The 1,153,433-nt window shown below is 45.4% G+C and overlaps 1 protein-coding gene across 1 annotated transcript; it reads right to left on the bottom strand.

The window, feature by feature from the left end:
- Positions 1 to 340,047: 340,047 nt before the first annotated feature.
- LOC146868687 (phospholamban-like) lies at positions 340,048 to 340,206 on the bottom strand. The gene has a single exon (XM_085616015.1). The coding sequence runs from the start codon at positions 340,204 to 340,206 to the stop codon at positions 340,048 to 340,050; it is 159 nt and encodes a 52-aa protein (XP_085472141.1).
- Between the last annotated feature and the right edge of the window lie 813,227 nt (positions 340,207 to 1,153,433).

Below are 1,153,433 nucleotides of genomic sequence, written 5' to 3' on the forward strand. Positions count from 1 at the left end.
TTTATTATTTCTTTCTCCAATCCAAGTTCTCTTTCTCAGAACTCGACCCTCTGATTTCTCATTCTCACTCTCGTCCGATTCTGTTTCAAATACCTCTTGTTCTTCAGCAGTTTTCTTTCGCTCCACACTCTTTATCACCACTGTTTGAGACTTCCCTATTTCTTTCCCTCCTCGGGTCTCCAACACGCAATCTTCTTGCTGTCTACTTGTCCCTTCACCTAGCTTATCAGGAATGTTCCCTACACCTCCTCGGGGGTCTTCCGCAATCTGTCCCTCTCTATCTTCTTCTGACCCTACTTCTTCAGGTGTAATCTCAAGTGGATTTTCAACTTCCTCATCTGATTCAGAAGTAGTTACCGTGGAACTGCTCTTTTCTCTTCTTTCTTCTCCACTGCTTGTTAGAACTTCAGGCTCTCTCACAGAATCTGATCTCCCTTTTGTGACTTTCAAGGTTTCTCTTGAAGTCTCCCCTGGAAAGAAAGAATCACCTGACCCTCTTTCTCCTTCACTCCTTCCAGAATTCCAATTCCTCCTCACTGGTTCAGCTTCTTCTTCATCACTTGAATCTGATTCTTCAAAATACTCCTTGCCAGTTCCTTCCTTTGGATTTGGAACTCTCAGAGTATGAATTGCATGTACCCAGTTTTTCACACCGGCACACTTTACTGCAGTTGTCGTAGTCAGAATGACTTGTCTTGGCCTTCCCCACCTTGCGACCAAGCAATTTCTTCTTCTGTGCACTTTAATCCTCACCCAGTCCCCTGGACTCAGATCATGAGCTTGCTTCTTCTCAAGTGTAGTAGCGTCTTCTCCAACCTGGTGAAACACAGAATGAACTGCGTCAGCCAGGCCTTTACAGTAATCCAAAATCATGTCATCAGTTATTGTCATCAACTTATTGACAGGCACAAATGCATGACGCATTGCACGTCCCATCAAGATCTCATGTGGACTCAAACCAGTAGTTCTATCTGGAGTAGATCTAATAGTCATTAGCACTAGAGGCAAGACATCAGGCCATTTCATTCCAGTGGCTAAACACATCTTACCAATCCTGTTCTTTATCGTGCCGTTCATCTGTTCCACAACGCCAGAAGCCTCTGGTCTGTATGCACAATGTAGCTTCTGCTGTATGCTCAATGCTTCACAAATTAAACTCATGAGCTCATTATAGAAGTGTCCACCTCTATCAGACTCAATCGTTACTGGAAACCCGTACCTAGGAATCAACTCTCTTAACAGTAACTTTGCCACTGTTATTCCATCATTTCTCCTAGTCGGATAGGCCTCCACCCACCTCGAGAACAAACACACTACCACTAGAACATACCTCAATCTGTTCACTTGTGGCATCTCAATGAAATCAATCTGCATTCTCAGAAAAGGACCACCTTCTCTGCCTATCGTTCCCAGACTCACCACTGTCTTTTTCCCAGTGTTAAATTGCTGACAAATCAAACATCTTTGACAAATGCTTTCTGCAATCATCCTGAACTTTGCATTATACCAAGTCTGTTTAAAAGACCTGATCATCGCATCCCTTCCCAAATGTCCCTGGCCATGATACATCCTTGCCATTGTCGACAGCATGGAATTAGGCATGACTGGTCTGCCATCTCTATAGACCCAAACATGATTTGTTTCTCTTGGGGCACAACCTGCCTTGATCCAGTCTTTCTTTTCTTCCTTTCCTGCCTCATCCTGCAACTGTTTCACCTCATCCCACGTTTCTAGGACATTAGTAAACATCACAGAACAAAAAGACATTTCCCTTTCTCGTTCCCTATTAATCGAGTGATTATTTTTAGCACAATATTGTGCTATATCGTTTGCAAAACGATTTCCAACTGTCACAAAATCATCTCCTTGTCCATGCGCAGCACATTTCACAACTGCTAATTCTTTAGGCAGCTGTATCGCCTCAAGTAATTTTCCAATCACTTCAGCATTCTTAATTGGAGTTCCACTCGACGTCAAAAAACCTCTCTGTAGCCAAAGCTGGCCAAAATCATGCACAACTCCAAATCCGTACTGACTATCAGTCATTACAGTCACTCTCAGATTCTTCCCAATTTCACAAGCTTTCGTCAATGCCACCAATTCAGCAACTTGTGCAGATTTTACTCCTTTTAATGGTGAAGCTTCCATCACTTCTGAAACCTTACACACTGCATATGCTGCACTCAGCACACCATCATCATTCCTCAGACACGATCCATCCACAAGCAGCACATGATCACTCTCAGGCAATGGAAGATCTCTTATGTCTGGTCTCGGTTTTGTACAGTAATCAAGCACATCCAAACAATTGTGATCATCTTCTTTCACACCCACATTTTCATTATCTGGCAACAATGTTGCTGGATTCACATTCACACATCTCTCAAGAGTCACATTTGATGCTCCCAAAATGACTTTCTCATATTTAGTCAGCCGACTATGTGACATGTATTGAGTTCTGCTTCTTGTCAAAAGAATTGCCACATTATGAGGTACGAATACCCTTACAGGATATCCCATTATTATTCCCTCACTCTGTTCCAGACTTCTACATGTTGCAGCTACAGATTTTAGACAACCTGGTAAACCCACAGCTACAGGGTCAAGTGTCGATGAGAAGTACGCAATAGGCCTTCTCAGTTGCCCATGCTTCTGAATTAACACTGAAAGTGCACATCCATTTCTCTCACTGCAGTACAACTCAAACTCTTTTTCATAGTCTGGCATACCCAAAGCAGGGGCTTCACACATTCTGCTCTTTAACTCTTCAAATGCTGCCATTTGTTCTCCATCTAGTTCCAATGGGTCTTTCATCTCTCTTTTTGTCAGCTTAATCAGTGGCTTTGCTATCAGGGAGAAATTACTAATCCACTGACGACAATAACCCACCATCCCCAGAAACATCCTCACTTCTCTCTGGGTCCTTGGGGCTCTCATTCCCCTGATAATTTTGATTCTGTCATCAGTCACCTTTCTCAGACCCTTTTCAATATTGTGTCCAAGATAATGCACCTCTTTCTTGCAAAATTGCAATTTGGCTGGAGATACCTTTAACCCTCCGTCTGCCAGATGATTCAGTAAAGCTATCTACTTCACAAGCTTCACGTGTCTTTGATGCCACAAGTAGGTCATCAATATACTGCACTAGTACTGAGCTTTCAGGCATGATCAAACTCTCCAATGATTTTTTCAATAACTGATTGAATATCGAAGGACTCTCTGTATACCCCTGTGGGATACGACACCATGCTAAAATACGCTGGCCAAACCTAAATGCAAAAATCGGCTGGCTGTCATGATGCAATGGAATTGAAAAGAAAGCATGACACAAATCAATCACTGTGTACCACTCAGCATCATGTGGAATCTGATACAAAATCACTGACGGATTTGGCACAATGGGACAACATGCCACCACAATTTTATTAACTTTTCTCAAATCTTGTACAATCCTGAACTTCCCATTAGGTTTCTTTAGCCCCATTATCGGTGAATTACACGGGCTACTCAGTAGTTCTCTCAAAACTCCTTGCTGAATCATTTTCTCAATTATAGGAGTTATTCCTTCAATTATCTCTGGTGTCATTTTGTACTGAGGAATGTTAGGATAAGTAATTCCCTCTTTCACTGAAATTTTCACAGGATCTACATTATTCATCAATCCCACATCCTCTCCAGTAAAATCCCAAACTGTCTTTTTCACTGTGTCTCTCAGCTCTTGAGGCAAATCCTCTGGATTAAACACAGCATATGTACCAACCATCTCACTTTCTCTATTATCTAGAGTCATTCGGTACAAAACATCCTCATCTTGTATTTCAAAAGCTATTCCATCCGGAGTACAAAAAATTGTACAATTCATTTTGCATAGCAGGTCCCTGCCTAACAAGTTCACTGGACTAGTGTCACAGACCACAAATCTGTGCATGTCCGAAAATTTCCCTATTCTTACCCTTACTGGTTCAGTAAGACGTGTCTTGATTTGTGTATTGGCTACACCAACTACTTGGATTGCTTCATCCGAGAGAGGAAGATTTCTAATATCTGCTGACCTGACAGTTGATCTCGTCGCACCTGTGTCTACTAAAAAAGTAACACTTTCTTCATTTATTTTCCCATCTACAAATGGTCCTGCCTGGTCTATTTCTAGAGTTGCACCAAGTATGCACTCTTCCTCCTCTCCTCGGCACCGTCAATAATCACCTTCAGACTCACTCCCTTCATTCTTTAACAAATACTGTTGTACCTGGTTAGAACGCCTTGGTTTGTTTACCTGCTCATCATTGTAGAATCCTGAATCCTGATTGTACTTTTGTGACCCTCTATTCTGCGGCAAGGGCGGTTTTGGCTCTTGGCTCTGCTGCCTCACAACCTTCTGTTGTTGCTGCTGTTGATTATTCCCCTCATTCTGCACCTGTTGATTTAAGGGTTTACTTTCGTTATTCGCTAATGGTGGATTGGTACATTCAGATCTCCAATGTCCCAGTTGGCCACAGTTGTGACAAGGGAACTTTTCTTTGCTTCCTCCAGATTCCCCTTTCCTTTTCCTGCATATCTGGGCCTATTCCCTGAATTATTTGCCTGTTCCACCAACTGTGCTTCTTGTCTCTCTGCAACTTTCACTTGTGCCCACATTGCCTTTTCTTTCAGCTTTCTCTGTTTTGCTTCAATTTCATCACTGAAGTACTTTGCATGTCTCAGAATCTCATCTATTTTCTTACTCTGCCAGTCCACTGTATGCTCACGAATTCTCTCACTAATCTCAGGTCTCAGGCCATATACAAATCTGTATACAAAATGACTCAAATCTTTGTCACCCAGGTGTTCATCCCCACTGAATTGTTTAAAAGCCAGTATCAGCCTCTCATAAAAAGCATGAACTGATTCTTTTGCTTCCTGATGTGTTCGATCTATCTTAACCCAGTCTGTCTCTTTTGGAGGTACTTTACTTTTCAGGTATACAATCACCTGATCATACTTCCTCATTACCTCTGGATCTGGTGCTCCTGTTCTCTGATCTCTTGGATATTCTTCAGTAGGCCAACTTACAACTATTTTACACTCAGCCCACAAGTCTGCTGGAACAATTATATCAAACAGACTATTCAGGTCAATCCACAGCACTTTTGACAATTTCACAAACCTGTCTACCTGCCTATACCACTCGACGGGCTTTTCTCTAAGTCGAGGGAAATCATTCGTAAATGATCAAATATCCTGTCTGGTCCATGGAACATGTACATATCCTCCTCCAGGTATTTCTCTCATAGGATAAGCATCCACTGTTTTCTCTTTTTCTCTCACAGGAAATGCTGAATAAGTCCTATCCACTGATTCTTCCCTTTTCTTATACCACCTATCCTTCCATTTTTCTACATCACCCCATTTTCGCAATAATGCAATCATTTCCTTAATCTGTCCTGTTCTACCAGCACCATTCAGATTTTCAATATCTTTGTCCGTAAAATCCATCCTGTAAGACTTCTGCAATGCTTTCACCTTATCAATGTCAACTCCTTGTTCATTCGCTATTGCTCTTAACCTGTCATGTGTATTTTTAGCTCTCCAGGTAATGTTTTTGCACATAAATAACAATTCTCCATCATGATGTTTTTTTAGAATATCTGTAGGAATTGTCCCTTCAACAAGCTCCTCTAATTCTATGCGTAACCTGGCCACATCAATTGCCTGTGAATCTTTATCCCTCCTTTGAAGAACTCTCATCCATTCATTCAAATCTTCAGCTGTTATTTCAGTAGATTTTTTCACTGGAACCACTTTCTCTGGCATCCTTTGTGGTTCTAAAATTGGCATCCCTGAACAACTAGTATCACTAGTTTCCAATCTCGAATTAGACTGTACCTCTAATCCTCCACTGCATGTGTCACGTCTGGATTGTCTCAAATCATCATTACTCCCTGTCCTTTTTCCTGACTCTCCTGAGGGACCACCCAAACTTGTCAACTTATTCCCAACATATGGAACCACCAAACCATTTTCACCCGTCCTCTGCTTATCAAAAATAGGCATAACCGGACCTATGGTTACAGGCACCGTAACAGCTTCCAAATTCTTTGTCAGTTCTCTAATCTTTTCAGTCAGTTCAGATGTAGTTCTGGCTAATTCTCTCGTATTCTCGTCACCACATCTTTTCTCTCTCTCTCTTTCTCTGAAAGAGCTACCACTTCTTAAATCAGGTGTCACAACTTCTGTCTCAATGATACGCAATGTATCTCTTATCGGAGAAGCAACTGGTGTGCTCTCTTCTGGTTCTGGTCTATATGGAGGTGGTCTCTTGTAAATCATGTCATCCAAGACCTCATCCTCATAATCATTAACTCCATATCTTTTCACTTCTGCCTCAGGAACCCTTTCCGTACTTTTCCTTTCTTCCTTCTCGTCAACTGTTCTCATAGGATATAATCCTTCTGACATACTAGCATCTCGCCATCTCCTCATTCGATCATGATGAGTTTCACGATCATATTTCCTCCTGAACATGTACCTATAGTTGCCTCCAGACCTCTGTTTTTCTCGCTCATGTACTTCATCTTCCCATTCTACCAGAGCCTCAAACTGTGTCGGCCTTGGTCTTGGGTCAAGACACAACATCTTCTCCCGTAAATTTCTCAACACAGCCATAGTAAATGAACCATGTTCCGGGAAAGCCAAAACACCATCCTCTCTAGTGTACCTAACCCAATTGTCTAACCATATACAGGTATGATACCCATACTTCGCAGCCATGAAGGATGCAGGCATTTTCGTTGGAGGTAACAATTCACCTTCTCTTGTTTTAACATCTTTATCTTTGTCAAACCATCTTTTTATTTTTGCGAACAAGGATTTCTTCTTTTTCTATTCTTGGTAATACATTTCTGCGTTCACCAAAACTTTCTAATCCCTTTCGTAACACAACTGTGCTGTATGAATTTTCGTCCAATAACAGCGCGACTCACAACAGCGCACCAATCCTGGAGCGTCTACGTCACCTTGTACCCCTTCCAATCCTTGCGCGGCTCTCACCAACGCACCAATCCCAGCGCGAACACTGTTCTGATCCACTATCCAATCAAAGCGCGGTCTGTTTGACGTCAGCAGTCGCTGCAGTCGCTCCTGCTCCTGTCTCCTGTCACTCGTCTACCCCTCCTTTACAAAATCTTCTCAGTAGACTTCGTGTCAAATTCTACAAAATCTATTAGTTACAACATATAAACATCTCCATTGTCTGTTTCGCTAACCACAGAATAGTAAAGAAAATCTATTTCACAAGAATCCCGTCTTTTCCCTGAAACAGCACTCACTTCTGCTTCACTACGGAATTAATACTCTCGTTGACACAGTAGCACATCCCTCTACTCTGCCCTTCTAACATGCATTTATTAACTGTTTCCTCTAGGACTGCTCCAAAGAGTCTTACAATCAATTAAATGCTCATACATTCACGCACTTTCATACAAGGAAATGTAGTACATACACACAGAATCCTGCTTTTCCCGAGAACAGCAATCAGTCTGCCCTACTACAGAATTATAACACACATTAACCAAACAGTGTTTACCTCTGTTCAGTTCTTCAAACAAGCTCAGAGAATACTAATACTTCCCCAGCGATAAGCTTTAACGGCAAACCTTACGGATCCCTGGGACTTAAGACCAGAGTTTCACAGATAACCTTCGCTACCATTCACACTCCTTTTATACTAGAAATATATCCCTAATAGTAACACACGACAATGTCACTGATTCCGAACCCAGACAATGTGACGCGCAACTTCAATTGTCACACGTTTTCTCCTGCATACGTACAGGACCAACAATCCCGTCTTTCCCGAGAGCAGTATATACTTCCCTCTGCCCTACTACGGAACTGCTACCAGCTCCCAAGTTCCAGAAGCACTACATAAAACTCAACACGACGATTCCAACATATAGTATTAGTACACATACCAACATCAATCAATAATCAATAAATCAAAAAGCCAATGTACAAGCAATTTAATCAGATCAAGACAATAATCAAAACCATCCTCTGCTACCAGGAAATTGGTGCAGATCAGGGCATACAAATTCTCCCTACTTCCACGGATAGAGTAATTTCACAGATACACGCACATACACTCATCATACGCTTGGGCCCATTTCACTAACATACACTCGGATTACTCTATCAGTGCCAACCATGGAGAGAGAAACCTCCTAAACACCCTGCATCTACAGTAAGGTCAATGCGATCAAATTGATTCTGTCCTGAGTCATGATATAAACAATAATAATCACCTTTGTGTATTCAATAAATGACAAGAAATAACCACCAACACTATAATTCATAAATGATTCTTTATCTAAAATTAGTTCAAAGAAAGTCAATCAAAGCAAAATCATTATTTTCATAATTACCTATTCTAGCTAAATGTCATAAATGGGTCAGGACAGGTCTCTCAGTAGAAGTCTCCCGAGTCGCCGTCCTCACAGCATCGATCCTCACCAACGCAAGTTTGGGAAGAAGTGGCCTCAAAAATCCCGAATGCAATGACACGGACCCTCTCTAGTCTAGTATATTTATAACAAATCTTACGAAATAAAGCAACATAAAATGTCCTAAATTTCCGTTGAGCCGCTGAGCAGAGCGAGCAGGAAAGGATGTAGCATCGCTACATTTGGAAAATCTCCGCTCAGAAAAATCACAAAAATAAAAAGACGGAAGAAGGAAACTCGAGTTTGCAAATGTTACTTTTGTAAATGCTCTTCCTCGGAACCATAGCGAAACCTCCACTGTAATCACAAAGTTCATTGTGGCTCTCTTTTCCTCGAAGGTTATTTGGATGTTTGCCTGGAGTCGCTGTCATCACGGAAACTTTCAAAACTCCAGCAGAAACCATAGTCTGGTGACTTTCAACAAGGCCTCTCGTCATCTCATATTCACTCGAGCACAGGCTGTAAATGTCAGCCATCTTTTCTTAGGCCAAAACGAACCATCTTAATTGAAAAAACACAAACAACGTTACTACATCATCGCAATGATTAAACAGTGTTAATTCCCACTAATACCCTTATGTGTATGTAATTAACTAGTCATCTGCAACATATTTAATCATTAATACACGTTATTTCAAAAGCGTTTTGTGCTTAAAACAAACAGCACTTAGCAACATTCATTTAATTAAACCTGCACATTATTATTAAGCAACATATATGCATTCCCACGTGTAATTTCTCTTGTTAATCATGTTGGTTAATCAGAATTTTCACACAAAACAAATAATTATTGATTATAGATTAATAATTTTAGTCACGACTTATAGACAAAACTGGAGCTTAAAACCCAATAAATTTTCAACAGAAAACTCTGCTCCAGCAGCTGTACCTAGGGGTAAGGGGGATCCCTCAGTTTGTGGAGGAATGGTCACCTGGCTAGAACTACTCTGCTGTTTGTCCCTAATCTGCTGCTGAGGGGGTTCCTCTGGACAGCAGGGGTCCACTAGGGGTCCACTGACCTCCCTGACCTCTGCAGCCCTGGGCTGACTGTGGCAGGGTAGAGAGGGGCAGGATACCTGCTCCAGACTGGGTACCACCTTGGAAGGATCCCCTGCCATCAGAGCTGTGGCCAGGACAGGCCTGACTACTTCTGGGGCAGTTACTTCACAAGGGGCAGGATCAGTTTCCTTAGAAAGCTGACCCTTACCTTTAGTCTGGTGGGGGGAGGACTGTTCCTCACCCCCTATGCTCTCTGTTTGGGTGGAGTGATCCATTGTTTCAGGCTTCACTCCCTTTAATTCCTCCCGGGGTGGAGGTGAGGCCCTCAGGGTCCCATCCACTCTCTCAGGGATGCCTAACATTCTTAAATGGGCAGTGTGGTCAACCTCAGCCCAGGCTGAGATTTCCAGGTCATTCCCCAGTAGACAATCTACAGGTAAGGTTGGAGACACTGCCACTCTCTTTGGGCCAGTGACCCCTTCCCAGCTGAGATTTACCACTGCCATGGGATGGTCTGTCCTAATTCCATCAATATTGGTCACCTGGTATCTAAACTCAGGTAAAAGCTGTTCTAGGGGCACTAGTCTTCTTGTCACCATGGTGACAGTAGCCCCTGTGTCCCTGTAGGCCACAGCCTTCTGACCATTGATCATGGGCTCTTGTCTGTACCTGCCCAAGATATTGGGACTCATGGTAAAGTTGGCAAACCCCATGCCACCATCACAGACTAGAGTTGCTTGTGTAGGGGACCTGGTTAGGCCAGAGTCCACCTGAGTTCCCCAAGAAAGCCCAACTAAGTTTTTGGGTGCACTCCCACCACCTGGGGGATTACTACTAGTAGTAACAGGAGGTGTTGGAGCTGCAATGGGAGGAACATATTCTTTATTGCCATTCTTTGGACAACTGGAGTCTGTTTTCCAGTGGCCAGGTTGCTTACATACATGGCAATATGGTTTCTTATTGGAAGAGGAAGGATTTTGGAACCCACCCCCAGAACTGGATTTTTGGGGCCCTTCAGGGGACTTTTCTGTTTTATTATCCCCACCTTTCTCTTTGGGCTTTGTGGAATCTTTCTTCTGGTTACCACCTTGGTTTTTGGGCCTAACCATGGGTCTGACCCATTTGTCTGCCTTCTTTCCCAATTCTTGGGGAGAGGTCAGATCAGAGTCCACCAGGTACTGGTGTAAGAGTTGGTTTTGACAATTATTAAGGATCTGCTCCCTCATGATGAGATTGTATTATCCCTGATAATCATTTACTTTACTGCCATTTAACCAACCTTCCAGAGCCTTGGTAGCACAATCCACAATGTCTACCCAATCTTGATTTTGTGCTTTCTGGGTATCTCTGAAATGTAACCTGTATTGATCAGTGGATAGACCAAACCCATCTATCAAAGCATTTTTCAAGATATAATAATCATCTGCATCCTCTTCTCTAACAGAGAGGAGCTTGTCTCTTCCTTTGTCTGCAAAGGAGAGCCATAAGATTGCTGCCCACTGCTCTACTGGGACCCTCTGAACTTTACAGGCCCTCTCAAGTGCAATGATCCACTTATGGATGTCATCCCCTGTCAGATAGGGGGGTACAATCTTATGCAGGTTCCTATGGTCAGGGGCTTTCTCTCTAACTCTAGGGGTATTATTACTGCCACCAGGGGTCTCTAGACCCCACTTTCTTGAAGCTTTTTGAAGCTCCAGGGACTCCCTGTCTAATGCTAACTGTTCTCTCCTGAGCTGAAGCTTAGCTTGCTCAAACTGGATCAGTCTGCTTTTCCTCTCTTGGGAGGATTCTCTTCTCTGAGAAGAGGCAGAGGTCCCTTTGGATCTCCTAGAATGGTTAGATTCCTCTGAGGGGGATCTGTCCCTTCTGTTTGGATCCACCACTCTCCCATTAGGGATGGAGGGAGTGCCTCTTGGGCCATCATCATCATAAATTTCCGTATTTGAACAAATAAGCCCGGTATGTTCTTCACCTGGAACCCTTGTGAAATTACTCCTGCCTTTAAATATTGAAGCATAAAATGCCCATGTAGTTCTATTCTTTTGATTTTTTTCCTCAAAGCTATTATTTTTCTGTGTAGCCTCGCTGCCTACTGTGGGACCTTTGGTTATATTGCCTCCTCGAGGAGATTCCCCCACTAGTGAGGCATAGTCTTGATCTGTGAAGCCGAACGTTTGTAATTTGTCCATATTCGTTAATAAGTGGAATGTTCAGTATGATTGAGAAGAAATTGTGAGTACGTTAACAAAAAATAGAGAATGAAAAATTTAGCAATAGAAGAATGTGATTACAAACAATCAGGTGAAACAGTGGCAAACTACCATGTATATATCTAAAAAAAACAGTAATACTTCTCTATATATGACCAACTCAACCCCACACAGACCGGCTGTGGAGACAATAATTGAGAACAAAAAGGGGTACCTCTGACAATCAAATTAGTTCCTAAATCAGGGAGAAAAATTACAATTGATTACAAAACATTTAGGGAATTGAAATAACTATACTATACAATTAAAAACATGGTGTGCCACAAAAGAGCAAAAGTGACAGAAGAAAGATTGATTGTGTATTGAACCCTATGCGTTAGAAAAGTAGAGATTAATTTACCATAATAACCCAAAGAGATAACTCACAATTCCAAATCAGTACTCTTTTGTGGCACAACATGTTTTTAATTATATAGTTAAAAATAATTATACGAAGTAGGACCTATATTTGGTAACCCAGATGTATTTGTGTATATTTTTAGGATTCACATCAAACATGGCTTCCTGATGAAGGCTTGAAGCCGAAACGCGCGTAGGACACAACTGATCTTAGCCATGATTATATTGATTGTTTTCTATAACTGAAATAGATGCCACATTCCAATTGGTAAAACCTCATCCTTGATTAAATTATTATACATTTCATATTGGGTGACAATTGAAATCATGTGTAATAACATCCATTATTAATTAATAATGAAAAGATTGGACAAATATTGGTTTGCCTTATAATACAATACATGCTATGGAATTTTTGTATAAAATCACATTGTCAGATCAATAGTGTATGAATGTGAAAGAGAGTGTGGATAGGATTTGGTTAAAACAGAAAAACACCAGTAGAAAGAAGATACGCTGTATTCAATTTTTGACATATGATAAATGAAATATGTGTCAATTTTTAATAACAAAGTGATGAAAAAAGTAAAAAATATTTACTGTATTGAATAAAAATAAAGACAATTTTTGTAATATATTAGCATCTGGCATATGTTCTATTGATGGAGAAATCTCCAAGGTCCACTCAGTATTCAATTTCCTAAATGTTTTGAATTCAATTGTAATTTTCTCCCTGATTTAGGAACTAATTTGATTGTCAGGGGTACCCCTTTTTGTTCTCAATTATAGTTAACAAACTGCACACAGACACTGCAGTGGCAGGTCTGAGAAACCGTTTAAGACTACTTATGTGGGTGGAACAATTGGTGCTGCAGGCCCACTAGAAGCATTTTTATTTACAGGCCCTGGCACATTTAGGGGTCTATTCACAAGAACGTGAGATAACTACCACAAGAGTAGCCTAACGCAATTTTCAACATCGCAGCTCATTGCGGGCAAAGTACGCTGTGCCAACCAAGTATTCACCACGTGGCGGTAGCATGAGATAGTTACCAGATAACGCGTCAAATGTCAGAGTGAAAATCAACGCCACACCGCAAAAATGTGAAATGCTAATGCAAAAATTCAGGCGATAAAGCCAATCGCGGTACAAAAATCAGCGAAAACCAGCCACAGGTCTGCAAATACCACGCGTCTGGCAGGAATAAAAAAAAAATCAATTCAAACTGCGTAGCAACATGGATGCACCCGGACTGAGTGCAGAGGACTAGCCGAACTCCACAAGCCCCACTGAGGTCCAGCCAGGAACCCCGTGTCCGGGGAAGGGCAAGGAGAAGAGGAAGACGGGGTTCAGTCTGCAGGAAGACCAGATCATCGTCGCGGAGGTGATAGAACACCATCAACAACTGTTCGGCACCTCCACTGCGGCACTGGCAAACCAAACCGAAATATGGCAGGCCATTATCACCAACGTCAATGCAGTCGGAGTGTCGAGGAGGTCACTGGAGGAGGTCAAGAGGCGCTGGCATGAAGTGCACAGCCAAACCAAGGAGAAGCTCTCCGCCAACAGGGAGGCAGCAAGGGCGACTGGAGGTGGGAGTCCTGCGACACAGGAGGAGCTGGATGAGCTTGAGGAAATGGTGGCCACAGTCAGCAGTGTGGAGATGGTGGCAGGATTTGGGGGCCTGGAGACAGCCCGATATGACCGGACCCAACAGCAACAGGGTGAGTAACAACCAGGGAAAGAGGAACGGGGGGAGATGGGCACAATGGCACGCATGCACAATTATGTGTAGCACACTGCACACCCACAAAGATCGTGGAACATGTCCCTGATAGCCTTGGTATACTGCAGCACACATAGAAACATCAAGTAGGCCCCCGTCCACAATGAGCACAAAGGGGCCCCCCTCCATATCACCAACATCACAACCGACCCATGCACATGTGCTGAACCCCGCAAAGCAGCGGCTCTGTGACCCACACTGACTATGCAAGTAACACTGCATGACCGATAGCATGGCAGCAGCCAAAACACTTGACATGGGCCACGAATCGACATGGAGGTAGCCCAGTGCGGATCACATCCGTAAAGGAACAGGGCACACCCTGAAATGTCCACGTGCACCCACAACCCATGCCGTGCAATACACGCAGCAGACGAACAATGCACCAGGCCACAAAATCTGTCCGAGAGCACATATGACCCAAGTCAAAAACAACTCAGCCCCCGAAAAGCACACAATTCAAAGGCACCCCGCCTCAAAGGGAGAAGGCTACACGAAATCAGAGCTGTAGGGGCAACTCCCCTACAAAGCAGCACACACACATAGCAATCACAGAACATCAGCAATGACGGTAATGTGGTACAAAGTGCAACACCAACACCACAGGACAGGGCTCGCAACTGGTTAGGCACGTGTGTTGTAACTGTCCACTCACATCTGGCATTGCCTGACACTGTGTGATGATAATGCACGGGTACTACCACACATCCGTCATGTAGTCGAAAAACACACTGACTGCCATCAAATAGCCAGCTCCACCAAAACAGTCACAATGTACATTGGCATGCAGTCTGAATGTAAACACCTGCAAATCTTCAGCATACATGTGTAACTCTGTTAACCTGCATCTCCCCTTTGCATTGCAGAGGGACAAATAACACCTCCTGCAGGGCAGACCACACTTCCCATCATTGATGATGAAGAGGACAACCTGCACATATGTCAAGACACTCCAACGGATAATGGACAGCCTCTGCACCCCATCCCCAGGAGCAGGGCAGGCCAGCTGTTCCGAAGTGAGCCCACCACCTGCACAGACCACACAGCAGGGAACACACACCACCACGGCTGTCTCCCCAGACCCCCCGACCAATACATGGAGTTACAACAACGTGTGTGGGGTTGCCAGGTGGAGTTGGCTGAACAGCTGCGGGTGGGTTTCAAGCTCGTGGCAGCCAAACTTGATGCCATACGTGGGTGTCTGAGTCCCATCAGGGAGCATGTACAGTCCCTATCGGACACCCCCTGTACGCACCATGCTCCACCACAGACATTGGTTGACCTCGCTGGGGCCATTAATCGAATACAAGAACTGTCTAGTCAGACAGGCACCAGCGATGACAGCACAGAGTTGGCACAGATGCGGAGGTCAATAAAGACTATGGAGCAGATGCAGGCTGGAAGTATGGCTGCCACGGCTGGACACCAGTGAGTAGTAGCTGGGAACTTCAATGCCCTGCAGTTCTTCATCTTGCCATTGCTGCCACTGAGCCGGTCCCAGATGACTGCAGTGGGAACATCGACACACACTGCTCCGACCCCTGATGTGTCAGTGGCACACAATGATGCTGCCCCATCACCTTCGCAGTCTGATGTGTCAGTGGCACACAGTGATGCAGCCATCACCCCCCCACACACGCCGGACACACCGGACACAGAACCCGTATCAGGGGAGTAAGAAGGGGATGGTAATTACTGTGTGAGGAAGGAGGCAGTAGCATCCATCACTACCATATGGCCTGTCCCTGCCTGGTTCTGACCTATGCATCATGCCCTGGGACAATACCTCCCAATGACCACCGGAACACTCTGCGACATTCACCCAGACCCCGACACGGACTGCCATTTCTTCACTGCTGGCCAATTACACAGCAATCCTGCTGCAGACTGCACTCCCCCTCTTCCTAATCACTTTTCAATCTCCAAAGCACTCGTGTTGGCCCACCACTGGGCTTCCAAGTGATGTGGGCTTGGATGGCCATGTACAGCTCCAGCTCCGTCAAACACCTGAATGTGAATAAAACATTCTAAATCACACAGATGTTTAATTACTATGTTCACTCACGTATGGAAGTTTGGCTGGATGTAGGTACAATGTTTTCACATGAAGGTACACCCTGGTAACTGACATCTATGTGCATGTGTATCCCTGAGACACATGGCCACTTGGATGACTGTGAAGGTGAGTACTAGCTGTGTCCCCATTGCACATCAACAACAATCCCACAACCCCCCAACGAAGGCACACGTCCATGTGTTGAATAGGGCTGTGTGTAGGAATGACCAAATCGGTAGCAGGCCAGGAGTGGTGTCCTACATCACTTGTGACGACAGAACTTCACGTCGCATACCTACTTACACACATCTGTTGGACACATTCTGTTATGATATATGACATTGCTCCACATGGTCAGAGGTTTGACACCATGCTCACATTGCTTAAGTCACGTACGTGCACATGTCGGCCAGCACCTATCCCAAAACAATGTCTGGCTCACAGAGGTGGAGCTTGCAATAGGGATACAGCCCCATTGCACATCCGTCAGTCAGTTCCTCCCTGTGTATGGATGATGCTCATTGTGGCACACGAGTGGACAAACTAATCAACACACCTCACAGTTAGACACCAGTGGAGTGGCATAGACTTTATTGGCATGTGCGTGTCAGTACGGATGAGGCAATGGCCACAACAGGCAGGGACATGCTTAAGACACTTACACGCAGCATGGGTACATGTCGAGCATCAGAAAATGTTGGGGCCAAAATGGACAACCATCGACACAGATGGCAACGGTCTCAGCCCACCTTGCCTTGCTGGATGAGTCATGTGTTGTTTGGCGTCTGCCCATTGCCGTGTGACGGGGCACGATTCACTGCCCATGGGATCTGCATAGTGCTCTGCCATCGGAGTGCGCCGATTGCCTGCTCTGCTGACAGTGATCAGGTGAAAGGGTCCGACATGTTCAAATGTCGTGCTACATTGCCATGTGTGTGCTCACCCCTCAGCAGTGTGTCCGAATTGGCAACGTTGCCAAACGACGCTGTGTTGCTCCGACCATGGACCTGCCTCACCTTGCACAGGTGTGTGTACAAACGCTTAGTTCCATGCACATGCATCCAGAGTCCTGACGAAGGCAGACGTGTCTTCTGTTGTGGTGGGATATGTGAGCATTCCCCACGATGCAACAAGGTGTTGGGACCTGTGCTGTGGGTGACAATCCGATGTGGCTGCAGGAACGTAGATACTCGTCTGTGAATGCCCTTGCAGCTTCATGTGCAATGTGTTCCAATAGTACGTCGTTGTTGTTTTCAAGGAACACCAGGGCGATCCAATCCATTAACTGGTCTGGGCAGGTGTGCTTAGCCCACGCCATTTCACCAATCCGCAACACAGCCCAATAGGGGAGCGCCTCGATGTGGTCACTGCACACGAGGAATTGTGCAATCTCCCATGCATAACTGCCAATACATACGCAGTATGTCAAGGCATTCCATGCACAGCTGTCTTGGTTACACTCCTGTTCGTGATCCAACAGGGAGCGCAGACACAAGTCATAGTCCAATTCATCTACGGTTGTGTTGGATAGGCAGACATCCATGGGACGCTCGAATGTGCATGTTCGGCAGTGGAACCAGGGCTGGACGCAGGTGACGTAGGCAATCCGGAAGCTCAGCCGGTAACTGATCCACAGCACTGCCAGTGGCAGGGCGCCCAGTAAATGCAGCATACGTGTACGGTACTGTTCCACGTGACGGGGGTTGTGCATGTGTCCGGTATGGCCTGCCATTGCGTTGGTGCGTCTCGTGGAACCGGCACTCTTCTGACCTGCGGCAGTTGTGTGGAGGATATGCCACAGCTCTGAGCAATGATTCGAATGGGTGTGCAACGTTAGGGAGAATGGGTCGCTGTTTTCGTGAGTGTCAAGGGCATACCATGTGGGGGGTACCTCAGGCAGGGGCTTCTGTGTGTGGGGTGTGGATAAGTCGGATAGTTCATTTGCGCAATGCGTGGTGTGGGAGTTGTCCCCATCTGCCATGGCATCTCTCTCAGGGTGTTGCAGCGGCATTCTGGACCAAGGTCAGAGGTGCAGGTGTCCTCCCGCCTTCTGCATTTGGACAATGGAGCTTTCATCCCTGATGTTTGTTTGACTACTACTTGTGTTTTTGGAATGTGATGTGGCTTTGGCGCTGGATTGGGACACGGCCTTGGGCTCATGGTGTACGGATGGCGATACACACACACACATGTTGGCATGTGGAGCCAGGTGCCCGTGAGGCCTTGCGCTACTTGTGCAATCTCACTCCGTCTCTCTTCCTCGCTCTCTCCCTCTCTTTCCTTTGTTGTGCGCATGGTACACCTTCTTCTCTTGGATTTTGTCTTCCAGGCTGTGTCCTATGGATTGTCCAGTGAGGACCCGCTAGGACTTATCCGAATGGTTGTTTCGGCTTTTGTTTGAATGGTGTTTTGTGTTGGTGTTTGCATTGCTGTATGACTGATTCTCCATTTTCTGGCCACGCATGTATGTTGATTTTCCTGCTTGTGCGACATAAGGCAAAATATTTGTTTTGGGATTCGTGGTGTTGGTGTGCAGTTTCTTTGTCCGGGGTTGGGGGTGGGCCCGGGGGGGTGTAATGGACCTGGGTGTGGTGTCGGTGGGTGTTGTGGCCCTCTTGGGGGTCCATGCTGCATGTTCAGTTGCTCGGGGGCATCTGTTGTTCTTCATGTGTTGCTATGGGCTGTGCTCACTTTTGTGGTGCAGGTTGTGGGCCTACTTTGCACCAGGTCTTAGCAGGTATTAATTTCCTGCTGCTAACGTGCCTTATCGGATGTATGACGTTACAACGCACACTTTTACAACGCATGCACTTACAACGCATTTTTTACAACGCATGACATTACAACGCATGACACTACAACGCATTTTTAAAAAATACCTTTACAACGCATTACCATTACAAAGCATACTACCTTTACAACGCATACCATTACAACGCATAATATTAAATTACATTTAAGGTAAGTATTAGATAGTATAGGGGTAAAAATTACTATTCTAACTCCAGGGGGTGCAACAGTAGGGTAAGTGTTGGATAGTATAGGGGTAAAAATTACTATTCTAACTCCAGGGGGTGCAACAGTAGGGTAAGTGTTGGATAGTGTAGGGGTAAAAATTACTATTCTAACTCCAGGGGGTGCAACAGTAGGGTAAGTGTTGGATAGTATAGGGGTAAAAATTACTATTCTAACTCCAGGGGGTGCAACAGTAGGGTAAGTGTTGGATAGTATAGGGGTAAAAATTACTATTCTAACTCCAGGGGGTGCAACAGTAGGGTAAGTGTTGGATAGTATAGGGGTAAAAATTACTATTCTAACTCCAGGGGGTGCATCAGTAGGGTAAGTGTTGGATAGTATAGGGGTAAAAATTACTATTCTAACTCCAGGGGGTGCAACAGTAGGGTAAGTGTTGGATAGTATAGGGGTAAAAATTACTATTCTAACTCCAGGGGGTGCATCAGTAGGGTAAGTGTTGGATAGTATAGTGTAATATTATGCGTTGTAATGGTATGCGTTGTAATGGTAGTATGCGTTGTAATGGAATGCGTTGTAAAGGTAGTTTTTAAAAATGCGTTGTAGTGTCATGCGTTGTAATGTCATGCGTTGTAATGGATTATGCGTTGTAAAAAATGCGTTGTAATGGTAGTGCGTTGTAAAAGTTGCGTTGTAAAGGTTGTTCCCCTGCCTTATCGCATGTTTTGTGATCTTATCGCAGATCTGGCTGATCGTTGAGAATGTTGCGGAGTGATGTTGTCGCAGCTTTTTGCTCGGGAATGCCTACTCTGCATTTCATTAGCGATAGTTGCCGGGGTCATCTGTGGCGATGTGTTTTGCGGCTGCTATCGCAGGTAAACTGGTGCTATGGGCTGGTAGCACCAGCTTGTGAATGGGGTGGTAAATTTATCGCGATTTTGTCTGCAATAAAGTGTTGTTAACTCAGCGATAGATCCTTGAGAATATGTCCCTTAGTGTACTTTAGGAGGGGCTTAACAGTAAATCAAATAGCAGGGAGAACCAATTGTAATCAAAGTTTACACAGGGGGCACTTGCACTTTGAGACTGATCAGCAGTGACAAAGTGCCCAAAGCCTCTAAGCCAGCAAAAACGAAATCCAGCACAGATGCTTTCTAAAATTACATATTCTTCAGAATGCAGCTTCCCTCCTACTCCTGAGAATCCCCAAGTTTCAATCTGTTTTCCAGAGACTTTCCCTACTTCACTGGCTTCCAATTAAAAAGCGTATGGACTTCAAGGCCCTCTGTATCGCCTTTAAGGCGCTGCATGGTGTGAGACCCAAGTATCTTAAACAACAGTTCCAGTGGTACACCCTCAGTAGAGCACTCAGATCTTCATTAGCTCATAATTTTGTAGTGCCCAGATTTAAAAGATCCAACTGTGGTGGCAGGAGCTTTATTACCTGTACTTACTTCGGAACTCAATGCCCCCAGATCTTAAGTGAAAGACGGATCTGCTCTCTTTCCACTCTTCCCCCTTTTCCCAGTGACTTCACACTTCAGGAAAACATTACAAATGTCAGGGTAACACCATATATAAGCGTTTAAATTATTTTTTTTTGCATCACATTCTGTATGCACAAAACCGCTACATTTGCCCGTCTATACATTAATGTTTCCAAAGAGCTAAACCAAGTCCATTTTTAGTAGCAAATCTCTTACTTTGTAAAAATTATCTAGAAATGCCTTTTCATATCTTGGTATGAAGGGAAGTGTGGTGCACACAGCTTCCTCAACGCCAGCAATACACCATGCACACCCTGTGACCCTGTTATGTTATGTTATTTAAATTTAATATAGCGCATGACTCACCCATGGGCATTTCGGCGCTGTTGCCAGTTTAACAAGTATCAGCAGAGAGAGGAATATAGGGATTAGAATAGGTGGACGTTCAACAATTTCCTAAATTTCCAATTGTTTGCACAGGTGCGAACGTGTAGCGGAAGCTTATTCCAATGTAAGGGGGCAAGGTAAGAAAAAGCTCTTCCCCCGCATCTTGTGTAACGAGTGCAAGGGACATACAATAGTGCTTTATCACGTGATTGTAAGTTTCTGCTGAGTATGTACGGTTTGATTTTTAGTTGGAGATATCTGGGTCCTTTGCCTCTTAGCAAGTTGTAACAAAGAGAGCAGATCTTAAAAATGCACCTTTTTTCACTGTCACCCTTGTGACCTTGGAGTCGTCATTTTTTTTTTGAAAACGTATTTTTATTGCAGAATTAAGTGTGAGAACTCCATAATAACTTCCCATGCCCACAATGTGTCCCAAAGGCTCGCATCCTTGTAACACTTTACACAGCCATTCAGCCCACATCCCGGAGGCTGGGCGGCACAACATTACTGGCCCCTGAATATCATAACCAGACTGACCCCATCGAGCAGGTAAATTTCCCATGGCAACAGCTGCTTTTCTCCCATCCTCCTCAGTCCCCGGTTGTCCGTCAATATATCAGCACCACACCCCGAAAACTCCCCCCCCCCCTCCCGCCCACCCAATACTGCTGACGGGGGCCCCTATCATGAAATCTAGCTTACTATTGCTACTGCTACCGGATATTCGCCTATAGCCTCCCGGCCTCATGGAGCCCTTCCCTCTCGGTCCTCTTGCTCAGTGCTGTCCAGCCGGTAATCTTTCAGAGCCTGTACTATCTGCTCCCATGCCCTCACCCAGTCCAGCCCCTTCTCATCCCCTGCCCTGGTCGCCTGACGCCTCCTCAGCACACTTTCACAGCTCGCCCACTTCTGCAACTCAGCCATCCATCTCCCATATGACGGGCCCTCCCGCGATTTCCAGTGCCACGTAATTTCTCTCTGGGCCAGCAGGAGGCCCAAGTCAATGAACTTACTGGTCACTTTCGTCTTCGCCGTGTGTGGGAACCAGAGCAATAAGCAGGCCGCCATATCAAACTCCACCTCCCGGTCCGTGACAGCATTCAGAAGCTCCCCTACCTCAGCCCAATACGTCCCTAGCCGGGGGCACCCCCATAAGAGGTGGTCGAGCTCCGCTCCAAGTTCCAGACATCTCGGGCACGCCGCATCCTGTACCTTAAAATACCGTTTTATCCTTCCCGGGGTCAGATAAGCCCTATGCAGTACAAAGAAATGCACCTGCTGGAAGCGGGCGTTCCTACTCCCTTTCCATGTTCTCCTTAGAATCTGACTCCATACCGTGTCCGGGATGGGTTTTCCTATACTACTCTCCCACTTCTCCTTCAACGCCGCGAGCGGTTCCAACCCCTCTCGTAGCAGCCTGGAATGGATGCAGGTGACCGCCTTAACTCTCCCTGCCGCCATCACCACGTACTGGCAGGTCTGAACCACCGCGGGCTCCACCAGGCCCTCCCTCCAGTACCGCTGTACCGCCGCGCACACCGCCGCGTGTAACAGGTAACTCCCATCCGGGAGGCCAAACTGTTCCTGCAGCACCCCAAATGGCGCCAACGCCCCGTCCACATACAGATCTCCCACCATTTGCAATCCCAGCTCTTCCCACTCCGCGAGCGGTGACCAATCGCCACCATGCGGCAACGCCGTCAGCATCCCCAGCGGGATCTCTGGCGCGTACGGGTGCACCGCCTTCGCTCTCCTCATGCTTCTGCGCCAACACTGTCGGAGTGTCCTCTCCTCTACGGTGAGGTCTCGTAAGTCCAGCGTCTGTTGCAGGACTATGTAGGATAAAACATGTCTCTGGATCCCGGAGTCCCTCTCATGCTCAGGGCCTCTAAAGACTCTAGCGACATTTTGCGTCAGTACCTGTAGCTGCGCTGCCAGGTAGTACAATTCGAAATCGGGGACCGCCAATCCGCCGTCAAGTTTGGGTCGCACCAAGGTCTCCAAGGCCACCCGCCGCCGTCCGCCCCCCCACAGGAAGCCGACCACCAGCGATCTCATCCCCGCAAAGATGCGCTGGGGGATCCAGATCGGCAGGGTGCGGAAATAATAAAGCAGCCGCGGCAGGGCCACCATTTTCAACAGGGCCACCCGGCCCAGTACCGACAACGGGAGGGAGGCCCAAAAGGACATGCATCCCTTCAGGGCCCGTATTCCCCGACCTATGTTGCCCTCCAGCAGGTCCCCAACATCCCGGTAAATCCTGACCCCCAAGTAGGTGAAGCACGTGGCCTCCCACGCCACCTCCTCCGTGAGTGGGGGGTACGGGACATCTGCCCGCAGCGGGAAGACACAAGTCTTGTTCCAATTAACCCGGAGGCCCGACAGTTCCCCAAAGCCCGACAGCAGTTCCATAGCCCTCCCCAGGGCCTCCTCCGAGTCCTCGAGATACAGCAAAAGATCGTCTGCGTACAATGAGATATAGTGCATCGTCTCCCCACTCCGGACCCCGCCAAAACTTGCCCCCGTCCTTGCCCGCATTGCCAACGGTTCCATCGCCAGGGCAAACAACAGGGGAGACAACGAACAGCCCTGTCTCGTACCCCTGCTCACCGGGTACTCCGAGGAAACCACCGATCCCAGTCGCACCCGGGCTGAAGCTGAGGAATAAAGGACCCTCGTCCACCGCCCAAATCCATCCCCCAGGCCCATTCGCTCCAGCACCGCATCGAGGTAGCCCCACTCTAAGCAGTCGAAGGCCTTCTCGATATCTACGGAGAGCACTGCCGGCTTCTGGGCAGGGTCCCAGACACTGTCCACTATGCGGACCAGGCGCCGAATATTCATGGCTGTGCTCCTAGTGGGGATAAATCCAGCCTGGTCCTCATGCACCAGCCGGGTCATGTGTGGTAGCAATCTAGTAGCCAAGATGCGGCTCAATATTTTATAGTCGACCGTCAGCATGGATAGTGGCCTATACGAGGTCACATCCGAGGCGTCCCGACCCGGTTTCAGCAGCGGCACCACGAGCGCCTCCCTCAGTGACTTAGGTAATCTCCCCATCATCAAGGCCTCCGCATAGACCTGCAAGAGCCTGGGCGCTAGTACATCGACATATTGAGCATAAAATTCAATCGGCAGCCCATCCACCCCCGGCGTTTTGTTTCTGGCCATATGTTTGATAGCTACCCTGATTTCTAAGAGCGTGATGGGTCCCCCCAGTTCCTTCGCCGTCTCGGCCTCCAGCCTCGGGAGAGGAGTAGTCCCCAGGAAGTCGGCCACTGGGGGGCTCCCCGCCCCCCGCCGGCTCTCATAAAGGCCCGTATAATAAGCCCGAAAGCGCTCCAGGACCGCCGTTTGCGTGTACACTACCTCCCCCGTCTCAGTGCCTATACTCATTACCGGGCAACCCCTGGGTTCGGGATTAGCAATCCTGGCCAGGAGCGTCCCCACCTTGTCCCTCTCCGCATGCACTCTCGCAGCATACAACTTGTAATCGAAACACCTCAGGCGCTCCGTTTCAGTCGCCACCAGCTCCTTCGCCTCTAGCAGTCTGTCTTGCAACTCCGGTCGCTCAGGCCTGCGCCGCTCCAAATCCCTCAACAACCCCTCCGCCTTCGCCAGGTCAGCTAGGACAGTCGCCCTCACACTCGGAAACCGGCCCATGCAAACTCCTCTGATCACCACCTTCATGGCATCCCATTCAATCGCTCTCGTGGCAGTCGATCCTTCATTCTCTCCAAAGTACCGTTCAATGCCCTGCAGTACCGTATCCCTAAACACCGGATCTTCTAATGTTTCTGGACGCAACCTCCACGTCGGTATTGCCGACCTTTGCCTCTGCCATTGCAGCGTCAGCAACAACGGATTATGATCGGATACAGTTCTAGTTAAGTACTCCGTATGTGCCATTTTGGAAGCCAACGACCCACTACACAGAATGGAGTCTATCCTGACATGTAGCGCGTGTAAAGCGGAAAAAAAGGAGTAGTCCCTATCGCCAGGGTGCTGCTCCCGCCACACATCCACCAGTCCCCACCTCTCCTGCCAGTCCGCCCTGTGCGCCGCTAACCGGAGCACCGGGGAGTCCGCCAGCGGCGGATGCGATCTATCTAACTCCACATCCGTTATCGAATTAAAGTCCCCTCCTATCAGAATGGGGCCCGCCAGGAAGTGCGCCAGCGTTCCCGTCAGGCCGGCAAAGAAGCGCGCCTGTTCCACATTAGGTGCATAGATGCTACATAGTACCACATCCTGGCCATACAACCGCCCCTCCACCACCAAATGTCGACCTTCAGGGTCTACCAACTGATTCGTAGCCTGGAATGGGACCCCCGCTCTCACCCACACCAACACTCCCCTGGCAAACGCCGAGTACGTGGTGCCAAACACCTGACCATGCCATCTCCTCTGCAGCGCGGCATGTTCTTGCTTAGTTAAATGCGTTTCCTGCAAGAAGGCTATTTGGATGCCTCGCCTCACTAGCTGGGCATGCACTTTATACCTCCTCGTCATAGTCCGGAGCCCTCGGACATTCCACGTGAGGCATTTCAGATTAGGTAACGTCCCCATTGTAGCCATTTCTCAGCCAATGACCCAGCGCCCAGTGGGCACCCCCAACCAAGCAGTAGAACCCCTTAACCAAAACATCCCAACAAACTCCCCCCTCCCCTCTCCCCAGAACAGGACCCAATAACACCATATCAGCCCCCATCCAAACCAGCAACCCACCAAACATTCCCGACTCTGTGGTCGTCACCACAGAAAGCCTTAAGGGCCACAAGGGGTTGCCTCAGAGCCGACCTAGACCGGGCCCAGCCCTCGCCCCCAGCCCAGGACCCCACATGTCCATCAGCACAGTACCTTCCAGTTCGCAGAACACCCGGGCGCTCCGCCGGGGTCAGAGCCCCCAGAAAGGCCCCCCCCTCCCAGCGTCAGCCATTGAAGAGTCCATCCGCCGTCTGTGGGGTGACCGCCGGCCTTCCCGAGCTCTCCACCTCCGAAAGTTCACCGCCTGATTGCCCACCATCGTCACCAGTGTCCGAGCCCACCGACATCCGTTCTTGCGGGGAGCCCGTGAGGATCGCCGTGGCCTCCAGCGCCCCCCGCCTGTCCTCCGCCAGCTGGTCCTCCCGAAACCCTCTCCTGAGGTTATCACGTTTGCGAATGCGTTGGGATTTCTGCACTTGAGTCGGCCGGCGCCTCTCCCTCGCGCCTTTCCCCTTGCGGTCCGTGCCAGCGCGATGCAGCTCGAGCCATGCCCCCGCTTCATCCGGAGTCTGAAAGAAGTGGGTTGCGTCGCCCACAATCACCCTTAATTTCGCCGGGAAAAGCAGGGAATACTGTAGCCCCTCGGCCCTCAGTTCCTTCTTCACTGCCAGAAAAGAAGCCCTATGCTTCTGGACCTCCTGCGTGTAGTCGGGGAACACCGTCACCGGGCTATTCGCCACCTGAAAGGGGCCCTCCGATCGCGCCCTCTGGATCAACAAATCTCTGTCCCTGTAATGCAAGAGTCTGACCAGCATCGGCCGGGGCGGGCGGCCCGGCGGCGGCGGGCAGGCCGGAACCCTGTGCGCCCGCTCCAGGGAGAAGAAGGGGGAGAGCCCCTCCGGGGTCACCACTGTTTTGAAACAATTCTCCATGTACGCCACCGCATCCTTCCCTTCACTGTTTTCCGGGAGGCCCACCACCCGTACATTGTTCCTGCGATTGCGGCCTTCGGCATCCTCCGCCCGTCTCTCCAGCATTGCCAAGCGGCCCAGGACGTCGGCGAGTTTGTGGTCCGCGGCCGCTACTGCAGGGCCGAGCTCCTGTAGCTTCATCTCATTATCCTTAACTCGATTCGACAATTTGGCATGGTCCGCCCTCAAGAGACCCAGTCCAGTGGCGACCTGCGCAATGTCGTTGTGCAGGGCCTCCTTAGTGGCCGTGATCGCCTCAAGAATACTGTCCAGCCATGCGTTCAGGCGCCGTTCCTGCGCCGAGCCCTCCGAGTCACCCTGGGCACCGCCATCCGCGGCCGACTCCGCACGCGGCATCTGTGGCGCAGCACCCCGATTCGCCATCTGCTCGGCGGGGATCCCCCCTCAAGAGGGTCGCGGGGGGGCCCCCACCCAACCGCTCCGAAGTCCGCCGTCCTGCGCGGCCGCTACACCCGACGGCCGCTGCAATCGCAGCCCGTGCGCTGCCTTCGGACTGCCAGAGGGCCCCTCCACGTCCGGCTCCCCTCGCTCCCACTTTGGCAGCTCTGGTCAGGGCCGTTGTCCGCCACTCCAGATCCCTCCGTCTGATGTCCCACTTCGAGTCAGGCCAGAGCGAGCCGTCCTGCGGGGTCAACACTGTGGTCCTGGGGTGCAGCACTCCGCCGTCCCCCTCGCCTTCCCTGCTCTCCGTCGGGCGCCGCGCCAGCCCAGGCGGTCGTCGCTCTCCACGCGGGGGGAGGGGCAGCTCCGTCACCTCGCTCCCCACTCGGGACCGGGGGCCCAGCCGATAGCCGCCGTCGTCCCGCTCAGCCGAGGCCGTCCCCGTCTCCCTCCGGTCACGTTCCTCCGTCGTCCTCCTCAGGGCTCCGAGGTCGGGGCCGCCGCCATCTTGCCCGCTGATCACTGCGCTCCGGATCTGCGGCCTCGGGCTCTACACCGTCCTCCGCAGTCTCCCTGCTTGCAGCCCCAGCAGCCCCGGCGCTCCGCACCGGCAGTCCGTGCAGCCGATAGCCCCTCTCGGTAGATTATCAGGAGTATTGGCGGGATCAGGCTCGGAGCTGCAGGCTCATGCCGCCATCCCGATCGGCGTCCAAGCCACGCCCCCGTGACCTTGGAGTCGTCATGTTAAACATCCTCCAAACACCACCTCAGTTTCAGAGAACCAATGCCTGCAGTTCCCATGTTCTCTATGGTCATTTCAGTGTGGTGTGAGAAACTGAATCTGTCAAAAACAACATGGTCTGGAGTATTTGTTTTCACAGCCACCAGCACAGAGGACACCATCATGTGTTGGGAACAGAGCCAGACCTCCACCTGTCTAAGACATCCTACGAAGTTCATCTACCAAGAGCTTGTTGTAACCATCATAGTTCTGATCCACAATATCTTGGTGTGTTGCCCTATTTTGTGGTTGCCTCCAGAGCAGCAATAAATGTGTCGCCACTGGGCCAATTGACAATTCAGTCATTCATCCTGGCCCAGCCGGCAGCCTTCATCAACCCAATGCCTTCACCCTATTACCTTCTCTACAACAGCTCGATCTGTCTTCAACGCATTCTCAACTTGGGAGCCACCACCATGCACACACATGACCACACCAGGATTGCACTGGTCTATAGGGCCATATGGCAGTGCCAGAAGAGCTGGTCTGATGCCTCAGTGTGAGGGGTAGTTATTTGACTGTTTGTGTGCTTATCTTATGGTTGGGTAGGCCAGTTTTTCTATTGATTTCTCTGCTATTGTCACAAGAATTACCTGCAACATCCATAAATGCATGCAGTCTCCTACACCTTGCAAAACATCTGTATAGCGTGTCTTTACAAGACCAAAGCTTCCTCTTTTGGAAAATGCGGGCCACCTTTGTAGCCATCCAATTCTGGAATGGGGACCAACTATATTTTGGTGCCCAAGCGTTGTCCGGCCCTGAACCAAGCCCTCTGTTTGAAAACAACAAACCCTCTTCACCACCTCCTCCTTTCCAAATCTGCACTCATATGCTAACTCCCACCCTCACCGCAAGTAAGCACCTCCTCTCGGCCTCTCCTCACCCAGCTCCATTAATCCTCTGGTAATTCAAGAGACAGAGGTATCGACATAGGACTGGTATTGACTAGAGCACCCACTACCAACACTAACTCCAGCACTTCCTCAGGCTCTCACACTGCTCCCTCCACCTTTGAGCATACATCTTACCCATAAGCTAGAGTCCCCTGAAGCCTTCACTTGAAGCCCTTCCCTAACTACACCCACCCACCTACCATTCTTCACAACCCCCTCATCCAACCAACACCACTACCCTCTAAATCAGGAGAATGCTGGTTCTCTTCTCCAATTCTACCCCTTCCCTACAAAGAATAGGCCACAATGCAATGCATGCGATACATCCCATGCCATTGCAAAGTGGTCGTTACAACAACCGTGTTGTTACATCATATATGATTACAACGCAGGTCGTTACAACGGCTTGCTGTAGGGGGCGCTGGATGTTGGAATAGTATAATTTACTATTCCAACTCCAGTCTGTGCAACAGTAGGGAATGTGTTGGATTTTAAATCCAACACCTTCTGCCCCCTACAGCAAGTCGTTGTAATGGTTTGCGTTGTAACAATGCGGTCGCTGTAACGACCGCGTTGTAATGGCATGCGATGTATCGCATGCGATGTAAATGATGTTTCCCCCACAAGAGAGTCCTGGGGGCTGTAGTAACCTCACTGATCCCAAACACCTGGCCAGGTGATCTCCAAACAACCAGAGTACGCCTCAGAAGAGGCTCATTCCATAACCTGGCTCTGAACATTTGGACCAACCAGAGATGGCTGTGAAGCAAATCACTGCTCCACCTTCTTCTTCCGCTTCTGCATCACTGGCATGCCGCATCACCATAACGCCAAGTCTGCAAGATGGAAGTATCCCTTCGACCCTCACGCCTGATGCCCAATGCTCTCCTTTTATGTCACCCTATATATATATGCACTCTCCCAGTCGTACAGAATAGCACCCGGGGTATCCTTTTACCGAATGCCTAAGACAGTGCTTCGAGGCCATGCCAATGGTCTGAAGCACTATGAAATGTTCCAATAGAAGGATTTTCCTCTGTAAATCTACCCCCATCCCCCAGGCAGCTGGAGTTCGCAGTACATAAAAAAAAACTAAAATCAAGCGGTTGCACTTGAGAAAAAAAAGTGCTTGTATTCAAAAGCGCAGTAGGTTGGACCAGAGAGATATTTCCCATGTAGTTCTGGGAGATTTCATCCTCCTGCCTCAGAAAAGGACCTCAGAGACTTGAACCTCCAGCAGTTTTCGGAATCGCAGTCCGCAGCGCCAATCAGGCTTGATCAGAGGCCAGGAAGCACATGTTTCACACGCAGGCTGCAGATGATCGGCTGGGAGGGGCTGGGAGTGTTTTGAGTTTGTTTTCTTGCTCACGCTTAATTGAAGGCACCGAAGGTCATTTGGTTGATTTTTGTCCCAGCCTCACACTTATCTGAACATGATGGCTGGATTCCAAATTAAAAAAACAGAAATCCCTGTAAAGTAGTTGTAAAAAAAAATGGATTAATGCTGTTCTCCAATATTTTTAGATAAACATTATCTGCTGGATCTTAATAGGTATTTCTGTGTTTTCTGGCTGCTGTTTCCGTGTTTGTTTGGTGCCCAGCAAGCATTCCATGACTGTTCCTCGTCCTACAAAAACATCACTTAACAACAAACCATTTATTAGCATAAAAGACCACTTTATTAGGTCAGGTTTGTAGTTAGAATATGCATTAAATACAAATAAAACATCATATCAACTTCGCTAATACTTCCAAATTCCTGACAATGCCCCTCCCTTAAACAAATCCCTTAAAATATAAAAAACATTCCCCAAGCAACTCACCATACACTGCAAACACATTATTGTTCCATTCAATGACTTTCCCTTGCTTTCCCAACTCCCTCTCTCTCACACCCTGCTGAGCACCCCCAAATGAACTTCTTTTGTCCTGTTCTACAGCCCCAAACGCTGTCTTCCCTACTCTGTGCTCCCCCTTGCCTCTGGAGGGGTGGATACACCCGCAACTGACTCTCTATCCCCCTAAACTACCTCCAAGCAGGGACACCCTGAAAGGTGCTTTCCTGCCTTGCCACCCGCCCACCATACTTCTGCCACTCGTCCGCAACTCCTTTTAGTGACTACCTCTACACCATAGTTGCCCAATCCACAGTTTCAGCAACAATTCTCGCCGCATCTACATCATATAATAGGCGTTCTTAAATTTCGACAAATTAACTTTTTCATCCCTAAAAAAAATCTTCTTTAATGCTCGGATGTGATTATACCTGAATAGCAGCTGATGTACAAAACACCCTCATAGCCCTATTTAACTTCATTTTTGTTTTGTCAACTGCTATCTGTTTTAAAGCGTCACTCCTGTGTCTTCTTGGCACAAATTCTGTCCAAAACAAACGTTTCAGATCATTTTTTCTTCATTACTGTAAATACTCTTTCACGTGCTTTATCAAGTTTGGGCCAGATTACTGCACCAAATCATTTTCCCCCAATGTATTAGTGACATATACATATTATACCCTTGTTGAATAAACAAATCAGCAAGTAAAGGCTATAAATTGCCCCCTCACATACCACTTTCCCCCCACCACATCACCTTGTGCCTGCTACTAGGCAGTCCAAGAGAATGCCTGTACCTTTTCTGCTCTCCTTATTTCGCCGCCCAATGCACAAAAGAAGGCCCTACTGTCCACAGAACCATTTTACTAGCAAATGGGACCTTAGTCCAACTTGTAACACAGAGAAGGACAAATGAGACCAAAATCAACGTATTATTTCATTTCCACGCCTATTTTTCACAACATTTTCAACTCCGTCTCTTTATTCTTATCCCCCCCCATTTCCAAACCAGATTAGTCGTTTCTATGGCCGCTCCTATTCTAAATTAATATGCACCATAGCTCCTTGGTCCTTAGCGCCAACTTCAAAACAGCTCGTAAATTAGAAGAAGTAACCCTTTGCCCTTTTTCGTGTCAAAACTTTTCTGCAGATCTAGGACCTGACCGTAACAAAAACCTTTCCCATCCCCTCGCTGCACCTGCCTCTGATCTCCTGCCTTTGTTCGGCCCATATCCATTTTCCCATCTCATCTGATCTGCCTTTGAAACTCGTAGCCATATGATCAATCTCCCTTCCCCAAACTCACCTCATCTTCTGCACACCTGCTTTTAGGGTAGAATCGCCGACTGTGATTGGCTGAAAGCACCAGAAACATCCCTGACATGCATAACCTCAAGATAGTAACTTCAAACACATTACACAAGCATTCTGGTAAAACAAGTTACAAACTTCTCAGCAACTCAAGTGTCACTGGTTCTCTCAACTTATAACAGCCACATACCCTCCCCCCCCACCAGCCAAAATTCTCCTTACCATTTACTAACTCTCCTTCGGCTGGGTCAAACCCACAAAATAATTTTCAATAGAAAGAAATATCCGCTAGTTTCCCAGCTATTGTAGTTTGTGAAAGACCTTTTTCTATTCAATTCAAAACAAAATGCTACAACCCGTTTTCACTTGTGTTCTCTTTGCAATTAATTAATGTCACTGCAGCATTGCCAAATTCATAGTTATTGATTTCTCCACAAATTCCCCAATTCTTATTGTTCCTTCTGGGCACAGTGGCAACTATTATGATACAATGAGCTGGGTACCCTGACTGAGAAGGTTCACTGGTAAGATGTGTCATTTCGTGTAACTTTGACAGGGCTCCATTTTCATGCCTTGGTAGCAGTTGACTTGACATCGCGGCCTCATTTTCATACCTATATAAGTTGAACAGCGAAGCTTGGCCCTATGGCATGGTTGCTCGCCCTAGCAGCCATGGGAGATGATTGCAGCTCTATGCGTCTGCTACAGTAACAGAAGCACAGGCGGAAGCAGCACTGTTGAACTTGGCCCTTTTTGCAGGGTCCTTTCCAAACCTTTTGCCTTCACTCCTATTTTTGCTGAATTCGTTTTTGTTGGCCTTAGTACTCTGTGCACTTTACCACTGCTAACTATGGCTAAAGTGCTTGTGCTCTCCCCTTAAAACATGGAATTGGCATATTTCATTTACTTATAAGTCCCTAGTAGAGTTGCACTTCTTGTGCCCAGGGCCAGTAAATTAAATGCTACTATTGAGTCTGCAGCACTGATTGTGCCACCCACTTAAGAAGCCTTTTAAACTTGTCTCGGGCCTGCCTGTGTGTGCAGTTTTAAACGGCCATTTCAACCTGGCAAAATAAATCTTTTGTCAGGCCCAGCCTTCCTTTTTAATACATATTAGTCACCACTAGAGTAGGCCCAGGACAGCCCCGAGGTCCGGGAGCAATGTACTTACAAGCATTTGCAATGCAATAGGTCTCACATTTACGAGAGTTTGAGCTATTGGCCTTGTAAATGACAATCGATATGGGAAAAAGGGGGTGGTGATGGACAGAGTTTCTGAATGATGCAGAATACTCTTACCAAGTCAAGAGATCATGGTTTTAATCCATCACCGTTTTTTAGCTCACTGCACCATCCCAGCTCAGAAGTAGGCTACATGCAAATTAGTCTGTACCTGTCCCAGTGCATGATGGGAACAGGGCAGACCAAACTACCAAGCCAATTCTTATACTGGGAAGGAAACAAGCTTCCGGGGACCGGTTTCTGGCATCACAGCCTTCGTCGGCCCGGCTTGCCTGAATCCTGATAGTGCAATGAGCAAGGGACTCACGTCTGAGCATACCCTCCCACACTGAGTGTGGATAAAATCGATATGGGAAAAAGGGGGTGGTGATGGACAGAGTTTCTGAATGATGCAGAATACTCTTACCAAGTCAAGAGATCATGGTTTTAATCCATCACCGTTTTTTAGCTCACTGCACCATCCCAGCTCAGAAGTAGGCTACATGCAAATTAGTCTGTACCTGTCCCAGTGCATGATGGGAACAGGGCAGACCAAACTACCAAGCCAATTCTTATACTGGGAAGGAAACAAGCTTCCGGGGACCGGTTTCTGGCATCACAGCCTTCGTCGGCCCGGCTTGCCTGAATCCTGATAGTGCAATGAGCAAGGGACTCACGTCTGAGCATACCCTCCCACACTGAGTGTGGATAAAATCGATATGGGAAAAAGGGGGTGGTGATGGACAGAGTTTCTGAATGATGCAGAATACTCTTACCAAGTCAAGAGATCATGGTTTTAATCCATCACCGTTTTTTAGCTCACTGCACCATCCCAGCTCAGAAGTAGGCTACATGCAAATTAGTCTGTACCTGTCCCAGTGCATGATGGGAACAGGGCAGACCAAACTACCAAGCCAATTCTTATACTGGGAAGGAAACAAGCTTCCGGGGACCGGTTTCTGGCATCACAGCCTTCGTCGGCCCGGCTTGCCTGAATCCTGATAGTGCAATGAGCAAGGGACTCACGTCTGAGCATACCCTCCCACACTGAGTGTGGATAAAATCGATATGGGAAAAAGGGGGTGGTGATGGACAGAGTTTCTGAATGATGCAGAATACTCTTACCAAGTCAAGAGATCATGGTTTTAATCCATCACCGTTTTTTAGCTCACTGCACCATCCCAGCTCAGAAGTAGGCTACATGCAAATTAGTCTGTACCTGTCCCAGTGCATGATGGGAACAGGGCAGACCAAACTACCAAGCCAATTCTTATACTGGGAAGGAAACAAGCTTCCGGGGACCGGTTTCTGGCATCACAGCCTTCGTCGGCCCGGCTTGCCTGAATCCTGATAGTGCAATGAGCAAGGGACTCACGTCTGAGCATACCCTCCCACACTGAGTGTGGATAAAATCGATATGGGAAAAAGGGGGTGGTGATGGACAGAGTTTCTGAATGATGCAGAATACTCTTACCAAGTCAAGAGATCATGGTTTTAATCCATCACCGTTTTTTAGCTCACTGCACCATCCCAGCTCAGAAGTAGGCTACATGCAAATTAGTCTGTACCTGTCCCAGTGCATGATGGGAACAGGGCAGACCAAACTACCAAGCCAATTCTTATACTGGGAAGGAAACAAGCTTCCGGGGACCGGTTTCTGGCATCACAGCCTTCGTCGGCCCGGCTTGCCTGAATCCTGATAGTGCAATGAGCAAGGGACTCACGTCTGAGCATACCCTCCCACACTGAGTGTGGATAAAATCGATATGGGAAAAAGGGGGTGGTGATGGACAGAGTTTCTGAATGATGCAGAATACTCTTACCAAGTCAAGAGATCATGGTTTTAATCCATCACCGTTTTTTAGCTCACTGCACCATCCCAGCTCAGAAGTAGGCTACATGCAAATTAGTCTGTACCTGTCCCAGTGCATGATGGGAACAGGGCAGACCAAACTACCAAGCCAATTCTTATACTGGGAAGGAAACAAGCTTCCGGGGACCGGTTTCTGGCATCACAGCCTTCGTCGGCCCGGCTTGCCTGAATCCTGATAGTGCAATGAGCAAGGGACTCACGTCTGAGCATACCCTCCCACACTGAGTGTGGATAAAATCGATATGGGAAAAAGGGGGTGGTGATGGACAGAGTTTCTGAATGATGCAGAATACTCTTACCAAGTCAAGAGATCATGGTTTTAATCCATCACCGTTTTTTAGCTCACTGCATCATCCCAGCTCAGAAGTAGGCTACATGCAAATTAGTCTGTACCTGTCCCAGTGCATGATGGGAACAGGGCAGACCAAACTACCAAGCCAATTCTTATACTGGGAAGGAAACAAGCTTCCGGGGACCGGTTTCTGGCATCACAGCCTTCGTCGGCCCGGCTTGCCTGAATCCTGATAGTGCAATGAGCAAGGGACTCACGTCTGAGCATACCCTCCCACACTGAGTGTGGATAAAATCGATATGGGAAAAAGGGGGTGGTGATGGACAGAGTTTCTGAATGATGCAGAATACTCTTACCAAGTCAAGAGATCATGGTTTTAATCCATCACCGTTTTTTAGCTCACTGCACCATCCCAGCTCAGAAGTAGGCTACATGCAAATTAGTCTGTACCTGTCCCAGTGCATGATGGGAACAGGGCAGACCAAACTACCAAGCCAATTCTTATACTGGGAAGGAAACAAGCTTCCGGGGACCGGTTTCTGGCATCACAGCCTTCGTCGGCCCGGCTTGCCTGAATCCTGATAGTGCAATGAGCAAGGGACTCACGTCTGAGCATACCCTCCCACACTGAGTGTGGATAAAATCGATATGGGAAAAAGGGGGTGGTGATGGACAGAGTTTCTGAATGATGCAGAATACTCTTACCAAGTCAAGAGATCATGGTTTTAATCCATCACCGTTTTTTAGCTCACTGCACCATCCCAGCTCAGAAGTAGGCTACATGCAAATTAGTCTGTACCTGTCCCAGTGCATGATGGGAACAGGGCAGACCAAACTACCAAGCCAATTCTTATACTGGGAAGGAAACAAGCTTCCGGGGACCGGTTTCTGGCATCACAGCCTTCGTCGGCCCGGCTTGCCTGAATCCTGATAGTGCAATGAGCAAGGGACTCACGTCTGAGCATACCCTCCCACACTGAGTGTGGATAAAATCGATATGGGAAAAAGGGGGTGGTGATGGACAGAGTTTCTGAATGATGCAGAATACTCTTACCAAGTCAAGAGATCATGGTTTTAATCCATCACCGTTTTTTAGCTCACTGCACCATCCCAGCTCAGAAGTAGGCTACATGCAAATTAGTCTGTACCTGTCCCAGTGCATGATGGGAACAGGGCAGACCAAACTACCAAGCCAATTCTTATACTGGGAAGGAAACAAGCTTCCGGGGACCGGTTTCTGGCATCACAGCCTTCGTCGGCCCGGCTTGCCTGAATCCTGATAGTGCAATGAGCAAGGGACTCACGTCTGAGCATACCCTCCCACACTGAGTGTGGATAAAATCGATATGGGAAAAAGGGGGTGGTGATGGACAGAGTTTCTGAATGATGCAGAATACTCTTACCAAGTCAAGAGATCATGGTTTTAATCCATCACCGTTTTTTAGCTCACTGCACCATCCCAGCTCAGAAGTAGGCTACATGCAAATTAGTCTGTACCTGTCCCAGTGCATGATGGGAACAGGGCAGACCAAACTACCAAGCCAATTCTTATACTGGGAAGGAAACAAGCTTCCGGGGACCGGTTTCTGGCATCACAGCCTTCGTCGGCCCGGCTTGCCTGAATCCTGATAGTGCAATGAGCAAGGGACTCACGTCTGAGCATACCCTCCCACACTGAGTGTGGATAAAATCGATATGGGAAAAAGGGGGTGGTGATGGACAGAGTTTCTGAATGATGCAGAATACTCTTACCAAGTCAAGAGATCATGGTTTTAATCCATCACCGTTTTTTAGCTCACTGCACCATCCCAGCTCAGAAGTAGGCTACATGCAAATTAGTCTGTACCTGTCCCAGTGCATGATGGGAACAGGGCAGACCAAACTACCAAGCCAATTCTTATACTGGGAAGGAAACAAGCTTCCGGGGACCGGTTTCTGGCATCACAGCCTTCGTCGGCCCGGCTTGCCTGAATCCTGATAGTGCAATGAGCAAGGGACTCACGTCTGAGCATACCCTCCCACACTGAGTGTGGATAAAATCGATATGGGAAAAAGGGGGTGGTGATGGACAGAGTTTCTGAATGATGCAGAATACTCTTACCAAGTCAAGAGATCATGGTTTTAATCCATCACCGTTTTTTAGCTCACTGCACCATCCCAGCTCAGAAGTAGGCTACATGCAAATTAGTCTGTACCTGTCCCAGTGCATGATGGGAACAGGGCAGACCAAACTACCAAGCCAATTCTTATACTGGGAAGGAAACAAGCTTCCGGGGACCGGTTTCTGGCATCACAGCCTTCGTCGGCCCGGCTTGCCTGAATCCTGATAGTGCAATGAGCAAGGGACTCACGTCTGAGCATACCCTCCCACACTGAGTGTGGATAAAATCGATATGGGAAAAAGGGGGTGGTGATGGACAGAGTTTCTGAATGATGCAGAATACTCTTACCAAGTCAAGAGATCATGGTTTTAATCCATCACCGTTTTTTAGCTCACTGCACCATCCCAGCTCAGAAGTAGGCTACATGCAAATTAGTCTGTACCTGTCCCAGTGCATGATGGGAACAGGGCAGACCAAACTACCAATAAATGTAAATGACAATGCCTTTTATTCATGTCAGTGGTGGCTCGAGCGTCGCCCCGCTGCTTTTAAGCAGTGCAAACTATGAAACATAAAAGGATAATAAATTTGAGTTATTATAATTTTATGCTTTGTGCTGCTTTGCGGACGGACAAGTGATCAGAGCGGGGCAGGGAAGGAGTGATTTGCCCACCTCTAAGTGCGCAATGACTGTTTGGTCTGCCCTCTTGGGCTACCCAAACCAGTTATGCGCACTTTCCCTGTTCCCCATGCAGGCTGCATTACAGCCTGCACAAAGAAGATGCTCACCCCTCCAGCCCCTGGCTGAGCGCCAATCACAACGCTGTATTGCAGCGTTGTGATTGGTCCGGGGAGCCTGTTTGCTTACCAATCACAACGCTGCAATGCAGCGTTATGATTGGTCAGTGGAGCCTGGCTGTCTTTCCTGTTCCAAGATGGGGAGAGTAGGAGCAGAGACACGGGAACAGGCGGCAAGGTAATTTTTTTTTTTTATATTGCGCACCCCAACCCCTTCGCGTACGACTCCCTCCCCGCGACACCACCCCCCCCCCGGCCCGACACCTGCGAGCCATGCCGGCCGCCGCTGCTTTATGTGTTGTTTTTAAAACAGATAAATAAAAGACATTGTCATTTACAGTGCCAATAGCTTAAACTCTCGCAAATGCGAGACCGATTGCATTGCAATTGCCTTCATGCTATAAAACATTAAAAAAAGCATTTGGAGAGAGCGTGTCCTGCCTGCAACAGCAGGCAGGACAAAGCTATTTGAGAAAATAGTGCCCGGAGGCTGTAATTAAAGCCTACTGAGTAACAATACACGTAACAGAGGGTGTCGCATTGGGGGGGTTGCAAAATGAGACAAGGCGGTACTAAGGAGGGACTACTAAGCCTATTGACCAATGAACAGCCACAGTTTACAGTGGCCGATGACACAAGCCAATGAAAAATATGGGCAGAGAGTCAGCGGAGCTTCAAGTCCCTACCTGAATACAGCATGCCGCGCAGAGCAGCGCATGCTCTGCCCAGGCTATATCTAAAAAAGAAGGAAATACACGTTTACATTTTACATGTCCTGGTAGTGAAAAACTCTTAAATTTATTTTTCGCTCCTGCAAGGCTTACCTGTCCAATAGGATAACATTGTAGTTACAGTATAACATTTTATAAGTGCCATTTCCAAATGGGACTAGATCAGATTTTGAATTGCGATTCTGAAAATGCCACTTGTAGATAGCTTATAACAGAAAAAGGTGCCAACAAGCGATTTGTTTTTTGCAAATATTTTGCCTAATATTTCACTTGTCCTTAATGTCCAATTGTGACATCCCAGATCAATTCATAGTAAATATAAAGATTCTTCTGTGTAAATGAATTTCAACAGCTGGGTGTATATCTTATTGTTGTGTTTTTATCAAAACAAATCAAATGCATAAAATGAGGGGTTCAGAACAAAAATCTTCAAATACATTGATAACTGATATTTTGATTATCATCTTTAAAGGATTTCTAGTTATCAATGCATGTATACCCACTTCCTCATATGTCACAAACTGAGAATGTCCAATACATAGGTACTAAAAACTCTGAAATCAAATTTAACAATAACGCAAGATATAGATGGGTAAAGCGTCAACGTTTCGGCCTCTGTTGTAATACATTTTTGAGATTATCTTCAGGACTGAAAATGTGTGTGAAGATCCAAGACCCACCTGTATACATTTTATCAGAACAATCAGCATGACGCAAAGCTAATGCAAAATAGCTTTAAAACATACACCCGAAGGGAGGTGGACAAGGTCAATGGAAAAGATTTGTAGATAGGCCACCAACACCAAATATCTATTTCTACATCATAAGTCAAGTGCAATTATATGAAATTGTCCTACATGTTAAAATTGCTTAGATCCGAGATTTAGAGTGATGACAGAATAATCCCTTCACCATGTCAGAAAGAATTTGAATCCAATTAGGTATTATTCACTTACTAGTTGGTGAGTCAATGAAAGACTTAAGGTACTGAGGGGCATATTTACAATGAAGTGAATGAGTGCAACGTTAGCTTTCTTGGCTTAACGCTGCACTCCGCCACTTCAGAAACACAGGGCTGCACCATATTTACAACAGCGCCAACGCAGGCACCCTTGCACCATAGTGTAAGGGTGTCTGCGTTGAGGGGAAGATTGTTTATGTGTAGGAAGGTCTCCCTTCCTGCACAGAAACCTCAGGTGGTGGATATGCAGCCTTGACACTCACCATTTTATTACTATAGGATGTATTACCTGGGACATTCTGCATCAGGAAATCATGACACCTGGAAGGTCTGAAAGGATAACACTTACCTGACGTAAAGTTAGGAAACTTTATCTGCTTCATAACGTGGAGTTTCCTAATTTTGTCCACCTTTGTAAGTGAGATTTTAATTTAACTCATCGTTAATTTGAAATAACTTCACAGAGAGCTTTGAACATATCCAGTATGAACTTTTTGGGAAATTATTTATGTGTTTTAAACATTTAAGGGCTGCAACACTGGTGAAAACTAAAAAGAATCTAGATGTCAGTTTACAGGGGAAGTTGGGAAGGTCACACAATGAATTTCACTATAAGGTTGGGCCAAAGATGGATCACCCAATTACATTTGATCAAAAGCACCAGTCAAAACTGCATGAACTTGAAGCAGACTCTGACATTGGAACACACCTCTCATAGTTACAGGCAGGTTGTGCAAAATAAATGTGTTGTACAAAACGAGACCTTTGTTAGACATCGACCAGCAAGACAGGTAGGCATGATAAAGGATAGGTGACTGTGTGAGCCTGGGATGGGTCTATTTGAGGCCTCTGGCCTGGCTGAGGACACCAGTTTCATCTCCAGTTAGAGGAGCAGTAGATGGATAGGCAGCAGCACTGCCTTCAAGGGTCTGAGTGGTGGTCTAATTGTTTGCATCTAAAATCCTGCTCTGTGTTAACATCTCTCTTTGTTGCTGCTTATTTGGCACCTCCAGTTGGAAGCTACAGAGTCCTCAACTTCCGGAATTATGGACATTCTCCACTCTTTGACATGCAGTAGACTCCTTGCATAGAATCCCCAAGGTGGTATCCTCTATGTGGCTAACATTGCTTGGACAAGCATGGACTTTTCTGAGTGGTGAAAGTATAAAGTATGGAGTCCTGCCTTGTGTACTAGAAATTGAAAATATTTACTTCCAGAGGGAGTCCTTGGCATTACTGCGGGTGCAGATGAAAGTTAAGCCTCATATTATGAAACAGTTAATGGGCTGCCTTATTTCAATCTACACTAGAAAGACAAATTACCTCCTTAATAGAACTTAGACTTCTTAGCAAGTAGGTTACACTTTCCAGCAACTCTACAAGCAAATGTAGACATGGCTGATAGGTATTAAAAGAGAAGGTGTCAGTACTTCGCTCTTATCAAGAGTATATAGGAACAAAATACAAGGGGAGGCCATTGTTGAGCAATTTGCAAAATGCAGTGTTGATAAAGTAACAATGATTAGACCTTATTAGTACTTTAAAGATCACTGTGCAGGTGATTTTTGGATCTTGCACTAAGATCACTTTTAGAAAATAGCATGCAAGTAACCTGCAGCATTGTGCATTGAAATCACATTGGGCCATGTGCATTGGCCAAAACATGATAAGTTATAAATACAACTTAAAATCTCCAGTCACCTTTTCTCCACATGTGTCTAGCTCTCATTTTGCTTCTTTAGGCTTTCTCTTACTTTTTCTATTGCCTCTCCATCTCCTAATCTCTGCCCTCACTGCCTCTCACAACCCTTTCTGTTTGCTGCTGCATCTATCTTCCCATTCCTGAATCTTCTGCTCTCTCTTTTGCTACTTCCTCTCCTTCCATTCTCTCAATCTTCTTTCCTTTGCTAGAACTTCTTCTCTTTATCTTCTCTGCTATATCCTCTGTACTTCTCAATATTTTTATTCTCTCTCTAGTCCTCTTCTCCGCAGACTACTAAGGGCACAGGAAGCTGCTGATAAGTTATCTCTGGCTTTATAGTGCAAGTCCTCTGGTGACCAAGTGAGTTATAAGGTTCTGAAACAGATATTGATTATGCTTTATCCATAAAGGCATAAGCGGAGATACATGTTGGTGTCTGGAAAGTAATTGTTTGCATTTTGCCTACAAATATTGTCTTGTACTAGATAATGCAGGCCTGCCATGAGTGAAGCTGAATGTGGAATGATCTCCTGACGCCATTTATAGCAATGTGAAGATATCTTCTCTTTATTGAGGGCTTAGAGTGTGCATCATATAGAACAGTGATGACGCAAGCATACAGAAGTTGAAGGCAGCAACACCACCCAGCACTAGATACATATAAAGAGACGCAGGAGCCAGGATTAAGGACTAGGACAGCAACACTTCAGGGCAGTTAGTATCATGCCCGTCCCCTCTACCCTCCTTTCTCCTACCTGCACAGTGTGGTCTTGCTCCTAGAGTACTCTGATGATAAGAAACTGGGCGGGGTCAATGTTCATTAGCAAACCTGCTTGGTGCTGCTCAGCTGAAGTGGTCACACTTTTTTTTGGACACTTTTTATCATAACATTTTGACTCCTTTGATACAATATTTGAGCGGCCAAACACAAGGCATATGACATTTTGTTAACCATTTTAAGACTTATGTGGAGGTGTGGTTCCCTTGAAGTCTAGAGTACTTAGAGAAGAATTTCAAAGATGTTTGAATTTTAGTCATATCATATGCTATCCTGTTCACTAAGGTGCAGTGCTGACTCCACCAAAAGATGGTGGCGGCGTGACAATCCCAGCTAAGCCGATGGATTGGCCATCAAGCCTAGCCCGGTTTGTGCTTTGATAGAGCACCATGGAAATAATGCCAGCTTTCAACAAAGTTTTTCATAACATACTGGGAAACACTCACCAGCACTTTAGGCAGGGTAGATATGTGACAATATACCCCTACTTTGGGATGTACAATTGCAGTGTCCACGGTTGATGGAACCGTGATGGGCATTGACGGTTTTTCCAGTCACTCTCATCCCCATTTGGTTGCTCGCTCAGTGGCGACAGCCACTTTGATGAAGATGCCTCCAATACCATGCTGGTAAACACAAAAAGTGCCAAATTTTTTACCACCAACCCCACCGTTAGCTAAGTGGTAGTATAGTATAGGACTCGAGTCACAAAGAAAGCCAGTAAATCCCTGGCAAAGATCTCCGGATGTAATTTCCGACATTCTGGAATTCACAAACATTCACAGGAAAACCTCTGGTTAGCTGTAGCAGGGATGTTTTTCCAGGTGTTCTTCTGGGAAGGTCATGTGCCATTCCCAGCAGGATATTTCCAGGGAATAAGATTCTTTGTGCAAATGCGCTTTTTTTATAGTGAAAAAACTTTTGATCCGCCTTCTGCACACCTGCCTAATCTGAAAGTGATGCATTCCCTTTTCCACCCAAGAAATGGATTTACATTAGCCCTTGGATGGAGTAAAACTGCTACCCTTCCTGTTATTGGAAAGGGGAAGAAGAGTACTTTGTGAGCATACACAAACTTCCAAGGTAAACCACACCTTGGAACGCCCAATTTCCCACCTTCTGAGTGGGATGTACAGGTGAGGAGAAGTCTGCCTGAGATCTCCTCATCCTTAAATCGGTTTGTGCCTGTCAGGAATCCCTTAACGAATTCCTGGCAGGTGTAAATAAGGTACATTAAGGGGCCGATTACGATCTCGGTCAGAAATGCCTCCGACCTGTGGTCGGAGGCTTTCCAACCACAATCATCGGTTTCAATTCTGACCGCCTAATTACCATGTAGGCAGTCGGATCTGAAACCCGACGGTCTTTTCGGCTGGCTTCCAACGGGCTCCAGTCGGAGACCAGCCCATAATCCCAATGGACGGCGTTTCCGCCGTTGGGATTACGATGCTCGATTTCCGACAGGCTTTCCATGCTGGGCTTTCCGACATGGAAAGCCTGCCATAAAGTGAGTTTGGGGGCCTCTAGCAAGACCCCTTTACCTCTGCAGCCTCTGGTTGGGGGCCTGTTAATCCTTGCACCGTGTGGCAGGTACCCTGAGGTGCCTGCCACACAGTGCATGGATAAACACAACCTCTCATTTCCATATGGGAGCTTATGTTACGGCCGTAGCACATGCTTCCATAGAAAAGTGTGAGTATGCCACTGCACCATGTGCGGTCTCATTGTAATTAGCCGGTGGGGACTTGCATCCGCCCGACTTCGTAATAAGCCCCTTCGTTGTAAAGTAACATATGCAACCGGATTTACCTTTGTGAAAAGATGGTATAGAGTTCAGCTCATTTTTTAGCAAACTTTTACTATCTCAGCTCGAAAGTAGATCCTGAAGAGCGAGACTCCAGGCTCCAGGGTCACCCCTCCTTTGGGGTGAATGATGGCCGCCACACACCCTGCGACACCATATGTTTCAAAGCACTAATTGATTTTCTTCTGCAATATGTCAGAGAAATTAGTGGAGCTCTCGCCTCTCTTTCATAATGAGGCCAAACTCGTCCACTGACCCGTGCAATGCGTCGTCGTGCCCTTTGACCCGGTCCCAGCGTCACACCTTTGAAAGGGTGAGGTGGCGATACATCACTGTCAGGCCGGGGGTGCAGGTACCCCGGCCCCCGCTGAGATGGGACCTTCTGCAGGGAGAAGGGCGGGCAGCCCGGGTGAGCGCTGCCTCCCAGTGGGGCCAGGGTGATCCTTGGGGGCTTTGTCTTCTGACATCACTGCTCTAAAAGACAACCGTTCATCCTAATTTGCCTCCCCCGCATGCATGGTAATGAATATTAATTACCATAGTTAGGGGGGCACCTCCCTCGAACAATGGAAGTTTATCAATGGAAACAGGAGTTGCGCACACTTTAGTTTTTTAGTTGGTTGCTGTTGGCAGAACACATATTCGTCTCTGTTTCCTGTGGAAATAATATCTCGGGTCAGAACATATTTAAATATTACGGGGCAGATTTACAAGCCCCTTGCGCCACTTTTGCGTCACTTTTAGCATGGGAAAAGTGACACAAAAGTGGCGCAAAAGTGGCGCAAGGGGTTTGTAAATCTGCCCCTACGTTGGGTAATGTCCATGCGGTACAGACAACACACCCGGTTTTACATGCTTCAATAGTAGCCACCGATTGCAGATTTTATCATTTTAGCATCAACCCAGAGTGAACTTTATGCAGTAAAGTAATTCCCACTTTTTGGGGCATTTTCCTCTATAATGGCGATTACATTTCGAAAAGTATTTATTTTATTGTTTTCAAATACCATTGCGCCCCCAAAGGGAGGGAGATGAGAGAGAGGGAGGTGATAAATGTGCAGCCTGCGGTAATACAAGTACCATGGGTGGTAATTTTGCAACCAAAGGGAGAAACATTCTTTTTCCTCCTTATGAAAATTGTGATTTTCATAATGCTCCTCTTGTATTGATGCCCCCTATGTTGTTTTCTGTTTATGTGGGGGGCTCAACTTAATTACTGTTCGACATTACCTCCACACCCCGGCCCTATTCCCTCTATGATGGGTTGTGCGATTCCCTTTGTACTTCGTTTCTACAGCTTTCAAAACTCCCATTTCAGATTCCAAACCAGGCACCGTGTCTTGTTTATTTGTTTCGATAGAGAATCATTTCAGCCAATTTAAGAATACATCTTTTAATTTCCTGTTTTGTTTTCCTGTGGGAGCGCTTCATAGCCGCTGCTCAGAATCAATCGCATGGCTTGTGTTTGCTGAGCTCACTTCCTGTATTCTCACTTTGATCGATATCACCTTACCTCACTTCCTGTTATAGAAGGTCATGCTTGTACTCTAGGCGTTCTACTCCACATACAACTACATACAGTGGGGTAACAGGGGCCCTACACCCTGGTGGTAGGGACCTCACTACACCCTGGGGGTGGGAACCTCACTACACCCTGGTGGCGGGAACCTCACCACACCCTGATGGTGGGGACCCCACCATACCCTGGTGGCGGTGACCCCACTACACCATGGTGGTGAGAACTTCACTACACCCTGGTGGCTGGGACCTCACTCCACCCTGGTGGCAGGAACCTCATTACACCCGGGTGGTGGGAAAATCACTACACCCTGGGGGTGGGAACCTCACTACACCCTGGTGGCTCAAATCCCACAACATCCTGGTGGTGGGAACCCCACCATACCCTGGTGGCGGTGACCCCACTACACCATGGTGGTGAGAACTTCACTACACCCTGGTGGCTGGGACCTCACTCCACCCTGGTGGCAGGAACCTCATTACACCCGGGTGGTGGGAAAATCACTACACCCTGGTGGCTCAAATCCCACAACATCCTGGTGGTGGGAACCTCACTACACCCTGGTGACGGGAACCCCACTACACTCTGTGATGGGCACCTCACCAAACCCTGTGGCGGGGACCTCAGTATACCCTCTGGCGGGCACCTCACTACACCCTGTGGCGGGGACCTCACTACAGCCTGTGGCGGGGATCTCACTACACCCTGTGGTGGGGACCTTACTACACCCTGTGGTGGGGACCTTACTACACCCTGTGGTGGGGACCTCAGTACACCCTGTGACTGGGACCTCAGTACACCCTGTGAGTGGGACCTCAGTACACCCTGTGGCGGGCACCTCACTCACCCTGTGTCAGGCACCCCAGTACACCCTGTGAATGGGACTTCAGTAGACCCTGTGGGAACTCAGTACACCCTGTGGTGGGCACCTCAGTACACCCTGTGGTGGGGACCGCAATACATTCTGTGGTGGGCATCTCACCACACCCTGTGGCGGGGACCTCACTCACCCTGTGGCAGGCACCTCAGTACACCCTGTGATGGGGACCTCACTACACCCTGTGACTGGGACCTCACTACACCCTGTGATTGGGACCTCACTACACCCTGTGGCGGGCACCTCACTACACCCTGTGGCAGGGACCTCAGTACACCCTGTGGCGGGGACCTCACTACACCCTGTGACGGGCACCTCACTACACCCTGTGACTGGGACCTCACTACACCCTGTGGCGGGGACCTCAGTACACCCTGTGGCGGGGACCTCACTACACCCTGTGGAGGGCACCTCACTACACCCTATGACTGGGACCTCACTACACCCTGTGGCAGGGACCTCAGTATACCCTGTGGTGGGGACCTCACTACACCCTCTGGCGGGCACCTCACAACACAACATAGCTCAGTGAATTAAGCACTTGTCATTGATGTCTAGTGACCTGTAGGTGAGTCCCAGAAAGCCCAGTTCAGCCTCACATCCCTCTGAGACTGATAAACGTAATATCTGTACCGTGGGTCACGGTGAAACAGCTGGTTGAAGCTCATCCCGCACTCGAGCGCGTGCAGGTCAGCGCGGCTTGCCTGCGAGGCCTGTGAGTGCACGGACTTTGGCAAGCCTGCTCTGAGACATGCCATGGGTTGTGTGGGGTTGAAAGGCTGCAGGTGGGCTCCGCAGCTCCATTGGCTGCCTTGCTCTGGTCAGCCAGGGAAGACATTAGTTTAATGGTCATGCCTTCCTGCTCTTCTGCGTCATCTCCTGTGGTGCACACCCGGTTAGTCATAGGATAGTGAAGCTGTGTGGCAGAAAGTGGTGCGCCAGTGACTTCTGAGCAGGTCGCTGGTGGTGCGGTCCTCTGGTGTTTAACTGATTTAAGTCATTTGATGTACGTCTTTGTTTCACTTTTAGGTCTCACCCACAGACAGCCTTTTGTTAAAGACCTATGGCATCCAGTACATTCAAATATATACATGTAACAGGCTTGTGATTTGGATGGATTTCTTGTCTACCTCGTTTCCTGGCTTCATATTTGATGACTTTTCTCTCTATTCTTTCTTTACCCTGCCTTCGAGTATTTCTTCTTTACCATGTTCTGACTGGTCGGCAGTGCTTAATTTCTAAAACAAATTACTGCAGCTTGCACCCCACATTGCCCCTGCCAGCGCCGCCCGTGACAGTACCCACACAACTACTAACCATCACACTCCAAGGAGTGTGACAGTTCAACTATTCCAGGCCCCCGAAGCTATAAGAACGGCTTGGGCAGCAGGTATTAATCATTTTTTTAATGTACATTGAATTATTGAACAACTTTTGTTTTTCTCATCTCCAACTTGGGCAAATAGCACCACCATGTGTCAGACTGCCATAAGGGCTGGTGTTGGTAATTAAGTACGGTGCAGAGCACCAAAGACCACCAGCTCAAATTAAGCACTGCTGGTTGGCTTGTAGCTATCTACTAGTGACATCTCAGAATTATGTTTTTTTTGTTTGAACACCCCATGGCAGTGCATGTCTTTTCTTTTTCTTCTTTGAGTGTTGTTGCTTTCCTGCTTCCCGTACACTATGTTCATGCCGTCATCCCAAAACTATGCCTTTCTCATTTCAACTCCTTGCTGCTGTCCCCTCCCAGCACCAAGGCTCTCTGTTCACGCTTTCACCACCCCGCTTACATCATTGTTAACCCGATCCTGACACCAATGCTCTCTGTTAAAGGTCCCACACCACCTCGCCATTATTGCCTGTCCCTGCTCCCATGCCCCCTCCTACTCCGGCTCCATCTTTTATCACTGTATTCATTAATTTCCATTTCAACATTTTTAGGCAGGGCCCAGCAGCTACACAGTGCTATCAAGCTCCTTTTGGTGCTAGCACATATTTCTTTTTTTTATTTGCCATCTGCAAATGGCCATCAGCCATATTTGAATTCAAAAGTATAGTTAAAAATGTATAAACAAATGAAAGGGCCGCATCACAATGCATATATATGGACAGGCGACCTGCTTGGAATGTATTTTCTTAAGAAAAAGACTATTCCAATCTGGCCGGCATGAAGTTCACATACATTGTGACGTCACATCACATGCACACAATATGGCAGACATCTTTGAATGGTCTTTTACTAGAGAAAATGCTTTGCAATGTACACAACAAATAGGGCCATGGAGTTCTGCGACTCTGCAGCTGCAGCCTTTTTCGCATAATGATGGAAACGCTGCATTTGTCACATAATATTGACTATTCACCTTTCAGTTGCATATTGATGTATTTGGGTGTTAAACTAGTATTAATATGGTGAAACCTTTGTACAGACAGTGTTGATATGTGTAAAGGTGAAAAAAATGATCAGACACTCACAAAATGTGCCACATTATGCCCCATCATTCGCTCTTTCTTCTTCCAAAATCTGTTCCTCCCATGCCACATAATTCCAGTGGCCTTGAACATGACATGCGCATGTGTCATAATATCACAACAGATGCACTCAACAGTGCGCCCATCTTTTTTTTAATGAATGTTTGTTACAATTCAGAGTTGACCATGAAAGAAACTGCAACGGATGACATTGCACCCGACAGTCCCATGAATCCTGCCTAGCTCTTGTGGTCACATCACGCACGATGACCGAACTTCCAAAGCACAAATGACCTAATATCATCACCTTTATAAATAGAGGTTGCTCCATTAATGAATTCAGCTGAGTCCTGCACACCTATGTCATTTGCTAACCAGAATCAAGAAATCTTAGACAGAAGCACCAAAAAGAGGAGGTATGATAAGGAAATGAATGAAATAGAAGAAGCAGCCATAAAGTCAGAGTCCAGATAACAAAATTAAAATGCTTTAGTTTGCCCACATATCTCAGTCAATTACAATACCCGGCCCCGTTGAAAACCACAGTATCTCTGAACACAACCACTGAATGCTGAGTAGTGAACACTCAAAGCCTATGAAGGGATTTAACTAGGACTGGGTAGAATTTCAATTAAGCCGGAGTAATCAGTTATTTCAGTAATTCAGCGTTACTCTTTGATGCAGAATTACCTGAAAATAACACAATTGCACTTGCTTGCATAACTAAGAGTAATTTGGGGGGAAAATCGTACCGTGGGAGCACATTTAGTGAGTGCGAGCGACTGCTTGGCCTGCTGTTTATGTCCTGTTACATTTAGTACTATTTTCTTAGCGCATTATGCATTCTCGCATCCATTTTGGACACAAGGATGTATTTTGTGCTTAGAAACTTGTGCTAAATGCTGTGACTAATCTGGGGGTAAATCAGTGCTTAATTTGAGCCGATGGTTTCCACTGATCAGCATTGCCACTTTTTTGTCATTACAGGTGCTTGTGACGGTCTGCCACAAGGTGGCACTGTCTGGCTAATTTATAGATGTCCACAACAACAGTTAATCACTAATTCAACATACATTAAAAATTACCAATACCTGCTGCCCAAGCCACTCTTATAGCTTTGGGGGCCTGAAATAGTCTGAATTGTCACACTGGTAGGAGTGTGATGGTTAATAGTTCTGTTGTCACTGTCATTGGCAGCATAGCAGGGGCAATGAGTGGTGCAAGCTGCAGTGGCCTCCTGACGAGAGCCCTGGCGCATATTTTTTTTTACAAATTAAGCACTGATGGTCAATCCTGCTCCAAGGACACATTTAGCGCGTGTGAGCGTCCGCTCGTGCTTGCTATTCATGTTCTGTTGCATTTACTGCTATTTCTTAGCGCAAAATGAATCCTTGAGTCCATGCAGGAAATAGCTAAGAAAATAGCACTAAATACAGAATTCTTCTTCTTGTGTAAATCAGCTCATCCTGCAGAAATCTTTTGTAATTCCACATGATTATGCTTCACAGAATTACGAGTTAACCCTGCCGTCAGATTTAACTCCGCCTTTAACTCAGTCAGGGCTAGCGTGAGTCCTTGATTAAAAGTGGTTAATGGGATATAGACCACACCTTAGGCCAGAAGGCAGGAGAGGAATGAAGATCAATAAGGTCTAGTTTTTGGCACAGGGCTCCTAAAAGAGCAAAGACAACTGTGGAAAACAATCTTTTCCCAGGAAGTGGACAGGATGGGTACATCTAGAGTCACAGGTGTCCTTTTTACTATAGAACAAATATGTGGTCCCCGTCAAATGATGACGATCATCAGATCCGAACTGAAGAAGTTAAAAGTATTGAACTGGGGTGGCAAAAGAGACAAACTTCGTGAAAAAGAAACGAGAGTCACAGGCCTCCCAGACAAGAGTTCCTCTTGCCGCCTCTGAACAACTAGAGCCAACATGCATGTACCTGTTGTTAGCCTAGAGAGGTCAGAAAAGAGTGTTTCTCTCTTTCTCCGTCGCTCCCTCTTTCCCTCTCTCTCCCTCTTTCCTACCTCTGCGACACAAAATCTAATAATTCCCTGGATTGCACCAAATGTTTGGTATAATTAAAGGTCACAGTTCTTTGTTGTTATGTGTGGTCCCAGTATATAAGACTGTGAACATGAACTGCTTTACAGATTGAATGCCAATGATCTCCATCATTGTAGGGTGTGGGGTGAGTGACCTAAAATGTTTCCTGAGAAGAAGTCTGAGATCAAACAACTCTCTGTCCACCAGGAAGATTCAGTCGTTATTTTGGAAAGTAAGAACTCCACCCCAATATTATGGCCAAGTTCATATTTGGTGTTTGCTATACACACCCCATCACCTACATGTCGATGAAAGGTTCTCCCGCCCCCTGACCTTCTTGATTGACATTCATTTATTTTCGTTTAAATCTGTTTTTATTAAATTTTCAAAAGATGACATCTTCTTGAGAGACAACATACATCATTTAAATCCGACCATACATTGAACCATCCATCAATATCGAATAAACATTACGGTTGAGCAGAGATAGTTCGGATATGCATGTAGATGGCATTGTTGAGTTAGTTACCAGCTAAATCTCAGCCAGGAGGCCATGCCATCAAGGATAAAAGCCACCGTATATCGGGAACGTGGTTCCATTGGCGCACTGCGCGGAGTCTTTCCAGGTCATTCAGCTCCGGCAAGTATGCAGATGTTATAAATAAAACAAACAAACAAAAAACTCAAAACCAACAACAGCAGCATAGCTTGATTGACATTCATATGGCCAACTTCTGACATCATGTGAAAAGTTGTTCAAAGCCACTTTTCATTTTCACCAAGGTCAGATAATTAAATTTGCTTTTTATGCATTTTATTCCCTTTGTTGTCATTCTTTCCTAGTTCTCATTTAGTTTAATTAATGTATAATGTAATGCATTGTATGGTTAAGGGCGGAAGTGTTTATAAACTTTTAGAAAGCCTATGGGCACCACTCAAAGGGTTAAAAGTAACATCTGTTATGTACAGCGCTTCGAAACAGCAGTGGTGCTACATGAAAAAGAAGGTACTAATAGCCGGGATCATGGGGTGTAGCCTTTGGGACACGTCAAGTGATTTGGTATATAGGGTATCAAACTGATTTTGAAGAGGGTGATAATAAGAATCTGCAAAAAATGTTACATGGTAATCTGTTTAGTGTACCTTTGGTGCGGGACTCACTATGGGAGAGACGGCGCTGGCTCCGCACCAGACATAGTGACAGAGCAACTTTCCCATCTAGTGTGAATGAGACACCACTTTCTCTGAAGGACTTAAGAAGAGGAAAGACCATCATAACAAAGGTGGCAGACCTACAGGAAAAGGTGGGTATAGAGCGTTCCTACCATACTGGGATGGGAGGGCAGCAGGGCAGTGTGAGGGCGCTCCCTGTGCCACACTTTCCGAGTGCCTACATATTCTGGCAGATTTCACCGCGCGCACTGATGAACATTGCCAGTCTTTCCACTCCAGTCTTTTGCACCACAATAACTCCTTATAAGGTGAATGGCTGCTGGCCTGGTGCACAACACGCAACTGCTGACGGACGTGGTTGTGAGCCTATCACCATGCAGGGTGAAAAAATCCAACAATCCCTTTGAAAATCCTGTAGCTTGCTCCCTCCCATTCGATGGTGTTTGTGCGAAAGCATTGACGTGGTTTTAGGATTATTGATTGACATGTTCATTTACATAACCCACTCTAAAACGCACTCAAGGCAAGGATGTTTGAGTAACCATGGGGCTCTGCAGCACTTCCGGTTTATACGTCGGCTCAAGGGGGCACTCCCTTTTGAGCTCTTGTCTTGCCGCCTAAATCCCCTTGACGAGGCCCTTTTTCCGGCGCCTTCGTCGGGTGACCTTTGCAGACGACCCCTGTGGCTCACTCTGCTTTCTTCCCAGCTTATAAGGTGAGAGACATGTCCCTGGGGAGGCGCTGATCGGGAACCCCTGCCCCTTTCACAGTCTTATAATGGCCTTTCAGCGCGAGCTGCGGACGCGAGGGCCGGGGCCTCCCCAGCCCCATTCATCTTACTTCAGTTCCAAATTACACCCGAGATGCGCACACTACCGAGGAGCTGAGGCGCGGTCTCTGCGACCCCTGTCCCGGGGAACTTCCCAAAATAGGTTCTGTTAGCCTCTCGGAACAATGAAAACACGTTTCTTGGCGCACTCAATGCTCCTGGGATCTGTGCAGACAGAACTGGAGCAGGGCCTGGATGCACGACCCTGGCCTTTGTTAGACACCGGCCTTTGTTACTTGCATGCAGGGCTCCTTACTCACTTCACTGAGTTCTTATACCAGTAATGAAGCTGGGGGGAAAGGGAATTTGAGGATAAATTGCCGAGTGTTTGCAAAACACAACCAGGCTTTTCCCCAGAAAAATACAATACCATCCTCGTGAGACAGGAACACACCTCCAGACATGCACCAACATGCCTAAAGGTCTCTCTTACCCCAGCCATGCAGCAATATGCGCAGTGGAATGCTTTAACTCGAGGCCCAATGCAAAGTAGGCAGTACTGTGCCTCCAGGCACAGGGCAGTTTGACACCTGACCCCAGGCATGGAGCATTGCCCCACCGCCCCTGCAGGCACAGGGCAGCTTTGACACCTGACCCCAGGCATGCAGCATTGCCCCACCGCCCCTGCAGGCACAGGGCAGCTCTGGCACCTAACCCAAGGCATGCAGCATTGCACCACCGCCCCTGCAGGCGCAGGGCAGCTTTGGCACCTGACATCAGGCATGCAGCATTGCCCCACCGCCCCTGCAGGCACAGGGCAGCTCTGGCACCTAACCCCAGGCATGCAGCATTGCACCACCGCCCCTGCAGGCGCAGGGCAGCTTTGGCACCTGACCCCAGGCATGCAGCATTGCACCACCGCCCCTGCAGGCACAGGACAGCTTTGGCACCTGACCCCAGGCATGCAGCATTGCCCCACCGCCCCTGCAGGCACAGGGCAGCTTTGGCACCTGACCCCAGGCATGCAGCATTGCACCACCGCCCCTGCAGGCACAGGACAGCTCTGGCACCTGGCCCCAGGCATGCAGCATTGCCCCACCGGCCCTGCAGGCGCAGGACAGCTTTGTCACCTGACCCCAGGCATGCAGCGTTGCCCCACCGCCCCTGCAGGCACAGGGCATCTCTGGCACCTGACCCCAGACATGCAGCATTGCCCCACCGCCCCTGTAGGCACAGGACAGCTTTGGCACCTGACCCCAGGCATGCAGCATTGCCCCACCGCCCCTGCAGGCACAGGACAGCTCTGGAACCTGATCACAGGCATGCAACATTGCCCCACCGCCCCTGCAGGCACAGGACAGCTCTGGCACCTGGCCCCAGGCATGCAGCATTGCCCCACCGCCCCTGCAGGCACAGGGCATCTCTGGCACCTGACCCCAGGCATGCAGCATTGCCCCACCGCCCCTGTAGGCACAGGACAGCTTTGGCACCTGGCCCCAGGCATGCAGCATTGCCCCACCGCCCCTGCAGGCGCAGGACAGCTTTGGCACCTGACCCCAGGCATGCAGCATTGCCCCACCGCCCCTGTAGGCACAGGACAGCTTTGGCACCTGGCCCCAGGCATGCAGCATTGCCCCACCGCCCCTGCAGGCACAGGGCAGCTTTGACACCTGACCCCAGGCATGCAGCAATGCACCACCGCCCCTGCAGGCACAGGGCAGCTTCGACACCTGACCCCAGGCATGCAGCATTGCACCACCGCCCCTGCAGGCACAGGACAGCTCCGGCACCTGACCCCAGGCATGCAGCATTGCCCCACCGCCCCTGCAGGCACAGGACAGCTCTGGCACCTAACCCCAGGCATGCAGCATTGCCCCACCGCCCCTGCAGGCACAGGACAGCTCTGGCACCTGACCCCAGGTATGCAGCATTGCCCCACTGCCCCTGCAGGTACAGGGCAGCTTCGACACCTGACCCCAGGCATGCAGCATTGCACCACCGCCCCTGCAGGCACAGGACAGCTCTGGCACCTCACCCCAGGCAAGCAGCATTGCCCCACCGCCCCTGCAGGCACAGGACAGCTCTGGCACCTGACCCCAGGCATGCAGCATTGCACCACCGCCCCTGCAGGCACAGGGCAGCTTCGACACCTGACCCCAGGCATGCAGGGCCGTTTCTAGGTGTTTTGCCGCCCTAGGCGAGAATTGAAAAATGCTGCCCCCTCCCTTTTACTACCGCCGAAGTCACATAACAGGTTAATATTGAAAATCGTCACCCTGCAGTGTTAATTATACATAAAAATCAATTTGAAGACCTCTACGGTATAGTGTCAAGTACCCCATCAACTCAGTCAGCAATAAAGATTATTAAGCACGGGCAAGAAGGCGCGTCATCGTAATGCTAACACTGTGTAGAGAGCACTGCTGACCACGTTCCCGAGGTTAAAGCGATTTTAATGTATGGTTGTTTACTCTCCTTTGCACCGTCTGCTCATATAATGCAACATTCATGCCCTGAAGGCAGTGTGTCACTCCATCATGGTACCTTCACATTTCCTGGTGCTGTGGAGCTTGTTCGATCGTGCATGTACTCTACAGAATGGTGTATTGTGTCAAAATTCGCTGTGGTGTTGGAGGAAAGAGATGAATGCAGGAGGGAAGGAGAAATTGAACTGACACGAGACGTCCCTTTCCGTTCCTGAGCAGCCAAAACATGAAATACCATTAAAAACATGCATTGGAAAAGTAACTACTGTGTGTGTGTGTGTGCATCAGAGCAGCGCGACAAAAAGCAAGCATGCTCTCTCACAGCACATGTGCATTTTATTTGTATTTCCCTTTGCAGCAATTGGATATTAGCGTGACTAGGGTATGGCATCTTCTTGTGAAAGCAAAGAAATGGGCCCACACCCTCCAGCTTTGAAGCAAAACAACAACTGTAATTAGAAAGCAGTGAACTTCTTACACATCGTACCCACTGCAGTATTTACAGCTACTCACCTGGCTTCTTCCTCAGACTTTCCATAGACTTTGTAACGAAAGTTCTTTGTCAAAATAAAAATCTTTAAAAGAAATGCTAAAGCCAAGATTAAGGCAAATTTCGGGATTCCTAACTGCTAAGTGGTACGTGTCCAAAAAAAAATTTGGGTGTGGAATTTTCCAACTGTGGATCAGCTGTGACTGGGCAGGACGGTTACAGCAGAGAACCCCTTCAGCAGGCAGGTTCCTCCAGGCTGTTCTGCTGTATGAATAATGCCTCAATGAAGAGAGAGCCGGCGCAGCCAGAAATAAATCAAAACCACTGATAGGGATTGTGTGTGCGCGCGTGTGGGCTATGGTGTCTGGAAAAGAGTTTGTGTATGTGTGGGGGTGTGCGCGCGTGTGTGTACCCCTGAATGTGTGCTTAGGGGTCTACAGAAAGGTTGTGTGCGTGTGATTTGCTTAGGTGTCTCTGTGGGGAGTCGTGTGTGTTTGTGTATATGTGGAAGCATGCTTGTATGTGTGGAAGGCTGCTTGCGTGCATATGTGCGTGCACATGGGCAAGGGTTGTGTGTACGGGACATTTGTGTGAGAAGGATTGTGTGTAAGTGTTGGAGACAGTATGCTTGTGTAGGATTGCTCGCGTGTGCAAGGTGGCGCTTCTGTGTTGTGTGTGTGGTGCGTCTTTGTGAAGTCTGTTAGGGGCTTATGGCGAAAGAAATACATTTTAAAAAGAGGCCGTGGTAGAAGGGATTACTCGAAGTTGAAGTGGGCAGTTCTCCTTCAAAAAAGAGCTGCTTCAACGAACACATTTTCAAATAAACTAGTTAGTGTTAATGTAAACTAAATTGGCAGTACCGGCAAATGAACTCAAAAGCGGGTTCAACGTGCAGCTCTTACATGCTGTGCGACGCGAGGGGCTGCGTTCCTACGCCGAAAAAAAGCACACCTTGCCTTCCTTGAACGACAAACCCGTCAGAAGCCTGATATTCCGGACTGAACAGAGGGACAGACCCTGCAGAGGTCTGATTCCGATAAGGTCGAGTTGTCAAGAGCGAAATCGGAAGGAAGTGGCATAGCGCGCACAGCCCCCGCCCGTGGCGCAATACGTGAGGTCACGTTACTCGAATTTGAAGGCCATTCAAGGGGATTCCCTCCTGCCCTAACTCATTTTTTGCCGCCCTCCCCTCTTTGCCGCCCTAGGCAGCTGCCTAGGCTTGCCTAATGGTAGAAACGACCCTGCAGGCATGCAGCATTGCACCACCGCCCCTGCAGGCACAGTACAGCTCTGGCACCTGACCCCAGGCATGCAGCATTGCACCACCGCCCCTGCAGGCACAGGACAGCTCTGGCACCTAACCCGAGGCATGCAGCATTGCCCCCCCCCCCCCCCGCAGGCACAGGACAGCTCTGGCACCTAACCCCAGGCATGCAGCATTGCCCCACCGCCCCTGCAGGCACAGGACAGCTCTGGCACCTGACCCCAGGTATGCAGCATTGCACCACCGCCCCTGCAGGCACAGGACAGCTCTGGCACCTGACCCCAGGCATGCAGCATTGCACCACCGCCCCTGCAGGCACAGGACAGCTCTGGCACCTGACCCGAGGCATGCAGCATTGCCCCCCGCAGGCACAGGGCAGCTTTGGCACCTACCCCAGGCATGCAGAATTGCACCACCGCCCCTGCAGGCACAGGACAGCTCTGGCACCTAACCCCAGGCATGCTGCATTGCACCACCGCCCCTGCAGGCATAGTACAGCTCTGGCACCTAACCCCAGGTATGCAGCATTGCACCACCGCCCCTGCAGGCACAGGACAGCTCTGGCACCTAACCCCAGGCATGCAGCATTGCACCACCGCCCCTGCAGGCACAGGGCAGCTTTGACACCTGACCCCAGGCATGCAGCATTGCACCACCACCCCTGCAGGCATAGTACAGCTCTGGCACCTAACCCCAGGCATGCAGCATTGCACCACAGCCCCTGCAGGCACAGGACAGCTCTGGCACCTGACCCCAGGCATGCAGCATTGCACCACCGACCCTGCAGGCACAAGGCAGCTCTGGCACCTAACCCCAGGCATGCAGCATTGCACCACCGCCCCTGCAGGCACAGGACAGCTCCGGCACCTAACCCTAGGCATGCAGCATTGCACCACCGCCCCTGCAGGCACAAGGCAGCTCTGGCACCTTACCCCAGGCATGCAGCATTGCACCACCGCCCCTGCAGGCACAGGACAGCTCTGGCACCTTACCCGAGGCATGCAGCATTGCACCACCGCCCCTGCAGGTACAGGACAGCTCTGGCACCTAACCGCAGGCATGCAGCATTGCACCACCATCTGCTGGTCTGGGGTGACTTTAACATAGTTCCGTAATCCCCTACCCACCTTCCCTTTAATTCCAGTCATGCGGTACTGTCCCTGCAGGCCTGGGGCTGCTTTAACATCTTGTAATTCACCCCTATAAAGTAAAACACCCCCCCTTGAAGGCCTGGGACTGCATTAACATCTTCCTATTCGAATTCTTTTTCTTATTTAGTATTCTTCTTTTTATTTATTGACCCAAATCGTGTCTGCCATCCTGGATAGGAGATGAAAAACCAGAAGAAAATGGGACCTGCCTCATTCCGCACATCTATGCATGCTTTTTGATGTAGGTGCATGTATGTTTACTGATGTATCGACGCACATATGCCATCATACAATTCGCTCGCCTGTAGAATGATGCAACCGTAATTATTTTTGACAATGCTGCAAAGCTTCCGGAAAATCCTAACACTGTATTCTACTGCACTCTACATTAATGCACTCTACGCCACTCTATTTTGCAACACTACACTCTCTGCCACTGAACTCTATACCACTCTACTCTGCGCCACTGGACTCTATGCCTCTGCATCTTCCTGCGACAGCTCCTCCGTTATGGCGGAGGAGAGTCTCCCTACCTGCCAGCAGCCGAAAAAATGAAAAATAAAACGATAATAAACTCTTGCTTCTTATAGTTCTATTTTTTTCTCAGAGCTGAGGCTTGGCAGCGGGACAGGGTGGTGACAGGCTGGACAGGGAAGTGTTGGGCACTGCCTACAGGCCAGCCAAACCCACATGCACAGTCAAACTCCCTCCGACCCCAGCTGCATTGCTGGGTTGGAGAGAGCAGGCATGGGCTCCCAGTCTGTGTGGGAGCACAAATCCTCGGCGATCTGGCCAATCCTGATGCTGCTTTCAGCAGCATTCGGATTGGTTGCAGTGCAGTCTGGGAGCCTGTGCCTGAAGAAGTGAGGAGCGCAATGCGGCGAGCAGGTAAGTGTGTTTTAAGTAAAAAAAGTCTTTATCTACCCCCTGTCCCTGTTCCCCACCGCCCCCGCCACTCTGTCAACTTGCCGGCTGCTACTGCACCACTCTACTCTACGCCCCTATGCTGCACTCTACTTCAGTGCACTCAACGCTACTACACTCTACGCCAATCAACTCTATGCCACTCTAATCTACTGTGCACCACTGCAGTGTTTGACTCTACACTCTTCACCACTTCACTCTAAGCCTCTCTATTCTGCACCACTCTACCCTATGTCAGTGCACTCTACCCCACACTACTCTACTATGCACCACTGCTCTCTTTGTCACTGCACTCTACGCCAATCCACTCTAATCTACTCTGCACCACTGCACTCTATGACTCTGCTCTATGCCACTGCACTCTACGCCACTTCACTCTACTCTGAAACAATCTACTCTAGGCCACTGTACTCCATGCCACTCTATTCCACTCTGCGCCACTCCAGTCTACGCTACTCCAACCTACACAGCGCAACTCCATTGCACTCTACCCCACTGCACTCTATGCCACTCTATTGTATGCCGATGCACTCTACACCAATACACTCCACACCACTTTACTCAAAACCAATACACAGTACACCACAGCACTCTAAGCCAACCTACTTTGCACCACTGCACTCTACACCACTATACTCTGCAACACTCTACTTTGTGCCACTGCACTTTCGCCAATCATTGCACTCTATGTCCTGTTTACTCTGCACCACTCTATGCCACTGCACTCTGCACTATTGCACTCTTGCACTCTACACCACTCTATTCTGCAACACTGCACTCTCTGCCACTGAGCTCTATGCCACTTTACTCTGCGTCACTGCACTCTATCCCACTGCACTCTACTCTGCACCACTCTACTCCACGTCACTCTACTGCACTTAACACCAATGCACCTCAACACCTCCACACTCTATTGTGCCCCACCTTACTTTATGAGACTTCACTCTACACCACTTCACACAAAACGCCTCTCTACTCTGCACCACTCTACGCTATACCAGTGCACTCTATCACACTCTACTATAGCACCACTGAACTCTTCACCACTACATCACTGTACTTTGCACCACTGTACTCAGTGCCAATGTACTCTATGCCACTGCATTCTATGACACACTACTCTGCAAGATTGCACTCTCGACCACTGAACTAAACACCACTCTTCTCTGCACCACTGCATTCTATGCCAATGCACTCTACTCTGCACCATTTAACTGTATGCCTCTCTACTGCACTCTACACCACTAAACTCTACTCTGCATCATTCCACTCTACGCCACTCTAATCTGTTCTGCATCAGTGCACTCCATGCCACTGCACTCTACACCACTTTACTCTATGCCACTGCACTTTACACCATTACTCTAAACCTTGCGCTCTACCCTGCACCACTTCAGTCTACGCAACTTCACTGTACTCTGTAACAATCTACTCTATGACACTGCACTTTACTCAACTCTACTCCACTCTGTGCCATTGCATTCTACGCCAATGAACTCTACACTGCTTTGCTCAGAACGGATGCACTTTACACCAAGCTACTCTAAACCACTGTATTTTATGCCACTTCACTCTAGTCCACTCTACGACACTCAATGACACTCCACTCCACTCCACTAAACGCTACTCCACTCTACTCCACAACATTCTACTACAAGCTATGCCACTCTACGACACTGATCCACTTTACAACACTCTATGCAACTCCCTCTTTGCCACTCTATGCCACTTTCCTCCACTCTATTCTATGACACACTACTCCACTTTACTCCACTCCACTGCTCCACTCTACGCCACTCCACTCTATACCAATGCGATCTGCTCTACACCACTTCACGACACTTTATGCCACTCTACAACACTCACTCTACTCTGACACTCTACTCCACTCTACGCCTCTCAGCTCTACTCCACTCCACTCCACACCCTTCCACTCTGCAACACTCTGCATCCACGACATTGCACAACACTTTACTCCACTTTATGCTACTCAATGACATTCCACTTTACTCCACAACACTCTACTTCACTTCATAACACTCCACTCTACTCCACTTTACGACACTCCACTCCAGTCTCCTTTATACCACTAATTCTTAGCCATGCTGAACAGCAGACATGCTGGTGTGCAACATAGCTAAAACATAATGGGAAAGCCAATAGCCCTTACATAGGTGAGACCAATTGACTTTGCCAATGCTTGTTTTACTTTACGCCACTGGGCAGGGCATGGAGGGGCAGGAGACAGGAGACATAGGGGAGCAGTTCAAGGGTGGGAAGACACATAGGAGCAAAGCAGTGAGGCCCTGTGATGGGAAGCAGGGCCTATTCTGCATGCTTGTATGCGCACACTGCGTTCAGTTTGGTCCCCTGCATGCTGCCTAGTGGCAGCAGAGGTTGCCCTTGTGTGTTAAACGTGCAGATTGTCAACAGATGGAGTCCCGGTGAAGCAGTGAGTTTGTAGGTGCAGCGCATCCTGTTGAAACAGGTTCATTAGCGTAAAATGAATCGCAGTGCCAGTCCTTCACCTAGGTGCCCTGCGATGAGATGTATGAAGATGCCCTCTTGCATGCCATTATGCCCTTCTTTTGCCTTAGTGATGACAGAAGGGGCTACCTATGCCAACCTGCTCTACCAGCTGTCTCTTACTCTCCTCGCAATATATTTGGCACTAAAATTCAAAAGATTTGAAGATGAAGTTGAAATGCATGCAGATATGTCATCTGAAGAAAATACGGGTCCATATTTACAAGCCCCTATCGCCACCACAACGTCACTTTTAATGACGTTCCTGTGGCAGTAGGGGCTTCGCCTTATTTACAAGGCAACGTTAAGCCTTGTAAATAAGGCCCCCCTTTCATACTACACTCAGCGTGAAAAGGGAGGGCAACGTGTGTTGTGGTGGGCGTTCCGCCGCAACACCCATTGATTTTAAAGCTGCCTCCTATTTACAAGGGAGGCGTTAATAGGAGGCAGCGCCAAAATTAAGACCAGGGAAAACCTGGTCTTAACTTCGCAAAACGAGGAGAAATGCTTTATTTCTCCTTGTTTTTGCTGGCTCCATGTGTGCTCTGTTGTGCAGCACACATGAAAACAGCAAAACGCCATTGATTGTTTATGTGCAGGAGACCTTACTGCACATAAACAATCATTGAAGAAAAATGACGTTTTGCAACTTCTATGTTCTGCATTAAGCAGCATACAGAAGTTACAAAACACCATTACTGAGTGTTTATGTGCAGGAAGGGACACCTTCCTGCACATAAACAATCATCCTCTTGAAAAGCCGGCACCCTTGCACTATGGTGCAAGGGTACTTGCGTTGGCGCGAGGCAGCTAAATTATCGCCAGCCCAGGGGGAAATGCAGCGCTGCAAAGTAATCTTGTAAATACAGTGCAGCCCTGTGTTTGTAGAAGTGGCAGAGCGTGGCGTTAAGCCAAGGAGGCTGACACCGCACTCCGCCACTTTTCTCACACTTATGCCCCATTGTGTCCTAAATATCAGTTACAAAAATAACGACGGACTTAGACTTTCTTGAGATAATGATTTTACAGACAATGTTAAGAACACACTACTTATGTCGTAGAATATCCCGACAACGATATTAGGGTACTACCCTGCCATGTCAGCTCAGCGACCTATCCACAAAGTGTGAGATTGGTTCTTTGTCACATGATGTTGCCTCTTCCCAGGGCACTGCCATGGTTAACAGCAGAACAACCTTAAGTGCCATCATCTATGGTGCTTGCAAGCCAGCGTGGGGGCCTCTGATGAGAGCTCCCCTGATGAGAGATGTTCTTTAGTATTAAAGGGAATTATTCACCACCCTTAGATCTATCTCTGTGATGTGGAGAACAGAAAAATCCTTGCTTTGAATAATCCTATCAGAAACACTGTTTCACAACTATTAATATTCAAAAGACTGAAATAAGCCGACATAATAATAGCATCCAATCCTGTGATGTGGACTGTGGGGGTTTCATGCAGTAAGTGGTGAAAATATCTAGCTGTAGGATTTAAAACTGGCAGAAGCTTGCAAGGAGACTAAACAACAACATCCATGGCTAGCTGGGGTAAGTTGTCAGCACAAAAATACTGGAACCAATTGAATTGCCACAGAATGCTGGGACTTGAGGAAAAACATGAAAGAAACAGGGCTACTAAAATGAAAACCGGAAGTACCTACTTTTCCTACAACAACCAGTCCCTCTAGTGAACTTAGACCTTGACTTAACAGCGGGTGATAACATGATGGGCTACATTGTCTTAGTGTAGCCCTGAGTGCTTGTTTACATGTGCCTGTAGTGTGTAAAGTGAATTTACTCAACCCTGCATTTCTCTGAGTTAGCTACTAGACAAGAGAGAGGGTCCCCACAGACCAAGGGGCCATAGCACTGTGCCAACAGTACAATCAGTTCTCCCCTTGGGAAAACAAATACATCACGAATGGGTCTTCCGGCATTCAATCAACAACCTTCGAGCAAACCACAAAGGTCTACAATTATATATTTGTACCACATCAATATCAGGATTGCACAGATTGTCTTGTGTTTTCTCCCTTTTTAAACTTAATTGTGATTATGATTTTTTGATTGTTATAAAAATCTTTGTGCCGCATTGTGGGGAGGGGTTAATGCATGTATAGTTAAGAGCTTGTAATATGAAGCCTCTTCTGCATGTAAATATTGCTTTTTTATATATATGAAAATAATTTGGCGAATTGCTACTGTACAATAATTTACACAAGCATTTTACAACAACAAATGCAAGTGTGTTAATTAATAAGAAATTGAAACTCTGTGCAAACCTGATATTGACATGATAAAAATCTGATTGTAGACCTCTGTTGTATGATAGAAGGTTGTTGATTGAATGTCTGAAGACCCATAGGTGATCTATTTGTTTTACGGGGGGGAGGGGGGGAGGGGGGGAATTGATTTTGCTGTTTCTCTGAGTTCGTACATTATTTTAGACAGAACCAGAAAGAGGCAACCCTTGCTCATTGTTTCTGAGCTGTATTGTCTGAAAATGTGAAAAGCTCATCGAAAGTGCCGGGGCTGTGTGCAGGTTTGAAAATGTTATTTCCACCCTGGGAACTAACCCTTGGAACTGGACCCTGCATTTCTGAGTCCCAGTGCTATTCCACATAGCAGGGGAAATATCATGTAATGCTGGATATATATATATATATTTTGTTGCATATTTATATAGCGCGAACTCGACCCGAAGGTATGGGAGCGCTTTACATAGCACCGTATTTACATTACACATTCAGGCACGGGGAGATTAGATGATTTTCCCAGAATCACAGGATGTGGATGCGACCTCGAGGCTCGAACCCTGGTTTCCTGCACCAGAGGCGGCACCCTCCAGTATCTCTGCATCTATAGGAACTCATAATGAGGGCCTATGTAGGTCCCACAATGTTAAAGTGGACAGAAACTAGGCAGGTCAAATGGTCCTGACATTCCATAGCGCCTCTTCCAGTTTCTCGAATCTATATCTCCATGCACTACTGAAAATTGTATTCAGGTTGAGGTGCTTGATTTGCCGACGGTGGTGCTTGCCACTACTAGTAGGTAGTATTCCCCTGTTGTTGATTCGTAGGAGGCTCAGGGATCTTAATGCTTCTGTCTAGAAGGTTCTTACTCACTGGAATTACAGGGCCCGATTCACAGAACTAACTTAAGACAAAATCCTAAACTTACTACCATTTTCGTATTCACAGAAGGCACTTACTCATTTTGGTATTCACAGAAGACACTTACTCACTTCGGTATTCACAGAAGTTAGGAGTCCTAACTTTAGGACTCCTAAATGCCTTCTGTGAATACCGAAAGTCTTAAAATTAGGATTTTTCTCAGTTTAGGAGTCCTAAAGTTAGGACTCCTAACTTTACTACTACTAAACTGAGAAAAATCCTAATTTTAAGGCTTTCAGTATTCACAGAAGGCATTTAGGAGTCTTAAAGTTAGGAGTCCTAACTTTACTACTACTAAATTGAGAAAAATCCTAATTTTAAGACTTTCGGTATTCACAGAAGGCATTTAGGAGTCCTAAAGTGAGGAGTCCTTACTATACTACTACTAAACTGAGAAAAATCCAAATTTTAAGGCGTTCGGTATTCACAGAAGGCATTTAGGAGTCCTAAAGTTAGGAGTCCTAACTATACTACTACTAAACTGAGAAAAATCCTAATTTTAAGACTTTCGGTATTCACAGAAGGCATTTAGGTGTCCTAAAGTTAGGACTCCTAACTTCTGTGAATACCGAAATGAGTAAGTGCCTTCTGTGAATACCAAAATGAGTAAGTGCCTTCTGTGAATACCAAAATGGTAGTAAGTTTAGGATTTTGTCTTGAGTTAGTTCTGTGAATCGGGCCCACAGTACTTCTGGGGCAGGAGTTACCTATGGACTTTGTAGATGCACAGTCGTTGCTCCACACAGGGTCAGTTTGGCTTTGGCCAGGCACAAAACAGACTCTGGAAATCGAAAATGACATTCTTTACACTGCAAACTCTATACAGCATGAGCACACGGAACAACGTGGGGGGCACGTGGTCGCAAAGCATCTGATAGTTACCACCTACGAGGGACACATGGTGGCCCAACACAGGACCTGATTCACAAAGGTAAACTTACACTTCTGTGTAAGTTTACTATTTTTTTTAACTATTATTTCGGTATTCCCAAACTAATAGTAATTTTACGACTACGTAGACTCAGCACACATCGCGGAGACTCCGGATTTAAAAAGATAGGCATGTCTCCGCAGTTGTAGAATTACTATTAGGAAAATTAAGCACGTAGTTTATGAATAACAAAAATAATTGTAAACTTACACAAAACTGTAAGTTTCCCTTTGTGACTGAGGCCCATATAGTTAACAGTCCACGGTAAACATGGTGTAGGCAAAGTTGTAAACTCAGTGACCTTCCATCTTTAGGTCGAGCATTCGAGAACTCTTGTATATACTTTAGTATATACTTATTATATACTTATATGTACTTTGTGGGCTCTGGAGATCAGCCCTTCCGCTTAGGGACTTTTTTTCTGTTCAACTGCCTCTATTTAACTGTCTTGAAAGAAAAAACCAGCACAGGTCAGTAAAATACCAGAATAGCTTTCTGCTGAGAGACTTTCTTATTTTTATTTTTATTGCAACTGCCTCTATTTAACTTTCCTGATAGAAAACGACCAGCAGAGGTCAGTAAAATACCAGAATCACTTTAGCATTCTCTAGATTCCAGTCCATAGAAATTGTCTTCCACGAGCACCTATAGACAATAATATTATTTTCAAATCTTGTATTTTCAGTGATATAACCACAAAAGGCCCTGATTTTATATTAAAAACACAGCTTTGGACTATACCATTTTGCTCTGAAAGGCAATATTTCTCTCCATGTGTTCCCATACCTGGCGGGTCACCCAGTTTGGTGCTTACTTTTCTTCCATGTTAAAGAACAGTGTATGTTTCAGCACCCAGGCAATTGTGCTGCATAGCTAAATACATATAAGGTCCCAAAGGCGAGACTGATTGCATTGCAAATGCTTGTTTTATTTATTTTACTGCAACAGCTTTGCAGAGTACAAAACTGATGAAAGAATTAGGGGTTACGAAGGGGCCCTGTGCTGCACCAGGAACATTCCTGCTGCATTCAGAGCAGGGAAGAGCAGCCATTTTGAAAGTTTACCCACGGTTCTGTGCTCTGTCTCCTCTTGCTGCTGCCGGAAGTCTCAAAGCAGAACTTCCGGCAGCAGGAAAAGGAGATGAAGTGGCCTAAATTGTGCTTCCCCTCCGCCACTCAGATGACAGCAAGGAAACGCCAATCCCCAAAGCCTCAAGCTCTGTCCATCATTGGAGGAAGATCCAGTTACAGGGATGGGCAAAGAGAAACTACTTGTCTTTGAAAGGGCAAATTAATGTATACCTACTTAAAACGTTGTCCACTTTTATTTATGGGTCAATGTCCGAGACCTCCCACATGCATGGCTTAGTTGCAGTCATCAGGACCAGTGTCTGTTTCTGATAATGTGCTCATCCTTTGTTTACAACTTTCTTCTGGAGATATCGCCAATAAAAATCAGGAACCCTACAACCGTCTTTCCAGATCCAGTGATAATGTCGCCTGTCAAGTACCAGTCAATAGGCGGAGACTATTCTAAGCTTTAGCTTTACAATGAGGACTTTGTTTATGCCATAAAAGGATAGTCTTTTGGAAGGTCATGAGGCTACAGGATTAGGTTTCCCACTTTAATGAGAGCAGAGGAAGCTTGAAGAGCACCTTTAACACAAAGGAGAAATCTACTGTATGTTCCTTGTGTATTAAACAGACTCAAAATAAAGTAATTGTGGGAATAGTGATTCACACTACACTGAAGGCATTCACTGATAAATACTGCAACCAGATATCAACAATTTATCAGGAACCAGCCTTCAGATAACCCAGGAGCAATGATGGAGCAAGGGTTCGTATAAAAGAAACTTGCTTGTATGCAATCCTCTCAAATAACATGTAATCACGTAACCAATCTATTTTATAAATGCTAATATTGCATTACACACGACATACTGTATCTAGGGGAAGCTTTTATATGTGTATTACTAACAAGTAACCCGAGTGTCTTAAAATTGCCGCCAAAAACGCGGGAACTTCACTGCGCATGCGTCTACTGCATCTACGTAGTGTGACGCCTTGTATGCTTGGGGGGAAACTTTGTGTAATAAAGTAAATCCACACCAGATGAAGATATGTGGAAAGAGGTATTTATTACAGCCTCAACCAACAGCCAGCATATCAACTGTCATCATAGAACCCTCACATGACAGAACCTCAGAACAAGCTGGTTCCATGCCTAGTGTTCTGGCATGGAGCCATGTTACATCATTACACTTCTTCCTCTTTACATTAGAACAAAAGTAACATGAGAACAATTTACACTTTGCAGCTGCCCAATAGCTCTTAATATGGCCGCTTGAAACTCACATGATAAGGCGCATGCTATTGCTTCAACTAAACCTTATAAGTTCTACTAAACACTAATACGAAAGATTAAAATAAGTAAATGGGGATAGAGTAGGGTTAAGTGGTATACAGTGAATTAATTTATTTTCGTATTATAACATGTCTTTTTCTGACTTTATTATTAGTTCGTATTTGGGCCTCGGAGGGTGACTGAAATCCCTACCCCACCTGACTTGCGCGCAGGCGCACAGAAACCTGCTGGAAACCATGATGGTACAGTTGAAACACAGCCAAAGCCACACTGGACAGAGACGCCTGAGAACTCAACCTATTCACCCGGCCAAAGGAAGAAACTTAAATAATGTTTCAAAATGTATTGATCATAATGTGAAATGCGGGTGGGAATAAAGCTTTGGGAAAGTAAATTAAGGGGTGTAAACATAGAACAATGGTCTTAAGAAAAATATTACTTTTAGTATGGTGTGATGAACTCACCTCCTTGCCCTGTCCAATCTGAATAGGGTAAAACACAATATTTAAACATTGGGGGGTGGTACACGAACATAGAATTGTATCATTGAGGTAAGTTAGCTAGTTCTGTGTCTGACTCTGGATATGACCCGACACGTATGCTGCCACAGACGCTGTCTCAGACCTTGCAGACGCCAGAGACCCTGCTCGAGACAGAAATACTGATCGATAAACCTATCATCTAGAAGGGGAATTGCAGAAGAAAGATCGAGGAGAGGAGTGCCAAAGAGGGGTGTGAAGAGGTCACCTTCCTAGTTCTGAACCTGTCCTGATCCTCTGTCTTCCACTTGTCCAGGTGGACTCCATCTGGCCCATCTTCAAGGAGTTGGGTTCATCTATCACTTTAGGTAAATATAATTCTGTGAAACCTGTCATTGTACCTGCTCTCTCTTTCCTCCCTTTACAGGTACCGTCATCATGATATTTTATTGAGACTTATTATTGATCTAAACTTGATTTCTTTCCTGAATGAAACTCGGTGTTAGCATTGTATTTGATCTTTGACTAGATAAGGATTTTAAAACTTTTCGAGTTTGTGGTTATTTACAAGGTAAAGTTAATGTCATTTCTACTTTAAACTAACTTAGCAACTTGATTCATTGAGCAAAGGGAATTTATTGACAAGGAGATCGAGTTGGTAAGATTTGCTAAAGGTGAATATCAAATTACAGATAAATCACAAAATTGATGACAGGGGGTTTTTACTAGCTTACTTGTATGAATGTTATGGGCCCAAGTGAGTATATGGTATGTGAGTAACCCAAGCTGGTAACCTGCTCCATCAGCTTTTACTAAATGCCATCAGCAAAGAGCACTAATCGTAAAGGCAAGCAAGCAGGACTACATGAGTAGAACTGGTCAACAAGAAGCTGAGCAGTGGTAAACCTGGGCCAAAACGAAGAACTAAACCAGGCCAAATAGGGAAGCCGGAAGCACAGAATGAGTGAAAACACTGCTTTGTATGCCTCCATTAATAATTGTTTTGCATCAAAGTAGGACTCAAGTCTCTTCAGTCATGGTTTCCTGGTATACAAAACCAGAGACCTCCAGAGCATTCACTCTAAGACACACAAGGAGGTGATGCATCACCCCCATGTGACATGTTCCAGCCAAGGGCCAAAGCTTCTGTTGGGTGCGAGTGCCACATTACATTGTACCACCATGATAGACCCGCATGAACAGGGAAACCCAGGAGCCAGAGTGTTCCAAGGCTGTAGGGACTCCCCAACTCCCTGGGACAATCCCACGTACAACTTAGGCCCACATTCCCAAAAGCGAGATCCTGGGAGTCCAGAGTGTGAGGGACCCTCAACCCTCCAACATTCCCAGATCATGGACTCATTAATCCAAACTCTGCAAGGGCTCCAGAGACCACAAAGTTTAACTCAGATGTCCCTGAGAGATATTAGTATTATAGATGTGTTTATGCTTTCCCAAAAATCTCCAAAACACAGACAAGCTATGCTGAACATGGGGCCAGATGTACAAAACTATTTTGCGTTCACAAACCCTGTGATTCATAAACTCACTGTATTTGTGACTGCAAAATCCCTTCTATAATGTACAAAACCCATGTTGCGAGTTGAAAAACTTTTTCTGAATCGTAAAATTAGTTCTGCAACCCATACTGAATCGCAATTTGGAAGGAGCGTGAAAGAGATGTTCCTTTCGAATTGTGATTCGGTAACCTATCTATCAGTGGTTTTCATCTGGCATTCCAGTCGCAAACCAGTGACCAGTTACTTAGGGCCAGATGTATAAAGCATTTTACGGGTCGCAAAAAGCCTATTGGGCTCTTTGCGACTGGTAAAATGCAATTTGCCATGTGCAGAAGCGAAATGCGACTTGGTAATTTGATACTGAATCGCATTTTACTTCTGTGATTCGGTTTTCGGAAGGGGCGTGTTTAGGGTGTCTCTTCCTAATACCGAATAGCACTGGTATGTATGAATGTTTTGTGACTGGAATGCGGTTCCAAACATTCATAATTTACCGACTCTGTAGAGATGGCGGTAACCAATTCACAAATGGAAAGGGGTCCGCAAGGGACCCTTTCACCTTTGTGAATGTGGGTGAAAACATTTTTAAGAGCAGGCAGTGGTACCGTGGACCACTGTTTACCATCAAAAAATTAGAGGAAATCTTTTAAGGAAAACGGGCTGCATTACAAAGAAAAATATGGTAGTCCGCTGAACTCGGCAGGCCACCATCCCTGTGATGGTAGCCATTCCAACGGTGTGCAAATTATGACCTGCCCCATCAATATTGATGAGGCAGGTCCATTTGCAAACCATTGGGAATTGCAAACAGTGTCTACGTCCATGTGTGTGATTTCCTAATTGCGAATCTCAAAAATGTGCAATCAGGAAATCGCAAACTGACTTTTTCACCTTTGAGAATGGGGGTGGCAGCTTCAAGGGGAAAATACAGTGGTATACGGGTCCACTGTGTGCTCCCCTTAAAGTTTTCTAAAACAGAAAACGTTGTTTTTTAAAGGAGCACCAGTGGGTCCTTCAGGGCTTTAAGTGGGCCAGGTCCTGCCTGGGCTCAGCACCAGCAGTTCTAAAAAGCAGGTGCTAAGACGGGTCCCTATTGGACTCTCCATTTTTGCCTTCACCATCGGGTTGTAAAATAAATCTTAACTCTACAGCAGTACCACTGTTCACTGCCTTTGATGTAACTTCAAAGAGACTCGTTATAGTTTTTTAACAGTCTCATTATTTCAGAGTGGAAGCATTTTCAATATTATATAAAACTAAGTCATAGTTGTTGCTTATTTATCTTATGCAATTAACAACCATGGACAAAGCCAATAGTCTGGGCTTTTTGTAGGTGTAATGTTGCTTGTTGTATTATATATCTGGATGTAATGACAGAAGCAGCAAAATGAGACGGGGGGCACATTATGCTAAGAACAGATTTTTAGCTTATGTGCTTTTAAGCCACGCCCTTAATTACATCAGCCACGCCCCTTGGAAAGACCCACTTCCCCCCAGTTTTTTAATCCCACTTAAAGCCTAGGGCTGGTTTAGAGATATATTTTCCATGTTGGGATGCAATCACAGGGATGGTGGTCTGCTTTCCTGTGATGCCCACCGTCCCTCTGATTGCAGCTAATTGAAGGAGGACATAAATTGTGACCTGCCTAATGAATATTACTTAAGCTTGTCTTTCTGTGAACCCCTGAGAATCATTATTTTGCAAACTGACCTATAAGTACATAGGTCGGTCTGCAAAACCGGGATTCCATTCACAAAAGTTGATGTGCGGTGTGCGACTATTTTTGTGAATGAATCTTCGAACACCAGGCCCTAAAAAACAGGCAAAACGTGATGGAAATACTAGCAAAAAAGGAAAAGCTACTGTGGAAATTTACCATTTTCTCAGATTTTTGCACATACAAGTCAATATCTATCCAGCTTCACATAGCCTCCCTTGGACTGAAATGTAAAACTCTCCCTATTTAGAAGCACATTTTAGCACTCCTTTCCAAGTCTTCTTTTGGGGGTTCACACTGAAGTACTGCCTACCCTGACTTCCTCATACCCCCCTTTCCTTCCCATCAAAAGCACTCTTAGGTGGGACAATGTTTTGTTAACCCCTTCACCTGACTTCCCGCCCCATTCTGAGAGACAGCTGTTGTCTTTAGGCCGAGAGTGCAGCCTCGGGCGTCGTGTTTACAGTCGTGTCCGTGCACACTACAAGATAAAGGAGCCCATTCCTGGGGTGATTCTCCCTGCACCCTCCAAGCCTGCTCCATGTCCTGTGACAACCTCTGTGTGTTTGAGAGATGCCCCATAGCAGGAATGTTGCAAAGATCACAGCAACGCTGGCCTCTCAGATACCAGGAGCTGGGATGATGAAATGCGTGACACCGCTGGCCTCGCTATTTCCATTTATATTTATATATTATCATCTTTAGTTCTTTAGTATCGCGCTTTTACGCACACGAACAATATCATGATATGATTCTTTAATAGAGATGCTCGTATTGTAGAATCGTAGATTGGAGGTAGACTATATCTATACCTTGCAAATGTTGGTCAACATATCTTTTTTCAGTATGTAAAGTATAGGAAGGCCCAGCTGCAGTCAGCGCCTCATGCATCACACACGCAGGGAGCATTATTGTATATTCACTTATGAGCAAGTTTACCGGATGTATGCGATTCTGGGGCCACAGCTTTTTCACATAATTATTGACTTGTTGCAACTGCTACATAATCCATCATCTGCTGCATAATCTGCAGATGTTAATCTAAAAATTGTTTCTAGCTCAAACCGATCAACAGTTACTAACAAGCATTTGCAATGCAATAGGTCTCACATTAGGAAAGTTTGAGCTTTTTGTATTGTAAATTGACAAATTTTTTATTTATGTGTTGGTATTGAAAATATTGAAATTACTAGCTTTCTCATGTACAATGTCAATAGTTTTAACTGTTGCAAATGTGACACTTATAGCATTTGTAATGCAATATGTGTTGTATTTACGTGACTTAGATGTATTGATATTACAAATAACAATGGCTTTTAATTTTTGCAAATAATTAATACTTAATTAAAAGTTAATGTAAATTATAATGGCAATCGTTAAGTTTGTAAGCGCAGAAAGCGTGCAGGGTAAACTTATTATTTTGGTTGTTTGAGACTCAGATCTGGGCAAAGCTGCAAGAAAACACGGCGGGGGAGGGCAGTTGAGAGATAGGCGAGAGGCATGTGTGTGTGGCAAACACTGTTGGGGCGCGTGACATATAGATCTGGGCAAAGCTGCAAAAAAACATATGGGAACTTAAATCCTTAGACGCAGAATTAATGGAGCTCATGTTATCGACCTTAGAAGGATGAAAAAGGAAATGAGCGTGGCCTATGTTAAGTTTGTAAACGCAGAAAGCGTGCAAGGTAAACTATTTTTTTGGGTTGTTTGAGACGCAGGGGTGCGTGTGATCAGTGCCTGTGTGTGTGAGCAGTGGGGCTGTGTGTGTGAAGTGCCTAAAGTTGCAAGAAAACATATGGTTATTTAAATCCTTAGACGCAGAATTAATGGAGCTAATGTTATCGACTTTAGAAGGATGAAAAGGGAATGAGCGCGGCATATGTTAACTTTGTAAGCGCAGAAAGCGTGCAGGGCAAACTTATTATTTTGGTTGTTTGAGACTCAGATCTGGGCAAAGCTGCAAGAAAACACGGAGGGGAGAGGGCGGGGGAGAGATAGGCGAGATGCATGTGTGTGTGACAAACACTGGTGAGGCTCAGATCGTTCTGTTGCTGCCTTGCCTTGTATTTCTATGGTTCCTTAAACTCTTAGAGGCAATTCTTTTATTTTAACTAAAAGGATGGTAGTTAAATGGTGTTGACGGCAGGATGGTCGTTAAATGGTGGCTACGGAGAAGCTGTGTGCTGAAAGGCAAAGAGAACACGGGCATGAAAGTGAAAGCGAGGACGAAAATGGTATGAGTGTGGCAGGATGGTCGTTAAATGGTGGCTACGGAGAAGCTGTGTGCTGAAAGGCAAAGAGAACACGGGCATGAAAGGGAAAGCGAGGATGAAAATGGAATGAGTGTGGCAGGATGTTAGTTAAATGGTGGTTACGGGGAAGCTGAGTGCTGAAAGGCAAAGAGAACACGGGCCAAAGCTGGAAGAAAACACGGGATGCGAGAGGCATGTGTGTGTGGCAAACACTCGTGTGGCTCAGAGCATTCTGTTGCTGCCTTGATGCCTGTGTGTGAGCAGTGGGGCTGTGTGTGTGAAGTGCCTAAAGTTGCAAGAAAACATATGGTTATTTAAATCCTTAGACGCAGAATTAATGGAGCTAATGTTATCGACCTTAGAAGGATGAAAAGGGAATGAGCGCGGCATATGTTATCTTTGTAAGCGCAGAAAGCGTGCAGGGAAAACTTATTATTTTGGTTGTTTGAGACTCAGATCTGGGCAAAGCTGCAAGAAAACACGGAGGGGAGAGGGCGGGAGAGAGATAGGCGAGAGGCATGTGTGTGTGGCAAACACTGGTGGGGATCAGAGCGTTCTGTTGCTGCCTTGCCTTGTACTTCTATGGTTCCTTAAACCCTTAGAGGCAATTCTTTTATTTTAACTAAAAGGATGGTAGTTAAATGGTGTTTACGGCAGGATGGTCGTTAAATGGTGGCTACGGAGAAGCTGTGTGCTGAAAGGCAAAGAGAACACGGGCATGAAAGTGAAAGCGAGGATGAAAATGGAATGAGTGTGGCAGGATGGTCGTTAAATGGTGGCTACGGAGAAGCTGTGTGCTGAAAGGCAAAGAGAACACGGGCATGAAAGTGAAAGCGAGGATGAAAATGGAATGAGTGTGGCAGGATGTTAGTTAAATGGTGGTTACGGGGAAGCTGAGTGCTGAAAGGCAAAGAGAACACGGGCCAAAGCTGGAAGAAAACACGAGATGCGAGAGGCATGTGTGTGTGGCAAACACTGGTGGAGCTCAGAGCATTCTGTTGCTGCCTTGATGCCTGTGTGTGTGAGCAGTGGGGCTGTGTGTGTGAAGTGCCTAAAGTTGCAAGAAAACATATGGTTATTTAAATCCTTAGACGCAGAATTAATGGAGCTAATGTTATCGACCTTAGAAGGATGAAAAGGGAATGAGCGCGGCATATGTTAACTTTGTAAGCGCAGAAAGCGTGCAGGGCAAACTTATTATTTTGGTTGTTTGAGACTCAGATCTGGGCAAAGCTGCAAGGAAACACGGAGGGGGAGGGCGGGCTGTGTGCTGAAAGGCAAAGAGAACACGTGCATGAAAGTGAAATCGATGGATGGCAATGCGTCGGTGAGACTAGCCCTGTGGTGGGGGAGGGACAGTTGTGAGAGGCGCCATGAGGAAACAATCTCTCGGCATGCTGTGGCGGGGGCGGGGAAGCGCATTCCAGGCGGGGTAGCGGACCCTTTGAAGTATGATGCCGAGGCTGTGGCTACACGTGCACGCGCCAGTGGGCTGAAGCGCTTCCCCAAACGGATTGCATGGCGGCACGATGCACGTGATTGTGCGCGTGCTCGCCATGCAATCCACTTTTGGGAGCACTTTGAAATGCCCCTCTTACTAGAGTCTCGCATAGCGATTGCGTAAACGCAATAGCTAGGCGAGACCTAAAAACGTGGTGACATGTCCGTGCGCAGTGGAAGCCCCTTCGCAAGGGTTAACTGGTCATCTTGCAGTTGCTTATTTCTATATTTGGATGTGAAATTTGTGAAATCTTTGGTTAGACAGCATTACCATGTGAAAAATGACCAAATAATAAAGTCATACTTTAAAAAAATGTGAGGCAATTTCTACATAATTTGCCCTTTCTTGCCTCATAATTTAGTATACCCTGCGCATAATTTGGTGCCTCCCTGCCGCATAGTTCCAGTTGCCTTATATATAAGGAACCTGATTTCAATGCATTTACTGACTTTTACTGCAGAGTGCTAATACTCCTGGTAACTTGAATCACCCGTCTAAGTGTCTTGGGGAAGTGAAACTGTGCATCGTAGGGTGTACCACCCCCAAGCCCCCACCTCCCTCCCGTCCCCCACACCTCCCCTCTCCCCGGGGAAGGCACGGTATCTAGACACCCTAAGCTCTAAAAGCTACCCAGAACTAACAAAGGATTTCTCTCTTTTTTAAGGGGTGGAGTTACTTATTCCACCGGAAGCGGTGGAATATCATGTTCCTGTTGCTCCCTGCGCAGGAGGGAATAGTGGAGGCCGGTCTACTGTTGACCAATCAGGAGAAAGCTGGAGAGATCATTTTACAGTCCCCCAATCAGTAAAGAACAGTGGAAGGCATTGCACAATCCCCCATCCGACAGTGCTCCAATCAGGAGCGAGTTGAAGGAATCTTCCTGCTGACCCCCATTGCAACGCGTACACCTCCAGCCTCAAGAAGGAGAGCACGGGTGGACCTCCTACTATCCACCCCATAGAACAGAGTCGTGGAAGTGTCTTATTGTTCCCTGTCAACAAAGGACTAGTAACACCAATCTTACGTTCCCCCAAATCGAGCAGCATCATGAAGTCCTTCCTACTCTACCCAAATTAGAGGAGTTCATTAAAGGCCATCCCACTGTCCCACAACCAAAGGAGCATCTTATAGGCAATCCTGGTCTAGCCCAATCAGAGGAGGACAGTGAAGGCTAGCCTAGTGTCCCCCAATCAGTGCAGGACTTTGTATTCCAACCCACTGTCCCTTGATTAGAGGAGTACAGTAAAGGCCAGCCTACTCTCCCCCAATCAGGAGTGTATGTTGAAGGCAATCGTACCGACTCCCAATCAGAGGAGTACTGTGATTTATTTATTTTATGTATTTATTTTGAAAGTTTTATATAGCGCGAACATGACCACAGAGGGAATCAGAGCGCTTTACAGATTATGCAGTAGGACGAGTACATGGAAACACAAATAATCAGCATATCGACAGGTACATATATATAGAATGTCCAACATTCTCAAGAACCTATCATCTCGGGCACAGAGCAGCAACAAAAGGCCCGGGAGTCAAGAGGGGAAGGAAGACTGAGGCAGATATTTCTTCATCAAGAGCTCTTTAACATCTGATTTGAACAGGGCATAGGAAGGGATCTCCCTGACTTCGGGGGGGAAGAGAGTCCCAGATCCTTGGCGCCATACCTGAAAATGATTGATTATAGGTCTTTTTTTTCTTGAATTTTTGTGGTTTGAGCAATAGGGTGCTGGCGCTTCTGGAGACTCTCGAACCACATGTGAGCTCCAGTTTCTGAGCGGCCAGCCTACTGTACCCCAATCAGAGGAATACCGTGAAGGCCAGACTACTTTACCCCAATCAGGAGTGTATGTTGTAGGCAATCATACTGACTCCCAATCAGAGGAGTACTGTGATGGCCAGCCTACTACACCCTAATCAGAGGAGTACCGTGAAGGCCAGACTACTGTACCCAATCGGAAGAGTACATTGTATGCCATCAAACCCTCCGCTAACAGGAGAGTAATTGAAGAACACCCCACTGCCCCTCAATCAGAGGAGTGCAGGGAAGGGTATCCTACTCTCTCCTAATCAGGAAAGCTCAGTGAGACCCAGCCTACTGTTACCCAATTAGGCAAGTACATTGAAGGCCATCCTACTCACCTCCAATCAGGAAAGCACAGTGGAGGCCAGCCTACCGTCACCCAATCCGGTGAGAGCATTGAAGACCATCCCACTGACCCCAATCAGAGGATTGCAGTAAGGCCACCTGACTGTCCCCTAGCCAGGTGGGATAGGCTGAACATATGAGTCCCCACAATAAAGGCTGAGCAGTGGAACTTTTACCCTTCTGCACGCAACAAAAAGAGCTCTGGAAGATATCTGACTGTCTATCAAATAGTGTATGCCATTCTACTGTCCACCAATCAGAGGAGAGCAGTGTAAGCCAGGTACTGCTGGAAGAGCAGAGAAGGATCGCGTACCGTCCACCAATCAGGAGAAAGCTTCGATAGTTAAGAGAGAGCACATTTGCTTCCATCCAGAGGAGCTACATGGAAGCCACCGTGCAGTTTGCCATCAAGGAGAAAGGAATGGAAGCCACCTCTGTATCTCCCACCGATGAGAAAACAGTGGAAGGCCCCCTATTCACCCCAACCTTGGGACAAATATGAGCTAGTAAGCGCTTGGCATCTTACTCTCTCCTGGGCCGAGGAGTGAAGTCCTTTCTTTATTATGAGGCCAAAACTCACATTCAAATGAGGGTGGTCAGCAGCATCTGCGCTGGCTGGATGAGAAGCACTTAATATTGGCGCTTTGCAGCTCCTGGGCGCTTCTGGATGACTTCTAGGTTCTCTGCAGCACTGTGGGCGGTAAACCCTTGTTTGGCCATCTCTAGGCTTCTCTAGAACTCCAATATAACACCTCTTTCTGTGAGCAGACACCATATATTATCAATCAATACAATTCACAGACCATACAGGGCTCTCCTCTGTTGGCAAGTTACATACAGTAAACAACTCAATATATCCAAGGGCAAGCGTAAAGTCATTCAATTGAGATAGGTCAATTTGTCATTCTCTAACTTTAAATGACAAGAACCTACTCAAGAATTTGCGATCTATCTTTGGAAGCCCCATGCACAGCTTTCGGGCCTTCATTGGGTAAGGAGAGGATTGTTTCCAGCACAGTTCCCATGAGCTAGCTGCAGAGTTGGGAGTTCTTCTGCTCTCAAACCTCAGATCCCTCTGTAGGCCTGGCATGGCTCCAGGCCACAAGTATTTGTGTTTTCTCTGCGCTGTTGGCGAAGACATCTTGAAGTTCTCAGTCCCACACCAAACGAAGAACCCTTGGCAGACATGAGGGTCTCAAGCAAGTTTCAAACACTTTACGTAATAGTTTGGAGCATCAGCGAATATTAAACTTGATCCGTAAAAGAAGGGTATGTGCTTCTGAAACGTCAGACAATTTTTACTCCAAATCACACATGCTTCAAGTGATATATTTTGCTATTGTGAAGCTATGTTTAGTCAGAGAGGGTTGTGGGATGTATTATGTTTCGTTACTGCATTTATGTAGTGCATAGTCTCCCACTTGCATGGTATTGGATTGCATGAACATTATGAAGAGGTAAATAACTTGTATAACCCCCATAAGAATTGTAGCTCCAGAAAAAATAAGTGTGTGGGTTTCATCACCATTCCTGTAGCAGCAGTTAAAGTTTGTGAATTGATGGGGAGAGAAGTGAATGAACCGTGACACACTACCTTCAGCAAGAGCAGTGGGGCTTCCACTGGACCTGCATTCATGGACCACTGTGCCCCTTGCATGCTCGTTACAACAGCATCCTTACTATGCTTAAAGGTGATGAACGGAACCACACTGAACCTCCAGGTAAGGACCATTGGGCTGATTAGGATGGCTGGCGGATGTATGTCCTCCTGCCACCCTATCGGAAACAGGACCGCCCGACAGGCGGTAGACGGTCCCGACATAGCCATTACAATGTGACCGCCACCACGGCTATTTTTTGCATTGCGGCGGGTGCTGCTGGCTGCAGCACCCGCCTCGATGCAAAATGGGGACACCTGACATATTCCTGCACTACATGGCAGGCACCACGTGGTGCCTGCCACATGGTGCAGGGATATGTAGGGGGGCACCATATGTGCCCCCCAAAACCCACTGCTTAGGGCCAGGGGGGAAGTGGGGCCCGTTATGGGCCCCCAAAGTCCCTTTCCATCTGCCTTTTCATGGCGGAAAGGGACATCATAATCCCTAAGGTGGTGCCTGGTATGCATCGCCACCATTGTAGGGATATGATTCCCCTCCGACGCACCGGCAGGCTCAAGGAGGCCGTCGAGTGCGTGGCGGTCAGTCGGTCTTTCCAACCTCCACCTATCCGCCCGCCATGGTAATATGGCGGGCAGATATCATGGTTTTGATGGCGTTGGGACCGCCACCGATGGGCTGTCGATGGCGGTCCCACCGTCATCCCAATCAGCCCTCATGTTCTTACTGTATGGTAAGATCCATACTTTATCATACATGCAGGCAAGGTCTCTATCTTTATTGCACCCGCAAGTAAGGACATCTTCCTTCCTATACTCTCAGATATGGAAATCCTTTTCACCATGCTTGCAGGGACGTACTCCATCCTTCCTAAGCTTTCAAGAAATTATTGCATCTTTACTATACTTGTAGACAAGGGCCACATCCTAAGCACTGTTCATATTTATTTATTTATTTATATGTTCATGCATCGCTCCAATACTGCTCTAGAGTCACTTCCGAGAGCTAGAGCACGGAGAGGGCTGGCACAGCGACTGATTGTCAGCATAGTTGCTTGGTTGGCGAGTGATGGTAAGATAGGCCTGGTCGTCCAGTCAAGGAAGGAGGGGACCTGGTACAGCTTATAACCCCAGAAACACCCTCGAGCAGGTCTCTTCTTAAAGGAGGCTTGTTCCTGAGGTCTGAACCAGTCCAGAGGCAGGCGTTCTGCGCTCTGATCGTTCCAGTGTTTGTCCGTTTCACAGACTGGGCTTCTTCTGGGCGGTCATGGTTTGTGTGAGTGTGAGCGCAGCATAGGACCTAAGACGAGGTTGTGCTGCTCTCTGCATCTAGCGTACATTTTTACCTTTGGAGCCTAGGTGTAATGCAGGCCCTTGCAGCCTTTGTGGCACAGAGGGGGGCCCAAACCCCCAGGGGCCCCCAGGGGCCCCAGCCCTTTAAGGGGGCCCCCTCTTCAGTTGAAGGCCCTGGAATATCTCTAAGATATAGGAGACTCTGGGGCACTTCATCACATTCTGCAGGTGGGCCGCCATCTTGTGTTACGCCACTGTCCTGGGGTCTGCTCTGCGGACGTTCCTCCCTTGCAGAGGTAAGATATCACGTGCCTTATAAAAATCCTGAAAGCACAAACAGGCTGACCTTGTCTTTATAAATGGATGACAGTGACTGTGGTTGCTGAGCCCCTCTCACTTTTGACAAAAACGAAACCCGTGTCAGGCAATGGTATTGAAAAAGAACCTCATCTCTGCTGTACATGAATGGATCGCCTTCTTCCTATAGCGTCAGGTAAGGGCTGTGCGTGCCCTCACTGTGCTTGCAGGAATGGCTTCCTTCCTTCCTGTACTTCCAGAAAGAGCTGCATTCATCCTGTAATTGGGGGTAAGGATTGCATCTTTCCACAGTTGAAGCCTAGAAATACACACTAACATGCTGAGATGGAATGCACCCTTGCAACACCTGTAGACTTACAGGAAAGGGCTAGGGGGCATATGTATCAAGCCTTTTTCCCGTTCGCAAACGGGCCGATTCTGAGAATCGGCCCGTTTGCGAACGGGAAAAGGCCTTTTGGGATGTATCATCCCAAAAGGGCATCGCAAATTAGAGAATCGTAAATTTGCGATTCTCTATTTTGCGATTGCATTTAAGGAATTGCAAATTGCGATTCCTTAAATGCGATGTAAAAAGCACCCAAGTTGTGCAATTTCTCCTTAAGAAATCGCAAATTACCACCAACTTCAAGTTGGTGGTAATTTGCGATTCCTTTGAAAGATGCACTTTTCGGCATTTTTCAAAGTGCCATTTGGCGCACATACATGCCCTTAGAGCATGTATGTGCGCCACATGCGCACACATGCTCATTTCAGGGGTGCATCAGGCTGTCCTTATGACACCCTTGCACCCTTGAAATTATTCTCAATTTGCGATTCTCTAATTGCGAATCGCTAATTGAGAATGTCTTCCCATTCATTCCTATGGGCCTCCTGGCCCATAGGAATGAATGGGAAGGTATTCCTTAATTGTGATTCGCAATTTGCTAATCGCAATTAAGGCATGCCAAGGAATCGTTAACAATTTTCAAATTTTTACTTACATCTCGTTTGCGATTCCCAAATAGCGATTCTCAAAAAATCGCTATTTGAGAATCGCAAATGGAGAATTTGATACATATGCCCCTAAATCCTTTAAATACTGTACTTGTAGGAACGCATGACATCCCTCCTACACTTCACCTTTCCTACACAGCATCGTTATAGGTAAGTAATGCATTCTTTCAATACATGTGCACATCTGTCCTATCCCTATGCGTTTGGGCTGAATGATTCCTATACTTGCAGATACGGACCTCATTCTTAATGTACAAGAACATAGGGGCATATTATCAAGACAGGCGATAAAATTATCGCCGCTTTAGCGGCAGAAAACTGCCGCTAAAACGGCGATAATGGGCTTGATAATATGCTCTATGGAATTCCAATTGAAGCTCAGGTTAGATGTCCTTCACATAAAGCGGCGATAATTTTATCGCCTGTCTTGATAATATGTCCCATAGTTAATACATCTGTAAGTAAGGGCTTCCAGGGTCTCACCTGTTCTTGCTGACACCTTTGTTAAGAAACAGTAGATGAATGCCACACTTACTCTACGTGGATGGGGATTAGGAGGTACTACTCGTATTCTGTATCTATCTGTTGGGAAGGTTCACACTCAAGGTGACTTCAATGTCATCAAACCTCCACGTGTGTAGTCCAACCCCTTCCTGTTACAAACTGTTGTACCCTGGCTCTGTATGGTTAAACTGAAGTGGATAAAGGCTGGTACTCCAAAAATTGATCAGTTTGCTCAATGAAACCCATGGACTGGAAGCCCGGTGCTCCCGTGATAGGACGCCTTAAGGCCCCCTTATCAGCGGTGACAAAACCTATGGGCACTGTCTATAAAATCTACGGGCAGATTTACAAGCCCATTGCGCTGCCAGTACGTCATGTTTTGTGACGCACTGGCAGCGCATTTCCCTGCCCCATATTTACAAGGACACGTAAAGCCACCCTGTGTGGCTTTTCGTGTCCTTGTAAATACGTCCCCTTTACACGCAGGACTTTGCATTAAAGGGGCGTCCCATGGGTGTTGCTGTGGGTGTTCCCACGCAACACCCATGGAACAAGACACATTTCCATATTTACAAGAAATAGCAAATCTGGAAATGCGTCAGTATGCTACGCCTCCCCATGGGAGGCATAGGGAGGCGCAACGAGAAATGTTTTAATTTCTCCTCGTTTTTTTCCTCTTTGAATGCGTGCTGCATTCTACAGCACGCATTCCAAGAGGAAAATGCCTGTAGTGATTGTTTTTGTGCAGGAAGGGGCCCCTTCCTGCACAGAAAACAATCTCTCTATGACACAGGTATCCTTGCGCCATGGTGCAAGAGTGCCTGCGCCGGCGCATGGCAGCTGTGTGTGCGCCAGCGCTGGGGAGTACACAGGAATGCGACTTATCATTGTAAATATATCACATTCCTGTGCTTTGAAAGTGCCGCAGCATGGCGCAGCCAAAGGCTTGCGGTGCCGTGCTGCGGCACCTTCTTGTAAATCTGCCCCCATTAGTTTATACCCCAGCAGTGGCCCGCGCAGGTAAGAGCGATGGGGCCCGGTGAGGGGGGGATTTCGACAGACGACGAGGGGAAATTAATTAATTATTTATTTTCCCCTCCTGGTCGTCTGTTGAAAACCCCCCACCCCAACCAGCCCCACCGCCCCACTGCTCTTACCTGCACGGGCCGCTGCTGTTATATTCACATCGCCCTTTGTTACAAGGTAAAAAGTGGAAGCTCATGAATATTTCAAAGTGCCCTTTATCGCATTTATCTACCAAGTTCATTTCAGCCCGACGTTTGGAAACATTCATTTCTATTGGGTAAAATCCATTGGTTCACTTTTATGTCATCCTACAGACTATTTTCAGTTGATGTGTTGGAAATGTAAGTTGAGTGTGTTGGAGACATAAGTAGAGTGTTGGAAATGTACGTTGAGTGTGTTGGAAATATAAGTTGAGTAAATGTAAGCTGAGTATGTTGAAAATGTGCGTTGAGTGTGTTGGAAATATAAGTTGAGTAAATGTAAGCTGAGTGTGTTGAAAATGTAAGTTGAGTGTGTTGTAAATGCAAGTTAAATGTTAGAAATGTAAGTTGAGTGTTGGATAGAAATGTAGGTTGATTGTTGGAAACATAAGTTGAGTGTTGGATATGTATGTTGAGTGTGTTAGAAATGTAAGTTGAGTAAATGTAAGTTGAGTGTGTTGACAATGTAAGTTAAGTGTGTTGGAAATGTAAGTTGAGTGTATTTGAAATGTAAGTGTTGCAAATGTAAGCTGAGTGTTGGAAATGTAAGTTGAGTGTGCTGGAAATATAAGTTTAAATTATGACATCATCATTGGAGTTAGCAGACTCGAATTGTCTACCTCAGGAAGTCACTAGCCCGGCCATCCCTAGATGCTGGAACACAGGACGCGCACCACAGCGTCCGGCATATTGGAAGGGTAATTTGAGTAAAATGTCAGTTTAATGTGTCGAAAGGGTAAGTTGAGTGTTGGAAATGTAAGTCGTGTGTGTTAGAAATGTAAGCTAAATGTTAGAAATGTAAGTTGAGTGTTGAACATTTAATTACAGTGTGTTGAAAATGTAAGTTCAGGGTTGAAAACGTGAGTTGAGTGTTGGAAATGTGATTTAAATGTTGGAAATGTAAGGTGAGTGTTGCTGTTGTCGTTATCAATAGAGAGAGAGAAGCCAGATACAACAAACTCTTCATGACCCCAGGATCTCATCCAAGGGTGAGCTGTTCAGCGTTTCCAAAGCTACAGCTCAGTTCAGCGGCACCTTCAAGCCCTGAGGCAGTTCTCAGTAAGAGTGGCTAGGTGATGGACGTGCATGACACAGAGCCTTCTTTCTTCCAACCGCAGCAATGTACCTGGGACACCTGCCCCTCAGATGTGTTCAACAATATGGAAGAGGGTATCATTTTCTATTTGTGGTAGGGCCAAATCTAGCGCCAAGCAGCACCACATCACTTTGCTTAGTAGTAGGAACGCTCTGAACATGATGTGTGGTACATAAAACTGGCTAGCGTGGGTGGTTATGTGTAGTAAGCAAAGTTAAAACTTTGTCGTGAAGTTTGAGGAAACTGGAAAGTTTATTTTGACAGGGCCTGGTGAAGATTTTTGACTTCACCTGATTTGTCTGAAGTGAAATTTTGCTGCCGACAGCCTACGCCGTGGTCCTGTTTTCCATCCGTAGAATGTGTCGGCCATGAAGAGTAGGGCATCCTTCGAAAGGAAATCTGCCGGGAGGTGGCTAACCGGGCCAGGGCTGGAACGTGGTCTTGGGGGCAAGAACTTTGGGAATGGGGTGCATGAAATGGTGGCGGCGGGGGTCACTCAAGGACTTTGGCAGAAAGGATGAGGTGTGGATAAATGTCTGTAGACTACGTGGAGGTAAGGTTAGAGGATGGTTCTGGCATTTATCAAGTTGAGCCAAGGTCCCCTGAAGCTGTCCCTTTTTTTAATTTACAGCTTCACATTTCGAGAAGTTTCAAATCTAAAAGTTGTTAGTGGACAACTTCGCAACGCATAGTTTCACAAACCACCATGTGAGGGTAAGAGGATATGAAAGTGCAATTGGACATGCAGGTGGCACCATCATTTCTGACACATATTTAGATTACACAGTTTTAGATATTTCCAAATCCAGGCATAAGGTGAGCAGTGATTTGCTTAGAATTACATGATGTGATGATGAATTATGTGATTGGTTCCAGAACTAGTTAGTAAGGGTTCTAGCTTCACGTTCTTTGTATTTGACTGTGGTGTTTTCCTCATTCACCCTCCTCTTTCTTGGGTTCTTTCACTTTTTATTCTTCATCCCTCCTTAATCTTCTTCTCCAACACCTCTATTCTTTCTAGCAACTTTCATCTCTTTTCTCCTTCATTTATCTCCACTACTAGTCTACTATCCCCACTCTTCTACTCCCTATACATTTTCTCATTTTCACCCTTAACCTTCTCCTTCCTCTTCTCTACCCTCTCATCTCTACTCTCTCTCAACACTCTTCTCTCCTTGATTGTGCTTTTCTTGACTCTCATCTAGCAGTCAATTAAAGTACTTTATTTTGGTTAAAACCTTAAAAGCCATAAAAAAAAAAATCCACTATTACACAATTCATGCTCATAGTATATACAAGGCACATCATCACACAAGGGGGTTGACCATGGGGTAGAGGAACTTATGAAGAGGTTTGACTCAAAACACAATTCAGTGATGAAAACCTTGCTGGCGGTCCTCCATGTCTACCGTAAGTGCTTGAAAATCTCCAGATAATCATGAGGCATATTTAGGAGAAACTGGCGGACCGCCACAATTGGTAACGCCATGCTCTGACACTTTCAAAACGCAGGGCTACGCCGTATTCACAAGAATGGAGGGCACCCCTGCGTTACCCCTAGCGCTGGAGCTTAAAAAGCTGCCAAGCACCAGTGCAGGCACTCTAGCGCCATTTTGCTAGGGTACCTGTGCTGCAGGGGCAAATGTTTATGTGCAGGAAGGGACGCCCAAAAAGCAATGGGTGTTGCGGCAGAAAGCCCACGGCAACACCCATTGCATGCCCCTTTCCTGCTAAGTGGTGCGTGAATAGTGGCATTATTTGCAAGGGGGCGTTAAGCCACGTTAAGTGGCTTAACGTCGCCTTGTAAATAAGGCGAAGGAATTAACGCCACGAGAACGCAGGAAAAAATGACTTTCTGGTGGTGTTAACTCTTTGTAAATATGCTCCCTAGGTTGATGTGTCACTTTTAATATGAAAAAAATGACCTACCTGCGGTGCATGGGGCTTGTAAATGAGCCCCCTAGTGTCTTAAAGTGTGCCTCCAGGGTACTCCGTTTGAACCCTGTCATATATTAGTTCTAGACTGTCAGGATCAATCATATGGGGTTTAAAAAAACACATCTGAACATAAAATAAGTAGTATCAAGAAAGTATTTCACAACATAAAACATTATATTCCTGGCAAAAATAAATACAGAATACAGCAAGTAAAAAACATCAATTCATTGACCCCAACATGCACTAAAAAGTATTAGAAGTCTTTCCCTTTCTTCTTTCTGATGAACCCCACTGGATGCAAGAATCTGCTCTGAACAAAGACTATAAGGGACAAAGTGTCTTTTAAAAGAAGTCTAAGTGCTGGTTGGAAAGTGCGAATCCCAGATTAAGGCACAATGGGCTAATCCATTTGTTTCTGGCTTTGGCATACATTGGACAGAAAAATAAAACATGTTCAATGCTTTCTCCTGCGGAATTGGTACCCCATTATCGGAGCGCTGCTTCCACCCTGCAGTATGCTTGAAGATTTGATGTACCCTGAATCACAGCTTCATGAACAAAGGTCTGGCCAGCGGCAGTAGAATTCTCTTCCTCACCTCTTTATTCCTCTTCCTTCCTCTCTTTTTCCTTATCTCTCTTTCCCACCTTTAATTGAACCACTCTCTTCTCTTCTTCCCATCTCTGTTTATTTATTTTCATCTTCTTTCCATCTCTCCTTCCTCTGTGCCCATGTTCTTGCTCCCCCATATCTCTCTTTCACTCCATACATGTCACATTCCCTTATCTCTCCTTGCCGCTCTTCTCTCCTTTCATCCCACCGCCCTGCTCGTCTTTGGCATAATATTCCCTTTTAACTCTTTCATCCTCGCACCTTTCCTTCTGCAATCCCCCTCCTCTTTCTTTCTTCAACCTCCATTTGACCTGCCTACTCTTTTTCACTTAACTCCTCTCCACCCTCCACTCTTCCTTTGCCTCTATGTCCATCTCTTCCCTCTCATATATATATATACGCCCTCTATGCTAACACTCTCCTATGCTCTCCAGCGGCGTCACTAGGGTTGGTGTCACCCAGTGCGGTGACTCATGGTGACGTGCGGTCCGCACCCTCCTAGTGACGCCACTGTCTAAAGCTCCGTGTCAAGCTGTCATGTCAGCTGCCGCTCCTCACCCTCAGCGCATCTGCTCCCTTCTCTCCCTCGCTCTCTCGTTAGCTTTTCGTTCCCTTCCCTCCTTCGCCATACTCGGAGTTTACTCCTATAAAACCTCATCAAGTCCTAGCCTTCTTTTACCTTTTCTGTATAAACTGCAGCTACGCACTCCTCCGTGCCCCCTACCTCCACATTTTCCCTGTGCCACATACCTCCGCACTCACCCGTACCTATGCACCCTCTGGTGTCACCCCATGTGATGGTGTCACCCGGTGCGGTCCGCACCCCCCGCAACCCACTAGTGACGCCACTGATGCTCTCACCTTGTTAACCTCCCTGTCTCCTCCCCCTCACCACCGCTCCCTTACAAAGAACTTTCAGCGTACTTTATTTTCATAAATAATGCAAATGATAATGCAGAAAACAAAAGATAATTACATTTTAAATCACAAAAAGAAGAAAATAAGTCCACAAGTACCCGGATGGTGTCTAGAGGACGGGGAGAAGTTACTATTGTTTGTATAGAAGATGGTGAATGGTAAGGAAAAACAACAACAAAAACACACACACATATTTATGTATATATATATATATATATATATATATATATATATATATATATATATATATATATATATATATATATATATATATATATTTTTTTTTTTTTTACCAAAAGATTCAGGGAAAGAGGCTATAACAATGCAGACCTCGTCATAGCTGATACTAAAGTCAAGGAGATTGACAGGAAAGATCTATTAATAGCAAAGAAAGCTACTGAATCAACAGAAGGACAGGTTAGGATGATAACCAATTTTAATGAAAAATCTAGTCAGATCATGCAGATCTTTAAGAAAAACTGGCACATCCTACAAACAGATAACATTCTCAAAAGGAAATTACCAGCACGTCCTGTTATTACCTACAAGCGTAGCCTATCTATTGGCGACTACCTTGTTCATAGTCACTTTGATCCGGTCCCTAGAGTCAAAAACAGAATAGGCCTCACAGGATTTTATCCCTGCAACCGTTGCAAAGCCTGCAAATTCAGTGAGAAAACTACTACATATTCAGGCAGACCCAATGACCCCAGACCTGTACGCAAGATGAAACTTTTCCTCAATTGTAATTCAGACTTTACTGTCTACTGCCTCACTTGCCCATGTGCCAAAAGATACATAGGAAGTACAATACATCCTACTAAAAAACGCATTCTGGAGCACATGCGGGCAATTTCCAACAAAGATCCAGCATATCCGGTTGCTCGACATTTTGAGCAATATCATCAGAGCAACCGTGATCTCTTAAAATTCTATTGTCTGGATCAAGTAGGCAAGTCGGAGAGGGGTGGCGATAGAATACGAAAACTTCGTATTCTGGAGTCGACATACATAATAGACCTCCAAACTAAGGCCCCACTAGGGCTTAACAATGATGAGGAATTATGGGTCCACTTATGAGAGGGTGAAAATATCTAAACCTTGGGTCAGGATATCCATTGTACCTGAGACACCGCTGCATTGGGTCTCTAATGTTATAAAATTCTATTGAGATAGGAAATATAAATGCCACATGTTGTTGTTTTATTCCTATACGTTTCTCCTTCTTCTTTTTCCACCCTGGTAACAGCACACATTTAAGTACTCTCTCTCAACAGTTGGCTTTCTGCCCATTCAGGGCTTCATTAATATACAAGGACAGGTGACTAGGTAATCTGGAGGGAATGCCTGACTTTAGGGGGGCAGCGTGACAAATTATAAATTATACGAACTAAGTTCGAGTATTCAGTATTTTTTTATTCTGCTTACCCCCCATAGACTTGTAGATCAACTAACAACTTTGAGGATTGCATACATCCCGTAGATCATTGTCAGTCCAAAAAACTCTTTTAGAACATTATGTATCTAATATCGTGCATCTTTCCCATCTCAAATAATGCAATATATAAACATCCTATTATCACCTGTCACCTATGCTGTTTGCCAATCTGAAATTGTAATTTTAATCTGCACATATGTTATTTTTTGTATGAATGTTAGGCACTTTATTTGTTTACATTTGCTACTAGAAGATGGCCGCCATGAATTTAGATACAATGTTGCTGCTAATCCATCTTCTATGTTTACGCATTCATTGTCATGTGACACTCTGTTGAACTTCAAATGTGCCGTTTTAACATTATGGAAACTGACATTGAAAAAGCCAGTCGGCGAAACGCGTCTGTCAGCGTTTCGGGGGTAGCACGGGGGGAACTTGCCAAATAAAGCATTCATGCTTTGGAAAAACCTTGTCCCTGGATTCTTGCTGGAGTGCGCTTCATTTTACACGTCTATACGTGTGGGTTGTTTCATATATATATATATATATATATTCACTTAAAAAAACATAGGTTTCACACATGTTATAGTTAGCTGGACATTTTACTCGTGAAAAACCATTGAAATTCCCCCGTTATAGTTAGTGCAGGCAACTATAACTCACGCGACCGCAATCCTCTGCTGATGACGTCAGATATTACATCACTGTATTTAGACACTTATTTACCCATGTCTTCTTCCATTAATCTTTAGCTATACATATATTACAAATATTTTTTTTTTCAGAAAGACACATATGTCATCAGTGATGTAATATCTGACGTCATCAGCAGAGGATTGCGGTCGCGTGAGTTATAGTTGCCTGCACTAACTATAACGGGGGAATTTCAATGGTTTTTCACGAGTGAAATGTCCAGCTAACTATAACATGTGTGAAACCTATGGTTTTTTAAGTGAATTTGCAAGGTTTTTTAAATGCTAATTCCTAACTATAACGTGTGTGAAACCTATGGTTTTTTCAGTGAATTTGTACGGTTTTTTAAATGCTAAGTTATGTATTTATTTATTTATTTTTTTAAGGTTTTTCACCGTGCGCGCCCACGTTACGCAGTTCGCGGAATTTTTCCGTTTCTACGGTACGCGCACGCTACGCGCACTCCGCGATTTTTCGAAAAAATATTAAAAGACATTTTGGCCCTTGGGGGTCCTTCTGGGACCCCCTGACAAAGGCTAGGGGGTCAGGAACTGTCCACCCCGCCCCCTTTTCACGTTCTCCACCTTTGTTTTTCACCCCCTCAGACTGCGAGAGACAAAATGGCGGCCGACACTTCCTGGTTTCGACCGATTCGAATGTTTACTAAGATCTAACAACCAATCAGAATCGCACTCGCGCACGGCAGCGTGCGCGTACGGTACATTTTACAGTACGCGCACGGAGCGCGCCTATAGATATATATATTGATTTAAATGCTATTTTCTCAGGAAATACTGAACAGATTTACACCAGACCTGCAAAAGGCACATCCCTGACCTGAGGACTACCTCTCTGCCAAATTTCAAGTAATTCTGTTGAGCCGTTCGGGCTGTAGCTTGGACTAAAGGTCCTATGGAAAAATGCATGGGGAAAACGTGTTTTGGGACCCCCCCTTTTTCTCAGCCCCCGCTTGACGAATTCCCCCGAGACTTTCAGGGAAGGAGCGGAGCGCCCCACCTATTTTGAAAATTTCGCGAGGATTCGTCAATCGGCGCCAAAGTTATTCCAAATAGAATGTTGCGGATTTCCTATGGAAACACGATCCTAACTATAACTATCTACTGGCGACCGCCAGTAGATAACACACATATATATATATATATATATATATATATATATATATATATATATATGTATAAACAGATCCTGATTCTCTGCACCTCCAAGCAATGGCGAACAGAGACGCGAACCCAGCGAAGTAAGGTCAAAGATATTTATTACAGAACCTCGAACCTGACGCGTTTCGAGCCACAAGAGCCCTTGCTCACAAGTATATATATATATATATATATATATAAAACGAAGCAGAGAACTCTGGGTAGTTCCCAAGTTTAGGAGGAGAGCAGCTCTTGTACAGAGCACCCTGCAACACCAGCAACACTTTGAATTTGCTCCCCTCAAATGCCTGCTTTTCTATCAAAGTTTTTAAGCATAGGATTAGCACAGTGCCATCCGTGTCAAGATAGAAATGTGCAAAGTATTTTACCATTTTTACCCCAAAGTCAATAAGCACAGGACTAGCACAGTGCCATTCATGCTGAGCTGTAAGATGACAAAAGCCTTTTACCACTCCAGGCACAGTATTACAGCTTTGGATTAGTAAAATACCATCCAAGCCAACCTGGAATGAATAATAGCAACCCAGGACACGTGTTTTGCTCTCATTATAGCTCTACAGAAAGGTTTAGCTTCGTCCAGTCACAAGGGAACACCCAGTATAGGTAAAAACAATACCCTTCCAGGCATAGAGTCCTGCATAAATTGTGTAAAAAAGAAGCAGAGAACTCTGGATAGTTTCTAAGTTTAGTTTGAGAGCAGCTCCTGCATAGAGCACCATACAACACCAGCGACACTCTAAAGGTGCTCACCTCAAATGTCTGCCTTCCTATCAAAGTCTTTAAGTTTAGGATTGGCACAGGGCCATCCACGCTGAGATAGAAAGGGACAAAGGCTTTTGCCATTTCTACAGCAAAGTCTTTAGGCACAGGATTTTCACAGTTTTATCCACGCCGCGCTGTGAAATGACAAAAGCCTTTTACCACTCCAGGCACAGTGTTACAGCTTTGAATTGGTAAAATACCTTTCAAGCCAACCTGGATAGAATAAAATCAACCCCTGACATATGTGTCGCTATCATTATAGCTATTCAGAGTGGTTTCGCTTTATCTACACACAAGGGAGCACCCAGTATAAGTAACAAGCATTGGCAATGCCAATAGGTCTCACCTGTTTTTTATTGTATTTACTTATGCTTTAAGAAAGGACATTAAAAATAGCGGAGGGTCACACATTAATGGCAGTCATATAGAAGTGGCATAGGTACACCCCCCTTAAAATCATGCGCAGTCAGCATGATCTTTATTAGCCACAGTAAGACTTTTTTTAATGGAAAGTGGAATTGATCTATTGCAAATAGCAGCTTTTGAAACAGAATAGAATTGTTAAATACATAATGACTGGACAGGAACCACTGCAGCCTATCAAATATTATTTACCAACACAGAACTGGAAGATGCTGCTAGAAAGAGCATTTAAAAACCAACACCTACAAATTATAATGTAACCTGAATGTATTGCCTTAAATCATTCAGCTAATGTGACTTGGAAAAGCAATTGCACAGATTCTGTTAATTACAGCACAATTTATGAGCGCAATCTGCAGTACAACTGAAACATGTGAAAGCAGCATGGCCATAAAATAGTGTTTAAGGCGCAATCCCAAAGGAGTTCTCAGAGAATGTGATATCATTAAAGCTGTTCTTTTGAGCCCTAATAAGTATTATAATGGGAAGGGTAAATGAGCTACTGTAAATAAAATACTTCATGAACAGAATTTAATCAGTCAATACGGATGTCATAAAGGAACCTTTCACAACATTTAAATATTTAAAAACGTAAACCCAAACGTGTGTCTTGACATAGGATTAGCACCCATGCTTATAAAGTACACAGCGATCTAAATACAAGATCGTGGTCCGCTGGCCTATCTTGGTTCTGAAATATATGGACACCGCTTCTCTTGGTAACATTACATGTGACGCCTGATGGTTTACTGAAGAAAAGGGGGAGTTGCATGGGCAGTCATACATCTCGACAGGGAGCAGCACATACATTTATAAAAAGCGCCTGCTAAAACAAAACAAAAAGGCACAGCGGGCAGGAGATCGTGTGAACAAATAGCTGTGCAGCGCCAAGAAGGCGCAACAACCTGGCGGTTCTGCTGGGCTCGTGATAAGAGTGTCAAAACAAAGAATACAGAGGAGCAGAGCAGCATTTCGGCTCCCTTGTGTGAGGGAAGAGCACCTTTACACTTGTCTACCGCGCGCTCCTGCATTCGTGTCCCTCGCACACTATCGTGCACACTCAGACTGAGCTGAAGTACAATAAAAAGTGCACACTTAAACGCCCTTAGGCGCTCTTAAAGGACACATTAGCGTCTACCCCTCACATGTAAATGCACACTCAGTCGGTCGTCCAAATCACTCGCGGGACTCATTTCACTGCTACATTAATTTCCAGTGCTTAATTAAGAGATGATTTCTGAGCCTTGTTCACCGGCATCGTGTAAAATGTAAATCACAAAAGAGTAAGATTAAATGGCAGAGGGCTCAACAGCAAGGACTATCGTTTCTCTGTCTGTTTGCAGGGTGTTTTAAAAAACTGCATAATCTCCGTAAATACAAAACAATTACTACTACAGATCCACGTTGTTGCTCCTTGATGTTTACATAGCCGGGCTCCACACACACACACACTCTTTCTCTGCGGGCGCATTGCAGGCTATTATTTGGAAAATGCAGCTTTAGGGACGGGTGCTTCGCTTCATATTATTTTTTTTCATGTTACTTTCGAACGGTGGCTGTACATGGCAGAGCAAGCCTCACACATACGCCACACTTCATCTTTAACAATGCTCGCTAAGAGGGCGACGTGCTCGTACACAAGCATTGTTAAATACGAAGTGCAGCGTATGTGTGAGGCTGTGTTGGCCCACAAAACGGCCAAAATAAACAAAAAGTAGTGTACTGAAACCAAATAAATTACCCAAACTGAAAGCAGCCATGTACCAGGGGCGATCTCTAGGGCTGGGACAAAACGCCCACAAGGTGGGACAAATGTACTCTGTGCACCACCCAAAACAATAGAATTTATAACGGCACGCCAAGCAACCAAACAAAAAGTGGTAGGCGTGTTTCATGCCATAGATAGATTACTAAATGCCTCGCAGAGCAGCACAGGCGCGCTGCATCTAGGCTCGACCTAAAAAACAATACCCTTTCAGGCATGTATGTGTATGTATATGTATATATACATATATGCCAGTGACAGTTGTAATAATATCTTATTTAAACCTTAGAAATTCTCTGAAAAGACCCAGAGGTTAAAGAGATGTTGTAGTTAGGTAAAGATGTAAGTTAAAACATAGCTCACTGCCCTGCCATGCATAGTGTTGTTATCAATGATGTAATTTTAGGCGTTGCAGTCATGTTATCAATGATTTCATAGAACATGTCATGAGTGAGGTAGTATATGGGGTAATTAGCTGTGCATGGAGAGGGCACACGTTATAGTTACTTTAGGGCACGAGTTTTCGTTACTTGTGGTAACTATAATTGGTGCATTTCAGTAGTTTTGTTCATTTAAAACATTATGTTTAACTGACAGGCGATGGAAAAATGAATGGGGAAAACATGTTTTGGGACCTCACCACTTTTTCGCGTTCCCAGCTTGATGGATCACCCCGACACTTTCCACAATGGAGCTCAGGCGGATGAGACTTTTCCGATGGAAACACAATCTTAGCTAGAACTACCCACTGGCAACCCAAATGTCTAAGTTTATGACTTTGGGAATTCACAAAGGGCATTCATGACAGTGCTTAATTTGATCTGGTGCTCAGCACTGGCACCTAATTCTCGGCACCAGCGCTTATAGTAGCAGTTAAGGACACACTTATTTAGAAGGCACATGATTTTCCCCAGACTCACAGGATGTTGAGCCACGCAAAGACTTGAACCAGGTTCCCCAGCTCCGAAATCAGCATCTCTAGGCATTAGGCCCCTCCAGAATAAGTGCTGGGGCTCTAGTCAGGAGGCAGTTTGCACCAGCACATTTGTCCTGTTAGCGCTGCCTCCTGAGGAGAGCCCCGGCACTTTTTATTTCACAAATTAACCACTGATTTACCAGTACTGTCTTTATGTCCACACTCGGGCCGGATCTCTGCCCAGAGTACAGACATAAAAATATTACTCGTAAATTTCCTTTGTGAATTCCCAAATTCGTAAACTTAGATGTTTGGTCTAAGTTTAGACCAAACGTCTAAGTTCACCTTTGTGAATAAGGACCGCATACTCGGTATTCAGTATTACAAACCGACTAGATTTAAAGTCCCCTAGAAGTTCATAACACGTGAATTAGATGGTAACTGTTTTTTAGCCTGTACAATTTCACCTCCATGAAGCCTAATAAAAACAAGAACTGTTTTTGTGTAAAATCTGCCGTTTGAGCAAGAACTGGGCCAAAGAAGGGAACTTGAGCACATGTTGCCTCTTTTCTGCTCTCCTGGGAATTACCCACTCACAGGTTGTAGATATTTAATATGTTAAAATGATGTGAGCTCATTCCTGGTTCTATGAACATGACCTTGTGGTATTTCCGGCCTCTTTCTGACATTGTTAACCTCACAAAGTGCACTAATGCAATTTGTGTCCAGATGCACTGCGCCCCCAATTGGATGGGATCATGTTACAGATGTGTTGAATAGTCCACCAGATTCATGGTTTGAGGAAATATTGTGTCCGATTCCTATAAGTAAAATCATTGTCGTCACTTCCTTAAAGTCAATAGTCCTATCGCATGTGAAACCATTAATCTTTTATTTCTCCCATAATGTTTACACTTCTTGTTAGTTGTCCAGGTCTGTGTTGGCCTGTCCCATCTTTAGACAAGAGCTTCCATTTCTTCCGCTCCTCGAAGGCTTGCGTGCACATAATGCACCTTCACAGAACACCATGCCCTGCAGCATTAAAGTGCACCTACCTCTGTTTTTTAAAGGCCGAAGTCAAAAAACCTGGAATAATGCTGGGTGCATGGCCATGCACTGCTGCAAATTTAAAGGTCTTTAATAGATCATAAAACTTTAGTAAAGACATTATTCAGGTATGGGCAGATGAGGTGACCTCAAGATCCCCACGTCCCCTCCCCCACACACACACTTAACATTTGCATTTTACATTGTGATGTCCTTTCGGTTCATTACTGACTCATGTCTATTGTATCCCATGGACTCAACTCACATAACATTATCCCAGGGTCCAAAACTGTTTGAAGTCAGAAAGTGGTGTTTCCAGTAGCCACAAAGTGCAAATACAGAATTAAACCTGCACCTGTCTCTGGGGCGCCGTTTTTAAACATAGTTTGAATGGATAGAATAAAAGTGGTACACTTCCCTTTGCAAAATATTTGTACACATAGGCGGGCATTATGCAGTTTGCAAAAGTGCATGGGCCCCATTTATAAGGCCCTGCTGGCACTATAGCGCGCCGGAACGTCACTTTTTTTGACCTTCCGATGGCGCAATGTGCTACTGGCATATTTATAAGGCCACGTAAAGCCACATTATGAGGGTTTTCATGGCCTTATAAATATGTGCCCCTTTCACGTAGAACACGGCCTGAAAATTATGTTCCATGGGTGTTGCTAGGGGCGTTCCCAGCAACTCGCATGGATTTTTGACACTGCCTCAGATTTACGAGAAATCGTAAGTCTGAGGCAGTGCCAAAAACTTACACCTTCCCAGGGGAGGTGTAAGGGAAGGCACAATGAGGAGAAATATCTTTGTTTCTCCTCGTTTTTCCTCTTTCTATGTGTGCTGCAGCCTTTTTAATTGTGGGAACAAAGGCGAGGCGGAGATTGTCCGAGCGCAAGCACCTGTTCGGACGATAGAGCGAGACGATGGACCGATTAATATACGTACCCTTCCCTGCTAATGACTTGTGAACAATACAGAGAGCCTTACATTTAACTCTCTCCTGTATAGGAAGCCAGTGAAGGGTATTAAGTGCTGGTTTAGCAGATTGGCAGCTAGAAATACGGAGAAGCATCCGCGCTGCACAATTTTGCACTGTATGTAACTTTGCGGTAGTGGCAGGAGGAGCTCCTAGATAGAGAGCATTCCCATAGTCCGGGCGAGAAACAATTAGAGCCTGGACCACGAGTCTCCTTGCGAGGACACCAAAAGAAGCATGCAGAGGTCCCCTTGACCACTGCATGCAACCAGGATGCTAGGAGCGCACATTCACAAAGCAAAAGCAGTCCTTCAAGAACAGCTACCACTTTCCAAATGCATATTTGTATCTCATCAATAGTTTGTAACACCAGCTGCAACAGCAAACCATTGATACATACCCTAGGAAGTGACAAGGAAGCCGAGTGCTTCTGTCATGCCTTCTTTCATTGAGGATACTGGAAGTCCCAAGGACTTTGGACTCGCCTCAGGCTTTGTGAGCACGTACGTGTTCATACATCTGGCCATTACTTTCCTAGTAAAGCCGGCCCAGGCTTAAACAAAGACTGCGGCACAGAGTCAAGAATGTCACTTCCATACAAATCTATATTTTACTTCAATACTTAAACAAGCATTGGCATAGCCAATAGGATTGACCTTCGCAAGCGTGCAGTATTTTTTTTTACAACATGTTCAAAACAATTGCCAAAAATATATATAAAAAAAATAAAGGTGTTTTATAGTAACCCAGGCACTTCAGCCCTAGCAGTGAAATGCGATTCTTTTTAGGTGAAGCGGAGCATTTAATTAGACAAAAGGCTTTCACTATAGTGTTAGGCAGTCAATGGATGCAGCGGGCTGACATTATATCATTCTGAATGCTGTGATGGGGGAAGAAAATGTGAATGACACTGGCGTGCATGTACCAATGGATGAACAGGGTTTCTAAAAGCCCCTGTATGTATATATGTATTAAAAAACTAAAAAGAGCATTTTCACTTTCCTGGATATTTGCTGCCCTCTAGTTGCTGTAGGCGTTTACTACGAGCAGAATACAACTGAAGGCTACAATACCTTTAAAATGATGTATATTGTATTGTATTGTAATTGCATTTATATAGCGCTTGCTCTCCCTGATGAGGCGTCAAAGCGCTTTTTCGGCGAGTAGCATGCTACTCTAGGACCCATCAAGGATTAGTGTTGAATTAGTATAGTGAAAGGTGAAAATATTTAAAGTGGTGGATAGGTTAGTCAGTTATTTGGATTCGGAAGGATAGCGGAAAAATAGAAGAGGATTTGAATTTATATAGTGCTTGTTACCCATGATGGGGTGTTGAAGAGCTTTTGTTTTTTTGGTTTTTTTGGGCAGTAGCACACTACTCCGGAAACCCATATGATGTTTGAAGTGTAAGAGATCAGAATCCTGCCCTTATAAACTTATGGCAAAGATACATAATATTTTCTAATATGATTTAATAAGTATTGATCGAAAAATAAGTATGTGTCTTTTTTTCCATGTTCATGGGACTATGTAGAGTCTGGTGCAAATGCAGTAGTTAGATGGGTTTTGCGCACATTTTTTAAAATTGAAGGGCCTCATTTATGAAAACTGTTGCACGGCTGCTGGAAAGCAGCAATGAAATAGTTTTCACTGCACCCTCCTTGCGACACCATGGATACGCCGTATTTACTGTGCGGCACTCCATGTTGCAAGTAGTTACAGATACATCAGTATTACTGATGTATATGGAGGCGCAAAAGTGATGCATTGTGTCTAAAAACAGACGCAACTCCAGCAATGTATCCTTTCACATGGGTCAAGCTCCCTGTGAAAGGGCCTGCGTCAGTCTTATGCCTGCTGTGAGGCAGGAGTAAGGTTTTGACGCAGTGGCGTCCTAGAAGTGGCGCAGTGAAATCTGATTATTTTGCACTGCGCCACTTCTATGAGGCTTTTTGCAGGGGAACATTCGCCCTGCATATATTACACCTGCCAGGTATAATGTAGCGCAGGACTTTACAAAGTGACGCATCTGCTTGGATGCGCCACTTTGTAAATATGGTGCAACGTGGCGCATTTTTTACGCTGCCGGTGTGTCACAAAAATTTACGCAACAGTGGCATAAAAGTGTCACAAGGCCTCATAAATAAAGCCCTAAATTGTTTGTAAAACATGGATGACGATCGTTTTATTTGCAGGGTTTCTGTATTTTCGCAATTTGTGGTCTCTCGCGCACTAACAGCTGGTGGCAACCACGAGCGGAAAGTGCGAGTGAGCACACTTTGCAACCAGTTTAGAATCGGTGCTAGTGCTAAAATAAACACAAAGACCAATACTGCACTGCCAGGAGGGCCTAAATTAATAATTTATGGCCCAATTATGTCTGTTAGTCTCATATTTTGATGTGTGGAAATTAGAGGGATTGGGCAGTATTTAGGGCAAGATTTATCAAAATGTCACAAAACACTGTGCAGCAAGATGCCTTTCTGTGCTGCCTGACAGCAAGAGGACAGGAATGCTCAATATTTAACATTATATGTCACATTCCTGTCCGCTCCCTGCACTGGCGCCCTATGTACTGCCTAGCCCCATTGCAGGTACCCTTACACCATGGTGAACGGATGCCTGCGTTGCAGGCAGGATTGTTTTTGTATAGGAAGGGACACCTTCTTGCACAAAAACAATACTTTGAGGCTTTTTCCTCTTTCTACGTGTGCTTCAGAATACAGCACATGTAGAAAGAGGAAACAGCAAGGAGAAATAAAGATTTTTCCCTCGTTATGCCCACCCCTGGGAAGGCAAATTATTTTGACGCATTCCGGATCTGCCACTCATGGTAAATCTGGGAATGTGCCAAAATCCATGGGTGGATGTGTAGGAACACCCATTCTCCACCCATTGAATGTCTCCCTGGGGCAGAGACATGCAAGGCAACAACTTGATCTGCGTTGCATCACTCTGATTTACTAAGTCACACAGAACCACACAAGGTGGCTTATCGAGGCATGGTAAGTCTCATTCTAGGTTTTGCATCGTCCTCGTGCCCCTTGTGTGATGAAAGGGCGATGTAAAACTTTGCTAAATATACCCCAGTAAAGCTTAATTTGCAAAAGAAAACGGGTCAGTGCCTAAAACTCTGCTCAGAAGACCGTGGCAATGCAATTAAATGTTGGTGCGTGAAATACCTAGGCTGTTTGTCTTAAATCCACTTCATGCCTCTTTAATCTACGACCAGACACTCCCTGCCCTTTTATCTCACTCTTGCAGGTTCCTGCTTTCTCCCTTTGTGATGGTCTTTATGTCTTTCTCCTCCTCCATCTTTCCCCTTTGTTTGCTTTCCCTCTCTTGCTCTCAATCAGTGTCTGATGCAGAAAAATAAATGCCAGTCCCCAAAAATGAGAGCCAGTGGGCCCTTACCAGCAACCACTGGCTCAAATAAACCACTGGTAATACTATGAGCAAGCGATCAGTATCGCAAGCTCTATTTTTTGGGGGCTTCAACATTGTTGCATGGAATTCCCATTGGGTCGTAATGAGGTTATTAGAGCTCTATAAACAGTAGGTGCAAAAGCACCCCATAATACATTTTATTTTCATTAGATATTTCCCCCCAACCACCCTGTCTGTTTGATGGCGCTGGCTTATCAATTCATCTCACCATCGCGTAGCAGTCCAGTCCATGTCTGACATCATTTATGATTCAGTTGCTAACTCCTGGTACTGCACATATCGGAATTAAGGGCCTCATTTACGAGGCTCTAGCTGCACATTTGCGCCACCAGAGCGTCACTTTTTTGATGCTACAGTGGTGCAGTGTGCCGCTGCATATTTATAAGGCCACACAAGGCCACTTTACGTGGCTTTTCATGGCTCTGTAAATATGTGCATCTTTCACGCAGAACAATGTATGAAAGGGGCGTTCCATGGGTGTTTCCTGTGTGTGCTCCCACACATCACCCATGGAAGCTAAAGCTCCAGAATTTTAAGTCTGGGTGTGTGTCAGATTCCTATGCTTACCTCGGGGAGGCATAGGAGTGGCGCAACAAGGAGAAATACTTTTATTTTGCTTCATTTTTTCTCACATAGAAAGAGGAAAATGCCATCAATTATAGTTTTTGTGCTGGAAGGTGCCCCTCCCTGCACAAAAACAATCATCCCGCAACACAGGCACCCTTGCAACACGACGCAAGGGAGTCTGCGTTGGCTCACGGCTGCTGTTCGTGCGCCGGTGGAGGGGAGAAGGACATGAATGTGCCTTATCTTGTAGATGCAACACCTTCCTGTCATATTCTTTTGATGTACGACAGCGCAGCAGGAAGGCCTGCTGTGCTGCTGTGCGTTAAAAGTTTGTAAATTAAGCCCTCTGAGTTTTGCGCTAAAAATGGCACCCTGGGTAAAGTTTGGCTGGTCAAACCTGTGGATATTTAACAGGGAAAATGCCGGAGAAATACCAGAACATGTAGATTTACATGTGGTAAGCATCAAATTCCACGTTATTTTCACATTAACGGAGAGCACTCAGAATTGAGTGGAAATTATCAGGTCAGATAAAGTCATACTGAACAGTGCTGGATTTTATCGTGTGCATTACAGACCTACCCGTAATTAGCTCATCAGAAAGCTCACACGCTGGGCTCCGGGCACCCAGATCCTCAGTGCCTTATTAAAAATATACATTAAGACGTGTTTATTGAAACTGCAAATTTTCAAAACTGTGCTTTAAAAATGTATATTTCTCCCCGAAAAGGCTCTAAAACTGTAATCCTATACAGGGACACATCATGGTTGTCCGCTGTCTACTACTCTAGCCAGGCTGCTATGAAGGGGTACTGCACATGTGCAGAAGACATCACAGTAATGTGTTAAAGAGAGCAAGGAGGTGTAGCGTTGCGCACTAGTCTTCACGCACGGCGTGATGACGTAGAGCGCGGTGGCCATTTTGGGTGCCGCGAGATCGCCCGGAGCCGGCGAGTGGAGCGAACGTTTCCCCGGCGCTCTCCCAATGTAGTGATTTAACTATGTCTAAATAAACCTATACTTGCCTCCAATAACCTTGGTATGGGCTGTTCTTCCAACCCTTGACCCCTACACCACAAATGGCGACAAGGGTCTGGGATCAGCAAGGAAGAGGGCCAAGAAGCAACTGACCTGGGTGATACACGTGGCCAGGAGGTCCGAAGACACAGCCATAGACCAACAACAGGTACACATCCAGGGAGGGCGCGGTAGAGGGGACGCATGGCGCAAGAAGCAGCAAAACGCGCGGAAACGCACATCACACTAGACGGTTGTGCCCGGAGCTGCAGTGATAAGAGGGCCTGACCACCAGGCAGGGAGGATCGGCGCCATAGACAACAGACGGCCCCGAAGCACACTAATGCGCAGAAAGTGCGGGCGCGGCAGATACACGTCAGTCCACTAACGCGGAGTGAAGAGAGGCCCAGGAAAAACAGGCACCTAAGCGCAGAAACAAGGTCATTCACCTCCCAAAAGTGAGAGGAAGCGAGGGAGGCCCTGGCGGAGCAGGCAGAGCATAGCAGAGTGGGTGGAGCGGCGGCGCAACAGAGCCCCCCACGCCGGCAAAGACAAAGCGCGCCAGGCAGTCCGAGGGGAGAAGATGAGTCGCCAGGGAGGAGAGCAGAAATGTGCATCCAACCGTCCTCACTCACGACACCGATCCCCTTCCTACCCAAACTGGGAGATCCCTCGATGAAATGGGAGGATTGGAGGGAATACTTAATGAACTATCTAGAAGCCATGGAGGACGAGAATGGAGAAGCATTTCCCAGCAAAAGGAGGAAAAGGATATTGCTTCACAACCTAGGTCCGGAAGGCATCAGAGTATTCCAGAACATAGTTCCCACGCCAAGGCAGGCAGCGGATGACGATGTGTTCCAGCACGCGATAAATGACTTAAATAAACACTACAGACCAGCGGTGTGCACGTCCATAGACAGATACAACTTCCAACAAAGGAAACAAGCAGTGAGAGAGTTCATAGATGAATACTTTGATATTGACTCTAAGGGATCACCACCAACTATTAAGGATAACAGATCTACCACCTCACTGGAACATTTCCAACCCCTCACAGATGATCTCTTCAACAGCTTAGCACTGGAGGTCTCATCTGGATCATCTCTTGACCCCCTTCCTCATAAAATCTGGAAGGAGTACGGCCCCATCCTTTTTCCGGCCTTACGGCTCATATGTTGCCAATCCTTGAAAGATGGAGCGGTACCAGGTGCCTGGAAACAAGCGATGGTGACCCCCCTGTTGAAGAAGCCATCTCTGGATCCTTTGCTGCCAGTTAGTTTTCGCCCCATATCCCTGTTGCCTTTTCCTATTAAAATCTTGGAAAAGCTGGTCAGTAGGTCTCTGTCATGTTACCTAGAGGAGATTCTTCTCCTGGACAGGGACCAGTTTGGGTTCCGTCCAGGACACGGGACGGAGACCGCTCTGATCACAGTGATGGACAAGTTGAGAATGCGAGCCGACAGTGGGACCTCTTCAGTGTTGGTCCTACTGGATATGTCGGCCGCATTTGACACGGTCAATCACGCAGTATTGGTGGCAAGACTAGAGAGCATTGGAGTGAGCGGAGGTGCCCTGAAATGGTTTCAATCTTTTCTGTCAGGTCGACAGCAGGCGGTCAGTATGGTGCCATATGTCTCCTCTTGGTCCCCAGTATGCTCTGGAGTACCCCAGGGCTCAGCAATCAGCCCGATTCTTTTTAATGTCTATCTTAGCCCTTTGATCCCCATCATAAAATCTTTTGGGATTGACGTTGTCAACTAAGCCGATGACATTCAATTGTCATTCTCCACCAAAGGAAAGCATGCAGTATCCATGAGTTCCTTTCAGGCGTGTATGGGGCAGATTTCAGACTGGCTAGGAGCTAATTCTCTCCAGCTCAATGCGGGGAAAACAGAGCTGCTGTACTGTGGTGCAGCGAGACTGTCCAGACAACTAATGGGTGAATTTAGGTTCGGACCAGAGGATGCCCTTATAGAGGCATCCAGGACGGTTCGTAACCTGGGAGTCATGTTTGATGAAGACCTCCAAATGAAAACCCAGGCCAATAAAACAATTGGCATATGTTTTGCACTATTGAGAGCCCTCCGCCAGATCCTTCCTCTACTATCTAGTGAAGTGAGACCACTGGTGGTCCGCAGCATCATCATGAGTAGACTGGACTACTGCAACTCCTTGTATTTAGGTGCACCCAAGTACATTCTACAGGGGTTGCAAAGAGTCCAGTCTATGGCAGCTAAATTGGCCCTTAAGAGACAGCGTAACTCTTCCGCGACGCTGGCACTGAGGGACCTACATTGGCTTCCTATCAAGGATAGAGTCAGTTTTAAATCCCTATGCCTTGTCTTTAGAGCGGTACACGACTCAGGTCCGCTCTCCTTACAAGAACGGCTTACCTGGTATGCGCCCAAAAGAGTCCTCTTGTCCGCCAGCCAAGGCCTGGCGACTGTTGCCAGAGTGAATTCGACAAAGCTGGGGGGCAGAGCTTTTGGTTCGGCAGCAGCCTGTCTTTGGAATGAAATTCCCCTAAGCCTCAGACAAGTCGACTCATTACTGATGTTTAGGAGGAACCTTAAGACCTGGCTATTTGCCAGAAACAGCTAGTAGGTTTCCTGTTTAGCGGCCTAATCGAGTTGTTGCCTTATGTCATCATGGTCTCTAAGCGCCAGGATACCCGTGGGGTGATAGCTGCGCTATACAAATATTTTATACAATACAATACAATACAATACGTAGCAGCGATAGGAACTGGAAAGGACTGGGAGAAGGAATTGAAGAGCATGTTGTGGGCTTACAGGATTACCCCGACCAGCACAGGATACAGCCCTTTCCAGATCCTAAGGGGTAGAGACGCATTCATGAAAGACAATGTAGCATGGAAGGAGCGCACCATCACGAGCAGGTGGTCCCCAGCAGTACTGCACCACAACCTAGAAAAAGCGCAAAGAATATACACGGAACACTTCAACAAAAGAAGAAATGTCAAGGAGACGGAGCTAGAGAGAGGAGAGTGGGTTCGAGTTAAACTAGCCCAGTTAAGAAGGAAAGGGGACAGCAAATTCAGCGCACCCTTGCAAGTGGAAGAGGTATATAACCGGTAAGCCCTACTGAACGATGGGAAAGTTTGGTCACAGGACAGGATGTCTAAATGCAACAAGATTCTGCGGTGGAACGGAAGAGAAAGAGGACAGGTGATACCTCCCCAGACCCTAGAAGCTGAAGCCAACCCAGATGAAGCAAGCACAGGAAACCCCAGAGAAAGAGAGAGAGATGAAGAAGCAGAGGTAGGGAACGATTCCGGTGCCTCGGAGCTCTCGGAAAACTACAGTGGATCTCCAAGCAGGGGACTCCCCCTGAGTACTGAATGTGGTGAGGCGAGAAACTCCCAAGAGGGGACTGAGTACACTTATGGCACCCCAGTGAGACGCACCCGCACCGGGAGAGCAGTGGTAAGACCGTCGAAGTATAGAGACTTTGAGATGGGAGACGGGAATGAGTCCGCCCACAAGTAGACTGTCAGATTTACCTTATGTGAAAAATGTTTATCCATAAAGAAGGGAGATATGTAGCGTCACGCTCTAGTCTTCACGCACGGCGTGATGACGTAGAGCGCGGCGGCCATTTTGGGTGCCCCGAGATCGCGCGGAGCCGGCGAGCGGAGCGGACATTTCCCCGGCGATCTCCCAAGGTAGTGATTTAACTATGTTTAAATAAACCTATACTTACCTCCAATAACCTTGGTATGGGCTGTTCTTCCAACCCTTGACCCCTACACCACAGGAGGGAATTCATGTTTGGAAGCAGAAGGGGAAAAAGCACCCAGGAAATAAATTACACTTGAGTTGTGCAGACAGAAAAACCGGACCAATGCTGGGTGGTAGGAATTCCTGACTTGAAAAAAATGTGTTTTAACAATCAATAAATATAAACAAAATATATTTGTTAATGGCACTGAAGAAACAGACGCCCATTATCTTTCTAAAACGCTTGCATTAGCACACTACTTTCAGAGTCTAAGCGCTGAAAATATATAGAAATATCTGCCTGGCTCAATGGCATTAGCCAAGCATGCACCACTTCCATATCAGAGGAGAGCTGCAGTACAAAGCTGTGATTGGCCTCCAGAAGGATCTGACTGGCTGGCTCTTGCATGCAGCAGGTGCTTCACCAATATGGAAGGTACAATGCAGGTGTGTTATAATACACTTGGTCTGGCTGGTCAGTTTAGCTGACGTAGTGATGGGACAGTAGCTGCTGCCTGCCTGAGAGGAGGTTCAGTCTTACAGTAAAGTACTGCTATTACACACCATGGGGCATATTTTCAAGCCCCTTGCTCCACCGGTGCGTCACTATTTTTGACTCTCCAGTGGTGCAGTATGCCTGCCCATATTTACAAGGCCACGCAAAGGCACCCTGCATGGCTTTTCATGGACTTGAAAATATGGCCCCTTTTCATGCATTACTGTGCGTGAAAGGGGCGTTCCATGGGTGTTGCTGTGGGTGTTCCCACGCAACACCCATGAATTCTGATGCATTCACAGATATACAAGGTAACATAAACCTGGGAATGTGTCAGATTCTAACACCTCTCCAGGGGAGGCATAAAGGTAGTGCAACAAGGACAACTACCTTTATTTCTCCTAGATGTTTCCTCTTTCTATGCGTGCTGCATTCTGCACGCATAGAAACCCATACTCATCCTAAAAGTTAAAAATCTCTATTACTTACCTTATAATGCGTTGCAATGGCATGCGTTGTAATGGTATGCGTTGTAATGGCATGCGTTGTAGTGACGTGTTGTAATGCATGCATTGGAATGGCATGCGATGTAAAGGCAGTTGTGTTGTAACAGCTGCGTTGTAAAAGCAGTGCGATGTAATGACTGCGTTGTAATGGATGTTTCCCCCTTAGCCCAGCCAGTCAGGAACCTCAGCTCCATATGGACACAAATGTACTCTTGAAGTTCATGTCAATTATCTTTTTGGTTTCATTACATCACTTATATGAGTTTTTGGCAACATTCTGATGTTGTTGCTGTCACAAATGTGAGCTCCTGTGGCCCAGGCCACCAGTTTAGGCCCCCTGGATTACAGGAATGCTTTGCTTCTCAGATCATCTTTGCATCTGCAGATTGAGTTGCAAGGGATTCAAAAGAAGGAAGCTAAATTAGCCTTCAAAATGCCTTTATGGGCTTCTGCATCTGCTACATTTAGCAAACCTCCTGGCTCCCTGTATAGAAGAAGATTTTGTTCAAGGCAACATGTTTCATGCCTATGTCAAGTCGGGTCCTGTTTATCTCCAATATAAAATCAAGCACTGTGTCCCTCTCCAACTTCTAACACCCACCTATTGCTGACTGCAAAGTTCAGAGGTAATAGATTGGGCAGTCTCCCTTTCTCTGTCGTGGCGCCTAAATTGTGGAACACACGGCTTTGTAGCCTGTGCTCTAGATCACAATTGCCTCGATTCAGAAAGGAACTTAAAACATGGCTATACATCTTTTAAGTAATCTAGCTTCTGTTTCTCTCTTAGCACCAGGACACCCTTGGGTAACAGTGTGCTGAACAAGCTCCATACCATTAACCTGCCGCTGTATTGTGCCAATCTGAAGATAAATGTCAATAGCCCCAGAGGTTCGGGCTGATCCACTTTGATGGAAGTGTCCCTAAGGCCCAACCTCTGGACTATAAGGTTCTTCTCAGCCCTCCCAGACCAAGATGGTGAATAGTTCAGTTCTGGGGACCTGGGAGTCCCAGGCCAAGATGGTGGCTCCGGTGAGTGTGAGTGGAGAGGAAGTGAGCACTTTATCCTTTCCCTGGGAATATGCCTGCTCCTTCCGCAGTGCACCAAAGAACACCTTGTGATCTTTAGATGTTTAAATTGGAGCAAGCTAGCTTAGTAAAGAAACCACATTCAGAAGTCCTCTCTGAAAGGTTTCAAAACAAAAATCATCTCAGATTCTGACATGTAGATTTTTTTAAATAAATACTTTAAAAGTCTCTCACATTATGTTTGTTGATGCAATCTGGGTAAAAACACTTTATAATAAGCATTTTAGACTGATTCTTTTAAGGTCCAGTTTTCACCTCCCATGTCTAACTGGAAGGATATTGGTTTGTCTGAAAATCAATAAAAAGAATAAAAAAAAAATGTGGGGGCTTATTATCAAGGACGGCGTTAAACTTATCGCCGGTTTAGCGGCAGAAAACTGCCGCTAAAGCGGCGATAATGGGCTTGATAATATGCCCTGGAGAATTCCAATAGAAGCCCATGTTCACACCAGAACATGGACTTCTATTGGAATTCTCAAGGGCATATTATCAAGCCCATTATCGCCGTTTTAGCGGCAGTTTTCTGCCGCTAAACCGGCGATAATTTTTAACGCCGTCCTTGATGATATGCCCCGTGGAGTTTGGTGAATGGGACACTCCATTACAAATGTGGCAGATACCGTGTCTAGGTATCAAAAGTGCCCTAAGCTATAAAGTACTTGCAATATGGCGGACAGGACATCCGTCACATTTGTGACAGAGTGTGCCATTCGCTGAACTTTAAATAAGGCCCTTACATTTCTAATATAGTATAATGTATCCCATCCTTGCCTGTAGCATGGCACTAAATGCCAGATGTTTAGTTCCACAAACGAAGGTTGTTTTTACTCAGGCTCAGTTATTAGTCCGAAGCTTCATGCATTTTTTTCTCCCCAAATGTATTCTTATATTCTTGATTTGCCTTCACCTAACCACTTCTTAATCAAATCCACATGGTCAATGATTTCCAAAAACTTTCATACCTTTAAACAGCTGGCCTGTTTTATTTTAATAACTGTTTCATCTTTGCTCATTATCAAAACACCAGAGCAAGGGCCTTATTCAGATGTTTGTAGCTGGGTTACTCTGTCAAAACTTGGCAGATATCCTGTACGCCGAATCACGAGAGCTGTGTGGCTTAACGCCGCCTTGTAAATATTGCACCCTTTCACGCTGTACTTAGCGTGAAAGGGTAGGGCAATGGGTGTTGCGGTGGGCGTTCCACCACAACATCCATTGATTTTGATGCTGACCCTATTTACAAGGGATGCATAAATAGGAGGCAGCGCCAAAATTAAGACCAGGGAAAACCTGGTCTTTAACAGGCAATACGAGGAGAAATGCTTTATTTATCCCAGTTGTTGCTGTTTCCATGTGTGCTGAGTTGTGCAGCACACATAGAAACAGCAAATTACCATTGATTCAGGAGGGACCTCAAGCCTGGCTCTTCGACTGATCCAGAGCCGCCCCCCCCCCTCCTCCAAGTGCCTTGAGACCCTCACGGGTGAGTAGCGCGCTATATAAACCCCTGATTGATTGATTGTTTATGAGCAGGAAGGCGACACTTCCTGCACATAAACAATAAAGAAATATATAACGTTTTGCATCTTCTATGTGTGCTGCATTAAGCAGCACACATAAAAGTTACAAAACCCCAATTTAAAGATTGTTTATGTGCAGGAAGGGAGACTTTCCTGCACATAAACAATCTTCCCCTCAACCCAGACACCCTTGCACTGTGGTGGCTTAAGGCTTAGTCCAGAAGGAGTGTAAAGCAACTTTTTTTTTACCATAACTTAACCTTATTGGTATAGACTAAGTGAGAAAGAACCACACAGTGTATTTATTAAAATAAGTATTTATTATAAGACACTCACTAACACATACAGATATCTCCTAGCCCGAGTTATACACAATGCACACAATACTTTTCAATAGAAACAGGTAAGTAGCTCGAAATACACATTAGTCACCAGGCGGAGACCAAACCATATACTAAAATAGTGGTACGTGAACCACGACTCGAGTCAAGACTGTATCTAGAAGACATAGAAGAGCCGGGGACCCAAGGAACCACCCAAGGTGAGTATCTAGGAACCCCATCGAGGTCGTGTGCAGCATAGGAACACGAACGCGTTCTCAATACAAGTGAACGGGTGAGTCGTGGTTGCAATTTTAAAGAAGAAGTACCCTTCCCAGTAGTCTCTGAGGAAACCCTGTGGAAGACAGAGGTTTGGAGAGCCACCCAAACCGTGGATTCCCTAGGAACCAGGATACCTACACCAGTAGGGTCGGAAACCGCCATCAAACTCAATGTGAGAATTCAGGAAGATGCAGCTGCTCGAGAAGGTGAAAGTATCCGGTAAAATCCCAATATTGATTCAAGGTGAAGAGTACATGCAAGCAGAGGGAACAGAGTCTATGCCACCCAGGAGTGACCAGAAGGCATGGAAGATGAATGCCCACCGATGTCGGGTGCTGCAGGAGAGATGATGGTGACCTTGGAGCTGCAGCTGTGAGGACCAGGCGACGCTGAGGAATACCAGGAACTGTTCATGCACTGCCCCACGTCGGATGTCGAGAATTGAGGGGTCGTTGTCCGCCGGGAGCACCAATAAGCCTTGACCACTGCAAACAACATGGAAAGCGAAGAAGCTGCAGTGTCTGGACCAGCAAGGTCCAGGTGACTCACCACAAGCAGTGGAGTCAGGGCAGGCCCCTAGCAATCAGGGGAGCCCACAAAAATCAAAGAAAAGCCTCAGCAGAACCCCCAGGCTGGAGGCACTGGAGTCGCAAGAGGACCTCGAGCAGCTCACCAAAGATGCAGGCCCACGGTACAAGTGATGCAAGAAAGACAAAGATCTTGGTCACAGGAGATGCTTGAAGTGGGGGCTACTTCAAGCCCGAAGATCTTGATGGAAGAAAGCCACCAAGCCTTTGCAACAGCAAGTCAATTGCACCGGGGTTCGATTCCTGCGGCTCCGACGAGGGATACTGACTTCAAATTTGGTGAGAGGACAGGGCAGGCCTTGAGGGATGTGAAGAACCACCACCTGTGTTGCTGAGTCTTTTGGAGTCTGTGGGAGCTCAGGATCAGCAGACCGGCGAGCTTAGTTGCGGTGACTGCAGATGTAGGGAAGTGACTCCTTCACTTCAAGGGAGATTCCTTCAGGTGTCTTGGATGTCCACAGGCCTTGGAAGATTCCTGTATGGATCACAGTCATGGACAGTGCAGCAGACGAGCAGGGCGATGAGACCAGGAGCAGCAGGATTCTTCCTAGTTGCAGTCTTGAGGCCCAGAGGATAGTCCAGCAAAGTCCAGAGTGCCCAGACGGTCAAAGAAGAAATGGTGTCTTGAAATGAATCTTGTCTCACGACGAATCTAGGGACCCACCCTCAGGTAAGCCCTTAAGTACACTAAGGAAAGGGTTGGGATAATTTAGGGTTCCCTCCAAGGGGAGGGGTTGGACAGTGGGGAGGATACTCCTATGTCCTTTGTCCAGTTTCTGGACTATGCAAGGAGGGCACCAAATGTGCCCTTCAAGCAGACTGGATGGCGCTGGCAAGCACTCCCACCTGGCCTCAATACACTAAACCCTGTCTAGGGGGTGGTCACACCTCCCTGTGACAAGTTACCTATTGTCTGCCTTCCCCTGCTCAAGCTTGGCTCAGCAGCAGGAGTTCAGAATCGTGTCTCTGTTTGGCAGCTTGCCATGTTGTGCTGTTCGGGTCTAGAAGACTGGTACTGGGAACACTGAGGCTCTCCCAGAGGAGCTTTACAGTGCATGGAATCATACCTCCCACACCATTTACGGTGTGGAGGTATGATTCCAAAATGTTTGATACCAAACATGATAGGGTTCATTTTTTTTTTTTAAACCGTTTTTATTGCAGAATCACAGGATTATCACTGTACATACATTACGGGTCTGCGCCTCAATCATCCGTGCCAGTTCTTTGTTAGGCCAGGAGGCCTTCATACACAGCTTATTAGCCCACATCCCGGGGGCCGGGCAGCGTCAACAGGTGGGCCAGCGTCCCCAATCGACCTCAGCGGCTAGTGTCGTTGGTAACCTCATAGGACGTCTACTTTCCGCTTTGAAGTTTTTTCACCCCCCCCTTGCCCCCCCACCCCAACACAGCCCGTCCCCTAACCCTGACCCTAAGCGCTCTTACCCTCCCTCCCCACCCCAACAGTGCTCTCGTCGACGACTGGTGGCGGCTCGAATAAGTGGACTCGGGTACATTTTTGCAGTGTATACCTATCTACTGTGTGTGTGCGACCGGAATAGTCCGGGGGCTATCCTCCCTGTCCGATGGGTCCCCTCCGTCGTCATTCTCACTGTTGCGCAGGGCCTGCACCATCACCTCCCACGCTGTGGCCGCCTCCAACGCCTTATCGTCCTCCCTACGGCTCGCCAGCTGGTACCTAAGTGTGCTTTCACTCGCCGCCCACCTCTGCAGCTCCTTAAGCCATCTCCTATGCGTGGGACCCACCTTTGATTTCCACAGTCTCGTCACTTCCCTTTTTGCTAAGAGGAGGCCCATGTCTATGAATCTACTCGTGGTCTTGCATGATAGGGTTCATTACAGCCAGTTTAGAGATGGTCATCGCTTAGTAAAGCTTGGCCATTCTATGTATCGTAATGGCTGATGCACTTACAACCCCGGACAATGGGCTCTGAAGGTTGTAGGGGTGTCCTGCTCATGCAGGGGCACCCTCCCACTTAGAACCTAGCACCCTGGCTTCAGGATTGAAAGGATTGCTTTAAGGGGGACTTATAGGTTTTAAGTGCAGTGACCTGAGATATAGGGAAACCTATATCTTTTGTAAGTGGTGTTAGCACCAGCTTGCACAGGCTGCAATGCTTGGCCTGTAGTTACAGTTTGAGTGGTCCCTCATGGGTGGCATAATGCATGCTTCAGCTCATGGGAGACCCCCGGTCTACCTATGCAACCCCCCCCCCCATTGAGTCTTCATTTTCTAAGTGGAAATATCTGGAGAGTCCATCTGCATTGGCATGGTTACTCCCAGGTCTATGTTCCACTGTATAGTTCGTCCCCTGTAGGGAAATGGACCACCTAAAACGTTTGGGGTTTTCACTCTTCATTGGTTTAAGTCATAAGAGGGGCTTGTGGTCTGTTTGAACAATGAAGTAAGTGCCAAACAGGTATGGCCTCAGCTTCTGCAAGGCCAAGACCACAACAAAGGCTTCCCTCTCAATGGCTGACCAACCTATCTTCCTGGGGGTCAACCTTCTGCTTATAAAAGGTACTGGTTGATCCTGGCCCTCTGCATTTAGTTGTGATAACACAGCCCCTACCCCTAACTCAGATGCATATGTCTGGACAATGAAAGTTTTGGAGTAGTCAGGACTTTGCAGGATGGGAGCAGAGCACATGGCCTGCTTTAGGTCATCAAATTTCTTTTGACAGCTTACTGTCCACTGAACTTTCTTGGGCATTTCCGTTGATGTAAGATCATGCAGAGGAGTCACAATGGACCCATATCCCTATACAAATATTCTGTAGTACCCAGTCAGGCCCAAGAAAGCTCTGACCCGAGTCTGGATAGTGGGAGCAAACCAATCCACAATGGTCTGGATTTTGTTCTCCAATGGTTGAACCTGGCCTCCACCTACCAGGTGGCCCAAGTACACAACCTTACTCTGCCCTATCTAGCACGTGGTGGCCTGGATAGTCAGGCCTGCCTTTTGAAGGGCCTCCAGAACATTTCTGCGGTGGACCAGATGATCCTCCCAGGTGGATCTAAAGACAGCTCTATCATCTAGTTATGCTGCACTATAGGCTTTCAGGCCTTTTAGGACTTTGTTCATCAACCTCTGAAATGTGGAAGGTGCATTCTTCAAACCAAAGGGCATCAGAATATATTAGTAATTCCCACTAGGAGTTGGGAGTGCTGTTTTTGGCTTTGCATCCTCAGCTAGCCTGATGTGCCAGTAACCAGCAGTCAGGTCAAATGTACTCAGAAACTTGGCTGAGGCCAAAGTATCTAGTTGTTCATCTGCCCTTGGAATAGGATGGGCATCAGTTCTAGTGACTGCATTGAGACCTCTGTAGTACACATAAAACCTCATCTCTCTTTTTCCACCCTTGGTGTGAGGTTTTGGCACAAGGACTACTGGACTAGCCCAGGGGCTATCTGAATGCTCAGTGACCCCCAAGTCCAGCATCTTTTGGACCTCTGTCCTGATGCAATCCCCAACATGATCAGGCTGTCTGTAGATTTTACTCTTCACAGGCAGGCTGTCACCTGTGTCCCCTTAATGGGTACACCAGGTGGTCTGACTGGATGTCAGTAAGAAAATGTGTCTATAAAGTATGCACAATCTTTGGCAGACTGTAAGAAACTGATTTTAGCAGAAAAAAGTAAATACTTTTCATCAAAAATCCTTCAGGCAAGGGATTCTAGTAAGGAGCTCTTCTCAACATTAAAAAAATTAGCCAAACTACCAGATACTCCCAGGAGGAAAAGCAGTGCTGAATTCTGTAACATACTGGGACAGATGTTCAAGGATAAAGTAGAGAGGGTGTATAAATCCTTTAAGGACAGCGCTGACTCCATCCCTAAGAGCGATGTGGCAGTTACGGATTATATTTCCGCCACGTCGACTTTCTCTCCACCCCACATTAGAACAGATCATTCAAGTGGTAAAAACATCTAAGGCCTCAGCGGACCCCTGTCCCCCCAAAGTACTGCACCTGTTTCCGGAAATATTAAGCAAAAAATTAGGGGTAGTGTTCACAGGGATAATTCTGTCGGCCACTTTCTCAGATGCCTGGAAAATGACCTTCAATCCTTCTACTCTTAAAAAAAAAGAATCTTGACGCCAACGATCCCAGCAGTTATCGACCCATCTACAGACTACCATTTCCGGCCAAGGTGCTGGAGAAAATACTAAACACACAGCTTACTGCATTTATTACCTCCACGAACCTCCTAGATTCCTCACAGTACGCGTTCTGAGAGGGACATGAAACTGAGACAACTCTAGTCATAGCTGCAGAGGAACTAAGAGCAATACTAGACACGGTAGCAAGGCCGCCTTGATCTTTTTAGATCTATTGGTGGCCTTCGACACTGTGAATCATGGAATACTAGCCAGTAGGCTATCTGAGCTGGTGATCAGAGATACCGCCCTCACGCTACCGTCATCTTTTCTTGCTGATAGAAGCTTCACAGCAGAATCCGGAGTCTTTTCCTCCGAGCCTTTTCAACTTCCTTGTGGTGTGCCACAGGACTCATCTTTAAGCCCTACACTCTTCAATGTATATGTGGCCCCTCTGGCCTCTATTATCAGTCAGTTTGGGTTCTCAGTGGTCTCGTACGCTGAAGACACCCAGCTGGTGGTGCCAGTCTCCAGCAACATGAACGAGACAGCTGACTAGTTCAATAGCTGCATGACACAGGTTAACCTGTGGATGCAGTCTAATTGCCTAAAATTGAAGGGTGGAAAGACTGAGGTCCTGCTGTTGGGTTCTGATTAATCTTCTTGGTCACATAGATGGTGGCCCGCTAGTCTGGACGACTGCCCAACCCCAGTGCCTAAGGTTAAAAATGTAGGTATCATTTTCGATGATAAACTAACATTCAACAGTCAGATACATTTTCTCTCCGCAACCATTTGGTTCCTCAGAAAAATGATCAGAAAAATGTGTCCATTTATTCCTCCTGATTCCCTAAAAACACCTGTCTCCCATGGTTTAAGAGCCCTCCACTGGCTCCCGGTCGACAAGAGGATTACGTTTAAATCCCAATGCCTAGTCTTTAAAGCACTACATGGCGCCGGGCCTCATTTCTTGAGGACTCATTTGGAATAGTACACGCTGTCTAGAAGTCTAAGATCGGCACACAGCAAACTTCTGCAAACAACCAGGTTCAAGAAAGCAAGCTGGGGCAGAAGAAGCTTTCTGTTAGGGGAAGCCAAGACATGGAACTTACTTCCAGTCACCATAAAGAGCAGGCCTATGGTTCTATCTTTTAGAAAGGCACTCGAAACTTGGCTCTTTTCCAATCAAACATGACCTATACACCTTTACAGCAGCCTTACTTGTCCCACCTGTCTCTAGTGCCAAGATGCCCATGGGCATTTTTGCGCTTTACAAATGTACTAATCAAATCAAATAAAATCAAATATAAAGATGGAGGACTTCCCTACAATCAGTTTGCTGTTGGGCAGTGAGGCTGCCTGCCAAGGCTACTCTATCCACTGACCCATCATCAGGGTTCTGAGAGAGGAGATCTGGGAGAGGGTTACTCTCTTCCTCCTGTCCCTCATCAGTTACCATGAGCAAGCCCATGTCAGCCCTGTCCACAAAAGGTTTCAGGCGGTTCACATGAAGTACCATATTGGGACTTCTTGGAGTACCTAGGTCCACCAGGTAGGTGACCTCACCCTTTTGTTCAAGTATAGTGTGGGGTCCACTTCACTTGTCTTGGAGAGCTGCTTGGGCCACAGGCTCCAACACTCACACTTTCTAGCCTGACTGGTAAACAGTCAGGACCGCCTTTTAGTCATGCCAAGCTTTTCAAAATTCTTGTCTGTCCTCCAGGTTTTTGCTGGCCTTTTTCATGTACTCAGTCATGCGTAAAGGCAGGCCAAGGACATAGTCTACAATGTCCTGTGTAGGAGGTTTGAAAGGTTGCTACCAAACTTCCTTCACTAGACACAATGGACACCTAACTGGATGTCCAAACAGAAGCTCAAATGGGCTGTAGCCAACCCCCTTCCGAGGAACTTCTCTTTAGGCAAAGAGAAGGCAGGGCAGTAAGACATACCATTTTTGCATAGGCTTTTCTGGGAGTCCCATGATCATACCCTTTAGGGTCTTGTTGAATCTTTCAGCAAGACCATTGCACTGTGGATGGTAGGGTGTGGTAAACGTATTGTTTACTCCACACTCTTTCCATATGGCAGTGATATTACTAGACATGAAGTTTGTACCCGTCTATTAAGACTACCTTAGGGAAGCACTCTCTGTAAAAGATTCCCAGGAGGGCCCTGGCCACTCCAGGAGTTGTAGTGGTTCTAAGGGGGAATAGCCTCTGGGTACCTAGTGGCATGGTCCAATACCACTAGGATGTAACTGTGCCCAGATGCAATTGGAGGGTTCAAGGGACCAACAAGTCAATCCCTACCCTTTCAAAGGGGACCCCAACCACTGTAAATGGAAGTAAGGGGGCCTTTGTAGTGCCACCTGCCACACCACTGGCTTGGCAAGTGGCACAGAAGCGACAAAACTCCTTGGTGGCTTCAGACATGTGGGGCCAGTGAAAGTGAAAGAAAGCCTGTCCCAAGTCTTGCTTTTCCCTAAGTGTCCTGCAAGAGGAATATCATGTGCCAGGGAGAGTAGGAACCCTCTGAACATCTGGGGTATTACCAACCACCTGGTGGCACCAGGCATGGGGCTGCAACCTACAGAGTACAGCAGTCTATCTTCCCAACAGATCCTATCTGACCCACTAATATTCCCTGCTTCCTCGGCAGCAGATTGCTGTCTAAAGGGTTCAAGAGAGGGGCAGGTCTGCTGCTCCAAACTCAAGTCTGCCATGGAAGGGCCCCCTCCCCGCAAGAACACTGCCTGGTCAGGCCCAAGTTCTTCTGGGGCAGTACCTTCACAGGGGCTAAGATCATCTCCCTCAGGAGGCTGATCTTAACTGGGAGTTTGTGATGAGGATAAATCTTTACCCTTCCTGCTCCTTCTTTTGGGATGCATCTGGTCCATTTGTCCAGGATCCAGTGCCTTGTCAGTGATGAACTGGTTGGCCTGAGCCCTAGTGACAGCAAACACACTGGCAGAGATTCCCATCATCTCTGCATGAGTCCTGAACTCCACTTCAGCCCAAGCTGAATTTCTAGATCATTGCCCGACAAACAATCTACAGGTAGATCTTGAGATACCACAACCTTTTTAGGTCCAGTTACCCCATCCCCAGCTGAGGTTCACAACTGCCAAGGAATGGTCAGTCCTGACATTGCTAGTGTTGGTGACTTGGAACATTTGTCCAAGTATGATCTGTTCAGGGGACACAAGTTTCTATGTCACCATAGTGGTACTGGCCACTGTGGCCATGGAAGCCATTGCTTCTTTTCCATTTATCAAAGGAAGTTGTCTGTACTTACACAGGTTAGTGGGACTAATCAGTAAGGTGGCAAGATCTATGACACCATCATAGACTAAAACAGCCTGAGCTGGAGTTCTGACTAGGTCAGAACCCAAGGTTAACCCCACTAATCCCTTGGCTGCTGTGCTACCACTTGTACTTGTGCTAGGGGGAGCAGGTGCCTTAGGAGCAGTGGTAGTAGGAGTTTCCTTGGCCTTTGGACAATTAGCATCCCTTGCCAATGGATTTTCATCTTACAAAGGTAGGCCCAAGGTTTCTTTTTGGCTTTCTTGGGATTTTAAGACTCACCCCCAGATGCAGGTTTTTGGGGCCCTTGTAAAGACTCTTTTTTATCTTTGGCCTTGTCCCCCCCTTATCCTGAGATTTAGAAGAATCTTGCATATTCTGGTCACCTCAATTACCATGTTTTTTCTGCTTAACCCTGGTGCGGACCCATTTGTCTGCCTTCTATCCCAATTCTTGTGGAGAGGTTAGATCAGAGTCCACCAGGTACTGGTGCAAAAGTTGGTTCTGACAGTTATTAAGGATGTGCTCCCTCATAATCAAATTATACAATCCTTCATAGTCCTGTACCTTGCTTTCATGAAGCCAGCCTTCCAGAGCCTTAATAGCACTGTCTACAAATTCTACCCAGTCCTGGGTGTGTGCCTTCTATGTATCTCTAAACTTAATCCTATACTGTTCAGCGGTTAAGCCAAACCCATTTATAAGTGTACTCTTCACGACTGAGAAGTTGTCAGCATCCTCTTCTTTAACAGTGAGGAGCTTATCTCTACCTTTGTCAGCAAAGGAGAGCCCCAAGATAGCTGCCTACTGCTCTTGAGGGACCGTCTGAACTTTGCAGGCCCTCTCTAAAGCAGTGATCCATTTATGAATGCCATCCCCCTCCTGCTAAGGAGGGACTATTCTGCTCAGGCTCCTATTGTAAAAAGACGTTTCTCTGATCCTAGTGACACTGTTGCTGCCACCATGGGACTCTAGTCCCAGTTTCTTCCTATCCTGCTGTACTTCCAGGGACTGTTTGTCCAGGGCCAATTTCAGACCGGGGCGTAGTTTGCAGAGTTTCGCTACGCGGAACTCCGTGAAGTTACAAAAGTAAACTCTGCAAAGTTCCGCAAGTGGTGGAGTGCAGTGAAAACTGCCGTTCGCACTGGTCTTCCAACCACCTGGGTAGAAATTCTACCCAAGCGGCAGGCTGTGCTCGTGAACTTACCCTTGGCGAGCGCAAGCGGGAAAAGAACTCTGCTGCACTACGTGGAGCGGAGTTTTCTGCACTCTGCTAGCTCCGCAGAGTGCAGAAAACACCACAAGCGGAGCAAAGGGAGCAGAGTTTACCTCCCAGGTCTCGATTGATCTCTCCTGAGCCTAAGTCTGACTTTCAGCAGCAGGAGACCAACCACACGTTTCCCATGCCAGAAGGCTGTACATGGCTTAGGGCTAGCTGCTCGCTGGCAAGCCCTATGGCCAACCGCACTCTGTGCACAGTCACGCACAGCTGAAGCCTGAGTGCGGCGAGGGGTTTGCTTTACATTTGGTAATAAAATATTACTTTACATTAAAAGCCTTTGAAATTCACAGAAAAAAACAAAAGTTAAAGTAATATTATAGTTAGGTGAAAATTTCAATTATTCAACGTTTTAAACAAAAAAAACCACTGAAATTCACCAGTTATAGTTATCTCAAGTAATTATAACTTGTACCATAAGGTAACTATTACTTGCGCCCTCGTCATCCACAGCTAATTATCTCACAAAATAAATCACTCATGGCATGTTCTATAACATAATTTTATAACATCACTGCAACATTGGAAATTACGTTGTGAGGGTGCGAATTATAGTTAACTTATGGCATGAGTTTCCAGCTAGTATATTTCTTCACAGGATGTGGCTTAACACTCAGAGCTTTGACTTTGGAACTGAGAAACCGGGTATGAGTTCTGTCTCAATATGTTATCTTTCTGTGCAAATCAGTTAATCTCATTGAGCATAAAAAGAGAAATCTATAATGTTAGTTTGGTTCCCATGTAAAATGGTGTGATGTCAAATTTGTGCTCAATAAAGCTGCAAAACATGAAAACTAATATTTAACCAATACGTGTGCTCTCACACATGGATGTGGGTAAGGTTTTAGTACTATGCACAGACATTTAAGACTCACAAGGGCATATTCTCAAGAACGTGTGATAACTACCGCAAAATTAGCTTAATGCAACTCTTCACATCGTAGTCTATCACGGGAAAATAATGCTGTGTTAACACGGCGGTACCATGCGATAGTCGCACAATAACGCATCAAATGAACGCGTTATAATCAACGTGATGCCGCAAAAATGCAAAACACGAACCCGAAAATAGAAGCGATGAGGCCAATCGCGATACAAAAATCTGCGCTAACCAGCGATAAGCCTGCAATTCCCACGCTCATGCGGGAAAATACACCATACAAGCAGAGTAAGAAAACGGTGAGATGACAATGTACGAGCAGAACCCCACATCCGTGACGTAGAACAAATGACCATTGTCCCGCCTCAAATAGGCATCTTCTCACAGTCACAATGTGAATTGACATGCAGTCTGCATGTAAACTGCACCAATGCTAACACATGCATGGAACACACTGTGAAACCGCATCTCATCACATTGAAGAGGGACAAGCAACCCCTCGTGCACACAGACGAGTCATGACCATGATCATTCAATTATGAAAGCGTGGACGAATGTAGGGGCAGTGACTCCCGCTTACGTACATGTTGCCCATGTTGTGGGACTCGAGTCACATATCTGACCCCAAAAGGAGCCCTGTTGTCACCTGTAGGTCACAAATGGCACCCAAAATGGAATGAACTTGTATACATGTGAAACGCCGAAGAGTGGGATACCCTACTAACTGTGACACACAGAATTGGCAGTTCGAATACATGACACCCCAAACAGCCTCTCTCTGCACAGAGGTGACACACCCACCATCCATGAACAAATCATAAAATCGTCAGCAATACATGTCGCACTCACGCTTGTCTGAGATGAGTGACATGCACTCAGGGAATGTGTTTTTGGAATGTATTTATTTGCACATGCTGTGCCTGTGGTTAATTTGAACTGTCCCATGATTGCCAAGGACTGTCACAATGTGATGTGCTCATCTGAAGAAATTTGCAATGATGGTGTCCCTACAGGCTATTCCTGCTGCGGCTGCAGTGGGGTGTGGTCCACCTGCCTCATCTTCATCATCATCGTCTGGTGCTTCTGGAACTTGTATCCATGGTGCCTTGCTGCGTACACATATGTTGTGCAACACACAACATGCAACGATCATCTTGCACACAATGTCTGGGCTGTACAGGAGCCTTCCACCTATGACGACCAGGCACCTGAAACATGACTTCAACACGCCAAATGTGCATTCCACGAGGCCCCTGGTGCGTTTGTGGGCAACATTGTACTGCCTCTGTGCCTGTGTGTTCGGGGCTCGGAAGGGTGTCATCATCTAAGCGCAGAGTGCATATCCTTGGTTACCTGTGACAGTGCAGAGAGCCATGAGTCAATAGTTGGTTCTGCATGATGTGTTGACAGGCTCACTGTTTCATTGGTGTGTGATATGTGTGACTTTGTGATTCCTGTTTGACATGTACTGCTTTTTGAAAATGAACGGCATCAATGTGTATTACGTAGCCTCACTGCTGCTCCTCCCTCCCCCTGAGCCTATTCACTAGTGTGCGCAGCACGGTTGCATCACTTGCACCCCTACAGCACACCATTGTCATGTCATCTGCGCATGTCCACAAGCCTGACAACGACACAGTGATGTTGTGCGCTGAAGGTGGGCGGCCACGTGTGTGTAGGCCTATGGTAAGGACAGGGCGGATACAGATGTAGAGTTCATGCCTGGCTGAACTCACCATGCGGTTGAGGTTAGACCTTTGGCTTATGCTGCTGAAATAGCGACACACACGCAACAGTTGCCATGTCTGATCCCTGACCCCGAGCGGGCTTGCGCACCCTCAGTCTCCCCCCGCCCGGCCAGCACTCCAGGGGCATGCTACATAGCAACATTGTATATTGCGTGACGGGAGGCACTGACACTACACCAGAGACACACGCATTAGTTACTTCCTTGGCAAGGCCTATACTTAACCACGCCCAGAGCCACGTGTTGAATGACCACACCCCTACGCTGTACTACCAAATGCCGGTCCACTCACAGGGGGGTCCGACACAGCTGCATGTCCCAGGTCTACCCCACTGCCTGAGGTGACAAAGATGCGCCCGCTGTACACAGCACAATGTAATGTGGCATGTCCCGGGGCACGCATGCATACATAATGACCACACAGACACACTGAGATAATTTGTGTAACTGGCTACGGGCACGTGCGCCCGGCACCTTTTATTGTCAGGGTTACACGTCCAGTGCCGCCTGTGCTGGATGGGTGTTGAGTAGTGTAAGCCACCACTCAGGGGTTGGTTGGTGCTGGCAACAACTACAACAGTGATCAGACAATCAGAAGTTCAAAGTACAAACAGCAAGGGTCCATGACTTGAGCTGCACAGAGTTGGTGGCCCCGGATGCACTGCGGCCAGCCCAGGCACACCGCCACGGGACGGTGACCTGCGATGCACTGAGGTAGGGCCACGAGAGCTGAGCGGGTCCTCGTTGATGTCCAAGGGGAAATGTTGTGGAGTGTTACGGAGGACAGTGAAGGTGTCCATCCAGGGCATGGTGCAGAGGGCAGAAGCAAGCAGAAAGAGGCAATATGGAGGAGATGAATGCTACAGTCTCCTTTTTCCCACAATGTCAGTATCAGCTACATGATGGTGAAGACAACCTCCAGGCCATAGACTCAAACGCCACCAATGTCCAACCAGAGAGAGTCCATGACTCCCATGGCACAGAGTCAGTGGCACCAGAGCTGGAAAGGGATGCAGTCTGCGATGAGGCCAGTACAATGATATGACCTCTGCCATGAAGAAATCAAGGCTCAGTTCCATTTGTGTGTCCTATTCGACCGCAGTGTGTGACGGTGGCAGCGGTCAGCGTGGGGCAACCGCTGTGCAGCCAGCTCCTCCTGGATCTCTAACACACGGCGTTGAAGTTGCATGTGGAGAAGATTCCTGGTTGACGGAGGTGGAGGCAACAGAGCTATGCGGGTGTGCACCCTGCGACGATCCTGTGTCCTTCCTGGTACGGACTGTATTGGATTGGTGTGAGGCCTGCTGGACCGCAGCGTAGGCCGATGGCAGAAGTCAGCAAAGGCCCACAGACACGTGTGGTCAGAATGCTATGCACAGAGTTGGTGGCACCACATCGAAGGGAGTATAGGGATTTAACGATGCCTTAAATATGTACTCTGCCATTGTGTAAACAAGACTCAGTTCCAAATGTGTGACCTACTTGTCCGCTGTGTATGCCGGTGGAGTACGTCAACGAAAAAGGAGTACTGCGGTCCTTGCTCGCGGAGGCCGTGATGGTCTGAGGAGGCTGCCAAGGTCGCGGGTCTCGGGCTTGGAGCTTGCACCGGCACGTGGTGGGCCCTTTTGGAGACACGCTGGTGTCTGCAGGTGAGCAGTGAGACCTGGGTGCGCAGGGGCGGATGAGACTGGTTCGGGGACCAGCGGCCCGGGCTGAGGCAGGCACACACGGCGTCGGCCTCATGGCGGGGTGAGAGGCGCTGCCCTGGCAGACACGTTGGCCATTCCGGAAGAGAACCACGCCCAGGGCTTCGTGCTTTTTATTCACACCCCTACGCTAGCCTGGCATACGCCAGGCAAGCCCACTCCGCACACGGGGGGACATAGCAAGCTACATTTCCGAGATCTTCCACACTAGCTGGGGTGACATGGTTGCGTCCACTGTCCACAACACTACCACCACCAGCAGTATATGTCGACATGGATATGTCTGTGGTCTGCATACTGCAGTCTGTCCAGCACATCCACGCCACACTTGGTATTTTGTGCCTTCTCATTCATGGATCACTTGCCTCCTTCGCACATGCCTGGTTCCCACCTCTCCCCACACTCTGCTATTGTGTGGCTGAGGTGCCATGACATTGATGGCTCATGTACATGGCTAGCCCAGGTTGCCACAGTAAGTTGTGCTGTCGTATCTGGTGGGTGGGCATGTTGTTTGGCATGTTGTATGTGATTCTGTAACGTTTACATTGCCAGAGTTGTGAGTTGCATCATTGTGTATTTAAGGTGTGTGTTGTGTTCATTTGGTACTTTGGTACTAGCAGTGCATTTCCGTAAGTGCCATCCTGGAAGTGCCGGTTGATGATGGACTGTCGGAAGATGTAGGAATCATGCACACTGCCTGGGTAGTTGGCGACGACATTGTTGAAGAGTCCCCCATGGTCCACTATTGCCTTTACATTGATGGAATGCATGTGCTTTCTGTTGCGGTAATTGTGTGCAGTGTCTGCAGGGGGCACAAGTAGGACATGTGTGCAGTTAATTGCCCCCAACACGTGCAGGAATCCAGCTATGGCGTAGAAGCCTTACTTGGCCTCCAGCTGTTCCTGTGCAGTGTGGGGGAGGTATAGGTACTGGGGTACCAAGCTGATGATGGCATCCAGGACAGGTTTGAGGAACTTGGATAGGGCTGGCTGTGAGACTCCTCTGACTCTGGCGGTTGTTGGTTGGAATTTCCCAGAGGCCAACAGGTGCAGCACAGCCAGCAGCTTTGTCTGCGGAGGGATGTTGGTTGTCCGCTGTGTTGGTACCGTCAGCCTGTGGGCAATGATGTTCAGGATGCGGAGGGTGGTTGTCCTTTTGAGTCTGTAGTGGACAATGACATTCTCTGGTGTTAAGTCTGTGAGGCTGGTGCATTTCCTGAAGGTCCGCTGTCTTTGTCTGTGCTGCTGCTGTGGTGGGCCGGGGGTGGGCAGGGGGGACCAGGAGGGTGGCGGTCCTGGGGGTGGTGGGGGTGCGTGTTGTGGCCCTGTTGGGGCTCCGAACTGCATGATGAGTAGCTCCATGACATCTGTTGTTCTTCAGGTGTGGCTGTGGACTGGGCTCCCTTTTCTGGTGCAGGTTGGCATCTGACTTTGCACCAGATCAGAGCAGGTGTTAATTTCCTGCTGCTAACGCGCCGTATCGCCTGTTTTGTGGTCTTATCGCCGATCTGGCTGGTCGTTGGGAATGTTGCGGTGTGGTGTTGTCGCAGATTTTTGCTCGGGATCGGCTACTCTGCATCTTGATTAGTGATAGTTGCCGGTGTCATCTGTGGAGATGTTTTTTGCGGCTGCTATCACAGGTAAACTGGTGATATGGTCTGTTTGCACCAGCTTGTGAATGGGGCGATATATTTATTGCGACTTTGGCTGCGATAAAGTGCCGATAACTCGACGATAGATCCTTGAGAATATGCCCCACAATGTACTTATAGGAAAACATTTAATTATACTACAAACACATGTGCACATTTGCAATTATTTAAGGAAATGTCGTTATTTTTTAAAGTTCCATTCTGTCAGATCGTAAAGATATTGCCATTTTGTGTTGAGTGACAGCCCGCAAAGTCACTCAAACAAAGTCTTACGATCTGTATTTTTCAATTTTGAAAAACAAAATCTAAAAAATCCATACAGAATAATACTTTGTTTATTAGCAAACATACAGAAAAAAAGTGACTAAGCTCCATGTGAAAATATAGGCTTTAAATGTGTAAGTGCAGATAGACTTCATAAATATAGATTGCAAAAATAAAAACTGTACAAAAATATCTATTATGAAACTTTTTGACCTATTAAAATATGCAATCCAGCCTTACTCACGACCCCGCTATTTTAAAGCTGGAAAAAAATATATATATTTCGCCTCTACTTATAGACATTTTTGCGAGAAAGTGTTTGATGGTAGGATTGGTTGCATTTCAAAATTCTTGCAGGTAGATAGTTTTGTATGGTCTGATTTTGATTTGAAGTTCAGCTCACCTTTGTGTTATGTTTTTCGGAGGAGTCTGTATTAGGAGGTTGGAGATTGGAGTGGACGGTACTGTGCAGACTTTAGAAGTTTGAACCCATGTCATGAGTCCATTAGGGAGTGTTTTGTTGGTGCTATGAATGTGCGGTAGGATGGGTTTAAATATTAGGATAAAGTTAAATAACTTAAATCACAATGTTTAATGTACATTTGCCTATTTGCCTGGTATTAATTTTTAAAGAGAGAGAAAGAGAGAGAGAGAGAGAGAGAGAGAGACTACAGGGACATATTAAGAGAGAGAGGGAGAGAAAGAGAGAAGAGAGCAAGGGATTGGTGTTAGTTAGAACTTAGTGCTGCTTTTGATTTCTGGAACAGCCCTGTCAAAGGCCCTTACAAGTATTGGGCAGGAATGTCCCCTGCATGGTGTGCAATTGTTTTACCCTGCCCTGAGTGCCTGACTGTGTCTGGGCCCTGGGTTTCTGATTTTGGACCTAGGCTCACACTAATCTACTGTGTAAACAGCGGACTTGACAAGAGTGACATCCCGGACCTGTCCAATGACTTAGAGCTGATTTGCTGATCTGATGAATGGAATTTTCCAATGGTGGAGCATGGCTCCCTGTATTTTTAACAGAGAGGAGTGTCTAGTGGGACGGGAATGTCCTCTACCTGGTGTACACTCTTGTTCCCCTACCCTGAGTGCATGACTGCGAGTATCTGTATCCTGGCTTTTGATTTCGACACAAGCCTCCCACTAATCTAGTGTGTGCACAGTCCTAGTCCTGTCCCTTGACATAAGGGAGGTCCGGGACCTGTCCTGTGACCTGGTGGGGGCACCAAGCATGCCATCATTTACTGACAATGGACTACTATCTCTGTCATGGGTATAGCATGTCGACTGATGTAGGCGGTATACCATGTTTGGAGAAACCATAGTTCTGAAAGGGCTTTTTTATATGTGCCACTGCAGTGCAGGCCTATATGCCCACTCATGTGAAATTCTGCATCTATGAAATGTGGCCTGTATGTTAAATGCATTGTGTATAGGTGAGCAGAATAGCGATGGCCTATATGTTTCATTCTAGAAGTCTCTAGCCAGCATCTTTGCCCATGATGGGGGTTGTTTTGCCAAACAATGGAAGTGTACAGCTGCCATTTCTAAAGTTAGGTGTAAGGAGACCTAGACACTAAAAACAGAGTAGAAAAAGCTGCTTTAGAAATATAATTAGGTCATTTGCTGGTAGAAGCTGCTAATAAATGTTCTTGCACCAGTGACATTTGAAAAGGGGTGAGGGTGAGAAGGATGGGATTGCATTCTCTGTTATTAAGATGAAAGGGATCATTTTGGGCGAGGCCAGCTTTTCATTCCCTGATCACTGGTCAGCGTGGCTGTTCATTGCCAAGTGCAGAAAGCTCACAAGTCATTGTTCATCTGTTGTGTTCACCAGGATGGAGACTATCCTGCTCTGAGAAGCATCACTTTACACAAAGTTTATGTCTGGAGAACAGCTTGGAGAGAACACTAGAAAAAAGAACCACCCCAAACTGGTTCTGAAGGTGCGGACACAGTGTCCGAATCCCCTCTCTTCTTCTACTGTATAACCGTGGGAGCCACTGACCTACTTGATGTAGTTACAAGTTCTCCTTGACCAAGGAAGGGAGCGCTCCATATAGTACTCAGAGGACTACTGTGCAACCAGAGCTGGTGTTTGCCATACAGCCTGCAGTACAGAGGCCAGGACACGTCACCTAAAGTCTTGCCTTCATGGAAGAAACTGTTCATCTGACTTGGAGAACCCAGAAGCAACCTGCGTGCTGAGAGAGGTCAAAAGCCTGAGAACCCTGCAGGATGTGTCACTGCTGAGAAAGCTCAAGTGCTTTGGCCTCATGGTGCATGGGTCTGCCAGAAGGAAGACTCTGGAGAATTATCGCCAAGCCCTGGAGGTGTGGGGCCAGTCTTTACATGCTAAGCAGTTCTGAGAGGGAGATTGCAGACAACAGTCGGTTCCGCTGCATGTAGAAATCGTGCCAGAGTCATACTGTGGTGCTGCCGCTACAAACTGTACCCGACGCAGGTTGTACCACCACTGAGACTGAGGCTGAGGGGGACTGCACTGCCGACATCAAGAACTGCCCCCGAGGTAGCTTACTGCTACAGGAGCAGGGCCGGCTTTAGGGTGGTGCGACCGGTGCCACCGCACCGGGTGCTGGCTTCCTGGGGGCGCCGTGCTTGAAAGTTTTTTTAGAAGCACCTGCTGCAGCGTTTCTTTCCCCCGGCAATTACCAGGCCTCACATAAATGTCAAGATAACTGGTGTGATTAATTATCTTCCTGGAGAGAGTTCAGCATTTTGCATAGTTATGGTTTTGACTTCGGTGAAGTTAGTGCAGAGGGTTAATATGCCTGCTGCAAAGAACGTGTACCAAGTAGATTACAGAGTGCGTATGATGTAAACAGATCAGCAGGTTACTGCTTTCAAAAGAGACATCCTTTTGTTACTTGCAATTTATAACTTAAAGTCCTAATATAGGATAGCGAGCTATTAACGTTCATCCTAGAACTGCATACACACTGCAAAGTATACATTATTGGAGCATTGATTAATGTTGCAAAAAGGGTTAATTTGGCTAGAAATCGATTCTTATTATTAAAGAAAACTCTCAACTAGGCTGTTTCTTTTTCGACTTTGAATTTGTGCTTCTCCACACCAAGCACTCTTAAACTATACTGCCTACCAGTATGGATGAAATGTGACTCCTACACTTTTAGTCCTTTGGCTTATGTAACATTCCCTATACACTGATTTACACACGTATGATTGATTGTCTCTGTGTAATGTGTGTGTGATGACAAGTGCTCGGACACCCTACACTGGTATGAGTAATGCATCTGAGAGAGAGTGGTTATGGAGACTTGGGGGCATATTTACAAGCGGGCGATAAAAAAAATTTGCCGCTTTTGCGGCTTTTTACGGCCGAAAAGCGGCGATAATTTTATCGCCTAACTAGCAAGGCCACGCTAACGCGTGAAACCTTGCTTTAGCGTGGGGATTTTTAACGCCCAGCTTTGCATCTCTAATGAGATGCAAAGTGGGTGTTCCTGACCTAACATGACAGGAGAAATGTCGCTAAGCGACATTTCTCCTATCATCAAGTCCCACGCTATGAAGCATAGCGTCAGGAAAAGTAGCGATGACCCCTGTTATCGCTACTTTCCTTACGCCTGCTTCAGGACTGACTTAGCCATGATATCCTATGGAAGGTGGATATCATGGCTAAGTTTGTGAGTTCCTATCAGCAAGCTAACGCCACATTGCGTGAGATTATCGCTGGGTTTCCAGCGATAATCTCACGTTAGGCAGTTAGCGTGAGGATTTTTATCGCTGAGGAGATAAGCGTTGCTAATAGCACGCTATCTCAGCGATAAAAATCCACGTTACCCGGCGATAATTATCCTCACGCTAAGAGCGCTGTGCGATAATTATCGCCGGTTGTTGCTGATATGCCCCTTGGTCACTGTTAAAGGGTGCTAGTGAGAGAATCCGTGGTGGAGGGGGTCATTGGGGGGGCGCCAACAAACATTGTCGCACAGGGCGCCATCAGCACTAAAGCCGGCCCTGTACAGGAGGACTCCACTGTGGCTGCCTTTGTACTGCTGTGACCTTTGATCCTTGGCAGCCAAACTGCTACAGCTTATCCGAGACACAGGAGCAGGTCCACTGCCCGCTGGAGAGTTTGGCCGTCGACTGGAGAAGCCACCCATCTGCAAGGATATGAACGCTGGCCTCCGCTGGGGTCTGCTGCAGCCTCTGTTGGATTGTAGAACATATCCGCAGCCGCTGCATCTCCTCCTAGAAGCAGCAGCAAGGAGGAATGTGTGTTGCAAGTCTCCGCCAGTGGCCAGGAAAAGAGCTCTGATGACCCCGCTGTGGTGCGACTGTTGAAGGGGGGACTTTTTGAATAACTGAGTGCTACAAACTGAACTAAGGGGTAACCTGTGCCTAAGCCTTGATGCATGCCCACGAGATTCGCTAAATCAAAGGGTACGATTTTACCTAGAGTTACCAAAAAGGGAGGCACCTAAGAGAAGGAGGGCAGTGGGGGCAGACTCCAAGGCCTGGTAGCCCAGGCGCCAGGGCGCTCATTGTACCTGGGACCTATTGAGTGGAGTATTATGTTTTGAGTGTGCAGAATTGAGTACTTTTCTTTGCTAAGAGAAATAAAGCCCTGTGTTGGAAAATCCGTTATTGCACTAAGGGGGTGGTTGTTGAATTCTGAGGTTGGGCACCCCACACTACTATCTCTCTGAGAAGCCGGTGCCTGCTGTTTGCCATCTACCACTGACAGTCACGTGATGGAGAAGGTGCTCTTGGCCTAGGGTTCCAGTCTTGCAGAGCAATGGTAGGGCAGACCCCGTGACCTCAGAAGAAAACCGCTCCCGCACCCATGGCTGAGGCGCAGGAGCGGCTAGCCTCTGCTTTCCTTTGCCCTCCCCTCTCCCCCGCCCCTTGGGCATTCCATCCTTCCCCAACACCCCTGCCCCGCTCGGGTTCTGACAGCAAGACAGCCAAAATTTGGAAACTTTTTTTATCACCTGAAGATTTTAAATGCTCTGTTCTTACCTCTTTTTGATTTGTTGTGCATGTGTAAGTCGACTGAAATAATGAGAACTTGATTTTTTTCAATCTGAGTAAACTTAAATAAATGCAGAAATCATTTATTATTCAGGCTGGCACTTCCTCGTGCGAGTCATTTTTGACTTCCCTCTTCTCAAAACCCACTTTAGCAGCTATAAATAAAGAGAGACACAGATATCTTCGGGGAAACAGCTCAAACATTTCATTCATCAACACAGAACAGAGAGCTAGCTATGTAAAAGCCACAGTGTGTGAAAGTAAAGACATCTTGAAGTAATATTGTTTAGAGACCAATTATTGTGCCCAGACCTCAAAAACCAGTAGATGGCGCTGCAGTGCAATTTAAAGCGAACTACGGGACAATGGTTTAAATAAAAAGTAAACTGTCGCTGCATTGGTGTCTGGTGAGATAAGCACAGCACCTTTTAGCTGCTTTAGAGAGCTCTCGAACATTATAAACATCAAAATGTCAAAAACCAATTAAAAGTCTTCAGACATATACAATGCAAACTTGATACTCGTGAATGTAGATTGTAAAAATAAAAACCATAGATAAACATACCAACAACAGTTTCGGCCTGGTATGATTTCCTGTTCCAGCCAAGTTCCCTGCTGTCCTATCGGCAAACGCTTGAAAGGGGACCAGGTGGAATGGAATGTTTTTGTAGCTAGAAATCTTCTTTCTCTATATTTCGAAGTATTTTATATATTTTTGTAATCTATATGTTGACATGCTACCTCCAGACTGAGGTGTGCCGCATTTTTTCAATCATTTGGGGGCATAATATCAAGAAACGGCGTTAAAATTATCGCCGCTATAGCGGCAGAAAACTGCTGCTAAAGCGGCGATAATGGCCTTGATAATATGCCCTTGAGAATTCCAATAGAAGCCCAAGTTCTGGTGTCAACATGGGCAGCCGCGGTCGGTAGTAGGAGTAACTGCAGGGCGGTGACGTGGGGAGGGAGTGTAGTAAACTATGGATTACGGAGGTTTACAGGTAAATTAACATATAAATGAATAAAACGAAATTCGTTTTATTAATTTATATGTTAACTTACCTGTAAACCTCCGTAATCCATAGTTTACTACCCCCCACCCTGCCCCTCCCCCTCCCCACGCCACCGCCCTGCAGTTACTCCTACTACCGACCGCGGCTGCCCATGTTGACACCAGAACATGGGCTTCTATTGGAATTCTCAAGGGCATATTATCAAGCCCATTATCACCGCTGTAGTGGCAGTTTTCTGCCGCTAAAGCGGCGATAATTTTAACGCTGTGCTTGATAATATGCCCCCTAGGTTGTGTCCGTGTTGTGCACATCTATCCCATTAGTTCCTGTGATGGCATTGTTTAGTTTGTACCAAAGGGCCTTTGCTGCGGCATTTTGATGATTTGTTCGGGTTGACATGCTTTGGAAATGTGCCCTCTGGAGTGTCTTTCAGGATTAAGGCCGGTGTTTGATTGAAGCATGGTCACCCTGCTGTGTTGATGTGTATGCTGTGATGGGAGACAAAGTCAACGGCACGGCCTTAGGTGTGAGTAGCATCCATCAGAGGATGGAGTCCTATGTAGTGTTTTTTGATGTTGAATAAGAAGCATGGCCCTTAAAGGAAGGGATATATTGGAATCCCAGAGTAAGATGTGTCGGTTGTTTCTTACAGTGTACCTCAAGTTGTGATATAGAGTAATTTAGAGGCATTTTATCTAACTTTTGACATTTACAGGGCATTTTGAGTAAGAGCATATGCAGTGATTAATACAAGTCACATCATTCTGAACTCCTTTGGGTGTCTAGTTTTCATAAATCGCTGAAATGTACCATATTTTTATAATTTTTTAGCCCCAACAAACTCGCAAAGATTTTTGTATCTTCTAAATCATATTTCATGCAGATTAATTACACGCTATCTTACCTAAAATATATTTACCAAGCACTTGACAAGCACAAATGTGTCACACAGGGGCTTTCCTAATTACAGTTGTGTTTTTTCATAAGAATGTAAGGACTTCCTCCTTTGGTGTTGTCCACTGAATTTCTCTCCATTTTTAGCTATTGACTGTAAACCAATGTGCAAGAAAGAAGGTATTTTGCAATAGGCCCTCTGGATCTCGTTAGAATGGGTAACCCCAAATTTAGAGTTGTGCAAATAAGCACTATGCCTAAACTCACCTTTCAAACATGCATATCTTTTCTACATATCCTTTTTTAATTCATTGAATTTTACCATGCGAGGTTGGTACACAATGGAAATTTATTAGAAGCTGCAACTCAGTTGTTTGGGATCACATGCGTATGAACAACCAGCAAACAGTCTACATCCCTATGACCAGAAGATTCTGACAGATGTAAAGGTATATAGCATTTGTAAATCAGCCATCGGAGCACAAACTTACAGATGAAAACATCTTATTCTTACCTATTTAGACTTTTTTCCTATTTATATTAATTAGTTTTAGATTTATTTTATTATTTTTAGATTTTAGATTTCAACTATTAGTATAATTGAGAAAATCACGAGCAATTTAGTCCTTGCTAAATTGTGTCTAACTTTCCGGAATGTGAAGCTTTCCGGTATCATCCAGGGATTTAAAACCCATTTCCACTACGAACTGCAAGTAGGTAGAAACCACAACAAATAGGAAAATCGACTACCCCTTAGAAAAATGGAAAACACGCTGGTTAAAAAATGATTTGTTGATTGGTTTAACGGAAACAACATAACTACCTTTGTGAGTTCTGGTTGTGATCAGGTAGGTGCTCTTTAATGTTTTACTAGAGGGCATATGCTTCCTATTATATATGGGTGACCTATGTCTACTGAAGTCCTTCAGGTACAGTATCCTAATGACAGTCTAATAGCCAGCCAATAATGATTCTTGCATTCGTCCTGCTCAGTATTGTCCTGTTCTGTTAAACTCGCAACATGCGTGACATAAATCGGCTTATGAGCGTGATGGTATCCCCGCCTGTCCACCCCTCTGACTATATTGCTTTCAGCATTGGCCCTTTTTTGATCCCATACACCCACTTAGTATATTGGGGACCCGTCTTTCGTTGCTAAGTATCTTTCTGCTACCACATAGGCAAGATCTAAAAATGTTTTGCCAAACTTATTGGGTCTAGGGTATATGAACATACCCCGGTGGCCTGCCTCATGTGTTCCCAGCTCTTTTCTTGCAAACGCATGATGTGTAATGATATTGCTACAGTGATCAGCTATGTGTGGACAACCCCATACCATATCAATAAAGTCAGCATTTAAGCAGAGGCCTGCCAAGGACTTCAACTCTAACATCAGATTTAATTTTAATGGAATTCAGTATAAAAGGATATAAATAGTTAAACTGGGTATATTTAAACTTAGTGTTTCCGGACACGATGTGTGTGTTTTCCAATATCATACTCCATTCCCTGTTTTCTAAATCCCAACCTCCATTATTTTCCCATTTGGCCTTGGTGCCAGTCAGGCATACCATGGTCATAGATATCAGGGTCTTGCAAATCCACGTCACCATCCATTGTGAACAGTAATTGTAGAAGTGTGTGGTTGTGGGTGGATGCTGTGTATTGGTCCCCCATACTTGTTTCAATGCATCTGATATTGTTCCATTTGTTAAAAACTGCCCAGAGTGTAGGTTATATTCCACTATCAGTACATCAATGGTTTGAAGCTTCTCCACTCTGTAACAATCTCTTATCATTGCGAACCCCGCCTCTGTCAATGCAGCCGTCCTTTACATAGTAAAAGAAACCCCTCTTGATGACGGTTGTCCTACCAACGGTGTTGCAAAAGTGTACAGAGCTGTGTGAGACATTTCGTTCACGCGTCATTTCCAACAACATCAAACAATTCTTAGCACTGTAAGTCCCTCATTGTCAGTTTAGGTGTTATCTGTCGACCCTGATAAATAATGATACCACGGGGTACGTTATTCATCGAGTACTCTAAATATTACCTATTATGAGTTTCTGGGGATTAACATACATATTTTGGTGTTTAACACACCAAAATCTACATGATACAATAAATACTGTATGTTTTTCCCCTTTTAAATTTCGGCAGGTTTCATCAGCTGAAATGTAGTGAACGTTGAGTTATTTAACTCAACAGATAATTATTGGGATGAAATAGAATGAGCCACTTTTAAGGAGGCCCTAGGTTGGTGCTTGACTTCTTGTGTTGCTCCCAATAGCAGATATACACATGTTTCTATGTTTGGCTCCATGCTTATAGGCCCTGTTTCTTCCAGCCATGCCCCATCCAGCCATCTAGAGATCTATTGGACTTGGGCTGCTAGAAAGTAAGGTTCATAATCTTGGGCACCTAAGACACATTCCATTGTAGGCAATTTATTCACTTTTAGTGCTATACTATGTCACTGGCCGTTCTAAATTAGGTGTCTAATAAAGGAGGCCAAACCATTAAATTAACACATTGCAATCTAAACTGTTACATTTACAAAGAAATATAACAATCTTGGTGTTATCATTTTAGATATGGATAAACTGGCCATAAGCCTAAGAGATCTCCAAGAGTCTACAGTTCCCTGCAGTGCCCCAAGGATAATTACCAAGGTCACTTCTCTAATATCCTCCTCCTTGTGGTATTTAGTTATCCCTATGTATCAAACTGTAGGTTATTCTCATGTAGTCTGGTTCATGTCTTTGGGGGGGAGGGTGGGGTCGCATCCTGGCTAGCTGGGGTTATTGGGAAAGCACATGATTTGGCCCTGTTCGTTTTTAGGTCTCGCCTGAGCCAGCGCATGCGCTGCCCTGGCGAGACTTTTAGTAAGCGGCCTTCAGAAAATGCTACCACAGGCTTTTGCTGGCCTCAAGCTTGCAGTTACGCACGCAGGCGCGCGCTTACGAGCAGAGACGCCATCTGGCTTTCCTCGTCATGCTCATTAAGCGCATCGCTAGCAGCGCGCGATCACTTTAACTTTTCGCGGCCGCGTCACTTTCACGCCCGCGCGGCCAAGCTTGTTTTAAAAAGCGCTGCATACACGCGGTAGGCACACCACAGCTCTCCCGAAATAATGCAGAGGCGCGCAACTAACAAAACAACAGAACCAAAAAATACTTTTCAATTATTCATTCATGCATTCTAAGTGTGAAGAAAACTGTTTTACGGATGCATGTTCACATAGATTGTGCATGTCACAGAGACTATGTTGCTCTTTTGCCAGAAGGAGGCGCCAGTGTACTTTCCTTAAAACCATAAAGGCTTCAATTGAAAATGAGATTGAGTAGGATTCAGAAGAATACCTTTCTGGGGTTGAAGATTAAAAAATGTCCCATAATTGCTGAGTCCACGTGCAACGTTTAGAAATCTGGAAGATCGAGAGCACGACAATGGAAGGCCAAAACCAATTGCTGGACGGGGAACTTTGTGTTAAAAAAATACACAGGAACTCGCTTTTTAGCTTAGCCAAAAGAATATAGATTTTCTTGACCTGTGTTGGTGCCGCCATTTCTCCCTCCCTGATCCATACTGGCGAAGTAAATATGCATACAAGCGGGTTTCTAGGCGCTTCTTATGAGGTGGGACGCTGACCCTCTCACCCTTCGATGAGTTTAGTTGGGTTTGGTTTAATCTCCTCCTTCCATCGTTTTGTTGTGTTCTGTGCCTTCACTCCTTTGTGTTGCTATTTTAATTCGACGTTTGCATAACTGCCAAGGTTTCAGATTGCTATGTGTGACATTTTCACAATTTCAGTGTAATTAAGAGTGACATTTCAAGGACTGTGAGTGACACTTTCTCGTGAGCAAAATCAACATATGATGACGAGGGAAACATATAAATACCAGAAGTTACACCCATCTGAGCAACAAGAAACTCAAAGAAAATTTTTAAACTACAGCAAAGCACCAGAAATGCAGAGGCATTGTGGGACCGACTGTACCAAACAGGATGTGAGAGGCCATACATACTGCCTGCAAATGACCTCATCTTCTATAACGCCCCCCACAAAAACAGGGTAGATCTCCCATGGGTGGACTTCTGGAGAACCACGTGCCTCACCCTCTCCCTGCAGGCACTGATCAAGCTGTTCTGAGAAGTCTGAGCGCGAACTGTCACAAACCGTGCACCCCCCACCCATACCATACTCAAAAACACCTTCTGGCACAAATGTCACCTCATTTCCTGTACCTCTGCAGAGCTACCCCTAAAGAGAAAACAGAGTGCAGTTGTGAGGACCCAAAGTAAAATACTGCTATTGAAAATTATGGATCGAAAACATTAGGACAAAAATCTATTACTTTGAAAGAAATGCTTTTAAATATTTATTTATTTACCGGAAAATATCTCATTTTTTTCAACAAATAGTTAAAAACAAGGATTATTCTCATTATGTCTTGTCATATGGTCAATTGCATTTACTTTGTTTTTCCTGGAAACATGTCATTTTCTTTTTATTCTGATTCAGGTAGAAATTGTAATCATTTTGTTGTTTACAGGCAAGTTGAGAACAGAGAAAGTTAAATAATGAGTTATATTTTTAATGGGGTTAAGCATAAATGCGTGTGTGTATCTGTAAAGCATTAACGGGAAACATTCTAGAACAAACATTGGCATAGCCAATAGGTCTCGCCTTTGGGACCTTATAAGTGTTTAGCCGTGCAACAGTTGATGTTGTTGCACCAAAGATATTGTGATGCATAACTAAATACTAATAAGGTCCCAAAAGCGAGACCTATTGGCTATGCCAATGCTTGTTAGTCCTGATATCTGTCAAGTAGTTAAATGCCGGTCCAAGGCCTCAGCTGCTGTCTCTTAAATGTACCAACAGGTCCTATTCCACAGAAGTATGTCTCTGTTCCACTCCTCAGTATTTATGAGTTCAGCAAACCGTTCCCTTGCCACTGAGAACATGGAGCATGGAACATGGAAATAGAGCAAGTGGGCATCTCTCTCTGGTGCCTCTAAAGATGTTGTATTGCCTGAATACACACATTTCCATTTGTGGGGCATATTATCAAGGAAGACGTTAAAAATTATCGCCGGTTTAGCGGCAGAAAACTGCCGCTAAAGCGGCGATAATGGGCTTGATAATATGCCCTGGAGAATTCCAATAGAAGCCCGTCCTTGATAATATGCCCCTGTGTTCTGCCAACATTGTTGGCCTACAGGAATGTGATCCATCGTAGACAAAACTATTTTCAGATATTCCCATTTCAGCTTTTCAAATGCGTTTCCAAGAATCTTGAAGACCTCAATTGCCTTGGTCTTTATGTTTTCCGGGGTCTTTTCTACGATTCTAAATAGTCTTCTAATGTTTAAGGATGAATTACATGTCAGTATAAATCCATTTTGATCTTTTTGGATTAGTGTGTGCAAATGAGAGTAATGTCTATTAGCTAGAATCTTCCTAAGGATTTTATGATAAGCATGAATAACGGTCTGTATGAGGAGGCTTCACTCGTGTCCCTTCTTGGAGAAAGACACAATTAGGACCTCTCTAGCTGTAGCTGGTAGTCTATCTGCTCCAATGCCATAGCATGTATGCATGCTTGGGGAAACTCCACTGATAGACCTTCTGTGTCAGGTGTCTTACTTTTTGCTAATCCGTAATAGCCTTCTTAATCCCAATTTCTGTAATAGGTTGCCCCAAAAATTCCCTGGTTTCACCTACTCTATTTAAGAAGGACTACTGCTGGGGTTACTTCCTCCCATGCAAAGTACTGTAATATTCTAGGAGCTCAGGGCTGATTCACAAAGGGCCTCCGCACTCGGGGTAGAGGCCCCACAGTCTTGGCGGTGGCCACGCACTCATGGTGGGACCTCTGTACTGCAATTACCCATTGTGGAGGTCCCGCCACGACTGTGGGCCCCTGCCACGACTGTGGGGCCTCTGCCACAAGTGTCGAGGCACTTTGTGAATCGCGCCCTCAATGTTTAATTTCCTGTTGTGAGTACACAAGGCGAGTTTCTCATATATCCAATCATGGTGCCTTTTGTTTATGGTTGGATAAACCATTCCAGTAATCTCCTGGCTCTTCCACACTCCTCGTGTTCTGGTCATCCACTCTGTGTTATTTTGACATTAAAGAGTTTCAAATATAACTGCTTATTTCTTCATTTCTTCCCTTAGCTGTTCCTGTCTTCTTGGTGGTTGCTGTACATTCTCAATCTCTCCGTCAGTTCTTGCTTCATATCTCTCTAAACAGTCCCAGACATTTGTGGGTTCAGTAAAGAAAAGAGAATTATCATCAATCATCACTTTTAGGTTTGTAGGGGAGCAACTTGTTTTGCAGTCCAGTGTCTCTCAGTGCTTTCCTGACTTCAAAGTATGATGCCCACTTAGACTGGACTACTGCAGAATACTTGAGGAAAAGTAGTACAGAGCTATCATCCACCTTATATGGCTCAGTTCTCTTGTTCTTTGTTGCAATGTGTCTCTGTCTCAATAGTATAGTAAGCAGGCCACCACTGGTCTAAGCATCCTCCCGGGCGGGGTCCAGTGGTATCCCTCGGGGTTGGTCCCCAGATGTTGAGCAACTAGATTGTGTCGCTATTTCTTCCTTGCCCCATGAGTTTTTTTTATACCACCTTAGTGTGCCATTCCTTGAGTTCTCCCCACAGCCTCCTCCACTCACTTAACTTCGGTAGTCTGCCCCAATGGATCACGCGCCTTCAGAGCTGCTGCAAAGTCCTTGACTCTGATCCTCAGCTATTCGGCCTCATTCAATCTTCTTCCTCCTAGGCCTTGAGGGGACCACCAAGTAGGCCAGAGCTCCTCCACTACTTACACTCAGGTAAGCAGCTCCACTCCTCAGCACTAGGGCAGTCAGAATCTCGAGACGGGGCCACCACCTCGCAGCTCTCCCTTCTTCGACTTTCTAGTTAGAGGGTCTCAGAAGTCACCTAAGTTCACATCCCCCGCTTGGCTCTGGTCACCAGTGGCTCACTTGCATCCACTCTACTTCCTCTTGGGCCATGAGAGCTTGTTGGGGGGATCCAAACTCCTCCATCACCTACTCCCAGGTATGGCACTCCTCCCGAGGCCCTGCTCCACGCCTCAGCTCAAGAGCAGCTAGTACCTCCAGAAAAGGACCACCTGTGACCTGTTCTCCCTTCTTCGGTTCCCTGGAGAGGCTCCACACTGGAACCTTCCCTCCTCTTGTTCTCCTTTTCAGAGCACGTTCTCCTGTTGGGCCCCAAAGCTCAGCGGATCCTTTAGGGCTGTATACATGCTGGGTTCATTTTATTGGGGTCATCTTGGATGTTTGGGATTCCCTCCACGGTAATCCACAATTCTTGGATACCTCTAGAATCCCCATCAAGTGGGGAAAAATGATAACCATGTGGCCTGGGTAACTTGTGGAAAAAGCTTATCAAGGCTTAAGTGTGTAAAGCGCCAAACACTAACACTAGGACCACCACTAAGAGGATGGGAGGGACCATAGTGGGGTAAGTCTCAGCAGTTAAAGGGTTAAAGAGATTGTAAAGAGATATGCCCTAATTTAGCTCAAATCTCAATCAGAAAATAGTAAAATTTGGGCTATAGTTATGAAATTTACTTTTATAGGAAGGGAAATGAACAACTTGCAATCAAATTCAGACATGTTGACCCTAAAATATAACGTGGAGCTTGTTTGGTACCAACAAATTAAGTTCCTGATTTAGAGTTTGGTGGGCAGGGTATAGACCATCAGGGTGGCAGAGAACATTATCAAGGTGGTAGAGAACATTACCTCAAGTACCCTGACCATCTACCGCCTGCCAAATTTAGAGATGACTGCTGGCCCACAGTGGTTTATTTCAAAGTGCAAAAAGTTTGGTGGACTGGAGTCATCAGTTTTGACAGCTGTCCACCAGACTTTTAACTTTTTGTTTTCCTAAAACAAACACTCATATCGGGAGTCTGATTTTAAAAATCAAAAACCTAATGAGGTTTCACCGAGGGTGTGGGGACCATTAGAGTTTTTTGTATGTCTCATGGACAGGAGAAAAGACATTAGGACGGGCGGTGTAATGTTCTTGGTCTAACGGCCTCCTCCGTTGGGCTTCGGAGAAACATTCCATCGATGGAGTCAATTGGGTCGGTTCAGTGACTTAATATCGAGAGACAAAATATCGCCTACACAAAATATCGACGCCAAAATATAGAAGGACAGAATATGGACTCCCTATCTACAAACAGGTAAGTACTAAAATTAAATATCGAAAATATAGAATGTTAAAATATAGTTAGCTAAAATATCGAATTTTTTAAATGTATTAAAAATAATATAAAAGTAATTAAATATTAAAAACAATTAAACCTAAAACATACATAATATAATATAGAAAAACTTAAAATGTAAACATAATAAAAGTAATGTAAAAAATTTAGAGATTTTGTTGGATAGTGAGAGCGTAAAAATTACTATTCCCACTCCAGTGAGTGCAACAGTAGGGAAAGCGTTGGATAGTGTAGGGGTAAAAATGACTATTCCCACTCCAGTGAGTGCAACAGTAGGGAAAACGTTGGATAGCGTAGGGGTAAAAATTACTATTCCCACTCCAAAGAGTGCAACAGTAGGGAAAGCGTTGGATCGCGGGAGGATAAAATTTACTATTCCCACTCCAGAGAGTGCAACAGTAGGGAAAGCGTTGGATAGCAAGAAGGGAAAAATTACTATTCCCACTCCAGTGAGTGCAACAGTAGGGAAAGCGTTGGATAGCCTAGGGGTACAAATTACTATTCCCACTCCAGTGAATGCAACAGTAGGGAAAACGCTGGATAGTGTAGGGGTAAAAATTACTATTCCCACTCCATAGTGTGTAACAGTAGGGAAAGCGTTGGATAGCAGGAGGGTAAAAATTACTTTTCCCACTCCAGTGAGTGCAACAGTAGGGAAAGAGTTGGATAGCGGGAGGGTAAAAAATACTATTCCCACTCCCACAACCCGCTCCTACTAATAAAAAATACAATTAACATAATTATCAATTAATCAATTAATATAAATTAATTACCAATTAATAAAAATTAATTACCAATTAATAATCAATTATCAATCAATTAATGATCAAAACATATAATTATAATTAATATTTAATTAACCATAATTAAATTACTACCCACCCTATTCCCCTATAAACCCACAACCCGCTACGGAATTAAATTACGCAAAAATTAAATTACATAACATTCATTTGTTTAAATAAATTAAACATACATTACAAAAATAATGCATAATTTTAACACATATACTACCATACATAACACTAAAAAAAATCGATATTATAGATATCTATGTTTTTAAATTCGATATTATGGTAAACTATATTTTAACATTCGATATTATGGAATTCTATATTTTTAAATTCTATATTATGGAAATCGATATTTCGTACCCCAATTTCGATATTCTGACCTATCTATATTTTGATAATTCGATATTCTGTCCACTCTATATAAATTGTTATAATGTTTCGGTCATGTGACATGCTTTCCTGCAAAAAACCAGGGTCACGTGTAATATGATGTCACTTCTTGTGAAGTCATTATCGGTATGTGATGTACTACTATATTGTCTGGCGTTTTGGTGAATTGACTCCCATGCCCCACATCTTGCCTGGAGAAGGCCAGCTTCCTGGCTATTGCACGTAAGACTTCGGTGTCAGCGCCAGGAAGACTGCATCAGGGCACCTCTGGTGCTAGGAACTGGGGACACGTCTGCCTTCCAGTGAGATGTCTGGCTGTGGATGGTGCACAAGACAGTGACTGGTGTCCACCAATCATGCTTTATGTACAAGTGGGTGTTGGCTCAGGTTGCACCAGTCGCCCGACCCATTGCCCGTGCTTCACACAGCAGCTGCAGGTTCTGTCATGCCCAGGCCCTGTGGTGGCCTTGATAAGTGCCACTAGAGCACTTTCAGATCCACAGTTTCACAACTTTCTGAACTCTTTGCTTCCTTAATACATTTCACCAGCTTCACTCTAGTGAATATTGTACCAGCCTCTGGTGCCAGGGTGAAGCTGATGGACTTTAATAACTGTGCTTAACGAATCAGCATCCTACTATCCGCTTGTGCAGAATGCAGAAAGAACTCAATGATGGTTCGGGCCCAGCATTCCTTTTTGTGCTGCTTTCCATATGTGTACACAATATCAAGCGCCTGATGACCACAGTAAAAGGTCTCTCTGATGAGGTGATAGCCTCACAGCACACCCCTGCCCTTTCTGTGCCGCGGGGCAGCACGAGCTTCTGTTGTCTGCTCTGGCCTAGCTTACTTGGGCCACACACACCTCACGACTTATATAAGGAAACAACCCATACCTTCATGCATTGCGGCGCTTGGTTGTTGCAAACCATCGTGAAAGACCACCTTTGAGGAAACTCAGGTGACACCAACTCTTCTGACGGTGGGGACATCAAATGCAGCCTGCCGGAGAGCCTGTCCAGAATGGCCCTGGCTTGGTTGCCTTGAGGCTGATGGATCCAGGCTCAAATGGTCCCGCCATGCCTGCCAGCCAAGAGTTAACTGCAGAACCGCCAGTGGGTAGAACTGGTTTCTATCACCTTTGGTTCTCCCCTGTGGGCCAGAAGCACAGAGACCACCAGATCTGGCTTGTTGCGTGTTGGAGCAGCATAAACACACACTGGAGTAGAGGACTGCAGACAGGTAGAATAAAGACGGAGGCCAGATTTACTAAGGTTTTGTGTTGTTCTTGCATTGCGGAAGTCAAAACAAGGCAATGCAAAGGGTTAAGTAAGATTTACAGTGGCACACAAGGGGCAATAGGAGCTGCCTAGCGTGACTTTGAAAATAAATGTAAAGCAACGCAGCGGCTTGCACTGCACTGCATTACATTTCGTAGTGGCAGGTGTTTCGTGAGTGGAGCATGAGCTTTCCAGGGCATTCGTCCGTGAGATTTGACGGAATCGCAGAATTACTGAAATTGTAAACCTAAGGACAGATTTATGTTTCCTGGTGCATCCCTGCAAATCAGCCGGGATGCGCCAGGAAAGATGCGACACGCAAGTTTACCCTTGCGCCACCACAGATGCGCTGCATTTACAATGCAGCGCATCGTGGCGCAAGGATAAACAGATGCGTGACGCATCTGATGGCATAAGGGTGGCGCATTGCTGGAGTCGTGTCGCAAGCACGACGCAACTCCAGCAATGCTCAGGGGCTGCCCATACCTAACATGCTGCGTCATGCCTTACGCCTGCTTCAAGCAGGCGCAGGGTTTAGACGCAGCAGCGTCGGAAAAGTGACTCAGTGAAATCTTGTAGATTTCACTGCGTCACTTTTCCGAGGCTTTTTTCGACGGAACGCCCACCCTGCATACATTAAACCTGACGCAGGTTTAATGTAGCGCAGGGCTTTACAACGTGACGCATCTCCCTAGATGCGTCACGTTGTAAATAATGTGCAACATGGCGCCTGGTTTACGCCGCCGCTGCGTCACAGAAGTGACGCAATGGCGGCGTAAATGTCTCGCAAGGGGCTTGTAAATCTGCCCCCTAGATTGGGCCAAAACGGTACACCGCCCTGACCAGGGCGTAAGAACGAGACATATGTTTATTCCTCCTCGTTACTACCTCTTTCTCTGCGTGAAGCATTCTGCATCACGCATTGGAAGAGGAAGTGTCCTCTTAGGATTGCTTCTGTGCAGGAAGGTACCCCTTGGCACTGTTCAACTCTCTCCTATTCATGCAACGCAGCCCGACAACTTTCCTTGCTACTCTATGTTGTGCGAACTTTTAGTAAATATGCTCCGGAGTTTGCATAATGAATGTGATAAGAAATGTGCATTGCATGAATCTACCTTGTCGTAGTGGGACGCTGCAGCCAAGAAAAAAAAACTAAAAAATACAAAAATGCAAAGCATTCTCTTGTAGAGTGAGTAAGGCCACGAAGGGTCTTCGTTTACTATACTTTAGAAGTTAAGGCATTTGAAACCATAATGAAAAGTGGGATCATCAATTTTGTCAGGGTTGCTGTTGGTCTCCAGTCCGGGCCTGAGAGCTATTTAAATGCTATTACAATGCAAAACAATGCTCTCCCCCCACTTTACTCTCTTATTGTATAGAACTGTCGGCCACATGATGGCAGTATTGGACAAAAAATGTATCTCGGTCTGACATGCTCTCGTACATACTCATGATTCGTGGTGAAGGGCGTTCACTTCGGATCCGGAGCGAGTTTTCAGTTTTGAGACTGTTACTGCAAAGGTGTGTGCATGTTTGGATGCGGTGGTTCTTAAATGTGCGAGGTGGTTTGTGTAAGCGGAAGGTAGCAAATTGAAAAGTTGTTTGGTAATTTCACAAAACTGACGCTAAATCCAGGCTCTAGTTCAAAGAAGTCACGAGGCTGGAGAAAAGTTTTTGGATTTTTGAAGAGCCGGGAGACAGAGAATACTACAAAGAGAGAGAGAATTTAGGAAAGTAAGAGCAATGGAACAAGTGAGGGAAAAAATGTTAGTATGTGAATAACTGGCATTCTGATAAAGCTGGTCTGAAGCGGGAGTATTTCCCTGGCTAGGGCACCTTGGTTGATCCTGGGCATCCGTCATGAATTTGAAACAGCAAGTGAAAAGCTGCTCAAACCATCAGCAGGGTGTTGTACACTGGAGATATACCTGTCCCAACTCATTATTTTCACACTTTGTTGCTCTCTCGGCAGAGGTGTCGCAAAGCAAATGGGGGTCCATTGAGGCACACCGTACTTCACACCCCAAATCACGCTTTATAAACCGGCCTGACAGGCTTCCTTTCACGAGGATCCCAGGACTTTCCGCACAGAGATGAGTTGAATGGCTCCTTTTTGAATCGCCCGCTTGCGCCTCTAAGCGGCAAGCTTCTCCTTTCAGGAGTCTATAATGGATGAGGCGAAGCCCCGCGCGCCAACAGCAGGCACCCCAAGTGTGCTCTTAAGAGAGTCTCGCCCACCGGGCCCTTTATTTCTGTCCTCTGTGACCAGCCACAAAAGAGAAGGCGGCCAACTTCACATCAGCAAAAACCTGGCAAGAGTTGCACTTGCAAGGCAGAAAGACCTGGCTTTGCAAAGCTGAGAGTTATAGGGGGGAACTGTGCATGTGCCTATGATCACACTGTGCGTGGGCGGGAATTCATGATGGAGCCATGACCGAGGAGTTCCCGACATGTGTTTTTTCTTCTCTTTGGGCTTTCTTAAGTTTAAGTGATCAAATGTAAACATCAGGTAAAGAATCCCCCACTCCAAGGGGCATATCAACAACAACCGGCGATAATTATCGCTGAGCGCACTTAGCGCCAGGATAATTATCGCCGGCTAGCGCCGATTTTTATCGCTGAGATAGCGTGCTATTAGCAACGTTTACCTCAAAAGCGATAAAACTCCTAGCGCTAACTGTCAAATGTGAGATTATCGCTGGAAACCCAGCGATAATCTCACGTTAGCTAGTTGATAGGGACTCACAAACTTAGCCATGATATCCACCTTCCATAGGATATCATGGCTAATTCAGAAAAATATCAGACGTAAAAAAGCAGCGCTAACCGCGGTTAGCGCTGCTTTTTTTTGTCTCTAACAGGGTTAGCGATATTCTTGATAATAGGAGAAATGTCGCTTAGCGACATTTCTCCTATTATTTTACTCTGGAACGCCCCCTTTGCCTCTCATTAGAGATGCAAGGGGAAGCGTAGAGTAAAAGGGTGCTAACATGCAAATTTGCATGTTAGCACCCTGTTGTTGATAGGGCGCTAGTTTTATCTCTGCTTTTTTGACTTTTAAAGCCAAAAAAGCAGAGATAAAGCCCTTGTTTATATGCCCCTAACTTTGCTTACCTAAAAAAAAATTGTAATGAAGTTACACAATGAACAAGGGGCAGTGGTCGCCCTCTGCGTCCAAGTGTTGCATAGTCACCAACATTTGAAAATAAAATCCTGTGACAGATTGCAGCACAGGGCTGCTGCAGATAGAAAGTTCTTGTTTGTGTACCTGTGTGTAATAAAGAGGAACAGTTTCCGCAACAATATCACCCGGGACAGTCTCCAACGTGCTGGGACTGTCCCTGCAGAAACGGGACAGTCGGCAACTATGGTCTGGTAACAGATGAGTCTGCTCACCTAAGAGGCTGGTGTGGGGCCTTCTGGGACCTAGATCATAAGGTGAGGCGACTCTTAGGCAGGCAGCACTGCAGCAGGTGCATGGACCATGAGGTCCTTCCAGTGTGAGCCTAGCAGAGAGGAACGGTAACCAGCCTGGTGGCCCCTTGATCCCCTTAGCACATTCACTCACACACTTAAAGGTGAGAGATGTGCGGATTATTTTTGGTTTTAATCAGGATGGTGACCATGCTTTATTAAAATTGTTTGAAGTGGATCACCTACCCCTGTTTTAGTACACTTTCTTTCACCTCATTTGCACCTACACTCACTATTATAATTAACCCCTTTCCCCAACAAGTATCTTAAACATGGGGAGTTGAAGATATTTATGCAAAAGATTTGTCAGTATTTGTAAGAATAAACACATTATAAACCAAACATATTAGCAGAGACATCAGTTCACATTTCCCTAGAATGAAACTGCATAAAAATGCTGGACATGTCCTGAGTTTGCTATTGGTATTTATTTTACCTCGTGGGTGAATGATCAGGTGTCTCTAAATGGTGAAGAAAAAAATTGAAAAATTCAGGATGAGTTTAATGTAGAAATTTAGTTTTTGACGGTGTATTGTTAGATGCATTTAATGCGCAGATTTTGTTTTTGAGGAAGTGTGTTTTGCCAGACGCATTTAATGCACACAATTTATTTTTTAGGAAGTATGTTGTTGGGTAAGTTTAATGCACAGATTTTGTTTTTGAGGAAGCGTGTTTTCTTCATTTAATGCGCAGATTGTATTTTTAAGTTTGTTGCTGCACTGTCCCTCTTTCTAAGCATTTGTCTAAAAGAATAATGCTCTGCTGAATCTTTTCACTCTGCTCAAGTATGTATTTCTGCTCCTACATCAGCAGCGTGGAAAACGTTGCTTGCCTTTTCTCTCCAAAATTACACAGACTTAGAGCAGCCAGATTTACAACATTTACACTGAGTTTACATCACAAAACAGACACAAATCTGCGCAAAATGTTTTTTGTTGCATTTACTTTCCAGCGCAGAACTTGTTTTGTCCTAGAAAATTGCCTAAATGTAACGCAATGCAGCTCAAAGCCCTATTTTGCATTTCTCTGCATGAGAGGGGCATTCAATGGGTGGTACATGAGCATTTCCATGTAACAACCTATGCTTTTTGACACAAAACCCTATTTACTAGCAATAGTAGACGGGGCTTTGAAGCAGGCGTTAAAAGGAGAAATACATTTAATTCTACTTTCTCTTCCGACTTTGCATGTCTGCTGCCCTGTACAGCACACATACAAAGTAGGAAAAGTGTTACCGTCTGTATAGGCATAGTATTTTGTTCTGGAAGGGTACTCTTCCAGTACAAAACCTATGCTAGACTCACACAGACACCCTAGCACTATGGTGCAAAGGTGTGTGTATGGTGCTTGGCATCCTGTTGTGCGCCAGCCCTCAGCAGAGAGAAGAGTGCCATGTCTCTGTAGATATGAGGCTTTCCTCCTCTCCCCGCCATGCAGTGCAGCGGAGCAACTTTGGGTGTTGCTCTGCGTTGTGTGATGGGTATGTAAATCTGGCCTATACAGTGCTGAGCTGCAGTTCGCCCACATGGACACTGGACACTAACCTCAAAACACAAAAACATGTTTTCACATAAATTTAGTGAAGGAGATTGTGGTAGTATCCAAAAGTAAATAAATTACACCAGAATGGATATGCCAAAAGAAGATGACGTTTATTCCACGCTAAGGACTCTAACCTGTAGCACCCCTCTTCTCCTCACTCTCTCCAATCCTGTCTCCTCTCTTATCTCCCTGTGTTCTGTCCCATTCCACTGGGTCCTCAGAATGAGGAGATCAGAGGATTACGTTACACAAGCAATGTGAATACGACACAGAGGTATATTGTTGACGGCTTTCAGCCTTAAATAGTGTTTGCACAATGCATGAAAGGCTCATCACATTTGCTGGTTGTGAGCTGTGTAAAGTGGTACGGTTTGTAAGGATGAAACCCCAAATAACACTGAATTAAAATGACTATGCGCACAGCAAATGCCTTTTCAACATAGAATGACAATATGGTGTTTCATTGTGAATCCCTAGAACCAGTGGGTGGCAACAATGTGTTAGGCTAGTCCTTATGATTCAGGAGGACATGTATCGATGTTTTACTGTGCTCAGAGGTCCACAAATCATTGGAAGGGCGTGTTGCACGCTCTCTCCGTTGCCCCTTTCTCAACATTGCAGAGACATTTTAAGGCATGGGCAAGGTGCAAATTGCCCAGGGCCCCCACGTTCCAAGAGCCTCCTCTGGGAAGTGAACTTTCTCTCTATTCAGTGGTCGAAGTTGGGGGGATCTAAAGGGCACCAGCTGCCCATACTTTTTTAATTCATGAAAAACAGTGTCCCTACTTTTTGTGAAAAAAAAGTCCTGTGGCTGTTAATTCCAACAGTTGAAATGCTTCAGCAGAAGTGTAAGGCAGGGAGTCTCCTGAGCTGTAAAACCGGTGGAGGGACAGACAGCTAAACAAGCTTTCCTGCCAGGGTGCCCGCTTCTCTACAAGAGATGCAAATATGCTCAACTGGTCAATGTGCAGATGTAAAGGGTGCCTGGAAGCTGGCATTGGCGTTAATGGATTGAATCACTTGACGCTTCCTGATGACACACATTTATTCTTTTTTTTAGCAATATTGAATGGAAGCTGCTAGCTAAGCTGTAAAGTTTGTGCGTTTAAAAGAAAGTTATAAAAAAATGCTTCCTGATGACACACATTTCTTCTTCTTGAGAAGTAATATAAGGGAACTACCAGCTAAGCTGTGAAGTGTGTGCTTTTAAATGACAGTTGTAAAAACATCTGCACTAAATACAGTCTGGGTTTTACTAAAATCTATATTTTTTGAAGCATTTTTTATCCTAAACCTTTTTGAGCATTTTGTAGTAGCCTATCTTATACTGTGTGTAATGCAAGTTTCAAATAATGACTTACATGGTCACAGTGCTTTCTGTCACAGACTGGGACCATGTAGCACTAAACATACACAAGTAACTATTCTTCACTACAGCAACTAGGATTCAGTTTAGTAGCTCTCTGGTGCAGTGTATTAACTGATAGAGGTTTCATAATGTACAATAGTGCATCCCACTGGTTAATATAACTTGAATTTCATCTAAGCTGTGTGTTATGTAATATGTAGTTACCTGAAGGTGAAAGATCATAACAAGTTGCAGGGTATTTTGTTTTTTAGTCATGCGTTTGATCACGCCCTCCCGCTCACTAACCCCGCCCCAGTAGCGGCTGGTGTGTTGATAGAGTGGTGAGGCAGGGGAGGGACAGACAGACGCATGATGAGACAAATAAAAACATTTTTTTAAAACACTTACCTGCTGCATCGTGCACCTCTCCACTGCAGGCACAGGCTCCCAGAGTCCACCGCGGCCAATCCTGAGGCTGCTTTCATGCTGCTAAAAGCAACATCTGGATTGGCCTGAGTGCTGATGATTAGCGCTCCCAGTTAGACTGGGAGCCTGTGCCTGCTGCCTCCAACCCCACAACGGAGCTCGAGTTGGAGAGAGCTTCAGTGGGCATGACGGTTTGGCTGTCCTGAGACGGCCGGCCAGACCGTCATGCGCACTGAATAGCAATGCAACCACTCCTCCATCAGCCTGTCATCCACCTGGCCCCACCCCCAATCCCCAGCTCCGAGAGCAAAAATAAAACGATCATAATCAAGGGTTTAGTATAATTTTTTTTTTATAGTTTTTTTTGCTGCTGGCATGTGCTTCTCCCCCACAGAGGAGGAGCCGCGACTGCCCCGCCTCCATTGCGCGCAGCATCACAGTTCCCATACTTTTTTAATGCACTTCGACCACTGTCTCTATTTAACCTCTGTCAATTCTATTTTGTTATCTAGAGCTCTTTGATTATTTTTACATCTGACTCTGTCTCTCCAGTGTCATCTTAAGGATTTTTGGTGTCAAAGACATGTTTCAACCACGTATAACATATAATTTAATATTGTTGGCACCATAGGGGCTTGAACTAGCAGGACATTTGTAATAAAATTCTAATCTTTTCTGAACAGGGGCCCCCCCACAGTACGTCTTGCCCGGGCCCACCAAAATTCTTACAACACTGCCATCGGTGACATCGGTGGAGGCGTGCTGACCCTCGCAGGCCTGTATCTCTGCATTCGCAAATGGATGCAAAGATCTGCAGAAGGAATCCTGTCTCGTGAACAATGACGAGGCAAGTTTCTAGGAATTATTGCGCTCTGTGCAGAGATGGTACGTCCGGTACAGCGCAAATTATTGGCCGGGTTGCATCACAGACGCTGAGCACCCAGGGAAACACGATCCGACCTGGTCTTTGATACATTTGCTCAATAAGAACACTGGACTTTGGTTGGAAGTAAGTAGACGAAATTCACACGGTTTTCCACCAGGGGTCACCCGAGTCACTCGGCGAGTGATGTAAAGGATAATTAGATTCGTCTGGGCATTTCGACAAGTTTTGGTCACAGGTGATGCACTACCAGACAGAAGGAATGTCCCCAAACCGACCTGTTTCACCCCTCCGGGACCAGTCCCTTCCAAACTTTTAAAGTTAAGCCATCTCGCCATTGCGCTTCCCAAAAAACAGGGGGAACGTGTGATATTTTTCCACATTTTAGTGAGGTATTTAGTATACACTTAGAGAACGAACTAAAACAGCCCTATAGAGTCAAGTAAAAAATACACAGGTGAGTGATGCCAGTTATTTATTAATTTATTACTGTGCAGTGTTACCATTTGTTTTCGCACAATCATATATTTAACATATCAAACACTGGGGGAAGGAATGTGAGCTTAGAAACTGAGCAATACCATTCCTTATTCACATTGCTGGATGCTCACGTGCCCCTTGTGAAAGCACATTTAGGCCGTGCATTGTCAGTGCTTAAAACTACCTCCTTACCCCTCCCCCAACATGTCTGTGCGTACCCTCTTTCTTTCCTCCCATTAGGGAGCAATAGGGGAGGGGGCGTGGGTGCCCTCCACACCCTTCAAGACCACTGCCCTCGATTTGCGTGGGCCCTGATTCACACCTAGATGGCTTTATTCTGAAAATTACAGATGTGTTATTTTTTATTTACATTGTTTTTAATTTCATTTTTTTCAGATAATTTAGTCACACTCAACCTTGCCATAAAATTGATAGTTTAGTGCTTTACGCTAAGATTAAATATAATAAACCTGTACACTACAGTTGTCTGTAAAGATTTTATGTTGCAAAGTCTTTCCATTGTCCTACAAAATAGTTGCTGAACATATAAGACCAAATAAGGTAACATAAACCATCACAATTAAGTATTACTGCAGTAATTTGATATTACGCGCGCTAGGACCCTTGGGGTTCTGGGCGTACTCTAAGCAGGAATTACATAAACCGCTGGGAGGTTTTAAGGTGTGTTTATATCGGTTATGACACATTGCGTGCAGTGTGGGATTGTATGTTGAAGAATAAAGACGTATGTTGCAGACCTCCGGGTGCAAAATATTTCATTTGCATGCTCCTGGGCTGGGGAGCATGCTACAACTGGTGACAAGTAGGGGGTTGGTGCCCCTAAAAAAGCAAGGCTGCTCTCATTGAGAGTTTGTAAATGTACAGCAAACTGCTTGTGCGTTTCACGTGTGCCCCAAATTGATGCAAAGCAGTCTGTTGCTGTATGTGGAGTAAAAGCCCAGCTCCAGCCCATACACAGCCTTGGAAAAAGTTGAAGGCCCTTGCAGGGGAGCACATTCGAAAAGCCCATACATTTGTGGAAGTTGACTCTGGTGGTGGAGTAGTCTCCTGACAGCGAGAGGATGAGCTGGGTGTCATCAGTTTAGGAAATTATGATGAGTCTGTGAGATCTGACGAACCCGGCCAGGGGGATCATATACATGTTCAAGAGGGTGGGGCTGAGGGATGATCCTTGAGGGATGCCGCAAATTGTCTTCTTAGGTTCAGAGGTGAACGGAGGGAGACAGATTCTCTGGGTTCTCACGGTTAGGTATGAAGTTATCCATTTGGAGGTGTGTCACTATATTCCAATGTGGTGGAGTGTGTTGATCAAGATGTGATGGGAGACGGTGTTGAAGGCGGCTGATAGGACCAGGGGAATGAGAGCTGCTGTTTCGCCATGGTCTAGGAGCACCCGATGTCATCGGTGACTGCAAGCAGTGCTATTTCAGTGCTGTGGTTGGCTGAGAATCCGGATTGAGAGGGGTCTAGGAGATTGTTGTGATCCAAGTGTTCAGTGAGTTGCTGGTTTATTGGCGTTTTAGGTACTTTTGCTGGAAAGGAGAGCAGGGAAATTGGTCGGTAGTTCTTAGGTTCTGCTGGGACAGCAGAAGGTTTCTTCAGGAGTGGCCTTATTTCAGCATGTTTCCAGTCATCAGGCAAGAAGACCAAGGTGATGGAGGTGTTCAGTACTTTCTTGAGTTTTCTGCCAATCATCTTGCTCCCGAGGTTGAAGACATGGTGGGGGTAAGGGTAAGTGGGTGCTCCTGAGTGTGCGGAGTTTATGATAGCGATTGTGGCTTAGGTTGTGAACGGGTCTCAGTGGGTAAGCACTGCAGTTGTTCAGATTGTGTGTTCATAGGTGAGAGCAGACTAAAGCTGTTGGCGGCGGGTAATTGGGGTTTGAGATTTTTGTAGATGGCTGAGATCTTGTCATGTAAGAAGTCCGCCAGGGTTTCACTTGAGAGGGGTTTTGTCGTTCTCAGTGGCTGCGAGGTTGGAGAACTCCTTCACGATGGCAAAGAGCTTCTTGTTGGGGTTTGTGTTGGCTTCTACGCAGGCTGTGAGTGCGTTCTTCTTTTTTTCTTTCAGTAGGCGGTGATACTGGTTGAGTGCTGTCTTGAAGGAAGTGAAGCCTCAGGTTTCTTTACTGGTGCGCCACTTCCTTTCGAGTTGCCGGCAATTGCATTTGGTGGATTTCAATTCCGTGGTGAACCAGCTGGCTCTGCTGGTAGGTCCTCTGGACTTGGCTGACTTGGTGAGGGTGACTGTGTTGGCGCATTTTGAGATCCACAGGGAGAAATTCTTTGCACACTGGTCTGATTCGGATGTTGTGTCTGGGAGGTGGGAGATGAGAGCATTGTTTCACTGGTCTTCTGAAACCTTTTTCCAGTTTCTGTGTGGGGATTTGGGTGGCATGGTGCCCGTATGTGTAGGAGCTGAGATGGTGAAATGGGCGCGATAGTGGTCGGTCAAGGTGAACTGTGTGACGTGGTTGTACTGGATTCTGTCGCTGGATGAAAAGATAGGGTCAAGCGGATGTCCTGTGATTTTGGTAAGGTCGGTGACCAGTTGCTTGAGGCTGATGTTGTTCATGATTTCTAGGTTGGTTGTGTTGATGTTGCTGGGGTCATCGAGGTGGAAGTTGAGGTCCCCTAGGAATATGTACTGCTGAGATTTAGCGGCAATCGGGTAATGATGTTTGGGATTGCGTTGCAGAACCTGGGTCGTGGTCCTGGTGGTCTTGAGGTAAGGTTGCCTCTGATGGTATGTTTTCCGTCTGTGTGGAGTTGGAAGTTGAGGTGCTCCATTATCAGGGTTGATTCGTCTGGGGAGGTTGTGCAGCAGATGGTGTCCTTGTAGATGATGGCAATTCCACCACTGTGTTTGTTTGTTTGGTCCCGGTGTGGCGAGGTTCAGCCAGGTCTCTTCAAGGAATATGACATTTGGGATGAGATCATACCCAGATCTCCATGGTGTGTTTGCCAAGAGATCATGCGTTGAGAAGGATGCACCAGAGTTGTGGCATGATGGTCTCAGTCGGTGTGATGGATGCGGTGGTGTATGCGGTGTCTCCAGTGTTGTTGGTTGCTTCTGTGCTGCAGGTGAAGCGGTAGTGCCGGCAGGCGAACAGCACTCTGGTGATGCGTGGAGATGTGCGGCAGCAGTGGTTGTTGTCGATGTATCTGGGGTCCAGGGCTCAGCAGTCATCGGTGGTGTCGCTGTGCTGGGTCGAAGGACCAGGGTTCCTGGGACTGGGCACGTTCCAGATGCAGACGGGCACAGATGGGCTTGCCTTTGGTATGCTAGCAGTGCATCCGCTGTGAGCGTCCACATTGCAGCTTCCATAAGTAATCCTGGAAGGTGGGAGGGGCAGGTAGGCGGTGGGAAAAGACAGCAGGAGAAGTGATAAAAATAGGCAGAAACAACCCAAAACAGCAAACATAACAGGCCACAGTATAACCATTGGTGGACTCTGACAGAGCCCTTTTTGCCAAGTGATTGACCCACAGCAGTCGGAGTAGCGGCACACTGACCCTTAGGTCGAGGGGTTGCTCACTGGAGCCATGATGCAGCCTCCATAAGTAGTTCTGGGAGGTCAGAGGGGCTGGGAAGAGGCGAGAAAAAAAGTAGCGGGAGCAGCAGAAAAAACAGGCAGAAGCAACAGAAAACAGCAAACAAAACAGGACACAGGTATAACCAATGGGGGACTCTGGCAGAGTCCTAGGTGCTAAGTGAGTGACCTGCAGCGATGGAAGCAGCGGCACACTGACCGAGAGGATGAGGGGCTGCTTTCAATGGTGACAGAAGGGAGCGCAAAATATGATGCGGCTGCATTCCTGAAGCCACCACCAACATTAGACACAGCGAAGAAACAGAACATGGGTGCTAGATGGACTGCATGAATCAAAACGTTTGATTATTTCATAGATGCACTAGAAGAACAAGATGACAAAAAGATCATTAACATTTTGAAAAACCTTGCTGGTGATGAAGTGAAAGAAGTGCTAAAGAAAGTCTCACAAACTCAAGCAATGTCGTACAGAAAGATAAAACAAGAGTTAGAGGCCAAGTTCAATCCAATGTCTAATGTCAACTATGAAAGGTACCTTTTCAATCAAGCACAACAACAGTCCGGTAAAACGATGGATGAGTTTGTTGAGAGACTTGACGCACTTATCAAACACTATAAGTTCTGTTACTTCAATGATGAAAAAGCCATGCGCCTCAGAGTCATCGATGATTGTCTTTCACACTCTTTCAGAAGATGCATGCTGAGAGAAACTCTCAGCTTAGAGAAAATACTAACAGCTGTGAGGGCAGAAAAATGAGCAGATCAAGAAGCTGCTGATATGAAATCAGAAAAGCGTGCAAAGAATCAGCATTGATCATGAAAAGCAAGCATAAGCACAAAATAGATGCGCACAAGTTGACGTCTCCAAAGAAGGAAAAATTATGCTTCCAATGTGGTTTTTCATTTTCCCATGAAGGTAACTGTCCAGCCATGGGACAGACATGCAAAGGCGGCGGAAAAGAAACCACTTTGTAACGGTCTGCAAAGCGAAAGAGAAACCAAATGCGTCACAGTGGGAAGGGAAAATGTGCCTCAGAAGGTTCCAGAAGCATTCGTGCCGCACCCACAAAGCCAGAAAGCAACTTCAGTTACGACAAGTGGTAACCAAGCAAAGTTGATTGCTGTCAAGTTCATCTTATAAAGGCTTTTCAATATCACCATCAAGCACTAGTGAAGATGGATGTGCATTGATGATATTAACTAAAGAACAGCATGAGCATGTAGGATTTGCTGCTTCCAAAGAAAATCAAAAGTCAAAGAAGAGTCACCGAAACGAGCAACTAAATTCTTTTGGACACTCTCCCAAAATTACATTAAAGGTGAACGGTTGCCCCATAACCTTCATTATAGACAGCAAAATATACAAAGATGAGTTGGGTGCCGTCTGCGTATGACACAATGTTGAGTGAGTGGGTTCTGACGATGGGGGCGAGCGGAGCCATGTAGACGTTGAAAAGCGTGGGGCTGAGGGAGGACCCCTGGGGGACTCCGAAGGTGGTTGGTGTAGGGTCCGAGAGGAAAGCATGGGGGCGGTGGTGTCGGCGGCTCTGTTGAAGATGTGGTGGGGGCAGGGGTCTGTGGGCACCCCGGAGTGGATTGACTTCATTGTCTTCAGTGTGTCTTCGGTGGTTAGGGCTGTCCAGGTGTCAATCGTTGGCTTCAGGGTGTCGGGGTGACTGGTGAGGGTTCAGTGTGTTGGTTGTCTTCGTCGAAGTTGTCGTAAATGTTCTTGATTTTGTGGTGGAAGAAGGTACTGAGTTTGTTGCAGAGGTCTTGTGAGGGAGGAATCTCAGTAGACTCGCTCATGGGTTGGGCGAACTCCTTGATGATGCTGAAGAGTTCTTTGCTGTTTTGCACGTGTGTGGAGATTCTGTCTTCGATCGCTTTTTTCCTCGTTTTTCTGATGAGTTGGTGGTGAGCATTAGTGGCGGCTCTGAAGTTGTTGTGGGCTTCTGTGTATTTGGAGTTCCTCAAGGCCTTTTCGCGGTGGTGGCATGTGCGTCTGGACTCTCGAAGTTCGGTGGTAAGCGATCTGGCTTTCTTGGCGTGTGTGTTGTTGTTCTTCTTGAGGGGGACTATGGTGTTGGTGCTGTCGGAGATCCATCTGTGCAGAGTTCGGGCTGTGGTGTTGGGGTTGTTGTCTTCTGTGGTTGTTGGGGTGGAGTTGCTGAGTGAGGCGGTGAGCTGGTCGTCGGTGATTTTGGTCCAGTTCCTTCATGGGAGCAGGTGCCTGTGGATGGTGGGTGTTCTGAAGGTGGAGTGGACGCATCAGTGGTCTGTCCACGGGAGTTCGGTGGTGTGGCTGAAAGTGATGGAGTTTCCTGTTGTGAAGAGGGGATCAATGGTGTGTCCTGCTGAGTGCATGGGTCCGGTCACGATCTGGCGGAGTCCAATGTTGTGGACGTTGTCCAGGAGGGATGTGGTGTTGGGGTCTAGCTGGTTGTCAAGGTGGAAGTTGAGGTCTCCAAGCAGGGTGTAGTTGGTGGATGCGATGGCTTGCATGGAGATGATATCCGTGATGGAGTTGGTTAAAGGTATACAGGATCCGGGGGACGGTAGATGAGAGTTCCTCGGAGGGTGGTGGTAGGGCTGGCCTGTATCTTGAAGTGTAGGTGTTCCATCAAGTCTGTGGGCTCGTCGGAGAGTGTGCTCAGCCGGAGGGTTGATTTGTGATTGATGGCGATTCCTTCTCCAGGGCGGGTGGGGCGGTCCTTCCGAGAGATCTTGTATCCTTGGGCAACGGCGATGGCAATGTCCGGTCCCGAGGTGGTGTTGGTCCAGGTTTCGTTGAAGAATGCTACGGTGGTGCTGTTGAGGAGGTCCCAGATTTCGGTGGCTTGTTTGTGGAGTGATCGGACGTTTAGGAGGATGCATTGCAGGGTCTTTGGTTCGGTTGTGTTCTTGTGGGCGGGTTGTGCAGGTTCCGTGTTCCTGGCGGTGCTGCAGGTGTGCCGGCAGCGGTGACAGCTGAAGGGTCCGTGGGTGTCGGCTGGTGATTCTAGCTTGCAGTTGTTGTTGCGGCCTGGGTTGAGTGTGTGGAGTGCCGTTGGGTTGTAGCATTGGCGGTGCAGAGGTCCAGGGTTCCTGGCGCTGGTCACGGACGGGCTTGCCTTCGGCGCGCCAGCAGCGCGCCCGCTACACGTGGCCGCCATTAAGTAGGGGTCGGAGAGGGCTGGACAGCTGGGAGGCGGGAGTGGGGAGGGGAACTGGCTCGGGCTGGTCGCGCTGTGGGGGAGGGGTCCCGGGGGCAGCAGCTGCGGGAAAAACGGGGGAAAAGCAAGCAATAAAAGAAGAGGAAAAAAGGATAAAAAGGGTTAAAAAAAAGGAAGAAAAATACAAAGAGTAAAAGGATGAGAAGAATAAATGGTGAAACGGAGCTGAAAGCAGAAGAAAAGTGCTATAGAGAGTGAAAGGGTGAAAAAGCTGAAGAGTGAAAACGGAGAAGAAAGGGGCAGAAAGCAGAGCAAGAAAAAGGAGTCAGAGGTCCACTGGACCACCAAGTATGAGGCGCAGGTATAACCTGGGGGTGGAGGAGGGCATCGAACACCAACACTACGGGAGTGCAGGGCTCAGAGAGGCCCCACTTAATGGTGGAGCTGCGAGGGTGGGAGAGCAGTTTCACTGACAGTGAGTCAGTGGTCTTGCTCGCCTGTCCCCGCAGCGGGCACCATTAAGAAAGTGTCGGGGAGGGCTGGATAGCTGGGAGGCGGGAGTGGGGAGGGGAACTGGCTTGGGCTGGTCGCGCTGGGGGGGAGCGGCCCTGGGGGCAGCAATGGCGGGAAAAAAGGGGGAAAAGCAAGAAATAAAAGAAGAGGAAAAAAAGAGTAAAAGGGTGAAAAAGAAAAGGAAAAAGATACAAAGAGTACAAGGATGAGAAGAATAAAGGGTGAAACGGAGCAGAAAGCAGGAGTAAAGTGCTATAGAGAGTGAAAGGGTGAAAAAGCTGAAGGGTGAAAACGGAGCAGAAAGGGGCAGAAAGCGGAGCGAGAGAAAGGAGTCAGAGGTTCACTGGACCACCAGGGATGAGGTGCAGGTATAACCTGCGGGTGGAGGAGGGCCTCTAACACCAACACTACGGGAGTGCAGGGCTCGGAGAGGCCTCACTTAATGGTGGCGCTGCGAGGGTGGGAGAACAGTTTCACTGACAGTGAGTCAGTGGTCTTGCGCCAACTAGCTCTCAACTACAACAGCCATGCTCCATTTGAAATCATGAGTCAGTTCTCGTCGTTGTTTCATGGCCTACGAAGACTCATGAAAATGAAAGTGCAACTTCAAATCAATGAGGACATTCACCCTGTGGCCCAATAGTACGGCAGAGTCACTTTCCATTTACAAAAAGCAATTGAGAAAGAACTAAAAACACTGATGAAACATAATGGAATGCTCCACCGGTTCTATGCCGTGGGTTTCTCCCATAGTTGTGCCAAAAAAGGACAGTGGAGGTGCAATGCTCATTTGTGTTGATATGCGCCAGGCAACACACCTATCGAGAGAGAAAGACATACTGGTCACCACATAGCAGACATGATCATGCAGCTGAAAGGAGCCAGTCTTTTCCCTACTTGACCTGAACAAAGGATACCATCAGCGAGGAGCAAGCACGTTCCATGTTTACCCAACAGTGACTGGCTCTTTCTCAGCACTGGCCTGCTGATAATCTTGTTCATTTGCCAGTAAATAAATCACCCCTCAAACAATTCATTAAATTATTTCAGACTCCATGGAAAGCGCGGAGTTGCTTGGAAGTTTTTCATCCTCATTCAAGGCGCAGCGCATCGTATAAAAGGCAGTCTAACAGGCTGCATCTTCTACGCTGAAAAACCTGACCTCGAACAGCTGATCTGAAAATGCCACTTCCTTCGTACATTCATTTTCTTTGGCACGGCCCGGATTTTAGGAACGTCAGAGTCACCCAAGCACGCTCCCTGCCAAGTGCTGCCCTGTGCCAAGAGCTACAATACTTCTGAAGAGACACTCACCATGTATCTGCACCATGTCCCTGGACTACCCGGCGCGAGACAGTGCCAGCGACTCATTCTCCCTGCTTCCAGCTAACGGGAAACATCTATTACAATGCAGGCATTACAGGTTAGTGCCTTTACAACGCAGGCAGTACCACGACTGCGATGTTACCATGAGTTCAGTTATAACGCAAGTCATTAGAACAACTTGCTTTAGGGAATGCGGTGTTGGACTGGTGCTGGATTTTAAGTTCAAGTCCTTCCCTACTGATACACCGACTGGAGTTGGAATACTAATGTAAACTATTCCAAAGTCCAGGGTTTCCCTAAAGCACGTTGTTGTAATGACTTGCGTTGTAATGGAACTCGTGGTAACGATAGAGTCGTGGTATTGATTGCGTTGTTAAGCCATGCTTAAGCATGCGTGATAACATATGCTATTTCCAGCTGACACTACCAGTGATTGTGAGCAGGTCACTGAAACCTAATCTAGCTATATCATTAGAAAGCACAAGTTCCTTCGAGTCCCACCTCCTTGTAACCACCATGATCTGGTCAATTATTTTATCCTGTACCTAGGAATTTGAACAAACATAAGCGACTTTTTCCAATTTTGTTCCTAAAACACTTTTCTCCAGGGCCTGAAATGCATACAGCAGAGACTGTGATAAAAAGGCTATTATTCATTTTCATTCTGGGTTGGTGCAGGCCACCTTCAGCTCTCTAAGGAACACTTCTTCTCACCCCTGACATCTCTGCCTTCCGAGCAGTCAAAGCACGTAGGAGAAGGAAGAGTAGTGTGGCTAGCAGTAAGTAGGTTTGTGCAAAGATTTCTTTCACCCTCAGCCTTTAGCGAGGTTCTTAATGTTTGTATTTCACAGAATTTCCCCTCTCTCCTGCAAAGTGTTTCCGTGCTAATGTCTTCACACAAATCAAGCACAACACTTTTACCAGAACTTGTGGTGTGAGAGAGTGCTGTGGTGTTGTTTTTCTTTTGTCAAAGAGTTAGCAGCCGCTTTGGTGTCTGATTCACAAAGCTAACCTGCCTCTGCCAGGTTTTGACCGCTGCTTCAGTACTACCCAACACTAAATGACTCTCTTAGGGGCATATCATCAAGGGCTGAAGACATAATTATCGTCGCTTTAACGTCCGTTTCTGGGCGAAAAGAGGCAATAATTATATCACATTATCTGCAAGGACACGCTAGCGCGTGTTTCCTTGATTCAGCTCCCGTTTTGTTAACGCCTCGCTTTGCATCTCTAATGAGATGCAAAGGAGGCGTGCCTGACAAAACACCATGGGAAAATATCGCTACCCCAGCTTCGTGATATCATCAACGAGGGGTAGCGATATTTTAAATCCCGTTAACTATGCCTTAACGCAGGAATTTAACGTCTGTTAAATTCCTGACTAAAGCATAGCTAACATGGGAGGTGGATTATGGTGATACGACCACAGGGTCGTATCACCAAGGCTATCTCCGTTTTGGGTGCAACATCGCTGATTTTCCGGCGATGTTGGCCCATTTCCCTGGAATATTATCGCCCTGGAGTAACACGGTTAATAACGCGTTACCAGGGCGATAAATTCCAGCAATAGACGGCGATAAATAAACAAGCGCTAAGTGCGCTTTGCGTTTATTTATCGCCGTCCTAGTTAATATGCCCCTTAGTAATTTAATATAGCTATTGCCCTTCATTTTTTAGGTCTCGCCTGACCCAGCGCATGCGCTGGTCTGGCGAGACTTATTGAGAGGACTCCGAAAAGTGCTACCAGGCCAGCGTAGAGCTACAGTGCATGTGCGCGGGCGAACGCGCCGCGCTTTACCGCGATTACTTTCACTTTCACGGCCGCGCGGCCGCTTGGCATAGCCAATAGGTCTGGCTTTTGGGACCTTATAAGTATTTAGTTATGCAACTGTTGCATGGCTAAACACTTATAAGGTCCCAAAGGCGAGACCTATTGGCTATGCCAATGCTTGTTTTATCTAGAGTTTTGCATGTCACCTGTAGGACTCTGTCAAACTATTCAATTCAGAGAGAAAAGCATTTGCCTAGGTCAAGATTCTAACTCATTATTTATTTTTGTATTTCCTTTAAACCAGCATCCAATTTAGGGTTTCGGCTAGACCTGGGTGGAACTTCAATTACGCTGCAGTAATCGGAGTAATTTCGGTAATTCCACGTAGTCTTTGATGCGGAATTACTGCTAGTGTTGTGATTGCGCCTGCTTGAGTAATATTTGGAGTAAAAATGCTGCTTCAAGAACACATTTAATGAGCGCAAGAGGCTGCTCGCACTTACTATTCGCATTTTGTTGCATTTAGTGTTAATTCGTTGTGCAAAACGTAACCTCGTGTCCATTTTCGATGTGGGGGTTCATTTTTGCACTTAGAAAATAGCGCTAAACGCAGAAGTACTCTTCCAGCGTAATTCTGCGCAGTCTTGAAGAATGTTTAGGAAATTCTGTGTGATTAGGCTACACAGAATTGCACGAGTTATGCCCACCACTAGATTTTCCAGACTGGCAGGGTATGGTTACCAGGAAGGCGTTTGTGTTCGCCAAAGAGACTGGCAGAATGGCAGTGGGACAAGTTTTTGAGAAAATTACCTGTCACCGTGGTCGATAACCCAAAATATGGGATTCCAGTGGCTGGGCATATGGAGGATTTAACTGAGCTTAAAACTTGACATGACTCACTTAGTTGGCAAACTGACCAATGAGGTGGCTAGCAAGGTGGGGATAGGCAACATGGCTGTCTCTTCTTTCAGCGCTCTTTCTTGTCTCTCCATTGCTTTTGATCAAATGTCTATGCTTTTTTTTTTAGTATACAGCAGTTTGGTGGGTCATGTGTCCAGACTTCAGGGACCTCCCTTTCCTAGCTCCTCACAGTTTTCTGCATAATTTACAAAAATCTTCAAGGTACGCCCTGTGCTTAGCCCAAGAACCATCAAATGTGTTGTTTATGTCAATGCATGGGTAATTAATTGTGCCACCTGTATGTACAACACACCCCTGGGTTTTTGGTTTTGGGCTGGCTACATTTCCTTGAAAGTTCCACATTTTGTTTTTCTGTGTGACTTTTCTACACATTTGTGTAAGCCTGGGCCAGTTTGTTGGAGTGCACATACATAAATAGGAACTGTTGTGCTGTGCAGGCTTCATCTGAGCAGCACAAGGAAAAATTGTTGCCACTTGAAGCTGGTGAAATGTAATCAGGCGGATAGAAGGAAAGATGTAAAAACGTGCCTAGTTACAAAGGTTGCTAGGATTCTTTTAGGGTACTATGAGGTGGAGGGTTTATGTATTTGTACATATATGTGCCTGAGTGGTGGCCCTCAATATATTGACCAAGTGCAGCAGTGAGGCTGGGATCTCAGGGCACCTGATGCTACACATTAAAAACCTTTTCAGAGGTGGGCACATGTGTGCCTAGCTAGAGCATGGCTACTTAGAGGGCAGCAGAGCTGGTCCAGGCAACACTGACCTAAAAGGCTACAACTGATTTTCAATAAGTGGAAAACCATAGAATCAACACAATGCCAAACAGTTTGCACACGTCATCTTTATTGCTTGTTCTTCACAACTGTTTCATCTTGAAATCCTTAAATGAGAGAATGTGTGAAAAGGACACTTCCCAGAAGGGGTGGGAGGGTGAAGGATAAAAAAAAGGTCAAGAGAGGATGCTTGAGAAAGACACAGCGGAGACGGAGGAGAGGGTGGGGACATTTCTGGGGGCGAGAACACTAGCTGCACACGTAGCCTCTAGCATGGAGGGCTGCTTTACTAGTGTGAGCAGCAAATGCAGCGCCACTGCAAGTGGGGGTGCCACAGGAAGATGTGCCTCTGGGGACAACAATTGCTGCATTGTTCTCGGTTCGGGAGAGGAAGCCAGAAGGGGTTCATGCTGAGGGCAAAGGCTTTGGGATTAGAGTTAGGGTTGTTCTCAGATGTTTTTCTATTTTTGCAACAAGAGAGGATGTTCGCAGAGTAAACCTGCTCCAACTTCTAGATAGCATTTTACATAGGGTAGCAGAAATCTATGCAGTATGCATGACAGATGATCAGTAATTTGTTTATAGAAAACACGCAACTGACTAAAATCTGATGCAATTGATTAGTGCATTCATTGGAACATCTTGTGCTTACTCAGAATATTAAACATCTCTCCTGCTCAGCGCCTCATACTTTCTTTTATAAATGGCAGCGCTATATCCGGAGTGCACGCACCTGGAGAGGCAGATGGGCTGCGGCATTGTATTTGTCTTTAAACGACACCTTCTGAGATTTGCTGGCGGCGGGCACTTTAAAAGCATGACTAGTTAAGCAATGCACATGGCTGGAGTCATGAAGCGCCGCAGCTGACCGCTGCATCACACCTATGATCCAGGCAGGATATCTCTAGCCGCTTTTATGATGTTGCACATGTAGTTAAATACATGGAGGTGATTGCATCTGCCGGCTCTGCAGATGGCGCAGCGCAGGTGACTGCCAGGTGCAGCCTTCTCAACATCAAAGGAAGGTGATAAAGGCGAGGGCTGCAACTGGACTATATTTGCAGTTTCACGTTATAAAAATGTGACTTGAGCACCAAGGCTGTTATCTTAGATACTGACTGGTAGAAATGCTCCCATCCGAACCAGTCTCCTTATGGAGTGCTTATTGCCACGCCAAAACAGCTTCTAAGCACCAGAAAAATACAACTTGGCTTTAAAATATTTCGCCTCATAACTGCAAGGTTAGTTTTGCTGAAAGCCCACCTCGACACCAGATAAAAATATCAGCAAGGGCATGTCACAAAGGAAGCGCAGGTGGTGTAATGCTCCAGTGTTTTGTTGGTATAGTCCTTATTTGACTTTGGTATTAAAGTTGAAGAGATGTAAAAGGGGCCCCATAAATATATGCACATTCTTGCTTACTCTTTGCTGTTTGGAGGCCTTTGAGCAGCTTGTGAGAAGGTATTGCTTTGGTGTTTTGAAGAAGAGAGCGTGTCCTATAAGCAGTGCATCCTATACATGGAAATGACAAAATAAAAGTCATCAGGTAGCCTTGACCCTCACTTGTTGCCCTGCCACAAAAGAGTGTTTGCACTGCTTCACCGCTTTGGAGACCATTAATGTGAGCCTGTCATAGTATTATTTTTATTTTATTTCACTTTATTTTATGTTTGGTCTGCTTTTCTGTCCTTGGTATTAAGTTCTCTTGAATCCCCAAGGAGGAGAAAAAGCACAATTTACCTCAATCTGCAATTCACAATCTTGTTAACAGCGTTTTCCCACTGTTTCTCTATGCAATAAAACATGTTCTCAATTTGGAAATTGGAATGCTGCCTAGAACTACATTTCGCTGCAGCAATTGAGCAGCAGTAATTCTAGAGTGTGTATAAAATTACAATGAAACAAATAAAATGGGTTTATATGTAATTTGATGCACATTTTGTTGTGGGAAAAAAAGACGTTCCATTTCAAGATGGCTGCTCTTCCCGCATGCAAGAAGCAGGGATTGGCAATGGTGGTATTTCTTCAGTTTCCATAAATTAGCCTTTTTCTATATTTGGGCTATGTATGTGTGGGTGCAGAGAGCCCCTGAATTCTTACACCATACACCCACGGATTCATAGATGACGTTAAACCTCCATTTCATTGGGCAATGTATCCCAAGATGAGGCACAGCACAGCATTTCAAAATACAGAAAATGAAGAATGGACAGACTCAACAGGTTAGTTCTAGGGGGGAGTTATAACATTTAAAAAGATTTATTACAAAAGGGAAAAAGTACAATACTGAAATTGCAAAGTGCATATGCATAAAGCAATTACCATGAAAGCACTCTGCAATAGAGCAATACAGAATTATCTGCAAAATCAAAAAAAGTTTCTAAGTCCGAATGAGTAAGAAAAATTGGAAAGCATCCAAGATAGCATCAGGCAGGTCCCCCAGGAGCGCTGGTTCAACCCTAAATGTGAGGGTTTTTATAGGCATTTGTCTCATAAATCAGAATGAAAACTGCAAATGCATCATGGTAAGAGCAAAATAATGCAAATTCAGCAATTCAAAGCACACAATTATAGAGCATCTCACTATCTTACCACTCACGCACTATCCCACTACATGAGTATTGATTCTGCACACACTATGCTAATGTCATCTGATAAGGAGAGGACAAACTAGTTACAAAACAACAGTGAACTATTGTGAATGAACAGAATTCCGCGGGCAAAAGGAGGCAACCTTGAGTGTACTGAAATTACTGAGCCCATGAAGGGAAGTCTTCTTTCAGGACAACATCATTCGGAAATAAACAAACATAACTTTGCTTGACTGCGTGAAGCAGAAATAATAAACAGTGAACGAGCGGGGTGAGGCATCCATTTTTAACAAGATGAGATTGAGGCTTAACTGAGGCTTATTTACCATAAGCCAAAAAAAGGAATTTTAACAGGTCATAGCAAATTTGTTTCAAAAGGAATAACATCAGATAAGGGTATACATGTAAATTAGAGTGTAGCTCCATAATCCGCACATTGTTAATAATGCACAATTAATATGAATGCACAAAACCGCCTACATATGCACTGTGTATGGATGGGAGGCAGAGCTTTTGGTGTAGCAGCGTCACGCTTCTGGAATGATCTGCCGCAGAGCATTAGACAATCTAATTCCCTTCTTGTTTTCAGAAAAAGCTTAAAGACCTGGATTTTCCCTGGAAATGAGTAAAATGAGATTCCTATTGGGAGGTAGGGTTCTGTTGTGTTGATGCCATCTGAATAGTCACAGCGCCAGGATACCCGTAGGGTGACAGTTTGCGCTATATACGTTTATGATACAATACAATACAATACAATGTTTTGTTCTCTGTCAAATGTCTGTGATTTTGCCTCTCATACCACCAGAAGGGTCAGCTGGATGCAGCATGGGACCAGAGACCATCAATATTTCATGTTCAGGGGTTCCTGGGACAGACTAATATTAACGGAGCAGAGATGGCATCGGTATGTAATTGCTCCAGAGACAAGCAGCTTTTCCATCAAGTAAGCGTAAACTAACTATTTAATGCATCATCACCGCGAAATGATGCAGTAGATTTTACGACTTAAGAAACAATAACTAACTCAGCATTCAACATGAATGATTCAGACAACGATGTGGTTAAGTGAAAAATAATAATAGTGGAAAATATGAATCATATGCCAGTCTAGATTAGTATAGTGTGTTTTACAGAACTTGAACATCAGTCTAGAAGTCGTTTGCACTTAAAATATAAATATACATTTCAGTTTACTTCGCTTTACTTAAGAAGATTCAACTCTCTTAGTTTTAATATTTAGGCCTGGCTTTTGAAATAGCTTTAACAGTGTCATTAGACTATTGTTTTCCTCCCAAAAATCATAGACATCATACAAACATACAGTGACTTTTGGTTGGTCATCCCCTTCATCCTTTGGTCTTTTAATGTATCCGATTCATGTCTTGCTTCCACGCATGATAGCAAACAGCATGAGACAACGGGTCAGCCCCAGTGCTTAATTTGTAGTAAAATAAATGTCAGGCCCTCATCGGGAGTCCACTGCCGCTTACACCCCCCATTGCCTGTGCCAGTGCTCCCAATGACAATACCAGCACAAACACTAACCATTACGCACCTACAAGTGGGACAATTCAGACTATTCCAGCCCTCCAAAGCCATAAGAATGTCTTAGGCAGCAGATATCTGCATTTTAAATTTATAAAACATGAATGAACATTTGTTTTGCTCATCTCTAAATTAGACAGCAGCACCACCGTGTGGCAGACTGTTATAAGTGCCAGTGTTGGCAATTAAGAGCCGGTGCCGAGCTCCGGAAACCACTGGCTCAAATTAAGCACTTGTCTGCCAACTTTAGCTACTGGCTCCCGTCTCTGTGATAGCCTGCACAAAGCCTGCGTATATTGCTCACATCTACCTAAAAGAGTTCCGTAAGCTTCAGTGACAAATTTGTTTCAAAGGGAGTTTATTTAATTTATGTTTGTATTGACTTTACAGTCCCGCTATTTATTTTGCCTATACCCCAGGTGCCCATGTAGAGCATGAGTTATTTTCCTCCTCTTTTATAAAGTTCTTAGTACAAAGTCCTTAAGGGACAATGGACACTTTTACAGTCTGCAATTTGAGTGCTTGGTTAGGTGGTGCTGCTTTATTCTTGTTTTCATCACGAACAGCAACAGTAAAATGCATTGCACAACCAAAAGAATAGTTATTTAAAAATATCAGTAGTATCACCGCCACATTATTATTATTTTTTTAATTTATATTTTTTTTATTGCAAGTAAATGGAGGTCATGTTCAGTAGGCTGCATGCTTTCTTTTTTTTTTGTGGCATATGCTTCCAAAGGGAAAAAAAAGAAAAAAGAACCATTGCTGTTGCAGATGCTTGCTTGAAGTTTCAAACTGTTCCTAACTGGCAGGTTGGAATTCAAAGACCCTGGATTAGCATTAGTGATTCCTTGAGGGGGAGAATGTGGGTTTCTGGCTAAGCTGCCAATTTAGGAGCTAGAAAACATGAGTTTAAATCTTAGCCTCCCAATCTGCTCAAATTGTGCGATCTTGGCAATCATTTCATATATCTGCCCCTCAATTTCTTTCTGCTAAAAATGATCCCATTTACATTGAGACAAAGCAAGGCTCCTAAATGAATATCACCCTCACGGTGCCTCACTCCGTAACAATGGACCCTCATAGCACCAATGTACCTGCTCTATAACCTGAGAATAAAAAATAATGTCAAAATGTACTAGACGCAAGTGAAATATAGATTTGTTGATAGTTAAACAGACATATGATAGAACTCAATCACAAACTATTCCCAACGGCATGGGAATGGCGAGAACAGGAATAAGGGTGAGTTTTAAGCTTAGAGAGTAAAAAAAGATGAGGACGAGAACAAGTAGGAGTGAAAGGACGGACGGGGCCGGACAGAACCAAAAAAATGGAAAGAGGAAACTAGGAAGAGCACAATCTAGGAAATTAGGCAATGGTAGAAAGAGAAGAGGGAGGGAAGCGAAGGACTGAAAGAGAAACAACATAGAAGAAAGAGTGAGGGAGAATGAGAAAAATAGAAATAGAGAGAGGTAGAAAGTAAATTACTATGATAGAGAAAAAGACCAAGGGCCCCATTTATATTCTGTCAGACGGCCGCCAGGGTGATGGAGTAAATTACTGCATCCTCTTGGTGGAGTGACCGCCCGCCAGATTTATAAATGACCGCCAAGCTGGCGGCTTTTTATGAAGCATTGCCAGGAATCACCACTATGGTGGTTCCTGGCAATGTTTTAACAGTTTGGTGCAATGCTCTGTCAACCGTTTGAGCCTTGCACCAAACTGTTTTCTTTTTTTAAATAAAAAAGATAATGTCCCACCATGGGAGTCACCTCCCACGGCGAGCGGGCATTATTTCTTTTTTACTGTCCCTCACCGACAGGATTTGTATGACAGAGGGAAAGTAAAAAAAAAAGCTATATGTCCACCCATCCTAATTGGGCAGACGGGCATATAGCCAATTCTCCGACGGCCCTTACTCTGTCGGCCTGTCGTAGAAGTCTGGCTATGGCGGAGACAGAGTTGCCACTGCCACAGCCAAACCTAAGGTTTGCCCGCATTTAAATTGGGTGGGCAGTGCCCTATGTTGGCAGTGAAGGAACTCCTTCAACGTTGGGATGGAGTTCCCTCTTCACCAACATTTAAATGAGGGCCAGAGCTATCAAAAGAGAGATAGGCCAGTAGACCAAGCAGAGAGCCATCAGTGGTCAGTGTAATGACACGTTCATAGCTGCTCTTTCGATGGGCAGCCTACTCTAGGTCCCGTTTCTCTCTCTCTCGCCTGAAAGGTTTGGTGTGATATTAAGCTGCCCACTTGTGCACATATTGCCGATCAGTGTTAAGGCTGGTCCAGATAGGACCCAACCAGTGTAAGAATTATGAATGAAAATGCTAAGAACTGATCATTATCTTAGCCCTCTTTTTTAGGTTTCTGTGTTTAGGCGTTAGGAATTACAAAATTATTTTCTAGAGAACAAAGCAGCAATTATACTGAAAACATTAATCTACTTTATTAATTAAATGTTCAGCGTAAATATGAAAACTGTTTTGCCCTTGAACGTAAAATATATATATATTTTAGAGCTTCTAATATCCACAAACTCACTTGTACCGATTTTGCAATGCTCCTAGAAGTCTACAGAAGTACTCGATCCCTTGAGGTAAACATGTTACTTCAACAAGCATTGGCAAAGTCAATTGGTCTAAACCTGGCTGTCAGCCTTTTTGGCTTTTGTCAAAGCTTTTATAATTTTTTCTTTTGTGAAGGTTTTTGTAAACTGAGTTACAGGGGGAGTTGTAGGACCCTCAGTAATATAAAAAAAATTGATTAAAAAAAAAAAATGTGTGTTCTCACACATTGCTATAATAGTCCCTGGCTCCGAAGGGAACTACTTTACATCTTGATGTGCTCCTGCGAAAGAGCAGAATGCTGTCACTTACAGTGAAGTTAGAAAATGGCTAAAGTGGGCTAATCCTTTGCCCCTGGCTGTATGCTGAAGTAAGTGGAAAAAGCATGTAGATGACACAGCAACAGACCAACCAATGGACGAGGAAAGCTGGCTTAAAGACGCAATAAGTATGTATATTATAGAGATCTAATTTTAATAAAATGAAAAGGTTGTGGCGAATAATAAACCTAAAAAGTGGGCATGTCATGGATTAATAAGTCTCAACATAAAATCCTTTCACAATTAATACAAATCCTTCCCTGCTTCATTTAACGGTCCCCGCAGACCACACCTCATTTTAGATCTGTATCACATGGTAAATCATTTTCTAATCAATTGATTCTTGCTTGATATGTAAGATGTAATTCTATGATAATAAAATTATTATTTCATGTGGTGTGGATTTCTTTGCTGCATTCATTTTGAAGTATTTTTCATTATGATTGGTTATTTTCAATCTCAAACTATAGTATTTGTATTGCTGGTGGCTGCACAAAAATTCTCCTGTGGCATTTCATGAGTTTTACACTGCCCGTACTCATTCTCAGGTCAGCAGACTGCATATGACATTGGATCGCTATAGAAATACATATATGACCAATTGTCCAATCGCAAATTTTGCAAACAAGGCCCCAAAGGTAAGGAAAGGTACTCAGCAGCATCCTGATCTGGGCTAAATTTTATTTGAGAACTGGGTCAACAGAAGACTAAAAGATGAAGTTTGAGTTGTAGATCAATTGAGGAGGTTTTGATGGCTGCGCTGATCAGGAACAGCAGTTAGGATGAAGGATTAGAGAGTAAGCAGGGCTCTAAAAGCCTTGTTCGGTTTTTGCCAAACTGCAGCAGTCTATTGTTGATAGACCTACTTTAACATATACTGAGAGTGGACTTTGACTCCTCCTACTTCAACATTGTTATTACTCCTCTTCCAGCCGTTGGCTTGAGATGTTGTCGTTACAACAAACAAATGATGGACGGAATGCTGACAATGCATACATTCTCCCCCAGTCAAGAGATCTGGGTTAAATCCATCGTTCTTTTGCCCACTACACCACCCCAGTTTAGACATGGCCATATGCAAATCAGTCTTGACCCTGTGCCTCATGGGAACAGTCCAGCCCGAACTGCCAAGCCACGTCTTCCCTGGACCGGAATCAAGCATCTTAGGACCGGTTTCTGGCTATCAGCCGTCATCAGCCAGGATAGCTTGACTCCAGTGGCGTAGTGAGCACGGGTCCCACGTCTGGGAATACCCATCCCACTTAGGGCGAAAAGCGTTACAACAAACAAATGATGGACGGAATGCTGACAATGCATACATTCTCCCCCAGTCAAGAGATCTGGGTTAAATCCATCGTTCTTTTGCCCACTACACCACCCCAGTTTAGACATGGCCATATGCAATTCAGTCTTGACCCTGTGCCTCATGGGAACAGTCCAGCCCAAACTGCCAAACCATGTTTTCCCTGGACCGGAATCAAGCATCCTAGGACCTGTTTCTGGCTATCAGCCGTCATCCGCCAGGATAGCTTGACTCCAGTGGCGTAGTGAGCACGGGTCCCACGTCTGGGAATACCCATCCCACTTAGGGCGAAAAGCGTTACAACAAACAAATGATGGAAGGAATGCTGACAATGCATACATTCTCCCCCAGTCAAGAGATCTGGGTTAAATCCATCGTTCTTTTGCCCACTACACCACCCCAGTTTAGACATGGCCATATGCAAATCAGTCTTGACCCTGTGCCTCATGGGAACAGTCTAGCCCGAACTGCCAAGCCATGTCTTCCCTGGACCGGAATCAAGCATCTTAGGACCGGTTTCTGGCTATCAGCCGTCATCAGCCAGGATAGCTTGACTCGTGCTCACTACGCCACTGGAGTCAAGATATCCTGGCTGATGACGGCTGATAGCCAGAAACCGGTCCTAGGATGCTTGATTCCGGTCCAGGGAAGACATGGCTTGGCAGTTCGGGCTGGACTGTTCCCATGAGGCACAGGGTCAAGACTGATTTTCATATGGCCATGTCTGAACTGGGGTGGCGTAGTGGGCAAAAGAACGATGGATTTAACCCAGATCTCTTGACTGGGGGAGAATGTCTGCATTGTCAGCATTCCGTCCATCATTTGTTTGTTGTAACGCTTTTCGCCCTAAGTGGGATGGGTATTCCCAGACGTGGGACCCGTGCTCACTACGCCACTGGAGTCAAGCTATCCTGGCTGATGACGGCTGATAGCCAGAAACCGGTCCTAGGATGCTTGATTTCGGTCCAGGGAAGACATGGCTTGGCAGTTCGGGCTGGACTGTTCCCATGAGGCACAGGGTCAAGACTGATTTGCATATGGCCATGTCTGAACTGGGGTGGCGTAGTGGGCAAAAGAACGATGGATTTAACCCAGATCTCTTGACTGGGGGAGAATGTCTGCATTGTCAGCATTCCGTCAATCATTTGTTTGTTGTAACGCTTTTCGCCCTAAGTGGGATGGGTATTCCCAGACGTGGGACCCGTGCTCACTACGCCACTGGAGTCAAGCTATCCTGGCTGATGACGGCTGATAGCCAGAAACCGGTCCTAGGATGCTTGATTCCGGTCCAGGGAAGACATGGCTTGGCAGTTCGGGCTGGACTGTTCCCATGAGGCACAGGGTCAAGACTGATTTGCATATGGCCATGTCTGAACTGGGGTGGCGTAGTGGGCAAAAGAACGATGGATTTAACCCAGATCTCTTGACTGGGGGAGAATGTCTGCATTGTCAGCATTCCGTCCATCATTTGTTTGTTGTAACGCTTTTCGCCCTAAGTGGGATGGGTATTCCCAGACCCGTGCTCACTACGTCACTGGAGTCAAGCTATGACGGCTGATAGCCAGAAACCGGTCCTAGGATGCTTGATTCCGGTCCAGGGAAGACATGGCTTGGCAGTTCGGGCTGGATTGTTCCCATGAGGCACAGGGTCAAGACTGATTTGCATATGGCCATGTCTGAACTGGGGTGGCGTAGTGGGCAAAAGAACGATGGATTTAACCCAGATCTCTTGACTGGGGGAGAATGTCTGCATTGTCAGCATTCCGTCCATCATTTGTTTGTTGTAACGCTTTTCGCCCTAAGTGGGATGGGTATTCCCAGACGTGGGACCCGTGCTCACTACGCCACTGGAGTCAAGCTATCCTGGCTGATGACGGCTGATAGCCAGAAACCGGTCCTAGGATGCTTGATTCCGGTCCAGGGAAGTCATGGTTTGGCAGTTCGGGCTGGACTGTTCCCATGAGGCACAGGGTCAAGACTGATTTGCATATGGCCATGTCTGAACTGGGGTGGCGTAGTGGGCAAAAGAACGATGGATTTAACCCAGATCTCTTGACTGGGGGAGAATGTCTGCATTGTCAGCATTCCGTCCATCATTTGTTTGTTGTAACGCTTTTCGCCCTAAGTGGGATGGGTATTCCCAGACGTGGGACCCGTGCTCACTACGCCACTGGAGTCAAGCTATCCTGGCTGATGACGGCTGATAGCCAGAAACCGGTCCTAGGATGCTTGATTCCGGTCCAGGGAAGACATGGCTTGGCAGTTCGGGCTGGACTGTTCCCATGAGGCACAGGGTCAAGACTGATTTGCATATGGCCATGTCTGAACTGGGGTGGCGTAGTGGGCAAAAGAACGATGGATTTAACCCTGGTCTCTTGACTGGGGGAGAATGTCTGCATTGTCAGCATTCCGTCCATCATTTGTTTGTTGTAACGCTTTTCGCCCTAAGTGGGATGGGTATTCCCAGACGTGGGACCCATGCTCACTACGCCACTGGAGTCAAGCTATCCTGGCTGATAGCCAGAAACCGGTCCTAGGATGCTTGATTCCGGTCCAGGGAAGACATGGCTCGGCAGTTCGGGCTGGACTATTCCCATGATGCACAGGGTCAAGACTGATTTGCATATGGCCATGTCTGAACTTGGGTGGCGTAGTGGGCAAAAGAACGATGGATTTAACCCAGATCTCTTGACTGGGGGAGAATGTCTGCATTGTCAGCATTCCGTCCATCATTTGTTAGTTGTAACGCTTTTCACCCTAAGTGGGATGGGTATTCCCAGACGTGGGACCCGTGCTCACTACGCCACTGGAGTCAAGCTATCCTGGATGATGACGGCTGATAGCCAGAAACTGGTCCTAGGATGCTTGATTCCGGTCCAGGGAAGACATGGCTTGGTAGTTCGGGCTGGACTGTTCCCATGAGGCACAGGGTCAAGACTGATTTGCATATGGCCATGTCTGAACTGGGGTGGCGTAGTGGGCAAAAGAACGATGGATTTAACCCAGATCTCTTGACTGGGGGAGAATGTCTGCATTGTCAGCATTCCGTCCATCATTTGTTTGTTGTAACGCTTTTCGCCCTAAGTGGGATGGGTATTCCCAGACGTGGGACCCGTGCTCACTACGCCACTGGAGTCAAGCTATCCTGGCTGATGATGGCTGATAGCCAGAAACCGGTCCTAGGATGCTTGATTCCGGTCCAGGGAAGACATGGCTTGGCAGTTCGGGCTGGACTATTCCCATGAGGCACAGGGTCAAGACTGATTTGCATATGGCCATGTCTGAACTGGGGTGGCGTAGTGGGCAAAAGAACGATGGATTTAACCCAGATCTCTTGACTGGGGGAGAATGTCTGCATTGTCAGCATTCCGTCCATCATTTGTTTGTTGTAACGCTTTTCGCCCTAAGTGGGATGGGTATTCCCAGACGTGGGACCCGTGCTCACTACGCCACTGGAGTCAAGCTATCCTGGCTGATGACGGCTGATAGCCAGAAACCGGTCCTAGGATGCTTGATTCTGGTCCAGGGAAGACATGGCTTGGCAGTTCGGGCTGGACTGTTCCCATGAGGCACAGAGTCAAGACTGATTTGCATATGGCCATGTCTGAACTGGGGTGGCGTAGTGGGCAAAAGAACGATGGATTTAACCCAGATCTCTTGACTGGGGGAGAATGTCTGCATTGTCAGCATTCCGTCCATCATTTGTTTGTTGTAACGCTTTTCGCCCTAAGTGGGATGGGTATTCCCAGACGTGGGACCCGTGCTCACTACGCCACTGGAGTCAAGCTATCCTGGCTGATGACGGCTGATAGCCAGAAACCGGTCCTAGGATGCTTGATTCCGGTCCAGGGAAGACATGGCTTGGCAGTTCGGGCTGGACTGTTCCCATGAGGCACAGGGTCAAGACTGATTTGCATATGGCCATGTCTGAACTGGGGTGGCGTAGTGGGCAAAAGAACGATGGATTTAACCCAGATCTCTTGACTGGGGGAGAATGTCTGCATTGTCAGCATTCCGTCCATCATTTGTTTGTTGTAACGCTTTTCGCCCTAAGTGGGATGGGTATTCCCAGACGTGGGACCCGTGCTCACTACGCCACTGGAGTCAAGCTATCCTGGCTGATGACGGCTGATAGCCAGAAACCGGTCCTAGGATGCTTGATTCCGGTCCAGGGAAGACATGGCTTGGCAGTTCGGGCTGGACTGTTCCCATGAGGCAAAGGGTCAAGACTGATTTGCATATGGCCATGTCTGAACTGGGGTGGCGTAGTGGGCAAAAGAACGATGGATTTAACCCAGATCTCTTGACTGGGGGAGAATGTCTGCATTGTCAGCATTCCGTCCATCATTTGTTTGTTGTAACGCTTGAGATGTTGTCAGTCACATTTCAGATCAGCCTACAGCTGTGTGGCTTTCTTGATTTATTCTATTGCTGTTTCTGTGTCCTTCCACCTCCTATAAGTCCCTGCATTCTGGGTTATGAAGGATTGTTGTCTGTCCAGCCTCTCACTCTCTTTTTGCTTATTATTGCTCTCCCTCACCTTCCTGAAGCCTCGCCCCCTCACTTGCTGTTCCCACATTTGTCCAATGATCTCCTGTCCCTCCCCATCCCGTCCCACACTCTCTTCTCTCAACTTTTATTTGCATGAGCCTGGCAGCTGCACACTGCTACCTGACTATTCACTTGTATTTCTATAAGCAGCATCCTCGTCACATTTAATTATTAATTGAACATTTAGAAAAGGCCATTGGCCATTGTGATTAAGTAAATAATAGTAGTAAAGTGTAAAAAAAAAAAAAAAGTTGGCCTCCTATGGGAGCGTATGGAAACACACGCACAGCGAACGGCAATGGTTTTTGGGAGAAAGTATAACAAAGACACTTGAAAGGCGTACATTATAGGTGCACTGGCATGCGTACACACAACCAACCAGTATTTAATGTTTTGTGTCATGAACGATGACGAAAACAAATGACTGTTGGCAAGGCAAATAGCTTTATGCCCTTGTGTCACAAGTGGCTGGCTTTGCAAATGCTCTTTACATTCAGTAGTTTCCACCCCTTTCTCTCCCCCTAGCCACATAAAAAGAATCGGTAAGCTGCCACGGAGCTATGCGTGGAGAAATTGGTCAACCCTGTGATGTCAAATACTTAAAACATTTTGTGGTGCCTCTTGTGAAACATCTGTCTTTTTAGAGAACTAAAGTCCTTTATTTCACTCTACCCTTTAGGGTAAAGAAAAAAGCATCACATGAAACTGTCTATCATGGAACAACATTGAACCTCTGGGGAACTGTGGAAAAGTCACAGAAACTACACCAACAATGTGTGTACAACAGGACTTTAATAGAAGAAGATTTTTCTCGTTCTTGAGGTTTCACACCTCAGTGATGGGGCCAAAAAACCGAGAACCAAGGGCATATCATCAAGACAACTATCGCCGCTTTATCGGCCGTTTTCGGCCGGAAAGCGGCGATAATTGTATCGCCCTATCAGCATGGACACGCTGACGCGTGTTTCCATGCCTCAACGCCCTTTCCCTTAACGCCCAGCTTTGCATCTCTAAAGAGATGTAAAGTGGGCGTTCCGCCCCATAATAACTGGAGAAATGTCGCTAACCGACATTTCTCCAATTATCAAGCTGCACGCTAACATGCAGAGAGATAAGAAAAGTAGCTCTAACCTTGGTTATCGCTACTTTCCTTATGCCTGCTTTCAGGTTAACTTAGCCATGATATCCAATGGAAGGTGGATATAATGGCTAAGTCCACCCTGCCCTATCAGCAAGGTATCGCCTGTTTTATGTGCGATTATCGCTGGGTTTCTTGGTGATAAAATACAGCAATAGCAGGCGATAATTATCCTAGCGCTAAGTGCGCTTAGCGATAATTATCACGCCCTCTTGATGATATGCCCCTACATGTCTTTCAAGAAGACTATGAAAACCTCTCTATTTCATGCCCAGTTCACTTACCCCTACTGCTCTGTACCTAAATCAGTTGGTTCTAAATTGCATAAAGTAATAAACAAGCACTTTTCTGGCAGTGACATGAGGCCAATTTAATGATGACATTGTGCCTAAATCCTTCAAGGAACTTAGTTTAATCAAACAGCAAATAATGTAGTGAAGCACATACTAACCTGACTACTTAACCTGTGTAAACTAACCTGACCTAACCTAATCAGATCTTACCTGACTTGGCCTAGCCTACCCTAACCGAGTCTAGCCCAGCTATTCTATCTGTCCAGCTGCTATAAAGTGCTCTGGTACTTGTTTTGTGCCACAGGTTGGTAAGGAGTCAGTTTTGCACAGGCATGTACGCCTGGCTTGGCACAGGGGGCATCTGGGACCCGTGGTGCTGAGTCAACCTCTGCTCAGAGAGTAGGAGGCGAGAACGAAAAGGCACTCCTGTCTGTTGGTGCCAGAATTCGCTCAGCTGTGCTGTGTCAGAATGAGTCAGCACTGAAAACACATTTTTGAAGAACAGTCATTGCAGAGATGTTCATTTCTCAATCTAGCTCTGCGATGGGGTACTGATGCAAGCACTAATATTTTATTTTTATTCAAACGCAAATATTCTGTATGTAATTTACACGTGCTGATTCCAGGAATGTCACCCAACACATGGAGAATCAGCCCTGCTTACTAAGGCTGCTAGCTCTCCACTTACATAGCTCCTGTCTGCTGCCCCCTCAGTTCCAGCACTTCACCTCTTTGTTTTCAAAACTACATTTGATACCTATATTGTACCACTTGTCTCTTTTTAATGATTAACCAGTTATTACTTTTCATGACTCAGCATTACTGGGTTTGTCAGAGTGTAATATACCCAGGGACATCTTAAGGATTTTGGGTTGGTCCAAATTTATTTTGGGGGCCCCTGTTCGGAACAGCTCTGAATTTATGATCCAGTTTAATGCCCTCTGTGGCCAGGACACTGATAGTGCACAGGCACACTTGTCCAAATTCTAAATGTGTTTACATCTAATATTCAGGCATTATGAGGTGTGTTTTCAATATTGTAACACACCAGCAGCTCAACTAATATTACTGCAAATAGTCTCGGTGACACCCTCCTATTTCTCAAATGTGAGGCCCTGTTTTGATCCAAATAACTTTTTTTATGGATGTTGCATGAAACATAAAGACATTTTTCTGAAAATTGTCTGTAAATAGATTCTCACACATCAACCACATAAAAAACTAAAATTGAAGGAAAACCGTATTTAAAACCATGTGATTAGGAATTTTTCAAAGTCATCAGGGTAAGACTCTCTGCAGAACAGAGCGGTCTCTAGCTGCCCTGCCCCCTGAAAGGCTGGGCCTCGGGCCAGAGCCCACTTTGGCCATGCCTTAAAACGTCTCTGAATATACCCAAAACCTAGACAAACTGCAGAGCAGGTGAGTAGGCTGGCTGATTTGTGGCCGGAAAAGCAACTATTATACACAGTGATCAACATCATCAGGAAAGGAGTCCGCAACATTATCTGGGAGCTACAAATGAAACTAGCATCGACCTTTATTAAGGCATGAGAAGCCATAGATGTAAAATTTCTACAAAAAAGTAACGTCAACTGTGCATAATACACATTCAAACTGGCATCCCAATAAAACGGAGAGCCCACGGGTGAGTTCCTCATGAGACAGACTGTGTCGTTTAATCAAACACTGAATTCAGCAAGTTCACAGATGAAGACTGCATCTGACTACGCATAATGAAGGGCTGGCAATCAGTATCGCTCGCAGCAGAAGAATTACACCCAAAAAGACACTGAGGAACTAACTCACATAAAGGATCAAGCGAAGCTCAGGCACAAAGGATCAAAGCTGGGAGGGCAACAAAGAGAGAACGAGCCTTACAAAACCATACACATAAATAACCCTACAAAAGCTACCCTCGAAACTCAAGGCCACAGGAACGTCACTAACAGCAGGATAGACGATGCAGAACGGACAAGAAAAAGGAATGGCATTACTGTGGCCATTCGTATCCCACGAGGGCACATTCCCACAATGGGAGAAGAGTGTTACATATGTGGAAAGGCTAATCATTTTGAAAGGATGAGCAAAGGATCATGCCAAGGGAAACACAGGAACTCAAAGGAACACGGGACTTAACACCATGCACGTGCTGTATGACATAAAAGCAGCAGTTCATCCATGTCTCACAGGGCTGCATGGACCACAACAAAGTTTAGGAGTTCACCATCCAGATCTTCAACCGATAGCACAACATCTTCCCCTATCTACTCATGGTAGCTCACGATAACAACAGAAAGAACAAATACCCAAATCCGCTGACTGCTTTCTACTGCCTTGACAGTGGAGCTTGCCATGGAAAACAACTCTGCCTACTTTGTACTGTCTTGACAGTGGAGCATTGTTGAACTACATCTGTGTAGCAGAATATAATACGATGAAACCCAAACTGCACCCAGTCACCTGGATGGCCAAGAAGCCACTTCCATGTATTGGCAAATCTGTAACAACACCCACTTAAATGATCGGGCCATGGAGTGACAAATACACACCACGGATTGGTGCAGTGAGGCTGACTGTTTTTTCAGCTTACCACAAAACAACTGAAGATGATTGCTGTCCTATACATGGTAGAAGATGCCCCACTAGCAGCAAGCCAAGACCCAAAACTATTCATAGGACTGGGGAAAATGGTGAACTTTGCAGTGCGATTCCACATAAACGAACAGAAAAAGCAACAGTGAACACCATAGAAGGATATCTTTTCAACTACGCAAGGCTGTGGAAGAAAACATTCAAGAGCCGCTAAAGGCTGACATCATACAAAGGACACCAGGATCAACACTCTGGGTATCCCTGCTGGTGGAAGTGCCCAGGTTCAACATGGAAGGTCGGGTGCCCCTATGCACTGACGTGAGGCTACTAAATACAGCCATGCAATGGGATCAAGATCCGGGACCTCACCGTTTGGACATGATTGCACTCCTCAATGGAGTGCAAGCATTCTCCAAACTAAACCTAAACAAAGAACACCACCAGCTAGAACTACACAACGACTCAAGATACATCACAGCGCTGCGACGCCTCGTCAGGGGGTAAGCGCTATATAAATACAATTACAACGTTCATCACCCCTCTGGGTTTATTCCGCTACTACCGACTGAGCTTTAGGGTGTTGTTAGAGGTGGAAACATTTCAAGAAGCCATTTGACTGGTCATCATTAAACTACAGTGATGATATCCCGGTATGCGTGACCACAGCAGAAGAGCACGCCCAGGCTCTAAAACAGATTTCCAGAGCACTCCAAAAAGCCTTAACCGACCCAAATGTGAAATTCACACAACAAACCAGTCCACCTGCTGCCCCTTGTGGCAGCAGTAATAGTTTGGTGCTCCCTTGAAGGACTTCAAAAGCTGTCCTTTATGGCAAACTTTGGGAACCTCACACTTTGTATTGCAAGGTTTTACATCAAATTAGCAAAATTGCAGAACTGTTCAACTTTGCAGCTCCACTGCCCTTGCTACCGTCTTCTCATCAATCACGAACGCGGCAGAGGGAACCGAAAGTAAACAGGTCTCTAAGAGCTGCCTTTACTTCTCTTACTTTCACTCCTTGCTCTTCCCTTAGTTCCTCAGTAGCAAACAGAGCACTTATGGGTGGAGTTAGGGTTCAACCCTCTTATGCAAAGAGGTTCAAATGGTGCATAGTGCATTTTCCCCAACCCTAGGTATTTTGTTGAACCGAAATTCATGAAGTCTTACTGTGCCTGCAGAGTAAAACATTCAGCACCACTTGTATTCCAATATAACAGTGAAGAACTTAGCATAACACAAATACTATAATATTATATACAGGAATTGAAACCCTTTTTTCGTTCCCGTGGTGTCATGCCCTAGCGATGACATCCAGATACTGAAACCACTTGTCCTTCACAAAGACTTTGAAACGTTCTCTTTTACTCACATAGATCACTTCCCCTCCATACTCAGGGCCTGGATCAGTTGTGTCTAAATTGCATAATCAACATGCATGCCCCTTTCGGTCTGGCCACTTAATGGTAGATGTCATGATCAACAGATTGCCCAAGTAACCCATTTCACTATAGGTGTGATGTGTGTGACGTGTCAGTAGAGCACCCAGGAGTATGCAGGCTTAAAGTGGAGGAGCGTCGCCCCTCGAAAAAATTGCCAACCGGAGATGGAAAAAAAAATGGAAATAAAAGTTCATTTATTACCATTTTATTTTTCAAAACCCCGACTCAGGAAGGGGGAAGGGGCTTTCTGATTTCTGCTGCTGCCAGTCAGGGAGCAGCAGAAAGCAGTTATAGGCAGGGCACTTAGGGTTAAAGTGTGCATGTCTTTTTGGCCAGCTGTCTTGCGACAGGCAGCCACACGTTTGCATTTTGAATTGGTTAGAGAACAGCTTTGGGCTCCAGTGGCCTCTGAGCAGCGAGAAAGGATGCTCCCGCCAATCCTGGTGCTGCTCTCATGCAGCATGAGAGCAGCGCCAGGATTGGTTACTGCAGCTTCCTGGAGCCTGCCTGGAGAAGACCCGAGCGAGGAGGATGCTGCGCCAGGAAGGTAAGTGGAATTATTATTTTTTAACTTGTATTTTTCTTTTATTCACCCCCCCCCCCCCCCCACACCGCCCTCCTTACCACCACTGGGTGTATGATGGTTGGCAGTAGCTCTGGAAAAAAATTCTAAGTGTGTTAGCTGGTTTTTGATGACATTACAGCAATATTTCACAAACACGGTTTAGCAATGCCAGTATCACGGAGCAAGTGAGTAAAAGGGGCTCCTTAAGGCTTCCAGGGGGGGCTTAGGTGGAGAAAACTTTCAGAAAGTGGGTTTTAAATTTTCCAGGTCCTAGCACATGCTTCCAAATATATTATTTAAAACGTTAAAAAGTCCTGAAGAGAAGCACACATTGCATCTAAAACATCAACATTTTCAGTGACACCTTAGTGACAGTATCAAGCATCTTCAAAAATATGAATATGGCCATTAGACATATTATGTGACATGTGGAACCCCCAAGCATCGTTACTAAAGTCCAGGAACTTGGTCCAGGTTATGCTGTACGCACCTTTCAATAACAGACCTCAATACTTCAAAGAAACTGCTTCTTAATGCTTCGCTCTTGGCTGACTGAGAAATACTATTGAATATTTACACAATTTAGGGGCTGATTACGATGCTGTCGGGGAAAGGCTTCGACTACAGGTCGGAGCCTTTCCGACAGCATCGTAACGGCCGGTCAGATTCCTTTCCACCTGTCTCATTACAATAGACGCGGTCAGAAAGAAATCTGACCGGGCATTCCGACTGGCTTCTGACGGGCTCTGAGAGTCCGTCCGCCAGTTGGAATGCTGTCAGTAATCCGAAGGGCTGCTCATTCTGCACAAGAGATTACGATGTTGGATTTCGACAGCCTTTCTGTGCCGGCCTTTCCGACACAGACTGGCTGTCGGAACTCGACTTGGGAGGCCTCCAACAGAGCCCCCATGGGTGCGCGGCTTCTGGTTGGAGGCCGAGGGGGCACCTATGTTCCCACCGTTGATCCCTGCACCCCGTGGCAGGCACCCACGTGCCTGCCACGGGGTGCAGGGATGAACTGCACCTCCTATTTTACAATGGAAGCATGTATTCTGGCCGAAATACATGCTCCCATTGTAAAGTATAGAAATGCGACCGAACAGTGTTCGGTCGCATCCTAATTAGTCTTTCGGGACCGCTGACCGGGTGTCGGTCGGTCCCATGACCAAGACGATGTTGGGTGCAGGAAACTCCGCCTGACGTCGTAATAGGGCTCTTAGTGTGTTCTTGTGCCTTTGTAGGAATTCCATCCATTCAAATAGTTTTGTAAATAATAATCTTGATGTAATTTCTCTGTTATATTCTCTTTTGCTGAGCGACAGGCTAGAAATAAGACAGAAATGTTCTATTCATTGGCCAAAAGAGCTAATTGAAAAGGTTCCTGATGAAATGCAATGGCATAAAAAGAATTGAGCTTTTGATTACTTACATGCCATTGTCCGCTATGCAACTCGGTGTCTATTTTTACCCAGTATGCTTTTAAAGAATTCATGTGATTTTATCAAATGGTTTAATCTATTCTCTCGCTTCAGCAAAAATTTAAAAAAGAGATCAGCTGATTCTCATGAGGTCGTTGAGAGGGTGAATGTTGGCCAAGAAAGGCCTCTGGTCATCCAGTGAAGTGCGTTCTGGTTAGGTGCCACCTAGCTGGGATTTTAGCAACAAGGCCTGTATTTATGTCGAGGTCATTAAAAACAATTGGGAAATCAGCAAAAGCTGGTCTTTTCCCTCTTTAAACATTAAATAACACAATAAATCAGGTGAAGAATGTTTTCAAGTTGTCTAAACTGATCCTAAATTATTGTTAAAGCAAACGTATACACACTAGAATAAAACATACAGTATATTTTGCACTATATTTTACTCCAATACCAGCTACAGACCTTTTGAAAATGTAAATGTATGTGTTTTTGTAAAGCGCACTGCTGCCGAGGCGTCGTGGCGCTGTAGACCGCTGGGGAACCCATCCTGGCTATCCCTGTGAGATGGTCCCTCCTGGGTATCTCCAAGGTGAAACCAGGCATCCCCGGCGAATGTGGGGGGCCGTTGTGGAGATGAGGCAAGCTAATGCCCAGAGTTGCCGAGTGTGATCCCTGATTAGAGTGGACACCGAGGCGAGAATTATCGAGTCCGCTGGCCCTGGTCCACGACCCTGCCGCGTCGGGAATTGAACCCTGGTCCCGGGCCGTCCTCTGCTTCCGGGTCTGCCGCCTCTAACCAGTGAGCCACACTACTCCACCAAAACATGAATAAATACCAAAAAAAAAGTACTTTTGGATGGCTGTAAGTGAGAAAACAAATTGCCATTTGTTTTCTTCTTCTTAATCGGGCAGGCAAACAACTGGCAAAACCTCCACCAGCCCTTACTCCGTCAGAGGAGTATGTCTATGGTGGAGATGGAGTAATGTCCGCTGCTGCCATACTGAAGGGCCACCTGTCTCTGAGGAGGCGGTCCTTTAGTATGGCAGAAAAGATACTCCATCACTTTTGCAAGGGAGTATCCTTTCCGACGTACTCTAAATCTGATCATGAGCCACCTCAAATTAGACCCAAACATATGCAAATCACCCTAGACCGTTCTCCTATAAGAACATTCCAGCCTGACTGCCAAGCCAGGCCCTCTCTGAACCAGAACACAAGCAACCCAAGACCAGTTTCCGTCTAGCCAGGGCTCTTCAGTCAGGCGCAGCTTGGTTCCGGTGGCACAGTAAGCACGGTACCCACGTCTAGGCTGGGGCACTTAACCGTTATATAAAACACACAAATGCTGAGGGGAGGAATGCTTGCAAATAGTATTAACTACTGGCAATCGCTCAAGTAGCATTCCAACCCATCGTTTCTTTGCCCACTATGCCACTTCAGATTAGACCCAGCCATATGCAAATACACCTTGGTACTGCTCCAACACAAACACTCCAGCCCAAACGGCCAAGCCAGGTCCTCTTTGAACAGGAGTGATTGCCAGTGGTTAGACTCCACCAGTAAATGTTATGCATTGAAGTACTCTAGGAAATGTATGACTGTCATAAGTTTTCCAGAGTATTCTTGGAATTGTCTAGGAAACCCTAAAAAGTCAGAATTCTTCAAATTTCAGAATTATCCTTCAGATGGAGAATTCTACCTGCATCAATTTGATGCAAATTTGCTTTGCACATATACCGTTTTTAGGCTTGCCTGCACAGCACTTGCGCTATGCTTGCAAAATCTCTATTTAAAAAAAGATCTTAAAAGGGGCTTAGATCTCGCCTATTAATTACCTCTGCTTACCATTGGCTGGCTTCCAATTGGCTCTCACATCTCTTTACTTACTTACTATTGGATCCCAGGAGGTTCCCACATCACTCTCATCGACTCCCATGTCACCCTACTTACCATTGGATGGCCTCCAAATCACTCTCAATTCCTTGCTTCTTATCGATCAGCGCCTTCTCCTCACCTCCTTCTTCCTCCTGGACTTCAAGTCTTGTTCGTGCTGTGGAGCCTGGACCGACTACTACTTCCGGTGGCTAGTGTTCCTCCACTGCAGGCTCCTGCAGGTACTCTTTTTTACTTTTCAACCTGCACTTATGTTTCTGCAGTCCCTCGCCTTCACCTCTGCTCGCTGTTGGCATTATTTTCAACCCCCTGCCCTTCTCCTGCTTATGCTGTAATCACTTGTTTAGATTTCTTGATAGTGTGGCTAACAAACACAAGCAAAACAATTTTGAAAGAAGAAAATAGTCCAATTTTGAAAGGACGGGGCAACATTGTCCATAGGTGTGAAACTTATCATGTTTCTGATTCAGTACATTCAAAATACACCAGGTTTGTGGAGTTTATATAACTAACGTGGCCCTCTTCTGGCTGGTCCATTTAGAAGAAATGTACACTTGGCACGTCAAATGGCAAGATTCAAAAACATGTTGCATGTTTAAGAAAAAGAAGAACGCAAAAGTCCATATTAGTGTTTCCTGTGAAAGGGCATCACACCCCAATAGCAAGTGTTTTGAGAATATCTATGAGTTAAACATGGTTTTGCCGCCACCAAAGCGGAGTTGATTACTTCACACTGGACACTAAGTCAACAGTTTATTAAAAGGGGACACCTACCGCAAATGTGCAATGTAGCACACAGAAGAACGATCGGCACTCTGCACGTTGCGTTGACTGTCTGCACTTGGCAGAGGTGTCACTGAGCACACTCACAAAGTGCCTTGCCACCCATCAGTCTTGCGCGTCAGCCTTGATTTGGTGGGCCAGACCCGGATTTTTAAAACAACGTTGCTTACTGTAAGATTTCATTTAAAGTATTCACAGGTGTGCACCTTTAGTGTTTCCATTAATGCATGTGGTTAGCCGCACCATGAGTGAGTGTGTTGCTGGAACCTCAACGATAACAAGCATTGGCAAGGCCAATAGGTTTTGCCTATGCGAAATCTATTGGCTTTGTCAATGTTCTTTTACATGTTGCACAGCATTTGAGCTGCTCCAGGACATGGTTTAAAGTTTAAAAAAAAAGTCGCTATGACGTGGCCAGCATTGACCGCGTCAAAAAGCCCTTTTTTTTTTAGTTTAAGCTCAAGTGCTGTGCAACATGTAAAAAACACATTGTCAAACCCAATAGATTTTACACAGGCAAAACCTATTGGCTTTGTCAATGCTTGTTATTTCAGCAGGGAAAATACTTCTCATACACAATTAAATATGGAGATGTGTTCTACCTACTCTCACACTGAGTTTCAAGACACACTTTGACAGAACATCTGCATGTGTTACCACCGAGTGAACCAACTTGTAAGGGTGACAAGAAAACTCATAAACCTAGGAGTCTGCCTGTGTTCACCTGCTTGTACAGAAAACACTCACAGACCTGTCCCTAACCCTATAGTTCCCGTTACAGAAACGTCGTCATATTGGTGGCATTTCCATATTTGTAGGTGCTCTTTAGGAACGTGACCTTTTATCTATTCCTTCTGTTAATAAGTATGACATTTTACATATGCAAGCAGCATATTTTGTGTATTCCAGCTACATTAAATGTTGCACCGTACATAAAATCAGTGGCTCGCTGAGGTTAATGTATATACTTTATGTTTGCATTTTACCTAGATTTGAGCAACAATAAAGTTTCACTATCACCAAATTAACCGTTTACACTTACTAGAAAGCAATTGCATATTCACCATTTTTTTAAAAAAATCACGGCATAATAATAAAGCCATATTAAAGGAAGATTTGTAAGTCAAGTAAAACAAAAATTCTGAATAAAATTAATAACAAAACAACCACTACTTTAAAAATACGTTCTTCTCGCATGAGAGAGCCACTCTGCCTCCGCCAGCGCGCGGCAGAAGAGCCGAACAACTGGCATGCGAGAGCGACTCTGCCTCCGCCAGCGCGCGGCAGAAGAGCCGAACAACTGGTTAATTTTCTGCTAGGCTTGTCAGCGTAATTAGTATGGCCATCAGGAGGAGCGTGGATTAATGTGGGAAAATCACTGCTGAAGGCGGAGAAGGGTAGATGCCGCGCTGAACTCCACAATCAATACAGACCTTGGAGGGCCAGGCGGGCTTCAAAGGGAGGCGCGCGTGAAGAGCTCGACGCCTAGGGCTTCCGCGTGGCAGCGCTGCCCGGGGCGCAGGGCGGGAAGCGGCATCGCGCGCGCGCACGCTCAGGCAATTATCGGCGCCGGGCGCTTCTGAAGCCTGCCGCTGCGCCCTTTACAGCCAGCCGCGAGACCGAGGGGGCGGGGCACGGCCCGCGTCGAGGAAAAGTTCTCACTCCCGGCTAAAGATTGTCGGAATACTGTGAAAACTACTGACGATGCGGGCTGGGAGACTGGAGTAAGACCGGCACGACCACAACACCTGTGTAGTACTTAACTCTAACCACTAGTATCTGTAGTAGACTTTTGTACTTGCTACCATTATGTGAATTTAGAGTTTTTCTGTTTGTGTCTTTTATGTAATTCCACTGGTGTAACGAAAAGTGAGGGGGCCTCCCTGCACGGTATATAGAGGGGCCCCCTCCGGGCTCAATCAGGAGCTCTCCAGCCAGAGTGCAGTGCCGAGGGGGCCATTTGGAGCTTGGGGGCCCCGGGGGCTGCGGGGGGGGGGGGCCTGTGTTACGCCCCTGTGTAACTCATGTACTCCGAAGTCCTTATGTAATGTAACTGGTCCTTTTGTTAAGCGCTCTGACACCTTCGGGTAAAGTTTGCCCTATATAAACTCGCATTAAGTAAATAAATAAAAATTTGACTTAAAGTTCTGCGACATTCCATGGAATACAGCGACAGCAAAGTGGGCCGTTGGCGCTATTTTGTCAGCGCAAAATGCACCCTTACATCCAAAAACGGATGCTAGGATACATTTTGCGCTACAGAAAAAGCGCAGTCAAGTACCATTCTGTGCCATGCATGCTCTGCAGTGACTAAAACATTGAATCACTGCATAGTAAGTAAGGACGACGCAAACAAGTGGTATGCAGTGGTTTCTAAAGTACTCTGCATACAACTTGGTGCCTTTCTTACATATTCTACGGTGATTTAAACTTTTAATCACTGCTGAGTATGGGCACCGATTGGTATGCTGTAGTTTCTAAACTTTAGAAACCACTGCATAATTTTCAATTCTGCCGATGGAGCTGCTGAATTTTAATTTACAAGTAATTCCGTGTTACAAGAGTATGTGGAATTACCAAAATACCAGATTTCACCTGCGGAATTGAAAATTCTGCCCAGGCATAGGCAAAATATCCTGCAGGAGAAAGAGACAAGAAAGAGGTGCAGGTTGGGGGATGAAAGATGCATGGTCCAGGGTAAAGAATAGGAAGCCCGTGGTATTTGTAAATCCCAAGCGTGCCAGTAGCAGGTGCCTAAGAAAACCTTTTGGCCCTGGGCCCTGACTTGTCTTTCTTAAAAAACAAATTGAGCTCGGGCCAGTGTAAACATAAGTGTAATTTCAGTCTATATCATGTGTAGGCCCACTGGAATTATATGACTGCGGCCTCAGCTTTTTCTACATAATTGTGGATTTGACGCATTTGCCCCATAAACCATCACATACTGCATAATCTGCAGATTTTAACTAAAAAATTGTTTTTAACTCTAAGAGTCAAAAGTTACAATAAATGTGGTGACGTGTTTTCACGCAGTGAAAGGCTCTCTGCAAAGGTAAACTGGTCATCTTTCAGTTGCTTATTCCTGTATTTGGTTGTTAAACTTGTACTAATGAGGTGAAATCTTTCACAAGCCATAATACCACATGTAAAAATGACAAAATAATAGAGTAATACTATCAGAAAATATGCAGCAGTATGCCACATATTTTGCCATTTCTATCAGCCGCATGATTTAGTCAACTCTACCACATAATTTGGGGCTCCCGTGCTGCATAATTCCAGTGTATAACAGTGCAAGCCGGTACTTTTGCCATAGGCAGTTTCAATGCTGAGAGTTTTAAGCCCACACTGAACTAAGAGAAAAACAATTGCTGTTGAATAAAAGCACCAGGATTGAAAGACAGAGTTAGTGGCTTTGGGTAACTTGGGGACCGAAAAAATAGTTGCATCTTTGACTCAGAAATATTATTTAGGGTGTACGAAATTATAATTCTACTCACATAGGCTCTGTAAATTTACAAAGCCGTGAATTTTTTAACATTAGCAAAAAAAATTCTACAGGTGAAATTTGCTACCAAAAATGTTCTTGCGCGATGTTGTCTCCAACTGAATGGGTTGTGTTTTCCTTCTTCCTCAAAACTATTCTTTTTATAAATTTGTTGCTATTTTTTTTAACAGAGACTGGTGACAATTTAAACAGAACTTCACATAGGTAGCAACATCGAATTAAGCAAATGTGCACACCCATAATATCATTGCACAGATTTAGAACCTTGCACACACATGCCTTAAAGCACCGTGAAATTAGCCCTCGAGAGACATCACTGTGGGGAAAAGTCTTTTAGCAACGGGGTACTACAGATCAACGGTGTTTATAAATAGCTCTCAGTTGAAAGGAAGGCATGGGAACTGAGGCCTACAGTGATGAAGTGGTTCATGCATGATCATTGAAAGTGGAACAAGTGGGGAAGCTTGGATTAAAACATAAGCTTCCAGTTTCTCAGCCAGAAATGTAGCCACCAGCCTGTTTCCCCGCTCTCTAAGACAACATGCAGAATCTAGCTTCAGCCAATGCATCTTATTAAGTAAATCTTTCTCGCTGTATTATGAACCTAACGATAGCATTTATTGTTTAGAGCCACTGTTATAGAGAATGTAAAAATGTTGTTTATAAAGTGACATATACCTTTGTATATTAATCAGGGGTAGGGGTTACGGGTCAAACCGCACATTTTTGTCTTGAAACCTTCTGTAACTTCTGTGGAAAACTTTGCCACCTCATGAAGTTTTACCTTATGCATCAAGCTGGTAACTTGCAACAACTTGTGTTGCAAAAGATAAACTTTCGAAGAAAATTGAGCATGCATGTGCCATTGCATTGACAAAGAAAAACTGGAAAAAGTAAACCTTCAGAGAAAAGGTCTGCATACATTATTCATAATCGCTGGGTTTGAGCAGAGTAAAAAGTATCTAACAATGCACTGAAAATGTTCATGCAATGCATAGAAAAACTTTGCACATGTGAAGGCTAAGTTAAGTAATTTCAGATGCAAATTTAATTTACCTAAACAGGAGTATTTTCAGCTTGATTTGCATAGCTCTATGTCTCTAAACCCTGCCACTACAGAATTTAGTATAAGCCACCTGAAACTGGCAAACCTTTCACTTCCACCATGGACGGTTAAGCTGACCTGCGATTCTGTCATTCTTCTGCATTGATTGGTGTTGGGTCTAATTTAACACTGAGGGCCTGATTACGAGTGTGTCGGGTAATTCCGACTCGTGCGTAAACTCCTGTTTTTTCAATGGTCACAATTGCAAGTTTAAAGGTATTTAACGCATCTGATAATTATCGAACGCATGAAATAACTCTACCTTCATTAAAGTTCGGCAGGTCAAACCTGCTGAATTTTTAACCGGGTAAAAGCATACGGTCTTTACTGTATCATGAGAATTTGGGTGTGTTAAACACCAAAATCTGCAAGTTATTCTCCAGTAACTCGTAATAGGTGTTAATTATCGCACCCGATAAATAGCATACACTTTGGTATTGTAATTTATCAGGTTCGATAAAAAGCACCTAAATTCATAATCAGGTCCTTATTGTCATTGTGTGCATCTTTTTTCCATATTGGCATTCTCAATATGATTAGATGGTCTGGGTTCTAGAATGTAAGCAAAGGCCATGCCAGCTGCTCTGTGCTCTTACAATCTGTTGGATGTGTTTTATTTTATGGTAAATAAAGTTACCCTTCCTTCGTGAATACGACATCTTACCATCCTTTTCATCTGGCAATGATCTCTAACACAGACTTCTTGCAGGCGTATGCTATCGCCTTCCTATCCGACTAGCTTCAAGTTGTATTTTGCCAATGCTTGACCCTTTGTTCCGCAAACCACATTTTAGGATTCTCCAACATCCCACGTCTTTCAAGCATTGTGGCGCATTTTCAGTTTGATGAGAAAAGTATCATTTGCCTTCAACAACTCGCTTAAAACAAAACTGTGCGGACCCGTTCAAAGTAACAATCAACGTCATCACTTCCCATGTTATGTGCCGCCATCTTGGATGTGTATCGAGAAATATACACATACTTTGACGTTATTCCATCAAGTTACTGCTGTTTTGCCACTTTGTAAATGGATGCAATTTTCTTTAAAGATATAAGTGTTTAGGATTGCATTTGATTATTAAAGCAGCGACATACATTTCATAACAACAAGGTACTTTTTATTCATTTTCATTTAACTGATAAGCACTGTTATGTAATCAAATCTGCAAAATATTAGTCTTTAGCAGTGTCATTACTTGATGTGCCGTGTTATCTCTTATTCAAATTTTACATGCACTGTAGAGCTACGAGAAGCAACCAATAAATATACAATGGTACATGTTATTCAATAATATGCAAACCTACATCAAGGTATATTAATGGTTTCAACTACATGAATTTAAACATGATTGTATACTACAAGGCTAGGAGCAGTTCACTGGAAATATGTTCCCTATTACTTATAATTTGTGTATATTGATATCAAATACAATTTATCTAATAAATACTAATATGCAGCAGAAATTGGTTCCGCTTAGATCTCTTAATCCTAATCCTGGTCTTCTCAGTGTAGGTTGGGATCAGCCAAAGGAAAGTTTTGAGGCTTACTTAAATGCCATCTGTGGCAACACCTTCCCACAAAAGAAAAAACGTGCCTTGCTTCAACATTGTCTTGGTCCTGAGACCAGCAAAGTACCCAAACGCCTACCTTGTGAAACAATTTTGGGTGATGGTGATACTGTGAATGAATATCTTTCTGCCATAAAAATGGTTGGCATCTGTTTCAAAGCAATGAAAACTTTCATCATGGAAAGGCATACATTTGACGAGAGATGCTAATTGCGAGGAGAATCCATAGAGAGTGTTGTTGGAGTCCTCTATATAATCGCTGCATTGTGCAAATACAGGGATTTTGAAGAAGAGATGAGCAGATCCCAATAGAGAACACCAATAACAAGAACATCCAGGAGACACTTTTATCTATACTTAAATCAACTCTGGACAAACCAGTCGAATTGCCAGCAAGCATTGAAAGCACAAGTAGTTATATGGAGGAAATTACATAATCTAAAACTCTTGCTATTCATAATGTTGACTTTAATGATAGGCGAGAAAAAAATAAATGTTTTGGTAATCTTGTAAAAAGGAAGATCAAGTTTATGGAATGTTATAGTCGTGGTAGCAATAGTCATCTTGGCATTGCCTGTTCCTGTCCTGTAATTAATCGAAAATGCAGCAGATGCGGGAAGAAAGGACATTTTGGTAAAGTTTGGAAAAATTTAGCAAGATTTGCTAATACCAAGTCTGGAAACCATTTCAACTTAACATATAAAGTCTTCAATCGTCCAGTTCAAATCACAAGTATGAACTGTTATGTTTGGGTTCCTTTGCCAGCGAGGAGGTGTTGTTAGTCAGGTGTGTGTAGATAAAGCTGCCTCATTGCCAAACTAACGTGGGTGGCATCGAAGTAAAAATGATGGCTGACTTTGGGGCACCATTTACATGTATTGGAGTGATTGAGTGGACATTTCTTCTGGAAATAACCTTAGAATCTACAAATGTGAATCCTGTAGCGCATGATTGGAAACCTATAGATTTTTTGGGAGAGTTTAAAACCATAGTGTCTTTCAAAGGAAATTCCACACCTAGTACTGTGTATGTTGCCAAACGGGGCATTTCTGTCGGGTGGTTGGAACAGAAGAATTTGGAAACTATTTTGGACTCCGGTGATTGTCAACAAGTGTTGTTGCTGAGAGAGATATTAAGTAATGAGTGTATCTGTTTAAATTATTTTCTTGAGAATGACTGGGAACACAGATTTCCCTCAAGTCTTCACTCTGGGTAGTTCTCAAGTTTAGGTGGAAAGCAGCTCCTGTATAGAGCACCCTCAACACCAGCAGCACTCTAAATTTGCTCACCTCAAATGTCTGCTTTTCTATTAAAGTCTTTAAGCATAGGATTAGCACAGCGCCATCCACGCCGAGATAGAAAGGGACAAAGGCTTTTGCTATTTCTACAGCAAAGTTGTTAAGCATAGGACTAGCACAGTGCTATCCATGCCAAGCTATAAAATGACAAAAGCCTTTTACCACTCCAAGCACTGTATTACAGCTTTGAATTGATAAAATACAAACCAAGCCCACCTGAAACGAATAAAAGCAACCCCTGACACGTGTTCTGCTCTCATTAGAGTTCTTCAGAGAGGTATAGCTTTGTCCAGACACAAGGGAGCACCCAGTATAAGTCAAAACAATACCCTTTCAGGCTTAGTGTGACGCATAAAGTAGGATTGGCAAAATACTTTTTCCCTTTCTATCTCAGTGTGGATGGCACTGTGCTAATCCTACGCTTAAAGACTGATAGAAAAGCAGACAGAGTTCTTCTTTTGTGTGTGTGTGTGTGTGTATATATATATATACACATATATTGTAATTGTAGCTTGTAAAGCGCATAATCACCGCCAGGTCTCTAAGCGCTGTGAGAGAGAGCCCTACCCTAGCGCATGGCGGGGAATGATTGATTAATTTATGCTCCAGGCTTCTACGAAAAGGAGTGTTTTTACCTTCTTCCTAAAAGGAAGGAGGGTCTGTTCCTTACGCAAATTCTCCGGCAGCTTGTTCCATAGTTGAGGAATGGAGGTTGAGAAGGCTCTACCTCCTTTGGAGGCCAAGTTGAAGCGGGGGCAGGCCAATAGGCCTGCCTCCGAGAAACGAAGTAACCTGCTGGGTGTGTAGCTTACTAGATGATCTTTGATGTAAGATGGGGCCTGACCATACATGGATTTGTGCGCGATACAGAGGCCCTTAAACTTGATTCTCTGCCTGACTGGAAGCCAGTGGAGCTGGCGTAGGAGGGTGGGTGGTGTGGGCCCTCCTCGGAAGTCTAAAAATCAGTCTGGCGGCGTCATTCATAATCACCTGTAATCTGGCAAGCAATTTTTCTGGGAGGCTAAAGTACAGAGAATATCCGTAGTCCAGTTGTGACACTATCATGGCGGATACAGCAATTCTAAGTGTTGTGAAGGAAAGAAGGGGTGCTAGTTTCTGAAGCTGTCTTAGCAGGCCAACACATGTTCCTACTACAGCCGATACTTGATGGGTCATGGAGAGCTTGACATCAGTTTTGATACCCAAGCTTTTTACGGCCTGGGCGGGTTCAGGTTTTGTGCCCAACTCTTGTGGCCAGAAGAGGCCGTTCCAGGGATTGGTTTCTGTGGTGATGGCCAGTACCTCAGTCTTATCAGGATTGATTTTTAGGGAATTGTCCGTCATCCAGTTGACAGTGTATTTCAGAATGTTCTGCAGATGTGTGTGGGCAGAAGGGGAGTTTTCTATCTGGATCATAATTTGGGTATCGTCCGCGTAGTTATAAACCTGGCACTCCATGTTCATCAGAGCGGCCACCAAGGGCTGAAGGTAGGCACTGAATAGGAGTGGGGACAATGCCGAGCTCTGTGGAACCCCGCACGTGAGTTTGCCGGCATCCGACACCTGGTCGGCCAGCTGTATTCTCTGTGAGTGGTCTGTTAGAAAGGGCATGAGCCATTTAAGGGCTGTTCCCTGGATGCCAACTCCGAAATCTGCGACAAAAATCGGTCATGGTTGACCGTATCAAATGCCGCGGATAGGTCTAGCAGAACCAGGGCACTCGTCTTTTTTGTTTTCGGCTCTGAGCCTGAGTTCGTCCATTACTGCTAGCATTACCGTTTCCGTGCTGTGATGGACCCTGAAACCTGCCTGATTAGTTTGCAGAAGATGATTTAATTCTATGTGGTGTGACAGGGATTTCAGCACGTGCTGTTCCAGTTCTTTGGCCAGGAGCTGGAGTTGAGAGATTGGTCTAAAGTTTTTTAGGTTCTTTACGTCTGCCCCTGGTTTTTTCAGCAGGGGAATGACTCGTGCTTCCTTAAAGTCAGTAGGAACAGGGCCAATTTGAAGGGACCGATCAAGTAGCGTGAGAACCTCGCTCTCTACCCCTGGTAGTGCCATACTGAATACCTGCGGTGGACAGGGGTCTGCCGGTGACCCTGACTTAACCCGGCCCATTAGGAGTGTCAGGGAATCATGACTAAGCGTTGGGAAGACAGTGAGCGGTTTATAATATATGGGTGGCAGGGGGTCCGGAACTAGGGGACAGAGAACCTTGGGCGTAGAATGGATTTCTGTCAGCAGGTCCTTCACTTTATTTAGGAAGAGGGACTGGAATTTCTTACAGTCTTCAGGGCAGATGGGGGGTCTCTGTTCCTGAACTTGTCTTAGCTCCTTTAAAATCCGAAAGGTCTCTTTTTGTGTATTGTCAGCGTTCAGGATCCTAGTTTCATAGAATTCTGCTTTCCTTGCTAAAATCACTTTTTTAAAAGCTGTGAACATTGTTTTATATTTCAACAGGTCGTCCGGGTCGTATGCTTTACGCCAGGCTCTCTCGCACTGGCGTAAGGTTTGTTTCTTGTTCTTAGAGCCTCATTGAACCAAGGGGCCCCTTTACCTTTGTTCCTCACTCTTTCCTTGGGTGCAGGGGCTACTGTGTCAATGGCGTTCTTCAGCCTCCTAGAAAGGGCGGTGCTTTCCCGGTCTAGGACTGGACTAGGGGGGGCTGATTTACGTAACGCATTAACCAGGTCATCTTCTTTGATTTTTTTCCATCCACGCAACATTTTCCATTCTGGAGGGGGGCGGACTGCTTGTCTTGTGGGTGGAAACAGGCCTCTTATTAGATTATGATCAGACCAGGCGCAGGGACTAATGTCTAATGGGCTAGTTAATGGGTGAGACGTCTAGACCAAGTCAAGAATGTGGCCCTTCACGTGAGTAGGGGCATTTACCAGTTGTCTGAGTTCCAGAGAGACTAGTGCCTCCTCCAACTGTTTGGCCTGGCTGTCTTTGGGTATCTGATCCTAATGGAAATTGAAGTCCCCCATCACCAATATACATTGATATCGGGAGCGAATATCGTTGACTAATTCGATGAAGCGCTCAACAAATTTGGCAGGTGTTCGAGGGGGGCAATAGACTACCAGACCAATTAGATAAGTGATTTGGGAGCAGATCTTAGCTCCCAACACATCTGCCCCCTCAATGCTTTCTGCGCAAAGAGTCTCTATCTTTAGCTGTCGATTATACAGTATCGCAACTCCACCCCCTCTAGTGCTGCTAGGTCTGTTGTAGCAGAGGGCAGCATAGTTCTGGGGCATGGCTGCTAACATATCCGGATCTGAGGACTCCCCGAGCCAAGTTTCTGTGATTCCTAGGATGTCTAGGGAGCCGTCCTGGAGGAGTGAGAAAACCTCGAGACTATGCTTTTGTAAGGAGCGGGTGTTAAGGGCAGCCACCCGTAGTCCCTGTGGGTCAGCGGGCCTAGGCACCCTGGATTGGTGCGGTAGGGGACCTGTGCTACCTGCTACTGTTTGTATCCTAAGTAGACCTTCAGTCCTGAGTGCATCTGCTACATTATTGTTTAGTAACCCCACACCTTGAGCTAGGGTCAGAAGTTGCTCTTGGGAATACAGGTAGCGGGGGCCAGGGGGACTGGTCCCAGTCGGTCGAGGACGGGCGCAGACGGGCTTGCGGGTTAAAGATTTTTTACCAAGATTTGCAGGCAGCGCCACGAGCAAACCACCGCGAGGGAGTAGGTGCATCTTTCTCTGCCTGCGCGCTTGCTCCAGCTTTCCTGATAAGCCTCTACTCCTCCCACCCACCAATCAGCCCTGCTGTGCAGCTGCTGACCGTCCCCGAGCACTAGAACGTAGAAGGAGCCGGAAGTGCCCCGGAGTAGCGGAAGTGAGGGAGCGCTGTGCGCGTTTGTGGACCAGTGCAAAAATACAATTTAAAATAGATTAAAAGTTAGAGTTCCAACAATTTTAAAAGGTTAAAGCGTTTTTACCAAGATTTACAGGCAGCGCCACGAGCAAACCACCGCGAGGGGGTAGGCGCGTCTTTCTCTGCCTGCGCGCTTGCTCCAGCTTTCCTGATAAGCCTTTACTCCTCCCACCCACCAATCAGCACTGTGTGCAGCAGCTGACCGTCCCCGAGCACTAGACCGTGGAAGGAAACGGAAGTGCCCCGGAGTAGCGGAAGTGAGGGAGCGCTGTGCGCGTTTGTGGACCAGTGCAAAAATACAATTTAAAATAGATTAAAAGTTAGAGTTCCAACAATTCTAAAAGGTTAAAGCGTTTTTACCAAGATTTACAGGCAGCGCCACGAGCAAACCACCGCGAGGGGGTAGGCGCGTCTTTCTCTGCCTGCGCGCTTGCTCCAGCTTTCCTGATAAGCCTTTACTCCTCCCACCCACCAATCAGCACTGTGTGCAGCAGCTGACCGTCCCCGAGCACTAGACCGTGGAAGGAAACGGAAGTGCCCCGGAGTAGCGGAAGTGAGGGAGCGCTGTGCGCGTTTGTGGACCAGTGCAAAAATACAATTTAAAATGGATTAAAGGTTAAAGTTCCAACAATTTTAAAAGGTTAAAGCGTTTTACCAAGATTTACAGGCAGCGCCACGAGCAAACCACCGCGAGGGGGTAGGCGCGTCTTTCTCTGCCTGCGCGCTTGCTCCAGCTTTCCTGATAACCCTTTACTCCTCCCACCCACCAATCAGCCCTGCTGTGCAGCAGCTGACTGTCCCCGAGCACTAGACCGTGGAAGGAACCGGAAGTGCCGTAGAGTAGCGGAAGTGAGGGAGCGCTGTGTGCGTTTGTGGACCAGTGCAAAAATACAATTTAAAATGGTTAGAGTTCCAACAATTTTAAAAGGTTAAAGCGTTTTTACCAAGATTTACAGGCAGCACCACGAGCAAACCACTGCGAGGGGGTAGGCGCGTCTTTCTCTCTCTCTCTCACTTTCTCTCTCTCCCTCTCTCTCTCTCTCTCTCTCTCTATATATATATATATATACACACACACACACACACACCTATGTTACACAGTGGTAGTAGCCATTGCGCAGTTATAGTTAGGTTAGATTTTCCATAAACAAAGAGTGGTTTTTGTTTTGTTAATAACAGGCGTGGTTTGACAAATCTTTCTAGCAAAAAAGTTCACCCACCTCAGCTTCTTCGTGGAAAGTTTTAGAGTGATCCGTCAAGCAGTGGGATCCCACAATACAATTTCCATAGACAAAATTAGACAATGCTATATAAAAAAAAAAAGACTGAAAAGACTTACAGCAAACTTGGCAGAAAGCCAGATCTTTACCCTTAGTGCTGCGGGCGGTGAGGTGGGGCGGGGGAGGGGCAGGGCTAGCCTTGCACTCGCTGCATTTATTTAGGAGTCCTAACTTTACTACTACTAAACTGAGAAAAATCCTAGCTTTAAGACTTTCGGTATTCACAGAAGGCATTTAGAGTCCTAAAGTTAGGACTCCTAACTTCTGTGAATACCGAAATGAGTAAGTGCCTTCTGTGAATACGAAAATGGTAGTAAGTTTAGGATTTTGTCTTAAGTTAGTTCTGTGAATCGGGCTCATGATGTTGGTGAACATATTTGTACCCTGACCACTTTAGTATAAGTTTGTTATGGAGTAAAGTGTTTCATAATACTCAGACAAGAAACATTTACGGACATGTTGAACTACAACTCTGAAAGATGTACACTTCTTAAGAACTTTGTTGTTAAATTGTTACCAGTGAGCTAAACCTGTCTGGGTTATGGGGATGAATAAAGATGCCAGTCCTGGTTGTGGGCCTGCTATAGGAAGGGCTACTGCTGCCTGTAATGTACTGGACATGGATACTATAGAAAGTTATAAGGTGCATAGCTGCCAAGGTTTCAGATTGCTATGTGTGACATGTTCATAATTTTAAGTAATTATGAGTGACATTTCATCGACTATGAGTGACACTTTCTACCGAGTAAAATGAAGCAATGTGAATGTCTCCGCGTCCTTGTGTAATGTAACTGGTACTCATGTAAAGCGCTCCAATACCTTCGGGTCGAGTTGGCGCTGTATAAAATCTGCAGGAAAAAAGGGAAAAAAAAGCCATGGGAAACAAAGAGGCTGTATTATTTCATAAAGAGTTTTAGCTCACGCTGATACAAATCTTTAAATGCTGAGCGGCCTACCGCCCAGGCTTGACCACACTGTCCGCTACCTGCAAGTCCAGTGGCGCTAAGTCACCCCGGCCCAAAATGAGTTAGTGCGCTTTCGCATAAAATTACAGAGACAGACTGCGTCACTGCACAGTTACATGGCCCCAGCCAGATCCGGATCACCGCTGCGAGATTTCAAAGACATAACTAGTTTAGTAACATTAGAAGTAGCAGGCAGAGTACCTTCTGTACGAGGCGAGCCGGCGTCGCTGCAACTAGCCGGTCGTGGACGCCCGCATTCATTGACTAATGTCCTCACGCAGCAACCAATGCCAGTCCACATGATTCTGGCAGGCACTGTACACACAGTGGACTGGTGCCAGTGCTATGGGCTGAGGAGGTCCTGGTTCTCTCTCAGCCTGGCCACCCGTGTGGGGTGGGCTGAGGTCGGATCAATCCGGTCACGGCAGGATCAATTTAAATAATAAACACCGCCGCAGGGCGAGCACTTCTTTCATCATGTCGCCAGCTGTCTCTTTCACGAGCCTGCCGCTTGTACTAGTAAGATCGGGTCCAGTCGGACTTCAAAACATGCTGCCCGTTTGAGCCTTAGGTGATTTGTTCTCATAAACACAGTGGCTTGGAACGGAAGTAGCCATTGGGCAGTTCCGGTGCTGACACCTTATGTTAGTCACTGAATACAATTTGCCACGTGGTGTCGGTGCGTGTACTTTGTTATATACATTGTAGCAGCTAACAGAGCTGCCTGTGTGCTGATGAGTCAGCCCCTGAGCTGCCGGGAGAAGCACAGTGAGCGCCTTGCTACTGCAGCTTTCTCAGTATGGTACATTTTCGCAGCGCTCTTGCTTCACAGAGGAGGCGCTATAATGCGTTATATTGCATTTCAGTGCGGTGATGCGGACCACCGCACTGAAATGCGTTAGCCTCACGCCTGATGCGTGGTACTTGGCAGGGCTGAAGGTGCTAAGATTAGCATAATCAATTTTCACTCTAAATGGGGAGGTGTGTGTGTAAATTGCATGTGTGAAATGTGTGCCTAGATGTGAAGAAGGGTTGTGTGCTGTTTGAAGACAGTATGACATGAGTGGGAAGTTATACTGAAATTGCAAGATAGAGGTATTTTGTTCTTACTTGGCCTGATGTCAGTATGAGTGGGAAGTTATACTGTAATTACAAGATAAAAATGTTTTGTTCTTACTTGGCCTGATGTCAGGATTCCCAGGAACAGGCAGGCTAAATATCAGATAAAGATGCACAGTGGAGCGAGTACGCTCATGAATGGGGGTGAGCCGGAGTTGGATCTGGGTCTCCCAACAGGCAGAACCGTGGTCCCTTGTATCTTGGAAAACGTCTTCTTCATCCATCTCCTCTCACATTGCCTATATCAGGGTTCTCCAAAGACCGTCCCGGAGGGCCGGATCCATGCCAGATTTTTATAACTACAGTTATCTAAAAGGGGATATGCAAAAAACTCTGGCATGGATCTGGCCCTCCAGGACCGACTTTGGTGAACCCTGGACGGTATGGCCTCCTTCTCAGCTCCATTAGGGATTTGTGGAAGCACAAACATCGACATCCCTTTAGTGATCTGCTACTTAGTTATCTACATGTTCTGTCTCCTCCTTAATGAAGTTCCTCTTCATCTTGAGTGAGATGTGCTGCATCCTGGAGTTTGCAGACGGTTTCTGGCATCTACAACGTCACTCAGTGGGTTGTATTTAAGTGCTTGCCAGTTTAATGTTTGCCAGGTGTGACTGACTTCCCTCTGTAAATGGCTGTGTCACTATTCTGTCCAATTTGCAGTTCTGTGTACCATAGATGGAGATCTCAGCCTTTGCTGCATAAAACTGCGCTTATAGGCATGCGCCTAAAATAAAAATAAAGCTGTCAAGTTACAAGTAGTATCTATTAAAGTACATTTTCAATCTGACCCATCTTAACCCCCTCATGTAACGAGGGTGTAGGCATGTACACTTACTGCTGGATGAAAGTTTGCATTCAGAGTTGGTAAATTACATCAAGAAGTTTCTGCCCAAGCTTAGTTAGAAGTCTACATGTGTGGAGATCTCGACACATACATTGCACAATACGAAAGAGTATCATGAGGGTGAGAACAAGAGAAATCTGGAAAAAATTTTTAAAGCCACGCTTCAACTTCAGGAAAACTTCAAGATGGAGCAATGACGCGCTGTTCATCGAAAGTCAAAGACCCCTGTGGTGTTGTACATGGACAGAAAATTATCCAAGGTGTACAGTTCACTTGTATTTCACTTTTAAGTGTACTCTTGGAGAAACCTATTGAAACAAACGAAAAATAGTAGTAATATATACCCATTTGAGGGCTTTTGGTCAGTGGTTTCATTGTTTGGGTTGAAAAATTGTCACTTACACTATGCAGGCCATCTCCATTCCAATATTGACTTCCATGTGTGTACGAGTGATAATGTATTTCCTGTGCACAGTGGCATATACACTGTAGAAGTATACTGTAGTAGGACACTTTCTGATGGCCCGGTAGCTCTCCAGACACTTCTACCAAGGCTTTGATAAAGACCCCCCCACGCAACCCCCCCAGTTGCCATGAAATTCTGGTTTATTCCAACAGCATCTCATGACCCATTTAGGCCAACAAAAATCAGGAGATGCTGTTGAAATAAACCACACTTTCACCACAACTGATCCTGATTGAGCGTTTACTTGGAGTTGTTTGATTTAATTCTGATTGTCGGATTGGTGAGGCGACTGCAGATGGTATGTGAAACAGATATGGATGAGCTAGAAGAGCGAACTGGACTGCAACAAAACCTGGAAGGAAGAATACCATACAACGTGGTCGTCCTGCAGGACCACATCACCCACAGAGAGAAGAGCATTTGGAAGGGAGCCTACACAAGCGAACCAGGCACCGCCTAGCTGGTAAGACCATGCTGCCATTGGCATGCCACCAAACGCTGCCGCGACCTGGCCCACTCCTGATCACACATGAGAGATTGCCATGCAGAAGACTTGCCAGCCAGGCTGGGCAAGGCTGGATGATGGTGCATAACAGTCCCTCACTTCATATTTGGGGTCTATAGCTGGTCCTCCTCCGTGTGTGGTCTGTCGGAGTTCTTTTTAAAGTGCCTTTTTCTCCAGCATCCTTCCTGTGTGTGGTGCTGACTGCAGGAAGTGCTGTTCTGTTTCCAGCTGGTGCGCTGACCTCCGTTTAGTCCTTGTGGTCATTGCAGCACAGCTTGGTGCAATGGCATCTGCCACATGCCACAACCTCTTCCGTGGCTGCACAGCCAGCACCGCCTTAAGGGCTGACTTCCGGCTCCAGGCATATGGTAACTTTTATAAGGCTATGGCTGTTTCCCTCTACATTTGTGTGTGGATAGATCAACATGTCCCACCAAAGTGTGACACCTCCTCTAATATCCACACCATGACCCACCCATCACATCACCTCGGGGGACATCTTACTATAAGCAATTCAGCCTTTTACCATCTGCCAGTCAGGTAAGTCTCTACATATATACTATTATTTATACCCATTGCATCTCAGTGACCTTCTTTCTAATGTTTAACTAATATCTGTCCTTTTATTACGTTGTTCATGTGAAAGGAATATGCTTTATTCCTTTTTAACTTTTAGGTGCCTTAACACGTTATCTCAGCTATCACAGTTGTCCTCAGTCGCATTGTTAAAATTCTATAGCTTTCCATTATTTATTTCTGTAGTTGATACATCAATGGACACAAGCCCTTAGGCACCTCCAGGGACTGTTGCTGAACAGCAGATGTCAAGGGGTCCATCCACATGATAAGTATCCTTGGCATTGGCCAGTGCTGCACTACCCTAGCTCATCTCCATTGATACGAAGCCAACATATACCCATTTATGTAAAAGTTATTTCCCATCGGTCTCTCTTTAAGGGTTATCTAGGTCTTAAGATTATAGCACAACATGTGCATTAACACCCTCACAAATGCCAAAGTAAAAGCTATTGCTTCCTAGGGTACCTAGAGTAGAAACAGTGTGACAATTATGCCATTCCATCCATGTGCAATGCAATCCTGTGACAAACCAAATCCTCCTTCTAGCTGGCATCACTGGGGTCTCCACTGCTCCAGAGAACGAGGCGATTGTTGACCCCATGCAGGGTGAAACCTCAAAGAACCCCTCATTGCTGGTCCGCAGTTTTCTGCCTAGCTCAGTTGGCCCACTCCTCCATTCTTCCTCCCTAAAGCAACTACAGTCTTGCCTCAATCTTCTCACAGAGAGGTAATCCCAGGTGAAACTGCCTGCTCTTGCATTGAACAATCCCCACCCCAGGACATCCCAGGTGTAAACCCTCAATGTGCAGGAAAACCAGCTGGCTTTATCAGATGGCTATGCATGCTGGCGATATTGGCACGGGTAAATGCTGTCCTCCAGAAAGATCAGTTCTTTGCACAACAGTCCTTCGTGTGGTGTGCGATTTGCGATTTTGGGAGGAAAATGCACAAAATGGCCACCTTCATGGAAGAACATCCATATTTGATTTAAAGACAAACTAGAGTCAGGGAAGACATAGATATAAGTAACCAGGACACTGGAAAAACTCTCCACGACCATCTCTTGGTGTTGAAGGAGAAAAATACAAGGAGCCATGCAATGTCATGTTGATCACATGGGCCGTCTCGCACAAGGGCCCGCCTCAAACTGCAGGGCAAAGTCAGATACCTTAAGCAACTGGGGGTCAACCACCACCTGCAGGCCCACCCAGCAGCTCTCCTCGCCGACACATCTACCTCCAATGCACAGCCAGTATTCTCAACGCAATGTGGGCTAAGCATTGTACATCCAGGATGTACAAGACCCACCGTGTGCATGTGTAGCAACCACTGCTTCCATGAATACTTCATCCAACAGTCACTGCCCCATTCTCACTTGGCAAAACACAGTGTTCATCTATACCACAATTTAATATGTTTGGAAAGACGTATTTTCCTAACAATTTGAATAAACATCAATTGCACATACCTTCATCGAGTGGGTCATCTCATGAGTGCCTGGGTCTGAAGTCGGGTGCATGCGAGTATTGTCATAGAATGTGTTGCAGAAACTTGATCATGTGTCATCCGTCCACACACTCTTAAGAGCAACACAACAAATCCAAAGAATATTAAAACACATTGATTAATATGAAACAATTTGATAAGAAAAAAGCGGGGCATTGGCGGGAGGATAAATAACCAAAATAAAACCTAGTCCAAGTCAACTTGAAGGGGAGAGTGCAACAGGAACAAAACACGTCAGGATCACAAGAGGCAATGTCTATGTACACTGTGCATTGGGGAAAATCAAGGAAGTCAAGGAAAGTATCCTAAACAATAGTTGTACCGAAAGTTAAAAAGTAGCAAAGTAAAGTTCAGAAGCCAACATAGAGTCCAAAGGATCCAACATAAATCAAAAATTTATAACCAAACTACACCGTGTCTCCTTATTGTTATCTTGGGTTGAAAGGAAACCTTCGTAGTCATTCTCTGCGTCACAGAGTTGGATGACAAGACGCTATTGTTCCGGTGCAGGTATTGTGGGCTGCCCTGCAGGACCAGAGGCTTTCTGAGAAGTAGGACACACAAAGGACTTTGAGGCTGTAGGGGGAAGATGCAGTGGAGCTCACAACGATGGTAAGTGGAGAGGGATCAGTTGCAAACCAACAGGAAGTGCCTGATGTCATGGACAGCAGGAGGTTGCCAGTTTTGGTCAGTCTGTGCCTCATGCCAAGTCTTGACTGCTCTCACCATCTCTGCGAGCACCCTTAATATTGCCTGCTGACCAGAAACTCATTGCCTCATTGCCCCCTGGAAATCAGCCAGGGTGAGGCACTGAGGTGGGTGGGGTAACACCATGGATCTCAGAGGTGCATGGGGTAAACATCATCCTCAGCCAAGGATCTTCCAGGAGGGTACTCTTTGGAAGAGGACAGGTAATGACGTTACATCGAGAGGAAAGAGGTGACGGCACTGAAAATACCATGGAAGGAGAGGGAGACCTGGACCTGCATAGGGGGAAACAACCTTTACAACGCAACTATTACATCGCACTACACTTACAACGCAGGCATTACAACGGAACATCCTTTACAACGCATGACACTACAATGCATACCATTACAACGCATACCATTACAACGCAGACACTACATCGCATGTCACTACAACGCAGGCATTACAACGCATACCATTACAATGCATACCACTGGAGTTAGAATATTAATTTATAACCCCTACACTATCCAACACTTACCCTACTGTTGCACCCCCTGGAGTTAGAATAGTAATTTTTGCCCCTATACTATCCAACACTTACCCTACTGTTGCACCCCCTGGAGTTAGAATAGTAATTTTAACCCCTATACTATCCAACACTTACCCTACTGTTGCACCCCCTGGAGTTAGAATAGTAATTTTTACCCCTATACTATCCAACACTTACCCTACTGTGGCACCCCCTGGAGTTAGAATAGTAATTTTTACCCCTATACTATCCAACACTTACCCTACTGTTGCACCCCCAGGAGTAAGAATAGTAATTTTTACCCCTATACTATCCAATACTTACCTTAAATGCAATGTAACATTATGCGTTATAATGGTATGCGTTGTAAAGGTAGTATGCGATGTAATGGAATGCATTGTAAAGGTAGTTTTTTAAAATGCGTTGTAGTGTCATGCGATGTAATGGAATGCGTTGTAGTGGATGTTGCGTTGTAAAAATTGCGTTGTAAGTGCATGCGTTGTAAAAGTATGCGTTGTAACGTCATACATCCTGCATAGGGGAGAAGCTACACTGGACCTCTCAATAACTAGAGAGGGTGTGAGCTATCAGCCAGAAAATGGGGGGAAATCAAAACAGGCGCTACTGGGGGACCTGGGAAAAGGCAACCTGCGAATGCCAACTCCCGAAAACCGGAACGAGCGGGTTCATGACAGGTCTTGGAATCCATCACTGATTTAGAAATGAATGAAGGAGGGCCTAGCTTAACAAGGGAAGGGACTCACCCCTTATTGGAAACGATCATGTCTGCAACTATCGCACCACTATTGGAGATTATTAGTGCCCTGGAACGGGTGATTAGGGACATATCATCCGGGATAACATCGCAATCACTAATGATGGCCTCAACACAGCTCAGTGTTCTAGATACTAACATAAATGGACAGAATCACAGGGCCAAAACTTGTACTCTAGCCCAGCGTGCAGTCTCGTTGGGGGCATCCCCAGTTCGATCAGGAGCTACTATAGAAAGTGGCTCCACCCTGGTACCGAAGGGGAGGCAAGGCCAGAAAGTATACAAGCCCACAGCTAGCCAGAGTCAACAGAGGCCCACAGGACCGAACAGTATCTGCAACCCGCAAAACCGAGCAAAAGTCTAACAATTTACTTCCTGAGTGTAATCCATACGTGGTGGTCTTGGTTGGGGTTCCCCCTACCCCAGCCCATAGAGAGGAGTCACATACTGAGTTAAAAAACAAAAATTTGTCTCACGAAATACCACTTTTGCAAACAGAGAGTACCACAAGATTTCACTGGTGGGGGGAGTCAGTGGATTGGCCCTCTCCCAAATCAAAAGAAGGAGACTGCATAGTGATAAACTGCTCGAGTGCTAATCTGGCTCACCGTCAATGGGGGTACTCCAACAATGATAAGTGTCGTCCCGTTGGGCTTTTTCTATCACCCGGCCCTCACGGCTCCCAGGGCCAGGTAGTAAGGGGTGGTGCTTTCTGTTCTCGAGTAGTAGTGCAAGGAGAACCTCTGATCTCAACGCAATCTCGAGATTGGACTCTAATGATTGACTCATTCATTTTGCAGACCAAGCGAGAAACCCTGGTCAATTAAGCAATCAGAAGGAGGGTGCTTTTGTAAAGGTGCCCATGTGAGAGGTATCTGGTGCACATCCAGTTGTGGGGCCAGTCAATCTCAATATGTGCAGAAAAGTTGGCCCTCCCGTTCAGTTTGCGATGTCTCAAGCCAAGTGGAAAGGGCTGGTCAGTCATCAGGCTTGAATCTAGAACCACCGACAATTAAAGACTAACACAATTCACCGGTGCGGTCAACATCGAAAGGTTTGGTTAGGCCCTTGGGGGAGCATCCATAAGCTTTCTGCGGTTCAGAAGTGACATTAGCAAGCCGCCATAACTCAAACTGTCCCAAGTAGGCCCAGGTGGCTTTGTTACTAGGAACAATTATTTCACCTATAGACCACTCAAAAGATTAGCAGTTTTTGTATTGGAATGTGGCAGGAATAAGATCGAAACAATAATAAGGACTAGTTGGCTTTTATAGAAAAGTATGATGTCATCTGTTGCCAGGAGATATGGGCTTTTGATTACGTCAACATTGATGGTTTTAGATTGTTTTGCTCACTTGCCCTTCCGTCTAATGCTGGCAGAGGGAGGGAGGATTGCTGGTTATGGTCTCTATCATAGTTAGGCACTTGAATGTAAAGATGCTATGCTTTAACCATTATTATCAGATTTAAAAATGATCCTAACCGAGTGTATGCAACATTATCTTAATCAACTAATATATTGTTTTTCTCAACACAACCCGTGGAGATCATAGAAGATCTGGAATCCACCATTAGTGGTATAATCAGCAGAGCAGGGTCATATGTTTCCCACATCTGGGCTGGGGATTTTAACATTTCCAAATGCTTGTACAGTGGGTCGCGGGTGTGCGGTATTACAGTTGGCTTGGAAGAACATGTTGGTCGTTTCCAGCACTCGGTTATGGCGGCGCTTTAACTAGGTTCACTTTATTTAATAACCTGTCTTTTACCTGTAGTGATAATAGCAGGGAGGTTACAACTTTTGTCGGACGAGGAAAAGGCAGCATCATTGATCACATTCTCCTATCGGTCGATATAGTCCCATTGCTTAAAAAACATGAGGTTACCCATCACCATTTAGTGACCATGTTCCCATTATTGTGAGCCTTGTCCTCCCCTAGTAGCCTCTAGTGTGCCTAAGGCTAATCCCCCTTTAACTTATGAACACAATAAGGAGATTCGAAGAAAATGGTCACAGGTTAACTCTAACATTGTTTTCAGAGGCCTTATTATAGCCAACCAGGTAGATCTTTCATGCTGTTTATCGAATATGACCGACTCAACTGATATATGTGGACATTTTAGCATTATAAGCAAGTCGGTTTTAGATATATTGACCATTGATAAACACCGGTTGGACCATCAAGGGCTATCTTGGTTTAACTCAGCATGTGCTAATACCTACAAAACACTGAAAAGAGTCACTAATAAAATCCCCTGGGATCTGGCTGCAATTAGAAAAGCCAGAAGTATAACCAAGTCCTCGATAAAAGAAAAGCAGAGATCAGAACAAAAGCATGGGAGGTCCTAGAACGAGCGGCTTGTTTAAAAGACAATAGGGCGTTCCGGGAGATCGTGAATCAAGCCTTCTTTTCTGAAAAAACGCCAATAGGGTTAGAATGTAACATATTGGAATCAGGATGGGTGGAGCATTTGACACATATTTTCAACATGACAAATGGTGTTCTCAAGTCTGCTGGGTCTATTGACCCTCTTGCTCTGTCGCCAGATCTTTTAGAATTTAGTGAGATCATTAGGGCGAATGAAATACGGAATGCAATCCTGAGCTGAGCAACCGGTAAAGCACCAGGGCCAGATTGGGTACCATCGGAACTTTTCAAATCCAATCTTGATTTTTTTGCCCCCTTGGTAACAAATGTTTTAGAGTGGGTGTGCCATTAAGACTTGGAGAGAATGTATAACAGCCCCCATTTTAAAAAAAGGAAAAATAAATTTTCCAGCCAACTATCGGGTCATTTTGTTTGATGCCTCGGTCAAAAGTTTTGGGAGGGAAATCTTGGCAAAGCTAGAAAACTGGGTGGAAGAATATGATTTTTTACTTAAGTCTGATATGAGTTCGGCCTGGGTTTGATTACTACCCAGCAAGCCCTTAACCTGTCACTAACCCTAAGTATATATACCAAGGCCAGGAGAGGGGCCATTCACATGGCTTTTATGGACCTCTCGTGTGCCTTTGACTTAGTGGATAGAGACATATTATGGGAAATCATGGGATGGGCGTGGGTTGATCCCTCCTTACTAAAAGATTTATACCGAGATACCCACATGAGGGTCCATTATACTCGACGGGGAGACCTAACACCCCCTATTAACTTTCTGCACATGGTTAGTTCCGAAAATAGGTTCCAGCTTAGTCCCCGTACTCTTGTACGTGGATGACCTGGTTTTAATTGCATGCACTGCAAATCGGCCACAATCACTTTTAGATGGTTTTAATAATTTTGTGGAAAGCCTGAAGCTTAAAGTGAATCACAAAAAAATCTTATATAATGACTTGTGGTCCAAAAATTACTCAATCGAAAAAATGTGTCAGTAGGAAAACCCCAATTTTAAAGACGAAGGATTTTAATTACCTAGGCCTAATGTTTAATGAAAATTTGCAGTGGGGTAGATTAATAGAACAGAGGTCTCAGGGGATGGAGGTCTCCTGCAAAGCAATGTTTAAGTTTAGCAGGAAATTTAGACACATGTCCTTAAAAGAAATGGTTAGGTTTACTAAAGAAAAACCCTCAGTGCGGGTATATATGGGGCGGGTGTTTGGGGGCACACACCTGTAAGGGCCTTACAGGGGGTAGATTATTTTGAATAGGCTTCTTGGGACTTCCAAATCAACCCCTAGTCTTTTAACCCATAATGAATTGGGGTAGACTTCTTGGAAGACATGGTAGGTTGGGCCCCTGTGCTACCGTGGATGATGGTCTGGTCCTCCCTGAACTGGGCTTTATACCAAGAACAGTGTAAGACTGCCTCGCAATGAGCAACATGATTGCTATCCCCTTGTTCAAGTACATTAAAGAGTCGCTTCGAGGACTGGGAAAAAATGACCTGTTCGCAGACCCGGAAAAGATAAGCCCACACTTAAAGCAATAAGTCAAAGAAAATTTCTTTGCATATGGAGCAAGGCTTAGGAAAGCTCTGGACCTGGTTACGGTGAAATCATTTGTGCCAATTGTGAACTATTAGTGGTATGGAACCTTATTTGATGTGGGTAACGGTGCCAGAGTTAAGATTCTGTGTTACATAGTTTAAGGGGGGACAAGAGTCATTTTCTAGTAGCATTCGCTGGTTTCCCTCTTTACCGTGTTCTCCTCGTGATGGGAGGTCACCCCAGTCAACTAAACACTTTATTCTTTTCTGCATTTTGTATACTTCTTTTAGATTGCGGTTTTTACGCCCTATTCTTAGCGTAAGAATTTTTAGTATTCACCAGGAAGGTTTGGTCTTCCGCCGGCGCCCTGAGTCTCCTCTAATATGTGGTTCAGTTTTGAAATGTATTATACAAACACTGAAAGTGAGAAAGAGATATACACTGTGAAGAGATTAGTGGTCATGCTGCTGAACAGGAACAGGCTTTCCCATAAAGTCTAATATTTTATACAGTTTTTAAAGGGGGCATACGAAAGGTAGCCTGTGGGTGCTTTTTTATCATATAACATATAGACATTTTAGCATTCTAAGCGTTTGTTATCATGTGAGGGGGGGAGATATTAAAAGCAGTCGGAGTGAGCCATGAATTGACTTCAAAGATTTCTTTTAGATGAGATTTTCTATGTACTTTTATTCTTGACAGTGGAGAATCCTATAATTGCAGCATTTCTAAGGGGGGGAGGGGTTTGTAATCATAGCCTGAATGTGTAATGTTCCTATATATGGTGATGTTTTTAAATTGAGATTTTATTGTGCTTTTATGGTCAAATGGCCGAATAAAGTTATTGTGATGATGATGATATCATTAGTACAATAGTCATTATAACAAAGAGTGACCCCGTCAAATACCCCATTCCACTGTGCCATACAAGGTGATTTTCCCATATGCCACTTTAACAGTGGTCATTATGTACAGCCAAGGTACAACCCCTCCTAACTAAATGAATCATGGTCAGAGATATACATCCACAAATTCACATTTGTACATGCAATGACTTGACTCACTCAAGCAATGTCCCTCTCACAATTCCTCATGATGGCAAGCATGAATACATGCATGATTCTGAGATCAACAGGTGATGACTTATGTGTGCAAGATGCAATGCTGGACATGTGAGGTTTGGATGCTTCTCATGATCATTGTTTGAGCATGCCTTAACAATGCACTTTTTGTGTATTTTCCATTGGCAAAATGATCTGGTTCACATTGTCTTTAATTTTTGTCTCACATGAGATAAGTAGACATAGGTATAGGTCCCATGAAGATTTAACTATGCAAAGTGCTAGAATCATTAAATTAGGGCATATGGCATGGTGAGATGGACAGTTGTTTGAAGCTATACGTGATCTATAATGAAAAAAGGCGACTATGCCAACATGTGATACAAGTACATTAAAACATGTATATTGAAATATTAAACAAATCCATAAAGTAGTAACATAGACCACAGGTTCTTAATCACATTTTATGGATGACACAATGGCGTGCAGACAATGTGGAAATGACAAGACCCATGAACCCACAACAACACTTTCAAACCACAGATAAAGTAGTACACTTTATACATGCAATAACTCAGCAACATGCTGGCTGGTACTCATGAGTCTTCAGCTAAGCATGGAATTCTGGCCAAACTGCTCTAAGGACTCTCTTGTGCAGTGGGCTGAACCAGGGATAGCATGTATAGGTCTTGGAATATACCCCCGCACATACTGTGTCATCACTTATGAACAGCATCAGAGGTCCTCCTGGCACTACTTGCATTTCCCACCTCAATGTGTGTGAAGTAACACTACATTACAACTCCTAGCAGTGTTAACCCAGGTGCCAAGGCATGCTGCATGGCTCAGCTGGATCACTGAGCCCCCATATAGGTGAGGATAATTTTGGTGGACCCCCTGCTGAATTAATTCAACTTTCTCTGGGGTGAAGTTAGGTGTCCTTAAATGGTTCACTGATACAACATCGATGTCACAAATATTGATAGAAAAAATATCCATGAAAAAATATAGACTAAAAAATATTGATGTAAAAAATATAGATGTACAAAATATCGATGTATATATGTATATATATTTTCCAAAAGTTCGCTTCAGAGACGAGTCCGCACTCCCAGGCAAGGTACGTAACAACCTGTATTTATTAAAGCAAGCAGCTTCCCATCCCGTTTCTTGTGTCCTTTAGCCTTACGCGTTTCGGGAAATCCTTTCCCCTTCCTCTGAGGCTGGTGTGGGCAGCTTCAATTTCTGTATACGTGCCATGTCCCCTGCGTGCTCTTTATATTCACAATTGGCCTCCGGTGTGCCATTTCGCTTCCTGAGCATTCCCAATGCACGCTGGGACTTGCAGTAATTTACATGTATTTTTCACCCTCCAGTGGGTTTAAGGTGCTCACAGCATTTTAAGGACCAATTCAGGCAGCCCTCCGTTGAGCCTATATATATATATATAAATATATATATATATATATATTACCTACTGGCAGTCGCCAGTAGGTAGTTATAGTTAGGACCCTGTTTCCATAGGAAATCCGCAACATTCTATTTTGAATAACTTTGGCGCCGGTCGACGAATCCTCGCGAATAGGTGGGGCGCTACGCTCCGCTCCTACCCTGAAAGTCTCGGGGGGATTCGTCAAGCGGGGGCTGAGATAAAAGGGGGGTCCCAAAACGCGTTTTTCCCATGCATTTTTCCATAGGACCTTTAGACAGGGCTACAGCCCGAACGGCTGAACAGAATTACTAGAAATTTGGCAGAGAGGTAGTCCTCAGGTCAAGGAAGTGCCTTTTGTAGGTTTGGTGTAAATCTGTTCAGTAGATTCTGAGAAAATAGCCTTTAAATCAATATATATATCTGAGCCAGCTTACGGTACGCTTACCGTAAGCTTACCGTACGCGTACGGTGGCGTGCGCGAGCGCGATTCTGATTGGCTGTTACATCTAAGTAAACATTCGAATCGGTCGAAACCAGGAAGCGGCGGCCGCCATTTTCTCTCTCGCACTCTGAGGGGGGGCTGTAAACAAAGGCAAAAAACATATAAAGGGGCTGTTTAGACAGCGCCCATGCACATAGCCATGTTAGTTGAGTCCTCAAAGATCCCCCAAGGCCAAAAACGGTAAATTTTTATTTTTTGAAAATTTCGCCGATTACGCTTACCGTACGCGTACGGTGCGCTTACGCTAAAAATTTTAATAAAAAAAAAAAAACACTCTCTGTGCATGGCATATTATTGTCATCACTTACAAATTAAATTTAACAGATTACCTATCACAAGGAAGCGCATAATATGTCCTCCATGTGCGCACGGTGCGTAACGTGGGCACGCGGTGCGCGTAGCGCACTGCGTGCCCACCTTGCGTGTACGGCACTAACTGCGTAAAGTGGGCGCGCGGTGCGCGAAGCGCACCGCGTGCTCACTGTGCGCGCACGGTGCGCGAAGCGCACCGTGCGCGCACGGAACGAACTGCGTTAAGTGGGCGTACACGCCACGAATGGCGTAAAGTAACTTAGCATTTAAAAAAACGTACAAATTCACTGAAAAAACCATAGGTTTCACACACGTTATAGTTAGGAATTAGCATTTAAAAAACCTTGCAAATTCACTGAAAAAACCATAGGTTTCAGACATGTTATAGTTAGCGGAAATTTTACTGATAAAAAACCAATGAAATTCCCCCGTTATAGTTAGTGCAGGCAACTATAACTCACGCGACCGCAATCTTCTGCTGATGACATATGTGTCTTTATGAAAAAAAAATATTTGTAATATATGTATAGCTAAAAATTTATGGAAGAAGACATGGGCAAATAAGTGTCTAAATACAGTATCAGCATCAGCAGAGGATTGCGGTCGCGTGAGTTATAGTTGCCTGCACTAACTATAACGGGGGAATTTCATTGGTTTTTTATCAGTAAAATTTCCGCTAACTATAACATGTCTGAAACCTATGGTTTTTTCAGTGAATATATATATATATATATATATATAAATATATATATATATATTTGTACAAACGGAGTCCCACTCGCGCTCTCGGATGGCAATTGGCAAATAAACAACGAACTTCAATCCAAACAAAGGGGGTTTATTCAATTCATAAACCCGCCGTGACGCGTTTCGCCACTGTCGTGGCTTGCTCACACAGCGATACACCGTGAAAGGCACCATTACATACTTTCGCCTATCATAAACAAAGAAAGAGGACTGTTACCTCTGAACATGGCTGGGAAACTCATGAACAAAACGGTCGCCATTTTAGCAAGTGCAAATTACATTGTTACAAACATAATATAAATGTTAAATGGCACCATTATTTACATAGCAAGGGGCGTTTTGACATAGAAACAATTGTCAATAAAGTTATATACACATTTCGATGTGATACATAAAATTGTCAGTACATAAGAAATAATTTGTGTCAAAATGTTGGAAATAATTCGTTCACTTACGTCGTGATGGATCGTATTTTTACGAACAAGCTTAACACAACTTTAATAAGATTATGATATTCAGTATTTCGATCGACATTGGAGCATTCCTGTCTGGTTTGTATATATACCTTTTGCCCTTGGTGACGAAAGCCCCTTGCACCACATAATATTGCAGAAATCATGCTCACATAGTTTCTCAGTCAAATTGTAATTAGACCCTTGTTAGTGGGTGATTGCAAAATTTATGGTTTTCTGATGTATGTAAGGTTATCAAAGCATGGTGTCTTAATCCCTTATATCACCCGTATATTAAAATTAAGAACCATATGGTCTTATCTCACACAGAGTGAACCGTCGGATGATCTGAGGAGAAGGGGCAGAGATCTCAATCTGGGTCAGCCATACCACCCTTTCTTTCTTCCTGTTAAGAAGATAATACATACAAATGTGAATAAGTCATAGGGAAAATTATAACATCAATTCAAGCAATATACACATTCATTCATTTTGAAGATGTATTGCCATTTCTTCGTCAAGGTTATGGCCATTCGGACACAGGGTACACATACCTATTATATGTTTCGATTCCCGTTGTCTAAGTCTTAGAACCCTGTTACCCCCTCTGACTTTGGGTGTGATCTGTTCAATAGCATAGTATGTGAGTTTTGAGGGATCTGAGAAATGATGGCTTGCAAAATGACGGGCAATGGGATATTGTCTATCCTGGTTGGTAATCGCACGCATATGTTCAAGCACTCGTTTTTTTGCCATATGCGTGGTGCTACCCATATATCGAAGCTTGCAAGGGCACTCCAACACATAGATGACAAAAGTGCTGGTGCATGTCAGAAATTGTGAGATATTCATCATAGTCCCCGTGCTGGTGTTAAGATATGTTTTGACTATTTTGCTATTCCCACAGGCCTTGCAATGGCCACACGGGTAAAAACCTGGTAAATCAATGCCTCTATTCTCTAGATTAGAATTGAGATCGCTGTGAACTAGAGCGTCCCTGAAGCTGCGTCCCCTCCTGTACGTAATCATAGGATGTGTTGGTAAAGTTTTGCCTATGACGGAATCACTTTTTAAGATTTCCCAATGTCGTTGTACAATCTTGCGGACTTGGGTAGAGTGTCCATTGTATGTCATGATCAGCCTAGCTGTTCCCTCTTCTTCCCTTTGTGTTGTAATCATTTCTGGAGGTGCTAGAGTACTGGATCTCTCAACTGATTTGACTCTTTCTGTTGCTTTTTTAAGAACCCATGATGGATACCCTCTTGCTTTGAATCTTTCCATCATTATTCTTTCTTCCTTCTGGTAGTCTGATGTTAAGCTACAATTCCTCTTAGCTCTGAGTAATTCCCCGTAAGGGATGCTCCACTTCAAACTGTCAGGATGGCTACTCAAAGCATGGAGCAAAGTGTTCCCAGCTGTACATTTACGATATAAAATCGTATGTACAATGTTATTCTTCACTTGGACACATGTGTCGAGATATTCCACTTTTTCTCTGCTAATCGTGCTGGTAAGGATGATGTTCTTGTTATTGTGGTTTAGTTTATCGACGAAGAGTATAGCTTCTTTCTCTTCTCCTTGCCATACCAAAAATATATCGTCGATATATCTAAGCCACAATATGACCCTAGTGAAATCATGTTGTAGATCTGCTCTGGCCTGGGTCTCTTTCTCCCATGCCCCCATGAATAGATTCGCGTAACTAGGCGCAAAACACGTACCCATCGCGGTCCCGTGTTCTTGTTTATAGATCCTGCCGTTGAACATGAAAAAATTGTTCATGAGACAGAATCTAATCATGTCCAAAATCATGCCTGTGTGTTCCAGTAAGTCCAGACTCCTACGTTTCCGAAATTCAGCACAGGATTGAATCCCTTGTTCATGATCTATTATCGTGTATAGTGAGTTTACATCCAAAGTTATAAGGATGTAATCTTCTTGCCATACGAGATCTGAGATTCTATTAAGAAAATCTTTTGTATCTTTTACGTAGGAGGGGAGGGTGAAGCCAAATTCTCGTAAAAAATGGTCTACATATCGTGAGATATTTTCGAGGGCACTTCCTCTAGATGAGATGATCGGCCTACCTGGGGGATTGTTCCTATTTTTGTGAACCTTCGGGAGTAGGTACATAACCGGTAAAATGGGACAATCTTTTTTCAAGAAACAGAATTCCTCCCACTCCACCAGGCCTTTGTCTTTCCAATCATTAAGCAATTCCCACCCTTTGTTGACACTCTCATTATATTCTGCCCGTGTTACATTAGTATAGGTTTTACCATCATTCAATTGTCTTAAGGCCTCGTTGATATACTTATCTTTAGGCAAAATAACAATGTTACCGCCTTTGTCGGCAGGTCTGATTATGATGCTATCATCAGAGGCTAGATCTTCAATTGCTTTCTTCTGGGTAGCAGTGAGGTTGTATTTAAATTTTTTCATTTTTTTCTTCCAATTGTTCATTCTGAATTTCAGCATGTCTGCACTAACTAGCTCCTGAAATGTATCGATGTTATCATGGCCCATTCTGGGGACAAAAGTGGATTGGGGTTTGAAGTTACTACATGCTATTTTGTCATGTTGTACTTCTAATTCATTTAGGATAGTTAGAGAGTCTGAGCTCATACCTGTTCCATCTGGATTATTTTGGAGCTCATGTAAAATTATCATAGTATCTATGTCACCAATGGTTAGTGCCTCTTCCTGTGTATTACGTGATGTTTGTAATGTCTCTTTATTTTTTTGTGCCACTTTTTTAGTTTCATTTTTCTACAGAATTTAAACACATCAATTTTACTTTCAGTGTAATTCATAGGAACTGAAGGACAGAAGGATAGTCCTAAACAAAGAGTTCGTTTGACTTTGTCGCTGATGGTTCTAGCACTTAGATTAACTATAGTCTGATTTACCATTAGATCATCCATCATTAGTTCTTCTTGGAGCGAGTTTGTCTTTTTCCCATGTACTCCGTAGTTCTCTCCTCTCTTCCTTCTTTGCCTTGTCCTCTTCCTCCTCTTCCTCTGGTACCCCTTCCTCTTCCTCTGCCCCTTCCTCTCGGTTTCGGTGAATTCTCCATTTGATTTGTTGCTGATCTTGTTGTATGCCGGTTCTCCTTCATCAACCGGTACTCGTCTAAAAAAGTGGGTTTTGGGTAGATTATTCTTTCTGTGTCCGAGGTCGAGCTTTCTGAAGTTCTTACAACCGATTCTTCTGTGTTGGTATCGCTGACTTCAGCGATATCTTCTACTTGTAAGCTCTGTTGTTGATTAACGTTGACGTTGGTTTCAACTGTATTCCTCTTCTCATACAAATAGTCATACTTTCTACTGTATGTTAGAACTCTACCAGACTCATAGTCCCCACAGTCTCTATGCAGTTTCCGTTGTTTCCTCATTTTGATGTCTTCTTCCATAATTTTTAGGCGTTTCTTCATTTCTTCCAGGAATTTGCCAATTGTATCTTGGTCATCATGGCTGTCCAACTTTTTCTTGATTTCTTCCATTTCTTGTTTGATCTTATCCCTGTCTGACCATGCATATTTGACCAGTATTACTAGCATATTCCTTGAGCTGCAGGCTGAGTTTGCTGACCACTCCTCCAGCATTTTAGAGTCAGGAGAATCATACGAGGGGGTTATATAAATTCTTAATCCTCTGGGTATCATGGATTTATCAATGTAATCCTGAAGTGATGTCGCCTCCCACCACTTGGAAATTTCTTGTTTGCTAAGTTTTTCAAATCTTTTCAGTATGCCGCTGATCGTATTATCACTCGTTGCCCTTGTCTGAACAGGTCTAGCAACACCAGTTGCCCTCGCAAAAAGTGCTTGGGCTGCATCTCTGCGTTCTTTTTCCTCATCCATCCGATTATCCCAAGGTGAGAGGAATATTTAAAAGTTCGTGATTTTGGAAAGAACCATTCGCTGCCTATGCCAATGCCGTTCCCTTTGCCAATACAAAGTTCCCCAGGTCTAAGGAAATATGTGTGTCTTTGAAATAGTAATACACACTGCCAGAGGATGTCACTGCTCAGGTAGATTTTATGGCAATAGAACCGTTTATATACCAATGATATTCTTAGATTACTTCTACATATAGTCACTGCACTTTTCCACGCATCTATAACATGAACGTGTATAACTCTTACCTGCACGGTGTATCCCGGTCCTCGTGGGATAGCGTGCGGTCTCTCTCGTTCAGAGCGGCGTGGTTGTGACGTCCTTCCTCATGGCAAAATATTCCTCTTAGCCGATCAAAAGGATACTGCATTCAATATAAACCAAGATCCTCCTTTCGTATCCTCAATCAATTGCAGGGTGGCGCGAGACCGGCGGAGCAAAACCGGCAATTCAATATTTGTACAAACGGAGTCCCACTCGCGCTCTCGGATGGCAATTGGCAAATAAACAACGAACTTCAATCCAAACAAAGGGGGTTTATTCAATTCATAAACCCGCCGTGACGCGTTTCGCCACTGTCGTGGCTTGTTCACACAGCGATACACCGTGAAAGGCACCATTACATACTTTCGCCTATCATAAACAAAGAAAAATAAATAAATAAATAAATAAATAAAGAGACATTACAAACATCACGTAATACACAGGAAGAGGCACTAACCATTGGTGACATAGATACTATGATAATTTTACATGAGCTCCAAAATAATCCAGATGGAACAGGTATGAGCTCAGACTCTCTAACTATCCTAAATGAATTAGAAGTACAACATGACAAAGTAGCATGTAGTAACTTCAAACCCCAATCCACTTTTGTCCCCAGAATGGGCCATGATAACATCGATACATTTCAGGAGCTAGTTAGTGCAGACATGCTGAAATTCAGAATGAACAATTGGAAGATAAAAATGAAAAAATTTAAATACAACCTCACTGCTACCCAGAAGAAAGCAATTGAAGATCTAGCCTCTGATGATAGCATCATAATCAGACCTGCCGACAAAGGCGGTAACATTGTTATTTTGCCTAAAGATAAGTATATCAACGAGGCCTTAAGACAATTGAATGATGGTAAAACATATACTAATGTAACACGGGCAGAATATAATGAGAGTGTCAACAAAGGGTGGGAATTGCTTAATGATTGGAAAGACAAAGGCCTGGTGGAGTGGGAGGAATTCTGTTTCTTGAAAAAAGATTGTCCCATTTTACCGGTTATGTACCTACTCCCGAAGGTTCACAAAAATAGGAACAATCCCCCAGGTAGGCCGATCATCTCATCTAGAGGAAGTGCCCTCGAAAATATCTCACGATATGTAGACCATTTTTTACGAGAATTTGTCTTCACCCTCCCCTCCTACGTAAAAGATACAAAAGATTTTCTTAATAGAATCTCAGATCTCGTATGGCAAGAAGATGACATCCTTATAACTTTGGATGTAAACTCACTACACACGATAATAGATCATGAACAAGGGATTCAATCCTGTGCTGAATTTCTGAAACGTAGGAGTCTGGACTTACTGGAACACACAGGCATGATTTTGGACATGATCAGATTCTGTCTCATGAACAATTTTTTCATGTTCAATGGCAGGATCTATAAACAAGAACACGGGACCGCGATGGGTACGTGTTTTGCACCTAGTTACGCGAATCTATTCATGGGGGCATGGGAGAAAGAGACCCAGGCCAGAGCAGATCTACAACATGATTTCACTAGGGTCATATTGTGGCTTAGATATATCGACGATATATTTTTGGTATGGCAAGGAGAAGAGAAAGAAGCTATACTCTTCGTCGATAAACTAAACCACAATAACAAGAACATCATCCTTACCAGCACGATTAGCAGAGAAAAAGTGGAATATCTCGACACATATGTCCAAGTGAAGAATAACATTGTACATACGATTTTATATCGTAAATGTACAGCTGGGAACACTTTGCTCCATGCTTTGAGTAGCCATCCTGACAGTTTGAAGTGGAGCATCCCTTACGGGGAATTACTCAGAGCTAAGAGGAATTGTAGCTTAACATCAGACTACCAGAAGGAAGAAAGAATAATGATGGAAAGATTGAAAGCAAGAGGGTATCCATCATGGGTTCTTAAAAAAGCAACAGAAAGAGTCAAATCAGTTGAGAGATCCAGTACTCTAGCACCTCCAGAAATGATTACAACACAAAGGGAAGAAGAGGGAACAGCTAGGCTGATCATGACATACAATGGACACTCTACCCAAGTCCGCAAGATTGTACAACGACATTGGGAAATCTTAAAAAGTGATTCCGTCATAGGCAAAACTTTACCGACACATCCTATGATTACGTACAGGAGGGGACGCAGCTTCAGGGACGCTCTAGTTCACAGCGATCTCAATTCTAATCTAGAGAATAGAGGCATTGATTTACCAGGTTTTTACCCGTGTGGCCATTGCAAGGCCTGTGGGAATAGCAAAATGGTCAAAACATATCTTAACACCAGCACGGGGACTATGATGAATATCTCACAATTTCTGACATGCACCAGCACTTTTGTCATCTATGTGTTGGAGTGCCCTTGCAAGCTTCGATATGTGGGTAGCACCACGCATATGGCAAAAAAACGAGTGCTTGAACATATGCGTGCGATTACCAACCAGGATAGACAATATCCCATTGCCCGTCATTTTGCAAGCCATCATTTCTCAGATCCCTCAAAACTCACATACTATGCTATTGAACAGATCACACCCAAAGTCAGAGGGGGTAACAGGGTTCTAAGACTTAGACAACGGGAATCGAAACATATAATAGGTATGTGTACCCTGTGTCCGAATGGCCATAACCTTGACGAAGAAATGGCAATACATCTTCAAAATGAATGAATGTGTATATTGCTTGAATTGATGTTATAATTTTCCCTATGACTTATTCACATTTGTATGTATTATCTTCTTAACAGGAAGAAAGAAAGGGTGGTATGGCTGACCCAGATTGAGATCTCTGCCCCTTCTCCTCAGATCATCCGACGGTTCCCTCTGTGTGAGATAAGACCATATGGTTCTTAATTTTAATATACGGGTGATATAAGGGATTAAGACACCATGCTTTGATAACCTTACATACATCAGAAAACCATAAATTTTGCAATCACCCACTAACAAGGGTCTAATTACAATTTGACTGAGAAACTATGTGAGCATGATTTCTGCAATATTATGTGGTGCAAGGGGCTTTCGTCACCAAGGGCAAAAGGTATATATACAAACCAGACAGGAATGCTCCAATGTCGATCGAAATACTGAATATCATAATCTTATTAAAGTTGTGTTAAGCTTGTTCGTAAAAATACGATCCATCACGACGTAAGTGAACGAATTATTTCCAACATTTTGACACAAATTATTTCTTATGTACTGACAATTTTATGTATCACATCGAAATGTGTATATAACTTTATTGACAATTGTTTCTATGTCAAAACGCCCCTTGCTATGTAAATAATGGTGCCATTTAACATTTATATTATGTTTGTAACAATGTAATTTGCACTTGCTAAAATGGCGACCGTTTTGTTCATGAGTTTCCCAGCCATGTTCAGAGGTAACAGTCCTCTTTCTTTGTTTATGATAGGCGAAAGTATGTAATGGTGCCTTTCACGGTGTATCGCTGTGTGAACAAGCCACGACAGTGGCGAAACGCGTCACGGCGGGTTTATGAATTGAATAAACCCCCTTTGTTTGGATTGAAGTTCGTTGTTTATTTGCCAATTGCCATCCGAGAACGCGAGTGGGACTCCGTTTGTACAAATATTGAATTGCCGGTTTTGCTCTGCCGGTCTCGCGCCACCCTGCAATTGATTGAGGATACGAAAGGAGGATCTTGGTTTATATATATATATATATATATATATATATATATATTTATATATATATATATATATATATATATATATATATAAATATAGTATAAAATAATATATATTAAATATATTAAAAATGTAAATTAATTTCAACAAAATTATATAAATGTAATATACATTTTAACAAAATATTACAAATACATTTACTTAAAAAAAGATTGGCACACACACATAATGATGTATACATATATATATATATATATAAAATATATATATATACATATATATATATATATATGTATTTACTTTAAAACAATTAATAAAATATTATTTTAATTTATTCTAAAAAATTAAAATTATATAAAAAATAGAATATCTATATATATATCAATAATTTAAATTATAAGAAAACAATTCTATACAAAATTAAAACAAACTATTAAAACATATTTAAACTTACATTTCCCAATAGAGTCCGTGCAACGGTAGACAAAGTGATGGATAGCTGAGAGGTAAATATTATTATTCCCACTCCAATAAGTACAACAGTAGGGAAAGTGTTGGATAGCAGAAGTGTAGAAATTACTATTCCCACTCCAGTGAGTGCAACAGTAGGGAAAATGTTGGATAACGGAGGGATTACATTTAGTATTCCAACTCCAGTGAGTGCAACAGTAGGGAAAGTGTTGGATAGTGTTGGGGTAAAAATGACTATTCACACTCCAGTGAGTGTAACAGTAGGGAAAGTGTTGGATAGCAGAGGGGTAAAATTACTATTCTCACTCCAACAAGTGCAACAGTAGGGAAAGTGTTGGATACCGTAGGAGAAAATATAACTATTCCCACTCCAGTTTGTGCAACAGTAGGGAAAGTGTTGGATAGCGTAGAGGTAAAAATTACTATTCCCACTCCAGTGAGTGTAACATTAGCAAAAGTGTTGAATAGCGTAGGAGTAAAAATTACTTTTCCCACTCCAGTGAGTGCATCAGTAGGGAAAGTGTTGGATAACGAAGGAGTAAAAATTAGTAATCCCAATCCAGTGAATGCAACAGTAGGGAAAGGGTTGGATAGCGGAAGTATAAAATTTACTATTCACACTCCAGTCAGTTCAAAAACTAAAAGCAAAACAAATAGAGGGGGAGAGGATGTAGCCTTACAGCTAGAGTGGTCGACCTCGAAGCTGGGGAACCGGGTTCGAGTCTCGGCAACGACGCTCAACATCCTGTGATTCTGGGCAAATCACGTAATCTCCCCGGGTCTAACAAAAATAAATAAAAGCCCTCTGATACCCGATATCTTTGGGTCTAGTTCGCGTTATATAAGACTCTACAAAAAAAAGAACGTTATTTAAATACAAAAATATGTGTATCAATAAATAAATAAATATGTAAATATGTTAAAAATTCAAATACTAATATATTTAACATATAAAAAACATATTATAATATTAATTACATATAAAAAATACCTAAAAATATTATATAAAATAAAATGAAAATAAATTTCAAACAAATAATTATTTTAAGCCAGAAAATATTTACAAACAAAAACATTATTACATAAATGTATTTATTTTATTTCCTACCCTATAAGACCAAACACATCACAATACACTTCTAACTTTTTTCAAAAATGTACTTCCAGAATTAACGTAATTATCATAAAAAATATTATTAATAACAAAATAGAACTAATAAAAATTAACTACCCACACTTTAACACTGTAATCTGCACAACACACACCTAAATTAAACTGCAAAATAATAAAAATACAATGAAAACCTATTTTAAAATTAAAAAATACTATTAACAACTAATTATGAAGTAATTAATATTTATTTACTACCCACCCTTTACCCCTTTAAAAGTAAAAACAACACACACAAAAATAACCAATTACAGCAAAAAAATCAAATAATTAACATTAATTAACAAGAATATATTAATTAATTAAACACAAATTGCTTCCCGCGCTTTACCCCTATAAACACCACAACACATACCTAAAACGAATTATTTGCAAACCTCAACCCCTATAAACCCCAAAACACACACCTAAAATTAATTACACAATTACCATAATTAATTACCAATTAATTAATTAATAAGAATAACCAATTATTAATTCATCAATTAAAGATTTATGACTTCCCACCCTTTACACCTATAAACACCAAAAACACACACCTAAAATTAATTCCACAATTATTTTTTTTCAATTAATTAATTATTCAGTACTATTTAAGAACCAATTATTAATTAATTAATATTAAATTACTTTACACTTTAAATAAAAAAGAATCAATTAATTTAATATAATTAAATTACTTCCCACTCTATTTCCCTATAAAACCACAACCCGCTGCGGAACTAAAAACGCAAAATCCAAATAAAAAAATGTAATAACTCCTAAAAATGTAACACATATAAAATATAAACAATTCTTATACAAAAAAACATACATCACATATATTTAAAATATATACTAAAATACATAACATTAATTAAAAAATCGAAATTTTTAACAACTATATTTTTCCAAACGATATTGAACACTTCGATATTTTTTAAATCGATATTACTTACCTTAAGTCAATATTCTTGACCACAATATTCTTGCTGATGATATTTCTGACTCACGATATTTCTGACTCGATATTTGTGCAAGTTGATATTAAAAACTCGATATTATGTCTGCACACCTCCTTTAATCACGCTCCTCTGCCTTTTGGGGATGTCTATGGCAAAATAAGTAGCATGTTGGAGGATTATTCAGTTCTTTTCCAAGGGTGTCTCTGATATGCCTTACTTTCTCTTACTCTATGTAACTTTATATTTGTTGTGGTTAGCATAAAACTATGCCTCTGCTACGTACATCTACACTTACGTAGCAGAGTCAGTTTAATCCCCCTCTGTTGTGTGCTGAAGAGGCACAGAAAGTAGAGGAAGAGCGAGACTGTGAAGGGAACAACATGCCTGGAGTGAGTGATGGCACCCAGGTGGGTGAACCACTCAAGAACTCCATCAGAGATCATCAGTTCAACAAGTACTTACTTGCACCCACTGGGGTGAACCACTCAAGAACTTCATGTACCAGCTTCCCTTGGGGCGACCCGGAGGAGGGGCTAGCGGAGTGCGGTCCATTGCGATTGTTTCTAAAAATGGCTCCCTCGAGCTTTGAGCTGACGAGCTCCTGGACGACGCACCTGCGTGCCTGTGCGGGCACTGAGGCCTTTGACGGTTGCTTGGCGGCCCTCTCTTCCACCCCTAACTATTTTCTCTACTGATGAGGGAAGTTATCCCGAAACCCGAGCCATGTCTCGGGTGATATTTTAAAACCCGGGACATGTATCGGGTCTAGAGATCATCAGTTCAACAAGTACTTACTTGCACCCACTGGGGTGAACCACTCAAGAACTCCATCAGAGATCATCAGTTCAACAAGTACTTACTTGCACCCACTGGGGTGAACCACTCAAGAACTTCATGTACCAGCTTCCCTTGGGGCGACCCGGAGGAGGGGCTAGCGGAGTGCGGTCCATTGCGATTGTTTCTAAAAATGGCACCCAGGTGGTACCACACAACATGTTCCAATGAAATTACTTATTGGGAAAAAATGAGCGTAATATGTGTCACTTAAGTTATGAGGGTGTATTCTTGATTGAATTAGGTATATTTTCTCAGTGGGAACCCAGGTCTAAAGGGTTTACAAGTATAGTAAGAAATGTTTGTAAGTGTAAATGGAACATATGGATGAATTAGTGAATGGTGTATGTGTAGATGCGTATTACATTTTCTATTGCTGGTTTGATTGGGTGGTTGGTTGGGAGCATTGGAGCACCCCCTGTTGGATTGATCCAGGAGTATAAAACACATCTTGAGGATACCAAAAGTGTGCTCAACAACTACTTGCATATGTGTGCTCTGTTGTACCTCGATTGGAAGAGAATGGTTGGATGTTGAAAGCGGTCAGGAGATGGGGAGGGATGTCATTTTCGGAGTGTGTGGGTAAATGAGAATGTGATGTTTGTACAGATGCACATTGCATTTTCAGTTGCTGGTTTGGTTGGTATGGTATGAGTGGAGGGTGATATAGTCCACCATTCGTCATCGACTCGACTCTGTCCAACCATTAAGATGCACCAACCAAAGTAGCAGCTCAGGTGAAACGTGAAAGCACAATTTAGAGACTCATGTGCAAACCCTGACCTTTGTGCTGTGGCTGATCCCAGGATTCTGAAAGGCGCTATAGTTCAGATGTATATGTAAGCCCAGTCGCAGGACGATGTTGTACTATGAGCAGGAGGCTCCAATTATCTTGTATTCTATTTCTGGGGAATATTGAGGCTATCCCTTGCAGCGGCAGTTCCTCCCTAAGGGCGGAGCAGCGTCACATCCCCACGCCCCACTGCTGCAGAAAGAATGAAAAAGAAAACTATAATACATTATTTTAGTACCATTTTATTTGTTTACTGTCTGCCCATGGGAGTGTGGGGGCGGGGCCAATGTGTCATTGCTGCAGTTTGAAGTACGCATGTAGTTTTGGCCGGCTATCTTACGAAGGCCAGCCTGACATGTACAATTCAAACTTCTCAACCCAGCTTTCATAGACTGCTGGGTTGGAGAGCAGGCACAGGCCTCTAGTGCCTTTCGGAGCGCTGAGGCAGCCTGCTCCAGCCAATCCAGACCCTTCACTCATGCTGCTTAACATTGTTAACAGCACATGAGCAGTGTCTGGATTGGATAAGGTAGCTGGCTTTGTGTGTCTATTATATGAAACGGCTATTTAAAGAAAAACTCTACGGATATACAAATGAAGACATTGCCTCATTTTTGGGATTTCTCTCTCCCTGATATATTGATTTTTGTTTTTATGGATTTATGGACATACAAGGAAATGTGACTCTAGGAACTTAACTTATGATTCTGACTAACTAATAAACTAGGATAGTGCTCCTTCTACTAGTTTTTGCAAGCTTTGTGACGTCACCTCGCGCTCGGAGGAGTCTGGAGCCAGGGACTGGAGAGCCAGGGACTTGCTGCAGGATAAGGTGAGTGAAACTTACATTTTTTCTTTCTTAGATGTTATTTTAATGTATGCTTTCAAGTAATTTTTTTATGTATGTATGTATGTTTGTTTTAATGTATGCATCGCCACACCGTTCTGTTATGTCACCAACCACCACTTCTCCCTTGTATGATCAAGACACCTGAAGTATGATTTAAAGTTGCCAAAAGTGTGCTTAACTATGGCTTCAATATATGCATGAGCCGTGTTGTATATCTATTGAAACAGGGTACTTAGATATCAGAAGGGAGTGAAGAGATGAGAGAGGCAATGCACAGCATCACTTATAAGAAAGCTTAATGTTACCATGAGAATACTGAAGACATTCCCTACATGCATGCAATTAAGGGTGCTATCTTTGATGTATTGGGATAGGGTACAGTTATATGTGAATATATTTGTGAAGTAATTAATCAGGTATAAATGCAATCCCAAATGTAATTTAGGCAAAGTTACCTAATAGCCATATTCCATCGAAATCCCCATCAAACAACTGACTGGAAAAAGCAGTCTATCAGAAAATGGAAATGTTATGTATGAACCCAACGTAGGCAGCATTCATATCTGTGAAGAAGCCCCTGGCATCACATGCAGCTTGCATGTTGATGACTACCTGCATTGTATGTTGAAGAAATACTGTTCTCCTTCGCAAGCTGGCTAAAGTGCCACATGGGTACAATCAATGGTACCTAATATCCGAGGGAAGTGGCCAATGGCATAGACTTCCCTTGCTACTCATTGCCTTTCTACCAGTGACTGGCATGGTGATAAACCGGTACACTCTGCCTGGGTTGCACCTGAGCACATGTTACAAGCACCAGGATTGGCTTGCTTGAGATGTTCCCATTTTACTAGTGGTACACCGAAAAGATCCAGTGGCCACAAAGTCAAAGGCTACCAAAATTTGATATGTGTGAATGGTCTAAGAGTGGACTGTAAGTGGAACAGCTCCTGCTCTAAGGGCCTGATTTACATTTTGGTGTGATAGATACTCCATCTCAACGGTGATGGAGTTTCTGTACTGCCAAGATAATAGTCCGCCCGCCAAATTTAGATGCTGGCGAACTAACGTTTAATCACTGTAGATTATACTCCATCTCCGCAGTGACTAAGCCCCTATGACAGCCTTGCGGAGTAAGGGCTGTCGGAGGCAGACCTCTAATTCTGCCCACCTAATTCACATGAACAGAATTAGAGGTCAGTTTTCGCTCCTCATCACCTCCAGGAAAACCCTGGCAGTAAAGGGCAGTAAAACCTGCTAAAAGCTCCCTTTGCCATAAGAGAGGACTCTCATAGCGAGGGGAGCATTTTCTTTTTTATCTTCAGAAAGAAAATCCCGCTTCAAGATTTTAATTTTGAAAATAAAAAAGCAGACAGTTTGGTGCAGGTTTCAAAATAAAGAGCAAAGTAACAAAGCTGTATAAACCTGAAAAAATTGGTTTACTGGTGGCTTACAGGCTGTGTGGGTGGTAGGTGATGTGCTGACTGTAGCCTGCTGATGGTTGGGGTGGAATCCTGACTGTTGAATTGCTCAGCCCCTTACATGTTACGGGCGGTTACAGGCTGTGATTGATGTGAACAGTGCTACCTAATTTGTTTGGGCTCATTGTGGGGGCATGCGTACAAGGGCGGAGGTCACTTCTGCATGTTGCAGGGTGAATCAATTTCTTTTTTTAAGGAAACTGAATTCTGTTCTTATTTTTAAAAGTCCTGATTAGCTCGGAACTGCTTTTTACACTTGCGCACTTGCTTATTTTGCACACCGAGTGGACCACCATCTTTCCACCGCTCTGCTGGGACATTCATAGGCGCCATTTTGGAAGGGTGAGGGGACTAGTTTTTAGTTATCTTGCTTCTCTGGTGCCTATTTAATGGACACAGCACGGCTGACGCGCAGCGGATACGCGCAGCGGGCTTGCTGCTGGAGCACCGCTGGCATGCCAAAGGCAACCCTGCCTGCGCATGTCCGCGTTCAGATCACGGCCAGCGCCAGCCATGCAGTACCAATGGGCTGCGGTAAGTTCATCACCTGGCCTTGTAATTCCCTCCTGGCTTTAAGAGGGAACCAGTGTTTAGGAAACCAGGGTGCTAACCTGCTGAGCACCGGCCTCCCATACCACTTTAAGGCATGCAATTTTATCTTAGGGGCACCGGGCGGGGCAACTCGGGGTAATGGCACAACTCCCTGTTCTCAGAGGTTGACGGAAGACAGGGTAAGAGCCTGTTTGATTAATTGTAGATTGCTCCCCAAACATGCAGATGATATTTGGCTATCGTTGTTGGATAGCAGCTGGGATGAGATGTTCCTGACAGAAAGGTGGCTTAAGGAGGAATCACAGCTGGCCCTGACCCTGGCTATCCAACCTGGCTTCCGAATTATCTGTGCTAACAGGGAATGTGATAAAAGAGGGGGCGGGGTTGCCCTTATTTTGAAGAAATCATGGGAGGTCTCCACAACGGAATTGGGAAATATGGGCAATATGGAGGGCTTAAATGTCTGTATAACTAACTCTCCAAGTTTCTCCTTCGCGGGAATATTGTTATATAGACCACCTGATTGTCCACATAGCTTTACCCCAGAACTATGCCAACTTTACGGCCTTAGGAGATTTCAACCTTCACATAGATGATCCCAGTTCCCTCCAGGCCTCTCTGCTAACAATGTCACTTAAAGGAGCCAACCTTACACAGCACGTGAATGCTCCTACGTACAGAGCAGGTCATATTCTTGATCTAATTCTTTCAAACATTCCATCCATGGTAGCAGAGGTCGCACGGTGCATGGGTTGGACTGACCAATTCCTGGTCCCTTTCTCATTCATTCTGGAGAAAATACAGCCAAGTGGGGGTAAAAGCAGTGTGTTAAAAAGGAACTGGAGAAAGATAACAGCTGATAGCCTAGGCTCAGCGCTATTAGTTAGCAGGCCACAGTTAACTAGCAATCCCAATGACAATTCTGCCGTGCTTAACACGTGGATCTCTACTGCCCTAGATACTGTGGCACCTATGAGATCTGATAGGTCCCCGAGAGAATCTCCTTCTGCCCCCTGGTTCTAGGGTGACCTCAGAGTGGACAAGAGTAGGTGTAAAAGGCTTGAGCGCCACTGGAGGAAAGATTATAGTCCAGCGGCCAAACTAGCTAATAAGGAAGCCTTCAAGAAGCTCCGCAAACTTATGAGGGAGTCTAGAAGGAAATACTATGTTAAGCGCATCGAGAGCGCAGAGAACTCTGATAAGGAAATCTTCTGGATAGTCAGATCCTTTACCAATCCTTCTGCGATGGAGGGAAATATACCGCCTTCCCCCTCCCTGTGCATGAATTTATCTAACTTCTTTGAGGAAAAAATACAGAAGGTTTATGCTTGTTTATGGCAGGGGATGAGTCGATAGAGCCACAATCACCTGGAATCATAAATGCCAATGGCACTCCAGCTATAGATTTCTTTTGTACAGGCACCTTCTTGACATTTCTCCCTATTTCTCTGCAGGAATCACTGGCTGAAATCCTGAAATGCAAGTCTGGCTCCCCTGAGGATCCCTGCCCCCCTAAGCTCTTGAGGTCATTGGCTCGCGTGATTAACCAGGTATTAAATGACATTTGGAATACCTCACTATCCACCGCCATTTTCCCTGATATTTGGAAACATGCTCTTCTACTACCCCTATTAAAAAAACACGCTGACCCTATGGAGGTTAGCAACTACCGCCCGATCTCACTACTGCCAGCACCCGCAAAAATGTTGGAAAAACTTGTGCAACGCCAACTCGTGAATTTCATAGAGGCACAAGACATCCTGCATGACACTCAGTCCGGTTTCCGGTAGGGATATAGCACCGATACTGTAGTGGTGGAGGTGGCGGAATCTGTAAGAATGACTGTAGATGCAGGGGCTTCAGCGATGCTGGTCCTTTTAGATCTGTCTGCAGCATTCAACATGGTTGCGCACCCAATCCTACTGGACAGACTCAAGCAGTTGGGCTTGCAGGGGGTAGTACTCTCCTGGTTCCAGTCCTACCTTAACGAGTGCTCCTCTCAAAGGGTCTTGCTCCAACCCCATCAATCTGAACCTAAGCCGCTGTGGTGCATAGTGCCTCAGGGCTCTGCCTTGAGTCCATTGCTCTTTAACATCTTTCTGGTGCCACTTTTCACTCTCATTGCATCTTGGGAAGTGAAGGCAGTCTCCTATGCGGACGACACCCAGCTGGTGTTCTCTTTTAAGGATCACTCTGCTGATTCGTTTGCTAGGTTAAAGGGGTGTCTGAAAGACATTTCGAGCTGGATGAATAATAACAGCTTAAAACTTAATGCGGAGGTAGTTCCTTCACAGTTGGGACGGCCAGACTGTGGAACTCCCTGCCCTCCCATATGCGCCTGATCAAGTCTGAACATGAGTTCAGGAAGACCTTGAAGACCTGGCTTTACATTCAAGGCTAGCGCCTCTGTTGGACCTTTTTTCTCACTTGCATTGATCACGAAGCACCTCTGCTTGAGGTAGCTGTTATGCTTTATAAATGCTATTATTATTAATAGGACTGTAGCCTTGTAGTTGTATGTGTTCACTACTCAGTAGCCAGTTGGAGGGAACATTCTTTTTCTATTAAATATGAAGTGATGCTTGTGTGTGCAACTTTTAAAAACATTTTTATACTTCTGAAGTAATATATGTATATATTACCCAGTGGCAGTTGCCATCAGGAAGTTTTAGCTAGGCTCACAGTTCCATAGGAAAATATTTTTTGGGTTTGCTAATAACTTTGGTGCAGTTTGACAAATTTTCATCAAACTTTCCCCAAAAATGTTCCTCCACCTCAGCTTCTTCCTGGAAAGTTTTGGGGTGATCTGTCACGCGGGACCAAGAAAAATTGGGGGGCGGGGTCCTAAAACGTGTCTCCGCAACCATTTTTTTAAAATAGGAAAGTTACTCACAGCTACAGTCAAAACAGATATATACAAATTTGGCAGTAAGCAAGATCTTGGTCCAGAAAAATTATTTGATCTAATTTTGTGAGAATTTAAGGTTTGAAAAATATAGACATTTCATGCAGCGGGGGATCCACGAAGCCGACAGATCTCAAGATGATATCTGATTGGCTACAATCACATCAACAAAGATGTGATGGCAGCCAACTTCCTCAGTCCTGTAAATAAATGTAAAAAAGATATAAGGGTACAGGGAAGGGATGCACTGTCCCTCCCCCAGGCCTGGTGGGGTGTCCCTGAGGGACCCACCATGGGACCAAAAACCGCCGTTATTTTTAGGTCTCGCCTGACCCAGCTCAGTCGCTGGTCTGGCGAGACTTATTGAGAGGGCTCCAAAAAGTGCTACCAGGCCAGCCTGGAGCTACAGTGCATGGGCGCGCGCGCCGCGCTTTACCGCGATTACTTTAACTTTAGCGGCCGCTTTGATGTTTCATCGTGGCACGGCTGCTTTGTATAGCCAATATGTCTCGCTTTTGGGACCTTATAAGAATTTAGTTATGCAACTGTTGCATGGCTAAACACTTATAAGGTCCCAAAGGCGAGACCTATTGGCTATGCCAATGCTTGTTGTTTTGGTGCTGTGGATCCGCAGAACAGGATGGATTGATTAGGAAGTGCTTGCTGTTCAGATCAGTGTAGAGCCCATTACTAATAGCAATACTCTTCTCCTTTCTATAACATTTGCAGATCTTTGCTGTGATTCAACATAGTTTCTCAGACTCTGGAGACACATTTTGATGAACACATATATGATGGGAAACATTAACATATCCTCGTGGAAGTTTGTGCTCGGGTAAAACGAGATGAATGCCTTCTTAGAGTTTCCTCAATCTGCATTCCTTCTGTTAGCAATGGATTGGTTGTTATTGCTCACATGCATCTTTGTCTGAGAAGAACATTTCCCTGGCACTTTAACACATCTGGGTGGCTTGCAGAAGTGGGCAACGCGAGGTACACTGTGTGCTTGAGTGTATTACTTCTGCTACTGGAAACCCAGAACCGCGCTTCAATATTAGTTCTGTTAAAAAACAGAGCTCTTTAACATCCACATCACATGCAAATTACAACCAAGCCATGTGGTTCATGTTATCGTCCGAAAAACTTCAGCCGCTGCCCTCCGCAGAACAGAGTTACTTGTGAGGGGAACTCTTGTGCCACTATATATTAAAAAAGATGAAATGTACAGATTCTTTTCTGGGACTTCCTCTTGCATGCCACCATCAGAAAGTCCCAGCCTTTGGTGTGCATTTCCACTCAGTCTTTGCAGAAGAATTTGCTGCCACAGAGCTGGTGGTCAAACATTTTGTGGCTGTTTGAATTCGTGTTATTAGCCGAGGGGGGTACTCACGCCCCAGTGATGATCACAATCCATGCCAGGGAAGGCCTTTAAAGTCATTAAATTAACCAGAACTTACCCCCTGGAGCTATGGCACGGAGCAGGCAGTCTGAAGTTAAATGCAAACTGGAAAATATTTGTGCGGTACTAAACTAGTAATAAAGCTAAAATGCAGAACACACAAATCCCAAAATGTATTAGAAAAACAGGTAGACATTTAATAAATGAAATGACACAAATCAAATAAGGGGAACCAGAGGTATGAATTTTTAAAGTTTTTAGTAGAAATAGCTCCCATTCTCACACCAATGATTGTCAATGGTCACAGTAGAGCAGGACCTAGGTACAATTTGATGCTGACCACGATGACGTGCTGGTCTGATTCCTCCTTGTCAAAGATTTTACCATCTGACTTTAGTCCTTTATGTCCCAATGAACCAAAGGGGTGCACTTCTAAAGACCTCCTGGACCACAGGACAGGGACTTAGAGACTCACAGGGTGGCAGGCAGAGGCCAATAGGAGGGTCCAGTAGAGTTCCAGTTGCCACTCATCCACTGGACAGTGACAAGACAAACCCTCTTGTAGCTAGTGGTGTCCCTTCAGTTTTAACAGAAGGTCAGTTGTATGACCCTTGGAATCCACTTCTTTGTCTTGGGTGCAAGAGAGACAGCAGTTCTAGGGTTCTTCTCAGTTTGTAGACAGCAGGTTTAGTCCTCTTCTGATCTTCCTCAGGTTATAACGTGGGTGGCTGGAGGTGCCACATTTATGTCTGGCCACAAGCTTGTGAGTGGGAATGACCCCTGGAGACACCCTAACCAATGGGATAAAGATCCCTGGGGTTAAAAATCCCTACTTTGTGTATTTTCAAGATGGTCAAAGTCTTTGCCCACACTAAACTTTGGCTCTGAGGCTGTGTGGGGGGAGTGTACTGTGGTAATCCTGGCGTCTTTCCACATCTAACACTAGAATCCAGTTTTACACAGTCCCTGTACCCTCAATAAACTCAGACACAGAATTCTGGTAAAATGAAAGCTGAGCTTTCAGCAACCAGACAGTGGTTACCAACAAAGTGTTTTGGCATTCTGCTTCCTTATTTGAAGTGTGCCCCAAATGTAATATGTAAACCCAGCAGACCTGTCAAACAGACTGTGACACTGTAATGTCAAAGAGAGACCCACTAGGATAGGGGCCTGATTGGCCGGGAGGACCAAACCATGGCCCTGCCCAAGTGTCAGAAACCAACTGGTGACATTTAACTTAGAGGCCCTGGGTACTCCTTGGTACCATAAACTAGGGACTTATAGATAAGTTAAATATGTCAAGCAGGGATCTACCAATTTTACCATGTTGAAAGGAGGAGCACAGGCACTTTACCACTGGTTAGCAAGGGGAAATGCACAAAATTCTATAGCCAGAAAATATAGGTTTCAGGCAAAAATAAAATCAGAGTGTCCCTGCAGAAAGGACACATTTCTGAAAGTGGCAAACTACACTGTTAAGTGCCTTGAGGTGTTAACAAAGAAAAAAGTAGTTCTTGGATTGTAGGCAGTGGAAGGATACAATTCATCCAGTATAAAGGATGGAAAGAGGCTATGATCCAGGGGATGGACAAACACAAGATGGACAAGATTGACTAAGGAAAGCCAATGAATAAGCAGCAAGCAAATGGCAGTAATAATAACGCGAACCAATGGTACACAATGGATGGGTTACATGCCCCTCTATGTTCTTCGCAACCAGACAGTTGCACTGTCTGGTAGGCCGGACCTAAAAAGATGCATCCTGAATGCAAGCAGAGGGATCATCAAATCAAAAGGATAGTAAAGAGGATGCGATCTAGTGGTGGGACAAATAGAAGTAAAGGAAGGTAAGACATCGAATAAGAAGCAAGAAAAGGAGAGGGCAATAAAACCAATGTTAACAATAGGTGTTTCACAGCCAGTCAGCTTCCTCTGGTGGGTGAGACATTAAAAGATAACAAGCATTGGCAAAGCGAATGGGTCTCACCTTTACAAGAGCTATTGGCTTTGCCAATGTTTTTTAGCCATGTTGTACAACAGCATGGCTACTGTTCAGCATGGCTAAAAGTTAGCGGTGGAGAGTAGAGTGGTGTAGAGCGGAATGGAGAAGAGTGAAGTAGAGTGTTGTAGAGTGGGGTGGCAGAGATTGTCGTGTATTGGAGTGGCATAGTGTGAAGTTGCATGGAGTGGCACACACGGCAGTGACATAGGGTAGAATGGACTGGTGTAGAATGCATTGGTGTAGAGTGTTGCAGAGTATAGTGGTGAAGAGTACAGTAGCATTTATTTCGGTGGCATACATTGCAGCGTCTCAGAATGCAGCAGCGTAGATTAGAGTGGTGCATTGTAGAGTGAAGTGGGGAAGAGTGCAGTGGTGCAAAGTGCAGTGGTGCAGAGCAGAGTGGAGTGGCATAGAGTGTAGCGGTGTAGAGTGGTGCGGAGTGGAGTGGCGTAGAATTAAGTGATGCAGAGGGCAGAGGGCAGTGGTGCAGAGTTCAGTGGCAAAGAGTGTTTTATTTTTTTACAGCTTTATGTAACAGGGACTGGACCCGAAGGTATTGGAGCGCTCTACATGAGCACCAGTTACATTACACAAGGACACATTCATTTTTTGTGGGCACGTGGAGATTATGCGATTTGCCCAGATTCACAGGATGTTGAGCCAACACCAAGACTCGAACCTGGGCCCCCGGTTCCAAAGTGAGCAGCTCTGGCCATTACACCACATCCTCTTGCTTTGATTTTTACCAGTCTTATCAGGTTCTGGGCATTAGCGGAAAGGCAGAGGACCCGCGTGTCGGTGATATCACAACAGGTGGTAGCAGTGATGCCATGATCGATCCTGCAGTCTGTCCAACATTATCGTGTGCTGTTCCCTTATTCCACCTGTTCCCAGGAGGGCCACGGTGTGTACCACACCCTGTGGAGAAAGAGCACAGCTTCGCCTTTTGGGCAGGATGTGAAGGCTTAGAAAGTACCCGTTTGAACTATCAAAATTATATGAGGGAATCGTGTATCTGTTAAACTCACAATCAAAGCAACGGATGTATTTCCCCAATTCAATTGTCATTTTCCTAAACTAACAAAAAATACCTGAAAGACTAATAGTAGTGAAACCCCTGTCTTTGGTCTTTCTACGCAGCTGTAGTGTGCAGAATGTATTGCACTGTATTGTAGTTGCACCTATGTAGTGCTTACTACCCCTGAAGTGCTTGATGGAGGGCAGCGTGCTCCTCTGGTGGTTGTGTCATCTTTGTACTGGTTCCCTGTTGGCATTTCTTGGGAAGAGGGGCTTCCTCGCTGGCAGAAAGCACTGAGAGACATGTAGTGCCTGGAGAGGCCCGTATGTGTTTAATCTCCTGCAGCTAGCTGCACACAAAGTCGGTAAGGGGGGCTGTATATGAAAGCTAATTGAATTCTGTCTAATCCATCAAGGTGGAGGGCAGACTGCACGAGGCCTCCTGGGGAGCTGGTACAGCGCCTCGCCTTCCCCACTGCACCCTAGCTCAGTGTGCGGCACCATGAAGTGTTTTGTGTGGCAAAGAGGTGTAGAACTGTGTGGTTCACAAATGTCTGTGACACTAACATTTCTCCAGCATTGTTGTATGTATGTAGGTTTTGTGTTTGTGTGTGGCATCGCTGTGTGTCAATGTGAGACAACACTGTGTGCCATAGGCAGCCACTGACATTTGTTGAGTCCATCATTGCGGTGTGTGAGGTGAATGTTTGTGTGTGAGAAACAACACTGTGTGCCATTGGTAGCCACTGATATTTGTTTAGCGCGTCACACTGTGTGCCTCTCACTTTGATGTAAGAGAAAGAAAAGTGAAAATCGCCTTTGGAAGACAGTGCCTGACTATTGACCTCGGTCTTTGAATACACAGCAAATGTGATGAGATAAGAACAAGATTTGCAGGCCTGTTTACAGACACCGAGGACTCTGCAGAATACTGTAGATAAGGCTTGACCAACAGGAGGGACGAAATGAACCTTGACAGCCTAAAGCAAATAAAGCAAGCAAATGGAAAGCAAGAAAATGTGAGTCACAAACCACAAAGCCAATGGCAAGCAATGGGCGAAATGCATTTCCAGGTCAACTTTCTGAAACTCCCCAAGATGCCTTTAGAAAACCAGACAGTTGTGCTGTCTGGTAGGCTGTGACCTAAAAAGGGCCTGGCCAATTGCCAAGCTCTGCGGAAAAACGTTGTGTCTACTTTGGGTTGGGTGTAGTATATGGTTGCAGGCCACACTCTGCGTCCAACCTCTGCTGTGGACTGCTGGTATATTTGTGGGATGGCAACTAGGAATGCCTGGAAAATGGGGCATATGAACTGCAAAGTGGGAAAATAAAGGAGGGGGGCACAAGGAGGGTCATGCATACACAAAAATACATCTACAAAAGAGTAAGTAATTTGCTGCCCTCTCTAGAGTACTATGATAGCTTGTAGATGGGCTAGCCCAAAAAGGAAATTTACAATCAAAGTAACTTCATATTGGACAATGCGACATTGCTGAAATATGAGGTAACTGGCCACATAATCTCTTTCTGAATTCAGTTCACTCGCCTAATGGTGCAGGGAATCAAACTCAAGATTGTGTGCACCGTGCACAAAGTATAGATAACTAATCACTTGTTATGGTTGGGTCAACAAGCACAATTTAGCAACCTTATGCATGTTCAGAAATGTACTCTTGGATCATTAAATTGATTCAAATGTGTTACCTGGCTAACCTTTTAGATTACAATGATTGTTGATAGAAAATCCCAGTATTGGAATATGATGGTAGGTGGTTAGTTATACAACTGTCTGGAAGTCCATATGAGAATGCTGCCAAGGTTAGCAGCAGTTAAAATGAGTGTAAGAACAGCCCTGTTCAATGAAGTGTTGCCCAAATGATCTGAGCTGCTAAGATCATCAAGCCCTCTTCGAGAAGGATTGGAGTATCACAATTGAGAAGGTATTCTAGGTAAATTTCCAACTCTTAACCAGTTATGAGAATGCAACAAATGTAATAGGAGTCTCATAATGTCTACCTGGATTAGACCACCAACCACAGGATTCACAACTGGAGATAATGTGATGAAGAGACAACATGGTGGCATCCTGGTAGTATAGAAAACACATAAGTAAGTATATAAAAATATAAATAAATACAGTTAGGGATACACTGGTCCATGGGGTTTGATATGAAGATATTAGACAATGATAGGTTGCTGGATCTTCATACATGGAGGAGAGCTATACCAGGCATCAACACAACCAAGGAGTGATAGGCTCATAGACGTAAGGTTGGGCAGGAGTGTTATGCTGCTTAGGAAACTCTGGGCGTATGAGTTCTCTACAACGGGTTCCCCAGGATTGTCCATGATCTGTTCTAAAATGAATGTTGCCACCAACATTGGCTATGAAATTTTTTAATTACCAAGAGAAGAAGAAACTATAGTATGTACTACGTCCTTTTGCAAAACCACCGAGCAGTACCTATATACATTCTAAGATGACTTTTAAATGTAGGTTTGTATAATCGTTGGGGGTGATGGTGAAATCTCTCTTGTTGTTTCTGTGGAAGGAATGGGAAAATATAAAATCGCTTATTGCCATAGGAAAAACTCCTCAATAACTGCTTTGTGTCTTGCATTAACATTTGGGGGGCTCAGGACTGGGAGACCCAGGGGAGGTTTGCTTGCTCAGAGAGCTCACTGTCACCAGACAACCTTAGAGATACTATCCTGACAGCGTCGCACAGTGGGAACTTCTAATGCCATCAATGCCCATTTCAAAACAGAGATTGAGTGTATAGAAGCCAAGAGCAGGACGATGAAGCACCAAGAATATATCTCATGGGCAAGAGCATCCAAGCCTCTAATTTGATGTGCCTGCATGGAAAATGAACTAATGGAAGACTAATGACAACCCACATGCTGACATCATGAACCCAAATTAACCATAAGAAAGAAGTCTTGTGATTGAGGCTGAAAAGAGAACTGTGCGAATGGAGACATATGGAAAGACCAGGTGAACACGCAGAGGACGAAAGACAATATAGACTGACAGAAAAGGATTTTCTGTTTAAGAATGCTTTATTGAGACAAATTAAGTGAATGGAAAAAACATCTTCAGTAATAATAATCAAGTCATAAATACTAATTTCAATACTTAAGAAATATCTAATGAGAGAAAAGGTAATTTAATATGCCTTGAGGTGAGCTTTCTCGCATTCTCAAATGCCAGAAAAAAAGCAATGTGCATTCCAATGCAAGATTAGGACTAGGCGGACTATGCAGAGTTCTGCTCTGCGAAACTCCTCAAAGTGACGCAAAAACTCCACCACACCGCGGAGTTCTGTGAGCGACAGAGTTTGTCAAGTAGCTCTGCTCGTACAGATTTTTTGCGCTGGGAATTTGTCACCCACTGTAAAATCAGCACAAACAGGACAACATCCAGTGCAAGAGGGGGCAGCTTTGTTTTGCCGCTCGAGTAGATGTTCTACTTGAGCGGCAGCACCCTCAACGCAAGCCGTCGCGACCTAACACGAGCGGTTGTGACCTGCTGCGACCACCTGCATTGAGATATCTTGTTGGGAGGAGGTCTAGCGCATGATTTTTTCTCATGAGCACTCGCCAACTTAATGTTGGTGAGCCGCTCGAGAGAAAAACCTCCCCTCTGCGTCACTTCGCGGTGTTTTGCGGATCTCCTCATGGAGCACGGAACGCGGAGTGGGCAAAACTCAGCGAACTCCGCCGGCGGACCGTAATTCTTCGCCCACCCCTATGTAAGACACTGCATACAGAATAGCAAACAAATGATGGTTTAATGGCTAATGTGTTCATGTGATCTATGTATGTACTATTTGTATAGTGTAAACCTAGCCAAAAAGCAGCAGAGCACTGTACAGAGTGAAAGGCAAAGATACAGTCAATAAGTGATTGAAGAGGTCGCTGGCATCTGGGAGCAGAAATGTATTATTAGCACGCTGTGATGTAGTGTTCTTTAAAGAGAAACTCCTTTAACTCTTTCCTAATGTGGAGCCAGGTGGGGTGATCCAGATGGATACTGGGATATTGTTCCAAATTATCGGACTAAGGATGGGGAAGGCCTGTTGCCTTGTTTTTTGACAGTCCTTTGAATGCAGTGTGAAGGTGTTCTGGCTGCAGGCATACAAAGAGGCACCTGAGATAGTAAAAATATCAACAAGATAAGTGGAAGTGTCATCATGATCATGTTGTAAGTGATGCAACTGGTTTTGGAGATGCACCCAGGGCTGGACTGACCGCAGTGGGCACTGGGTGGGTGGGGACCAGTTTTGTCACTGGGGGCCAGTTTTTGCAACAGTGCTGCAATATCGGCCCCCTGCAACAAAAGCAGCAGCAGTGCTAAAGTGTCCAGCAGCAGTGCTTCTCACTATCTCTCCCACACCCCCCCCCCGCCGCCCTCTCCTTGCGGGACAGTCCAGCTGTATTGCCAGGGCTCGTTTGAGTTCCCAGTCCAGCTATAGATGCACCAGGCCAGCAAGGGGAACCAGTGGCGTTACATCAAGATTGGTGTGATGTGACTACATCCCTTCAGGCCATGTGCTTTGATTTGTTTACACTTTTTATTGTATTTTTATCTTATTTAGAGAGTTTTATATAGCGCTAGCTAGACCCGGAGGTATCAGAGTGCTTTACATAAGGAAACAGTGTGTTGCCAGTTATAGAAAAATTCACATTAATCACAAACATTTACAAATTCAATACAGGAGTTATTGGCAAGACGAGTGTCAGGATTAAAAAAGAACAGGGGGAGCTGGGAGTCCATTGGAAGGAGTCAGCGGCGGAGAGAAAGGCGAGACATATGTCCGAAGTCCGGCTGGGTAGGTGATGGCAAAAGCGATGTGCCAGGGCCAATCTCCCCTATAGCTGTCGGTGCAGCTCCACCGGGAATCGGCCAGGCGGTTCGGGCTCTGCCGGACGAGTATAAAGATTCAAAAAGAACAGGGGGAGCTGGGAGTCCTTTCCAAGGAGACGGTGACGGAGAAAAAGGCGAGACAGAGGTTAGAAGTCCGGCTGGGTAGGTGACGGCCAAAGCGGTGTGCCAAGGCCAGTCTCCCCTATAGCTGTCGGTGCAGCTTCACCGGGATTCGGCCATGCGGTTCGGGCTCTGCCAGACGAGTATAAAGATTTAAAAAGAACAGGGGGAGCTGGGAGACCAATTGGAAGAAGACAGCAGCGGAGAAAAGACGAGACATATGTCCGAGGTCCGGCTGGGTAGGTGACGGCCAAATTGGTGTGCCAGGGCCAATCTCCCCTATAGCTGTCGGTGCAGCTCCACCCGGAATCGGCCATGCGGTTCGAGTTCTGCCAGACCAGTATAAAGATTCAAAAAGAACAGGGGGAGCTGGGAGACCAATTGGAAGGAGACAGTAGCGGAGAAAAAACGAGACAAATGTCCGAGGTCCGGCTGGGTAGGTGACGGCCAAAGCGGTGTGCCAGGGCCAATCTCCCCTATAGCTGTCGGTGCAGCTCCACCGGGAATCGGCCATACGGTTCGGGCTCTGCCAGACGAGTTTAAAGATTCAAAAAGAACAGGGGGAGCTGGGAGTCCATTGGAAGGAGACGGTGGTGGAGAAAAGGCGAGACAGAGGTCCGAAGTCCGGCTGGGTAGGTGACGGCCAAAGCGGTGTGCCAAGGCCAGTCTCCCCTATAGCTGTCGGTGCACCTCCACCCGGAATCGTCCATGCGGTTCGGGCTCTGCCAGACGAGTATAAAGATTCAAAAAGAACAGGGGGAGCTGGGAGACCAATTGGAAGGAGAAAGCAGCGGAGAAAAGACGAGACATATGTCCGAGGTCCGGCTGGGTAGGTGACGGCCAAAGCGGTGTGCCAGGGCCAATCTCCCCTATAGCTGTCGGTGCAGCTCCACCGGGAATTGGCCATGCGGTTCGGGCTCTGCCGGACGAGTATAAAGATTCAAAAAGAACAGGGGGAGCTGGGAGACCAATTGGAAGGAGTCAGCAGCGGAGAAAAGACGAGACATATGTCCGAGGTCCGGCTGGGTAGGTGACGGCCAAAGCGGTGTGCCAGGGCCAATCTCCCCTATAGCTGTCGGTGCAGCTCCACCGGGAATCGGCCATGCGGTTCGGGCTCTGCCCGACGAGTATAAAGATTCAAAAAGAACAGGGGGAGCTGGGAGACCAATTGGAAGGAGACAGCAGCGGAGAAAAGACGAGACATATGTCCGAGGTCCGGCTGGGTAGGTGACGGCCAAAGCGGTGAGCCAGTCTCCCCTATAGCTGTCGGTTTAAGCTAACACTTAAACCCATGAGTATATCAATTAATGCATTCTTCCAAGCTACTACGAAACTATTGAAAAATTAGGTTACAAGATGTCCCTAAGCTACATTGGTGCAGTCAATAATTGCTACGTTGCATCAACGCTATTATTTTATAATCCACTTCTTAAAACTGAGTTTGTGACTGATACATACATTTTTTATCCAAAAGTGTAACATTTTGCATTTGTCTCATGAGAAAGAAAGAAAGTGTGATGCTCCCAATGTAATTTGTAAGAGATAAAGAGACAAACAAAAGTTTAACAAGAAGCGTGTGGGAAATTATTGCCACTCACTAATATATGAACCAACTTCGGCTTCTCTAGACTCGCATTTGTGTAATTTTACCAATGAGGCGCCCCATCATTAAGACAAACATTTTGGTGAGAACTACAGACTTATTGAACGACACAGTGCAATATATAAAAACATATGTGTGGCATCATATGAGCAGTTTTACATTAATTGTCACAGGGATTAAAATTAATTCTTATCCAATGCATTTTGTGGGTATGCAGAAAGGCAATAGAAATTGACTGAGTTTCTTTTACTTCAGTTGGGGAGAGCTATTTCTGGTTCCCCAATGCTGACTTATGAAGGTGGGCAGGTCCCAGGTGTAGCAGCCGCCCGCTGTCCCCGCAGGTCCACAGAAGTTCCGTGTATGGTGTCTCTGGACCCAGACTTATCATCTCCCAAGTTTGAGAACTCGATCATCCTGGCTCTGGTGACACCGGAAAACTTATAGAGGCGTATCACCCTGGAGATATTTCTCAGGACAGCTTGTAATGAGGGATATCAGTGCAAGACTGACAGCCTCAGAACGTTGGTGCGAGGAGCCTCCAGCCACCCTTGCTGCCACTCATAGCTTTCCTCAAGGTGACGCGATCATTTGGAGGCCTTTGACAGGATCAGCAGCTGCCCAGTGCAGAAAAAATATTTTAAGGCAGGATATATTCAATGGAACGTCATATCATGCACCTGCATACATTCTCTTTTCACTCATTCTTTATTTCGTTTTCAAACCTTCACACAACATGACACAAATGTGCCTTAGTCTATTAATCAATAGACTATAAACATAAACAGTGTGACCTTCTTGATATCTGACATGTTATGAAACAACATAAAACAATATGATAACTGATAATTCAGGTATCAATATCAGTCACAATGCCCTCCTTCCACATAGATCATGCATGGTACCCACTCTTCAAAATTCCAAACATTGAGTCCAGCTTCCCCCTCCCCCCCCCTCCTCCCAGGTCTTTTACTAATAAATCTGTTTCCTAAAATCACCTTCCACACATCATTGTAAACCTTGCATAAAACGATTCCAAGAAAATGTTTCTCCAACTATCTTTAATCTTTGATGATTTATAGACGAACCTTATGCATTGTGGGTTTATACATTTCACACTCCCCTTCCCATTCTCAATTGTACATCATTCCATGACAAGCCTCCAATGACAAACCCAACACTTTACGTAGGTCTATTTGGATTGTTATAAACAGTGGTGGTTAGTGACATCAAATACTGTGGAGCTCGGTGCTACATACATTTAAACACACATGCATTAAACATTTACAATAAAACACATTAAGATAAACATCTATGAAAGGAAAATAAAAGATACTTACCTTATCCTGCAGCATGTGCTCTATGCTATCAGTCCCTGACTCCAGACTCCTCGGAGCACCGGGGGACTTCACACAGCCAACTGGTTGTTTACGCTGTAACGTTGCCTCCTATCTTAATTTTCTGAGAATAGTGGTTAGCGCCAGGACACCTTAGAGTAATTGCCACGCTTTCGAAATAGCTATAACATAACATAACATTATACAATCCAGACGCTGCTCTCATGCTGTGAAGCAGCATGAGTGAAGCATCTGGATTGGATGGAGCAGGCTGCCCCAGCACTCCAAAGGGCACTGGAGACCTTTGCGTGCTCTGCAACCTGGCTGTCCAAGAGAGCTGGGTTGGAGAGGTTTGAATTGCGCATGTCAGGCTAGTCGTAGGAAGATAGCCGGCCGCCAAACCTACATGTGCACTTCAAGCAAAGGTACCATTCACCATTGTGCCAATCAGTAGCAATGACGCACTGGCCAACCCGCACACTCTGTTCGGAAGAGAGTAAAAAATGAAATGGTAATACAATCATTTTCACTCTTTATGCAGCAGTGGGGGGTGAAGGGGATGATGCTCCTCCGCCTCTTTGGAGGAACTGCCTCTGGTTATAAATCATCTCAAAGTGTCACATGTCATTTCAGACCTGGTCAATGGTATTCGTATGAGTGCTCAAAAAATAACCCCCCCCCCCCGGATTGAAATATATATGTCTAATTGGTCATGAGGCCTATATATAACCCTTTGACAATCAGCCACTCTGGTGTTAGGATGGTCGGCTTCCTCCAGGGACATAGTAAACACCTGCAAGGGTTCTTATATGGGGCAGTGCTCCAGCTGCACAAATCTGTGCACTATGAAGGCCAGAAGTTTGAAGCCCACTCTGGTCTTCATCCTTCAGTGTCATATATTCTAATGATAGTTGCACCTGTGGTTAGCAGCTAGTGACAATCCAGTTTGTATTTTGTTCTGCATAAATGTTCGATAGCAGTACAGGGATACTTTTGTATTTATTCAATCCACTGTGTGCCACTGCTCTTCTATAAATCCGATACCACAAACAAGCCAGGCTCACAGCAGAAATATTAACTTAAAAGCTAGAACAGACACCTGCCAAGAAAATGGAAACAAAAACATTCTCACTAATTCCATCACCTTCTATCTAGAGCTGGCCACTTCCTTCCATTGCAATGCAGCACACTTTGAAATGAATACTTATTGATGACAGCACTGTAATTCCATTGCTGTTTCGAATAAACCTCAAGCAGTCTTTACTAGACACAGTGTACAGTGAATAGTCTGGGTCTGTAGAATCAGTTGACCTTGAAGCATCTATATTTCTAGGTTAATTCAAAATGTGCCATCCCCCCAAAAAATTGTTGATTCAACTTGGAATTAGGGGTGGGCGGAACTTGCAGAGTTTTATTCTGTGGAATTCCGCAGAGTTACATATACACTCAGTGAAATTCCGCAGAGTTTTGCCCGATGCATCACTCCTGCCTTTCATCAAACTCCATTTCCCACCTCTCCATTTTATAAGATGGTGCGCTCTAAGGCATCCTGATAGTGGCATGCTATGTTTGTAAAATACCACTAAACAGTAAACTGCACCATCTAGAGCTGCAAATAACACCAACCTTTGCTGTCCCCAAGCCAACAGCTCAATGTCCCTGAGTCCGCTCCATCTCGCACAGTGTGCCCCATCATCAAAAAGATGGCTCCGTGAGAGAATGCTCCAACTTCCAAAGCAGCGGGGAATGTTGTTTCAGCACCGCTGAGCAAAACAAGGGCGTAATAAGTCAAGCTGACAGATAATGAAGGAGTCACTTAGATTTTATTAAATATTTTTTTCTCTTTTAATAGCATAGCCGTGCCCTGTCCGATGCTGTGCAAACCTCCGCGCAACCTTCGAGTTGCGAGAAAACGGAAGGAGAGCGGATTTCATCTGCTGTTTGATGGTGGGCATCTATCAGAGCAAATGAAGCTGTCATAGTCGGAACCGATTGGAACTGGGGAAACGAGGTAAAGTACCAGACTAGGAGTGCCGGGCACAAAGCGGGAAAGTAACCGAAACATTGTTGGCCACAAATAGGGAGAGAAGCTTCAAAAGTATGCTAATGCTGCTCGCTTCCATGGAGAAACTCATCGCACCTGGGATCTCATTATTGTGAGTTTCAGTGCTGACTGTCTCCGCCCGTTAACAGCTTTCATGTCTGTGAAAAACAATGTTCTGGATGTATGCATTAAGGAAATGAAAAAACAGTCATATGCCAGCAAGGAATAATTTTAAGGAGTCCAAATTTACAGGCTACCAGGTGGTCAGCATAAGCAAGAGACTCTAATGCAGTTCTTGTAAATTCCAGCCCATGTTGGGACCGAGTAGAACCAGTGTCTGAAACCAGTTGGTGACAGGAAGAACGGTGTGAATCAACATTGTAAAAGCAGAGAAGCAGGAATGCGAGGTATGGAACTTCATCTGCAGAGGTCTACAAACCACAGTGTCTGCAGCACACTATGCTCAGCACACGCAAGAAGGGACTGTGAGTAAAGCACAATACTTTCATTAACTTTAAGGCTGAGTGTGAAGTTGTTATGGAGGAGTGCCGCCTACATCTACGGACTCGGGAGAGCTTCCAGCTCTGCTCGGACTCCCCTGCTCCTTTCACAAGAACTACCTATGGACCCACCTCACTAGACCACTAACACTAGGAATACATTGACGCCCCCACCAAGTAGCGTCACCAACAGATGTAAGGCATGACTCATGGTTCCATGCAGCTCACGCTGGAGAGCAGTGCCTGCCCTGCTGCCCTCGGCCTGTTGGAATGCCAACTCACATCTGTGAAGCTTTCCTCTCTGCGATGGCATCATTCGAAGGTGTCAGAGAAGCTCCAATGAGGAGCCGCATAAGCCGCAGCCACAGCTGCAGGGAGTGCTCGTGGCTAGCCTACAGAGGAATATGTTGAGACACGTCCAGGTGCCTCATTACAGCCAACCAAGAGTCGGGTGATACGCTGGCTGTCAGTGGCTGGGTGTCACATAGGCTTACAAGTTAAAGTCAGGCACTGTATGATTGGTAGCATCTGCATAACCCTGCAAGAGTCTTCATCCTGATGCTATGTTAGAGGGTGGGTGCCGGTAATCTCTGCCACATGGCAGTGCAGAGTTTTTGCCAAACTCCGTGCACCATACGGAGTGCGGTGTGGCAACACTCTGCAAACTCTGTGCCCGCAGAGCGGCGATTATCACCCACCTCTACTTGGAAGTAGACATCCAATCTCCCCACAACTGGGGAAATAAGCAGCTGCTGCTTGGCAGCTGTATACTTGCCATTCGCTGGTCCCCCGAAGTCACACTAGGGGGACTTCCATGTGCGAGGAATTGTCTGTATGTGGCTCATGGCCTGGACAATGAGTGTCACGCTCACCACCCTAAGTGGCAGCGGGACATTCCTTATGTCACACAGAACCCTTTTTCAAACTTTTCTGGCTCTATATTCTGTGAAGCTGGCGAAGTGAAATAAAATATATGCAAAGTTGGAAGCCTTTGGTTTCATACCTTCGCACTCCTCTATTTAAAGCCCCCAAACAAAGAAGTGTGGATTAGATGCGCACTCCAAAAGTATTACATAGCCACATATGCAATGACAAAGCGCCATAGGAAGAATGTATTACCACCATCTGTGTTGTCCACGGACTGTAAACACATATAAGCATTTGGGAACAACCACAAAGAAAGCAGTGATACTCTGGATTTATGACGTAAGCCCTTATGTGGGCGAGATTCACAGCTGGTTCACTGATTCACAATATAAGCATGTATGTGATTCTCATATACCTGGAGTATACCTGTATTCTCTAACCTTGTGTGTGGAGAGTTTCTGTGCAGAGATTTCACTTTCTGAGGGCTGGTAAAATAGTGAAAATGCATTTTATTTTTATTTTGTCCCTTTCATGGGAAATATTTTTCCATGAAAACTCTTTCCTTCCTGCTCTTCATTCCATGTGGAAATTGACATTTAAATGCACGTTCTCAAGCTTTCTGAAGCACTTGCACCTTGGTTTATCAAAGTGTTGGTTTGAAACTGACAATGCTTGGGAAGAAAAACTTTACAAATCTTTTAGTTTACTGTTTGGGTGTTTACCTCATTTGCAGTTCAGATCTCTATCCACTCCTCTTACTCGCCACTAGGTATACCCACATCTACTCTTCGAGGTGTCAAATGAGGATGTGTAAGTTACACATACGTAACTTACATACGGTCTGCTGCATTTCTATTTCACGCAGAGCTATGTATAATTTAGAAGTCAGTAGCTTTCTAGATTGCCTGCAAGTCAGACATATGTGACTTACGGCTTTTCCATATGTAAATTCTCATATAGTTTGCGTATAACAGTCTTTGAAAGGTGCAGAGTAAGAACGTTTAAGATGCAACACAGTTACACAAAAACAAATTTAGATAAACCAAATAATCACTCAAAGAAAATATTGAAACCATCAGTCCCTACACTGCCCAGATCAGCCGATGCTTATGTTGGAGATTTTTTGCAGACATTTTGTGTTTATCTGGTGTAAATAGCGTGTGTTCACACAACCCCGTCAGCGACTGGCAACAAATGACCGCATTTCTATGAGCTCATCGAATGGGGAGAAGCTTTACAAGAGGTGACCGAGTGTTTTTCCGCTTAGTTATTGTTTCTGTTATATTGTGTTGTGCAGATTCCACACAAAGCTGCTATTTCCCGATTAGATATAAACCAGGCGTATTCAGCAGCACCGTCAACAAATGTCCTCATGGGAAGAAAGGGATGGGTGCTGCATTCACCAATTACTATTTGGAGGGTGTTTACAAAGACATTTTGGAGTGTGCAAAGTTGTACCCCTGTTATGCTCTTTTATGTACTTGAACATAACTTTGTGAGCGGGTCTCAAAACATGCAGAATGGTAACTAAATGGGAATAGTGAGGGAATATGCATATTCAATTAGTAGAAATAGAAAGGACAGTGCCCGCGTCATGCTTTTCTAACAGGGAGTTGGACATTTCAGTGTTAATTCACACAGGCATGTAGAAGTGGATAAAGAGCGCTCCTGTGGTACTGCCTCCTGTACTCACAAATGCTTTGTGAATTGGCTTTGCCAGGCATTTGGTTGGTTCTGGCCCAAGGCTTCAGTGAAAGCATGGCTATGGTGGCAGAGCAAGGACACATTTAATGAAAGACTCTTTCTACCCTTGAAGGGAAAACTAAAATAAGAATACAAAATATGTTATTGTCTTCTCTTGGCTCACAAATACATTTTGATCAAGTCTGAAGGAGATTCAAACCTCTTTACGGCAACATTTAGGAGCGCTCAGAGGCAGAACAAGCATTCACAATGATGACATGCCTGCCATGCAAAGAAAGTGGCACTTCAGTCGTTGATCAGCTTAGGCAGTCAATATGCCATCATACATGCAGTTTGTCACTCATTCTTGTACTTGTGCATCCTCTCATCCACCCTCCGACTAATTCTTGCGTTCACCCATTTACACAACTACAGTATAACACACACAATTCTAACAACATATGCACGATAACTTGAAAGAATAAAAGTAGAAAAATATTGTTGTGCAGTCTTCTAAACATGGCAGCCATATGATTGCAATAACAACTAACAATAAGCATTGCAGTGGATGGCCTCCTTGAAACGGTATTGTACGTGGTGTATGTTCATTTAATGTTTAAGCATACATGGCTGCCATCTTTAGAACTAACAATTTGGCCATCTTGAAATGGTACAACAGTGATACACTACAGACAAGACCATTCCATGATGGTTCTCCTAGTTTAGAGACAGGTGCTTTGTGGGATGTGCTGCAGATGAAATGAGCAGCAAACAATTGACATGTTGGTGCTGCTCTCAAAAAAAGGGAATGAAAGAATGGAAAACTAAAGGACTGACCCAGCACTCCTGGCACTGAAGACCACTCATTTTCAGGCAGATGTTCACATGTGATAAGTCAAATGCCATCACTCATGTCAACAGAATCAATGGCTCAAGTGGACTAAACCACTGCCCATTCTCTATGCTGTTATATACATACATAAGTTATACAGAAGCGATCTGCACTATATAGTTTTACATGACTCAGAGTATATATAGGAAGAGTGTTTTTTGTTTTGATGATAACTTTTGCGCTGTCTGACGAATCTTCATGAAACTTTGCAAAAAAAATAAAAAATCATCCACCCTGTTCCCTTACTGGAAAGTTTCAGGGTGATCCATCCAGCAGAGGTTGATAATACGGGGGATCCCAAAACGCTTTTTCTCCATGTAATTTCGAGGGGGAAGTTTATACACCAATACAGAAAACCGGTGAACAGAATTACACCATATTTTGCAGAAAGCCAGATTTTACTTAGAAAGTGTGTTAACTTATTTGTGATTTGTTGTTAATATGTTCTGCCATTTTAGAGAAATGAAGGTTAAAAATGATGACTGGCGGCAGAGTCAAGCTGAACTGAATTAAAAAAATAGAGTGATTGCAAGGGCTTTTGTCCTGTCGGTCTACTTGGTACCATGGGTACCGGTGATCCCACAGTACTGAGGGATCTGCTTGGCTGGCAGCAATATGAAGAAAAATGTTATGGCTGCCGTTGTAGGGGTGTCCAAGAGTGATCCGTTGGGGCCAAAATTTTAAAAAGAAATTTAGCGCACCGGTCCAGCAGTTTTCTCAGAGGTTTTTGACTGCTCCTGTGGGATACCCATGAGACAAAATGTTCCCACCACGTGGTCCCATGAGACTCAACCGGGAGATAGCAAGGACTCTCTTGCTACAGCAAGAGTCCCTTGGGACCAGAAAAAATATTTTTCTTAAAGGAAAATGTGTGGAGGAGGTCTGTGGCCAGTTGGCGATATTCCATGGTAATCCAGAAAGGAAGATTGCTCTGCAGAAAAAAATGGCTGATCAAAATTACACCAAAATTGAAAAAAAGTTGCAATTTTACTCAGAAAGATTGCTTTTTGTGGTTTGGTGTAAATCCTTCCAACCTTTTGACAAGTGGCATCTGGATAAGGGCTTGGATTGGCAATGAAGGGGTTAACACTCTGAAAAGGTTGGGCATATAAAACAGTGTCTTTCGATTGGCAGAGGGAGCCATTGGCCATTTCGGTACCGCTGTACTGGCACCACACTACGAAATGATCTGTTTGGCCGGGTGGAATTCTGAACAAAATATTTCAGCCGCCATTACGGGACTCGGCGACTCGTTGGCCTGGCTCCCAAACCCCCTCTGCGCATGAAGACCTTGCACAGCAGTTGGTTGGTTGCCCGCAGAGGGGGGCAGAGGGTGGGGGCAGTGGGTACGCCAGGCACTGGCGCCAGGCCCCACTGCGCATGGCCAAAGTCCCTGTGCATCAGAGGGTTGAGAGGCTGTGGTGTGTTTCGTCATAGGACCTGGCTAGAAGCATGTCTGATGGCAAAACCCCCACTGCATCTGGCAGAAGGCTGAGTGCAGGTGGGGGTTGGACACCCACTGGACGAGGGGTTGGTTGACTGGAGGCCAAGCCCTAACTGCACCAGGCCGAATGACTGCTTCTAATGGGGGCTAGGGTAAAGGACTTCGCTAGAGATCAGCCCCTGTGTCCAACTCACTACATGGCCGTGCGAAGCAGGGGATTGGGCGGCCATGGAAGGCTGGGCATAGGACCAGGCCTGAGGGGGTTGGGCATATGACAAGATTGACTACAGTAAAAAAAAAAAAACTGAAATTCACTAAAAAAATGAAAGGATAAAGTTAATTTATAGTTAGGCGGTGAAATGAGATCAAAACTAATGTTTGAAGGCAAAATAAAACCCCCTGAAATTCACAAGTTATGGTTTACTGAGCTAACCATATCTTGTGCCCCCTCCATGCACTACCTATGACTTCACATATTAACATCAGTCATGACATGTTGAATGACATTGATGACGACATCACTGATGACATCTCATTTACCATCATTGATGCATCACTGAAGACATCATCCAGTGATTGTGACAGTGTTCTACAAGCTTTGTGGATTCGATGAAATCTTCAATCACTAACTATTAACCCCTCGCTGGACACCTACCATAGCTATGAAGCCATCCAGATTTGATGGATGTTACCGTCTTTGTACTGGTACTGACCGACCTAACAAGTCAAACACCTCCATTGACTTTAATGAGGTCACCCCCTTTTTAGGTCTCGCCTGACCCAGCGCATGCGCTGGTCTGGCGAGACTTAATGAGAGGGTTCCAAAGAGTGCTACCAGGCCAGCCTAGAGCTTCTGTGCATGTGCGCGGGCGCGCGCGCCGCGCTTTACAGCGATTACTTTCACTTTCGCGGCCGCACGCCCGCTTTGCATAGCCAATAGGTCTCGCTTTTGGGACCTTATAAGTATTTAGTTATGCAACTGTTGCATGGCTAAACACTTATAAGGTCCCAAAGGCGAGACCTATTGGCTATGCCAATGCTTGTTTAGTCCTTGAACACCTTTCAAAAAAAGAGTTCATACACGATTCACCTTCACTTGGTCACCTTCTGAGAGACTTCCCGTGACCCACAATTTTAAGTCAGAAAGGTTGTCGGGTCTGCTTTTAACAGTGATAAGCCATCTTCTGCTGTGGATTTAGGAACGTTCCATTGTTTGATGGTGTTGGGTTGGGTTTTAGCTTCTACAAACCTCCCTTCATTGAATGGAGTCCGCGTGGGTGTTAGCTGCCAGGGCATTCCTTTGTTGAAGATGGATGGTTGAATTTTAAAGTCTTATGTGGCACCAATCCCCGTAGGGTCTTGTCAATGACTCACTCCCTGGCCTGCCTTGACTCATAACATTAAATTGTGGAGCTCTGCGGATAATGCAGCCTGCTCTACCAGCCCCGGATGTGAAGTGCCAACTCGCCATGCCACCCAGCCCTGGCTCTGCCAAGGCGCATGGCCACCGTGACAGCACTTAAGCTGGAAGTCAGACAAGAAGGCTGGGAAGAAGATGATGCATTGTTTATGCACGATGGGAGCAACGCGTTATGTTTTCCAAAAACTCAAACCCTGGTTTATATAGATCTGCGGCCTATAGTTTAGGAGCAGCCAAGGTTGTCCTCAGTGTAAAGGAATGCGCGCGCCGGATTTGCGGACTGGCGGCTGCTGCAGGCCAGCGTGTTTGTCTTTCGATTGGGCGTTATTATGACGCAATTTCCAATGTTCCCACAGTTTCAAATGAATGCATTTGTTTTGTCCTTATGATGCTTGTGATATCCAGGAGCCGAAGCGAGCATAACAGCAGCAAATGAAAGGGAGACAAGCGTCGCCTTTGCACATAAACCTGCAGGGTGGACGCTGTTGGGGCTCAAGCCATACTGGCACTGTGTCAGGATACCCACACTGGGTCCCATCCTCATCCGGGGACTGTTCTATAATGAAATATGAAATAGGATGGCCTTCTCTGCCCAGCTCCTCGTGGGGGTTCTGTGGCTTTTCGGTGTTTAATAGGCAAATGGGAAAAGTTGTGAGACTTTCTTCACTTCAATTCTATAAAAATACATTTTTTAAAACGTCAGAAACTTTGTGAGTTTCGTGAACTTTTCAAAATTTAATTAAAAAAAACAGGGGGAAAGGTTTGATAAAAATAAGTATTTATGGGAAAATAACACAAACAAATTTACCTTTCACCTCCAAAAAACTTTATGTTGGAAAATATCCGTGAAAGCTCGATTGTGTAAAGTGAACACATTTTGCAGTTCGCTTAGTGAAAATGTGGTTCACTTTCATCTTCACGAGTAAAATTATAATTGTCCAGAAGAAGGTGGAAAACCTGTGCTTAAGGAATTTGTGGAGAATTAAAAAGGAAGTGTTGCAGGGCACATTTTTACGTTTTCACTGGACTGGCCCACCCCCTCCAACTACCCAGTATCTTTACTTAACATTGCTTTTGGTCCTGGGGAGAGGGATTTAAATTACAAGTGGGAAGCCATTTGCACCTGATCGTCTCCATGCTTTTCTTCTGCAACTCCCAGAATGATGGATGGGAGCTGACGGAAAACCCATCTCCCTGGCTCTTTTGCATTGGCTGTCTCTATATGATGGGGCCGCACCACTTTGGGGGTGGGACAGACAAAGGGACATACTTGGGACAGACAAAGTGAATATTTGGAACGATCCTTTATTAATTTAACGGTGAATACTTTGCAGTCAATGCAAAATCCCAAAAATGTAAACAGAAAATGTAAAAGACAAGCATTGGAAAAACCAATAGGTCTTGCCTATGCAAGAACTATTGGCTTTCCGAATGTTTTTTCGCCATGTTGTACACCAGCATGGCTGCTGTACACCATGGCTAAAAGTTAGTGGCATAGAGGAGAGTGGCATGGAGTGTCATAGCTTGGAATGGTGAAGAGTGGAGTAGAGTGTTGTGTTTTGGAGTGCCATAGAATGGAGTCGCATAGAGTGGCGTACAGTGGAGTGGTATAGAGTAGACTGGTGTAGAGTGCAGCAGCATAGAATTCAGTGGTGTACAATGCTGCATCATAGAATAGAGTGTTGCATAGTAGAATGCAGTGGTGAGGAGTGCAGAGGTGCAATGTAGAGTGGTGCAGAGTATAGTGGTGCAGAGTAGAGTGGCTTAGAGGACAATGGTGTAGAGTGGTGCAGAGTAGAGTAGCATAGAATGGTGTAGAGTAGAGTATAGTGTCATAGAGTGTAGTGGTGTAGAGTACATTGGTGTAGAGTGCAGTTGCATAGAGTGGTGTTGAGTACAGTGGCGAAGAGCGCAGTGGTGTAGAGTTCAGTGGCATAGAGTACAGTGGTGCAGAGTAGAGTGCTTTGGCATCAATTGTAGTTGCATAGAGTGCAGTGGCCTAGAGTGTTGCAGAGTATAGTGGCATTGAATGCAGTGGTGTTCAATGCAGCGTCATAGAATGCAGTGGTTAAGATTAGAGTAGTGCATAACTGAATGCAGTGGCAAAGAATGGAGTGGTGCAGAGTGGAGTGGTGCAGAGCAGAGTGGCATTGAGTCCAGTGGCGTAGAGTATAGAGGCATGGACTGCAGTGGTGCAGAGTAGAGTTGAGTGGCATAGAGTAGAGAGTGAAGTGTCGCAGGGTGGAGTGATGCAGAGTGCAGTGGTATAGAGTACAGTGATGCAGAGTGACTTAGAGTGCATTGGCATGGAGTAGAGTAGTGCACAGTAGAGTTGCATAGAGTTCAATGGTGGACAGTGCAGTATTGCAGAGTAGAGTGTCATAGAGTGTGGTGGTGTAGAGTGGCGTAGAGTGCATTGACATAGGGTGCATTGGTATAAAGTGCACTGGCATAGAGTAGAGGGGTGTAAAGAGCAGAGGTGCAGAATAGTCTGCAGTGACGTAGAGCACATTGGCATACAGTACAGTAGCATAGAGTGCAATGGTTTAGAGTAAAAAGGTGTAGAGTACACTGGCATAGAGTGAAGTGATGCAGAGTGGAGTAGAGTGGCCTAGAGTGCAGTGGCATAGAGCAGATTGTTTCAGAGTAGAGTGAAGTGGCATAGAGTGAAGTGGTGCAGGGTAGAGTGCAGTGGCACAGAGTAGCGTAGAGTAGAGTGGCATAGAGTGTAATGGTGTAGAGTAAAGTGGTGTAGAGTAAAGTGCTGCAGAGTATATTAGAGTGGCGCACAGTGGTTTGGCATATAGTACAATTGCGTAGAGTGGAGTGTTGCAAAGTGGCGTAGAGTGGATTTATGCAAAGTACAGTGGAGTGGTGTAGAGTTTAGTGGCGAAGAGTGCAGTGGTGTAGTGTGCATTGGCATAGAGTAGAGCGGTGCAGAGTAGAGTAGAGAGGCGTAGAGTGAAGTGGTGTAGAGTGCAGTGCTGCTGAGGGGATTAGAGTGCTGAGGCATTGAGTGGTGTAGAGTGGAGAGGTGCAGAAAAGAGTGCAGTGGCTTGAAGTGGTGCAGAGTACAGTGGAGTGGCGTAGAGTGGAGTATGCATGCTGTGGTAGCACATTGCCTTTACAGACAACACATTTTCAGTTGAAATAACCATTACATTTGCACAGACATACAGCTTCACTAATACAACCATACAGCACACAAATGATAATGTGTGGAAATGCCATCACCTAGTGTATTCATTTGTTTTGATCATATTAAAGTATTTGTTTACAACACACTTCAGAATTAACAAAACATGTGCTTCCTTTGTGCGTTCCTAATTCTTATCTATTCTGAAATACTTGCACAGTTCTTTTAAATGTTATTGTGCGCTAGAAATAAACCTTTCCTACTCCCAGTATTCAGCCAGCGTGTCATATAAATCCTCTAACTTTTAAGTCAGAGAAAGAAAAGTAAATACCAAGCTCCCTCAGAAGACAGAGCCTGACATTTGACCTCTGTCTGAAAGCACAGCAAATGTGACAAGATAAGAACAAGATATACAGGTCTGTTTACAGAAAGGAGCACTAAAATAAAAATGGAAGGGGAGTGGTGTGAAATGGCTCTGATCCTTAGGAGTGATTGACTCACCCTGGACAGCCTAAAATAAAAAGGCCAACAAATAGAAAGCCAGAAAATGTGAGTTACAAACCATAAAGCCAATGATAAGCTACTGGCGGAATGCATTCTCAAGGAATCTTTCAGAATGCCTCCAAGATATCTTTAGAGAATCAGACAGTCTGGTAGGCTTTGATCTAAAAAATCTACAGCGCTTCTAATAGTTGTGGTTTATTTCATTTTATAGCGACCAGGCAGGCACAGTGAGTGAATTTGCAAAGACTTCTGATTTGCAAATTTTCCATTGTTTTTTTTTCAAATTCACCAGATTCTTGAACTGGGAATCTTGCAAAGTTAAAAATGAAAATGGTGTAGATTAAGAAGCCTTTTCTTGTTGTGAAAAACTGGTGGACCGCTGCCACTGTTGCTCAAAAGCCCTGTGATTTCTCACTGATTGAAGTCCCAGTTTCATGGCAGAACTTTAGAAGGAGGAGAATTGCAAAATACAACTCCAGAGGGGCAGCGGTGTCGTCACCATTAGCTCAGGGCTAAGGGGAGATGAGTAATTTAAGAAAATATAATCTCCACACTTCAAGCTCCTACCACCTCAAGCCATCACTCACTTGCGTAATGTCAATTAGATCCCTCACTACCAATTGGCACCCCTTTTCCCAATGCCAGTTAGTGCCCCCCACCACCCAATGACACCATTTAACTGATGTCAATTAGACCCCACCCACCCAATGGTATCATTTACATATTGTCTATAAGATACCCCCCTATGCAATGATACCATTTACCTGATATCAATTAGATCCTCCACCTCTCAACAGCACAATTTATCTGATATCAATTAAACCTCCCCACTGACCAGCAACAACATTTATCCAATGTCAATTATTACATCCTGAGCAAACACAAGGAGATGGTGGACAGAGCGCTGAATCTTTTCAGACACTCACCCCCAGTCACAGATCTGGGTTGAATCCATCATCGTTCTTTAGCTCACTTCTCCACCCCAGTTAAGACACAGCTATATGCAAATCAGTCTTGACCCTGTGCCTCATGAGAACAGTCCAGCCCAAATTGCCAAGCCATGTCTTCCCTGGACCGGAAACAAGCATCCTGGGACCGGTTTCAGGGTTACACCACTCATCAGCCAGGCTAGCTTGAATCCAGTGGCAAAGTGAGCAAGGGACCCACGTCTGGGCATACCCTGCCAACTTAGGGCGAACGGAGTGCTGAAACTTTTCAGACACTCACCCCCAGTCACAGATCTAGGTTGGAATCCATCATCATTCTTTAGCTCTCTTTTCCACCCCAGTTCAGACACAGCTATATGCAAATCAGTCTTGACCCTGTGCCTCATGGGAACAGTCCAGCTGAATTGCCAAGCCATGTCTTCCCTGGACCGGAAACAAGCATCGTTGGACCGGTATCAGGGTAACACCCCTCATAAGGCAGGCTAGCTTGAATCCAGTGGCAAAGTGAGCAAGAGACCATGTCTGGGCACACCCTGCCAACTTAGGGCGAACAAAGCAAACACAAGGAGAGGATGGGCGGAGTGCTGAAACTTTTCAGACACTCAGCACCAGTCAACAGCATGCGCACGACATACAACGTAGGGGTAGGACAGCGAGGACGAGGACGGAGAGCGGCCATGGAGAGGAGGAAAGAGATACTAAAGAGGATGATGGACGGAGCGTTTGAGCAAATTAAACACTCACCCCCAGTCAACTGATCTGGGTTTAATCCATCATCATTCTTTAGCTCACTCCACCACCCCAGTTCAGACATGGCCATATGCAAATCAGTCTGACCTGTGCCTCATGGGAACAGTCCAGCCCGAACTGCCAAGCCATGTCTTCCCTGGACCGGAAACAAGCATCCTGGGACCGGTTTCGGGTTCATAACCCTCATCAGCCAGGCTATCTTGAATCCAGTGGCAACGAGAGCAAGGGACCCATGTCTGAGCATACCCTGCCAACTTAGGGCAAACAAAGCGATACTAAAGGGGATGATGGACAGAGCGTTTGAGCAAATCAAACACTCACCCCCAGTCAACTGATCTGGGTTTAATCCATCATCATTATTTAGCTCACTCCACCACCCCAGTTCAGACATGGCCATATGCAAATCAGTCTGACCCTGTACCTCATGGGAACAGTCCAGCCCGAACTACCAAGCCATGTCTTCCCTGGACCGGAAACAAGCATCCTGGGACCGGTTTCGGGTTCATAACCCTCATCAGCCAGGATATCTTGAATCCAGTGGCAAAGTGAGCAAGGGACCCACGTCTGAGCATACCCTGCCAACTTAGGGCGAACAAAGCGATACTAAAGGGGATGATGAAACCGGTCCTAGGATGCTTGGTTCCAGTCCAGGGAGGACCTGGCTTGTCAGTTCGGGTTGGACTGTTCCCATGAGGCACAGGGTCAAGACTGATTTGCATATGGCTGGGTTCAAACTGGAATGGCATGGTGAGCAAAAAACCGATGGATTTGGGCCCAGATCTCTGTACTGGGGTGAATGTATGACATTGTTCTGCATTCTGTCCATCAACTGTTGTTTTTGCATTTGTCACCCCGAGTGGGACGGGTATGCTCAGACGTGAGTCCCGTGCGAATCAAGCTATCCTGGCTGAAGAGGGGTGAAACCCCGAAACTGGTCCTAGGATGCTTGGTTCCAGTCCAGGGAGGACCTGGCTTGTCAGTTCGGGTTGGACTGCTCCCATGAGGCACAGGGTCAAGACTGATTTGCATATGGCTGGGTTCAAACTGGTATAGCATGATGAGCAAAAAACCGATGGATTTGGTCCAGATCTCTGTACTGGGGTGAATGTATGACATTGTTCTGCATTCTGTCCATCAACTGTTGTTTTTGCATTTGTCACCCCGAGTGGGACGGGTATGCTCAGATGTGAGTCCCGTGCGAATCAAGCTATCCTGGCTGAAGAGGGGTGAAACCCCGAAACTGGTCCTAGGATGCTTGGTTCCAGTCCAGGGAGGACCTGGTTTGTCAGTTCGGGTTGGACTGCTCCCATGAGGCACAGGGTCAAGACTGATTTGCATATGGCTGGGTTCAAACTGGTATAGCATGATGAGCAAAAAACCGATGGATTTGGGCCCAGATCTTTGTACTGGGGTGAATGTATGACATTGTTCTGCATTCTGTCCATCAACTGTTGTTTTTGCATGGAGAGGAGGAGGCAGTCTCAGCAGGCAAGTGCCTTTTTAAAAAATAGATAATTTATTAAGGAGGGGGAAGGGAGCGGAGCTGAGTTCCATAGAGTTTTTTTCCAACTCCGTGGAACTCCGCGAAGCGGCACTACCCCAGCTCCACCCGGGCTTAGTTTAATCCCCCAACTACCTTCCAGCACCATTTGCCTGAAACAGTCTCACCCTAATAGATACTTACCTGTGTTCCCATAGCTGAAGAGTCCGTCGAGTCACAGCTCTGCACTTTTTGTAAAACTTTGTCTCTTTTTCAAAAAATAAAACTTGCAAAACATATTAAAAACAAAGAGGTTCAGCTTTAGCGACCATCAATACCTGCAGAAAACTGTCTCCTTCTGAGCTCGGCTGACCTACACAACCTGACCTGCCCCCTACATGTCTCCCTGCTATACCCTATATTGTCTACTACTCCCACCCCTCCCTGCACCTTACGCCTGCACAAGGAGAGTTGCAGCAGCCATCACTCGATCTCGCGCCATGCGGTGCCCCTCTCACAGGACATCCTGTGGCAGGAAATGAGCACCTGTGAGCATCAGGCAAGTGGGACTTTTCCTTGGGTCAAGCAAGACATTTTACTCCCCTTTGGCAAAATCAAGATCTAATGGGCGAAAGAAAAACTTCTCACTGCTGTAGCTATAGGGAGGGGGGGCTGAATTACGAACTCGCTTCACTTGGTAAAACCAGATTGGTCGCACACTGCTACACCTACCAGGCGTGTTCCCCCAATGAAAATGGTCCCTGAAGGTCAGCGTCGGCGGATACACCTATGCTCGAGTGTGAATGCAAGTATGCGTGGCGTGTGCCATCCCTGGACACGTGTTTCGAGGTAGTTGCCTCTCGTCAGCAGGGAGTAGGAAAATGTGTGGGGTTGCTGTGTAAGCTGCTAAAATCGTTATCAGGTCTAGTACCTCTCGTAGCGCGCAGGTGCGTAACCATGAGTCCGTCGACTCCACCGGCTCAAGGGAGCCTGAATATAAAGTTAAACCAGATTGGTCGCACACTGCTACACCTACCAGGCGTGTTCCCCCAATGAAAATGGTCCCTGAAGGTCAGCGTCGGCGGATACACCTGCTTCACTTGGTACTCGGGCATCTGCGTGGGCAGACTGCCGAAAGAGGCATGTTGATAGAGTCAAACTTCACACCAAAGCATTCTGTCGTAGATAAAGTGGCCCTCCTGTATTACTCCTTTACATACTCCTGCATACCATGGCGAATTGGCCCCAAAGTTTCTAAAATTTAAATAAAATGTGACTTTTCAGGGAATACTCACATTCAATTAGTGCAAATAGAAAGGACCCGCCCTCTTTGCACTTTTACTAATAGTGACTTGGTTGTTTGGTGCGATTCACAAAGTCGTGAAAGAGTGCGTAAAAGAGTTCTCCTGTAGTATTACTTCCCATCCTGGTTAATGAGTTTGTGAATGAACTGCAAGCTGCTACCACAGGTGCCTGCACCCCTGCTGCGTGTCTGGATACATGTGTGTGCTGCAGACATGGAGACAGGGTGCACGAGGCCTGGCTGAGGCTCTTTTACACAATACCTTAGCTAGAGACCTGGCAGCCAGCAACGGAGGCGCCTTTCTTTTTTTCTTTGCTGTTCAAGGCGCTTTTCTGCTCAACAGTCAGTCGCCTGTTGTTGTGCAGGTTTGTGCAGGATGAAGATACCGACCCAGGTGAAAAGAACACATGCAGCGCTTTTCTTGCAGGAGGCATTTCCCTGCTCCGTGGCGGGGCCAGGGCGGCCCACGAAGGGCCCGTGTATCTGATGCCCCAGACACACTCAGTCGATGCGGCTTATCGAGTTTGTTCAGTGGCTGCATTCAGTCTTTTTGTAAGACAATGAAGGTCAGAGTGCCCGCTGCTGGGTGATTTATCGGCACATTTGACACAATAACGTGTTTGCCCTCACACATTCAAGGTCCAAAACCTGTGAGAAAAAAAACACCTTTTGTAGATAAGGAGGATTGGAGAAAGGCCTGAAAAAAATGGAGCCATAATTTCGTGTGTTTGTTAATGTTTTCCCCTCCATTTTATATTATTCCCTTAGGGCAGAAGGTAGACCCAAGGGGCAGATGTACTAACATTTTGCGTCGTGGCTTTTTTTTGCGCAGCCAGGACGCAAAATGTTACTAGAGATGAACAGGGGCTGCTCGCATACCCTCGCAGTGCAAAAACACCAAATTAATCTTCAAAAGAAATAACGTTGAACAAATAGAAGCACAACGTGCTCGCTGCTCTACACAGAGACAGGCTGGAAAGACAAAACAAAACAGGGGGACTGGAGGGGGTGGAGGGAGACTTTGTGTTTCCTGCAAAGGGCGAATTGGGTTGGTTATCTGACTTGGCAGGACTGCCTCATGTGTGTACGGTAGGAAAGCGAGGGCAGGATTATTAGAAAATGTTAGAAGAGATTTATAAAGCCACGCCAGGCCCAATTCGCCAGTGCTTAATTTGTAAAAACAAAAGTAAGTGCCAGGCCACTGCAGCTTGTGACACACACTGCCCCTGCCAGCGCTGCCAATGGCAGTACCAACACAACTACTCACCATCACACTCTTACAAGTGTGACAATTGAGCCTACTCTAGACCTCCAAAGCTATAGGAATGGCTTTGGCAGCAGTCAATAGCAATCTTTAGCAGCGCCACCATGTGGCAGAATGGCATAAATCCCCGGGGGTTGACAATTAAGTGCTAGTGCTAAGCACCAGAAACTACCGGCTCAAAGTAAGCACTGCTATTCGCGGATCCTTGTGAGGCTTTGTTTGCGTTACTGTGCTCGGGGATCCGTTTCATGGGTGGAGCGTGGGCGTTGCCATGAATTCACCCATGGATTTTGATGCAATCTCAGATCTACTAAGGTCAAAATAGTGCGACTCCCACACCCAGGCGTAACGAGTAGAAATATCATTAGTTCTCCTTGTTAATTCCTTTTTCTATGTGTGTTGCATTCCGTATCACACATAAAACCAGCACTGGTATAGCCAATAGGTCTCGCTTTTGGGACCTTATAAGTATTTAGTTATGCAACTGTTGCATGGCTAAACACTTATAAGGTCCCAAAAGCGAGACCTATTGGCTATGCCAATGCTTGTTAGTTATTTATGTTAGTGCGGAATCAAAGTGCGCGCCCTCTGGTGTCTGTGGTTGACAAACGCCTTTAAGATAAGGTTTCTTTTCTTGAACTTAAAACAGGTTATATATATATATAGATTGGTGACGCTGAAAAGAGCCGCTGCTCTCTGATTCCGGTTCCCGCTCCGTGTGGTAAGATGCACAGAGCATAGGGCACACCGGAAGCTTTTATGGGGGAGTCACAAGCCTGACCCCAAGAGATTGCGTCACGTTTTGACAAAACTCATTTTCTCAACAGGTACGTTTGCTTCTCTAACGCCTGCTTTGACAGCCTGAGCCCAGCGTTATGCAAAGGTTCACTATGCAGTGGTAACCATCGCACACATGTAGTAATTGTTGTTGCCTACGCCTTAAAGGTTGTAACGAATTGGAAATACCGTGTTAAATTACAAAAGCACGCAGTCAAACATTCTATGAAAAACGATCATGAGTGAAAAAGATATGAGGTCACGGATGAAAGAATTTGGAGTCACATGAAGGGGGAATGAACTTTAAAAGCACAAGGAATGTAAGAACAAAGTCCTCGCTAAATATTTTAATTGTGCACGTCATTAACAGTATCTACATCTATTTAGAGCACATTTATTAAAGTATTTTAAACCATAAACATTCCCTAAACAAGAAGCGCATCAGTTTCAGAGCAGCGTTTACCGGGTTCATACTAACATTTGTTGTCAGTGTGAGCACCGAAGCGTAAAACATCCCAAAATAAAGAGTCAGATGTCAACCCCCGTTCTCTGATTCTTCTTTACAAATAATTCAAGGCACAATCAAACACAAGCGGCCGGGCGGCCGCGAAAGTGATCGCGATCGCGATCCAACATCAAAGTGGCCCTGCGGCTGCGAAAGTGAAAGTGATCGCTATCGTGATAACGATCAAACATCAAAGCGGCTCTGCGGCCGCGAAAGTGAAAGTAATCGCGGTCAAGCGCGGCGCGCGCACCCGCGCACATGCACTGTAGCTCTAGGCTGGCCTGGTAGCACTTTTTGGAGCCCTCTCAAAATGTCTCGCCAGAGCAGCGCATGCGCTGGGTCAGGCGAGACCTAAAAAGGAAAATGCTTTGAAGGTTTGTTTTTGTGCATGAAGGTACCCAAACTGCACTAAAACAATCATGATCATAACACAGGCACTCTTGAAGCATGGCTCAAGGGTGCCTGCATTGGTGCTAGGCAGCCTCAAGTGCACCAGTGCAAGGCAGGAGCAGAAGTGTACCATATCTTAGTAAATAAGGCACATTTCTGCTCTCTCCGTTTTAGAGAATGCGTAGAAGCAACTTTGCTTGCTGCCTTGCATTGCGTGGAACTGTAGTAAATCTGTCTGAAAGTGAGAGTCACCCTCGCCTGGCGCTAGCATGTTCGCGTTTAGGGGGGCCACATAACACTGTGCATCAGGGGGCCTGCTGCTAATGAGATGCCTCCACATCTGGTTGTGCAGGAGCGTAGTTCAGCGATGTGCAAAGGGGTGTGCTTGTTCACCCCGTCCCATTACCAAAGTGTGGTATGCTTGGACTGACAAACGGAATACAGTGCCCATTGTTGGATGAAAATGTCTGCTTTATTACAAACATCACATAATACTACAAGAGTAAACAATATAAGAACATCGCCATTGAACATCATGATGCATTTTTGTGATAATGCAGGCATAACAAGTGAGTTCTATGCACAAGCGCAGACGCCCTCTGTCTTCCTGTGAAGGAGTTGTCACCCGTGGTCAACCACAGCTACATGCACTCACTACCATCACACTCCCCAGTGAGTATCACTAGGCCGGAGCCTGTAGAGCGATACAGTTTGTTCCAGGGAGCCATTTAGCAACGTGCTGTTCAAGGGGAGCCCTGTATTGCAGACACAAATACTTGCACCCAGTAGCCCAGCATCACCATGGGGTGCCCCACTCTTAGTCATATCTTAATTGGGATAGGAAACAACTCCCTCAAACCTGGTACAAACCCTCTTTTCATTGCAAGTTGCTTGAGAGACTGAGGAAGGCAGAGGACATTTCGGTAGCAACTCAAACAGCAAATGCACCTAGAAGGCATAGATAAGACCAAGGCAGTGTCCATGTGCCCCTAAAATGTCCAATCAAACCCAAGGCAAGCATGAATTGTATTGTATTGTAATTACATTTATATAGCGCTTACTACCCCAGACGAGGCGTCAAAGCGCTTTTTCGGCGAGTAGTACGCTACTCCGGGACCCATAGAGGATTAGTGTAGAATTAGTATAGTGAAGCATGCAAGTATATTTTAAGTGGTGGCTAGGTTAGTCAGTTATTTGGATTTGGAATGATAGCAGAAGGATAGAGGAGGAAAAAAGGTTTATATAGCGCTTGTTACCCCGATGGGGTGTTGAAGCACGCTATTCAGGAAGCCCATAAAGGATTAGTGGTGAATTAGTATGGTGAAATATAAAAGTAATTTGAGTGGTGGATATTAGTCAGTTATTTGGAGTGAGAAGATAGCAGAGGGATAAAAGGGGAGAAAGGTTTGCATATAGCAGTTGTTACCCCTGATGGGTGTTAAAGCGCTTTTCTGGCGAGTAGCACGCCACTCCGGAACCCATAAAGGATTAAATTAGCATAGTAAAATATGAAGTAATTTGAGTAGTGGATATGTTATTCAGTTATTTGGGTAGAGAAGGGTAGGTGGCGGGATAGAAGAAGTAAAGAGGTTTGTATTTATATAGCGCTTGCTACCCCTGATGGGGTTTTGAAGCGCAAGTAGCACGCTACTCTGGAACCCATAAGGATTAGTGTTTAATTAGTATGGTGAAACATGAAAGTAATTTTAGTGGTGGATATGTTAGTCAGTTATTTGGATTGAGAAGGGTTGGGGAGGGGTAGAAAAGGGAAAAGATTTGCCTTTATATAGCGCTTGTAACCCTGATGGGGTGTTGAGACACTTTATTGTCGAGTAGCATGCTACTCTGGAACCCAGTGGTGAATTAGTATAGTTGAATATAGAATTTGAGAAGTGAACATGTTAGTCTGTTAATTTTGATTGAAAAGGATAGTGGAGGGATAAAAGAGTGAAGGATTTTTTTTTTTAGGTCTTAGCAGTAGGAGGAGGCTTTTGGATGAGTAAAAAGGAGTTTTGGATGGGAGGAGTCGGAGGGAAGAGTTTAGAAAGGTTTGTTTTAGGGGATCGGTATAGTAAAATAGGTGTCAAATGATGCAAGGAGGGGTAGAGTAGGAAAGAGTCTAGAAAGGGTTATTTTGGGGATCATAATAGTGGTATGGGGTTTGGGATAAATGAGAGAGTGGATGTAGAGGATATATTGATAGTTGTATAGGATAGGCTAGTTCATTGGAAAGAGTGGTAGAAAGAAGTTTGAGATGAGTCAGAAGGTTGGGCTAGAAGATATATTGAGAGAAGTATAGGCTGAAAAATAGAGTAGTGCATTGGAAATGCTAAATTAGAAGAAAGTGATAAATATATAGATCCATAAGTACATTGAAAGTATATAGCTGCATAAACGAGGTAAGTATATGTAGATTAAAGATATTGCTAGAGGCACAGGATGAGAAATAGAGTAGTGTATTGGATATGCTTTTTCAGGAGAAAAGAAACCGACACACAGATCCAAGTACATAGATGCACAATGGAAGTATGTACATGTAGACCAAAGATGATTTTTATTTATTTATTTATTATTAATATTATTATTTTTCTCTCAACAATATAATTATTTTATATGTTTAAACAAAGCAATACACAAAGATAGGTACATATCTATAGTGAAAACAAATGCTTATATACAGAGGGATATGCTGTAAATTTCTCTTTGTGTATGGTTCTTATGTGGGGAAGAGCCAATTCTTGAGTAGTTTTCTGAAGATAAGGTGGTTTGCGGTGGACCTTATGTTGGGGGGTAAAGTGTTCCATAGTTTGGCTGCTTGAACAGAGAAGGATGTGCCACCCATGTGTTTTTTCTTGTATCTTGGGATTTTGAGGCACGATGCTCCTTTAGAGCTCATTTAGAGCGGAGGTTCCTTTGTTGAATGTGTTTGGTGATTTTATTCCTGATGAAGAGCGGTCCCATTCCATCTATTGCTTTATGGGCCGTGGTTCCCAAAGGGTGCGCCGCGGCACCCCGGTGCGCCGTAATGAGGAGCCAGGGGCACCGCGACCACAATGCGTGCAGACAAAGGGCCGCTTGTAAAAACGGCGGGATCAAACCTTGACACTGTCCCTAGAAAAAACAGCTTTTGAATGAGGTGGTGAAACGCACACCGCTTCCAAGAAGCCACAGTAGCGGGGCTGTTAGGGGCTGGGGTGAGGTAGCAGAGAGCTCTTGCAGTGGGCACAGCCTGAAGCGCGCGCTGTTTACACACACACAGAGCCATGGCACTGCGAGTGACGTGTGAGTGAGAAGGGGCAAGCGCTGCGTGGTCTGCAGGGTGAACCAGGCGCGTAACACCCATTGGACTCAAAGGGCTTCAGCTCCTCCCCCCAGCCCCCCGTCGTGTGTGGCAGCCCGGGATGAGACACCTTACCGGGCAAAAAAGCAGCCGCACCCGAGCACTTCACAGGTCTTTAAAAGGCCATTTACATGTCAATGAGGCCTCGCTGTTGTTTCACCCCTTCTAAGAGCCCCTGCAGCTCCACTCTGCCGATTGCTTAAAGTTCAGCCCCCCCCCCCGAAATCTTTGCTCAGCCCCCCCCCCCCCGAAATTTTTGCTCAGCCCCCCCCCCCGAAATTTGGCTCTAGTTGCGCCTCTGGGGTGAACAGCCGTCAAAGTTTCTCGCTAATGAGAAAGATCAAAAGTTAGCGCTGTGTTAAGCGGTTTATTTATAGGCAAAAATAATGACAGAATAGCTAGTACCAGCAGAAGATAATCTTATAGTCATTTTAGAGGTTGTACACAAACTGTAAGGAAACTGCATGCCTTTTCGAACCATAACCATGTCGAATACACATGAACCACAAATCAGAAGTTAACCAGAAAAAATATGCACTGAACAAACTTACTGGGTTATCAAATACTTTGCAAAGAAAAATCCCAGCTGCTAGAGTAGTACGCTCTCAATGGTAACATGCACAATGCATACAAAGTACACGTAGACTCGTAGAGGTAAAAAAATTGCAATAAATGGCAGACACTCAAAACACTAAAACAAAAGTTACGTTACATGAGGCAGTGGTGGCCGTTGTGCATGTATCAAAGGCAATCAAAATACAAGAGGTACCAAACGATACGTTACAAAAGGAAAGGTGACATATGTGCATGTTACAAAAGAGTACAAAGTACAAGTAGAGGTATAATACTGCACTAAATGGCAGACTCAAAACACAAAAACACCCTGGCAAGGGAGGGATTCCTGTGGGGTCCTGTGGGGTCCGTTCAGTGACTGTGTTGCACGGCACGCTCTCACTGACATTGCAGCTGAGGTTGTCTGTAACCAGGCTGAGGGGGAGAGGGGATTCGCCGGTTTATTTTCAGCTCCCCCTTGCAGTGAGCTTGGCCCCGCATAGTGCAGACCCGGTGTGTCTAATATACACAGAGTGCAACCTCTTCACCCGAAGCCACAGTGACCCCTGACCTCCATGTGTCCAAAGCCCACATCCCTTGGCATGCGGGGTATTTAACTAGCTCGAGCCTCAGCACTCACTCTTAGAAGAACTGGCACTTAAGTGCAGAAATGCACCTGAACAGACTGGGACATAAATTAACCCAGAAAAATGTTTTTGGGCAGCTTGTGGTGGCGCAAAGGACTGATCCTTATCCAAGATCTTTTTTTAAATGTCAAGTTACATATATAATGTCTAACAGACGTCACAGGCAGTTTAATACTACAGCGCCTGGAAGAGTAACTTGGAGCATTGTTTGTCCGCAGCAGTAAATTATGCATGTAGCTTCTCAATGACTTCCCAAACCAGATCCTCTCTAAATAGGAATGCAAGCAAACCAAGTCCGGTTCTGGCCTTGTTTGGCCTCATCACTGAGGTGCTGTTTGAGTCCTATGGCACAGCGAGTTTGGGACCCACATAGCATTCCTATCCTATTTAGGGAGACTAACAGAAAGCACAAAACCTGATTGAAGTAATACTTGAATTAATCGGTTCAGTGTTGCCATTGTCTGTGCGTCTTTGCTCCGGAGAATCGGTCTTTTGATTGTAACGTAAACATGTCCGTGGGTTACTGCGTTTGTCAGAGATTTCCTTTTGTTAGTTGCAGTTCACAGTGAGCTAATAACTGTCATAAAAGAACTGCAGGAAGACTTCAAGGTATAGATTTAGAAGATATGGGTTTTCCCCCCAGACTTTCCTTATTGAAATGTTGAGCAAATGGTTCACTTGTGTACAAATCTGTTCTTGTGATTAAAGAGAGCCCCAATCTGTTGTGTTACATTTGAAATTCTGAGTTTGTGCTTCTCCAGACCAAGTACTCTTCAACTATACTGCCTACCAATATGGATGACATGTGAATTCACCCCTTGTTATCCCTTGTCTTATGTAACATGTCCTATACACTGATTTGAACACCTATGTTTGATAGTCTCTGTGTAACGTGTGTGTTATGTACAGTGCTCTGACACCCTTCACTCTAGGGCAGTGCGACCGGTGCCACCGCACCGGGTGCTGACTTCGCACAGGGGCGTAAATTCAACAAAGGCGCTGCCTGGCCCTGCCTAGTCCTGCTGGCCCTGCCTGCCTCAGCTGTGCCTGGCTCTCTGGCCCGGCCTCGCCCTTTTGACCCCAGCTTTTGAACTATTGTTGTGTGGTTAAAAAAAGTTGCATGGAAACATATTTGGCTATTAATCTTGTATCGCTTCACACTTAACACATTTTTTATCAAACAGCTGTTATCTTCGTATTTTGTTACAAATATGATTATAATACCTTCATTGCATCCCAATTAATTTAAGGAAGACAACAGGAAGTACTCCCGAGGTCGGGCTTACATCCCCCACCCGGAAAAAAATGGTGGGGAGCCACGGCCAACTGCCAATTAGGTCAAGGGAGCCACGGGTCAAAAAAGTTTGGGAACCACTGCTTTATGGGTGAAACAAAGCAGCTTGAACGTAGATCTTCTGGCAACCGGTAACCAATACAGGGTTTTCAAGGCAGGGGAGATGTGGTCTTGTGGTTTGATATGCAAGAGTAGTCTGGCAGCCGAGTTTTGAATCCGTTGTAGTCTTTTCATGGTCGTTAAAGATGATCCGTGGTAGAGGCTATTGGCATAATCGAGTTTGGACAGAACAAGGGAGATGGTAGCTTGGACCTTGTGTGGAAATCCCAAATGAGGGAAAATTCATCGCAGCGTTTTTATAGTGACAAAGCTTGATCTTGCTAGTTTGTCCACTTGGGCATTCATCGAAAGCTTGGAGTCCATTGTCATTCCGAGGTTTGTTACTTCCTTCGATACTTTAGGCGGTGATCCCAGTTCATTAGGCCATGCGGCAGGCGGGTTGTAATGTTTCCATTCGCCACACGTGAGTGTTTCAGTTTTTGAAGCATTCAATTTGAGATGGCTCCAAGTCATCCACTGATCCACGGCTCTGAGACAGCTGAAAATTTGTGATTTTCCAATGTCTTTGGGGCATTCCAGTTGAAGGAGTATTTGCGTGTCATCTGCATAGTTATAGCACGTGAGGTGAAATTTATTGATCAGTACTGGTAATGACTTCATGTAGATGTTGAAAAGCATGGGCAAGATGACAGAACCTTGAGGGACCCCTGCTTTTGTGGAGTACAGTTTGGACGAGAAAGGTGGGGTATGGATGACATTAGTTCTGTTTCGAAGGTAGGACGCGATCCACTCTAGAGCAGTTCCCTCTATGCCGGCTTCATAGAGTCTTTGTTTCAGAGTGTCATGGTCAACCGTGTCAAATGCAGCTGAGATGTCCAAGAGGAGTAGCCCAGCAACCCCGTTGCGGTCTAATGTATTCTTCAGGTCATCCCAGATGGCAAGGAGGGCAGATTCAGTGTTTCTTCCCGGACGGAATCCTGTTTGGAAGTCTGAAAGTATGTCATTCTCTTCAATGAATTGTGACATCTGGGCGAACGCTGCTCTTTCTATCAGTTTGCCCAGGAAAGGTCCCTTTGTAATGGGTCTGTAGTTGTGAGGGTTCAGCTGGTCCAAGTTTGTTTTCTTCAGTAAAGGGAGTATGTGTGATTTTTTGAGTTCTTCTGGAAATTTTCCGGTGGTGCTGGAATCGTTGAGGATTCTTCTTACTGGAGTGGCAGCAGAGGTTTTTAAAAGAACTGTCTTAAAAGTTTGTGATGGACAGGGGCCAGAAGGGCTGCCGGCAGGCCTGCTTGCTTTGACCAGGTCCATAAATTTATCGTGTGAGATGTGTTGGAAGGAACTGAGAGGCTTGGTTAGAGTATTCTTGGATTGTTGTTTTGTAAAAGGGTTAGTGCTGGTGCTTTGTTCCTGTTTTAAGTACGAGTCCAACGTGTCTGCTTTGTCCGTGTAATGATTTGCCAGTTTGTCTGTGAAATCTTGAGTAACAGGATGAGTTCCTTCTAGGCAATTTGGTTTGCGGAATTCATTGAGTATTTTATAGATTTCTTTATTTGCACATTTAGCGTTTTGAATTCTGTCTGAATAGTACCTTTTCTTAGCTTTTTTGATATCTGACTTGTATAATCTGTCAATTTTCTGTAGGTGAAGTTTGTCTTGTTTGGCATTTGTTTAGAGCCAGGTACGTTGCAGGTTTCTAATTTGTTGTTTTATGTCTTTTATTTCAATGTTTCTCCAAGGCGCTTTTTTTCTTTTGTTCTGTTTTGTGGTTTTGAGTGGTATCAGGATGTCAAAAGCTTCCTGTAGCCACTCATATAGATTTGGACAGAATTTATTGTTTCCAGATTTGTACTTGATGTTAGTTGTGTTTCTAAGTGTTCCAAATTGAGTTTGTTCCACGGCCGACAGGTGGATGGATGTAAGGTAGTTTTAGGTGAGTCGCTTAGTGTTGTTTTATGTTGGAAAGCAAGCAAGTGGTGGTCTGACCATGTGACTGGAGTTATAGTTTGAAAGGTAACTAGTTCAGTATTAGCAAAAATGACATCTAAGATATGTCCAGCGATGTGTGTGGGTTTGTGGACAATCTGATGCTGGTTCAGTGCCTCTGGGCCAGTGATTACTGTTTTTGGATGGGTCATATTGGGTTTTTCAAACCAAATGTTGAGGTCACCCAGAACGGATAGGTTGGAGTGTATTGTTATCAGGTTTGAAACTGTGTCTAGAAGTGCGTCTGGGAATGTCACCTTGCTAGGTGGAGGTCTGTAAAGGAGCAGGAAGTTACAGGAGGAAGACGGTGTAGGGTTGCATGTTGTTAGAAGAGCCTCACAATTCTTTATGGAGATGTTGTCAATTTTAGTGATATGTATTGTTTGCCTGAATACAACAGCTAGACCACCTCCTTTTTGGCTATACAATTTTGGGTGATTGTTTGATAGCCTAGAGGAATGGCTTCATGCAGGACTGGAGCCATATCCTCTCCCAACCATGATTCGGTTATGAATAGTATGTCTGGTTTTGCATCTGTGAGAAGGTTGTAGATGTGATGCTTGTTTTTAGAGAGGGATCGAGCATTTATTATTAGACAGTTTAGAGAGTGGCCTTTGGTGATAGTGGGACTTTGTTTTGTAGAAGAGTGATCAGTATTGTGTGGGTTTATAGCAGGTGTGTTTTTCGTGCTGGCATTAGCTGTATTAGGATAGCAGTCGTGTAGCTGTTCTGTATCATGTTCCTCATCCAGCATACTAAGAAGGCATTTTGATCGGTCTGCGTGTGTATGTGGTGGAGATGGTGTTTGATAGTGAGTTGGAGTGCTGTGTTGGTTTTGTGGTGTAACATTGTTGTGAAGTAGACATGGGAAGCGAAATTGTGAGGTGTGGCATGTTGCTTATATTTTTTGCGTGTGTTTAAGGCGGAAGGTGTATGAGTCAGGGGAGCTGGTGCATGTAGTATGGTTCTAAATTGTCCAATGGATGAGAGGCGGTTAGAAGAGATTTGCTGTGTTGCTGTATCTGTGTTAGGTGTGGTGGAAGAGAGAAAGCTTGACATTGGAGTTTGTTCCTTTGTGTGGTTTGTGAGGTGGGTGAATGTTTGTATTTTGCGATGGTAAGTATTATGAGGTGTTGCGTTTTGAAGATCTTGTTGTGCTGGTGTGTGTGATATGTTTTGTTTTTGAGGAGTAGTGAAAAGGGGTGCTGATGTATATGTTTCATGCAATGGATTTGGTTGTATAGTATTGTTTGTGAGAGGAGGTTGTACGGTAGAGGGGGTGGCGATGTGTTTATGAATGATACAAATGTATCAGCAATTAATGCTCTGTGATGGAACAACATTGCTGACAGCATGTTTGAAAGAATCTGAAAGAATCATGTCTTTGGAAATGCTCCAAAAAGAATGTACCAATCCAAGAAAGAGCACAAAAAGGGCCAAGGCAAAAAAGGATTAAGTGGCAGATACTTCTCTCCTGCGGGCAATGGGAGCTGGAGCTGGTCCATCTTCTCCATCAGTGGCATGAAACCTATTGGTGATGCAAAAGAAGAAGATTCAGTTCACTTGCCACCCTGTATCATTCCTCACTGACACTGTCATGGCAGTCATTCTCATATTCCTACAATACTCAGGAAGCTGCCAGACATGACCTCACTCCCCATGTCTAACACCACCATCTACTCAAATGGTTTGTGACTCCCTCTTCACAGCATAAGCAGTTTTCATAGTAGACTACAATACAAAGAGTTTCAAAAATAAAAAAGAATATGAGAGCTCATAATCAACTGACCCTGCATCATTCTAGTGCTGAGAAAGGAGTGCCCTCTGACGTAGCATGCCACCTGTAGGGATGACATCCTATTTAGGTTTTGCCTTGCGAGTCATATTGTTTATTTACAGGGGGTTTAGAATCATCGCAGTGCTTACCATTGGTTAGCTTCATCATCCCTCTTCATTTCCCTGCTTCTTTTTGGTCAACGTGTGCTGGCTTCACTACCTCTTCGTGTGTTTGTCCCTGCACTGGAGCATCGCCCAAGTACCTCTTCCTTTGCCAGTGTCCTTCCACTGCTCCACTTTCGGAGATACCTTTTTCTTTTAGTGGCAGCAGTCTATAGAATAAGGGTATATGTGTATGCAGGCTTTCCCACCTTGTTGTTGCAATCATCCACCTACAGCTGCCTGTCGCCTTGCTGCCCCTCCCGCTCTGTTCCCCCTGTCTGATGTGTTCCTACCCCCTTTCTGCCCTCCTCCCACTGTTGCTTGTGTCGCTTGCCCAATGTTACCCTCTTTCTGCTGTCCTGTCCGTGTTGGCCTGTCCTCACCTGCCAGGACAAAGAAAATCACTATAACACAGCCAGCACTGACCAAATCATACGCTTTTTTTTAAACAATTTTTTAAGTTTTTGTTTTTACTTAAGCGGTGGTGTCCTACCACAGTGTTTCTTGCCCTATCCCACCCTGTCCTACATTGTTATTTGCCCCTGTAACCATTCCGACCCGACACACATTGCTTGACCCTCCCGTCCCCCACATAAAAAGCATTGACAAAGCCAAATAGCTCTTGCATACACAAGAGCAAATAGCTGTTTAGGTCTCGCCTTACCCAGCGCATGCGCTGGTCTGGCGAGACTTATTGAGAGGGCTCCAAAAAGTGCCAGCCTAGAGCTACAGTGCATGTGCGCTTGCGCGCGCGCCGTGCTTTACCGCGATTTGATGTTTGATCACGATTATTTTCACTTTCGCGGCCGCACGGCCGCTTGGCATTTGGGACCTTATAAGTATTTAGTTATGCAACTGTTGTATGGCTAAACACTTATAAGGTCCCAAAGGCGAGACCTATTGGCTATGCCAATGCTTGTTTTAGATGTGTTCCTAGCCCCCACCTATCATCTTCCTGCTTTTCCTCATGTTGCTTGCCCTCTCGCTGGACATTACCATCACTGGCTGTGTTATAACAGTTTTTGTTCAAACTTTATTTTTGGGGGGGTTCCCTTAAGGTGCGGTACCCTGCCGCATTGTTGCTTGCTTCCTCCTACCCTGTGCTGGGTTGTTGCCTGCCCCCTGTAACTTTCCCACCCTGTCCCGCGGTGCTTGCCTCTCCTATCCCGTTCTGCCACAAAAAAAACATAGACAAAGCCAGATAGCTCTTTCATACGCAAGAACTATTTGGCTTTGTCAAGTGTTTTTTAGCCATGTTGTACAGCAGTGTGGGTGCTCTGCAACATGGTTGAAAGTAAAAAAAAGCACTATGACAAGGCCAGCACTAAGTGTGCCGAAGAGTTTGCTTTTTCACTTTTAGAGATGTTGCACAGCTGCTGTACATCATGGCAAAAAACAAACATTGAAAAAGGCAGTAGAACTTGTGTATGCAAGACCTATTGGCTTGGCCAACGCTTGCTCAATAAAAAAAAACATAGGGTAGTCAAAAACAAATCTGAACCATGATGACCAATGTGTTTTAAAGTGTATACACCCTGTTTTATTCCTGGAACTACCTTTACCGCCCTCAACAGCCTCTTTACCTCTTTGGGGTGGGATGGGAAACGAAGCAGGGTGATATTAGAGATTCTGAAACTGGACACGGATTTAGGGGGCTTTGGCCTGCCGGACCTAGGCCTCTACTATCATGCTGACCTCCTCCAATAGGCTGAGCAGTGGTGTGCAGAGGGTCCGAATGCAGATAAGGAGCCTTTGACTCATTGGGGACGGGGGCAGATCTCCCAAGGTGTCTTATGATGGATTCCAGGACCCCCCTGAATTACCCGTTTGTGGTTCACCAGGTTGCATGGCCTGGGAATAGGTCTTGCGAAGGGTTCTATATGCGCTGCTGCTTTCCCTGCAGTGGCTCCATTCCTTCCGTCACATACAAACGGTGAGGAATTTGAGGTTGGCTCGAAGGTGGCTGTGTGACGGCGGGATATCTAGACCTGAATGGGACCTTTCTGCCCTTCATTGATGTGAGGATCCTATTGAATCCCGGAGAGACAGTTTTTGCAATACGCAAAATATCGCACACAGCGCTCATATTATGGACCACTTTTCCTGAAGAACCCGAAGAATCTTGTACTTCGTCAGTGATCCTTTATCCATGCTCCTTCAGGGGTCTAAACTCCCTCCTGTACAGGGCTTTGAAGGCGGACCGTAAAGTTGACAACGCCCGGGTCCAGGGCAGGTGGTTAGCGGGCATACCGTCACCTCTTATGGAGGGGAAGTGGCGGCAAGCATTGGCACTGGTTCGGGAAGTGACAAGTAATGCTCGCTTTCAACTCACACAGTTCCACTACTTGAATCGTACATACCTGACCCCCCACTGGTTGGCACGGTTTACTGCGGCATACTTGTTGGCATGCCCTCGTTGTGGTGTTGAGCCTGTGACCTTTGTGCACATGACATGGGATTGTACCCGACTCCAGATGTACTGGTCGAGAGTCCTGGAGTTAATGCGGGAAGCCACTGGAATTTGTGTCGAGGCGACGGTCAAGCACTGTCTTCTCAGGGTTCTGCCAGTCCCCAAGACGAGGAATCGAATGCAACACAAATTTACCCTGCTGGGGCTCATATTGGCCAGACGACGAATGGCCATCCATTGGACAAACCCCGCGCCCCCTTGGTTGACTACATGGAGAACTGACATGTGCGAATGGGGAGTAACTGAGGAGCGCCGTCTGCGCTTAGTTCGTACAGACGAAACTGCTGACAATGATTTGGAGCCTTGGGGGGCCATGCTGGAGAGTTTGCAGTTGGCTGGGCAGCTGGCTGGGGACACAATGGCCTCGTTCCAGGTGCGGTGAACGGTCTGGTTGAGTGTGTCGAGAGTAGCTGTCAAGAATTCCTGTCATGCGAGGGGAGGAAAACGGTAACCAGCGAAAACGGACTACATCTCCCAGGATGCTTAGCGGTTGAGAGGTTATGTAAACAGGAGAGCTGTTACATAACTCAAGGAAAACACGCCCTTATGTAAACAGGAGAGCTGTTACATAACTCAAGGAAAACACGCCCTTATGTAAACAGGAGAGCTGTTACATAACTCAAGGAAAACACGCCCTATAAAGGGAGGAACCGGGAGGTACAACGCTGTCGGATATTGTGTTTACACCGACGTACCTGCTTAGTGAAGAGCAGTGTTCCGGAGTGGGGCTCCAGTAAGGCAAGAACGGAGGTAGGTCGAGTCGTTACTCCCTGGGCCGTGTCTTGCCCCATCGTCACCTGTGAAGGACCCGGAAGCTCTACCGGATAACCATTGAGCTTCGCTTTTTGACTCGGCTGAGTCAAAGCGCAGTGGCGCTTTTGCTGGTTGGAGTCGTAACTCCCAGCCCGACCAGAGATACAGGGACTGCCAGCTGTAACGCACACCAGGAGGTGTTTGCCGCGTTACAGACTCGGAAGTCCACAGGATCGATCGAGCGGCTGCTCTCGGTTCAGTCTTCTTTGCTTGTGATTGGGGTATCGGTGACGCATCACCAGGAGGTGACTCCGCGTCCCGGTGCAGTCTGAGGAAGAGGTTGAGCGGCTGCTCCCTTCAGGTAGAGACCCCGGCTGGGTGTTTCCCTGACTCCTCGATTCTCCCCAACACTCTTCGTGCCCCTCACAGCCTACCGATTGGCATTGTCGGCCATTTCATTTCTGCCCTCTGTTGGCATACGCCGGGATCGGCGTATATGCAGAGGACGGCTAGGACCATCCGTGCTGTGGGCTGGTAACGTACTTAGCCTGGAGGATTCCAGTGACTATAACCTTTGTTTATTCCTTGTATTATTTTTGCCTTCATTAAAATAACTAAACCTTCACAAGTGGTTGCGTTCTCATTATCGTGTCTGTTAAACGATCCTGAGACGTTCAGGGCGTTACAAAATATCCGACTTTAATAACACTAACTGTCTCCCGGTCGATAACAGACATGGCAACACTTGATGATGTGCTGGCTGCTTTAGCGACCGTGCAAATTGAATTGGCTGCCTCCAGGCAAGAAACAGCCGATGTAAAAGCCAGACTGGATGCTATCCAATTGGACCCGCTCACGCCCAGCACCTCCCTCACGAACCAGACCCCTGCGGTAGTAGTGGAAATGCCGGTAGCCGTCCCCTTGGCAACACCAGAGAGGTACAGTGGGGATCCTAACACAGTGCAGGTATTCCTCACACAAGTGGCGCTACATTTATCGTGCAAACCAAGGGCGTTCCCCACGAGTCAGGCTCGTGTGGCTTTCCTTATATCCTATTTGGCTGGAAACGCGGCACAATGGGCCGTACCTCTGGTGAGCAGGGACGACCCCATCTTATGTGATTGGGGTGCTTTTCGCGAGGAATTCCTGAAAGTCTTCGACAGAAGGGCTGACTCGTACACGGCGGACCATGAAATGCTTGAGTTGAGACAGGGATCCAACGACCTGGTGCAGTATCTCAACGCGTTCCGAAGGCTGGTTGCGGAAACCAAGTGGCCTGTTGCTAAACAGACGGCGCTCTTCCATCACGGGCTGTGCGAAGAGCTCAAGGACGCCGTGGCTCGTATTGACCCACAACCCAAGACATGTGAGGGCCTTATCAACCTGGTATTACGGCTGGAACATAGGCTAAGTGAAAGAAAGGGGGATCATGGGAGAAAAGGAAACTCCCTTCCATCCTATGTGACAGTGGGAAGTCCTGAACCTTCCACCGCATCCAAGGGAGAACCCATGGACATCGGCGCAATACGAGCGAGCCTCACAGCCACGGAGAAAGAGTCACGCCGTAAACAAGGATTGTGCCTATATTGTGGCAAAAAAGGCCACTACGTACGTGAATGCCCTGCCAAACCGAAGACGTCACGTTATCGGGCCAACCGGTCGGTAACAGCCGTGGTGGACGTACCGGCGGAAAACTAGAGGACTCCCAGACCAAAGAAGGGGCATCTCGGAGTCACTCATCCATCCCTTCACTTTCCAACTCGGTCACTAAGGGACAACGACACCTGTTTCTCACGGTGCACGTGGGAGTGCATGACCAGTGGATACCCGTTGTGGCCATGGTGGATTCAGGGGCCACTGGCATGTTTATGGACCACAACGAGGCATGCAGGCTAGGGCTAGTGCTTCTTCCCAAAGCTGTACCCGAAGACGTCTATGCTGTAGACGGAAGGCGATTGGTGACGGGGCCCATCGGGCAGCACACGGGGGTCCTTCCGATGAGATGTGGGAGGAACCATTTGGAACAAATCGATTTTAACATCATCCGAGCGCCCCAATATGGCGTCATATTGGGATTGCCGTGGCTACAGAAACACAACCCCTCTGTGGATTGGCCAACACATCGCATCGAACTGACGTCACCGTATTGCATCTTGCATTGTGGAATAAGAACGGAATCCCTTGACGCAGATGAGAGCGGGAGTCAGACGGTGGCTACAGCGGCAGAAAAAGATGTGGCTCTCCCCCAGGCTTATCACAGTTTTGAGGATGTATTTGATGAGGTGAAGGCGGAAGTGCTACCACCACATAGACAGTTTGACTGCCAGATCGACCTGGTGCCAGGGGCCAGCGTTCCCAGCGGCAGGCTGTATGCCCTGACGGAGCCTGAAAACGTGCATCTCCGGGGGTACCTGGATAAACTTCTCAAGCTAGGATTCATCCGCCCGTCCAAGTCTCCGGCCGCCTCGCCACTCTTCTTCATCCCGAAGGCTAATGGGGAGCTGAGAGCCTGTGTGGACTTTAGGGCATTGAATGCGATAACCGTAAAGAATCGGTACCCCTTGCCTCTCATCAGTGTACTTCTGGAACAGGTCAAGAAAGCTCGTATCTACACCAAGTTGGATTTGAAAGGGGCATACCATCTGGTGCGCATGAGGGACGGAGACGAGTGGAAGACCGCCTTTAAGACCAGGTTCGGCCTTTTTGAGTACCTCGTCATGCCGTTCGGTCTGTGCAACGCCCCGGCAGCCTTTCAGTACTTTTTGAATGAGGTATTCAGAGAGGAGTTGGATATCTACGTGGTCGTATATATCGACGACATCCTCATCTATTCGTCCAGTGTGGAGGAGCACGTACACCACGTCAAAGCTGTTCTCCAAAAGCTGAGGGAAAACATGCTGTTTTGTAAACTCAGCAAGTGTGACTTCCATCAAGATCAAGGCGGTGAAAGAATGGCCGGTGCCCCAAAGCGTGAAGGACGTCCAAAGTTTCATTGGCTTCGCCAACTTTTACAGGCGGTTTATAGATGGATTTTCAGGATTGGTGGCCCCAATCACACAGCTACTGAGGAAGTCCAAGGAGTTTGTCTGGTCCCCTGAAGCGAACAAAGCCTTTGAGGCCCTGAAAAGCGCCTTTGGTAAGGCGCCGGTGTTGGCTCACCCCGATCCGGATCTCCCCTACGTGGTGGAAGCGGACGCATCGGATGTGGCGCTGGGGGCTATCTTGTCCCAACGCAACCACGACACAGGGGTGCTTCATCCCGTTGCGTACATGTCCCGCAAACTCAACGACGCCGAACGCAACTACCATATTGCGGAGAAGGAGCTTCTCGCAATCAAGGACGCCTTCACCGAATGGAGGCATTGGTTGATGGGGGCAAGACATGTGGTATCGGTGTACACGGACCATCGGAACCTACAGTTCATGACGGCCACAAGACACCTTTCTCCCAGACAGCTGCGGTGGATGATCTTCTTTGCGGGGTTCAACTTCCGCATCACATATCGGCCGGGGACGGAAAACCGGAAGGCGGACGCCCTGTCCCGTCAATCTGCAGTTAAGGAACCATTGCCTGCGACCGAGCATTCCATCATTTCCCCGAGGATGGTATTGGGGGTTATCGAACCGGATACTTTCCTGAGGGGAATAAAGAGAGGGATCAGGTCATTCGCATGGCGGAGGTGGCTCCTCAGTCACAGAGAATGGCAGCTGAAGGACGGGATACCCCTGAAGGGTAGGTGCCTATTGATACCCACGCCTAGGCTAAGGAAACAAGCATTCATCTGGTGCCATGACTCTCCATGCGCAGGTCATTTGGGCTTTGAAAAAACGGTGGCTAGCATGGGACGGCATTTCTGGTGGCCAACCATGAGAGTGGATGTCAGGAGGTGGGGACAGGAGTGTCCTACGTGTGCTACCATGAAGGCCGACCATGGCCGAACCCAAGGGCTCTTACATCCACTTCCGACCCCGGATAGACCATGGGATAGCATATCACTGGACTTCGTGGTGGGCCTACCGGTAGACCAGGGGATGACGGCAATACTGGTGGTGGTGGATTACTTGACGAAAATGGGGCACTTCATCCCCTGCAAGAGAGTCCCTACGGCCGGGGAATTGGCGTCACTACTCCTAAAGAATGTGGTACGACTGCATGGATTACCTGGGGTGATCGTGTCGGACCGGGGGTCGCAGTTTACTGCGCAATTCTGGAAGACTTGGTGCACTGCGCTGCATGTTAAGACCGCCCTGTCCACCAGCTACCACCCTCAAACGGACGGCCAAACCGAGCGCCTGAACCAAACGCTCAAACAGTATCTGCGATGTTTTGTGGACCAGGGCAGGGAAGAATGGGTCGACTTGCTATGGGTTGCAGAGATAGCCTATAACAACGCCACTCACAGCTCCACACAGGCATCTCCGTTCTATAGCAACTATGGCCAACATCCCAGGTTCTTGCCATTTCTACATCCGTTCAGAGAGGACAGGATTCCCGCCACAGCGGACAGGGTGGCACACATAAAAGACACGTTGATGCGCTCAAGGGCTGTCCTAATAGAGGCCAAGAGAAGATACAAGGCTGCGGCAGACAGGAAGAGAAGGCCCGGGCCACTGTACCGCACTGGAGACTACGTCTGGATATCCACAAGAAACATGAGGTTTCGAAAGAACAGTGTGTTCCATCCCAAGTACATGGGCCCCTATCGAATTACCAAGTGTATGGGTCCCGTGAACGTGAAGGTGTGCTTGCCCCAGTCATTGCGGATACACCCTGTCTTTCATGTATCATTGCTCAAACCAGCGCCCTCCAAGCCGTCTGGGACACCTAGGCCGGTATGCGTGGAGTCGGAGGTGGAGTATGAAGTGTCGGGCATACGGGCGTCCAAATGGCGCAGGGGGAAGCTGTGGTACCTGGTTGCATGGAAAGGCTATGGCCCGGAGGAGCAGTCATGGGAACCGGCTGAAGGGGTTCATGCTCCGCGCTTGGTCTCCTTGTTCCATCGGCGTTTTCCTGCCAGCGCTGGACCCGTGGGGAGCCGCTGAGAGGGAGGATGTACTGTCAAGAATTCCTGTCATGCGAGGGGAGGAAAACGGTAACCAGCGAAAACGGACTACATCTCCCAGGATGCTTAGCGGTTGAGAGGTTATGTAAACAGGAGAGCTGTTACATAACTCAAGGAAAACACGCCCTTATGTAAACAGGAGAGCTGTTACATAACTCAAGGAAAACACGCCCTTATGTAAACAGGAGAGCTGTTACATAACTCAAGGAAAACACGCCCTTATGTAAACAGGAGAGCTGTTACATAACTCAAGGAAAACACGCCCTATAAAGGGAGGAACCGGGAGGTACAACGCTGTCGGATATTGTGTTTACACCGACGTACCTGCTTAGTGAAGAGCAGTGTTCCGGAGTGGTGCTCCAGTAAGGCAAGAACGGAGGTAGGTCGAGTCGTTACTCCCTGGGCCGTGTCTTGCCCCATCGTCACCTGTGAAGGACCCGGAAGCTCTACCGGATAACCATTGAGCTTCGCTTTTTGACTCGGCTGAGTCAAAGCGCAGTGGCGCTTTTGCTGGTTGGAGTCGTAACTCCCAGCCCGACCAGAGATACAGGGACTGCCAGCTGTAACGCACACCAGGAGGTGTTTGCCGCGTTACAGACTCGGAAGTCCACAGGATCGATCGAGCGGCTGCTCTCGGTTCAGTCTTCTTTGCTTGTGATTGGGGTATCGGTGACGCATCACCAGGAGGTGACTCCGCGTCCCGGTGCAGTCTGAGGAAGAGGTTGAGCGGCTGCTCCCTTCAGGTAGAGACCCCGGCTGGGTGTTTCCCTGACTCCTCGATTCTCCCCAACACTCTTCGTGCCCCTCACAGCCTACCGATTGGCATTGTCGGCCATTTCATTTCTGCCCTCTGTTGGCATACGCCGGGATCGGCGTATATGCAGAGGACGGCTAGGACCATCCGTGCTGTGGGCTGGTAACGTACTTAGCCTGGAGGATTCCAGTGACTATAACCTTTGTTTATTCCTTGTATTATTTTTGCCTTCATTAAAATAACTAAACCTTCACAAGTGGTTGCGTTCTCATTATCGTGTCTGTTAAACGATCCTGAGACGTTCAGGGCGTTACAGTAGCGATTTTAATCTTGTAGATTGTGGTGGGGCAGGCTGGGTTATTGGCGGGTCCACCCATGGAGTGGGTTGATGGTTTCTCATGAACACATTTGTTTACTGTTTAGAACTCCTGCATGTTCTTGTCGCCGGATGGTTGTGGACCTGACCAGTTGCCTCGTGCCATGGCCTCGTCAACATGTTAGTCAGTGAACTGTGGGTCCATTCTGGGGGGCGAGAGAGATGGACTCTGATATCTGTTTGAGCCTGTCTCAAAGATTTAGGAATATGTGTAATATCTTACCTCCGTCAATTGGTGCCAGAACTTTTTTTTGATTACATGTTCTGTGATTCACTTTATTATTAATGACAACCGTTATTTAATTGGGGTTGTGCAGCACTTCCAGCACCGTAGAATGTACCTTACGATGTCAATTGTGGACGGAGCTCCAGATTGTTCCAGGGGCACTACAGATCCAGGGTGGGTACTTGGATATACGAAGTGTACTCTATTTGTGATATCATTTGCTCATTGTGTATTCACGCGAGAGTTAAATGTAATTCACGCGAGAGTTAAATGTATGCTGATGGCTGTATGATTCCGAAATGAAAATGAATTGAGGTTAAAAAAAAAATGTATACACCCACATGACACAGAAACACAGGGGATTGTAGAAATCTCATACATCTCTTGACACATAGAGCCCCCAAATCAGACAGTATATATTGTGGAATAGCATTGGCAGGTGGAACTGGAAATGGCTCAATAAAATACCTCTCTCTAGCCAGTGTGGTTATAACATAAAATAAAGATGTGAGCTGTATAGAGAGAGAGAAGTTTCAGTTTATTGTGCAGTTAATTAAAACCTTTACAATCATACATTACAATTTTTTTTTTCCTTAATTGTTGTTAAAACACAATAAAATGAGAAAATCACAGTAAAAGGAAAGCCCAAAAGTAACATTAGGTTTGCAAAAGACGATATCGGACAGGCTAGGGATATAGAGAGCGAAAGTGCAGGGTGCGGAGCAGCAGTTTTGTTATTTCTAGACTTCCACTTAGGGAAACCGAGATTGCTGTGCTTGTCCTGCAGCAGAATTGCTGATCGTCCCTTTCCTGAGTGTTTGCTATATGTTGAAGCCCTATAGGCTTGCTTAGGAGGGGGCTGAACAGTTATAGCTATAGACCGTCTAAAAATAGATGCAGAGGCCAGTGCTTACCGTGGCAGGCAGCTAAAGGTGCCCAGTTGCATTGGTATGTAGTCTAGCAGCATATTTGGGTGCAAGGGCGGGATAGGGAGTTTATTTTATGCGGATTACGGGAACAAAATGCAAGGCGACGAACATTGCATATGCAAGATATTCATAGAGAGTGTCTATGTTTGACCCAGCATGTAGAATGCTGGGTACTACTTTACAAAGGTCTTACTAAAATATAGGAGAGTGTACACTAATCTGTGTTTGGCCTGATGCTTGGCCAACGAAAGAGAGGTATTTAAAAGGGCTTTCCACCTAATAATAGCATTTTAGATACATAATGTACTAATCTTTAACATATACTAAAATAACAGTTCTGCAGCAACTGTACAGTCCTTTAAAGCGCGGAATCTGCTAGTCCTGATGTTACTATGTTTCCTGGTTAAGCCGGCGGTGCAAGCGTTGACCTATGTAGGATGACTCAAGGACCCGCAGGCAGTTCAGCTGTAATTCAATCTGTGACCTGGAAACCTGCCTTTTACATAGCTGTTTCTGCAACAGATAAGTATTTTACCAGCCGACAGCTTAGTTGGACGTCCTCACCAGAGAAGGATGCTTTTACTGCTTGTCTGCAGGTTCGAATGGCTTTCATGTTAAAGATGGGTCTTAACAGAGTTCGTCAAGCCGATTTTAGGGCCTTGCAGATAGTCAGTAGGTGCACTATATCCTCCTCCCCTTCTCTGCAGAGGCGGCAGATTGCAGGCAACGGGGGGCGTAGCCAAGGTGGCATATGATATGCAGATGGTAGCATGCCTAAGCGGAGTTTCAAGAATTTTTTTTTTATCGCTCTTGAAAAGCTAGTGAGGAGGTATGCTTGAGGTGAGGCCATGTTGTAGGTCTGTAGGGTGAACCAGCCGTGGGAGCGCTCTGACAAGGCAGCTTTATCCAGTATAAGTGACTCTTTTTTTATCACTTTATTTACAATTTTTTTAAAACTAGCAGTCGATGTTGGTAGCTCCCAGAGTTCCTGCAGTCCCAATTGGCTGAGTGATTTATCCAGATAGTTTCGGGCTGGGCATGTCCCCTTGTTCTTCAGTTCTTTCCACAGGTGCATGTTTAGTGAGTCAGACGGACCCCTTTTGATTTTAAACCAGCTTTTAATAAATGCCCCTCTACGGGCAAGCTCTTGCCTTTGAAACCCAAACTCCAGCCTCAATTGTGCGGGGGGTGTGTACCTTGGTAGCCCAAAGATCATTCGAATTGCTTTTGTTATTGTGTGGTACAGTATATCAGCATCTCTCCCTCTCATGGCTTCGCTTCCGTAAGTTATCGAGGGTAAAAGTTTTGCCTGGATCAGTCTAATTAGGGGAAGGAGGTTTGGGCCAGCGATGTTATTCTTAAGGTTCCTTAGCGCCACAGCGATCATTAATCCCCTTTTTTTAATGGCCTCAGTTTGCGCTGTGTACTTCCCTTTATCGTCAATCATGATTCCCAGGTACTTGTAACTTTGAACTGCCTCCAGTTTCCGTGACGCCAGATACCATTGTGGTTGTTTCTTTTTTTTGCGCCAGTTCACACAGAGTGTTTTTGTTTTTTCTCTGTTGATTCTGAGTTTATTCTCTTCAGAGTACTGAGTTGTTGAGTCGAGCAGGCGCTGTAAACCCACCGGTGTCTGACTTATTAGTACCAGGTCGTCTGCGTAAAGTAAATTAGATAGCTGGAGCCCACCTATTTTTGGTGCATGCGAGTTATTTTTGTTTAGGGTAGTTGAAAGCTCTGCCATAAAAAGATTAAAAAGTAATGGGGCAAGTACGTAGCCTTGCTTTAATCCGATGGTTGTTGGGATCCTTGTTGATAAGTGGTCTCCTCTGCCCAGTTTGACTTGCACCCGGGTGTTGCCATGCAGGAGGACTAGCTGTTTTAGGAGTAGTGATGGAATGTTCATTTTTTCCAATTTTTGCCACAGAAAGTTCCTATTTATGTGATCAAATGCGGCGCTATAGTCAATAAAACATAGATATACGGGCTGTTTTTTGGCGAGTGCAGCATCTATCACTAATGAAAGGGTCATGATGTTCGTGGTAGTGCCCATGTTCTTGCAAAAGCCTGTTTGATTTAACGGGATTGCAGATGTTTCCGCCGCCCAAGTTGTTAGTTCTTGTAGGAGCAGTCCTGGGTAGTATTTTGCTTCGTTATCAAGCAGAGCTACCAACCTATAATTTTTGGGGTTGTCCCGGTTGCCGTTTTTATGGATGGGGGAAATGATCGAACCCCTCCATGAAGATGGTATCGTAGAAGTTCGCAAGATTGATTCAAAGGTTGGTTTTAATATGGATGCCCAATATTCTGGATCTTGTTTGTATAATATGGGCGGGATCTCGTTTGGGCCTGGGGCACCCTCGCGCCTGCCTTTTGAGATTCTTTTGCAGATGTGTTTACGCGTAATTTTGAAAAATTGTTCTGGAGTTGGATTAGTAGACAGTTGAGGTGTTAAGGGATCGCTTTCGGGTGAGGGAGCATTGATATAAAGTTGGGTTTCCAGATCCTTATTGAAGTGAGTATGTAGGTTGTCCAAGCCTCTTCAGTAACGTATGAGTTTATGCCTAAGTTAGATGAGCTGGCAAGTGTGTTGACCTTTAGCCAGAATTGAGCGCTGTTGTTGTTTTTAATATCGTGCAGGAGTTTTGCCCAGAAGGCCCCTTCAGCATCTTTTTTTAGGCGCCATAGTAGTTTCCTTCGTTTGACTTTCAGAGCCCTCAGTTCTTCTAGGGTCGTGTGGTCCAGTTGATCTTTCTTTAGTCTCCGGAGTGTACGGTTTATCAATGTTCTGAGATTTTTAAGTTGCGCGTTGTTTTCAATATGAAGGAATGGGCATTTCGGTTGAGCGAGGCCTGGGCTTCTCTTTGAATATGATTCCTTTTTTACACCGTATTTGTTTCCTAGTTTCTTTGTAAACATCTCCCAACTTCTTAGGCTGTCAGAGTCTGCAAGTTGTGCCTCTTCCATCAGTAGTTTTGTGAGGATGAGAAACCCTTCAGGGTCGTCTGTTTTGCATTTTATTCTCTTTTCCATAGCTGTGAATTCTAAGTTGTGGACGTTTGCTGACAAGGTATGTGGTGTAAAGGTTGAACATATTGTAATTTCCTGTGGTAGATGATCGCTGTCATCAGAGATTCCGATGTGATAATCAATTATTTTTGAAAACATGCAGCGAGTAACAAATGTGTAATCTATTGTAGTACTTGCTATTGAGTTATAGAATGTTGCAGTCTGTGGTTGGTTTCCAGGAAATCTTCCATTTAGTGATCTAAAGCCCAGCTGTTCAAGGATTGCTAGAAGCTTCTGAGATGTTTTCGGTGTTTTCGGTGTTTTTGTGTGACTCCCGCCTACGTTATTATCTTTTATTATTGCGGACCATGCAAAGGGATCATCCCCCATGTCGGTTTCTTCAGGTGTTCTCCTAAACATGTTTGCATTGAAGTCCCCAATAATATTCAGCCTATTGGTCTGCTGTTCCGTTAAAATAATTTCTAGCTTCTCCTTCAGCTGCAAAATTCCTTTAGATCTGCCGCGCGGATATAGATAGAGGTATATAAGAATTACCGGCTCATTTTTTTCCTCCACTTGCAGGGTTAATCTGAGTACTTGCATAACGTTTGGAAGAGTTAAGTTGTGCGACATTGACTCCAGAGCGTAGATCCTCTTTATGGAACTGTATGTAGCCAGACCTCCCTTGCTGTGTCCAAATTTGGCACTTTTTGTTGCAGGTGTGGAAAACAAATTGAATCCATTCAGGGCTGGCGGAATTTCACACCAGGTTTCCTGGAGCGAAATGATATCGAAGCCTTCTAGGTAAAGTTGCAGTTCCCGGTCAAAGATCTTCTCTCCAACCCCGTTAATGTTCCACGAACAGATTTTAAGAGTTTTATTTTTTATTTCGACATTGGGTACACAGAGCTTCGAGTGTCACAAGTTTTGGTTTTTTGTATTTATGGTCCTTGAAAACCAGGTCCACTCTTGTGGGGGTGTGGTTTTTGTTACGTTGGGTATAGGGTAACGCTGGTCCCTTGTTTCATTGCACTCTGGGCTTTCGCTGCGGGCTCCGCAGAGCACTGAGTAAGATTTATTGCTCAGTTGTGTCCCCCCGGATCCTGTTTGATTTGACAAGATGTTAATTAGTGGTTCCGGGTATCTTGGTTTGGAGTAAGGCCGAAGCTTGATACCCCAGGTGTTAAATTTAGCATGGTCTTTTACAATTTTATCTGCTACCGTGGATGAGACCAAATCTGTTTTAGTTGCTTCCACCCCCGGGTACTCCGAGGACTCCACAAATTCTATTGACTCTAGGTCCTCGGATCTTAGGGTCTTCAGGCTGTTAATCGAGTGTATTAAACGTAGAGTGTTTCCACTGTTGAGTATATCTATCCGTCCCTTGGACTTATATTCGGGGTGGAACATGATTGTTGTGGGGTTCAATTGCGCAGTTTGGACTAAAGATTGTTCTTGGATGATTTTAAGTGTATCCACTAGCTCAGGAGGTTCTCTTGGGGTGGATGGGCCCATGCCGTCGGTTATGCCCTCTTTAGCATAACCTCTTTTTTCAGGGGGGTAGATCTTTTGGGCTTCTCCCCCGCTTATGGGTGTTCTAGGGGAATTGCTTTCCTGTGCTCCTGTCCCCTCTTCCAAGTGTTCTGGGGGTTCCTGGTGATGCTCTGTCGCCTCGCCCAACTGAGCTGAAGTATCTAGGGGATCTGTGCTGAAGTCTTTCCCCGAGTCTCGGACCGTAGCCCTACCAGAGGGGTTTAATTCAATAGGTTCAGTAAGTTTCTGATTTCGCCTCTTTCTCATCAGCTTCCTTCGCAGCTTGCGGGTAAGTGAGCTGGATGATGGAGAGTTTGTTTTGTTGCGCTTTGTTGGCCCCGGCGAAGGTGTCCGAGGTCCAAACCTTGTTTGGTTGTTTTCCTCTGAGCTTGTTGGGACTGAGGCCTCTTCGTGGGGGCTGGAGTCTGGTTTCTGGTCCGTAGTGGCCTGCCTCACGTCCCCAGTTGTCAGTCGTGGTAGTTGTTGCTCTGCTGTACTTGTTATTATGGCTGACCCTTTCGGGGTTGCCTTCTGTGACACTGTATCTTTTATGTCAGATAAAAGATTGTCCATTGCCTTCGGAAGGGTAGCCAGCTTGTCTATTAGTGTTGCACAGGTGCAGCTGGCCTGTGTTATTTGTGTCTCTGCCTGTGCTCTTCTAATCAAATTATTAAGGTCTGCCAATTTGTCATTGATATTTGCCACAAAAATTGAACTGACAGTTGAACATCCATCTTATCTGAGTGATATTGCATGGCGTTAACTGACATTTGCATTGTGTGTAGCAAAGTAGTCCAAAATGTCTTGTTTTTCCTGTTTTTCCTGTTCTTTTTCCTCTTCTTTTGAATGTTTTGTGTTATTCCTTGGCGAGCTATTTCTTCGTTGGAGTTCGACTTGGGGACCGAGAGAGTAAGAGGCAACTAATTCCTCCCATTCCTCCGGTGTCAGATAAGAGCATTCGGGTTCAACTTCCTGTGTTATTAAGGAGGATTGCCGTTGTGTGTTATTTTGTGTTGTTGGTTCGTCTTGTACAGATCTTGTAGTCAGTTGGCCGTGACTACCTTGCGGGCATTCCTGTGTAAGTTGGGAGAATACTTCCAATATTGCCTTTGGAGTGGTCTGAATTTCTCCCACCACCATTTGAGTTGGCATATGCAAGGGGTCTTTATTCCCCATCATTGCAAACTTGGACTCTAGCCCTGGTAAAAGTGGGAGGGAGATTTCTTTTGCCGTATGCGGATCTGTGTTTTGCTTTTCCGTTGCTTTTACCTCCTGTAGCGGCTGTAATTCAGGAGTAACTGAGTCCTCCTTTTTGATAGTAATTTTATTGTGATTGTCAGCAATGCTGTTAGCAAGATCACCTGGATCTTGTTCCTCGCACTCATAGTGCATTGATCCCTTTTTTCTCTGGTTATGTGGTGTCCAGTCAATCAGGGTTTCTTCTTTGTTGTCGCTGAGAAATGTGTGAGTATTGTGACTTGTGTTCTCTCCATCTTTCATAGCCCTTGTAAGACTGTTGGTCCGAGCTTGATCAGCTGTTTCACTTACTTTAGTTTTATTAATATTTTCCTGGGTGTTTACTTTTGGCGTCGGCGTCAGCTCTAGTTGGTTCAGTTTGATGTTTTTTTCTTCCTCGTATGCCTTGTCCCCCTGTTTCATCTTCCCTTCGTACATCTCGTACCTCTCATCTTCTAAGCTAATTTCGCGCAGTCTTGTAGCACCTGGCACTTCCCTACTGGGCGAAGGCCTCTCGTAGCCTTTATCTGGCTGCTGCTGCTCTTCGGTGTAGAATGTTTTGATGGGTTGAAGGGTGGTGGGAGATTCTTTTCTTTGTTAATGGCTAGGCATAGAACCGATTCTGCGTCTTTTAGAAATGAGAATTTGGTATATATTTTTGGCTGGTGGTTTTTGAGTTTGGTGATCCAAGTGGTTCAACTGTTTATGTTGACTATCGGCGGTACCTGCGGGCTGCTAAAGAGTGGGGAGATCAGGAGAGGTTCCCTTTCCTCTGTTGAATGAGCTTCTATGCTCTCTAAATTCTCTATGGCGGGAGTCTTCTTTGTCCTGCGCGCTCCCCTGTTGAGGTTCGACGTCACCTGCTGTCTTGTCTTCCCTGATCTCATTGTTGCGTCCGATGTGACTTGCGTTGCGGGTCCCTCTGCTTGCCACCCCCACCTGCTCCCCCCCCAAGCCTCCGCACAACAAGAGCGGGGGGCAAGCGGGGTAATGTGTGTGGGTGGCAGCGAGTAGCGCTAACGCTAGGAACAGCGCAGGAGGGAACCAGAGGGCGGGCCGGGAGGGGCGAGAAAAAAAAGGAGCTGGGGTGGGCAAAGGAACAGCTCCCCCCCACACGCATGCAGCAGACAGCCCTCACCAGCCAGCCCTCACCAGCCAGTTGCCTCTAGTCCAAGCGATAAGCAGCGGTCCGATTCGCTTACTGCCTCTCAGTATGGCGTGCGGGCGTTTGATGGCAACTGCGGCGACTGCGGCAGTAAAGGAAACGACAGCAGCAAAGGCGATTGGTGGTGATTGCTGGTGAATGGTGGCAAGGTGAAGCGTCAGGATGTCACCTGCTGCATGCCGCGGATTTTTTCACAGGGTCCGGGTCCGTGTCCGCGTCAGCTGTTGCAAATCCGTTCAGGACTCCCCCACGCTTTAGCCCTGCTCCAGGACCGCTCCAGGACCGCCCGGCGGCTTGTGGATCCGGCGGCTCTATGGCGGATTGGCGGCGGCAGTGGCAGCGGTAGCTTTCAGCGGCTTTCAGCGGCGGTTACAGCGGCTTCTGTGAACCGTTCCGCAACTTGTGCAGCTCCTCCTCCTCGTGACGTCTAGCAAGCTCGATAGGTCAATCTAAGATCTGTATAAAAAAGATGCCGTTTCTAATTTGAAGACCACTCACTTATTTGAGAATATGACGGTTAAAAAAATTATGAATGAATATATTTACATGGAGTGGGTCCGAGTTGAACCCCATTAATGTACCAGAAATATGAGAAAAGAAATGATTCTTTCAATTAAAGTTATTATAGTCCCATACAGTATACATGAGTAGCATTCAAAGGTTTGTTTTAATAAACACTTATCATGTACCCATTTTAGGAATTTAGGAAACTGTACTTTGTTTGAAGTAATTATTAAGCTTAGCTGGGGTTTCTTTACCCAAACAAGTAAAACTGGTGTCATCTAACAAAAGGGTGACTCATCTTATCAACAGAAACGTGTAAGGACTGTGAAACCCAGAATGAAGTGGATATAAACTTACCCTGAATAAAGCAATTGAAATCTCCACCACTAGAACAGTGACATCTCCAGAGGGAGGCCAGATGGGGCCCATGCCCCAGCTCTATTTGTCCCGCCTCCACACCTGTCATCACCACAGCTGCAGAATGCACAAGGAGACAACACTTAGAAAACGAAGACACTGCACCTTGCAACACACATTAGTTTGCCCAACCATATTTTATTGCAAAGCAGTGATGTTTCCTTAAACTGTTTAATCTGACCTTGTATGTGTGTATATATCTATATCTAAATACACACACACACACACATATGTATTGATAGGAGTGCTAGCTTCTGACGGCATACTCCCGAACGCCACTGGTGCTCATTAAAGCATGTCCACCCAAACGCTAAAGAATGCGCCCAATCCTTTTGGAATCATGAGAGAAACAGCACTCTAAGTACGATTGCTTCTTGCACCATGTATTTTATTAGGCTTAACTAACACAGCAACGCGTTTCGGCCTAAGTGGCCTTGATCACGATGTTTTTGATTGTCATGTTTGTTTATCTTTATACATATTTAGTATAACAAGAACAAAGGACTTCAAAATGAAGTCAATTTCTGCAATGTCTATCACGGCCATTTTTGAACATGCAACTAATTCCTTTCAACTCTGTTGACATCAAAATAAGCCCAACTCGTGCAAATAAAATATTACATCAGCAGTTGTAATTTCAATGTATTTCTGAATACATAATGTTATACAATGGATTATACCCAGTACAACAATTCAGTCCCAGTGGGTACACATTGTTCACTTAGCATGCAGATAAACATAAAATAAAATTTAATGAAATAAAAAGGCTTTTCTAACATCACATCCTAAACAAGATGTGTTCACGGTGACCTATTTATATAATCAATATGAGAACATAACCGATGATTACATTATGCATAATAGTTCTGTGCTGTTCCGACACTACTCTATATGCATTAGGCCCAAGTGAGCAAACTTTCTTACTTTCCTCAACTTGCTGTTGAATATTAATCTTGATGAAGCCCTGGAAACATAAATGAAATAAAACAAAAATATTAAAATGTTCTTATAGCACTAAACAGCATATTTCATCTCTAAACATATCCTTTCATACCGGTTTATGGGAGAACAGTTAGACATAAGCATGCAGTTCCTCATCCATGTTCAAACCTCTTGGTTCTAGTTTCAGTATATACCTTACTTCCAATTTCCGTAGATCTCTTTCCCTATTTCCTCCTCTAGGGATTTTTGGGGCACTGCCTATCACAATATATTTCAGTTGATTAATCTCACCATTGTGGCTCTGCCAAAACCGGGTAATTATTGGATAATTCTCATCTTTGAGGTCCAAAGGTACTGTAATATTCTTTTGTATACCTGCAATTTTTTGATGCCCACATATGTTTTCCCACATGAACATTTCAGCATATAAACAGCAAACTCACTCCTGCACGTTAAAATAATCTCTTTGCCAAATGGAATTTTGACAGATGTAGCATTTTCCCCATGTTTACATGCCTTGCATTTATAGCCTGTTGTGAAACCATTTCTTAGTTTGAGCCAAGAATCGGAGGCACTTCTGATGTCACTCTTCACTAATTTATCCCTGAATGATTTTGCTCCCCTTCATGTAATTAGTGATTTTCTAGATATTTCTCTGTATAATACGTGGTCATGAACCTTACCCTGTGCCCCTCCTTGATTTACTATTCACCTGTTTCCCAAATAGAATGTCTTCATGCGTTATTTTGTGGACTCTATTCGTCGTTGCTGGTAGCAACTCTTCCCTGTACCCCCTCTTTCTAGATCTCTCTGATAAGTTTTCAGTTGTTTCTTCATATGCTTTATCGGTATTGCATATCCTCCTGGTTCTAAGGTATTTGCCATATGGTATGCTTTTTATTTTTGTTTTTGGGATGACATCTCTATGCATGCAATTAACTATTGCCCACAATTGGTTTTCTGAACATCATAGACGTCAATTTATCCTCACCCACAACAAGTCTTATGTACAGAAATTCACTCTCTATGGCACTGATTTTGTTTGTAAATGACAGAATGACACCATTCCTATCAATCTCATCCCCAAACTCATTTATACTTGCTAGATCTCTTTTCCAGATGACAAATGAGTCACCAATAAATCTTACACAAAGTATTATGCGTGAGGACCATGTTTCAAGTTTTTCATTGACCACTTGCTCCTCCCCCCGGGGTCAATGAGAAACTGTAAAACTATAACTAGTCACTGTTCCATGCACTATGTTCTGCCTCAACATATAATTTCATATGTTGAAAGTGGTGTTATTAAGGCAATCATTTCACATGTTCTATCTTCTGTAATATGCAAGGGTATAGGTAGTGCATGGAGAAGGCTTGAGTTATAGTTAATGTAGTGTGGCGAAGTGAGGTGAGAAGTCTGTGTACCGAGGTGCGCGAGTTACATCAATTTTAAGGGGGTGCGTAAGCCTAAATGGGAGTTATAAGTATGACATATTAACTTGAATGATCAATGTAAAATATAGCTATTACTTTTCAATATCTAATGTTTGTGTAGTTTAAGTTGAGTTTGTATAGCAAATATATATATGAAGTTTTCCTAACTGTAACGAATCTTTCATCTTTGTTTTTTGTGAACTTCAATGTTTTTCTACTCTTTGTAACAAATTTGGAATAGTCGGCCAGTTTAGTTTTGAGGAGTGAGGTACAATATACTGGAGGAGAGACCTGCAAAGTCTACTATGGTTAAGTATATTGTGGCATAGTGGAGAGGAGTAAAGTGGAATCAGGGATACTGGAGGGGTGTACAGGGGAATGGCATACAGTGGAGTGGCGTAGAATTCATTAGGATACAGTACTGTGGGAAAGGGCCCCTTTTTGATATGGTCACCCTCACTTTTTGCCTGGTTTATGATGCAACGTTGACTGGAAGTGCGCTGGCTTACTGCTAACAAGTCCCCAGGGCCAGATCTCTTTCCCAAAACTGTAAAATTGTTTCTCCAATTAGCAGTACCTTTAGCACTCTTTGTACATCCCTCGTCTGTGGTGGCAGGCTGATTCCAGTGATGGATGTATTACTATATGCAGCCAGAGGGCGCCTTAGAGGTACTCCCTGAAAACCTACCAACTACTAATGTGTAAGGCTGGGCGTAGTGGGTGTAGTGGGGTTACGCGGAGCATCACGGAGTGGGGGCAAATCTAAGCCCACCCGCACACTCCGCGTAGCCCCACTATGCGCCACCCGCCTCCCTCCCGCCCACTTTTAAAATACATTAACAATGATCCTAAACTTTTAAAAAACAAGGTTTAAGTAATTTAAATAACTTACCTGAGCTGCGGCGTCCCGGGGCTCCCTCTTCCTTCACTCGTCGACGACTTCCTCACAAATGCGCATGCGCGGGCGGCCGCGCATGTGCATTTGTGAGGAAGAAGTCGGCAAGAGAAGGCAGAGGGAGCCCCGGGACGCCGCAGCTCAGGTAAGTTATTTAAATTACTTAAACCTTGTTTTTTAAAAGTTTAGGATCATTGTTAATGTATTTTAAAAGTGGGCGGGAGGGAGGCGGGTGGCGGGCAACTCACTCTGCCGTGGGTGTGCGTAGCCTGCATGCCCTACGCCTACTTCGTGGATCTTGAAGTAGGCAAAGCAACGCGCACTCCACAGCCGGAGCGTAGCGCTGCGCCCAGGGTTACTAATGTGCTGACAGACTGGTCTTAGCCATCCTACCACCACAGATGAGTTTCTGTCTTCCAGGGGTGAGAGCCTTTGCTCTCAGGAGGTCAGGAACAAAGCCTGCTCTGGCGTTTACACCACCTCCCACAGGATCACCTGGGAATTAGTATTCCAAGGCAAGGAGTTTCAAAGAGCCCATCGCCTTTGGTATACAAATCTGGTTCCCCTCACAGAAGAGGATGCTCCCCCCCCCCCCCCCTCCTTGGCCAGGGCTCGTTTGGCGTCTGGACAAATCGAGCAAATTAGTAGTCGGAGAGGCGTGTTCACCTTCAGGCTAGTTCCACTCTAAAGGCGGGTTACCTGAAGTGAATGTGAAATTTCATCTTATGATGGCAAACTTAGGAAGTCTGGGCCAGGATTATGCCCACTTCCCACAGGAAGTGGTCATATATGAGGTGTAGGGACCCCCAGGGGTAGGGGCTGTTTAGCTACTACTCTACACTCCCCTAACACCCCAACGCTAGTATTTAAGGATGTTTCCTGCACCAGGAAATCAGATCCTGCTGACCTGAAAGAAAAAGATTGATGTGAAAAGTCACAAGAAGCAAGAACAGAAGACCAGCAACTGGCCTAGAGCCAACCCCCTTGCCCTGTCTGCTGTCCAGGACAATTGCGTCAAAGACAACTTGTCCTGTAGCTGCTGTGTCTCCAAAAGCCTGGGAGAACTGCCAGCACTTCATCCAAAATCCCGGAACTCCCATGGAGCAGTGGAGCTACTTCCCTGCATCCTGCAGGCGCCCAAAGAGACCTGAGAGAACTCCTGACTGCCAAAACCAGGCACCGAAAAGCACCATTGCACCTGTGCTGCCTAGCCCGAGATGAAGTAGGCCAACGTTGCCAGCGTGGTCCCCCAGCCCTCCAGAGACAAAGTCCACCTTGGACTTGCCTAATGTGGACTCACCAACGTCACCTGCAGCCTCTGTTTGCAGGTCCCCTTGACCGCGAGTGCTCCCAGTGATGAGAACCCGATGCCTCAAGGCACCCCTGCTCCCGTCGTCCCTGGCCCGTGGAGAAGAGGACCAAAGGTGTTTCCACATCCCTGAGCATCGCAAGACCTGAGCCCACCTTTTACTTCAGCCTGACTGGTCTCCCAGTCCAAACCTGCACTCTCTTTTCGACCGGCTCGATCCCCATTGACTAAAATTGGGCAACCGATGCTATATTGCACCACTGCACCCGACTGCCCTAGTGCAGCTGGAGGTGACCTGGTCGCTGTAAAGAACTTGAATGCAGTATTTGTTTTTCCCCCATAGAATAATATTGCACTATGCAAATAAAACTGTGTCCATTTCTTAAACCAAAAAGTATTTCTATCTCAAAACATACCTACCTGATCATATTGATTCTGGTGCCTAAATATATATAAAGATAAGCGTTATTTTTACAAATTGGTGTGGATCTCCTTCTTGAGTTGTGTGTACTATTCTATTGACTGTGTGTGTATTTCAAATGTCTAACACTCCTCCCTGATAAGCCTGAGGCTGCTCAACCACACTACCCCCTAGAAGAGCACCTTGGGATTGCTAAAGCAAGCCCCTGTCCACTTATAAGTAAATACCTGGACTCTTTGCACAGTATACCTCTTTATACTATATGAAGAGCCAGCTTCCTACAAGTACAGTGGTGTATATTAGAGATGTATAGATTGTAGTGGCACACACTACAGTGGTATACAGTGGGATAGCATGGAGTGGGGTGTGGTAGAGTGACATTATGTAAATATTGTAGTGTATTTGCATCCACTGTACTGCCATACAGTGGAGTGCTATAGACTGGAATGTTTTACAGTGTAGTAGCATATATTGGAATATTGGAATAGCAAAAGTTTTTGTATAAGCTTCAGTTGCTCCAGAATGCCGCGGCCAGACTTCTTACGGGTACATCTAAATTCTCCCCAATCTCAAAAGAAATAAAAAAATTGCACTGGCTCCCGGTGAGGAACCGGGTGCAGTTTAAGTCCCTTTGTATAGTTTTTAAAGCTCTGCAAGGATGGGGACCTGACCATCTAAGATGCCAATTTCAGTGGTATAAACCGATAAGAACTCTAAGATCATCGGAAGCTAAACTGGTCGTAGTCCCACCCACAAAAAAAGCCCAGTGGGGTGGCAGAAGCTTCTCCCTGTGTGCAGCGAAGGCCTGGAACGGTCTTCCATTCCATTTGAGAAACACCACCAATCTTCTAGCCTTTAGGAGGGGGCTGAAGACCTGGCTTTTTGACAAATAACTCATTTTTCCAAGCTCCGCTGCACGAGAAGTAACTAGCGCCAGGACACCCTCGGGTAATCGTGCACTTTAGAAATCTCCATAACATAACATATACTGAAAAAGCATACAGTTGAGTGGCATACAGTGGACTCTAGTACAGTTGAGTGTCGTAAAGTGGAATAGCACACACTGGAGTGGAATACAGTGGAGTACCATACAGTGGAGTGGCATACGGTTTAGTGGTGTACAGTCGGCTTATGTAAAGTTAAGTGTGGCACAATGTAGTGTTGTAAATTCAAATACCGTAAAGTACAGTGGCGTATATTGGAGTGCCGTACAGTGCAGTGCTGCAGAGCGCAATAGCGTACACTACAGTAGGGAATAGTGCAATAGGGTAGAGTACTGTGGCGTATACTGGAGTAGCATACATCCGCCATCGTCCGACAGCATGGACCTAGGCCGACGACACCCAGCTCATCCTCTCCCTCACGAAGGACCCCGAAACCACCAGACTCAGCTTCCAAGAAGGAATGAATGACGTTGCAGCCTGGATGAGCAGCAGCTGTCTAAAGCTCAACTTGGAGAATAGAGAAGCCCCAGTCCTCGGACCCTCCCCCTCTGCGTGGGACAACTCCTGGTGGCCCTCGGCACCCCACCCAACCCCTCGGACTATGCCAGGAACCTCGGCTTCATACTCGACTCCTCCGTCACCATGACCTGATAGATAAACGCAAAAACAACAAGTGGTAAATTTAAATTACCTAGACTTAATTTATGCGGTAAAATTCAATAAGAATAACTCAGTAAAAATAAGAGGCAGAATCCGTGGTATTTGAGGTTATAAAAGGGAATTTATTCCTTACAAAGGAATTATGGTTCGAACCAGGCAATCGGGTTCCGTCACCACGAAGGTTCAGGAAGGGATCGGCAATACATTATTGACAGGTTATCATATTTATAGTAAATGAATTACAGTGAAGACATATGCAGAAGGCGTTACAGCTGAGAAGAGAGATAAGAATACACATACGTAATGAAAAAGGCGTTACAATAGGCGTGCATAAAGGCGTATACTAGAAACGTCATTATGATGATGTCACAGGTGGGTGGATCCATAAGAGAATCCTGCAATGTCAGCAGAAATACATGGCAAAGATGCGCGCGCAGCCGCATGACGTGTGATTGACGTGTAACTAGAGGGTGAAGGGGACTTGACATTTAGCCCTACATGAGGAGACAGAAGTCTGGGATGTCAGGACAACCTAATCCCAAATCGTATCTAATATCTTGTGTTTAAGGAACTATATTATCTGGACGGAAAGGTCTCTCAGGCAGAGGCTATCCTATACTAACTACTAGTGCGTGTATAAGCGTCTATGTGTCTACATGAGATGCGAGGGGGCATGGGCCTACCATGGCAACAGAAGCCATGAATTACTTGCACGGAGACAGTAAGGCCGGGCCCTTTGCTCTGCAGCTGGAAGGATGTTTACCTAAACTACTAGACAGGAATGTATTTCTCGAGGAGCGGAGCAGATAACTTGAAGGCTGAATACAGTTTTTGGCAGGCAACAGGCCGGGCTAGGCACCGTTAGCCGCGCAGGAAGTAAGACAAAGTTCATGGATACAGATACAGGTCCAGGCTGGAGCATTCAGAGGCAGAAGCAGGAAAAGGCTCGATGGCAGAATTCAGGGCCTACCTTGCCAGAGCTGGAAAACGTGAAAAGTATACCATATAAAGACGGTGGCAAGGCATACTTAGGAACGGAATATCTGACCCATTCATGGCAGATCTGAAAGAGGACATATTAACGTTGGACGCATATGTATTTGCGTCTTCATAGCTTGAAGTGGAGGGAACATACATGTACTTGTAGCATGTACATGGAGCCGTTGGGGTCTAAGATAGGGGACACAATTGACCATAAAATTCATATTTCCTCATTCCCTCCTTGTCCCCTACGGACCCTTCATGAAATATCGATCCTCAAGAATCCATCAATCTGTTCATGTAACATCATTTGCTCTTCTTTCTTCTTCCGGGATTTTGAATGAGAACTTGAACGTGGAATACATGATGTGGCACACAGGCCGCAAATCGCTGGTCCACATTGTAGACACAGGCAACAACTGAATACTATGAGAAGGCCAATACCTAGGAAGGATAGGACTTTCCATCCCCAGGCTGACAACACGCTCCAGAACCAACCGGACCATGTCCAGGTGCCTGGATTCTGATGTATCTGGCTTGCAATCTTGTGAAGACGAGTTATTGCTTTATATACGGATGGCGCGTTTTCTGGAATGAAAACACAGCAACTTGATCCGATGACTCTACAGGCTCCGCCCCTATCGGCTAGGATGACGTCAAGGACAAGACGATTTTGAAGAACAACAATCCGCATCGCAGACTGCTCCTCTGTTAAGTTACCTAGGGCAGAGGTAGTCTCATTCACTACTGCTTCAAGGGTTCTGGTTAATCTACGTATCAGTTTACTATTTGAGACAACACCTATGTAAGGAAAGAGACCTTTATTGAAGTCTGTATATTGTTCCCATGCTGTCTCAGTGTAGTCAACAATCGGGATATCTCTCTGGGGTCTATGGTGTACTAGATTGGTATTTCTATGATAATCAGGAGGGGCTAGGAAAACAGGTGGCAGAAGGAATGCAATGTAACAGGTACCATCCCAACCTAGAGGTAGGCGTATATATGCGGTATGACCACATATGAAGTAGGAATGACGGGAAGCTCTAAATGTAGACTTGCCTTTATCACTGAATTCGATCACAGTAGTACATTTACTATGACCCAGGTGTACTGAACCATTCTTTCTTACACATAGTTCACCTTTGACTGGTAATACGGACATAGCAGGCAAGACTAGTGCAGTCTCAGATTCAACATTCAGAATCATGAGGTTGAGTGTAAAATTACCTAATCCATATACTTCATTTTCTAGGTCAGTTCCTGTCCTTTTGGGAAGTCCCTCCTTGTTAGGGTAACAGGCTTTAAGCAAAACTAAGTTCAGGTTTCCCCATACCCAGTTGCTCTGGTAAACTACAGTGTTTGAATCTAAAGAATGAATCAAACTAAACCATGCTCCACAGGAGCCATTGTGTGTGAATGGATACGGAAAGAGAGGCAGAACTCCTTTGTATTTCTGATAGGGAGGGAGTCGGCCACATATCCAACAATTTGTCGCATTGCTGGTCTGATGGGAATGATGTAACATACTAATGAATGTATTGTTGCGCAGCGCAAATCTGTAGGACAACTCATGTGGAGGTAATTCACTAAAAGAATGTTCGGCAGTATCATTGTAAGCAGAATGAGCACGCTTGAAAATAGGATAGTACATGTGCAACAGTATACTTGCAGCAATAATCAAAAGACTTAGAAAAAACATAATCAACAATGTCACTATACAGTGACTATGAAGTGATTTACAATATGCACGTTTCTTGAGCTGTTTCTGTCTATTTCTCTCTCTAATTCGGTCTAGAGGATACATGTCAGAGACTAATTCAACCGATTCACCTTGGAGAGGACTTAAACAATCGAATTGTCTGACTTGCTAGACCTTAGTTTCAGTTTGTATTCCTGTGATTCGGTTTTCTCAACCAGGGGGAGTTGTGAGTCAGTCTGTGGAAGGGGGCAGGGCTGAGAGTTCAAATCAGATGGTAGTCCATGAAATTTCTTGATATGGCTCGAGTGTAGCCAACCCTTGCGACCCTCGACCTTCACTGCTGTCCTCGTGGTCAGAAGTTACCAGTTTGGGCGTTTGCCAGCGAGGCTCCAACGGGCTCCTCCTGTCGAAATTTCTTATGAAAACAAAGTTTCCAGGAACCACTTCATGGGGCTTCACCTCGGTGTTGTCGGGAAAGGCTGCAGCTACCTGTGAACGGCAAGATTGTAGTGCAGACATCAAGGAAGCAAGGTAATCTGTCAGCATATTACAATCAACATCAGTGATTTTACGAGGTATAGGCGTCCCCCACATATTTGGTGGCCTACCGAAGACCACCTCGTACGGGGATAGCCCTGTACGAGAATGTGCTACCATTCTCATGTAAAATAGTGCAACTGGTAAGGCTACTATCCAGTCGACGCCTTTCTCTCTGCAGATTTTAGAAAGTCGAATTTTCAGAGTCTGGTTGTGGCGTTCCACGAGACCTGCTGCCTCGGGATGTCGGACACAGTGGAATTTCCATTGATAGCCTAACAAGAGTGAAATGTGTTTCATTAGCTCGGATGAGAACGGCTGGCCATTATCTGAGTACACGATACGGGGCAAACCATACCGTGGGAAGAATTCACGAACTAACTGTTTGGCAGTAGTCGGGGCAGTGTAATCTGAGACGGGATATGCCTCTGTCCAACGGGAAAGAGCACATACAACTACGAGGACATATTTGAATCCTCGACAACGTTCCATCTGGATATAATCCATCTGGAGGACTTCAAAAGGGTGATCGGGAGGTTGAAATCCACCCTGCTCTACAGGTACACCTTTACCTGGATTGAACTGACAACAAATCATACAAGTTCGGACTTTCTGTTTGGCTGCAGCTCGTAAGTGTTTATTAAACCAAATGTGTTGAATACTGTCTAACATAGCTTTTTCTCCTAGATGTGCTGGACTATGTATTGTGTTAATGATAACTTGAACCATTGAGTCGGGGAGAAACCATGTAGATTTTCCCTTCGTCATCCATCCCTGATCTGTTTGGATCCCTCCTAGTTCAGTCCATTTCTTTATTTCCTCTGGTGTAGCATGTGTCTGTATGTCAATTACATCAAGGGCGGGATCCCTAACTGTCATGCAGTGTGTCGGAACTATTGTCTTTGTGAAGTCAGTTGCGTGATTCCGATTCTGAGCTGTCTGTTTAGCTGTTCGGTCTGCTAGATCGTTACCCTGGGAAATGATGTCGGTGACTTTTGTATGGGCCTTGCACTTCATGATAGATATCGAAGTAGGCAGATGTATTGCATCTAACAGAGCTTGAATGAGGGGACCGTGTTGAATGTTGGCACCATGAGAAGTCAAATAACCTCTCTCTCGTCAAAGGACTCCGAAGTCGTGTACAACTCCGAATGCATAACGTGAATCTGTGTATATGTTAACTTTTCTATTTTTGGCTTGAATACAGGCTTGTGTCAGAGCGATGAGCTCTGCTGCTTGAGCTGACAAGGTGTTAATACAATTCGTTTCAATGACTTCAGTGTCTGTCGTGACTGCATAAGCGGCCACTAATTCTCCTGTACTTGTTCTCATGCATGACCCATCCACATAAAGTGTCAGGTCTGGGTCTGGTAATGGGACATCTGTCAAGTCTTGTCTGGGTTTTGTCGTAATAGTAATGACTTCAATGCAATCATGTGCCAGTGGGTCTGTTCCACTTAATGGCAAAAGTGTGGCAGGATTTAATGTACTACAACGTCTGATTTCTATGTGTGGCTGGAACAATGTTAGTTCATAACCCGTCAGTCGTGCTATAGTCAAGTGCTGAGTCTGTGTCCGGTTCAAGAGAACCTCTACTGCGTGTGGTACTTGTACTGTCAATTGATGTCCTAATACTATGGAATCACTTTGTCTGATCGCTAGAGCTGTCGCTGCGACTGATTTCAGGCACGCAGGAAGAGCCTGGGCTACGGGATCTAAAGTGCTAGAAAAGTAAGCACACGGCTTGTGTGATCCTGCTTGTTCCTGAGTGAGTACTGACAAGGCAGTACCTTCACGTTCTGTAACAAAAAGTGTAAAAGGCTTACTGTAACATGGTGTCGCTAAAACAGGTGCTTGACATAAGGCTTTCTTTAAGTCTTCAAAAGCTTGTGTATGTTCTGGAGTCCAAGGCAGGACAGTCGAAGTCGCTGCCTCCTGGGTTGTCAACTGAATGAGTGGTTTTGCTAGAAATGCGTATTGGGGGATCCACTGCCTACAGTACGAAGTGAGACCTATGAAGGCCCGTACCTCCTTTTGTGTCTTGGGTGGTGGCATGTTTACAATTAACTGGATGCGGTCAGGTGTGAGCTGTCTCCCCCCCTTGGACAGCAAGTGCCCAAGGTACACAACTTGCTGAACACAGAATTGTAGCTTCGAAGGGGACACCTTGTGCCCCTTGTCGGCCAGAAAATGTAAAACCGTCAGTGATGCTTTTTCACATTCAGGTTCGCTTCGGGCGGTGATCAGCAGATCATCGACATACTGAAGCAGTGCAGTGTTAACAGGCATGTGGATACTGTCAAGTTGTCTTTTCAGTGCTTGGCTATAGATGCTAGGACTTTCTGTAAATCCTTGAGGTGCGCCTGCAAATTTAAAGCTTCGTCCATTTAAACTAAATCCGAACAAATATTGGCTTTCCGGATCGATTGGGACGCTAAAGAAGGCGTTCTTGAGGTCAATTACAGTAAAGAACGTTGCTTCTGAATCAATAGCTGTCAGTAATGAAGAGATATCTGGGACCACGGGATATTGTGGTACAATGCATTTATTCAATTCGCGCAGATCAATAACTAATCGATATACTGGGGGTGCTTTTGGATCAGTTCGTTTAAGAATCGGAATGATCGGAGAATTACATACATTGGAGTCGGTTTCCACAACCACTCCTTGTGCAATGAGCTCGTCAATGATTTGCAGTAAAGCCACTACAGCATCTGGAGGTAACTTATATTGTCGCATTCGTGGTAATACCACTCCTGCTTTCAGTGTGACTCGATATGGTGTAATGTGCATACAACCTACATCAGTGGGGCCTTGTGCCCATAAATGTGCAGGTAGATTCTGTAACCGGTGATCCATGTCTCTTGACACGTAGTGACCTTTAAAGTCACGCAAAAATAGTCGTACTCCGTCCGGAGAACAACATATTATAGCTCCTAGAGCTTTCAATGTTTTTATACCTAACAAGTTTTCTGGGCATGATTTTGTAAGCAATAGATCTGTAGTCCGTGTCAATGGACCAACTGTAAGTGGAAGTGGTTGTGATACTTCGTTAATAGTAGGCTTTCCTGAAAAACCAAGGGAAATATTTTGTGAGCCTGAGAGGGGTGCCCCTGGAACCTCGTCGTGACTTATAGTTGTTCTGCTTGCCCCTGTATCAAGTAAAAACTTTCTGTCTTTCCCTAATACTTGACTCTGTACATAAGGACCCTCTTGATCTACAGGAACCTCAATAAGGGGTAAGCCAACTTCCCTCTCTAGGCTATTTCATGTGTATCGCTGATAATCTGGATAGTCATTTTGGGCATACTGGTACATCTGATGTGTCGTGTTTTGTGTTGCGGCAATAGGCTGTGGCTGTGGTACCGCTACGGTCTGTTGTGGAACCGGCATAGGTTGTACATGCGGTTGTACATGTTGAGGTGCTTGTTGTTGGATCTGATCCTGTCTAGGCGGACGTGGTCTCTCCTTGGTTTTACCCGTAGAGATATTATGTTTCAGAACTGCACAATCGTTTATATAATGACCTGGCTGTTTACAATAGTTGCATGTCCCTTTAACGGGAACCGCTGAATTATTGGACTGTATCGCACCCTTTTTATGACCGTCAGCTGGAACTGACTGGGCGACGAGCATTTTCATTTTCGTGTCTTTCATACGTCTCTGTTCGTGTTCTTGTTCTTCTCTAATTCTATTCTGGTGATACTGTAACATTTGTAACATTTGCGACGGAGTGTTAGCTTGCCAAGTGCTCTCAACTTTCAATACTCTGTTTTTAACCTGTGGCAGGGAATTCTCGACTAGTTTTGTTACAAAGAGATGTGGATATGACTCGCTATTTGCTTTTAGGCCGCTATTAATACCAAAACATTTTTCAAATCGGGAATAAAAATCACTAGTGTCTTCATCGGGTTTCTGTTTACAGGCTGAGATTGCTCCCCAGTCTCCCTTTTTCGTAGTTAATAAACGTGGCAATACTTGTACTAATAATCCTGGCAATGCTTTAGTTTTGTCCCCAAGCCCTACGCCTGCAGTTCGGGCATTTTCTTCGTTTTCTAATGCTGTCCAATCAATCTTTTGGTCTCCCACCTCCCACTCTTTTTCTTTGAGTTTCTCGTAAATACCGGCAGGCAATAATACTTTCAATATTTTCATAATGTCAGGATAGGTATAATCACCCATGAGTAACATGTCCTTTAGTTCACGGTGAAAACCTGCTGGATCTTTGTCATGGCTGGGCACTAGTTTTTTCATTTCCAATAGTTCTATTTTAGTTATAGGCGTGTACACGAACACGCGTCTAAAAGTATTATCATCATTTCTGACTGGGTGTACTTCGCGTAAGGGATTCTGTCTGTCTATGTAATACGTTTTTCTTTCCATGGAGGGAGCTGAATCATGTTCTGGACACAAAAAGGCACTATATCTGTGTCGGTATTCTAGAATTACTTTAATTAGATCGGTACCTAGACCTCTCCATTTATTCAGGAGTAGTTCTATCAGTATATCAGGTAGGGGACCAGGATCGGAGTGCTGGCCTTTATATAATATAATGAGATGTTGTATCATGTATATACCAGCTAAACGCTGTTCATCTGGGGTGAGATTCAGAAACGTGTGTGCTAGCGCATCATCACTGTATTTATCAGAACTGTCAGCCCATTGTACTGCTGACCTGGCTAATTCTTGTTCATCCATAGAATCGAGTACATGGTACCCCCTTCGTTCTCAAAGTAATTTATCAGTAGCCTGGAATAAGTGTTCAGGGGTCCTTGGATTTGAGATAGCTGCTTGAAAAATTCTGTTACATTCTGGACGTATCGGACGCATTGTTTTATTAAAAGATCTTCCCTTACCTACATAAGCTATCGTTTCTCTAGCTGGTAATTCTAATTGTCCTGTTGTCATTTCTGTCTGTTCCTCCTCCTCTCCCTCTGATTCAGTTTTATCTGCCTCTAGTCTTCTTTCATGTATTCGTTCTACTTCTTTTCTGATCTTTCGGTACATAACTTCTATATTCTTCTGTTTATCATGTTTTCCGTCTGCTATATTCTGACCCCATCTGGTAAGTGCTTGCATTTCCTCCGGATCTACCTCAGGCCTATCTCTGTTTCTGATCAAGCAGTTTATGAAGAAGCGTAACAATAATTTTTGCATATCCACTTTCTGGTATTCCATGGCCTCGCCAATACTTTCAGGACCTTGCCCTGTTTGGACAAAGCGATATATTTTGTCTAGATGTTCAACCATTCCTGGTAATGTCATTAAATAGTTTGCAACTCGTCGTAAACGTACTGATGATAGCAACATTCTGTCGTGTTTACCTGGTACTGGATCATATCTACAATCTGTAAGAGGCTCATTAAATATTTTGTCATTAGCTGCTTGGGGTGTACGTTGGTGTGCTAAATCCCTATAAGTCAATCTAGATGCTGGCGGTGGCGTGGAAAAACCTCCTGTCGCACCTCCTGTCGCACCTCCTGAGGTGCCAAGTCCAAAAGGATTTGTTGGATGTAGGGTAGAGAGTGTAGATGCAGGAAGGACTGTAGAAACAGGTGGAACGTTTAGAACGCGAGGAGGAGTTTGTTGCTGCGGAGGTGGGGGCAGCTGATCATGGGGTTGAGCGTCGTTAACAGGTGGTGCGCGTTGATGCGCAACATCAACATATTCGGGGGCTGCATCATCTAAATAGGAAGAAAGGAAAATGTCCTTTGCGGTCTTGGGATGTACTTTAATCGGGAGTAAAGGAGGTGGCAGATCTTTTGGTACCTCCCGGGTGGCCTTAGGCAAACCCTCGGCCAGAAGAGGATACATACCATTCATAAGAGTGTTTCGTTGTCTGTCTATTTGTTCTGTTTTTACTCGGATACCTTCGTCAATTAATAGGTTTTCTCGGGCTTTTTCTGAATCTTCCCTACTTTTTTCTTCTTTTCTGAGCGCTTTCTCTGCGCGTCTATGCGATTCTTTACGCCATAGTTCAATGGCATCTTTCTGTGACTGTCTGGCTTTCTTTTTCCATAATACTTCTTCTACTCTCATGATGCAATCTGCATCCCATGTCCCAGCAACGGGCCATCTCTGACTCTCTGCTAAATCCTTGGTATAGTCCACCCATAAATCAAGATATAATACGGCATCTAGGCCATGTTTATGGTACATAAAGTACCCTGGAGTGTCCCTAGGTGGAATGGGAACAGCTTCCTCGAGTATCCCTTTTCTAGTTTTTATCTGTCTTAATTTCGAGAATAGCGGCATCTTGAACCTTGCTACTTTGTTCTTACTCGGACTTGAACACAATTAATACAATAACACAGTAATGAAGATCGAACAATCACTCATACCACGACATTTAAAACATATCAAAACATTTTAGAACGAACAATAATAATTAGAATAAAACTAGTTAACTGCATAATACTAGATATACTGGATGTACTGCTAAACAGTACAGATACACTGCTGAAACAGTGCAGACCAGGTCTGTGTACCCAAACCCGTCTTGACCGGCACAAACCAATGTGCACGTCTAAATGCGTCCCCAGCAACGGTACTCACCGGGAAGCACGGAACGGAAGGCCTCGGAAGTCTGGACTGGACTAGACCAAACTGGACTGGACTCGACTCGTGACTTAGATACTTCGGAACTTCGGAATCTGGTGGGCCTCTGTATACCTCGGATCTTGCTCTCTCAGCTAGGCTCTGGTCGGGATTCTCCGCACTCCTCACCGCCTCGTCTGGGTGTTGATCGCAGCCTCAGTCGCCCCCGTTGGCCTGAGGGAGATACAGGAAATCCTGCGGGTACGCGTAATTGTCCGTCCGGCTGTGGCAGGAGACCGGGTCTGCAACGCACCTCCGGCGCGTGGGGTGTGAGAGGTGTCCCTATTCGGGCGCCAATTATGTGGTAAATTTAAATTACCTAGACTTAATTTATGCGGTAAAATTCAATAAGAATAACTCAGTAAAAATAAGAGGCAGAATCCGTGGTATTTGAGGTTATAAAAGGGAATTTATTCCTTACAAAGGAATTATGGTTCGAACCAGGCAATCGGGTTCCGTCACCACGAAGGTTCAGGAAGGGATCGGCAATACATTATTGACAGGTTATCATATTTATAGTAAATGAATTACAGTGAAGACATATGCAGAAGGCGTTACAGCTGAGAAGAGAGATAAGAATACACATACGTAATGAAAAAGGCGTTACAATAGGCGTGCATAAAGGCGTATACTAGAAACGTCATTATGATGATGTCACAGGTGGGTGGATCCATAAGAGAATCCTGCAATGTCAGCAGAAATACATGGCAAAGATGCGCGCGCAGCCGCATGACGTGTGATTGACGTGTAACTAGAGGGTGAAGGGGACTTGACATTTAGCCCTACATGAGGAGACAGAAGTCTGGGATGTCAGGACAACCTAATCCCAAATCGTATCTAATATCTTGTGTTTAAGGAACTATATTATCTGGACGGAAAGGTCTCTCAGGCAGAGGCTATCCTATACTAACTACTAGTGCGTGTATAAGCATCTATGTGTCTACATGAGATGCGAGGGGGCATGGGCCTACCATGGCAACAGAAGCCATGAATTACTTGCACGGAGACAGTAAGGCCGGGCCCTTTGCTCTGCAGCTGGAAGGATGTTTACCTAAACTACTAGACAGGAATGTATTTCTCGAGGAGCGGAGCAGATAACTTGAAGGCTGAATACAGTTTTTGGCAGGCAACAGGCCGGGCTAGGCACCGTTAGCCGCGCAGGAAGTAAGACAAAGTTCATGGATACAGATACAGGTCCAGGCTGGAGCATTCAGAGGCAGAAGCAGGAAAAGGCTCGATGGCAGAATTCAGGGCCTACCTTGCCAGAGCTGGAAAACGTGAAAAGTATACCATATAAAGACGGTGGCAAGGCATACTTAGGAACGGAATATCTGACCCATTCATGGCAGATCTGAAAGAGGACATATTAACGTTGGACGCATATGTATTTGCGTCTTCATAGCTTGAAGTGGAGGGAACATACATGTACTTGTAGCATGTACATGGAGCCGTTGGGGTCTAAGATAGGGGACACAATTGACCATAAAATTCATATTTCCTCAGATGGACAGAATGCAGAACAATGTCATACATTCACCCTAGTACAGAGATCTGGGCCTAAATCCATCGTTTTTTTGCTCACCATGCCATTCCAGTTTGAACCCAGACATATGCAAATCAGTCTTGACCCTGTGCCTCATGGGAACAGTCCAGCCCGAACTGCCAAGCCAGGTCCTCCCTGGACTGGAAACAAGCATCCTAGGACCGGTTTCGGGGTTTCACCCCTCTTCAGCCAGGATAGCTTGATTCCAGTGGCATGGAGAGCACGGGACTCACGTCTGAGCAAACCCGTCCCACTCGGGGTGACAAATGCCCGCCTCCACCTGCTTCAATACCCTCCGCATACTCCGCAAGACCTTCAAGTGGATCCCCCCTGAAGCCAGAAATACCCTCACCCACGCACTCATAACTAGCAGACTGGACTACGGAAACGTCCTCTATGCTGGAATCAACAAATCCCTGCTACACAAACTCCAGACCATCCAGAACACCGCGGCCAGACTCGTCCTCGGCATCCCACGGTATTAGTACATAACCCAAGACCTCCACTGGCTCCCCGTCGAGAAGAGAGTAACCTTCAAGCTACTCAACCACTCCTACAACTCCCTCCACAACATCGGACCCAAATACTTCAACGAAAGAGTCTCCTTCCAAGTACCCAAAAGAAGCCTCGGCTCCGCCTACCTCGCCATGGCTGAAACCCAGCGGATCCGCAGATCCAGAGCGGGTGGAAGAGCCTTCTCCTACATCGCAGCCAAAGCCTGGAACGAGCTGCCAGTCAACATCAGATGCTCCCCTACTCTGCACACCTGCAGGAACAGCCTCAAGACCCGGCTCTTCGACTGATCCGGAGCTGCACAACCCCACCCCCCCAGTGCCTTGAGACCCTCAAGGGTGAGTAGCACACTCTCAACCTCCCTGATTAGTACAATGGAGTAGTGTAATTGAGTAGTCTTCAGTGAAATAACTTTCAGTTTAATGGTGTGAAATCTTTAAACGTATATTGGAGGGGCATATACTGGAGAACCTTACAGTGCAGTGTTGTACAATTGAATAAGATTAATTATCAAAGCATAGAGACTAGTGATGTACAGTGAAGTGTTGTTTAGTGAAATGGCGCAGAATGTAGTCTTGCAAATTGTAATAGCGTACAGTGGATTACAATACAGTACAATAGCGTATACTGCATTTCAGTACAATAGAGTGCACAAATCTATTCAAAGTCAAATGTAAACATTTTAAGTAAAACATGTGAAAAACCTATACAGTGTCCTCGCCAATTTTATCTGTGGCCCCGTGTGCCCCCCTCCCTCTTAAATGCACTACTGAAAATGCCACTGCTTTAGAATAAACCACTCACAACACCAAAAACTTGACAACATACTTTATTGGATACAAATAACATTAAGGTTGTGGTTCATGTGATACTTTGATTAAATAGCCATCAAACACTGGTGTCATTTGCTCCTGACCAAGAATATTACTTAGGCTCCCATATTTCTATTGAGTTGTTTTTGTGCCCCTCTGTCTGGAGGCTGCCCTTCTTTGTCCCCCCAGATCACCAGGAACTTTCTCTGCTCATAAGTGCCTTTTTTCGTCCTTTGCCCTTGTTTTATGTGATGGGCGGCATTGTTTGGCCCTTCGGCCTTGTCTTCTTCACTCAACAATGGTGTAACATAAAGTGATGACGCCCGGCCCCCCTGCAGACTGTGAAGAGGCCTCACTGAGTCTCCCACAGCTCACAGATATTCATTGACCTGGAACAGAATGGGCCCCCTTAGAGGGATGGGGGCTGCTGAAGGATTGCCCCCCCCCACCCTGTGTTATGCCCCTGTCACTCATTTCCCAGGGCTCCACACACAGTGCTAAAAGTGGCATAAAAAAGGCAGGAGGTCACTAAAAGAAGCATGACTAGGGATATTTTCCAAGAGGCATGGCCTATGTGATTAAAGTTGTGGCTTTAAACGTTTGAATTAAAATCCCATGTGCTACACAGTGCGCTTCTTGGACAGTATTTTGATGCCTCTGTGCGTTTTCTGGCATTGCATCAAGACGTATAATACAAAAACAAACATACGCCTAAAATAAGCTGATAAATTGTTTGTTAGCAGTATCAGGTTAGTTACTGTATATTTTGGAACTTTCCTTCCATGAAACATACAATAATTCATTAAACATTACTAGTTAAAACAATGAACAAGCACATGTTAATTAAACTTTGTTAAAATCTGACAGCAAACTGTTCATTCACAGTCTAAAAAATAGCAAGAAATGAGCTATCATGGGTAAATTATGTCAACCATTCAGAGGAAAGTGTCATGTTAGATACAAGTACAATTGTTGTGTTCCCTACATGCTGGCTGGATGTTCAGACTTTCTAAAGAATCTAGTGGGGGGATTAAAATAGTACGTGCCAAATGTTAGCTAAAACAATGTGCAAGTTTGGGCCGTTCTGTTGAAGAACTGGCCAGAGGAAAGTAAGCATTACATTTAGACAGAATGGAGAAATGACGAGTCAGGCAGCTACCTATGTCAGGCTTGAGTGTCAGTGTGCAAGATAAAAACAAGAGAAGAGAATTCACAGATAAGCAGTAGCAACCGCCCGGCTAATCTGGTGTACACTGAAAGTGCTAGTGTAAATAATATGGTTCATATGTATTGTGCAGTTAATCAAGGTTCTTAAAAGTTAGTTAAAAGAAACAAGAATTGGAAAGGGGCTGGGTTGGCAAGGAGAGAGGAAGCTGCTCTGCTTACTGTAGGCTGACCTCAAGGCCGGCCAAACTGATCATCATGACTGAAAAATGTTGATGTTTTTCTTCCTCACATCCCTACCACAAATAAATATTTTCCTAAAGTAGCCACAGTGTGAATAGATTGTCTCCCTACAGCACCCTTAGAGCTTCCTGCTGGGGTCCTGGACCCCAATAACTCAACGGCCGCATCTCCTTCCAAAAAGAAACCTCCGCTCAGCCGACCTCGCCTTAGCCACAGTCCCTCATTTCTACAGGACCAGAGCAGGTGGAAGTTCCTTCTCTTGCCTCACAGCCCAGACCTGGAACAAACTCCCCCTTCACCGCCGACGAAGCCCGACACTGCATCAATTCAGAAAGGACCTTAAGTCCTGGCTTTTCAGATGACCCCAACGTAGCTGCTTACACCCCCCTACTTCAGCGCCTTGAGACCCTTAGGAGTGAGTAGCGCGCTCTACAAAACCCTGATTGATTGATTGATTGTCTAATGCCTTACTGGCTGCATAGTATGTGAATACATTTGCTTCTGGGTTTAGTGTAAGTGGGGCAGAAGAACAAGACATGACTTATGTGTTCTTTGAATGACTGGCTGCACATTGGACAGATGTCACTAGGGTCGAGACTCCTGTCAGTGGTCCACATATATGTGAATGACCCTATTTCCAGTGTGCCGAATCGAAACTTGAGATACAAGAATTATGCCAAATGCTGTTGAGGGATCCCTAGGAAGTCTTCATATTGGGGGCTCTCCTTAATAAGGAGAAACAGGTGTGTCAGTCGCCCTAAGGAGGAGGTTTGATGGAGACTAGCTAGGATATGCTCCCAGTATAGAGATTTTTACTGGTTCTTTGAGGATGAGTTTAGGGAACTTGGATGGGACCAGAAGGATCGTAGGCCTAGCTTTGTAAACCAAGAGTGGGCTTGTCTGTACCATGGAAAAGTAAGGTCTTTGCAAAGCAGCAGCAGTTCTTCTATTGTATTCCGGTATGACTTGAGCTCCTCCATGGTCCAGATCCTCGCCCATTATAAAAGAGTCCTTAACTGGGCAATGTGTCTCGCCCTTTTAAGTGCCACATGAAGGAACATAGGTATTAGGGGAGTGCTCTTGGGAAGGGGAAGGAGTGAAAGGATAAAGGTATTCTCACTTAAGGTGAGTGGATCAATTTCTGCATGGCCCCAGATTTCAGCTCCATATAAGGCTGCTGATTGAGCCTTTAGTTGGTATGTCTCTACAGCAGGCAATAGGGCTTTAGATGTTGTTCCCTGATATTTTTTTTAGATGGTCAAGGCTTGGTGTTGAAGCACTGACTTCTGCTTCTGAATATGAGAAGATCACGAAGCCCTGCTTTCCAGCATAATACCCAGGTACTCAAATCTGTAAACTCGTTCCAGTTTTCCATTTCCCAGTGCGTTTCTAAAAGATTTTTGGGGCCTAACTACCATACATTTGTTTTTGATTCATTAATCTCCAGACCCATGGCTATACAGATTATGTTAAAGTTGTCCAGAGGTTGCTTCAGTACCCTCGGAGTCTGAGAGATTAAGAGGGTGTTGTCTGGGAATAAGAGGGCAGGGACACTAACCCCTTCTAATTTGGGAGCGTTTATATTACCTTGGTGGAGGGCCGCTATGGTATCATTAACAAAAAGAGAAAAGAGAGTAGGGGCCAGTACACACCCCTGTCTCACCCCTCTGCATATTCAGATACAGTCTGTCAGTTGTCTCTGTGGACCCCAATGCACTTGGGCATAATTATCTTGGTGTATCCTTATTAGCTGGTCAAGGAGCCCTATAGAAACCCCTATGCTCCTTAATGAAACCCATAGGAACCCCCTGGATACTAAGACAAATGTTGTTTTGAGGTCAACAAATGCTATGTACAGGTGACCTTCTTTCAGCTTTGTGTACTTCCCTACAAGGAGGAGCAACCTCAGGACTTGTCTGTGGTGCTAACTTTGGGTCTAAACCCAGCCTGATACAGGGCAGAATTTCTACATCCTTGATCTAGTCATTCAATTTCCCTAGCAGCTCTCTCACGTAGACTTTCTGCAAAATGCCCAAGAGGCTTATTGGCCTACAGTTGCCAGGGCTCTTCCTGTCTCCCTTTTTATAAATGAAGATTATCTCCGCTCCTTTCCAAGTGTGGAAGATCGGGGCTCCCAAGGGTATGGTGCTGCTCACACTGTTAATCTAAGGGACTCAGACTGACAAGTCATGGTGTAATAGTTCTCCAGGGATTATGTCTGAACCTGGCGCCTTGCCCAGTTTAATCACGGCAATGGCTGCCCCGGTTTCCTCAAGTGAGAAGTGTATGTCTAAAGGAAAAGAATCTGGGATGGGGTGAATGAGCGTGTTGTGGTCATCAGGGGTGTAATCATATAATTTGGTGAAAAGATCCACCCAGGCTCCCGGAGTCAGGTAGAAATTAATCTGTGTCTCAGAGCACGCGCTCACATGGGCAATGATTTTCCAGAGCAGCCTATTATCACCAGACCTTGCAGCCACCACTAACTCACTCCAATTAGCATAGTTCCACTGATGCCGTGCAGACCTTAGTGTCTTCTTATACCTGTCCCTTGCTGCCCGGACCTCTAGCGGGGTTTTAGTTTTTAGTGCAATTACCAGTGCATTTAGATCACTTGAGATCCAGGTCAAAAGACCCCCCAATCCCCTGCCGTGGGCAGAAAGCAGCGCTTTGACATGGAAAGTAGCATAACCTGTTTTAAACAAAGGTTCAATTGCCCAGCTCTCTTGGAACATGCAGAAGTCAAAGTGCGCAGTGTATTCCAGCCAGTCTGGATCTAGTGTTTTGTTCTTAAGACCAGCGATATTCCGGAGAGAATTCTAGTTGCTCCAGGAGTGGTGCGAGTTTGGACAATAGGAGAATGCTTAACGACTGCTTCCACTTGTCGTTGGGGTGAGTTTGTGGGAGTGGTCAAGTCTTTGTGAGGTCTACTTACTCCCTTTTCTGTGTTCAAGTTTGAGGTAGGTGAGCATTGTGAGGGGCAGACTTCTTGATTCTTAGTTTTGGTGAAGTTCCAGTGGCACCGTCAATTTTGGCCATTCAGTTGTGAAAGAGCTTCGACGAGTTGTTAGTGGGAATGTTGAAGATTGTTTGACTAGGACTGGCAGATGTGCCCTCTGCCCTTTGCATGTCCCTGGTAACAACAGGAATAATGGATGGCCTATGAAAATACCCTGGAGGAAGTGCCTTCATTCGGATGGATGGTGATGTCATCTTATTTAGCCGCCATAATAACAGTTCAACAATCCAGAGGTTCTTGGAATTCACCAGTACAGAGTCCCCAGTGGAATCCTTGGGGTGGATGCCTAGCCATGGAGATCGTCTCACAGACAAGATCTCCTGAGCTAGGTCCTGCGACCAGCCGGCGTTGGTTTTCAGCCAGTAAACATTTTTATTTTCCATAGCCACAGAGTCTTCGCTTGTATTAGGAGGTAATTGAGAAACATTTTTGAGAACGATTAAATAAGGCGTGAATTCTGGGGGCAGTTGGGGATATCTTGGGTGAAATCTGCCGGGGTGCGTGAATGGTTTGGGCCTTCCACTTCCTTCATCCTGCTGTACCCCAGTACGACTTTGGGCTTGCACCTCGAGGTTGCCTCCTGGACTCTGGTTGTTGACAATTTCGGGCAAGCTAGGCTGTTGCTGTGCTGTGGGAAGGTGGGGGGGTGTTATTCCCAGCCTGCATTTACTGGGTGTTTGAGTGTAGAGGCTCTGAGACAGGCGAGGGCCTGCTTCCTAACGTTGTGGGTGGTGGAGAATTTACGGTCTCAAATTTCATATCCATGATATCAAGGCGAGCAACTGGGGGGGAGGCAAGTACCATTTTTGTTACATGCTTGAATTTCTCTATGAAGCGCTCCACAAGGATGGTCATAAGCAGGAAATTGGGTGTGTGGGAACCCTAATTTGTCTCGTGGGTCGGAGGAACGCTGGATAAGTAGCTACACTGAGAGGACTTATCGAGTGATAAGCTTTGTTGGGTAGAGTGTGTAGAGCCGGGAGCCTTGTCTTTCTTCCCAGTTGGTTTAGCACGGGTGACCCTCTTGGGTTTGGGCTTAGTGTTGGGGGCTAGGGAGGCTGTGAGATCAGAGTCACACTTATCGCTTTCTGTGGTGGAATGTCTCAGAAGCACCTGCGGTGGAGTATTTGGAAGAGGGTTAAGCTGGAGTAAGGAGGGCTGTAAGGTAGTGGGAGCAATGTCCTGGACTGGGGGTGTCACCATTGTAGAATGGGAAGCCAACATAGGTGAACCTATGGTTAGCAGCATCAAATAAATTAGTAAAAAGTCATTTTGTTGTGAATAATTTGGATTGAAAATGTTTCAAATATGAGACTGTGGGTTAAACATTACTAAGATCTACAGAAAAGGTAGGGACGTTTTCAGTGTTTCAATCACTCTTGTTCTATCTTCACACCCCTTTCTTCTGCAGTCTCTCACTCTGATAGATGCTTACAACCTTTTTTTCTCCCTACATCATTCCCATAAAAAACTTTTCTCTGCATATCACACTCATCTCTTTCTTTTTCAAAAACAACAGTTGATGGACAAAATGCAGAACATTGTCATACATTCACCCCAGTACAGAGATCTGGGCCTAAATCCATCGTTTTTTTGCTCACCATGCCGTTCCACTTTGAACCCAACCATATGCAAATCAGACTTGACCCTCTGCCTCATGGGAACAGTCCAGCCCGAACTGCCAAACCAGGTCCTCACTGGACTGGAAACAAGCATCCTAGGACCGCTTTCGGGGTTTCACCCCTCTTCAGCCAGGATAGCTTGATTCCAGTGGCATTTCTTTTTCAGCACTCTTGCCGCATGCGCGTGCTGAATTTCCTCTCCTCCGCTGAACCTTGCCTCCCCACTGACATACACCCGGTCACTGCATGTTCTTGTGCTGTGGCGCTGTCAGCATTTTAACAACTGGGAACTTCTTAATTCCTTCTTTAAAATCACAATTAGTATTGACACACGTCACCCTGGACCTCTGCGCTTTGCAGAGAAGCCAAGGATCGGATGTTAAGTCTGTTTTTAGAAACTGTCCAGTCTTGGACCCGGCGGGACCTGCCCCCCTTATAGTCCTGCCCCCAGGTTCTTCTATTTTAGAGGGGGCCCTACGAAGCAAGGTCGCTGATGGGACGCCTACGAAAGGCACCCACTTGACAATCAGCTCTTTCAATTGGCATGCTTTGGTATTCTTGTGAAGTGGGGGTGGCAGGGGGTTCTAGTCCTGCTAATGATCCAGATAGTGGATGTGCAGTTTTTTATAGCGCGAACTCGACCCGTAGGTATCGGAGCGCTTTACACGAGCACCGATTACATTAAACAAGGACAAATTCATTTTGGTAGGCAGGTAGAGAATAAGTAATTTGCCCAGAATCACAGGATGTCGAGCCGACGCTGAGACTCGCACCTGGTTCCAGAGGTTCCAAAGTCGGCAGCTCTGGCAGTTATGCCACATCCTGGCGTAGAAAATATTTTCCCACTTGACAGAGCTGCATGGCAACAATCTCTGCCCAGTGTGAAATTAACCATGTCCGGTGGGCACACCTTCCCACAGCTCGGCACGTGGCCCTAGTTAGGCACATCAAGCTGTTGAGAGAACCGGCAAAGACTGCAAGCAGTGGGGCTCCACTCCCCCTTCCCTCCCCATACCCCTGGAGTGGGGCCAGAGGCTATGAAGGAACAGGGTTCTGCCCTTACTGCCTCCAGCCACCCTTTCATGAGACTGAAACAGCAAAGCATTCTTGCGCACCGCCCTAAACAGTGCACTTCTGTATTTATTTCACATTCTAGATGTTAAGGCACGCCTGCACACCCAAAATAAATCTGGCATGGGGCGGCCAGAGCGCCTGCTCACTTTGCCACTTACATTCTAGGATAACATTTCCCCAGTAGGCAAGTTGAGTCCTGGCAGAGGCCTGCTGACACGGCATGGAACATTTAGCTAAGCACTTTCAGCGCGCGTTCTAATTTTAGTCCCTCTCTGCAGCTCTGCCCTGAAGTGCTGCTGCCGCCGTCTCACCTTGCTACAGGTAGCACTTGCTGTTCTCTGAAGGCACGCCACCTCCCGCCCTCCCGGCTCCCCGGGTATCCCGTGCCCGACGTGGGGCTCCAGGACGGCTTTGTTTGACATGAAAGCACATTACGTTGTGTGGGAAATGCCCCCCGGCCGTCTTCATCAACCTGTTTTGCAATAGCGCCACGGAAGGCCAGGCCCCGGCTTGCTCTCTTCAGCTGCGGCGCTGCGCCGAGGCAGCCGAGCGCCCTTCATGCCTCCGTGACTGCAAGTCACGACACCTACCTGCGCAGGCCGTGCCAATCTCCGACCGTGAGAAAGTACCAAGCGCGGAGCGGGGGATAAACACTCAATGGCATGATTTGTACTTTATAGTGTTGTGGTTTCGCTTTTTTTTAAACTTTGATTTGTTTGGGCTCTTCAGGGAGTGAGTCATTGCCCCTCCTCTGGGCAAGAAAAACTCTTCACCAGATAACCACATGTGACCTTCCCTTTGGGCCTTGGATGAAGCACGTTTGTTGCACAGTATCTGTTATATTGTATTTTTGTTATGATTTCTGTGTTTTATTTCGTTGGTCATTTCATGGCCTGTAGTGTTGTATTATTTTCTTAGCTCCAGACTTCACCCAACAGAACCCCTAGTGCTTTAACTGGGATACAAATTGTAGGGAGGTCTCTAAAGGGGGGGCAGCCATAACTTGGAAGCCTTTACAGGGGGTGTGGCCTATGTAATTATTAGTGAGGTCTTTAACTTGTGAGCTGGGATCCTGTGCTTGGCAGAGCTTGCCACCTGACCAGTATGTGGGTGTCTCTATCTGTGTTTTCTGAAAAAGGTATCAAAAACACCCAAAAGTCAGACCTATTGGCTTTATCAGTGCTTGTTTGCATTGATTTGTATTCAGTTCAAATAAACGAGTATCAACTTCAAGTCTACCCTTCCCATCATTTTACTCTGCGATGTCTCCCTCTTTCGCTCTGATAGTCACTTTTCTCCACACGCGTGTTTGTGAAGCGCCTCCATCTGTATGTTTCTTCCACTTCATCTCCTTCCATCACCGGCTTTCACTCTGTCCTACTGCATGCACTTTCATCTTCTTCACATAATTGTGGTCTTTCTACTTCTTCCACACACTTCCCCACCGATTAGTTACTACTGGATGACTTGGCAATTAAGCGTCAAACAGCTTCCTCAAAGTTCCAGAACCATTCCTGCTTCACCAATTGAAATAGGCCATTTTAATTCATAGGTACATTTTCCTATACATTTGGGGGCTTATTTATGAGCCCGTGCGCCTGTTTTGCACCGCCATTGCGTCCCTTTTTGTGACCCTGCAGCGGCGAAAATCATGCGCCATGTTGCGACATATTTACAAGGTGACGCATCTAGGTAGATGCGTCACCTTGTAAAGCCCAGCGCTACATTATACCTGCGTCAGGTATAATGTATGCAGGGTGGGCATTATGTCGCAACAAAGCCCCGTAGAAGTGTCGCAGTGAAATCTATGAGATTTCACTATGACACTTCTATGCCGCCAATGCATAAAATGCATAAAACCTTACGCCTGCCTTATGGCAGGCGTAAGGGTGACGCAGGCCCTTTCACATGGGGCTTACCCCGTGTGAAAGGAACATTGCTGGAGTTGCGTCAGGCTTCCGACAACTCCAGCAATGCGCCACTTTTTGCGCCGACAGATACGTCAGTAATGCTGACATATCTGTCATTCCTTGCGACATGATGCGTCATATTATAAATATGACGCATAATTGGTGTCGCAAGGAGGGCGCACTGAGAAGTGGCGCATTGCTGCTTTCACGCAGCGATGCGCCACTTGTCATAAATGAGGCCCTTGGAGTCTCTAGATCAAGTCAAACCTCACTCTTCTCGGTAGCCCCCACCATAAATCTCCGTCCATGAATATCCTTTGTTCCTGCACCCAAACTCTCACACAATTTGGCCGGGAGCTTCATTAGGCAGGTTGCTGCAGTTGACAGAGAAATCCATACAATTCTTTAGCTTTAACTAAATCACCCATCAATGCATCCTATCTTAGGCCCTGGTAATGAGTAGGTCGGAACATCCAGACCCCTGCGCAAGTCCTTCTTAGCGCATGGGTTGGAATTATAAGTTATGTGGAGTATGTCACACCAGTAGCGACTGGGTGCAATAAAGACCACATCCCCATTAAATTTTGTTAGCTCTAACTTGACAGAATTTAATGGGGGAACATGGCCGATACGTACCAGGTCATGCAGATTTTGAAGCCATAAGCAGCAAAATCTGCTTTTTATTCCCCACCATTGTTGAGAAACGTATAATAGGCGCTATTTGCTGTTCTCGATAAACTCCGGAAGCATAGTGTCGGATTTTATAAACTGCAATAAATAAAGAATACCCCTAGGGTGGGGGACTCGTAAAGAGGGCCTGCATGTTTTGCTAGACATTCTGCTTAACCCTCAAAACCTTGCACAACAGCAGGTACTTCCAACTGTCCGCGACCTATAATTCTCCTCCCAGACATTAAAAGTGACAACCTAGGGCTCTTTAACACATAGCCAGTTGACAGGATTCCCAACTTTGTTCAAAGACTCCATTTCAAGCAGAAATCTGTTGTAAACCGAGATTATACAACAAAGGAACATGATACTAACTTTAGTTGGAAGTCTTAAATCAAGGACAAGTCTGAGCACCATTTAGTATCTGTGCACCAGGGGCATGCAGGGGCATGGCCAGGCTTCATTGGCAGATGCTTGGCAGAATTGGCTGTTGAACTTTTCATCGCTGCCATGTTGGTGTGTGAGACTAGCGGTGTAGACCTCAAGCTCCACAGGACTCCCTTCCTTCAAGAATTGATTTTAAGGATGCTGGACCTTTGCTGCTCAGGGTCTGGGCTTGTGGAACAGTGTTACAGTCCATTTCAAGCTCATACTGAACCCGGTGCAGAACACCAATACACCTGATTACAACAGCCATCCATGTTTCAGTGTCTGAACCCCCTTTCTTCTGATATTTGGAACAATTAAATTGCATCTTTATTAAAATGGCGCACTGGAGTCTGAATTCACAGCTAGTAACCCACCATGAGTGTGGCAGCTGAAATTCACAAAAAGGGGTTTGTGCACAGAAATATTCTGGCTCCCTTGGCCCCCCTTTGATGGACTCAGTTGGATGTCCAAAGGTTGCAGTGGGCAGGGACACAGTATTCAGTTGAAAATCATCAGGAATGTCCAGACATACTGCTCCGGCTGGCAAGTGATCTAACAGGGTCACTTGAGCATCCATAGTCCAAAGACAGCCTCTTAGTCTGAACACTGTTGATTCACAAAAGCATCCTTGCTTTCCAAAGGATTTTCTTTGTTGTTTAAAAATCAAGATGCAGTTTACCCATTCATATGTGTCAAGTTCTTATCATCTACTGCTGTAACTTACAGTACTCTCCAGTCTCTTTGATAGAGATTACCCATTCAACCATGCCTATGCAACCAATCAAGCGAGATGCAGGGAGCAAATTATGGAGTTGTTTTGCCACCTGGTTAGCAAGCCCCAGCCCAAGCACTGTCCCTGCCTTGCAGTCAGTTACGCTAAACCATTTCCAGGATGCATGTCTTTACTCAGGGACAAGATCCTTACTCCTTGATTTACAGAAAGCCCTTGTCTTTTCCAAACAGCTTTTGCATAATTCCATTCTTTGTAGGGCTTATACTTTCCCCATAGGCGTTGATTCACCAGGTCCCTGGGCCGCACTTAATGTAGCTCCTGTACCACCTCCTATTGGTTTCTGGGCGCCTACAAGAGTGTCAAGAAGAGAAGGTGCAAGTGTGTGGTCCTGTCTCAGTATTCAGGTCATCTTAGACCATGGGCAGCAAGGGCAGCAGCAGGGGTACCAGAGACAAGGCTGGGGTGGCAGATGCTGTCCCCAGCTATCTGTAAATCACGATTGTACCACTGAATATCGAGGCTAAGAATATGGAGATGCAAGAATACTGTGGACGAAATATTGAACACCAAAATATAAAAAGGTAAATGCATGTGGAGGAAGGATAGATTTACTATCCCTAACTACTACACATCTACATACCTTGACGGTAGAAAGGTATAGAAAATCTACACTTACCGTTCGATATTTTGAGTTCCATATTTAGCGCTTGATATTTATATACCTCTATATTCCAGCTTCGACATTCACGGGCCATATCATAATTGACACCAGGCCCATTCCCAGTCTTTTGCAGTTTTCCTTCTCCTGTTGCTCCATTGCAGTAAAAGTATTTGTTGTGTGTTACACATTCCAATCCCTCAACTTGCTCTCTGTTTCACAAGACCCACCAGTCCTTCTTATGTATGCATTCCTTCATCCCACACACATGAAAAGAGAACAGTCAATGTCACAAGGTTATCTAAGGATTCCTCCAACCTTATGTTCTCTTGTCCATCACCTGGAGATGGCTTGGCCCACACGAGACAGGTTAGATTTTAGCCACCATTCCTCTCCTCATTTACCTTTATCTACCCCAAGCTTTGAAAGTTTCAACATTGCTTTCAATGGTATAATCCATACATCAGAATGGAAAAGGTCAAACTGTGAATTAAGCATATCTGAAGAATAATGCACCTAAGACTCAGTGTAAAAGTTCAATCTCAGGTGAGAAGCACAAGTGTGAGGAGCACGGGAAGCATGCCCGGGCATAACCGGCTTCACCTTTGGAAAGGCGGGCATTTAAAGCGGCAATAAGGAAGAGCTCACCGCTCCCTCAGCAGCTGCCACACCTCCTTCTTGTTCATCAATAGGGATCACACTGGGCAAACACGCCCCTTGGGCCTTCCAGAAGAATTTAAACAATTAAAGCAATTTCTAAAAAGTCCATCCACAATAAACACACCCTTTTTTTTATTCTTTAAGGATTTGGAGTGCTATTATATTCACTCCTTAGGATCTGACAGCTGGATTGCCTGGTGAATGAAACTAAACTTCAAGAATCCTGTGCATTTCTGTGTCTGTTCCTAAAGGTTTTACAGGTAGTAGTCAGTGCTTAATTTGAGCCAGTGGCTGAAAGTGGGGCCCATCAGCACTCTTTTTTTGGAGACCGGCACTTATGTTTGCTCAGCAAACTTTGACCCAGAGCAAGAGAGTGAAAAACAAACAAAGATGAAAGACAGAGAAAAAGAAAGATGGAAAAACCATGAGAAGGCAGGGATGAAAAAGAATCACAATGAGTGAGATCAGGGGCAGAGAGCGTCTACTGGTGGCTTTAAGAGGCATGAGCTGAAGCAGCCTTGGAATCCGCCACTTCAACATTCAGGAGCACCAGTCGCAGTCTTCAGAGCAACACTTTGGACCACTGTACCTACTCTTTTACAAATTAAGCACTGGAAGTAGGGCACAGTGATGAGCTTAATAGTAAAATAAAATAGTAAAATGTGCTGCCTAGCTGCTCTTTACCACAATAATTTGCAATAATGTGCACATCCTATCTACCAGCTTGACTGATCTCCTGATATTCCCACATACTATTTCATCTTCTCACTTTACAGCACTAATAATAGGATAGTGGACAGAACCTCTTGCTTAGAGGGGCACTAACAGTGCTTTATTTCGGAGATTGCAAGTGAGGCCCACTGGCATTTATTTTGTGGCCTTACCTACTAACAGCACATACACTGTCTCTGCAAGGGGTATTGTTTTTTTCTAAGGGGCTTAGAGCTCAACAATTACTTACCATTGCTTACCATTTGTTGGCTTCATTGTCACTCGTATTTGCTGCCTCCTAATTGGCCAGTGTTTTCCAGTGTAGTTTGGAGCATGGACCATGTACTGAATGATTTAGTTTGATTAGTGTCCTCCCACTGCTCGCCCTGTAATTCAAGTACTATTTTCGTTGTCCGGTACTATTTCTGTTGTCTGTGTTGCTTATCCCAGTTGTTTGAGTTTCTTTATCCCAGTTGTTTGTGTTGCTTTATCCCCTTCCAACACCTGTTTCTTATGTGGCTTACCCCCCCCCCCCCCACTTGCCATAATTAAAGACAAAAGCACTATCACATGCTAGTGCTGGCCACGTCATAGCACTTTTTTCCCCATAACTTTTAGCTATGATGCACAGCATCCATGCTGCTGGTCAAGATTTCTAAAAACATTGAAAAAGCCAATTGCTTTTGTAGGCGAGAGCTATTGGCTTTGTCAATCCTTATTTGGAACTAGGACTCATTTTTGGATGTATGACGTTACAACGCATGCTGTTACAACGCATGCTGTTACAACGAAAGTTTTACAACGCGAGTGCATTGACAACGCAGGACATTACAACGCAAGTCTTTACATCGACTTGCACTAGATGGCGTGCTAACATTAAAAAAGTGTAATTTACTATTCCAACTCCAGTCCATGTAACAGTAGGGAAGGTGTTGGGATAGTAAACTACACTATTTTTAATGTTAGCACGCCATCTAGTGCAAGTCGATGTAAAGACTTGCGTTGTAATGTCCTGCGTTGTCAATGCACTCGCGTTGTAACAGTTTCGTTGTAATGGTAGTGCGTTGTAAAAGTTGCGTTGTAAAGGTTGTTCCCCCTCATTTTTCATTCGTCAGACTTTGACCGAGAACAAGAGACAGAAAAGCTGAAAATTTGAAAGAAGGAGGAAAAGGATGATGGGAAAACAGCAAGAAAGGAAAAAAGCAGGGGTGATAAAGAACCTGCAGAACTGATTTAAAGTGCAGGGAGAGTTTGTGTTGTAAAAGAAAGAGGCTGGAGGTGGAACCAAGGCTAGGCAGCCTTGGCATTTTGTAATCTCACAATCTGTCCGCACCGGTTACGGGCTTCTGAGAAAATTGTTGGGCACTGGCATTATTTTACAAATGAAGCACTGGGTGCCCAGGAAAGCTGCATGATTTTTACCTGTCTCTTCTACTTTATTTTACTTAATCCCTTTGTTTGTGTTAACAACTGTACATAAAAAATCAACCAGACTTATAGAATAAAGTAAGACAGGAATGTGAAAAGAAAAGTAATTAAAAGAACAGCTTTTCATGAAAGAATACCATTCAACAAATAACAAATGTGATAAATACAATGAGGGGACTCTCAATGGTCTCCCGTTATAACTTGAGTCAAAGGCTTTTTTAAATGATGTGTCTCGAGGGTCGGTCCCTCTGTTCATGAAGATTTAACTGTAATCATTTAAAAATAAAACATTCATTTTTTTAGCATTCCCCATAAACACATGCTTTTTTTTTTAGAAACAATTATTTACATATTGTTCATTTCAACACAGAAGCAATTTGGTGTAATGAACTATTTACCTTCTATGGTACAGGATGTCTGCGTCCTTCCTTCATCCCACGTATACTGTCCCGTCTACATCCACTAGTAGAATGCACAACACATTTAACCCACTCTTCGGGCAAGATTTACTAATACTTTGCATCGTTTTGCATTCCGCAGCACACAATGAAAGAGGAAAATGCCTCGCAGATTGTTTTTGTGAAGGAAGGTATATCATTTAAAAATTCTCCTTGCGACTCAGGCCTCCCTTGCACTGTGGTGCAAGGATGCCTGCGTTGGCGCTAGGCTGCCAGAAGCGTGCTAGCGCTATGAGAAAGCAGAAGTGCGCCGTGCCTTAGCACATTTGCTCTCCCTTTCACGCAGCGCTATGCAGCAAGTTGCCTTGCAGCACTGCGTTGCGTAAAAGTTTAGTAAATCTGGCCCTTTGTGTTTACTCAGGAGCAGTGATGGGCTAGTTCAGAATGAATGAATTTGTACATATATCTAGACTAATTTAGAAACTAGTATTGAGACAAATGGGATTACTTTGGAACTAATTATTTTCTCCTATTTTAACAATGAAATGTAGACGGTAGGGTACTGGCACGCGCTCTTACATTCTCCATATTGATCGTATACTTCAAGAGCCATTTTTTCAGAGACTAAGATGGTTGCCCTACGGTTCCATAATTCGACACCAAAGAGTAATACATTTTCGTGACAATTCTATTTACTCTCTGAGTAGAACTGCCAAATGACTCAGTGACTGACTCAACATCAGTCACAGTAGCAGCAACAGGACAGGAATGCAGTTTCATAATCCAATTAAATTAAATGTATTTTTTTTGCGTTAAATGTACACAGGAATTTTTCTACAAAATGATGATTTTCATACTTTTAAAAAATATTCCACATGATTGCATAATTATTTATTTTTCTCATAGTCCACAAACACTGGATTTCGATTTGCCGTAGCGCAGTCTGGTGGCAGATCTCTTTGCCAGGCGGTCTTTGTGCCACAGCATGAGACAAGATGGAGGGAGAGCAAGAAATAACAATTGTGTAAGGGACACAGCCAACTGGCAGGCATTTCCCTGGAGAGTCCATTTTGGAGGCCATTGAAGGAGCTCCTGTCTTTCTCCCAGAGAATGAGGATTTTACAATTGACCAAGATCCATTTGGGAAAATGAGAAGCAGCTGAAGACGCTTGTGTTGGTGTGGATGGAGCAATGTTAAGGGGTGCAACAAGCATAGGCTTCTTACCACTCATCCTCAAGCCAATGCGAATATGGTTCATTTGAGCCTCTATGGGAAACAAACTGCAGACATGAACACCAAGTTGCAATCGCTGCCCTTTGTAAAGTCCTTTTATAGACAGAATATCTGCTGTCATGCACATGGCCATGCAAGGGTGCATATGAGGCAGGCTACCTGCCATCATTCACTCAACGGCAACCAAAAGCGAGCTGGTGAAGTTCCTTCTCCTTGGTCTCCCTTCGTTTTCATTACTTTCCCCCCTGTTTTTTGAGTGCCATCTCCATGCTTTCCAGCAGCTAGCAGGCGCCTTGAGACCCTCACGGGTGATTTGCCGTGCTTTATAAATCCTTGATTGATGGATTCAAAACAGCAAGTAAGAAAGGACTGAAATAGCAAGCTGCAAAAGACTGGACCTATATGTTAGGTATTTTAGTGTGTTGTGTGGACTTTCTAGCTTCTTTCATGCTGAAAACATTAAAATAATCTCTAGACTCACATAAGACGCTACAGCGCAAGGTGTTTGTGAGACATGCCCGGGCATAACACATCCCAGTGCTGGAAAGGCGGGCATCGGAAGAGATGGTAGGGTAGAGTCCACCGCCCCCCCACAGCTGCACCCACTCTCCGTGCTCATAAATCGTGTTGAAACTGGGAAAACATTCTCCCTGAGGCAGACAGCAGGCATTTAAATAATTGAACTAATTTCTAAAACTTTGCGTTCTAATAAATTAAAAGACACACCTATGTGTTATTAAGACCTGTGCGCATCTTACTTCCTTCCATATCATCCATGCACATGAACAGCATATGGGAGACTTCACCCTAGGAGGACATGAGGCTCTTCAGGTTCTCTTCCTAAACAGTTTTATGTTTCACTGGACAGAATGGACCACATACTATCTCGGATGCAGGTCCATTTCCTTGCTTCATCTTCCTGGGAGATGGTCAACCTTCTATCTCTCAAATCTAACCTGACTTCATAGTGCCCAGGAGTGCTCAATTTGTAAAATATTAAGTGCCAGGGCTCTGACAAGGAGTCCGCTGTAGCTTGCACCACCCATCGCCCTTGTCATCGCTGCCAAAACAACTACTAACCATCTCATTCGCATGTGAATGCGACAGTTCAGATTATTCCAGGTCCCCAAAGCTAAAGGAATGGCGGGGCAGGCAGGTATGCGCAATTTTAATGTATATTGTTTCCTAAACAACAGTTGTTCTGCTCATCTCTAAATTAGATGAGCAGAGCCACCTTGTGGAAAACTATTCTAAATATGGTGTTGACAATTAAGTGCCGGTGCTGAGCACCGGAAAGCACCGGCTCAAATTAAGCACTGGCACCCAGTGAAAGAAAGTACTTTAGCACTGACCATTTTAAAGGTCTAAATTGTTGTTGCAGAATTCAGCAGTGACCCTACTGCCTAGTTGGTAATTTGAGGGGGTCATTATACAGAAAGATGAAGATGATTACGGAGCTAGCAGACATTGGTAGATCCTGATTAATTACATTTTCTTTATTTCAGACTCTGAATATTTCACATTCTTCAGTCGGAGTTGGAGTTGGAGCAGGACTGGCCATTGCACCTCTAGTAATGTGAGGTTTCAGTGCCGCTCCCACATATTTTGTGATGTGTTTCCAACTCTGTATGGAAAGTAAGGTGTTCACCAAGCTGATACCCAGGTGAGGAAAGATAATGGTGAACTCCAAGCAATATCTTAATCCTAAACACAACCATGAAACACGTAGCTCGGACCAGAAGGGCTTGGAGTTACCACTCAAATTATCCCTAGTCTGATGCATTCAAATGTAAAGAAGCATTAATGTTGGACTAAAGTGTTAATTACTCTTACCTTACTCCCAAGTGCCCTTGCATCTAGGTGTCCAACAATCACTAATATCCAACTTACCTCAGTCCAACCCATTGCATAAAATGTTGAAAGATGGGACGATGCTTTAAATGCTCCCTCAGACTCTCAGAAAAAACAGCTGTGTTGCACTCAACAAGAATCAATTTAAAACAGTATACCACTTTAACACTAATACATCAACTTATAAGAACATGTGTGCACCAGGTTGAGTGGCTCTGCAAACCACTAAATACAACAGTACAAGTAAAGCCCAGAAATGTGTCTGGGGATACCCAGTGCACTACAAGAAAACACTATCCAGTGTGAATCAAAACTTTTCAAAACTTTACGTAACAGTGTATATCACATTTAAGCATCTTTCAAAAAATGAGTCCAAAGTTATTCTTGGTATCAAACTGAATCAAAACGAAGTCATATGAATTGCACGACAATTCTTCTTTATTGTCGAAAAATGACCATGTTCATGGTTGCTGTAGCATGAATCCACATCAACAGGTGATCAAAACAATCAAAACGCTGTGCGAATTTCCCAATGCATTTCGGGCTGATAAAGCAAAGCCCTTCATCAGGGGAATCTGTAATGCATAAACGATAATTGTCTATATGCATGACATAACACTATGTCTAAATAATGGTCTTAACAATATGGGTCATAAGGGGACAGGACTATCGAGTTGTAAACAGGAAAGAAATGGTAATGGAAGGGAAAAAATAGAAAGAAAAAGGGAGAAAAAGTAGTCAAACTTGTGTTCAAAAGCTAAACAAATATCATCGTGAGTGTACCATCACCAAGAGCCGTGATGAAAACCATTCCCGAGGTCTAGGAACAAACTAACATACCAATGCACGATCAGCAAGTCAGTGTCTGGTGGAATAGACACCGGACAAACATCCAGCACGTTATGAAGCCTGAGAAATGAATGAGCATCACGTAAACAATCAAATAGTCTAGAAGTGAAATAGCCATCACCAGGTAGCATGCTGAAGCCTTACCACGTTCTTGGATTATCGGGCACGACAATGTCGGACCGATTCCAGAAGGGATTTCAAAAAATAGCTGAAAAAATATATGAAAACCACATCAAATGCCTCAAAAGGCTAAAACACTCATCGTCAAGTGGCAAAACAAATGTACATGCATTATACAAGCGCTTACCCTTCGCGGTAAAGCGGAAGTCTCAACACCCGTTACGCCGGCTCTCGCAAATAGAAAACGAGAGTCTCGTATATTTAAAGAGCATGCGCATTTAGAAAAAACAACAACACCCGAGTGAAAAGAGGACTAAATGAAGAACGATGGTGGCCATGATAGAGAGTGCATTGGTTGTTAAACTGCGTAAAGATGAAAAGAAGTAAAGAAAACAAGTAAAAGATGAACAATATCAGGCAATGTCATTGCAAATCAAACTACATAATTAACATAGCTGGAAACCACAGTATCAGAAGTATCCACAATGGCTAAAAGAATGTATTGAAAAAAAGGTGAAAACATACTGAGAACAAACAATTAATTAATAAACAAAATTAGGAACAACATTTGTTGAGAGTACCAAGCAGAGAGAGCAAAAAAATACCAGACAGAGAAACATCATAATTACGAAGTGCTCAGACTACTACAAAAAGCATGATAGTTCGAATTTATCATTCAACCCCATCGGGGAAAGTGTCTGCAGAAACCATATCCAATGTGCCTCGCGTTGTGCAAGCATTTTGGACATATTCCTTCCAGGAAGAGCCTCAATGATTTCAAGAACTCCAAATCTGAGCTGAGCTATAGTGTGTTTAGCTGTTGTCCAATGTTGTGCGAGCGGAGAACTGGTGGTTTTGGTTCGTATCCGACTCTTATGTTCAGTGATTCTAGTGCGAAGAGCACGTTCAGTTTTTCCAACATAACACAAATCACAAGGACATTTGATTATGTACACTACATGATGACTATTGCAGTTCGCATTGAAGACCAAATTAATCGTTTTTCCAGTGCGAGGGTGAGGTACACTTTTACCTACCATTACATTGCTGCAATGGGAACAATTCATGCATTTGGTCATACCTTTAAAAACCAGCTTGGTTTTTTTACTGGACTTGTTCAAAATTTCTTTTAAATTCATCTACCTTTTGTACGCGAACAGTGGAACATCAGCAAATAAGCCTTGAAAATCAGGCTCACATTTAATTAAATCCCATCTTTGCAATATACTTTTTTTTTTAAAATGGGAATCAGTGGAATAGGTGGAAACAAAAACTTCTCTCTTTTTGTCAGTAGACAATGTCTTCTTTTTTAGTAAGTCTTCGCGACTCAGTGATGAGGCCCTTGTGGCTGCCTGATCTACAATGTGTAAGGGATATCCCCTATCCAAAAACTTTTGTTTGGAGGCTTCAATTGCCTGCATGCCAACCACTGGATCAGAATTAATGCGTTTTATCCTCAAAAATTGAGAATAAGGAAGGTGGCGTTTTAGTGGCCATGGATGGAAACTTTGGAACAGCAATGAATTATTGCGGTCTGTTGATTTAGTGAACACTGTGGTATTAATGGAGGAGCCAGACAAAGTAATTTGTACATCCAGAAATGCTATGCTGGAGGATTCAATCGAATGTGTGAATTGGATACGAGGATTTATGTGATTAAGTGACAGAATTTGAGTTTCAAGGCTACTACGTGACCCATTCCAGATAATAAATATATCGTCGATATATCGGCGATATACAATGAGACTTGAGGACCAAGCATTATCAGCTAGAATGTGTTCAGTTTCAAATTTGAACATAAAAATGTTCGCGTAGCTGGGAGCCCCGGAAAAACCCATTGATGTGCCATTGGATTGAAGGAAAAAATGACCCTTCCACTGAAAGTAGCTGTGAAACAGACAAAAGTTCAAAATTTCAATCAAAAAAAATTTGTTGGCTCTGACATCCTCTTGACGCAATAAAGCCCATTCAATGGCATCAATGCCGTCCATATGAGGGATCGAAGTGTACAAAGACACAACATCTATTGTACATAACCACAGTTGTTCAGTCACTGGAATATTAGTATCCCGAAGAATAGTCAATAGATGAGTCGTGTCTTGCACATATGACGGGCAACTTTGCACTATGGGTTGCAAAAAAGTATCGAGATAATGACCAAGAGGGTCATGGATAGAACCGCACCCCGAGACGATGGGCCTCAAGGGGGGGTCATTGAGATTTTTATGAATTTTTGGGAGCATGTATAAACTCGGTCTACGTGGAAATCGAGTGAACAAATACTCTTTGGTTTTGGTAGGTATCCATTGCATTTCAACTGCATGTGAAAGAATAGAATCCAAAGTGTTCAAAAATTCATCCGTGGGATCTGAGTCTAGTGGTAAGTATGTGGACCGATCTTGCAACATCTGGTCAATCTTAAATTCATATTTACAACGGTCCATGACCACTAATGCACCACCTTTGTCTGCTTTAGTGTAATGTAGAGAGTCTTGGGATTGCAGAGCTTTCAATGCAAAACTCTCACTTTTAGAAAGATTCGAAGTGCCCACGGGCCCAGACGGAAACTTTGATATATCTTGTTTAACCAAAGTTTCAAATAGGTCAATAGCCTTATGTGTGATGGGAGACACGAAAGTACTCTGTGGCTTGAATTCAAGGTATTCTACGTCAGTGTTTGAATGAGATTCAGTCTCAATAGTTGTGAAGAAGTATCTCAAACGTAATTTTCTAGTGAACTCAGACTCTCAAGCATCCTCACGTCCAGCATTCACCTGTTGGTGATGTGGTGAAAAAGGATGTCCCTCAGAGCTCAAAGGAACTATTGTAGTTAAACCTGGATGTCATTGTTTTACAATATTGTCACTCTCAAATGCAGAACAAAGTGTTCAGACAAATGCGTGTTCCTCAAGACAACTAACGGCTAGAGCGGTCGACCTTGAAGCTGGGGAACCGGGTTCAAGTCTCGGCAGGGACTCTCAACATTCTGTGATTCTGGGCAAATCACTTAATCTCCCAGTGCCTAACAAAATGAATGTGTCCATCTGTAACGCAATTGGTGCTCATGTAAAGCGCTCTGTTACCTACGGGTCCAGTTTGCGCTATATTAAACTCCCCCCTCAAAAAAAATCTATGTCCCTTTAAATCATACTCTCGACCAGTGCCCACATGACCAAATGCAAGACCAGGATAGGCGTGATCTTCTACATGTGACAGCTTTGACTCGGTACCTCTATTGAACTGGGTTCAGGCACCAAATTCTTTGAAGTTCCTTGTTTTTGTGAACTCTCCATTACCAAGGACTCACATTATCACTGTGAACACTAATAAATTAACTCAACTGATTCAGGAATCATCATGGATTCCTTCCTCCCACTTGTGTTCCCCATCATCCGCTGAGACACCCAGGACCAAACACGAAGGGATGGAGCCCTGATCCACCTAGTCACTTCCATCTTTTGAACTCCTGCAAGAGTAAGTGAAAAGTTTCCCATCAAAATTATTGAGGATGAATGTCACATGTCTCCATCTAAAAGAAAAGACGTCTTTTAAATGGCCATATTACCAACCAATTGTTTGGATCTAGACCAGTCCAGACTTTAAACTCATGTGACAGCTCAGAACCACAATTACCAACCTCAGAATTGCTTAAAGCATATGGTTCAATCTTGATCTTGAAAGATCCAAAACCACTTGAGCTTTCGGAAGCCGTTGAAGGCCTGGCTGTTCTCAGCCTAGGCTGCATCCGTCCTCCACGGTGCAATGCATACTTTTTGCTGCTTATGTCGCATCAGTGATCAGCGCCCTCTCCTGGGGCAGCTGAGCGCTTTGCAAATTATTTTAACATAACATAACATAACATTCTTGACCTCAGTGTCACCAGAAGTGGTATTACTCAGCATGAAGTCCCTGTGGCTGGCACGTTCCATGCAGAGGTCCACCTCCAGATACTTTGATATTTTTCGTGATCAGCTTTGGATAATTAAGACACACTTATTAACCCAATTTTTATGTAACATTAATTACACCAATGTCATATGTTTCAAGGTCCCCTGCCCATAACAGCAATCCAATCATTCTACAGGGAAGTTTATGTTTACGCTTCTACTGTTAGCATTGCCAACTCTGACAGTACAATTGCTTCTAAGCCCAGAGACTCAGAGGTGAATTACGTGGTGCTGTGGTGAGGGTTCCAAATTGGAATATGTGGCTTAGTTGAGGTTGCAAAGTTACTTCTGCTACGTAGGCCTTCATTACACGCGGGCTGATACTTTCCAATATGCGATGTTACTCCTTTTACCACATATAAGAATTAGGAGTTTTGTGATAGATAGCAACATCATCAGACCGAAAATCTAGACCGGTCTGAACCTCCCTGACACATGTTTTCACTAGGAAATGTATCAATGTAGTGAGTGCACTGTTGTCAGAAGCTCAAGCAGCTGCTTCGAAGCATGTGTTTTAAGGCACTATGCGACTTTCAGAAGATTGTTGATAATTCTCTTACTTCTCAGGGAGCCGGTGTCACCTTTTTGGCCATTTTTATTACAAATCCAGTGGTGATCCTGATTGGGCTTCCAGCTACAGTCCCTGATCCATTGGAATTACAAACTCTGCAGTAAATCCGCTGATGTAGGATGTTTGACTCGGAATCTGCGGCTGTTGAAAGCAGCCGAAAGGAGCAAGCGAAACTCTAGTGAGGAACTTGCTATAGAGATCCAGAGGGAAAACAGTGTTTACAACGCAGACAGAACTATGCAGTGCCATTACAACGCAGGCACTACAATGAACGCGTCGTTATCATGCATTCCATCACAACCAGAGGCGCAACTAGAACCAAATTTCGGGGGCGGGGGGGGCTAAGAAAAAAATGTGGGGTGGGGTCTAATTCTTCCAGCAAAAGGCAGAGTGGAGATGCAGGGGCTCTAAGAAGAGGTGAAAAAACAACAAAGCTTCATTAACAAGCAAATGGTATTTTAAAGACCTATGAAGTACTCAGGTGCGGCTGTGAATGTGCCCGGGAAGCTGTCTTAGCCTGGGCTGGCACACATGACGGGTGGGGGGGGGGGCTGGAGCCCCTTGAGCCCGATGGGCATTGCACACCTGATTACAACGCATTTCATTACAAAGACTTGCTTTAGGGATCGGATTGTTGGAATTTAAATTCAACACCTTCCCTACTGTTGCACAGACTGGAGTTGGAATAGTAAAATATACTATTCCAAAGTCCAGCGCTTCCCTAAAGCAAGTCTTTGTAATGACTTGTGTTGTAATGGAACCCGTGATAATGACGTGTTCGTTGTAGTGCCCGCGTTGTAAAGGCACGCATTGTAAAAGCTTGCATGAATATGTCATACATCCAGCCACAGGAATTCCCCATTTCTGAGGGTAACTTCATGGCACATCTCTTAATTCTGAGGTATTACTCCCACCCCAGACCTGCACACATGCTATTGTAGTTCTGAGGTGTTGTGGGGAACACCAGACCGTTTTCTGGGCCCACAGAAATGGACACTTAGCAGGTAAAATACACATCACCATGAACAACAGTAGGATGACTCCAGACAGGGAGAGGATGTGACGTTGGGCCAGAGCGGTCCAACTGTGGAACCGAGGTTCGAGTCTCAGATGCGGCTCAACATCCTGTGATTCTGGGAAAACCACTCAATATCACTGTTCCTAGGTGGAAAGAAATCTGACCTCGGGTAATAATGCTGGCGCTCATGTACAGCGCTCCAATGCCCCCGGGCCGAGTTCACTCTGCATAAAAATGAAGGAAAAAAATGGGATGTAGTTTTGCTGAAAAAGCGGTGGCCCATGTCATCAATTTAAGTGTTGGTGATTATGGGGGAGCAGCGCACATACATAGCATTAACAATGAGTGAAACTGGGGTGCTGCTAGAACCCTTTAATCTGCGGCACTCTTGGTCTAGTGGATTTAAAAGCGCGAAACTGGCAAAAAAAGTAAATTGCTCGTCATTAAGATCTGGAGAAAGAGGGATTTGTGTCTTATTCTCCGAATGCGTTCAATGTGTACGTTTTTAATAAGGTAATTTGCATTACCACTGAAAGGATCGGGCCGAGCAGCGCTGCTGTCGTGCCAGGTGCTGGTGAGGCATGCCCGGGCATCGCTCGCCCCACTGCCGGAGCTGCAGCTGGGAGGAGACGGGAGGCTGCGTCCAGCTCTCCCCGACAGATGCCCCGCTCCCTCCCCATTGTTGAGAAGTGTGGAAGCTGCGACAACACCCTGCCCAGTGCCCACCCGAGGAGGAGGCGGCCATCCTTTCACACTGCACAGAAGGAGGTGTTGCAATGAGACTAATGACAGCCTTCCCAGCATGCTCTGCGCCCGGCATCTGCCACCTTCTGTTCTGTCCCATATGTTATGAGCCGTGCATCCTCGTGAAGTCCCACTCAGGCTGATAGGGGGCTAGAAATCTCGGCAGGCCCATACCCTATTGCTACGTTCAGGCTACATTTGTGTATTTCAAACCAAAAAAAGTGTTGTCTGTTGAGTAGCCCAAACGAGGCAGGTGGGGGAATGCTGACAGAAGCAAGTCATCGGCCCTTATCCAGAGTATGGCGGACAGAGAGAGCTGTCCCAAACGAGGCAGATGCCCCATTAGCCACAGTGCAAGTGCATTATAGCCTGTGGCACTGGTAATACAGCAGACGGGATACTCTTAATGTTTTGCCAGAGTGTCGGTCTGCCACCCTCAAAATAAAGCTCTTTTCGCTGAATCGAGTTGATGGTCTAGACCTGCCTTAAAAACTGTTCACAAAACGTCTCCAGTGTGAGGTACGCCTACTCAGGGCTTTAAGTGGGATTAATAAACTGGAGGGTCCTCTCAAAGGGGCGAGGCCAATATAATTAAGGGCGTGGCTTTAAAACACTTAAGCTAAAAATCTGTGCTTAGCATAGTGTGCCGCCCGACTTGTATTTTGCTGTTTCTGTCATTGCATCCAGATATATGTTACAACTAGTAACATCATACCTACAAGAAGTCAGGACTATTCGCTTTGTCAGTGGTTGTTAGATGCATAAGATAAATAAGCAGCAACAATGGTATGTATATAATATTGAAAAAGCTTCCACTTAAAGCCCTGGTGTTTCAAAAAGAGAAGGGAAATCCAGAGAGAAAATGTCTCTCTTTAAAGGATTTCCCTTCCCCTACACTTTGCCGTCACTTCTCCACTAGTGAGAAATGAGCAGTGTGAGCACGCGCACATCATGTGCCTGCTCTCACTACAGTCTGGAAAAAAACGGACCGCCTGTGTCAGGGCACCAAACAGAGCTTGATAGAGACCCGTTTCGTGGCCCCCTTTAAAAAACTGCCGGTGCTCAGACCCGGCCCACTTAAAGCCCTGCACCCACTTAGATCTGCCTCACTCTGTAGTACCCAAGGCTGATCCCCCCTCCTGCCCTTCACTTTTCCCTACCCACTGCGAGGCCGGCCTCTTAGGTGTAAAGCACAATATAAAATAAATGTATCACATGCATCGCTGTATGTTCAGACTTGTCCTTGTCCTGACCCTTTACCCTACAGCTTTAAAGGGACATATGTGAACAAGCAATGGCATAGCCAATAGGTCTCGCCTTTGGGACCTTATAAGCGTTTTGTTATACAGCACAATATCCTTGGTGCAACCACATCAACTGTTGCATGGCTAAACACTTATAAGGTCCTAAAGGTGAGACCTATTGGCTATGCCAATGCTTGTTTTTAATGCAGTGCAGCGGGGAATCCACAATCGGGGTGGCGAAGAACTTCAGAGGAGCATCACGAGGATGCAGATGAGCAGGAGGCAGATTAGAATAAGCGAGAAATTGATGAAGAGGTCCTGCATGTTTTGGCGGGCCTGCGGGTTGACCTCGATGGCGGAGGCTCTGCTCATTGCAGAGCGGGTTATGTTCTGAACTTTCTCCATGGTTAGGCCTTGGGCGGGTTGTAGTGGCAGTGCAGAGCGACAGACAGGAGGGCTCAGATGCAGTGCAACGGGTCTTTCTCTTCTCTCTTTCTAGTGGGTCTTTGTGAAGCTGAGAAAGCAGGAGAGGGAAGAGTTAGAAACAGACATGTAAAGTGTGTTAAGCAATGTAAAGCGCGATAAAAGCAACATGGGCTCTGAGGGGGCAAAAGCAGTTTAGGTGGATTAGAGGCACAAAATGGCAGAAATTTGTATGTGAATGCAATGATCAGTGATGATGGCAATATAAGGTCCAGTAGATTATTTAAAGAATAATGGCCCTTTGCAAATACGTTTTGCCACTCCTTATGATAAGGAGCCCTCTAAAAATCATAGAAGACGCAAAACACAGAATGAGGCATGCATTGACGCGTGGGTATGTCCTAGAGCGAGCATAGCTTCTTTCTTTACTCCTACCTGCACCTCCCTGAAGTTACTCCAGGAAACAAATAGCCAAAATACAGGGGCTCATGGACACGTTTCTGCTGGAGTTTCCTTTTAAGTACCTCCCCTTGCTCATTTCTCCCTCACTTGTGCCTACATGTAAGCGCAAGCATACAAACATATTTTATCTTGTGTTTACTTCTTTTGTTCTTACCCAATATATTATGTGAACCCCATGAAACATGTAGGGATTGTGGAATTATAAACAAAAAAACACATCTACAAAAGCAATTGGCTATTAGATCCTTTGAAAGGCCTGTGAACACCCCATCCCTCCCCGCACTACCACCAGATATGGGTTTACTTCTGTACTCTGGATTGGAAAGACCCTGGTAAGAGGTTTCAAAGAAACAAGCCAGCCCTAAAAATGTGTTTACACCCAAAAGGAAGCACACTGGAACGTGGTGGCGTCAGATAATCTGGATTAGTGGCACTTGGCACCAACATTTGTAAATTAATTTGTACATTAATACATCATCGCACTGCACCACAAATAAACGAGATGTTGAAAAGAGCCAGTAAATAACTGAAATCACCATTTTTGGTAATGAAAATGTATGCCATTCTCTCTCATATAATCTTGCTGTGGTGCATTAATGATGGTCCTATCCATCCATCCTTCATTTTTCTTTCATGAGGCATCATCTTCCTGCAGATGTCCTCACCGATATACTGTGGTCTACAGACCCCAGTGTGGTGGGCAATGTTGTATCTCTACCTGACTGTAAGCAGGGCCGGCTCTAGTGCTGGTGGCGCCCTGTGCGACAATGTTTGTTGTGCCCCCCCCCCCCCAATGACCACCTCCACCACGGATTCTCTCACTAGCACCCTTTAACAGTGACCAAGTCACCATAACCACACTTTCTCAGATGCATTGAATTAGTTGTATAGCGCAACTCATACCAGTGTAGGGTGTCCGAGCACTTTGCATCACACACACATTACACAGAGACAATCAATCATCCGTGTGTAAATCATTGTATAGGAAATGTTACATAAGCCAAAGGACTGAAAGTGTAGGAGTCACATGTCATCCATACTGGTAGGCAGTATAGTTTAAGAGTGCTTGGTGTGGAGAAGCACAAACTCAGAGTCGAAAATGAAACATCATAGTTGGGAGTTTTCTTTAATAATAAGAATCAATTTCTAGCCAAATTAACCCTTTTTGCAACATTAATCAATGTTTTAATAATGTATACTTTGCGGTGTGTATGCAGTTCTGGGATGAAAGTTAATAGCTCACTATTCTATATTAGGACTTTAAATTAAAAATTGCAAGTAACAAAAGGATGTCTCTTTTGAAAGCAGTAATCTGCTGATCTGTTTAAATCATATGCACGCTGTAATCTACTTGGTACACGTTCTTTGCAGCAGGCATATTAACCCTCTGCACTAACTTCACCTAAGTCAAAACCTCCACTATACAAAATGCTGATCTCTCTCCAGGAAGATAATTAATCACGCGAGTTTTTTTTTGTGAGGCCTGGTAATTGCCAGGGGAAAGAAACGCTGCAGCAGGTGCTTCAAAAGCATAATACACTTTCAAACACAGCACCCGCCCCCGGGAAGGCAGCACCCGGTGCGGTGGCACCGGTCGCACCGCCCTGACTGTAAGGGTTTAATTTGTGTTAAAAAAGAAAACAAAAGCACATGCCCAAAGTTTTTCTTAGTAGCCGAACGCTGGGGATTGAGAACACCAATGCTGCAGCGCCTTTGCTCCATTGTACCTGCCTTCCTTCCTTCACTCTGCATTTTCTTTCCTTTTTATCTCGCTTTTGCAGGTTTTATTTTGTTTTTGCTTTACTTCTATGAAGTAAAATCCTGGTTCAGTGAGTGATGGTGTATGAGTGGTCATGCATTCACTGAAGTGTAAAAGGCGGACTTTTCTATTTAAATAAAGTACTGGTAAGGGTCGCGTGGGGAGTGAAAGGGAGGATCGGGTGGTAGATCAGAAATCAATATTTTTGTGCATGCTCACCATGGAGCCAAGGGAGGTTTGCAGTTTTATGACAAGGGAGGCAAACGTTTTTGCAGGTTCCCCCTTTTAAGTTTCTGATCTTTCATCTAGGTATAGTTAATATTACAGGGTGCACACCCTGCAAGGACTACCCACTTTGATTGATAAGTAAATACTTTGCAAAGATCGTTTGCTTACCCTGATGTGATGGAAATAAGGCTAAGGTTTATAAGATATTTTCTTTATTTTAGGTCTCATGGTTCGTCAAAAAGAAATAATTCCAACATCACCATCCTACAGTGCAGCTCTAGTTGTCGTATTTCCAATTTGCTTATAATAGTTACAGGTTTTATTGTGAATGAAGCTTGTCTAATTCCGATCCCAGTGAAAGTTGTGCTATTGGAAATGGACTGCATGGGGTATCTGATGATGCTGCATTGTAGGGTGTTTATTGAAGTAACCCATTGCTGGGATTGACCCCATCCTGCCCTTCAGTAGGGTGGAGGGGGCCACTTATGGTTTGTGCATCTTGTCAGAGCAGCCTCGGGCTCCCTGCTCTTCCTCGGCATTAAAAATTAGAATGACCTGTCTAGCATAATGTTTCACATTGATGGAAAAAACCCATTATGTCTGTTGTAAGGGGCATAGTTTGTCCTCAAGATAGTGCTCGAGCTCCGCTGCGTCAGCTACAGGCCTATGAGCATATACTCCAGCATAATAGTCCGTAAAGGCACGTAAAATATTGGGCGTATCATAGTATGTGCCCGCGTCAGTGGTGATCGACTGAACCATATGTGCTATCTTCTGGGGCTCCAGTATACGACTGGCCAACACCCGGCCCGGCCGGCCTCCTTCCCCATAATATCGTGCTTTACAGCGACGCGACAGATGGTTTATCTCTTGGTCAGCTGTTGCACTGTATTCTACTGTTTTCCCCTTAATAAGTGCCAACGTGCCGGGGTTTGCTCGGTCCTCGTACTCGCGTTCTAGAGCACTGAGTTCCTTTTCCAGCACAGTCATGGTGTGGCGCAATGACTTTAAGAGCCCGGCCTGAAGACTAATACAGTTCCCCCGTATGGTTACTTTAAATGCTTCCCACAACAATTCCATAGTCGGAACGGACCCTGAATTGAGCGCAAAATAATCAGAGATAGCCTCCCGGATCCCCTCCTTAAATACCTGATCTAGCAATGACGTCGATTGTAACTACTGAAAGGGCGGAGGAGTGCAAGACGGCAACGCCATGTCCAGTACCACCGGCGAATGATCCGACAGTGTCTGAGGCAGGTGCCTCACCGAGGTGGTCCAGGTACAGACCTCCGGCGTACCCAGCCAGTAGTCTAAGCGGGACCAGGACTGTCGTGCATATGAGTGACATGTACCCTCTCTATTATGCGGGTGCCTAAGGCGCCAGATGTCCGTAAGATTCAGGGACCTCATCCCATCCTGTACAGCCCTAGCAGCACACCGGGGGGCCAAAGCCGTCGCAGACCTCCGATCCAACGCAGGGTCTAAAACCACATTCAGGTCACCCCCACAGATAACCGCCGCAGGCGGTAATTGGTAGAGTTTACACCATATGGCATCAAAAAAGGTGGGATCATCCACATTAGGACCGTACACATTTACAATGGTCAGTTTTGTGTTATAGAGCATACCCTGCACTATTATAAAGCGTCCCTCAGCATCCTCATCCACATGTGTTGGGACAAACGGAACACCTTTTTTAACAAGGATCATCACTCCCCGCGCATACGAAGAGTACGAGGCGGCCAGCCGCACCCCCGCCCATCTACTGGCAGTCCGGGAGACATTCTGACTAGTGAGATGTGTCTCTTGCAATAGAGAAATGTGGATACGATGCCGATCTAAATAAGCTAACACCTGTCTCACTTTTTTGGCATTATTAAGACCCCGCACATTCCAGCTAATCCAGGAAATATTAGACTGTTGCATATCTGTCAGACGCACACTACCCATTCACATAGCGTACCATGCAATCTAGAAGACATGAGGCACACCACCCCATGTGCATTATACTAGACCAGCCAACACCAATACCATACCATATAGATCCCCAACCACCCCATCCACCCACAGCAGCAGAGAACATACACTGCCAGCAAACCCCCCCCATAAGCATAACAGAAGCAAAACAATCTGCTTTTCACAGCCCACTGTGGGCATGAAATTAAGAAAAACAGCACCTCTATAAGGTCGCCCAATGAAACCTCATCAACCAACATAACCCTTTGGGGTATTCCCATATTGTGGGTCGCTAGTAGCCCTTCGGCCCCCCGCAAAACCAGGATGGGCCGAGATATGTAGAATCAGGCTAACCAATACATAACTTTCCTCAATTGTCAGTGGCTGTTACCCCCAACCCAACAATAAGACAGCAACTCATGCTGCGCCCTCCCCGGAACCAGGACCCCCGCTGCTCCAACATCTATCTATGAACAGGTTCCCTCCAGCAGAGGATGGTCTTCTATGGATATCCAACTAAATGCATACTTTATCCCAAAAACATATATCAACCAGACTCCTCATACATAAGAGATTGTCCTCATAGGACTAGTAGAACAGTAATACTGAGCTCTAATAGTGCCTCCCAGGCTCAGTCTTCTGTGTCAGAGTTCCCATCTCTTTCACGCGGTGCCTCCTGCCGTTCAAGGCGCCGGATATATTGAAGTGCGTCTTTTGGCGCCAGGAAAATACGTGCCTTCCCGTTGTGCTGGATGCGTAGACGCGCTGGGTAGAGCATGACATATTGGATTTTTAGGGTTTGCAGCTTTTTCTTAACCGTTTGGAATTCTTGGCGAGCTTGCTGCACTGCGACCGTGAAATCAGGGAAAAGCTCTATCCTCATTCCCTGATACTCCAGTCGTCCCTTTTCCCTGGCCAGCCTGAGAGCAGTGTCCCTGTCCCTATAATTCAGCAATCTGGCGATTATAATGCGTGGCGGAGCACCTGGGACCGGCCGAGCAGCTAGGGAGCGGTGGGCTCGCTCAACTATGAGCATCTTCGAAAAGTGCTCCACTCCCAGCAGGGTTGTGAGCATTGTTTCGACATATGTTTCCATGGAACCAGTGTTGGTACTCTCCGCAACCCCAGTAATGCGAAGATTATTCCTGCGGGAGCGGGCTTCAAAGTCCTCATTCTTGGCCCTGATCACCTCCAGTATTTTTTCCATGCTAGCACATGACGCACTAACTGCCTCCACTCGGTCCTCTGCTGTAGAAATGCACTGCTCAGCCTCCGCGATCTGCGAGTCGTGCTTCGTAATTTTCGAGGCCATATTGTCCATGCGCATGTTGATGTGGTCGATCTTGGCGTCAATAGTGTGCAGACTCTGTTGCATGCTGAGCATCATGCGCTCCAATTTCGTGGTTGTACCAGCCTCCAAGTCAGGGTCAGAGTCTGTGACAGCAGGTGTGGCGGCTTTAGTATGTTTTTTTGCCTCAAACTGCAGCTTGGTTTGCTGTTTGTCCGCCTTGCCCATTCTGACCAACTATTAGTTATCAATCCTGTGGACTGAGGCGCCACCCAAGGTATTAAGGAGCAGTAAATCAGCTTACCGCAGGATGCAACCAGCGCAACTCAAACAGATATAATCCAGCTCCCGAAATCCACTGCGTCACGCAGACAAAGTCAATGGCGTGCGACACAGACCCCAGCCCGCCTGACAATGACAAAGGCAAGGCACACTACACAGCAGATTGCCTGTAGCAAAGGTGACCACCATGCAGTGGCTACAAGACAGGCGCAGTCCCAGGCAAGGGGATCAGAGAGGTGAGCTGCTCTTTGCGACAGCCAGGGGCACGGTCACAACTGTATAAAGCGAGCACTACGTGATAATGGAAAACCATGGACAATACCTTCCAGGCATACAGGGATTCAGCCAGGTATCAGAGGATCATCCCCGGGTGCCTCCAAGGACATCAGCAGCAGCGCACCACATGCTCCGTAGTGTCAATCGCAGAGAGATCGCCGGCACCACAGAGGTTGGATGTTACGTTATGTTATCTTATTTTAATTTATTCAGCGCACAGCTACTCGGAAGTGTCCCGGCGCTATAGACCGCTGGGGAACCCGTCCTGGCTATCCCTGTGAGATGGTCCCTTTCTGGGTATCTCCAAGGTGAAACCAGGCATCCCCGGCGTCTGTGGGGGGCCGTTGTAGAGATGAGGCAAGCTTAATGCCCAGAGTTGCCGAGTGTGTTCCTGGTTAGAGTAGGTACCGAGGCGAGAATTATCAAGTCCGTTTTGACCCTGGTCCACAACCCTGCCGCGTCAGGAATTGAACCCTGGTCCCTGGCCGATTCTCTGCTTACGGGTCTGCTGCCTCTAACCAGTGAGCCACACCTCTCCACACCACCAGCAGGCAACCTCCACCGCCCAGCCGCTACAGCGCAGTCCCAGGCGCAAGGCGGATGCAGGAGCAGGCTAGCACCAGAAAATAACCATCATCCCGGCCGCGTGCGGCCCAGAGCACTGATAGAGGGAGTCCCCCGCCGCCAGTCAGCTAACGGCCGCCGCGCTAAGAACACAGACACGGCCTCATCAAGCGTCCGCACTCGCGCGCACCAGCCGCCACATCCAGCTCCCCGGGGGTCTCCAGAGCTCAGCAAAGGTTTGTCAGGGCCCCTGCACCGCCCCACGCTGCACTCCGCGCCGCCTCACCTCAGGCCCGGCTCGTTGCTCGCTAATCACCAATGCGAGATCGCGCTGTTTCCTCCGGTGTCCGAGGCAGAGGCTGGCCGCCAGATGCCGTCCCCACGCCCCTCTGTCCGGTGAGCTTGCGGGGCTGCAGCCGATGTCACCAGCAGCGGGGGGCCGCAACGCCGATTCCGAGCACCAGAGGGTCCCACAGGCCACCACCGGGCCGCAGCAGCCACACCGCAGAAGCCGTCGGCGATGCGGGGAACAGTCCAAGCTCAGGGAGCCGCCATTTTACCGCAGGCGAGGCTGGCAAGTCAAGGTGAGCTGACGCCCGATAGAAGCAGTCTGAGTTCCCAGGTAAGCCGCCAACACAGTCCACAATGCTATTGAATCTGATACTGCCTTAGTTCAGCCATGGATGGCGCCTGATGAGTCGGATATTTGACGGATGTTTATCTCGGCCAGCAGAGCTGCACTAGGGTGCGGCCATTTTGCTCCGGGCTCGCTAGCGCCCCCCCAACAGCAACCCCATTTGCTTTTGTGAGTAACACCTTTACTCCTATACATCTTATCAGTTTTCTCATGTGCCTTCTTATTTAAAACTGCTCTCATTTCATAGAAGTATAAGCTTCAGGTCCTAAGAAGAGTTAATTTTCCTTGCTGCCAATCATGTCGTAGAATTTGCACTATTCTTTAACATTTGATGGAGTATATGGCACAGTTGATTTTAGGTCACATTATCGAGGTCATTAATATTGAACTAAAACTTATTGAGCCTGTTACATCAACTACCACTATATTGTCAAGTTAAGTATATATAGAGAAGTATGGAGTTACTATTCTATCTTTGCAAAATAGTGGCAGCCAATTTTACAGATTCAATATTTAAAAAACACATTTTATTACATTTTCTACATAACTGCTGTCAAAGACAAATACAGATCTCATCTTCGACCATCTGTAGTACATAATCATGTATGTTACAGTTTCCACCTCTCCCTGCTCCCAGCCTCCCACCAATAGTACTGAAGAAGTCTCCATTAATCATTAATCGAGAAGTGTCAGATTTCTTTGCCTGTGGACCTTTGCTGGTTCTTAACCAGCTCTAACATAATTCCTCTATGTTGGGCATAATCTCCCCAGACCTTCACATATTTGTGGGGGCAGCCTCTAGCTGTATATACCAGGTCTTATATAGCCCTGCTTTCCAACCAACTAAAGAGAGGGGCTTCATTAATATGTCACTATATAGATCTATGTGTTTGAGTAGAAGGGACATTTTGGGGTCTCTTGGGAGGTACCAACCCAACACTTCTCTTATTGTCGAAATTACCATCTCCTAGAAGGGTTTTCAAGACCCCACAACTCCATACTGTATTCAGTAGGTCCCCTCCGTCCTCCTGGCAGTGCAGGCACCAACCATCATTTCCATAACTTGCATTAGGCCCAATACATGCAATGGAGGTAGTTCATGCATTCAATATTCTTGTAGATAAATATTTTGACAATGATACAGTGGCCCCCCCTAACAGTACAGATTTTGAAGGTCTTGGTCCATTAACTGCTTATTTTTATTTGATTATGCACAGCAGTTATTGACTATACTGGAATCACAGTACGGTAGAAACCGGCAGAAAATAGAAAAAGAAGTAGAAGAAAAAGAAAAAGGCAGCAAAACAGTGACCAAGGAAGAATGTGGAGATGAGAAACAGCCTGTAAAAATTCGAGAGAGAGGCGGTGGAAGAAAGAGGTGCGATATGAACTCAAGAGCAGCCTTGTTATTCAAACAATCGGTCAACTCTAGTGGGGGGCACCTAACAGAAACTATTAGTCACTGACATTTGTTACCCAAAATAAGTGCTGTTGAGTATCCTTTCAGCTGTACAGTCAACAATGCCAGATCACTTATTAAGCATGCACTAGATTTCGCGGTCTTTATGGAAAATCAGAATATTGACCTGGCCTTTATCACGCAAACCTGGGCAGATTTACCATCTGAACCAGATCTACCATTGGCTTTACCTGCAGGTTTCAGGATATATAGACACGACTGCCCACTAAATCATATTTAGAGATCATTTTAAAACTATTTTTAACGTCCTTCCCAATGGGCCACTCTGTGAAGCCATACATTTTAAAATTGAACTTAACAGTCACTATTCTTTTAATGGACTTCTTATTTATCGACCACTTGGATCCAGAACATCTTTCACCGAATCTATTGTGACGCCATAGATTTTACTATCCAGTGCAATTTTAATTTCCATATGGATATCCCGCTTGATCCAGATTCTTTGAATTTACTGAATCATTTTCTGGTGCAGGTCTAACACAAATTGTCCAGGGCTCTTCAGACAAAGCTGGTCATCTGTTTGATGGCATTTTTACGGACAATCCACAGCTCAAATGGATATCCTCTCTCTCCTTAAGATGTTCTGATCATAAGGCAATCATATTTGAGATAAATGGCGCATCCAAAACAGAAAAACCCTGCACAGAAATTGGAAGTATTACTCAACGCCTATGGAACACTATTGATGCTTGTCAGTTTAGTGCATCCCTTATTCAATCAACTCCATTGGTATGCCCTGATTTGGACATAGTTGCTCGTAATTGCCATCAATGGCTGGACGTATCGCTAACTCAGGTAGTTCCAGCAAAAATTTCTAATAGCCATAAGACTAATCCTTCTGAACCCTGATTCAGCGATGATCTCAGATGGAAAAAGCAGGAATGTTGGAGATTAGAACGTAAATGGAGACTTGAGTATAAACCAGAAGATAAAGAGGCAAGTTAAAATCAATCTACAGACCTACAAAAAAATGATTCTAATTGAAAAAAAGAACTACTTTGTGGCAAAAATACAAGGAGCTATGAACGCCTCAAAGGAATTATTTACAACAGTCAAAACATCCAGATCCAGATCCAAAGAATCCTAATATTAATCAACAATTCTGTAGCAAATTAGCACTTAATTTCCAAAATAAAGTTAAGTTGGTCTACAATTCTTTTCTAGACATTAATCAAACTGTCGATTTAAAGAACAGACCGCTGAAGAGCACCCACAGCGTCAGTACCCTATCCCATCAGACCTCTGACACTGGATCAGACTCAAAGGATACTGATGCAGCTTAAATCGGGTTCACCACAGGACCCATGTCCAGCCAAATAATTCATTTGGCCCCAGAGGAGATAGCTACACACCTCACGGCCATGTTTAACCTGTTTGAAGCAGGATATTTTCCAATAGACTGCAAGATAGGGTCTATTCTTCTAGTATTTAAAAAAATCAGCTTAGATACTGCAGGCCCTAACAATTATCGACCAATCACTCAACTACCATTTCCTGCCAAATCGGTCGAAAAAATCGTCAAACAGGAACTGACTACCTTTTTAGACAAAACAAAGAGTCTTGATTCTACACAGTTCGGATCTCGTAGTCATCATAGTACCGAGCTGGCGTTGGTCACAGCTACGGAAGAAATCATGCGGACGATAGACAGTGGAGAAAATGCGGCTTTGATCCTTCTGGATCTTTCAGCCGCATTTGAAACAATTAATCAAGCTCTTCTAATTGATCGCCTTGAATAAATTGGGATCTAAGATAATTCACTGAAGTTTATCACCTCCTTTGTGACTGACCGTATCCAGACGGTCTCTCTTGGTGAATTTACTTCACCAGCCTTATCTCTGCCCGGTGGGGTTCCTCAGGGCTCACCCCCAGGTGGGCAACTAAAGCCAAACTTCGGGGGGGCTGAAAAAGATTTCAGGGGGGGGCTAATTCTTCCCGCCATAGGCAGAGTGGCTCTAAGAAGGGGAGAAAACAAAACAAAAGCCTCATTGACAAGTAAAGACCTGTGAAGTACTCTGGGGCGGCTGCAATTAGACGGTCGCCAGCCCGCAAAGCTGTCTCAGCACGGGCTAACACACACGACGGGGGGGGGGGTGAAGCCTGGTGAGCCCAATGGGTGTTGCACGCCTGCTCATCCCTGAGCCCCACTTTATTCAATCTCTATGTTACCCCACTTGCGACTTTAATTAGATCATTTGGCTTCTCTCTGGTTTCGTATGTGGACAACACCACATGTTGATAATCCGGGAGCCACAGCAGCTCAGTTTCACAGCTGTATGCTTCACATCAGGAAGATGATGAGCAGCATCTGCCTAAAATGAAGCTCCTCAAAGACTGAGGGCCTGTTGTTTGGCAATAATCCCTCTTTTTGGTCGAACAACTGGTGGCACCAGGAACTGGGGACTCTCCCTATCCCTAGCGGTCAAGCAAAAAATCTTGGAGTAATTATTGATACCAAGTTATCTTTTAAAGGACAAATAAATCACATCACTTCATCGTGTTTTTTTATTTTAAAAACCCTAAGAAAAGTGTTGCCTTTCATTCCACCAAGCCTGCAGAAGATGGTAGTTACGACTCTCATCTCATCCGAAGTACACTATTGTAACAGGCTTTTTTATTAAAATTCAAAAACGTTTTTTACATAAGTTACAAACACTGCAGAATGCTGCAGCACGATTACTGCTAAGCATTCCAAAATATAAATCCACATCTCAAGCACTGATCCAATTACACTGGCTCCCTATAGGTAAACGCATTCAGCTTAAGGCACTCTGCATTGCCCTCAGAGCACGACAAGGTGCTGGCCCTGAATATTTGATACAGCGCTTTCAACGCTACATCCCAGCATGCTCCCTGCGCTCTTCCTCCAGTGGAAATCTTGTAATCCCCAGATTTAAGAAATCTCACTGGGGTGGGAGAGGGTTTATTTCATGTACATCGAGGTAGTTGAACTCACTCCTGACTGAAATAAAATGATGACAAATTTATTGGAATTCAGAAAGAATCTAAAAACTTGGCTTTTTAGTAAATAATTTTGGCATCCCCTAGATCTTTCTTACCTGTCCCTGTCTGCTTAGTGCCTAGATACCCCCTGGTGATTGTCGCGCTTTAGAAATTCTATTTTCATTTCATTCATTTAATCAATTCTGCCATAGCAATTATTGTTGCCAAGCCCACAGTGCCCCCTGAGTTGGCAATACCACTGGCACCATTGTCAAAAGAGGGAGCAAAGGTATTGCTACTCTTCACTGCAGGAGCATCTTCAAGAGGCATATTTTATGTGTCATTTGCTTCTAAAGATAATCCATTGATGCTCACAGGCCTGGGGATAGTCTAGCCTCTCATTTGCCAAACCAGAATCAAGAGTGATCAAGCTTTGAGGAAAGCATACCCATATATTTTTTAGGGGACTCAGTTCTCGCTTTCTTGACCATCTATTCAAACTGATTCAGGTGAAGAGCTGCTATCGCTGTCTTCATCCTTTCGCGGTAGCCCAGAAACTAGCTGATCATCCGGGACATTCTGAAGAGCAAAAGCAGAAGGGGCCGTTGAATGCGGCTCGGGCAAGCAAGAAATAATACTGATGCGCCTAAGTCTGAAAGAACCGGTAGGAGAAAGGGGAGAGATGCCTAAATGAGCCTCATGGTGCTTCTCCTCAATCTATACTTACTTGTGTATTGGGTAAGTCAGAAGATCACCCTTCAGGCTCCAGAGTGAAGGTCACACCACCTACAGCAAGAGCTGCAGTAGATTTGGAACCCTTTCCTTACCTCTTTCTGGAGCAGAAAAGACTGCTCTGGTTCCACAGACCTTATCAATGAATACACTATTTCTAGTTCTGCTCCCTTGAGTATTGACCCTGCGAACACATGGCATTTTAGAAAAAAACAGAGACAATTTTATCCATTCACTTTGCTTTACTGTATATGTGTCATTTCTCAGTGGCTTCACCCCCGGTTTGCACACATTCTCCTCCCTTTGAGGAAAGCCCCATTTTAGACCCAGCTAAGACCGTGGGATGGATGTAGCAAAGCAACAGGAGCCGTGCAGAAGCGCTCAGTGGAACCTGGGTATGTACTATCTGAAGCAACAATGTTCACGAGATGTCAATACACAAAGTAATAAATGTAAATATTGTACTGTTATATTAAATACAAACACAAATTCATTCAATGACAATAAGCAAAAAAATAAAAAATAAAAATAAAATTCTCATGAAATTGCATCAAAGTAAAAATGAGTCTATGTATCACTGTGAAACGTTCTAGACACAAAGAACACCGTTAAAAATCCATTCCCACACACTCTTCGGTGAGAAAGTGAGCCGACTGCGGCTAGTGACAGACGTAGCCCAAAATGTGGGCCAAGAGCCTGCTCCTTGCCAAGCTAGTGCATCAGCAGTAGACTTTGTGTCATTGCCTCTTCGGCCTGGTCCTCGCGTCATACTACCCCAGCAGGCTGTTGACCACGTTGCTGCAGCCCAGACCACAAACCACAAGAGAGATCTTGGAAACATCCGGGGAAGTGCCCGCCACTCATGTGCCCTTCACTCACACTCATCGAGTGACTCTCAGGATGCCTCTAGCGCAATTCACCGCTAGGCTGGTTAGCGGCGAGAAGGCCAGAAAATTAGTAGGAAAAACCAAAACATGAAACGAGACATAAAACTGCATTTGTTGGGCAAATTAATCAACAAATGTTGCGTAAAAATATGATAGAGACTGTGGGTCATATTTATCTAAAAGTAGCACAGCGCAGCAAGCCAACCCGCTACACTGTGTTACTAGGAAAGGGCAGGATTGGGCCTTATTTATCACAATACTGTGCATTCCTGCCTTTCCCCAGCGCTGGCACACAATGGGCTGCCTAACTCCACGCAGGCACACTTGTACATGGTTCAAGGCTGCCTGTGTTACAAGCAGGATTTGTTTTTGTGCAGAAAGGGGGCACCTTCCTACACAAAAAGCAATTCCCTGAGGCATTTTCAGCTGTGTGTGCTCCATACTACAGCACACATATAAAAAGGAAGTAACAAGCAGAAATAAAGGTACAGCTCCTTGTTACACCTCCCCTTGGAAGGCGTAGCATATTGGCGCATTCCCAGGTTTACCGGTAATGGTAAATCTGAGAATGCATCAAAATCCACGCCTTCCCAGAACGATTTGCCCTGTGTTGCCTTACTCCTGATTTATATAGCCACTCACTGCCACACAAGTGGTGTTGTGTGGCTTCATCAGTTTCATTTGGAATTGCGTCACACATGCACCAGGTTGCATGGTGCTAAAGTGACGCAACCGCTTCATAAATAGAACCCTGTTTTTTTAAATGTGTGTTTCGTTAACGTTTGTAAGCTAGTACATTAAATGTTATCACTGAATCGGGTGATATTTATTAAAAGTTTCTAAGCACGTGCTTAGAGCATTAACGCGGCCTATAAAATGACTTCTGTATATGAATGTGCACAGAAGTTCACACTGAAAGTTTCTCCTAACATTCACTGTAAACGTCACGTGAAATGGCAACATCCAAGTGTTAGCAAAATGTTTCTCCAGCCTTGTGCCTAAAAAATGCAATGAACTAAAAGTATTCGCTAATCCCAAAAGCTGATTTCAGGTTAGATATAACCGCAGCCAGGGGGCGCTACATCTCTTATCACTGGAAGGTGTGAGAAGGAGGTCATGTACACTTTACACCTTTCCACAAGTAAAAACGAAAAGCACCGTTTTTTGTTACCATTCATGCAACCCTCTAATGTCTACACTGTGTGACGAGCAATTGTAAAATAAGTTCTGGTGTGATTCGGCTGAGATGAAAATCAAAACCATAAAATTCTCTAATTACAAAACACATGTGAGCTGTGAAAAGATGTGCCTCGCCTTGATTGCAAGATAGATCTTTCTTATCGTATTTCTGTCATTCTAAAGAATTATTTTCATTATCATGTTGCAGCAATTACTGGGTTTTTGATTTGGCAGCTGAACAGCCCCAGGGGGGGTCTCTGAGGCAGGGGCTTGTAAACCTAATACCTTTACAGTTTCTATGCTGTGCATGCGCATACCTGTAAAATAACCTAAAGATATGGGAAAAAACACTTCAGCAAGGTCAGTGCTTAATTTGTAATAAAATAAGTGCCAGGGCTATCGTCAGGGGGCTACTGCAGCTTGCACCACACAGTGCCCCGCCATGCTGCCAGTGATGGTAACAACACAACTACTAACCATCCCACTCCTACAAGTGTGACAATTCGGACTATGTAAGGTCCCCAAAGCTATAAGAATGGCTTGGTTGGCAGGTAATAGTTCTTTTTAATGTGTATTGAATGAATGATTAACTATGGTTGTCGTAATCCCTAAATTAGCCAGACAGCGCCACCTTGTGGTAGACTGTCACAAGTGCCAGTGTTGACAATTAAGTGCTGATGCGCCGATCATGAGCACCAGAAACAACCGGCTCAAATTAAGCACTGGGGGTACTTCTTACAAAAAATGCAGGTGACAAAGTCTTTTAGCTGGAGGAGCTCCAAGGCCCCTGCCTGCAACACAATTCTAAAACAACAGTTGATGGACAGAATGCAGAACAATGTCATACATTCACCCCAGAACATAGATCTGGGCCTAAATCCATTGTTTTTTTGCTTACCATGCAATTCCAGTTTGAACCCAGCCATATGCAAATCAGTCTTGACCCTGTGCCTCATGGGAACAGTCCAGCCCGAACTGCCAAGCCAGGCCCTCCCTGGACTGGAAACAAACATCCTAGGACCAGTTTCGGGGTTTCACCCCTCTTCAGCCAGGATAGCTTGATTCCAGTGGCATGGAGAGCACGGGACCCACGTCTGAGCATACCCGTCCCTCTTGGGGTGAGAAATGCAAAAACAACAGTTGATGGACAGAATGCAGAACAATGTCATACATTCACCCCAGTACAGAGATCTGGGCCTAAATCCATCGTTTTTTTGCTCACCATGCCATTCCAGTTTGAACCCAGCCTTATGCAAATCAGTCTTGATCCTGTGCCTCATGGGAACAGTCCAGCCCGAACTGCCAAGCCAGGTCCTCCCTGGACTGGAAACAAGCAATTCTGGCATCATCTTCATAGTGGTTCAAGCTGCACCTGATTCCTCAGGTCCTCCACCCCCTACTGGTGCTTACCTGTGCCAGTGAGGGTCACACGTAGGCTTGAGTGCTGGATTAGCTGGAGTCTCCATGGGACTTCTACTACCCTGCTGAGGGGTGTGGGCCCTAACATAGAATGTGAGGGGAATATGCCATCATGGAGCCATGCCCTGGGACTTACCACCCAGCCACCCCTAGACATCCTGGACAGACAAGGTTGGTAGGTGTTGACATGCCACCACCACTAGGAGCATCCATGAGATTACACCAGCAGGAGACCATACTCGTGAGACCCACCACCAAAGCACGCCTTTGCATCCTGGTCGGATTAGGTAGGTAGTTGTTAAGATGCCACCACTACTCAGAGCCCACATTACACACTTAAATATACATCAATAGTATATAACAGTATCCACCGCAAATATCGCCCAGTAACCACCTATTGGAACAAGACCAAAGATAAAGGTCTCACAATCTACAACTCCCTTTATTTCTTTACATGCAGATATTAGTGGCACTTAGAAACAGGCTCCATTCTGGGAGCGAGTGCTTTGGAGCTCCTTGATAGGATCCTTAATGTGAGAAATTGGGCTACTGGTTGAGGAGGGAGAGACCCTACTCAAGCAGGAACCACAATCCTTGTCAGGGTCAGACACAAGCAAACTCCAAATTAACCTGTGCTCAACCCTCTGGTAGCTTGTCACAGAGTAGTCAGGCTTAACTCAGACGCAATGTGTAAAGTATTTATGCTGCACGTCAAACATTAGTAAAGTGAAAATACAACACCAAAAAGAATCTCACACCAGTTTAGAAACATAGAACAATTCATAAGAAATAATTCAAGACCAAATTCTTATTTATCCAATCAGTAGTACTGAAGATATGGAGTTGTAAAGATTTTGGTGAAAATAGTGCCAAAAAGTACAAAGCGCCAACTGTGGAAGTGTGGTTGCACCATGATGGGACAGAGTCACAGGTTCAGGCACACTGTGATGGAGTGGGGCCGGCTAAGAGGACCCAGTTAGGCCCACTAAACAAGAGTACCTTGAGTCCTGGTTGCGTAGCATTGCGAGTTCTCGCATCGAGGATGGGTTGAGCAGTCGAGGCGATGTGTCAGTTCCGAGGTTCTGCGTAGCGGTGATGTGAGGTTCTGTGCCATCGTCGAGGATCCCATTGATAAGGAATTGCAATGCAAAGTCCAGTGTCAAGGATGCGTTGCGCAGTCAATGCGATGCATCAGTTCTGAAGAGCTGCGAGGCTGTGATCTGAGAACCTGTGATGCGAGGGACTGCATCAGTGAAGCTTCACACCGCGGCAGTTCCAATGCAGACTGCACGGTCGATGCAGAGTCTGTGTTGGTTCTGTTCGAGATTGTACCGCACAGCAGAGGAGATGTGTCTGTTCTGCTGGGTCCACAGATGGGCTGGCAGAGCACCTTCATGCACACTTTCAAGGTTCCAGGACTGGGGTGGCACCACTTGGCAGGGTAGGACTCATGGAAGGCAAGATCCAGGTGCTGGTTTAAAGGTGGTTGGAACCTTCTATTCCTTAGGCCCTAGTCAGGAGGCTAGCCAACTAGCTCTTGGGGTCACTTTGGGGTCCTGGGTTCAACAGATACAGCTTCAGTGCTTTTCACTCAGGCAAGAGGGCAGAAGGCAGCAGGTCCGCAAAGCAGGGCAGCAGTCTCTTAGATCAGCAATCTAGCAGAGTGGCAGCCCTTCCAGCAGCACTGCGGTCCTTTTTCTTGTCAGAGTATCCACAGGTCCAGAAGTGTACTGAAGAGTTAGTGTCTGGGCTTCAATATTTAAAACTGGGCCTTCCTTTGAAGTGGGAGAAGCTTCTAGAGGTTTCCCTTGGAAGTCCAAAGGCGTCCTGCCTTTCCTGTCCTGGCTCCTTCAACTACAGGCGTTATGCAGCCCTTTGTGTGGAGGCAGGACACAAGCTACTCAAGTATAAGTAGGGCTGTGCCCAGCTACATGCTCCCATCCTGCTAGTGATGGTCCATCCAGGCACACCTAAGTTCTCTATTGTGTGTGGCTGTCTAAGAGGAATACATAAAGCCCAACTGTCAGCTACGCCCAGTAACGTGACCAAGAGCCAGGCTACAGGCAAAAAATGACTAAGGCAGGAAAATGCCAACTTTCAAAAAGCAGCATTTTAAAAACGTTAATTTGAAATCTGACAACACCATGAGAGGGGATTTTTCAATACAATTCCAAAGATACCAAACATAAAATGGTTACTTGCTCCAATTTGTAAATGATCACTTATTAAATGTAGTAAAGCAACTCCATTGTTATTCAATGGGAGAGGCAGGCCTTGCAGTAGTGAAAAACAAATGTTAAGAGATTTTCACTACAAGGACATGTAAAACTAAAAATTACACGTCCAACTTTTTAAATAGACTGCACCCTGCACTCTGGGCTGTCCAGGGCCTACCCTATGGATGACTTATATATATTAAAAAAGAAGGTTGGGCTTGGAAAAAGGTTTGTTTTGCCAGGCCAAATTGTCAGTTTAAAACTGCACACAGACTGCAAAGGCAGATCTGAGACGTTTAAAATGCTGCTTAAGTGGGTGGCACAATCAGTGCTGCAGACCCACTGGTAGCATATAATATACAGGCCCTGGGCAGAGGTATTGTCACTTTGCTAGGGACTTACAAGTAGATTAGATATGCCAATTGGATATAAGCCAATTCTACCATGTTTTAGTGACAGAGCACAAGCACTGGAGTCCAAAAGCCAGCAAAAATGAAGTCAGCAAAGGGAAGGGTTGAAGGCAAAATGTTAGGGGAAAAGCCACACCAAGGATGCCAGGTCTAACATTTAACAAGCTGGAAAATTCACTGGTGTGGGCAGACACCACCACTAGATGTGGTCCGGCAGATATATTTTTACCTTGAAACTAGGATACTTGACATTTAATCCCAGCTTTACCACTTGATCTACATTTGATGATAATAAACACAATATTAACAAGCATTGGCATAGCCAATAGGTCTCACCTTTGGGACCTTATAAGTGGTTAGCCATGCAACAGTTGCATAACTAAATACTTATAAGGTCCCAAAAGCGAGACCTATTGGCTATGCCAAGCGGCCGTGCGGCCGCGAAAGTGAGTGCGATCGCCATCAAACATCAAAGCGCCCGCGAAAGTGAAAGTAATCGCGGTAAAGCGCGGCGCGCGCGCCGGCGCACATGCACAGAAGCTGTAGGCTGGCCTGGTAGCACTTTTTGGAGCCCTCTCAATAAGTCTCGCCAGACCAGCGCATGCGCTGGGTCAGGCGAGACCTAAAAATCTGGGTAGGGCCTGCACCATAGTGGTATTTCCATGTGGACGTTTGTACATCCGCCTCCCCCCAGGTGTGCTCTAGTGGCAAAATAGAAACTGTAACAAGGTGGCGTGGTTTTAATCCCACTCTTCCCATTTGGTCAAATTATTTACTCCTGATGAATTAATGTTTGTGCTTCTTCCTCTGCTCGGGTAGAATCAGGCTGAAACCAGCTAGTAAATGTGATAAAAGAAACTGCAATGGAACTATACACGCATTCAATATTATCCCTGGGGAACAGCGCCCAAACTCCCAGCTGCTTCTATACACACCAGGACCCCAGATACTGACGGAGTACTCTCCTTCACAGAAAAATATTGGCCGAGTGACACTTTTTCCTTGGAACTGTGCTGTTCGTATTATAACGGAGGTTCCGGATACGCACTAATAGTATTCCTTTGCTGTTTGATATTTGCTTCGCACTCGTTGCTTGTGACTGATCTTTTGATTTATAGGCCCTGAGGAAGTCGTGGGGGTTGTATTACCCCGAGACGAAACACGTGTTGGCCGCATGCACTTCTGATGTGATGCTGTGGAATATGTGATCAGGACAACTGAGAAAATAAAGAAAAGATAAATCCTCACACCAAAGGATTGAACTTGATTTTGTCAATTGTTTCAACTACACTGGACATTTTGACTTTGCCTATGCTCGGGAACAATCGATGGAAGACCACAGCACTATTTAATCTCTAGTTTTATCTTTGTTCCTACATTATGATTACATTAAAGATGTTCAAAAATATCAAGCTTCCAAGAGATTTAATTTTAGTAAAATGGATATCAAAGGTTCCTTAAGTCACAAAGCTGTATTTGCCATTTTTGTATGTAGTAGAATTAATCTAACATTTTACTTTGCTTGGCCGAGGGTTTCAGGCTATTGTTGTCTCCAGAGGCCAACTGGTTAATGAATCAATCAGTTTGCTACTGGCTCTTGGCCTGCATTAAGACTTTGTGCCTGATCAGATGCTGTTTCGAGGCCAGTTCACTGTAGGCATCTATGTGTACATGAATGTGGTATTTCTGTAGGTTAAACCAAGCCAAAAGGAAGCAGAGTGCTGCACAGGGTCAATGACAGACATACAACAATCAGTGACAGCAGTGGAAGCTGGTTTGTGGACATTAAACGCTTTGTGATGTAGCAATGTGTCTTCAACTCTTTCCTAAATTTGAGCAGCATTTGGGTGGTCCTGGTGGATACGGGGATGTTGTTGCAGATCCTGGGTGCCTTTGTAGTTCACATTTCTCTTTACTAGCAGCTCTAAAGGTAATGTTTGGCAGGAAGGTTGCAATATGGCGCCAAGCTGGTCTGTTGAATTAAAAATTGGCTACACAACTGCTGGCCTTTTTTCTTCCAATGAAGCTTTACGTGCATAGTCAGAGCTGTATGGGGGGTAGGAGGAAGTGAGGTTGATCCAGTGGCGCCTCGTAGTGGGCGGGCTGCGGGGCAGTGGGGTGGGGGAGGGGCAGGGTGGAGGGGTAGTGGAGTCGGACATACGACATCCACGAGTAAAGTAAGTTAGTAAATAAATAAATAAAACTATTTACTTACTTTACTTGAGGACATCGTATGTCCGACTTCACTTCCCCCCCACCCTGCCCCTTCCCCGCTCCGCCCCACTGCCCGCAGCACTCGCACTGCGAGCCGCCACTGAGTAGATCTGTCATGACATTGCCTTGCATTGCTTTGGAGTATGTTTTTTATGCTTGATATCCCTCATGAGGCTACAAAATGCTCTGATTTCTATAGGTTCCTGGCTTTCCTGTCTGCAGTATGTGGTTCAAGAGTGTTGAATGTAGTCTGCCCCTTGTGGGAGATGTATGATAAGTTGCATGAGTTTCAAAGACATGCTCCAAATGGCGTGCGGTGCGGTGCATGCACATAAAGTGTTGCGGCACGCTGAACCTGTGGACACGCCAGCGGGGGTCCATTTTCAGTCCTTACGGAACCAATGTCCTTGTGCACACTGGGTATCTCCTGCTGTGGAGGGCACTGCAAGACTTTTTCCAGTCTGAGACCACCATGGTTTCAATGGCGGTTCTGGAAAGGACGGATGCTAGTGGATAGGGTGGCTGAGGAACCCCTAATTAGGTTAGCCCTTCTGACGTCATCATCACCACTGGTGTCAGGTCCATGCAGTGTTTTGTTCCGATGATACTGGTACCGCAGGCTTCACCTTATTCCTTCAGCCTCTGAAGGCAGCAGGAGAACCTGGAGGTGGGTAAATGAGGCAGCCACCAAATTACAGCAGATTCCCCATTACCATCAATAAACCTTCAAATAAGGCCCAAGTACTTTTGTCTTCAGGGTTGTCTATTGTACGTGCATTTCATTTATTCCTTTAATGTACACCATGAGGACTTAACATGACATATGTATTAAAGTGCACATTCACCCAGAAGGGTATCTAGGCACTGAATAACAGATGTTTATTGTTACCCCAACTCAAATCGACCTCAGAAGGATGAAAGGCTGTTTGGAACAGCCAGGATTTGAACGTGTGACCATGAGGTCAAGCACAGGCACCTACAGTGGATACACTTGCCCACTAAGCCACCAGACCCAGCTATGTTATTTTAATGTATGTAACGAGGACTTGGGTGAGCCTATTACTATCTGAGTGGCCAGTGCCAATGATAGCTGCTCACAATCAGTGAACTCACAGTTGAGGCAAACTCACGCCTCTAGGTGTGGCCGCTGTACACACTCATCATACCCAAGACAACTATTAACTAATGCAGAAGTTGCCAGCCAGAGACAGTGACTTTGAAGTGTGTCTGCTGGATAAATCACTCAAGGCCTGGGTCGCAGAAATGGAAGAGGGGGATTAAGATATATTGATCAACCAGATCTCCCTTATCACTTCTGTATCACTCCTGGGTCGCAGAAATGGAAGAGGGGGATTAAGATATATTGATCAACAGATCTCCCTTATCACGTCTGTATCACTGCGGACCAGGGCTTTGGAATGGAGATGCCATCCCTTTTGAAGCTGTCCTTGGCCTTGCGAGGGAGGGACGGCTGGAGTTCCTACATATGAGATCAGTTGTTTAGAAGGATTGTGTATGAAACCAGTGGAGACAGACAGCAGGCGGTCTGACCCCTCCTTATATCAGTGATTGTAAGGGCAGACTCATGCTACAGGCCTGGCCTTTTTAAGTCTGACTCAAAAGAGCTCGGGCCCGATTCACAGAACTAACTTAAGACAAAATCCTAAACTTACTACTTTTGGTAGTGACAGAAGTTAGGATTTTGTCTTAAGTTTGTCTTAAGACAAACTTAAGACAGACTTAAGACAGACTTAAGACAAACTTAAGACAGACTTAAGACAAACTTGAGACAGACTTAAGACAGACTAAAGACAGACTTAAGTTAGGATTTTGTCTTAAGTTTATCTTAAGTCTGTCTTAAGTCTGTCTTAAATCTGTCTTAAGTCTATCTTAAGTCTGTCTTCAGTTTGTCTTAAGTCTGTCTTAAGTTTGTCTTAAGTTTGTCTTAAGTCTGTCTTAAGTCTGTCTTAAGTCTGTCTTAAGTTTGTCTTAAGACAAACTTAAGACAAAATCCTAACTTCTGTGAATACCAAAAGTAGTACGTTTAGGATTTTGACTTAAGTTAGTTCTGTGAATCGCCCCCCTGGTGTTTATAATATAGACCTTTTGTTAATATAATCACTCATCTATGACTGTACCAGAGACATTCCTTTGCTGTTGCACTACAAATAAATACACGCACAAATAAACTCTCAGGTAGGGAACTCCAATCTGCTTGCTTTCTGTAACTTTTAGCGCCAGGACACCCTTTTGGGTATTTGTTGGGCTTTATAAATTCTCTTCATCACCATCATCAGCATGATGAATAAAAAAAATGGTTTCTCAATCCCCACCAGTAATGACTTTATTGATTAACTGCAGGTCTTAAAAGCTAAAGTAACGAAGGAAACAGTGCAGGCGGCAGTGTGTCAGGAAGGATGTATTTTAAGTGCTTGTGAAACAAGTACCATCTCCGGGTCTAGGGCGGAGTCAAATGCTCTATGACACAGAAGCACAGGAACAGGGACCGTGGGTTTAGGGCGACCTGGTGTCATAGTGCAGGCAGGCTTTGCTCACAAAGTGGCTATGAAGACCAGTGTTCTGAGACTGTCTGCACAGGCTAAATGTGGACTATTGTATAACCTTACATCTTTCTATGAGTAAATATTATGTGAAAAAAGTATGTGCAAGTGTAGCCCTCCAGCCATTTTGGTTGAGTAGTTGTACGTAACGGGGTGTTGACACGCGCATATTAATAATAATAATTTCTATTTTTCCAAATTCTACACTTTCTGCTTCAGAAGGTTTGATGTCGAAGTCTGACCTGTCTGGGGTTTGAACTCATGACGCACTCTGCATCGCATTCATCAGCGGCAATGGTTACCATTTAGCTCACTGAGCTATACTCGAAACTGTATTTGATGAGTTAATTTGTCATTTCAAATGAAGTTCTATGTTGGGGTTTCCACTTATGCATGGTGTTGGGAAGGAGAAATGGTCCCTGCATGGCTCAGGAGAGCATGCACCCAGCCTCTAGATCATCACATTCAGCTGTAGAATGTTGTCCCTCAGCACACATGACGATCATGCATGTTCAGTGAGGGCATCATAATGTGCGGCGACGTGTCCTTGTGAATGGTCCTAAGCTTACGGGTAATGTTGCAGAGACAATGCCTTAAGGAGTGTAATGTGGAGACAGCCCTTTGGAGACAGTGGCAAACCTCCTTTGCGGTAAACGCAAGTCTGTAATAATGACCCATGGAACTTCAGTCAGTTACACATTCAATGTGATGGTGAGCTGAGGAGAAGTGTTGGTGAGTGTGCAACACGATTTCCCATTTAAGGTGACTGTGGAGCAGGCTGGTCCATGCTTTGGAGGGTGCTGTGTGTCCAGTTGGTGTTGGTGTATTGGGGCAGTTGCCCATTGCTCCATTTATTTTTATTTAGGTGTGCTGGGCTCATATGTCAACACAAGAGCCGGCTGCATCTCTAGAGGGTCACGTGTCGTGTGACAAGCAAGAACCCCAGTGAGCACCTGAGACCTGAATGAGTTGAGGAGTACGGCACGCGGTATCTAAGAGTGCTGATTAAAGGCATTTTGCATATTTTATGACGTACCATGCAGAGTGACCGGAAAAAATAGTCCTGCTGCTGCTAGCACTGTAGTCAAGGCAATGGACATAGGTCTTCTGATAGGGTGCAGCACCAGGTAATTGGGGACTTTCCTGTCTATTGCGAGACAGTGTGTGCTACAAGAAGAGGGTGTGGTGTTTGGAGACATAGCAGTGCAACTAGTTTGAGAGAGATTCCCCATAGTCCTGGATTCCAGACTTGGTTGTAGGAATGGCTATGTAGACTTTGACTCCATGAAAGAAGGTAGTAAGCTGATGTTTCATTCGCACAAGTGTGGAGAGGAAGAAAGATTACTCAAGGCCTCCTGATTCATTTAGAAAGAGAAGTAAGACTATCTCCAAGGACAGTGGAGGTAGAATTGACACAGTGCTGCTCCAGAGTATCCTGTGTCCTGAAGTCATGGGTAGTCCAAACATCAAATGCCTGGCATGTGTCTAATGGCGATGCTAAAATATGACATTTATTTAATCAGCCTGGTTATTTGAAATTCATGAAGTTCATTATTCTATGCCCTTTGGTAAAAAAGTGGGCCTTTTTCCCACTAACTGTGAGGTTCATTAGATCGGGGAACAGTTTGGTTAGTGATTCCTGTGTATTGACATGTGCCATGTACACCGTATTGGAAATGCATGTGTTGGGTTAGTGAGTTTTGAATAGATTGGCTTCTCTTGTTTGGGCATTGCAGATTCTGCTGTGGTGTGATGAATGCTTAATGCTGCAAGAGAAGTTGGGGAATTTAAATAATCCACCTGTGGGTTGTTCTGCAAGTATTGTGTAATAAGTTATCTTTAACTGCTTATTGAGTTTAGTTAACGGTTTGGGGGCAAAGAGGGAATTTCTCATCTACATATTGTTGTGAAGAAAAGTGCTGGATTTACATGTCCAAGTGTTGCAGATGCGAGGAAGAGTAGTACCATGTTGCAAAAGATATGAGTGGGGTACACTTGTGTCTGTGTGTGTGTGTGTGCGTGCACGCATGTGTGCAATGTGTGGGTGCGTGCAGGTGTGTGTGTGTGGTGCATGCTAGTGTGTATGTGTGTGTGCGTTGGTGCAAACTGGGAAAACAGCAGTAACATGTTGTTAGAGGTTGTATGGGGGAGTACCCAAGATATACGTAGTTGAGGAAGTGTCATGCCTTGTCGTGATGAGTTGCCTGGGGAGTGCCCATGGTGTGGTAAGTATGGTAAGGCCAGTTCCCCTTCATGAGCAGTTTCATGGGGGATTACCCGGTGGTGTACTATGTAGGGGAAGTGTTCACATCATGTGAGGGTGCAAGGGAGAGTACCCTGTGGAGTGATAATATGGGGAAGTGTAGCACCTTGTGGTGTTGTGGGTGACAGCCATAGGTTTCAGCTCAGTGTTGTGGGTAATGATAGCCATAGGTTTCAGCTCAGTGTTGTGGGTGATGATAGCCATAGGTTTCAGCTCAGTGTTGTGGGTGACAGCCATAGGTTTCAGCTCAGTGTTGTGGGTGATGATAGCCATAGGTTTCAGCTCGGTTTTGTGGGTGATGATAGCCATAGGTTTCAGCTCGGTGTTGTGGGTGATGACAGCCATAGGTTTCAGCTCGGTGTTGTGGGTGATGATAGCCATAGGTTTCAGCTCGGTGTTGCGGGTGATAGAGTTGTCTTTCTGTGAAAATTGGAAGGTGTGTGGTACAGGAGGCAGGGTATGTTTGTGTTTAATGCAGCTCTGGTGTGGTGTCGGTGAGTTCTTTGCTGACGTAGTCTGGTGTCAAGATTTGTATGGCTGAACTGCTTTAAGAGTTGTTGTATTGCATTAATATTTTTCAGTATGTGTTTACTAGAGGCTGTCGTTATAGTGTTCTGAAGATGTCCCAACTTTGCTGGTGTGCGATTGGGTGCAGGTTAGATGGTTTCTTCGACCTGGCACTGATTTTTTTTTTTTTTGTAAAATATGTTTATTAACATTTGAGATCATGCAAGCACATTACAGTCAGCAATCAGCACTTACGTAAAACCTCCAAATGGACAGCTTTCCTAGTACAGCCATGCTCATTGGTACCTGATGACATACTCTCTGAATTATCGCTCCCCCTATACACCTTGCAATATAGCCTCTAGTAATTCTACCATCAAATCTCCATGCAAGGTCATGTTACAGGCATATGAATAGTAGAGCCCTCACTCAACAGGTCCAGTGCATAATCAATACAACTAATCCTAAATCGATCATCTATACCGTAAAATATGCCCTCCCTCCACCCCCTTCCCACAACTCCTCCGGCATGACTCATTGGCTGACTATATATCAAGGCACTCAGTTCCTTGTAAAGTACCCCGTATTCTTCCCTACCACAGGACCACTGATAACCCAAGTGAGGCAGTGTCTTATCCCCCCTGCACCCCTCTAACCCGATACAGTAGAGGATTGACTCTGCACCTGCCCATTCTCCAAGGCCTCATCCCCATTAGAGTTCGACCTGGCACTGGTCATATTGGTCTGGCCAATTGATTTGACCGCTGGAGCGTTGGGCTGCGCATGTTTGAGCGAATGTGTGGTATAGTGTGTTAGCCTTCTAGGGATGTGGGTTTTGTTTGTGGAAGCTGGTGTTAGTGTATTAGTTTGCTCGGCATAGTTTAGTAATATGATGTGGATTTCTGTCGGTATTGCGCATAAGTGTTGTTTTGATGGAAAGTTTTGTGTTGAGCCTGGTCTGGGGAGTTTTGAGTTAAGGTGCTTAAACGTTCCATTTTTATTTTGTTATGTGCCTGGAATGTGCAGATTTATGGATGAGGGTAAAATTCTTTGTTGAAGGAAGCTGAAGTGTTCCATACCCTTGCTGTCATCTGAATAAGTGTCCGTCACTACGTGTCTTGCATGCATACAAATGATAGGGTATATTTGCAATTGGGCTGGCATGTGATGGTGGGTCTTATGTGTGAGGTGGTAGCAAGACTTTCACGTCTTAGACTGGTAGGTACAACCAAGTTGTCTTGTTTTTTTTGTTTGACACCAGGTATGGGGATCCTCATGTCTTAACCCATTTTAGAATTTCTTCGACTGGTTTTTGTTGTCTTGTGGGTATTGGAGAGTGTCACAGGTTCTTGTTAGGTGAATGTGTGAGCTTGACAGGTTGGCGTTTGAATTACTGTCCCTGTAAATGCAAGGGAATGACTGCTCTGTGTTTTGTTGTTTGTAAGAAACAGAGGAGTGTTGTATCCTGTGTGTCCCATTTCCTGTATGCCTGAGCTGGTGTCTGTAATACTAAGAGTTAATGATGTATTAGAATGTTGGGGTGGGGTGTGGAGTGGAAGCTAGGAGACAGTTGTCAAGAGGATGGAGACTTGGTGAGACCTACCTGCTGTTTCTGTACCCTAAGGGCCTAGCATGAAGTAAAGAACTTGCATCCGACCTCAATGACCTCCAAACTCTTGTATGACGACCCTGAAGTTGGCCCTTCACCCCAGAACTGTGGGCCTGATTCCCAAAAGTAAGCTGAAACAAAATCCTAACTTTTCGACTTTTGGTATTCACAAAAGGCATTTAAGATTACTAAAGTTAGGATTCCTAACTTTACTGCTCCTAAATGCCCTTCGTGAATACCGGAAGTCGTAAAGTTAGGATTTTGTCTCAGATTGCTTTTGTGAATCGGGACCGGTGTTTATATATATTGGCTACAGAAAGTCAAAGGGAATTCAAATATTTAATAGACTGAAACATGTTCCATTGAAGTGATTTATAAGAGCTGATCTGCTGTTATTAATGAACATCTGTCTGCAAAAATAGGCCGTCTGATTATTGAATAACTTGACAGCAAGTAAATGTTATGGTTTTCCTTAAACGAGTTCTTATTTCTCACTTAATAGTAGTAATTTTGTTGACTTCAAATGGATGAAGGGTCAATGAGCCTGGATGGAATTTCAGTCAGATATTGCAGGTCTCTGTGTCTGCTGAGTGAGTCCCTTAATTTTCTATACTGAAATTATTTTCAGCGAGACAAGACCTATTAGCTTTTTCAATGTTTTTTTGTGGAGGGGTACAGGGCAACCGGCAACAGGGGTAGGGGGGTGGGTATTACGGGTAAGCAACATCAGGAAGAGGGGGGCTGGTTCGACAGGACAAGTAGCAACAGAGGAGGGGGATGGGGAAGAAACAAAAATGACGCAAGCAACACTGGGCAAGTAACGGGGGCAAACAACGACGTGGAAGAGGTTTGGGGGAAGGGGCAAGCAACAACAACAGTGCACGCAACAATGGGCAAGCAATGATGCAGGAGGGGGAGGGGAGATGGGGTATGGCGCAATCAGTGCTTTAAATGGGCCGGTACTCACCGGTACTGAGTACCGGCACTTTTTCATTTTCTCGCATAGAGTATCGGCACTTTTCCTTGAATAAGGAGAGTACCGGTACTCGCGAGGGCCCGACTTTGTTGCAGGTGGTGTTCCCTTCATCAATCACCTCGTACCTCGGCAGCACCTTCCACTCCTAATCACAGTGGAAGCCTGGGCTGGGCTCCCACTAGAGAACAGCTGCTCTTGTCACCGTTAATCAGTGATCTGCATATGCTACTGGAAGCCACTAGAGCAGAGGTGTGGCTGCAGGGCGGTTCTTGTATCCACAGCGGGGGCAGAGAGGTGGCTATTAAACCTAATGGGCGAGGGTGTGAGAGGCATTGTTCAGGGTAACACAGTACTGCAATGACGCTTCGGTAGCATTCTGCCATTGGACTTAACACAAATTTGCCAGTACATCTATCACAAGACAAGATGTTGAGCACTATGTAAGAGTCAAATACTTGATATTGCGAATCTACAAAACACATACAAGCATTTTTCGCTGTTACTGTTTCCTGTGGTGGGTATTTTCAAAATGCCTGGACAGAACAAAAAGCTTGTGCTTACTTCACTATCTCTAACCATCGTTTCACATTAAATATAATGGTATCTCGGTACCAAACTCACTGATCCCTGTGAAAAATGTGCTATGCTCTTTGAACAGAGATGTTTGCAGCCAGAGCAAACCATCTGAGCGTACATGCCACAAGGAAGCATACAGCTATATTTGAATCAAAAGCCAATATATGTAATGCATGACTAGGTAAGTGCATGTAACTCACACTCATGGTTGCAATTGTGTTTGCTTTGCAATTTATTGCACACTGTTGTTGGATGACAAAAGCAGGAAAACTGAAACACTTCATCTATTTTGCCCCCACAGGTGGTCATTGGTGCAAGTTATTTGAGTACAAGCACAGAAAACATATTTTATTTGTAATAAGTCTCATCTCCTTTCAGACATACCCTCTTGCCATTTGTAACGTGATGTGAATGTCTTTTGCTTTTTTTAATATATATTACATCGACAGTTAAAAATGCAAGAATACATTTGACATTTACTGTATTAAGTATATGAGGCATATAATATGTTATTATCTAAATTAATATACGTGGGATTGCAATAAATATTGCAAACTAATGTCAACAAATTTTTTTAAACCAATTCAAATTATCCAACAGAGACGTTTTTTCAACATGTGTGCTGTTTTACATATATGGGTGTATATTTTAACTACACAGGGTGTATTCAGAGAACTCAGTTAGATACCTTTATTCATCTAAACTCACACGTGCAACCTGTTTATTCTGTCCACCACTCCTTTTCAATCATATAAAATGGAATGTTGAAAGGTTGAAAGGTTGAGCCACCAGCAGCAACTTCACCAGTGTCTCTGTGTCAGCATTTCTTATCCAGTGGCAACTAGAGAGAGAATATGCTGCTTACTGAAGTTACACAAAGTGTGTCTCTTGAAAAGCAACTCTGGTTTCCATTTTAGACAGAAACATCCACTAGTGCCGAGAATGAAAAGAGTGTCTGATGAATTGGTCGCTTTTTTGCAGCTAAGCATTTACTAATCACTTAAAACAGGAAGCCTGTGCCTTTCTCTCAAGTAAGATTTGGGCACCATAAGTAGTAATAAAGTGGATAACTCTGGTGGTTAATGTGCTTGCTAGAAAGATCTGTGTGCATTCTAATATAAGGTTCAACTCACCATAAAATTGCATAAAGGGTCATTGTGCCTGCTGGAAAGCATAGCATGCAACATGTATGTCAGAGATTTGTTTTTTTATGTAGATCATTTGGATACTGTTTTTGTTGCATAGAGCCTTGTCTTCCCTGTAGGTCATAAGTTAACACCCTTGGCATATGTCTTAGTGAATTAAGCCCCTGCAGCACGGACCTGCATGCAACAACAAGGCATATATATAGAACCTTACATTTTTTTCTCAATCTTTTTAGTTTTTTAAGGTTGCTAAAAAGGCTTACTTTGGGTAGTAATAAACACTTATTAGTAAGTGCTATATAAATGGTTATTAGTGTAAAAAGCGAATGGACAGATACAGCCGATATTCTAACAATGCATGCAGATTTCTTTCATAAAAGTTTGGAAAGGTCAAAAACGTAGCCCCGCCCCTTGTTCCGCCTTTAGCACCGCCCTTATGTCCGCCCCCAGCTCCACCCCGAGTCTATCCCTCCTTTTGATGAGTATCTGCACTTATTTTTATCTATTTAAAGCACTGGCCGCAATGATGGGGGAACAAGCAACAAAAGGGAAAGTAACAACAACTAGGGAATCAATAACGATGGGGAATAAGCAACAATGACAGTCAACGACGATGAGAGTAGCAAAAAACAAACAAAAATACCTCAATGCGAGCGCGAGCAGTGGAAAGACAGACTTTGGGCACGGAAGCAGTACTTGGGCCATGAGCCAAGGGTGGGACAAACACAAACACATGAAGAGTAAGTGAACCTGACACACGCTGGCAAAAGAGAATCCAGGGAGTGAGGGCAACAATGAAGCCAACCAATTGTATGCAAAGTGCAGGCTCTAAGTCACCTGTAAGCTTAAAAAAATATCTAGCAATCGACAGCATATGTGTTGTGTCCGCGAGACCAAAAAATGCAACTCGTGCACCTGTCATGGTGTGTGATGGGCTGCGACCTTCCCTGGATTGATTAATGAGTCTAACTCCTGGAGGTCGGGGTCCCGCATGAGTTCAGGATTATGAATGACCAGCTCACCGCTTGCCTTAATTCAATATTGTTTAGGTTCGTGAAGTTTACACAATAAAGAAAAAAGGTAGCCAATGGCACACTTATTCATTATCATATCATAATTAAAGGAATACTAAGGAGCTGTCCTCAGTAGCAAGCATCTTTAGTGCCACAGGTAAAACATGTTTTTGCTGTTTGAGCGCTCCCACTCCCAGGACAATGCCACGCTCTATTGCGCCCTGCTCTAGTGGCGCCCTAAGGCGGCTGCCTGCAGCAATGGCCATGTTCACATTTCAAACAAATAGAACCCACTTCTGGCTTTAGCTTAGTAAATCTTTGCCACTGCTGGAGGCGACTCTGTGTAATCTGATCGAAACATGTTTCTATCCTGGTGGCATTAATAAATTCAGTTTTTTTTAAATCTTTTAATGGCTGAGATGAGGAGTGGCCAGTCTTTTATTCACTAGCAACACCTGTTATTAACAGCGCGAAGACCTGATAAAGACATTACTGCATCAAACCAGATTTTATTATGAGCCCCCTCTTCCTTGCCCCCTCCCCGCAGCCCGCCGTTCGGCTGACATGCGGTAACATTTTAACTTGCGAGAGAAGTTCCCATGAGTGATAAAGCCCCGGGGGCACGGGCTGTTGTCTTACAATTACAGTTCCTGCGTGATTGGGTCGCACTCTGCCTCCCATCACACCTGGGGCGTGAAATTGAGCCGTGCACCCAAATAGCAGGACGTGCCTGCTCTGTTGTTATCGGAGCAGGGTCTCTCTCTGTGCTCCGGTTTCGTGTTGTCTCATAGGCCTCCCTGAGGCCCCGCCCACCATCGGCCGTTTCACACCAGGGTATCCCTTGTGGGAATTCCATTTGTCCAGTTACAGATGGTTTCGAACGCATCCTATTACTAGCATAGGCATTCCTGCCAAGTGTGACTGTTGCAGCCAGTCCTAGTGAGACGCGCTTTGCATGCTGGGCACTTAAGTCCAAACTTACGACATGATAGTAAACATAAACCCAAACATCGCGTCTTTTAGGTCCAGCTGAAGGTGTCATACAGGGCATTAGGTCTCATGGGTGGAGACATACATACAGCTTTTTGGCCTCAGCTGTCATTTCTATGTAATGACTAAAGATTCCATTTGAGGTTGGCTAACCCATTTCAAAAATGATTGGCAGAGGCTGGCAAAGACAATAGGCCTAGTTTTAATGTACTAATGCACATAAACACTAGCATTCACAAGTGCTGTTTAGCACATGTAAGCCAGAGCTCTTTGGCTTTGCCAGTCAGTGTTGGGCAAAAAAGAAAGTAGCGATAAAATGATGCTTTTCTGTGGGTGATGCATGTAGATAAAAAATAATTGAATGTGACAAAAATCGAGGGGATTGAGTGTGATTTTCAGATGTAAAGCAAGTGCCTCAGGCAATGCAATGCATGAGATGGAAGGGAAATACTCCACAAGAAAGGTAAAATCACTAAGATAAAAGAGAAGAGAAAGACAAGGACAGAAAACACAGTAACAAAGAGAGAAAATAGGAATAAACGAGTCTCGGCATCGGAGCAACATCCTGTGATTCTGGGCAAATCGCTTAATCTCCCAGTGTCTTTGTCACAATGATCTGATACACGGGCCGACTGTAACCTCCTCCCTCGCTTTAGCTCCTGATAACAACCAATGCATGTGCTTACATTGTTTCAGATAAAAGCTAGGAAGGCACCCTCTAACATTGATTTAACAAGAAGATGCAAAGTGACGCGATCGTGAGTTTCCAATCGAGTGGACGCTAATGGGGCAGGGTGAAATGTCACCTATGACTTTCATGGTGAAGGGATTGCAGTGAGTAGCAAACAAGTAATGGAGGAGCGGGAAAACAATAGCGAGCGCTCAGCCCTGCTTTCCCTCCTCACCTGCCCTCTCTGCTCCAAGTGCTGTCACGGCTTTCCCCAGACGGTGGCAGCAGCTCTCAAGGAGGTCTCTCCAGCTCACACACACTACCCCATCCTCCGCTCTCTACCCACAGCCCGTGCTTCCGCCCTCCGCTGCCTTATGCCAGGTTTGAAATCTAACACAAGCACAATCCCCAATAAAAACAACGACATAAACAAGTACAAGTTCTACCAAAAAGCCCAAAGTAGATCCTCACTTTGACAATGGCAAAACATTCGACTGAAGACAAGAATTAATTGACATTGACATAAAAACAAAGTGTGTGCTCCGAGGAGGGGGCTAAAGCAAGGAGAGGCTCCCTGAGCGCACCTATGCTCCGAGGCGGGGCTGAAGCGAGGAGAGGCTGCCTGAGCGGCCATTACGAGCGTGCCGACGGCGCTGAAAATGAAAAGAAAAGAGTGCCTACTGTGTTTTAAAGGAGAGCGTGTAAAGCCGCCAGTAAACGTTTCAGTCCCGGTGGGCAGGACCAAAAGAGGACAGGGTGGTAACCAGGAGGCACTAAAAAGCCTCAGTTACAATTAGAAGACTCCGTTTAGCATAAGCAATGACGCAAAATGACGCACACCAATAGAAATTCTGGGCGGAGAGGAAAGTTGACTTTTTAAAGGATATTGATTCCAAGAAGCCCTCACAGAGCGAGCAGTTCATGCGCCCTGCAACGCCAGGCGAGACCTAAAAAGAACCCGCAAAAGTGAGATGAAGGGACAGTGAGTGTCTGGTGGTGAATGAAAGGAGCATGAGTTGAAATCAAGACTATGCAGCCTTGTATTCAGCACCTCTGATATTCACAGCACCGGCCACGGTCTTCTGAGTATAACTTCGGGCACTTATTATTTTACAAATTAAGCACTGGGCCTGCACCACTTCCATTGAACACTCCCCAAACAGTGATACTCCATTAGTAGGAGTACTATAAAAAAAAGGCCCTAAAACACCACCTCCTTCACTCCAAGGTATCCTCTTATCTCCACAATCACAAAGGTCTACAACTCTACACAGATTATTTCATTAACCATTATGTGTGCAAAGTTTAAATTTAGCCCTAGAAGTCAGGCACATTTGGAAATCTACGCCTTTCACAAAGATGTGGCAAGATTCTGGGGCCGATTCACAGAACTAACTTAAGACAAAATCCTAAACTTACTACTTTTGGTATTCACAGAAGTTAGGATTTTGTCTTAAGTTTGTCTTAAGACAAACTTAAGACAGACTTAAGACAGACTTAAGACAGACTTAAGACAAACTTAAGACAGACTTAAGACAAACTTAAGACAGACTTAAGACAGACTTAAGACAAACTTAACACAAACTTAACACTAAATCCTAACTTCTGTGTATACCAAAAGAAGTAAGTTTAGGATTTTGTCTTAAGTTAGTTCTGTGAATCGGGCCCTTTGACTTTATCTGATTTTAAGATAGTTTTCAAAGTTAGATGCACCATTTCCAAAGGGTCCTGCTTCGAGCACTCAGCCCATTTACAGTGAAAGCGCAGTACAATAGGAATATCTCACCTCACAAAAAGCAAATCCACTGCAGATCCCTCTCACGAAGAAGCAAACGTATTAAATCTGTTATTCTCTTGCCTTCTTCCCTAGAAGTCGACAGCCTAGAACTTAAAAACCACCACTTCTGCCCACATTGGGCAAGGCCTACATCTTATAACCCAAATCCATAGAAAATTCTAACGTATATTGTCTATAAGCAGCAGCTTCAGAATTAAGTGGCAGTAGTTGACCAAATCAAGCACCAGGTTTGACTTTTCTTTTTATAACAATTTGATTGATTTTCAATAAGATTCCACACATACACACAATGAATCACAGAAGCGACGCCAGCCCTGTTCACCCACATCAGACGTTAAACGACATGTACTAGAATCTTATAAGTAAGCGCCACCTTTAACTTAAGTACTTTGCAAGGAAAACCATATTCTGCAGCAAGAAAAGGCAGAACATACGGCATAATATGCAAATAAAGGTAAATTATGCCATGGATACTCTGCATTGTTTCTTAGCTCATTTAAACATTTTAAAATTGATACAAAAGGGATTTCAGTGTTTTAAAATTACATGGGTTTATTGTCTTAGCGAATACAATTATACACAGTGAGCAGTTTCCAATCACAAAGTGTTCACCTGGAATTAATAACTTTGTCTTGCACAGAAGCACAGGAACGCCATGTTTGTCCTTTGTTTATCTCAGAGTAAAAGAGGTTGTGTACAACATATATGGTGTGGTATTGATTAAAAAAGAAATCTTCTTGCAATAAAAGTTGTGCCTTATTTATATTTATCAGTGCAAACCAAAGTTATAAAACTTTTTTCAGTTTTAGCTTTTTTCGTGGCTTGCATTGTGATGCCTCTGAAGGCACCTCTTTTTATTAAGAAACAGCTCTGACAGAACAGCACGCTTGATGTGTATTATTTATATATTTCACTGAAAGGCACATTAGGATTCAGGACTTTAGACATTAAAAATAGATGAACATGTTTGCAATCTTTCTAAATACTAAGGGGATCATTAGGATGGCGGGCGTATCGCCACCGCCGAGCTTACAGCAGCACCCGTCGCAATGGCAAATATGCAGAATCCGACCGCCAGGGTGGCGGTCGCATCATAATCAGCGGTGCGGGAACGCCGCACGTCTGGCACCCGGTCCCATCACCGCGAGGATGGCGGGCGGACAGTCCGCCCGCCATCCTAATGGGCCCCTAAGTGTCCTTTGAAATACCTAATACTCTGAGAACCGTACCTGCAGTGCTTAATGTGGAGAAAAAAACATGCACTACAAACTGCCCCTGCCAGCGCTGCCAATGACACCACAAACACAACTGCTAACCATCACACTCCTACAAGTGTGCCAATTCAGACTAATGGAGCCGATCTGTTCCTCACACCTTGCTGCCAGACTTACAGCTCTTCATAGCAAAGATATTCAGTGCTTCACACATTATCAACAGTTAAAATTAGATTTCAACTCTTTTTACTGTTTCAAGCTATGTATCTATTGTAAAATATTTAGGTGTACGTGTGCTCTTTAGGAAAATCATGTGAATATATCTATGTTTGTAATTACACCAGTGAACATTTATATAACACACAGTGTAAAATGAATGGGGCCTACTTTATTAACCATAGCATGCGGAACAATTGAACAAAAACCTGCAAAAATTAAATCTTATGCTTGACAGGGTTCATGTAGCTGTTTCAGTACGGGCAAATCGTGGAGTTATTTTCATCAGGTTTGTAACTAGGTACCTCCGGTCCTTAAATAACATTACAGTATTGCAGCTCTCCCATGGCACTCAAAAATTGAAAAATAGTCATCACCCAGTTCCACAACCATATCAAATTAAGCACATTCTCAACACACCTCAATCCATTTTTAGACCCACACATGAGACAGAAACCAGACTAGCGAAGATATGGGACTGTCTACTGGAAACTACGGACAAGGGGGACACTCAGCATGCCAGTTCTCCTTGCCTTATCACCCACTTTTGCTATGGGACACCACAACATGACATTTAATAGACTCCAAAAAGTGGTGAACATCTCAGACACTTTTTACAAGATATTTGAAATCCTTAGTAAAGAAACACCTTCAAAATGTGAGAACAGGACTGTAGGAGAGTAGGGTCTGCAATCCTATGATCACCCAGATTTTTTTTTGCTTTTGCTTCATTGGTTTACGACTTTCTCCGGCTGTGGGCCTGCCAATCAGACCCACAGCCTAGCTGTTCTCTCTCGAAATTAACACACATGTACGTTAGGTGCATCCACTAATTGGAACTGGGCCACCTTGTCAGTCCCTGTCTCAGCATACCACAGGTATCCAGGGCATCGGTGTACCCAGGGCCTACCAGGGGCTGAAGCATGTATTATGCTCAAATCTGTCATCTCGTCACCCTTTCCTTCAAAGAATGTCTCGTTCCGCAGGCTTGGAAAAACGCCCAAGTCATCCCCCTGAAAAAAAATACCGAACATTCCTATCACTCACTTTCAAAACCTTAGACCAATATCTCTATTGCCTTTCTGCGCCAAAATAATAGAGAAAATAGTGAACTCTCAACTCATGGCATATTTAGAGCAAGAAAACATCCTCCATCCCACCCAATCCGGTTTTAGACCCAAATACTCCACGGAAACCGCTGTCTTGTTTTCCACGGAATTTATCCGCAAGATGGTGGACGAGGGTGAAACTGCAGCGCTGGTCATGTTGGACTTAAGCGCCGCTTTTGATACGGTGCTTCATGCCACGCTCCTGTCCCGACTCTCTGACATTGGAGTGAAAGACGGTGCACTGGAGTGGATTAAATCCTTTCTCTCCAACAGAACTTTCCAGCTTCACTGCCCGCCTTTTAAATCATCCCCGCGGTCCGTGAGTTATGGGGTTCCACAGGGCTCCAGCTTGAGCCCTACCTTGTTTAACATCTATATGGAACCCCTGGCTCAAATTATAGAGAACTTCGGCTTGGGCACTGTCAGCTACGCCGACGACACGCAGCTCATGTTCAAGCTCACTCCGGATACTGACAAGTATGCCGCAAACTTCTCGGAGTGTATGACGGCGGTCGCTAGGTGGATGGACAGTAATTGTCTCCGGCTAAATGGTGACAAAACTGAGGTGCTTGTGATTGGGAACAACACCTCCCCTTGGTCCCAAGCATGGTGGCCCACATCGCTTGGCGACTGTCCTCAACCGGTTGAGAAAGTCAAGAACCTCGGGATCATGATCGACTCGGATCTCTCAGGTAAATCCCAAGTCCATAAGACCATCGGCAAATGCATCGGACAACTAAGAATTCTCAGAAAAATCATTGACCTTATACCCATCACAGCCAGGAAATCTATTGTACACGCCCTTGTTACACCGCACCTGGACTATGGGAATGCCCTTCTTCTGGGCATTAACCAAAAACTCCTTCACCAGCTGCAATGTGTTCAAAATGCAGCCGCCCGGGTGGTACTGGGCCTTCCTAAAAGAACCTCGGCCAAGACCGCACTGTCCAAATTGCACTGGCTCCCCGTTAAGGAAAGAATCAAATTTAAGAGCCTCTGCTATATTCACAGGATAGCCCACAACAAGGGCCCCTCATACCTTAGAAGCCTCATGACCATCCACCGTCCTACTCGTCATCTGAGGTCCTCAGGAATGTCCCTCCTCAAACTACCCCGCGTTCATAAAGCCAAAATCGGGGGCCGCTCCTTTAGTTTTTTAGGAGCGAAACTCTGGAACGCCCTGCCGACTCATTTAAGAATGGAACCCTCTGAAACCCTTTTCAGAGCGAACTTGAAAACTCACCTCTTCCCTCAATAACTCTGGCCCTTTTCCGTTCGGTAGTCGCGGATGAGATTTTTCAGCAATCAGCGCGGGGATACACAACTGTGCAGCCATGCGCTCTAAAAATGTTTTATTATTATTATTATTATTATGCCGCCCCTGGAATGGCCGCCCAAATCTGACACAACTGGCTGCACGACAGCTGGGGCCACGTGGTGTAATCACCCGTTGCTGTAGGTGTAGTATTCCTACACCTAAACCCTAAAATGGACACATGGATTCCTATCAGTCACTCCTATAGCAGGCCTTATCGATCCTGAAGGCAGAGTGCAGGGAATCATGTGGGACGGTGCTCTGGCGCGAGCTGAGCCCGTCGACGGCTTGCGGAACCAAGTCCTAATAGCCGTTCCATGGTGACGCGGGCCAACTACTTTTAATGCATTATAATCCTTGCGGTTATTTGCTAACTTTGGCATCGCATCACCTATACATGTCGAGTAAGGTGTCATACGAATGGGAATACGAACCCCTCGCCAGTCCTGGTGACGGGGTTAGCATTCCCCCCTTTTAGAGGGACACGACATGGAAGTAACCTTGAACCCCGGTTAAAGTTGACTCAAGCCTCAGCATCACAAAATGGATGCTGCCACCAGACACAAGTCTGACCTCCTGCTGCTGGGGGACCTTCCAGCAAGGGGAGCTTGGACAAAGGGTTTCCTGTCGAGGGCGGTGTTAGCACCGTCCCAGACAGGGTTTGTGTATCCCAGGTAGGCAGGGCTGAGAGGAAGGTGATTGCAAGTGGCACCCCGGTGCTCACTGTGCATAGCCCGGCTCAAACCAGTTTCGGGGGCACACCAGCCCCTGAGCTGGCGCGAAGCCGGACAAAGGATAGGGGTGTAACCACCCCCCTCCTGGCTCCACCCATAGGTAGAACCTAGTCACGGGCCAGCCCCTTTTCTTAGAATAAAGGTAGGAGCGAGTCCCCTTCCCAAATTGGATAATCAGATAATCGGATAACTCCGAATCACGAACTACTTTCCACGAAAGGAACTCTTGACTATTTCTGAAGACTCTCCCTTGTGGCTAAGGAGTAGCCACCCTGCACCAGCAGGCACCATCTAAGCGCTTGCGGTTTGCTGTAAGTCTCTCCTACGGATCAAGACTGCCCAGCTCGACGAGACCCGAGTTCCCTGCCATCTCTGACCTTTTACCTCCCTCATCAGCTCAGCTGAGAGTCGTAGGTGTGACGAGACCTGCGGGACCGGCTATCTTCAGAACCTGCACGACGCTTATCTAGCACGCCCACCGAGGGACCCTCGAGTGAGTGCACCTAGGGTTTGAGAAGCCCTAACCCTGAGCAGCTCCAGCATCGAAGTCTGCCTCCCCAGCATCCCCGAGATCTGCGTGGGGGCCCTTCCGCTCCTTGTTGCTCACCGCGTTGTTCGACCACTTGCCGACCGGCTTGTGGCCCTCTTCACGACGCACCACGATTGTTCATCACTAGTCTGGTTGCTCCAGACTGGCTCTTGCTCCCCTTCAACAGAGGAGTACCACGGACCCTCCTGGTCCACTCCCGACGCCATCTTGACTCCCCCGCTTGGGTGGCCACTGCCAAGATCCGCTGCCCCTTCCTGGGCCCAGCATCATCGACAGCAGACACCTTCGTGGGACAGCTCGCCCTCCATCCTGGTCGCCGCCGCGCCTCCTGGTCCGAGGAACAGCCGAGTCCGACGTCACCCACTCACCTGGTCGAGGTGACTTCAGCCGGTACCCTCCTGGTACCCACACGATCGCTGGCTAGCGGTTGAGAACTGAGTCCCCTCTGCTTTCAGGTTTTCCTTCACCACCGATCCAGGCTTGGATCGCTCTGAACATCGTCACTGGTCGCCTGCCAGCAACTTCTTCTTTCAGGCTCCTGAGACTACACGAGGACTCCCGACATCTTGACGAACTTCACGCAGCCGCAGCCTCCGGGCTAGGTAACTCGAGCATCTCGGTGCTCCATCGCAGGTTCGCTCTACAAGTGTCCAGTTCCTTTTTCGTTTAGTCCCACTGATCGGATCACTCCGGAATCAGTATCTCCAGACTCTAACCATTCGCATTTCACTGTTAGTGTAGATGGTTTCTCGTGCCCCTCGGGCATTTGTGTAAATTGTGCAACTGAAGTATTTTCCTAAGAGTTTTGTAGTGTGCTTAGCTCCCTGACTCATAAAGAGCCAGGGTAGTCTTGTTATAAATAAATATCCTTTTATTTTCATAACAACTTGTGTGGTGTCCTTTCACTTGGTGTTCAAGGGGTATATGTGATGGTAAACAGCTGGCTTAACACGCCCTCTAGAGTTTAGCCTAAAGACTGCTCGTATCCACGCTACTAGGATAGCTGGTCTAAAAGGTTGACTTACAACCAATCATCAATAAGGGTCGTTTGGAATGATACACAGTGATCACTAGAATAGTGAGCACTACATATCAGGCCAACTTCTCACATTGGTGAGCAGCGGTTGGGATTTGAGCTTGCTGTTGTTTTACCACACACGTATCCTAAGAATATCGCAGTGAAAGATCACATAAGTACCCAGGTACATATAACTTAACTTAGAATACTCCGAGTTCTACTGAACCGGCTGTCGTAGTGTAACAGGGCTTAGCACACCCTGACTACAACTCTTAGCAAGGGATCAGTAGGTAAACCCATAGTGTAGGTAGGTGCAACACTTACACCTCACTAGAAAAGCATGTCGGTCCACGGAGAGTCTGCAGGGACTCCCTTAGTGGTCAGTGACCCTCCACAGGTCGTGTCACGATATGCAACTCTTAGCTTCAAGGAGATGCGACAACTGTGTGCCTCCAGGAAGCTAAACCAGGGTTCTAACCCTACCATCGCAATACTGATAGGTCTCTTAGAGGCGTACGATGCTAGGAGGTCCTCTAACCCAGGTCCCCCCAGTGCAGATGGGAACATGCCTCCCTTAGAGGGAACCCTCGGTGACCCAGACCTCGACCTCCACACAGAGGAGGAGGACGAGGACGAGTTATCGGGAGACGAGGCAGACAAAGGTCCAGTGGTAGTCGGCAGGCTTACGAGGACCAACTTAAGCAGGCATGAGAATGGAACTGGGGGAGCCCCGGGCCCACGCTCAAGCAGGCTTAACCTCGGGAACGGACGAGCTAGGTCTCTCTCCAGAGGCTCTGGCAGATCGGTTCATACACATGTCTCTCAGGCACCTTCTCAGAGAGGAATGACTTCCCCTCAGAGGAGGGAGCATGAAGCGAAGATGCGGGAGGTCAATCTGAGGATCGAGCGGGAAGAACTTGCCCTCGCCAAAGAAAGACTTGCCTTAGCCCGAGAGCAGAAATTAAGTGGGTTAGATCCCACTGGTGGCAGCATTCTCAATAGAGAGAAAGACAGGGGTATAGACACTAGACACCTGAGTAAAATCGTGCCCCCCTTTAAACAAGGGGACGACATCCACAAGTGGATAACTGCCTTGGAGAGGGCCTGCACTGTCCAGTGCGTCCCCCCAAGTCAGTGGGCAGCTATACTGTGGCTTTCCTTTGAAGGTAAAGGAAGGGACAAGCTCCTCACTACAAGAGCTGAGGATGCTAACAACTACCAAGTCCTGAAGAACACACTGATTGATGGGTTCGGCTTAACCACGGAACAGTACCGGGTGCTGTTCCGGGACACCCAGAAAATTCAGTCTCAGGATTGGGCTGACTTTGTCGATTGTGCCACTAAGGCTTTGGAAGGCTGGTTGCTGGGTAGCAAGGTTACTGATTACACAGGATTGTACAATCTTATCATGCGAGAACAGATTTTAAACAACTGTCAGAACCAATTGTTGCATCAGCACCTTGTCGACTCGGATCTGACCTCTCCCCAAGAATTGGGAAAGAAGGCAGACAGATGGGTCAGAACAAGGGTCAAGCAGAACCAGAATCAGAACCAGGGTGGTCAGAAGAAAGCAGACCAAAAGGGTAACAAGAACGAACAAAATGACCAGAAGTCTTCGACAGGTCCCCAACAAACCAAAGAGGGTGGGGGTCAGGCTTCACAGAAGAAGAAGACTCAAGAAGGCCAGTCAAAAAGGTGGTGCCAATACTGTAAAAGTAAGACTCACTGGTTTAGTGAGTGCACCAAGAAAGGAGGGCAAACTCCTACCACTGCAGCCCCTAAGGCACCTGCGCCCCCTAGTACAGTCAGCAGTGGTAGTGCGCCTCCCAAGGCATTAGTTGGGTTAACCTTGGGAACCGAGGGGAGTGACGACTTAGTCGGCACGCTCACTCAGGCCGTCCTTGTCTGTACAGGGGATATGGATATGTCCCCTGATGCCAGTCCCAATACTTTGGGCAAATACAGACAGACACCTTTGATAAATGGAAAAGTGGCTCAGGCCTACAGGGACACGTGTGCCAGTGTCACCATGGTGACGCCTAACTTCGTGGACCCTGGACAGATCATGCTAGGTACCAGTTACCTAGTGACCAATGCCAGCAACGTCACTACCAATCACAGTATGGCAGTTGTTGATTTCTCCTGGGGAGGGGTAAGTGGCCCGAAAAAGGTTGTGGTTAGTTCAGACCTCCCCGTAGAATGTCTGTTGGGCAATGATTTGGAAACGTCACAATGGTCAGAAGTGGAGCAGAGGACTCACATGGAAATGTTAGGTTTGCCAGCACATGTCCTTGCTGTGACCAGGTCACAGGCCAAAAGATGCCCCACTGAACAGGTGCTGGATCCTGGAAGAACGGACCAGACACCTTCCAAGAAAAGGAGCAGTAAGGGTAAGGCTTCGCCTTCCCCCTTGCCCCAGGTCGTGGATCAAGTCTCCGAGGAGGCTGACCTTAAAGAACTGAGAGAAACTGAGCCGCAAGAGCTTGAACCTGGTCAGGTTGAGTTTCTGGGCTCGGGGGGACCCTCCAGGGAAGACCTGGGGAAGGCACAGTTAGACTGCCCCTCACTTGAACCCCTCAGACAGCAGGCCGCTGCTGAGGCTGCAGGGAACGCCACAGGTACCCACAAAGTGTACTGGGACGATGGACTCCTGTACTCTGAGGCAAGAGACCCCAAACCTGGTGCGACCAGGAGGCTGGTCATCCCCTTGTCTCTGAGAGGTTTCCTTCTCACCTTGGCCCACGAGATTCCCCTTGCAGGTCACTTAGGCCAGAATAAGACTTGGGACAGAATTGTTCCACACTTTCACTGGCCCCACATGTCCGAAGATACGAAGGAGTTTTGCCGCTCCTGTGTCACTTGCCAAGCCAGTGGTAAGTCAGGTGGCACGACAAAGGCCCCCCTCATACCACTACCAGTGGTGGGGGTACCCTTTGAACGAGTGGGGATCGACATTGTCGGACCAATGGAACCCCAGACAGCATCAGGGCACAAGTTCATACTGGTGGTGGTGGACCACGCCACCAGGTATCCTGAAGCTATTCCCCTTAGGACCACTACAGCACCTGTGGTGGCACGGGCCCTGCTTGGAGTGTTCTCCAGAGTGGGCTTCCCTAAGGAGGTCGTCTCAGACAGAGGTGCAAACTTCATGTCGGAATATCTGACTGCTATGTGGAAGGAATGTGGTGTCAACTACAAGTTCACCACACCCTATCACCCACAATGCAATGGGCTGGTTGAGAGATTCAACCGGACCCTAAAAGGGATGATTCACGGACTACCTGAAAAGCTTCGGCGGAGATGGGATGTCCTGATACCCTGCCTCTTGTTCGCCTACAGAGAGGTCCCGCAGAAGGGGGTTGGCTACAGCCCTTTTGAGCTTCTGTTCGGACATCCTGTAAGGGGACCCCTTTGTTTGGTAAAGGAAGGATGGGAGAGACCTCTCAGAAAGCCGGCATCAAACATTGTGGACTATGTGCTCGGTCTCCGCTCGCGGATGGCGGAGTACATGGAAAAGGCGTCTAAAAACCTTGAGGCGAGCCAAGAATTACAGAAAGCTTGGCACGACCAAAAGGCTGTCCTGACTGTGTACCAGCCTGGACAGAAGGTGTGGGTGCTGGAGCCAGTGGCCCCAGCAGCACTCAAAGACAAATGGTCTGGGCCCCACACGATCATTGAGCAAAAGGGAGAGGTCACCTACCTGGTAGACCTGGGAACTCCCCGGAGCCCCCACAGGGTGCTCCACGTAAACAGGCTCAAGGCATATGTCGACAGGGAGGGCATGGGCTTGCTCATGGCCACAGATGAGGGACAGGAGGAGGAGAGTGACCCTCTCCCAGACCTGCTCTCTCAGAACCCTGACGATGGATCAGTAGATGGTGTTGTCTTTTGTGGCAGCCTCTCTGGACATCAACAAGAGGATTGTAAACAGGTTCTTCAATCCTTTCGACATATGTTCTCTCTGACACCCAGTCAGACCAAGTGGTGTACCCACGAGGTCGACACTGGGGACAGTCTGCCCGTAAAGAGTAAAATCTATCGGCAACCTGATCATGTCAGAGACTGCATCAAGACAGAGGTGCAGAAAATGTTGGAGCTGGGAGTCATTGAACCCTCGGACAGCCCCTGGGCTAGTCCCGTAGTGCTCGTGCCGAAACCTCACACCCAGGGCGGTAAGAAAGAGATGAGGTTTTGCGTGGACTACAGAGGTCTCAATGCGGTCACTAAGACCGACGCCCACCCGATACCAAGAGCAGACGAACTTATCGACCGGTTGGCCTCGGCCAACTACTTAAGTACGTTTGACCTGACAGCTGGGTATTGGCAAATCAGGTTAGCTGAGGAGGCCAAGCCCAAAACAGCATTTTCTACCCCGGGTGGGCATTATCAGTTCGTGGTAATGCCCTTTGGTTTGAAAAATGCACCTGCCACCTTCCAAAGGCTGGTGAATCGAGTTCTCACTGGGTTGGACGACTTCTGTGCGGCGTATCTGGACGATATCGCTGTCTTTAGCTCCACCTGGGAGGATCACCTGGTCCACCTGAGGAAAGTGTTAGAGGCCCTGCAGAAGGCAGGCCTCACTATCAAGGCCACCAAGTGCCAGATAGGGCAGACACAGGTTGTATACCTGGGCCACCTTGTAGGTGGAGGCCAGGTTCAACCATTGGAGAGCAAAATACAGGCCATCCAGGACTGGGCTCCTCCAACCACCCAGACTCAGGTTCGAGCTTTCTTGGGCCTGACTGGTTATTACCGGAAATTTGTCAGAAATTATGGATCCATTGTGACCCCGCTAAACGACCTGACAAGTAAAAAGATGCCAAAAAAAGTTCAGTGGACAGCAAGCTGTCAGAAGGCATTCGATGACCTAAAGCAGGCCATGTGCACAGCACCTATCCTAAAGAGTCCAGACTACTCCAAACCATTCATTGTCCAAACAGACGCTTCGGAGCTGGGTGTGGGAGCTGTTCTATCGCAACTGAATTTTGATGGTCATGACCAGCCCATAGCTTTTATTAGCAGGAGGCTGACCCCCAGAGAGAAGAATTGGTCAGCTATCGAGAGGGAGGCCTTTGCTGTGGTTTGGGCCCTGAAGAAGTTGAGGCCATACTTGTTTGGCACTCACTTCAAGATTCAGACCGACCATAAGCCCCTCTTGTGGCTAAATCAAATGAAGGGTGAAAACCCCAAACTACTTAGGTGGTCCATTTCCCTACAGGGTATGGACTTCACAGTGGAGCATAGACCTGGCACTGATCATGGCAATGCAGATGGGCTCTCCAGGTATTTCCACTTAGAGCAAGAAGACTCACCTGGTCAAGGTTAGCTTATTGTCCCAAAGTTTGGGGGGGGGGTCATGTAGGAGAGTAGGGTCTGCAATCCTATGATCACCCAGATTTTTTTTGCTTTTGCTTCATTGGTTTACGACTTTCTCCGGCTGTGGGCCTGCCAATCAGACCCACAGCCTAGCTGTTCTCTCTCGAAATTAACACACATGTACGTTAGGTGCATCCACTAATTGGAACTGGGCCACCTTGTCAGTCCCTGTCTCAGCATACCACAGGTATCCAGGGCATCGGTGTACCCAGGGCCTACCAGGGGCTGAAGCATGTATTATGCCGCCCCTGGAATGGCCGCCCAAATCTGACACAACTGGCTGCACGACAGCTGGGGCCACGTGGTGTAATCACCCGTTGCTGTAGGTGTAGTATTCCTACACCTAAACCCTAAAATGGACACATGGATTCCTATCAGTCACTCCTATAGCAGGCCTTATCGATCCTGAAGGCAGAGTGCAGGGAATCATGTGGGACGGTGCTCTGGCGCGAGCTGAGCCCGTCGACGGCTTGCGGAACCAAGTCCTAATAGCCGTTCCATGGTGACGCGGGCCAACTACTTTTAATGCATTATAATCCTTGCGGTTATTTGCTAACTTTGGCATCGCATCACCTATACATGTCGAGTAAGGTGTCATACGAATGGGAATACGAACCCCTCGCCAGTCCTGGTGACGGGGTTAGCATTCCCCCCTTTTAGAGGGACACGACATGGAAGTAACCTTGAACCCCGGTTAAAGTTGACTCAAGCCTCAGCATCACAAAATGGATGCTGCCACCAGACACAAGTCTGACCTCCTGCTGCTGGGGGACCTTCCAGCAAGGGGAGCTTGGACAAAGGGTTTCCTGTCGAGGGCGGTGTTAGCACCGTCCCAGACAGGGTTTGTGTATCCCAGGTAGGCAGGGCTGAGAGGAAGGTGATTGCAAGTGGCACCCCGGTGCTCACTGTGCATAGCCCGGCTCAAACCAGTTTCGGGGGCACACCAGCCCCTGAGCTGGCGCGAAGCCGGACAAAGGATAGGGGTGTAACCACCCCCCTCCTGGCTCCACCCATAGGTAGAACCTAGTCACGGGCCAGCCCCTTTTCTTAGAATAAAGGTAGGAGCGAGTCCCCTTCCCAAATTGGATAATCAGATAATCGGATAACTCCGAATCACGAACTACTTTCCACGAAAGGAACTCTTGACTATTTCTGAAGACTCTCCCTTGTGGCTAAGGAGTAGCCACCCTGCACCAGCAGGCACCATCTAAGCGCTTGCGGTTTGCTGTAAGTCTCTCCTACGGATCAAGACTGCCCAGCTCGACGAGACCCGAGTTCCCTGCCATCTCTGACCTTTTACCTCCCTCATCAGCTCAGCTGAGAGTCGTAGGTGTGACGAGACCTGCGGGACCGGCTATCTTCAGAACCTGCACGACGCTTATCTAGCACGCCCACCGAGGGACCCTCGAGTGAGTGCACCTAGGGTTTGAGAAGCCCTAACCCTGAGCAGCTCCAGCATCGAAGTCTGCCTCCCCAGCATCCCCGAGATCTGCGTGGGGGCCCTTCCGCTCCTTGTTGCTCACCGCGTTGTTCGACCACTTGCCGACCGGCTTGTGGCCCTCTTCACGACGCACCACGATTGTTCATCACTAGTCTGGTTGCTCCAGACTGGCTCTTGCTCCCCTTCAACAGAGGAGTACCACGGACCCTCCTGGTCCACTCCCGACGCCATCTTGACTCCCCCGCTTGGGTGGCCACTGCCAAGATCCGCTGCCCCTTCCTGGGCCCAGCATCATCGACAGCAGACACCTTCGTGGGACAGCTCGCCCTCCATCCTGGTCGCCGCCGCGCCTCCTGGTCCGAGGAACAGCCGAGTCCGACGTCACCCACTCACCTGGTCGAGGTGACTTCAGCCGGTACCCTCCTGGTACCCACACGATCGCTGGCTAGCGGTTGAGAACTGAGTCCCCTCTGCTTTCAGGTTTTCCTTCACCACCGATCCAGGCTTGGATCGCTCTGAACATCGTCACTGGTCGCCTGCCAGCAACTTCTTCTTTCAGGCTCCTGAGACTACACGAGGACTCCCGACATCTTGACGAACTTCACGCAGCCGCAGCCTCCGGGCTAGGTAACTCGAGCATCTCGGTGCTCCATCGCAGGTTCGCTCTACAAGTGTCCAGTTCCTTTTTCGTTTAGTCCCACTGATCGGATCACTCCGGAATCAGTATCTCCAGACTCTAACCATTCGCATTTCACTGTTAGTGTAGATGGTTTCTCGTGCCCCTCGGGCATTTGTGTAAATTGTGCAACTGAAGTATTTTCCTAAGAGTTTTGTAGTGTGCTTAGCTCCCTGACTCATAAAGAGCCAGGGTAGTCTTGTTATAAATAAATATCCTTTTATTTTCATAACAACTTGTGTGGTGTCCTTTCACTTGGTGTTCAAGGGGTATATGTGATGGTAAACAGCTGGCTTAACACGCCCTCTAGAGTTTAGCCTAAAGACTGCTCGTATCCACGCTACTAGGATAGCTGGTCTAAAAGGTTGACTTACAACCAATCATCAATAAGGGTCGTTTGGAATGATACACAGTGATCACTAGAATAGTGAGCACTACATATCAGGCCAACTTCTCACAAGGACAGCTCCAAGACAAGACCAAGACATATGTGGAGACAGACAGAGATCATGTTTATTTCCATCAATCTTCAGCATCTCCATAAAACCACTGATGCAACTGATCCACTCCCACTGCTTTCAATTCCACTTTTAGATGGACATGACACAAATATATCTTAGAGCATCTCAAACAATCTGAAAACCATAAGCAATTGCCTCAAAAGATGGAGGCACGGGTGGGGGATGACAACCTCAAATTAAATGACTGTAAACCAGAACTACTGGTTCTGGCTCCTGTGCACCTTCTCAAAAACAATCACATCTGAAGCCGTTGACCTCTTTTTGTGGTGAACACATTCCCATGAAAACAATAGCGATAAGTGGGGGCACTGCGGCACTAGGCCCTCAACATAAACCCGCCAAGTGGCAGCAGCAGTAAAAACCTCTTTCCACCAAATGCCACCCCCTCACAGTACCGCCCTGTGCTAAAGGAGGCACTGGAGTGGCATTTTACAAGGGAAATTCTAGTGTGGGTAAAAGTGGGTACAAGGATGAGGAAGAAATAAGAAAGATTGATGAGTAGGAAGCAGGGGAGGCAGGGTAGAGCAGGATGGCGTAGGAATGTTGACGCAATCGACTGGTGCCAGGAGATTGGGATGTTCTATAAGGGAATTGAGGGGAGAGAGAATGGGAAGTAGGTGAAGATGAGGTCTTGTAGGAGAGGAGAGAATAGAGATAGGTTTGAACAAGAAGAGGTAATATTAGGGCTATCAGGGAGGAGTGAGATGATAGAAGGTTAAGGTAAAGAAGAGGAGTCAATGGATTTATGATACGCTTGCTCACTGGCTTGGCGTAGCAAGCATGTGTCTGGATGCTGATGTGATTGGAGGTCGACTCGTGATCAGAGTGAGGTGAACTTTCCAGACCCGAGCATTTTTGGTTGTATGTGAGTCCAAGAAGGATCAAGTTGATCATTTGTGGGGGGGCGGTTAGGATTCTGGTACGAGGCCAATAATATCAAGGAAAGTGTTGTTTTACTCAGTAAATAAAACTAAGCACAAAGGCTTACAGAGGGCTGCACAGTTAGGGTCCTTATTTATGAGGGCTTGCACCACCATTGTGTCACTTTTTTGTGATGCTGTGGCGGTGTAAGCAATGTGCTACTCTGTGCCCTATTTAAAAAGTGACATATCCAGGCAGATGCGTCACTTTGTAAAGCCCTGTGCTACATTGTACCTGCGTCAGGTATAATGTATGCAGGGAGGGCATTCCCACATAAAAAAAACTTGTAGGAGTGACTTCTACACCACTCCTATGACTTGACTGCGTCACAATCCTTATGCCTCCTTCAATCAGGCGTAACGAGTGAGGCAGGGCCTTTTACATGGGACTCACCCCATGTGTAATGACACATTGCTGGAGTTGAATCAGTTTACTGACACACTCCAGCAATGCATCATTACTGCGCCACCAACTACGTCACTACGTTATTACTGAGCCACCAGGATTCCTGACGTATCTGTGCAATCCCTGCGACATGGAACGCAGTAGTATAAATACGGCGCATCCATGGTGTCGCGTGGGTGGCGCAATGTAAAGTGTTGCATCGCTGTAATACTTTTCATACATGAGGCCCTCAGGGTCTGCAAACAAGAGATAATTAGGTGTAGGTGAAAGCAGCACAGAAGGTAGTGAAAACCATCACACCTCAATCATGATATGGTGCCCTAGCGTTGTATACCAGCTTCAGTCAGGATCGGACTGACCTCTAGGGCAATCAGGCAGTGCCTGACAGGCTGGTCTGAAAAATCATTGTGTGGGCTGTTTTTCTGGCTGTTTGTGCACCTGTTTAATGATCTGATGGGCCGTTTTTAGGTCAGGCCTGGTGTTAGCAGCGCACATGTGCTGCCCTCGCCATGCGAAGGCCTCTTGGAATCAATACAGATTCAGAAGTGGCCTTTCAGCTCTGCCCGGGATTTTGGTTGTTTCACGTCATAAGTTATGGTAAACAGAGTGTGATGATTGTAAGGGAGGCTTTTTAGCCCCTCCTGGTTACCATCCTGTCCACTTCTGGCCCCGCCTCCTGGGACTGGATGTTTTACTAGCGGTATTACATGTTTTGTTTTAATGACTCTGTGTGCGCTTTTTTTCCACTCATTCGGACAATGGCGCCAGCTTGTTTACTTTTACATGCTTCTACTGCACAGGGACGCCTCTCGCTAATGTTTTGCTTCTGCCGCTTTATTACAACCGGCTCCAGACTAGGGCAATGGCGACAGCTTGTTCGTTTTTATCATGACGCAGAGACTCCAACCGTACGGCGCAAGCTTTACGGTCGTCTAATCTTTCAACATGCCAGACTTCGGTGGCACAGCACGTTGAGAGCTCAGAGCAGTCTTCCGCCCCCTCACATGGCGCACCACACTGCTCCCAGCTTAGTGAAAAGAAACGCTCAGCCGTTGGCACTCTCCGGTCCCCCCTCCCTTCATGCTCATGTCATTTAGAAATAATACGTGTAAACGTGTTATGGTTACCATGTTGTTCCTGCTTACATTTCACATGGTGTATCTTTTATTGTGGCGGCCAAGCAGTTTGTTCTGCGCGACGCAACTCACCTGTCTCCATTTTATTAAAAGACCATGTTATTCCTGCTTACATTTCACATGGTGTATCTTTTATTGTGGCGGCTGAGCAGTTTGTTCTGCACGGCGCAACTCACCTGCCTCCATTTTATTAAAAGACTAACTATACTTTAACTCTCTGCGTGGCGCCCAATTCACGAGCGCAGCGTTTTGCCATCTGTCGCTCAGCTGTTACTACCGTTCACCTGTTACAAATGACAGTATTTATTTTAAATTTTCATTTGCATGCCTCCACCCCCACCTTCGCTTTTGTGTCTTCACGCATGCTTTCTCTTTTGCGCTACACTTCTGGTACAGCATGGTGAGAGCTTGGAGCACTCTTCAATCCCCCCCACCGGGCGCACCACACTGCTCCATTTTATGGCTGCATAATCTTTCAGAATGCCGTGCTCCGGGCCAGACTTCGATGCCATGACACAGCAAGAGCCTAAAACAGTCTTCCGCACCCTTACCCAGCGCACCACACTGCTTCCCGATTAAGTGAAAACAATGCTCAGCCGTTAATAATGTCCGGCGGATGCCGCACCCGAGCACAGCAGCCAATCAGCTAACTCTCCCCTTGTGGTATCCTTATCTCCAGAAGTCTTCAAACCATCTGCAATGTAGACTTTAATCCTGCCACTCGATAGAAAGTCTCCGTTGTTTCCCCAAACCCGTTCCTATTTTCTGAAGGCACTCAATCTGAAAATGTAGCAAGACTCCTGTGAAGGGCAAGTATCTTCACCTCTAATTTAACAACAAACACTACTTAAATACCATGGCTTGTTTAAACTGTTGAAATAGGTAAGTTCAGTCAGCACAGATGACAAAACGGTACACTATCTAGTGTATTTGTAGCTTTTAGCAACAGCTTTTATCTTCAAGGTATGACTGCAGAATACCTCTAAAAAATGCAGCAATGAGCAAAAAACCTGAAAACAACTCTCTAACATACCAGCCATAAGGTCGCTGAACGCAAAAATCACAGTTTAGGTGAAAACGACAATTCATCTAATAACACTGTATGAGCAACTAGCGCAGCTGAAAAACAAGGTGACATTGAATAAATGTTTTTCTGATGTTTATTTTTTTCTACATGGGAGTTAATGTCTCAGAGAGTACTTATAAAACGTTGGCAAAATGGTGGACATGGTATATAGAGCCACGTCTGTTGTTTTTGTGTGTCAAGCTTGCAAACTTTTTATTATTCTCAGGTTAAAACAAGCATTAAAAATGCAATAGGTCTCGCCGTTCATTAAGTTAAAGCTATTTGCTTTGCTGTACAATAACATTAGCAAAGCAAATGGCTTTAACTTAATCAATGGCGAGACCTATTGCATTTTCAATGCTTGTTTACAGTTCTTTTCCCTAATATTAAAACAATGGTCTGCAGAAAGCTGAAATCCATGCAGTTTTTCATATCTTGCGAAACACTCTCACAGTCGTTACAAGATCAAAACTTCTCCGATTTGCAAACATGGGCCACTTTTTCTAGCTGGGTGATTTACTAGTGGTTTAGTGCCTGAGCATAATTTCTGTCCCAGTCTGACTCTGGTTTCAAGATTCATGTCGAAGAATAGTGACAGTCATGAGCTCTGCGCATGCGCGCAGACGTCACACATCCTGCCTTAGGCTGTTGGACCAAAGAGAAGATGGGACATGTTTTGTGGCCCAAGGTTATGAAACAGTTTCCGAGAGTGGAGCCAGCGCATCTGCCAACACTGACATCACACAAAAACCTCTACATAGGCTAAGATTCTGGGCATTGCCACACTAACCACATCATCTACATATGAGTAAGATGCCAACGCTTCCTGCTATGTCTCTCCTGTAACACGTCAGAACAAAGAGTGCTAATAACATCTTGAAAACGGTGAACAGTTCCATCGCTATTGTGAACAAATGAAAACAAGGCAAAGTCAGGTTACAGGAGCACGTTTTGAAATACTGCACTAGTCAGATGAGAGAAGGATTTTTGAGTGGAAAATGAGATAAATACAACATAAGACTTCCAAGTGCACTAAAGTTGTTGCAAGAACTCCAGTCAGCATTTTTCAAAACTCATAAAAACCTATTAGCATGCCACCGTCTTCCCTCTGACTGTAACACTCTTGAATGCCACTAACGGCACCCAAGAAATAACAAGCTAGCCACTGGGAGTGTACCTGGTATGTTGTATAGGAACCATGTAAGTGGCACCCACACAATATATATTTATGGTAGGTGACAGATGGTAAATAGTGATGTGCAAAATTATAATTTCATATACAAAGTCTTGAATGGGTAAGAATCTGTGCAACATCAGGTTATGACGTTTGCGACATTCGCGTCCTCACACCTGCAGGTGAATCTTCATGCAAGGAACATTTTTGCTGGTGTTTTTTTCCCGTCAAAAATATATCTGTCTGATAATTGTCCTGCAAAAGTAGAATGCAGCTTTATTTTCTCAACAAAATCTGCTCATACAAGACTTTTCATACATGAGTTTTTTTAAAAAGACTTTACAAACATAATGATGTTGATGACGTTTAAAAGAAACTTTGCAAAGTTGGAAAAAAAGTCAATACATTTTGCATGTTCATTATGTTGGGAAGGGAATGTTCCATTCATCATACCTCCCTTCCACCGAATGGCAGTGTTCAGTAAGGCCTAATCAGCAGCTCTCTGAATTTCAAAGGCCAGCTCTCTTTCTAACCCTGCTCACTTCAGTGTCTGGGTCTCCACCCTCCAGCCATAAGAATTCAGTCAAAAATGTTCCTTTGCCTAGAGAAGCTGTTTCTGTCTTCCACCTTGTGCCAAGCTACAGTCCTACTACCACAAATGTGCTACACATCCACTGGACATACACATGAAACGTCAGTACCAGTTTATGTCTGAAGATAACATAAAAGTCGAACTTTGTAGTAGACCACACTGTCTTTTGACAAATGGAAAAAATGTCCTGTCATACAAATGATTCACAAAACTTGGTATGCTGCCATCACTGCTTTATGTGACAGACCCATGACTGTAGACCTATACCCGCTGTGAGGGCCTGCTTGGTGCATCCCTCCGGGTCACAGTACGGGTTCTGAACCTTGTATTACCATGGACGGGCCTAAGCAAAGTCAGGGTACCAGTTTCACATGCAGTCGGGCACTCATGACAGGGTTACACACCCCCATTTACCATGCAGGAAATATTCTAGTCCCAACACACACCCCTCCCAAATCAGACTACCTGAAACTTTCTCCACTGATGGTGAAGTCTGGTTGTCGGGTCAGCAAAACCGACATGAAGACCATTAACATTCCTATGATACAGTGAGATCTAGGACTCGCAGTGACATTGACTGTCATCTCAGCAATGTAGGATCCTCACCCTTCATTGCCCTCCACCACCTGAGTGGGTTGTGATCTCTCTCGACCAGAAACCTGGTACCAAACAGGTAAGGCAACCAACAGATACAATAACATTTTGTCCAGCTCAATATTAATTTTTTGTTTAAAGAAAGCCCTTAACTTTCACAGACAAAAATGAAATACTGCACAGTTTAAGAGAGGTCTAAGGTACAAGGTTGTACTCCCATCTACGATCCTGAATGAGGTGTTGCACCCTCTTCGGTGGCCCTTTCTCATATAGGAGTGAACATTAGGTTGTGGGTTTAGCTGGCGTAAATCACTCTAGCATAATTACTACAAAATTACTCATTATTATGCATATGTGCAAAGCATAATCCAGCATTTAGCACTATTTTATTAGTGCACAATGCACCCTCCTGTCCAAAATAGGCCCAAAGATCCATTCCGCGCTAAGAAAATAGCACTAAATGCGTCAGGCCATGAACAGCAGTCACCAGCAGCTGCTCCTCTCTCTTAGTTTGTTGTTCCTGTGCTCTTGAAGTAGGATTTTTGCCCCATATTACTTTTAATTACTCAAGCAGGTGTAATTGCGCAACTTTGCATCCCAGAAGTAATGCGAACTATTGAAATTGCCCTGAATTTAAGACAGACCTAGTCTACATTCCCTGGAATGAAATTATATAGGCATGAATTACACTTAGATGCACTTTGCTTTGCATTACCACACTGATTAGATGTGTAAATCACTGACTTGAGTTCACCAGACAAAAGACTTACCATCACACTGCAGGTTCCTCTGAGCGGTCAGTCTCCTGTGATCACAGCTATGTACTCATGAAGATGCAGCTCTGATGTCACGGGCTGGAGCATTATTTAGATTTGCTCTTGCTGCGGCAGCTTTGTTGAGGAAGGGAGCGGTGTTGGAAGTTCTCTCTGGGTGACATCAGCATAGCAGGCCTTCATGACTGGCTCCCATGTTTGGAAGTTGTGGCTTCCCAGGCCAAATGCAGATGGCTTCTTGGTCACAGAAGTTGCATCCTCTGGGCAGGTCTTCAGCGGGTTCAGCAGTTGAGCCCTCCGACCCAATGAGGTTTTCCGCTTTTGGCAGTGGCAGTGGCAGCGCCGGTCTATCAATCCCAGACAATACGTTGAGGCTTCACTCTTGAAAGTCTGGGGATAGCTCACAGTGGGAACAGCTGAGGGGCTGGGAGCAGCAGACTCCTCATAACACAGGTCACTCCTGGCTTCTTTACTCTCTCAGTTAACTTTTTCTGGGTGTTTGTTTTGCACACTGGGAACACACTGGGCGTCATCTGAGGGATCTCGCTTCCTGCAGAGCCAAACACTCTCCTTCCCTCTCTCAGCAGGCAGACAGGCTTCTAGGCATTGCGTAGACCCTCAGCTCCTTCTACAAGAAGGGCAGACTTCAAATGATATCCTATCACCAGCAGAAGACTGCCTGTCATGCATGTACCAGCCCTGGGCAGACACAAGTCCTTGGAGTATTTTTCAGAGCACTCCCTTCCTAAAGAAGTTGGTAATTAAACTGGGGAGAGTTGGGACCCAATTTTATACTCATTTACCAGACAGGGGATAAGGTGATGGCTCTCACCTTGGATAAAGGTAACAAGGAAGCTGGCTCCAAGCACGTGTATCAAAAATAAAGAAACAATGAAGCATGAGAGCTCTGTACCTACCTCTTGTAAGAGTTTTTAAAGCAATAAACAGGGACGGGTAAAAAGGCAGACACTGCCTAGAAAAATTCTCATCTTGAACAACAGATACTACAGTCTCACCTCTCTCTCCTATTAAGCACCAAATTGCAGTACTCACAGAAGTTTCAAACAGCAGCCCTTTTGTAACAAGCACCTCATTAATTATTTCTTCCTTCACTTTGGTATCTGGGCCTCCACCTTTCACCCACACGAATGCAGTCAATACACTTCCACTGGATGGGGAAAGCAGTATCCATGCATTATTTTTAGGTCTCGCCTACGCAGCGCACATGCGCTGCATAGGAGGACCTTTAGCCGTCGCTCTGCTCTTTTTGGAAGCACATACTTGTGCTTGTGGCGGCATCCACCTTGCGGGAGCAAGCAGGGGCGGACCAACAAGCACGAGTATGTACTTCCAAAAAAAGCCGTCTGCGCGCTTACGCACGCACCACTCCCGGGCCAGCAAACACGCCATTGCAGTGCCAGCAGTGTGTTTTGCTTTTACTGTGACAAGAACGCGTGTGCTTTAAAATAGCAGCATTAGCTATTCACTCGTGCACAGCTACCATTTACTCTGTGTTTTGCTTTTACTGTGACAAGCACGCGTGTGCTTCAAAATAGCAGCATTAGTTATTCACTCGTGCACGGCTATCATTTACTTTGTGTTTTGCTTTTACTGTGACAGATTTCTCATCACTTATTCCCTCGTGCTCTATCTTGCTTTCTTTTTTTTTTATCATTCACTCTGTGTTTTGCTTTTACCTTTTCTCACTATTTGTCACCACGTCCACCACCACCACATCCACCACCACTACCACGTCCACCACCACGTCCACCACCACCATGTCCACCACCACCATGTCCACCACCAACATGTCCACCACCACCATGTCCACCACCACCACGTCCACCACCACCATGTCCTCCACCACCACCATGTCCTCCACCACGTCCACCACCACCATGTCCACCACCACCACGTCCACCACCATATCCACCACCACCACCACCACATCCACCACATCCACCACCACCACCATGTCCACTACCATGTCTACCACCATGTCCACCACCACATCCACCACCACACTGTCCTCCACCACGTCCACCACCACCACCACCACGTCCACCACCACAACCACCACCACCATGTCCACCACCATGTCCACCACCACCACGTCTACCACATCCACCACCACCATGTCCACCACCACCACCCATGACAGGTAAAGTGTCACTGGGGGGGGAGAAGTAATAGCAGTGTCAACCCCGGCTGTACATGGTACATTTAAGGATGCATTGGGTGCGAGAAGGCGGGAATAGGGGCTAGACGTATTACACCAGACCCAAGATACATTTTGAAGAGGCGCAATGTCACAGGGGCTCATGTAAAAGCACTCGCAGCATATCTACCTCACAGTGGCATACCTGCATGAGCAACTCACTCAAAACAAGCATTGGCATAGCCAATATGTCTCGCCTTTGGGACCTTATAAGTGTTTAGCCATGCAACACTTGATGTTGTTGTACCAAGGATATTGTGCTGGATGACTAAGCACTTATAAGGTCCCAAAGGCGAGACCTATTGGCTATGCCAATGCTTGTTTATGATGTGACACACTAAACCAGGAGCCATCTAAAATGGATCTCACTGGTCCCTGTACTCATACTCGCATCACACACAGGATATGACTACCACACATGTGCTATACATCCACTGCACTGGTCATACATGCAGAATGTCAGTGCAAGAGTTTGGGTTCACATTAAAGAGGACCTTTAGAGCGGTGTCAATGGATGGTACTTTCTTTCAATCCAGGAACAAAGATCTGGTACACTAATGATTCACAAAACCTCGGTACGCTGCCACCATCACTTTATTTGACTCACCCAGGGTAGGGATCACAGTTCTATGCTAGCTATGAGGGCATGCTTAGCGCATCTCCCCGGGTCACAAAGTAGGTTCTGAACCTTGTGTTACCATAAATAGGCCTAATCATCTGAGAACATGGTAGACTCATGTGATGGCATGGCCAAGTTAAAAGTCAGGATGCCAGTTTCACACGCATTTGGGCACTCTGAGCAGGGGTAGAGACCCGCTTACCTTGCTGGAGATATTCCCATTTGAACGCCTTATAATAAAGCCATAATTTAAAAGGCAAATAAGAATTAATGCGGTCATTTAGGGTTTGGCAGAACAGGCGGACTACCATAAATTGATGATTTCCGTCCCACCAAATTCATGGTTTCTCTACCTCATTTAGAGGTAGAGGAACTGCCCTTTTTCAGCCAGTAGACATCCTTGACCCAGAAGTATTTGTGCTCTGGCCCACCAGGTCCAGTAAAAGTCACCACATCCAACCTGGGACGAGGTGACCATATCTGTGTTTCCATACATGGGACCACCATATGGGGCACGGCAGACATGGACAGGGAAAACTAACAATGGCTATGATGCACAGAAAATTCCCTGCACATCAAGGCCATTTTGTTTTTCAAAGAAACTCCCACGTTGAGAGCTTGTTTCAGAAAAATATTTAAAAAATGCTGAACTGGGCCAATAAACATGCTACCTACAGAACAGTAAATAGTGGTATATTAGGTTTAGGTGGTGGTTTATGGAATGTATAGTGAAGCTGGTGTGGAGTCTAGAAGTAGTGTAGAATACTGCTGTAAGGTCACAGGAGGTGGTGTAGTTTGCTTGTGCTGTAGTAGAATATTGGTAGTGATGTAGTGTGTAAGTGAAATAAGGTGCAGGTAGGGTAAGGTGTAGGTGGTTCATAGCATATGTGCTGTAGGACGTAGAGATGACGCAAGGGCTTGGCAGTGAAGGATGCCGGTGGTGGCTAACTGTGGAGGTAGTGTATAGTGCAAGTAGTGCTGTAGGCTGAGTTTTTTAGGTGATGGTGTAAGGTGTAGACGGTCAAATTGTAGGTAGTGTTGTACGATTTCAGGTTGAGGATGATTGTGTGGGTTATAGATAGTGGTATAGAAATATGGTGCATGTAGGTTTCATGATGGGGTGTAGGGTGTAAGTGGTAGAGTAGGTCATGGAAGGTGATGTGGGTGTAAGGTAGTATTGCAGGGTAGGTGATGGTGTAGGTGGTAGTGTAGGACACAATGTAAGCAGGAGGCCAGGTTTATGGCCTACTGTATATTCATTGTAGGGTATGAGTGAATGCTGACAGAGCGTAAGTATAGAACAATTGGTGTTGTAGATGCAGTCAGTAGTTTGAGATAATAATGTGAATACAGAAACATAAGCTGAGGCACAACAAAGACTTAAGAGGCAAATCCTGTCGCAAGGGTGGTCCAATGGGTATAATGTAGGTGGTTGTTTAAGTGTAAGGTGCAGGGAGTGATGATGCATTTGGTGTTGGTGTGTGGTGTTAATGCTGATGGTAGAAATGGCAAGAGTGGTAAATGTATGAGATGGTAAGTAAGGTAGGGGTTTAGGTGTGAGGTCCAAGAGAAAGTATCCAGGGGATCAGAGGAAAAAATGTTTTTAGTTTTGGTGTAGTTCCACTTTAGCCTTCAGTTCATATGGCTAACATGCCAACATGACCTCTTCTGCTCGATTATCAGTGATCTCAAGTCTTTGAGGACAGTCCAGCCGTGAAACCCCAATCAAAGGAGCTGGGAAGTTTGTGTGGATAGGTCTTCTGACATGCGGTGGAGTGAGGTTTTACGTGGGATTCTGTAAGCAGTCGTCGTTGAGGGTCTGTCCTTTCTTACAGAGTAGCGGTGGTATCCACTGAATTTACTCCCAAGACGAGTTGTCTTTAGGTCTTTCGTGGGGATCAACAGACTACGCTGATTCCTCAGTGTTCTCCGTTCATTTCATGCAGTATTCTGAGTTTTGCTTTCATACTTGCTGCTCTTGTAGCAAATTGGAGTGATCAGCTTTGCATTTCTAGACTTGAGGTTGGGTTTGTGAGTGCATGGTAAGACTAGTGTTGGGGGTTTTCTGGTCCATGACTTTTGAAGTCTGCTTAGATGGGTCACAAAGTGTTGGCTTCTTTCCTTCACTAGGACTCAGTGCAGTGCTTTCAAAGCAGACATGTAAACTTTAACTATGCCCAGATGATGGATGTATAGCAGGACTGCCCAGGCTTACCGTAACCTTCTGTCGGCACTCCCCTTGTGTCGTGGCATCAAAACAGGGCACTCAAGGTTTACACGCATGAGCGCCAGTGAGATCTACCAGAACCACACGACCAGGATTATGCACCTACACCCATCAAGGTAAATATTGCATTATGAAATGAGCACACAATAACAAATAGAGAATGAATGAACGCGTCTTCCTAATTAATCATGGTACATGTCATGTTCAAATATTGGTTCTCAATCAGTGCGCAAGAGATGAAACAACATTTGGGCTCCACCCCAGCAGAAGGAGGTCATGTTGTCATGTTGAAACTGAGTGAATTAACCTGTTGAAACTCAGAGGCTTTGCTGTAACTGCAATAGATGGGACAGTAACTGCCTTTGGTCAGTTACACAGGGAGCATGTAGAAGTTTTAACAACCTGAGAATTCAGCAATTTAACATCTAATAATTCTTCTACCACAGTCTTGAACTAAAAGTTCCTTAAATAGTCACTGGAAGCAAGCAACAGAGCAGGGCCATCAGAAGAGAGGAAGAGGAGGCATTTTACCCCAGGCCCGCACTATTAAGGGTGTGCTGCTTCAACAAAAGTTATTTTTACTTTTTTAAATAAAAGCAAGCCAGCCATCTTCATTATTAAAGAGGCAGCGTACAGGCCGCACCACCAGATGCTGCCAGCTACCAGGTTTTCTCTTTTCCTTAAGTACATTTTGTAACGATCTTCCATAAATAACTCCGGCAACTTCGGGAAGGTTTTTTTCCGTGTTTTATTCAAGGGACGGAGGTGTCAACATCACAGCCTCCCAGCCTCTGTACACGCGTTCATCAACTGTCAACTGACGACTTCACAACCCCTCTCTGGCCATGCAGCATTCCTTGGAATACTGAGGCGATATTCCATGGAATGCAAATGCCACATTAACATAGAGTCGTACACATTTCTTCAATACCAAAAAACAGGTGAGTGTGAAGATCCGGGATGAGCATTGGTCAGTGCAGAAGGAGGCAACAGTTCAAGAGGTGGTGACTGACCAGTGAATTTCAAAGTGGCTGCTACGGGATACTGCAGGGATGGTGGCTGTGTGGGACAAAACATAGGGGGTGTGAGATGTAACCTTTCTGGGAGTTTAGGGCCCAGAACGGGGAATACCTGCAAAGTGGCTTCAGTTAACCTGCAGCGGGAACAGTTTCCTATAGTCGAAAAGGGCTGCTAAAATTTTAAGCATTAGTAAATCCATTAGGACTTGCCTTGTTGGACCGATGTTCTATGCCAAAGGTTTTTGCCCATGGGGAACAGCATGGGTAAAGAAAAAATGAAAAAGAAATTGTTGATTGTCGTGTCATTTTGTAGGCCTGTGCATGTGTCACCACACACGAGCACCAATAGAATGGAAGTGGGCATGGGGGCCATTTTGTTTTATTGCTCGACCTAAAGTGGCAGATGATACTTAGGGTCTCATTCTAATGTTGGCGGACCCACTGACATCTAGCATATCGGTCTGACCTTCGCCTAGCGGTCCAACCCCTGCATTATGATTCGGTCGGACCGAAGGAGGTGGAGGCACCGAACGGCGTCTCCGACAGGCTCAAGGAGCCCGTCGGAGCATTGATCCGACTGTAATCCCTACAATGGGGGCTGTGCTTGTGGAGGTGCCGCCGTAGGGATTACGATGTCCCTCTTCCCTCTGCTTTTCTATGGCGGTGCGACAGCCATGTAAAGACAGATGGAATGGGACTTTGGGCCCCCATCCCTCGGAATCCTCTGCTATGGGCCCAGAGGGGCACTTGTGGTGCCCCCCAAACATCCATGCACCGTGTGCCACGGTGCATGGACGTTGAAAACTGCCCTTTTCCTCTGCAGCTTGTGCTGCAGCCCTTTTCTAACCGCAATTAAAAAGAGCCGTTTTCAGACTGCCTACATGCCAGTCGCATTGTAAATGGGAAGGTGGAACCACTGACATGTAGTAGGTCAGACATCTGTCCAATACGATGGTGGTTTGACGCTCGTCCGACCGCCATCGTAATGAGGCCCTTAGGTTGGTAAATTTAAAAATAATTCTATTTTAAGACTTTTTTGTGGTGCAGCACCCGGCAGCAAATAACAGCTACTGAGTGCTCCCAAGAATACTACATAAAAAAATAATCCACATAGGGTTGGGGAGCAAGGGTGGAGTGAGTGAGGGCAAGCAACATAGAGAGAAGGGATAAAATAATGCTGGGTTGTGAGGAGGAAGAGGAAAGCAGAACATGAGGGCGAGAACCCAAGTGATTCACAAGGAGTGTGGGGCGGAAGTTGGTGAAGGGATAGAAAGGACGGAAGAATACGAGAGAGAGAGCAGCACACAAAGGAGAGAGCAAACCAGAGTGAAGGATGTGGAAATTTGGAAGAGAAACACGCGAGGAAGAGAGGTGGAAATCATATTTACTTTCATGGAAAGCTTAATGAAAAAGAAAAAAATAGTTCTCTAAAAGTAAGCAGTGAAAAAAAAGTCAGTCAATCAAACAACAGATTAAGGACACTTCTAGCAGAAGTTCAAAGTTAAAACCTTAGAGTTAAGCTTTTGAGGAGCCCACTACCACGAAAGAACCGAGGTACCACTGTCACCTGCCCCAGGGAAGCCGGGTGCATAGGTCGTTTTCGATGTCGGGTCGCGGGCTGATTTTCAATGGGAAAATGTTCAAAACTGCTGCTAGCCAAAAGCGTCGATGATGCCGTGAAGATTGAAGTTGTAGAGTTTGTAGAGAAGAACCTAGAAGCAGAGGGGACAGAGTCTGGGTCACGGCAAAGTGACCAAGGAGCTCAAAGGAAAGAATCCTTTCGATGTCCGGTGCTTCAAGTGGAAAGAAGTGTAGCTTGGATCTGCAGCCACGGGCTCCGGGAGGCTTCAAGGAAGGCCAGCTTCTGGAGGGTGACTGCTCACATTGGATGAGTGTGGCTGCGGTGTTAGTGTCCGGATTGGATCCACTAAGCCTTGGCAACTGCAACCCACGCAAGATGAACAAATCAGCTACTGGTGCAGACCCACGAGGTCTGTGAGAGGTCTCCTTTGGAGAGACTGTAGAGCAGGCCTGGAGCAACCAGGGGAACTCTTGATTTTTGAGATTGACCTCCGCTAGGGCCCGCAAGTTGAGAGTCAAGGGACCGCAGAAGGCGGCAATTTGGAGTGCATAAAAGGGCACCCACGGGCCACCGGAGGGGGCTTGGGCACTGGTCTTTGGCACAATTGCTGTAGAGTGGTTGGCTCGTGAACGGGCCAAAGCACAACTTCCCCACTGGTCAGGGTTGTGTGCTATGCAAGAGGTGGCCGGTGTCCTGGGGTATTGGAGATCTCGGCACCCACGCGGTCCACGGTGCTCAAACTTGTTGAGCACGCTCACTGGCCTCTGGGATGCTCAGGAAACCCACCTCAAGGGCGCTGGAAGTCGACAAAGTCCGCAGGAGCAGCGAAGTTCCAACTGGGTCACTTGCAGTGTTTCAGGTGCCTGCCAAGCAGGGTGGTAACTCCTTTACCCCAAGGGAGATTTCTTCAGTCAGCTGGGCAGCAGCTCGTTGAAGGTCAAGTCTGTGAAGTCCAAGATTAATCTGAGGCTCTGGGGCCACGTTATTCACCTTTATCCCCAAGATTAGGGGAGTGTCCATAGTAGTGTCCACCAATGAGAGGTGAGGCGGGAAAGGGTGGCTACACCCTCTCCCCTTTGTGTGTTTCCCGCCTGGGCGAGGGGCAGGATGCCCCAGAACCGGTTCCAAGCGGTGTGTGCAGAATGTAGGCGCTGTAGCTGCCTACGAGCAACTCTGAAAGGCATCCTAGGTGCACCCACCCAGTTCCAATCCACATATCCTGTCTGGGGGGGTGCTGGCACCACCCTACCACAGGAGCCCTATTGTCCAGCTGCCGAAGCTGGGATTTTCCCCAGCAACAGGCAGCCAGAGTCATGTGGATGGCTGGTAGCATCCATTTTGTGTTACGCGTGCACTTTTAAATTGGTGTCTAAATTCTGTCGCTTTTCCCATATCACCCCTCTAGCAGGGGGGAATCATGCCCTCATGCCCATGGCTGAACTGTGGGTATGATTCCTACATGTTTGACACCAAACACGATATGGTTCTGTGTAGCCATTCTCAAGTTATCACGCCATCGCGATATACTTCTAATGCGGTTATGGCTACACTGCAAACAACCCAGCAATGATTTTACGAAGGTTGCAGAGGGGCCCTACTCAGGTAGGGGTCCCCCCTCACACATACCTCAGCACCCTGCCTTGTAGGATTACCAAGGCCTGCCATAGGGGTGACCTATGAGAGTATATGTGTTGTAATGGGGTGAGATATAGGGTACCTATATCCCTGTAAGGGTTGCTAGCACCACCTTACCCAGACTACAGTAGTGGTCTGGTGGTGTCATTTTGTATGGCTGTCCCAGGGTGGCACAATACGTGCTGCAGCCCTGGTAGGCCTACTGAGGGACCCATGCCCTGGGTACCTAGGGTACCATTTACAAGGGACTGCCAGGGTATCCTCAGCACCCAATTGGTTTGTACCTATGGTACTCACATGGTTTAAGAGAGGAAGCAGATAGGCTGGGGTCCTGGATAGCAGGGCCACAGCCTGGCTAGAGTCGTAAAACAGTCAAAACATCAGCAAAAGGTTGGGGGCAACTATGCAGTCGATGCCACTCTCCTACACTTAGTATAGCCCATAAAACGTCCTTCACATCCAATCAGGCAGCTAAAAGCTGTCTGGTAGAGGTAGACCTAAAAAGGAGACATTTGTTAACTTTGAAAAGATTTGCAACTTTGCACACTCTTAGTTGAAGAATCTGTTCCTTCGAGGAACAGGGATTGAAATGCCAAAAAACACATTGTGAAAGGGGCATCAACGGGTGGATGCAGTAGGCCATGGGATCACTATCTTCTCTCCCGGATGCCTATCAGTCACAGTCACTAGAATCTCTCCCTCAGTGATTACTTGACTGTGTGAATAGTCACTTGCCGATGCGGACCTTTTAATACTTTGCCACTTCTGAAAGAATCTCAAACTATTCTTCCAATATTAAAAGTGTGGTATAGAATTAATTAAAACACGTTTAATTATATTTTATTTATTAAAAATGGATTTTACATTATTTTTTTAATTCAAAAATATTTTTTTAACATAGGATACAATAAAATTAAATAAAAATTTAATTTTATTTATATTAAAGTATATTTATTTATCTTTTTAATTATATATATTATATTTATTTATTATAATATGATTTCCAATTTTTTTATTTTAAGTCCACACCTCCATTAGTTTCTATGGGAGGCTGTTGCAGCACAGTGGCCAGATTTGGTGCTGGATTTATTACAGCTCCTTTTCGGAAGTGGTAAATTACACTTGTAAATTTGACTCCATCCGATGTTTCAGGGGGTGGAGATGTGTAAGTCTACACTTTACACTTGTAATTGATGAAAATCCCAAAGTAGCAATGCTACTCAAAAGTGTAAGTGTAAATGTAAATATACACATGTAGATCTACCTTTGTGAATAGGCCCCTTTGACTGCAACCTTTCATCCACCATCTCATGCTAACCAACCACAGAGTCATCTTTCAATAAATATTGTTGTTAATCATGCTGCATTAACCCTGAGAGGCTCTTGCAAAGATCCAAATGGCAAAATGACAACATTCTAGAAATATAGATTCCACTCTCTCTTAATGACCTAACACGATTTCCCCACCCTGCAATTGTATATGCTTCTGATTGGTCACCAGCATCTCTAGCCCACCAGAATCTTGGGCCACTCGTGAGTGCATCATGGGTGAGGGAATTCAGACCAAGTACCAGCTTGTACAATAATATTGCTGTAGAGATCAAAAAGGCATTGATGTGGGGGAAGCATGTAGTAGGAGAGTAGGGATTGTAGGCCCTGCTGGTAGTCCAGAATGTCTGATGAGTAGATATTACAAACAACAAAACAAGCAGGTGTAATGCAGCAATGTTTACTTGGTGTGTGAGAGTCAGATCTGTGCCCTATTGTGAGATAGGTCCCGGGCCGGGTAGGCAAAGCCGGACCCAGTAGAGGCCCGGGCAAAACGCCATCCGGGGGCGGCCCGCCCGCCCCCGTTCCACATTAGCATAGAGGCTAGGCCGACGGGGGCCAGGATTGGCCCCCTTTGGCGGTAACAAGCCCCCCCAATCAGGGGGCGAGCGGAGGGGCCAGGGGGGTGGATAAAAGGGGACACACGGCCCTGTTGGAATCACACATCCCCCCCCTCCCCGCATTTGGGACAAAGGAAGAAGAATCCCACCCACCCACACCTGAGAGACGGGCGTCGCAGCCACATGGTGGAGGGTAGCGGAGCTAACCTATCTAAATTAGCAAAAAAGTAAAGAACTCAATAGAAGATAGATGGGAGGCTCTCACAGTGCCCTTGGGATGCCGCACGGCAGGGGCACTGAGGGAGCCAGAGGGCGGCATGCCACCATCAAAGATTAGAGATAATGCTCTCCCATGACCCTTGGAATGCCTCACGGTAGGGGTTTCAGAAGGAGAGGAAAGCAAAAGACCCAGTCGCAAGAGAGTAGAGTAGATGCTCAAAAAGGTCCTTGGGATGCCACACGGCAGGGACCTCTGGGAGAAGGGAGGGCCCACGAAAGGGTACAGGGCGAGCGGGACGGCACTTGCGGCCCGGACAGGTCCAAACGGAAACCCGCCAAATCGGTAGCAAGCTGAAGCCTAGACCCGAAATCAGAAACCCAAAGAAGGGGTCCCTCCCTCCCCTCCCAGGTGATTGAGAAGGCTGGGTCTATAATGCAAGGCAAGGCGAAATGAGCAGAAGATATGACATGGCTAGCAATGCAACGCGTACATAACCATGAGCAATGTGATACAAATATATAAATTGTTGTTTTATGAATAAACTGCGACCTTTTCAGGCACCCAAGAAAGTTGTCTATGGTGATTTAAGGTAGCAGAGCGCAGTTGGTTTGAATGATGGGGGAGCGGGGAAGGGAGACTCGCCGCCTGGAGGGGGTTTAACACTATATAAATGATTCTCGTTTGGGCTCAATTCTTAAGGAAAGTCATTAATCTACACCCACAGTCTACGACCTTGATTTCTGATTTCAGGAATTCACAAAGGTGCCTGGAAGTTTCATTGATGTATGGCTTTTAAGAATTCAAAAAAGTTCCAGAAGAGCACTAGACACCTGCAACAGTTGTAGATTTCCATACCTACAACTAGAAAGTATTTGTGAATTCCGTGCAAATGCACTTGCTGAAATTTACCCCATCGAGACACCCCTCACACTATATCCCCACACATTTTGGAGGGTTTAGATCCCATAGTCACATTGGAAAGGCAACTCCTGCCCTTATCAGACATTCATTTCCAAGGGGCAATGGGTATAAGAAGAGGCTGTGGCGAGCCCCAAAGTTTTAAGTGTGTTGATGTGCACAAACACACAGTGCATTGCAGACTTGAACACATAATGACATTCTGCCCACTGCTCCTGTGAGTACATTTCATCACAGGGCGGTCTTTGTGTAACTTAACCCATTTACGAGTTCAATAACGATTTTTTTGTTGTTGTAATTTACAGCAAAAATGTTTTTGTACATACTAAAAAAATATATTTGCATGAGGAAACCACAGATGGCATACACAAATAGTCCCGTGAGTTGTGCTGTAATAGGCAAACTTATGCATTGTGGATAGTGTGGACATCTTGCAGGGATCTGGCACTTTTAGAACAATATTGAATAACCCAGATATAAGATGAAAAGAAGGGGAATGATGCCATGTCTTCCACCCAAAAGGTAGAAGAGGGGTGTAGGAAAACGACAGTGCAAAGGCTTCTGGGAGGTTGTCATTCATCAGGAGAGGAACTGACAACACAGACGCCATTTTAATTCGACTCAGGATGGTTAATTGGCAATCTCACTTTCAATTAATCTAACTGAAAAACCTGTTCAGTGTATTTTCACCCGTGTCACGTGACTGCCAAGCCGACCAATGACAACTCAGGAACGTATGTGCAGGTATTATGGCTAATTACAACTGTTTACTAACAATAAACTGGCCAAGAAGGCAAACATCACAAATCAAAGATTGCTTATAGCCAACAAATGTTCTGGCCCGACTCCTACTCCCATGGGGAAAATGGTTACTCTGTGTTTGTCGACACATAAAGGAAGCGGCAGGTGTTTCCAGGGACAGGTAAACAAGCGCCAGGCAGACTCCGCTTCATTTACTCCCAAAGGTGGATTGCACGAAGTGTACAGAGCACAAACCAGCAAAGTAAATAGAAACTGGTGTGAGAGCTCAAGACAGGCACTTTTGGAATGTATTATTGAAGTGTTTTAGAACCCTCACTCAAGTACATGCTCGTGCACTGTACACTTTCATCATGGGGCTCGCACTACGCATGCGCAGGCAAAAACTGATTGTGAAGTTGGCCGACCATATTCTTACTGAAAGTAGTAGATTCATTCAGAGTTTTTTACCTCTTTACAACTCACAAAAAATTCCCAAATTATGATCAGGAGACTCACAAACTGGCATACTCCTAGAAAACTTTTGTGAATTAGCAATTCTGATGCACAGAAGTACTTCATACCGGTGTAGAGACAAAATGCCATTGTATTTGTGCAATTTACATGTTTTCACCAAGAAGAAACCTCTTCCCTGTCTATGGGTCACTATTAATTTTATTTTTTTAACAAAAACAAAATCGTACTTTGGGTTTTTGTTTTTGAAAAAACAAAAATAAATTTAACGTTTGATGAGTGGCCATCGTGTTTGACGGAACCATCCCTTAAACTTTTAACACATTGACAGGAACCACCATGTTGGAAAGGCGTTCGCCGGAGGGGGGTTCGATACACGTCCTGCCCACCCCTTTGACCCACCTCTCCCAAGTAGGCCGAACCAGGCGCGCACACCCTGAGATACACTACGAACAGAGTGACACCACACGTATTCTTTGTAAGACGATAGGTTCTTTTATCGATGATTTCAAGGGATTTTTATGATCCAAGATGCAAGCAGTACAGCAGTGGCACAACGTACCACCAATCGGTCGGGGGGAATGGGGGTAGCGGGACAGTCTTTCAAGATAGTGTCTCTGCGAAATACCCTGCGGAAAGCTCACAATCCTCGAGCTGGAGGGTGTCGTGTCTCTGGGCGATCTCTTACTGAGTCGTCCTCAAGGGGGAGCGCCGCGAGTCTCTCAGCAGGCACAGGTGGTCGGAGTTCGGGCGCCGCGATTCCGTCAGCAGGCTCAGATGGTTCAATAGCTGGGGGCCGCGAGTCACTCAGCAGGCCTAGGTGGTTCAATGTTCGGGAGCCGCGACCTCGTCCGCTGGGCTCAGATAGTTCAATAGCAAGAGGCCGCGAGTCACTCAGCAGGCCCAGGTAACTTCAGCATTCAGGAGCCGCGACAGCGTCTGCAGGCTCGGATGGTTCCAGGTCTTCTCTGCACTTGCTTCTCCGGCACCCCTTGTTATACTCCGCTGGTTCTTTGAAGTCCGGCGTGCTCGCAGAGGGGGGACTGGGGTGACGGAGGGGGTTCGGCGGGATTTCCTGCCGCTCACTTCTTTGGTCTTTTCAGGTGGGTCTGGGAGGGACCCCAGACGCTCGGCAGGGGAGGCGCCTGCTCCCCAGGGGCCTGGTGGCCGATCAAGTCCTCCCGGGGAAGGCGACCCGAGGTGTGACTGGGCTGGCGCCTCTGGGTCTGGCTCGAGGGTTCCCGCTCCCTCAGTTGGACATGCGTGGTAGGGTGTTGAGTCTGTCAGGCCTCTGGCCGGCCCGCGGATCGGGGGTGGCTGGGGCGGCCGGAGTCGGAGGTGTCGTGTCTTGAGGGTGGTTGCAGGTTGGCTGGGTGATGGAGAGGGCAACGCCGTGAGGCCGGTCTCACACGCGTCCCCCCCAGCTGAAAGGCGTGGAGAACTACCCATCCACTGGGGGGTTCTCCTCGCCGAAGCGGAAGAACCGGGACAGGCCGTCGGCGTTGGCATGATCCGTCCCGGGGCGATGCTCGACAGTGAAATCCATCCCTTGGAGAGAGATGGACCATCGTAGTAGTTTGGGGTTCTCCCCCCGCATCTGCATTAGCCACCGCAAGGGCCGGTGGTCCGTCTGTACCCGGAAATGGGTTCCGAACAAGTAGGGCCGTAGTTTCTTGAGGGCCCAGACTACGGCAAAGGTCTCTCGTTCTATAGTACTCCAACGCTGCTCTCGCGGCAGCAGCCTTCGGCTGATGAAGGCTATGGGCTGATCAATGCCCTTGTCGTCGAACTGCGAGAGCACGGCCCCGATGCCGTGTTCGGAGGCGTCGGTCTGGACCACAAACTCTTGGGAGTAGTCGGGGGCCTTGAGTACGGGGGCGGTGCACATAGCGGTTTTCAAGGCGTCGAACGCCTGCTGGCACGGGGTGGTCCACTGCACCTTCTTTGGGAGCTTTTTGGAGGTCAACTCCGTGAGGGGCCCCGCGATACTACCATAATTTTTAATGAACCTCCGGTAGTACCCCGTAAGGCCCAGGAAGGCCCGGACCTCCGTCTGCGTGGTGGGGGGCTCCCAGGACTTGATGGCGTCGATCTTCGGGTGGAGGGGGGCGACCTGGCCGCTGCCCACCTGATGCCCCAGGTAGACCACGGAGCCTTGCCCGAGCTGGCATTTGCTGGCTTTCACTGTTAGGCCTGCTTGGCGCAGGGCCATTAGTACTTGTCGGAGGTGCTGGAGATGCTCGTGCCAGTGAGAGCTGAATACGGCGATGTCGTCAAGGTATGCGGCGCTGAACTCCTCGAGTCCGGCCAGGACCTTGTTCACCAACCGCTGGAACGTGGCTGGGGCGTTTTTCATCCCGAATGGCATGACCCTGAAGCGGTAGTGGCCATCTGGCGTGGAGAAGGCAGAGCGTTCTTTCGCTCCCTCCGTGAGAGCAATCTGCCAGTATCCGCAGGTCAGGTCGAAAGTGCTGAGGAACCGGGCGGCCCCCAGGCGGTCGATGAGCTCGTCGGTGCGGGGAATAGGGTGAGCGTCTGCTCGGGTGACCGCATTAAGCCCCCGATAGTTCACACAGAATCTTAGTTCGGGGGCGACCCCTGGGGAAGCCGCCTTCGGGACCAGAACCACCGGGCTGGCCCAGGGGCTGTCGGAGGGCTCGATTACTCCCAGGGTGAGCATCTTCTGTACCTCGGTCTTGATGCAGGTGCGGACCCGGTCAGGCACCCGGTAGGCTCGGTGTCTCACAGGCGGGCTGTCGCCGGTGTCCACGTCGTGGACACACCAGTCGGTGACCCTTGGAATGAGGGAGAAGAGGTCTGCGAATTGTCTGAGCAGCTGGCGGCAGTCGTCGGACTGCTGGGGGGTGAGGGTGGTCGAAAGTCTCACTCCCTCCACGGAACCATCCAGGTCTTTAGCGCACAGGGGGTCAGGCAGGGGCTCGGTGTCTTCTTCCGCCCCATCATCGGTGGCCAGTAGCAAACTTAATTCCGTCCTCACAAAGTGGGGCTTGAGACGGTTCACATGGAGGACCCGGAGGGGGTTCCGTGGGGACTGTACGTCGACCAGATACGTGACCTGGCTCTTCCGCTCGACCACCTTGAAGGGACCAGTCCATTTGTCTTGTAGGGCGCAGGGTTTCACCGGGGCCATGACCCAAACCTGCTGGCCTGGCTGGAACTCGACCAGGGTTGCGTTCTGGTCATACCAGCGCTTCATTTCTTCTTGGCTGGCCTCGAGGTTAGCCTCTGCGAGTTCTCTGAACTTCCTTGTCTGGTTGCGGAGCGCCAGGATGTAGCGTAACACATCAGGGGGTGTCCCCCGGGGGCTTGTCTCCCAGCCCTCTTTGACTAGGCTCAGGGGCCCTCGGACCGGATGTCCGTACAGCAGTTCGAAGGGGCTGAACCCCAGAGACTTTTGGGGGACTTCTCGGTATGCGAACAGGAGGCAAGGGAGGAGGACGTCCCATTTCCGGCGCAGGGGCTCTTCGAGGCCCAGGATCATTCCCTTTAGGGTTCGGTTGAAGCGTTCCACTAGGCCGTTGCCCTGGGGGTGGTAGGGGGTCGTGAACTTATACGTGACTCCGCACTGCTGCCACAGGGACTTCATGTAGCGGGATATAAAGTTAGTGCCGCGATCACTCACAACCTCTCGGGGAAATCCGACACGGGAGAAGATCCCCATGAGAGCCCGGCCCACCACGGGAGCCGTCACGGTGCGGAGGGGGATGGCCTCGGGGTAGCGGGTGGCATGGTCCACCAGGACAAGGATGAATCTGTGGCCCTGGGCGGTCTTCGGATCCAGGGGTCCCACGATGTCGATGCCGACCCGCTCGAACGGGGTACTCACAACGGGGAACGGTTGTAAGGGAGCTTTGCGTTTTCCGCCACTCTTCCCACTGCCCTGGCACGTGAGGCAGGATTTGCAGTGTACTTCTACATTCGCTCGCATCTTGGGCCAATAGAAGTGGGTAACCAATCGCTGATATGTCTTGTCTTGGCCTAAGTGTCCTGCCAAGGGTACATCGTGGGCCAGGCCCAGGAGGAGGCTCCGGAACCGCAGGGGTACCACCAGTACCCGTGCTGCGCCTAGCTCGGCGGACTTTTGCTCGCTGTATAAGAGGCCATTGTCCCAATAGATCCAATGGGTTCCGGTTCGGTCACCGGCGGCCTGGGCTTCGGCTTGTTGTCTGAGTCCCCCGAGGGAGGGGCAGGTGGCCTGTTCCTGGCAGAACTCCTCACGGGAGGGCCCCCCCTCACAGCGCCACTGGGCCATCTCGGGCAGTTCTTCGAGCTCCGTCAGGGCCTCTGGGGCGGAATGTTCCGGTCCTTCCCCCGGGTTAGTGTCTTCTTCTCCCTCTGAAGGAGGGTTGTCTGCTTCTGGTAGGGTGTCCCGGCTCTCAGGGATAGTGTTCGGTAAGGGGGCTTCACCGCCCTCGGAGAGAGGCAATCGTGCGGTCATGGAGCGCGTGGTGGCGCAGACCCATTCTGGTAGGCCCATCATCTCCAGGTGGGCCCTTCGTTCTACTTGCCCCCACGGGGAACTCTCCAGGTCGTTGCCCAGGAGGCAGTCTACGGGCTGCGATGTCCGGACCGCTACCTTCAGTTCTCCGGAGACCCCTCCCCACTTGAAGGGCACCAGCGCCATCTGGCAGAGGCTCTCAGAATTGTCGGAGGATACGACCGGACAGAGGGCCCCGGTTAGGATCTGGTCTTCTGAAATTAGGCTGCGGTGGACCGCGGTGACACTCGCCCCGGTGTCGCGAAGGCCCTCGACTCGGTGGCCGTTGATGGTCACCTGCTGTCGGTATATTTCTGTGTTGGCGGGCAAGGGTGTCCCGGGGACCATTTCTCGATCACCAAGGGAGACCAGGGCCATGGCCGCCGGTTCCCATTCCTCGGAGTCTTCCATCTCTTCCCCCAGAGCCACGGAGGCCATCTGCCGGGCCGTGGGGTTGGTCGTTGTGGCTCGCTGATACTGGGGACACTGTGGGTCATTGGCGTAGTGTCCTGGCTGTTGGCAGCGGAAGCAGGTGATCCTAGCTCGTGGACCTGGTCGTCCTGGGGCTCCGGTGCTTGCTGGGGACGGTGCCGAACCCGCCGCTGTTGGGCTGCTGGGGGGGCTGGTTGAGGACCCCCCGGGAAGTCTCTTGGTCGGCCGTGGTTCCCTCCGCCCCTCTGGCGGGGGGCCTTGACTGTGGCGGCCGTAGTCCCCCACGGGGCCCCGGGTAGCCCGGGTGTTCACCCAACGATCAGCCTCAGCGGCCAGCTTCCGAGGGTCGGTGAGTTTACTGTCCAGGAGATGCTGGCGCAGTTCTATAAAGCAATTGGCCGCTAAATGTTCCCAGGCAATCAGATCGAACAGTTCTTCGAAGGTGGAGACCTTGCTGCCCTTGATCCACCCGTCCAAGGCTCGGCTGTAAAAGTTCACGTATTCTACCCACGTGGTGCCCGGTATCTTCTTGCAATCTCGGAACCGTTGTCGGTACATTTCGGGTGTGAGTCCGTACCGGCCCACGAGGGCTTCCTTCATGTGGCTGTAGGAGTTCATGACCGTGGAGGGCAGATCTAGCAGAGTGTCTCTTCCTTCGCTTAAGAACCGGCCCCATAGGCCAGCCCCCCAATCCTTCTGCGGGACTCGGTGAGAGGTCATGGCGACTTCGTAGGCCTTAAACCACTGCTGGATATCATCGTTCTTGTAATACTCTCTTACCACATCCTTGGGGATGTGAACTTTGGTTTCCCCGGTGGGAGCGGACGGTGGATTCCCGGGTGGCTGTGATTTTTCGTTTCTAGACCGCCACTCAATCTCCTTCAGGCCGCGTTCATGTTCTAGCTGGAGTTTCTTTTCGTCGTGCTCCCTTTGGAGTCTCTTCTCTTCGAGTTCCCCTTGTAGCCGTAGCTGCTCGACGGCCAACTTCTTTTCTGCCAGTTTTATTTCTCCCTCGATTTTTAGTTTTGCCAGTTCAAGTTCGTGGTTGCGGCTTCTCTCTCCGTCCGCTAGTTCCTCGGGGGACAGGTTCCCCTCTGGCCCGTTGTTTCTCGCCGGGATGCTTGGTGGTTCATGGGTCGAGTCTCCTTCCATTTGGGTCGGGGACGCCCCCGTCTCGACCCAGGTTTTCAGTACTTTCTGGAAGTCTTCCTTTGTGCTTAGTCCGGTGGTAGCGATGCCAAGGTCTTTGCAAAACTGTTTTAATTCTCTATGCGTGTAATAGTCCAATTGATCCTCTCGGAACGGTGAGCTTATTTCGGTACCTGCGGCACCCAGGGAGGTTTCTCCTTCCATCTCTGTTTGGTAGTGCGTCAGTCGTTCACTGCACGCTCTCTTTCGGTGTCGGCTCGGATCCCGTCGTCTGCCACCAAATGTTGGAAAGGCATTCGCCGGAGGGGGGTTCGATACACGTCCTGCCCACCCCTTTGACCCACCTCTCCCAAGTAGGCCGAACCAGGCGCGCACACCCTGAGATACACTACGAACAGAGTGACACCACACGTATTCTTTGTAAGACGATAGGTTCTTTTATCGATGATTTCAAGGGATCTTTATGATCCAAGATGCAAGCAGTACAGCAGTGGCACAACGTACCACCAATCGGTCGGGGGGAATGGGGGTAGCGGGACAGTCTTTCAAGATAGTGTCTATGCGCAATACCCTGCGGAAAGCTCACAATCCTCGAGCTGGAGGGTGTCGTGTCTCTGGGCGATCTCTTACTGAGTCGTCCTCAAGGGGGAGCGCCGCGAGTCTCTCAGCAGGCACAGGTGGTCGGAGTTCGGGCGCCGCGATTCCGTCAGCAGGCTCAGATGGTTCAATAGCTGGGGGCCGCGAGTCACTCAGCAGGCCTAGGTGGTTCAATGTTCGGGAGCCGCGACCTCGTCCGCTGGGCTCAGATGGTTCAATAGCAAGAGGCCGCGAGTCACTCAGCAGGCCCAGGTAACTTCAGCATTCAGGAGCCGCGACAGCGTCTGCAGGCTCGGATGGTTCCAGGTCTTCTTTGCACTTGCTTCTCCGGCACCCCTTGTTATACTCCGCTGGTTCTTTGAAGTCCGGCGTGCTCGCAGAGGGGGGACTGGGGTGACGGAGGGGGTTCGGCAGGATTTCCTGCCGCTCACTTCTTTGGTCTTTTCAGGTGGGTCTGGGAGGGACCCCAGACGCTCGGCAGGGGAGGCGCCTGCTCCCCAGGGGCCTGGTGGCCGATCAAGTCCTCCCGGGGAAGGCGACCCGAGGTGTGACTGGGCTGGCGCCTCTGGGTCTGGCTCGAGGGTTCCCGCTCCCTCAGTTGGACATGCGTGGTAGGGTGTTGAGTCTGTCAGGCCTCTGGCCGGCCCGCGGATCGGGGGTGGCTGGGGCAGCCGGAGTCGGAGGTGTCGTGTCTTGAGGGTGGTTGCAGGTTGGCTGGGTGATGGAGAGGGCAACGCCGTGAGGCCGGTCTCACACACCATGACAACGCTTTCTGCCAATGTTGAGAGATGTCCGCAGGGCTGGCAGACATCTCTTCATGGGGAGAATGGGATAAAGTCTGTCCTCTGCACTTTAAATCAGGCACTTCATTTTTTAAGAAAAAAAAAACAACTAATGACCCCAACTCTATGGGAGTTGTGTCACATGGTGTAGGGGATCATTTAAACATTTTCACTGTCCCTTACCTCCAGGATTTTCATGGCAGTGAGGGAGACTGAAAACTATCCATTCAACGGCCCACTCTATGGGTGAGCTCTCAAATGGGCAAAACTCCTATGGCCGTTAGTAGGTTGGGCTGTCGGAGGAGTGTGTCAGTGACGTAGCCAGAGTAGGACCGTTGCGGCAGAGTACCCTCTCTGCCAAACTCTAACGGAAGTCCAAATATTTAATTTTGAATTGTTTGATATTTTGCTGATTCCTTGTGACTTTCAGGCTTTCCAGCCTCAATCAAAATTTAGGGCAGGACGGCGTAGGCATTCTTAAACCACATAACTCTTATACCAAAATAATATTCAGAATTCTTTCTTTGTGGAAGAATTTGTTTTGCCACTGATGTTTTGGAAAGGGCCCTGATTTCTCTTTCACTGAGCTGGCAGTACAATCACTGGCGTAACGAAACTTGAGGGGGCACCCCTGCAAGATACGTGGAGCGGCCCGTACAGCCCCCTGGAGCATGAGGGTCCCCAACGTGCGGGGCCTGTATTACACCACTGGATGCAATTGTATCTCTGTTTCACAAGATCGTTTTCACACCTACAGCATCAGCGTGGGATCCTCGGAGTTTGGCCACTGAGAGGTTTGATAGAAGCATGAAACCCAAATTTACCAGTACTGTGGGCATCTGTAACTCTGGGCATGGTGGAGACATTGGCCATTTTAAGTGGGACTTGAAGGGTTGGATTCACCTGATTATTCTTCATTTTCTCCTACTATTTCTCCCAGATATACAGCTGTTCCGGTGGCTGAAATCTCCAGGTGAAATGCACTGGATCAGCACTGCTGATTCCAGACAATGTGCTCAGGTCAGTTCTCTGTGTCCTCCATCTCACAACCAGGTCTGCACAGTGGCATCCAGCCTTTGAAAGACGGTCTCCAGGACCCAGCTGAGTGTATTTTGGGGAGGGTAAAAAAGTTTGCGAGTTCCATCATCATAGAAAGCGTGGCCCTCATGAGAAAAAGAGGCAGCAACCTCCAATGTTTGATATATGTCAATGTCCGGTAAAAAAATTGCATTTAACGTATTTCTCATCATGCCTAGTTACTTACATCCCAACGTATGTAAAGACATCAAGTTCCTCCTGAAAGAGGAAGTGGTGTCCAGATAGTGTTTCAAAGTAAAAAGCAGGAATATTACTGACTTATCCCAAGTTAATACAAAGTCTAGCACATATCTCAAATACTCAAAACATGTAACAAGATATTCTGTAAGGATGCCTCCAGATCAGACATGAATGCATGTAGTGCAACTGCATCATCCTAAGAGAGACTCCATTGAAGACCTCTTATCCACACATCCCTTCTCATCCAACATGCCAAAGGTTCCGGGGTCAGGGCAAAGAGAATATGTGAGAGAGAACGTCCCTGTCGTATGTCCCAATGGGGGAAGGCTCCTGACAGCACACCATGCACTCTCACCGTGGCCATGGGTGCCACATGGAGTAATCTAATCCACAACAAATTTGTGGGCCAAAGTCCATTTTCTCCAGATATATGGACATTTAACTTCATAGAAGGCAGTAGCAGAGTCTAATGAGAGGACAAATGTGAGGTAATTCTCTGGTTTATTCCATGCATCCATATAGGTGTCTGAGATTATGTCTTGCACCTTTGTGTGGCATGTGCATCAGTGCTTCTAAGATCTTACAGGGATGCTTCATTATCACCTTTGCAAGAGAGACAATCCAATATGATCACACTGCGTTCCAGGCTTCCTGGTCTTGTGTAGCATTATTACCACAGTCATTATTAAATAATATGGTAGAAAACCATCAAGCCTGTACTCTTGAACATTGAACGGATATGATCCACTTAGAAAGACAGTTAAAGAACTCAGATGTTAGGCAATTAGGACCAGCGTCCCATCAATTGTTTACTTTGTAATTCCCTCAAAATCTCCTCTGTGTAAATACCTTTCCAAATATTTCTCCATTTGATGCAGCTAGGCATGGAGGAGGTTATTCTCTAACAAAGTCTGTCAAATCTGAATCTGCTGCCCTATCCCTTATTTGGTAAAGATCCTGAGGGTACTCAGCAAAGGCCAACAGTGTATCAGTGTTGGTGTTCACAGCGCACTCAATCTATCGTTCACTGCATAAATCCACCTGAATTACTTTTAGTTTAAATACTTTGTAAATAGGCAATAGACTTTTAAGTACAGTAGTTACAGTTGTTGCAATGAGCAACACAATTTCAAACACAAAGCAACATTGAGCTCAATGTGAATTTCTAGTCAAATGCAATTAGTCACTTTATGGATTACTTTTCTAACCACAGGACTTGATCCTAGATTCAGTCCTTGGACATCTCCTGTAAACAGTTGAGTAAAAGCGTTTTGGTTACAGTAGTGATTTTTAAGGATTATTATTGTATTTTAAAAGTTGACAGAACATTTTTCACATAGAATCACCAATGTTATCCTATGGCAGAAAATTCACTGAGCAGGTAAGTAGTGTTATCGTTACTTTTTCTTACTCAGTGGTGGATCCTGGATCCAGCACAGGTGAATCTCCTGTAAACAGTTGAAAGAATGTGTTTAAGTCTTACAGACGATTTTTTAGGAATATTTTTAGTTTGTGAAAATAGACACTTAGAAACTTTTCTGGTGAAAAACACACAATGGATAGAAATACAAGTTACTGGTAAGTACGCTTAAAATTACTTTTCAGGGTCAGTGATGGTCTAAAAGATGCAGCACTGGGTTCTCTCCTGATAACAGGTGAGTAAATCGGAATTCGTTGTTTGGCTGATTTTAGAGGAATATTTGTACAATGGTGAAGGAAGGGGGCGGGGCCTGAGGTCACGTCTGCAAACACGCCTTGTGGCGCGTTTTACGTTGGGGAATTAATTCCTCTTCAATCCTGCGGTCCCCTGGGGGCCAACTAGCCCACCAGGTATCTCCAGTATGCGCCAGGGAGCTGTGTAGCAGAGAGGTGTTCAGAGGCCACGCCCCTTTTTACAACACTCTGCAACGCAGCTCCGTGGCGCTTACTGGAGGTACCTGGTGGGCTAGTTGGCCCCTAGGGGACCTCTGGATTGAAGAGGAATCAATTCCCCAACTTAAAACAAGCCACAGGGCGTGTTTGCACAGTATCACCTCAGGCCCCGCCCCCTACCTTCACCACTGTGCAAACGTGCCCCGTGGCGCTTTTTAAGTTGGGGGATTAAGTCCCCTTGAATCCTGAGGTCCCCTGACGGCCAACTAGGCCACCAGGTACCTCCAGTAAGCGCTACGGAGCTGTGTTGCAGAGAGGTGCAAAAAGGGGCGTGGCCTCATTACACCTCTCTACAACGCAGCCCCCTGGCACATACTGGAGGTTCCTGGTTGGCTAGTTGGCCCCCAGGGACCTCCAGTATTCAAGGGGAATTAGTTCCCCCTCTGCAAACGCGCCCCTGGCGCGTTTGCAGAGTGGTGTAAGGAGGGGGCGTGGCCTCCGGCCCGATCCCGTCTTTTTTTCTTCTTCTTTGTTTTAGAAGGGGGGCTGTGTAGCCCCCCTTCTTTTTCTATTTTTTGGGCCCTGGGGACCCCATCCCCCAGGGCCTGCCCCCAATATTTATTTATTAAACAAAAAAAATCGGGAAGGGGGCCGCGTGGCCCCCCTCCCGAGATCATAATTTGCCCTGGGGACCCCATCCCGCGGAGCATGGCCCTTTTGTTTTAAAAAAAATATTTTTATGGAGGGGGGCTGCGTAGCCCCCCTCCTGTGGCCACTTAAGGCCCCGGGGACCCCATCCCCTGGGGCCGGCCATTGTTATCTATTTATTTTTTTATTTCATGGGGGAGGGGGGCCGCGTGGCCCCCCTCCCGGGCCACTTCTGGCCCCGAGGACTCCATCCCCGGGGCGTGGCCTCTCGTTGGAGACCGTGGGGGGGTCCCCAATCCCCCCATGATCCCAGCTGGCTCCCCGCCTCCTGCGGGAGCCGGCATTGCCTTTCCACATGGGGAGCAGCTAACATGCTGCTCCCCATGTGGAAAAGCAATCTGCTTTGCTTCATTGAAGCGAGAGCAGGTTTCCCTGCTCTCGCTTCAATGAAGCATGAGCCACCATGTGCCGGTCCCCGGGGCTGGGGGGGCTGCGAGCCCCCCCACACATTTTGACGAAGCCCCGGGGGTGGCAGTCCCCGGGGCTGTGGGGGGTCATGAGCCCCCCGCATATACAATCTTTGAGCCCCAGGGGGTGGCGGTCCCCGGGGCAGTGTGGGGGGGATTGGGACCCCCCACTTTTTTTTCTTTACTCTGCCCCCGGGATTTGGCCCCCCCGGGGGCAAATTACCATATACCGCATCCAGCGCACATCCTCCCTTCTTTTAAAAAAAACAAAAAAAAAATTTTTGCCCTTGGGTGTCCTTGTGGGACCCCCTGAGCAGGCATAGGGGGTCAGGGTGTTTCTACCCTGCCCCCTTGTTGTGTTTTGCGCCTTTTTTTTTTTGGTTTTCTTGTGCCTCGGTTATACCGAGGCACAAGATGGCTGCCAACACTTCCTGATTCAGAGTGTTGGCAGCCAATTAGCATAAAAGCTCGTGCTCGGGAGGGTGCGGAGAGAGTGCGCGGATCGTCCGAGGCCATAGATATATATGTACTTTTTTTTACCTCTAATTTTCTTTGGAACTACTGAACGGATTTACACCATTTAAGCAAAAGGCATGAGTCTGAACTGAGGACTAACTCTTGGTCAAATTTGGTGTAATTCCGTTCAGCAGTTCGGGCTGTAGCTACGTCAAAAGGTCCTATGGGAAAATGCATGGGGAAAACATGTTTTGGGACCCCCCTTTTTTCTCGGCCCCCGCTTGACGAATCAACGTGAAATTTTCAGGATAGGAGCGGACCGGAGCTGGCCAAATGTTTGGAAAATTTCGCGAAGATTCGTCAATCGGCACCAACGTTATTCCAAATAGAATGTTGCGGATTTCCTATGGAAAATAGGTCCTAACTATATCTACCTTCTGGCGACCGCCAGTAGGTAATATGTAAATACACATGCACATATATATATATATGTATACTAAAGGGCTGATTTAGACAGCAACAGCGATGAGTACCTTCTCCACCAAACTCATGGTACCTGGAGGTGAGAGACAGTACAAATAAAACAAGCATTGTCATAGCCAATAGGTCTCGCCTTTTGGACCTTATAAGTATTTAGTTATGCAGCACAATATCCTTAGTGCAACAACATCATCTGTTGCATGGGTAAACACTTATAAGGTCCCAAAGTAGTAGATCTATGTATTGTCACTCACTATCATTCTTTCTGAGTTTAGACGCATGTATCTGTTTCGTATCCTATATGTAATTCATGTACTCTGAAGTACTTATGAAATGTAACTGGTTCAATTGTAAAACTCTCTGACACCTTCGGTAAAGTACTCGCTATATGAAAACGCATAAATAAATACATGAATAAATAAATAAATTTAATAAAAGCGGCGGCTCGTTGGTGTATTGCAGTTCGGCTTTGACGCCTGCTATACCTTTAGTCAGGTACTTGACGTAATTCAGGTCAGCAAGATGACGTACTAATGCTTAAAAGATGATGCATTCTATCAGCAGCCTGCAGGGTTCGTCCTAGTATAGACAACTGGGAGCGCCCCAGTTGAGAATGCCTTATGGGGTTCATTTACCACGGTGAGGCTGGGATCCTATCCTTACACAACTGGGCTTTTACAATCCTCACAATTTTCTCAGGCGAATGTAGGAAGGTGCGAGGGAAGGACGGGTGAAGGAGGTTGTTTTTCCTCTGTTCAACAACACCTACAAATATCTCATGGGGGTCGTTTGTCATGATGGGATAGATTGAACAGCAGTAAGGAAGGAGATAGCTGACCCTTGACCTCGCCCACCCCCTCTGAAGAACCCCCTCCCAGACAAGCCTACCTCCCTCCGAGATAGACAATAAGATTCTAGAACGGGGTGAGTGGACAGAGGAGGGGGGGTGTGAGTGCTTTCTCAATAACAACAACAACACCACCCATAGGCTGCCTCTGGTGGACGAGCCAGGGCGCAAGGAGATAAATAAACAGCACAAGGAATTCAAAAGAAATGGGTGAAATATTAAAGCAGCTCAGGTGGTGGCACAATCCTGTCTGAGGAGAATGTTGTCCAGCGATCATCTCTCTACACACTTAATGATAATGTCTGTTATCAGCTCTTCCCAGCATCCCTTTGATCTCCTAATTGGAGCTTTAGTGAGCCCTGGATGCTAATGGGCGCGCATTGTGCAGGAGGGAGGGGGCCACGGAAAGAGTGACAGAAAAACGCCCGCATTGGAATGAGGCTCAAATGCATTCTTTCCCTCAAAATGTTTTGGGAATGAGCATAAAGCTGTGGGATTCAGGCCAGTATATGAAGTTAGCATAACGTATCTAGGGTTGTGTTCTCCCATATGTCCATAGAACCGCTTCTTAAGATGGCCTATTCTCTATAGTACTCGGCATGATAGAAAGGGCCGAAAAGCCATAGTTCAGCCATATTGGATCGCGACTGACTAGGCCTAGGTCACGTGACTCTCTGTTAACACTATCTGTATGATTTAGCTTGTACCAGCCTAAAGACAGGGTGAATTGTATTTACGGCCGAGGCTCAAGGTCACATCTGCTGATGGGAGTACTAAGCTAAATTCCTCTGTGCCCGAGACGAAAGGGAGTCACCCGGCCGACCTTCTTTGAACAAGATAGTAACCTTATACGGGCAGATGGTATGAGCTCATTTAGGAGCTCTAGGACTAACTGGTACTTTTCCACTTGCAATGCTTTGTATGCCGAATCTGTAATGTATATAAGTGTTGTTCTGTCAAGGAGCCAGCAGTCTTCGTCGGCACACCTTCTGGGTGAGGTTCGATGGGGCTCCTCTATTTAGAGTTCTTTTGTGGCCAATAAACGCTTGAACCTTCCTCGTTGCCAACTGCTTATTATTGACTCGATAGTGCGGGCCACTGGTAAGTGTGGCCCTTGGGATTACTATTAGATTACTTCAGTTGGAGACCACGAAGGGACCCCGTGAAAGGGTCTTCTCCCTCCCCGTAAACGGGTGAGAGGATCGGGGGCGTCTTGGCCGGGTGGGCGGAGGGGAGTCTACGTCCGCTCCGCGCTCCCGCTCGGGGCACCCTCTGCTGCTAGTGACCCTTCACCGGGGTCCTACGGGCTGGACCTAGGAGCTGATCGTATTGATGGTAAGAAGTTGGCAGCGAAGAACGAACATTCGTACCTGGGTGCACCCAGTGAGTAGTTTGTTTATTTGAAACGTGCGCTGTTGAGCGGTGCATTGGTTTGAAGCACGCGCTGTTGGGCGGTGCACTTGGAGCAGTTAACTGTATTGGATTTGAGGGGTCGTGAGGACCCTAGGAGAATTACGGAGGTCGTGCAGGATGGTCCGGTAGGGACTGACTGTAGAGACTCCGCGGATCTTTTTTGTGATATTTTGAGATACTGATCAGATGCCTAGTTGTTACCTGTGAGTAATACGCGGCCGGATTGCACTCGGAAATGCCTGTGGCCCTAACTGAGTAGCCATGAGACACATCTGAAGTACAGCTTGGTCTACATCAGAATAGTCTCAGTGGTGAACCAGGAAGGTCATGGGATGGTCCGTAGTCCAGTCCGTGGTCACTCCTGTCTGACCGTATTCTGCCAGTACGGCTTGTTGTGATCCTCGTTGATCCTTTTTGAATAATTCTCCACGAACGGGAGTCGACGGGCTCCGTTCGTTTGTTTGGATGCATCAAATGTTGGTAGGGTGACCTGCAGAAAGTGACGTCGACATACATGTTATTTGGGGTGTAAAGTTTGTTATGTGGTATTTGTGTTTGTCTAACTAACCAACATGTCATGTTTCAGCAAATTGAATTGTTTTGGTTGTTGTTGTCGGACCAGCGACTCTCGGTTGGCCGAGAGTCAGCCTGCCCCTCCAGAGGGCAGTCCTAGTCATTTCATGTATGTGAAGCACGGAATTGCTCCCATATTGTTCAACACCCTGTGGCACAAGTATACCAAAGGTAATGAAGAGTTGCAATGGCCGAAGACCGGTTCCTTTGACAAAAAGAAAGTTGCCTTCTTACAGGAGCAACTATTCTCCAGGCGCAGCAGACAATCTATGTTTGATGCCTTGAACGCCTGGCAGAAAGAGGCCAAGCAAAGACGAATGAGGGGAGAAAAGTTGGCGAGAGCCAAGGCAGGGCAGACCGTAACTCAGAAGGCTGTAGCCTATGACAGAGCAAGGGTAGAGAAAGGAATCGATTGTATGAATCGGGAATTTAGGTTAAAAGTTGACAAAAGTTATGTGGCCCGACCCAATGCAGAAGATGAGATAGAAGACCTGCTGGACATGCGACCGCCACCCCCGTATGTCCTGCAACGGTTGTACCCGAAGGTGACAGCTGCTGGTGTATCGGCCGGGGCACCGGCTGTTCACCCCGCACCGGCGCCAGTTGCTTCCTTAGCAACTACAGTCGCGTCAGCGCCTCAGCCCCCCTCCCTTGCGCCGGTCCTTGATCATTCCCGGCTGTCCTCTTCCGTCTCGGACAGTATGGCCCTATGGCCCAATTTGCTGTCGGTCTCGACAGCTGAAACAACACAGCTGTCACCGGGGGACATGTATTCCCCTTCCACCCTGACCTCTTCCTCCGCGAGTGCAACTCCCTTTGCAGCTGTTTCAACTCCAGTACATCTGAGCGGTTCATTAGACGGTAGGAAGTTGTTCACTCGATCAGCCTTAGGAACCGAGGAGAAGGAGGCCATTGCAGTCCAGGCATCCCAGTGGATGCGGCAACCCATCTATACCCTGACCGACATATGGAACACCATGCAAGATTATGAACCAGTAATGCAGCAACACGCGCTGGCCCATATGGCCCAACGCCTTATCTCGTTATGGGAACAAGCCTATAGAGGGGATAGGGCCCCGGCCATCCTGTATGACATTTGCACTCAGGCGCATAGGTCTCAGTTGAGTCCAGAAGCGGTTCATGGGAACGTGAACACTTTAGTCAATTACAGAATGCGCCTGCCCACGGCTAGCTCTGTAGGGGTACAGCAATTCCCGATGCGTGAGGTGCACCCCATCTATCACCCCGAAGTAATGGAGATAATAGACTCACAAGGAGCGGTCACTCGCGCAAGGGTGGCCGCCCGTTTTCAGGAGCAGTGGGTCTATACCCCCTGGAAACGGAGTGAGGTACTTTCTTTGAAAACTCAGTTGCCCGACCCCAGGAAGAACCCTACCGCATATTATAAAGAGCTGACAGAAGCCGCCTCCTCGGCAGTTATGACACTGGCTGACATTGAGCTCTTCTTTGCTCTGTTGGTACCAGTGGATGTATGGCGGCAGGTACATGACCAGGATCATGTGGCAGAGTTCGGAGGAACGTGGGAACAGTTGAAAGATTGGGATAGGGATCGGAAGCCAGGGGATAAGCCCAGAGGTGAGATATTAGCTTTACCGGATAAAATAATAACCTACATGCATTCCCTAATTCCCCCCCGGAAGGTGGATTGGGACAAATTGACTGCATGTAAGCAGAAGAAAGACGAGAATGTGTCTGATTTCTTCACGAGGTTCGAGGGAGTTTTTATCAATTTTAGTGGGCAAGACCTGTCCAAGGAGGGTGGCATACGTTTGTTTGTCAACAGATTTGTAACTAATCTGTTGCCTGAGATATCGGCCCGACTTCAGGCTGCGGAGAGTACTTGGACTACGTCAACCCCCTCGACCATTCTGAGCATGGCCCAATATTATGAGCACCAGGAGAATGAGAGTAAGGAGAAGACGGAGAAGAGGTCAAAGGACTTGAAAACCAGGGTTTTGTTACAGCAAGTTGAGAGGGGATGCGGTAGGGGTAGGGGAACACAGAATTACGCCCCGCGAGGGGCGGGGCCCGGACAAGGTGGGGGACGAACTGATTTAGGAATAAACCAGTGTGCCTTCTGTAAGCAGGAAGGGCACTGGCGAGCACAGTGTCCACTGCTGCAGGCGCAGAACGGGGTTTCGAGAGGTCAAGGAAGAGGCCGAGGAGGTGGTCGCCGGGGTGGATATACGAGACAAGACGGAGTGGAGCAAGGTGAGGCTAGTACTCACAATAAGAAGAAGGGGGAGAAGGTAAAACCCCTACCTCATCCTCCTCAAGAATTCAATAACCCACAAACTAGGAGGTAGGGAAACGGCCAACTTTTTATTCAGCAATTGCTAAGTTGATCAAAGGGAGCACACATACTCTGTAAAAACTGCCCTCACCCACAACGAGTTGTGGCATGCTTCATCATTGGGCTGCTACTAACGCCTCTGCGCAGACCAACGCTAGAGGTGGAGCAATAGGGAGGGGTAAACAATACAACAGTGATACAGACAAACAAAAAAAAACAAAAAAGGCAGGATCCTTTAGTGCAGAAATAATGAATGTTAAAACTGGTCCATGGATATCTCTATAACAATTTTATTCCTGGATTCCCTAGTCAGATTAAAAAGGTATATATAAAGAGATATATATACACCTAATGGATAGTGGTGGAATGAGTTAATTTAGGTGCTCACCACTAGGGGTGGGCGGAATTTGCGAAATTAACTTTCGCAAATTATCGCTAAAATGTTTAAAATTATCGCAAACAAGCGGAAATATCACGAAGATGCGGAAGTTTTTTTACAGCATGTTCGCGAGATTTTCTGCATGGTTGCGGGTCGCCAACTTACCCAAGTGGTTGCTTGCGGGCACGGCCATCCTGTTTTGAGTTGTCTCGCGGTGCATGATCGCGAGAAGAAAGACGTGATCGCGCGACGCATGACGTCACTGCGGGCGCGAACTGTCGCGAGACAGCGCAAATGGCTAAAAACCATACAACATCTCATGGAGAACGTGACCGGATCAAGAAAACTTGTCGGCGAACGCAGGGATTCAGGTAAGGCGATCGCGAGAATGTATTAATTTACAGCGCGAGCAAGAAACAAATTATGACCAAGCTGCGGAAACCGGAAATTTTGACATTTTCGCGCTCTTCGCGGAACGCGAAAATGTCAAATTATCGCAATTTCAGCGAACGGAACGAAATTTTCGCCCAGGCCTACTCACCACCCCTCCATTCTGCATAGCGGTCAACATGTTTCTGCCGGTTCAAGATCAAATTTCCGGCATTCCTCAGGACAAGTCAGATCCCTATGCCTTTTTTCAACCCCTCATACTAGGGGTTTATACTCCACCTGTAAGTTTGGAGTCTTAGATGTCACTTACTCTTCCACAATAGGAACTGAAAGGTAAAATACACACCAGTGACTCTCATTATCACAGGAAATACAGAGACAATATTATAAAATGTGTGCTCACAGACCAACTATAGCAAATGCCAACTTCCCAATCGGTGTGACCAAAACTTTCTAACATATATGGTGCAAATTCCACCCTCATCAATCAATGGGCAAACATTGGCCCTCGTAATGGTATCTCCTTAAGCTCATATTTTGTGCTTAATATCCATTCATAACTATACTCCACAAACCAAAAAGAAGAAACGTGCTGTAACAAGTGAGAAAAACCATTCCAAAATGCCAATGTGCTGTTAAAAGAGATCTGGGTACTACTACCCCTCTCCTAATCAAGGATTTCCATATTAACTCACAGAAGGGCATGTGATGTTCTACCTGTCCCGCTTCTTACCAGAGTTTATCAAGTAAATTGCTGGAACAGGCACTGGAGTAGAGAGCGACCCTCTGTAGTCACACACTGTAGGAGGGAGATCACAAAAATGTACATAATCCTTCCATTTATATTTCACTATAAAAAATGCCTGCGGTCATTGTTTCCCATAGTGTCCTGGCAAGAAGTTAGTATCAAGACCTTGCCAATACGTAATGTCAAGCTGGTATCAAAGAAACGCTTTAACACACCCTATGTGCTCACAGGGCTCTGGGGACTATAGTTACTAGTATCGCCAGGCGTGTATATCTGTCCCCCTACTGGTCGAGAAAGGCGCGTATATCCCCCACCATGATAGGGGAGCAGGTGAGGCTAGCCAGAATTGTTTTGATCATGGTCAAGGAAAGCAGTACTATAATGAAGGATGCGTAAGTAGTGACTCGGCAGGCTATGGTGAGGCATAGGGAAGCCGAGGACTGAGTGAGGGACGCGTGTCAATTCCGATCGATCAAAACGGACCTTATGTACATGCTCGTCTAATGGATGCATCGGGTAAGTTTCTAGTTGACACTGGGGCTATGAATAGTTCTGTTTCACACGCCCTCGTCCCTGGGGCTGCTCTGTCTGGCCAGAATAATGTGTCTGTCGGTTTCTCCGGAACTCCAGTGGTAAGCCCCATCTCCCAACCTGTTTCTCTTAACCTGGGGCCGATTTCAATTGACTCACCGTTCCTTCTGACCTCGCAATGTGGAGAGAATCTTTTGGGTATGGACATACTGAAGAGGCTGTATGCCCGCATTTATTGCTCTCCTGATGGTGTTTACCTAACAATTAGGAAACCCCTACCTCCCTCTGCGCTATGTTTCTCTAAAACGGACCCTTTGCCCCCCGAGCTTGCCAAGATTCCACAGAGTCTCTGGGCTACTGGAGATACGGATGTAGGGTTGTTGAACATACCACCCATTTCGATCACTCTGAAACAAAATGCTCGATTACCCAGAGTTCCGCAGTATGAGATTGCCCCTGCAGGGGAGCGGGCATTACTGTCCATTGTTCACGATTTGATCCGTACGGGGGTGGTGGAAGAGACGGCTTCTAACATGTGCAACAGCCCTATTCTTCCTATTCTTAAACGAGCCCCGATAGATCAGAGTCCTGACTATGCTGACACTTATCGTTTTGTGATTAACCTGCGAGAAATCAATAAGATTGTTGTACCCCAATATCCTGTAGTGCCTGACATGCCTGACATCACTACTATCCTGACTATGATACCCCCGACGGCTAAATTTTTCTCTGTTATAGATTTGAAAAACGCTTTTTTCAGTATTCCCATACATCAAGATAGCCGTTATCTTTTCGGATTCTCCTTAGGGGGTCGCAGCTTCAGATTTTGTCGCGCCCCACAGGGCTATACAGAGAGTCCTAGTATCTATAGCCAAGCGCTTAAAACCTTGTTGGACACATTACCATTGCCCCCCGGTAATGTTTTGGTGCAATATGTGGATGATCTTCTAGTGGCCTCTGATACTGAGCATGGTTGCCGACTGGCGACGTCTGCATTGTTACAGCACCTGGCAGACCATGGTAACAAAGTGTCGTTGTCTAAATTTCAATATTGTCGACCGGAGGTGACCTATCTCGGTCATCTCCTGTCGAAGGAGGGACGACGGCTAACCCCTGATCGTATTCTAACCATATCTAACATGCCTGTTCCTTGCACGCAACGTGATGTCCGCGCTTTGCTTGGTATAACTTCTTACTGTCGCCAATGGATCCCTAACTATTCCCTATTGACTAAACCTTTCTTGCATTTAACGACTAAAGACGTGCATGAACCTTTACCTTGGACAGCTGAATGTCAGAACGCTTTTGTTGCTCTGAAATCTGCTCTTTGCTCTGCTCCTGTGCTTGGCACCCCTGATTACCGGAAGCCTTTTGTACTCTATGTGCATGAGGTGGACGGTTGCTCGCTTTCAGTGTTAACACAAGGATTTGGTGGTAAGCAAAGACCTTGTGCATACTTTTCGGCGGTATTGGATAACGTCGCCAGGGCACTTCCTAGTTGTCTGAGAGCCACGGCTGCGGTTGCGGTGGCGATCCGACAATCGGAAGGGCTCGTCCTGAATACGGACCTGACAGTGATGGTGCCCCACGCTGTGGACGTATTATTGAACAGGACACAGACTCAGCACTTAACTAGTGCGCGTCTTACAGGGTACGAATTGACCCTGTTTGCACCACACATTACTATAAAACGTTGCGTCACCTTGAACCCTGCTACGCTACTACCCCTTCCCCCGGAGGATCATAGTCAAGATATATATGATTGCATATTTCGGACAGAAGAGGAAACGAAGGGGCAGATAGATTTGACAGACATTCCTTTATCTGACCCTCAAGGGGAATTGTATGTCGATGGCTCATGTTTTCGGCTACCTAATGGCACTACGACTGCCGCTTATGCAATAACCACGTTGCAAACAGTAGTTGAGACGGCTAAGGTACCTTATCGATCGGCCCAGGCTGCCGAGTTAGTCGCACTACTAAGGGCTTGTGAATTGGGTGAAGGGTTGAGGATAAATGTCTACACCGATAGCCAGTACGCCTTCGGCGTAGCACATAGCTTTGGAAGATTATGGGCGGAGAGAGGTTTCCTTACATCTCATGGGAAAAAGATACAGAATGGTCAATTGGTGTTGAGATTGTTAGCCGCCCTGACCCTGCCCCAAGCTATAGCGGTTGTTAAGTGCAGTGCGCACAAAGCCGTAGTTGATGATGTGGGAAAAGGTAATTCCTTTGCAGACAGAATCGCTAAGGAGACTGCCCAATCTAATACCACCTCCATGTTTGTAGCAAGTTCTCATACTGGGATGATAGAAGCGGAGGCATTCAGTAACACTATAGACAGCATAAGAGACTTGCAATCAGAAGCGACCCCTGAAGAACTACAATACTGGCAGGAGCAGATAGGGAAACTGGATGACAATGGATGTTGGGTTGATCTATCTGAAAGGTGTAGGTGGCTGCTACCGAACGCCTTCGTGACTGTAGTTGTGTCCATGGCACATGGTCCGGCACATGTGGGAATTCAAGGCATTAGCGCAATCCTGGATCCTGTGTGGTATAATACCAACATTCACAGGGCTGCGAAGCATTTAGTGCAAAATTGCATGATTTGTCTACAGCATAATCCGGGGGGTAGCATCCCTGTTTTGACTGGTAGCTTCGCGCCACCCACCTTGCCCTTTGAGGCACTACAAATGGACTTCATTCAGTTTGAACGGGTTAATAATCTTAAGTATGTTTTGGTGGTGGTCTATACGATCAGCAAGTGGGTGGAGGCGTACCCTACCAAGGAGAATACTGCCTTAGCCACTGCGAAGGCCCTGGTAAAAGAATTCTTTCCCCACTATGGGGTACCCCGGGTGATTTGGAGTGACAATGGGACACATTTCAATGCTGATTTGGTTAAACATGTTTGCAAGAGCCTGGCGATACAGCAGAAGTTCCATGCGGCTCGCCATCCCCAATCAGCAGGATTGGTGGAAAAATATAATGGAATCCTGAAATTAAAGCTGGCCAAGTTGCAGAATACCACAGGTCTAAAGTGGCCCGATCTCTTACCTCTAGCCTTACTATCTGTAAGGACCACTCCTCACTCCCGTAGTGGAATATCACCATATGAGGTGATATTCGGTAGGCCCGCCAATGTATGGGGCGTGCCTCGACCAAAATCCCTTAGAGACATTGAGTACCCTATGTTGGCAGACTACCTTTATACACTAACTAAAGATCTTCGTTCCATTCATCAACAGATAACAGCAGTCCTGCAGCCTCTGCCGGAGGGTCCCGGACACGGTGTGGAGCCTGGACAGTGGGTTCTGGTTCGGAACTACCAACGGAAATCGAGACTAGACCCACGCTGGACCAAGTCTTTCCAGGTGCTTCTGGCCACAAGGACGGCTGTGAAGGTCGAAGGGAAGCGGCACTGGATACATGTGTCCCACCTCAAAAAGGTTCCTCTCCCCTTGCCGGATGACCAGTGGGACCAAAGTGAGGTGTTAAGACCCGAAAGTGGCAAGTCAGCCGGAGAGTCACCTTCCCCGGACGCCCAAGGAGAAACGGATGGGCGAGAGGAGGGTGTCGTAAGTTCGGCGACATCTGTGAAAGGTAATCAGGCATCTGGGGCCAGAACGGGTGACAAGAAAAGTCACACACCCAATCCTTTACCTGACCCCACTGTGCCTGTTCTTTTCGTAAATCCTGAAACACCGGGTCATGTTCGCTATAACCTGCGGCCCTGACCAAAAGCAAAGACCCCAGGCTCAGGTTAGAGAACGAGAGAGAGAGATCTGGGTAGCCTCGGGGAATAAGTAAAAACACTGGACTGAACCCGTTGAGAGCTTGGAACTTTTTGATATTGCTCTGTTCAGAAAGAAGAGAGAGACATTGGTAGACAGGTGGGGCCCAGGTGGAGTTTTCCTTCTCTTTGAAATTACCTGGAACAATAGGAGTCTGCCTGTGAGGCTCTATAACGGACACAGGAAAGAAGCACCATCGGGCAGGTTGGACTGCTTGTAGATTTTCTGTTTTCCCGAGCTTATAACTGGACTTTTAGTGAGAATGTACCCTTTTGGCCGTTTTGTCCCTGAGGAGGAGCGTCCCATAGTACACCGCCCTTTGCATCCACATTTGCCAATGTTTTCTACTTGGAGCTTGCGTGCCAAGATTGTTTTTATTGTCATAATAATTGTTTCATTAATGTTATGTTTAGGAATGTTCATTTATCTAGAATTCTGTTATCCTGTACATACCCTGATAGCTACCACTCCTGTCCCCGAAGAGCACCATTTTCAGACTTTTGCCCCGCATAAAGAAAGACACCGCCAGACCTATGTAAACAATGCCTTCATTGAAATGTTGCACCAAACCCACAGTTCAACGAATACCACAAACTGCTGGGTATGTGGGCTCCTCCCTTCGGTGATGCACAAGCATGATCTGTTCATTTCAATGCCATTATCATATTTAGGCAGTTGTGAAGCCTGGTTCAGATTATTGTCAATGATGTATGAACATTATGCTGTTGATGGTCACCGATTTTCAGAGAAAGACTATGATTTGATTCTGGCCTATATAGAAAGACATCAGGGATTCACCCCAAATGCTGAAGGTACGGATGGTACTCTGGATCCTACCGCTTGCATGAATGTATATATGGAACCTGAGAATGACACTTGGTTAAGGGATGAGGAATCGGATTTTGTGTCCTTCAATTTTACTGAATATTTTAGATATTTCCAGGAGCGGAATGTGTCAAATGACAAAGTCATCCCGGTCCCTGTGCTGAACAGCACGTCCTCCTTTTGCATACATGGTACTGGCCATTTAACTGTTGGTTACAGTAGATGTAACTATAGTTATAGCTTACGCACGTTTAGCAGCCCGCCTATACTCACCCCCCCGAATGTATATTTTGTATGTGGAGAAAATGCTTACACTTGGCTTCCAAGAGGATGGTCAGGTAAATGTTACTTGTCCTTCCTATATCCTCCTGTTTATATAGCACCTTCGGATTATCACCGGTCTCATTCACTGAATCGGCGAAGCTTAAACTCAGTAAACACTGACGAAGATGCCACTGACCAGACTGATACCCCTGCCCAACATTTTGTCGATATAATAAAGGGAGTCCTGCCTATATGGGGACCCATTATAACCAGTAAAGAAATTAGGAGACTGTCCCGAGTGGTGGAAGGAGTAATAAATACCACTGCGGGTATACTGACCAATATCACAGTCGAGCTTCAAGCGACCCGACTTGTGACGCTTCAGAACCGCCTTGTTTTAGATGTCATTCTAGCCGACCGTGGGGGAGCATGTAGAGTGATTGGCAGCTCCTGCTGTGTATATATACCTGACTCCGCCCCCTCAGTCCATCTGGCCATACAGAAGTTACATCGGTTGGCATCCGAGATTCACACGGAGACCGGAACCTGGTCTATTTCAGGCTGGTTCTGGGGTCTCCTTACCACTTGGGGTTGGAAGATCTTCATGTGCCTTTTAGGAATAGGGGGTTTTCTTTTCACTTGTTGTATCTGCATCCAATGTGGGCCCGCCTGTTGTTCCTATTGTGCCACCCAAGTCCGCCTTGCCTTACCAACTCCTAAAACCGGTCCTAGTAAGATGAATGCTCAACTAGTCCAGAAGGAGATACGAGACATAATGCAAATAGACGAGGGAATTTTCGAAGAATAGCTACATTATGCTAAAAAGGGCCGTTCTGTGGGATTCAGGCCAGTATATGAAGTCAGCATAACGTATCTAGGGTTGTGTTCTCCCATATGTCCATAGAACCGCTTCTTAAGATGGCCTATTCTCTATAGTACTCGGCATGATAGAAAGGGCCGAAAAGCCATAGTTCAGCCATATTGAATCGCGACTGACTAGGCCTAGGTCACGTGACTCTCTGTTAACACTATCTGTATGATTTAGCTTGTCCCAGCCTAAAGACAGGGTGAATTGTATTTACGGCCGAGGCTCAAGGTCACATCTGCTGATGGGAGTACTAAGCTAAATTCCTCTGTGCCCGAGACGAAAGGGAGTCACCCGGCCGACCTTCTTTGAACAAGATAGTAACCTTATACGGGCAGATGGTATGAGCTCATTTAGGAGCTCTAGGACTAACTGGTACTTTTCCACTTGCAATGCTTTGTATGCCGAATCTGTAATGTATATAAGTGTTGTTCTGTCAAGGAGCCAGCAGTCTTCGTCGGCACACCTTCTGGGTGAGGTTCGATGGGGCTCCTCTATGTAGAGTTCTGTTGTGGCCAATAAACGCTTGAACCTTCCTCGTTGCCAACTGCTTATTATTGACTCGATAGTGCAGGCCACTGGTAAGTGTGGCCCTTGGGATTACTATTAGATTACTTCAAAGCCAAGTCAGAAGAGTTTGTAGTCTCTTCAGAGAGGAAGAAGACAGAAGGCACCTTGCAGTGATGGACCGTGTAGGGCGTTTTACCGGGGCGGTGACGTGGCGCAGAGGAGGGGCAGGGTGGGGGTTTGCAAAATGCGGCAAACGGACGATTTCAGGTAAGTTACGAAAAAAAATAATAAAACGAATTTTGTTGCACGCGCTGCATCGCATTTGGCAATGCAGCGCGCGCAACGAAATTTGTTTTATTAATTTTTTTCGGAACTTACCTGTGTACTCAGCCGTATGCCGCATTTTGCAACCCCCCACCCTGCCCCTCCTCTGCGCCACGTCACCGCCCCGGTAAAACGCCCTACACGGGCCGTCACTGGCACCTTGGTAATTTTTTTTTCATCGAATAAGTCATCAAAGGTTAAATACATCAGTTGCTGAAAATCAAAGATTGTCCCTTAAAATGGGGGTTTGCGTGCCACAGCGGCTCTCAGCCATGCTTCCAGATCCAAGCATGTTCTTTTTTAATGCTTGACTTTGTGAAGGCTGTTGATTTTATTATCAATGGCCAGGAATTGAACACTCCTAGTCCAGATATTTCAAAGGGATGCCGAATTACATATCGTTTAAAAACAGTATATCGACACGGGAGCAAGCAGAGGGCATGTACAGCGTTTACCTTGCGGGAGTGAGCAGCAGCAGGTGCGATAATTGCTAGCAGATGGCGCTGCTGCTCGCTCCCGCAAGGTAAATGCCATACATGCACGAGAAGTAATAGGAAACAGTGCAAAACATGCAAGAGTTTCAACAAAAGCCTGGAGCGATTCCAAGAGGTCACTCCAAAACAGCTCTTGCGCGCTGCGTAGGCGAGACCTAAAAATGCATCCCCACACCATGGGCCAAAGCTCCCATAGTGTGGGGGTCATTAGTTTTACTTTTTTCAAAAACCAGCTCCCGCTCAGGGAGAATCTTTGATAAAAAAATAATAATAATTTTGTAAATGTTTCACAGCTACCTGTCATGTTTGAAGTGCCATCTGTCAAACTTTTACAATTTTGACAGCAGCCATGGTGATAGTGGTTCCTGACAATGTTAAGCGATCTCTGCGGGGTCTCTAAATTTAGCGGACAGGATGTACGTCAGGGCAACAGAGTAATTTATTCCATTACCCTGACCAGCATTACTCCGGCATCCAAACTCTAAATCAGGCCGTTATTTTTTATCTATATATTTCCACTGCGAAGAGTATGAAGAAGGACTTTTATGGATTTAGCAAGTATGGGAAGGACTGTGCAGTTCCACAGATCACACTTTGACAACATGGATCTTTTAGGGTGTAAGAGAAACCCAGCTTCTGCTGCCCACGACATAAAATTATATAATTCCCTTAAAGAGTGGAACCACAACAAATCACGGATCAGAAGCAACAATAGATAGAAGACATTTCGGGGCATATTTACAAGCCCTGTACTGCCATTGAGCCACTTTGTGTAAAGCAACTGCGGCGCAAACACCAAATCATATTTATAAGGCGCGCAAAGCCACTTTGCATGGCTTTCAATGGCCTCATAGATATGGAATAGGGCAACGCTGTGCAAATCGCTGGGTTGCCTTACTCTGCCCTAGGGAGGTGTTCCATGAGCATTAGGTGGGTGATCCCAGGCAACACCCATGGATTTTGACGCATCCCCAGATTTACACGGCCATGCAGACCTGTAGGATGCATCAAAACATTACTCCCCAAGGGAGGTGCAATGAGGAGAAATATCTTTATTTCTACTCGTGTTTTCCTCTTTCTATGTGTGCTGCATTCTGCAGCACACATTGAAAAGGGATAAAGCCTCCCGGGAATGGTGTTGTGCAGGAAGGTGCCCTGGATGCAACGGAGGCACCCTTGCACCAAACAGCGCCAGCACAGGGGGAGAGAACAGGAGTGCACCATTTGCCATAGATGTGGCACCTTTCTGCTCTTTCACTTTGACGAAGGGTAGCGCAGCAAAGTGACTTGCTCCACTGCCCTGCACTAAATCCCCATAAATATGCCCCATCATATTAAAAAATTATTTTCTCTCTTTAAAAAAAAATCACCTACTTATGTACAAAACTTGCCATCCAATAATTTATTTCACGATATTAAGGCACAAATGTATTTAATTTTTTTTTTACAAGCGCATTCTATTCACACGAGGGTCCGTATTACATAAGTGTCCTGAGGGTGCAACGGGCTTTTTTCCCCTGGTTTGCACACCCCGGGTGCACTTTGGTATTACAAAAGGGGATGCAGACACTTGTTTGGCCCCTTCTGTAATACTGATAGTGATGGCGCACATAAAGCGCCAGTGCTATCCTCAGGGGGCGTTCCCTCATTTGCAAATGAGGGAACCCCTTTGCCTAGGCATACGCGCCGTATTACAGATGCAGGCCCAGAGGCAAAGAAGCTCTCAGGCGGTGCACTGACAATGTGCCATTTAAGAGGTGGCGCACTGTCAGTGCACCCGCTGATGGCAGACCTCTGGAGGTTGAAAAGGGGTTCCATGGAACCTTCAGCCATCCCCTTGCAGGTGGGTGCAGTCATTGACTGCACCCGTCTGCAGGGGGATCTCTAAACCCTTTTAAAAGTGCAGTCGGTGTGCCGCCTGCACTGTGAAAACACCGAGTGGCTTCAAAGCAGCCGCTCCGTTATTCACAGGGATGCGCTGCCCCCAGGGCAGCGCAAGTTCCCAGCATCCCTGGGGGCAGCGCATTCCATGCAATAGGGCGCACTTTCCCTGTTTGTGCCTGGCACACCTGTTTTAAGGTGCGCCGGGTGCAAACAGGGAATGTGTGCCCTTTACATAATAGGGCCCCCGGGCCATGTTATACATGTGGTGATTTTCCTGGATTGCGCTGAGCGCACCTTTCAAAAGGTGCATCCAGCGCAATGCAGGAAAATGACCTTAAATTATGGTGAATGCGCTGCCCCCAGGGCAGCCGTGAGGTGAAAAACATGTTTTCACTGTGCAGGCGGCAACCCGCCTGGACTTTTGAAGAGGATTAGAGATCCCCTTGCAGACAGTGACCCACCTGCAAGGGGATGTCTGGGGGGTCCATGAGACCCCGTTTCACCCACCAGAGGGCTGCCATCAGTGGCGCACTGACAGTGCGCCTCCTTTTAGGTGCAGCAGGCCTTTTAAATTTGCGGGCGCGGAGACAAAGGGCTCAGAAGCGAAGGGGTTCCCTCATTTGCATAGGACACACCTCCATGCAAATGAGGGAACGCTTCCTGAAGATAGCCCTGGCGCTTTATGTGCCGCAGGGCGCGCAAAGCGGGCACAAACTCCCGCAGCACCCCCGGGCACCTTGCGTAATATGGCCTCCAGTAGTCATTTGCAGCGATTCTGACCAGAAGCACCTGGACTCTGTTAAAATACAAAAATTAAATCGGACGAAGAGAAAGAAGTTGGCTTGTATACTGATGAAACGTCCTCATTGCAATTCTTTGGTTTTCCCGTTTTGGCTTCGTTCTTGCTTTTGTTGTTCACCTGCAGCATTTATAGAAGGTGTGCTTCTTATTTAACCTGAGTGGTCGCCACTTCGCTTGCGGGCACCTCGCGGCTCTGACGTCATAACTCGAGGGTCTCCACATTGACCGGCAGCCATCTTGGGACAGCTGCTCTTCCTGCACCTGCCACGCACCTGCCTCCCTTTGTTTTCATCGAATGTTCTCCCTCCTTAATGTACAGCTGAGCCACGTGACGAGTGCGAGTCAGGAGACATCTGTCCCCAAGGTCTTATGTTTTCAGTGTCTGAAAGAGCTTTGTACAAGAATAACAAAGGAAGCAATGTTTCACAAAGCTCCCGAAGAAACGTATGCTGCCGGCTTCTTGACTCGCCACAGGGCTAGCCTCAACAGGTCGGATCAGAAACCTTCTACTGATGCAATATCACCCGCTCTCGTTTGTCTTCAGAAGACTGGAGAGGAGCTAATATGCGCCTATTATTGTCAAAGCGCTTGGAACGAATCAACATCTTAAAAGGCACCTTAAGTACGCAGGCCAACAAATCTTTGGCACCAAGGTGTGGCTGCGTCACTCTCACTTTCTAGACCAGGGCACATAATGAAGTGGCATTCACTATTATTAATCCCCGTATGTTTAGCCAACATCAGCATAGAACTGCCTTCATGGCAAGCAGCTTGCCCCCATCTGCCGGTGGGAACGGCCTAGGCACTACTCAGTCCAGCGCTGGATCAGAGATTCTGCCTTCTGGTGTCATAAGAAGAGGACATCAACTTGCAACATATGGCTTCCTTAATGAGAGCTTAAAGAGTGACAGGCCATTTGCTTGGGGCTCTGAAAATCCTTGCATGGGAGATGCCCCTACTAAACCCCCATTGCTGCTTCTCCAACCAGTTCGGCGCTTCCTTTTGATAAATGAATCCACTAATTTCCGTGTTGGTCCTATGAGATATCCATTTTACCAGTATGTGAACATTGACCTCAACCCATATCAGGGAAGTGCTGCATTTTTCTTTTTGCAGTTTTATATAGGCTTGAAGGGATTGGGGAGCTCTGTATGAGCACCAGTTACCTCACACAGGGTCGCACTCAGTTCGTTTGTAGGCACAGGAAATTAAGTGATTTGCCCAGAATCACAGGATGTTGCGGTGATGCCGAGACTGGAATCTGGTTCCCAGTTCCAAAATTAGCAGCTCTGGCCTTAACGCCACATCTTCTCCCCTAATGATGTTCTGATACAGATGCTAATGACTAGCTTGAAATCGCTATGAAGTGTAAAGCGTGCTTAGATGAGAGCAGCTGGTAAGCATTAGTTCCCTCAGTGTTGGCATTATGCTTCTTAAATAGAAATGGTCTACATGCTCTTCCGCAGGGCATGGTTAGAGTTTGAGTTCATGCTTACCTCAAAATGCGCAAAGCAAACTTGCAAACATCCTCCTGTCTGGTAGAATGACCCTGGACCTGACTTCAGTGAGTCCAGTGGGAAGCCTGTCGCAAAGCAATCTCATGCCCAGAGAATTCTCAGGGAAAGGAGGTGGAGGAAACATAAGACAAATACACCAGGCTGAAAATCAGGAGAAAATCACAAGAGTCAAATGACAACAACAATCTCTGGGGTATGAAACAGCTGACCACTAGATGCAGTACAATGAAAACAGGCACTGGCAAAGCTAATAGGTCTTGTGTTTGTGACCTACTGGCCTTCCCAATGCTTTTTGCTGATGCTGTGCAGCATGGGCAAAAAAAGAGCAAGAGCACATATGCTTCGGGACGACCATGTCATTCAGTAGGCGCACCCATTTTTTATTTTTTTTTATTTTTATAAATATGTTTATTAACATTCAAGATCATACAAACACATGACAATCAGTAATCAACCTTTCCTTAAAACATCCAATTGGACAGTTGCCCTAGTAGAGCCATGCCCACTGAACCCGGTTGACAGGCTCTCTGAGATTCAGTAGGCGCACCCATGCAAGATGATATATCTGTGCACATGCATGATGGGTAGGCATGCCGGATGATGTGTTGGCCATTTTTTTTTAATTTACTTATTTAAGACAGCAGATGCCACTTGAACAGCTAAATAAGCAAAATAATTTTCACTTGCGCAAAAGCCCATTTCTTAAATTACAATGGTCCATCAGCTAATTAGAGTCAGCCAAAACAACTTTAAAACAAATATAAGGACCACAAGGGGTGGGTAGAACCAAGAAGCAGTGGATAGAGGCATGGGGGAGCAACAGGGATTCAGTGGGGGGAGTGTTGGGTGGGCTTTAAGCCATGGGGGATTACCTACAAATATAAGAAGAAAAGCTGGGGTAGAGGAGAAGGAAGCAACATGGAGCACATGGGGGAGGGGTATTGAACAGAAAAGCCGCACACAAGAGAGAGACCAAGTGGAGCGAGGGGGAGCCACACACATTGTGTAGCCCATATATGGGAAGAGAAGCAGCAGATGAAGGGAATCTACAATACCACCGGGCATCTTTAGACTAAGGGATGTTGTAGAATTAAAAAACCCAACTGGAATCTTCAAACTGAGGCCCAGTCTGGAATCTAAGCCTTACTGGACATCTGCAAACTGAGGAACATCCTAGAACCAAGGCCCCCAACTGCAGATTTCCATACAGAAGGACAATCTAGAATCTAAAATCCACTCAGACACCATCACATAATGGGGCGTCCCGGAATGTAAAACTCAGCTAAATCCGTGATATAGCAAGGGTATCATGGGCCTAAATATAAGCAAAGGATTAGCCCTCTGCCACTATGATTGGGGTGCATTGAGGTGTTAATGTCCCTTACCCTGCTGCTCTCATGGTAGCTACAAACCTAAATCAGACATCTTCATATAATACGACATTTAGCAAGCCAAATCCAAATCTGAACACGCTTATCTTCAAACAAATGGACACTTTAAAATGTAAAATGTAACCCTATACCACGACTTAACCAGATACTATCCAACAAAGAGACATACTGGAATCTAAAAAAACAGGTGTCATCAAACAAAGTAACAAATCTGGAACCTAAAACCCAGCCAGGTATCTTTAAGCAAAGGGACATTCCAGAATCTAAAATTCTGTGAGATGTAATAAAAAAGGGACCTTCTGAGATCTAAAAATCCATCATATATCACGAAACAAAAGGCCATGCTGGAATATAAAACCAGACCACATGTAATTAAGGACACATTTTGGAATCAAAATACCCAACCACATATCACCAGCGAAAGAGACATTCTGGAATATAAAACCTAAACTCATATTATCAGAGGGAGGTTCTGGATTATAAAATATGTCATCAAAACATTAATACTTTTGACTACCCTTGGGAGATACAGGAGGGGATAAAGAGAAATTGATTGTTTTCTTTTCACGGGCAGCCCCTTTCACATCGATGCATAGTTAAAGGTTCACTATTGTAAAGTCATAAGAAACTATACTGCATTATGTTTCTTTCTCGAAGGGAGCTTTTTGGAAAATTCACAAAATCTTTTTTTTAAGTCGTTAAATTTCAATTGGTCAGTCCTCTACGAAAATGTTCATACATTTGTATAATAGTTGTTAAGCACATTTGACATGAAAGTGATCATAGGTAGTGTTCAGTGAAGTACATACAGTTCTTGCTTGTGAATCCGATTTGCTGAATAGGGGCCTGAGATTGAATGTCTCTTTTCTTACATGAGACACATTATGGAACTTTGTCTAATAGTCACTCTGCTGACCTCCAAGTCCCCCAGAATCCAACGGGCTGCTAGCACACATACATTTCACAAACGAATGAAGGCGGCTGGTCGCCACATGTCGGTAATTCAAGTAAAGTGACAATTTGTCTACAAGTAGTTTCATAGTTTGAGAGTTCACAACAGCCAGACGTGGGGCAGGGACCTTGCTTGCCAGGAGTATTTCCACACAACCACTAAAATATGAATCACTAGGGAATTAAGAGTGTTGTTCATTAAAAAGACTAAGTTGATACATATTTTACCCCTTTGCAAATCTTCTCAATCCAAATAACTGACTAACATATCCACCACTCAAATTACTTCCATATTTCACTATGCTAATTCAACACTAACACTGTATGGGTTCCAGAGGTGTGTGCTACTCGCCAAAAAAAGCACTTCAACACCCAATCAGGGGTAGCAAGCGCTATATAAATGCAAACCCTTCTCCCTTCTCTATCCCTCCACTATACTTCTCAATCCAAATAACTGACTAAAATATCCACCGCTCAAACTACTTTCATATTTTCACTATACTAATTCACCACTATCCCTTTATGGGTTTCGAAGTAGCATGCTACTCACCAAAAAGTGCTTCAACGCCTCATCAGGGGTAGTAAGTGCTATATAGATGCAATCACAAATTACAATATATATGTGTATGCCTATGGTGTGTGTACTAGACTCATAGGTGTAATTCTAGAGAAACTCTGACTTTCACACTTTCCCTGCTTATGCCTGCATCCCTAACCCTCCGACAGCTAATCTGGAGACCAAACAGTTTGCAGGAGTAGGATTAAGATTAATAAACTGTTTCACATTCAGTTTTCTTGGCTTTTCATCTTCATTTGAAAAATATGTTTTCAATCGAACAAATCCTTTTTTTTTGCACCCTCGAACACTCCTTCCATCACTTGGGTCTGACTGAAGTAGGCACACGTTGAACTGTGACCTGAGTGTACCCACATATTTCTACCCATTGAGAATCCTGTCACATAAGTTTGCAATCGGTTGAGTGTGAAAGATAAAATAAATTCTCCTGTACAAATTTCATAAAGTTTTTAAAAAAAATATTCACAAGCTTGATGAAATTTACAAAAAAATAGAATTTTGTTTTAACAATGTCCTATAAAAAATTCCTGAAAATGAAAGTATTGTGGCAGAACAGCCCTCACAACAATCCACTTTAAGTGGGACATTGTATTCATAAAATATGTGCTTGCAGGAAACTACTTTCACAAAAACATTTTTTGTTGGGCACTTTGTCCAAAATTTTTGTAATAATAATTTATGATTGTAACTTATAACAACCTTTATTAGTTTAAGAGTGTTCACTTTGTAACCAAGGATCCAGAATTACAACAATTTTCACGAAAGCATGGCTAGTAGATGTTCAGCGCACCTCAAAATTGCACCTTACCTGTGGCCCTTGTATGACACAGTGTACACTAGAGCACTGCTAGAGGTACCAATAGCATAATTTGGATTCTCAGAGGATCTTCTACACACACGCCAGGATTCATGAGCCTCTCCAGAATGTTCCAGGCATCTCTAATTTGGCAGATGCAGGTGTGGGATGTAGCACAAACATTGTATGAAGACTGCTGTAAATTTAAACAGAATGGACTCCTTTCAATATGTTTTGATCACATTTTAGTACATCATACTCCCTTCTTGCACAAAAAAATAAAATTGCCTGTAAGTGATGATCAGGTGTTCACAGGACCTGCCATAGAAGCACCTTGAGACACACTGTGGTGCTCATTTTCAAAGGTAAAAACATAGAATTGCAAACAACAGAATACCCAAGTTACATTCCTTTGCTACTCATGTGTAAAGTTTGTACATCATAATATGTGTACTTATATGTGCATAATGAATTTACATGCATTTTTATAACCTCCATATCTGCAACTATGTGTGACGGGCTAGGCAATTGTGGAAAAAAACAGGTTTTAACTGTTTTCTTGTGTAAAAATATTTTAGATAAATGGTAATTTTATTTATTGACAAATGAAGTCCTCACTTACACGTCCAAAACCGACATGATCTGACTCTCATATACCGTATGTCAATTCAGCAGGTTGTTACAAAAAGAGGGAAAACATCAAAGGTCCCTCGATTCATTCATCGAAGCTGCTCTCCCTCTTCCCCCACAAGGAAGCTGCAGTGGAGTATACATTCCTCTATTTGTCAACGGAAAACTTACACATGACTAAATATACATATACTCTTACACTTTGTAGTAACTTCACTACTTTTTACTATTCACCATTTTCAAAGTGTAGTTTAACATGTTTCTACCCCTGCTGGTTAGGGGGTGAGTCTGAATATATACACTTGCAGAGACTTCCACATCCGGGGCAGAGAACTCTTTATGGTAAAGTACAAGGAAAGTTTAAAAAATGTATTAAACTTTCAAAAAAATAGTAACAATATCTTAATATTAAATAATAATGTAAATGAATTCTATACAGTTATTTTAAATGTAGAATTTTAAAAGTGCTACACCACGATTAATTCAATTCTAAATTACACATGTAATTAATTTATTATAGATTAAAAAATGTTTTTTAAAGATTTGTTTAAAAAATTCCCACCTAAGGTAAAATGTTTATTTTTATTTATTTTGTTATAAAACATATACTACAAGTTAGGTATTTAATTAATTTAAATTAATTTTAAAAAAAAAATAACATGACATTTTTAAAGACCTTTGATTATATAATAAAATAATATTTATTTTGTATTTATATTTACTTTTTAACACTAAAATATATTTATTTATATTTTTTAAAAGCCAAAATAAATTAATTAATTTCAACATTATTTCCCATGGGGTTTTATTTTCTGTTTTTGCCTTGATTATTTTCTATGGCAGGGTGTCGCAGTACCAGTGGCTGGCCATGTGTGGTGCTGGATTTATGTATATTATGGCTGTAGTAACTATAGAAATGCAGTTTGTGAACAGCAATGAGCATACTGTTTGTAGTATATGAATAGTAATGTTGCAATGCGGCTAAATGTACTAAAAAATGCAGTTTGTGAATAAGCACCTCAGATTATTTGTGTAGAAGGTGCTCAGTGCCAGATTTTGGCCTTGCTCGGGCCTATTTGTAATCCCAAATAATATCTTCCCACTCACTTCCTTCAAAATAGGGACATCTAGCTTCTCGAAATCTCTCTGTTCAAATTATCCATCAAATAAGGACTGAGGTTTTAGATTCAGTCAAGTCAGGCCTAGAACAGCCTTCCTGTATACCTACTTAATTTCGATTATTTGCAAGCTTTTTTGAGAAAAGTTTGATGTTTACCTTCTTTCATAGGGTGCTGTTCTTCTTCTGAGCAGTCTCCACGCCCTCAATTTTGGTATTTTTCAAATCAGTGCCTATAGACGGAGTCTCCATCACAGCGACTTCTCATCAAGGAGAATCATGCTGTGCTACTAATAAATACGAACAGTATTAAAATAGTGACCACATCTGCAAACATTATAACGACGATGATGTGAGGATGTGGCATAGTGGCCCGAGCTGCCAACTTTGGACCACGTTCTAATCTTGGTGTCAACATCCTGTGATTCTGGGCAAATTAATTAATCTCCCAGTGCCTACAATTCAGTGTCATGAGACCCTCACAGGTGATTTTCCGTGCCTTACAAGTCCTGGATTTATTTATTTATAACAGTGACCACACCAACACATCAGACAGGCCTGCCAACAGTAATTTCAGGAATAAATTCATCATTATGAAATGTCTCTACATGATCAAAGCAATAACAGGTATAGCAGCAAATGCCCACTACCAGAAAGGACATAACCTCAGCTATAACGGCCCAACTCACACGAGTTGTCATTCAAATGACAGCGTAGGATGTTTCTGAAATGCAGCCACTTTGTCTGAAACCTTTTAAATCACGTTTTCTCCGCTTGGGCAAAGTTTATCTCTTAGTGGCTGATATAGATCTCGGCAGAGGGAATACTCCGTCACAAACATGGTGGATATCCCATCCCCCTATTACGATTCCCATAAGATATAATGGGATCGTATTACGGTGGATGGGATATCTGTCACATTTGTGATGGAGTATTGCCCTCTCACCAGATTTAAATAAGGCCCTTGGGGCCATATTTACAAGCCCCTATCGTCACGGGAACGTCACCTTTTATGAAGTTCCTGTGGCAATAGGGGTTTCGCCTTATTTACAAGGCAGCATTAAACCACATACCGTGGCTTAACGCTGCCTTGTAAATCAGGCCCCCTTTCACTCTATGCTTAGCATGAAAGGGGAGGGAAATGAGTGTTGCTGTAGGCATTCCACCACAACACCCATTGAGTCTGACGCTGCCCCCTATTTACAAGGGAGGCGTAAATAGGAGGCAGCGCCAGAATTAAGACCAGGGATATCCTGGTCTTACCCTGGCGCAATGAGGAGAAATGTTTCATTTCTCCTCGTTTTTGCTGTTTTCATGTGTGCAGCACACATGAAAACAGCAAAAGGCCAATGATTGTTTATGTACAGGAAGGTCCCCCTAAAAATGCCGTTTTGCACATAAACAATCTTCCCCTGCATGCAGACACTCTTGCACTATGGTGCAAGGGTGACTACGTTGGCACTAGGCTGCTAATTGTAGCGCCAGCGCAGGGGCAAACACAGAGCTGCACCATATTCTTGTAAATATTACTGCCCGCGGAGTGTGCGTAGTGCTGCCTACTTTGCGCTTCGCAAAGTAGGCGTAGCAGGCACACTACGCACTCGCCACGGCGGAGCAGAGTTGCCCGCCACCCGCCTCCCTCCCGCCCTCATTTTAAAATACTTAGAAAATTAAAAATAAAGAAAATTACTTACCTGAGCTGCCGAGTCCCGGGGCTCCATCTTCCTGATTCCTCGCTAGCTTCTTCCTCACGACTGCGCATGCGCGGACGCCCGCACATGCGCATTTGTGAGGACAGTTCACTTGTTTGCAGGGTGAACGGTGAGTCAGGAAGGATCAGAGATGTTCTAAGGCATGGGCAAAGTGGGCGCTGGGCCAGGGCCCCAGATGTTCAGCCTCCCCCTCCCCGATCGAGCCATCTCTGTCCAGCAGAGAGTCTTGCCCTGTTGACCTTAAATAATTCTTCAACAAATTGTTTGAAAAACCGTTCTGCTTTAATTTATTTTAAATGTGGGTGATGTGAAAAAGAACACATTCCACACATGGGGTTATAGATATCCTTGGATTTATTTAAGTATCTTAAGTGAATGTGAACCTTCTCAGCCACTGCTTCAGTCCAAATGACAACTCCCTACACAGCATCTCCCACATTCTCAGAATCCTTACATCATCACCTTCCATGAGAAGGATCTGTAAAGATAGAGATATCACAATAGATATACTACAGGTGATCTGTGAGAGTCTCATACAGACATTTTGCAGAGAAATGTTTTGTTTATGTTTCATGCAACATCCATAAAAAAGTTTCATTAAGATCAAAACAAGACCTCACATAGGAGATATGGTAGGGTGTCACAGAGGGAGACATCGTTTACAATGCACGCGTTAGAACGCGTGCCATTACAACTCAATTTTTACAATGCAAAATCCATTACAACGCATATCATTACACCGCATGCAATTACAACGCATTCCCCAAAGTAACGTCCTGGTGGAGTTAGAATAGTAATTTACGTTGTAATGGATTATGCGTTGTAATGGCTTGCGTTGTAATGACATGCGTTGTAATGTATTTTGCATTATAAAAGATGCATTGTAAGGCATGCATTGTAAATTCGTACATTGTAACGTGTCCTATTCGTCACAGAGATTATTTGCAGTAATATTAGTACGCTGAAGCTGTGTTACAATATTCAACATGTCACTGACCCTAAATAATAGATGGAGAAGTATGTCTGTGCACTGTCAGTGACCTGGCCAAAGAGGGCATGAAAGAGCTGAAATTAGATCATAAATTCAAAGCTGTTCCAAACAGGGGCCCTCAAAATACATTTGGCCCAGGGCCTCCCAAATCCTTAAGATGTCCCTGAGAAGGATGACACCTTCCAAATGGGCAAATGGGGGGTCACGAGTGTGGTAATATGCAAGGTATATATGAGTGTATTCTCTCCTCACAGTCATCACAATGAAGAGCACGACTTAGCACCAGTGGCGGCTCCTCCACTATGGCGGAGGAGCGTCGCCTCACTGCTTTTACGAAATGCGAAGCAGAAACATAAAATGATACTAACTTTGCATTATTATACGTTTTTGCTGCTTCCTGCTGCTTTGCAGCCGGGGCTGCTCTGCAGGCGGGGCTACTATGCTCTTGTAGCAGGGCAGGGGAGTAGTGGTTTTCCCACTCCTAAATGCGCAATGACTGTTTGGTCGGCCCTCTCGGGCCATCCAAACCGGTCATGCACACTTTCCCGGTTCTCCATGCAGGCGGACTTACAGCCTGCATGGAGAACATGACCAGGCCCCCATTCCTTGGTTGAGCGTCCAACCAAGACGCTCAAAACCAATCACAACACTGCACTGAAGCGATGTGATTGGTAAAGGGAGTCTTGGTGCTTACCAATCGCAACGCTGCATTGCAGCATTGTGATTGGTCAGAGGGGCCAGCTTCCTGTTCCTCGATGTGCACGAGGAGAGCAGGAGCAGAGACGCAGGACCCGGCCAGTGGCAAGGTAAGTTTATGTTTTAATTTGTTTTCTATTTGCACCATGCGCGACCACCTCCGTGACCCCCATGTCGTCTGCCACTGCGTAGCACAGCGTCAATTCACGTCTCTGCCTCCTTTGAAGCATCATCCAGAACATTCTTCTTGTCTTGTCCAATGTAGTCTACTGTTCAACCACACGCACCTCGGCCCATCCATGCAGGGCCGGCATCAGCGCTAGTGGCCCCCAGCGCGACTATCACTTTCGGCGCCCTGTACCCCATGACCGCCTCCTCAGATTCTCTCACTACCACCAGGCAAAACTGACCCTCATCTCTCCAATTATTAGCTATTACTAAAACCAGTGCCCTCTTTCCCCCCTCTCCACAGGTCAACGCCCAGTGCAGCCGTACCGTTCATTCTGCCCTTAAGCCGGCCCTGAATCCATGGCGTCTCTGACTCGCAGTTCGTGGGACAAAGCATGGAGGCTCCACCTTGCAACTGACAGAGGTACGTGAAGCACTTGACTGGTGACTCAGCAACATAACACAGCTCCTGGTGAAATGCATGGCAGGGGTGTCTCAACAGCAGCATAGCTATCATTGGTGTATCCGGTGCAGTGGTACCGGGGTCCAAGGCCCTGCTTGGCCCATTGATCCCTGATAATTGCTGTACTTGATTATCTCAACAGAAGTTAAAGGAGACAATTTTTTTCTTACTTGTAACAGAGTCCATTACATCCTTGCTACGCTACAGTGTCGAAAGGTAGATGAGGGGGTGTCGAAAGCACGTCAGAGGTAGGGTGGCCAGACGTCCCAGATTTCCCCAGACAGTCCCGGTTTTTTACAGAACTGTCCCAGTGTCCTGACACTTTTCTTAATTTTAGGTAAATGTCCTGGTTTTTGGGACAACTGTCAGGTCACTCTGCACAGCAGAGTGGAAAGTTTTACCTTCAGTTACAGGAGCCTTTGAAGATTGTAATGTTAAGCAATGTATCTGATTGCGGCTGCCTGCTCCCAGCAGAGACAGAGTGTGGCAGAGCACAGGGGGAGTTCAGGGTGGAGCGATCCTGCCACAGACATATACACACACACACATGCTTTTATAAGCCTATTGTTTGTGTTTATTTGTATATGTGGCTATGCAAAAAAAACAGGACAGGCCCATTGCTTAATTTGAGCCGGTGCTTTTCGGTGCTCAGCACCGGCACTTAATTGGTTTCTGGTGCGCGGCACCGGCACCTAATTGTCAACACCATACTTAGAACAGTCTACCACATGGTGGTGCTGCTCATCTAATTTAGAGATGAGCAGAACAACGGTTGTCTATGAATACAATATACATTAAAATTGCTAATACCTGCCTCACCAGCCATCATTCAGCTTTGGGGACCTGGAATAATCTGAACTGTCGCATTTACATGCGCGAGAGATAGTTAGTAGTTGTTTTGGCAGCGATGACAAGGGCGATGGGTGGTGCATGAGCTGCAGTGGCATCCTTGTCGGAGCCCTGGCACTTAATAGTTTACAAATTAAGCACTGGACAGGCCATATAGTAGACTAAAGTCTTTAGTCCTACTTTTATGCCTGGCCTGTCCCGGTTTTTACTTCTCAAAATCTGGTCACCCTAGTCAGAGGGGGTCCTACGCTGCTACGCATTCGTTTCCCAATCCTGCTACCACGGCTCTGTGTCCACGCGCCCTCTTACGCCCCCTGAGGCGCGCGCGCCCCGCCAGAGAGACCCTTCTGTGTTGTGTGCGCTGCACTGAGGCATTCCTCGCCTCCTGCCAGCCGGCTCGGGGAACAGGTGCAGGGCTCGCCTCGTCCGAGAGCAGGTACGAGCCTTGAATCATCCGGGCATGCTCAAACACTTTCTATTTACCTTTATCGTTTTTTTTCATTTTTTTTGCTAATCTTCCCTGGGAAAAGGAATACTCGTGAGAAAGGGTGCCGAGTCCTACAGGTTGGGGCCTGAAGCGCACCTCCTGCAGTTTCTGGTGATGCAAGCGCGGGTAATTAAGGGTGGATTTACTTGTTTTTTGTTTGTCGATGCCGGTGATTTCATCCCGAGAGGACAGATTTATCGTGAGGGTGCTGACTGGACGCCCCCGCGCAGCCCACGCCTCCCCCTCTCACGCAGTACAGGTGATAAAACCGAAGCATAACCTCGTCACCCCATCTCTGGTGGAGAAACTCGGGAGCGCAGGCTGCATCTGAGATTATTTTATTGTTAATCAGCAGACATTGCAGGCTCCATTTAGAGATTGATGGATGCCAGGCAGCGGGATGTTCCGTCCACAACCTCATTCCATTAAGAGGTGGGGAATCAAAGGGTATCTGAAGGCAGAGAGACACAGCTGGCTATGCCACCGGAAACCTTTGACCCCTGAAAGGTCGCCTGCAATTGGCCGTTAGGTCACAGTGGCAGGTGCCCCACTCTATTTAGGACGTGGTAATGGCCATTCCTTTTCCCTGCATCTTTTTTAGCGGTGGGCGAACTGCTGGCTTTCTAATGACGAAGGCTCCACTGTCAGGCAGCTGTGACCCTTTTTACGGTGGCCCACCCAGCATATATTTTCCTGCCTGGGACAGCTGTGTGAGGCAAGGCAGGTCGGTACCCGTGGTTAGTGCTTCACACTAGGCAGAATCTGTGCTACACCCGAGGGCTGGAGGCCAGGATGATAAGCCCACAATGTCCAGGGTGATAAACCCACAATGACCCACTGAGCTCCAAATGAAACAGGTAGTCATGTTTCATCTGGAACACATCGTAATCAAAGATCAATTTGCTTCTGGGCTATGTAACACTGACAGCCAGCTCTCCTTCCTAGATTACACCAGTGCCCCTTTGAAAGCTACCCAATGCCATCATTTTAGGGGAGTTTTCAACCCTCTCCAAGGATTTAGAGCGCGTTTCCACTGTGGAATGTCTTCTCCATATCCGCTCTATGAAGGCGGCAAATTTCATCAGTTGATTCTCCTCCTACCGCGAGCGGTCGCCAGTGGTTAGACAAATTTCAAGCAATCCTCCCATCACCTTTTGTGTATTTCATGTACCGCCCTAAGTGGCCAGGGGTATTCCCAGACATGGGTTCCATGCTTATGCCACTAGAACCAAGCTATGCCTGGCTGATGAGTCCATAACTAGGACGGCACTGGTCCTGGGTTTTTTGTGTTGTGGTTCAGAGAGGACCTGGCTTTGCAGTTCGGGCTGGACTGTTCCCATGAAGAGCAGGGTCAAGACTGATTAGCATATGGCTGAGTCCAAACTGAGGTGGCATGGTGATCAAAACAACGCTGGGGTGGGATGCTACCCTGAGCGATATCCAGTTGTTAGACATATTGCAAGCATTCCTGCCATCACCTTTTGTGTGTCTAATGTTGGCCATAAGCAACATGGTAAGCAACAAAGATATACTCCTTGTGTAAGACAACATGCAAAGAAGGGTTGTATTTGATGTCAATGATCTGCCATCAGACATTGTGACCTCTGAACAGCTGAGCAGGGTTCTGCAGTAGGTGCTGACAGTGAATTATTTTAATCCTAAAAATATATAAAGCATGAATTTACATGGTGGGTTGGCATGAAAGTCCAGTCATATCATGAACCAAAAGCAGTGGGCGATAGCTAAGCTCCCTAGCTCAGTCATATTCAGGTAAATGGGTAATAAAAGGATGGCGAAAATTCCAAAACGTGTAACTGAATTTCATCTGTGTTGCTAAGGAACACTTTGACACTCAGGGCCCAGTTCACAAAGACAGTCAGAAATTTTTTGCAGGATCACTCCGCCTCTACCTTAATGTAATTTTCTGACTTTCTAGAATTCACAAACATTCCCATAGGTGCACGTGGAAAGCTGCGCCAGGCACAGGTTTCCAGGCGTACTTCTGAGACTGTCATGTAACATTCCCATTGGTATCCAATAAATATTTTTCCCTGCGGAGAAAGCCTTTCCCCTAAATCCCCACCTCATCTGTTGGTGATCCATTCTCCTTCTGACCCTGAATAGCGGTGTATGGCAGCCAATCATGGAGGACTCATCTCGAGAGTTATGTACATTTCTGGAGGTCATTATGTTTCATTATGCACAGCTGGAGGCCTCATCTGGAGTGTTCTGCTCAGCCTTGGTATCTATACCTGAAATCTGTGGCTGTTTAGAGGACTCTTCTGGGTTGTTTTGTACAGTTATGGTGGTATAATATGGGGTGCTTTATTATGTTCAGGTCACCTGATTTGGATGACTCTGTCCAGTTCTCACTGTCACATCTGGAGCATTGTGCTCATCCTGCATACCTCATCTGGAGTACTGTGTTCAGCCGTGGCATCCACACATGGAGTCTGTGGCAGTTTGGAGGACTCTTCTGGGTTGTTTTGTACAGTTATGGTGGTATAATATGGGGTGCTTTATTATGTCCAGGTCACCTGATTTGGATGACTCTGTCCAGTTCTCACTGTCACATCTGGAGCATTGTACTCATCCTGCATACCTCATCTGGAGTACTGTGTTCAGCCGTGGCATCCACACATGGAGTCTGTGGCAGTTTGGAGGACTCTTCTGGTCTGCTATGTCCATTCATGGGGGTATAATCTGAAGGGTGTTATATTCAGGTGACCTGATTTGGATGCCTCTGTCCAGTTCGCAAGGCCCATTCTGCAGACCCCACCTTGAGGTTTGTGTCCAAGTCTGGAGGTCTCATCTGATGAATCCTCATCTTTATGAAACTATTGTACATCATCAGGATTGTTATACACAGTTCAGTTAGCAGCATCTTGATTCTGTGTTCAGATCTGAAGTTGACAAGTGGACCGTTGTGTATATTTATTGAGGCTCCTGTGGTGTATTTTGTCGAGTTCTGGAGTCGTCTTCTGGAGTTTTATGTCCTGTTCTCCAGATTACAGGTGAGGAGTGGTGAAAGTGTGTGTTTGTTTATTAATGTGTGTGTGTGTGTGTGTATTTGCAAAATCAGAAACAGGGGGAGGAAGAGGTATTCACTAGGTTCACCCTCCTTCTTAGGTAATAAACTCACAAAAAAACGGAATAATGGAAAATTGAACCTAGCTATAGGAGAAAAAATGAGAGAAATATATTTCCGCTCAAGTGGAGTGGAAAAATCTACTGGTTTTAGAAAGAAAACTTTATTTCTATAGTCCCCTCACTCACCAGGGTTTCCCCTTGGTGACATGCTTCACCATAGGGGTCCTCTCAATCCGCTGCAGATTGAGGCGTGCTATGACTTGCGAAGTTACGTAGGAGCACTTATGTGAAAAATAAATGTGTGGTGCAGTGAAGTGGAGTGGAAAGATGAGTTAAAAATACCTAACTAGTGGGCGAATTACTTTATTCTTGCTCCCAGTTGGTATGTTAAAATCAGGGGTAACTACTAGGAAAAAGAAACATAACCATAATGAGTTAGGTGTTCCTAGCGTGTGTCAACATGTTCGAGCCTCCCCAGAGCTCTTCGTCAGGACCACACAGGGGCCAGTCCTGTGTATACCACTCCTTGGTGCCCTGTAAATTAGATGAAATAAAATAGGGGAAGCACACCTATTGTGTGTGCCCTAAATACATACGGTTAAACTCAATGGTACGTAGTATTTTTATGTGGCTTAACTGTGCCCCATGGTCTGGTAAGGTAGAGGGGCTCATAGTCACACTTTAGTCAGAGCGCTCCTTGGCTAATCACTAACTCGCGCCTCTCGAGACCGCATATTGAGCGGAAATATATTTCCCTAATTTTTTCTCCTTCAGCTAGGTTCAATTTTCCGGTATTCCGTTTTTTTGTGAGTTTGTGTGTACACATGAGCAAGTATGTGTAGTTTTGTGTATTTGTGTGGACGGATAGGTTGATGTGTAATGGAAAAATGGCAGGATACCATCCCGGGTGATAGTGTACTCTACAAATTTGCATAACATAACAAGAGCGGGTGAATCAATAGGTGAGTGGGTGGATGGTGTATCAATGGGTTAATGAGAGTCGATGACTCAGTGGGTGGTAGACACATGAATGGGAAAATTAATGGGTGATCAGATGGGTGGATGAGTGGCTGAAAGCACACATGTGTAGATGGATGGATGAATCAATGAGTGACTTCGTGGGAAAGTGGGTTTACATGTACATTTGTGAGTGGATCAACAGGTAAAAGGTTATGTTGTGGATAGCAGTAGTATGTAAAAGTGTTTATTAGCATAATTGTTTTTGTAGAAAAAAGTGTCCTGATGGATGAGTGTGTAGATAAGTGAGTGACTAGGTCAGTGAGTGAGTGAGTAAGTGAGTGACTGAATGGGTAGTAAAGGAAACTTAGGGAATAGAAGAGTGAGTTAATGAATGGATGAATTGGTATGTGCATGGATAGATGAGTGAAGAAACCGATATGTGAGTGGTTGGGTGAAGAGTTGGATAGTTGGCTGAATGTGTTTATGGTGGATGAGTGAGAATATTAATGGGTAAGGGAGAACCTGATGGATGGCGACTTTGGGTAAATTAAGGATGGATGGTGGATGGATGGATCGACAGATGAGTAGGTAGGTTGATGTGGATTTGTATGAGAATGAATCAAAGTCAGTCTATGAGTGAGGTTTTTGTGTAAAGCCAACAGGGATGTCATTACACTGATTTTCATCGAAGAGATCTCTGTGGCCTGTGTTCAACAAGGTTTGTGTCAAGGAAATATTGGAAGAAACATGCAATACTTTTTACCTGTGAATAATGGGGTGAGGAGGTTGCTGAGCCTTACCTGATTTATCAAGCGCCCTGATCCCTGGATATCTTTGCAGGCAGCCATGTTTTCCCGGGGAGTCCACTACATGATCTTCCCTTCCGGGATCTAGGTTTTGCTGGGTCAAGTACTCTTCCTGCCTGTCAAAGTGAGAGGATTTCAGAGTTTGATCTAGGGCTATTAGCTGAAGGCTTCATCTAGCTCAGGGTGGTGGTGCAGTGGGTGTGTTGTGTGAGGGGTATGGGTGGCCACCTGCCTGGTATCATCTTCCTGGTCAATGTCAATGAGGCTGTGTGAGAGCACTAAGGAACAAGAGGCAGCATGGTGGTGGGTGATGGAGCAAGGCGGCATCAGGTACAGGTGACGCGGTGTCCAGACCAGGATCATTTGGGGGTTTGTTGTCTCAGAGATTTCAGCTCTTTGGGCTCTGTCGAAGTGTGTAAGACACCAGGAGCAACTATGACTGCATGAGGGGTGTATTGTCAAAGCAACAGAAAGAGCTGATTCCAGAGCGCTCTACTGAGCTGGCATGCTTCTGCAATGCGGCATGTGTGCGGCAAATGTGCTAACCACTACACTACAGAAACTGCCATGTGGCATTGTGCATCTCTGTGAGTTAGGGATTGGGACCTTCGTTCAGGTCTGGAAACCTGCCTGCAGCTCAAACTGATCAAAAATTAAACCCAGTACGCCTTCTTAAGAGATGTTTAAGTGTACGCCTCATTGAATTCTTAATAACAATGCACAAAGCAGAAACAGTGTTTATGGTATTAAGATTAACTGTCAATTCATTTACCCGACCCTGCCCACGCCGCACACCTCCAATTAAATTTAACCTCAATATGAGGGGGAACTGAAGAAAGTCCTTTCTCAGCATGAAGAACTATGAGCTCTGTAGTGGCATGTGACTTTGGGTAAAAAAAAAGAAAAGCCACAAGCATGTAGCCTCGAATCTTCTGGAAATAAACTGTCAAAAACCACAAGTGCAGAAAAGTAATTGGCACAAATTTACTATTGTATACTGACAGCTTACCCCTTGCACACCTGTCATGTGCCTACCTTTTGGGTAACATATTGTGTGTCTTTTTTTTTTTTTTAAATCTTTTTATTGGCATTTCAATAAAGAATACATACAGAAAACTACTATTCACTGACAATCTCATGAATCTCTCTGTCATTATGGCCCTCATTACGATGTCGGCAGTCGGACCGCTGAGCTGGCAGTCCGACCACCCAGTTAGGATGGGACCACCGTGCTGGCAGTCAGAAAGTGCTCTTTTACATGGCAGCATGGGCGGTGGCCCAGGAAAGTGCCAAAGGACAAGCTGCCGTGTAAAAGAGCACTTTGTGAACATCCATGCGCCATGTACTGTGCACCTTGTAATGTATGGCACACGGTGCATGGAATGTGAGTGGGGGCACTATATGGGCCCCAAGGGCCAATTTGCAGTGGCCCATGAGTGACATGATATGGGCTCCCAAAGTCCATTTCTGACAGTTTTTTCATGGCAGTCGGACCACCATGAAAAGGCTGTGGGAAAAGGACATTGTAATCCCGATGGCAGTGCCTGCCGTGGCACCGCCACCACTCAGGGATTGTGATTCTGACCGCCAACCCATCAGGATGTATTGAAATCTAGTGGTCAGACCGCAGGGCTGTCTGGTGGTTGGACTGCCACTGACGGCCTGTCGGTGGGGGTCCGACCTCCATCGTATTGAGAGCCTATAACAATTAACTTCCAGTCGCCCTCCTGCACACATCTGACAGTGCTCACAGAGGTAGTTTGGCAAATCAGTTCCCCTTCTATATTGATGGGGGCAAAGAAGACACAAATGTTCCCTCTATATTCATTCCAACGTCCCCAAATCTTCGCCCACTTGGGGGGGGGGGGGGGGGGTGGCACCCAGCTTTCACCAGTCCATGTCTCTCTTCCAATGTCCTAATTGTGGCACTTGCTCCACTCCCCACAATCTTGCAATATTTCGCCCTAGTCACCACTAAGTCCGAGGTAATCCATGTGTGTTCCATACGGGTCAGGTCTATTTCCCCCCAGATGTTGAGCAGACACCACTTTGCAGTGGCAGACACCACTGCAACTCACAAATGCACCATGGGGCAGTTCCACACTATATGATATAATGTGCCCACCTGTCCACATCCCCATCTACAACAAGCATTCGGCGCTCTACCCATTTTGACCATCGTCCTTTGAGCATAGAAGGCATGGTGAAGAACTTTGATTAAATAATCAAAACTTCAATCATATGGCTACCTCCCTTGGAGACGTGAGGGCTTCCTCCCATTCATCATCTTCCAGGCTGTCCAGGTTGTTGATCCATCTCTCCCTCAGACGCAGTAGGGCATCATGAGTATTGTAAACCAATGTTTTATATGTCAGGGATGTGGGCTTTTGGGACATATATTCATCTAGCAGCCTGTCCTCCTGGGCGAGGACTCAGGGAGTTACCCCCCTTTGACAACATGGCCTTAAGTGTGTGTCGCACCTGTAAGAAATGATAGTTCTTTGTTGGGGCAAGTAGATATTCACGCTGTAGCTCTACCCAGGGGATTACTTCACCATGGGCCCATACATCACCCATATGGGAAAGGTCAATTAGATCCCACTTATCAAATCCTGGCTATGTCTACAGACACAGCTGCATCCCAAAGTGGTGTCGCCTGGGTGATCGTGCCTCTCTATCCCAGAGCCGGAGTAGCTCTTGACCTGAGGTTCATCACGATTGCTTTTGAGCCTTGAGCATGTCGGGGTTTGGACTTGCCATATTAGGTCCTAAGGTGTCCCTATTGGTGCATCACCAGCCTTCCATACTTACAAATATCGGGCAGAGCAATCCCACCGTCATATCAGCCCCTTGTAAGCTTATGCAGCACTGTACGTGCCTGGCCCCCGTCCCACAGTAGCGTCCTGATCTCGCCCTCAATGGCTTTAAAATAGGAAGGGTGAATTGTGTAGGGCGTATTTGGTAGAATTTGTAGAAAACCGGGCAGGGACTTCATTTTAAATAAAGCCGCCCTACCAAGGAGTGACAGCTGTAGGGATCTCCAATGACAGATGCCCCACTTCAGTCTGTCCAGTGGTGATGATAGATTGCTGCTAAACAATAGGTCAGGGTCAGTCTAGATACCTAGATAGCAGAATCCCTCCATGACTATTAGTGCTTCGTAATCTGGGGGCTGGTGGAGCTCTGGCCCCTGCATGATATATATTAGGAACTTCTGGCAATTAATAGAGTAGCCTGAGTACTGACCAAATAAGGTAATTATGTGCCTCAATCGATCATATAAACGGGATTCAACACATAGAGCAGAATATCGTCTACATAAAGTGATATTTTGTCCTCCCAAGTGTCCGTCCATCGCATAACAGGAACCAGTGGGTCCTGTCTGATCCAGGCTGCAAGGGGCTTCAGTATCAAAGCAAAAATTAGTGGCAATAAAGGACAGCTCTGCCTATACCATGGTGCAGCCCAAATGCATGAGATGTTCCTCTGTTTACTCGTACATGAGCCAACAGTTCAGTGTACACGAGTCGTACCCATTGCAGGAAGCATTGTCCAAACATAATCTAGCCAGTACCTCAAACATGCAGTCCTACACCACAGTATCAAATGTCATGTTGGCATCTAGCGAGAGCACAAGGGCGCTCTCCTGTAAGTTGCACGCTTTGCACAGGGCACCATAAAGGCACCTCAGATTGAGAGTAGTGCTTCTACAAAGCATGAAATCTGACTGGTTGGGGTGGAATAGGGTTGTGATCACTTAAATAAGATAGGAGGCCAGGACTTTAGCCAGGGGTTTGACCTCAACATTCAGGAGTGATATTGGCTGGTAGAAGGCGCAGTCATCGGGTGGCTTTCCCGCCTTGTGAATGACCACGATTGTAGCTAGCCTTTGGTCTCTAGGAAGCAATCTCTTTCATCTACTCTCTTTAAACATGCATAGTCTATAAGAAGCCAGCTTTGGGGCTGAGATTTTGTATAGTTTAATGGGGAAATCTTTAGGACCGACTGCCTTGGTGGAGTTCAGATCACTTATTGCTCCCAGAATATTGTCTTTTGTAATCTCTTCTTCAACAATTGCTGTATCTGAGTCCAAGAGACGGGGAAGATGAATATCTCCCAGGAGCTCCCGGGATTCTTCTGCCTTGACGGCTACTGTGGGGGAATAGAGCTGGGCATAGTATGCCGCATAGGCATCTGCCACATTTTATCTCGCATCTGGGTACACATATTGTGTGTTTTTAGTCAGGTTTTAAAATTGCCTCCAGCCACACTCAATAAATAATGAAACTATGGCATAAAGAGAAAGCAATATCATCCCAGGAAGCCAAGAAGGGAAGCCAAACATACGTATGATACTTTGCCACATATTTTGTCCATTCGCCCCAGGTCTAGGGGAGTCACCCAAACCCACTGACCTCTAAACGTGATGTCTTAGACTACCTTTCACCCTATACAAGTAACTTGATGACCCCACCCCACACTCTACAACCTGTTCTTCAAATCTGAATATAGAAGGCACGCAGAAACAGCAAAACATCAGTGCTTGCAAGACCAAGACAACATCTCCTGATCTGGACCGCTGGGATATCTCTGGAGAACAATGATGAGTCTCAGGACTACCGTAGCCCGGTACATCATGGGGCATCACCAAGACATCATCTCACCTGCACTTCCCTCATGCAAAAGGGCTGGCAATCTACCCTATCACTTATCTAGTTTTGTATAATAAATTAAGTTATTACTGGGTGACCTTGTTACTGGTGGCTGCCCCACTGTTCTATGTGAAATCTAGCCCTGATAAAACACTATGAACTGACCAATGTACCCACCATAGCATTTATGTGCCATTTAAATGACTTTTGTGGTACCACCAACAACATGTAACTCAAACCTAAAGTGATACTGAGCACATCAGAAAGAACATTGAACAATCAACCAAAACAGAACAGGTATGCCATATTAACATGCTCACAGCAGCACTTTCCAATAAGACACAAGACATTGGGCCATATGTATGAAACTTTGGTTTTACGATTCTCAAATAGCGATTTTTAGAAAATCACTATTTGAGAATCGCAAAATGCTATGTATGTAGGATTTGCAAATCATTTTGCGAATCCTACATATTCCTTAGTTGCGAATTCGCAATTAAGGAATACCTCCCCATTCATTCCTATGGGCCTAGAGGCCCATAGGAATGAATGGGAAGACTTTCTCAATTTGCAATTCTCAATTAGAGAATCGCAAATTGAGAATGCAATTTCAAGGGTGCCAGGGTGTCAAAAGGACACCCTGTTGCACCCCTGAAATGTACATATGTGCCACATGGCACTTTGAAAAATGCAAAATAGTGCATTTTTCAAAGAAATCGCAAATTACTACAAACTTGAAGTTGGTGGTAACTTGCGGTTCTTTGAGGTCAAATTGCACTTTTTCTGGGCCTCTTACATTGCATTTAAGGAACTGCAATTTGCGATTCCTTAAATGCAATCGCAAAATAAGGAATCCCAAATTTTGCGATTCCTTATTTTGCGAGGGTGTTTTCCTTTCATATATCCCACTTAGCTAAATTGCGATCGCAATTTTGAATGATATATATGGTCCTTAATATTGAAAACATCACACATATCCAAAAGGACACGGATTCGCCATATAGTTAGCATTAACATGCTCACACTACCATATCTCAGTAAGAAACAACACAAATGTTAACATCCAACTTATAATAGTGGAAAGAACACCATACAACACAGCACACGTTTGCCATATTAGTGGGTGTCGTCATGTTCACAGAAGCATATGCCCTACCACTAATATCTCAGCCAACAGAGCACATTATATAGAACTACTTACATATATCCAACACAGAGTGTACAAACTGGTAGATGTACACCCCAGCACCACTTGTGACCCCTGTTAATTTTCTCACATAACAAGATGCTTGGCAGTGAGTAAGGGAGAAATGTGCTTTGACGAGACCTCCAGGCACACATCCACTAAATACCATAACCATCAACTTATAGTGCAAGCTGCTATAGGCAGTGCTTCATATGTAAAAGAATGAGTGCCGGTGCCTAAAGCTATGCTCAGAAGCCCACAGCAAGTGCAAATAAATGTTGGTGCGTCAAATACCAAGGCTGACTTAAACCCACTGTATGCTGTTTCATTCACTATTAGACACCTCTCTCTTTTGCAGGTTCCTGCTTTCTCCCTTTGTGATGGTTTTGCCGTCTTTCTCTTCCTCAGCCATTCCGCTTTGTGGGTTTTTCCCCTCTCTTGCTTGGTGTGAGAACAGTGGGCAATTTGGAACTCTCTAGAGCTGCCACTTAGAAGAAGAGTCCAAATTTTGGGTCACTTCCTGATGCAGAACCTATGTTATGGCGCTGGTTTATTAGTCCTTATTGAGGGAAGTCCGCCTGTAAAAAGGATGAATAGTTTTGGGAGAAATCATGGCCACAAATGTTCTTCTTTTAGCAGCAGATACACAATGACTGCATATTTCATCCATCAGCAATGCTTCCTATATGTGGACCAGAGTGCGGAACGAGGTCACACACATCACCCACCAGAATTCCATACATGCCAACATTTTCAAACTGTGAAGTGATAGATTTTGGAAAAATAAATCTGTGGAGTAAATTATTCCTACTGGTTTATATCACCTAAAATAAAGTCATTTTTGGCTTGAAAAATCGGGAGTCTCCCAACGTTTGCATGTATGGAGTCCCAATTGCAAGATGTGTGAAATTATCACCGAAAACAATCTGGGCATGGTCAACAGGTCTGGAAGAGGGAAAATGTGGGAAACCCCGGTGCGGTAATATTGAGTGTGCACATTACCATTCTTTTACATCTGAAAAACTTGGAAGCTTGTAGTAATATTTATTTATTTGTTAGTTTACTGTTTTTGGATAGTACAAAAAAAAACCACAGATATCTGTGTACTTATATAAGAATAATGTTATTGCAAAAGGAATGGGTGACATAACAAAAACACTAAAATAATGTATCAAAAGGCGAAGCTGGTTGGAAGGGGAAGGGATAGGTTATGGGCAGTAGACTCTAGAACTCTTTTCTAAAATAAATATAAGATGATGAGCTCCATGCCACCATGAGGCCCTTGTCGTCAAAATATACACTTATAGCAGATACAGAGAGTGAGAAATCAACAACCACAATAACACAGAATAGGATAGCCTAATGGATAGTAGTCAGTGTGTAAGATGCTCAGATGCATACATGATGGGATCTTCAGGTGACCCTGTAAAAGTAGGGTTCCAGCTCCTTTTAAGGTCTCGCCTACGTAGCGCACATGCGCTGCGTAGGAGACCTTTAACCGTCGTTCTACTCTTTTTAGAAGCACATACACATGCTTGTGGCAGCTTACACCTTGTGTGAGCGTGCAGGTGCGCACCACAAGCACGTGCTTCTAAAAGGAGCTGACTGTGCGCGCACCACTCCCGGGTTCACCTCCTGCGCCCCCTCTCTCTCACGCGTGCTCCCAGGAAGTAAAAGCAGAACTTGGATTCGTGTCTCGCTAACGGGCTCTTTCTCGCTCGCTCTCTCTCTCTCTCCTCTCGCGTTCTCTCTCTTTCTCGCTTTCTCTCGCTGTCTCTCTCTCTTGATTGTCATGCCCACCATTCTTTTGCACTTTTTATCCCTTAAAATGTATGCTTCCTAAACCATGACGATTTCAGGTAATCAGATCTCAGTGTTTAGCAATATATGAACGACTTCAACATAAATTCACTAAAGAAAGATATACTTGCATTGTATTCTGGCTTCCCCATTGATTAGGTATTTCAGATTTCTCATCAACTGCATGGTTGACTAAAGAGCTGTTTATTTTAATTGCAAGTATACCAATATCATAAATATTTACGTCATCATAGCTCACTAAATATCTACGTATATTGATCTGTCAGTGTAATGGCACTTTACCGAAATAACCACACCTCATTACTGAAAGTCTCACCATATTGGGGAAGTAAATTGAACGCCTTAATATATCAAGTACATTCTCACTAAACATTCTTTTTTACCGGTGTAGTGTCATTATATACCTAAATATATTGATACATCAGTAAATGTCTTAATGTCAGTTTTAGTCATAGGCGGCACTCGGCAAACATAAAACATTCAGTGAATCTGGTCTCTTTTATTTTCATCCATCATAACAGCGCTATTAGGCTGTCCGACTGCCCCTCTCTGAGAGGAGTCGCTATAGCTCGAGGATGCTCGACCATCCTCCATACCCCGGTAGTTTATCAGTCTACTCAAGTGACTGCCAATACTGCCAAGATCCCCACATCAGTCAGTACCACAACCGTCAGCAATAAAATTAAGAAAGTGTGGAACTCTGCCCTTTTGCGCATACCCTACGCTTATTGTTCGCATCCCTTTGGTTTGTTTATCTGCCACATTCCTCTTGCTTCCCCGTTCAGGGATCCTACCTCAGCATAAAGCTCTCGAAAATCTCTCCATTTCTATTTTAGTTATATACATACACCATTGTCATGAATTTGTTCATTCAACAAACTGGTTTACTATCATTAGTTACCGCTTATATTTGTGAAATGTCGCTAAATATCTACATACCATGGACTGTCAATGTAGCTCAAACTTTAATATATTAGTTAGGTGGTTTTAAATTCTTTAATATGTCAATGAAATGTGCCAAATCACCTGGCCCTCGCTGTGTTACACCAACACAACTCAAGTACAAACAAGCATTGGCATAGCCAATAGGTCTCGCCTTTGGGACCTTATAATTGTTTAGCCATGCAACAGTTGATGTTGTTGTGCCAAGGATATTCTACTGCATAACTAAATACTTATAAGGTCCCAAAGGCGAGACCTATTGGCTATGCCAATGCTTGTTGAATTATTTGTGGGAAGGGGCCGTTCTGCTCTTTGGAGGAATGAAGCGCCACATTCTCAGTGGCACATGCCGAAAAGGATTGCTTGATCAATCTTGATTTCTTTAGGATGGTGGATTCCAGTAGTACAGTGTCCAGTCTCCTTGTTCCGTGTTGTACTCCAGAAACCGCAGTTTCTGGTTCAGGTAAATAGGGTTGGTTTCATGTAGAGCCTTATGTGTGACACAGGCAAGTCCGAAGAAGCACCTTGCTTCCATTGGGAGCCAGATCAAGGAAGGCAGAAAAGGTGAGATATGGTTGCATTTTCTGGATCCAGTAACCACTCCGGTGGCTGCTTGCAGAACTACTCTGGGTGGTCCAAGGTGAACTTTGGGAATCTAACAATAAGTGATTCTAGTCTTGAAAGGGCTTAGGCCTGGACAACTAACTTGGGATGAATCACTTGAGCCCCCGAAGCAGCTTGACTTGAAAATCATCTACATTCACTAAGTTATTTATGTGGTCCTGTAGGTTTAGATGTTTGTCTAGAATAGTAATCATTATTTTACCATTGCCACACATGTACGTTGATATTTCAGCCTTGAGGAATGGCGATATTATGATAGTGAGCATCCTCCAATTGAGGATTTTTGGAATTTTTAGATACCAGGATGGTTTGTATGATAACTTTGTTCAGAATCTGAGACATTACTCATGTCATGTCATGCGTGTCATTTTGCCTGTTACCTGATCACATAAGGCCTAATTAGAAATGTGTCCCTGGAATGTCAAGAAATGACAACTTGAAAAAGTAACATCAACACTCAAAGTTTTGTATTGTCCTAAAAGCTGATCGCCATAGAGGTGCCTACCTTGGTATTTTAACCTCTTCAGTGCCCCGCCCTTTCCATGCCCTGTGCCGGGCGTTTCATTAGCGGGCGGGGTTCATGACGAGATAGTCTCGTCATGGGCACAGCGCAACCGTGCTCCATGACGAGACTATCTCGTCATGGGCACTGAAGGGGTTAATGCAATGTGTGAGTGATTGAGTAAACTGGTGTTGTGCATCACCATGGGCAAATTCAGTCTCAGCTTCAGTGCAAATTTTGTTGGAAGTTTGTCTGAACATAGGGGCTCATTACATACCTGTCGGACGAGTGTCCGACTGACATCGCAGTGGGTTTGGAACTGCCCGACTAGTAGTCAGCGGTTCCACCCCTGTATTCCAATGTGACCGCAAGCACAGCAGTTAGAAATATGCCTTTTTCAATTGTAGCTTGTGGTTGCAGCTCGGTAAAGGGCCACAGCACAAGCTGCAATTGAAAAAGGCATATTTTTAAACATGGCACACGGTGCATGGATGTTTGGGGGTGGCAAAATATGTGCCCCCCCCAGCCCTCTAAGAAGGCCCACAAGGGAAAGGGGCCCTGCTAGGGGACCCCAAAGTCCATTTCCGTCTGCCATTTCAAGAGGCAGAGGGAAACAGGCATTATAATCCCTATGGAGGTGCCTGAGAAGGCACTGTCCCTTTTGTAAGGATTACAGTCCCACCGCTGCCCCGATGGGCTCAGCGATCCCGTCGGAAAAGCAGCAGTAGGTCCCTCTGCCTAATGCCTCCGATCAGAATCTGGCGGTTTGACCGCTTCTGTAGATGGTCAGAACAACAGAAGAGTGTGCCTTCTTATGAAAAGAGCGAGCATAAAGAGTCAGATTTGACTCTTTAGAAAGCCCTCACTCACCAACCTAGTTGGTGACATGCTTCATTATCGGGCCCCACCAGGAAGGTCGAATACCTCCCCGGTGTTCTTCAACGCCAGAATTACTGCAGAGCTGGTTGATATTGTATGTTTTACAACTGCAAGTGAATGTGAAGTGAGTTTAAAAGTGTCTGGGTTGTGTCCAAAAATAATTTTATTCGTCGGCCAACCTGGCACGGTTAAAAGTAAAGTGAGCGGTATATATGCTGGATAGATTTGTCAGCTATGTCTCACTGTGAGTGGTCAATATGTTACTGCCTGTATGTTGCGACTAGCTGGCATTCTTCAGGACCAGTGTGTAGACCCCGGCGGCATGAGCGCGCTAAGGCTCACCCTAACCAGGAGGTCATGTATGTGAAAAAGAAACAGGAAAAAATGGTTAAAACCTGTTGTCCCTGTGGGTACCTGATCCTTGTAGGGACCCAGCAGTTTTCTGAAAGTAAGAACAGACACACGAAGACACACAAAAATAAAAACGATCAATAATTATGTAGTCACAGGGCGTATATTGTTCTAAAATTGCTCATGCACTCTCGCTCTTCTCAACCTGCACTACAACTATATCTCACGGGGCTATGGTGAGGTATGGTGAGATATGATTGTGCACATAGTTTTCACATTAAGGTTAGTGGTAGTGGTATGCTCCACTCTTAATGTGATGGTACCGAGTTTGTATAGCGCTATTTCACCTGCACGCCTACTCTGGCATTAAGTGGTATGGGTGCGTCAGTGTCACACACGCTAACGTGTCTTTCATGAGCTCGCCTGGTGCAGTGTGGCGAGTGGCTGAAAGCACGGTGTAATACCAGAACGGGTAAGAAGACTCTCTTACATGAGGAGTGTTCATTAATCACTCCATGAGTCTTGAGCGGGGGGGGGGGTGATGGCTAGTAGGCACACCCTGTAAAGAAAAGGGAAGAAAAAGGGGGGAGGAACGCGGGAAATCACATTAGTGGACCCGCTCTTGACAGGTTACTTATCTGTATTCTCGCGTGGTTGCAGGATTCTACTCACGCCAGCAAAGCCAGGCACCCGCTCGGTACCTGTGCAATCCCTCTGAAACCGAACCCCGGTGATAGGAAAGCCATGTCCCCGGGTTCTTTATAAGGGCTGTAAGAGCTGATCAGGGGCTCTTCGGAATCGTATCGGAGTCCCGGAGGGGCGGGGGGGGCTGCGTCATAGAGCCTACGTCATTCCGTATGCCACTAATGGTCAGCCAATCAGAGCAAGGGATTGGGATCATGTGGAACTGAGCGTCACGCGTCGCACTAGAACGCTGACCTATATTGTCCCAATTGAGTATTCTCAACAAAGTTTTATTAGCAAACGCATTGCATTTTCAAACATCAAGCATCACCCTTTAGCAATGCATCCTTGTGGGGGAATAGAGGGAGGGTAATATTTCGTGAATGGAAAAGGAAACTCTCAGAACAGGCGTTTGTTCTAGTATACATGGGTAAACATAATTTCTCTTGTCATAGCAATGTTAAAATTCTTAAGTCATATCGATATTCCACGTTAGCGTGTGTGACACTGATGCACCCATACCACTTAACGCCCGAGTAGGCGTGCAGGTGAAATAGCGTTATACAAACGCGGTACCATCACATTAAGAGTGGAACATACCCCTACCACTAACCTTAATGTGAAAACTATGTGCACAATCATATCTCACCATACCTCACCATAGCCCCTTGAGATATAGTTGCAGTGCACGTTGAGCAGAGCATGAGTGTATGAGCAATTTTAGAACAACATACGCCCTGTGACTACATGATTATTGATCGTTTTTATTTGTGTATGTCTTTGTGTGTCTGTTCTTACTTAAAGATAACTGCCGGGTCCCTACAAGGATCAGGTACTAGCAGGGACAATAGGTTCTAACCATTTTTTCCTGTTTTTTTGTTTTCACATACATGACCTCCTGGTTAGGGTGAGCCTTAGCGTGCTCATACCGCCGGGGTCTACACATTGGTCCTGAAGAATGCCTAGCTAGTGGCAACATACAGGCAGAAACATGTTGACCAGTCACAGTGAGACATAGCTGAGACATCAATCCAGCATATATACCGCTCACTTTACTTTTAACCGTGCCAGGTTGACCGACAAAATAAATTATTTTTTGGACACAACCCAGACATTTTTTAACTCTCTTCACATTCACTTGCACTTGTAAAACATACAATATCAACCAGCTCCACAGTAATTCTGGCGTTGAAGCACATTGGGGAGGAATTCGACCTTCCTTGTGGGGCCCGATAATGAAGCATGTCACCAACTAGGTTGGTGAGTGAGGGCTTTCTAAAGAGTCAAATCTGACTCTTTATGCTCGCTCTTCTCCTAAGAAGGCCCACTCTTCTGTTGTTTTGAGTACTTGTTTAGGGGGATCAAGAGTGCTCCTTGTAACAAAACCCTCTCTCTCTTGTTGTTTATTGCGCTTCTGTAGATGTCCGTGGACCTATGATGGCCTGGCAGGCCCACCAACATCGGAATAAAGCCCATTGTGTTTTGCACTAAAAGACTACCCATCCAGTGCAAAACCTTTGCTCGACTCAGGGACACATGCTGTAACTATGGTGCAAAGGTGTGCGCATGGCGCATGGCAGCCAATTTGCTGAAAATGCTTGGAAAGAGAGCCAAAGAGCTATCTCTTAGTAGATTTGGCGCTGCCTTGCTCTCTTCTGACACATTGCTGGATTGCATGAAATAATAGTAAATTTATCCCCAAGTATGCAGTTTCCCATCTTCCTGCCAGCTAGACCTGCGAGCTCTCCTCGCAGACGCAGGACGGGATGCGAGCGGGAAGTGGCAGCTCGGTCCTTTGTCTCATCCAAAGACAATCAACGACTCCATCCGAGTGAGAATCCCTGCAACAGCTCGTGGTTCCCAAGGGCCCGGTATCTGCAGATTACAGCCAGCTATCTCCTTCAAATAAAGATAGCCAGGAACAGACTCACAAAAATGACTGTTTGCTCTGCACTTGGCAAACTCAGACTTTTTCCCAGAGTTGAGTGGGGTGACCTTGAAACATCTTGTAAACTAAAGCCTGGGATGTACTGTGTGCAATCTAATCCATGCGGGTTGGTGATGCACACTTTATCCAAGAGATATCGAGGCACCCTCACAGGTGTCTGTCATGACAGAATATAAACACACATATCGCTGCTGATCACAGCTGCTGCTTGGGGACGGGGCATATCTTTTAATAAATAATATTTCTAATGGCCATTTATATGATGCACTGCAAGGTGTGGCTTGCCTTTTAGCAACAAAATAACATGGGTTGTAATTGAGCAACACGGAAGTACCTCTTTTATCACACTTGGAAGGATGGACGACTGCCTCAGCCTTGCCAAGTGTAATCCTGTGTTTAGACCTTTGCACAAGTCACTTAACCAGAGGAAGTGGCCGATTGGCTAAATTAGTGTCCTGGAACATATGCACATGGCTTGTAACTGTGGCATTCACGCTTTACCCCAAAATCGGGAGATTCTTTGTAGCACCGTCCCCCTCCCCCCCCCCCCCCATCTGTCCAGCGACCAGCTATGATGCAAAGAAATCGACCATGCAACTTCACAGGTTTTTTCTTTCAGTCTCGCAACAAACATCTTTACCTATCTGTCGCAGACAGCATTGTAACCATTACTTTAACAAATGCTTAGACTATGCTTTGGGTCCACTTCTTGTCTATTGCAATGGCTAGCCTGCCAGGGACCCGACGAGGAGCGGGCCGCATAAGTCCGGCAGCCTCCTCCCTCTTTGAGGAATTCCATTGGCAGCATTTTTCATTCCTCATTGTAGTGTCGCGGTCTAGTTGACGCGCACTACGAACTCACGCAATTGCGTGGAGCGGCCATTTTGGACGCTACTGCGCATGCGTGCAAGAAGGCGCGAAGCGATCGGAGCAGTTTGCCCGGCGCTCTCTCAATGTAACCGACTTACTACTAAACACAGCGCTTATAACTGCTGCCAGACTACTGCACTTCATTGGGGAAAAGCAGGGAAACATTACAGTGACGATGAGGGTGGGATGCACCAACCCTGAAGGACACACCCAGAGAAAGAGAGACCCCCGCCAGCAGGAGAACCGGAGGCGGCGGCTAGGCACAGCCCTACTATAGTAAGTGCACCAGAATGCCACAGGAGGGGCACTAGGGACACCACGAGAGAGCGCGGCAGCGGCAGACGGAAGCTAGAGGGAGACACGAGGAAAGCAAAGGTGCTTTGCTCGGAAGCGTAAGGAAGCAGACCGGAGCGAGACATAGTCGAGGCCCTGGCGGAATCAGGGAGGAACAGCGCAGAGGGCACCGAAGAGGCCCGGGCGACCCGTAGAGGAGAAGAAAGGACGGAAGCGCCAGGCAGTCCTAGAAACCAGGCAGAAGAGAACAGGGAGCGCGCCAAAATGTGCGCACAAGCGTCATCGCTCACGACACCGATCCCGTTCCTGCCAAGGCCCGGGGAGCCTCAAATGAAATGGGAGGACTGGAGAGAATATTTCAAAAATTACCTCAAAGCATTGGAAGACGAGAACGGAGAGGCGTTTCCCAGCAGCCGGAAGAAGAGGATAATCTTACACAATCTAGGACCAGAAGGCATACGAGTATTCCAAAACTTAGTACCAGGCCACACGACAACCAGCAGACGATGACGTGTTCAAACACGCCATTGAAGACTTGGACAACCACTACCGCCCGCTGTGTGCACGTCTATTGATCGCTACAACTTCCAGCAAAGGAAACAAGAAGCTGGGGAAACGATAGACGACTACGTTGCGGCATTAAGGAAGCTAGCGATAACGTGTAAGTTCGGAGCACTGCACGACGAATTTGTAAAAGACCAAATAGTAATGCACACGACAAACAAGACGGTGCAGGATAAATTGTGGGCAAATGGAGACTCGACGCTAAAGGACGTGATAGCCATGGTAAAAAGGGCCGAACTAACCAAGCGGTGCGCAGACGCAGCCAAGAGAGAACAAGTCCCGAGACCAACGATAAACAAAGTAGAAGACGCCGACCAATATGGAAGAGGCAAACCGGCGCCAGGAGAGAACCAGGGAACGCACAAATGGAAGGGAAGACAAGGACAAACAGGGAAACAGGACAAAGAAGGCATGTCACAGTGCTACAGGTGTGGTAGTCTGAACCATGCAGCGCACGACAAACGATGTCCCGCTTTCAGAGCAAAGTGCGCATTCTGCGGCTGGATTGGTCACTACGAGAAGGTTTGCCGAAGGAAGTGGAAACAGCGCACCGTGAAGTACGTAGCACAAGTCCAAGGGGAGGAAGAAGAAGAACAAGAGGAAGACGACGTCGTACTTTGCGTGGAAGACCAAGTGCTAGGAATCGACTGCAGACGTTCTCGAAATCCCCAGTGCGACATGCGCATCGGAGGAGTGGAAATCACTATAGTGGCGGACTCGGGGTCCCCATACACTATTGTCCAAAGGTCCGTGTGGAAAGCAAAATTCGAACCCATAGTAGGCCCACATCTGGAACCTCCCGACATACGACCGGTCAAATACACGGGGGAACCTATCCCGATGGTAGGGTTCCGAAGGCTACCCTTTCAATTCAAAGAACGCAGCGCCCAGTGCAAATTATACGTCGCAGAGAAAGGACCCTCGGTCCTAGGGTGGATGGACCAAGGAGACTTGGGAATGCAACTGAATCCGGGAGGAGGCACCCAAGTGTTGGCAATGACGGAAGGAAAATGGCTTATAGCAGAAGGAATGCGAAGCGAATATCCGAAGATATTTGGAGAAAAGATAGGGAAATTGGGAAAATTCACCCACAAAATTGAGCTCAAGGAGAACGCCCAGCCCGTAGCACACAAAGTGAGAAACATACCGATCGCAGTGAGCGAGGCGGTGCAACATGAGCTACACCGACTGGAGGAAGAAGGAATTATTGAACCCATCGACAGTGCGGAATGGCTGGCGCCATTGGTGGTGGCAATGAAACCGACGGGCAAGGTGCGCCTATGCGTGGACCTCAGAGACTGAACAAATGTATCGTAGTGGAGAAGTTCCCGCTACCGCGCATAGAGGAAATGCTGGCACGGACAAAAGGAGTGAAGTGGTTCTCCACCATCGGTCTCAAGTCCGCGTATCACCAGGTAGTCCTACACCCCACTAGTAAGAAGCTGATGTCCTTCATAACACCATTCGGATGCTATCAGTTCTGTCGCATGCCCTTTGGTCTGGCCTCAGCAGCAGCGGTTTTTCAAAAACTAATGGCCCGCCTGTTCCGAGACATAGAGGGAGTGCAATACTTCCAAGATGACATCCTAGTGATGGGGAAGGAACAGAAAGACCACGACGAGAAGCTGGACAAGGTACTTAGGATCTTGGAGAAGAACGGACTCACAGCCGAGTGGGAGAAGTGCCGTTTTGGCATGTCATCAGTCACCTACCTGGGGCACGAAATCGGAGAACAGGGAATAACACCAAAAAAGGCAAACGTAACAGCCATATGTGATGCTCCTCCACCCGCCACCAAGGAAGAAGTGAGATCCTTCCTAGGGATGGCAGAATATTACAGTAATTTCGTCCAACACTTTGCTACGAAAACGTACCACCTGGGGCAGCTCACGAGAGAGAAAACAGCATTCAAATGGACGGAAGAGACACAAGAAGAGTTCGACACCGTAAAAAGAGAAATCAGCCAAGCTATTCCGCTACAAGGGTACGACCCCCTAGGAAAATCAATACTGATGACGGACGCCAGTGAAAAAGGGCTAGGAGCGGTGCTCATGCAAGAGAGACAAAATGGCATGAAGGAGACGATTCGTTTCGCGTCCCGGTCTCTAACAAATTCAGAACAGAAATTCAGCGTGATAGAGAAAGAAATGTTGGCTGTAGTATGGGCCATGGGAAAGTATCGCCAGTTCTTGTGGGGCACGAGATTCCTACTGAAAACGGACCACAAACCATTAGTGAAGGTACTAACGTCAAGTGGGCATGCCAGCACGACACCCCGCATAGCGAAAATGACGCTGAAACTCTTGGAATATCGTTATGATGTGGAATACATACCGGGATCACGAAACAAGATAGCGGACTATCTCAGCAGGGCATCGGCAATGGAAAGTGCCGCCAACAGCACGGACGAAGATGATGTGATGGTAGCCTTGACAGAAGATCCAGAACGGGCAATAGGCAGACAAGAATGGAGGGATGCATAGGAAGCAGATAAAGACCTGGTAGAAATCAAGAAATGTGTAGTTCAAGGGTGGCCCGATAAGAAGCAACAGACTCACCAAATTCGACAATTTTACGAAGTCAGGGACAAGTTGTCGGTGGGAAATGACGGAGTGTTTGTGTACAGAGGGGACAGAGTGGTCCCACCAGCGAAAGTAATAACATATCTATTGACAGTATAACATGAAGGGCACCTGGGAATCGTGAAGACTAAAGCGAGAACCACACAAACGTATTGGTGGCCAGGAATAGATCTACAAGTGGAGAGACACGTAAGAGACTGTGAGCAATGCCAAGGAGCGGACAAAATCCTGAAGCCAATGAGACCCGCTCTAGGGAAGTTCACGAACCCCAATAATCCCTGGGAAGAAGTGGCGGTGGACATCCTGGGACCAGTACTAGACAACCAGGGAGTCCTGAAGTACATGTGCGTTATAGTGGACAAATACTCAAAGTGGCCAGAGGTACACATTCAAGAAGAGATGGACACTGACACAATACTTCGATTCCTCACATCAGTCTTCCTCAGAGAAGGCATCCCTAGAGGCATAATTAGCGATAGTGGACCCCAATTTACCTTGGACAAATGGGTTAGATTCGCGGAGAGAAATGGCATTAAGCTCAAACACACATCTGTATATCACCCTGCTAGCAACGGTCAAGTAGAAAGGTTCAACAGGGTGATAATGGGCTCCATACAAGCTGCCATCTCCAGGGGCAAAGACTGGGAAAAGGAAATACAAAGCACGGTATGGGCCTACCGCATCACCCCCACTAGTACGGGGAACAGCCCATTTCAAATTCTACGAGGAAGACAACCCTTCACCAAGGACAATGTAGCATGGAAAGAGAAGACAATCACGAGCAAGTGGTCTCCAGCAGTGGTGCAACACAACCTGGAGAAAGCACAGAGGATTTACACAGAACATTACAACCGCAGGAAAAACGTGAGAGAGACGGCCTTAGAAAGAGGAGAGTGGGTCAGAGTAAAGTTGGCAGTACTCAAGAGAAAGGGAGATAGCAAATACTCACCACCCCTACGAGTGGAAGAGGTGTACGACCGAGCGGCGTTGCTCAGCGATGGCAATGTGTGGTCCCAAAACCGTATGGCCAAATGTAACAAAATCCTACAGTGGCCCCACGAGGACAATGAGGGAACGACACAACCAGAGGACACGAGAGACGTGGCAGAAGCTCCTCAAGGGGAGAAAGGAGAGAGTGTCCCTGACGACCTTAACAGTGAGAGGAAGGTATGAGAAGGACCAACAATGGAGGAAAGGACAAGGGAAGTGGGCGAGAAGGGTGACAGAGAAAGAACAGGCACCCAAGAAGAAAGAAGGGGGAGCCCAGATGAACGCATGGGTCGAGAAGAACACACCGCCCGGTAAGATGCACCCGAGCTGGCAGAGTGGTGGTGAGACCATCCAAGTTTAAAGACTTTGAACTTGAGCGAACTTTCGCTGATATGTACATAGTTTTTGTGTGTTATAAAAGAGGGAGATATGTAGTGTCGCAGTCTAGTTGACGCGCACTACGTACTCACACAATTGCGTAGAGCGGCCATTTTGGGCGCTACTGCGCATGCGCGCAAGAAGGCGCGAAGCGATCGGAGCGATCAGAGCAGTTTGCCCGGCGCTCTCTCAATGTAACCGACTTACTAATAAACACAGCGCTTATAACTGCTGCCAGACTACTGCACTTCATTGGGGAAAAGCAGGGAAACATTACACTCATAGCAGTCGTCTAGGCCCCAGAGGGCTCCGGACTTGCTGCAACTTTGCTGCAAGGCTGCCTGACCCTGCAGATGACCTGCGAGTTTGTGGACTGATATGAGGCATGTGCAGGAGACCCAGTGAGGTTTCCCCGCATTAAACCTACCCCATCAATCCGTACAGTTGTCCGCTGCTGTTAGCTATTGTGGGGCAACGCAGGAGGTGTCAGAATGATTGGTGCCTCCGATGCCCTTGGTCCGGGACTCCATCGGACGTTCAACGGCCTATCGACGCAGAGTGAAAGAAAAGCGGCCTATCCTGCTGAACTGAGCCGGGGACTAAAGTTGGCCCAGAGCTGCCGGTGCTGCACAGTGCGATTGGGACACTACTACCGACCGAGCGCAAGGCGCAACCACGGATGGCGGCCCGACCAGCCCCCTGGGGGGGGGGTGCGATCGGACGGTGTTGGGGCGCTGATCACATCCTTCACAGTAGTGGCGGATCCGAGAACCTGGAGGATTGTCGCAGGCTGCGCTCCGTGACGCGGCCAGACCTAGCAGGAGACCGGGCGAGACTGGTGGCGGCTGTGCGGGCCCAGACCAGGCCGGAGGGCGTCCTGATGCAAAAGAACCAGCTGAGGGGCGATCAATAAGGTGTGGTGACGGGGGACCGGGGGCAGCCAGGATTGGCACGACTGGCCAGAACCATACTGACACACCTTGCTAGGCGAAATAGAGCACACACCTTAAAACATTGGCCCCACGCTCCTACAACTGGGGACCGCTCCTCCCCCTCGGGGGATTTGAAGACGCTGAAAACCCCGGGGCAAGGTAGTGAGTGCGACAACCCGCTGCAGATCGCACCACGGATGACCGACCGGTGACTCAGGGCCGCAGCTACATCCTGGTGCTGAGCCGCACGTCCTTTTGCGGCTTCCTCGGTCCCCCCCTTTTGATGCCTCACTGCCTCCCCATACCTAAGGCCCGTCTGGATGTGCACGAGAGACCCGCAAGACCTCCTCCAGGTATGAAGGTGACTGAGCCACAACCGGAGGATTGCCTTTACCGATCTCCCAGTGGTCCCGAACCTGCACACCCCTTCTCCATTCCACCCGCCTTTGTGACCGGTGAATCCTTTTCTTGATATGGGGGTGCGGGTGACACGACCAGCGGACTGCCTTTATTGGTGCCCCAGTGGTCCTGAGCCTGCACGACTCTTCTACCTTTCACCCGCTTCTGTTTTTGCAACTGCGTCCCCCCCCCCCTTTTTGACTTTGACTTTTCTTGCACTTTAATCCAGCTCCCTGGCTTCGCATACACGGACTGTTTGACTCTTCGAATTTTGCTCTGCACGCCATTTTGTTGCTGGCCATCATCGATTCCCAGGACCCTGACCCACCTTCTTGTTTCGACCTCTGTCCTTTCCCCCTTGCCTCCTTTCTCCCCCTGACGATCATCTATCGTTTTTAGGTCGAGGACTACCGGTCTGCCGAAAGGCAGAACCGGAAGTCGGTGATTTAATGACTTGGAGAAGAGGGGCTTGAACCAGCCCCTCTTCTCCCCTGTTCTCCATTGGCTGGCCTCGTAAATGCTGGCCAGCCACTGGAGAAGAGGTCAGTCACTCCGATTAGGCCCCGTCCTTTTCGGATCGGGGGGCGTGTTTTTTGCGAGAAGTCTCAAGGAGGAGACCACCGCAAAACACGCCCCTGAATCCGAAAAGGACGCTGCGTTTCTCCGAGGCATTTCTGCTTTGCCTCGGAGAAAGGCGGTGGTGTCTTCCGGTGCCCTCGTTAATGATTGTCCGTGATGGTGAATGTTGTTTTCCTTTCTTATTTACCTTCCGGAGTGGATAGCGTGGTGGTAAGTTTGTGCCCCTGTTTCATGCGCAGAGTAAATTGCAGCAGAACAGAGCTGTGAAGTCAAATGGTTGAGCCCTTAATCGATGCGCGCGTGACGTGCCCGCTACACTAGCAGAGAGCATTGAATTCTTTGCTGCCTGCCGTTCGGCCTAGTCAAAGCCGCCAAGAACAATATCCGGCTAAATGAGCCCTTCCTTTGCAATTAATCCTCTCCCTCACATCACCAGTGATAAGTGCTGCTGGGGAGGGCGCGCGGAGGGGTGGACCAGAAGGACTGGGAGGGGCGGCCCTCGCCGCCTCTCTCTGATTTCATATGCGTGGCCCCCTTTCGAAGAGCATGGTTTGCCATCTGCAGACTGAGTTTGAAGCAGACATGAGTGGCACACACATAATTGTGCCAAACGTGGTAAAGCAGGCACATACTCCGTCACCTATGCCACGCAGATTGGAGGTTGATACAACTTCTGGTCAGGCGTGTCTGGCGGAAGTCTGCTCCAATAGCGGTCTATGCTGGTCTGAGCCCCATGCACGGACCGGTTACGCTTATGCACTAGTGAATCAGTGGACCAGGCATACCATTGCCCGCAACTGTCTGGTATTACCACGCAGATGAGTAAAACCACAAGTGTGAGACAACTTGAGGAATCTGCAAAAAAAAAACAAGATCAGAAAGGAGGGCAATTCAAGAAAATGTACGTTGACCGAATGATCGATTAGTCTATGTTTTTGGTGTAAGTAGCTGATGCAGACTTAGGATTTAACTTCGAGTCATAACGTTCTATGTAAATTGGAGCACTAAGCTCAGAGCACGAGGCCAAGATTCATAGGCATGTAACCCGGAGACTGGCGTGAATACCAGTGGTCCCTGATCGCTGCGCACCAGGACTCTCATGAGAAGCCCCGCATCTACACTTCCACTTTCAGTACACCTTCTGCATTTTATATATCTCGAACTCGACCGAAGCTATTGGAGCGCTTAACTTGAGCACCAGTTACGTTGCACATCCATTTTTGGAAGGCGCGGGAGATAAAGTGATTTGCCCAGAATCATAGGGCGTTGAGCCGACGCCGAAACTCGAACCTGGTTCCCCAGCTCCAAACTATTCCGCAGCTCTCTGTCTGGCCGTTACGCCACATCAGAAATGTCCGTATGTTCTTGTGGGATTGGTGATTCCTTTGTCATTGCTCCAGAGAGCTCCTGTGCAGGGCGGTACTTACTCCTGCACACAGCGCGCCACGCGGCAGCATTTGTGATGCACATTTTAAGGATTTCATTGAAAAGTTTAGGACTGCAGCTCCTTAATAAGATTCTCGGACTGGGAAGCGGAAATATGAATGGCAGTGAGCTGTGCGGGGCGAAGAGCAGTCTGGGAATTGTGCGAGATGAGAGAACGCTGCAGGATGGCCTCTGAAGTGATGGGCTGTTCGCTTCTGCACAAGAGAGCGGGCTGAAACCCTAGGGATTCCTCCTCCCAGCCATGTTCCATATGTTATGTGGAAAAATACGGATTTATACAGAGAAGTTATGTATAATTAATGTTAGCATAGAAGAATCTGGTGAAGTTGTCAGGACGAATTGTCAGCCAGCACCAGGGCTGACACCCAGAGGCGCAGTGCATGGAAGCAGCCACGCCCCCCCCCCTCCCTCCCGTGCAGCACACGTGTTCCCAAAACAAGTACATTGGCGTACATATGTGTATGTTTTGCGAGTGAATTTCTGCTTTTTAAAGCGCATCCCTGTTACTCTGTGTAAATCTGCAGTAGATGGTGAAGAGCAGGACACGGAGAATGAATATTTCATTGTGTAGCAAAAATGATTTATTCGGTGAGGAGCCAAAGATTGAATGGGTGATGACTTTCCTGCCTCCATCTCCTGTTGCCGCCATCCATTTGCACATCGAGCTTCATCTGTGTGTGTGCGTGTGTGTGATCGCGTGCGCGCGTGCACACGCGTGTGCTCCCACCGACACTCGTGTGTTTATAGGCCAGGTACATTTATCTATACCCGTGTCCTTCATAGGGAGCTATGTTGGTGTCGTTTCTTTATGTAAAGCAATCTTTTTCGATTTATCCGCATTGCTGGTGTCACAATGTCTACCAGGGCTCCTGTAGCAATACGAAAACATATTGTGTTGGTGCTTTGAACTTCACTCTGCAACTGCAGTAATAAAGCCGGAGCAGCCGCAATTAGCATTTCTAATTTTAAATTCAAATATGGTTAACTCTATTTACCAAACCATGTTAAGAGCAGCGTCTGCCAGTTATTCTAATAAAAACAGGATATATTTTGCTCTCAGATTTAGGATCTGGCTCCCTTCAAATTATACTTCACTTCCTGTTGTAAAAAAAATAATTACTCATGAAATCTTAATCTTCATAGAGCCTGTTGAGGGGTTTGTCAGTTGATCCAGCAAAAAGTAGATAAGTGTTAAATTTTGAGGTTACTGTGTGGCTCTATGTGTGTGTGGCTCTGTGTGGGGGTGGCTGTGTGTGGGGGTGGCTCTGTGTGTGTGGGGGGTGGCTCTGAGTGTGTGTGGGTGGCTCTGTGTGTGTGTGGGTGGCTCTGTGTGTGGGTGGCTCTGTGTGTGTGAGGGAGGCTCTATGTGTGTGTGGCTCTGTGTGGGGGTGGCTGTGTGTGGGGGTGGCTCTGTGTGTGTGGGGGGTGGCTCTGAGTGTGTGTGGGTGGCTCTGTGTGTGTGTGGGTGGCTCTGTGTGTGGGTGGCTCTGTGTGTGTGAGGGAGGGTCTGTGTGTGTGTGGGTGGCTCTGTGTGCGGCTCTGTGTGTGTGGGTGGCTTTTTTTGTAGGTGGCTCTATGCGTGGTGGGTCTGTCTGTGTGTGGGTAACTCTGTGTGTGTGTAGGTGGCTCTGTGGGTGGCTCTATTTGTGTGTGGATTGCTCTATGTGAGTGGCTCTGTGTGGGTGGCTCTGTGTGTGGGTGCAAATGCAATAGGTCTCGCATTTGAGAGTGATTAAGCTATTGACATTGTAAATAACAATGCCGTTTCTTTAAATGTTTTAAAAACAAAAACATAAACAAAAAGAATGTCATGAGCAATGCCAATAGCTCTAACTTTAACAATGCCGAGACCATTGCATTGTAAATGCTTGTTTCTCCCGCTTTCGAGTAATTGAATCGTTTTCTCTTTTCACCCGACTGCCTTTACTCACTCCCCCCTCAGATTCCCTTCCCCCACCTATTCTATTTCTCATATTCCTGACCCCTTTCCCTCACTGCCTCTTATGAGTTGTCATTTACGATATATTTTCTGTGAAAAATGTTTATATTACTTGTGTTACTCGCTGTTGCTCTGCTTTCATTGACACCTTTGGTGCCCTTTCTGTTTGTGTTTCCCTCTCTCCTCCCTGTCCTTACCTGCTTCCCTCACCCTTTCCTTTCTGCGCTCCCCCTCTTTCTTCCCCTGCCCAGCCGCCGCTTAAACCTATACTTTTACTGTTATTGCTCCTGTTGTTTGTTGCCTCTTCATTAGTCTTCTTTTTGCCATCCTCGAGTATTCCCAGATCCTTAACACGTTTCTTTTTTTTTTTTGTGTGTGTAATGTTGTGTAATTGTTCTGTTAACTTTTCGTGCTGATACTCTGCAATGCGCTCTGATACCTCCGGGTCTAGCCAGCGCTATAAAAAACTCATATTAATTAAATAAATAAACCCCCACCCCCAGAAAAACGAGATACACCATCTGCTGTACAGAAAAGGACACTAATCCATAACTGGCCACCCACCCTGAGTAAACACCTCGGAACTCATCCGAGTGTCTCCCCAGCCATTATCTAGTGCCTACCCACCCAAATTATGTAAACTAGTAAGATGACAGTGTGGGGTGGAACCTACCCCTATATCTTCCTAACGGAAAATTATCCAAGGGGCAAAGTAAAGTCAAGGTAAACCTAGCTAGCAGCCTGTCCCATAGTCCAGCTCCATGAAAACCCTACTAGTCCACACATGCTTCCCCACTCAGTCAGGCAAAATCGTAAACAAGAGGGGGGAAAAGGCAAAAAGAGGAATGGGGGGTTGAGCAATCAATCAAAGCTAGACCACTCTCTTCAATGCGGCCCAAAGCCTCACAGCATCCTGTGCAGTGGAAGTGGCGGCAGCCAAGTCTCAATAATGAGTCTAAGTTCTGAGTCGCTTCCACAGTGGGGCAGAAGCTCAACTTGCAGCACACAGTACCCACAACCAGGCAGTCCTCACGACCAAGACATTACCTGTCACCTGCAGTACTACAGGCTGATTACAGCATATGGCATCACCAGCTAGACCAAGACATTGTCCGTCTCAGGGGTCTGGGTATAGTCCACCAGATCTAAACTAGCTCAAGAGGATGCCGTGGAGGTGACCATCTCCACCAGCACCCTGGCCTCCTCCCTCTCCTACCGTTGCAGTCCCAAATTCATGTGAACTTTTGCGCCCTAACTAGCCCCCGCTGCACGATGCTGGGCGCGCGGCAAGGGGTACGGCCTGCGGTGTCAGCCCTGCGTTGCACGTCTCGGCTCTACGTCCTTTCTTCCTCCTACCCCTTTACCCTATCCCCTTACCCTTCCTTGCTCCATTAACCTTGTCCCCTATGTTCTTTAAATGCTTTTCGTGATACTTATGTAACTTGTCACTGTTGTAAAATTGTAACATTAGCGTTCCTCATGTAAAACGCTCACTTGGGTCAGGATTGATTCCTGACCCAGACCTGAGGCGGAAGCCGGGTGCTGGTGGTACTACTTACTTGTATATTTGCCCTATTTTTAAACTCATTGTGTGGTGTCACTGACCTAATTGTTGTTTTTAAACCAAAGACTGCAAACTGCACGCAGCCGATTTGAACGCTGTCGCGCACTTAATTCACCTTCAGACGCCGCCATCAGCACAGGCGTGCGCGCTAAACCACGCCCACCTGATAGGCCATGCCCTCTCCTTCTCCCCTATATAATGTGTATGTTTAGGAAGCGCAGCGGATGAGCGCAGCGGGAGCGCCGTTTGCGCGCCGAAGGCGCGCCTAAGGCAAGCCCGTCTGCGCCCGTCCGTGCCAAGACCGCGACAGGCGCAGGAATCTCTGTCCACTCTGCCTCCCACATTCGTTACCAGTCCAGTGACCTCCATCATCTACAGGGCTCCAAGCACTGCCCCTGCATACTAGACCCAGCCACTCTAACCGGCTCAGTTAGCTGCAAGCTCTGCCGTTGGACCTCTACTAACTCAGGCCTCACTCCATCCGCTCCATCACCCACCAACGCTTCCCAGCCTCTATTCAAAGGAGGACTAATTAACGCACGATCCATGTGCAAGCACAATCAAGATATACACGATCTCATCATTGACTCCGATCTTGATTGCTTAATGGTAACCGAAACATGGTTAACGGAAGAGAGCAACACCGATATTGCTATCGCCCTACCCCAAGGCTACTCGTTTTTCAGACAAGACAGAGCTAAGGGGAGAGGTGGTGGGGTCGCCATTATACTTAGAAACAACTTTTCCTGTCATACTTTCAATCTAGAACCATTGAAAAAAACAGAAGGTTTAGGTTTTTCTATTAAATTAAATGAACACACCTCCTTCTCAGGCGGCCTTATCTATCGCCCACCCGGAAACGCTACTGAGTTTCTTGACTCATTATGTGACTCCTTGGGACACTTCTCCCTAAGATACTCACATTTTTACCCCACTTGGCGACTTCAATTTACATCTTGAATCTAAAACCGACGCCCAATCCGTCAATTTTTCCCAAACCCTGGATATGTTTAACATCCAGCAGCTCGTCACTCTTCCTACGCACTCTCTTGGTCATACCCTTGATGGTGTGTGCACCAACCTCTCTTCTTTAACCACCCTTCCCCCTCTGCCACAGATCTGGTCTGATCACTCTTTGATCCCATTTCACATTAAGACTGTGAATCCGCCCCCCTGCAATAAAGCCAACCTCCTCCTTACCAACTCCATCAACTGGAAAAAGGTCCAAGAAAACATTAGTCTCAAACCCCTAATGCCTTCTCAATCCCCCACTTTATCGGGGAACGTCGAAATCGACGCCGACCTTTTCCACAACTGGATCTCACTGGAAATTAAGTCCAGAATCCCCCCCAAGCGTCCCGGTTCCTCCCAACAATAAACCAAAACCAAGGCCCCTTGGTTCACACCTGACCTAGCTAACGCTCATTTGCTATGCAGGAAGGCGGAACGTAAATGGCGCAAGACGTACGATGAGGTCAATCGCCTTGCATATACTCTAATAAGGAAAACGTATCTCTCAAAAATTAAATCAGCCAAAAAAACCTTTTACGTTAACGCCATCAAAGATGCCAGCCAAAAACAAAAGACGCTGTTTAAAATAGTAAAATCATTTACTCAACCCAAAGCACTCCTACCGGAAATTCCCCCATCTCAAGATCTCTGTGACCAAATCTCTGACTACTTTGAAGATAAAATTGCCTCCATCCAAAACAACTTTCCCACCCCGGATACCCCCCCTTGCTCCCCCCCTCCCGGACTCTAGTGTCGGCACTCTCAGTAGCTTCTCACCGGCCACGTTAGCGCAAACCAGAGAAATCATCCTGGCCTGCAAATCTGGCTCACCATCTGATCCCTGTCCCCCAAAAATTCTGCACCAACTAATCGAGGTGTTGAATCCTACGATCAACAAAATAGTTAATTCCTCACTCCTCACAGGGTCTGTCCCCAGCCGATGGAAGAAGGGAATTGTCAAACCCCTTATGAAAAAGGCCAATAAATCCCCGACAGATCTGACCAACCTCCGCCCGATTTCACTACTCCCTGCCTTGGGAAAAATAACGGAGCAACTAGTCTACAGAGAGTTAAAACGCCACTTGGAAGAAAACAACATTCTCCACCCCAAACAATCAGGTTTCCGTCCAAAACACTCGACTGAAACCGCACTGATAGAGCTATCAGACACCATCAAATTGTTACAAGATCAGAGGAAAAATTCAATTCTTATCCTCCTTGACTTAACGGCGGCGTTTGACACCATTTCCCACTCCATCCTTATCAGTAGATTGATGGATATTGGCGTCACCGACACTGTTTTAGCCTGGATTAAGACTTTCCTCACCGATCGCTCACAAACTGTCACCCTAGGCCCCTTCCACTCGAAAGAGAAGATGGTCTCGTCTGGTGTACCACAGGGGTCCATCCTGAGCCCCCTCCTTTTCAATATTTATCTCATCCCACTCCTATCCCTGATCGATTCCTTCGGTATACCAGTCACCTCGTATGCCGATGACACACAACTCATCGTGCCTCTAGAGGACAATTCCACTGATGCCGAGCTCAACCTTAAACTCTGTTTAACTGAAGTCTTCCGCTGGATGGATCGCAACCATTTTAAATGCAATTCCAGCAAAACTGAGATCCTTCCAATTGGAAAAAACGCGTCCTTCTGCCCAGCCCTCTGGTGGCCAGATGATTTAGCTGCTCCCCCCCAGACTGTTACATCCGCCAGAAATCTTGGCGTTATCTTTGACTCTGACCTCTCCTTTGACATACATGCTAGAACGGTAGCTGGCAAATGCTTTGGAACAATCAAATCACTCAGAAAATTCTTCAACTTCCTTCCTACCGATGCCAGGAAAACTGTGACAGTAGCGCTTATAATTTCCCGCCTAGACTATTGCAACGGCCTTCTTGCAGGGGCAAAAAAGAACACGCTATCAAAACTTCAAAGTGTGCTTCACTCCGCCGCACGATTGGTACTCAGGCTACCTCGCAGATCCTCTATCTCTGCTGCCCTCCGTTCGCTACACTGGCTACCACTCCATAAGAGAATTCTCTTCAAAATACTGATCATTGCCTTCCGTGCCTTCAACAAAACCGGCCCTAAGTACCTCTCCAGACGCTTTCCCCACTACACCCCCAGCCGTCCCCTCCGCTCGTCTCTTGACAATCTCATCCTCCCTGCCAAATATAACCTAAAGACTAAGGGCGGCAAAACCCTAAGCTCTCTGGCCACTAAAGCATGGAACAGCTTGCCCAAAACTCTCCGACATCAGACGCTTGAAAAATCCTTCAGAAAGCTCTTAAAGACCTGGATCTTCAACCTCTCCGATGATTACGCCAAAGCGTCCATCTAAACCCCCCTTCAACCTCAGGATTGATTAGTCAGGATCTTCAGCGCCAAGATGCTCCCTCCGGAGCGAACGTCGCGCTCTACAAATAACCCCTCAAATATCAAATATCAAATATCACTCCTATCCCCTCTCCCCCGAATCTTTTCCCTTACCTGCTACACCGCCTAGCCCCCTGTCCTTTGTGCCCTTTGACTAAGCACTCCTTCTCCCCTTGTTGGGGAAAGATCCAATATTTATACTCTGGAGTCTCAGCGAACCCGCTGAGAGAGTCCACAGTGCCAAGGGAGCCAATCACAACTGAGGTATGGTATGGCCCCCCTTGCCAAAGCACTCCCTCTCCCCCTTGTTGGGGAAGGATCCAGTATGTAGGCCTTGGAGTCTCAGAGACCCCTCTGAGAGAGTCCACTGCGTAAAGGGAGCCTCTCGCAACAGAGATGGGGAAATGATACCACTTTCCCTATGATCACAGCTTACTGGACTTTGGACGCAGCTTTGACTCGTCTTCCGGTATGTGTCCCCATCGCCCTCCCCCCCTCTTTCCACGCTGTGTCTCTCCCCCTCCCCTCCTCTTTCCCTCCTTCATTCTCTGTCTACTTCCCCTGCTCCTTACCCCCTCCCCTGAATCTCTCCCCTTGCCTGCTTTTTCCCTTACATATATGTGCTTATTGTTTATCTCGACCTTACAAGTAACTATGTTGCCATGCTCTAATAACTGTGTAACCTTTGTAACGATGTAACTTGCAACTATGATCTTATACTCATGTAAAGCGCTCTGATACCTCCGGGTCTAGCCAGCGCTATATAAAACCTTTAAAATAAATAAATAAATAAAAACCATTGTGTTTGTCCCGCCCCCCGTGGAGCATTTAGATTTCACTATGATTTTTAATTGGTTGAGTGTATCTTTCTACTGATGACATCATAAATGAATTCTTCATTTGGCTTTTTTCTGTGCTGTTTGAGATTTATCATTTTATATGGGTGCATGTCATGCTCATTCCTCTCTCTCCCTTTCTCTCTCTATATATGATTTGTGAGTTCTCTCTTTCCTTCTATCCCATCCACCCAGTCAACTTTCTTTCATTTGCCTACATATTGCTCTCTCCTGCCACTGAGCACTCCTGAAGGTCTGTTTGTTTCTTTCGATCTTCACTCCTCACTGACAGCTCCCAACTTATTACCCACCACCTTTTGTTGCCGATATTGACTTTGACATTGCTTGCAGATATACACCATTTAAAGAAGAACAAGGGGACCCAAATTAGTAAGCAAGGACCTTGGGTAACAATTTTTAAAGAGGACAATGGTCCTTGGTGAAAAATGTTCAAAAAAGGAAAATGAATATAGAGCAAAATCGTTTGAAAGACGGTGCCCTGATAAGGGGGAAAAACCGTGCGAATAGGCACAATGGCGAGCTGTTCCTCAGCTGTTCCTCAGACGGTATTTCACCTCCTCCAGACCCCCAGCCACCCGGCACCGCATCCACTCCAGACAATACGGTCTTTCCGATTGACGCCACCGCCCATCCCGTGATAGGAGCCATTGTGCCTATTCGCGGTTTTTCCCCCTTATCAGGGCACCGTCCTTCAAACGGATTTTCAAGGTCTCGATCTACCGGACCGCTCCTGGCTCCCGCTCTCCATTATCCCACCTCGCCGCTACAGCCGGCCGTTGCTAAAATTCTCATGATGCTTAGGCAAACAGCATTTTTGTCCTGATGATGATCCCGATATTGTTGTAAATGGGATCGAAACGTCGTCGACTGCTTAAACACCGTGCACACAAACTATTTATAAACCATGTGTAACGGTTGTGTTAGTTATCACACTTGTTTTATTGCTCTGATTACACAACAAGCATTTCGTTGTTTTGCCTGAAAATTGTCTTTTGTTCTACTGTATTTGTTCACTTTGTCACTTTGTCACTACTTGCTTTACCTTTATGTCATTGGATACAGGATTGTATCCCACTGTATATTTTTTTGCGTTTTGCCACTTATTATTAACTTTGATTAAATCGTACTATCAGGCTGGATAGGAACTATATAGAGACGATTCTGCTCTATATTCATTTTCCTTTTTTGAACATTTTTCACCAAGGACCATTGCAGATATACACCAGCATAGGTAAAGCTAATTTTGCACATACATCTGATATGGTGTTCATCTTAAAAGTATAAAAAAAATAATAACATTCCAAGATGACCACCGGCCACTGGCTCTACCAGTGCCTGGGACACAATTTAACTATTCATAGTTCCATTTCTAGAAAGAAATGGAACAATGAATAGTTAAATTGTGTCCCAAGCATGCATTTTTAAGCATTGGCAAAGCATAGCAATCTCCGCTTGCCCTTGTTTGTTGGTTGTAGGTATAAGCAAAGTCAATAGCAGCAGCTGCGGCTGTCGTGGTACAATAACATCTATATTTCCAAGATGGCCGCCACATGACGCTGCATTGGCACAGCCAATACCATCAACCTACAAGCACTAGCAAAGAGCAAGACCAATTGTTTTTGATAATGTTGATTACATTTGATAAGCTTTGCAAACTGCGAAGCCATATATTACAAAGTGGCAATAACCATTCTGTAGTTATATTTAGGGTTACCAGAGATAGGAATTCCTCAGGTTTTTCACCATTAATAACTTTATGCTTGTCTGACGAATCCCCACCAAACTTTGCAGACCAATTCTTCCTTACACATTGGCAGATGATGCAAAGTTTCATGATGATTTGTCAAGGGAGTGCACAGATAAAAGGGTGGTCCCAAAAGTGTTTTTCCACCAATGCATTTTCCATTGAGTTTTGTATCTCGCATAGCGCGAAAACGGCAGAACGGATTTCAATGAAATTTGGCAGGATTAGACTTTATGGTGCGCCGATGATCGTTTTGGGTACTAGAAGTAAGTAGGCTAAGTATTTTTTATGTAATAAAGCATTTTAACTTAGTGATTACCGTTGTTGAAGTATAGTCATGAAATTTCGAGGTATTTCGCTGAAGTATCGCGGTACACAACGATGACAAGTCATTATGTTTTTGGCTAATGACAGCCTATACAAAAGTTAAAGGCAGCCTTTCTGTTTTTAGGTATACTGTACCTGTGTTATGCATTTTGCCCTTAGAGGTAGGTAAGTATTAGGGTTGATAATTTCCCTTTACCTATAACCACTTTGTAAGATTGGTAATAGGTAGGGAGAAGTATTTATATATATTTTTTTTTAAATGAACGAGTACCACGGTACTGCCTTCGGACTACATCAGTACTAAAAATGAATAAATCAAAAATATATGCAAAAAAAAAAGAAATACACTGTAGTACCCTACATTTTACAAATATAGTGTACTTCAGTGTATTTTACATTTTTTACATATTTAAATCTTCACTAAAAGTCTACGGAGTACTGTGATAATACCTACAAATTACCTCACTACTGCTGTAAAAATATATAGAAAATGATAAACACATTTCTCTTTCTATTAACATACTAATAAAGTGGTGAGAGGCAGGGACCAACAATAAAAACAAAACAATAAAACCTACGAGATCTAAGACCCTAACAAAGAATGCAGGGGAATGCAGAACGCAAACAAAATGTGCTGAAAAAGACATGGCTCAGTTTTACATTTATGAAACACAGCCATTAGCCAATCACATACTGCCTTATCATGTGTATGTACTGCGGTATACCCCGAACTTACCGCGGTATACCACAGCACAATATATAACTAAGTATTTTAAAAATTATAACTTTAACACTACTTACATTATTCACACATACTACCAAAAATTACCATTTACACCAAATAATCTATTTTCATGTCACATTACATCTACATTCTTTAACACACTCCTGCTATGACTGTTTCAAATACCACACTCCACTTTACGCCACTATGTTATATGGCCCTCCACTCTGTGCTAATACAGTCGGTGCCACTCCTCTCTACATCACTACATCACTCCACTGTACGCCACTCCACTCTATGCTAATCCACTGTTTTTACTCCCCTTACCCCACTCCACTCTAAGCCACTCCACGACACTGTACACTATTTTACTCTACGCCATTCTTTTTTCTGACACTCCAGTGTATGCCACTACACTGAACGCCCTTCCACTGTACACTACACATTCTACGCTATTCCACTGTACACAACTCCACTCTACGACACTACACTCTATGCTATTCCACTCTATGATACCCCACTGTACGTCATTGTAATGTACAACCCTGCACTGTATGCCATTCCTCTGAACGCCACTTCATTTTACGTCACTCCACTGTATTCCACTCCACTATACGCCACTCCAGTGTACGACAATCAATGTATGCTATTACACTGTACATCACTCCATTCTACAGCACTACACTGTACGCCACTCTACACTATGCTATTCCACTGTATGCTACTCCCCTTTACAACATTCCACTCAACGCCACTCCTCGGTCTTCTTTCACATTGTACACCACTATAGTCTCCACCACTTTATTCTACCCTTTTCCACTCTACAACACTACACTCAACGGTACTCCACTCTACAACACTCCACGGTATGCCACTACACTGTATCGCACTCCACTTTAAGTCACTCAACTTTACACTGCTCCAATGAATGCCACTCCATTCTAAGCTATTACATTCTACACCTATCCACTCTATGGCACTCTACTCTACACCAATCCAGTGTACGTTATTACACCGTATACCACTCCAGTATAGGGCACTCCACTCTATGACACTCCACTCTGCACTATTCCAATGTATGCCACAACACTGTACCTCAGTCCACTATATGCCAGTCCACTCTACAACACTCCACTGTGTGCCACTCCACTCTACGCTATTCCACTGTATGCTACTCCACTCTAGCACACTCAGCTGTCTGCTACTCCATTGTAGCACACTCCACTGTATGCCACTGCATTGTGCACCACTACACTGTACGCCAATTCATTTTGCACTATTCCACTGTACGCAACTCCACTGTACGGCACTCCATTCTAAGCTATTCCACTCAATGCCATTCCGCTATTCACCACTACACTGTATGCCACTCTAATATATGGTATTTCAGTGTATATGCCACTCCACTGAACGCCACTGCAGTCCACGCCACTCTACTCTACACCCCTCCATTCTATGCCAATCAACTCTATGCCACTCCAATGTATGCCACTCCTCAGCACGCCAATACATTCTATGCCATTACACTCTATGACAATACACTGTCCGACACTCCTCGGTATGCTATTAGACTGTACGCCACTATAGACTACTCCACTCTATTTCACCCCGCTCCACTTTACAACACTGCACTCTACAGTACTCCACTCTTCAACACTCCACAGGACGTCACCACTCTGTATCTCACTCACCTCTAAGCTACACTACTCTACGGTACTCCCCTGAACGCCACTCCACTCTATACTATTACACTTGATGCCTCTCGACTGTATGCCACTCCATTCTACCCACCTCGAGTGTACGCTTTTCCATTGTATGCCACTCCAGTATACGCCACTCCACTGTACATCACTCCACTCTACACTATTCCAATGCAAGCACTATACTGTACCTCACTCCACACAATGCCAGTCCACTCTACAATACTCCACTGTATGCTACTCCACTCTACAATATTCCACTGTTAGCCACTCCCCTCTAACACACTTCACTGTAAACCACCATATGTGCAAATCTACACTGTACGCCAATCCTTTGCAATATTCCACTGTACGCAACTCCACTCTATGCTGTTCCATTCTGTGCCATTCAACTGTACGGCACTCCACTCTACACCACTCTAATATATGGTATTTCACTGTATGCCACTCCACTGTACGCCACTGAACTCTACGCCACTCTATTGTACTTCACTCCATTCTACGCCACTCCACTCTGCGTCACTACACTTTGCACTATTCCACTATTTGACACTCGACTCTAGCACGCTTCACTGTATGCCACTGCACTGTACTCCACTGCACTGTACTCCACTACACTGTATGCCAATCCATTTCAAACTATTCCACCGTACGCAACTCCACTGTACAGCACACCACTCTATGCTATTTCACTCTATGTCACTCCACTGTATGCCACTCCACTCTACACCACTCTACTGTACCCCACTCCACTCTACACCACTCCACTCTAAGCCATTTCACTCTACGCCATTCTGCTCTACTCCATTACACTCTATGACACTCCACTGTACGCCACTCCACTATATGCTATTCCACTCTACTCCACTCCAGTCTACGTCACTCCACTCTATGCTTTTGTACTGTATACCACTATACTGTACCTCAGTCCACTGTATGCTGGTCCACTCTGCTCTATTGCACTCTATGTTACTCCAGTGTATGCTCTTACACTCTACCACACTACACTCTACGCTACTGTGTGCCACTCCACTCTTTGCCACTCCACTGTGCACTATTCCACTCTACCTCACTCTACTATACACCACTCTACTGTACTGCACTCCACTGTACAACACTCCACTCCACTTTATTCCACTCTATAAGACTATACTCTATGACAGTACACTTTGCAACACCCTCTTCCACTCATCTGTACCACGCTGCACTTAATGACACTGCACTCGACGACAGTATACTCTGAGATTTCAAACCCTGGTTGTACCGCCTCACACAGATACACTGCCACTGATCTCCGAGCGATGGACTCCAGACCCCACAACAACGCCTGCCGCAATTCTCCATGCTCAACAGTAGGACCTTTTGTCTGCTGGTACAGTCTCTTCTCCTGCAAAACCAGAGCACCCGCACACACAACCACCACCACCAGGCCATGCACGACTGCTTCAGAGCAACTTCACTGCCTCCTCCTTAACACATGATCACTCTGCAAGCATGCCGCAGAGATCTGGAAAATCATCCCCATCCTCACACCAGGATCATATCAACAAACATGGAAGTGGGATCACCATCATCCACAAACAAAACATCCACTGCAACACCCTGCAGACGACATCCCTCTGATTATGGAACACCTCAATTTTAATTTCCAAATAGACAGAAAATCCACTGTAAGGGGCACCCTTGCCTACAGACCTCCAGGACTATCCTCCAGCTTCTGCAATGCCATTCCTGCCTTCATCGCCCCATTCGCCATACACTCCAAAGACTACATCTTCCTCAGAGACCTCAATTTCCACCTCGATGACTTCAACAACACCAACACCGCTAGCCTCCTCGAAAGCATGAACAGCATTGGCCTCACGCAACTAGTCACCAACCCCACACACAATGCAGGGAACACGCTTGACCCCATCTTCATAGCCAGTGGCAGTCAAGTACACTCATGCCACTGAGCTCACCTGGACAGACCACGCCATCACCAGACCCCCCCAGTGCCACTCCCGAGCCACCCAGCAACCATCAAACAACTGTAGAAAAGTGTCAGAGAGCCAGTGGCCCGACACTCTCAACACTTCCCATCCTGACACTGCACCCAACCTGGAACAGACTGTCAAGAAATTCACCTCATGGATCACAGACTGCTCTGACATAGTTGCCTCCATCAAGCTCAGCAAATGCAAAAGATCCACCAAACAGGCAAGATGGTACACCATGGAGCTGAAAACTGTGAAATGCAACTGCAAGCAAATAGAAAATGGTGCACGAGCAAGGATTCCGTAAACAGAGTCACCTTAAAGGCAGTCCTCAACCAATACCACCAGCTCCTGAAGGGAGCAAAAAAAACAACACAACACACAAGGAGGGCCTGAGGAGGTTTAAAACCAGCAGGGAATGACTCCCCTCTAACATAAGCAGAAATACACAAAAAAGGGGTCCCCTGGGTCTGGGTATAGAAAACTAAGAGGGAGAGTGCTGGGTTATCCCTTTTGCAGGATGGTTTCCCTCATCCACCCGAAGGTGACATGCTCCATCATAGGGTAACCTCCTTGCACTGCGAACCTGGTCGCAGTGCGGGATACAACCCCCTCTCTACGAGGGAGGAGCTCAGGGATGTTTTATTTTGGGAAGCAATAGAGGTATACCCAGGCACCCCTTTTTTGTGTACTTTAAAACAAAGGGGTCCATCCACAGCAAAGAACTATTCAACATCATCAGAGTTCTTCAACCTCTCAGCCACTGAAAACATCATCACCCCTTCCCAGGTACTTTATGACAACCTTCTTCCATGACAAGATCTCAACCATCTACAAGAACTTTGAGCACCAGCCCACCCCCTCCAACCTCTTCGGCCCAATCGCTCCAAAAGAAGTAACCCCAACCACCCACCCACCAACTGGGACCAGCTTACCCCACAGAAACACCACAGCTATCATGAACTTCGTCCACTCAGGAGGGCCCATGAAGCCCTGTCCCCACCACATCTTCAATCTCAGGAGCAAGATGATCAGCAGCATGCTCACTACCCTCTTTAATGCCTCGATCACCATGGACACCTGTCCGAAAGAAGGGAAACACGCAGAAGTCAAACCCCTTCTCAGAAAACTGTCAGCCAACCCCAGTGATCTCAAAAACTATTGCCCCATCTCTTTGGTTCGCTTCCCCACCAAAGTCCTCAAAACAGTCATCAACCATCAACTCACAGAACACCTGGAGAACTACCTAACAGTCCAGATTCTGCATCAACCACAGAACCGAAACTGCCCGGATCGCTGCCACCAACGACATCAGAACCCTCCTCAACCGTGGATAAACGGTGGCGGGCCTGGTACTCTCTGCAGTGTTTAACACCATATTCCACCACACCCTGATCAAAAGACTACATCGCATCTCAAGTAGATCACCTCCTTACTTACAGGATGAACCCAGAGTGTCTGCCTACCTCTGTTTACCTCAAAACCCAAGAACATCATCTGCTGTGTTCCTCTAGGCTTGTCCCTCCGCCACACTCAGTTCAACACCTACATGGCCCCTTTACCAACATCGTCATAGCCCATGGATTAAACATCATATCTTACGCAGACAACAGCCAGCTCATCCTCTCGCTCTCAGAAGACGCCTCCTCTACTTCTGCAGGTATATGGCGAGCGTCGCCGACTGGATGAAAAACAAGTGCCTGAAACTCAACACAGACAAAATGGAAATTCCGATCTTTGGAAACAACACCTCCCCGTGGAACGACTCCTGGTGGCCCTCGGAACTCGGACCCTCACCCACACCGATAGACCATGCTCGTAACCTTGGGATTTCCTGGACAGCAAACTCACAATGAAATCCCAGATTAATACATTCTCATCCGCCTGCTTCCTCACTCTTCTTATGATTCAAATGCCTCCCCATAAGCACACCAGACGATCCATCACTCAAGCCCTAGTCCCTAGCCACCTGGACAACAGCAACACAGCCTACGCAGGAATCATCACTCACCTCCTGAAGAGACTGCAAACCATACAGAATTTAGCTGCCAGATTCACCCTTGACCATTCCAAACTGACCCATATCACCCCTTACCTCAAGAAACTCCCCTGGCTCCCCATACAGAAGAGATGTCAATTCAAGATGCTGATCTACACCTTCAATGCCCTTCACAACCAAGGACCAGCCTACATCAACCACCGCCTGAACTCCAGACACCTGTGCTCCTGCTCCCTCTCTCTTGCGCACACCCCCCGCATCTGCCAAAGCAAAGGTGGAGGATGCTCGTTCTCCTATATTGCGGCTAAATCCTGGAATGACCTCCACATACATCTCAGGACCTACACCTCTCTACTAGAATTCCAGAAGGCACTCAAGACCTGGCTGTTCAATGGACCCACCTGAAGCAGCAAGGCCCTCATTGCCTGGATACCCTCACGGGTGATTAGCCGTGCTTCATAAGTCTGGCTTTATTGATTGTAATGTGGGTACCGAGTTGAATACACTGCGTATGGAGGTGCATGAGTAATAATTTTGCATAAATTATACATTTATATATATATTTATATACAGGTAGTGGGTAGAGGCTAGAGCAACCAAAAATATGCTAGCCTTGAGCAAACTCGAGGAGCTTTGTATTTCTCAATGGGTGTAAGTAAACAACATGTTTCTATGTTGAGATGTTATCGTTACAGTAAAAATATGATTTGTAAAGTTTTGCACGGTTCCCTAGAGCAAGGTCTGCACTGATGCATGCAATGTCTCCTTATGGTGGCTGATGCAAGTCAGGAGGTCTCCCTGACAACAAGATCCTTATGTAATAATAAATACAATCTTAAGGAGATCTCTATCTCAATCCCCCTCCCCTACCCCCAGTATACTGAGGGTTAACAGCAGCCACCAGGCGTGTGAAATGAGTGATAAGCCTCGGTCACATGGTAGGCATTGTGATTATATTGTTATCAAGGAGGCTGCATGTGTGGACTAGTGATCCGAACAGCCTTCGGAGTCAAATCTGTAATCAATTCACTCGCAACTGGGGTTTTTGAAGCACCGTGGGGCAGATTTACATCCCCTATCGCCACTTTTGCGTCACTGTTCCCATGTTAAAAGTGACGCAAAAGTGGCGCAAGGGGCTTGTAAATCTGTCCCCGTGTTTTCTAAGGCAGATCCATTTAAGTAGCTGTGTTGTAGACACCGAGCCGTTGAGTCGCCCCTATATGGTTAGTCGCCATGAGATTCGTTTCTTGGTTACCTCTTTGCATGCAAGACGTGATAGGTTTGCACCTCGTTCCCGAGTTGGAGCATGGCAGGAGAATGTTCAGCACTGAAAGACCGTTTCACTCTTCTGTGCTTTTTATACACAATGCATCTTTGAGATAAATGATTTAACGAGGTACAAGTCAATGTGCATTTGTGATGTAAAATAGTCCCTCGTGCATTCCAGTAGAAGCACTCACTAGGAGGTGGAATGATACACCAGCCATCTAATGGGAAGAGGTGGGAGAGCATTACTCCTCTGGGAGAAGCAAAGCCAATATAATGTATATTTTAAAGAATAGGTAACCGTAGGTCTTGCAGACAACTCTGCTGTCAGGCCATACTTGAAAAGGGCCTGAACAGTATTTATTTACTTAAATATTTAGGAGTTTTTATAATGCATTATATGTAAAGTTTGGTTACTTCGTAGTACAGAATTGGATGAAAACACTCCCTGATCCCATAGAGGATCATTGAGAAGGTGAATGCATCTGCCCAGGTAGGGTGGACCCTATGACTAATGATCCTTGATTGAGACCACAAAGAGTTCTGGCAGGAAGTGCTACACTCTCCTTTCAGGCCTGTCACTGCTTGATATCAGGTCATCCATGGGGTTTCTATTCTACTTTACCATTCTGGCCTCACTTGTTGGAGGAGGGGACCCCTGAAATGATCTGTCACTCCATCTGCATCCGTGCACGCTGCAGCCTCTTCCCTCCCTTAGGAGCTGACCTGAGTGCACAGTTCTATCACTCTGGGGAGGCTGAGCTCTGTTAGACCTCTCCTTGTGGGCCTTAAACAAAGCCCACACACAGGATGGGAGGACTAGGGCAGCTAGCACATAATGCCCCCGTCCTACCACTCCCCTCTGGCCACAAGGGTAGGTCAGGGAGACAGGACACTGACAGCAACCTCTGATACTTGGTGGGACACCGCACAGCCCATGAGATGGAGACATCTGAGAGCTAAAATCATGGGGCTCACTGCAATGGCGTCTGGCATGTCCCGAGGGTGGTGGGGCCAGATACAAAACATAAAAACAAAACCTACCTTTTCTCGAGCGTGACATCCTCCTCGAACCAGGAAGCAGACAGGCTCTCAAGTCCTAAGCCGGTCCTGGCGCTACTCTCATGCAGCATGAGAGCAGCACTGATATTGGTGGGAGTGGCCTCTATCAGCGCTCACAAGAGCACTGGAGGTCTTTGATTTCCCTAACCCCACTGTCTTAAGACAGCGGGGTTAGAGAAGTTTGAAATGCGCATGAATGGCTGGCTGTCGCAAGACAGCCGACCAAGACATGCGCATTTTAAACTCGAGAGCACAAAGCTCCCTGCTGTCACTCCGCAGCAATGGCCCTGCCCCGTCCTTATGCTCAGTTTGGGACAGGTCAGTTGGTATAATTAGCATATAAATGTGTATGTATATATCTATATAAAAATATTGTGGATATAGCTACATAAAAAAATATATATACACATGTATTTGCGTTTCATAGCTGTAACTCTAAATGTAAAAAATGTTAAATTATTATAATGGAAAATACATATTTATATTTATATTAATTATGTTACATTCTCTGCGTGTGTGTGTTTATACATATATAAGCTCCGTTAGCAGCTTGCTTATCCCATTTTTGAGACAACACGGACCATCTGTTGATGTGCTATTAATATATTGAGGATTGTCTATATTAATATACACATAATATATATATATATATATATATATATATATATATATATATATATATATATATATATATATATATATATTACCTACTGGCGGTCGCCAGTAGGTAGTTATAGTTAGCACCACGTTTCCATAGGAAATCCGCAACATTCTATTTTGAATAACTTTGGCGCCGGTCGACGAATCCTCGCGAATTTTTCAAAATAGGTGGGGCGCTACGCTCCGCTCCTACCCTGAAAGTCTCGGGGGGATTCGTCAAGCGGGGGCTGAGATAAAAGGGGGGTCCCAAAACGCGTTTTTCCCATGCATTTTTCCATAGGACCTTTAGACACAGCTACAGCCCGAACGGCTGAACAGAATTACTTGAAATTTGGCAGAGAGGTAGCCATGAGGTCAAGGAAGTGCCTTTTGCAGGTCTGGTGTAAATCTGTTCAGTATTTCCGGAGAAAATAGCATTTAAAAGCATATATATATCGATATGCGCGCAGGGTGCGCGCACCGTGCGAGCACCGTGCGAGCACCCTAACGTGCGCGAGCGTAATTCTGATTGGTGGTTACATGTTAGTCAACGTTCGAATCGGTCGAAATCAGGAAGTGTCGGCCGCCATTTTGTTTGTTTTCAGTGCGAGAGTGAAAAAGGAAGGTGGCGAACGTGAAAAGGGGGCAGGGTAGAGAGTTCCTGACCCCCTAGCCTTTGTCAGGGGGTCCCTGAAGGACCCCGAAGGCAAAAAAAATTTTTTTTTTTTAAAAATCGCGGGGGTGCGCGCACAGTGCGCGCACCCTGAAAAACACAAACAAAAAAAAAAATTTTTTACAAAAAAAAAATAATTCGCAGGGTGAAAACCAAAAAAAAAAAAATAATAATTTTTAATACGTAGTTTATTGTAAAATAAATATATAAAAAAATAATACATAAATAAATTAGCATTTAAAAAAACGTACAAATTCACTGAAAAAACCATAGGTTTCACACACGTTATAGTTAGGAATTAGCATTTAAAAAACCTTGCAAATTCACTTAAAAAACCATAGGTTTCACACATGTTATAGTTAGCTGGACATTTCACTCATAAAAAACCAATGAAATTCCCCCGTTATAGTTACTGCAGGCAACTATAACTCACGCGACCGCAATCCTCTGCTGATGACGTCAGATATTACATCACTGATGACATATGTGTCTTTCTGAAAAATAAATATTTGTAATATATGTATAGCTAAAGATTAATGGAAGAAGACATGGGTAAATAAGTGTCTAAATACAGTATTAGCATCAGCAGAGGATTACGGTCGCGTGAGTTATAGTTGCCTGCAGTAACTATAACGGGGGAATTTCATTGGTTTTTTATGAGTGAAATGTCCAGCTAACTATAACATGTGTGAAACCTATGGTTTTTTAAGTGAATATACACATATATACATATATATATTCACTGAAAAAAACATAGGTTTCACACACGTTATAGTTAGGAATTAGCATTTAAAAAACCTTGCAAATTCACTTAAAAAACCATAGGTTTCACACATGTTATAGTTAGCTGGACATTTCACTCGTGAAAAACCATTGAAATTCCCCCGTTATAGTTAGTGCAGGCAACTATAACTCACGCGACCGCAATCCTCTGCTGATGACATCAGATATTACATCACTGTATTTAGACACTTATTTACCCATGTCTTCTTCCATTAATTTTTAGCTATACATATATTACAAATATTTTTTTTTCAGAAAGACACATATGTCATCAGTGATGTAATATCTGACGTCATCAGCAGAGGATTGCGGTCGCGTGAGTTATAGTTGCCTGCACTAACTATAACGGGGGAATTTCAATGGTTTTTCACGAGTGAAATGTCCAGCTAACTATAACATGTGTGAAACCTATGGTTTTTTAAGTGAATTTGCAAGGTTTTTTAAATGCTAATTCCTAACTATAACGTGTGTGAAACCTATGGTTTTTTCAGTGAATTTGTACACGGTTTTTTAAATGCTAAGTTCTGTATTTTTTTTTTTTTAAGGTTTCTCACCGTGCGCGTACCGTACGCGCACAGTGCGCTTCGCGCACCGTACGCGCACGTTACGCAGTTCGCGTAATTTTTCCGTTTCTACCGTACGCGCACGCTACGCGCACTTCGCGATTTTTCGAAACAAAATTCAAAGAAATTTTGGCCCTTGGAGGTCCTTCTGTGACCCCCTGACAAAGGCTAGGGGGTCAGGAATTGTCCACCCTGCCCCCTTTTCACGTTCTCCACCTTTGTTTTTCACCCCCTCAGACTGCGAGAGACAAAATGGCGGCCGACACTTCCTGGTTTCGACCGACTCGAATGTTTACTAAGATCTAACAACCAATCAGAATCGCGCTCGCGCACGGCAAGTTTTACCGTACGCGCACGGTGCGCGCTTATAGATATATATATGCTTTTAAATGCTATTTTCTCAGGAAATACTGAACAGATTTACACCAGACCTACAAAAGGCACATCCCTGACCTGAGGACTACCTCTCTGCCAAATTTCAAGTAATTCTGTTCAGCTGTTCGGGCTGTAGCTTGGACTAAAGGTCCTATGGAAAAATGCATAGGGAAAACGCGTTTTGGGACCCCCCCTTTTTCTCAGCCCCTGCTTGACGAATCCCCCTGAGACTTTCAGGGAAGGAGCGGAGCGGAGCGGAGCGCCCCACCTATTTTGAAAATTTCGCGAGGATTCGTCAATCGGCGCCAAAGTAATTCCAAATAGAATGTTGCGGATTTCCTATGGAAACACGATCCTAACTATAACTATCTACTGGCGACCGCCAGTAGATAATATATATATATATATATATTCAGTCGCTTCACAAGAGGATTCGTTTCCGGGATCCATATCCCATTGTCAGGTGGCGTGTTGCACTCGGCCAATCCCACCGCCGAGTTAGAGTCAATAAAGTTTTCTGCTACGATAAGCAAAACACGCTCTCAGAAAGGTACAGCTAGTGGGAGTTTATTCACAAGGTAACGCTACGCGTTTCAGCACAAAAGTGCCTTGATCACACGTTAACCACAAACCAATCAGGAACATCTTATGTACAAACTCCAATGATCACCATGTGTAATCAACATAGTGGAAGGACACTGACATTCAAGAAAATGCGTCGGCCATTTTTGACTAGTTCTTTTGTGTTGAATCTCTATTACATCATAGAGATTTAGAAATCAAAACAGTGAGTTCAATTAATACATATGAGAAACCTGAACTCCATCTCATATTGAGTATATAAGAATAACGTATTGTTACGCGCCTAGGTCGTAGCATCACATATATACAAACATACAATATATACAAAAGAAACAAATTGCACTCGGTCTAGTGCCCGAAAGGAGTCAATTTTAGATTAGATGAGTGATCAGGCTAAATCTCATAGTATCTAGAGTATCCATCCTCCAGTGAGGTGATCAATTAGGTTCTACTAGTGATGTTCCAACAAGGTAAACAGAGTGCATCTAGATCCAAGGATCAAGAAAAATCAAGAGGGGGGGTTTAAAATAACAAAAGTGAAGGTGTGTATCTTAGCTTATCGTGGTGAGGTGACAGTCTTCTATTCAGTTCAGACATGTGAAGGTCAGTGCAGTGCTCAGGTTTTCTAAGGAGTGACGTGCCCCCGGCTGACTCCTAGAAAAAGGTAACAAGAACAAATGATTAAAAAAGATTAAAACCATCATCATCAATCAGTTTGCAAGAACACTCAGATTACATGTTAAACATCAGGACACAATAAGAATATAATGGACCAATTTAGGAGGCAGCTATGTATAATTACTCCGTGTGCAAATGGGTTGCAAGTTCCTCGTCCAAATTATGTCCCCCAGGAAATTTGGTCTCCAATTCTAATATCCATTTGGATTCTCTAGTTCTGAGGGCAAGTTCACGATTCCCACCCCGCTTACCAACATTCACCTGTTCAATCGCATAGTATCTCAAGAGGTCATTGTTTGATTGGTGTGCGGTTTGGAAATGTCTTGCAATGGGATATTTGGGGTCTTTGTTGTTAATAGCCCTCAAATGTTCCTGGACTCTTTTCTTAGCCATGCACGACGTGCTGCCCACATATTTTTTGTGACATGGACATTCCAAAATATAGATCACATAGGTGGAACTACAAGTCAAAAATTGTTTGATTTGTTTTTTGGTATTGGTCCCTGGTATTGCAAATTCTTTAACCATCACACTTGACCGGCAGGCCCTGCAATGCCCACAAGGGTAGAATCCACTAAGTCCTTGGATATGTTGGCCCTTTTTATCAGAGATGTCACTTTTCACCAACATATCCCTTAAGTTGCGACCTCTTCTGTACGTTATGAGTGGTCTGTTGGTCAATTTGGGGCCTATGATGGAATCAGATTTTAGAATTTTCCAATTGTCAGCCACTATTTTTTGTACTTGTTTGGACTTTTGGTTATAGGTAGTTATTATTCTGGGAAGTTGTGAGGAGACAATAAGTTTGGGCGTAGGATTCAGGGTCTCTGATCTCTGGATAATCGAGGCTTTGGAAAGGGCTTTAGTCAGTACCCACTCGGGATATCCCCTATCACGGAACCGTTGGAGTATGTTGCTACTCTCGAGTATAAAATCCGCTTCTTGAGTGCAATTTCTTTTGGCTCTCAAGAGCTCCCCATAAGGGATGCTCCATTTGAGTGGTACAGGGTGGGAGCTGAGGGCATGTAGAAGGCTGTTGCCTGCGGTGTCCTTTCTGTGGAGTTTGGAAATAAGTTTGCCATCTTGGATCGTGATACTGGTATCTAGGAAATCCACCTGATGTCTGCTAATGTTATATGTCAGATGTATATTGTAGCTGTTTTGATTTAGCTTTGCAATGAAGGTAACAGCCTCTTCCTTTGTGCCCCGCCAGATGACGAAAAGGTCGTCAATGTATCTGGACCATAAATGTACCTTAGTGAAGTGCTCCTTGAGATCTACGCTGGTCCTAATTTCTTCTTCCCACTTCCCCAGAAATAAATTGGCGAAGTTGGGAGAAAAAGCAGAACCCATGGCCGCGCCGCAAATTTGTTTGAAAAAGGTACCATCAAACATAAATATGTTATTGCGTAGACAGAGTTTCATCATCTCTATTAGCATGACAGTGTGGTTTATGAATCCTATTTCACGGTTTTTTAAGAAATAGTAACAAGCCTCCATACCCTGAGTGTGGTCAATGACAGTATAAAGGGCACTGACATCCATAGTTATTAATATGGAGCCTTCTGTCAATGTGATGGTATCTATTTTTTTGAGAAAGTCAGTTGTGTCCTTAATGAAGGAAGGGAGTTGGATGACATTTTCTTTCAGGAAGTGATCTACGTAAACTGACAGATTTTCGTTAACACTTCCTATGGAGGATATGATGGGTCTGCCTGGGGGTTCTAAGAGATTTTTGTGAACCTTAGGCAGCAAATAGAAAATTGGCAGTTTAGGATAATCACGTTTGAGGAAGCAGAATTCGTGCCAAGAGAGGAGCCCCTCAATTTGCCAATCGTGAAGTCTGTTCCATGTTTCCTCTATACTATTGTTGTATTCATTAGAGTTGGATTTGGTATAGAAGATATCACCTTCAAGTTGTCTGAGGGCTTCTTTAACATAAAGATCCCTGCCCCACAGAACAATATTTCCTCCCTTATCGGAGGGTCTTAGTATAACAGAGTTGTCATCTGCCAAAGACAGGATGAAGTCACGTTCTTGTTTGGACAAATTTCTATTCCTGTTATCTCTGTTGTACTGTTTGTGTTTGAGCTTGGCAAGTTCTTTGCTGACTACTTCTTGAAATGTATCTATAGGGTCGTGTGGCATGATGGGGTAAAAAACAGATTTGGGTCTAAAACTAGTACATGCAGCCCTATTCATATTAGTTTCCCTCACACCTACAATAGAATCATCAGGTTGGCTATCTGATGATGTGCCACCCAGTACATACATGTCTAGTAGTAGATCTTGATCATAAATATTGAGTTCAGGTATATCTGCTACTACAGTGGATTGAGGAGTATCTTTTATAGGTCTTAGTGAATGCCATTTCTGAAGTTTTAGTTTCCTGCCGAATTTGTACATATCTATTCGGGTATCAGAGTAACTAAAAAGTTCACTGGGGCAAAAAGTCAATCCCAAGCAGAGAGTTCGTTTTTCCTTAAGAGTCAATGTTCTAGACGACAAGTTTATAATTGTTTTATTTACCATATCATCATCCATGGTTAATGTCTTCGTCTGTAGCCGCCTCTTTTGGATCCCACCGGCTTTGTACTCTTTGCGTTTTCTCTGCTGGAACTTGAGTCTTCTCTTCTGTGATCTGCTCTTCCTCTTGCTTGTCCTCTTGGTCTCCCACGAGTTGGTGTTTTCTGGAAGGACTGTTGCTGCTGTTGTGATTCCGCTTCTTTTTTCCGTCTGGTCCTTAGAACCCTGAACTCTTCTAAAAAAGTCGCCGGTTTCTTAGCAACTATTTCAGTCTCAGAGGCAGTGATGGTGGAATGTCTTGATACATCTGAATCCGGCTCACTGACCATGGCATTTGAAGAGCCTGCTTCCTCGGTTTCTTGTAATTCAGGTGTCTCAATTGGGATATTTTCTTGTTTGTACAAGTAATCATATTTTGGACTGTAGGTAAGTATCCGTCCACTGTCGTAATCTCCACAATCTCTATGTAGCTTGCGCTGTTTACGATATTTTATGTCCTCTTCATTCTTTTTCAAGCGCCCTTTGAGCTCATCCTTAAATTTATTGATCGTATCTTGGTTGGGATGTTTGCTAAATTCATCCTCAAGTTCTTTCAATTGTTTGATTATGTTTTCACGATCTTCCCATGCATATTTTATAAGAATGCACAACATGTTCTTACTGCTGGCGGCTGAGTTTTGCGACCATTCTTCTAACATTTGCGCATTTGGTGATTCATGCGATGGGGTGATGTAAATTCTCAGTCCCCGGGGTATCATGCACTTGTCCACATAATCTTGAAGGGATGTAGCCTCCCACCATTTCGATGTTTCTTGCTTCCTTAGTTTCTCATATTTTCTTAATTGTAATATCAATAGACTGCTTTCTGTTTTTTCGAGTGTCACGGGGCCGGTTCTTGCTTGCCCTGCTCCACGTGCAAATAATGTGGCAGCCTCCCTCCTTCGTTCATCATCTTCCTCCATGTTGGTATTATTCTATGAGTGTTCTATGCGGATATAACATGGGATGCACTCGTAGGTTATACCTTGTGAAATATCGGTGTATGTTCCCGTTTGAATGTCTCAACGCTGTAACCTTTCCCTGCCGAAATCAGCAGTTCCTGATGCCGTCTGATTGCTGGTTAAGCCGAAGAAACAGTAGCAGACGTATAGTTAATTCGATGAAAGTTCCGTATTGCACAGTGAGTTCAAATAACTTCTGGGACTTGTACGTCTCACATTGCCGCTAGCCCTGGGTTCGAACTTCCCCACACTAATCGCCCCGCCCAAACAGAGCCCCGTCGCAGAAGCGCCGGTACTTTGCAAAGAAGGGTAAAAAGACGAGAATAGCTCTTACCTTAAGGGCGGATGGCGGTTTTCCTGTTTCTTCGGTTTTCAAAACGAAGTCGTGTTTCAATTCGGCCGGTTTGGATCCCTCCGTATTATTCAGTCGCTTCACAAGAGGATTCGTTTCCGGGATCCATATCCCATTGTCAGGTGGCGTGTTGCACTCGGCCAATCCCACCGCCGAGTTAGAGTCAATAAAGTTTTCTGCTACGATAAGCAAAACACGCTCTCAGAAAGGTACAGCTAGTGGGAGTTTATTCACAAGGTAACGCTACGCGTTTCAGCACAAAAGTGCCTTGATCACACGTTAACCACAAACCAATCAGGAACATCTTATGTACAAACTCCAATGATCACCATGTGTAATCAACATAGTGGAAGGACACTGACATTCAAGAAAATGCGTCGGCCATTTTTGACTAGTTCTTTTGTGTTGAATCTCTATTACATCATAGAGATTTAGAAATCAAAACAGTGAGTTCAATTAATACATATGAGAAACCTGAACTCCATCTCATATTGAGTATATAAGAATAACGTATTGTTACGCGCCTTTACATATATTACAAATATTTTTTTTTCATAAAGACACATATGTCATCAGCAGAAGATTGCGGTCGCGTGAGTTATAGTTGCCTGCAGTAACTATAACGGGGGAATTTCATTGTTTTTTTATCAGTAAAATGTCCAGCTAACTATAACATGTGTGAAACCTATGGTTTTTTCAGTGAATATATATATATATATATTCTCCACAAAAGTTGCCCTTTAGGATTTGCCACTCACGCAGGGGTTACTGCACTCGATGCCACAGGTGGAAGGGTCTCAGCATGTCTCCAAGCCTTTCAGCACTGCCATACGCGTTTCGAGCTATTAGGAAGCTCTTGATCACTGGCAAGATGAAAGAAGAAGCAGGTGAGTGTGGAACATCTAATTTAGTTAATTACAAGTCCCGCCCATGTGGGCGTCGCACTCGGGCATTCTGGATACTGTAGTTGCCTTCGTATGCACAGACTCGAAAAGTTCCTTAACGCAAGTGCACTGCTTCCACAGACAAAGTTAAAAATATCAACCCGGTTGGGTGAAAGGTCTCGAGGGCACCACTGATTACTCCCCCAATCTCTCCGTGGCTCAGGCCCCCCGCGTTCTTAAGAATGCTCACAAGCAAGAGCACCCTAGATCCGCTAGATCAGCAGCGGGGCAAATCCGCGACCGGACTGGCCGCATTTATTTTCTCCACAAAAGTTGCCCTTTAGGATTTGCCACTCACGCAGGGGTTACTGCACTCGATGCCACAGGTGGGAGGGTCTCAGCATGTCTCCAAGCCTTTCAGCACTGCCATACGCGTTTCGAGCTATAAGGAAGCTCTTGATCACTGGCACGATGAAAGAAGAAGCAGGTGAGTGTGGAACATCTAATTTATTTAATTACAAGTCCCGCCCATGTGGGTGTCGCACTCGGGCATTCTGGATATTGTAGTTGCCTTCGTATGCACAGACTCGAAAAGTTCCTTAACGCAAGTGCCCTGCTTCCACAGACAAAGTTAAAAATATCAACCCGGTTGGGTGAAAGGTCTCGAGGGCACCACTGATTACTCCCCCAATCTCTCCGTGGCTCAGGCCCCCCGCGTTCTTAAGAATGCTCGCAAGCAAGAGCACCCTAGATCCACTAGATCAGCGGCGGGGCAAATCCGCGACCGGACTGGCCGCATTTATTTTCTCCACAAAAGTTGCCATTTAGGATTTGCCACTCAAGCAGGGGTTACTGCACTCGATGCCACAGGTGGGAGGGCATCAGCATGTCTTCAAGCCTTTCAGCACTGCCATACGCGTTTCGAGCTATAAGGAAGCTCTTGATCACTGGCACGATGAAAGAAGAAGCAGGTGAGTGTGGAACATCTAATTTATTTAATTACAAGTCCCGCCCATGTGGGCGTCGCACTCGGGCATTCTGGATACTGTAGTTGCCTTCGTATGCACAGACTCGAAAAGATCCTTAACGCAAGTGCACTGCTTCCACAGACAAAGTTAAAAATATCAACCCGGTTGGGTGAAAGGTCTCGAGGGCACCACTGATTACTCCCTCAATCTCTCCGTGGCTCAGGCCCCCCGCGTTCTTAAGAATGCTCGCAAGCAAGAGCACCCTAGATCCGCTAGATCAGCGGCGGGGCAAATCCGCGACCGGACTGGCCGCATTTATTTTCTCCACAAAAGTTGCCCTTTAGGATTTGCCACTCACGCAGGGGTTACTGCACTCAATGCCACAGGTGGGAGGTTCTCAGCATGTCTCCAAGCCTTTCAGCACTGCCATACGCGTTTCGAGCTATAAGGAAGCTCTTGATCACTGGCACGATGAAAGAAGAAGCAGGTGAGTCTGGAACATCTAATTTAGTTAATTACAAGTCCCGCCCATGTGGGCGTCGCACTCGGGCATTCTGGATACTGTAGTTGCCTTCGTATGCACAGACTCGAAAAGTTCCTTAACGCAAGTGCACTGCTTCCACAGACAAAGTTAAAAATATCAACCCGGTTGGGTGAAAGGTCTCGAGGGCACCACTGATTACTCCCCCAATCTCTCCGTGGCTCAGGCCCCCCGCGTTCCTAAGAATGCTCGCAAGCAAGAGCACCCTAGATCCGCTAGATCAGCGGCGGGGCAAATCCGCGACCGGACTGGCCGCATTTATTTTCTCCACAAAAGTTGCCCTTTATATATATATCTGAACTAAGGACTACCTCTTTGCCAAATTTGGTGTAATTCCGTTCAGCAGTTCGGGCTGTAGCTGCGGCTAAATGTCCTATGGGAAATTGCATGGGGAAAACATGTTTTGGGACCCCCCTTTTTTCTCGGCCCCCGCTCCACGAATCATCCCGAAACTTTCAGGATAGGACCGGACCGGAGCTGGCCAAAAGTTTTGAACATTTCGCGAAGATTCGTCAATCGGCGCCAAAGTTATTCCAAATAGAATGTTGCGGATTTCCTATGGAAAATAGGTCATAACTATAACTATCTACTGGCGACCGCCAGTAGATAATATATATATATATATATATATATATATATATATATATATATATATATATATATATATAGATATAGATATAGATATAGATATAGATATATATATAGATAGATATATTACTTGCACTAATTCCGGTCAACAAATCCAGGCTGTCACGGGCGGTCCGAGTAAAGACACAGGAAGTCCTTAAAATTCTGTACACCCAAGTTGCTGTTAATGAACAGGAACCACTCGGACACCTTCACGTGTTGCAAAATTCGTGCTTTTAATGGCAAGTTTGAAACTACGCGTTTCGGCTTTACGCCTTGTTCACGCTCAAAGAAGCTCCGTATCACCATGTTTTTAAATTCATTTTGTTCAAAATAAACAAAGGACTATTTACAAAACTCGTGTGTGACTACTGCCAAAAGTGGCGGCCATTTTGTAACGTCTCAACTTGAATTCATATGTATATGTGGCCAAACTACTATGGTACAAATCCACACACCGAAATTTCTCCCACATATTTTTCAACATTAGTATAGCTGAAAGCCGCAATCTATATATTATTAAGCGGCAATTGTAAGAATTCATAATATCCCATATGCGCAACAAATTTGCATCAATTCAATAGCAAGGACCACTGTAAACTGGTACACAGCATGTCAAATTAAACCCAAGTGGGCTATAAAGTTAAATACAACAAACATATCAGTCATTGCTGACCAAAATTTCTACCCAAGTGGGTTTGTAGTGTACATCAGTTCTTAGATCCAATCGTCTTGTTCTGTCACAGTTGTTAATCAAGTTGACCTAAGGCCACATCGATTTTTCAAACAGTAGATAAATGAAATACCACACCTGAAAGTATAAAAGGTTAAAATTACAATTACTGAAAGCATCTGCTACCCTGTCTTGTTAAATACCTCATTATTTGCCATGTAAATGGATTGCCAGCTCTTCGCTCGAGTTTAGACCATTAGGTGCTAAACTCTCCAAATCTATAATGTACCTTGACTCCAACTTTCTAAGAGATAATTCTCTGTTACCTCCTCTCATTACCAAATTTATTGAATCAATAAGAACCATGCGAAGTTGATTCTCATCCCGACAATGTTTGGCAAAAAAATGCCGGGCTACCGGATATTGTTTGTTATTATTTCTTATAGCCCGGATATGTTCCAACACTCTCTTCTTGGCCTGATGTTTCGTACTTCCCACATACCTCCCGCTCCCGTTGGCTCTACGCAGCACTGCTAATTTGCTGCAGTTCAGGAAGAGCCTGAAGACCTGGCTTTTTAACCTTTAGGTTTCTTTTCCCCTTGTTGCCTTGTGCTTTGTTATTTGTCTGTTGTGTTATTTTACACTGAGCTGCATGTGGAAAGCGCCGGGACACTCTTCTGGAGTAGCCGTGCGCTATATAAACACATTATAACATAACATAACAACATACCATTTATTACAGGGGCAAAACAATACATAAATACAGTATGTTTTATTACATGTAAGAATTTTTCTGATTTGAAATTCTCTTTTTGAATTTGGTAGTTCCAATCTGTCACAATCAAAACTTCCCTTACAGGCCTTGCATTTTCTACAACACTTAAAACCTGGTTTGCCTTTGGGATTTACCTGCTCCCCATCTGTCACATAATTGTGACTTAGCTCATCTTTCAGTGAGCGACTTTTCCTGAATGTTGTTTGTGGGTTGCTGCCAAGATCTTTCTTTAGATGTTCATCTGTCAGCAATACATGCCAATGTTTGTAAAAAATTCTACGAACTTCATTCGCTTGTCCTGAAAATGTGGTAATGAATCTTATACCCTCATTGTCTTCTTCTTTCCTTTTGGGGTATAACAATTCATTTCTAGTTACTTGTTCAACTCTTGATTTAACCTCTGCAATATTTTTGTCACTATATCCACGTTCCTTGAAACGTTTACACATAGTTACCTCCTCAGTCTGATAAGCAAGTATTGTGCTGCAATTTCTTTTTGCACGTAATAGTTCTCCATAAGGGATACTATATACAAGGTTCCGTGGATGTGCACTGCTTGCACTTAGAATACTATTGCCAACAGTTTTCTTTCGAAACAATCTAGTTTCTAATGTATTCCCTTTGACTTCCAAAAATACATCCAAAAACTCCATAGAACTTGTACTAATATGTTCTGTGAAAGTCAAATTGTACGCATTCACATTAAGTTTATCAATGAAACCTTTCGCTGATCTCTCATCTCCGTTCCAAATGAAAAAAATATCATCAATATAGCGCAGCCACAGGGTTACGCTGTTCTCAAATTCCATCATGTGTGAGACCACCTGCTCCTCCCACCAGCCCATGAACAAGTTTGCATAGCTGGGGGCGAAGCAGGTGCCCATCGCAGTGCCCTGCGACTGCCTATAGATGACATTGTTGAAGATAAAATAGTTGTTCACTAAACAAAATTGAATCATCTCAACAATCATCTGTGAATGGTACATCAATGAAATAGATCGAGTCTTGAGAAAATATCGAATGGCCTGTAATCCCAACTCATGCTGGATACACGTATAAAGGCTACTCACATCAAGAGTTACCAGAGTGAAACCTTCTTCCCAATGAATCCCATCAATTACAGTGAGAAAATGTGTAGTATCTCTAAGATAAGAAGGAAGAGCTACCACATAGGATCTAAGGTAATGATCAATAAATCTGGACGTATTTTCTAACAGGAAGCCAATCGAAGAGACTATGGGTCTCCCAGGGGGGTCACACACATTTTTATGGAGTTTAGGAAGTAAGTAAAGGATGGGAATTTTGGGGTGGGCACAATACAAATAATTATATTCTTCCCACTCCAATAGTCCTCTCTCCCTCCATTTTACCAATAATTCTCTGTAAGTTGTATTAGATTTCAATATATCCGCCATGCTAGATTTACAATAGCAATCACCCTCATTCAGTTGTCTGATCCCTTCTGCCAAATATTTGTGTTTGTCCTGGACCACTACATTTCCCCCTTTATCCGAATGGCGGATTATAATACTACTATCAGCTTTTAGATTTTCCATAGCTATAATCTGTTCTCTAGTCAGATTTTTTCTATTGCAAGGGTTTTTTTTTGTATCTTATTTTGTTCAGGTCCGATAAAACTCCTTTTTCAAACACATCTATGGCATCACATTGCACATTGGGAAGGAATATAGATTTAGGTTTAAAACAACTTCCAGGGTTAATGCCTAACTCCTCCCCCCATGATTCCACATTCGATAGTGTGCTCTCTTCCAATGACTCACTCTCTCTTAGGGTATTTAATACATGTAACATCTCTAGATCTCCAGATCTCCAGGGTTACGCTGTTCTCAAATTCCATCATGTGTGAGACCACCTGCTCCTCCCACCAGCCCATGAACAAGTTTGCATAGCTGGGGGCGAAGCAGGTGCCCATCGCAGTGCCCTGCGACTGCCTATAGATGACATTGTTGAAGATAAAATAGTTGTTCACTAAACAAAATTGAATCATCTCAACAATCATCTGTGAATGGTACAACAATGAAATAGATCGAGTCTTGAGAAAATATCGAATGGCCTGTAATCCCAACTCATGCTGGATACACGTATAAAGGCTATTCACATCAAGAGTTACCAGAGTGAAACCTTCTTCCCAATGAATCCCATCAATTACAGTGAGAAAATGTGTAGTATCTCTAAGATAAGAAGGAAGAGCTACCACATAGGATCTAAGGTAATGATCAATAAATCTGGACGTATTTTCTAACAGGGAGCCAATCGAAGAGACTATGGGTCTCCCAGGGGGGTCGCACACATTTTTATGGAGTTTAGGAAGTAAGTAAAGGATGGGAATTTTGGGGTGGGCACAATACAAATAATTATATTCTTCCCACTCCAATAGTCCTCTCTCCCTCCATTTTACCAATAATTCTCTGTAAGTTGTATTAGATTTCAATATATCCGCCATGCTAGATTTACAATAGCAATCACCCTCATTCAGTTGTCTGATCCCTTCTGCCAAATATTTGTGTTTGTCCTGGACCACTACATTTCCCCCTTTATCCGAATGGCGGATTATAATACTACTATCCGCTTTTAGATTTTCCATAGCTATAATCTGTTCTCTAGTCAGATTTTTTCTATTGCAAGGGTTTTTTTTTGTATCTTATTTTGTTCAGGTCCGATAAAACTCCTTTTTCAAACACATCTATGGCATCACATTGCACATTGGGAAGGAATATAGATTTAGGTTTAAAACAACTTCCAGGGTTAATGCCTAACTCCTCCCCCCATGATTCCACATTCGATAGTGTGCTCTCTTCCAATGACTCACTCTCTCTTAGGGTATTTAATACATGTAACATCTCTAGATCTCCAGATCTCCAGGGTTACGCTGTTCTCAAATTCCATCATGTGTGAGACCACCTGCTCCTCCCACCAGCCCATGAACAAGTTTGCATAGCTGGGGGCGAAGCAGGTGCCCATCGCAGTGCCCTGCGACTGCCTATAGATGACATTGTTGAAGATAAAATAGTTGTTCACTAAACAAAATTGAATCATCTCAACAATCATCTGTGAATGGTACAACAATGAAATAGATCGAGTCTTGAGAAAATATCGAATGGCCTGTAATCCCAACTCATGCTGGATACACGTATAAAGGCTATTCACATCAAGAGTTACCAGAGTGAAACCTTCTTCCCAATGAATCCCATCAATTACAGTGAGAAAATGTGTAGTATCTCTAAGATAAGAAGGAAGAGCTACCACATAGGATCTAAGGTAATGATCAATAAATCTGGACGTATTTTCTAACAGGGAGCCAATCGAAGAGACTATGGGTCTCCCAGGGGGGTCGCACACATTTTTAAGGAGTTTAGGAAGTAAGTAAAGGATGGGAATTTTGGGGTGGGCACAATACAAATAATTATATTCTTCCCACTCCAATAGTCCTCTCTCCCTCCATTTTACCAATAATTCTCTGTAAGTTGTATTAGATTTCAATATATCCGCCATGCTAGATTTACAATAGCAATCACCCTCATTCAGTTGTCTGATCCCTTCTGCCAAATATTTGTGTTTGTCCTGGACCACTACATTTCCCCCTTCATCCGAATGGCGGATTATAATACTACTATCCGCTTTTAGATTTTCCATAGCTATAATCTGTTCTCTAGTCAGATTTTTTCTATTGCAAGGGTTTTTTTTTGTATCTTATTTTGTTCAGGTCCGATAAAACTCCTTTTTCAAACACATCTATGGCATCACATTGCACATTGGGAAGGAATATAGATTTAGGTTTAAAACAACTTCCAGGGTTAATGCCTAACTCCTCCCCCCATGATTCCACATTCGATAGTGTGCTCTCTTCCAATGACTCACTCTCTCTTAGGGTATTTAATACATGTAACATCTCTAGATCTCCAATATTGAGATTACTCACTTCATTTGACGTGATGTTTGTCGTCAAATTGTGTGGTCGCGTGTCAAAGCATTTCTTTAATTTTAACTTTCTTGAAAAGAAAAATAAATCAATCCTTGTCTGAGCATTGTTCATATTCGAGGTAGGACAGAAAGATAGTCCTAAAGAGAGGGTCTCAATTTCTTCATTGGATAAGACTCTTTTAGATAAATTTACCACAGTCATATTCTCTGTTTCCTGCCCCTTGTCTCCATTCCCACCGGAGCTTTGTCTTCGCCTCTTCCTCCTCTCTTTTGCTTTCCTATTCCTCTTATTCTTCCTCTGCCTCCCCGTCCTCTGCCCCTCGGTGCTCCTAGATCTTTCTGTGACTCTGTCCTGGTTTGATTCATCATTTGAAATTGTAATAAAAAATTGCTCGTTTTCCTTTGTGGGTCTTGTATCAGCTCATGATTTACAGCTGTTGTTGATGCATCTGACAGATTGCCATCTGATACATCGCTCTCACTGACTTCTGTTGACACCACTGATGTACTTGGTAGTTGGTACTTTATTGCCTTCAAAAAGATGGTCATATTTTTTCTGGAATGTTAATGTCCGCCCTGACTGATAATCTTTAAAATCACGCACAAATTTTCTTTGTTTCTTGGCCGTTATCTCAGCTTCAAGATTATCCATCCGGATCATCAGATTCTTCATATATTCCTCCAATGCTTCTTTGGAAACTAATTGACTAATTTCCGCTAAAACTTTATCAATTTCCAGAAGCAATTTAGACCTATCCTTAAGTGCATACTTAACTAGGATCCGCATCATAGTTAGTGAACACGCCGTAGAATTATCTGACCATTCTTCCAGCATGTCATGATCAGGATCTTCATAAGTAGGGATGGTAAAGATGCGGAGTCTTCGTGGTACTTGCTTAACTTCTATATAGCGTTGTAAAGATTCCGCCTCCCACCATTTGGAAAGCTCTTTTTTATGCAATTTCTCCAGGGTACTGTACAGGGTTTGTATTTTAATCTCCTCTGAGATGTTAGATGAGGGAGTAAGAGCGCTATTGCCAGTTCCACTGTGTGCAAAAAATGATTTAGAAGCAGTTTGCTTCCTTCTTGCTTCTAAAGCACTTGCCATAATTCGAATTACTTGCAACACGTCAATGCCGGTGTGGAAATTCAATTTTCCCTTGTAAATTACACCTTGCTCCCTGCCCCTGGGCTTTTCACGTTATCGTAACTGAGACACTCTGAGCCGGCAAGTCACCACAATCAACCGGGACGTGAGGGCACACCCCGGAAAGCACCACTCGTGCACACCTCTCACCTGGTAGTCGCAGCCTCACTCGTAAGCTCTCCGTGCTCGGATAACGTCTTTCATCTGTTTCTTTGGTTACAGTGCCCAGCCTCGTGCCTTTAATATCCAATGCACGATGTTGCTCCAGCTCTTCGGACGTCGATACAAAGACGTTCCAGGCACTGTTCCTACAGCCAACAGGGGGTCAGCCCGGATTGTATCAAAAACGTTACTTGCACTAATTCCGGTCAACAAATCCAGGCTGTCACGGGCGGTCCGAGTAAAGACACCGGAAGTCCTTAAAATTCTGTACACCCAAGTTGCTGTTAATTAACAGGAACCACTCGGACACCTTCACGTGTTGCAAAATTTGTGCTTTTAATGGCAAGTTTGAAACTACGCGTTTCGGCTTTACGCCTTGTTCACGCTCAAAGAAGCTCCGTATCACCATGTTTTTAAATTCATTGTGTTCAAAATAAACAAAGGACTATTTACAAAACTCGTGTGTGACTACTGCCAAAAGTGGCGGCCATTTTGTAACGTCTCAACTTGAATTCATACGTATATGTGGCCAAACTACTATGGTACAAATCCATATACCGAAATTTCTCCCACATATTTTTCAACAGTAGTATAGCTGAAAGCCGCAATCTATATATTATTAAGTGGCAATAATAAGAATTCATAATATCCCATATGCGCGACAAATTTGCATCAATTGAATAGCAAGGACCACTGTAAACTGGTACACAGCATGTCACATTAAACCCAAGTGGGCTATAAAATTAAATACAACAAACATATCAGTCATTGCTAGATAGATATACATAGATATAGATATACATTCCACTGAAAAAACCATAGGTATCAGGCCTGATATAGTTAGGAATTAGCATTTAAAAAACCTTATAAATTCACTGAAAAAACAATAGGTTTTAGGGGTGTTATAGTTAGCTGGACATTTCACTCGAACAAAACCATTGAAATTCCTCTGATATAGTTAGTTGTACTAACTACATCTCGCGCGCCCGCAATCCACTGCTGATGATGTCACATATTACATCATTCATGACATGGTCAGTGACATCACTGATGACATCTCAAATGACATTACTGATGACATCATCCAGTGAATGTGGTTTGGTTCGTTATTTAAATATGTATTATATATATATAGCAATTTGCATTGAAGAATGAGTGGATATATAAATATAAATATCTGGATGGAGGATTTAGTAGCAGTGTGATTGACTGTTTACTTGACTAATTTATAGTGTCTCACTAAATATATTGGATAGTGACTAAACTGTGTGAATATCTGTATCACTTTGTCAGTTGTTGTGTGAACTGCTGCACCAGTTGGTTACTAGCTACGTGAAAGTCTATATTATTTATTGATTAGTTAACTGACTATTTGTATAGGAGAGTGAATGCGTGTGTGGTTCGGTGGGGGGGGGGTGACTGCCCAAAGATGTGTGAATAGTTGATTCAGTAGGTATATGAAGTTAAAACTACATGTTATAACAGTTGTTTGGGTGAGTGAATATCTTTATGGGTGTGCTGATGAGCAAATATATGTATCAATGGTACATGTCCAACAAACTAGAAAAATAAAAGCCAGTGTATGTTTCAGTTGTTGTATATAAATAAGTATACATAAGACTCAGTGATTATATGAGTGACTGTATGGATAACTGTATACTTGTAATAGTGTTTTTATAACACACTAAGTATGAGTTATTATCTATATGAATAGATGAAGTGGTGTTTTTATAAGTGTATAGCTAAGTAAAAGTAAGTATGATCCATTGTTTGCATAAGTGAGTAGGATGACGTTATAAGTGATTAGGATGTGTGCTGGTGTGTAATGTCGATATAGGTGTATAAGTATATTTGCTAGTGTTCTATTTATCATTGACAGCATGTATGGGTGAATCTATAGGTAAGAGATTAGATGTGTGTATAGATCTAGGAATCACTGAGTGGGTGTTTAGAAACTTGTATTGGTGTGTCAATGGTTTTAAATCTTTACAACAAACAAATGATGGACGGAATGCTGACAATGCAGACATTCTCCCCCAGTCAAGAGATCTGGGTTAAATCCATCGTTCTTTTGCCCACTACGCCACCCCAGTTCAGACATGGCCATATGCAAATCAGTCTTGACCCTGTGCCTCATGGGAACAGTCCAGCCCGAACTGCCAAGCCATGTCTTCCCTGGACCGGAATCAAGCATCCTAGGACCGGTTTCTGGCTATCAGCCGTCATCAGCCAGGATAGCTTGACTCCAGTGGCGTAGTGAGCACGGGTCCCACGTCTGGGAATACCCATCCCACTTAGGGCGAAAAGCGTTACAACAAACAAATGATGGACGGAATGCTGACAATGCAGACATTCTCCCCCAGTCAAGAGATCTGGGTTAAATCCATCGTTCTTTTGCCCACTACGCCACCCCAGTTCAGACATGGCCATATGCAAATCAGTCTTGACCCTGTGCCTCATGGGAACAGTCCAGCCCGAACTGCCAAGCCATGTCTTCCCTGGACCGGAATCAAGCATCCTAGGACCGGTTTCTGGCTATCAGCCGTCATCAGCCAGGATAGCTTGACTCCAGTGGCGTAGTGAGCACGGGTCCCACGTCTGGGAATACCCATCCCACTTAGGGCGAAAAGCGTTACAACAAACAAATGATGGACGGAATGCTGACAATGCAGACATTCTCCCCCAGTCAAGAGATCTGGGTTAAATCCATCGTTCTTTTGCCCACTACGCCACCCCAGTTCAGACATGGCCATATGCAAATCAGTCTTGACCCTGTGCCTCATGGGAACAGTCCAGCCCGAACTGCCAAGCCATGTCTTCCCTGGACCGGAATCAAGCATCCTAGGACCGGTTTCTGGCTATCAGCCGTCATCAGCCAGGATAGCTTGACTCCAGTGGCGTAGTGAGCACGGGTCCCACGTCTGGGAATACCCATCCCACTTAGGGCGAAAAGCGTTACAACAAACAAATGATGGACGGAATGCTGACAATGCAGACATTCTCCCCCAGTCAAGAGATCTGGGTTAAATCCATCGTTCTTTTGCCCACTACGCCACCCCAGTTCAGACATGGCCATATGCAAATCAGTCTTGACCCTGTGCCTCATGGGAACAGTCCAGCCCGAACTGCCAAGCCATGTCTTCCCTGGACCGGAATCAAGCATCCTAGGACCGGTTTCTGGCTATCAGCCGTCATCAGCCAGGATAGCTTGACTCCAGTGGCGTAGTGAGCACGGGTCCCACGTCTGGGAATACCCATCCCACTTAGGGCGAAAAGCGTTACAACAAACAAATGATGGACGGAATGCTGACAATGCAGACATTCTCCCCCAGTCAAGAGATCTGGGTTAAATCCATCGTTCTTTTGCCCACTACGCCACCCCAGTTCAGACATGGCCATATGCAAATCAGTCTTGACCCTGTGCCTCATGGGAACAGTCCAGCCCGAACTGCCAAGCCATGTCTTCCCTGGACCGGAATCAAGCATCCTAGGACCGGTTTCTGGCTATCAGCCGTCATCAGCCAGGATAGCTTGACTCCAGTGGCGTAGTGAGCACGGGTCCCACGTCTGGGAATACCCATCCCACTTAGGGCGAAAAGCGTTACAACAAACAAATGATGGACGGAATGCTGACAATGCAGACATTCTCCCCCAGTCAAGAGATCTGGGTTAAATCCATCGTTCTTTTGCCCACTACGCCACCCCAGTTCAGACATGGCCATATGCAAATCAGTCTTGACCCTGTGCCTCATGGGAACAGTCCAGCCCGAACTGCCAAGCCATGTCTTCCCTGGACCGGAATCAAGCATCCTAGGACCGGTTTCTGGCTATCAGCCGTCATCAGCCAGGATAGCTTGACTCCAGTGGCGTAGTGAGCACGGGTCCCACGTCTGGGAATACCCATCCCACTTAGGGCGAAAAGCGTTACAACAAACAAATGATGGACGGAATGCTGACAATGCAGACATTCTCCCCCAGTCAAGAGATCTGGGTTAAATCCATCGTTCTTTTGCCCACTACGCCACCCCAGTTCAGACATGGCCATATGCAAATCAGTCTTGACCCTGTGCCTCATGGGAACAGTCCAGCCCGAACTGCCAAGCCATGTCTTCCCTGGACCGGAATCAAGCATCCTAGGACCGGTTTCTGGCTATCAGCCGTCATCAGCCAGGATAGCTTGACTCCAGTGGCGTAGTGAGCACGGGTCCCACGTCTGGGAATACCCATCCCACTTAGGGCGAAAAGCGTTACAACAAACGTTTTTAAATCTGGCACTCTGTATTTTACAGTGAGTGATGAAAGGTTATACTAGTGTATGATGAGGTGTATCTGATTGTCACGTGGATGATGTCATCAGTGATGTAATCAGTGATGTAATTTGAGATGTCATCAGTGATGTCACTGACCATGTCATGAATGATGTAATATGTGACATCATCAGCAGTGGATTGCGGGTGCGCAAGATGTAGTTAGTACAACTAACTTTATCGGAGGAATTTCAATGGTTTTGTTCGAGTGAAATGTCCAGCTAACTATAACACCCCTAAAACCTATTGTTTTTTCAGTGAATTTCTAAGGTTTTTTAAATGCGAATTCCTAACTATATCAGGCCTGAAACCTATGGTTTTTTCAGTGAATTTCAAAGGTTTTTTAAATGCTAATTCCTAACTATATCAGGCCTGAAACCTATGGTTTTTTCAGTGAATTTCAAAGGTTTTTTAATGACAATTTTTAATGTATTAATTGTTATACTGATTTTTTTATACTGATTTACTACATTTTTTTAACTATTTTATGTTTAGATTTTTTTTTAATTACATTATAATTACATTATACATTACAATACAAAATATACTTTCTCAGAATGAATTACTTTAGTTTAAATACTTTGCAAATAAGCAATAGACTTTTAAGTACAGTAGTTACAGTTGTTGCAATGGGCAACACAATTTCAAACACAATGCAACATTGAGCTCAATGTGAATTTCTAGTCAAATGCAATTAGTTACTTTATGGATTACTTTTCTCGCCACAGGACTGGATCCTAGATTCAGTCCTTGGACATCTCCTGTAAACAGTTGAGTAAAAGCGTTTTGGTTACAGTAGTGATTTTTAAGGAATATTATTGTATTTTAAAAGTTGACACTTAGAATTTTTTTCACACAGAATCACCGATGTTATCCTATGGCAGAAAATTCACTTAGCAGGTACGTAGTGTTGTCGTTACTTTTGCTTACTCAGTGGTGGATCCTGGATCCAGCACTGGTGAATCTCCTGTAAACAGTTGAAAGAATGTGTTTAAGTCATACAGACGATTTTTTAGGAATATTTTTAGTTTGTGAAAATAGACACAGAAACTTTTCTGCTGAAAACCACACAATGGATTCCTATGGAAGGAAATACAAGTTACTGGTAAGTACGCTTAGAATTACTTTTCAGGGTCAGTGCTGGGCTAAAAGATGCAGCCCTGGGTTCTCTCCTGATAACAGGTGAGTAAATCGGAATTCGTACTTCGGCTGATTTTAGAGGAATATTTGTACATTTCAAAAATGGACACTAAAAATTTTCTGGTGAAAACCACACAATGGATTCCTATGGAAGGAAATACAAGTTACTGGTAAGTATGCATAGAATTACTTTTCAGGGTCAGTGCTGGGCTAAAAGATGCTAAACAATAGGGCAACCCACTCAACCCCAAGGAATTGGGTATAGTATATCAACACAATAATAATCCTTGAGGATTTTTTCACTACTAATAATTACTTGAACAGTCACCGTGGTGAACTTAATTTATCAGAAAACTCAGATATAAACAACAGAATACAAAAAAGACATAGTTCATTCTTTTGTATAGTTTTTTATCTGAAATTAATCTTTTCTAGAATATTTCATTGATTTCATGCACAAACGTGCGTAATATACAAAACAAATTTGAACATTGGCAACACAAACTACTGTTTCAATGAGAAACCTCAGCAGTAGTTATTGACACTTTTCTTCTTAGATATGTACCATCCACAGTTGGTCATATAACACAAACCATTGGTTTAGATAATAATGTGTATAAACATTAAATGGCTTTTCCTTGTATCAAAACAGTGTCAGAGCGTCGACGTTTCGGTCTCCTTATCTGCAAGATTATTCCTCGAGACCATCATCAGGACAAAAGTTGCACCATGTATCTAATGTAGAAGTACATACATATAAATAACAAATAACACACATTTTTATTTTTAAAACATATAACTCATAAATTTGAACATATAATTTTAATTTTACATATCCGAGTTCAACTTGTAGTATTGTCACTACAGTGAAGGAAGACAGGTCAACAGGTGTGTCCCAGTTCCACCACCCAAAAGGTGTAGAGATACCCAGTCCCCAAACGATATGGCCACCAAAATAATACGTGAACCACAATGTGAGAAAACATAAAACACAATCCATAGTGCCACTAGTCTACCATCACAAAAACACCATAAAGTGCATCTAACACTTATATAAGGAAGACTTGTAAGTACTTACTTCCTTATTCTAATTCTCAATCTCGTTCTCCTGTCTCGTATTTCATAGAAACACTAAATATCAAGAGACGGCAACGAATGAAAACGAGAGAACAAAATCCTCAAACACCATCACCTAAATCAGAAACCACGAAGTCAAAATCAAACGCCACTAAAAAGCAGCCGTTTTTACTTACTAAGAAGCAGCCGCTTACATCTGTGTTTCTATACTCTGAAACCAAATAGAGCACAACATCAAGTTGTTAAAAACGCCAAATTTTTAAGTTGTAAAAGAATCTGACCAAAAGCCATCTATCTATACTCCCTACGTGTTACATTTTACGGGAGTGACACTTACTTCATTAAACACCAGGTCAGCTTCTCTGGTTCAACTCGCCAACACAAGTTCGAGCAACAAACTCGGGTAAAGGCGGGAGTTATTTATAAACAGGTGTCGTCGAAACGATAGCCAAAGTATCGGCCATCTTGGAATGTAGTCCTACGTTGGTCAAATAGCCATATCTCGAAGATTACAATATATTATCTATATGTTGACGAATGATGTCATTAACTCATAAGGTCGGTTACCAAAAAGTAGTCTCTCATTAGATTAGACATAACCTCATATTCATGGAGGGTGCTCATATCAGTCACTTCAATGTGAAAAAGCACGCACCTCATAATTCGAAATTCGAAAACAGCCGGAATGTCCCGGCAGTATACACATTAGCAATGTGCAAGGATATCATGAAAGGATTCATGTGTGACAGGGCATCTGGGTAAATGGCCAAAACTAAACCATCGAAGCGATAGCCAAAGAATCGGCCATCTTGGAATGTAGTCCTACGTCGATCAAATAGCCATATCACAAAGACTACAATCTGTTATCAGTATGTTGATGAATGATAACATTAACTCATGGGGTCCGTTACTAAAAAGTAGCCTCTCATTACATTAGACATAGCCTCATATTCACGAAGGTTGCTCACATCAGTCACTATCATGTGAAGAAACACGCACATCATAATTCGAAAACAGCCGGAATGTTCCGGCAGTATATACATTAGCAATGTGCAAGGGTATCATGAAAAGATCATCACAGTTCATGTATAACGGAACATCTGGGTAAATAACCAAGACTAAACCAGAAGTGTCCCATATATACCAACAGACCAAAAAAGCAATTTTCAGATAATGCGGTCATAATATTAACAAACAGAATTCAAAGGGATCAACATAATAACCATTTGGCGGGCCATATCGTTCATAGTGTCGCCAGAGTTTGCCATTCAATGAAAGAATTTAATCCCATCTCAACAGTTTTAGCAGACCAAATCTACCTGTTTTCCTTCAGTGTAAGTGATCGGTCCACATTCTGTCTGCGTTTAGTGTTTTTTACTGACTCTAATACAAACCATTTCATGTCTGAGGGGGTATGGTCTTTTTGCATATAGTGCTCCACCAGAGGTGCTGTGACAATTTTGCATCTAATGCGTGATTGGTGTTGGATTATGCGTTTTTTAATCTCTTGTGTTGTTTTTCCAATGTAAAAGAGGGCACAAGGGCATTCTATGCAATAAATCACGTTTTTGGTGAGACAGTTAGTATGTTGTCGCAGTATCCATTCTTTACCATTTAGAACACAGGATTTTACTACAGACGTTGTGGGGCAGGCTACACAATGTCCACATGGATAGTGACCAGTCAGGGGTGGTAATCCCCAGAGATTTGTCAGAGTGATTGGAACTGGTTCTTTATACGCTTTCACAAGAGAGTCCCTTAGGTTGCGAGCCCTCTTAAATGCAAAACGTGGTGTTGTCAACTGTGGTTCTAACTTCTGGATTAAGTGCCAATTCTTTGTCACTATCTTTTTGATTAAATTGGATTCTGTACCAAATGTTGTTACACAGGTGATGGTTTCTGATGTAGAAACTGGTACATCCTTAATCTGTAGAAGTGCCTCCCGGTCGTAATACCATGCCCTTTTCAGGGAGCGTTTAACCAATCTGTATGGATAACCCCTCATCATCAATTTAGTTTGCAATATTTTTGCCTCTCTGAAATAATCCTCCCGTCTAGTACAATTTCGTTTAATTCTAAGAAACTGTCCAAACGGGAGGTTATCTCGTAAGTTACGGGGATGATGACTGTTGTATTTAAGCACTGTATTTCTTGTAGTCGGTTTTGTAAATAGACTAGTGGATAGACTGCCGTCATCATTCCATATCCGTAGGTCTAGGAAATTAATGGCTTGTTCATCATGTTCCAAAGTGAATTTAAGGTGGTTATTTTGTTGGTTAAGGCATATATGGAACTCATGTAGTCGGGCAACTGATCCCTCCCATACCAAGAATACATCATCAATGTATCTAAGATATTTCTTTATCTCCTTTGTAAAAGGATTGTTGTTGTAAATCACTTCTTCCTCGAAGGCGGCCACATATAGATTTGCTATGTCGGGAGCAAAAATTGCTCCCATGGCGACTCCCTTGATTTGACCATAGTAGTCGCCATTGAATAGGAAGTAGTTTTCTTCTAGTGCAATTTTTGCACATTCGGTGATGAAGTCTGATGGTACTTGGTGGGGGCGACATCTTTGTTCTAATGTAGCGTTGATCACATCCAGGGCCTCGCCCTGTGGTATATTCGTGTACAAGCTTTCTATATCCATCGTAACGAGGATATTTTGATGTTTATTGAATGCTTGACCTTCAACTGCCACAATCACATGTGTACTATCTCTAGTATACGATTTTGTTAGGACTACAAATGGCTTAATGAAGAAATCTACATATTCAGCCAGTGGTTATAGAATGGATTGACAGCCTGCCACAATCGGTCTTCCTGGGTTTTTTTTATCATGTTTGTGAATTTTTGGTAGCGTATAAAACGCCGGTATGGAGAAGTCACTTTTGTTGAGATAGTCAAATTCTTTGGGGCTCAGCCATAAATTATCTCGTCCATTCTTTGTGAGCTCCAGAATCTTTTTTCTCACTCTATCGGTGGGATCTTTTGGCAATTTAACATAATGGATCATATTGCTTAGTTGGCTTAAAGCTTCAGAATCATAGTCTGTTTTGTTTTGTATAATGATACTTCCCCCCCTTGTCAGCAGGTTTGCTCCCGACATAGCAAATCTATATGTGGCCGCCTTCGAGGAAGAAGTGATTTACAACAACAATCCTTTTACAAAGGAGATAAAGAAATATCTTAGATACATTGATGATGTATTCTTGGTATGGGAGGGATCAGTTGCCCGACTACATGAGTTCCATATATGGCTTAACCAACAAAATAACCACCTTAAATTCACTTTGGAACATGATGAACAAGCCATTAATTTCCTAGACCTACGGATATGGAATGATGACGGCAGTCTATCCACTAGTCTATTTACAAAACCGACTACAAGAAATACATTGCTTAAATACAACAGTCATCATCCCCGTAACTTACGAGATAACCTCCCGTTTGGACAGTTTCTTAGAATTAAACGAAATTGTACTAGACGGGAGGATTATTTCAGAGAGGCAAAAATATTGCAAACTAAATTGATGATGAGGGGTTATCCATACAGATTGGTTAAACGCTCCCTGAAAAGGGCATGGTATTACGACCGGGAGGCACTTCTACAGATTAAGGATGTACCAGTTTCTACATCAGAAACCATCACCTGTGTAACAACATTTGGTACAGAATCCAATTTAATCAAAAAGATAGTGACAAAGAATTGGCACTTAATCCAGAAGTTAGAACCACAGTTGACAACACCACGTTTTGCATTTAAGAGGGCTCGCAACCTAAGGGACTCTCTTGTGAAAGCGTATAAAGAACCAGTTCCAATCACTCTGACAAATCTCTGGGGATTACCACCCCTGACTGGTCACTATCCATGTGGACATTGTGTAGCCTGCCCCACAACGTCTGTAGTAAAATCCTGTGTTCTAAATGGTAAAGAATGGATACTGCGACAACATACTAACTGTCTCACCAAAAACGTGATTTATTGCATAGAATGCCCTTGTGCCCTCTTTTACATTGGAAAAACAACACAAGAGATTAAAAAACGCATAATCCAACACCAATCACGCATTAGATGCAAAATTGTCACAGCACCTCTGGTGGAGCACTATATGCAAAAAGACCATACCCCCTCAGACATGAAATGGTTTGTATTAGAGTCAGTAAAAAACACTAAACGCAGACAGAATGTGGACCGATCACTTACACTGAAGGAAAACAGGTGGATTTGGTCTGCTAAAACTGTTGAGATGGGATTAAATTCTTTCATTGAATGGCAAACTCTGGCGACACTATGAACGATATGGCCCGCCAAATGGTTATTATGTTGATCCCTTTGAATTCTGTTTGTTAATATTATGACCGCATTATCTGAAAATTGCTTTTTTGGTCTGTTGGTATATATGGGACACTTCTGGTTTAGTCTTGGTTATTTACCCAGATGTCCCGTTATACATGAACTGTGATGATCTTTTCATGATACCCTTGCACATTGCTAATGTATATACTGCCGGGACATTCCGGCTGTTTTCGAATTATGATGTGCGTGTTTCTTCACATTGTAGTGACTGATGTGAGCAACCTTCGTGAATATGAGGCTATGTCTAATGTAATGAGAGACTACTTTTTAGTAACGGACCCCATGAGTTAATGTTATCATTCATCAACATACTGATAACAGATTGTAGTCTTTGTGATATGGCTATTTGATCGACGTAGGACTACATTCCAAGATGGCCGATTCTTTGGCTATCGCTTCGATGGTTTAGTTTTGGCTATTTACCCAGATGCCCTGTCACACATGAATCCTTTCATGATATCCTTGCACATTGCTAATGTGTATACTGCCGGGACATTCCGGCTGTTTTCGAATTTCGAATTATGAGGTGCGTGCTTTTCCACATTGAAGTGACTGATATGAGCACCCTCCATGAATATGAGGTTATGTCTAATCTAATGAGAGACTACTTTTTGGTAACGGACCTTATGAGTTAATGACATCATTCGTCAACATATAGATAATATATTGTAATCTTCGAGATATGGCTATTTGACCGACGTAGGACTACATTCCAAGATGGCCGATACTTTGGCTATCGTTTCGACGACACCTGTTTATAAATAACTCCCGCCTTTACCCGAGTTTGTTGCTCGGACTTGTGTTGGCGAGTTGAACCAGAGAAGCTGACCTGGTGTTTAACAAAGTAAGTGTCACTCCCGTAAAATGTAACACGTAGGGAGTATAGATAGATGGCTTTTGGTCAGATTCTTTTACAACTTAAAAATTTGGCGTTTTTAACAACTTGATGTTGTGCTCTATTTGGTTTCAGAGTATAGAAACACAGATGTAAGCGGCTGCTTCTTAGTAAGTAAAAACGGCTGCTTTTTAGTGGCGTTTGATTTTGACTTTGTGGTTTCTGATTTAGGTGATGGTGTTTGAGGATTTTGTTATCTCGTTTTCATTCGTTGCCGTCTCTTGATATTTAGTGTTTCTATGAAATACGAGACAGGAGAACGAGATTGAGAATTAGAATAAGGAAGTAAGTACTTACAAGTCTTCCTTATATAAGTGTTAGATGCACTTTATGGTGTTTTTGTGATGGTAGACTAGTGGCACTATGGTTGTGTTTTATGTTTTCTCACATTGTGGTTCACGTATTATTTTGGTGGCCATATCGTTTGGGGACTGGGTATCTCTACACCTTTTGGGTGGTGGAACTGGGACACACCTGTTGACCTGTCTTCCTTCACTGTAGTGACAATACTACAAGTTGAACTCGGATGTGTAAAATTAAAATTATATGTTCAAATTTATGAGTTATATGTTTTAAAAATAAAAATGTGTGTTATTTGTTATTTATATGTATGTACTTCTACATTAGATACATGGTGCAACTTTTGTCCTGATGATGGTCTCGAGGAATAATCTTGCAGATAAGGAGACCGAAACGTCGACGCTCTGACACTGTTTTGATACAAGGAAAAGCCATTTAATGTTTATACACATTATTATCTAAACCAATGGTTTGTGTTATATGGCCAACTGTGGATGGTACATATCTAAGAAGAAAAGTGTCAATAACTACTGCTGAGGTTTCTCATTGAAACAGTAGTTTGTGTTGCCAATGTTCAAATTTGTTTTGTATATTACGCACGTTTGTGCATGAAATCAATGAAATATTCTAGAAAAGATTAATTTCAGATAAAAAACAATACAAAAGAATGAACTATGTCTTTTTTGTATTCTGTTGTTTATATCTGAGTTTTCTGATAAATTAAGTTCACCACGGTGACTGTTCAAGTAATTATTAGTAGTGAAAAAATCCTCAAGGATTATTATTGTGTTGATGGGCTAAAAGATACAGCACTGGGTTCTCTCCTGATAACAGGTGAGTAAATCGGAATTCGTAGTTCGGCTGATTTTAGAGGAATATTTGTACAATGGTGCAGGAAGGGGGCGGGGCCTAAGGTGACGTGTGCAAACACGCCCTGTGGCGCGTTTTAAGTAGGGGAATTAATTCCTCCTCAATCCTGCGGTCCTCTGGGGGCCAACTAGCCCACCAAGTACCTCCAGTATGCGCCATGGAGCTGCGTTGCAGAGAGGTGTTTAGAGGCCACACCCCTTTTTACAACACTCTGCAACGCAGCTCCGTGGCGCTTAGTGGAGGTACCTGGTGGGCTAGTTGGCCCCTAGGGGACCTCTGGATAGAAGAGGAATGAATTCCCCAACTTAAAACGCGCCACAGGGCGTGTTTGCACACATATCACCTCAGGCCCCGCCCCCTACCTTCACCACTGTGCAGACGCGCCCTGTGGTGCGTTTTAAGTTGGGGATTAAGTCCCCTTGAATCCTAAGGTCCCCTGGTGGCCAACTAGCCCACCAGGTACCTCCAGTAAGCGCCACAGAGCTGCGTTGCAGAGAGGTGTAAAAAGGGGCGTGGCCTCATTACACCTCTCTGCAACGCAGCCCCCTGGTGCATACTGGAGGTTCCTGGTGGGCTAGTTGGCCCCCAGGGACCCCCAGTATTCAAGGGGAATTAGTTCCCCCTCTGCAGAGTGGTGCAAGGAGGGGGCGAGGCCTCCGGCCCGATCCTGTCTTTTTTTTTTTATATATTCTTAGAAGGGGGGCTGTGTAGCCCCCCTTCTTTTTCTAATTTATTGGCCCCATCCCCCAGGGTCTGCCCCCAATTTTTTTTTTTTTAATCGGGAAGGGATCCGCGTGGCCCCCCTCCCGAGGTCATAATTTGCCCCGGGGACCCCATCCCCGGGGCATGGCCCTTTTTAAAAAAAATAATATTTTGGAGGGGGGCTGCTCTGCCCCCCTCCTGTGGCCACTTATGGCCTCGGGGACTCCATCCCCCGGGGCCCTTTTTTTTTTTTGCTTTTTTTTTGGAGGGGGGACTCGTGGCCCTCCTCCCGGGCTACTACTAGCCCCGGGGACCACATCCCCCAGGGCTGGCCCTCTTCGTTGGGGGCTGTGGGGGGGTCCCCAATCCCCCCACGGTCCCAGCCGGCTCCCCGCATCCTGCGGGAGCCGGCATTGTTTTTCCACATGGGGAGCAGCTAACATGCTGCTTCCCATGTGGAAAAGCAATCTGCTTTGCTTCATTGAAGCGAGAGCAGGTTTCCCTGCTCTCACTTCAATGAAGCAAAGCAGTTTGCAATGACAGGGCGGGAGCCTCGCGGCTCCCGCCCTGTCATTGCAAACTACAGTGTCCCGGGGGTGGGCACCCTAGGACACTGCAGGAGCCGGCTCTGGGGGGTGGCGGTCCCCAGGGCCTATACAAGGCTCCAGGAGGGGGGCCGCGTGGCCTCCCTCCCACATTTTTAAGTTGTCCCAGGGGGTGTCGGTCCTCGGGGCTGAGGGGGCCTGAGAGCCCCCCCACACCAAATTTTTTCAAGCCCCGGGGGGTGGCGGTCCCCGGGGCTGGGGGGGCCTGAGAGCCCCCCCACCCATTTTAAAGAAGCCCCAGGGGGTGGTGGCTGCGGGGGGCCGTGAACCCCCGCCTATACTATGTTAGAGCCCTGGGGGTGGCGGTCCCCGGGGCAGTGTGGGGGGATTGGGACTCCCCACACTTAATTTTTCATTATGCCCCCGGTGCCCCCGGGATTTGGCCCCCCCAGGGCAAATTAGCATATTTAGCGCGGGAGCCTGCGCTAGGTTTTTTTTTCTATTGGCAGGATGCACGCATCCAGCCCGCATCCTCCCTTTTTAAAAAAAAAAATGTTTAGGGGGCCCTTGGGGGTCCTTTTGGGACCCCCATTAGCAGGCCTAGGGGGTCAGAGTGTTTCTACCCGCCCCCTTTTCGCATTTTATGACATTTTTGGGAGGTTTCTTGTGCCTCGGTTCCACCGAGGCACAAGATGGCTGCCAACACTTCCTGATTCAGAGTGTTGACAGCCAATTAAAATTCAGCTCCTGATCGGGAGGGTGCGCGGATCCTCCGAGGCCATAGATATATATGTACTTTTAACTGTAATTTTCTCAGGATCTACTGGACGGATTTATACCATTTAAGCAAAAGGCACGAGTCTGAACTGAGGACTACCTCTTTGGCAAATTTGGTGTAATTCCGTTCAGCAGTTCGGGCTGTAGCTGCGGCTAAAGGTCCTATGGGAAAATGCATGGGGAAAACGCATTTTGGGACCCCCCTTTTTTCTCGGCCCCCGCTTGACGAATCACCGTGAAACTTTCAGGATAGGAGCGGACCGGAGCTGGCCAAAAGTTTTGAAACTTTTGCGTAGATTTGTCACTCGGCGCCAAAGTTATTCCAAATAGAATGTTGCGGATTTCCTATGGAAAATAGGTCCTAACTATATCTACCTACTGGCGACTGCCAGTAGGTAATATATATATATATATATATATATATATATATATATATATATATATATATATATATATATATACAAATCCAACAAGCTGTCTCCCACCTCCGACCGGCGAGGAAGAAGCACACGGACACCAACTCGTGCTTCACAGGTATTTAATGTCAGTCAGCACCCACACAGCACGCCATTACGCGTTTCGGCCACCAGATGGCCTTGATCACATGAAGTAACTGCTGATTCATTTGGCTTTTATAGTTCAAGAGCACTCTGTAATCTCGTGATGCTTGTGTCCATAGACATGGAAAAAATACATTGGTCTAAAGATAATTTTTTAGTGATGAAAAACATGTAACAAATACATATACATTAGTACTTATAACAGCATGGGTCTGAGATATTGTATAGTTGTATCATTGGAAATTTCAGCTTTTGAATACCTTTCTTAGTTGATGGAAATATCCCGACCTTATAGATGCATGGTGGTATGCAAAGGTTTAAGGTGCAATGGTGGGTTGTGCAAATACGCAAATTGTGAGTGCAAATTCTGCTAAGTAAAGTGCAACGAGTGCCATCAAGGTGCAACAAAATGCAAATGTGCAAAATACGCAATGATAGAGTAAAGTGCATGCAAATGCATAATAATACACATGGTGACCATAATTGATGTCCTTAAATAATGCACAATCAGAATTCAATGTAACATTTCAACGTATGTTAAAAATAGTATCCAATGATAAAAACTATATAAGCGACCCGACATTGCTGTTAAAACCCATAGCCTATGTAAAAGATCCTAAAACCAATCAAGAAGTGAGTAAAGTGCAAATAGTGAAATAATGATAAAAATACAGCGGGGATCAAGCGAGGAAGGGGACAGGAGGAACACACCAAAATACTATTCACCTATATAGGGTTCCGTATTATAAAATACATAAAGACAACCAAGCACATGATCTTTGGCAAACAATGGGTCCAAAGTTCTAGCGGGTCCCCAAGGCTGCTTGCACCTAGATTATGATATACCTAGGGATAAGAGGGAACTTGGCTGAGAGTATCCTCACATCTGGAGAACTGGAACACACCATTATATAGAGAAAGCGTTTGATATTCATTGTTCTCTTGTCTTTGGCCTTACTCCTTTGGAATCAAAAGACAAAAAGATAGGGAAGATGTAGAAGGAACTAATTAGTCCAAGTGACTAGTTAACAGTACTGATCGCAATACAATTGAAGAATGATATTCATAAAATTGGTAAGGATACAAGTGAAACAAACAAGATAAGTCAATCAGTAAAATAGCTTCGGACATGAAAAATTGATACTATATACACTGCAGATATCCATCAAGTATGATAAAAGCAAGTCTAAAAAAGAGAGCAAGAACAATCCCGTGTGTTTTGTCAGTACTCATATAAAGTTATGTAGGTCTTCAGTGGTGTTTAAGCCCGTGGGTGCTTTGCTATCGAACTCGAGTATGTATTTTGTTTCGAGTTGTCTAAGGGCTTTTTCCCTGTTGCCCCCTCTTCGCTGTACGGGGACACCATCGACAATGAAGTATTTCAGGCAACTAAGATCATTGTTATGTAGTTTCCTGAAATGCCGTGCTACAGGGTAGCTGGAGTCATTATTTACAATTGCCCTTAAATGCTGTAGAATTCTGACATGGGCTTGTAACTTGGTGCTCCCAATGTAATTCAAACCACATGTACAGGAAAGGACATACACCACAAATTCAGATCTACATGTAAAGTGGCCTTTGATTTGTCTGGGGTTATCACTGAACGGGACTGTATACTGTGTGGTATTCTGACCAAATTTACATGCTCTACAACTAGTGCATTTGAAAAAACATCTTCTAGGTTTAAGCCACGAACCGCTAGTCGGGGTTAGATTGTTAGGTCTCTTGAGCTCCTCTCTCATGGTTCTGGCCCTTCTAAATGTCAATACAGGTTTAGACGGTAACATGGGGGCCAGGACACCATCAGTCAATACAATTGGCCAGTTTTTATTTACCATGGCTCTGATCTTCCGGTGCTGTTTGTTAAAAGTTGTGATCAGACGTGGTACATTGGAATTTGCGTTGTCAGAAGTATCCACTGTGCTATGTTCACTCGTATTGACTGATTTGTCTAGGAGTAGGGAGTTCCTGGGAGTGGATTCAACTTTTTTGTAGGCTTCCCTAAGGATCCCCTCAGAATAACCCCTTTGCCTCATCCTGTTCATTGCTTCTTCTGAACATTGAACCCTCTCCTCCGGTATACTACAAATACGTTTAATACGGAGGAGTTCCCTGTAGGGGATGCTTTTGATAAGGTGAGATGGATGGGCGCTGCTGGCGTGTAGGATGGAGTTGCCAGCGGTGGATTTCCTATACAGACATGTTTCTACCTGGTTATCAACAATCGTGACCGTTGTGTCTAAAAATTCAACTGATGTTCTGTCCACCTTAAAAGTGAATTTGAGATTAAAAGCGTTTTCATTTAAAACCTCTATAAAATCAATCACACTTTCACGATCACCTTTCCAAACCATAAAAACATCGTCAATGTATCTGTACCACACTACAATTTTGGATCCAAACACCTTAGCATGGGTTCCCATGAGAACCTGCTCCTCCCACCAGCCAACATGCAAGCAGGCGTAACTGGGGGAGAAGCAAGCTCCCATGGCGACTCCCCTCTTTTGAGAGTACAGTTCATTTTCAAACATAAAATAGTTGTTGTTCAATGCCCAGTGAATAAGTTCTAAAAGCATACTGTTATGATTGTAAAACTTGATTGGTCTGCAGTCCAGATAGTGTTTAGTGGCAGCAATCCCTGTATTGTGTTCTATGCTTGTATACAGGGACTCTATATCAAGAGTAACCAACAATAAGTCCTCATGCCATTGAATTCTGGCTAGTTTCCTGATAAAATCACCAGTGTCCTTGATGTACGTTGGTAAAGCGCGAACTAGTGGCTGTAAAAAGTAATCCACATACTTACTCGCATTTTCGCTGATGCTCCCAATAGACGAAATGATGGGTCTGCCTGGTACTGACCTCACGCCTTTGTGGATTTTTGGTATCAGGCGGAGCGTTGGGATGATCGGAAACTCATTAAACAAAAAATCGAATTCTTGGCTTGAGATTAGTCCCTGCCTTTTGTTAGCATGTAACATTTTCTTCAGGGATTCCTTAGATGTATTGTAAATTTTTAGGCTGATTTTTTCATAGCACTCACTGTCCGAAAGCTGCCTTTTTACTTCAGTTCTGTATTCCTCCTTGGGCCAGATGACCACATTACCCCCCTTGTCAGACATACAAATTATTAGGCTAGGGTTACTATTCAATTTTTGGATCAAGTTCTTGTATTCTAACTCTTGTTGTTTTATTCTCCTGCTGTTAGTACTTGTAACCCGATAGAGATTCTTTAGGTCGTTGATTACCATCTCTTGAAAAATATCTATCGCGTCCTTGGGCATCATGGGGATGAAGTTGGATTTGCCCCTGAAAGGACTTAGCCCGGCACATGGTTCTGTGCCAATGATGGAAGTGAGTCTGTCTTGGGAGGGCCGTATATATATATATATATACTTAAGAAGTCCTTGCTGAAGCAGCCGCGCCAGAAGAACACAGCCCGCACTCCAGGTGGGTCCAAAACAATTTATTTAAATAGCTGACGCGTTTCGATCAGGAGGTCTTTGTCAAAGCTGGGAACTACACATTGTGGCACAGTATTCATAGCATATAGTGAGTCACAGTGGAGGGAAAAGAAAAACACAACATAGGAAAAAGACTTTGGGCACAAAAGAAATTTTCGCCCTCTCATCAGTCACAGTGAAAAAAGACTATGCAAGTCAGAACATTTTTTTAAAAACATACAAAATTAAAAGGAATGTCGTTTTTGTCATGCAATTGAGTAGTAAGTGCCTCACCACAAAAAAATTAAATAAAGGAAAAACTGTAAGTAAATATACATGTATATATGCCAGGTGAGACACATGGGAAAAACGTCACAGGTGAGGAATTGCTAGTGCAAGTGGATTTCACCCAGGCATGATCCCGATATGTGCTTAAAGCGGGCGAAATTCTCCACCATGTTCCTGACATACCATGCCATGAATAACTTTATTTCGGTCATGAGACCATAAAAGTGCAATAAGATATATACAAGTACAAGGATAAGACCATAAATACAAGAAATGTTTAAAAAGATTATTAAACAATGAGTTATCATGGTTAAAAAGAAAATAAAGCTAAAAGGGAAACATTTCTTCAAATAAAATTCATCCTTCTCCGCCACATGCCATATAAAAAGGGGGAAACTGCATAGACAATGAGAGGATTGGTGTCAAACGTCAAGACTCTACAAGCTTGTGCACACTGTCTGAGCCCCAAATTTTTGCACAAGGGGACAAGCCAACATTTCCGAATCATGCTGTAAGCTGGACAGAAGAACATGATATGAGTAATATCTTCAATACAAGTTTTGCAGGCTGGGCAAATGCCCGCCTTCAATTTATCCCATCTAGATGTCAACGCCCCAATTGGCAGGGAACCATGTCTCATCTGAATATATAATTTCCTAGCTAGAGGAGGCTGTACTAAGTCCAAGAATACCTCCAGCCCAGAGTCGATTTTCACCATTAAGAACTCAGAGGTCAACCTACCCAAGGTGGTCGAGCAGCATAGAATTTTGGAATTATAAAGTCTAACAGCCGCCAATATCTCTGACCTTTGAGTCCTCACACAGCTAATGCCCGGGGTGTCCCAAAGATGGGGCAAACCAACTTGATAAAGGGAAGTCTTTATATGGAGTAGCCATGGTATCTTCTAGTTTAGCTGTCCCCAAATTGCAATAAATTCCGCTCTAAAAGTTGCAATTTCAGGGGACATACAATATGGCAAAAAATGGGTTCACAGGTCAAGTGACCAATGTCGAAAAGGGTGGCATTGGGTGAGAAAGAAAAGGGTCCTTCTGGGCATGGAGGCGTGGGGGGACAGCGAAGGGAAAAGGCAGTAGGAAGAATAGGATAGCAGATACACACACACCACCTTTTCTCTGCGATCCTTTAACCCTGGAATCAAGAAAGGGAACGAACTCCACAGATTTTGTGCAAGTAATTTTCTTTTAATCGTGCTCTGCCGCCATGACGCGTTTCAGCCCCTAGAGGCCTTGATCACAGGACATGCCACCATTTCCTGTACAATTTAAAGTGCCCCGTGCTAACAGAAACAGTAAACAAACTGCCATATATTCTCTTAACAGCAGTTACTCAAACTTGCAATGATGGTGTTCAAATTCATTGTCATATGTGCAAAATACACAATAATGCCTGTTTAAATACAGTACAGTACGATGTGCCACTAAAACATCTCCTGTGCAAAAGTACGCAATTTATACTTGTATAAAGACAATGACTGTAAATACAATGTTAGACTAACATTCCACAACTTTCATTTACTTATGGCAAAGGATCTCTTGCACCTATGAATAAAATCTCAATTCAGACAGCAGTTACCCAAATACTCAAAGATTGGTAACTAATTGTCAACATGAGGCTAGCCCGCCTATGTTGCCCTGTTTATCATTTAACCGTATGCAAAATACGCAAATTGTGTGTATAAATACACCCCATTAAAATTCCACATGATTAAAAAAAGGAAGAATTTTGTTCCCCAGTCTAAAAGCAATTCCTGGCTTAATGTCATTTGATACCAGGCACATGTAAATTGACACATAACTGCTAAGGCCATGTAACCCGCTGTTTCTGTACCGTTATGTAATTGTGCAAAATGTGCAAAAACATTGTAAACATGTTTATACAATTATGCCGTCTATGATTCATGAACCTCACATTGACTGCATATAAAGTGCTAGTGTGCAGATTGTAACATCTTTAGCTTACTGCAGCCAGCCAAATTGGAACGACCACAGTAGCCAAATTGAAACTAGGAAACCAAGTAAAGAAGAGACATACAAATAGGAAAGAAGGTCATAAAAACATGTAAATTGTTACAACATTTTATAAAATGAGGTGATTTGCCATCAAGGATAAAAAGGTATGTTTTTCTGTTATCCTTATATTGAATGGGTCCTAATGAGATCAGATGTTATGTGCGATATATATATGAAAATTCGTTCATAGCCATGTATGCAGATCCTCTGGCGTGTTTAGGCCGTTTGGGTTTTTACAATCTAATTCAGGGATGTACTTGGTCTCTAAACGTCTAAGGATAGCCTCCCTATTTCCTCCCCGTCTGAGTGGTAATACAGCATCCACCACAAAGTATCTCAATTTGTCCAAGTCATTGTTATGGAACTCTTTAAAGTGGCGTGCCACGGGGTAAATCGCATCGGAATTAGAGATGGCCCTTAGGTGCAGGAGCACTCTCTTGTGGACTGGCAGTTCTGTTCTGCCCACATACTGCATCCCACAAGAGCACTCCAGCACGTAGACAGCGAATTCAGACTTGCAGGTCAAAAGTTTGTCAATTTTGCAGGGCTTCTTTTTGAATGGAGAGCAGGAAGTAGTTCCGTTAATACCATACTTACATGCTCTGCAAGATGAACATCTGACTAAACCTTTGCGTTCAGTTAACCAACTTGACCCTGTTTTAACCTCTGGACTGCTGCTGACAATCAGGTTACTTGTGCTTGGGGCCCTTCTGTATGTTATGGTGGGGGTACGTGGTAGCTTCTACCCTAATATTGAGTCACTCAGCACTCAGTGGCAATTATTCTTGAAGATTTTGTATAGACTATCCTTTTGTCTATTGTACGTAAGGATTAGTCTTGGGTTATTAGTGTTAGGGCCTGTACTGCTAGGAGGTTTGTTTTTGCATCGTGAATGTTTTAAAAGCAGATCTTTACGAGACAACGCTCTGGTTCGTTTGATGGCATCATCAACGGTGTATTTAGAGTAACCTCTTTCTAAGAATCTGTGTTTGCACTAGGCCTGGGCGAAAATTTCGTTCCGTTCGCGGAAATTGCGATAATTTGACATTTTCGCGTTCCGCGGAGAGCGCGAAAATGTCAAAATTTCCACATTCCGCAGCTTGGCGAAAATTTGTTTCTTGCTCGCGCTGTAAATTAATACATTCTCGCGCGCGCGATCGCCTTACCTGAATCCCTGCGTTCGCCGACAAGTTTTCTTGATCCGGTCACGTTCTCCATGAGATGTTGTATTGTTTTTAGCCATTTGCGCTGTCTCTCGACAGTTCGCTCCCGCAGTGACGTCATGCGTCGCGCGATCACGTCTTTCTTCTCGCGATCATGCACCGCGAGACAACTGAAAACAAGATGGCCGCGCCCGCGAGCAACCACATGGGTAAGTTGGCGAGCCGCAACCATGCAGAAAATCTTGCGAACATGCGGGAAAAAGCTTCCGCATCTTCGCGATATTTCCGCGTGTTTGCGATAATTTTTAACATTTTCACAATAATTTGCGAAAGTGGATTTCGCAAATTCTGCCCACCCCTAGTTTGCACTCTTCTTGCGCTACCACTAGGTCCTCTTCTTTCCTACAAATTCTGCGAATTCTTAACATTTCCCCGTAGTGAATGCTGCAGATAGTATGTTTGGGGTGGAAGCTAGTCGAGTGGAGTATCGTGTTCCCTGCCGTGGGTTTGCGATGTAATTTGGTTTCTAGCTTCCCATTGGCCACGTATACTTCTACATCTAAGAAAGTGATGTAGAGGAGGAGCCTAGCGCGCATCCAAGATGGTCGCGTGAGCACAGGGCTCCCCGGACCCTCGTTGCTCCTCGGAATTTATCCTGACTTTATCCTGACTTGGCTGACGGAATCTGGAAGGCGAATTCTGGCTGAACGTTGACCTTCTTTCAGAAACCGAATCGGACCTGGGAATCCTGATCTAATGTGGTTTGAACTTTCGAGGCCCAATCGATGGCTGTGCCCGGTGCGAGGGTGACCTGTGGAGCCGGGGCGTAATTGAACAACAGCGGCAGCGGATCTGTGCCAGTGGCCGCTCCATTACTTTCGGTTTCACTTTTGGATCCCTGAGGGGCTGGAAATCGTAACTGCTTGGAGCGGCTGGGTGTTTATCTCTGCTGGATGCCCTTGTCTCCGCCTGCCACCAGTGTGCCCGTTGACTTTGGTTTCCTCGCCCGGCCGCATCACGGTATCTGGTGCGGCTTCTGACCGAGTGGCCGGTGCCCCCTTGACGCTTGGCCGGTGGTCCCCGTTGGTGAGCGTGGTTCTCATGGGTGGCAGGGGGGGCCCCGAGGGGCGTAAGACTAAGACATCCCTCCGCGGGGGACCGGTCCAGACGAACAACATGGACCGCTATACTCACGGACGAGGGTACCCTGGAGCGGCCGGTGCCCCCTCGGACGAAGCTGGTGGTGGCCCGTCCATTTCTTCGGATCCGTCCCTGCAGGACATTATGGGCGCCATTAACGGCATCAAGGAGACTATTGCTACGCAATACGAGGCCTTGGCCCGTAAAATCGACACGGTGGCTATTGATGTCGCACTGATTCGGGCGGATCTCTCTAAGACCAACGAGAGGGTTCAGTCGCTTGACGTGCGGACGTCCACCCTGGTTGCGGATGTGTCGGACCAGCGGGCCACTCTCGGCGACCTCAAGTCGGCCAACGATCTGATGGCCCGGCGGCTGGAGGACTTTGAGGGACGGGCCCGCCGCAATAACATCCGCGTCATAGGCGTCCCGGAGACCTCCGACAACCACCCGGTGGATCTCATGGTGGAGGAGCTCATCCTCAAGCAGCTTGCCCCCGCCGGCCTGAGTAAGTTCTTTGCCGTGGAGCGGGCCCATCGAGTCCCGGGCGGTCGGCCGCGGCCGGGGGCCCCCCCGAGGCCCATTGTTGCCAAACTTTTCTACTACAGAGACCGAGATGTGATTTTGCAGGCCTCGCGGGCCCATGGCCCGGTCCACCATGAGAATGCGTCCATTAACTTTTCCCGGACTTCACCCAACTTGTCCAGAAACAGAGGATGGGCTTCCAGGGGGTAAAGCGTCGCCTCCGCGACCTGGGTCTCAAGTACTCCATGCTTTTTCCTGCTAGGCTCCGAGTGGAACACGACGATCGGACAACCTTTTTTGACTCTCCCGCGACTGTGAGTGACTGGCTTGACTTGCTGCCGGGCCGCGGGGACCGGCCTGGGCCCTTTGATGGTACCGAGGGTGGCGGGTCTCCCTCGGAGTGACTTTGGTCCTTGACTTTGCCATTTTGTACTGTTCGGCTGGGTTCAACTTCTTTTTTGCATTTTGTTTCATTATGACCTATGTGGGGGGCGGTCGGGGACGGGTCCCTCTCCTCCTCCGGGGTCTTTCCGTAGAATGGGGTTTATGGGGCGACAGGCACACTGCAAGTTGGGGTGGTTTTTTGGGTCGCAGGGGTGCAGGGTGGGGGGAGTTGGAAGTGGGGGGGGGTTGGGGGGTTTTGATTTGTGTGTTTTGTTTTTAATGCGAGGTCTTTGTTCTGTTCCAGTTTTGGGCGTTGCGCTATCTGCTGAGGGACCCTTGATCTATTGGAGGGGATGGGGGGGGACGGGTTGAGGTTGATGTCATGGAACGTCAATGGGTTGGGGGATCGTATCAAACGGGGTGTTGTGCTGCAGTATTTGCGACGTATGTCTCCTGATGTGGTGTTTTTACAGGAGACGCATCTGGTGGGTAACTTTTGTCATGCCATGAACAGGGGGGGTTACCGACTCGTTGCCCATTCTGGTTTCACCACTGGCTCTAGAGGGGTAGGCATTCTCCTGCGTTCTTCACTTCCGCTGGAGATCACCAGGGTAGTCCCGGACGATAGAGGGCGCTATGTGGCTTTGACTGGGCGGTGGGAGGGGCAGTCCCTTTCGTTGGTCTCTGTCTATGTTCCCCCGGGCCTCCAGAACTCCACCTTTTCAGACTTGGGTCGAATGCTGCTTGAGCTTCCTGATAGTCTTCTGCTTATGGGTGGGGATTTCAATTCGGTAGTCTCGGGCGACCAGGATCGCCACCCGCCCAGGGCCCTCCCTGCTGCCCAGGCGTGGCTTGGCGGATTCTTGGAGACCTTCGGTCTGGTAGATTGCTGGAGGTTAATGCATCCTACACAGTGTCAGTACACCTTTCACTCTGGGGCACATGGGAGTCTCTCCAGATTGGATTACTTTCTTATGCCCGCGGCCCAGACTGCCCGGATTCGAGAGGTTAAGCACCTGTCCCGGGGTATTTCTGATCATTCCCCACTGTGGTTGCTTTTTGACACTGGGACGCGGTCTGCTGGGCGGATCGCTCCTATTAACCCTTGGTACCTGCGGAACCCCACGATCCGCGATAGCCTGGTCAAGTCGATTGACCAATACTTCCATGAGAATGATGGGTCGGTGTTGTCCGCAGTGTCCCTGTGGGAAGCTTTTAAGGCAGTACTCCGTGGGCAGGCCCTATCCCAGATAGTGGCGGCTAAGAAGGTTAAGATGGAGGCGGTGGTGAAGCTGGAGACCGACATCTTGGGGTTGGAGGCGGCCTTGGAGACGGGTGTCACTCCGGATGGGCTACATGCCCTCAGCCTGAAGCAGTTCGAGTATAAGTCCCTTGTCACTGACGCTGCTAAGACCATGTATAGGGAGCAGCAGGGTAGGTTGTATGATGCTGGGGACAAGGCTGGTAAATTGATTGCTTGGCTGGATAGGAAGGAGAGAGTGAATCGTGTGGTCCCAGAGCTCCGGGTTGCGGATGGAGTGTGTGTGACTGAGCCTGGCGAGATTGTGGAGTGCTTTGCTGACCACCTCCGGGCGGTGTATTCCCCGGTGTCTGATAGAGATGAAGACGACTCTCGTCTTCTACTACGGGATATTGCCCTGCCCGGCTTATCCGTCGAGGACCGTGAGCAGTTGGATGTCCCCTTGTCCGTCGATGAGATTGCTACTGCGATTAGCTCCCTTCGCTCGGGCAAAGCCATGGGCCCCAATGGCCTGCCGATCGAACTATATACACTACGCCCGGATAAAATCGCGCCCTTCCTTCGTCGCATGTTTCAGGAGTCGAACGAGAGGGGTTCCCTTCCCACCGACCAGCGTCTGGCGACTATAGTCGTGATTCCTAAGGAGGGTAAACCACGTGACCGCTGTGCTTCATATAGGCCTATCTCCCTCTTAAACGCAGAACCCAAGATCCTGGCTAAAGTCCTCGCCAACCGCTTGCTGAGCGTTATCTGTGATCTGATTCATCCGGATCAATGCGGCTTCATCCCCCACCGTAATACCGCTCTTAATCTGCGGCGTCTGCACGGCGTCCTAGCTAGGGCGGAGTACTTTTCTGAACCAGCAGTATTGGTTTCCTTGGACGCCACCATGGCCTTTGATACCATCGAGTGGCCATTCCTCTGGGCGGTCTTGGAGAAGTTTGGCTTTGGGGAGGGATTTCTTAGCTGGGTGAAGCTTCTTTATGCCGGGCCAATGGCTCAGGTGGTTGTCAATGGGCGGGCTTCCCGGCCTTTTGCTCTCGGGAGGGGCACTAGGCAGGGGTGCCCGTTGTCCCCTCTGCTTTTTGCTCTTGCCTTGGAACCGCTCGCCGCTTGGCTCCGCTGGGAGCCCTCTATCAGAGGGATCCGGTGGGCCCCGGGCTTCGAGGATCGGGTCTCGCTGTACGCGGATGATATTCTTCTGTACCTCACTTCGCCGCGACAGTCGCTTAATGTTCTCTTTGATGTCCTCACTTCCTTTGGGAGAAACTCGGGTTTGATAATTAATTGGTCCAAATCTTGCGTGTACCCTATCTCTGGTGGCCCTCCCCTTTTGCCGCCTCTACTTCCTATCCAAACTTCTTCATCCGGCTTTAAGTACCTGGGGGTATATGTTTCGTTGGACCCGGCGGTCCGCTATGAGCAGAACCTCCTGTCTCCACTCCGACGTTTGAGGGTGGATACGGCTCGTTGGTGTAGGTTGCCCCTGTCTCCGCTTGGTCGCGCGGCCCTGTTTAAAATGATGTCCCTTCCCAGATTTCTTTACGCCCTTCAGAACTCCTTTGATGTCATTCCGGTGGCCTACTTTCGGGAGGTGGAGAGTCTGCAGAGGAGACTGGTTTGGGACGGGCGGGCGCGTATCGCTCTGGCAAAGCTTACTCTCCCCTGGTATGACGGGGGCATCGCGCTTCCTGACATTAGACGGTACTATTGGGCCTCCCAACTGTCGGCAATTAACCATGCCACGTATGCTCCTGGTCTGAACCCGGCGTATGAGATGGATAAATTCCTGCTTCCCGGCGGTAATTATAACAGAGCGCTTTACTCCCGATCTGCTGGTAGGACCCTCACGGGCCCTACTAGGATTGCGGTACGGGTGTGGAAGGCGGCGAATGTAGCGATGGGCTGGAGTGAGCGTTTAAAATTTGCGACTCCCTTGTTTGCCTCAGACCGCCTGGGGAGCCTCTGGACAACGAAAGGCTTTGAGCACTGGGACACGATCGGCGTTAGCAGAGTGGGGGATCTGTGGGTTAAAGGCGCGGTCAAGACCTTCGCGGCGCTCCGGAGCGAGTATGAGCTTAGTGAGAGGGAGTTTTTCCGCTACGCTCAGGTTCGGCATGCCCTGCTCTCGGTTTTTGGGGAAGGGACCACGGTCCCTGTTTCTTCGCCCCTCGAGGACCGCATACTCGACGGTCACGTTCCCGATAGTACTATCTCTTTGATCTATAAAAAATTGATAAATAATCGGGCTGACCTCTAGGTGCGTCTACGGGACTGGCAGTCCGCGCTGTCATCTCCTAAGGAGGTTGCCATCCCGGCCCGTCTCCGCTTGGTCCAGCTTAAGATCCTCCATCGCGTTTACGTGACGGGTCCCCGACTGGTCACGATGGGGTTTTCTGAGGACGGGCTCTGTAAGCGTGGCTGTGGGCACAGTGCCACCTTTCTCCACATCCTGTGGGAGTGCCGCGAGGTGGTGGAATACTGGCGTCAGGTGCATGAGGTTATGAGGCGAGTCACCGGGGTCACGCTGTTGCCGGAGGTGCGTCGTTGTGTTCTGAATGTGTGGGAGCCCAATGACTATATCGCGGCCCAGACTCGGTGGGCGGCCCTGGGGAACATGATAGAAAAGAGGGACATAGCGCAGCTTTGGGGTTCGCAGCGGCCCCCCACCGTGTCTGTCTGGAAGGAGAACATGGACTGGTGCATGTTCAGGGAAAAGACTGTGTATGTGGCTCGTGGTAAACCCGGGGCTTGGAGCAGAATTTGGGGGCAGTGGAATGTGTATCGTGGAAGTATTTGTGCTCCCCCCCTGGTGGAAACGTCTGAGGTAGCCTTGTCCCCCTGATCCTTGATGGTTCCTTACTTATCTGGCACATCTGAGTATAGATTTGGTATTCCCGTTTCTCCCCCCCCCCTACCTCTTAGTTCCCCTTCTTCTTGACTGCCATCGGGTGGTCGGGTATGGAAGTGCCCCTGCTGTGGCCCGACGCCCATCTCATGTTTTCTTGCCTCGCTTTTGTTTTAAGTTGTTATTTATGTTAAAAGGGTGTATCCTGATTTCCTTTATGTGCAGTCTGATCTTCTGTAGGGTGCGGAGCCCCGGTGGGCCAGTCATTGTGTTTGCACTGTTTGAATTTTTTTACCTACTAGCGGCCGGCCCAGGTGGTTGTAGGCCTGTGCTTGTACCTTCTTTCTGCACAATAAAAATTTTCAAAAAAAAAAAAAAAGTGATGTAACTGTTACTAATAGTGTGAGTGAAGTGCAGGTTCATGGAAACAAAGACGAGGGGAAGGAATGCCAAGTGTTTTTGTAATGAGGTCCAGCATAGGTACCCAAGAAACTTTGTGTAGACAATGAGTATGCAGTTCCTAACAAAAAGAAAAATGACAAGTACTAACTGTAATGTAGCCACCAGAACAATGCAGGAGAGTGATATCCTTGTTGGAAAAAGACCCTCACACACCTGACAAGAAGGTGTCTTGCTTCATCATCGGGTCTGCTCCTACTCAGGCCGGCGCTGCAATGCCCGATCAGGCGCCCGTGATGGGGCCTACTTAACGGAGATCTTTATTCCGAAGCCAGCAGGTGAAGTGCGGGTAAGGGTCCTAGTGTAGGTGAATGTGAAGTGTAAAGTGAAGTTAAAATAGGGAAAAATATACCAATCAAGATAATTTTAATGAAGTTGGTTCCTCCCCTAATTAAAAATAAAGAGTCGTGTATGGTCACTGTATGTTGTGCTATTATACGCTAAAATGTGAGGTCGACATGTTTCTTGCCCTATTATCAATTCGATGGCAATTCCTCAGGACCTAATTGAAATACTACCTACACATTTTTTGGTGGTGGACACCCAACACATGTAGTGAAAAGTGACCACCCTTACAGCACCCTAAAAAATGTGGGGGTACCTCTGGTGTCAGTAAAATTAATCAAGTGTAACCTGTAAAGATAAAAACAGTTATAATAGTCAAAGATAAAGCACTGCGATATCATTTCATTCAAATCAATACTATTGATTAAACAGGTGATGGTGCATCACACGCATGCAAAAAAGGCCATGGGCAGTGACATGCTTGATGCAACCAAACTATCATAAATAAATCAATATACGTTCAGTTGATGAAGATAATGTCGTGATTTGTCACATATCTGTGGCTCTTTAACGTGAGACCGTTGCTGATCCTTGCTTTTCGTCTCATATTGTATCAACATCACTGTTGTTCATGCGTGTTGTATTTAATTATTTATGGACATCACACTTTACTGTATTAGGGCTACCTGGACGAATCGAGTCTTTCTCCATTGTCCAACCCCGGTCCCCTTATACATAAAGTTTATCTCTTAACTTGCGATCAACACCCACAGATCGCATTACCCTGATTGGCCTACCATGCGATCACATGACCGCCAGGGGATCATGTGACCACTCCCCCAATATGGCGCTGGCGATTTGTCGGTGTTCTAGCGTTTTACGAAATTCACCGATACTCCTGGGACCACGCCTACCCCGTCCTTCCAACCTTTATCATTGCGGGGTTCTCGAACTCGGTTACCAGACCGTGTGGACCGGCCGTGCCGCTTGGGTAGGATCAACTCAGTGAATCTACTAATAGAACCGTGAGTAACTAGTCAGCGTTTCTCTAAGACGCATCAACGCCTCTGCCTCTCATGTCCTCACTGTGTTCACTGCTACGTTTGGGCGTTAGACTCCATGTACAAGTAAGCGCTTTCTTCCCTCTTTTAATATTACTGAGATAGCGACACCGGATGTTGTTTGCTGTACACCGCGCTACATAGGTTTTCTTCCAAGAGCTTTGTTGAGTTTTTCATAGCCTCCTCAACAACCATAGTGGTAGCGCTATTCCTATATAAACAAACCCACCTCTCACTGCCATTTGTTATACTTCATTGGCTATCTCCGCACCGCGCTTCATCTAATTGCCCGTGGCGTAGATCACTTTTACCTCAAACCTTTTGGTTCTTGACTTTACTGGGAGTCCCTCATGTTTATCGCTTTCTTCCAGTATTTCCATTTGAACTAACATTTCTTTACCATATACCAGGGCACTAGAATTCAGTGTCGATGGCGACCGGTACTGTTATGGCCCGGACCATAAGTAAAAAGGGTGAGGACTTTCTTGTGGTTCGAGAGTGACGTTGTTTACATTAGTCAATTTTTCCATTGTGACCGGCTGTGACAAATCACAACATTATCTTCATCACCTGAACGTATATTGATTTATTTATGATAGTTTGGTTGCATCAAGCATGTCACTGCCCATGGCCTTTTTTGCATGCGTGTGATGCACCATCACCTGTTTAATCAATAGTATTGATTTGAATGAAATGATATCGCAGTGCTTTATCTTTGACTATTATAACAGTTTTTATCTTTACAGGTTACACTTGATTAATTTTACTGACACCAGAGGTACCCCCACATCTTTTAGGTTGCTGTAAGGGTGGTCACTTTTCACTACATGTGTTGGGTGTCCACCACCAAAAAATGTGTAGGTAGTATTTCAATTAGGTCCTGAGGAATTGCCATCGAATTGATAATAGGGCAAGAAACATGTCGACCTCACATTTTAGCGTATAATAGCACAACATACAGTGACCATACGCGACTCTTTATTTTTAATTAGGGGAGGAACCAACTTCATTAAAATTATCTTGATTGGTATATTTTTCCCTATTTTAACTTCACTTTACACTTCACATTCACCTACACTAGGACCCTTACCCGCACTTCACCTGCTGGCTTCGGAATAAAGATCTCCGTTAAGTAGGCCCCATCACGGGCGCCTGATCGGGCATTGCAGCGCCGGCCTGAGTAGGAGCAGACCCGATGATGAAGCAAGACACTTTCTTGTCAGGTGTGTGAGGGTCTTTTTCCAACAAGGAGATCACTCTCCTGCAAGTGAAGGTTCATGTCATTACTGTTGAGTTTAGTTATAAACTCCTCCGCTCTCCCTCTATCCCCACGCCACACCACAAAAAAGTTGTCCATATAACGAACCCACTTAACTACATTATGTGCCATATATATATATTCCATATGAAGCTGCTCGCTTAATGAAAACACCTCACACAACGTTGTACTTCTGCTTGATTTATTGGCAGGCAGCAGCAAACTTGAACAAGCCCTCACAACGAAGTTTAGCGCCTTTCTCGCCATACGCGTTTCGGAAACAGCTGTCCTTAATCATTGGCTTGGCTTGTATTTTCTATCAACATTGTTCGATGCTCGAATGTTGCCTCTTTGGGATCAGGCGTCTTCCCCATGAATACAGGTATGTCACATCAAGTGTTGTGAAATAGTCCCTGCTTTATGTGGCATGTTCACCATTCTCAGAAAGAGGTTGGAGAGGGCAAAGGGGCAAATTTCCTTAGGCTTTCTCCTGGAAAAGGCCTCACAATTAGCTATTAAAGTTTGAAGATTTATAGGGCACTGCTTTTCACCTGTGACGGTATCCAGGCGCTGTGCATGGGCACAGGGAGAGTAAGTGATTTGTCCAGAATCACAGGATGTTGCACCGATGCTGAGACTCAAACACGGATCTCCAGCTCCCAAACATGCAGCTCTGGCCACTGCACCACATCCCCAAAAAGTGCAGTAAGTTTCACAGGGTGAGTCACTGTAATCGTAGTCTGCACTATGAAGCAGGCCACGCGTACACTGCCAAGTCACACTCACAGGTGACTGGGTGTGGGAAGTGGGAGTGCATATGCTTTGAGCCCATTAACCAGGTGTCCAACACCAAAGCATCTCCTGCGTCCCTACATGTACCACTAGGGGAGTGGGAGTGAGGCAGTGACGGCAGGTCCCATAATTCCGAGTAGCCCCATCAGCGGAGGTCACTGACTGCCACTTTATTTTTATCTGAGGTTTGAACCTTTGCATACAAAAGTGTATTTTGGCTTGTTTCACTTTAGCACCTGAGATTATATCAATGCACTGAGTGGCCTTTATTAGAATTAGTTAACCACACCATTTCCGCTGTGACCGTTTTATTAATGACACAAGAGGCATGTCAGTTGTTTTGTTTCTCCTATGGAGGAATATTAGGGTCTATTAAACCATACACAAGAGAAATAATTGTAAACGTGAATTATTTGAAGGTGTTCTCAGATGTGATGATCTTGGGAGAGAAGGCACAGGGAAGAAAAATAATCGTCTGTATGTTCAAACTTGGAAGCCAGGATTGAAACCAGGTTTCCTGATTAGATATTTTGCAGTTCCACTCCTCTAAGGTATCACATTCTATCTTTTTCTGTCCCGCTGACCTTTTTATTAATGAATGAATGAAATTTGGTCAAGCGCACAGAAACTTCAAAAAGAAATGTCCTGGTGCTAAATGCGAGAGTAGGATGACCCAAGAGGCAAAATCAAGACAGTTATCTAATGCCACCTATACAAGGCCTTTATTGTTATTGATAAAGCAACATTATGATCTATAACACCATATATGTGAGAGTTCACTTCTTAAACTGAATTATTTCAAGATACTCTCAAATGTCATCTACTGACGGAGGCGTATACCACATGTGTTACTCTACAGTATACAGAGACCGGAACTGGAATGTTAAAATTGAATTACCCGCGTGATTGAATAAATCGGACGTGAGCGTGATAAAAGAGACTCTCGAAGAGCTTAAGGTAGTTGGGGCGTACTGGATCTTAGAGAAGAAACGAGCCATAACTGCCTTGTACTTTGGCCGGATACTTGGAGGTACTGGATATATTTATACACTAAAGTGGACCGTGCCTGTATACATCTGGATTCCTGAAGCGAGTCGCGCTCTGGTATTAGTGTTGACACAACTTTTGAGATACTCGTAGAAGCAAGAGAAAGAGGAATTTTCTTTTCTGGTTTAAATAGAGGCTGATTAGTTAAATTTTTCAGATACTATTAAGAATCTGTTTTATACACTGGGAGTTATTGTTCTTTCCTGAAGAAGGTGATGGTAAAAATAGAGTGCCCACCGAAACGCGTCGATGCATTAACAAGGAAAGCCTACTGTAAATCTATGTGGACAACTGTTATGACTTTTTTTTTTAAACAATTATTTTTTCAAAATATAACAATTGATCTGTGCTAGATTTAGTAATTCTTTACGTGATTAGGAACCATTTTCCTGCCCGTTCTCCCAATTCTAATTGCTGCTGTTAGAAAATAGTATCAGTTTTCCTGTTTTTTTTATTGAATTGTCCATATTTCTTTCTATATGGTTTTTAAATTGTTTTTTATGATGAACTTAGATCAACATTGTAATTTTCAATGTGTGTTTTTTTTTTAAGTAAACATTGTACAATGTAACGTGTATATATATGTACCAAATAAATTTGCATTGCTAGTTTAGGTCCAATTTTATTACTTGATTTCTTTGTTCCTATTTCGTTGTCTTCATATTGGTGACATCATGTTCCTATTTTGATTGTGGATTTATGTATGTATACATACCCGAAGGGTTTTTTTTACTGACTAAGGTCTATTCTGGTACCCTTCTCTTTTGGTGTTTGGGTCCCTCTCTCCTTTCTTGAAAAAAAGCATCTTCGGTAGAAGCAGGGCAAACTTCCCAACTTCAGAGGCAGGTACGCTAGGGCAGAATCAGCATAAACCTTTCCCAATACAAAGTAGTTACAAATCGGGCAGCAGCAGTGCAAGCTTTACTGCCTCACAGGGAAAGTATGGCAGTAAGGAAGCAAGCTTTAGTCTCTCACAGAAGATGAGCATTTAAGGCATGAGGGAAATAAAGATTACAGACAGATTTCTGAAGTGCGTGCTTAAGTCGCCGAGATGAATGTATAGGTGGATGAATTAGTGAATATGCGAGGTCTGACACCATTCTTGTTTTTGGTGCTGCTGCTGTCAGTTGGAGACCTGCTGTTTGTATTGAATGGTTGGTGTTTTGTGTATTGAATTGTAGGTCAGTGTGTTTTGGAGCAGCCCAGCCACAGCCTAAGTACCTTTGATCTAGACAGGCACGCGGGTAGCACCCTCTTCGAAAAAGGTTTTGAATGCGCACTCTCACCAGGCGCTGCGCAATCCCAGGCTCGGTGCTGCCCCTTTCCTAAATATTGAGGGGGGGACGGTGAAGGAGGGGAGCAGTGCTTAATTTGAGCCAGTGGTTTCCGGCTCTTAATTGGTTTCCGGTGTTCGGCACCTAACTGTTCTAAGTATGTTGTTGACAGTCTACCACATGGTGGCGCTGCTCATCTAATTTAGAGATGAGCAGAACAATGGTTGTTTAGGAATACAATCTACATCAAAATTGCGCATACCTGCCTGAGAGAGAGAGAGAGAGAGAGAGAGAGAGAGACAGAGAAAGAGAGAGAGAGAGAGAGAGAGAGAGAGAGAGAGAGAGAGAGAGAGAGAGAGAATTGCCCTGTACAGGTGGACCCACCAGTTGTTTCTATGCCCCAGTTCGTGCCCCGCTAAAAGTCACTTTTAGAGGAACTACTGGTGTTAGGTTGCTTTTGGTGGGGACACACTGATTTATCTCCTGCCTAGTGTAAAACTTCTGCTTCACTTAAGTAGACAGCGAGGATTACAGAAATAAGATGCCCTGCACGACCTTTCTATTAGCAAACTACAAACCAAGAAGTTGTTACCTACTGTCGGTGTGCAGGATGGATACAGAGAGGAGGTGGCAAGGGAGCAATAAAGGCAGATCTGGGTTTAGGGTCCTGCACCGAATGATAATGTACCTTGTATATAGCGTTATTATGAATCAGTATACATCCCTAGTTGCAGCTGTGGTTTTCACACGTCTGAACTGAACCCAGTTATTTTATAATTAACACTTTCTACAGAAACGACTTCCCGGAATTCTTATCCTGTTTAATAGAACGCGTCCTTCCCCTGTGGCCATGAAGGTTGCGTGACTGTATCCCCTAAAAACGAGGGCGGGTTTGCTTCGGAGTGTGAATGAGCCCTTATCAGCAGCCGCCGCTCCCTGTTCCCACCGGTAGCGACTGCGCTGCCGTCCTTGGCGCTGTGTGAAGGTCATTGTGAGATAACTTTGTTTCGCTTTGTTTGGGCCCAAAGTCAGAGAATCTGGAACAGTGATGATGGTGACCGGCAAAGGGGCTGTTTCCACAATATCCTGAACGGCATCTCATACTACCACGCATCCTGTGTTACAACACACATGTTTAATGTTATTGCTGATGTCATCACAGACGTCATTCATGAGGCTCTGCTGTTACGGGACCAGCTGAAGCTTTCATCAGGGACCATAATATTCCAGTCCTGAGTTTCTACTACAATATAGTGAACTATATATGGATAGGCAGGGTTGATGATAAAACAGGACTACATCTCCCAGAATTCACCTTGTTGTTATTTGAATACTCAGGTTTGGAACATGGCCTTCTCCCCGAGGATAAAGAGTCTTCGGGTAGCCTTACGAATATGAAAATAACGCTGCACACATTAGTTTATTTAGCCATTCATCCGAGTTGCTATTTTTGTGAGCTGTTGCAAACACTTATTTATTATATGTGCACGTTTTTTCTAATAGAACTTTATAGTTGGTAGGGGAACTTAAATCATGTCATTTTATTGCAGTGAAAAGTAGGGGCCAGTCCAAAAAGTTATTTGCATACGTTAGTTGAGTTTGCACGCAAAAATGTCCCTTTTTACGAGTGTAAACCACTTTTGTAGTTCACTAAAGTCAGATTTGTACTTCTAAAAGGAGCTGGCTTTACCTGGCAGTCTGTGCTCACTTACACACTTAAACGTGTTTATATTGAATTGTAGTGCTTACTACCCCTGGGGAGTCATTGAAGCACTTTCTGCTGGGTAGCATGCTACTCCGAACCCAAAGTTAATGGTCAATCCATTGGTTATTAGTGATTGTTGGTTGTTGACGGTTATTGAGTTACTGTTCTGCTCTCAGGGACCTGTTGCAGGCATTTTCTGCAGTTCCTTAGAGGTAGTTTCAGTTAATTGGAGTTTGGTGTGATCATCAGCGTGAATTACAGTTGTAGGCGGATTGGGAAGTATCCATCCTTTTCATTTCCTGTGTTTTTGGATCCAGTTAGCAGGTTACCTGGCAGAGCAATATGGTGTTTCAATAAATATAAGTATTAAAAGAAAGGAAGAAAAAAAGACAAATAATTATTGAACACGGGTATGGAAGAAGGAGAGACATAGAAAGGAAGAAAATAGGAGAATAAATAGACTGATGGTAGCGGTGAACGGAATTTGCGGAGTATGATTCTGCCAGATCACACGGAGTGACATTAAAATTCCACCAGATTCAGTGGAATTCTGCAACGGGTCAGAGAGGGCACTTGGCGCTATTTTCTTTACGCTAAAGGCACCCTCACATCCGAAAATAGATGAGAGTCTGCAGTTTGCCTAAGAAAATAGCGCAGCCAGATACTACTCGGAGCCCGCGTATACTCTGCAGGGATGACAATTTTCAATCACTGCGGTGTGCATGGACAACGAGTGGTGTATGCAGTGGTTTCTAAAGTTTAGAAACCACTGCGTATCGCTCGGCGTGTGTGTGCGCGCACGCTCAGGCGTGCTTGTAAGCGTGGGCGTGCGTGACTCTGTGTGTATGGAAAATCCTAGGATGTGTGTGTGCGAAAAGACTCCAAAGTGTGTTTCATAGAAAAGTATTTTAAAGTGTTAGATAAAATGTACAAAAAATTGGGTCGATAAATAGACAATGTGCTACATTACATATGTGAAATGAATGAAAAGTAGGCAAGAAAGCTTCAGAACTCTGTATGCATATATCATTGTGTACAAATTAAAATGAGAACGGGGCATATCATCAACAACGAGCGATAAATATCACTAAACGTGTCTAGCGCGTTGTACATTATCGCCAGATCACATCGCCATGTTAGTGGCGTATTTGCAACAATTTGCTAACAGGCGATGTGAAATCCGGCGATATACGGCGATTGTCTTCAAAACCACATGAAAACCAGCGATGTCTGAACAGCGCTGAAGAAAATTTTGTAAATAGGGAGAAGTGGTTGTAACCAAACAATCCACCTCCCATTATGTACATGGCTAAGTTGAGAGTTTAGCAGACGTTAGTATTAGGTGATATCAGCCGTTAGCGCGGAGTTTTTCATCGCTAAGCTTTTTCTGGGACGGCTTGTAAATACGTCGCTGTACGGTTACCGATCATTTTCCTGTTGTTTCATGAAAGGAACGCCTACTTTGCATCTCATTAGTGATGCAAAGCGTGGCATTTTAAAAACAGCTGCTAACAAAAGCTCAGCCGCGGCCTGTGGAGGGAGTTCCGTGGGGCGGTAAGGCGGGGCGGGGGAGGGGCAGGGTGGGGGGTTCTAAAAACTGGAATATGGATAATTGCAGGTAAGTAAACAATTTTGCGATGCAGCGCGCGCTACGAAATTCGTTTTATTTATTTAATTGTTTACTTACCTGCAATTATCCATATTCCGGTTTTTAGAACCCCCCACCCTGCCCCTCTCCCGCCCCGCCTTACCGCCCCACGGAACTCCCTCCATGGGCCGCGGCTGCAAAATCTAATGCATGTTAGCGCCGCCTTGTTAATAGGGCGATGTAATTTTCGCCGCTTTTTTGGCTTTTAAAGCCAAAAAAGCGGCAAAATGGCCCTTGACAATTTTCCCCATTGTTTGGCCAGGCTCTCCAATGGATTTACCAATATTGTCCTCTTTTGTGGCGCACGCCAGATAAGTCTAAAACACGTGTAATACCTGTGAATCTGAAATTTGGTGTCGATATTTCAGCTACATTGAGCAGAAAGTGGGCCTCTAAAAAACATCTTTAAAAATACAGATTAAGATAAAATGCAGGTATTAAATTATGAAATTCTGAAGCAATGTGTACTCAACTCATTATATGTAATGAGCAACATATCTCTCAGTGCAAGACTATTCAAACTTGAATCTCAGATAGACCTTCAATTCAATATTTTTTGTAGAAAAAATGTAACTTGGAATTCTAGTATATAAGAAGTTAGTATAGGCAAATAAACCCCCCAAAAAAGATACTGACACCAGTGATTTTTTTGCCAGAGAAAGAAACTACAGCACACATATTACATTAATCGAACACAAACATTGCAACTTTTAAACGGGTCTCACAGTTAAACAATAATGAACAGTTTATGCCACAAACAGTATTATTTTGTAGCGTGTGCAATCGTTCTCTGGCCTTGGGTGAAGGTGGTAGCGCGTCGACTGGTCTGTGGCTGTGCCAGGCTCCCATGAAAAAGTGACGCAGGCGGAGATGGATCACAATGCCCGGGTTTTAAGTCTCACGAGGGTTGGAGCAGGCAGCCAAGGCCTTTTGACCTTGCCCGCTCTACTCCCACATGAACTCTTACACAAGGTCACTTTCCCCAGGCAGCGTTACGTATATTCGCGTTCCTTTCACACACATTTGCATCAGAGGGCGCCATTTTGGAGGCAGTGTTCCAGCACAGGCTGCGTCACCAGTCCGGGGTACAGAACGCCAGAAAGTGCTCGATTCAGCCTGGCTCTCCTGCTACAATTAACCAATGAACGGAAAGAGTGCTTCCGCTCATCTGGGTCACAGAGAGGGGCGTGCCTATCATTGGTGAAGCAGGTGCAGTGGAACCGGGGTCCGTTCATCCCGGATTATTGCTGTATTTCACTATATAAACATCAATCAGAGGGCCCATTTCCTTGCTTGCACTAAGTCCCATGGCATCGTTGCTCACACACTGGTCAAGGAGAAATTTAAGCTTGCAATAAGCTTGCAACATGGTCAAAATGTACAGGTGTTTGATTGGTTCACAACTACATGCGTAAATTAACCAAGCCATAGAGAACACGTGCCAGTGTGTGTATTTTCAAACATTGAAGACCTGAGTGCTCAGACTACATGAATGAGACCATGCCTTTGTGACGGGCAAGACTAGAAGGCCTGTTGATGGGCGATGGTTCGTTATTCTCTTTGTGTCCCTCTCACCTTTAAGGGGTTCTCAGGTAGGCTGTGCAGTGTGTTGAATGTGCCCAAAAGAGAAAAGTAAATTTTGACCCCACCCGCAATTTTATGCACACCAGGGCTGAAATTACTGAGCCTGACTCACTAGAGTTGGGTGTCTGAGAATGATTTAATTTGGTCTATGCAACGCAACGGCTTTGCGGGCAGATTGGTTTTCTTGTTTTAGCGTTGTCTTCTGCCGTTGTGCATCTCCACCCTGTTCCATTCTAGGTTTCAGAGTGTTGCATGTGTTCGCCAATTGCAGTTGTGGCGGCTAAGTTTATTTCAGTCATGTGATTGCAGTCTGTCCCGCCACCTCCCAAGACCTCCACCTCCCGCCTTTTTCGTCGTTATTCCAGGACATACAGCACAGGGCTCCAGGTAAAGTGGTTAATGTTGTCTTTCTACGCATCTTTCCTTTCCGGCCTGTTAGGGCCTGGGCCAGAGCCCCTGCCCAGCACCTATCATATCCTTGAGTGAAGCTCGCCCTCTGCCATCTGCACACTACCCTCTACTTCTCAACATACCTGCATTCCCCCCACAGGAATATGATGGATGCTCATGTCCTACAGTTCATGGTGCAACCCATATCAGTGCCGCATGGCTTCACTAGTTCTGGGTGGACCCATTGCTCGCTCGACTGGTGGGATCTGTGGTTTTCGTTCTACTGGTGGAATCTGTGGGTTTCTCTCTATTGATAGAATCTGTGGTTTTCTTTCTACTGGTGGGGTCTTTGGTTTTTCTTCTTTGGTGGGATCTGTGGTTTTCTCTCTATTGATAGAATCTGTGGTTTTCTTTCTACTGGTGGGGTCTTTGGTTTTTCTTCTTTGGTGGGATCTGTGGTTTTCCCTCTATTGATAGAATCTGTGGTTTTCTTTCTACTGGTGGGGTCTTTGGTTTTTCTTCTTTGGTGGGATCTGTGGTTTTCATTCTACTGGTGTAATCTGTGGGTTTCTCTCTATTGATAGAATCTGTGGTTTTCTTTCTACTGGTGGGGTCTTTGGTTTTTCTTCTTTGGTGGGATCTGTGGTTTTCCCTCTATTGATAGAATCTGTGGTTTTCTTCCTACTGGTGGGGTCTTTGGTTTTTCTTCTTTGGTGGGATCTTTGGTTTTCCCTCTATTGATAGAATCTGTGGTTTTCTTTCTACTCGCGGGGTCTTTGGTTTTTCTTCTTTGGTTGGATCTGTGGTTTTCCCTCTACTGAGATTTGTTTTTTTCCTGAATTACATTCCAGATTTAACTTAATAAACCCATCCACCAATGGTGTTTGTGGTTTTAGTTGGGTTACATTCCGGGTGGACATAAGAAACCCGGGTGCTGTGTGATATTTAGTGGGGCACGCTCTTACCTCTTCTGCACTAGCCCATAGACTCAATTACTGATTGGGTCTGCGGTTATACCTGTGTTAAGCCTTCACCGCTTCTGGATAAGAGGGAGGGTGCAGGTGTTTATACACAAATTACAATGCTCTCTCTCACACCTTCTGGCATCTCACCTCACACATGATGTGCTTCTGCATGCCTGCTGCAACATGATTGGACCACAGAACCCGAACCTCACACAGACATCAAAACATGCTCCACATGGTAACACCTCACAAGCAGTCTTCCAACCATGCATAACAAACAGAGTAGCTGCTTCCTCGCGCACCCAGAAAGCACCTTCTGTCTCATTAGATGTCAGAAAGCCCTATACAAAAGCCAAGAAATATAACACAATACAATTAGATAAAGTATGCATTATTGATGGAAAACATTTTGATTTTATTTTTATTTTGTCAGCATGATACCTGTTTTCATTACATAAAAGTATTATGTAGGGACGGACCCCACCCCACTTTCTTCATATACACATTGTCCAAATGGCTCGTGTTTGTGTTCTTTCTGCTGCACAGATGCCGGGGTGAATGCTTTTACGTTTGTTAAGCACGTAGTTTGGGGAAACGCTTTACAAAATGTTTGTGAGTTTGGTGCTGTCCCTGTTTGTAACTATAGCCTATCCGCTTGTTCAGCAGTCCAGGCAACGCCCACTGGGCTCAAAGAACCTCTGGTGGCTCTCAACAGTTTATACTGGGCCAGCACCAAAGGTGATGTCACGGAGCATGCGCGAGAGGGAGAACTGAGCATGTCATAGGATGACTGTTAACTGCACATGTGAGGCTGCAATAAGGAACTAGTGTTGGGGGAGGCGGAGTCTGGCATTGGTGGACTGGGACTGAGAGATGGGGATACCCAAGTTTGCTTACAGTATTGTGATAGTGATGCTTAAAAGATGCAGACCTGGGAATGGTACGAGTTGGATGGATGCTGGTATTGCTGGTTGTAGGGGACTCAAGGGGGCGCTTAATTAAGTTGCTTATGGTGAATGGTATGGATGCAATTAAAGGGATGCAAATAGCCTCTTTGTGTGACCTTTTCTCTGGCCCTAGGGATTCAGATGTTACTGAGCAAGAACTGTGGTTCCCTCATCTCTACAGCCCCATGCCCATCTCCCCTCCTCCCCGACCAGCAACAAAGCACTGCTTAATTTGACGTCCTAGAGTTCTCAAGCTGTGCCATGTCAGGAGAGAGATGATTGCCCAGTCGTGTTTTTGTCTTGTTGAACTGCACTGCTGAGGCAAAACTACAATTACCAGAATGCAATGAAAACAAATATTGCACGAGTTTCTGAAGCCTACCATGGAACACTTTGCGAGCTCTGACTTCACTCGTCAAGTAAAACGAATCTAACTGGAAACCTCACAAGCAAGAACACTAGGATCCAATCACAGACCACTCCCGTGAACTATTCAAAGTATTGCGAAAGGTCTCAGAGCCAGGGGTGGTTAAGCACACCTCTGTCGTCCCTGCTCAACACTCCCAAAATCTGGTGACTTTCTTTGACTGTGACTTCCAGATGAGACAATCTGAAAACACAGAAAAACCAGGTTCATGCCTACCGACTGGACCAACATCATCCAAGCCGTTTACCTCTTTTGTAGCAATGCGCACTAACACAGCCGGTAAAATGAATGCTTCAAACATCCCAGTGCAGTCTTGTTCACCAGCAATTTTAAGACTTTGTAGAATAAAATGATATTGTGCTGGTTGGACAACCAGGCTTCATACCGAAGAGGGGCAGAGATACCATGGAAGACCACATCTCCTTACTTGAGAATTGGCAAACTGATCTGTCTAGGGCACATGGCACTGTGGGTCATAAAAAGCCCTTGTAGATTTTCGGGAGAGTTGGGGTGGGATCACTGGAATGGTCTTTCCGTGATGTAATTAATTCTTAATAAATTGTAAACAAGGAACGAGAGTTGAAGCCGTGCCATAAGGGGTCACACCAGTGCCTAATTTAAGCCGATGGTTTCTCGTGCTCAGCACCGGCATTTAATCGTCAACAGCAGCACATATAATGAGCACCAGTTAAGGACACATTAATTTAAGTTCAGGTTAAGTGATCTGCTCAGAATCACAGGATGTTGAGCCAACGCCGAGACTCGAACGTGCTTCCTCAACTCCAACTCGGCAGCTCTGGCCATTATGCCTCATCCTCTCCTCACTTTCGTGGTTAGTAATTGGCTCTGTTTTAGGTGGCGCTAACATGAGAAATGTGCTGGTGCAAGCTGCCTCCTTACAAGAGCCCCAACACTTATTTTTTTACAAATTAACCAATACCCAATGCCCCCTTCTTTTCTCCAGTTTTTATGGAGACCTTATGATTTCTCAACACCACACACAGTTTCAGAATTACCTGATGATGTCCAGCTCCCCACTGTTCGGAAAACAACACAGTCAGCACCACGGATTGACTGAAACACTTACTGATGCATGAGGGAGGTACACCCAGTGCTTAATTTGAGCCGATGGTTTCCAGTGCTGGGCACCGGCATTTCAAACACACACCTGCACTAATGACAGTCCACCTCATGGTGGCGCTGTTTGTCTAATTTGAAATAAACACAGCAACAGTGTTTAATATTTCAATAAACATTAAAAATACCTGCTGCACATGCCATTTGGCTTTGGATGGCCTAGGATAGACTGAATTGTCACTCCTGCAGGAGTGTGATGGTTCATAGTAATGTAGGAGCTGCCATTGCCAGCACTGCCCACTGCCAATGGGTTGTAACATGTGCAGTGGCTTAGTCGGTAACTATGTGGTATTGGTCATAGGTATAATGGCGCCTCATCAGATTAGCACTTGTGTTTTGTACGCTATTCTATGACGGTGCTGATGGGTGTAGAGGAACCACAAACTCTACAATGAAAAACAATAACAATTCTTTTGAATCCCCAGCACACGTAAATAAGTATTTACAACATTATTTTGGATTTCGGAAGTAAACACATCTAACAAGTAATTGTAGAGGACATGAGTCAGATCTTCTTTCTTTCTTTATTTTAGAAGTGTTCCTTAGAAACTCCACAGCCAACACGTGTTTCGTCGTTTAGGGAAGGCTGGTCCCACGACTTTCTCAAGGCTGTACAAGTAAAGAAACAGCAATGAAGAACAGTATAGTTTTTCATATAATCCCATGTGCAGTGGCCTCCTGAGAAGGGCCCCCTTATGTTTTTGTTTTTTTCAAATTAAGCACTGGGTACTCCTCTGCCTGAAAGGTACAAAGACTAAAATGCTCGCCATTAGGGTATCCTCGTTCTTCAGCTTATCATTCACGTGACTTAAGGAGCTAAGAAACACCCCATTCCCAGGAAGGCAGCTAAAACCTGGGAGTTCGGTACTGTACAAAAATAATCTTTTACTGACAAATTATATCAGTGGTTAAAAATACCAATTTCTACCAAATGCCCCTAAGGAGGACCGTCCAGTTGCCACTACACATTTAACTGACCAGACTCGAGAACTGAAACCCTGCTCCTCCTGGATCACCAAAGGAGACAGAAACTACAGAGAGCGCAAAACCTCGTCGCCAGAGTGTTACCCTAAAGGAATCAGTTCCCATTACTCTGGCACTTAGGACTCTTTGCTGGCTCACAATGGCACAATGAATAAAGTTCCACATTCTCTGTACTGTTTTCAAAGCATAAGAGCTGTACAGCCTTCCAATGTGCTTGTAAGCTCCATTTAGGAGCTGTACATGCCCCCCTCCCACCGCCCCACCTCCCACCCTCCGAGCCCCCTGCCCATCCATGTCCAGTGCATTAAGTCTGAGCAAACAGGTCGGATTTATCCCCAAATCTCACATAGAGGAACGCAGCTCTGGAATAAACTTCACAAAAAAGCCGAAAACACATCGGCCTTCTCCAACATCAGGTGGGACGATCCCGACTATAAAAGGGGCCCCAATGCAGACATTTCAAGCATGGCCACATCTAGCAGGCGCATAACACGTTTCAGAACAAGTAAACAACTTTGTTAATGCTATCCTTAAAAGCAGTCACAAATTCAGCACTTCCGTGGCCACGATGGACACCGGTGTTCTGCTGAATCAGCCGTCACCCTAATTTGAAAGTCAACAATTCAGCCTGGGGCAGCAGCGTGCTGCACAACAGAACAGGTGCAAGTTCAACCCATGCTGCATATGTCACCCCTTGAAATCACCTCTCAAACCAGCTTCAGAACTGTGTCATGTATATCACAACTATATGTGTGCACGTCTGTAAGCGTTCCACTTTGTGAGTCGGCCTCAAATTATGCATGCGTAAAGTACAATGTATCTCTGATGATGTTTTGCATATATTTATTTTTCTAATCTGCTCAAAGTGCCTTTGGTTCCTATGTCTGAGAGGTGCTCATGGCTCTGTCCAGGCGTGGGGTTACCAGATACCTGTATTTCGCGTGGACATCCATTTGTTTGAACTGGAAACGTCCTTGCCCCAATCAAGCTGCGCCTTCACAGCGCCAGTAACAGAGCGTACGCTCTTAAGCACGCATTCACTTTGCACGCAAGTCGTTACAATGACTCGCATTGGTGGAATCGTGTTGGAATTAAAGTCCAACACCTTCCCTGCTGTTGCACAGACTGGAGTTAGAATGGTAAATTAAACTATTCCAAAACCCAGCACCACCCAAGGCGAGTCATTATAATGACTTGCGTGCAGAACTATTGAGTGCTAAAGACACGTTCGTTCTAATGACGGTGTTCCCATGGCATGCGTGATCAACGCATGCGGAATACTGTCAGACATTCATTTGAACATGTTCCTAGGGTTTCTTTTAATTAAACTGTGCATTCTGGGACTTGTAGTCCTCCTACAATTTAATTTAATCATTTGACAATCTTATGTGACTCTACATTTCCATAGAAAGCCATGGTTGGGCAGATCACTCAGTGACAGGGAGTCAATACATGCCTGCCAACTCACATGGTGCTACAGTGTGATACACGAGATTGGCTCTCATCACACACGCTGGTGTAAGCACGTGATCTGGCTGGTGAATAGGATTGCTTGCACAGGTCATGCCTAGAAATCAATCACCTCTCGACTGCTGGAAACCTTCAGGGTGTGGATGGAGGGATTGTGAAAGGCGTCTAATTGATCGCACCGGCGCCAGATGCTTTTGGCATGAGTGTGTGTTCTCACAAACTAGCAGAATGTTCACTTTTGGTTCACGGTAGATTTGGTGAATGTGGAGGGAATGAGGAGAAAAGGAGACTGATTCTGCACCTTTAGAGGACCAATCACTCCGACCGATGTGTCTGGCTCCTTATTTCCTCACTGTAGTGCCTAATTAGAAAAAAAAACCATAAGTGCCAGGGCTATCATCAGGCAGCCGCTACAGGCTACACCACACATTGTCCCTGCCGTGCTGCCAGTGATGGTAACAACACAACTACTAACCATTCCACTCCTACAAGTGTGACAAATTGGACTATTTGAGGCCTCCAAAGCTATAAGAATGGCTCAGGCAGCAGGTAAGAATAATTTTTAATATATATTGAATTAATAATTGACTATTGTGGTGGTCATCGAAAAGTTAGCCAAACAGAGCCACCTTGTGGCAGACTGTCACAAGCGCTGGTGTTGACAATTAAGTTCCAGCACCGAGCACCAGAAACCGCGTGCTCAAATTAAGCACTGCCCCTCTGACATGGGGCACCTCCCAGCTGTTCTTTCTGTTATTCTGGCACCTTCCACCCATTGCTTAATTCGAGCCGTTTGGTGCACGTGGGGTCCCCAGCACTACTTTTTAGGGACCGGCATTTAATTGTTCTCATCAGTCTTAGACCAAGAGGAAGAGAGAGAAAAACACAAAAGCAGGAAAGGAAGAGAAACACGGAAAAACAGTGACACTAGGAGAAAGCAGGGATGAAAAATAACCCACAAGAGTGGCATAACAGAGCATAAAGTTTAGGGTTGTTAAAGAAAGATGCATGAGGTGGATTTAAGGACGCACAACCTGGGGATTCAGCATCCCTGACATTTGTCACTGCTGGTTGTAAGCTTGAGAGAAAACTCTGGGCACTGGAACTTATTCTTTTACAAATTAAGCACAGGACTTCCCCCATGGAAATTGATTCTGCCAAATACTATTTATGCATTCACTTAAGCACTTACTATCTCTGTTGAGGCATTGAACCGCTTTCTTACAAGAAGCACGCCACCGAGAGCCAAATGGGGTTTTTAGTTCAGCAATTATTTATAGTCTAATATTTTCAGGCCAATCTACCCATTTAGGCAGATTTCTTTGTAGTGAGGTTAATAGCATTTAAGAGTCATCATGGATGGATGACGTGACAGACAGAATCGAGGAGTTTAAAGAATTGACGCGAGCAGTCATGCAATTCCGGATTTGAAACGTAGGGTAGATTATGGGCTATGGGTTGGGCAGAAAACATTTAGCAGGAGATATATGAGAAACGAGCGTCACGCATTCTGAAACTAGAGCGTGTAAGTAGGATAGTAGGGTGCGCTGGCAAAGAGATATAAACCTATAAAGTTATAAATGCAGATCATTTTAATTTCATGCAGGGATCTAGGGTTGTGTTGTGGGAAGAAGCTTGCCAAGAGGTCCTTATGTTTCTTTGCCCGCTATTAACTGAACAACAGCAGCGAAACACATCGGCATCTGTTCAACTACATCACCTCCTTTCCCATCTTCTAGATGTCCTTCCCTGGGACAACCAAAAGGAAGAAAAAAAACACAGAGTGCAGCCCCACCAAGAATAACAAGCATTGGGACAGACAAAAGGTCTTTTCTTTGGGACCTATTGCCAGGGGCGGCTCCTCCGCTAATGCGGAGAAGCGTCGCCCCAGTGCTCTTCGAGCAGGAAAAATAAAATGATATTAACGCAGTTATTATCAAATTTTTTTCACAGGTTTGTGGCTGGGTTAGGGTGGTGTGGGTCTGGAGGCACAGGGAGGAGTGGTTTGCACACTCCAAGTGTGCATGACTGCTTGTCCGGCGGTCTCGGGCCGGCCAAACAGTCATGTACACTGTGCATGGTCCCCACCGGGCTGAATTATACAGCCTAGTGGGGAACATGTACAGGCCCCCAGTTCCCATCTGAGCGATCGGCGCTCAGACCAATCACAATGCTGCATTGGACGTATGCAGGCATGTGATTTGATATGTGGAGCCAATCACAACAATGCTGCATGGCAGCGTTGTGATTGGCTATGGGGAGCCTGAGGGCTCCCTGGTTTCGGAATGGAGATGGGGAGGAAAGATGTAGAAAAGGAAAGTGCTATTTCATTTTTTGGCTTGGTCCACCCGCCATCACCCGCCCATCCCCCCTCATTCCCTGCCAGCCACTACTGCCTATTGGCTTTGCCAAAGCTTTTTGGTGAAGCTATGCAACAAATAGCAAAATGATTTTGCAGATGCTGTTCAGCATCAGCAAAAGAAAAAAATGTGTCATGACACCAGGCTTCATGACACTTGTGATGCCCACATCATGAAGTAGGTTTGGTAGTGGAGAAGCATGAGCCGAATGCCAGGACAGAAGGAGAAGACAACATGGAGCATGGGGCAGGTGTCTGGTGGACAGGGAGAAGCACACGAGGAAAAGAGCTAGACAACAAATGCAGTCTTATGGAGCTCTCATCAACACAGAACAAAGAGTTCCATAAAAGTGAGCAGTGGAAGGATACAAGTCAGCCAATCAATAGGATGCTAAGAAGGAATTCTCCAGGGGAGGGACAAACACAAGAAGAGGAAGGAAACCCATCAAAGAAGCAGCAAGCAAATGAAAGCGACAACAAAGCCAACCAATGGAAGTACTGGGAGAGCTTTAAGCCCACTGTAGGTTCTAAGTATACTCTACAACATATCTTTGGCAAGCAAGTCAGGCCTAACAAGACAGAAGGGAGCCAGTCCTGGACTTGCTTGGCAGCGGGAATATTCCCTGCAGGGCTTATTTCATTGAGCATTTATCTGGTGTCATCTCTGCACACAGAGACACTGGCACACTTTAAAGAAAATGTGCAAAGTTGACAGGCATCAGACCTGGCAACTTTGCACAGTGTTGCAGTCCGCGATCCTTTTGTTATGTGTAAATATACTATAAAAACCTAACCAGTTCCATCCTGTGGGAGATGCTGCTCAAGTCGTCTTTAATTTATGCAAGTTGGCTCGTGGATATGTAAATAAAGATGCTGTGTGTGTATATAATTATCGCCACACTTGAGTGTGTGGGCGATGTGACTTTACTGTTTCCAGTGATTTGCCAAGATTGCTCTCGTTATGAAATAAAAACAAGACACAAACGCCCCTTGGATTGGAAATCAAAAGGCCTATTATGTCAAGAAATGAATAATGTGGCCTAGTGTTCCCCTGCATGGCCGAGGCGCCTTGTGGGAGCAGAGGGAGAATATTTTAAGTCAGTCTGCCTCAAAAGGGGCCGTGTAAGGAAGACAGCATTATATATTGAGACATTCCAATCATATTCCAATGTAGGTGGGCAAGCTGATACCCAAACCCTCAGGGCCGCAACCCTGAATAGACATGGCAGGTCTGCTGATGACAACACAGTGTACATCACAAAACATAAACACATATGTATAGTGGCCTGCAAGATATACAAATGCTATTGCACTTAATGTACACATGTATCTGTGTTTCTCTAAATGTCCTCCTCTCTGCAAAGCATGCTTTGACACATAGCTCGGGCTGTGTAGCCGTGTATCTTCTCTTGCTTGACACATGCATATCACGCGTGTGCACCAGGGGCTGGAGTATATCATCTCTTCAGTTACATCAACACAAGGGCCTGGATGGATGCATTTCCCACTACTGTGCTCTCCCCACACGGGTTCACATGATTGTTTGTAGATTTCCTTCTTCTGAATTAACATTTTTCCATTTTGTTTTTATCCCAGCCACCTCCTCTCTTTATGAGATTTTTCCATGCATGCCCCAACTTTGTGGAGTTACTTTTGGCAGTACGCTGAAAAGAACACAACCGTTAAAGGTCAGAAGGCTATTTAAATGCTGAGGTTACCTACTAACCTCATGTCATCGGATACACACGTGTTTCAGTCCTGGGCTTTCAATTCACATTTCAATGTATACTGGGAACTCTAGTCCGTCTTCAATTTATGGCAAGAAAGGGCATAATGTTCCTCATTGGGATGGTTTATAGAAAAGACAAAAATGGACAGAGAACTTTCTAACAACCTTGCTTAAGCCATTTCCATCCACACAGTCACCCTTCAGCTGACCAATCGCAAAAGGCTGTTAACTTGTAGGAACATTGAAGTAGCAAGAAGGTTACATGTTCAGCACATTGTAAAAACTCTAAATAAGTAAGTAAATTAATGAGTGTAATCACTTACCTTTAGCATTCCAAAGTTGATGCTACAAAAGTAAAAGCCTTAAAACGCTCATTCACGACACCCTAGGTTACTAGATCACCCTACGTTGTCAGGAACACCACATTATTTAACAATCCAACACATTTTTGAATGGTTATCACCATAATTCTACCACCTTGACTTCAGTCACAGATTTGGCTGGTTTGCAGAAGGGAAAAAAAAGCTAGACTGTAATGAAGGCGAGGACCTGGAGTTCTCTGGTAAACTGAAAGAACTCTCCTTTACCAATGGTGTCCATCGCATAAGAAAAATGGCTGCCACACTTGGTTTGTTACTTCACAGTTAGCAGTCAAGACTATTCTGAAAGATCTCTGATAGCTTCTCATGAAGGCACATGTTGATTTTTAGCTAACACCTATTGTGGACAATACTAAAAACTTACATTGAACTTTTAGCCCAGCCACTGGATGCCATCATTGTCACTCTCATGTGCTTGCTTTTTATCTGATGCCTTGCTTTTCTCTTCTTGTGTTTGTCCCTCCCCTCACGCATAGCCACTTTACGATCCTTTTTTAGGTCTCGCCTGAGTAGCGCATGCGCTACACTGTGAGACACTTAGTAAGTGGGCTTTTAAAAGTGCTACCACACGCTTTTGCTGGACTAGCACTTGCGGTTACGCGTGCAGCTGCCAGCTTTCAGTGCTCGAGGCACCATCTGGAGCACGATCACTGTTACTTTTGCCGCTGCTGCGCACGCACCACTCGCGTGCTTCATTCGACTTTGTTCCCAGGCATGTCTCGTAAGTCCGCGACTGATACATTGCATGCCCCCAGTCCGAGAGTTCGTTCGCCAGGGCTTCCCAGCAGGGTCGGGTTACTGCACCCATGGAAAACATTCCCCATGCTGACAGCCGAACATCACTATCTACTTCTCGGTCCTCTTGAAGTGCCTCGGAGGCGGATTGAAGCTGATACTAACCCCCACCCCACCCCACCCCCTTCTCCTCCCCACAGAACGCCCAAAACAGAAACGGAACATCAAACATGAGCCGCTCTTTGATCGGCATTGCCCTACATATTTTGGAAATTTTGCGCTGCAAATATTATTCCCTCATTGCCAACTCACATGCAGACGAAAACAGCCGTAATGTGCTCTCAGATCCGGTCTTGATTTTTACATGTCGGTTGATGCCTCGATCGTGATGCTTGTAGACAACCCTTTAATTCACAATAAAGTAATCGGCCCCAATCAAAGGGCAAAGTTTGGTAGGAGTTTTGAGTCTACTGCGTCCTCAGTTTCATTTCTGAATCCACTGCATTGCATTCGCGCACACCTTACTGCCTATTTTTTATAGTCACTGCTGCTCACCGAGCTTTGATGTAACCACGATAACTCACGAGACAGGAATTGTTTTGATTGTAATCCCACTAGTTTGTTTCGGTTAGGTGCGGACTGGGCAATAAATTCAAATATTTTTATTCTCGCCTGCTTCGTATTGCTGTTTCAACAGAAAGCAAACAAGAAGTACTGTTTCCCACGTGCAATCCTGTGCAAACATCTCCGTCCTCACTACAGATAGGTCATCATAAAAGCTAATGCTTCAATTAAAATATAGCCCTCCCTCACAGAAGATAAATCTGAAACCGCGTCCTCCTTTGTGTACGCGTGTGCCCCGCCTCCCCCTGCTCGTGCTACAGATCTCTTGGTAGTCTCTTTCCCAGCATGGCTGCTAAACTCTGCATGGTACAGCTTGCCTCTCTCCAATCCATGCATCCCTCCCCTTACACAGCCTTCGATTTCCAAACACGCCTCTACTGGTGCTTGCTTTGGGACCGAGCTTACTGATATTAGACACGCTACATATACCATTACAGCTTACACACCAAAGGAAACATTTCGGTGCCTCGTCATATACGCTACATCCCGGACAGTTGTTAATTTAAAGCATTTGCGTTTACCGATATATCTAATAAACTGCAAATGTGCTCATGAGCATGTCTCAGAGCCGCAATGATTAAAATATATGCCTTTTAAAACTGCAATTTAATTAGTGGTCTTCCTAAAATAAGTAAATTCAAATAACGAGTACAATGCACTTCCTCCCGTTTTACATCCTTCTGGAAATGTAACTTTATATTTTGCTTTTTAAATGTTTCCCGTTAGTTCTGCAGCAAAGTATCAGGAGGGAGCGTTGTTTGGAGTGGACAGATTGGGCGTTTGCCCCTCCCTGCCAGCTTTTGGTGTTTTTGCCCTCACCACTACCCATTTTTCTGTTGCTTTTCATTTCCCCTTCCCCCAGCTCCGCGACCTTGCTGCACCTGCGTGTTGCTTCCTTCTCTTCCTCTGTCACCCTCCTCTGCTCTTCTGTTGCTTTTTGTCCTCCCACCAGTTCTCCATTGCTCTGCCACCCCTCCTCTCCATTGCTTTTCGTCCACCACTCCCTAGCACTTCACTGTTGCTTCTCAGTCTCTTCCCTTCCCTTCCCTGATTCTTTTTCTTCTTAATAAATTATTATATTTTTTTATATAATTTACATGTATCTCTCTCTCTAAATCTCTCTCTAAACCTCTCTCTCTCTAAATCTCTCTCCCTCTAAATCTCTTTCTCTCTCTCTCTAAATCTCTCTAAATCTCTCTCTAAATGTCTCTCTCTCTAAATCTCTCTCTCTCTCTAAATCTGTCTCTCTCTCTCACTCTGGTCGGTTGACATGCTAGCTGTCTATATGGGAGTAGGATGTAGCTGATACTCAACAGTTACTATGTAAACAAGCATTGGCATAGCCAATAGGTCTCGCTTTTGGGACCTTATAAGTGTTTAGCCATGCGACAGTTGATGTTGTTACACCAAGGATATTGTGCTGCATAACTAAATACTTACAAGGTCCCAAAAGCGAGACCTATTGACTATGCCAATGCTTGTATTGAATGACTTGCAGCCTTTCACTGTTCACGTTTTTACTATTTGGGATTATAACATAGCTGAAAAATGAACATCTTGAAGTCAAACTGATCTTTGTTGCCAAGGTTCAAAGGCAAAGATCATAGAGAAAATAATGTTGTACGATTGTGTATCCGTAAGAGAAAAATATTAAAATCAAAAATCTTTATATACAGAATGAAACTGGCCGCATTTTGGGATATTTAAGAACAATTTGAAAATCACATCTATGTTTAAGCTATTTGGAATGATATTGTGTAAATTTCAGATCTTTCACGATATCACTGAAGCAGAAAGAAGCGGCACAGGAGTCACAGGATGGCAGAGGGTTGAAAGACTCAGCCTATGGTGAAACATTATTGACACCCCTGGCAACACTTCCTGTGCCACCGCTCACAATCTGGCAGAAGGCCAGATGGATCCTGGCAGCGCAGACTGAGATTGGAGAATTACATTTTATGAATATATAATACATGGGACTCTGCCATCCCTGAATAAAACCCATTTCACATTTGTGATGCACCCAGTCACCAATTATAAAGAAATGACATCAGAATTCAGTTGTAATAATTTATTACAGTTGAGTTCTGGCCTCACAAGCAGTCAGGGGAAAGGCAGGTCAGGTCACAGAGCATGTTTGAAGTAGTTGTTAAAGAATGAAAAATGAAACTGTGCTTTTCTTTCTTCTGCTCTCTTTTCCAAGTTGTACATTGACAAGAACAAAGGCGAGGGAAACGTTTGTTTTTTTCACTCCACGGGTAATGATAGAAAAGGGATAATCTTTCGGCAATTTTCTTCTGCGCTTTTTTTTTTTTTTTAACTAGCTTGCATTAAACAGCTTCTAATATCTTTTTTACAACAAAAATCTAACAGCTTGTTTGATATGTTTAATTTTGCACTGGAGATTCTATTTTTACCCTTCAAGTTTACAAACATGCCCTGTGTTTCACATGAAAGATCTATGAACCAAGGATTTAAGTGGTGTTTGGGAAAGGTGAGGTATTGACCATGTATTATAAGGACTAAAGTACCCTTTGTCGTACATGATAAGGATATTACAAGTCACTTCGAGGTCTGTGAACCTTTAAAGGAACACAGTCTTTGACCTCATTCTTCTATATGGTCATGGAACTCCTCTGGACTTGCAATATCCTTATAATATACTGCAGGGGAAACATTATCCCCTGTATAATGTACAAACCATCATGACTGCGCTTATTTGATGAGCCCCAAATAGACCAAAATACATATTAGAAGCTACATTGAAGCAAAAATGTTAGGCTGTGTTCATCACATAAACAGGTGGAATGACAATAATACCTAGGGACACCAACAGTCACCCTACTAAAACCTTCCGTTGTGATGTAATAGTTGAATTTTGAAATATGCAACTACAAGGTCCACAATGCAATGAGAAAATAGAATGAGCGAACTGGCTAATATGCAAGATACACACCTGTGGGCATGGACGCAGGGCTGTGGGAATGTGTCACGACATAGGGGATGGGTAGGCAGTTTTTGGCGCATAAGCCAAAAACAGCTCATGTGCCATAAATGCCTGCCCATCAGTTTGCCACTTGTTCCTCTATAGTGGCTATCCCTTGCATTGGCATCTCAGGAAAATGGGTCCTAGGACAAATCACCCCATAATGCTGTAAGCTTGGCCCAGATCTTCTTTATGCAAAGGGATCGCAGCCATAAGAGGAAAGGCACCAACAGTGTTCCAACTGCCTCAAGGCCTTCGGCAGAAAAATCCTGATGTGGCCCGGAGGGTTCATGCTACACATAGCATAGGTGCTGAATGTATGGCTGCGGGGGAGCTGCAGCAGCCCCCAAAATAAGCAAACGAGCAATAAAGATGCCTTTCTTGTGCATTCAGAGACAGGGGTCAAATGTCAGGCTGTATCTCCTGACAAATTGCAGCTTATTAATGTAGCATGGAGGTTGGTGTTTCCTTTCTCTGACTACAAAATTACAAGATTCTGTAAAGTGAACTATTTGTCAATCTTGTCAGTGTGAAAGTAAAGGCTGAAGGATGTCATGTTTTCACACACAACAACATTCAAATGCCTATAAATGAACTGCACAATTATTTCACAATACATCAGTAGTTGTGAAAGCGCAAAATAAGAGTTTTTTTGTAATTCAAGAGTGATGGCTACAAGGATTTTAAAAGGGACGGAACAAATCAAGACATGTTACTTGGTTTTGTGCAAATGGCGAGTATTCGCTGAAATCCGATTTCCACACATTAAGCTTTTGTGCGCTATGTATTTTTATCAGTAAAATGTGTCCATCCAACTTAAGTAGTCAGTTCACAGGAGCATATGTTGTCTGTAAATGGCAGTGTGCTGCTGCACCGTGCTTTAGTAACAGATTTGCAACAATGTGCTCCACAATGCATCACAAGGTATATACCACACCTTTATGTGTATTTGTAAAGCGCACTACATCACCCGCGAGGGTATCCTGGCTCTGAACAGGCATGAATCATTTTCTTCACTTGTTCTTTGTTTGATGCTTGGATTTTTCACAATCCCTATGAATGGAACTCCCTTTGGCCTGTCATGCAACATTGATGGCAGCTCCCCCACTCTGAAAATGATGCCAGCACCATTGGCACATAGATTAACAAAGAGAGGTTAGTATTTATACTGAACTCTCGAATAAAACACCCTTATGAGGCCTGTGTTGTCAAAACATGAACAGATTCGTGCACACACCTGGCAGTCTTTCTTCCAGTTCTTCATATACTCGCCCCCCCCCCCCAACTGGGGAAAGTGGTTGGAGCGTAGGTGTGTGGGGGCAGGGTGGGAAGATTGCAAACAGATGGTGCATCTTAACTATCCCCGTAATTTCTTAATTAAGAGTATTTGGTTACAATCATAAACACATCTAGGGCTTAGCAGCAGCCATCGCTGGATGTTCGATAATTGTCGGTTATTCCAGCTCCCCGAAGACTCTGCTGTGTTATAGTGCCAGTGTTTATCTAAAACACTCTGATTTGCTAAATTCCCAGAGCTTATAGTAAGCCTGGCTGCTGCCATGTGACAGCTTTCTGCCGCAGCTTCTCTGTATCCCACTGGAAGGGCTCCGTGGGGAGAGGGTGCTTTATTACACCACGAGCCATAAAACCCAAGTTTATTGTTTGGAGTGTTTTTGCGACACAAGATCTCCTCCCAGCCTCACTTCCTTCTTTTTATATATTCCTGCTTTCTCACAAATGGCACATAAAAAAGTTAAGAGCTGTAACAACATAACCCTGCCTTATCTGTTCTTTGCTTTTGTTTGTGTGAGTGTGTGTGTGTGTGGAGCAGCTGAAAATGATAAACTTCCTGCCAAATGGCAAGATAGCTCAGTCGGTTATATGTGCACTACAGAGAGATTGTCGTACCTGCAGTTTGGGTCAGTGGCTGACTCAGCCATTCTTCTTTCTGGCGTTGATAACAAAATAAGTCTTGTTACCGACTCATTTAGCAGTGCAGGTAACCGCCTAATATGTCATCCAGCAAGGGGTATTTTATTACTATGTTCCGAGTGCAGCTGCTTTGCCCAGCATGATATGGGGACAAAGAAGGACAAGTAATGCTTTACATATACACTCTTTGCCCACTCCCACTATTTTATTCAGTCAAATCGAGATTCAAGACCCACTTGTTCCAGTCCCATGATTCAAGCATTCTCTCTCCTCACTCACCTCAACTATATGCTGGGTGTTAAATATGGCTTGTGATTCTGTTTTATTCTATCTACCTCTTGTGAGTCATGTCCCTCCTCCCACTCAAAAATAGTAGTAATTAACTTATTACACTCTGCGTACCAGCATACATACATGTGCATACATGTAGAGGGCCAACGTGCCCTCCCTAGGCCGCGCTGCAATGCGCTGCATGCCGCAGCAGAGCGCAATGACGGGACACCACACAGATTGCTGGTCGGGTGCCAAAGTGATCTAGAGCGGTCACGCCCCTTTATTTCTAGCGCGCTATGCCTACCCGGCGTCAGCGCGTGGGTGCGACACATCCGGCGCATGGGCCAGAGCAGTCAGCTAGACTGCTGACTTATTACATCCCATCCCAACTCAGTCTTTTCCTTTTCCTTTATGGCTCTGCCGATCACTTACTTGGAAGGCAAAGTCTCTCAGTCGTGTGCTTGGTTGGGGGTTCTCCCTCAGTCCATTCCTGGAGCGGGGGCCTCGGGTGTCGTGAGGAGCCTCTGGTCCTCGGGCTGCTGTGGCTGCCACAGGGGTCACGACTGGCACCGCGTCACGGGGTGTGACGGGCGGTGGGCTTTCTGGCTGACTTGCATAGGGGTCGACCTGCTGCGGCCCAAAATGTTCCCATGTGTCCGTGTCTTCATTGGTTCTTGCTTTGGCCGCGGGGGTTGGTACCTATTTGAACCATGAGATGTTACGTGTCACAGTTTCCTCTCCTTTTACTGCTGCTACCATCGTTCCCTTCATGCTAACTACCGACCACAGGCCTGGCTCGAACCGAGTCCGCAATTTTCCGCCCGGCCTCCTGTCATTCAGTATAACGGTGTCCCTTCTTTGCACTGTTCGGGACGTCGCTCTTCATGTTCGGCTGGCAGCTAGATTTTGTTTCTCTCTCCGCCTCATGGCACCTTCTTCATCAAAGGGGGGGGCCACCACCCAGGGCAGGTGGGAAGGGAGTCATGGCAGGGCCGTTAAACATGAGGGACCAAGGAGCTTGGTGGGTGGTGCTGTGAGGGGTGCTCTGGTACTCTTGGAGGAACATTTGCAAATGTCTTTAGGGATCTGTGTTCTAGGATACGGCATTGCGAAGAGCTTTGTTGAGAGTCCTCATAAATCTTTCAATCTCCCCATTGGCTTGGGGCCACTGTGGGGTGATGTGCCTGTGTCTTATTCCATGATGTTGCATGAATTCCCAGAAGTCATGGCCCTGGAACGGGGGCCCGTAATCACTTTTGATTTCTCCTGGGCATCCGAACATTGCAAATATTTTCTCAAGCACTGGGGCGGCCTGGGAGAAAGTGGTAGAGTTGACAACTTCCACGATAGGATATTTAGAGTAACTGTCGATGAGGGCCAGAGTTGTTGGCCTTCGGGGAAGCTCCCAAAGTCAAGACTCACTTTCTCCCAAGGGGTTTTCCCATGTTCTTCAGTGTGAACAGGCGCAGGTCGCTGCGACGCACTCGTCATTTGGCAGGTGTGACACTTCCTTACTGTCTCTTCGACTAGGGTCTCTAGCCCTGGAAACCAGACCTTCTCCCTCATGCGAGCTTTCATTTTTCCCACACCTTGGTGGCCCCCATGAGCTTGTTGTGTCACCTGGTGTTGTAGCACTGCTGGGATAATGATCTGGGTGCTTCTCAGTAGAACCCCGCTTTGGGTTACACTCAGTTCGTCTCTGACCCTCCACATCTGCATGAGGCGTTCCTTTTCGGGGCCTGCCAGGTGTTCGCAGATTGTAAAAAGTTATGCCACTGCCCCCCTTGCACTGCTGCACGAACCTTGGAGATGACGGGTCTTCTTCCGCTGCAGTGGCCACCTCCTTCAGTGTTAGAGCCTTCGGGCAGGTGAGGGTAGAGATCATGCTCAGATGTTCTTCTAGTGCTTCTGCCTCTGGTTCTTCGTCCACTCTCCCTTGTGGGCTGTGGTACCTCAAGAGGAAGTCGGCGGGATTTTTGGTGCCAGGTCAGTAAGCCACTTCCATCTTGTATTGTTGGAGTCCGATGGCCTACCACTCGATTTGCGGGGGTGGGTGTGGTGCTGACCCTTTGAACAGGGGCACTAATGGCTGGTGGTCGGTGATGACCCGGAACGGCTGGCCGCATATGTACAGGTGGAAATGGCGGCAGGCCCATTGGATGGCCAGCACCTCTCTTTCGATTTGTGCGTAGCGCCTTTCCGTGGGTGAAAGCACCTTGCTGGCGTAGGCTAGGGCGGCCCATCTCCCTGGCTCCTGCTCCTGTGTGAGAACAGCCCAAGGCCTACGGGGCTGGCATCGACTAGTATTTCTGTCTGCTTGGTCAGGTTGAAATACATCAGCGTTGTGTGGTCGAGGAGAGTGCTTTTGATCTTCCGGAAAGCCGTTTCTTCTGGGGTTCCCCATTGCCACATGGCATCAGAGCGTGTGAAATTCCAAAGGGGTTCCGCAATGGTGGCCAGGTCGGGGATGAACTAGCCACAGTATGTGGCCATCCCCAGGAAGCTTCTCACCTCAGACACAGTCAGGGGAGCCGGGGTGTCTTTGATTGCATGAGATTTCCACAGATCGACTTGGATTCCTTCCTGATTAAAAGTGTATCCGAAGAACTCTATTTGTTTTTGGAAGAGTAGGCACTTCTCCTTGTAGAGGGTGACACCATGTTCCTGAAGTCGTTTTAGGGTGGCCCTCAGGTGTTTGTTATGCTCCTCTGCAGTTCTTGAGTGGATGAGGATGTCATCAATCACGTTCAATACCCCCGGCAGGCCAAACAGGATCTCCTTGATGGTGTCTTGGAAGATTATGGCCGCTGACGAAATGCAGAAATTGAGGCACTTGTACCTCCGCAGGCCCAGGTGGGTACTGAACGTAGTAATGTACCTGCTTTCCGTCTCCAGCACCAGCTGATGGTAGTCGGCATTCAGGTCCAAGTTAGAAAACCATCGGGAACTGTTGAGGTCAGCCACAATGTCGTCCATCGTTGGCGTGATATGGCGTACGCGCCGACGGCTTTATTAGGGAGGCGCATGTCTATGCACAGCCTGATCTTCCCCGGCTGTCGGGGCTTTTCCGCGATCACCATGGGAGACACCCATGGTGTGGGTCCAGACACCTTCTCTATGACCCCTTGATCTTCCAGCTTTTGTAGTTCTAGTTCCACAAGTGGTCTGAGATGGAAGGGGATCCTCCGGTGCCTTAGGGCTGTAAGGTTGACAGAAGGATCAATGTGTAGCCTCATTGGACTTTTCTTGATCCATCCTAACCCCTTGAACAGTTTTGCGAATTGGCTGAGTAGGTCTTTTGTTTGATCTGCTTGCACACTCCTTGCAAACGTTATCAGCCTGAGGTCTTCGGCTGCATGGCTGCTTATTAGGGTATCCGCTTCTTGATTTATAATGTGGACCTCTGTGATGATCTCATTGTCTTTGGACCGCATGGGTAGGGTCATCTTGCCCTTGAGGGCCAGGGGTGTGTTGCTCCCGTATGCCAAGATCTTCATTTTGGAGGGCTTGAGTTCTGGTTTGGGTCTCAACCGGTTATATTGCTGAACCCCCATGACATTGACCGATGCTCCGGTGTTGATTACTGTGCTAACTTCTGATCCCACGATCTGCACAGTGCACATGGGTTGGGGCTTTCTCCTCCTTTTGAGTCATTGCGCAAAAGAGACTAGATCCGTCTCTCCGTCGTCTTCCTCCGAGGACATATTGTGTACCTGGTAAGAATTTGGGCCCTACTGAATAATGTGCTGAACTCATCCTGGTGTGATTTCCAAACACCGGGACACTCAGCAGCACCTGCACGTTGTCTGCCTTCCATCTGCAACAAGCAACAATGTGCAGGTGGGGACGGGGCTTTCCTATTTAAGACTCCTGCTGGGCCCATAACAAAGGCCGAAGTTGAGGGGACATCAGGCCTCCCTTTGTTGGAGTCTCTTGGCTGGGAGCAGTCAGGAACGTCACACCTGATGCAAATGAAGTGGAGGGGAAACAAAGGCTCACACCTTGTTAGCACTTCACACATACTTAAGAGAGGCAGCTTTTCACTTTGTTCAGTCCCTGTTTAGGAGATATGCATGCACTGTAAGAATATCAGATGTGTTGGTCTTTCCCAGTATTTACATAAAGCAAATTGCACTTATATAGAGCTTACTACACCTGAGGAGGCATTGAAATAATTTAATAACCACTATTTTTTCTTGTATAGGCCTACTCATCCCAATGCAGGGTGTCAGAGTGCTTTACATCAACACGTGCATATTACATATACAATAAATAATATAAGTTTGTAAATGAATGTACAGGATGTGTTACATAAAACTGGGGGATTGCAAGTCACATATCATCTTCCATAGCTCACTGTGGTATTATCCTTGCAATGCTTTCAAACGTACACATGATAGACCTGCTAAACATATATGGGAGGGCTTTAGATCTGATGTCACTTCTTGTGATGCCACTTCCTGTAAAGTCGTGGCTTGTGATGCCACTTTCTATGATGTCAATTCCTGTGATGCCATCTGTGATGTCATACGCCGTGAGGTTGTGCGCCGTGATGTCACGCGCCGTGATGTCACTTGCATACTGCCTAACTAGGTTAGTCCCACCACTTCTTTTTTTAGGACTTGTGCCCTGATTCTATGGCACGTGTAATCAGACAAATTGGATATCCGTCACATTGTGAAATACAAATTGTGCACACTGCTAACTTAAGTCAGACATATGCCTGAAAGCACCCATGTAAACATGTTGCAAACAAATTACTTTGGTAAAATAGTTAATGCGCAGCCACCGCGCAGGCCTGTGTGAAATGTGCAGCAGATAGGTTTGGATTATTTACATTATTTAATCCATCAAATGAATGACAATTGATTTGGTCATCATGATTGTTTCATTATGGTGCTGATGGAGAAACTTTTCCTTATGATAAATTTTAGTTTTTAACAAATGTCAAATACCATTTAGTGTCACTGAAAGGGGTCTCTTCAAGTCTAAGTTTACCATAAGACATTCTACTCTAGAAAAACAAACCAGATTTGTTTTTCTTTTCCACATGTCAGATATTGTGATGGTGTTTTTACAGCTGTGGCTGACTGACACGTCGACCTCTGACCTTGATTTTGCTGACATTGGACTCTTGCTGAGTGTGGATCATGGTTAGGGTCACCAGATGTGTCCCCATCACATGGCAGCATGTATTCCAGACTTGAACTTTCCTTTGACACATCGTTGTGTTAATTGTGTTAGTCCATTTGGTTCAAGTGAAGTGACCACACTTGGGGTTGAATATGTGCTTAGTGGCAACATGCAGTTGAGTGTGGACTGGGGTGCCTGAGGCAGTCTGGGCAGGATGACCCCCACCCATCCGCGCATGCTGTAATTGTGAACTATATGAAGTGTAGTGTAGTGTGCAGCATATGTTTGCATAGTGGCTGGAAGGAGAGACTGCAGCAAAGACGTCATAGTGCATGGTGCAGTTTGAGAGTTCCACTTATTGTAATGGTATGGTGATGTATGGATCTCACTGAGAGCCATACGTGTCAATATCACACTGCAAATGAGACAATGCACTGCTGTAAGGAAGCGATGGCTACAGATCTCATAACTCACTGTTGCTACGTCACGAAGGAATACCAGGCTGCACTGGCTGGGCTCTCTGAGAGCCTCTGTTATGTTATGTTATGTTATTTGCTTTTGTAGCGCGCACAGCTACTCAAAGAGTGTCCCGGCGCGGGATCAGTGCTGGAAAGCAGGGAGCACAGCTTCCGAAGGAGAGGGGGAGGGAAGGCACAGAGAGTGGTGAGGGTGTGTGACAGGAGGTCAGATATTTTTTTAATTATTTGGGGCAGCTAGGAGACACCTCGTATGTGGTATCTTTTGGTGTCAGTGGTATAAGGAGGGGGTACCCGTTATGCATAATTCAGTAATGCCTGAACATGGCATGATTACTGAAAGGTACACATGTGCACCAGAGGTGGTAGAAGGCCATAAGTGCTTTAAAACAATGACATCACCAGCTTCACCTGCTTCAATACAAAAACAATGGAGCAAGAACCAAGTGAGAAGACCAGGTGTTGTCGTCCTGGATGGCTAAAGATGTGTCCGTGTGGAATGATATAGATGCAGTAAGAGACCGGGCACTGGGCCACCTGTCCTTACAGCCAGGCCACATTCAGCACTTGTTTTTCTACCATGATCAGCTCTATGGGGTGAGCCACCCTCTATGCATTTCACACCAGTAGAGTTTCCTCTGAAGTTTGATATTACTAGACTTGGAGAAGGGAAGCATAGGGGCCTTATTCATCTTTTTTTCCCATAATAAAGGGGTCGGGGATCACTCATTCCCTGCTAAAATGTTAAGGTCTTTTTTTAGATGTGGAAGAAGGTAAAAAACCCAAAGAGCGGGAGGAAATGTCTAGTAAATGTAGGTTTACAGGAGAAAAACTCCCGACAAACCAAGGGGCATATTATCAAAAAACGGTGCTAAAATTATCGCCGCTTCAGCGGCAGAAAACTGCAGTTAAAGCGGTGATAATGGGCTTGATAATATGCCGCAGAGAATTCCCATAGGAGCCCATGTTTTGGTGTCAACCTGGGCTTCTATTGGAATTCTCTGTTGCATATTATTAAGCCCATTATCGCCGCTTTAGCGGCAGTTTTCTGCCAATAAGGCGGCGATAATTTTAACGCCGTGCTTGATAATATGCCCCTAAGTTTTAGGAGTAGAACTTTCCCACAAAAGTGTTTTGTGAGGAAATATGGTTACAAAACCTTTTTGTTTGCCTCGCGCTAATTGGATGAAGTTTACAAACAGTGGGAACTTCGAGGTTTGCCTCCTTCATCCAAGCTCGAGGGAGACGTTTGAAACTTTGCCTTTCCCCCAAGAGAAGGAAGGGAATGAAGCAAGAGCTGGGAACAGAGGGGAAACAAATTAGTAGAGAAGAGAAGAAGGAACAGTGAGAGCTGTAAATAGAAATCAAATGAAAGCAGGACTGATCGCAAGGAATGAATTCACCTTGTCTCTCGCATTCCTCTTCTTCCCTCCCTCTCTCCTCCCACACCAGCAGAGCCGGCTGTGAAATAATGACCTTGTAGGCACAGACAGTGAATCAGAGAAGGGAGGGGTGTGGGAAAGGAGAAGGGCTTAGCTGAGCTTTCCTTACAAAAATACACTTGATGCATTTAAGAAAATTAAAAGTTACTACTCAAAGCGCCAGCAGCTTAGGGTGTAAACATACACACAGTGTATGTTCATAAAGCTAGGCTGACTTGTGTAACAGTGCGTAACCCCCAGGAGAAGGGGCACACCTGGGCGTGAGGTCATTGGCATTCACGTGCCAGCAAGTCACAGGTTTGTTATGAGGACTCCACCGCGCTCATGGAGGGATCTGTTTTTATTATTTGTGGGTGTTTATATGAATGTGGTGGTATAGAACACAACCCTAGCTATAGTGCAACAGAGCGCTGCACAGAAGCGGGGAGTTGTATATAATATAGTAATTATATGTATTATTTATTTTTGTGATTTTATACAGCGCAAACATGGCCCTCAGGGCATCAGGGCACTGTACAAAAGTACAATTACCATCAATCATTCATACAATACATTTGTGATAAAGCACGTGGAAATTGAAAAACTGACAGGAGGATCTCCAAGCCTCATTGGAGTGTGTGGGAGATCATAGGTTTAGTCCAAGCGTCTTTCGAAGAGAGGGATCTTGAGTTCCTTTTCAAAGGTGGCATGGCATGGGGTCATAGAGCAGGTAGGAGCCAGGGGCTTCCAGATTCTTGTAGGGCATCCTTAGTACAATTAATCCTGTTAGCCAGGTCTGGTGGCTTAGTGGACTAATGTGTCCACTCTCAGGGCCTTTGATAGACCTCATGATCACAGGTTCAAATCCTAGCGGGTCCACTCAGCCTTTCATCCTTCCGATGTCTTTAAATAAGTACCATTGAGTTAGGTAACAATAAACATCTGTTATTCAGCACCGGGATACCCTTGGGCGAACGTGTGCTTTACAAACACACATGGTATGATATGTAGCATTCTCATTTGAAGAGATTCCTGGAGAAGGGAGGGTGGGTTCCTTGAACGTGAACCCCATTTGTGCCCGAGATTTTCATTTTTCATCTTTCCATTCGGTAATTGGGCAAATAGGACTCAAGCGTCTTGTGTGTGGTGCAGGCAGTTTCACATTGAACTCTTACCTGAATTTGAAGCCATTGGAGGAGGTAGCAGAATATCTGTGATGTGGTCGGATTTCTTGTGGCCAACAACCAAGCGGGCGCCTGCAAGCAGAACCGCTGGTATGAGTGGAGCTATGGGTGCTTTAAGGATGCCCGAGGTGCGCAAATTCCCAAAGAATAGTCTGGAGAGAACCAGCGCCTAAACAACTGATTATCAGTTCCGGAACGGAATGAGTGTCTGATCCCACCGAGCAGCCGTAGTTGAAACCAAGTACACCTTCCGTTTTCTCAGGGCTAAGCTTAAGGTGGTGAGTTGACATCCACATTTGAAATCTTGCCAGGGTGTTAGTGAGGGGAGTAATGTTGTCCAGGGATGAGATCCCCAAGTAGATAAAAGTATAGGCAGTATACCGGTGGACGAGGATCCCAGAGTTCCTAAGGGTCTTACACAGGGGCTCGAGATAGAGGTTAAACAGGGTTGGTGATAGGATCAAGGGTTGAGTAGTCCCTTGCTGAGTGTTGACTTGACTGGAGACAGAGCTCCAAATTTTTACTATATGTGAAAAGTTCATTATTAAGGAGGTGAACCAGTCAAGATCTACCCCTTCAATGCTGATTTGACTCCTCCGGATGCTGATTAAACCTTGGTGGTGGACTGTATTAAAGGCAGCCGAGAGATCAGAATAAACAAGAAGACATGGGTTTTCAGTCTCAGACATGCGGGGTGAGCCACCAGTGATCTGCAGAATTTCAGTCTTGGTGCTGCAAGCATGTCTGAAGCCAGAATGGAGAGTGTCTAGGAGGTTATTTACATGGATGTAAGATGACACTTGGAAGGCTATGCAGCTTTCCATTGCCTTACCTAAGAAAGGAAGGGTGGAAATCAGACAGACAGTGTTAAGGTCTTTGGGACCCAGTGATTATTTTAAATAAGAAGAGAGATTTGGCCAACTTTTTGTTTTTTTTAAAACTTTATTTAGCGTTTTGTCATAACGTATTTTGATACATATGAATATACACAGTCATTGCCAGGAAAATAAAGGAGTTGTTACATATCATGCTTGCCGCAGTCAGGAAAAACATGTCAAGAATTACAGTTAAATTCCACATATCATATTTTATGTGATAGTCATGACCCCCAGAAGTGCACATTAGTCATCCCCAAAAATAATGATCCCATTCCGGTACCCACCGCAAAGGCTATGCTAAGTATAAGAATAATAGATGTCTTTAAGGTGTTGAGCGCAAAATACCTGATATATGATGTGGGCCCATCTAACCCACCCCAGTGGGAACTATGCCCTGTTCTACCTGAGAGGGGGCGTCTTGTTGTACAGATGAAAGGTAGGCTCTGAATGGGCCCCATATGTCCCTGGCTCGTGAGATAGAGGGGATAGTAGCAGCATAAACTTCACTTCTCGTGGTGCAAGAGGCTAAACTGCTCATCCAGTCCTTAATTGTGGGTGCGGTCCTGCTACCCCAATGGATGGCAATTTCTCTCTTGCGAACCCACAATAACACAAACTTGTCCATGAATGTGGCATCAGGGAATCTAGACTCGTCATCTGAGTCAAAAGCATGGCCATCAAGGAAAAGATCGCCTATTTTAGTAATATTAAATTTCGTGAAAGTGTTTTGTGTGAGACGTTCCCCCGTGATCGGTAACCATCGTGCATTAGGGAGTGGCAAAGCTGCAGAATAAAGGGTAGACGTGTTCGTGATCCGCTTAAGTTTCTCCCAGGCCCAGCTGGTAGTGGAGACCATTTGAATATCAACTAAATAATAGAGCTGTAAGTCAGGAACTCCAAGCCACCTCTTTCGTATGGAAGGGTCATCACCCTCCAGCGCACTCGGGCCGCCTGTCACCCCAAACCAGTCGTATCAAATGGGAACTGAGTGTCAAAAAAAATCTATTTGTAAGGGGGATAGGAATGTTACGAAGAAGATGCAAAAATTTCGGGAGTACAATCATCTTGACCAGAGCCACCCGGCCCGCTATGGAAAGTGGTAATTTGAGCCACTTGTCAATTTGTGCTTCTAGGGTATGCATAGCCTGGCCATAGTTGAGGCGGATTATCTGTTCAGTGTCAAGGTGTACGTGTATACCCAAATATTTGACGGATTCTATGCACCAAGCCGGTGTGCCCTCGTGCTGGCGGTGAGATGGAAGATGACGGACTTGTGCCAGTTGATGCCTAGGCCGGAGTACAAGCCGAACGGTAATATTTCCCGTATGAGGGGATCTAAGTTAGCTTGTGGTTTTCTAGCATAAAGAATTGTGTCATCTGCATATAAGGATGCTAGCAAGGGGCCCGTGTTGAATTTTAGACCTCTGTGTAGATGTTTTTCTAGAAAATGGCGGATCAGTGGGTCCATGGCCAAAATAAACAATAAAGGTGAGAGCAGGCAGTCCTGTCACGTGCCCCGTGCTAATGTAAAGGGGTCTGAGAGTGTTCCGTTCAGTCTGAGCCGAGCCGTGGGGCGGCTATAGAGCAATGCTGTAGTAGCAACAAAGCCAACAGGCATCCCATACATTGCATAATGGACAGAAAAAAGGGCCATTCCAGCGAGTCGAAGGCCCTTTCTGTGTCCAGTAATATAGCAGCTGCGGGCACCTCAGGGTTTATCCTATCCAGGGTGGAGAACAATGTTCGTAGATTGAACAATGTGGAACGGTGGGGTATAAAATCAGATTGGGCCGGGGAAATTATAAATTATAAATCCTGGTTGAGGAGCGAAAGGGGCCTATACAAGCCACAAAGCCGTGGGTCCTTGCCAGGTTTGGGGAGGAGAATTATAACCGCTTCGCAGAGGGTGGGCGGCAGTTCTTGTTTCTCCAAGGCCTCCACGTAAACCTCTAGTAGTTGCGGGACCAATAGGTCCTTGAAGGCCTTGTAGAAATCGCCCGAGAATCCGTCCAGTCCAGGGGCAGAGGAAGACCGCAAAGTGTCAATGGCGGCAGTAACGTCAAGCTCTGAGATGGGAACCGCCTGGAACTCCTGCATATCCTTCTCAAGATAAACAAGCGCAACCTCAGACAGGTATGAGTCCTGTGCAGTGTGGTCACTGCCAGTTCTAGAGGTATATAGTGCTTTGAAATAGGATAGAAATTCCGTTTGGATTTCTGTTGTTCCAGTTAGCCGCTCGCCTGCCGAAGTCTGCAATTCGGAAACAAATGCCTTGCTGTATAGAGTCCTTATCATCTGTGCTAGTACTCGACCTGGGCGCTCGCCCTCCCCGTATTGCTTTGCATTATGGTATTTCCCCATGTATAAGACCTCCCGGTCAGCCGTGTCTCTAAATTCCGAATGCAGGGTCACCAGCTTTTGTTCAACTTCAGGTTTATGCATATGTAACAACCCAGTATCCAATTCGGCAAGTTCGCGTTCCAGGCATGATAGAGTCGTACGTAAATCAAGAAGTACCCCAGCGTGTTTTGAATTACACACCTACCGAATGTAGGCCTTAAATCCCTCCCACAGTACCGCAGCTGAGTCAACTGAGCCGGTGTTTATGGTGAAATATTCCTCAATGGCTTCCCGAATGCCGTTTTGAAAAGGGTTTGTCATCTAATGCGCGACTAGGTAAGCGCCATTGTCTCTCAAAGCCCTCAGGCCTGGGAACCGCAAGTCGCAATAATACCGGTGAGTGATCGGAATATGCCTGAGGGAGTGTCTGGGTCGAGCGACACCAACCAAGTGTACAAGGGGAGGAAAACCAAAAGTCAATCCTTGTCCAGGTGTTGTGACAGCTGGTATAGTGAGTGAAGTCCGTGTGTGTTGGGTCTCGCACCCATCCCACATCTACTAAGGACAGCTGATCGCACAGGGACAGAAGAGATCTCCGCGCGCGCGGTTTGGGATCGGGAGCCAGTGAAGTGCTATCTAGTGCCTGGTTTGGAGCAATGTTGAAGTCGCCCCCCAACAGAAGGGTCACAGGGCCGAGTTTTAGTAGCTGGGAGAGCAGGGAATAACAAAAATCGGGAGCGTCGTTGTTAGGGCCATACACACACCAGTGGAACACTATGCCCCATCAAAGTCCCCACCACTATTATGTATCTACCGTCTTTGTCATGTATAGTTGTGCGGAGGCTGAATGGGACCCGTTTGTGTATTAAAATGGCAGTGCCTCTGGTATAGCTGCTAAAGTTTGCAAAATACCTATGGGCACCCCAGCTAAAAGCAAAGTGGGAACGATCAGATGGGGGCAAATGTGTCTCTTGTAAAAAAGCTACGACTACCCTATGACGGATCAAATAATGCAATACGTGGCGTCTCTTGCGGGTATCATTTAAGCCGCGAAAATTCCAAGTCATTAAAGACAGATCTGAGGGACCATCAATGCGTCCTAACTGGACCATGCATAGATTGAAAAATGAGAATCGAATAAATGCAAACATATATTGTTACTCTTCATGACTGTGCTCAAATGCAATAAGAACCAAATAGAATTACATATAATCAAAATAACCCCCTACACTCCCCACCCAGCCTCCCCTCCCAACCAGAGAGGCAATACCAACATTATCATAGAAAGCCATAGTACCAATTGAGTTACCAAAGAAATGCAAAAAGCACAATAGAGGTACATTCGTGATTCACAAACCAATTTTCAGCGTACACCAATTGGGGGTGGCAACGCCCTAACAGCCGACCGGCCTCCTAAAAACTGTGGGGCAAATTTACAAGCCCCTTGCGCCCCTTTTGCGTCACTTTTCCCATGTTAAAATTGACCCAAGAGTGGCGCAAGGGGCTTGTAAATCTGCCCCTGTATGCTGTAGACTGCAATCCCAATGTTACCACAATTAATACAATTCAACCAGTGCCCGGCCCAGAAAATAGTTCCATGCTAGCATCGGAGCTGCTATGTGGCAGAGAGAGCCTGCAGTCCTCGCCAGGCTGCTGATTGTTCTGTTTGTGGGTTCGACAAAATTCTTGAGCCTCCGTATGACTGTTGAAAGTGCGGGCTCGACCGTTGATTTCAACCCGCAGACGTGCCGGGTAGAGCATGCCATAGTTCAAGCCGAGATTTCTGAGTGTGGCTTTAACGCCGTTGTATTTGCGTTGGGCTTCTTGGACCATGATGGTGAAGTCCGGGTATAGCGACAGTTTAGAGCCCTGTCATGTGGTTTCGCCACGTTCACGTGCCAGGCGCAGAGCAGTGTCAGGGTCTCTAAAGGTCATGAGGCGAGCGATTATGGGCCTGGGAGGACAACGAGGATTGGGTCTGGCCCCCAATGTGCGATGAGTGCGCTCCACAACGAAGCAAGCGGTGAAGGAGTCTCTGCCAAAAAGATCAATTAGGAACGTCTCAACAAAAGTGTCCATGCGGCCTGTTGCTGTGGACTCAGGTACCCCTATGATGCAAACGTTATTTCGGTGGCTGCGCGCTTCCAAATCTTCATTCTTGATGATGACGTCTTTAAGAATACGCTCCACGTGGTCAAGTCGTTTAAGGGATTGTGCAGTTCCGTCTTCCAGGTCAGATATGCGAGATTCTGCAACGTCCAGGCGCCTATCGTGCGCCTGAATCTTTGAGCCCAGGTCAGCAATAGTTTTGTCCAGATTATCAAATCTCACATCTAGGGCCTTAATGCCAGCCCTCATCTCTTGCAGGAGTGAGCCTATGTGCCCAGTAGTGTCTCCGGAATGAGCCGCACTCTGACCCCCATCTGCCATGTTTGTACAAACCCCTGGGTCAGTCTCAGTGACATTTTCGAAGGGAAGGAGCCTTTGCTTTGGGTCTTTGCGGCCCATGCCACTGGTCAGGCGAAACGCGCAGTCGATGACGGTATCGTCAGGGGTAGCCAGGCAACAGGGAACGATGAGGGTGCCTGGGACCAGTGTGAAGAGTTCGTGGGTTCTGCAGTTGAATGGCACACTGGCACCGAGCCTCAGCCAGTCGTACTCGTGTGCACAACGTGTGGCCTCTTGTGATCAGGTCTGGCCCCAGTTGCTGCGCATTGTAGCCCTGAAATTTCTGGGGCCTGGCACTCAATGGTGTGCTGTCTGCAGTGTGTGTGGCCAATACGTGATGACAGGGCCTGCCTACACCTCAAGGATGGCGCAGGATGGACAGCAGGCAGATGAGGACAGCTAGGCAGGCATCCAGGCAGGAGCAAGTCCCTTGTATCTTAGGCTGGGGCGGCAGGTAAGAGCAGGCTCGGGATTTGGCCAACTTTTAGACAGTCTGGGACAGTACTTTGCTCAAGGGAAGAGTTTATCAGGGTGGACTAAAGAGCAAGTGGCACAGGGGTGGCTGCACACTTGGCGGAAGGTTAGGTCAGCCCTGGGAAATAGGATGGAGGGGGGTGATTGGAGACGGGAGGGGGGAGCCATAACAGGGGTCCTGTGAATGAAATCATCTGATGATGAGATTTTGCCTAATAAGCAGTGTCTTAAGCTCTTGTTCTGAAGGCGGGATGGGCAGCCCATCTTTCTCCCTTCTCTGATAACAGTTCTCCATGCAGTGGCATGGCTGGGTCATGCCAAGGTCGTGGCAGACCACCCCTTCTCTGAAAATAGCACTCCCTTTGATTGAGATAACGTTGGGCCAGACTAGAAATCAAAATCTTTTCAGGAAAAACTGCTCAAACCACTCCCACACTGAAGGTGGCCAGACTAGAATGGAGCTATCGGGACATGGTTGGGTAATGGCAGCTCATCCTGATCTGAAAGCAGCCCCCTAGCCTGCAGCCCACCCAGAAAACCAGCGCAGGTAGGCTTTTATTCCACCCGACATTTACCTGGTTTGTCAAAGCCCCCTGTGGCTGTTTTTAAGGGCAAAGGGCCACTCCTGGAGCCTATGTCACTTACCCCGGCATGGGAAGGCTTCAAGAGAGAGAAAGAAAAGACAGAGAAAGAGAGGATGGGAAGGGGAAGGTAGAGACAAAGCAATCAGGGAGAGAGAAGGAGAGATAGAGAATGGATGGGTGGAAGTCAGCACCGACCAGCACAGGTAAGCGCAGTGGGGTGGGGCAGAGCGGGGCAGGGGGTGAAGCCGACAGACAACGGAATAGGTATTATTTATTTATTTAACTATACCTATACCCTCGTCTGTCGACTCCCTCCCCCACCGCATTTACCTGTGCCGGCCACCACTGGTGGAAGTAGAAAGAGTGCACAAGGAGAGGAAATGTACGGGGCTGGTTTGAGCATTTTTGCCAGAAATTATGGGCTTGAGCTCCTTGAATTGTGTAGCCAGTTCAAAACTTTTCAGTCACTATTCATCCATCCATCCATCAATCCATCCACTTATCCATCCATACCTCGGACCTTACCAACCCACCCACCCATCCATTTATCTATCTATCCACCCATCCATCCATTCAGGCAGAGGTGTGGCGCCGGGGCCAGGGCGACTGACTCAGGAATCTGGGGGTCACGGTTCGATCACCGGCAGCAGATTAGCTCAGCATCATGTGACTCTGGGCAATAGCTTGCTTAATCTTCCCGGGCCCCCAGCGCCTAGAGACCCTTACGGGTGATTGCTAGCGCTTTACAAATGTGGTTTATTATTATTATTATTCATCCACACATCCAGTCTTCCCCATGGCTGATCATATGACAGCTCTGACATCAAGAATGCCTGACTTCTCCCAAATTCCAAATGAGGCTGTGGAACACGAATGAGACTAGCTGACTTAGCACACTAGCATACAGCACTTTATACAAAACAATGTCTCTAATCTGGAGGGTGAATGTGACTTCTACGTTTTTGCAGACGTTCTGTCACTGCCTTCTAAATCAAGCCCACAATCTATAAGGGGAGTGTCAACAACAATAAAACGAGAAGAAAGCTGGAAAACATGATTTCCATGATTATATATCTTGAGACACTTCTACAAAATATCCTATAGTAACAATTATGGGGCCTGTTCACAAAGGTAAATTAAGTTGGAAATGCATATTTACCACCTAACGTACCCTACTTACACCTGCTACAAATTCACAAGGCGATTCCTGGAGGCATAAGCCCTTTTTCTTGAGTGGAGATCTCGATCATGGGTGTGGAGTTCTCCACAAGAAAAAATGCCACTCAAGGGGTGAAAATTGGGCATTCGAATCCATGGTCAGACTTAGAAGTTTTCCCATCAACACAGATTTTGCCAGCATTCACAAACTCCTCTCCTTCCTCTTTCCACCCTGGAAAGGCTTCGTAATTTACTCCATCCACAGGCTGGCATACCTTTCCTTCCAGGGTGGGGAGGCTAACAGGTCATACATAGATTTGCTGGGGCTGTGGAAGAAGGGGTTTCTCCTTGAGGACAAATATTTCCTCTGGAGAGAAGAACATGCATTTGTGCAGGGGATCCCATCCCCCTGTGCAGAGTTCTCCAGTGTGCAGAACTTGGCAGAAAAGGAATAGTATCCGCTGTAAATGTCACATGACCGTCTGTGGAATACACATGCAAACATGTTCCTCGAAGATCTATCCACGTATATTCCTGGGATCGTTTGTGAATTCCAGAAAGTCATACATTTACATTTACACATAGGTGTAAATTTGAGAGTACATATTTACAACTTTCTGTGTAAATCAGGCCCTACATCTAAAGGCTTAGCTGTTCAAGGTGGTGTGACCAAGTCAGGCTTGGGGCCACACTCTCTGGCCACTGCCAAAAAAAAACTGGGCCCCAGCAGCTACAACAACCTTGATCCCACAAACTCTTTCCTTCTGAGGGATATGACAATTGTGCCCTCTTGCCTGGTACTCAATACTTCACTGGAGGCATAAAGTGGACCTCACTCCCCAAGACTCTCGTGTGCTGTGAAGAGGCTGCAAGACAGAGTTCTATAAACCTTTCAGTAGATTGATGCCAGTGAGTATGCATGATTGGTATTGAATAGTGAGTTTACCCATTTAGAAAACCCAGTAACGAGGACCTCATTTACAGAATGCTGAGCCATGACTTCACAAACAGCTTTAACTATTCGGGATAGTACTGCAAATTTAGATTAACAGTGGGAAGTACTGTGTCTGCTGTTTTCTGCATTTCGGTTGGGACTTTTTGCTGGGGCTCTTAGGCACACGTTTGCAATGCAGAGAAGTTGTATTACCCTCTTTTGGATGCAAATAATGACATTTCTCTAAAATGCAAACATATTGTTGGATGCATGGAAAACCACTTTCCACAGATTTTGCATGATTATCCCTCCTCCCATCTAACTCTGGGTAACTCGGTCTCAGCACATTTAGATTAATGATTTCCCGGAAATACCTTAATTACATTGTGCGATCTACCAAAGCTGCAGTCATTTCTGCCGTTATTTCATCAGACTGGGCAGTGCTTAATTTGAGGTGGTGGTTTCCGGTGCTCAGTGAGGCACTCAGTGGGTTTCTGGTGCTCGGCACAGGCACTTAATTGTCAACATCACACATATGACAGTCTACCACACGGTGGTGCTGCTCATCTAATTTAGAAATTAGCAAACAACAGTTGTTGATGAATACAATATATACTAAAAATTACTAATACCTACCTTCATCTGCCGTTCCTTTAGTTATGGGGACCTCGAATAATCTGAACTGTCGCACTTGAAGGCGAGAGGGTTGTTTTGGTGCTGTCATTAGCAGCGAATGGAGGGGCGATGGGTGGTGCACATTGCAGTGGCCTTCTGGCCAGGGCCCTGGCACTTATTAGTTTACAAATTAAGTACTGTCTGGGGCTTCATTAGCTGCCTTTATTCGGGCATGCTGTAGGCTCATTCATTCTCCAGGCATAGCCAAGAGGAGATCAGATAATGCAAACTTTGACCCCTGATGACATCACAGAGTTGACATCTTGGCCTTAACCTTTAAGTTGGCTCCTATTTGCTGCTGAGGACTGTGGGAGGACGAGCGGAAACGGCGTTTAGAGTCCAGTGTGCTTCCTCCTGCTTCTTTTGGTTTCATGACCCCCGAGACCAGGGGTATCAAGGGCACTGCCACGGTCATTAAAGGCCAAGCCAGTGGCAGCAGCTCCCATCCCAGGCTCTCCCCAGTGACCTCCATGCCCTGCTGGCTTCTCCCATCTGCTCCCCTCATTGATTGATATTAAGACTGAGCCCAAGGCCTCTAGCTCAGAATGCAAGACCCAACCTTTCTGATTTTTGCTACATTGTTCATTATGTCCATGCCTAGACAGATCACATCCATACCACTGTACATCACATACATCACAGGTCTAATATTTGTAAGCAGCAGATTGCATGGCTGCATTGTAATCACGTCCTTTAAAGTGCACCTGTGAACATATCCTGTATCATAGAATGAGGCTCCTGTAGAGCCAACCTTTTTTCAATAACTGGACCATAGGGGTCTCAGTGCCACCAACTCACTTATGACTGACTAAATGAGTAAACAAATAACTTTATTCATCAGAGGCCAAATGCATTTGCATAGTTTTCACTAGAGCAGAGCATGCCTTAAGGGCGTCCGAGCGCTGTACAAATGAAATATTTACACAGTATAAAAATTACCTTGATACATAAAGACAGAAGAAAAACGATAACATTGCATTGAAGTAAAAAAAAGAGAAGATACAGGCAATGTATGTGCTGTAAAGTATTGGAAATCTGAAAAAAAGATTTTGGGTCTCGTTTAAAGTGCTGGGAATGACATGGGCTCCATCAGGGTGGTAGAGGACTTTACACCTGCCACCCTGGCAGGCTACCGCCTACAATATTCAGTGATCACCGCTGGCAATCTGGCGGATCGGTCTTGGGTTGCTTGTGCTCTGGTTTAGGAGGCCTGTCATGCCAGTCTGCGCTAGACTGTTGCTGTCGGAGCAGGGTCAAGACTAGTTTGCCTATGGCTGGGTCCAAACTGAGGTTGCAAGGTGTGTAAATGAAGTATGTACTGGGATTGGGCCCAGAGTAATTTTCCAGCGGCTGAGATTAATTCAAGCATTCCATCCGTCACTTTTATCCATACTTCACTGTGACACCCTAAGAGGGGCGAGCACACCCAGACGTGGGTCCCATGTGGAACCAAGCTATACCCATCTGATGATCCCTAACAAGGGCACAGCAGGTCTTGGGTGCTTGTGCTCCGGTGGAGTGAGGACCGGGCCTGGTGGAAGGGACTGGACTGTTCCTCTTGGAGCAGGATCAAGACTGATTTGCATGCATAGGAGGAGCCTAGCGCGCAACCAAGATGGCCGCGTAGGCACAGGGCTCCCGAGGGCCTCCACAACTTCCCACGTCTATCCTGAATTTATCCTGATTCTATCGACGGGCTTCTACAGGCGAACCTACGTGGAGGTGATACCTGTGGTCCAAATTCAAATCGGACATCGGGAACCGGAATAGCATCGATTCCTAGTTGGCGGCCTACTCCGGACCTTGCCCCGGACTCGAGCTGGCATGGTGCCCGGGCGGAAAGTGAACAACAACGGCATGCGGGACTTGGGTCGGTGCGCACCCCCTACTTTCACTTTCGGTTTCGGGTCTCCTCGCTGAAACTGAGGGGCCTTGGATTGTCAGCACACATTTATAGTGGGACGATTGGGTATCCTGCCTGCTTTTGGACACTAGCCTGGACTACCTTTCGGGATCGCCGAGGCTCCCTAGATTGGTTCTCCGGGGATTGCTCATCGTGTTGGTGGCCGACACCCTTGGCGACCACCAGACAATGGCGGCTAGATTGGACGGAGATAAGCAAAAATCCAAGACGACTAGGCGGGGAGCTCATACCCAAGCTAACAACATGGACCGCTATACCCAGTCGAGAGGTTCCCCAGGTGGCCCGCATAAGTCACCGGAGAGACCCAAGGATGGCTCGGGATCGTCAACGGAGTTAACATTGCAGGACGTCATGGGTGCCATCGATGAGATGAAAGCTGCGGTCGGCCAGCAACTCGATACATTGGCCCATAAATTGGACGCGGTTTTGATCGACGTTAAACTAGTCAGAGCGGACCTTTCACAAACGAATGAAAAGGTCAAATCCTTGGGTCTGACGACGTCGAGTCTGGTAACGGACGTGTCTGACCTGCAAGCCGAGGTCCGTAATCTGCGGACGTCCACTGCTTTGTCTGTCCGTCGACTGGAGGATTTTGAAAGTAGGGCTCGGAGGAATAATGTGCGCATAATCGGGGTGCCGGAGAAATCGGAGGTCCCAGCGGCTGACCTCTTCGTGGAAGACCTTGTGATCAACCATCTCGCACCCAAAGGCTTGAGTAAATTCTTTGCGGTTGAGCGGGCCCATAGAGTTCCGGGTGGTAAGCCCAAACCGGGCGCTCCCCCACGGCCCATCATCGCCAGAATTTTTCATTTCAGGGACAGGGATGCTATACTGCAGGCCTCGAGGGTGAGTGGGCCGATGAAGTTCGAGAACACTCATATCAGTTTCTACCCGGACTTCACACAATTGGTCCAAAAGCAGCGACAGGAGTTCATGGGTGTCAAACGGCGGCTGAGAGACATGGACCTGAAATATGTGATGCTCTTTCCGGCCAGGTTGCGTGTTGAGTTTGAGGATCGGACGCACTTCTTTGATCGGCCGGAGGAGGTTGGAGATTGGCTTGATACCCTGCCTCAGCAACGACGTCGAGAGGGACAGACCGAAGGGAACGGAGTGGGCTTGGATGGGCAGGAATAGACTTTTGGTTCCCGGTGACTGACTATTGTGATGACACTTCCATATTTTGGTTTGGTGTTTCTATTCAATGCCCGGGGGTTGTGGGGTGCTCAATGAGGCTCTTTCCTCCTCTGGGGTCTCTTTTTGTAGCGTAGTTAATGTTAGGGCGACTGGCACACTGCAAGTTGGGGGGGCTACATGGGCTCACACAGGGGTGCAGGGTGGGGGGAGTTGTAACGGGAAGGTTGGTGGGGAGGGGGGGAGTTGGGGAATGTTTGAATGTTCTACAAGGCAACGTCACGCCATACGACTGGTGGTCGGGATCGTGTTCTCTGGGGGGGGGTTGTGCGCGGGGATGGGATGGGGGTAGGGGATTGAGAGTACTCTCGTGGAATGTGAATGGCTTGGGGGATAGGATTAAACGTGGAGTAGTGCTGCAGTTTTTGAAACGGCTGTCGCCAGATATTGTCTTTCTGCAGGAAACGCATCTAATTGGGAATTCTTGCCATGCTATGAATAGGAGGGGATATCGTCTCGTTGTGCACTCTGGTTTCACTTCTGGCTCACGTGGGGTGGGCATCTTGATTAGAGCCTCTCTCCTGCTGGAGGTGGACGATATAATCCATGATGATAGAGGGCGGTATGCTGCACTTGTAGGCCGATGGGAGGGCAGAACCATCTCGCTCGTTTCTGTTTATGTCCCACCAGGATTGCAGACCGTAACTTTCGCTGATTTGGGGCGAGTGGTCCTGGGACTCCCGGGGGGGGGGTTCTGGTGGTGGGGGGCGATTTTAACTCTGTCGTATCTGGCGGGGCGGATCGTCACCCTCCCAGGGATCTCCCGGGGGCACAGGCCTGGCTGAGTGAGTTTATAGATACCCTCGGACTGATAGACTGCTGGAGACTAATGCACCCGGGGCAGGCGCAATACACTTTTCACTCATGAGCTCATGGGAGTTTGTCGAGACTTGATTATGTCCTTATGCCGGCGGCCCAAGCTGTGATGATTAGAGAAGTAAGACATCTGGCCCGGGGTATTTCCGATGACTCCCCACTACTGTTGCACATCGAGGTCACCCACGGGGCTGAGGGGAGGGTGGCACCGATTAACCCCTGGTACCTGCGTGATCCTAAAATCCGGGCAGACCTGGTCAAGTCTATTGAGCGCTATTTCACTGAAAACGTGGGGTCAGTGTCCTCTGCTGTCTCGTTATGGGAAGCCTTCAAAACAGTGCTCCGTGGGCAGGCTCTTTCTCTCATTTCCCACTCCAAGAAAAGCAAGACTGAAGAGGTGGTTCGCCTTGAAAACGACATAGCCAAGTTGGAGGGGGACCTGGAGCTGGGTGTTACGAAAGATACGTTGCATGTTCTCATTCTTAAGCAGCTTGACTATAGAGCGTTGGTTACTGACGCTGCCAAAGTGATGAGTAGAGAGCTACAGGGGCGCTTATACGATGTGGGGGACAAGGCTGGTAAATTGATTGCATGGTTGGACAAGAAGGAGAGAGCGAGTCGAGTGGTGCCGGTTATTGAGAGAGCGGATGGCGTGCGTGTGACTGACCCTGTGGAAATTGTTGAATGTTTCGCGACTTATTTCCGCGACGTATATTCTCCAGTCTCGAATGGCCTTGAGGATGACTCTCATCTGTTGCTGAGAGATATAGTGTTACCGTCTTTGTCAGAGGCGGATAGGGTACTGATGGATGCGACGTTGTCACCTGATGAGATTGCTTTGGCTATTCGCTCGATCGCTTCTGGCAAGGCCATGGGTCCCAATGGCCTTCCCATTGAACTGTATAAACTGCGCCCGGACAAGATGGCGCCTCATCTCCGCGTCATGTTTCTTGAGGCGCGTGACGTGGGTCCCCTCCCCTATGATCAGCGTCTCGCTACCATAGTCGTGATTCACAAGGAGGGGAAGCCGCGGGATCGGTGTATTTCTTACAGGCCCATCTCCTTATTAAATGCTGAGCCTAAAATTCTTGCTAAGGTTTTAGCTAACCGTCTGGTCGGGGTCGTCGGCGACTTGATCCATCCGGACCAGTCCGGTTTCATACCTCACCGTAATACGGCCCTGAACCTGAGGCGTCTTCATGGAGTGCTCGCCAGAGCGGAGTACATACGTGAACCGGCCGTTTTGGCGTCCTTTGATGCCACTATGGCGTTCGATACCCTAGAATGGCCATATCTTTGGGCGGCGCTTGCGAAATTTGGTTTTGGCCCCGGGTTTATCGGTTGGGTGAGGTTGCTGTATGAGGAACCGTTGGCTCAGGTAGTTGTGAATGGCAGAGTGTCGGCGCCCTTCGGGTTGGGAAGAGGCACGCGGCAGGGTTGTCCGCTGTCACCCCTCCTTTTTGCACTTGCCTTGGAACCTCTGGCTGCCTGGTTACGATGGGAGCCCTCATTGCGCGGCATTAGGTGGACGCCTGAATTTGAGGACCGCATTTCTCTTTATGCGGACGACATTCTCCTGTACCTCACATCTCCCCGGCAGTCTTTGATAGTACTGGTCGATGTTCTGAACTCATTTGGTCGCAACTCCGGCTTGGTCATTAACTGGGCCAAGTCATGCATCTATGATCTCTCTGGGGACGCTCCTCTCCTTCCGCGTGGCTGCCCTATCCAGATTGCGCTGTCAGGGTTTAAATACCTGGGAGTGTTCATAACTTTGGACCCTGTGGCCCGTTATGAGCGGAACCTACTCCCCCCACTCCAACGACTGAGGGCCGACGTCTCGAGGTGGCGACGGCTTCCGCTTTCGCCGCTCGGGCGCGCGGCGTTGTTTAAAATGATGTCGCTGCCACGATTCCTGTATGCACTGCAAAATACACTTGACGTCATACCGGCCCGCTATTTCCGTGAGGTGGAGAACCTGCAGAGGCGGTTGTTCTAGGACGGGCGACCCCGAATCGCTCTCACAAAATTGACACTCCCTTGGTATGATGGAGGTATTGCACTCCCCGATATCAAGCGATATTATTGGGCGTCCCAATTGGCGGCGGTGAACCACGGGATGTACGGGCCGGCCCTGAACCCGGCGTTCGAGATGGATAAAATGCTATTGCCTGGGGGGGATTATAATAGAGCACTCTATTCGAAGTCTCCTGGTGTGCAGTTGACAGGCCCAACAAAGATATCGGTACGGGTGTGGCATGCTGCTAATGCTGCGATGGGTTGGAAGGACCGCCTGACTTGTGCGACTCCACTGTATGCTTCGGAAAGGCTGGGCTGTTTGTGGAAAACCAAAGGGTTTGAGAAATGGGATATGATTGGCATATGTAAGGTGAGTGACCTCTGGGTGAAAGGGGAGTTTAAAACGTTTGAAATGCTGAAAGCGGAATATAAGCTAAACGATAGGGAGTATTTCCGGTATGCCCAGGTCCGTCATGCGTTGTGCTCGGTTTTCCCTGATGCTACCGCTATCCCGGAGAATTCCCCGCTGGAGGATAGGGTGCTCGATGGCTACGTGCCTGACAGCACAATCTCCTTGATCTATAAAAAGCTTATCAACGATCGGGCGGATCTGTTGACCCGCTTGAGGGAGATCTGGGTGGCTGACGGTTTGGAATTAGATGATGAGGACTGGGTCTCGGCAATAGCCTCCCCGCGGGAGGTGGCAATTCCGGCCCGCCTTCGGTTCGTACAACTAAAGATACTCCATAGAGTGTACGTCACTGGTCCCCGCCTGATGCGCATGGGTTTCTCCGCGGATGGGATGTGTAAGCGTGGCTGTGGTTCGCTGGGCACTTTCCTTCACGTTATATGGGAATGCCCTGAGGTGGCGCTCTTTTGGCGTCGGGTGCATGCGGTAATGGAGGAAGTCACTCACGTTGCGCTGCTTCCAGAAGCTAGGAGATGCCTGCTGAACGTGTGGGAGCCAAACGATTATAATGTGGCACAGACGCGGTGGGCGACTTTGGGAAATATGGTGGCCAAACGTAACATTGCCCAGTTATGGGGTTCCCAGAGGCCGCCCACGGTCTCGGTGTGGAAGGAGAATATAGATTGGTGCATGTTTAGAGGAAAGACGGTGTATGTAGCGAGAGGCAAGCCGCGGAAATGGACTGGGGTGTGGGGTCCGTGGAACGCTTATCGCGGAGACATCTGTGCCCCTCCACTGGCTGTTGTGTTGGATGCCTCATCGTCCCCCTAGCCGAGCATTCATCGTCTGTTAAGTTACGAGTGTGTTACAGTTTGCTTTTTCCTCTGTTCCCGTGCCCCCCTCCCTTCTCTGCCGCTGATCATTGATTCCCTACCCCGGGGAGCGCGTCCTGTCATTTACAATGCCTATTGCCTTGTTTGTGTGTAATGTTTTTTAGATTTAAATTGAAAACTGAAACCGTATCTAATATTGTCACTCAACTATTGCTTTTGCCTTCACTGGGTGCGATGATGGACTGACGGGCTCCCCGGATTGACCAATCTGTATAACGGTGAATGATACGTCTCATGCTACTTAGCGGCCGGCCCAAAGGGTTGTAGGCCCATGTTTGTAACTCCTTGAAGTCCAATAAAGGTTTCTTTAAAAAAAAGACTGATTTGCATATGGCTGATTCCAAATTGAGTTGATGTGGTGTGCAAAATAAATCAGTGGCTGAGATTAATTCAAGAATTCTATCCATCACTTTTTTGAATACTTCATTGTCTAAACTTCACAGCACGCCACCCACCAATTGTAACACTGATATCTCTGCACTGCATCCCGGCTTGGAGCCTGAATGGAAGTTGTCAAGAAGGGTACATACTTCAATGAAAGCTTTTATCAAAAGGTTTTGCAAGTAAGTGGTTGTTTGACACTGTGAGGAAGTTTTGCATCTGGCTTTCTGAGTAACAATGTGACCACTTGCAGTCTGGGACACCACTTCATGAACTCTGGCCCCAAAGCTCAACCGTCCGACTCCTTGTAATAACAATGACCTGTAAAAGGGAAGCCCACGACTGGAAATATGGGCCCTCATTTAGAAATCAGCTCACAATAGAAATGCAGGAGCAGACAATTTTTCCGCACATTTTTTTACTATCACCTATTATGAGTTTAGTGCTTATTACATTCACTCGCTCTATTTTTACACTTCAAATTTACCCCCAACTAAAAGTACAGAACAAAAAAGTTAAAAGGGCTTCAACAAAAAGCACAAAAATGGATCACACCTGTTATTTACCATTATTGGCAGAACGCGCTAAGGAGTAAAACGCTGACTAAGAAATGTTGGAAAGTGGAAATCCTATATGAACGTAAGCGGCAGCCACTCTCTGCCATACTGTAAACTCATTCCAGAGTTTTGTTGAATATCTGGCGAAAACTTTGATCCTGCCCTTATTACTCCAAAAATCCCCTGGCAGAAGAAGAGTACCAGAGACACATAGGTATTAGCTAGAAGTGTACAGTATTATTGGAACACCTTCCATTATTTACACAAAATGTAATTGTGCGGGCAGGAAAAACATCTGATAAAAGGACATTTTTTGATTCCATGTCATTATTGGAATATTTATCATGCTGTGCTAAGTGAAGTGGAGCAGCCTGGTGAAAGTGGAAATCATGCTGCAGGGTTCAACCACCAGATTTAATGTAAAATGTAAACTGATGTGCATGATATTTGAACTATATGGGGCTATAGGGAAACAATTAGTGATATAGGGTTGCAATGCAATTACAATTCACAGACCCCCCACTCTATTTGGACCAATCAGCATACCTTTTGTGGCCTTGCAAGCAAGGATAGCGTGCGGATGTTCACTCTTCCCCGTCTCTTAATTTTGTTGAGACATCAATAAAGAGGAAAGATGGGCTTGTTTTGCAAGTTTCTTCTTTTTCGACATACGCTTTGTCTCCAGAGAATAATTTCATAACAGAAGCAGAATTTAGCAATAATGGGGAAACAGCCACTGCTCGTGATAACTGTGAACGATTGTTATGCTGGTGCACGTACCAGACAGCCTTTTCAAATGGACAAACTTCATAAAAATTAAATGGTTAACTTATCAAATATGTTTATTCTTGGTTGCTATCAACTATATAAACAGATAAAACAAACTATTCACTTCATAGAGATTTTATGCATGCTAAAAAGTAATAAAAAACAATCACATCTTATACAGTAATTCGTAATGATATCAGATATCTGGTCTCTATTATTCCTATCTAATACACCCTGATGAAGATCGAACACATTTATTCTAGGGATTATTAAGTGAAAGCAGTGCAATAAAATATATTCAAAAGGCTCATTTTAGGCAAATCCTGTAATCCTTTCCTGTACATAACATGTATTTTAGTCCAGGTGACCATAATCTGAAAAAGGCAGCTGTCCAGGTCTTAGGCACGATAGCTCCCTCCTCTCAACTGGACATTTTAGAGACGCATAGCTTATTCAATAAGGATTTCCATGGTAATAAACAGAGAAGCTACCAAATCTATTATTAAAGTTACAGATTAGATCTGATATTTTGTGGCTGAGAGCTTCAATCTCGATCTGATCTTTAGCAAAAATACATCATTAGTTTCAAAATACTTCCCTAAACCAAAACATGAATCCACTTCATACATAAAGATATATAGTCGTTGTAAATGTCTCTTGTGGATTCATTTACTTCTGCCCAAATCCAAGCTGATCGATGCTCCACTGAGCTTTAAAGCCCAACATAAGTATTATTTCCCAAACCTTATTTACCAAATCATCAATTATGTAAGGAAGGTTAATTAGCTAGAGAGCTCAAAGTGTACCAAAGACCACCCCAGGCACCCACCTACAGAAGTCTACAGCTCACATAGTGCAACCAACCTGCGGGGAGGGGGAGCTGCCTGGGGGGGACCTGCTTCTCTTGGCCCATCCTGTACTTGCAGTGAAAGATGGAACAGCGATTTGAAACTGTTCTGGACAGCACTTTCTTTGTTCATAATTGGGCACACTGTTCCAGCCTACATGGGGCTCAGCCTAATTGTTTGCACCTGATGCAGACCAGGAAAGTCTGACCGCAACTGCTCAACATAGGAGGAATCAAACAATATCTCCCGTTGGAAACAGTCAAATGCTTGCCCGATGCCTCAGTCTTCTGCAAACTGGATTACTGTAATAGCTGCTGAAGGGACTTCCCATATATATGTATGCCCCCATATGCAAATCTTCAGTTAAGTTCATTTATTCACGCTGCCGGACTATCTCCCGGATGTATGACGTAACAACGCGAGTCATTACAACGCGTGCAGTTACATCGCAATCGTTACAACGACTGCGATGTTACTACGCTATGCCATTACAACGCAAGTCTTTACATCGACTTGCGCTAGATGGCGTGCTAACATTAGAAAAGCGTAATTTACTATTCCAACTCCAGTCCACTTAACAGTAGGGAAGGTGTTGGGATAGTAAACTACACTATTTGTAATGTTAGCACGCCATCTAGCGCAAGTCGATGTAAAGACTTGCGTTGTAATGGCATCGCGTGGTTACATCGCGTTCGTTGTAACGACCGTGATGTAACAGCATCGCGGTGTACTGACTGCGATGTTAACGATGTTTCCCCTATCTCCCATATAAAGAGACAAGAAGCAGGGGGACTATCAGTAAAGCAGAGGGTGCCTTACAAGATACTGTAATCTACAAATTCGTACATATCTCAGCCGCACCTTACTTCTCAAATGGATGCCACGTGACTCCCTCCCTGTGGTGAGCCAATCAGCAAGTGCTTTAAATAGCTGGAGCTGCCCATGCACAAGAGTTGGATTCCAGTCATTACAAATGCTTGGACCGCACCCCAGGGAGAGAGATGCATTCTTGACCTTTATCTTCCCACCTTTGGGCTTCACGCTAAGGTCTAAATATTATGTATTATCATCATCATCTTCGTAACATATTATACATGTGCATACTGCATCAGAGTAGTGTTTGTAAATAGTACCCCATCAGTAGAAGTACTGCAGCGTGTATGTGTGTTTCACCGCTCATACTCTTCCATCAAGTCGCATGTTTGCTGTGCACCCATCTGTAACTCGCTTACCTCTAAGGAAATAAAAAATCACTCTAGATAAGCACTCAAACATGTGTCTCAGATAGCCAACTACTGTGTTTAATTGGATTTCTCCAGTATGAATCAGCAGAAATTAGACTTACTCCATCACCATCACATACCCAGACAGCACACAGTGCTTCTCTGCTCTCTTCTCAATCTGCCCCCTTGAGGGGCACCAAATCTATGCTTGGGTTCACCCAAGCCTAGGAAGTAATTTCACATTCGACCTGACTACAGTGAAATGGACAAGAAGAGTGCACTGAATCATGAACCCATGTTTATTTGAGGGGTTAGCCTCAGAAGTGCTGGACATGGCCTACGAAACACAATTATCAAAGGAACCATTACAGACCTTTGGCCTGGGTAAATAAGGGAGTGGATTACCAATAGAGGGCGAATATATTGTGAGTATTTGAAAAATTCCTTAATATATATACACATTTTATTTAGAGTATTGCAGAAATGAGCAAAGCAGCACATTATGTATTCAACTCAACTGGGGCTTTTAGCTGTAATACATTTCAGGCATGATTACCAGTCTTTCGTTATTTTCCGACCCGTGTATAAACCCCTGTTTACATATGGGTCAGAAATAGGAGTTGAGTGTGATAATTATCGGATGCCACAAATACCTAAAAGAGGAAAACCATATGGTAATTACTGTATCATGCAAATGTTGGTGCGTTAAACACCAATATCCACGTTATTCCCCAGAAACTCATAATAGGTGCTATTTATCGCACCCGATAAATAACTAGCCCTGAGGAATCGTTATTTACCACGTTCGGTAAATAGCTCCTATACTTTTAATCAGGCCCTTGATAAGACGCATGCAGAGCAAAGATCTTTACATGTAAACATATCTGAGCAAATAGGATAAGAGACACCATCCACCGTTCCCCTGGAGCAGCCAATCAGCAACAGAGCTGAAGGCCAACTTGTCACAATGATGTCACCACAAGAAACTGGAAAGAGGCTAAAAGAGGGATGCTTACAGACGGCATCACCTGCAGTAATCCTGGAGAGACTGCTGCTTTGAAAAGAAACGTAATAACTACTGGAGAAGGTTGTCAATATTGCATGCTCAACGTCTGGATCAAAAATATTTGAACTCAGAAATATCTATGCCCGGTTTGAACATCAAAGGCAGCAGTTCAATCCGCGTTCCACAGGCACTTTAAATCCAGTGCGCTGCAACACAAGTGCAAAACAGTAATTTAGAGCATGAATTAGCAGAGAAAGTACTCTGAGCAAGCGAAGACAATAGGATAATAGGTGAAAATCACCTGTAATTCTATGTTTCTTCGAGGTGGTCGAGAGCTGTATTTTCGCTCTAATTTTTCGAATTCAAAGTATCTATAATTAAATATTTTACCACATCCTAACATCACACGCAATTCATTGAAGTTGCCTCTCTTGTTAAATGTTGCTCTACACACCTAAAAAGGCAATATTTTCTGGAATTCACGAACATTTGTAGGAATCCACATGCAAATTCACATGTTTTTTCCTTGTGGAGAAACCTCTTCCCTTATACCCTGGGTAGGGGTAGGGAGGGATAGGGTGTTTTGATTCCTTTCCATTTCCATCCATATTTACGCCATCATTGGGCTGGAGTAAAATCTGACTCATTTCAGGTTCGAAAAAGGAATGTGGGGAGATGTGAATGGCAACAAACGTAGTTGTTTGTTGCTTTATCCAAGCATTGTAGGCTAACCACACCTCGGAACACCTTTAGTTCTCTTGAGTGGGATTTTAAGGGATTTTATGCATGTAAAGAACCTCGCACTCATGGTGGAATCTCTGCATCCATAAATTAACTTATGCCTACCAGGGATCCCTTTCTGAATTCCAGGTAGGTATAAGTCAGCATTACTGATTTACCTTTTTGTAATACAATATTATGTTTTCCATAGAGTACACATTACACCTAAATCCATAAATCTGTGCAGCGCAGGTGGCGTGTCCAAGGGTCAATGCGGTGATGCTGCCTTCTACCATATGTTTAGGCATTACCAGCCTATTTCAGAATTGGAAACTGCTGTCCAATGTACTGCAAGAGCCAAAGACATACTCAAAACACCACCCTATTGTCTAGTGGGCTTCTTCCCCAAACTCAAAACGTGAGTTACCACGTCTAGGTATCTTGACCTGGCCTTCATACTGACTCGTCGCCAAATACAGATTTCCTGGAAACACCTCTGGCGCCTTAATCTACTACCGTGGCATACTGAAGTCACAAAATGGGTCGACTGCAAGGAGAAAGATCTCCAAAGAGAGGCTCAACATGGGCTTAGAGCATCGAAGCTAGCTCAAGACTGGCGCACCATAGTGCCAGATTTTCCAAAATTGATAACATGGGTACGATCTGCTCCCTCACCCGGAGGGTCGTGGAGGAGAGTGAGAAGGAATTGGGATCCCCCGTTGGGTCGAGCTAGAACCCTACTCACCCCCTATATTACTGTTACTCTGATACCTGTTGTCCCACACCCGCCCACCTACTAATATTTCCAAAGTCATTTACCCCTCCATGATGTGACGACCTCTGGCTCTTTGGATAGTTCTCCAGCAGGACTCCGCTGGTTTTGGTGTGTTTTAATTGTTTTAGTACCTGATTGACATTAATGGTGGTGGGATGCACACCTCTTTTAATGTTTTTTGTACTCCATTACCTAACCATGATCAACTGCTTCAGACACATGTTGGCGTGCATGCTGGACTCGAGCTCTGTCCAGTTGCGCTGGCAATGTAAAACAGACACACAGAGGACCTTTTAGCGATCCCACTTCCGCCGCACAGCCATATCCGTTGCTAATCAATTTTATATATCTATTCTTCAGTTTCATCCACACTGTTTGCTCCTTCATTTGCCACGTTTTTACCATGCGGTACAAAAGGGGGTGGTGATGGACGGAGCATCAGAACCAATCAAACACTCACACCCAGTCAACAGATCTGGGTTTGATCCATCACCGTTCTTTAGCCCACTCTACCACCCCAGTTCAGACATGGCCATATGCAAATCAGTCTGACCCTGTGCCTCATGGGAACAGTCCAGCCCGAACTGCCAAGCCATGCCTTCCGTGGACCGGAAACAAGCTTCCTAGGACCGGTTTCTGGCAGTTCAGCCGTCTTCAGCCAGGCTTGCTTGAATCCAGTGGCCAAGTGAGCAAGGGACTCACGTCTGAGCATACCCTGCCAACTTATGGCGAACAAAGCGGTACAAAAGGGGGTGGTGATGGACGGAGCATCAGAACCAATCAAACACTCACACCCAGTCAACAGATCTGGGTTTGATCCATCACCGTTCTTTAGCCCACTCTACCACCCCAGTTCAGACATGGCCATATGCAAATCAGTCTGACCCTGTGCCTCATGGGAACAGTCCAGCCCGAACTGCCAAGCCATGCCTTCCCTAGACCGGAAACAAGCTTCCTAGGACCGGTTTCTGGCATTTCAGCCGTCTTCAGCCAGGCTTGCTTGAATCCAGTGGCCAAGTGAGCAAGGGACTCACGTCTGAGCATACCCTGCCAACTTATGGCGAACAAAGCGGTACAAAAGGGGGTGGTGATGGACGGAGCATCAGAACCAATCAAACACTCACACCCAGTCAACAGATCTGGGTTTGATCCATCACCGTTCTTTAGCCCACTCTACCACCCCAGTTCAGACATTGCCATATGCAAATCAGTCTGACCCTGTGCCTCATGGGAACAGTCCAGCCCGAACTGCCAAGCCATGCCTTCCCTGGACCGGAAACAAGCTTCCTAGGACCGGTTTCTGGCATTGCAGCCGTCTTCAGCCAGGCTTGCTTGAATCCAGTGGCCAAGTGAGCAAGGGACTCACGTCTGAGCATACCCTGCCAACTTATGGCGAACAAAGCGGTACAAAAGGGGGTGGTGATGGACGGAGCATCAGAACCAATCAAACACTCACACCCAGTCAACAGATCTGGGTTTGATCCATCACCGTTCTTTAGCCCACTCTACCACCCCAGTTCAGACATGGCCATATGCAAATCAGTCTGACCCTGTGCCTCATGGGAACAGTCCAGCCCGAACTGCCAAGCCATGCCTTCCCTGGACCGGAAACAAGCTTCCTAGGACCGGTTTCTGGCATTTCAGCCGTCTTCAGCCAGGCTTGCTTGAATCCAGTGGCCAAGTGAGCAAGGGACTCACGTCTGAGCATACCCTGCCAACTTATGGCGAACAAAGCGGTACAAAAGGGGGTGGTGATGGACAGAGCATCAGAACCAATCAAACACTCACACCCAGTCAACAGATCTGGGTTTGATCCATCACCGTTCTTTAGCCCACTCTACCACCCCAGTTCAGACATGGCCATATGCAAATCAGTCTGACCCTGTGCCTCATGGGAACAGTCCAGCCCGAACTGCCAAGCCATGCCTTCCCTGGACCGGAAACAAGCTTCCTAGGACCGGTTTCTGGCATTTCAGCCGTCTTCAGCCAGGCTTGCTTGAATCCAGTGGCCAAGTGAGCAAGGGACTCACGTCTGAGCATACCCTGCCAACTTATGGCGAACAAAGCGGTACAAAAGGGGGTGGTGATGGACGGAGCATCAGAACCAATCAAACACTCACACCCAGTCAACAGATCTGGGTTTGATCCATCACCGTTCTTTAGCCCACTCTACCACCCCAGTTCAGACATGGCCATATGCAAATCAGTCTGACCCTGTGCCTCATGGGAACAGTCCAGCCCGAACTGCCAAGCCATGCCTTCCCTGGACCGGAAACAAGCTTCCTAGGACCGGTTTCTGGCATTTCAGCCGTCTTCAGCCAGGCTTGCTTGAATCCAGTGGCCAAGTGAGCAAGGGACTCACGTCTGAGCATACCCTGCCAACTTATGGCGAACAAAGCGGTACAAAAGGGGGTGGTGATGGACGGAGCATCAGAACCAATCAAACACTCACACCCAGTCAACAGATCATCCACACTGTTTGCTCCTTCATTTGCCACGTTTTTACCATGGCCATTTCTCATCAATTTATTGTACTCATTACCATATTCAAATTAACGATGTTCATAAACAGGACATGTTTCCGCATGTCACGACTTTATTTTAAAATTTCACCCAATGCATTTCGGGATATTTCCCTTCGTTAGGGGTATCTAAAAAGAATTCATAAACATACCATCAGCCTTGATGTTATATGACTAATTACAATACAAAAACGTAAAACACGTTTCACTGTTTAAAATAAACCATTCTGTCAAAAACACTACATGCTAAACAGCAAGATATCTATATAGACTCCCATGATCCTACGTTAATTAAATCGGCAGTAGAACCTGAATTACCAGGCGAACCACACCGCTTTGTGGAAAGCACGTATCTTTAAATGCAGCTTGCGCTTTTTCCTCGTGAAATTTAGCCCCTATATTTAAATGCAGCCTGTTCACACTGACTGACTGTACCTGATTGAGACATTGTTTGCCTTGAACCACGCTGAGGAGCTTAGGTAATGTTTATGTGCCCCAGGGACTGGGACCACCCCTGCGTTATCCTACATTGTTGAAAGTATTACTACAATTTTTCGCAATGACGAATGGGGTATACTCCCAACTCCCCTGATGCTTTTTGTTTTTTTTTTGCATATTTATGTAGCGCGAACTCGACCCGAAGGTATTGGAGCGCTTTACATAGCACCGTATTTACATTACACATTCAGGCACGGGGAGATTAAGTGATTTGCCCAGAATCACAGGATGTGGACGCGACCTTGAGGTTCGAACCCTGGTTTCCAGCACCAAAGTCGGCAGTCTAGCCGACGGAGTCGACCACATCCTTTCCCGAGGACTCCCGGAAGTCATTATGAAGAATGGAAGGGGGTGAATGGATGGGAAGTGATGTCATTGGAACACCTACTGTTGAAAAAGTACAAAACAATAAAATTACCTTAAAAAACAAACTGAATTTACCTTTGTGAATCGGCCCTGGTGTATCACAAATAGAATATTTTACATAGCATGTGATTACCTTGATAAAACCGAATAGATCCAGCCCTCACAGACTGATGTGAAGCACCCCTGTCTTAAAATCAGCCCAGGAATATTACTCATATATTTATTCTTTTATGATGCCATGTTATCAACATTTGTGTACACGGGCATTTATAGAGTTCCCACCTGATTCAGGAGCAGCTGTGCACTGTACACAGTGCTGGGGGAAGAGATTACTGCAAAGTAAAAAATAGAAGAGTTGGGGAATGATTGACAGGGTTAATTAGGGGGTCGGGCTGCTGGGCTTTCTGGACTCTTCAGGCTCCTGGATGCTGGTTCTGCTGGCCTGCGCTGGCTTCCTGGGACCCTGCTGCTGCTCCTGCTGTTGACAGTGAGTCCTTCCCTGTGGGTGTGTCCTGGCCTCCTGTTGTGCTCCGTTGGTATTTTCTTGGCTTGAGGAGCCTCAGTCCCCCCGCTGGTGGAGCACCCGGGGTGGGGTCGGGGCGCTCCGTATGCGGGCTGCCTGTGTGGTGGGAGCGCCCGGGTTGGGGTTTGGGCGCTCCCTGCTGTTTTCTCTAGGGAGCACTCGAGTTGCACCGAGTGCCCCGCTTCTGCTGTTTACGGCGTCTGGGAGCGGAGCGCCCGGTTTGGGGCCCAGGCGCTCCGTGTGCATTTTTCTTGGAGCACTCGGTTTCCCCGAGTGCTCCGTGTTTCTGCTGCTCCGGGCAGGGCCTTCATTGAGGAGCGCCCGGTTTGGGGTCTGGGGGCTCCGTTGGTGATTTCATTGAAGCGCTCGGGTTTTCCCGAGTGCTTCGCGTTCGTGCCCTCCGGGCCGGTCCTTGGTTGTGGAGCGCCCGGGGTGGGGTCCGGGCACTCCGTTTCGTGCTGTGCCTCGGGAGCACTCGGGTTGGGGTCCAAGTGCGCCATTTTCTTTGATGCCGCCATTAATGCGCGCGGGTGGACTCCGGTTGCGCTTTTCCTTCGTAGTGCCGGTTTGGTGCCTTCGGCGGCCGCGCACTGTGTTTCTTTATTTTGGTGTTCTGGCCACACCCCCCTCCCGCCTCGCTTTCGTTTCACTCAGCTGTGCTGCTTGGGAGCAGTTTCCTGTTTCTGTATTGTTTTAAAAGGAGGGGGGTGTCTTTTTCGCTTCAGTTCTACCTGTGTTTGGTTTGCTGGTTCCTGCTTTTGGTGTTACTTCGTTTGCTAGTTGATTCTTGATGGGGAAGCATCACAGGAAGCGGAGACATGTGTCTCCTGTTTCCGCTTCCTCTTCCCTTCCGGACAGTGGGGATCCTGTCCCTGCGGGGAAGCGCCCAAAGTTGGATGACGACAGGTTGAAGCGCCTGATTTTGGAGACTTTGTCTGACCTAAAGTCCTCCAAGAAATCTCCTGGGAGTCGTTCTGGTGGGAGCGTTGCTCTCTATTCGGACATTTCTTCTTCCGATTCTTCTGGTGACGCTTCCTTGGGGGCAGTGGATCTGAAGGGCAAATATATTTCCAAAGAATTGTTGCCTGACTTGCTTTCTCATGTGCGTGAGAACATGGGGTTTCCTGATGATGATGTGGCCAGTACTTCCTCGGATGCTGTCTTGCCGCAATTTCGGAAGCCTGTGGCTACTTCACTTCCTATTAATCCCTGTGTGATGGATGTCCTCTTGAATGAGTGGAAGGACCCGGATCACATTATGTTGCCGCGCTTCATGTCGAAGCTTTATCCTTTACAGGACATGGAGGAGTCCTTTCCTGAGTCTGTGCGTGTGGATTCCATTGTCGCCAGTTTGGTTGGTCGTCCTTCCATGGCGGATGATAACATTCTTCGTGATGGGGTGGATAAGAAAGTTGACTCTGCTTTGCGCAAGTCTCATGCTGGGTCTCACCTTGCCATCTGTTATCTATGGAGCTTATGTCGCTCAATCTCTGTTGACTGACTTTAAGACTTTGTTTTCAACGATGCAGGAGGGTGGCTGTTGCCCGGATTTGCTGGAATCTATGGAGCGTCAGGCTGAATTCCTCTCGGATATTGCCTTCGATTCTGTGCGCGCTTCTGCCTTGTCCTGTGGTTCCTCTATCGCTGCTCGTCGGAATCTGTTGTTGAAAGGTTGGAATAAGGATGCCGCCCAGAGGTACATGGCTTTGCGTTTGCCCTTTACTGGCCCTCGTCTCTTTGGGGACGGTCTTGAGGTTCGGCTGCATAAGGTGTTCAAGGAGCGTAAACATTCCTTTTCCTTCCGTCGGCAGCCTTCTCGTAAGGATTTTTCCTTTTCTCAGGCCAAGACTTTTCTTCAGCCTTCCAGGTTTCAGCAGTCCTCCTTTAAAGGACCGAGGGGTGCTGGTAGAGGTTTTCCTCGGAAGTTCCAGAAGAAGCCTCCCGTGATGCTGGACCGGGGCCGCAGCGTTCCTGACTATGCCACTCCGGTCGTGGGTCCCGCTGGTATGGCACCCGAGGTTGGTGGGAGGTTGCGATTGTTCCTCCCCGCTTGGCGTCTGACGACCTCCGATCAGTGGGTCCTGGAGGTCCAGGAATGGGGGTATCGGATCGAGTTTCTGTCCCTTCCTCCTCCCTCGGGCGTGGTGCAGACTCCGACTCCATTGTGCCGGTCCCGTCGTCGGTCCTTGGTGGCCGGTGTTCACACTCTGTTCTTGAAGAAGGCGATTGTTCCCGTTCCACGGTTGGAGTGGGGCCTGGGGAACCTATTTGATTGTTTTCCTGGTTCCGAAGGTCACAGGGGGGTTTTGGATTGTCATCAATCTTCGGAGTCTGAACTTGTTTGTGCGGAAGATCCCATTCAAGATGGAGACTTTGCAGCGGGTGGTTCCTTAGATTCAGGCCGGCTGGGTGTTTGCTACTCTGGATCTCCAGGACGCTTATCTTCATGTGCCAGTGGCTCTGGAGGATCAGATGTTCCTGCGGTTCTGCCTGGGGGGGGGGTCATCATTGGCAGTTCTGTGTCGTTCCGTTTGGTCTCAGGTCTGCGCCCCGAGTATATTCACCAAGGTTGTTGCTCCCTTGGTGGCCCATCTTCACCTCCGGGGAGTGTCGGTGTTCCCCTACCTCGACGATTGGCTGCTCCAGGCTCCTTCCCCGGCGGTCCTGTCTCAGCACCTGTCCTTGACCATCCTTACGCTAGAGCAGCATGGGTTTCTTGTGAACTTTCCAAAATGTCAGCTCCTTCCTGCTACTCGGCGAACTTTCATAGGGGCCGTCTTCGATTCAGTCCTGGGCAAGGTGTTCCTGCCGGATTCAAGGATTCAGCGTCTTCAGTGCCTGTTGCGGAGGTTGTTGTTCCGGGCTGCGGCTCCCCTCCTTCAGTGGCTCGAGGTTCAGGGTCATATGGCTGCTACTGTCTTCACAGTGCCCTGGGCCAGGGTTCATCTTCGGCCTCTGCTGTGGCATCTTCAGCGATGGGTGCCGTTTCCGGTTCAGGACTATGCTCTCTCTGTGCCAGTGTCTCTGGAGGTGGTGGCCGCTCTCCAGTGGTGGCTGGATTCCTCGAATCTCTCCAGGGGGATGTGGATTCGTCTGCCGCCTCCTTTGGTGTTGACAACGGATGCCAGTGCGTCCGGTTGGGGGGCTACTCTGGGTCAGTGGTCGGTTCAGGCTCGTTGGCTCCGGGTGGAGTCCCGCCACGCGTCCAATTGGAGGGAGCTGTCTGCTGTGGACCGTGCTCTTCATTTCTTCCAGGCCCATCTGCTGGGGTGCAATGTCCTGGTGAGGTCGGACAACTCCGTGACTGTGGCTTACATCAACCACCAGGGCAGTACTCGCAGTCCTTCGTTGAATTTGGTGGCCTGTGCAATTGCGGGTTGGGTGGAGTGTCATCTTCTGGTCCTCTCTGCTCAGCATATCCGGGGTGTGGACAATGTGGTGGCGGACGCCTTGAGTTGCAGGTTTCCATCTTCTCTGACCCTGTGTCTCTCCCCCAGGATTTTCCGGTTGATCTGTCGGAGGTTCGGGATTCCCCTGCTGGACTTGTTTGCCTCCCGGGCCGATGCCCAACTCTCCCTCTTTTGTTCTCGGACTCCGGAGTTGGGTGCTTGGGGGGTGGAGGCGTTGTCTCTTCAGTGGCCCCCTTGGTTGCTGTACACCTTCCCCCCTTCCCCCTGATTCCTGCCTTCTTGCTAAAGGTCCAGCGGGTGGGTGCCCAGGTGGTTGGGGTCTTGCCTCACTGGCCGTGGAGGTCCTGGTTCTCGTTGTTGTTGAGGCTGGCAGTGGGCCCTCTTTGGATTCTTCCCCGCTACCCGTCTCCCCTGAGATCTCCCTCTCCCTCCCTCCTGGTCCCTCTCACCATGGCAGTCTGGTGGTTGAATGGATGTCTCTTGGAGTCTGGGGTTTGCTTGAACACCTCATCACTGTGATGCAGGGGTCCCATAGGAGTTCCACTTTGTCCTCCTACTCTAAGCATTGGGCTTCTTTCTCCTCCTGGTGTTCAGGGCTTGGTCTCTCTCCTGTCTCTTGTCCTATCGCTTCTATCCTTCAGTTTTTCTTGGATGGGTTTCAGAAGAAGTATGCCTTGTCTACTCTGAAGGGGCAGTGGGCTGCCATTCGGGCTTTCCGGGATCCGGCATCGCTTCCGTCTTCGGATGGATTGTTGGTTTCCCGGTTGTTCCGGAGTTTCTCTCTGTCCTCTCCCTCTACTCGTTCTCAGGTTCCTCCTTGGGATCTTTCTTTGGTCCTGGGTGCTCTGCAGTCCTCTCCTTTTGAGCCCTTGGAGTCTGTGGATCTTAAATTCCTCTCTTTTAAGGTGGCTTTTTTGGTTGCTGTTACTTCTGCTCGGCGGTTGGGTGAGCTCACTGCCTTGTGTTGTTCTCCTCCCTTTTTGCATTTCTTAGATGACGCGGTGGTCCTTTCTTTGGATCCTGGGTTTGTTCCGAAGATTCGTTCTCGTTTTCATTGCTCTCAGGAGTTGATTCTTCCTTCTTTATGTCCTTCTCCTTCCTTGCCTGCTGAGCTGTTGCTTCACTCCCTGGATGTGAGACGTGCATTGTCCGTTTATGTTGCCCGCTCTGCGGGGTTTCGCACTTCGGACTCCCTCTTTGTGACCTTTGGTTTGGCTGGTCGGAGTAAGGCTGCCTCCCGTCTTACTCTGGGTCGCTGGATCAAGGCTGTCATTTCTCTGGCTTATCAGGGCTCTGGTTTGCCTTGCCCTTCTGGGGTTCAGGCCCGTTCCACTAGGGGTGTTTCTTCTTCCTGGTCTGCCTTTCATGGGGTTTCCCTTGATGAGATCTGTCGGGCTGGGACATGGGCGTCTGATTCTACTTTTGTACGGCACTATCGTCTGAATTGTGCTTTGTCTGACCGGACCAATTTTGGTTGTGGTGTGTTGCGTGCTGTGGGGGTTGTTCCCCCTCCCTGATTCTGTTCGTTTATTAAATTTTTCACTTGCTGCACTCCATTTTTGTGTTCGGTCTCTGTTCTCTGTGTGGTTCACCAAAGGCCTGCTGGTAGGGTTGCTTTGGTATACCTCATTAGTTATGACTGGGCCGAGGACGAGGGACGTAGAGGTAATGCTATGATTACTTATCGGTAATCCCCATTACTCTTAGTCCCCCTCGTCCTCGACCCAGTCATTCTTCCCACCCCCCCTCCCTGTTCAGGCCTTTGTTGCTTGGTATGTCAGGATGTGCTTTCTGTTGGCTATGTACTTATAGCTCCTGACGGGAGGGTGGGTGGAGCCTAAAAGCGTTTCCTGTTTTGTTTCCTGTCATGTGGAATACCTCATTAGTTATAACTGGGTCGAGGACGAGGAGGACTAAGAGTAATGGGGATTACCAGTAAGTAATCATAGCATTAGTCTTCGAAAGATTGAACTATAGGAATTTCCTGCTCTATGGCCCTTATGTCCACTTAGCCCCCCCATAGAGCTTCTTCAGCCTACTGCTGTCTGCTATGTGTCAGGAAACAAGAAATTCAACAACATCTCTCCAGCCCGTCTCACTGTTCAGTGGCTCCCTATGGAAGCAAGAGCACAATTTAAGCATACATCACCTATACAGATCTTCCCTATTCCTCAACCCCCTACCATGCTAAGAAACTGAAAATCTTTGGTACCAATGGGGAACAAGGGTTGAAATCCAACTCGACCTCCTGTCTCAAACAGGAGTGCTGTAAGAAGGAGTCCTTCTCCAGCAGGCCTACTAGGACCTGGAACTGTCTTCCTCCAGTTCAATGCATGACCCTTTTCAAAAAGTAACTTAAAGACCTCCTTCCAAAGACACTTTGATCTATGACTGTCCCAGACTACCACCCCATCTCGATTGGTTATCCTTTTGACTGTATTGTATCTCATGTTATTGGTATTTTCTATTATCACTAATTCTTGCTTCTTGTAAAATAATCGAATGCCTTTGGGCCACGTTTGCCAATATAAGACTACAAAAATAAATAAATACATTGATAACTTTATCGGGAAAGGAAACATGAAGTCCATGTTGTTAGCTGGTAGGGTGCTCTCTGTAGTGATCAGTCTTTCGGTCCTTCCTAAACTTCAGTCATGACGTAAAAGTAATTTAGCAGTCCTGATGTGTGCAGGAATGCTGGTCAGAGAGTGGATGCATGTTTTTAAAATGTCCGTTTTCTCGCTCTTCCATCCTTGTATTTCTTGAGTTTGAGCATGGCCATGCCTTGACGTCTTGTCTTGCTTTCTTGACATGTTTAGTTTAGTTTGTTTTCCAATTAAAATAATAAAAATACGGGGGGCATGACCTGGACACGCAGAGCCATTTCTTCTTCAACCGGGCAAGGCAGCAAACTGGTGGGGGGACACCCAGGTCCTTGCAGTGCCCAATGTTGATCCCCTGAGGGCCCCAGGATCCCAATAGTGGGCCCACAAATGGATCCAGAGACTGGCTGATGGCCTGCCCGTAAAGGTTGCAGCGAATCCCCAGCCCTGAAGGACGGCTTAGTCAGGGAGAGTTACTGCCCCGCAAGGCGACCGGAGGAGGAGGTGGCAGTGGACACTGACCCATTGTGGGGCTTGGCCTGACCAGAGGTGAGCACCAGAGGAGAGGGGGAGGGGTCCTCGTGCCCTGCTGGGGTGGTCAGCGCACTCTGCTTAGGGCAGTGTGTGTCCCTGTCATTGCCTCACCCTGGGGGGAGTCAGGGAGCTGGCAGTGGCCCTGGGGGGTGTGGGTGATGCTGCACAGGTTCTCATGGGAGGGGCGTGGAACTGGGCATCCCTGGCCTGCCAATGAGGTAAGGGAGTCCACCCTGTATTGAAGAAGCCTCAGAGATATATATTGGTGACTACCTCCCCCACTCACCAGTGCATAGAGCTACAAAACAGATGGACTCAGGCCTCAGGCAACAATGGAGACATAAGGTTATGGGACGCCCTTGACGGCCTGCCAAGTGCTGCGAGGAGGCAGCAAGCACTAGGGGATTAGCCTTCCTTTGAGCCTGGTGGAAGGGGGGCGGAGGTGATTGCATAGCTGGACATTTCTGTGCCAACGCCGGGCACCGGGCCACGAGGATGGGTTGCAGCAAATGGTCGAAGCAGGAGCAGCAAAAGGTCATCCTCCGACAGTGGAGGGTCACAGGGAGTCAGATGCCGGAGACCATGGACAGGAGTCTTGAGGCCCATACAGCAGCAAACCTATTGGTTATGAAGAATACCAAAACAGGGTTGAGCACAAGATCGACAGGTTGGCCTCAAGAAGCTTGTAGAAAGGATTGGGCAGCGGAGGATGTCAAGAGGGGGACAAGACCCACTTGCCACAATGGAAAAAGAGAACGCAAACCTGGCGAGAAAGCTGGACAGCCTGGAGGGAGGCTCCTAATGCAACAAAGTCCGTATAGAGGGGTTCCTGGAAGGGGTGGAGGGACCTTCCCCCGACCTGTTTATTGAGCAGTGGCTGGGCTTGGTGATCCTCGGAGGGTGGCCTTCTATACTGTTTACGGTTGGGTCGTCTACCCCCCCCTGAGGCCCCTTTGAGAGCTATAGTGGCACGACAATTGAATTTCCATGACAGAGATCATATTCTGCAGGTGGCAAAGAAACCACAGCCTCTGACTAATGGAGGGAGGAACTATGAACATATACCCAGACTACAACACAAGAGTGTAAAAGTAGAGGGAAATCTTCATTGATGTCAAGCGGCTATTACGGGAACTGAACTTAAATTAAGTGCTCCGATTACTCACAAAACTGTGAGTCACAGACCTGGATGGATCACACTTCTATGTGACTGCCTCTGATGCATGGGAATAGTGCCCAGGAACATTATAGGGGACTGCAATAAGGGCTGGAGAAAACAGAGACTGGAGTGCGCATGGTGTCACAGGTCCAGGTCCACCCATATCCAAATCTGGGTGGAATAAGAGAGGGCCAAGAGAGTTGCGAAAATCCAGCATCATCAGGCCTCTTCCACTGGTAATAGATGGGAAGTACTGGAAGCAGACAAGGACTGTACTGAAGGAGAGGCTATAACCACAGGCGATGAGCAGGATGAATTGAGGCAGCTGGTAGTCACCCCATGACTTCGGATACGATCATCTGAGGCGGTCAAAGGAACTCTGCAGGGGTCCGCACTCTCACACACTTGGTGCTAAACTACATAGACAGGTTTAGACAGCAGTTACTCACAGGGGATGACAGATGGCCAGAGCATTGGGGGTGGGTAGTTTTACACTCACTGCACGAGGACGTAGGGTGGACGATTGTTGTTGTTGGGGGGTGGGTGTTAATACTTACAGATATCAGCTACTGAGGTTGAGATGCCCAAGGAAGGGGGGCTGGGCCCCAGAAACCAGCGGCAGGTAGGTGAACCTACGGATCCTCTTGTGGAATATCAATGGCCTGGGTAGTAGATTAAACAGAGGGTTTGTCACAAAATTCCTAGCAGGACACGACCAAGACATAGTCCTGTTTCACGAGAGGGCAATAGGTGTGGATTCTTTGCTCAATGTAGATACAGAATGCTGGCACATGCAGGGTTTTCAGCAGGATCCAGGGAAATGGAGATCCTCATGCACAAATCAGTTCCCCTGCATCTTGTACAGACTTGGGCAGCATCTGATGGTTGCCAGGCAGCAGTGACCGGTAACTGGAATGGAATACCCCTATCAATAGCGTTCTGGTACCTTCCTCAGACAGACAGCCTGGGGAAAATAGGGGAGTGGATTTTGATGACACTATATGCCCTCACTATAATTGAGGGAGACCTAAACCTGACGGGGCAAGGCAACCTAGATAGGGTAACACAATCACAATACCCAAGACTGACAGTAGGCTGGCAAAATTTGGGGGCTCAATGGCACTTGTGGATCCTTGGAGGGTGGAACATTCAGGGCAGCTGCAATACTCCGATGCGCCCAAAACCATGACTTCACTATCACATCCTAATTACCTCCTGGTTCTACAACACTAAGGGCCTCATGTAGGTAGCCAAATACCGGTCGGTAACGGCCGATTTTCGGTAATTTTACCGTTACCGACCGGTATTTTGGCTAATGGTATGTAGGGGGACATTTTTTGGTGTCGGAATTTACCGAATCGTTAAAATTACCGAATCGGTAATAATACCGAATCGGTAATGTTACCGAATCGGTAACTTATCCGAATCGGTAATTTTACCGATTCGGTAAATTCCGACACCAAAATCGAGATGTAGGGGGAGTGTGTGGGTGTGTGTTAGAGTCGGTATTTACCACCAACTTTTAGTTGGTGGTAAATAATTAAAGTATGTATTTATGCATTTTGACGCGCGTAGCAGTGTGCAATGTGGCATACATACATGCCCTTAGGGCATGTATGTGTGCCACATGTGCACACATGGCCGAATCAGGGGTGCAACAGGGTGTCAATGTGACACCCTGCCACCCATGCAAGTGTTCCCCCCATTACCGAATCGGTATTTACCGATTCGGTAATGAGGCATACCTTCCCATCAATGGGAAGGTATGCCTCATTACCGAATCGGTAAATACCGATTCGGTAATTACCGAATAGTAACGAATCGGTAATAAATACCGACTCATTACCTACATGCGAGTTACCACTTCTAAAATACCGATTCGGTGTCGTTCGGTATTTTAGAAGTGGTAACTGGTATGCTACCTACATGAGGCCCTAAGTGGGCTAGTTCAGGGATACTTAATATCTAGCTGGAGGCTTTTCAGACCACTCCTCAATGACCACAATATGTCAAACACCACTGGGACTCTCTAGGGCGGGTTGGAGTATTGACCGTTGGAGACTCACAGATTAGGCCAGCAGGAAATCTGTGCTAAGGCAACAAATGATGGACGAGATGATGAATGAATCAAACATTCATCCCCATTCACAGATCTGGGCTAAATCCATTTTTCTTTTGCTCACTATGCCACCCTAGTTTGGATACAGCCATATGCAAATCAGTCTTGACCCTGGCCCTCATGTGAACAGTCCAACCCGAACTGACAAACCGGGTGGGAAGGCGCAGGTGGGTTGAGCACCACGTTTGGTGGGCACAATAATGGTGAACTGCCACCAGCGGGGCACTGTATGGTGATGTATGATGTGATGTTGAAAATGCCAATAAAACGTTTTAAAATAAAAATAGGCAAAAGCCTTATGACTTGAAATGTCTGCCAGTGCAGAACTAAAGATTTGTTAACAAGTGCTGACGTGTTGATGCTAACAGAGACCAATTTGGTGGATCGCTGAGCCAAAGACAACCTTGGGACATGCCAGAAGGTCTTCTGGAATATAGGAGTGCTATTGGTGCACCTCCAGTTCGTGCCCCCCTTAAAATACTGCTCACCATTACAGTGCAGATAGGAAAATGTGCAGTCCTAAAAAGAAGCAGGAAATGGGAAATATAGACAAACACAAATTCTTCATAGCTATGAATGGGAAACAACCATTACAACGCAGTCATTACAATGCACTACCTTTACAACACAGCTGTTACAACACAACTGCCTTTACATTGCATGCCATTACAACGCATTATCAGGTAAGTAATGGGGATTTTTTAGTTTTAGGGTTGGTATGGGTTTCTGGGTACATGGGGATAGTATTTTTACCCCTACACTATCCAAAACGTACCCTACTGTTGCACTCACTGGAGTGGGAATAGTAATTTTTACCCCTACACTATCCAACACTTACCCTACTGTTGCACTCACTGGAGGGGAATAGTAATTTTTACCCCTACACTAGCCAACACTTACCCCACTGTTGCCCCAAAAGTATTATGCGTTGTAATGGTATGTGTTGTAATGGTATGCGTTGTAATGGTAGTTTCTAAAAATGCGTTGGAATGGCATGCGTTGTAAAATCGTGCATTGTAATGGTAGATGCGATGTAAAACCGCGTTGTAAAAGCATGCATTGTTATTGTTTGCGTAGTAACGTCATATATTCCTACGAATACTGTAGAGAGCTTGGGCAGACTCCAGTTTGGCTCCAGAATAAAGATATCACTTGATAAGACATGTTAAGTTGTAGGGAGGTGAGACTCAGCATCACTTTAAGCTGAAGAGTGTCAGGGACAAAAGAAGCAACAGAATTAAAGAAAAATTGTCTTGAACAGACACATTGAACAAATTCAAATGTACGATGAAAAACACAGCTGGAGACTATTTAGAATCTCACATTAAAAAGGGCAGAGTAGGGTGGACCTCCGAGTCCTTGTCTTGCATCAGCATCAATAGTGCCAAGTACCCCAGAGCTATAATTGTCATAGCTGTAATTGCCAGCTATAATTGACAATTATTACATCTGACAGGCCTACTCATAATTAGGCCCTGAGGGTAGGAACAAACCTATTGTCTACTCCTGTGCACATTCAGTATTGTCTAAGGCATAACAGGGAAACCAGAATGGAGTCTGACACTACTCCCAGAGTTGGTCCTTCTTTGGTGTAATTCAGGAAATGCCTCAGATATCCTCTCTTCTCAGTCTCCTACCATCCTGAACTGATTCTCCCACCCCGCCTTACCCCACTGTGTTGCTGTCTTTCTTCTATGTTTATACACATATGTTGTTCTGAGTTCTCATGGTAACTGCACCAAAGTTGCCTCTGTACTCACTTGTTGCCTACATATTCTGTTAATCTGTAGAACATACCTCTGCACTCTATCCCCAGACATAATATTTCTTTATGCTTCTTTCTATTCCTGTGTTGCTGTAATGGATCCAGGTATGTGCTGCAGTGATGTAACCACAAATGTACTGTTGTATGTAATAGTCACCCAACAGCATAATCCTACCAGTACCCACGTATAGAATTCCTTTTGTTTTGTTTTTCTTTATTATTTGTGAATGCAACAGAGAGGACAACTTGAATTAAGAACCCATCCTGTACAGCAGTGGGCGTGTCAGAGAAGCAAGAAAAAAGGAAAAAGCAAATCAGTCTAGCCTCATTAAGATGCTGTGATAGTACTATTTATTACATTTCTTATTGCAAATATATGCCATAAAAATAAAAAGGAAATAAATGATACAGCCTAAACATGGTGGCCATATGTCTGCAATAAAATCTTTAAGTTTAACAAAAAATGGACCTTCACATATAATTTGAATGGAAAAAATGAGTTCTTCTTAGCAGCCATGTGCTCTTCGAACAGGCATAGAAACCCTTTCTAGATATAACCCGCATCACCAGAAAAACATCATTCTCATTGGTGCAACAAAAAGGTTTTATTGGCTTTGAATCACTGTAACCTGAATATGTAAACATACAAGGGTGACTAAGAAAAGGATATAGAATGGAAAGAAAAAAGTATTGGCAAACTAGTGATCTACCACTTTATGTGCTCACAGTGCAAGAGAACCAATGGCTGAAGTGTGTTCACCCACTGCACCGTGCTGTATGCTGTGGTGGGAGGTAGCAAAATGTGAATGACAGCCGAAAAAACGAATGGATAAAAAGGGATGACCAAAACCCCCCTCTATGTATGCATATGTTTATTTATTATGTTTAGACTTTCCTATTTTCAGTTTCAGAGAATTTTGGTGGGGATTTTTCAGTGTTTTCCCTCATTTGCAAAAAATGCAAAAAGCAGTGGGTATCACTGTAGAAATCATGGGCATAGTGTTTTTGCCAGTGCATAATATGAATGTGGCTTTTATTTCCTTCCTTCCCTCGTTCATTCCTACAGTTAGTTCCTACACTTGTCCTTCTCTTCTTCTAATTCCTTTCTCTTTATTTTATTCCTTGAATTTGCTCCAACAAGTAATTATTTTCCTCACTTCCTTTTCTGTCTGATTTCCCAGCTCTCAAACTCCTATTTCCAGTGGTCCAGTCCCACCACATGCCCAGTATGTGCATAGATCTTGATTTGTTTGCACCTCATTAACATCTGACTGTGGCAGATACAAGATTAATGGTGAACATTAAACACGCCTTCCTGCTCCTCTGTTTTTCATATAAATGACAAAGATCAACAAAATAATGATTTTCTACCTACAACTTGAGATGCACATTATTAGGAGATAAGTGCTCTGTTATTGCAAGCCTGTTTCACACTGCCCTCTTCTTTGTCTCAAGAAACCGAGCAAGGGATGGTCATTAGCTCAATAAACATAGCATTAGAGTCTGATCCAAGCTTATTCCTTCTTTCCCTGTTCATATCCATGCTACATTGGGAGATGGGGTCTCTATTGGGCATGAGGTTTGCAATCCTTGTAATAGACTATATGAAAGGGTCGATGTCACTCATTTCTCTGGCTGATCAAATATGGCAACGCACCACGGCTCCTATAACTAGTCTGGTGCTTGCTAATAAGTGCACCTGGACTACTACTTGTGTACAAAAAAGTTATTGTAAGTTGTTTTGAGGCTATATGTGTAGTTTTGCTTGCTGTACAATGTTCTCTATGAAATGTGTTATTGCTCTTCTTAATTGAGAACAACATCTTAATAAAAGAATCTTTATAATTTTGATTTGGGTTTTAGAAGTATCTAATTTTTATTATGGCTCTAACAACTACCATATTTGGCATGATTGTGTAGCACAGACTAGTTGAGACACTACAGAAATGTTTAACATGGTGTCCTAAATACAAAGGGTGACAAAAAGAACAAATGGCAGACAGAAGGCTGAACAATGCAAACATTCATCCCCAGTCACAAGATCTGGGTTTAATCCATCATTGTTTTTGTTGCTCGCCATGCCACCCCAGTTTGGACCCAGCCATGTGCATAGAAAAAAAAGTCCTTCGATTTTTTTGTCTCTGTTAAACTTAAGACCAAAACTAAGGATTTTTGATCTCAGTTAAGCTTAAAACCAAAACGTATGTTTAAACTGAGACAAGAGTCTAACTTACGACTTGTAAATGCCCTTTGTGAATGCCGAAAGTCGTAAAGCTCGAGTTTCGCCTCAGTTTACTTGTGTGAATCGGGCCTTTCATTGGCTGCCTGTTGCCAAATGTTCATCCATGGACAGCAATCTAAACTTGGGAATCTGAAGCTTAGTGACTGGTACCAATATAGTATGAAGGGAGTAGCGAAGAACAGACTGACTATTAATGGCCACCCATTGACAGTACTCTAAACCAAGGGTGTATAATGTGTAACCTGTGGAGAATGTTGTGGGGAGTGTCACCTTCCCACTGGACAAGTGCGCACTGTATACAATGAAACACTATGGTTTCTTCACATAGTTCAATTTATTGATTGAAATCAAGGATTACTCCATAAGTTATGTTTCAACAATTCATTAGTTCATGAATCACTTGAATATCGATAATCCTCTTTTGATAAAGCATTCTTTGTGTTCAACTTTATATGTCCACCCAATGCATTTCGGGTCAATCAAATCTGACCCTACTTCAGGGGTCTATAACAAAATGAAACAGGACCATTAAGTTCACTGCACATTATAAGCATGAAAAAAATCAAATGATTAGCGTACAAATAAATGTCTACCAGATACGAGAAAAATGAGTTAAATGCGAAGCAAAAAATACATCTAGCCCATCGACAATCGGGGAATGCAGTTCATAAAGTTTAAACTGTGATGAATAATGTGAATACAAGTGACTTCAACATAAAGCTATCTGTGTGATATAGTGACAAACAGAAAGTGATGGAATGTTTGGGGACGACCCTGTGAAAATCGCCCGTATGTTAAGTGAACGCGGTATTCTACTAACGGGACCGAACCAATTTAGGAAAGGAACGTCGTGGTTAAGATTAAAAAGTGCCTAAAGTTAACTAGCCAAAAAACGCTTATGCGCGTGTATTTCAAAAGCAACTTACTGGGGACCGGCGGGTCTCGGTTACCGTAGACGCTCTGGGTCGAGGAAGAATTTCGCGCTGACTGTTGTAACGTGAAATGTAATGGGTCAAAATGGTGATCACGTGATAAGGGGAAAGCTGATAGTGACGTGTGTTTGAAAGACCAATGATATCATATCCCACATAAAACGTGGGTGGCACGTGATTGGGGAGGCAGCGGCTTCATTGATGTTTGCGCGTTGAGTTCAATAAAGTAGTGTGATGAACAGCGTGCAGTGGATATACCACATATGTGATGCAATGTCAGAAAGTGCGAAGTGAAAAAGTGCAAGTATATCACCAGAAAAATAAAAATGAACTAGAATAAAAATAAAGATAAATATAAAATGAAATATAAAAAACTGCACAATACAGCTCAAATACAAACAAAATATTACAGATAATATTCGGACCAGAATGTTCCTCATGCCAATGCGGTGTCCCTTCAGCACGTTATAGGAAACATGCATACTCTATACGGTCATTCATCCTATTGGGATGGGTACAGTTCAGTTTTTTGATCCAAAAATACTCCGTTCTTAATCTTTGTTTGAGGGGATCCTGGTCTCGGCGTTGTGTGATCGTTTCGAGTATGGTGAAACGTAATTGGGAAATTTGAAGTTTAACCTCAATCCAATGATTTGCTAAAGAAGACTTAAGGTTCTTCAGCCTGATGTTACTCTTACGTTCTGTAATGCGGATTTTGATTTTCCTTTCAGTTTGACCAACATATACTTTGCCACACGGGCATTTGATGACATAAATACAGTTGGGCGTGTCGCAGGTACTGGTGTGGTTGAGAGCTATGGGGTAACCTTTAGTAGGATGGGTGAATTTATTGCCAATAATAACATTTCCGCAATGTGTGCAGTTATGGCATTGAAGCATCCCATGCCATTTCTTCATAGTTTTCTGTGGTGTGTTTAATATATCTTTCAAATTTTTTGATCGTTGGAATGCAAAGGTTATTCTGTCATCATATAGATCTTTCAATTCGGGCTCCATTTGTATGATTCGCCAATGTTTATTAATGGCTTTTTTAATCTTTGATGATTCTGTAGAGTATTTTAAGACGCATACAGTCTTGTTCTTTTGATGAATCATTTTTTCTTGTAGTAGATCATCACGTGATTGTGTTGACACTATGTCTAAAGATGTCTTTAACACGTTTTCAGGATAACCTCTTTGGCGATATTTCACCGTTTGCTCTTTCAAGATTGTTTGTGAATCTTCGTTTTTCGATGAAATGCGTGCGTGGTGCTCTTATTTTGATGGACACTGAATTTTACATAAAGAGTGTTAATAAACACGTTGCCAATCAAGATATTTATCTTCCCTTGGAATCTGACCCAACGCATGAATACCAAACAATTCTTCACAAGATCATTGAACATGCATTTGAAATTAATTGGATTTGTGATAAAACCAAGCAATTTTTTGATACTAAATTTCCTAGAAGACCGCAACTATATATGTTGCCAAAAATACATAAGGATGCCATCAACCCTCCGTTCAGACCCATCGTCTCGGCCTGTGGGTCGATTTCTGAACCTATTGGAAAATTTGTGGATACATTTCTACAACCGATTGTGCAAAAAAGCATCACATATATAAAAGACACTACTTCATTTTTGAATTTACTTAAGCTGATTGTACTTGAAGCAAATGAGACATACGTGTTGTGCACAATAGACGTAACATCGTTATATACATCGATACCCCACAATGAGGGGTTAGAAGCACTAGAATGGATTTTGCTAAGAAGTAACTTGGAAGAGTCACATAAATTATTCATCATGGAACTCATGCAATTTGCATTATACTGCAGTTATTTTGAATGGCAAGGAAAATTCTACAACCAAGTCAGCGGAACATCTATGGGCTTCGGGGGGGCTCCTTCGTATGCCAACATTTTCATGAATAAATTTGAGACGGATTACATTCTCGAGAACCCCATGTGGACAAGAGGAATTGTCATGTATAAAAGGTATATTGACGATTTATTTGTAATTTGGAAAGGATCCCGTCAAGAACTCGAAAACAACATCTCTATTTTAAATACCCACAATGACCGCATAAAATTCACCCATTCCATTGACGAGAAATCCATTCCTTTCTTGGATATCAAAGTGACACTAGATCACAATCAGATCACCACTCAAGTTTACACTAAAAAGACGGACAAAAACTCTTGTCTTTTATTCCAGAGTTTTCACCCAGAGGCTCTAAAAAAACATTTACCAACCTCCCAATACATTAGAATGAAACGCATTTCATCGAAAAACGAAGATTTACAAACAATCTTGAAAGAGCAAACGGTAAAATATCGCCAAAGAGGTTATCCTGAAAACGTGTTAAAGACATCTTTAGACATAGTGTCAACACAATCACGTGATGATCTACTACAAGAAAAAACGATTCATCAAAAGAACAAGACTGTATGCGTCTTAAAATACTCTACAGAATCATCAAAGATTTAAAAAGCCATTAATAAACATTGGCGAATCATACAAATGGAGCCCGATTTGAAAGATCTATATGATGACAGAATAACCTTTGCATTCCAACGATCCAAAAATTTGAAAGAAATATTAAACACACCACAGAAAACTATGAAGAAATGGCATGGGATGCTTCAATGCCATAACTGCACACATTGCGGAAATGTTATTATTGGCAATAAATTCACCCATCCTACTAAAGGTTACCCCATAGCTCTCAACCACACCAGTACCTGCGACACGCCCAACTGTATTTATGTCATCAAATGCCCGTGTGGCAAAGTATATGTTGGTCAAACTGAAAGGAAAATCAAAATCCGCATAACAGAACATAAGAGTAACATCAGGCTGAAGAACCTTAAGTCTTCTTTAGCAAATCATTGGATTGAGGCTAAACATCAAATTTCCCAATTACGTTTCACCATACTCGAAACGATCACACAACGCCGAGACCAGGATCCCCTCAAACAAAGATTAAGAACAGAGTATTTTTGGATCAAAAAACTGAACTGTACCCATCCCAATGGGATGAATGGCCGTATAGAGTATGCATGTTTCCTATAACGTGCTGAAGGGACACCGCATTGGCATGAGGAACATTCTGGTCCGAATATTATCTGTAATATTTTGTTTGTATTTGAGCTGTATTGTGCAGTTTTTTATATTTCATTTTATATTTATCTTTATTTTCATTCTAGTTCATTTTTATTTTTCTGGTGATATACTTGCACTTTTTCACTTCGCACTTTCTGACATTGCATCACATATGTGGTATATCCACTGCACGCTGTTCATCACACTACTTTATTGAACTCAACGCGCAAACATCAATGAAGCCGCTGCCTCCCCAATCACGTGCCACTCACGTTTTATGTGGGATATGATATCATTGGTCTTTCAAACACACGTCACTATCAGCTTTCCCCTTATCACGTGATCACCATTTTGACCCATTACATTTCACGTTACAACAGTCAGCGCGAAATTCTTTCTCGACCCAGAGCGTCTACGGTAACCGAGACCCGCCGGTCCCCAGTAAGTTGCTTTTGAAATACACGTGCATAAGCGTTTTTTGGCTAGTTAACTTTAGGCACTTTTTAATCTTAACCACGGCGTTCCTTTCCTAAATTGGTTCGGTCCCGTTAGTAGAATACCGCGTTCACTTAACATACGGGCGATTTTCACAGGGTCATCCCCAAACATTCCATCACTTTCTGTTTGTCACTATATCACACAGATAGCTTTATATTGAAGTCACTTGTATTCACATTATTCATCACAGTTTAAACTTTATGAACTGCATTCCCCGATTGTCGAAGGGCTAGATGTATTTTTTGCTTCGCATTTAACTCATTTTTCTCGTATCTGGTAGACATTTATTTGTACGCTAATCATTTGATTTTGTTCATGCTTATAATGTGCAGTGAACTTAATGGTCCTGTTTCATTTTGTTATAGACCCCTGAAGAAGGGTCAGATTTGATTGACCCGAAATGCATTGGGTGGACATATAAAGTTGAACACAAAGAATGCTTTATCAAAAGAGGATTATCGATATTCAAGTGATTCATGAACTAATGAATTGTTGAAACATAACTTATGGAGTAATCCTTGATTTCAATCAATAAATTGAACTATGTGAAGAAACCATAGTGTTTCATTGTATACAGTGCGCACTTGTCCAGTGGGAAGGTGACACTCCCCACATCATTCTCTACATTTGATGACATGGCTGGACTCCGTGTGACACAAGAGGCGCCGAAATGAATGTTTGAACTACCTATCAGTTTTGAGTGCACAGGGATCATTCAGACTTGTAATGTGTAACCTGTATCATTTTGTCAGGATGACTTCTTAATATGTTAGTAAGTCATGCTTAGATTAATCGTAAGAAAATTTATTTTGTGTGGATACCCTTAAAATTTGGCTTTAATCTGGCCGTTCCGAACGTTCCCACTGCCGTCCAGATGTGGGAGCACCCTGTTCAGCACCCGCTTACTGAGGTTTCCAGTGGCTCCCGCACACTCCTTCCATTCTCATTTCTAGAAGCCCAGGGGCGGGACTTCCAGAAGCAGGGATAGGAGATGAGGCAGCCAAGCAGCTATGGAGGTTCCCTGCTGACACTTACGTCAACATGAGTGACAGCAAAGAAACACATTTCCTGATGTCCCATATGGACTTGAGTGGAACTTCTAACGTCAGGGCTCGAGATAGAGAGAAAATGAAAATTATGCTTTTGCTGACATAAGGTTATAATTCGCCCAGCCCAGGTTTAAACTGATGGATTTTCAGCTGTCTAATAATTCATTTCCTCCCACTGACAGACTCCACAATCATCATAACAGTCACAACTTTAGATTTTTGCTATCCCCAAATCCCCAAATAGCCTTTGCTTTAAGTCATTACTGAAAACAGCAGGCATATGAAGTTGCTGAGGCACAAAGATAATTCTATGAACATTCACCAGCATGTCTCTTTGTGATTATCCCACATGTGGGAATAAAAAAGCACTAATTCTTGATGTGATCTCTTATAATCTGCCTGTATGCCGGTAACAGGCACAGGCTTGAAGCCCTGCGCTTTACAGTTTTATCAAAAAGAAATCTATGGGAGAGAACAAACCACAAAAACAATTAGGCCTCCTTCGGTTTGGCAGCCCCCCTCATCCTAGACAAAACAAAGAACAATCCATCCTTGGTGAGGGGAGAGGAGATGCTCCGTGGGGGGCAGGCCTCTTAAGGGGCATGTTAGTATTGGTACACATACCAGTGGTCCCTGCCCAGCTTCAGCTGGTAGAAAACCCACAGGCAGATCCCTGTGTCATCACTTGCAGATTGGCATCTGAGTCTGCCTTGGGATGAGAAAGCCTGCTGCTGTGATTTGGCAGGGGTTGAGCTGTGCTTCTCATTTGCCCACATGCCCCGGGCACACTAGGCTGGCATTGAAACGCATCTTGTAGCGTCTTTTCTTTGACTTCTGGGTTCCTTGTATGTCTTGGCCTCTCTGGTCGCTCTCCAGGAGTGGCTGTCAAGGGTGGATGCCACGTGTGATACCTTTAGCCATTCCAAGCCTTCTAACCAGCTAAACTTTGCAGTCTGGGAATTGTAGTTTCTGTAGCTAGCAATGCTGAAACTCGCTCAAAATGATGCCCAGTGAAAAGCCCTGTCTATATGAAGGTGTCATACATGCTGCTGGGAATCCAGCATGTGCTTGGAATGAGGAACATTGAGGGGGAATGCTGAGAGAAGGGATTCCAGTATTGGAGTTGGGGTGATTTACTGGTGGTCGTAGGATATGGAGAAGACCGGTGAATAAACTACATTTTGATTGGGCCCCAGTGTGGCATCATCCTTTCAGTGGCGGCAAGCAGGTACCTTACTTAACTACCACTAGTTTATCGCCTTCACTTGCCTAGGCTAGCCAGATTCGCCTTGATTGAAATGGAACTAGTTTGTCATATTTTGCATTGGCCGCAATGCATGTGTCTTATGGATTGTGATGTCCTGGATCAAAAAAGTCAGCTGGCGGTTCTCTGGTGCGCTTCTCCATGTTAAAATTTGTGTGCCACAGCGGAGATCTTTTGGGCGCATCTGCTATATTGAGAAAGCAAGTGGCATAGAAAGAGGACTTTTGATTCAGTCCTCAGTGTGCTCTGCGCTGTATTCAGGCCACCATTTTTGATTGGATCAGCCAGAACACATAGGCTTACCATATTGGTTTGGGGCCACCTCCTGAAAACTTTGGGCATCTGGATTTATAAATCCACCACCATATTGGATTTGGTAAAACAGAATGATACTAGTATCATTGACATTTAGTGACTGTCATTCAGAAGAATAAGTAACCAGTACACATTACTACGTTCAGCCAATTTACATCTATGTACTGCTGAATATGGATGGTATTATGGCTAATCTCCTTTTTTGGTTGTCCCAGGCCTACCATCTTTGAACTCAGTGTGCTGGAAAGATGTCTTTCAAGCATGTTTGGATGCTACAGATGGTGACACATTCACCAATAAAAAGAACAAAGCCTCACTGCAGCATAGTTTGTGTCCAGAAGGCAAGTCAATATTGAAAACAATATCTTTAATAGTCGTAAACACCCCATTAAATCAGGAGGGGGCGTCAGAAGAGATGGTGAGTGCAGAAATCATGAACGAATATGCATCTGTCATCAAAACATTAGATAAAAGATTTTCACCATCCAGAAATGTGGTTTTAGAAAGACATGAGTTCCTTCAATGACCTCAGCAGCAGGACGAATCCATTGATGACTTTGTGTCTACCTTAAGTAGTTTGGCCTTTACATGTAATTATCACGAGAACAAGTAGATTATTCAAGAAAATACCAGAACGTTTACTTTCCAAAGAGGACCCTGATCTCAAGTCAGCCATTATGATAGCATGGACAATAGAGAACTCTGAAGCATAGTTTAAGGAAATACCCCTGCCTTTTGAACATGGTTCTATCAGGGAAGTAAGTGTACTTCAAGCAAAAGATGAGCGGGATTTAATACTCAAAACTGACTATTGTTCTAATGGAAAAAACACAAGGCAAAGAATGAAGACAGCAGTGTGTGTGTTTTAGATGTGGCAGCCTCACACATGTTGCTTCTGCAAAAGGTTGTCCAGCTTTATTCCAAGGATGTTTTAAACGAATCCGCAAAGGACATTTTGTCAGAGTGTGTCACAACACACATAAACTTACTGTATCTCAGGTTGAAGAGTGTGATATGGAAAGAGCAAGTGAGAGAGTAAGTGAGGATGAGTGTGACCTGGCACTCAAGGTAACAATGAATGATGAGTCATCTAATCCTGAAATGCAGAGTGAATCTTCAAGTACTGTTAATGATGGAGTGAACAGTGAGAATGCTGCGTTGGTAAAACAGTTTGAAAAGAGGCACCATCGTCTTCAGTGTGTCTTCGGTGGTGAGGGCTGTCCAGTTGTCAATCGTTGGCTTCATGGTGTCGGGGTGGTTGGTGAGGGTTCAGTGTATTGGTTGTCTTCGTCGAAGTTGTCATAGATGCTCTTGATTTTGTGGTGGAAAAAGGTGCTGAGTTTCTCGCAGAGGTCTTGTGAGTGTGGGATGTCGGTGGACTCGCTGGTCGGTTGGGCAAACTCTTTGTTGATGTTGAAGAGTTCTTTGCTGTTGTGTGCGTGGTTGGAGAGTCTCTCTTCGATCGCTTTTTTCCTAGTTTTTCTGATGAGTTGGTGGTGGACTTTGGTGGCGGCTCTGAAGTTGTTGTGGGCTTCTGTGGATTTGGTGTTCCTCCAGTCCTTTTCGAGGTGGCGGCAAGTGCGTCTGGACTCTCGAAGTTCGGTGGTAAACCATATAGCTTTCTTGGCGTGGGTGTTGTTGTTTTTCTTAAGGGGGGCTAAGGTGTTGGCACTGTTGGTGATTCATCTGTGCAGGTTTCGGGCTGTGGCGTTGGTGTCATCGTTTTCTGCGACGGTCAGATGGAGTTGCTGAGAGATGAGGTTAGCTGGTCGTCGGTGATTCTGGTCCAATTTCCTCGTGGGAGCAGGTGCTGGTGTCTGTGGATGGGGTGTTCTGAAGGTGAAGTGCACGCATTGATGGTCGGTCCATAGGAGTTCACTGGTGTGGCTGAAGGTGATGGAGTTTCCTGTTCTGAAGAGGGGGTCGAGGGTGTGCCCTGCTGAGTGCGTGGATTTCATCATGATCTGGCAGAGTCCAATGTTGTGGCGGTTGTCCAGGAGGGATGTGGTGCTGGGGTCCAGTTGGCTGTCGCGGTGGAAGTTGAGGTCTCCCAGCAGGGTGTAGTTGGTGGATGCGATGGCCCACAGGGAGATGATGTCTGTGATGGATTCGGCAATTGGTCCGCGGGGTCCAGGGGTTCAAACTTGAAACAGATGTTATAATCAAGGAGAATATGGCTTGCGTGTCACAGGGTTGGCCAAGTGTGTAGGACAGAATATGATGCCCTACTTCTATGTATTCCCAGATGTCAGCTGTGGCAAAGGATTATTCTACAGGTTAGGTCATTGGTTGTGCCATCCATGCTGGGGAGGAGGGTCTTGGAGTTAGCTCACGAGGGCCACACAGGGATTGGAGCCATGAAACATAGGGTATGTCAGGATTCCTGGCTCCTGGAGTAGACAAAGACATTCAATGCATTGAGGGAGATTTTAGACCCTGTATTTTAAGTAGCAAAACCCAAGTGACTCAGCTATCCCCAATCAGCCCTTTGGAAGCTCCTCTAGTGCTTTGGTCCAAACAGGTCCAAAAAGAGTTTTGGGTGAGAGTTCCAGGTTTGCCATTGTACTAATTTATTACATGTCTAAATGGCCAGAGGTCAGTTTCATCAATAACATAAATACAGCTTCGGCTATCCATTTCTTACAAAGGGTGTCCAAGAGGGAGGGATACTCTAATAAACTTGTAGTGGACAATGGCACCCAGATGGTGCCTGACAAAATGCGATCTTTCTTTGATGCCAATGGCATCAAGCATACTTGAACATCCTTGTACCATCCTAGAGATAATGGACTAGTTGAGCTTTTTAATCGCTCTTTAAAGAACCAGTTATAGCTTGCTTTGACAAGCTACCAAGGAAACAAGTGCTGGAAGAAATGTTGTGTACATACAGAGCAACACCAAATGCCTCGACCTGTGTGTCTCCTTTCATGCGTCTAAGGGGTTGTGTTCCTGGGTCCAAATCGACTAAGGAATAGATGAATAGTTGCTCTGTCGATGTGACACGATTGTCAGGTGTGACTGATGTAAGAGAGAAAGTATGCAAGTTTGTAAGTATTCCTTTTGCTGTATGTAATGTAATGTTGTCTTATGTTATCATACGCTATGTCAATGCCCTGGAGAGCCTTAGGCCAAGAGCAGATATCTAAAGTGTGGGTGAGGAGATCATGTGGGGAAACTAGGCATTGTCACTGGCAGATTGCTGATATTGCGTAAAAACCAGGGAGTAAAACAGGTTAAGTGCATCAACTGATCCCTAAGATACTTCATGGGCAGTCCTTATAACATTATCAGGAACTACAACCCAGATATCTTAGCGTCAAACCTAGTACACTAGATGGAAAGTATAGAGGCCTCCACATAAGCACCTCAAGAAGAGCTTTCAACTTAAGCTTAAATCCTGATGTCTCGGTCCTCCTCTGAGCTCTGAACTCTTAACTGAATTAGGGGGTGTTCAACTAGTGTTACCGCCTTTCTCAGAGAAAAATACCAACCAGTTCTACATATTTTGAGGTCCTTAAAAAGAGAAGATGTACATGCATATGAATTTGTATAAAATCTTCCCTGTGCTTAATTAACACAACAGTTCTGCCTCCATTTGCTTTTAACTCATTTAGGAATACCAGATATTGATGATTTCTCTGACTTTTGTAGTTCTAGCTTGACAGCAAAGCTGTCGCTCGATCATAAATGATCAACAAAAAAATTGCTTTAAGAAGCACAACTGAGATAGGTGTGGCTTCTCCCCCCAGCTGGATTTGATTGGATGGAAGTTGTATGCTTCCAATGAAAAAGAGTGCTTGAATTGCACAGATTATTCTCAATACAGCCGGCCTGAGTTGATTATGGTCACAAGTCAATGACAAAAACTTTAGATTTACGTATTTTTGGATCATTGGGTAATGCTGGGTAATGTGATGTCAGATGCCATACGTAGGATCAGTTTATTATAAAACGGTATGACAAAAGCAGTAAGACAGATTTATTAATGAATTTATTCTGGGAATTATTATCGATCATAAACTACAGTGGAAAGCAGCACTTGAATCTAGAAAACTTCACTTTGTACGTACAACAAAGGCCATTGTCAACTTTGCAGAAAAACTGGGCAAAAGACCCCCAGGGGAATTATTAAAAATCTATACTGCTAAATGTCAATCTGTAGCATTATATGGGGCAGGTCTGTGGGGCTATCTAGACACATATTCACTTCAGGTAATCGAGAATGCCTTTCTGAAATACCTTTTATCTCTTCCACGAGTGCATCGACCTTTGCTTGTCATACCGAACTTGGCATACCCCACATTTCTGATCTAGCTAGAATCCAACCCCTCTTACTCTGGCACCGTATCTGGTCTTCGGATAAGAATACTTTCACACAATCAATAATCCGAGACTGTATGGAGCTGGACTCTGTAACTAAAATTCGATGGTTAACTTACATAAGATCCTTTTTTACTGATTTAGGCATGGAAAAGTACTATCTAGTCCCAACATCAATCACAGCGGTATCTAGAAAAACGTTGAAAAAGGAGTCTCTTTGCCTTCTTGAAGAACTTCGGATAGCTAAGGAAGGGTCAAAACCAACAGTACAACAAAGTATCGCCCTCCAAACTACTCCTAATATTCAGCCCTATCTAACCTTTGATCTTACCACCTTTGAAAGATTTCTTTTGGTCAGATTTAGGCTGAACTTGTTTCACCGTTTGGTTGCCTTCCCAACAAATAACAACTGGGATAAAATTCTATCTTGCTGTCCGTGTGACAACATTTCTAAACAGGCAACAATTCACACTGTTTTTTTCTGCCAATTCTATAGAGAGTATCGGAAAAAATGGTTAATACCGCTTTTAAGACTCACTGGAATTAGAAGATGTCGTCCAGCACTATTGGCCTTACAGCAATTGGATCATGTATGGACAGCAAGGATAATAGTGAAGTTTCTGAAACATATTTTCCGACATCGAATGAATTTATAAGAATTATATGGTGTTCCAGGCTTACTGAAGTTTTCTTCTTTTAAACTCAAATTTTATTCTTTTAAATGTCTTTTTATGAAACATCTGTTTTATTAACATATATACTTGTATAATTATGTGACGTATTCTTATGTGACTGCTTTTATGGTTTTTTACAATGACAAAAGCCGAATAAAGTAATCATGAATCATAATTAATTTATTTACTTATTGGAAAAAAACATAATTTAAAGGCAGTAGGTCTTCATGAGTGGATTGTTATTACACTGTGCCAACCTCTTTAGTGCAGAGAACTTAATGTTGGTCACGTCCTCTGCACTACCTTACAGTGTGGAGTAGGCCCGGTGTTTAGTGTACTTTCTGGCCCCTTGAGGAGGGCAGATTGAGGGTTAAGCCACACCACCTTGAACTTCCACAGGTGTCTAGTTTTCTTACATTTCTGGAGTTGGTAGGATTCCCTATGTGCCTACCAACACTGGGCCAAGTAATGCAACTAACATAACAAGCATAATGAGGAATTACCCAAATTATGTGACATATACAGGTAGAATTTACATTTTTGCACAGTCCTACTATTCAGGAAAGCAACACCACCCTCTTCTCGAGTGAGTGTCTAGGTTTCCGAAATGTCTAGGGTCAGTAGGTTTCCCAGGGGGCTGTTACAGGGCAGAAAAATGGCCCTGTAACAAAAACGGCCCCCAGGGGCCCAAAACCAGCCCCCACCCGTGCAGCCCACTGGGGGATTGCCCGGTGCCCGCTACGGCCAGTCCGGCCTTGATTGCTGTCCTCCGCTTAATCGGGGCTCAATACATCTTCCCCTCTGCGACAACACACCAACATGTTGGATAAATATAAATACCAAAACCCATTGGAGAGAAGTAAAACCACAATTTGTGGGAATGAATATGTTAGCATTTTTAAATTTATAAACACAGCTTGTGGAGAATAGTGTAAATATGCAGTCTGTTACCTCTGTGTCGAGGGTCATGTCAACATCTTACTGCAGATTTCATGAAGAGCAGACCTGGGTGTTCATGGTGCTTTGTGGCACACAGCCTGGTGGATACCCAGATGTCACATGTCTAGCAACAGGTGAGGCACACAATGGCGTATCACAAAATGATGCCACCTGCAGAATGTGATGTGGGGCTCCTGAATCTCCAGTATCTCACAGATATTCATTGGCCTTGGGCTGAATGAGGTCGCCGAAGAGATGGGGGAAGGAGGCCTGGTGGGCTTGGAGGCCCCTGCACCACAGGGGCTGCAGGAGCTTGTGTTACACCTCTGGATGAACAATTTGAAACTTGGTGATATCTTGCCCAAGCTCTCCCTAAAATGCTAACGTTCTGTTTGAGAATATAGAATGTGCTTGTTGTGCTCAGTATTCACTTTTGACATTTTTGCCAATTTCATTTCTGCATATTGCATAAGATTGCAAATAAATAAACAAATAAAACAATTGCATGCTTAACATGACCAGACCGATTGAGTTTCATAATGCTTTGGAGAGGGGCAACCATTGTTTGCACAATTTTGTTTTTGTCTCCCGACCTTATATCATACCGACAGGGGTTGGAAGAAATCTTGGATCTGCCAAGTTCTGACGAAATCCCATGGATTAGATCCATCAGAGACACACTGAGAAAATCGGGTAATGGAATTTTGTGGAAAGGCCCAATGACAACTGGTCTATTAGTAAGAATACCATCAAAGACAATTATGGCTAGTACACAATGAACCTAAAGCAGTCACAACCCTCGCTTGGCCCCCTGACCAACGCTTTCCTCTTGGTGAAGGATGAGTTTAAGACGAAGCGGTTCCTTGATGAGATTGAACCTCGGGCAGCTATGAAACTGTACCTCCAGGTTCGATATGGCACCCTTCCCCTGCTCTCTTTCACCCCAGGTTGGAGTCGGCCACATGAGCGGGATAGGTGGGCATGCCCCTTCTGTGGTGCCGACAAAGAAACTGTGGAGCCTGCACTGTTCTTCTGTACCCCCTATGTGAAGGGGAGACAAAAATGTGGATACTCCCAGAATTTTGAAATTTAGGGGTTACAAATCATGTTAAGGCTCAAGATACAGCACGAGACAAAGCATTGCTTTTGCTTTCTCCCATGACCTTCTGACGATGGAGAGGACTAGGCGCATGATGTCCAAGCTTAATGTGGGACCTGATATCACAACAGCACTGTGTGCTCCCAGGGTCTCTGCTCTCCCCCATGCACTGGCACTTTGAGAAGCTGCAGGTCATGACTGTATCTGTACATTATTAAAGCGTAGGGTGCCGTTAGAAACTTCTTTTCACCTATGTGCCAGCACCATGAGAATTTACAGACCAAGACAAAATGTGTTCATCTTTGTGACTCTTTTTACTGAGTTCATTAAATGTTTTGGCTGCATCAATTTTATCAAACATCTTATGAAATATGTTTGATCTAAGCAGGTTTTATCACTTTTTTGGTGTATGCTTGCTTGATTTGAATGTTATGTTTTATACTATGGGGCAGATTTATGTTCCCTGGCGCATCCCTGCAAATCAGCATGGATGCACCAGGGAAGATGCGTCACGCAAGTTTGCCCTTGCGCCACCACAGATACGCCGCATTTACAATGCGGTGCATCGTGGCGCAAGGACAAGCAGATGCGTGACGTATCTGCCGGCGTAAGGTTGGCGCAGTGCTGAAGTTGTGTCGCAAGCGCGACGCAACTTCAGCACTGTTCCAACCTACCCCATACCTAACATGGTGCATCAAGCCTTACGCCTGCTTCAAGCAGGCGCAGGGTTTTGACGCATCAGCGTTGGGAAAGTGACTCAGTGAAATCTTATGGATTTCACTGAGTCACTTTTCAGGGGTGTTCCTGCGACGGAACGCCCCCCCTGCGTGGAAACGCCCACATGAAACCTGACGCAGGTTTCATGTGGCGCAGGGCTTTACACCGTGATGCATCTCCATAGATGCGTCACGATGTAAATTGGGCGCAACGCGGTGCAGGGTTTATGCCGCCGCTGCGTCACAAAAGTGACACAACGGCGGCGTAAAAGTGGCGCATCTGCAACATAGATCTGCCCCCATGTCTTTTGCTCTTTTATGGCTTACAGCCGAAACAAAGATTTGAAAGGAACGGCTTTTCTCTATAACAGAGGATGAGGGGAGGATGTGGCCTGACGGCCAGACTTACCGACTTTGGAGGTGGCGAACCAGGTTGGAGTCCCGGTGTCTGCTCAACAACCCGTGCTTCTGTGCAAATCATTTAATCTCCCTGTGCCTAACAAAAACAATGAGTGCGCCCTTGTGTAATGTAACTGGTGCTCATATAAAGCGCTCCAGTACCTTCGGTTGGAGTTCGCGCTATATGAAAAAAAGCAATGCAATGCAGTATACACGTTAACTAAATATATTGCATAACATTTAGCACCAGGTCAAAAAATGGATCAACTAAATTTGCAGCGTGTTTTCCATTTGCATAACTGATAGAGGAGTCTGGTGTTCAAATGTTGATGTGTTATTATTATGTATTCATTTTAAGCCAAACTGTTTACAATTCTCAAGCCTGAAATAAACACATTACTTTCATCTACCTCCCAGGCATCCCTTCAATCCAGAATACACTGTGCAAGAGTTGGAGAAACAGGAATAAAGCATCGCGACATTTCTGAAAAGTAGGGGAGCTTTGGTATTTCTCACTCATAAAAGGTAAATGTCAATGTTATTTTTTTTTACTGATGTAACAATACTTAGTGGGGAGGAGGAGCCTATTTAGTGGCTCAGAAATTAAGCAGATGAAGGAACAGAGGCACTGGGACACATGTATGTCCAAGATCAAACAATTTGTCGATTTGAGAGACAAAAACCTGAAATTAGGTTTTCTGGTTCCTGGAGGGCGATTTCTCCACTGAGCCACACCCCGATATCTTCCTGCAAAGACCGTGAACCTATCCCCAACAAGGGCACCCATGGCTGGTGCTTGTCATCACGTAGCTTGTCTTGGACTGGCCTTCTCATGGCTCTGCTACTGACGGATGTCACCCCTTCCACGAATGAAAGAAGGTGTCTGACCTGTACCATCCTCCGCAGGGAACGACGCACCACCGAGTGCACCGTGCCAAAGACATCGCATTCAGAAGCCTGTCCAGCGCTGCTAGCATACTCGGAACAATACCCTCTGCTGTCCAACTGCAGCACTTAGAACATTCCAGAATACATTCTGGAACTGGACACTTCCCCCAGGCACTGATTTTCATGTGCAACAATGGACAACTTTTGATGGCCCTCCCTAATGTAGAAGTTGTTGGCCTGTGGTACAATAGACCGGCTACACATACCTTTGAATACTTGGATCGACACTGATTATTTAGTGGAAAACCAACGTCCTGCAGTTTAGCTCCACTTGTCCCCTATCGAGTGGTATCTTTGCATTCGTAACTTAAGGAGCTCCAGGCAACTCAAGGGCCTCTTAAGTGTTCGGCCCAACGAGGATATATTTTGTAAAACTTAAATATGCCAAAATCCCCATGTGAATAAGCGCTTCCGTGCCCTGCATAGAGGTTGTAAGCGCTATGCACATGCTGCTATACAACACAATACAATGTTGTGGATGCAAAGGGACAATACTAGGGCCCATTGACAGTAGAACATGGATTCAAAAATGAGAAAAGTCATCAATGCTTTTGTATAAAGTCAACAGATCAGGGGGGAGCCTGGTGTGTGCTGAATGTCCATTCAAAAGTCTTGGAAATCTACTCTCTCTACTCCTTTTGTATGTATTATTTGTGGGGGCTAACTAAGAGGTGCTGGTCATTTGCTTGTCATTGTATAGATGTATATTCTACACCAAGTACGTAGCGCTTAGCAGACAAGTTTGGCAAACTTCCGGCCCAAGAGTTGAGGATCCAGGCCAGATGTTCAGGATATCCTTGCTAGATTTAAGAATTTATGGAACTTAATTTCATGCACAGTGGATATCCCGAGAATCTGGCATGGGTCCTGCACGCATAGATCCGCCTTACATACCCCTATACTGGGCCTTCAAGGTATTTAAGGGAAAGACCAAGGATTTTAAAAGTCCCCTTTCAACCTAAAGCTAGTGAAGCTGGAAAAGCATTTGAGAAACAGAGTCATTTCTTTGATGCCCAGGCTCAGTAGAACTGCTGTGTTCTGCACATGTTTCAGGAGTGCAAAATGAACAAGCATTAGGTGTTGCCTATGTGAGATCTACTGGCTATGTAAATGTTTTTTTAGCCCTGTTGTACAGCAGAGTGGCTGCTGTGCAGGATGGTTGAAAATTAAAAAAAAACAAGTGCTGCGATTGGGCCATCGTTGAACATGAGGGAGGGGTTCACGGGGATGGGAAAAGCAACAACATGGGGGAAGTGGAGTGAGGATATAGAGTAAGCAACAACAGGGGAGGAGGGCGGGAAGAGGGCAAGCAACAATGGGGGCTGGGACAGGGGGACAAGCAAAAAAAAGGAATGTGGTAGGGTATGGGAGGAATAGTGGAAAGCAACACCAATGAAATTAGAGAGGGGTTGAGTGGGATGGGGTAAGCAAACCCAATAGAATGCAGTAGGGGTGGGAGGGAAGGGGACAAGCAACAACAGAGTGCAGGAGGGAGTGAGAGGGGAGTGAGAGGGGTGAGAGCATGCAACAACAATGGAATGCACTGGGCGAGGGACTAGACAAAAACATTGGAATGCAGAGGGAGATGGGAGGGATAGGTAAAAGCAGCAATCAAATTCTGGAGGGCTTAGGGGGGACGGGCCAGGTGCAAACAACAAAGCAGGTTGTAGTTGGGGAGAGACAGCCTTCAAACACATGCATTCTAATGGAGTGCTGCAACTGCAATAAGAAAAAAGTACCTCCAAAAGCACGGGAGCAGTGGAAGGACACTTGGCGCCTAAAGGAAACAGTACTTGGTTCATGCTCCAAGGAAGGGACATACTCATGAAGAGGAAGTGAAGTCTGCACACAAAGACAAATAAGAAGCAAGGAAATGAGTGTGACAATGAAGCTACACAAGGGTAATTAATGGGCGGGCTCTAAGTCCCCTTAAGCTAACAAAATGTCTTGCAAACGACAGCACATGCATTGTCTCAAGTAAGATCTAAAAATGGGTTCAAGCTGGTATGAGCTGTGTCCATAGATCAATGTTGCATCATTGATATATTATTCACATATGCATATGTCACAGTTGTATCACAGCATTCAGGTAATTTCAGCAGTTTGTGGGTGGGTGGATTTCCAAGTCCGGGAAAGAGGACGAGATTCACTCTCGTAGTCTGGAGGTTTGGGAGGAGGGAATTTAGCACATAGTGAAGTGGGTGGCTATGCAGCCACTGCATCACATCACCACAGTTGGGGCACACTGGGAATCACTTTTCCTGGCGGACCTGGAACAAGAGCCAACCTTGTGCTCTGGTGCAAGGCGAAGGGGTAGCAGTTTGGGCTCAAGGATAGAGAGGGTGTGGTTGTTCAGAGAGAGCAGGCTGTATGAAGGGGCAAATAAGAGGAGAGAGGAAGTAGGGAAGAAATATTTATCAAAGAATTCAAGAATTTGGGCCTGGTCCAGGAGCGGGAATGCCAATAAATCAAGAAAACAGTGGACAGACTGCATAAGGTTGGAGATTATGCCAATGTTCAAATGGAAGGGGGTTGGGAAATTTTGGGGTAAGATGTGTTTAGGGGTATGAATATAAGGTTAGATTGTTGTGTAAGGCATATTATTTTGTGTGGCTCAGCGGGAGGAGATACGTGTTGACCAGCTTGATCCCACATGAAGCAGCCTTTCGCACATTCATAGAAAGGAGTAGCGTAGTGATTTTCCTCACTAACGGTTCTTGGGTTTCCTCTGCAGACGCATCTCTGGCTCAGTTGTGAACATGTGCAAGCACTCGTGTAAATGGATATGTTCCAAAATTAGTTAAATGCGCCATTTTAATCCATTTGTCAAGTACCACTGTGTCACAATTCATGTGAGTAAGGGGAACCACTGTATAGGTGTGGCCTAGATACAACTGTATCTGTCTCTTCAACCTTATATTTTGCCATAAAATCATAATAAAAATACTTTCACATGCATCTGCATACAAGTGTACACAGTCAGCCCTGTACTTCATTTGGCCTGTGCAAGTGCCATACACAATTAGCTTCCATCCAGCGCAGCATCCCGAATTGATAAACCATTTTAAGCCATTGGCTAACTTGTACTGTGAGAGATGGCATATTGCCTGATCACATGTGGACCAGTGGCGGCTGACACAGATCGGGGGATGGAAGGGGTCGGGAGAGGAGATAAAGAAAAAGAAAACTTATCTCCTAGCTGTGTCTCGCCGCTCTCTCCACTGTCGGACCACAGAATATAATTGGCATCAAGTTGATGTCAGCATCAGAGATCACACCCAGATTAAGGGATTGAGTGGCAACTGAGGTACTGAACCAATCAGAGTGAGACATGAAAGACTACTTTCAGTTAAGATTGGCAAGTTCTGATGACTAGTGCGAAACACATCTAGGGCCAGATGTACGACCATTTTATTTTGCGCCTCGCAATTTGCAACTAATTGCGAGTCGCCAATTGCAAGGCGCAAAATAAAATGTACAACAGTGTGTTTAACACTGTTTGCGATTCCCAATGGGGTCGCAAATTGCGAGGCTCATTAATGTTAATGAGCCTCTCGCAATTTGCGAGCGCATTGGGAATGACAGGCCCTCTCAGGGATGGTGGCCTGCTGGGCTCAGCAGACCACCATGTCTGGGACTGCTTCTAAATAAAGCAGTTTTTTTTAAAAATGCAGTCCGTTTTCTTTAAAGGAAAACGGGTTGCATTTAAAAAAAAAAAGAAACGTTTTCGTTTCATTTTTTAAGGGCAGGCAGTGGTCCCCGGGACCAGTGCTTGCCCTTAAAAGACATTTTCAACTGCATTTGCAAAGGGGAAGGGGTCCCCTGGGGACCCCTTTCGATTTACGAATAGCGGAGTGAGCAGAGAGCAGCAGAGCTACCGTGACGCTGCTAGAGACACCCATGACAGCGGGGAAGGTTAGGTGTTTGTGGGGAGCATGGAATTCCCCAGAGACCTGCCGGAGCTGGGACTAGAGCTCCCGCGGCAAGCGTGGCCGCCTTTAGCGGACGGCTGCAGCGAGTGCGTGCCATTGGCAGATCGCGGAGGCGGCCCAATTAGATCGGGTGCAGCCTGCGATTCTGCCTTGTGTGCCCTGCTTGCCTTCCATCCGTTTTTCCATCCGTTTTCCCCGCTTCCCCCTGCACTTGCTGGCATGCTCCCACCGCTTTCACCAGCTGCCATTCACTGCTGTCCACCTCAGCCGCTACGTATCACTCCGTAAAACCACCGCACCACAGCAAACATCACCGCCACCGCTGCTATTGTTGTCTCCATCAAGGTGCCCAAGGAGCCGCCCCCCCAGCAGCTGTCCACTACAGCAATCATTGCAGCTACCACCAACGCCACCGCCACCACAACCGCTGCTACTGCAGTCATCCCCAAACGGGATTACAGGATTACAAGAAGTCCAAGGAGTTAAGGAGCCGTCCGAGGGGGCAAGGCAACCAACCTTCTCAAGCTTGCCCCGCCCTACGCTGCATCGCGGATCCTTGAGTGAGCTTTCTGAGCATTTCGGAGCTGCTCGGCCAGTAGGGGGCTCTGTGAGGGGAAGGTGCGGCTACCGGGCTATTCCCCACCCCCCACCAAAAAAAGTCTTCCAGCGATGAGATCAGGAAGAACCAGGGAAGCCCCACCTAATTCTTCTAAAAAAAAGCCTCAAGATGAGTGCTTCTGATACTGCAGCAGTGGCCCTATCTCCAATTGCAAAATTACCGAAAACACAACCACAACTGGGTACTGTCTCAGGCCCAGCTCCAGAACCTCAACCCCAGCAGTCTCCATCTCAAGATCAGTTCCCTCATGGCGCCCCCGCCCAACAACCAGCTTGGGGTGTAGGTGCGCCCCAGGAATGCCCAATCCTTGAAGACCCGAAATCAAGATCGTCAATATTTGCAGCTTCTTCGTTGAAAAAAGTGTCACTGAGGGACTATTTCAGAAGCTCTGTACCCGCTTCCAAGTACAGATCAAGCTCACTTGACATCCCTCCGACCTCTGCTTCAACTACCTCAACTACCTCAGCCCTAGCCTCGCACCAAACACTGGTTCAGCACATGATCTATGAGTCTGCTTGTGTGACAGGCCTCAGTGCATCATTACCAGGCTTCCCAACAAGGGTCGACGTCCAAACAAAAGAAGCCTCCGAGGCCCCCCCTTCACCCCAGGGTCTGGACCAGCCCTCCTTTGTCTTGCAATACGATAACTCTCCTGTCGCACTGGCTTCCCCCCAACTCTCATTTAATGCAAGGTGACCTCGCCAACCCCTCAGTCTGTTCAGAACCCTAGCCAGTTTTCTCCTTTAGCAACCAAGTCCCTAATTTTTACAGACCATCCAGTAGCAACTATTAGAGTTCTTACCCCACAAGTTGCAACCCAGGCAAAAGCTTAACTAAGCAACCTCATGTCATCCCCAATCCCTACATCATTTACAGTTAATGGTTTCCACCAAAAGATCAACTCAGGTGGGGGCCACAACATCATACCCAATACCCTTCTCGACCTGTCTTTTTTCACTAAAGAATCCAAAAGGCCCACTGTTAGCCCTTCATCACTAGACTTAAACGACATGTGGTCACAACTTCTTCAAACCCTTCAAACTACGGTGTCAGCATTGACTTATCACTCAGACAAAATGGACCAGCAGGTGGACATCTTAAACCCCCTGGCTGTGTATACCGCCGGGATAGATCGAAAACTGGAGGTGCTCAACTCACTGATAATAAAGCCCCATCTCAAGTGCAACTAGTTCAGTCAGTATGCTGTTGTTCCCCCATCATTGACTCTCCATCCTCATTGCCTCAATTCCTTTCATCAGTGCTAACAGAAATCCAGAAGATTCCAGCATCCAGGCACCCCGACCCCTCGTCCCAGGCTCCCGCGCAGGGCGAGGCCTCGGAGCCTGAGCATATGACCAATAAATGATCAGCCCATCTTTACAATCAACTACAAGCCTCTGAGGAGCCGTTAATTGTTAACACGTCAGCCACAACTACGCCTATGCAAAAGCCTTCCCCCACCACTAAAGCTTCTTTCCTACCTCAAGTGACAATCAACAGTCCAGGCTTACATCGTGAAGTTAACGCCTGCAAAAGCTTGGATTTACAGTACTTGGCAACCCCTCCCAGCCATTCACCTCTGGCGCTCTTGCGCAAAACAGTTCTTACTTTAGCACCAACTAATCAAGTCAGCGGGCAAGCCCCCCCTTGCCCGCTATATCCATCCCTCAACAAACATCAGATGCAAAGCTTAAGCCAACTGAGTCCTCAACTGCCAAAATCCACAATCTAGCCACCGACAGCAACGAGACAAAATTGCTGTTAACACCAGAGTCTGTCTCCCAAGGCCCGCATGACATCTTAAACCGCAGGAACATAATCAGGCTTTTTAAATTGAACCAGGATCTGTCTACTCTGGATTCAAAAGAAATAATCGCCATCAAATTCAAACCTAGTAATGGGTTCCAAGCAGGAGAATTGACCCTAATTACATTAGCATCCACCGCCATAAGGGAGCTGGTTCAATCAAAAGCCGACCAATTTAAAAACTGGGGAATAATTATAGCAATGCCTTGCACTCCCCGCTACCCTTCAATACTCACACTCATCCAGGATCCAGCTTCCAGTATAAATTCTGCTCCTTTCTTTGTGTTAAAGTCAGCCAGAAGCCGCTCTCCAGTCGGCAACGTTGAGCACAGTGCCGAATTGCAAGCTACCCAAAGTGCAGACTGGTCATGGCTGCCAGCAGCCCTGTCCCAGAATTGAATCGATTGAAATAACACCGAACATGTTGAAATTCCAATCCCCAGACACACTAGGATTTTTTTTAAAAACACTGCATTATTCTTCTCCAGAAAACTTAGTTAGCAACCAGCATCCCAATCGAAGGGTATCTAGAATTCACGTTGCCCGCTACAAGACAGAGCAAGTACGGCAGACTGCGTGGCGGACTTTCAATCTATGCATCTACTAGACTGTCCGCACGCATTAAACAGCTAAAATTTGAAGTTGACTGGGTCGCTGGCATCATGGTTGAAAGCCCTACTTCAGCTAGCCAGTTACTTCTACTAAATGTTTACATTTCTCCGTGCACCACAGAGAAAACCTTCAAACTGGACCGCCTGACTGAAATTTTATGCAACATCTTAAGCGCACACGGCAGTACACCCTGTTTAATTTCTGGACACGACAAATGCGCATGCATGTGAGGAAGTCGTCGGCGAGAGAAGGAAGAGGGAGCCACGGGACGCCGCAACTCAGGTAATTTATTTAATTTACTTAAACCTTGTTTTTTAAAAGTTTAACATTATTCTTAATGTATTTTAAAAGCGGGCGGGAGGGAGGCGGGTGGCGCGTTGTGGGGCTACGCGGAGTGTGCGGGTGGGTGTAGATTTGCCCCCTCGCCGTGATGCTCCACGTAGCCTCACTACGCCTACTACGCCCAGCCTTAGAGATTATGATGGGCGCAACAAGCACCTTATTAAACAAATTAACCACTATAATCCTTAAACGAGCCAAGGTCCTCATTCCCAGCACAAATTAGGCTAAAACTCGGCATATTAGACCATTATGACGTCAAGGCAGGAGCGTTCATTAAGCTTTGTAACAGACTGCGCAACTTCTGGGAAGGCAGTCTGGAGGCCAAACTTTGGAATGAAACAACAACCAGTACATCCAGTCAAAAATATCGGCACCACCTGGCACATTCTCTATAAATAAGCCTGGGCAAAGCACTACGCTACGCTCGCGTAGTTTGCGAAGTTCGCGCTACTTCGCACTACGCGAACTGCACGTAGCACAATGCGAACACGCGTAGCGTAGTGCTGCGGTCATTTTTTGCTTGCTTGCGGTCCTCAACGTCAAGTTGGCGACCGCGAGCAAGCAAAATGACATCCCGGCGAGACTTTTTCCTTGTTCGCGATCAGCAACATCAAGTTGGCGATCACGAGCATGGAAAATAAACCTCCCGGCGAGATTCCCAACGCGAGGAGGTCAGGTTTCTCATTGCGAGTGGTCGCGTATGCTCGCGACCGCTCGCGATGAGAAACTACCAATTCGCGTTGAGAAAGCTGCCGCTCGAGTAAAAATCTACTCGAGCAGCAGGAAACTACAGCTCGCACTGTGCAAGATGCCATTTTCAATGATTGCACAGTGCCGGTTGCTTGTCCGCACTGTGCAATCATTGAAAACAACATCTGGCACAGTGCGAACAAGGTACTACGCAGTTCGCAAAGTGCTACGCGTAGCTCGCGTAGTGCGAACTGCACTTTGCGTAGCTTCGCGAAGTGCTACTTCGCGAACTACGCCCAGGGTCAATTCTCTACAGTTACTCAGAGTCACGGAATACTGGGGAACAAACCTATCACAACAGGCATTAAAGATCGTAATCAAGCAAACTGCCCGGCTTTGGTCTTTTCATTCCGACAGGCCAAAACTAACTAGAAGGAAACACGCCTGGGCCATTATTTCTGACCTCAAACCGGGGGATGAGTCATCTTACTTATCAAGCACATTTTCACTCTTCTGGAAGCTAAAGTTTATGGCCCTTAGTTTGGGTGAATGGCCTTTTTTAAATCATCTACCAGAATGTTGGCGCCCCTGCGTTAGTATCAAATGCAGGGAGTGTGGCTACCACTCTGAAAGCATGGAGCATATAGCCTGCACATGCCCCGCCTTGCTCAACAATAGAAGGATCTTATTGCGGGAGGAGTGGAATAAACTTGGATCTCGCACTTGTCGCCAGGCCATAATAGCTGCTATGAACTCAGAAAACACAAAGTTGAACATCCGGTTCACTAAATTTGTTAGCAGAGCAGCTAAATCGCTGGGGAAAGACATGGCAGCAAATCCTATGCTGGTCGGGCGCACCGGTTCATCGCCATAAAACCATGTAACGACCTCTGGCTTATCCAGCGTGGCTCACCCGAACATTGTTTTCATCTCTCAATTTAACTGTCATGTTCACCCGCCTCCCTTTTAGATTTTTTAAAGCGACGCTGTGACTGTTCTGTTACCCAAGACCTCGAACTATAAAGGCTATAACCTCAATACTAGGATTCTCTTAAACTTAACCCATTTTAAAGCAAGATTATTGCACTGTTTTTGTATTAACTTGGGTTCTTTTTTTAACTTTGCTCTGTGTATACATGAATTACATGGTTTTTAACATTTTGTTATGGTTTTTAGTAATCAAACAATAAACTTTGAATTGAATTGAAAGTATATTTTATCATGCTACCATTTAGTTGGGATTCCTCGTACTTAGCACAGGTTCAGTATACAGCTTCCCTAAATTGTAGTACTAACTGCAGAATGTTACAGGTTCCCTAATTTTACACAATTTAAATCTGTGTTAATTTGTAATGTACCACACTGTACAAATTCTCAATAACAACAAGTTAAAAAAAAACAAGAGATCCCCATGTGGACTATCAGCATATTTGGGAAGGTTGTACACTAGCAGTGGGGCTGGGGAAGAACGTTGGCACACAAACAGTGCCATATATATTTGGGGCATATATGCCAGAAAAGGGTGGTGCATGGGGGAGGACATGAAAGGGTGGTGGGAGGGTGGACAGGTACTAGCAGTTGAGTCATAGGCATACAAGGGCAGAAACTGACTGAGGAAGAGGAGGCAACATGATCAAGGGCATGGACTAGGAGTTTCAGGTTTGAGGACGTAGAAGGAAAGACGGATAGAACCCAGGTCTGGACCACTTATGCCTGAGAAGGGAGACAGCAAGGCAGAGAAGCTGTGAGTGCAGTGAGAGAAGGTTCAGTCAAGCAGCTGATTACTACTGCTGGCCAATCCCTAACATGGGCTTTACCCTCTGGGTGACATCCATGAAGACAATGAGTAGACTGTTTGTAAACCGCGTATCCACGAGTCAGGTGACCTCATGACACGCGATGGGGAAGGGTGAACTTTACACCTTCAAGTCAATTGGAAGTCAACATCATCTGGCCAGACTGGGTCCGGCAGAAACAGGAACCTGCACTTTTCAGAGAGTAAAATCAAAACTTGTGCTGACTTACAAAATGCAACTTCCCCAAAACTAACCATCAACCAGATAGATGTACGTGTTCCATATTTAGAAAACAGCACTCACAGTGACCAGGTGCTGGTGGTCTGTAGCCTCTTTGTAAGGCCGGGGTAGCCTCTGCAACATTTTCCCGCATCGCTGAGTCCAACAATGCCTACAATGGATACCTCTATACTAGGGATGTCCCACATAGGTCCATGAAGGCAGGATCAGTGCTACGTTTTCATAAAGTCCATATCAGATACAGCTGTGTGTAATGGACCCAATTTACAAAGCTGTTTGCGAATCTGCAGAATGGTATGGTAAGCTTACATCCGCAGCATGGTAAACAACGTTTACCACTAATCTTTTCCCCCGCAGGGAATCACAACGCGGTCCTTACAACGACCACGTTGTGATTCCGCATACCATTACTCCGCAAGTCGGAACAACGACTTGCAGAGGGGGTGGGGAGGTGTTGGATTTCACAACAGACTTATTGTCCACACAGACTGGAGTTGGAATAGTAAATTATACTATTCCAACATCCAGTGCCCCCCCTCCGCAAGTCGTTGTTCCGACTTGCGGAGTAATGGTATGCGGAATCACAACGCAGTCGTTGTAACGACCGCGTTGTGATTCCCTGCGGGGGAAAAGAATGCGTCATAAGAACGTACATTCCCGCAGCATGCATCGAATAGATATTCTTTTTTTTTTTTTTTTGTAAACTTTTTTTATTGAGTTTTGAAAAACATAACAATGCAAGAATATCGGCTGTGCAGATCAGTAGGAACAAGTGCGGAGATACATCATTACACTCCCCCCTCATATATAAACAACAGTTCGATTTTATGGCAGCAGACCATAGAAAGACCCCCCATCCAGAGCCCACCCATCTCATCCGCCCGTGCCCATCGAAGGGAAATGATTCAGTCAGGACACCCCAACCACCTGCAGCGGGCACCCCCATTTTCGGCTCAGCTCCACCAATGCAGCCCGCCCAGTGAGCGCTCACTCCCCCCAATTCCCCACAGGGAGGATCATCCGAGCTACCCCACTCCCGTGGGTACTATTCCGGAGCTGGCATTCGGTGGGGAAGCGCACGGGAGGTTAGCGATATAGGTCTTGTAGGGGCCCCAGATATCCTTGGGACGCGCAACTGCAGGGAGGAGACTGGCATATATCTCGCTGTTTGTGCTGCAATAAGCCATAGACGTGAGCCATGTCCCGGCCGTGGGGGCCGACCTACCGCCCCAATGTTTTGCCACCTCTCTCTTGGCGAGTAGCAGGCCCAGGGAGGCAAGCCTGCGGACGCCCTTGGGGAAGTTCACTGTGTAGCCCAGTAATGCAACCTCCGGAGTGGGAACCAGCGTGAGCTCCAACATAGCGCCAAGGATCTCGTGGATCTGCGTCCAATATGGTTGCAGTCTGGGGCACGTCCAGGACAGGTGTGCAAAGTCAGCGTGTGGTGCAGCGCATTTCCAACATGTGTGCGGGCGCGCAGGGTCAATGGCGTGGAGCCTAGCTGGGGTCATGTAGCAGCGGCGAAGAAATTTATAATGGAGGAGCTTATGCCGACTATTTAGCGAGATCGCGTTAGTGACTTTGCAACAAGCGGTCCATTGTTCATCTGTGATCGGCCTACCCAAGTCCGCCTCCCAGGCCGCTCTCAACCGGCCATCCTCACATGGAACCAGAGCCGCGCATGCCCTGTACAGCTTAGATACCATATGGGCACCCGAGTCGTTGTCAATAAGGAGAGTTAGAGGCTCAAAGGATGCAGGCTCGAGAGGGAAGCCCGCAATGTCTGAACGAGCCGCACAATAAAGCCGGCGCAGGACAAATTTGTCCATGAACGTGGCCTCACTGAAGCGCTCCTCCTCCGAGACCGAAAATATGTGGCCCCCAGGGTAGAGGTCCCCGGTCGTAGCAAGGTGAAACTTGGTCAATGTACGCTGAACCAGTGCCTCCCCCGTGCCAGACAGCAAGCCGGGATTAGGAAGTGGAAGAGAAGAGGAGTAAAGGAGGGGCTGGGCTAGATAGCGAGTAAGACGGTGCCACGCCCAACTTGTGGTGGACACCGTTTGGATATCAACTGGGTCTCGGGGGACCCCCTTTGGCAACACCGCCGCCAAACGGCCCGGGAGAACGAAATCCGCCTCGGGACGTAGGAACGGAATACGAGCGTCAGGGTGGTACCAGGCATAGGCGTGCGCACATTGCGCCACCAGATAATACAAATACAGATCCGGTACCCCGAGGCCGCCCCTATCAGGAGGGAGCATGAGGGTCCTCCAACCAATCCGGGGGTGCTTCCCGCCCCATACCAGCCTGATCAGCTGGGATCGCAACGCGGTGAAGAAGGCCCGGGTGATGGGGACGGGGATATTATTGAAGAGGTATAAAAATCTAGGGAGAACTATCATTTTTATGATTGCAATTCTGGCCGACACAGACAGCGGGAGTCTCAACCATCCCTCCACCTGTGTCTCCAGCCTGTCCAAAGCGCGGCCATAGTTGAGGCGAATAAGTTCGTCTGTGTTGAGATGGATCTGCACACCCAGGTACCGAACCGAGTCAGAGCACCACTCCAACGGGTAGTCGCACTGCCATGGGGAGGTGCTGCTGGTTAAGGGGAAGATGACGGACTTATGCCAGTTGATGCCCAGCCCGGAGTGTGCGCCGAAGCGGAGGATCTCCCGTATCAGGGGGGCAAGGTTGACCTGCGGTTCTCTTACATACAGTATGGTGTCGTCTGCGTAGAGGGACGCTAGCAATGGACCCGTCCGGAACTGGAGACCCCTGTGGAGGTGGCGCTCCTGGAAATGTCGGATCAAGGGGTCCATGGCCAAAATGAACAGTAGTGGTGAGAGTGGGCAGCCCTGCCGTGTACCACGCGTTAAAGAGAAGGGACAGGACAGCGTGCCATTGATACGCAATCGGGCCGTGGGGCGGCTATACAAAAGCCTCGTAGTAGCAAGGAAGGTCTCCGGCATGCCCATACGTTGCATGACGGCGAGAAAGAAAGGCCATTCTAGAGTGTCGAAGGCTTTTTCGGTATCCAGGAGGACCGCCGCCGCCGGCGTGTCAGGGTTAATTCTATGGAGGACCGTAAAAAGCGTTCGCAGATTTAAAGACGTAGAGCGACGCGGGACAAAGCCCGATTGGACGGGCGAAATGATATATTCCATCAATTGAGAGAGCCTGTTGGCCACTATCTTTGCCAGGATCTTGTAGTCGAAGTTTAAAAGGGAGAGGGGCCGATAGGAACTACACAACGTCGGGTCCTTGTTTGGTTTTGGAAGGAGAACTATCACCGCTTCGCTGAGGGTGGCCGGCAGGGAGCCGCGCTCCAGAGCCTCCGCATACACCTCTATCAGTTGTGGCGCCAGCTGATCAGAGAACGCCTTATAAAAATCCCCAGAGAAGCCATCTAGGCCGGGGGTCGTGGACCCGCGAAGCACTTTAATCGCCCCGCGCACCTCCGCCACAGTTATAGGCTCCGCCATGAACTCCTGCATGCCCTTATCGAGGAACACAAGTGCGATTTCGGACAAGTAGGCCGCACGAGAGGCTGGGGATTCCCCCAACTTGGTCTTGTATAGGTCGGAGAAGTAGGACAGGAATTCGTCTCTGATCGCCGTGGGAGTTGTGCGGAGCGAGCCATCCACGCCCCTCACCTCAACTATCAAGGACCTACCATACGGAGGCCTCAGAGCCTGAGCCAGTGTGCGTCCCGGTCTATCTCCCTCACCATATCTACGCGCCGTCTGGTACTTCCCAAGGTACAGGATCTCCCTGTCTGCAGCCTCCCGGAAGTCAGTCAAGAGGCGAAGCCGCCTAGCGGACACGTCCCCGTCCAGCCCGCGCTGCGCCTCAGCGTCAGTCAACTCTAGCTGGGCCTCAAGTTGCTTAATGGTTGCGCGTAGTGCCTTCAGGACCCCAGAGTGCTTGGCTATGCAAACCCCCCTGATGTAGGCCTTAAACCCCTCCCAGAGCGCAGCCTGTGAGTCTACAGACCCTGTGTTAATCGTGAAGTAGTCCTCTATTGCTTCGGAGATCTCGTGGACAAACAAGTCATCCAGCAGTGCTCTCCCAGGGAATCGCCACTGCCGCTCAAAACCCTCGGGGCGTGGGACATCCAAGCGGAGCAAGACAGGGGAGTGGTCTGAGTACGTTCTAGGGAGAGTAAGGAGCCCACCAAACCATGGGGACAGGCCCGGGGACAGCAGCCAATAGTCAAGTCTGGTCCAAGTGTTGTGGTGCCCCGAGAAATGTGTGTAGTCAGTGGTGTTTGGGTTGCGCCGGCGCCAAATATCTACTAGGGAGAACTGTTGACAGAGGTCCGCAAGAGCGCGCCGCGCCCTGGGCTTGGAAGGAGCAGCCCCAGATGTACTATCCAAAGCTGCATCTAGCAATAAGTTAAAGTCGCCGCCAAGAATGAGGCCCGCAGGTTCAAGCGTCGCAAGCTGGGCAGACAGTGCGTGGAAAAATTCCGGGGAATCAGTGTTAGGGGCATACACACATACCAGGATGATCGCCTGACCCATCAACACCCCCCGTACTATGCAGAAGCGACCCTCAGGATCCCCTCGGAACAGCTGGCAGTGAAACGGGACTCTCTTGTGAATCAGCACCGCGGTGCCTCGGGCGTAATTGCTAAAATTGGAGAAGTATCTGTGGGCGCCCCAGGAAGCTGCAAAGCGAGCGGGAACAGAGGTGTGTAAATGCGTTTCCTGCAGGAAGGCAATGTCGACCCTGTGCCGATTCAGATAGTGTAATACCTGCTTACATTTCCGTTGATTGTTCAGGCCTCTGACGTTCCATGACATGAGTGAAAGACCCTGGGGGGCTTCATGTAAGCCTATGTGTACTGTTGCTGCCATATCCCTAACAATGAGAGCAGGAAAGCAGAAGCGTCTCCGTGTATTCGCAAAGTTACAATCTGATCAGCCATGTCAAGAATATCCAAACTACCCATCCCATCCCCCCACCCCCCACCCAGCCACATCACGCAAACGTGAGGCAAACCCCAACCTGTGGAAGAAAAGCGAAGTGTCAAATAGCAAAACCATTGATAATCAATTAAACAAAAAATAGGCATTGTAGGTCAAAAATGCTCCCGGCGGTGTCAACCAAAGGGGAATGGCAACGACCCGCCGCCGACCCAGCGCCACAGAAAAAACAATGACATAGCAAAGTGTCTCAAACGTTCCCATTGCAAACAGACAGAAAAAGAAGTCAAAGCTGCGTTGCGGGCACCGACTCAGCCAGGCCCAGAGCCGGAGAACAGATCTTGGCTAAGCGCAGCACCACTGTGCGATGGAGTGTGTCCATCCTCATCGCCCCCCGAAGGGCCCCTGCGTGGTTTATATGTTCGGCAGAACTCCTGCACCGCAGTAGGATTGTCAAATATCCGCGGTCGGCCATCGATGTCAACCCTCAACCGGGCCGGATACAGCATACCGTACTTGAGGCCCAGATTGCGGAGCGCAGCTTTCGCCCCAACATATTTACGCCTAGCCTCCTGTACCATGGCGGTGAAATCAGGGTAGAACGAGAGTCTCGAGCCCTGCCAGGTGATCTCGCCCTTCTCCCTGGCCAGCCTCAGGGCCGTGTCCCGGTCTCGGAAGTTCATGATCCGGGCGATCAGAGGGCGGGGAGGGAGCCCCGGGTTAGGTCGCGGCCCAAGTGAGCGGTGTGCCCTTTCAACCACAAAGCCCGGTGTGAAGGAGTCTCTCCCAAAAATGTCCGATAACAGTCGCTCAACAAAAACATCCAGCCTGCCGGTAGCCGTGGATTCAGGAAGCCCAGTGATTCGGACGTTATTGCGCCGACTGCGCGATTCCAAGTCCTCGTTCTTGATGGCCACTTCCTTTAGTATGCGCTCCAGCCGGTCTAGGCATTTAGTGTCCTGCGCTGCGCTATCTTCCACCGCAGATATCCGGGTCTCGGCCTCCCCCAAACGCTTATCGTGGGCCTGGACCTTCGCTCCCATCGTTTCTAACGTTTTGTTCAGGGCATCAAAGCGCCCATCGAGGGCCCTGAATCCAGCACGCATCTCTTGAAGCCATTCAGGGGATGGAGCAGCCGCCGCCGGGCCGGCGGACTGGCCGCCAGCAGGGTCCGACATGTCTGGGCGTTGGTCCGCAGGCTGATCGTGGAGCCGCTCAAAGGGCAAAGTCTTTTGTTTGGGGTCCTTTCGTCCCATGCCCCCACCAGGAACGACTGCCAGTTGCGGGTAGGGTGCCAACAGGCGTTTTCAGGGCACTAGGACGATGACTCGGAAGGAGAAACGGCTCCGGCACCTCTTCGGCCCGCAGCGCGGGCGACGTAGCGGGCCCCCGCCAGCACCGGCCACGCGTCCAACCGGGCCCGGGCACCAGCACAGGCCGCACCGCCACCAGGTGTCTTCCTCGCGCCAAAGACCAGGGGGCGCCTCTCTGGGGGTCCGAGACACGGACCAATCCGGGCGACAGCAGACACGGCTAGGCGACTCAGGACCGGGGAGAGGGCGTCCGGACGGCGCAGGCCGCGAACCCCAGGGGCGGCCGAGCAAGGTCCCAGGGAAGGGGGGCAGAGGCGGCCCGGGCGCCGAGGTCCGCGCAGATCCCCTCCAGCCCGCCCCCACCGCCAGTCAGCCGTGTCGCCGCTCCCCCAGGCCCCCCAGACCGCAACAGCGCGGGGAACCCGAGAGGGGCCAGCAATGGAGGAGGCAGCCGCGGCGCCGAGCAACGGCCCAACGCCCGACCCGCCTCAGGCCAACGGCGGCGAAGGGGGTGAAGCGGGCCCACACCAGACCCTGCCCCAGCGCTCAGACCCCCCACCCAGTTACCCCCCGGCCACCCGCATCACCGTCGGCCGCCACCGCCGCACTAACCTCCCCGGCCGCCGAGTCAGGCCGCCATCTTGGGCATCGGGTCCGCTAGGCCCCGGCGTTCTTTGGGCGCTCCGGGCGCTGTCGGGGCCGGATCACCACTCCGGGCTGTTGCGGGAGAGCAGGGGAGTCAGCGCCGGGTCCGGGCAGCCTTCGCCCGCATCAGGATGTCGGGAAAAACAGGTTTGGCGCAGAGTCGACCACGGAGCTTCAACACCGCGCGGCCATCTCAGCCCGCGGCTTGGCCACGCCCCCATCGAATAGATATTCTTAAAGCCAGAATGGTAAACAGGCGTATAGTCGTAGTCTGGCCTTGGTGTGTGGAATATTTTTCCATGTGTGCTTAATGTTCCCCATAAGAAAACATACTACATGGGTAAAATGATGGTGCGGGTAAAGAGATGGACCCAAAAGTGGGAAATATCTCCTTTAAAATGTGAGTGGTAAGCCGAAAATCAAGCAGAGGCGCTAGGAGGACAATAAACCACCCTAACAAACCTACAGCATTTGGAGTCAGGCTTAACCCAAACATGTTATGCCAGATACCGCTGCAACATGACTCAGGCCAACCAGGCTGGAAATTAAACCGCCCAGCTTGTCAGACACCACACACTGGACCACTTAGTGGAACTGCAATAAAAGCATTTACAAATCAATGGAGGCAGGGAATAAAACTATCAGGACAAGGGAAAAAGGGGGGGAGGGAAAGGTGAATGGTAAAAGACTACCACATCCACAGGCAGCATATAACAATATGATCACCCAGGAACTTGTTCAGGATAAAATAAGGATGACAATTCAACAACACTATAACTGTAAACTTATACGTCATCAAAACAGATAAATATACACACTCACGAGTAGGAAGACAAACCAAAAAGCGTAGCAACATGGGCCGCAGTACAGCGATATTAATACATGGTATTAGAAAAGTAGAAAAAAATGTATTTAAAAAATTTACACAGAACTGCCAGTCCAAGAGGAATGCACGTTGATAACATCTGGGCATGCCTTCTCAAGCGGCCATTCATTCACTTTCCACTCCAGCCAATAACAGGCAGGCCAGCACCATGAGCAAGCCAGCCACAGGCCCTACAATGTTTGTTTTGTTTTTACCATTTGACGTGTGTAGAATAAAGCACTTATTACTACACCCAGTCATATCAATGCTCTGTGTAACTTTCCACACAATGTAAATCAGTGGCTACGCAGGTAGAATCTGATTGGATGGCAATCCTGAGGGAATTCCGATATTAAGATGGTGCCTATCTGGGTCATACTTATAGTGAAAAAAGAAAAAGAAATGAAATACATGGCACAGTCATAGGTTGCAAACTGCGCTGAGATCTAGGGCTCAGATGAGGGCAAACATTCTGCCATCTTAGCTACATCCTGTTTTGAAAAAAAATGCTAACAAAGAGTACTCCTGCAATCAGGGTCTGTGATCTGGCCTCTTGAATTGCGTTTCCATACATTAAAAGAAGTTCACACCGCGTGTAAGTGCGTAAGTGCTATTGTGCACTCAGCTTCTGAAGTGGCATCGTGTACATGCCCAAAGTGTTGCTGGATCTACAACAAAAGCATCCATTTTTTTTAATTAAATGACAGACCTCGTTGACTGGAGCAGTATAATTTCACGCTTGCTGTTGGCAGGGCTGTGGCGGTGCTACCCTAGGGCTGCTACTTTCTAACTGGCATCCATTTCAAACACTTACAGAGTAGCTTTTCGCCCAAAAAATTAAATTGGATGCAGATGAACTGATTTTCTGGAGCTCGGACAACACTAGGTAAGAATGTGCAGAATTGCAAAGGTTTTCCTTTGCAAACTTTTTTTTTTTAATTTGCAAGCTTTGCGAACATTGTAAACTTTATATTGTAAAAAAAAAAGTAAAATAAAGCCCTACTTTAGTAGGAGAATGCCCTTGGAAAAAATACTTTTTTGTGGGATAATTTTTCTGCAAAACCTTGTTTTCCCAGAATTGATGCCCTCAGGGTGAAGTTTTCAAAATTTAGCAACCTTTGAAAAATGCAAAGTTTGTACATTTTGCAATACTTCAGGTGTTCAGTTCTCTCTAGGCAAAAGGGAATGTTGCTGCACCTCATCACAGGCATGCCACAAACGAAGGCATTAATACAGCAGCAGAACAAAGAGGTACCCCTCACACAGCATCTATGTGGAGCTGCAAACTACTTCAGTCGATGACATCCACTTATGTGTTTGTAGTATTTGTAGTATTTGTAGGGGTATTTGTAAAGCGCGGCGTTCGCTCCGGTAGGAGCATCATGGCGCTGAGAATCCTTGATTACCGGTCTGGGAACAGAGAGGGATTAGAAGGCTGCTTTAGTGAGATCATCGGGGAGGCTGAAGATCCAAGTCTTCAGAGCCTTTCTGAATGGTTTTTCTTGCGTTAGTTGCCTGAGGTGTTTGGGCAGATTGTTCCATGCTTTGGTGGCCAGGTGGCTTAAGGTTTTAGCTCCCTTCGTCTTCAGATTATACTTTGCAGGCAGGATGAGGTTGTCCTGAGACGAACGGAGAGATCGCCCGGGGGTGTAGTGGGGAAAACGTTTGTGGAGGTATTTTGGACCAGATTTATTAAAAGCTCTGAAGGCGACGATTAGAATTTTGAATAAAATTCTCTTGTGGAGAGGTAGCCAGTGTAAGGATCGAAGGGCTGCGGAGATGGAAGCTCTGCGGGGCAGTTTGAGTACAAGTCGAGCAGCTGTATTAAGCACGCTCTGGAGTTTCGCGAGAGTGCTCTTTTTTGCCCCTGCCAGTAAGCCGTTGCAGTAGTCTAGTCGTGAAATTATAAGGGCTACTGTTACACTCTTTCTGGCGTCGAGAGGGAGGAAGTTAAAGAACTTTCTTAAGGATCTTATTGTCCCGAAGCATTTGCCGGCTACAGTCTTAGCATGTTGATCAAAGGAGAGATCTGAGTCGAAAATGACGCCTAAATTCCTGGCCGTAGTTACAGTTTGGGGGGGGCGATTGCGTCGTCAGGCCACCAGAGGGCTGGGCAGAAGGAGGTGTTCTTACCAATTGGGAGAATCTCCGTTTTATTTGAATTACATTTCAGATGATTTGCGTTCATCCAATGGAAGACCTCCGTTAGGCAGTTCTTGAGGTTGAGTTCTGCACTGGTGGAGCTGCCGTCCAAAGGCACGATGAGCTGGGTGTCATCGGCGTAGGAGGTTACAGGTATTCCAAAGGATTCAATCAAGGACAGGAGAGGAATGAGATAGATGTTGAAAAGGAGGGGACTTAGGATAGAACCCTGCGGGACGCCTGAGGGAATCGTTTTCTCTTTTGAATGGAAAGGGCCCAGAGCGACAGTCTGTGATCGGTCTGCAAGGAATGATTTTAACCAGGATAGAGCGTAGTCTGAAATCCCTATGTTCGTCAGTCTACTGATGAGGATGGAATGGGAAATGGTGTCAAACGCCGCGGTCAGGTCAAGAAGGATGAGGATTGAATTTTTTCGCTGATCTTGTAGCAGTTTGATCGTGTCTGATAGTTCTATCAGCGCTGTTTCCGTCGAATGTTTGGGACGGAAACCAGACTGCTGCGGATGGAGTATGTTATTAGCTTCCAGGTATTGTCTAAGTTCTCTATAGACCAGTTGTTCGGTTATTTTTCCTAAGGCTGGGAGTAGTGAGATCGGGCGCAGATTGGTCAAGTCAGACGGAGGTTTATTGGCCTTTTTCATGAGAGGCTTGACAATTCCTTTCTTCCATCGGGGGGGGACAGTACCTGTGCTAAGCGACGAATTGACTATGTCGTTAATTACTGGGTTGATCACGTCGATAATTTGGTGAAGGATTTTGGGGGGACAGGGGTCGGAAGGGGAGCCTGATTTGCAGGCCAGGATGACTTCTCTAGTTTGCGCCAGAGTTACAGGGGAGAAACTGCTCAAAATTCCTGGAGAGGGGTCCGAGGGAGGGGGGAGTGAGGAGGTACAGAAAGGAGGGAAATTGCTTTGAATGGAAACAATTTTCTCTTCAAAATAGTCGGAGATTTTGTCGCATAAGTCCTGTGATGGAGGTATTTCAGGTTGCAGTGCTTTGGGCTGGGTGAATGACTTTACTATGGAAAACAGGGTCTTTTGTTTTTGATGGGATTCTTTGATGGCGTTCACATAGTAGGACTTCTTGGCTGATTTGATACTCGAAAGATAGGCTTTTCTTGTTTGAGTATATAAGAGACGATCGTCAATGTCATAGGACTTACGCCATTTTCGCTCTGCTTTCCTACAAAGTAGGTGAGAGGTGGCAAGTTCGGGGGTAAACCAGGGGGCATTGATTTTGGATTTTTTATGAGAGATGCCTTGACGTTTGGGGGGTTTCTGGTTTTCATTTCCTGTGTGAGCCAATTGTAAAAGAGGTCGGCGTCGACTTCTACATTTCCGGACAGGGTAGGGGTATGGGATTGATCCATGGGTTTAAGAGTTAAGCTTTCTTGGACTTTTTTCCAATTGATAGGGTTGGAGGGGCGTGAGTTAGTGTTATTGCGAGAAGGGGAGCGTACGCTATGGATGTGGAACAAGATCAAGCTATGGTCGGTCCAGATTTGAGGGAGCGGGGGTAGGGTGATGAGGGAAGAGAGATTGGTACATACAGCATCAAGGGTGTGACCAAGCAGGTGGGTAGGCTGGGAGACTAGTTGTTGGAGATTAAACATTTCTAGTGTTTGGAGGAAATTGATGGCTTGGGTATCAGATTTGGAGTCGAGATGTAGGTTGAAATCCCCGAGTAGGGTGAAGTGGGGGAATCGAAGAAGAAAGTGACCCAGGGAGTCGCACAATGAATCAAGAAATTCAGTGGCATTACCGGGCGGGCGGTAAATGAGGCCACCCGAGAAGGAGGTTTGCTCGTTCAATTTGATTGAGAAACCTAGACCTTCCGTGTTTTTTAGGGGCTCTAGGTTGAAGGAGTGGCATGGGAAGGTGTTCCTAAGTATTATGGCGACACCTCCTCCTCTGCCTTTTGGTCTGTCCTGCCTAAAGAATGAGTAGCCTTGAGGTAGGGAAGCAGCAATATCAGGATTGCTATCTTCTGTTAACCAAGTTTCGGTTATCATTAGGCAGTCCAGGTCCGAGTCGCAGATGAGGTCGCGAATGTCTTGATTATGCTTGCACATGGAACGTGCGTTAATCAGACCTCCTTTAAAGAGCGTTGTGGCGGCCTTGGGATGCAATAGAGGAGTGGGTATAGAGGCTGTATAATTAATAGGCGTCCCGTTGCAATTTTTACAGCTGATAGTGTCCGCAGACTTTGTTAGATCGAGTATACAGGGGCAGTGTTTACCACCCTGTAATCTATAGAGGTCTTCAGGGAGGTACTTAATGATGGTTGAGGTTTGCGCAAAGTTTCGTGCGCTAGGCGCGGTCTTGGCGCGGACGGGCGCAGACGGGCTTGCCTTAGGCGCGCCTTCGGCGCGCAGACGGCGCTCCCGCTGCGCTCGTCCGCTGCGCTTGGTTGGATGACACATTTGTAGTGGTCGGTGGGCGTGGCCTCGCAGTGGGCGTGGCTCCGCCTTTTGGCGCGCTGGCGCTGTTGTGGTTTCCTGTGGGATCTGTGTGAGCGCGAAGCGGCAGCGCTTCAACTCAGGTGAGACAGATCGTTAATGTGAGTTTTAAAACAAATATTTTGTGACAATTTTAAAAAAAAGCAGATTGAGCTAAACCTCCGGCTTTCCGCCTCAGAGGGGATCAAGAATGGCAGTCATTGCGCTTTCCTAGCGTTTTTGTAGTGGTCGGTGGGCGTGGCCTCGCAGTGGGCGTGGCTCCGCCTTTTGGCGCGCTGGCGCTGTTGTGGTTTCCTGTGGGATCTGTGTGAGCGCGAAGCGGCAGCGCTTCAACTCAGGTGGGACAGATCGTTAATGTGAGTTTTAAAACAAATATTTTGTGACAATTTTAAAAAAAAGCAGATTGAGCTAAACCTCCGGCTATCCGCCTCAGAGGGGATCAAGAATGGCAGTCGTTGCGCTTTCCTAGCGTTTTTGTAGTGGTCGGTGGGCGTGGCCTCGCAGTGGGCGTGGCTCCGCCTTTTGGCGCGCTGGCGCTGTTGTGGTTTCCTGTGGGATCTGTGTGAGCGCGAAGCGGCAGCGCTTCAACTCAGGTGAGACAGATCGTTAATGTGAGTTTTAAAACAAATATTTTGTGACAATTTTAAAAAAAAGCAGATTGAGCTAAACCTCCGGCTTTCCGCCTCAGAGGGGATCAAGAATGGCAGTCGTTGCGCTTTCCTAGCGTTTTTGTAGTGGTCGGTGGGCGTGGCCTCGCAGTGGGCGTGGCTCCGCCTTTTGGCGCGCTGGCGCTGTTGTGGTTTCCTGTGGGATCTGTGTGAGCGCGAAGCGGCAGCGCTTCAACTCAGGTGAGACAGATCGTTAATGTGAGTTTTAAAACAAATATTTTGTGACAATTTTAAAAAAAAGCAGATTGAGCTAAACCTCCGGCTTTCCGCCTCAGAGGGGATCAAGAATGGCAGTCGTTGCGCTTTCCTAGCGTTTTTGTAGTGGTCGGTGGGCGTGGCCTCGCAGTGGGCGTGGCTCCGCCTTTTGGCGCGCTGGCGCTGTTGTGGTTTCCTGTGGGATCTGTGTGAGCGCGAAGCGGCAGCGCTTCAACTCAGGTGAGACAGATCGTTAATGTGAGTTTTAAAACAAATATTTTGTGACAATTTTAAAAAAAAGCAGATTGAGCTAAACCTCCGGCTTTCCGCCTCAGAGGGGATCAAGAATGTTATCGGTGGTACGGACTTTCTACCACCATGTGGGAGTCATGCATCACGGTTGATATCGCTGGTGGAAAACTACATCATTTACAGTACTGGCATCACTTGTGGTGTCTGAGCCCCAAATCACATAAGGTACAAATCTACCACTTGTAGAAAAAACTCACCACTAGCCTTAAAATCTGTAACGTGTGGGGGAGAAATTTTCAAAGTTGGCTTTTCGCAACTGCAGGGAGTATTTTAAAGTTTCCAACATGACAAATTTGGCGACATGCAAACATAAATAATACACAGTGAAAAACGTTGCTTCTATGAGAGAAAACAGAGCAAAAACATCTACAGGGCATTTCTCTCAAGTGGAAAGCGTTGGCGGAAAAAAATCTCCTAATAAAGTTCTCTGTGGGACTTGTTTTCACATCATTTTCACCAACAGGCAAAGTTTTGTGAACTTTATCACTGGTGCAAAAATTCCAAGCTTAATTCTATTTTTGCCTACTTCTAGAAATGGAGGGCCTGATTATGAGTTTGACGGTCTGTGGACTGCCAACAGACCGCCAAACTCACGGAGGCACTGCAGTGGTGGTCCGGCGACTGCCGCACCAGCGGTCAGACCGCCCTATTATAACTTTGGTGGTCGGACCGCCATTGGACCACTAAAACCACCAGGGATCTGCTTTTCTTGGAAGTGGTGCGACAGTCATGGGCTAACAATATGCTGGCGGTGCCGCTGCGGCACTGCCATGCATATTACAGGTTTAATGACCGCCAGTGTTTTCATGGAGGTTCTTACTCCATTAAACTGCTGGCGCTCATGAAGCAAAAAGGGCCCTACAGGGTCTACCTTGCCCCATGCATGATAGTGCATTCAAGGGTGAACATGTTGTGCCCCCCTGTGTGCGTGCACCTCCAATTCCTGCATGGCATGGACTGCAGAGTCCATGCCGTGCAAGAACTGCCTTTGACGCTCCCACTGCAGTGCCCTTTTTCAGAGGCATCGCCTGACCCACACTGAAATAGGGCACCGTGATGGGAGCGTCAAAGGCAGTTCCTGCACGGCATGGACTCTGCAGTCCATGCCGTGCAGAAACTGGGGGTGCATGCACAAAGGGGGGCACAACATGTGCCCCCCTGCATGCACCAACATGAATGGGGTAAGGGGGCCATGTACGGCCTCATGAACGCCAGCAGTTTCATGGAGTAAGATCCTCCATGAGACCGCTGGCGGTCATGAAACTTGTATTATGCATGGCGATACCACAGCAGCACTGCCAGCATATTGTGAGCCCCTGACCTCCGTGCCACTGCCAGAGAACATGGTTCCCTGGTGGTTGAGGCAGTCCAATGGCGATCTGACCACTGAAGTTGTAATAGGGCAGTCGGACCGCTGGTGCAGCGGTGGCCTGACCGCCACCGCCGCGCCACCTTGAGTTGAAACTCATAATCAGGCCCCAAGTTTCATTTGGTGGCCGCTGATGATGTTTTTGTCATTTTTCTAAGCAGGCCTGAGCTGCTCAGATTCAATGGGGGGACAGAAAATAGTACAATGACCTCTGACGGTTCTGCTCATGGTTCCGTGGTCACCCAGGTCAGTGTATTTTTACCACTTAAGGGCATTTGTCTCATCTACAAAGAGTTGCAGAGCAAACCTGGACCACAGATTTCGTCTGATGTGCAGAAGTACATAAAAAAGTACATAGAAATATCTCTAGAAAGCGGTAAACTGCCAAGTAGGGCATCTATGCTTGGCCCAACCTCATTTTCCCAGCACTCCAAGTGCCTGAATGAGTGCAGTGCTGTCTTGGCTCCGCAACCCCAGAACCTTAAAGTGAGAGAGGTAAAGACACTTACTATTCCCGTCTGATGGGGCAGTGGTTTGGGCTTCGCCCTTTAAACATGCACACGCATGGAGCAGGAGCTAATATTGCGTGAGCATGCATTCAAATCCTATTCATGTGTGGCACTAGGGGACACACGTGTATTTACTAAAAATCAAAAGTTGTTATTTCAGGAAATTAAAAAAAGAAGCTTTGTTTTGGGTAATTTGTTAGATTTTTATTAATCGAAAAGCTTGAGTTTTATAACAAAAAGTGATTCTTTTCCTAAACTGGGAATAATGTAATTGCAATTCACATGCATATTTAATTCCCAATATTCTAGTGATAATGACTACTATTGTCTGTAATCCTAGGTCAATATTCACAAAGAGATATTTACATGTGTAGATTTTCTCATGTGTCAATCCACAACTGCACCTCTGTGTAAATCTAAACTATTTTGTTGGTTACCATTTCAGAGTGTAGTTGTGCACCTAATTACAGAGTTACATGCCTCCACTGCCTAGTGGAATCCTCTACAACAGGCTTTACAAGTGGACAAATACTACTAGTATCTATTCGCAGAAAAAAAGGGGAGCACCGCCAACGTGATGGAGACCTCCCTATGGAAAAGTATAGGGGAAAATATCAAAGTTTATTTTTGTTCCTAAAAAATCAGAACTATTCAGAAAAAAATATCAATATAAAATTTAAATATGTGTTATAAAAATGAAATGTTACAGCACATGAACTCTTTAAGTTAAAAGTGTATTAAATCATTAATTCGTTAAAATATAGGTATTTATTTTTTAAATAATATTTCCTAAGAATGTTTTTTAAATCCCACCCACAATAATGTTGTTATTTTTATTTAGTATCTAATACATTTTGTTAACAATTGTATGTAGAATTAATTTAAATGTTTTTTTTTATTGAAATTTTAAATAATTCTTTAATAAATATATATATTGACATACGAATTTCGAGTGAAATTGATGCTGTGGAAGGCTTCAGAAGTTTTGGCTATACAACAGACTTACTACGAATATATATATATAATTTTATTGGACACTTTTCCCCCTGCGGTGTTATTTGAAGTCCCTGCTTCCATTATTTTCTATGGCATTGTGTTGCTCTACCTGAGAGTGACAAATGTGTGCTTGGATGGTTGCTGTTGAGCAACGCCGATGTGGCTTTTACGACAATGCACAACACTTTTTTTCACCACTTTTTGTTTGACTTGGTAAGTTCAGATTTACAAAGATAGGGATGTTTAAAAAAAAGTAAAATTGTGATCGCTTGGACTTGCACAGAGCCTTAAAATTTGAGAACCGGTATGAAGTACACAATGTGGGTGTCTAAGTGTCGCTTGACACCAAAAATCAAATCCTAGGAGAGAGCTTAAAACCTAATTGGAGACAAATGCGCATCTCGAGTTGTGAAGTGGGCTCAGAAGTGTGCTTCTGATTTACCGCCCCCTTCCCTCCGGGGAATGTGCTGCCTGTCCCCCCATGCGCCACCCCATACCCCGCCTTCCCTCCCTCGAGGGCCCGCAATCACCCCACCTGCCTGGGGACTGGAGGCCATGAGAACCGGCGCGGCCTCCACAGGGCAGCCGGAAAGATAAAAGGAAGCGGCCTGCGCGCGCCATGTGCTCCCCGGCGCCTGCCCCCAATTCCGAGTTTTTTGCTCGGTAATAATCGCAGCCGCGTCCTCCCCCACGTGCGAACCTCTGCGAGGCATGAGGCCCCCGGCTGTGCACGCGCCGGCCATTTGTGTCTAGGGAAGTAAAGTCGTGGCCTGGTGCAGAGTGTGTTGTGGTCCATCCCCTGCCCCCACCGCCCCTGGATGGGCATCCGGGGAAAGAGTCCCCACATGCTGGATGGATGCTGCAGCCCTTCCTCGCATTTTACATGCTGCTTTATTGGAAATGGAAATCCGCATTTACTGTTAAATGGTGCACTTAAAGATGATTTTTTTTCTGCTTCGCTCAAACAAATGTACATGTTCTTTAGGCTTCAACTTTTTTTATATTTTTAAATTATACTTTAAGAGTTGCGATTCATCATGCCATGATCTGAGCGCATCCGCTGGGTTTGTGCACTTCTTACCCAGAGAAAGTAATTCCCCAGATTATTGCAGTCTGTATTCTTGCTCACTCACTCACACGCTGACTGAGGTTCACTCACTCACGCGGTCAGTCTTGCTCACTCGCTTATATGCTCATCCCATGAGGAGTGAGCAGTAGGGTACTGCTTGCGCCTTCTTTTTTCGATAGATCGTTTGTTCACTCATTCACTCGCTCACATACTGACTGAGGCTTACTTACTAGGCTTAGCTGGCTCATTTGGTCACTCATTGCCGCTCATTTGCATACTCAGTCACTCACTGACTCACTTGCCCTCCCCCTTCTCACACTCTTTCGGAAGCTCACACATTTACCATTGCTCACACACTCACAAACTGGCTAAGACTAACTAACTCACTTGGTCTTACCTGCTCACTCGCTCACCTGCTCACTTGTTCATTCTCATTCATGGTTCCTCATTCGCTCACTCATTCGCTCACGTTCTCACGGACTCATTTGCTCTCTCCTGCTTATGCACCCATTCACAAACTCACACCACTCAAAAACTGACCAAAGCTTGCTCACTCACTCAGCCTCATCTACTCACTCATTCACCTGCTCTCTTGCTCCCTCACTCACCTGCTCACTCACAGTTGCTGGTGTCATATTGAACACTGGGTAAAAGGCAATTATCGGAATCTGTCGTTAGCAATAGCTCACTTTCTCATTCACTCATGCACTGAGCCTCTAGCTATCAGGTGTTCTCTCCATCTTGAAGCACCAAAACACTTTTCTCCAGGATTGCCCTGGCTGCATTAAAGTCCATTGGCTCATTAGGAGTTGTAGCCTTTTTTTTCATTTGCTGTCTTTGCCGCTCCTTATTTTATAGATGTTGTCAAAGACCTGTTGTGGGCAAAACTAATACTAAGGGGCCGATTCCGATGTCAGACAGACTCGGGTCCCTCCGACATCGGTCAGGAGCCATAACCCACCGACCTGCTGTAGTCGGTTACAGCCCTGCAAGTACGATGTGACCGAACAGGGTTCGGTCGCACTCGTATACTTCACAATGCAAGCATGTATTCCGAGTGGAATGCATGCTTGCATTGTGAAAAGCAGGGGTGCAGTTCATCCCTGCACCCTGTGGCCGACACCCCAAGGTGCCTGCCACCAGGTGCAGGGATCCACAGAGGGGCACCATAGGTGCCCCCAGGCCGCCATTCGGCAGCCTCGCACCCATGGAGGCCCTACTGGGGGCCCCCAAAGACAGTTTCCGACTGCCTTTTCGTGCCGGAAAGACCGGCACGAAAAGGCAGTGAAACACTGACATCGTACTCCCTCGGTCGTAAAGAGGCGACCGGGGGAGTACTGAGGGATTTCCGAACGGCGGACGGGCTCTCCGAGCCTGTCGTCAGCCATCCGGAAATCCTAGTTGGATTCCTTTCTGACCGAGCCCATCAGAATGGCTCGGTCGGAAAGGAATCCGGCCGACACGTTCCGATTCGGTCGGAAGGGCTCCGACCATCGTTCGGAGCCCTTCCGGCCAAAATCGTAATCGGCCTCTTAATATGAGCATTGGGCCAGCAGATTACTGATCATTGGTCGGCTTTCTTGTCAATCTTATTGCTTGCTTCTTATTCAATGGCTTTGATTCCTTGTCTTGTATTTTTCCTTCCTTGGAACATAGCTTCTTTACCATCCTTTTGATTGGATGATGGGCATCTTTCTACTGCTGTCAACCAGAGAACACTTTTTTATTTTTCTTTCCCCACTCCATGAGAGTCCATGTGTTTTCTTACTCTCTCCCTCGTGTGCTGGTTTCCACCCACCCCCACGCTTTCTGTGTTGCTCCTTCCATGGCCCCTTAACTCATCCATTGCTTTCCCCACACACCCTACATTTTTTTCCTCTTTTAATATAATATCCCTCCCCACCTCTTGTTTCTCCATAGCTCCCCTGCTTCTCTCACCACTCCCCATCCCCGCCTTTACTGTCATGGTAAATAAACATTTACATAAAAATATATATTGGTAGGCCCTACAGCTGCAATTTTCTACCAGGTCACTCCTTATGCAAAATGCTCTTTGGTGTACCTTTAAATGATTATTTTTTTATTTACCTCTCCAAGACTGGGGTCCGCCATCTTGGAATGGATATTAAAAAATAAAATGGCAGCCGTACCATGCCCTATGCACACACATACATTGTCACACTGGGCTGCCACAGTGCCATGATGCCGCTCAGCATCAGCAACAAATATCGGCAAAGCCCATGGGTTTGAATTGCCAGCCAAAAAACGAGAGCTATTGTCTTTGCCAATACTTGTTTCCAAAGTGGGCTACATTATGAGTTGTGTTTTGCACCCTATGTCCACTGCCACTACCTGAGACCCCCAAAATGGAGAAGCTTTCATTAGATTTGGATCCTGGTCTGAGGACAAGATGGGTCAGTGCCTGCAGGCGCTCTGGCGAGATTGGAGGCCATTGTGATGCCCTGAGGAACACACTTTTGAGACTTGGACATGAACATAGCCTTACTCTATTCAGCTTGTTTGTCGCCCCGTAGTGCAGATGCCTACCCTGCTGTCAGGCTTTGCAGAGAATTCATTGGTGGTTATCGCTCATGGTCCTTTCCAAAACGGTCAATACAGAGGTAATACCTCATGGGCATGATATGACAGCAGATGGCATCACTGCTCTGCATAGTTGAAACTCTTCAACAATGGCAAGGGTACGCAGCCTTGTAGGCCATGCCACGTGCGCTCGTCCATCCCCTCTAAGGGGATGTAGTGATGCTTAGGTACTGCCCAGGGGGGTGGAAAACAATTCTGCATCTTTTCGAGGTATCTTTGTGGAAGGGTTGCCGGTGTAAAACATTGGTAGTTACGAATGTTTACGATATTCTATGTTACATGAGGCGAAGTGCAATGTATTAAGACAACAGATTACAATCTGAGTCATGTTTTAAAAAGCCTTTCTAATGTTCATTGAACACAAAAATTAAATATAGAACGAGGAAACAAAACTCTAAAATGTAAATTTCTATTTCTGCGACTCTCCCCCTTCTACAGATGGTGTTCTGTTTTAGGGAGATAAGGTATTTTATTTTTACATCAGAAAAATATGCAAATTTTGCAGGATTCGAAATTCGGGATATTTCACACCCAGATAATTTCACATAGATTTCGCCCATGTGAGACTCATTTGCACAGAATTTTTTTTTTCCATTGAACTATTCCCCTGCCGGTATTTTGCATGAACGTTCAGTGTACTGTATCGGCAAGAGACTTTTGTGAAATTAAATTAAATTTGTTCCGAAAAATGTTAGTGATTTCGTAGAAGCAAGAACAAGCGCTGTATTTTCAAATCGTGGAAAGGGATCTTGCATGTTATGTAACAGATAGCGAACTGTGGAAGAATAAGAATTTAGGGCAGCATAGTAAATGGGCAAACGAGGCACTTTGGGATGTGAATAACAAAACGAATAAATCAAAGAGAGAAAAAAACATCTCTTAGAAAATGCTCAGAATTCGAGATTTTAGTTTTAAATCGTTTTAAATTTTTTTATTTCTTCATTGTATAATTCCACATTTTTATAAAGAACCAATTTATATCTGTCATTTAATATCATCTAGAGACTAGACTTGGCGTTTAAGGACATGCTTTTTTACTCCCCTGCACCCGAATCCCCTCTTGAGAGCGCTCCCTGCGTCTACCCTCCTCTTCTCTCACCCTCTCCACCTCTACATCGAAAGGCGTCTCCCGCCCCTTCTTGCCCGTAATAGCCAGCTTAGTTCAGCTGGCAGCCTCCTGGGGAAAGGGCTTACGGGCCGTGGCGCGGGGTGGTGCCGCCTGCCACCGGGGGCAGCTGCAGCGTCTTAGCAACAAGTGCTGGGCGGAATGTGTCTTAATGCTGCAGAGCCCGAGGGCCCGCCCGGAGCACAATGTGGCACGAGACGGCCCAGGACAACTGCCGCACCCTGGGGGTCACCTCTAGCTCCTCCTGAGGTATTCGTCGTCGTGCCTGGCACGCGCGGTACGAAAGAAGCGCATGTCATGGCGCTAACCTTGTGGAGTGAGCTGGGGTTGCGCTCCGAATATTTTGGAATTTCATGCAGGAGAAAATGCAAATAATAGGATAGGGAAACCCCCTTCCACTCGGTATCATATTTAGCACGGGCCCTGGCTGCCTACCCTCAACCAAGCACGACCCTCTCCAGCAAAGCTAGTAAGTTTGGCTTTTGCCTATTGAAAAAGGTTTCTCAAACTTCATTGATGAACAGAGCAGGACCAGTATGGCTGCCAGCAGGCCAGGCTCCCCTTCCGCACAGAATAGGTGAATGACGTCAGCAGTAATGCATGCTCCTTTAACACAAAGAACATGCTCTCAGCAGCAATGCCAGTACAAGATTTCCTAACACCAGGAACACGTACTGAACAGTGACAGGTCTATCTATCTATCTATCTATCTATCTATCTATCTATCTATCTATCTATCTATCTATCTATCTATCTATCTATCTATCTATCTATCTATCTATCTATCTATCTATCTATCTATCTATCTATCTATCTATCTGTCTATCTGTCTATCTGTCTATCTGTCTATCTGTCTGTCCGTCCGTCCGTCCGTCCGTCCGTCCGTCCGTCCGTCTGTCTGTCTGTCTGTCTGTCTGTCTGTCTATCTATCCCAGTGTAGTTATAGTTAGGTCTGAATTTCCTTATGAAACACGTTTTTTGTTTCCTTAGTTTCTTTAGTAACCAGCTGCGGCCGCCATAAACAAAGTTTGGTGGGCAGGTGAGGTTGCACGGGAAGGTCGCGCAGGGTGTTCAGGGGTGTTAGAAATAAATTACTTAAAAAAAAAAAACGTACTTTTTGCCGCCCAGCTGCCAACATTTTTTTACAGTGAGTGCGGCGGGCCACGTGCCCCCCTCAACGTAGCCTCAGGGGCCACCACCTCCTTGAGGCAAAATCAAGAAAGGAGGGCCCCATCGGGACCGCCACCCCCCAGTGCCGGCTCCTGCTACCTCCCGAGGTGCTCACCCTTGGGAAGTAGCTGTTTGCTATGGTTTGGCGGGAGATGTACTATTCCTGCCAAGCCATGGGAAACTCTGTTCCGCTTCTAGCAAGAGAGAAAATTAAAACTGCTCTTGCTTACTAGAAGTGGAGCAGGACTGCTTTTGGACAGAGGGAGCTGTATTTTATATGTTTACCAGCTCCTTAGAAATTCACTGAAAAAAACAAAAGTTACAGGGACGTTACAGTTAGGCTCAGATTTCACTTGTACAAAACCAGTGAAATTCAGCAATGATAGTTACCGGAGCTAACTATAACTTACGTCCCCGCAATGCACTGCTTCTTAATTCACATATTATATCTCTCATGACATGGTCAGTGACATCACTGATGACAGCACTGATGACATCTCAAATGACATCACTGATGACATCATCCACAGAACCACTCACACACCTACATACAACCTCATTTGAGATGTCATCAGTGATGTCACTGACCATGTCATGAGTGATGTAATATGTGAGGTCATAAGCAGTGCATTGTGGGGGTGTAAGTATAGTTAGCTCAGGTAACAGTAACGCCAAATTTCACTGGTTTTGTACGAGTGAAATATGAGCGTAACTATAATGTTCCTGAAACCTTTGTTATTTCAGTTAATTTCTAAGGTTTTTTAAATTCTATTTACTAATTATAACGACCCTGTAACCTTTGGTTTTTTAAGTGAATATATATATTATGACCCTGTTGAAGACTATGGCTGAAATGCGTTGGTCTCATGTCCGCACTGATGGTGATAAGAAAATAAAATAAAAAAGACTTGAAAAGTATCGGTGCCTGGCTGTGTTGCGGTTTCTTTGCCTCATTGTGAATTTGAGGCTATTTGAGAACATTTGTGGATATATATATATTTTATGTAAAAATTTCGAGTTGACTCCGCACATTCCCTACTCTACGAATCACTTTCCCTTTTATTTTTAATAAATATATTGATAACATTTTATAAAAAATTAGAAAAAAAACGTAAAACCCTGCAAAAAATTGGTTTTTAATTTAAATCTCAATGACACAATAATGAGATGAGGCAAATCACACAAGGGTGAGCACTTAAAATAATTAGCAAGCATAGATAATTAATAGACCAACATAAGCACAATATGCAGGTCCATTGGGGACACTATTCCAGATATATTCTATAGTCTTGGAGGCAAATAGAGTAACTTGCAAGGTTTAACATAAGATACACAGTAGATACAATCTATAAGAATAAGACATTTTTTGTTTTTGCATTATGCATGAATTATTGTATACAAGAAATGAATGTATCTGCCATTTTCCATCAGTATTCTGCACAATCAAATGACAAATAACGTGAGTTTTCCTAATGTTTAAATTTTTTTAACACGTTATTAGGCTTTTATGCGTTTTTAAAAAGTATTTAAATTAATTTTTTATCAAACGCATAACTTGCACATGTCGCCTTTTGCACAGTGACCCATGTTTACAGATGTATTAACAAAAATAGCTGCTAAATGTTTTTTCAATATGAATGTCTGTTATCTATGTCTATTGCACTAGCACTTTAAAAATGGGGGAGTGTTGTCAGCGCGTCATGTGATCAAGGTCCTGGGGGACCGAAACGCGTCATGGCGGCATAGCGCATCTATCAAAAATAAAACAAATTGCACTAAATATGAGGTGTCCGTTCCTGTTTTCGGATTTGTGTCTCACCTGAATCCAACGGAAAAAAGGTTGAATGGAATATATATATATATATATATATATATATATATATATATATATATATATATATATATATATATATATATATATATATATATATACATACACACAGAATACACAGAATAGCACTCATTGAATACAGAGACAATGATGTTTGTGACTGACATATTTTGCAGTTGCTGTACAAGGTTCTCCAGAGATTTCACTGCAAGACAGATGTATTGAGTGACACAATTATCTAGTTCTTCTAACAGAACATGCATGGTGACTTCAAGCAAAAGTCAAGGCTACCCTTGTCATCATCACATAAATGTCCAACATGTGCACAAACAGGTGTCCTTCAGCTTCCCTTTAACCGGATATCCTCATACAAATGTCATGACAGACAAAGGTTTCTGTAGGAAGCAAGTTGAAACTTTCCGCAAGCAGGTGGGATTACTTGCTATCTTAGGCATGGATGGTATTGTCCACTATAGTCTCATGAGGATGGAAATGTGGCTCATCACCTAGTGACTAGGACAGTAATATCTGTTTACATATCCTGAAATAGTTCAGGATGCAAAATATGTCAAATGGGTAACCTTTGTTGGAACCATATTGTTCTGTTGGTGTCGCATTTGTAGTTTGGAGCCAATGTATTTCTATGAATTTCATATTGACACAGTCCGTGTCCCTGCTCCATGTGACTGTCATGTAAGCAGAGTTTGACAATGTATTGCATCCATTATGACTCGCCAAAGATGGAAACCCGATGTGGATGAGAGACAGAGTGAGTTTTTTGATGGCTGTCTAAGAGTATGACTGGGGAACTAAGCACCTGGAGTGGCATTTAGCTGAAGAAGTAATTGAGCAATTGTTTGGTTGTGTGTGAAGGTGCTGACATTTTGTGAAAGTGTTAACACTGAAGGCTATGGCAGTGTGTTGTTATGGTCATCAGGCGGTATCATACATAAGGTGAGAAGGATGAGTTACAATGTGTGTTGTACCACTCAAACCATAACAGATATATTCTTAGGTTTCATGTTTGCTGAACCATAACTAACCTTTAAATGTAGATTTTTCAGTGAAAAAACATGTAATATATATATATATATATATATATATATATATATATATATATTACCTACTGGCGGTCGCCAGTAGGTAGTTATAGTTAGGACCACCTTTCCATAGGAAAACCTCAACATTCTATTTTGAATAACTTTGGCGCCGGTCGATGAATCCTCGCGAATTTCTCAAAATAGGTGGGGCGCTACGCTCCGCTCCTACCCTGAAAGTCTCGGGGGGATCCGTCAAGCGGGGGCTGAGATAAAAGGGGGGTCCCAAAACGCGTTTTTCCCATGCATTTTTCCATAGGACCTTTAGAACGAGCTACAGCCCGAACGGCTGAACAGAATTACTCAAAATTTGGCAGAGAGGTAGTCCCTAGGTCAAGGAAGTGCCTTTTGTAGGTTTGGTGTAAATCTGTTCAGTAGATTCTGAGAAAATAGCCTTTAAATCAATATATATATCTGAGCCAGCTTACGGTACGCTTACCGTACGCTTACGGTAAGCGTACGGTGGCGTGCGCGAGCGCGATTCTGATTGGCTCTTAGATCTTAGTAAACATTCGAATCGGCCGAAACCAGGAAGCGGCGGCCGCCATTTTCTGTTTCACTCTGAAAAAAAAAAGAGTGAAAAGAAGAAAAGGGGGCAATGAGGAGAGTTACAGACCCCCTAACATTTGTAAGGGGGTCAAAGAAGGACAGAAAAGTACAAAAAAAACATTAATTGATTTAAAAAAAAATCACGGGGTACGCTTACGGTAAGCGTACGGTAAAAAAAAAAAATAATAAAAAAATGAAAATCAGATTTAAGAGTTTAGAAATTAGGGAGCTCTAAAAAGAGCTGTTGTGTTTATGGAGTCATTTTTTTAGTGGTACCTACAAGTAAGTACCGATGCAGAGTCTAAGGTTCAAGAGGAAGACTCTGTTCCCTTCATCATTGAAGTGCACACCATCTCCTCTATAAATGTCTTGCATGTTGTAACGCAAGTTGTTGTGGTAAATGGCACCCATACCATAGTCACGGAGGAAAGCAGAAACAGATTTGTTGACGTGCTTTCTTGCTTTGTCAATCTGTGGACAGAAATGATTGGACCAGTTCCATTTTTGCCTTTGGCATATGTTGGAAAACACAAAGGCAGTTTTAGGGAAAAGTGTAAACAGTTGTGCAAAGGTGTCCTTCATAAGCATTTCCAGACCTACCCCAGTCAAAGTGCCTAGGTCATTGCCACCACAGTGCACTATTATGAGGTCAGGGTGTTGGATTTGAATGAAGGATTTCACCAATGGCATCAATTGGTGCCACTTTAACCCTCTCTGACCAATCCATTTAATGTCTACATTTGGCAAAGCAAGGTCTCTCACCATATCTGTTTTCTCTGCAAACGTTTCACTCCAGAAGACATAGCTGTGCCCTACAATCCACACTGTGAACATCTTCAAAGGAGAACTGGATGCACTCAGGAGGTGTCTTTCAGTATAATGGCAATATGAAAAGAAAGACAGTTTGGAAATGGAGGCATACATATTTTTTTAAAACAAAAAGAACTGATTGGCTGTTTCATACCATTCCAGAATAAAAACTAGGCTGTATGTGAAAATTAATAGAAACATGTTTTTTATTGGTACAAAAAAATGTGTAACCAAAGAACAGTACTTTGGATTTGCTGTTAGGTTTGAAAAGTCAAGCACTCTTGCTCTGTGGAATTGAAACATTGTGTGTCGAACTTCTGACCTAACTGCACACAGCAGTGTTCCATGAGCTGTTGCTATGGTAGCAGGCAGAAGTCAAGTTGGGGGAAGGGTACTAGGCAGAAGTCAAGTTGGGGGAAGGGTACTGTTGGAAAAGGGTTGGTTTTCAACCAATAGAAATGTGTGATTACATGTGAAAAAAAAGGGGGAAGCACTGAGATTTGAAACTTACATGTATATGTGTGGAAAAATAGAGGGAAAGTTTGCCATTATCTGGTTCTGCTGAGAGGAGAGAGGTGAACACAACAGAGATCCTGGCTCTGATAATCAGCTGTTTGAGTGCCACATTTCTTTCACAACTAACTAATTTAAAAGGTGAGTTTACAGTTTGAGAGGGGATGTATGTGGTAACTTAAGAAATGAATAATAGAAATGGGAATTGTTTTTGTTGTAGTTACACATGGTGGTTTCATAATGTGTCAGTGTGTAAAAGTGATTTACACTTGCCCCTGAAAAAAAAAAGAGCAGTAAGTGTGCTTTCAAATTGGCAAAGAAATTTCTTTTTGGGACTAATGTGAAAATATGACTCTGTGTGCATAGAAGAATTATAGGCAGAGATTTATTGCGTCTTGCTCTGGTGATTTCACAGTTGCATTAGATGGAAAGGGGGAGCGAATTTTTGGGGGAATAAGCAGAGGGTTAGCACACACCCATGTCCTTGCCGTGTATAGTCATGCACAGTATTTACAAGCCAGTGGGGTTTTCAGGTTTAAGTCTGTAATGCAAATACATTCAGCATCACTAAGGCTGGTTGCCCTTGGTGGAGTGTAGGCAGTCACAGAGAATGCACATGGTGGTGGTCTGAAAAAAAAACAGCTTGGACACGTGCAATTAAATAAATCAAAAATAGTGGTTTCATAATGTGTCAGTCTGTAAAAGTGATTTCCAATTGTTAAAAGAGGCAAAAATATTTTTTGGAAAAAAATGTAAATATGTGTACTGTATTATAAATTGTTATAAAAATATTAATACTTTTTTCTTTTTTTTCAGATCGAAATAGAAAATTTTTGAAAACTACAACCATTTTAAAAACTATTTTTTAAAAAAACAAATGAATAAATATTTTTTTGAGTGAGTATGGTAAGTCAATGTAATGTGATAAATGATTTTTAGTGTTTTTTTTTAAAAAAATAAAAAAGGTACGCTTACCGTACGCGTACGGTAAAAAAAAAATAAAAAAAAGTTTTTAAAAACATATGTAAAAAAAAGATGAAAGATAAGGTTGGCTCTTAAAAGAGCCGTTGTGTTCATGCAGGGACAGAGGAAAGAAAGATTGGGAATATTAGACGGTACGACAAGTGTGCTGATCTATTTTATTGTTCACTAGGGAAATACTGGTCTCCCTATAAGTAATTAGATCGTGACAAGTGGCGCACCGTACTTCAACCCTCGCAAACCGAGGGTTAATTTCCAGAGGGCCAGCAAAAGGAGATTCTCCCCCCACAGATGAAGGGCTCACCTGACCTGCAGAAGAAGGAGTCTGCCCTGCAGATGATGGTCCAGGCTGAGCTGCTGTGGATGTACTGGCTCGTCTTTCTGAAGAGTTACCTCCAAAAAGATGACCATGTGTCCTTTTGTGTACATCCTTGAGGTGTCTGATCATGGTATGATTCCCAAAGGAATACTTCCTGTCAGGATTACCTCTAGAAAGTACACGCTGACACAGCCTGCAAGTAACTAAGGGTGCATTCACCTTTTGCTGGCCTTCTGGAAAAGTAAAATAATCCCAAACATAAGAAGGCTTTACTTTCCTCGCTCTCTGCCTCAAGACAGTGCTGCTGGTGCTAGCCTCACTCTCAGAAGGGCTCTGCTGTTCTGCCATCGTATCCCAAAGACAAACCAGCTCCTTCTTCCAAGGGATCACAAGCAGAAATGAGGGGAATGGGTGTGGTGTAGGAGAGTTCTAGAACTGAAAGTAGTTTCCACCAATCAAAAGTTGTGTTTCATGATCACATGACCTACCGTACGCTTACGGTACGCTTACGGAGCGCTTACGGCAAAAAGTACGCGTGCGCGTAAAAAAGACACGCGCTTGCGCGCATGCGCATAACAGTCATTTCCCGGCACTTCCGCGTAACGTGCGCGTGTTGCGTAAGCGCGCACGCGTCCCACGCGCAGTACGCGCGGCTACGCAAAGTACGTAACTATGCGCAAGCAGCGTAGATAGATTACGGACGTTACGTAAACCGTACGCTTACCGTGAGCTTACGGTACGCGTACTATAAAAAAAAAAAAAAAAAAAAAAAAAAAAATCTGGAAATAAATTTTACATGTTTATTTTAAAATATATATATAAAAAAAATATTTAAGGATTTTAAAAATTTAAGCATAGTCTTTATAAAAGATAAGAAAATTAAATTAAAAATATGTTTGAAAAAAATGAAGAATAAAAAAAAAAAATAGCATTTAAAAAACCTTGCAAATTCACTGAAAAAACCATGGGTTTCACACACGTTATAGTTAGGAATTAGCATTTAAAAAACCTTGCAAATTCACTGAAAAAACCATGGGTTTCACACACGTTATAGTTAGGAATTAGCATTTAAAAAACCTTAGAAATTCACTGAAAAAACCATAGGTTTCACACACGTTATAGTTAGGAATTAGCATTTAAAAAACCTTAGAAATTCAGTGAAAAAACCATAGGTTTCACACATGTTATAGTTAGCTGGACATTTTACTCGTAAAAAACCAATGAAATTGCCCCGTTATAGTTAGTTCAGCTAACTATAACTCGCGCGCCCGCAATGCACTGCTGATGACGTCACATATTACATCACTCATGACATGGTCAGTGACATCACTCATGACATCACTGATGACATCTCAAATGACATCACTGATGACCTCACTGATGACATCATCCTTGTGATAGAGTGGCAGACCTCCTCTCACCTTAATATAAGCTTTGATACACACATTCAAAAATAGAGACTAAAAATTTCAAAACAATGGACATACCAATACCAGTTACAACAACCTCTTCAGTAATTCTAAGATCCACATACACATCCACTCATTCACCAACAGTCCTATACAGTCACTCATACATGTACTCACTCATCATATGTACTCATACATCTATACATCCTGTTACACAATGCCACTCATCCATAGAGTTACTCACACACATAGTCACTCATGCTAATAAAGAATAAAACATACATTTACTTGCATATACAGTAATACACACACCACCATACTTACTTCTACGGAAACTTACACATACTTAGTCTTTTAAACAATCACTTATAGAAACACATACTTATTCATACAGGAACTCTTTCAATCTCTCCCTCTCACATATACTCACATATATACACCAATAGTCACATATACTAGTTTAAAACATATGTAGTTACTCCTGAAGACACTATTGAGACAGTCATTCACTCACTAACACACCCATACACACACTCATCCACCCATACAGTCCTGCACACATGCTGTCTTCAACACATACAAACAGTGAGTCACTCATTCATGCATCTATGCACTACGTAATACCCCCCACCGTACCATACAGACACTCAGACTGATACTCAAAAAAACAACTAATAACCTATATAGACACCCATGTAGCTACTCACCAACCCATGCAGCCACTTATACACAAAGTGAGAGATACACTTAATCAGTCAGTTACACAATCAATTTTTCAAAAACAAATCATCCATTTAGACACTTATATACCCATTTATTCTTCCATCGACCTTGAGATATACATATATAAAACATATTTAATTTTCAGAAAAACACACATTCACTGGATGATGTCATCAGTGAGGTCATCAGTGATGTCATTTGAGATGTCATCAGTGATGTCATGAGTGATGTCACTGACCATGTCATGAGTGATGTAATATGTGACGTCATCAGCAGTGCATTGCGGGCGCGCGAGTTATAGTTAGCTGAACTAACTATAACGGGGCAATTTCATTGGTTTTTTACGAGTAAAATGTCCAGCTAACTATAACATGTGTGAAACCTATGGTTTTTTCACTGAATTTCTAAGGTTTTTTAAATGCTAATTCCTAACTATAACGTGTGTGAAACCTATGGTTTTTTCAGTGAATATATATATATATATAACTTGAGAAAGGCTGTGAATGCCGAAACGCGTTGCCTCAACATCTTTGAATAAACACCTTAATCACTGTGGGATGATTATATGGGAAGGCATTTTGACAGGTTCAATAGCAAGTGATGATAGGGACTGTGTAGTTATACTTAGGTCAGAGTTTAAATTGAAGAATAATTGTAATTTTCTTAATAACTTTTGCTCCGCTGCACAAATCTGCATGATGCTGCACAACAAGAACATCCCAGTTGGGTTCCTAATGGCAAGTTTCATCCAGATCTAACATGGAAGGGCCAACAAGACAAGAGGTCTCAAAAGTGACAGTTCCCATTTTAATTTCCATAGGATTTTTTACTCCTCTACACAGAAGAAATGGCTGAAAAGAACACACCAAACTTGGCGTATGAGTAGCAATTTACTCACGAAAGTGCATTCTCTTAATTGTGTGTAAATCTGTTCAGTAGTGTTTGAGAAATTAGCTTTTAAAAAGTGCTCCGGTCTGGGCTTGAAAATGTTAGCTTGTATAATTAACTTGAATGTTGAAAAGTTGTATTTTTGGGTTGTCTGTAACTTAAGTGCTTTTTGATGAATTTGCTCATAAATTAACAGATGCTTAGCATGTTTAGTTTACTCTTGCTAATTTTAAAGTTGTGCTGGTTCATCAAGGGCGGGCACAGAGTGGATCAAAAGGTGTTAATTTGCTAATAACTCTGGCAGCATTTGACAAAATCACTTTAAAATTGGCGAACATTTAGCTTGTTTAGTCTTCTGTGGGTGTGGCGAGTTTCTTGCAGCTCTATCAAGGGTGAAAAGCTACAGTGAGAAGGTGGCCAAGCACAATTTCATGTGCTAATAACTTTTCTGCTCTTTAATAAATCTACATAACTTTTGACAGGCTGTTAATTTATTAAGCCCAGTGAAGGAATCCGCTTTCATGGAAATCCGATAAGGGAGGGCAAAGATAATAAGTCATCAAATATCATTTATTTGCTGATAACTGTACCACACTTTTACAGATCTGCACAATACGCGGCACACACTTACCATGTTTCACTTGCTCGTGATTTTGTAAGTTTTACGCAAATCCGGAATCCTTAGCTAGGTGATCAAAAATAGAGTATTTCCCATCTTAATTACAATGTGAATTTTTTATCACACTACAGAAATCCTAAACTGAATTATAGGGCACTTGGCCTGAAAAGACTTGGGCGAAGGGCCGTTGCTTGGTTTGGTGTATATGTGTTCAGTAGTTTTCAAGTAATTAATATTGCAATAATGGGTCTGTGGCATTGAGAGGGTTAAAAGTTAGAGATCTCTGCACCGTCGCTCTGCGGACAGTTCTCAAATCCATGTTTTCAGACTAGCTGTGGGCCTAGATTTAAAAGATAAAAAGCCAGCGTTTTGCAAGTAATATTATATATCCCATAATCAATTCACATCCGTAACAGCAATATTTGTTCCATGAAGTCCTTAAAACAATCTCCACAAATCCTTAAAAAATATTTAAAAATACCTTGCAATGCTGCGGGCCGGGCCCTATGCACGCGTCAAGGTTGTGCGCATCATGGGTGGGCGGCCTGCAGCAGGTTAGCAACTTACTATAAAATGAACCCTTTCCCCACCCCCCAGGACTGCACCTCATGGATTTGCATGAAACTCCATAGCATAAGGTTGAGCTAAACATGCTAAGAGACTGTCAGATGTAGTACAGGGCCTGGATACAGTGCCAAGGATACTAGCAAATGAAACTATTTTTGAACCACAGATCCCCCCCCACCACCCGCTCCTTTGTCAGATCTGCCTGAAACCTGAGATTCCTGCACTGGGCATAAGAGGCTAACAGCCTGCCAAAACGGTATGCCAGTTCATTAACCAGCACAAAAGGTATTAGCAAATGAACACTTGTTTCACCCACCCTATTTAAATCTGCCCCTTCTTGATGGATTTTCTTGAACTTCAATATATCAAGAGTAATATAACATGATAAGAGTTTCACACATTTCGTTCATATCTGTGAAAAGGCACCAGAGTTATTAGCATTTCAAAGATTATTTGACCCCCACCTTTAAATGGTGTGCCCCTTGATTGTTCTGCATAAATTTGACATGCCAACAGAAAAGCTAACATGCTAAGGGTCTGCCATATTTTGTGAGGGTCCATGTGTAAGGTCAGGCACAGGGAAGTCTTGGATATGGTAAATTATCAAAAAACAAACCTTCCATGAAAAACCAAAGGCTGAAGTGAAGTAATGGTAAGATTTGGTTATAACACCTCAATGTAAAAACTCACAAGTTCATCTAGAGAGCCACAATTATAGTGCAGCTATGCAACCACTGAAATTGGCAAGTTATGGATAGGAGCATAATCCATAGATCACACAAGTCAAACCATAACTCGCACACCTAATGTAATGATTATGCCCTTTAATATTTAGCTCAATGGATAACAACCCTGAAAGAAAAATGTAATTAAACAATAAATACATAATTGATCTGATAAATAATACAACATTCACACTTGCTGCTGTCGAAGTGGTAAGGATAATGAGCCACGGCGTAACACATAATGAGGAGGCCGCCCTGTAGATTGTGACGAGGGGCCCCACGAGTCTCCCTGATCTGACATATTTAAATTGGTCACAGGCTGAATCGGGCCCCCTAAAAGTTTGGGGGCCCTTTGAAGAGTTGAGGGACCCACTGCACCACAGGGGATTCAAGAGTCTGCGTTACGCCCCTGATGTGATATGTAATGTCACCCGTAAGATGAGTACAATATCTGTAATTGCATCTATTTCATTAAAGGTGAGATCATGAGACATGGTTTAATTGCCAGGGTCTGTAGCATGCAAATGCAGAGTGTAATATGCTAATTATGTGGGAGGAGTAACAGACGAGAGAAGGAGGAAGGAGCAATGGGGAGCGCGCACGAGCCATTTGAGGGAGAAAATAGCACACAAGAAAGAGATGGAAAGAGATGGAGCCAAAAAAAAAACGCACTCCCATGGAAAAGAAAAAAAGTTCCTTGAATGGGAGCAGTGGAATGAGGCAAGTCATCCAATCAAAAGGATGGTATGAAGCTATATGTTGTAAGGTTATTTCTTCTCTTCTTTCTTTACACCAATACCCTCCCTTCTGTTCAGCCTGCATAACTGGAGAATGCTGTATGATGTTTGGAATGTTGGAGTGTGGACTGGTTGAGAGTGTCAGTTGGAGATGTGAGGCTGAGCAGAAAGAAGCTGCTCCTGGTGAGGCTACTATTACAGCTTATTAGTACCATCTTACTACAATTTACCATCTGTCTACTACTTGGAACTTATTACAATAAAGTACATCATGGAACCTACCACCTTGTCTACAATTTGGACTTCTTCACTTAGTACATTTTGGCGACGAGGATGGGATACACTCCTGGTGGGGCTATTCTACTATCCCATCCTCGTCGCCAAAATGTTGTAGTATGAAAATCCATATGCAGACAAGTTGTAGGTTCCAAGTTGTTCCTTTATTAAGTTTCAGTTATAGATGTAGAAAGATTATAGTAGGACGGTGAATAAGATGGAAGTAGGATAGTAGTGTAGCGTCATCAGGAGCAGTCTCCCTCTGCTCAGCCTCTCATCCTCAACTGACCGTCTCACCGAGCCCGCACACCAACATTCCATGACATCACACAACATTCTTCCAGTCAATCAGGCTGAACAGATGGGAGAATATTGATGCAAATAAAGAAGAGAGGAATTCACCTTACAACATAATACTCCAGGAGAGGGACAAAGAGAAGAAGAGGAAGGAAAGAGAACAAATATGATGCACGCAATGAAAGTGATAAGAAAGCCAACCAACGGTAAGCAACAGGCTGGCACAAAGTCTACTGTAGGTATTCAGAAAGGTTCACATGAGGACTTTCTCACCCAGTTGTCTGTAGATGAGACCTAAAACAAAAAAAGTGCTCTGTGGCCTTTAAAGAGTTAACACTTTTGTATATAATTATTGTTTTAGTCCACAGACAGTCTGCGAGCAAGTCTATGGATGGTCTGGGGATATACATTTAAAATCTTATTGGAGAAGGGAGCTTCTTCTGCCATCATCCATTTATTGTCTGTGGACCCAAAGTCCATGCAGCAAGTCTGAAACACTGAGATCCTGGCCACCAAAGAAAACTTTCTCTCATGCCCACCATTTCAGGACACGTGCTATGGTTCCTATGTCACAAAATTGAAAAGGGTGCACTGTAAGCACACCTCAACCCCCCCACCCCCCATGGTTTAAAAATGTTTTTTTTTTAAATTGACCATATCATGCGGTCGAAGGACCCGATGCAAGAAAAATGGCACTTCAAACAAGATGTCTGCTCACACAATTTGAGGCTGTGATGGTTGGTTGGGTGCAGTGCATAGGGGGTTTCGCCATCCATGTGGAATTGGGCAGAGTCTGAACTATGGCCACACCATGCCACCAAGTCAAGTTGCTCCAGCACAAAGGACATGCACAGCACCAATGCCGTACTTGGTAGGGGAGTGGCAAGCCTCACAGAAAACCCTGCACAGTCACTGAAAAAAAAACAGTTCAAGGTTAGTTATGGTTCACCCGATACAAACCCATAAAACATCTGAAATTAGCCAGTTATGGTATGCAACGAACACAACCCACACAATAACTCACAGCAATCACAATGCCCAGGGTACCCATTTGCTGATGGTGTGGGAAAAAAGAGCTGTCTACTTCATACCACCTACTATGCCCAGTGAAGCAAAGACCAACAGCATGTGGAAAAGAAAGCTTATATACCAAAAACAAAATATGGCTGGTAAAACGAATTATGGTGTACATTGTGTGCATTGCAGACCATAACTAACACAGGAATCTCAAATCCTGAAAAAAATATTTTGAAAAATAATCTGGCACGTTGCTGCTGTGATTGGCCAACACCGCTGATCACAGGCCAGTTCTGCATCCAGCACCAGCTGCCGACACATGATGGCAGTGTGCTGGGACGCTGGCATCCCGCGGTGGCATTGTTGCAGGGCCTGGCCGTAGGTGAAGTTATCGTGAAGGTTGGTTAGAAAAAACTTTAAATATGCTTTAAAAAGATTCTTAACGTGACGCCAGGGTCACAAAACAAAACCTCTGAATTTCGTCATTTATGTTTAGGTCTGCAATCCATAAATTACACAAACACCATGCAGACTATACCTCGCACACCAAATGCAATGCTCATAACCGCACAATATTTATATATATATTAGATAGTGGGGGTCACCACTGTGTAGATATTTTCAGGACCTAGCTACCACAGAAAAAGGATTATTTCACAAAACTTTAAAAAGAAAAGTTCATCTACCTCAGCTCCTTCCTGGAAAGTTTGGGGATCATCTGTCAAGCCGGCAGTGAGAAAAAGTGGGTCCCAAAACAAAATTTCCCCTGCAGTTTCCATTGGGATTTTTGAACCGCGCTACAGCCAAAACAGTTTAACATAATTACCCCACATTTCTCAGAAAGCTAGATCTTTACCCAGAAAGTGCGCTTTTTTGATTTGGGGTAAATCTGTTCAGTAGTATTTGATATCTCTACGGTTGGATTCAAGGGACTCGAACGGAGGTACCTCAGGCACGAACCTTTAAGAAATAGAGTGATCTGATTGGCTAAGAGGTCTTTTTTCCCTGTCTGCGTCCTCACTACCACAGGAGCAAGAGGCCCCAATGAGTCGGTCCCATTGGAGCTTGCCCTTCTGATTGGCTGGCCACCAAACTGAGCAAAAATGTTGTGACCACCATTGCAGGACGTGGGCATTCGGCCAGATGCCATGCACAGCAGCGTTTTGCTGCAGAGGATGGCCAGCCCCCGATGCTCGGGTCTTTAGTCAGATCCTTCAGCCAACACTCCATAGGCGGCTACCCCCCGCTGCACACTGGAGGGCCACACTGGGCCTGTGGGAGTACCACGGTACCCATGGCATTAAAGCATTTATTATTTTCTTTTGGTCTCCGTGGGGCACTTAGGGTTCCTCACGCAAGTGCCTGCAGGTAGGGTATCATTATCCTGCCCCCTTTTGCTATTTATAAAAAACAATTAGAACCTGGGAAATCGAGTCTCTGAGTCCTCTAATGGCTACCGCAATACAGTCTTCCAAGTTTTGACTGACCAATTAGATCTGTGGTACCAAAAGGGGCGAGGGGAGAAAGAGCTCCTTCGGCCAATCAGAGGTCCCTATTTTTCAAAATTTATGGTACTGCAGGAATCCCTCTGGACTCCCATGGGACCAACTATTCAGATATACCTAACTTTGCAATCATTTTGAGACCGCTTAAGGTCCTCTTTCTTAATGTGTGAACATAGACATATAGGCTTATAGAGGCCACAACATGTCTCATTCTGATAGTATTACGTTTTCAAGCACATCAATTTTCCGTGGCAACTAGCCGAACACATATGTTCTGCCACATAATTTAAAAACTGGTGCAGTTTCAGTCACCGCTTCAGTAAAGTGACTCAAGTGTTCATCTGCTGTGCATCTAGTGGTCTATCAGGCATCCAATTCTTGCCTGCCACGTAAAAGATTTGCTGCTAGCGTGAAACAGTAATCCTGGATATGGTGGCCAACCCTTAAGTATCGGAGTTTCCATTGAATTATTCATAAGAATTGCCCATACATCCTACAGTTGTACATTCAGTCCTAAAGTGTTTTTTTTTTTAAGGAGTTCGCAAACTTGATACAACGCAGGGCTGGTCTTCATACCCGCCTGCGTTAAAGTCCACCTACTGCCAACGTCAGCCCATCAGTGTTTGTATGTGGGTATCGGCTGAGCTTGTGGTTTGCGACTCATCAGCCCTAAGCGCCATCCTGCTCTTGCAAGCACTCTAGGAAACATCTGTCCAAGCTGTATTGTTATTAATGGTTGACTTGGTGGATGCAGTTCTTGGCAGGCACCTAAGGTGACTCAACCTAGGGGGGAGGGGCGCGTTGAATGCATTGTGATGTGACCCGGGACTTTGAGGGATTATGGTGGTGATGACGATAACATTAAATTGAAGATACAAAACAACGATTCATGTTGATCTTGGAATTGCTTTACTTCCCTTTTTCACTCTAACTCCAAATAATCATAAAGCAAACCAAGTGTGCTATTGCATTTATCAAAAGGAAACACTAGCGTGAAAAAACATTCTTGCAGATAAGTCTCTCCCAACTGTTTCAATAAATGGCATGGAATGTGAAATCCATTCTTCGTTTGTAATTTCCTTATAAAAATGTGTAATGCTTTCAAAACTCTGGAAAAAAATGGCACTTTATAAAGGCTTTGCTGAAAAAGGAAAAAAAAATCTTTATTAAATCTGAGACTAAATAAAATTGTCCCTTACTTCCCCCGTACACTCTCCCCACCGAAATTACATCATTCTGGGGCCAGGGCAGTTGTAAATAACCTGCTTCTATGCACTCACAATTTAAAGAGATACAGTAACTGCGATGCAGGAATATAAAGTATTTTTTCAATAAACAACAGAATTTTAACAAGCAGGAAAAACTATTCAGAACATGGACATCTTTTCTATAAAAAATATTTAATTAGGGTATTATTATGCAAAGCGCTAACATGAGAGAAAGCACACAACCAATGGACATATTTTAATAAAAGATATAAAAAGAAATGAAGCAGGACAACGTTTCTCTATAACTAATTCCAGGTCTGCAGATGACACTGAAAGGACCTTCATGCGCGCACGCTGGAAGGAAAAGCACAAGGAAATTTATCACAATACAGTCGTTGCACAAAAAATATTATATTCTGTATAGATGATTTATTGTACACCCAATTTCATCATAAACAAACAAACTATAAAAGTTGAAAGAACATAACTTTCTTGCAAGATAATAATTCAATTTCTGTAACCCAGTTCACTAAGTTTTGGCATAAAATTGATTTCCACTTTCTTGAAATAATTTCATTTCCTAGTATCAGTGTTGCAAAAACCATATTTTTTCCTGCAATGATAAAATTCAGTTATTGCAAAGATCACAGGTGCGTCAGTATTGGCGAACATACAAATCGTTCCCGAGTCACTAACTCTGACCTGTCATAAATCTCACACCTGAATCTTGTCCCTGTGGACCAACCCCTCACTGAGATCCAGGGGCGGCTCTTCCACTAGGTCGGAGGAGCGGCGACCCACTGTTTTCTCGCAGTGCAAGAAGCAGAAACATAAAATGGTAATAACCTTCAGTTATTACCATTTTATGTTTGGTTGTGGGCGGGCGGGTGTGCGGGGCTGCTCTGAGAGAAGGCAGGGGAGGAGTGGAGTGCCTGCCCACGCCAGAGCTCGCAAAGACTGTTTGGTCGGGCCCTGGGGCCGCTCTAACCAGTCATGCCCACTCTGCCCTTCTCCATGCAGGTTGCAATGTAGCCTACATGGAGAAAATGGCCTCCCCATAAGCCCCTGGCTGGGCGGCGTCCAGACCAATCAAAAAGCTGCTTGAAGCATTGTGATTGGCCAAGAGGGAGGGAGGGAGCCTCTCTGCCTGCTTCTGCTTCCAGTTCCTGCCGGAGGCAGGAAAGCAGGAGCAGAAGAAGATGCAGTACCCGGCTGGCGGAAAGGTAAGTTTAATGATATATATTTTGTATTATTAAATTAACACACACACCCTCGAGTCATGCCGGCTGCGACTGCTGAGATCACTATTCTCGCAAGAGCTCTCATACTAGCATGATTATATCACTGAACTAATTAAAATCAGCAACTCTAGAGGATTCAGAACCAGTAGCAAGATTCTGCCCAATGGAAAGATGACCTGATCCATCCAGTCATTAAACAACTGCACTGGCTCCCAGTTGAACTGAGAATGATAGTCAAATTCTTCTAATTCCTGTTGGAGACATCCAAGTATTGAAGAAAGAAGAAATCGTGAAGTGAACCACTCTGTGAAATGTTTTGTTTGGAACCCAACTTGTAAACCCAATAGAACTTACCACACATTAATAAAAAATGTCCATAAGTGAACTTTAACAGCACCGTCCACACAATATCTGGGCAATGGCCCTCTTGTTCTCCTTTTGTGAGCTCCCTTGTCTATGCTCTGGACAATCTCTTGCATTTATATCATTGTTGCAGAGTCTTGTAGATAAAGAACGCTGGAACTCTTTTGGTTCCCACTGAACACCGTAGGCCTGTTTCGTAAGCACTGGAGGGATGAGTTGAAGGCAGGCTTAGAATGTTGTGTCTGACTTACATGCAGAAGAATAAAGACGTATACAATTATTCACCATGTGTGGAGTAATTATTGGCGAGTACCTGGGGTGGTAGGATGCTACAATTGTGTTTTCTACCCTTCCTTCCTGTGCTATGAAGGTCCTTCATGACAGGTTAGCACATTATAATGCTGTAAGGAAATGCCTCTTTTGTATGCTCACCCCCAGGTGTCTTTTGACTGATGCTGCTGGTTTTAAAACTCTGATAGTGTACTGAGGCCTGCTAACTAGATCTCAGGGCCAGTGCCCTGGCCCCAAAATGTGTTTGTTACATTGGCTATACCCAATTGGCATGGGTTAACTTAAATGTAAGTCCGTAGTATATATGGTATCCATCGCACCCAAGGTCTGAAAGTTAGCGAATCATCCCCACAATTTGCAGCCCTGGTTGTGCCACCCTGGGTATGACAAAGGTACAACGAGTCTCCGAGTCCGCCCATGCAGACTGGAAGGACGATTTCAAACTGCTAGCCCGAATATGCCATTTAAAACATAACATGTATTTTTGTGTTCTGGCAGTATAAAAAGCGAAACTGAAGTTTTTACTGAGGAAAGACTTGGTCTCACCGTTGGGTAATGCAGGCTTACACGCTGACCCCTCAGCTGTGCTAACTCCTGAATGATGAGCCCAAAGTTGATGCTCCAATGTATCAAACAACTCATTACATTAAGCTCAACTTGAATTTTTAAGTCGAAATTAATGTAACAAGTTACAGTGTGCACATTTTATAAAGTTGTCACTTTGGCGCCTTTAGTTGCCGGTGCCCCTAAAGGTTACAAATGGAGGTTCAACCTGACACAGCTTTCTGCCCTCCTAGGACTCCCAGGAAAGTAGGTAATTGGGGCCTGCGCTGGATAGAGGTGTTACTTCCCTCCTGCAGAAAACCACAGAGGTTTTGGCCCAAAAGGTGAGCTTCAAAGCTGAAGCCACCTTTGAGGAACAAGCAGAACACTTGGGAGAGATGCAGCCCCATTGTTTAGGCAAACTAGATGGCACCAAGAAAGGAGAGGGGAAACCTGTTGGCAAATTGGTTTTTCAGGGGTTTGTAGCCACCTTGGTAGCCACACCCCTGGGTTGGGCTAGGGAGCTCTGTACACCAGGAGAGGGGTCCTGTCATTTTGGGAGGTAGGCAGAATGATGTTTCTTGGGATAGCCATATGCCACACTTGTCAGGAAGTGGTCATCAGGAGGGTGGGAACCTGGTAGCCCATTGTCTACTGACAGCATCTATCCTGAGGCGCTTTCTGAGCAAAAAGGCACCCAGAACTCAGATCTCATCAGGACTGGAAGAAGAACTGAACAAGGACTGCCCTGCTGCATCGTGGAACTGTCAAAGAGAGACTGCGCCGACATGGACGACACCTGCTGAACCTGTTGGCTAGCAAAGGAGAGGCACTATATCTGCTGTGTCCTGTTTGTGGAGAAGTCATCTCTAGAGTTCAACCAAAGTCAGAAATTCCAAGTGTCAGTTGGCTGACCTTTTGTTCATAGCACAGCAGCACAACAGCTAAGAAGCCTGCGGGAACAAGTTGGTCGCCCAGAATCTTCAGATCACTGCCAACCACCGCCGTGCAGCACCAGAGGCCACGACCCAATGCTCAAAGTGGCACTCAAGTTTGCTGAGCCAAAGATAGTCATCAGAGGGCGGTTTGGTTGCCCAGAAGCTGAGTTATCACCCAGGGAAGGATTTGCCTGTAACCGCAATACCAGGCAACTGGTAGCCCAGCGGTCACTGGACTTCTACCAGTACCGCGAGGACTTCAAGGGATGTTGACCCTGCAAACAGGACTGCCTCACTCCTTCCTTACCCGAGGAGCAGCCACATAAAGGCCCCTGTCGACCACATTGAAGCCACTGCATCCTTAAGCATCTTCAGCATCTTCAGCATCATCATTCATCCCTTGCCTCAGAACCACTTCCTTAAGAAACCATTGCAGTGGATAAAAGTCCCTGGAACTGACTTAGGATTGCTTCTACCCTTGAGCTGGATCTGAGGACCTGCCTGGTCCCCCTGGCTGGTCCCCCTGACGGAGTTGTCATCTAATGTGACTCTAAGTGACTGCATTACAACTAGTCCAACCTTTTGGTGAAACATTTTTGAGTGTCAAATTTGTTGAATTTGCCAATGCTTGTTCGTGGTTGAATGAAACGTTTTGAGTTACTATACCTTGTAAATGCTATATCTCCAGAAACCTCTGGTTGATCTTTTTCACTGGGGTGTCTAAAAAGTCAGTCTATTTTTATATGAATGTTATTTGGTATAAATGTTGCGGATTGCGTTGTGTCAAAGTTGAAAATCTTTCTTGAAAATCTGAGTGTGTTGCTGCTGCTCAAACATTTCCTAACATGGCCTATGTTTTGTACCCACTTCTTCAAAGATGGCCACTGCTGTTAGCTAAATGTCTTTGTGAAGAAATTCCTTCTCGCCCATGTATTGCAGTTTCCGGAAATGGCCACTGGGTTGTGACTGGCTAGCCTGACCCTGCCGTGACAATTTTGTAGCCTATATTTACACATTGTCTTTTTGCCTCGAAAGCCTGTGATTAAAGGCAACTCAGGTAAAATACAACAACCTTTCTAATAAAGTTCATGCCTGTACTGCATCTGTTTATAGATCAAAAGTTCCTCTATCACTCCTGGGAGAACCCCTTATGCATTCAATGGCTGCCTGTAATCAGTGCAAACCTGGCAAACCCTGTGTCGGGTGGTCCCTAGCAATCAAAGTCTGACATCCGGCTGGCATTGACAACTCTTGGTGACAAAGAGGTAAATGTCAATTACAAGCTAGACATTAGGATATATCACCCCATGTGCCCTTTTGCCATGACTTCTGCCCTTTCATCTCTTACTGCCTCATTGTCTCATCACTTAATCCGACACATTCTACATACAGGCATGACTAGATGCTACGTCTGATGAGTACTGTGTCTACCTATCAATTCAACAGTTCATGGGTTAAGCCACAGATCATTTAGCATGATGTGTGAGTCTCTCTCAACTAGATCTCTTGGTATGTCCTATATCACCAACTTATAAAAAGTGACAGAGATGCCTTTAAATCAGTAGTGGCTGCCATGAATCGGGGTTGGCGGGGAGGCGGGGGGCAGATAAAAAAACGGACCTCCTCACGTCTCCACGCGTCGTCCCTCATCTTTGTCCCTCCACTCCAGCCAGAAGCGGACGCAACCAGCCTCCCATGACCAATCACAATGCTGCAATGCAGCGTTGTGATTGGTCTGAGCACCGTGGATCGGCACTCAGATGGGTAATAGGGGCCTGGGCATGTTTTCCATGCAGGCTGTAATGCCGTCTTTACAGAGTGCCACCACTCGTTCGCCTGCTCTGAGAGCAGAGCAGCCCCGCCTCGCAAAGACACAGGAACAGATAAAATGTTAATAACGGCCAGCTATTATCATTTTACTTCATTTCCACTGCTAAAAGCAGTGGGGCAACGCTCCTCCGCCTCGTGCTGTAAGACTGTCGCAACAAGTTTGTCGCACATTCTGAACATCAAACATGACATCAAAACTCCACCTTTTAATTGGCAATGCAACCAACATCCTTTGTTGCCCATGTACTGGAAGATTGGTTCCAACCTGGCTTCTCACTCTGAGGCCTTGACAAAAAGGTACAGAAAGAGATACTGAAATGCCACAATGCAGTTCAATGTGATGCAATGATGGGCCAGCAGAACAGAGAGAACAGAGGTGATGAAGAGAGAGAACTTTGGAGAGGAAGGGCAGTAAAGATAAAAATTAGTGGGAAGAACAGAGTGGAGGGCTGGGGCAAAGAGAGAGAGAGAGAAGTGAGGGAACAAATGCAAAACTAGGAGAGTGGGAGAAAGAGGGGGTGAATGGGAGTAAAGGTAGAAGATTGTTGGGCTAATCTGCTGATTATCTGTGGGATGTCGATTCAACTCGAAGGAGCAGTTATTGTTCTGGGTTCTCTCGCAGGGATATGGGAAAGTGTAGTTACCTTGGAAACAGCCATGTCTTCACCTCTGTTCTGAAGTGTAAGTGCTACTGAATGAATGAATGAATGAATACAGACTTATATAGCGCACGGCTACCCGAAGGCATCCCAGCGCTTGAATCTTGACTGATCGTGAGTGAGCTCCAGAGCGTTGCGGTTTGTACTGAAAGAGCAGCGCCTCCTTGGATTTCTTACACTAGGAGGGTATGATGATCCCTGGTGCAATTCCGGAATGCACTAATTTACCTGTATTACTTGAATTTAATTTGAAGGTATAGTGGTACTTTTTCCTGTGATGCTCTGTGTACGATGCAAGGTGCCTTGAACATTGCTCGCCCAGTTATAGGCATCCAGTGGAGTGTTTGCAAGACTGGTGTCGCGCGTTCTCTGGGGTGGAGGCAGAGAAGGGATGAAGATGAAGATGAGGAGAAAAAAGTATAGCAAGGGAAGGAAGGATGGAGAGAACTAGAGGAAAGGAGGGATGGATGGGTGTACAGATGTAGTGAGCAGAGACATGGCAAGCAAAGATGGGGAAAGTGAGAGAACGTACAGACTGAGTGAGAGCTGAATTGTAATAACAGGAGACTCAGCGAGGGACCCCTGCTATTAAAGATGACCTATAGTCCCGTTAGAAAATTGTGAATACAACTTCATTAAACAAAAAAAAACTGTACTTTCTTCTTGTTGCGCAGCTCTCAATGTTCCTTTCTCTGTTTTTGTAAATTAAATGTAACTTTTGAATGAAAGTAACGCAACAATGCAAGTCATTGTCAGAGAATATCATGTATCTGTGTGTTCTGTTGCCATTGTTCAACTGTGAAAGTTAAATCAAGGGCGTCTTCCACAATAGTCCACACTTGTCACAATAGTTCACCCTTCTCACAATAGTCCACACTTGTCACGATAATCCACACGTGTCTTGATAATCTCTTTCAGAGGTCAGACTAAGTAACCCAATAACCAGATATCTGCTTTCACAATATTTATCCTGCCAGCTTGTTGGGGTCCCGCGTTTCAGCATCATCTGTTCGGCTGCTTTTAAACCCTTCTCCTTTAAGAAGGGCTGAGGTCAGTGACCCGCTTGGAGAGGGATCAGAGGAGGTAGGTTACTTTCTGCCCGCAGCTGCTCCTCGCCAAGGGCGCAGGGGGACTCGGGGATCAGGGACACACTTGTGTTTCTTGGAATGCCTGGAATGGCAGCACGAGCCGCCTCAGCTGTAGCTTTAAATCGAGCCTCAAGGTCAAAGGTCGTTCGTATAATCCGGATATGAAGGCAGCCCATGACCTTGAAGCTGGTCCTTGTCTCTCCTGGCACTCAACTCAGTAGCTCAAGGGAGGCATCTGTCTCATTTGTGCTGGAACAATCCTCTGGCCCTGTGCTCAGATAAGGGGGTCATGTCAAATGCAGCACAATATATATTCTCTTTAGTCACCTCTGCTGTAGATACGAAATGCATTACTGATATGCTTTCATCGTATTATTCTATGTTGTATAGCGCTTGTCAAACACTTTGGGTTGCTTTTAGTGGCATACAGGGTAGGGGGTGGTTAGAAGAAACACGAGACATAAAGGACTACTCCAGGCCAAATTTCAGAACACACCCTATTTGTTGTCCCAGCCAATTTTGTTGGCTCGGTGTGCTGTAGAATGCCCCACTGGACACTAACATTCACCAAGCATTCTTGAGGAAACCCACAACGCCCTACTGTAATATTGTTTCTAAATCCCCGGACACACGTCCCAAAAAAAGAAGTGGGGTGACTAACCAAGTTAGGCAGTATGCAAATGACATGGGGTGTGACATCATGGTGTGTGACATCATAGGGGACATCACCGGAAGTACCATCAGAGGAAATGGCATCACAACCCATTACCTCACAGGAAGTGGCATCACATGAAGAGACATCGGGTCTTAAGGCCTCTCCCAAATGTTTAGCAAGTCTATCATGAGCACATTTAAGTGCATTATAAGATTTAGCAAGTAAGATTTTGCGTCAGGTCATGCCAAAAAAAGTGACGAAAACCCAATGCAAAATCTAGGCTTGAACTTATACATTTACTTTTTTTAAACTCTGCCACAAAGAAATTGGCAGCAGGGAGAAACGTAGCAGTAAATCTGTTCTGCTCAATTGGTTGCAAAGTCTGCATTTTAAAATATCTTATGGGGTTAAGGCACCTGCTGCTGCAGGGTCTTTGAGTGCCCAGTAAATCTCAGGGGATAATAATAATGGTAAGATAACTCTGGAGGTTATCACATTTGCTGGAGAGATCTGTGTTTTTTCTAGTCCCAGTTTTGCATCAAAGTAGCAGAGAGGATTAATGTGTCTATTGCCAAACACATCATGTAACATGCAGATGACAGATTTTTTATTTTATGTTGATATGTGATGGATTACTGATTTTAACACAGAGATCCTTTTGTTACCTGCAGTTTATAAATTGTAATCCTTCTAATATAGCTCAGTGAGCTATGACAGACAACACCTTGTAACCCTCAACGTCTTATAAAACACATCTTGTACATTGATTTGCACAGTGATGTAAAGCGATCTGACACCCTGCATTGGGATGAGTAGCGCTATGAAAGAAATATAACAAAATAGTCGTATTTACATTGATATTTGTATAAATAATGAGTCAGAACAACACATCTGAGGCCTTCTACCCGCTTGTACTCCCGACTTGTGCCCTGCTAAATCCTATTTAGTTTACACTAATGTGTATGGTCCCATTTGGTTTAAAATACCACATTTGCAACACATTTACCACAAGTCCTTAAACCACCATGTAGTTTTGCTTTTAAAGATATTAAGGTTTTGCTCAATGTTACTGACCCAAACTGTTTCAACAATATTATAGAGATTACCCTGCAAGCAGGTAAAGACTTCACTGGCTGCAGGTGGGAGCCCGTGCAGCCCTTGGAAGTCCCTTACCCTCTTTGTAGAGGGCCTGGGGGGGGACCTTTATGGGGCTCACTATGAGTATGAGACCTGACAGTCTCTTTGCCTCTATCCCCATATCTGTAATATAACACACAGATACTAGAGGTGGGCAAGCCGCTGAAAGCTAGGGCCAGGTTCAGGCCAGACTCCTGGCCCTGGCTCAGCTTGAGGTCTTCTTAGAACCTCAAGCCCAAAACGAGCCAATCTTTCACTGGAGGCGATGTTGCCTAGTGGCCACAGTTGTCGACCATGTAACATGGGGAAGAACCAGGTTTTAATCTCAGCAAATCCTATGAATCCGAGCAAAGTTCCCTGTGCTGATAGATTGAATTGAATTGATTTGATTTGAAGTGGGTACTTATAAAGCACAACTATGACTCCGGAAGGAGCATCCTGGCACTAAGCGGATGATGATCAAGCTGAGCCGAGAGCTGTGAATATCTATATGAGAGATCGGCAAAATTCATCCGGGGCTCCATAGATCCAGGTCTCCAGTGCCTTCCTAAACTGAGTTTCTGTTTTCAAGAGTCTCAGTTGAGCTGGCATGAGATTCCATGCTTTAGCTCCTAGAGAGGCTACCGATTTCCCTCCCTTAGATTTATATCTAAAGCAGGGGGGCTTGAGGAGGTTTGCCGAAGAAGATCTGAGGGTCCTGGCTGTAGTGTACGGGGTGAATCCAGCTGAAAGATACACTGGACCAATTTTTAATACTGCTCTGAAAGCAATTAAGAGAATTTTCAATAAAATTCTCTTATGTAGAGGCAGCCAATGAAGAGATTGTAGCGCCGCCGATGCAGATAACCTACGAGGAAGTTTCAAAACTAGGCGGGCTGCTGCGTGTTGGACCATCTGTAGTCTCTTAACTGTAGATTTATTGACCCCTGCCAAAAGACTATTACAATAGTCTAGGCGTGAGAGGATCAGTGCCACTGCCACCGTCTTCCTAGCGGAAAGGGGAATAAAATCGAAAAATGTTTTTAAGGTTTTGATTAGACTGAAGCAAGTCCCTGCCACCGTAAAGGCATGAGGTCGGAAGAAAAGTGAAGTGTCAAACTACACTCCCAGATTTTTTTGCTACTTCAACAGTAGAAGGGGGGGCTGTAGCATCTTCCGGCCCCAGACACTTGGTTGATAGGGGTTGTCTTTCCGTATCCGGAGGATCTCAGTTTTGTCAGTATTAAAACTGAGACGGTTGTCCTTCATCTATTGGATGACCTCCGATAAGCAGAGCTTGAAATTTGATCCTGCAATGGTTGAATCTTTGTCCAAGGATAAAATCAACTGAGTGTTGTCGGCATAGGACGTTATTTCAATCTCAAATGACGAGATCAGCGAAATGAGGGGAGCCATATATATATGTTAAACGGTAACAGACTAAGAGAGGGTCCCTGTGGGACTCCTGCAGTAATAGTTCGTTCGGCAGAAAGAAAAGTGCCAAGAGAGACGGCTTGCCTACGATTGGTCAAGAAGGACTTGATCCAGGCCAAGACAGTGTTAGAGATACCGCTAGATTCTAACCTTGTCAGGAGAATACCCTGTGAAATGGTATCAAACACGGCAGACAGATCTAACAGAATCAGCACTGCCCTCCTGCCTTTGTCTGCTATGGATTTTAACTTATCCATAATTTCTAATAAGGCGGATTCTGTAGAGTGCTTAGGGCGAAAGTCTGACTGCCTCGGATGAAGGATCCTAGCTGATTCAAGGAATTTTGAGAGCTCTTTATTGACAAGTCTTTCAGTAATTTTGCCCAGAATTGGTAAAAGTGATATTGGGCGAACATTTGAGAGGTTAGACATGTCTGCATTTTGCTTTTTCTTCAGTGGTCTCACTATAGCAAGCTTCCATTCATTTGGCACCGTACCAGTGAGTAACGAGGAATTAACTATATGGTTGATCACTGGATTGACAATATTTATAATTAGATGAAGGATCAAGGGGGGCAAGCATCTAGTGGAGAGCCTGAATTACAGGGAGAAATTGCTGCTTGTGTGTGTTCCCGTGTGCCAGGTTCAGAAACTTGAAGAGAGGGGCTACTACCGTTGGGGTCCAACTTCTGGTTACTGTCAGGTTTTTGTGTGACAGGTGTTGCAAAGTCCTTTTAAATGTTCTTGATCTTATCATTGAAAAAGATTGAGATTTCATCGCAAAGGGTCTGAGAAGGGGGAATTTCTCTACACAATGCTTTTGGGTCGGTAAAGGACTTTTTTGGTCGTGGTTAGCCTCTAGACAATGCAATGTGTCTATTGTGAAGCACGCTTATGTCCTTGGGCAGGTTTGTAAATCGATGTAAAGCTGCTAAAATGCGAATTTGGCTTGTCACCCATGCTCTAATCTCATACGCCAAAATTAAACACCTTTGATGTGAGAAAGAAATACCTATCTAGTGGTTGAATGACAAAGTGTGAAACGGAAACGCGTGGAAACCATCCCAAGCTTCCCTGCTTGACCAAATTGTGTGATCCCAGGCAAATACTTTATTTCACCAATCTCCTTTTTGTACGTTATCACATAGCACCTTCAAGGATGTCACATGAAAGCTAACTTATTGGCAGGGAGTGGGTGGAAGGATAGTTTCTCAGTTGAACTTTTCATAAACACTTCTCAATGTAGAATTACAATCTGATGTAAACACGCTTACACAAGTTAAAGAAATAATCTTTTTTGAAGTGTTCTTATCACATTTTAACATAATATTGTTGCATGATTTAAACTGTGAATATTTTTAAGGCTTAGCTCACGCACCGGCTGTTAGAGCCGGAGCCGATCCCTGGCTCGGCTCTCCCTCTTAATGTGTTGGCTCGCCCACTTTGTACAGTAACAGAGGACAAATATTACCTCATAGACCTGGGGCCAGACTCAATTGCAAATGGGAGCTTGTTTCCTTGGAATCTTGCTTGTGTACATTTAACATCAATGAGATTTGTATTACAGAAGAGCGTATGTAGCCCTGTAATGGGAAAATCTCCCGAGGGGTGCAAAAAGCGGGCGCATACTCTCATTGTACCTCCAAGGCTCTTTCAATAATATAGCCCCTGGTCCACCGCTGTGCAGGACCCCGTGCTCAAGGCAGATAGTTTTAAATTCTACTCACCAAATGACCGGTAGGGATTGGCTCACACAAATCCTGGTGTGATGTCATCACTTTTCTGTATGGTGAGGATGAGATCAGATGGGAGTTATTACACGTTAGGGACACTCCCATCGTTTGGTCTGCCATAAACGCTATCACAATGTGTGAGATAGCCACAGTGAAAATGGGACACTTGAATGATAATGGGACATGTCCTCAGGGTTGAAGCTTCGGGGGGATGTTTAGGGTGTGGCACCCCCCAAATAAATACATTCTTGGCTTGGGAGTTGGGTCTCAGGGCCTGAGTTGAGTCTGCTGTGTTTGTCCTTGTCATACTGATTTCACTAAGAGTTTTTAACTTGTTTATTTTTTGGGCCAGGAACGTAACTATATTCAGGCCGAGATTTACAATGATTTTGCGTCAAGGTTGCATCATGTTTTTTGATGCAGCCTATCACAAAATCCTTACAATATTTCCATAGCAAATTTGTGTGACTTTGTAAGAAAAAGTAACACTGCACAGCACAATGTGCTGCCGTGCATTACCTTGCATCGGATAGGCTTTCGATGAGTGGGCCTAGGTGTTCCACACAAAACCCATATTCACATTGGACATGGCTTCGCTCTAAAAGGCTGGCATAACAGGGAGGAATATCTTTATTTCTACTGTGAATGTCCGCTTTCCGTGTGTACAGCACACATACAAAGAGGTAAAAGCCTCCAAGGGTAGTGTTTGTGCAGGAAGTACAACAACACAGACACCCATGGCGCAAGAGTGGCTGTTTTGGCGCAAGGCAACCCTAGTGTGCCAGCACATGGAGGGAGCAGAACTGCCTCATTTCTTTGTAGAGATGCCACATTTCTGCTCTCTTTAGGTGATGCAATGCAACTTTGATTGCTGTGCAGTGTTGTGCCACTTCTTTGTAAATATACCCCTTAGTGACCAGTTCCCCAAAAAGAAGAAAATCTGCACGCCCAGCAGTACTCTTTGAATGGATGCAAATCTTTGGAATCCACAAACATTGGCAGTAGCAGGCTTGGAAGTTACACCAGTCTCAGATTCCCAGGCATACTACTGGCAATCAAACACCAAAAGGCGACGGGTGTTTGATTACCAGATTGCAAATAGTCTTGACCACTGGCAATCCCTTGGGGTAGTGTTCCAAACTGCTGTTTTTGACCCACTGTGCCACTCTAGACACACACCCTGATTTAGGATTTAGCAAATGGAGTAAAAGCAGATAGAGTGACAAAGGACATTATTGCCTTTACTCTGCCTTTAAAATTTAGAGCTGTCCGCCAGCCCGGTGACAATAATTGTCAATGAGGGAAAATTTTAACGGTCGGCTCCATCAAACATGACAGCTACCTGTCAAACGTTTCCAGAGTTTTTCATTTTTCAAAACAAAACTCCCAATGTGGTAGTTTTTGGAGGAATAAAGATAAAGAATGACCCCCAAACCAGTATTCTCTTGTGGTGTGGGGGTCATTTTCAGGTCAAGCCGGGAACCAGCGTACAAGCGCTGCTCTGCGAGGCTTATTGTAGAGGTATAGGTGAATAGAAGCTTCGCCCACTCTCCGCCCATATTTGCGATTGGCTTGTGTCATTGTCTGTCCTAAATGCTGGCTTCTGATTCGTCGATAGGCTTGTTAGTACCGCCTCCTCTTCATTTGTCACCTCCCATAGCGGCCCCTTTACTTTGAGTGTTGCACAGTACGTGTTATTTAGACTGTGAGCACTATTTTCGTTAATGAGGTTCTCCTACTGCAGGCATGACGTGCTTTAGTGCCTTCTTCCCCCCCGCCCACCCTCCCTCCCGTTGTCCTTACATTCTCCCCCACCCACCCTCCCGTTGTCCCTGCCTTCTCCTCCCCACCCACCCTCCCTCCCGTTGTCCGTGCCTTCTCCCCCAAACCACCACCCCCTCCCTTTGTCCGTGCCTTCAAAAACCCCACTGCCAGCCCTCTCTCCCTGTTGTCCCAGCCTTCTTCCCCCCGCCTGCCCTCCCGTTGTCCGTGCCTTCTCCCCCCACCGTCCCTCCCTCCCATTGTCATGAAGCCAATCATTTGCAGTGCAATAGGTCTCACGTAGTTGCGAGACCTATTGCATTGCAAATGCTTGTTCTTCTAATTGTCCCGTACCGCCAGGAAAAAGCCATCCAGCCATCCATTTTAAATAGGGTGGACGGTCGGATGGCTTACTTCAGATGGCACATACTCCGTTGGGACATTGAAGTATGTTTTGCACTGACAGAGTAAATTTTACTAAGTCGACGTAAAACATGCGGTCCTCAGATTTGGGCGGGTGGACCTCGAGTTCAGCGGACCGGGTACTTTGTTGCCATTGCAACAGAGTACCTGACCACCAAATTCTAAATCAGGTCATGAGACCCACCTAATGTAAATCAGTACTGACCCTGCCCCTCATGCCATCCCGAACCTTGGTCACCTCACACATTCACCCTGTGGCCCTCTGCTTTTTTAGTTGTGAAGTTTGAGATACAGCCTCCACCCCTGAATCTCACTGACTAAGCTGCACCCCTGCGTGTCCTTGGTAAGCAACATCTTCACAACAATGCGCTGTATCCCTCCCTTTCTGCCCTGCCTTGCCTCTGAGGTTTCTGCCTTCTGTTTCCTTCCTCTATTACCTTGTGTCTTGACATGGGTTCCTGACTTCCGCATCCGTTGCAGCATTGTGAAGCGTCCTAAGGTGCCAGGGGGCCTAATAGCATTCAAATAACACCACACAAAATTATTCTGCATTCTTTCCTGTTTACTCCTCCCCCTCACAGCCTTTCCTTCCCCATCCGGTTCTCTCACAATGACGGCTACATTTCTATATAAGCAACCAATTACCGCATAATTTTCCTTTTTTTCCTGCTCCTCTTTACATCTATCGCGTACCCAGAGTATTCGCCCTCACCCAGGGTAAGTGCATCTCCATCACTACACAATCTAAAATACAATGTTATATACTATTTGTGATTTCCTTTCTCCTGTACATTATTTCATGCCCCTCTGTCGTCCCCATGGCCTCTATTTGCCTCTCTTGTTACCACTCACAGCTTTGAAGCTCCATTATGACACAGACTAGGCGCTATGCATGACAACACACCATGACATGATAGAGATGGTTGGCAGAGACAGCTTCTTGAATTACCCAGGGTGCACCGAGAAGCAAGTCCAGTTCCGGGCCATAGTTTACCCGTACATGGAAGGGGGAAAGATGCAACTCGGATGACAAGAGGGAGCCAGAAATGCTGGCATGTCTGGAGCCTGCTAAAAGAGACGGCCAGGACAGGAATAGCAGCTCTATTTGCATATCCTTGCCAACTCTGCATGTCTACATCTATTTCCAGATTCATGGTCTTGCAGTGATAGCGCAGGAGCTCCAAGAATGTTTCAAATGCCTAATCTTCCTTTTCTGGTTTTCCTTTAGTGTTGTGAGGAAGGCATCGATTTTTAAGACACAGTAACGCAAAAATAGAAATAAAAAATTAAGCGTTCATATATGTTACTTTAGTAGCACACCTAAGGTTCGTGGATTCATTTCCATTTGCCCCGAATTGCGAAAAAAATCGAAATGATGAGTATTTACATATTTTTTGTGTAAAGCGCCTTATTGTTGCCAACTTCATGGAGCTATGACTGACAGGTGGTGAAGGGAGTTGGTGGAATGGCAGATAGATCTCTAATTGGCGGGATCCAGGGATTCAACAGATGGAAAATTGCTCCTGTTGCAATGAGGTAGAGGAGGCGTGCTGTGTCTAAGCACCCCTTTTCGCAGAAACGAGAAGTGCTTAGAAACCCGAGAACCTGCCAGTGTGAGGCGCTACACACAAAGTTGCCATTCTACTTTAAAGTAGCAGAAAACGCCAGCCCCTTCTGTCCAAGTCATTATTCTTTCCCACCCTGTAAGACAAATACAGAAAGGAAGGCCAGCCTGTCGGTTCCACTAGCAGAAGGGAGGAAGGGGTGCCTTATTGACTGAGTTATTGCACGCAAGCTTCCCTTGATCCTCCTGCCTGCTGTAATATATGAAAAGAAAGCTGAGCTGGGGTATTAGCCAGGCCCAAGGGTAAAAACCTCCTACTGAACTTCTTAGCATGGGGTTAGGGTTCAGAGAGATTTATCCAAAGCGGCGGCTCCTCTGTTATGGCGGAGAAGCGTCGCCCCCCCATGCCAGCAAATGCAAACTTGAAAAATAAAATGATAATAAAACAGATCTATGATCATCTTATTTTTCTTCATGGTACTGAGTCTTGGGGGCGGGCCATCCTGCCGACAGCAGCAGGGAGGAGGAGGCAGAGGAGTGGTGAGCACTGCTGCAAGTGTGCATGTCGGTTTGGCTGGCTGTGTTAGGATGGCCAAACTGACATGCGCACTGAGATCTCTCCAACCCGAGCTGCATTGCCAGGCGGTGAACATCAGGAACAGGCTCCCAGTCCCTGTGGCAGCACAAAACCAGCCAACTCAAGCCAATCCAGTGCTTCTCTCATGCTTGGTACTAGTAATACCAGCATGGGAGCAGCATTTTGATTGGCCGTAGGGGAGTCTGGGAGCCTCAGCCTGTGTGCAGTCAAGCCAAAGGAGCAGAAGAGCAGCGAGCAGTAGGTACGTTTTTTTCTTTTTTTTCTTTTTGTTATTGTCCCCCTTTGCTGCCTCACCCCTTTTTCCTCATAACAGCCGCTACTGTTTATCCACCTAGATTATAGAGTGTGGGGATGCAGGAGGAATTTCCCCCGAAGATATTGAAGTGAGAGTAGAAGATTAATTTTACTGCTGGCACTCCGCACATAATAGATTTTAGGAGGGTCTCAACACCCCAATGACCACGATTCAATAATTAGCAAATGGAAGGGCTCTCAGAGCCCCCACAAATTTTGTTCTGCGGGTGACATCTCTTCAAGCTGATGGCTGTGATGTGAAGTGCAGCATGGTTTCAGACTGTCCTGTCACTTTGTTTGACCTTCAGTTTCTGTGGAAATATTCCAAAGAGAAAAGCACTAGGACAGGGGTGGCTGCTCCATTGGAGCAGAGGACCTGCTGAGTGAGCAGGGAAGAGTGGCGGGCAGATGGCTGCCTTTACACTTGTTTAAAGTGCCGAAGCTTGTTTTCTTTTCTGGAGGATGACTTTGGTGGCCTTCTTTGCACAATCTGTCATTCTATCTGAAGGAATACATGGATTATTTAAGGTACATATTAAAGCACTCTAAAGTCGGCTGACTCTCAACTTTGTGCATTTTCTAAACTGTTCAACCTTTGCGCAATACAAAGCTAAAGGAAGTTCTTCTTTTAAACTTATTTAAAAAAATAAGCTAGCCTCAGCTCAGAGTCCTTCCTCACATATCTCTTACCTGATGTGGTGGATGTCCAGCCTCCACACTCAACATCTTTTTGTTGGAAAATGCACTTCATAGGACAATTTGCATCAGGATATCATCACACCTGGAAGGCCCAAAGGGATAAACCTTACCTCAAGCAAGGTTAGGAAACTTCATCTGCTTCGTAAAGTGTGGAGTTTCCTAATCCTACCCAACCTCGTAAGCGAGGTTTTAGTTTAATTTGCCACTAATTTACAGAGAGCTTGGAGCATATCCAACAAGGACATTTTGGGAAATTAGAGGCAATTTTTTAAAACATTTTAAAGGTTAAAATTAAATCAAATTTAATTATAATTGAGCTGAGGAAGGTCCCACAATGAATTTCAATATACATTTGTGACAAAAGATGGATAGTTCGATGACATTTGATCAAAAGCACCAGTCAAAACTGCATAGACTTGAAGCAGGCTCAGAAATTGGCATACACCCCTCATAGTTACAGGTAGGTTGTGCGAAAGGAGTTATACAAAAGGAGACGTTCCTCAGTCACCACCCAGCAAGACAGGTGAGCATGGTAGGAGATAGATGATTGTATGAGCCCAAATGGGTCTATCTGATGCCAGAGTCTCATAACATGATAAAAGCACCTCAGTGGTCATCACACGTGACATGGAAAGACTGTCAACCACAAAACAAAAACAACACCCTTCCAACTACACATCCTATATGGCGTAGCTTGCTGCCTTTGAATGTAAGCGCTTTGGTGCCCCACATAGGGGTAGTAAGCGCTATACAAATGCTGCAATATGACACAGTATTTATCATTTGTGCAACACCAAGTTTAGTTTTGATCCTATTAAAACTTTTTTTTCCATCACACTTCAGAATAACAAAACAAAATGTGTTTCATTTGGTTTTTGATAACTACTTATTTGTTTTGGAATATTTATATATAGTTAATTTAAAGGTATTTACATTTTGTTGTGTAGTAGAAATAATTGCATTGTACAGGTTTGCTCTTGCACTTCCTGTACTCCAGTGAAATTGTCACATAGTTCACTTCACAAAATTAAAGTAAATAACATTTCCATGTTAAAATAATTTGAGAAAATTATGGAAAATTACACCTAATTATGCAGGATGCAAAACCAGCAATTGGAACTATAGTTTATCACAAAATCGCAAACAGCAGCCTCTCGCGCTCTAGTTGTGCCCTTTGTTCCTGTACGCTTGCCCTAAATTTTTGTTGTGATCGGCACATTATGACGTGGCATGGCGCAATAGAATCACTGGTCTCATATGGTTCCCTTTGACAATTCTGAAGCTTGAACTTTCCTTACTGAATGTTTACATTATATAAAATGGATCCTTTTCACCAAAACCAATTGGCAAGATCTTACGACAGCTTTTCAAGAGTCCTATATCTACTGTTATCCAACGTTCTACGGCTAGCGCTTCCGGTCCTCTTGACTTCCTGTGCAAGGCTGTAGGGGTGTTTGGGTACACTTGAGTTGTACAACCGCTGTTATCAAGCAGGGTGCCATGCCAGTCACCTGGGAATTTCTAAGGCAAGTGACTTTGGGAATTAGATCAGCTTGAGAACTGTGACTGAAGCAGGAAGTGCTCTATCAGTTTCCATCCGTCCGCGTGCAATCAAACCATTGTTACAATGGACCTGTATGGAGCAGTGATAGGGTGTTTTTTTTGCAGCGGGTGTTTCACAGGAAGCACGTGGAGCCGCATGGTCCTGATAGACCACGGAAACCTGGGAAGTGTCTCTCAGACACATTATGCAAGCGAGCGGGAGGGGACCAGCTCGCAGCAGACATCATCGACTGAGGAACCCAACTGGGGATGGAAATATTGAATCAGGATCTAAAGTAACCTTCTCTGGCTATTGTGAAAAGTTGCAGCAGGTTTAGGTTTAGGTCTGATAAACTTATCTGTAGCTGACCCCATGGGAGGCTAGTGGGGGTGAAATCATTCACACCTTCCAAAGTGCCTGCCGTGGACTTTGAGCTTGCACAATCAGACTTTTCTGTTTGAATGAGCATATCACACTGTAGTATACTAAAGTCAAAATATATGTGCATTCACTAGTTGGAAAACAAAACTTTCTTTAGGGTCACATTTCACAAGAGGCCACTTTCCATGTGTACTTGTTGGATGGCTATTCAACCAGTCACAGTGCGAAACTCCAAAGGAGTCCGTCACTTATTGGCATTGTCTGGTTCACGTCCATTGCCTGTGTAATTTACCTCAAGATTCCTAAGTGTGTCTATGTGCGAGTGTGTGTGTGTGAGTTTGTCTGTGCATGAGTATGTATGTGAGGTTATTTGTGAGCACCCACGTGCCAATCTGTGCATGTGTGTGTATGTGACTGTGTGTGTGCACACGCACATGTGCAACTATGTATGTGCAATTGTGTGTGATTGTGTTGGTGGGTACACATGCATGCAAGTGTGTGTGTTTGAGTGTGTAAGTGAGATTGTGTGTGTGTGTCTAGGCACACCTGCATTGACTGCCGCATGATCCATCATAACTTACGTACATGTGCAAGGGGGAGAACCCCTTCAAGTGATCACAGGTGCCTAGTATTGGATCCTCTACAAGGTTCATGAACCCTGTAGGGAGCGGTGGCCGGCACAGGTAAGCTCGATGGGGCGGTAGGGCGGTGGGCGGGGTGGGAGGGGGGGGCGTCGACAGACGACGGAAGAGGAATAGTTAAATAAATAAATAATACCTACTCCGTCCTATGTCCCCCCGCCCCGTCCTGCCCCGTCCCGCCCCACGGGCGTAACTGTGCAGGCCGCCACTGCCTGTAGGACCTGGGGGTCGGTCTGCTTCCCTCTTTCAACCAAAGACGGCAAATGCAAACTCCTGCAGGAAGTGTGAATAATGCAGGATTATGTTAATTATCCTCATTGTCTAGCCCAAGCCTGAGGGGTTACTTGGGTCCAAGGAGCTGCCATTAAATCCCTCTCTGGGTGTCACCAGTGGGATTAGGCCCAGGCATTTATGTCAGGCTAGCAGTAAGCTGTTCAGAAGAGCAATCATTGGTGACTGACTAAATAAGAACATTTATCACCTTTTATTTATGGCCATTTATTTATTGTCAGTGAACTGCTTCCCTTCACGCACAGCTGTGCCAGGTAACTTCTGCCCCTTTCAGGTCTGTGTGTTCGAGACCCTCCTCCACTCACAGGTGGAGGATGTCTCATCCCTGGTGGTCCAGTGGGTAGCATCTCTGGTCTGCTGCTGCTCTGTCCTCTGCCGCTCTGCTTTCTGCCTTTTTCTCCTCTGATTTATTTTTCACCTTCCTTTCATCTTTTCATCTTTTTGCCACTTTCTTTCACTTTTACTCTTTTTGTTCCTTTTTGTCTCTCCATGTTCCTGCCGCTGATCGCCCCCACGGCCCTGCCGCCGCACACCAGACCCACCAACTGCACAACCCTCAAGAACCCTACCAGACCACCTCAGATGCATCTTACTCAACACCTGCTCCCTCAAAAGACACACATGGATATCTAGGACCTGCTCGACTCCATCTTGCCCGATGTCATCTTCTTCACGGAAACCTGGATGAACTCTAGCTCATTACAACTGCCATCCCCAAAGGATCCAAAATCGTCCACAAGGACCATATCAATCGACCAGGAGGAGGCATTGCCATTGGACACAAAGACACCCTCTGCCTCACAACCAGCTCCGACGACCCCTCACCGACATGGAGCACCTCCACTTCCAGATCCAGACCAACCCGAACACCATGGCACCCTCGTCTACAGACCTCCCAGACCCCACCCCCCCTTCAGCGAAGCCATAACCGACTTCATCGCTCAGCAAGATCTTGCCTCAACAGACTACAACCTCCTTGGCCACCTCAGTTTCCACCTGGACAACCTCGAAGACCACAACACCTCATCCCTACGGGAGAACTTCGCCACCATCGGACTTAACAACTGGTCACATCGCCAACCCACTCAGCAGGACACACGCTGCTCGACCCCATCTTCTCGGCAAACAACAATATCTCCCTCCAACAGCCACACCTGTGAGCCACATTGGACCAGCCACCACTGCATCCACTTCTCCTTCACCAAACCCACCGTACGACACCATGCCCACCGCAATCCTCACAGAAGGTGGAACAAGGTCACTGAAGACCAGCTCACCACCTCCCTCAGCAAGACCCCACCACAGACATCCACGGACACCAACACCTCAATACGCAACCTCCACCGCTGGATCTCCAACTGCGCCAACACACTGGCCCCCCTCAGGGAACCCTCGAGCAAGCAGCCCTCCAAGAAAGCCAGTTGGTTCTCCCCTGCCCTCCAAGAGCCCAGGCACACCTTCAGACAGCTCGAGAAATGATGGAGGAGCAGTAAGATCAAGGTCGGACAACGCAGCCTTCAAATCCGCTGTCACCGCACACCACTACCTCATCAGAACAACAAAGAAAGCAGCCATTGAGGAACAAATCAACACAAACGTACACAACAGCAAAGAAATCTTGGCCGTGGTCAAAGGAACACGCTAAACTCAGCACAGAGACAGCAGACATCCCCCGTCTCAAGACCTCCATGCCAAGCTCTCCACCTTCTTCCACCGCAACATCAAGGAGATCTACAACAGTTTCACAACCCAAGACTCACCCACCCCACCTGGAATCACCACACCCAACAGCTCCAGCCCCCAGCAACTGGACTACCCTCACCTCTGACGACACCCTCAGGATCATGAAGAGCATCCCCCCTGGAGCCACCTTGGATCCCTGACCTCACCACATCTTCAACATAGCCGGCACCTCCATCGCACCCAAACTCTGCTGCACCATCAACTGCTCCACCAAGTCCACAACCTTTCCAGAAGACTGGAAGCACGCAGAGATCAATCCCCTGCTGAAGAAACACTCTACCAACCCGATAGACTTTAAAAACTACAGACCCATCTCTCTGCTCCCCTTCCCAGCCAAAGTCATTGAGAAGGCCATTCTGCCCAACTCTCCGAGTTCATCGAAACGAACAACATCCTGGACCTCTCCCAATCAGGCTTCAGAAGTGACCACAGCATCGAGACCGCTCTCCTCGCAGCTACAGATGACATCGGCACCCTCCTCAATTGAGGCAAGACTGCTGCCCTCATCCTCCTGAACCTCTCAGCCACCTTCGACACTGTCACCCACCACACCCTCTGTGCAAGACTACACGATGGCAGCAAACACAACAAAGCGCTGGAATGGATCTGCTCCTTCCTCACCAGCCAAACGCAGAGAGTCAGACTTCCACCGTTCAAATCAGAAACCACAGAGATCAGCTGCGGAGTGCCTCAGGAATCCTTCCTGAGCTCCACCCTCTTCAACATCTACATGGCCCACTTGCAGCCATCATCAGAAGCCACAGACTCAATATTATCTCCTACACCGATGACAACCAGCTGATTCTCTCCCTCATAGACAAACCCACGGCCGCCAAGAGCAACTACCACAATGGGATGAAGGATGACTTGGCAGTTTGGGCTGGACTGTTCCCATGAGGCACAGGGTCAAGTCTGATTTGCATATTGCTGGGTTCAAACTGGAATGGCATGGTGAGCAAAAAAACGATGGATTTAGGCCCAGATCTCTGTACTGGGGTGAATGTATGACATTGTTCTGCATTCTGTCCATCAACTGTTGTTTTTGCATTTGTCACCCCGAGTGGGACGGGTATGCTCAGACGTGAGTCCCGTGCTCTCCATGCCACTGGAGTCAAGCTATCCTGGCTGAAGAGGGGTGAAACCCCGAAACCGGTCCTAGGATGCTTGGTTCCAGTCCAGGGAGGACCTGGCTTGGCAGTTCGGGCTGGACTGTTCCCATGAGGCACAGGGTCTAGACTGATTTGCATATGGCTGGGTTCAAACTGGAATGGAATAGTGAGCAAAAAAACTATGGATTTAGGCCCAGATCTCTGTTCTGGGGTGAATGTATGACATTGTTCTGCATTCTGTCCATCAACTGTGTTTTTGCATTTGTCACCCCAAGTGGGACGGGTATGCTCAGACGTGAGTCCCGTGCTCTCCATGCCACTGGAATCAAGCTATCCTGGCTAAAGAGGGGTGAAACCCCGAAACCGGTCCGAGGATGCTTGGTTCCAGTCCAGGGAGGACCTGGCTTCGCAATTCGGGCTGGACTGTTCCCATGAGTCACAGGGTCAAGACTGATTTGCATATGGCTGGGTTCAAACTGGAATGGCATGATGAGCATAATAGCGATGGATTTAGGTCCAGATCTCTGTACTGGGGTGAATGTATGACATTGTTCTGCATTCTGTCCATCAACTGTTGTTTTTGCATTTGCCACCTGGATGAAGGACAGCTGCCTCAAGTTTAAGTCAGACAACACCGAAGTCCTATTCCTGGCTGTAGGAAAATGCCACTTTTTGCATGGTTGCCCCCCACTTTTTGCCTAATGTTTGATGCTTATTGACTTAATGTGCCCTGGGTTCCTGCTAATCAGGCACCCAGGGCCTGTGGCCTTTCCCTAAATCTGTACCTTTGCTCCCACCTTGGCACTCCTCTGGCCTACATATAAGTCCCAAGTAAAAGGTGCCAGAGGCACCACGGGCCTTCTAACCAGAGAAAGTCTCTGAGGGCTGTAGCAGAGATTTTGTCACCCTTGGTGACTCCTCCCCTGACCCATACACACTGACAGTGCAGTCTGTGTGCCAGGTGGAGACCCTAAAACTACAAGTCGACCTGGCACACATCCCTGTGTCCCATGTCCATCAAAACACTGCCTGTGGCATAGGTCAGTCACCTCTCTAGCAAGCCTAAGGCAGTGTGCACTATACCATAGGTAAGGGCACAGTGGCATGAGCCCTGGCCCCCTACAGTACCTGTGCAATTCCCAGGTATTGTAAGTGCAATGAAGTAATCTTACACCATGGGCTGGGAGTTTAGCACCGCTTCATGATGGCTTTACTGAAGACAGAGAAGTTTGGTATCGAAATTCTCAGCCCATTGAACCCACACTGATGCCAGTGTTGGATTTAATCTAAAATGTACTCAGAAGGCATCTTAGAGATGCTCCCCTGAAAAACGACCTAACTCTAGTGTCCTGGTTGAGTGGCTGCTCACCAGCTGCCGCCCCTAGACATGTTTCTGGACCCCTGAAACCTAAACCTTGCCTCCTCAGACAAGCAAGAAGAAAAAGGACCGTGGAGCTGTGCTGAAGGAAGAAGAGGAGGACACCAACTGCCTTTGCCCCAGCCCTACTGGCCTGTCCCGACCTCGACCTGTTCCAACGGAATCCTGGCATGTCCAGCAGCCCCCCAGAACCCAGAGGACCTGCCCTGCCTTCCCTCCAAAGACTCTGTCTCTCATGAGCACCGGACTTGCTCAGGAACCAGACCCTGGCTCTTGCTGAATCTGCAAGTCTTCACAACTCTGCACTCAACGCCCACGTCCTGCGTCCGAGTGGACCAACACCACAAGGAGGTCCCCCCAGCAAACCTGACCTGGGATTTGGTGATCCCTGACCTACCTCAAGCCTCGTGACGATGCCTGAAGCCTCTATCTGGAGGATCCCTCCGACCGCTACCAGAGCTGGTAAGGAAATCCGACAACTAAAGACACCCTTGCACCCAACACCCCACGGCCTTGGGTGGCCCAACCAATGATGTTTAAGCAACCCCTCTGCATCCCAACTTACCTCTCCAACCGGTGGTCTCCTCCAGGAAGCCTCCCTGCCACACCTGCAGTTTTTGTTCAGACCGGAGATCTCCCATTGAAAACAACAGGGCACCCTATGCCAAATTAGCACCCTGCAACCGCCCCCGTGCCACTGAGGGTGCACCTTGTGTGCTAACTCAGATCCCCTTTGCCCGGAGCTTAACCCTTGGTGCTTTGACTCCTCAACCCTGTGACTTGCCCGAAAGCAGCCACCAACTGACAGCCCCCTAGCCCCATGGGCTAAGATTGGGTCACAGCACTCTGCACCGGGCTGCCCTAGTGACGCTGAGGGTGCTCTTTGAGCGCTTCCTTGACCGTGGGGGAAGCCTTGTTCTAACCCCAGAAACTCAACCCTAAAGACCGATTACCTTCCTGCAAACTGATAATCTCATTTTTCTCTATAGGATTGAATTGACTGTTTTCCCTCTGAAAAAGTTCTGTCTGGAGTTGTGTCTGTAAGGAAACCTAAGCAACTGTGTTTTAATATCAAAATACTTTACTTACCTTTGTCTAGGAAATTTACCAGTGTGATATCTAGGCATACCACACTGAGAAGAAAAAGTAATCTAAAAAGTACTCTCAAGAGTAATCTTAAAAGTAATCACAAAGTAATTACAAATATCTATTGTCTTTAAATGTTTTACAAATCGGTAACAAAGTCAATTTCATCCAACTTGCTTATTTTGATTAACCAGTTTTAAAAAGTACAATCTTAGCTGTACCAAGTCCTGCTTGATTCTAAAAGAAAACTACAACGAAACGCATATTTTTTATATAAACAATTGGTCTGAGTTCAGTCTTTGACTGTGTGACATAATTTCTTGCCTGAGTGTGTACAATAAATGCTTAACTGTACCCTCTTATAAAGCCTTATTGCTCGCCCACACTACCACAAATAGAGATTATGGTATTATCTACTTTTACCTCTGCAAGCCTTTGTGGATCCAGTAGACTCTGTGCACACTATACCTTATTTTGGTATAGTATATTCAGAGCCAGCTTCATACACTGCACTCCCCCCCTCCGCCTGGGCCGACTCATGGTGGCCAGCAGCACTCAGAATCCCTCCCACACCCACGGACAACACACAAAACCTTGAAATCATCCTGTGATCCTCACTCTCAATTAAATCAACGCCGTTTTATCCTGCTGCTTCCACACGCTCCGCCTCCTTTATAAGATCTTCAAGTGGATCCCCACAGAATCCAGGAAAACAGTCACCCATGCGCTTGTCGGCAGCAGACTTGACTACGGCAATGCACTCTACGCCGGCACCACCCAGAAACTCCCCAAAAAACTGCAGACCATTGATAACGCCTCTGCCAGACTCCTCCTGAACATTCCATGCCAAAACCACATCACCGGACACCTGAGAGGGCTTTACTGGCTACCTGTCAACAAATGAATCACCTTCCAGCTCCTCACACATGCCTACAAACCCCTCCACAACGCCGGACCTGCATACCTCAACCACCATCTCTCCTTCTACACTCCCACCAGATATCTCCACTACACCCAACTGGCCCTGGCCACCATCCCACGATCTGCAGGACCTCGGCTGGAGGATGATCCTCCTACCTCGCTGTGAAGACCTGGAACTCCCTGCCTCTGTACCTCAGGCAATCACAATTGCTGCCGCAATTCAGGAAGAACCTCAAGACCAGGCTCTTTGCCTGAACTGCAGATACCCCCACCCCACTCAGCGCCTTGAGACCCTCACGGGTGAGTAGCCGCGCTTTACAAGATTACTAATTGATGTGTGGCTCTGGTAGAGAAACAGAAGCGCGAGTAGTTGGATTCAATACCAGTCACACAGTGCTATGACATAGCAACAGTTGTTAACAAAAGCTGGTACCCATTGTTTCTACATCATAAAGGAATTTCTGGATGCTCTGATAGACCTCTCTGGAGCCTGTCAGATCAGCACTGGGGAGCAGGGAGCACAGCTTCTGGAGGAAGAGAAGGGAGGGCACAGAGAGTGGTTGTGGCAGGAGTCCGGGAATGTTTTTAAGTCTCACTTGAGATAGCACAAGTGTTGAAAGGAAAAAAGTACTTTGATGTGGCCAGTACTGGTTGCATCATAGAGATATTTTTTCGAATTTTTAGCCATGTTGCACAGAGGGCAAATTATCTAATGGATGTGATCACAGGTAAGTACCACTAGCTGGAATTAATTCAAGCATTCATTCCATCCTTTTGTTTATAGTTCTTGATATTACGCAGCAGAACATGGGTTCTATACCTCTAGCATTACATATCTTTCTTCCTGTTAAATGTATGAAAAAGCTTAGCTTGTCTATTGAGTGCCATAGGGTCAGTTAAGCACACTTCAATCTGATTATAAGTGTTTCTACTGGGACCAAACACCTATGCCAACACACCCAGCCATACCAATCAGAGAACATTAACCCTAAATCATCACTACCAGATAATTGTCCTTAAGTGGCATAAAGCCAACACACAAGCAGCTAGAAAACAGAAAACACAGGAGGTTATTCACAAAGGTGCATTTATACATGAAGTAATGCCACACGTGCAAATGTATTCTTACACGTTGTAGTAACTTTACTACAAATTTTGGGAGTTTACCATTTATGAGTGTAACATTACTACAACATATAGGCTTATATGTCCCCACCTTCTACTGAGGAAGGCGGGAGTCTGGAAAAATGTAACACTTGGCAGGGATGTCTGCCGGTTGGGGTGCGGGGGGTGTAAGGGTGGTGGTTTAAGATGAAAATTACCTATGGTGAAATATAAAAGTATAGGGAAATTCCTAAAAATGTATTCAACTTTAAACAATATAGTGAAATGTTTTGCGTTAAATATTAAAATAATTGATTTTTATTTTAAATGTAGAACAAAATAAAAAAAGCTACAGCAATATTAACTTAATTTTTTATTAAAGTTTCTATTAAGTTAATTTCATGAAATTAAATAAAAATTATATTTTTAAGATTTTTTGAAAATGTCACCTTTAGTAAATTATGTATTATGAATTAGCATTACTAGAAGTTATACATAGAATTAATTTATTTAAAAAAACTAAAGTTACATTTATTTTCGAATTAAAATTATTAAAATATTTTATAATATATTAATATTTATTTTGTTTATCTATATGTAACTCTTTCTACATTAAAATAATTATATATATATTCATTAAAAGAATTGTATATATAGTTTTAATATGTGGAAATAAATTAATTTATTTTAACAATATTTCCTAAGGGGTTGTATTTTAAGTCCCTGCCTCCTTTATTTTCACTGGAAGCGTGTTGCAGAAGAAGTGGTTCGCCCTGTGTGGTGCTGAGCTTACTCTACGTGAGCAGTAGTAGATTTACTATTACTTTGCTTCCTTGTAGCTGTAGTACCTATAGAAGTGCAATTCATAAATAGCAATGGGGTTACTCTTTTGTGGGTAGTTGCATGTCCCTCGCTAAAAACCTTACTAGTCCCCCCATAAGCCCTTTCTACTCCCCATTATGCCCCATTTTGCAGCCACTTTCTCTTCCCTCCCACATTTGCTACCAAACCATTGGCATACGTGTGAGCAGATCTCCACAGGCAGAGCTAAGATCTCCCCAGAGCAAAGGTAGAAGTGGCAAAGACGTTGATCTCTGTATTGTGAATAGCATTTTGTTGATTATTGTACTTGGGTGGTACTATTGCAGTTCTACGAAACATCCTACAAAATGTAGTTTGTAAATAGGCTCATAAATCTACAAATATATGACAAAACAATGGATTTTTAGCTTTGTTGCATAGAAACCACAGTGAGGAACACCTATTGAAAAAACAAACCGGATACCACGTGTTACGATCTCCTTTCTTATGTGGCCTCTGGTTGATCCACCACTGTGAAAAAGCCCTAGAGAGCTGGTGGGGTTTGAGCACATATTGTACAATTTTAATCTTGAGTTCTGGGTCCAGTTCTATAGAGTGCACATCCCATGGAGGTCAGTACCAAAATGACTTTGTTTTTGCATATTAGGGGAGACTTAATACCCTGCAAAACACACACATTGGGAGAGAGAGGAAACACGTTATACTGTGGTGCTGTTATTGCTATAGAGTGCTTCTTGGTATGGGCCAATATAATCAAATACATTGTGGTTTGAATAAGTGAAGAGACCCAAGAAAGGAGTCATGATTGGAGGCTGAAATGAGGTGTGCAGACCTACTAATTTAGAAAACATTCTCACAACATGTGAGGAGGGGTTTTGGAGGGGGCAGAGGTTTGAGCCCATGACTCTCACCAACCAGTAGATGGAAAGGCCAAAAATGGGGGTAGAAGGAGCTTCCTCATCGCCACTGCCAGAGAGCCACTCTACCCTCACTACCCCCAGAAAAACATACGAGCAAGCTTCAGAGGCTTCCGCTGTCCTCCTGGGGAGGATCCACTGATCATCAGCTGTGCACATCCATGCACACGAGCTGGAAATCTACTCTGAACCGGGGTGTCAAGCTCACTTTTTTCTGACTGTGTGATACGGGCATTGATATTGTATGACACACAGTGGAACCTTGTGAGTTGGCAGGTCTGGGGACGACACAGTAATCTGGAGCTTGCACAAGCATATTTTCAAGGGAGAAGAAACAAGGGAAATACTAGAAACCGTGGTATTTTCACAAAAAAGAGAGACAATGAACACATCTGAGTCAAAATTAACAATCAACACAAATCATAACTCATAGGTCCTCATCAAAGCGCACATTTTTTCTTTTATGTATTTTTTTAGTTTCTTCATCGATAACTAAAAACATTCAGCTAAGGCGTTTTACCTTACAAAGGCTTCCACAGGGCAATATTGTAAGTCCACGATTCTCCAAACAATTACAAGGCGCAAGAAGCAACGTTCCAATATAAGTAACTGCAATCCCTCGTTGCAGATTGTGAGTATGCTTCAATCAAAATGTTCCAGCATGACAACCTGAGATATTTAAGTCAACCAATACCCATCGACCATTACTATCACATTCAGTGGATAAAACCTGCACTTTCAATGTTTTATGACATAGATTAGCAAAGCCTCCCTTGCGATTAATATCCTGTGGTTGTGGGCAAATCACTTGATTTCCCCGTGCCTAAAAAAAAAAAAACATGAATGTGTCCCTCTGTAAGCAACTTGTGATCATGTAAAGCGCTCTGATACCTTTGGGTCTTGTTTGCTTTATATTAAACACCCTCCCCCCCAAAAAAGGAAGAGTCAGGGTGATGATGACCTAGATCATGGGTAATCACAAACTTTCTGTCGGGGGCCAAAATTACAGTGTGGTTTGTGGCCGAGGGCCACACCGGTAGGGGTAGGGTCCATGGGGGGGGTGCGGGGGGGGCAGGGCGGGCTAGAGTAGGGAAAATCAAACCCATTTCAAAACATTAGACAATGCGGCAATGCTGTATTTCAAAAGCTGATGTAACTACAAAGTGCACATTTTGATAATACATTTTTATTAGCATTCAATAGCAATCTTAAGAGGCATTGCATAGCTTCATACACACTTGGACCCCAATTCTACCACATTCTCTCTCTCTCAGTCTGTCAGTCTCTCACTCTCAGTCAGTCTCTCTTTCTCTCTCTCTCTCTCTTTTCTGTCAGTCAGTCTCTCTGTCAGTCCGTCAGTCTCTCTCTATCTGTCAGTCAGTCTCTCTCAGTCACTCAGTCAGTCTCTAGCTCAGTCCATTCAGTCTCTCTCTTAGTCAGTCAGTCTCTCTCTTACTCAGTCAGTCTCTCTCTCTCTCTCTCTGTCAGTCAGTCAGTCTCTCTCTGTCAGTCAGTCTTTCTCTCAATCAGTCAGTCTCTCTCTCTCTCTGTAAGTCAGTCAGTCTCTCTCTGTCAGTCAGTCTCTCTCAGTCAGTCAGTCTCTCTCTCTCTCTCAGTCAGTCTCTCTCTCTCTCTGTCAGTCTCTCTCTCTTTGTCAGTCAGTCTCTCTCTGTCAGTCAGTCAGTCTCTCTCTTACTCAGTCAGTCTCTCTCTCTCTCTGTCAGTCAGTCAGTCTCTCTCAGTCAGTCTCTCTGTCAGTCAGTCTCTCTCTCTGTCAGTCAGTCTCTCTCTCTCTCAATCAGTCAGTCTCTCTCTCTCAGTCAGCCTCTCTCTGTCAGTCAGTCTCTCTCTCTCTGTCACTCAGTCTCTCTCAGTCAGTCGATCAGTCTCTCTCAGTCAGTCTCTCTCTTCAGTCTCTCTCTGTCAGCCCCTCTCTCTCACTCTCTCTCTCTGTCAGTCTGTCTCTCTCAGTCAGTCAGTCTCTCTCTGAGTCAGTTTCTCTCTCTCTATCAGTCAGTCTCTCTCTCAATCAGTCAATCTCTCTCTCAGTCAGTCAGTCTCTCTCTGTCAGTCTCTCTCTCTGTCAGTCAGTCTCTCTCCCTCTATCAGTCAGTCTCTCTCAATCAGTCAGTCTCTCTCTCCGGCAGTCAGTCTCTCTCGCAGTCAGTCAGTCTCTCTCTCAGTCAGTCAGTATCTCAGTCAGTCAGTCTCTCTCTCTACTCTCCACTCTCGCTCCACTCTCACTCCACTTTCTATCTCCACTGTCTCTCCACTGTCTCTCTCTCGCTCCACTCCTTCTCTCTCCACTATCTTTCTCTCTCTCTCTGAGGGGCCATGTGCACATTACCTGTAAGGTCGGCAGCCCGCCAAGGAAGGCCTGCCGGGCTGCTGGCAGCCCGCGGGCCGTACTATGAGTACCAAGGACCTTCACGATGTGCTCTTTTAATGTTGAGAGGAGGAGCAGTAGGGAAGAAGATCGGGGAGAAACTGCCTCAGGAATTCTAGTAGGTCAGGACCTTCAAGAGCCTCCGATAGACCTTATAGGCACAAGTTGTTGCTGTGATTACTTTTTTCAAGATCTTCTTATGAAGTTTGAGTGTTAGAATTTCCTGTTCAAGAAAAGGAATCTTATTCGCCACATTCTGGAGTTAGCTAACGTTTTGTTCCATTTCAACCATTTTATTTTCTGTTATTACCCAACAATCCTCATTTTGTTGTAGCTTTTCATTGGTGGCACACATAAAGATTTCAAGCCCCTAACCTCATCAAGGATGGTGTTCAATAGTGGGTTATGAGATGACATAGAACAATTTTTCACCCTTTTAGGCTTTGTGCTGGATTATGATGCTTTAGCGGTTGCAAGGAGGTCACTGGCCATGTTTGAATAGTGATCAGTGTGATGATGAATATTTTTAATGAATGTACTTCTTCCTATATAACAGAATAATGACTGAAGTGAAGTAGAAGGGCAGAGAATATCTGTCTGATGTCTTTAAAAGGTAAACAATGTTAGTGACAGAGTAGTGGTAGTGTTGGTGAGCGTGGACGATATATGAGAAGAAGGCTACACAGCATCAGGTGGCAGGAAGGCACCATGAAACAATTAAGGAAAAGTCTCGGCTCATCAAGCTCTCCGTAATGTTAGCACCATACAGATATGATCAGAGTTGAGGTGGAATGAAGTACTTTACAATGCTGTCAGGTAATATATAAGCACTTTAGCAGTACTAAAAGAGTATAGTCCCATGTCTGGAGTAGATCTGCAAAACAGACCTTCAATTAATTATGAGAGGTGACAAACTGAGACTTGTGCGGCACATTGAATTATTATCAGAAAGCTTCAGTACTACTCCTTGTCAGGTATCAAAATGCCCTGTAATGGATTAATATGGGGTCATTTCTCTCACATTGCCAGTGCTGAGGAGCCATAGAGGAGATGAGATGTGGGCACTGCACTCACAAAATGGCAGCCACCTACTTTGACTCCAGAAGTCACTGCCTCAGGTCCAGGTCAGATGAATGAAACCAGACCCAAAGATTTGCCCCAAAGGATTGATATATTGGATATATTGGGGCCATTTCTCGATAGTGGTAAAACTGAGTTGCACAGAGATGTAATTGAAAAGCGGGTGACGCGCTCATAAAATGGTGGCCGCCCACGCTTTATCACAGAATCACCGCTTCAGCTCCACGCCATCAAAGACATGCTCAAGAGGGGAACTCGCATTGCTTCCAGAATGTAGAAGTGAAGCGGAGTTCCCAGGCATGCTTGAACATGCAGTATACCCCATCGAAGTGGTTTTTATGAGATGAAGTATCTCTGCGATATGCGGGAGCTCAAGGGGATGCCGCCATCTTGACTGGTTCGGAAGCCACGCCCCCAGTGACACACATCATAACATGCCTGGGAACTTCGCCACTCTACAGAGTCTGCACTCCTAACAGCAGTAGAGACCCTACGCCAGGGGGTGGATGAGGGACATACCATGGCCCTCATCCTATTGGACTTGAGTGCAGCATTCGACACTGTAGCGCACTACAACTTGCTACAGTGTCTGAATAATGGAGGAATATCCGAAGCTGCACTCCAATGGCTACAATCCTTCCTGACAGGGAGAAGCTTCCAGGTTCGCCAAGGTGACCACTACTCGAGAGACATAGGCTTGGGACAGGGTGTTCCCCAGGGTTCGTCCCTGAGCCCAACTTTGTTTAATCTCTATGTCTCTCCAGTGGCTTCAATTGCCGTGAGTCACGGATTGAGCATCGTGTCATACGCCGATGACACGCAGCTGGCTATCTCCCTATCGCGTGCACCCGGTCTTGCGATGGACAGTTTCAGGGATTGCATGCAAGAACTTGCAACCTGGATGTCCACCAATTGCCTTAAATTAAACGGCAACAAGACCGAGGTGCTCGTGGTGGGGAGGGACCCATCTGCTTGGTCATCGACGTGGTGGCCTCCATGCCTGGGCGAGGCTCCCATACCCACCCAGGGAGTCAAAAATCTTGGCATATGGCTCGACGCTGACCTATCTTTTGGACCCCAAATAGACCGAGTTGCAGGGGTCTGTTTTGGCATCCTAAAAACCATAAGGAAGGTCCTTGACCTTCTCCCTATGTCAGCACGGAGAACACTGGTACATGCCCTGGTGACATCACGCCTAGACTATGGCAATCTACTTTACCTGGACACCACCTGCAAGGCCATGAACCGCCTTCAGGTAATACAGAACGCGGCTGCCCGTCTCATCTTAAACATCCCAAAACGATCAGATACCAAAGCCGCTCTCAAAACCCTCCACTGGCTGCCAGTTAAAAACAGAGTGGTATTTAAAGCCCTCTGCACCTGTCACCGCATCCTGGCTAAAAAATCTCCGATCCCACTCCAGAACTTGGTGACAAGGTATACACCAGCACGTGATCTGCGCTCAGCATATGGGGGTCTACTACTGGTTCCAAGAATCAAAAAGGCCCGCATGGGCGGACGCTCCTTCCGCTATCTGGCAGCAAAGAGCTGGAACTCCCTCCCTCTCCATCTTCGCCTTGACTCATCCGAAACCAGCTTCCGCAGGAACCTAAAAACATACCTGTTCTCCAGATAAAAGATCTCCGGTCTGCAACCCTCGCAATGAGTTTTCAGTTGTAGCGCGGGGACACGCTTCTGCGTAACCATGCGCTTTATAAGCTACCCTTATTATATATAACACACAATAATTCATTGTTGTAACAATGATTTTACTTTCAAGAAGGGAAAGTATTTTAACCTCTTCTGTGCCCATGACGAGATAGTCTCGTCATGGAGCACGGTCGCGCTGTGCCCATGACGAGACTATCTCGTCATGAACCCCACCCACTAATGAAACGCCCGGCACAAAAGGGGGAAAGGGCGTGGCACAGAAGGGGTTAATAGATATACAGCTAAATGTTACACATAAACTTACCAGTATAAACAACCTATACAGCTAGTTGCTTACCTGTGCCTTCAGGGGTTGGGCTCATGTCACTCCAGAGGGCACTTCCCGTAGCATTTTCAGGTCACATAACTTTGCCTGTAGGTGTTATGCTTGTGCCACTACTGGGTGGACTGATTATAGTATTCTCTGGTTGCTTAAGTGCACCTTCGGAGGTTGGTGTTTTGTTGCTCCTGTGTGCATTCCTATGGTATTCTCTGGTCATGTAACTATACCTCCAGGGATTAGGTGTCTGTCACTTCTGGGTGGACTGCTGTTGTATTCCCTGTTTGATTAACCTTGCCGGCAGGGTATGGACCTATACTTTGGGCAAACACTGGGCTTTCTTACTGGTGGGCACTACCTTGTGACACAGGCATCCCAGATAGGCATAACTACCTGCTGGCGCGCCTGCATCCATACTCTCCACAACGCTTCATGCTTAAGCAAAGCGAAGCATGTCACACCTTAATTGGAATATGTCTGAACCTCACGCACCTCAGCCAGTATCTCCAACACAGGACATTCAGCATCCAACAGCATACCCACCACCACACTTCAGAAAGGGTGCACAGGAACCCTTCAAAAGCCAGAGCACTACACAGCCTCACCAAGGGTATGAAGCACTTTACAAATGCTGCAATAAAATACAAAGCATTGATTTTTTGTTTAGTTTTAGTTTACTGCACCATGCAACAATGTGTATTGGGGCAGGGAAACGGATTGAGCCTCTTGTCTTTGGCTGGAGTGTGCATGTGTGCTCCAGGGAGGTGCCTCTGTGTGTTAGACTGTAATTGCTTGGTGTCTTAGAAACTTATACACTTTAATTGGATGATGTCATAGGAGCTTGGCTGCTGGAGTATTCATCCTCCTTCTTCTACCCACACAAGGCACCCAAAAGCTAACTCCAGGGTTGGCAGATGTGTACATCTGTCTGCTCAGCAAAATGTACTCTCAGCCTCTTCCTTCTGACAGTATGGCAAGATGGCAATCAGCAGTCTACAAAACACACCACTAAATAAATAAACCTACCTCCCTTCTCTGACCTATGCCCTTCTCTCCCACACTTACCCTTGGAATCTAGGGTGTAGGGGTGCAGTGGGAATGCAAAATTGCCCTGGAATTTATTTTAGCGCCACTCCTAAATTTCAGTGAGCAAACATGCATAGCTAGCAAGCTGAGCCCTTTCACAAGGGTAGGAAGCTGCAGGTTTCACAGGCAGGCCAGGACAGCTAGCCAATATCCCATTATCCCAGGATGTAAAGCATCGCCGCGAAATCATTACTGCCCTGACATGCTTGTCACCAGAGGGAAACAAGCTTGTACAATGCACCAGTAAAGCACTATGCTGAGGGCAATTTCCCCAATTACCCAATGCCATCATGTAAAATACCAAGCCATACAGGTCTCTGCAAGGCCTAAGTATACAATGCCCTATCCCCAGCCTAGGATCCGTTCTTCCCTATCAGGAAATGTAACAAAGACAGGTCAAAGACCAATTAAATAAAGCAAAGCCCCAGACCAGTATCCCAGCCCCAGAAATACACATAGTTAGCAGTAGTCACAATGCTGCAGTGGGCAAAGTACTAAAGCCACCCATTCACCAGGCTAGTGCATATATTGTCCTTCTATTTAAAGCACCACAGTCAGGCCAGTTTTGAAAAATATCCTTACCACTCACTCATCAGTGTCCCCTGGATTGGGCCCTCTATGGGAATTCTTTTGGGTTCCCTGTATCCAAGATCGAAAGAGGGTCTGGGTTTGGGCCAGGCATGGAGAAGGGCCTGGGCTGAATCTGGTTAGGATGTGAGCTGGCCTTTAAAGCAATGTGAATTTTAGAAGTAAACCATTCAGCTTTGTTTTTACCCTTTGGAGTTTTTTTAGGTCGAGCCTAGCGCAGCGCGCATGCGCTGCACTGCGAGGCGTTTTGTTACTGCTCTGTGTGGGTCTGACTCCCCCCACGCATTGGGTTGGCTATTGCGTGTGTCTTTCAAAAATGAAAGCACGCAAATGGCTAAAGGCGGGTGCATGTCCCACCTCTTTTCTAATATTCACTCCCATGTAGTTTTGCCTGTGGGAGCGAGCAGCGGCGCGCAATGGTGGCAGCTGCATTCCTCGTGGGGGTCAGGTTACTATCTACTTGTCTTCATTAGCCCCCACCATTTCCCCTTGCGTTTAATCCGATGGCATTCCTCAGCTATCTGTGACACATGCTGCTCGGTGTCTTCCGAGCAACAGGCGGTGCCTGGGCAAGCATTCACACCCACCTGGCAGCTCGCAGTCATATGCCACATTCTTGGCAATCTCACACCATCTCTCAGAGAGAGAGGGCGGCAGAGCAGGGACAGAGTTTACTTTTGCGTTTAGTCCCCACTGAACTCTACGTTGCCCTGCAGCAGGCCATGTATTAATAGCTCTGACAACAGGCATTGCATTTACCAACCAGCAGGGTGGATAATATTCACCATAGTATCTGTACCATGCGCCTTTGAGGCTGCCAGCAGTTTGTGTTATCAGCTCACAGCGCCCCCTGGTGACAGTGACTAGCAGGCACTTTGCTGCAGGTAAAGAGTTCCCTTAAAGCTGCAGCTGAAGAATGTCACGCGCCAGCCGCCGTTCTGTTCTGGGCACTATTTGATTTTTTCCCACAAATGTCCAAATTCTAACAGGCTGCAGTTTGTTGCCTGACCATTTACAAAGTGCTTTTTGCATTCTTTCTGTGACGCCACTTAGAGTCAGTGAGTGCTGGGGTTCGTGAGAGCGGTTAATGACAGCTGGGGGCAGCCTGGGCTTGCGTCAGCAGACAAACTGCACCACACAAGTGCTCGGGTTACCACCGCATTGCCACTTGTCATATTATTCCCCCCTCCCCCCCCCAGTGCGCTCCCCGCTGTTTTAGCCCAGGGCGCTTGCAAAATCTGGTTTCTTTCATCAGAAGTGGTTATGGTTCATTGCTATTAGTTTTAAACTAACTTGACCAGCAGGAAATGATTACTGAAAAAACTGTTAATGGATGCAACTCTCGCATATGTTAGATCCTTAATTTCAAAAGCGGCGTGGAGGCCACCAGAAGATCTGCCCTGCCCGCTGTCTTTCTCGAATGGAATGAGATGCTGCTGGTATATAACTCCAAAAGGTGTCTGGCATCTGGGAGGGAGGAAGCGAGAAGCTTCGAGTGCATGAGCCCTGCCGCTGCGTGCTCTGTGCACCTGCCGCCAACCGAAGGTGCCTGCTGTGGACACAGTGCATACAGGGACCACCGAGATTCCTGCATTTGTCCTCGTGAACTTGGGGTATGGATTCTGGACCAAAAAGGCGTGCTCCTTCTAGACCAGTGGAGCCTAGAAGCCATTTTACTGGTGCTGCAGAAGGTTAGGCACCAGTGGGCATCGAATACTGAGACACCACCCGTGCCTCTTTCTTCTTCCAGAGGGGCACTCTGTGCTTGGTACTAATATACAGAACATCGCACCTCCAGCCCAACAGATGTGACCAGCGAGGCTTTGGCATTTTCTTGTACCCCGCTCGTCAAAAGAAAACAATGCCTCGCTTCACTAATTTGCTTACGTTTTGGAACATTCTCTTCTCTCCAACATCTCCGGCCACGAGGTGCTGGCTATTTCTGCGTATTCACAAGTAAAGTACTTAACTTAGCCCGCCTGAAGGGCATTGGTCTCCCTGAAATACACCTGAAGCTCCGGCCACTGGAGCGCGCATCCTGGGCTAAAGTACGGGAGCATTTCACTAGCCCAATCACATCGCATTACATTTAGTTTTGAGGTTTCCATTTTGTCTGTTTGGTTATCAAACCTGGAACGAAAAAGGACCCCCGATACCACTCCACGAGAACTACAAAGAAAGGCGCAGTGTTATAAAAGGAATGCAAATCTATTCTGCTTGGCATTGATTTTATGTGGCTAGCCTATGGTACTGCGCAATGCTGTGTAACATCCAGATCAAATGTGCACAGGGGTCATGTGACACATTCAGCCGGCCATTTGCTTTTAGTTCCTAGACAATAGATAGTACTTTTTATTCTGAAGCCCTTACATACTATACTTACCAGAATGGAACAAAAACATAGGACTGGCCGAGGGTGACACGCATGGCATCAATGAATTCAGTCGGGAATGGCTGGGGCAGACTTCTTGTTCCAAGTTAAGCAAAAACAAAGGTTTCCAAGTAATCAAGGAGTGGTTCCAATTAATGGAAACTCCAACCTCCTTCCACTGAAGATTGCATTCTGGGACTTGCAGTTCCCAGTTTAAGCATGCGAATCCTGGCTTGCAAACTGCTGATGATTGAAATGCTAATCCTGGCTTGCAAACTGCTGATGATTGAAAGGTGTCAGATGTGACACTGGACCACTAGGCAGTACACGGATTTTGTTGCTGACCTTTTTAATTTGCACCTCATAATCTCTCCAATGTTTGTTCCGTTCCTTATTAAACTCTGTTTCATTCCCTTTTTCACAAGTTATGCATGGATCAGAATTTGTCTGTGCTAAAATGATATTACACACCAGAGTCGTTTTATAAACAGTTGTGTCATATGTTTGTTGCATTACTTTCTCCATTTTGCCCTAATGACCGGCAGCATAGTCCGATTGCAAAAAAATACCAAGGAGCTATTGCACAAGATGCAAAAGTGGTGTAGATAAGCCTGGTAATGCTTCAATCCATGGCGGGACAGCACCCATGACAATGTGCAGCATGACTAACCACTTATAAGGTCCCAAAGGCGAGACCATTGGCTATACCAATGCTTGTTTAATTGTGGAACTCTCCTCACACAGAGCTCACACTTGTCAGTGCAGTGTTGGGAGACAGTGCTCTCACTTGGATTTGAACTGTAGCATACATATTACACACAGCTCTCTGCAGTTGGTAAACTGACTATATAAGCAACCACTCTCATTGGAGCCTGTGGCCTGTAACTTGACTCACACAATTATGCAACAGGTGTAATATTCCACTGAGCTTTCTTGGTGTGATAGCAGTATATGACACGCAGACTGAAAATAGATCCATAGGTGTATATAGGCCCAGGTTCCGGACTGGGATTGGAATCTGTGACCTGAAAGCTAAAAAATATCTCTGAAATCAGTACATTTACCTGTACTATGAGTACTATTTATTACCGCTTACTACCTGCACTGTACTATCTCACAAGGACTGAAACCGTGGACCTGCACATTAAACACAGGACTTTGCAAGTACAATATTCTCATGCAATATCAGAATAGAGTGGTTATATTTTTGATAGCTGTCTTTATATTTTCATTCTTTTCTCTTCTTTCCTCTGTCCATCGTTTCAGTGGATCTTTTTGTTCAGAAAGTCTCACATCAGTTCAATTACCTTTTTTAAATGTTTGCTGATTTCTCTCTATTCATTATTTTAATTTTACTACATTACTTTCTATTCCATTTGTCTAGTTCTGCGATCCGCATTCTCCATCTCCTTTCATCGCCTAAAGTGTTCTTTCTCTTTGCATTGTTCTGCCTTTTATCGCATAGTTCTCTTCATATTATCTCTTAAGTTTTACTCTTTTTGATTTTACCACTGTTGCTTGCCATTCTTGCTTCCTTTTGTCACTTTTTTGCTCTCTCCCATTTTTCATAATTTCTCGACTTGCCTCATTCTCCCACGTTTTCCTGTTGCATAAATGTGTGAGACAAGTTACAGGTCACAGGTTCCAATCAGAGTGATTGATCAGATAGTCAGTGTTCCAACTCCAGGGAGCTGTGTGCAATCTGTCCTTTCTTGTCTGCATGGATACAGGTCCCTGACTGAAGATCCAATGCTCTCAGACAGTGAGGGCTGCTACCTGGAGCGGCATAGAAAGAGGGGGCATCATTTCCTTAGTGGCAGGGCAGGTGAGGCAACTCAAACACTCCCAGGCTTCCGGACACTAGTATTAAATCCCATTGGATTCAGGGGGTTCAGTCCTTTTCGAAGCACAAACTATAGAAATGAAGAGGCTAGGTGAGGGTCAAACACCTCATTGTTTTGTCCTGATAAAGGCAGTATTAATTGATCCACAGGCCGAAACAATGTTGGTACAGTGTTTTAAAGTTAGATCTGTAGGCGAACGCATAACTTTTCACAGCCCTACTTCAAATGTTGTGATTTTGTATTTGTCCAAAATCTATTACAACACCTCCTTTTTCCTTAGACCTAAATGAATGTCACATCATTGTATACACCTACTCTATCTATGTGTAGTGATAAATGTTGTTGCGATGCTACTTCAGTAATAATTCATGTAGCACATATGTTTACAACTATACATTGAGTGATCTTATTGTTTTTTTCCCCACAATATATTTTTGCATTCTGATAGAGCACAGCTCAACCAAAAACAGATATCAAATTAAAACACAGTCAAGGTGTACCACAGACAATAACAGTATAAAACGTGTTTCGTCCATAACAATGAACTTCTTCTGGGTTGTAAAGGCAATATATACAAAAACATAAATTCATAAAACCATGGCATATATATCCAAAACACAACATGTACCACACAATGGCTTGTTTCGTGACATATTAAAGAACAAAACACATATTTAAAAACAATAATAGGACAAACAATTTTGAACAGAAATCTCACAAAGGTACTTCTAAGCCTCAATAAAATTTGAAGAAGGGAGCCCTTATCTTCCCTTAAGGAAACAGATATGGAACTGCTGCACAATTACACAAACAGTGTCATGCAAGGCATTGGTTACAGCAAACAGAAAACATTTTAACCGGATCCATTTTGCAGAGTAAAGTATGTATACAGTCTAGGGGGTACATTAAGCAATTTCAAAGAATGGTTAAAAGAAGGAAGAGGTGAATAGAGTTGAGAAGGTAGATGAAAGCAGAAGTACAATGGAAAGAGATAAGATGAGAGAGGAAACGCAGGGGTTAAAGAGATAGCACAAAGATTTCAGTAGAAAAATGGGGGAAAGATATTACAAAAAAAAAGAGATAGGACAGAATGGGGTGTATATCAGGATGTGGCATGTTCAGTCATGTCTGAGCCTGCTTCTGAACTGGAAATATTGGGGCATACTTGCTTGACACAAATTGCTTATGCACTTTAATTGTATTTTTATTGTACTATATTGTAACATTTATAGCATGCTTCATATGCCTCTGTGGGACGCCGAAGTTCAACCCTGGTCAGGTAACGATCCAGTGTTTAATTTCTAAAAGAAAGAGGGCTGGTGCTGAAAGCTCTACTCAGATGCCCGCAGCCGGTGCAATTAAACTTTGGTGTGCCGAATATCAAGGCTAGAAGTCTTAAATCCACTTCATACCTCTTTAATCTAGTACCAGACACTCCCTGGCCTTTTATGTGACTGTTGCAGGTTCCTGCTTTCTCCCTTTGTGATGTCTTTTTCCGTGTTTCTCTTCCTCCGTCTTTCCGATTTGTGTGTGTTCCCTCTCTCGCTTTCGGTAAATGTTTGATGCAGAAAAATAAGTGTCGTCCCCAAAAACCAGTGCCAGTGGCCCCCACCAACAACCACCAGCTAAAATTAGGGACTTTAGCAAGCTGCACCATATGGGAGTGCATGTGTGTGATAGACACAGGAAATCAATTAACTCAAAACAGATTGACTAACATGTGATCCAATACTACAGCATAGAATTTTAACCATAACAATCATTTGTGTTCTCATACAGACACACACCTTTGCAACCCTTAATCTACCAATTTTTCTCAAATTCACATTAATAGCGCATTTGAGAACCCAAATGTTTCATTCACACTCCAGGCTGGGCTGCAAGCCTTTTTTTTAGCATTTTCTGTTCATTGTAATCTTCTTCAGTCAAAAACAATTTAGTGGTTGCATTTAGTTCAATGTATTTGTTTAACTTGAGAAACTTTGGTGAACTTGGTTAGAGTGCTCTTAAATGCAAAACGTGCTTCCTATAGTCAGTATGTGTTATACTCTTGTTATGCATGCATGCAGGGTCAGTTTGTACTCATCTGTACTTTATTTGTTGTCCATAATTCCTTATCTTTTTCTTTTAGGATACTTCGTCGACGCAAAGCTTGAAATCTCTGCTTGAGAATAGATCGTGGAGCAGAGTAATTTAGGCTCAACCCTTCCACGTCACAGAATTGCAAATATATACGTGAACCTGACCCTATATTTACTGTGTGCCTAAATAACATTAATGTGTGTGACACATTTAAACGCATTACTGAAATGTAATTCTAGTAGAACTTGGAGATTTATAAATGCGTGCACTAATGTTCAACATAACACAAATTGTGTACTCTGTATTTACATTTTACACTTTCACTTCAAGTTATATTTGCTTAAGTAAACATGTATTCTTTTGCTCATGTTTGCAGTTATTAAAGTTATAGTAGTATCTTTAGTCAACCAAATTATGATCATTCTTAAAAATATACACCGCAATCTTCCTTATAAAATACATTATACAGTAATAAAAAAATAAACTTAACATAAAAAGATCACGATTTTAAAAGATAAACATGGTTATAAATATTTCAAACTAGATAGTAATTAACGTTAAAAAAAACTATGCCAGTAAAATCAAGATGTCAATTGACATATGGACTCTTATCCTAAACCATCTACTGTGTTATGCTGACATCATATGACCGTTTTCTTGGGTAAATGTCACCATACGATTAATACCATATTAAAAAAGATAGAACTCTCCTGGTAACATCATATTGAGACTAAATTACTTAGTCTAGTCAATGACTTCAGATATATTGGTGCATATATAACGATGAAATCGAAATGCACATTCAATGCTTAGTTAAAGTTAGCATGACTGAAGGCTTTGCTTTTAAAATGTGCTTTGCTTGGTCTGTGTGTTCTTTCTTTGCAGGTGCATTCTCGAGGCTTCCTTCGCTAGAGAATGGAGCATTGTATTAGTTTCTTGATAGTGAGGTCAGGGAAGAGAAATCTTGGCAAGAAACGTGTAGACCTAATGAGCTGATGAGGCCTCCTATTCATCGTGTATCTGGAACAGAGGGATGCCCAAGGTTGCAGTAACTGTCCAAGAAGTTTGTGTATGTTTTAATTGGTGTTCACACTGTTAGGAGTAAGAGCAGATTTCCTTGGACTTTGAGGGGCCCAGACCTCTGTGCTTCCTTTATCTTTACAAGTGTGAAGCTTCATTACTAAACACTTATTCCAGATTTCGGAGACTTCTACAGGCGTCTTCACTATGCTGACACCGTCTTGCATTTCCAAATTCCCTTTAGACTTCATTCTAGAACCCATCCTTTCCTACACTTAGAATATTGAACTAGATGATTTAAGAATACATTCGTGTTCCGGAGTGAATACCTTCATTTCTTTATGGGACATTTATTTCTATTTCTTGTTTTCTGCATGGTTGTAGTTGTGATTAATTCTTACCTTATCCTTTTGGGTTGTAACCTACCACGAGATTTCAGTTTGTCGACTGTTATCCTGTATCTCATTAATGTTTCTTGATATTCGTGTATATTGGTCTGATTATAAATTTGAAAGAAATCCCCTAACTTCAATCACTGATTTTTGGTCTTTATTTTGTGGCCAAATGTGCTCAGACGGTTTGAATTGTTTCATGACTGTTAACTCCTTTGTCGTCTCAGTCAACTTAAAATGATCCACCAGAGAAGAGATTTTAAATCACGCACCAACACTCTCTCCATCATCTGCCAGGTAAGTGGTGTGGCAGGCGGCAGCTTCAGGACGAAGGGCGATTGTCATGCAGGGTGTGGTTGTAGGGTCTTTTCTAGGATCGGTTTCAAAATTGCAACAAACCTCAGGGATAATGCTTCAGAATGTTCTAGAATGTTCCAAAACATTCTAGAATGTTCCAGAATTTTATAGAATGTTCTAGATTCCTTATATTGTTTTTCTTTGGCTCACACAGCTCAAGGTTGGGGAGCCCAAGGGCACATTCTAAACAGTTCAAAACATCCTTATTGATCCTCTTATGGTTGGCATCACTCAGAAACCTGCTTCAGTAGTGATGTCAAAGTTAAGGACAATTCTTCACAGACACTTTTGTGGATTGCACCTTCTCCACGCTTCCACCCTTTGGGCCCAATTCACTGCCAGGGGATATATTCCCTTATCTGAGTGTTGTTTACTTGGTAAACTGCAGGTGGTCATGACAGGTTGAAGGGGTGTTGGCATTCACATTAGAATATCGTAACTCACACAAAACAAAAACAACTTGTCTAAATCAGAAATCCTCTCATGATTTCAGTGAAGAACCCAAAAAAACGAATCTACAATATGCCATCTCCTCACGAAAGCACCTCAATCAAGGCATGAAGTTCACCTTACACATGAATTATTTGATTATTTTTGAATCAGTGACACTAAAGACAGACTCAGGCTCTGAATTATGCGACTGAAGCGTGCGCTTTCATGCACTTTACAGATTAGGCAGGAATGGAGAACAGCATTTTCACTATGTTCCTGTTTCTTTTTTATGTGAAATGAAGCAAGAGGTTCATATCGAGCGGTTTTGGAGTCACGAACGTTGCCATGGAGTTGTGGTGCAAACAGTAGGTCAGGTGCCTGCCTTACCCCTGTGACACCCCGTATTCCTCTAGACAACTTCAGAAAATGCTTTTCCTTTTGTGAACTCGCCTTTGAGGTGGAAAGCAGTCTTTTTCACTTCTCTTTATTCTTGGAGGATGTCTCCCTGTGCCTTTTTATGTCCACTAAGCTTTTTAACGTATGCAAGCTCAGAACCATCTGGGCTCGTGCACAATTGGCGCACAAAGGCCAGGGCCGGCTTTAGGGCTGGTGGCGCCCAGAGCTACAATGCTTCTAAGCGCCCACTCTCCACCAATACCTCTTTCTCCACCGATTCCACACTACCACACTTTAACACTACCCAGGGGCGTACCACAGGCCCAGCATCCCCCGCAGCGCGGGGTGCCCTGAGCTGCATGGGGCCCCCTCAGCCATGCATGCATGCTGCAGAGCTCCGGATTAAATCCGGAGCAGGGCCCCTCTGTGTACCTTGCAGGGGGCCCCTTCAACTTTCGTTACGCCACTGACACTGACCTTCAAGTCTCCATAACCACGCACTCTCAAATGCCTGAATGCAGCTCTTTAATGACAGGTAATAGCTCACTGTGAGGATTTTAACTTATAAACTACAAGTAACAAAAGGCTCTCTTTGACAAAAAACAGTAACCCACTGAACCATTTACGTTAAATGCACGTTGTGATCTGCTTAGTACACCTGCCTTGCAGCATAAACCCTCTGAGCAACCTTAGGATGAGACTTACACTGGACAAAACGCAATTTCTCTCTAGCAGCAGCATTCATCTCCAGAGTTATCTTGGCACTTTTATTGTTGCCTGAAAATTGCTGGAGCAAAATGACAATGTCTCAACAGGTAAATCATGTAAGGGAACCGTTAAGCATGAGAATTAATCATATATCACAGGAAAGGGACAGCGTTACAGCGCACCCCGTGATTTACTTACCTTGGACTTTTCTCCGTCCCTTGACACCAGGTAACCTTCTACCCACCCTTCCATGGTCTTCTCTGCCTCAATTTGCTTCTTTGGGTCCCACGACCAATTTCTTTCCTTTACCTCCTGTTCTTATAGAAGTACCTTATGAATCGTGTAACCATAGTCCTGATGATGACCTCAAGCTAAAGAGGTCGAAACGCCGTCGACTCCACAAACGCCAATTGCGGCATTGAAAAGGGTCATTCACAAAGGATGAAATTATGTCTCTGATTGTAACTACCTTGTGAATACTTTTGTTTGACCCCCATTGTTTAATTGCCCTTCGCCGTTCCACGTTGTTGCCTAAACACTTGTGTCACTGCGCCGTTCACTCACCACGACACCCCCAGTGCACATATGGTTGTTATGGTTACTGTCATTTAGTTGTATTTTGTGCTTCTATCTACAAATAACAACCTTTCACCCTCCTCTTGGTCTCCCTTGTCCCTTTCCTGTGCTATATGATTAATTATCATGCTTAACGGTTCCCTTACATGATTTACCAGTTGATACATTGTCATTCTGCTACTATACTTACCCGGTCTCAGCTGGGTTAACGGGTTTACTCCTGTTTCTGTTTTTCTTCTGAAAATTGCTGGAGGCAAAGTAGCTGCAGCAGGTGCATTTCATGACATAGTATATTTGAGGAAACGTTGCCCCCCGAAGACAGCGCTCAGTGTGATGGCACTGGTCGCACCACCCTAGAGCAAGCCCCCTTGAAGGCCCCCAACTTCACCCTACCCAATCTTTGGGCCTTGCCATTTTACAGGAAGTGAACAAGCCTTTGAGAGGATGAAACAAACCCCCTTTAAGACGGAATGAAACACCCAATCATTCGGTTCCTATTGCCACTATCCACCTTAGTTCCTCATGGTGAACTCTGCCCCTTCCACAGGTGATGCTACGTCATAGCAAGGAAAGGCACCTTGCAAGACATGGTCGAGGACGGGCATCCTCTTCTTCACTGTTGTGAAGTTGGAGAGCCGCAGCTTGAAATTCTGCACAGCCAATGTTTTTAAGTCAAATTATTCCCCATGCATGCAGACAGTTGCCAGGGTCATACTGGGACAGGAAATAGACTCGGCCACCTAAGTGAAAATGGCCTCCATTATTCGATCACTAAAAAAGTGTCCCACATTAGCTAAGATCTTTGAAAGTCATGCTGTAGAGGCGTTTGGAACGGTATGGTAATTTCAAGGAAATCAACAGTTAACACCGGCCCACCAGACCATAGAATGGGCTCATAAACAGACAAAACAAGCACTAGCAAAGCCAATAGCTCAAGCTTTTTTTCTTTTTTGTGCAGTTTTATACAAACTCGACCAGAAAAAATTGGAGCTCTTCACATGAGCACCAGTTACATTACACAAGGTCATATTCCTTTTTTTGGCGTGGGTAGATTAAGCGATTCGCCCAGAAAAACATGATGTTGACCCAACGCTACTGGTTCCCCAGTTCCAAAGTCAGCAGCTTTGACAGCAACACCACATCCTCTCCCTGCCTTTGAGACCTATTGGCTTTGTCAGTGTCTTTGGTTCATGCTGTACAGCAGATAAAGCTAGATTTGTGCACGGCAGTGGTACCACCCAACTGTGCCATTCTTCAGTGTTGTGCTCCTTCTATTCTCAGAAGAATCTTAAAAGAAATGATCAATGTGCTGCTGAAGAAGCGTCTGCAGCGAAGTAAACTCTGAGCACCAAAAGAAAATAAACAACTTGTCATACATTTTTCAAGCTATCGAATAAAAACGTAGAATGCCAGAATCCTTTTTTCTACTGGTACATTTAAAAAAGATCATTGCAAGAAAAGTTTGACTACCTAATAATATCCATTGTAAATATAGCTTAGCATTCCTTATACAGAAAGGCTTGTCGCTTGATTTAAAGTATATATATGTTGTGAGATGGCTACCAACACAATCTTTTCAAGATGGCTGTTCTGGTACTAAATACATGAACATAGCAGGTAAATCAGATAGTGCTACATTCAGGTGTGCTTCTATGGGAGCGGAACCCCGAACCCCAAAGTTCAAGACACCCCAAAATTTAAACTGGCCAAATTGTACCTGTAGTGTTCTGATTCAGGGGTTGATCTTGTGGTAAAAGGCACCCCCTCAACATCAGACCCAACATGAGTTTAGGAGAGCTGAAAATAATTAATTTAGACCACTCAATAACTGAGTTATAGATGAGGGAAAAGTTAAATGGTTTTATTAAAACAATCTCAAAATCAAGCAGCACAGAATATGAGTGAATGCTAAAATGCTTAGAACATAATAAGAAATCAGAATTATTATACGTCGCAATAGAAAAGCACATTCACAGCAGAAATGGATAGTATCCCTAGCTGCTAGATATTCAGGAAAATCTCATAAATGGACAGAGTTCTGCCATGGCTACACCAATGGCCCGCCCACATATAAATCAGGCAGCGGACCTTAACCTGGGCAGTAAGGATACTCCGTTGCCATTGCGATGAGTATCTTTACCATCACGATATCAATCGGCCCCCAATTCAGTGTCTGTATTGGATCCAACATAACGATCATTGGTTATTCACAAAATATATACGTATAGAAAAACCGCTGCAACACTTCAATTGCACAAGAAGCTTCCATTAGAAAATATGTAAAAGGAACTTAGGAGAAATACTTTGACCCTAAAGAAGGCTTGTAAACAAGCCAGATATCTAATCCTAAAGCCTTCAGAAGAGAAATGGGGTGATATATGATATGCTCCCAGGTTACCTTCACATCTTCCAGCCTGCACCTGATGCATCATGTTATAGGGAAGAATAAGGTCTTTATTGTCGCCCTTATTTGCGTTGATAGTTAAACAGCTGAAATATTTGTACAGTAAAGAAACTTGCTCCAATACAGAGTTTTGTGATAAGAGGAGATTATGATGAATGGGACCATTGTGGGCCTGGGGCTCCTTCCTCTTTTGGCACTGTGCGTTTGCAGGAGTTTGTTTTTGAAAAAGAAAAAACTAATAATCCTGACAGTTTTCTCCTTGGGAGTTTTCTCCGAGGGTGTAGGGGTCATTCTTTTTCTGGGCAGAACCTCTAGGTCTTTCCAGCAGTCCCCAACCAGAAAAAAGTAACTTGGAATGTCCACCCTAAATAGGGCAGGTGATTTGAAGTACTTGCACCAACGACCCAATGTCTGTCAGGCCACCTGTGTAGCTGTGTAGCTGGCGGACTATCAGTTTGGCAGACAGGTTAGTCTGCCATGTTTGTAGTAAACTACTTGGTTCACCATACTCTAAACAACTCCTAAGTCTCGGTTCAAGGACGATTATCCCTATGGTATGGATGGCCAGTTGAGCCATGCGGAATATCTCAACAGACATTTTTTCATATTTCTGATCACACTGCTACCTGGCCTCTAAATTATTTATCAGCATTAAATCCAGTGGCAATGCACAGCATTCATGAAAACAAGGCTAGAGTGAATGTATCTAGCTTGCTTTTCCTTTACTTTATCACTAACGTTTTGACGCCCATGACCAGTATAGGCCTAACTATCAATCAATCAATCTACTCACCCATCAGGGTCTCAAGGCGCTGGGGGAATCTGCGGTTCATTCAAAGGGCCAGGTCTTGAGGGCCTTCCTGAATTGGGGCAGGGATAGGGATTGCCTGAGGTGAAGAGGCAGGGAGTTCCAGGTCTACGCAGTGAGGTAGGAGCGCTGCTGGCCACCAGTAGTCATACCAGGTGGAGGGGGTGGAGCCCAAGATGAGGACCTCGATCTTGTCTGAGTTTAGCTTGAGGCAGCTGTCTTTGATCCAGGTGGCGACTGCCTTCATCCGGTTGTGGAAGTTGCTCTTCGCTACTGTGGGTTCGTCTGTGAGGGAGAGAATCAGCTGGGTGTCGTCGGAATAGGAGACAATGTTAAGTCCGTGGCTTCTGACGATGGCTGCAAGTGGGGCCATGTAGATGTTGAAGCTGGGGACTCAGGGAGGATCCCTGAGAAACTCCTTAGCTGATCTCTGTATGTTCTGAGTTGAACGGTGTGTTCAACCTGTGAGGAAGGAGTAGATCCATTCTAGGGCTTTGTCGCGGATGCCGGCGTCATGGAGTCGTGCGTAGAGGGCGTGGTGGGACATTGTGTCGAAGACGGGTGAGAGCTCCAGAAATATGAGAGCAGCATCAGTCGCCTCAGTCGAGGAGGGTGTGGATATCATCTGTAGCGGCGAGGAGAGCGGTCTCGGTGCTGTGGTTGGGAAAGGTGGCGGACTTGATGGTGCGTCAGAGTGCGGGTGCGATGGAGGTGCAGGCTCTGTTGAAGATGTGGTGAGGGGGCTCTGGAGTGGATTTTCTTCATGATCCTGAGGGTGTCATCAGAGGTGAGGGTGTGTGCATAAAACTGCTACTAATTTGTTGTGCTTCTCATATGTTCGTGACCAGTTTTGCTGAACTTCTCAGAAGAGAATGAAATAAAGCAAAAAACATATCAGGAAGTGCACTAAAATCTATTGAGTTACAAACTAGAACAATGAATATAATGCACTCAAAAAAGGCTACTGAATTAAGGACAGGACGAGACGTGGAAGATTAACTGTTTTATACTTAACTACAAAGACCATAATGTAAATCAATACTAAAGAGAATGGGCTGTATACACCCTGCAGTGCCCCTGTACATGATTACCGCTGGTTTGATGCCGTGCTCCTGCCTCATGTGTTTTCTGTTTGTCTTTTTGTATTATGGCTTCCTAGGAGCTGATGGCAATGCATTAGGATTGGAGATGAGCACCCCTGAATAAGTCGTGTAAGAGGACCAGGAAATGCATGCCGAACCCCATAAGTCTTTCGAAGACAACAGGGATGATATATGGATATACTACCAGGCTACCTATACATCTTGTCACCTGCTCCTTATGTGCTCCTACCTGATGGGTTTTCTGCTTGTGTTTTTGGTTATGGCGGCATAGGAGCTGGTGGCAATGCATTAGGTTGGAGAGGAGCACCCCTGAATAAGTCGTGTAAGTGGACCAGGAAATGCATGCCGAAACCCATAAGTCTTTCGAAGACAACAGGGATGATGTACGGATATACTACCAGGCTACCTTTATATCTTATAGCTCCTTATGTGCTCCTACCTGATGGGTTTTCTGCTTGTGTTTTGGGTTATGGCTGCATAGGAGCTGGTGGCAATGCATTAGGTTGGAGAGGAGCAACAGATTTCCACTTGCAGAAGTGGCTGTTGCTTAACATGTACTGTCTGAAGCACTGTGCTTTTTCGTCTGATTTCACAGCAGCATTGCTGCACAATTTTGAGAAAGAGCTGCATAAGGCATGAACTGCATCTGTAAGGGATTACTCCTGGTTTGTAGGAGTGTTGCGACGTGGGTTGCCTACTTTGTTTTTCTCTAATGGCTTGCTAGGGGCGGGTTGTGATTAGGACTTCCAGTTTGCCGTTTCCCCTGATTTTTACAGATAAATAAATACAGATATGAAACAATCTATTTTCTGTTTGTATTTATTTTTAAAAGCTGAAAAGTACAGAGAACTGTGCTTGTTGTGAGTGACGCTCCTTGTTGTCCTCCATGAGTTCCAGACCAACTGCTAAACAGATAGACACCATGGGATTTAAAAACAGGGTGCGCTTCCCTTAAATACAGGCATATAGTAACATATATTTGTGTATAATGCTAATATTTGCCTGTCTGTGTAGTGTTTTATTATAATTGGCTGCTCAATTTGCTAAAACATGACAGCCATCAAAGTTTGAGTGCATGTTTATCAGTTAAATAAAGGTAGTAATATACCATTTTATGACTCCATTTAGTCTCAAAACATAAAATAAATATGGATACATCTAATAAACTGGCTCAAAAATAAATATGGATAAATACAGATGGAAATGTTAAAAAAGTAAATATCATAAATTCAGGAGCCCCGGTTGTGATGCACCAGGAGTGCAGCAATGCGTCAAACCAGCATCGCTTCACTTTTCTGTGCAGCTCCAAATAGAGCAAAACACACATCAGGAGTTGCACTTAAATGTATTGTTGCACAAACCACTACAAGGACCACAATTCACCTGCATGGCTGCTGAGTCAAGGATTCATTGTACTTCAATAGAAGAGGGGTGTGTGTGTGTGTGTGTGTGTGTGTGTGTGTGCGTGCGTGCGTGCGTGCGTGTGTGTGCGTAGGAAGTGGTGGGCCTGCTCTGTGTTCCTTTTCCAGTATGACCCCGTCATTTTCCCTTAGAAAGCCTCTCATCTGAGCCCACTAAGGGTATGCCTGGTTTACTGGTACCACACCCAAGACCTAGGCCCAAATTGCCTCCTCTCGTTGAGAGATGATACTGTCCACTCTACTCAAGAGGAGGCCAGCCACTTTACCTGTACTCCTCTGGAGGAATATGTTGACGGTGTTCCCTGTGTAAAAGGTCAATTCAGCCTCCCCACTAGTGCCCGATACCACCATAATGTCAGGAACATGCATTAAGAATGCGTGTAAATGTGAGTGTGGGGCTTGTAAGTGTCTGCCTGAGTGCATGCACTTGTGTGCTCCCTTTGTAAATAGTGGCTGGATTTGTGCAATGGATGCCCAGGTGATGATGGACTTGGGAGCCTGCACGTTTTCATTCCATGTCCTCCTGACCCTAGAAAAATGTTCCTGAGGGTGGAAGTGGCTGACCCTGTTTTCATCTAGTTATCTCAATGATCAATAGATGTTGTGCTGTACTTCCTTACTAACCACCTTCAGCTCCAAATAATAGTGTGTTTGCCATCCAGCATCAAGTACTTAGGTACTCATTGAGTAGCTTCCTTGTCTCATTGTTTCTAAATGTCCAGAAAACCCATAAATATGAAGACACATGTGCTGCGTTGAGAACCACTGAAGTGCACACAGTAATAAGTCACACAGTAACACAGTAAGAAGGTCAGGTGATACAAAGGCTTACAAAGAGTGTGCATGAAGTGTGCATCCTTGGTGAAGACATGGAGTGCCAGAGAGAGACTCTGGCTAGTGCTGCCACCTCAGCAGGTGTGGGAGTGCCCACTGTGGGATCACTTCTCACTCTAGTGCCCCTCATTCAAAGGCTGGCTCTGTGGGAACCTCTGGTTCTACCCACTCTCACCACCACTGTTCCTGGAAGACATTCAGAGGTGCATAAAACGGCTGCCCTCAAGAGCAAACGCTCAGCCATCCAAAACCACACTCTTCATGGTAGGTGGAGAGTGGTTGGGAGGTGGGGTGTGTGTGTGTGGAGGAGAAGGAAGTGAGGAGCGCCGAAGATACATAAATATATAGCTTTAGACGTTTGCATTATGTGTTTAGTATTTAGCGTCCCGTCTATCGGTATATTAGCTTATCTAGCTACATAACCATATGAAAGCATGTTTGTCTCTCTGCATGACTAGCTGACTGCCTATGTTCCTGCCTGTTGGTCTATTTGTCTGTCCGCCTTCCTGCCTGTCCATCTCTAATCCCGTATTCCTGTCAAACTGTCAATTTTTCTGTCTGTCTACTGGCTGTCTACCTGCCTATCAGTCTTTCCCCCTTCCTGTCTGCCTGCATGCCTCTATGCTTATATTCAGCCTACCTTTGTGCCTGCTTGTCTGCCTGTCTATCTTTCTATCTGTCTGCAGGCCTCATCGCCTCATGTCTATAAATGTTCCTCATATGCCTGCATGTCTGCCTGTCTTCCTGTCTGTCTTTCTGTTTGTCTGCATGCCTCATTGCCTCATGTCCATATATGTTCCCATCGGCCTGCCTTCCTGTATGTGTACTTGTCTGCCTGTTTGTCTGCCTATCTTCTTGTCTGTCTTTCTATCGGTCTGCATGCCTCATTGCCTCCTGTCCACATATGTTCCTCTCGGCCTGCCTGCCGGTACGTGTATCTGTCTGCCTGCTTGTCTGCCTATCTTCTAGTCTGCCCACTTGCCTGTTTACTGTTTTCATGCGTGTCTGTTTGCTTGCCTTTCTGCTTGATTGCCTATATCCTTGGCAGTCTGTCTTTCTGTAGTCTTGTATTTCTGTCTGTCGGTCTTTCTTACTATCTGCCTGCACATCCTCTTGTCTGTCTTCATGTAGGCCTTCCTGTCTCCATGTGTGTCTATCTTCCTGTCTTCCTTGCCTGCCCCCTTGTCTATGTATCTACAGAGCACTACGCAGAGGACCAATGCGCGTATTCATTCCACTGAGCTCTCACTGGTGGTCCAAAATACATGAAGTATTGTGTTATGTTCTCCAAAAGTGCAGAAGCAAGTATTAAGCCCTGTATGATGCAATTGCAAACAATGCAAATTCATATATATTTATACATATAAACATGTAATGGAATCAGACATTAATTTGTTAAAAATGTGATGCTGTGTACCACTGTTTTCACTTGCTAGCTACTGTATGCATGCTAGCATACTAATTATCAGAATTAATATGCAATTTGAATATTTCCTAGGCTGTCCCCAAATTTGCTACGGCTACTAAAATATTCATGCAACCCAGCTGCTGAGTGAGTTTGAGTTCTACATATGGACAGAAAACCTTTAGTTTGCTAGAAATGCTTAAAAAATGTTTCTTCATTTAGAATCCATATAGCCAGCAGTCTGTTGCTTTAACTCACCTGTGCCGTTAAAGAAGTGAGCAACCAACTTCGCCTTATATTGCTTAACTACTCATATGACCTACGAAACACTGAGTGTCGTTGGTGCGCAGGCCTACTGCAGTCGCCGGCGTGTTGCCGCTGCTCCGAAACCCCAGCCCACTTTTATCATATGGTGTGGGACTGTCTGGTGATTGCAAGATACTGGGGCATGCTCATAGAGGTCCTATCCAGGGTGGTGGGGTGGCCCATTGACACCTCACCATTGCCAATTCTGTTGGGAATCCTGGAAGGGGTGTCTGAGGCCGGGGGAGACAAGACCTTGGTGGGGAATGGAGTGGCACTCGCAAAGCGAGATCGTGCTAAAGGGTGGCAGCTGGTAGCTCAGTGGAAACAGGCGATGTATTGGTGTGTGACGCAGGAGAAGGCCATATATGAGGCCAGGAAATACCCCAAAACCATGCTAAGGTATGGGGTAAATGGTTGGAGTACCATCGACTACCATGATGGATATGTGAGAGTCGGATGTGGAGATCTATGTAATGTGCCCTTATTTTAGTGTACTGTTGTGACTGGGAAAGGTTGTGTGTTGTTTTATGCTTCAAATATCAATAAAATTCAGTTTATATTAAAAAAAGAAGTGAGCAACCACTTTTAAACAAACATTGGCAAAGTCAATAGGCCTCGCCTAACTAATGCGAATACAGAGCTATGGACTTTGCCAATGTTTTTCTGTAAAGTATTGTTTAAGAAAAGCAAAACAAAAACATTTGAAAATACTAAAGGAAAAGCAAATATTTCTTATGGTATCCCAGATCTGTGCATTGAATTCAATGTTTTCAGTCTTCACAAATGGCATGGTTGATTTTTCAAACACTTTTCACTTCATAAACTCTGAACAGAATATAAAAAGAATAAGGTATTGTCAGAATGTAAATGGAAATGCTTGCCAACGCCTAATTTACTTTCCAAAGAATTCAGACAGTCTTCTTCAGTAGCCCAAGGAGTAGATATATTGGTCTTCAAGAAAAGTTTTAAGCTAAGTACACCTTTTGCCTTAGAGATCAGCTGAAGTGAGTGGAGTAGATGGCCCTGCCCCCAAAATCATAAAGGCCTATGTGTGCCAAAGGTTGTGCTGTCTTTCAATATCTGGAATTCAGGAGATAAAGCAAGATAACCTTTCATTTCGGCTCTTCAGCCATACCCCAGGAAAAATAACCTTGTTGCTGGACTTTCACAGACAAGTGTGGAGTGGTGGGGAGCAACGCAGCAGAAAGGTGGGGGAGCAGGTGTTTGGGAGAGGAAAGCAGCACAAGAGGGAGATATCTAGAAAAACCCATGCACTCTCATGGAGTGCTGAATAAAAAAGGAAAAAGTAGTTCCTTGAATATGAGCAGTGGAAGCATACAAGTCAGCCTGGTCCTCAAATAAGATGCAAGCAAATCAGAGTGACAGTAAAGTAAACCAATGGTAAGCAGTGAGCAGGCTCCAAGCCGACTGTAAGTTTTTAATAGGTATCAATATGCCTTGCCCAACCAGTTGTCTGGTACAAAAGACCAGAACAGGCTTGGTTGTGGCCCAAATGACAACTTATTTTGGAACTGGAAAATCATGGAATGGAATGCTAGCCAGAATAATTCGCAATGGTTCAGAGATGTAGACTAAAATATTTCCATTCACCAGTATTTCTGAGTATCCCTAAGATGGAGTGGAATGTCCAAGCTTGGGTCCATGCCCCCTATACTTAGGGACTTAATATACACCTCACTGAATAGGGCCAACAAATGTGCCATGCTCTAGATGATGGTCCTAGGATGGAGGAGATGTGGTTCTAAAGGTTGGACTACTTCTCTTATGACTTGGGAAAGGGCAAAGGTGATTCTTCTATACCTAGTCATGTTCTCCAGTGGTACATATGAGCTGTGCAGTTATGGAAGTTTTATTAGGAACATTCTCTGTGGAGAAGAACATTCTCTGTGGAGAAGTGTGTGCTAAAGTTTTTTAATCCATTTTCTTTCCTTGTTTAGATATGTAACCACACCTCCATTCCCCATCACTAGATGTGTCACACATCATAAAACTCCTGTCAACAATACTGAATGTGGACACCATCTACGTGAGCATTCATATATGTACATGTTAGCATATATGAATAGCAACAATGATAAATGCTCTTTTCTTTCTGTGTTCTTTGCACTAGAGCTGTTCATAGAAGCTGAGCTGATCTGCAATGTTTTTTATACCTGGTTCATCTGTCTTGAGTCAGGATCATTATTGGCAAATGTGATAAACATAGTTCATTGTTTTGCATCCTTTTCTCTTTACAGTCCATCTCTTTACTTTGGATGATATTTATCCAGGAACTCCAGAGGTCAGTAGGAAATTCTCATGATCCCAAACAGGGCCAAACTGGGAACCGAAACCGGCCCTGGCAAAGAGCCCGGCCAGCCCTAGGGGGGGAGGGGAGATTGGCTGTTAGCGGAATGCTTTGTGCCGCTTTTGTTGTTGGGGGTTGATATTTCAGCTATACTGCAAAACTGCCCCCCGGTAACAAAACCGGCCCCCGAGGGGTATAAAACCAGCCCCCACCCTGACGGCCCACCCGGGAAACACCCAGTACCCACTACGGCCAGTCCGGCCCTGATCGCAAACGGCGAATTCTCACACTTAGGCCCTAATTACGAGTGATCACTTAATTACGATGGGTCCTGCAACAGTAATTACAGCCCCACCAGAATCATGAAATTCGGGGAAACGATACTGTTCTGTATACTTTCACCCGGATATGCAAACTGTGGAAAGCGGCCAATATCTTCAGGGCCACAATGTCTGGGCCACAATGAGGAATTACCGGGGAGGGGGGGGGGGGGTTGAACACAGAATTATAGATTCACCCAGTAACTTCTCATTCTTAGTGGACCCTCCGGGTCTAACTGTCAAAAGGCTGGCTTCTATTTACCCCTCGAGTTACCAGTACTGCCAGTATCAGTACCTCTGGGGTGAGTTAATACAGGCCCATATACCAGGCCACTCATAATGAGGGTGTCAGTGAATATTTTTGATACATAGCAATAGTATTGCTTCATTTAGTATAAAACATAAGAACCAATTCAACCCAATGATCACATAGAACACATATAAGTGCCAGGACCCACGTCAGGGGGTCACTGCAGCTTGAACCATCCATTAGTCCATTAACTCTTACGACTGTGACAATTCAGACTATTCCAGAACCCAAATGCTATAAGAATGGCTTGGGTGGCAGGCATTAGCCATTGTCAATGTATGTTCAATAAATATACAGCCGTTGTTATGCTCATTTCCAAACTGAGCAGAGAGCGCCAGCATGTGGCATACTGTCATAAGTCCTGGTGCTGACAATTAAGTGCCGATGCCGAACACCAGAAACCACCGGCTCAAATTAAGCACTGATAGAACATGAACTGAAACGACGCACAAATAATACACAAGGGCAATTATTTCCAGAATAAATTCTCTAAGCAAGTGAGCCCTTTAACAAAATTGAGTATAGGTTTTGCTTTTTTAAGTATAAGCAAAAAGCATAGCAGCACAAGGACACTTTCAGGCAGCAAATCACATTTGTTTTATTCAATCATATGATCAGGCTGACCCAACTATTTACACAAAAACATTTAAATCATTAGCATTTTTTTTTAAACTGGATAATGAAGACTAATGCATGGTCTGAGTCCACCAATAGTGAGTGTAGATCGGTGCTGTATAGGTGTCCAGTTGATGCTTAAACACACCAATATTACCATGTTTATTTTTTTAACTTGGTAAGTTTACTTTGACTTGATGACATGGAGCCACGTTTTGAAACACATGCTGCTAAAATAAAGATCAGAGATTAAGTGGTACTCCCTGGGACACTGGATATTTATTTGAATGAGGTACGGTAGTTGTGTGGTGCCTTCTCAACTTTACTCATTGATTTACTCATTGGCACGTTCCAAGTATTTGGAATCACAGTGAGTGCACCAAACAAGGGCACTTACAATTTTATAACCCCAAATTTGTTTTACATGTTCAACAAGTAACCTCTGGTCAATGTGAGATGTAAGCGTAATTTGGTCGACCAATGATCCTGAAAACAATGTAGGTCTGAGTTGCCTCCGACCGACATCGCTGCAGATGGGGAAACAACTGACCTCAGGTCGGTGGTTCCGACACCGCAATTAAGATGCGACCTCACATGGTGGGGTCGCAAACTTCCATTTTACAATGGGAGCTTGTGGGGTGGGCCGAAACCGCCTGCAGTACAAGCTCTCATTGTAAAATGGAGGTTTTTAAACATCCCTGCACCGTGTGGCAGGCACCTCATTGTGAGGTGACTGCTACACGTACAGGGATGTGAAGGGGGCACAATAGGTGCCCCCCAGGGCCACATGAGGAGGACCAGAGGGGAAGAGCGCCCAGCTAGGGGTCCCCGAAGGCACTTTCCGACAGCAGTTTCATGTCAGAAATGCCGACATGGAACTGCTGTCGTAAAGTGTCTTCAGAATCCCAACGGCGGAAACGCCGTCTTTAAGGGATTATGAGGCCTTTCTGACTGGCCGATGGGCTCCTTGAGCCCATGGGAATCGAGTCGGATTTCCTGGCTGATTTAAACACCGACCGCTGTCATTGTTATATGGCGGTCGCGGTTTAAACCTACAATGTTGGTCGGAAAACCTCCAACCAGCGGTCGGAGGCTTTCCGACCAACATTGTAATTTGGCCCTAAATGTTTTAGATGGGCCCACAAAGTCCAAAGCAGTTTTCTGCAAGGGGCAACATTCTGAATATTCAATGAGGGTGGCAAGCATGCCCATCATTAATAGAGAATTCTCGCTCAAAGCACCACCAGGGATTCTAAGGTGCAGAAGCCCTTCTACATAATTGTTGATCTCACTCATATCATATTGTGTGATCTACGTGAGCCCTTGTCACAGTCAACTCCCTTAGATTTATAATCTTACCCTATCTTGGCAAGTGGCTCCACTGGGCTAAGCATAAATCCTCCTGTGTTGTGTCTTTCTAAGGTCAACCGTTCTAGGAATGCAGCACAGCATCCACATTCACACCTCTGTGGATACAGTCACACCTTGTACCTTGTAGCGGACACGCTCAACTGCTTATCCTTGTCTCTCATCTCCCATCTGGGGAGACTGGGATAAAAAATGCCAGTTGTTTTTCGAAAACCTGAAATACTAAAAATGAAGGAAAACTCTTGGAGCCCAATCAGTTTGACAACTCTTACTGAACTTAACTTTGTTTGAAAAAGTTTAATCTGGGTACTATAGTCTCTCTCCTGCTCTCGCTATCACACACACACACACACACACACACACACACACACACTCTCTCTTTCTCTCTATAAGATATATATATATATATATAACGGAGACACAAACACAAGGGCCTCTTACTCTATAAAAAGTATTAATCTCTGCCATTGGGAATGTGTGGCAAAGGTGATTACTGCTTGTTCATAATTACGTATGAACTTGATCATCACTGCATACAGGCCACGTACTTAGTCATCTGATCTGTGTTCTTTACTGTCCTGTATCTGCTGTCAAAGATTTCAGGTGGAGGGTCATTGACAAAATCACACTCAAGCTATTCAAAAGTCTATTTGCACTTCTCCAAAGAATCGAGTGTATTCGGAACGAAGCAACTAAAACCCATGTAAAGGCTACATCACATATAGGCGAGATTTTTCTCAAACACTATAAGGATATCTATTAGGCATGCCATCAGGTTTCCTCAGAAACAGTTAATGAATTTTTACAGGAATTGTCAATTCCAGTTTTGGATAAGAAATGTAGAGAAATATTACTAGCTGACTTTACGAAGGAAGAATTAGATTTAGTTATCAGCTCCTTGCCTAACTGTGAAGCTAACGGGGAGGATGGCTTTCCCGCGTAATTTTTTTAAAAAAAATTCCACAATACTTAGCCCCGAACTTTTAAGACTTGCAAATTATTTATTACAAGGGGGTGATTCCCCAGTATCCTTCCGTACCACAGTAGTATTCAGCATTAAAAAAAACAAAGATAGTGAGAACGTAAATTCCTACAGGCCTATAAGTCTTTTAAATGCTGACTATAACATTTTTACTAAACGTCTCGCCAATAGACTAAACAAAATGGTGGGCTCGCTTATAGGTACCGATCAGTGCGGTTTCGTAGCAGGGAGACAGCTTCATACCAATACAAATTTTTTATTAGAAGCACTGGACTTGGCTCAGGTCTGTTTATTAGACGCCGAAAAAGCATTCGACCTAGTCTCTTGGAGTTGTCTGTTTACGATTTTAGGAAAGTTCGGTTTCCCAAATGAGTTTATATTTTTATTAAAACAGCTCTATACGAACTCTCAAGCGCAATTATTAATCAATTCTGTAAATATAGGGACATATCAAATAAATAGAGGCACCAGACTAGGCTGTCCCTCCTCCCCGATTTTATTTGCACTATTTATAGAACCACTAGCAATTGAAATTAGGGGAAAAAAAGCTCATACGGTACCTGTTCAAGGAATGACAAATAAAAAGCTTTACACCGGCGATATTGTTCTTTTTTTGGATTCGAAAACAGACACCCAGGAGGAAATCATGAAGATATTTTCAGACTTTCAAGAGATAGGAAGCTATAAAATCAATAAGACCAAAACAGAAACCATGTTATACAATTGTAGTGCTAATTCCTTATTAACAGAATTTAGACAGGTATACAATACTTGCCCAAAGTGATATGTGACGGAAAGAGTGGAAGACCTTTTTCCCTTAAATTATATCCCGCTGTTGAAAAAGGTGAAATCTCAACTAGAACGATGGAACCAGCTCCCACGCTCAATAATAGGCCGAGTTGCGTTAATCCAAATGTCTATCCTTCCACTATTCAATTTCCTTTTTAGCGCAGCTCCATGTGTAATACAGACTTCTTTTTTTATAGAGATAGAGAGTATATTCTCCTCTTTTTTTATGGGCAAATAAGATACCAAGACTGGCACTCAGCACTTTAAGTTATCCTGTTGCAGATATTAGAAACTACTATTATGTGACATTTGAACATTACAGTTTTAGATTTTTCTTTTTAGACCCTCAAGAGGCAGATAATCTTTTTATGAAAAAGATCTTAAAGGAATATAATATCACTGATCCTACAAGAATTACTAAGTACCCTAAGAAAGTACGTTATAAGATCCTTCAATGGGCACTTAAACAAAAATCCCAACTTCTAGCATATTACTGCATTCTAAGAGTTAATAATTCGACTAGGCTTTCGAATATATATACGGGGGAAAGATGCATTTTAGAGACCAATATCCTAAGGCTGTGGGAAGAAAATGGGTATGTTCAGATCCAGGGCTTTACTAGAGGTAACTTCTGTAAATCTTGGGCAGATATTGAAAGGGGACTCCAACACTCTATACAATTTTGAAATGGTCATTTATTAGATTAAAACCTATGTTGGAGAAATTATATAAGGAAAATCTGGCCTTCAAAACAAGTATTAGTGAAACTTTCAACTCCCCAATGCAACTGAAGATCAGTACCTGGGTTAAGATCTTTGATATAAACAAACCTCTTTCACTATATGAAAAAGCCAGGGATAGATGGAATAAAAAGGAAGATATACAGGTTTCTAAATCAACCTGGAATAGAATTAATAAGTTTAATGCAGCTATATTTAGAGGTGCGAACTTTAAACGCATGCAATATTACTCGAAATGGTTGATCTGTAGGACACCCTCCTTTCTCCATAAGATATACCCACAAATTGAAAACAGATGCTCCCGCAGTGCAAAGGAGGGCGGGGGCACTTGGATGCATATTATCTGGGAGTGTCCAAAAATCCGGAGTTTGTGGGAGGAAATCGAGAAATATCTTAAATCCACATTGGACCCCCTTATCTCAATTGATGAATCAATTGCAGTTTTGTGTTGTTCACCTGATATCCCTATACATGAAAAAGGTTTATTTATTGCAGCATTAATAGCAAGATCCTTAATCCTACAACTCTGGAGAACAGAGAAGGTACCTACCTTCAATGCATGGCAAGCGAAATTGCGTAAAATCCAAGAATTAGAAAGAAAATATGCAATAAGATCAGGTGCAATAAGAAAGTACGAGAAATGTTGGAGCCTATTAGAGATATAGGATTGGGTTCTAGACCTATCGGCTATCCAATACTATTAAGGGGCAGATAAGAAGGGAATATGTTGAAACTGGAGTTTTAATAGAAGGAAGATTTTTTGCTTATCAGCTAATATGCACTTTTAACCAATTGATATAATTTTTTACAAATCTAGATCGTATTTGATAGGTATAGAAATTGTTGATATTATGTCCATAATTTATAGGTTAAGCAAAATGTGCACTTTACTTACGTATTTCAGTCTATGCTACACTTGGTATAGAAAGATAGAAAATATGTGTGCTTACTTTTTGTGATTTAATACTCTGCACTTTAATGTAACGTGAACTTTTTCTGTCTCATATGAATGATAGGATTTTACTGTTGAATATTCTGGAACATGTATCTATATTTGATAGTATTTAGCACTTTGCACTTTAACTTAAGCCGATTTCTTTTTTCTCCAATATTCTGGAACATGTATTTATATATGATAGTATTGTATGTTTGTAATAACTATGAACTCTCAATAAAAAAAAAAGTCTCTTTGCCACACAAACGTCTCCCCTTTCTTCTTTGGGTATCTCATTGGTAAGGTTTTATTGGGAAGCAGAATTCAATTTGGAGTAAAATTCTGATAACCATTGGAACCTCTGAAGCTGTTCTTTATGACATTCAAATACAACCTGTGAATGCTTAGATGTAAAGCTTTCACTCCATATCGAATGACCTAATACTACTCACAATAAACTTCACTTTTCTTCTGACTGACCAACAAAAATCCTGTAATGTGCACAAAAACATTTACAAGGTATTATCTGAATCATTTTCATTTACCCCGTAAATGAAATTACCACCCTAGAAGTTCGTCAAATGTTAACCCATTCAGACCGCTGTGCATGACCAACTTATAGACTGCAAATGCCAATGTGATCCTACATCTGCTGCAAGTATCACAAAGGATGTAAGATGTTTGAAGTTGTCATGAAGGTGACTTGGCGGTATACAAAATTCGGGCTCAATGTGATGATCATATCAGCTTTCCCAAGGACAAATGGCATATACTTGATAATGGGAGGGACACTATAGTCTTCCCACATGCACTGATTAAAGTTGTGGAGATCAACTTGCATGTGGCATCCATCATTCGTCTTTGTGGCCAGTACCACCAGAGGCACTTAATCAGATGACTCTGTTGATTCTTTTATTCTTTCAGCACATACCCAATTCAGTTGAGCTTCAATGTCAATTTTCACAGTAACTGGCACTTAGTGAACTTTGTACACTTTTGGTTGGACTCCTTGCTTCATCTTGATTCTGTGGAGATAAAACTTTTCAACATGCCAAATTCTCCTTTAAACACCTCCCGTCACAAAGCCTTTTCATGACCATGTGAAGAGGGATGATTGGTATTATATGGTATGATTAGGGTCCACTTTGATGCCAACTCCAGCTATTTTTTCCAAACCAGTAATCAGCTCTGCTTCTCAAGTATGTACACTTTGTCTGCAGGTCCCCCAATCCCACCGAGTGACATCTGGGAGCCCTTTAGATCTTATCTTACAACGAAAACAGAGATTGGTAATTTTTTTAAACCCGGGACATGTATCGGGTCTAGAGATCATCAGTTCAACAAGTACTTACTTGCACCCACTGGGGTGAACCACTCAAGAACTCCATCAGAGATCATCAGTTCAACAAGTACTTACTTGCACCCACTGGGGTGAACCACTCAAGAACTTCATGTACCAGCTTCCCTTGGGGCGACCCGGAGGAGGAGCTAGCGGAGTGCGGTCCATTGCGGTTGTTTATAAAAATGGCTCCCTCGAGCTTTGAGCTGACGAGCTCCTGGACGACGCACCTGCGTGCCTGTGCGGGCACTGAGGCCCTTGACGGTTGCTTGGCGGCCCTCTCTTCCACCCCTAACTATTTTCTCTACTGAGGAGGGAAGTTATCCCGAAACCCGAGCCATGTCTCGGGCGATATTTTAAAACCCGGGACATGTATCGGGTCTAGAGATCATCAGTTCAACAAGTACTTACTTGCACCCACTGGGGTGAACCACTCAAGAACTCCATCAGAGATCATCAGTTCAACAAGTACTTACTTGCACCCACTGGGGTGAACCACTCAAGAACTTCATGTACCAGCTTCCCTTGGGGCGACCCGGAGGAGGAGCTAGCGGAGTGCGGTCCATTGCGGTTGTTTATAAAAATGGCTCCCTCGAGCTTTGAGCTGACGAGCTCCTGGACGACGCACCTGCGTGCCTGTGCGGGCACTGAGGCCCTTGACGGTTGCTTGGCGGCCCTCTCTTCCACCCCTAACTATTTTCTCTACTGAGGAGGGAAGTTATCCCGAAACCCGAGCCATGTCTCGGGCGATATTTTAAAACCCGGGACATGTATCGGGTCTAGAGATCATCAGTTCAACAAGTACTTACTTGCACCCACTGGGGTGAACCACTCAAGAACTCCATCAGAGATCATCAGTTCAACAAGTACTTACTTGCACCCACTGGGGTGAACCACTCAAGAACTTCATGTACCAGCTTCCCTTGGGGCGACCCGGAGGAGGAGCTAGCGGAGTGCGGTCCATTGCGGTTGTTTATAGAGATTGGTAATGATACCTAGCATTGCCTGTCCATATCATTATGCAAAAATGTCATTATTGGTAAACATAACTGCAAGGGAAACTGTCAGATTGCTGCGTATATTCAAATGTGATATCGCTCTATGATACGCTTTTGTTGTGATGCGATTGGATCTGTTTCTTTTGCAATGCGCTGAACAGACAGACCAAAATGAACACAGTGTATACCTCTAGATAATTGTTGTATTGTTATATCTGGAAAACCAAATAAAACACATTTTTAAAAGCATGTACACTTTGTCTTGTATCTTGTGGCTCTTGAAGGTAATTTCAAAACAAGTTTAGCCCGCTCTCAGTGGTGATACCATGTAATGGCATCAGAATGAATGTGAGAGTCCTATAACTGCTTTTTGTTAATTACCCAAATTCTTTTTTGGTTATTAAAGTATATGGTACACAGTGACCAGGAATAAACTCCCATTAATGCTAGCAGAAGGCTCTGGTTCCTCTAGGGAAGCTCATCAAGTCTATTATAATATTCTTGCACAAGCAGCACAAATTATATTCATTGTTTTCACACTCTTTCCTCTTATCCTAGATGGGCTTCTTAAAGGCTTCACAGATTCAAAAATTCAAATCATGACAAAAACTAGGTTGGCAACTTCATAATATCTAAGCTACTAGCAGTTACATCTCCTGTGTTTAGAGTTATCTCCTGATGAGTTGATCTTGAATGTTCTCATCATAAATGTCCCTAAACAGTAGGTCGGTGCTAGTGAACTCAGCACAGCGACAGATGGTCTCTTCGCTTTTCAAAGAGTCTTCCCAGTGAACAGTCTAAGGTCCTGATTCTCATAAATAGATAGTTGTAAATCTGCACCCTAGGGTGTACTTCCTTTTACAAGAACAGATTTACTATATTTTTGAATGCTCAAAACTTTTAATGGTTACACTTGGAAACCTTCCTCACTTGCAGCTTTCCAAGGTGGTTTCCTAGAAACGTTTTGAGAACTCCAAAATATATAAATCTACACTCATAGAAGGTAGTAAGCCTGCAGGTGCAGATTATGGTTATGCCTTACTGTAGTCTTTCACTACTTACTTTTGAATAAATCAACTGACTTTACCATACTAATTGACCGCTTGACCCACTCCTTATATGCTATAGAATTAATAGCTCCAAATTCCATTGTAATCCTCAAAAACACCAGCACACTGTAGTTTTCCAGATCCTGTGCCTGGCCGTTGTACACTGCGCACGCCTGAAAATTAGCTTCTTAGTCTTAGCTGCTTTCCCATCACAAGCATATGGCTCCTGAGCTAAGATCATGCAGCTTTAGCACACAAATGTTCCTTGCTGCCATGTGAAACAAAGAGGATGCATTGTTGAGAGCATTTAATGATGCACATGTCTGATCATAGGCACACATGCACCCAAACATCAACTGTTTCCAGCCCTTTCATCATTAACTGGTTCCACATCTGGAATGCATTGGGGGTTCTTTGGGTACAAACATAAGAGCAACAAATTGAAGTGTACCTCTTCTCCACAATCTAACCAGTCAGCATTCACATCAGGCTTGACTTCATAGAGGATACAATCCATAGATAATGTACTAAACACTGAAAACCTTACTGTGATGGTCCATGCATCTGTCCGTCTGTCCGTCTGTCCGTCTGTCTGTCCATCCGTCCATCCATCCATCCATCCATCCATCCATCCATCCATCCATCCATCCATCCATCCATCCATCCATCCATCCGTCCGTCCATCCGTCCGTCCGTCCGTCCGTCCGTCCATCCATCCATCCATCCATCCATCCATCCATCCATCCATCCATCTGCCCTTCCCTCCGTCCGTCTGTCCTGCCTTCCTGCCTTCCTTGCCAGATGCTCAGATCCTTTACTGCAAGGTACAACCGTTGTTATCAAGAGGGTAGCATACATGATGTTGGTTCCACTTGCACAGTCATCCCGGTAGCTTTCATACTAATAAATCTGGAACCTTTATTTATTTATTTTGCAGTTTTATACAGCGCAAACTCGACCCGAAGTCATCAGAGCGCTTTACATGAGCACCAGTTGCATAACAGATGAACACATTCATTTTTATTTTATTTTTAGGCACGGGGAGATTAAGTGATTAGCCCTAATCGCAGGAACCTTGAGCCTCCCACCAGACTAGAACCTGGTTCCCTAGCTTCAAAGTTGGCCGTTCTGGCATTTAAGACATATCCTTAGTGTATGCATGTACTTTATGACATCTGTCTACAGCCTTACAACACAATCACTTTAGGAAAATAAATTACATGAATGGCAAAGCGGGATGTGTACTTGAAGTACAGCAGGATAACCACCGGCTGCTCTTTGAGTTCCTCTTTTTTGAATTAGAAGAGTCGAATATAGACCCTAAAAGCAACGTTTTTAAATGATTCCTCAACAGAAGCCTTTTCACTTAGGGTTGGGTTATGTACCTTCCATTATTATGGCCACTTAAGTGCTTAGATCAACGGTAAACATCGTTTACCACGAAAACGGAACACTGCATGCCATTACTCTGCAAGTCGGAACAACGACTTGCTCTAGGGGCCACAAGGTGTTGGATTTTAAATCCAAGACCTTCCCTACTGTTGCCCAGACTGGAGTTGGAATAGTAAATTATACTATTCCAACAGCCAGCCCCCCCCAGAGCAAGTCGCTGTTCCGACTTGCATTGTAATGGCATGCGTTGTTACAACGCGGTCGTTGTAATGACCACATTGTAATGGCATGCAGTAAAATAACATGTGGGGTAAGGTGGCATATTCTAGATCAGGGGTACTCACAAACTTTCTCTTGGGGGCCAAATTTACAGTGTGGTTTGTGGCCGAGGGCCGCACCTTGGGGGCGGGGTCATTAGGGGAGGGGGCGGGGCTAGAGCCAAAAAACAAGCATTGGCATAGCCAATAGGTCTCGCCTTTGGGACCTTATAAGTGTTTAGCCAAGCAACAGTTGCATAACTAAATACTTATAAGGTCCCAAAAGCGAGACCTATTGGCTATGCCAAGCGGCCGTGCAGCCGCGAAAGTGAAAGTGATCGCGGTAAAGAGCGGTAAAGCGCGGCGCAGCGCGCGCTCCCGCGCACATGCACTGTAGCTCTAGGCTGGCCTGGTAGCACTTTTTGAAGCCCTCTCAATAAGTCTCGCCAGACCAGCGCATCCTAAAAACTGTGACCATGAGGTGGAACACAGGTCCCTGCAGCGGACGCCTTCGTCCACTGAGCCACCGGACCCGGCATACACATATCTCTCTCTCTCCCTCTCTCTATCTCCCTCCCTACCTCCTCCGTCTCCCACCCTCCTCCGTCTCCCTCCCTCTCCCTCTCCCTCCGTCTCCCTCCCTCTCCCTCCGTCACCCTCCCTCCTCCATCTCCCTCCCTCCTCCATCTCCCTGCCTCCTCCGTCTCCCTCCCTCTCTCCTTCTAACCGTCTCTCTCCCTCTCCGTCTCTCTCCATCTCCCCCTCTCTGTCTCCCTCTCTCTCTGTCTCCCTCCCTCTCTGTCTCCCTCCCCCTCTCTCCCTCTCCCTCCCTCTCTCCCTCTCCTTCCCTCTCCGTCTCTCTCCGTCTCCCTCCGTCCTCCGTCTCCCTCCGTCCTCCGTCTCCCTCCGTCCTCCGTCTCCCTCCCTCTCCCTCCGTCTCCCTCCCTTCTCCGTCTCCCTCCCTCCTCCATCTCCCTCCCTCTCTCTGTCTCTCTCCCTCCCTCTCTGTCTCTCTCCCTCCCTCTCTGTCTCTCTCCCTCCCTCTCCGTCTCCCTCTGTCTCCCCCTCTCTGTCTCCCCCTCTGTCTCCCCCTCTGTCTCCCTCCCCCCTCTGTCTCCCTCCCCCCTCTGTGTCCCTCCCCCCTCTGTCTCCCTCCCTCCCTGTCTCCCTCCCTCTCTCCCTCCCTCTCTCTCCCCCTCTCTCTCTCCCTCGCCCTCCCTCTCCGTCTCCCTCTGTCTCCCCCGTCTCTGTCTCCCCCTCTCTGTCTCCCCCCTCTTTCTCCCTCCCTCCCTGTCTCCCTCCCTCTCTCTCTCCCTCCCTCTCTCTCTCCCCCCTCTATCTCTCTCCCTCTCCGTCTCCCTCCCTCTCCGTCTCCCTCCTTCCCTCCCCCTCTCCCTCTCTTCCCATCTTCCCCTCCCTCTCCGTCTCCCTCCCTCTCCCCGTCTCCCTCCCTCAGTTTCCCTCCCTCTTAGTCTCCCTCCCTCTCAGTCTCCCTCCCTCTCAGTCTCCCTCTCTCTCAATCTCCCTCCCTCTCTGTCTCCCTCCCTCTCCATCTACCTCCCTCTCCGTCTCCCTCCCTCTCCCCATCTCCCTCCCTCTCTGTCTCCCTCCCTCTCCCTGTCTCCCTCCCTCTCCCCGTCTCCCTCCCTCTCCCCGTCTCCCTCTCTCTCCCTGTCTCCCTCTCTCTCCCCGTCTCCCTCTCTCTCCCCGTCTCCCTCTCTCTCTCCGTCTCCCTCCCTCTCCGTCTCCCTCCCTCTCCGTCTCCCTCTCCGTCTCCCTCTCCGTCTGTCTCTTTGCCTCTCTGTCTGTCTCTGCCTCTCTCTGTCTGTCCCTGTCTCTGCCTATCTGTCTCTGTCTGTTCCTGTCTCTGTTACTCTCTGTCTCTATCTGTCTCTGTCTGTTTCTGTCTCTGTCTGTTTCTGTCTCTCCCTACTGCCCTCTGTCACCCTCTGTCCCCTTACCCGACTCTCACACCCTGCTGTTCTCTTGTCATTCTTTGTCACCTCTCCCCCCCCCTTCGCTTGTGTGGCAGCTGAGGCAGCTTCCCTTCCAGGGCGCACACACAGCCCCACCCGAGTACTTCACAGGTCTTTAAGAGACCATTTGCATGATAACGAGGCTTTGTTGTATTTCACCTCTTAGCGCCCCAGCAGCTCCACTCGGACTATCGCTTGAATCCCCGGGCCCCCACAGAGCAGAGTCTGTGTTTGCTGACACTGTTAAAAAAAAAACAAAAAACACCGGTACGATGTCTGCAAGGTCCGTGGGCCGCAAAGAAAGGCTTGCCGGGCCGCTGGCGGCCCACGGCCGTACTATGAGTACCCCTGTTCTAGATCAACCCTCAAATATCTGCATTCTCCATGGGCAGTCGTTTCCAAACCCCTATTTTTCAGTCACAAAGGCAATCCCTAGTCTAGCACACCTTGCATGTCAATGAGGATAAGATTGTATCACTGTGATCAATCTTGACATGCCTTTCCTCTGCCTATCCTTCACCAGGATCTACTTCCTGCAGGCTGCAAAACACCTTGGTAGGGCTGGACATCCAAGAACTGTGGAGGAGACGAAGACAGTATCTGGGGTGCCAGCTAGAGCCCTTTGAGCATATACTACAACTCCACAAAAAGCATGTGTCATCCATCCTTCAGGGACACATTGCTTGAAGGGACGTTGGTGGACTCTCAGAGTATGAGACAGAAAAGAAAGACTACAGAGACTTAGCTGTGCAGATGAGCTGGAGCAAGAAAAAGATGGGCCAACCCAGCCTCACAGTGGGACTAGTGTCATGACAGCAGAGTGTCAGAAGAAAGACTACCCATCACTTGGGTCTCTGTATGCATCCTCCTGGTCAAGGCCTTGGTGTCTATTCATTTCACAACGGTGATTGTGTAGGTAAGGTAAACAAGTGTAGAACGTTTGCCATAAGCAATTAAGGTCCATATGCACACTGCCCCCCTCTTCCCATGCATATCACTTGCCTTTTGTTTCTCTCCCTATATAACTTCTGTCTCTATCTGGGATAACTGATATGTTTACAACTCTATGAGGTTCTACACAACCAAGGACCAGCCTACATTAACCACCGCCTGTGCTTCCACCAACCGTCGAGATGACTAGGCTCCACCTCCCTTTCACTTGCCCACACTCCCCGCATCTAACGAAGCAGAAGTGGAGGACACTTCTTCAATCTCATCGCAGCAAAGACCTGGAACAGCCCCCCCATGCACCTCTGGACCATCACCTCACTTTCGGATTTCTGAATGGCCCTCAAAACATGGCTGTTCGAATAAGCCTCTAGGGCCTGCAAGCGCCTGGATATCCTATCGGGTGATTAGCCATGCTTTATAAATCCTGATTGATTGATTGATTAAGGGTGAACTGTCAGCCAGGTTATTTTTATAGTTCTACACCGGGGAAAGATGGCAAAGCTGTAAATGAAATACATGGAGGTTTGCATGATTAGCATTCAGATCCTGCTGCACACTAATTGGCAATGCCGAAACACGGCCAAGACCAAGATGCTATTGGTGGGCCCTGTCTGACCATTCCTTGTGTGCTTAGTGATCATCTAGCGTGGTAACTTCTCCAAAGAGGAGGTCACCAAGTTCACTTGATAAGACCCTGCCATTTGAGCCACCAGTGAAAAGAGCAGGAAAGACCAGCAGTTATCACCAGCATCTGCTTTGTGCAATCCTCTGTGCACTTCCTACTACCCAATAGAGTGTTCGGATCATGGTAGAAGTCATTTCTCATCTAGATTGATGGGTAGCATTTCTTTGACTCTGTCAGCTGTGTGCTTCCAGAAACTCCATAATCCATGAATACAAAATGCTGGCTGCTTCATCACCAAAGTCCTTCCTATGACCGCATCACCTCATGCTCTCCAGGCTTCACAAGGGGAAGGATAGGATGATATAGACACCAATACTCTACATTAGAGTGCAATGCAATGCTAAGATGAAGGTCCTAGGCTGGTTAGCTGTCAAATGAAAAGCTGCCTCCAGAGTCCTGAATCTGGGGATCACGGTTCGATCCCCAGCACCGGCGGCAGATTAGCCCAGCACCATGTGACTGTGGGCAATAGCTTGCTTAATCTTCCCGAAGGCCCCCAGCGCCTAGAGACTCTTACGGGTGATTGTTTGCGCTTTACAAATGTGGATTATTATTATTATTATCCCCTGCACACCGTTCTCAAATATCAGATTGTGGCCTTAGTTGCCCAGCAGACAACTTTGTGCCTCCTCCTCCGCCAACGAACTAGAGATACTCCTAATAAAGCACAAAGACTTTGGTGGGAGATGTCCCTGTCTTCAGTCCTTGCAGCTATCAGAATCTCCTGCCCAGTAGTTGCGAGTGGAAACCAACTATTGGCATTGGAGAAGAGGTCTTGAGAATTCCTGTTTCCGAAATGCAGACTTTGACATCACAAGACTGATTCCATAACCTTGAGGTGCCCTTATTACAACAACAACAACAAAAAGTACAATAAATATCATAAGATATAAGGAAAACTTAAAATTGAAGTTTGTCTTGGCTCACCGCCACCACCTATCTCCATATCTCACTCTCCTGCTCGCTGATTTTGAGAAGGCCTTTGACTCGGTCGGGTGGGCCTACCTCTTTGAGGTCCTGACCCACATGGGTTTCGGCCCCAAATTTGTTGGCATGGTGCGAGTCCTTTACGCGTGCCCCCGCGCCAGAGTGTTGGTCAATGGGGCACTGTCAAGACCATTCCGGATCGGACGGGGAACACGGCAGGGGTGCCCGCTGTCGCCTCTCCTCTTTGCTCTCGCAATGGAACCCCTTGCTGTCTTGATCCGAGCGGATCCTCTCCTTCGGGGCTGGGAATGGCCGGGTCTACCATCGGACAGGATAGCCCTCTATGCGGACGACGTTCTACTGTACCTTAGTGACCCGGCGTGTTCAGGCCCCCGTGCGCTCCATCTCCTAGGCCGCTTTGGCCGCACGTCCGGCCTCTACTTAAACCCGCGGAAGTCGGTTCTTGTGCCCCTACACCCCTCCCGGGAGTGTTTTGATTGGCAGGACGCGATTCCCCTCCGTCGGTTGTCCTTCAAATATCTGGGCATTTGGGTCTCCCTTCTCCCGGAACTGAGCTGGGCTCTTAACGTGACCCCCCTGGTCAAGAAGGCCAAGGTCGATCTGGCGCGATGGCAATCGCTCCCGCTCAATCCGCTGGGGAGGGTAGCACTATACAAAATGATGATTCTCCCCCGGTTTCTTTATGTACTGCAAAACACTCCTGTGTCCTTCCCACGGCCTTGGTTTCGCGAGCTGGATGGGTTGGCGACCAGGTTTCTTTGGGGTGGTGGGAGACCGCGGCTGGCCCTGTCGACCTGTCGCCTGCCCACCTTTGATGGGGGGCTGGGCATGACCAATCTCTACCTCTATTACTTGGCCACCCGTCTTCTGGTCATCCATGACTGGTTTGGGGGGGGGATGGTCCGATCCGGCCTATAGGGTGGAATTAGGGGACCTGGGTTTCTCCTGTATTCAGGACCGCCTGTACGGTGCCCCCGTCCCTGCCTCCTGCCCAGACATCTCTAAGGCGATCTTCCTGGCTTGGCGGGCGGCGCTTCGCCACACCCGGTGGACCGGGAGACTGACTCGTGCCACTCCCCTTTGGCATGGGACGTGGATGCGGGACGTTGCGGGCCTGGAGGGTTTCAGGTCCTGGGACCTGCTCGGCGTCTCCCAGCTGGGGGACGTCTGGCGGGGGGGACGCATGTGCTCATACTCGGAACTGCAGGCGCGCTTCTCCCTTCACTCCTCTCAATTTTACAGGTACCTTCAACTGCGTCATGCCATACGCCTCTACACCCCTCTGGACATTAGGCTGCCGGATCACAGCCCCCCGGAGGCTCAGGTCCTGCTGGGTAACCTGGGGCGGGGGGGCATCTCCCGTATACATCGTTCCCTTATTAACAATACCCCCATGGTCCGGGAGGGCTTGAAGGCACGATGGGAGGAATGGGTGGGTCCCCTGGACGAGGTTGACTGGCGGGACGTCCTTATGGCCCCCAGGCTGGTGACTGCCTCCGCCAAATTGAGGCTTATCCAAATTTATTACCTGCATACAGCCTACCTCACACCGGCTCGTCTACACCGGGCGGGCCTCTCCGCTGTGGCAGCTTGCCCCCGCTGCGGTTTTGACCCGGCTGATTTCATTCACATGGTGTGGTCTTGTCCGGACTTGGGGGGTTACTGGGGGGGCATAGAGGCAGATCTTACGGAGGTTTTGGGATGGGTGGTGCCACATAACCCTCGGCACACCCTTCTGGGCATCACTGAGGGCCTGGACGGCACGCGCGCAGAGAAGCTATTCCTCATGACTGCATTCATGGTGGCGAAAAGGGATATAGCAGCGGCTTGGAAGCACCCACAACCGCCTAGCTTGGCCAAATGGAGCACGGGAGTGGACTGGTGTGCGGCACAGGAGCGAACCCTTTATCAGGCGAGGGGCTGTCTTAAAAAATATCGTAGGGTCTGGGGGAAATGGCTGGGCAATGTGCTCTGATTCTGTGGTCGGGGGGGGTGGCGGGTGGAGCTTTGAGTGGGGGCGGGCGGATGGTATGCTTTTATGTCACGTGCTTGTAACTTGGTGGTTCGTCAGGCTCAATGTTTTTTCTGTTGTTTCACGAAAAACAATAAAAACTTGTTTATCAAAAAAAATTGAAGTTTGTGGGGTATAAGCTTAGGAGCTCTTCTTGCAATATAATGTTTCCATTACTTGTTCATACTATTCTGCATTGTCATTTACCAATACCATATGTTACGTCGCTGTACTACGCCACTCCAGTGCTGTAATGTACAATGTTACAAAACGTGGAACTGCCAAAGTATACTTTATGCCCTGGGGGCAGTTTCAGACCATACAGTTAATTGACCATAATGAGCCATCTTAAAAATGTTAAGCACTGCACAACTACACTGATTGACTTAAAAGATTATTTAATTTTAGTTTTCCGCCGGGCACTAAAGGGCTGCAGGAATGAATTGGGTGAAGTGGCTTTGTGAAACAGATCTCTTTCCAGCTGGAGCTGAGCCAAACCCCGACAAGTGGTAAGATCTGTGCCTGAGCTTAAACCGCAGTCCCAGGAGGCGCGCGGAGACGTTGGTGACGTACCGGGTAAGCCGCCAGAGCATGGTCAGCGGAGTCTTTAGAGAAAGTTGTACTGTGGAGGGAGTCTGATGGGAATCAAAACTAAGAACCCAGTGGTTAAATGGTTGGGCACAGGGTTAGTGATGCTCAGCAGATAGTCGCCACATGTGGCTCACATCTGTGGGCAGCCGCCATAATCACGATTCCACACTTGCCTCTGGGGAACACAGTAAAAATATCCTTGACAAAAAACTTAATCCAGAAATAACAAGGGCAACATTAAGACGTTTGAAAATAACTTGAGAACTATTGGTGATAACTGAAATAAGCTATTTGGGTAATTTCATTAGATAGATTATTCCCGCCAAGTGCGCCATAGTGCTTGGAGCGGCCTTCATGTCTGCAGCTCTGTGGGAATCACAGCCATCGCTCTCTGCTCACTGTCTGCTGCAGTGGCCTCTCTCTCTGCTCTCTCCTCCATTTGCTCGCTGCTCTCCACCTTTTGACCACGGTTTCTTCCTCTTTCTGTTTTCGCTAAAGCATGCATTTTCTGCAAGATCCTCCTTTTGCCAGCCTCACCTCCAAATTTTTTTGTCAAGCTAAAATTCTATTAGAAACAGAATTAAACAATGTTCTTACTGAACCTTTTCGCTGCTATTGGTGAAAGGAATTCAGCAGTTACATCACATCTCTGATGAACCTGGGTGGGGTACAGCGGGGGGCCATGGAAAACACCCTCAGGCACTAGAATAAGGAGCAGTACGACAAACACCTTTGGAAACACACTGGAGCACTGGAATAAAGAGCAGTACACCAAACACCTTTGAAAACACACTGGAGCACTGGAATAAGGAGCAGTACGCCAAACACCTTTGAAAACACACTGGAGCACTGGAATACAGAGCAGTACGCCAAACACTTTTGAAAACACACTGGAGTACTGGAATAAAGAGCAGTACACCGAACACTTTTGAAAACACACTGGAGCACTGGAATAAGGAGCAGTACACCGAACACTTTTAAAAACACACTGGAGCACTGGAATAAAGAGCAGTACGCCAAACACCTTTGAAAACACACTGGAGCACTGGAATAAGGAGCAGTACGCCAAACACCTTTGAAAACACACTGGAGCACTGGAATAAGGAGCAGTACACCGAACACTTTTGAAAACACACTGGAGCACTGGAATAAAGAGCAGTACGCCAAACACCTTTGAAAACACACTGGAGCACTGGAATAAGGAGCAGTACGCCAAACACCTTTGAAAACACGCTGGAGCACTGGAATAAGGAGCAGTACGCCAAACACCTTTGAAAACACACTGGAATAAGGAGCAGTGCACTGAACACCTTTGAAAACACACTGGAGCACTGGAGTAAGGAGCAGTACACCGAACATCTTCGAAAACACACTGAAGCACTGGAATAAGGAGTCACACACTGAACACATTTGAGAACACACTGGAGCACTGGAATAAGGAGCAGTACGCCAAACACCTTTGAAAACACACTGAAGCACTGGAATAAGAAGCAGTGCACGGAACACCTTTGAAAACACACTGGAGCACTGGAATAAGAAGCAGTACACCAAACATCCTTGAAAACACACTGGATCACTGGAATAAAGAGCAGTACGCCAAACACCTTTGAAAACACACTGGAGCACTGGAATAAAGAGCAGTACGCCAAACACCTTTGAAAACACACTGGAGCACTGGAATAAAGAGCAGTACACCAAACACCTTTGAAAACACACTGGAGCACTGGAATAATGAGCAGTACACCAAACACCTTTGAAAACACACTGAAGCACTGGAATAAAGAGCAGTACGCCGAACACCTTTGAAAACACACTGGAGCACTGGAATAAAGAGCAGTACGCCGAACACCTTTGAAAACACACTGGAGCACTGGAATAAGGAGCAGTACACCGAACACTTTTGAAAACACACTGGAGCACTGGAAAAAAGAGCAGTACGCCAAACACCTTTGAAAACACACTGGAGCACTGGAATAAGGAGCAGTACGCCAAACACCTTTGAAAACACACTGGAGCACTGGAATAAGGAGCAGTACACCGAACACTTTTGAAAACACACTGGAGCACTGGAATAAAGAGCAGTACGCCAAACACCTTTGAAAACACACTGGAGCACTGGAATAAGGAGCAGTACGCCAAACACCTTTGAAAACACGCTGGAGCACTGGAATAAGGAGCAGTACGCCAAACACCTTTGAAAACACACTGGAATAAGGAGCAGTGCACTGAACACCTTTGAAAACACACTGGAGCACTGGAGTAAGGAGCAGTACACCGAACATCTTCGAAAACACACTGAAGCACTGGAATAAGGAGTCACACACTGAACACATTTGAGAACACACTGGAGCACTGGAATAAGGAGCAGTACGCCAAACACCTTTGAAAACACACTGAAGCACTGGAATGAGAAGCAGTGCACGGAACACCTTTGAAAACACACTGGAGCACTGGAATAAGAAGCAGTACACCAAACATCCTTGAAAACACACTGGATCACTGGAATAAAGAGCAGTACGCCAAACACCTTTGAAAACACACTGGAGCACTGGAATAAAGAGCAGTACGCCAAACACCTTTGAAAACACACTGGAGCACTGGAATAAAGAGCAGTACACCAAACACCTTTGAAAACACACTGGAGCACTGGAATAATGAGCAGTACACCAAACACCTTTGAAAACACACTGAAGCACTGGAATAAAGAGCAGTACGCCGAACACCTTTGAAAACACACTGGAGCACTGGAATAAAGAGCAGTACGCCGAACACCTTTGAAAACACACTGGAGCACTGGAATAAGGAGCAGTACACCGAACACTTTTGAAAACACACTGGAGCACTGGAAAAAAGAGCAGTACGCCAAACACCTTTGAAAACACACTGGAGCACTGGAATAAGGAGCAGTACGCCAAACACCTTTGAAAACACACTGGAGCACTGTAATAAGAAGCAGTACGCCAAACACCTTTGAAAACACACTGGAATAAGGAGCAGTGCACTGAACACCTTTGAAAACACACTGGAGCACTGGAGTAAGGAGCAGTACACCGAACATCTTTGAAAACACACTGAAGCACTGGAATAAGGAGTCACACACTGAACACATTTGAGAACACACTGGAGCACTGGAATAAGGAGCAGTATGCCAAACAACTTTGAAAACACACTGGAGCACTGGAATAAGAAGCAGTGCACCGAACACCTTTGAAAACACACTGGAGCACTGGAATAAGGAGCAGTACACCAAACATCCTTGAAAACACACTGGAGCACTGGAATAAAGAACAGTACGCCAAACACCTTGGAAAACACACTGGAGCACTGCAATAAGGAGCAGTACACCAAACATCCTTGAAAATACACTGGAGCACTGGAATAAGAAGCAGTACACCAAATATCCTTGAAAACACACTGGAGCACTGGAATAAAGAGCAGTACGCCAAACACTTTGGAAAACACACTGGAGCACTAGAATAAGGAGCAGTACACCAAACATCCTTGAAAACACACTGGAGCACTGGAATAAAGAGCAGTATGCCAAACACCTTTGAAAACACACTGGAGCACTGGAATAAGGAGCAGTACGCCAAACACCTTTGAAAACACACTGGAGCACTGGAATAAAGAGCAGTACGCCGAACACCTTTGAAAACACACTGGAGCACTGGAATAAGGAGCAGTACGCCAAACACCTTTGAAAACACACTGGAGCACTGGAATAAGAAGCAGTACGCCAAACACCTTTGAAAACACACTGGAGCACTGGAATAAGGAGCAGTACGCCAAACACCTTTGAAAACACACTGGAGCACTGGAATAAGAAGCAGTACGCCAAACACCTTTGAAAACACACTGGAATAAGGAGCAGTGCACTGAACACCTTTGAAAACACACTGGAGCACTGGACTAAGGAGCAGTACACCGAACAACTTTGAAAACACACTGGAGCACTGGAATAAGAAGCAGTGCACCGAACACCTTTGAAAACACACTGGAGCACTGGAATAAAGAGCAGTATGCCAAACACCTTTGAAAACACACTGGAGCACTGGAATACAGAGCAGTACGCCAAACACTTTTGAAAACACACTGGAGTACTGGAATAAAGAGCAGTACACCGAACACTTTTGAAAACACACTGGAGCACTGGAATAAGGAGCAGTACACCGAACACTTTTGAAAACACACTGGAGCACTAGAATAAGGAGCAGTACCACAAACACCTTTGGAAACACACTGGAGCACTGGAATAAAGAGCAGTACACCAAACATCTTTGAAAACACACTAGAGCACTGGAATAAGGAGCAGTACACCGAACACTTTTGAAAACACACTGGAGTACTGGAATAAAGAGCAGTACACCGAACACTTTTGAAAACACACTGGAGCACTGGAATAAGGAGCAGTACACTGAACACTTTTAAAAACACACTGGAGCACTGGAATAAAGAGCAGTACGCCAAACACCTTTGAAAACACACTGGAGCACTGGAATAAGGAGCAGTACGCCAAACACCTTTGAAAACACACTGGAGCACTGGAATAAGGAGCAGTACACCGAACACTTTTGAAAACACACTGGAGCACTGGAATAAAGAGCAGTACGCCAAACACCTTTGAAAACACACTGGAGCACTGGAATAAGGAGCAGTACGCCAAACACCTTTGAAAACACACTGGAATAAGGAGCAGTGCACTGAACACCTTTGAAAACACACTGGAGCACTGGAGTAAGGAGCAGTACACCGAACATCTTCGAAAACACACTGAAGCACTGGAATAAGGAGTCACACACTGAACACATTTGAGAACACACTGGAGCACTGGAATAAGGAGCAGTACGCCAAACACCTTTGAAAACACACTGAAGCACTGGAATAAGAAGCAGTGCACGGAACACCTTTGAAAACACACTGGAGCACTGGAATAAGAAGCAGTACACCAAACATCCTTGAAAACACACTGGATCACTGGAATAAAGAGCAGTACGCCAAACACCTTTGAAAACACACTGGAGCACTGGAATAAAGAGCAGTACGCCAAACACCTTTGAAAACACACTGGAGCACTGGAATAAAGAGCAGTACACCAAACACCTTTGAAAACACACTGGAGCACTGGAATAATGAGCAGTACACCAAACACCTTTGGAAACACACTGAAGCACTGGAATAAAGAACAGTACGCCGAACACCTTTGAAAACACACTGGAGCACTGGAATAAAGAGCAGTACGCCAAACACCTTTGAAAACACACTGGAGCACTGGAATAAGGAGCAGTACGCCAAACACCTTTGAAAACACGCTGGAGCACTGGAATAAGGAGCAGTACGCCAAACACCTTTGAAAACACACTGGAATAAGGAGCAGTGCACTGAACACCTTTGAAAACACACTGGAGCACTGGAGTAAGGAGCAGTACACCGAACATCTTCGAAAACACACTGAAGCACTGGAATAAGGAGTCACACACTGAACACATTTGAGAACACACTGGAGCACTGGAATAAGGAGCAGTACGCCAAACACCTTTGAAAACACACTGAAGCACTGGAATAAGAAGCAGTGCACGGAACACCTTTGAAAACACACTGGAGCACTGGAATAAGAAGCAGTACACCAAACATCCTTGAAAACACACTGGATCACTGGAATAAAGAGCAGTACGCCAAACACCTTTGAAAACACACTGGAGCACTGGAATAAAGAGCAGTACGCCAAACACCTTTGAAAACACACTGGAGCACTGGAATAAAGAGCAGTACACCAAACACCTTTGAAAACACACTGGAGCACTGGAATAAGGAGCAGTACGCCAAACACCTTTGAAAACACACTGGAGCACTGTAATAAGAAGCAGTACGCCAAACACCTTTGAAAACACACTGGAATAAGGAGCAGTGCACTGAACACCTTTGAAAACACACTGGAGCACTGGAGTAAGGAGCAGTACACCGAACATCTTTGAAAACACACTGAAGCACTGGAATAAGGAGTCACACACTGAACACATTTGAGAACACACTGGAGCACTGGAATAAGGAGCAGTACGCCAAACAACTTTGAAAACACACTGGAGCACTGGAATAAGAAGCAGTGCACCGAACACCTTTGAAAACACACTGGAGCACTGGAATAAGGAGCAGTACACCAAACATCCTTGAAAACACACTGGAGCACTGGAATAAAGAACAGTACGCCAAACACCTTGGAAAACACACTGGAGCACTGCAATAAGGAGCAGTACACCAAACATCCTTGAAAATACACTGGAGCACTGGAATAAGAAGCAGTACACCAAATATCCTTGAAAACACACTGGAGCACTGGAATAAAGAGCAGTACGCCAAACACTTTGGAAAACACACTGGAGCACTAGAATAAGGAGCAGTACACCAAACATCCTTGAAAACACACTGGAGCACTGGAATAAAGAGCAGTATGCCAAACACCTTTGAAAACACACTGGAGCACTGGAATAAGGAGCAGTACGCCAAACACCTTTGAAAACACACTGGAGCACTGGAATAAAGAGCAGTACGCCGAACACCTTTGAAAACACACTGGAGCACTGGAATAAGGAGCAGTACGCCAAACACCTTTGAAAACACACTGGAGCACTGGAATAAGAAGCAGTACGCCAAACACCTTTGAAAACACACTGGAGCACTGGAATAAGGAGCAGTACGCCAAACACCTTTGAAAACACACTGGAGCACTGGAATAAGAAGCAGTACGCCAAACACCTTTGAAAACACACTGGAATAAGGAGCAGTGCACTGAACACCTTTGAAAACACACTGGAGCACTGGACTAAGGAGCAGTACACCGAACAACTTTGAAAACACACTGGAGCACTGGAATAAGAAGCAGTGCACCGAACACCTTTGAAAACACACTGGAGCACTGGAATAAAGAGCAGTATGCCAAACACCTTTGAAAACACACTGGAGCACTGGAATACAGAGCAGTACGCCAAACACTTTTGAAAACACACTGGAGTACTGGAATAAAGAGCAGTACACCGAACACTTTTGAAAACACACTGGAGCACTGGAATAAGGAGCAGTACACCGAACACTTTTGAAAACACACTGGAGCACTAGAATAAGGAGCAGTACCACAAACACCTTTGGAAACACACTGGAGCACTGGAATAAAGAGCAGTACACCGAACACTTTTGAAAACACACTGGAGCACTGGAATAAGGAGCAGTACACCAAACATCCTTGAAAACACACTGGAGCACTGGAATAAAGAACAGTACGCCAAACACCTTGGAAAACACACTGGAGCACTGCAATAAGGAGCAGTACACCAAACATCCTTGAAAATACACTGGAGCACTGGAATAAGAAGCAGTACACCAAATATCCTTGAAAACACACTGGAGCACTGGAATAAAGAGCAGTACGCCAAACACTTTGGAAAACACACTGGAGCACTAGAATAAGGAGCAGTACACCAAACATCCTTGAAAACACACTGGAGCACTGGAATAAAGAGCAGTATGCCAAACACCTTTGAAAACACACTGGAGCACTGGAATAAGGAGCAGTACGCCAAACACCTTTGAAAACACACTGGAGCACTGGAATAAAGAGCAGTACGCCGAACACCTTTGAAAACACACTGGAGCACTGGAATAAGGAGCAGTACGCCAAACACCTTTGAAAACACACTGGAGCACTGGAATAAGAAGCAGTACGCCAAACACCTTTGAAAACACACTGGAGCACTGGAATAAGGAGCAGTACGCCAAACACCTTTGAAAACACACTGGAGCACTGGAATAAGAAGCAGTACGCCAAACACCTTTGAAAACACACTGGAATAAGGAGCAGTGCACTGAACACCTTTGAAAACACACTGGAGCACTGGACTAAGGAGCAGTACACCGAACAACTTTGAAAACACACTGGAGCACTGGAATAAGAAGCAGTGCACCGAACACCTTTGAAAACACACTGGAGCACTGGAATAAAGAGCAGTATGCCAAACACCTTTGAAAACACACTGGAGCACTGGAATACAGAGCAGTACGCCAAACACTTTTGAAAACACACTGGAGTACTGGAATAAAGAGCAGTACACCGAACACTTTTGAAAACACACTGGAGCACTGGAATAAGGAGCAGTACACCGAACACTTTTGAAAACACACTGGAGCACTAGAATAAGGAGCAGTACCACAAACACCTTTGGAAACACACTGGAGCACTGGAATAAAGAGCAGTACACCAAACATCTTTGAAAACACACTAGAGCACTGGAATAAGGAGCAGTACACCGAACACTTTTGAAAACACACTGGAGTACTGGAATAAAGAGCAGTACACCGAACACTTTTGAAAACACACTGGAGCACTGGAATAAGGAGCAGTACACTGAACACTTTTAAAAACACACTGGAGCACTGGAATAAAGAGCAGTACGCCAAACACCTTTGAAAACACACTGGAGCACTGGAATAAGGAGCAGTACGCCAAACACCTTTGAAAACACACTGGAGCACTGGAATAAGGAGCAGTACACCGAACACTTTTGAAAACACACTGGAGCACTGGAATAAAGAGCAGTACGCCAAACACCTTTGAAAACACACTGGAGCACTGGAATAAGGAGCAGTACGCCAAACACCTTTGAAAACACACTGGAATAAGGAGCAGTGCACTGAACACCTTTGAAAACACACTGGAGCACTGGAGTAAGGAGCAGTACACCGAACATCTTCGAAAACACACTGAAGCACTGGAATAAGGAGTCACACACTGAACACATTTGAGAACACACTGGAGCACTGGAATAAGGAGCAGTACGCCAAACACCTTTGAAAACACACTGAAGCACTGGAATAAGAAGCAGTGCACGGAACACCTTTGAAAACACACTGGAGCACTGGAATAAGAAGCAGTACACCAAACATCCTTGAAAACACACTGGATCACTGGAATAAAGAGCAGTACGCCAAACACCTTTGAAAACACACTGGAGCACTGGAATAAAGAGCAGTACGCCAAACACCTTTGAAAACACACTGGAGCACTGGAATAAAGAGCAGTACACCAAACACCTTTGAAAACACACTGGAGCACTGGAATAATGAGCAGTACACCAAACACCTTTGGAAACACACTGAAGCACTGGAATAAAGAACAGTACGCCGAACACCTTTGAAAACACACTGGAGCACTGGAATAAAGAGCAGTACGCCAAACACCTTTGAAAACACACTGGAGCACTGGAATAAGGAGCAGTACGCCAAACACCTTTGAAAACACGCTAGAGCACTGGAATAAGGAGCAGTACGCCAAACACCTTTGAAAACACACTGGAATAAGGAGCAGTGCACTGAACACCTTTGAAAACACACTGGAGCACTGGAGTAAGGAGCAGTACACCGAACATCTTCGAAAACACACTGAAGCACTGGAATAAGGAGTCACACACTGAACACATTTGAGAACACACTGGAGCACTGGAATAAGGAGCAGTATGCCAAACACCTTTGAAAACACACTGAAGCACTGGAATAAGAAGCAGTGCACGGAACACCTTTGAAAACACACTGGAGCACTGGAATAAGAAGCAGTACACCAAACATCCTTGAAAACACACTGGATCACTGGAATAAAGAGCAGTACGCCAAACACCTTTGAAAACACACTGGAGCACTGGAATAAAGAGCAGTACGCCAAACACCTTTGAAAACACACTGGAGCACTGGAATAAAGAGCAGTACACCAAACACCTTTGAAAACACACTGGAGCACTGGAATAATGAGCAGTACACCAAACACCTTTGGAAACACACTGAAGCACTGGAATAAAGAACAGTACGCCGAACACCTTTGAAAACACACTGGAGCACTGGAATAAAGAGCAGTACGCCGAACACCTTTGAAAACACACTGGAGCACTGGAATAAGGAGCAGTACACCGAACACTTTTGAAAACCCCCTGGAGCACTGGAAAAAAGAGCAGTACGCCAAACACCTTTGAAAACACACTGGAGCACTGGAATAAGGAGCAGTACGCCAAACACCTTTGAAAACACACTGGAGCACTGGAATAAGAAGCAGTACGCCAAACACCTTTGAAAACACACTGGAATAAGGAGCAGTGCACTGAACACCTTTGAAAACACACTGGAGCACTGGAGTAAGGAGCAGTACACCGAACATCTTTGAAAACACACTGAAGCACTGGAATAAGGAGTCACACACTGAACACATTTGAGAACACACTGGAGCACTGGAATAAGGAGCAGTACGCCAAACAACTTTGAAAACACACTGGAGCACTGGAATAAGAAGCAGTGCACCGAACACCTTTGAAAACACACTGGAGCACTGGAATAAGGAGCAGTACACCAAACATCCTTGAAAACACACTGGAGCACTGGAATAAAGAACAGTACGCCAAACACCTTGGAAAACACACTGGAGCACTGCAATAAGGAGCAGTACACCAAACATCCTTGAAAATACACTGGAGCACTGGAATAAGAAGCAGTACACCAAATATCCTTGAAAACACACTGGAGCACTGGAATAAAGAGCAGTACGCCAAACACTTTGGAAAACACACTGGAGCACTAGAATAAGGAGCAGTACACCAAACATCCTTGAAAACACACTGGAGCACTGGAATAAAGAGCAGTATGCCAAACACCTTTGAAAACACACTGGAGCACTGGAATAAGGAGCAGTACGCCAAACACCTTTGAAAACACACTGGAGCACTGGAATAAAGAGCAGTATGCCAAACACCTTTGAAAAAACACTGGAGCACTGGAATAAGGAGCAGTGCACTGAACACCTTTGAAAACACACTGTAGCACTGGAGTAAGGAGCAGTACACCGAACATCTTCGAAAACACACTGAAGCACTGGAATAAGGAGTCACACACTGAACACATTTGAGAACACACTGGAGCACTGGAATAAGGAGCAGTACACCAAACATCCTTGAAAACACACTGGAGCACTGGAATAAAGAGCAGTACGCCAAACACCTTAGAAAACACACTGAAGCACTGGAATAAGGAGCAGTACACCAAACATCCTTGAAAACACACTGAAGCACTGGAATAAAGAGAAGTACGCCAAACACCTTGGAAAACACACTGGAGCACTGGAATAAGGAGCAGTATGCCGAACACCTTTGAAAACACACTGGAGCACTGGAATAAGGAGCAGTACACCGAACACTTTTGAAAACACACTGGAGCACTGGAATAAAGAGCAGTACGCCAAACACCTTTGAAAACACACTGGAGCACTGGAATAAGGAGCAGTACGCCAAACACCTTTGAAAACACACTGGAGCACTGGAATAAGGAGCAGTACGCCAAACACCTTTGAAAACACACTGGAATAAGGAGCAGTGCACTGAACACCTTTGAAAACACACTGGAGCACTGGAGTAAGGAGCAGTACACCGAACATCTTCGAAAACACACTGAAGCACTGGAATAAGGAGTCACACACTGAACTCATTTGAGAACACACTGGAGCACTGGAACAAGGAGCAGTACGCCAAACAACTTTGAAAACACACTGGAGCACTGGAATAAGAAGCAGTGCACCGAACACCTTTGAAAACACACTGGAGCACTGGAATAAGGAGCAGTACACCAAACATCCTTGAAAACACACTGGAGCACTGGAATAAAGAACAGTACGCCAAACACCTTGGAAAACACACTGGAGCACTGCAATAAGGAGCAGTACACCAAACATCCTTGAAAACACACTGGAGCACTGGAATAAGGCGCAGTGCACCAAATATCCTTGAAAACACACTGGAGCACTGGAATAAAGAGCAGTACGCCAAACACTTTGGAAAACACACTGGAGCACTCGAATAAGGAGCAGTACACCAAACATCCTTGAAAACGCACTGGAATAAAGAGCAGTATGCCAACCACCTTTGAAAACACACTGGAGCACTGGAATAAGGAGCAGTACGCCAAACACCTTTGAAAACACACTGGAGCACTGGAATAAAGAGCAGTACGCCAAACACCTTTGAAAACACACTGGAGCACTGGAATAAGGAGCAGTGCACTGAACACCTTTGAAAACACACTGTAGCACTGGAGTAAGGAGCAGTACACCAAAACATCTTCGAAAACACACTGAAGCACTGGAATAAGGAGTCACACACTGAACACATTTGAGAACACACTGGAGCACTGGAATAAGGAGCAGTACACCAAACATCCTTGAAAACACACTGGAGCACTGGAATAAAGAGCAGTACGGCAAACACTTGGAAAACACACTGGAGCACTGGAATAAGGAGCAGTACACCAAACATCCTTGAAAACACACTGAAGCACTGGAATAAAGAGAAGTATGCCAAACACCTTGGAAAACACACTGGAGCACTGGAATAAGGAGCAGTACGCCAAACACCTTTGAAAACACACTGGAGCACTGGAATAAAGAGCAGTACGCCAAACACCTTTGAAAACACACTGGGGCACTGGAATAAAGAGCAGTACGGTTTGACGTGTAATGGTGCATGCACCCTTCATGGCAACATGCTGTATTCTATATTTGCTCTAAAGGTCTTTGGTGCAGCCTCTTTCAGCCATTGGCTTCTTCAGCTCATGAACTTTCAGCAACTGGCATGTGACATCATCAATTACATCTTAAATGAGCCACAAGAGAATTTTAATCATCTCCTTCTTTCTATTGGATGTTTCTCTTTGCTTCTCGTTCCTCCTATTAACTGTTGGAACGTATCCTTTCATCTCCATTGGAATGCACAAGGAACTATTTTATATCTCAAACGTATACAGAGCCATCACACATTTAATTCTCTATCACATGCATCATATACACAAATCAAGCTTTTTTAATTGGTTTGCAGTGGAGTATGCATTTTTTGTCTTTTGTCAGTGTCACAGTGTGAGCACTTGGCATTGCTAATGCTTAGTATTTTTAGTTTTGGCATTTAATAAAGCGCCAGTCTGCCTGCATAGGTCAGTTCGGTGTTTTAGAGAGATCATGTAATTGCAGCAGGGGAATCTCTACCAGGAGGTACATGCATGCGGTCGCGCACCAACCAGAATGTGATGGACAGGTAAATTTAATCCAGCAATGCACACAGTACGTGACAGCACAGCACATTTTATTAAATGATAGATACTTACACAATTACTCAACACTATGAGTTATTTTATGGTATTAGCTTGTGAAATACATATTGTTGGTGTTTTATGTTTGCTCACCAATCTACATTTGTTTTCCATTTCTGTGTCTTGCCTGTGTCTGTGGTGTGGAACTTGCTCATATTTTCAATGCCTGCTGCTTAAGTCCAGTATCTGCACTTGATAAGTCTCTTCCGTAATATGTAATTGCTGACAGGTTTGTTTCCCCAGATTAGCAGGTATATTTACCTTTTGATATGCGATATATTCATTTACTAAATTTGACATAAATCATTTGCGTACCTTTCACTCTTCTATTCATCCTTAAACCTTCATCCTGAGTTATTCAGTAATTGTTTTAATCTGGTGCAAACCATTTTTGCACCTGAATCCAGTTTCTGAATTGGGCACAAATTATTCACCTTCCATGGCTCTGTGTGGCTTATTAAATCACAAGTAATTCTAGGTAGTGCAAATCGCTGCTTTCCGTTGCGCTGCCTTGGGAACGCGTTCCACAGGCGAACCATGGGCTTTCCTATACATCCACGCATGTATTTTAGTGCTGTTAGTAAACCTGGGATTTCGTCAAACCTGGGATTGCGTCAAAATTGTATGCCTTCACAACAGAAGGCATAACGAGGAGAAATATAGAAAGAGAAAGATGCCTCAAAGGATTGTTTTTGAGTCGGATGGTATCCCTTGCTGCACAAAACCAGTCCTTCTTGTAACGCAGGCACCCTTGCACCATGGCGCCAGGCAGCAGTCATCACGCGTGCACAAGGAGAGAGCTGGAATGTCATATATTAGTACATAAGGCTCATTTTTGCTCTCTTGATGGATTGCGTGACTTTTTGATAATTCAGTGCCTTCATTTCTGTTCTTTTGTCAAAATCATTTTGCCCCTTCGATGCTTGTTGCACCGGCTCTGTTAGTGCCTGCATCACAGAGATACATAACTATACATGCCACTCTGTTGGCACGTTTTCCAGTGGCACTCAGGTGCTGAGGCTGCCCCTGCATTTTTATTTTTGACACTAAACAAAACGACCCTAGTGTGTTGTTGTATGTTGCAACCAGACCCACACCATCAACTTTCTCAACTCTCCCCCACACACCTACTTATAAATAATCTTACTTCATACCTATCCCGAATAAAAAGTACCATTCTTGCTCAGAGTTAAAACGGCTTTCTGTATTTCTTCGGTAAGAAAATAATATATTTATTTGTTTTTGATTTTCTGTAGCACAGCTCAACCATAATGTGATGTCAGCATACTTTGCGTCATTACAGGGACGGCGCTTCTAACGCAGATTAGGAGGCACATTGGGGCACATGCATTATTGTTTTTTGCGGTCGCAAAGGGGCAGATTCGCACAATCTGCCCCTTTGCGACTGCAATTTTTGCATTTGGGATGCATCATCCCAAATGCAAAAATCACTATTTAAGTAATCGCAAAATGTGTGATTAGTTACATTGCGATTGCATTTAGGAAATCGCACATTGCGAATCCCTAAATGCAAAGCAACAAAAAAAATACGATTTCGCTTTTAAGAAACGCAAGTTACTATCAACTTAAAGTTGATGGTCATTTGCAAAATCTTTGAAAAATGCACAAAAGTGCATTTTTCTAAGTTCTATGTTGCACACACACATGCCCTTGGGGCATGTGTGTTTGCAACATGTTTTTTAATTGTACTTTCAGGGGTGCATCAGGGTGTTCTTTTGGCACCCTTGCACCCTTTAAATTACAAGCGCAATTTGCGAGTACCTATTTGGTACTCGCAAATTGCACATGCAATTTCATTGATTAAGCAATTCCTTATTTGCGATTTGCAAGTCGCAAATAAGGAATGCGTAGGAATTGCATTTTTTTTGCGATTCCTACATCCATAAGGAATTGCGATTCCTAAATTGCGATTTCTATAAAAATCGCAATTTAGCAATTGCATTTCCTATGTTTGATGCAGGTGGCCCATTGTACCAAAACCAGAAAACCTACGCCACGAGAAACATTGATGGCCATTGGATACGCAATGTGAACAACTTGCGTCACAGGCGTAGGGGAACATTTTTGGTGAAGATAAAAGTTACAGAAGAAATGGTAGGAGGGCAGAGCAGGGGAAAACACATCAAAAAGCCAGCTGAGACCCGCAAGTCCTGTTTGTGCTTTTGAAAAACCCTTAAATAAAATATAAATGCATTCCTGTCTGTTCTGCTTTTGTAGGTGCCCTCAGGACATTCATTGACATTCCCCCCATGGTCTTTGCTGAGTTAGATGCTCCAGGGATGGGGACCCCCCTTATTTCTTTATGAAGGGGGCCAGAGCTCCAGTAGTGAATTGAGGCTACAAAGGCCTATCACAATGCATTCCCTCGAGGCCCTCTGCGCCATTGCTTCAGGAACTTTCAGCCTCCATTCCCTCAGGCAACCGCCTGCCCATAATGAAGATCAACAGCCCTGGGTGCATAAAAGAATTAGACTTCGGATGGGCATCTATGCCGCCATGCTGGCACAGCCCCAAAGCCGCCTCCTGCCACCAATGGGCAGCAGTGGCATTGAAAGTGGGTATAATTAGGGCTTTCTTTCAGGCTGGAATGCTGCTGAGAGGGCCATGGCCTTGCTCCAGCCTCCAGCGGTCCTACCCCCAGCCATTTACAATTTTAGGATTCCGTTCATTAAAACAATTTTTTCAAGTTTTCTCTCCTCCTGCCAACCCACTTGGATGGTCCTGGAGTTGAGTTTAATGATGTTAGTCAGTTTGTATCCCGTTGCCTGTGCTCCTCTGGAAGTCGCTGGCGGGAACCAAGTGCTTCAGACAATGGCCGCCTTTGTCCTCCGTGCTACTCTGTGGGCCCCCCTCTCAGGGCTACCGAAGCCGGTTGGCGCCCACTGTAGCTGCAGCTGACACAAAGTAAGGGCCTGCTCTTGGGCTATCCAGAGAGGATTGTCAGTCGGACAATGGCTTCGATTAGCATACGTCCACGCGCACGCAGGCTCGCGCAATGTGTGATTGGGACATGGCCGGCTTATGGAAGACAGGCCCCTGACTGAGGCCCCTTCCTTCAGCCCCTGCCGCCATCAGCTCCTGGATGAATGCTTCTCAAAAGAAATGGCCGGTGGTCACTCGGCTGACCGCAGCCAGCGAGCAAGTGATAGGCAGCTGAATAATGGAAGCCAAGAGCGCAAAGCATGGTTCTTTGTTTGTGGTCCCACCACGCATGTCCACAGGGAGAAGTGTTCAGGGGGAGGCAGAGATGCTGAGCCCTTCGGGCAAAGCTCTGGAATGCCTAGGCTTGTTGTTCACAAACAAAACCACAGTGTGTGTTCCCAACTCTTAGCGCTAGAAAAGGCGAAGGCGCGTTTTAAGCCACGGTGACATCTGCAAGCAATGTAGACCCATTGGTTTCACCATAATTTAATGTTAGCTATGATTACAGCTCCCAGTTTCTAGAGCTTTTTATTTTACATGTTTGTATTTTTTCACATTTTTTTGGGCAAATTGTTTCTCAGTTTATCCATATTTATTTATTGAATTTTTGTGAAAATGTGAAGCTGCAACTAGTAAAAGCCTGCATTTATTTAACGGATAAATGTGCAGTCTTGCTTAGTTGCTTCAAGGGTTTCAGCCATAAAAGCAGCTATGTATTAGAGCTGAATAAACACATTGAAAAACTTCAGCTTTTAGTACAAACGTGCATCTCTGCGCCTGTGTAGATTTCACTAGGACACGCCCATGTTTTTTAACTGCCCTGCATGTCGATCTGCACAGATATTGTCTGGCAGTCAAGACTGACAGCACTGAAAATCATTCAAAAAAATCAATTTTCTGTTTTTCCACAATCAAAAATAAATACAGACCTTGAAATAGGTGACTTTCTGTTTGCATTTAATTTAACACTCTTTGAGTTCATCCACCACATTTCTTCCCCATTATACCTCATTCCAAAAGTCTTCCCAGTCAAATAAAGTAAATGTAATGTTTCCAATGATGCTGGAACAATTTTCAGAGTGGGGATGATGCAATCATTGTTACAAAAATAATCGTCTTTTTAGGTCTCGCCTGACCCAGCGCATGCGCTAGTCTGGCGAGACTTATTGAGAGGGCTCTAAAAAGTGCTACCAGGCCAGCCTAGAGCTACAGTGCATGTGCGCGGACGCGCGCCGCGCTTTACCACAATTTACTTTCACTTTCGCGGCCGTGCGGCCGCTTTGATGTTTGATCGCAATTGCTATCACTTTCGCGGCCGCTTGGCATAGCCAATAGGTCTCGCTTTTGGGACCTTATAAGTATTTAGTTATGCAACTGTTGCATGGCTAAACACTTACAAGGTCCCAAAGGCGAGACCTATTGGCTACGCCAATGCTTGTTGCTTTTGCCTTCAATGTTACATCACTAAGTCATAAGGGTCCAAGTAAAAGCTTTGTTCCCATCACACTTCAGAATTACAAACAAAATTGCTTGTTTCAGCTTTCCTAACCGCTGATATCTTCGGAAATATCAATACAGTTCATATACAGGTTTAAACATTTTGTTCTGTGCTAGGAAACAATTGCGTCCTACAGCCTTTAAATTCACACACACTGAAATCAGCAATATTATTGCACAGTTCACTTTCCAAAATTCTCTAATTTGCATTCAGAGAAAGAAAAGTGAACACCAACCTCCACACCTCTACTTCCAGCGTCTATGCATCCTTCAGATGTTTTTCATTCTTTATTTTATGTTTTGCATATTCAATCATTTATACCTGTACAAGTGACACATTTTGTGACTAGTGCATTATTAATTAAGTGCAAGATGTGTTTTAACTCTTTGTGGCTGTCCATGATAGCTCTGCAGGCAACTACATGATGCTTCCACTGAGGCTGGAATATGAGGGTGGAAGTTTCTGAGTCTGAGCCCCAAGGATGCTTTCCAGATTTTAACATGCACAAAATATGTGTAAACCTGTTTACAGGGGTTTCATCCCTTCGCTGCTCGCTATTCTATGTGCCGCCTTTTCCCTCAATGATCATTTAGAATGTAAGTTTCACTCCTGTTTAGTCAACTGCACTTTGAGAATCCCTTAATAACTTCTCAATCGGTACAGCGTACACTATCAGCCGATTTGTGTACATTTATTTTGGCTCCTGGTGAAAGCCAGAGCATCCTGTAAACACTTTCATTCATCAGGAATTTAACCTTAGCTGCATTGGAAATTCACGAAAAAGGCAGTAACTATAATTGCTGCTTAAGAGGCTACTAAGAGCCTTGAGAAGAGCGCAAGGGGCGAAACGTGTCAGCATATTGTGTTACACAGACCGTGGAGTTACAGAGATTCTCATGAATAACTTCGACAGGGCAATTTAATGCATTTGGAATACTCATTTTAACATTCCAAGTGTGCAGGTTCCAATAATAAAAAGAACAATTATGTTATTCATGTTTTGGCCCTTTCTTCCCCAAAAAATTGGTTGATCGGTTTATCTGACAAATGTCGAGCAGTTAGCTTATTTGGTTTATTCACATGCTGAAGGGATCAGTGCATAAACTGCAAGGCAAATGTTTGAATCCCAAAGAGCTAACTTAGATTATCATCTTTCCAAACTTCATACATTCGATTAATAAAGCCATGATTTTTCTCCCCTCTCACTTCCTTGCCCACTTTACCCCTCGACACTCTCCCTTATATGGTATTTTAAGTATCTAATAGAGCGCATTACGAGCTGTTCTCTTGACAACAGAGCCGGTTCACTGCATTAAGAGCATCTCAAAGACGATTTCCACATATGAAACTCGTAGAATAAGCTGGATCCGAATTAGCAGAGCCAAGATGTGGTGGGCGACATCAGGCACGGGGTCTATATCATCATATGATGTTGCTTTGATAGGACAGATTTTGCACAGGTACAATTTCAGGGACATGCGAAGGTGAGAGATCAAGAACCCGGACTAGAGTTGGCGGAAAGGGTACAGCATCACAACAGCAATGGACTGCGGTCTCCCGGCTCACTTAGAGTCAGCCAGACTTTCAGTATGTCAACGGCAGAGACTACTCCGTCTCCACAATCCGGCAGACACCTCCAACAGCCCGACAGAGTATGGGCCGTCGGATGTTTTGCCGTTTGTTCACACGTCCTATTGAGAGTGGGCGAACACATGCCAAGCTTTTACTGTCCATCACCAACAGGTAAAACCTGGCAGTAAGGGGCAGTGTGAGCTCATACGTCATGGTGAGAAAACTGTGATTGCGATGGGGACATTGCTTTCTGATTTTGTTTTTGAAAATGAAAAAAATGTGGAAGGCTTGAAGGATGGATCCATCATGCGGACAGAGCCATTGGTCAAACTTTCAATGCATTTATAGGAACCACCATAACAGCAGTCCTGGAACCGCAAGAGATGTCAGCTGGGCCGGCAGACATCTCCGGATTTGGCAGGCGGAGTACCATTGACAGGGCGGGAGTAAAGTACCACTCCACCTACCAAAGTCTAAATCCAGACCCAATTGGTGTGCACAAAACTACACATTTAATTCTAAGGGCTGGATTACAAGTCGCCTGTTCAGTTGTGATTCCCGCGAGAGATCACAATCACAACTGGTTCGATATTAGTTGCACCCTGAAATTACCAGGTGTGAGAAAGGTCAAGCGCTCCCTTAAATTTCGGCCGGTCAAACTTGTGTGAGCTTAGCAAGGGGACAAGCCCCAGTATTTATGGGAACATTCGGCTGCAAGCACCAAGAAGTGCATGTCCTTCTCCAAAAGTTTAGAATGTGTGATAATGATCGCATCCGATGGGTGCCTTATGTATTTTCCAATGCAATAATGATTACATATGACAGGATCCACTCATAATCAGGCCCTAAGTAGAACCCTTCAGGAGGGATTCCAAAGGCAGCAGCTCTACCACTGGCCATGTCACATCTACGTGGACCGGTGAATGAATCAATAGTGTCTTGACACTGTTCTGCAAGATGCACAATGCACTATTGAGTTTTAATTACACACTTTCTTTAAGCAGTATCCCTCGGTGAAACTTTGCCTGAGAAGCAAGGCAAAGTCAGGAAACATCACCTTTCACGACGGTGGGAAAAAGGTTCCTCCGAGGTAATGTTTAATAGGTTCAGCTCACAGCAGATGACTATATCCCCCTGTAGGAGTTTTGAAGGAGGAGGGCAGGGTCTGAAGCCATTTGGCTAGGAATGTATGTTCTTTATTTCATGTTCGGCCCTTAGGTTATAGCAACAGCAGGTAGGTCCTGTCAGGGTCCCATCCTCCCTCCAAATGTCCCTAAGGCCTGGCCTCCGTTCCACACCACACTCCAACATTCTATTACATCCTTCACTCTCAGCATACCATACACCAGCTTAGACATGCAGGCATTGGGGACACACATTATACCACAAGATGTATGTGTGTGTGAATCATGTGTTATTATTATGTGTGTGGGACATCATGCTGCAGGAAATTGTGGATGAGTCTCCTATCTTCTTTCTGTTCATCCAGGTGAGGGTTGTAAATGGATAGACAGACAGTGAGAAATATGATGAGGTTGAGAATTTGTTTTAGTCGACAGCGCGCAGGCTTTGAGAGCTTTTCAGGCAGGCAGGGGAGAGTTCAGTCACAGATGGGGTTGAGGTGGCACTCAGTGCTTTGCTGTGGATTAGGGGCTAGAAGATCAGAACTGGGAGCTGCTGGGCGTTGGTTGTCCAATTGCTGCCCTGAGAAGCCCTGAATGGCAGCAGGAATATTGTAGCTGCCACCTAAGATTACTAACGCTAAAGCGCCTTTTGACGACATTTACGAAGATTACAATAAAAAATTACATGAATTACGATTCGGTCTATTTTGCAATTTTGCACACCCCTGGTTGTCATTCGATTAATGTTGATACCCTGGCCCTTAACCAGAAGTGGTCCGATCAATGTAAAGCCCATGTGAACAGTACAGAAAGCTATTAAAGTGATGTGGTATTACCACAGGACAAAATAGAGAAATTCACTATACCACATTACAGCACAGAAGCAAACGTATTGTGCTTACTCCACCCTCTGAATGCAGAAAAAACTGTAAAACACTGATTCTGCATGTTATTCTGCATTTAGAGCTAAACTTGGAGTGATTCCTAATGTACATAACTGCACTCGGTTTGCAGTATCAAGTCGGGAGCAATCGTGAGTTTGCACGTAACTCAGTGTCACGGAGCCACTAAGACTCCAGGATTAGGGCCCGATTTAGAGTTTAGGAACGCCAAACTCGCGGTGGCTGCCGTGGACTGCCAAACTAGTGGTCGGTGATCCCTGGCAATGGCACAGCGGTCTGGGGGCCACAATATGCTGGCAACACTGCCAAGCATATTACGTGTTTCCTCACGTCCACCCTTTTCATGGAGGTAAGCCTGCCATGAAAAGGGTGGCGGTGAGGAAACTTAGGGGGGCCTACAGGGCTCCCCGTTCCCTCAGGGCCATGGAATGCATGCAGGGGGCACATGGTGTGCCCCCCTCTGTGCGTGCACCGCCTTTAATGCACGACATGGACTTTATAGCGGCCTTTGCAGTGCCTTTTTAATAGGCACCGCGCAAGACCACGAGATAACTCATAATCTTGCGGGTGGCCGGCGGTGAGTTTTGGCAGTGTGGGAGTGGGGCGGTGGCGTGGCGGCCCACTCCCACACGGCCAAACTCATTATCAGGCTCTGAGACTTTTTCAAGGGCTTTGAAGGAGTAGTGGGCAGGGCTCAGGAGAAGGTTGTTGTGATACACATTGAGGATTATTTCACTAGCTGAATTTGTAAAAAGTCAATGCCAGGGCCAAAAGTCTATATATGAGGTTACCACCCCCTCTGAGGCTACTACCCACTTCCAATTCTGCCTACTTCTTGCACTAGCAAGTTAAACTAACATTGGCATAGCCAATAGGTCTCGCGTTTAGGACCTTATAAGTATTTAGTTATGCAGCACAATATCCTTGGTGCAACAACATTAATTGTTGCATGGTTAAACACTTATAAGGCCCCAAAGGCAAGACCTATTGGCTATGCCAATGCTTGTTTTTTTTTAAAGAACAAGCAGTGCTATCAGGCTCAGACTGCCACTTAGAGGTAGAGAGAGAGAGGTGCGTAGAGAGAGAGAGAGAGAGAGAGAGGTGGGTGGAGAGGTGTGTAGAGAGAGAGGAGTAGAGAGAGAGGGGTAGAGAGAGAGGGGTAGAGAGAGAGGGGCAGAGAGAGAGGAGTAGAGAGAGAGGGGTAGAGAGAGAGGGGTAGAGAGAGAGGGGCAGAGAGAGAGGGGTAGAGAGAGAGGGGCAGAGAGAGAGGGGTAGAGAGAGAGGGGTAGAGAGAGAGGGGTAGAGAGAGGGGTGTAGAGAGAGGGGTTTAGAGAGAGAGGTGTAGAGAGGTAGAGAGAGATAGAGAGGTAGAGAGAGGTAGAGAGAGAGAGGTAGAGAGAGAGAGTGGTAGAGAGCGGTGGAGAGGTAGAGGTAGAGAGAGGTAGAGAGAGAGAGGTAGAGAGGTAGAGAGAGGTAGAGAGAGGTAGAGAGGTAGAGAGAGAGAGGTAGAGAGAGGGAGCGGTAGAAAGAGGTAGAGAGGTAGAGTTAGAGAGAGGTAGAGAGAGGTAGAGAGAGAGGTTGAGAGAGCGGTAGAGAGAGAAGTAGTGACAGAGGTAGAGCGGTAGAGAGAAAGAGGTGGAGAGGAATAGAGAGAGGTAGAGAGAGAGGTAGAGAGAGAGAGGTAGAGAGAGAGGTAACGAGAGGTAGAGAGAGGTAGAGCGGTAGAGAGGGAGAGGTAGAGAGGTTGAGGAAGAGAGGTAGAGAGAGCGAGAGAGGTAGAGAGTGAGGTAGAGAGGTAGAGGTAGAGAGGTAGAGAGGTAGAGGTAGAGAGGTAGAGAGAGAGAGAGGGAGAGAGAGAGAGAGGTAGAGAGAGAGGTAGAGAGAGAGAGGTAAAGAGAGAGAGGTAGAGAGAGCGAGGTAGAGAGAGAGCGGTAGAGAGGTAGAGAGGTAGAGTGAGGTAGAGAGGTAGAGGTAGAGAGGTAGAGGGAGAGAAGAAGAGAGGTAGAGGGAGAGAGAGAGAGAGAGAGAGGGAGAGCACTGCGTAGGCGAGACCTAAAAACGGGGTGAGAGGTCAGGAAGAGGGAAGTGTGAATCTTTCAGCTTTTTTTCTAGGGACACCATGTTGCCTCGAAACTGGCCCGTCTCTCTTTACAAATGCAAGTTGGTGTATTTTCAACCTTATGCCCATTGTTGTTTTCGGACTCGCTGAAGAAACCCTGAGTGATTTGGGAGTGCGCCACAAGGCCTAAGCAAGCTGGCACAGAAAGATTAAAATCGATCAAAGAAATGGCCCTGGCGGCTGCTGATCAGGCAGTAATTCTATGTTTGATTTTACAGTTTCACAAATAAAGGTTTACAAATTACTACACAGAGAATGGAGTGCACCTATTAAAAGAACTAAATTAAACTCTGCAAATATGACGAGCAAACCAACTTCTCGTATATTTATTTTTATGTGTTCATTATACATCTACTGGAGCAGAGAATAGAGTACTGGCTACAGCACGTGCGATTATATCGGGTATAAAACCGGGTTGATGTTTAGCACGTCACACGCTGTCTTCTGTTGCTTCAGAGCATTGGGGACAGGATGTAGAATTCCGATAAATGCTCGCATTTGGGAGGTAAGAGAGTTGGGTTTTCAGGTACGCGTACGTTTTTGCTGGAAAGGGTTGGGTTTTGAAGTTTCTTTAACTAAATATATTCACCTTCTATTTTTAGCAACTTCGAAAAAGAGTTCCAAAGATTGGAGCTTTGCACTGCATATCGTGTACACTAGCGCGCCTTTTTTGTGATGTTTTTGTGAACGCTTGCGTTGTGAGTTGAGCCCGGGCTCCGGAATCGTTCATTCAACAAATAAAGTCGATTTTTGGATGACAGCCTGCACACACAGGAGACAACTCTTGCAGCTGGGCGGGCTTTAGCCTTGAAGAAGTAAACAAGTGGGAAGGGTGGGGGGAATGCTGCCATGAAGCTGACGAGGAGGGAGGGGGAGAAGGGAGGGGGTAGTGAGAGCAGAGAGCAAGGGGGTGGAGGAGCATGGTTCACACGCTGTAAGGCTTAATGAGCCACTACAGAAAGCCAGATGGCGGCTGTGCACGTTCACACGCGTGTAACCGCAAGCTTGAGGCCAGCAAAAGCGTGCGGTAGAACTTTGAAACCCACTTACTAAATGTCTCGCAGAGCAGCTCATGCGCTGGCTCAGGCAAGACCTAAAAAGAGGGTGTCCTAAGAACAGGACTTTCGAACAAAGCTACAACATTAGGGGCTTCACAGGAGTGACTCCATAGGATAAAGCACAGGTACTTCCATTAGAGAATTCAAAGCAGAGTCCATAGGACATGGGGCGCAGCTGCCACATGTAGGAGCCTAAAAGACCCTTGAGAAGTTCAAAGTTCCTAGAAATGGCAAAAGGTATAGACCTGGTTGGTCTTTGTGGAAATAATATTAACTTTTAAACTGCACTTCTGCCATTTCTAATCGGTTAATCGGCCAAGGTGGGATTCTAAGTCGATACCTGGAGACCACCAGATGTTTCAGAGAACCGTTCAACTCACTGGGCCATTCTTCTGGGTCATGATTTACGCCCTGAGGTAGTTCAAATGTGCAACTTATAATAATAATAATAATAATAATAATAAATGATTTTCTAAAGCGCCTGGTTATACTACCTAGCAGTAGCGGTCCGTGAAGGGAGTTCCGTGGTGCGGGGAGGCGGGGCGGGGGAGGGGCAGGGTGGGGGGATGTAAACACAGGAATATGGATGAACGGAGGTAAGTACACATTTAAATTAATAAAACAAATTTCGTTGCACGCGCTGCATCGCATTTTGCGATGCAGCGCGCGCAAAGAAATTCGTTTTATTTATTTAAATGTGTACTTACCTCCGTTCATCCATATTCCGGTGTTTATATTCCCCCGCCCCGCCTCACCGCCCCACGGAACTCCCTCCACGGACCCCTACTGCTACCTAGTATGTCCCCGCTCTGCGGCTAGCCTCCCATGTTGATTTGGTAACATGATATAAACCTATAGGCTCAGGGAATCTATATGTGGAAAGAGCCATGTTTTCAGATTTTTTGGGAAAATCTTTTCTGAGGGTTCTGACCTAAATGTCTGGGGGAGGTTGTTCCAGTGTTTAGCGGCCAGCCGGCGGAAGGATCTTCCTCCCATTCTTGCTCTTTTGATTACTGGTAATTTCACCAGTCCTGTCCCCAGGGATCTCAAAGCCCGGGTAGGGGTGTAAGGGGCCAGTAGACTATGTAGGTAGCTAGGTCCCTTTCCCTGCAGAATGGGCTGGCTAATGCATAACGTTTTAAAAATAATTATTGCCCTCACCGGGAGCCAGTGTATGGTAGCGAGGGGTTTTCTGGATGGAGCCTTGCTGGGTCACATCAAAACAAGACAAGCAGCCGCATTTTGAATGCATTGCAGTCTTTGTATGCATTTCCCATTTGCTCCAAGATATATCGCGTTCCAATATTCCAGGCGAGATGTTATCAACGCATGGACCAGGGTTTTTCTGGAGGCTACAGGGAGCACATCTAGCGTCTTTCTCATGCCCTTCATTATTCCGAAACATTTTCTGGCAACAATTCTGGTTTGGTGGTCAAAGGAAAGCTTCGAGTCTAGCCACATCCCTAAATTCTTAACCTGGTCATTGGGGGAGGGGGTGGGGCCCAGGGACTGTGGCCACCACGCCGAGGACCATATGGAAGGAGCCTTGCCTACTACAAGAACCTCCGTCTTGCTGCCGTTCAATTTGAGGCAATTACCTGCCATCCAGACCGCAAGTTCCTGTAAGCAGCTGGAAAAGTTGATGGCTGCCTTTTTGTGGGATTGGGTTAGTGAGACCACTAGTTGAGTTTCATCCGCATATGATACGGTACTAATATCTGAATCTGAACAACCCCGCAGGATTAGCACTTACTCACCAGAATGACTCAGAGCTCTTTGGGGTGACTCAGTACTCTAATAAGGGGCCTGTCAGCAGCCACTGCTGAGTCATCTCTGCAGCAAACTGAAACCGTGTGCTCCAGGCCATGCACACCCTAGTTGCCATCTTCGGCCATCATCGCAGTTTGCTCAATGCATCAAAGTCCACAAGGATGGGCCACCGATGTCGGTTTACTATTGCTTTATGTTATTCCAGACCATACTACCTCCCCGCAAATGTAGCGGTTCCATTAACAGAGACTATTAATTAATTGATTTTTAATTAATTCATAAATTAGTGTATTTTTTATGTATGTATTATTTTTTTATACTTCATTAGTTTTAATATTAAAGTGCTGCATGCTGTTTTGTGAATATGCAGATCAGCATAATCTGTTCTTGTCCTGTAATCAGCAACAACAGCTCCTTGAACTCAGATAGAAATAGCTCTACAAAGCTATAGCGCAATAAGAATCTAGGAACAAGCATCTGCAATGCAATAGGTCTTGCATGTACGGAAGTTTGAGCTATTGGCATTGCAAATGACAATGCCTTTTATTTATGTTTTGGTATTTAAAACCTAAATAAAAGCATGGCTCGCAGAGGAGTGCATGCGCTGCCCAGGCACGACCTAAAAAGTAGTTGGACATGAATATAATTGATGGAAGTTACTCTTTAAAGACAAATTTGTATTGAAATACATTATTTTTCATTTCAGGTGTTACAAGATGTTCCCTTATGCCTGTTCTCTCAAACCATGGGAAGCACTCTGTCCTGCCCTCGGCCACTCAGCCTTCCCCAGCTGCATCTAGTTTGCAGCACTTTAAGTTAATAGTGCCTGGAGGCGGAAGGACTGGGCTTCTGTGAGCGAGCAGACAGACTCAGATCCCTGATGACCAAACACTTCCTGTCATGTGACCCAGAGCTTCGAGCCCTCTCTCTGGTGAGTTCAGATCCCCTCCCCCCCCCCCACCCCCCCCGACCTCCCCTTTGCCATTGTACATTTCACTCGATCAGCTCAAAGCATCCCTCCCTTACCCTCGGCGACACTACAAGAAGAAAAGCTACTTTTCCATAAACCCTGGATGAACTGTGCAGTGATCCGAGCATGTCTATAAATTCCACAGGATACGTTCAATGGAAATTCCATACATTCCTTCCTGTGGGGTTTTCATTAACACACAGTGCCCAGCCAAGCAAGGAGGGTGTTGGCAGGGTGAAGGCGCTATATTATAATTGTATTGTATTTGGATACTGAATCACGAACTCCTGCTGTGCAAAGGAACATGTGATCGTTGAGTGGTCTTAATGGACACATATCTAGAAAACAGAGATGGTGAGTACAATTATGAGTGACAGTCGAAAGGTTAGCACATTCCTCTGGCCCCATTATCACTAAACCAGCTCATCCATTCGCACACTTCTGCGGAAAGGTAGACTTCTCGCCCTCAGAAAAATGGCAATGGAACCAATCAAGTCATTTGACCACAATCTCATCACAGACCATTCATTCCACAAAATAACAGGAAGTGACATCGCGGAGCTGTGCGATCACTCACACCAGCCCTACAAGGCAACACTGAGTCATCCATCAAACGCAGCATCCTTCTTTGGAAGACTCACCAAGCAACAATAGTCTACTTCAGACTTTGACCATGATAGAGACGAGAAGTTCCTCGAAGACTCTCGAGGTGCCCTGATGCTCCATCCCACGACCTTTCATGAATGATGAATCAAGGATTATTGAATTTGTAAAGCAAACTAAGGACCTACAATTCGGGACAGGAAACAATACCTTCTGCTCTAGCACATGCCTGGATTGGCCCTACTACCAGCAACATCTTGCTTTGCTCTCTCTGAGCTGGAGAGGTTCAAAAAGAACACCTTAATCTTCTTCAAAAAGATTCTCACCACCCTGGGATCTTTGCACGGCTAAAGTCATGTATTTATGTCTCTCTGCTCATTAATTACTCCGAGTCTATTGGATTAATCCTGCAACATCTCAAGTGTGTTATCCTTAGTTCCATCGTAAAACGCCATACGTGGACGAGGATGTACTATCGAACTATAGACCTCTTAAGGCGCTCAAAACAATCATTTATGGCCAACTCTTTTTCCACCTGGAGCCAATGAGAATCCCCAGTGCCGTTTAATCAGGATTCAGTGGCACAGGGACACAGAATCAAAGCTGATGAGCATCATGGAAGGATGCCCTAACACCAGGGAACATGCCAGAGTCCCTGGCACTGAGAGGTCCATGGGATTCTACTCCACTGCTTTGTGACATGTGACACTATTGCCATCTCATGCTCCTTTATCCCTTGAAATATTCAAAGGGGCTCAGTGGAACAATCCTGTCATGGTTTTTCCTTCTTAAAAAACAATAGCAATCTAATCAAACGAGGTCCATTATTCTCTACATCAACCAAAAATGTCATGTGGCGCTCCTTAGCGGTCCTTGTTCAAAATCTGCCTGATTATTTTCATCACAATAATAGGTAATGTTCTATATAGGGTATTACATGTGCGGTGAATACACTCTGCAACACCTTTGGCCTGAAGACAAGAATGGAAACTTATCAAACACATTATATTGTCTAGCCCATGCCCAGCACTAGAAGGAGAAAAACAGCTTATTTCCAAATGGTGAGAAAACTTGAATCCTTCCTTTAGGGACCACCAGTCAAGTAGACCTTCCCTTCCCTTGGTCCAACTCCCTGGAGTCGCCCCGGCAACCAACAGTAAATGTCTGCAATCCAGGTGCGGTGTTTCCTTCACTCGCCAAATAAAGGCTGCTTGAAATCTGTTGTCTTTCACTTCAGCCTGCTGCAAGGGGTTCTTCTGTTCCTCCTCATCTCGAAGAAAGTTACCATAATATTTGCAGTGTTGAACTCCCATATTGATTATCGTAACTGCCTCTACGTTGACCTTCTGAACAAACCAATCACTAAACGTCTATGCTCTCCCAAACAACCCTTCTAAACTTCTGCCTGGCCTCAAGCACTGCGATCATAGGTCATCCAGAGCTAAAGTTGAGCCGTGGTTTCTGGTGCTCGACTCCAGCACTTAATCCTTAGCACTGGCGCATATGGAGGCGCTGTCTGCCAAATTTGGGTATGAACACACCAACAGCTGTTTATTAATTTAATATATATTAGCAATCACTAATACGTGCTACCCAAGCCATTCTTAAAGCTTTGGGGCCTTGAATGGTATTAATTGTCACACTTGTAGGAGTGTGATGGTTAGTAGTTATGTTTGTGTTGTCATTGGCAGCGCTGGCAGGGGCACTGGATGGTGCAAGCTGCGGTGTCCTCCTGATGATGGCCCGGCACTTAAAGTTTTACAAATTAACCAATGAGGACACCAGTCCTGATGCCCCCACATTGACTCCCAGTGAAGAAAAGAATGATCTTCAAATCCCTTCATATCATCAACAAAACCTAATCTCTCTGATCACCTGCTGCTCGACAAAGGTCCTCGACCCTCACCTTCCAGTTAGAAGATTAAGATTTGCAAATCACAGCTTCCTGTTCATTGGCCATTCCACCATACGAATGACCCCCAAGGAACACTACATGACATTTTGGTTGAGGTAGAGAATAATGGACCACGTTTGATTAGCTCGCTATTGTTTTCAGGTCTCGGCTGAGCCAGCGCACATGCGCTGCTCTGCGAGGCTTTTGTAAGGGCTTCCAAAAGGACTTCCAACTCCCACAGCTTTGCTCGTGTTTTTTTTAGTGCCACGCATTTGATTGGCCATTTTCGTAAGACTTCCACAAACTAGATGAAGGACACTTTAAATAGAAGGATCTTCACAGTGGACGCCTTAAAAGTGCACCAAGGATTTAAAACACATTTTCGCAGATTCATAATGTCGCTAACCCCCCATCCAACACCCCAGGGTGCAAGTTTGCGCTATATAAAACTTTTAAAATAAAAAATATAGCTTGCCTATAACACTGAGCTTGCTGCGCGCCAGAAGTGTCTCCTGCTTCTAACGAAAGCGCGCTGGTTAGATGCCAAACTCCAGCTCCAGCTTCATCCTGGGTCATCCATCAGATCATGTCTCATTAACTCTTTCAGGGTTTACCATTTGGGATCAGCATCCAGAGCCAGTGCTTATTGTTAATCGTTATATTCCATCAAACTGTTCGCAGGACCAGAGTATGTGATCTATGGTGCTCAGAGAGTACCGGCATTTGTGATTTGCAGTGCCTACAAAAACCAACAAATACATAAAATAAATAAATTAATACATTTGTTCGGACACCCACCATACAGTGATACATCAAGCATAGAGGAAATGCTCCATGTACCGCACACTAGCCAATTGAATTGTATTGCATTGTAATTGCATCTTTATAGTGCTTACTAATCCTGATGAGGCGTTAAAGCACTTCATAGGGATCTCACATGCATCTATAGCACTGGCACACATACCTTCAACCACAGGTTCACTGTGACACGAACACACCATGTGGCAGACAGCAAGCCCACATATTACAACCACACATTCACTCTACCAAACATCACATCACATAACATAACAGAAAAGAACGTAACGTAACATAACATAACAACATAAGAGAACGTAATGTAGCGTAACATAACATAACATAGCATAACACAAAATCCCACCCCATTGATACGTGTACCTTTTCTCTTTTCTTAATCCCCGAAACTGCACAGTGTAAGCGAGTGATGATGTATGTCTCACACAAATAAGTCATTAACATTAGCAGCTAAAGGCAAGCTTACTTTCAAAAGATCAGTGGTCTGGTTGCACAAGTAAGGGGGGGCAGCACAGTGCTCCACGGGGGTCTCAAGCAATAGCATCAGCATAGCAGTCCCTATGCCCCGCTCCCACTACACAACAACCATACATACAGAGAGAGCCCCTCCAGCACTGCAAGGACACGCTCATGGCTCGGTGGGCACGTTTCCTCTGCACAGAGCTCTGAGGTGGGTACCAGCAGTTCCTGCAGCTGATGGGGTTCCAGTGCAGGCCACTGGCGCCGGAAGAGTGCCATGGTCTCTAATGTAAGCAAGGTAAAGGGGTCCCGATGCCCCTTGGTTGGGTAGTAAAAGACAGTCAGAATTGTGGTGGGGTAGTCCACTGACACCCTTGGGCCTGGTGCCACCGCACCTGCTGCTCCACTGACTGCTACACGCCTGGAATGGGTATTTCAGATGGTCCTGGGAGAGAACGCGCCCTTCGAGATTCAGAGACTGGAATGCAGGCTTCTGATGACCCCACAGCCCCAAGGTCACCGCGGAGGCAGATACCAGGAATGTGCTGCCCAGCAAGTGCTTTCCAAACCACAACCCACACAGGAAGAGCCTCCAGCAGGACGGAGGCTCGGCTCGCCACCCTCTAACCAATCGCTGCAGCCAATCCACGGCCCATGCAGGATGGCCACACCACCACACACCAGCAGTATAAACACAAGCCAGCAGGACACCGCAGCAGCCTCACAGGGAGTCTTGGTCGAGTCCCAAGGCTTCTGGTCAGCCGCGGTCGGTAGTAGGAGTAACTGCAGGGCGGTGACGTGGGGAGGGGGAGGGGCAGGGTGGCAGGTAGTAAACTATGGATTACGGAGGTTTACAGGTAAGTTTACATAAATATTAATAAAACGAATTTCGTTGCGTGCACTGCATCGCATTTGGGTATACAGTGCACGTAACGAAATTCGTTTTATTAATGTATATGTTAATTTACCTGTAAACCTCCGTAATCCATAGTTTACTAAACCGCACCCTGCCCCTCCCACTCCCCATGTCACCGCCCTGCAGTTACTCCTACTACCGACCACGGCTGCTTCTGGTGCAGCAGGGGGCTGTCCAACAGCAGAGTAGCATTGGGAATGGAAGATGGCAGTTAATAACTCCTAACACACTAGAAATCTCTTCTGAGCACTATGAAGTGAAGCGAGTATTGCAATCTTCAGTGCATACAACCGAAATAAGACACTTAGTACTCAGGGGCGTAGGAGACACTAAAATTCTGGGGGGGACAGGGACAACCTTGTCCACTTTCCAGTGACCCTATACAAATCACCGCCCGTTAAACAAATACAATCGCATACTTTCTAAGTGAAATATTGAGAAAAGCAGGCATGTAGTCACAGTTTGCATGTATGCTTTATTGTTATTTACATTCATATAGTAATGAGACCAAATGTTTAAAAAAAACATATATATGAATCTTGCATCTTAATGCACAAAGCAAACCAAGGCCGCTGACTTAGGGTGGGGGCATCGTGTTTGCAAGTGCATTAGGGTTTGAAAAGTACCTGCTGCTGCATTCCTGGTCTCCAGCAATTTTCAGGCAACAATAAAAATGTGAAGATAACTTTGGTGATTAATGTTCTTTTTTTGAGAGAGATCGAAGGCTTGTCTAGTGAAAGTTTTAATTCAATAGGTCAGTGAGTTACTGCTTTTGTCTGAGATATTCTTTTGGTATTTGAAGTTTATAAGTTAAAATCCTAACATTGAACAGTGAGCTATTAACCGTCATCAAAGAGCTTTATAAAAACTTCAATGTATAGATTAGAACGTTATGATTTTTCCCCAGTCTTTCGCTATCCTAATGTTGGAAAATGGGTTCATTAGGATAGAAATCAATTCTGATTATTGAAGAGAACCCCCCAACCATGGTGTTATGTTTTACATTCTGAGTTTGTGTTTCTCTAGTGTTGCAAAACCGCCCTGGGCACTCCCCAACTTTTTGCTGACTGGTACTGGTGGTACCTGACTGACTGACCCTGGCCTCTGCATAAACAGCCAGTGCTATTCTGAAAGAGGCACTTAAAAATACAGTGAAAACACCTACATACACAAGGGTGCACTATGGGTTAGGGTACCCCTATGATTGGCATGACCTCTCCTATAAGGCCCTAGTACATGATAGGGCAGGGGGATTGGAACTACTTTCAAGTCCCTAGAATATAATAAGGCATGGCAGTTTAGAGGCCAGCAGCCCTTTCTGCGCTTGCATGTGTGCACTGCTGAAGCCTGAGGTCAGTTTAAAAGTAGCCCTGTGTTATAGGGCTGCTTTTAAAATGCAAATTGTGCCCAATCTCGACTTTTGGGTTTGGGGAACTTACAAATTGATCAACTACAATGTTGGGGCAAAATTAAGTGGAAAAATGTTTTCCACTTAACTACGGCTGTATCATATTTGCCACATAATACATCATCTGCTGCATAATCTAACGATTTCCTCCAAAACAATTTTGTAGCTCAAACGGATCCCAAATTACTAAAAGAAATGTGACTTGTGTTGCTGTGAAGTTTAGGGCCCTTTGCAAAGGTTAGTAAAGAAAACCATTCCTAAGAAAACAATTGGTCCCAGACACTCCTAATGACACTCAAATTAATACCTGTAGGAGAGTGTAGTATGCAATCAATTCATACAACCAAAAATGTATAACGTAAAGGCACATTCAACAGGGAAATCTCATAGATAAGTGGCCAACCAAAGTCAATTAAATTGCAAACATAAATTTATTTCCCGCTGAATCATATTCATAAAGTGCAAACTTAGGGGCTGACTACGATGGCAGGCGGACTTCAGTACCACCGCCATCGAATCGGGGAATGGGCCGCTGGCCTTCAAGGTGGAGGCCCCACGATAGGCATTACAATGCGACTGCCACTACGGTGTTCGCAGTGCCTATCTTTTACATTGCAGCAGGTGCTGCTGGCTGCATCATCCGCCGCAAAGTAAAAAAAAAAGGAACATGTTAAATATATCGGTGCCTGCCACATGGTGCAGTGATATGTTGTGGGGCATCATAGATGCCCCCCAGGACCCATGTCTGAGGGCCAGGGGTAAAGGGGCCTGCTACGGGCCCCCAATGTCCCTTTCGCCAGCATTTCCATGGCAGGTGAACCGCCATTGATAAGCTGGCGGGTAAGGGACATCGTAATCCCTGCTGCGGTGCATGGTAGGCACCACCAGCATTGTAGTAACCACGAGCCCCTCCACCACACCGGCGGGCTCAAGATGCCCGTCGGGTGCGTGGTGGTTGGTCTTTCCGACCGCCAGGTAACCACCCGCCATTGTAATATGGCGGGCTGTGATGCAGTCACCAATGGCGGTGGGACTGCCACCGACGGGGTGACGTGGCGGTCCAACTGCCATTATAATCACCCCCTAAGTTTGGTGTGCATGCAAATCCTACATTGCCAACCCCTGGCAAGTTGCACTGCTAGTGCTGGAAAAAGGCCAATGGAGGTACCAATGGGTGAGGTGGACTGGCCTCAAGGGTCTTGTGACCTCAGTGACGGATTCACTGTCGATCTAGGATGTGCTTCTTCATATGCCTGCCCCTAAGACTGGAAGTGAACTGCAGTATGGATTGTGGTGGACAGGTCCACCTGCGGGTGCTAAGACACCTGGGCTTCTAAGGTCTATCGGGCCTTCTAAGGTGTTGCATCGGAATAATGAGGAAATATGAATTTTTATGATCAATTGTGTCCCCTATCTAGACCCCAACGGCTCCATGTACATGCTACAAGTACATGTATGTTCCCTCCACTTCAAGCTATGAAGACGCAAATACAATTGTGTCCAACGTTAACATGTCCTCTTTCAGATCTGCCATGAATGGGTCAGATATTCCGTTCCTAAGTATGCCTTGCCACCGTCTTTATATGGTATACTTTTCACGTTTTCCAGCTCTGGCAAGGTAGGCCCTGAATTCTGCCATCGAGCTTTTCCTGCTTCTGCCTCTGAATGCTCCAGCCTGGACCTGCATCTGTATCCATGAACGTTGTCTTACTCCCTGCGCGGCTAACGGTGCCTAGCCCGGCCTGTTGCCTGCCAAAAACTGTGTTCAGCCTTCAAGTTATCTGCTCCGCTCCTCGAGAAATGCATTCCTGTCTAGTAGTTTAGGTAAACATCCCTCCAGCTGCAGAGCAAAGGGCCCGGCCTTACTGTCTCCGTGCAAGTAATTCATGACTTTCGTTACCATGGTAGGCCCATGCCCCCTCGCATCTCATGTAGACACTTAGACGCTTGTACACGCACTAGCAGTCAGTATAGAATAGGCTCTGTCCGAAAAGACCTTTCCTTCCAGATAATATAGTTCCTTAAACACAAGATATTCGATATGATTTGGGACTAGGTTGTCCTGACATCCCAGACTTTTTGTCTCCTCATGTAGGGCTAAATGTCAAGTTCCCTTCACCCTCTAGTTGCACGTCGATCACACGTCATGCGGCTGCGCGCGCATCTCTGCCATGTATTTCTGCTGATTTTGCAGGATTCTCTTATGGATCCACCCACTTATGTCATCATCATAATGACGTTTCTAGTATACGCCTTTATGCACGCCTATTGTAACGCCTTTTTTCATTACGTATGTGTATTCTTATCAGCTGTTACGCCTCCTGCATCTGTCTTTACTGTAATGCATTTACTATATATATTATAACCTGTCAATAATGTATTGCTGATCCCTTCCTGAACCTTCGTGGTGACGGAACTCGATTGCCTGGTTCGAACCATCATCATTCCTTTGTAAGGAATAAATTCCCTTTTATAACCTCAAATACCACGGATTCTGCCTCTTATTTTTACTGAGTTATTCTTCTTGAATTTTACCGCATAAATTAAGTCTAGGTAATTTAAATTTACCACATAATTGGCGCCCGAACAGGGACACCTCTCACACCCCACGCGCCGGAGGTGCGTTGCAGACCCGGTCTCCTGCCACAGCCGGACGGACAATTACGCGTACCCGCAGGATTTCCTGTATCTCCCTCAGGCCAACGGGGGCGACTGAGGCTGCGATCAACACCCAGACGAGGCGGTGAGGAGTGCGGAGAATCCCGACCAGAGCCTAGCTGAGAGAGCAAGATCCGAGGTATACAGAGGCCCACCAGATTCCGAAGTTCCGAAGTATCTAAGTCACGAGTCGAGTCCAGTCCAGTTTGGTCTAGTCCAGTCCAGACTTCCGAGGCCTTCCGTTCCGTGCTTCCCGGTGAGTACCGTTGCTGGGGACGCTTCTAGACGTGCACATTAGTTTGTGCCGGTCAAGACGGGTTTGGGTACACATACCTGGTCTGCACTGTTTTAGCAGTGTATCTGTACTGTTTAGCAGTACATACAGTATATTTAGTATTATGCAGTTAACTAGTTTTATTCTAATTATTATTGTACGTTCTAAAATGTTTTAATATGTTTTAAATGTCGTGGTATGAGTGATTGTTCGATCTTCATTATTGTGTTTATTGTAATTATTGTGTTCAAGACCGAGTAAGAATTAAGTAGCAAGGTTCAAGATGCCGTTATTTTCAAAATTAAGACAGATAAAAACTAGAAAAGGGATACTCGAGGAAGCTGTTCCCATTCCACCTAGGGACACCCCAGGGTACTTTATGTACCATAAACATGGCCTAGATGCCGTATTATATCTTGACCTATGGGTGGACTACACCAAGGATTTAGCAGAGAGTCAGAGATGGCCCGCTACTGGAACATGGGATGCAGATTGCATCATGAGAATAGAAGAAGTATTATGGAAAAAGAAAGCCAGACAGTCACAGAAAGATGCCATTGAACTATGGCGTAAAGAATCACATAGACGCACAGAGAAAGCGCTCAGAAAGGAAGAGAAAAGTAGGGAAGATTCAGAAAGAGCCCGAGAAAACATATTAATTGACGAAGGTATCCGAGTAAAAACAGAACAAGTAGATAGACAACGAAACACTCTTATGAATGGTATGTATCCTCTTCTGGCCGAGGGTTTGCCTAAGGCCACCTTGGAGGTACCAAAAGATCTGCCACCTCCATTACTCCCGATTAAAGTACATCCCAAGACCGCAAAGGACATTTTCCTTTCTTCCTATTTAGATGATGCAGCCCCCGAATATGCTAATGGTGCGCAGCCACGCACACCACCTGTTAACGACGCTCGACCCCAAGATCAGCTGCACCCACCTCCGCAGCAACAAAGTCCTCCTCACGTTCTAAACATTCCATCTGTTTCTACAGTCCTTTCCGCACCCACACTCTCTACCTTACACCCAACAAATCCTTTTGGACTTGGCACCTCAGGAGGTGCGACAGGAGGTTTTTCCACGCCACCGCCAACAACTAGATTGACTTATAGGGATTTAGCACACCAACGTACACCCCAAAGAGCTAACGACAATATATTAAATGAACCTCTTACAGATTGTAGATATGATCCAGTACCAGGTAAACACGACAGGATGTTGCTATCTTCAGTACGTTTACGACGAGCTGCAAACTATTTAATGACGTTACCAGGAATGGTTGAACATCTAGACAAAATATATCGCTTTGTCCAAACAGGGCAAGGTCCTGAAAGTATTGGCGAGGCCATGGAATACCAGAAAGTAGACATGCAAAAATTATTGTTACGCTTTTTCATAAACTGCTTGATCAGAAACAGAGATAGGCCTGAGGTAGATTCGGAGGAAATGCAAGTACTTACCAGATGGGGTCAGAATATAACAGACGGGAAACATGATAAACAGAAGTGTATAGAAGTCATGTGCCGAAGGATCAGAAAAGAAGTAGAACGAATACATGAAAGAAGATTAGAAGCAGATAAAACTGAATCAGAGGAAGAGGAGGAGGAACAGTCAGAAATGAACACAGGACAATTAGAATTACCAGCTAGACAAACGATAGCTTATGTAGGAAAAGGAAGATCTTTTAATAAAACAATACGTCCGATACATCCAGAATGTAACAGAATTTTTCAAACAGCTATCTCAAATCCAAGGACCCCTGAACACTTATTCCAGGCTACTGATAAATTACTTCGAGAACGAAGGGGGTACCATGTGCTCGATTCTATGGATGAACAAGAATTAGCCAGGTCAGCAGTACAATGGGCTGACAGTCCTGAAAAATACAGTGATGATGCACTAGCACACACGTTTCTGAATCTCGCCCCAGATGAACAGCGTTTAGCTAGTATATACATGATACAACATCTCCTTATATTATATAAAGGCCAACACTCCGATCCTGGTCCCCTACCTGATATACTGATAGAACTACTTCTGAACAAATGGAGAGGTCTAGGTACCGATCTAATTAAAGTAATTCTAGAATACCGACATAGATATAGTGCCTTTTTGTGTCCAGAACATGATCCAGCTCCTTCCATGGAGAGAAAAACGTATTACATAGACAGACAGAATCCCTTACGCGAAGTACACCCAGTTAGAAATGATGACAATACGTTTAGACGCGTGTTTGTGTACACGCCCATAACTAAAATAGAACTATTGGAAATGAAAAAATTAGTGCCCAGCCATGACAAAGATCCAGCAGGTTTTCACCGTGAACTAAAGGACATGTTACTCATGGGTGATTATACCTATCCTGACATTATGAAAATATTGAAAGTATTATTGCCTGCCGGTATTTACGAGAAACTCAAAGAAAAAGAGTGGGAAGTGGGAGACCAAAAGATTGATTGGACAGTATTAGAAAACGAAGAAAATGCCCGAACTGCAGGCGTAGGGCTTGGGGACAAAACTAAAGCATTGCCAGGATTATTAGTACAAGTATTGCCACGTTTATTAACTACGAAAAAGGAAGATTGGGGAGCAATCTCAGCTTGTAAACAGAAACCCGATGAAGACACTAGTGATTTTTATTCCCGATTTGAAAAATGTTTTGGTATTAATAGCGGCCTGAAAGCAAGTAGCGAGTCATATCCACATCTTTTTGTAACAAAACTAGTCGAGAATTCCCTGCCACAGGTTAAAAATAGAGTATTGAAAGTTGAGAGCACTTGGCAAGCTAACACTCCTTCACAGATGTTACAAATGTTACAGTATCACCAGAATAGAATTAGGGAAGAACAAGAACACGAACAAAGACGTATGAAAGACACGAAAATGAAAATGCTCGTCGCTCAGTCAGTTCCAGCTGACGGTCATAAAAAGGGTGCGACACAGTCCAGTAATTTAGCGGTTCCTGTTAAAGGGACATGCAACTATTGTAAACAGCCAGGTCATTATATAAACGATTGTGCAGTTCTGAAACATAATATCTCTACGGGTAAAACCAAGGAGAGACCACGTCCGCCTAGACAGGATCAGATCCAACAACAAGCACCTCAACATGTACAGCCTATGCCGGTTCCACAACAGACCGTAGTGGCACCACAGCCACAGCCTATTGCCGCAACACAAAACACGACGCAACAGATGTACCAGTATGCACAAAATGACTATCCAGATTATCAGCGATACACATGAAACAGCCTAGAGAGGGAAGTTGGCTTACCCCTTATTGAGGTTCCTGTAGATCAAGAGGGTCCTTATGTACAGAGTCAAGTATTAGGGAAAGACAGAAAGTTTCTACTTGATACAGGGGCAAGCAGAACAACTATAAGTCACGACGAAGTCCCAGGGGCACCCCTCTCAGGCTCACAAAATATTTCCCTTGGTTTCTCAGGAAAGCCTACTATTAACGAAGTATCGCAACCACTTGCATTTACAGTTGGTCCATTGACACGGACTACAGATCTATTGCTTACAAAATCATGCCCAGAAAACTTGTTAGGTATAAAAACATTGAAAGCTCTAGGAGCTATAATATGTTGTTCTCCAGACGGAGTACGACTATTTTTGCGTGACTTTAAAGGTCACTACGTGTCAAGAGACATGGATCACCGGTTACAGAATCTACCTGCACATTTATGGGCAAAAGGCCCCACTGATGTAGGTTGTATGCACATTACACCATATCGAGTTACACTCAAAACAGGAGTGGTATTACCACGAATGCGACAATACAAGTTACCTCCAGATGCTGTAGTGGCTTTACTGCAAATCATTGACGAGCTCATTGCACAAGGAGTGGTTGTAGAAACCGACTCCAATATATGTAATTCTCCGATCATTCCGATTCTTAAACGAACTGATCCAAAAGCACCCCCAGTATATCGATTAGTTATTGATCTGCGCGAATTGAATAAATGCATTGTACCACAATATCCCGTGGTCCCAGATATCTCTTCATTACTGACAGCTATTGATTCAGAAGCAACGTTCTTTACTGTAATTGACCTCAAGAACGCCTTCTTTAGCGTCCCAATCGATCCGGAAAGCCAATATTTGTTCGGATTTAGTTTAAATGGACGAAGTTTTAAATTCGCACGCGCACCTCAAGGATTTACAGAAAGTCCTAGCATCTACAGCCAAGCACTGAAAAGACAACTTGACAGTATCCACATGCCAGTTAACACTGCACTGCTTCAGTATGTCGATGATCTGCTGATCACCGCCCGAAGCGAACCCGAATGTGAAAAAGCATCACTGACGGTTTTACATTTTCTGGCCGACAAGGGGCACAAGGTGTCCCCTTCGAAGCTGCAATTCTGTGCCCAGCAAGTTGTGTACCTAGGGCACTTGCTGTCCAAAGGGGGGAGACAGCTCACACCTGACCGCATTCAGTTAATTGTAAACATGCCATCACCCAAGACACAAAAGGAGGTACGGGCCTTCATAGGCCTCACTTCGTACTGTAGGCAGTGGATCCCCCAATATGCATTTCTAGCAAAACCACTCATTCAGTTGACAACCCAGGAGGCAGCGACATCGACTGTCCTCCCTTGGACTCCAGAACATACACAAGCATTTGAAGACTTAAAGAAAGCTTTATGCCAAGCACCTGTTTTAGCGACACCATGTTACAGTAAGCCTTTTACACTTTTTGTTACAGAACGTGAAGGTACTGCTTTGTCAGTACTCACTCAGGAACAAGCAGGATCACACAAACCATGTGCTTACTTTTCTAGCACGTTAGATCCCGTAGCTCAAGCTCTTCCTGCGTGTCTGAAATCAGTTGCAGCGACAGCTCTAGCGATCAGACAAAGCGATTCCATAGTATTAGGACATCAATTGACAGTACAAGTACCACATGCAGTAGAGGTTCTCTTGAACCGGACACAAACACAACACTTGACTATAGCACGACTGACAGGTTACGAACTCACATTGTTTCAGCCACACATAGAAATCAGACGTTGTAGTACATTAAATCCTGCCACACTTTTGCCATTAAGTGGAACAGACCCACTGGCACATGATTGTATTGAAGTCATTACTATTACGACAAAACCCCGACAAGACTTGACAGACGTCCCATTACCAGACCCAGACCTGACACTTTATGTAGATGGTTCATGTATGAGAACAAGTACAGGAGAGTTAGTGGCCGCTTATGCAGTCACGACAGACACCGAAGTCATAGAAACAAATCGTATTGACACATTATCAGCTCAAGCAGCAGAGCTTATTGCTCTGACACAAGCCTGCATTCAAGCCAAGAATAGAAAAGTTAACATATACACAGATTCACGTTATGCATTCGGAGTTGTACACGACTTCGGAGTCCTTTGGCGAGAGAGAGGTTATTTGACTTCTCACGGTGCCAACATTCAACACGGTCCCCTTATTCAAGCTCTATTAGATGCAATACATCTACCTACTTCAATATCTATCATGAAGTGTAAGGCCCATACAAAAGTCACAGATATTATTTCCCAGGGTAACGACCTAGCAGACCGAACAGCTAAGCAAACAGCACAGAATAGGACTCATGCAACTGACTTGACAAAGACAATAGTTCCGACATCGACACACTGCATGACAGTTAGGGATCCCGCCCTTGATGTAATTGACATACAGACACATGCTACAGCAGAGGAAATAAAGAAATGGACTGAATTAGGAGGGATCCAAACAGATCAGGGATGGATGACGAAGGGAAAATCTATATGGTTTCTCCCCGACTCAATGGTTCAAGTTATCATTAACACAATACATAGTCCAGCACATCTAGGAGAAAAAGCTATGTTAGACAGTATTCAACACATTTGGTTCAACAAACACTTACGAGCTGCAGCCAAATAGAAAGTCCGAACTTGTATGATTTGTTGTCAGTTCAATCCAGGTAAAGGCGTACCTGTAGAGCAGGGTGGATTTCAACCTCCCGATCACCCTTTTGAAGTCCTCCAGATGGATTATATCCAGATGGAACGATGTCGAGGATTCAAATATGTCCTCGTAGTTGTATGCGCTCTTTCCCGTTGGACAGAGGCATATCCCGTCTCAGATTACACTGCCCCGACTACTGCCAAACAATTAGTTCGTGAATTCTTCCCACGGTATGGTTTGCCCCGTATCGTGTACTCGGATAATGGCCAGCCGTTCTCATCCGAGCTAATGAAACACATTTCACTCTTGTTAGGCTATCAATGGAAATTCCACTGTGTCCGACATCCTGAGGCAGCAGGTCTCGTGGAACGTCATAATCAGACCCTGAAAATACGACTTTCTAAAATCTGTAGAGAGAAAGGCGTCGACTGGATAGTAGCCTTACCAGTTGCACTCTTTTACATGAGAATGGTAGCACATTCTCGCACAGGGCTATCCCCGTACGAGGTGGTCTTCGGTAGGCCACCAAATATGTGGGGGACGCCTATACCTCGTAAAATCACTGATGTTGATTGTAATATGCTGACAGATTACCTTGCTTCCTTGATGTCTGCACTACAATCTTGCCGTTCACAGGTAGCTGCAGCCTTTCCCGACAACACCGAGGTAAAGCCCCATGAAGTGGTTCCTGGAGACCTAGTTTTCATACGAAACTTCGACAGGAGGAGCCCGTTGGAGCCTCGCTGGCAAACACCAAAGCTGGTACTTCTAACGACGAGGACAGCAGTGAAGGTCGAGGGTCGCAAGGGTTGGTTACACTCGAGCCATATCAAGAAATTTCATGGACTACCATCTGATCTGAACTCTCAGCCCTGCCCCCTTCCACAGACTGATTCAAAACTCCCCCTGGTTGAAAAGACTGAATCTCAAAACTATAAACTGAAACTAAGGTCTAGCAAGTCAGACCATTCGATTGTTTAAGTCCTCTCCAAGGTGAATCGGTTGAATTAAGTCTTTGACATGTATCCTCTAGACCGAATTAGAGAGAGAAATAGACAGAAACAGCTCAAGAAACATGCATACTGTAAATCACTTCATAGTCACTGTATAGTGACATTGTTGATTATGTTTTTTCTAAGTCTTTTTATTATTGTTGCAAGTATACTGTTGCACATGTACTATCCTGTTTTCAAGCGTGCTTACAATGTTACAGCCGAACATTCTTTTAGTGAACTACCTCCACATGAGTTGTCCTATAGATTTGCGCTGCGCAACAACACATTCATTAGTATGTTACATCATTCCCATCAGACCAGCAATGCTACAAATTGTTGGATATGTGGCCGACTCCCTCCCTATCAGAAATACAAAGGAGTTCTGCCTCTCTTTCCGTACCCGTTCACACACAATGGTTCCTGTGGAGCATGGTTTAGTTTGATTAACTCTTTAGATTCAAACACTGTAGTTTACCAGAGCAACTGGGTATGGGGAAACCTGAACTTAGTTTTGCTTACAGCATGTTATCCTAACAAGGAGGGACTTCCCAAAAGAACAGGAACTGACCTAGAAAATGAAGTATATGGATTAGGTAATTTTACACTTAACCTCATGATTCTGAATATTGAATCTGAAGCTGCACTAGTCTTGCCTGCTATGTCAGTATTACCAGTCAAAGGTGAATTATGTGTAAGAAAGAATGGTTCAGTACACCTGGGTCATAGTAAATGTACTACTGTGATCGAATTCAGTGATAAAGGCAAGTCTACATTTAGAGCTTCCCGTCACTCCTACTTCATATGTGGTCATACCGCATATATACGCCTACCTCTAGATTGGGATGGTACCTGTTACATTGCATTCCTTCTGCCACCTGTTTTCCTAGCCCCTCCTGATTATCATAGAAATACCAATCTAGTACACCATAGACCCCAGAGAGATATCCCGATTGTTGACTACACTGAAACAGCATGGGAACAATATACAGACTTCAATAAAGGTCTCTTTCCTTACATAGGTGTTGTCTCAAATAGTAAACTGATACGTAGATTAACCAGAACCCTTGAAGCAGTAGTGAATGAAACTACTTCTGCCCTAGGCAACTTAACAGAGGAGCAGTCTGCGATGCGGATTGTTGTTCTTCAAAATCGTCTTGTCCTTGACGTCATCCTAGCCGATAGGGGCGGAGCTTGTAGGGTCATCGGATCAAGTTGCTGTGTTTTCATCCCAGAAAACGCGCCATCCGTATATAAAGCCATAACCCGTCTTCACAAGATTGCAAACCAGATACATCAGAATCCAGGCACCTGGACATGGTCCAGTTGGTTCTGGAGAGTGTTGTCAGCCTGGGGATGGAAGGTCCTATCCTTCCTAGGTATTGGCCTTCTCATAGTATTCAGTTGCTGCCTATGTCTACAATGTGGACCAGCGATTTGCGGCCTGTGCGCCACATCATGTATTCCACGTTCAAGTTTTCATTCAAGATCCCGGAAGAAGAAAGAAGAGCAAATGATGTTACATGAACAGATTGATGGATTCCTGAAGATCGATATTTCATGAAGGGTCCGTAGGGGACAAGGAGGGAATGAGGAAATATGAATTTTTATGATCAATTGTGTCCCCTATCTAGACCCCAACGGCTCCATGTACATGCTACAAGTACATGTATGTTCCCTCCACTTCAAGCTATGAAGACGCAAATACAATTGTGTCCAACGTTAACATGTCCTCTTTCAGATCTGCCATGAATGGGTCAGATATTCCGTTCCTAAGTATGCCTTGCCACCGTCTTTATATGGTATACTTTTCACGTTTTCCAGCTCTGACAAGGTAGGCCCTGAATTCTGCCATCGAGCTTTTCCTGCTTCTGCCTCTGAATGCTCCAGCCTGGACCTGCATCTGTATCCATGAACGTTGTCTTACTCCCTGCGCGGCTAACGGTGCCTAGCCCGGCCTGTTGCCTGCCAAAAACTGTGTTCAGCCTTCAAGTTATCTGCTCCGCTCCTCGAGAAATGCATTCCTGTCTAGTAGTTTAGGTAAACATCCCTCCAGCTGCAGAGCAAAGGGCCCGGCCTTACTGTCTCCGTGCAAGTAATTCATGACTTTCGTTACCATGGTAGGCCCATGCCCCCTCGCATCTCATGTAGACACTTAGACGCTTGTACACGCACTAGCAGTCAGTATAGAATAGGCTCTGTCCGAAAAGACCTTTCCTTCCAGATAATATAGTTCCTTAAACACAAGATATTCGATATGATTTGGGACTAGGTTGTCCTGACATCCCAGACTTTTTGTCTCCTCATGTAGGGCTAAATGTCAAGTTCCCTTCACCCTCTAGTTGCACGTCGATCACACGTCATGCGGCTGCGCGCGATCTCTGCCATGTATTTCTGCTGATTTTGCAGGATTCTCTTATGGATCCACCCACTTATGTCATCATCATAATGACGTTTCTAGTATACGCCTTTATGCACGCCTATTGTAACGCCTTTTTTCATTACGTATGTGTATTCTTATCAGCTGTTACGCCTCCTGCATCTGTCTTTACTGTAATGCATTTACTATATATATTATAACCTGTCAATAATGTATTGCTGATCCCTTCCTGAACCTTCGTGGTGACGGAACTCGATTGCCTGGTTCGAACCATCATCATTCCTTTGTAAGGAATAAATTCCCTTTTATAACCTCAAATACCACGGATTCTGCCTCTTATTTTTACTGAGTTATTCTTCTTGAATTTTACCGCATAAATTAAGTCTAGGTAATTTAAATTTACCACAATAAGCTCTGTCAGGAGTGTGGTATGGTGAACTGGTCATGAAGGTCTGAACATGGTTCTCCAGTTCCAAATTCAGCAGCTCTGGCCAGAGTGCCACATTCTCTCCCACACTGAACACCATACTGCCCCACTGAGAGAAACTCGCACTGCCTTCAGCACAACTCAATTGTGCTGCGACTAAATTCAAATTATGCACTAGACAACAGTAAAATGCTGCCTGAAAAAAAATGAATAACACCCTGGAAAAAGCAAACACTCATAGGGAATGCAAGAATAAGCAAAGCATGTGATCTGTAATCAGAAAAAAACATGGTTACCTTAACGGTTTTAAACTCATTATTCAGAAATCAGTAAGTGATTTTGCATGAAAAGTTCAAGACATGGCTACAGGACCAGGAAGGGACCCCTTTCAATGTCCATTGCTTATATCCTTTCAAAATGTATGCAGTTTGGTTTAAAAAAGACCACATCCCCAAACACAGAGCCGCATTTTATAAGCTAAAATAATTAAAAAGTTGAAAACGATCATATTAAACGTTTCCACTCTACCCATCAACCAGATATTGCAGTCCCTTTAGGAATGGCGCACTTACCCACCCTGGGAAAACAATGTTGTTCAAAGAAAGACGATAAAAAGAAAGTAGCGCTTTCACTGGCAAACTCTGTAAAGTGGCGCTAATGTGTGTGGGTGTAAATAACAGTCTGGCCTGTCTGCTGTCCACTCTGTATTGCTTTATTTATGTATTTAACAATTTTTTCTCTCCATTCCGAGGTTTTTCTTTTCAATAGAAAACGGTCAGAAAATGAGGACATTTACAGCCAAAGTGTTCAGCCTTTTTTGGATCAATTTCACAGGGGAACAAATAAAGAAAAGGAGAGGCAAGAGAGAGTACCTTAAGAGCTGCCTCTTGAAATCAGCACGTAAGCAGGCGCGAGACAGAGACAGAAAGAGATGGAGGAATAAAGAGAGGAGGGCAGCCGCCAGAGGCAGATCAGGAGTAGTGGACACGGTCCTTGCCATGAAGGAAAAGAGACAGCGTTTATTTTTTCTCCGTTCTCTGCCCTTCCCAGAACGGCTGAGCCTTCCTGCAGCATAACAAAAGGCAGAGGGCAGGTGGCCTCTGACTCCAGGCAGGTCAAGTGCAGGGCCATTAGGTAGCGCTTTCGCGCCCTGCGATAACAGAAGGGAGAGGGGAAATTCCTTTGTCCCCTCGTCCCCTCTCCCAACCTTGTCCCCCATGTCCCCCCATTCCAAAATCTGGGGGGGATATATCCCCCGCGTCCCCCACACTTCCTACGCCCATGTTAGTACTTGACAGGACTCCTCACTAAAGAAATAGATATATAGATAGGGTCCCCTGCCATTTAGACATTCACTGTCAGGCAAATTATCCAGGGCCTTATTACGACTACAACAGTCCATAGGACCTCCATAGAGACGGTGGCGGTCCACCCGCCCTATTATGACATGGGCAGTTGGACTGCCACAGGACCACAGCAACTGCCAGGGAGCCGTGATCCCGCTGCGCTTGCGCAGCAGTCTGAGGCCGCGATATGCTGATGGTGCTGCATCGGCACCGCCAAGCATATTACGAGTTTACTCACCGCCACAGTTTTCAAGGCAGTGAGCTCACCTTGGAAAGTGTGGTGGGCAGGAAACTAAGAAGGCCTCAGGGCCTGGGGGTGCATGCAGGGGGTCACATGTTGTGCCCCCTGTCAGTATGCACCCCCTGTTCCTGCACTGCATGGACTGCACAGTCCGTGCCGCACAGGAACATGCTTTGCGCTCCCATTGCGACACCTTTCTAAGGCTCGGATATGAGCCTTTGAAAGGCACTGCCATGGGACCGCTGAAGCACTGCCCACCAGACTATGAATGAACTCGTAATCTGGTGGGCGGGGTGCAGACAAGTTTGGAGGTGTGGCAGCAGGCGCTGGTATGGCGGCCAGCTGCCACAACGCCAAACTCATAATAAGGCCCTCAGTCTTTCACGGTTTACCGTGCAATAATGGCTGTTAAGTGCCTGCCCAATATTATGGCATGAACCGTAGGAGAGGGGATCTTTTGCTGTAGTGCACAAGGAGAAAAGGGCTTCAGCACCAGGCCCGGCTCCAGGATTCTGGATCTGAGAGGGCCATGAAGGAACTTCGGTGGGCCAAGAAAATCAATGAGGCGGGGCAAACATCAGTAAGGTTTTTGGAAGATGTGCTGTTTTAGACACTGGCAGCATAGGCCCAGTTTTTACAAGGCAAAATGTTGATAAGTTTTGACAAGTGTACAAAGTGAAAGTTGCGTATCTTTAGCAATGTTGGGCCTAATTGAAAGGAGCATTGGCCATGCCCTGTATACAACTGTACTAGGCATAGGTGCAGTCTAGCAGGCTATCAGTCTGAGCACAGCTGTTGGGTACTGAGAGTCAGAAACTGTAAGTTGGATGTTATCCTGGGGCAACAATGTTTTTGTCCCTTTTCAGTTGCTTTGAATCTGTGATTCTTAGCTCCATCAATTGTAGATCATCTTTCTGGATTCGGACCAGCATGGACAAAAAGAAGGAGTTTTTCCAACTGCATTCACAGCTGCAAGGACTGGAAAGAGTGGTGGCTGTTGTCTGTGCTCTGGTGGCTGCTGCTGTCATGAGGTGAATGGTCCTGCTGCCTGCCAAGTCTTGATAGATAGAGAGAAATCATGACCTGATGATCTCCAGATTTTGGATGCATTTTAACATAACATGTGGATTTGTAAAGCGCACGTTCACCAAAGGGTATCTTGTTGCTGTATAACAGATGTTTATTGTTACCCAACTCAATGGTACTCATTTTATCACCCGCCAGTATCAGAACCTGTGACCATGGGGTCGAACACAGACCCCTAGAGTGGGCGCATTAGTCCTCTAAGCCACCAGACCCTGTATAAGGCTTCAATGATGCCTTCCAGATCTGTAGAGCTGCCATGGTTCTATGAGTAATGCCCTATTTAATTTTGTCTTGGCGCGACCTGGAGCTATTGTCGTGGTCATCAGTGGAGTCTTAGCTGTCAATGAGTTGGAAGGTCGGCAGGCTCTCCGGGGCAGATTTATGTTGGACTTGCGCCACTTTTACGCCGCCGTTGCGTCACTTTTGTGACACAGCGGCGGCGTAAACCCTGCGCCACGTTGTGCCCTATTTACATCGTGACGCATCTATGGAGATGCGTCACGGTGTAAAGCTCTGCGCCACATGAAACCTGCGTCAGGTTTCATGTGGGCGTTTCTACGCAGGGGGGACGTTCCGTCGCAGGAACGCTCCTGAAAAGTGACTCAGTGAAATCTACAAGATTTCACTGAGTCACTTATCCAGCGCTGATGCGTCAAAATCCTGCGCCTGCTTGAAGCAGGCGTAAGGCTTGACGCACCACGTTACAGATAGGGCAAGTTGGAAGAGTGCTGGAGTTGCGTGTCGCACGCAACACTACTTCAGCACTGCGCCAACTTTACGTCCCAGATGAGACACGCATCTGTTTATTCCTGCGCCATGATGCGCCGCATAGTAAATGCGGCGCATCATGTGTGGCGCAAGGGTAAACTTGCATGCCACATCTTTCCTGGCGCATCCCTGCTGATTTGCAGAGATGCGCCAGGCAACACGAATCTGCCCCTCCATTGGTGCATTGCGGCCCTCAGTCTGGGGTTTATATATCACAGAGGGTGTGCTGCTGCCAAAATGGCTACGAACCCTGCTGGCCAAAGAAGAGGAGTGTGCCCCCACTGGGCTCCAAAGTTGTCTCTGTTTTCTTAAATCATTGGAGGCCGTCATTAACAAAGGGTGGTTGAGTAGGTGGGGGGAGTGTGGGGAAGGGAGCACGTGGGGGGACGTGTTAATAATTATTTTAGAAACATACCTGAAGCTGCTGGCTGCCTACCGCATCACGTCGCTCCTGCTGGCCTCTTCCTGGTCCCAGCAGCCCCTGAGACACTGAGTCCCATCCAATCCCAGTGCTGCAGAGCAGCGCAGGGAGTAGCCTGAGCGGTCTGGAAAGACGCTCCGCTCAGGTCATGGAGTCTGTGGGGTTTCTCCAGCCTGGCTGCTGAATGCAGACAGGCTGCAGAAACCTAATTGAACATGTGTGTTCTGGTTGGCCTGAGACGGCTAGCCAAAAACATATGCACACATAGGGAGTGCAGAAGCACTCCTCCTCCCCATGCCTTGCCCCTCCCTGCGCAAGCTGGCTCAGAGCTGGCAAATGAAAAATAAAACGATGCTAGAGCATTGTTTTATTTTTCATTTCCTGGCTCTTCACCAGGCAGTGAGGCGATGCTCCTCCGCCATTGTGGAGAAGCCGTCACTGTCTTAAATATAAGTTTAGCTTAAAAACAACTTTTTTACACCTGCCAGGAATTCACAAAGGGATTCCTGGTAGACAGATTGCATTTGCTTCTGTGGAGTAACCACAGAAGAAATCTGTGTTACTGGAGTTTGTGCACACGATAACAGCAGCTTTTTAGTCTTTCCAACCTAATAGCTGGAAACATGTACATGGGAATAATCCTTGGTATGTGGTATTGCCGGAATACTGCAAGCGAGATGTAAACAGTGGTGCAGTCAACTCGCTAACAAAGCTAATGCACAATTGTTAACTAGTTAAAATAAAATGGGTACAGACTACAACACATGAACATGTACCTCATACATACGACACACCAGTTATTGCATTTTTGACAAAAAAACACTGCTTTACAAAGTAAATTCTGAACCACTTCTGAATGATCATCAAGACAACAAGACTACCTGCTTTTTCTAATACATTACCCACTCCTTGCCAGAAGATCTGGATGACTGAAAAGTGCCAAAAGAGATGTAAATCGTCTGCATTTTCCAATTGATATTTCGGACAGCATCTTCTTCTTGGGACTCCCATCTTGGCAAGTTTCTTGGGTCACCAGTAGGCTCTGTAAAGGGTGAACAAGTGATTCCTCCTAAGTGGAGCTGAAGTTACCGAGGTCCATAGTGTAGCAGCAGATACTTGCCATAAGTTTTGGATATCACAGCCCGGTATGTCCAGCTTCCAGATTTCTTCGGCTAAGATCGTATCATGACAACAAGAGTATCCACGGGTCTATTAAAGTGCAGAGCTACACCAAGCTTAGCGGAACGTGACCATATCAAGGGTGACCAGTACATAGACTTGGGAAATCCTTTCGGGAGGACGGATTCCCATCGCTCACCAAGGTGGCAAGCTTCATCATCTGGGTCTCCTCCTAGCGACACGCTAGTGGCGCCAAGGGCTACAACCCTTACACTAAGAAGGGGAGCTCTCTGATATTTTATCCTAGCTCTAATTGTGCAATAGCGCGCTCCTATCAGATCCGCTAGATGTGAAGAGGTGTTTCAATAAGGAGTGATGGACGCAGTGCACATAAGTGAAAAAGTGTATTAAAAATTAACAGAAGGAGAACAAGGCTTCAATAGGTATCTCCTGGTGTCCAGGTAAAAAACAGTGCAATGACAGTTTTAACATAATAACTGTCCATGTTGAAAAATAGGTCACGTGGCAAAATGTATAAAACAGTGGGTGAGAAGACCTCTTGGGAGGCAGCATCGGATTCTGATGCGCGCTGAATGCCCCAGGCCAGTTGTAGTAAATCAGTTGAGTCCAGAGTAGGTTTAAGATTATTATTTATTACTTGCTATAAAAACCTGAGCAGCAACATACGTGAACCAGTACAGCCACCAGCATCAGTATGAATGCCAAGCCCACATTACATAACACATCATACAGTTCTAATTCCATTAATTTGCCAAGGAAATCCAAAAGGGACAAACTATTGTAAAAGACACAAATAACTAAAATACATATTACAACATATAATGCATAATACAACACATCTTTTCCCTTCAAAAAACAACAAAACAAATGAAAGTACCAAAAAAAAAAACCAAATATTAATACAATAATAATAAAAGTTCAATTGCATATGTAGTCTTGAAATCTCTTCGGTCTGTTGATCATGCGTCCATATCTTCCCCTTTTAGCATGCCTATGTTCGGGCAGGACAATGGAGGAACTTTGGCCAAGTATCCCACATTGTTTGTGTCCATTGACTACAGCATCTTCATTTTCACCAACCACACCAATTCCAGTTACACCAGAACACCCTCCCAATAACCAATCAGACTTACTATTTATAGACTGTTGAGCACAAGCTGCAAAAGCATCATTAGGAATTCTCTTCTCTCCCTTGTGTAGAGAAATGTGGTTCAAATGCCACACCCTGCCATCACTCAACAACAAAGTCACATAAACCTTAACCACTTGTAAAGGTCGAAAATACCTGCCTTCAGTTTTTTTATAAACTCCTGTGTTTTTGACTCTCACCCAATCACCTATTCGCAACTCTACCGGGTTGGAGCTGTTCTTTTTGCCGTGATACTTCTAACTCTTGTCTTGAGTCTTGCTAACTGTTTTCCTAACCTCATCAGGAGACCATTCACTCCTCTTGGAACTGTGCATCCATCCTACACTGTCCTTCATAGTTGGCAATCTGCCCCTCATAATTTCAAAAGCGACAAATTCCGTTGAACCGCAAGGTGTAACCCTGTAAGCCCACTCAGTGCACCATATTTCCTTTACCCAGGATAAATTGGCCTCTTTGACTAGTTGCATGGTATTTTTGAGCACTTTGTTAAAGCGCTCCACAGAGCCATTACCAGCAGGATGGTAAATAGAAGAGGTTTTGTGTACGATGCTGTTCATGTCTTCGAACAAAACTGAGGTCCATTTATCTGTTAAGATGACTTTGGTAAATCCTTCTCTCAAAATCACTTTGGGCATATCTACAAATTGGAAGATCAAAAAACAAGGAGAAATTAATAATTTCTCCTCGTATCACCATTCTAAGACCACTTATTACCTGGCCTTCATTTTTGGCGTTGCCCCAGCCTTGTAAATATGGTGCAGCGTCAAAAAGCAATGGGCGTTGCAGTGGAACGCCCACACCAACACCCATTGCATGCCACATTGCCGCAGCGGACTGCGGCAGAAAAGAGCATAGTTACAAGGGATCGTTAAGCCATGTTGAGCGGCTTTGTGCCTCTTTGTAAATATGGGGAATAGTGCAACGCCACAGGAGCGTCAAAAAAAGTGATGCTGCGGTGGCGAAAGGGGCTTGTACATATGCCGCCTTGTCTAAGATGCGCACTATAGATTGGGTATCCACTTTGCTAACTACCTTTACATCTGGTCATTTAGAGAAATTATCAAATAGGACTATAACATACTTGACTCCTACTCCTTCCTGCACAGGACCCAAGATGTCCAAACCAATCCTTTCCCACAGCATATTAGTGCATTTTATGGGACATAAAGGTGGTTTGATAGTAAAAAGAGATTTTTCAGAATTGTTGCACAACACACATGTTCTAACTTTCTTCTCGATGGCCTGGTCTATACCAGGCCACCAGTTCACATTTTTGACTCTACACTTTGTTTTAATAATGCCTAGATGGCACTCATGATATATGTCTAAAATCCTACTCTTCAAAGATTGAGGGGGACAACCCTTCCAGCATGTAGCACTTTGCCACCTTATGCAGACAGCTCTTGCCTCAACTCCCACAATACACACAATTTGTTGTCCAGATCGTCCTTGTGAGTCCAATCCTCCCTAATTCAATGACTAATGTTCTGCTATAGTTCATCCCCAATGGTGGCTGCCACCCATTCACTTTCAGAAACGCCATCACTAATATTAGCCACACAACTGTTTTCAAAATCATCCACTAGTTCAGGGTTGTTCCTCAGTGGCAAAGGCATCCTGCTTAAAAAATCTGCTGTTTTGTTCTTGACACCCGGTACATAGCATTGATTATACTTGTAATCCAAATGATTGATTGACATGCGAGCCAGCCTGGGTATGCATTAAGTTACTCCTTAGGGGTGAGCACTTTGGTTAAGGGTTTATGATCACTTCTGAGTGTAAAATATGATCCCCAAATGTATGCCCTGAAATGTTGAACTCCCCAAACGCATGCAAGGGCGTCCTTTTCGATCACAGGATACTTTTCTTCCATTGGGGTAATGGAATGTGATGCGAAAGCTATTACACACTCTTTACCACTCTTATCAACCAGAGTGAGTACTGCTCCGAAAATCTTGAACTTAACATCTGTAGTAACTATACTCTTGAAAGCTGGAGCCTACCCTTGTAAGGCGGAGTGCCACTAATGTAATTTTTGATGAGTTGGAAAGCATGTTGACACACTTCCGACCAAACAAATTCTGACTTGGTCTTCAAGAGTTGCCTAATAGGAAAAGTTTTGCTTGCAAAATTCCTGACATACTTAGCATAGAATTCTGCCATTCCCCAAAAAATTAGGGGTGGGCGGAATTTGCGTAGTCGTGCTACGAAAAGCTCAGCGAAATGGTAAAAAATCTCCACGAGCACGCAGAGTTCCGCAAACACGCGGAATTGCTTGTTCACCCGTTCACAATGCTTTTTTCCTGTTCGCGAACGCTGTTTGCATGCTTGGGGGGAAATATCTTGCATTTTGAAAGCACAAACAAGCAAAAAAAATTGCAAGCTGCGGAATTTTTGGCAATTCCGCGTTCTCAGCGGAACGTGAAATTACCCAAATTCCACAAATTCCACGAGCAGAACGGAATTGACCGCCCAGGCCTACAAAAAATCCTGATTTCATCTTTGTTGGAAGATGCAGGGGCGTCCTTAATCTCCTCCACCAAGATGCTTTGGGTTCCACTCCCTTCCCACTAATTTCATGGCCCAAATATGAGACTGAGTTTTTTGCAAACTTACACTTGGAATACTGGGCAATTAGACCTTTTTCACAAAGAATATCCAGAACTCCCTAAGTTTGTCATTGTTCTTCCTCTTTGGGCAAGGAGGGCAACAGAACGATGCGCTTGGATGCGGTCCTGAGTAATTACCAGTGGCCGAGGTTAATTCAAGCATTCACCCATCACTTCTATCCCACAAGCAATCACTCCAGATTGTGTGGCACGAACACGAGAACTCTAGAATATTTCAGCAGCCCCCCTGGCCTATTTGAGCAGCACCCCTGCCAAGCTGGCTATTGGTGCATCATTTTTAGGGACCATCAACCCCCTAAATATTTAAATATTTAAGCAAGTAACCCTGCATTTCATGTCAGCACACTGGCACGTAATATCTGATGTTATTTTAGGTTTCATGGGCAACCGAATGGCACAGCAACAGAGATGAGCTTTATTTCATGACACAATATGTAAAATGAGTATTACTGCTTCTGGCACACGATTGTGGGTGAACGTGTTTTTGCTGCATCAGCTACACACTGCCTCCTTTGAGCCTCAAATGTATTTTCCTTTCGTGAATCCAGTGTTTCATTCGGGAACAACAATTTCCCTAAAGTTACACACAAAATATTTTCTGCTATGGACAAATATTGCTCCTGTGATTTTGACAAACCCTGGAGTATTGGAATATATTATTGAATTTTCTTCGAAGCTAATAACACAACCTGTGTTTTTTTGTCATATTTGGAAACTTTTGTTCCCATATTTCAATCAAGTTCTGGGGTGAAGAGCTTCACTAATCCCAGGAAGGGGTTACGCTCACTTGGTGCTGGTATGAACATTTTAGCAAGGCTGCTTTTGGGATCCATAGCTAATAAACTTTGGGGCAGATTTACAAGCCCCTTGCGACACTTTTACGCTGCCGCTATGTCACTTTTGTGACGCAGCGGCAGCGTAAACCATGCACCACGTTCAACTTATTTACAACGTGACGCATCTAGGCAGATGCGTCACGTTGTAAAGCCCTGCGCCACATGAAACCTGCGTCAGGTTTCATGTGGGCGTTCTGTTGCAGGGTGGGCGTTCCCTCGCAGGAAAGCCCCGCAAAACTGACGCAGTGAAATCTACAAGATTTCACTGAGTCAGTTTTACGAGGCTGCTGCGTCAAATCCTTACGCCTGCTTCAAGCAGGCGTAACGAGTGACGCACCACGTTAAGTATAGGTGGCCCCTGTGCATTGCAGGAGTTGTGTCGCGCTTGTGACGCGACTCCAGCAAGGGGCAGCCCGTACGCCACAAGATGCGTCACGCATCTGCCTATCCTTGCACCATGGTGCGCCGCATTGTAAATCCGTCGCATCCGTGGTGGCACAAGGGGGGATTGTGTGCCGCATCTGTTCTGGCGCATCCCTGCTGATTTGCAGAGATGCACCAGAAGTTGTAAATCTTCCCCTCTGTTTTATCTGATACTAGGAGTTCCCTTCGTTGCCTCAGGCCATCAGTCAATGCTCATCCGAGTGCCTGGCTGTCAATTTCTTGTTTGCAGGAGGTGATTCACAAAATCACACATATCTTTGCTGCAATAGGTCGTAGAGAATGCGAGTAGGGCTAACTTGAAAGCTCAACGTACCAGAAATATAGGGATCTCTAGGAACCCCAAAGGATGGGATGACCATGGATTTATGATGATGTAATGTGTAGTCCATGTCATCTGTATAACAAATCAACACAAGGTTTATTGCTGCCCTAGCGAAGCAGCATGTTGCCATCAGGTGACCTAACCCCCCCCCCCCGACCCCCCTTCATATGACCTCCCCATATCTGACAACATACATAACACAATTGGTTGTGTTGCCCTTCTGCATGCCAATTTTTTTTTCGTCCAGTAATCTGTAACTGATTACTTTTCTAGCACAGTCCAGTAGCCTGCATTCCATCAGTTGATCCCTGACTGGTGGCTCAGTGAACTAATGCCTCCACTGCAGGGTCCTGTGTTCAATCTCATGGTCACAGGTTCAAATCCCTACAGGTTACTCAGCCTTTCATCCATCTGAGGTCGATAAAATGAGAATCATTGAGTAACAATAAACATCTGTTATTCAGCGTCAAGATACCTACGGGTGAACGTGCGCTTTACAGATACAGCTTATGTTGTTATTTATGGTCGCTGTAGAGGCATGTGTCGGTTGCTTTTTAAACATCATTTTCCCCTGTCCTGGCTGTCTGTCTCATTTGTAATATGCCTCTAACATGAGTGATTACTGCTGTCCTCAGGGCGAGCTGCAGGAGCTCCCTTCACCAGGAGCTGGTAGTGTTTTGCAGGTAACATGTTCACTTCTGCTTTTCCCACGGATAGGCGTGGCATGGTCCCAGATTAGTTTACGGCTTAAATCTAGTGTCGATGACGTCCAGTGGAACAAAATCCACACCGCCCGCTCGGGGCACTTTCATTAGGAAAACAGTCGTCTTGTGTGAGTTTCTGCTTTTTACCTGTTCAAGTTCCCTCTCCTTGCATCAGCCATGGGTGCCTTGAAGGACACAGCTTTGGTTCATCCAAGCGCCCACCGCGCCAGTTTGAGATGGCCATGGATCAGGACGAGGTGACTCTAAGGGACTCTCCAAATTTCGTGGGTGCAACAAAAGCTGCACCTGTTTCTTCGGGGTTGCCAGTGGGTCGCCAGGATAGAAGCCTGAAAATGTCAACATAAAAGTCATGCCAACAGAAGAAGGAGGGAGGGAATCGAATGACAGGGCAGGCCCGCTCTCCGTCGAGGCGCTATTAGGCAAGGAAGGTACTCAACCAGACCTCATGAGTCTAGGAGTCCAACAGGAGAAATGATAGTGAAGCTTTGACATTCAACCTGGGGCAACACAGTGTATGGTCTGTCGGTCTGCAGAGGGGTGGGAGCGATCAGTGGCGTAACAAAACTTGAGGGGACGCCCCGAAAAGTACATGCAGGGAGCCCTCTCCGCTCTGGACTTAGTCCGAAGCTTACAGCCAGGGGCCTGCCAGTACTGGAGGGGGCCCCTGGAGCTCGGGCCCCACACCGCAGGGGCTGCGGGGCTTTTGTTATGCCACTGGGAGTGATGGGCCCCTCCATACTTGTTATAATGTTGGAACCAAGTTAGCCAGAATTAGCCGGTAATCTTGTAGGGGGACTGTGGTTAGCTATGGAAAGACGAGAAGTAGCATGAGAGAAGACCAGTGATGGACAAGAGTGGAGAAGAGGAGATATCCGGCCCTTCGCCGGCCCTGGCTCTAACAGGCCCAAAACGGAAGATTCCAAAGACAGTTACCCTTAACGATCTGCCTTTTACCAGGACCAAAAGGCTGGACACCCTGGGCGGAGAGGCCGTGTAGGCAAGGTACCCGTTTATAAGTTAGGTCTTTTCATTTTAAATTGAGACACTCTGCGATGATGAGTCGAGAGCCAGAGGATGTATTGTTGCACTGTCTCAGCAACGGGCATTACATTGCACTTCATGACGTTACTGGTGCACCCCGTCATCAATCACCCCCTAGGATTTGTGAGCGAAAGTTGCTTCTGCTACAGTAAATACTTTTTATAAACAAATGGAATCCACCCACAAGACAATAGGTGTAACAAGATGTATGGTCTTAGAGGTGATGTGATTCCTACAGTGGTGGGAAGCACATTGTGTTCTTAAAATACCCCTCACACACCAAATGGGCCCTTGGTGTCATGCTTCATCATAGGGGTCTTCGCACCCGAGCATGGCGTGCTGCTAACCAACGGATACGTGGGAGCACTTGATGTTACCACTATGCGTAGTGTGTGAGGGTGTGAGTGGTAGGGTCAGCGGTGAATAGTGAGTGAATGTTAAAAAATACCTGGCAAGTGAGGACTAGAAAGATTTTTAATAAACCCCCTTGCTGGTATTGTTAAAAACAGTCAGATGGAGGTTTAATGTATTATTGTACAATCCCTCCTGTGTGTCTGTGTCAACATGTTTCGAAGCCAGATGCTTCTTCTTCAGGACGGGTACACAGATCCCTACCCTACTCACAAAAGACAGTGAAATACCTTCTGGAACATAGGAAATACTATGTGTAAATTATATGTATTGTATGCCTAGTACGCTCAATTGTAGTGGCGACAAAGTAAATACCTGTGTGACACAGACACACAGGAGGGATTGTACAATAATACATTAAACCTCCATCTCACTGTTTTTAACAATACCAGCAAGGGGGTTTATTAAAATTCTTTCTAGTCCTCACTTGCCAGGTATTTTTTAACATTCACTCACTATTCACCGCTGATCCTACCACTCACACCCTCACACACTACACATAGTGGTTACATCAAGTGCTCCCACGTATCCGTTGGTTAGCTCCACTCCCTCCTTTGATATTTACAGTAAATACTTTACCATGTGTTATGCAATGGCATGTTCTCTATTTGAGCATTTCGTAAGATTCCTGTAGTAATTTATTAAGAAGGAGAGTGGCATATTGAGACAGGGACGGGCCTTACTCTATGGAGTACGACAAGGAGGGGCGACCTCCATTCGACAAGTAGCACAACATGGAAACTTGATGACACCTCCTAACCAGTAGTGGAAAATCCAGGACACATTTCCAGCTCAGGGTGACCGATAAGAAGGAAGGCAGTGCCATGGAGAGCAGAATGGCTCAACAACAAAGGTCTTGATAGGTACGTTGAGCAGACAGAAGGATGGACCACAGCAGAAGACGGTAAACAGGTGGATTCCAAAGAGAAAATCTTACAGACAAAGGAACTGAAATTCAAGATACTCAGCGGACCCATGGGAGATCCTATGTCTAGGACAATGTGCCAACCAGAGGAAGAGCAGAAATGCAGGACCCGCACCCAACTAGTGGGAGAGCAGAGTTCCAAACCTGCCAGCTGAGATGTCAAGGAGCTGAGATGCAGGACACCCAACTAACCAATGGGTAAACCATTGCCCTGAATACCCCTCTAATAAGAGAAGGAGCCAAGAATCCAGCCGACACCAGGTCCTGAGACATCTACAAAACTACCAGGGACAACCTCCTCTGATTCTTCTTAATGTCTTTCACTGTAGGTATATTATTGTGGGCAAACTTCCGCTGCAAAGTATTTAGAGTTTTCTTCAGAAATTGGAGGACTTTCAATTCCCCTCCAAACTCTAAATGAGACCCTCAAAAGTAGCATTAATTTTATGCAGTTGTTTCAGGTCTTTGTGGCATTAAAGGTTTAGGGCAATATGCTTCAGGATCAGGCTGTAATTTTAAGCAAGCGCACAACTGTTCACAGATCCTGAATCTTTTGAGGACATTGCCTTAGTTTGGAAATCAGTTTACTTTCGAATGTAGTGCAGGGCGGCATAGATGGAATTTCTGACACTCTCTCACTTTGGGATGGAATATTTCAGAATGATGGTGCCAGAAACAAGCTGGAGGATGACACACTTTCCATAAGACTTCTGGACTTCCAGGCTCAATAAATTGGCCTTTTGATCTCCCACCCATTAGACGTTTGGTAATTATGCAGTGGATGCCCACACATGTAAGCACTGACATAGATGAAAGGATAGAAATTGCACTGACTGCCCAAAGAATCATTTAATGCGTAGATAAAATACAGATTCTGGCAAGAGACCAGTCTCACAGCTTGCCATTTGTGGCCACAACATGGGCTAGTTTAGTCAAGCGGAGGAAGGCCAAAAAGGTGACCCTTGATAGGTGTGGGAAGGGCTCTGAGTCTTCACCCCAGTTGTGTAGCGCAAGTTGTGCAAGCTTGAAGTGGTATGGGCTTCCAGTTGTGAACGTCAGTGCTGATCATTATAGAAGTATGTTATACGGCAAAGAGCGCTCTCAATGCAGCATTTGTTGTATGCATCTATCGATAACCCAACCCCTGGTGTGTGCGCTGCTCTATTGTTTCATCTTCAGTTCCTGGTGTGGAGCGCGAAGATAGTTTGGTTGTCTTGATCGGTAATATGTCAAGTTTTCTTATTTGTACCAGGCAGAAGTGGTGTGGACTGGTTTAGTGTATAGTACAGTAGCCGGGTCTGATGGCTCAGTGGACTAATGCGTCTACTGCAGGGGCCTGTGTTCGACATCATGGTCACAGGTTCAAATCCCAGCGGGTCCACTCAGCCTTTCATCCATCTGAGGTCGATAAAATGAGTACCATTGAGTTGGATAACAACAAAACATCTGTTATTCAGCGCCAAGATACCCGTAGTGGTGAACGTGTGCTTTACAAATACACGTGCTGTGTTGGAGGAAGTATTTGAAGGTGTCTTTGGCAAGAGTAAGGAGTTCGAAATTTAGATGTGATGTGCTGAACTGGCCCAAACTACAGCCTGGTAAGGGGGACATCTTCTGCACTCAGGAGGAATCAAGAATGGGAGTCCGGGTTTTTATCAGGCACACTGTGTGATCTTGGGCAAATCACTGTTTCGCCCACTGGCGCAATTGCTTTGCTGTAAACGGAGGTGCTCCAAAGTGGAGTACAGTGCACCAAGCGCTATAAAAGCAGTAGTTTTTAAACAAAACTCATTTGGTTCACATGGCTGAGGCTATAAATTCAAGGTTCATTAGTGGTTTAAGGGTGAGGGGGGCTCTCTTGCTCAGCGGAAGGAACTCTTCAACTGGTGCGCCTTTCTGCCCACTCATCCTTTCTCACACTCAGAGCGTGAAAATGTTTCCAAAACCCCATATTGCAATAGTAATCAGGCCGCGAAAAGTATTCGGGGCTAGAGGAAGTGGGGGAGGGGGATCCCGTGGGTGGGGGCGAGGGAACTGGGGGCAGCCGCAGAACTCTTGAGAGTGGGAACCCAGCTGGAGCGGAGAGTGACAGTTAAAAGTTACAAGACGCCCCGGGCAGCTACAACATTGTCATTTATAAACTGTCTCCCAACTGAACATTGAAGGGTGGTCCCTGTCTCAAAACAGACCCTCTTGTATTGTCACAAGAGAATCATGGGAGGCAAGCCAGATAGAAAAAAAAAAAAAGAAAGAACCGCATTTCAGCAATCCAAAAATGAATTTTGATGTTCTTGTTTGCTGAGATTTTGGAGACATGTTTCATTTTTAGAAACCATGTGTTCCGCATTACAGATAAAGAAATACTGTGTATGTAATTCAGGATTCCTAGAGGGGGAAATATGGGGCCGTTATTATAGTCATTGGGGATTTGTTGTTGATGCCTAACGGGGAACCACCTATATATTTCCGATTCTGGTTTGTGGTTTGCTGGATTTTGTGATGGGTTTAGACAATGCATCCTTTGAAGTGTGTTTTTTTTACTCAAGCGAGGAAAAAAACCTACATTTTCAACCTAGAAATGGTGTAATGAAATATTTGTGTACCTTATGTATGGAGCCTGTTCGCAAATATTACACTTACGCATGTGTGTAGTTTATGTATGGTCAATTCACGCACTTCTGAATTCGGGATGGGTGTAACTTGCGTAATTGTGTGTAGCGTAATCAGGTGGAATTTCCTAAAACTCCCGCAAGACTTCATGGAATTATGCGAGAAGAGTAATTTTCCATTTAAAGCTATTTCTTAGCCCAAAAATGCCGCCTTGTGTCCAAAATAGATGTGCGGAAAGATTTTGCGCTAAGAAATAACGCTAAATACAACAGAACACAAATATCATGTGCAAGCAGCTGCTCTTTTTTAAGCAGAGTTTTCTATAGCGCAAACTTGACCTGAATCCAATCATGTATCAGAGCGCTTTACATAGCACCAGTTACGTTACATGAGGACACACATTCATCTTATTATTTTTTGTTAGGCACAGGGAGATTAAGTGATTTGCCCAGAATCACAGGAGGTTTAGTGTCGTTACGAGACTTGAACCCAGAACGTCCTAACTGTTAGGCCAACTCGTCTCCCCTGCTTGTACTGGTTTAATATGCTCTTGGGGTAGACTTTCCCTCAACTTACTATCGATATTTAGCGCTATTTACTTAGCGCAAAAAGCACCCTTGCGTCCAAAACGAACGTGAGGATGTATTTTGCGCAAAGAAACAGCATGAAATGCAGCAGAACACAAATGTCGAGCACCAGCCGCTGCTAGCGCTCGTTAAATGTGCTCGTACAGTAGGATTTTTTCCCTAAATTACTCTTAATTACACAAGCAGGAATAATAGCATAATTAGCAGCAGTTCCACAAATGTGAAGAGGTGTGGTGCAGCAGCCAGGGCAGCTGACTTCAGAGCACAGGGCTCACGGTTCGATCCCTGGCTCCAGCTCAGCTCAGCACCATGTAACTCTGGGCAATAGCTCACTTACTTTCCACAACGTCTCCCAGCGCCTTGAGACCCGTAAGGGTGAGTAGTTCGTGCTGTACAAATACAGATGCACATTTTATTTCACTTCAAAAAGTAACGCAGAATTACCAAATTTCCTTCAATTCATGTACATCTATGATATTCAGGGTAGGCCTGATACTTAAAGCATTTTGCACACCTAAGTTCAACAGGGCCGGACTGAGACCCAAAACCGGCGCTGGCAAAGTGTTCGGCAGGTCCCCCAGGGGGTTGGGGGTGCGGCCGAGCTATTTGCCACGGCCAGTTTCGGCCGATTTTGTTACAGCGGCCGAGATTGCACCGAAGCTGCAAAATCGGCTCTGTAACAAAATCGGCCCCAAGGGGCCCAAAACTGGCCCCCAACCCTGGCGGCCCACCGGGGAAATGCCCGGTGCCTGCTACCGCCTGTCCGGGCCTGAAGTTCAATGTGGGACCGTAGCAACAAAGCCTTTGTGAAAGTAAAGTCCCTTGCCTGAGTAGAAGAAGGAGGAATGGCAGATTTTGAGCCTTACAAATGGGTTTGTCAGTATGAAAAGTCCATGGTATGGTCTCATTTCCCAATTCACAAATGGGGCTTAGGAGTGGTGCTCTGGGTGTGACTCCGTCAAATGTTAGTGAACAGCAATAAAGGTGCACGTTTGCCAGCAGTTTGCAAATGCACTCCTGTTAAGCGTAGAATTAAATGACTTTCCATGGTAGAGACCGAGAGAGCAAACAACAAAGAGATGATGGATGGCGCACTGAAACGTTTCAGACACTCACCCCCAGTCACTATTAGATCTGGGTTGAATCCATCATCGTTCTCTAGCCCACTTCGCCACCCCAGTTCAGACCCAGCCATATGCAAATCAGTCTTGACTTTGATGCTCATGGAAACAGTCCAGCCCAAACTGCCAATCATCTACAGAGAAGGGATAGGCCCTGTGTTAACAATGAAGGCCCTAGCATGATGGTCATGAAGACACAAGATAGAGGATGCTGATGGTATAAGGGAAAGGGGGACAGCAAGACACCAAGAGGTGAGAGCGGAGCCCGAGCGGAGCCAAGGGGAGAGATGGTGCCGAATGGGATATGTGGGGCATCATTGGGACAGATCGGGCAGGGAACAGCAGGCCAGTCAGCCTTATCCATACCAGTAATGCTAGCACTTGTGCATGATGTGCGGGATGGTTAAAGAGCCGGGCTTCTGGTCAGATCAAACTAAGTCAAACTTTTATAGTGTTACACCATGGTTCGGCTACCATTAAAAGATGGCAAATTAATTATTTGCATCCCAAGAATCAACATGCACTGCCTCAAACAGACACTCCTCCATCAATGCGTAGCAAAAGATGCACTCCTTTGGCGGTGTAAGGTTATGTGATGGCATGTAAGGGCTTTTGTGATGAAACCACCAGCTACATCCAGCCAAGAGGTCAATTTCTTAAAAGATAAAATCTGGTAGTTCACAGCACTACACCAAAATGTAACAAGCATTAAAAATGCAATAGGTCTCGCCTTTCATGAAGTTAAAGCCATTTGCTTTGCTATACAATACCATTAGCAAAGCAAATGCTTTAACTTAATCAAAGGCGAGACCTATTGCATTTTCAATGCTTGTTTCTGTTGTGTACTCCACTTGATAGAGAATTGAAGACAAAATATTTTAACAGTCTATCACACACCCACACGAAGAAAAGCCCATGCATCCTAAATTATGGGTTCTTTAAAAACCGACCTACAAATTTGCAAAAAAATAAAGCCCCAATACAATTATTATGTAGGATGTAGACAAAGATCCCTTATAGAATTTTGCTTGAGACTCCCAATAACGCATCTTTCACACGCATACGACCCATGTTTTGCTAAATGTCTTCAGTGACAGTTTTGCGCAACATGATGGTTTTGCGAAGCCACCTGTGCATCGAAAGGCTGCGAGAGATGCTGAATTCCTGAATGAATGAGTGAGAAACAGGAGCACTGGTAGTCTGTGACTTATCTGAATAACGTCTGTGAGCCTTTAATTTCCATAAGCAGACGCACAGGGCTGTCCTGCGAACCAGAGGGCACAGCTCCCTGCCTGCAACTTTACACAACTGACGACAGGAACAACGCACAACAATGTTTTTCTCTCCAAACATTAAGTGATTCATGGTAACACTTAGACATCAGTCATGCACAATTTATAAATGGAAGCTCGGCTTTAGTATTAATGAATTGGGATCAATAGCGAGCCAATGAAAGCGTTCACCTTTTCTATTTCAATACATAAATGTTTCACTAAAGCTGAGCCCGCTCTAGCTGAAAAGGAAACGAGTTCGTTTTGCACAAAGTTCTCCGTAATTAAATGGGTGTTTCGATGAATGGACGCTAGAAATCTGGAAAACCAGCGGGGGTGTTTTATTCATAATCTGGTTCTGGAAACATCAACAACGTAATAAAGACCAGTCAAAGGGTGATGGTGACTGAGCCGACGGAGCGCACGCAGCATACTCAAACAAAACTGACTGTAACCTCCATCACTACATTTATGACTCTACCTGTACTGGAAGAGATATCAGTCCTGGTCGAGTGTACAAGGAAGGGTGGAAGGCGGATGGCACGTGGTGTCCCACCCACGTTAGTCTGGTGGCAGCACACACAACAGCAAGCATTAAACTACAGCCACCTCGAACACCCACCACCACCTGCGGCAGCCAATCTTGATAACCGTATCCAACACGTGTCGACAGATAGTCTGAGACGCCCCCACAAACTAACACGCGTGCGCACACACACATCCAGAGCAGTCTTCTAACCATTGTTCTGTGCATCACTCGACCAGTCCTTCCGGTGGCTGCCAGTCGTCCCAGATACTAAAATGCAGATATATGAAGAGTGCGTGACTGCCCAGAACTGTCTAGGAAGCCCCAGCCGGAAACCTCTTGACCTCCCCACCTACCGGCCTTCCTGATTCTTTCCCGCCCGGGTCCCAAGGGCAATAAATGCTGACAGTGATAGCCACCAGGGCTGCAGTGCTCACCTTAACTGCCCTCAGGCGGACAGCCGCGTTAGCTTAGTGCCATCTGGTGGTTGCCCTGCCATTGAATGGAACACACTACGGGCCCAGCCTAGCTGCCAGCCATGCTGCACAGTTGTTTTCCATACTTAAGGGGAAGGGGGGGAAGGGGCTCACCTTGTCAGCTCAAGGGTATAAGTATTGCTACAGTTTGATTGGGGCTGTACTGTGAGTTTTCCGTAGGACTGCTGCACTTTTAATGGGGCTGTACTGGGAATACTCGGAAGAGCTGCTACATTTTTTAACGGGGGCAAAAGTGACTCTTATCAACGGGAATGCCATACTATTAACGGGGGCAGGACTGGGAGCTCTATGCTACTCCACTTTTACAGCGCATTGAGTGCTGTGCCAGACGTGTTCATTAATTCATGCTGTACATTGATCACAGTCGTTCCCGGGGTTCGCGGACTGACCCGAAATATATCATTCCTGACGTCTGCCTGACCTGCAGTTCAAGCGTTCAAATAGGAGGCAGGTCAACTAGTGACTTAAAATCTAAATCATGGTAATATCTGTACTAAATAATGATTTGAAACCGATTATATTCAGCGCCATGTGTAATACACTAATATTATAATTACCACATTTCCCAATAAACCAGTCTGTGGGTGCGCACTCCGATGCCTGATGGACAAGACGCGTTTCGGCCCTCCGGAACCTTGGTCCTGGAGGCGCCCCCAGACTGGTTTATTGGGAAATTTGTGAATTTTGAAATGGCTGCTCTCGTCGTGACAGTGCATCTGTCCCGCGAGGCAGCTCGGAGGATGCACGAGAGTTCAAGGGAGTAAAACCGAGTATAATTAGTAGTATTTCTCTGTTGTGGGAAGGGTAATCCCTTTGAACGTGTTTACTGTTTCAAGTATTCCTTTTTTTTGTGTGCATATTTATATAGCACGAACTCGACCCAAAGGTATTGGAGCGCTTTACATGAGCACCGCATTTACATTCAGGCACGGGGAGATAAGTGATTTGCCCAGAATCACAGGATGTGGACGCGACCCCGAGGCTCGAACACTGGTTTCCAGCACCAAAGTCGGCAGTCTAGCCGACGGACCACAACCGTCATCCTCTAATGTTGTCTTGCACAATAATTAATATTCATCTATTATTAACCATCTGTGGCCTTTGCCAGGGCCTGTTTGATGTGTGAATGAGCAGTACTTGTCGAAGAAGCATTTTTTATTGTCTGTTGCTCTCTGGCGCTCGCTCCCTCTGAATCAAGTAACGGATTGGGCTCTTTACAGGGCAGCGCCTTTCTGTCTGCAGTAAGGATGTGTGTGATGAGATCGCACGTCATGTTCTGTGTGAGAGAAGATGATCCCGGTGGAGGGGGGGGGGGGGCAAGTCTTTGTCATCCCTCTTCCTCCTCAGAAAGCAATGTGGTGGGGAGTATAGGAAGCCGTTACCAGCCCGACTGACCAACACTGCTGTACTTCTAATAGCGCTGCATAAGCAGTGCTGCGTCATGGACAAGACAGTAGAAATGAAAGCATCCTTCACAGAAACACACAGCAGCTATAGCACACTGCATGCTTATGTCTCACCCACAAGTGATGCAGGTACAAGCTGAGAAACTTACATTTACACAGGTACGGAATTAAGTAAAACGCACACGCACACACGTGTTTGAAAAAGCCCCTGCTTCAGAATTCCTTTCAGGCAATAATAAAATCACACGACAATGTTTGTTATGAGTGCAAGTGACTTGCTGTCGACGTGCGCTTTTTAAATGCCTCCCAGCACAGTGGCTCCAGTTTGGATGTTGTGTGTGATCCAAAGCCCGGCCAGATTGTTCACAGCAGCATCTAAAGCTAGAAGACGGTGCGGCCGAAATTGAGTATTTCGCGTGGCGTCAGTCATAACAGAGGGCACGCAGGATAAAGCAGCACGCGAGGTTTGAATAGCAGGGTCCTTAGGGATGGCATATGAGGGGTCCAGTCCCAGCGCAGAGTCATGTCACCAAGGGAGGGGCCTCTTTTCATCCCGAGCATTTGGAAGAGACGGCAGAGCGAGCACAAGGCGGGCGGAACGTGGTTAGGCAACACCTGGCGAAAGCGAAAGCACACGGACAAAAAAACGCACTTGCGTGAGAGATGGCATATGGGGAGCCCAGTCCCAGCGCAGAGTCATGTCACCAGAGGAGGGGCCTCTTTTCATCCTGAGCATTTGGAAGAGACGGCAGAGCGAGCAGAAGGCGGGGGAACGTGGTTAGGCAATACCCGTCGAAAGCACACGGTCAAAAAAATGCACGCGCGTGTGCACATCCGAGGCTGTGGCTACACGTGCATGCGCCAGTGGGCTGAAGCGCTTCCCAAAATGGATTGCATGGCGGCACGATGCACGTGATTGTGCGCGTGCTCGCCATGCAATCCACTTTTGGGAGCACTTTGAAATGCACCTCTTACTAGAGTCTCGCCTAGCTATTGCGTAAACGCAATAGCTAGGCGAGACCTAAAAAGTACCTCTTTATCCCAAAAGAGACCCTTTTACCATGGTGGAGGTAGCGATAGCAGGTCCCAGGCAGAGGGGACTCACTCAACCGTCCTTTTAGCCCTTTCCAGGATCATTGTCCTGCTGCACCCTGAAGAAGCCAGAAAGCACCTCAAAGAACCCGTAGGCAATTGGTGTGCAGCTTATGGCAGACATACTGCTGCCAGCGGTCACAGAACCCAACCCCAAGCGAGACCCTACAGCTCAGGTGGACCCAGAAGGGCAACTGCATTACCATGAACTCCGCTCGGTGGTAATGGCCATGGGGGCTTCTCTACAAGTATAAACAGCCCCTCAAGTGCTGGGGGTCTTAGCAGACTGAAGAGTAATCCAAGAGGCACCTCCCCACGGACATGGAGTGTATGCAAATGGGCCGTTAATGAAGTCAGCAGCAAAAGGGGCAGGAAAGGGGTGTGAGAGCGGCAGGAAAGGGGCTCTGGTCTCAGCATCAAAGCTTCAATGTGAAAGTGGGTATGTGAGAGAGAGAGGCAGACACAGAATCCACTCCAGCCCCCATTCACTGGTATGAGTAACCATCAGGAGTGCTCTCAGGTGGAGCAGGAGAGCGTTCAAATTGCTGATCCTCAGTGCCAGATGATGTTGGTGCTTAATTTGTAAATAAAAAAAAAAAAGTAAGTGCCAGGGCCCTCGTCATGAGGCCACTGCAGATTGCACCACACATTGCCCCTACAAGTGCTGCCAATGAAAGTACAAATACAATTACCATCACACTCCTACAAGTGTGGAAAGTCAGACTAATCCACGCCCCTAAACCTTAAGGTGGCTGTTAATAGTCATTTTTAATGTATATTGAATTAATAAACAACTGTTGTTGTGCTCATTTCTAAATTAGACCTACAGCGCCACCATGTGGAAGACTGTCACAAGTGCCGGTGTTAACAATTAAGTGCCAGTGCCAAGCACCGGAAAAAACTGGCTCAAATTAAGCACTGGATGATGTAGATCTGAGGAGGTTGGTGCACGCACAGGTATCAATGACACTAAGAGCAGTCTTCATGGTGTTAACTGTGATACACATAAACAACTTTATAAGTGTATTGAAATATAAAAAAAGTGAAGGGGATGAAGAAAACACAGAATGATTTTTAGGGTATATTCTTACCCTACATTCCACAGTACTGACCTTTGACGAATCAGAGAACACGCTAGGAATCCCACTCTGGGGCAAGGGCGCATGGATGGGAATCAGTACTGCCTTACCAACAACATAGGAAGTGGCCCTTAGACAAGCGAAGTTCACAGAAAAAGGCAGAATCACAGAACTGAAAGGCAAATGGGAACTGGGGGAAAGGGAAAAAACAGCAAAGAGTAGAGACACTAATGGCGATGAGAACTACTCACAGAAGGAACCGCAAAACCACACAGAGTTGTGTGGTGACTGTCTCTTCCTGCTGCCTTTGATTAAACTGCCCCGAAAGTTTTAACATGCCCTCTTGTTTACTGTTCCTCATCTAAGCACTGAGAACATTTCAGAGTGTGCTTAGGAAGGGCTGCCTCTGCCTATAACGCTTCTGCCAACATAGACCACGCTTCGCTATCCTTAAACCTGCTGGACTCTGTGTCCCTGTTCTCTTGGTCATTTTACAGATCATGACAAGGACAACTGGTTCAAAGGGTACCTGACAGCATCACATGAAATACTGCCTCAGAATCGGGGCCGTTTGGTAGGCAAGGGGTCTCTATGCAAGAGTCTTACATTAGCTGGAACCTGGTAACTGGAGGCATAGAGCAGTGCCACCACAGTGGGACCTGTACAGGGAGGTAGGAGCAGTTTAATGACTGAAAGGGAAATGGCAGGTACCAGTGCCCAGCTGCAATCTGGGTGTGCCACAGAGGCAGACAGGCAGTGTTTCCGGTCTTGGGTACCATCCCATAGGGGCACATTGACTTGGACATGCACCCACGACATTAGGACAAAGGTGCATAAAGAATTTGATCTGCACACAATAAGAAGTAAGTAAACAGTTCCACCAAAATATCATAGTTTACATATTCCTTTATTAAGACTTCTTTCTTCGCAGTAGCCAACGCGTTTTGTCCTATTTTAGGATTTCTTCAGGGCTACAAAACATAAACAACATACAATATTAAGAAACTTTAAAAACCAGATTGTGTGTATAGACAGAGCATTTGTACAATCTGTATATCAGGTTAATTAGACTATAATAACAAGATTATCTGATCGTGCATCTGAAGCCTTATTCACACTAAACATATTTCCTAAGCGCATATTTACAAAAACATGACTGTATTCCACAACAGATTATGACAGTATGGGAAATGTTCATAATGGAAGTACTGTCAAACTCCATTTCCTTACACCATTGTTTTTACAATCACGTCTTTAAAAATAAAAATTCCTTAGTTTATCATACATATTTACAAGCTGAGCAGAAATATTTCAAATTTCTATTTACATAAGAAACAATTCATATGTGTGTACATAATAACATAGGGAGACCATTTTATTTCATTATCCATCCTCTCAGATGGTAATCCTCTATGAATCAACCTTATATGAATATTCACAACAGTGTAAAGAAACCACTGTAGTCTCTAGAACCCATAGTGCAATTCAAAAAGAAAAGACAGTAATAATCATAATAGAATTAGCTTCATGATTACATCATAGACTGTCCTCTGGGAGATATACTTGTTCTCCTAACTTGGATGCCACCTCGAGTTTTTCCTATCTAAAACACATATAAAGATACAGGAGATTGTAATCCCTAATTATACATCCTGATTACTTTTCTTTATTTCGCCAGCGACTTAAGTATGAAAAAGTAATATACCCGTATCACTGGGATATCGTAGTCCCCAGTTACAAAAACATATTTTAAAATTCTCTTTTGTATTTTTTCTCTTGTGATAATAGCAGCATCACGTAGCTGCAAAACATAAACAGAACAGAATCTTCAATCGGTATATATGATTGGGTGTACTAGTTAGGACAGAAAAAATATGCCCTATAGTCACCATATAGACAGAGTATGTCATTTAAAATAATTCAAGTGACTGCACGAATAATTCATAATCAGTCACCAATTGCCATAAGATTAGCATACCCCTCCCATTTTATATTTCAGGTCTCGTACCTGTACTTGCGTTTGGGGTTCAAGATTTTTTGCGTACTAAAGTCCAAGGTTTGGCCGGTGTACGGATCAAATTCTTTATGCAATTGTTTGTTGTGATAGTTTCTTTCACTAATTTAGGAAACTAAGGGGTCTTGTTTCCTTTGATCTTCTCACCAAGAGTCAATATTATTCCCAAGTTTCAAATAAGTGCGGTATTGTATCCTAGACCTCTACTGTAAATAAATCCTTATTAGGACTAAGGTGGGCTGCAGTGGGCAGTTGACTTGATGTCGTTGTAGAAGGGTGAAGGTTGGGAGGGTATGGTGGTGTAACTCAGTTGGACAATGAGGTGCCAGTGGAGCAGAGAAACAGTGTGGCAGGCTGAGTGGTTGCATGTTGATGGGAGAGGAAAGGGTTGGTTTATTTCAATGGTTGTGCACAAGGGGTGCGAAAGGAAGACCAGGAGAGCTGGCTGTGGCGTGCACCAGGGATCCAAGGAGACTCGTATACTGGTCAGGCTTTGAAGAAGAGATGGTGGTGACGAGGGAAGGACAACATCCAGTATCCACCCCAGGAGGAGCTTATCTGTGAGCCAGAGACTGAGCAGAAAGGACCTGGAATTTGAGTATATGTACAACTGGTGGGATGTATGGGGTGATAAGCAACAGCCAATGAGGCCCAGAGAGAGATTAGGGTGAGTGTAAGGCTAGATGGGAAAAAGCACATGAGGGTTATGGTATAGAGTGGTATGGAGTTTGACAGATCACATAAAGCGTAGCAGGAATAGTGGACAGATATTTAGAAAAGAGGGGGCATGCCCCAGTAGTAGTGGCCACAATAGCGGTTAAGAAGTGGACAATTAGGGACCAGCAGACAGGCATAACAAATGCGGTGATAGGAAGTTAGAATACAGAGACGGATCCTAGACCCAGCACATAGTAAGATAAAAGGGTCGAGATAAAGGTTTTTAGGGAAGACTGAGCAGACAATGGGAAGAAGCACGTGCAAAGAAAGTAGAGGAGCAGGACAAGACCGTGAAGTTACCACACCTCGTGGTGGCAGACCCACATCAAGTAGCTGCTTGCCGTACTTGCACGTGCCTCCTCAGGTGGGATGGGTGGAGCAGCTGGGCCCAGGCCGGGCAGCACTTGTTGGAATCTTAACAAAGGTGGGTGCTACCACAACCCAGGCTCACTGCAAATGTTCCAAATGAGGGTCTGAGCACCCAGTCCTGCAATGCCTTGGTGGTGAGGGACCAGGAGGCTGAGGTAGAGGTGGATGGGAGGGGAGGAGAAGGTAGGGCAGGGGAGTGCTGGGGAAGCACAGTTGCACCAGTTAAGGTAGAAAATGTGGAGGTGGGCTGCACAAACACTTGGACAGCCAGCGATCACATTGTTACGGGAACGGTCTACGCATGGTTTAGAATTCCTTACTTGGGCTTTGGGGTGGGTCATTTAGCAGACAACTGGAGATCCTGCAGAGAAAAAACTGTTGCTTCACAGCAAACGTATGAAGAAAGGCAAAAGCAGGTTCATGGCTGGCCCTTCAATAAGACCCCCATGATAGTTGTAATCAATTTACACTACTCTGAAAGATGGAAGACTGAAAAAGTTTGGCCGGATTGAAACCTGTGACCTGCAGAGCACCACGGGTTTCAGTAATGAGCGACAACCTCATTGGCTCATCGAGCCACCTTCCACTGCTGATCAAATTCACAAATCAATGTTTGGGGGAAAAGTTGCAGCTTTGCTGAAGATACAAACTAAGTAGTGTCAAAAGTACAGCGCGTGGCGCCTTACTATTTCATAAAGGAACCTGGATCTCTTTGGAGCGTGGTCAGGTAAGTGGCTGCCCAGGTATAACGTAACTGTGACCACGGTGATGCGTTCATGACAGCCTCATGAAGGCTACAAGTGAAACTTTGGGACACTTGATAAAGGGAGCTATTTGAAGGATCTAGGGGCAAGAAAGAAAGAAAGAAAGAAAGAAAGAAAGAAAGATAGCAAGAAGGAAGAAAGGAAGAAGGAAGAAAGAAAGAAAGAAAGAAAGAAAGAAAGAAAGAAAGAAAGAAAGAAAGAAAGAAAGAAAGAAAGAAAGAAAGAAAGATAGCAAGAAGGAAGAAAGGAAGAAGGAAGAAAGCAAGCAAGAAAGAAAGCAAGAAAGAAAGCAAGAAAGAAAGAAAGAAAGAAAGAAAAGAACATGAAGCATGAAGAGAACAAAGGGCCGCACACGTGTGATGTAAGCAATGAATAAAGGGGAATTACGAAATCAAGGAAGGAAGAAAGGAGAATGTAAAGTAGGAAAAAATCGATCGAAGGAAGAAAGCAAGGGGGTGTAAGGGACGCAAGGAAGGAAAAAAAGAAGTGCATTATTAACAGATGTATAAGTTATTCTGACAATTTAAAAAGTGCAGAAGTGTCAAGAGTCTTCTTTTTTTTAGGATAGGTCTTTAATATTTCCATAAAAATATACATTCAGCTTAATTATTAGGCCAACAAAAATATGCGCATTTAATTTTTTGGCTTTATAGAGTGACCTAAGCTTCACAGGGGTCAGAGCGCTCTGCACGAGGAGTTTGGTGGGACACCGTCGGGAGAGGCTGCGCACTCGCTGCTGTTTCTTTCTGCTTGGCACCAATGAGTCGACCTTTGGTATATTCAAGATCCGGCCAGCTCCCTCTTACCCTCAGATTCCCTCCTCTACAAAGGTCTTGACCCTGTGCTAGTTTCTCATCGCCACCAAACACAGAAACACACAAACCCCTCCCTGCTGATTCACCACCTTCTTTGACCCTTGCATTCCTTCCTCTGCTCAGTTCAGCACAATATCCTATAACCGGGCACTTCTGATAGGGCTTCTGAAAGCTTTCTGATCAGATGCATTAATAGCTGTTTCACTCCTTGGCCACTAATCTGCCCCATTATCCCAAAAGTATGATCTATTTACCGAAGTCTGAGTTCCCATCTGTTTGAGCTTTATTTAATGTTTTGTTTTTGATTGTGTTTGTAACGCCAGTTTGTCTCAGAGGCACAGTTCTTCGCAGTACTTTTGATATCTCCATTTTGATATTACCATACGCTGTAGGCCTCTATGCAATTGGGTCATCTTCTCTCTCTGCAGCCCTGAATCCCCTGATGTTGCCTTCATTAGGAGATGATGGCAGCTGTATGACCTCCGTGCAGAGCAGAGAAGCTCAGAGGATCTGTGATGAAACACTGATGGGCGCCCGGCACCCTAATGTGGCACACTGTGTGCTCACCTTATGTGATGAACAGAAAAGCTCTTTGAGAAGCACTGTGTACTGAGAAGGAGCCTTTGGCTCCACAGACACCTTGCTTTTTCTCCCCAGTGGATTCGATTGGGCAGAATTTGTGTGGTTCCGCTAGAAGCGAGTGCTTGTAATGAACAGATAATTCTCAATACGGTGGGTTTTTGGTGAAAAACCAATGATCAAGGCTGTAGGTACACACTGGAATAATGCGGCAGGGGAGAACGGAGAACCAAATTATGCAGCCGATTCACTAAGTTATGCAGCAAGAAAAGGCAAATTATGTGGCATGATGCAGCACATTTTGTGATAAAATTACTTAATTATTTCTCCATTTGTACACATGTTTACACTGTCTGAGCAAAGAACCAGCTTAATATGAAAATATAGCAATAAGCAAGTGAAAGGTGATCGGTCACAAGCGTCACTGCGCTTATACTAACTTTTGACCCATTTCAGATAGAAACTATTTTTTGTATTAAAATCTGCAGGTTAGGCAGCAGGTGAAGGGCTACGTGACAAACGCAGCAAGTGCATAATTATACAGAAAACGCCGTAGCTACAGAATTACATCATTCCTGTGGCCCTAGCAGTGGGTCTGATTGGTTCATTGGGAAACATTATGTCAGATGCCATAGGCCTGCTCTGTTTATCATGAGACATTATGACAAAGGCAGTAGGCCTGAATTATCGATTGTGTAAAGCATGTAGTAAAACCAATAGGCCTTTATGGGTGGATTGTTATTCCACTGCATTAAAGCTTGTAAAAAGTATTTTCTAACCAGCATTCCTTTAGATTACCTTTGTAAAGAAGTATTTTGGTTTTGCTCTCTGACCAACCCTTCGGAATCTTCGTGGTTTCTAGGCTCAGCTTGACAGTTCAGTTGTGTTTGGAGACGTATGTAATCACCAGAAAAATAGCTGTAAGAGGTAGTACTAAGAGAGGCGCGATGGCTCCACACATGTTGATCTTCCTGTCCGTGCGTGTGAATGAAAAAGTTGTGTTGGTCTGTATTAGTAGTAGTTCCATTGCTTGTAACCCATAGGGGCATGGTTAACCCATACCAAGGGTAAATACAGCAGGAAACAGACTTGCATGGAGTCAACGGTGTGATCTCTCTGACAAATATTATAGGAAAGGGTTTACACTGCGAACTCCGCGTCAAACACCATAGGAAGTGGCTTAGTACATAGATCCCTTTTTTGGTCCGACTAAATTGAATGCTTGGTGTCCACATAAGGGAAGTGCTGATCCTTCCTGTATATATACTATGGGTCTGCCTAAAATGTGGGATGGATCTTTCCCGGCAGAGAGAGCATTGTCATGTTCATGATCAAGGTAAGGCCAACAAGCTGTCTTTATTGATGAATAAATATGGTTCTAAAGGCAGTAGGCTTCGAATTTTACATTGTGAATGGTTTGACAAAGCCTGTTGATGTTACCTTTTTGAATGCGGAAAACCTCATGTCTTCCAGTAGAAGGACAAATGACCATCGCTGTTTTTTACAATTAGAGCCTGCTGGTGCTCAACTTGTTACATGGTACCTCAGAGATAACTGGAGCAGTCCACATTTGCAGGGTTCGAAGCTCATTGTGCTATTTCTTAAAGGTACATGATTTGCACCCTAATTTAGTTGTGTTTGCATTAAAGTATTTTTGTTTTAAAGAAAATGCACTGGCTGGACACTGATTTACTCAGTGTCAGTCTTTACGTTGCTGTGTTCTGAGTTTACAGTCAACTTCACCTCCTTGAGTATCCCTGGACCATTCTGCCTAGTTATCTGGACCGCTTTGCCTAGTTACCCTTAGAGAAGAGCGTTCACCCAGTTGGCCAGTCTGGGGTAGGGAGGCCGCAGGTCCCTAGAGGTGAAAAAACCTCATTGACACAGGGATAGTAACTTTCAACTGCCTTGGGACCTCCTCAACCGGATTTCTAAAATAAAATAGGAAGAGGTTTTAGGTCAGACTCAGGTCACCACTAACCTGTTTCTGTGGAAACAACTTGGAACCCACCAGTCTCCTGCCCCGTCCACTGTGCCGAACATGTCCAAGGCTGCACTCAGCACTGACAGTGAAGAGCGAGGGGCAAAGGGGATAGGGATAAGAGAGACAGTTTGTAGTCACACAACTCGTCTCTTTAGGTTTTATGCCGCTCTCAAAGTGACTGCTTTTTTAAACTAAATAGAATACAAGTCTTCTGTTATCTCTGCATTTGCATCAACTTAGAAGGCACACAGTGTTTTCATTTACATGTATTTCTCATGAAATGAGATGAAAACAAGAGTTACTGCAGCTCCCCATTCACTCTGATAAACATTCTACTTGTCAATGGCACAGTGCTTTTATCATGCGGGAGCCAAAAGAATCGCCACAAAACTGGTCTTGTTCCAATGTCCTATGGTAGTTTTTACTGCTCCGCAACTTGTAACCCTGATCACAAACAAGTGTTCACAAAGGATCTGAATGTAACACTTAAGAGATCCAGTAGGCACGCATTACAGTACACTTTTATGGTGTGACCGCATCTTAGTACGTGGGTGGAGGGGACAGAACAGGTGCCCAACAGGAGTCCCACAATCCAAGCAAGTGATATCTACCTCACCTATCACAAATCAGAGGTCTCTGAAGACAGAGCTGGGAGAAGTCATCCAATTCCAAGGAGGCAAGGAATATATTGGCGGTGGCTCTCCAGAAGGAATTTTCAAGAGCACCATAACCAGAAAACTTCTAGGAAAATAGTCTTGATATCTGGCTTGAAGATAATCTTCACTGTAGAGCCAGGAACACAGGTGACGATTTGAGCTCAAGCAGAGGAACACATGTGAAGCGAGTAGCTCAAGCAGAGGTTCTGCTCATCACCAGGAAAGAAGGTTAAGCATCTAGCCATGACCTTGGTGTGGATTTTATAGACTGTGGAATTTTCAAATCCTGCAGTAGATCCCTGCATCCTAGGATCGTCAACTTCAGTAGTAGATCCCCGAATCACACAGGATCCAGCCTCACAGACGGGGTATACAGTCACAGCTTTTGGGGTGCCTGCATGGGAACGGGATAGTCTGTGCTGATGAAGTTAGAGTAACAACTGAGCAGCACAGATGTGGCAGCGATAATCCTGAGCGGCTGTGTAAACATCTTGAGTGGCAAAGCCCTGAGCAAGGGATGGAAGGGACAAACAGTAATGCCCATTACTAGAGTTGGATGGGACTTGGGGTGTGAGCACTTGTGACAAGTCATGACATTACACATTGTGAACTCTCTGATAAGTGCAACAGATAGAGATTCAACAGTGTGAACTCCTTGCAAAACACCACAGGAAGGGGCTTGAAGTTGTGACTTTGCAGTCACTAATGCAATAGGATGGTTTACATTATAAACTCTGCACAAAAGCAACGGATTTTGCATTGTGAACACTTTGACAAATGCAATAGGAAGGGGTTTAGTAAACAGCAAATGCTTAGATTCTCCAAAATGGATACGTTATGTTCATGTCAATGTATTCTTTGTTTCTGCTTAATGTATTTAATGGGTCTATCCAGGCAGAGACCACGTGGTCATGTTTATGTTCATGTTAAAGCCAATAGCAGTACTTTATTTATTTTTAAATGTGGTGATAAAAGCAGTGGGCCTCTCTTTTTACATTGTGAATGACTTGACAAAGCATATAGGCCTACTTTGCTGATCATAAAAAGAGTTATGTGTTGCAATAGCCACATATAGGGACATTACGTTTCTTTTTTTTACTCAGAATCTGTTTATTGAATTTTTTTCAGCATTTCTGTTTTTTAAAGTTGGTGAGCTAAGTTGTCTCCTTGTTTCTCATAGATAACGGCAGCAGACTAGCTGTACCTGGTTAGTTGCATCCTGTGATTTATTTGGAGGGAAGGGACATGCTTTGCATTCCTCGACTTGTCAAGACCTCTTTAGGAGAGCTTTCAGTTTGCAATTCCACTTGAAAGCTTGTAAATGTTTTTACATTTCTCCCAAGTTGGCATAGACATTGATTAAGTGTTATTTTTTTTATGTTGCTGACTTTTGATTTTCTAGCCTGGATCACATCCTCAGTCAGCTTCAGACTGCTCTGTCACATTACCTTGAGATTCAAGTGTCAAGTGGTTCTTGTTACAAGAGTTTTGATCATCTTCTGTCGAAGATAAGGCCTGCTGTTTTTGGCTGCCACCCTGAATCCACAAGTTCCTCAAAAGATGGGAGGATGAATCAAGAATTGGATTCCGAATCCTACAGAAGAAAAATCTGGATGACAGGAAGAAAAATACATCTGGAGTGGTGACCCCCAGCAGCAATGAGAGTTCAGGCTCAGAAGAAATCCAGGACAAGAAGGCCCTGGACTCTGAAGGGATCTGGATGAAGAGGAGGGCACAGGATCATACAACAAAGCATCCGAAGTAAGCAAGAAGCTGGGATCAGAAGACGCTGCAATGGCTCAAAATGCAATTTCTGCAGGGTTACCCCAGACTTTTCACCTTTTGCTGGACCCTATATTTTTGCTGGACATAGCACTCTATGCTCTTTATCCCTGCTGACCAGGGATAATGTGCTTGTCCTTCCCCTTTTAACATGGTGAACTTCCCATACCAAAGACTGGCATGTTTAACTTGCCTATGGGTCACTGGTGTATAGTGCACAGGGAAACCAGGGCCTTTAAGTTAAATGTGACTAGTGGACTGCAGCATCCGTTGCGCCATCCAGTACAGCAAGAGTGCAAACATGTCTGCAGGCCTACCATTAGTAACCAGGCTGTTGGAGTTTCAAACTACAAATCCAACCTGTCAAAATAACTCCTTTTGCAGTCCAACACCTTCCTTTTAAATATTTATAAGCCAACCCTATTTAGGCCTTATTGCCCATAGGCATGGTGCAAGGCATCTGAAAGTACGACATGTAGGAATATAATATATATATATTTTTTTTTTTAAAGTGTTTTTTTTTTTTTTAATTCTTTTTATTTGCATTGTTCAATAACAAACTTAAAACAATACAACTCACTGCTGTGTACATATGTTCAGCGATGACGATGCGTCTCCCCACCAGCATAGCACCAAATAGGAGGTTGCAAGGAAACTCACTCAGTGTTATACGACAGTCTGCTCTTCACCCAGCTGTCCATCTTCCTCCCCCTCCCGTACGCACCCACCCAACCCAACGTCTGCCAATACTCCCCACGGGCAAATGTAATGACCACCATCTCCCTCCCGCCCTAGGGGATAGCAGCGAGTTACAGCGCCTGCAGCAGAGCGCGCTCCAACCAGTGTGTGAAGGGCCCCCATATATCCTTAGGCCTCGATCGCAGCGGCATAAGCTCCCAGTACAAGGCGAGCTGCGTCTGGCAGTAGACAGCGCTTCTGACCCATTCCCTAACGCTAGGCGACGTATCAACTCCCCAATGCATAGCAACTTGTCGTTTGGCCAGTAATAATAGCAGCGCTGGCAGCTTACGGTGTTTGTGCTCAACCATATGTAAAATTCCCAGCAGCGTAACCTGTGGTGTGCATGGTATCTGTAGGCCCGTGATTTCGCATACTATCGTCACCACCCTAGTCCAGAAGGTCGCCAATGTGGGACAGTCCCACGCCATATGCAGAAAGGTGGCTCCACGAGTGTAACAGCGCCAGCACTCATCTGTGTCTCTTAAGCCCATGCGGTGCAATCGGCTAGGGGTGCGATACGTCATGTGTATGTATTTGAAGTGGATCAGGCGAAGCCTGTAGTTGGGGGACAGTATCTCAAGAAGCTTACAGCACAAGTCCCAGTGCACATCAGAAATATCTGCACCCAATTCCGCAGCCCATAGGCCCCGCGCCGCCGGAAGAACCACAGGGTGATTAGCCTGCATCCGCACATACAATCGGGATACAAGCTTGCGCCCTGACTCCGCGGACAGCACATTTTCCAGGGCAAGCAGGTCCGGCGGCGGCGCCGGGAACGTGGGGAACAGCTTCCGGCTCGAGTGGCGGAGCTGATAGTAAAGAAGCGTATCCAGTAGTGTCGGAGCTTCCGCACCACATATCTGCTCCAGCGTGAGGAAGGTGTCCCCCGGAAACAAATCGCCCCCAGTGTGAAGGCCCAGTGCCGCGGCACGCTCCCCGGTCTGCATATTTCGCAGCGGTTGCCACATCGGGTTACCGCGCAGAGGCACAGATCGGGTGTAAATAAGGTCCAGCCTGGCCCTCCGTCTCAGCCCATCCCAAGCCCACATGAGTGCGTGCCCCGGGTCGATTTCCGTGCATCTCTGGGTGTGTGGCGCGTAGAGTGCCACAGTTAGCGGCAGCGTGGCCGCTCTATCAGTCTCTATTGCCACGTGCGGTTGAAACGGTGTGGGGTGCACCCAGTAGTGCAGGAACTGTGCCTGTGCACAGCAAGCATATAAGGAGAAGTCTGGTGCGGCCAGGCCTCCCTGTCGCTGTGGAAGAGTGAGGGTCTCCCATGCCACCCTCGGCTGTTTACCTCCCCAGGCCAGCTCCACCATCCGTGAGCGTACCTGTCTCAAAAAATGTGCAGTGAGGGGAAGTGGGATATTCACGAATAAATATAGGAGTTTAGGCAGGATCACCATTTTAGCCACAGCGATTCTCCCAGCCAGCGAAAGGGGCAGATGCTTCCAGCGGCCGACCCTCTCGTCCACCCAACCCATCACCCGCCCGTAATTTTCCGTCCATATCTGCTGCATATCCATGCTTATCCAAATCCCCAGGTACCGCACAGGCCCAGCTGCCCATTTCAGCGGGCAGTCCGGGGTAAAGCGGGGAGTCCCGGACGTCAGGGGTAAAATGACCGATTTCTCCCAATTTATATTCACTCCCGATAGCCGACCAAACTCCATCAGTTCTCTCGTCAGAGGGGAGAGGTTTACCTGAGGATTAGACACATATAGCGTAATATCATCCGCGTACAGCGATATGATTCTCGCCGCGCAGCCTGCACAGCCTGCACAGCCTGCGTAAAATCTGGAAATAGGGATATGGCCATATTTTGGAAAGTGAGCTCACCTTTTTCACGTGCCAACCGCAGGATAGTATCCCTGTCTCGGTAATTTAGAACACGGGCCAGGATCGGTCGTGGCAGAGCTCCCGGCACAGGTAGCGGCCCCAACTTGCGGTGTGCACGCTCGATCAAGAACATGGCCGACAGGTCCTCCCCAAACAGGTCGCGGAACATCCCCTCAACGAATTGTTCCATATTGCCAATGTTTGTGGATTCCGCAATACCAATAATTTGTACGTTGTTTCTTTGGGAGCGGGCTTCCAAGTCTTCATTGCGCCCTCGTATCACCTCCAGGACCCTGTCCATGCGAAGTAATTTCTCCTGGGTGTCTCCGTGGCCCTCTTCGCAGTCGGCTATCCGCGCTTCCACCGCCGCGAGACGCTCCTCGTGCTGGTCGACCTTATGCGATATGCCATCAAGCCGCTGGGCCATGGAGTCGAGTTTGCCGTCAATTTCCTTGAGGCAGCCCTTAAGGTCGTGGAACATGCTCTTGACATCATCCTCCGGTGTTGAGTCCAACTGCGTTTCGGGGACCACAGTCTGCGACGCCGGCACCGCCTCGGCGCCGCGTGAAGCTTGCCTCTCAAAGTGGAGCTTCCGCTGCTTGGTGTCCAACTTCCCCATGGCGCCTCTGAGGGCCCACTACACACCGGCACCAATTGAGGGAGGCAGCAGGCACATCGCCGGTCACAGGCCTCACCAAGCGCAAGGATCGCGCCGGCCAGATGGTCACAGCACCAGGCAGGCCCACGCTCCGCCCGTGCCCCGCGGAGAACACCGCCAAACAGATAAGGTCCAGCCAGCTCTCTGCGCCCTCAGGTCGCGGGCCCGTGTCAATCAGGTACCAACGGCGGTCTCTCCGCGTTCGGGCAGCAGCACGGAGGGCAACCCGGCCGGTCTCTCGTGCTAGCAGACCTACGGAGTTTTTAGAGCATGGATTCCAAAGGCCAGATAGCCGGATGTCATTCGTTGCAGGTAGGGAACGGGCCGCGCTCACAAGGCGCCGCAGCCCCGTCCCTCGCCGTCTCACGTCAGCAGGAGCACCGGTATCTGGCAGCAGTGCAGAGCTCGGCCACGCCGGCAGGGCCCAAGCAGCCCGCAAGACAGCTCCGCAGATGTCTCGCACCAGCCCCACAGCGGAGGTTGTCAGCCGCACAGCAGGGGTCCGCCTCCGTCACCCGGGTGCTAATCGCGGGGCGTCCCACGCTCCACCAGCGGCAACAACAGTCTCCACGCCTCTGACGGGCCGCGGCCCGCGACCAGGGCCTCGCGTAGCAGAGGACGCCGCTCAGCGCGGCTCCTCCCAGCCGCCGGATCAGCTAGGGTGTGTAGCTCCTGATCCCCGCCGCCGATTTCGGCCGCAGCAGCACCGCTAGACTCCTCTTCGTCTGGGCACCTCCCGCCGTATCTTCCCTGCACAAATATCAAGGCAGAGACCGGATGGGCTGACGGATTAGTTGTCCGGCCGGCAGAGCCCCGTTACACGGCGGCCATCTTGCAGCTCGGCTCGGCCACGCCCCCCCATGTAGGAATATAATATTAAACTTTTTCCTCACAGTGAAAGAGTTTCAATAGCTATTTTCACTGTAGCAAGACTGGCAGTCCGTAGTTAAACACTAGATTACATTATTACATTTAAAAATGCTACTTTCAGTTAGGACACAGCTCGAAAAAGAATTAAACAACTATTTTTAATAGTTATTAAAAATCCAATTCAATGGTGAAGTCGAATTTCTGCTAAATATTAAGAAAAGGTACATGTAGAAAGTTATCTTTTCCCTGCGTAAGGTCCCTGGAGGCCCATTTGCATTTATTCTCTCACTTCTGCCAGCCAGTAATTAGCATTCGAAGTGGTGATAAGGAGAACATAGCTGCAAGCAAGAAGCACAACCTTCCATGAAGAACTTGATTTCCCCAGTAATACAGGTGAGATTCTCAAACATGTTCCCCAGGGGAAACGGCCTTTACAATGCAGGCTAAACCACGCGTGCCGTTTCCCTGCAAGCGGACCAACGCTTGCCTAACCACGCATATGCCTTAACCACGCATATGCGTGGTTAAGGCACTGTGGGGTCTCGATGCGCAGATGGGCAAACTCAGGAAGAAGAAGGATCGGAAGAAGGAGTTCCAGGATTCCAGGATGTGGGGCGTGAGCTGGGATTTGGGGAGATTGGTAGTTTTTAGGGCTGGGGGGGTGTCATGGTTGTTCTCAGGGCTAGGGGCATCTAGGTTGTTTTTATGGCTCTGGGTTATTTTTAGGGCTCAGGAGGGATCAGTGTTGTTTTTAGGGGTCAGGGGGTCAGACTGTTTTAGGGCGGAAGGTCTGGGCTGTTTTTAGGAGTCGGATGGGGTTATTATTATTGTTAAGGACAGTGGCGTAACAAAAGTTGAAGAGGCCCCCTGCAAGGTACACAGAGGGACCCCCGCTCTGGATTTAATCCAGAGCTCTCCAGCGTGAGTACAGTGCTGAGGGGGCCCCCTGCAGCTCGAGGCTCCCCCGCACTGTGGGGGATGCGAGGGCCTGTATTACGCCCCTGATTAAGGAGGGTCGGGGAGTCAGCGTTGTTTTTAGGGCTCAGGAGGGCTTCCAGATTGTTTTTATAGCTCGAGGGGGAGTTGGGGTTGTTTTTAAGGCTCAGGGCGGGGGTGTGATCTTTACCACACACATCCCTTGACCAGTCATACCGTAATGACGAAATTGCGTGGTAAAGGCATGCACGATAAAGGCATGCATGGCAAAGGAATGTGTTAAGACGCATTTATAATTCGAGCAGCGTTGTAGAGGCACGCGTGGTTTATCCATGCATGCCTTTGTCATACAACCGTTCCCTAGAAAGCTTCTGAGTCTCTCGAAGCCCTGACACAGAATTCATGTTGGGAGCTACGTGGGTTCCAAAGAGGCTTCTTATTTACGATGAGAGAGAGAGAGAGGAGAGAGAGAAATATGATTTTAATATTCTTTGGCTCGATCTATGTAACATTAAGTGCTAGTAGGGGTTGAGCACCTGCTGGCACTTGTCCTGAGCATCTCATCTTTCTGCTTCAACCCTACAGACCTCTCAGATGCATTACAAATAATATAGAAGATGAATTTACAATAATGTTTAACAAAAACATATTTGTTATATATTTTTTCAAGTTAAATACTTTAAAAACAAATTCTATACTGTATACTTTATCACAGGAAGACTCCACAGTCAGGGAAGAGATCTCCGGATGGTAAAGTATAGGGAAAAATAAAGGTTTATTAAACTCAACAATACATATTACAAATATTTATGTTAAATATTAATGTATCATGTTATAAATTTACTTTAAAAAAGAGAAAGCACTATTAAATGAATTTTGAATTATAGTAAACTAAAGTAGAATAGAATTATGTTTTTGAAGTTTGAATTAAAAAATAAATTCCCAACTAAAGAAAAAAACTATTTTAATGTGAATGAATCATTATTAAGTATGATGTATAGAATTCATTAAAATTATTTTTTTCATTTTTTAATAACATTTATTGCATTATTTTTTTAATTAAAAAAAATATTTTATAATTAATATGTATGGGAGGTGCTGCAGTACCAGCGGTTGGCCCTGTTAGTGCAGTTTCTTTTAATAGTAACTTCCATACTGAGTTTGTGAATACCAAAAAGTAGTAAAACATAGTCAAAAGTATGTATTACTCAAAATGTGTAAGTTACCTTTGTGAATCAGGGCCATTGTGTTATGTATTTACATTAATTTTCTTTTGGTTTTATACGACAAGCAACTTCACGAATCAGGGATGCAGAAGTAAAAGGGAGGGATAGGTTCAGTGAAGGATATGAAGGAGAGTGAGTTGAAGAAGGAGGGAGAATGAGAGGTAGAGAGGGCTGGACAGACACCTCCAGAACAATTCTTTAGCTAGGTTTTCACGATGGAATGTGTCCATGATAAATCTCATCGGTACAAGTTTATCCACCAACCCTGTAACTATATGCTGGTCAAGGCACATGCCTCATGACCCTGATAGCACATTAATTTGGTAAGACCACACCCTCTGAACACAATAACAGCATGACATGACCATGATTAAATAATACTTACTGTACACAGTAGAAGAACCACAAATAAAGCCCTAATGATACAGCTTCACAAGCCAAATCAGACTTCTGGCTGTGATGGATTCGTGGAAATCAGGACTGAAAAGTACTGATGAAAGAATGTGTGCTTTATAAATGACTCTAGCTTAACATAATGTGACATAATCTAAAGAGTGCCTTAACCCCTCAATAGAGCACATTACGTACCATCTTTATTAAGAAAATGGTCGCAAAAAGCAGTCGCAAATTGCGTACCGATTTTGGGGACCACCCTTTTGCAAACCAACCTATGTACTAATAACTTGGTTCACGAAATAACGAATCGCATCAAGGGCGCATAGTGAACTGTCTATTTATTATTCACTAGGCAATTTGCGATCCCTTGTGATTGCTAAATTCACTGGGATGGTGGCCTGAAGGGGACATCAGACCACCATGCCTATGATTGTGAAAGCTCCGTTGCCATCCTTCTGTCCCAAGACTGCTTTTCAAACAAAAAGGTTTCTTTCCTGGAGAAGTCAGAGCAAACCTCACTAAAGCTGCCACCCAGATCCCTTAAGGGGAAAGGGGAGTCCTCCCTCTTTGAGAATCATTTACCACCCAACTTGGAAGTCAGTCACTCATCAATAGGCTGTGACCATGAATTACAAACCACTGTTACATAGCGTGCCAAATCAGACGCTCCTTTCACACACACCCCTTCCAAATTGTGACTCGGTAATAATTTCTAAACCCATTTTGCATTTTAGAAAGATTTTTCCAAATCTCAAAATCCATATTGTATATACATGAAAAGGGTTTGGAGTAGCAAACCCTGTTTTTAACTGCAGTGGTGGGTGGGGTGGGGTTGTGACTGCAACAACTCTTTGTGCATCCTGACATATGAAATATTGGGCATGCAGCGCACTAGGTGCCAGATGTACGACCATTCCATCTTGCGAGTCACAATTTGTGACGTTTTGCGACTCACAATTTGTGACACGCATAATTGAATGTACAACAGTTTGTGAGACACTGTTTGTGATTCTCAAATGGGTCACTAGGGAACGGCCTCATTAACATTCATGAAGCAGATCGCAATTTGTGTCCCATAGGGTATGGCCTGTAAACACAGGGATTGCGGCCTGCTGAGGAGAGCAGACCCCATGTCTGTGTTCGATTTTTCAACAAAGCAACTTTTTTTCCAAATGCAGCCCATTTTCCTTGAAGGAAAACAGGATGCATTCCACACAAAAAAATTGAAAATCTTTCTTTTCATTTTTTAATAGCCGGCAGTGGACCCTGTGACCACTGCCCTGTGACCACTGCCTGCTCTTAAAAAATATTTGCGCACCCATTCACAAGGGAGAAGGGATCCCCTGGGGACCCCTTCCCATTTGCGAGTGGCTAACCACCTACTTGAAGTAGGTGGGAAACTGCACGTTTTTTACGACCACAAATGACGTTGCAAAACAATGGTACATACCATTCTGACTCGCTATTAGGAAGGGACTCCCTTGGCATGCCCCTTCCTAATAGTGACTCACAAACACTATTTTTCAAGTCACTGACTCGCAAAATAGCGTTTGTACATACCATCACCCTTTTTTCCAGTCGCAAATGGCCGATTACCCGTTTACAACCACAATATATGGTTGTACATCTGGCCCTAGAAGTGGTGAGCTGTGAGACTCAGCTCACTCAGTACTCCTTTACAAAGTACCCTACCAGGGCTAATCGGTTGGCAGTGAGCCTGGCGAGCTCTGGAGGTGCCAAGGGGTGCAGACTGAGCTCCACTTGACCCCTAAGCCTGCACTTGTCTAGAAGAGCGTGCGCATGTCCCTTTGTGGTCAGAGCTCCTGCGCTATGATCTCATATGGCTAAACCCATTCCTTGAAACAAAACACTGGCTCCTAGGAGGCCAATGGAAACTCCCTGTGGTGATGCTGGAAGTGTCTGTCGATGTTCCCATGCGGTGACACTGACAAAGACTAAAGCTGGCCTCAGGGATGAGATAAGCCAGAGGGGGTGTGTTTCCTCACTTCTGAGGCTCTGCTCTCTTATCTGGGCCTGGGAGGAAGGCACAGCCAGACTGAGGTCTCCTCTGGCCCTCTGCTGTCTGAGGGGAGCCCGAGAAGCTCAGTGAGCCATGGGCGGGAGTGTTTGTGGTGATGGGTGAGACAGGAAACCAGGCAGACTCTGTGCCACTCTATCAGTGCCTGCCCAGAAAAGATACCCTGGGCACAGGGAGGCCACACCCTGAGAACTGACAATCAATGGCCGCAGGTGATTCCAGCCCCGGCTCCTCATTTCATCATCCCTCTTCAAGGTAGACACCACACTGCTGGCACCCTTAAATCGTGCAGAAAAGAACTGTGAGGAAATATGGCTTATAGTGAAACTGTCATCTAAATAGGACTTTCTTCTTCTTTAAAGCATACAGATCCATTCTGGCATTCTGGGCTTTCAATCTGTTCAGAGCTATTTTCAAGTGTAAATGCGAGTAGTTCTTTGCGCAGTCCATATATGGCTTGTGTTTTGTGTGCAGTGTCAATCCAGCCTCTTCTGTCTGTGATATCACGGGAGGACTTGGGTATGAATTGTGTTTCCATACGCTGATCACGAAAGGCCACAGATGCAACAAATAATCAGGTATGCTTTTCTTGTAGCGCCCACTCTTAGCTGATTTAGCTTGAGACGCTTTGACTTTAGAGTACTGTTCAACCCACCGTACAGTTTGCAGAACGTAGACATTTTGGGGTATTTGGGGCATATGAAAGTAGTACGATCGATTCCATAGCTTTCCCCCTGGTTGGGGAGAGTGAACTGGGTTTGACTACTGCCCTTTGTCCAGTAGTGGCTGAATGACCTCTACCGCTCGCTCCTTTCCAGACAACCAGGGCAGCACACTGTCTCCGCCTGAGTTGGCCCGAACACAGAGTGTGAGGCGCTAGAAGGACAATGGCCACTTGTGTAAGGAGCTTGTAGCTGAGGGACAGATAGTGAAAGTTGCATGAACCCCCATGGACAGACAGTGAAAGAACTTGGGGCACATGTACAGAGAGCGTTTTATAATAGGTGACACCTGGACAGTGCACGAGGCACTGGGTACACACAAGCAGACATCTGAAGGAGCGTCTGACACTTGAACGGCTAGAGTGAGGTGCTTGTGTCACATGAACTTACAGTGCAAAGTGCTTGTGGCACATGAACAGATAGCACAAGGTGCTTGTGGCACATGAACAGATAGTGTCGGGTGCTTGTAGCACATGAACAGATACAGTGAGGTGCTTCTGGCACATGAACAGATAGACTGAGGTGCTTGTGTCACATGAACACATAGTGCAAGGTCCTTGTGGCACATGAACGCATAGAGTGAGGTGCTTATGTCACATGAACAGATAGACTGAGGTGCTTGTGTCACATGAACACATAGTGCAAGGTCCTTGTGGCACATGAACGCATAGGAGGTGCTTATGTCACATGAACAGATAGACTGAGGTGCTTGTGTCACATGAACACATAGAGTGAGGTGCTTATGTCACATGAATAGATAGACTGAGGTGCTTTTTGCACATGAATAGATAGACTGAGGTGCTTGTGTCACATGAACACATAGAGTGAGGTGCTTGTGGCACATGAACAGATAGACTGAGGTGCTTATGTCACATGAACAGATAGACTGAGGTGCTTGTGTCACATGAACACATAGTGCAAGGTCCTGTGGCACATGAACGCATAGAGTGAGGTGATTATGTCACATGAACAGATAGACTGAGGTGCTTGTGTCACATGAACATATAGTGCAAGGTCCTTGTGGCACATGAACGCATAGAGTGAGGTGCTTATGTCACATGAACAGAGAGACTGAGGTGCTTCTGGCACATGAACAGATAGAGTGAGGTGCTTGTGTCACATGAACATATAGTGCAAGGTCCTTGTGGCACATGAACGCATAGAGTGAGGTGCTTATGTCACATGAACAGATAGACTGAGGTGCTTGTGTCACATGAACATATAGTGCAAGGTCCTTGTGGCACATGAACGAATAGAGTGAGGTGCTTATGTCACATGAACAGATAGACTGAGGTGCTTGTGTCACATGAACATATAGTGCATGGTCCTTGTGGCACATGAAAAGATAGTGTGAGATACTTCTGGCACATGAACAGATAGTGTCAGGTGCTTGTGGCACATGAACAGATAGAGTGAGGTGCTTCTGGCACATGAACAGATAGTGTCAGGTGCTTGTGGCACATGAACAGATAGAGTGAGGTGCTTGCTGCACATGAACAGATAGAGTGAGGTGCTTGTGACACATGAACAGATAGAGGGAGGTGCTTGTGGCACATGAACATATAGTGCGAGCTCTCTGTGGCACTTGAACAGATAAAGTCAGGTGCCTCTGGCACTTGAACAGATAGAGTGAGGTGTCTGTGGTACATGAACATATAGTGCAAGGCGCATGTGGCACTTCAACAGATAAAGTGAGGTGCGTGTGTCACATAAACATATAGTGCCAGGTGGCTGTGGCACATGAACTGATAGAGTGAGATGCTTGTTGCACATGAACAGATGGGGTGACGTGCTTCTGGCACATGAACATATAGTGCAAGGTGCTTGTGGTACATGAACAGATAGAGTGAGGTGCTTGTGGCACATGAACAGATGGGGTGACGTGCTTCTGGCACATGAACATATAGTGCAAGGTGCTTGTGGTACATGAACAGATAGAGTGAGGTGCTTGAGGTATATGAACAGATAGTGAGGTGTTTGTGTCACGTGAACATGTAGTGCGAGGTGCCTGTGGTACATGAACAAATAGTGTGAGGTGCCTGTGTCATATGAACAGATAGAGTGAGGTGCTTCTGGCACATGAACAGATAGAGTGAGGTGCTTCTGGCACATGAACAGCTAGAGTGGGGTGCTTCTGGCACATGAACATATAGTGCAAGGTGCTTGTGGCACATGAACATATAGTGCAAAGTGCTTGTGGTACATCAACAAACAGAAGAGTGAAGTGCTTGTGGCAAATGAACATATAGTGTGAGGTACATGTGTCACATGAACAGATAGTGTGAGGTGCTTGTGGCACATGAAGAGATAGTGGGAGGTGCATGTTGCAAATGAACATATAGTGAAGGGTGCATGTGGTACATGAAACGATAGAGTGAGGTGCTTGTGGCACATGAACGGATAGTGCAAGGTGCTTGTGGCACATGAACAGATAGAGTGAGGTGCTTGTTTCACATGAACATGTAGTGTGAGGTGCCTGAGGTACATTCACAGATAGAGTGAGGAGCATGTGTCACATGAACATATAGTGCAAGGTGCTTGTGCACATGAACAGATAGCGCAAGGTGCTTGGGGTACATGAACAGAAAGAAGAGTGAGGAGCTTGCGGCAAATGAAGATATAGTGCAGGGTGCATGTGGCACATGAACGGATAGAGTGAGGTGCTTGTGGCACAGGAACAGATAGTGTGAGGTGCTTGTTGCACATGAACAGATGGAGTGAGGTGCTTCTGATACATAAACAGATAGAGTGAGGTGCGTGTGGTATATGAACAGATAGAGTGAGGTGCGTGTGGTATATGAACAGATAGAGTGAGGTGCGTGTGGTATATGAACAGATAGTGTGAGGTGCTTGTGGTATATGAACAGATAGTGTGAGGTGCTTGTGGTATATGAACAGATAGTGTGAGGTGCTTGTGGTATATGAACAGATAGTGTGAGGTGCTTGTGGTATATGAACAGATAGAGTGAGGTGCTTGTGGTATATGAACAGATAGAGTGAGGTGCTTGTGGTATATGAACAGATAGAGTGAGGTGCTTGTGGTATATGAACAGATAGAGTGAGGTGCTTGTGGTATATGAACAGATAGTGTGAGGTGCTTGTGGTATATGAACAGATAGTGTGAGGTGCTTGTGGTATATGAACAGATAGTGTGAGGTGCGTGTGGTATATGAACAGATAGTGTGAGGTGCTTGTGGTATATGAACAGATAGTGTGAGGTGCTTGTGGTATATGAACAGATAGAGTGAGGTGCTTGTGGTATATGAACAGATAGAGTGAGGTGCTTGTGGTATATGAACAGATAGAGTGAGGTGCTTGTGGTATATGAACAAATAGAGTGAGGTGCTTGTGGTATATGAACAGATAGTGTGAGGTGCTTGTGGTATATGAACAGATAGTGTGAGGTGCTTGTGGTATATGAACAGATAGAGTGAGGTGCTTGTGGTATATGAACAGATAGAGTGAGGTGCTTGTGGTATATGAACAGATAGAGTGAGGTGCTTGTGGTATATGAACAGATAGAGTGAGGTGCTTGTGGTATATGAACAGATAGTGTGAGGTGCTTGTGGTATATGAACAGATAGTGTGAGGTGCTTGTGGTATATGAACAGATAGTGTGAGGTGCTTGTGGTATATGAACAGATAGAGTGAGGTGCTTGTGGTATATGAACAGATAGAGTGAGGTGCTTGTGGTATATGAACAGATAGAGTGAGGTGCTTGTGGTATATGAACAGATAGAGTGAGGTGCTTGTGGTATATGAACAGATAGTGTGAGGTGCTTCTGGCACATAAACAGATAGAGTGAGGTGCTTGTAGCACATGAACAGATAGAGTGTGGTGCTTGTGGCACATGAACAGATAGTGTGGTGCTTGTGGCACATGAACAGATAGTGTGGTGCTTGTGGCACATGTTCATGTATAGTGTGTGGCGGTGCCGGCTCCTTCGCAATGGCAGAGGAGCATTGCCCCGCTGCCTGGCTCAGAACCCGGAAATGTAAAATAAGACGATGCTTTTGCATTGTTTTATTTTACATTTGCCAGCTCTGCCAGCGGTGTTGGGAGGGGCGAGGCTTAGGTGTTGAAGGGGGAGGAGGAGTGCTACGTGCAATTCACTCCCAAAGTGCGCATATATGTTTTGGCCAGCCATCTTAGGCCGACCAAAACACACAGGCGCACTTGGGTTTTCTCCAGCCCAGCTGCATTGAGCAGCCAGGCTGTAGAAACGCCACAGACTCCCTGGTCTGAGCAGAACGCTTATTCTGCCTGCTCAGACCAATCCCCGCACTGCTCTGCAGCATGGGGATTGGATTGGAGTCTGGGTCCCAGGGTCGGCTGGGGCTCAGGAAGAGAAGAGGTGGCGATGGCAACGCTGGAGGTGGCCACCCGCGGTGGCATAAGGTTAATTTGATATATTTTTGTGTATTGTATTAACCTCCCACCCCACCCCCGTGCGACGCCTCCCAAGTGACCCCACCCACCCCACCACCCTTTGTTTATTGCGTCCGCTGCTGGTGTGAGGTGCTTCTGGCACAGGACTAGATAGAGGGAGGTACCTGGGGTACATGAACAAATAGAGCGAGGTGCTTGTGGCACATGAACAGACAGAGTGAGATGCTTATGGCACATGAACTGATGGTGAAAGGTGCTTGTGGTGCTAGGGCAGACAGTGTGAGGCGCATAGGACAAGTGAGCAGGGTGAAGAGGCCCCACAGCATACTTCACTGACGTTTTAGCTTACATTGAGTGCTTAGTACGGTATATATGGGCACAAAATCAATCCACAAGTCAGAAAATACAGTTTACAAAAAAACCCTAAGGCGGCATTAAAAAAAAGGATGGCTTTATTTAAAATCAATCACAGACATGGTGTTCTGCTGACCCCAGCAGGCCAACATCCCTGTGACTTTAGTGATTCCTAATGGGTCGCAAATTGCGACCTACCTCATAAATATTCCTGAGGTAGGTCAATATGGAACCCGCTAGGAATCGCTAAATGAAACTTCATGGGTTTCATAAATTAGGAATAGTGATTACCTCGGTGGGATTCATAGAAAATCGCAATTAGGTCATCAATGTTCCTAATATTGATACATCCGGCCCTAAGTATCGAAACCAGCAATTTTGTGTGCTACACCATGCTTCTCCAAATATCAATTTAAATATGTCCTTGGATAACCAACAATTGTTCTTTTCACTACATTCTACAATAAGGACAGTAAAAACATGCAAAGCAGTTGGGCGACCATTTTGGCACGGCCATTTTGGCACCTCTTCGCTTTGGAGTCAAATAATGCTATTAGTCACCACACTGGGATTCTGGTCACATCCAGGATGTCACCATTAGAGAGCATGAGTTGAAAAATCTAAATCCAAGTTAAATATCCTCTCTGGGCAAATGATCTCCCAAATGCTTAGGCACGGAGCACTAGGACTGCAGAGACAAAACAAGGATTTCTTAGTCGCCCCTTTTCCCCTAGGACACGGGTTAGGAGTAGTGTTCCTCGCACAGAGAAAAAGCTGAGAGCAGGTCCAGTAATCACCGGGGAGTAAGGGAGTTCTCTCCTGCCTACCACACCTGGGTCTCGAATGTGCGACCAGTGGCTCTCTCCGCTCCATATCCAGCTGCTGGAGCGGTGAGATGCATATGTTCCTCCTCGTACACTTGCTTATAGTACTTAGGACTACTTTGGGCTTCACTACCATGCCTGAACCCACCAGATGTTTGAAACATGGCAGGTGGCATGCTCCATCTAACTGCAGTATTTCTTCCACTAGACAGAACTGCCCAAAGTCCATCTCTCCTTCCAATACCCTTGCATCCTCCCCCAGCCCATATAGACCAGCCCATCCAACACTGATCATCAACTGGTCCCCAAGAGAAGCAAGCGCTCTATCAGCCGCTCTACTGAAACCACCCAGCAAAGCTAGAGACTCCCACATTGTGTGTGGGGCTTCTTTGAATGTTTTATATTGTCCTAAATGCTTGCTTAGAGCCACTTCTTAGCACGCTGAGTGCCCACAAGTGTTCACAAGTACCAACATAGAGCATTATCCAGAAAGTCACCGCGAGCAAAGGACATTAAGGGGTAGACTAGGCTCTGCATCTCCTGCTGCAGATTATGACAAACGTGGGAGCAGCGATTGATGTCAAGGCTACAACATGAACTAAAGGCCCAGAATTTCTGCTTCTCTGCAGAACATTCCTCACAATGTGAAGGTGCTTTTGCTCCCACTTCATTGTAGGAACTGCTCCATTGTAGCTGAAAGAGTCTTATTTTCAGTGCAATGTAAAAATAATCAAAAGACTTAAATACCTAGGTGGGATTGTAAACTGCATTTTCTGCCATCATTGCGAATTTTTCGGGAACATATGGTCACTGGAGGTTCACAACATTCATGGGAATGAATTAAGTCTTGGGGTTTGAGGGCATGTTCTGGTTGAGGAATGTGTGTGTATTCTAGGAAGAAAGACATGGAATCTTGGTAGGTGACCATCAAGGGGGGATGTACGAGTTAGGAGTTGCTGTCAGGTGGGGAAACCTGCAGACCAGTGGCTTTTACTCTGCAAATAAATCTGCGTTCCTACCTCATGATGCAACGTCATGGCATTTAGGAGCCTTCCCAATGCTAAGCCCTGTCGTGTCACTTGTATGTGCTCCTAGCAGCACATCCAGTGTAATACAGACTGTTTAACATGCAGAACAAATGTTATTTAATGACTCATTAGTAGCAGGCCTGCCAGCTTTTCTGTGGGGGTGTTTTTGAAGGAGGGGGTAAAGTTAACTTTAAATATGTATCTGGTTTCACAATCCAATCTGGAGAAATGAGAGCTGTATGAGTCAGCTGCAGGCATGAGAGCTCACCTGAAACTTCCCGAAGGAAAGGCTAAAAACCTTTCCCTAAATCGCCTCTGACTGTATGAGTTCTCTAGGGCTCAGCCTATCCCATGGGTGCCTCTGCAGTGACAGACTCTGCTGGAGAAGGCTGTGTGAGCAGGTGCCCTGCTATTCATGTTTACTTCCCTTTACATTTGATAGATTCTTTACACTTACAATCTGACAAACTATCAGGCGCATACAGTTTACACCTTTGGGTGTCATAAGTGCAGTAACATTGTTTCCTTTGCAATTCTCACACTGATGCGATTGTGTCGAATGCTGCATCCTGGGCCTCCCTGGACCCACCTGGGCACCCATCCAACAGACCCTCATTTCATGGTACATTGCTTGCCACTTACATTCTGATAAAGGACACAACAATTGAATGAGGTTAGAAGGCTGCAACCATTTTAATATTCATCAGAATATTGAATGACACCAATAATTTCAATATTAATTGACAATATTTGGAAAATCGCTCACATTTAAAACCAATGTCATCTTGCTCTAAACCAAGCACCTTTTGTGGGATTAAATCTTGAAATAATATCATTATTTTGCCTATCCACTACCATAAAGTTGGCTATCTGGATATTGCGGCAGGCACCGCTCTTCCCCGTAACCTGATTAGAATGCGCCATTTGAGTGCGACTCTGGAAAAAGCCACCCTCAAATTATCTACTGCTGCCACCGGTGACCGGCTGGTACCACCACTTTCTTTGTTATGGCAAGGAAATGCCATTGCTGGGAAAAGTGGATAGTGGGACCCACCACAAAGGCTGCGCCACTGCGCCCAGTTGGCAGCATACAACCATGAAGGCTGGTTGCTCAGCCCCCTTGTTGGTGATTGGAGAAGATGCTGCAGCCACACTGATGAAGTGGGACAGCACACAGCATCATGCCACCAGCTACCCACACAGCAACCGCCAGACTGCAGCCTGCACCTAGCTTGCGGAGACAGTACAAATAAGCTTGAGTCCTGCTCTCAATGCTACATTATGTTGAGTGTTTGTAGAGAGCCTTACAGTATATCTATGGTCATTTGGAAGCACTAATAGTGATAGAAGTGAAAGAAAGCAGAAGAGAGAAATGAGGGCCAACAGGTGAGAGTGGAGGTAGAAAGTGGATAAAGAATTCAGGTGGCGATTGTGACACGAGAAACGTAGCCTAACAGAGATAGGCCACAAAAAGACCCATGGGTGCCTGCGTTGTCCGTGGGAAGCCATCTTGCATGGTCATCCCGGATGTGTTTGGGCTTTCTTCAGGACTCTATTTTACTGATATTAGGACTCTGTGCATTGTGGCTCTGCTGACCAGTGGCACATCACCTGCTCTGGCCCCAAATGGTACTCTTAATATTGGTTTGCTCAATTGGTTTATTTAACTAATTCTGAAAGGCCATAGTAAATGGCATAGAAAATGCACCAATGACAATGGAGTGAAATGTCAAGTGTGGGTTGTAGCGTCTATTTAGATCACACACATATATCACAGAAATATATGGCTGCCGGAAGCCATATTGAGATCTGGCTGTGCAGCAGTTTAAAAACACTTCAGGGACACAAGGAAAGGGGGGGCGTGGCTTGGCGCACAGCAAAATGGCAGCACTGTAGTGCGGCTCTGCCGGTCGCCACACTAATCCTTCGATTTATCCTGCGCTGTTGGAGCCCTTCCGTAAGCCCGACACGGCGGAATTAACTGTGCACACCCAGGGACCACACCGGTTACTAACTGGATGCGGCGGTCCCATCGCTTCGATCCGAGCCGACCTCCGGAGACTGTGTGCAGGGAACATGGCGGCGGACTGTGGAGGAGAGCGGCTGTGAGGGAGTGCCGTGGAATGCTGGACGACTACTGCGCTGTATTATCTGCGCTTTGGGACCGTCGGTGAGCTGTGTGGCCTCCGTAGAGGTAACCGGGAATATATCGCTCCTTTGCCGCGCCGATGCCGGAGCGCGATATCGAGTGCGGGGGCTGACGGATGCGACTAACTCCACTGCTGGGGGCAGGTTGCACTCGAGCGCCCGGCTCGTGAGGGCGCACTAGGCCGCGAGGTGGAAGATCGCCGGAGCTCGGCGGAGGAACATCGGGAGAGCCCCGCTGGCGGCGCCGTCGCAGTGAGGGGCAATGAAAAGTCAGTGACCTGCTTCCCCCCACCGTTATTGTTTTGGCCTGGGAGCTGCATTACATCCCTGGGGCCTTGTGGGGTGTCCAGAACCGGCTGTCATTGGTCTCCAGTGCCTGTTACCTCCCTGAACTTTGTCAAATATAAAGGGCCAGGTGCTGTTGGCGGCGCAGTCTTTGTAGAGGGCTAGGTGCTCCTCAAGAAACGGAGACACGGAGGACAGTTCTGCTGGTGCCATTTGGAGCTACTGGGAGTACTGCGCAGCGCTTACCGGTAGGAATGTAGCTGGCCACAGAGCGCATGGGTGGACGCGGGCCTCGAAATCATTGAATGTGCCCTTCTTGCAGAGGTAATTGTGGAGGCGAGTGCACTCTATTTGGCGGCTGACTGCCCATAATCGTAAGTCCTGGTTGCACGGCGGCGTTTTCTAATCTTGCGGACTGACTGTGACCACGCTGGGATAGCAGACTGCTTCTGGTGAATGGACTGCATGCACGGCCTCTTGCTCCGTAAATCTGTAGTCACTCTGTGATCTCGCTGTATGTGCGGACTACCAGGCTGCACAACACAACAAAAATAACGGTAAAAAGAGACCAAGCTTGCTAATTCACAATAACAACATGGGGAAGCCTGATAAACACCAACCTCGCCTAAACTTTGAGTCACGCAAGTCTGGCAAGGTGGTGCAGAATACACCATCGGACTCAGAAATGGACGCGACTGAGCAGGTCCCTACAGGGTTGGAGAAGACATTAGCGGCCATTCAGACAAGCTTACAATCTATAGACGGTAAAATTGAGGCGCTTAATGGCTGCATGGACAGCATATCAGCTAAATTGGATAAGCAGGTGGCACGGATGGAGGCAGCGGAGCAGAGGATTTCGGATGCAGAGGATGGTTTACAACATGTGGCTGCTAAAACAACGGACATTGAAAAAATACTGGCGCTCATTAAAGATGAGAATGAGGATATTGAAGCGCGCTCGAGGCGTAACAATATACGCATCCTAGGCTTGCCGGAATCAACAAATGTGGGGCGGCTAGACGAATATATTGAAACTCTTCTGCAGGAAGTATGTGGGCCGGAAACCCTCTCCAACATGCTGGTAGTGGAGCGCGTGCACAGATCTTTAGGGTCAGATGCGGTGTTACGTGTGGCCCGCCAGAAAGGGAAGATACACTATCAAGGGAATGAACTCTACTTCTATCCAGACTTTACAGCTTCGGTCCAAGCCGCGAGAAAAGAGTTCCAAGGTGTAAAGAAACTGCTGCTGCAGGAGCAAGTGCCGTACGCTATGTTGTATCCTGCGCGGTTGCGAATTGGAGAAGATAGCGCGGCGAAGATCTTTAGTAACCCAAAACTAGCTATGGACTACGTGCGGACTCTGCGGCGCCAGAAACAAACACCGGGACATACCTCTGATGTAGAGTAATATTGTTGTATTATGTGTTCTGCTTGGTATCTTTTCTTCCCTGGCATCCTGGTTTGCGGAACGGTGGAGGTATGAGCACTAGCCTGTTTACTTATTAGGAACTAGGGAACCCCTAATTGTTCAATATTCACCGGGCCGATAGTGAAAATGACGATGTTTGCGATAATGACTAGGGGGATTATTTGCAATGGGTGGTTGCAGACGAACGATTGGCCTCCGCTGGGGACACATGGGGAGGTACTGAAGTAGCTTTCACTGTGGTACACTATGCGATACTGTACAAGAGAAGATTCTGTTGATCCAGTTTGCTGATGTTGAGTGAAGAATGGGTGGGAGTTCTGGGTGTTTGCATAGTGTTAAGATCAATATGTTCTATGTGGGCTCAGGAGGGTGCACCAGCGGCGGTATAATTGTGGGCGGCCCTCTCCCTCTGGTAAGGGAGAGAGAAGTGCGCCACTAAGATCCTCCCCATGAGAATACCCCATCTTGATTTGGGGGTGCGAAATTTTTTGTTGGACGGGAAAGTTATAGCAGGGTCTGTCTTTGGCGTATTGGGGTTGCCAAAGTGGGAGGGGGGAGGGGAAGGGCACTGGCCTCTTGTTGGGGTTGTTTGAAGTTTTGTATGTAATGGACACAGACACAGATCCACCCGGGTTGTTAATAATAATAATAATATGAAATTTGTAATGCGCTCAGCTTACCCAGGGGCGTCCCGGCGCAACAGACCAGAAGGGGAGACTCAGCTAGTCACTACTGTGGAAACAAGTAGGTCTTAAGAAGTTTCCTAAATGGTAGGATCTTGGGCTCTGAGCGAATCCTGAGGGGCAGAGAGTTCCAAAGAGAAGCCACCTGCACCGAGAAACGCCTACCCCCAGAACGAGCTTTTCTTACTCTGGCTGACTGCAAAAGGTGTTTTTGGTCCGAGCGCAGCAGACGTGGAGGTTTATAGGGACGGGCCATATTCGCAAGGATAAGGGGGCCTTTGCCATGTAGAATTTTGTGGGCAGTACATAGCGCTTTAAATTTCACCCGCTCCTTCACGGGGAGCCAGTGAAGCGCTCTAAGGGCGGGAGCAGCAGACTGCCTTCTGGGAACATCCATAAGGATTCTCGCAGCTGCGTTTTGCACCTGTTGGAGAGTTTTGAAGGTCGCTTCGGGGGCACCGAGAAACAGCGCATTCCCATAATCGAGCCTCGATAGAATTAGGCCACGTATCAACAGCTTCCTTGCTGGATCAGGAAGCATAGGTAGCACCTTTCGGGCTGATTTCAGTAAGCCAAAGCAAACCCCTGCGGTCTTCCTGGCATGAGTCCTGAAGGACAGATCTTCTTCCAACCATACTCCCAAGGACTTGATCTCCTTCTTGGGGGATGGTGGGTCACCAAGAGACCGGGGCCAACAGGTCGCAATAATGGAGGGACTGGGATTGCCCAGGAGCATCAGCTCGGTTTTACCTCCATTAAGCTTTAAGGCAGAGGTGGACATCCAACGATAAACATTGGCGAGGTAGTCGTGTAAAACCTCAGGTTGTTCCGCCAGCTGAGTGAGGCCGACCACCAGCTGAGTATCATCAGCATAGCTGATGATCTTCACCCCCGAGGGGGCGACCACTCTTTCAAGTGGAGTCATATATATATTAAATAAAGTAGGGCTCAGCGATGAGCCCTGCGGGACTCCACATTGAAGAGGGATTAGGGCAGATTGCTCTGACCCCTCCCAGACTTGGTAGAAACGGTCAGATAGAAAAGATCCCAACCATTTCAGGGCCGTCCCTGAGACACCTACCTCTGACAGACGTTGGAGGAGCACTTGATGACTCACAGTGTCAAAGGCAGCACTCAAGTCCAGGAGGATCACTGCCACTGACCCTCCTGTATCTAGAGTGCTCCTTGCCTCCTCCACTACTGCCAGCAAGGCAGTGTCTGTTCCATGGCCGGGACGGAAACCAGTCTGGGAGTCTCCTAGCAGGTGGTTAGACTCAAGATGGTGAGAGAGCTGACGGTTAACCAGCTTCTCTGCAATTTTTGAGAAACCAGGCAGAAGTGAAATTGGCCTAAAGTTGGTCAAGTTGGATGAGTCCATTCCTGGCTTTTTCAATAAGGCCTTCACCACGGCCTTTTTCCATCTCTGGGGCACTATGCCCTGTGTAAGTGAAAGGTTCAAGAGGTCAGTCAGAGGAGTTGACAAGGTGTTAGCCACGAGTTTAAGATGTTTTATGGGGACTGGGTCACTCGGGGAGCCACTCTTCATCTCTAACAGGACTTTTATGACCTCCTCTTCCAAAAAGGGGCCAAAAGATGCTAGCTCAATCAGGCAACTTGTAGGACTAGCAACCGATTCATCGCTTTGAGGGATAGTAGGTAAGGAGGATAATATTTTCTCTATTTTAGAGTGGAAGAAGCTGGCCAGTTCCTCACATTTTTCTTTGGGATTATCATGCAACACTGGAGGGACCGGGGCTTTCAGAAGTTCCTTAAAGATTTTAAACGATTCTCCTGAAGAATTACTTGCTCTCTCAATCCGGTCGCTAAAGAAAGTCTTTTTAGCGTCCTTCAGTGCGCTTTTATATTTCCTTAGTTCCCTTTTATAATTGGCCCGGCTATCTTCCGTCCGCTCTCTCCTCCAGGCACGTTCAAGCCTTTTACAAGAGGTTCTGATGCACCCCAGTTCGGGGGTATACCAGGGGGCAGAGCCAATTCTTCTCTCCCTGACAAGCCTTCTTTTATTTGGGATCAGTAAGTCCAGAGAGTTGGTAAGCCATTTGCCCAAGAGCTGGTCAGCAGTGTTGGGGTCATCTGTGAGGTGAGGACAGGTTCTAGATAGCTCTTCCGCCCAACTGTCCACCGGGAGCTTCGACCAAAGTCGTTCCACAGTATGTTGTCTAGGAGCGGGGTTGTTGGGATGTTTGTCAATGCCAGAGATTCAGTGCAGATATAGGCGGGGCAGCAGGGGCATTGGGTGAGAGATACAACTGTATAACATGGAATATTTGAGGGCTCAACACTCCGAAAAAAGTTAGACAAGTATTAGCGTACCTAGATAGGCATAAAATTCATATTGCTTGCAGGAAACGCACTTATCCACGCAAAGAGAGACTAATATTGCACGAAAGTGGGCAGGGTACCGGTTAGCGTCTTCATTTTCTACATACGCCAGAGGGGTTCTCATTCTGATAAAGAAAGGCATACCATTTTCCCCAACACGGTCACAGACTGACAGCGAAGGCCGATGGGCTCTAGTGCAGGGCAAGTTGGGAAATACATGGATTACGCTCATTAATGTCTATGGTCCGGTAGTAGATGAGCCGCAACCATACGTCCAACTGCTGGGAATGCTCCGAACGTGGCGGGATGTGGCGACACTCTGGGGGGGGTGATTTTAATACGCATCTTGACCCGATTCTAGACAAGTCCAATCCCCAAGGGGCGCGTACTGTCAAAGCCGCACAATGTGTGCGCAATGCTATAGTAGAAATGGGCTTGGTGGACGTGTGGAGGTTGCGCAACGCTGCTGAAAGAATAGGTACACATGTGACGCCGGCGCATCAAAGCTGGTCCAGATTAGACTACTGGTTACTGAATGAAGATGCTAACAGCTGGGCTACAAAGGTATACAATTTGCCGCGCACGCTTTCAGATCACAACCCAATAATGCTAGAACTCCAAATACCAACTAACACGCACTTCCCATTTACCTGGAGATTCAGAGCTGAGGCGTTACTTGATCCTATATACGAAGACACCATAAGGCAGGCAATTACGCAATATTTCACACAAAATGTAGGGTCAGTGGATAGCCCAGCCATATTGTGGGAGGCATTCAAGGTCACAATCCGGGGGGTTTGCATGAGTACAACTTCAGGGATTTTGAGGGACCTCAGAGGTCAGCTGACGTAGCTTGAGGCGCAATTGAGTGAACTTGAGATGCAATATATCACAGATGCGGTGGCCACCCCTCTCGACAAGCTGCATGCCTTGTTAAAAGAGTACGATAAACTAGCGGACTCCGAGATACGATACAAATCAAGGCGACAAGTAGCTAGAGCCTATGGTGAGGCTGGACGCCCAGGCAAGCGGCTGGCCGAGACTATCCGATTTAGAACTCACTACCATCATATTCATAAGATAGTGGATGAAAATGGGGAGGAACACTATCAGCTGCGGGATATAGTGGAGCAGTTTAGAACCTTTTATGGTGAACTATACGCCTCTGGAAGCACTTGTGATGAAGCGGCTCTGACTGAATATTTGGAGGGAGTCGCATGTGTGTGGCTGGCGGATGGACACCGTGAATACCTCGGACGGCCCATAGAGGAGTCGAATACTAAGGAGGCCATTAAATCTCTACCTAATAACAAGGCCCCTGGTCTAGACGGGCTCACTTCGGAATTTTATAAACAATACATGGACATCGTCGCCCCGTATCTCCTAGAGGTGTACGCGGAGGCTCATGAGTCAGGGATACTGCCGCCCTCAGTCCGGCAAGTGCTTATTATCACACTTCTAAAAAAGGATAAGGACCCGGCAATGTGCGAATCATATCGCCCCTTATCATTGATAAACTTAAACGCCAAAATACTGGCGAAAATATTGGCCACTAGACTGAACCATTGCTTCGATTCCATTGAATGGGGATATATGATTTATATACTACGGAGAATGGGTCTTCCTAATGTTTTCTTACGCTGGCTGCAAATACTTTATACAGACACGTCGGCGAGAGTTAGAGTTGGTGGCCTCACTTCAGACCCTCTACGTATAGACCGAGGCACCAGGCAGGGATGCCCATTATCACCTCTACTGTTCGCTCTTGTGCTTGAGCCGCTTGCTTGTATTCTTCATCAGCGTCACAGACAGACAGCGCTTAATGTTAAACAACGACCGGTTGGGATCTCTATGTACGCTGACGACATGGTCCTTTTTATACGGGACCCACAGACCCACCTTTCGCAGGTGTTGTGAGAGTACATTCGGTTTGGTCTGTTTTCTGGTCTTATGATCAATTGGGAAAAATCAGTGATTATCCCATTAACATTATGCATGCGCCCCTTCCCCCCCTCTTAGAATATCCTTTGATCTGGACGACTGATCCAGTCAAATATTTAGGGGTTTGGGTACATCGAGACCCTGAGGTACTTATCAAGGAGAATTACGGTAGAGCGTTGCATCATTTAGAGGAGCAGGTGGAGGGGTGGGTGCATCTCCCTTTGTCTTTGGCAGATAGGGTCGCAATGCTCAAAATGGTAGTCCTCCCTCGTTTTTTAGGTCTCGCCTGAGCCAGCGCTTTAGCGCTGCTCTGGCGAGAGCTTTAGTAAATGTGGGATTTGGAAGTGCAAACTAGTGCTTTTCAGGCCTCCAAATACAGTGCATGTGCGCCGGGCACGCGCACCATTTGGGAGCCTGCCTGATCACTTTCGCGGCCGCTTTGATGTTCTCAGTGAGCCACGCTGCCACTGAGCATCAAAGCGGCCGCGAAAGTGATCACCATTTGCCACCCCCTCACTTATCCCACTTCCTGCTTGCTTGTTATATTTACCATTCGTCATCACAAGGCCGTTCAGTAACCAGCTCCCGCGCGTCTTCTTAGCCATGTGTGTGCTGGTGCAGTCTTCTTGAGTCTGTACTTTGCACACACTGAGCGCCTCAATCTATCGACAACAGAGGCTGGGGATCCCCCGTGCACTGGAAGGGAAATTACCACCTACTTACTATGAAAAGGACGTAACCGAGTCCCCGTTTGCGTCTGCTCTACACCCACACTGGAGAGTCCTTCTTTGGGTAGGCGGAAAATGGAAGCGAAAGTGAAAGACTCGGGCGAGCCAGTCATATTTGTTTGATTCGATCAGGTTTCCGTTTCACCGGTGAAGACTAGCGTCTGTCCTGTGTTTTCCCTTGGCGCTCCTGGTACCGTACAACGACCCCTTTTGTTTTATCGCACTGGTGATGTTAGTCTTCTGAAATGAAGGCTGTGTTTAACAAAAGAACAAAAAACAATGGCATTGCTCGGACCTTGGCTCAGCAACGCGAAGCAACCCACCTGCCTGAGCCCCAGAGACCCATAGAAGTTGTCTTGGGTGTATTACGTCCCCTGTTTTGGTAATGCCTCTTCTTTGTCCTAGTTGTTGATATATTTGGTACAGTGTTAGAAACTCATCCCTCTGCCCTGTTCACCCCTATTTTTTGCAGAATGATACTGGTGTTAACTGACTGACTGTACCCTGGGGTCTGCTAACCAGGGCCAGTGCTATGTGTAACAAGCATTGGCATAGCCAATAGGTCTCGCTTTTGGGACCTTATAAGTATTTACTATGCAGCACAATATCCTTGGTGCAACAACATCAACTGTTGCATGGCTAAACACTTATAAGATCCCAAAGGCGAGACCTATTGGCTATGCCAATGCTTGTTGTGTTTGTTCTGTAACATTCCACTTCCCTTAACCAGACATTTCTTTGCTGCGATCAGGACACAACTTTTAAAATTAGTGTGGGGAGGGAAACAGGTGAGAATCAGCTGGGCCACATTGACGCTTCCATACGCCGAGGGGGGGTTTAGTGCACCCGATATATATATTTATTATTTATGTGCGCAGGCGCAATACGCTTATTGGTTTCGGCCACATGACTTCACCCCGCACTTGGCGGTGGAGGATGGGGATGCACATCCCATACCACTGTCGGGAATACTTACTCATGTAAACAGAGGTACACCTAAGCAAGAGATTAATTCAATAGATGCGACGGTGGGCGTGTGGCAGGCGATCGGTCGGATGGCGGGAAAGCTCCCTATATATGCGCCGGCATTGCCGCTCGCTGGACATGCAGCGTTGTCTGTAATGCAGGAGACTGGTCCCATCAGGGCGTTAAAAGAAGTAGGAATAACGCATATGCGCGACGTATACTCCGAGGGCAAATGCGCGCTAGATACTGAATCAGCAATCCCAAGCCGCTATTCATTTACACTACACATCGCCTAAAGCGCGCCTTAAAAAATCATTACCCGGGGTTCCCGGCCGAACCACCGACCCCCCCCTCTCTCTGCAGTTGTTGCTGGTAACTCCCACAAAGAAGAAATTGATCACAAAACTGTATAAATCGATACAGGAGGAAGCACTAATGGGGGTAGATCGGGATCTGGAGCGTTGGAATTCCGCATTAGAAACACCTCTAACAGTGAAAGACTGGGAACAAATATGCAGTCTGACGGGGACACTCTCGCCCAACGGCAATTTAAGAATCATACATCTGAAATTTATACACCAGGTCTACCATACTCCTCTTAAATTGTATAAAATGGGACTTCGAGATTCAGCGCAATGTGGGAGGTGTGGGCACGGCGACGCAGATTTCTGCCAGCATGCGTGGGATTGCGCAGCAGTGTACACATACTGGAAAGAGATACTCAGTCATATACATAAGATGACCGGTGTTGAGATTCAGTGCACGCCTATGGCGTGCTTGCTTTGCTACGTCCCACAGCTGAAGGGGGCGTTAGGCAGGTTTGTGCGTGTCGCTCTTTTGTTAGCCAAAAGGCGAGTTGCTATGACTTGGGAGGGCCGCCTCAGTCCTCGGATAGCAGACTGGATTAAATATTTAATATATTGTAGGGAAACTCTTGCAACCTACACGGAAGAACTGCCTGCTACATCTGGGCCTAAGTATATTTGGGACCCGCTTAGGCAATACTCGCAGGCTTATACCACTGCTGATGTTACCCTGTCTTAAAATAACCATTATAGGCTGCTCTGTTTACGGTGCTTGTAAAAATTTGTTTGCACGACAATGATTTGACTGTCGATGGTAGGTTGAATGTGTACTATGAAGCACTTGCATTGGGCCTGCATCTAACACCTGGGATCGTTTTATTTTCTCTTGATTTATGCGCCCTGCGAGGCGAAAATATGTGCTGTTCTCATTGACTTCTGTTGAAATTCAATTAAAAAAAAAAAAAAGTTAGGGACAGAAGGAAAGGCAAAACACCATTGCTAGCTAGGAAAACCTCTTTCTTTAGATTAAAAATGTACTACTAAAGAAAGAGAGAGAGAGAGAGTGTGTGTGTGTATATAAAGTGTAAATGTATATGCTTCAGAGATGATGCTCACTGCCAGCTGCCATGCATGTCCGGATCAAGGCCACAGACGTTTCAAAATACTGTCAGTGGCCACATCACAGCATTTCTCACCGGCCGAAGACAGAGGTGGGAGTAAAGCTATACCTGGAGGGCACTCTATTGCATGGGTTTCCTCCAGCCAGAAGGGTCAATGATGTCTTTAATGCTATCTGATGAAGCCTGATGCTGCCTTCTTGGTGTTCTTGAGTAGGATGAGATGCAATTCCCCGCACCCTGTGATGAGCATACTATGTTGACTCTCCAAAGGTATGAAGGCGCAGCCTGAGATCCTCTGAGTCTTGCAGCCTACTTTGGGCGGGAAAGCATTTTTGAGTTTGTATCATCCAGGTTTCTGCAGCCGGTACCTACTACTATGGGATGGCTGCAGTCTGTGTACTAGCAGGTTATAAAGTTTGAGATATTATGCAACACAAATATCTTAGCCAGAATATCAATCTCAAAAATATTGTGAAAATAGGTATATATAGAAATGTATAGGTTTACTATACTTAACTCCACATATACGTTCATGAGACATAGCAGAGGGCTTAAGAACAGTAAACTATACTTACCTTATATACTTACCTTCACAATATTTTGGTGGTGTATAGTCTGGGCATGATATTTTTGCAGCACATTATTTTTATGCTCTGTATTCTGACATACAGGCATGACAGTCAGATGCACAGATTCGTCCTTTTCTATAGCCTTTTGTTTACCTTACCAAAGACTGTAATTCAGAGGAGGAAGCTAACAGAGGATGGGGAGAGGATGTGGGGTAACGGCCACAGCTGACAACTTTGGAACTGGGGAGCCAGGTTCAAGTCTTGGCATCCGCTCAACATCCTGTGATCTTGGGCAAATCTCTTAATATACCCTTGCCCTCCCCAAAAGCAAATTGTGTCCTTCTGTAATGTTACTGGTGCTCATGTAAAGCGCTCCAAAACCCGTGGATCTAGATTGTGTTATATAAAACCGCAACAAAGACAAAAAACAAAGAATCGGAAAAGAAGGGAGAATCCTCCTTCTGCACTTCCGGCCAATGTAGAGTCCTGTATTTAGAGGACATCTGAAGGTGAAGACACCACCCTCTCTGACAATGGGTCTTCCATGGTGCAGCGATAACACCGCCAGAAATTATGGCAGAGAAGCTACAGAACTTCAGGTCACTGCTCCACCATAATGTCTGGCCAATAAATCTCCATGAAAGACCACCATGGACATTGTGTCATTTTTATGTATCGAAAGTTAGTTTAAGCAGACCTCAGAATGTAAGAAAGAGGAGTCATGCGGTTTCTGAACATGGGCTCCCACTTTGGGGGTGGTTTCCAGTGCTTAGCTTTGGGGGTGGAAATGCACCAATTCACCAATGTCATTGGTAGAATTTCCACTGGCGGTCAGTTTCCCTTGCTCACTTGTCATTGCTGCTGGTTAATGGTTGGACAGTGATTTTAGGTACCCCTGGACATATTTGGGAAATTTCCCTTTGGTGAACTGAAGTTGTGTGTCTGGGGCATAGCTACATCATGCCTGGCACATCCGCCTCAGCTGTCCTGACGCAGAGTGTCCTGTCGGTGGAACTATGGAGCGTAATGGTGGCAAAGGGCTTGGAGAACATGGCCAAAAGTGGGACTGGCCCAACTATGCCCTGTATGCATGAGAGGGACATTGGACTGCCGCCAAGTGGAGGCAACCCACCTACTACTCTGCTTGCCCCTTTGAAGTAGCAGTACCCACTACTGTAAGGATCCAAAGTTTGCAAAGATTTTGCAAAGAATTTGCCCAGCTGCAAGTCTGATTGGCTGCCTTCTTTAATCTTATGACTTCATACTAGAGAATTCCTCACTCAGGGTGGCCACTGATGTAGACAGCACTGTCCGTCTCAATTTTAGTTTCACACATAGGGGGTAGTGGCAAAAGTTGGTTTATGTTGCAATATTGTGTTTTTTAGATCAGCCTACAAAATGATTGTCTTCACAATGTCTACTAGTACTACGTCTTGAAGGTAAGTGTTCACGGAGAAGTATACTGTATTATCGAAGCATCACAGCATGCCGTAATGAAGGTGAGAAACTTTATTCATTAGGAGAGAAACAGCTTAGTACCTTCTCATAAGCCTGGGCCAAACCGTCTGCCCTGGAGTCCGGAACACAAGCTGCGTTCCAGATTCCAGGTGATGTCAGCTAGACTGTTCTTGACGCCACAACCATATAGTGGTAGTAGATGTTGTGAAACCGAGGTTGATACTAGAACCAGCTATTCTGGTGTCAACATAAATACATCGGCAGCTACTCCTGTATGATGTAGTCACATGTGATTACAATGTGTGTAAACTGGAAGCTTCTCAAGAAACTTAGCATGAGTGGAGTAGGCTCTGGAATTTCCTGGGACACCTCATAGTTGTTTGGTACTTGTGAAACCAAACTCGAGCACTTTGCGTTGTCGCATTGACTGATGTCCTCAGAATCATATTGCCCCTATCTACGGGGCTCATTTATGAGAAACTAACGCAGCGCAGTGCCACAAGTCATTTTGCTGTGCCACGCTGCATTAGTTTCGAGGTACAGGGATGCTACATGTTTACAGCAACATGTCGCATCTCTGTGGCTTGCCCTGCGCTGGCGCACAAACTGCTGCCATGCGCCTGCTCAGGCACCCTTGCACCCTGGTGCAATGATGCCTGCGTCGTGGGGAGATTGTTTTTGTGCAGGAAGGTGCACCTTCCTGCACAAAAACAATCACTTGAGGTGAATTCCTCTTCCAATGTGTGCTGCAGAATGCAGCACGGGTTGAAAGAGGACAAACGAGGAGAAATGAAAACATTTCTCCTCGTTGCGCCTCTCTACGCCACCCCTGGGGGTAGCGTAGCATTCAGACGCATTTCCAGGTTCACGATTACTCATAAATCTGGAAATGCATCAGTGGACATGGGTGTTGCGTGGGAACACCCACAGCAACACCCATGTCACGCCCTAACATGCAACATGTTCCGTGAAATGGGGTGATATTTACTAGCACACGCAAAGCCACGCTGGATGGATTTTCACATAAAGCCACACAGGGTGGCTTTATGTGTGCTTGTAAATTTCATGCAGCCGTTTGCATCATGCAATGTGACGCAACAACGGCGCAAGGAGCTCATAAATAAGCCCCTATGTGTCTATATGTCAAACTAAGTTATAATGTACATGATAAAAATAATACCTATTTGTAAAGTACGAACAAGTCACCCACTTAGGGGTTTCAAGGTGCTGGGGGCCATCAAGTGAGCTATCTCCCAGAGTCACATGATGCTGAGCTGAGCTGCCGCCGTCACCCGGGGATCGAACCGTAAGCCCTGCGCTTCGGAGTCAGCCACTTTGGCCGCTGCGCCACACCTCTCCCTAAGTACATGGAGGTCTTTTGGTTTCTGGTTTTGTATTTATATATTAAGAGACTGTCTGTTTGATGTGTTTTTGAAGTTAGAAAAAGACATGGTAAATGTGACCTATGCAATTTGGGGTAATTTGTGAAGCTCAGGTCTCATGGATGAATATTTGGTAGCCTAAAAACTAGATGATATCTTCTAATTAATTTCCTTTCCTGCATGTCTTTCCTTTGTTTTTTTTTATCCTCGACCTACTGAAAGAATCGTCTTGTTACTAAATGATTTTAGGGCCTTTGCCAAGACAGTTGCTGGGAGGATAAACACAAAGATAATTCTGTGGTGGGAAAACCATGGGAGAAAATGGTGATCCCTATTTGTCAAAGAAACATTTGAAATATTTGGCACAGTTTGCAGATTCCTGAATGCTGCTCTGTAATTTACCTTGGCCTGTGTTATTATCTCTCTTCTGGAAAATACCTGAATGAAAGAATAGAAGCAGTGTGCTAAACTCCACAGAAGTTACACAACCACAAAAAGAAAACAAGCCTGAGATGGCTTCTTCTAGTTGTCTGGATATCTTGGAGAGAACAATGTAATGAACATTTACAAAGGTAAATGAGGAATTGTAAAGTGAGCAGAAGAAATGCTGCTTTATTTACCTTGGAAAAGCCATACATTTTACAATATATAAACCATGATCTTCCAGTTGGCAGACCAGAGTCAAGGAGCTCATTATTTTTGCACATATCCTCGTATACCTGGAACAGTTTGGACCAAGACTGCCAGGGCACGTGGACAAGATGGCCGCCGGGCTACTGTGTCACCAAGTCAAAGCACCTGAAGATGTAGTTCTGTTGGAGACCATCTACTCATGAACAAACTGTACCTAAGATGAACATCCCGCCAACATACCGATTTCCCACGTCCACCATGAGCAGTAAAAAGAAGAGAATGACTGTCAGCGGGACAGTAGGCAAGGCCAAGACACTTGACTTACAGGAGACGGTGAGCATCTTGCGATCCTTGATGCACTTCCCAGGGAAAGAGCAGGTCGTGTAGATCCAAAAGGGAAACTAAACCCGGGAACGGGATCTGAGACCTGTTTAGTGATGGAACAGTCCTGCCTCCCGGCCACTGAGATGCAGAGGCTACCATTCCTTCAGGACCTGGTGAGAGAGTATTGGCGAAAAGGCAGACAAAAGCACAAGCAGCATTGAAAAAACACTGCCCGGCACTGTGAGAAAGCGGGAAAGCAGCGCAGATGGCCCAATGGCGCAGAGCAACTTCATATTACACAAATGGAGTAGCATACATCATCAAACCATGCAAATATCACATCTCACCATCCAACAGCCAATGGCATCCAAGAAATCCATGTTATACCACGCCATACAACACCACACTGAACAACATTGCACCAAAAGCCACCCATATAGCTGCATGTCACACAATCCAATGCACCACAAGTATTTATTCTGATTGCACAAGCCATTACTCATTGGATCATCTATCACATGGCACCCTACCACACCAGTCAACAGGGTACCCAGCCTCATTTCACAATACCTCCCTCTGCAACAACATTACAATGAGAACCACAAAAAGATATCATAACTGAAGTCAATACTTTGTTACCCGAAGTATGCCTTACTCCAGGGACTGGGCAAACGAACAATGATCATTCTGGCCAGTGAGGCCACATGGGGAACCCTGAACCACATGTTGATCTCCGTAATACAACCGGCCATGCCTGTAGGCTTCCTTAGACATGAGATGCACCTTCTACAGGGACATGGTTCTCCAAAGCAAGCTCTTGTCATATACCTAAACATATTAAAAAACATAGAGCAGTATGAATATTTAAGGTTAAAGAACCAAAGCAAGGAAGCCTCGATTGACAGGGAGCAAGCGTAGTGGGGTCCTCAGGACAGGGAACCTCAAACAGCAAAGCTTGGGGAAAGGACAAGATGGAGCAGGAAGATGTAGAGACAGTGAACAGAAGAACCTGGAAATTCGTACAAAGGACAGGAAAATATCATACAGAAAGTCTCTAGGACAGAGCTTGCGATAAACTGGGAATTGGACGTGTCTAGGTCAGGAAGAAACTGGCTAGTCGCAAACCCCATACTCCAACACCAAAGACATACACCCACATAGATCATATAGAAGGGTGCAAGACGTGTCACTCATAAAAAGAGACAGCTAGACCTCTGATAAATATATATTACCCACACTAACTGAAGCAAGCAGAAAGTGCCTCCCTTTCAGTCCTACAGAGATCCCTCAGTTATCAAAATATACCAATAGCAGACTTCAGTCTGCCTCAAGAACCTATAGTGCAAAATATCCAAGGAATATGTGAAAGCTGCACTGTACAAAAACATGTATAAAATAAGCAAGACATAGGCTTGATAATATGTACACGGTTTCTAAAATTATGAATTCTGCTGTAAATTATGCATTAATAGAACTAACTCTTTTTTTATAATAATAGTATATGTCTTAATAATGTATGTCTGAGATTTTTTTAATTTATCAGTTTTTGTGATTATATTAGTGAGTTCAACCAAGGATGAAAGATAGTTGATCAAATAAAACATAGGCTTGGCATGCCCTGTTGGTGGGGTCTTCTCTTAAGCTAAGATGCTGATGAGGCCATTATTATAACCCAAAGTGATCATGTTATCAGGCAATAGGTACATCTGACACTACCCAATCGTTTTGGCCACCATAACCCAATTGCCTATGAAGGCAAAGTTATGAGGTCACAGAAACTAATTTGCTTGAGTGCCTGGATACAGTGTGAGTTTTTTTTAGAGTGGAGGAGACAATCAAACCTCAGACAGGCTTGGGGCAGAGAGATATATATAATGTTCCACAATCCAGGCGTGATTGTACGAGACCCATTATAATAGGGATGTGGTGACATTCATGAACTTATGACAGTAAGTGTTCAAACCTAGATTGGAGTTCAGGTAGATGCCCAGGTTTAAAACTGAAGGTCCGGCTGCGATGAGGGCCTATGGTTGTGAGCCAGAGCAGATCTTTCATCAGTAAGATTTTGGGAGGTTAGGAGCAGCTCAGTTTTTGTTGGATTTACCTAAAGGTAGATGGTGGCTATCCACCAACATGTTAGTGGTAGGCTGTCTGCTAACAGAGAGATTTTAATGCTGCTATGAGTAGAAGGATCTACTCAAAAGAACCCAGAGGACATCACAGTTAAGCGCCTGCGATTGAGAAGTAAAAGGCGGTAAAGTAATTAGTTGGGCACGGTCAGAAAGAAATTAATTAAGCCAGCCAAAGGCTGAGCCTCTTATACCTATCTCTGCAAGTCTAGTGATCAGAATAGAGTAGTCAGTAGAGCTAAAGGCTGCCTTCAGATATATTAAACTTCGAGGTCTTTAGCCTCCAGCATCGACTTATCTTTGCAGATCACCAAGTGTGAGACAAAACCAGGTCTGTGCTCCTGTTGGGACGTCTTCCTGACCAAAGGTTTGAAGCTGAGTAAAGACAAGTTTCTTTACAAGTTTTGATAATTTTGAGTAAAAGTGAGTTGAGATGGAGGTTATTCAAATAGGTTTGGTTGAGAGATGAGATGGTTTTTAAAACAGGGGATTATGGACTGCCTTTTTTTCTGGGGTTTAGGGGTATTCCTGACTCAAGGGAACAACTGAAAATTAACAGGAGCTCTTTTAGCCGAGACAAGGTAGCCCCTCGCATATATTCTGCTGATCAAGGATCTGAAGGAGATCCTGCCAACCGGTTTTGGTGGATAGCGTCCAGAAGGGTAGTTTGGCGGAGGCAGATGTCGCATGCTAGTTACGGTCACATAGAGCTGATTTAGGTATGATTTTGGCCAGGAGGGTGCTCCTAATACCGGTAAGTTTATTTTGGAAGAAAGAAACCAAGGGCCACATGTATGAAACTTTGAAGAGTTCCTGATTGCGATTTCCTGCGAATCGCAATTAGGAAATCGCTATTTAAAATGTATGAAACTCTTTTGAGTTTCATTTGGGATTTCCAGTGGGTTGCAAATAGACCTATCTCATATATATTAATATTCATGAGGTAGGCATCGGTTTGCGACCCATTGGGAATCGCTAAAATCACAGGAAAGGTGGCCTGCTGGGTCAGCAGACCACCATGTCTGTGATTGCTTTTAATTAAAGCAATTTTTTTAATGCAGCCCATTTTCCTTAAAAAGAGATGCATTTAAAAATTAAAAGGAAGAGTTCTTTTTTATTTTTTTAAAGCAGGCTGACCACTGCCTGCTCTTGCTCTTAAAGAATACTTTAACAAACATTCACAAAGGGGAAGGGGTCCTTTCCATTTGCGAATGGGTTACCAACAATTTGAAATTGGTTGTATGTTGTGAATGTTTTGCAACTGCATTTCGGTCACAAAACTTTCACACATACCACTGCAATCTAAACACGCCCCTTCCTATTGCGATTCGGTAATAGGGTACCGAATTGCAAATAGGGCTTTCTACATCCCAAAAGGCAGTTTTGTATTTTGAATTGGCCCATTTGTGGTCCTAGGTTTTCATTTAGGGCACTGGAGGATGCAATAGCTATTTGAAGACCCGAGGAGTTTTTATTTCTTCAATGATCATGAATAATTCTTTGGACCTTCACGCTATCCCTCACACTCTAGACGCAGCACTGTCACGATTCGCCACAGTATCAAGGCTCAGGGTCAATGCAGCGAAGTCCACTCTCTTCCCGTTCTCATTGTCTACTCTACATACGGGGTACTCATGAGGGGGGGGGGTCCCAGTATCCTGGTGCACTGGTACTTTCCAATACTTGGGTATCCACATATATCGAACCAAATCCGACATATTTGACGGAAACATCACTAGAGCCACCTCCTCTCTTTACGCACAGATGACATTTTGGAAGACTCTCCCTTTGTCTATTTTGGGTAGAGTGGCCCTGGTGAAGATGGTGGTTCTCCCACGCCTGCTTTATTATTTTGCTACCCTGCCACTTTACATTCCCCCCTCATATTTCAGCAAACTGGAGGCTAAGGTTAGGGACTTTCTTTGGGTCTCCATCAGGAAGTTATACCAACCGGCGCGACAGGACAGTTTGCCAGTGCCTAAATTTGAGCATTGCTATTTAGCAGCTCAGCTACAATGGGTGGCTAGATGGCAAGCTTCATGGCACCGGCCAGATACTGCCACATTGCAACCTCCTAGGACACTTCACACTTTGCTCCGCATGTTTCACCCCTGCGCTAAGCCCAGTAAAGTGGACTCTTTACTGCTCTCCATAGCATTCAAGAGCCACCGTAGAAGCTTAAACATCACTCGTGCTACCACATCATATGCCCCTGCTATTCACCTACTAGGATCACCATGGGGTGGGTCATGCATCACAGCAGCGGAGCTACGCAGTTGGGAGACAGCGGACATTTATGACACAGGGCACCATTTTAGAGACGGCCCCCTGATCCCCTATACAGTCCTAATCTTAGAAGACGTCTACCTCCGGGGCTTTTCACAGTGTACATTATTGCACAGTGCGCTCATAGCCTCAATGACAACCAAGTGGGGTAATATAACAATTAACCTCCCACACACCACCTGTTGTGATATCTCCACATAATGGGCACAGGGGGACACTTGATACGCTGGTTTGCCTCCTCCCTCCGTCAGCATACCGCGATCACACTGACCCCCTTGAAGCAACCCTGGCAGAAAGACCTTGGACGGGCCCTGACAGAAAAGGAATGGATGGTAATACTAGAAAGTCCGACACGTATCCCTTATAATCAGCGCTTCCCGAAGATTCAATATTTTATTCTCCATCGCATCTACCTCTCCCTTGCCCTGATAAACAAGTTCTTCCATTGGGATGACTCAGAATGTCCCAGGTGCCGCCTGCCCAATGCAGACCGCCTGGATATGCTGTGGCATTGCCCTGACCTGGGGGAGTCCTGGATAGACATAGCAGCCACCTTGCCCCGCTGCACTAAACGTGAAGTCCCCTTCCATTGGGAGGTGTATATATTGCATCTCTTCAACAGGAGGAGGAAACACAAGGTCGCCACACGATTTTTAGACCTGGGCCTAATCACGGCGAAACGTTTGATCACTAAAAGATGGAAAGTCCCAATGGCACCCCATACATTAGCCTGGCGCCGCTCATTGCTCAACTGGGCCAGGGCAAAGGGGAAGACTCTGCAGGGGAGGACCTGCAGGGGCTTTGTAAGTTCCCCCTAGCTATCGATTGGGGGGCTATTGTGAATAAATTGCAGAAGTTAGTTACAACCACTGAAGGCACACAGGAAGAGGCGGTGGTCTCAGCAGCGCCAAGATGACACTCCACCAACACTAATGTGACGCCACAACAGAGGTAGCGCCTCACAGTCCCCACTCGCCCTTGCGGATCATAGAACCCTAATGCGCGCTACAAGCAGTTATTCACCAGTAGCTACATTTCAGGGCCTTAGGTCCCGGGTAGTCACCCGATCCCTCGGTCAAGTTATTATGTCCTCATTTTGTTGTACCACTGTGCACTGTTACACCACATAAAGCACATATCGACGTCACAACTTCCAGCACGATAGCGGTACAACCACCTACACCTCTGCTTAGGTGATCTAATGTTGTTTGTATCCATGTTTCATCACTGCTATAACCTCAGTACATGTTTGGCTAATGTATTGTTACTTGGCTTTTGGGGTCGTTTAGGTGTTGCAGTGCTGTACTGTTAAACCTATAAATGTCAATAAAAAGGTTTATTTTTAAATGAATAATTCTTTGGACAGATTAGGGGCGTTAGATATGTGTCTAGAAACATGTGTTTTGTTTGGACAACCTAACCTGGTTCTTATCTTCTTTGGCTTTCCAGGTATAAAAGGTCTGGATTTGCTGGCAGCATGATCCTTGCCATTTCCTTTTTTAAATGGTGGATTTGAAGTTTACTGTTGGTGAATTCTGGACCAAACCAGTGGGGCAAGTAAAAAGATAGGGCACACCCTGCGGAATGTGGTCAGGGCCCCAGTGCACCCGTATCTCACAGATGCTCACAGGACTTGGATTGAAGGGGGGGGGGCTGAATGGTGAATCCACCCTACAATGGAGGTCCTTAGAGGGTGGCTTCCTAAAGCAACATGTAGTCCGCTGCTTCAACCAAGCTCTTATCAATTAAAAAGTGGACATGTAGCTAACAGTAGACATGACTGGGAGAGGGCATCAGCTGAGGTTAGCAGCGTGGTCACCATGGGAGTGGGAGGGCTCCGGTCCTGTGTAATGATTGGTGGAGCAGCGCCCTCTGATTTAAGTGATGCTCTGGTGGTCTTGCCGTATTGGATATGGCAGATGTCTGCAGGGGAGCAATGCAGAGGATGCATTATCACTACACATATGCGGGCGCAACCAGTGCTTTAAATGGGCCGGTACCGAGTACCAGCACTTTTTTTTATTTTGAGAGAGAGAGTACCTGCACTTCTCAAGAGAAACATAATACTTTTAATTGGAGAGTACCAGCACTTCTCAGAAACGAGCAGGTGCTCTGGTACAGAGTCCCGAGCACTTCTATGTTTCCCTTTCAAGCACTAGGGTCATCATGTCCAGTGAGAGGCGCCCGCAATCGATGCCCTTCCCCCTTCACTCATCCTGCGGGGCTGGGGTTGAGTGCTGCCTCAGTTTCCATATCAAGATGGGTGCCTTTGTTGGAGGTAGAGCAGGACTCGGCCTCCGCCGTCTCCTCACATCTGCACCTCCAGCTGTGAATGTTATGTCCATGTTTGCCCCGCCAGTACCTCGCAGTATATGATCATCATGAATGGTCCACCTAAATAACTTGTTAAAACGCATATATAGGATACATTTAAGTCAGTATTCTCGATGATCTAGCGTTGCGCCTTTTTTGTAGGCGTTTCTATTGGCAGACAGGGGACAAAAACTCAGGCACTGTTGTTATGTGACTAGCCGCGGCCGCTGCAGGTAAGAATGGTGGGGCTGGCTGGGGGTGGGGGTTTGAGAGATGATTACAATGGAAAATAAATAAATAAATTAACTTCCTCTCGTGGTCGTCTTTCGAAATCTCCCCCCACCCCTCCCGCCGGCCCTACCGCTCTGACCTGCAGCGGCCGCGGCTGGGTCAGACTAGGAGGTATTCAAGTGGTGACGCTGGGATTTGAACCCATGGATCTTTAAGGTGAAGTGAGCACCTCCGCATTCGCGTATTCTTGGACGTGTAACTTATGTATTTTGTTTGGTAGTTTTACACAGGTCTTCGTTTCGCACCACTAAAATACCCATACCGGAGTTCTGAAGGTGACTATGCATTAAAGCCTGACTTTAAAATTTGTTTTTTATCTTGTCCATTTGTTGTGCGTTCAAAGAAAGAGGTCAAACGTCAGACTACTCTTTCCTTTTCTGACAAATTGCTACAAATTCTTTTAACATTGGGATTGGTGTTTACTTTTCTTTCTTTTACTGAAAAGTATGAGAATTTTGTAAAGTAGAGTACCTAACAATCGTACTCGCATGAAAGGAAGGGCTGTAAGATGTACTTTTTTAATACATAGAAATATTTAAATATCTATAAAGGAACTGTACAAATACTTCAAAATAAATAAAAAGTTAGAAAAACACAAATTAAGCGTGATGGAAACAAAGATCTTAATAGGATCAAAACAAATCAAAACAATACTTGGTGATGCGCAAATGAGAAATATTTGCTGAAACCCAATTTCCACACATTATCGATTGCTCTATATAGTTTTATCAGTAAAATGCCTGTGCAAATTTCGTGGTCATTTCAATGGAAAATATGCTGTCTGTAAATGGCAGTGTGCTACCACATTGTGCTTTATTAATATATTTGTGACAGTGAGCTCCTAAATGCAACACCTGCTACATACCACACCCTTACCACTCTCCGGCTGAATGAGGGTGACTCATGTGAGACACTTGTTCTTTGTGTAATGCTTGCATTTTTTCAGAATCCATATGAGTTCAGTGATGTGACATTGATCGCAGCACCCCCGCTCCCTCTGAAAATTGCAGCAGGTTTTGTGCATACTGCAGAGGGCTCTGAATATAATCCCTACATTATACTTAGGCTGGGCATTGGATCTGCCTCTTTCAACTATACTATTGGCTTGAGACATTGTTAATCATATATTCGCTCAGCCCTGTGGAGTGTTAATCCCCTACCTAATGCTATTGGCTTTTGGCTGTATCCTTCCACCTCCACCCCAGTGCTTGGATTGAACTGCATGAGGAAATACTTTACAACGATAGCCCTTTCTGTCCGCTCCTGCTTCCTCGCATCTTTGTGCCTTTCTATAATATACTAAGGCTGCATGCATTAGCACATTAAACCTAGACCTATTAACTTTGCCAATGCTTGTTTAAGCTGATATTAGGGTGTTACCCTTATGAAGCTGCAGGCACAGTCAGGCCGTTTGTAGTCTATGCGACCTGTCAATGAGATTGCTTATGGACCCTGTATAGAAACCGGTAAGGTAGGCAAGGGAAGTCACAACTAGTGCTGTTGCCAGCAGCCTCCAGTAGTAGGATTGTAGTGGTGTGAGGGTTTTCAGTATTATGAACCTACAAGGGAACCCCCTTAACGACTGCGTTGACCTGGAACTGAAACCGGCCCTGGCAAAGAGCACAGCCGGCCCCGGGCGGGGATGCTAGTGGAAAGCTTTGTGCTGCTTTAGTTGCTGGGGGCTAACGCTGCAAAACCGACCCCGGTCACAAAAACAGCCCCCCAGGGGTCTAAACCGGCTCCCACTCTGGCGGCTCACCGGTGAAATGCCCAGTGTCCGCTACGGCCAGTCCGGCTCTGCAGAACACCCCTGAATTCCGGTAAAGAGCGTTAACAACGCATGCGTAACAACGCGGGAAGAGGAGTTGGCCGAATGGCTAGGGCGCGCGACCTCAGACCTGGGGAACTGGGTTTGAGTCTCGGTAATGACGATGAACATCCTGTGATTCTGGGCAAATGACTTAATCTCCCCGTGCCTAACAAAAAAATGAATGTGTCCTCATGTAACGTAACTGGTGCTATGTGAAGCACTCTGATACCCGATTGGATTCGGGTCAAGTTCGCGCTATATAAAACTCAGCAAAAAAAAAACGCATGGCATAACAACGCGGTCGTTACAACGGCCGCATTGTTAGTTCGCATACCGTTACAACGCAAGTCGGAACAACGACTTGCGTTGTAAGGGGCAGAAGGTGTTGGATTTAAAATCCATCACCTTCCTTACTGTCCGCACCGACTGGAGTTGGAATAGCGAATTATACTATTCCAACATCCAGCGCCACTTAGAATACAATGCCCTACGGGGGTGGTGGTACGCTCCGTACCTACGGGGTGGGGTGGGGGTGCGCTTCGTACCTACACGGGTGGGGTGGGGGTACGCTCCGAACCTACGGGGGTGGTGGTACGCTCCAATGTTTATGGAGTTTGTGTAGCTACTGCCCTAGCCCAAGTGGGATAGGCGTGTGGTGAGCAGGGTTGGGCAATTATAAACGAAAGCCTGGGAGGATGCAGCCATTAATATGTTTCGGCCCCCAGTCACAGCCTTCTTCACGGTGTTGGCTATCTTGGTCCAACTGGGTATTGAAAGTAGAAGTGGAAATAAAAAAAAGAACCAACAACAGTGCCTCCATTATTATGAATTTTGCTGTGCAATAACAAAGAGTACACAATGTAAAATACATCATACTTGTTATCATTCTAGAACAGGTAGGCATAACAAAATAAATATTGTTTTGGACATAATAGATTGTCCAAATAAATATGTTGGGTGAAGGTCACATTTTTCATTGAGAATCTGTCAATGATTTTAACACAGAAATGGAACCCCAGTGGGTGAGCTCAATAATGAGGTATAATATCTCAAATAAAAAAATTACAAACATCTCAAATTAAAACTACAAGTTCGAAATATGATTATAGCACTGCCCACCGTTTTATTTTTTAATGGGCTTTCAACTCATTCAAAAATGCTGCCTGGGAGTGCTTGTGCCCATGTATTTGCACACATGTGGCAATATTTGAATGTTTTTTTTTTTTACAGCAGCAAATAAACAAAAAAAAATTTTTAAAAAAGAATGACTGATCGAGCATTACAAGTCATATACTTCAGTAACATTTAAGTAAGTACATGTATTAAACTTTTAAAATTAAATCCAATTATGAATGGGTGTCCATAAACTAAAACCAAAAGCTTTCTTTTTCCGTCCCTTTAAACTATACACCGATTTTTCTAGTTGATAAATGTTTAACAATTTTGTTTGCCATTGCAGAAAAGAAGGAGGATCAACATCAAGCCAATGAGAAGTTATACAATATCTAAAAATAGACATAGAAATAAATAAAAAACCATATTCCGCAGTCGTCCGAAGCCTATCTGAATTTGATTGAACACCAAGAATAACAAGTTCAGCAGATATTGTTACTGAAGAGCTCATAATATTATTTTAAAAAGTCTGAACTTCAGAGATAAATCGAGTTAGGCCAGGACAGGAATAAAACATATGAACAGAATTTGCACCAACAAAATTACATCGACTGCATTTGTCTCCTCTATTAGCCTTCCATTTCAACAGTTTAGCAGGAGTATAATATAAATCAAATATACTCATAAAAAATTGACTTTTTAGAGATCCATTGAGTAAGACTAATTCAGACAAAGCTAGAACATCAGATACATCAACACTCTCTATCCCCAGGTCACATTGCCATTTTGTGTTAAATGATTCAAGATTATCTTCTAGATGGTTTAACATGGTCTGATAAATCACACCGATTCTATTTTGTTTCTGGCAGCAATCGAGTATATCGATCTTTTTAATCTTATTCGTTTTTAATACATTTTTAGAGATTATAAAACTGCGTATTTGTAAATATTTAAAGAAATCTGATTTAGGTAATTTAAACTGTTCCTGTAAATACAAGAATGAAACAAATTGTCCATCTTGATAAAAATCACCTAGCCGGAATATATTAGATCTTTGCCAGCGCTGTATTATTGGATCTGAAAATATTGACGGCAACATTAGATTGTCAGATAGTGGTGTATAGTAGCTAAGATTACTATTAAAACAAAATCTTTTCTTAAATTGCTTCCATATTTGGTAAGCTATATAATTTTAAATCTCAATTTTTTTGTAATAACTAGGCTCAGAAAAGCGTACAAGGTATTGTCTTGCCTGTCCACCAAGAATCATTGTATAGATTGATGGATACATAAAATCCTCCAATAATGATTCATGAAAGATTAAAGCACTCATGTATCTTAATGATATCGCCAGATAATATAGGCGAAAATTCGGTAATCCCCAACCTCCTCTGCATATAGGTAGTAAAAGCCATTTAAAAGACCGTCTAGCTCTTTTATACCCCCATATAAATCTTGAAATTATTATATCTATTTTAGCAAATAGAGTCGAGGGGAACAATAAAGGTATCGTTCGAAAAAAGTAAAGAAATTTAGGAAAAAAAAGCATCTTGATAACATTAGTCCGGCCATACAGAGAGAGATGGAGATTATTTAATCTCTCAAGAGATCTATTAGTAGAGTCAAGTAATGGATCGAGATTGAGCCTTACAATATCTTCAACCTTGGCAGACAATTGTACACCTAAATAAGAGGCAGTGATAGCACATGTCAAATAGGCTGGGATGCCGGTAGCAGAATGAATTAACTGAGTTTTAGTTATATTAAGTTTGTACCCTGAGTATGCTCCGAAATCTCGAGCCGCTTCTATAATCTTAGGATAAACTAATTTAATATCTGAAGTGACAATCGCGACATCGTCAGCGTAAGCGAAGACTTTATATTCTATATGATGAATTATAACTGGGGGGATGCTTTCTTGATTTATAAGTTTTTGCAAATATGGTTCTATATAAAGCGCAAATAATAGAGGGGAACAGGGACATCCTTGCCTAGTGCCCCTCGTTATTGATAATGTAGTAGAAATGTCAGAAGCTATTCGTATCACGGCTTGAGGGCTATCGTATAGAGCTTTTAAAGCAGTTATGAATTCTAATGGGAATTTTTTCCAGGCAAGGGTTTGCCAAAGGAACCCCCAGTCGACCCTATTGAACGCCTTCTCGGCGTCCAAAAGGGCTACCCCGACGGGGGATCCCGAGGCCTGCGCCCAATCTAGAAGAGCAATAATTCTTCTAACATGGTCCGTTGTGTTTATTTGAATGTTTATGTAAAATACGTTTTTTTTTTTAAATATTCAAATGCATCTGCCTCTGTTTATGCAAACATGGCAGCCACCTTTGAATGTTTTTGGAAAACTTTACTATCAAAACATAAAAAATGGCTGCCTGTGAGAGGGCATGCATGTGCATGCAATTACGGGCATTATTTTAATATTTTGGGAACAAAGATTAAAAAAATGTAAATAACACACAGGCAAAACAAATAGGCTGGCAGCCACAGACGGGACTATAGGCTTTGCCAATGCTTGTTTTTAGGGCGATTCAGTCTTTAGAAATGCGCTTTATTATACAGGTGTTGTTTGGATGCTGCAGAGCCGATGGAACTCAGTATGAGAAAATGGAGTGCAGGAATGTGCCAGTGTACTCTGACTGTTGGTGATGTTAGGGGGTTTGGATGTGTGGGGCAGAATATGGGGTGTGAGACAGTGATCCATCTTTCACTTCTAAAGGACTTTCATTTGTAGTGTAGTCCTCTTGTAGTTCTCATCTGCGTGTTGATTTAGCATTCCCTTAGACAGGCTTTCTTGTGAGTTTTTATAAATGCTGCTTGTTAGAAATTGAGTTTTGGTTGAGGTGGGGGAGAACTTTTCTCAAGCAGGAACCACAATCACTTTCAGAGTCAACCACAAAAGTCACTAAATTAACCTGTCCTTAAACCTAGGCTAGCTTGGCACAAAAGCAGTCAGGAATAACTCAGAGCCAATGTGTAAACTACTAATTCAATACTTAAACAGTAATAAAGTAAAAACGCAACACAGAAAAACCCCACACCAATTTAAAAAAGTAAAGTAAACGTTAAATAAATTATTTGACACTAAAATGACAAAATCCAATCAGTAGAACAGGAGTTATATTTTTTTTAAAGTTTTTAGTAAAAACTAGTGCCTAAAAGATCAAAGCACCAACCGGCACATCTCGTCGCGCAAGTCCGGGACAAAGTCGAAAGCTATGGCCAACCACGATGGAGAGTAGTTCAGAGACACAGGGTGGGTTGGGATCTGCCTCCTTTTACCTGCGGACTTAGAAGAAATTTTGAGAAAAAATGTCTGGGAAGGTAAAGTTCATTGGGGCAAGGCAGCCGGCGGGGTCCTAGGATGAGGCATCGTCGTCAGGTGTACACATTCGGACTTAGTCTCTTTTTTGCAAGTCGAAAATCTCCAGCAGGGCAAACCTGTATGCTGTAGCCGATAAAGGCTCGACAAGGCCAAGTCCCCTTCCAGAAAGGAGCCGCTGAGTAGGATTTACTGTGAAGAACGTAGCAGGACCTACCGCAAAGTCGTGCCTACCAGCGATGCACCTTGGGCAAATCAGCAAGCAAGTAGGTCTCAGTTAATTCGCAGGGAGCTTTTTGGCAGAAGATTTTCAAAGTCCCAAGTGTGACTTTTAGGCCATTTGGGCACGTAAGCACCAGTTCCAAATGGAGTGGGCACCCCTTTGAGGGTAGGACTCACTTCAGGTAGGGTCCAGGTACAGGGTTCAAGTTGTTGAAGATTGGTATGTCCCTGTAGCTCCAAACAGGAGACCAGCCAAATTGTCCTTGGAGTCACTCTGGTAGTCCTGGGTCCAAGCAGCAAGGCAGTCCTCCAACAGCAGGACAGTCCCCAGAGGGTTCATGCTGGCTTCAAGCTACAGGGCAGTCCTCTCAATCACAAAGCAGGCCTCAAGCAGCGTGGCAGTCTTCTGAGGTGCAGGGCAGGCCTTCTGATTGTCCTCTGCAGGTCCAGGAGTGAAGTGAAGAGTGGGTCTAAGGATTTTATACTTATATCTGTTGCCAGCTTTTAAGTGGAACAAACTTCTGGAGTTTTCCCCCACAGATGGTTCCGGAATTTCTTTCCTCCCTGCCCAGGCTCCAAATGGGTTGGTGGTCAGAAAATGCTAGTGTTTGTGAGTGTACTGAGGCAGATCCTTTGAAATGAAAGTGCGGCTGTGCACAACTCCACACCTCCCATCTTGGAAGAATGACCTATCCTGCCAAAACACCTATTCCCCCTTTGTGTTACTGTCTGGAAGTAATAAACAAAGGCCAACTGCCAGTCACACCTATTCATTTTACACAAGATGCAGGCACCAAATGATTACGACAAGAAAATGCAAATTTCTAAAAGTGGCATTTTCAGAATTTTGACTTAAAATCCACTTTTACCCTTAAAGAGGATTTTAAATTGCAGTTCCTTAGACACCAAATATGATATTTTTACCTGTTCCCAAACAAAAGTTTTCACTTATTAAATGTAATAAGGTAACCCAATGTTATCCTATGGGACAGGTAGGCCGCACAGAAATGAATAACAAATGTGTAAGTTTTTCACTACCATCACATGTGAAACTTAAAAATACATGTCCAATTTTTTTACTACAATTCACCCTGCCCTGTGGGCTGTTTAGGGCCTACAGTGAGGTGACTTGTATGCCTCAGAAAGGGTGTTTTAGGCCTGGCAAAGGTTTATTTTGGCAGGTTGCATTGACAAGTTAACACTGCATACAGGCTGGCTGCAATGGCAGGCCTGAGACATGTTTAAAAAGACTCCTTACTTGGGGCGCACCATACTTTCTGCAGGCCCACTGGTAGCATTTAATTGACAGTTCCTGTGTCTATCTTGTAACACTTTACTAGGGACTTATAAGTAAATTAAATGTGGCAATCAGGTGTAGGTCAATGTTACCATGTTTAAAGGAGTGAGCACAAGCACTTTAGCACGGGTTAACAGTGGTAAAGTACACAGAGTCTTAGAGACAGCCAAAAGGAATTTCAGCACATAGAAGGGGAGAAAGCAAAAAGATTTGGGTAAGACAACCCTAAGGCTGACAAGTAGAAGACTGTTTATGGTCCTCATAAAGGAACGTGAGGGGGGAAATGTGGGCAGAAGGGGTGTGGGGGTGATAAGATGTCCAATGAAAGTGGAAAAGAGATGCTATAATTTGCTGACATTCTTTTTATTTAAAGTCTTGGAAGAAGGGGGAGCGCAGAACTGACTAGTCATTGCCGTGGAATTGCCTTCTAGCTATTTTTTCTACTCCAGGCAGCTTGTTTCACAGTATTTTTACCAGTGTTCACTCCAGCGGAGGTGGTACTCATACTATTATCAGTGAAATGAGCGAGTAATTTTAACCTCTTCCTGTGAGATCTGATTTTTAAAAAAATGTTGTGACGACAACATGTTTGTAGACTTTTGTCGTCTATTTCTGAGCATAGATTCTTGCGCCCCCGACGACAATACAAAAAAAAACCCTGAAAACAATAACGTATTTTATATGGTGATTCATAATATAAATTTCCACTTCTAAGCATTGTAAATTACAAGTGTTATTGTTTTACAGTTTAACTTTGTGTAGTGACCTCGGAAAGATTAAAGGCTAACTTGGCCTCTTTGGGATCCTGATTTATGCCGTGCAATTGCTACAAAGCGTTTACAAGGAGAAGTAGTTGTGACGCTGAGACACTTTCTTAACTGGAAGAAGGGTTCGTAGTATTTTTGGGGAGGGAGGCTGAGGCGTCTGGAAATTACTAGTTCACGTACAGTGTCAATGCCTGGTATACACCTGGCTGTAAAGTAAGTCTGGGCTCAATTTTCACAAATCAGCTCATTGGAATCTAACGTCAAATAACAGTAAAGCGCCTTTATGTTGTCTAGTGATGAATAATCAATAGTTACATTTAATTCGACGACGCCTTCTGGGAGCCAACCGTAATGTAAAAAAAGTGACATTTTATTGGCTTTTGTTCATCACTCTCTTGCTTTGCCGCAATGTCCTGTTTTCCTTTGTTTCAAATCCTGTTTGCTATAATAATACATTGCTTTTGGGTAACGCACGTCTGTCGTTTCTTTACACAATGTAATCCTGCTATTCGTACCCAATGTACTCAATGGGATGTAAGGGAGATAGGACCACGCTCAAATGCGACCTTCCGATCGCTGCATCGTGCAGCGGTGAACTTCGAACTCGCTGAGCCACCTTGGGGATTTCTTGTGTTTCGGGTTTCCGGTGAACCAGCCTCCTTCTGCCTCCGTGTCCCACCGGGCGAGTACTCTCCAAGTATCTACGGCAAGTTCATGGCTTCCTCCGTTGTAGGGTGGCGCCACGACTGCTCTTTAGATAAGACGACACCGAAGAGCCCTGCCGCGGGAACGTATAAGTAGGGGTGATCTGGGGCCGAACCGCAGGTGGCTCACCTCGTATGCAAATATCCCAGCCGATATACCTCTGTTTGCTTGAAGTCAAAGTTAGTCACACTTCGGGCATGCAGGTAACGCAGGCAGCTCCCAGAACCAGGAGTTCAACTTGTTAAGGCCCTTGCTTACGGTGAATACCCCTCTTACCACCTTATTATGCCAAACAGCCCTTTTCAGAACTGTCCACTCCAGTCCACACGCGCTGATGGGGCCAGTGTCCATCAAAGTAACCCTCACCCTGCAGCACACACACACCCAGCGACCCCCCAACACCACCACCGTGGACAGCCACAGACGAGCTCTGCGCCAAAGCGCCAGCAGTCCAATTAATAGGAAAGGGGAAATAAAGTGTCTGGTGGTGTCTGAGAGGGCGAAGGGGATCCTGATACGAGAGGGCTTGAGATCCCCTTACGTACAGCGGCATCGCCTCCGATGAAATCACTCCCAGGGATCATCATGGTTCAAACATGAACTTTGCTCCAAAAGTCTCTCCCGTGGCTTTCTGGGACTGGTAGTTCAAGCTCGTGTCGCCTCGATTCAAAGTCTCCCAAGTGCTGCAGAACAAAGGGGTACTTTCAGTCATGGGGTTTCCATTGCAATGTGGCTACAAGGGAGTCGAATCAAAGCCCAGGCTAGGACTAGAGACGTATATTGTCTGGTCTGGTTGTCTTTTATTGTGTAGCGCTTAGAATATCATTAGGTAGCTTCAACGCGCTGTGAAGAAGCAGACGCGAGAGGGAGAGATCTTGACTGGAACTAGGGGAGGAGGGGGAGTAAAGAGACACAATGATGATAAACGGAGAAGGGAATGACGAAAGGGATGCCGGGCTGCACCCTCGGTGTCTGCGCAGCCCGACTCGCCCAGACCACTTCGAAGCGACAGGAAAACAGGGGAGGAAGGAATCTGAAAGGGAGGGTCGAAGGAGAGTGGGAAAGTTACAGGTGACATTGATTAAAAGTTAACCACAATATCTGTGTTCCCAACTAGTTGTGACACCCCCCATCCCCAAAACACGAGTTAATAAACGTAAACCTTTCTCTTATTCCACACAGTGGTCGCCCTCACTGCCTTTACCCCCACTTAACCTTCGTATGGCTATTGGGTTTGGGGGGCGGAGTAAGATCTACCGATCAGTCACTACATTGACAAGCTGGAGCTGAGCATGTTGTACAAGCGCCCACACACAATCCCTTCTCTGCTCAGCAAAGGCCGATGGCAGACAATGCAACATTGGTTTGTATCAGCTCCCAGCATCTGCACTGACACATTTATGATCCTGGGCTAACCCGTGCCTTTTGGCAACTGCACACAAATGACCAGCTGCTTCCTGGCCTGGAAGCCACCAGACGTAGGTGCTATTTTTCTCACCCTTCTCAGTGGTGGGGGCGGATGGGGGCTGTGTGAGCTTTGTGAAAAGACAGGAACTTGAGGTGGCAAAGAAGCGAGGGGCAGAGAGAGATAAAAGATCCGAAAAGGTGTGTTTCCTGACACTTGCATTCTCTCACTTTCACGCCGTTTTCTTTGGCTTCGAGGTGTTCTGTTGCCCTTTTAGTTTCTGTTGACTGCTTCCCTCCTCCTGCCCAGATTCACAGAGGGATGTGAAAAAAGCCCTGGGTACTGTGAACTTTCACAGCCCCTGCCAGTTCCTAAATCCATCTCTTTGATGGACATTTAAATTACTTTTAACCTCAATGGCTTCTGCCAGTCTAGTCACAGATTCCCACCCTCCACCCCCACTAATGCCACTTGTACACAACGATCTCGCACAATACACACCCTTGGTCATAGAGAACAATAAAGTATTGATACAAGGGTCTGCTATTTCTATATGTTTGTAGCTCTGTAGATGTTCTGTATGTTAAGTTATGTAGATTTGTATAGCGCACTAATCACCCGTGAGGGTGTCCAGGCACTTGGGCAGGTATTTGCTTGTGTGGTCCCCTCAGTTATTCAAAGAGCCAGCTCTTCGTCTTCTTGTTGAACTCAAGAAGTGGGGGGGTGGGGGGGGGAGGCTCTCATGTATTGAGAGAGGTCATTCCATCCTTTGGATGCGAAGTGGAAGAATGAGCGGCCTCCTGCTTTGCTTTTGCGGATGTGAGGGGTGTGTGTGAGTGAGAGAGCGTTGGTGTCTGGCGCGCTGCTGAAAGTGTATGTGGGTGTTGAGTTATGCTGGTCCTGTGTTGCATAGGGCTTTGTATTTGTGTGTGAGAAGTTCACATTGGCTGCGCTTGTGAATGGGGAGCCAGTGAAGCTTCTTCAGGTGCGGTGTGATGTGGGTGCGGCGTGGGAGGTCGAGCAGGAGTCTTGTGGTGGTGTTCTGCACGGTCTGGAGTCTGTGTAGGAGTTGTTTGGAGAGTCCGGCTTAGAGTGTTGCCGTAGTCCAGCCTGCTGGAGATGCGTGCTTGCATGATGGTCCGTCTAGTGTTCTGAGGCATCCATTTGAAGCTCTTTCACAGCATGCAAAGGATGTGGAAGCAGGAGGTGCCCACTGTGTTGATTTATGCCGTTAAGTTGAGCTTGTCGTCTAGATTGATCTCTAGATTTCTTGCGTGGGCAGTGGGTACGTCTGTCAGTCTTAGCTCTGACAACCACCAGGTGGAGTCGCGTGGGGAGGTCTTGCCGAGGATCAGTCTTGTCGGAGTTGAGCCTCAGGCAGTTGGTTCGCATCCAGTCTGCTACCATGGTCAAGCAGTTGCGGAATTTCATTCTGGTGGTGGTTGCCTTGTCGGTCACGGAGAGGATGAGTTGGTTGTCATCGGCGTAGGAGATGACGGTGATGTCTTGTGATCGGATGATGTTGGTGAGTGGTGTCATGTATATGTTGAAAAGGGTGGGGCTAAGGGACAATTCCTAGTGGACTCCAAATATCAGGTTCTTGGTCTGTGATGTGAAGGGTGGCAGCCGGAGCCTTTGGATTCTTCCTGTGCGAAAGGAGGAGATCCATTTGCGAGTGGATCCCTGTATGATATATGCTGCTCAGCTGCACACATTCTACCAACCTTGTACGGATAAAAGGCAGCGTGGACTTTGCTGGCATTTACAGCGTGATCTAGAGGTTATATACATATCTCCACAGTACACATCACAAACTCATCTCTGTGTCTGAGATTGGAAACGGGGACTTTCGAAATAATTAACCAGCAAAGCTATCTCATTGCGTGAACCTGAAGTGATATCCCTCAGGTTGCATGCTGACATCTGCAGCAGGCACATTACCCTACAGAGATATCTAACCACAACCAGCCAAGTATCATCCCCAATAAACAGGTAAATAACATTGCTTTTCTTTTGATAGATTCTATTTCAGTAGTCGAGAATGCCTGGATTACTGCTCAGTAATCCTGATTACAAAGATTCCTACTCTTCCTCGTCGCAGTCCTAATACTTGAGTTTTTTCCTCTCTGAACAGTGGTTTAGCCGTCGCATGATATTCAGCTGTGACCTTACGTAATGTAATTGGTGCTCATGTAAAGCACTCCAGTACCTTCGGGTCGAGTTTGCATACCATATGAAAATGCCAAAATAAAATACATTTTTGCCAGTGCGCCTCCCCTGAGGACATCTCTCCTATAGAAGGAGAATTCTGACACAGCCCCCCATCAAATGGAGACTGTGATGCCTCAGTGTAATGAAGACTGTCAAGAAGTAATCCTGGAATTTACTCCGCATCTATTCTTCCTCATCACAGACCACTAGGACTGAGCATCCAACTAGCTGCTTGGTGCATCGTCATTTATTAAAATGATGATGTAGTCAAAAGCTAGCAGTCTGCCAAACAATACAAACTACACTGAGCCAAGAGATTCAACCACACCTCAGAACCAAGCAAGGGCAGAGCCCATCCCAAACAGCACTTTCCAAATCCACGAAAAGAGAACGCAGAAGCAGTGGCAGCTTGAGCAGACACCACACTGAACACAGCAGCCCCAAAAGGAGCCATAGACACACCCAAGCAATAATACGAAACAGGAATTCAGGGAAGCCCATGTAGCAGCCTGGTACATATCTCACATGCACCAACCCTTACATTTAGCCCAATAGGCAACTACCTTCCTGGGTATTGCCCATGCACAAAACAGAGAAGGGGAACCCCGAAACCCTCATAGGTCTAAGCAAACGCAGAACACATCTAGTCACTCATGTTGGAGACAAACAACCATTCCTCCCTGTGGCCCTACCAATAGGAATCAAAGAGGGTGTTCACCTGGAGGAAGGGCTTAGACTGAGGTCCACTTACCCTGTTCTAGCCACATCATGGGAGTGGAAGTCCAGCACAGCTGGATTAAAGCATCAGGAAAGTGAGAAGCAGGGTGTCCCGGGAGAGACAGAAGCAGGACATTATGGCCAGAGAGGGCCACAAAACTAACTGTTCCAAAAGAACTCTTGGGTGGGGTGCCGTACAACGTAGAGCATATTCTAAGAACTGTTCTTATGGACAGTGTGTGGATAAATGATGTTATGTTATGTTATGTTAGTAACTTTTATAAAGCACAGCGATTACCCAAGGGTGTCCTGGCGCTAATCATGATCATCTTTAGGCACAATGGCTGATAGATCCCGTAGTAGGATGCTGAAAGAAAAGAACACACCCTATACAGAAAAGAAGCCCACACAATTTCGGCAGATTAAACACTGTGTTGCAAAAATGTATGCGCAAATAGTGCAAAGTGTTCCACATGAAATTAACCCAAAAAAACACAAAATTGTCAAATCGAGAATAAAAAGTAACAAAAACCCTCTAACCACTTCAACGATCCTCTTCCCGCTAAGCTTCTCAAAGATCTCAATTCAGCCATTCTCCCACTCTGGACCCGGATTATTCAAAAATCTCTCGTACAGGGGAGGATTCCTGACTGCCTCAAGCTGGGGAAAGTCACTCCCATCCCTAAGAAGCCTAATGCTGACTTAGCGTATCCCACTTACTTCCGTCCGATGACTAGCATCATGACTTTAGCGTAATTACTCGAGAAATGTGTCCACACACAGCTCTGAAACCACATTGAAAAATCTCAGCTCCTTGACCTTTACCAGTCTGGTTTCAGAGCAGGGCACAGCACTGAGACAGCTCTAACCAACATAGTTGATGACGCCTTGAGATCCCTTGATCAAAATGTCCCCTGTCTTCTGATCCTGTTTGACTTGGCACCTGCATTTGACACTATTAAACATGAAAACCTGATTGCTATTCTTCAACACAGGATGGGGTTATCGGGGCCTGTCCTAAATTGGTTTGCTTCTTTCTTACATAACCGTACCCAAAGAATCAAAGTTAACTAATCACTTGCTGCCAGTGCCCGGTCACGTTTAGAGTACCTCAAGGTTCTGCACTGTCGCCCACGCTCTTTAACCTTTCCATGGAACCTCTTTCCAATATTCTGAATGAATCCAACATTCAATACCTTATGTGTGCTGATGATTAACAACTTTATCTGAAGATCTCCTCTCCTGACGATATAAAAACTCTTAATGATGCGCTATTGGAAAACGCAACAGTGGCTAACACATAATCATCTGTTGCTAAAGTCCCTTAAAACTGAATTCCTTCTGATTTCCCCCCACAACCACTCGCCTCCTACCTAAGACTGGATCAAACAACTCTCTACACTTAACTGTACCCCACATGTTGACTCTGCTAGATCTTATGGCATAACTCTGGACAAATACCTAAACATGCAGGCTCACATTAGTGCCACTATAAGGGGTGCTAAACATCAGCCCAACACCCTAAGGAAAGTCAAGCCATTCCTGCCTCCTGAGGACATCCAGACAGCTATCCAATCACTAGTTATCTCATGCTTGGAATATGGTTTTGTGACCCTTGCAGGCCTTCCTAAAGCGAGTCTGGATCCGCTTAAAGCCACCCATAACGCGTCGGCAAGACTCATCACGGGTTCCAGAAACATGACCATATCACCCCGGACTTAATTCAGCTTAACTGGCTATCCATTGAAGCAAAGATTTGGAATCCTCTTCCTCCCAAGATCAGATCCAACCCATCGACTACCTCTTTCAAAAAATATGTCAAGTTGCTAATACTGAACAATCATAGACTGTAATAGCCCTGATGCCATCTTTAATCTACTTCCATTGCCAGTTGAAAATCTTTTTTCCGATCGCTCTAAATCTGTTATGTTTTCTCTTCACAGGTCCTTTTTGATGTATTTCCTGCTGTAACCTTTTAGTTAATTTGTGTGTTCTATTTTGTACCGCACCTTTGTTTTAAAACTCTTGCCATGCACTCTCCTTTGTACAGCGCTTTGATACACTTTTGTGGGTCATGTTCGCGCTTTATGAAACTCCTCAAATAAATAAATAAAAAACAAGGTTTACACAAAACATAAAACGACCAATTGCAGTGAATGAAATGACAGTTGATCTCTATTTCACAGCCATAATTGGTCATTTTATTTGTTTTGGAAACCTTGTTTTTGTTACTTTTTTATCTCGATTGTTCACTTTTGTGTTTTGTGGGTTCATTTCACTTTGCACTATTTGCTCATAAATGTTTACAATACAGTTTTGAATCAGCTGACACTGTCAGGCTTCTTTTGTATACAGGGCGTGATCTTTTCTTTCAGCATCCTACTACAGGAACTATCCGCCAGTGTGCCTAAAAATTAATATTTATTCCCGCACTGTCTAAAAGAACCGTTGTTCTTAGAATATGTTTAATACCCTGGTTCTCTGTGAGTAGGGTTGCCTTTGCTGTTAGATAAAATACAAAGTAGAGCGACAGCTTCCTCAAGTGCCTAGCCAGAGAACGGTGATAAGAAAGTCACCTTCATAGTCAAAAACTTCAGAGAAACCACCAACAAAGGTTTGAAAGGAGTGACAAGCAATGCCTGAAGGACAAGAGGAACAGACCATGAAGGCACCCCAGGCTTAACCCTTGGCCAGGCAAGCTAAAACCAGCTCAGAAGCCAAAATGCATAAACCTCAAATGAAGCCCATCACCAATCTCAATCCCCAGGGCTCCCAAAATACTCAGATGCTGGCCAATTGTAATGCAAGGAGGCGGAATACAGACTCAACTCAAAACCACCAGACAAAATACATATTCAACATGCACGAGGTGTGTTCTGCTTGGGTTTTCGGATCAGATAGAACCCGCTCATCAGAGCCTCACTAACCCAGCCAGAACGTTACCCCCTCCCTAGAACCTATTTACAATAGTGCAACCACATATATCTACCACCTAAGGACAGGGGATTCCTACTATACATACCAAGACCTCTTATAATCGGCGGCCTCGCGATCCCACACGGATCCAGACCTCTCTGCCCATACGACAGTATCACAAGTGGCGGCCTCGCGATCCCACACGGATCCAGACCTCTCTGCCCATACGACAGTATCACAAGTGGCGGCCTCGCGATCCCACACGGATCCAGACCTCTCTACCCAGACGGCAGTCTCAGCACAATCGGCGGCCTCGCGATCCCATACGGATCCAGACCTCTCTGCCCATACGACAGTATCACAAGTGGCGGCCTCGCGATCCCACACGAATCCAGACCTCTCTACCCAGACGGCAGTCTCAGCACAATCGGCGGCCTCGCGATCCCATACGGATCCAGACCTCTCTGCCCATACGACAGTATCACAAGTGGCGGCCTCGCGATCCCACACGAATCCAGACCTCTCTACCCAGACGGCAGTCTCAGCACAATCGGCGGCCTCGCGATCCCCTACGGATCCAGACCTCTCTGCCCATACGACAGTATCACAAGTGGCGGCCTCGCGATCCCACACGGATCCAGACCTCTCTACCCAGACGGCAGTCTCATGCGACAGTTCATCCTATGATCACCATAACATACAAAAAGGGAATCAGTCTCACTATTCATCAGATCACACAAGGATTGCCAGTTCGAGCATAGCCTGTTCTCAGGTTCGAGGGGCTCATCTTTCCTTTATTCAGTTACCACTTACCTGATCAGGGTTAACATCTGTTCATGTAGCCGCAGCTGACTAGAAGAATAGGCTACCCTCTCATACAAGAACACGCAGCACATGTTGGTTCACTACAAACTGGGTACTTTATTACTCATTACATACGCAATCACATAACATTACAATATAACACATAACCTGCAAAGGAAAGTGAAAGATTAAGTTGTACACTCTAATAAGAAAGGGTCGACATCACCTTAGTAGTATGTAGCCTGCACTCAGTGGTCATCTAGGTTCCCTTCTCGTCTGTGCCTCGGCTCGCCTGGAATCACCCTTCTCCGAGTCACTGGGACCTCTTCCTTATCGGCTACTCTCTCCTCTCTGGCTATTCTGCTAGGAGAGCATCTGTCTCTCGGTTCTTCTCCGCCTTCAAGATGGCGTCTGTCTTCCCTGGAATAAGTAGTAGCTTTTTCTGCTAACGGCTAGATGCCGCCTACGGACTGAACATGTAACTGCCTCAGACTTTCACTAATATAGAGGTGCGTTTCCTCATGGAAAATTCCGGCCTGTAACCTGCCGCCCACCAAATTCTTGTACCTCCCCGTACCAAGGACACGTTCCCAGCCGGCCGGCCTGATGTAGTGTCTTCGGCATGAAGAAAAATACAATCCTTCGATAAGGGCCGGCCTGAACCGGTTCTCTCCAAGCGAATAACACCTCATAACTAAAACATTACATTTGACCTAGAAGCATCCCAAGCTGCCGGAGCAGAAAGAAAGATGGAGTCTCTCCCGTTTGAGGCCTACCAGGCATCCGCGGCCCGTGGAAGGAGTTCCGTGGGGCGGTAAGGCGGGGCAGGGCGTTCTAAAAACCGGAATATGGATAATTACAGGTAAGTAAGCAATTAAATAAATAAAACGAATTTCGTAGAGCGCGCTGCATCGCTTTTTGCGATGCAGCGTGCCGTACGAAATTCGTTTTACTTATTTAATTGTTTACTTACCTGTAATTATCCATATTCCGGTTTTTAGAACCCCCCACCCTGCCCCTCCCCCGCCCCGCCTTACCGCCCCACGGAACTCCCTCCACGGGCCGCGGCTGCTACCAGGCCTGAATTCAGCACGGCTCCATGAAATACCCTCACTACAGGACAGGTTATCCCTAATACTAACGAATCTATCCCCTAGGCTATGTGCGCAAGCCCTGATCTATGGGGAAGAGCACAGAATCATGTCGAAGTGCCTAGTAAATAGGCTCCATTCACTACTCTAACCCTTAGACTTGAATGATAAGAGACTGAAGTCACATTCAATCATTCCTCCTCACAAGAAGGCCGGGAAAATCGAGCAGAACATTTCACCCTTGACTTCAGTCTATTATACATTCATTAAACAGAACTAATATCTGTGGAAGAATAATATGAAACAAGATTAACTGATCTATGTCTAGTACCAGGTGTGCAGAATTGAAATAGTGAAGGAATACACTGAATAAAGCAACAGATAGAAATCAAAATGCCGATAGTAATCAGAATACCTCCTAATACCTGACGTAACACATGCAAATCAGGTAACCAATTAAAGAGCCAGTCAAACCAGCCCTGGTCAATGTGTTTTCTAACTTCTTCTGTTAAGTCATGTAGTTTATCAATGTGAGCTTGAATGGATTTTGTATGATCCGACAAGTTAAAACAACAAAGACCCTCAAAATCAGAACAATCGTGTCCATGTTTAAGCAAAAGATAATCAATGGCCGCTCGATTTTGCAAGATAGCCCTACGTTCACCCTGGGCGTCTAATAGCATGTCAGACAGGACTGTAGAAGTATGATTGATCGATTTTACCATCCAGCAGGCCATTTTCCCAATAGATTTGGCATTATAAACTGCCAAAGCAGGAACACCAACAATTGAAATAGCCAGGCTAAGGTATTCAGACTTGGAATATAAATGCAAAGATGAGTCACAATCCTCCGGTAACCTCACTGTATCTCGAATCACACGAGAGTTGGCATTCGGATGTGGAGAAAACATTAATAAGCTCAGTCTAGAAATGGCACAAGGGCCTCCAGAAATATTTGCGGGAATATATGGCCAGGAAGTATTACCACATGAGAAAAGCCATCCGGCAGGTAGTAACATCGTGCGATAATGACTGGGGGTAACTACCAAACTCTTGCAAGTCATGTTATTCTGAACAGAAGTACATGTTTTCGGTGTCCTTTGAAGGCACAAAGTTCGTTCATGAGCGGTGAATGAAGTGGCACCTTTCAATCTTAAACGCATACATTCAGAAATCGCGCTAGGATCACAAGTAAGGAAAAAACACAAATCACCTTGTGTGATATTATAGGTAACTATTCGGGACTGGATGGGGGGTATCGGGTCTGACAGTACAGTACACAAGGGGCAATACTCATGGGCAGCGAAATCGCCCAGAAGAACATTGGGGCGAGCATTTGATATATTAAAAATATGAGTCAAAGTCTCCAATGAAGCAGGGACAGCAACTAAACAAGTCGCTAGAATATCCGTCACCGATCTCATCGGTGTCAAGCAAAAATGAGGGGCTTTAGTCACTTGCTTGGCCAATGTAATCCAAAAGTTCGACGACGAATCCCACGCAGCGAAGGAACGCGACACTCGGGTTCTCAACTCAGCCCGGGTTGATGGGATCCGTCCTCTCTCGTCGTACCAGCCCAAAAGGAGTCCAACGCCGACACATCCTGCAGCAACAGTCCAAAGAATGATCTGAAAGAGAATCAAATACAGGCATTATTCATTCTCGTAAGTAACATTTGTCAGCCGGGACTGCTTCCCAGCTATCTTTCCCTGGTCTCATAACTAAAATGGTGTTGTCTTGACCGGTTGCAATGACTTCTGCTTGTTCAGGGGGATTCTTAGGCGACTGCACCCAAACTCTGGCCCCAGGATTATCTGTGGAGCCAAAACCTTTCTGGCCTCATACAGTTAGCAACGTTGGGGCAGTGCCTTTTGTGATCTCACCACTGAAAACAGGCATTATTAGCAATTGAGCCACTCGGTCAGTTTGATGTATCAGTAAGTCAACCTCACTGCTATTCAGCAGGAGCACCTTAACCTCTCCCTGATAATCACTATCAATGATTCCTCCAAGCACCTGAATGCCTTTTACAGCCAGCCCCGATCTAGGGGCGATTAATCCGAAATTTCCAGTTGGTATATGAACACCAACACCAGTTTCAATGATGACTCGATCCTTACTTTTTATAACGGTGTCATTCATGGCATGCAGGTCTAAACCTGCCGACCCTGGGGTCGCTCTACATGGAGCCAAAGCTCCGGGAGTAATCTCCCAGTACATCACGGTCTCTCTGATTTCATTGGGCTTAGCATCAACATTCGGAGGAAACAAACGCATAAGTGGGGATTCAGCATTTAGAAAAGGACGGTTATTCAAAATCAATAACGCTTGAGGCAAAAAGTCTCGCCAATTCTTATACTTGTCATCTGTTAATTTGCGCAATTGGTCTTTCAGCAGGCCATTCAACCTCTCCACAAGACCCGAGGCCTGTGGATAATATGGTATATGAAACACCCATTCAATATTGTTTTCCACACAGAATTCCTGTACCAATCTTCCACGAAAATGGGATGCATTATCAGATTGAATTTGGAATGGCACACCATAATACATCATAATCAATTCCAATGTTTTAATAGTATTCAATTGGGTAGCTTGCTTACAGGGAAGGGCCACCAACAGGCCACTGTATGTATCAACAATGGTGCAAACATATTGACAATTCCTACTCATAGGAAGTGGACCAATGTAATCAATCTGCCAAATTTGAGCGGGCAATTTCCCGCGATGTAAATGACCTTTAACAATTTGGGGCACTTTGCGCTGCCTGATATGCTGACAAATGGGACAATGTAGAATAACATTTTTGATTAAATCTAGGGGAATATAAATTCCTCGATCAGCAGCCCACCTGCTAGTGGCTTTCTCTCCAAAGTGTCCTGCTTTCTGGTGGGCCCATTTCGCCAATCCCGCAATATCAGAATCTTGCGTGTCCACCACTGCCTCAGCAATGTTAGATTTCTCATCTGCAATATTATGAAAGAATTTGTCAAGAGAGTCTATCGGGGTATGAGCATCCACATGGAAGATTGTAACAGTACTCTGTGGGAGCATTTCCCAAATCTCCTGCCATAATTCTTTTCCCCACAGTTCTTTTGAATGGATTTTCCAACTATGGGAATGCCAAGTTGGTAACCAAACTGCCAGTCCATTGGCAGTAGACCAAGAATCGGTAAAAATATGACATGTGCCAGGTAACTCTTGTTTCAGAACTTGATAAACAGCATAGAGTTCAGCAAATTGACTGCTCTTACCCTCACCAGTTGTACTCAGCAATTTTTGTGTGATCGGATTATAGGACACTGCCTTCCAATGCCGTTTCGTCCCTATGAACCTTGCTGAACCATCCGTAAACCAGACATGGTTTCTGTCCTCCGCCGACAAATCATCAAAAGGTCTACCCCACTTAACAGGAGACTCCTGTACTAAAGGTACGGAACATTCACTCTCAGTCTCAGTCGATGGCGCCCGTGCCACCTGCTCATGCAAAGATGCAACTCCTTTTTGTCCCACACGTGCCCTGTCTTGTATATACCATTTCCATTTAATCACACTCGCCTCTTGAGCGTGTCCAATTCGGTGAGTTTTCGGCGAACTCATAACCCACTGCATGATAGGAATTTCAGGTCGCAAAACTATATCATGTCCCAAAGTCAATTGCTCGGTATCCACCAGAGCCCAATAACATGCAAGTAACTGTTTCTCAAAAGGTGTATAACGCTCACCAGCATCAGGTAACTTTTTGGTCCAGAAACCTAACGGTACTCTACTCTTGCCTTGTTTCTGCCACAAACTCCAATTGGCATAAAGGCCTTGTACAGACACATTCAAATCCACATCACCATCACATACAGGCCATAAATCCAAAGCATGCTGAATTGCTTCTTTTGCCAGACTAAACGCATCTTGCTGTGGTTTACCCCATTCAAATGCATTCTTTTTACGAGTGACCTGGTACAAAGGGGCCAATATTTGACTCAAATGAGGAATATGCTGGCGCCAAAAACCAAACAAACCAATGAAGCTTTGGGCTTCTTTCCTATTTCTCGGAACTGCAAAATCAAGAATTTTCTGTTTAACCTGAGGGATCACTTCTCGGTGCCCTTCATGCCAATTAATACCCAAAAATTTCACAGCCTGGGACGGACCGTGTAATTTATCCGGGTTGATTTCCCAACCTTTCTCACGCAAGCACTCAATGACTCTATCCAATTGAGTCTGAACTTCCTCTTGTGTTTCGCCTTGGATCAAAATATCATCAATATAGTGACATATCTGAATTTGCGGATGAACCGGTACCTCAGTCAAATGCTCTGCCACCAGCCGGTGACATATCGTAGGACTATGCACATAGCCCTGGGGAAGACTTCTAAACGTCATCTGACGCCCGTTCCACGTAAAACTGAATTGTTCCTGACACTCAGGGGCAATCGGAATCGAAAAGAAAGCATTTGCAATATCAATGGACGCATACCATGTACCTGGATGTTTTTGGATTCTTTCAATTAGGGTAATAACATCCGGTACTGCAACAGTCAAAGAGGGTGTGTGTCTATTCAATTCTCGATAATCAACAGTCATGCGCCAAGAATTATCACTCTTACGTACAGGCCAAACAGGATTATTCCAAGCAGAAGTAACTGGGGTTATAACTCCTGCATCCACCAACTCCTGAATAGTGGTACTAATCTCTTCATGACCACCTGGAATACGATACTGCTTCTGACGAACCACTTTTGTCGCCTGGGGAACTTTTATGGGGGGCATTCTTAAACGACCAACCCGTACAGGCCTGGACGATATATAATGTTTAGTTCCAAATTGGTAACATCCATCATCTAAGTGCAAAGTCATTCCTTTCAAAATATCAATTCCAATTATGAATTCTAAGAGTGGTACCACTAATACAGAGTATTCTTTTCTAGGAATTCTACCTATTCTCATTTCAAGTAAAGTTTGAACTGCGGGAGTTTCCTTTCCACCTAATCCGGTAATTGTAAAAGGCTGACCTTTAAACTTCTTTGATTTTCCATGAATAAGAGTGGCCTCCGCTCCTGTATCTACCAATGCTCGGGCCCTTTGGACATTACGATGTCTCCAATAAATATCAATATCTACATAGGGTCTATTATCTCTGTGAGCCCATCTGTGTACTGGAGCTTGACCTATTTCCTAGTCATCTTTACTGCGTTCTGTGTACCAGGATAAATCAGGATAAAGACTCTCACGTTTCCCAGGTATCGATACCTCCTGTTCATATCCCTCTCCATTACGAAATGGATTCCTGTTCTCTGCATTGTACTGCGGGTTTCGATCGGCCAATCTGTGTCGATCCTCTCTCCTTCTCAACTCAGGGGATTGATCCCTATCATCTCTACGTCTGCTGTTAACATAATCATCTCTCCCCCTCTCTCTTTCCCCCTCTCTCTCCCTGTCTCTCTCACGACGGGGGGACAAATCACGTACATAACGGCGATCATCACGACGATCAGAGCGCCCACGGCGGTCGTCATCACCGCTACCGTCAGAAAAACCACGATCACACTCAGTCGTCCGAACACGCCGGGCACCCTCCTTTCTATCCAAGCCACGTTTGCGAAACATTTCCCACAAACAAGAAGTAGTCTCACCATCAATGTCCTCCTTCCGCACACCATCGGCCATAAGACCAAAAAACATATCACGTCTAGTAAGTTTATTGTCACCAGGAGTACGAGTGTCAGGCCGGGATTGCCGTTCAGGTTTAAACCACTCACCCAACTCACCGAGTTGGCGTACCGATTCCAGCACCACAGATAACATGTTACCAGTCTGATTAATCAATAAAGTCATCATGACCTGCTTATAAGCAACAGGGGAAGAACGAATAATACGATTCCGCACAGAAGATGTCAAGAAACCATCAAGCAACCTGTCAGCAGTATTTAGAAAAATTGCCGTTTTCATCACCTCCTCTTTGAGACGTTGTGCAGCATCGCGCAAAGTATACCACGGTTTGTCATTCACAGGCCAGTCAGACTCAGTAGGATATTTTTGATTACAACCCTCAGTCGCCAATTGAAGCAAAGAAATTTGACCACCAGCATTAAAGTTACGAAAATGATCCTGTACAGTAGAATCCGAACTCAAGGAACAAAACTTCAAACAATCGCCAGCATCCAACATAATGCCAGCAGCGCCCAGTTCATAAAGGCGCACCATCCATGTGAGTAAGGTCTCACCAGCTCACTGCCGAAATCGCTGCAAAATATCACTAATTTCTTGTTGAGTAAAATCCTCCAAAGAGTCTAAAGCAATACCATTCGGAGCACCGGGAGCCTGCTGCACCTTCCGCCGAAAAACTGGATGCACCGAGACCGCGGGACGAGCATCACAAGGAGCTCGACCAGTACACGTAGAGGAACAATCAGTGGAAGAAGCATCGACCCCGCTCGAAGGACGAGCGCAATCACGGGGTGCACCATCAGAGGCGCAAGAAGCAGACTTACAATCACGGCCGGAGCGAGAGGACTCGCGCTTGGCAGACTCCTCACCCGAGGAAGGAGAATCACTCGAGTTCCAGATATTACCATCCCATTCATCAGGATTCCAATCCAGTCCGGCTTTCGCCACGACCAGACGCACCTTTCGCGTCGAAACCCGACCACGCCGATTCTTGTATTTATAACGAGCAATTCGCACAGCCGCCCTTTCGGCAATAGTTTGGTACGTCTCAAGTTTGTCAGCAAGCAACTTATTTTGACACCGCAACAAAGTATGAGCATTCTGAATCTCAACAAAGTTCGCTTCCACATCGTTATGCGATTTCTGCAACTTCAACAACCTCTCATGCAGAATCCTGTACGCAGATAGAACAATCCAACCTCTGCGCCCCAAAACGGGAAGCTCATCACCCTTAGATACCGGCGCCTTCTGTAAACAAGTAATCACATTAGCCGGCTCCGCCAGCTCCAAAAAAGAATTCCAATTCTCACTCAAACCAGTAGAATCAGCCCACTCACGGGCTAAGGCTTCATAAGGCGTTGAATCCCAGCCGGGAATATCAACGGGCAACTTAAAAGTCGATTTCGACTTTCTAGAAAACATCTCGGAAAAGAAAGAAAAAGAGAAAGAAGAAAGAGAAAAAAAAACTACACTCACAATTATATAGAAATAATATACAAACGAAACCACGCACGCGCCGAAAGCAAACACGATACAACCACAACGCACACAGGTTTCGTAAACGGTTCGTGACGCCAAATGTTCTGCTTGGGTTTTCGGATCAGATAGAACCCGCTCATCAGAGCCTCACTAACCCAGCCAGAACGTTACCCCCTCCCTAGAACCTATTTACAATAGTGCAACCACATATATCTACCACCTAAGGACAGGGGATTCCTACTATACATACCAAGACCTCTTATAATCGGCGGCCTCGCGATCCCACACGGATCCAGCCCTCTCTGCCCATACGACAGTATCACAAGTGGCGGCCTCGCGATCCCACACGGATCCAGACCTCTCTGCCCATACGACAGTATCACAAGTGGCGGCCTCGCGATCCCACACGGATCCAGACCTCTCTACCCAGACGGCAGTCTCAGCACAATCGGCGGCCTCGCGATCCCATACGGATCCAGACCTCTCTGCCCATACGACAGTATCACAAGTGGCGGCCTCGCGATCCCACACGAATCCAGACCTCTCTACCCAGACGGCAGTCTCAGCACAATCGGCGGCCTCGCGATCCCATACGGATCCAGACCTCTCTGCCCATACGACAGTATCACAAGTGGCGGCCTCGCGATCCCACACGAATCCAGACCTCTCTACCCAGACGGCAGTCTCAGCACAATCGGCGGCCTCGTGATCCCCTACGGATCCAGACCTCTCTGCCCATACGACAGTATCACAAGTGGCGGCCTCGCGATCCCACACGGATCCAGACCTCTCTACCCAGACGGCAGTCTCAGCACAATCGGCGGCCTCGCGATCCCATACGGATCCAGACCTCTCTGCCCATACGACAGTATCACAAGTGGCGGCCTCGCGATCCCACACGGATCCAGACCTCTCTACCCAGACGGCAGTCTCAGCACAATCGGCGGCCTCGCGATCCCATACGGATCCAGACCTCTCTGCCCATACGACAGTATCACAAGTGGCGGCCTCGCGATCCTATACGAATCCAGACCTCTCTACCTAGACGGCAGTCTCATGCGACAGTTCATCCTATGATCACCATAACATACAAAAAGGGAATCAGTCTCACTATTCATCAGATCACACAAGGATTGCCAGTTCGAGCATAGCCTGTTCTCAGGTTCGAGGGGCTCCTCTTTCCCTTATTCAGTTACCACTTACCTGATCAGGGTTAACATCTGTTCATGTAGCCGCAGCTGACTAGAAGAATAGGCTACCCTCTCATACAAGAACACGCAGCACATGTTGGTTCACTACAAACTGGGTACTTTATTACTCATTACATACGCAATCACATAACATTACAATATAACACATAACCTGCAAAGGAAAGTGAAAGATTAAGTTGTACACTCTAATAAGAAAGGGTCGACATCACCTTAGTAGTATGTAGCCTGCACTCAGTGGTCATCTAGGTTCCCTTCTCGTCTGTGCCTCGGCTCGCCTGGAATCACCCTTCTCCGAGTCACTGGGACCTCTTCCTTATCGGCTACTCTCTCCTCTCTGGCTATTCTGCTAGGAGAGCATCTGTCTCTCGGTTCTTCTCCGCCTTCAAGATGGCGTCTGTCTTCCCTGGAATAAGTAGTAGCTTTACTGCTAATAGCTAGATGCCGCCTACGGACTGAACATGTAACTGCCTCAGACTTTCACTAATATAGAGGTGCGTTTCCTCATGGAAAATTCCGGCCTGTAACCTGCCGCCCACCAAATTCTTGTACCTCCCCGTACCAAGGACACGTTCCCAGCCGGCCGGCCTGATGTAGTGTCTTCGGCATGAAGAAAAATACAATCCTTCGATAAGGGCCGGCCTGAACCGGTTCTCTCCAAGCGAATAACACCTCATAACTAAAACATTACATTTGACCTAGAAGCATGCCAAGCTGCCGGAGCAGAAAGAAAGATGGAGTCTCTCCCGTTTGAGGCCTACCAGGCCTGAATTCAGCACGGCTCCATGAAATACCCTCACTACAGGACAGGTTATCCCTAATACTAACGAATCTATCCCCTAGGCTATGTGCGCAAGCCCTGATCTATGGGAAGAGCACAGAATCATGTCGAAGTGCCTAGTAAATAGGCTCCATTCACTACTCTAACCCTTAGACTTGAATGATAAGAGACTGAAGTCACATTCAATCATTCCTCCTCACAAGAAGGCCGGGAAAATCGAGCAGAACAAGGTGTCACTAGCAAGAGAAGAAAAACGCAATGGACTCACACTAAACACAAAAGACCTTCAACAATTACTATAGAACCAGATTATAGATGAACGCCTAGAACATTGTAAGGCAGCCTCACCCTTACTGTGCATCCCAACTCTCTTTCAGCCTCTCTATCGTCAGACTGAGACAACTGAGACACTGACAGCACCAGCCACTGGTGAGGAGATGGTAAGATACGAACTGACCATTTCAGCTGGACCACCAAGAGCCACAGCAGGGCGAACACGTGCCTTTGGGGCCAAGATGGAGCAACCAGAATTCCAGAGGACCACTCTGCTATTATCTTCTGGAACACTCTGGAAAGAAGAGAGAAAGTGGAAAGGCATATAACAATCCCAGAGGTCATTGGAAGGACAAAGCATTCAACCCCAAGCACCTTTCACTCTCTCCTTCAAGCAAAAGGATGACAGCAGAGTGTACATGCTCTGTCATCATCCCCACTTACTGTGTAGAAGGGGCATGCCTGGGAGGATCCTCTAAGACCCAGTTGTAAGTATGGGTAGCCTACCTTCTCCGTAGATAAGTAGAACAGGTAGATGTCCTTCACTCTCAGCCCGAGTTATGCAGCTATAGACAGGGCCACTGGAATTATTAAGCAGGGGAGAAGCAAACTATGCTGTGGGGTTGCATAAATTATGCTGCAAGGAAAGGCAAATTATGTGGAAGAATGCGGCACATTTTGTGATCGTATTACCGCATTATTTTGTTATTTTTTTGCACTTGTTAACATTGTCTGGGCATTGCGTGCACCTCACCAGTACCAGTTTAACACCCAAATACAGCATAAGCAAAAGAAAGCTCAAAATCACCTTTGCAAAGGACATTCAACTGCTTGGCAACACATTTTGGTGCGTTTTTAGGAACATTCGAACCGTTTCAGCTTGAAACAATTTGTTTTGTTGTGAAAATCTACAGACTATGCAGCAGAAGAGGGGTTATGTGGGAAATGCGACAGATCTATGATAATGCAAAAAACGCAGCAGCCATACAATCGCATAATTCCAGTAGCCCTGCCTAAAGATAAAGGCAGCCCTGTCAGAGTAACTCTTATTTGTATATATAGATACATATCTAGCCTGGACCCTATAAACAGGAAACCAGGAGACTCATACACTTTTTGGAATTTTACAATACATTTTTATTTATTATACACTGTTTGTAAATAACCGCTATATATCAGAATTATGGCAATTATTACGGTAATGTAGCAACAGCGTAACTCTTTTATGCCCACAGGCTCAATTGATAACAGTGAGTTAATTAACATTCAGTCACTCCACTAATTTTATAATGTACAATTATACTAATGAATTATAATGTACTAGTGTACATTGTAATACTGGCAGTGTGACTGAGTGCTAATTGAAATGCTGTTAGCAGGTGATCGTGTTGGTATAGAGTTACTTCCTTGCTACAGTATTGTTGGGTACTCTTTTCCCTTCATATTCCCCACACTCTATTTGTATTAAAGAATTATTACAGTAATGTCATCAATCACAAAATAGAACAAGGTGAAAAGCAGAAAAACCTCAGTTTCCATCATGCATCCCTACTTTCTCTTTTAGCTTAGTCTAGTACATAACTAATATCTATCTACCTGTTACCAGCCTCATGGTTATTGTAATGGTTTAACTGTTATTAGAATTTCCTTGCTATGTGTATGCCACGTCACGTAAGTATCACCAGGGTACCACAGAAAGCCGTCCGGTCTGCAGCGGAAAGTGGTACTTCAGTCTATTCCTGGCATTCAGTCCTTGTGTCTGCCCTCACCCAGATCCTCAGTATTCTTTATGCCTTCTCCTCCGAATACTTTCAATTGTGGACTGGAGGGGGAACTCCTGCCCTTGCCAAGGACAGACCTATTGGCTTTGACAGTGCTTGTCTCTTTGGGAACAACTGTATCTCACACAGTACAAAGTGCTTGACCCAAGGCACATCATTAACCAATCTAAGTTTCACCACACTCGATAGCACTCACTTATCAACCTCACCCTGCTTGCATATAAACTTGCCATCTTAAAACTGCAAGCAGATCTCTACAGCAGGCACTCAGCCAACTGAGCTATCTTCCGCTCCACTCCATTCACGCAGAGGTGCAGCAACATCCTCTTTTGCACAAAAGGCCTTTGTCTTTTCTAAGTTACTAGACATAGAGTGTAGAGTATAAGCAGCACTCACAATTCTATCAGTTTTCACCTATTTTACTGCTTTTTATACATAAACGTTGCAAACGAAAGCATTTGATGAAGATGGCTCTAATGGCTAACAAAATGCCTATAAATTAGAGAAAGTTTTACAACCAGAGGTCTTTGCGCATAAAAAGAAATGAGAACCCCATGGTTTTTCTCAGACATTCCAGCTCTGGTTCAGGCCCCTGGGATTGCTGGGGACAGAGAAGGAAGGGGTTAGGGGCAGAAGTGAGACTTACACAAAGCAGTTGCTTAGGAGAAGCAGCTCCTACCTCCGGCTGAACGGCACGTGAACCCTGGCGCCCATATTGCCAGGACCCCCTCGTGACGGGTGATTAACAAGCAACAAATCCGTTTCACAGCCTCCGCCATCTTGCTTCTCTCTTGCTGGTTCATTGACTATAAAAATATATCCCACAGGGCAAAATAATGTTTATTGCATAGGGAAGAGAGGAGATGTAGTTGGGTCGTTAGCTCGCCTGCTTTGTAATCTGAAGACTCAGGCTTTCCTCCTGAGCTGGATCGGGTGGACCGAACTGTGTGATCCTTTGCAAGTTGCTTTGTGCCTCTTAGCCTCCGTTACCTTATGTTTCAAGTGTGTTAATACTTCCAAACAGGCTGAACGTTGACATTAAGGACAGAGGTGTTAACCATTTGCTAAGTAAATAGGTCTCACCTATGCAAGAGCTATTGGCTTTGGCAATGTGTTTTAGCCATGTTGTACACCAACATGGCTGCTGTTCAGTATGGCTAAAAGTTAGTGGTATAGAGGAGAGCAGCATGGAGTGGTGTAGACTGCAGTGGATTACAGTGTTGTAGAGTGGAGTGGCGTGGAGTAGAATAGAGTGGAGTAACTTTTCACAGACTGGAGTGGCGTAGAGTGGAGTAGAGTGTTGTACAGTGGAGTGGAGCAGAGTGTCGTAGAGTGGAGTGGGGTAGAGTTGAGTAGTGTAGAGTGGCGTGGAAAGGCATAGAGTGGTGTAGAATGGAGTGCAGTATAGTGTCAAAAGAGTGCAGTGGTACATAGTGGCACAGAGTGTTGTAGAGTGGAGTTGCATAATGTGGAGTGGCTTAGAGTGGCATAGAGTGGAGTAAAGTTTTGTTACGTCGAGTGTAGTAGAGGGTTGTAAAGTGGGGTGCCATAGAGTGGAGAGTAACAGAGTGGCGTAAAGTGTTGGGAAGTGGCATAGCGTGGAGTTGCATTGAATGGAGTGGAGTGGAATGTCATGGAATAGAGTGGTGTGGGGTAGAATACCATAGTGTCATAGGGCCCGATTCACAGAACTAACTTAAGACAAAATCCTAAACTTACTACCATTTTAGTATTCACAGAAGGCACTTACTCATTTCGGTATTCACAGAAGTTAGGAGTCCTAACTTTAGGACTCCTAAATGCCTTCTGTGAATACCGAAAGTCTTAAATTTAGGATTTTTCTCAGTTTAGTAGTAGTAAAGTTAGGACTCCTAACTTTAGGACTCCTAAATGCCTTCTGTGAATACCGAAAGCCTTAAAATTTGGATTTTTCTCAGTTTAATAGTAGTATAGTTAGGACTCCTCACTTTAGGACTCCTAAATGCCTTCTGTGAATACCGAAAGTCTTAAAATAAGGATTTTTCTCAATTTAGTAGTAGTAAAGTTAGGACTCCTAACTTTAGGACTCCTAAATGCCTTCTGTGAATACCAAGGGCCATATGTAGGTAGCTAAATACCGGTCGGTAATGGCCGAAATTCGATAAATATCCCGTTACCGACCGGTATTTAATCAAGTGAGATGTAGGAGGCCAAAAACCAGTTTTCGGTAAATATGAAGCGGTAAATACCGATTCATATTTACCGATTTCTAAAATACCGATTCATATTTACCGAATACATATTTTCCGATTCGGTAATTATGAAGTGGTAATTATGAAGTGGTAATTATGAAGTGGTAAATATGAAGTGGTAAATATGAAGTGGTAAAACGGAAAAAGACATGTAGGTAAATTCGGTAATTAAGAAATCCATGAAATTCGGTAATTAAGAGTCGGTAATTAACAGATTGAAAGCAGGTGGTAAGCATCAACAGTGCATATAAGCAATCCCAAAATGCAACAGCGTGGACAACATGGCCGCTCTGTATGTCATTGCAAGGCGCCTACGTCTACAGGCAGCAGGTCTGAGGATTTGGAGACGGGAGGAACGCATCTACAGACAGCGCATCACACTCTTTCAACAGACTGATGCAGAGATACATGAAAGGTACAGGCTACACCCACAAACCATCATGGACATGATAAGGGACCTGCACCCACTCCTGGACCAGCCAACAAGAAGGCCCATGCCATACCACCACATGTGCAGGTGCTCTGCAGCCTACATCTACTCGGATCTGGCAGTTACCAGGGGGTGATAGCTGCGGTGGGCGGTGTATCCCAGAGTTGCCTGTCCCGTTTCTTCAGGAAGTTCCTGGATGCCATGATGCAGAGAATGCACCACTACATCAGCTTCCCAAACACACAGGCTGAACTGCAGAAAACTAAAACTGACTTTTATCACATGGCACAGTTCCCCCATGTCATTGGCTGTATTGATGGCACACACATCCCAATCTGCCCACCAGCTGCCACTGAGCACATCCACAGGAACAGAAAGTCCACCCACTCCATCAATGTGCAGGTGATCTGCGATGCAGGGAACATCACTGATATTGTTGCGAAGTTTCCTGGGAGCACCCACGACTCCTACATCTTCCAGAACAGTGGGATCTACACACGACTGCTTGCCGGAGAATTTGGAGACGGATACCTGCTAGGTAAGTAACAGTGACGCCCCATGAAACTTGCAAATCATAGTGTATTGAGGCATGTGACTGATGGTTCCCTTTTACTCACCTAGGCGACAGTGCATATGCCGTGCGGTCATTCATCCTCACTCCCTACCTACACCCATCAACCCAGTGAGAGACGATATAACGTGGCACACAAATCTACACGCAACGTGGTGGAGCGCACGTTTGGACTATTGAAAAGCAGGTTCCGCTGCCTCCACAAGAGCGGAGGCGCACGCCAGTACACACCCATCATCTGTTGCAAGATCATTGCCACTTGTGCAATGCTGCACAACCTTGCCACGAAGAGAGGTACAGAGGTGGAACTAACAGATTTTGAGGACAATGAGGATGAGTCAGGTCAGCCAGAGGCCAACGCAGCTGGAGTGCCAACAGCAACAGATGGGAGAGAGAGACGGGCAGAGATCACATGCAACTATTTCTGAGTAAGTAAGGGGACACAGCCAGTTGTTGGATGTCATGACGTAGTTTAATAATGCGGCACTACGCCACAACACCAAGAATATGCCATTCTGGCAACATTGCGTAATTACAAGTAGTAAGTCCAGGGTTACGTCACCCAATAGTCTTTGGCTATGCGGTGCTGCATTAATGTTTGTGGCCACGCGCTACAGTGTGGGATGGCACGGATTGAGCCTCCTCACTAGTGCCAGACCCAAGCCACCTGCTGCTCCTGCGTGTATCTGGGACCGGGGGTGTTATGCTGCTCCTGCTGCTGGTGTCGATGCTTTCCGCAGCATCCCCTGCACCAGTTGTGGCCGCCTGACTTGTCAATAGCACCTCAAGTGCACTTGTGACCTGCACCATCCCCCTAGACACGTCGCTGCTGCAGTGTGTCAGGCCCTCCTGCATAGACACAGAGTGCCGGCAGAGTAGTGAAGTGGCAGTTGCCAGCCGGTTGAGTGCCCTGGTGTGACTGTCTCTCCTCTGCCGTTCCCGGCGCCGTGCAGCTCTGTCTGCATCATATTTGCTGCACAACAGCTTGATGGACTGGGACATGTCCCGAATGCCCGCTGCCATGTCACCCATCCCCACCGCCATTGCGCTGATGTTCCTGTCCATGTTGACAAAAGTGGTTTTCAGTCCCCGCATATGCCGCTGAACTGACATAACTGCCTTTGTTTGCAGGCGCTGTTGCTTCAACATGTTGCCCTCGAACCCCGAGAAGACCCCATGGCTGGCAACGTCTGCTGGTGGACTCTGCACCCGCGACCTGCGGTGCCGTCTTGCACCCGTGGGTTCTCCCTGTGAGGTGGAGGGCACAGTGGCATGGCTCCCATCCTGGGGCATAGTGTTTGGCTCCGGGCCCCTGCTGTCGTCAGATGAGGTCTCTAACGCACGCAACCTGGCAGCAGCACGCCTCCTCGACCTCACAAATGCAGGCGGTGATGTGGCCGGTGACTCAAACATGAGTGGCGATGCTGGCTGTGGTAGAGGTGATGCTGGCTGTGGTTGAGGTGATGCTGGCTGTGGTAGTGGTGATGCGGGCTGTGGTGGTGGTGATGCTGGCTGTGGTAGTGGTGATGCTGGCTGTGGCAATGCTCCCTGGGCAGAACTTGTGCTGGCCAGAGCTGACCTGTCTTGCCGGTGTGCCCTCTCTCCTGTAGCATGTGCAGTCCTGCGCGATGTTACATCTGTGGACAGAAATGCAACATCAGCTCAGTGTACCTGAAGCCCTGCATTGCTAGCATCACAATGAATTTATGTAACACTCTCACATTGTCCTCTGCCTGCTTTTGGCTAATGTGTGTACCATGCATTGTTGTTCTGTGTTATTCAGTTCATGGTTGGGGTTTCCCTGACTACATCTCCCATAATGCATTGCCTGTCTGCACTAACACATGGACTGGAGTGGGATACTCATTTCACAATGGGGGATGTGGGATAGGGGTAGGGGGGGCTACATTGCTGTGCATTCGTCTTACCTTGTTGGGTGGCGGCTCTGGCAGAGCTGTCGGCATCCCCAAGGCCCACGACGCTCTCGTGCTCTATTGTGGCCTCCACCAGCTCCTCCAGTTCGGTGAGGGCAGGTGCCCTGTTAATTCCACCTCCTGTCCGGCTGGCCTCCTTCTGTATTTCCCCCATCTTCCTCTTTGTGACGATCCTCAGGTCGTACCAGCGCTTTTTAAGTACCTCAATGTCCCTGGGGGTCACTCCAACAGCATTGACCTGCGCCTGGATTCCCAGCCATATATTGCGCTTCTCTGACTCTGGCACTTGCAGGGACTGCCTCCCAAACAGCTTCTGGTGCTGCTTCACCACCTCCTCCACTAGCACCTGGAGTTCCCTGGGGCTGAATTTCTGCTTCCTCCTCCTTTCCCCTCCATCTCTCTGTGTCCTCTGGCTGGACATTGTGATTTTGAGATGCACAATCAGGCACTGGCTCCCTGCCTCTCCTCTGCACTCCCAGCCTCTCCAGGGTCTGTTGATTGTGTGCACCTGCCTGGGTGTGGCCACTTCCTGGTTGGGTGGGGTGTGGTTGCACAGGATTGGCTGTTTCATCCAGTCATGTGTTTTCGTTTTTCCGATTCGGTAAATACCGATTCGGTATTTACCGATTCGGTAAATACCACTTCGGAATTTACCGATTCGGTAAATACCACCTCGGTATTTACCGATTCGGAAAATTCCGATTCTTGAATACTGAATGTTACCGATTCGGTAATTATTACCGAATTATTACCTACATATAACTTACCGATTCATAAATACCGATTCGGTAAAGCTCGGTATTTAAGAATCGGTAAATTATATTTACCTACATGAGGCCCCAAAAGCCTTAAAATTAGGATTTTTCTCAGTTAGTAGTGGTAAAGTTAAGAGTCCTAACTTTAGGACTCCTAAACTGAGAAAAATCCTAATTTTAAGACTTTCGGTATTCACAGAAGGCATTTAGGAGTCCTAAAGTTAGGACTCCTAACTTCTGTGAATACCGAAGTGAGTAAGTGTCTTCTGTGAATACCAAAATGAGTAAGTACCTTCTGTGAATACGAAAATGGTAGTAAGTTTAGGATTTTGCCTTAAGTTAGTTCTGTGAATCGGGCCCATAGAGTGGAGTGGCAGAGAGTGGAGTAGAGTGCTGTAGAGTTGAGTGGCGCAGGGTGGAGCAGAATGGCATAGAGTGGGTTAGAGTGTCGGTGATTGAGTGGCATAGAGTAGAGAGGAGCGTAGAGTCGAGTAGAGTGTCACACAGTAGAGTGTCATAGAGTGGAGTAAAACAGAGTAGAGTGTCAGAATGGTGAGGCACAGAGTGGAGTAGTGTTGAGTGGAGCAGCGTAGAGTGAAGCACAAGGTATTACCAAGATGACTGCTTACCCATATGTAATATTGTCTTTGTCCGGAGAAAACCAGTTGTATTCTTTGAAACATTAGATTATGGAAGTAGGATTATTTCAAATTGTCACTGGTATGTGTTTCCACTGACTTAGGAGTCGAAATGTTTTCTAACACTGATGGAAGAGAGGGCAGAATTGTGTAGGGTGGCAACATAAACTAATGTCACAAAGATTACATTTGATAAATCCCCTGGTACCATCATGTTGACAACAAAACTCAAAGCCATATAGTAATGTATGCATTTGCCACTTCATCAGCACAGAGTGTCAATTCTTGTTCTCTGTGTATTACCCATATTGAAAACAAGCTCAACTCCCTCTAGAAATGACCTAATGTTTCCTTTTAATGGAGGAAGTCCTTCTGGATCTATGAGAACCACCTCTTTAGTCAGCAAGTCCAACTGCCGCCAGAAACATGACCCAATGTTTCCCAAATAATTTTTCTGTGAAATCAGACTCATCCATGTTTATGGACATGGGAACAAGAGTAATATTGTTCCAAGGGGTGCTTTATATCTCACACTGTCCCACTCTGACAGATGGACATAGAAAGAGGGCTTACAAAATCTCATGTGTGGAACAAAACTGAAACCGACCTGCCATTACTTAGGTCTGTGGTGCATTGCCTCCTTAAATGCACCCTCCCCAGGATGCATAGAAACTGTACATTATTCGGCATTGCTAGTTTGCTGCTTTCTAGTCCTTCTTACCAGGAAAAAGATCAATGAGGTCCTCCGCACCTATATAAACATACACCTATTAGTCTCTTACTGAAATACTAACTCCTCACCTATCTTCTAACCTCGAAGACCTCATTCTCCTTCATCTGTATATGATACCAGACATGTTTATAATGACACAAACTTCCACTCCTATCTGCACTCCCTATCAACTTGACCATTCGCATCGTTCAAGATCTCATTCCTCAGCAACTCTGTACTCTTTGCTGTAGGGCAGTGCTTAACTTGAGCCACTGGTTTGCGGTGCTTGGCACTGGCACCTAATTGTCATCCCCGGCACCTATGACAGTCTGCCACATGGAGGCACTATTTGTCTAATTTAGAGATGAACACAAGAACAGCTGTTTACTAATTCAATATATTTTAAAAATGACTATTATCTGCCACCCAAGCCATTGTTCTAGAGCTGGGTGGCCTGGAAGAGCATGAATTGTCACTCTTGTAGGAGTGTGATGGTTAGCAGTTGTGTCGGTACTGTCATTGGGTGGTGCAAGCTGCAATGAACTCCCGATCAGGGCCCTGGCACTTATATATATATATTTATTTTTATAAATTAAGCAGTGCTGTAGGGCAGTTTCCTCTGCATCTGTTTATGCTACCGATGTTTGCTCAGCAGTTACCTGACCTCCAGAGCAGGGCTTCCCAGCTCTAATCTTACTCCACATTATGATGAAGTTGACCCACACCAATCTCACTTCTCTCTCGAAACGCTTCTAGGGATCCAGAGCCAATGCTCTCAAGATTGCCCATTCCCCAAATTTCTCAAAATATTTGAGGAAAAACTTTAAATACAAGATCCTGAGCGAATTCCCAGAAACTATTCTCCGACAAATATCGCTACATTCAGAATCAAGCCCTCAAAACTCATCTCCTCCTCTTCATGCACAACACAGACCTTTGGTTCAGCTGTCTAAAGGAGAGTCTACCCATCTCGCTTCTGACTAATATTCCTTTCTGGCACAAACTACATGTTGCATCCTCAGGGCCCAAAAAAATATATTAGCAAATGCAATATGAAAATCCTTTTTCTCAAACAGTTTTTTCACAATAATGAACAAAGGAGCACAAAGTGTAGATCCTCCTGAGTGTAAGCAGTAATTAATGTATATTTTAGATTCATGTAGATTATACAGGAGCGTCTCATATTGGGGGAAAAAGGCACGGCAGGGAAGGGGGCCAGGGAGGGAAATGGGGAGGTGGGGGAACGAGGGACAACGGAGATAGACGTTTTGTTTACAAAAGAGGCGGGGAGGGGGTGGGTGAACGGGGGACAACTAACACAGAAAAATAAAAAATAAAACTTACCTGCTGCCTTCCAGCATCGCGTCGTGCTCTTTCGATCCTCTCCACCGTTGCAGGCAGGCAGGCACAGGTGCTCAGCCTGCCCTGCAGCCAATCCTGAAGCTGCTCTCACATGAGAGCAGCTTCAGGAGCATCGATGATGTGCCCTCTAGGACAGACTGGGAGTCTGTTCCTGCTCTCTCCAGCCCCAGCAATGCAGCTGGGATTGGAGAGGGGCACTTCGCATGTGGTTTTTGGCCGGCCGGAGACCACCGGCCAAAAACCACATTTATTATTTTATTTTGAAAGTTTTATGAAGCGCGAACATGACCCTTGCGGGTATCAGAGAGCTGTACAGACGGTGATATCATGAATAAACTCCGTACAATAGAGGTCAGCACAGTAACACCACAAGGAGTACACAATCAAGATCATGGACATAGAAGTGGGCCACACTAGATCCATTTCTCCTAGGGAGTAAAATATTTCCTGGAACATTCAGCAAAACAAGCAAAGGTGCACTTGACACAACAAGGTACAATGATTGACAAAACTGTAGGGTGAGGACCCTTGGGTAAAATAACAATTAACCATCAAACATGAAATAAATGGAGAACGCTAGGTTGGGAAAGATGTCAGGTCTGTAAACAAGGTTATATGCAAAAGAGAACACGATGATGCAGTTAATGATCATTCAGAAAGATCAATTTGGCCTGTTTCTTGAAATAGGCAGTGGAAGGATTGGCTCTAATCTCAGTAGGAAGAGCGCTCCAAATTCTAGGTGCAAGGCCGGAGAAAGCACGTTTGTACGTGCAGTGTAGGTAGAGCCCACCACTCCCCTCCAGCTGATCATAACCCTGGCCCCACCCCAAGCCCGGCACAAGCAAAATAAAAAAACGGGTTTTAAAATCGATTTCTTTTTACATTATTTAAAGTGCTGGCAGCGGGGGCGATACCCCAGCTGAGAATATAGCATATAACTGAACTTCACGCATAGTATGATGGCTGAGGTAGCACGTATAGCTGAGGTGGTCTGTAAACTACAGATTGGCAAAGCACCTCAAACAAATGTCAAACATTTACCCCAGTACAGAGATCTGAGCCTAAATCCATTGTTTTTCTGCTCTCCATGCCATTCCAGTATAAACCCAGCAATATGCCACTCAGTCTTGACGCTGCTCCCTATGGGAACAGTCCAGCCCGAACTGCAAGTTCAGGTTCCCCCGTGGACCAGAAACAAGCATCCTTGGACCCGTTTCGGGGTTTCACCCCCATCAGCCGGGTTAGCTTAACTCCAGTGGCATGGAGACCATGAGACCCACGTCTGGGCATACCCGTCCCACTCGGGGTGACCAATGCAAAAAGAACAATTGATGAACAGAATGCAGGCCAATGTCGTACATTCACACCAGTACACAGATCTAGGCCTAAATCCATTCTTTTGTTGTTCCCCGTGCCATTCCAGTTTAAACCCAGCCATATGCAAATCAGTCTTGACCCTGCTCCCTATGGGAACTGTCCAGCCCAAACTGCCAGGTCATGTTCTCCCTGGACTGGAAACAAGCATCTTAGGACAGGTTTTGGGGTTTCACCCTCCATCAGCCAGGCTAGCTTGACTCCAGTGAGATGGAGAGAACAGGACCCACGTCTGGGCATACTCGTCCCACTCTGGGTGACAAATGCAAAAAGAACAATTGGTGGACAGAACGTTGAACAATATTAAACATTCACCCCAGCACAGAGATCTGGCCCAAAATCCATAGTTTTTTTGCTTTCCTTGCCATTCCAGTTTGGACCCAGCCATATGCAGATCAGTCTTGACCCTGCGCCCAATGGGAACAGTCCAGCCCGAACTGCCAGGTCCTCCCTGGACTGGAAACAAGCATCGTAGGACCAGTTTCGGGCTTTCAGCCCTCATCAGCCAGGATAGCTTGAATCCAGTGACATGGAGAGCACGGAGCCCATGTCTGGGCATACCTGTCCCACTCAGGGTGACAAATGCAAAAAGAACAATTGATGGACAGAATGCAGAACAGTGTCATACATTCACCCCAGTGCCGAGATCTGGGCCTAAATCCATCGTTTTTTCCCTCACCATGCCATTCCAGTTTGGACCCAGCCATATGCAAATCCGTCTTGACCCTGCGCCAAATGAGAACAGTCCAGCCTGAACTGTCAGACCAGGTCCTCCCTGGACTGGAAACAAGCATCCTAGGACCGGTTTCGGGTTTAAGCCCTCATCAGCCAGGATAGCTTGACTCCAGTGGCATGGAGAGCACGAGACCCATGTCTGGGCATACCCGTCCCACTGGGGGTGACAAATGCAAAAAGAACAATTGATGGACAGAATGCAGAACAATGACATACATTCACCCCAGTACAGAGCTCTGGGCCTAAATCCATCGTTTTGTTGCTCCCCATGCCGTTCCAGTATAACCGCAGCAATATGCCACTCAGTCTTGACCCTGCTCCCTATGGAAATAGTACAGCCCAAACTGCCAGGCCAGGTTCTCCTGGACCAGAAACAAGCATCCTTGAACCCGTTTCGGAGTTTCTCCCCCATCAGTCAGGCTAGCTTGACTCCAGTGGCATGGAGCCCGCTTTCTAAAAAAAAAAAAAAAAAAGCAGGCATCTCGCTCCCTGCAGCACTGTTGCAAACGCGCCCCCTGGCGCATTGTAAATTGGGTAATTAATTCCCCTTGAATACTGCTCAGGATCTCAGGACACAAGTGGACTTCATCCCCCGAGCAGCAGTGCGCCAGGAGCTGCGTTTGCAGAGTGGTGTAAAAAGGGGGCATGGCCTCGGACCACCTCTCTGCAGCGCAGCTCTGTGGCGTATACTGGAGGTACCTGGTGGGCTAGTTGGTCCCTAGGGACCCTCAGGAATGAAGGGGACTTAATACCCCAACTTAGAACGCGACAGGGGGCGCATTTACAGAGTGGTGGGGAAAGGGGGCTTGGCCTTTGTTCACCTCTCAGCAATCCCACTGTGTGGGGCTTACTGGAGGTAAGACGTAGGCTAGTTGGCCCCTAAAGGACCCCCAGCAGCTAAGGTGACATCAATCCCCATCCAAGAGCCCGCCAGGGAGCACGTTTGCAGAGTGGTGGGCAAAGGGTGCATGGCCTGCTATGAGAACTTAGCAATCCTGCTGTGTGGGACTTACTGGAGGTAATAGGAGGGGTAGTTGGCCCCCAAGGTTATCGTTGGGGCCAACTACCCCTCTTGTTAACTACAGTAAGTCCCACACAGTGAGATTGCTAAGACGTCTATGGAGGACATTCCTCCCTTTCTCCACCACTCTGCAAATGCGCCTCCTGGCAGACTACGGGATGGGGGATGAAGTCTAATTTACTCCGGAGGGACTTTGGGGGCCAAAGCCCTCTTGGTTCCTCCTCTAAGTCCTATGCAGCGGAATTCCTGAGCCCTGGTCGGAGGCCCAGCACCCTTTCTCCACCACTCAGCAAACAAGACTACTACTTAAAGAAGCATCTTTCTGCACCTCTGACTTAGAGGTAGTTTTAATCCCCCTGCCCTATTATGTACAAGGGCCTTACAGAGGAGGTCATGCCAATCACAGGGGTACCCCAACGCATAGTGTTCCCTAGTGTATGTAGGTGTTTTCACTGTATTCTAAGTGTCTTTTAGCATAGCACTGGCACTGGGCCTGGTTTGTCAAAGTCAGTTACCATCAGTACCCGTCAGCTAAATGTTGGGGGCACAAGATGACTTTGCAAAAATGACTTTCTGCTCCTCTGTTGGTCCTTTGTGCACATCTCTTGCTTCTTTCTGCACCTTTCTTCGTCTTTCTGTACTTCTGTTGCCTCTTTCTGCATTTCTCTTGCTTCTTTCTGCGCCTTTATTCCTCTTTATGCACATGTCCTACCTCTGTAGGCATAGTTAGAAATTAGCATTTAAAAAACCTTTGAATTTCACTGAAAAAGCCACAGGTTTCAGGGACGTTATAGTTAGTTGGACATTTTACTCGTACAAAACCAGAGAAATTCGGCCGTTATAGTTTGTTCAGCTAACTATAACTCGCGCCCCCGCAATGCACTACTGATGACGTCACATATTACATCCCTCATGACATGGTTATACAGATTTTGATGTGGATGGTTTCTTTGAAATCGTACATTGCTGGATTTTGCTTTTGAGCCTTGAGAAAGTCGTATAACGACGAAACACTGCTGTTCATTAGCTTCATCTATGTGTCAACAATTCGAAAAATGATCCACCTATGATCAAGATTGTGATATACTTACTGCTCTTCGTCTGGAAAAAAACTGTTTACTGACTGTTGTTAGTCAGTTGGAACTTTTGATTGTGTTGTGCTCTGCTGTTTGAATTTCTATATATATATATTTGACCATGAGTAATATATACATTTGCTAAGCAGACCTACATATTTTCTATATATTTTAAAAACCATAATTATTTTACATAGTTGTACAAAAAAATACACATATCTAGATACATGCATATAATCAAATTATATAAATGTTTACATACACATGGATATGCTGTACATTAGTGTTTGAATATGGTGGTTATGTGGGAAAGAGACAACTCTTGAGTAGTCTTCTGAAGATTAGATAGTTATCAATGGACCTTCTGTTTTGGGATTAAAGAATTCCATAGTTTGGCTGTTTGAGAGATGTACCACCTATATTTTTTTCTTGTATGGTGGGGTTTTGAGGCGAGGTGCCAATCTGGAGTTCCTTGTTTAATGTATTTGGTGATTTTATTCCTCATGAAAAGCGGTCCTATTCCATGTATTGCTTTGAGGGTGATGCAAAGCAGCTGGAAGGTGGCTTCTGGCAACCGGTAACCAATGTAGGGCCCTCAAGGCAGGGGAGATGTGGGCTTGTGACTTTACATGTAGGAGTAGTCTGGCCGCAGAGTTCTGAATCCGTTGTAATCTTTTCATAGTTGATAAAGATGATCCATGGTAAAGGCCATTGGCGTAATCTAATTTAAACAGTACAAAAGAGATGTTTCTTCAAGAAGAGGGGAGAAAGGTCCCAGATCCCTTACTCGCCAGGTATTAAGCGTATGTCATGATGGTGCTGGTTCTTGCCCGATGACAGGGGGAAACCCCTATCCCCCTAATTTGAGCAAAAGTTCTGTAGGTGTGTCTGGGCAAGGTTTATATTTCTTGTTCTTGATGGAAAAAATTCCAATTCAATACAGATTGATCCAAAGGTGAGTAATCATTTATTTGCACTCTCAACATAGGAGTGGGTATGAAGGATAAAGAAAGAGTTGGCACAGCCAACACGTGTTTCGCCCCCTACATGGCCTATCGGCCTGGGGCTTCTTCAGGGCGGGTGTTTCTGTAATGAATGATCTCAACGAAGTAATTGGTAATAATACCGAGGGATTCTCAGGTCGTAGCTAATGCCAAATGCGAGTGTTCTGTTCGGTTTGGAATTCGGTCAAGAGAGATGGTAGCTTGTCCATTTAGGCATTTAGTGATAACTTGGAATCCATGGTAATTCCAAGGTTTCTTACTGCCTTAGATACTTTAGGAGGTGGTCACAGATTGTTAGACAAGGCGCAGAGTGGGTCATAATTTTGCCACTCACCACATGGGAATATGTCAGTTTGTGAAGCATTACATTTGAGATAGCTCCATGTTATCCCACTGATTAACGGCTCTGAGGCAACTGAAGATTTTTGAGTTTCCAATGCCTTTGGGGCTTTCCAGTTTAAGGATTGTTTGTGTGTCATCTGCATAGTTATATCATCTGAGCTGAATATCACTGATCATTGCTGGTAATTACTTTATGTAGTTGTTGGAAAGCATGGGTGAGGTGATAGAGCTTTGAGGGACCCCTGCATTTGTGATGAATGGTTTGGATTGGAAAGGGGGAGTATGGATGAAATTTGATCTGTTTTGAAGGCAGGATGTGATCCAGTCAATGCCCGTCCCCTCTCTGCTGGCTACATAGAGTATTTTTATTAGAGTGTCATGATGAACTGTGTTGAAGGCACCTGAGAGGTCCAAGTGAAGTAGTGCAGCAACCCTGTTACTTTCCTGGGTGGAATCCTGTTTGGCAGTCTGAAAGTATGGAGTTATCTACACTGAAATGAGACTTCTGGTGAATGCTGCTCTTTCTATCAGTTTGCCCAGGACAGGTCCATTTGTAATTGGGCTGTAGTTGTTGGGGTCATGCAGGTCCAGGTTTGTTTTATTTAATAATGGGCATTATGTATGCCTTTCTTAAGTTCTTCTGGAAAGATTCCTGTAGAATTATTGATGGTTCTTCTTACTGGCGTGGCAGCAGAGGTAGCTAAACTAATGTTATTGAAGATTTGTGGTGGACAAGGGTCAGAAGGGCAGCTGGCTGGTCTGTTTGCTTTGACCAGATCCATAAATTCACTTTGTGATATTTGTTTGAAGGAATGCAGATCCTGGATTAGCCTACTCTTGGAGGTGAGTTTTGGAAATTGGTTGGTGGTGGTGGTTTTCCTTTGTTTTGAAAAATAGTCCAATGTGTTGCCAGTTTGTCAGTTTGTCAGTGACTATTTGAGTAATGGGATGAGTTCCTTCTGTGCATTTAGGTTTACAAAATTCATTGAGAATTTCATAACAAAAAAATTGACTTTCACATTCAACATTTTGAATTCTGTCTGAATAGTAGATTTTTTAGATTATTTGATTGTTGACTTGCATGTTCCGTTAAGTTTGTGTTGAGCCATGTGTGTTGCAGCTTTCTTGTTTTATTTTTTTTAGTTTTGTACTTCTCCAAGGTGATTTTTTCTTTTGTCCTGTTTTGCTGTTCCTGGTGGTATTAGGATATCAAAGCTTCCTGTAGCCACTCATAAAGTTTTTTAACTGAATTTATTGTGTCTAGATATGTGTTGGATGTTAGTTGTGTTTATAAGCATTCAAAATTGAGTTTGTTCTACCGTCGACAGGTGTATGTATGTAAGGTGGTCTTAGGTGTGTTGATTTGTGGTGTTTTATGCTAAAAAGCCAAAAATGGTGGCCTGGTCATGTAACTGGAGTAATCCCTTGAAAGGTAACTAGTTCTGGATTTGTTGAAATTACATCTAGGCTGTGTCCAGCGATGTATGTGGGTTTGTGTACGATCTGAAGTAGGTTTGGTATGACTAGGCTAGTGATTATAGTTTTTGGATGGGCATATTGGGTTTGTCAAACCAAATGTGTAGGTCACCAACAATGCAACTGTGTCTAGTAATGTGTCTGGGACTGTTGCATTGCTAGGTGGTGGTCTGTAAAGGAGGAGGAAGTTACAGGAGGAAGTTGGTGTAGGGTTGCATCTGGTGATGAGGGCTTCACAACCTTGTATTGAAATGTCATCAGCTTTGGTGAGATTTATTGTTTTCTTGAATATAACAGGTAGTCCACCTCCTCTTTTGCCGATCTGATTTTCCGTGATAGTTTGATAGCCTGGAAATACGGCTTCATGCAACACTACAGCCATGTCATCTTGCAACCATGATTGAGTTATGAAGAGTAAGTTAGTTTGTGTGTCAGTGAGTAGGTCATAGAAGGGGTACTTGTCATCAGAAAGTGATCAAGCATTTATTAGTAGGCAGGTTAGTGATTGTGTTTTGGTGGTGATGTGACATTGTTTTCCAGAAGAGTGAGAAGTATCTTTTGAACTTGTAGGCAGTGTGTTATTAGTGATGGGATTACTAATAACACACTGCTATTTTCACTTTAAATCGGACGACTAGAGGTGGAGGTATTGCGATGGCCACCAAACGGTGTTATCCCTGCGAGTGGAAAGCCGCTGAACTTTTGGGGTGTGAGGGTGCCCTATTTAAAATAGCGTTTAGTCACCAGTTTACCTTCTCTGGGTTATTAATCTACCGGCCTCCGGGCTGTGACTCTGTTTTTAGGGCTGCTCTTCCTGAGTATATTAGCATAGAGGCACTACGATGCGCAAATTTTAATGTTGCGGGAGATCTTAATCTCCATTTGGACTGCCCTTCTTTACCCTCTATTAGGAGCTTTCTGGTGGATCTTGAGGCCTTACAGCTCTCGCAGATGATTACTTTCCCCACACATAAAGGTGGGCATATTCTTGACCCGTTCTTCACAAATCTAGAAGGACTCAGAGTTCTTGGTTCCTCCCAGTTGGTCTGGACAGACCACATGCTGGTGAAAACGGCATGCTCTTTGTCTGACTCTCCTTTTCTATCTCAGGATAGACTTGTTCTTAAACGACACTGGAACAAATTAAGACTGGAGGATTTTTACCATCAGCTCGAGAAGGTTCCTTTAGGTCCGCTCACCGAGGTCGATTGTGGATACGACTCCTTCTGTGAGTGGATATCTGGTGCCCTCGATTCTCTGATTCCTATGTGTTGGTCCAAGTGTCAACGGAAGGAGCCGAGCCCTTGGTATGACACTTCCTTGGCATCTCTTAAGAGGGCCTGTAGACAGGCCGAAAGATTATGGAGGAAGTCGTACGACCCAGATCTGAAAATATGTTATCTGGCCAAGGTCAAGATTTATCACAGGGCAGTGTGTAAAACTCGCGCTTCCTTTTATGCTCAACAGTTTCAGAACTCTGCCAATCCATCGAAACTTATTTTTAAAGTATTAAAGGACTTGATGGCGAAGAGAGCAACTGCAGTGGAAATATGCTCGGACTCACATTGTGAGGGTTTGGCCTCTTTCTTCCATGAAAAAGTGCAAGCCATCTATCGCACTTTCCCAACGGGTTCCCTGATGCTAGAGCAGGTTGGTCGCACCTTAGGTGAGGGGGAATGCCTTTCCATCTTACCCCCCTTAACTCTGGACGTGTTTGACTTTCTCAGCGCCAAAGTCAGGTCTGGATCTCCGGCGGACCCGCTGAAACCGGCCCAACTTAAGACCCTGGCACCGGTTTGCCGTACCCCGGTGCTGTCCTTGATCAACCTGTCTCTCTCTTCTGGAGTGGTTCCCGTTAGATGGAAGCAGGCAGTAGTCACGCCAATTCTGAAGAAGGCGACCCTTAACCCCTTAAACCTGAAAGCTACCGCCCTATCTCCCTTCTCCCTTGGGCCACGAAAATAGCGGAGGCCCATGTGAATGCCACTCTTACAGACCATCTTGGTAGGCTTAACATTCTCGACCCTACCCAGAACGGGTTCCGTGCGGGTCATAGCACGGAGACGGCCCTTCTCTCGATGGTCGAGCATCTGCGTTCCGTGCTGGATTCCGGTCGGACGGCGGCACTACTGTTATTAGATCTTAGTGCCGCCTTCGACACGGTCTCGCACGGGATTCTGATTCGGCGTCTTGAGGAGGTGGGCGTTTCTGGCTCCGCCTTGCACTGGTTTCGTTCCTTCCTTATGGATAGGTCATTCCAGGTGGCGATCCCGCCCGGTAAATCGTCATCCTACCCGCTAGACCAGGGAGTCCCACAGGGGTCTTCACTGAGTCCCACCCTTTTCAATCTGTATGTGAGACCGCTGGCTGCGGTCGTCAAGCGGTGGGGCCTGACCATGGTCTCTTACGCAGATGACACGCAGCTGGCGGTCACACTGAGTGGAGACTCAGACCTGGAGGCTCCCAGGTTCTGTGATGGTCTGCGGGAAGTGGCTAACTGGATGAATTCCAACTGTCTCCAGTTAAACACCAAGAAGACGGAGATTATGGTGGTTGGTAAACAGGTGGCTTTGTGGGATGACAAATGGTGGCCTTCGGAGTTGGGTGTGACTCCCCTCCCAGCGGCAGAGATAAAAAACTTGGGGGTGTGGCTTGATCCTTCTCTGAGTTTCATCTGTCATACCAAGAAGGTGGCGGCTTCTTGCTATGGCATCATCAGAGGACTTCGACCCATCCTCAAATTCTTTGATGCACCCACAAGACAGCTGGTGGTCCAAGCATCAGTGCTGTCCAGGCTGGACTATGCCAGCTCCCTACTGGCGGGGATAAACCAGTCAGAATTTCTGCGGCTCCAGCGGGTTCAAAACGCTGCGGCCCGACTGGTGACAGGTCTGCCTAGGCGATGCTCGGTGTCCAATACTCTGCGCTCTCTCCACTGGCTCCCTGTGCAGCAGAGGATTAGATTTAAGGTTCTCTGCTTTGCATTTAAAATCCTAAAGGGTACTCCCCCACAAATTTTGGAGAAATTGCTGATCCCCTATGTCCCCTCTCGCACTCTTAGATCGCTAGGCCAGAACTTAGCAGTGGTCCCGCGTTTTAAGTTGAGCAGAATTGGTGGCCGCTCCTTTCGAGTCCTGGCAGCGAGTTGGTGGAATTCTCTTCCTCCACAAATCCGGGCCATCGATGAGCTCCTTCAGTTTAGACGGGCTATCAAGACCTTTTTATTTGTTTAGCTTATCTGTTGTGTCTTGTCTCCTTTTGTCCGCTTTTAGTGCTGTGTTCTGTTCACCTTCTCAAAGCGCTAGGACGCCCCTTTGCTGGGGCAGCTGTGCGCGGTACAAATAAAAATAACATAACATAACATAACATTAACTGTATGAGGATAGCAATAGTGTTGTTTTTCTATATTGTATTTCTCGTCCAGAAGGCTTAGAAGACATTTTGTTGGGTCTGCGTGTGTAGGTGGTGGAGATGGTGGTTGAGAGGGAGTTGGTGAGATGTGTTGTTTTGTAGAGCAGTCTTATTGTGTAATAGAAATGGGGATGAGAAGTTGTGAAGAAGAGTGGCATGTTATGTATTTTGTTTGCGTCTGTTTAGGGTGGTCGGTGCATGGGTTAGCGCTGGTGGTGGAGCATTTGGGTCATGTTTTAAGACTTTAAGTCGTGCAATGAATGAGAGGCGGGTGAATGAGAGTTGTATTGGCATATTTGTAGTAGGTGTTGGTGAAGATAGAACATTGTTCTATGCCTAACCGTACCTAATGCAACTGGTGCTATGTAAAGCGCTCAGATACCCGATTAGGGTCAAGTTTGCGCTATATAAAAACTCTTTATAAAAAAAAATTGGGAGTAAATGTGGTTTACGATATGTATTATTTGTGCAGTCATGAGGGTGGGAGTAAGTGTATGTTTATAATTTGTGACGGAATATATTTATGAAGTTGTTTGTGTATGTGAGATTTTGATGTCTTTGTGTATGTATTATGTTTCGTTTTTGTGGAGTAGTGAGAGGAGATATTTATCTAGTGGGTTTCTGAGGAGGAATTGTATGTAGAGTACTGTTGGTGAGTGGAACTTGAATGGTAAAGGAGTGCTGATGTGTTTTGGAAAAGACTGTATGTGGTGTGTGAGAAGGGATGGACAAGAGTTAAGAGTGTTTTTGTTAGATTTGATAGCTGGAAGAGGTAATATGTGTGTTGGAGTTGAATGTAAGGATTGTTTGGTTGTGTGTTTTAGGTAAAACGAGGAGGGTGTTGGTGGATATGATGAAGAGCTGAGTATAGGTTTGGTTATGACAAAAAGGGTTCTGTTAGGAGCAAGTAGAGGTAGAGCTGGTGTTTTGTATGAACACGTAGTGTGTGTCTGGGTGGATAACATGTATGTATAATGTGGCTTTGTGCTGTGTTGGTGATGTGTGGATTGTTAGTGGTATTGGGCAGAGTGGTGTTATGTGTTAGAGTGAAGGTGCCATTGTGTGGTAGTTGGGGTAGTAGGGTGTATAGGTGTGGTTTGTTGAGTTTTGTAGTGGTCGTTGAGACATTAACCTGTGGATAGGGTTTGTTTGTAGTTAATGAGTAGAGTGCATTTTCTGTGAGTGTGTTATTATGCTTGAGGGCCTTGATGAGTTAAGGTAGTCGCTGATGCATGGAATAAAAGAGCAGCATTTCTGGCTGTAAGCCCGACATGTCCCATACAGGCCCAAACAGGCAACTGCCCTTTATCCTCCACACCCTTAGCCTCGATGCCCGGCTAAGACGCCCTGAGCCCTAAGATTAAATAGCCCTAGATCAGGGGGCCTTTGGCCAATGGGAACCCTAGCCCTAACCCTAACCAATCAGACACCTAGCCCTAAGCCATAGGACCAATGAGAGAATTTGCCCTTTCAATGAATAACAGCCCTATCCCTAGCAACCAATACAATGCATCCTATAAAGACACATAGCTCCACATGTGACGCCATATTGGCTCCAAATTTTGTGGCTTTAATGCTAGTAGAAATAATGCAGATGATATTTCAGATCAGCCCTCTTAACTGTGCACAGTACTTCGATGAGGCCATACTAGTAATGTGTGCACTGCAAAGCTGTTACACAACCACTCGTTTCGGGTGGCCTTTATTATGTCTTCCTCTGCATCCCAATATCCCTCTTGCTGGCCTTGCAATATTGTGAATATGTAACCAACCCCGGAGGCTATGCAATATGGGATCTCAAAGACGCCTATGGGAAGCTGGCACTTTAGCGCCTTTGCTGTAACTGATGTGTGTCAGGGAAGCTTGCCCAGCAGCTACCAGTAATATACCTATTCTGTGTAAATTAGAGAATTGTGCCCAACTGCTGCTCTTGCTACAGCTCTTCTACGTGTGTTTGGATAAGAACATACAGGGCTTCTACCTGTGATGCGCCTGTGCTGAGAGATTTGGTGACATCTAATCAAAAGCCAAAACGGTCAGCTTTGCCAGTGCTTTTTGTTAGTGCCCGCTGAGAGCAGCAGGTTCACACCAGGGCACATGAACACAAACCCTGTGTGGCTTCCGCTGTTCTATGAAGTAAATTTAGAGACACAAAAGAGAACCACTCACTTCCACTACAAAAGCAATTCCGGTTTCATTTGATATGAGCGGCTCTCGGTGTCCCACTGCTCCCCCCCCCCTCCCCCCCCTGAATACGATTCACACTCCACAGCCAGCTCGGGTGAAACGTCACACCTTAGGCACCACATGCAATGTTGTTCATTTATATGCTAATAATGAAGATTGAACAATAGTTCTTTTATACATCTGTGTTATGCTGTTTCATTGTTTTATGAAATGTCATGTTAAGCCATGTCATGTCAAGCGTTCTTTGTATTCTCGTGTTCATATGCTGTCATGCTTGTTCATGTGTTACATTTCTATATTACATGTTGCATACCTGTATAGTTTCTATCAGTGAGCCCCTTGCAGAGCCCCCACAGAAGCAAATAAGCAACAGTGAAGAGGCTGAGGGTGAGACAAGGCTGCGATGTCATCAGGGCGCGCCTGAGGTGCAAGTAGGCAAATGAATTAATATTCGCCTCTAACATCTGATATTGCGACCCCTGAACAGTCCATCTTTATGAGTTTGGTAAACTGAGGACCACTTCATTGGGTAGTAGTAGCACTTGTTATTTTGCAGTGCCAAGAAATAGCACTAGTGAGGTAGTCATAGTTCACCTTTCTTCAAAAACAGAGGTAGCCGCACTTTCCAGCAGTGGGCATCCATTACCACTGCGGCGGGAGGGAGTAGGAGGCCTGTTGCCTCAGAGGTAGCCCCCAACCCCAGCACGTACCCTGCCCCACCACTCACCCCAACCACGGCTCCCGGCTACATTGCCACCCTCCATCTCTCTTCCAGTGGTCCCCTAGCCCACCACCGCCTCCCGCTCTCCTCGCACACCCAGGAGCGCATCCCGGAGCACCAGGCCGTCAACCCATTCACAAGGGCCTCAGGAGCGCATCCCGGAGCACCAGGCCGTCAAACCATACACAAGGGCCTCAGGAGCGCATCCCGGAGCACCAGGCCATCAACCCATACACAAGGGCCTCAGGAGCGCATCCCGGAGCACCAGGCCGTCAACCCATACACAAGGGCCTCAGGAGCGCATCCCGGAGCACCAGGTCGTCAACCCATACACAAGGGCCTCAGGAGCACATCCCGGAGCACCAGGCCGTCAACCCATACACAAGGGCCTCAGGAGCGCATCCCGGAGCACCAGGCCGTCAACCCATACACAAGGGCCTCAGGAGCGCATCCCGGAGCACCAGGCCGTCAACCCATACACAAGGGCCTCAGGAGCGCATCCCAGAGCACCAGGCCGTCAACCCATACACAAGGGCCTCAGGAGCGCATCCCGGAGCACCAGGCCATCAACCCATACACAAGGGCCTCAGGAGCGCATCCCAGAGCACCAGGCCGTCAACCCATACACAAGGGCCTCAGGAGCGCATCCCGGAGCACCAGGCCGTCAACCCATACACAAGGGCCTCAGAGCGCATCCCAGAGCACCAGACCGTCAACCCATACACAAGGGCCTCAGGAGCGCATCCCGGAGCACCAGGCCATCAACCCATACACAAGGGCCTCAGGAGCGCATCCCGGAGCACCAGGCCGTCAACCCATACACAAGGGCCTCAGGAGCGCATCCCAGAGCACCAGGCCGTCAACCCATACACAAGGGCCTCAGGAGCGCATCCCGGAGCACCAGGCCGTCAACCCATACACAAGGGCCTCAGGAGCGCATCCCAGAGCACCAGGCCGTCAACCCATACACAAGGGCCTCAGAAGCGCATCCCAGAGCACCAGGCCGTCAACCCATACACAAGGGCCTCAGAAGCGCATCCCAGAGCACCAGGCCATCAACCCATACACAAGGGCCTCAGGAGCGCATCCCAGAGCACCAGGCCGTCAACCCATACACAAGGGCCTCAGGAGCGCATCCCGGAGCACAAGGCCATCAACCCATACACAAGGGCCTCAGGAGCGCATCCCAGAGCACCAGGCCATCAACCCATACACAAGGGCCTCAGGAGCGCATTTCAGAGCACCAGGCCATCAACCCATACACAAGGGCCTCAGGAGCGCATTTCAGAGCACCAGGCCATCAACCCATACACAAGGGCCTCAGGAGCGCATCCCGGAGCACAAGGCCATCAACCCATACACAAGGGCCTCAGGAGCACATTTCAGAGCACCAGGCCATCAACCCATACCCAACGGCCACCACCCAAGCCATTCCCTGGCCATACATATTGGTCAGTGCTGTTTGTTAGAGGCAGGTGTTGCCCCTTCACAGATGCCGCCCCCCATGGCTGGAAAACCACCAAGTGTGTGTGTTTCAGGTGGGAAGGTCCAACTGTGCTGGAGAAGTGATAACATTAATCCGCCCTTTCATACAATGCATTTCTGTTCTGTGCAGCCATTCTGGCAAAAACACTCACTCTACAAGGAAACTCATTGCCTCCTCTATTGTGAGCTACTTTCCTATCTTCTGTTCTGGTCCTTTTTCCCCCTCTCTCTTGTCTCCCCAGGGCGTTTATAAGGCACCAAAGGATGGTGTAAATCACTATACGAATAATCAGCATAACATGCCATTTTCTTTCTTCATTTTGTCTTCTTACTTTGCCCCGCCTACTCCAGATTCATATTCTTTCTGCTTATTTACATTTTTTCTGCTTTCTTATTCCTATTCAAGCTCTCACTCCTTCTCCACCTGCTACCCCTAGATTGTATTTATTTTTTGATTTATGATGTGAACAATGCTCCAAACTGCATCCGTGTTCAAATCCGAGCAAAATGAACTCCGCCTTCCAGACTGTTGAAGGTTCGTAAATTGAGCACCATAAATTGAGCACCGCACCACACGTCCCGGGTGCTTTACTCCAGCGGTGGTGAAGCGCTATATCTAAGACCACAGAGGCGGTTACTTCCAAACGCCAAAGGCGGGAGCACACACGGAAATGGGAAAGCTCAGGTCCAGAGATATTTCCCGAGACACAGGAAGGCACTGGTTTGGAGTTGACACTGGACATTCATGAATTCTCGGGGTTCTGCTTGGGACGGCCTGACAACAGGTCTTAGCATCACGCTGCTCAGATAACCACAAGGACGGGGCATTATTCAGGCGAGGCTTAGACTGACATTTCCTAGGAGACACGGCTTAGAGGCAGAGTATCTCGATGTCTGATTGAACAGAGCTCTAGAGACAATGCACAAATATTTGGAAAGAATGCAGCCCCAGCCACTGCCAACACGAGGAAATCAAACGGGCCTGATGAGTCCTGGATGGACATTAGGAATGCCACATTCTGAGCAGCTCCTAGTCGTTTGCTAATAACTGCTATGAGAAATGTCAACACTCTTCTAACACCCTGCGGATTGTGCTCAATGTTACGCTGTTAGTTATGGCTACTGTTCTTTGAATTTAAACTAATAAAGAAATATATATATATTTTTTAAAGGAATGCCACATTCTGCTTGCGTTTTTTAGGAGATCCTCACTCCAAGCACAGTTAGCCGGAATCAAAAAAGGAACAGACTAGAAAGAACAATAGAAAAAATGCGAGTGGAATGCCCAAGTGGTTGACAGTGGAGCCAGGCGCCGAATTCTAATCCCAGCTTTCCCGCTTCACCACATTGTGTGGCTATGGGCGAATGACGCCCACTTTCTGTGTCTCTGTTCCCATATCTGACAAGCTCGAAAGAGCACAAAAAGGAATAAATGCGTTCGGTAGGAGTCAGGTCAGGTTTAGGGAATGGTTTATTGAGAGCACAAGTCTAACCCAGTAACTAAAATGAATCAAGCCTGGATTGTCTCCCACGACCCTCCAGTTTCAAGGTCTCTATCAGAGGTAATGCAGCTGCTTTCATATCATCCTTTTAATGCAGTCACCTCCTCATGCTTCATAAACAGCAAAGTACAGCTCCAACAGAACACACGTGTGACGTACGTCAATGGAAATTTATGTCTGGCCTGACTGAGCGACTGTCTGCATACATATTGTTACCTATTCTTAAAAATATACAGTCAGTTTCTTTAGCTCCACCCATAAATGTATTACCCCCTTACATTATGCTACTGGCAAGTTTGTGTATCATTCCACCTTCCAGGATGTACTTCTATTGGAATGCACAAAGGACTATTTTATCACACAATCATCACAGTTTGGCACATTCAGTTCTGTATCTCCTATATGAACTACGTAAAGAAGGCAGGTTATTTGCCATTTTTATCAGTAGTGGTAATATCAAACAGGGCAGGGTTTATTGTGATAAACAGCATTTGTTCATGCAACACATGTAAACAGAATTTGAGAGTATTTACAGTGGAGACCTACTGGCTTTGCCAGTGCTTGTTTCGGATAGGATCTCACAAACAAAGCTGCTCCCAACAGACACCCACACAGTATAAATGCAAGGACCATTAGAATAAGTCTTGAGAGAGCTCACACGGGAACTCTCGGACACTATGTGAAGCACCTGATGGTTGTGGGAATATGTAAAGTATTGTGGAAGAGAGTGGAACAAATATATTGGAGAATCAGAGAAGAAAGGAAGCAAGGGCTCTAGAAAGCAGGAGCGCAGAGTCGAGACAATCAAGAGGAGCTGTGCAAGAGGTCTTCAACACCCACGCTGGGGAGGGTTGAAATGATGGTAGGGCAGGGACCGGGCTCTGTACAAGAGGCGCTTTTAGGATGCCCCTTGGAAGCACAAACATCAGGTTAATCAACAGCCCTGTGATTTGGTGAAAGAAAAAATTGAGTTGAGCCACTCTACAATAGCCAATCACTAACTTTTTTATGAATCCTGTCCTGGTTGGGAGTGGGTGTCTAAGGGGGGCCGACAAACAACATCCAGCACCCTTATTTCTGATCAAGGATAACACAGGGGACATTTTTAGGTTCACAGGTCCAACAAAAGCAGGTTCATGTCAATGTATGTGACTGCACTTTTAAAAGGGATGACCGAACATAGCTGCAACTATACAATTGTTTACATTTTCAGAGCCCCAAAGAGGCCCTTTTCTTGCGAAAAATGTTGAGCCATCTCTGGTATTTTAGCCAACAGTGCATTGCATTTTGGGACTTCTGATTTCGAATTTACCATTGTAAGGACAGTCTTCAAAATTCCACTGTGAAAAGTGCTTTTGGCTAAAGTGCCAGGACCGGCGGCAGGTGTCACAAATGGGGTTAGTTGACAGCTGGGTATCAAAACATAACAATATAAAGGCCAAGAATGAACTTCAATTTTTGGCAAAATGTCTTTGACACTCTCTAAATACCTTACTTATTTTGGCTCCTTTCCTTACAATATATATATCTATATTTTTGCAGTTTCACATACGAGATTTAGTACAAGAAAAAAGTCAAACAGAAAATTGCTTCGGGCAAATTCTTTCATTAGGTTGCGCTACCATGTGATCTCACTTGAAATGTTCGACTTCCTTGTAATATTTTACTATTTTATATAGTTTAAGAAATTTATAAACATTACTGTGAAGCAGCTTTGACTATATTTTTTGAAGTGTGTGACCTCAAGCCCCATAAAATCCCTTAACATGCTTGCATTACTTAACATTGTATAACCCTGGGAGGAGTTGGAACTCAGCGAAGTGGAAAAAAACCTCTGCTGCGCTACGTGGAGCTCCGCAAGTGGCGGAGTGCGGTAGAAAAAGGCCGTTAGCGGTGATTTGCGGTGCCGTATTCTTGTCCGTACTGTGCAATCATCTTGAACGGCACCATGCACAGCGCATGCAGGTGCTGCTTTCCTTTCTGCCACTTGAGTAGATTTTTACTCGAACTGCAGCTTTCTCAACGCAAATGGACAGTTTCTCAACGCGAGCAGTTACAGCCTGCATGGAGAACATGCCCACCCCTCCAGTCCCTGACTGAGTGCCGTGTCATGGTGCTCAGACCAATCACAACGCTGCATTGCAGTGTTGTGATTGGCTTAGGGGTGGGAGCCTGCCTACCTGCTTCCTGTTACGACCTGGAGTCGGACACAGGCGAGCAGGTAAGTTTTATATATATATATATATATATATATATATATATATATATATATATATATATATAGAGAGAGAGAGAGATATATATATATATATATATATATCACCAAAGTTGCTCACAGCTTGAGGCCGCAACCCACTGCAGACGGAGGAACATCCTTTATTTCAACAAAACAGGCAGCCTTTGATCAAGTTCTTTCACCCAGCCTGACGCGTTTCAGAGATACAATCTCTTTCCTCAGAGGCTTCGTAACACAAACGGTGAGTCTTCAAGCATGCTGCAAATGCCACTGCGTGTTTTTTTAAAATGATCTTAATTGGCACCCGGTGTGACTTTCCAATCTCGTTGTTTCACATTGCACGCTGGTATTTGTAGTGGTTTAAAGCTCAGTTGCACCCTCCAGTGGGCCCGTTTGCGCCGAATTGTTCAGGGTTTTATTTCCAGCCCTCCATTAGGCCCCTCAATCAAACAGTGCCTGCTTAAATATAGTTATCTGCAGCGCCACTCACAAGCGAGATTTCACCTGTGTGGTTCCCTTTCATATATATATATATATATATATATATATATACATATTTATATATATATTATTTGTTTTAAAGCGGCCCGTGCCCCGCAACCCCCCCACCCGCGAGCAGTGCCGGCTGCCCCTGACAAACATTAATGTGTGGAAATGGCATCACCTAGTGTGTTGATCTGTTTTGATCATATTAAAGTATTTATTTCCAGCACACTTCAAAATTAACAAAAAATCAGCTTCATTTGTGCGTAACTAATTCAGACATATTCTGAAATACTTTCACAGTTCATTTAAATGTTGTTGTGTGCTAGTCAAAAACATTTCCTCTTTCCCCATTATCCAGCAAGATTTTCACATAAATCCTCTCACTTTGGAGTCGGAGAACGAAAAGTAAACTCCAAACTCCCTTGGAAGACAAAGCTTGACATTTGAGCTTTGTCTTTGAATACACAGCAAAGGTGACAAAATAAGAAAAGATGTACAGGCCTGTATACAGAAAGGAGCACTCATAGAAGAATACAAGGAGAGGTAGAGCGAAATTGCTGGGCTCCTTGGGAGGGGCAAACTGAACATAGACAGTCTAAAAGAAAGAAAGCCAGAAAATGTGTGTTACAAACCACACATCCAATGGTAAGCAACAGGTGGAATGCATTCCCAGGAAAGTTTTTCTTTTTTTTTTTTTTGCAGTTTTACAGAGCACGAACTCGACCCAAAGGTTTTGGAGCGCTTTACATGAGCACCAGTTACGTTACACAAGCATATTCATTCACAGTAGGAACGGGTAGATTAAGTGAATTGCCCAGAATCACAGGATGTTGAGCCGATGCCAAGGTTCGAGTCTGGTTCCCCAGCTCCAAAGTTGGCAGCACTGGCCCTTACACCACATCCTCTCCCCAATGTCCCCAAGATGTCTTTAACAAACAAGGCAGTGCTGTCTGGTAGGTTTCCGCCTAAAAAGGAACCCATTCCAAAGCTTATCTCTCCCAGGCCCTGAGACAGGACAAGGCATTGCAGCCTCTTGGATGGCCTGCCTTGCTCTTGGCTGGTGCTTTGTTACAGTAGGAGCTGCAGAAGCATGTATGTTAGGCGTGGGTGTAAATTACGTAATTACGCAGAATTATGCAAGGAGTGTAACCCAGCATTGGACCCGAGGATGCATTTTGCACTAAGAAAAAATTAGTGCTAAATGCAACAGACCATGAGCAGCAGTAGCCGGCAGCTGCTTGCGGCTCACACTCGCTAAGTTCATTGTTGTTGTGCTCCTTTGTTAGGATGTTATGCTAAATTACTCATAATCACATGAATGGACATAATTGCAAAATTTTCGGTAAACTGCTCTTTAATTCCCTTTTTTATGTTCTACATTTTCTCTATTCACTTACCCTCTAACACCAGGGGCACCCAAAAAAAAATCTTATGCCTCTGTCGTTGGGTCATATTCATCGATTTACAATTTCATGAAACTATAAAATTCTAAATTTTGTTTTTAATGATGTCACAGGAAGAACTCTCATAGTTTCTCCAGGTATATTATCCAGCAGAAGAAAATTTGCATAAAGATTTTTAGACAAACATTTGTATGTTTTTTTCACAAAAAAATATTTTCACTTTTTAAAACGAAATACTAAACTTTCATGAGATTTGCAAAGGTTTTCACATAATTTCAAAAACTCAATGGAAGTAAAGTCTAGCAGTTTCACACGCCCGCCTGCCCTACTCTGGCCTCTTATTCCCCTCCAACGAATCTGCAGCAAGTTCTGTAGGTTCTCACGTGATGGGATCTATCTGTAGGGCAGGCCACGTTTCCCTTTCCCCCTCTGAACTTCCGCTCACTGTCTGATGAGATAAAGACATGGAGCAATCTCTCCATTTCTGACACCAGATTATTTCACTGCAGAAAGGGTCGGTCTGATTATATATAAAATCCTGTCTTGGAAACTGTAATCGCTGTACACATGAATGCACATTTTACATCATACAGTAGAGAAAACTTATACACAAATAAAAAGGTACGCATTCTCACTTACACGAGTAGGGATGTGTAGTTGTTTAAGAGTAATGAGTAGTTCTTTACACATGTGTAGACCGGGACACCCAACATGCAACCCACTGAGGGGAAATACAGTATCCAGCATGCTCCTGGGCACTAAGCCACACCCACTACGGGTGGGGAGAATAATAAAAGGCATGCTGGGTGTCCCGAATACTTCTATGCAGCCGCCCCTGAAGAAGAAGTTATAAACTTTGAAACGCGTTGGGCACTGAGACATTTCAAATCTGGTGCGAGTCAGCTGGCCGCCAGGTTAACAAACTTCCAGCAGCAGTTGAATGCATCCGGACATGCTTGGGCAATTTGTTGGTGAATCTATACGCGGCAGCCCTGCCGCGCCGGTCTTGCACCATCTCATGACATTAAGGGCCATATGTAGGTAGCCTAATACCGGTCGGTAACGGCCGATTTTCGGTAAATATCCCGTTACCGACCGGTATTTAGGCTTGTGCTATGTAGGAGGAACATTTCAGGATTCGGTAATTTACCGAATCGGTAAAATTACCGAATCGGTAATTTTACCGATTCGGTAAATACCGAATCCTGAAATGAGATGTAGGTGACACTCAAATGAGTGATGTGTAGGGAAAATAATTCGGTATTTAGCACCAAATATATGTTGGTGCTAAATACCAAATTCATTGCAAAAAGCAATATTTTGCTGGACTAACAGTGCCATGTGGCAGACATACATGCCCTTAGGGCATGTATGTGCGCCACATGTGCACACATGCAGGAATCAGGGGTGCAACAGGGTGTCAATGTGACACCCTGCCACCCTTGAATGTGCTCCCCCCATTACCGAATCGGTATTTACCGATTCGGTAATGAGGCATACCTTCCCATTGATTCCTATGGGCCTCCAGGCCCATAGGAATCAATGGGAAGGTTTGCCTCATTACCGATTCGGTAATTACCAAATTTCTCCGAATCGGTAATATTTACCGAATGATTACCTACATACGAGTTACCACTTCTTAAATACCGAATCGGTAAAGTTCGGTATTTAAGAAGTGGTGACTTGTATGCTACTTACATATGGCCCTAAGAGAGGCTACGGGGGAACGATTCCCGACAGATATGGCACTGTTGTTGGGGCATTAATTGGACCAGCACTCTAACCAGAGCCCTATTGAGGGAAGAAAAGATAATTGATGCAATGAAGGCGACGGAACCCACTATGGGGAAATACAGTATCCAGCATGATCCTGGGCACTAAGCCACACCCACAACGGGCGGGGAGAATAATTAAAGGCATGCTGGGTGTCCCGAATACTTCTATCCAGCCGCCCCTGAAGAAGAAGTTTTAAACTTTGAAACGCGTTGGGCACTGAGACATTTCAAATCTGGTGCGAGTCAGCTGGCCGCCAGGTTAACAAACTTCCAGCAGCAGTTGAGTGCATCCGGACATGCTTGGGCAATTTGTTGGTGAATCTATACGCGGCAGCCCTGCCGCTCCGGTCTTGCACCATCTCATGACATTAAGAGAGGCTACGGGGGAACGATTCCCGACCGATATGGCACTGTTGTTGGGGCATTAATTGGACCAGCATTCTAACCGGAGCCCAATTGAGGGTAGAAAAGATAATTGATGCAATGAAGGCGACGGAACCCACTGAGGGGAAATACAGTATCCAGCATGCTCCTGGGCACTAAGCCACACCCACTACGGGCGGGGAGAATAATAAAAGGCATGCTGGGTGTCCCGAATACTTCTATGCAGCCGCCCCTGAAGAAGAAGTTATAAACTTTGAAACGCGTTGGGCACTGAGACATTTCAAATCTGGTGCGAGTCAGCTGGCCGCCAGGTTAACAAACTTCCAGCAGCAGTTGAGTGCATCCGGACATGCTTGGGCAATTTGTTGGTGAATATATATTTAAACCAAAGTCCACCTTTAATCCTATCATGGTACATGACAACATTGAAGTCTATAACGAGATGGTAACTTGCCAGTTGAAATCATTGCATAAATCTGTCAAGAAGACACAGCGATATCAACAACATTGGAACCATGGCTATGGTAATTTAATGAAAAAGATCCAAGGAGATGACAATGTGATCGTCCGCCAATCGGATAAAGGGGGCAACGTTGTGCTATGGCCCAGGCAGCTGTATGTGGAGGAGGCCTTACTTCACTTGAATGACCGGATGTGTTATAAAAGAAGTGAATGGAAGGTAGTAAGAGCAGCTTGGGGTGATTTCTATAACAATTTATTAGCATGGAAAAGTGCTGGTCTCCTGAGCTCTGATGAACTGAAGTTCTTGAAAGTAAACCACCCCATCATGCCGGTCTTCTACATCATCCCCAAAATACATAAGAACTTAGCAAAACCTCCTGGGAGGCCAATTATTTCGGCTAGGGGCAGTATTTTGGAGAAGACCTCTTTGTATATTGACTTTTTCCTTCAAAAATATGTGAGGGGTTTACCCTCTTACATACAGGATACCAACGACTTTTTGAGAAAGATCGACAACATTGAATGGCATGATGATTACTGGTTAATTACCCTCGACGTGGCCGCACTTTACACTAGTATCCACCATCGAGATGGGATCAAAGCGGTGGAACACTTCTTAAGATCTGAACCTATATATATGTTGGATCACTGCAAGATGATTGTAGCCATGATTACTATTTGCCTCAGCAATAATTTCTTTCTATTTCAGAATACTGTGTTCCAGCAGTTGAGGGGCGTGGCGATGGGGGCTTGCTTCTCCCCAAGCTATGCATGCTTACACATGGGCATGTGGGAGGAGCAAGTCCTCCGTAAGGACTATAGCGATGCCATGTCGAACAACATCATCGCCTGGCATCGCTATATCGACGATCTTTTTGTGATCTGGAAGGGTACGAAAGCAGAAGCCTCTGACTTCATCAAAGCCATTAACATCAATCAGTTGAACTTACAATTTACAGCTGAGGTTAGTCAGAGTAATGTCAATTTCCTTGATGTTGAGGTATTCGTCCAAGCAGGCAAGCTCCACACTAGATTGTTCCGCAAGGCGACTGCAGGAAACACGGTGCTGCATGCCAGCAGTCATCATCCCAGCCATCTTATACGCAGTATTCCCTATGGGGAGATGCTGCGTATAAGGCGTATCTGTAGTTTAGATTCACACTGCTGGGAAGCTCAAGAGCTAAGTAAGCTTAGATTTTTAGCAAGGGGTTATGCCCCGACCATTATTGATAAGGCCATGTCTCGCACTAGATCTCTGGCTAGGGATCAGACTTTATTTCCAGCTGTAACCCATTCAGGTTTAACAGTTACCCCGAATGTACCAGCTTCCCAGAGCGAGGCACCTAGACTGATTCTCACATTTAGTCGTCAACATTCCAACTTGCGCAGGATTTTCAAAAAGAACTGGTCACTGATTCGTCAGGACCCTGTAATTGGCAATGGCATACTTAATGCACCTGCCATTACATTCCGCAAGGCCCGCTCCATGAGCGATATGCTTGTTAAGAGTAGTCCTGAACTCAGCAACAACACCACCAATTGGTTACAGGCCTGCAAGGGTTTTATTAAGTGTTCCTCGTGTAAGGCCTGTATGTTAGGCAGAAGTACAACTACTTACACTTCACCCTTTTTAAGTACCCCCTGTAAGATTAACAAGAAATTAACATGCAGGACAGACTTTGCAGTTTATGTGCTGGAGTGTACTTGTGGCCTGCAATATATTGGCAGTACCAAATTGCAGGTGCACAAACGTATACTCCAGCACATGAGGGCTATCACCAATCATGATGTCTCTTATCCTGTGGCAAGACACTTCAGTGATAAGCACAATAGCAGTCTGGAACATCTGTGCTATTTCGTCATTGATTCGGTGCCTCCGCTTAGACGTGGTGGAGATCGGGAAGCCTCCCTTAGAAAGCTTGAGACAAGATACATTTTGGAGCTGGACTCCAAAGTCCCCAATGGGCTTAACTCTAGCGAAGATTTCTTCACCTGGCTCTAGGCTTCATTATACCTCTGCAAGGTCACTCTCAGTTATTTCTTGCTAGCTAGTCATCAATTTGCTTAGCATATATTTTTCTCCTGATTTTTGAATTTTGAATTATGATGTAACCGGACTTGTTACGGGTCATTCTTTCAGATTGGTTCGTTTAATTTAGTTTGCTTCTTTCTTCACTTATTAATTTTTCACGAATTATCAACATGAGTTTTTTCGAATCATGACAGTTCAACACATTGGACATTTGTATGTTTAGGTAATCATAGAGAATGACTTGATACATGTTGAGGTATTATTACGAACAGGGGTGCTGGATTTAACCAGACACTTTTGAAATACCTCATTGATAAAAATTGTAGGTATGAATTAAGGGCTATATACATTTGTAGTTAGTTCCTTCTCAAAAACACACCTTGCATTTGGGGGTGACACACAGGTGACACATATATCCGTAAGTGTATACATATTAGAATAACTGTATGTCATTTGAGATGTCATCAGTGATGTCATGAGTGATGTCACTGACCATGTCATGAGTGATGTAATATGTGACGTCATCAGCAGTGCATTGCGGACGCGCGAGTTATAGTTAGCTGAACTAACTATAACGGGGGAATTTCAATGGTTTTGTACGAGTGAAAAGTCCAGCTAACTATAACGCCTGTGAAACCTATGGTTTCTTCAGTGAATTTCTAAGGTTTTTTAAATGCTAATTCCTAACTATAACGTGCCTGAAACCTATGGTTTTTTCAGTGAATTTCAAAGGTTTTTTAAATGCTAATTTCTAACTATGCCTACAGAGATAGGACATGTGAAGAAAGAAGAAAAAACGCACAGAAAGACAAAAATAAATGCAGAAAGAAGCAACAGAAGTCCTCAAAGACGAAGAAAAGTGCATGAAGAAGGATAACGTGCAGAAAGAACAAACAGAAGAGCAGAAAGAAGCCTTGTTGCAAAATAATCCTGTACCCACAACTTTTTCAGACGGATACTGGTGGTAACTGAGTCTGACTAACCAGTCCTAGAGCCAGTGCTATGTTAAAAGACACTCAGAATACAGTGAAAACACCTACATACACTAGGGAACACTATGCGTTGGGGTCCCCCTGTGATTAGCATGACCTCCTCTAAAAGCCCCTAGTATATAATAGGGCAGGGGATTAAAACTACCTCGTAAAACTCGCCACAGGGCGTGTTTGCACACGTCACCTCTGACCCCGTCCCCTCTCTTCCCCACTGTGTAAACACGCACTGTGGCCCTTTTAAGTTGGGAGATTAAGTCCCCTTGAATCCTGAGGGTCCCTAGGCTCCAACTAGACCACTAGGTACCTCCAGTAAGCGCCACAGAGCTGCGTTGCAGAGAGATGTAAAAAGGGGCACAGCCTAGACCACCTCTCTGCAACGCAGCGCAGTGGCGCTTCCTGGAAGCACCTGGTGGGCTAGTTGGCCCCCAGGGTCCCTCAGGATTGAAGGGGAATTATTTCCCCAACTTAAAACGTGCCACAGGGCGTGTTTGCACACGTTAACTCAGGCCCCGTCCCCTCTCTTTACCACTGTGTAAACACGCCCTGTGGCCGTTTTTAGGTGGGAGATTAAGTTCATTTGAATCCTGAGGGTCCCTAGGGTCCAACTAGCCCACTAGGTACCTCCAGTAAGCGCCACAGAGCTGCGTTGCTGAGAGGTGTAAAAAGTGGCACGGCCTGGACCACCTCTCTGCAACACAGCTCAGTGGCGCTTATTGGAAGCACCTGTTGGGCTAGTTAGCCCCCAGGGGCCCTCAGGATTGAAGGGGAATTATTTCTCCAACTTAAAATGAGCCTTAGGGCGTGTTTGCACACGTCACCTCAGGCCCCGTCCCCTCCCTTCCCCACTGTGTAAACACGCCCTGGGGCCGTTTTAAGTTAGGAGATTAAGTCCCCTTGAATCCTGAGGGTCCCTAGGGGCAAAATAGCCCACTAGGTATGTCCAGTAAGTGCCATTGCAGAGAGGTGTAAAAAGGGGTACGGCCTGCACCACCTCTCTGCAACGCAGAGCAGTGGCGCTTACTGGAAGCACCCGGTGGGCTAGTTGGCCCCCAGAGTCCCTCAGGATTGAAAGGGAATTATTTCCCCAACTTAAAACGCGCCACAGGGCGTGTTTGAACACGTCACCTCAGGCCCCGTCCCCTCCCTTCACCACTGTGTCCGCTCGAAGTTGAGTGATTAAGTTCCCTTGAATCCTAAGGGTCCCTAGGGTCAAACTAGCCCACTAGGTACCTCCAGTAAGCGCCACAGAGCTGCGTTGCATAGAGGTGTAAAAAGGGGCGTGGTCTCAGAACACCTGTCTGCAACGCAGCTCCCTGGCGCATACTGGAGATACCTGTTGGGCTAGTTGGCCCTCAGGGACCCTCAGTATTGAAGGGGAATTAATTCCCGAACTTACAACTGGCCAGGGGCTGGTCTTTGTTTTTTTTTTTTTGTTTGTTTAATATATTTATAGAAACACCTAGGACATGCTGGACAAACCGTATGTACCTATCACCATGACGATTTGCGTGATATTCATTAAAAGGTGACTATGCATACAATTAATCCGCGTGGAATGTATTTACACCACTAGTAAAGCTACCGTGCCTAATTCCGGCGCCCCTGCTGGTGGGTACTCTCCAAGTAGACACCCTTGTCGTTTATTTATACAAACATGGGTAGCTATTGACGGGCACATTTAAAACACACGCACACCAAGCCATTCAAAGGGGATTCAACAAAAATTCGACCAAACTATGCAAGAAACCCCCCTCACGGTTAATAAAACACACATCCACCGCCGGATGTGTAATACTTTTTATTTTACTCTCTGGAAAGGAGACGAACCTCACTTGAGAGTCACAGCGTGCTCCTGCCTGAGCCCAATGCTGTGTTACACCCACCAGTGCCCGCCGAGTGCCACACACCTCTGTGTTGTATTCCACCAGCTAGTGCGTATGCTATGACACTCTCTAGCCCACGTGCACTGTATCACCACCCCGTGAATATGTCATGCCACACTTGCCTTCGCACAGGTTATATTGCCCCATCTAATGTGCCTTCCTCGATGCCTATGTTATAACGCACAGCGCTATGCCATACATATTACAATCTGGGTTCCATATCTTTGTTACAGTGCATATGCAACGTTACACTCCCCAGCACATATTTTATATTACAACTTTAGAGACTAGTTAGGTTACACAACACTGCCCTGTGCATATTACACTCCAAGGCGCATATCGCATAGCACGCGCTAGTGCCTGTGCTATCTCGCGCTCTCCAATGAATCTGTCATTGCGCACAATGTATTGCATATTATATTTCACGCCCCGGTTCATCTTATATCACACTTTTTGGTGCATAGTTTATACCATATACTATATCTAGTTTTCATTTTCAATCGTGCTCTCAGGACTATGTTCTATATAACACTGCGTCCACCTACCCTTTTCACGGGCATTACATTTTGCGATGGGGGTGGAGGGTCAGGGGGTGTTTCTGCCAAGTGAGCCCGGAGTCACAGTCACAAACGTCCTCTTCTTCCTGAGTAAAAGTGAGATTATGCTGCATACTTGTTCATATTTTAAGTAGTTCGCACAGACACACATTTTAAAAACAATAATGTTCCTAATACCCACCTTCTCTGAACAGTTAACTTGCTGCTCCATCCACCTCCTCCCTATCCTCTGTTGTCTGAATCCATGGACTAGCCTCCTCCCTCCTGCCATGCATGGTCTGATGTGCTGCCACTGCCCTCCATTTAGCATGATGTACCAGTCCACTCCTCCTGCCCTCCCATTGCCCAATTATATGGCCCATCATTCATCTCCTGCTTAGCCTCTGTGCTTAGCTTGCTGCCCCTATTCTCCTTCCCCCTGCCCTCCGATGTCTTTGTGCATGCCCCTGCTCCATCCTTTTTGCCCACCATGTTCCATGGACCTGCCACTCTTATCTACTCTGAGTGTTCTGTTGAGCTGCCACTCCCCTCCCACCTGCCTAGTGTTGTCAGATGACTGTAACCTGTCCCTGCCACTTCCACCCTGCCTGTCCACATGCCATGCCCCTATCCCCTTCCTCCTTTCCTCCATGGTCCATTTTACTGCCACACCCTTCTGCCCTCCCTGGTATGTTGTGCTGCAATTGCTCCTCCTGCCTGCCCCGTGCGGTCTGTTGTGAGGCCCCTTCCCCTGAACTCTCTTGTCTGTGCCCAGGTCCTGACCCTCCCTTCTATCCTCCATGGTCCTTTGTGCATACCCCTGCACCCTCCTTCTTGCCCTTCATAGCCATTGTGCTGCCACTAACCCTCCTGCTTGCCATGCATGGTCTTCTGTGCTGCCATGACCCCTCCCACCTTCCCTGTGTGGTCAGCTAGCTGCTCCTGACCCCCTCCCACCTTCCCTCCATGGTCTGTGTGTTTGCCATCATAGTCTCACTGTTGCTCTCCATGGCGTGTCTTGTTTCTAGTGTCCATCCTGCCTGACCTCCATGGTTATCTTGCTACTCCTGCCCTGCCCCCTTGCCCCCAGCCCTCTGTTTCCATGTGCAGACCACTATTCCTTCCCTCCTGGCTTGTCTGTTCCATTGTAATGCCCCTAATCCGTCCCTCCTGCCCTTTATGGTCTGTTATGCTGCAGCTTTCTGTCCATTATGGTCAGCTAGCTACCATTGCCTCTTTCCCCTCTGTTCTCTGTTGTCCATGTGCATGGTCCTTTCCCCTCCCTATTGCTTTCTATGGATTGTTGTGCTGCACTCCCGTCCCGCATGCCCTGTGTGGTGTATTGTGCTGCTGCACACCCCGATGCCTGCCCTGTAGGTTCAGTTTGGTGCACCTCTCCATGTCCCTCCTGTCCTCTGTTATCCAAGTCCATGTCCCTACCCCAATTCCTCCTGCCTACCATGATCCAATGTACCATACTTGCGAACATTTTGAACTTGGTAAGAGGGAGATTTTGAAAAACACTGGGGTATTGATTTTCCCCTTTGAGTTACATTGAAAAAGAGGAGATTGTAGACAGGAGACAGATCAAATAAAGCCCATTTGAGCTTAAAAACATTGGACGTTTCCTGGCTGAAACGGGTCTGTTGGCATGTATGGTTGTACTACCACTGCCTCTTCCTTCCGCCCACAATGGTCTATTATATTGCCACAGCCTCTCTTGCCAGTCCTGTATTGTTGGTTTGTTGCCCCTGCCCCCCTTTCCACTGCCCTCCATAGTCTGTTGTGCTGCCACTGCCCTTCCTGCCTGCCCAGTGTGGTCAAATTGTTGCCTCTGCACTCTCCTACCTGCCTTCAATTTTCAGAGTCCGTGCCCCTGGCCTCTGCCTCTCAACAGTATCCCAATGAACAACTAGATTGCTAACATTCTATATTTATTACAAAAGTGTGGAACGCCTGACACTAATCAAAACTGTAATACCTAGAGCATTTCCTTTAGAAATTACATATATGAGAGGGTCTTATTTGCATCAAAATTATGGTTAGTGCTCTAAAAAACTAAAATGTGGACATATTTTCTGAGTTTTCAAATAGCGACAAAGAACTTTTAAATTATTTGTAATCTGTATGTTTTTTTATCCAGTTGACCACTTGATTAAATGTTGCACTTAGGGGAGAGGATGTGGTGTTACTTCCAGAGTTGCAAACTTTGCAACTGGGGAACCAGGTTGGAGTTTCTGCTTCAGCTCAACATTCTGTAATTCTGGTCAAATCACTTAATCTCCCCATGTCTACAACCAAAATGAATTTGATCTTGTGTGATGTAACCAATGCTCATGTAAAACACTCCAATTCCTGACAAGTCTGCACTATATAAAACTGCAAATACACAAAAAATAAGTGTTTTGCATACTTCTGTCATTGGCCTACATGTGGGCTACATCTGGGTGATATTTGTGCTGCATTTGGGCTCTTTTGTCTCTGGTGGCCATCTTGGGAGATTTATTTGTTATGAAGTTTTCTAATTTCCTCATTTACTGCAGTCTCCTCAGAAGGAAATGCTTTCAGTTTTTTTACTTTGATTCCATCAATAAGGTATTCAGATATGTCACACATTTGCCATAAATTCTGAATGTTAGCACTCTAGTTGCTCATTAGATCACTGTAGTAAACCTACTGCTCACCACGGAAGTCTGCTGCTGGTATTAAAAGTGCATGTTTCAGTCTGCATTTCAGACATTTTTAATGAAATAGAAGAGGATTTGAGAAGTCACTCAAAATGTGCCCTAATTTTTCTTTCTTCAGCACTAATCATAATTTCTATGGCAAAATGAACCCCCTCATTGTGTTCTTTTTTAAATTTAAATGTTTTAAGTGTTACCAGTTTATTCCAATCAAGATGGCTTCAGGTGCGCCATACTTTTGTCATAAGTAAGACAGTAAGCGCTCTAGTTGTTCTTAAGAACACTGTGGGACATTCTGTCATTGGGGTATACTTGGGCTACATCTGGGTGATATTTGGGCTACATTTGGGCTCTTTTGTCTCTGGTGGCCATCTTGGGAGATTTATCTGTTATGAAGTTTCCTAATTTCCTCATTTACTGCAGTCTGCTCAGTAGGAAATACTTCCAGTTTTTTTACTTTGGTTCCATCAAGAAGGCATTTAGATGTGTCACACATTTGCCATAAATTCTGAATGTTAGCACTCTAGTTGCTCATTAGATCACTGTAGTAAAGCTACTGCTCACCAGGGAAGTCTGCTGCTGGTATTCAAAGTGCATGTTTCAGTCTGCATGTCAGAATGTTTTTATGAAATAGAAGAGGATTTGAGAAGTCAAAATGTGCCCTGATTTTTCTTTCTGCAGCACTAATCATAATTTCTATGGCAACATGAACCCCCTCATTTTGTTCCTTTTTAAAGTAAATGTTTTAAGTGTTACCACTTTATTCCAATCAAGATGGCTTCAGGTGTGCCATACTTTTGTCATAAGTAAAACTGTTAGCGCTCTAGTTGTTCGTTAGAGCACTCTGGGACATTCTGTCATTGGGCTATACTTGGGCTACATCTGGGTGATATTTGGGCTACATTTGGGCTCTTTTGTCTCAAGTGGCCATTTTGGTAGACTTATTTGTTATGAAGTTTCCTAATTTCCTCATTTACTACAGTCTCCTCAGTAGGAAATACTTTCAGTTTTTTACTTTGATTCCATCAAGAAGGCATTCAGATGTGTCACACATTTGCCATAAATTCAGAATGTTAGCACTCTAGTTGCTCATTAGATCACTGTAGTAAAGCTACTGCTCACCAGGGAAGTCTGCTGCTGGTATTGAAAGTGCATGTTTCAGTCTGCATGTCAGAATTTTTTAATGAAATAGAAGAGGATTTGAGAAGTCACTCAAAATGTGCCCTAATTTTTCTTTCTGCAGCACTAATCATACTTTATATGGCAAAATGAACCCCCTCATTTTGTTCCTTTTTAAATTAAATGTTTTAAGAGTTACCACTTTATTCCAATCAAGATGGCTTCAGGTGTGCAATACGTTTGTCATAAGTAGGACTGTTAGTGCTCTAGTTGTTCTTTAGAACACTCTGAGAAGCTGCAGTAGAACACAAAGGATAAACTGACAGTCTCTGCCCTTGTTGGATGTACATGTTTTACTGAGAATGTCAGACTTCATTCTCACATGACTGAGAAAGATAATGTGAATTTACAGAAAATATGCTCTCAGTTTAGCTTATAGATCACCTTCCAAACCTCTGTGGGAAAAGCATGAGAAAATAGTTTTCTCTCAAACATGATTCATGATATCACAGCAGGAGGCTTTTTCACATGCTAGAATCACCTTGGAACACACCACAATTCCTAAAATGAGTATGGTACCATCAACAAATGATTTATAATGTAACTAAAGTCTTAAAACCTTCTATTAACTGCAATGCTTTTTAATGAGGTGCTATCATGTATATTGGTCCCAAGATGGCTGCCAACACTTCTTGGATGAAGTGCTGACAGCCAATCAGATCTTACGATGAGATGTGTGGTTAGGCTCCGCCCAGATATATCTATCTTTTTAACTCTAATTTTCTCAGGAACTACTAAACGGATTTACACCATTTAAGCAAAAGGCACGAGTCTGAACTGAGGACTGCCTCTTTGCCAAATTCTGTGTAATTCCATTCAGCAGTTCGAGCTGTAGCTGCGTCAACAGGTCCTATGGGAAAATGCATGGGGAAAACGCAATTTGGGACCCCCCTTTTTTCTCGGCTCCCGCTTGATGAATCACCGTGACATTTTCAGGATAGGAGCGGACCGGAGCTGGCCAAAAGTTTGGAAAATTTCGCGAAGATTCGTCAATCGGCGCCAACGTTATTCCAAATAGAATGTTGCAGATTTCCTATGGAAAATAGGTCCTAACTATAACTACCTACTGGCGACTGCCAGTAGGTAATATATATGTATATATATATATTCACTGAAAAAACCATAGGTTTCACACATGTTATAGTTAGGTGGACATTTCACTCGTAAAAAACCAATGAAATTCCCCCGTTATAGTTAGTTCAGATAACTATAACTCGCGCGCCCGCAATCCACTCCTCATGACGTCACATATCACATCACTCATGACATGGTCAGTGGCATCACTCATGACATCACTGATGACATCATCCTTTTGATAGAGTGGCGGTCGCACGAGTTATAGTTATCTCAAATTGACATCTATAAATATGTCAGAAAGATCAAACTTGCAAACATTTTCAAAGAAAATCAAGAAATGGCGAATTTCATTAAAAAACAAAGGAAAAAGATAGATTTGAATACAGCAGAACACACTCTGAGAACCACTGATATACCAGCTCTCCTGACCCTGATCAATCTGGATGTAATGGAAGAGACAAATATAATTGGTGAAGCCACAGCATGCCCACAAATGGGAGCAGGTCTGAGTGGGAAAAAAACACATTCACGTTTCTATCCTCAATTACCCCCTGGTAATAAAATTGACATCTTCCAAGAGGCCGTGGTACAAGAAATCTACAACATAAGGAGATGTAAATACCAGGATAATTTGAGAAAACAAGAAAGAACAGCCCTCAAAGAACTAATGGAGGACAAAACAATAACTATAAAAATGGCAGATAAGGGTGGGAATATCGTCATCCTAAACACCCAAGATTATGTAGCAGAAGCACATCTGCAATTAAAAAACAAGGAATACTACAACAAATTGGATAAGAATCCAACAAAGATATTTAAAGAAAATCTGGATAAAGAAATCTACAAGTAGCAACAATTAAACTTGATTGATGACGATGAGAGAAAATTCTTGACCACCGAACACCCAATCACAGCGACAATATACTCCCTACCCAAAGTGCACAAAAATCCTTTAAAACGACCGGGCCGGCCAATAGTGTCGGCAAAGGGGTCACTTTTGGAACCTGTAGCTAGTTACATTGATCAGTTTTTTAATGCCTTTTGTGCTCAACCTAAGCTCATATCTGAAAGACACGACCGATCTTTTGAGACACTTACAAGAACTACCCTGGCAAACATCTTACATGCTTTTTACGATGGACGTAATATCACTGTACACTAATATTGAAAACGACATTGGCTTATTGGCATGTAGCTATTTTCTCAAAGAAAGAGACATAAAACTCAAACACCACAATGAAATGCTAATGGATATGATCCAAATGTGTCTCACCCAAAATGTGTTCCTATTTGGAGAAGAAATTTACATACAAATAAAGGGATGTGCAATGGGTTTCTCCTTCAGTCCAGGATATGCTTGTCTCACCATGGGATGGTGGGAACAGCAGGTGGCATGGCATCCCAACAATGATAAATATGTAAACAAAATCATGAAGTGGTTAAGATACATCGACGACCTTCTGATAGTGTGGGACGGCACGGCACAGGACTTTGAGGAGTACTTCAAGATTCTCAATTCCACTGATGCTAAAAAAAAAATCACGTACAACATCAGCAATGAAAGAATTATTTTTCTAGACACAGAGATTTATATTGCCAATAACAAACTGGAAACTACACTACACAGAAAGGAAACATCCACCAACTCAACTTTACATGCGAATAGTTTCCATAAAACTTCAGTGAAGGATAACATCCCATATGGAGAATTCCTGAGACTACGACGCATCTGTTCGGAACAACAAGAATGGGAGAAACACAGCAAAAATACAACAAAAAGGTTCAAGCATCGTGGATACAAAATGGGCATCATACAAAATTGCTGGAAACGTGCCAATGAAAAGAAAAGACAAAATATCCTGGATGTACATTACAAAGGAGACAAGAATCCATCCACCAACCAATTGACCCCAACGGTCAGATTAATCTTGGATCATTCTAAGGAATCAAAACAAATAGGGGACATTTTGCGTAAAAATTGGAAGCTCCTACAGTTAGACCCAGTTGTAAGTGAAATCATGGGGAGACACCCTAATATCACATTCCGTCGGGCTAAAAATTAGAGAGACAAACTAGTGCACAGCCATCATCAAGATCATACCAAAAAGAAGGGAACGCAATGGCTAACTACTAAGGGCTTCAAAAAGTGTTACACATGTAAAGTCTGTCAAATTGCTAAAAACATGACGGAAGTTCTACTCCCGGACGCTAAAAAATGGCAAATAAAAGAATTCATTACATGTAAAAGTCAGTTCGTAGTTTACGTGAGCGAATGCCCATGTTCATTGAAATACATTGGCAGCACAAAATGTGAACTAAAAAAGAGAATCCTTGAACATGTAAGAGCAACGGTCAACAAGGACAGGAGCAATGCAGTTGCTAAACATATGGACAGCCACCATGGAGGAGATTGGAAATCTCTTATTTTTTATGCTCTTGAGACAATACCTGTACATGAACGAGGAGGAGATCGTGAGAAAAGATTGCGACGCAGAGAATCGCGACAGATCCTGAACTTTAGGGCTTACACACCATGGGGTCTTAATCAAAGTGAAGAATTGTATGTTCATTTATAGGAACACATAATGACCCATTATGACCATGTTTATAGATGCCTTGCAAGAAGGAGTTGAGGAGGGTGAGAGATAAGTAAAAATCAACACAAACACAGAAAATTGGTTAAAATCTAGCCAGGCCATTGACAAATTATTTGACTAATTAATAACTGTCACCTGATAGAGTTGGAACGATCAACTATTAACCAACTAGTTGTGATATCCGAAAAAAAACCTCAATATTTTTAAGACATCTTATAAATATAAGCCCACCGGAGGACCAAATTATGTTAATAACTTTCGGCGATAGAATTAACCTTATGGGGTTTTAACTACAATATAACGACTGCATCAATACTAATCGGAGTTCTGACTACTTCCCTTTCCTTTTTTCGAATGGAGTAATAAACAGGCAGACTCTGAATGGACAATTATACAATTTGCACATTTCATGACACAAACATTAGTTAAACATCACTTGTGATTATAAAATGTAGGTTATAGTTATAAACCACATTTAAAACACTAGGATACGCATGAAATCGGCTTGTAAGTTGAATATACACTAAAATTAGACGAGTGGAGAACTCTCTCTATTTTATGTAAATCGTTATGAATGCCGATAATGGAAATGATCCAGTGCAAAGTTTGAAAATCTGTTGTGGTTGGTATTTCAAATAGTGAATGGCAATAGCAAAACATTATGTGCAAATGGTTACAATAATGTAATGACTTGCTTCCAATTTTTGTGACGTGTGAACTACAAGGACCATAAGTCCAAAGGAGAAAGGAAGTGACATCACGGATCACATGTTTTGGCATCATTCTGTTTTTTGTTTTTATTGGGTGATTTGAATGTAGTACACTAACCGTGACCAAGCTATCGGCTGATAGCGAAACGCGTTGGTTAGTCCCTTGGATTGGATGCTAATGGCTGAATAAAGAAAAACTGGGATAAAAAATGAAGAATCTGTGAGTGCGTTCCAATTAATTTCCCCTGAGGAGATTGTTGACGGAATATTGACGGCTTGGCTGGGTTTCGCACCGGATAGAGAATCGCCAGCGGTCCATGGAACGGAGCTGGTTGTGCAAGGATGTGGGGGAAACAATTCCCTACGGATACAGCACTGCGGTTGGGGCATAAATGGACCAGTATTCTAACCGAAGCCCTGCTAAGGGTACGAAAACTATTGCCGCTATGAAGTCGACGGAACCCGCTGAGGGAACTACATGATCCAGCATGCTCCTGGGCACTAAGCCACACCCACTTAGGGCGGGGACAATATGAAATGGCAGGCTGGGTGTTTCCTAATGACTTCTGTGCAGCGGCCCCTGAGGAAGAAGTTAACACTTTGAAACGCGTCGGGCATTGACACATTAAATATGGTGTAAATTAGCTGGCCGCCAGGTTAACAAACTACCGACAGCAGCTGAGTGCATCCGGGCTTGCTTGGGCAACTTTGACGGATAATCTATACGCGGCAGCCCTGCCGCGCCGGCTTGCACCATCTCAACGAATCATGAGAGGCTGTGGGGGAAACGATTCCCTACGGATACAGCACTGCTGTTGGGACATAAATGGACCAGTATTCTAACCGAAGCCCTGCTAAGGGTACGAAAACTATTGCCGCTATGAAGTCGACGGAACCCACTGAGGGAACTACATGATCCATCATGCTCCTGGGCACTAAGCCACACCCACTTAGGGCGGGACAATATGAAATGGCAAGCTGGGTGTTTCCTGATGACTTCTGTGCAGCCGCCCCTGAGGAAGAAGTTAACACTTTGAAACGCGTCGGGCATTGACACATTAAATCTGGTGTGAATTAGCTGGCCGCCAGGTTAACAAACTACCGACAGCAGCTGAGTGCATCCGGGCTTGCTTGGGCGACTTTGACGGATAATCTATACGCGGCAGCCCTGCCGCGCCGGCTTGCACCATCTCAACGAATCATGAGAGGCTGTGGGGGAAACGATTCCCTACGGATACAGCACTGCTGTTGGGGCATAAATGGACCAGTGTTCTAACCAAAGCCCTGCTAAGGGTACGAAAACGATTGCCGCTATGAAGTCGACGGAACCCACTGAGGGAACTACATGATCCATCATGCTCCTGGGCACTAAGCCACACCCACTTAGGGCGGGACAATATGAAATGGCATGCTGGGTGTTTCCTGATGACTTCTGTGCAGCCGCCCCTGAGGAAGAAGTTAACACTTTGAAATGCGTCGGGCATTGACACATTAAATCTGGTGTGAATTAGCTGGCCACCAGGTTAACAAACTACCGACAGCAGCTGAGTGCATCCGGGCTTGCTTGGGCGACTTTGACGGATAATCTATACGCGGCAGCCCTGCCGCGCCGGCTTGCACCATCTCAACGAATCATGAGAGGCTGTGGGGGAAACGATTCCCTACGGATACAGCACTGCTGTTGGGGCATAAATGGACCAGTGTTCTAACCAAAGCCCTGCTAAGGGTACGAAAACTATTGCCGCTATGAAGTCGACGGAACCCACTGAGGGAACTACATGATCCAGCATGCTCCTGGACACTAAGCCACACCCACTTAGGGCGGGGACAATATGAAATGGCATGCTGGGTGTTTCCTGATGACTTCTGTGCAGCCGCCCCTGAGGAAGAAGTTAACACTTTGAAACGCGTCGGGCATTGACACATTAAATCTGGTGTGAATTAGCTGGCCGCCAGGTTAACAAACTACCGACAGCAGCTGAGTGCATCCGGGCTTGCTTGGGCAACTTTGACGGATAATCTATACGCGGCAGCCTTGCCGCGCCGGCTTGCACCATCTCAACGAATCATGACAGGCTGTGGGGGAAACGATTCCCTACGGATACAGCACTGCTGTTGGGCCATAAATGGACCAGTATTCTAACCAAAGCCCTGCTAAGGGTACGAAAACGATTGCCGCTATGAAGTCGACGGAACCCACTGTGTGTGTGTATATATGTATATAGATATATATATCTATATCTCTATATATCTATATATATATAAGCAGTCCTGTCCGCTCTCTAGCAGGGATAAAAGCACGGCCCTCTCACCTCCAGGAATCGAATAACAAATCCCACAACACAAAGAGTGGGTGAAGCAGGTGGTTTATTACCAAAATAAAGCCAGAAAAATCACAGGACCAGTGTCCTCCATGACGCGTTTCGCTCCACGCAGAAGCGTATTCACTAAAACCAAAGGTAACAGGGACATTATTATTAGGTTCAGTTTTATACACATAATACCATAGCAATTCTGCACTTATAGTTATAGTTATCTCAGGAAACTATAACTCATGCCTTTAGGTAAGTATAACTTGTACCCCCTCCATGCACAGTTTTCTCATCAATACCTTTATTGCAAATGTTGCAGTGATTTTATAAATGATGTCATAGAAGATGTCAGGACTGATGTAATATGTGGGGTAATTTGCAGTGCATGGCGAGGGCACAAGTTATACTTACCTTAGGGCACGAGTTTCAGATACCTGTAACTGATGAATTTCTGTGCTTTTGTATGTTTAAAATCTGAACCTGACTATAACGACCCTGTAACCTTTGGTTTTTTAATGATTTTTTAAGGTTTTTTAAATTCTATTTTCTAACTCTACGTCCCTGTAAGCTTTGTTTTTTTCAGGGAATTTCTATCTTTTTTTAATGTTATTTCCTGACTATAACATCCCTGTAACCTTTGACTTTTTCAGTGAATTTGTAGAGTTTTTTTAACGTAAAGTAATATTTAATTACCATACGTCAATCCAAACGCCGCCACGATGAAGTGCTGCAGAAGTACGAAACGCGTCGGGCTGGACTGAAAAACGTAGCGAAGCATTGCATTCTGTTTTCCACTGCATATTTCATTGAATAAAAGGCAATACTCACCTCCTTGTGTGGGCTCTCCTTCAGCAGACAACTCATTGGTTTGGATGTTAAGCGGCCTCGTCTGAGCCGCAGGAGAAGCCCCGCTGCACCCATGTGCAGCCCTGCCGCAGCATCAAACGGCGAGGTGGTTTATGGACGAGGACGCCAACAAAGGGATTAACGGATGCAGTTAAGCAGTTCCCATGTGCATCGCAACCCACTGTGGCAAAATTAATGCAGAATAACCTGGAGGCGGCGCGGGATCCACGGGGGTAAGAGGGAAGCACCACAAGTTCCAGGATGCCACGCGTTGTGGCCACGCCCACTGAGGCGGGGATTGAACATTTAAATGGTAGCTTGAAAACTGCTGTGCCGTCTCATAGGTATCACCTTTAGCCCATGATGAAGTGCTGCAGAAGTACGAAATGCGTCGGGCTGGACTGAGCAACCTAGCGAAGCATTGTGTTCTGTTTTCCGCTGCATACTTCGTTGAATAAAAGGCAATACTCACCTCCTTGTGTGGGCTCTCCTTCAGCAGGCAACTTGTTGGTTTGGATGTTAAGTGGCCTTTCCTGAGTCGCAGGAGATGCCCCGCTGCATCCATGTGCAGCCCTGCCGCAGCGCCAAATGGCGAGGTGGTTAATGGACGAGGACGCCAACGAAGGGATTAACAGATGCTGTTATGCCGTTCCCATGTGCATCGCAACGCACTGTGGCAAAATTAATGCAGAATAACCTAGATACGGCGTGGGACCCATGGGGTAAGAGAGAAGCACCACAAGTTCCAGGATGCCACGCGTTGTGGCCACGCCCACTGAGGCGGGGACTGAACATTTAAATGGTAGCTTGAAAACTGCTGTGCCGTCTCATAGGTATCACTTTTAGCCCATGATGAAGTGCTGCAGAAGTACGAAACGCATCGGGCTGGACTGAGAAACCTAGCGAAGCATTGTGTTCTGTTTTCCGCTGCATACTTCGTTGAATAAAAAGCAATACTCACCTCCTTGAGTGGGCTCTCCTTCAGCAGGCAACTCATTGGTTTGGCGCGCTGGTGGTAATATCGGTTGGGTGAAGGTCAGCGAATTCAGCCCCCTACACTACAGGATCCACAATGCAAAGGGAGCTGCAGACACCGCCCACTAGGGTAAGAACTTCCACATGTGTTTCTGCAGCAAGTGAACTCGAGGCAGCGAGTCCAGAAAATCTTCCTTACAAAGGTGGAAGGAGTTTCTCCACCAACTCCAGTGAGACGCTCCATTTCCTTAAGTGAACTGTGCATTTTGGAACGAGCAATGGCATCTGAGGAAGGCACAGAGTGTTGAAATGAATTATGCTGCTCGCTTTTTAACTGAAATTAAAGGACGTTGGATTCACTTACCTGTGTGGGCTTTCGTCTCTCCTACAGGAGGGGTTGTTTGGTTTGGATTTTGTGTGCGTGGCCACTCACACTCGAGCCCCCACCCTCAAGAGTTCGGTGGATTGTGGCAGAAAGGTGTAATGTCTCAAGGTGCTTGGGAAAACGCCGAATCACCGTAACTATCAACGCATTGCCTGGCCGGTACAAACTGGGTTATGACTTCATTATGATGCCTCTGCCTACTTAGGCGAAGGGATCCCGGCGCGCTGGTGGTAATATCGGTTGGGTGAAGGCCAGCGAATTCAGCCCCCTACACTACAGGATCCACAATGCAAAGGGAGCTGCAGACACCGCCCACTGGGGTAAAGACTTCCACATGGGTTTCTGCAGCAAGTGAACTCGAGGCAGCGAGTCCGGAAAATCTTCCTTACAAAGGTGGAAGGAGTGTCTCCACCAACTCCAGTGAGACGCTCCATTTCCTTAAGTGAACAGTGCATTTTGGAACAAGCAATGGCATCTGAGGAAGGCACAGAGTGTTGTAATGCATTATGCCGCTCGCTTTTTAACTGAAATTAAAGGACGTTGGATTCACTTACCTGTGTGGGCTTTCGTCTCTCCTACAGGAGGGGTTGTTTGCTATATATTTTAAACCAAGATCCTCCTTCTAGTATCCTCAATCTATTACGGGGTGGCGCGAGACCGGCGGAGCAAAACCGGCAATTCAGTATTCATCCAAACGAAGTCCCACTCGCGCTCTCGGATGGCAATTGGCAAAGAAAACAGCGAACTTCAATCCAAACAAAGGGGGTTTATTCAAATCATAGACCCGCCGTGACACAGAGTGTTGTAATGCATTATGCCGCTCGCTTTTTAACTGAAATTAAAGGACGTTGGATTCACTTACCTGTGTGGGCTTTCGTCTCTCCTACAGGAGGGGTTGTTTGGTTTGGATATATATATATATATATATATATATATATATATATATATATCCAAGAAAATGTTCTCCAAACAAAGGGGCCCCCATCCCTGCAGGGCGGCTTCACGGACACGGGCATGGAGCGACCCGTGAATTGGAACACCAAAGCACACAAAAGAAGTGAAGCCCAACGTAAAAATCACTGGCTTTATTGCATTGCATGGGTAGCAGGACATCTCCTTACGCGTTTCAGCCGTTATTGCTGGCCTTGCTCACAGGTGAGGTGAATCTTTCACTAGGTGAACTTGCACTTTTAAACCCACAATGGTCACATGACCCGGTGCAAACCTACGATGTCCATAATGCACCTGGGTTGTTGCTACAAACCGAGGTAAGTATATAATACAGCTTACTAGCGTCCAATCACCTCAGTTTGCTGACATCATTGGCACAGTGCCTAAATCTGGAAAACCAAGTGCACTGTAATATTTAAAAATAAAGTGTCACGTACTTTTGCAAAGTTCACCTAAACGTTTAAAATCCTCCTGATGTACTGCAACATATCACACTCACAAGGCAATGCCTCGAAATCCAAATTGGCAAAAGGAGTCTTGCCTCCTCTTTTCGCTCCCTTTCGCGCTGTCATGCAGAAATACCTCGGAAGTCCTTTTGTCTGCATTGTGGCGCGCGGGACATGCACCCTTATTAAATCCAAGAAAATGTTCTCCAAACAAAGGGGCCCCCATCCCTTCAGGGCGGCTTCACGGACACGGGCATGGAGCGACCCGTGAATTGGAACACCAAAGCACACAAAAGAAGTGAAGCCCAACGTAAAAATCACTGGCTTTATTGCATTGCATGGGTAGCAGGACATCTCCTTACGCGTTTCAGCCGTTATTGCTGGCCATGCTCACAGGTGAGGTGAATCTTTCACTAGGTGAACTTGCACTTTTAAACCCACAATGGTCACATGACCCGGTGCAAACCTACGATGTCCATAATGCACCTGGGTTGTTGCTACAAACCGAGGTAAGTATATAATACAGCTTACTAGCGCCCAATCACCTCAGTTTGCTGACATCATTGGCACAGTGCCTAAATCTGGAAAACCAAGTGCACTGTAATATTTAAAAATAAAGTGTCACGTACTTTTGCAAAGTTCACCTAAACGTTTAAAATCCTCCTGATGTACTGCAACATATCACACTCACAAGGCAATGCCTCGAAATCCAAATTGGCAAAAGGAGTCTTGCCTCCTCTTTTCGCTCCCTTTCGCGCTGTCATGCAGAAATACCTCGGAAGTCCTTTTGTCTGCATTGTGGCGCGCGGGACATGCACCCTTATTAAATCCAAGAAAATGTTCTCCAAACAAAGGGGCCCCCATCCCTGCAGGGCGGCTTCACGGACACGGGCATGGAGCGACCTGTGAATTGGAACACCAAAGCACACAAAAGAAGTGAAGCCCAACGTAAAAATCACTGGCTTTATTGCATTGCATGGGTAGCAGGACATCTCCTTACGCGTTTCAGCCGTTATTGCTGGCCTTGCTCACAGGTGAGGTGAATCTTTCACTAGGTGAACTTGCACTTTTAAACCCACAATGGTCACATGACCCGGTGCAATATATATATATATATATATATATATATATATATATGTACATCTATATATATATATATATATATATAATCTACTGGCGGTCGCCAGTAGATAGTTATAGTTAGGACCGAGTTCCCATAGGAAATCTGAAAATTCTATTTTGAATAACTTTGGCGCCGGTTGACTTATCTTCGTGAAATTGTCAAAACTAATGGGGCGCTCCGCTCAGCTCCTACCCTGAAAGTCTCAGGGTAATTCGTCAAGCGGAGGCTGAGAAAAAAGGGGAGTCCCAAAACGCGTTTTCCCCATGCATTTTCCCATAGGACCTTTAGTCGAAGGTACAGCCCGAACGGCTGAACAGAATTACTTGAAATTTGGTAAAGAGGTAGTTCTCAGGTCAGGCATGTGCCTTTTGCATATATGGTGTCAATCTGTTCAGTAGTTCCTGAGAAAATTGCAGTTAAAAGTACATAAATATCTATATGCGCGCACCGTGCGTGCACCAAATGTGCGCGAGCGTAATTCTGATTGGTGGTTAGATGTCAGTCAACATTCGAATCGGTCGAAATCAGGAAGTGTCGGACGCCATTTTGTGTGTCGCAGTGAAAAAGAAAGGTGGCGAACGTGAAAAGGGGGCAGGGTAGAGAGTTCCTGACCCCCTAGCCTTTGTCAGGGGGTCCCTGAAGGACCCCGAAGGGTGAAAAAAACATGTAATTTTTTTTCAAAAAATCGCAAAGTGTGCGCACCGTGCACGCACGGTGAAAAACCCTTAAAAAAAAACATTTTAAACTGTTTATAAGTTTATAGAAGATATTAACTATGCTGTTCAACTTTATCCAAATAAAAAAAAAAGAGCTGTGCCATTCCATATTACAGGATACAGTCAATCTATAACTATATACATAGGTAGTTTATTGTAAAATAAATATATAAAAAATATAATAATACATACATAAATTAGCATTTAAAAAACCTTACAAATTCACTAAAAGAGCCATAGGTTTCACACACGTTATAGTTAGAAATTAGCATTTAAAAAACCTTGCAAATTCACTTATAAAAACATAGGTTTCACACACGTTATAGTTAGGAATTAGCATTTAAAAAAACTTGCAAATTCAATGAAAAAACCAGAGGTTTCACACATGTTATAGTTAGCTGGACATTTCACTCGTAAAAAACCATTAAAATTCCCCCGTTATAGTTAGTTCAGCTAACTATAACTCGCGCGACCGCAATCCACTGCTGATGACGTCACATATTACCTCACTCATGACATGGTCAGTGACATCACTCATGACATCACTGATGACATCTCAAATGACATCACGGATGACATCACTGATGACATCATCCAGTGAATATGTGTCTTTCCGAAAAATAAATATTTTTTATCTATGTATATCTAAAGGTTAATGGAAGAATAAATGGGTAAATAAGTGTCTAAATGGATGTTTTTTTTGTAAAATTAATTGTACAACTGACTTATTAACAGTATCTTAGTGAATACAGTGATGTAATATGTGACGTCATCAGCAGTGGATTGCGGTCGCGCGAGTTATAGTTAGCTGAACTAACTATAACGGGGGAATTTCAATGGTTTTTTACCAGTGAAATGTCCAGCTAACTATAACATGTGTGAAACCTATGGTTTTTTCAGTGAAAATATATATTACCTACTGGCGGTCGCCAGTAGGTAGTTATAGTTAGGACCCCTTTTCCATAGGAAATCCGCAACATTCTATTTTGAATAACTTTGGCGCCGGTCGACGAATCCTTGCGAATTTCTCAAAATAGGTGGGGCGCTACGCTCCGCTCCTACCCTGAAAGTCTCGGGGGGATCCGTCAAGCGGGGGCTGAGATAAAAGGGGGGTCCCAAAACACGTTTTTCCCATGCATTTTTCCATAGGACCTTTAGAACGAGCTACAGCCCGAACGGCTGAACAGAATTACTCGAAATTTGGCAGAGAGGTAGTCCCTAGGTCAAGGAAGTGCCTTTTGTAGGTTTGGTGTAAATCTGTTCAGTAGATTCTGAGAAAATAGCCTTTAAATCAATATATATATCTGAGCCCGCTTACGGTACGCTTACCGTACGCTTACCGTACGCGTACGGTGGCGTGCGCGAGCGCGATTCTGATTGGCTCTTAGATCTTAGTAAACATTCGAATCGGCCGAAACTAGGAAGCGGCGGCCGCCATTTTGTGTATTTCACTCTGAAAAAAAGAGTGAAAACAAGAAAAGGGGGCAAAGAGGAGAGTTACAGACCCCCTTACATTTGTGAGGGGGTCAAAGAAGGACTGTAAAGTACAAAAAAAACATTTATTGTTTTTTAAAAAAATCACGGGGTACGCGTACGGTAAGCTTACGGTAAGCGTACGGTAGAAAAAAAAATAAAAAAATAAATGAAATTCAGATTTAAAGGTTTAGATATTAGGGGGCTCTAAAAAGAGCCGTTGTGTTTATGAAATGATTTTTTAGTGGTACCTACAAGTAAGTACCGATGCAGAGTCTAAGGTTCAAGAGGAAGACTCTGTTCCCTTCATCAATGAAGTGCACACCATCTCCTCTATAAATGTCTTGCATGTCATAACGCAAGTTGTTGTGGTAAATGGCACCCATACCATAGTCACGGAGGAAAGCAGAAACAGATTTGTTGACATGCTTTCTTGCTTTGTCAATCTGCGGACAGAAATGATTGGACCAGTTCCATTTTTGCCTTTGGCATATGTTGGAAAACACAAAGGCAGTTTTAGGGAAAAGTGAAAACAGTTGTGCAAAGGTGTCCTTCATAAGCATTTCCAGACCTACCCCAGTCAAAGTGCCTAGGTCATTGCCACCACAGTGCACTATTATGAGGTCAGGGTGTTGGATTTGCATGAAGGATTTCACCAATGGCATCAATTGGTGCCACTTTAACCCTCTCTGACCAATCCATTTAATGTCTACATTTGGCAAAGCAAGGTCTCTCACCATATCTGTTTTCTCTGCAAACTTTTCACTCCAGAAGACATAGCTGTGCCCTACAATCCACACTGTGAACATCTTCAAAGGAGAACTGGATGCACTCAGGAGGTGTCTTTCAGTAGAATGGCAATATGAAAAGAAAGACAGTTTGGAAATGGAGGCATACATATTTTTTTCAAAACAAAAAGAACTGATTGGCTGTTTCATACCATTCTAGAATAAAAACTAGGCTGTATGTGTAAATTAATAGAAGCATGTTTTGTATTGGTACAAAAAAATGTGTTACCAAAGAACAGTACTATGGATTTGCTGTTAGGTTTGAAAAGTCAAGCACTCTTGCTCTGTGGAATTGAAACATTGTGTGGCGAACTTCTGACCTAACTCCACACAGCAGTGTTCCATGAGCTGTTGCTATGGTAGCAGGCAGAAGTCAAGTTGGGGGAAGGGTACTAGGCAGAAGTCAAGTTGGGGGCAGGGTACTTTTGGAAAAGGGTTGGTTTTCAACCAATAGAAATGTGTGATTACATTTGAAAAAAAGGGGGAAGCACTGAGATTTGAAACTTACATGTATATGTGTGGAAAAATAGAGGGAAAGTTTGCCATTATCTGGTTCTGCTGAGAGGAGAGAGGTGAACAGAACAGAGATCCTGGCTCTGATAATCTGCTGTTTGAGTGCCACATTTCTTTCACAACTAACTAATTTTAAAGGTGAGGTTAGAGTTTGAGAGGAGATGTATATGGTAAATTAAGAAATGAATAATAGAAATGGAAATTCTTTTTGTTGAAGTTGCGTTTATCATTTTCTGTTTTGGGAGAAATTTAAATGTGAGGAACATGTAAAATAATATGGACTATGTTTTCACGATAAATTAAGGTGTACTGGAAAAAAAAAAAATAGTTTAAGGGTTTGAGGTTGGACTCAGTAATGCAAATACATTCAGCATCACTAAGGCTGGTTGCCCTTGCTGGAATGTAGGCAGCCACCCAGGTTACACATGGTGGTGGTCTGAAAAAGCAGTTTGGACATGTGCATTTAAAAAAATCAAAAAAGTGGTTTCATAATGTGTCAGTCTGTAAAAGTGATTTTCACTTGCCAAAAAAAAAGAGCAGTAAGTGTGCATTCAAATTGGCAAAGAAATTTCGTTTTGGGACTAATGTGAAAACATGACTCTGTGTGGAAATAGGAATTACAGGCAGAGATTTATTGCGTTTTTTTCTGGTGATTTCACAGTTGCATTAGTAGGAAAAAGGGGGAGCGATTTTTTGGGGGAAGAAGCAGACTCTTAGCACACACCCATCTGCTTGCCATGTATAATCATGCACAGTATTTACAAGCGAGTGGGGTTTTCAGGTTTTAGTCTGTAATGCAAATACATTCAGCATCACTAAGGCTGGTTGCCCTTGCTGGAATGTAGGCAGCCACCCAGGTTACACATGGTGGTGGTCTGAAAAAGCAGTTTGGACATGTGCATTTAAAAAAATCAAAAAAGTGGTTTCATAATGTGTCAGTCTGTAAAAGTGATTTTCACTTGCCAAAAAAAAAGAGCAGTAAGTGTGCATTCAAATTGGCAAAGAAATTTCGTTTTGGGACTAATGTGAAAACATGAGTCTGTGTGGAAATAGGAATTACAGGCAGAGATTTATTGCGTTTTTTTCTGGTGATTTCACAGTTGCATTAGTAGGAAAAAGGGGGAGCGATTTTTTGGGGGAAGAAGCAGACTCTTAGCACACACCCATCTGCTTGCCATGTATAATCATGCACAGTATTTACAAGCGAGTGGGGTTTTCAGGTTTTAGTCTGTAATGCAAATACATTCAGCATCACTAAGGCTGGTTGCCCTTGCTGGAATGTAGGCAGCCACCCAGGTTACACATGGTGGTGGTCTGAAAAAGCAGTTTGGACATGTGCATTTAAAAAAATCAAAAAAGTGGTTTCATAATGTGTCAGTCTGTAAAAGTGATTTTCACTTGCCAAAAAAAAAGAGCAGTAAGTGTGCTTTCAAATTGGCAAAGAAATTTCGTTTTGGGACTAATGTGAAAACATGACTCTGTGTGGAAATAGGAATTACAGGCAGAGATTTATTGCGTTTTTTTCTGGTGATTTCACAGTTGCATTAGTAGGAAAAAGGGGGAGCGATTTTTTGGGGGAAGAAGCAGACTCTTAGCACACACCCAGCTCCTTTCCATGTATAATCATGCACAGTATTTACAAGCGAGTGGGGTTTTCAGGTTTTAGTCTGTAATGCAAATACATTCAGCATCACTAAGGCTGGTTGCCCTTGCTGGAATGTAGGCAGCCACCCAGGTTACACATGGTGGTGGTCTGAAAAAGCAGTTTGGACATGTGCATTTAAAAAAATCAAAAAAGTGGTTTCATAATGTGTCAGTCTGTAAAAGTGATTTTCACTTGCCAAAAAAAAAGAGCAGTAAGTGTGCTTTCAAATTGGCAAAGAAATTTCGTTTTGTGACTAATGTGAAAACATGACTCTGTGTGCAAATAGGAATTACAGGCAGAAAACCATTTTTAAAGCAATTTTTTAAAAAAACAAATGAATAAATATTTTTTTGAGTGGGTATGGTAAGTCAATAATAATAATTGTACTCTCAAAGACCTTGTAATGTGATAATTGATTTTTAGTTTTTTTTTTTTTTTTTTTAAAAAGGTACGCGCACCGTACGCGTACGGTAAAAAAAAAAAAAAAAAAGTTTTTAAAAACATATGTAAAAAAAAGATGAAAGATAAGGTTGGCTCTTAAAAGAACCGTTGTGTTCATGCAGGGACAGAGGAAAGAAAGAATGGGAAAATTATTCAAAGCGACAAATGTGCTGATCTATTTTGTTGTTCACTAGGGAAACACTGGTCTCCCTATGGCAAATTAGATCTTGACAAAAGGCGCATCGAATATCAACCCTCCGAAATCGAGGGTTCATTTCCAGAGGGCCAGCAAAAGGAGATGCTCCCCCCACAGATGAAGGGCTCACCTGACCTGCAGAAGAAGGAGTCAGCTCTGCAGATGATGGTCCAGGCTGAGCTGCTGTGGATGTAGTTGCTTGTCTTTCTGAAGAGTTACCTCCAAAAAGATGACCATGTGTCCTTCTGTGTACATCCTTGAGGTGTCTCTTCATGGTATGATTCCCAAAGGAATACTTCCTGTCAGGATTACCTCTTGAAAGTACACGCTGACACAGCTTGCAAGTTACTAAGGGTGCATTCACCTTTTGCTGGCCTTCAGGAAAAGTAAAATAATCCCATACATAAGAGGGCTTTTGTTTCCTCGCTCTCTGCCTCAAAACAGTGCTGCTAGTGCTAGCCTCACTCTCAGAAGAGCTCTGCTGTTCTGCCATCGTATCACAAAGACAACCCAGCTCCTTCTCCTAAGGGATCACAAGCAGAAATGAGGGGAATGGGTGTGGTGTAGGAGAGTTCTAGAACTGAAAGTAGTTTCAACCAATCAAAAGTTGTGTTTCATGATCACATGACCTACCGTACGCTTACGGTGCGCTTACGGTGCGCTTACGGTACGCTTACGGCAAAAGTGCGCATGCGCGTAAAAAAGACACGCGCTTGCGCGCATGCGCATAACAGTCACTCCCCGACACTTCCGCGTAACGTGCGCGTGTAGCGTACACGCGTACGCGTCCCACGCGGAGTACGCGCGGCTACGCAAATTGCGTAACTATACGCAAGCAGCGTAGAAAAATTACGGACGTTACGTGAACCGTACGCTTACCGTGAGCTTACGGTACGCGTACTAAAAAAATAATTAAAAAAATAGAAAAAAAGTACTGCTAATAAATTTTACATGTTTATTTTAAAAAATATATTAAAAAAAACATATTAAAGAATTTTAAAAATTTAATCATAGTCTTTATAAAAGGTAAGAAAATTAAAATAAAAATATGTTAGAAAAAATAGAAGAAAAAAAAATAATTAGCATTTAAAAAACCTTGCAAATTCACTGAAAAAACCATGGGTTTCACACACGTTATAGTTAGGACTTAGCATTTAAAAAACCTTAGAAATTCAGTGAAAAAACCATAGGTTTCACACACGTTATAGTTAGGAATTAGCATTTAAAAAACCTTAGAAATTCAGTGAAAAAAACCATAGGTTTCACACATGTTATAGTTAGCTGGACATTTTACTCGTAAAAAACCATTGAAATTGCCCCGTTATAGTTAGTTCAGCTAACTATAACTCGCGCGCCCGCAATGCACTGCTGATGACGTCACATATTACATCACTCATGACATGGTCAGTGACATCACTCATGACATCACTGATGACATCTCAAATGACATCACTGATGACATCATCCTTGTGATAGAGTGGCAGACCTCCTCTCACCCTAATATAACCTTTGATACACACATACAAAAATAGAGACTAAAATTTACAAAAGAATGGACATACCAATAACAGTTACAACAACCTCTTCAGTAATTCTAAGATCCACATACACATCCATTCATTCACCAACAGTTCAATACAGTCACTCATACATGTACTCACTTATCATATGTACTCATACACCTATACATCCTGTTACACAATGCCACTTATCCATAGAGCTACTCACACACATAGTCACCCATGCTAATAAAGAATAAAACATACATTTACTTGCATATACAGTTATTCACACACCACCACACTTACTTCTACGGAAACTTACACATACTTAGTCTTTTAAACAATCACTTATAGAAACACATACTTATTCATACAGGAACTCTTCCAATGTCTCACTCTCACATATACTCACTTATTTACACCAATAGTCACATATACTAGTTTAAAACATATGTAGTTACTCATAAAGACACTATTGAGACAGTCATTCACTCACTAACACACCCATACACACACTCATCCACCCATGCAGTCCTGCACACATGCTCTGATCAACACATACAAACAGTGAGTCAATCATTCATGCACCTATGCACTACGTAATATCCCCCACCGAACCATACAGACACTCAGACTGATACTCAAAAAACCAACTAATATCCTATATAGACACCCATGTAGATACTCACCAACCCATGCAGCCACTTATACACAAAGTGAGAGACTGATACAGATATTTATATATTTAAACATTACTCACTAAGCCATGTATTCACTATGATACACTTAATCAGTCAGTTACACAATCAATTTTTCAATAAGAAATCATCCATTTAGACAGTAATATACCCATTTATTCTTCCATCGACCTTGAGATATACATATATAAAACATATTTAATTTTCTGAAAAACACACATTCACTGGATGATGTCATCAGTGATGTCATCAGTGATGTCATTTGAGATGTCATCAGTGATGTCATGAGTGATGTCACTGACCATGTCATGAGTGATGTAATATGTGACGTCATCAGCAGTGCATTGCGGGCGCGCGAGTTATAGTTAGCTGAACTAACTATAACGGGGCAATTTCAATGGTTTTTTACGAGTAAAATGTCCAGCTAACTATAACATGTGTGAAACCTATGGTTTTTTTCACTGAATTTCTAAGGTTTTTTAAATGCTAATTCCTAACTATAACGTGTGTGAAACCTATGGTTTTTTCACTGAATATATATATATATATATATATATATATATATATATATATATATATATATATATATATATATATATATATATACTCATAATGCCATAGCATTTCAGCACTTATATTTATCTCAGGAAACTATAACTCATGCCCTAAGGTAAGTATAACTTGTACCCCCTCCATGCACAGTTTTCTTATCAATACTTTTATTGCAAATGTTGCAGTGATATTATAAATGATGTCATAGAAGAAGTTGGGAAGCATAATATTTCAGTTGTGGATGTGTTTTACATGAGGGAGCCAAGGGCCAGACTATCTCTGATGAAAGCTAAAGATTCTGCTTTTGAAGCTGGAAGGACGGTTGGGATGCAGAAGACCTGTGTGTTGTCAACATAGAGGCGAGTGGAGAATTTAGAGATGGAGATCATATTGAAGAGGATGGTGAAGCGAAGGTAGTCAAGGTGATGTCCTGGAACACTGCCTTGGAAGACACCTGCTTGTAGTAGTCTGAAGGGGACTGCAAAGATCACTAGGAGACTAAGGAGGATTGACTTACAGATAGGAGTAGATTGAGTTCAGATCTCGGCTGTTGATACCTTCAAGTGTGATAGCATCTAACATGTGAGCTCATCTACTGTGTCCACTGCAGCTGAGATGTCAAGGAGGAAGAAGACAGTGAAGAATTGATTACAGTGTTAAGATGTGATGGCGTTGAAAACCTGTGCAATGGTACTCTCAGTTACTGATGTGCCAGAAAGCAATTTGTTATGGGCAAGTAAGTTCTGTTAGAAAGTTAGTAGGTCCAACATGAGGGATTTTAAGGTTTTTGTAGAAGCTTAGCTGATTGAAGTACAGTTGGATGGAGACTCGCTTTCAACCATCGACTTTTTTGGCAGTAGTCTAACCACCTTAGATTTAATGTGACAAGCAACAAAGGTTGAAAGGATTTTTTACAAATAAATCTCAGTCACTGGCAGTCTCACTCAAGCCAAATTCTAGGTGATGATTTTTTCAACCACTGTACCACTTTAGACAAAGAACATCCATGTAGACAACACCCTGCTTCAATAGGAACAGCCCATTTTGAACTGATGGCCCACATCCCATCCAGATTGGAACACTGCATCCCCAGACTAGTTTCAGCCTACTTAGGCCTCATCAGTGAAGACCAACTTGAGGCTTATGGTACAGTCACCACAAGACCCATGTCGAAGAATTGTATACCCGTCACACTTAGGGTGTATACTACTGCAAATAAATGTAAAGAATGCTTAGATTAATCTCAGCCACTTGTGATTATTCGGGCTGCAAACATTTGTCATTGTAAAAAGGCTGAGGTTGGTCTGCAGTTACTTGTGTTCCAGTGCAGAGGAGTCCTGCCCTGACTATTAAGGATGGACTGTTTCGATTCGAGCAGGACCAAAGCTGTTTTGCATATGGCTGGTTCCTGTCTTAGGTGGAATGGTGGACCAAATGAAGGACTGTAACGGTTGGTTCTTGAGTAATTACCAGTGGCTGAGATTGAATCTTGCATTCTACTCATCACTTTTTTATTTTTGTCACTCAAATATAAGAATAGGTGCCAGAGAGTGTTCCACAAGTTTGGGGGGGTGGCAGCAGTATTCTTAAACTGTAGGGGAATGTAACGCTTTTTAATGAAGATATCGTACCTAGCAAAGGACTATGTAATCCCTACAAATTGACGATGTTACCTCTATCAAATGCCACACATAACTCATCAAATGATCTAGAAATACTATGGTGCCTATCACTACATAGAGAAACTCAATGAAATGATTATAGACCAACTGTCCAAGCAATAGCATGCTTATAAAAGTACTGTACAACACATTAAGTCTATGGAATGCCTATTAAATGACTGTGCAACTTCTAACATGGAACGCCAAACAAATTGCTATTTAATACCTAGCAAACGAATAAGCAAACTGTGCCAATGACTATATGACCCACGCAAGGAGACTACAGCATGTAATGCTTTCAAGGACTATGACAACAAATGACAATGTGCCACCTATCATCACTATGTCCCACCTATGAAATGGTTGTAACGGATATCAGATTAGCTGATAATAAATAAGTGTAAAAAGGCCTAACCTGTTTTTTATTCAGCAAAACGCAGTTGTGAGGAAATGCGACAAACCAATTTTACCGCTTTGACAACATTTCTCCAATTTGTGATGTGATGGGGTTCTCTAGCTCGTGTGGGGTGTGCAGAATGGGAATCCCTCAGAATTCCGTGAAATTCCACAAAATCGAGCAACATCTTAATTCAAAATGACGGGGCCCCCCTGAAGAATGTGATGAGTGGCTTCTGAGTCTGCCACATCTCACAGATAATTATTGGTTTTGGGCTCAATGGGGGCCCTTGAAGAGTTGGGGGCCCCAAAAAGGTTAGTGGTCGCACTGTGCCGTAGTGGCTACAGGAGCTTGCTGTAACCCCCCCCCTCCCGGTACAAGAGAGATGCAGGAATGATACACTCCATCACAGAACAACATCATATATCAGTAAAGGTGCCAAAGCCCTCCCCTTCATCCACAAGATCTGATTGGTTGTTCCCGAGAACTAGGGGCCAAATTTATCAAACAGTTGTGTTGTTCTTGCGCCACGCAATGGGGGGAAACAGCAACGCAACTCTTAAGTTAGATTTATCAAACCATGCAAGGCCACATCGGGTGGCCCTGAGTGGCTTGATAAATCTGGTGTAACGAAACATAGCGCAAATTGCTGCATAGCATTACTCTCCCCTAGGAGTGTGGGTGCTCCCACGCATTCACCCATGGATTTTGACGCATTCCCATATTTATCATTACTGGTAAAACTGGAAATGCATCAAAATGATACACACCCCCAGGGCAGGCGTAATGAGGAGAAATATCTTTAATTCTCCTTGTTTTGATCTTTTTCTACGTGTGTCTGCAGTACACATAGAAAGAGGAAAAATACAAATCTTTCTCCTCGTTACTACTCCGATGGGGATGCGTAGCATTTCAAAGCATAAGCAGCTGTACTACTGCATTCTGCAGCACTCATAGGGGCATACTTACGAGATTTGTGGCGCTGGGCAGCGAAGCAAGTCACCTTGCTGCGCTGCCCGGCATCACAGGGAAAGGGCAGGAAGGCACCAAATGTATCCAATACGGCGCCTTCCTGTCCTTTCCCCTTACGCTGGCGTTGTTTTGGCAACCCACATCCTCTCGTTGGGGAGAGGATGTGATCCGTCGGCTAGACTGCCGACTTTGGTGCTGGAAACAAGGGTTCGAGGCTGGGGTCGCGTCCACAGCCTGTGATTCTGGGCAAATCACTTACTCTCCCCGTGCCTGAATATGTAATGTAAATACGGTGCTCATGTACAGCACTCCAATACCTTCGGGTCGAGTTCGCGCTATATAAAAGATGCATAAAAAAACAGCGACAACACAGGCACCCTTGCACCATTGCAATCCTGAGATGTTTTATCCTCCTTTCGATGTGTGTTGCAAAATGCAGTACACGTAGAAAGGGGAGAATACAAGTAAAAATAAAGCTATATGATGCGTTGCCTGACTCCAAATTTTTGAATTTTTCGAAAACCACGCAAAGTGGCTTTGTGTGGATTCATAAATATGACTTACAGGCTTGCGTCACGCGTGTACCACTTTGCGTATGCCCCATAGAAAGAGGAAAATGCCTCAGGTGTTCCTTCCTGCACAGAAACAATTCTGCTCAGGCAGCACAGCGCAGCACGGTGGCTTGCTGTGCTGCGTGTGTTTTTTGATAACTGCGCCCCTAGGTTTCAATTACTAGCCAGGGTACGAGGTTAAAGTTCCAAGTCCCAAGAAACTAGTTGCTGCTGCCTCCCCCCCTGGAGCGTCGGCTTGTGATCTCACGACCCGCCACGCTCCCTCCCTGCAGCTGACCATCTGGAGTCCTGGGGGAGTGTGCAGCCTCCTTCTGGCTGGGCACACGGTCACACGAGGCCGGCCAGCTGCCTAGCTGAAGGGGGATCCGAGTTATTTATGGAGCTATTCGAGGCGCTGGACAGGGGAACACATTGAGGGGGAGCAGACCTTTCAGGGAGACTGGGGGAAGAGGGTGGGGGGGTGGAATGGGGGGGAGGAGATGTGGGGAGCGGGTGGTGGTCTTTTAAACCACGGTAAACAATCCAGGTCATGCCCGTGTGAATTTTAAATGAACTTTTAAAACATTTCTTAGCTTTTCTTACCGAGGTTAAGCCACGTGGACTCACAAAATGCCACCTAAAAGAAGCACTGAAAATTCACACAAATCCAATTAAAATAAAGGAAGTACTGTAAATGCAAACAAATCCAATTAAAATCAGGTATGCTAGAGGACTTTTTGAGTGCAGCTTTCACTCCTGCCATTACAAAGCCAAGCGTTAATAACACAGTAACAAATCAACATTTCTGAGATTCATGCGTCAGCTTCTTCTAACTCCCTTAATCGTTTTGTGTGTTTTTTTTTTTATAATTGTCTTTTTATTTTCTTTGGCTCTTTTAACCCAAGCGCTTTGCCAAATTATTGAGATGGTGCAATGTGTTTACGACATAAGAGCAAGATAGAGGCAAAAAAAGAAGAAAAAAACGAGTCTTTGAAAGAACAATGAGGACGAAAAGAAGAAGCCCATTTGCATATGTAGGAGTAATCATGCTCCTGTCATGTAAGCGATTTTCTAAAAGCCATAATTAATAACTCAAAACTCTAACACCACTCTGACAAATATAGAGGGGAGACGCAATAAACCATTAAGATCAGGACAGATGACATTAGTCCTTCAGGCAGCCAGATATTCCAGGCCGCCGGAGGAAGCAGCCCAAAAAGTTACAACATGACAAGGAAGGGTTGGGAGATGACAGAAGCCCCCAAGACCCTCAGTGGCACGAAGCGGTATGTGTACAGGTATGCAACCCCTCCTTCTCCTGTTTCAAAAGGGACCTGAAAATCCATCTCCTTAACAAATACTTTCCTGACCAATGTCAACTAACCTAGACTTCAATATCCGAGTTTACTCCTCTCTCTTGACATTCAAGGATAGTTGGTGACCGGACTGTGTTAACCACCTTATCTTCCATGCTGTATTTTTTTATCCCTGGTTTTGCTTCCTTACTGCCTGCCAACTATGTCATGCAATATCCGTCTGTTTTTTTCTTTACAGTATTTATGTAACTACGGGTCAAGCTAGGGCTATATAAAACTTTTTAAATAAAATAAAATTAAAATAAAAGGTATCACTAACATCGATTGACCCCCCCACCCATACCACAACCTCAACCTGTAACTAAAGGTGGCGCAATGAGAAGGGCAGAGCCCTTATCAGCGCTGGTCTGGGACACAAAGGTTGCACCTCCTGGGGATGCTCACAGTCACCTATATCTAGCAGCGTCCGGTGACATCCAGCAGCATTCAGGGTGTGGTGGTCAGAAGCCAGAATGAATAGACATGAATATGTTGCTTCCCTCCAGATGCACTTCCAGCCACCAACCACAACCAGGAAGGCGAGGACCTAGTGGTCACAAAAGACTCTGAACTACAGCACCCTCCTAGCTCTGCAGGCTTCCCATCCATACACCAGCAGCTTGTCAGAATCCACCATCAAACAGAGGCAGCGAAAACATGTCAGTGAAACGTGTGGAATAACTATTTACTTCTAGTGCATAAGGGATCTCTATAGGAGCAGGACTCTCTTCCTCGGCCAGAAAATCATAAACAAACTAGCCCCCAAATATCACAGCAATGCATTAAAATATTACTTCCAAGAACACTCTTTCATCTCTACCAACAAAGGTCCACACCATACGCACAGAATAAAATGAAGCTAATAATATAGGATGAAGAAGTACAGTATTGAGAAGAGACTATAGAACTCACTCCCTACCAACATGTGCATAGAGGTGATCCTCCAAGACCACAAGATCTGGATTTCAGCAAGATCATTAGGTTTTCTGCAAGATCATCTGGCTTCATCAAGGTCACTGGGTCTTAAGCAAGGTCAATAGAGCTTGAGATATCTACAAGATCGCTCCACCTTCAGTAACATCCCTGGGATATTATCAAGACCACTGGCATTCTGTCAAGTTTAATGGACCTTGAGCAAGACCGCAAGAGCTTTAGAAAGACAAGTAGGAAGACCAGTGAGATCCTGCAAGATGAGCAGTATCTGATGAATAGTGTCAGGGATACCTGGCTTTCATCAAGACTAAGAGCCTTTAGATGATACTGGGCCTTTAGCAAAGTTTCTGGAACTTCAGCAAGAGCAAAGAGTTTTTCCTGCAGATCACTGGTAATCCAGCAAGGTCATTAGGGCCATCAGATTGCTCATCATGGTTTCCACAAGCCCACTCAGAGAACAAGATCTGAGGCTTTCATCAACATCACTAGGATATCGGGAAGAACAACAAGCAGGCTTTCTTGAGGAATCTCACAGGCCCGCCAAAAAAGGTCACTTGGTTTCTGAAGGGTCGCCAGTAGGTCTCACGGATCTAATTTTCCTTCAGATAAATTGGGTGTTCATTGGAAATGCACAATAACCTAGCAATCAGAAAGATCCACCTACTTTTAAAAAGATGCTAAACGAAGGTCACTGGGCATTCACGAATATAACTTCACCCTTACAGAGATCACTGGACATCGAGGAAGATGAACTGCTTTAAGAAAGTTAAATAACCTTTCGAAAATATAGAAAAAACATGTGACTTTCAGAAATACTGGAAAAGTCAGCGATTCAAAAATACTGCAAGAAGGACAATGATGGGTAGAGTCCCTCGTCCACCAATCATAGTGACTGCATTTCATCTCAGGTTCTCCTTCAAGAGGACTGCCTAGCTGAAGACAAACAGCTTACCTTAAGAAAGAACACCTGAAACTTGGAAGGATCATCTACGTTTAAGAAGACTGACATACCCCCCAGAAAAATCAACCTCATGGCTATTTAAAGGATCAAGTAGCCACGTAAACAATCATTTTAACTTTAAAAAGTTACCAAGCATTCGTTCAGAAGGATTACGTGGCCTTCTGAAAGGTCTCCTACCTGCAGAAAAAGCCTCCCGGTTTTTGAAAAGCACAGAAAAACTTATACAAGTGGCCTTTTGAAAAATATCCTGGCATTTGGAAAGCTCATATATTCTGCACCTAGACACAGAAACGATTGTCTGGCCTTTGGAAAGGTCCCCTCTTTGCCAGCAGAGTATTGTATTCAGAATTAAATTGAAAATGTACATCTTCTAAACCACAAATCAGTCATTCAACCAGAAAGTGTCACTAGCTGATTTAGGGTTTTGGTTTTGAGCTATATCCATCGTTTCATTCATTCACTCAGAAATGAAAAGTACATTCTCACCCAGTAGGCAAAGCAGCATCAATGTTTGTTGACTTCACAATAGTTAGTTCTGCTCGTTGATAGGTATCTATGTACACACAGGCGCACAGACCTACATGAGAGCACACAAGCACAGATTTACACACACACACACACACACACACACACACACACAGAAGCACGTGTTACTCTTTTACTCTCTGTTTTCCTTAAACAAAAATCTCCTGGTTTCCAACTTGGCATCTTAACCAGTAGACCATTTCATCCCCATTCAACCACACTCATTATGGACACCTCCTTAAGGAATATTAATCATGTATCATAATAACAATGATTATCACACACCTCGGCAACACCTTACCCCAGTACAGATAATAAATAAATGGATGGTTGCCTGAGTCAGAGAGAAGGGGGTCTGGTGGAATTCCAAACCAAGGTGGCTAAAGGGGGGGAATTAGGTTAGTTGGAGAAACAAAAAGGATGTGTAGATCATAGGTGGGAGAAACAAGACGGCAGTTGAGTAACAAACGCCCCTGCAGCCCCCGCAGTGTGGGGAACCCCTGAGTTCGAGGGAGCTTCCTCAGCACAGTACCCTGGCCTGAGAGCTCCGGAGTGAGTCCGGAGGGGGCCCCTCCATGTAGTGTGCATGGGGGGGGGCTCAACTTTCGTTATGCCATTGCAAGACGGATATCAATATCTAAACACACTGAGAACAAGCATTTGCAATGCAATAGGTCTCGCATTTACGAGAGTTTGAGCTATTGGCATTTACAAGGCCAACAGCTTAAACTCTCGCAAATACAAAGCGAACATCCCACGCAGACGCCCACCCCACCTCCAACACAGGACTTGGAACAAGATCTCCGACGAGCAGCTCACCACCACCCTCAGCGTCTCCTCTCCCACCACCTCAGACAACGACCCCATCACCTCTGCCTGTACCATACACAAATGGATCACAGACTGCGCAAACCCCGTCGCCCCCCTCAAGATATCCTCCAACCCTCACGCCAAGCAGGCCAGCTGGTTCTCCACCGAACTCCAGGAATCCAGACGTCTCGAAATACGTCTGCATACGTCTCGAAAAACTATGGAGGAACTCCAAAACCCCAGCGAATCTCGACAACTACAAAATAGCCACCACTGCCCACCACAAACTCATCAGACACTCAAGGAAGAAAGCACTCCAAGACAGAATCTCCACCCATGCACACAACAGCAAAGAACTCTTCGGCATCATCAAAGAGTTTGCCCAACCCAACAGAGAGTCCACCGACATCCCACCCTCCCAGGACCTCTGCGACAAACTTAGCGCCTTCTTCCATCACAAAATCAAGACCCTCTATGACAACTTCAACAACAACAACCTCCACGAGAAACCCACACCCACCGCTTCCTGCACCGCAGAGCTGGATTGCCCTCAGCATCGAAGATTCCCTAAAGACCATGAGGACCACCCACTCTGGGGCCCCCACGGACCCCTGCCTCCGCCACATCTACCACAGAGCCACAGACATCACCCCTGAGCTACAAAGGATCATCAACCGATCCTTCGAGACCGCCTCCTTCCCCGAAGACTGGAAACATGCCGAGATCAACCCTCTTTTAAAGAAACCATCGGCGGACCCCACCGACCTCAGGAACCTCAGACCGATCTCCCTACTTCCCTATCCGGCGAAAGTCATTGAAAAAGCTGTCAACAGCCAACTCGCCTCCATCATTGACGCGAACGACATCCTTGACCCCTCCCAATCAGGCTTCTGAAGAACCACAGCACAGAGACCGCCCTCATCACTGTGACAGATGACATCTGCTCCCTCCTCGACAGAGGAGAGACTGTGGCCCTCATCATCCTGGACCTCTCCGCAGCCTTTGACACAGTCTCACATCGCACCCTAGCCCGCAGACTCCACAATGCAGGAATCCAGAACAAAGCCCTCGCCTGGATTTGCTCATTCCTCTTCGGCAGAACACAGCGGGTAAGACTCCCTCCCTTCATGTCGGACCCACACCAACCACCTGCGGAGCCCCCAGGGATCCTCGATCAGCCCCACTCTGTTCAAAGTCTACATGTCCCTTCTCACTTCCGTCGTCAGATCACACAGACTCAACATCGTATCGTACGCAGACGACAGACAACTCATCCTCTCACTATCCAACGAACCCAACATCTCGAAACACAACTTTCAAGAAGGAATGGAAGCAGTCCCCAGGTGGATGTAGAACAGCTACCTTTAACTGAACCTGACAAAACCGAAGTACTCTTCATAGGCCCACATTCCGATGCTTGGGATGACACCTGGTGGCCCCCAGCCCTCGGGAACCCACCCTCGCCCACGGACCACGCACGCAACCTCGGAATCATCCTGGACTCCAAACTCAAAATGGACCGCCAGATCAACGCCATCACCTCTTCCTGTTTTCACATCCTCCGTCTCCTACATAAAACTTCCAACTGGATCCCCCTCGAACACACGAAAACCATCACCCATGCCCTTATCAGCAGCAGACTGGACTACAGCAACGCACTCTTCGCCGGGATCAACAAGAACCTCACCTGTAAACTCCAGAACGCTGCCACCAGACTAGTTCTTAACCTACCGCACCATTGCCACATCACTTAACACCTGCGGGCAATACACTGGTAGAGAAGAGAATCACCTTCAAGCTTATCACCCACAAAGCCCTTCACAACACCAGCCCCACCTACATGAACCACTGCCTCTCGTTCCACGCACCCCAAAGATCCCTCCGCTCAGCCCAGCTTTCCCTCGCCATGGTACCGCGAATCAAGACACCCAGAACAGGAGGTTGTTCCGTCTCCTTCTCACGGCCAAGGCATGGAACACCCTCCCTCTCCACCTCCGCCAGACACCAACTCTCTCCAAGTTCCTGAAAGAGCTCTTCGACGAATCACTATGAGCACCGTATGTATTCTGCCTAGGAGCTGCGTGCCCCCCTCCACCCAGCACCTTGAGACCCTTCCGGGTGAGTAGCTGTGCTTAACAAACCCTTAATTGATTAATTGATTGATTGATTGATTGATATTGCATTGCAAATATTTTTGGTGTCAAAGCGCCCAATGCCACAAATTCATGTTAATGGAGGCCACACCCCTTTCTTTAGACAAGCCGTGTCTAAAGAAAGGCGTGTGGCCGACATTAACGTGAAACCACGGCATGGGGGCTTTGACAAAAAAAAGCACCTGTTTGTCAAGTTGACAAACAAATGCTTTTTTTTGTAAAAGCGACACTTGCCGCGCCTTCACTTTAATAGTAACTGCACACATTACTTTAGATGTTGCTTGTCTTAAGAAAGTGGCACGGCCTCCATTAATGTGAAAGCGCTGCGCCAGGCGCTAATAAACCAATAAATAAATAAATAAATAAATAAATAAAATGCACGGTCAGTTTTCTTAAAGCGGACCACGCTGCTAAAATAAAGACAGAAACGCGCCCGCTATAGTTAAAGCGGACCGCCATTAGTAATTAAAATAAAAGAGGATGGCGTGCTGCGACGTAGTGGGTAGAACAGGGGCATAGCATTGAACAAAATAGTGCTCACAGCCAAGATAAAGCAGATCGTGTATCAAGACAAGTAAAAGGTCCAGTCATTATGGGAGCTTACAAATGCATGTTTAAACACAGAGAGAGTAAGGGTTAATCGTCGGGATGAAACTCCCAGTCCCCTAGGGTCATATATCCAAAAACAAAGAGGGAGTTTCCCTGGACACAGCGTCCTAGTGTGCTGTAGAAATGGAGAGAGATACGATGAAGAAAGGATTCTTTCTTTATCTTAAGAAACCCCTCACTCACCAACCTAGTTGGTGACATGCTTCATCATCGGGGTCCACCCAAGTGACCGAGTGCCACTTAGGTGTGCTTTGACGCCTGTAACTACAGCGGAGCTGGGTTTTTTGGGAAAGTGAAAAGGTGTTGTAAGTGAGTGAGTTAAAAATGTCTGTTATACTCCCTAAATTTTTTATTTGGAGTCACAAGACACAATTAAAACCTAGTGAGATACTTGTATTGGCTAAATTGACCACGAAGTATCAGTGAGTTCGTGAAGATATGGTCAACATGTTTCAACCTTAAGAATTGACAGTGCAAGGTTTTCATCAGGACCAAGTGTGTGAACCGGGAGGTCTGCGCACGCTAAGGCGCACCCTTCCTTGATTCAACAAATCGCCAGACTGTCTACATACGGTTCGGCACCCTTACAGCCTTCTGTGTAAGTAACATTTTTTTTATGGGAAACTAAATGAAGTTTCACCCCATGGACACCTTGGGGGGGGGCTGGTTATAGATGCATTGTCATATATCTCTAGAGCCCACCGAAATACCTGCAGTGGGGCCTCCGTGTCTGCACTGTCAATTCTTATGGTTGAAACACGTTGACCATATCTTCACAAAATCACTGATAGTTCCTGGTCAATTTAGCCAATACAAGTATCTCACTATGTTTTAATTGTGTCTTGTGACTCCAAATAAAATTTTTAGGGAGTATAACAAAGACATTTTTAACTTACTCACTTACAACACCTTTTCACTTTCCAAAAAAACCCAGCTCCGCTGTAGTTACAGGCGTCGAAGCACACCTAAGTGGCACTCGGTCACTTGGGTGGACCCCGATGATGAAGCATGTCACCAACTAGGTTGGTGAGTGAGGGGTTTCTTAAATAAAGAAAGCTTACAAATGCAGACAAGGCGGTACCAAGGAGGGACTAACAAACCTATTCAGGAATGAAAAGAAACGATTTCACTAGGACAGTAACAGGAACAAATTGAAAAGATTGGCCGGACCAGGGGCGGAGCTTGAAGTCCCTACCTCAATACAGCATGCCTCGCAGAGCAGCACATGCGCTGCCCAGGCTCGACCTAAAAAGGGAGGCAGCAAACTTACAAATATCGGGAGTTAGACCCTATGAGTGCCATATGGAGACATAAACAGTGAATGAGAGTATGAGGTGGGAGAGAATCAAACACATGGAGTTAGTTTTAAGAGAGGAGCGAGTAAGTGAAAAACAGAGGAGTGAGAAGTGGGGATAGTCAAAAGCATGGAGCTAAAGGATGGGAGACATCTGAGGAGTGGCTGCTGTGGGGAGGAAGGGGCAAGCACATCTTATGCAAAGGGTGAGAGTGGCGCGGAACAGATGATTTGAGGCAGGGAGATCGAGGGACCACAAAAGGACACAACTTGCACCCGCTAACACAACATGAAATCAGCTGCAGTGAAAATTAAAATTGGCAAAGTCAATCGGCCAGGCCTGTGCAAACATGCAATTTTTTTTCCTTTTTGCAATCCTATGCAATGTGTGAAAACGTTTGGCAAACATGGAAAATGTGTAAAAATAAGGGTGTGGCCCAGCATCACAGACACACCAGCTAAGGCAATGAAGTGCACTCCTTTCTCTTAAAGTGCAAGACAGCTAATGAATGGAGTTCGCTGACCCATTGTCCCATACTGTATGCAGGCAAAATGAGACTATCATTTCAACAGACCAATGAATGGTGAAGGCGGGCCAACAGCCTCTTTATTTATGAATGTATTTTTATAATGAGTTCTGTGAAAAACCTGAGGCTGGCAGGTTTCTACGTCAGACCTAAAAAGAGGGGAAGGGCGACAGGCAGTGGGAGAGGGATTATACATGTCAATGGAAAGGGAAGTAGACAATGTCAAAGGAAAAGGAGGTAGCCCATAAAATGTGTCTGGGAAACACAACTCATGAGTGGCACCGTGCCCATGGTCCCTCCTGCATGCCAGATGCTGGTAGCCAGGAAGCTGGGCGCACAGGAAAGGCAGTGAGGCCAGTGGGAAGGAGCAGGTTGTTGCTGGTATTATAATCAGCTTGCTCTGTTCAAGGGAACCTGCCATGGTCCTCTACTCTACCTTTTAAGAAATTGGCAGGGTTTTGGCAATTCATAGGAGGGTTCACGGGGGCAGCTGAATGTTGTCCTTTGAAATCCTAGAAGGGAGATAATCTTTTTCCCTTTAGCATATTGCTGTGGGCGGCTCGCGGCTGGCCTTCACCCATCCTCAGAGAACTTCCAAGCACTGTGTCATCTGGTCAGAAGACTATGGTTCATTGTTACCCGAGTCATGTGTGATTGTGATTCCTCTGCAAAGATCTGGACCAGGCTTCTCCAACGAGTAGCTCGTGAGCTACTAGTAGCTCTCCAACTACCCATAAGTAGCTCTCCTGTGTGCAGCCCAGCCTACTAAATTAGAAGATTTCTCTTGGTAGAAATAATTTATGTAAAACAAAAATTGAAAAGTGTGTATTTGAGACAATAATGTAAACTTGTCTGATATTTCTCAGTATGAAAATTCTAATAATATTAGTAGTTCAGGATGATTTTCATTGAACATAAGTAGCTCTTACCAAGGAAAAGGTTGAAGTCCCATTCTGGACAGGAAGCGAGTGAACCGGGAGATTATATGAACATCAAGTCACAATGGAGGTGAGGGCGAGCCACGTTACCGTACAGGTCAGGTCAGCTAAGGGTGAAAAATAAAGCCAGGGCCAGAGTCGGAAACAAAAGTATCCCTAGTAAATGTATCATTCCAGACTCATTACTGCATAGAAAGATAAAGCACAGCCAGCCGGCCCGACCAGTTCATGGTGGTTTGGGGAAGTTGTCGCCCCAAGAATTTGTAAAAGAAATAAATGGCAAAAATGATGCTCTCGTGGGTGATACTGGTTCTTTACAAATACACACAACACAGTGCATCAATTTACAGGGGTGAGGCAAGCCAGTTTCAGTTCCAGCTGGGCCTAACACAACCGTGCCTCACTTAAAGAGGCTGGGAGCCAACTTGAGCCTTGATGCATGGAAACAAAGACAACCAGCTTGTCACTTTAAGACTTGTCAAACCATTATTTGAGAAATGCATACACTGTAAGGAAGTTAGATGCATTTGTCTATTTAATTAATTACACTATTAACCATTTATATAGAACTTAAAAACGAGTTTATTTCTACCCAAAACAACCCACTATAGCAAATATAGACTAACGAAAGGTTGAGAAAAAAGAGCACGATTCTAAACTTAAGCTTTGCAGCTTGCATGCAGCTCCTTGATGCCGGTTCATAACATAGGGCCTGATTACGATGGGGGTGAGACTGCTACCGTCAGCCCGTCGGTGGCGGTCCCACTGCCATCAGACCGTGTAAGACCGCCCGCCACATTAGGATGGCGGGCGGATGGTCGGGGGCGGAAAGACCGTCCAACACTAATCCGACGGGCGCAAAGAGCCCGTCGGACCGTCTGTAATGCCTACAATGGTGGCACCGCCGTAGGCATTACAATGTCAGTTTCCGCCCGCTTCATGGTGGTTGACTTGCCATGAAAAGACTGGCGGAAAGTGACTTTGGGGGTCCCTAGCGGGCCCCCAGTCCACCCTAGGCCTCCAGTATGTGCCTGGTGGGGCACCTGTGGTGCCCCCCTACATATCCCTGCACCATGAGGCAGGCACCACATGGCGTTTGCCACATAGTGCCGGCATATGCAGAATGTGTATTTTTTGTACTGCGGCGTGTGCTGCAGCCTCCAGCACACGCCGCAAAATAAAAGATACACATTGCGACCACCCTGAAGGTGGTCGCATCCTGATTCCAATGGCGGGACCGCCGACAGATAGTAGGGCAGTCCCATTTCTGAAGTCTTTTGTCCGACTGCCATTCTGATGAGGCCCTCAGTAAGATATATTTCAGTGGTCGTAACTTGTGAACTACAGAGCACACTAGTATTAATGTAACAGAAGCAGTAATGAGCTGAGCTATCCACATAAAACATGTACTTTACCTCGGCATGTTGCATGTTGTACCTTGCAGGAGGCACATTAACCCGCTATGCTATTTTATAACAAGTCAAATCTCCGCCAAAAGTGCATGCAGATCTCTCCAGCAAGTTCTTTGACCACTAGAATTATCTTGCTACTATTATACCATAGACCTTTCTGGATACACAAAGAGCTCTGCAGCAGGTGTTTAGAGCCCATGTGTTATTTTATAAAGACATCTGCTTGTGACATGTGCCCATTTAAAATCTTCTTCAAAAATATGACATCACATCTAATTTTTGATCTAGATTTTGCTCACAGCTATCATATTATAGGTCTTATTCTGCTTCTCTCGAATATAAGATCTAGCAGCAGTATCTGGAATTTACTCTCGCACATAGCGTGCAACGTAGCATCCTTCTGCTTCGCTTGGGGATCCTGCCTTGGAACTCCTATACCAAACATTGTGATAACTCTACTGAAGATGCGGCAACATGTAAGCTCTGCATGGAGGGGAAAAAGATCTATCTCACAAGATATATTTCTGTCCAAATAGAGAAGTAGTAGAAGCTCTGCACCTTTTCTTAAATCCTGTACGCTTTAGAAATAATGTAATTACTTCGAATGATCTGATGGCTCTTATTTATTCTCCCCCAAATGAATTTGTTTGTAACAATTTATACACATTTTTAAAATCTTTTTTACCATTGTATTAGTATTTAATGTATTTATTGTTATTATGTAAATTTATGAATGTGTGTCTTTTAGTATTCTTATTGTTGACCTCAGTAGAGGTCTAAATCAATTAATAAATCGAACTGAATTGTGACAGTAAAGTAAAACACAAAAGAGTTTATATTTGTTCTTCTCAATGTCAGCAGGATTTTTTTTTCTTTTTTTAATGTATAAGTTGACTGTCAGGTTTTACTCTTCATAACTCTGCTCCTTGTGACTGTGCCTGCAGTGAGAGGGCCTATCCAAGCTAGAGAGAGAGTGGAGGACTGCTTGTGGCCTGAATCAAGACTAGCACCCAGTCCTTCCAGCCACCCAGGGAAATGTCTGGTGCTAGGCAGGGCACTTCCAGGCTTGAATACAATCCATCTTAATTCTTTGAATACTTCTCAACACGTTATACTCGGAAGTACTTGATAGTAATTGTGTTAGCATGAGTCCAATAAGTCAAAGGTAAAGGAACAAGCATTGGCAAAGCCAATAGTTCTGGACAATGCGAGAACTATTGGATTTGTCAATGTATTTTAGCCACGTTGCACAGCAGTATGGCTGCTTTTCAGCATGGCTAAAAGTTAGTGGAGTGGCGTGGGGTAGATTGGGCTGGACTGGAGTGAGGTACATTGGGGTAGAGTGGAATGGGGTAGATTGGAGTGGAGTGGGGTAGATTAGGGTAGAGTGGAGTGGGATAGATTGGGGTAGAGTGGGGTAGACTAGAGTGTGGTGGATTGTAGTGGGGCAGATTGTAGTGGGGTGCAGTGAAGTAGAGTTGGGTATACTGGAGTGGAGTGGGGTGGGGTGGAGTGGCATAGATTGGAGTGGGGTAGATTGGGTGGTAGATTGAAGTGGGGTAGATTGACTTGGGGTAGATTGTGGTGGATTGGGCTAGAATTGATTGGAATGGGGTAGATTGTAGAGGAGTAGACTGAGGTGGTGTAAATTTGGGTGGGGTAGATTGGAGTGGGTGGATTGGGATGAAGTTGGTTAGAATGGAGTGGAGTGGGGTAGATTTCAGTGGAGTGTGGTAAATTCAAGGGTAGATTGGAGTGGAGAGAGGTAGACTGGAGTGGAGTTCGAGTGGGGTAGATTGGGTGGATTGGAGTGGGGTAGATTGGAGTGGGGTGGGCTAGATTATGGTAGATTGGATTGGGATAGACTGGGGAGGAGTGGAGTGGTGGAGATTGGAGTGAAATTGGATAGATTGGAGTGGAGATTGGAGTACAGTGGGGTAGATTAGGGAAGAGTGGAGTGAGGTAGAAGGGAGTAGGGTAGATTGGTGTGGGGTGCGTTATATTTGGGTAGATTGGAGTGAAGTTGGTTAGATTGGGGTAGATTGAAATGAAGTGATGAAAGTGGTGTGGAGTGGAGGGGCGTAAAGTGGAAAGGCATAGAGTGGAGGGGCATAGAGTGGAGGAGCGTGTTGTCATGGAGTAAGTGGCGTAAAGTGGAGTGGAGTGGTGTGGAGTCCAGTGGTGTGTCGTGGAGTGTCTAAGAGTGGAGGGGTGTAGAGTGGAGTGGCATGTAGTGGTGGGGAGTGGCATAGAATGGAGTGGCAGGCATAGAGGGGAAGGGCATAGAGAGAAGTTGAGTGTTGTACAGTGGAGTGCTGTAAAGTGGAATGGCGTTAAGTGGAGTATGAATGATGTGGTAGTGCATTGCCATTACAAACAACACATTTTCAATTTAAATAACCATAACATTTACAGAGACATACAGTTTTACTGCGCACAAATGATAATGTGTGGAAATGCCATCCCCGTATGTATCGATGTGTTTTGATCGTATTTAAATATGTTTCCAACACACTTCAGAATTACCAAAAAAATGTGCTTTATTTGTACTTTTGTATTTCTGATATATCCAGAAATTTCAGCATAGTTCTTTTTTGTTGTGTGCGAGAAATAATAACATCCTACACCCTCTCCTCTCACATGGCTACTTAGCAGGCTTGTCACATAAATTCTCTCACTTTGAAGTCAGTGAAAGAAAAGTAAATTCTAAGCTTCCTCAGAAGACAGAGTTTGACGTTTGACCTTTGTCTTTTAACGCACAGTAAATGTGACAAGATAAGAACAAGATTTGAAGGCCTGTTTACAGAAAACGAGTACTCAAAAGGGCACAGTAAACAAGAGTTGCTCTAGGGAGGGACAAACTCAAGCTGCACAGACTAAAGCAAATAAAGTCAGTAAATTGAAAGCAAGCAGCTGTGAGTTACAAACCACAAAGCCAATAGTAAGCAATGGGCAAAAAGCATTCCCAGGGAAGCTTTCCGAATGGCCACAAGAAGTTGTAAGCTTCACTGGTAGGTTCCTACCTAAAAATAGGTGAGTAGTCAAACAATTGCAGGACATAATCTCAGCGTTGCATGAAAGCAGATTTCAACTCATATGAGGCACAGAAGTTATATTGGTTGGGGCCCATGCATGGGCAGGAGGAAAGTGACACCAAAGCAGTGGACCTATTAGAGAGTTTGGGGTGCTCTCCATATTTGGGTTTGGTACAATGGGCTTAAGATTACATTAATTAGTCATGCAACTATTGGATTGTTCACAGAATGCTGAATTTTAAACAGAAGGTGAGCCTCATTTAAAGTTTGGTGGACTGTACTGTGTTCCATCATGGCGTCGAAGGCACATACTTTGGTGCCCTAGTGGACTACAGCACAGCATATTTAGCGTTCCCAACTGACTGGTGAAGATCCCAGTGTCATTAAAGGAGCCACCGCCACAGCAGATTTTCTGAAGGCATTGTAAATTGGCGGTTTCATTCAGCAGCTCATCAAAGTGCTCTTAAAAAAAAAGCGGCAAAAATAGGAGAGACTTTTTGAAAATAAAAAACTAATGACCCTTACAGTTTTCTCCAAAAATATGAGGTCATTTCAAATGTTTCCTGTCCAGGATGGTCAAGACCTTTCATTGCAGTCCTGAACAGGAAAAAAATTATTTTGGACCATTCAATCTAATAGTGCAGATGGTCTGAGACAAATAGACTGATGGCTGGTACTCCTTCAGTCCATCGGTCTAAGGTTTCCACTGGAAGTGCTGGGAAACATGATCATCCATCTGACTTTAAATAGAGTGGGAAAACCATTAGTTTAGAAGAAAGGGTACTCTGCCATGTTTGGGGTATCAAGCCCTGCCCACCAAACTCTAAATAGGCCCCAGGACAGGCCATCCATCCATGGAGCGAGCTCAGTATGGCTTGTTGCCACCATCAGGTGTCAAGGACAGTCCTACTGGCTTAACGCAGTGATACTAGCCCTGCTTATCAAAAGTCTCCTACACCATCCATTTGTACCACTTCTGTGTAACAATACTGAAGAAGGTGCTAGAGGTGAGGGCCATGAAAAAGGTAAGTTTAATTCCAGTTAAACAGTCCCTGGACAGCAATGGCACCTAGGGGCACAAGCAACAACTGGGAGCAACTGGCAAAAGTAGGACAGGAGCTATCTATATATACACCAAACAAGGCAAGCTCGAGGCCCTAAGAAATATATGGAAATTAAACAAGGGGGAAAAGGAAGGGGAGTAAGGAGGGAATAGCTTATCATTTGTAAATGAGCAACTTAAGCAGCTGTGAATAATTAAATTATGTTGCTAGACCAGAAGAAGTGGAAATTGGTTAAAGATAAAAATAAAATACATATCCACTTTATATTATCACAAACAGGACTGAAGTTTTGGATATGTCAATGGGTATGATTTGTCTTCATCAAAACTATACACAGTTACTTGTTCCCAACAAGGGGCCATATTATCAAGGAACGGCGATAACATTATCACTGCTTTAGCGTCAGGAAACTGCCGCTAAAGCGGCGATAATGGGCTTGATAACACCAGAACCTGGGCTTCTATGGGAATTCACAAGGGCATATTATCAAGCCTATTGTCGCCGCTTTAGCGGCAGTTTCCTGCCGCTAAAGCTGCGATAATGTTATCGCCGTTCCTTGATAATATGGCCCATGGTTCCCTGCACGCATGTACTCTGTTTTCTCTGTTGTGGGTAGGTAGTTATTACTGAAAACTCTTGAGGCCAGGTTACATCACCTCTACGTCCCTCATCCTCGTCTCAGTCTTTACATTTGAGGTGATCCCACCTCCCAGACAGCAAAGCAGGGCAGGAAAATTCTGGAATGTAACCCCACAAACCCCTCTAGGTGCTATAATTAGGGCAGCATTTCCAGAATCCTCCTGGTATTTTGTCTTTTCTCTGGAGATGAAGACTCAAGACTTGTAAAGTTGGGGCGGCTGACTGGAAGGGTTCCTCTACTTGACAGGCTTATGGGGAATTTTTTCATCTTATGGCAGATATGAACTTATGCAAAATCAACGGTTGATGGACAGAATGCAGAACAATGTCATACATTCACCCCAGTACAGCAATCTGGGCCTAAATCCATCGTTTTTTTGCTCACCATGCCATTCCAGTTTGAACCCAGCCATATGCAAATCAGTCTTGACACTGTGCCTCATTGGAACAGTCCAGCCCGAACTGCCAAGCCAGGTCCTCCCTGGACTGGAAACAAGCATCCTAGGACCGGTTTTGGGGTTTCACCCCTCGTCAGCCAGGATAGCTTGATTTCAGTGGCATGGAGAGCACAGGACCCACGTCTAGACATACCCGTCCCACCCGGGGTGAGAAATGCAAAAACAACAGTTGATGGACAGAATGCAGAACAATGACATACATTCACCCCAGTACAGCGATCTGTGCCTAAATCCGTTGTTTTTTTCGTCACCATGCCATTCCAGTTTAAACCCAGCCATATGCAAATCAGTCTTGACCCTGTGCCTCATGGGAACAGTCCAGCCCGAACTGCCAAGCCAGGTCCTCCCTGGACGAAAACAAGCATCCTAGGACCGGTTTCGGGGTTTCACCCCTCTCCAGCCAGGATAGCTTGATTCCAGTGGCATGGAGAGCACGGGACCCACGTCTAGGCATACCCGTCCCACTCGTGGTGACAAATGCAAAAACAACAGTTGATGGACAGAATGCAGAACAATGTCATACATTCACCCCAGTACAGCGATCTGGGCCTAAATGGCTTGCATATGGCCATGTCTGAACTGGGATGGCGGAGTGAGCTAAAGAATGATGATGGATTGAACCCAGATCAGTTGACTGGGGGTGAGCGCTTGCAACGTTCAACAGTCCATCCATCATCCCCTTTGGTTTTGCTTTGTTCGCCCTAAGTTGGCAGGGTATGTCTAGACGTGGGTCCTTTGCTCATTTTGCCACTGGATTCAGGATAGCCTGGCTGATGAGGGTTATGAACCTGAAACCGGTCCCAGTATGCTTGTTTCTGGTCCAGGGAAGACATGACTTGGCAGTTCGGGCTGGACTGTTCCCATGAGGCACAGGGTCAGACTGCTTTGCATATGGCCATGTCTGAACTGGGGTGGCGGAGCTAGCTAAAGAATGATGATGGATTGAACTCAGATCAGTTGACTGGGGGTGAGTGCTTGCAATGTTCAACACTCCGTCCATCATCCTCTTTGGTTTTGCTTTGTTCGCCCTAAGTTGGCAGGGTATCCCCAGACGTAGGTCCCTTGCTCACTTTGCCACTGGATTCAAGATAGCCTGGCTGATGAGGGTTATGAACCCGAAACCGGTCCCAGGATGCTTGTTTCCCGTCCAGGGAAGACATGGCTTGGCAGTTCGGGCTGGACTTTTTCCATGAGGCACAGGGTCAGACTGCTTTGCATATGGCCATGCCTGAACTGGGGTGGCGGAGTGAGCTAAAGAATGATGATGTATTGAACCCAGATCAGTTGACTGGGCGTGAGTGCTTGCAATGTTCAACACTCCGTCCATCATCCCCTTTGGTTTAGCTATGAACTTATCGCATAGGTAAGCATTCTTCAGTTAAATTTCCCAGAAGCTCCTTTCTCTCCACCAGGAAACACCGGGGAAAGTGAAGCAGCATTGGAGCTCACGCGGTGCCTCAAGAGACCGTGCATGCAATAACTTCCACTTTTGGATGAACATGCGCAGTACATTTCTCTCACTTCCCTTTTGTTAAAAAGGGAGATGCTCAGGTATGCGGCAATATTGGTCTGCTGTGCATTGTGTTTGGGCATATTTCTCTTCTACGCTCCGTGTTTAAATTATTATGACCACACATGTTACTAAAAGGAGACATACAGCTCCTTCTCCTGAGAGATCTCTTGACTTCTATCCTTCCTCCAGCTGTCCATCTCCTTCAGCCAAGAAAATGAGGAAGAGAGATTGAGGGGAACAGGATTAGGAGGATTGTTTTGGACACCTTGAAGGAATCGCATAATGTGGAGTCCAAACCTTTGAACAAGGCAGTCTCAGACACTTTGGCAGCCTAAGATGTGTCATCAGAAACTGAGGACTATTTTCCTGCACCTGATTTGAAGGAAAAGTATATTTCAAGAGAGGCTTTGTCTGAGGTGTTAGCCCATATGAGGGAGAGTATGGGTTTTGATCTGATAGCAAAATCGTCAGCCTCACAGGATTCTCTTTTGTGCCAATTTCAGAGAACTATTAGCTCTGGGCTTCCTGTCCATCAATTTGTGCTGGAAGTTTTTAACCAGGAATGGAAGGATTCAGAGTAGATCGCACTTCCAAGGTTCATGTCCAAGTTATATCCATTGGTGAAAATAGAGGCTGTCCTGCGGATAATATTCAGTGGGTTCCAGTTTGGTAGGCAGATCCTCCATGGCAGACGATAACATCTTGAAGGATCCCATTGAGAAAAAGGTTGATTCCTCACTTTAAAAGGTTTGTTTTGGTACCCATGTGGCCATGAGAGCGGGCATTTATGGGGCCCATACTGCACAATCCATTATTATGTACTTTAAGCTCTATTCAAGGGAATTCAGGAGGGCATAGAATGTTATGATCTATTAGAAATGACAGAGCAGCAGGTGGGATTGCTTTAGGATTTTTCCTTAGACATAGTAAGATCCTGCTCTAGCAGGTTTAGCATCAATTGCTGCTAGACATATTTTCTTTTTAAAGGATTGGAACACTGTTTTGGCTCTGAGATCAATGGCCTTAAGGATACATTTTGATGTCTCTAAATTGTTTGGTTCTGACTTAGACGAGAAACTCCACCGACTTATCTAAGAGAGAAAGCATTTTTCTTCTTTCAGGAAGGAACCTTCTAAATCTTCGAAGCTCTCTAATTGGAAATCTTTCAGGCAACCTTCAAGAAGGCAGAATTACTACCAGTCTTCAAGAGCTCAAGGCAAGCAATCTTGAATGCCCTGTTTCAAGATATGAAATGCAAATTGGAGACCTTGCAGGGGATTATCCATTTGATAACATCCAATCATTTCATAATTGCATTAGATCTGATGGACCCTTACCTCATATTCCAATAGCCAGGGATCACTGGAAATTTCTGAGTCAGTTTATGGTCCATCCATTTATCCTTAAATCTGCCCTAGGAGTTTTTATAAAAATGATAGCATCAGTAGTTGCTTATCTTCATCTACTGGGCATTACAGTTTTCTCCTATCTAGACTACTGGTTGTTGCATGCTCCTTCTGAACAAACCACTCCTCGATATCTGGATCAGACAAAGTAAATGCTCAGCAGACTAGGTTTGTTATTGAATCTTCCTAAATGTCAGCTTCTCCTGTCAAGGTATATAGTCTTCATTGGCGCATGGTTTGGGATGGATCTGGGAAATGTTTTCTTTCCAGAAAAGAGGATAGTTTGCTTACAGAACCTAATCAGACCTTTGTTCATCAAACAGGAAGGTCCAATTGAAACTTTGCATGGAGATACAAGAACACATGGGGTAGGTCTCTTTGGGATTCAGTGGGCTCCCCTGCACCTGCAGCCATTACTATGGCATCTTCACAGATTTTTCTCTCAATAGTTCCAGCCCTTGGATTCTTTGATTCTTGTGTCCCTACACCTCAAGAAGGAGCTAAAGTAGTGGATGTACTCTCAGAATCTAGAGGAGGGTGTGGAAATGCATCCTCAGCCATACCTAGTTCTAACAACAGATGTCAGTCTGTGTGTTGAGAAGCGACAATCAGCCATCAAACTTGCCAATTCAAGTGGTCCATGTTTGGAGAGGAGGAGCTCGTCGAATTGTTGGCCACACAGCCCTGCTGCATGTCAAGAAATTGATCTTTCAGAAAGATGTATTAGTATAAACAGCAAACACAATGTCAGTGGCTTACGTGAATCACCAGAGAAGCAGATCTCCCACTCAGGTGGCAACAGCTTTACGTTTTTGGACAGAGATGAATCTTCTGAGTTTGTCGGCTTTTCACATCAGGGGGATGAACAACACAAAGGCTGATTTGTTGAACAGGAGATTTCCAGTATCTAAGAGTTTTGCCCTATCTCGATCAATAAACCTTTAGAGAAATATGGAAGACGTTCAAAACTTCGTTCCCCGATTTATTTGCTTCCACTCACAGTGCCCTTATCTGCAGATACTGTTCCCAGTTTCAAGAGAAGGAAGTTTGGGGAACAGATGTCTTGCGGTAGAGTGGCCCAGGAAGCTGCTCTATGCCGTTCCACCATTTCCACTAATTCCAAAGGTCTTGGCCAGAAATCAGTGGGAGAAGGCTGATGTAATTCTGGTGATTCACTGTTGGCCTAACCGATCATGGTTCCCGATGCTGAAATCCATGCTTAAGGATCCTCCTTGGATTCTCCCTTTATTTCCTTCACCTCTCAGGACTTCCTCTTTACCTCTTCCTTTAAGCCTAAATCTGTCGGCCTAGAGGTTGAAAAGTTGAGCCTGGTGAAGAAAGGTTTTTCATACACCTTGAATAATGCTCTTCAGAGTTCTAGGAGACCTTCTACTACCAAAGCTTACTCTAAACATTGGACTTTGTTTGATAATTGTTATTCTGAGCATGATCTTTCTGCACCCTCTTGTCTTATTGCCTCAGTGTTACAGCTCTTGGTGGAGGGTGTCCAGCTTAACCTTGCTACCCTGAAGGCGCAATGGTTTGCAATAAAGCCTTACAAGGACCTCCCTTTGAGCCTTTAGAATCGGTAGATCTGAAATTTCTTTCTTTTAAGGTATGTTTCCTGGGGGCTAATTTCTGTCAGTAGAATTGGTGACTTTCTGGATTGCTCTGTCCTCCTCCTTTTCTCCGATTTATTTACAAAGGTGTTATTTTGACCCTTCTTTTTAGACCTAAAGTTAACTTTTTCGGCTCAAGCATGGACCAAGTACTGATTGCTTCAGCTTGATTGCTGTCTGTGGCATCCTACTTGGTACTGTATGTGGATTCTAGTGTGTCCTTGGTTCTATGTTCTGTATCATTTAAAGAGACTGTGTAGCAGAGGTTGGACATCTGGAGGCTGGAGCCTCTGTTCTGGAATAAACCTACAAATTACCTTAACTTCAAGTGTGGGATTTAATTATTTGTGAGTCCACACTACAGACTTCAACTCCTGTACTGACGGTAATTTTATTTATCCTCGTGTTCGACTTATTATAGACTTAAAATCCCTTGCCTTGGGAATGGTGGTGGAAACACTGGTGTTTACAGACGCATGGACTGCATTTAAATTTGTGGGAGAATTGATTTTGGAGTTTTCATCTATCCCAGTGATTGCTCACTGAGTAACGGAACCAACTACAGCATTTACATTGGACCTTAATTGCTGCTTTTGGTGCGTGATTGCCACAGTTCCCGATCCGAGTGGACTTCTCCTTCATAGTTGTGATTTTACAGTGATGGGATCGTTTAGTGCAGTGGTTACTGTTGAACTAGGTGGCGGTTTATTGACAGCGGTTTACTTGAAGGTACGTGGCCTCATCTGTAGTCTCGTTGAATTCTCATGATCCATCCTACTATCACGGTGCGCAGCCTCACCTATCATCTTGTGATCCATCCTGCGATCAAGGATTCGTCCTGTGCACCCTTTCCTGCCAGTGTGCGTCTTCACGCTGCAAGCCTTGACGTCTCTAGGAGCGTGTTCTATGTCCTTTCTTCGTGCACAGTAATGGCTCCTTAGCGGCAATGCGCCAATTCATGTTCTCTGAGAAGTATCACATGAACTTCTACGTCTTAGCGTATATCGCCACATCTGTTCTTGCTGCCTCTAGCTGTGTTGTGCACCATGGCAATGGACACGTTGCTTGCTACGAAATGATTAATGGGGCATGAATATTCTGGCTGCTGCTTTTCACTTGCACAAATTGGTCGAACTCTGTGGCTTTTGTTACTCCAGCCTGGATTTGCCTGGATCCTACTGGAAATTGACTGTGAGATATTTCATTTTAGATTGATGGCATTTATCTTTATTGAAGATTTTATTTAGGAATATATGGACTGCATTTTTTTCTAGTGATATTTTAGGGGATTGCTCAAGCATTAGATCGTATACTGGTGACTAGTTGTGGGTAGTTCTTCTCCAGAGTGGAAATTTGGGTATCTTTTCAGATACTGGTTATAGTGTAGGGTGTATGTGTGGTGTGTACATTTCCGTGTTGTCATAACAAGAGCAATTATGCAAAACATTTCACCTCCCCCATTCTCCTTACCATTGCCTGGTGAGACAACCCTTAAATGGTCCAAAAGGGAGAATGTTTTTAGGAACTGTTTGAAGGTTTGTGGACCACATTTTTCAGCTGAAAAGAAAGCCTTCTTGTTATCGCATTGCCTTGGTTCAGAAGGGCAAAAAGTGTTCGAACATCTTCCAGTTTTATCTGATGATGAAGAGAGTGAGGATTCTAAGTCTAGCCTGAATTAATATGAGAAGTGTGTAAAGAAAATAGATAGGCATTACTTGCCTAGGGTGTCAATAATTCTTGAGAGGTATCACTTTGGCATGCATGCCCAATTACCTGAGGAGTCAGTGGAAGTATATGTTACAGCATTAAGACAATTAGCGTCCACTTGTAATTTTGGTGCGAGTGATGAGGAGAGTATAAGTGGTTAATTTATGTTAAGGTGTGCCAATGACTAGTGAGAGATGAGTTATGGCTGTAAGGGGATCCAAAGTTGTGTGATGTTACAAGTATTGCAAAGGAAATTGAAAATTCCCAAGCATGCAGAGTTATGTCAAAAGAAATCAGAACAATCTATGGTAAATATGGTTGGCATAAAAATAATCAATTCTTCAAGAACAAAAACATACAGAAAAACAAAGGGTATGTTTCAAATGTGGGAATGTTGGACATTGGGCAAATAGCAACAAGTGTTCTGTTAATAAGTGTGAGTACAATGTGTGTGGTAAAAAGGGGCATTATGGGAAATGTTGTAAGGGTGACATTACTTCCAAAACGAGTGAAAATTTGAATGATAAAGGCAGACGAGAAAGTAAATGAAGTGAGTATTCAGAGTGAACCATATTTGCTGCAAATTTCCAATGATGTCAGTGGGGTAAAAAAGGATTGCAGTCATCCCGAACATATTGTGGTAGGGAATGGAGATGATGATGGATTCTGATACAAGTTTGACATTGGTATCAGATTGTTTGTTGGATAAGCTATTCAAGAGTAAGGTGGAATCGTTGGAGCTGTATGTCAAACCTTATATGTATGGTGGGAAACCAATAGAACTGATTGGGTATTTGAAGGCAAAAAGAATAGATGATGGACGGAATGCTGAACAAATCAAACATTCACCCAAGTCACAGATCTGGGTTAAAACCATTGTTTTTTTTTTTGCTCACCACGCCATCCCAGTTTGAACCCAGCCGTATGCAAATCAGTCTTGACCCTGCTCCCCATGGGAACAGTCCAGCCGGAACTGGCAGGCCAGGTCATTCCTGGACTGGAAACAAGCCTCCTGGGCCGGTTTTGAGGTATCACCCCTCATCAGCCTGGCTAGCTTGAATCTGGCTGCATAGCGAGCATAGGACCCACGTGTTAGCATACCCTTCCAACTTCGGACTACAAACGCAAAAAGAACAGATGTTGGACGGAATGCTGAACAAATCAATACAATGTTCGGGGTGGACTGTTCCCATGGGGGTCAAGACTGATTTGCATATGGCTGGGTCCAAACTGCAGTGGAGTGGTGACCAACAAAACTATGGGGCCGATTCACAGAACTAACTTAAGACAAAATCCTAAACTTACTACTTTTGGTATTCACAGAAGTTAGGATTTTGTCTTAAGTTTGTCTTAAGGCAAACTTAAGACAGACTTAAGACAGACTTAAGACAGACTTAAGACCGACTTAAGACAGACTTAAGACAGACTTAAGTCTGTCTTAAGTTTGTCTTAAGACAGACTTAAGACAAACTTAAGACAGACTTAAGACAAACTTAAGACAGACTTAAGACAGACTTAAGACCGACTTAAGACAGACTTAAGACAAACTTAAGACAGACTTAAGACAGACTTAAGACAAAATCCTAACTTAAGTCTGTCTTAAGTCTGTCTTAAATCTGTCTTAAGTTTGTCTTAAGTCTGTCTTAAGTCTGTCTTAAGTTTGTCTTAAGACAAACTTAAGACAAAATCCTAACTTCTGTGAATACCAAACGTAGTAAGTTTAGGATTTTACCTTAAGTTAGTTCTGTAAATCGGGCCCAACGAATTTAAACCCAGATCTGTGACTGGGGTGAATGTTTGATTTGTTCAGCATTCTGTCCATCATCTGTTCTTTTTGCTTGGGTATTATGAAGAAAATTTTAATTTTAAAGGCAATGAAGCGCATGGTAACGTATATGTTCCTGTTGTTAATAGTAGGGTTTTAAGGCGGCCTGATCAAAAGTTATTAGATATAACCTTAAATCCCAATGCCATTCCCCAAGTTCAGGGGAATTGTATGAAGGATTTTCCAAAGGATTTGGTGACTGAATTTCTATCTGTATTCTATGATAAAGTGGGGTGTCTGAGAGGGTACATGCATGATATTAAGTTGAAAGCAGATGCTACACCTTTTTGTTCCAAAACAAGGAGCGTTCCTTACAGTGTGAGTTAAGCGGTCAAGGGAGAGTTGGATAGACTTTGCGGAGAAAGTAACATTGAGCCTGTGGAGGTGACTGAATGGTTAGCCACAATAGTGGCAGTCCGCAAACCTAATAATGAGATTAGGCTTTGCATTGATTTGAGAGAACTTAATAAACGTGTAGTCGAAGATAGGTTCCCCTACCCAGAATAGCTGAAATGGTAGGTAGCTTCTTGGGAGCTAAGTTTTGCACCACATTGGATCTTACCTCGGCATACCATCAGGTAAAACTTACAGATCGGTCAAAGAATTTCACATCATTAATTACTCCTTTTGGCACATACAGGATCAATCATATGCCCTTTGGCTTGTATTTCACAGCCTCGATGTTTCAAAGATTATTGACGAAGTTGTTTAGAGATATGGAGGGAGTTCTATATTTCCAAGATGATATATCAGTGTTTGAATTTAACACGGAGGAACACGTGAACAGGGTCAAAGGAGTACTCAGAATTTGGGATAGAAACGCTGTCACTCTCAAAGCAAAGAAGTGTAAGTTTGCCCAAGAAGAGATAGATTATTTGGGTCATGTTATTTTTAGTCAAGGAGTAAGACCTAAACATGACTTAGTCAATGGGCTACAGAACATATCTAGACCTGAGAAGAAAGAGGAATTGCAAAAGTTTTTAGGGATGACAAAATGTTATTCTCGTTTTGTTTCTGACTTTGCTATTAGAACCTATGCATTGAGGAATAGTTTAAAGAAGGGAGTTGAATTTGTGCGGTCTGAGGGGTGTGAGCAGATAGGAAAGAGTTTTTGGGTAAAGTTCAGAGTTTGAGTAGCTGTATTCCAGTATTGAAGTTTGCTCTCTATACTGATGCCAGTGAGAAAGGTATAGAGGTTGATTTGAAGCAAATTCCGAATAACTCTGAAGTCAAAATAACTTTTGCTTCAAGAGCTTTGAGAGGGTCAGAATCTAGGTGTTCAACTATCAAAAAAGAGGCTTTGGTAGTCTACAGGGCTATCAGGAAATGTTTAATAAAATGTATGGGGACAGAGAGGCAGATTTACACGCCTCTTGTGTCATTTTTGTGCCGCCTTTGCATCACTTTTTGTGACGCAGATGTGGCGTAAACACGTGGCCTATTTACAACGTGATGCATCTAGGGAGATGCGTCATGTTATAAAACCCTGTGTCACATTATACCTGCGTCAGGAAAATGTATGCAGGGTGGGCGTTCCCACGTAAAAAAGCCTTGTAGAAGTGACGCAGTGAAATCTAGATTTCACTGCGTCCATTCTAGGATGCCACTGTGTCAAAACCTTAACCTGATGGGAGCAGGCACAAGGAGGATTGGTCTCCCATGCATTGCTGGAGTTGCATCGTGCTTGTGTCACGATTCCAGCAATGCAGGACTTTTGCGCCAACAGATGCGCCACCATTTCTGACGCATCTGTCAATCCTTGCGCCATGGTGCGCCGTATTATAAATACGGCGCACCCATGGTGGCGCAAGGATATCTCAGGGTGGCGCATGGAAAATGACGCATCCGCACAGATGCGTCACTTTCTTGTAAATCTGCCCCAAAGTTTCTCTGTATAATCAGATCATAGATCATTACATGAGATCTTTCAGAAGGGTTTGGATTCAGTGTCCAGTCGCATATGTAAATAGATTGTGGCTCTACAGGACTTCAGTTTGATGTGAGGTATGTTCCTGGGGCTTCAAATAAGGCTGCAGATTGTCTGTTAAGGTTGGTGAACAATTAAGACAGTAATGATATGGTTAAAGATTGGTGGTTGGATGAAGATCTCAAAGTGTGCAAGGTCACAGATGCATGTATCAAGGACTCTGTGTGGTTGGAGGAGGTCCGTAAGGATGAGATGTTGGTTGATCTACATGACAAGAGTTTGAGTGGGAAGCAGTGAATGAACAGTAGAATAATGTTGTTAGAGTGCAAAATGAGTTGTCTGTGAATGGTGGGCTGGTCTTGAGAAATTTAAGATTTGTACCTCCAGAGATGTTGAGGAGGCAATCAATAGACTTAGCCCATGTGGGAAACCTTGGAATATGTAAAACAAAGAACATTTAAGGTGTGATTGTTGGTGGCCAGGAATGGAAGTGCAGATTGAGATGGGGTGATTAGAGAATATGTAGAATGTTCGTTGAATGATTAGGCAAAAAAAGAGAGAACTTCTCCTATGGTTTGTAAAGAAATCTCTTTAGAACCTTGGGAGGAAGTTGCATCAGACATTGTGGGACCCATTGATATGTGAGCCAAACCTGTTTATTTGTTAATGTTGATGGATATGGGTTCCAGGTGGCCTGAAGCTGCAGTGGTCTTGGAAGTCACTATGGCGGTAGTGATACAATTTTTATAGAAAATATTTAGTAGAGAAAGCAATTCAGGAGCTATTCTCACAGATAATGGGGTGCAGTTTGCCGCAAAAGCTATTGAGGAGTTTATGAGTGCAAGGAATATACAACATATGAAATGCTTGCTTTATCACCCCCCAAACAAATGAATGGTGCGGAAATGTGATAAAACATTGAAATAGAGTGTACAACTTGCTAGAATGTCTGGGAGAAATTGGAAAGATGAGATATGGAGGAAAATTGAAGCTTAAAGGCTTGCTCCACATGATACTTCCGGGCAAACTCCCTTTGAGATGTTTCATAGGAGGAGACCGAGTACTAATTTCTGTCCTTACTGGGTGCAAACAAAATTGGTAAAAGAGAGGAAGGGTGGATAGAATGAAATTCAAGGATTTCTAATGACTGTTTGCAAATAGAAAAATACTACCAGGAACAAAGAGAATGTACTTATGATTTGCGTAAAGGTGCGTCTCACGTGAAAGTTAAAGTGGGTGATCTGGCTGTAGTGAAATCTCCAGTAAAAGGTTGTGATGTTTCAAAGTTCTGTAAACCACTTAAAATTATTAAAGCGTTTAAAAATGCTGTTTAGTTAGAAGATGGGCGGATATGGAACTTGAAACGTGTTGTGCTTATCAACAAATGATGTATGAAATACTGTACTGATGTTATTACATTCTTGATGTTCATGCATTTGTAATTAGCTGTGTGCTTTATTAAGTGTAAATAAATATAGTACCTTGTGATTTTGAGTACCTGTCCTGTTGTACTCCCCTGCCGCCTCATAGCTTGTCTATTGTCTCTGTGTTTGTTGTTGTGTTTTTGTTTCTTAAATGTTATTGTGTTTAAGGGGTAAGATATGTGGCATCCTGCTTGGTTCTGTATCTGGAATCTACGGTGCCTAGCATTCCTAGGTTCTGTATTCGCATCATTTGAAGAGACTATGGAGCAGAGGTTGGAGATCTGGAGGCTAGAGTCCCTGTCCTGGAATAAACCTACCGAGAGGAGTTGGCCTAACGGCTAAGGCGGTCGACCACGAATCTGGGGACGCGCAACATCCTGTGATTTTTGGCAAATCACGTAATCTCTCCGTGCCTTAAAAAAATGAATGTGTCCTCATGTAATGCAACGGCTCAAGTTTGCGCCATATATTGCTACGTACTAAAGAAAAGTAGGATTTATTTATTTGTGAGATTGCGCTGTGCTTGATGTACTACTTTTATTTTGTCTTCTTCGCTGTTGTCCTTGATGAATCTTTTGCCATTTGTAGCTATGTTTTACTGTGCCATGTGCATTTCAAAGAAACCCTTTTCTGCTTTGAAATTGATGTTTATTGTGACAATAGATGTTATCTGCTTTCCTATATATTTTCACTAAGACATGGAAATGGGTGTAATTGCTTTTTTTATGTGATAGGTTTTTGCCAAATGTAATATTTGTTTTCTTTTTTAGCATGGGGAGATTTACAGATTTGCTCAGGATCGCAAGGCTGTTTTGCAGAGACCTAATAAACATTGGCAATAGGTCTCGCCTTTGAGGCTTTTGGCTCTGCATTCCCTCATGTTCATGCAGTACAACATGAGCATTGGACACTTTGGCAAAGATTTGTAGCCATTCTGTATAGCAGTGTGACTGCTATGCAGCATGCTAACAATAATAATAAAAAAAGATTATGATTCATCTAGTGCTAATGTACTTTAAAAAAAAGTACATAAACCCTGGCTGTGTCATAGCACTTTCTTATATTTGTTTTAGTAACACTGCAGAGCATCCATGCAGCCCTATACTCCTCAACGTTCTTTAAGATCCTCCTCTCAGTCCCTTGCCGTAATCCCTAAATTTAGGCTCTCACGGGTCGGTGGAAGATCCTTTCAAGTCATGGCCTCCCGCCTTTGGAATGGTCTCCCTATCTCTCTACGTCAGAACTCTGATCTTTTGTCCTTTAGACGTAATCTGAAGACGTGGCTGTTTACGCTCTAGATTTCCCCTTTATCTTTTTTGGGTTGGCTTCTAAGGGCATTTATTTCCGCTTTTGTTGGTTGTCTGTGGTCAGCTATAGCGCCGGGACACTCTTTGGAGTAGCCGTGCGCTGTATAAATCACTAATAACATAACATAACATAACAGCATAAGCTACAAAACATTGCCAAGCCAATAGCTCTCATAGGCAAAACCTATTGGCTTGGCCAATGCTTGTTTTGTGTGTGTCCCTCTGGTGGTTAGTGTGCAGTCATGTGTGTGTCTGCTATGGTGACCACCTTCATCTGGGCCCTTAAGAACACCATTTTCAGTCCTGAGCTTTTATGTGGCAGCATTGTAGGTGTTGTAGTCTTGCTTTGCTACCACTGAATTAAGGAGACTAACACTGGGGCCACTGGGATTATGCAATTCCGAGGTTGCAGTGTTTCCAGCATAGTTACGGATTTGCTGCTCTTGTAACATACTCTATCATCATCAGCAGCACAATTGGTAAATTTTAACAAACAAAAAATTGCATACAGTGTTAATATATGTAAAAATGTCAAAATAGTAAAGTAATACTTCCACAAATTGTGCTATTTTAGTTGATTTTTCTTGTAGCATAATTTAATTATGTCGTTCATAATTTGATGCCACCCACTGCATAATTCTAGTGGCTGTGACTAACACTCTTGAAATCAATGGATGTAGGTCAAACGTTCAAGGCTGGAGTCAGTGTCTGTAATGACCTGGAGAGAGGTGGTCACCTTGTGTCTACAAGTGTGCATACACTATCTTGTTCCCACACTTCTTTCACGGCCGCCCAATGGAATAGAACAGCCCTGCTTCTCTTCCCCGTAGCATGGGACCTCTTCCTCTTGATTATCTCTCTTGAGATTTACTTGCTTTTTTTGGTTAAGTATTTGTGGACCATGGTACCATTTGGCTTAGATACTTCTGAGGCTGGTGCCTGTTTTCACTGTTGAGCGGACTCTGGTTATCGTGGTTAGAGGTGAATGAATGAATGAATGAATGAATGAATGAAGCAACATGTACTGCGCATAGCTACTTGCAGAGTGACCCGGCACTAAAGTACATTCTGAATAAGGTAGTGACTATTAGAGGCTGAAAAGGTATGGTTTCAGGTGTTTACGGAAAATATTCTCATTTGACGTGTTTCTGAGGTGTGCGGGTAAAAGGTTCCAGATAGACGCGACACGCACAGAAAATGATGAGCCACCACGCCTAGATCTTTCAAAACGTGGGACTGGGTTCAATTGAGCTTTTGCTGATCGAAGGGCCCTGCCAGGAGAGTAAAGTTGGATTCCTCTTTTCAGATAATGTGGTCCAGCAATAGAGTTTTAAGGTGATTGACAGGGAGCCAATGAAGCTTTTTCAAGAATGAAGAAATAAAAGGGTGTCTGGAAAGATTAAATAAAAAAAACGTGCTGCTGTATTCTGCACTACCTGCAGACATTGAATAAGGAAAGCTGGGAGGCCAGGATGTCAAGTATTGGCAAAGTCCAATCTAAATAAAATGGACGCTTGAACAACAGTTTTCTGGGCTTCAAACGGTAAAAAAGCTAAAGATTTCTACAGAGCCTTCATTAGCCAAAAACACACCTTTATTTCTGAAGAAGTAATTTGTCCCTTAAAGGAGAGGCGGTCATCAAACACAACTCCCAGATTTCTTGCAGCGCCAGTAGACAGGGAGGCTGTAGGGCCACCCATAGGGGAGACAGCGTTTACAACACTGTCAGTACCACGCGCGTTGGTAACAACGCGGACGTTACATCGTCCGCGTTGTTACCACGCATGGCATTACATCGCAAGTTGTTTCAACGACTTGCGCTACATGGCGTGCAACACCAGGGGATGTGTTGGATTTTAAGTCCAACACATTCCCTACTGTTGCGCTAACTGGAGTAGGAATAGTAATTTATACTATTCCTAAGTCCAGCGTGCCATCTAGTGCAAGTAGTAGAAACGACTTGCGTTGTAATGCCATGCGTGGTAACAACGCGAACAATGTAACGTCCGCGTTGTTACCTACCTCGTGGTGTTACCACGCAATGCAACGTCACATATTCACCCATAGGCCCGCAACCAAACCAACCAGGAGACGGATTGGGACCGAAGAGAAGGATTTCCATGTTCTCTGGATTGCATTGTAGATGGTTTACTTCCAATCTGTTGAAAACGGTTCTCATACAAGCAGAGAAGGATTGTCTAGCTGAGTCCGACATTCCCTCATAAGAGAAGAAAAGCAGATATCATCAGTGTAAGGAATGATCTTGATCCCATAAGATTCCAATAAAAAAGCAAGCGGGGATCTGTAAACATTAAACAGCGTAGGGCTTAATGCAGACCCATGGGATGCTCTGCACGTGTGAGTTTTTGCACGGGACAAGTATGGTTTCATCCAAACCCACGTCTCTCTTCCGCTCAAAAAGGAGCTCAGCCATTCAAAGGCCGACCCGCCCTGTCCGATACCTGCCAGACGTTGAAGCCGTGCACCGTGGGAGACAGTATTGGAGCAGGATGGGTGTTCAGATGAGCGCGGGCAGTGATTTTGGAAATGGGGGCCAGTCACTTGTCAAGGAATTGGGTTAACCATTGCATCTTTTCCGACGGTGTTTTATTTGCCTTCCTGTTTGCGGTATCAGGTTCTTGCTTTCCAGATTTGAGTAGTTGTGTTGAGTGGTGGGGTTTTTTGTAGGTACATTAGGGCCATATTAGCAACATAATGCGATATATATCGCAAAATACGCTTATCAACGCTTTTCCTAAGAGGTGATGTGCAAACCAGCGATAGCAGTGAAAAACCTGAAATAGCGGGAGAAATCCTGTAATAATTTGAAGAACCTTGCTAATATGCAAGTATGTACTTATGCCATCGATCCACCTTCCATTGACAAGACTTGTAAGTCAAGTTTTAATGAGGTGTTAGATTCCTGCATTACCCGCGGTAAGCGGGACTTTTTCCATCGCTTCGCTGGTGTTGATGATACTGCGAAGTTGTGTTTGCTACAGTTTCCATGTAGTTTAAGTTGGGAATGCCTGCTTTGCTGTCATTAGCGATAAATATCGCTGACATGCAAAGCAAGTAAAAAAACAGCTGCTATCTCAATAAAACAAGCGCTAAAGCATTTTAGCGCTTGCTTGATAATAGGGCGATAAAAATATCGCCGCTTTTTCGGCAAAAAGTGCCGCAAAAGCTAAGGTATTGCCCTTGATAATATACCCCATTATTCCGTTACCCCTCTGGGGCAAATGTATGAAGCACAACTACCACCACCTTTGGCACATCAGACCATCATCAGCCAACTCAACAGCACCCTTCCCCTGCCACATCCACATCAACATACATCAAAGAGTTGTTCAGATAAAGACAGCCTAGAAAATACAACACCATTAGTCCTTCTGCAATCACTCCTAAACACAACACACTTCAAAATTCAAGATCATTTTTTCTGTCACTTTCAACACAACAATGAGTAGACTAAACATTGTAACAACCCTCAACTAACCAAACACATCCAAATATCTGTTCAAAATATTTTAGTTGAAATCTGAGAACTGTGTGCAGAGGACATCCATGTCATGGAAGCACCCTGGTACCACGCTAATGGCTAAGGTGGTATACAAATGTAGTAGCATAACAACATCTTGGATTTTATCCTATGTTACACAGGAAACTGGGAGAAGAACTCTAGAGCTGGTGCTACGGATTCTTCCCGTTCCACACTGAGGCGAAGTGAGGCTTCTTGATGCTGTGCACGCTCAAATGGTCTGGTTTTCACTTTTTTTAGGAAGACACTTGTATGAAAAAACACAACAACCCGCTCGGAAGATGGTCAACACTCTGGCCAGGTCCTCTCTGGTTGTACTTCAGAAGTGCTAAAAACTCTCTGAGCACATTCAGTTGGTACATTCTTCCTTCTGCTGGGTTGGTCTGCAGGGTAAAGTCAGCTATGGGACAAAGATTTTAGGTCTTCACTACCATAAAGAACAAGCAGTCTGGTTATGGAAAAACCCATGGTGGGCCATCCAAAACCTTACAGTGGGCTAACAGCCCAACCATTGCTTACATTGGTTGCTCGATTGTCACCCTTATTTGCTTGCTTCTTATTTGATAGCTTTCCTTGTACCGTCTTGTCTTGTCTCTACAGTGGAGCATTTACCATCCTTTTGCTTAGCTGACATATCCTTCCATTCCTCAGTTTTAGAGCATTCCTTTTTTCTTTTTGATTCAGCATTCCATGAGAGTGTATGTGTTTTCCGGGCTCTCCCTCATTTTTATTTATTTAGAAATCTGTTTATTGAGTCTCATCACCCCTTGGGTCACCTCCTCTCAAGCCCCGCATCCCCCTGTTCAAGATGCTGTACAGACGGTATTGTGTGTGTTCCTATGCCTCGCCACTTTGACTGAAGCTACTAGATCTTGCGTCGCGGCCCTCTGCCGGGCAGGACAGCTCTTCGCCATCCAGCGTGGCTCCCTCAGTGTACCCCCCACTGTCCTCTGTGACGGCGGCTCCCAATTGCAGCATGGATTGCAGCAACTCCTCCCATTGGGTATCCGGGCTCTCCCTCGTGTACTTTTCCCCAACAATACTTCCTGCTCTGGCATTCCAAGCTGCTCTCTCTCTCTCATGTTCTTCCTCCACCTCCATTCTCCAAGTTGCTCTCTCCCTCGTGTGCTTCTTCCCATATGTAAAACAACCCCCCACACTCTGTGATGCTCTCCCCATTGTTTACTTCTCACACCCCCAAAAACTCCCACGCCCGTACTCTCTCTTGCTCTCTCACTAGTGTGGTTTACCCATCCCTGCTCTCCACGGTCTCTCCCTTGTGTGCTTCCCCATCTGCCAGACACCCACATTCCCCTTGTTAATCTCTCCTTTGTGTACTTCCCTTGCCACTGCGCTCCGTGTTGCTCCACGTTGCTCTCTCCATCATGTGCTTCCCCCTGAAAAACACACCCTGCACTCCATGTTGCTCTCTGTCTTGGGTGGTCCCTGCTTCCTCCTCCGCCCCCCCCCCCACACACACACACATACAAAAGCCTTTCCTGCACCACACACCATTGGAAAAGCCAATAAGTCCAAAAGGTAGACCTATTGGCTTTGTCAATGTTTTCCACTTTCTGTCCTAGTTTCTGGCATCTCCCTTGGATCATGGCCAAGTGAAGTGTAAGTAGCATGGTTTTCTTTTTCTTTTTAAAGTCAGTGATAGCAAATAACAATGATTTGATCTTGCAGGATTTGGGCCTAAACCTCAAAGTGGCATCTGGAGGTGCGGATGACGTGATCCATCAGTTGTGCAGCGGCCATCGGCATCATAACAGATGGGTTTTAAGCACAACTTCCCTTCTTCACCAAATTGTGTAATCTGGGGGAAATCACCTTTTCTCCCTGGGTCCCAGTTCCCTTTATTGCAAAGAAAATTGAAAGCACACAAAAGTGACTCAGTGGACTCTGAATCTCTACTAACGAAACACAGCCAAATAACTGTTCAAAACATTTCAATGGAGATCCTAGAACTCTAATAAAAGAGCACCCAGATCAAGGAAGCGCCCCCGTGCCACGCTAATAACCAAGGCGCTATACAAATGTAATACAATAACAAGACCTTGGATTTTTATCCAATGTTACACAGGAAGCTGGTGAGGGGACTGTAGAGCTGGTGCTATGGTTGTCCCCACCTCAGACTGAGGCAAAGCCAGGCTGCTTGATGCTGTGCACGTTTGAAGCATGAGACTTTTCACTTTTTTCACGACACTTGTATAGAATAACCACCATAGTCCCCTTGTGGGATCAGTGTTGGGACTGGAATGTATGTACAATTGTGTCCAATGCACTGCATGCCTCTAATCCCGCTTTTTAAATTTTTGACTATGGTGCACACTATTTCCATGTGCACAGATTCACCTCGGACCGGACTTTTGACAATGATTGGTTTTGGACTTACCCCTGAAATGGTAGGGTTCCACCAAGTGAACCTCATAGGGACAGGGGACTACCGTCCCTGTCGCAGAGCTCATGCGTCGTGGCAGCGAACTGTGCTAGTGAATGAAAGTGACACGCTTTCACATGTGAGCTGGACAGCATTTGGCATCTCTGTGAATAACTCTTTGAGTTCAGAGTCTGTACAGCCACACTAACTTGGTGGGATTCCTTTGCAATGCTCACTCTTGCTACCCTGAGAGTCAAGTGCAGAAAGAGCTCAATCACTAAATAGAACAAACCACCATGGCTGAGGCCCTGATGCCCTTGATTGCACTGTGATCTGTAAATGAAGTCTGGCAGTCTCAGACCCCAGGATAGCTTGGTCGAGCTCTCAAGTTCTCGCTCAAGAGAGTGGCTGTGCATAGCCAATAACAGGCAGTGAAGTCTTTTGAGGGCTGGAGAAACATGGTCAGATTTTTCAGGTGAAGGAAGCGTCAAGCACAGGTCTTGTGAGACCTTCTTCTTCACACCTTTTAGTTCAATTATAAGACCTGCTACCTCTGAATCTGGATGAAGGATGGAAATGCTGGCAGACTGAAGAAAACTTCTGTTCTTAGAGCTAAAAAAGCAATAGCAAAACCATCTAAGAATGTAAGTAGATGAAGAGAAGTAGATGGAATCCTTGTAGTGGAAGTATGAAGAAAACTAGAAGCTTTCTGGTACAAGCAACTGTTCGAGAGCGCAGGTGTGATGCACCAAGCCGATTGACTAGTTTTCTTTTAAAGTCTCAGATAGAATTCACATGGACAGGAATTAACACCTTGTCATAACGGATTGCAAAGGTCACGATAGAAATAGATGATAAAGTAAGGAAACTTCCCAAGGAAATATCTGGCTTGGAATGCAAACTACAAGGAAAGGGTCTAGATTCCCAATGGACAGATCTTGAGCTGCACTACAGCTGTGTCTAACCAACACCGGAAAAATGTCCGTGTGGAAACCCCAACAAACATAAGCAATGTCAAGAAGACTCCCATTGACACAGCCCAGTCGAGCATGTCCAAACCTGAAATGGGCCAGGCATTTGACATGCGTTGCCCCAATGCCACCAACCCAAGAAGTCCACCTGATTCTAGCCCAATCTAAAGAATAGCACACCTTCCTAGATGTACGAGACCTCATCGAAAGGTACAACCCTTAGAAACATCTACATCCCTCAGTCTGTGAGTAGACTGCACCCTTATGCCAGAAACAAGACTCCTAGCAGGAAGAGCCTGATTCTGATCATGTAGACACTATAACTGTGCAGTCTCTTTCCTAAGGGCTTCATTTTAGCCTACGCTGCAGTAGTCTTGACAGCATCAGTGCCCCTGTTAGAAGAATGTGGTGAGGTACCAGTAACCGCTGGTGGCAACGTCAAGATAGGACAAAGTAGAAGTTAGTGTTTTAATTGCCAGTAAATTAGGCAGTGAAAATAAAGGCTCATGTAGAACCATACTCCAGGGGTTCTTCACTTCAAGTGTAGGAGGTGGGGGGCTCCAGGTAATTCGGCCAGATATCTGTTGAGTGATGTCTTCTGTCTTTCAGTCTTCGCAACATCCACGTACGTACAGCTTATTTTCAACCTGCTCTCTGTACCCCTCGTTGAGCCGACGAGTTATCATAGCAAACTAGGCCTCTGTTGAAACCAGAAGCACAGGAGAGCCCTGCAAAGAGAGTAAGTACCGTTTCTCATATACACATCGACCAAATTGTCTATTTCACAGGGCACCTTAAGATACCCAAATAGCCCTCACCCTCACCTCTGCAATGGGGTATGGGGAGGCATCCATGAGGACAGTGGCTGCAGGACACATTTAGCATCCCCCTTATCACTGCAGAGAAAAACATATTGCAATATCATGGATTTTATATCGACCTGCCTAAATCCATAATATTATATCCAGGCACATATATATATGTAGGGAAGGGTCTACTAATACGTCGATTGTGATTATCATTTTTGACAGGTCAATATAAACACAACGATAGAATGGGAAACCAACCTGCTGAGGAGGAGTGGGGCTCATGTAGAAGCATTTGCTTACCCTGGGGGCCACCCAACCCAGATAAGGAACAAATACAACAATCTGTTTACAGGAGTGACGGGGAGAAAAAATGCATCAGTGGACGTAAACATTTTAGAAGATACTAATTGACAATTTGAAGGGGAAGGGTGGTGGTGCCTGGTGTCTCGTCGGCATTTATATATCGCTTACTACCTCCAACTTCCGGACATAAATGTAAATCTTTAGTTCAACATGTCAGTATTGTGTTTTGAAAACCATCTCATGCATTCAAGCAAGCTTCTTTGTAATGATGTTAATAGCAGATATCTGGAGGACATGAGGGGCCGCCCTTCTCCCACCCTCCGAGGTTCCTATGATTAGCTAGCGGCGCGAACACAGTGGGGTGGGTGGATCCGACACTTTCTTTAGTTACTGGAGTTTGACCAGTCTCCAGAAAATCCTTGTGTGCAGGAATTTAAGAGATGATAATAATAACAGCCAACAATCATAATAGTAATAACAATAACAATAATACGTATAATAATAAGAAGAAGAAATAAGGCCCTATTGTTAACATCACTCAATCCAATCCCACCTTATCTTCTACATCCATCCTGGGCGCGAACCTCAAGCTCATGTCAGACAATATTCCTTCCTTCTCATGCTCACCACTTGTAGAGACGCCAAGCCAAACCAGAGCATTACACTGAAATCACCACTGAAGCACAAAACAACAGCAAAGCACTATGCAAAACACCCAAGCATCCCAATCCCAAAGGCTACCAGTTTGCACTGAATTGAGAAGGCAACAAACATGAATACCATCTGCTCTCTCAAAAGTGGAACATGCTTATTGACATTCCGACAGAACACGCCCATTTCCACCACTCACATCACCCTGTAACACACCTCGCCACATTAATCCCTTCTGCCTCTTGCCAAATAGGATTAAGCTTCCATCCCATAAAACAACAGCCTATAACAATGACATAGTTGCCTCAACAGTCACTACATCTTTATCATACACTGCTACTTTGCTATTGTGAAGACCAACCTCCAAATCAGAACTAACAACAGAGAAAAACAGAGGAATATTGCCCGTCTGAAAAAGACTCTAGTAACTTACAAACTATAGTGCCATCACTCATCGTCCCTTCCTGGGAAAAAATCGCCAAAATGTAGAACCGCTGCTTCAACATCACATCCAAAACGGGTTTAGGAGGAACCACAGCACTGAATCAGTGCTGCTGGCGATGGTCAATTCGATGCCAGGTTGATGAGGGAGGTGCAGCATTTTGGTTATGCTCGATGTGTCTGCATCCTTTGACAACCTATCTCCATCTCTGTTGGTGCAGCACAACCTATCTCCATCTCTGTTGGTGCAAAGGCTGCAACAGGGTGGGTTGAGGGATGTTGCTTTTAACCTGCTGGAGTCCTTTTTAGGTCGAGCCTGAGCCAGCGTGCATGCGCTGCTCTGTGAGACTTGTTGTAGTGGAGTATGGAATAGAAGCTCCGCCCACTCTCTACCCATATTTGTCATTCGCTTGTGTCAACGTCCTTTGTAAATGCTGGCTTCTGATTCCTAAATAGGCTTGTTAGTCCCTCCTTAATACAGCCTTGTCTTCATGTGTAACCTCCCCATGAGGACTGGCCCTTTTACTTCAGTTGTTACATGGTATGTGTTCTTAAGTCTGTAAGCACTACTTTGTTTATTGAGTTTCTCTCACTGCAGGCTCTACGTGTTTTGTTTACATTCAGCGTGCCACACTTGCTTTCTCTTTTGTGTTACAAATATTTCTGACACTACTCGAGAAGAAGCAGTGCAGATAGAACGGCTGGGATCACACGGTGCTTGTTCTGCAGATACCTCACGCTGGGATTTTCACCGATGTGCAGGTCGCAAATGCCTGGCGATCTCCCATGCCCAGTCTTGGTAGCGTTTAGTGCTTGCACTGCACGTAACACATGCCAAAGCTGCCAGAGGCGACTCCCTCCCTAAACACCTCCTCAGATATGCAGACGGCGCTGCAGCTCCGTTCCAAGTGCACAGCAGCTCTCCTGTAATAATGACCACTAGCATAAGCTCTCCCAAAGAGAAGCCATGACGATGATTATCTTGACTATATCACATAGTTAACGGTGTCGATATTAATATCACATAAACACGTATATCTGAGTGGGTTGAGCATTTGCTGCAAACATCAGTGCTTAACTTGCATTTTACAGTTTAGACTCCAGTCATGTGGCCATTCCAGCAGGCACGTTAAACAGATCGCCCTTGGTTCAGTGATAGTTATTTATATTATTTTAAAAAACATTGTGGGCGACATTGGTAGTGTGTTTGCGTCGGTTGAGCCCGCAGCACTGTTTGAGCTGAGATGTATTTGAAGAACAGCGTAGCTTTAGAAATATCACGATGCCGTATTTGCAGGGTCGTTTGCATGCAGTACACCTCGAATGCGTCTTACTAATACTGTTAAAGGAGGAGGTGACGTCTGTTTGAAGGTCATTTATAGTGGGTGTATCGAGAAATTTCACATGGATGGATGACAGAAGCCACGCGCAGAGATTACATCACTAGTGCACAAGGTGGGCTGCAGAACTCTGACGGCATTCAGAATATCTACAAGCCATAATAACAAGCATTTGCAATGCAATAGGGCTCGCATTTTTGTGAGTTTAAGCTATTGGCATTGTAAATGACGATGCCTTTTATTTATGTTTTAAAAACCGAAACATAATTAAAAGGCATTGTCATTTACAATGCCAACAGATCAAATTTGCGTCAATGCGAGACCTATTGCATTGCAAATGCTTGTTAGTGAATAGGACTCTTGCAGTCAGCTGCATGGATTTTAGGGCTAAACCTTTCCAGCTTCCCTGCAGAGTCCAGCAGGTTCCTCCCTTAGTCCTACCTGATTTAACCTGTATGTCACCCTCTGGGGAAACTGATGCGCTCCTACGGTTTCCAGGTGTTGTTCTATGCGAATGACACCCACATCATCGTTTCCATCTCTGATGATTGGGAAGGGATGAAGGTCAGGTTTTGGTCCTGTTTGGCCAAAGTCAGTATTTGGATGAGGGAGGATTGGCTTAAAATGAACGAGGAGAAGACTGAGATTGAGCTTTTTGAAATTTGATTTGGACAACCGTTGCTGGCCTGAAACCTGCGGTACACTTCCCGTTCCGGTGGCCGTGGCAAAAAATCTGGTCGTTGACATTTCTTTTACATTTGATACCCATGTCAACAGAAAGGTGAGGTCTTTCTTTTGGATAATTAAGATCTCGAAGAAAGTTTTCCCATTTCTTCCTGGGGAGGTAAGGGTGTCAGTGGTCACTGCGAAAATTACATCCCTCCTTGGTTCCTGTAATGCACTTTATTTGAATGCCAACCAGTCTTCATTAAATAAGCTTCGGGTCATCCAAAGTGCAGCTTGAGGACTCTCCATTGGCTGCCAGTGAGGAAGCAGGTGATTTTTAAAGCCCTGTGCCTGGTAGATAAGGCCCTCCATCAGCAGGGCTCATGTTAGCTTAGGGCCACCTTCAACTGGCATGCTCCTAGCAAACCTGTGAGATCAGCAGGACAGAGCAAGGGGATAGTTCCTAGGTTTCATAAAGCTAGACGGGGAATGAGCTTCTTCAGTGGCAGTGGGCAGGATGTGAAATTCCCTCCCGGAAAATATCAGGAGTTTGGAATCTCACCCGATTTTCCATAGGCAGGTGAAAACCTGGTTATTTTGATAATTCTTTGCCCTGGGTGACTTCCTGGCGTATCTGCATCTCCTTTTCTAGGGTTGGCCCCTTCCCTTTGGTGCATTACTCGGTGACAGCGCTTCAATGCCTGTTGGTTTCATGCGCTTTATAAATCCAAAAAAATCAATTCACATTGACCAACACAACCTCCTTCTAGCCTACCAATCTGGCTTCCATCCTCAATGCTTTACAGAGAAAATTACCTTTTAAGGCACAATGATATTCTGTGAATTGCAGAAAAAAGGGGTCCAGGTTCTTGCTGACCTTTCTGTGACTTTTAACATGGTCACTCACTAAGTTATGCATAAATTCTTTCCATGTGTTCAGGCATCTCAGTTTCTGGTCTCAAGTGGGGCATGTCAGTCCTTGCAAAAAGAAAAACAAATATGGTCGCTACTGACTTCCTCCCACTTAAATGCAGGTTCCCTTGAGGTTCAGTCCTAGTCTCTCTGTTATTCACTCTCTACATGGATCCCCTATCAATATTTCGAATCAATCAAGATTTCACCCTTCACCACTATATGGTTGACACACAAGTATGTCTTAAAAGGGACGTGCGGCAAATAATGCCACAATTTAACTCACAACTCAAGCAGACATCATCAAACAAAACAACATTCTAAAATGACTCTTGTTGGTAAATGTAAATGATTTTTCTCTACACAGGGTGAGTAGCCCATTAAAGGCGTCCTCTGAAACTGACACGTAAAGCACTGCAAACACCCCTTTCACTCATGATATCAACCGCCGACTAAAACTCAAAAATAGAATTCACACTCAATGACAGTAATCTACAGTCACAGATCATGAACTGGTTAAAAGAAATGCAACTAGTTGATTTTACCCTTTCGTCTATGCCAATCCCAAATCCCTTGGCAACTACAATGATCTTGACCCTTCCTTCACAAACTACATCAACGAGAAAGTAGAGGCAACTTGGTATCAGCTCAGCTTCCTATGCAGGATAAAACCCTCTCGCCCGACACCCACCCATCGGACCAGCGTAGAACTCTGTCGCACATTCACGAGGGGAATGTCCTCCTCATTGGTCTGTGTCACTCACTTCACTCAAAGCTGCCTTGGTTGCTGCCACCGAATGAATCACACCGAGATGAAAACATGTTCACGTCGTACCACCATACCAGTGGCGTAATGCAAAATGATGGGGCCACTGCAGAATGTGATGAGGGGTCCCTGGGTTTCCCATATCTCACAGATATTCATTTGTCTTGGGCTGAAAGGGGGTCCCCTGAGGAGTTGAGGACCCCCGGAATGATTTCCCCCTCCCCATGCACCACAGGGGCTGCAGTGGCCATCATTATCCCCTTGTCCTACAATCTGGAACCTCTAATGGTTCCCAGTGCCAGCAGGCATCACAATAAAGAAACAGTTTCGGGCTCTGCCTTCCCTTGTGAGAGAAAAGGCAGCTGATGAAATTACATTTTACACTTTTTGAAGGAGGTTATATTATCTAGCCAGGAATTGTCCCTTAGCATCGTGTACCAGTTTTGTGAAGACAGCGTTAAGTTGTTAAGGCACTGGGAAAACGAGAAACATGCCAGATATATTTAACCCGAGGTCTTATTTCCTTAGATTAGTCAGATTTCCTCCATCTCAAACCTCACAGCATGAATCCCTTTCCATCTGGCACAACTACGGATGCGAAACGTTGACAAAATTCATTTGTCAGCTTGGTAAACTGATTTAAACAAGCATTTGCAATGCAATCGGTCTCGCCTGTGGGACCTTATAAGTATTTATCCATGCAACACATTATCCTGGGTGCTGCAACCACCAGCTCAAATTAAGCACTGCAGTAAATGATTTGACATCATTGTCATATCTGACTAAAGTGTCTGTGACACGCCATATACACCATCTGAGGCCTTAACTGTATGTCCCGGCAGATCCTTACGATCTGGTTTTGTCTCCAATCTGGCTCAACCCAGATTTAATCTAAAAACCAAAGGAGGCTGTGCTCTCTCAGTACTCATTCCCCAACTTTGGAATGACCTTCCGGCCAGTCTGAAGGAAGACTCGCAGTTACTCTCCTTCAGGAAAAAACTGAAGACACACCTTTTTGGAAAGGTAATAGCTCCAGTTTAATTGGAGCAGGCAGCGGACACTGAGGCGTCAGTATGTTTGTGGATTTTCTGTTGAGCGCTTAGAGACCGGTGGTGATAGGCGCTATATAAGAACCCTATAACATAACATAACATAACATAACATAACATAACTGCGCGTCTTGATCGCCATAAGCATTTCTTATGGTTCGTCCTGAGAGTTTGTAGCTTGTTACGATTACCACTGGAGAAGTGTGGCTCAATGATTAGAGCGGCAGACCCTGATGCAGAGGTCTAGCCCGGGACCAGGGTTCAATTCCCCGCCTCGGCGGGTCTTAGGCTCAAATATTCCACGGACCTGATAATTCTCGCCTCGGTGCCTATTCCAATCATGGAGTCCCACTCTGCAAGTCTGGGCAATAGCTTGCTTGATCTCCACAACGGACCCCACAACGCTAAGGATGCCTGGCCTCCACCTTGGGGGTGCCCAGGAGTGGACGCCTCACAGGGAAAGCTAGGATGGGTTCCACAGCGGTATTCGTACAAGCACCTTGAGACCCTTGCGGGTGAGTAGTGCGCTATACAAGTCTCAAATTAACAATTTTTATTTACTTGAGGGACATAAATAAGTGATTAAAATAATGCTAGGTAAAAATCAGATTTAAGTATATTCAACACAATTCTAATCACTCTAATGCAGTCCAAAATCATTTTGAATTCCTGGGCTCCTGAATCTCGATTGATTTTCAAAAACTCACCCTTTTGGCCACTATTAATTACTAGGTTTGATCGTTGTCACGTTTCTGAAAGATAGCATAATCTTGAAGATTTAGTAGGACTGCCATTTATGTGTTCCTTGGCTAGTACAATTTTTTCTACAAAAGCTACTTCTGCAGCATTATGAGTAGGCTTACCTACATTACAGTGCATATGGGAATTGTAGACTTGGTACATTTTATTTGAGTCAAATAGACCTCAGCATCTGATGACAAAGGTATGTAAAGGAAAAGACCAGGAATGGAAAAAGTGGTGGCCAGTGGGTACATGGGGCCATCTGGTCACCCTAGTCATAAAGGAGCTGAATCTGCTCTGCGAGCCCTGTTTGCTTCCAGTAGTTTCCACCACGTGCACTGCCCTACACCCTTCAGTGTCAAGAAACACGCAACTGAGAGTCTAAGGACAGCTCAGCCCTGAGATATCATCGGGCTTCAAATGCTGGATGATGTCACTACAGCAGTCTCAAGGAATTTGGAGCCTAGACGTTTTCCTGTTTCCTGTATTTCAAAGAAGAATGCAAAATTTGAAGAACAAACAAGCAAACAGCCTACGTGCACTTGCAAGATAGCCGCCTGATCGGTGACCAGTTGTACTTTTTGGAATTTCAATGATAAACGCTGAGTGCTACTCTCCTCCAATTCCCGTCCACCTTTGCAGTCGACCCTATAGTTCCCTGGTGAGCCAGGCTCTAGCAACAGCTGCGAGCAGCGCTGAGCAAGGTGCAATTGAAGCAGTGGGAGGAGCCAGGCAGCGCCCCCCTGACTTTCGTTGCAACACAGTGACGACATAGGCCTGCAGGGCATAGAGCAGCAGTGGAAGTGTATTGCAACAAGCATTGGCATTGCCAATAGGTCTCGCCTTTGGGCCCTAATAAGTGTTTAGTTATCCAGCACAATATCCTTGGTGCAACAACATCAAGTGTTGCATGGCTAAACACTTATAAGGTCCCAAATGCGAGACCTATTGGCTATGCCAATGCTTGTTTTGAGTGAGTGGCTCATGCAGGTATGCCACTGTGAGGTAGAGATGCTGTGAGTGCTTTTGCTGTGACATTGCGCCTCTTCAAAATGTATCTTGGGTCTGGTGTAATACTTCTAGCCCCTATTCCCGTCTTCTCGCACCCAATGCATCCTTAAATGTCCCATGTACAGCCGGGGTTGACACTCCTATTACCCCTGCCTTCCAGTGACACTTTACCTGTCATGGGTGGTGGTGGACGTGGTGGTGGTGGTGGACGTGGTGGTGTAGACGTGGTGGTGGTAGATGTTGTGGTGGTGGATGTGGTGGTGGTGGACGTGGTGGTGGTGGTGGACGTGGTGGTGGTGGTGGACGTGGTGGTGGACATGGTGGTGGTGACCATGGTGGTGGGCGTGGTGGTGGTGGTGGACATGGTGGTGGACATGGTGGTTGTGGACGTGGTGGTGGTGGATGTGGTGGTGGACGTGGTGGTGGTGGACGTGGTGGTGGCAGACGTGTTGGTGGTGGACATGATGGTGGTGGTGGATGTGGTGGTGGCAGACATGGTGGTGGTGGTGGACGTGGTGTTGGTGGATGTGGTGGTGGTGGACATGGTGGTGGACGTGGTGGTGGTGGACATGGTGGTGGACATGATGGTGGACATGGTGGTGGTGGGCATGGTGGTGGTGGTGGTAGACGTGGTGGTTGTGGTGGACGTGGTGGTGGTGGCCGTGGTGGTGGTGGTGGACGCGGTGGTGGTGGACGTGGTGGTGGTGGTGGACGTGTTGGTGGTGGACGTGGTGGTGGTGGTGGAGGACGTGGATGAGCCCATGTAATTTCTCTGTGAATGGCTCTATGGTATCTTTCCTCCATAAATGGAAGCAATTGTTGATTGTTATTTTGAAATCATAGCAGATAAAGTACTGCCACTACTTGAGTTATTCAAGCATTTTAGGCCCCGCAGCCGGTAGTAGGAAAGTGACACGCAAACATAATGCAATGCAGTAAAATGGAATGTGATGGGACACTTTGGAGAGTGAGCGGTGCACGAGGGAAAACTTATAATGTGATAACTTATGGCTCAGTAGTGTCAGCCTTATATTGAGGCTATTGTTAATTGTCGTTACAAAGAACATTGTAAGACGAATTGCGACCTGCGACAATAAAGAGAGAGAGCGAAAGAGAGAGTGCGAGCGAAAGAGAAAGAGAGTGAGGGGGAATGGAAAAAAAACCGCGGCCTGCGCTGTGTTTAATCACTGTGAATGACTAATGCTGGAACGCAAACAAGCAGCAGCTGTTTTAAAGCACACTCGTGCTAGTGCTGTCCTCCACCTTGCGGGAGCGAGCAGCGGCGGCGCCAAAGCCATATGTTTTCAATTAGAACGCGCGCCGCTGCTCGCTCCCGCAAGGTGGATGCCAGCACAAGCACGAGTGTGCTTGAAAAGGAGCAGACCAATGGCTAATGGCCGTCCTAGAGCACCGCATGCCCGCTGCCTAGGCGAGACCTAAAAATATGGGAATGGTGACTGCTTAAGAATAGCGCAGTTAGGACGAAGGGTAATAATGAAATAATCAATGGGAACAATCGCTTTGTTTTAGTAAAGATATCAACAAATCCTGGTAAACATCACACAAATATAATTGCAACAGTCAGGGCTTTAAGTGGGATGAAAAAACTGGGGGTCTCTCAAAGCGGCGTGGCTGATATAATTAAGCAAAACACACAAGATGATGGACGAAATGTTGCACATTGGCAAAACATTCACCCCCAGTCACAGATCTGGGTTTAATCCATCGTTATTTTGCTCACCACGCAACCCCAGTTCAGACATGTCCATATGCAAATCAGTCTTGACCCTGTGTCTCATGGGAACAGTCCAGCCCGAACTGCCAAGCCATGTCTTCCCTGGACCAGAATCAAGCATCCTAGGACCGGTTTCGGGGTTTCACCCCTCTTCAGCCAGGATAGCTTGACTCCAGTGGTGTAGTGAGCAAGGGACCCACGTCTGGGCATACCCTTCCCACATAGGGCGAACAGCAAAACACACAAGATGATGGACGGAATGTTGCACATTGGCAAAACATTCATCCCCAGTCACAGATCTGGGTTTAATCCATCGTTATTTTGCTCACCACACCACCCCAGTTCACACATGGCCATGTGCCTCATGGGAACAGTCCAGCCCGAACTGCCAAGCCATGTCTTCCCTGGACCGGAATCAAGCATCCTAGGACCGGTTTCGGGGTTTCACCCCTCTTCAGCCAGGATGTTATGTTATGTTAAATAGTTTATATAGCGCATGAATCACCCCCAGGGGGGTCTCTCGGCGCTTGCGGAGCTGTGAAAGATAAACGATAGAGTGTTAATCTAAAAAGAGGGTGGTTTTCAGAATCCTTCTGAATTTGGGGTAGTCAGAACATTGTCGTAGTGGTAAGGGAAGCTGGTTCCACGTTAGAGGCGCTTGGTAGGAGAAGGTTTTGCCTCCTAACCGTGTCCTTTTTATCCTTGGGATTAACAGCAGGGATTTAGAACGGGATCTCAAATTTCGTCTGGGGATATATTGAAGGAGCCTCTCCGCGAGATACGGAGGACCAGAACCCCACAATGCCTTATGCGTCAGACAGCAAAGTTTAAACTTCACCCGTTTGCGCACAGGCAACCAGTGAAGTTGGTGAAGCAGAGGTAGTGAGGCAGACCTGTAGGGTGCCTTGGCAACTAACCGGCCTGCGGTGTTTTGTACCACCTGTAGACGGCTGAGGGCGGTCTCATTTGCGGCGACCATAAGGGCATTGCAATAATCCAATTTGCTCAGTACTAGAGCCTGTACGAGTGTCTTGCGGAAGGAATCCGGCAGGTAGGGGAGAGCTTTCCTCAGTAGGCCCAATGCCTGAAAGCATGCGCTGACTGTGTGGGAGACATGATCTTTCATAGTCAAGGCCTGGTCGAGATGCACCCCTAAGTTTTTTGCTGTCGTTTTAGGGGAAGAAGCAGAGCCCAATTCAATTGGCCACCAGGTGGGTGACCACAGAAGGAGAGCATCTCCAAACAGAATGATTTCCGTTTTACTGGCGTTCAGCTGGAGGGAGTTGTTGCTCATCCATTGCGAGATGGCTAGCATACCTGAGGAGAAGGATGCTTGGGCTGTCTGAGAGGATTTGTTGAAAGGGAAAATAAGTTGGGTATCATCCGCATAAGATACAGGGATGAACCCAGATGTTCTCAGAAGTGAGGCCAAGGGGGCCACATAGATATTAAACAGCGTAGGGCTCAGACAAGAGCCCTGCGGCACACCCTTGGTCAGTTTTTCGGTGGTGGATCGAAAAGGGCCCAGATTGAGAGTTTGAGTACGGTTGGATAGGAAGCTGGTTATCCATTTCAACGCCGATCCCCCCAGTCCTGCCTCCCTTACTCTCCCAATTAAGGTCTGGTGGTCTACCGTATCAAAGGCTGCGGAGAGATCTAAGAGCACCAGGAGGGTGGACTGTCCTTGATCTAACGCGAGCCTGATGTTATCAGTAACGGCCACCAGAGCGGTTTCCGTGCTGTAATTTGCACGGAAGCCTGATTGAGATGGGTCTAGGTAGCCAGTTACTTCGATATGGGCCGAGAGACGTTTGTTCACATGTTTTTCAAGGACCTTACTCAGGTAGGGGAGAAGGGAGATAGGGCGTAGATTGGAGAGGTCGTCCATAGGGGCTTTGTTGTTTTTGCGCAGCGGGATAACCTGGGCCGCTTTCCAGATGGGGGGTACCAGACCTTTTTCTAGGGAGGAATTGAGAAGGGGGCTGACGGAATCTGCAAGGGAGACCGAGATCTTTGCAGGCATGACGTCTAGGGGAGAACCAGATTTGACTTTGCACATAAGTGCTATGGTCTCCACACGTGAAAGGGGGGGAGGCCATCAGAGTTACGCAATCAGCATTAGGGGTTTTAGGGGTGTCGGCTGACATTGATATGTGACGTGTTTTGGGGAATTTATCATAAATGGCATCAATTTTTTGAATAATAAAAGAGCTAATTTTGTTACAGAGAGGGGATATTATCTAGATCACAAGCTTTGGAGCAGATGAAATCTTTCAGAATTTTATAGAGGATTTTGGGAGTGTTGCCTGCCTGACTTAACTGCTGAGCTATATGGGATCTGCGAACCTGCTTAATGTCATTGTGATATAGCGTAAGAGAGGCTCTATAGTTCTCTTTGTCAGTCTCAAGGTGAGTGCGGCGCCACTCCAATGGCTTGACTCCAGTGGCGTTGCACATTGGCAAAACATTCACCCCCAGTCACAGATCCGGGTTTAATCCACCGATATAATTAGGAGCATTCCTTGAAACAATTATGCTAAAACTCTGTGCTTAGTTTAGTGTGTCGCCCGACTGGCATTTTGCTCGTTCTGTCATTGCCTCCACATATATAATACAAGTAACATTACACCTACAACAAGCCAGGATTATTGGCTTTGTCAAAGGTTGTTAGATGCATAAGATAAATATTCCACATGTATACATACAACTATGGCTTTGTTGTACTTGATATTGAAAATACTTTAGCTCTTGCGTGAGAGGTTGTGGCGTAATGGCTAGAACTCCCAATTTTGGAGGTGAGGAAGCCGGTTCTAGACTCGCGCCTGCTCAACAGCATGTGTTTCTGGGCAAATCACTTAATATCCGTGCCTACCAAAAAATACATTAATATGTCCTTGTTGGTGCTCTTGTAAAGCACTTCGAGTTTTGCAATATAGAACTGAAAAAAAATAAAAGTTAATTTAAAAGCAGTGAACTGCTACAGAGTTAAGATGGGTTTTTTTTCATCCTGAGAGTGAGGGCACATACAAAGAGTCCCGTCTCAGCACCGGCTTTTAAAAAGTGCCTGTGCTGAGCACGGCAGGACCTCACCTACTTAAAGCCCTAGCAACACTGAAAACAAGTAGTGCTGGCCTCGAGGCGCTTACTTGAACGAGGGCTATGTGTGAGGATGTATTCAAGGGAACGGTGAGGCCCAGCACACATATAATAAGCATTGTGAGACACGCACGAGTGCTCTTCACTGTCATTAAGTAAACCCCTGACGTCATAGAGCCATGGTAGGCAGTCAGGCTGGTTTGCAGATATATGCTGGATCTGATGTCATTAACTGAGCATCGAGCTCAGGGATATTAGCACTTTACCTGCGCCTATACATAATTCATTCTGTTGTGGGCACCTTATGAATGTGCATTATTAATCTCCACTAACAAGGACACCGGGAGGATGAAAGGCTGAGCGGATCCGCCGGAACTGGAAGCTATGACCACTCGCCAATGTAGGGGAGTCACTTCTAGGAAGTGATTTCTGTTTTCCATTATTAGAGCGAGAGCGCGCTATCTGGGAGGAATCCTTCACAGTCGCGCTTCATTCGTGGATAAGTGTGGCTCAATGGTTAGAGCGGCGGACCCTGATGCAGAGGTCTGGTCCGGGACCAGGGTTCAATTCCCGCCTCGGTGGCTCTTGGATTCAATTTCCCCGGACCTGATAATTCTCGCCTCGGTGCCTATTCTAATCATGGGTCCCACTGTGCAACTCTGGGCAATAGCTTGCTTAATCTCCACAACGGCCCCCACAGCGCTAGGATGCCTGGCTTCACCTTGGTGGGTGCCCAGGAGTGGACATCTCACAGGAAAACCAGGAAGGGTTCCACAGCGGTATGAATACAGCACTACGAGACCCCTGGGTAGAAGTGCGCTATATAAGTACAAATACATTTACATTCACGCTCTCCAATGTCCCGGGTTTCCCCTTGTGGGGTTCGCACTGTTTGCTGCGCTCGCATCGTTTTGTGGATATGTTTAGACGCATGAATAATGAAATCACATACTCAGCAGTGAAGTGTCAGACGGTGTGTCACCAACTCTCCGAATCTCACTTTTTTCTGTCTGAGTTTTGAGGGGTGGCGGGGAGGGCAGGGGAACAGGGCACGCAGGCATCAAAGGAGGGACAAGCAAGGGTGGAGGAGACCCCTGCAGCCACCACCAGCGGGGCTGCATCCGGCTGGAAGTTCCCAATTACACTACCGAAAGGAACTGCAGACTGTACGACGCATCCAGTGGGAAGCAGAGCTTCCGTTATACTAATAACAAGCTAGGAGCAAACCCTCATATGTCACGAGAACCAAGATGGCGTCGGCCTGTCCAGATGAGCCATCCGAAAAATGGACAGGGCGGTAACAAAAAAGCCTGATATTCAATCACACGCCACCGTTTACCATAAACGATGACGCAAGCCAATGGTAAAGAGGGGCGAGGCTTCAAGTTCCTTCCGAAAATGTATTGATTCCAAAAGGCTCTCACATGGCGAGGGCAGGGCATGCACGCTGCTAACGCCAGGCAAGACCTAAAAATCAAGACCATGCACTGGCTGCGGCAAATCATCCACAGCTTCCACCAACGCTGACCCAAAGGCTGCTGAAAAAAAGTTTTTCTGGATCTTTACCTGAGGCTAACACATGTAACCAGAGGAGGGAAAGAAGATGATGCTATTAATGAGCGGGACACAAAATAGTGCACAAAATGAGAAGAGCTGGTACAAGTAAAAACTGACCTGAACGTGAAGGAGCTTAAAGATTACCAAATCCAAACAGCAAACTTTCAGGTGAGGAGAGTTGCCGCACTGTCTGGTGCAGAGCCAGCAAACGAAAAGTAAAACGATGTTCTAGCATCATTTTATTTTTCGTTTGCCGGCTCTGAGCCAGCTTGGGAGGGGAAGGAAGAGTGCTTGTGCACTCCCTAAGTACACATATGTGTTTGGCCGGCCATCTCAGGCCAACCAAAACACACATGCTCACTTAGGTTTCTCCAGCCCGGCTGCATTCAGCAGCCAGGCTGGAGAAACCCCACAGACTCCAGGACCTCAGCAAAGCATCTTTCCTGCCTGCTTACTCCAATCTCCACGGTGCTCTGCAGCATGGTGATTGGATTGGAGTCGGTCCCAGGGGCTGCTGGGACCTAGGAAGAGTAGAGGCGACAAACACGACGTGACGCTAGAGACGGCCGGCGGCTAAAGGTAAATTTTTTTAAATGCGTAATTAACACGCACCCCCCAGGCGTGCTCCACCTTCCTGCGCGCTCGCACCAATCCCCCCACGCTCCCCCTACCCACCCCACTACTCTTTGTTAGTGGCGGCCGCCACTGAGCATTGAACAGTTCTTGAGTTTTGGGTATCCAAACAATACCTAAAATCACCATGAACTAGTATTTGGGAGTTACCAAATAGCCATCATGGCAATCTGTCACCTCCGAGCTAGACAAAGGGTGATAGAACCCTTGGGGGGCTTTGTCTGCAAGAGATACAAACACCTGCTTTAAATCCTGTAACAAGGTACAAACAATGATTCCTAGTATGTCACCAAAATGCTTTGCTTAATTAGATTTTCTTTTTCATTATTCCAAATCATATGTCCATCACAGGTACTTTTCTCAAAGCAGCAGTTATTTCATAAAAGTAAAATCACCTATATTTTTAAGCCGGAGGTCTTGAATCCTAAAGCAGCTCTTCCTGAGGCACATATGTAAACAAGCATTGGTAAAGCTAATAGGTCTCTCCTTTAAGACCCATTGGCTCTGCCAATGGTTTTAGCCATGCTGAACAGCATCCCTGATACAGTGCAGCATGGCTAGAAAAAATATGTATTTAACTCGGTGGACTGCGTCATTTTGTAAGCTCACGCACCAAGCATTTGTGTGCCTATAAAACGATGCAGAAGCTTTTCTTACTTTTTGGATCAGGAAACGAAATAGTGTGAGCGGTTGGGGGAAGCAAGGCAGTAGGGGGAAGCAACATGGGGGTTTTGGAAACACCTAGAGTGGAGAAGCAAAATGGCAGGCTGGCGTGAGCAACCCTGGGCATGTGGGCTGAAGGAAGCACAGTGGCATAGCTGGTGTGTCATGGGCCCTAGTGCAAGGAAGGCCACGCCCCCAGCCCCCACCCCACCATTGTTTGAACTGTAAAATACAGAAATAATCAAAGATCAGTTGGCTATAGTGCTACTGCACCAATGGAAGCTACGCCACTAGGGAAGCAATGCAGGGGAGCAGAGAGGAAACCAAACGGAGAGAGAAATAACTGAGGGGAAAGGATGTGGCCTAATGGCCAGAGCTGCTCACTTTGAAACTGGGGAACGCAATTGGCTCAACATCCTGTGATTCTGGCCAAATCACTTAGGGTCTGATAACAAGTTTGGCAGTCCTCCCGCTGAGCACCACGCCAGAGCTCCGCGGAAGGAGCAGCAAACCCATAGTGAGACCGCCCGCTGGATTCCGACTGGAATCCAGGTCGGACGGACAGTGATGAGGCGGTCCCACGGCGGTGCTTTTCTAAGGCTCAAAGGAGATACTTAGAAAGGCACCACCGTGGGTCTGCTGCAGCACATTCCTGCATGAGAAGAAATGCACCATGTCATGTATTTCTTCTTGTGCCAGAACTTGGTGGTGCAATACCAGAGGGGCATACCATGTAGCCCCTGCATGCACCCCAGGCCCAGAGACAGCATAGGGCCTTTACAGGGCCCCCTGAGTTGCCTCTCCGCCAGCCTTTCTATGGCGGGCTCACCACTCATGGAAAGGCTGGCGAAAAGGCAACTCGTAATATGCTTGCCAGTGCCGCTGCATATAATGCTGCGTGACCGCTGTGACACCGCCGCGGGATCACGGATCAGGGAAAAGCTTGGAGCATAGAAGCAAAATGACAATAGAGCACAACGAGGAGGTGTGGAGAAGCACCATATGGGCAAGAAAGAAACACATGGGGCAGAAGCACACAAGGCACAGCACATCATGGAAGTGGGGGAGGGAGTTGCACTTGGGCAGAGAAACTCTGAGCAATATAAGTGTGGCAGAGAGGGAAGAGCTTCTATGAAAAATAGAAAATCATTAATTGTTGGTGAAAACATTGGATTAAGATCCGCTCAATCTGTATAGTTTTTCTCCTTAAGAAACATATGTACTTTTGGAGCACTGGGATTCATTCTGTGTTAATGTGTGTTAAAATGTTAAAAGCTAGAATCTATGGCATAAAATGTGCAAGATTAAATGTAATTGCAAAATATGTTGTTAAATTTGCCTTTCTTACTGCATACATTCCACACAATTTGGTTCTTCACTTGCCACATAATTTTCGTCGCCTTGGCTATGAGTTTAATCATTTCCCATGATATATTTCAGTCCCAGTGATATCGTAGCATACGAGACTGCCTGTAAAGGCAACATGCATATCAAACCACTGGTCAGTTCTCATGAAAAGTTGTTTTCCCTCCAGAGCTTATAGTACAATCAGGGCCACTGGAATTATGCAATTGTGCAGCCGCAGCGATTTTCGTATAATTATAGATTTCAAGCATTTGCCACATAATCCATCATCTGCTGCATAATCTGCAGATTTTAACAGAACAGTTTTTGTTTCTAGCTCAAACAGGTCAAAGGTTTTTAAAGATGCAGTGGCATGTGTTGATGCACAGTGGAAGACCCTATGCAAAGGTTGACTTGTCGCCTTTCTGTTGCGTACTGCTATGTGTGGGTGTTAAACTGATACTAATAAGGTGCACCCAATGCGCAGCCTGTATTAACAAGTGTAAAAAGTGCAAAATAATGAAGTAATACTATTAAAAAAATGTGCTGCATTCCGTTGCATAATTTGCCTTTTCTTGCCGCATAATTTACTCAACCCTGCCGCATAATTTGGCCCTGCCGCATAGTTGCAGTCGGCTTGAGTATATTTTGCATATTTATTTATTTATTTGAAAGGTTTTATATAGCCATGGGGGTATCAGCGCGCTTTACATGAGCAGAGACAGTTCAGGAAAAACAGTGTTTAGGGAGGGATTAAAAACTACAATCTGTGTTGTGGTACTCCTCTAGGTGGTGTTCATCAGACAGAACATGGCCCTAGGGGGTGGGTCGGTGGAGGCCAAGGTAGAGGGAGGGCCCTGGAAGGGTGGAGGAAGGTTGGCCTGAAGCGCCTCTCTGACTCTGTGAATGGTTGAAGGAAATCCTTGTATTTTTCAGTTATGAAATGGAACAAACACCACTTTTGTTTATTTCCTGGCCTTTTGTGCAGGGAGGATAGCCGTGGTCTCCCCCATCACTGGTTGCTAACTATTTAGCTGCTGACTTGATTGTCCCACTTCCTGTTTGAAGGAGAAACAAAAAAGAAAGGAGTTGCATTTACCCTCCTGGTTCAGCTCAAATTTGCAGGGTCGGCTTCCTCAAATATTTCATGTTTGATGTGACGGGCCTGGAGATAAATAAAGCCGGCTGCTGCCTGATGCCGAGACGGGAGCTGGGGAAGCTTGGGAACCGGGAAGTCGGGCTCTCCCACCGGAAAGCAGAGGCTGAAAGCGGCTAGGTGTGCAGAGTTAAACAGCCCCTCCACGGCCGCGTCCAGAGAATGGACGCGTTTGCACTTTTAACCCCCTTTTAGCCTCAGCCCTCGCCTGCCCCTAGCCGACGAATGGCCGCCACTCCCATCTTATTTGTTATTTCAGATATTCACACAAATATTTGTTTCATAAAACTCTTTAAACCAATTTGCCGAGACCTTTACTGAAACCTACCGGGTACGCATTTCAGGACAAGCGCCTTGAAACAAAACCAGCCACTTTTGTGCCAAACTGTATTTAACTTTGACCGAGTGCTATCCACAAACTATTTCTGTAAAAATGTGTTGTATATCGACGTTGACACCATTCTTAGAAAAAAAATACCGGTCTTTTGTTTACATAACAGCCAAGAGCTAGGAGGTAGAAAGTAATTTGTGTAAAATTGTCAGGACCACCCCTGCATTTCCACTGGTCCCTATTACTACCTCCAACTTCACTGCTCCCGCCCTGACCCTGTTGGCTCCCTAGTGCCAGGAAGACGCATTAAAACACAAACATAGCGCTAGAGATGTCTCCCTTCCATATGCGCACTATTAAATATAATTGTGAGTTCCTCAAGTGAGCATTCGGGCAGTCTAAGCGCTATGCAAATAACTGACATACTCATGTTATTTGTCAGGACTCTATTCCAGAGGCTGAGCAGTGCATTAGTGATTTATTGTGCAGCAGAATCAATATGATATGTCCCCACATCGTTTTCGTTTGTAAATAGGAGATCCCCTTTCACCCCTACTCTGTTTTTTCTCAGGACACAAGGAACACAATTTTTTAAAGAAAAAAACTGAAATTATGTAACACTTCATCATAAGACAAGTGGGTCTTAAGAACTTGCTTCCTGTGATACATGGTTCCCAACTGTTTACGCAGCATGTTGCCTCTAAGCAGCAGAGAGGAGACTGTTTATGGGCTAAAGACACATTAGACATACCATAAACCACAACCAACACTTCCTCTCCCCTCAACAGTTAACACCATCAATAGCACACCACCCATAACTTCAACAGTTAATACTCACTTTCATTACAGAATCATGGCTAGGAGAGGACATGGCTGTAGGAAGCTGGGGTTTTTTGTAGTGAGACACAATGAGGTGCACTATGTAGAACGTCCAGACAACCCGTACTGGCTTATAGGGCCCAAATGCTTTCTTTTGTGGTAGTGTGGGCAAGCAGTTCAGGCTTATAAGACAGAGCGTAGTGTTAAGCATTTTTCGTACACAGTCAATACATGAGACACACACTCAAGAAGAAAGTCTAGACCAAATTTTGAAAAATAACTCAGATTTTTATGAAATTGTAGATTTCTTAATTCATCTGACGGCATCTATACATAACAAAAGAAAACATACCAATTGGATGAATGCAGAATTAAAAAAGATCAAACAACAAAATGATACACTTCAAGACAACTGGCTCAAAACAAGTAACCTTCAAGACAAGATATGCCTACAGAAACACAGCAGAATACACAAGTCAACAATTAAAAAAGCAAAAATATCATACTATTCAAACCAAGTCCACAGTGTAAAGTGTTGCGGTAAAGAATTCTATAAAATACTCACCAAATTCCTTAAGCTAAAATGCACAGAAGCTGCCAATACCATTTCTCAAGATTTTTGTGACAAACTGGAGAACCATTAAACATCTAAAGCACATATGTTGGATATCGACTTAAACAGAAAGAACAGCAGCTCCAACCTCTTTCCGACAGTACCCTCCAGCCCACGGCAAACACAGCAACTAGGCTCCTTCAAAGAACTATCACCATGACTGAATCTTGTCAAAGCTGCCCCTCACCTTTGTCCACCTCAAATATTCAAACACATCCGACTATCAACTTCAGAAGACATCCCAATAAGTACACTCATCAACAACTCCTTGACAACAGGAGTTTTCCCAGAACACCTTTTTTTAAAATCTTTATTTACCATTTTCATATAAATCACAACCATATCTCACATGTTCTCAATGCAACAATACAGTAAATGAGACACAGTTTTTGATTTTTGAAGTAGTGAAGTTACAATCAAACACATTCAGCCAGTGGCAGCCAGTACTTAGATTAGCTAGGCCCTACTTGCCCATCTCGCTCATGATGAACCCCGCACATTTCAAACAATACCTTCTGACAATGTAATTTGCAAAATTAAACAAAAGAAGAGTGTATCCTTTAGGACTAAGAATTAGCAAAGAAGTGAAAATTAGCAAAGAAGCGAATCACTGTGTTTTTTAAAAAGAACCCTCACTCACCAACCTAGTTGGTGACATGCTTCATCATAGGGTTCCCACCAGAGAGGCCGAATGCCTCTCCGGTGTGCTGCGACGCCTGATTTACAGCGGAGCTGGATTTGGTGAAGTCAGTGCAAATTTGTGAAAGTGCAGTTTAAAAAGGTGTCACAATTTTATCCAAAAATAATTTTAATAATGGAAAAATGGGGAGTACCTTTGCACCCAGTGTGGCAGGCCTCTATGTCTACGATTTTGAGAAAAGATACATCTTGGCTTCTAGCAATCCGTTCTCGTCCTTTATATCTTTCTGGAAAAGATACATAGACGACGTTTTTTTGATCTGGCAGGGGCCTGAATGTCAACTCCTGAGCCCAGGGGGATTAAGAGTGGCTCCAATAATTTCCCTCCCTCTCTTGTTGTTAAGTTATAATGTAATTTGCAAGACTGGAGTAGGGGGAAACCCACTCTGGTGGGATCTATCCCATCAGGTGGCTGCGATGGTGTGGCCTCGGCAACCTCCAACAGATAGTTCTTTAGAGGAACCCATATGTCCTTGGGTCTGGATGTCACAGGCAAAGCAGATGCACATAGGTCGCAATTTGTGTTACAAAAAATAAGACTGTTTACCCAAGCCTTTGTAGTAGGGATAACCTTATTACTCCAGTTAAGGGCTATTTCACGTTTGGTGAGCATCAACGCAATAGAGGTGAATCTGCGCAGCTGCTTTGGGATATTACGGACATATCCCAACAAGATCACCTCTGGCGTAGGGTAAAGATCAAGGTGAGTCATACGTGATAGGATGCTGTAAACAGCTCTCTAATACCCTCCAATTTTGACACAGTTCCAGGTCATGTGAGTAAAGTCTGTGTGGTGAGTACCACATTTGGGGCATGTATGTGGCTGAGAGGGGTCTATTGAGTGAAGTTTAGCAGGGGACATGTATGCCCTCCATAGGAACATAAAATGGATCAACTTGTGGTGACTATTCAGGGAAACTACCTTGGTCTGGGTGCAACTAGGTGTCTTCTATGAGGTGTCCCAGGTCTCGCTCTCACAGCTCCCGGACTTTGGCACCTCTAGTGGGGATTAATGTCATACAGGATTTGTATATTTTTTAAATTAGATGGTTCCCCCGTCTGTTGGTGATCAGCATTGTTAATGGTACAAAAGATTCTGGCTCTAGGGGGAAGTCTGCTATCTGTGCTCTCAGCGCGCTACGCAATCTATTGATAATGAAGAGGTCCATAAAGGTTGCTTTGCTGAACCTCCCATCCTCAGAGCCATGAAAAACGTGTCCCCCCAGAAATAGATCCCCACTTGTATCTAGGGAATATGTTGTAAGGGTGTGCTGTACCAACCTTTCTTCAGTGATGGGCAACCAAGGGTTATTGAGTATCAGTAGTGCACAGGAGTATAACAAATGCCCGCCAGTCACTCCCACCAGTTTCTTCCAAGCCCAGCAAGTGGTGAACACTGTTTGTATATCCCAGGGGTCTCTTGGGAATCCCTTAGGCAAAATTGTTTTGAGTGGCAGGATGTGCAAGGTCAACCTCAAGTTTGGAGTAAGGGATGCGTGCATCATGATGGTACCATTAGTGCGCAAAACTGCACTGTGCTACTAAATGATATATGTGAAAGTTAGGAACCCCAAAACCCCCCCTTTCATATGGCAGGGCCAGAGTAGTTCAACTGATTCCTGCCCTTTTTCCACACCATGTCAGTCTGATAAGATGCGAGTGCAGCGAACGAAAAAAACTATTGGCCAGTGGAATGGGTATGTTCTGGAACAGGCACAAGAATTTCGGTAATACGACCATTTTATTTATTGCAACTCTCCTGGCCAGCGAGAGCGGAAGCTTTATCCATGGCTCAACTTGCTGTTCAAGCACAAGTATAGCAGGACCGCAATTGAGCGGAACAATCTGCTCCACCTCTAAGTGAATATTGATCCCCAAATATTTAGTTGAGTCATTACACCATGTCAACGGGAATTCGCACTCCCACCTAGTAGTGCCGGTTGTTAATGGAAACATTTCTGACTTACCCCAGTTTAAACCTAGACCCGAGTACCCACCAAACCTGATAACCTCGTGCACCAGCGGGTCTAAATTCTCTTGAGGGCGCCGGACGTATAGTACGACATCGTCTGCATAGAGTGAAATTAGGAGAGGGCCGGTTTTGAATTAGAGTACTCTATGTAAATGTCACTCTTGTAATTGTCTCACTAGCGGGTCTAATGCAATAATACAAAATAGTAACGGAGAAAGCGGACAACCCTGCCTGGTGCCACGGGTAAGCTTAAATTGGGAGGAGAGCGTACCATTGAGTCTAAGTCGAGGCGTGGGTGATGTGTAGAGTAATGCTGTGAGTGCTATGAAGCCCTTTGGCATTCCCATCCTTTCCATGACCGCCAGGAAAAAAGGCCACTCCAAGGAGTCAAATGCCTTTTCCATGTCCAGGATGGAGGCAGCTGCCGAAACCTCAGGGTCAATTCTGTTAGTAGTGGCAAAAAGCGTTTGAAGGTTCAAAGCCCGACTGGACAGGGGAAATAATCCGGTCAAGCAGTAGAGCCAGTCGCAATGCTATAATTTTCGCTAAAATGTTGTAAGCTAGATTCAATATTGACAGTGGCCTATATGGCCCACAAAGGAGCGAGCCCTTGCCAGGCTTAGGGAGTAAAATGATCACAGCTTCCCGAAGAGTGGGGGTTAGTACCTGTTTCTCAAGAGCTTCATTGTACACCTTTAGGAGATATGGCGCTAGTATGCAGTCGTGCCATTTATGGCATCAATTGTGCTAATGAATTCTTCTGCAGAGAATGGTTCCACCAAAAATTTGTTGCATAGCTTTTTCAAGCCACACCAGTGGAACTTCGGCTAGATATGCGGTCATGTTCGCTGTGCGTTATACGTGACGTATACAGCTGTGTGTAGTAATCCAGGAACTCGTCCCGGATATCCGGAGTACCTGTCAGTATTTGCCCCTGTGAGGCTCGAAATGTGGCAATTACATGTTCGCCTCACAGAGGGCCTCAATAACCTCGCCAGGGTACGACCAGGTCTCTTGCTTTCCCCATACCGGCATGCAGTAGCATACTTACTTAGGAAATGAGCCTCACGTTTTGCGGCTTCCTGGAATTCCGAGAAAAGTGTCAACCTACGGGCCTGTCCTGCCTGATCACAGCGCCTCACTTGTTCTTGGTAGAATAAACCCAGCTGCTGCTCTATGCGTTTTGACGTATTCCTCAAGTCTTGCAAGACTCCAGCATGCTTGGAGATGCATACGCCTCGCATATATGCCTTGAATGCTTCCCAGAGAGTGGACCAGGACTGTACCGACCCCTTATTTATTTCAAAATATTCAAGGATTGCATCATGGAGCTCAGTATGGAAGACATTGTCTAGCAATGCCTGATTAGGAAACCTCCACTGCCGCTCGCAGCCCTCAGGTCGTGGGACTCTAAGCTTCAGTACCATCGGGGAGTGGTCAGAGAGGGTTCTGAGAAGATGCTGAGATTCCCTATATCAAGCCGCCTAGGCGGGGGACACCAACCAAAAATCCCATCTAGTCCAAGTGTGATGGGGTCCCCCTCTTGGGCCGACCAAACCAGTCATGCGCACTCTGCCCTTTCTCCATGCAGGCTGCTTAACAGCCTACATGGAGAACATGGCCACTTCATTAGCCCATGGTTGGGCGGCATCCCGACCAATCACAATGCTGCTTGCAACATTGTGATTGGATTAGGTGAGAGTCCAGGGGAGCCTGGCTGCCTGCTTCCTGTTCCTGTTTGAGGCAGGACAGCAGGAGCCTAGAAGACACGGGACCGGCGGAAAGGAAGGTAAGTTACATTACATTTAATTTTTAGTTTAATTTACCTGCGCTGTGACACCCCCATGACACCCCCGCAAATCTCCTGCCACCCGCACCCCCTCACAACCGCCCTCCACCCGCGAGCAATGCTGGCCATGACTGAAATTTAACTGAATAAACTCTGAATTTCGTAATTCTGGAGTACCAGCTTGCTTTTTTATAGTTGAAAAGAGGCATTTGTGTATGTATATGTATATATATATATATATATATATATATATATATATATATATATATATATATATATAGATATATATAGATAGATAGATATAGATATATATATAGATAGATAGATAGATATATAGATAGATATATATATTCATTGAAAATAATTGAGGTTAGCAGCCTACATGGAAAACATGGCCACCCATCCCGACCAATCACAGCGCTGCATGATTGGCTTAGGGGAGGGTGGAGCCTGGCTGCCTGCTTCCTGTTCTTGTTGGAGGCAGGGCAGCAGGAGCAGGTACATAAAATGCCAGACACCTGAAGCCTCATCTGCCCCACCCATGAAGCACATAAGACATGATGATGTAATTTAGCCAAAATCTATGATCACTCAAGAGGCAATGACAACCAAATTAAGACCAAGATCTATAGAAAACCCACACCAACCAACAGCATTTTGCATGGTACCAGCTTCCATCCTGAAAAAGAGCATTCCATATGGGGAATATGTAAGAATGAGACGCAACTATTCGGATGACATGGTAATAGAGAAAACCTTCCAAGAGACAGAAACAAGATTTCTGCAAAGAGGATACAAGTACCGGGATGTCAAACAAGCCCAAGAACAGTCAAGATCTTTGGCACGAGAGTAACAACTTTTGTCAGCAAAGAAAAAAAAGAAAGGAGGAAAATACAATAAGAGTGATACTCACATATAGCAAAGAGAACTACAAAATGATCAACATTCTCAAAAAAAATTGGAACATTCTCAAAAAAGACCCGGACATTGGGGATCAAATAGGAGAAAGACCTAGCGTAACATATAGCAAAGCCCCTTCACTTAGAAACGAATTGAGCAAAGGGGCTTTGGGCACTGTGCTAAATGCAAAGCATGTAAAGTAGGGAAGAACGTGTAGGAGATCCAGGACATCAGGGAAAGAACTTTCAATATCAATGAAAAAATCACGTGTGAATCAACTTATGTAGTCTATGTGATCAAATGTCACTGCTGACTCAAATACACAGGGAGTACCATATGCCCCCTTAATAAGAGAATCCTGGAGCAACTCAGAGCGATTCAAAATGGAGATATGAACTACGCCATTGCAAAACATCTGCTCACACATTCAGACAAAGACTGGCACAATATCAGATACTTTTGAATAGCAACAGTTCCAAAAAATGAAAGAGGAGGAAACAGAACCCTGAAGTTAAGGAGACTGGAATCCAGTATGATTATCAGATTTAGAACTAATATTCCGTATGGATTGAACGGAGACGAGGAATTGTACATCCATCTATGAGAGATATGATGCCCAATCGTAAGGAATGACAATGACAACCAACAAGGATAGATAAACAACTGAAGAGAGATCACAAAGAGGTATCATAACAGGGTGATGTATAGATATAAACGGAATTGATGTGAGTAAGGAGCACAGTTGAAAAAGCTTTATTGAAATGAGCACTGAGCTCGGGATATGTGTACTAAACATTAGATTGTGAGCACTTAGATCCCAATGGGAAATATACGCAGGGGCATTGAGCCTGAACATAGAGCAAGTAATAACCATGACAGAAGATAGCACTATGCCTAAAGGAACAGGTTCACACGGTTCTGCATCTAAGATTGTAGGGATCAATTAACAGTCCTCAGCACCAATAAATAAAAGCGAGCACTGAGCGTGAGGAAATACATGAAAGAATCACGTAAAACACACTTATACCTCAACAGTGCCTGACCTGTCAAAATTGGTCCTCATATTAACATGACAAGTACAATACAAAAAAGCAAACGCCAGGACATTACACCTGAGAGACTAAGCAACCGCTAGCAGAGGAGAAAACACACTAATATGAATTATGACAATGGTAACTGTAATTAAGGAACTACATGTCTCATAAGGCCTCATTGTGGGCAATAATGGGCAATCAATATAAACAGTGAAAGAGAGGATGGACTCACAATAGTGTGAGCAAGACCCGTGGCGGTTGAAACGCGTTGGTGGTGGTTGTGGTGGAATTTGCATATATGCAAATAAAAGTGGAATGATTTTAATCTATTCTCCTGGAGTGCGGTGGTTCTTCTTTGATCCTTTGATGCATTATAATTCAATGAGGGACAGTCCATCCTCGACACTAGCACCGACTGTGAGAAGTGCTCACTACCACAGACTGTTTGGTGGGTAGTTTATATATATATATATTATTATTATATACATATATATATATATATATAGATGTAGATGTAGATATAGATGTAGATATATATATCTATATATATATATATATATATCTATATCTGTATATAGGTATATATATAGATATATATATATTAATTTAAAAAAAACTGAGGTTAATGGGACGTTATAAGTAGGTGAAAATACCAGTTACAACATGCCATTTAAACAAGCAAAACTACTGCAATACACCAGTTATAGTTATCCCTACTAACTATAACTCGTGCCCTAAAGTCACTATAACTTACACCATCGCCATGCACAGTCTTGTTGTCAATGATGTCATTTCAGATGTTGCAGTGATGTTATCAATAATGTCAGAGAAAATGTCATGAGTGATGTAATATTGGAGGTTATTTGCTGTATACGGTGAAGATGTGAGTTATAGTTACTTTAGGGCATAAGTTATAGTTACTTTATGGAACAAGTTACTGTTACTTTAGGGCACGAGTCATAGTTACTTTATGGAACGAGTTGTAGTTATTTTAGGGCACAGCTATCTAAAATATCAGACACCTCAAGCCTCATCTGCCCCACCCATTAAGCAGATAAGACATGATGATGTAATTGAGCCAAAATCTATGATCACTCAAGAGGCAATGATTTCACCGACCCTTAAAGTTGGCATGTTCTTATTTATGTTTGGGAAAGGACTAGGTTGGAATCACTATACATTCGATAAGATAAGTAAAATAGATTGAGTGTGTATAGGTTGACACTGTACGGACCATACGAGCTGTAACAAACAGTGGGGTTTGTGTGCTGTCCAAAATTGTTGAAAACTAATAAAAATTGTTTAATCAAACGATGTCAGAGACAGCAGCATCCTTCACAGTCTGAGCCGTATTGTTACCCGCGACAACAACGACGGGGGTTAAAAGACACACTGGCAGTAGAAAAAAATCAGGTGCATTCTCTTGGTTCAAACCCTACAAATTTCAACCTGACTTTTTAAAAATCTCTTTTGATAAATCATCGAAGAGAAGGGTGTAGCAGAAACATCTAGAGGGTCCCCTTCTGAGGTCAGCCCAGAGCTAATGGAGGGTCAAGAGACTGGTATTCAAAAGTGATTATCTCCCTTCTCCATCCTTTAGTATGGCCTTTAACTCACCTTCTTCGGCCTTATATCTGATGGGGGCCCCTCGAGACAGGCCTCGGGCACAGGGGACAGCACTGCTGCTCCACATCCACCTCCATAGTAGGCAATGTCTACCCTCAGTCCTCTGTTGGCTCACCCTCTGATCTTAAATATTGCTGAACTCAGCATCAATCTTTTGCAGCCCACCACTTGATAGTAAAAGTTATTAATTTGCCCAGGGCCATGTTAGATATGCCAGCCCATTCAGATTTCCCTGGGACAGTCGCACAGAGGATGTACTCAGCAGAACAAAAAAGGAATCATCACTGACACCATCAAAAAATACACTTGTCTGTTATTTTGCCCGTCCATCCTGGATCGAGTGACGACGGAAGGCTGCTGGCATGAATGTGGGCTTCTTGGCACGTTCTACCACACTATATGGGCCTGCCCTATAATCCAAACTTTCTGGACAGAGGTGGTGGAGTGTATGGGTGAAGTGAACTCGAGTTCCCTTACATCCTACGCGAAGTGGTGTCTTGTAAACATCTGGGATGAGGCCGAGGTGACTCACGTGATGCATATATGGTGGACAATGGGTTTGATGGTGGTCAAACGCATCATTGCAAGAATGTGGGGGGTAAAGCAGCCGCCCCAGTTGGGGGACTGGAGACATGGCATGGATTGGATTATGTTGGCTGAAAGGGTGGTTTACGAGAGTTGTGGTTGCCCCTGAAAATGGACAAAGATTTGGGGGACTTGGAACGCCTACAGAGGCGGCATTTGTAATGACTTTACTTCTATGGGGCCCTCTGTGGTACAACCTGGTTCTCCCAAGGCCATCATGATTGCTGATTGATAAATGTGTACGCTGGAATTGTGATTGGGTGTATTGGGGCACAGCGTGTGGATCTCTCCTTCTGTATCGTCATTGAATTATCAAACTATGTATCGCCGTTTGTTTTCCTGTTAATAAAGAGAGTTGATAAAAAAATTAACTTGTCCCAGGCACAGTGTAAAAAAAAAAAAGACATCGCATAATTCCAGTGGACCTGATTAAAAGTCAAGGATCAAGGGATTATATCCCCAGGCCCACAGCTTTCCAGGTCTATTTGTGTAGATGCCTGCAGATACCTCCATCATATGAGGGAAGTCCCCCTTACTGGAGTTCAAATAGACTGGTCCCCGCCAAAGGCAGTGACAATGTGCGTTGCTGACATCACATCTTCTGTTCCCATGAGGGTGAGTGCTACTGAACATGCAGGGCAATCTCCACCCCTTGTCCGTACCCAGCAATTTGGACCTGTTCCTACATTACCCCTCAGATGCAGAACATAGTTCATGAAGAAAGAATACGATTGTGATTACTTGTTGTAATACGTGTCCCATGGATTCTTCCTTTCCTGATTCCCCCTCCCTATTCCTCACCTTGGAACCTTCCTTGACTCCAACTGTCACACCAAACATTCTGTGAGCAGCTGACTGGAATTGTGATGGTGTGTGATGGGAGTTACTAAAGCTTCCTGATCCTACTACGCGTTGTGGAATTATTCTGCACAACATTGCTCTATTTGATGCAACATTTATATTAACACTGCTCATTAACTACTAAAGACTGTAACTAGTGATAATCACCAGATTTAGATCACGAGGCACCAAAGCCATAATCAAGTTTATTAAAAAGCCATAAAACTATCGCCTACAGGCATGACATCACTTCCTATGAGATACACCTTGGGACGTTGGAGGCCATCCAAGGATGGCACCTTTTCAAGGATCTATCACCCTGTGTTCGAGGATTACCATAAAACACCAGAACTGGAATATTCTTTATAAATGAACTGGAGACATACTTATTGAGCATGAAACATTTCTAAAAATATATATCTTTTGGAAATGAGGCATAATGGTGGGAAGTGGAACATACTCGACCTATGTCCTGTGACGGACTTCAGACCTCAGTGAACTCCCTCCGGAGGGTTCCATTAGCAAAAATACCACCCCTAAATTCTGCCAAATGCTTACGACCAAATGGGTTCGTGGTGTACAAAACAAAACATAACACACGCGCCTGTTAGTAAACAATGCATTGGACTCAGTGAGAGTCTCAGAACCGTAACAAGCAAATCACTCACCCCTGTTCTAATGAGAACAGCTTCTTGGTATTTGTGCTTCTAATAGAAAGGGCTTTTTTTGTTTGTTTAAAGTGTAGGGGCCTTCAGTGTTTTTTGGGCGAGCCCAATGTAAGCAGGGGGTTAATGTCAGGATTGCTGAATATCGAGGCAATGTAGCCTTAACTTTACCTCACCAACCAACTCTTCTGTCTCTTCATTTCACTCTTTCAGCTTCTTTTAGATCCCTTCTGTCTCTCTTTGTCAATGTTTTTCTTTTGCTTCCTCTTTATTTCTCTTTCTACTGCCTTTCTCTTTCTTGAACTGTGTCAAACTCTGATGGTCCAAAATAACACGTGCATGTGTCATTACTCCTGCACGGCCGCTTTGATGTTTGATCGCGATCACATTCACTTTCGCGGCCACGCTATGGTCTTGGGGCACGATTCACAGAACTAACTTAAGACAAAATCCTAAACTTACTACCATTTTGGTATTCACAGAAGGCACTTACTCATTTTGGTATTCACAGAAGTTAGGAGTCCTAGCTTTAGGACTCCTAAATGCCTTCTGTGAATACCGAAAGTCTTAACATTAGGATTTTTCTCAGTTTAGGAGTCCTAAAGTAAGGATTCCTAACTTTACTACTACTAAATTGAGAAAAATCCTATTTTTAAGACTTTCGGTATTCACAGAAGGCATTTAGGAGTCCTAAAGTTAGGAGTCCTAACTATACTACTACTAAACTGAGAAAAATCCTAATTTTAAGACTTTTGGTATTCACAGAAGGCATTTAGGAGTCCTAAAGTTAGGACTCCTAACTTCTGTGAATACCGAAATGAGTAAGTGCCTTCTGTGAATACCAAAATGAGTAAGTGCCTTCTGTGAATACCAAAATGGTAGTAAGTTTAGGATTTTGTCTTAAGTTTGTTCTGTGAATCGGGCCCTTGGTCTGTGGCTCTGTTATAATGACAGTTGCTGGAGCGCCTTTCATATTCTCGTTCCGCTCCCCTTGTAGTATTGCAAATGCGATAATTTTTCACTGTTGCTTGATGTCTTTAATTAGGAAGGCAAGGCAACGAGTATTCGAACCTTTCTTAAGCCCATCCCCCTCGCGACAAGCACGGGAGAACATTAATTTCACTCTTAGTGTTAATACGCCAGGGTAAACTCATTATCACCATTGTGTATTTTTTTTGTTCAATTTTTCTAAGACATGGTTGTTTTGACAGTGTGACATTGCAATATTGTATATTTGTAAACAAAACACGGTCGGTACCCATGATTTGCTGTGAGGTTTTTGTACGCTTTTTTCTAAGGAGGTGAAGAATATTTCCTATTTTTAGCATATTACTTCTCTGTGATTCTCCTAGCAGTGCTTATAATTGCAGAGCGGTGTGTTTATGGCTTCATAGCATGTGTTTTTTTATTTGTATTCAGCAAGCAAGCATTGTGCAGTGGAATGAGTGTGTGGACAGGTTCTTGACGGAGTAATAGAGCTTGATTCTCTAAATAAAGAGCAAGGTTTGCTTTCATATACATTTCCATTCGTTTGACTTTTTATTTGTAAAGTAGTTTTCTCCACGAGTGCCTGTTTATGCAGTGTACAAAAAAATGTTAAATACATTTTTTTGTGATATTTCAAGGACGTTTGTGCAATAGACGTATAAAATGCAAATGAACAATTGGAAAACAAGCACTGGCAAATTCAGTAATACTTCCCTTTTTGATCTATTGGCTTTGCCAATACTTGTTGCTGATGTTGTGCACACTGAGAAAAAAGGAAAAGGTTCGAAGACCCAGCTGCTCTTGTACACCAAGTTTCTGAATTATACCTCTCTAACCCTCCCCATGTTCTACCTCCTCTCTGCCTCTACCTGGTGCGTATCATTCTACCACAGTACTGTTTACATTTCATCTACTTCACTTCATCTACTTCACTTCTCTCTCAAATCACCTCTCTACCTCTCAGCCCTCTCCCCATCTCACTACTCTATCACTTCTCTGTACCTCATCTTAACCTAACGCCCATCTCTCACCTCTGATTCTCACCGTTCGCATCTTGACTTCTCCACCTCCTCTTTCCATTTCACCATCTGTTCCTGGTACTTAATCTCTCTCATTACTTTATCCATTTCTTGCTATGTCTCCCATTACCTTTTGTCTCGCTTCTCTCTGCATCTCAATCTGTTTCAACCCACCGTCTCTAAGCCATAACTTTTTCTACTTCACTCTCTGCCTCTCTTTTAAGCTTGCTGGTTACTCTACCTCACCTTTCACCTACTCGTTCTTCCCTTTACTCTTTACCTTTTTTTCTGCCTTACTACTTTCTTTATCTGAACATCTTTCTCTACCACTTCTCATTGTGTCCCTCTTTACTGCTCCCGCCTATACTTAGCTCATTGTCACCTCACTACATGTCTTCCCCATCTGTCTCTCAAACTACCTTCCTCTCTATACTATTCCATCTGCCTTATCCCAAAACCACGCCTGTCTCTCTGCCTTTCCGTATCCTTCTCTTTAGCTACTTCATGTTTCTCTCTTTAGCTTATGTCACTCCCTATCTCATTTATTCCTCTCTTTACTATAACTTTACCAATCTTTTTACCGCTCTGTCTTTTGGCTGTTTTCTGCCCCCTCCCATTTCTCTCACTCAACAGTCAGGTCTAGCCACAGAATCAGAGACAGAGACAGAAGGGAGGAGAAGAGGGACATGACAGGGGTAGAGAATTAAGGAGAAGATGTTCAGGTTCCACCAGATGAAATGGTGAAAATTGTAAGAGCAGTGCTTTGATTTTCACTGTTGCAGCGAGCATGTTAGTTGTGATCGGTGCTTTATTTATACGTATTAACCAATGAAACTGCAATTTCAAGGGCTGTGTACTTGTGTCTTTTTATATTTTTTTATAGAGTCCACTAATTAACCACTGCAATAAAATTACCCTTCGTGTATTTCATATAATTGAAACAAAAGCTGGTTAGACTCTGAATTGAACTTAAAATGTTGTTGCGAGACAACATCTCCATCCAAACACAAAATGGCTTTATCAGTGCTTGCTAAAGCATTCTTTTAGTACTCTTTTGCTGGAGGACACCAAGTAGCATTGTCTTTTAAATGTCTTTTTCCTGCACTCGTTGACAACACAGGAGCGTGAATTTGCAGAAAATGCTTTTATAGTTGTTCTCAAAAGGGACCCTCAAAATACGTTTTGCTTAGGCGACACAAACATCCGTAAGTTGTCACGGCTCTTAAGGTCCTGCCTGTGGGACGTTCAGCCTATATTCCTTACTCCAAAGCTCCCAGAAGCCCGTCCCTGGCTTGAGACAAGTTGAGCTCTGCCCTTTCTGAGTATTTGTGAAGGCACGCCTTTGTACGTCACCAGCTGCTTTATTTCCTGCAGCTCTCCAATTGAAACTGAAAGTTTTGAAAACTGGAGAGCCGATCATACTCGTAGAATTTACCTGTGCTTTGTTTGTCATGCTTCTGGTCACAATCGCTTTAGAGCCTTTCATCTTTTAGGGACAAGTCTGCATTTGTGGTCGAGAATGCATCTGCTTGTCTATGCTGCTGCCGGTTGTAACGGTGTGTGAAACTCCAAAACCAATTTTTATCCTTCACAGGTTTGCCATAATGTTTCGTTTTCAATTTGCAAAAACTATTTTCTTCCATTTCGTTTTATTTCAGTTTAATTGAACGTGACTGTCTCATTGTATTTCTTGGTGGTGTTTCATTAAGCTTTCATTAAGCTCCTGTATAACCAGGCGTGTCTCTTTTAGTAATGCATGCATTTCCTTTGCCTCTGATTTCTCAAGTGGTAGTTGGAAAATTGAAAACACTGGTGAACTTTAAATTGTATCAAACTAGGACCGTTCATTATATGTAACTATTCAAGCATATTACTGTATTGTTCGTTTCGGTATACAAGTAGACATACATGCGTGCAGCATTGGTCCTCCCAAGCGAGACCTACTCTTTTCATGGGAGGGAAGATTAGTCCTGTGGCACATGTCTTTGCGTTATGTTTTCGTTTAGCTTGTTCACAAAGCCGTGGACCGAGGTGTCATTAACTATATAAGCGCCATTCAACCCAACACCCCAAAGAGACGGGTCTTTTATGCTGTTATTAAGCACCTCACCATATGTGACTGTGAGGATATCTGAAAGTCCTGAAATCCCAGAACTTGTCGGTTTTAGACCTCAGCACACCCACTTCCTGTGGTGGGTTAGCACAACCCTCCTCTTCTGGTAGGTGCCGGTTTTAGAAGCTGTTCCGGTCCTAGCTCTTGTGTGCAGCTCACAAAGGAGGAGGCAGCTTGTTAAAGCGCTTGTGTGTGATGGCAGGTGCCAATCTCTAACAAGAAACCATGCGGGAAGAAGCCCTATGTTTATCTTTTGCAGCGCTACTATTTATAGGTTTTACATTAATGTACATTGCACTTATATCATACAACGTTTTCAACAATAAAATGGTTGCAAATTACCTTTAACTATTTATTATTTTTTTTGCAGATTTCTGCACTGGGGTGAATGTTATCCAAAAAGAACAAGCATTGGCATAGCCAACAGGTCTCGCCTTTGGGACCTTATAAGTGTTTAGTTATCCAGCACAATATCCTTGGTGCAACAACTTCAAGTGTTGCATGGCTAAACACTTATAAGGTCCCAAAGGCGAGACCTATTGGCTATGCCAATGCTTGTTTAATTTACCGATCTGAAATGGAGCACTAGATTTATGGAAAATAAAAAAGAAGCAGCGAGAAAACATTTTTTCTTGTAAAAGGCAGAGTCGCCAGCAGTTGGCTGCCTAGTCCTCCCCAAAAAATAAATAAATGGAGGAGCGGGTGGGGTGGGGTGGGAGCAACAGGGAGTGAGAGGGGGAAGGGTAATACATGAGGTAATACATCACACAAGGTAGAGCAACACAGTTAGGGGCTGAGGGGATAAGCACACAATCAAGAAAAGAACTCAGAGCTCATGGGAGGGAGTTTAGTGGGAAAGAAGCACACATGAGAAGCTTGCAGCATGAGAGTGGAGGTATGGACGTTAATTAGGGTCACCAGGAGCCACCCGTTGCGACCCCTCCTACCTTGCTTGCGATCCCTGGCTGTTTGTCAGCCTTGGCAAGCACTCCGGTGGCACAGCATGTGCACACCAGTCAGTGACAACAAGACAGTGTCAGTTTTGGACACCACCAAAGCTGAAATGGCCATACCCAGCTTCATGTGAAGGGAGGCTGTTTCCCCGGGAGGCTGAAAGGGTGGGGGCAGGTTTTGTTAGTGGGGCCGGTTTTGTTGGAGTGCAGCCGGTTTAAAAGCACTGCAACGTTCCTTGTATATTCAGCAGTTTTCGGGTAACAATAAAAGTGTCAAGCTTAACTCTGGTCATTTACTAATGTACCTGCTGGAGAGCGAGAGGGGATTTTTGTATAGTGGCAGTTTTCACTTATCTAAGGTAGCACATAGGGTTAATATGCCTGCTGCAAAGAACGTGTAACATGTGACGCGGTTTGGGAATCGGAGTTAGACTCGTGTCTGCTGCATGTCCTGGGTGCCTGGTGTCACTAGTCTCTAGAGTGAGTGACTGAGTATAACACAAGTTCGGCAACAGACCCCCAATCTCGGGCCGTGAGTGACTAGTTTCACTGACTTGTCACTCTCTGACTGAGTCAGACCGTCGGACCTCGGGTAGGCTGTAGGGTTGGTAGTGTGAGAGTGAGACTGACTGAGTTGTCACATCGACTCAACTAGAATCTTGACTCTCCGACTACCCCCTGTGGTGGAGCTGGTCATTGTGACTCCTGTGAGCTATGGATCTAGGCAAACCTCTAACAGAAGCTATAAGTAAAGTAAAATAAGATTATCTGTTTTTGGAGATGACACAAGATTTTTAAATGCCCTGCTGCAAAACTTCAGAAATGATTTTTAAAGAGCATACATTTCGGATTCAACCTTTCTAGCAGTCTCGCTATCGTTTAGATACTGTGAATAATACATTAATTGCCATTGTTTTATGTCGAACACTGCATCCGTGTAGCCACAGCATGCGCACGCAGGTCAATGCTGGTAGACTGGCCAAGAAGAAGACATTGTCTGTTTTGAACACCACCAAGGTCGGAATGGCCGAACCAGTCATTGGGTGACCAGTGGGTATTTCCCCTGGAGGCTGGAAGGGTGGGGGGGTCAGGTTATTTTAGTGTGGGGGCGTTTTGTAGCGCTGCAGCAGTTTTAAAAGTTCCTCGTATATTCAGCAGTTATCGGGCAACAATAAAAGTGCCAGGCTTAACTCTGTTGATTTATTAATGCACCTGCTGAAGAGAGATAGATGGGAGTTTTGTCTAGTGGCAGTTTTTACCTATCTAATGTAGCACATAGGGTTAATATGCCTGCTGCAAAGAACGTGTACAATGCATATCAGAGAACAATATTTGATGTGAATAGCTCAGTGGGTTACTGCTTTTGCCACAGAGATTCTGTTGTTACTGTGCAGTTCATAAATTACATTCGTAATCTAGCAGAGTGAGCCATTAGCTGCCATTGAAGGGCTGCAAGCAACTTGCATGATACAGGCTAGAAAGTTATGTTTTCCCCAGTATTTATACCCTGATGTTGCTAAGAAAGGTTTGTTTGTGTAGAAATAAATTCTTATTATTAAAGTCAACACTAACCACTGTGTTATGTTCTGAAACCTGAGTCTGTGCTTCTCCAGATCAAGCACTCTTAAAAAAGTGCCTATCAGTATATATGAAATGTCCATCCTACACCCTCTAGTCTCCTTTGCTTTATGTAACATTTTCTATACACTGATTTACACACGTATGATTCATTCTTTCTGTATGTGTGTGAAAGATTTTTAAAATGTGGAAAGTTTCATTTTAGGAACAGTGATTAATGGAGTCATTTTTAAATGCAGACTGTAACATCTGCATTTGTTAAGCAAGCATTCATGCCTTTGGGCATTCTGGCTGTTAGAAAAGATGATTGTTGCTGGTAAGGTATGCGAATGCAGAACAAGAACAAGCATAGTATTGATCAACACAAGTACGCTACCAGTGATGTGTATGTTTTCTGTAGAAGAAATTAATGATAGTATACCTGGAAAGGTTCCCTAGCTCCATAGGTTTAGAATTATGTATACCATGTCATGAAAATGCAGGTTGCTGAGAGAACTAGACCTGCAATAAATAGCAATGTTCTCTACATTCCAAGACCGAGATTTAATTACATGGTACTCTTAGTTTCTAAAACAAATGATAAAGTGAACTTGCTTGAACAATATAGGGTTTGAATTAGAATTTTATTTCATTTGCATAGTTACTAAAAACCATTGCAATACAAAAGCTTCAATTAAAACCATAGGATCATGATAAAATATAAGGTATGCATTTGTAAATTCCATAAACTAATAAAACTTTAAATAAGTTGGATTACTGACATTTAAAAGGCACCTTGGTACTAGTGCAAATTGCTGCTGGTGTAAGTAGTGCAGTCATTGCAGAGTTTGTTGCCGAATCAGACAATGCAATCAGTACAGAGAGATGCGTTACGGTGCATCTAAGCTGCTAACCTCAATGAGGGCTTTCCAGCTCTACCTCAGTTGGAACGGCCTCTGTTCTTTAATTGAATGAATTGCGCTATGATCACTTGTGTATAAACTGCCGGCAATTCTTGGTAAGTAGGCCTACGTAAAGTGGTTTCCGGTTGGACTGCTCCGAATCCCTGGTGAGGCTTGATCTTATCGTGGCATTTATTGCTCGACTAATGCAAGAAATCTTACTAGTCTGCAATTTAGTTGTGGTGTTCCTGGGTCAAAGCATGCCAAACCTAATTGCCTCCTTGAGCGAATTCCCCTTTGATTGAAGGGGATTTTTAGCAGCTGTCTCCTTTCCTTGTTGGACCCGTTAGTTTTGATGTTAGATTTTTCAAAGTTAATGCTAGCACCAGCCCTTTTCTTTTAATCTCCTCTTGTTGTTGTGCGAAGGCTCCTTCGTTATCTATGTAGACAACTATATATTTGTAAACCGCCGCTGGTTCTAACTTCTATTTGTGTGCCACCCAGGTGCCAGGACCTCGCTCTTTTCCTCTTATTATCAATGGACATTGTCCATGTTTTTTTAGATTAATTATCAATTTGTTTTCTCTGGCATAGTCCTGCATGTTGTTAAGAAGGTGTTTCATGCCGACAGCTGTGTGGCTAAATCGAATTACGTCATCGGCATACAGGAGTTTGAACAAAGTTGTGCCCCGAGCCTGGGTGCGTGGGAATTGCAGGAGTTGAGTGTCTGTGCTAAATCTGCCATAAATAGATTGAATAAGGTAGGCGTCAGCACACAGCCCTGTTTCAGGCCTTTGGTTGTTGTTACTCTTCTTGAAAGGTGGGTCCCTATTCCTAGTTTCACCTATACCCAGGTGTGAGAAGTTGGCCTGGTATATGGTCCACTAATTAAAGTGGGCACCTTGCACCAGTCCAAACGACCCTTATGGTGATTAAGTTACAGATAACCTTTGTAGAAAGCTATCCTAGAGGTAGCTATGAAGAGCAGGCTTCAGGCTAAGTCTTGAAGGAATGTAAAGCAGCTTGTTTTACCAGAACAGAACCTCCTGCGTGATCAAATGAAAGGAGAACCACATAAGTGTTATAGAAAAAATATGTATTTATTACTAAACACTCTCTACTAATCTCTATATGAGACTAGAACATAAAGCACACAATACTTAATCAATAGAACATCAGTAAATAGCACAATACACAGCAGGCTCCGGGGAGACCAAACCATATACTAAAAAAATGGTATAACAACGACCTCACTAGACACTGTAGAATCGCTGGAACTCCAAGGAACCACCCAAAGGAGTGACACAGGGAGCCCACGGAGGACATGTGCAGTGTGGGAACACAGACACGTGCTCCGTACAACTCTATGGGAAAGTCAGGGTTGGAAAATTACAATTTAAGGACACTTCGTAGAGGACTTTAAGCAAACCCTTTGGAACATAAAAGGATCTAAGGCCAGCACCCTTGTGAGTACCGAGGTACCCGTGGTACCTGTTCCAGGGGATCCGGGTGCATAGGGGTCAAGTGCTGTTGGAAACCCTTATCGCTTTAAATGGCGTGATGCGAAGAAGTGCTGCTGCCGAGAAGATGAAAAGTGTCCAGTGGAATCCAAGCCTGGATCTGGGATGCGAAGAAAATGAAAGCAGAGGGGACAGAGTCTGGGTCACTTCAGTGTGACCAGGGGCTCGATAGACGAATGCCCACCGATGTCGGGTGCTTCAGGTGTGAAGATAGGATGCTTGACTCTGCAGCCACGGGGACCCGGAGATGCCGACGATGACCAAAGTCTGGAGGTGAGCTGTCCCATGAAGGATGTCGAGTGCTGAGGGGTCAGTGTCCGGATTGAACACCAACAAGCCTTGGCCAAGGCAACCCACGCGGACAGAGGAAACAGGTTACGGTGAGGACCAGCAAGGTCCAGGAGACTCTCCAAGCTATGGGGAGCCAGGGCACATCTGGAGCAACCAGGGAAGCCCAAGGAAAATCAAAGTGACCCTTGCCAGGACCCACAGGCCAACGGACCAGGGATCGCAAGGGGACCTCAAGCGGATTCACAAAGCACCAGCCCACAGAGCACTCATGGAGTGGAGGACGGAGATATTCAGTGGCAATGCTGCTTGAAGTTGGTACTACACGTAATCCAAAGCACAGCCTCCGGGATTGCCAAAAAGTATATGCTGCTGCAAAAGTACACGGTGCACAGGGGTTCAAGTTGCACGGTCCCCACGAGGGACACTGGTCTCAGGATTGCTGGGAGGGCAGATCGACCTCAGAGACACTTGGGAAACTACCTCCTGTGTTGCAGAAATCTTCAGAGTCCTCAGGAGCTTGGGAGATGCAAACCGGTCAGATGCATCTAGGTGCCTGCTGCGGCAGGGGAGTAACTCCTTTACTCCAAGGGAGATTCTTCTGTCGTCTAGCGAAGTGTAGACCGTCGAAGTACCTGTCTTCTGCTGCAGAGTTTAGTCCAGGTAAAATCCAAAGTCCTGTAATCCGGATTCCCACTTTATACCCTTGGAAGGGGTTGGACTGACTCTGGGGACCCTCCTAGGGGAGGGGCAGGACAGAGGGGTGGCTACACCAATGTCCTTAGTCCAGTGTTGCGCCAGAGCAGGAGCAAATGGCTCATGCCACTGGTTTGAGCCGGACTATGCATTGGGACACCAAATGTGACCCCAGTGCAGACTTTCTGGCACTCTCAGAGTGCACCCACCCAGCCCCAATACACTAAAGCCTGTCTGGGAGGTGGTCACACCTCCCTGTGACAGGAAACCTATTGTCAGGCCTTTCTCTGCTCGAGCCTGGCACAGCAGCAGGAGAGCAGACTCGTGTCTGTGGCTGGCAGCATCCATTTTGTGATGCCCAAGTCGAGAAAGCTGGTACCGGGTATACCGGTGATCCACATAAGTCCCTCTAGGAGGGTGGAGTCATACCTCCCCTGCCAGTTACTGGCGGGGAGGTATGATTCCATGGTGTTTGACACCAAACACAACATGTTTCTAAGCAGCCGTTTTAAAATTAGCATTTATAACGAGGTTATAATGCACTTAAATATATATGGTTGGCTGCATCACAGACAACCCCGAGAATGGGTTTCGAAGGCTGCAGAGGGGCCCTACTCATGCAGGGGCACCCTCTCACACACAATCCAGCACCCTGCCTTCAGGATTGATAAGGCCTGCCATAGGGGTGACTGATTTATATGTGCAGCGATTTAGAATAGATATAGGGAACCTATATCTAAGTAAGGGGTGAACGCACCTCCTTACTCAGGCTGCAGTAGCAGACATGTGGTGTCATTTTGAATGGCCTCTCAGGGGTGGCACAATACATGCTTCAGCCCCTGGGAGGCCTCTGGGTTACCTATGCCCTGGGTACATGGTGTACCATATACTAGGGACTGAAAAGGGGACCCCATAATCCAAACTGGAGTGTGCCTAAAGTACATGCAATCAATTTACAGGAGAAAGCAGCTAGACTGGGTCCTAAATAGCAGGATCCCAGTCAGTCTAAGTTAAAAACAGTGATACATCAGCAAAAAGTGGGGATAACCATAAGAGTCAGATCCTACTCTCCTACAGCAGGTGTCTGTATAGAGAAGTGTTAGCATTTTAGGAGGACTTGTGGAATGCCCCAATGAGCTAATTTCCCCCAAAGTCTTGCTCTTTCCACATTATCAAAGGCAGCACTAAAGTCAATAAAACAAAGGTGCAGCTGCACTTTCTTCAATATTGCTGTATCAATAAGCAGAGAGAGTGTCAGAATGTTAGTTGTTATACCTGTTTTTTGCGGAAGTCTGTCTGATTTAATGGTATTATATCGTTGGCGTCAGTCGAGGCTGTAAGTTCCTCCAACAATGTTCACGCAAAGTATTTGGCCTTGTTGTCAATCAGTGCCACTAGTCGGTAATTACAAGGCCAGGCCTTATCACCACTTTTATGAATCGGGATGATCGTGGAGCCTTTCCATGAGTCAGGGATTATGCCCAGTAGTCTCACTTCTGAGAATAGTGCTTGAAATATGCTTGCCCACTCTGCCGCCCTCTGTTTGAACAGGGCCGGCGGGATTCTGTCCGGGCCCGGCGCCCCTTCCTTTCTTCCCTTTCTGATATGCTACCTAATTAGGAGCAACTCTGCAGCATTTGTATCCTCCTCTGGCAGTCGATCTATGTTGGAAGATGCTTGTGGGACTCCCACCTTTGTTAGAGTGCCTACCGAGCGGTCAACCTATAAGGCCCTCTTTTGGGAAATCGATAAGGGACCCACAGTTTGGAGATTGAAGTGATCATTTAGGAAACTGGCCCAGGTTTCCTCTAATATGTGGGAAGAATGCATCCATGCTGCGGGTGCATAATTGTGTTTACCATTTTCCAGAAGCGGGCGCTGCCGTTATGGTTTATATTGTGGAGGAGCTTTGCCCAAATTTTGTCTTCATAATTTTTGTTGATGCCCCATTTCAGTTTCTTTAGCTTTATTCTCTGTTATCACAAAGAAGAGAGGAGACTTGTGTTCCCTGGATCATGTCACAGGGATCTTCTAGAGCTGTTTATGGTTCTTTTGAGGCCCTTTATTTGGGCCCCTTGTGCTGCTGTTAGCCTTTTTTCCTGATTAGTGGCCAGAGGATGGTTCATTATAATTTGCAAAGTATGAAGTTCTGTAAATGTGGCTGTAAAACATTCACAGTTTGATAAATGATTATTTTCAGTCAGTTGTGAAAGTATGATTTTGATTGCTGTTCCGGACAGGGACTCAATATTTTCCGCCACAAATTTAATTCTCTTGTAGTGTGACTTGTAGCTGGAGCTCCAGATAGGAGCGGGCTGCAAGCAAGAAGGTGGGAATGCAGCTATGGAGATTTCTTGTGGACGATGATCACCGTCCCCCTTGTCTCCCATTCTGAAGCCGATTATGAAAGGAAACAGCTAGAGACTGGCGAACGTATAATCCAAAATCGAGCAAGTTGATGTGGAATAATGGCTCGCTACAGGGTGGGTGTCATCTGTAAATCTTCCGTTTAAGGCCCTGAGATTAAGATGTTCTAGGTCCTCTAGAAGGCTTCTGTTTTTGTTGTTCTTTCCATGGATAGAGCCATGTTGAGCTGGTATGTTCCAGTTTGAGGGTTGAAGGCTCACTCCGTTGCCCTCTGACGTGCTCAAAAGATATTGATTCAAGTCCCCTGACAGAATGAGGTTGGGCGTTTCTACGCTACTTATGGAAGTTGTTTTTTGGCCGATTAGCTTCGCAGAATCAGTTGCTGTACGTTTTGGGTGAATTTATGCATTAACAATCTCTACTTCGTCTTGTGCCCCTGGCTGAGGGTTTTGTTGCTAAGCCATTGACATTCCATGAACAGAGGTGAACCTCCGTTTCTTTTTACACTGGTGCCTCCATCTGATTGCCATTGTTGTCGTTGGGTTTCTAGAAAAAGGGTTATAGTTCTAGTAATCAGCTCTGGATTCAGATGACTGCTTCAGGAAGCTATTTCTGCCCATGTGAAGGCGTACAGAGTGCCCAGACTGCGAGCCCTTTGTTGCGAAGAATAGCCCAGTGCCCCTCTGAGCACAGAGATCGGAGGCCTTGGGCAGCTCTTGGCTCCAGACCTTAGGCTGGGGATTAGAAGAGGAGCTGGATATCCTGAGTTTTGATGAGGAGCAACATTAATGCCCCAAGCTTTAAAGGTATGGTACTCGTCTAATACTTTCTGTGCAATTGTGGTTGTTTTCTACGTGGCCCTCATTGTCTCAGGCATTACTGGGTTTTCAGGGTGGGGAAACTCTATTGCGAGAAGGTCGGTTGAGTTTAGGTTTGCAAGATTGGGTGTAGCACGTAATATTCTGAAGATGTTCCCCCTGTTCAGGATGTCCTGATTCCCTTTTGAGGTGTACCCGGGTTTGAGCAATGTAGGGCTCGAACCTGGTGACATACTGTTCGGGGCTTGCGTGTGATTTGATGGTTCTCTAGCATGCAGCTCAGGCACATGTTGGCAATTAAGTTGGGCGTCCTCCATCGCTTGAAGTTGCTTCTCCTCTCTGAATAAGCTGTATTTGATTTCAGTACTTGTTATGGTTGGTACACCTGGTGGCGTCAGTTTCTGTGCCCTGAAGCAGCTGGTCAGAATCTTGCTGTAGGTGCCTTCCATTTCTAAGTGGGTCTTGATTTTGAGAATTGAGGCTCATACAGGTGCTTGTCTGGTCATTGTTGGCTTGGTAATCAATGGCAGTCCACCTGATTGCATCCATTCCAGACTCCTGGTCGCTTGCTGCTGCTAAATCTAAGATTTTTTAGATGCATTCTGTCCCTCAGGACAAGTTGGAATGGTTGGTGGCTTTTGGGGCAGTGATATGGGTACTGAACTTGGATCTGTGTTGTCTTTTTGTCTATAAGAGGCCGTCATTTCCAGTATTGAGTTCCTGTATGATATATCGGCTAGTGGCCTCCTAAACAAATTGTAAATTGATACTTGTATAGCGCACTACTCACCCACAAGGGTCTCAAGGCGCTTGTACGAATATCGCTGTGGAACCCATCCTGGCTTTCCCTGTGAGGTGTCCACTCCTGGGCACCCCCAAGGTGGAGGCCAGGCATCCTTAGCGTTGTGGGGGCCCTTGTGGAGATTAAGCAAGCTATTGCCCAGAGTTGCAGAGTGGGACTCCATGATTGGAATGGCACCGAGGCGAGAATTATCAGGTCCGTGGAATTTTTGAGCCCAAGACCCGCCGAGGTGGGGAATTGAACCCTGGTCCCGGGCTAGACCTCTGCATCAGGGTCTGCCGCTCTAATCATTGAGCCGTGGAAAGGAGGCAATGCTTGTGTATCTGGGTGGATGCTGTTTTGGGCCAGGACTTTGTATTGATAGAATAGATGGCTGCTTGATTTGGAATAAGTTTTTGGTTGCGACCCTTCCATTTCTACTGACGACGCTGCTTGGCGTTTGTCTTTATGGTGAGTGATTCTTCTTGGTCTATTGTAGATGATTCTCTGACGGTGCCGAAAGCCTCCATTCCTTGCTGGGTGACTAAGTCCTCAAGCTTGATGTTCTGATTGATTAGGTTGGCATGCTCTCCTCTTTCATTCCCAGGATCCGAGATCAGGCCCACAGAGGGGGAGAGTGAGGAGGTGAATGATGTATTCCTCAACTCCTTAAGCACAGTGGTAAGCATTGATGGACGGGTCATAGCTTCCACAGCTTTGGTGTGCCTCGGATTGTGCTCTTCTTATTAGGCCATTGAGATTCCCCAGTTTTTCATCAATGCCAGCCATGAACACGGCCAGAGTGTGCAACAGAGAGAGCTGAATGTCCATCTTGTCGGACTGGTATTGTAGCGCTTCCACCGACAGTTGCATGGTGTTTAGGAGAGCAGCCCAGGTGCTGCCAGCTTGTACGTTTGAGCTTGCCACCCCCTTAGGCTCCCCTTTAAGCTCTTCCATGGGGGACTGTTTGTCATCAGGTGGGATAGGCTGAGGCGTCTTCACAGGGGGTGCACCCAATTGGTGGTCTGGCGAGTAAGCTGCTAGCATATCCTCCCATTCTTGAGTACTCGGATAGGAGAGGGACACCCTTCCTTCTTCCTGCTTGGTGTGATTGTTGTTAGCTGTTGGAGTTGATGCAGTTGATCTGGAAAGGCTTGGTTCCGAAGTTGCAATGTTAACTTTTGGTTGCTGGCTGGTGCCTTTTCCATGGAGTTCTGGTTGAGAGTTCTGCCTGCTCTTCTCAACAGCTGGAGGGCATGGAGAGGCTACAGGAGATTGGTTATAGTTGTTGCCCTTTTCCTTGTGCATATTGCGGTCTGATTCTGTTAAAGCAGTTGTAAAATGCACTTGCTGAGGAGGCCCCGCTGCTGAGGGCATGGATAATGCAAGTTAACAAGAACTTCAAGCTGTTCAGCTGCTTTCTGGGGCCCTGGTCATCCGATTATGGGCTGGATTGGGTTTTCAGAGGTCGGCAAAGATACTGAGGGTTGACTGAAATGGCTAAGGGATGTAGACAATGTGCTGACTAAGGGTAAAGTTACCTTGGAAGTGTTCAGCATTGAATTGCTGTGAGAAAATGCGCGGATATGATCCTCCGTGAGCGGTGTAGCCACCTTGTGGGACTGGCTGTGGACTAGAGCCATGGTTTGCTGTTGAAACTCTGATGTTTGTGCAGGTTGAAGGGAGGACGGGAGTCTTTTGAGTGCTGCTTTGCTTGAGTAGAGAGCAGCGCCAATGTCTCTAAAAAAATGCAACTTTTTGTAGATTTTTGGCTGAGTTGGCGAAACCATGAGGTTTGAAGTGGCTCCCCTTCCTCTTGGCGATGCACTTACCATTGGATCTACCTCTGTCGACATTAGAGAGGTTTGGAAGCTATGTTGGACGGTAGTGGAGCATGACTTGCATTTCTTTCCTTTGATCCCCGCTGGCCTGGGCGAGGCAGTCTCCCTGGTATGCCCTGATCTCATTGTGTGGCAGCAAATCTCCCTCTGGCTTGCTCTACTTATGGCGCGACGGGTAGTGGCCTGGTGGTCCACAGGTGGCTCCCTCCTTTATTGGTCTTTTCCTTGATTTGATCCCACTTCGTCGCTGCCGATGGTGCTGTCTCTACCAGCCAGGCCTGAGGCATGCACTTTGTATCTGGTCTGTTGAGGAACTGAAGAGTATGCGTAAGGGGATGATCATGGCAGTAATTACACTAGTGTCCCAATTGTGCGGAGGCAGTCACGGGACCTCTTGTTGTTGCTATTGCACGATGTGGGCTCGCAAGGGAGACAAGTGGCTTGAGGCTCTGTGATTGGCAGTGGCAGTAGCTGAGTGTGGCAAGTGGGGCTCCCCTGGCCGAGCTGCAGGCTGCACCCGGTGCTACCCAGACCGCCTCCACAGATCGACGGGTGCACTCTCTCCACAGCTGCTGGCTAAAGCTGCCGCACTCACACTGTTCACTCCTAGTAGGCAATCCTCCTGGAGTAGTCCTTGGAGATGGAAAATGGGGGCTGTGAGGAGCAGGGTAGGCAGCTTGCCCCTAGCTCTTCGGCACCCCAGCTGTGAGGCACTGGCTTGGGTTCACAAGCACCCCCCAACTTGGTCCTCTGCAGGTGGCCACCTGTGATGCCAGCCTTGGTAATGCGCAAGCTGAAGCGCCCGGCTGTGTGGTGGAGCTGCAGCAAGAGAGGCAGGTAAAGTGCAGCAGCCCAGTGATGCAATGCAGCACGCGCAATGAAATTCATTTTATTTATTTATGTATTAACTGTACTCCGTTCGGCCTTAAGCCGGAGTTTACTACCCCCACCCTGACCCTCCCCCACCCAGCCTCACCGCCCGCAGCACTCCCATGAGGAGCCGCCACTGGTAATTCAATCAATCAATCAAAGCATTTATATAGCGCACTACTCACCCAGAGGGTCTCAAGGTGCTGGGGGAGGGGGGTCCGCTACTGCTCGAACAGCCAGGTCTTGAGTTGCTTCCTGAAGGCGAGGTGGTCCTGAGTCAGGCGGAGGTGGGTCGGGAGGGAGTTCCATGCCGGAACTTGGCGGCGAGGTAGGAGAAGGACCGTCCCCCTGTGGTGGCTCTTCGGATGCGGGGGACGGCGGCGAGGGCGTGGCCGGTCGATCGAAGCTGGCGTTTGGGAGCGTAGAAGTTGAGGCGGCTGTTGAGGTATCCTGGGCCTTGGTTGTGTAGGGCTTTGTGTGCGTGGGTGAGGAGTCGGAAGGTGATTCTCTTGTTGACCGGGAGCCAGTGCAGGTCTCTCAGGTGTCCGGAGATGTGGCTGTGACGGGGGATGTCCAGGATGAGTCGTGCTGAGGCGTTCTGGATTCGCTGGAGTCTCTTCTGGAGTTTGGCGGTGGTTCCGGCGTAAAGGGAGTTGCCGTAGTCCAGACGGCTGGTGACGAGGGCCTGGGTGACCGTCTTCCTGGTCTCGGTGGGGATCCACCGGAAGATCTTACGTAGCATGCGCAGGATGTTGAAGCACGACGAGGAGACGGCGTTGACTTGTCTGGTCATGGAGAGGGAGGAGTCCAGGATGAAGGCCAGGTTGCGTGCGTGGTCTGTTGGTTTGGGTGCGCTGCCTAGGGCGGGGGGCCACCAGGAGTCGTCCCAGGCGGAGGGTGAGGATCCCAGGATGAGGACTTCCGTCTTGTCCGAGTTCAGTTTCAGGCGGCTGTTCTTCATCCGTTTGGCTACCTCTTTCATCCCTTCGTGAAGGTTGGCTCTGGCGGTGGCGGGGTCGTTGGTGAGGGAGAGAATCAGCTGGGTGTCGTCGGCGTAGGAGATGATGTTGAGGTTGTGCTGGCGTGCGATGTCTGCGAGGGGGCTCATGTAGACGTTGAAGAGGGTTGGACTGAGCGAGGAGCCTTGAGGAACGCCGCAGATGACTTCGGTGGCTTCAGATCTGAACGGGGGGAGGCGGACTCTCTGTGTCCTTCCGGCGAGGAAGGAGATGATCCACTCCAGTGCCTTCTCCTGGATTCCGAAGTTGCTGAGTCGCTGCACTAGTGTACGGTGGCAAACAGTGTCGAAGGCCGCGGAGAGGTCTAGGAGGATGAGGGCTGCTGTTTCTCCATTGTCAAGCAGTGCTCGGATGTCATCGGTGGCTGCGATCAGGGCGGTCTCGGTGCTGTGGTTGGCCCGGAAGCCAGACTGCGAGAGGTCGAGGGAACCGTTCGTCTAGAGGAAGACGGCCAGCTGCTTGTTGACGGTCTTCTCGACGACTTTTACAGGAAACGGGAGCAGCGAGATGGGGCGGTAGTTCTTGAGGTCGGTGGGGTCGGCTGATGGCTTCTTTAGTAGAGCGCTGAGTTCGGCATGCTTCCAGCTCTCCGGGAAGGTAGCGGTGTCGAAGGAGGTGTTGATGATGTCCCGCAGGTGGGGTGCGATGACAGCGTCGGCCTTGTTGAAGACGTGGTGAGGGCAGGGGTCGGTAGGAGATCCGGAGTGGATGGAGTTCATTGTTCGGACGGTGTCTTCGGTGCTGATCGGGGTCCAGGCGCGGAGGGTGGTGGTAGGGGGCGGTGGTTCGGTCATGGCGTGCGTCGGTTGAGTGCTGAAGCTGTTGTGTATGTCCGCGATCTTGTTGTGGAAGTAGGAGGCAAGGGAGTTGCAGAGGTCTTGCGAAGGGGTGATGTCGTTGTTTCCGGCGTTGGGGTTGGAGAGCTCTTTAACGATGTTGAAGAGTTCCTTGCTGTTGTGTGCATTGTTGTCCAGTCGTTCCTTGAATGCGGTTTTCTTGGTGGCGTGGATGAGTTGGTGGTGTTTTCGGGTGGCGAGCATGAGGGCGGTCATGTTGTCCGGTGTTGGGTCTCTGCGCCATGTTCTCTCAAGGGCTCGGCAGTTCTTCTTGGAGCTCTTGAGTTCGTCGGTGAACCATGGGGCTTTCTTTCTACCGGGTCTGCTAGGCGGGGTCTTCAGAGGGGCGAGGTCGTCTGCGCAGTTGCTGATCCACTTCGCAAGGTTGGTGGCCGCCTGGCTTGGGTTCGTTGCGCTGGTGGGAGGGTTCATGCTCAGGGAGGTCGCGAGCTGGTCGGCTGTGTCTTGTTCCAGCTTCTGCGTGCAACCTGTTGCTGGTGGTGGTGGATCGTGGTCCTTCTGAAGCTGAAGTGGACGCAGCTGTGGTCCGTCCAGTGGAGTCCGGTGGCGTGGCTGAAGGCGATGTCCTTGCTGGATGAGAAGACGGGGTCGAGTGTGTGTCCGGCGTAGTGGGTGGGGGTGGTGACCAGCTGCTTGAGTCCCAGGTTTGCGAGGTTGTCCAGCAGGGTGGTGGTGTTGCGGTCTTTGTTGTTCTCCAGGTGGAAGTTGAGGTCCCCGAGGAGGATGTAGTCAGCGGAGAGGAGGGCGTGCGGGCTGATGAAGTCGGCGATGTCTTCGCTGAATTGTGTGCGTGGTCCCGGGGGTCTGTAGATGAGGGTGCCTCTGAGGGTGGTCTTGGGGTTGATCTGGACCTGGAAGTGCAGGTGTTCGGCGGGTGCGAGGGTGTCGTTGGTGTTGGTCGTGATGCGGATGGTGTTCCTGTGGATGATGGCGATACCTCCTCCGGTCTGGTTGATGCGGTCCCTTCCGATGATCTTGTAGCCGTCTGGGATGGCGATGTCGGGCGCTGAAGAGGCGTTCATCCAGGTTTCCGTGAGGAAGGCGACGTCTGGTGAGGTTGTGTCGAGCAGGTTCCAGAGCTCGATGGCGTGTCTGTGGACGGAGCGGGTGTTGAGCAGGATGCATTTCAGGTGGCTGCTGCTGTTGCTCGTCTTGGTCTTGGTTGGTGCTGGAGTAGTGCTGGTCCGGATGCAGGTGAACTTGCAGGCGTTGCAGCAGAAGGGTCCGTGGGTGCGTCTCGGGGTGGCTCGGTAGCATCCTGGGATTCGGCCGGCGTTGAGTGCGTTGAGGGTGGCGGCGTCGTACGTCCAACAGGTGGGCTGGGGTCTGCGGGGGCCAGGGGTCCTGGCGCTGGGCGCGGGTCAGGCGCGGACGGGCGCAGACGGGCTTACCTTTGGCGCACCTTCGGCGCTCAGTCGGCGCTCCCGCTGCGCGCGTCCGCTGCGCGGTCGCTCTGGGGGCGTCATAAGAAGGGGGACGAGAGGGCGGGTCAGCTGGGCGGCGGGAGCGGCTCGGCCAATGGGCCGGTGGTGGGCGGGGCCTGTGGCGAGCTGCGGCGGGAAACTGGCGAGCGGGCAGCTCTGCGGCAAGGCTGGCAGGCAGGAGCAGGAGGCGGCAGGAGGAGCAAGGGGGTGACCCGGCCTGGTGAGAGGCGCAGCGGTAATTGGAAAGCCAAGCATTGGAAAGGCTACACGTCCCTGTACGTTTTGGGTAAGCCCACAATATATCTTGCAACACACACAGCCTGCGTTGTCTAGTAGGCTCGACCTAATGAATGCTGATTCCCACAACCTGCAACTACTTGAATACATTTGACAGGATGCCCCTACCCAACACACCCCACCCTCCAAAGGTACCTGCTGCAAATGTGTATGATCAGAGAGGAATAATCAATGATTTCTGATAAGAAACAGCACCACTGTACCAGCAGAGATCCTGTTCATACGAATATATGTCGTTACTACGCATTCCGTTGCAACGCATGCCTTTACCACGCATGATTTACAACTGAATGTTTTTTCTACGCATTGCCTTGACCTCGATTTTTCCTTTACCCCGCTTTTTCTTTTTTGGGGGGAGACCCCCCCCCAAGCCCCCTTTCTTCTTTTTTTTCCTTTTTCTCACGTCTTCGCCGACACTAAAAAAGGACTGACGCATTTTTTCGGATGAGGATGAAGACGTTCCGTGATGACGTTGCTTGCGTGGTAAAGACGGTCGTGGAAGCAATACGCGTTGTGAAGACGTTTACGAGGTAAGTGTACCTTTGTAAACGTAACGCGTAGAAAAGCCTTCGTGGTAAAGGCTGTTTCCCCTTCATACATGCCAATAGACCCGATTCAGACTGGAGACTACCGATTTTTCAAGCCAAAAATGGCTTTATTTTAGCTGTCACCCGCCTGAAATTGCATTTTCTACAATAGAAGTCAATGGGGAATTTTCATTCTCCCGATTTTTTATTTTAAATCTCCCACGTCCCTTTCCTAAAATGTTGGCATGTATGATCCTGTTTACTCGTGAGATGATGAATTGTTAGAAAACTAATTAATGTAGATAAATAAAAGGCGGGCGAGAACAATGTTACTTGCCAACATTATCTTTACGTGCAGTTAAGACTTGGCTTAGTTGTTAATTGAATATTGTATTTTTGACAAAAGTGTGCAGGAAAGGATCTCGGAACACACTTTGTGGAGCTGCTCATTGTTGTCCTGCCGCTGCGAGGTAAACATTTCTAGAGCACTTCCTGCTTGCCGAGGTTCTCATGGAGCCGGCCGGTCTCATTCTTTTCAATAATGATTGGCTGCTGCACACGGATGGGCGTGTTTATGCCGCACGCGCCCCCATTCTTTTGAGCTGTGGGAAAACAAGAAGTGAGTCTGCTGTTTGTGAAAGGTGCTCTCGCCCGGTCCTCTTGGGTGCTTTCACGAGGGGTGTTTGGGGGGAAAAATGGGATTATACCAGGGTTTTACATCCATGCACAATGTCTTGGAGCTCGGCTTTCAAAGTCATTAACATCTAAGACAATGTTATTGTTATACAGAATTAAAAAGGGAAATACAAATGCTGTGCTCCATAATTCGACGTAGAAGGGAGGCAATGGGCATTATGGTGTCTTGTGAATCACAAGGGAAAGATGTGGCCAATGGATGCTCCTCCCTCTTGCTTTGCGCAGTGGCATGCAGCAGTTGTATGCAGCAATGCTTACAGTCACAAATCTTCCTGTTTGTATGGCAGACTGGTGACATTGGGAGGCACAGACAGTGGTACTGTTGCCTGCTCTCCCAGAGGTCACACCTCAGGTGCCACAGTGGCATTGTGACCCAAAGTAAAGACAGCAGGCAGTAAGAAGGCAGTAACAAGTTGAACATATTTACCTCTAAGTAACAGGCATACCAGGCATCACAATCCACTCCCATGCCTTCCACCTGTTGCAGCATTCCACCAGCAGGAGGACTCACCTTCAGTAAACCATGCCGGTAATGCTTAGGAGAACAGCAGGGTGATGGGAAGGCCATGTTTCAGGGAAGCTGACCCCCGGTATAGCACGCCGCATTGACCGGCTCAAGGCCATCACGCCGTTTAAAAGCACACGACTGTGGCTCTTCCATTGGGACGCCCATTATTCGTCCACGATGCCTCACACCACGAAGCGGCCGCATTTAATACTCGCAACCGGCACCCACTCCGCCAACATTGAGGAACTCTAAACCATTGCTCCACGAACTGTACACAACTTCCGCTGGTAAGCAACTTGCCTCCCCTGCCCTTCGCCTTATCAACAAATAACCTTTATCGCCCGCCGACCTTTACATTGGGCTTCCTTCTACATCTAGGTCGCCCCTCGCGCGCTGGCCTATCCCCGCACTCCTCCTTCACGGATTATTTGCTCCGAGAAGAATACTCCCAACAAGCACATATTAACAGGCATGCTTATCTAATGTCCTGAAGATGATCATTGCTCTGTTCTCTTGGATCGAAACGCCGTCGACACCTCAAACTTCTCATATAAACACTGTGATGTTATTATCTCCTATGTAGAGTTGTTCCTTGCGATTTGTTTGTCAAACCGTGAGCATTGCCTGAGCCTCCCCTAAATGTTTCCCAAACTATATGTCTCTATGTCTCTGTAGTAGGACGCAGGCTTGTGTCCCACTTTCAGTATCCTTGTCCGCACATTCCCTAAAGAATTGTCGATTAATTAAACATTGAACTGCTGTCCGGCTGGACGAGTTTAACTAATACAGCACTGAGTAGAAAAGAGTGGCATAGAGTGGAGTAGTGTTGTGTAGAGGGATGTAGAGTAGGGGGCACAGGGTGACATAGACTAGGGTGGCATAGAGTGGAGTAGAGTTGCACTGAGTTGAGTGGCATAGAGTTGAGTGGTGTATAGTGGATTGTCGTAGAGGTGAGTGTCGTACAGTGGAATGTCCCAGAGTGAAGGGCGTAGAGTATCATAGAGTGTTTTGTTCTAGAGTGTAGTAGAGTGTCATGGAGTGGAGTGTTGTAAAATGAAGTGTCATAGAGTGTCGTAGAATGGAGTGTCGTAGAGTGGGGGGGCATACAGTGGAGGGGAGGAGAGGCATAGAGTGGAGGGGCGTAGAGTGTCAAAGAGTTAAAGGTCATAGAGGGGAGGGTTGTAGAGTATGGGGTCATAGAGTGGAGGGTTGTAGAGCAGAGGTGCATAGAGTAGAGGGGCATGGAGTGGCATAGCATAGAGTAGAGTACAATGTCTTAGAGTTAACTAGGGTGGAGTGGTGTAGAGTGGAGTAAAGTGGCGTAGAATAGAGAGGCGTAGGCTGGCATAGAGTGTCGTAGAGTGAAATGACGTGGAGTGAAGTGGTGTGGAGTCAAATGGAGTGGTGTAGAGTGGACGAGAGTTAAGCTTCTATAGAGTATCATATAGTGGGGTGGCATAGTGAGGCATAAAGTGGAATGTGTAGAGTGGGGTAGTTGAGTAGAGTAGTGTGTTGTAGAGTGGAGTGGAGTACAGTTCCATGGAGTGGCATAGAGGGAGATGTGTAGAGTGTCATAGAGTGGCGCTGAGTTTAGTGGCATCTAGTAGAGTAGAGTGTCGTAGTGTGGAGTAGCATTGAGTGGAGTAAAGTGTTGTAGAATGGAGTAGCATAGAGTGGAGGAGCATAGAGTAGAGGTGTATAGAGTGGAGTAGAGTGTCGTAGGGTGGAGTGGTGTAGAGTTGAGTAGAGTAGACTGGCATAAAGTGGAGTAGAGCTGTAGAGTGGAGCACAGTGTTGTAGAGTGAAGTAAAGTGCTGTAGAGTGGAGTCTATGGTGTGGAGTTGAGTGTCGTGGAGTGTCGTAGAGTGGAGGGTCGGAGAGTAGAGTGCAGTGTTGTGGACTATCATAGAGTGTGGTAGAGTGGAGGGGCATACAGTGGAGGTGCGTGGAGCAGAGTGGGATGTTGAGGAGTATCGTAGAGTGTTGTAGAATGGAGGGGCATAGAGTGGAGGGGCATAGAGTAGAGTGGAATAAAGTGTTGTAGAGTTGCATGGCATAGATTGTCGTAGAGTGGAATAGAGTGGAGTGCCATAGGTTATCGTAGAGTGGAATAGAGCGCTGTGTTGTGGAGTGGAGGGGCATAGAGTGGAGTGTCGTAGAGTGAAGGGGCGTAGAGTGGAGAGACATAGAGTGGAGGGACATAGAGTGAAGGAGCATAGAGTGAAGGGGCGTAGAGTAGAGGGGCATACAGTGCAGGGGCATACAGTGGCAGGTGTAAAGTATCAAACAGTGTAGGGTCATATGAGCGGATGGTCGTAGAGCAGACGGCCATAGGTGGAAGGTGATAAAGCAGAGGGTCACAGAGTGGAGGAGAATAGACTAGTGGGGCATAGAGTGGAGGGTTGTAGAGTGGTGTAGCGTAGAGTCGAGTAAAGTATCAGAGTGGAGTGGAGAGTGTAGACTGCCATAGTGGGTGGAGTTGAGTAGAGTGGAACAAAGTGGCATACAGACGAGTGGCGTGGAGTTGCATAGAGTGTCATAGAGTGAAGTGTCATACATGTGGCTCATTGATACTCTAAGGCAGCAAATCAACCTATGTGTCAATCAAAGCATGGTGTGTCCCATACACGTACCAGAGACACAGGAGACGAATATGCCTGCAGCTGTCTAAGCCCTCGTTGCTGGTAACCCAATTTGGTAGGAAACTGGAGTTTCTGTCCGAGTCTGGATTACAAGTTATGCGAGAAAATCCACACTTTCGGCTTTTTACACAGGCACATTTCGCCCACAAAAAAGGCAGAACATATCTATAGAAAAGTCCTTGGAATGAGGTGAAAATATGAAGGAATCAGTTTGCAAGACCAGTTCCTGGGGGATTCCTCATTCCAAGTCAGAAAACGTGCACTGGTTCAGTAATACCACACCAGTATTCACAATACCTCGCGGTGTCAGTGATTCCAGGGTCAGTAGCACCACACCGGTATCCCGCACAAGTGGTAATGAGCCTCTAAGTAGGACAACTCTGATAACTAGCAAAAAAGTTGTCCGTCCGTAAATCCTGTGCTAAGAAAAACAACAAAAAGTTGTGAATATGGTTCTGCCGCAGTTAAAATTCGGTTTCATGCACAGACCAAAAACATAAACTGCAAAAACAGGGACTCAAAACTACAGACTGCCAGAATTTTGACTGTGCATAAATATCTCGCCTAAAGATTTCAAGCTGTTTTAAATTCCACCGTCCACCCATTGGTAGTGTAAATGAACCTAGTCTTACAATGGGTAGCAATACCCACTGTCAATACCCACTGTAAGACTAGGGTAATTCCCTGTTGTAATTCCAGTCCAAACTTGTTAGGAGGCAAGTGCTGGATGGTGAGTTTAGGAGGATGTCTGAACTTTTTATGGGATTTGTTTAGTTGTGTTAAATATTTTAGCAGTCAGTGTATGTTTTTAAAGTCTGTTTTGTCTCTGTTTTCGGATACTGCCAAACTACCCATCTCTGCTCCTGGCCGACTGAATGGTCCAGCATTATCCCGTGTTAGTAACTTAAACATAGTCATCAGAATTGCAAGTTTATTTAAATCAGGCTGCTTTCATTTTAGGGCAAGGCACTGTCAGTATGAAGGTAGGTGCTGCTCAGATATTCACTGGTGGTGCTGGTATCAGGGAGATGCTATTGAATGTGCTTGCATGTACTGCATTGACCGGTATGATTTATGTATTGCTTTTCTGTCTCTAACAAGGCCCTAAAGCACTTTCTGGCACTGTGAGTAAGCAGGTTCCAAGTTTCTAATATAGGTTTGATAGAAAGTGGGTTTGAGGTGTAGCCTGAGGGTGAGCTGTGTAGTGCCAAGCCTGAGGTTCAAAGGTGTGTTCTTATCATTTTGCTAATGCATAGAACTAACAAGCATTGGCAAATCCAATAGGTTTCGATTATGCAAAATCTATTAGCTTTGCCAATGTGTTTTTTACATGCATGAACAGTAGTTGAACTGTTCTACAGCATGATTTAAAGTAAAAAAAAAAAAAGTGCTATGATGCAGTCAGTGTTGACCACGTTATATCGCTTTTCTTACTTTTAAGCTATGTTGCACAGCAGCTCGTGCTGCTGTGCAACATATCAAACAAGCATTGGCATAGCCAATAGGTCTTGCCTTTGGGACCTTATACGTGTTTAGTCATAGCTATTGGCACATGTGGAGGATGGTTGCACTTGAGGCAAAAGCGCACGTAAAGCACGGAAGGCTGGGTACTTGTGGAGCAGTGGTACACGTAAGCTCACGTAAGACAAGCTTCGTAGATCTTATTGACAGACACTCCTGTGCAGACAGAAAGAGTGTTATGCAGCTGCAGCAAGGAGTTCCAGAACCATTGTGTTTTCATAAGATAACTGTAGGACAGTAAAGAGACGTGTTCCTGTACTACCTTCATGCATTCTGGGAGTTGTAGTCTTGATTACGTTACTGGAATTAGAATAGCGCTTAGAAACATTGGACTATCACCCATAACGCTCTTATTCTGGGCACGCTTTAGTAAGGTACTCTTAAGGCCATTAGTTGTGGGTGTTGCTTGCGCATCATTTGCTGTCTGTGGTTAGTCAACAGTTGCTGAGTGTCGTGTAGGTTAGCATGAAAGTACAACGGATTCGGTCTTACGTTGTGTAGCGCTTAGTATTGAAGCGCCACGAGCCTGTGCTGGGCGTCAGGCAGCGCTGCGGGGCAGGGCCGTACCCCTCCCTTGGTGAATGAGTGATTTACTCGCGCAGTGTAATCTCCAGTGCCTTAGATAATGTCACCAACTTTCACCTAAAATAGACACCCTCAGTGAGAGACGGCTAGAATCCGCCTGCATTAAGAGGGTATGTCAGCTGACTTCACAGACACAGGGTGTGGAGGGGTGAGGGGGAAAGTAAGGGCAGGAAGGGAGGGCTGGGTGTGGGACAGCGAGAGCTGGGCGAAGAGAGAGACCGGGGAAAAGGTTAGTGAGAGAGTGGTATGGAGAGACCCTGAGGCCGGATAAAGAGGCAGCAGAATGGAAGGGTTGGGGGTACTTAGAGGGAGAGAGCAGAGAAAAACAAGCACGGCCTCTAGAGAAACAAGCCCGCGAATGGTGCGCGCGCTGTAAGGAATGCAGCTGCCATCGTGCTCGCTGCTGCACGCGAAAGTGAAAGCGACAGCCTTAATTGGAAATCTGATCCAGAACAGATGGCATCCTGCGTGCCGCTGCTCGCTCCTGCAAGCTGTAGGGCGTGGGAGTAAACATTTACTAAAAAAGGTGGGGCATGCACCCGCCTTTGGCCAATTGTGTGCTTTCATTATTGAAAGCCACACGCAAAGGCCAATGGAATGTGTGGGAGGAGTCCGACCCACACGGAGAAGTCTCTTGGAAGTCTGGAGTGATGCCAAGAGGCCCTCTCCTAGGGCAGAGCATGTGCGCTGCGCTAGGCTCGACCTAAAAAAAAGGTGTTGAGGGGTCTGGGGAGGTCGACTCATTGGAGAACAGGAGAAGGATGGGAGTGGGTGAATATCAATGGAGGGTGGGGGTGCTGAGAAAAAGTTACTTATGGAGTGGCAGGAGGTAGGGGATTTTTGGGTGAAAACGGCAAACAGGAGGTGACATGGGGGATGGTGACACTACGTAGAAGGATGAGGCTGACACCGCAGAGGGCATGGAAGGGAACTCTATGGAGAGCGGGAGGAGGATGGGGATGGAGAGGAACAACTGAACATGCACTATGTAAGTGCATGCTTGTGAGTAAAAAAATAAAAAAGAGTACCTTTTGGCCAGTGGAAGGACACTGGCCACAGGGAGCAGTACTTGGGCCATGCTCCACGGAGGGACTGAATACCCCGAAGACTCCAAAACCCAGAAGGAAAACTTCTGTTAGGAGGAGAAGCTGACCAAGGGGAAGCAAGGAAACAACAGTGATGTGGGAGCCAAGGAATGGTAAGTAAAGATAAGTAATGGGCTGGCTCTAAGCCCCCTTTAAGATTTTTTTTTTAAGGATAATGGCTTTCGCTGACAGCGCATGTGTGCTGTAGGCAAAACCAAAAAATGGCTTGTCCTGATAGTGTGGAGTGACTTATATCAAAGTAAAAATATAACATTGCAATTGTTAGTGGAGGATAGCTACATATTCACATAAAGCAGGAGTAAAGTCCCCTTCCAAAGGTTTGTCCAGCACTGTTCCTGATATTTCTAGTCACATATATGTCAGGAATCGGTTACGTGTGGTATAGCATTGCTTCGATACGCAACGTGAATCCCTGTAACCCAAAGTAGCACTGCCACAGCAACCACATGAGTATACATGAACACACACAATTTACAATGTTTTGAAATGCATTTAGGGGCAGGGTCGGGCGTCTGTTTCCCACAACATGGATCTGGTTCAGACTAGGAATAAACATTTACGATTACTGCTGCAGTGAATTTTTCACTGTGTATAAATGACTACAATAAGATTTCATTCCAATCAGCTCCCCTTTCCAACTTCAGATTCTCAAATTCCTCTCTCTGTTTGATAACAGTGCTACATAGTAGGTAACTTTGTTCTTTCAAACGTTACACAAGTCACTGCACTCCTACCTTCTCCTTATTACCAGTCATGTCCCGATACAGACTGCCATCTCTATATGGCCTGCGTGGGCTCTTCTGACGAGCGAGGTGAAGTTCAGCTCACACAACGCAGTTTCACTGTGTCAATTCTGTGCCACACTGGTTTTTCCCAAATATCACTTCTAATCCTTGTGGCTTATCATTTTCCCCTAGATACTCCACCTCCCTCTTATTAGACAAGATCCAGATTGTGACTGATCCGCAATGTTAATGTTAATGTTAATGTTACTGGATTTCTAAAGCGCATGGCTGCCCGTGAGCGTCCCAGCGCTGAATGAGTACAGTTGGAGTCGTGGAGGGGTTTCACGGGAACAGCCAGGTTTTCAGAGATTTTCGGAAGGCCAACAGATTGGGCTGAGCACGAATGTCAAGAGGGAGGGAGTTCCATAATTTAGAAGCATTATAGGAGAAGCGCCGACCTCCCGATCGTGCTCTCTTGATCTTGGGTGGCAGAGTTAAATGAGCGTTAGAGGATCGAAGAGGTCTAAGAGTGGTGTAAGGAGTCACCAGATCTTTAAAGATGGGAGGGGCCTTGCCATTGAGGATTTTGTGCGTAAGACAGAGCGCCTTAAATTGCACTCTTTCTACCACGGGTAGCCAGTGAAGTGCTTTAATAGCTGGCTTGGCCGAGCACCGGCTCTTGGTGTTGGTGAGGATCCTTGCGGCCGCGTTCTGAACCACCTGCAGTTTGGTAGTAACTTTCCGCGGGGCACCCAGAAACAGTGCATTGCCATAATCCAAGCGTGACAGGATGAGTCCTTGAATAAGGAGTTTCCTTGATGGGAAAGGGAGTAATGGCAGAATTTTTCGGGCAGATCGCAAGAGCCCATAGCAGACCCCGGCAGTTTTCCTAGCTTGAGTGTGCATGGTGAGGTTTTGGTCAAGCCATAGTCCGAGGCTTTTGATCTCGGTTTTAGGGGTCGGGGGCTTGCCCATGCATGGGGGCCATAAGGATTCTGGTCGGAAATGAGCCTGATTCCCCATTACCAGTATCTCCGTCTTGTCGCTGTTAAGCTTCAAGTGCGAGCAATCCATCCAGCTGACTATGTCTCTCAAACAGGAATAAAGGTTGGAGGTAGGGTTTTCCTGCTGAGAAAGGGAGACCACCAGCTGGGTGTCATCAGCGTACGTTAGGAGTTTAATCCCGTGGGGGGTGACTATTTTTTCCAAAGGGGACATATACACGTTGAAGAGCGTAGGGCTCAACGAGGAGCCCTGTGGTACTCCGCAACGTATAGGGGTCTCCCCGGATGTATAGCCACCCTCGATCACCTGAAATGAGCGGTCATGAAGGAAGGATTTTATCCAGGTCAGGGTAACACCCGAAATCCGAAGATCACTGAGTCGCTGGACCAGGGTTTGGTGGTTGACAGTGTCGAATCCAATCCACTGCCATCCTCCATATGGCATAATGCTGGGATCCTAATCGGAGGAACTGCTATGCACTGGACAAATTGGTCAACTTGGAGAATACTGACATGGGATCAGATGCTGCCAGATGGTTTGATCAAACTATACTTTTGTTATGGAAGCCCAACCTGCATTTTCAACTGCAAGTGACATTCCACTGACACACACGTATTACCTGTCTATATTACACAACATTACTGATGTTATCAATCTAATGAATCATACCCACAAATGTTAGGCCAATGCCTTAGCTGCTGCAATAGTGCATTTATTGAGACATTGGAGGTTAACAACTGGAGGTCTAGTTCCGACAGCGTAGACATTTGCTACATGGTATTGGACTACCAAACGTGATAGATTGGAGAAAATCACACAGAGCATCACATATATCATGGAAAAATCAGAATAAGCGGACCAGAGATATGTAAAGTTGTGGACCTACACTATTGAATTGCTAAATAAAAAGCTGCCATATTCTGGAGTCCCACCAGACTCCTCAAATATCTACTTGATGTGTGGAATTGGAGAAATGAGCTTATGTGGAAATGTCTGTAATCACAACACTACAGAGGAAGAGGTGTGGCGCCGCAACCAGGGCGACTGACTCTGGAATCTGGGGATCACGGTTCGATCCCTTTGCGCCGGCGGCAGATTAGCCCAGCACCATGTGACTCTGGGCAATAGCTTGCTTAATCTTCCCGACGGCCCCCAGCGCCTAGAGACCCTTACGGGTGATTGTTCGTGCTTTACAAATGTGGATATTATATTATTACAAAGGAGGAGACGTAGGCCCACCTTAGCATCGTCGTGTGACTCCTTCCTGTTGGCAGTAGACAAAAAAGTTGACACCAGGCCACCTTAGACTGAACTTAAACAACTCGGGTAGCACAGTCAAGATTGGAAGTGCTTGTAATACGCATGATGATGCATGATATGTAAATGATAGACATGTTTCTGCAGGTACCACCTATTCCTAGTAACCAGCCCTCTACACTTGGAATGGAAAGGAATTGATTGCTGTTGCTGAAAATTACTTAGAAGGTCCAGGAAAACAAATGAGTACTAATTGAGACTAAGACGGTCATGTTAATGACACAACTTATTTTTATATCTTTACGGTTCATGTGTATGAGCCTTCATAAATGTAAGCCGGAGTACTCAGTGATGATGTCTATTGAAGCAAAAAATATGAAATGCACTTTTGGATGGTTCCCAAACCTGAAACTCAATGGTAAAGTAGAAACCAGAACTGGGGGATATGTCCGGTTAGCCTACTTCACAGCTGAGGAAGGCTATTGCACAGTGTAATTAAATCTCCAGTTTTAGCTATGACCTACATGACTACCTTACCTATTTATTCACAATGACTTTATTTAAATACCATATTTTAAACTTCAGAAATATCTAAAAACGATGTATCTTTGCTACAAGATTGAAAAATTGGTGGGAGAGGATTGCACGTGGTGAGATAGAGGAAAGTATTCTAGATCATAAAGCCGGGTGTTAGACCATTTAAAAAAAAGATAATGATGAATTGGAAATGTTCCACTGCATCTGGGAGCCTTTCTTTAGACTCAATGCACCGACATAGGACAGATAAAAGAACACGTATAACCCACGACTGTACCACCCCATCCAACCTGGCCAACGCAGACTACATCTGATATCAATAATGCTTAATGATTCATAAGAGATAATGTTCTTCATTGTGACATTATTACTTGAAATTTTAATTAGACTTTTAGGAGATCGTGAGATCTTACACCCAACACCATCTGGATGTGCCACATAGCCAACACCATCACAAACAGATTAACCCTAACTGCTGGCCAACGAGGGTCTCCTACTTCTTAAGAGATTCATAAACTGGGTAAAGCTGTCTGGTCTCACCTTTACAACAGGCTATCATCTATCTTGTCTTGTAGACTTCCTGCCATAAACAAATTACTCAACATTCACACCACACAATGGACATACATACTCCCTTAGGCGAGGACTAGAATACAATAACTGAAACATCACAGGCCAACAGCCTTTTGTCAGCGAGGAAACAATAGAACTCCACATACCAGATAGTCCATGGTGCTTCGAGGCTAGTATTGACATTATCACAGTTTGTAATATTAGTGAATTACAGAATGATTCAAATGCCTTCAACCTCATTGTGAATAGATCTGGGTGTGACTCTTTGAGATATCTTATTTTTATAAAACATACGTTTCCAAGGGGAACTCGGCTATCTCAAAAAAGGAAGTTCTGAAAGAGCCAAACTCTTGATGAACATAAAAACTAGTAATAATAATAATAATAGTAAGGCTTTCACAGAGTCAGGCACATATAAACACACCAATGCCTAATTTGGAAAAAATAATAATGATAAGTGCAGGGGTCCAGAGTGTTTTTTTTTTCAGTGCCCCTCGCAAATGTTGCCACATGTTGGGGTAACTGAATCCCAAGGTGCCAAGGGGCATAGTATCGAGAAACGGCGTTAAAATTATCGCTAAAGCGGCGATAATGGGCTTGATAATATGCCCTTGAGAATTCCCATAGAAGCCCATGTTCTGGTGTCAACATGGGCTTCTATTGGAATTCTCTGCGGCATATTATCAAGCCCATTATCGCCGCTTTAGCGGCAGTTTTCTGCCGCTAAAGAGGCGATAATTTTAACGCCGTGCTTGATAATATGCCCCCAAGTTTTTATCCTCCCTTCTGCCTCTTTATTCCTCCACCCTCCAGTTCCTTTCTGTTTTTAATCTCACTCTTGCAAGTTCTTTTTATTCCCTGGTTGTGTCTATGTCAATTTTTTCCAGTCTTTATTTTCCTCCATGGGCTTTTCTGCCATTTCCTCTCTTGCTCAGTCAAGGTCTGAGGATGAAAAATAGGTGTCGACCCCCAAAAATGAGTGCCGGTGCACAATATCAGCAAACTGCTTTATCACCCCTACCGGTGGGTTAGCCTGCGTGGAGCACTCCTCCATATAGTATCTTGTTTTTACAGGGGGAAATGTATATTTAATAATTTTCCTCGTTCTACATCAGCAGGTCAGAGTTTCTTGCAATTGATTTTGAACATACAGTAGCCCACTCAGATTTTCCAGTTTAAAGAGATACTTTCTCTTCTCTTTTTGAACAAAACTTCATAGACTCTCTAATTGTGTAAATTCCACAAAAAATCAGCACCCCCACAAAATGCAATCAATAGGGGATTAAGAACGTCTGTTTTGCAGACAAAAAAAATATCTCTCTTGTTAGCTTGGAAGTGTGAGATGATACGTCCACATGTGGCCAAACTGTTAAACATTGTTTTAAAGATGGTCCCCTGCTTGAAAGGCAGCTTTCATGCTTGGCTTTTGTATTACTGTAGCTGAAAGGGAGCTGGCCCTGTTGTTCTCCTATAAAGCTCCCAGGCACCTGATAGAAGGGCTCGTATTTCACAGTTTTCTCGCACCTCTGGGCACAGAAACCCAGTCCAGTGATCTCCGTTTCTGGAACCTGTTCATCCACAGCCCGTGCTGCAGGCCCCGCTGCCTGCTCGTTGGTGCAACGGTTTGGGCTGTCTTAGAGTTGGCATGAAAAATAAGAGGATACACGGTGTGCATAAATGATAAACAAAATGTTAAAGAAAGAAATAAACGGTCAAAATATACCGAAAGAGGAGGAAGAAGGCTCAGTCTTACTTTGAAGAAAAAGAGGAGAGGTGTCCATGTGTTGGAACAAGAAGAGGGATCATGGTATAACTAGGAAGGCAAAGGAGAATACAGGTGTGAATTAGAAAAATAAATGGGAAAGGTAGTGTAAACTCAAGCAAAAAGGAGCATAGTATTTTTTAGAAACAGGACGAGAGCATACAGGGCCCTACATTACAGTAACACAAGCAGGTTCAGTCCTAAGTTGAAGCAAGAGATGAGATATGGTACCGCGCGGGAGCAAGAAGAGGAGACGTGGTACCACATCAGAGCAAGAAGAGGTGATGTGGTACCGCACCGGAACAAGAATAGGAGATGAGGTACCACAAAAGAACAAGAAAAGAAGACATGGTGCTATTCAGGAGCCAGAAGAGCATAAATGGTACCACACCAGAGCACAAAGAGGAGATGTGGTACTACACCGGAACAAGATGAGATGTAGTACCACTCAAGAGCAAGATGAGAGATGGTACGGAACAAGAACAGATGGAGTACCACTCAAGAACCAGAAGTTGAGACATGGTACCACACCGGAGCAAGATGAGGAAAGAAGGTACCACACACAAGACACAGTATCACACAGGAGCAAGACGAAGAGACATGACATTACACGGGAGCAAGACGTGGACACATGCTGCCACACAGAAGCAACAAGAAGAGACAAGGTTCAGAGGAGCAAGAACAGGAGACATGCCACAGAGGAGCAAGAATAGGAGACACTGTATCACACAGCAGCAAGAAGAGGATAAAATGAAAATGGTACAACAAAGGCTGTATTAGAGATACATTGAAGAAGAAAAGAGAGGAAACATAGAGGAGACATGATACCACACTTTAGTGGGAAGACATGACATGATACCAAAGTAGGACCACTGAAATATTGACTACACAGAAATATAATGTAGGCTACAAAAATATTGTAGTCAAAATATCCACATTACAGTGGTAAGTCAACATATATAATTGTGAGTAACTTTACTATAATTTGAAATAAAGGTGACTTTTTTTAAGCTATGTAACATAAAAATAACACACTTTCTAATTTATTAACTTCAAAAATATTAATAAAAATACATATACGTTTATAAAAATGTAAATAATTAAAAAATAAACAATAATAATAATTTATAAATGAAAATACATTGAATATATAGATAGTAACAAAATGTAAATACATGTATAAAATATTAATAGTATACATAAAGATTAAAATATTTTTTTTTCTCCAAAATATGAAAACATGAAATTACTAACAAATAAAAATATGATAAATACTTTTAAAAAAACAAGATAGTAAATTAGTTCAAAGTAATTTAAAAATATATAATTTTAAATTAAATATGCTCAAAATATCCTTAATTAAATAATATACAGTAAACTAATTTAAATCCCAAATTATGTAACAAAAAAATAAACAAAAAAAACAACTCAAATACACTAGTCTAGAGCAAGATGGCGGCCGACAAGTCGGCCGGGTGAGTCGGCTTTCTCTTCTCCGATGATGCAGCGGCAGGCCTAAACTAAGACCGGCTGATTTGTAGGAGGTGATTGGTGTTCCAGAGGTGCAAATGCACTGGAGAGCTTTTTCGCTTCGAGGTTGGAGAGACCACGGAGGTCTATCTCTGCATTACCTCGTTGGTGGCGAGCCGTGGTGTTCGAGCGTCTGACCGATGATGGCTTTGAAGGGGGCTACTCGAGCTCAGCGTGGTAAAGGCACTGCACCGATGGCTGGGACCCCTGTTAAAACTAGAAACGCTACGGCTGCTGCGGGAGTTAAGACGGCGAGCAAGCAAACTCTTAAATGCACCGGGTCTATTATTATTAAATGAAATTTGTAGAGCGCACTGACACCATGGGTTTCCTGGCGCTTTAGGACAAAGGTGATACACAATCTGGGGTTAATGCAGGGTTAGCAGGGTGGGGAAAGAGAAAGGTTTTGAGCAGCTTCCTAAAATGAAGGAGGGAGCTGCTCGATTTGATGATCAGGGGGAGGGAGTTCCAGAACTTCGGTGCCAAAAGGGCGAACCTTCGTCCGCCAAATTTGTTGGTTCTGGTTTTGGGTATGACAAGTGATTTAAGATGAGCAGAGCGAAGATTGCGATTTGGACAGTAGGGAGTGATGAGGGAAGTCAGGAAAGCAGGGCTGGGGCAGTGGAGGGCTTTGAAAGTGAGGCAGCCCAACTTGAAGGCCACCCTCTGTTCTATGGGCAGCCAATGTAGTTTATGCATCAGAGGTTTGGCAGATTGCCATTTTGGAGATTTGAAGATGATACGAGCTGCCTGGTTTTGGACCACCTGAAGGCGGTTGAGAAGGGTTTTGGGAAGTCCGTGGTAGATGCAGTTGGAAAAGTCCAAGCGGGAGAGCACAAGAGATATGATTACTTGAATCAGAGCAAGTGGGGGGAGCAGGTGACTGACCTTCCGGATCTTTCTGAGTTGGAAGGAACAGGATGAAATCACGGAGCCGACATGAGGTCGGAGAGAGTGTTCGACGTCGATAGTCACGCCGAGACTTTTTACAGAGATCGAAGGAGTCGGTGGGAGGCCCAGTTCAGTGGGCCAGAACTGGGTTCCCCAGAAAGAGGGGCTGGAGCCCGGGAGAAGAAGCTCGGTTTTCCCGGGGTTCAGCTTCAATTGGTTGGAATTCATCCAATCTTGGGTGTGGAGCATAACGGAGTGAAAGTTATCTATCGCATTGGGGGAGTTGAGTGGAAAGATGATCTGCAGATCGTCGGCATAGTTATAAACTGTGATGTCCCAGTTACGGAGTGAGTGGAGTAAGGGCCGAAGGTATAGATTGAACAGTAAGGGTGACAGGGAGGAGCCCTGGGGAACTCCGCAGGTTGTGGGGGTCTTGGGTGCTGTGTCTATGGCCCGAAAGGGTTCGTTAACGCAGACCCCTTCATCCCTGGGTACGGACTCCAATGCAGTTCCGCTTGGCGGCACATCAGGAACACAGCCAAATATTCAAAGTATATCTACAATTGTACCTGCAATGTTTTCACGGGCTCCGAAGAGAGGACTGGCTTCTGAATTAGCGGCCGCGTCTGTGGAAGGTAGTAGCAGGGTGAGCAGCGAGGTGGAGGGTGATGGCGTGGTTGGTGAGCCCACTACTCTTCCCCTGGTTCGGTTAACCTCCGTATCTGCTGAGGGGCCTCAGGCTTCGAATGTGGTTTCAGATTTGGGTCCTGATTTCCCGTGTGCTGAAACTATTCTGGAAAGCCTTAGCGAGCATTTGCCAAAACAATGCATTGTGGGAACTGTAGGCCTTCTCGATAAACCTATTGATCCACGGGAGCTGCAGACTTCAACGGGACCATCCCTGCAAGAGCCTATGTTTCTAAAAGATTTGAGAACAGCAGAACACAATATTGATGTAGGTATAAACAGTGTGGCCAGTAATGCACCTGAAAACTTGGAGGCCCCTAACAATTTGGATATTCCTGACAAAATCTCAAATACTGATGATTTTTTTTTCACTGTCTGAGCGCTCTTCTGTTGAGAGTCTAGTTAAAGAATGGCTGGAAGACTCTAAGGATATTCAATGGAAATTAATTGATTTAGAGAATAGGGCTAGACGCAATAATCTCCACATTTTGGGGGTCCCGGAGGGAAGTGAAGGTTCTGATGCTAGGAAATTTGTTATTGAGCTATTGAGTGAGGCTTTCCCGGGACTGGGGGATTGGGATTGGCAAAAGGAGGTGGTGAGGGCACATCATTTTCCGTTTAATCAAAAGAAGGGAAGGGGGCAGAAAGAGTCTCTACCACATGCTGTTCTCATCTCACTCAACAATGTTTTAGCGAGAGAAGCTCTATATGACCTGGCACGTCCTCAAAAAAAAGCCCATGGGAAGGGCTGTGAATTTTTTGTAAGACCGGATTTTTGCCAGGCTACGGTCGAGACCCGCTGGAGAATGCGTCAGCTAATCCCACTATTCCAGGCTAAGGGGGCACAAATCTTTCTACAAAATCCGGCTAGGTTAAAAGTAATTTTTAAAGATCATACACAGGTTTTTCTCTCTGAAGTGAAAGCTAATGAATTTCTACAAACCATGTGTTCCTAATTGTGTTCCTAATTGTGGGGTTTCAAGATTATATCTTGACTCCTTGATCTATTGGTTACTCTGTTATTTTGGTTTTGGTTTAAGTTAGGTATGATTTTTTTTTTCTGCTGAGGCTTGCACTGCATCAGGGAGGAGGTCTATGGGAGAGATCGACTCTACATCAAAGGGGGCATTTGTCCCTAAACTCCATGGGTTGGGTGGAGGGGGTGAGGGTGTGGGGGGGGGCTGAGGGGGAGAGGTGCAAGAGGGGTTGGTGTTGGTGGAGGGGGGAGGAGGGGGGGAACTCCAGCTACTAACTTTAGCATTTTTTAATGTTATAATTATTGGTCATATCTTAACCCAGCTATGTGTGCTTTCTGGTCTTTCTTTTTTCTTTTTTTTTTTGCTATTTGGATATCTTGATGGGACTAGATATCACTGTGCAGATTATGAATGTATTAGTTTCTCTCGCAGGATTGTCTACCTGTTTATCTATATATTTTTATGTTGTAATGGCTAGGGCCGAAAAAAAATTATATCACCAAAATGAGGAAACTAACTCTTTGTACCCTCAATATATCTGGGCTAAATAATCCCAATAAGCGGAAGGTCCTAGCTGGGCTAATGAAGTCGCAAGGTTGGGATCTAGTGTGTCTTCAGGAGACTCATATCTCATGGGCTCATAGGGCATGGTTGGGTATGCTTGGGATGGAACTATTAGGCTGCTCACGACAATCAACTAATACTAGGGGGGTTGCTATCTTGTCAAAAACGGGTATATTGGAATGTAAAAGGAAAAAGGAGGATCCGTGGGGAAGATGGGTGATTGTGGAGGTGAAGATTAATGGGGAGGGTTTTACAGTTTGTAGTTTATATGGTTCAAATTTGGATGATGCCGAATTGATGGATTCGATTAATAATGAATTAGCATTATGGCCACAACCCTTAGTATTATGTGGAGACTTAAATATACATTTAGAGGCTGAATTCAATGCTGATATAGGCCAGTCCTATATGGGGCGTAAACCTAGGGTCTGTAAAAGTTTACAGGGATTAATGCAGGATCAGGAATTATGTGATGCTTGGGCGAGATTAAGACCCAATCATCCAGGGTATACATATTTTTCGGCACCCCATAGCAAGCTGGTACGCCTAGATTATTTTCTGGTCTCACACTCTATATTGGCAAGATCTTCCGTTAAAAAGCTTCCAAGAATAATATCGGATCATAATCCTCTCATCTTGGAAATTTCTGGTACTGATTCTCCGTTGTTGGTCAATAATTGGTCGTTTGATAGGAAACTTCTTCTGGATCAGGACTATTATATTCATATTGAAGAGTGGATTAAAATATTCTTTTTGATTAATAAGGGATCTGCCTCTGAGCCCATAGTTTGGGACGCCTTTAAAGTTGGGATTCGTGGCGAAACGTTGAGTTTTGCTGCGCAAAAAAGGAAAAAAGCCACAGATAAACTTGATAGAAGCATGGCTATTCTGTCGGATGTGGAGACAGAGCTGACATATAAAATTAAATATAAATTAGATTTAGTAGAATGTCAGGCAAGACTCGCAGTCAAACGATCGATGATCTATCAACACCTTTCAGAAGAAGTGGCTTTAAAATTCGAGACATACAAAAGAGAGTGCTATGAATTTGGGGAGCAAACCGGTAGGATTCTAGCTTACGACAGAGGGAGTCTCAGAATAAGATCTTAAAAATTAGAGATGTGCATGATAATGTGCAGACCTCTCCATTAAGTTAAAGGCATGCCTTTAGGGAATTTTATCAAAGGCTTTATATGAACGACAAGACTGTGATAGCGGAAGAATATTTAGCGGGGACCAAAAGTTCGGTTCTATCAGATAGCAATAAGGATTATTTAGCTTCTTTAATTACTTGGGAGGAAGTGGAGTTGGCTCTCCTCTCTCTGTCACGGGGAAGGCGATGGGTCCAGATAAAATTCCACTGGAATTTTATATAGCATTCCGCAATGTTCTAAAAATGGAATTGCTTTCGTGAATACAGGGTGCGTATAATGGAACGCCACCTAATTCATGGTCAAAGACCACAATTGTGGTATTTAAGAAAAAGGGTAAGGATGCCATGGAACTTCCGTCTTATCGTCCCATTTCTTTAATAAATGTGGATAGCAAGATCTATTCTAAAATCCTAGCCATTAGATTGGGGAAAGTTATTACTCCGCTGGTATCCCTGAGGCAGCATGGTTTTATAGGTGGACGAAGTACTACGGATCATATTCGACGGGTTATAGCACTATTCGATTGGGCTCAGGCCACGAAACCCGAATAGGATTGGCCCTGTTGGATACCGAAAAGGCATTTGACAGGGTCTTGTGGGATTTCCTGTGGTCAGTACTTGTCTGGAAGGGATTTCCGTTGACCTTTATAAAAGCTATACAGGCTTTATATAAGAACGTGTTGGCCACTATTAGGATCCTGGGTGGAGAGTCGGAGGAATTTGTGGTGAACAGGGGGACCCGACAGGGGTGCCGCTTTTCACCCTTCCTCTTTGCTCTGTACCTGGAACCCTTAATTCTTAAACTTGAGACAGACCCTCTGATATCCCCTGTAGCCTCCCCGATAGAATCTCCCAAAGTTTTGGCATTTGCCGATGACTTGGCAATAATATCCTCTGATATCAAAAGTGCTTTGAATAGAATCGAAATTATTACTAACTCATTTGGTGCGGTCTCAGGTTATAAGTTTAATTTGGGTAAGACTCAAGTCCTTCATTCTGAGGTGGGTCTTCCTCAACAGCTTGAAACTGTTTCTGAGGCAGTTTATTTGGGTATTCGCATTTCTTCTGATGTTCAGAAGATACCAGCGGCTAATATAGATCCGATTTTGGACTCCTAGAATAAACTCTTAGAAAAATTTAACCGCTTACATCTATCACTCTATGGCCGATCCAATGTGTTGAAAATGGTAATACTCCCTAAGATTTATATCTATTTTGTGCTATACCTCTGGTATTTACCAATGCTGTATTCATTAAGATAGAAAGAATGTGTGCTCGTTTTATGTGGGGATATAAGAGAACTAGGAGGGCTATGAAGTGGCTTCATTTACCTAGAGTACGAGGTGGCTGGGATGTGCCGAATTTTAGGTATTATTATTGGGCTTCCCTACTTCAGCATTTTGGTGATCTAATAGTTGGCGAAGAAGCAATGTATGATCCTGCTCACACTCCGTCAATTTATAAGATGATTTTAGGCAATAATGCCCGATATCTTCTAGTAAGGATTCTAGAGCCGAGTTACTACAAAAGGACTCGGTTTAAGGTTCTGGAAGCTGCCTTTCTGATTTGGAAAAAGATACGTATCATGTATAAGATTCCTAAAATATCAGTTTTGACTCCATTTGAATCTATAGGGTTACTGCCTAGTATTTTTCAAGATACTGTTTCTCGTTGGTGGGCTATGTCGGGTATACGGGTTATCGGGAATTTATATGAATCTGGTCAGATTCTGTCTTTTGCACAGCTTCAGGATAAATTTGATTTGCGTAAGGGCGACTTTTTTAAATTTCTCCAGATACATAGCTTTTTGGATAATGCCCGGTCGAAAGGAATTTTTCAGGAAGGGCGAATTAAATTGATAAAAATGATTGCAACCAAGTGTAAAATTGGTCAGGTATATCGAAGCTTAATTTCCGCTCAAATTGACGATTTAGATATACAACAGGAAAATTGGAAACGAAGACTTGGCGCTATCCCGATTGATATACAGTCGATGTTGGAAATGGCCAATTTAGTGTTATTTTCGGGGAGTTTGAGAAGCCAATTCTATATGTTTGTCTTTAATCTCTACTATACACCTTCTAAAATAGCAAAGTGGAAGACGGGAAGGGGGGACAAGTGCCCTAGATGCAAGCTGTATGCCGCTGACTCTGTACATATGTTCTATGCTTGTCCTCTGCTTGTTGTATTTTTATCTGAAGTTCAACATTTTCTAAATTCCTCTTTGGGTATAACAAGCAAACTGACTGCCGAAGTTGTATTGTTTGGAATGTCATCGAGTAGTGGCAACGGTGGGGGGTATGCTCCTGAGTCTCGTTTTTTATTTATTTGTATGTCTATTGTTAGATTATGTATTACATCAAAATGGATAGATCCTGATCTCCCCACTTTCTTGGAGTGGAGAACTAGGATTCTTGCTCTATATCATTTAGAAACTGCTCTGTATAGGATTAAACAACCTAGGAACAAAAGATTTGGTCTACAAACTTGGGACTTTATCAAAAAAAGGCTTTGATTTTTCTTTTTTGTTGGAAATTCCAACTCTATTATTTCAAATGTATCCTGTATTTTCTATTTGCCTGAAAATCTATGTTGTGTTTAGCTTTTTCTGAATCCTGAGGATTAATTAAAAAAAAAAAAAAAATTAAAAAAATCAAATACACTAGTCTAACTATTGTTACTACAATCCTATGAAATGGGGTAAATGCACACATTGTGTTGCTGAGCGGAAGTCAAACTTATTATTCTAGTTCCATTATAACAAACATTGAATAAGGTGGATATATTAGGGGGATCAGATTCACTGTTTTAATAACAAACTAACAAACGCTGGCAAAAATGCAATATGCTGTGAAGCTCCCCTAACCAATCAAGACACTGCTAGAAGTACCAGGATTGGGTGAAGCAGGTTGGCTGGACGCTTCTTCAGGACCTGAAGGCCTGTGCTCGCTCTCCACCCAGCTGTGTAGCTCGCGTCGGAGAGCTGCAAAGTACACATGTCAGGCAGACCGTTGCAAGACAGCCAGCCAAACTGACATGCTGACTTTGGAGCGACCAGCTAGTCACTGGTCCAGTACACTATGTTGCCAACCGGCAGCAGAGGACAAGTCCCACATGTCTCTTGGTTTGAGAACACTGTGGTGCACACATGTGAAAAATAAAATGGCAATAAAATCATTTATTTCATTGCCATTTTATTTTTTCATCCTCGGTTCGCAGTGGGTGGGGGGGGTGACACTCCGCCATCCTTGTGGAGAAACCGCAACTGTGCATGATACTGGAGAGGTAGAGGTAGAGGTAGACGTGATAGCTCATGCACTTAAAAGTGAGACCATATGTGAAGTTTCTTGATGAATTGTCATTCGGAGAGAGAAGATTAGTGATGAGTGGAAATTAGTGGTGTCATGAATGAGCTTGAGCAGGGAGGGTGCCAGAGGGTATTCATGAGTAAAATTAAACATTTAAATTGGTATGCATGGCTTCTTTTACTTTGATCAGAAACTCATAAATACCAGCTATAACTGTGGAAGGAAAAGAAGGAGGTATGGTGGAAGGGAGGAATGGAGAGAAGGATTGGTGGATGGGGAGAAGGAGCGGTGTCAACAAGGATTCACAGACGATGGATCCATGGATAGATCAAGAAATGGATCGATGATTTAGAAATGGATGAATAGTGGGATGAATGAAGAGAATAATGTTTTAAGAAAAGGATGCATGGAGAGATTGATGCACAGTTCACTGAAGGCCAGAGAAAAGAATGAATGGAGTGATGGATGGAAAGAAAGAAAGAAGGAAAGACGATGGGAGGATGGAGGGAATGGTGCCTGGATCAGTGGGAGAAGTAATGACTTATGGATATATGGAAAGAAGGAAGGGTGGGTGGATAAAGGGAGGAAGAAAAATACAAAGATTGAGAAAGGAACGATAGATGGATAAAAAAAGAAAGAAGACTGGAGAGAAGAATGGATGAATGAGTAGGAAGAAGGGATAGATGGAAAACAGTTCATAAAAGATAGAAAGAAGGAAGACAAGCGAGGTGAAAAACCATCAGAAGGAAAGATAGAGAGAAGGAAGGAAAGGCTAAAGACTGAAAGAAGGGAGTGCAAGACGGAAAGAATATTCAGACGTTCAGAATTTCCTATGGGGAAGCAATGCCTCAAATGACTTCTGGGTTTGTTTGCCTCACCCCACACTCTGTGCCATTTTGGACACTGTTCAAAGTGAGGAGTATTTTATTTTTCTTGCTACTCCCTTGGTTGAAATCGGTTCACATCTCCAGAATGGGGAGGGGTAAAGGAAAATGATATGTCTGGCCCATAAATGCCATTAAGGTCAAACTGTGACGAAGAGTGAAGACAGACTCTTGGTGGTAGATAATTGGTGAACTAATTTCCACATGGTTGGAACATTGCCCAAAAAGATGAGATTAAATTTAAGTGATGGCATCTGTGAACATTTGCCCTCTTGCAGGTCTACATGAATGTGAGCGATTTGTGATGGTGGATGTACATGTTGAGTCAAAGAGGCTGGTGAGTCTACTGTTAGTGTGTTCAATAAATTGCTTAAAAGGAAAGGTTATCCCACAAAAACGCCACACGATTCAACATCAATGAACATCAATTCAACATCAATGAAAATGAAGGGACCCACAAGTCAACAGTTTGGCTGAAAAGAACAAAATGATTAAGGGGTCATTCAGTTGACCATGAGCAGAGGACAAAGTTTGAGAGACATGGTGGCAGATGTGGTCTCGGTCTGTCGCATCACTGTTAAAGAAAGCACTGGCAAGGCACCTTTTTTGGTCATGTGAGGTAGAGAAACTGGACTAAAGTTAGTGCTAGCGTGCATAAGAGATCTGGTTGACGATGTAAGTAATAAGGAGGTTGGCTGCAACAATGTTAGGAGGGTATCATTCGGTAGTGGGTGAAGATGAAATCTGTTTGTGTGAGTTGAGGCTTTACAATATGTTGAGGATCATATGCAGTCAAAAAGGTTTATGGCAAAACTCTTTAGTTTTGAAGAATGGGAAAATAGGAATCGAAGAAGAGTTGCTGTTTGCCAAAGAGGTAGTTTGTGTGGTGAAGAAAGGCATCACATTGTGAGAGGTGCTTGAATTAATCTCAGCCACTGGTAATTACTCAGGCCGCATCCCAAACCATTGTTATTTTGCACACCATGTCACCTCAGTTTAAACCCAGCTATATGCAAATCAGTCTTGACCCTGCTCCAATGGGTACAGTCCAGCCCGAACTGCCAAGTTTGATCCTCCCTAAAACTAGAACACAAGCAACCCAGGACGGTTTCACCCTACTTAGGGCTCATCAGGCAGGTATAGCTTGGTTCCGGTGACACAGGGTGCACGGGTTCCACGTCTGGGCATACCCGTCCCACACTGGTGAGCCCTAACTACACACCCTGAATATTACATTTAGAAGATGGAGTGTCACTCTATACTTTTTAAACAAATTTCAGAGAATATCCCATTATCCATATGTGATTCCAAGAAAAAAACAAGCACTGGCAAAGCCAATAGGTTTCACCTACAAGAGAGCTATTGTTGTTGTCAATATTGTTTTTGCTATGTTGAACAGCATGGCAGAAAGTAGAAAAAATTCAAGCTGTATGATGCTGCCATAGCTGTTTTTTGCTTCTTTTTTAAAAACTTTCAGCTATGCTGCACACAACATGGCTTAACAAACATTGACAACTTGCTGAAATACTTTTTTCTTAAATCTGTTCTTCATTAACAATTATGGACATATCCATACTGGTAAATGCATACTCTTCACATGTTTTTTAGCACGGTAACTTCCAAAAATGGCTGAACAAAAATTCACCTTAGAAAAGCCATTGAATGGAGGCAAGTACTACATGCCTGTAAAATGTGGTGGACTTTTGTTAAGCGGTTTAGACTTTGTGGAGTAACTCACTGATGGCTTTTCCATGATAGCTGGAAGAGAAGCTAATTTAGGGACTCTGTCCACCTTGTAATGTCTCATCCCAATAACCAATTTGCTACAAATTAGGCAGAGTGAGAGGCTGAGTCTTGAAGACTGTCTCCATCAAGTATGTTCAGATTGGTCAAGGAGGGGCCAAAGTTACAAGGGTGAAAAATGTGATTCTTCAAGGATTGAGGTGTCAACCTTAATCATAGAGGCGTGGCAACATGTCTGTAATATACATTTTACATATAGATACTTTATCAGAGCTATTCTTTAAGAATCCTGAAGATGGGGTCTGGCATTCCCGTAATGGTCACATCTTACCAATGTTAAGGCTACTTATGGATTTGTTGAAAATGAATAATGTCCATGCCTCGCAACTTCTAACACTCAAACACAAAAGAACATTTTGTAGACATTTAAAGTACCTGCAAAAGATTTTAGCTACCGATTTTTGCCATGTTCTTTTTTGTGTTTCCTGATTTTAGTGCACTTTGCTGCATAGAGCTAAGGCCAAAATGTGATTTTGCTCAATTTTTTTGTTATTTCCATGTTCTTGATTTTGCTGTCTCATAACTTTTGTTTTGACTGTTCCTCCACTGTCCCTAGTCTCATCTTGGCCACACAATTTCTGAAACAGTTTTTGAGCCTGACCCCGCTCCATCAAAGTCAATAGTATAAATGAAATGCAATATAGTTATACCTTATGAATAAACTATTAAGCTTATTAATACATCTGTACTTTGCCACCCAAAATGCTCCTGGAAGTGCTGTCCAAAGGTCACGTCAATCATACGTATTGCTATGTTTGCTGCAGCCCAGATGCATTGGAACCCCACATGCTTTTTCACAAAGGCAGAGCCTTTGCAAAGGTCATCTTGTCACGTTTTAGCAGGGCCACTGGAATTATGTGTTTTTGTGGCCGTGGTGTTTTCCGCATAACTATGGAGTTACTACCACGTTTAACACATAATCTATTATCGGCTCCCTAGTCTGCAAACTTGCTATAAAAAAAATAGTTTCTAGATGAAACGGATCAAAGCATAATAAAAACTCCACGACTCGTGTTGCCACCCAATGGAAGGCCCTTTGCAGAGGCTGGGTTGTCATCTTTCTGTTGCTTACTGCTATATTTGTGTTAAATTTGCTTTTTCCTACCACATGATTTGGTGAACCCTGCTGCATAATGTGGTCTTCCCCTGCTGCATAATTCCGGTGGCCCTGCCTTTTAGCTTCTTATTGCTTTATTCTAATATTAAACTTAATTTGCCTTTTCTTGATGCATACTTTTGTCCTCCATATCTGCATAATCTCAGTGGCCCTGAAAAAAGGTCAAAAGGTCAACGCCAGTTGGAAGCATTGCAGTGTCTGCTGCAGCCCAATTAAAATAAAAGTGTCTTTAATATAAATACTTTGAAAGTCACTTGCTGGCCGGAATCCCCAGCTGTCCGCCATCAGCAAGCAGTCGTGAAGGGAATGTCTTTGTACTGTGGATATGTCAGACATATCCGAGGCGTTGAGGCATATTTAGAACTGCAGCTTGGTGTCTTGTTTATCACTAAAACAATGAGGGAGACAACAGCCTGCCTACGGAGGACAGTCAGACAGGACAAAACCCGGTAACCAAAGCGCAAGGCTCCACTGGACACTCATAGGTCAGCAAAAGGTCACAGGGTCCAGCCACAGCAGGACCACCCCTGACGAGGTCATGAGGTCATGAGGGGCACTGGTTACAGGCCTGGGCTGTTCCTCTGCAAGGAATTAGAATCAGTTGTGCTAGTCTAATTCGGTCAATGTATGCGAATCAAGACTACAATACCCAGAATGCTATAGGTTGCACTGAAAAAGCAAATGACTGGAGACTGACTCCGTTTTGACGTGGAGTGAGGTGGTCACTCTACCTGACCTCTTTTCACAGACCTGCCAACCTTCAAGATGTCGTCACTGTGATGTGAGAGGTGGGGGTGGGGTCTAAAAAGTGACCCTTCACTACCTCACCAGTCATGAAGGGGGCGGGTAAAGAAGAGAGGGTGTGGCTTACATCAGGACATCACCGAAACAGTGACTCCTACCCTCCCACAAAAACATTAATAAAGGCTACTCACAGACACACATGTCCCGGTGGGGTTGCAAAACCCCTGATGGGTGTTAATCATAGTTATAGGTAATAGCTGGTAATGCTCAAACGTATGCAAATATTCACAGAAACCTTTGTATTCGGATACTTTTCCCTTTGGTTTGGTTTAAAGAAATGACGCAAGACGTCGTCTGGTAAAATTCATTCGTTTGGTAATGAAAAACGGGGGTCTGGAGACGTGTTGCCCCGGTGACAGGGAGCCTTCTTAATTAGCCCACCTTAATTAACCATCTAGTTGTGAGGCGGACTGAGGCCTCACAGTGACCAAAAGGCGCCTCCCCCAAGGCGTAAAGCTGGCCTGTGGGAAAGCACCTCTTGGACACATTGTTCAGCCCTGAGAAAGCAGAAGGGCCGATCTCGGCCACCGTCCATGCGGTCGGGCTATTGTTGGGTAAAGTCGGACATATGTCACCTCATCAATCAACGTCTCTGCTCTCCACTCTCACGGGCCTATTAGAGAAAGTCGATCAGGGTTCCTGGGGTGGACAGTGGGCAGGTACCGAGGCATGCTGGGGCATGTCGTCCTGTCATGACAACAGTGTCAGTTACTTTAATCCAGACAGGGGCCTGCGGCATCCCACACTGCAAGATGGCGGTGTGGTGTGTCCCGCTGACAGATGCAGGAACTACTGCAAAACAGGGCTTCAGTTGACTGTCTCTCGCCCAGTGAAAGAAGGGCTGTTGCCAAAGCAGCCAGGGGCCACTAACCTGTCAATGGCAGGAACGATAGGATTTTTAAAAGGTATCTATAGCCACGGTCACTGGAAAAATGTGATTGTGGGGCTGCAAGAGTTTCCGTGTAAAAATGTGCTTTTACCACTTACAGATCAAAAGTTATTAAAATTGTTTCACAGCTGGCGCTTGCTGCGATCAGGCATTTTAAGAGGTGACAATGATTCCCAGATAGAAAAAAACATCCCGACTTCTAGGGCTGGTGGGAGGGTTTTTGATGCCGCAGGAAACAAAATCCTTAAGTTAATTGTATTTGTATTTATATAGCGCTTACTACCCCTGCCGAGGCGTTGAAGAGCTTTCCGGCAAGCACCACGCTACTCCGGAACCCACAATGGATTAGTGGTGAATTAGTATAGGTAAGTACTTGAATGTAACCCAAGCAAGGTAGATACGACGATTCCTTCACAGTTAATATATTTTTGTTTCTACCCTAACACATTTTAGTGTGAACATCAAAGACATTGTTCTCACAGCTGCAGTTACTTCCACCGGCACTCTGACTTCTACAGATGCAAATATTACTGATTTCATTGCACGTGGCCTTCTTTTTCTTCACAGGAAGATAGTTTTATCCTGGGGCGAAACCCTTTCACCTGCATTGGGAGCCTGTTTTTGGGATGTTCACTTCTCATTCCCATTATATTCCCAGTCAGTCAGTCGAAAACATCTTTATTCGGATAATCAAATATCCATAAAAGAAAAACCACATTAAGAACACATAAAAACATTAAGTATAAAATAAGGAATAAAACACAATTAATCATACACAAAAGTGACATGTAAATGCACTATAGTTTCAGCGGTGCAACCTTGACCGGGAAACATTAAATAGAATAAACACAATTCATTTACACACAAAAATGAAAAACACCCTATTGTGGCATGCATGATCACTACAATTTCAACAGGGCCATCTTAATTAGAAAGCATGGTTTGAAAGGCCCAAACTGCTGCTTCAAGAAAAAAGCCTACATATAAGCTTGTCTCATCATCCGGCATTTGTAAGAGAAAACTGAATGCCACCTTAAAGTCCCTAATATTGTGTTTTTTAATGAGCAGAAGTAAAAACTGGGTCGTATATCTCAAATAAAATTAGCAAAAAAAAGCAAAGTGCTGCATGGACTGAGCAGAACTCCCCTCACAGGGGCGAGGGCACGCACCATTATATACCCATCATGGCTTTAAAAGGAAAACCACTACCACGGTAGGAAAAGTTGGGGAAAAGTTTGTGAATACACACAAATATGCACAATTGTGGGTGTATAGAAACTTTCAGGGCATTCACCAGCACGCCCATTCACCATACCATGAGTAGATGTACTCACAAGAACATATTTGTGCTTGCAGTCTTTTATAAGTGTAAGACCAACTTAGTGAATTGAAAAAGTGATTTCATAATGACAAACACGCTTATTAACACACATATGCTGAATTTACACTGGTGTCGTGGTGAGAAGCATCATGTGCCAGAGAAGTGAGCAGGACAGTGAGCTGAGGTGGGTGCGAAGGGGCACAGTGCTCTAAAAAAAGACCCCTAATTTACACTGGTCATATCACGTGATAGCAGAAAAGACAAAGTGCCCATTTGAACAGCTACAGAATCTATTTAGACTCCAGCTTTATCCCGGAATCACAAAATCTGGAATTGTTGACATGACATGGTGTATTTTTGCTGCCCATCACTCTTCTGTATAGCCCCACATACATTTGTCATTTGCCACTTGTAGACTTTTTGAAACGATTTTTCTTCGCAGCCCATCACTGTTCACATTTTCCACTCTAATACTTCACATTTCGATTTTGCTCTCTGCCCCTTGCCATAGTGTAAAAATACTGAGCCTGGCTAAATAATTGGGGCCCTCTCCAGATCCTCTAAAATCTCCATATCCAGAGAGGTTACACCCCAATCTGCCCCAAAACTGGGATGATACCCTGCAAAGAGTATTCCACAAGCTTGGACAAATATACCATGGTGTGAAAAGTAGTTGTATGACTCGAAGTTTCACATAGTTCCCTAAGCTTACAAGCTTTGAATAAATAACAAGCTTTGGCAAAGCTCATAGGTCTCATTTAAACTTTCTGACCACAGAGGTGCTTTAGGCTGGGTGCGAAAACAAATAAACAGTAAAATAGAAAAGTCAGGAAGATGCGGGGATAGAACTCAATGTGCTTCAGGGGAATCAATGAGCAGCACTGAGCCCGCACAGGAGGGCGAGTGGGCATTTGTTTCTAAGGGGGTAGCAGCACATGAGAGAGAGAGCTAGAAAACACATGCACTCTCATGAAGTGGTGAAAGAAAAAGAAAAAAGTAGTTCCCTAAATGTGAGCAGTGGAATGATAAAATGCATCCAATCAAAAGGATGGTAAAGAAGCTATGCTTAGGAGAGAAACAACCGCAAGAAGAGGAAAGCAAGTAATTGACTAAGAAGCAAGCAAATGATAGTGACAATGGGTGAGGTCTAAGCCTACAGTAAGTTTTGATAAGGTCCACAAGAGGTGCTAAAAGGTAATATCAAACAAGCATTGCCATAGCCAATAGGTCTCGCCTCAGGGACCTTATAAGTGTTTAGCCATGCAACAGTTGCATAACTAAATACTTATAAGGTCCCAAAAGCGAGACCTATTGGTGCGGCCGCGAAAGTGAAAGGGATCGCGATCAAACATCAAAGCGGCCGCGAAACCGAAAGTAATCGCGGTAAAGCGCGGCGCTCACCCGCGCACATGCACTGTAGCTCTAGGCTGGCCTGGTAGCACTTTTTGGAGCCCTCTCAATAAGTCTCGCCAGACCAGCGCATGCGCTGGGTCAGGCGAGACCTAAAAAGGGCAAGTTCAGTGGCCTTTCCCAGCAGCATGAAACCATTGCTACTGTCAGGAGCACTAACACACCTCACTCCCATCCCACCATTGCCAGCTTCTCAGCAGCTCCTCTCCTTCCCTGTCAAAGTCACCTTTTCAGTGCCCTGCTGCGCCCAAGAGCTCCAAACTCCCCAAAGTTCTAGCCGCCAGGTTGGGACATCCAGGTTGGGACATCCAGCATGTGAAAAATAGCCCTGTTGTGTATGTTATGGGTGGGTTAAACGTCACCATGGCAAATTTGGGCAAAATCATGAACATTCAACTGCCTCCAACCAGAGGTTTCCAACGTTGCCCAATGTCTCCGTAAAGGAAACCTTTTCTGCCCCTTATTGTAAACGCGTCTAAGCATTGCCTAAAAAAAGCCTACATCGATATAGAGCATACAACTGGGAGCTATCCAGGGGTGGGAATGTTCACCTTACAACATGTTCTGTTTGCATAAAAAGCAAGGGAGAGAAAAGGATGACAGCAGGGCGAACATTGGAACACTCTGATCTGCTATATTTTTGCGGTGTGTTTAAACTAATGGATGGAACCAATGCATTGTTCTCCACATTTTGAAATCAGTGGGATAAAATTAGGTTTGTAGTAAGATTAGTACCCCCTTTAGTATTACAAACAAAGCATAAACAGTGGAAAATAGGTATACTTCATAGTTTTTATTAACATAAGTTATTCACGCATACATTTTGTTGTTGTTTTTTTTCAGAGTTTTATATAGCACAAACTTGACCCAAATCGGGTATCAGAGCGCTTTACATTGCACCAGTTGCATTACATGAGGACACATTCATTTTTGTTAGGCGCAGGGAGATTAAGTGATTTGCCCAGAATCACAGGATGTTCAGCGTCATTGCTGAGACTCGAACCTAGTTCCCCAGATTCGAGGTCGACCGTCCTAGCCGTTAGGCCAACTCCTCCTTCCTTTTGTTTGTTAAACATTGTATTGGCCCAAAAAACACAATTTGTAAACAAAAAGTCTGTCGAATATTGTTTGTGGTTGTTTCGCAATCCGGTTTCTCAATCTTAAATGTGGTTTAAACATGTTTATCATGTATAATATAGACTTTAAAAACCTATTAGCTCCATTGTGTATTTTTGAAGCAGGAAACGTGGTGCAAAAGAGGACGCGCTTGTGTTTTGTTAATTTTTGTAAAAGTTCATGTGATCTAGCCTCATCTGTGAAAACCATGCTGCTGAAAGTCCCTGAAGATCGATATGGGCCCAGTTGATTCTTTATTTTAGAGATGTACATTTTCATATTTGTCGCAGTGGAGAGTGATCCGATTTAGAACCTAAGGAGCTGGGATCAATACATACTATGCGGCTGATTATGATGTCGGTCGGAAAGGCTCCGAACAGCATTCAGATTTTCCTAACCCGTGTCGGAACCTATGTTTCCGACCGACTGGGAAACATTTGCGACCAACCGGTTACGATAGCAAGGTAACCATTGGGTCTTTCCGACTTGGTTACAACCAGCATTTGGAGACTCCGAGTCAGTCAGAGCCGAATCGTACAGGTCTATGGACCGCGTTTCCGACCGACGTCTTACGATGTCGGATTCGGACAGCCTTTCCGAATCGGTCTGTCCGACACAAAACGACTGTTGGAAACTGAATTTGGGGTCCTGTTGCAGGCCCTGCCTTCACCCAAAGGCCTTCGGTTGGGGCCCGTGGGGTACCCATGAGACCCCTCTGTACAACCATGCACAATGTGGCAGGCACCATGGAGTGCACACCACAGGGAGCAAGGGTTTCCGCAACCACCCCTTTTTAGGTCGAGTCTGTAGCAGCGCGCATGAGCTGCTCTGGCGAGACTTTTAGTAAGGGGCTTTTTAGTTACAGGCTATTGGGCTTAGCGTGCGTCTTTCGAAGAAAGACAGCACACAATTGGGCAAAGGCGGGTGCATGTCCCGCCTTTGCTCCGCCCAAGGGCTTTACTTGCGGTTAACCGCACGGGCGACATCTGTTTTGAATTATCGTGCCGACACGGGCGCGATAATGCAAAACAGATCGCTCGCTGTGGCGCGCGCGCACCACTCGTTCTTTTTTATAGCCTGATTGTAGGATTGAAATGAGTGTGTTGGTGGGCTGGTACCCCATTACATGTTCCTGCTTAGTTTTGGGTTGCAGGTTAGCATTTCAGTGGCTTCTCATGTCATGTTATGTTATGTTATAAATATTTCTATAGCGCACGACTCACCCGGGGGCATCTCTGTGCTTACCTAGTGAAGAGAGGGAAAACCAGCAGCAATTGATGAATGTATTAAAACAGAAAGGTTTTTAGTTGTTTCCTAAAAACAGTGTACGAGGTACATTTGCACAAGGCCATGGGAAGCTGATTCCAGTACCTTGGGGCAAGGTACAAGAAGGCTCTGCTCCCGGTACAACTTAGACGTATTCAAGGGACTTTTAGAAGAGCTAATGAGTTAGATCTGAGGTTACAGCCCGAAACCTGCTTTGTAAATTTCTTTTGCAAATAATAGGGACCTTTGCCGTTTAAGGCGTTATAAGTCAGGCTACAAATCTTAAAAAAGGATCTCTTCTTCACTGGTAACCAGTGGAGCTCTCTCAGAAAGGGGGCTGAGGAGGAGCCTGAAGGGCGATTCAGAATCATCCTTGCCGCGGTGTTTTGAATCACCTGCAGTTTAGCAAGCTGCGTCTCACCTACTTCAGCCAACAGCGCATTCCCATAGTCAAGGCGAATAATCACCATAGCCTGGACCAAGGTTCTACGATGTTTAATAGGCAAATAAGGAAGTATCTTGCGTAGAAGACGTAGGCTGTAAAGACAAGAGCTGATAATGGCCGCAATGTGATCCTTCATAGTTAGTGTCTGGTCCAGTTTTAATCCAAGATTTTTCACGGATTGAGTTGGAATGGGAGCAGTTCCCAGCTGACAAGGCCACCAGTCATCCGTCCAGATGGTTGAGGCTTTACCCATAAGCATAACCTCGTTTTTGCTAGGATTCAGCTGGAGGCAGTTCTCCGTCATCCAATTAGAGATGGCGAGCATACCTGCCGAAAATCGGATTTTCTCATCTTCTAGATTAGAACCGATTGGGAACATCAGCTGAGTATCGTCAGCATAGGAGATTATCTCGAACCCTAACAGTTCAACAATTTTTGCCAGAGGGGCCATGTAAACATTAAATAATGTTGGACTTAGACAAGAGCCCTGAGGCACGCCCTAGTCCAAACGGGATTTCTGAGAAAGATAAGGTCCTAACATTATCGTTTGCCATCTATCTGACAAAAAATGTTCCAGCCATTTTAGGGCTGTGCCGCGAATGCCACAAGAATGTAGTCTCTCCACAAGCTGTAAGTGTGAGATGGTATCAAATGCCGCGGCGAGATCTAGGAGGATCAGAACAGCTGATCCCCCGGCATCCATTACCTGCCTGAAGGAGTCCGTTACTGCCAGGATAGCGGTCTCAGTGCTGAAACCTGGACGGAATCCAGATTGTGAAGGGTCTAAGATTTTATTGGACTCTAGATATGAACTTAATTGCCTATTTATTATGGTTTCCAATTGTTTCCCCAGCAGGGGTAGCAAGGATATTGGTTGATAGTTACTGAGTACCTGAGGGTCAGCTGTGAGTTTTTTCAGGATAGGTCGTACATATGCTTCTTTCCAAGGGGTAGGAATAATGCCTGATTGGATAGAACAGTTGAAAATTTCAAGAATTTCCGGGGCACAGCTGGGAGATAGAAGGACCATAATTTTGGGAGGGCAAGGATCTCCAGGCAAACCAGATTTAGCAAAATATAAAGAGTTAGAGATCTCATCTAGCGTGATTGTTTCGAACTGATCAAGAGTACTAGCTGATGGTATCTCCAATTCTTCTAGCCCTGTAGAAAGTGCCGGCTTCTGAGACTTAATAGTTGGAAAATTAGCGTAAATCTGCATAATTCTTTCCTGAAAATAGATTGCTAAAGAGTCACATAGTTCTTGAGATTCAGCCGGGGATTGTTTACAAGCTTGAGGTGATACAAAGTCTTTCACTATATTAAATAGGGCTTTAGATGAGTTACTAGACTGATCAATTTGATTCATGAAATAAGTTTGCCTGGCCGTTTTTATGTTCTGATGGTAACTGGATAGAGCTAGTTTGTACGCTCGTCTGTCCAGCGAATCTTTACTACATCTCCATCGTCTCTCCAGTGTCTTGCACTTGGATTTGTCAATTTTTGACTCTGCTGTATACCAGGGGGCGGATTGCCGCCGCTGGACTGAGCTATATTTTATTTGAGGGATTGCAAAGTCCAGTGCTGTCACTATGTCAGAGTTGAAGCCTTCCAACATTCCAGAAACGTCAGAGTTGTCAGGACCACATTCCAGTGAGTGGGGATGGAATACCTCCTTAAAGGATTCCAGGGATAGTTTATGCCAAGGCCTGCGTAGCTCCTTCTTCTTCTGTCTCATATTTCCTGTTGGGGTCGGGGTGGACGGGGATTGATAGGAAAACATGACCATAAAGTGGTCAGTCCACGTTAAGGGATATGGGGAATAGCTGGTGAGGTGATCAATATTAGTAAAAATTAAGTCTAGGGCGTGGCCGGCCCGGTGAGTGGAGCCAATAACCCTTTGGGAGAGTCCAATTAAATTAAGACAGGTTATAAGTTTGTTCACTTCTGGATTGGCAAAATCTTCGCCATGAAAGTTAAAGTCCCCCAACAGAATACATTTGCTGGAAGCTAAGACCTGCATGGCTATTTGTTCGATCAGATAATTAGGAAAATTAGCTCTCGGTCCTGGAGGCCGATAAATGAGCGCTCCATTCCAGCTGCCCGTGGGAGACATGGTTATTTTAAAAATATCTAGTTCCAAGCTGTTGTTGCATAGGGTAGAACTCCATTGCAGCTTAAGATGGTTTTTAAAGGCTATGGCAATACCACCCCCCCGTTTTGCCCTCTCTATCTAGATGGATAAATGTATAGCCATCTGGGATGGCCAAATTAATCGATAGATGGTTTGTGGGTGTTAGCCAAGTTTCTGTGAGAAAGCAGAGCTCTGGGGAGTGAGAGGTGATCATATCCCATATTTCAATGGGCTGTTTTGCTAATGATCTTACGTTGCATAAAATATACTTGGGACTAATTGTGTCGTGGTCAAGTTCGTTTTGTGAGTCAAGTGAATAAGTTGTGACCAAATTTCTCTGAAAGAGGCAAGTTCTGCAAACTACCGGTCCTTCTAAGACCGTTGGAAACTTTGTTGGACAGCATATATTGGGAGAGTGATTAATTAATCCTCTTGTTCCGATATCGAGCAGGGCTTTTCCAGAATAGGTCAGGTGGTTCGTGGTCAGAGCAGTAGTCCTGATTTGGGCAGCATTTCCTGCCTCTGAGCTCGTTCTGGCGAGGACGGGCGCAGACGGGCTTGACTTTGATACGCCTTCCACGCGCAAGCTGCGCGCCCGCTGCGCTTGCGCGCTAGCACGGTCATTTATTCTGTCAGGGCAAAACAACTAGCCCGCAAGCTGTAGCTACCCCCAAGATGGTGGCCCCGTCGACCGGCAGTCTTCCAATGCAGCCGAGTCCCCCCCCCCCCCCCCCCCCCCGTCAGTACCTAATCGGCTGTTGCGGTGCGTGCGTGGGATGGCTGAGCAAAGTTAAAAACAATAGAAGTGCACGTTTTATAACCAATCGCTAATGCTGGGAACAGTGATTTAAATGACTCCCGGCTTCCGCCTCAGGAATCGGTAGGTAGGGGGCGTGCGCGGTCATTTATTCTGTCAGGGCAAAACAACTAGCCCGCAAGCTGTAGCTACCCCCAAGATGGCGGCCCCGTGACCGACAGTCTTCCAATGCAGCCGAGTCCCCCCCCAAGGTCAGTACCTAATCGGCTGTTGCGGTGCGTGCGTGGGATGGCTGAGCAAAGTTAAAAACAATAGAAGTGCAAGTTTTAAAACCAAGCGCTAATGCTGGGAACAGTGATTTAAATGACTCCCGGCTTCATCACTCTGGCACAAAGATTTCCGGAGCCCCTGTAATAATGACATTTTGATGTTCAGGCGCTCGCTTCACCTCTGACCCAAGGCCGTGTTTATGGCAATCTAGGATCATCTTTTGTCCATAAGGCTGCTGCAGCCGTGATGTAAGACGGTCTCTGCATATGGCGTGCCTCCTCTACCAGCATCCATGTCAAGCCAAGGGTCCACCTGCTGCATTCTCCTACCCCGTTAAGCGCCTAAAGTGCGCAGTGTAAATCTAAGAATAGGCGCTATTCACATCGTGTGCCTGATGCAGGCAGACGCACTGTAATTGCAGCACTATATGTATCTTGACCTTTGTACAGACAATCACAATACAATCTGCCTGTTTTGTATAGCACTTATTGTAGACACACAGGCTGTGTTGCACTGTTTGCAGGTTCCACGTGGTAATTGCATGCACAATTATTGTGAACAGCGGGTTTTCTGTTTTATGTTAGGCAGACATATCAAGTGCTTTCTCAGACTCACACACCAACAGTCAGAATAGTATATTGTACTTAGTACAAATACAATTTTGATCATACCTACTAAACAGTATTGGTATTTATACAGTGCCTTTCTACCCCTTGTGGGGCCCAAAGGCTTTCTCGATTATCACGGTAAGCCGCTACACCGTGGGATTAATTTGGGTACGAAGGCGCCGTGTTAGCACAAACCTGTCGGTTTTGTGCTGTTTTGTAGGCAGGCATAGACTGTAAACATTTTACACTATTTGTATAAATGCACAGAATGTAAACATTGTAAATGTAAAACGACACCATTATATATTGTGTACACTGACTATACACGCTTCTAGTTTGTCTATGCACACACTGTACACATGACACTGTAGTATGCACTCTACAGTGACACATACTCTACACATAGGACGATGTTATTATGTGCATCGTATTTACACACACGTTGTTAACCTTGGACTGTTCTCTCGACTGGAAGTATTGCACCTCTAATATTATGCGCGCAGCTTCGGTGCGCACACACACTGTAAACAATGGACACTTTCATTGCGTTCACAGGTGCACATGGTCTGTGTACATTGGACTGTTTGTATTACGTGCCCCCCTCAGCATTCGGACTGTAAACCTCCGGCTGTGTGTAGGAACTGCACACCCTGCAACCACTGCGATGCGTAATATGTGCTCAGTGTAAGCACGTGGACTGTAAGCATTACTATTTTTTATTGTGTGCATCGTAAGGGCTCCCAGAGTGTAAATATTGCGCCATCAGAGGAGGTTCAGGAGGTCACGCACAGCCTGTGAGGAGTGTAGAAACGTCTTGGTTGAATAGGGGAGGCAGACTTCACCTTCTCGGGAGAACGCCTGCACGATATGGCCTGGTACTGCCTAAATCCCCTTCTTGGATTATAAATCCTTGATATACCTTGTTTGGGAAGGTGTTCCCTCCCACATGCAAGCATTTCAAACCACACTAAGGGGCAGATTTATGAGCCCCTTGCGCCACTTTTGCGTCACTTTTCCCATGTTAAAAGTGACGCAAAAGTGGCGCAAGGGGCTCATAAATCTGCCCCTAAGTTTTTGGATTAAGGGGAGTGACCCCCTGGCCGTATTTATTACATACAAAACAATTATTAGTTTACATTGTTACATTTTACGCAGAAAGTCCAGATACATTGATAGATACATAATTTCATTTGTCTAACCTTAACAAGTTCTAATACAAACTCAGTTCCTAATGTAATCTAGCAATGCATATACGTTACTTTCTGCATGTCCCCTCTAGAGCCTACGGCAAGGTGAAAGACGGGCCCCCCTAGAGCTTGCTAAGGGTACTACTCTACCGGAGGAGGCTTGCGTAGGGGGTACAGCTGATCGAACGGATACTTTTTCCCGGGCCCCCCCTACGCCCAGCGCCTTAACCTCCCTAACAGGGGCGGCAGTTCTACACACTTGCGCCCTGATGCGCATGCGCGTGCGCGGGTGCCCACAGGCCTACTGGAAAGAATAACTCTCCTGGCCCCCACACACTGACAGCCTACAGACCGGCTGTCACTGCCCCTGGATTTACTTGATGCTGGCCGCTCAGGGCCGAATACTACGCTTACCAATCATGACCTTACCGCCACAGGCCTGCATAGTTGCCCGACTATCTGGTCTCCCCTTGAGCTAGCTAGGAGTTCATGTCCTGAGGCCCGTGGTCTCCAGCCATGAAAAAATGTCTTCCATAAACGCCCCATTCCCCCTGGATGATAGATGAACCCCGTCTTGCAGAAAAAACTGCTCACCTCAAATATACCCATGTCCTTTGGATTTCAATTTGTCCGTCCTGAAAAGTTTATCAAATTTGTTGTTGACCCGCTTCACTGCGTGGTTCAACGCCTGGACTGATTTCCCCCCCCCCCCCCCTCCAGTGGAACCTTGGGATCATGTGAGACCAGACTATGATTGCCTCGGGGCACTGTCTTGCCAACCACCCCACTTCACCAAGCAGCTCCTCAACTAACCGTTGTCGCCCTATGCGTGCTAAGTCGTTGCCCCCGAGGTGCAGTATCCAGATCGCTGGTGGTCCCTTACTTGGCATTAAAGAGCGGTTCACCAGGTCCCTGAATTTTCCCACGCACAATCCACCCTGCCCATAAAAGCTTAGCTTTGCACCCAACTTCCGCTCTCTGGACTCGCGAACATCTGAAAAATAAGTTTGTAAACGACACACAGGAGTGGCCAATGAGCCACACTTTCCGTTGTTGTGGGCACCCCAAGTGAACGTGGGCCATGACCTGCGCCGTTCGTTCCTGCACTGTTGACTGACGTCTGTCCGAGTAACCCTGTGGCTTCTTCTTATCATAAATGCGGATAGACGCAGATTTCTCCCCTGAGTCACAGGATGAAGAAACTGTAGGCGAACACAAAATTGAACAAAAAATCAGTGCACCTGTTATATTTACTGGCTAACATATCCACAAAACGTGTTGCCTAATGCAACAATGTATCATTTGTTGCGAGTTTCCTCCTGAGTCACAGAAGGAAAACACACATTTTTTCTGACGCCCAAGAGTAACCCAAACGTGATGGTGCTGCTATACTATAGCATGTGCAGCCGTACGTAGCGTTTACAGCAATTGGAGGACCACCTGCCGATCCTTTTTACTTGTTCCCCCCCTAGACCCAGGGCCACTGCCTGCGTGGGTGCTCCAATCCTAAAGGAGTGAGTCCCAAAATTAGCTGGATCTAAGCCAGCACTTTGCATGGCCAAAGCCATGACTCTTTTGAATTGAAAAATAGTGAGGGGTGACCTGTCCTGATGTATTAGGAGTGGCCCTGAGGTGGCCGATGGCCGCTGTGCCAGGAAAACCTCTAGGCTAGCCACGGGGCAGCAGGTGCTATCATTTGCCCTGTGAAGTACTATGCTTTCACCCCTTCCTCCCTTATCCAACTTAGACCTAGGCAACGTGATCCATATGGAATCCCCACTCAACTTGACATGCTCTACCTGTAGGCCCCCTTGCCAGTCTGCCTTGCTTCTTGATAACAGTTCCCCCACCCAGAAGGCGCCGTAAAACACCAGACAGAAAGCCACCTGGAACAGCTGAACCTCTCCAGGGGAAATACACACTTGGTGCAAAGCGACCAGTAACTTTGCTAATGTGCTCAGACCTATTGGCCTCCGGCCATCTGGCTGTGCCCCTTGCAGGCGTTGCCACCCTTTCAAAGCCTGGCGCACCACGAAATTCCTTGTGGGATCCTTCATTCCTCTTGCCTTTGCAAAAAAGGATATGGCTGTGATGTGGCGTCTACCCGCCGCTACTGTGCGCTCTTCCTCCCTCAAGAAACCAAGATTATTGACCACCGCCCACGGGTCATGCCATTCCTGCTCCCAACTGTCCCCCAAAAACCGACAAAAAGACCAAAACGCCCCTTCATACGCTCTCCTTGTCCTTTGCGTTAGGCTGGTTGCCACGAGGTCCAATAACTGGGGGCACCAAGCTGCCAAAGTAGTTTGGGGAAAGGTGTTGGGTGTAGTGCTGCCTCTGGGAGGTGGGACCTGAAAGCCTGCATTTTAAAATGCGACAATGCATCTGCCGCATGATTTAATACACCCGGTACGTGTTTAGCTCTAAACAGTATATTCAACCTCATACATTGCAACACGATCTCTTTTAACAGTCTCAGGATCAAGCTGCACTTGGCTGCTTGGTTGTTAATGCATTCCACCACGGCCATGTTGTCTGACCAAAATATCACAGATTGATCTCTCAATTGCTCAGGCCACACTGCCAACGCCACCAGTATGGGGAAGAGCTCCAGAAAGCTAATGTTACTTGTGAGTCCTGCATCCCTCCCCCACCCTGGCCACCTCTGTGCCACCCAAGAAGACCCCAGAATGGCACCGAAACCCTCACTGCCCGCCGCGTCTGTCATCAGACCCAGTTCAGGGCTGGTTCTGGGTGGGCTAGGCCACACCATTCTACCATTGAAATCGCGCAGAAATGCCTTCCAAATGACCATGTCCTGCTTGACCTCACTGGATAGCTTCTGGTGCTTCTCTCTGAGGCCGGACATGGCATGTGTGAAGGTGCAGGAAAATGGGCGTGCCATGGGAATTATGCGAAGTGCAAAATTCAATTGACCCACTACTTGTTGTAGATGATGCAGAGCCACCTTCTCCCTAGCTAAGCACTGCTGTAGCGTAGCCCTGAAAGCCTCAACCTTCTCCTCAGGTAACCTGGACACCCCTTGGACGGAATCCAACTCGATTCCCGGGAATTCTATCTTAGTGCTAGGGCCCACTGTTTTGTCAGGTGCCAATGGCACCCCGAACTCTTGCATGAGAGCGCAGAACCCTGTCAATGCATCCTCGCACTCCTCTGATTCCGGTGCCCCCAGGAAAAGAAAGTCATCAAGATAATGCAACACCCGTTGGTGACCCGAGCCCTGCCTGAAAGCCCATTCCAAGAATTAGCTAAATTTCTCAAAATAGGCACAAGACAATGAGCAACCCATTGGCATGCATTTATCCACATAGTACTGTCCTTGAAATTGGAAACCCAGCAGGTGAAAGTCCAACGGGCGCACAGGCAACAAACTGAAAGCGGATTCAATGTCACATTTTGCTAGCAATGCCCCCTGCCCTAAATGCCTCAGCATATCTACCGCTTGGTCAAAAGATGCATATTTTACGCTACACAATGCGTCAGAAATCGCTGTATTCACCAAATTCCCCCGTGGTGCTGACAGATTGTGTATTAGGCGGAATTCACCTTGCACTTTCTTGGGCACCACTCCCAGGGGTGAACATAAAAAATCAGTCATTGGGATGCTATCAAATGGGCCTGCCACTCTCCCCAGTCTGATCTCTTTCTCAATTTTTTGCGCTGCAATAGTACCATTTGCCCTAACTGATATCTGATTTTTGCAGTACGCCACCCCTTTGTAACCCTGCGCCGGTATCCTAAAACTGGTCAGGTATCCCTCTCTGATAATTCGTGCAGCTTCTGGGCATTTGTAAATGTTTTAACCAAGGTATCATGGCGGCAATGTTTACGGGGGAGCTGGCTAATTCCAGTGAAATACCCTCAATCCTGCTTCCTGGCACCCCTCTCCCTGGACTTTTTTAGACACTTGGACTCTGGGTGGGATGCGTTTCCACAGTAGCCACAATTATGTTTGAACCGACACGTGCCGGGAGCCCTGTTGCAGGTCTTTTTATTGAAATCAAAGCACACCCCTTTTTTGCCTTTGTTTCCCGTCCTCCCTGCGGCGCCCCCCGCATTGCCTGAGGGGCCTGCGCGAAAGGGCTGAAACCTACCGTTCTCTGGCAGTGGCCCCCTGTGGCCCTCTGTCTTGCCTTGCACCAAATGCCTCAAATGGATAAACATGTCTGTCTGATTCCACCTTAGGGTTGGGTCATGGGCCTTTGCCCTTCTAAATTCTTTATCATATTGCTTCCACCCATCACCCACCTGGGAGGCCTGCGCTACCGTTATTCTGTTTTGGTAGCACGCCATTTCTGACCCCATTTCCGGGAAACGTTCTAGCATAATTGCTGTGTAAATCGTGAATGCCTGCACCCAATTTGCCAAATTTTCCTCAACTCTGTATTTCATGGCCACACTCGCCCATTCCCGGGGGAGCAACCACTCTTTGCTTTTCCTATCTTCTTCCCTGTCTGCCTTGTCTATCAACAAAGAAAAAATGTTAAGATACACCCCTTTCCATATTTTTTCCTTTGTCTCTTGAGACAAATGCCGCCCCAACTGTTCCCTAGACGAACGCAATCCTCCCAAACCTAGTTGCCGGAGGGCTTTTATCATACCTGCTGCAGCAGAGTCAGCCGGCTTCATTGTTTCTGCGACTGGTGGCGCGCCTGCCGCTGCTGGACTTCCACCGCCAGTTACCGGTCTTGCGCCCCCTGGTAATTCTGCTCCTGTCGGAACTGCCGGCGTTGACCCTCCTGTTGGTACTACCAGCTCTGCACTCGGTTTTGCCTTCCCCATTTGAGACATTATTTGTCTTGCCTTCTCCATGGCATCGCCCCTGCTGCCCGATGTCCCCGCTGCCGGCAGCCAGTTCTCCACTGCCAGGTTGGCTAGAATATCTGGCTGGACCGTTGCAGTCCCACCCGTGCCTTCCACTGGGGGAACCCCTGGAGAGACGCCCCCTCAGGGATAGGGGGCATCTCTCCGGTGTCTAGCGGGTCTGCCGTGGGAACGGAAGGTTGGGGTACACTCTCTTTAGTGGCATTCCCTGTGCCGCCTCTGGGCCTGCTACTGCCTGACTTGGGCCTACTCCTTTTTGCCACAGGTGGAGAGTACGGCCTAGGAGGTATAATAGGCCGCCTGGACCTCCCCCCCCCCCGGCCAATCCACTTTATCTTGTAATCACATCAGGGCCTGCCACATAACCTGCACTTGTTGCATTAAGGCCTCCAACATAACATTTGTGCGGGATCTCTTTACCATACGTCTTACTTTTGATGCCATTGTGCCCCCTTAAGTGCGCTACATACTAGGTGACGCGCAACCCCCTTTGCCCACTGATCTGGGACACTGCCCAAGCCCTTACCTGACGGTAGTTGCGCAGCACCCCCTGCACCCAAAGATACTCTCACCAATTACGCTTAGAAGTTCAGGCTTGCCGTTGTTAGCACCTTCGCAAAACTCTGACCCCGCTGTATTCCGGAGTATTCCTGAAACAGAAGAGACACAAATGACCAGTACCCAGCCACACAACTAGATGATGCCCTATTGACCGTCAAAATTGACCCCCTCCAATGTTACATGCAGCGCAGTTCTAGCATTCATGCACTACGCAAACTTTTTCAAAAGGGTAGATCATGCTAATCAGGGACACGATATGCTGGCAACAACAGATCTGCGTAATCAGGGAAAAAACGGATTGCTGACAGGCTAAAGATCAGGAACAGCTGATGCCCCCACAACAAGGCACACCAATCAGATTCCCCGTATAACAGTAGGTGCTGCTGATAACCGATGGCTCCCCTCACCTCAACTTACACCAACCCACAATTCAAAACCTCAATGCTCCCGATGCCTTGCACACCCAATTACTGCTGCTAAAAATATTTGCCCACCTTACCGAAGGAAATACCATTGCCTACACTTTAGACTGAGCAAACAGTGACATTCATTGAAAGACCAGGAATCGAACACCTAATCTTCAGAGTAAGAGTCTAAGACCTTAACCGTTAGGCCAGAGTGACTCCTTGATAGCGGTACACCAGGGATTCGAACACTTTCCCTTGAGAGATAACAAGCCTTTAACGTTTACTTGCTTCCCCCTTGTGGGCCAGCGCGCGCTTCGCGCTACACACCGCCCCACTCAGCTGCACAGACGCGACTCACCGGGCTACAGGCAGCGGCCACTCGCGCCTCCTCCTCCGGATCAGGGAAACGCACACCGAACAGCTGATCCATCTACCGCCTCGCTGCTCCGCCCGTCGATGCCGGTCCGCCTCGAATGCTCCGGTCCTCGCAACAGCAAACGTCCCTATCCTCGATGCTCCTTCGATAACCTGCAGACCAAAATGCCCGATCTGTTCCTTACTCGATGCGTCGATACCTGCAAGATAATAGAAAATGAGTTTAAGGGGCCGCTGGTGGCCCGGTTACCCCTAGGTGCAGCTGGAGACTACTCTTGCTCCCACTGCCCCTTTTTAAAGGTTGCTGGGGGCAGGCCGATCTAAACCTGCCTACCCCCCCCCGACGTTGGCCGAACACGAGAACCGGAAGCACCTGAAGTGCTTCCGGTTCATGCCCCCGGCCAAATTACCCGCATCGGATAGGTTTGTTGAGGAGGTAAGGCAGGGCCGTGTCATCCAGTGGTGCGCGACCCATGCCCCTCCCTTCTCGGGGGCTGGCCGGACCGCCATAATGGCGGCGCCCTCTATGTATCGCTCGCCTTGCCCAGGGGAGGGTATTGTGCTGCACGAGCACTGGGAGGGGGTGGGCTTCACAAGCTCCACACTTGGGGAAAGCACTTCACGTGCCCCACACCTGGAGAGGGGCTTCATAGTACCCCACGCACATCCGTGGATGTGCTGCACGTGCACCACACCGAGGGGGAAGGACTACACGTGCACCACTCCAGGGGTTGTAGAAGCACGTGCACCACACAGGGGTTGGTGGGAGTTGTGCTTCTCCCCTCCCCCACGCAAGCGGTCTTTCCTGAGCTGGGCAGAAGACAGACAGTCCTCCGGTGTCCATGACAGCAACAGAGTTGTTTATTTGCCTTTCATTTTTCGACACTGCCACACTGCACACTCAAATCATGGAGAGGGCAGGAAATATTCCCTTCCCCCCTTCGCTCTTCCTCCTGAGCCGCAACAGTGTAATCACAGAGCAAAAGGTGTTGGAGCGCTTTGTTAGTGTTTATAGCTCGGATCATATGTAACTCTCACTTCACACTTTGTACCTGTGTAATTTACAACACTTACACATATTCTTCACTGCACTATTTATCACTATTTTGAAGACATCGCAGGCCAATCTCTTCCTCTGATAGTTGCAATCTAACAAGCGGTCGAGAAGGCCCTTTATTGCAGTGTAATAGGTCTCGCATTTGAGAGAGTTTAAGCTATTAGTATTGTAAATGACAACGCCTTTTATGTTTTAAAACCCAAAACATAAATGAAAGTCATTGTCTTTTACAATGCCAATAGCTCAAACTCGCATGTATGCGAGACCTATTGCATTGCAAATGCTTGTTTCAATGGGAGCCTGTGTTGTTGGTCGGAACACAGGCTCCCATTGAAGTCAATCAGAGGCCGACCGAACGGTGTTCGGAAACATCATAATCGGTCGGTCAGACTCCTTGAACCAGAGTCGGTCAGAAACGATTCCAACAAGGAGTCGGTCGGAATGCTTTCCAACTGACATCGAAATGAGGCCCTATGTAGGGCCGGATCTAGGGCGGTGCGATCGGTGCCACAGCACCGGGCGGTGACTTGGGGTGGGGGCGTCATTTTTTAAAGGATATTAACATTTTAAAAGCACCTGTTGCTGCGTTCCTGGCCTCCAGCAATTTTCAGGCATTAATTAAAATGTCAAGATGCCTACGGTGATTAATGGTCTTCCTGGAAAGAGATCGGAGGTTTGTCTAGTGGAAGTTTTGACTCATCCTAAGGTAGCGCAGAGGGTTAAAATGCCTGCTGCTAAGAACGTGTACCATGCAGATCACAAAGTGCAAATAATGTAAATAGGGCAGTGGGTTAATGCTTCTATAAAAGAGCTCTTTTTGTTACTTGTAGTTTATAAGTCAAAATCCTAATATAGAACATTGAGCTGTTAACTGTGATCAAAGAGCTGCACGTAAACTGCAAGGTATATGTTAGAGCTATATGATTTTTTGCACAGTCTTTCATTGTCCTAATCTTCCCAAAAGGGTTCATTTGGGTAGAAAACTATTCTTATTTTTAAAGAGAACCCCTAACAAAGGTGTAACGTTTTAAATTCAGAATTTGTGCCTTTCCCGAATATGGACCCATAAACTATATTGCCTACAAGTATCGATGATACGCTACTTCTACACTACACCTCGTAGTCCTGTCTGATGTAACATTTTCTATACACTGATTTACACACATATGATTATCTCTGTGCAATGTGTGTGAGATGTAAAGTGCTCTGACACTTTACACAGGTATGAGTGGTGCTATAAAGCTAAATGTTTCTGAGAGAGAGTGGTTATGGAGACTTGTGGGGCACTGTTAAAGGGTGCTAGTGAGGGAATATGTGGTGGAGGTGGTCATTGAGGGGCGCCAACAAACATTGTTGCACAGGGTGTCAGCAGCGCTAAAGCCGGCCCTGACCCTATGTGTCTAAGAGTACCCCTATCCCATCAATTTTAAAAGACATTTTTTACAAAGAGAAAACGTCTCACCTGCATTTCTCCTATCGTCAACTTATGACGGCAGTTGTATTTTATATATCATAATAGATGTACACTTAGCCACATAGTTACCTTTTTAGCAAAAACACTTCAAGAATAAGGTTTTGTTCTTGCATGTTACAGAAAGCATATCATCCACCTAATATCTCGATCAGATTTATTACAGTTGCAAATTAACGCTTAATTATAGACTCTGACACGCTATATGCTGACTGGGCGATAACGGATACACACATTATGAAAATTCTAAAACCGCAATCATTCCGATGCTGATAGGAATGACACTGTCCTTTTATGAAATGTCAGCAAGTTTTGGATTACTTATGGTCTATTTCCCACTACTCGGCGTATTAACAGCAATAAACACCCTTGGGCTTTAAGCGTGTATTGTCCACCCCATAATTATGGATCTGAGCTGATGGTGAGAGTGCGAGATGGGAGAAAAGAGAGGAAGTAAGTGCTTTTCCTATGATGTAGCTGCATTGACAATCCGCGGTTGTATCCCAATAGTGTTGCGTTCTAGCAGTGAATAACCATTTTCAGATTCCACTATTAACAGTAACTGTCTGTGAGAACAATACAAAACGCATACAAAACGTATAGAATTATAAATGAGTAGCTGTCAACAGTATTTTTTTCCACTTAGGGGTTACAAATTCTATCAGACAGATGACAGCAAAGCGTGAGTTGTCTATGATGTCACTTGGTGCCATGAGGTGGAAACTCTTGGTCAGGTACAACTGTTCGTAAATACTTTTTAGTTATAGAGGTCTCCTTAAATTACCCTGCTCTTCTGAGCTGCACTCGGAAAATAAGTCATATTAGTCCCATGCACAAAATGCCCTCACCTGACTCAACCCCCCCAACACAAGCTATGAGTGCAAAAAAGAAATGATACCTGCCAATTTCTCAGTTCACCCCAAAGAATCTTCAGAATTACTCTTCACATTGATGAACATTAAAAAAATAGATACCAGGTGTTCTGCCACCAACAATCACCACCAACTATCTGCATTAACCCCCCCTTCTTTGCCAATTATTGGAAACCTGTTGCCTAGTCACTAACCCCACTTCCCTCTCTAGCCCCAGCCCCAAATATTAAAAAAAGTTAGACCTGGTGTCTGGCCACCCTCCTCAACACACTTTGCACCTCCCCTCAAGCTGTGTTGCAAAGCTAGGGACTCTCCTAGAGCCACAGTATTTAATCCCCTGTCAGAAGCGGGTCTGACGAGATAGCTGGTACATAACTTTTCCTTCTCCCTGGGATCTGCTGGGACCGATATTCAGAGTAAAGCAGTGAGACCCAGGTGAGATTGAAGACTGACATCTGCCATTCCACTGCTTCGCTGTTGTGTATGGAAACACTACGAAGCTCGCTCTTCTCTATGATGTCCTATAAATGGAAAACAAAGTTTGGGTTCCACTGCTGTGACGTAAAAGAAACATATAACCAGATTTTGAATCCTGTGTTCACGGTATGATGTACAGAACAAAATGATGACTACCTACCGCCTAATCTCATCGACACACCCGACACAGGTACACAAGCCGATTAACTGGCCCTGTCTGCTTTACGCCCCTGATTTGCAGAATGGGGGTAAACAACATTGAGTAGGGCCAACTTTCTAAGCATTCTGATTGGCAGAGCCAAGCTCAGCATTGACCCCAGAGCGCTAATGTCAACCTAGCATGCTACAACACACAGAGACCTTCTCTTCCCAGGCGCTCAAGGTCTCCATGACTCCATCCCCTGTAATACCCGACCTCCTTGTTAATATTGAGGTGGGGAGGGAGATGAGGGAACAAGAAATGTGCAGGGGAGGCGTGTCGGAGACATGAAAGGAATGATGACGGAAGACCACGTCATAAAAGGAGTGCTATGAAGAATGGTGACTACTGAGGGTGACTTCTTTCAAAAGATCTCACAGTGCTGGTATATGCCCTGGAGTACATTTCCCAACTTGTACCGCCTACATATGACACCAGACATTACAAACATTGTGGACTGTCTAAAACAAAATAGCCTGGAAATATTTCGAGGAAGTGGTCTTCAAATGTGACTGCATTCCTTTTGAGTCAAGGATAGAGACAAGATTTTAATGTGATTGGTCGTGTTCTTTTTTGTTCACTTGTTACTCGGCGTGTTCTCTTCTACACTTGCAGATATCAATAAAGTACAATACATGGAATGCGATTCAGGCTACTCGCTTATCTGCGTCATAGATCCACACCGGAAAACGTAAGCTGAATTATTACTCCACAAGTTTACATTTTGCAGAGCTTTTAAACCCACAATGCATTGTGGGAGATAAAAACCCTATCTTCTGCGACGTATATTATATGCACAAGAAACGCCAATTTTCATGCAGGTGTCTGCCCCAAGGCAAAAAAATCGTGGCAAAATGCAAATTTTCATAGGTTTTCATACACCAAAGCTCGCTAAAAAATGCGTATTTGTGCACCTTGGACATTTGTGCCGCCGTATACAGCGGAACAGAGCCTGAGGCGCTGTTTAAAAAAAAAATAATCTTGGTGTCTGTAGTCCAGTTTCTGCTCAGAGTTGCCATACCCGGCTCGGTGCAGGGCATGGCATTTTTATTATCCTTTTGTTGCAATAATCTGCTGCCCTCGTTGCTCCACACCACAGAGAAGCCTTTGTACATGAAGCCAAAATCATCCGATTGACCCCGGGGGTGGGGGAGGGGTGCTGAAGCCCTGCCAAGCGTTGTACTCACAAGCCGTCCGCATGACTCCAGCAAGCAGTTCCAAGCTTCCGTCTCCCCTCTTTGAAGTCATGGACCCTGAGCTCTGATATTGGCAACGCTGACAGACAGACAGACAGACAGACTCTTTCCCCACGCGAAGCTCTCTTCCCAGTCCTACACTTATTTATTTAGGTGTTTTGTGAAGCCCAGAATTCTTATCTTACAATAACTTTGGGGCACTGACACCACAGATCAACAATATTTCTTCTCACAGAAGTAGTGCACCAGACGTAGTGCAAGAGTGGTGGGCCACAGGCCCACCTACCTGGCCACAACTGCTGAGGAACCACGCCAGGCACCGAGTCCACAGTTCACGTGCAGGCCGTGTAGACGTTTCCCGCGCAAGAGGCCTCCATTGTCTGGCTCCTTGTCTGTTTACCAACTGGCCGGTGGATAAGCGTGGCTTGGCTCCCACTCACCGCTCCCAATCTGATCACGCGCAGATTCAATTTACATATTGTGTTTCAATGACCCAACATCAAAGAGGCTAAGAAAAGAAAGGCCAGCCAATCAGCTCTTTGCTTCCTCAAGTGCCACAGCTCTCTGTAGCAGTTGTGCCTTGGCACACTGAGAGCGGGGCGGGGCGGCGCTCACTCACAGCAGGAGTCAGGCTTCTCTTCTTCCACCCACCGTGAACTTCGTGCTGTTTCACAGGTGTGTCCAGGACTCAGCCTGATCCCTTACAGAACACAGCAACACCTTTGGGTTTGAATACAGCAACACCTTAGGGCTTGAAAACAACTTCACCTTAGGGCTTAAATACAACGACACCTTAGGGCTTGAATACAGCGACACCTTAGGGCTTGAATACAGTGACACCTTAGGGTTCGAATACAGCGACATCTTAGGGCTTGAAAACAGATTCACCTAAGGGCTTAAATACAAGGACACCTTAGGGCTTGAATACAGCGATACCTTAGGGTTTGAATACAGTGACACCTTAGGGTTCGAATAAAGCGACATCTTAGGGCTTGAAAACAGATTCACCTTAGGGCTTGAATACAACGACACCTTAGGGCTTGAATACAGCGACACCTTTGGGCTTGAATACAGTGACACCTTAGGGTTTAAATACAGTGACACCTTAGGGTTTTAATACAACGGCATCTTAGGGCTTGAAAACAGCTTCACCTTAGGGCTTAAATACAACGACACCTTAGGACTTGAACACAGTGACACCTTAGGGTTTGAATACAGTAACACCTTAGGGTTTGATTACAGCGAAACCTTAGGGCTTGAATACAGAGACACCTTAGGTTTTGAATACAGTGACACCTTAGAGCATGGGTACTCACAAACTTTCTCTCGGGGGCCAAATTTACAGTGTGGTTTGTGGCCAAGGGCCGCACTGGTGGGGGCGGGGTCAGTGGGGAGGGGGCCGGGGCTTGAGCCACAAAAAAACTGTGACCACGAGGTTGAACACAGGTCCCTGCAGCGGACGCCTTTGTCCACTGAGCCTCCAGACCCGGCAAGAATATACATATATATATATATATATATATTACCTACTGGCGGTCGCCAGTAGGTAGTTATAGTTAGGACCCTGTTTCCATAGGAAAACCGCAACATTCTATTTGGAATAACTTTGGCGCCGATTGACGAATCCTCGCGAAATTTTCAAAATAGGTGGGGCGCTGCGCTCCGCTCCTACCCTGAAAGTCTCGGGGGGATTCGTCATGCGGGGGCTGAGATAAAAGGGGGGTCCCAAAACGCGTTTTTCCCATGCATTTTTCCATAGGAACTTTAGACACAGCCACAGCCCGAACGGCTGAACAGAGTTCCTTGAAATTTGGCAGAGAGGTAGTCTACAGGTCAAGGAAGTGCCTTTTGTAGGTTTGGTGTAAATCTGTTCAGTAGATTCTGAGAAAATAGCCTTTAAATCAATATATATATCTGAGCCAGCTTACGGTGCGCTTACGGGGCGCTTACCGTACGCGTACGGTGACGTGCGCGAGCGCGATTCTGATTGGCTGTTCGATCTAAGTAAACATTCGAATCGGTCGAAACCAGGAAGCGGCGGCCGCCATTTTCTCTCTCGCACTCTGAGGGGGGCTGCAAAAACCAAGACAAAAAGCATCTACAGGGGGAGTATATTCAGTTCTTAAACACCCAGCATCCATATATGTGTCCCCAAACAACCCCCAAGGCCAAAAAAACAAATTTATTTTTTTTAGAAAAATCGCCGATTACGCTTATAAAAATTTATAAAAAAAAAAAATTATCCACACTTTCCCCATCCCGTGTGCAAATGGTCTCTGTAGGGCACCTTTTGTGCATGGTCTATATAATTAAATGGAAAGTACAAATGAACAACGTTCACAACGAAGCGCATAATATGTCCCCCATGTGCGCACGGTGCGTGAAGCGCATCGTGCGTACATGGCCCATCCCGCGTAACGTGGGCACGCGGTGCGCGCAGCGCAGCGCACCGCGTGACCACCGTGCGTGCACGGCACTAACTGCGTAAAGTGGGCGCGCGGTGCGCAAAGCGCACCGCGTGCTCACTGTGCGCGCACGGTGCGCGAAGCGCACCGTGCGCGCACGGAACGAACTGCGTTAACTGGGCGCGCATGCCACGAATGGTGTAAAGTAACTTAGCATTTAAAAAAACGTACAAATTCACTGAAAAAACCATAGGTTTCACACACGTTATAGTTAGGAATTAGCATTTAAAAAACCTTGCAAATTCACTGAAAAAACCATAGGTTTCACACAAGTTATAGTTAGCTGTACATTTCACTCGTAAAAAACCAATGAAATTCCCCCGTTATAGTTAGTGCAGGCAACTATAACTCACGCGACCGCAATCCTCTGCTGATGACATATGTGTCTTTATGAAAAAAAAATATTTGTAATATATGTATAGCTAAAATTTAATGGAAGAAGACATGGGCAAATAAGTGTCTAAATACAGTATTAGCATCAGCAGAGGATTGCGGTCGCGTGAGTTATAGTTGCCTGCACTAACTATAACGGGGGAATTTCATTGGTTTTTTACGAGTGAAATGTACAGCTAACTATAACTTGTGTGAAACCTATGGTTTTTTCAGTGAATTTGCAAGGTTTTTTAAATGCTAATTCCTAACTATAACGTGTGTGAAACCTATGTTTTTTTCAGTGAATATATATATATATATATATATACCAGTTTTTCACCAAGCTATGCCTGTTTGTATATGGGTGCTTGGGAAGAACTGGTCCTCAGGATTCAATTCAAAGAAGTGATGGAAAATTTGGTGGTAGCATGGTACCGATTTATTGATGACTTGTTCATTGTTTGGAGAGGTGATGAAAACCAAGCTCAAAGGTTTATCAATGACATTAACAACAATGATTACAACCTAGCTTTTACTGCAACTATGAGCCAGACATCAGTGACGTTTTTAGATACTGAGGTATATGTCCTTAATGATACATTGGAAACAAGACTATACCGCAAAAAAACAGCTGGCAACACACTCTTACACGCCAGAAGCTCGCACCCAGCTCATTTGATAGCAATCATCCCCTACGGGGAAATGCTGCGTATCAGAAGAGTATGCAGCAATATCACTGACTCGGCCTCTGCACAACTCTCCAGCAGTATTAGATTCTTGGAAAGAGGTTACTCCAAAAAAACCATAGAGAGTGCTATTAGTAAATCTATGCAACACACTAGAGAGGAACTACTGAGCACCTATGCACATAGCCAGACAGTTATGGGTGACAGTTTAGCTTCTACCCCCTCTGCCATGGTTAATACTTTTAGAATCATCACAGGGTATAGCAAGCAGCACAAGGATATATATAAAATCATCAATCGTAACTGGCCCATTGTACTCAATGATCCAGTTATAGGCACTTCATTACCAACACGTGCCTCGCTTACCTTCAGTAGAGCACCTTCTATGAGGGACTTACTTGTGGACACTAACCCTGAGACTATTGAGAAAACGACCTGGCTACAAACCAACACTGGTTTTTACAAATGTAAAACATGCAAATCGTGCCTCCAAGGAGTGAATACTAGATCATACCAGGATGGCTTTAGTAACTTTGAACATCGGATCAATAAGTTACTTACTTGTAAAACTGCATTTGCAGTTTACATTTTAATTTGTCCATGTGCATTAAGATATGTGGGTAGCACCAAATTAGCAGTGCACAAGCGAATTCTTCAGCATCTCAGAGCTATCTCTAATCAAGACAATACATACCCAGTGGCCAGACATTTTAGGGATTTCCATCACAGTGACAACCGTTTGCTTAAGTTTTATGTCATTGATGCAGTCAATGCGAGTAGGCGAGGGGGCAATAGAGAGGCTAAGCTCCGGAAGTTGGAAACTCAATACATTTTGCAATTAGATACGAAACACCCGAGGGGGCTTAATGTAACTGAGGATTTGTATACCTGTTTACCCTAAAAGAATATTATGCCATTGGATAATGAGATGAACAAAGGAAACAAAACTGTTAATACTTTGTGATGTTGCTAGACTTGAACGAATTTTTAAAGTTGTGCCTTATCTACAGTATTTGTCTCCTATACATGGGATGACTTATGAATCTATATTTAGTATTCTGATTTGCATTCTCAATGTATCGCACTTGATTGGTTTTACCTTTTCATGATCTTAATCGAGTAACCTGTGTTTATATATATAATTTGTATATATATCTTTGATGTATATATTTTTTATACATTAATCTGAGTCCATTTGTGAAGCTCATCCTTGACCCAGAGATCATTTTACACCTATATTTATCCAAATATTTCTCGTTACACGTTATAATTGGATATGATATGTCTTTACCTTATTCCTTCCGTATTTTTGCACTATTTTTGCACTTATTTGATGATCCATTTTTAGCTTAGACACATAACATTAGATTTGCATTAGACTATTTGTATCTAAGACCGACTACCACTACATATGTTTTTAGGCAATGATTATATTTATTTCCCCCTGTTGTTTACCCTTAAGAGTAATATGTATCTAAAATGTATGGATGTCGGGTGCTACAGGCATTTAAGCCATTATTTTTGCACTATCCACCTATAATTTGCATAGAGTCTAACATTTCGCTCTAGGGCTACAGCATTTGCTTTTATAACTGGCATTTATGCCATGAATTCTAATTAAACCAGGAAGGGATGTAGTTACATTGTAAATAGATGGTCTGTTTTTATTGACTTATTTATTTATTTATTGTCTTAAATTTAAATAACAGCGCAATTTGCACAACCAGACGGTTTAATTCCTACAAATTTTTGGATTAGGCTTTAATGTATTTTGCATTTTACCATGAAAGTGGAGTAGTGTTTTTACTATGTCTACAACACCAGAGGTCACATGTTTACAAATTTGCACTTTGAACTCTATGTGCCGGCTATTTATTGGATCTTGTTTAAAGCAGAAGTTGTCATGTGATCAAGGCTCTGCTGAGCCGAAACGTTATGACGGCAAACCCCACGAAATAAATACGCACTGCAACGAAGGTCCGTGTCTGCTTGTGATTTTGGAACGTTGACGCCCATCGTCTTCCTTGTACACCAGCGGTAATTGGATATATATATATATATATATATATATATATATATATATATATATATATATATATATCCAAAATACAAAGGTTGCCCTTAAGGAAACGCCAACACAGTCGGTAAGTACCTCCATAGTTTATTTCAGGCAGCAGGCACAGCGTACTATCTCCCCCACATGAAAAACGCCAATATATATATCTATATATCTCTCTCTCTTTCTCTCTATCTCTCCCTCTGTCTCCTTCCCTCTGTCTCCTTCCATCTGTCTCCGTCCCTCTGTCTCCCTCTCTCTGTCTCCCTCTCTCTCTCTGTCTCCCTCCCTTTCCCTCCCTCTGTCATCCTATGTCTCCCTCTGTCTTCCTCCCTCTGTCTCCCACTGTCTGTCACCCTCCCTCTCCCTCTGTCTCCCTCTGTCTGTCACCCTCTGTCTCCCTCCCTCTGTCTCCCTCCCTTTGTCTCCCTCCCTTTGTCTGTCACCCTCTGTCTGTCACCCTCTGTCTCCCTCCCTCGGTCTCCCTCTGTCTCCCTCTCTGTCTCCCTCTCTGTCTCCCTCTCTCTATCTACCTCTCTCTATCTCCCTCTCCCTCTGTCTCCCTCCCTCTGTCTCCTTCCCTCTGTCTCCCTCTCTCTGTCTCTCTCTCTCTGTCTCCCTCTCCCTTCCTCTGTCTCCCCCTGACTCCCTCTCTCTGTCTTCTTCTGTTTCCCTCTCTCTGTCTCCCTCTCACTCTCTGTTTCCCTCCCTTTCCCTCCCTCTGTCTCCCTCTGTCTCCCTCCCTCTGTCACCCTCCCTCTCCCTCTGTCTGTCACCCTCTGTCTCCCTCCCTCTATCTCCCTCCCTTTGGCTCCCTCCCTTTGTCTGTCACCCTCTGTCTGTCACCCTCTGTCTCCCTCCCTCGGTCTCTCTCTGTCTCCCTCTCTGTCTTCCTCTCTCTATCTCCCTCTCTCTATCTCCCTCTCCCTCTGTCTCCCTCCCTCTGTCTCCCTCTCCCTCCGTCTCCCTCTACCTCCCTCCTTTTCCCTCCCTCCCTCTCCCGCTGTCGCCCTCCCTCTACCTCCCTCTGTCATCCTCTGTCATCTCACCCTGTGTGTGTGTCAGCCGGCTGAGACAGCTTCCCGGGCACACCAACAGCCGCACCCCAACATCCGCACCCGATCACTTCACAGGTCTTTAAAAGACCATTTGCATGTTAATTGTTGTATTTCACCTCTTCTTAGGCCCCGCAGCTCCACTCTGACTATCCCTGGAACCGCCCGGCCTCCACAGAGCAGAGTCAGAGTTGCACTGGTGCAACCGGCAGTGTTTAGGAACACTCATTATTATTTTTTTTTTAAACACGGGTACGATGTCTGCAAAGTCCGCTGGTCGCCAAGGAAGGCTTGCCGGGCCGCAGGCGGCCCGCGGGCCGTACTATGAGTACCCGTGCCTTAGAGCATGAATACAGCGACACCGTAAGGCTTGAATACAGTGTACAGTGACACCTTAGGGCTTGAATATAGCGACACCTTATAGCATGAATACAGCGACACCGTAAGGCTTGAATACAGTGTACAGTGACACCTTAGGGCTTGAATACTGTGACACCTTAGGGTTTGAATACAGTCCTGGACGGTTTTCAAACTCACAGTGGTACACTATGTGGCGCAACACAAAAAAGCCCCCACCCTGCAAAATGTGAAGAGGGGCCCTTAAGTCTCCCATATCTCAAAGGTATTCATTGGCCTTAAGCTGGATGAGGCCCCCAATGGAGTAGGGCCCCTCTGCACAGCAAGGTTTGTGGGGGCCTGCGTTACACCTCTGGATACACTGTCCTAAGTACACACAGTGTGGTAATGTGAGGTTTGGAACACATCTCTGATTGCTGAGAAGCCCTGAGAGAACACCCTCTGTCCTTAACTGATGCAGTCTAAAGTTGCTCGGCTAGCATATGGTATCACTCTCATCTTCAATTGAAATCAAGGGTGTATCTGGACCTTGAATATAGGGTTTAATGCCACAGTAGAAGTTGGCGTGTATAAAGATGTTAGCTATGCCAGCGTAGGCTGAGGCATGAAACTTCAGTCCATTTCACCATGGTTGTACGACAGAAGCAAACATTCAATTACAACACATTCCTTTAAAATGTGGGACTGCATCTTTACCATGCATGCCTTTACATCACATGCATGCATATATGTGTGTGTGTGTATGTAGTACTAGTAGTAGTAAAGTTTGTTTCGGAAAAATGCATTCCATTAAACTTGCAATCATAAGACAATAGATTTCATAGTTTCATACAGTTTCCTGATTATATCTCAGCATGCTTAGTCTATAAAAAGCAATCAAAAAAGCATTTTAAAAGAAAAACAAGTTTCCAAAAGTTTATACCAGCATAAAACTTCTGCATACATATTTCATTAAGGTTAAACTCGTTTTAGAAGTAAAAAAAACAGTAAGGTGCCAATTACGATCCTGGAAAAAACGGGTACGAACCGTCGGTCGGAGCGTTTTCTCCGTCCGACTCGTACCCGGTTGTAAAACTTTACAAACATGGAAGTACGATTCGCACGGAAACACCATTTCCATACGAGTCGTAAAAAACACCGACCGACGAAAAGATACATACGAATGTGATCCGGGAATGCTCCGACGTGACGTCGGGACGCTTTCAGGCAGCGTTTCATGACCCTGGAAGTACGATTCGAACCGACAGCAGTCCGGACGGCAATATTTTCACGGCACCCAAAAAGTGCCGGAAAAGCGAAGTACGCTGCGAAACGACCAGATTAGGGGGCCCGGTACGCGCCGTACCCCCCCCAGCCCCCGTGAGTACGCGCCGAACCCCCCGTGTATGTACACCCGTGTACGAGTCGTACCCCCCGTGTATGTACACCCATGTACGAGTCGAACCCCCGTGTATGTACACTCGTGTACGTGTCGTACCCCCTGTGTATGTACACCCGTGTATGTTCGAGTCATACCCGTGTATGTACGGTGCGTACCCCCAGCGCGTAGCGTGGGGGTACGACTCGAACGTACACGGGTGTACATACACGGGGGGGTACGACACGTACACGAGTGTACATACACAGGTGGGGGTACGACTCGAACGTACACGGGTGTACATACACGGGGGGTACGACACGTACACGGGTGTACATACACGGGGGGTTCGGCGCGTACTCACGGGGGCTGGGGGGGGTTTGGCGCGTATGCGGGCACATGTCTCCATGGTTGCTATAGGAGTTCGGTCCGTACGGTGCATTTTCCATACGGTTGTGACATCAGATGGACGGGATGGATCGTACTTGCGCGCTCGGACTTCACTTTTCACATTTGTACGTAAAATCGTCCGGGGATGTGTCGGACACTTTTCCCGACCCGAGGACGTGTGGGGAAATTTTCCGAATGCGATTCGTATGGTCTTTTTCCCATCCGAATCGTACTTGGCAGTTTGTACGCTACTTGTACGATTCGTACGGTAAAAAGACCGGATACGAGTCGTACGGGGAATTTTTTTTCAGGATCGTAATTGGCACCTAAGTGTGCAAATAGCTAACAATTGATACACCCAACTCTAGTTCCACCTTTTCTCTTGAGGCTGGCTTATAAAGCAGCTATACAAAAGGCAGAACCTTTGGGAGTGTTCCAAGTTTCTCCATATTTCCCTCGAGATTGCTGTAGCTCATCATAATAATCAAAACAAGAAGGGAGTGGCCCCACTCACCAAGACAAGGGGTAACAAATACAATCAATGTAAAATGAAGGGTTTCTCTTGGGTAATAAATCACAAAAGGTCAGACTTCACTACATTCGACCATACAGAAACCATAAACCATTCAAATGTACTAAATCCACTTGGCATTCGGGACCCATAAATCAATCATAAACACACAAAAACATATATTTTTTTAAATATCACAAAGATTCATTTATTAAAACCACAATTAATAAAATGTAAAAACCATAATTTGACCCAAAAACATGGTTTGAAAATTGTGTATCAAAAATACATATATATGACAAAACAAAAGAATTATATCAATATGTACGAGAGACAAGAAACAAGTGAAACAATAAAAATCATCAAGACTGGGTTAATTCGATTGAATCAATTTTGTTGGAGTCTATCAATTCTAATATGATTAGGCTCAAATGTTCCTTGAATTTAACAATGCAGGGGAAGGGCGTTGACGCGTTTCGATGGGTTCTATTTTCTAAACCACCTTCTGCAGGACATTCATTTTTATTGTCTCTTCTAAACTTGGCACAATTTCGTAAATACCTGTTTAGAAACAGGAAATAATAAAATATATATCAAATACCCCAATTCTATTCTGTATACAGTGCATCAAAACAACATATATGCCTTCATTATAATTAAAATAATGTATTCTCCAGACCCATAAGTATCACTACTGAACGTACATTTGATAAACACACAGTATCTGTATGTAATTTGTAACTGTTTTAAGGGCCCAAATTTCTGTTCATCAACACATTCATACTCATGGAAATTCGGTATTCCCATTCACTCTACACTGATTCTTTTATCTTTTTTAAAAAAACATGTTTTTTTTTACTCAATCTTCCTATTCTTAGGAGATATATAATGTACATTCAGTACACACACACACATATATACATATATATATATATATATATTCAGTGAAAAAACCATAGGTTTCACACATGTTATAGTTAGCTGGACATTTTACTCGTAAAAAACCAATGAAATTCCCCCGTTATAGTTAGTTCAGCTAACTATAACTCGCGCGCCCGCAATGCACTGCTGATGACGTCACATATTACATCACTCATGACATGGTCAGTGACATCACTCATGACATCACTGATGACATCTCAAATGACATCACTGATGACATCACTGATGACATCATCCTTGTGATAGAGTGGCAGACCTCCTCTCACCCTAATAAAACCTTTGATACACGCATTCAAAAATAGAGACTAAAATTTTCAAAACAAAGGACATACCAATAACAGTTACAACAACCTCTTCAGTAATTCTAAGATCCACATACACATCCACTCCTTCACCAACAGTCCTATACAGTCACTCATACATGTACTCACTTATCATATGTACTCATACACCTATACATCCTGTTACACAATGCCACTCATCCATAGAGCTACTCACAAACATAGTCACTCATGCTAATAAAGAATCAAACATACATTTACTTGCATATACAGTTAAACACACACCACCACACTTACTTCTACGGAAACTTACACATACTTAGTCTTTTAAACAATCACTTATAGAAATACATACTTATTCATACAGGAACTCTTTCAATCTCTCACTCTCACATATACTCACATATATAAACCAATAGTCACATATACTAGTTTTAAACATATGTAGTTACTCATAAAGACACTATTGAGACAGTCATTCACTCACTAACACACCCATACACACACGCATCCACCCATGCAGTCCTGCACACATGCTCTGTTCAACACATACAAACAGTGAGTCACTCATTCATGCACCTATGCACTACGTCATACCCCCCACCGAACCATGCAGACACTCAGACTAATACTCAAAAAACCAACTAATAACCTATATAGACACCCATGTAGCTACTCACCAACCCATGCAGCCACTTATACACAAAGTGAAAAAATGAAACAGATATTTACATATTTAAATATTACTCACTAAGCCATGTATTCACTATGATACACTTAATCAGTCAGTTACACAATCAATTTTTCAAAAAGAAATCATCCATTTAGACAGTAATATACCCATTTATTCTTCTATCAACCTTGAGATATACATATATAAAACATATTTAATTTTCAGAAAAACACACATTCACTGGATGATGTTATCAGTGATGTCATCAGTGATGTCATTTGAGATGTCATCAGTGATGTCATGAGTGATGTCACTGACCATGTCATGAGTGATGTAATATGTGACGTCATCAGCAGTGCATTGCGGGCGCGCGAGTTATAGTTAGCTGAACTAACTATAACGGGGGAATTTCATTGGTTTTTTACGAGTAAAATGTCCAGCTAACTATAACATGTGTGAAACCTATGGTTTTTTCACTGAATTTCTAAGGTTTTTTAAATGCTAATTCCTAACTATAACGTGTGTGAAACCTATGGTTTTTTCACTGAATTTCTAAGGTTTTTTAAATGCTAATTCCTAACTATAACGTGTGTGAAACCCATGGTTTTTTCAGTGAATTTGCAAGGTTTTTTAAATGCTAATTGTTTTTTTTTCTTCTATTTTTTTTAACTTATTTTTTTTTTATTTTTCTTACCTTTTATAAAGACTATGGCTAAATTTTTAAAATTCTTTAATATGTTTTTTTTTTAAATATATTTTTTAAAATAAACATGTAAAATTTATTTGCAGTACTTTTTTTTTTTTTTTTATTATTTTTTTAGTACGCGTACCGTAAGCTTACGGTAAGCGTACGGTTTTCGCAACGCTCGTAATTTTTCTACGCTGCTTGCGTATAGTTACGCAATTTGCGTAGCCGCGCGTACTCCGCGTGGGACGCGTGCGCGCGTACGCTACACGCGCACGTTACGCGGAAGTGTCAGGTAGTGTCTGTTATGCGCATGCGCGCAAGCGCGTGTCTTTTTTACGCGCATGCGCACTTTTGACGTAAGCGTACCGTAAGCGCACCGTAAGCGTACGGTAGGTCATGTGATCATGAAACACAACTTTTGATTGGTTGAAACTACTTTCAGTTCTAGAACTCTCCTACACCACACCCATTCCCCTCATTTCTGCTTGTGATCCCTTAGGAGAAGGAGCTGGGTTGTCTTTGTGATACGATGGCAGAACAGCAGAGCTCTTCTGAGAGTGAGGCTAGCACTAGCAGCACTGTTTTGAGGCAGAGAGCGAGGAAACAAAAGCCCTCTTATGTATGGGATTATTTTACTTTTCCTGAAGGCCAGCAAAAGGTGAATGCACCCTTAGTAACTTGCAAGCTGTGTCAGCGTGTACTTTCAAGAGGTAATCCTGACAGGAAGTATTCCTTTGGGAATCATACCATGAAGAGACACCTCAAGGATGTACACAAAAGGACACATGGTCATCTTTTTGGAGGTAACTCTTCAGAAAGACAAGCAAGTACATCCACAGCAGCTCAGCCTGGACCATCATCTGCAGAGCTGACTCCTTCTTCTGCAGGTCAGGTGAGCCCTTCATCTGTGGGGGGAGCATCTCCTTTTGCTGGCCCTCTGGAAATGAACCCTCGATTTCGGAGGGTTGATATTCGATGCGCCTTTTGTCAAGATCTAATTTGCCATAGGGAGACCAGTGTTTCCCTAGTGAACAACAAAATAGATCAGCACACTTGTCGCTTTGAATAATTTTCCCATTCTTTCTTTCCTCTGTCCCTGCATGAACACAACGGTTCTTTTAAGAGCCAACCTTATCTTTCATCTTTTTTTTACATATGTTTTTAAAAACGTTTTTTTTTTTTTTACCGCGTACTTTTTTTTTTTTTTTAAAAAACACTAAAAATCAATATTCACATTACAAGGTCCTTGAGAGACTACAATTATTATTATTGACTTACCATACCCACTCAAAAAAATATTTTTTCATTTGTTTTTTAAAAAAATAGCTTTAAAAATGGTTCTAGTTTTCGAAATTTTTCTATATCAATCTGAAAAAAAAGAAAAAAGTATTAATATTTTTAAAACATTTTATAATACAGTACACATATTTACATATTTTATATTGCATTTCACTATAAATTGTGAAAGCAATTGCATTCATCATTTTACAGCGGGCAAAAAAAAATAACAATCACAAAGATTGTATTAAAAAAGCCCAGAATCTCTTTTTACTTAAACTTAACATTATAGAAATGCATAATTATCTAAAAAAATATCATCTAATACCAATACTTATTTCTTTAAAATACCGTCTGATATTTTTGTTTCAGAAGTATAATCACAATATTATATCTCAAATAACTCCACAATACATCTGATTCCATTTCCTTTAGGCCAAATAGTAATTTTAAATTTTTTTTGGGAATAAATTTCCAACGGTAATCCAATAAAATTCTAAAGTTTAATTTGTTCAGATCTCACTGATTCTCTGTAACATTTTGGTTCACGAAAATTTTTTGAATAATTTATTAAGTCCACAATAGAATTGGTTACTTTTCCACATGGCCAAATAGTAATTTTTTAAATCATTTTTGAAAAAATTTCCAATGGCAGTCCAATAACATTCCAAAATTTAAATTGTGCAGATGTTACCGATTATCTCTAAATTATTGGTTTTTGAAAGTTTCATTAAAAATTTAAAAAGTCCACATTACAATTGGTTATCTTTCCATTAGGCCAAATGATAATTTAAAAAATCTTTTTTTTTACAAAATTGCAATGGTAATCCAGTAAAATGGTAAAATTATTTTGTCCAGATCTTGCCAAATCTCTCTAAAATGTAGGTTTCAGGAAGATTAGATAGGAATTTGCTAAATCAAAAGGCAAACGTTGCTTGAAAATCAATTGGGAATCATTACACAGTGTCCAGCCTTTTTCACATTTTAGATAAACTGTGTAATGTCCAGAAGTAACAGTAGGTCCATCATGGAAAATTATTGCAACAGTTACAAAAGTTTTTCCTGAAATTGATAATTGCTGTCCTGTAAACTTCTTTATTAAAGTATCCAATTTTGAACCATCAGCTCTACATCGTTGCATCATTAAAATTACATACTGTCCGTATTCCTTTAAAATTAACGTTGAAAACATGTCAGATTTACACTCACCACATTTTATGCTATGATTAGCATCTTTAACTAATTTTGCAAAAGTGACTGTTTTACTCTCTGGCAATGTCAAATAAATAAACCTTTCATTATCAACATTAGAGCCACATATATTATAACAATTTTCACAACTATGTTCCCATTTATAAGAGAGACCAAAAAAAATTTCAATGGGAACTCCTTCTTCTTCCACTACCTGAAGAAAATACATCAAAAATTCGTGTGCATCTTGCTGTTCATTTTGAGAAAACTGTGTTCGTCCTGAACATATATCTAAAAGTTTTCTAATTTCAGTAGCACTTTCTATTTGAGTTTTATCTTTACTCAGCTTTTGAAAAAGGAGACTCAGCTCTGAACAGAATCTTTTTCCCTGATTTACTATTATCTGCTCTTGCAAACTTTCCAGATAAAATGCAACATTCAGCACTACATTTGCGTAGCAGTTGACACCAGAGCTATTTTCAAAATGACATCCTACAACCTGTTCTTCATTTTCCTTTTTCTTTTTGCTTGCAATTACATCACTCCTCTTTTTTTTCCTCTTCTCTACATCTTCATTACAGATATTCTCATTTTTTCTTTTACGAGAAACTACACGTTTCTCCAACACAGGATACTGACCTAAATGAGGAGCATAGCTTCTTCTTAATCTATTATACTCCTTTACACAGTTTGTATCAGCACTAACTTTTGAATCATCAAAGTCTATCATGAATAAACCTGATAATGTTTTCACTCGTGACAAAGCAACATATGCCATACCTTCTTTGAACACAGTTGAACCAATGTTCACAAAAGCACAATCTACAGTCAATCCTTGAGACTTGTGAATAGTTACAGCATATGCTAGAGAAAACGGAAACTGCTTCCTACGTACATATAAGTCTTTCACAAGCATGAAACGAACTGTACAACGACAAATATCTTTAACTTCTTCTATCTGATCAAATTTTATTTTTAAACATTCAATTCCTTCTTTTTTCTGATAATTAATAAAACCCACAACTCTTCCCATAGCTCCATTAACTAAACCTTTTTCAACATCCAAATTTCTTCTTAAAAATACTCTACAGTTCATGCAAACATATAGATTTTTTTCTAATCCAGCTGTTTTGGAGATGTTCTTCTCTAGTGAGTCCAATTTATTTTTCAGTTTGCCTGTTACTGTAACAGTAATTCTTCCATCCTCAATTTTGTCCACTGCTTCCAATTTCCTGATCTCTTCCTTTTCCAATTTCAAAAGCTCCTCATTAAATATTGAGCATTCACGTAGAGTTGGCATTAAGCAGATGACACTTTTGTTTTCTGCAATATTCTTGTATATTTTCTCTGCAACTATTTCTTCCTTTGGAAATAAATTATGTAGCAGCCGACTCTGTAATGCTTTTTTGCCAACTTCTGTGAGTAGTCCAATTCTGATATCTTTCAGAATACTTCCATATTCTTCATCGCTTGCTTGCCTCATATTAGTAGTAAGTTCCTTGTACTCAAAGAAGGACCAAATATTTGTATTTCCGATGCTTCCCAATGACTTCTTCGTGTCTTCATGTGTGACAGTATTAAATACTGGTTGTCCTTTAACTGGAGTAAGCTGCAGAAGATCTCCAAAAACTATGACGTGTTTTCCACCAAATAACATGTCATAGTCTGTCTTCAAAATTTGCTGCATTCTTAAATGCACAAAGGCAAGCATTAAGTTTGATACCATGCTCACCTCATCAATAATGAGAACTTGCATCTTCTTCAATACTCTTGAAACTTCCAAGGATGCTTCTCCAGTTAGCTTGTTGTATTGTATTTTGTTCTCATGCTCCACTGGTAACATTAGCAAACGATGTAAAGTGATTCCTTTTATGTTATATGCTGCTAACCCAGTTGGAGCAGTAACCACACAAGACAAAGTAGAATCCGTTTTTTGCTGTAGGTAGCTTCTGATGACTTTTATTAGGAAACTTTTTCCAGTTCCAGCTTGTCCGCTTACATACATCCTGATTGGATGAAATGATGTGCATGAGCACTCTTTTTTTTCATGTAGAAATCCGTGATCAATTTTGTTTTTGATCTCTTCATAAATTTGTTGCTGCTCTTGATTCAGTTGTCTTTCCAAATTTTCTAAGTCTATAAATTCTTCTTGAGCTTGATTCATAGCCGTTTCCACTTCATTCATGGCTATTGATGCTTCATTTTCAACGATTGGTTGTCCTAGGGGATCTTGACTGAGTGTTCCTGAACTTTGGCTGTCCTGAGAACTGTCTCTAGCTATTTCTGCTGCAATTGTAGTTTCCTGTTCAATTTCTTCATTTAACATTTGCAGATAAGTTGAGAATGTACTGCATTGTATGCTGTCTTTGCAAGCATTAAAAGAATCTTCATAGCTTTGAAATTCTCCCAGTAGTTCATCCTCTGTACGCCATGGTTTAAACAACTGTAAAAGAGCCAAGTAGTAAAATTCCTTCTTGTCAGTAGTGTCACAACTCAGCTTCCGGTGATTTATCAAACTTCCTTTTGTTTGCTTCACCAAACATCCTTCTTCACCAACGACTTTATATTTTCCATTGTTGATGTCTTCTGCGGCTTTCCGTGAATAAATGTAGTTCTGCAGCACTTCATAGAGACACATGTTCTCCAGATGATGACTTCTCTTGGGATAATAAGTGTCCAACATGTTTGTTTTCAAAATATCTGTACTTTCTGGGTCATTCTCGGCCAAATATTCAATTTCTCCTACAGATTTCAGTACCCGATTTCTCATTGCTGCAAGGCCTAAACTTGCCCAAATTATTCTTCTTGACTTCGAGTAGAGACTTGCAGAAGATAACCTATCTGAACATTCGTAGGATCCAATTTCTCGATGCGATAACATCTTCAAACTGAAACTGTACAGCTTCTTACTGACAGTCTTCTCGTGAGAAATCTCTTCCCACATTTCCTTCAATTCTGTTTTTTCTGATTTCGTAATGTAAGACGTTACATATCGAGCAACAGCAATGGAATTGTCAGCTACATACTGTATATCCATGTTAGCGTTCCACATGGATAAAATGACTGGGTTGTAGTCATTTATATTTTTTGATTCTTCTTTTCTTTTAAGGTTGTAGGTATTCTTAGGTGATTTTCTTGTGATAGTATGTCTCACAGCTGACATAAAACTGTTAACTCTTCCATTTGAAAGAACAGGTCTAGGAAATCCAAATCGACATTTAGTGTAGTATTTTTCTTTGCTCTTGTATTTCCGTCGACAGTATTTTCCACACCGATGACTTTGGAAACGTAAAACTTGCTCCTTTAACTTTTTCTCTTCTGTGCTTTTTGGTATAGCACATGTTGCATATTCTTCAATGTAAGATAACACTGCTTCATCAGTATCTGTTCCAAACTTTGGGGCATCCTTGATCCACAACAGCATATGAATATGAGGAGCACCTCTTGCCTGGTACTCTTTTCTCCAAAAGAAATCCACTACTTCTCCAAGAGGTGGATTTTTTTTATTGCAGATGAAGGACATCATAGCCTCAAATCTATGATTGAAATATCTGCAAACATTAACCGGATCCAATGAGCACAGTTCTCCTGCTGTCTTGTATTCGATGTTTTTAATGTTTGAATTTGCCTCTCGTAGAAAATCCAGTAAATCATCCCAAGCGTACTCGGCACAGCTTAGGGTAAGGAACCATGTTGGAGTTCCTAAATTCCGTAACATGCATTTTAATTCACCATGACGTCGGTACCAATATTCATTTGTCCCACGCTGACAAGCCATCAGATTGATCAGTTGTGTTTCCAAATGATCATCTCGGTGCTGCACTTTCTCCATAAAATCCTTAGCAGACACATTTTGCAAATGTACTCCACTTTTTAAAATGTGATTTACTGCATAAGACAGTGCAGACAAGTCGCTTTCAAATAAAAGATGGAACAAATAAGGAATACTTTGTCGAAATCTGGGATCTTCAGCATATAGTCTTGTAGTCCGATATTCAGAAGCTGGAATCTGTTCTGGACGTTCATCGTATCGTCCTCCTTTTCCTTTAGGAAACAGCTGGGGAAAACATCGAGCTTCCAAACTCTCCTCCCATACACTCACGGGAGTTCCTTTTGCTTTCTTCATCTGAAAGAGATCAATATTGTCTCCCATAACTTCTTTTGAATGAAGAGGATGTATGCTAAAATGTTCATAAATTTCTTCTTCCTTTGACTTGTCCACTTTTTCAATTTGTCCAGTTGGTGTTTCTGTGTCTTCTTGTAAATCTTCTTCTTCTTCTTCTTCTATATAAATTGATTCATACCATTTGTTATTCCTTTTCAAATACAAATTTGCTCTTTGTACTTTCCGTACATCTACCAGCTCCTGCCAAATCTTCTTATTCTTTGTAGGTACACCATTAACCAGAATAACTAATGGTTCAGTTTCCAAAGTATCCGCATCAATAGTTTCCATATTTTTTTTCAAATCCAAGGGCAAATACACCACTCTACCTTTTAAACCTCTCAGTAAATCAGAAGGAGGCAATTTACCAGTTTTGGGCTCCATACGTACTATGGTCTGGAACGGATGAACACATTGAATGAGTATAGACTCATAAGTATTTAATTCAGAAAGTTCAGCAGGAATAGCATCCATTTCTAAATTATTATGTACAGCTCTGGTCGGCATTCTATTTTCCTCTAACTTGTTGTAACAGTATTTACAAATACGCTGAACTTCACCCAATTCAAAACAATTTTCAAGAAATATATATGTGGCAAAATCCTTCCACTTATAATTATCTTCATTTTCACTCTTTCTGTACAGATCAACATACCTGGTTTGTTTTCTATAATGAGTTCTGCGGCAACAAATACAAGTAATATTTGGTCTTTCATTAGAGATTTTTTCAAATTTTGTTATGTGATCATTAAATGTCTTACTTACAAATGGTTCTACATTCTCTTCCACTTCTTCCTCATTTAGTGTGTCCTTCTCTGCACTGTTTTGTTCAGGACCAAAGTAACAAAACTGAATTTCATCAACAACCTTCTCTACATCTGATACCCTTCCTCGGAACAGAGCCCTATTCAATTCATCTAACTTTATTGCTGGACTTTTAGCAAAATACAACCGTCTCACAAACTTTCTCATTTCAGTATGATGAACAGCCAGCATCCTAAAATGATGAAAAACACTATTGCACACTTTTCTAGATAGACAAGCCAGAGAATGACCCTGCAAACCAGTATTCTCTCTCACTCTGCATGGATCCAGACTTTGAAGCACCTTAATCTTCTGTTTTATACTTTTTTTACTATATTCTCTTAGAAACTCTCGAAATTTGTCAATAGATTCCTGACGCACAGTGCAAATACTACTACAATTCCAAGTGTACACTGGGGCTTTAGGACGTCTCCCCATTGCCTCATCTGCCATCACTTGTACCTCATCTCTTGGAACCATTATCTCCTTCTCCATTATGCAACCATTTTTTACTTCGTAAGAACGACCTCTGGTGTCAACTGCATGCAGCAAACTATTACTTTGAAAATAGCTTTCTTCATTAAAAAAAGGTTCACTACTTGAACTATGCATCCACTTGCCTAAAAACACTTTACAAAAGTTTGTTCTGTTCACTACTCTTTTCCTTTTGCTATGTGATTTCAGTACATTAACCATTTTGTCTAATGTACGCATCCTATTCAAAATTAATATGAATAGTTTCCTTTTTAATTCTAATGCCTTTGCTGCAATGGCTTCTATTTCTTTTTTTCTTATATAAAACTTTGTCTTTTTCTTATATTTCTTCACATCCTTCATCAAATTAGACATAACTCTTCTCTGAAACATTTTTCTACGTATCTCTTTAAACGCTGTTTTTCTATTTATATAAATCTTTTCAGTTGCTGAAGGTATATTTGCATTAACTAAATTGTCAATTTTTTCCTCTTCTTTTTTTTTAAAAACATCCTTTCGAGTACAGACATTTTGTACATTTTTCATTCTTTTGAATATATTTTTAAGAAATTGTTTTTTTTGCTTACCAGAAGATTTTTTCTTTTTCCCAACATCAGCATCTTCTACTAACTTTGGTCCTCTAGTTGTCTTCAAATATAGGTTTTTTTTTAGCGTTTTTTGAACTCTGGATTTTATAGGCATCTTAAATTTTGTTCACTGCTCTTCAGCAATACCTGAAAAAAACAAAAAAAATTCCTTTATTTTATTTAAATATATTACTACATTTCTTTTCACAATAGTCACAAAACGCAATAAATCTCTGCCTGTAATTCCTATTTCCACACAGAGTCATGTTTTCACATTAGTCCCAAAACGAAATTTCTTTGCCAATTTGAAAGCACACTTACTGCTCTTTTTTTTTGGCAAGTGAAAATCACTTTTACAGACTGACACATTATGAAACCACTTTTTTGATTTTTTTAAATGCACATGTCCAAACTGCTTTTTCAGACCACCACCATGTGTAACCTGGGTGGCTGCCTACATTCCAGCAAGGGCAACCAGCCTTAGTGATGCTGAATGTATTTGCATTACAGACTGAAACCTGAAAACCCCACTCGCTTGTAAATACTGTGCATGAATCCACAGGGTAAGCAGATGGGTGTGTGCTAAGAGTCAGCTTCTGCACCAAAAAATCGCTCCCCCTTTTTCCTACTAATGCAACTGTGAAATCACCAGAAAAAAACGCAATAAATCTCTGCCTGTAATTCCTATTTCCACACAGAGTCATGTTTTTACATTAGTCCCAAAACGAAATTTCTTTGCCAATTTAAATGCACACTTACTGCTCTTTTTTTTGGCAAGTGAAAATCACTTTTACAGACTGACACATTATGAAAGCACTTTTTTGATTTTTTTAAATGCACATGTCCAAACTGCTTTTTCAGACCACCACCATGTGTAACCTGGGTGGCTGCCTACATTCCAGCAAGGGCAACCAGCCTTAGTGATGCTGAATGTATTTGCATTACAGACTGAAACCTGAAAACCCCACTCGCTTGTAAATACTGTGCATGATTATACATGGAAAGGAGCTGGGTGTGTGCTAAGAGTCTGCTTCTTCCCCCAAAAAATCGCTCCCCCTTTTTCCTACTAATGCAACTGTGAAATCACCAGAGCAAAACGCATTAAATCTCTGCCTGTAATTCCTATTTCCACACAGAGTCATGTTTTCACATTAGTCCCAAAACGAAATTTCTTTGCCAATTTGAATGCACACTTACTGCTCTTTTTTTTTGGCAAGTGAAAATCACTTTTACAGACTGACACATTATGAAACCACTTTTTTGATTTTTTTAAATGCACATGTCCAAACTGCTTTTTCAGACCACCACCATGTGTAACCTGGGTGGCTGCCTACATTCCAGCAAGGGCAACCAGCCTTAGTGATGCTGAATGTATTTGCATTACAGACTGAAACCTGAAAACCCCACTCGCTTGTAAATACTGTGCATGATTCCACAGGGTAAGCAGATGGGTGTGTGCTAAGAGTCTGCTTCTTCCCCCAAAAATTCGCTCCCCCTTTTTCCTACTAATGCAACTGTGAAATCACCAGAAAAAAACGCAATAAATCTCTGCCTGTAATTCCTATTTCCACACAGAGTCATGTTTTCACATTAGTCCCAAAACGAAATTTCTTTGCCAATTTGAATGCACACTTACTGCTCTTTTTTTTTGGCAAGTGAAAATCACTTTTACAGACTGACACATTATGAAACCACTTTTTTGATTTTTTTAAATGCACATGTCCAAACTGCTTTTTCAGACCACCACCATGTGTAACCTGGGTGGCTGCCTACATTCCAGCAAGGGCAACCAGCCTTAGTGATGCTGAATGTATTTGCATTACAGACTGAAACCTGAAAACCCCACTCGCTTGTAAATACTGTGCATGATTCCACAGGGTAAGCAGATGGGTGTGTGCTAAGAGTCTGCTTCTTCCCCCAAAAAATCGCTCCCCCTTTTTCCTACTAATGCAACTGTGAAATCACCAGAAAAAAACGCAATAAATCTCTGCCTGTAATTCCTATTTCCACACAGAGTCATGTTTTCACATTAGTCCCAAAACGAAATTTCTTTGCCAATTTGAAAGCACACTTACTGCTCTTTTTTTTTGGCAAGTGAAAATCACTTTTACAGACTGACACATTATGAAACCACTTTTTTGATTTTTTTAAATGCACATGTCCAAACTGCTTTTTCAGACCACCACCATGTGTAACCTGGGTGGCTGCCTACATTCCAGCAAGGGCAACCAGCCTTAGTGATGCTGAATGTATTTGCATTACAGACTGAAACCTGAAAACCCCACACGCTTGTAAATACTGTGCATGATTCCACAGGGTAAGCAGATGGGTGTGTGCTAAGAGTCTGCTTCTTCCCCCAAAAAATCGCTCCCCCTTTTTCCTACTAATGCAACTGTGAAATCACCAGAAAAAAACGCAATAAATCTCTGCCTGTAATTCCTATTTCCACACAGAGTCATGTTTTCACATTAGTCCCAAAACGAAATTTCTTTGCCAATTTGAAAGCGCACTTACTGCTCTTTTTTTTTGGCAAGTGAAAATCACTTTTACAGACTGACACATTATGAAACCACTTTTTTGATTTTTTTAAATGCACATGTCCAAACTGCTTTTTCAGACCACCACCATGTGTAACCTGGGTGGCTGCCTACATTCCAGCAAGGGCAACCAGCCTTAGTGATGCTGAATGTATTTGCATTACAGACTGAAACCTGAAAACCCCACTCGCTTGTAAATACTGTGCATGAATCCACAGGGTAAGCAGATGGGTGTGTGCTAAGAGTCAGCTTCTGCACCAAAAAATCGCTCCCCCTTTTTCCTACTAATGCAACTGTGAAATCACCAGAAAAAAACGCAATAAATCTCTGCCTGTAATTCCTATTTCCACACAGAGTCATGTTTTTACATTAGTCCCAAAACGAAATTTCTTTGCCAATTTAAATGCACACTTACTGCTCTTTTTTTTGGCAAGTGAAAATCACTTTTACAGACTGACACATTATGAAACCACTTTTTTGATTTTTTTAAATGCACATGTCCAAACTGCTTTTTCAGACCACCACCATGTGTAACCTGGGTGGCTGCCTACATTCCAGCAAGGGCAACCAGCCTTAGTGATGCTGAATGTATTTGCATTACAGACTGAAACCTGAAAACCCCACTCGCTTGTAAATACTGTGCATGATTATACATGGAAAGGAGCTGGGTGTGTGCTAAGAGTCTGCTTCTTCCCCCAAAAAATCGCTCCCCCTTTTTCCTACTAATGCAACTGTGAAATCACCAGAGCAAAACGCATTAAATCTCTGCCTGTAATTCCTATTTCCACACAGAGTCATGTTTTCACATTAGTCCCAAAACGAAATTTCTTTGCCAATTTGAATGCACACTTACTGCTCTTTTTTTTTGGCAAGTGAAAATCACTTTTACAGACTGACACATTATGAAACCAGTTTTCAGTTTTTTTAAAAAGCCCATGTCCAAACTGCTTTTTCAGACCACCACCATGTGTAACCTGGGTGGCTGCCTACATTCCAGCAAGGGCAACCAGCCTTAGTGATGCTGAATGTATTTGCATTACAGACTGAAACCTGAAAACCCCACTCGCTTGTAAATACTGTGCATGATTCCACAGGGTAAGCAGATGGGTGTGTGCTAAGAGTCAGCTTCTGCACCAAAAAATCGCTCCCCCTTTTTCCTACTAATGCAACTGTGAAATCACCAGAAAAAAACGCAATAAATCTCTGCCTGTAATTCCTATTTCCACACAGAGTCATGTTTTCACATTAGTCCCAAAACGAAATTTCTTTGCCAATTTAAATGCACACTTACTGCTCTTTTTTTTTGGCAAGTGAAAATCACTTTTACAGACTGACACATTATGAAACCACTTTTCAGTTTTTTTAAAAAGCCCATGTCCAAACTGCTTTTTCAGACCACCACCATGTGTAACCTGGGTGGCTGCCTACATTCCAGCAAGGGCAACCAGCCTTAGTGATGCTGAATGTATTTGCATTACAGACTGAAACCTGAAAACCCCACTCGCTTGTAAATACTGTGCATGATTATACATGGCAAGCAGATGGGTGTGTGCTAAGAGTCTGCTTCTTCCCCCAAAAAATCGCTCCCCCTTTTTCCTACTAATGCAACTGTGAAATCACCAGAAAAAAACGCAATAAATCTCTGCCTGTAATTCCTATTTCCACACAGAGTCATGTTTTCACATTAGTCCCAAAACGAAATTTCTTTGCCAATTTGAATGCACACTTACTGCTCTTTTTTTTTGGCAAGTGAAAATCACTTTTACAGACTGACACATTATGAAACCAGTTTTCAGTTTTTTTAAAAAGCCCATGTCCAAACTGCTTTTTCAGACCACCACCATGTGTAACCTGGGTGGCTGCCTACATTCCAGCAAGGGCAACCAGCCTTAGTGATGCTGAATGTATTTGCATTACAGACTGAAACCTGAAAACCCCACTCGCTTGTAAATACTGTGCATGATTATACATGGCAAGCAGATGGGTGTGTGCTAAGAGTCTGCTTCTTCCCCCAAAAAATCGCTCCCCCTTTTTCCTACTAATGCAACTGTGAAATCACCAGAGCAAAACGCATTAAATCTCTGCCTGTAATTCCTATTTCCACACAGAGTCATGTTTTCACATTAGTCCCAAAACGAAATTTCTTTGCCAATTTGAATGCACACTTACTGCTCTTTTTTTTTGGCAAGTGAAAATCACTTTTACAGACTGACACATTATGAAACCACTTTTTTGATTTTTTTAAATGCACATGTCCAAACTGCTTTTTCAGACCACCACCATGTGTAACCTGGGTGGCTGCCTACATTCCAGCAAGGGCAACCAGCCTTAGTGATGCTGAATGTATTTGCATTACTGAGTCCAACCTCAAACCCTTAAACTATTCTTTATTTTTCCAGTACACCTTAATTTATCGTGAAAACATAGTCCATATTATTTTACATGTTCCTCACATTTAAATTTCTCCCAAAACAGAAAATGATAAACGCAACTTCAACAAAAAGAATTTCCATTTCTATTATTCATTTCTTAATTTACCATATACATCTCCTCTCAAACTCTATCCTCACCTTTAAAATTAGTTAGTTGTGAAAGAAATGTGGCACTCAAACAGCAGATTATCAGAGCCAGGATCTCTGTTCTGTTCACCTCTCTCCTCTCAGCAGAACCAGATAATGGCAAACTTTCCCTCTATTTTTCCACACATATACATGTAAGTTTCAAATCTCAGTGCTTCCCCCTTTTTTTCAAATGTAATCACACATTTCTATTGGTTGAAAACCAACCCTTTTCCAAAAGTACCCTGCCCCCAACTTGACTTCTGCCTAGTACCCTTCCCCCAACTTGACTTCTGCCTGCTACCATAGCAACAGCTCATGGAACACTGCTGTGTGGAGTTAGGTCAGAAGTTCGCCACACAATGTTTCAATTCCACAGAGCAAGAGTGCTTGACTTTTCAAACCTAACAGCAAATCCATAGTACTGTTCTTTGGTAACACATTTTTTTGTACCAATACAAAACATGCTTCTATTAATTTACACCTACAGCCTAGTTTTTATTCTAGAATGGTATGAAACAGCCAATCAGTTCTTTTTGTTTTGTAAAAAATATGTATGCCTCCATTTCCAAACTGTCTTTCTTTTCATATTGCCATTCTACTGAAAGACACCTCCTGAGTGCATCCAGTTCTCCTTTGAAGATGTTCACAGTGTGGATTGTAGGGCACAGCTATGTCTTCTGGAGTGAAAAGTTTGCAGAGAAAACAGATATGGTGAGAGACCTTGCTTTGCCAAATGTAGACATTAAATGGATTGGTCAGAGAGGGTTAAAGTGGCACCAATTGATGCCATTGGTGAAATCCTTCATGCAAATCCAACACCCTGACCTCATAATAGTGCACTGTGGTGGCAATGACCTAGGCACTTTGACTGGGGTAGGTCTGGAAATGCTTATGAAGGACACCTTTGCACAACTGTTTTCACTTTTCCCTAAAACTGCCTTTGTGTTTTCCAACATATGCCAAAGGCAAAAATGGAACTGGTCCAATCATTTCTGTCCGCAGATTGACAAAGCAAGAAAGCACGTCAACAAATCTGTTTCTGCTTTCCTCCGTGACTATGGTATGGGTGCCATTTACCACAACAACTTGCGTTATGACATGCAAGACATTTATAGAGGAGATGGTGTGCACTTCAATGATGAAGGGAACAGAGTCTTCCTCTTGAACCTTAGACTCTGCATCGGTACTTACTTGTAGGTACCACTAAAAAATCATTTCATAAACACAACGGCTCTTTTTAGAGCCCCCTAATATCTAAACACTTAAATCTGAATTTCATTTATTTTTTTATTTTTTTTTTCTACCGTACGCTTACCGTAAGCTTACCGTACGCGTACCCCGTGATTTTTTTTAAAATCCATAAATGTTTTCTTTGTACTTTTCTGTCCTTCTTTGACCCCCTCACAAATGTAAGGGGGTCTGTAACTCTCCTCATTGCCCCCTTTTCTTGTTTTCACTCTTTTTTTTCTGAGTGAAACACACAAAATGGCGGCCGCCGCTTCCTGGTTTCGGCCGATTCGAATGTTTACTAAGATCTAACAGCCAATCAGAATCGCGCTCGCGCACGCCACCGTACGCGTACCGTAAGCTTACCGTAAGCGTACGGTAAGCGTACCGTAAGCGGGCTCAGATATATATATTGATTTAAAGGCTATTTTCTCAGAATCTACTGAACAGATTTACACCAAACCTACAAAAGGCACTTCCTTGACATAGGGACTACCTCTCTGCCAAATTTCTAGTAATTCTGTTCAGCCATTCGGGCTGTAGCTCGTTCTAAAGGTCCTATGGAAAAATGCATGGGAAAAACGCGTTTTGGGACCCCCCTTTTATCTCAGCCCCCGCTTGACGTATCCCCCCGAGACTTTCAGGGTAGGAGCGGAGCGTAGCGCCCCACCTATTTTGAGAAATTCGCGAGGATTCATCGACCGGCGCCAAAGTTATTCAAAATAGAATGTTGCGGATTTCCTATGGAAAAGGGGTCCTAACTATAACTACCTACTGGCGACCGCCAGTAGGTAATATATATATATATATATATATATATATATATATATATATATATATATATACATACACACATATGCACATATATAAAGCACACTCCCCTTCTTCAGATATCTCCCATGTTTAGGAAGGCTGCCTTCTAAGTTGCCATAGAACTATCACTGCTATGATGGGGATGACTGTAAAATAGTTCTATTCAACAAATTTAAAAATACATTAAAATCTTTTATACCTTTTGTTATGTTGATGGGGTAAACCTTATGATGAAACCCTCTGACCAGGGGGGGAAAATGTATTTATCTAATCCTTTTTCGTAATCAGAATGGTATATCTTCTGTTTTATAGAAAGAGAATTTTAGGTCAATGCTTATTCATAAAAAAAAATAATCTTATCTAGTAATAATAATACATAAGGATTCAAGAATAATCCTGTCAGAAAGATAATTACCGATATATGTTTCTAAAACTCACTATAGACCAACCTCCAACTTAGATAATAGAAATGGGACCAAAGAATAAATCGATAACAATTTAAAATCCTTCTGCCTTCTCAAAAGTAGGATGTGATGATCCTATGATAAATAAATAAAATAGGATCATAAATATCATGTTCCTAAATTTATTCTAATTCATGTAGGCTCAAGATTACAATGGATCACATATCCAATCCACATTCCTCTGATAGTAGCAATTTTCCTGCAGGAGGCTAGATAGTCCTCTTTTTTATGTATATATACAACTCTGGGGAAATAATTATGTAGAGTTTTAGTATTTTAAGAGGCTGATCTTCTTTTATACAATTAAAGCAAAAAATATTAACATTAATCTAATCCCGAAATAGTTTAAAAGAAACCCATTTTTTAATAAACTATTCTATCCCACATTGAAAGGGGAAACAAAAACTTAAAGAAAACAGAATAACGATATAATATTAGAACTCCGCTTCATCACCAACCTCTTGCCCAAAGTCCCCTACTCCTTACCTATCAGGAAAGATTTCCTCAGCAAGAAACACTGAACGATTCCGCTTCGCAATAGGAAGACGGAAAAGCCTGTTTTTCCGCCATCTTAAATACCTGCATCTAAGGCCGCACACCTGATGTTTTTTGACGATGTCAACAAGCTGCGCCTCACGCCGCATGCGTCAGCTTTACATTTAAAGGGGTAACTCCGTGAACAGATTCTATGTTTGGGCCCACTCCATATCTGGAGCTTGCCACAAAACAATATAGAAGAAATACTTTGAATATAAGACGAAAAATATATATTCGAAGTGTACAAGTTGCTATTTTAACATTAGTTCCCAAAATCGATGAGTTAATGTTCAGGCATAATTCCAAACCGTGAAATTATAATATAAAATGCATTGCGGAACCTTTCCCAATTTACTGTTTTTATTATTAACGTTCTGCATTAATCTGCTATATTGTTATGCTCAAATATATATTCAAATTGATGTCTCTAAGTTTCTATGAGCTTAGTAAAGGTGAGGCCATTTGGTGTGCATAAGGTACTGGCCGGTACAGGACCCCATTACTCAACCCGAGGGGCTCACCAATGGCAGAGCTCAAAAGCTGGAGTAGTATCAGGATTATTCTCACTAATAGTGATGGACACACCTTATTAAACGTTTTGGCTGTAATTTCACAACCCATCTTGATCAATGAATCCTTTTATTGAGGACACAACTTATTGAGCGTCTAGATGGTAATCTCACAACCCATCTTCATCAATGAATCCTATTATTAAGGCCTAAAGTGCATAATCAGTTTTGTGTATTATTGCAGAGGAAAGGTTTAACCAATTAATCTCATCTAGTCCTCTTTCGAATTGAGGCCAGTTCTGACTGTATCCAGGATAGACATATACCACTGCTCACGATTTGTGCCTTTAACAGTGAGATTGCCTCCTCTTTTGTTCCCTTTAATTTTTGCTGTTCTTTATAGCTGATTTATGCTCTAAGACGCTAACTCGCAGTTCCCTGGCTGTTTCGCCTACGTGACCTAAGTTACATGGGCATAACAGGAAGTAAACAATATTACTGCTTTTGCAGTTGTTAAGGTCGTTTGCAGAGAGGGTATGTTTATTATATGTAATATTTTTACCCACTATACAATGATCACAGATCAAACAACTGCTGCACTGTAATCGTACGTTGTCCTGTTTCAGAGGCATCTCTATAAGTGTGTACCAGTTCTTTCCTCAAATTGTTGTTACGTTTAAATGCAAACAATGGCCTGTCTAAGTTGTTTTGTTCGTTGTAATTGAGGATACTCCAATGGGAGTTGATAATGTTTTTTATTTTATTACCAATACATGAGAACTGGCTCACAAACACTATTTTTTGCGTTTCTTTCCTCTTTTGTCATTTTTTATTTGTGTTCATTAGCATACTATCGCGATCGTAAAAACGAGCGAGTTTAAATTAGTTCTTTATTAATTTCTTTGGATAGCCCCTGTCTTTCAATTTTATTTTAAGATCTTCGGAGTGCTTATAAAAGTCATCCTATGACGAGCAATTCCTTCGGAGCCGAAGGAACTGGCCGAAGGTGATATTATCTTTTTGGGCTCTCGGAGGATAACTGACATAGTGCAGTAAGGTGTTTTTGTCGGTGGGTTTTGTAAAAAGTTCTACTTCGAATTTACCACCAACATCCTTAATGCTGAGGTCTAAAAAACGTACAGCCTCATTACTGTGCTGAGATGTGAACTTTAAGTTCGCATCTCCCAGATTTAACAATGCCCAAAAATCTCCTAGAAGTTCTAATGTTCCCTCCCAGATAAATAGAATATCATCTATAAATCTGTACCATTTTGTCACGTTTTCGTAAAATGGTGCAGTTTCATTGAATATATGTCTTTCTTTAAATTGCCCCACATAAAGGCATGCCAAACTGGGGGCACAAGTGGCCCCCATGCTAGTCCCTTTACATTGAAGGAATAAACTGTCTTTGAACAAAAACATGTTATGTTTCAACACTAATCTTATACATTCCATTATGAATTCTGCACTAGCCCCCCTGCTTTCTGCAGGCCCCAGGATATTCTTGATGACAGTTAGAGTATCATCCTGGGGTATGTTCGTATACAGGGCTTCGATATCAAGGGTAACAAGTAATTGCCTTCGGTTGTTAAAACTGGAACGCTCAATGATACTGATCATCTGTGCATCATCTTTGATATAAGATGTTTGTGTCTGCACAAGGGGTTTAAGAAAGCTTTCCACGTACTTACTTAATGGTTCTAATGGCGAATTGATACAGCTTACAATAGGTCTTAATGGGGGATTTTAAAACGTTTTGTGGGTCTTGGGGAGGCCATATATCGCTGGTATAATGGCGTTGTAATTGGTCAAAAATCTATATTCACTATCAGTGATCCAGTCATTATCTTTCGCAATTGATAGAAGTGTGGTAATTTCCGTTTTAAGAGTGGACCATTTGTTCATCGGTACCTTTAAATAATGTTCGTCCACGTTCAAAAGGTCCATGATCCTATTTTCATAGTCCGGTGTGTCAAAAATGACGACCCCTCCCCCTTTATTTGCAGGTTTTATATTTAGATCGTTTTTAAGGGATGTAATAGCTTCCCTGTGTGATTTACTTATATTGTTGGTTATTGGTGGTGGATCGTCCCAGATGTTCCGTGTTTTCGACTGCACTACTTGTTCAAATATGTCAACATTTCTGCCAACTTGGCTTATATTGGAGGTGAAGGTGGACTTAGGTCTTAGACCAGAGATATTGTTCACCTCTGTATATTCTCTATTTTCGAAGAATCGCTTTAATCTGTTTTTATAAAAAATTGACTTAATGTAATTTTCCAACATGAATTTATTGACATGTGAAGTAGGTGCAAAACTGAACTCTTTTTCAAAAACCTCTAACTCAATTTTGGTAAGTGATCTATTGGAGAGGTTAATGATGGGAATTTGTTTTAACGCCAGTATTTCTGGTTCCTGGTTTGGAGATATTCTTCCTGAGGTGGCTTCCTGGTGTACTGACCTCTCCCATAGTTTCGATTTGTCCTGATCCCCCTCCTCGGACGTTGGTCTAAAAGAGAGGAGGAAGAAGAGGAAGAGGAGTGGCCAGGTCCATATTCTTGAATTTGTTGGTTCATACCTTGATCTAATCTTGTACCCACCTCTTCATCACTGCTAGAGCCTGAGGTCTCCAAAAATGTGATCCGTTTTCTACCCCCTCTGGAATATAGAGGTCTCTGTGGGTGGGGTCGATCCCATCCTTGTCCTCTTTTCTGATGGTAGTAATCTTTTCCTAAGTAGGGATAATTTAATTCCATGCTATACTTACTGACATACTTTCGCAATTTCTTAGTCTTTTTGTTGATTAAGTAGTCTTTATAACCCTCCACTTCAGTATTAAGTTCTTCCAATTTCTTTTTAGCCTCATCTGTATCAATATTGGTTTTTATTTCTATTTCTAACTGTTCTATTTCTTGTTTCTCGAAGATTATAATTTCCTGGGCCGGTCCAATAATAAGTAGGATCCAGTCCCTTCTGCACCTATTGGCAATATGGGTCCAGGCATCTAGGAACTTTCTATTCTCAATGAATAGCCCAGGCTCGTTTTTAACTTGTAACCCGATAGGGATCACACTTGATTTCACATATTCAATTAAGAAATCAGCGTGCATCTCGGTTCTTATCAATTTTTTCTTTAAGTTGAGGATCTTGCCCCATTTTTCTTATTTCTGGAGAGTATTGTTACTTTATTTCCACTCTTGGTGTTCATATTTATAATTTTGTTAAATTGGTCCTCGCTGAATACGAAAGTTGTGAACGGATCCCTGTTATCAGTAGGCTGTATACATCTCTCCACACTGATAATATATATAAATGAGAGATCTTACCTCAGAAGATCTTACTCCCCAACCAACGGGTTGTACAAATTCATAAAAACAAGAAGGGAGTGACCCCACTCACCAAGAGAAGGGGTACCAAATAAAATCAATTTAAAATGAAGGGTTTCTCTTGGGTAATAAATCACAAAAGGTCAGACTTCACTGCATTCAACCATACAGAAACCATAAACCATTCAAATGTACTAAATCCACTTGGCATTCGGGACCTACAAATCAATTATAAACACACAAAAAAAACTTTAAAAAAAAAATATCACGATTCATTTATTAAAACCATGATTAACAAAGTTTAAAAACCATAATTTGAGCAAAAAAGACAGTTTGGAAATTGTGTACATATATGACAAAATAAAATAATTATACCAATATGTACGAGAGACAAGAAACAAGTGAAACAATAAAACTCATCAAGACTGATTGTGGAGAAATCTGTATGCCTCCTGATTGTTCTGAACCAAATGTCCCCCTTACCCTGTGATGTTCCCCTCTAATGTTGAAATGTAATCCTCTTCCTCTGTATGCCTTTATTATTTATCTACTATCTGTGTCCTCTGTATTGTCTATTTGAACCGATGCATGTTTCAATAAAAAGAATTATTAAAAAAACTCAAATAAAAAAAATCATCAAGACTGGGTTAATTCGATTGAATCAATTTTGTTGAAGTCTATCAATTCTAATATGATTAGATTCAAATGTTCCTCAAATTTAACAATGCAGGGAAAGGGCGTCAACGAGTTTCGGTGGGTTCTATTTTCAAAACAACATATATGCCTTCATTATAATCACAATTTTCAAACTGTCTATTTTGCTCAAATTATGTTTTTTAAACTTTATTAATGATGGTTTTAATAAATGAATCTTTGTGATATTTAAATAAAAAGGTTTTTTGTGTGTTTATGATTGATTTACGGGTCCAGAATGCCAAGTGGATTTACACTTGAATGGTTTATGGTTTCTGTATGGTTGAATGTAGTGCAGTCTGACCTTTTGTGATTTATTACCCAAGAGAAACCCTTCACTTTACATTGCTTATCATAATACACAGACTACATCCGTAAAGACACCACCACGACCTGTCACAATGATTGCCAACTGTCAATATGGTACTATAAACCGGGTTATGCTAGTCTAGCGTTTAAGGTCATTCGCTTTTCTTATGAGGCCTACTAAGAATAGAAACTTACTTACAGCAAAACTGTGTAAATGTATGCATCACCCTTCAAGATTTCTAGGCCCTCCAAATGCCTCCGGACATCAAGATAATTACATAATGGTATCCATTTCCCTCTAGGCTTTTTGTATGCTGGACAAAAAACAGCACATGATGTACCGTTTAATTCACTGACTGAGAGCACAGAGGGCAAGCAGCCACGTGACCAGCACACCTGCTGGTGTACCACGATGCCGTTCATGACCCCAATTCCAGTGTGTCATAAGGAAATTTCAAATAAAGTGATTTTGCCACTTGCTGGAGTGGTAGATCCAGAAAATCTTCGTAACAGGAGCTATCCTTCATGAGCAGTTAATGAGAATTGTCAGTCTACCATGAGAAGGGCATTGGAGGAGACTGGCCTGAATGTACTCCCAATAGAGAGTTTTTAATTGTAGCTTGGAAGTAACCGCCAATGAGCTAGGACCAGACCAAAAGTAACCAAGTGTCAAACCAGTGGCAAACGTGTTTGAACTACGGAAAGGTGAGGCCTGTATCAAGGGCTAGCAATTCTCTACTGCCCTCCGATACAGCCGCATTTCTTCAGTAGTCCAAACCCTCACCCAATATAACCAATAGGTCTCGCATTCACACGAGTTTGAGCTATTGCCATTGTAAATGACAATGCCTTTTATTTATGTTTTGGGTTTTAAAACGAAAAATAAAAGGCATTGTCATTTACAATACCAATAGCTTAAACTCTTGCAAATGCGAGACCTATTGCACTGCAATAAAGGGCTTCTCGACCATTTGTTAGATTGTAAATATCAGAGGAAGAGACTGGCCTGCGATGTCTTCAAAGAGTTACATATGATCCGAGCTATAAACACTAACAAAGTGCTCCAACACCTTTCGCACTGTGATTACACTGTTACTGCTCAGGAGGAAAAGCAGGAGGGGGCTATTTCCTGCCCTCTCCGTGATTTGAGTATGCAGTGTAGCATTTCGTAATGTCATCGTTATCTTTGGCCTAATGAACACTCCAGCTGTAGTAGGGCCCTGTCTTCATCTCCTAGTGCAGGGCGGGCTGTGCTTTATGGCATGCATGGAGGGAGGGAGGGATGGTCTCAGCTGAAGCTCTGGCCTCGTACTGTGTCCCTGCTATTACTAGTGAGCGAGATTCGCTGAGGTGGTGGTGGTGGTATTGGTGGTGGTGATATTGGTGGTAGTATTGGTGGTGGTGGTATTGGTGGTGGTGGTACTGGTAGTGGTGGTGGTAGTGGTGGTATGAGTTGTGGTATGGGTGGTATTGGTGGTGGTAGTGGTACTGGTGGTATTGGTGGTGTTACTGGTACTGGTGATATTTGTAGTGGTACTGGTGGTATTGGTGGTGTTAGTGGTGGTGGTGGTGGTAGTGGTGGTAGTGCTGGTGGTACTGGTAGTGGTGGTGGTGCTACTGGTAGTGGTGGTAGTGGTGGTGGCACTGGTAGTTGTGGTGGTGGTGGTACTAGTGGTGGTGGTGGTAGTGTTGGTGGTGGTACTGGTAGTGGTGGTAGTGCTGGTGGTACTGGTAGTGGAGGTGGTGCTGCTGGTAGTGGTGGCACTGGTAGTTGTGGTACTGGTAGTGGTGGTGGTGGTGGTACTGGTGGTGGTACTGGTGGTGGTACCAGTGGTAGTACTGGTGGTTGTGGTACTGGTGGTGGTGGTAGTGGTGGTGGTGGTACTGGTGGTGGTACTGGTGGGTGGTACTGGTGGTAGTGGTACTGGTTGTGATACTGGTGGTACTGGTACTGGTGGTACTGGTGGTAGCACTGGTGGTGGTAATACTGGTGGTGGTGGTACTTGTGGCGGTACTGGTGGTGGTGCTATTGGTGGTACTGATGGTGGTGGTACTGGTGGTGGTGGTACTGGTACTGGTGGTGGTACTGGTGGTGGTACTGGTAATGGTGGTACTGGTGGTGGTAGTACTGGTGGTGGTGATACTGGTTGTGGTGATACTGGTGGTGGTACTGGTGGTGGTAGTAGTGGCGGTGGTAGTACTGGTGGTGGTGGTACTGGTACTGGTGGTGATGGTATTGGTACTAGTGGTGGTGGTGGTACTGGTGGTGGTACTGGTGGTGGTACTGGTGGGGGTGGTGGGACTGGTGGTGGGACTGGTGATGGTACTGGTGGTAATACTGGTGGTGATGGTGCTGGTGATAGTACTGGTGGTGGTACTGGTGGTGGGGGTGGTACTGTTGGTGGTGGTACTGGTGGTGGTACTGGTACTGTAGTGGTGGTACTGGCAGTGGTAGTACTGGTGGTGGTGGTGGTACTGGTGGTTGTGGTACTAGTGGTGGTACTGGTAGTGGTGGTGGTGGCACTGGTATGGGTGGTGGTGATATTGGTGGTGGTACTGCTGGTGGTATGGGTGGTGGTACTGTGGTGGTGGTATTGGTGGTGGTGGTACTGCTGGTGGTACTGGTGGTGGGACTGGTGGTGGGACTGGTGGTAGTACTGGCAGTGGTGGTGGTGGTACTGGTGGTGGTACTGGTGATACTGGTGGTGGTACTGGTGGGACTGGTGGTTGTGGTACTGGTGGTGGTGCTACTGGTGGTGGTTGTACTGTTGGTACTGGTGGTGGTGGTACTGGTGGTGGTACTGGTACTGGTGGTGGTGGTATGAGTCGTGGTACTGGTGGTGGTAGTACTGGTGGTGGTGATACTGGTGGTGGTACTTGTGGTGGTAGTACTGCTGGTGGTGGTACTGGTGGTGGTGGTACTGGTACTGGTGGTGGTACTGGTGGTGGTGGTACTGATACTGGTGGTGGTACTAGTGGTGGGACTGGTGGTGGGACTGGTGGTAGTACTGGTGGTGGTGGTACTGGTGGAGGTATTGGTGGTACTGGTGGTACTGGTGGTGGTGGTGCTGGTGGTACTGGAGGTGATGGTGGTACTGGTTATGGTGGTGGTGGTACTGGTGGTGGCGGTACTGGTGGTGGTGGTACTGGTTTTAGTGATGGTAATGGTGGTGGTGGTACTGGTGGTGGCGGTGGTACTGGTGGTTGTGGTACTAGTGGTGGTACTGGTGGTGGTTGTGGTGGCACTGGTATGGGTGGTGGTACTGTGGTGGTGGTATTGGTGGTGGTGGTACTGATGGTGGTATGGGTGGTGGTACTGTGGTGGTGGTAATGGTGGTGGTACTGGTACTGTGGTGGTGGTACTGGCGGTGGTAGTACTGGTGGTGCTGGTGGTACTGGTGGTTGTGGTACTAGTGGTGGTACTGGTGGTGGTGGTGGTGGCACTGGTATGGGTGGTGGTACTGTGGTGGTGGTATTGGTGGTGGTGGTACTGCTGGTGGTATGGGTGGTGGTACTGTGGTGGTGGTATTGGTGGTGGTGGTACTGCTGGTGGTACTGGTGGTGGGACTGGTGGTGGGACTGGTGGTAGTACTGGCAGTGGTGGTGGTGGTACTGGTGGAGGTACTGGTGATACTGGTGGTGGTACTGGTGGGACTGGTGGTTGTGGTACTGGTGGTGGTTGTACTGTTGGTACTGGTGGTGGTGGTACGAGTCGTGGTACTGGTGGTGTTAGTACTGGTGGTGGTGATACTGGTGGTGGTACTGGTGGTGGTGGTGGTGCTGGTAGCTGTGGTGGTGGTAGTGGTGGTGGTACTGGTGGTGTTACTAGTGGTGGTACAGGTGAAGGTGGTGGTGGTACTGGTACTGGTGGTGGTACTGGTGGTGGTGGTACTGGTGGTGGTGGTGGTACTGGTACTGGTGGTAGTACTGGTGGTACTGTTGGTGTTATTACTGGTGGTGGCAGTGCTGGTGGTGGTACTGGTGGTGGTGGTACTGGTGGTGGTACTGGTGGTTGTACTAGTGGTGGTACTGGTGAAGGTGGTGGTGGTACTGGTACTGGTGGTGGTACTGGTGGTGGTGGTACTGGTGGTGGTGGTGGCACTGGTACTGGTGGTAGTACTGGTGGTACTGTTGGTGTTATTACTGGTGGTGGCAGTGCTGGTGGTGGTACTGGTGGTGGTAATACTGGTGGTGGTGGTACTGGTGGTGGTGGTACTGGTGGTGGTAGTGGTACTGGTGGTGGTGGTACTGGTGGTGGTTTTACTGGTGGTGGTAGTGGTACTGGTGGTGGTGGTTGTGGTACTGGTGATGGTGGTGTGGTGGTACTGGTGGTGGTGGTATTGGTGGTGGTACGTGTGGTATTGGTGGTGGTACTGGTACTGGTGGTATTGGTGTGGTCTCGTCTGAACAAAGGTGTGCGGCCGCTATTAAAGTGAAAGTGCCCTTCGACAAATAAAAGCATTTGTGTCTCAAGTCAACAAACAAAGCTTTTTTTTTTATAAAAGCGCCCCATTCCTCGCTTTCACTTTAATAGCGGCAGCGCACCTTTGTTTAGATGAGCCCAGTCTAAAGAAAGTAGCATACCACCATTAAAGAGAAGCAAAAGACACACAATTGATGGACGGAATGCAGAACCAATCAAAACGTTCACCCCCAGTCAAGAGATGTGGGTTAAATCCATCATTCTTTTGATCACCATGCCACCCCAGTTTAGACCTGGCCATATGCATATCAGTCTTGGCCCTGTGCCTTATGGGAACAGTCCAGCCCAAACTGCCACGCCAGGTCCTCCCGGGATCGGAAATAAGCGTCCTAGGACCGGTTTCGGGGTTTCACCATTAACGATAAAGCACATATTGGAGCGCTTGTTTAAAAAAAAAAAAGTAGTCCATGAATAACTACATAGAGGCCTACAGTGTAATGAAACTGTAGTTGGCCGGTGTCCCTGGCTTCCAAACGGAAGCGATGTATCTGGAGCACCGGCCAACAAGGAGCCAGTAAACAAAAGTGATGGAACCATGAACCAATAGCAGGCAGCAGCTGAAATTACACTCTGTAGTGTTTTCAGGAGGTCTTGCAGGCAGCGCATGCGCGCTGATTCTCAACCTAAAAAGGGCCTTAGTCTAGCGAGGTCTCTCACTCTTTTTGAATTGATGTCCAAGAACATAGAAATAAAAGGAGTACTCGTGGGAAGATGGAGTAGCGAGGAAACAAACTTATTTTCATTTATAATAAGTGAATGTACATTTGCATAATCCGTATTTCGACCCCACATAAGGCAGCAGATTTGGCCTTTAGTTTGAATAGTTCTAGGGCGAGGAGTAGGCCTCTCGAAGCTGTTCCCTGTAATTGCCTACAGATCACTGAGGCTTGATGTTGAATCACAACCCTTCTCTGTGGGGGTACTACAATCATTTGTCCTCAAGCAATATACTCAAATACTCAAATTTATGGATTCGCTCCAGATTCTCATCAGCCAAGTTCAGGGCTTTCTGTCACATCTTATGCGGTCTGTCATTACTTTTGTTTACGAGATATTAAACTTGAGGCCCTTGGTGGAGGAGAAAATGTTACAATTCGCCAAAAGCTGTTGAAGTCCCATAGGAGTCTGGGAGGTTAAAAGAGTGTTGTCAGCAAATAAAAGTGTGAGAACCCTAGCCCCACCCAATCTTGGTGCATCTATAATCCCCTGTGAAAGCCCCGCACTACATTGCTCACATATAGGGAGAATAGGGTGGGGTCTAGGGCACACTCTTGCCTGACTCCTCTACATATTGGGATTCTATCAGTTAGTTGCCCTCCAGCGAACCTGGGCATAGTTATTCTGGTGAAGGCTTATTAATTGAGCAAGGAGGGCATCAGGGACCCCTAGTTCCTTTAAATATGCCTATAATATGCCTATAATAGCCCCATGGAGACCAGGTCAAAGGCAACTCTAAGATCAAAAAAAGCAATATAGATGTGTCCTTCTTTAAGTCGGGTATATTTCCAGAGGAAAAGCAACACCCTTAGGACTTGATCAATGGTGTCAACTTTAGGTCTGAACCCTGCTTGGTATGGGGTCGAAATCTCAGTACCCTCAATCCAATTGTTAAGTACATTTAACAATTGTCTGGCATATACCTTCTGGACAGTATCCAGGAGGCTGACAGGCCTATAGTTTGTACGGAGAATTCTGCAGAGTTACTGATAAATTCCGCTAAATTCCGCGGAGTTCTGTGCGTGGGGGTAGTATTGCTTGGCCACCCCTAGCGCTCGAGTACATTGAGCTTTCCCCTGCACCCTTGACGTTGCTACAATTTTCAGAATTCCAGTAGAGCTATGGGAGTGTGACAAGAGCCCAGACATGGCTTCTGCACTCTTGATGAGCTCTGTGGCAATTTATAACGTTCTGTAACATCAGTGGCTGCACGAAGCACAAGATATCACTCAAGCTGCGGTGCTGTGCGAGGTATTTATTATTAATTTGCACCACACATTGAACGCATCCATTGCTTTTCTGTCAGAGACCCAACTTCCTCCTAATCAAACTGGTTCCATTCAGCATACCATCCACCACCGCAGCCTGGGGAGTAGGGCCCATACCTTCGTGTGACTTGGAGGTTCACTGATGACAAGCCAGGTCAAAGGGAACCGGGGGTGTGGAGTGTTGCCCTTGGGCCTGTAGGAGTTGCCTCTCTGACTAGGTGTCAGAACAGCAGTCCCAAGTTTCTGCAATGGGTAGCCCTCAGAGAGTGTTGTCCACTTTTATTCCCTCTGCGGAATGCATGTCCTTCCCATGAACAACTGTATTGGAAGGGTTGCAGCTAGTTGATATTGGAGAAAACAACCTTGGCAGCGACGTAACTTCACATGACCGCAGGTACGTCATATCCTATTTCCTGGTAGTATTTCAAATTGAAGTTAAAGCCAGACACTCTAGCGTTTCGTTCACTACAAATAATTATGGTACCGCTAAGAAATGCTTATTGGGGCTGATATCCATTGTGAGTTTCTCTTGTTGCTCTTGTTGCTGTGATCCCTGCATGAGTATCACTACATGTTTTACATCCACATTCCAGATCTTTGAGATTTCGGGTTAATGAATCCTCTGCTATGTTGAGAATTACACTTGCAAGGGGTGAGCGCACTGGTAAATTCCGCTCCACTGGTGGTTGGAGGAGTTTTGGCCAAACTTTGTGCTCCAAGCAGAGTGCGAAGTGGTAAAACTCAGTGAACTCCACCAGTGGAGCGGAGTTTACCACACACCCTTAATAGGAAGCCCCCTATGTGTATATTTGGAGGCATTTTTGTAACTTGGGAAATACTTACATTTTCATTGTATAAACATGTGTGGTAAAGGCATATACATTTTTTAACATACATATGTATATTTATATGTATTTTTATACATACATACATATATGTATGTATGTGACCATGAACACTTCTCAACCTATCACATCCGTAAATGCGTCTCCACTTTACAATCAGCAGGAAAGAAATAAGCGTTACTGATCCGTGATTCACCAGCAATCTTTTTATTTGTTCATTTCACATAAGGTGCAAGAGATATTGACCTATGCATTTCTGCGCTTACATATTTACTGGATCCACTTTTTGGGGACAGAAAGCCAAGTACCATATCATGCAGTTGTAACCCCACATAATCTAACTTTTCAAAATGGCATCATGTGTTTGTATATTTGGAATATATAACGAGGAGGAACAGGGGGCTATTTAAGACAGGTCCAGCATACGTAGCCCAGGCATCAATCTAAAAGTACACAGGTATGCTGTTCCTAAGAAGGCTGTCAATGATTATGGAGATGTATGAGTCAGGAGGAGATTCCTCCTTCAGGAAAGAGACCCTCACACATCCGGCAAACTAGCTGTCATATATCATCAGCATGTGGCCCAGATGTCATGTTTCATCATAAGGTCTGCTCCAAATCGGGGCGGCGCTGCAATCCCCGATCGGCGACCTTAATGGCGCCTTTTAGTGGAGATCTCTATTCCATTCATTGCCGGTTGGTGAGTGCAAGTAAGGGCCCTACAGTGAAGTGCGTGTGAGACTAAGTGTGTGTGAGAAGTTGGCCTGGTATATGATGCTCACTAGTTAAAGTGATCACCTTGTACCATGCCAAGCAACCCTTATGGTGTGGTTGTAAGTCAACCTTTTCGGACTAGCTGCCCTAGTGGTAGCGTAGGCTAAGCAGTCTTTGAGGCTAAACTCGTGATGCGTGTTAAGCAAGCTGTTTTACCAATAGTAACCCCCTTTTATACCAATGAAAGGACACCACACAGATATATATTCAAAATATATATGTATTTATTTATCAAAGTAACCCCTAGTCTCTTTATGAGCACAGGAGCACAAATCGTCAAACAAGATTATC

This window comes from Triturus cristatus, chromosome 1_2, assembly GCF_964204655.1.
Source record: "Triturus cristatus chromosome 1_2, aTriCri1.1, whole genome shotgun sequence".
NCBI lineage: Eukaryota > Metazoa > Chordata > Amphibia > Caudata > Salamandridae > Triturus > Triturus cristatus.

Excerpts from the sequence above, each read along its gene's own strand:
- LOC146868687 (XM_085616015.1), bottom strand. The coding sequence starts at position 340,206 with ATGGAGAAAGTTCAGAACATAACCCGCTCTGCAATGAGCAGAGCCTCC.